Raw genomic sequence first — 1123633 nt, forward strand, 5'->3', positions numbered from 1 at the left:
GTAGTTTTTGTCTGTTTCTTCGGTAATTATTTCCATTACAGGGATTCTGTTTCAGAAGGGAAAGGCTTTGGCAGGGGTTTATCAGTGCGTGCTGCACTCAGCTCTGGCTCTGTCATCTGCTGTGACCATCTCCTCTTTGCTTACCTGCAAACCTTACACATCTGTGGTGCTTCCAGAGGAGAGGAGATGGGCGGCAGGAGGAGGAAGAGTAGGAAAAATTGAAGGAAATCATATTTATTCAGTGGAATGGCAGTGATTTTCTGTCCCTTTGCCTCAACTTAGGGATCACTAGAGCAGAGTCCTCAAGAGTTGGATATATACTGCTGCTGCACTCTGACTTTCCTGGAAGAGCCTGTGGCTTTGCGTCCATCCAGGTTCACCCTGTGCCAAATCAGTGGATTACACTGCAGCCGAAGGGCCCCTCATTAGGAGGCGTTCATAGGCTTTCCTGTGACTTTCTCACCACATCCCAGATTACGCCTGCCAAAAATTACAGCTGGAAGTTAAAAGTGCAGCCCTGACTAGGCAAAACTGTTTATCTCAATATGGATTTTACCAGTGTGATGATTTAAGGACCTGATTAGATGTTCTCTGCCCTTGAGGGCACCACCCGCTGGGGAGCACAAAGAGAAGAGAAGGTGCTTGTGTAAGGATTTATCTAAAAGAAAGCAAAAAATAACTTACCTAAAACAAAGCAAAATAATTATGGGCCCTGATGAAAGTTCTTATCTGACTTATTGTTCATTAAATCATTTCCCAAAACAGGTGGGGTTTGGAGGTTGGTTTCAACTCTCATAAAAAACAAAGATAAAATTTTAAGAGCTAAATTTCCCTGAATTTATTTGTTCCTCTGAAAACCAGAAAACAAATCCCCACCTGCCTTGACCTTTTGGATTCTGCAGTGACTCCTGTGCTCAGTTACTTATTGGGCTGCTCCAGAAGAAGCTGCAAAATATTTCCCTTTTAGCAATCGATTCCTAATGTTGCTGCTCTAATGCAGCAGAGAGGTAGGTATGCAAGTTCTCCTCCAGCACTGAGACTTTCCTCTTCAAATGGTATTGTAAGAGACAATCTTAAAGTGAATTTCAAGAGGTCTCATTACATGAGAAAACTTCTTAAACACTGTGGCAATATCTCACAAAAGAAGAATAAAAGTACAGGGCAGGGCTTGGAGCAACCTGGTCTAGCAGAAGATGTCCCTGCCCATGGCAGGGGCTTGGAACTGGCTGACCTCTAAGGTCCCTTCCAACCCAAACCAGTTTGGGATTCTATGATTCTATAATGGATATTTTTGAAGGGCAGTTTGCACCAGTATTTTTCTCACTGATTCAAACTCCTTTGCAGAAGCTGTTAACTACATCACTTTATATTTAAAATATATTTTTACATTACTTTAGGGTTCCCTGTCTTGGAAAATGACAAATCTGAAACTGCCTCCATATCTTGGAATTGAAGGAATTCTATATTTTACATCCTCAGAGCAAGCATGCAAGTAAGATATGAAATACCAAAGCAGAATACTGTCTCCTGAGGAGCACGGATGACTTCAGACAAGCTGCTAAGGAAGATTTTAGAAGGGCAGTGCTCCCATCAAAAACCAAAAGTATTCAGGCTGGGTATTCACAGTTAGTCCCCTCAGGTCTGAACTTCTAAAATCAAATGCATAAACCCCCAATGTCAGCACGGATCCATGATCCAGCACACTGTGGTACAACGTGTACAATGACCCACTTGTCCTGGAATGGCAAACCAATCACTGCATTGTCACCCATCAGTTTAGGAGCTGTAGTGGAGGAAGTAGCTTTGATTCACATTAGCAATTTGGGTGGGCAGAGAAACGGGAAGATGGATGATGGAGATGCAGAGAACAAAATAAACCACTGTTAAATGAGAATCCATTTCCTGCATGCAGTATCTCTTTGCCTGCGGCACTCTGTCTATCAACAATACACAGGTACAAATTGGCCTGGAGATGTATCTTTAACTATCCAAACAGAGCAAACTGCATTAGCAGCATGCTGCTCTGCCGGGCTGGTGCCATGTGATGGGCAGCGTGGACATTAGATAGGACAGCTGATCCTTTCCCAGTGACTGAAGTACTGTGGCGTGATTAAAATAACTGCTACTGTATGAAGAGATTGTAAAGGGACATTATAATACAGTGCAGTTAAACCAGATAGATGGGGGGAGGCTGCAAATCGTGTAATATTTACTGTTAAACGTAGTGGGCGCTGTCAAGGTGAAAGCAATAGGATCAGCATCTCCGTTTTGCATGGAACAGTGAATAAAAGATAACTTCTATCTTTTTTGTTCCCTTCCTGTTTGAACAGGTCATATTTTTATGCTGCTTTCATCAACATATGGGCATCACTCCTGGGAAAGAAATGAAAGTCTGCTAATTTATTTGATCAGATGTGAAAAATCATAGAAAACTGAAACGAAGACTCACATTTGTCATATATTTGAATTAGTGGGAAGCTGAGGAAGGCAGAAAAATATTGCAAAGATCTCAAAGAGGAGAGAGTTTATTGAATTAGAAACATATTAATAGCATTAATCATTTCCAAAACAGGCTTCTTAACATCTATAATGACTGTATAAAGGATTGGGGAAATAAAAAGCAAAGAAAAAAAATCAGCTATAGAAAGTTACACTTCTTTTGAGTTTAGAAGGAGAGGGATGAGTTTTCACTGCTTTACATCCAGCCAGCCTCAATGGAGTGGTTAAACTATGGGGAAAATATCAGGTGGGGACCTAGGCCTGAGAGGATAAGTCAGTGTGAAGTACCAAGAAGCAGCCACAGTTCAGATTATAAACTTCCAGGTTAATTCAGCAGCCCTAGTTCCCGTTTAGCTTTGCATACAAAGGAGAAAAGGAGGCTGAAGTTGGAGTTTCATAAATGATATTGTTGTAAAGTTACTCTCTCATAGCCTCAGGACAGTTGCATTCTTCTCAGAGCTTTGAAAGTCTGAACAAGGCATCTGAGAACCTGCTGAGAAACAGAAGTAGAGGGCAAGCAAAGTAGCTGTGATTAAACAAAGAGGGCTTTATTTCAGTGTAATCATAGCAATGAGCTGTGTTGTCTGATTTATGAAGACATGAAAACAGATTAACCCACAGAGGCAGGTAAAGCAAAATGTATGAAAAATGTTGGTGGGTGATGCAGACTCTAGGTAAAGACATCCACTTCATGGCAGAGATTGCTGCAAGTATTGTCAGGCCACACATCTGTAACACTATCAGCATTATATGAAGGAGGGTATCCGGGCAGTGACTTGAGTGATGCTCCAAGATGCGCTGGCTGGGCAGTGCTCCACAGGGTTTTGAAGAAGGTTCTTTTAGAACAACAATACATCTATTTTCTTGTGGTCTGTAAAAGGAACCTCCACCTTAGGGTCCCCTTAAGCTAAATCATTCAGAACAGAGACTTGGTCACATGCTGAAATACCTACTTGAAAGCTTCATCTTAATCTTGAAGTCATACAGCTCTTTTGTCTGCTGAAACGGCCTCAAAATGACAGTGTGCTGTATAGGTGTGTGTTAGCAACTGGCACGGTGGAGGGTCAGACTGGTCAGCAATGAGTTTCTCTTTTTCTAAAGCAACTGCAGTTTAGAGTCCTGTGGTATGACCTTGATTGGGCTGTAAACGTGTGTTTAATTCACAAATCCTCTCTTGTTATAAGAAAAGAACAAGGAAAAATTGTATTATCAGTGTGGCAGTGAACAGAGCAAGCATGGTAATGACTGGAGCTGAGGGGGTGAGCGTGGAAAACCCAGATTACTCTCCTGCTTGTCTGTTACCATGTAAGTAGCTCACCAGGAATACACTGTCTTTGCAGAATTTAAGGTGGAAACTAATGAGACAACAGACTGATGAACTTTCATTGTTAGTGAAAAAAATCATTTGCAGGTTTCAATATTTGAGTTCAATGTAAGTCTTGGGAAGTTCAGCTGCAGAAAAGCAAAAATCCCCTTGACTGGGAAGGCTTTATCCAACCTCAGTGTTTTTAACATTATCAGTTTTCCAGTGAGATAACTGCAACTGTCAGGTCTTTTCTACACAGCAAAGTTGACTTGAGGACAGGCAGGGTTCGCAGGCAGCATGAACAAAGGCTGCACATAAGCTGCTATAAGGAAGAGCATGGGTGCAGTGTGCTGGACCTAAACATATTATAGACGCAGTTAAGATGAGAAATCTTCTTGTCTCTCTAATAAACCTCAATTTCCAGACCCTTTGTCTTCCAGAGGACTCCAGAAAGCCAGGATCACAATGGGGTATCTACTCTTTTAAAGGCTTCATATGCATTGCAACCAAAACATCAGACTCCATGTTTTCCCTATAAATAAGTTGGTAAGAATGAATAAATTTATTGAAGGTGGCATTTCTGCTGTTTCTTTTCCCCTCTTCCATTTCACTGCTGCTTTCTGTCAAAGGAGTTAGTGCAACATGCCCCTGCCTTCCTGCATGGATGTCAAACAGATGTGTCAGAACCTGCTTGTGAAGGTTAAAGTCACAGGTGTGCAAAGTTCCCAAGGGAGAGAGGCAGTAACGGCTCTGCAACAAGACATGGCCTTCTAATATAAACCCACTGCTAATGGTGTCCAAAGCCAGGCATCAGGAGTTGCTCCACAATAAAGACAAATCAAGCAGACTGCAAAAACCATTTTCCTGGCCTATCCCAGGAGAGCAATTGAAGGGGAAAAAAAAAAAAAATATATATATATGTTCTATAAATGGTAGAACCAGTCTCTGAATCTGTTTAAGGAAAGAAGAGAGAGTTAAGGAGGAACATTTGCCAAATTCCTGTTCTTTCAGAGACAGACTCTTTTTGAGTGCAGATATAAGGTGAGGAGCAAACTTGCGTGTTCTGTACCTTTTTCAGTTGGTACTATCTTACAACAGCTTGTACAGATGTGAATAACTACATTCCAGAAATGAATGCAGCTCCTGGTGTGGGGAGGCCTTGACAGAACAAGGGAAGAACATTTGCGTGTTACAGAGACAAGTAACTGACTTTATTTTGGGCCCTATGTGTTGCAATAGAGAAATGCAGATTGCAGATTGCAGCATAGTTCTGTCTTTGCCATTCTCTCTGGTTTCACCGATCTGTGTTTTGTTGTTATTTTTTTTCTTATGACATTATCAGTTACTCAAATATGGGCTTGTGTGAGGCACTCTGGATTTGAGTGTGGACAGAGAGTACATTAGCTAATATGATTCCATTAAAAAGGGATTCCATAGCCAGTGCCCCAATTAAATGAAGAAGTGTCAATATTAATAAACCTTCCAAAGAAAGAGATAAAATCAGATACCCACAGTGACCCCACAGACATGAGTGCTAGTGAGATCAATATATACCCATAAGCACTGATGGAAATAGCTAAACAACAACATGTATCTAGGCCACTGAGATCTGGCAGCACTGCACACCCACAGCGTATCCTTTGCTTTCTCTAGTTTTGCCTTTCCATTCCCTTACTCTCCAGCCAAAGATCAGTGTCATGAGCATGGCTACTTGTCTGCAAACCACTTCTCGCTGCAGCTCATCCTGCCTCCTCTTGATGCCTGATCTGAAAAGGGTCTTGAAAGTGAAAAGATGCCATCCAAAAAGTTGAATAAGCAGTAATCCAACCCTCTGACAGCTTACATCCCTAATGCAACTGAAATGATTTTCATTCATCTTTTCAATTGCCATCAAATATAGATCCACTGTGGCTGGGCACAACTCCACTGACGTAAATGACTGGGCATTCACTTTCTTGGAACAACACCTACTTGGATCCAAGTCAAAATTTTGCCAACACAAGAAGGGATGTGACCAAATGTCACAGAAATGTAGTTGTTACTCTCTACAGTGTTTTGCTACTTTGGAAGTGTCGAAAGACTGTGCCCTTATCTTTTCTACCCAGATTCCATGTTCATGATGCATATCTTTGTGCCATCAAGTTCTGGTGGTTACAATGCACTGTGCTCGCAGCTACAGTGTTGGAGGGTTTAAAACATTTTAGAATTTCAGCATCTGTTTCATGTTGATTTCAGGAGGAGAATGGGAGAAGAGGGTGCCAAGTTCCAGAGAACAATAAACATTTGGGACAAATTCTCCCTTCGTCTATGCTGGTGTATATCTGATGTTTCTTTACCCAGCTGACAGGTAGCTTTGAGCCAGTAGAATATAGGGCAGAGTCAAGCCCTTTAACTTGGGAAGAACTCAATTCCTTCCTTTGGCCTATGACCAAGAAAATATATTTAAGATACACAATATGTAGTAGAGGAAATTTTAATTATCAATTTTTATTGGGTAAAAGCATTCCATTCTGGACCGAAAACAAGACTTTCAGAAGTGAGCCCAAAAGGAGGATGTTTATCATAAATGACCTAAAGAGGAGTACAATTAAAATATGTTTAAAACCTTGAAGTGTTCTATTAATCCACATGAATTTATAATTTCAGGTTTTAAAATAACTAATGATGCCCAAATAGATCTTAGCATCTATTAAAGGTATCATCTTAAGACACATTGCTGTGGAAAAAGGAAGCCGAGAACAAAATTGTGAGACTAATTCACGGTAAAGAAATATGAGACCTCATAATTCTTCCCAAAGCATCACAGTTAGTAAAATATTACTCTACTTTGTTTCTACAGCAGAAACACAACAGAACAACATTATTCTCCAACGGTCAACATTAATTGCAAAGTGATGGCCACTCCTGAACATGGGAGTCTTCACTGGGCCACATTTCATTATGTTCAGTGCCGGCCTGACAGCGGCACCGGCCAGAGCTGTCGTGCCACACGGGGGAGTCTCTCTGCACGCACGGAGAAGTTCATGTTTCATAAATCAGTCACTTTGAAACCTGATTTCTCTGTTCTGCAGCTTTGTCAGTTTGCCTGAGAGATAACAGAAGATCTGCAGGGCAAAAGCCTAAACCAGGATGTTTCTATAAATGAATTGTTTGTAAGTAAGGTGGAAAGGATTTTGTTGGTGGGGAAATCTGTGTCAAGCACAATTCTCTTTATTAAGAACTGTTTAAGCCACCAACTTGCCTGATATTTCCACACAGAACAGTGAGAAAAGTGCCAGAAATCTCAGCCATCAGGTAATAAAATACTACAGATTTCATGTAATCATTTAGGAAAGCAGAGGGTGTGGCGGGTCCATTGCATGGCATGGCAACACCTTATCTCAGCACAGCAAAAATGGAACAACAGTGCCAGAGCAGGGCTCAGGCATTTCAATATCACATTTTTAATTGCAATGTATAGCACAGCCTTCTACCACACAGTTACAGGAATAATGGGCATCGTCCCTGGTGCGGGCAGTCTCTGGGTACACCCATCCTGGGATTTTATGAGCCTGATATCCTGACAACACACATCTTTCATGAAGTACAGGCCACGAGCAGCGGACATACAGCCTGGAAATCATGTGGCATATCTTGAGGGGTGACCCATCCTCATTCCCCAAGTCCATCTAAACCCAGAGCAGTAACGAGGGTCCTAAACAATGCACAAAGGGAAGTGCTGACAAAGATCTCTCAAGATAGCACAGGTTTTCTAGCGCTACACTGGAGCATCCTAATGAGCTTTCTCTTGGATTTTTGTACATCATCTTTATGACCTTACCATAAGAGAGACACTTACTTTGCCAGCTCACTGTTACCTGCTACTAACACAGACCACTGCTAGCACAATGTGCTATTATCCAGCAAAACAACAAGCACTGACAAACACGGGTTAGTGAGTATTGGCGACTGATCTGAGGAAGCCAGGGTCACTGCTGAACAATACCAAAAGAGGTCTCACTAGCTTCTTCTCCCTCCTCCATTGAATGAGCTGTTAATAGACAAGCTGTTACAGAGAAAAAGAACTAAACAGTTTACAAGCTTACATTTGAAGGCCTGTGAATTGCATTAGCTGAGCCAGCTGAGAGCCAAGGCAATCTCCCCACGATTGTAGAAAATGTGGCATTGAGGCTTGCGGAGGCAAAGGAAGAATGACAGTGACCAGGTTTACAATATGAAAACCCAGAATAATTACTGCTTTCTGTGGCATGGAATTTTTAGCTGAACTATGATATGGAATAAGCATCTCCTTTAAATGCACAAGTGTGCACGTGTGTGCAGTTTAAAACTTTTTCTCTTTGATGCAAATATCAATTTATAGCCTTAATAGAAACTCTCTGAGGTTGGCTTTTAATTTTTCCCCATCGGAACTTTCCCCCCTCCTACCCATCTTTCTCTACTGCACAGGCCACTCCCAACATGAGAAATGACCACGGTTCTTTTTCATTACTCACTGTTTTCTTTGGGCCTAGCAGTTACAAATAGGAACGTGAACCGCTTCCAATTCAATTACCTGCACAATTATTTGGGATCAGTGGAACTGGAATGTGCAGCTGAAAAGTTTTTGGAACCCTCCAGTTACCAGTCAAGAGACTGAGTTCTTTTTAAGATTTCGTTCTGTTCTTTAACTTTACAAGAGACATAAAAGTTTTGAAAAGAGCAGAACAAGAAAAATTAATAATAGAGAAACAGCAAAATTGAAAAGTAAAGAATGGAACCCTCGGATCATTCATTTTAAGACATTCAGTGGCAGAAAAGAATGAAGGAAAAATGAAGGAAAAGACAGTTAAAAACCAGCCATCACTGAACAGTGATAATTTAAAATGTCTAACTTGGAGAAAAGCTCAGAAACTTTTCAGGGGTCAGATTTTTACAGGGAAGAATTGTCTTGGATCACATATAGTTTGTTAAAGTTTCAGGTTAGAGATTTCAACCTGCTTACAAGTTTCCATCTTTATATTGTTCTCCCAGTTTCATACTGTCTTTGGTTAGAAACAAGCTAGCTAACATCTTTAACCTGTTGTTGCAATGGCAGCAGTCTGAAATACTTTAGTAGGAGCTGAGGTAGGTGGTTTAACACAGCCCTTGCACCCAACCTGACGAGATCAAGAGATTCCTGAGAGGATGTTCAGCAAAGTATAGTGGCGGCTTTTTGCTGTAACTTCCATTAATGGGCAGCTATTCTTGGTAGCTCATTTACAGTCCAGTTGAAGCAGACAGAAATCAGCCCAACAGGACATACAGTTTTGGCTCTCTAGAAACAGATTTCTTGGTATGTTATCATATAAATCGTTCACAAACAGGATTAACCTGGGTCAGTGATCCAGATAACAGCATTTCTAGTTGGACTTGAGCTTTGCCCATAAAACTTTGTCTCAGAATCTGAGTAACTTTTCTACAGAGAAGCCTTTCAGTCGTGCTAAGTTAGAATGCCAACCATCTATTTCTTACATCTGAAAGGGAAGCATTAGATTATGCTTAGAAATCCACCATCCTTCCACATGGGGTGAGAATTTCTGCCACTATTTTAAGGCCAATGGTAAAACTCATGTTGACTTCATAAGGGACAGAGCGACTTGCTCACTGGTTGCATGCTCTCTTTGGCTTCCAGTCCTGCAGTAACAGTGTGGGTGAACCAGCTTCTGGAATTATATTCACCTGAGATCAGACCAAATGGAGATTATGCATTTTCAGGTCCTTGATTATGAAATTTTTCAAGTACTTGCTGAGCAAAATTTCCTCTAAAGGCTTCAGAGAAATCATCATGTCAAGGGCATTTTGTATCAGTGAAAGGTTCAGGATTTATCTAATCAAACACAGGAATTATCCCCTTTTGTTTTGCTGGGTTGGTTTTCCTGAGCTGTTCAGTTTACCCTCCTTTTAGATCCTTTCATTCAAGTTAGTAGTTTCCTCAGGTTGGCTGATCTTTATTTCTGCTCTTAATATTCTCTATTGATTTTATTGTAGTGTGCTTACATACTGTTCAACAGTCCTCTCTTACTGTAAATAAAATGAGATAAATAACTCAGCTATTTTTTTCTGCATTTAAAAGGTTTGGCAGCAGCCATCTCCACCCTTAACTGAGCATTTGACAGTGTTACTGCCAGTGTCTGTGAGGGCAGCTCCTGAGATCTGCATGCCCCTCACATGTCACTAGTATCCATGCTAGTTAGATAAAGCTAGCTTGGAGTCTGCTGATATTACTGGCTGGCTTTATCTACCAAGCAGAGGTACCAGTAGCATCTGCGCATCTGTTGGATGTGCAGATGGGGGCAGCTGCCCTCTTAGACACTGGCAGTAATAGCAGTGTTAATACGTGCATCTATGCCCAAAGAAGATACTGCTTATCTGCAGTATATATGAAAGTCACCAAGGCTCCTGTTTTCAGATCAGGTAGGTGTTATTCCTATCTACCACTTACAGGCTTTGGTTTAACTGGTCACTTAAATAACAATCATCAGATACAAACCACAGCTTCAACTTTCTTCCCCCTTGTGACTGCTCTTTGCAGGCATTTCCTCTGCCCCGGCCTGTTTCACTATCCTCGGGGAAACAGCTAGCACAGAGTATAAAGGTCCGTTCCCCTTGGCTAGAAAGCGTCCGCAGAGCATTCCCAACATTCACACTCCCTTCGGACTCCTTGGTATTGGTGCTGTTACCAGCACAGTTGGAGGTCAAAGCAACTGCTGAAGGGCTGGGGCAGCTTCTCAAGCGGAGCCTGCAGCCTGTGCTGAGTCAGTGCTTATGGTGTGTGGCTGTGGGGGCTGCAGCACAGACCCAGCCTGAGGCTCCAGCCTTGAAATGGGCCTGCCCTGGGAGCAGACAAGTTTCTACAGCTTATTCTAGCTAGTCTGAGCATTGGTAGCATAGCAGCTGACTTTGCTTGAATGAACGCTGCGATTTGCTGGAGGCTCTACAGTCTGCTTAAGCCAGCTTAGAGCCATCTTCATTGTTATTCCACCCCACCAGAGACAGATTGGTCTGGGTGCTGCCTCCATGAGTTCCCAAGACTGACTGCACCAAGTCTGAGTGGCTCACTACTGATGTCCTCTACCTCTCCCAAGGTTAGAGGTTTCAGCCTTACTGCAGGTGATGCTTACTCATCTTCAAGCCCTTAATAGAATCATGGAATAGGTTGTGTCGGAAGGGACCTTAAAGCTCATCCAGTTCCAACCCCCTGCCACGGGCAGGGACACCTTCCACTAGAGCAGGTTGCTCCAAGCCCCTGTGTCCAACCTGGCCTTGAACACTGCCAGGGATGGGGCAGCCACAGCTTCTCTGGGCACGTAGGTCTCTTTCACATGTAGTTTATTTTCCTGTGGTGTCTGTAAGCTAGCGCTGAAGATCAAACCTGGGCAGAGGTTCAGATCAACACTGCCAATAGTCAGCTTTATTGAAACTCCAGAAATATACACCCTCTTGCAGATGTGTCTTCCTGCTGTGCTTTGCACGGCTGCAGCCAAGATAGCCTGTAAAACAGACCTTCACATGGGTATGTTCACATCCAGACGTGCTGAAACAGTGCCAACATCTTCTCCAATGTCCCACATTTTAAAGAGTTCAGTGTGGAGTTACTGGTTTTGACTCACTTTTACTTAAATGGACACCTGAGACTGTGTTCTTTTAACTTTGTTCTTGTAAAAATAAATCTATTTCAGTTAGGTAATACAAACTATGCAATATCCCTGTAAATATATTGTGGAAGCAAGTAATGAAAACAGTCAAAATAATACGTAAAAAATTGCATGACTTATGTAAGGAAAGCACATAAAGAGTAATCAAGCAGGGAAAAACCAAATAAGATTAAGTTAGAGACTCATGTATATAGTGTATTGTAGTCTTTGGACTGAACAGAAATGCACGCTGTGAAAGGGTGTTCCGAACTCCATTAAAAAATAAGCTTTGTACACAACAGTGGTGCTGTGCAAATAAATGTTGTGAGGCAAAATAAATAAGTTTTGAGAAATGAATGACTTGAGCAGTAGTTTGCCAATTAATCAGAACAAAGAGGGAAGTCGAGCAGACAACACAAAGAGATAACTAAGGAAGAGTTCAAGTTGCCATAACAGCTTGTGCTATTCTCTCACTCTACTCTCTGCTAATTCTTCCTCTGACAAGCTTTGTAGGGTTTTCTTTGGAGGGGGAAGGGAGCCAAGAGGACGCAGTAGCAATTTTGCTCACTCTTGAAATGCTGTCTTAGGGTCTTGCCTCAAAAAAGGTTAATTGTAATTTAATCCTTCACCACAATTTGTTCTAACAGGGTGATGAAGAAAAAATTGAGAGACGATTTAGCTGAGTTCCATATATTCTGGACAGCAAGATCCGTTCCCCTAAAGCAGTTAAGGAATTAAGCAGTGCAATATCATAATTATCAGCTATTATCTCTCAGAACCTGTGGAGGACAGGTCAAATCCCACAGAAATGTAAGAGGGCAAATCTAGTACCTGCTTTCAAGAAAATGGAAAAAGGAATTCTCAAGAAAGCATGGATTTCTCAGCCTAACTTTAAACAAGCTACCACTGGGAAGAATAGATTCAAGATTATAACATTTGTGAATGACACTGTTTTGGAAGGGACTGGCAATACTATAGCACCACAATTAGAACCAGTGCTCTTGGTAAAAGAGAAATGATACTAATTCAACAGAGTCACATTAACTCAAGTGAATTAAAAAGAACTACATATAGGCAGGAGAAGCCAAATCTGCACATCCAAAAGGACAGCAGAAGCCTGGAAGATCTGAAGGTGATAACATCCACAGTAAATGAGAAGCAAGATGTACTTGTAAGAAAGCAAATCTTGTAAAATGTACTAACAGTAGCACTGCTTGTAACATGCGAAACACCGTCACTCTGCTGTGCTCAGAACTATCAGAGTTTTACCAGTTTACACTGAATCTGGCTCAAGTATTATATTTTTAAATAAATGGTTCATTCCCACTGGACAGGAACAGGAATAAATAGAAAGCCCTAAACACATAAGCTATGAGAAAAGTTTGGAGAAACACAGTTTGTTTCATTTACACAACTGAGGGGAGTAGAATAACAATTCCAGTGTGTAGAAGCTACTAAAAGAAGATAGTAATCCATTACCTACTGAGGGAAGGGCAGGAAAAATTGCTTTAATTTCCAACAAGAGAGATTTAGGTTATCTTCCTAACTATAAGCCTAAGTAAGCACTGGAACAGGCTGCTGGAATAGCTGTAGAATTTCCATTACTTGGGGTTTGTTGTGGTTTAAGCCCAGCCGGTAACTCAGAACCACGCAGCCGCTCACTCAGTCCCCTTCTTCCTTCTTCCCCTTCCTCCTCCTTCTTCGTCCCCCCGCTCCCAGAGGGATGGGGAAGAGAATCGAAAGAATGTAAATCTTGAGATAAGAACAGTCCAGTAACTAAGGTATAATACAAAACTACTACTGCTACCACCAATAATAATAACGATAAGGGAAATAACAAGGGGAGAGAATATGAAACTAAAAGGGGAAAAGAAAACAATAAACACAAGTGATGCACAATATAATTGCTCAGCACCCACTGACCAATATCCAGCCCGACCCGAGCAGCGATCTGGCCTTCCGGGTAATTCCACCCAGTTTATATACTGGGCATGACATGCTGTGGTATGGAATACCCCTTTGGCTAGTTTGGGTCAGGTGTCCTGTCTCTGCTTCATCCCGACTTCCCATGCCCCTCCTCACTGGCAGAGCATGAGACTGAAAAGTCCTTGGTCGGAGTAAACATTACTTAGCAACAACTGAAAACATCGGTGTGTTATCAGCATTGTTCTCAGGCTAAAGTTGAAAACACAGCACTGCACCAGCTACTAAGAAGGAGAAAAATGATTGCTACAGGTGAACCCAGGACAGGTTTTTGAAGAACAGATGAGATAAAACAGCTGCCAACCTTGCTGGGTTGATGCACATACCTCAACAAAGGTGGACTTGCACCAAACATCCTTGACAGCCCTACCTTCCTCAGCTCCTGAAATGCTGTAGCTGCATAGTTTAGTAGGTGCATATATACCCTAATTTTAATTTAAAACAAATATACAAACAATAACAACAACAAAACAACCAAAAAACCCTTGAGAATGTGTATTATTCATTTCGAAGATCAGAGGTAACTACAAGAAGTCAGTATCTTTTTGATGACGCTGACGATTCCAGATTCAGCTGTGTTTTAACAGAGGGATAGGACTTAGACAAAGGAGGAGAGATGCTGAAGGTGGTGAAGGCAGAATTGGGGAATAAGCAACAGCTATTCTGCCACTCACCCTCTAAGCTTTCTCTGTATCTTTATCTCCCAGGAAAGCTGGGAAGCTGTCTTCCTGTTTTTTCTTGTTTCTGCTTCTGCAAAGAGCCCAGGGAGAGTCCAGGAAGGGCTCTCCCTGTGAGATGCATGAGCAAGAACTTGGTTGGAGCTGAAAGGAGCACACAAAGGGGTTTCTCTGAACACCATGGCCAGCATTTCCATGTTCTTTTCCAGCACCACACAGTCTATGGTTTGATCCCCAGAAAGGAGCTCGGAAAGCATGTAAAGGCAGGAACAGAGGAAAGCAAGAGAGTGTCTAACACAGATTCCTGCCCTGCACTGAGAGAACCCATTCCCCGCGCAGTGGTGTCCTGACACAGTGAAATTTGCAGGGACAAAAGTGGCAGATTCAGCAAACATTGGGGGGTAGTTTAATATTGCTTCAACTATCCTCAGGCACTATTTTTTTCTGTATGTTCAATTATGCTGTGGATTTATTGATAAATAAATCAAGTCTCTGCTTTCCATTTGCACACCGAGGGAAGCCACAGTTGAGTTACAGAATTTCAGGAATACATTGATCTAAGCATGGGAAATTCTCTTTGGTCTTTGAATCCTCTTGCAGATAAACTACTCTTACCATATTTATGGAGTACCAGCTTAGTTTATAATCCACAGTCCTCTGCCTTCCTGCAGATAACTCCTATTTTGCCCCAAATGGCAGTCTATCTCAGCTCACACAGCCTATGTGTTTGTGCCTGTCTGCATTATTTATATCTCCAATAAGACATTATTCTTTTCCATGTTGTTATAATGGTGCCTATTGTGCAATATTTGGACAGCTACTTGTTGCTGATGAGAGTTTTGCCATTATTCCCACCTTGATGGGACAAGTTTTCAGCAGCCAGTTTTGAATTGGCCCTCCAACAGTGTCTCAGTAGCATTACCTCTGCTTCACGCACCAACAGGAGATGTCCATTTCACAAGGGAGTTATCAAAAGGTATCTGGTGATGTTTGGAGTTCGAGCTCAGCTTTTCTGAATGATGCTTTTTAATTTTGAGAACTCATGGTGTTGATGTTTACTCCCAAGCCATCATAGTTTTGTAAGTTCCATCCAGCAATACACCAAAGATAGAGCAAACACCATTATTTTTCTTGCTCAGTTACACTGAGAGGCACATTCTCTTTAGGCAAGCTGTAAGCAGTGATTCCTACATATTAACTCTCTATTTAAAAATGTCTGTATTCCCCAGCTGAGGAACAAAGAGAACAATATCACCCTCCTTTTCCTCCTGGATGTATCCCAACCATAACTAAGAAAGATGCTTCCAATTCCTATCCACGCTGAGGCACAAAGAAAGGCACCATGCCATCAGCCCCGTAGTCACTCCCCATTTCATGTCTGCTGTCAGCCCTGTGCCAACAGCTCAGTGCTGGGGGCTAAGCGTGCACAGGAGAGCCACAAGATAGTGGTTACGCTGGCAGGAGGCGATAGCTCCACGTCCTCCCAGAACCTCTTATTTTGTCATGCCCTGCAGAGAGATTGTAACCATATTTAGATTTCTAGCACAGCACCTTCTGGTGAGCTGCTTACACATTAAAGTAATGCCCGATCCCTATAGGAGGATACACCTGGGGAAAAGTCTGTTCCCAGGAGTTACGAGGGAAAAGCTTTTGGGTTTTCAATATAAATATTTTAGCCAGCTATACAACCCCAGAGGAGGTGTTTGCTCCCCAATTCAGTCTGTTGATACTTTTGTCTGCACTAATCAACTCTGCTTTTCACTGTCATTTGTAATTACAGTCTATAAATATTTTATATTACTTTAAAATCAGGTTTTTAAATATTTAAATTCATTGGGGCTGGTGAGTGAGATAGCCAGGAATTTGAAACGGAGCTTGGCTAATCCTCTGTGCTGTTTTTAATGGTACCCCAAACTCTCCCATTTTCTGTAGGATAAACTAGTGGGAGATAATTTTACTTGTAACACATGAATGGTTTGATTCAGTTAGAAATGTTTTATGTTTTCTTGCAATTATTTCAGCTAACTGAAACTGAGCTAACTGGGTCCCCTCTGGGTATCCAGTCTACCAAAGTAGGAATTTGGATGGGTGGGCACGGTAAAGATCTGCCTGAGCCTGTAAAATTTCACAGGTACAACCGGGATTCATCCGTAACACGGGAATCTGTTGTGATGTATCCTGTAGCCATGTTATGTGCTGTGCCCCACGCACCACTCCCTGTATTTCCTAAACTCTGTTCCAGCAACAAGAGGATTCAGTGAATTCTTAGAAGATATCCCTTTCCATACTGTATTCAGTGACCACACCAGGGCCTGCAAAGGATGTTTCCAAAATAAGATGTATCATAGATATGTGGTAGCAATTGCCAGTATGTCCCAGAACTGTCCTGAGTCCTATAGTGAATAGTTGTAGGAATAATCCCACACACTGCATGCTCAAATTTAAGTTTTTATGTGGCATCTGAGATACATATAAAGGAAACTTCAAGAGCTGAATGTTATTATTTATTAGCGTGATGTTTCATTTTACCACAGGCTTGGGTAGTGTCCATGGGAGATTTGGAATGGATTGAAATGATTCTGCAGGCTGTTCATCGGGGAATAACCAAAGCAACAGTTGAAATCTCTGAGAATTTTAGAAAGAGTAAATGAAGTCTAATTCCTATGGAAGACAACCTAGAGGCCCTGGGTGTAAAAGGTGAAAGAAATTATTATGCTTATCAGAGCTGGGTTTTAAGAAGATTTTCTTTTCTTAAGAAGGGCAAACAAGCTCTTATGTTTAATAACTAGCTACTAGTCTGAATTTCAAACCAGGTACTGTCAGTCTTACTCAACAAAGCTGTCCATTCATCCATCAGCTTGTGCAGTGAGTGGTCTTTCAGGAGAGGAAGAGTAGAAAACAGTGATGGAGAAAGGTACATTGCTGGACGCTCCATTACCATTTGTGGAGTTAATCACCTCTTCTTCTTTTCAGTCATAAAGTGGAAGGTAATGTTTAATAAACGTTTATGGTATGAAAAGCAAAGGTAATAGTATAGTAAAGCACAACTGATACCTTTCAATTCTTTTAGTAAAGCTTAAGCAGGTGTGAGGTCAGTGTCTTGTCTCACATTATTGGAGCCCCTAGAAAAAGAGGAAGTTTTGGGCAAACACGTATTTATGAACTTTTCCTTAAATCCAGGTCTTGCACTAGATTACTACCTTGTGTGTTATCCATAGGGTGAAGCAAACTATGGTTCCCCCTGCGTCCCACTTAAACCCTAGAAATAGGGTTTATTTCACACACAGTGACTAGATGGGAGCAGGGAACAGTATGACTGATTTCCGCTGTGACAAAAGCCACCTGGTTCTCCTGGAGAGAGGACAGGGAGGAGGAACCAGGCTCCCCCTTAGCTGAGCTCTTCATCTGTTTCTGCTCTACAAAAGGCCATTTTTTCTCTTTTTGCCTCTGTGCAAGTCATGCTTTGCATTCAAAGGAAATTTGTCCCTGGACTGTAATCATGGCATAAATAGACCTATGCAGGGCCTCCCTGAATCTGCATTCACTGAAAAATCCCATGCCCAGCATGTCTACGAGGAACCATTCAACTAGCTGAATAAGTGCATAAAGCATTTGAAAACACTAGCCTTATCTCCTCAAGAGTCGACAGCAAAATGTATGGCCATGTTGAAGTTCCTGGCAGCTCTAGAAATAGTGCCTGCTGAGCAAATAAGGTCAGAGTGGGTGGGTGAAAATAGATTGTTCTCAAAATTTGGCACATAACACTTTAAAAGCGCTTTATGAACAGAAATCATTCTCTCAGGTCTTGATCCTGCAAAAGCTCATGTGGGTAGAGTTCTCCAGCTCATAAATGTAAAGATCTGTTTATGTTTTTTGCAGGGCGGGGTTTTAGGCTAAAGAAAAGAAGGTGAAACATCAGCCATCGGAGGTTTCACCTTCAAAGGAAGGTATCTTTGCCTTTCTGTTTATTAGTTTTCCTGTGAGTAAAATACTCGACTTACTAATTTCTTTCATTTGCCCACCCTTTCCAAAGTTAAGCAGCAGTTCCTCTAAGGCACTTGTTTTGATTTCCCCACTTAGGTATTCTAGGAGCTTGCTTAAATCATTTGACGTTTGTGTTAATAACATAAAATCTTCGTGATCTGAAATCTTTATATAATTAAGCAAAATAATACAGCTCCCTACATGAAACTAAAGTAGTTCGGGGAAATTCTCAGTGGAAATAAGGATGACTCATTCCTCAAGCAACACCAACAATTAAGTATACATAAGCTATCAGTTCCCAATTGGAAAAAATGGGGACATTTATATAATAAATGGCTTTCTTAATCTGTGTGGAAAGATGATAAGGTATATGTACCAGCTGAGACTATATTCAGGAATATGTTTACCAGTACTCAAGTTTATTCTCAAGAGCAGCATCCGGTGAATAAAACCATACTGGTGGTAATTTTAAGCCTCACATATTTGTGAAATCATTATGCTGTCAGTCCTCTCTGATGCCAAAGTCTGCATGCTGTGCATTTAAGATTTTAGGATGAAGAACTGAAACAGAATTTCTACATTTAGGTATTTAGAACCAAATAAGACTTATGATTTGGGCAAAATCCAAAGAAAGAAAATCTTCTAAAGAAAAAACAGTCTTAGGTGATATAAAGAAATTATTTTTCTGGTAGATGTATATCATTTTGAGACTCCGTATACCATTCAGCTTCTTCCTTTGGTGTCAACATGCCCACTTCATTTGACATGGCTTGATTCTGGGGTCTGATCACAACCATGTCATTGCATGCCTTGTGCTGGGTGATGGACATTGCAAGCAGCAACACAAACCCTTGGATGCGTTTAGATCATCTTTGCTACTTGGGTTTCAGCCGACCTTGCTGACAGAGAGACCCCTAAAATGCCACCAGGGGTATGCTCCAAATTAACCATATATTGGCAACTGTCTCTGCTCCAGGCCAAAGCTCATCAGGCTGTTCCCATGCTGAAGGCTATGGTGGGCCCTTTGTATTCACAGGTAGGTGTTAGTGATACTGGGTAGTAGCACTGCTTGGTACCGAGAGCCCCGGTTTTCCCCCAGCATGATCTGGAATCCCACTTTATTTACCTCTTGTGGTATTACGCCCTGTTCCCCACTGAAATCTCATGTTCTTCTCAACAGATGGGGACCACGGCTGAGAGGACAGAAGCCAAGGTCACAGAGAAGGCTGTGAGGGCTGAAAGAGTCCTTTGGTTCCTGCCTACCAGAGCTCCCTCCGCATGGCATGGCAGCAGCATTGTCCCACTGCAGGGCAGGGTGAGGGGACACTCTGCACTCTGAGACTTTCAGATACTACAGTGATGGGACTGCAGAATGACCAGAGTCAGGCACCTTTCTGTAACCTCTTCACTGCAGATGCTTGTGTTTAAGAACAGCTCAGCTGGTAACAACAGCAGCTTTACTGAACCTGTGGCTTTATGAACATGAGCACATCATCTGTGCTTTCATCCTTTGGCTTTTTGGAGGCAGCTTGTCAGGAAGAACAGTGTCTATTAAACATGCAGCTTGACAGCTATGGCTCTCCTGAAAGCTAACTTCATTACGTGTGTGTCTCTTTGCTTACACAATACACCCAGTTACACTGCTTCTTTCCTAAGGAGCGAGATGGTTTTTTAAACTGAAGCAAGATTTGATCCACCATGTTTATAGCACATATTGGATGAACCCTAATTTGCAGGAAGTCTTTACAAGTGGAAAACCTTGCTAAAACACATGCTATTGAATGGATATCTTGCTGTGCTTGGATCAATGAAGCTTATACTGTGGCTTAGGCCTAATCTTACGACAATTCAGCAATTGAATCCCTTATGTTAGGCTACTGGCAATGTTGCAGGATGCATTTTGTATCTACTGATGAATTGTGTTCAGTTTGTGCATAAAATGAAAAAGAAATCAATGAAAACACTTAGAAAAATAACATAGAGAGACATGGACATATCAAGACGCAAAAAGAAGAAACAGCCCTGTAGATTTTGTAGTAAGGTGGCAGATTTCTCTGTGTATCTTTTTCTTGGTATCCTGTAATGATTCTTAGGTCATCAGACTGAAAACTTCATCTTTAAACATTTACTGCTTTAGCTCTTAAAATAGCAGCAGTTGTGGACATGTGGTGGCTTTATGTAGGACCACTGCAAAAAGTCCATGGAAAGCCATGAGCCAGCAGACAGGACTGTGATACTCGATAACACGGTCAAGGAATGTTTCAGACTGGTTTCCTGGGATCATGCAATTGTGGGGATAGGCATGGGGATGGAAGTCTCTCATATCTACAGCTTTCATACACAGTAGTAGGCAGCGAGAGGAAAGAGGTGATCCTAATGCTTCTGCTAAGGGGAAAAAACTTCAGTCACATCCCACACCTTCTGAGACGTTGGGAACTACATAGAAGCAGTCTCAGTGTGATCTACAGAAAACCAGGCAATGCTAGTTCGGGCTGCTCAGGGAACGACTTGTTATGGATAGGGACTTGAGAATTCAGCTCTCCCCATTTAAGTACTTTGGAAGTGATTTTCACTGTTGGATTCATCTCCAACGGGAAAAAAATGAAGGCATAGTAGCCTTGATTCTGATTTTGCAAAGCATTCCCAAGGTCTGTCACTTGGTTCTTGCTAAGTGGCTTCATGCAGCTAGGGATACATCTTAGCATGTGTATTTAGTGCTTTTGAAAGGTGCTTAGCTGACAGTCTCAGAGGATGATTCCTGGGCATATTCTGCCTTCAGATATGTGCAAGCTACTCCCCTTGACATCAGTGAGAACTGCCTTTGCTTATGAGAGATGTAGGCAGCTTACATTTCACTCCTGTCTCTCCTCTGCTACTTTGACATACTGGCAAACCTGAACTTTCCCCTTTTTAATTATCATTTTTAATTCTTACATGATTGATCAACATGTGCCTACTGGAAGTCAGTGCTGGAACTGCAGCTGTATGAAGGCAGCTTGCTTCATCGTTTTAATCTTCTGCTTTAGACTGGCCTCAGCATCCCTTAATGATTTCTGTAATTCTCCCCCAAATGCCTCTATTGAGTACATTACTCTGTATTTGTCTATGTTCTTATGTCTTGATTTGATGCAGAATTACCTCACATTGGATTTGCGTTCTGGTGCCTGGTTTTGTACTTGCATCGCTGCTTTCTAAATGTGTCTGACTTGCAAAGTTCCTGTTTGGAGACCATTGTTTCCCTTCTCAAAGAGCTGAATTGCTCTTGTTTCTTTGATCATTGGCCATCTATTTTGGCCATCCGGCTTTCCAGTTCCCTTTGTTCTACCCTGGTAGCCAGTGGTGCCCACAGTGCCATCCAGATTGAGCTTGGGCAAAAAAGGAAGTGGGGTGAGGGAGCAGTGCTATCCTTCCCACTCCTCCCACGAAAGCAGAAGGTGCTGCTTTACTAATCCACAAATCTCTCCCTGCTCCTCAGTCCCAGCTATTTTCTTCAGAAGAGTGAAAATCAAATTTGCCTGCACTTCTGAGAAACCAGGAGCTTTTCCCTGATGCCATCAGACTGAAGCATTGTCTGCTCTATGTTTTTCTTAATATCCCCCACTGCTCCCTTCCATTCCCATTGCTTAGGCTTTGTCATGGTTTGAATCACCTGCTCTCTGACAGTAATCAGATTAAAATATTAGGTTTCTACTTCTGAGATTTCTTTTCCTGACACTCATAGAAAAGAATTGCAAGATGAGGTGGTTCCTAAAAAATTGCTACCGTAAAGTTCTGTATTTACCCAAACAAAGTTGAAATTCATAGTGTCTGTACTCTAAGCATCACTTCCATGGATTATTTTAACATTACCAACAAGCTCTTCTTATGCTGTACTGATTTTCTAATTTCTTTTCTGTTTTAATTCAAGCTAGAAACTAACCACAGCTTTCCCACTGTTCAATCTATTGCTTCTCTGCCAGGAAATCATCTTCTGCAAGTGTTATATTTGTAACCTAAATGCACTCAAATCAGAAAGGAACTTTTGGTTTCCACAGTTATGCCCAATGGGTAATCACTGCAGTTTGTACTTTTTCCTGCGATGTTACTATGAACATGCAAGCAAATCCTGCTTTTCTGACTAGTGGCAAAAATCAGACAACCCCAAGTGGAAATCATACCAAATCTGCAAGGATGCTCATGTGCTAAGAAGCCTGTCAGGCCTTAGATGAGATGAAAACAGGCCTCCATTTCCTAAGAAATAAAAATACAGGTGAAGAAGATAAATAAAATCTGTGGATAAAATGGAAAGTAAAGATCTTTCCCTTGTTTCCAATAAAGTGCCACTAGAGGGTCTCCCAGGAGATTTCTCTTAGTCCATATATTTTAGATTCCTAAAGTTTAGCTGTTTCAGCATAAAATAATGAAATAACCTAAACTGATGTCACAGCATATCCCTTTGCCTTGGTGTCAGCTGTCTAAAGTCTTGAATTTTGACCAAGAGACTATATCTCATTATTTGTAGTTTAGTTTAGGTTCACTTCCCATCACAGAGCTAATGGATTCATTCTGACTTTCAAGCCTGAGCAAGCTGGGCAGGTGAGGGCTGGCAGCCACCCCTTGCAGAGGTGCCTGACATGGGTACGATCCAACAGCTTTCCTAGAGTTAGGTTTGGAATATCATAAAAGCCCATTCTTTGATAACACATCAGTGCCTCATACATTTAGTGTAATATTGTGATTAATAATTACTTCTTTACCACTAAATGTAGCTACATATACACGAAACTTTATACACTAAACAGTGCTGACATGAACATGATTGTGTAAGTGTATGTGTCTCTACTGTATAAAGAGTAATTTTTATGGTGTTTAACTGCAGCAGCCACATTTTCATTAATTGGTTATAGATTCCCTTAGCACAGGACTTTGCGATTATTATTAATTGTTGTTCTCCTCAAAGAAACAAGCCCATTAGGCTCCAGAGTGCTGCCTTGTTACCACTGTACATCTGCACATAGGCAGAGGCTGGGGAGTGGCTCAGCAGGTGCAGTCAGCCCGAGCTTCTCCTCCCTGGTAATGTTTCTAACCCAAAAGCCAACAATCAAAAGGCTGAGAAAGTTGGGGCTGTTCAGCCTGGAGAAGAGAAGCTGCGTGGAGACCTCAGAGCAGCTTCCAGTGTCTGAAGGGAGCCTACAAGGATGCTGGAGAGGGACTCTTCATCAGGGACTGTAGCGATAGGACAAGGGGAAAATAGCTTTAAACTTAAACAGGGGAAGTTTAGGTTAGAAGAAATTCTTGACTGTGAGGGTGGTGAGGCACTGGCACAGGTTGCCCAAAGAAGTGGTAAATGCTCCATCCCTGGCAGTGTTCAAGGCCAAGTTGGGCAGAGCCTTGGGTGACATGGTCTAGTGTGAGGTGCCCCTGACCACGGCAGGGGTTTGGAACTGGATGATCTTAAGGTCCTTTCCAACCCAAACCATTCTGTGATTCTATGATTCTATTGCTCAGGCATCCTAATGCTTGTGAAGTCTGCAGCTTTCTGACTGCCCCACAGTTTGCCTGATTATTCCCAGCACAAGTATATACAAGCTGCCTCCAACCATGCTGCGGCATGGGGGTGCAGCAGGTTTGCTCCCATTTCTCTGTGTGATAGGTAGTAAGTGCTGAAGTGATGTTAAAGTTGTGGCCTTTTCATCCTGTCCAGGCAGCTTCCTGCCACTGAGCACAAAGGCTGTCATCAGCTGCTGTCCCGCTACATACCACGCACACGTTATCTGTAGTGGTCCCCACCATGTTCATCCGCCAGCTGTTGACATCAGTTGAAATCAGTTTGTTCTCATTTCTCATAGCTGTACTCTTGGTTTAGCTTATTTTAGCTTTTAATCTCAAAGATGATCATTTTCAGAAAATGTTTCATAAGCAAGAAATACTCCTGAATTTTTGGAATTAAGTTTAAGTGATTTCATGTAATTCTCACCTTTCAACTACTGCTTTCAGCTTTGCCTCTCATCGTTTTGAGTTGCTCCTTGTTGTGTTCCAGTTCAGAAAACATTGAAAGTAACCTTTTCCTAATGTTACAAGATATCAGGAGAGTTGTCTGCCTGAGTAATGGAAGTGTTTAATTTGAAGGGAGGGGAAAGTTATCAGCTGACTAATACAGAGGAAAGGAATTATGTGTAGAGACAAGGTCCCTGGGTTGGGACTCGGGGAGTGTCTTCCCATCTCCACTGTGTGAATTTCTTTGCCTGTTCTCTTTTAATCTTTCTATAAATCATCTACGTAGGCTTTAAGTTCTTTAGGGTAGAAGCTCTACCATGCACTAGTGAGGTATATGAAACTGTGGGGCTCTGGATTTTAATTGCAACATCTGGATAATACTGTAATTGGAAAAAAAAAAAAAGGAATAATGACTGGTAGAAACCAGTTCTCCTGGATTTTGCTTTTAGCTCTGGTCAGTGGCTTAGTGTAAGAAACAGGCAAGCCATATAGCCTCTTTGATCCAGACTCATTCCTAAAGGCAGTCTGTTCACCACCTTGGCGTTTTACCACTGTCTGAAGTTGGTTCTTTACATGTTTGTGCACCAGTAAAGTGTATGCTGAAATTCTCAGCTACCTCCTAAGGGTGTTATTAGGTTTAATACATTAATATTTATAAGTACTTTTATATGCTTGGATGAAAGTAGCTATAGATATACAGTAATTCTCTGCATTAATGGCAAGGCTTAACATTAATAAAGCACTACAGAGAGGGCGAGTGGGCCTTCCATGTGAGAGACAGCCTCTCTGGGGGCAGCATGAGCCAAAGAGCAATCCCAGTCCAGGGATCTTGTGCTGGGTAAAGCATGTATTCCTGGAGTTGAATGAGCCAGGAACATGCTGTTGAGCACGGCTGACCACAATGGGGAACGTGCTTGCCACTCCAACCTGGAAGTACTGCACAGAACTGTCCTTCCAAGCTGCAGAGCTGCAATCATACAGCTACCACACTTCTGCGGCATGAAGAAGTCTAAAGAGATTTAATTGCTCCAGTTTTAGAATTGGGTAATTATAGCTGGTCAAAGTGTTTTGGAGCTGAAATAATAATTAACCATGTAGTGCACTAGTTCTCCTGACAGCCCTACAGTTGGTCTTTGCAAAGCTGATTTCCTCTTTCCCTATTAACATGCATCTGGAAAAAAATCTATGCCACTGACCTTATGTCTTAATGACCATTTGGGTATGCGAAAAGATGCAAGTCAGAACCCCAGAGGTTAAATGTATCTAACTGCACAGCAAAAAAGTACCATTTGGTCTGGGAATTAATTTCAGTTCACTTTGAAAAAGGAAAATCTTGGTTACATGAGAGGATTTTTAAATGCCAAGATCATCTATTTAGAAAACTGATTTAAAAGATTTTGTATTCCTGAGTTCCAAGTCTATTCACTTTCTAAAAGCTTCAGGTGAAAACTGTGTAATATAGACACTGAATTTATTCAGTATTTGAACTGGTATTCGGTACCAATTTATTTAAATATCAGATTCCAAAAAATCCTCCTTGAGACCACTACATAACTACAGTTTCTGTGAAGAAATTCCCAGTGTAAAGCAGGAGTCCAGTTCCTTGAGGACTGAAAGATGCAGCAATACATTGGGTAGATGCAGAGCTATGATGATTTTGAGTAATGTGTGCTTTGAGAGAGCAAAAAGAGAAACAGAAGGCAGCAGAGGCAATGAAACTGCCCAGCTGTTTGGGACAAATCCTGCAGACACAAGATATTTATAGGATGCTTTGTGGTTACACTGTGGCGGACCCATAGTTCAGTTCAATTACACTAAATACCTGGGATCATCACAGGCTTTGTGAGGCAACTAACAAGCACATGTTGGCTGTGCGCCTACAGGAAGTGTTTGGAAAGCACGAAAAGATGAAGTTAAATACTTTTCTGCCAATGAGATCTGTCCATTCAACAGTGTCATCTGTGCTTTTTATAAGAGAGACTGCTCTGAAGAAGGTGACATATTAGAAAAGTCAGAATTTGAGCCGATCTCAGGGGTTCATGTTATTCAAAGTATTATATTTGCATTTATTTCATTACAATTCATGTCAGTCTGCCTGGATAGGAAGAAATCCTCCACAAAAAAGTTTCACAGCAGTTATTAGGGGTCCTGCACCACTTAGAATCTTTTCAACAACAGAACTGGTCCAATTCCAACCTTTTTATTGTTTTTTGGGTCTCTAGATGCTTGTAATGAAAAAGGGTAATTGCTCTTATTCCAGCAAGTCGCTCAAAATCCCATTGAAACCCTCAGCCAGGAAAAGACCCTGCATCCAGGGGAACTGGTACTATTGCTATAGGGTAACCTGAGGCTGCTGCTAACAGTAGTAGGCAGTTCTCCTCCAGCAAATCTGCCAGTTAAAAGATGGCATTCACACTCTGTTACAGCCATATACAGTGATATAATATTAAAGAAAGTCTGTTTTGTACATGTAGTTGTTCAGAGACTCACAGTATTCTTAACCCTGACAATGAAATAAAAGCTACAGAGTTGAAACATTCCTGAAACACCTATGTAATGCAAATATATTTACAAAGAATTTATACATCCTGGTGTTGCACATTGCATTTCTGCTTGCAAAAAAGATACTCATTTGGAAAAGGAGAATGGGAAGTATCATTATATTCAACGCATTGTTCTACTGAGGAAAAATAACCTATTTAATTAAAGTGAATTGACTAATTTGAAAATGTCTGGAAGCTATTTCTGGACAATATTAAGGTGAAGGATAAAACATACAGTTTATAGGAAACATGGAAAATGATATCTTATCCGATGATTGGCTTTGATATGAAACATCTGTCTCTTAATGAAATTGTTCCCCCAAATACTGATTACAAGGTGCTCTAGGAAATATTTAAGTCTAATTTAGCTTTATCACTAGTGTTCTAGGTTAATGAAAAGCATTCCCTATGCAGCTGCACATTGCCTGCTGTGTTTTTTCTTACTATATATATAAGCATAGAATAGTAAAAAAAATACATGCTACAGGGTCATAGTGCACTTACAAGCTGGTGGAATGGTGTTAGCATGGAACAATCTGGTTACCTGCTCCAGCACTCCTCCCATGTCTGTGACATTACCAGCAGAAAAGGAGTACAATTATTTGTGAACCATTATCTGTGTACTTCATTTAAGACAGGGGAAAAAAATGGTAGTGAAACATCCCAGTTACAGTGCTGAAGCACTGGAGAGCCATTTACCACCAGAACTCCTTCCTAATGGAGATTTTCTTTGCTTGAAATACTGCGTATTGCATTATGCCTCTGCACTTTTCAAAGAACACCACCAAAGGTATCTGTAATGCAAAGGAACAGCCATTGATATGGTAATCAAATGTAAATGTCATAGTAGGTTACCTGAGATTATGTATTTTACAACACAATTACATTCCCATTAAATTAACGCAGGAATCTTGCATTAGAAAGTCACACTTGGTAGCAAATACCTACTAAATGGTTGTCTGGTACAATGCAGAAAAATGCAAATTTGACTGATGTTGAAATGCACCAATTTGCTTTAATAGACAACGAAATTCTACCTGACCCAATTCTCACTGGTTTGTGGGTTTATCTTTTCCTTATCTCATTTCTGGGTTTACAACATGGATACCTACTGAAATATACAGGCCTGTATTTCAATATGTGACTGGGAAAAAACCTCAAAACCAACCAAACCTAATCGCTGGCAGAATGTGTGAGTTTTCATGTCCAAAGGGGAACTGTTCAGATGATTTATGTTTCTAATACTGTGCCCTCTTTATCTTCAGCACACACCTCTCTAAGTTCCAAACTTCAGCAGTTTCTTGACTTAAGATTTTGGGTTGAAAATGTAAACATGGATCAACTTATTGTTCTGTTGACAGTCTTGAGTCTACCTCTTGGTATGCTACAAGGTTCCTTACATTAATGGTTTGTTACTTCCAGTTGAAAGTGTGGAGGTATGGGCATTTGGCAGTGATACCAACTGCACCGAGTTACTTGATGCAAAGGGCTGGAATCCCTTCTTGCTTTTTTCTTGTTGCAGCAATGGAAATCCCTGCTTTCAGCTTCCTGACTTGCCAGGAGAGATGGAGAAAATCCTGTATCCTGATGAGAACTGTGGGAGGAATATTTCTAAAGATTTCCACCCAGAAGCTGTGTCCTTTTTCCAGGACTCTCCAGAACAAATTGGTCATTTATTTAAACTCCTTATGTCTGACTGGACTCTGATACACAGGGAGACATTCTCACTATCTATCCTTAAGTGCTTCCATAGGACATGTGGGACGTTTTCACCTTTCTCCAGTGACTGAAAAGAGACTGCTGAGAGTCATGGAGCCACTGCAAAATAAACCCAATGTGATGGAAATCTGAGGCCATTTTCTTGGCTGTGGTGGCTCAGAATAACTTTCACAAAGTCAATACTGCTACACTTAATTACTCTGAGTAGAAAATTGTGGTCCATATTTTCATCAGCCTTCCCAAGCAATAGGATCTTCGACGCCTATGACATAGCCTTCAGAGTGGCATACAACAGAATTAACTATGGCTATGAAAACAGCACAGATCGATCACTGGAGTAAAAAGCTTTGTTACTTACAAAGACAGACTTGCATTAAGCATGCACAAATCATAGGCTGAGTCAGAACTGCCTTTCCTATAGCTATTGTCAAAGGCAACGAAGCAAAGTATTTGTGTAGATTCAGTTCTCATCATAGATATTAATGCACTCAAGGTCTTTTTGGATTCCTTTCTACAGCCATAACCCTTAGCTAAGTCCTTAATCTCATGATTTGGCCTCACACTTATTAAAAAAGAATTGTTCAGGTAGCTTTTGCAGCTTCCTGCAACATAATTTGTAGTAGAACATTCATTTCTGCTTGATTTATTGATGGTGCTCACGTAAATCTTCTGCACCACGATGGATTGCATCTCAGTAAAAAGGGCCAAACCAAAATGGTATTTGGATGAAGTGTAAAGCTTTAGACCTCGACCTGAGTACATTCCTAAGACTCAATGACTTCATCATCCATCCATTGCTAAATTAAAGATGAAGAGCGTAGGAAGCTTTGCGTAGCGTATGCAAATGTGATTTATAGAGAATATGCTAACTTTGGCTATTCTCTGGTATTGTTTACACAAGCAAGGAAAGTAAGATGAATTTACACAGATTCTCTGTGGGTGTAGGAGTTGCACACCCATCTAATAAAGGAAACTACATATATTAAAATTCAGTTTTCTTGGAATTTAACCAAATTCATCTCTGTCAAGACATAGATAGTATTTTCATATATATATATAAAAATGATGTTTTCTAGCAAGTACAAAAAATAATTAATCTTTATCACAAGTCCATTTTAAGAGACCCATTATATGAGTTAAATAGTAGCAAAATGTATAATTTACATGAAAAACTCTGTGGTGATACCCTTGTATGACAAAGAGCAAATGTATGTAAGGCCAAAGCTGAAATTGTTTATGAAACAGAGAAAGGTTTTAATGTTCTGGAGCTGAAAAGAACTGTAAAATCTCCTGTGTGCTGAGAAAGAGATGAACGGAAAGAAAATTTGAAAGCTGCCTCATAGAGTAAGTAACACTATCTGTGATCCACATTTCAAGAGCATCTTCAGAAAGAACCAAGTCAAAACAAGGATTATCAATACAAAAGAATCATCAGCAAGGATAGAATTTTATGGGCCTCTTTCCATGCTCAGACAAAGAGAAATAAACTTGTAAGTAGGAGGCTGAGGGAAGATTATGACACTAAATGGAATAATTGTGATTTATTTCCACATGTAATCAGATGGAGAAATAATGGAGTCATCTCAAGACTTCCTTACTTCTTTTTCCCTTTGCCTGTCACTCTGACGAGGAAACTACAAATTTACAAGTGATAAAAAATAATAATTGACAAGTTGTTCCTTCATTCAGTGTCAGAACTGCCAAACTCTATTTATTTGTGTAAGTATTGAGAACATCTGGAGCAAGGAGCAGGAGCAGGGGCTGGGTTTGTGAACAGATACAAACGGCCTCCACTTAAAGAAATGAGAATATATAAAGAATGACTGCAAAAAAGATAAAATATATGTACAAAGGGCCATTCATTAAAAGCATCATTCAGTGATGACAACAGCAGTTTAGTTACTGTGGCAGTGAACATTGCAGCTCTCATCTTTTTCCACATACTGCTTTTAATCCAATCTCAGTTGCAAGTGTCATTGCCTATTGGCCAAATGTTTCAAGGTGACAATGGAATGCTTCGGATATCTTTTCCACCTCCTTTTTTGATGTGCGTTAAATCATTCTTAACTCTTGCTAACCAAAAGCTCATAGTTTTTCTATTTCCTTATGAAAGCCTAGCTTTTTTATACAAGCACATGCACTTTTACTCATTATATTTGACCTAAACCTTTCTGGTTTTATTTAACACTTTATTTATACATAACAATTTACTACATCAAAATATATAAGAAAAAGCATTTACATTATAAGGGGGATGCAGCTATTTCAACCTGATTGACCTTCTTACAGCTCAGCTTTCAATTTCTTAATTAAAAAGACGCAATTTTGTTTCTATAAAGCACCTAAGGAAGATGAAATTCTGAGCCAAAAAAACCCCTAAACCTCTTCTGGAATTTATTTATAAAGGAATCTCTTATCATATTCCAATGTGAAAGGTCATTGATTTACTGCCTCTGACTAAGTATAATTAATTTGGAAAACAGAATGTTTCTTCCCCTCATTAATATTTTCCATTACTATAGGGATGGAGGTCTGTGACTTAGACAAAACAAGAAAGGTCATAAATGTAGAGCATCATTCTTTTTCTCTTTTCAGAATCTACTGAAGTCCTCAGAGAGGCAAGAATGTGCTTAAATGTCCCCTGTCAGTAAAGAACATCAGCACGTTCTTCTGTTTGCTTGGAGATTTAGGTATCGTTTTCCTGTGCTTGGCAAATTCAGCGATAGAGCACAGTTTGTACTGTAGGAAGACAGGGAAATACAAACACAAATTCCAACTCCTTCATAAAAAGGAATCTTAGCATTATTTGTTGAATCCATTTTGCAGGAATGAAAAGAGACCATTTAGACATATTTGAGAAATGCTTCTTTGAGAATGGTGCTTTGCAGTGAGGATTGCTCATTGATGCTTCCTTTTCAGAGTCTGATAACTATGAAGAGCCCACCTTTGCCTATTGGATTGTCCTCCACCCACTTCATTCATACAAGAAACTCCAACTATAAAGTAGTAAGTTTTGAAACGCAGCTGCCAGGCTTCCAATCAAAATGGTAAGGAGATCAGCATTCCAAGGAGCCAAGGATATGCTACAGCCAGTTTATCTAATGCAGCCAAGCCCAGGAGCATTCAGCAGGTGATGCCAAAAAGGTGTTCCAGATGTTGTGACCAGTTTATTTGTTAAGGTTCTGCTACTTTCTACATAATTTCATGAACAGTTTACAAAAAGCAAGACATTAATTCCAGCATCGCACTTGCAGTTTGAAAATGAACTTAGGACTATAAATGTTTATCTGTGTTAATAACAACATCACCAATGTAAACTGAGGACGAGCAAGTGTAATGCTAACTGGTGTATTATATTACAGATCTGAATGAAAGCCCTTAGAAAGCAACAGCAATGAGTCTGTCCACTGACACCAGCCAGCTTGCTAAATACCCAAATACATGTGAGTCATTCTGGAAGATATTTCTGTCTGGTTTCTCCTGGAAAACCACATTGTGGCATTTGTAATATTTCCCCAAGAGTCAATTAAAAATGAATGCAGGAGGGAGGACTTTTTGATGAGGGAAAAGTATCTTCTTGATCTTAGGTGATTATAGATGTAATTACTCATTTCATTAGTTGACACTGCTCTGAATGGCAGTAGTTAAGAAAGTATCAATCACTGTTTAAAATACAGCTGCAAGTATCTGGCTGCAAATAATTAACAGACCAGATGGATGAGCGAAGATGGAGAGATGGATGAGAGAAGATGGAGAGGAAGATGCTGTGGTAGGAAGTGCCACATTCTATAGAGCCTGTTGTTTGCAACAAGAGTTTCCATTGGATAGCCCACTCCATAAGCTCTGCACAACAGTGGCTGCCTGCAGAGCACAGAGGGAGTGAGTGACCTTTGCAGTGTGGCTTCAAGTAGCAAAAATCAGAGCTTTGGAACTTCCAGGAAAAGGACACCTTGTCAGCCACTGTCAGTGAAGGACACTGAATGACGTCTAATTCATCCTTGCCACTAGATGACAGCACAGCAACACACATCTATAAAGTTACCAGTATTTTGCTACGGGTTAAGAATTCCTGGAGAAACAGGTTTCAGGAGTTTTAGGACTAGCCCCATGGCAAGAAGAGACGACATGAAATTTCTATGTCTTTGGACTTTATAAAGTCTTTGGACTTCATCATCCAACATGAACATTGAGAAGGAACTTGCATGACTCGTGCTGCTGAGCAGGACAAAAAACCTCACATGCAACCTGGATGGTTCCTTACGTCTGCATAGATAAAGCAGAGAATGTGGTAGCTAGCAACACGCAGTGCCAAAACACAGACATCACTAAATCCAAATATCTAAGGAAGGCATTTGGTAGAAGAAATTATGAAAGAAGAAATTATGTGCATACTTTAGAGATCAGATGACTTCTGATGTTTTAGTTTAACATCTTTTCTCAATGCTGATCTAATGACTACAGTGATACAGTGGACTTGTAGTTTACACACTGAAAGACAACTCCAGTACTGGTGGATGCTTTTGACTGGAAAAAACCCAAATAATTCTGCCATTATTTCATGCACACTTCTTGACATGCTCAGCACTTTTGGTAAAATATTTAACTTTTCGCAGTTGTTCTGCAAAGAAATAAAGATATCTAAGGGAAAAAATCCATGGGTTCAATTTCATGAACATTAACTCTGGAGAGTTTACTTGAACAAAGGTCAGGCTTTCTTCTCTTTTTCCCTACTCCAGTTTACACTATTCTTCCAGAGTAAGTGGCTGCAGTTTCCAACAAGGGAGAGAGCTACCACACAAACAGGTCCCTTCTCCAAACCGCTATGATCTAGCCCAGTCACTGTGTGCTCAGAGCAGTGGGGTGGACTACAGGATTTACCAAGGTCCTTTCCAATCCTGTTCTTCTTCCTTAAGTCGTTGTAGTTTTTGAGTTTGGATTAATGCAGTATTTACATATGTTAATCCTTCACTCCCAAAGGAGGAAGATCAGGAATAAGTCAATATTCCCATACCACAAGACAGGGCCCTGCATGAGACTGTAATGAGAAGGGTCTCTCATTGTGGAATAATCTAGAAGGAATTCACTGTTCCTTCAAATGAAGTTGTGCACTGGTGTCCCACACTTGTGCAAGCATCCTATCTTGAAGATATTCTGGGGTTACTCCCAGTCTCTTTCCTTCCCTCCAACTTTTCCCAGAAATTTCCGAACCTAAGACCTTTTTTTGCATATCAAAAAATAATGGTACGTTCCTGTGAAAACTTTTGCTTTTGACAAATCAGTGTTTTTCCAAGAAACATCGTTTTGTTTCCAAATATTTTCCAGTCAACAGCTGGAAAGAAGACTTACGTTTTTCTGTGTGGCAAAAAAACCTGAAGAACTCTGGATTTAACTTTAATGTAATGGTTTAAAACCTCGATGAAAAAATATACTTGTCCTCTTTATCTGTTCTTTCTTAATGATGTACATGCCTAACACTCAAGGTAAACAATATTTGCTCCTGCTTGCCCCTGCTTGCCTCCACTTTGTCAATGTACCTGATACTTAGTGTTACTGCATATGTGTATGTGTTCACCTCACAGAGGTTGTGACACCACAGGACTTTAATATGTTAGCATTTGGTGACCAGTTCTTAAACATGTTTACCATTTTCTTCATAATTCTCCTTTCTTTCAAAGGGCAAGAAGAAATTACAGCCCACTGAGAAAAGGAGGAGGGAATAGCTGTGTGTGGGCAGAGAATAAGTATATTCCAGGATTTTTTTCCTTTTCCTTTCATCTCTTTCTTTCTATTTTATAATACAACTGGTGGATACCATACAGGGAGTACTTTAGCATTGGCAAAAAATGTGTAGGAGAAAAAAAAAATCCAAGCATGCCATTAATTGCTTATAAATACATGCTCTCAACCCCAGCAATCAGCCTCCAGGATTTCTAACCTCCACGTTCTGTTCAATTCTTTCATTTGAATAAAATTATCAACTTGTATCTTTTCTAGCATGATTAAACACATTACTTGCAAGCAGGTTATGACTGAATGGGAAAGAAAGATTTGCATTTTTTGAAATACACAGTCTGTGTTTCTCTCTCTGAGGTGTGTCTATGCATATACATGCAGCCATACAAACTTACACACATGTACGTACACACATGCATGTGTATGTGCATGTGCGTGTGTCATGTCTGCATATAAATGGGGGGGTGTGGGAAGCAGGAAAAGAGTGAGGGAAAGAAAATGCAAATCTGAGTTAGACGGAGTCTTCTAGATGTTAAGGCCAGAATTTGTTCAAGCTTCTGCACCCAGTTACATCCACTGTGACACCCAGAAGCCAGTACTGGATTTCTCAGGGAAGTTTAACACAGGAGATGCTGAGCCTTTCTTACTCTTCCAACCACATAGCTTAAGGAGCTCAGCTGGAGGTTGTTATTTCTTACCTAGAAGACCTGTGTTTTAAAAGCAAGTAGAAAGAAAAACTCTCTCAGCCTGCTGAAAGCTATTTTCTTTAGCCAGTCATGCCTTGCATACAAATGGGTGCACCTGCAAACACTATAGGCACATTTGTGCAGGCCTTTTGAAAAGCTGGCCGTAAAAGTAATTTTCCCCAAAGCCATGGCTATAAAAAAAAATTCCTTACCAAAATGTTACGTGCTTTTAAATCTGTTTTTATTTTCCTTACTTATTATTTACTGTCATTCCCCCTCCCGCCTCCAGAGTAGCAAGTAACCTATACAGCTGTGCTTGCAGAGAGACAAAACCATTCTCTTACGTTATGATCTGACACTGTACTGTGCTCTGATATTGCAATAATAAATGAGAAAATTAAGTGCCTATAATACAACGTATGAGTATATGATATGAAAGAAACACACAAGTAATGGCAGAAAGGGAAGTATCTCATGTCTGCTAAATGGTAATTGAGGCTGAGGTTGAGCACTTTTGCTGCTCATATGCCTGCCTGTGGCAACTGAATCTGAACTTCATTTTTCCATCACTTGGATGGTTTAACACTGATGCAATGCCACTGAGGAACTACAGCCAACTGACATTGGTAAAAGAAAGGGGAAAATTCAGCCTCCTCTGACTACATATCATCCAGCTGATCATCTTCTCCTCACAGTCTCTTGCTTTCCTCTGCCTGTGGCCAGTTAAGTAGGAGGCTTCTTGTCCTCCTAAGGCAGGACACTTAATATGAGGTTGCTGTTCATCTTGCAGTTAGAGCTGTCAATCAGCTTCAAGAGCTACATTGTCAGTTATGGTCCCATAGGGCCAAAATGCAGAGAAATTCCATGTTATCATTTTCACTTGCACTTTTATCATGAGAATCAGGAGTTTATCACGTTAATAAGATTATGGTTAGAAGAATGTTATCAAGGCATGACAAATTCTAATGTCATGGGACCCATACTGTTAGACAGAACAGCTTTTCTCTTCATTCATGGATTTGCATTACATCACCGCTGAGAGAATCTACTGTACTCCTCAAAAGAGAAGCTTGCTACATAAATAAGCAGGACAGAGAAAAGATAGGAAAAAGCAGACAGACCTTCTGGGGCTCCATGAGATTACATGGTCTGCCCAAGCCTTCACAAATAGTCTATGGCAGTGCCAGTTATCTGTATTTCATACAGTCTTCTGTAAACCTTTGTGCTACACAGTCAGCAGGTTTTCAAGTTGCCTGTTGACCTGTCTTTCATTCTATGATCTGATGCTTTGAAATAAGGCCATCACTAAGATAGGAAATGTAATTTAAAATAGTATACTCAACCGTTGTCATTTTTTTGCCTAATTCTTCACATGACAAGCTCCTATTTGATTCATATCCTAAGCACGAAAATGATTTAAAATGTTTTCTAAAATGAGAGTAGTTCTAAGAATTTCTTTAGACTCAGAAAGGTTCGACCTTTAAACAAGGAGCAGACGAATTTCCACAGCCAGAAAGGACTAAAAGAACTACAGATAATTCAGATAAAAGCAGCTTAACTGTACAGCTGATCAGGAAGTAGTAGGCTGTTATTATTTGGGTACTCGCATGGATTGCACTTAAAATGGTTGGGAATGGCATCCATGAGGTGCTAAAATTCTTTAATAAGCCAAATGTGTATTTGGGTATGGTAGAAAATCGGTTGAAAGGACTAAGAAAAGGTGGTTACACATATGGGGCAATGCTAGCATGACAGATGGTATTTGTTTTATTTATGTCTCCAGGCCTATGTTTATGTGCTTTTAAGCCTGTCTGGGTGGAGCCTTGCAGAGAGGTTGTGCAGGCTCCTTCCTCGGGGAAGCTGTTGAGTATGGTGAGACACAAACAATTCCAGACTTCATGAGGCAGGCAAAAGCTACACAGAATGAAGATGCTGACTTGAAGCTCATGCAAAGCTGCTGCAGGATGGGAAGAGTGCAGTCGGGCAAACCTCACAAAAGATGAAGAGACCCTCTCAGGGACAAGAGGAGAACACTGAGAATTCACTCAGTGACTTTGGAAGCCATTGAGTTGGCTGGAAGCAATCAGTGGCCTGCAAGGACAGAGGGAACATGGGATAGCTGTGTACAAAACACTGTAACGTAGTTCTGTTTAAAGTAGTATCTAATTAAAAAGTTTCATTTCTAGTTTTTATTCAAGCAAATGTTTTCTTCTGAATTTAGAACCATTCTGTCTGCTCTGGGGTGAAGGTCCAGGCACATCAAACGCAGTGCTGTGCTTGACTCACTGTCCTGTCAAAAGTGTTAAACCAACCTAATTTAATGCAAACACCTATTAAACATTTTCTAACTCATGGGGAAAACAGAAATCACGGGTATTCCTCTAGTGATAATGAATCCTTAAATTACTGTTTTGGTCTTTAAACCTTTAAAAATGTCTTCAGTAAGTCCTGTGCTTCAGGAAGGCTTACCCTCTCCTAAGAGGAGTTTGTTTTTGCCAGATGTTTTTAGGAAACAAAGTCCCTTTGGATCAACTGAATTTTCTCCTAGCGCATACTTCCATCTCCAGGTAAGTCTTTGGAGCAGATCACTAAAATACTGTTTATTCTTGTCAGTTCTTCAGGTAAGTTACCTGCCTCAGGTGCTTTTTGGAAACTAAAATAGAACTCCTTTATGTGAAAAGATGCTGGGGTTTTTTAGGACACTCCCAGGAGAACTGCATCATGCAGCTGTCAGTTGCTGTTAGGTAAGCAGCATATCTTGGACCTTAGTGCAGAAGTCTCTCATTGCTACTACTGCATATAGCATAATGCAAGCAATTTCTACTTCCCATTTATGTTAATAGTGATTTATTAAAAATTCATCAGAACAACTGGAGCTGGCAGAATCCCTCAGAATCGCTAAATAATTAATAACTCTTCCACAAAGGTGACCTAGGCTCAGCATGCAATACCTATTTTTTGGCTTACCACTGGAGTTTCTTGTTCCCTACTAAAGTAAATAACTAGTCTCCCTATGTCAGTGAAGGGGAAGAACTTGGTATCTTTCAAAGTTACATTAATAATAATATGCTACCTAATGTAACTCACAGTAAATGCCAAGGAGACAAAAGTTACTTCCTAATCGCCACTCTTTTGTGGCATTTCCCCCCTCAGAACTTTACAGACATGAATGGCTGGCTCTGCATTTCAGAACCCTTTTCACAAAATACAGCAAGTGGTGATCAAGGGTTAGAGCATAAAGGCTATGAAAAAGACAGATCAAATCTCCTTTTAGCTTCAGCAGATTTTAAGACACATCTTCATCCTTCAGTTTTTCAGCAGCCTGGTGGATTTTGAGAGCTGCCCTCAGTTTTGACTGTTATCATTTCCATTTGACATGACCTATCTGAAATAGTATACTTAATTTACAAACATAAACAGTCATTGGAGAAAGCACCTAGGATTCCTCACTTCCCCAATGGAGAAGTTGCACTCACTGTTTTTATCTCTCTCTCTCTCCAAATATATTGACTTTTCAATTAATACTCCATTTCTGCATGCAATGCTCTATAAGTTCAAGAGATGACTATTGTCTCTTAGAATAATCAATAAATGGGTTTTGAGGACAACATGATGGAATTTGCAGGGTCAAGTCCTCCTCAGGAAAAGAGAAGACTCAATAGGGATCTGTCACATCTCCAATTTGTGCATTCAACCATTTTAGCAAAGTTGAGCAGACTCTGAACTGTTCACACTGCAAAAGGCATTGCTGATCACAATCAATCCCTACTTGGCTGTTTATGATCATGATCAATTACTGGTGAACAAGTTCTACATTTACAGACTTCAAGTGGCAACTGAAGAGTGAATCTGAGGATTGAATGTGGTGTCAGTGTGTCAAGTGACAGTCAGGTATCTAAGTCCAGTACAAGCGCTGTAGAAGAGCTTGTTCTTACTGAATTGTTAGCAGGTGAATAACTGGAAGTGTAAAAAGGTGTAATTCTGTGCTTTTCATACTCTCATTTGTAAATAGCTTCAATAGTTTTAATTGTAGCTGTTGACAGGAGGGGCATCTTCAATTCAGTGGGAATTATAAATTATTTAACTTTATATTATGATTAGAACAATGACTAAAAAATACAGTCATTTTAATGAACAGTGAAGTTCTGGAGTCTGTTACAACTAACTATACAAAACTATACTTTCTTTTATAGCTGTGCAAGTGAAATCATTTGAGCAACTGTGATTCTAAGGTATTGATCAGCATTCTAGTCCTCCAGTATTTTAAGATTCTTTGTTCCATAAACCATAAGTATTCATAGTCCTTCACAGTCATTTTAAAAAGGAACATTCAAATGTATTCCTCCTTCCAAGAGTTTTGAGTTACTAATCCTGTCGGTTTGCCAGTACAATAATGGTGAAGTAACTCAGTAAGTGCTGAATTTGAGCCTGCCAAAATGATCAAGGTTTTTTTGACTGATAGACAAGTCAGTCTTAACAGCATATGTTCATTTCCACAGTTTCTAAAAGTCTATAAGGATGCAATACATATTTTCCTACTCTTACCAACTTACTGACTATCACCAAACACATGAAACTGTAATGGTTCCGTATTTGAGAGGATGCATATCTGCCCAAGGAGGATTGGAATATAAAATGAAAAATTTGTTAGCATGGTAAGTTATTGCACAAAATCATCTTTTGGGCTGAGGGATGTTGTAAAGAGACAAAAAGAGGCCAACAGTGACCTTTTAACATTCATACTAGAAGACTGCCCTATTATAACCTGTTAGGCACAGGAAGAATCCAGTTGCTTAGCAGAGGAAAAGAACTCTTGTTTGTTCCTGAGATATCCTGCTTTTTATATGCCCCTTTGACATTTCTATCCCCAGTCTTGTTCCTATATAGGAATCACAATGAAAAAGATGATATAGAACTATAGAACTTATGTCCTAACAGTGTGCTGTTCCTATAATGGGAATTACTTTGAGTGACTTCAACACTCCTTAGGAGCTGTCTTCATCAGTACAGTGACAAATGGAGTTACATGGCACAAGGGAGATCAAACAATAATCTGGATCCCCAAAAGAGAGGGGAAATGAGTAAGTTGCTCTCCTGAGTAAGTTATTTTGCCCTTCAGTCCTTCTTTTAGACTGTGATCTTTAGCTATGTGCTTCTCAGAAGTGGCTGGTTCTCTCTAGCTGAGTACAAAGGTAACTTTAATACTTTTGTGTCACCTTGAATTCTATTCTATTAGAGTATCCTTTAAGTCTCCCAGAGAAAACAAGCCTAACTCCTCAGAACTGTTTTGCATCAAAGACTCTGGAACCACCCTGACTTTCTGCACTGCACCCCTCCAGGACTGATAGCATCCCATACACGATAAGGTAGTCAAAGCTGACTGCAATACTGCAGATGGAACCAGATTTTATACACTTTTATACACAAGATTTTATAGTCTTTTCATTATTATTCCCTGTCTCTGTGTTTTCCTCTTTCTATTGATGCATTTCAGCAAGTGTGGCATTTTTTCCAGATCACTGTGATGATGATTTCAAGAACTTATTCACAATAGTCCTCATATATTCTTTTTCTGGTCAGTACTTTGCACAATTTTCTATTTAATAAGTACTTCATATTTCCTTACAAGCCCATATTATCTGTATTGTTGGAGACCCTGAATGTCAGTGGCTGCTAATTCAAATACAGTTTATATCCCTTGGTAAAAGCCATTGAATGGCCCTGCGGTTACCCAGCTATGTAGCCTTCTATTATACAAACCCACTGACTTGTAAGAGTTGCACATCCTGATACTCCTGGCTGATGAGCAAGGAGACAAAGAGGAAATCATCTTCCTTTGTCAGACAATGTCTAGGTCTCAGTGTTATTATTACTGAGCCTGCACTCTTTCTCCCTTGCTGTGAGAGGCAATTTTTTCTTTAAAGAAACTAACATCTAAACAGCCGAGATAAAGGACGGAGAAAGGGAGAATACATTACCCATTTTATAGATAAGTAACAAAGGTCCAGGGAAAGTAAGAAACACTTCTGTGGTCCCACAGGAGGTCTGCTCACAGGCATGTTCCAAACACAGACTTCACTCTTTGGTGAGGAGTCTACAAACTGTGAGTTGCAAGGATGTTAAAGCTCTTTTGTTAAATCACATTTTCTCTTTTAAGCAACTTACAGCAGAGCTTTTTGTGGGAATCTTCTATGACGTTCTAACTAATCATCTTCAGACATATCACTGCAGATTCAGTACCTGTATTTTCAAGGAGCTGGCATTTGGTTTGGGGTTTTTTGTTTTGGTTTGTGTATGATGAAACCCTACTGAGTTCCTCCAGATGCTTTGTTTTGTTTTCATTAAATTTCACTGTCCTCCTATTGTTAGCCAATGTATTTGATTACATTAATAGTGTCTTTACTATGTGTGCAGCAGGTAACACATAGTAACTGTCTTGTGCACATAGTGAGCAGAGTTAGTGGCTTCTGGCGCAGTCTGGCTGGATCTGTACTAAATCTGGAATGAAGTGAGAGTGTGAAGCTGGCTGAGGGCTGAGTTACCACTTGAGCTCTGTGCCATGTGGAAGTCTCAGACTGTATTGCGTCTACACCGTATAACACTGCCCTTTACTCTAGATTAGGGTCTCCCTGTCCAGCAAATTAATTGGGTTTATCCAGAAGCCAAAGGGTTAGGCAAGGAACTTGTATGAATATAGTGGGGACAACTGGGAAGCTTTGGCTTAAGAGGCAGGTAAATCAAGCAGTGTAGCTAATGCTAATTAAGTCTTTCCACTCAGCACGGGGATTATTTTTGGTTGATTTGGTTGATTCCAGCATGTCCTTTTCCCTGAGATCCTCACAGCTGTCTTGTCAGCAGACAAGCACGGAAATCTGTCTAAAGGCACCATTCCTCTTGTATTCCCTTCTCAATTTTTCCCAACTTTAGAGCATGGCCTGAAAACTACCATTAGGCAGGACAAATTCCCAAATACCTTAAATAATTTGCATCATTAGACATCACCTAAGTCTCCTCTCTCTGTTCCAGAGGCCATGGCTACCAGGATGGGGCAAGAGCACAGGTGGATGGTAACATGGACCTGATTCAGAATACAGTTTTATTTGGGAATGGTGAGAATCAGCGATAAGTACCAACATGTGATACAAAAGACACAAAAATACACTGTGCTCTCCTCAGGGAACAGTTTATGTCTTGGAGGCATGGTTAAAAATGGGCCTAAATTTGCATGTGTGCTTATGATCCTGAGAGTGGGTCAGGGCCTTTTCTGTACTATGGAAGCACAGAACAGAACAGCAGCCACAAAGAACCTACAAAAGAGTCAGACATTACTTTTCTGTGCCAAGATTAAGTGTATTCATCACATCATCACAGGTAGAATTTTTGTGGCTTGGTTTCCTTTGTTTGGTTGCTTTGCATTGATATTAAAGGATGATTGGGGGGGGGGGAAGAAAGAATGTCTCTTGAGAAACAGAAATGAAAAGGAAAAAACCTTTTGTTTGCAAGTGCATCAGACCTTATAAAAGTATATAATCCATGGATCATTGGCACGATCAACTGTAATGGCTCCAAAAGAGCCATTGTGTTAATGTAGCTGATGAGCACGAGCACTGCCTCTGCATACTAAAATCCTCATGAAAATTTGAACAGCATGCAGATAGTGGGTAAGTGCAGCATGTAGTTGTTTTTAAAATTGAGAACACTACTGTATGTTGCATCAAAATGCAGAAGAAAAAACAAATATATCCACCAGTAAAATGTAACTTTAGCAACATCTGATATTTTTTCTCAGATAAAGCAACTGATTTTTGACAAAGGAAATGAAGTAGGTCTCATTTATCTGGACTTCATAAAGGTTTTTGATATGACACCATTTGGGAAATTACTGGTTAAGCAAGAGAAGTTGGGGAATAGTACAAGAAATCTAAAGTAGGCAAGGAAATAGCTAAAGAAGAGATAACAATTTAAAGGGAAAGCACTACAAGGAGAAGAGCTAATGGAGTTCTTCAAAGCTTGATTTAATATTTCATTAATGAGTGTGGCACAGAAAGAAAAAACGTGGTAATGAAATTTCCTGAAAACAGAAAATTGGGAGATAGAATCAATACAGAAGAGAACCAGTATATCATGTGGGACAACTTAGGTGATTTGGTGATCTCAGAAATACAAATAGAATGGCATTTAATCTTGCATGCTGTGAAATCGTGGGTTCAGAGACAAAAAGGAGAATTTTGGCTTCTAGCTGATGGAAGTCCACAAAAAGAGATTGAGGAGTCTTTGTCAATTCAGGATAACTGCAAGGACCACTGCAAAATAGTAGTGAGAAAGGAAAACAACATCTTGGGATGGATCAGGGGGGTATGGGAAATAGTATAACATTTAGACAGTGATGTAAAACCCGATCTTGAATATGACAGAGAATCACAAGCTGAAAGAACAGGATTACTAATGTGATTAGAGAAGATATAAAGAATTTGACTTGTTTAGCCACCAAAACAAAGGCTGAGAAAGGTTGTGATTCATGTCTCCAAATACTCCAGAGAGGTGAACACCAGACACAGAGGGTAGTAGCTATTTAAATTAAAAGTATTGCTGATAATGGGCAGTTTCACATTGCCTCTGCATAGTTTCTAGTTGGAAATTGGAAGGATGATTCTAGTCATTGAAGGAGTGACATAGTGGAACAACTTCCAATAGGAAGAAGTGTCAAATTCCTAGTGGTTTCTAATCCAGGATGTAAACAACTTGTGAATGGGATGAACAGAAGATGTGGCAAGTCCACAAGATAGGAATCACCTTTGCATGCCAGAATGTTATCCTATGCAGTAATATATCTATCTTGAATAGTAATCTTAATAACTAACCTCTGAGTGAAAGGTGGCATCTTGGCATGATTATGTAATTCAAACAGACAGTTACTAACTAAGACTTACGTCATACCTTGTGTTGCTTTTCATGAGTCTCATTTATGCTGGGTCTAAACTTGTGCATTCAAGAACTTCTGTACTTGAAAACAAATGTGTAATTCTAAGTAATTTTATTTCATAGAATCGTAGAATGGTTTGAGTTGGAAAGGACCTTAAAGCTCATCCAGCTCCAACCCCCTGCCCCGGGCAGGGACACCTTCCACTAGAGCAGGTTGCTCCAAGCCCCTGTGTCCAACCTGGCCTTGAACACTGCCAGGGATGGGGCAGCCACAGCTTCTCTGGGCACCCTGTGCCAGCGCCTCAGCACCCCCACAGGGAAGAGCTTCTGCCCAGCAGCTCATTCAATCTCCCTCTGGCAGGTTAAAGCCATTCCCCCTTGTCCTGTCACTACCTGCCCTTGTAAAAAGTCCCTCTCCAGACTTCTTGTTGCCCCCTTTAAGGTACTGAAAGGCTGCAATAAGGTCTCCCCAGAGGCTTCTCTTCTCCAGGCTGAACCTGGAGAAGAGCCATCTTGATTGTTTCCTTTTACAATCTTTGTTGTTTAACTTGACAGTTTCTACAAATCTGTAGCTAAATATTCTGTTTTATTATGTAAATAGTCTGCTTGTTTCCAAATAATCTGGGTTGAGTGTTTTTGAAACTCACTAGCTTTTACTTTTATCCAGCAGTGATTGAGATTGAATGACATTAACCAGAGAGATGGACAGAGACACAGAATTTACAGCCTCAAAAGAGCACTCTGATGTTGCTGTGCATTAAACGATACAATATTTAGTTACATGTTTTCTGTGGTGTTCTGCATTGTAGGGAATAGAAGGAGTTTGCTTGAAATTCTCCATTTTTTACCTTTACCTGCTTCCTAAGATTCATCCTTCCTCAATTCTTTGGTACCTAACCTTTTTTTCCATGCGGTCTCGAAGATGTCTGTCAGATCTTTCTCAGCCAATTCCTTAAGATCCTTTGGTTGAATATGATTTGGACTTTCTGAATTATAAATATTTAAATTATCTAAATATTCTTTTACCTGCTTTTTGTTAATTCTGCTGCTCGATATTCCCAAAGCTTCATTAATATTTATCTCCCTGAGCTCCATGCCTCTGTCTTCTTTTATATTAAATACATGGAAAAAATGTAGATGTTGAGCAATTCTTTTCCTTTTTGGCCAGTACCAGTTGACCTTTCTTTTGATTTAGGATGACCTTTGTTTTCTTTTATCCACATTGTATTTATTTTCTTCATCTCTTCTCCCAGGTTACACACTTAACTTGAATTTAGTTTTGCCCTCTCCCTTAGTATTTCTCTTGTTCAGTATTACAGATGTAGCTCCTTGTATTTTTAGCTCTCATCTATTATGTGATCTTTTCCTCCTGTCATTTTGTAAATGGATTGTGTTGCCATATTTATGACTAAGGGATGTTTCTATGTAGAATTTGTATATTAAACTGTGACTGCCTCATAAAAATATGAAAGTACGTACTTTATGTATTTTTCATATAAACAGCTATATTAGAATAATGGCTGTGCAGTTTTGCTAATTTAAAATAACGGAATTTGAAGTAGTAATTTAAGGAGGGTTGTTAGATGCAGGTGTTTCGATATGAACACTATGTGATTAAATGCTGGCACCATTGTAGCCTATGGGAATCTTGCCATCGACTTCAGCTGGGTTAGGATTTTATTCTGATTCTGCATTTACACATGGATTTAACTTTAAGCCTAGAACTAGACCCATGGATTTAGTAGATGTTGCAACACAGTAACATTATTCCTCTGCCTAAGTTTGCTGAACTGGGGCAATATATTCCAGCTAAGAAATGTTTTCACATAGAGAATGAATAAATTCTCTAAAAAAAAAAATCTTAGTAAAACTAAGATTTTCCTGTCTTAGAGTTAATGAACAACTTGAGTGAATCTCTCGTGTGGCCCTGCTCAAAAAATAATATAAAAATACTCATGGACAATGTATCCTTTCAACACATCTGAAATATTCACATTCTCATTCGTTTAAATGTTCTTTTTTCTTTTACAGTGTTCCATCCACAAGGCTCTTAAAAGAATGAAGCAGAACAATTCAAACAATATTTTATTCATTATCATTCAGTAATTAAAAAAACCCGTATATTGTGACATTAAGGAACCCTAATTCCAAAACAGAGGGACTTAAGTTTTTATTATTGATATTCCTTGATACATGTTGCTATTTTGGGAATTATGGGCATTGTCTAGAAAAAAACCCTAAAAAATACTACTGCTATGCTATGAGTACTATTATAGATGGGGATGTCTCTAAGTATTTTATAAACAATGGTTACTCCAGAGAAACAAAACTTGCATCCTGTAGATAGTTGGGGTGTCATCTAAATGTAGGGTCCCGAGAGGTTTGCTAATTACACCGTACTCTGGAGAAGGTCAGGAAATGGATGCTGATACATATTTGCAAGTGGGGTTGAAAGCTAAGGTGGGGCTGTGGCACATCTTTGTGCAGGCTTGTCAGTTAAGGCTGGGTCAAGAACATAGCACCTTTTCTTGTCTGACTTTAATCTGTTGGTTGGGAGTCTTTGAACTGCACCCTGAGTTTTTAAGGAAGTTGTTTTCTTATGTTGTGTAATTGGAAGTCTCTATAGATATAACAAAAAAGGACTTTTCCAAGTTCTTTGTGCTAGTTCTTATTGCCAACTCAATAGATAGTGAACTTTTGAATTTCTTAAAAATTAAGGTTAACATGGAAAAATCCAGACACTGTATTAACTGCACGGATGCCAAAGTTTGTTGTAAATATCATGGGTCCAGCTGTAGCTTTTTTATTAGAAAAGCTATTTTCTTAACTATTTCATTCAGAATCAATAATGATAAATAAAAGAAGACCTTCATACACTACATAAAAGGACTATATGTAGACTACATTTCAAAGAGTCTACTTTTACAGGTTATTAATATGGATGGCGATTACCGTACTTTTATAATTCAGTTTCCATCTGGTTTACCTTATGTTCTAGAAAATGCATGTTTGGATAGAGATCTTGAGTATCTGTCTTATTGGCTAAGCTGCTAGAAGCTGTAGTGCCAAAAGAATGAATGTGAAAACTGACATGCTATGAAGGCTGATAGATAGAGATGCAATAGCATGAAAATTATGGTTATGAATAAAAGATTTATCCTCAAAACCATGATTTTTTATATAGTTTATATCATCATAGTATACAATTTCCCACTGTCACTCCTGGCTTGTGAGATTCTTCACAGAAAAGGAACTGATACTTTCAAGTCAGGAATAGCAGCAATTGTTCCATCACTAAAACAGGCAGTTGCCTGAGAAATGGTCATAACAATGAGCTGGAGCTGCTCATCTGGGATCATTTTGTTTATATTGATCTCTTGCCAATGTTTGTATAGAACAAAATATCTTAACTAGTTTGTAGCATGGAAATAAATATAAACGTCCAAGGATGTACTGTCTATATCCTTTCCCAACTGTTCATGTGCCAGCAGGACACTTTCCAATTTATTTGTCTTCTTTTGTAAGGACGTAAAAGCCCTTTTTCTACCAAGAATAATTAAAGTAATAAACAGACAGATTATTTGGGCCCAACTAAATATCAGATGAAGATCCCTAAATATTTACTATAGGTTTGTTGCAAAATGTCAGTGATATTTAAGTAAATCAACAAATATGGCCATCAGCATTAACAAATAAATGCATATGAAAAATGAACTGCTTCTCCACTGTTGCGCAGCTCTGTCTCTGGTATGGCAATGCACAACTGTGACCTGCCAGGTGTAATAGCAAGTAAATACAATGAGGGCTCAGAGTCTGCTTTTTTCAACCAGACATTTATATGGCACAGTAACCAAACACCATCAAGCATGTGAATGTGTCAACTCAAGGTCCCATATTACACCTCACATGGTATCAGAACAGGCTTTGCTTCACAGCTTGCTTTTCCCGGTTTTACACTAGTACAACAGTACCAGTAATCTCTGCTGGGTAGAGTGAGTGGAATTTCAAGCCCACCAGCTGCCAGAGGTTCTCTGTTCCTGTAAGAGGAGGGAGTGGAAGGGAATGATGCCTGTAACTACTGCGTGCTACTCTGTCCATATCACAGCTTCTTTGTTAGAGTATAATGTTTAAAACCTCTGATAAAATGAATTGTGCTCTGGTTCTGGGCCATCGCTTCTTCTCTGCATGTTCACATCTCTGGAAAGTGGGCTGGCTCATTGGTATGCAAAGAGGGGAGAACCTGATGAATTCTTACAAAACCATCTCTTGCAGACATACATTGTATCTTATTGAATATTAAATATGCACTATATTTACTGTGTGTTTGTAAGTGGAATATTTCACCATGATAGCAGTTCTCTGTTATTTAACACTACTGATGTTTGATTACAGAAACAGTATTGACTTCAAAGTTAAAATCCTCATTGCATTTGAGCTATTATGTCCAGCTCATTACTGCATGCAACATGCTCCCTGTTGTGCAACATGATGAAAATCTCCTTTCTGCATGAAATTCTTCAAGCTTTTCTAAGTCATGGGTGACCATACTGGATATTTCAGAGAAGGGCAATTTTCTAAAGTGAGCTGCGATATATACTTGAATAGGCTTCTGCATGTTCTAAGTACAAAACAAATCTAAAAAACCTGAACTTGATGTTAAGCTAGAAGTTCAGGTTAAATTTATCCCTCTGACCCTCAGTCAAAGGCCATATCGAAGCCAGATAAAAACAATTTTGATTGGTTCCAACCATTTAATATTATATATAAACCTACCATCTCAGCTACTGCCTGTAAAGGCAAAAATCTAACCTATCATTCTAATCTTGCTTTTGTGTACTTAAGCATGAGGAGTTATCACACAGATAGTAGCTATATAAGAAATTTAAGTAAAGAATCCTGTCATAAAAATCAGCAGTGATCTTTCCAACTTCATTTTAAACCAAAGCTTCTTTGTAAAATAGTTATTTATGTGCCTTAGAATTCTTCCTGTATAATCCTTCATAGCATTCAAGTAGTGTGCCTGCATTTTTTGTAATAGGGAAAATACTTACACAGGGATAGGCCTTATATTTTATGCTAAATATATTAAAATTCAAATGACATCTTATGGAAAAGAGACTGAAACCAAGAGCCATTTATTAAACATCACATAAAAATTTCACAGCAGCCAGGGCTAGATTCTGCTCCCTGTGGAGATAGATCATAGGAATGGGTAGAAGTTAGGAAGTAGGTATTAGGAAAAAACACAGGGACTTTCTTTTTCAGCGAAATAAGTTGCTTATGATTTCTGCTCAGTGCCCAAGGATAGGGCTGCACTCATTTGAACACTCTAGCTTCAAGATGGAATAGTCTTTTAGCTGACTTTCTACATATCCTACTAAGCATCCTGGCTTGTATCACAAATAGTGTGGCCAGTGATTGTCCCCCTGTACTGGGCACTGGTGAGGCTGCACCTCGAATCCTGTGTTCAGTTCTGGGCCTCTCACTACAAGAGAGACATTGAGGTGCTGGAGCAGGTCCAGAGAAGGGCAACAAAGCTGGCGCAGGGTCTGAAGAATAAGTATTATAAGGAATGGCTGAGGGACCTGGCGGGATTTAGTCTGGGGAAGGCTCAGGGAGGACCTTATCGCTCTCTACAAGTACCTGACAGGAGGTTGTAGTGAGGTGGGGTCCATCTCTTCCGCCAAGTAACAAGCAATAGGACAAGAAGAAACGGCCTCAAGCTGCACCAGGGGAGATTTAGACTGGATATTGGGAAATATTTCTTCACAGAGAGGGTGCTCAGGCATTGGAACAGGCTGTCCAGGGCAGTGGTGGAATCACCATCCCTGGAAGTGTTCAAAACCTGTGTAGATGAGGCCGTCAGTGATATTGTTTAGTGGTGGTCTTGACAGTGCTGGGCTAATGGTTCGACCTGACGATCTTACAGGTCTTTTCGAACCTAGCTGATTCTATGATTCTACTCCTATGCTAGCCAGTGTACATGGTGTTACTGGATCAAACTGCATGCTACTTCTCTTTCAAGCAGAGAGTAGCTACCTGTGCATTTCAGAGAGTGACTGAGGAATGAGCGAGGACTAGAGAATCCTTCCCCATCTTACAGGAATCATAAAATAGATCAGCTATGACAAGCCTTTTTGCCTACTCATGCCTGAGTAGAATGCCAATCTAGGTTAAAATTCTGCTCATAGCTTTTATTCATTCTCCTCTACCAAACATAATATTCTCCTCTAATAAAATAAAAGAAACATTTTTTTCCCATCACTTATTTAGGCAAGTACACTACATTGCATTTAAATGGTCCCATGTGGCCTAATGTCTGTGAGACTGGAATTTATCTGAACGTTTTTGTTGCCATTCTGTTGGCAATCAGTCTAGGCTTGCTGTCTTGCCAACTACACGATCTTAATAGTACTGTTTCTTGAGTAGCACCCTTTTTCTCTGTAGTTCTCTACTTGCTTCTCATGTTAATTTTGCTTTGCTTAGAAGTTTTCTGTGATAGCTGTGCAGTTTTTGTGCAAAAGGTATGAAAGCAAAACAATTTAAAGACCTGTGGATTTCTCTACTGAATCATTATGTTCTAGAACATGAGTGACTTCATAATGGATCCAGTCAGGAGGCTTAGAAAGGACTGAATCCAAACCTCAAATATCTTGGCCATCCTCTTGAATTTAGCAGTATAGCTTTTGATTAATTTACGCAGCTTGTATTTTTAGAAGGTTAGTCTCAGTTGGTTCAGCTCACTTCTGGGTAATATCTAGGGAGCACACAAAGGGCACGGCCACAGGATGCTGATGAAGGCAAAAGCAGAGTGGCAGTCTACGGTTAATTACTGTAAATCATCAATAAAACCACATACCTTTAGATTCTCCCTCTCTCCAACGAGCAGTAGAGGCACTTTTGCTGGTATCCCAGTTTGAAATCTTTTCCTTTTCCCAAAGGAGTGGTATAGGTGGGAATAATGTGACAAGACTGTGCTGAGACTGTGACATTGACTGTGAATTTTTGTCAGCCTTTGCACAGGGCCATGTTTCTTCTACTCCATTCCCAGATTAATGCCAGATGTGAGAACCATATGCTAACAGAGAAAACTGCTCACGGTCTCATGTTAATCAGGGAACGCCTATGTAAAACTCCATGGGTTTCTTATTGAAAGAAATGTAAAACAGGGTCTTACATGCTTTATTAAAACTCCCAAGTCTAAACAAGAAGACACATTACCAAAACTATTGTTAATACTAAACTATTATTAATATCATTAAAACTAACTAAAATCTCAAACAAATCAAAAGAATATTGATGTCAAATCAGTCAAAAATGACTGTTGGGTTGTAGTTCAATCATTCAGTTAAATAATGCTTAAAATAATAATTTTTTACACATTCTAAACAGGACTTGAGAAAACTGACTGGTTATAGATACCAAATCAAGAATTTACCAGGTGAGTCATACCTGCGATTTATATTGATTAAGAAATGGCACCAAGCCCAAGTTTCTTAATGTCTGAATCATAATTCTGACACCAGGTGTAAAGCTTCTTCTTGAAGAATTCAGCTTATACAAAGTTTGAAATTGTACTGTGTATCTGTGCTGTGGTGTACCTATTGCGGAGGTTTACTCTTCCCTCACAGCAGTGATGCTGTGACACAGACTACAGGGGCAGCTTGGCTGATAGGGAGGACTACTGCTCCCAGTTTTACCTGGTATAGACAGAATGATGTGTGACCAGGGAGAGGCTGTGCTGTTCTGTGAACTCCTTCATCCCCAGCTGCAGCCCCCAAGATGCAACTGTCCTTGCAACTGCTCAGAACAATCTTGAGAAATGATGACTCCCATTTACCAAAAATTACAGTAATAATAGTTCCTGAAGACTTTGAAGGTCAGAATATGCTGTAATAAAAATGCCTATGAGACAGTACTTTACTACTGTTTAAAACTCATTACTGGTTTTTCTAGCATCTTTCTGTTGTTGACTGCCTGTGTGCTCACAAAGGAATGCATGTGCATATACAGGTTACAAAACCTACAGTTATTATCAAACCGATTACTCCCTTGCAAAAAGAAATCACAGAAGAAATCAAAGAAAAAAGAAATCTAAATATATTGGAATAACCATTACCTACTAAAATTGGAACATAAAGAGGAGACATGAGACATTTAAGCTATAGGAGTGTGGAAACTCTTCAGCTTTCTCAGCTTTCTGTGGTCTGGTCAAGTAAGATTGGAACTGCATTTCAGTAGCTGCTGGCACAACTGGTTGTCACCACAACAGTTTTCACAAGCACTAAGAATTGTCAAAGGATGAGTTACACGTTTGTTAATACTTTATCACACTGTTCTTAAGATAAATTTCCATCAGGTAATTTATGGATTCAAAGGACAAGTTCTAAGTTGGGCCAACAGAACTTCATTAAAAACAATAACTGATTTAAATCAGGTTTATGTGATTTAGAAAAAAGGTCCTTATATGACATTGTGTCACTGACGTATGAAATTTTATACAAACTACTCACTGACACTAAATCCATAGTTCTGAGTAGTTCTTCAACATTAATCCATCAGCCAATTTAAAACACATTTGAGCGAACCTGGTTTTGTTACTTCCAGGGAGATGATTACAAGAGAAATTTAGAGCATTTTCCTACAGAAAACAGAGCGTTAAATCAACTGACGTAATTTTCAGGAAGAAAAGATAATTTGAAGCTTATCAAGATGAAACCTTCACATAAGAAGTTTTATCTCAGTTCTGTAAACCCATGAGCCATACTCCTCACACAGAGCTCGTGTGTGAAGACTAGAGCTGCTTGCAAAAGAATGAAGTTTGTGACAATGCTTACCTAAGCTCCTTTAAGTGCTGCCTTTAAGTATCTTGTGACTTTTCTGCCTTCTGTTTCTTCGTCCCTAGTAAAGCACAATACATTATAAGTAATATACTTGGTACATTTTGAAAACATCTCATTTCTTTTGATATGACATGTCGTGCCAAGTGCCAAAACAAAAGTAATTTTCCCTTGATTTTGGAAAACTACCCCACTTTGATGTATGCCCTTGATAGCATCACAGTATGAATATTCTTTGCATTAATATTCTCATTCATCGTTTGACAACTTTTGAAGATAACATATGGGCTGCCCAACCTTTACTTCGTTATTTAATTGTTGTAATATGTGTTTTAGTTGCTGTGGTTCCTCACAAAACTGCCTAGCAGATTTTGAAGGTTAAGCAAGTTTTCTGTAGTACACAAGAGCTTCCTTGCTTTCTTTTTTGTGATAAAGATCCAGTTCTTTTTATACTAAAATGATCTTGCTTAAGGTTTTTGTTGCTCCTGTTAAAGAGGCACCATCTACCACCGTTTTTCTTTTTTCAAGCATTGAAGAAAGAATTAAAATAAGACTTCAAACAGACTGAAAATCTTTAGTATTGTTTTCAGAAGGAGGTAATGAACTGCGATCATAACAGTAAGATAAATACTGAAGTCTTTATGTACAAACCCATTTCTTTTTCAGCCTTTGACTGATATTCTATGTATCACCTTCTAACGGTCTCTGAGGGTATTCGTCACATGGTATCTTTGGAACAGGCTCTCTGTCCATTCAGGCAAGCAGCATTCTGAGAAAACATCATGCCCACAGTATATATACTATATATATACAGTATATACACCTCATGTACCTGGGGTTTAGCTCACTCAGTGTGTCCTGTCCCAGTAAGTTATGATGGCCACATAAGCCGTATTATACCATTAGTAAGGTCATTTAAATATGACCAACTGATAGGCTTTCCCTTAAGCTAGTGCATCAGTAGTAGCGTTTTTTTATTTCCCTCATTTTTGTATCATTCTTGGAATTATGAACCAGTTAGCCTTCTGAGATGCGCTTTCCCACAATTGAAGGCTGATATGTGTCAGCTCTTCTTCCTGCATACCACATTTTTTTTACAGTATCAAATTCATGCAGTCCAGATCTTTTGAGGACAGAGTATGTGACATAAACTGGGAGAAAACTAAACCTTTTTTGGCTGTAGGCCAGAGTTCCAAACAGGTAACTCTCATATTTTACAGAATAGGTCAGTTGTTTCCTGCTTGGTTACCTGCTTTACATAGAAATTCTATAATAAACATATAGAGAAGAGGCATAAAGCTTACACAACCAGTTTCTTCATCTATGTCGATAGGGATGACTTAAACCACATCATCAATCTGTGTTTTCAGGCTAGGGACATTGTGCAAAGCGACAAACCTGGGGGTTAGAAAGGTCCTAAATGTTCTCAAGGCTGTACAAAATTCATTTGTAAGAAGATTCCTGAATGGCACACAATCTGCTTTACCTAGTGGAGAGGTTGGGGAGGGGACACATTTGCATGAAGTTCAGTATCTTTATAGATTTATTAGCTACATGTTCAGAATATCAACTCAGAATAGTATATTCCAGGTTTTTATGTGAAGAAACATGCTCCCAAGGTTTTATCCTTTTTGTTTCTTACAATTCTCAAATTTGACCTGCTTAAGAAATTCAGGCAAGAATTTTAAATAATTAAGAATAGAATGTAAGAAGTTGAAGAAAGGTGAAGAAAACCTGAGTCTGGATACAGCTCTTACAACACTTACAGCACTTTGTGTCTCTTGTGTAAACTTAATATTTTCAGTTACCAGAAATATTTGTGTAAAAAATACATTAAAAAACTTCACTGCTTCATCGTTTCAAACCAGAAGATCAGCATATTTGAAAGAGAAGTTTCCCAGTATCAGGAGACGAAGATTGGTCTTTGTTCATTCCAAGTACATTGTTAACCAACTAAAGAATTACCTAATTTATTTAGTCTGTACTGATTAACTTCATTCTTGATGGAGACAGCTGCTGTCGCATTTGATGACAAATGAGACTCCCTGCTATGCTGCAAAGTTTTCTGACTAAATTGGCTGGTTTCCTACTTGTCTCAATGGCCACAGCGAGCAAGAAAAAAACAGATGAAAGAAAGAAAGACCCCTAATGAGTCAGAAAAATATTAACAGTTCTCCAAATTTTTCCTTCATCTTTACCAGTTAGCTGAGGGGCTGTTCCTAAAATCTGAATTCAAGTTCTCAAGCTGTGTTGATTTGAAAATTGGTGTTTATATGTCTGTATTTTATTTATTGTATTGCATGCCATGACATACATCTATGAACCTACATTGATTAACCAGTTTCTTTTTTCAAGATATGAGTGTTCTTTCAATTATCCTTTAGAAATGTTATTTGTGGCATGCCGTAATTATACCTTGCACATATATTTTGTAAAGTTTCCCTTTGAACTGAGAACCGTGCATTGTGTTCAGAAAAGCCAGTTTGTTGTGTTGGCTGTATTAAGCACACTGTGAAAGCTTGTCCCTTGTGCTCAAAATATAAATTGGACACAGCTAATTGCATCTACTGCTAGTGATCGTGTTCAGTGAGTGCAGATTTCTGCAGGGAAATGTGCTTATGCTTCTCCTCCAGCTTAAACGTAACTGTGAGTCCTCCTTCAGATATGCTTTGTTATTGGCAGGGTTAGACTTCATTGCCAGTGCTTCTTATGAGAAACAAAAACGTTTTGTACTCTACTTGTTGATATGAAACTGGAAATGTTTTTCTGGGTTGGATGCAGAATACTTCTCCCACTTTCTCTGCAAAATCCACTTCCTGAAATCTTAAGTGACGAAACTCCATCCTTAAAGTAAAAGTAACATTATACTCTTGTTTGTAGACTCTTTCAGTCAAGGGAGAGGTAGAACACATAACCTAAAGAGAGGCTGCAATTCTGTGGTCAGCAGCTGCAGCTGCTGAGGTAGCGAAGGGGAAAGTTCATAAAAGGATGTGGTGCTGTTATTGAAAATACAGAATCATTTGTGGATGCCGTGTGGGTGCAGTCATGGGAAATGCACAGGGTGTAAACTCAGCAGACATCTGGTGATGACAAGCTACCAGGGAGGAATTAATGACTGGCTTCACAGAAGGGGCTGTTTTGGTTAGATGCAGTATCATTGTTACTCTGCCAAAAACATGAATGCTGTGCCCGGTTTTGAGGAAAGGAGAAATGACTAATAGTGACTTAGAAGGAACAGCCAATTGGTCTTAAAGAAGTAGTTGTTGAGTTAACTAGTGGATAATACATTGTGGCTTGAAGAAAATACTTGGTGAGAGCAAACCTGCATCACAGTAACAAAGAAGTAGCCTTGAAAGTGAAACTGTATTAGTGTCTAAGACCCAGGCTCCTTAAAATGGTGGTAACCCAGCAGCGTATTCTCTGTATTCCATCTAAATAAAACCAACAAAAGATAGCTTTAGGATTAAATACTAAAAAAGGAAAACAATTAAAACTTGTTACAAAAGTGCTGTGATGCTTTGTGGCTTTTCTGATGGCTGTGCACTAAGGTTTCTCTTCTCACAGATGTTTGAGGATTGTAAATAATGTCATTTCCCACAGAAAGAAGCACAGTACCCAGCAGTAATAGGCCATAAGAAGAATCACCTTGTTATAGGAAGGATGAGAAAACTGCAAGATTTGAATCTATTAATACCATTGTTACTTCTTCAGAACTACTGTGTTCCTCCTTCTTGGATACATAAACAAATATGAAGGCAAAAAGGCAGAAGAAAGTTTGTTTGAAAGTACATGCTATATAACATCACAGTTCTAGGACCTGTGATTTAAGATAAAAATAGTTTCATAGTGGAAACCACAACATTCACTGAAAAATAAACTACAATTCCCATGTATCACAGAGCCAGACAGACTCTCATGTATCACTTTGCAGCTTTTATAACAGCTTTTATAAGGACTTGACTTAGTGAAACTGTGAGGTTGGCAAAGACAAGATATTAAGGGCTCCTGCTCCTGCTAAGGATTAGAGGGAGACTAAAAAAAAAGTATTATAAAGATATAGTTATAAAGCAGCTCGGTAGAAAGCAACAAAGTGAACTGTCCCATTGAACAAATAAGCAGTAGTGAGCTAAAGAATGTTTTCCTGGGATCTCTACCCAGCTTTCCTTCAAAAGGAGATTTCATGCTCAGCTGAATGTTAGAAGCATATTATCTAGAAACACACTTCACTTTTGCTTATGTATTGCATCTGTTTTTCTCTGTTAATAGCAGAATATTTAGTCTATTTTTTGGTAAGCAAAGGCTTCTGCTGTAGCAGTAGCCCACCTCTTCATGTGCTTTTTACATAGTTTAGCAGTTGCAAGTGTTTATGTAACACATAATTTCTGGTTACAGAGGTTGCAACGTTAGAAATGGAGAATTACTACTAGAGCTATTCTAAGAGATTAGGATTTGCAGTTTGTTTTCAACACAGCTGAATAACATTCAGGGTGGGGTTTGTTGCTGTTGGTTTTAAAACTGACATATTTAAGCAGATTTTCTAATGTGCTGCTTTACTTAAGTCTCAATTCTTTTCAGCAGATACTTCAGTGTGGTGTTTGTTTTCACAGTATCACAAGCCTGTGCTAGGACAACAACGCAGTCTTAAATATTTATCTTTGTTACCAGACCTCAAAAAAAGGGAATGTTTTTGAATACTGTTTTAAAATGCTGAGTAAACAAGGGACAACACACATAAAAGGATAGACGAGCATATTTTCATCAGAGTGAGATGAGCACATCATCTTATACAGTACCCCTTGATTTGGATGGAGTTCCATCTGCAAATTGCAATGAAAGTGTCTATATAGAAGTCTGACGGTCTTTGCTTTTGCTAGTGGAAAAAGCATGTCGTAAGGGAAAAGTAAAATCATTACAGGGTGTGATGACCAGAAAAATCACATAACTTAAAGGCAGCAAGGTGATGCAGATGAGGCTGTTGATGAGACAGGCTTCATTGTCTTCAAATTGGGTCAATTTGCAGAAATTGTTGCTGCTATTTGCCTGCTCTATTACTATATATATATGTAAACTTAGTTCAGTGAGAGCAACAAGACAGATAGGAAAACTACCAAATCAGTGCAAGGTAATAAAATCAATGCACAACTGTAATGCCATTAAAGACACTGGGACTTCACGCTAGAATTTCAGGAAGCAGAAAACAATCTTTAGAGAGTCAAAGTTTACTAAACAGAAATTAGCATTTGCAATGCATGGTAGTTTGAAGGAAAGGTCTGTCTGCCATCCAGGGTGCCACTGCAGAAGATAATCATTAAGAAATATACAAAAGTGACACTGTGATAGCTAACTACTTCACTTGTACCAGGTAAGGGAATTGTACACACTCTATTTGCTTTCGTAAACAAAATGAGTGCTCAGTGTGTTTCTCAGGATCAAGTGGATATAGGGAGAGCTGCCAGTACGGGATTATCAATTGCATAATGCTGGAAGACAGGTGTATGCATCGTCAAAGGGACAAATCTGGGGTAGCTTTGCAGGCAACTGACATGAGGGAGCTGTCACTGTGCACTGTCACAAAGGGCTGGCAAAATGTGTAACAGCAGGGGGAATCAATGCTGTCACTTCAGCATGGAGTGATTTTGGAAGGATTAGGCAGGGGACTCTGCTGTGTAGAAGTACAGATACCAAGGTATTATCCATGGCAGTGGCATCAAAATGCAATCTTGGCTCTCTGTTGGCATTAAGTAATAATGACACTTAATATCACATTCATGGGTTGGTGACAACAATGTTTTCAATGTGAGAAGACCGGACAAGCTATGCTATTTGCAGTATTGGTCACTATTCGTGGCAGTGTTCATTAATACAGCAATAAAAAGAGTGCCTTGCATTAATCCTTGGTGGTACGGCTCCAGCAAATACATCAAACCTATCTTCCACTTGTTATGCTCATTTCCCTTAGAATATAAAATAAAGTTCAAGGTTTGGGCTTGAGCCCAGCATATCTGATTGCCTGAAGCACTGGAATAATAGTAATGTTCAGCAACTTCACTCCTCTACAGTGGATGTACATCGAAATAGCTATGTAAGAGAGCACTCTTAAATACCAGATTGGCAATGACCTCCCTACAAACCAAAGGCACTAGAAACCTGCCTTTCTCCTGTAAGACCTTGACTTCACTTAAATAAAAACAGTCGAACTGAACTAATGCAAGCTACTAACCATGCTTTTTCCCTTGAGGGAAAGGGTAGAGGGAGAAATACATGGTGGCAAAAGCTCATCATAGTGTGCACTGCTCGAAAAGGTGCTCACTGCTCCATGGGGCCTTGTATGAGTCCAGAACTGGATTGAGGAGCAAAACACCCGTCTCTGTGCCAGGCAGTTCAATCAGACCATTACCTGCACTGAGGCAGGGAGCGATCAAGCCAACCACTGCATAGAAACTAAAAATCAAATGACATAAAAGGAATATTGATGGCAGTGTTGCAATTCTGGCTGCAGTACAGGGCAAAAGGAGAAACCTGGGGCAAGAACACAAATATTGTATATAATCTATGACACCACTTTCCCTACTTACAATGCTGGATCGAGGGCTGCAGCCACACAACTCTGTGCACAGCTGAACTCAGGCACGGCCCTTAAAGCGCCTCAGCACAGCCCCAGGTGCGCTCCTCACCTCACCTCACCAGCTGCGCCTTGCCTCTTAATGGCTGCGACCCGAGGCGGGCTGAGAGGCGGCTCTCCGCCCGAAGCGGGAGCGAAAGACCAACGCACCCGCGCTCCCTGCTAAGGACCTAGGGAGAGGAGCGGGAAACACACACGCCCGCGGGGCGCCTCCTCAGCAAGCGGGCATGCGCACGGGCCGCCCGGCGGCCATTACTTAAGCGGCTGAGCCCTCCTTCTCCTCCTTTGGGCGGGCGCTGCAGCACGCCCCGTTCCGCCGGCGCGACGCATGCGTGTTAGGAGAGGGAGTGTAAGTCTCCATTTTGTGTTGCTTTCCCCCCTCCCTTTCTTTCTTGTTGCTTTCCAGCAATGAGGAGGCGGCGGCGGAGCAGAGCGGGGCGGGACGTGCCGTGCTCCCCGCTGCCATGCTTCCCGCGGCTGCCGTGTGTTCCTTCATGGTGCTGGCGCCGCGTCGCCTGTCCTTTCCTCCCGCTGTTCCTCCCGGCTGGCTCTTGAAAAGCCGTTATAGGAGCACTACACGCTGATCCACGTGTTTAATTCACTAGGGTCGCTTGGCCATCTCCCTCCGCTTGGGGTTTGTGTTTAACTGTGCGGGAAGCGGCACGCCGGGTGCCTGCGGTGGTGGTTTCCCGACCCTTCCGCACAGCGTTACCTTGCACGCTTCGGTGATGCGGGGGAAGGGTGGGGAACCCGCTTTCTGCACAGAAATGCAGTGGGTTAAAGCAAGTTAATTCACATCCGTGCCCCAGCAAAGCGAAAGCAGTCATTGCAGCGACCTGTTCGTGTTAGGATCACAGAGACTGTGGCCAATCTCTTGAATTTAAATCTGCGTATAAGGTAGTTACACTTAAAAACCGTTTTAGGAGCTTTACACGCTTTGTCGAAGTGATTGATTTGGTGCTTTTATACCAGTTCATAAAGGATTTTAGCTGGACCTGAGTAGTAGACTGCAGGGCAACCCCATACACGTGTAGTTGTGTGCTTTGAAGGATAGCATATGTCCAAGGAGGGGATTAATTTTGCAGATTTTTAATAAGTCACTTGAGAAATTGGTAAAATCAAGATGGAGATCTAAAAAAGTAGTCATGATGTTATTGTTTCTAGGCTAGAACTTGGAGATGTGAGCTCAGGGGTGTTCAGGTGTAAGCGGTTTTGAGATAAAAAGCAGCTGAGGCTTACATTGTATTTGTGGGGTTTAATGTAATTAAAAGTCTTAAAACATTCTTAAGAGGGAATGCGAGGTTCAGTTCAAAGAATAATTGCACATGATATGTAATCTGTAAGCAGTTTTCTGAGTAATTAGTTGTTCAATGTTGGTGATTCAAATAAGACATTCCAGAGCATGTGCTAAGATCTTGGCTGCTTAATTTGAAATTGAATCACTGAAATGTCTAATGGAAAAATGGCATTAAATACTTTGCCTTTTTCCTGAGGCCAAGATGTCGCTTATCTCCAATAAATACTAGGCCCCCTGATTTCATAACCTGCTTTCATATTTCCCTTCAAATGCGTTTTTAGATACTCTCAGTAGTATTAAATCTTTGAATGACAGCAGAGGAACCATTCCTATCTATAAAAGTTATGTTCAGTATGCTGAAAAGAAATTTTGCACACACACTCTGCTTTTTTCTGTTTGGCACAGTACGGTGTGAGCTGGTAAAAGCTGAATTGAGTTCACTTGTCAATTCTGCCACTTATAGTGAAACCTTTAGCTGTATTTCTTTCAGCTTGCTTATGTTTTTTCCATTGTAAGATGTTTTGGCAGAAAGGTTGCTTGTTTCAGTCAATGTGAGCTGTTCTGTTTCCAAGCATAGCACTTCTGATGCAAGTTCTAATTAAATCTCTTCAAAATACGCTGTTCATAATAATGCTAATTTAATTGGTATTATAGATTTGAGAAAACTCAGAAGAATTAAGGCAGCAATATGTGAAAGCTATGGAGCCTACTTGGTTTTATTTACCTATTAAAAGGGTTTTTTGCTTGAGTCCATTTTTTCAGATGTTTGTGTTCAGCTTGTTCTATCTTAATTGTATTTTACGTACAATGAGAAGAGTTCGTTAAACTGAGGTTGTAGTAATAGTCAAATATTTTGGTTCGACAGCCTTTGAGTTGTAGGTTTCAGTTTCCATTGACTTTACTAATGACTAAGTTAATATTTTTACATGTTGGGAAAATAGGAAAATAGATGATATTGGGAACAAAAGCTTGAGTCAACTCACAACTGAATGTTAAGCATGGGATTACCCACTTGCCTTGCATAATCGAGCTTCGTATGTACTTCATAGGATTTGCCTTTTATAGTTAGTGTGTAATCCTCTCATATTCCTTTTGTCGTCTGTCACAGGAATCCTTTTGTGAATTTGCCGTAAACAGAATTACTCAATTTTATACAAGTCATTCCTTCTTCAGTGTCTGCAGCTTTGTTTGTCAATTATGTTTATATATGTTCATGTAGTTATAACTGTCTATTTCAGCAAAAGGTAAAAATATTGCTAGTTTTCAACCTTGTCAACTGATTTGTGACTAGGATGTCATTAATGTGTCTATAAACAGCTTCAGGCAAGTTAGTAATGTTTACTAGAGGCCCAAATGTTGATCTTTGAAGTCTGCAAGAAAATGGTGGTTGACTTTTGTAGCTCAAATTCTAATGCTAAAATGATCTGAAATTCAAGTTGGTTATTTCTGAATAGTATGGTGCTATATAAGCAATACTTAATTTTTGTGAATTGAGATTAATTGTTTTTAAGTGGAACTTAGGTTGACCAGTATAATCTGTATTTTTCCCTTTTTTCTTTCTAATAATAGCTTAAATGTCTTGTTTGCTTTCCTATAGATTCTTTGCACTTACATTTAAGTTATTGTTACAGGGCTACACGTTTTTGTCACTCAATTTCCATAAGCTGTAGGGGAAGATGGATGCTTTAAAGAAGGTCTTAATAAATTATGTTCATTCTTCTTGTCTTTCTCTACTACACCAGTAATTTATCAAATAAAACTGTCAGATGTGTTTGGCACAATGTGTTCTTTATGCATCCTTGTAGTTTATAACTCATGTTTTCTGAGTGCAATGTTAAAATGTGCGTGTAATTGGATTTTTCCTTTTTTATAAAAGAAAGGCCTAACCAGATCTGGATTTTGTTTATTTGGCGATAAAATGCCTCCTGGATTCCTTTGGGTGGTTGAGCCCACATGAAGGAAATAAGATTGTCCCTGAAGCTACAGGGTAATTCTGAATATCCATCATAAATACTCAATGATGGTGCTTGAAGCCCTTCACTTCTGAGTGTTTTTTAGTGAAGTTACTTCGTTACATAATATCATGCACACAAAGTGACAATAAAATAGGGTTATATGAGAAGTGTCTTCATAATGTTCAGCAGTTAGAAAGCTTTACTAGTGAAAATGAAACTTCTGTTAGTTGAACTTGATTCCCATGTGTGGTTGTATCTGTGAGCTGGATCTAGTCCTGTTTCTGACTAACCCATCACTTTCTATGTTGATGCAGTCTAATTGGTGAGTATGCAATTAAAATTTGCTTGTTCTCTCCAAAGCCAGAGAGTGACTCAGCTGTTGAAAGAGCTTCTGCAGCAGTCCTTGATTAAGACTAATCCCTCCTCCCCTCACTTAAGTTTCAAGACAGTATGTTATTTGTATTCTTTCAAGGAACAGATTGGAGAGTTCTTGTTAACAAGAGCACTGCTCTACAAGTGCTTAGAATGCGAGAAGGAATCCCATGCTATAAAGGTTCCAAAATGGAGGTTCAGCAGAGTGTAGTCCCTCAGGGAGACATATCAGCAGAAGGGCTGAGGTTTCCTTCAGATCAAGTACATATATAGGTTCCTGGGTAACAGAGTGAAGAAGAGATTGGGTTTGAGTGCACTGGACTTTGTTGTTTTGAAAAATACCATGCACCCCAAAAAGCTGAAATCATTAGCATGGGAAATAGTATGGCTAGACAGCACGATGAGAGATCTGTTGTCTCTTGTCGCCCCTGTTTTCAGGTGAAGTACAGGAGGTAAACATTGCAAGCTTCATGAATACATTCATAGATACGCAGTTTTACTTATGTTGTTCTTTTGCTATTGTGATATTCCATTAGAAGTGGTTATCATTGTGCTGAATTTCAAGGATTGGGACAGTAATCAGATGATTCGTTAGCTACATTTTAATAGGATTATTATCTATACTCAGCCAGAGAACTCACTTTGATCGGCATATGAAATGTTAAGGAATCATCCTTAGTTCTTAGTCTGGTTAAACTCTAGCTTGAGGTGGTGTTGAAGAGGAGCTTGGTCAGCATAGCAATTACTCAAATATAAGAAAACCAGCATTCTGGAAGCACATCTTGCAGTAATCAGATTGTTATAATTGTGGGCAGTATGTTACTGACCTTTCTAAGGAAATGCCTTGTTGACTAGACTCCTTTTTACTGCAGTAATAAGAATTTTTTTTTCCTCTTATTTCTTGTATATAGAGTGGAGTTACAGACCAAGTAGAGTTCAAAAAAGCAAGTTTTCATAATGAATAGACCAAACAGCTAACGCTGCTTTTGAACTGAATTTTCCTTTATTGGCACTTTATCCTTGGTAAAGTCAGCTGCTGGACTGGACTTTTCTGCTCCTTTGCTTTCCCAGATCTTACAAGATGACTTCAGCTTGCTTCTGCCAGTTACTCTGTTTAAGCTGTTAATCTCTTAATAAAAATAATATGATGATTCTCTGAACTGATAAGATGTATAATATTTCACAGTGGGTTTGAATTTGGAAATAGCTCTTAGCATTCATATGTTACCATTTTTCTAAGGGGTCACTACAATGCGGTGCTGCTGGATTATGTTGTTTTCTACTATCAATATTTCGTTCTTTTTGATGCTGTTTCTGATTCTTACCACTTCCTTTATATTTCACTTAAAAAATAAATCATTAATTTTACATACGCTAGTCATGATCTTCAGCATCTCAATGAATCAAACCCAGTAGTTTCATTACAGGCTTATTTAATACACAGTAGCAGAGGAAGCAAGCTGACAGTCTTTAGATCCTGATGCGAAAGGACTTTGAAATTACACTTGCAGAGAAATGTGCCTCTCCTTTTTATTTCTTGTGCTGGGACATATCCTAATGATTTCAGGCTTTCGGTTTCTTTTTAGTGCATGTTGGGTTATTAAATATTTAAGAATGATATGGTTGTGATGAATGTTATTTTAGAATAGCAGAATTTTATTCATTGTGGAGAATTTTTCAGGTCAGATTTGGCTTTAAAGTATTCAATTTCGTAAGGAGATGGGGGAAGGACAGAAGGGAGCTTACCTACATCTAAGGTTTATAAATATCTTCAGTCATATTTTTTGATAAGGCAGAGGTTTTGCTGAGGAAAATGTGTGGTTTTGTTTAAAATGTGATTAGATTCAAGTATTTTTGGAAAAAACAAAATACAAGCATGTATTGAACGAAGAGCTGGTAGTCTACATAATATTTCAATAGAAAATGTTATGACCCTGGACTTTCAGCCTCAATACAGGGATGTTAATGTTTTGTGAAATCCTGATTGTCAAAATATTGTGCCTATTGCGTGTTGCTGCATGCAGGTTATCAACTAACATTTTTGGTTCATAGAATCATAGAATCATAGAATCGTAAGGGTTGGAAAGGACCTTAAGATCATCTAGTTCCAACCCCCCTGCCATGGGCAGGGACACCTTGCCCTAAACCATGTGGCTCAAGGCTCTGTCCAACCTGGCCTTGAACACTGCCAGGGATGAAGCATCCACAACCTCCCTGGGCAACCCATTCCAGTGCTTCACCACCCTCACTGTAAAGAACTTCTTCCTTATATCTAATCTAAACTTCCTCTGTTTAAGTTTGAACCCATTACCCCTTGTCCTACCACTACAGTCCCTAAGGAAGAGTCCCTCCCCAGCATCCTTATAGACCCCCTTCAGATACTGGAAGGCTGCTATGAGGTCACCACGCAGCCTTCTCTTCTCCAGGCTGAACAGCCCCAACTTCCTCAGCCTGTCTTCATATGGGAGGTGCTCCAGCCCTCTTATCATCCTCGTGGCCCTCCTCTGGACTCGCTCCAACAGCTCCATGTCCTTTTTATGTTGAGGACACCAGAACTGTACACAGTACTCCAAGTGGGGTCTCACAAGAGCAGAGTAGAGGGGCAGGATCACCTCCTTCGACCTGCTGGTCACGCTTCTTTTGATGCAGCCCAGGATACGGTTGGCTTTCTGGGCTGCAAGCGCACACTGCCGGCTCATGTTAAGCTTTTCGTCAACCAACACCCCCAAGTCCTTTTCTGCAGGGCTGCTCTGAATCTCTTCTCTGCCCAGCCTGTAGCAGTGCCTGGGGTTGCCCCGACCCAGGTGTAGGACCTTGCACTTGGCTTGGTTAAACTTCATGAGGTTGGCATCGGCCCACCTCACAAGCGTGTCAAGGTCCCTCTGGATGGCATCCCTTCCCTCCAGCGTATCAACCGAACCACACAGCTTGGTGTCATCGGCAAACTTGCTGAGGGTGCACTCAATCCCACTGTCCATGTCACCGACAAAGATGTTGAACAGGACCGGTCCCAACACCGATCCCTGAGGGACACCACTCGTTACAGGTTTCCAACTGGACATCGAGCCATTTACCACAACTCTTTGCGTGCGGCCATCGAGCCAGTTTTTTATCCACCGAGTGGTCCATCTATCAAATTGATGTCTCTCCAATTTAGAGACAAGGATGTCATGTGGGACAGTGTCGAATGCTTTGCACAAGTCCAGGTAGATGACATCGACTGCTCTGCCGCTGTCCATCAGTTCCGTGGCTCCATCATAGAAGGCCACCAAATTGGTCAGGCAGGATTTCCCCTTAGTGAAGCCAGTTATCATTAGGTTTGTGTAAGAGTAGTTATTTCCCTATAACAAACTTTGCCTATTATTATTTATATAATAGTTATTATCAAATATTTATATTCATAAAAGAAATTATTACAGATGTGTTTATTGTTAGTTGTCCCACTAAGTACAGAGTTGGAAAAGTAAGAATATGCCTGGCAGTTGGACTGCAGCAATTAAACTGTTCTGTGTGGGGTGATAAGTAGTTTTTGGTCTGTAACTTGATGACAAAAATCAGGATTAGTTTTTGCAGCTGTTATATAAGAGGATGGTAGGTGCAGGATTTAAAACAGGAAAGATTCAGCCGTGGTTGGACATTCAGGCTACAGTGCGAAGAATTGTACTGTGATTTTCATTTTCAACTCAGGATACAATTTGTGGTACTCTGATGTTACAGAGCACAGTCCCTTTTAATATAGATATTTTTATGGGAGTAGTCATATGAAAGGAGTTTTCTTAGGAATAATAAGAAAATGTTGCTGAGACTGTGGTTGCCAGACCAAATGTGTTGCTGCTGTGGTGGTAGCATCCTGAAAGATAAAGCCATACAGGCAGTCAAAGTAACTGTCAGTTTCAGAGCTGTGCCAGCATGGATTGAGTCCATGCAGAAATCACTGCAGAAAGTTTCAAAGTCAAAGGTGGGCAAGATAGCTTGATAATGGGAGTGAATTATGGTTGTAGTTGCTAGACTTCTTGGTATGTAGATGCAGGAAATACTGAGCTAGTGCTTGAGTCTGGATACAGGGGTCTGTCTAGAGATACTTGTGTAATTGTTGAAGTGAGAAATGCAGTTTCCCAACTGCCTGCTAACTAACAGTGAAAGTACTACTGATTTTTTTAAGGACACAGTCTTAAGAGATTCAACCACTACAAAAAATAAGACTCACTAGTAGAAGCCTTCAATCCTTGTTTTTATTTTATTTTTAATAGCATAACCAGCTCAAGGAATTCCAGATCAAGCAACTCCATCTCAGCTGCTGGTTTACTTTCCCATGTGTAACACGTTTGTTATCCTTGTGCAGCTGGTTTTGGATCATACGGTGAGTCAGACCAGCAGAGACATCTGAGCAAATTGACTATGCATATCCAGATTGTTTTCAACTTTGACAAACTTGAAGTGTTCGTTGTTCCAATTCATTGTACAGCCTACAGACAGTTACTCACACAAGCTTATGCAGGATGTGGAGAGAGAAGTGGGAGTTGCTCTACGTGGAAGAATTGCTAGCCTTGCCACGCAGGAAATTGTGCTTGGAAACATTGGAATCTGAGAGTGGCTATACTACTACGCTGTAAATCTGCATAAGAGGATGAGTCAAAGTGCTGCTTTGTTAGTGTCTTGTCCCAGCTGAGGTGAAAAGGAACAATGCCTAATTGGCCTTTTCACACTAGTTGTATCGGTGTAAATGCTTCCATAAATTCAGCAGGTTCATTTAAATTAGCTTAATTACTATCCAAAGTGGACTAGGTGATCATTCATCTATTATTAGATTTCTCTGTTGAAAGGTGGCTGCTTCGTCTTAATGATAGCGGGATGCTATGGGCAATTTTAGAGATAAGGTGAGTGCTGTCATTTCTTTGCAGTTACTACTTACAGACTTCCAGCCATACAGGCACTGCATCAAACTGGATTTATTCAATATTAGCATGAAACTCTGATGTGGCCATGTTGTAATGGATCAGAAGCTGAGTTGCATTACTGTGTACAGAAATATTGTCATAAAAATATACATGAAAATATTACATTGGCATAAAAATATTGTACGGAAGTTCAGCACTAATTCACTTTATTAGTGTATGTTAGCAACAGGTTATACAAGTTCTTCATTGGCCTACACTGTTAGTGGATCAACAGAGTTTTTCTTAGATATGCTTTCTGAATAATTTTTCCCTATATACCTTTAGCAGCCAGCACAGTGTATATATTAAAAGTAAAATAAATAATTGAAATAAACACTTCCTTAAAGCATATTGCTTGAAATACGTGTGACAAATATTTGGTGTTCCCAGGAGGAACTTCTTACTTTAAACTTTACTGACAGTTTAGGAGAACTTTCGTTGAAGTTAAGAGTGAAGCCTCCAGTGATGTCTTTTCTCTGCCCTGGTTTAAGATGGGCGTTGCAGCTTAACAGATGGTGCCGTTCCTGTTGTTTCCTATTGAAAACCATGACACATGTAACTGCCCATTCTGATTTTTAAGGATGTTAGGAAAAAATCTTGAAATCTGTAGTTGAAAAAAGAGAAAAGCAACTTTAACTAATAGTCAGGTCAAGGCTGGGGTTTCTCCAGTCTAAATTTTGATAAATAAGAACAAAAAAAAAACTTTGAAAAATGAAGAGCAGGTTTTGACTGAATGAGCTTTTCCTGAAAGTGCAGTGCAACAGAGCATTGCGTCTCTACATCTTTTTAGAGAGACATTCTTTTTCCTTTAATGATGTGATTGAGCTGAAATCTTTTCTCCTGGACTCTGAGGAGCATTCCATAGGAGTATTCTGAAGTGGAAACGGTAGTAATTAGTGGTACATGTAGGTTTCCTTCTCCTACCCCAAACAAAACAAAACTGGAATTTACCTTACAGCAGAGTGATAACTTGTCATTCATATTAATAAATTGTAATGCAATAATATAGGCATAAGTTACTTCAGTATTTACTTAGAACTTTTCAGCTCATTCTAAATGATTTTCAGTGTCTGAAAATTGGGTCTTACTCAAGTTTCAGTTTCTCTACTGTTCATTTCCAAGTGCTAGGCCCTGTATGGCTCTGTCTGCAAGATCAGAATGCTTCAGTTGTCAGCCTGTAAGTGTCTCTACACAGTGATCAGCTCTGTTCTGAACCTTCCTGATAAGCTGAATAAGTTACACTCCTTATTAGGGAACGATGAGGCTATCAGATAGCTGTGGGAAAAGACAACTCTAGGATAAAATCTGCTGTGAGTATTGGAGAGAAAGACCAAAATAGTCTGGCAGAAGAGGAATGTGATTGTTGGCATAATGTAAAAGGGTTGGCTGGCCTACAACAAATTTGTATGATGAATCAGTGACACAGAAATGGTTGATTGCTGTTTGGGAAAACCGTCTTGTTCATGATCCTACTTTAACGTGTTAGCTGTCAGCAGTACTTGTTTTCAAATGATTTATAAACTCTGTTCTGTTGCTTAGTCTCAGAAGCTATGTCAAATGTTATGATATTTGGTCTTAATGATCTGAATGTGGATAAGGTGACCAGATTTTGACTCTGGAAACACATTCGGCTCACCTTGCCGAACCTATATTACAAGGTGAGTGGTAGTTCTACAAGGAAGCAGCCAATGTGTAAAATTGATTTGTGAGCTGTGTATAGTTACAAATTCATGAAGATAAGAGTATGTACTTCATAATTCCTTTCTGGCTGTTCTCATATCTAAGTGGTTTGTTAAACTGAACATCTCCCTGTAAATGCTAAGAAGTTAAGCTTTAAAACAAACTAGGCTAGAAGCGTTTTGAGCTAGTGCTGTTAAAGCGTGTTATTTGACAAAGCAATGTTGTCCTATTGCATCCCTCAAATAGAGTTTAGGTCTGGGGTAAATACTAAATGAGGATTTCTATTCTACTCAGCCAAACTCCAGCAGTTTAGAAGACTCTTTAGTTAGTTGTGGTTTATTCTTATGCCAATTTTTACCAATTGAGCAGAACCCCATTGTCACTGTCAGTGTGGAAGGTCTAATCTGGTGGAGGTTCTCAATTTGAACAGGGCTTTTAGCTCTCCATGTTGATTCTCCTCATTTCCTCAGGCAGTAAACTGTTTTGGAGCTTGTGTAAAGTATAACGTTTCTTTGGTTATTTTCTAAGTATTTCAAGCAATGGTCTGCTTTGCTGGTAACATCTGTTCTCCCAGAAAGGAAGGTATTGTCAGCTGGTTTCAGCTAAGGCTAATTTGTGTAGAGTTCTGGGAAGTTCTATTCTTTGTAACTAGAGATTGTCATTAGTCAGCACTGCTTGTCATATTACTTAAGCTGCAAATCTTGATCTTTTTTACTCATTATTTCTGAAAATATAAGGTAACATAACTGAGAGGCTTTAAGTAGCCGACTGTATGAGTGGTGATCGAGGAGGCAACTACTGGCCGCTCCTGCAAAGCCTAATTCTTAAAATGTTTGTGTCACTTAACATTATTCCAGGTGTCAGCTCTTCTACTGAACTGTCAGAAGCTTGTGCAACTGGCAAAAAGGGCTTTTCTCTCTAGAGCTGAATTGTGCAGCTGTAGCTGGATCCTGTGGGAATAGAATTTCACAGGAATCTTTCCTGAACCTGAGACTTTCAGGGCTGTTGACTATTTAAAAAAAAAATATTTGAAGATGCTTTTATTTTGATAAAATGTTGGGTTTTTTCTCCCTTAAGTACTTTTGTCATCTTTGTGTGTTCCTACATGGAAACTGAGACAGACCAGCATTGTGCAAATCTGATTAAAATCATCTGTGCTGCTTCAAAGGTCAGGTGCACTCAGTGAATTTGCTTTCAAATTATTTTGTTTATTCTGTATGTATGCATCTTGAGCTCTATAAAGGTCAGGAGAGGAGATTCATTTTGGAATTTGAAGAAGCTGGGTTTTTACTGCTGGTGTAGCCCCTGTTAGTTTCACTCGAACTAATGAAAATTGGTTTCCTTTGTTGTTTATTTCCTGTCAGTTTTATTTCTCTTGTGAAGCTCGTTTGTAACTATCTGAGGTCCATTTGAAAATAAAGCAGTATTAGTAATGCATTTTATTTTTTTATATATTTTATGAGGTCTAAAAAATCAAGTACTGTTTGCACAAATTAAGCAGTAGCCTTGCCTTTGGTTTCTTGACTTAATTTATGTGACAGATTAACATTTTCCTAGCTAGAATAATGTATTTAAAAGGTGCACAGTATTTGACTGTCTCTTGCCACAAATGGTTTCATAAAATAGGAGCGGTGGTGTAATCCCTTGGAATTTTTAAGTCTTATTAATGTTCAGGTTGAATAATATAACCACAGAAGGATTCCTGTGTCAGTGAAGCGTAACTAATTGCAGTTTTCAGTCACAGAACCAATGACAATTAGTAAGGAAGTGGGCTGCTGTTAAATACAAGCAAGACTGCATCTGTAAGGTGCCTTTTTGCTCCTAAAAAGGGCTGTTGCATAAGTCCCCCTTTACACTGTTAGTAAGAAATATTTTTGTTGACTTTTGAAATAACACATAGCAATAAAGACATTTTTTTAGAACGATGATGATATTTCACTTAAACCTGAGTACCTTTCTCAAAGCTTACATTCACTTGGGAAGTCTTGAGCTGTTAAACCGAATGAGATTTTTCTGACAAAAACTATTCTGACATTTTCTTCTCTGACTTCAGGAGTTGAAATCTGAATGAGGCAGAACATGCTTATTGAATGAACGTAATACCAAAACGTAACAAAACCGTTTTAGTGCACATTTTATGGAAAGTATGGACATATTTTGCAGTTATATGAAAGGCTACAAGATTGTTCTGAGTCTCTTTTTATGGGTGGCGGAATATAAATCTCACCTAGGAAGCTGTGGCTCTTTCAGTAGTAATAGATGTCTTTAGAGCACCAATCTTCCTTGCCAAAGATTAATCTAGTATATATTTAACCTGCGGTTGCTTCAGTTCGTGTGGATGTAACCAAGCTTGGATATTAGTAACAGATTGGTCATATAGCTTTCTTCTTAGTTTAAACAATTGCTCTAGTAAATTGGGTATTTGGCTGGGCTGGTTGATTCTAATTTTCTGTGGTGAGCAGCTGACCACTGCATATGTGGCTTTGAAAGACACACGAGTGGGGTGAGGCCTGGACTGGTCGTGCGGCTGCTTGTGGGAGTTTTGCCAAGATGCTGTAACTGCTTTGAGGCTCTTATTTTTCTTGCCTGCTTCTTACTAATTAGTATAATTTGTAAGCTTCTCTCCACTGATTCATTATTGTTAGTAGCAGGCACTGTCATTTCTCTTTACCTAAGTGTCTTCAGTGAGAGAGATTTCTGTGTTGGCTTGTTGTTGGAATCCTAGTCCATTAAGTAGCTCTAGTGTTTTATACCTGTCGTGAGATGTATCCTTCCCAGTACTGCAACTGAAGCATAAAAATTTGGGATGTTTAGGATATTTGAAGTATGACTTAGAATGCAGGTGTGTTATACCACAAAATATACAAAACAATTGAACGTATTTGATTTACTTGGAACAATTTCTATTACAGTTTTATCCTGTCGTTTGCTTTGCTGGGTATCAGGAAAAAAGTGCTTGCTAGTACTGACATTAACCCTTCTCATGTCATGTTCATTTGAGTGCCTTCTTTATAAAAGACCTTATTTTTTATTATTTTTTTAATAGCTGGGATAAAATCTCCTTGTGATGTATGCTGTAGTAGTGCATCTCCAAGCAATGAGTTTGAGTATCGAAATTAAAGACTTGAGTATCAGTATCTAAATGTAGACTTATGTTAGGTCAGGTGGAGAGAGGAATTATAAGGCAGAAAAGGTAGAGAGAGGAAATATTGATCTTTTAAAGGAAGATTAGTAATACCTTTGAGAGTGATATGTAAGGCCTGATGTTGCACATAATCAGAGTTAGAAACAGATGATTATCCATAGCATCTGGCTTGTATTAATACTTTGGATACTACTTAAAGCTTCTAAAATTCCTTCCTTAAATTCACAGAATTGTAATGTAGAACTTAATTCATATTAATATCTATAGCTTTACAAATAATCAAATGTTGATACCAGTCAAGATCTTGTAAACTTTGATATACATAAAAACCTATATTGAAATGTTTCGGTTTGTGGGTTCCAGTGCTATTAGGTACTAAGCATCCTGTGAGATGTGCTGGGAGTCCTTGAATTAAGGATCCTTTGAACTTTTTTGCTATTTAATACTGAGATGAGAGCAGCAGCTTTTTCTCTGTATGGTAATTTGGTCGATGGGTGTATAGGCAAATGTTTTGGTCTCTGGTTGCTGTAGTGGGCACCTTATAATGATGTGCTTTCCTGCTTTTGCACATTGATTGTAGCGTCATTAGGAAGCTTATAATGGATATTTCTCTTGATGTGTAAGAGTTGGTTCCTAGACAGAATGCTCTAATGGATAGTTTCAAATCGGTGTTAATTTATCTCAATATTAATAATAAAAAAAAAAAAAAATTGTATTTGATCTTTAAGTTGGAAATACCAGTGAAAGCCCAGAATGTGAGAATTATAATAGTCACAGTCACCTGGCTTGGTAAGAGCAGTTGAGGATAAATCCAGATGTTAGCAGATGTGAATGTGTAGCATTGACGACATTGAGGTTTGTGCCACGCGATTTCTTCAACCAAAATGGTATTTCAGCAAAAGGCCTTTGCAGTTGCCTGGAGAAGGAAGAGTGGAGTTGACTTCGTAGGTGCTTCAGAAGTAGCAATATTTCTTGGAAAGTTATTGCATATTTTAATTACCTTTACATGGTAGGATAGGATTGCTTTGCCTAAGTTACTCATAGTGTTAATCAGTGTTTTGAATTGGGAAATAGCAGAACTCTTGATAGTGTAGAAGCAGCTTTAGTGAGCTGTGGATGCTTAACCTGAAACTGTCTGTTAGCATGTTCTGATGGGCTGGCTCAGCCTGGAAACTTACCTTGCTTCCCCTTGGCGCTTCTAACTGATGCAGTGGATGTACTGCAGGTATGTCGTGTGGCATATATGGGGACATTCTTACTGTCACCTTCTTGTGCATGGGTACTGCAAACAGTGGAAACTAAATAAGAAAACAACTAATACTTTCTTACCTGTAAAGAAGACAAGTGACAAGCTGTTTATACACGTTGTCTGTGTACCTGTGAGGTGGAATAGCAGTGGCTGCTATTGTCTTCTGGCAACAGCACTGCTGGTTTTGTGCCTATAAAATCTTGAAGCTGAAATGTTGTGGCTGTGTTTTTTTGCTTCAGAGATACTCCATCATAAACATAAATAATGTATGTAAAAGATAAAGTAAATGATGCTGAGTATGAGCATTATTCATTCTGTCCATATATATTATGTGTTTGTGCTGTTACCTGTTTTAGGGTTCTGTGCTCATAATTGAATTAAGTTACGTGTTTGTTGAGTTCCACTTTGTTTTGGAGTATGTAGCCTGTGTCCTCAGGAAGTTTGAAGAAAAAGCTGGAGAATACAAAGAATAAAGTATTGTCAGTATAGATGAACATAAATCAGGAAAAAAATCTGATAACATTGTTTAAATAGCTGCTCGTAAATGTGTAAGATTCTCATTAGTCCAACGTCAGAAGACTAATGAATATTAATAAATGAGATCAAAGACATATAGAAATCAAAGCAAGTAAACAATTATTTTTAAGAATTATATAAGTTTAACTGCACAAAAATATGGATCTTCTTCACTGAAGAGCTTCATGAGAAGTACTTTAGAAAATGTTTCTCTGCGAATCTTTATGTTGAACCAGAAAGGCAATTACATAATGCAAACAAACTAGAAATTACATACATTGAAACCTGAAATATGCAAAATGTTTTGAATATGGTGTATTTAAATAACTATAAATTCAACTGTGGAATCTAATAGGCTGGGGATTTGAGCTTGGCCAGGGCCCATGGTTTGAGCTGGACTCAGTCTGCCAGCACAAATTGGTAAATATTGAGAAGGAAATTACTTCTGGATGTCTCAGACTTCTCCTGCTTCCTTCTACAGTTTTAGTTCTTTTGGACAAAAGTTTTCTGTGCTGAAACGTGTCGTGTATGAAGGGCACGGACTCAGAGCATCTTCATGCAGTAAATCTCTTTATTACCTATTGCTCTAGCTTTTATACCATTCTAGCAAAAGCTATTTTTAGCCTATTGCTCTAACTTTTATGCCAAACTATTTTTAGCACATCATGTTTAGTTCCTGGTTTACAGTTTTGTTTTTTCAACATTCTTCATTGTTTCACAAACAGTCCCAAAATAACCAGTTCTTTATCTTTCTGTTCTCCTGCTTCTGTCCACCTGGGTTGCTCTGCTTGCTTGCACAATGTGCTTTGTTTCTTCTTTAACTCTTTCTTCTCCAGCCAAGTAGTTATTTCTCTTTGGCAATAATCAAATAGTTTCCATTCTCTTCCACACATATGCACAATGTGATTCTGTTGAAGAAAATAATATGAATATAAATTCTCATGATTGAATGTCTGAGTAAGATCAGAACTGTTTTCATCTCAGTGCTTGCTTTTCCAGATGTTATCTAGATACACCACGTAGCATGATCTGTGTACCGCAGTTATTTAAAGTGAACTGTGCATGTTGGTTGTATTATGTGGGGTATTTCATCGTCACAATGTAGTGCAAGGGAATCTTCCAAGATTTAAGGAAATAATTGGAGTAGATTAAATATTACTTTTCACTTCTCTTGAAGTGTCAACTATCACTCAAATAGTAATTCTTCTATTTCATTAAAATAATTTCTGTATGAGATGATGATTTAAACCAAGTAACATGTCTAGGCATGAGTTAAGGTACCTTTTAATTTTTATTTCTGCAATCAAAAAAATCTGTATAATCTTTCTTCTTTAAAATTCTATGAGGGTTTTAATCCATTTAATCCGCAAAGGTCTTGGAGTGAAAATATTACTCCAAAGGCACAGATCCCCTGGTGCAATACAGAAGAGTTCTGTTCATAAAGTATCCAATCCCAATGGGCAATAGTGACATCCTTTGACAGTTTGTGATTCCTGTGAACTTTAACGGCAATGTAGGGCTCACAAGAGGATTCTTCAAATACTGTCAAAGTAACATTTCATTTTGAACCTAGATATAAAGCTAATGGTATCTAACAGCTTTTAGTGTCACTGAATCAAATTCCTCAAGTAGAAAGAAGGGTTGACATTCTGTTTTAAAGTGACCGTATATTTGACCCAGTTCTGCGATCCTGGTGTCATCGCAATTGTGTCTCGCTGCTGTAGACTCTTGGAGGCTGACAGGCGGAACAAGTTGCTTTAGCTCAAAGCTCATCTGTCACACTGAGCAGCTTGCAGATTTCTATTATCTGAATGAAATGTGGAGAGAGTTCTTCTCCCCGCTCGCTGCCTATCAACACAGTCAGCAACCTGCTTACACCCCTGTTAACAGAGGGAAATGAAATGTGAGAAAAATAGAGAATGAACCAAATATTTCCAGAGATTCAAATGTAAGCCATGTTTAAGAATTAAAAGGTTTGTGGTTTAAAAAAATTAAATGATTTACAGGAACTAGATGGAGGGTTTTGAATTGCATGGAAGGTTAATTTCCAACGAAGGCTTGCAATTACCTTAACTGAAAAGAAAGATGAAAAACTTTTAGCTGTATATATAAGATCCAATACTAAAACGGTTTTGTAGTTCAGTAGGTTGGTGGCAGGATGCATCTCCATTTCCATTGTGAGCACTTTCTTAGTGTTTAAAATGTTCAGCCCTTTATGGAGATTTCATTATTTTTTTCCAAAATAGTGCAGCTGGAATTTTGGACACTAGGCCAAATCTTGCCATAATCTCAACACTTTTTGAAGTTCTGTGATGAGAGCAGTGTTAGGGCGCTGAGTTTGTGCAGGTTGCTCTTTGAAGTTCATATGTGGCTGGCTTGGCTGCTTTACTCTTGCAGTGACTGATGTTTACTTGTTGTTTTGAGAGTATTGGCAAAAGAAGCCCAAAACATAAGGCTTAATAAACTTTGATTAGAGGTTTTTCCGCATGCCAAGCATAGGAAGAAGTTTTTCTAACACTTTGTCATGTCTCGTTTTTAAAATGCTTTTACTAGAGTAGGATTTCAAAGTACAGTAACTGTCAAATTGTCTTATCTAACTTAAAATATAACACTCCATTGAGGGTTATTGAATCAGCCATTACAGGAACTACAGAAAGTACTTAACACTTCAGTTTGTATTCACTTGAATTGGTTATTAAACCTTGATGGATATTCCATTTAACCAGATATTTCAATTTACAATCATACAACGTTTAACTCCTGAGTCAAGTTTGAACAAAAATTGTTTCATTGATCCTGGCTTTTCTGTTGTAGCTACTTCATATGTTTCTAAAAATGTTTGTTGGTCCCAAATTAAAGATTTTTAGTCTTTAAAGTACTGACTGGTTATTTCTGACTGTCCTTTTTTTCCTGTATGAACACTGAAGGTAATTACATACTTTAAATATTAAGTTTGTCTGTTTTAGAACTACTTTACAGCTCTCTAATATAAAAATAGTAGTAACAATTGATAGAAGTTAAATCTTTGGGGAAAATTATTATGGGTTGAATTTTGAAATGCATTGAACTGAGGTGTAATAAGACAGGAAATACTTAAGACTTTTTTTCCTGATCATTGTAGATCTTACAATAATGAAGTGATTTTTGCATAGGCACAATATTAATAATACAACTTTCTGCTTTGGTTTAGTCTTCTCCTGAATTAAGGTATTGTTCTTCCTAATGCATGCAAAACCACGTAGTTCCTCAGTACCTGTGATATTGGTAACTGCAACAAGAATGTGCACATTCATGGTAGGCTGCAAGATTGTCGCTTAAAGAAGAGGTGTGCATCCTTACGGTTTTTATGCTTTTTTTAAAATGCTGCTGTGAATTCCATGTTCTAATTCACATTAACTTGCATCCAATTAGATGTGCACTTGAGCGATATTTAAAACCAATTTAACTGCAAAACTGAATACATATAATTTTAATATGGAAAAGTAATCTTGCTATATTGGCATGGATTTGTTCTTTTGCTATTTAAAGAGAATTAATTTTCTTTGGGCTGTTCTGAAAACTGGCTGTATGAGGTAATGTTGGTACTGGATGTAGCGTTTACAGACCCAGGGTGTAATTAGTTTTTAGTTATAGTACCGTGGAATTGTCATACAACTTTTTTATTGAACAGATTCTGCTGATTATATGTTGTATCTATTGTTTCCATAAGCACATAACACTGCAACCATGTCCCCATTGCGCGTGTCTTAGATGTTCGCATGTGGATAGAACTTAGGCTTTCCCTGTTGTGGCACTAACAGGCTGTTGTAGTGGTAGATTTACAGGAGTATTTAGAAACTAGACAAAAGTTAGAACTGTGATGGTCGTTTGAGGATGATAGTGAGGTATCAGTGGAGCACATGCTGTTAAAAGTAGACAGATCATAGAATCATAGAATGGTTTGGGTTGGAAGGGACCTTAAAGATCATCTAACTCTAACCCCCATACTTTGCTGTAGTTAGTTAACAGTCGTAAAATGGTTTCTGTTCTGTGTAAGAAGATTGTGGCAGTCCACAAGCAAAATTATCTATATGTGGCATATATCAGGAATACCCCGTGGTATTTAAGAATGAGATGGATTACACTGAGAGAGAAGCCTGTTAGTATTATCACTTATTCAAAGTGATACTGTACAAAATTATTCAAAAGGAATACACCAGCTGATATTTTCGCTGAGGAAATGATGAGCTGAACCATCATGAACTAATCAAAAATAGAACTGTGGGATGCATGGCATGTATATGAATTAGGAACATATTTATATCTGTGGGCTTTACAGCTTCAGTGGCATAGAAGGGGTCATTGTGTGGTGGTAGATGGATATGTGGTGAATTGCAGAAGATCTGAGAAAATGAGGATTGCATTTATATCAAAGGGGAATGTCAAAGTGTGTGCCTGTCTCTAACCCTATCAGTGGTAAAATGATTACAATATGCCTTTGGGAGATACCAATCAATATGACTCTTGTAAAGCTCAACAGCGGCTGATGACAATTCGGTTGATGAGTTCTGTGGGCGGTGTAGCTATGGAATAAAAGAAAAATATCCTATTTTTCCACACAGGTCTTGAGTACAAAATTTGAACTAAGTCTCCTAAAAATGAAATGTAATGGTCTAGGTTTGAAGAATGAAATAAAGATGTTGAGCTGAATTCTGTTTACCTGGTCACTGCAGGCAGCACCTGCACTCCGTATCCCAGTTGAGAGCATAACAAAGAACTGGAATGACCTCTGGTGATATTGAAAACTGTGAGTGTAATGAACTTCCCAGAGTGCAGTTTGTTGGTAAAACCATTAGTTGTTAGCTTCCTTTAGAAAAAATCAGCCCCAAAAGGTGATGATTCATTCAGGAAGCCCACTGGTTTGCTCAAAAAAATAAAACCTCTGACTTCTGACCAGAATGAATCGATTGCGGTGTCACAGATGTAAAAGCAATGTCCAAAACAAGCTCTGAAATAAAATGTAAGTGAAAAAGAACATTCTGAAAAGTCAGCAGAAGGCTGCTGTTTCTGTAATAAACTCTACAACATATAAAGGCTAAAATGTATTTTGGATGGGTTGCTTTGGAGTTTTTTTTTTACCCAGTAACAGACTGTGAAACCTGAATCAGTTTTTCTGTGGATAGGAGGGGGTTTATGAGAGGATAACCCAAACGCATACTGATAAAACGTGGTTATACAATTTATTCATGCACATTTACAGTCTCTAAAAGTTTTCAGCAGCAGTGGAGATGTAAACAACTGAAATCCATGTTCTGATTTCCTAAACCCTAAGTTCTGAGCTAGCACATGTGCAGCTTTCTCCCTTGACATTGACCCAGTTTTGTTGGAGTTTGTATCTTGCTCCTTGTGTAGCCATATCTTGATGGTCTAAATTTGAAGAGTCATCATCATTTAGGTACAATTGTGAAATTAAAAGAGGAAAGAAGGTAGAAATGTTTCTTGGTTTTTATTTGTCTTTTTTCCTCAGTGGAGCAGTAATGAGGTGAAGACAAGAGGTAATTCTTTCACTTGATTTATTTCTTCTTCCAGGAAAACTCAATGAAAGACTCTTAAGAACTTGGTTTCGGACAACTTTGTATTTCTTACTGTACTAAAATAAGATTAAAATTGTACATGGTGTTACTGGGATGCTCTGTAGATTCATAGTGGCAAAGATTAAGAGATCATTGAAGCATTTAGCTTGATCTCCCGTGTCAGGAGTGTAAATTTCACTCATTTCCCTGGATGGAGGCAAATAACTTGTGTTATGCTAAAGCATATCTGCTGGAATGCTTGTCTGCATTTGAAGACACTGGGAGTGGAGTGAGTGTCCACTTCCTTTGGTACTGAGTTCTACTGCTTTGTTAATCATCTTCAGGTTAAGCTTTGGTTTGCACAAATTGATCTCTTGGCTGTGTTGTCTCGCTGGTATTAGGGCAGTTCCCCTGTAACTTCAGAGGATATCAGTACTGGCCAAAATCTCTTTAGCCTTGCTTCCCCTCTCTGTGTACGTGGCTGCTGGGTGTTAATGACTATACTATGGTGTCATTAAAGCAGTAGAGGGAAGCGACATCTTATTAGTACAAAGCTTTTTCATACAGTAGTAGCTGAAAAAATAAACATTATTATTAATATATAGGCCAAAATTTCCCTTTTTATTGATAGGCAGGTCATTACTTTTATATATATATTATCCCTTTGTAGCCTTGAAGTACAGAAGGATAATACTCTTAAGGTAAGTATATTTATTACATTGCATTCAAACGTGGCCTTATACCCTTTGTTGTTACATTCATAGATCTAAGTGCATAGATTAAAGCTAAAGCTGACAGGACACCTTCTTTAGCCACCTGGCTTCATACAAAAATGCTGAGTGATAGCCAGAGGGAGAATGTAAAGAAAGCTGCTGTGCTGAGGGTCGCCAAATGTTAGAGAATGACTGCTGACTTCTGCGTTGTTCACAGTGCTTAAGTTATTCTGGTGGTGGTGTGTTTGCAAAGATTAATGCTAGTGTATTTAAAAATAAATGCTGCTTCTGGTCCCCAGCTGAATAATGCCAGGTGGGGGGGGGGAAGGACAAATTAAAAGTGATTTTTATTTTTTAATGGTGGTTCTGAATTTACATGAGGCTTACTTTTGTAGTAGTATGCATCAAGCATTCCTACAGAACGCAGGAGATGAAGATACGTAACACTGCATAGGTGTGGATTTTTCACTGTGTGTTAAGTGGATAAATAGTTAAAACTTAGGTAACGGGGCGTAATAGTTGTCTGTATATGACATATAACAGTAACTTTAGTCTTTGAAGAGAATTCAACATTCTGCACTTATAAATGTGTAACTTAATTGTTCTTTGATTAATAGTTAAAGTAGAAATAGGGTTTTCTATGTGGCAAAAAGGAAAGAAAACTTGAATAATGCATCAGGCACCCCGATGGAGACCCATTTTCATCAATAAGGTTTTTTGGTCTGATTCAAATATCCCATAATCTCATTTGTTTTCAGCAACTTTTCATTTTGAGATGTTTCTGTTGTCAGTTTCAGAAAGTTGAACCGTGATAATGAAAGCAGCCTGCGACATAAAAGGAAGATTTAGAAATTCAAGATTGCCACATTATGCAGAGAAATTTAAATTGAGATGAATTTGTGGTGGCATAAATTGTAAATCACTGATCAGCTGTTTAAACAGTTGTTAAACAATGGATTTGTGTAATATAGAAGAATGTGTGCTATGCTGTGCTATGAGTTTGGGGTTGGTTTTCCTGATCATGTTTGCATTTTATCAATAGTAAATTAATTCTGAATATTTAGATGCACAGTTAAGCTGTTCATAGGTAGATGAATTAAAGATTGGAGCAAATTTTTTCACTGTATAAAAGTTATTTTCAGAGGAAGACTTTTAAAAGAAGCAAAAAAATGTACTTATGCATGTGGTGGCAGCAATTTGTAGTTTATGGCTGTTTATACTTGCTTAATCTTCTGTTTATAGTTATCATGGTATCTCTGGTTTTGCATGCCTTGGGTGACTTGTGAACCAAGTAGCTGCCTTATATTTATATTGTTAATTTAGATAGTTTGGGCTTTTATTTCTCACACACACCACTTCACCTCCCAGTTATTTGTCTTGTTCTTTATTTGGGTACAGAGTGAAAATGTGTTTTAGATTCCTTTCAGTGCCTGCATCCTTCAGGTGGCACATCTGCATAGCTGCTGTCAGATGCTATTACCTGCATTAATTGTCAAATGTGCTTTTCCTTGGAGGGATGCTGGCAAGAGGAAAAATCTCCTCTGAGCAGGAGGTGATTAATTCTGCCCTAGTATGAGCAGATTTCTCACATGTTGCAGTTCATGTAAATAGAAGCTCTTCACACCTTCATTGTGAACTGGTGAATATGAGCTAGTTCCATCCTGGAGCTGCTGTCTCACCCTTTTAGCACTGAGCTGAGCTCAAGCTGCTGTGATTTGCCCCTTAGCGCAAGCTACTGATCTGGATTTGATGTCAAATTAAGAGATTCCTGAAGCTTTTCTTTGGATTGAAAAGGCAGTGTAGATATGCCTTCAGTACCATAGTAGGATGTTAGGCAAACAGACTGGGTGAGCAGGGGATGGTGATGAAGAATCTCGGCTGCAGAACCTTGTATTTGGCAGTAATGGAATTGTATGTGTTGATCTCTGTGTATCACTGGGAGCTGATTGGTTTGCATTTGAGCCCTGAGCAGGCCTGTTCAATTTGTCCTTTTTCTGAGAACATGTGGCTTGAATTCCTGATTGTCTGAGCATGGTTGTGTTTAAACTGTGAGTAGTCTGGCTCCAGATCCAGAAAATAGGAGCTCTGGAGGCAGCCTTGAGAAGAAAGGAATGCAAGTGCCTTTCCTTCCATAATTGTGTGTTCACTTTGGAAGTGGAGGAGTTGTTGAAAGCTACAAGAGTTCTCTTTGTGTTGGTGGCCAGTGGTTGTTTTCTTTATGTGAAGTGTGTGTTCAGAATCATTTAGGTTGGAAAAGACCTTCAGCTGTTAACCCAGCACTGCCAAGTCCACCACTCTGCCCTGTAGAAAGCAGCATAGTAGAATTGCAATGTATGGTTAATATGTCCTTTTTAAGGAGATAATATTTATAGTAATAGAATACCAATTATGTTATAGGTGCACCAGAAGATCTGAAAGGTGATTGCTCGAATTAAGGTGACATTGCAAATGTGATGGAATTTAGGTTCCCTCTCACCAAACACAATTGGTAAGCCCTTAGAGTCTACAAATAAATACTTGGGCTTTAAGGTCAATCCAGACTTCATGGATTGCTTTTCCTTCCCTTGATAAAAGCAGATGCAAGCATGCCAAATTGCTTTGCTCCAGCTTAACCCTAGCACTGTTTGAATTCAGAAATGCTACAAAAGGGAAGCTTATAAACACATACAACAGCGAAGTGGAGAAATGTCATGCCTACCTAGTCTATTTCCTGGGTGGGGGAGAAAAATCTTTATTCTTTTACCAAGACCTCAGAAATAGAACGAGGTCTGGATGTTATAATCAAGGATTGTCTTTCATATTTTCAGTGGATATAAACCAAACATTTTCTGTTGTCTTTCTGGTATATTGTCTCTGAAATGAAACAGTAAAGAACTTTTTCTGTATTCAATTAGAATACTATGCTGTATTTGAATTCTTTTTCATTTCTTGTACTTGTTTATATAGTAGCTGTTAAACAGCTGCTTTTCTGAAGCTCTTGGTTTAAGGATAGAGAGTTCAAATGGTAGCACACCATTTAGTAGATGAAACAAAGTAATGCTGCATCAGGGCTTTATATGGTGACTAGTCTACAGCAGTATTAGAAATGGCATCAGTTGGAGCTTTGCTATGAATTGATAGCAAGTACATAGTTTTAAATAACTTAGTCAGGAAGAAAACACTCCTAAAATAGAGTGCTTGAGGGGAAAAGTAGGTTTTCAAACTGTAAACAGGGTTCTTTGAAAGCTGGGGCAAGGAAACCAAAAATAAATGGGGAGGCGGGGGAAGGAATTGCTGCTGTGTTTCCATCATCAAATTTTTGTCATAGTTTTGTGGCTCAAAAAAACCTCTATTTGCAATAGTACTTTGTCAGAGCTCTGGGAGTAGTCAGATAAAAGTGTTACATCATTGTGAGAACACTTGTCCATTTGCAGTGGGTGGTTTTTTTGGGATGTCAGTATGATGACTTGTCAAGAAAGGAAATAAGTGAAGTAATAGTCAGGGTAAAGTTCAGTGTTTGTGTTGATACCGCATCTTTTTGTATGTGTAAGTTGAATAGATGAAAGGAGTAATTCCTCCCATTATTACTTTCCATAATGGTTCTCTTATATCATGTTTTCTTCAATACTTCATATACATCCAGGGTGATACTGCAGTCACATGGTAACTTTGAATTCCTTGCTCCCGAATGAGGACTGGTGAGCTCTGAGTTGCTTCCTCAGTTTTAGATAGTATGCAAAAATATTATAGATGCATTAGTCAAGCTGTGCCATGCTTTTGTCAAGGCCAATAATGATGTTATGCATGTTGTTCCTTTACTTGAAAAAGAGAAGGTGGGTTTTGGGTTTTTTTTATGAATAATGGAATATAGCTGTATTTAGTGTTTTTACAAATATTTCCTTTATATTTTGCATATACTATAGGGATTTAAAATATGTAGTCTAAAACAACAAAAAGGTGTTTCCACAAGAAGCCTGTAGGGTTTTGTCCCCTCCATATGGAAGAGTTCTTATTACTGAACATGGGTACAGAAGTAGCACTTTGAAGGATTTTCTATTTTCTCAAGTACTCATCTTTGCCAGAGTACTTACTGCGTGAGCTTAGCAGGTGTTGTCCTTCAAATTTGTGAAGATTAATGCATTTTACACCTCGAAATTTGGGATTGCACCTTTCAGGCTGTATACTATGCTGATTTCTAACTTTAAAAGCTTTTGATGTACTAGTTGCCAAATTTATGTTAGAATTTAAGTATGGATGGAAAATGGGATAACAGCAGTGGCAATCTGTTTTCCAGGTGACTGCATCATATGGTCTTCAAATTCTGTATATCATGATAGGACTGAAATACAATGGGTCCATACAACCTGAAATGGGAATTTATGGAGAGATTCAGGTTGCATAACACTTGTTTCTGATATAGGAGGTTCAGATGATATTAAAAATGCAACTGTCTCAGGATTAGTGTTGTTAGAGCAGTACTTGTTGGCTAAGGTGGAAATATTTATTGAAATCACTGATAGTTTTTAAGTGAAACAAAGCAGTTAATCTTCATAAGCTTGTAACTGTGGGAAATGTGTTAAGTATTTTAGTGGTGGTATAAACTACTACCTGCCATCGAGTCAATCTACAAACAGATTCGAATATGTTCAAGTTTTAAATGAGGATAACTAATGTCTTATCAATGGCTCTCACTTTGTTTCATCATGAATGTAATACATAATGACTTCATTGCTAAGTTGAAGTTCTGCATCTATCAGGTGTTGAATCCTTCCCTTTTGGAAGGTGGTGCTTAAACTTGAATGCCTCGCATAGTTCCAAGCCTGAAATAGGGCACGTAATTCTTGAATATTTTCCCAAACCTTTAAATTCCTAAAAACCAAACCCCAAACCATCTTAGCAGACATTCTGTCAGCCCAGTGAGATATGAACAGGGTTTTATAGGATGCAGATGGCAAAGGAAAATCCAGTATTTCAGTGCTAGCATGCATTTCTCATGTTCTTTCTGATGACATTCCGGTTATTAGGTTGCTGGTTGTCTCACAAAACGTAGTGCGTGGCTACCTGATTAGATTGCTTTAAAGCCCATTGGTAATGCCAATAGGTTTCTCATAATCCTTTTGCTTCGGGTTGCTTTTGTTAAAGGCAAACTCCTCAGTCTTGGGGAAAAAAAACTTGTTCACTGGGCTAAACATGAAAAATGCATTATGCTGGATGTTATGCTTCATGTTCTTTGTAAAAGTATCATTCGCAGCAGAACTTTCTCTATTCTGTGTTTCTTGAAGCCGTAGCTTCTGGGCAGAAGTGGCAAAAAGACGTTCAGATTACAGTTAAAGGGATTGCACTTAATCATAGTTGGTGAGAAATAAAAATTTAATCATTCAGTTAAAGCTTTTGGTCTAACTTTCTTAACATGAGAAGATCAGTAACAAAAAAACTTGGTCTGTGTTTTGCTTGACACTGCAGACCAGTATGTTCTTTGCATTAGTGTATGTTGTAAAGGAACGGTTTGTATTTAATGAGGTAGTTGAAGAAATCGTGTAGTAATTTATTTTCTTACACCAAAAGTATAAACTAAACTGTTTGTTCCAGCTGCTCTCCTGGAAGATGGCACCTGGTGGCTGTCCCATCCTGCCCTGAGAACTGACCTCAGGTGAGCTGGGTGGCTTCAGTGAGCCTGACTGGTTAAGATTGGTTTTGTTGTAGAGAAATTTGAACTTCGATTCAATGCTACAAGGCGAGGATGGTTTTTTTGCCATGTCCTTGATAGGAAATGTCATAGTCTCCTTTTGGCCTCTCAAATGTTGTTCCTAGTGGTTAAAACTAAGAAACTGCAGTAGCTAACTTATTATTCTTTTTCCCCCATGTCAGTGTTCTGTACTCTGCAGGAGGGAGCCTAAATTCTTACTGTAATTTACATGTATGATTTAAAATGCGGGTTAACGTGCAGGTAGTTAAACCTGCTTATTTTCATTATCATAAAAACGAGATGTTGACTAAGACAGTGGTAACCTGAACCTGTGGTGTTTCATGCTTATTATTTTAGAAACACTTATTTTTAGTATTTTCCTCTAGGTAATGCTGTAGTGATGCAAATTGCTGCTGCAGCTTTATAAATAGTTTCACAAATTGGATTTCTTCCAGGAAGTCTTTGCTGACTTCCAAGACTGGACAACACTGAAAGGTCATAAAAAGGGCTAGTCCTTTTCTTTGGTGTTTAAAGACTAATTACACGAAGAGGTTAGTGGTGGTTGCACCATTCTAAATTGATTGGAAAGATTGGAGTGAGGGTGCTGAGGTGCTGGCACAGGGTGCCCAGAGGAGCTGTTGCTGCCCCATCCCTGGCATCGTTCAAGGCCAGGTTGGACACAGGGGCTTGGAGCATCCTGCTCTAGTGGAAGGTGTCCTTGCCCATGGCAGGTGGTTGGAACTGGATAAGTTTTAAAGGTCCTTTCCAACCACAACCATTCTGTGATTCTATTATAATACTTTTTTTGCCTCTCCTAACCTAGGAACTTTAAACTTTTTAATTTTCCCCTATTTGGCAAAAGCTGATTTTAATCAAACAAACCAGATTACACTTTGGAAATGTACAGTGATTCAGTCTTATTTGTTGCTCTCTGGGTATCTCGGCTCCCTCCCACAGGACTGATAGATGCTTAAACGGCACTGACACCAGTTCTGTTGATGGGGTTGTTGGTTCTGCCTGATTTTGTCCCTTCTGCTGTTACAGAACAAATGGCCTTGCAAAAGGTAAGAAGCACACCCCATCTGCCTTAGTGAAACCTGTTTCTTCTGATCTGTCATGTCATGATATCCTGTTTGAACACTTTTCTTGAATAATCTTATGTTCAAGCCAAATTTCCAAAGCAGTTTTCTGCTGCGGATTGATCTTACATGCAGTGATTGACTGTGGATGAGTATCAAAGGGCCTATTCACTATAACATCAAAGGGTCTATCTATTGCTACTGAAACATGCTAGATTGTTACAGACGTGCAGGTATCATATGTTGGCAAGAGTGTTCTGGCATAAATTCCTTTGTTCAGTCACCAGATAATGAAAATAATGAACTTAATTTGTCCCATATAAGTGAGTTAAATGGATTAATGGATATCTTGCTGAAGGATTTCACTCATTTGCTTCTGTAGAAGTTCTGTCTTTATCCAAAACTGTGAGGATTAACATTTGATTTCATCTGTGCTATCTTATGGGGTTTCTAATTGCATATTGTTAAGAAGAGGTTATGTTGTTTAGATTTAAAAATAAGGCATTCTTAGCCCAAGCCTCCTTAGGAAGGAGAGAGGTTTTCTGTAAACACTCCATAGCATGTTCACAGTTATGTTGAAAGAAAAAGTGATTTGCTATAGCTCCTGCAATTAAGTACTTTGTGGTTTTGTTAGTATTCAGAAAACTTGACAATAGGGTTGTCTTGTGAAGCTGTTTATTGTACTCTTTCAGTATGTTGTAAATAGGCTGTATTGTAAATGATACAAAGACAAATCTTGTTAGAGGTGGTATTGTCTGTTGCACTGCAGACCCGTATGGAAAAAGTAGCTCTGGCCATTTTTTGCTATTATCAACACTCTAATTAACTGTTCCCCTCTTCCCACAAATACACCTTGTACTTTAAAGTCACTTTAAAAAGGGGAGGGAAGAAGGAAGATGCTCTTGTGACGCCTGTGGTCCCGGAGAAAAAGTGTTGGGAGAGGAAATCTGCTTTCTAGTGGAGGACATCTGGGGAAGAAGCGTTAGCAATTTCTGAGAGAGCTTTTGGAACAAATACATGTGTAGGCAGTTCTTGCTGGGAGGGGTCATCTGAAGTGTGAGTGACAACTGAATAAAGGATCGTGATCTCTGGAAACTCTGTCTGTTGGAGCTGGAGCCTTCATACTGCAGAATACCATGTTATGAATGTAGGTTCTCAGAGCAAGCTGCCGTGTGGGTGTAAGGTGTTTACCTTTATTAGAACTGTATTGTAGTAAAAGCTTTTCCTAGGTTTTATACAGTAAGTAGGATGTACTTAGGATGTGAAAATGAGATGTTGACTTGCTTGGGAATGCGGGAATTCAGAGCACCCTTGAAGGGGCTTTTTCATTACAATGACAGCATTTTTTAGTGCTTTGGTAGGCACAAGCAGGTGGAAGGAGCAGAGGCAGGGAACTTCTGTCTTTGGTATTGAGATGAACCAGACTTAATGTATTATTGTGCATCAAAAACTTTTGAGAGTGTTTTCAGAAGATATTTTGACAAGTTCAAGGAGGAGTTGGTGGTATCATTGAATAAGTTGACAACTTCTGTAACCAGCTTTTTGGTATTATAGCTCAAGGGGAAGTCAATAAACTTTGATTCCCAGCATTAATGTCATTATTTTGATTTTCTTGTTTTTTTCTTTTCTGGCTCCTTCTGCAGGAGGCTGCAGTAATTTGATATCAGATGGCCAAAAGCAATTCAGAAAGTCGGTGTCCCATAGGATGATGTACAAACGTAGGAAGACTGGGGGCGGAATAAATCATTTCCTCTGATCTTGTTAGGGCTGAAATTATTATAGAGAAGCAAATGTAATTTGGTGAATATTCTGGGAGGAAGAGAAGTATGAAGCTCCTTTGATTACCAAAGGTGCTCTTCTTAAAATGTGTTTCTCTTCCTCTCTCCTACAGTATTTTCCTTACACAGCATACAGAGGTGTTCTCATTGCCACTTGTTGTGGAAGTTGTAATATACTGCTTTAGGTCAGCTGCTGCTGTTGTGTTTTGGTTGATCTGGGATAATCGGATACTAATCTTCCATCTTTCCCAACCTTGGTCTAGTGAGAAATTAACTTCACATGTTTCAGGAAGAAAACTGAGATTGTCTTTCTGGTTAGTTATTCTGTATTAGTGTTTTCAATTTCATGCTCCCGTGAGAGAGTTACAGGACAGGTGAGATGAGTGTGAATCAGAATATAAATGCCCTGTTGAATACTATAGGCCAGAGAACTTGGAAATTGATCTTAAACCACAAAAGCTTGATCAGCTTCATGTGAACATTGTTCTCTGAACAAAAGAGAATTAAAAGATGAGGTACTGAATCTTTAAAATGAAACCTTTCCATAGGTGAATGAAATACATCGTGATGTGTCAGTTGCTTGGGGAATATGTAAATGTGGGAGACCTGTATACACACAGTATCTCTTAAATGTATTTTGTTTGGGAAACCAAAGTCTGTAAAATAGAGTATCCTAGAAGCCTAAAACCTTTTCTCAGCCTTGTTTGCAGGATTCAGAGAGTAAGAATACTGGAAATGGTAGCTGTTGATGTGTTTTGATACAGTCTTTTTTCCTTTCATTTCATTTTAGTGTTTCTTCACTAGGATGTACAAATACAAGAAAATGATTTTAAATACCTGAACTTCATCCTTAGAACTTTATCTGTAGAGCTCTAATAGTGATAAAAACCTCCCTTATGCCCCAAAACAAAGAGTTTGTGTGCTGCCTCTAAACAGAAAAGAATAGGCGATCTGTTTAGCCTACATAGATTCTTGCCATCATCTTAATGTGCTGGAAGGTATCAAATATTCTTTCTGTACCTCCACCATACATAGTGGTGTTGTGCAGTCCGTCCTGGAGTGTGCAGCCTGTCCCAGGATGGTGCTTTCTTTAAGTAGCTGGTCTGAGGGTGATGCTGGAGGAGGTTCCTTGCAGTGCAGTAGAAATAACTGTTCCAGACCAAGCTGAAATTACCTGTCTGCTGTAAACACTCTTTGGCAAGCCCTGTGCTGCTATTCCTTCACCTGAGAGCTTCACCATCTGGGGGAAGCTTTCCCCTTTGCTGGTTAGGCAGGCTTTGACCCAGAAGCCTTTTCTCTGCTTGTGCTTCTGCCAGCACAAGCTGTAAATGACAGCAGTGCAGCAGAGGCTGTATTCCAGAAGTGTTTCATCTGGGGTGAGATGGGGAGTCGCTAGAACATGCTGTTGGGACTGTGGTTATTTTCACAGCTCCCTACCAAAGACTGCAACTTAAAATCAACAGCTGCATGATGATTTAAGGCTGACCAGCTACATTCTGTTCAAAGTGTCATGTACAGCAGTAAAACTGGTCAGGTGTGATTTAGCAGCTGTGGTCATGTAAATCTGCTTTCAGTAACTTGAGCAGTAGCAATTAGCAGCCATCATAGAAGATTAACTTCAGTGTTAGTCTCAACACATGTCTGCCTGGAAGAGTCAAACACTAATAACCATAACAAGGCAAATACAATTCCATGCAATGCTGTAACTTTCACAATCTGGGATTTGTGCAGTGTTTTCTAGTTAAAGCCTGAAGTTGGTTAGAGTTCTCAGTTAGTGCTAGGGAGGAAGAATGTTCCAAATGGTTAAATTTAAGGGTAAATTTTTCAGATATAGACACTTCCATCAGTTGGATAAATCCCAGTTTTGGGAGAGGTTTGACTTTTGATCACACTCTTTTACCTTATGAATTCAATGAACAGTAAGAGACTGAATTTACTGCTTGGTGATATCTGTGTGGTCATTCCCTCGGTAAACATTTGTAGAGCACACTAACATAAGATGCTGTTGTTTTCACTACCTCGCACTTACCACACACTAGAAGACATCTTAGTAGAGAATTAGTAGTTTATCTTAATGGGGAAATTACTATGATGAACAAAGGTAAGAATAATCAAGGTCCAACCTTAGAGGCTTATCCATACATGGGAAGCAGTTTCACAAAGCAGTTACAGGTTCAGATAATGCAGCTAAGAATATCTTATAAATCTCACCAGCTGCATTATTAGACACTTGGAAGTTTGGTGACCGGCGATAATCAGATCTTTCAAAACAAGGACAAAGATGAGGCTTGTAGGTCACTTGGGTGATTTGGAAAGTGGTACTTGGTGATGCTTATCTTGTACGACTGACGTTTTCTGGCATTTAATAGGGAAAATCTTTTACTACATGTAAAACTGAACCTGAACGAGGTACTCCAAATATTCTTTTTTTTTTTTTTTTTTTGGTGGTTTGTTCTTGGTTTTTATTTTCCATTTTGGTAGATACTGGTGATGAGAATAGCAGATCTCTGGGAAGAGCTGTTTTGTATAGCTAAAAGTGATACTACACTTTGAAATGCTGACAGGCCTCGCATAAACCATGATCTGATTTTTCTTGCCGCCTTGCCAGAAGGCAAGATCATGCTACTTTATTATTGAGGCAGGTTCTTGTACAGTGTAACTAACACTTGAAAAATCTATCACATTGTTCTTATTTCATTCCCATGGGTTTGATGGTGCCAGGCGGATCATATGATTCTCTAGGCAGAGGCTTCAGTGCACTGACTCACAAGGTATTGAGCCAACATGACAGGAAACTGCCTCATTTTTCATAACTATAAAGAAAGCCTGAAAGTTAAAACTGTAGAGGCTGAGTGAAGACAGAAATAAAGAAATATAATTAATCTCACTTGTTGGTTTTACTTATTACGTAGTAGTTACCCTGCTGAAGTCCTGCAGGTAATAAAACCGTGTTGAACTCATTTGTTTGGTTTTGTTGAGGTTTGTTTTCTTTGTGTCACTTTCTTAGAATGTTTTATTTGAGTGTTTTGTTTTTCTTGAAGACATAATTTCACCTTTCCCAAGCATGTGTTTTACACTTTGAAGTGATTGTTAGAGTATATCCTTTGGGTGTATATTTTATTGGCACATTAACAATGTAGTTAAGTCATGGGCACATGAGGTTTGCCAGGTATAGTTTTCTGATGGAGGAGAGTAATAGAGTTTTTTAGTGGTCTTGAGTAGAGACAATTATGAATAGTGTTTACGTTGACATAAAGAAGGTATTGGAAGTGGAATAAGCCATAAAGCTGGTAAGTTACATTGGGAACAGAAGTAATAATTGATGGTGTTTAATAGTGGATTGACAGTTGTATGTGAAACAGATTGCATACAGAACTGTGCTTCTGAAGCAGCTGATGTCAGTTGATATGTAGGTGATGAGTGGTTTAATGACTTCTTGCATGCTTTCATGAAAACTGACATGGGAAGTCTGTAGTTGTAGCTACTAGGAGCATCATGGAGGATCTCTTTGTGTATTGACTTGTGGTTTATTCCTCGATGTGTACGTACAGGTCATTAAATTCCTATTCAAGGTGCAAATGTTTGTGTAAGTTCAAAATCCTGAATGACCAAGCAAATTTTATAGTTTGCAGTAATCTTCCCCAGGCAGTTGGCTGTATGACTAATAGAATTACATATGCGTAAAATTGCTTTTAGTGTAGAAGCCAAAATGCAGAATAATAGCTTGTCAAACTGTCATTTGCGAGTGAGATCATAGATTTCATAGTCCAAATTAGGTTGTGTTCTTTTTCTTTTTGTCAGGTCACATTCTAATAAGCATATTGTGTATTAAACCCTGTGATTATCTGAACACTTGACAGATGGTAGGATGTTAATTTATATGTAAGAGACAGTGATTGCCTGTGCAGTAATGGTATTCAACCAAATATGAAATGTCAAAATCCACTTTTTTAATGTTTTTTACTTGACTTATTTCAGTAAGGTAATTCTAACAGAGTAATTTTTTTTTTTCCTAGATAAACATATGCTTGATTTACTAGTGTTAACAGGTTTTGGAGGTTTAAATCTCTTTATATTGAGATGTTTACATGTTGGTCTAGAGTACAAGAAAATTGTGGAGTACAGTGAAAACGAGAAGTTACGACATTTGAGTCTAAAATTTTTAATATGTATATTACTCAGTTTTAAGTAAAATGAGGTTAGTTTTAGGATCACCTAAGAATTGGTAGGATACTGATCAGTGGAGTTTATGATAACAACTGTCCTAACTTTTATACCAGAGCTGCGTTCAGTTATTATAAAAATAATTAGTTGGTCCTAATGTCCAGAACCATTCTGTGATGTATGAATTTCATAAACAAAATCTGTTGAACTTGTCTTAGAAGATTGATGCTTATATCTAAATATTCTAACCTCTTAGACACTATGAAAATACATTCAGTCATGAAGGCTTGTGACATTTTGAAGGGTCCGAACAGTGTAGTATATGATGATCTGTGGGTTATGTTGTAATGATATTTTATGTAAACTTTTCCAAATACATGGAAAAAACCCCACTATTGGTTTTCTGTTTCCATGATGTTCCAAGTATGTACTGCCAGAGAGAGAAATATAAATTTAATTAATAGCAATGTTGCAGCCATTCAGTTTTGCTGCAGTTTCCTCTGCCATTTCCTATAGCAGTCCCATTAAAGTGTATTTAAGATGGAAAATATAATTGCTAAGATAAGCTTTTGCAGTACTAAATAGTAGACCAGAAACTTAGTGGGCCTGTCTGTGAAGCCAAGCTGCTTCTCTGCATTTCTTTTTAGGAAATGTACTCCTTAAATTTGGGGTATAGTAGCTGCTTCTCTGGTAATTTATTAATTTTCTATCATGGTCTCAGTGGTTGGGCTTGAAGGTGTTGGCACATGGTCAAACAATTATTTGTGTATCTGCTGTTTCTGGATAAAAATCCTTCTTCAGTTGGGCATCAGTGAGAACTTGTTAATGGCTTTGTGGCCTCAGTTCACATGTTCTCAGGCCTTCTGTCAGTGATTGAAGCATAAGTACAAAAATGGCTCCTTGAAGACATCACAAAAATCCTTGAAAATGTTCCTTGAGTGAGGATACTTGCATTCCATGGCTGATTAAAGTGAGTTAAAGAGAACTTTCTGAAAAGCATTAAGAGGGCCCAGTGCAGGAAAAAAGATAACTATGTGAAATGCATTAGCTAGAGCCACCAAGATGTGATGTTAATGTTCATTGTAATGATTGCTGACAATGTAAATATCCCAATTTGTACTAGAAGTGTTCTATCTAGTTTGGATGTTACTTGGTACCAATTCTCTGCAAGATTGAAGGCATGCAGGAGCTTTATTTAAAGCATACCACATTGTATTGTAATATGGTTGCTTTTAATTTGATTAATTTTGTCTGTATGAGTGACAGAGTGTTGCCATGAGCTATATTATTGTTGTTTGCTATGGCAACTTTTGATAGATGGAGTTGCTGTCAGAAGATTAAAACCTTTAAGAAGCCAAACTGTGAAGTTCTCATGGAACCTCCATTTGATAAGAAAATCTTGAATAAAATCTTGTTCATTTAAATAATGTGGCATTCTAGATGCACTTTTCCTTATGTGAAACCATCTTCCAGTAAATTAGCTTCGGTAGGAATGTCAGATGAAGTACTGAATGATCCACATGCAGTATCTATATTAGCAACTCTTTGGCGGGGTGGGGGGGAAATACTAAGCATACGTACTGGATTAGAGATTTTTCCAGACCTTAAGTATGTTCGAGATTGTGAAGGCTCAGTGAAACACTGAAGTTGTTGAAATATAACCTGTTATCCAGCAGCAGCTGTAGTTACACAGTAAAGGAGATAAAAATGATTCTTTTTACAGGTCTCGGTAAGAACAAACCAAGCTGAAAGTGAGCGCAGGCATGAATGACTTCAGAGGTAGAAGAGCATGTTCTATTACAGCGAGCAAGTGGTCTGAAAGGATGATGTGCAGATGTTGTTGGAAGGAGGGAACTTGGAACTACTTCTCAGTTTTATATTTTGCAGAGTTTTGTGACATAAACCTCACTTCCCTTTGAGATAGCTGAATGCTTTAAAGTCCAAGCATGCTGCCAAGAATTTACCAGCCATGATAGCGGGAAGAGAGAATGTTGGTCCTCATAACACTTGCTGCATCTTCTCAAAATCCCCATTCTTCCTTAACTTTGGTAACCTCTTGTGATGACTGTAGTTACCCCATCCACTCAGGTTTCAGCTCTAACCTTCTAGTTCTTGGAATAAACTACTTCCTGTTGTCCTCTTCTTGAAGGCAAGTAAGAATCAGGAGGCTACATAATCTGTAAAAATAAGGTACAGTGTAATATTTGCACTGGAAATGAGCTTTAGTTTTGCAATCAGAACTAGATTCTGAATTGAGATGAGTTCTGGTGCATGGCAGACTGAGGAACTCTTCAAAGTTAATTGCCATGTATGTGGTTGCAGCTGACAAGTATCTGATGAGTTCTATTAAAGGCAGGGTAATAATTAACTCTGCACGTAGTTGAAGGAAAAGACATGTAATATGTAGCCTTTTTGTTATTTTTGCTTGTGATTTTTATATGGTGTTGAAGATATTTTCATTGCACCTGAAGTTACTCAAATACTACTTATGAACTGACATTTTACTTAACAGTGAGGTGTGTTTTCAAATAGGTATTACGTTCCAAAGTACTGATTTGGAATACTGAGCTTGTTTGTATTTTTATAGCATATCTATCTAAGGATTTCACAGCATTTCATAAGCATGAATAAATGAAGCCTTACTGCAAGGAAGGCATTATCCTGATTCCACAGCTTGCAGGGAGGTTCATTAACCTGCCCAGAGTCACCAGTGATATGTGATGAAATTGGTTTCTCTTTAAAACTGAATTTGCAGTCTCATGCTTTAACCATTAGGCTTCAAATTATTTTTGTGGTTGAAAATGTTTGGCTTATAATCAAGTTATTATAAGCTTTGTCTGTGCACGAAATGAAGTGACAAAATCAGTTTTAACTTTCTTTAGGTACTTTGCAAGTTTTGAGCATAGACAACTGAACTGAGTTGCATGGGAGCGGGGTTTTATCTCAAAGAAACTTAAACTAGATAAATAGTGTTAGATCGAAGTCCGCAACTTCGTGTTAATTTGTCAAAGTATAAATTAAAACTAGTGTTTCTAATAGAAACACTCTAATTTCACTTAATCTAGTTTAACACAGATAATTTATAAATGGAAAAGTGAGGAGGAAAGACATTGGAACCTGTAGGTACCAATTATTGAAGTTGTATAAGCACCATTTTTTCTCTCATTTAGAGAAATATAAAAAAATTATTCCCTGTGAAATGTTTTCACTCATTAGTGAAAGCTACAACTTCAGCTGAAGAAACTTATTAGTGAAGTTTTATTTCTAGGAGAATCCATCTCTGTAGTTTTGCTGGATTGATAGGAAAGACAGTAATTCAGGAGAGAGGGCTTTTTTAATCTGATTTATAGACTGATTTCCCCTGCTCTTATGCCCAGGTATGCAGATCTGATAGTAAAAGTGATGATGATTGAGTCTTACAAAACCTGCAGCTTCTTCAGCCTCCTGCTGATAGTTCTTTATGTATCCTTTGACAGGTCATTTAAACTGGCTTTAATATAGCTTCTGGATTTGCAACATCAGCATAATACTTGTAAAATGCTTTGATAGTTTGAAATCTGTTATGGTTGGGAAGTATTTTTTTAACAAAAGTGTTAGAAGCTTTTCAAAATAGAATAACCTTCATTTCAGACTTCAGATTCAATCTAATAAATCCCCGTTAAATGCAGTTTTGTTAATGAGCAAGGTTGGGATTCATTACTCATCCTTTTAACTAGCAGCACTTGACTTTATGCACTAAAATGCCTGATTTGAAAACTGTTATTTCTTGATAGTTAAAAACCCAAATATTTTGGGGCATAAAGGTGTTTTGAAATGCCATATGGATTTCTCATCGTGATTGCCGATTGCCAGTGATGCAACACCTATGTGGAGCATATAACTGTGGAACAACATGATCTTTTCTCTGAGCATTGCTGCTTCTACGGTAAGGCAATTACCTTAGTGTGTGAGTGCTCAAGTTTTAAATAGGAAAATAATGTGATATGGCATTCTTATCTAATGTAAGCTGATTTTTACAGCTTCAAATGCAGTAAACTATTAACATACAGGTTAATATTTTCCGAAGAATCTGAACCTTTATCGGAAATAAGATGACCAATGAACCTTTCAATACTTCCTCCTCCCTGTCTCTGCTTCCCTGTAGCTTGTTTTTGGTTGAAGGCAAGCATGTATTTGTAGTTCACCAACTCTGTACTGGTCTTCCTGGATTTCTTTCTTTATTTTTGTCTAAGCAATGAGAAGACATCTAAGACTGTTCTGAAAGTAGTGGTCCACTTAGCGCTGGCTCTAACAACTTGATCTGCCTCTTCACTTATATCTAATTTCCATAAGGGCACTGTGGCCTGGAAGTGCAATATAAATGATACATGATGCTAACCAGGAGAAACAGTTTGATTTATTAAATGTCTCTCTAACACATTAGTCACTCATTGCTTGTGATTATTTGGAGACTCAGAATAGGTACAGCTGTCCTGTGGCTGGTGCTAAAGCTGAGATGATTTGGAAGTGTACCTCAGATTACTTTTCCAGGTTTCCTTCTTCATTGTGCAGAAAATGGTTTCAATTAGAAGTGCGTTGACTAGGAAATGTTTAGTCTTTCTGCCACTCAGGCTTCTGAGAGAGCAGACAGGATTGTTCAGTTACACAGATGTAAGATTAATACCAGGTAAAAACTTCCTGTATTTGTCAGACTATCCTTTTCTGAACACAATGTGCTTGCTGTTTGAGGTATAGAACTACAATGAGAAGTGGCTGTACATAAATACAAACTAACTTGTTACTCAAACAATTGGGTAGTTTTAGGAACATGTTTGCAAACAAAAGCAGAGTGCCAGCCAAACATATGAACTCTGAGGTTTGTCTGATTATATTTTTACAGTGCTAAACAGAAGCAAGAATTTATACATTTCACCAGAGTCTTTAACCTCGTAGATTTGGTAGTCTTGGTCATATACTGCATTCTTGAAAACATAAACTCGGGTCGCTTCTGGTATGCACAGCTACTTTGGCAAAGGGACTTAATGATTTCAGTTGGACTTGCAAAGTTGCAGACAGCTAATGCTCCTCACTGGTAAAGAAAGTGTCTATCTGGTAGAAAATTGTTCTTGGTATTTATCCCATTAGCTGGGAGGAGCACCAGCTTTAATAGAGAATGGAAGTTCAGTCTCTGCAGTGGATTTATTTCTCAACAGAAATAAAATTTGTGGTATTCTCAGGAAAAATTAGATGCAACTGCTCAGGGAATAGGCATCAAGGTAACACAATGCTTAGGACAGTATTAATGGTGTATTATCTAATAGCAGAGGAAGGATTGTTATCATCAATTTATTCTCTTAATATTGACTTCAGATCTTCCAGTTGTTGAGGTGGTGTTGTCTATGTCACTGTCTTCATACTCCAGGTCATTTAGATACTGTTGAAATCTTGATGTTTGTGCAGATACAGTTGTGTGTCTCTTCAAGGTTGGAAATGAAGATCTTAAGGTTTTGTTTGATGGTGTTTCTTGCATTTTGGTGATCCTTGCTTTGTTTGATGGATAGGATTATCTTTATATCAAAGTGTTTCAGAGCAGATTCAAGATACATCACAGGCCTCAGTTGAGTTAGGGGTGAGTGGTACCTTGTTGTCCAGCTGGAAAACAATGATGGCTAAGGGGCAACTACAAGAACATAGTTGTTGTAGTGTTTGCCCCAGGTTCTGGCAAGGAATGCCGAAGCACTACACAGCTTTTTTTCAAGTAGCATCTGAATAGCTTTTGTAGAATCTGTCATTATATATGTTACCTGCCTTGCTACCATCATGCAAAAAGTAACTGAGGCTTTTGTTGATTTTGTTCTCGTTTTGTCCGATCTGTTTCTTTGTATTTGCTGCTCAAATACCAGCGGTATCAGTTTCCTGGGATTTATGGACTGACAGTCAGGAGCAAGAGGTGAGGGAGTTTGCTTCTTCCTCGTTTTTGCTGCATATCTCAGAGTTTTCAAAGGTACTTGAGCCTTTCCATTTTTTTTTTTCTTCAGCTTAATGCCTTTCCATTGATAAATTGCACTAAAATTGGCAGAATAGCACTTGGGCTTGGGAAAACCAATACCTAGTACCAAGGGAGCAAGCATCAAAAGAGACTGGATTAATGCTGACTCAGTTTCTTTATTTTCAGTTAATCTGTTTTTGAACATGTGTCTGTAGTGTGTCAATAGCATAAGAGTTCTTCCCTTCAAAATTATTGAATACAATAAAGGGATTTGTTTTATTAATACTCAAATTTATTGTGGTTCTGTCTAGTGACTCAGAACTGATTTTGTGACAGGAATTATAAAGCAGAGAAATTGCTCAAAAGAGATCTAGACAATAGAAATTTCAGTGGAAAACACTTTTTTCTCTGTAAAAGAAAGTGGGGAAAATAGCTTTGTAGTGCTAAAGGGCAGAATGTGAGGCCTCTGAAGGTCTGACTGCTCAAATGGCTGTTAAAGATAGTAATTTATGAACATGTTTAGAAGATGTTTCACTGACTTGCTTTGAGCACAGTGTATTACAGAAATCTATAATACAGGAGGCAGGACATGGTACTACCTGACTGAAACATGCAGGGGAAAAAAAGAAGTTACAGCAAAAGATTTAGGGCTTTTTTTGTCCTTCCCCCTCACCCCTTCTTTTTCCCGTGGTCCTGCTTTCTGCTTTTCTGTTGTACGTTCCATCAAGTCCTTCAGTGGAGTGCTCTGACATCTGAAGGTGAAAAAGTGGGAGTTTAGAACTAAATAATGAAAATCAGAGCTGAGAAATACGACTTCTATTTATGTTCATAGTTGGAATATAAGAATCATCAATGTTATCACTGATAGAAAATTTGAAAGTCAAAATGAACAAAGATGATGCTATTCTTGTGGTTTGGCAGCACATCTAACTTAATGTAGGAGTTATTTTGTGTTAATAAAATGTGGTTTGTGCCTAAAAGTGATCTTAAACATAAATGAAACCCTCTTCTAACTATTGTAACAACTGTATGCTTCAAATTAATGTTGGCTTATGCTGGCTGTTGCTACCTTTGCTAAAAGCTCTCGCAGTGGAGAGCCTCACCTGTATCATGTGGAGTAGATGCATAAATCTTTCCAAGACTGAAGCTGTAGCATTTCATTAAATGCAAAATGGTAAACTTTTATAGTTCTATACTTAATGTTTTTGTAAACCAATCTATAATTTCATTATGGCAGGGGAAATTGTCTGAGTTTTATGATAAGCTGTCTAAACAATGAAATTTTCTAGGTCTTTTTGAAGAGATGAGTTAAATGGGGCTTTTGCTGGTGCTGAAGTAAATCTGTTTTGCTGTTTGTGTGTGGGTTTTTTAAAACCAGAGCTGGGTGTGTGTGTGCACACACTGTTCTTTGAGAGTGGCTGATGAGGATCTTGTGTTGCTGCTTTTCCCTCCCTGTAGTTCTGGGTAAAAAGAGCATCAGCATGGGGGGGAGGGAGGGGGGAAGGGGAAGCTTGTCATATAGGATGCATACAGGATCTTGGTAAAAGACAGTAACCAGATTTATCCTATCATCAGGCCTGTTTTGGTACTCTCGCCTATCATGTCAGTGTCTTTTGATCAAGACTTGATGCTTTCTCCTCTTCCTAGGCACATAACTTAGCCTGGTGAGTTGACTAATTTTCCTTGGGCTCCATTCACATTCAGAAGGGGGGAAAAGCTGATGCAGTGTGTGACTTCGAGCATCTCAGAGGAGTGAACTGGTCTCTGCTGCCTTCAGAGGCTATGGAAGGTAGCTATGCAGGACCAAAGCTACACAGGTTTAATGTCTCAAATTTGGTTTTTATTGGAAAGTGAGGAACATGAGATTTTAAAGAGCAGGCTCAAACTCTTAGAGGTTACAAGTTGATACCTGCATTTTAATATAGTGTTTTCTAGTTAGAGAAACTGCTTATAAACTTTGGTGTTTGAGTTCCTTTGTGCCTAGATTTGCAGCGTGATGATCAGTGTGGTGGAATAGAAAAAAAAAAGGTAAAAATATATCACTTCCCAGTGATGCTTGAATGTTTTTTTTTAAAGAGTGATACAGCTTTTTTTCTTTAGCATGACTTTATTTTTTGCGTGTCATAGCAGGGACAAATTTGAGGCACATGAATTGAAGTCATTTCAGTTACACATTTGGATATTTACATTGAAATGTGTAGCGGTACTCAGCTCTTACCTGCAGCGTTGAAGGATCATTGTCTTCTCAAGGATTGACTTCAGATTAGCAATGGGGTTTGTGGTTACTTAGTGAGATATCATTGTTGGTGAGTTTCTTGTTCTGTGTTGGGTTTGGTTTTGGTTTTTTCATTTCCCCCTCTCTGAAGAAGAGCAATAAATAGGAAAGCATGGCTTTACTGTGAGGGTGGTGAGATGGTGGAGCAGGTTGCCCAAAGAAGTGGTGAATGTTCCATCCCTGGCAGTGTTCAAGGCCAGGCTGGACAGAGCCTTGGGCTACATGGTTTAGTGTGAGGTGTCCCTACCCATGGCAGGGGCTTGAAACTGGGTGATCTTAAGGTCCTTTACAACCCAAACCATTCTGTAATTCTATGGTTTTTCAGTGATAGCTGAACTTGTTGGTCTGAAGTAAAGATGAAACCTCCTCAGACTTTAAATCAAGTGATGTTAATGGCCTTGCTTTTGATTGGCAAGCAATACTTTGATCTATCATAACTTGATTTAAAAAAGTAGAAGACTCAATGCAATTCTAAATTTTACAACTTCTTTATGCAAGGAATGAGTTGCTGGTGAAAGAATATAGTAAGTATTTATTTTGAGAAAAGAAAATTGTTTTTGTTAAACTCTGTTGGGACTGAATTTGGCTTGAAGTGGTGATACATGCAATTTTCTAAGACATATGTAAATGAACTCATTAGTGCACAGTCACATTGAGATCCTGTTTTGGCCCTGGGATAATTTGTCTTTTCAAAGCACAACATGCCATGACTGATTATTAAAAATGTATTTCAGTTTCTTTAAAATGTGGTATTACTTCTATTCCTGCACTACACTTTATATATGTACCACCCAACATAAGGAAGATGTTTTCTATTTCCCCCTTTATATTTTTAAAAAGATGTTCAAACAGACTTCAAAGTTAATCTTGCAGTTAGGCCAGTGGGGAGAGAAGAGTAATCTGTGGTGACAGGCAAAGGGCGAAGGATGGGAAGTGAAATCCCCACGTGCTGGCAGTGTAAAATTTATGCACTTATCCCAAGGGAACTACTTGGATATCTAAAGATAAGCAAGTACATCGGTACTTGAAGAATTGGCAGCTAAATGGCAAATAGAATATTTCTTTGTGGTGCTGCATTCATTTCGATAGATCTGCTCAAAATAAGTCTGAGCTTCCTGCCTTCTTTCTTAGATTTTGTTGCTGCTAAAATAGAATTTCTGTGTATTTAGAAATCTGCGCTTGGCAAATGATATGTAAAGTTCACTTCCTACGTTTCCTTACTAATTGTTTTACAGATACGGTTTTACAGTTGTACAGAAATAGCAAAATTGGCTTTTACTATTACTCTGCTGTTGTATCGTGGGGGGGAAAGGTTTCTGAGTAGCTTCAGAGGCAATACTAGGTAAAAATGATGAGCATAATCTAGTTGTTTCATAGGAACTCTTGGTTCCTGCTACTGCAACTGCAGGGTATTGGATTTACTTGTACAATACTTGTTAGTGGTCTAGAGCAGATCTGCAGGAGCAGAATTTATTGTCTTTAACAAGGGAGGGAGGGTTTTAGTGTCCTAAGGTATGAATACAAATGAGACTGTCTCTTCTTGCAGGTTCTATGCTTATAATTGTTCAGTCTACCTATGTTCTCTTTAGAAATGTGAGAGGGAATCCAATGTATGTAATCACGTCTTGCAAAAATGTTTGTTTTTTGTTCTACACACGACATTAGTGTGGGGAGCCCTCAACCAGGCTTGAGGTTGGTTTGCATGAAGCTTTTTTTGTTGACCTGCCTTAAGCTAGTTTAGTGACTTTCTTCTTTACCACTTGATTACTGGGATCACTTTAAAAAACCAACCGAAAAAAGGCAAAAATTAGATGCATTATATAGCCTGTGGTGTAAGAAATGCTATTGGCAGGTATTAAAATTGTTATTTGGAGTGTGAAACTTGGTTAATATAAATTATTTTCATGTATCTAATGACACGTGGATAGCAAGTGTATCTCATTTGTTGCAAATCTCCTGTGTCAAATCAAGATTAAGCAGCTGGTTTGTTTAGTTCATACTTACACCATCAATTTAACTACTTTAACCCTGATTGAAGACATGATGAAGAGCAAGTTACCAATGATGTTCATCAACTCTGGAAATTACTATCTTGTGGCATTAAAACTTAATGTCTTAAGTCTCCCTTTAAAAATTGCTTGTGAAATTTACACTATTAGCTACAAGCGCAGCAAGTATGTCACAGAAAAGGAGAGCCAGTGTGGATCTTGAGTCTCTCTTTTAGGATATATAGGCTCAGATTTGTGAAGGAAAAGAGAAAAACCTTTGTGCTAAATACACTGCACAATTTTGGGAGGTGAATAAAATCTGAAATGGCTTGAAATGCCCCTTCTTTTGGGGGGGCGTGGGGGAGTGTGTGGGGGAACAAAACCAGCTTTCTTCATAGTACACAGTATTCTGATTTGTGGCATTGCAAAAGGGATGTGATCCCATGTTTGAAATCTCTTAAGAACAGGACGAATAGAAAGAACTAGGGCGTGGAACTAGTTCTGTCATCCTGACCTTACTGGTGCTCCTGTTTAATTCTAGGAAATATAGTTGACTCCTTAAAGGCAATGCAATTAAAAACCCATTGCAATCAAAACTAGGAAATTGAATACTGAATTCAGCTCCTGGTTGTGGTTCGCGTTGCTTGTAACCTTGACATGGAGGCCAGATTCAGCTGTTTGAGTGTCTTTTAATATGTAGTAATGTTTTAGATTAGTAATTTACTAAAGTCTCAATTAAATTAATAGAGCAGAGTGGTGTTTTTTAAAAAAGTATAGCTAGAGTGAAGTGCTGGGAATAGAACTGCCTTTTAAGATGGAAGCGTCATTTAAATGTTTGAATGTTTCCCTTTGGCTTAAACCTTTTTATGTTCTTATTTGCAATAGAAATAAAGATGATGCTATTGCATGTTGAGAAACTCAATTATACTGTATAGTTTACCTAGGAGTAAATATTATCTGCAGAATGTAATATAGTGGCATCAGCTTTATAACTAAAACTAGAAATGATTGAAAACACTTTTCGAGATACCCTTGGGGGTGCAGCACCCTTTATTTTTTTGTTTTATATGTCTGCTTATTAGAGTTACTGTGTACAGCTTGAATGTCCATAAAAAGGTAGATGGATTGTGAATTCTAGGAAGGTTTCTGTGTAGTTGGGCTATATGGAGGCGGAGTTGAGATGGATTCTGTTCTGTGTTATTGCATTTTACTGCCTAAATTAGTGTGTGGAGGTCCCATAGCCATTATACCAATTCTCTGCCTTTTATCTTCAAGAAGCCCCTTGCTGCTTTTGTGAACCAAGACTTCTCTCATGTAACAGTGTAGCATTTGTTATGTGATTAATACAATATTCAATATTCTATCTTGCCTGGATTTCCCAGAGTAATGGAAACTCATCTTTTTTCATTTGGTTTAGTTCAGGAGCAAGCAAAACACGAAGGTGAAACTCAGCTTTTACCTCCTTTCCCCTTTTTCTGCTCATGTTCTTTCCAGGCCATGACTCTGTAGCCTTACGTATGACTCTGCCTAGTCATCTATAAGCTTGTCTTTATTACTGTTTTAGTATACCAGGAGATTTGACCTAAATAACTGAAAATTTGTCTTGGAAAAGCATTGGAGGTTTAGCTTAAATTGTGTAACTACACCTCTAGTGTACACTGTTGCAATTTTCTTAATACTGTGATTTTGCAAATTTTGGTAAATTATGGTTTGTAAAATTCTAGAGGAATCCTTCAGCAAGAACTGTGGAGCATAAAATGTCTTGCTTTAGGTGGAACTTTTTACATGAATGAATGAGGTTACACAAATGGACGTTAATGAGGCTACACTCAGATGAGCATTCTGGGAGGTCCCTGATGTTCCTGAGTTGTGTAAGTTGGCCTTTCCTGCCCTATATTAATATATCTTTGGCATCCATTCCTAAATCACAGACCTTGTGTATTCACACTGTGTTTATGTCTCAGTCCTTTCTTCAAATGCACAGATCAATGCCACACAAATTTGGAAGAGGACCTCAGATAATTGAGGTCCTGTGAATTTAAGGCATCATCTCCTTTAGATCATAACCAGGTTTTTGTGCTGACAGCGGTGCACAGCTGATGTTCAGGCTATTGGCAGTGCTGACTCTGAACCATCTTTGCCCTCTTTGTTGGCAGCTTCACATCAGTAAGTCTTGCAGCCCTTCCCCTTTGGGCAGGGTAACCTGTTTGATAGAACAACCTTTTTAGTTCCATTTTGTGCTTATCACTCTAGGTCTTGATTGCTTCTTAGGTGTTTGATTGCTTCTAGCTCCCTTCAAGGGGACTTGCCTGTAATTGCACGAAATTGGGCAAAAAGAGTTGAGTGTTAATATATTGAGGTAGCATATTGATAAATCAATGCTGCCCTAGCAACCATTGTTGCTCAAGTGTTGTATATTATAAAAAAGGAAATCATTAAACCTCGAAGTAGCCCTTGGACAACTTAAAAGCATTGGCAGAAGAAAAGGAACTTGAATGAATTAATGAGTCTTCAAAGTTACGTGAAAACTTTTCTCTGAAGAGCGCTCCCCCAATGTGAACACCTCACTGTTGGACTCTGCTCACCCTGGAATAAGGTGACACGTTGTGTCCTCCTTCGTGGTCATATTCACTGCCTTAAGTGTGTGTCTTCAGGTGATGAGGTATAGAGGGAGTGGGATGCTGTCCTGGGGCTTCCAGAAACATGTTTATTAGCAGTCTGGGGGAGAAGGAAATACCAGATAGAGTTAAACTTCACAATATCTTTTGTTTTAGAATTCTTGTGTGTTTTAAAAATGCTTTCCTGATTAACAGCCATTTTACTTACCACTTTACAGGAGATGGATGTTGTACTTTGCATTGAGGAACAGTATACTTTTAATGCAGTGGGAATCAGTTTATTGTAAAGCTTTTTTCCCCACAGGAAAGTTCTTAGCCTTCAATAAACTTGTACTTAAATGCTGACTTTTTAATAGTACGATTTAGGTTATGCTGTTTAAAATGAGGGCTGAAAATAAGGGTTTTGTTTCTTAATACCGAAGCATCCCAGTCTGTCTTGTGGGAGGAAGATTCTCTTCAACTGAAATCCTGATGTAACTAAATTTAAGATTTGCAAGTAGCCTTAGTAAAGCCAGTCCAGCTGTTGTGGTTCAGTCCAGTAGGCACTTCAGAGCCGTTTGCTTATTCTCCCCTGGCGGGATGGGGAGAGAATCAGAAGGATAAAGTGGGAAACCTCGTGGGTTGAGATAAAGACAGTTCAGTGGGTAAAGCAAGAACTGTGTGCGCAAGCAAAGCCAAACCAAGGAATTCATTCACCGCTTCCCTTGGGCAGGCAGGTGTTCAGCCATCCCCAGGAAAGCAGGGCTCCATCACACCTAACAGTGACTTGGGAAGACAAATGCCATTACTCTGAATGTCCTCCCTTCCTTCTTCTTCCCCCAGCTTTATATGCTGAACATGACACCCTATGGTCCAGAATGTCCCTTGGGTCAGTTGGGATTAGCTGTCCTGGCTGTGTCCCCTCCCAGCTCCTTGTGTCCTAGCCTCCTCGGTGGTGGGGTGAGGAGCAGAAAAGGCCTTGGCTCTGTGTAAGCCCTGCTCAGTGACAACTAAAACACCCCTGAATTACCAACACTTGTTTCCAGCACAAATCCAAACCGCAGCCCCCTACCAGCTACTATGAAGAAAATTAACTCTACCCTAGCCAAAACCAGTGTGCCAGCAAACTAAATGTCACAGTAGTTGAAAGAGATCTTAGGGGAGAAAAAATGCCTGGAAAGAGACATTTGAGAAGATAGTGAGGTTACAGATGAGGATGAAATGTTTTGGATACTGAGGTTGAGAGTAGCTGAAATTCAGTGTTCTGTAGGTGGTGTTTGTATAGGGTTAGTTAATTCAGATCTGCTGTGCTTTTAGATTTAATCATTTTTATTCAACTTTCCGGTACATTAAAAATATAGTTATAACACTCCTTTTAATGTTAAGTAGAACTGTATGTTCGATTCTCATCATGTCACTGATATACTGTTGTTTGCATCTCTGATGTCTTTCCCCATAATGTCAGCAGCCCCAAAGAAAGGGGACTAACTAGTATCTCTAGAAATGAAGCTTTCAGGCTTAATTTAATTTCATTAGAGATGTATTTCTATAGGCTCCAGCCCAACTCATCTCAAAGTCAATGATGTCTGTCCATAGACTTCTACTGGCTTTAAATCAGTTTCCTACAGAACCTGGTTATCTGATAACATGAAGTGTTTGTTTGGGTTTGTTACGCTCAAAAGGGGAAGAGCACCTTGGGGTTTGTAGTTTATTGAAGGAGTGGTAATAGATTAAAAGGTATGCCACGGTGTTCAGTGGGTAGAATTTCTAAAGCTGCTTCACATCTAAAACAACCGTGGTGTTCAGCACTAAATGATTTCTGTTATATTCTTATGTGACCATTCTGCTCTGTCCTGGAGTTACCTCCATTCATTGATCTGGGATGTGTGCCAGCCTCCGAACAAATGCTGTTTGAAAGAAACAATTAGAGTGCTGACTCCATTCTAGTAATTCTTACCCCTCAGACTGTGCTGTCCTTTGCCATATTCCGACAATCTCTCTGACCAGTTCAAGGGATAAATACTTGATCAGTCCCGGTCATCGTCCTACCAAATTCTGCCTTTCATACTTAAAACTGTTTGAAACTCTTTTTCTGTCACTAGCAGGTATATATTTTTTACATCTTATTCTGTGTAGCTGTATTGTGGATGCGACTTACATGTTACAAAGCTCTTCGGTATCTGTGCCAGGTGGAAGCATTCTCTGTGTCGCTTCACATCTGAATCCTCTTGTGTCCTGTTTTCTCTCTGCAGTCTCTCAGTCTTTTGGACAGATTTATGCAGCTCTTTTCCCTGGAGGAACTTTAAGTTTTATGCTGGTTGCTTATTTTCTCATTACCCTGTGCCCAGCCCCCCAAAGTGCTTTTCCTCTTTTCCTCCAATCACTCAGTTTTCTTATATTGCAGCTCAGATTTCTGTTTTCAGTCTTCTTTCATACCATTAGTTGCAAATAGTTAATTTAGATGTGTATTAGGGAGAATAAAGTCACCTTATTCCATATCTCTAGATATATATAGATATATGCTTTGTATGAATGTACTAAGAAACCTCCTTGTTCAGCCAGATTTTTCATGCGTTACATTGAGAAAATACACATAAGTAGAGCATTTGGATGTATTGATGCTAGACACGGTTTAAGTTGTACTTTCCTCTGTTTACTGCCACAGGTGAGACTTGAAACTAACTTACAGCCCAAGTTTAAATTGATGGACTGTATTTTGTGTGAGGGGAATGAGTGGAAGTTGCTCACAGGTACTTCAACTGCACCACTAAAAGTTAAAGAAGCTTCTTCCATAATATGGCTTCCCCATGAGCACTACTGGCACTTTGAAGGGGTTTTGGGTGTTCCCCCTCCCCCTTATAATTCTCATAAAACCTTTCCAAAGAGGTTTTAACTCAGCTGCAGAGAAATTTCTTCTTTGGTTAAGTGTAACCTGGATTCTGGAATGCATTAATCAAATGTGACAGACAGCTGTTGGAGAATTAAGATTATTTCTAGTCTTTAAAGTAGCCTTGGAGCTGTAAATATCACAGTGGTACTGAAGCAGTAAGTAAAGGTTGGGGTGAAAGCAGAAGGTTGAAGTTCAACAGATAAGAGCTCAGTTCCTGGCTCTTGCTCTTTACTGACTTCCTGCTTGGCATTGGTAAAATAGTTGGTTTTGTCTAGTATTTTGAGGATTTTGTTCATAAATCCCCCTGACTTTCAAAATCGAAGGAATTTTGATGTGGAAGGAGACTATTTCAGAAAAAATCTGAGAGATGGATGATGATAACTCCAGTCCTTTATATTTAATTTAAATGATCTTCACTGGACAGGGGAACTGTGTTCCTGCATGTGAGCAATGACCATCCCAGTAAGACTGTGGAACAGTTTGAGGGTTCCAAAAGTCAGAGGGCTGTAGAGGATTCAATCATGGAAATGCACTGATCTGTGAAAAATTGAGATCTTGAAGACTGCAAATGGAAAGTAATTTTATTAAGTGCATTTATACAGATGTGTAGTAAAAGTTATCAGTACTGAACAATAGCTTAGCTGAAAAACCCCAAAACAATGTAATACAAGTTTGATGGATAGGAAATATTTATGCAAAATACCCTGGCAACCGTAGTCTCTGCAGGAAAACTTCAAGAAGGAAGATTTTGGTTTAGCTTTTCAGTAGAAAATTAAAACAACAAAGTACCAACCAGCAATAAGACCTCAACTTGTCTGGATGCAGAAAGTATAAGAAGAGTTTCTGCAAGTATTTGGATGTTTTAAATATCTTGTCAAGGAGTTAGCCAGGATTGGATTTCAGTCTAAGTTAATGACAGACCTGACAATAAGAGCTTTCAGCAAGGAGCAATAGTAATAACCTTGGTTCCTTGGCATCAAGGATTCCAGGAAGTACTGTGTTTCCCTGAGACAGAGTGACTCCTGCAGTCATATGGAAATGCACTTGTTGTCTTCAGCAGACGAATAGGTTCAAATCAAAAGGATCCTGTATGATGCATAAAAAACCTGGAAATTGAAATAGCTGGTTGGTTGTAGAGACAGGAGTGGGACAACTTCCAGCTGTATGGTGCTTGTCAGCCTGTGGTGCTCTACGTAGAAAGATGTCTTCCCAACTGCTTTATTTTTAGGGCAAAATAGATTTGTGCTGTGCTCGTTGGAATAACAGTGGAATAACTTTAATTTTTCAATGTAAGAGCTATTAAAGTTAGCCAAGAGATGTAAGGCTTTTAATAATGGATAAAGAGATTTAAAACATCAAGGCTTTTAGCAACAGAACAAGTAGGGGTCTTATTTATGATGATGCACAACAGCTTTATGTTTGTCTCTCACTGGCTTTTTTCTTAGGCAAGCTGTAGTTTAGGATGTGGCTGTTGTCTGGGTTATGTGTGTGCAAAATTAGGAATGCTGCTGGATAATGCTGAAGCCTTTTGGTAAAAAGTCTGAAAAAACTATGAGAGGACTTCAGCAACATGGAGAACTATCTCATGGGGCCAGCTAGTAAAATCATTGTAGCAATTCTAAGCATTGTATACTGGTAGAATTATTAGAAAACATGCATACAGTTAATCTATTTCAAAAATCTAAAATAGATGTTACCGAACCCCTGAGGTTAGAAACGTTTTCTTGTGTGGGGATAAATAGCACAAAATTCTGCTGCCATACTTAGTGTGTAGATTCCCTCCCTCCTCAACTGTCACCTACAATGGGCAGTTAAACAGGTTGCAGTGACTATACAGCTTGATTGCCTCATTTATTGTGTGTTTAATTCACTAGAGGTGACCTTTTTGTATTTCACTACAGAGACATGAGCTTTGGCTCGGCTTACCCAGGCTTATGTTGGGATGTCCTATGGTAAAAGGGACATGACAAAGTTGCTTACTTTTAGGGGCTTGGCTGGAACTTTCTCAACCATGTCTGCACCCACTGTGTGCAAGCTACCTTAGATAACAGCTGCTTAAGCACAGTGCAGAAACCTTTTGGATTGTCAGTTTGTGAGAATGCAGGATGGTGAGTCAGTATTGGGCTACTGGTGATTCTGATTTCTTTGGGTCCCTGATCTACAGAGGAATTACTTTGTGAGATAGATATTGTCATAGCTTTGAGTATATAGTATGAAACCTGTTTTCCCAGGAGAAACAGAGGAATAATGACTTGCAAGAGGCAATTCTTTTGAGTGTGTTTTGTGGGATGGAGATTAAGCAATTTCTTTGTCAAAGAGGACCAGGCTTCCCTCTTCTTGTGTTTTGGCCATGTCCTGTGTTTAAGGATGTAAGAAAAAAAAAAAGACTGACCAGCTTTTCACCTGGACACCTCATCTCCTGTCTAGCTCTGGGTGTTCTGTGTCCTTCCTGGAAGTCACAGATCTTAATTCTGTCTTATGGGAAAGTCTCAATCAGTAAAATTGAGTTATTTTGCCTCAGAATTAAATTCCAAAAATAAATCAAGGCAGTTCTTATGTAATACTGATTTTTAAGAGTAAAAATTTTTTGTTTCCAAATAAGATGTCATAAAGTAGCAGTAATTTTGTTCTATGTTCAGCTCTAATTCAGTGATAGAATTCTATCTAATTGACACATTTCAATTTTCCAATAGGAGTTTGAGTCTAATTTTATGTTTAGACACGGGCTGAATCTTGTGTCTTTGCATATTAAGTATTCTAGAAAGGTGTCTGATTTTCACAGCAATAAATTTTAACGACTCCTGTTTGTACAGCATTAGAAAACATCTGGTGTTATCAAAATTCATAGACAAAATGAACTTGCTGGAGAGGAGACTGTCCATTTCTGCTCATAATGGCCTCAGCTGTTTATTTTACCCTTCAATAAAAACAAATCTGTGTATGTGATAATATTAGGACCCCTGCTTTATTATATTTTGGAATTGCATAAACTCTGAGGAGCTCCTTTGCTTACACAGTGATTTATTAATGTAGGTTTTCTGGAAAATGCTGTAGATAAAGTTTTGGAAAGTTAGGACGTTGCTGTGCATGTTTGCACTCCTGCATCCACCTGTAGGAAAAACCACCTCTGTTGTTGTTAACAGCTTGTTCACGCTTCTTATGTGCTGCAGAGTTATGGTGTTGGCTTCTTGTCATCTCCCTTCTCCGTTATGGATGTATATAAAGTTGATAAAGAAAAAGTAACATCCAGTGGGAGCTATTTAATTCAAATACACTTCAGTGTTCTTCTCTCCATAAAGCATCGTGAACAATTCTTCTCAAATATGTATATGTTTATCTTAAATATATGATGAACTTGAATATTAAGTATTCAGATGTTTTGTTGAAATGGGGAGAGAAATGGTTTGGTCATTATTGGAAGGCTTGAACTAATTGTATCTGTGGGCTCCAAAATCAGAACATTAAAAAGGCAGCCTTGAACCACGCAGAGCACAGATTTCATGCTACAAATATAGACAGGTACATCCAAATACAATGTCATTTCAGGATTTTTTTCAACCTGTCACTCATTTCTGTAGCTTTATGAGCAGGAAGATGTAGTCCTTTGTAAGCTTGCATTATTAGTCCTAAAATTTTTGGTTGTGTGTAATTATCTTGCCTTTCCCCCTCCTTTTTGCATTTGTCTTCAGTTCTCTTCTTTTTCCTGAACAATTGCTATTGTAGAGTTGAAAAAGCTGAGGCTTGCTTGGAGAATATCTGTGCTTTTTCATAGAATAACCAGGTGTGCATCATGATTAGTTGTGAAGTACTTCAGGTCAGTGTTCTCTGAAGGTTTATTTTAAACATGTGTCACTCAATTATTATCGTGGACTGAGAAATTCTGATGGTGTCTTTCTACCCAAGATGAAAACCACATGAATAACTGCATGCCTATTAATGCAGACACTTTTTATACATCAGTGAGTAAAGATTCACCGACTTAGGATGGATTTGAAACTAAAGGTTTGCTGGCTGGTTGTTTTTTGGGGGTAAGGTCATAGAAATGTTTCAGTATTTCTCACTTTTTTACAGTGATTTAGAAGAATATGTTGAAACTGCTTGGCTATAATATGTGGTGGTTTCGGTTTGTTTTGTAGAGTTAATACTACTATATTACAGATGCCTCATTTTGACTTTAGAAGATTTTTGCTTTGAAGTGGAAGAGTAAACATCAATTCCTAATATCAAAGGTCTTGAGAAATCTTTTGTCTTAATTGGAAAGTACTGTAATATCCTATGACTGGTATCTTCAGATTTTCATACTAAAGGTAGTGGTGCTATGAAGGTTCATGTGCATGGTGAAACAGTGTCAGTATTTGCAGGAGAGAAACCTGTGACATCTTCAGTCAGCTCCTCCTCTTCCTCCTGTTTCCTTTCCCTTCTCTAAATTCCCTCTTTCTCCTCCCAAAAGTTTTAGTTGATAGGATTATTCAGTCCTTGTGTTCCTGTGTTGCATTGTAAAGCCTAGTCACCTTAGTTCATGTTATATATTTTCAGGTGATTGCTGTTAGAGTTGATTAAATGCTTCAGTAAGGTTGAACTGCATTTATCTGGGGGGCGGGGGGGAAACAAAAAACCAAAACCAAAAAACCCACTCCAAAACAACCAACCTGTGGAAACAAGGCAAAAAGCAGGAGTATGACCTGAATCTTTATCAGAAAAGGTTGTCTTCTTATCCAGTTTAATTGAAAAAGCAGCCTATTGGACAAGTTGTTATCCCTGTCTCCCTGTTCCCTTAAATCTGAAATTCCTATAGACTATGGTAACATGTTAAATAACATGGCAACTAACACGCACCTCTCTAACTCCCTGTGGAGTTGCCTTTTTCAGATCTGATTAGTGCTGGTTAACAGCAGATGTTTGTGTTTTGTTAAAAACTACTTTTAAGACTGCTTCAGCAACAAGGACCAGAACAAGAGACATTTCAGACTTTTCCTCTCAGGAATGTTGCTGTTTGGCTTCCAGAAGTAATGAGCTAGGTCGAAAGTGGTGCTCTGAAGTTGGTGCCCTGTCTGCTGGCTCAGGGATTGACTGATGAGCCGCTGGCAACTCCTCTGCCAGGAGAACATGATGGTACAAGTCAGGTAGATCTTTGGTTCTGGCCTCTTCCTGGTAAAATAAAGACGCTTCCTTCTCCAGCTGTGAGTGCAGTAGCTTCAGTAAGGAAACCCTTGCTCATCATTTTGAGCCAAAATGACTCCCTAGGTCACAGTCTAGTTTTGGGTGCACTTGGAATTAAACTTATAATTGCTTTTTGGTGTGTTAAAAGCTTTTTTGTATTGCTGGTGGGGTGTTAAATCAGTGAAATGCCTCAGACTTCGCAAGGCATGTCTACCACTTAAAACTTGCTTGTTTTCCAAGAGTAACTTCTATAGTATAGGCCTTTATGAGTGATCCAGTGACTTGGTAAGCATCTTCTGCTGTTTCAGCTCCATGAGTATATTAAGGAGCTTAAGTGCTTTGGTAACATTAAGTATCATTTAGCCAAAGAAAGGTGTTTTAGGAAATTAATATAAAAATAATGAAGTAAACATCAGCAAATGATACAAGCTACTTTCAGAGCCCAGCTGGTGACTTTGTGTGTGTGTGTTATACTTCTGCAAAACAGAAACAAAGCAGCTGCTGTCTTCAGAGAAGTGAATGTGCTCAGGACTGTCTAAGCAATTACTTTATTTTTGCAATAGGAATATACCATTTACAAAGGTATATGAAAAAATAGAGGAAGAATGGTAGCTTTCAGAAGAAAATCCAAATGGTAATTGTAAAAGAAAGTATTCCATAGTACTGCTTTCTTTGCAGAGATGAAGGTCTAAAACTGTATTGCAGTTACAACTTCTGTTAAAAGCATTTCATTCAAGGAGGTCTTCATGGTTTTTACTGAGTACTTAGTCTGACATACCTTGTCTATTGTTATTGCTAAATTAGATTTCATTTTGACAGCTGACCACCGTGTCACTCTTCCAGGGACTGTTTTGTTCTTAGAGTGAATATGACATAAGGAAAATGGTTTAGCTGTGAATATTATTCCTTGTAGAATTTTTGTTCTTACAAATATGCCTTAACAGGCTTCAGTATTCTCAGGAAGAGTGCTTTTTCCATTCTCTTGACGCTTCTTTCAGTGTGAAAGTTGTGAAGTGTTGAAAGCAGAGATTTTCCTTGATTAATGTAGCTTTTGAGATTCTCAGCTTCTTGGCAGCACGTCCCTAAAGATTCTTTCCTTTTTTCTTTTCTCCCTCCTCCAAGATACTGAGGAGTAAACAGGTATGTACTGCCCAGGGAAAAGAGCTGCTTGAAAACAGCAAAGGGAACTAATCTTATCCCTAGATTTTAAAAGTCAAGTTGTTCCTGTGTTGTGTCTCTCCTCCCCTTTAAATTAAGTAGCAAACCCCAGTATTTACAATTTTGCATTCAGAATAACATGAACAGCATTAAGTAAAACAATGGAGACAGTGTGCATGGTCTTTAACTGTCTTTAGTTTGTGAAATATGCTTAAAGTTCTAGTTTTCACTTTGAGCTTGACTGCAGGAATGCCTAGTGTTAAGTGAATGAATGTATACAAAAGTATTTGCAAGTGAAAGGTGCCACTCGATCTGCTTGATAAAAATGTGCAGTAGTGTTCAGTCTGTGAGCTGTAGGTATGAGAAGTTGCATGTGAGGTGATTTGCATGTAATGCTGATGTGGAAATGTGAGCAGTTGGGAAAGTATTTCTTAAACCCCTCTAGGGAACTGCTCATAAAAGTAATTCTTAGCTATTGTTGCAGGATTGATTCAGCTTGTTAGACACCATATGTCACTGCTATGGTTGAAATAAGCTTATGTGGTTTCTGTTGCACTGGTAGTGATATGTTTAGTAAATGTGACTAAGAATTGAATTGTTTAGGGCACTGTATTTAGTTAGCCAATAAACTTGTCCTGGTAGCATCTTCCTTCATAAGTAGAAAGATGCTATCTATGTGTCTGATCTATTCTTGAATTTCCTCCCAAATTCCTTGTCACTGAAAGATTAATTGTTCTAACATACTTTTTATGCAGAATTAATCTTGCTTCAAGATCTCTTGGGTAGTTAAAGGGTTAGCAATGGAGTTTGAGCCTAAGCCCAAAACTTAGACCTTCCTCGTGGGGGCTATTGCTGTGCACCAACTTGCAGAGAGCATCAGATATTGTCAGTACCAAAGCAGATACATCTGTTTTCTTGGGTCTGTTCTAAAGCAATCTTATCTTTGTATGAAGAGAGACTTTCAGATTAAAGGCTTTGAATAATCTTGCTGTATTTGGATTAGGATCTCAGTTACAGAGAACCAAAACTAATCGCAAAGGGTGTCTGCTTGACTCATTCAGACTAATCTTAACCAGGTTTGAGTAAGATCTCATTCCTCTTCAGTACTGTCCGATTCAGCAATGGACAGATGACATGAATGAGAGGCAGACTGCCTTACAGATATCTATCTTTGGAGACACCTTTGTGGCATTCATTGCTCCTTCAGCAAGAGAGGCAGAACACTGGAGCAGGGTGGGTTTCTGATGGCTGGCTCGTGTCTCGTGCAAAGCTCATTTCCAGTACATGGAGAATGCTACAGGTCCTTAAGCAGACACTGCCCTTGTCTCGTGTAGGTCACTGTGCTGTTACTGGGTAGACAGTGAGCTTGGCAGAGAGAAACCTGTGCTGCAACCCCAGCAGGGGTGTTGTGGGAGCGAACGTGGTCCTGCAGAGCTCAGCAGCAATTTGGGTGGCCAAATGAGAGATGAAGTTTAAAGGCTGCCTTTTCTCGTGATGCTTTTCAGGCTACATGTAGAAAGCAATTATCGCTGTTTTGATCTTTCAAATGATTTAGTTTTATGCTTGTAAAGCCCTTTGTCAGTTAGGTATATTCATGCTTCATTTTGACTTGCCTTATTACTATGTGTGGACTAATCAATGACCATTACTTTTACTATTAGAGACAGCAGTGCAACTGCAGAGGGGAAAAAGCCACAGCTATCGGGTAGGCATTAAAGAAATGTTTCTTGGTTTGATGTTCAACTTGTCATGCCTTTTTTCCCTCATTGGGTCAAAATATTCCTTTGTTCTTTTGAACATTTTAGGAATTAGCCTACACAGAAATGACACTTGCTGTTGAGCGTGGGGGTACCTAACTGCAGCTGTCCCTGGAGTACAACTCACCAATGATATGAATAAATGAGGAGGCTTTTCATATCTGTGAGGAGCTTACAAAGCAGCTTGTGCATTCGCTGACAATTGGTGCTTAATTGGTTGAGATTTCAAGAACCTTAAGACAACATTTATTCATACCTTTTTCCCCCAAGTATTTCACATTTCTTCCCTGTGAGCTTTTTAGTGTTAATACACTGTTTTGAAATAGATACATAAGAAAATTGCTCTTAATAAGGAACATTATACAAATATATGTAATGTGTGTGTATGTATATGTAAAGAGGAAACTAAGTTTGCTTTAAAATATCTGAGGTTATGGAAGGGAGAAGTTTGGGGCTTGAATCTAACTGAGCTCTAGAATTCAGAGGGTATTTATCATAGTCATAACTGTCAGTCTTTTAAAATATATTTCCTCCTCTTTAGTATATGTATATCCATTTTTTAACAGCTAAGATGTCATTGTGCTAGAGCATGCCTTTTTTATACCCCTTGTTGGAGACAAGACATCTGGTTTGTGTGCAGGTATCCTCAGGTGATTCCATTTCGTCTTTATAGAGCCTTACGAGGCGAAGCGCCTCACTGGGAGTGAGACAGTTTGTGTGGTGTGTGTGCACAAATGTGTGTACAATAACAATTCCCCAACACTTTCCTTTGGTTGGTAAGTTTCCATCATAGGCAACTGCTTCCCAGTGTAAGAGAGTGTAAAAGGGGGAAGAACCCCTGTATTTGAAGCCTTTGTACACTAGCAGGAAAATACAAAAGGAAGTAGGCTTTAGAGTAGGTTAAGTACGTTTTCTGCCTCTATCTCAAGTTATTGCAGCTATTGACAAATAAGTATTTTATACCAGTTTTAGGAAATCGAAAGGTATTTTAAGTGGTGGTATGTAAAATATCAACTCTGAAATAATGAGGCCTGAATAACTGTGTTTCACAAACTGTTTCTCATGCTTTGTAGAAGATGATGGCTGATGGATAGGTTGTCTCTTAACAGAGAATGTGATAAACCCTCTTTTGGTACCATTGCAGTGTTGGATAGTAAGAACATAACTAATTCATCATCTCTCCACAGATTTCTAGTAATCTGTTATTAATGCTTGTATTCAAGTAAATATAACTAAAACTGACAGATGTATAAACTATTGCATTCATATCCCAGTGATGCAGTGAGGTGTAAAAAAGTGGCTAGGAACTGTAAAGTATAGCCTTTCGTGAAACCTAATGACAGTGTCTAACTTCCTGATGAAAACACATTATTGTGAATGTCAGTGCACAGAGGATTGTTTAGGAAGTTCTTGGGCTGAAGGTGAGTATTGGAAGCTACAGAAAGAAGATGTAGGAGATTGGTAAAACAGTGTGCAGGGATGATTTCTAACAAATAGCTTGCACTTGCATTCACCATTGGACCTGTACCCACTGAAAAATCAAAACTTTAAGGAAAAAATGTTCAGAAATGGCATTTTGTATGGTTACAGCATGTCTGATCCGTGAGCTGCCAAATACATGCTGAGCTCACAATGATTTCTTTTTCCATAATGGAAACGGCAGGAATGGCTTTCATAAAAACTGTTTGTAATCTTTCAAAGTGTGTATTGTTTTCCCTCGTTGACAAACATGGCCCTTGGCATTCAAAACTTGTGCTTTTCATAAATGCAATTAATTGGCAGAGTTAAATGTTCTGATGTTTGTAAGAAGTAGGATTTGTACCAGGCAAACTAACTTGAAGAATTACTTGAATGCCAGATAGTGTAGACTTTCTGTAATGCAAATAAAGTGTTTCCTAGGCAAAAACACGATCAGATTTTTTTGCTTTGAATGCAAATACTTCATTTTGGAAGCTTAAGTTGTATTTGCTACATTAACACTATTTTATGCTTTCTTCTACATGCGCTTCCCGCTTAAATTGTGATTAGAATGTTGGTTCAAGGACACAATTTGTACTGGAGCCTGCTCAGCATGATGGATGGGAGGCTGAATTGCAGCTCCTTGGCTCCAAGTCAGTAAGCCAGTTTGTTACCTTTTAAGCTGCAGTAACTGCTATTTGGTAACAAACTCTCACACAGATGTAGGTACTTAGAGACTGTAGCACATTAATTATAAATCGATTATTACAGCTTTCTGAAAATTTATTAAATTAGTATAATATGGTCATAACTTCCAAGGAAAACTTTATAAGCCTGTATGTTGTTGTGTAATAATACCCAAGCAGTAGCAACTACTGTTGTGGCTTTTATTCATTGCTGCTGGGAGGTTTAAGTTTTGGGTCTGTATGACTTCAAATCAAGGATTATGTATTTGTCATGCTTCACAATGCAGATTTTGGGGGATCTGCAAGCAAATTCTATCTTTAAAGTGAATACTGGCAAAATAAGCTTTCCCATGAAGTGTTAGATATTGGTCCTTGTAAACTTGAGATGTGCGTGCTGAAATCACATTTTACGTTTGGGGTAATGTAGAAAGGGCAGTGGGAAATAGAGAACTCCCTGCTGTGTTGTGTTTGTAGAGGGTTTTTTTTCTCTTCTGTGATCAGGGGTGAGGGAAGCAAGAGATATCCATGGGGATACTTTTGAGAGTTTGATTTTTAATTAAAAATGGATATGCCTCTTACTTGGTTCAGTGTGGGGTTTTAAAATCCTGTTAAATATTCTAAATGAGATCTAAAACATGACCTTGCAAATAATCATTGTGTAGTCTGGGGCAGGTTGTCCTGAAGGAGCTGGCTTCATAAAATAGGAGACTCAAGTCTTTTTGGGGTGAATTTGTGTGTGGTGCACAGTTTGCAGTGGAGGTGAGGCACAGAGTGTTCTGAAGAAAGCTTTGTAGAAAGCTTTCATTTCTTTTGTGAGAGCTTTAAAGGAACAAGGGCTTTAGTTTTCTGCAGTTGCTAAAATCATGAGCGTTGTAGCTTTATGAAAGCCAAAACCAAACCAAAATCTGCTGCTGTATTTTCATTACTTTAAAAATATTCATTTTGCTGTGTAGAAGTATTCCCTCCACTTGTGAAGAACAGCAAATCATAAAATGGTGCTTTATTCTGTCCATAATGTTATTGCATTCTCTGGTGCCTTCGTTAATCAAATTTTTTAATATATTCTGTGTCGTCTTCTGGACATAAGAAATTGAGCTGTAATGAAGAGGGGTGGATGTATTGGTGTTCTGTGAAAGGCTTATCCTCTCGGCCATGTTATGCAGTTTGCACTTGTATTGGTAAACAAAATATTCCTGCATTTGATGTTTATAGTAACTGCTAGTTAGCCTTACTTTGTTAAATCATACCTACGAGTTTTATAGCTTTGAATGTGCAAACCTAAGAATACCAGAGGAAAAAACCCCACCAAAGCTACTTCATTTACTTTTGAAGTCCTGCTGCTCCTGTGAAGTACTGAAGTTCCCCAGAAGTTTACTTTTTATAGGTAACACTTGCATATTGTGGTAAGTAGATGAGATACTATTGAAATATGTGTCATAGTTTACTAATTTTGGGGAAAAGGGGTGGAGAGGGAAGGGGAGGAAGAGTTTCCAAACCCGTAAGAACCTTTCAGTTTACAGACTGTTTTGTTTGAATTGGCTAAAAGTAGATGCACATGGTTGTAGTGATTATTCTGGAATGTAAAAAGTACTTGAAGTTTTGCAGAGGTCTTTATTTAAAATACTCCTGTTCCATTGGCATTATAAACACAGACTTCTCAACATGAAATGCTTTTAGAGAGAGAAAATGCCTGCAGTGGCTTTACCCTAGATGCTGCTTGTGAATTTAATGTTCTTTAGCTGTCACTATTAATTTTAGCTTTTGATTACTTCGTATAATGTCGTCATTACATGGTACTACATAATGATTTAATGTCACCTGCAAGAATACACTTATAGAGGAGTTGGTTTCTGCTTATTTTATCATATGGAAGCCGGTTACAAGTAAGATACAAAATAAAAGATCAAAAGCAAATACTCTTGAGTATCAATAGCTCTGGTAACTTAGTAGAAATAAAATGGGTTACAGGAAAACAATGATGATAATATAAAACCCAACCCAAAAGAACAAACTAAACCAAACCCAACCCCAAATTCTCCCTGTTTTATGCATCAATGTACTTACCTTTTGGTGTTAGTATACAAGGTGTTGGATTTCAGTTTAGCTGGAAACTGACCAGCCTCTCCTGTTGGTCTTCTCATAGGTACAATCCTTAATATTTGATGTGAAAGGAAGGAATCTGATATATGAACAATAATAGCCAGTGATATGAATGAGTATATTTCAAATTACTGTATTGAAGTTGTTTAACATGGCATATATGAATTCTTATATATAGGATAGTTGCCCAATTTCTTTTATTGTACTGAAAAAAAACCCCACCCCAAAACCCTTCATGCCTTCTCAATCTCCAGTGCCTTCTAAAAATCTCATTTACAATGGTTTTTAAATGGCACATTCAAATCGTCAACTTTTATTGACACTAGTAAGACTTTAACAGCTATTGACTGTTGAAAGTATTTGAATGAAATATTAAATATTCTGTTTCAGAAGGACATTTATGGAGTGAAAAGAATACTCTGACTCTTTCCCTATAATTAATAATTTTGTCATGTGCCTTCTCTGTGCCTTTTTAGTAACCAAGACTCACTTTAATACCAGTGTTTGACATTAGAAGCCTCTCTAGAGAGGAAGAAAATCATTCAGAAATGAGCTGGATAAAGGTTATTAAACCAACACTTAAAATTCTAGTCCTGCACATTTTCCTTTACCCCTAATTAAATGCCAAGAAAAGGCATTTTCAGTACATACTGTAGAATTTTCAGTAGATACATATGCTGGATATACCTTTATTAGAGGAAAAGGGCCTACAGGGAACCGAAACATTATTCCCAGCAGTCACATCTTCTTGCTTATGTATTTGGAAAATGGGGAAGAAGTCTTAGGGATTGAGTGTCCTAAAACTACACATTGAAGTATAGATGTGATATGATTCTTTTCTTGCTGTTTTTTGTATGAGTCAGGTTTTAGCTTAAGTTGTTTTATCAGTTTCAGTGGTACTATTTGTGTAAGTAAAGGTAAACTGCAAGGGTGAAGTGTGTAACCTTGGGTGGATACTGTAACTGGGTGGATACAATATACATAATTGCCGGCAAACTTCTTGTTTATCATCTCTCGGGAAGCTCTGGCACAAACTGGAATCCCAATATGGACAATATATGGAATGGCATGTTAATTTTCTAAATGACTGAGAGCTTTGAAAATCATGAGGACAAACCCTCCTTTGTCTCCAACCCCCTCCAACATTGTCTTACCTTTGATTTTTCTGTTAATAAAGCCTTTGGAAACAGTGTAGACTGGGAAAAGTAATTTTTAATCACTAAAGTGTAGCAAGTTTAGCTAAATTCCCTTTACAGGTAGGAGACACTGGAATCTGCAAAGCAGTGATGGTTTGCAGTGTTACCATTGTGACTTGCAGTGCATGACCCCAGTGCGGTCAGGTCCTTTCAATTACTAAGATGCTGGTGCTAGATCCCGTGCTATTCTGTTTTTGTTGCCAGGCTCTACTGCTATTGCATGGGTTGGCCATTAGAGTCTAATTCCTTCCAAAAAAATATAACACAAACTTCTTTTCCTAAGTTATAAATCTGGGTCTTTTTCTAACTAATTTTCTCAACCTTGTGAGTGTCAAATTAATACTTTGTAATCTTTAGTCTCTTGTGTTGGCTGTTTCAGCGAACTTTGCATAATACTTGATTAAATGATTTTACTCTCATGAGTGGTAAACAGATGAGTTGAGGTAGCTGAGTACAGATGCTGGTTTTGATATTTAGTGCTTACTGGAAAACTTCCAAATACTTGTAGCATCTTTAAATCTTTAGAATCCCCAAAGTGCTGTAAAAGTGTGCTGGTACCTGTCAAGGATAACTAATGCTGCTTTTCCTCTTCTTCTGAGAAAACCAGGCTGCCTTGTAGCAACCAAGGGCTGGTTGGCTTAGTGGAAATCACTGTATACTGTGGCTGTTTGTCTACTTCATTCCATAGTACTGACCTACACAAAATAGACAGTGCCTGGTTACAGAGGCTCATCTCTATAGCAAGGGCTGTGGCTGCTACAGGTTGTATATAGTATTGTTCTTACTATGCTTTTTCTCTGGGATCTTTGTCGTTGATTTTCTTGACTTAACTGTTGCTCTAAAAGGAAAAGGAGTCAGGAAAAAAGGCTTTGAATGGTGGAAAGTATCTGCAGGAAAGCGGAATGCTATTTTGAAAAGAGGAATAACCCAGATAAACAGAGCTGTTGCACTGAATCTATACCTAAAGGAACATTACTACACTAAAGATGTAACACTTCCTGTCTCATAAGACGTGGAAGAAGAGAGAAATCTGAGCACAAAAAGATACTCCTAAATATGTCTGTGGTGGAATTTGGGTGGGATCGAAGGGTTTAGTTAGCACTGCACAGAAAGGAAGAAGAAAGATTCAGATTGTATCCTGAGTTCTTCATCACTGGGTTTTTAGCAAATTCTTTTCATCCTCTGAGTCAGAGGAAGCAGGAAGGCAATTTATACTTCATAGACTTTTTGTGAAAGATGAGAAGTTTTGCATTTTGTTTCATGTAGCTGAATCCTGTTCTATGCATTAACAAGTTGATCCAGAACAAGCGATGCATGCATTTTAGGAGTAGAGTAAGATATTACTGTCCTAACAAGATTTCTAGGATAACAAGTGCTATCAATGTGCCTATCTCCCATCATGCAGAAGTGCTGCTGTTGTGCAGCCCTCTTCTCATGGGTTAAGCGCAGGTATTCCGACTAATTTTTGAAAAGAATATGTCAAGTGAATGCATTGTGGATCAAGGGCAAGTGTAAGATACAGCAAGTGTAGGAGGAAATGGTTTCTATACATGTACTTCCTCTGTACAACTCCCAGTGAGGAGTTAATTGATGATAAAATTCCTGCATTTCTTGACATCAATGACAGGCACAGATACTTAAAATAGGACCAAAATGTGCCTTTTCAGTACTCTGTCTTTCTGCAAAGGCGCCTTGCATTCTTGTTCTGCAGCCTTATCCTAACTCTTATGTCCTGAAAACCACATCAGTTTTTGGGATCCCTTATCTGTCCTGATATTGCTTCACATATCTCGTTTCCTGTTGAGATGCTAATGCTGTCTTTGATGCCACCTTCTATCCTGCGCTTGCTTAATGCTATTCCTTTAGCTGAACCAATTATCCAGTTCAGAAGTTATCAGAAGGATGTTAGAATTATTGGGAGTAAATCTATTTACTTGCAAGGCTACAGCTATCTATTTCCCTTAATGCACTAGGAATTGAACAGATGACTTTGATTTGCACTCAGCTCCAAGCAGCATACTCCAGCCACTTCCTAACCTGAAACCCTTATCAATTAACTGCTCTCGGGATGCTGCTTCCTGCACTAAATAGCATTATATTCTTGGATTTTGCCCTGCTTCATGAGTATGTGCTTTTCTTTCTTTGAAATACGAAGTTGAACGTGGCTTCATCAACAGTCAGTCTACTCAGATGTACTGACATCCCCAAGAAATTACCTGTGTGTTAGTGGAATGATGTCTTTAAACTCCTGAGGTGCAAGTGTGAAGTATGGATAGTGACCTACATTGCTCTATACAAACAGATATATAATTACTCCTCTTTTGGTCCTGTATGTCAGCTCAGCTCTTAGGTCTACTAGTTATAGCGAAACTTAAATTACATAGAATTAACTTTCCTGGTAAGGATCTCTTGTGTTTTCTGTCATGCTGCCCTTTACACTTAGGAGTGACTCCTCTTAAATGCATTTATAGCTACTGAAATATCTGCATTGAAGCTTGATCATCTCTCTGATGTCTTAAAGATCTTAACATTAGGTAGGCTGCAGGTTTGTTCATGCTACTGTGTGTCTGCAGCAATGATGTTATTTCATAGTTTCCATTAAACATCTCATCTGCCTTTTGCGGTCTCTTGACTGAGCTCTCCTGCTTCCATCTGTTTTAGGAGAATCTTACAGCAGGTTTATTCCCTGATTAGATTTATGATACTAAAAATAATAATATGCCACCCCAAAGGAGAATTTAAGCCAAAATGAGAATTGCCTAAAATGACAGAACTTCTAATAAGAAGCCTGTTTTCAAGAAACACAAAAAGCAATGCTGGAATAAAAAGCTGAGAATTATAAAAATCTGGAAATTCTGGGTGGGTTCCCCCACACCACCCCCCATAGGCATGGTTTATAAAATAACATTTACTTGAGCTCATTTCTCTGTTCTTGAGATTCAGATAGTATTTGATGATAAATTGAAATACCAAGGATGAAATCACACTCATCTAATTAGATAAATAAGAACAAGGGACAGATACTGTGAAGTAATGCTGTATGTATGTGATATTTTTCTTTGCATATAGATATAACCAGTGCTAGTTTTGTCTCCCTCATGATTTAGTTTCCAATTAAATGCCTGTTAAAATAGGTGGGTAAACTGGGCAGAAACAAATATCAGGGGTTATGTCTTTACTTGTTGCTTTCCCAGTTCAACATCTATGAATACAAAAATTAGAAGTTTGTTTTCTCAGCTAACTATACAGATTTTCTGTTTTTTAAAGGTTTCTCTTTCTTCATTTTAATAATTTCTTTTCTTTGTGTTTTTTTTCTTATATTATAATCCTAATTGAGAAATTGGATAATCCTGTTTCCTTTCAAACACCTTACACCAGTGTAGTTAAGATGTTCTGCTCCTTGTGTCATACCATTGCTCAGTGCAGTGGGAACACGCAGCATTACTGCTGCTCCTTGTTTCTTAAAATTTATGTCATTTGCTTAAAAATCAACTTTCACGGTGCACAAGAAATGAGGGCATCTGTCCTGAAACTTCTGAATGCTATTTTTAGCTATCCTGCATTTGAATATGTATTTCTTTTCATATTGTTCTACTTTTTGGTCAAATGATGAGAAAACAGCTCCACTGCAGGGTATCACTGCTGATACCTCAGGAGTGTTTATACTCAGTTAAAAGATACAAAATTGAGAAATAACTTTTCACTATGAATTTCTTTCATTTAGCCAATGTAAGATTTGACAGAGGCTTTGAATCTGCAACCAGTGTTTATGTTAATGCGCCAGTATCTCTGTGTTCCAAATACCTTTCTGATTTTTGCCTTCAAAAATGAGTAGCATGTAGTCTTATATTTCTCTGCTTCTTACTGGGTATTTCTGGCTTATGAGGTGGTGTTTAATTGCAAACTGAGCCTATCTGGCTGCAATCAAGTAGAATTTCTTTATTTCTTAAATCTTACCCTTCGATAATGTAAAAAACCCAACCATCCATACAGCTGTGATTGTAAGACATCTAGAAAGCAATATTTTAATAAGATGAGTGAGAGGTGAAATAATGAAGTGTGGACACTTTTCAAAATCTCTTTTAATTTCATTGAATATGTGCAACAAGGAGGAGGGCAAGGGCTGGCATTTTGTGTAGAATAAATAGCAGAAAACTTGTTCATAAATCTGCAAAACATGGATGGTCTGATGTATATGCTTAAAAATAAGGGGAAAACTGTTTGTCTTCTGAGCTCATCTAAGGGATTTGGAAGAAGTTAGGAGAGAAGTCAAAGGAGAAAATGTTGAAATTAGCCTTGGGGGCAGGATGGGGGGATAATCCTAGAGAACCCCAAAATGCTTGTTGATGATGTATGTGGTAGTTGTTAGTGGGGAGAGGGGTGGGAAGCTGCCATTGAGGCCTTAATGAACAGTGGAAATAACTTGTTGGAAAACGGTGTGTGGGTTCCCCATCCCCTGCCTTCCCAGGCTCTGCTTGAGGTAGTTTGTGCATGTCACTGCACTGGCTTTTAGGCAGCCCTTTCTCTAGCAGAGTTTTATCACCCAAAGGATGTTACTGATCTTTCACAGGGTTAAATGGTGAAAATCAGTCTGTGTCCAACGGTGTGTGTGGAGTTGCTGTGGAGTAGCTGATATGCAGTGGTAATATTACCAGAATTTCTCTTACATTTCATAAGTGCTTTTCATTACTGGTCAGGTGAGTAATGCTGTTAGTTAATATGTGAAGTCTTGCACAAGTAGACTGAGTAGCCTGACAATAGTTTGAATTTCTCTGAGGTAAGAGTTAGTAATGGTACCTCTCTGAAAATCTTACATGCAGAAGGGTTTCTGCAGGGTTCCCTTTCCACTACAGCTGAATAGGCAGTGAATCTTCTGGCTTGGTGGTGGAACCAAAATGAATAAAGATGAAAAGTTGATATATGTCAAATGAATGTGTTTTTCCTTCTCTTTCCTCCAAACTCCTCTTCACTCTGTGTTCTTGAACAGTAACATGAAGGAAAGTAGCAAGTATTGAATTCAATTCAAACTCACAAAGGTTATTCTGATTTTGGGAGCTAATCTTCTGTGATACTTTTACTTAGACCATGATATGGCTCTTTTTAGTAATTCCGAAATATCTAGATACTTTACATTTATCTTTCAATAATGTCTTTTAAATTATTTGTGTAATGCGGTCTGAATTCCTCACCATTACTGGTATGGCTTATCTGTTGTTCACACACACAAGTTTGTATTTTTATACTTATGTTTTCATCTGACTCTGTAACATCTTTTTTGGATGGTAACTTGGAACATTCAGTTATCAATATGGAGATGACAGTTTTTATTAATTCGAGAGTCCAGACTACTGCTGCTTTGTCAGAATCTGTTGATCTCTAGTGAAATTAATAAAGTAGGTTTAATTATGTGAGTTGGAAGGAGTATTAATTGAGAGAAAGAAGCATTCTGATCTGTGATTGATGCTCATGCTAGTGCAGGTGTTAGCAGTGTGGCCTTTGCCCACATGGTTCTTGTCTTGACAAGCCTGGTGGCTGCATTGTTGTGTGTATATTGAGGGTAAGAACTGGCAATCTATAGAGTCTGCAGCTGCCCAGGGCATTGCAGACATTCATTTTCCTAGTGCTGGTTTTATAAGCTTCTGTGACTTATTTATGACCTGGTTGGTTGTAGGTTTGACTGTTTCAAATCTGTTTTAGCCTATCCTGGCCTCTATTTTGGGGAAAGAAGGAAAGATCCTGCTATTAGACACTGGAAGCATAAATGATGTTGTGGTCCACTGGGAACGCATCGTTCTCAAGTCTCAGTAAGGGTTCTCAGTGCCCTTCTTGATACAGTCTTGATTCTTAGTCTGGAATTTAGTTGTTGGAGTCTGACTTTTATCTTCAATATCTATTGAGATGAGATTTGTTGGAAAGTGTGCACTGCTTGAACATCAGTTGAAAGCCTGCTTGTATAGAGCTCCTTCCCTTTCATGCTTCCCTTTCATGCTCACAGAGCCAACATGGAGAAATGTTTTGGAGACAATTCATTTTCTTAATACTCTTTTAAGTCATGTTTTGAATCTTATTTTTTAAGAACCAGTGTAACGTAGTTGTGATAACTGCTATATTGATACCTGGGTATTTATTAAATTTGTTATCCCAGACTTTTTCTGACTGTAATGAAATTTCATTGTATGTTATATATCTTCCGCAGCAAGTCAGGCACAAATAGTTTCCATGTTTGCTTTCATAATATGGGTTCTGGCATACAGGAGTGAATCAGTTTTACTTTTGGCCAGTTACTCAGTAACCGGCACTGGATGATTTTCATAAATAAAATCCTGTTCTTTAAAAGAAGTTTAATCAACTACAGTGTGTATTGTGCACTGAGTACTGGCCTCCCCTCTCAGTATGGCAGTAGTAATAGTAAAGTGATATTCTGGACAAGGTACAGAGGCAGATTGATATAATTGGTGTATGGTGCTTTGAGCCCTTTTGCAGAGGAAACTTGTGTTACTAATGAAGGTCTGCTCTTGTCATGTAGAGAACATCTCAGTCATCAAACAATTTTCACTCCCTTAATATTTTTTTGGAAGCTATTATTGTTGGAAAGGTGCCGAAGTGTCCTCTATGAAGCCATTTGCAAATGCCTTTCCATGAATATGCCAGCAGGGTATGAATAGCAGTGCAGCTGGGGGGCTTCCTATCCCCTCCAACTGCTATTTCAGTTATAATAGTTTTAAACAATGTTGTTTGCAATACATATTTTCCATCATACAGTGCAATAAACTCCAGTTTTTACTATAAAGCTGTAGCGTTCCATTAAAACTGAGTATTGTGACTGCTTACTTAAATCTGGTTTTGGTAAAGCAGAAAACTAACTCAGTTTTCTAAAGCAAGTAAATCTCTACCAAGCTGTCTCATTTTCTCAGTGAGCACTTGAGAGACTTAGTAATTTCGGGCATCTTCCTCTCTTAGTGGTACAGATCAGTGGAGTTGAAGCACCTCAATGTTTATGCTGGAATGGGGATGTAGGTGGAGTCCTTCCCATGCTAGGCAACAAGGATGGGGGCTGGTTACGGAACAATTCATTGCAAGACCTTTAATTATAATCCTAGTAAAAACAAGGTGAACTGGTGTATAGCGTGCATGGAGACTTCTCTCCTTACTGGACTTAAGTACTCCAGTAATGTTTTAAGAGGGAACTTCTAAATTTCTTGTAAGAAGAAATATTAGGATTTTCTCTTGCCTTTTTTTCCTGTACTCAACTGCTGTAACAAGTCTGGTTCTTTTATTCATTTGTCTGATTTTCTAGCAAGAGATTGTAAATGTTCCCTCTAGCCAGGTGGCACACAGGAATCAGAATTACAGATTGCTTTGGGCCAATTTTTAACATGTCTCATGTAACTCTACTGAGTTGAGGAATCACAGTTCAATAGTGGGGAGATGTTCCGTTTCTGTTTAGCAGAGGGATAGAAAATGTTCTTTGGTTCATTTTGTAGTAGTTATTCACAGCGGGAAAGATACATATGGCAGACTTTGCTTTTGTGGGAATATTAAGTAAAACTAGAAACAGTCAATGACATACTTATAACTGTAGGGAATAACTAGTTATGATTGTGACCAGGGCAAAACCCCCTCTAACCCTCCAAACCCACAGACTTTAATTGTGGCTGTTGGTGTAACTGATAGTTACTGCAATAAAGACAGACAGTCAAGTAACTGAGAAAAGATGAGCTAAAAAAGTCTTCAAATTTTTGTTGAGCATTAGTAATGGAATATTTTCTATTAAAATTGTGTTGCTCTTTCAGTTTCTTGGCTTATTTCAGTTCCGTGCTATTGCTTTATATGTTCCACATTCTTTATTGTGCAATAATCTGTCAAAATAATTTTTTTAAATCCCATCTTTAATCCTGAGTAAAATAATAGTAAAATAAAGATGAAAAATGCAGGGAATGTTCTAAGAATACATACAATGTGTAAAATAGTATAAGCTGTGGTTTATACTATCTCCTATGTCAGTCTCTCATCAGTAACAGGGGATCTGCATATCTAAGGCTGCTTTGCACTCAGAGGTTGTACTTGTGGGAGGGATATCCAGGGAAGCTTTGTAGCATCCTTGCCAGGCTGGATTCTGAAGAAGAGATCTCAGTGCCAAGAGGTGCTGGGCTAGTATTATTGAAGCACGTGGGAAGAGCAGTGATTCCTCATGATGGTTCAGATCTTGATGTGAAGATGATCCTGAAAACTTCTTGGCTCAAGGTCTCTTAGCAGCAGACCTGGAAAACCACAGTGCAAATGCTTGGTTTGAGTGCATTGTAGTTTTATGGCTCAATAAGAGGAACATAATTAGAAAAAGTATCAGATTATAGCTGGTTTTTAAAAACAATGTTAAAGCTTTATATTTATATTGTATGGCTTGCCACAAAGTGCTGAATATGGTGTTTCATGTTTTACAGATTAATTGTATGAAAAAACATCTCTGGAGTCAAGCTGCTAAAAGCTGGTAGGTGGATATGTATCATTTTTAGTGTTCATATTTACTTCCTTGTTTCTGACCACTTGGCCTGCTTGGTGTCAACTTTCAGGTTTTCCTCTGGAAGAAAGGAGATGAAAAGTACCTTTTTTAAAGAATAGAAATATTTTTAAAACTCCGGCTATTGAGTGTTTTAAGAACAATACCAGATATTGCATCCTGCTGCACAGTTGTGGGTACAGTGGAAATCCTGCCATGTTGTGAAGTGCTTTTGAAGTCCTTGTAAAGATAGTGCTAAAAATAGGTTGAACTGTTTTTTTTCCTTCATATTTGTCTTTATTACTCAAATCAGTCACACTAAAGTATCTATCACTGCGCTGCCTCATGAGAGTTTAATGATGACTTTCATTCAGCGTAAGCTGACAGTAGGTCAGAGATGCCTCTATCTTGGATGGAGTTACGAAATTTCCTGAGTTTATTACCCTATTAAAATTCATTTTAAATGTCAAAGTTTCTAATTTGGACAAGGCAATTTAATTTAGGAGCATCTTCAAAGTAACATACAATTTTCTCCTTGAGTACCAAGTGAAATATCAGATAAAAGTAGAAGACCTTTGTTGCATATTATATTCAATTATTTCTGTGTTTTAACTTTAGTTTGCAGAGGTGGTTTTAAGAAATAATAATTTCTAGTCTTTTCTGACTTGCCTTTTTTGTTTAAAACCGATTTGGAGAAAAGCTTCACCTAGCAAAAGATACTGATTATTTAGAAGAAAATAAAGCCAACATGGTCAGCAAAGCTCACCTGCTGTGTTTTCCTTAGAGAATTCTGGGCTTTACTGTCCTCTGAATGCCCCATTGCTTCCTTTAACCCAGTTTGTATTCTGTTCTGTAATGTTCATTTAGTTTTCTGTCTCGCAAAGTTCTGGCTTGTCTACTCTAGGCCTTGGTCTTTGTGCTGGTCTCATGTATTAGTTGGTCTTCTCACTCTGAAGGTTTTGCCACTCGGGTATCTCCAGCTTCAACAACTGAATGAATGATTTACGGCAGGTAGAGTATTACAGAGCAAGCAGATGGCAAGGCTAGATGGTGGCCCAAGTCTAACATTGTCCACATGAGCAGGAAGATCATCAGATAAGGATCAAAGGAAATGTTTTTCTGAGCCCTTTCAGTGTGGTTCTGTTTTTGAAGCTGGACCCACAACTGTCCTGTCTCCTGCCTGTAAGAGCTGGAGCTTTGATAAACAGGTTTTTCTTGTTAATAAAGAAATGTCATTAATGATGCTAGATGATATAAGGTAATACAGGTATTATTTTGTTGCTCTCTGATTAATTCCTTGTGTGGGAGTATGAGATTAACAATGGAAGACAAAAGACAGGATAAATGAGTTTAGTGGTAAGGACTGGGGAAGAGTAATCAGGAAGTAGCTGGTTTGTGAAGCTTAAATGTTAACCTCCCTCACAAAAAATAATAGTTGTGGTGCTTATGTCCACTGTCACTAGATTGTTGTTGAGTTTGGAGGATAGCTAATATAAAACTAAAGCTAGTGTCTGTGAGACAAACAGAATGTATAATGTATCTCTTAACTAATCAGATACCATTTGGTATCACACGATTTTCATTTCAACGGGAAATTACAGCACCATAGGAGAAAAATAATTGTAAGAGGTTTTTAAGTCACGATGAATTTTGTTTGAAACAAAGCTCTTAGTGGTTGATACCTGCATTGTAACTGAGTATGTGTAACATTCACCAGAGGCCCCTCATCACTGTAACTTGCTATCAGTGTGTATTTCCGTGTTTGCATACTCACAATCCATACTAAACCTTTTTCAGAGATGCTGGCCTGTATCTCAAATTGTGGGTCTTCAGTAGCTGTGCATAAGCTCACTAGTTGACTAGATGTTGGAAGTCTGTTTTATGCAAACCCCTTGTTAAAATAGACTTAAATTGCTTATATAGAAAAAGGAATTATGTTAATGGTAATAAAAACTTAGAGTTAATCATCAGATTTTCATGACTTGAACTTAAAAAGCTTTTGATTACATCGTATGTTTATTTAGCATTTAAATCATTGACTTATTCAGCCACTTAAATGTTAGCTGAACCTGTGCTATGAACAACTTAACTGCCCCAAAAATACTAGTTTCACTTGTTTCTTATGAATCTATAAGAAAGACCCTGGGTTTTGTTCTGCAACGTGAACAAGAATGCAAACTACCTCAATATATAGGGAGGATGAACGACTTTCATGTGCTCCAAATGTAGGTTTCAAGACAGTTAATTTCAGAATGGCATATCTCAGCAGATGTGTGGAATTTATAATAGATTTCATCTTCACTCTGAGCCATGATATATAGTTACATAAAAATTCTGGAACTGTCAAGAAGGGAAAAATTCTCAATGCAAATCAATAACAATTTATCTGTATTGCCAGATCAGTTATATTCTGGGGATTGTAATTTTTCAATGAATAGATAATAGTTTTACATAAGCATTGTAATTTCATTTTATATTGATTCATTTTAATAGTTCCTTCTAGTTATTAGCTTTACTGTTATTTGTTTGACAGTACCACCTACCGAATGTGGCTGTTGTCATAAGCCACAGCATAAGTTTGTGCTCACACATATAAGATTCCTTGCTAATAATACCAAGGGCAGGACAAAATGCTATCTCCTTTTTACACATGGCATGCTTAATGTGAGCATTTGCCTTAGCTTCTGGGCAGAATTGTACAATTGATGCTGGAAACTGCTGCTACAACTACATTGTCACTAGGGCTTGCAGCAGTAAATTTGAAGCCATTTGGATTATGTATGTGTAAGCTGCAAAACTATCTCTCACTTTCATTTACAAATCTTCCAAGCTGTGTTTTGTGTTCTTATATCTTCCATTCAAAACAGCCCAGGTACTTGAGTAGTTAGAGCCTGACTTTAGTAGAAGGCTGATGTATTCAGGATGTCTTGTATTAAGCTCCAGAAAAGAGCTGAGTGGAGAGATCAGTGGTTGCTGCAGAAGCCAAACTCTCTGTGGTTGGAGCAGCTTATACTTCTATCTTCTCATGCTTGTCTCTGATGTTTCTTTGCTACTGAATTTGTTTGGGAATCTAATCACTGCTCTCTTTATTTTAGACTTGCGAGGTGGTGCTAGTTTCCTAAAAGTGATCTTTCTTTTTGAGTCCATCTTTCTTTTCGAGTTGGGTAACAATGTACAGCTCTGTTCCTTGGCAGCTGTATTTGTGAGCTTGAGTACGGCAAGAGCCTCTTTCCCTCTGGCTGTCCCCAGCTCTGTTTTATTTCCTTTCTCTTCCTTCCTCCCTCAAGCACATGTAGATTTTGTTTTCATCTTGTCTGTGATTTAAAGTCATTCCCCAGTTTTCAAGTTGTTGGATTAAAAGCGGTCGTGATAAAAGTAGAATATAAAGAATGAACTTAAACTAGTAAAGGAAGTTTATTCACATTTCACACTGTGTATCACACAGATAAAGATGGACTGTAAAGAACATTCTGGTTCTGCGCACCACTGTTGTGATCCCCTGAATTTTATTGATGCAGATAATTGTATCTTGATATTGAAGGGCATGTATCACATGCGAGCTCAAATGGTAATTCCTTTGCTTTGTTCAGTTTGTGTATTTTTAATATTGTTTAATATAGGTACTGTTGAGTGAGCACATACACTCTTAGGGGTGACACAAATTAATTCCGCTCCTATCATGAAATCTCTCCATGGATTTATCACAGATTGCTGCAGCTGTGAGTGATTCCATGCTCTCATGAGAAGTAGGAGATTAAATTCTGTCACTACTGTACTAGTTTTAATTAATTTAACCTCCAGACTAATCATTTCCCAGTGCCAGTTCCTCTCTCTTTGGTCAGTAGATGAATTAGTTAATGTCAAATTAATTAGTTAATGCAGTCAATGTTTAAAAGCTTTATAAAAGGGATGAGAATGGCTACTGCAGATTCTAAGTGTTAGGGAAGTAGGGGTTCATATTTTTAATGGGAAAAACAGAAGTTGCACTTTCCCATTAGTCACTTGACTACCACTATTGATTTGAATATGGAACATGCTAAGCTACAAGAGCAAGGGTGGAAGTTTAAAATCCACAGTGCCAATAGTTGCCAATAGATCCTGAAGTGATATTTTTCATGTAACTTGGAGAATAACAAAGGGAAATGGGAATAACTCTGACAGAGCCAAAAGGAATTAAACTGTGCTGTATGTTAAGGAACGCGCATTCTATTTCTTTTTTTTTTTTTTTTTTTTGGAACAGGAATTGAGGTATCTGAGAAATAATCATGAATTTTTGAGCCTTTTTGAAGGATTTTTAAGTCCTTAACATTATCTTATTGCTGGTTAAATCTATGCATTTTTATTGAATAGTATCTTTTGTGGTGAATAATGGGGAAATGAATACAATAAACTGAGAATTGTTGCACTTTCTTAATGAAGCATGCATTTGGCTTTCACAGGAAATATAGCCTTACAAGAAGGCGTAAATAGGGAGCAGGGCAGAGATCCTTAGAAAGCAGTTACCTGAGTTGGCAATATCTCCTCACCATCCTTGAGTCCTGACCTGTCAGTTTTGCTGAAACAGAGAAATTGGAGCCGATTACAATGTGTGGCACTGCAAAAGGCAGAGGGAAGGTATGGGGTAGTAGTATCTATTTCCAAAAGCAAGGTATTTGCAACTTGGTATTAGTAGAACACAGGATTAAGACAAAGTTGTGTCTACCCAGGAGCCTGGGGAAATCGCCAACTGTGTAGGTAGGAGAGAACACAAGCACCTCTGGTTTAGGCAAGCTGAGTATACTTTAAACAAATGGCTTCTTGTCCTCTCTTAAATGGGTGTATCTGTAGTCTTTCATGTATCAATAAGGCTGGTTGTGCCTACTGTAATGGTTGGAACCTAGGGCTTTGTAACACAGACACATTAGATTGATAGATCCCTCCAGAGAAGCCAAGATTGGGTCTCAGTGCAGACAGAAGATATAAGGAACAAAAAAGAATGGCTCAAAGCTACTTTCTGTAGGGAAAGAAACACAAATGCTGGTTTGCTTTTGCACTCTCCAGCTCATACCCCATATGATTTTCTGAATACTTTCAGAACTGTCAAATGCATACATAAACTTTGTGCTCTTTGCTTCACTTGAAAACAGTGCTTGAGTGTGATTTCTTGTCACTTCTGGAAAGATGCCAGACTTTCCAAGTACTTGCTTGCTACGCTTGAGCCTTCTGCTTACCTATACTGGAGTTTCTCCTGCCTTTTCTGTGTAAAGCTGTTAAGACTTAACGTCATGGGTAAAAATAACTCTGTTAATAAGTGATTATAAGAAGCTGGAATAGGACTCTGTTCTACAGGAATGTAAATCATATGGCAAAGGAATGTTAACCCACCTCCTTGAAGAACCTAGTTTGGTTCTGCAGCATTATGGAATGTTTTAGAGGAAGTTTTGATAAAGGACAGTATTAAGTCAGGGTTCTTCATGTATTGTGTGCTCATGTGCCCACTAGATTACATGAGTGTCTCTGTCTAGAAAAATGACAGCTGGAATGGATTCATGAAATACTTGCCTAGCATGTTTTCCACCAAATGAGTTCATACTTGGAAAAAATGCATGTTGCTATACCAAAATTAATTTTAAATCTAATGAATGAGTTGAATTAGTTTGACAATCAAATAAGGTACACCTTGCCCTCTGTGTTTTGTGAACGTTTTAGGTGCCATATTAAGAACTTCAATACTTAAATTCTAGTAAGTTTTTAAATAAGTTTTAAATAGGATTTACTGCCTTTAAGTGTGTCTTTAATAGTGCAGATACTGACTGAACAGGGAGGATGCAATGCATGTTGTGCAATTGTAATGAACCATTTCCAATGACATTTTGTTACTGGTTTCAGAAGTGGCATTGTGTTCTGTCCTGATTTCTTTCTGAATTGGCTACAAATGGTAAAACCAGCTGAAGGTATCCTGAAGATGCTCAGAGACAGGAGACAGCAAAAACTATTTAGATGATTAATACAATAGCAAATGGCATTATTTAGAATGAGTGGCTGAATTCTTGCCGGTTAAATGGGTGTCAGAACAGATAATGGTTAACATGATGGGAAAAGAGGTAATTTCTTCAAAATACAGTGGCTCATGTAAAACAATTACATACACAAAAAAAGTGAGTAACAATTTTAGAAAACTATCTCCTGTTATGGTGCATTTAATTGAACAGGTTTAATGTTTGTCGTTATTTAGAGATGCAGAAAGTTCAGAAACTGTACAGCTTGGTGATTTAGTGTGATGTTGATGTTCTGCAGGGAAGACAACGAGATTCATTTTAATGGGACCTTTAACCCTTTTTCATATTTTAAAAGAACACAAAATTGGCTGAAAAGATTGTACACCGCAGCTGTAGCACAGGCAATAAAGAAGTGAAAAGTAAGGCACAAAATTTCTCTCAAACCAATTTTTTCCAATGGTTCAGGGTTTGAACGAAGGGAGTTCTGAACTCAGATATTTAATGTCTGTTTGGATATTGAAGATTTATGTGTACTTCTAACTTTTGTTTCTGTGCTAAAAGTTCATTTAACTTCTTGTTTACTTGGTGTGTGAAGTGACATGGATGTGTTTAGTCATGAGCGTTAAAGTGATTTATCTAAAGAAGCCATGTAGGCAGGAAGGATGAGTCTTTTGTGCTTAGCATTTTGAATTGCCTTACTCTCTTTTTTCAGAGTCTTACAACAAGATTGTTGAATTAATTCACTGTGTTCAATGATTGTTCTCATCTCTGGACCTCAGTATTAACCCAGCCTACTGCACCAGAGACAGAAAAGAAAGGACATTTTATTAGTTATTGCAGAATTGCCATTTTGCTTGTATTGAAACTCTTGGTTATTCTCTATCCTTGCAGCTGCTGGCTGGGCACTGCAGCAGCATTATTAAATTACAATTATTGCTCTGTGTCCTGGCATGATGAGATGCAGTGTCAGAGGTGTTGATTGCTGAGAACATTTTTCTCTTCAGATGCTGGCACCAGTGCAACTCTGAGATAATTGGCAAAGTAGTAGAGTTTATTGTAAGTATAAGTAGTTGTACTGCTACTAATACCTGCTTGCTTAAAAGAATTACTTCAGAAGAAGTTCAAAACCGTGCTGAAGATCTGGGTCTTCTTTGATATACATTTTATTTTTCCAATTTCTGCATTTACAAAGCAATAAGTGCAGTTTTAAAGTTGCTTTGATCTTTTCTATGTTGTTTATTAACAAATGAAATAGCTAATTAATAGTTAAATAATATATTTACTGCTTTTATAATACTGAACTGTATAATAAGTAGGCTTTAGGGGATTGAAAGATCTTTTCTTTCTGAGCTCTGACACCGAGGAGCTGTGTAACTTCACACAGAAAGTTCATGCTCCGTATGCTAAATGTCATCTCATATGAAACTTGGGCGCTGTAGACCTTATGCAGCCAACAGGTATTGAACTGGTGTATCTGTAAGCATAGACAGCGATAAACCAGGTGCTATGGCGTATCAAAGACTACAAATGATGAGCTTCATGTTATACTTGGATCTTAGTCCAATTCTCGCTCAAGGTAGCATTGACTTTGAATTTAAATTAGATGCCTTAGAGCCTTAGAGGATTGGGATATTCCGTAGCCTGGCTGGACAGCCTGTTGCTTGGAAAGGACTTCTATATGTCATCTGGTCCAAATGTCTGTTTACAGCGTGATTACTGCCACCAGTATGTCAAGTCAACCATGGTTTTGTTTAGTTAAATTTCAAAGGATGCTGATCTGCTGCTGTGCTTAATACCCAGCCGAATCTCCCGAGATAGAATCTGTGGCCATTGCTTCTGTTATTAAACTTACTCTTAAAAACTTCCAGTGGTGGAATTCCCAAGCTGCTTGGGTAGTGCTCCAGCCTCTAAAAAAAATATGGTCTAGTTTTCAAATATCCTATTTTTTACTAAAGACTTCCTAGCTCAGGAGAGAACAAGCTGGTGCAGAAGCTGAGCACCTTGTACTCAGTCTCATAGCTGGGGCAAGTCATCTCTCAGCGCTTCTTTTATGTGTCTTGCATGTTTTAGGAGACTGAAGTGGCAGGTTTTGCTCTACTAGGTGTATATGAGGCAAATTCCAGTGTAGTTTGTGTTTAATACTTTATGGCATACTGTCTGTCTGAGGTCAGTTTGTATAATTCAAAGCTTTAAACACCTGGTTTGATGCTTGTTAGTGCTGCTTCATGTTCAGTTCTTCTATCAGCTAATAGTGATGTTCTTCAATTTATTTCAGGCTATTTATTCTAAATGTCACTTTTTATGAGTATTTCTGAATGGAAAAATCTACCATACAAAAGTGTCTTTATGGAATGATTTTATTTAATGATTGTAAGTGCCAGTGCACAGTGGAGAGGGCTGTATGCTTGCACAGTGCTTATATGCGTCTATTCTTTGAAACTTACTGATTTTGGTTTTAGTTTGGTATTTTCTAGTGTTTCCCTTCCTTCCCCCCATGCATTCCTACCTACTCTTTAAGAAATAATGGAGTTTCTCCAGTGATGACTCAGGTATATTTTGAATTTAGTCAGTGTTTCCTGTATTTGATGCCTAATCTTTTCAAATGCTATTATCCATATGATGTATCATAAGCTTCTGGGGAGAACAGAACATTATAGTTTGTACATGACTAACTTGTAAGAAAATGACCAAGTAGACTTGTTTATAGATTTAAACCATTGGGTTTCAACTCTAAAAAGAATATAAGAACAATGGGCCCTGGTTAACATTCTGTGACAGTCGGCAGCTCTGAGGTGTGTATTTGCAGATGTCTGCAGAACACAGATAATCAGTATTTGGAAGAGGTGTGCAAATTAAAGATCTACTTGACCAGTCATAATTACAGCATTTTAAGGACAGAGTGGCACTGAGAAGTAATAAAATGGCCTTTAATCTCTTGCACTGTCGATTGACCCCACTGCTTGTGGTCATGAGAAAATATTTTGGTGGTGTTAGTATACCATCCATGTAACTGCAAGGTGGGGTTTTCTTAACTTGCACATTTCACTCTGAGACAACATGTGTGTATTGCTTGGGAATCTCTTCAAAGAGGAAAAGCAGCTGCAAGTGTGCCTGATTTCTTGGTTAAAAGTGCATCTGTCACTGGGTTTGGCCTTTACTCTGATTTCCTTTCTGTAGTATTGAAAGTCAGTGGGGTTTTATGCTTTTTTGACATTTTGGCTGCCTGAGTTTTATTGAGATGCTACAGTGTCTTATTCACCATTTAAAAAAACCTTAGTATTGAAAGACACGTTTAGCATTTAAACATGTCTTTATAAGTTGGTACTTTATACCACCTAAAGTGCCCATTTCTGCATAGTGAATGGTGAAGTTTGCAAGTGGCTGTTGAGCGATGGCCATGGCACTGTTCTTTAAGGGGTAGTAAAGCATGTACAGTTAGGAAAAGGCTTTTGTTGTGAATATAGACCAAGACTGCTGACTGTGATGTGGAGAAGGTATTAGAAGTGCGCCCTGTGGGGTAGAAGAGATGGAAATGGGTGGCATTGTTGGGGTTTATTCACAGGAGCAGGTGCCTCTGGCTGTTGATGTGGCTTCAGAAATGTTATGCTGAGGGTGCTATATATATTCTGCTTCTTGTACAGGTTGTTTCTCTTGCCTTGAGCTCAGATCTAGACTTGTGAGGCTGTTCTCAAACTCTCTGGACTATGGCCATAATTCAACAGGAGTAGTGGGAGCCATAATTTCCACTACAGTGAGTACAAGTAAAACTAAGTGGAAAAGAAAAAAGTTCTGTCCAGGAGGCTGTAAGGATGTTAACACAACTGTTAACACAGTTCAGTGTCTTTAGTCTGCTGGGTATTCTATTTACTACAACTGTTTTCTTTCTGATTGTGAGAACAAATAATTCTTATGTTGACAGTTCTGTAAAGACTTTAACAATAACTTTGTCTTGAATGATATTTTGAGCAGCTACTTGCTTTGATAATAATTGTGGTAATACAGATTGTGCCGTAACATACTAAAAGAACATACTAAAGGAAGATGATAAAGTGCTTGAGGTCTTAATAGCTGCAGTTTAATTGTGTAGATAGTAAATGGGGGATATTCTGAAAAAAATTTTGAATTGGAAACCTGGTGAGATTGGGAATCGCTGGTGGGTTTTTCCTTCTCTTGCATGAAGGAGGATGGTTTTCCTTGTAGTTCGCTTTTCCATGTAGTTTGTTTCTATAGGCCAAGTACACTGAAAACTGGGCTATGGTAGGTAGAGTCTTGTTTTTAGGTTTGCAGTTCAGGCCATCAGGTAATGTAAGCAGTCTTTAAAACCTCATTTAGTTTTAGTAGCTTTCACAGTAATGTTAACAGAACTTTTGTCAGCACCTTTGCAGTGTTATTTAAAGTGCTGACACAAAGGAAGCTTGAGCTAGATCAAATATAGATTATTTTTTCTTCTCAAAACTGCCATTCTCTAGTTTCTATCGTACTTTGATCATTACAGTCAAATAGTTTCAAGCATATTCTTTTCATTGAGTGGCTTATTTTTCTTTCAGATACAGTTGCACTAGTGCTATTCAGGAAAAGATGGACTGATAGTAACTCATCTGCATCTCTCTTGTGACCATGCCAAAGCACTTAAGATCTTCCTACTCCTGTAGGAAGTGCTGTGTGACAAAAGCTTTAACCTCCTTTGCTGTTGCAGGTGCGGCTGCCTCAGCCACTGTTTTCATTATATCAATACTCTTTGCTCCTGTGCTGAGTTTTCCTTTTCTCCTTGTGTCAAACTTTTCAATTCTTTATATTAATTTCCAGTTTGTTGTATTTACAGCTTTATTAGTTCTTGCTCTCCTGCATCCTAAGCATTTGGGGTTTCTGCTGTTGCTCAAGTTCTCTCCTTGCATTTTTTGAATGATTGTGTCTCTAGATAGTCCTTCCTACTTAGAAAGGACTTAGGAAGATCTTTTATGTTACTACCTTATTTTGTCACAGTTCTCTTCACTGTCCAGATTTCTTTGTTCAACTCTTACTACAGCAACCATTTTAGTCTAATTATGCCTGCCACAGTTATGATACAGTAGCTTTCCAGTCTGTGGTTGTCAAGCACAGCAGGAGTTATTTTGTGGAATCATAGGATAGTGGAAATCTCTAGATAAGCTCAAAGTCTGCTCAAAGCTAAAACAGGTTGTTCAGGAGCTTTTCCTGTTTAACTCTGAAAATCAAAAAGGATTGGAAATTCTACAGCCCCTCCTGGCTACCTGCTACAGTGCTTAATTGTACCCTTTGTGAAGAATTTTTCCTGGCACGATCAGAATTGTTCATGCTACGGTTTGTGCCTGCTGCCTATTGTCCTTGCTTCTTCACATGGAATTTGGGGATGGGTTTGCATGTCAAGGCTTTGTTAGCGGGAGAGGGGGGCTGTAGGGTGGCTTCTGTGAGAAGCTGCCAGAAGGTTTCCCTATGTCTGATAGAGCCAATGCCAGCTGGCTCCTGGACAGACACCCTGCTGCTGGCGAAGGCCGAGCCCATCAGTGGTGATGGTAGCACATCTGGGGTAGCATATTTAAGAACGGGGGGGAAAGCCCCTGTGCAACAAGCAGCCAGAGAGAGGAGTGAGAATATGTGAGAGAGAACTCTGCAGGCTCCCGAGGTCAGCGAAGAAGGGGAGAAGCAGCTCCAGGTGCCAGAGCAGAGGTTCCCCTGCAGCCCGTGGTGCAGCCCATGGTGAGGCAGGCTGCGGCCCATGGGGGGCCATGGTGGAGCAGATACCTGTGCAGCCTGGGGAGGCTCCCATGCCAGAGCAAGGGGACGCCCAAAGGATTGATCCCAACCTAGTTTAATTGAATTATTGATTTTACCTGCTTGCACTGAAATAAGAATATTAGCAGATGTGATACAGGTTGCAGATACTAACAGGTTGAAGGGAGTTATCTTAAGGCATTTGCAGATTCAGCTAGCAGCCAGATAAGAGAACTTGTAAAACCAGAAACTATTGCTATGAATTAATTCTCATTTTGTTGGCTAACTTGAAAAATCTGCTGGAATTAATTCCCAGTGCTGTGTAGCAGGAGAGGTAGCACTGTTTCATAGCAAGTGCTTGCAAATCATTTAAAACAAATATGCAGCTGGTTTGTTTTCTACTAAAGTAAACACATACCGGCTGTAAATAGCTCAGAGGTGCAGCACTTCCCTTATCTGCCCGGTGTTGTCAGAATAAACACGTGCTTTGCTTTTCCAAACTGAACTTCGTGGTTTGTTCTCCTGGCTGGATTCTTTCATTATCAAATACACTGTGATAAATCACTTTTGTGTGTTTAAAAAAAAAAATAGATCAGTTTGTGCCCCACAAGTAGCAGCATCATTAAATGAGCCAGCAAGGTGATGTAATGAAAATTACTTCCACTAAAACCCTTCTCATAACTCTCCTTTAACTTCTTACCTCAACTAGAAACTTCATCTAATACCTGTTGATCCAGCCACTAAAGATTGGCAGAATTTTATTTGTTTTTAAACAGATTGGAGGAAAAAAAGACTGTTCAGAAAAACATGCCAAATGCTCTATGCTGTCCTCAAATACAGAATATAAACCGCCTCTCTGCTGCTCGGAAAGAATGTGGTAGGCTTTCAGCACACGGGAGAAAGGGAGACCTTCAAGTTGCTTATCTGGAAAGAGAATGTGTGATGTTGCTGCGGTGGTTTGTATTGAATTGTTATGGGAAAGTTGAAGTGTCTTGGGGCTGTGAACTGATGACCTGTTCTAGAGCTGTCTGTACCAGTGGGAGAAGTCATACCCTGCTGCTGGTGGTTACTGTGTTTTCAGACTTGCTGCTTAGGGTTGCTTCTCTGAGCACTTGGAATAAGCATTGTGGTCAACGTGCTGTTTTGATAAGCTTTTTAAGTGAACCTGGCTCAGGAGGAGCAAGGCATGCTTTTGTTATCATTGCCTCTTAAACTTGCAGTTTTGCCTGAAATGATACCATTTAACTTCTGAGCAATTTCTGACTGACATTCAGGCTAGATTTCCATTCCATTGATTTCAGTGGGCTGTCATTCCAATTGCTGCTGTTACGAACTTTTGCTGCAGTTGTACCAGTTCCAGTGTTCTTTGCTGTATGTATCCTAAGGAGTGTATCTGTTGTCTGTGCATCCCTGCCTTCCTGCTGTGATACTAAGTTCTGTTTGGAATATTTGGAGTGGCCATTGTCTAAAGCATAAGCGTAACTTGTAAGAGCGTGATTTCTGTTATTCTTGGTATCTTTGATCTGAAGTGAGCCCCTGAAGAGTCTGGTAGGACTTGAAATGGAATAGGTTGGTGATAAGGGTTTATTAGCCTCTAAGTAGCCTCTAAACTTCTAAATAGAAGCTTACAATATGTGGACAGATGGATTCTGCCAATTAATTCTAATGGATGTCCATGCTTCATCTGGATACATTTTGTTGTTGTTGTATGCCTGTTCTGCACACATTGAAGCTTGTTGACACTCTGCCTTGCTAGAAGATGTCACTCTAGCAGGAAAGCATGATAGAAAACAAAAAACCAGCAAAGGAAATGTAGGTTTTCCTTAGGGTAATAACTTTTGGTTTTATGCAGCAGCCCTCTTCTGACAGGACACAGAATACCTTTCCAAGCTTTCAAGTTCCTTGTATTTTTTTCTTCATATGACTTCCCATGTTCCACACAAAGCATCCAGAGATGTTTATGCATTTTTCTGCTTCATATGAAAGCACTTCCTCGGAGGAGCAGTTTCTTTTTCCCTTTGTGACTTTTTCTTTTTGGCTTGTTTTGTGTAGAATTACAAAGATGGGGGGAAGTTACTATTGCTACTACTATTTTCAACAGGAACAAATATGTGTGTTTTCAAAACTCCTGTACTTAAGCAGGCTTGAAGGCAGGATCAGAGAATGTAAGTAAATACAGCCCTTACTGTCTATAAACCAGATGCCTGTAAGTATTTATCAAGCAAGACAAAAGCCTTGACAAATGTTAACATATAAATACAAACAATCCCCTGAAATAGGATGGCTCAGGAATGTTTACTGATCTGAACCAACCTTTAAAACTGTAGGAATGACTTATTCTTGACTGTTGTAGTGCTGTCTCACAGAGCCTTCATTAGAATCTCTTTCAGAGATTCTCTTCGCTTTGACATAATGTTAACATGGGAGCAGGAATGTCACTGGCAGGAGTGATAGACCCTATGGTGTTGTGAAGATAAATAAGAAGGCAGTAGTACTTAGACTAGTTTATATCATGTACAGATTGACTACCACCTATATTGTTTTAAAAATGGGCTGCCATCAAGAGGCCATCAGTAAGAGATTGATGAGTTTTATCATTTGAGGGGTGTTGGTGTTTGAAAAATAGATGAAGTGGTGCTACAAAAACCCTAAAGACATTAAAACTATTAGTAATAAATTTAAAGTGTTATACTAACCATTCTAGCATGGTTCTCTTCAGGCTTTTGTGAGAGAAGTACCTTTGGGATAGTACTGAATAATATGTTAGTCTATACAACGTTTTCATGCTGCTTTTCGTGTTCTACAACAGACAGTCTCTTTGTCTTCCTAAAGCAGCATAGAAAATGCTTTTTAGGCTAACGTTTCTGTGAAAGCCTCATTTTTGGTGTTTCAAATAGTAAAGATACCATTCCTGTGTATGAGAGATGGATCTGAGCCACTGCTGCTTTTCCTCACAAAGCAAGATTCCCCTGGACCAAAGAAGAAACATGAGGCTCTGGTGTGGTGGTTTCAGAACTGGTTTTCAATTCTAAATTTGCTGCATCAACTTGAAACTGTTGAAACACCACAGGGATTTGAAAAGCAAACCAGTATTTAAAGAAATTCAGACTGGTTCTGCCATCTGAAATCTGAAATCTGAAATGTGTGCAGGGGAATAAAGCTTCCGAAGCTCAGAGATCCACAGTATTCTAAAGGCCTAAGAGAGATGCACCTTTGAATTTTAATGCTATGGGTTTATGTATCACATCAGATTGCTGGCTTGGAGGTTTGGGTTTTTTATAATGGATGGAAATAACTTCTAGACTTTGCCTATGGCTGCAGATATGTTAAAATCCTCTTTGGTAAATCGATTTCAGTGCTTTGGGTGAAGGTGTGTGATTCCAAGTTAGGAATTTTGGCTGATTTCCATTGTCAGGCCCTGGGCTAAGAACTTTTATCATCCTTTAAAATAAAGCAAACATGTGAGCCTTTTTCTGAGGAAACTAAATAGTAAGTCCAATGTAGATATAATTTGTTGTGCAAATTTGTTTATCCCTGAAGAAGAGAAATGCTAATTGTTGGTGAGGAGGTGGCTGCTTATGCGGTTCTTTTTCTGGGTGAATTTAAGTACATACCACTTAGAAAAATATCAAAAGTGGCAAGTATGGCAGGGAAATAACAGAATGTAGACATAATGGCATGTGTGATGAAAATTTACTGAACAATAAAATGGATATTGACAATACAGATGTCTTTCAGAAAGACAAATGACACATGACATAATGGCAACACAAAGTGGTAGAGTTTTGTGTTGCAAATAAACAACTCCCATGAGAAACTTGAAGCATCTTGTTAAATGGGGGCATTACTTCCACTTGTATTGAAATGCACATTTTTCCTACTTCTGCTTTTCTTATGACAGCATATTTATATTGGCAAAATGCTTTCTTTGATTCTTTTGAATGCAGCTACGTGACTGAAAGTTCTCATGTCAGCATAATTATTCTTCCTAAGGAGTTACTATCCTGTAACACTGATATATATCAGTAAAAAGTATCTATTCTGTGGCTTTTGACAGCATCAATTTAATATTACATCACTAGTTAACATAATTCAACTTGGAAAACTCTTAAATTGTTTACCATTGGTAGGTCTTGATAAGGGAAAATTTAGTATAGTAGCACCCTTAGGATAAATACAGCTAAGGACTGTAGTTGCTGCTACGTTCATCCTATCCATTGCCTGTAGAGTGTGCTGTTAGTGAAAGGACAGTTTTCCTCATAAAAACTGTCTCTGCTCAGAAGTCTGATCAGTGCTTGCACCTTCTTTCTCACGTGATGATGTACCTGGGCCAGCGCAGACCTTGCCTTGCATACATTACAGATTATATGATTTGTCTGAGCATTAGCTTCGCATTCTGGTAGAAACAAAGATTTAAATCAGTTATCTGTGTTCCTTCTTAAGCTAGACTTGTAAGCTTGGTAATTCTTGTATCACAGCTTTAGCAAAGAAAGAAAAATATCTAAGGTAAAAGAGGTAATAGAGGGAAAAGACTGTGGCCATAAAGGTTAATAAGTGTTTAGAAATACTCATCACTGGTCTAATTTGATTAATTTTGAGAAGGGTATCTAAAAGCTTTCTCCTTCCACATACAGTGGTTTCCAAAAAGGTAGAAAGAGGTTTTTGGAAAGATGATGGAAATTATTCTAGCTTGTGTGAAATTCCTCTATTTCAGCCTTACTCAGCTTGGCTTTGCCAAACCTGTATGTCTTATCTCTCTAATAATACATTTATGCCTAATGTGGATGGTGAATTATGTGAAAAGTTATTGATGTTTCTGTTAAGTTATGAAAATAGCTTAGGACAGTGTTGCATTTGCTCCAGGGTTCTGGAGGTCAGGATCCTGTCTTCATGGGATCTTCAAGAGTGGAGGAATACTGAGATCTGGTGCTGTTGCCTTCCAAGAAGAAGGGAGAGCCACTACGTAATCTCCAAGGACACTTCAGCCATGACTATCAGGCTGGTTTAAGCTCAGCAGCCGTAGACCTGTAAACTTATTTGTACAAATCCTATTTGTATACATGCTTAAATATGTGCTTGAAAACTATGATGTGATAATTCTTTGAAACATTTGAATAGAGAGAGATGCTAATAAAAGCAGGGAACATAAAACAAAGGCTGCAGTGTTGGCCTAATGTTACCTGGCCATCCTGCAGAAGATATGTGCTGTTCAGATAACCTTTTAGTACAGCAGCAGAACTGCCAGAAGAGGTAATGAGGTTTGCTGAAGATCTTGACAGGCAGACTACAGGAAATGGCATTGATGGCATAACATTTCACTGAACGTCTGTCAGTGCTTTAAGGGAGTGGATACTTCTATGCCAAATGGGTAAAAACTTTCTGTCTCATCTTAATGACGTGCTTCTTTCTTACCAACTTGAATGAGATATTTTGGAAGTTGGCTTTCCTTTATTGAAGGTTTTGTGCTTGCTTTAGGAATGTATGGCCAATGGGTTAGCTTTAGAGAATTATCAGACATAGACTTTTTTCAAAGGATTGGAGCACAACACTGCTCTTTAGAGTGTAGAGATTTGCATATATGGCTTAGACATCTATGTGTTTAATGATGTTCTTTACCATATAATGTTCTAGGTGTCGTAGGGATCTAGGGGGACTGGCACATAATTAGGCTTCCAAAGTCCTTGCTATGAATTCATGCATGAAATGTTCTAAAATTGGGGTAAGATTAATCTCGCCTAAAGATGTATTGGTTTTTGTAGTGTCTCATCCTTGTTTTTGCGGATCTTGGTGCAAAGTGTCATTTAATTAAGAAGAGGTCAACAAAATAAGACAAAACCAACATTCTTTCCAGCCGCACTGCTGTAAGTCTTGCACAGGTTCACAGATGATTTTTCCTTCTCACAAAAGCTAATTAGACATCAGTTTAAGCTTGCATGATATGAGAATACTTCAAAGATGTGATTATCAGATTCCTGTGGAATCTGAGTTTGTTTACAGTTGCTGATACATAGGATGTAGGTGACGATGGATGGAGAACCAGATGGGTGAGAATTAGAAGCAATCCAGCATTTTGTTACAGGCACTCCTACCTGCTGTGTTGTTCCCACAGAAGATGCAGCAGGATATTGAACAGCCAGAACAGTTAAATACATGTAAAAAAAAGAAATTAGTGTGTGATTTATAGAGAGGACAAAATTGAGGTTCTAGTTTCCTACTTCTGTACTTGTCTGAAGACCTTTAGCTCTGTTGTGAGAGTCGTTTTGGTTTCCTTCAGTATGGGGATGGATTGGAGCTCTTCCCTAAGGAATACCCTTCAGACTTCCTTCAGGAGAACTTCTGAGTTGACTTCCTGACATCCTGTTGGCTTCAGGGAGCCAGTTTATGGAGAAGGCTTAAAAGAGCTATCACTTCCTACCTACCCGTTCTCCTACTTGATTACTTTGCTTACCTGAACTGTAGGATCTACGTTTCCCGCTTGTTCAGTGTTAGTGCAGAGTAGCTTCAGTCTGAGAGTAAGGTGGTGCTTTAGCAGTTGTTGCTGTTACTTATGAGAATAGTAAAGCTTTCATATTAAATAGAAGTTAATTTGAAGTTTCTGCAGTATTTTGTGTAGATTCCAGTTCCTAGAGAACAGCTGCTACTGTAACCTGCAGCACTTCATTAACAACTGCTATGAAAATGAATTAAAAAATACGAATTAAACTAATTTACTCCACTTCCTCTTGTCTCCTCTCCCCCAGGATGGGCATCTTCTCCCATCCCATCTTTGTTTACCATATGATCTCTGCTTTCACTCGTCTTTGGGGTGACAAATGTGATGGATGTGCAAGGAGTTCAGAGTTATTGCCATGCTTTAAGCTTTTTTATTTTTTTGCTAAATATCATGCTTTCAAACACTTCTTTCTTTGTAAATTATTTTTCAGACTACAAATAACAGCAATGAAAAGGTTCATTAAATAGTTTGAAAATGTGTAATACCAGATCACGCTGACTCGCTACCCACAGGATGTCATTTTCATCTAAAGCTAGCTGGGAGGCTTGAGTAAATTACAAATATTTCTTCTGTATTTTAATTAATAGGAGCCATGTTTAATGTATCTCACCAGGGCTTTGCCAGCAACCTGATTTCTTTGTTTTTTAAATTACTCCTTTCCTACGCTGTTGGTGAAGGAGCTCTGCTACAGCTTCTTGCGAGCAAGAGTGGTCGCTTTGGCTGACGCAGAGGGAAAGGATGTGAGCAGTTGCAACCCCTTCCATGTGCTGAGAAACAAGCCAGGAACCTCTGGTCTGTGCTGAGGATGGATGTAATAACAAGTGGGAAACTAGTACTTCTGGATTGAGGGGGGAAAGTACGTTTCTGAAGAACCCTGAAAGCTAAATCCTGCTTTCAGTGGCTGTCCATGTACATCATTTGTATCTATAAAGATTGTCAAGACCAGACCTGTTGCCTTGACCCTTAAGAAAGGTTTGGAAAGTATCCTTCTTCTTTAGTGTGGGCTTTTGATGCTTGGAAATAAAACCGTTGCCACTTCGATAGCTGAAAAATGATTTGAATGTTTGTATGAGTTTTTGCTTGTCTTTGATATTACAAATAATAACAGATACATATTTTTTGGGTTGTTTTTTTACATTGGTATTTGTAGAGGGAGGAGGTTATTTTAGGCTTTTTCACATCCAAAGCCCCGTAAGTTCTCAAGTGTGCATTCAAGCCTGATTTTTAAAACCTCTGGGGCTGCAGGCATCAGTGTGAATTTGTATTTTGTATGTTTTATTGTTCTGAAAAACAGCGATTGCTTATTTGGACTGCAACAATGTTCTGAGCTTGCAAGGTGCTGCAATGTCTCCAGGTAGAGGTGAACTGGGGACATCCCTGGCTTTACCTTTTTTCCTCCTTCCCTATTCTTGACACCTGGATGCTCCACAGACGTCCAAGACCTGGCCCTCATTAGAGCCACAGAAAGATCAAGCCATGTGTGAAAAACTTGTCTTGAAGTCTGTGACAGAGCAAAGTGCTGAACTCGGGTAACATGAGTCTCAGTCTTGTGGCTAGATGCTAAAATTATGCTTGTTGAAAAAAGTCTGGAAAGGAGTTTTATGTGAGATGTAAACTAAAAGTAAAGTTTCTATTTTTTAGCAGTTCATTTGTTTCTGAGTATTTTCAAACTTCAGTGTTACCTGTAGTATAGTTCAAACTTACTTTTGTGAAAGGAGCAGTCCAGGAAGCAAATATCTCCAGATATGTTCTTTTAAAGAAAAGCGTCAAGTTTTTGGTGTTTCCCTTCCACCTCATTTTTGGAAAAACAATGTCTTTATTTTGTGGCGTTAAATAAAGGAATTGAAAGAAGGAAAAAGAAAAGGGGGAGGGAGAGGGGAAACAAACCTTGGAGCAGTTACTGGGGAGAATATCATTTATATTTAAGATAACTGTGGAAGGTGGTAGAAGAGAGTTTTGAAAGATTTGATGCTACTGCCTGTATTCTCAGACTTCCTGCTGGCTGCTGACAACAGCTGCTTCAGTGAGATTACTGGTTGTAGCTTGTATTTGTAAGAGTTTTAAAGCTATTTATAAATAATGTATGAATAACCCACATGGTCGCATACCCGTATATGTGCTTCATTAACAGACAGACCTACAGGAATATAGTAACTTTCTAACCCTAAAATACTTAAAGCCAAGCCTTAACGAAAACCTGTGCAACAAATTTCTTTCATACTTGTCTCCAAATTACACCTTTGTACTTCTATGGGTGAGTTTTCAGTGGGAAGCTTTGCATGTGAACAATGGGAAATAGGTGATGTGGCAAGAATGTCCGAACAACTTGGGAAATTTTTAAAGAATAAGTTTCTCTGTAAAGGAAATAATTACATTTTACTGCAACTTGTACTTGCACTGGAAATTCCTGTACTTTGTGGTTAGATGGTAGAGACAGAACAGCACGAGGCCTCAAAAGAGCCATGGTGCTACTTGGCTCTGGCAGCAATGCTGCCTTTGTATGTGGACTATTAAGTTAGTTATTTTGTTTGGCTTCACACATTTCGTTTCCTTGGTATATGATTATCTTTGTGGTCTCACTTATTTGTGTAATTCTCTACCTTCAGTTCATTGATGTTCTTTGTGGTTTTGTTCTTATACTGCCAGTTGACTGGTATAAGACTCAAGTCTTTCCTATAGCTGAGTGAACCATCATAAATCCTTTTTTCACAGATGTAAATTCCTGGGTGTAACGATGTTTGCTTTGGTTACAAATCCATTGGATTCATAAAATGTGAACTCTTCATCAGCAATTAACCATGTTGGCTCACTGTAGGGTGCCTTCCTCTTAGTAGGCTGGGAAGAGTCCATTAGGATTAGTTCTAGGTTTGTTTTCTAAATGGTAATTAACTCTTTGCAGCTTATTTATACCTTCAATTCTATGTCTCTGTTAAATGCATAGGATGCAACTAGCTGTGATTGTTGTTGCATTCTGAAAGGCATATAGCTTCCTGCTCCTCTAGTCCCCTCAAAAAACAAAACACCCCAAACAAACTCTAAACTCCCAAGAAGATACAAGGACATTAGACTTGGGACTAATCTTAGAAAAACTTACTCTCAATATCTTTACTGCAGATATGTGCAATCACCTGTACTGTATCATTTCCTATTTGCCTACTGCTGCGCAGTTTCACTGATGTGAAAATGTCTGATGGAAAAGAAATTCAAGATTGTTGTCTTCTTGCTGCATTGAAAAATACCTAGACTTCTATAAAGCTTTCAGAAAATTATTTGCAGTCCATTTAGGGAAGCTGGCTGAGCTATCAATAGATAAGTCAGGTCTTTGCTTGTCTGAGGTATCCTTGAAGGTAAAGAATGTGAAAGGCTGAATTTTCTTCTTAAATTTAACAGCTGCAGTTGTTCCAAAGTGAGCATTGAAAAAAACTACTGCAGATCTTCTTTGCTGAAATGATAATGAGTGCTGCTGAGGGCATTTATTTCTGATAATATAAAATAACTTTACTTTTAAGGTAACACACTGCTTTAAGGACTGCTTTCTCATCTGAGCCTTTCTTAGTTATTCTGTCACAAAAATAAGTGTTTTCAGCTTTTGAAACTTAAGGATAGATTATATCTTGCCTTTCTACCTTTATGATTAGTAATCAGGTTCAATATTCCCTGTGGCCTTTGAGGGGAGCATCTTTGACTCTGGGCCTGTAAATTGTGTGGAACCAGTGGTTAACCCCACAGTGGGGAAGCAAATGTGTGTGTAACTATGTGTTTATGTCAGCCTGTATCTTACTGTGAGAGAAGCAGCGTTGTTTTCGCATGATTGGAGATGGGGCTTTGCAATATTAAGGCTTTACAATATTAGAACTTTAAGATCAATATTAAGGCTTTGCAACGTTAAGAGTTTTCAATGCTGGGGCTAAGTTACTAAGGGAATGAAATAAAGGGTTTGAGATACCATAACTTAGAAAAGACACGCTATGTGGTTAAAGACAGTATCATCTCTAGACGAAAGATATGCTCTGTGGTTAAAAAGAATACTATCTTTGTACAACCTATGAAACTAAGCAGGTGCAGGCTGGTTAAATAGTAAGTAGGGGTACCACATGTCTGCCAGAGAGTTATGAAATCAAACCATAAAAGGAGATAAATAAGAGGAAGGGGCATACAAAATCGAGTAAGGGGAGATGTAACCAGAGGCGGGACAGCTGGCATATAGATAGGCTGTAAACCTTGGAGTACCCAGCCAATGGGGAGATAAGGGAGGGAACTTGCAGATGGGGTAGGAAATATAAATCATAGTTCTGATTTTGCTGTGTGTGCCTACTTGCTAGGACACCTGTTTTTGCAAAAACGTTAATAAATAGCTGCTTCACTGCTGTGTCTACCCTGAGCTTGAGTTTTTATCTAGAGACCATTTCTCACATTACTGTGCTGGTTTTGGGTGGGGTAGAGTTTATTTCCTTCATAGTAGCTGGTATGGGGCTGTGTTTTGGATTTGTATTTGGAAACAGTGTTCATGACACAGGGGTGTTTTAGTTACTGCTGGCCAGAGCTTGCAGGTGACTCCAACTGCCCCAAGGGACATTCCAGACCATATGGTGTCACGCTCGGCGTATAAAGCTGGGGGAAGAAGAAGGAAGGGAGGACATTCAGAGTGATGGTGTTTGTCTTCCCAAGTCACTGTTAGGTGTGATGGAGCCCTGCTCTCCTGGGGATGGCTGAACATCTTCCTGCCCATGGGACGTGGTGAATGAATTCTCTGGTTTGCTTTGCTTGCGCATGCAGCTTTTGCTTGATGCATTAAACTGTCTTTATCTCAACCCATGAGGCTTCTCATTTTTACCCTTGCAGTTCTTTTCCCTGCCACCACTGTTGGGGAGCAAGTGAGCAGCTATGGGGGGCTCTGTTGCTGGCTGAGGTTAAACTATGATATATATTGCATAATATTTCACATTTCCTCTCAGGTGACACTTCATATATTTGTTAGGTACAGTCCTGGCAGTGCTGTGCTTAACCTGCTTCGCAGCTTGTGTTGTTAAATTAACCACCACTGACATTACAATCAGTGTACTTGTTTCATGTTGGTAGAAAAGGGAAGGATCAGGTATATAATAAAGGTTGATGCTACTCTGCCTTTTTTGCTCTGAGATGTCCTTCAGCTGCAGAGTTACTTCTGTTAATGTGGAGAAATCTGATGTTACCTTTTTGTGTTCTGCTGTTGGACCTTTTACTCATGTTTGTTCTCATATTTTTGTTGGTTTCCATTCTTCTTGCTCCTCCCCTGCTTTCCTTCCTGCTGTATTTTTTTTCCTAGCTGTAAAATATTTAATGATTCTTAAAGTTCAAGGCAACTTTGATTGACAGAGTCAGTGCAGAGTGCTAGCAAAGTTCAGAGGAATCGGGCAATGCTAAAGAAACAACGGTGTGGGTCAACAATTTTCTCTTAAAGTTGATGGCATTCCCACTGAGAAAATAATTTAAAAAGACACACTTAACTATTTTTAGATATTAGAAGTAATTGGGTGTTCTGGAGCATCTCTGGTGTTGGAAGTATGGGGGAGGAGGTGTGTTCTGCACCGGTTTCTTCTCTTTGTCTGTATAAAGGTAATGTAAATGACAGCTCTCACTTCCGGGACTGTTCAGTGGGAGAAGCTTGTAATGTGCTTTTCACCTAGAAGACTTCAAAGTATGGTTATCATTCAGCATTTTGATTATTTCAGTGTCTATTCTCTTGCATTTGATCTTTTTTTTAAGTATAGTATGAGTGAGAGTAACATGGACTTTGAGAAACAACACTGATTATTTAAAGAATGGCTTGGGATAAAAGATCTCTTTCTGGGAATTTGTGTTTCAGTAGATTAGCATTATTGAGCATTCTCTGCTCACATACTCTACAGATGATTTTAGCAATCCAAAGCTATTATTCTTTTCTTGTCTGATGTAATTACCAGTACAAGGAATAATCTAATTAGAAGACAACAACTATACATTCTGATTGTTCTAATATATTATGTTAATGCTTTATCCTTGCAGTCAGGTTTAGTAAGAAAATCATTTGACAACATAGCAGCTTATCTTACAGTGCTGGCAAATATAACTTTCTCTGACACTTACTGGTAGTAGATTTGAAACCCTGTATTAGAGGGTTTGGGCTCTTCAAGTGCATTGCTTAGAAATCTTTTCCCATCTAGTAGTGATAGTGCCAGTAAACTACTGAGTTTAGTTGTCAGGGAAATCAAGGGACTTGCTAATTTACTTGCTAATTTACTTGCTAATTTTGCAGTTCTTAAGTAGTGCAGTAGGACAGGAAACAGTAATTCAGACAAGTAGGCCACTTCTGAAAGGTTTAGTAGTAAAATATTGAATGCTTAGACTGTCCACTGAGTCTTTTCCAAAGTATGCAACTGTACCTGGGACAAAGTGTACTTGGATAGTCTGCAGATGTTCAGTCTCTGTTTAGCTGTTACTCATACTTTTCATGGATTAGAGCCACTCTGGTCTGCTCTGTGGGACTGTAGAGTTAAACCTCTATAATAACTGCATGCTTGTTTCTGATGCCTGTGGAGAACTGTCAGTGCCCCCCCATCTGCCTATGGAGTTACTGAACACACAAGTGCACATTACCATGTGGGATTCACAAAGTGCCCACAGACCTGCCAGGCTGTAGGTAATGAACCCAGGACTCGGTTCTTTCCTTAGTAAGATCATGCTTATGGCAACATGAGAATGACCAATGTATCTTAAAACCACATATAACAGAGCAATTGATAGTTGGGTAAAGAAGGTATCAAATGGATTTTAAGTATATCCTATTCAACTCCTCACATTTGAAATTTCTCTCGCCCACATACCATCCTTTCATCTGTCTGATGTTTTAAATTTATTTCCTTTTGCTGACAAAGTATTTCTGGCCACTTAAATCTAATAGGTGATCTCTCTTTCCCCAGAAAGAGATGAAGGACTCAGTCCTCACTGAACTGATCTTCTGCATTCACTCTTAATTAGATGAGGTACTTAAGGTGGCACTACATTTTTGTTATATTATTATGTCTCCAGGTCAGAGATGAGCACCTGCATGATCTATGATGAGTAGCATTAATGGGCTGTTTTAATTGGTGGCAACAAAAGGTAACAAGAACTCAGACTATTAATAAGTGCTTTATGATCTAATTTAGAAACCTTTCCCCTAGACTTTACCTTTGCTCTTCTATTATTATTATATTTTAAATAAAACACAAGATACAGTTAGAATTTATTTCTGCCATGCCTGAGCTCCTTAGGGTTAGTAAATATACATAAATAGGTTAAGACTGTTAAGATATAGAAAAACTAGTACGAGATTTTTAAGATTGCCTAACTTCTAAATACTCTGTGTTCAGACTCAGACTTCACAATTGGAAGGCCTGTCCTGCCTGATGCACCAAAAGAATTGATGTAAGCAGACCTTTAAAACTTAGAATGATGATAAGATCGTGACAGTTTGAATGGCAGTGAGTCAAAGTAGAAACTGTAGTTATCCTACACTTGGGTGAGTTCCAGCATTATCTGTGAGACGCTGTTACATATAGGAGAGATGTAAAAGGAATACAAGTTAAATATTTAAGTAAAAACAATATGGTAAAAGATAGAGCCATCCTTCTGATGACTAGATGAAATTGATGAAGTTGAACTGAGTTACTGCCTGTCTGTACAAGCTGTGTGGTATCCTGCTATTAAGTAGTCTTTCTCACTGTGTGCATGAAGAAGTACCTTGCCCTTCATTTGCTTAATCTAAAATTCAAATGCTCATTTCAGTTTGCAAGTGCGTCAGGAGTACTTAGACAGGTTAAATGATTCAGTATGGTAGCTGTGAAGAATCTAATTTCCATGTGGAAAATCATTTTTATCATCTGGCAAAATGTGAATTTTACATTGGCTGCTGTTTTGTACTGTTTGTTGCATGGAGTTTGCTTTATTGTTAATCTAAACTCAAAGCATAGACCTGTTATTTAGCTCAGAAATGCTTAACTAAAGTTACAGGTTTTTAATGCATGTAGAAGATATTAATCTGTCTACTCTGTTCTGCACTTCTCCTTTGCATGGAGGTTACTGTGAGCTCTGCTGGAGCAATTCTTGTATTGATGCAGTTCTGAACCTTGATTTTACTTGTGATTTGAGCTGCTTCTGTAGTGCTGTTATGGTTCACAACATAATTATGCATGGATGGCATTTAAAAATGTGTGGTGGATATGGTACTTGGAAGATACCTGTGGTGTATTGTTTGTTAAAACTTCTATTGTTGTCTTCTGCTGCTGTGAATATTATTTATAAAACAAATAGTTCATCACTTAAAGTTTTATTCTATTTGCAGTAATGCAGCAGGCCTTTGACCCTTCCTAGTATTTGTTCTGAAATACTGAAAATTCACAAATTGAAGATGAAAATGGTATCTAGGCTGCATAGTCACCTGTCAATAGCTAGTATTGACTAGCTGAGCTGGGTGAAGTTGCTTCTAAGACCGAAGCAATTCTGTGCATGGCTGCCAGCAGGTCACTGCCTCAGGTTTCTTGGGTGGATGAACACAGGTTGTAATAATGGTTCTGAAGAACAGCTGCAGAGAGCTGCTGATAGAAGAACCTTCCCCTTTGTTCGTATTTTCTACCTAACCTTTAGAACCTCAGATGTCATTTTTTATTGCATTCCTTTTGGACAAATCTGGGCTGCTTTGAAGTTAACAGAAGCTTTGCCACTGATTGTAGGTGTGCAATTCATTGCTATGTGTGGTTTAGTTTGTGAATTTAGATTGCAGAACACGAGGTTTTCTGCCTTAAATTATAAGAGGAGTAAGGAAAAAGTTAAAGCAACTCTGCATAAGGCAGCTATCAATCTGAAGTTCTTTTGCAGGCATGCAGGGAGGTGATCAGTGCTACCACATGTTGCCAACGACCAGTTGTAAATCCTTTATAGGCTCTTAGAAAGCTAGTGCATAATTAACCTTTGCTTGAAATGATTCTCATAACCAGAGAAGAAACCTCTCAAGATGAGCGTGGAAAATATAGTGGGCTTTTCTAGATGCTTCCCTCTTGAACATTTTATGGCTTATTCCCAAGTGAAACGGAAAACCATTAGGGCAGCAGGAGCCTGCTCTGGGATGGAACTGGCTGATAGGTGTATTTGAGATGTTGGGATTTTTCTGCAGCCTTAGATTTTACATACAGGCCAAAAATGTGTTTGCTGCTTTATAGCATGTAGCAAAATGTTCTCCCCTAAGTACAGGCTCCTTGTAAATGCTGCAGTTTGATCCTGTCTATTGGGAAGATGTAAGTCCTACCTTACTATGAACAAAGAAGGAAGCTGTTTGTTTTCGCAGGCCAAGCTTTACCTCATTCTCACAAATGAATACTATAAATTCAGCAGGCCTTTGTGTGGTGTTAGCTTTTCTTTACAGCAACTTCTGAAGTGCAAGGATTTTAGATGACAATGTGAAAGAGCTGTGCCATGATGGAGACAAGGACCAGACCAGTTAACTGGCCTTCTAATTTCTGGTGCCAGCTTTTCCAAGTTTGCTGCATTCTTCAGTATTTATGCACAGTTCAGCACAAGTTGGGCACCTTAAACCATGCTCTGTTGAATGTTGCAGCAACTCCCAAATTTGTCTTAAAGAATTTTCGAGAGATCTTTATCTTCCAATTAAAGATTTATAAGAAGTGCTGGTAAGAAAAGTAATACTGGGAGTCTTAGCTATAAAGGTTCTGGATACAGACTGTCTTCCAAAACGGTGTTTTGATATTCCCATCCTTTTGACATTCCCTAAACACTCAGTTCCAAAAGTTCTTGTGTTATCTTCAAAAATCAGTATTTTAGGATGGTTTCATAGTGACCATATAGTCATTGTGTTATAAAAAGACCTATCCTGAAGCATGACAATAAACTATTATGAGGTTCTTCCATATGGTTTTGATACTTGCTTATTTCCCAGCTTTCCTGAATTTTACCCAGATGTCTGATAAATGCACCATTTCAAGCAGTATCCTAGATGTGGCAGACACTAAATTCAGCAGAAAGTAAATTGTTCAATGTTTTTATAGTTGGCATGTTTCTCCTTCCGTAGACTCAGCACACTCATACCCCAGTGAGTCCCATTTACTAGTGAGCTGGAATTCAACTGTTGAAAAATCTCAAGTTGCTCACTAGAAACTTCTCATATTACAAAAATTACTTGTTACTTCTGATGATTTCCTCACTTGATTATGTATTATAGTTGTATTTTTAATTTTACCAAGCTGTGGCAGTAGCTGTTAAATCAAGTATCCATGCTAAGATCTGCTCTAGTGGAAGCTGCTCTTAAATGACTTCTATTAGCAACTGCCACTTTAAGGCTGGTACATAAGGATTTAAAAGCAATCAGGAATTTCAAACAACTATTCTGTATTTTCAGCTTGGTCTAAGCTCATCTCGTTCCCACGCAACAATAGAACTTTACAAACACTTGAATTTCTCAATGTATTTTCATTTTTCACGTTAGCTTGAAACTGAAAACTGATGGAGTTTTAATATAATGAGCTGAAATCCTGTTGTAACATTTGGCTGTTATTTTTAAGTATCTTTCATGCATCTATCTGCTTGGCCTTAATGATTCGGAGACAGATGCTGGGGAACAAATATGCGTGATGTCAAGGAAGGTCAAATAACTGAAACATTGGTATAGTTCTGAAACATACCTGAAATATGTTCAAGTATAAAGCTTCTTAATTAGTAGATGGCTAGGCTTTTTATCCATGCTTATGTCTGTCAGTCTCTTCAAAGTGTTGGCTTGAAAACTGGTGTTTATACATACTGTGTATATATTATATCTAGGTTGGCCTCTGAACCTGCCTTTATGCTGTCAAATTGCTTAGTTGGAAAAATATGAGTATGTGTTTTTCAGGATAAAGAATAGAAGGGTTTAGTGGGATTAATAAGGAAGACAAAATATTTTTGTGTCTCTGTGTGGTGAGGAAGATATTCTTAATTATGATTTCTTTTAGCAGCTTGGATTCAGTAATGAATGGCTTTTGAAAGAGCAGTATTAAATCGGCTAGCCATGAATGGAGAAGAGGAAAAAAGGTGAATTATTCGTTGCTGAACACCAGCAAAAGCAGCTATAGGTGTTTCATAGCTCAAGTGAAGTTGGTCTGAATGCTTGTGGCAGTGCGTTTTATCCTTCCATGCTCTATCAGCCAAAGGCTGTAAGTTTTGTGACAAAGGTAGGCTTTGCTAGCACTTGGAACAGTAAAGAATGTGCACAGTAATCTCTCCAGCAACCTGGCACCCAGTGAAATGATTCCCTTCTGTTTGAACGGCCTTTTTTACGTATCCCTTTCTAGTTGAAAAAAAGAGAATCGGCATTTATCTATCTTCCTTTGTTCTTGGTAATGGTGAATACTGAAACCTACATGTGACTCAGCATCGGTCCCTGGTGTTGGGCCGTGGGGACTCCTCAGGTCAGGGCGTATGGGCTATTCTGTGTTCACAGAATATTTAGAACAGGAGGCTCCATTCTTGATTGATCCTTAGCCACTACTACAGTAAACTGCTTAAATTAACATAGAGTCAAACCTAAGCAAACAGTAGTGAATGCTGTTGAAGGTAATGTTTAAGATGGGTTCCTGAAGAAAACTCTGTTTCCCAGTAGCTGGTAGTAAGGCAGTCCCAAGTGGCCTTCTCAGGGTATTTTCAGTTAGGTCTCCCAGCCCAAACTCTGAGCATCAACTCTGACACCTCCCAGTTGTAATCCAGGTACTAGTACTAGAGCGAACATCCTGGGGTGGTCATTAGCACTCAAGCCTTTCTTTGCCATATTGTTACCCTTCCGTAATACCAAATGCTGTGCCTGTTGTTAACTTTCTGTTTATGTTTGAGAAAGGGGCTTTGGAAGAATCCAAAACAAAGTATGAATTTCTGCATTCTTCTGATTCAACAATAGTTGATCCCAAGCACTGGAATTAGATTTCTGGAACAAAATATTTTCTTTTTATAGATGATTATGTCATGTCTATGAAACCAAAAGGGTTTTATTGGATGATAATAAATCATATTGATGGCAACAAAACAATAGACAAGTTGCTGATGAGGAAATTACTATCCCACAAAATGTGCACCTGGATAGAGGGATTTAATAGAATCAATAAACTCTACAACTTAGAGTACTTCTCAGTGTTGTTAAACGCTCTGTAGACAGGCAAAATGCCATATGAGGTTAATTCTGTACGTGGTGGCTTTGTACTTATGCTTAGAGAAATCTTCATGTTGCTAATTTAGTAACAGTGTGGATTGTTGCATATACTTGTCTACTAAACATTGGCATATTTCTTACCCCAGGCTCATTTCCTAATAACTCATTATCAAATCATATTTGGAAAAGGGGCTGCTGAATTACTTAGCTAGAATGCAGGCAGAGGGTTGGCCTTACTCATGACCTTCACCAAATAGCAAGAGGCAGCTGCATACATCTTGTGCATGATAGGAATGTTTAATCTCTATTCTATTCTCCTGTAATACACTAGTGTAATTGAGAGTGAAATGCATAGGGTCATGTCGTCCCTTCCTTGCACACTACAAAATCACCCTTATCCTCTGCACTGAGCTGTGCGGTATGGATTTTTTTCTTATTCTTGAAGCTAAAATGCTTGTGTAGCTAAAATAGGTCCCAACGAGGAGCTCTTAACTGTGTGCAAAAATGAGAAATGCCTTTACTTTTCTGTCCTCTTCAGACAATGCATTGGTTTGTTGTAGAGTTGTGGGAAGTTAATGTTGTTCCATGTAACCCTTTCAGAGGATGGATTAGCTCTAGCTGGTTTATCTGTAAGAGTGGAGTTGTGACTTGTTCTAAAGAGCAGATCTAATTAAAACTCAGAATTCGTAACCTTTGGACTGAGACTTTATGTCTTTATGTTATCCTAAAATACATGGTATTAATGGTAATGCTTTGGAATTACGATACTGTTTACCAATAGACATTTTGGCAACTGGTACTGTAACAGGTAGCTGATAATTTGGTCTCTAAATGTTAATGATTATTGAAATTTTGGTGGTTTTTTGGCAGAAGTATGCACAGTAATGTACACTTTAACTATATGGAGAAAAAGTTGCACTTTGACTAAAAATTAACATGCAGGAAGGTGGGATATCGAACTTCTCCCCCTTCCATTTGTATTTTTATGAAGACAGAATTATCATTAATAGTTTAGCTGTGGAATGAGTAATTGACGTATTGGCAGACACATACTTAGTAAATGAGTTCTGAATTAGTCACCGTGATACCCAGCAGCTATCACATATATTGATATCCATCCCTTTTCTTTTATATAAAGCTGTGGATGCTCATTATCAGCTCTTCTGGGAATGAGGAGGTGCTTTCTGATCATGAGGAGAAGTTGCTTTTTCATTCTATGCTTTAGCTGAGGAATTTCCACTTTCTTAACTGTGAGATTTTTTCTTTTTTAAACAGGTCACTTGTAAAAGGGAAATAAAATCTCAAGTTGTACCCTTTAACTTTTCCATTTTTATTTTTTATTTTGGTTTTCCCCCTATAAACTGTGCTCTTCTCCAGAGAAATGAGCTCTTGTTTAACAGAGGGATACTCAAAGGTGACCAAATAGCAGGAGACATTTTCATGTTAGCGACAGAGAGGAACAAATAGATGTGTCTGAATCCCAGCTTTGCAATTACAGTGGGAGAGGCAGACACTAGAGACTGAGTCTGTTAGAGCTAGCTTGCTCCCCAGAGGGGAGCTACCCACCTTCCCTCCCAACCCTCCCGAAAAGAGGCTGGAAGGTGCTACAGCTAATACTTGGGCACGTTTTCACTAGCTGTAGCAAGGCAACACTGATAACTGTTAGTTCTGTACTTACGCTGCAGTTGTGCAAGGGTCAGGTGCCTCTGTAAGACGAGCACCAGCAGATTGTCAGGGAGCATCAATTTTGTCTTGCCTAAAATATGCAGCAAATTCCAGCTAGCCAAGTATATTGGCTTTAGTCTCTGTTTTGAATTTGTGGATATGATTGTTCATATGCAGTGGCCTGGAGTTATTAATTCACTGAAATGATTCTCTTCAACTGTCTTGATCTTCAAACTACTTTTGACAGATAAGAAGTGTGCTCTCCTGTATCTTATAATCAAATCACCTCTAGGGTACATCTGAAATAGTTGTGTAATATATATATATATTATTTTTTCCATTTAAATACATTTTACTAAACTCCTAATATTTTTCTTAGAGTCTGAAAAGAGCAATTGTATTATTTTGGATCTTAGCAGGACAGTGTACATAGTGTGCCGCTTTAGAAGAAAAGTTATAAATGAACATTAGAGGTTTTGATGCTTGATATATTTGACATCAGCTTCGTGAATCAGAGGAGAGATGCTTGTGACTGTCTCTTTGCTGAGAATAAACCAGCTGCTATTTATTTGGGAAGTATTCAGGAAATAGCCTCTTGTTAATGATCCATTGCATGATCTGGCATCTGGTAGACTAATCTGGTGTCATCTTCGTGGTGAAAGTCACCACAAATCATTAAAGATTGTAAGAACCATTCAACTTCTTTATGCTTTCTAAAATACTCTAATTATAGCAAAAACATTGGTGAGTGATGGTAACCCAAGACCAATCTCATAGTAGAATCATAGTAGAAGTTTCCGTCTTAAGCAAGCAGGTGGCTGTGGTTAGCAGAGCTGGATTTCTGTATGGCACATGGTAGGATACAGTGGTGAATAATTTTTAATGGAATCCTGTAATTTAAACTATTCAGTTGATTCCTGAAGAACTGAGCATCTGGAGAAATCTTGACTTGGCTATATTTGTTTCAGTGAGTTATTTTTTAACTTTGAAACTGTATATTTATGCCCTTGACAAAAACTATGTCAAGCTCCTTTTGAACCTTCCTGAAGATACAGAGGCTTGCCTGAGTTACGGCAGCTTCCCTTGCCTGTTCTGCAGTTGGGCAGAACTTAAAGTAGTATTCAGCTATTCTTTGTATTTCATAGCATTGGTAAAAATAATATTTTTCCTGGCTTTTAAAGATGTGGAATTCAGTGGGATATCCAGATGATGCAAGATAAAAGTTTTTTTAATATGCAACTTCAGTATATTTGTGGTGGGCAGCCACTTCAGATTATACATTTGGTTTAAACCACCCAAATTCTTGAATTTAAGCTTGTTAAAGTGGAAGAATCGTTAGAAGAGAAATGAAGGTTTGGAAATAGATGGGACAAGTTTTATTCCTTCACTGAAATGAGCAAGTTCAAGGCAATAACATTTGGAGATGGAATCTCGAAGACCCATTCCAGCTGTCAGGGTTGTCTTGTTTAGATCCCTCAGTTCAGTCTGGTGTCAATTTTCTCTTTTAGTGGACTTAGGAGGCAGTAGATAGGGATGTAATGCTGGTGATTTAAAGATGGATGGATGCAAAGCCTATTTTTGAAAAGGCCAGACATCTCTCTCTCCCTCTTTCTCTATTTGCACAATAACTGTCTTTCAAATGCATGTCACCTTTTAAAGTTTATATCACTTGTTGCAAAGGTTGTCATAGTGGTTTATTTTCCATCATAACTATTCTCTGTGTAAGGCATTTCTTCCAACATTCTCTTTGAAGATGACCTTTCCTTAAGTTCATGCCCTTTGTGGTTGTGTTTGCACAGGCTCCTCCAGCTTTATAAACCATACATTTGGTCTTTTACAGAAGAATTTTGTAACTTGGCAAGATTTACTGTTAATTTCTTTTTCCAAAGGCTAGATCTCATTGCTCTGAGTTGTGTTTTTATTACTATTATTCTTCCAGGTCTTCCAGTACCCGAATGATTGAGTGATATATCTATATCTATTTTTGCATATGTCGCATAAAGCAGATATTGGAAATGTAAGCAATGTTCCACATGTGCTCCGAGTCTCATATATGTGTAATACGTAATGTTCCTCTGACTTACACCATGTTCATACATGAAACCATTCAAAATGGTACAGGTAGGTAGTATTTGTTGCATTTAAATCCATGGTACTATAGGATTAAATTATGTGGTTTTTCTTTTCATGGCAGTTTTTACTCAAAATAATGGTTCTCTTTAATTTGCAACTAAAGAAATGACCCCACTGGGGGGCATACACTGTGCTAGAAAAAGTCAGTTACATGCCAAAAACTAATCCTGCTTTCTTATCTACTGCATTGCTGTACAAGTTAATCTCTGCTTTAAAAGTATCTGCACAGAATGGTCATTTCTCAAGTAAATCTGTGTGGAGTTAGTGCAAAGTTGAGAATAAAGAGTTTAACTTGGTTTTGGTTCTTGGTGTGTGGTGTGCTCTTAGCAGGTTTATGAACTTCAGTATAAATGGTTTAGAAGCTTTTCATAGAACAGTTCTGCCACTGTAGCACATGCTGGTTGTGTGTCTGTTGAATACTGTAGGATTGACATGGGTTGACCCTGGCTGGATGCTCTATTCCTCCTCAGCTGGACAGGAGAGAAAATATAATGAAAGGTTCTTTGCTTGAGATCAGGTCAGGGAGAGATCACTTGCCAATTACTGTGATGGGCAAACCAGACTTGACTTGGAAAATTACTTTCATTTATTACCAATTGAATCAGAGCAGGATAATGAGAAATAAAACCAAATATTAGCACCCCCACCTTATTCCTGGGCTTAACTTCACTCCCAGTTTTCTTTATCTTCTCCCCTTTATGTCTGCAGTTTTTCTCTCTCGTGTGTCCTCACTCTCTGGCTGCAATTGCTGTTCCACAGTGTTGTTTTACCCTTAACTATGTCATCCTAGAGGCGCTGCCACAGTCGCTGGTGGGCTTGGCCTTGGCCAGCAGTGGGTCCATCTTGGCTCTACTGGACATGGGGGAAGCTTCTGGCAGCTTCTCACAGAAGCTGCAGCCCACCTGCTACCAAAACCTTGCCACACAATCCAAATACAAGAATTTTATCAGAAGCGGTGCAATGTAAGTTATAAATCTTTGGTGCTTTTTAGCAAGCAGTGCTTCTGGTTTTTAAATACTATTATTGTATGGTGCTGGATTTTACTTAGGTGGTTTGAGCAAGCACTGTCTGTCTTACCTTGGCCTTGAAGAAACTACTGTATTTCAGGGTCCGTTGTTTGCCTTTGTATTTGAGTTCTGTGCTATCTGTGAGCTGGAAGTTAAACATGCTGTTTAATTACACAGCTATATCCAAAAGGGAGGTAATGATATGGTTTACTTTTTTTATGCAATATCACTGTCACTTCCTGGTTTTATGAAATAAAGAGTCTTCACCAAGGTGTACTGTCATGAAAAAGCAGCAGCATGTAGGAGTTATGACTTCTTTATAGGAAGAGACAAAAATATAAATGAATGTCTGAGGAATGAAGGTCCATGTTGAATAATAGAGTAGATTTAAGGATTTTTTTTCTGAAGATGAGGAGGAAAAATCCAAACTTAGATTATTTACACATACACATGTATGCACACACACAAAACTGAAGGTTAATTCCTATATTTTGCCTTTGTCTGTGGCATTCATTTGGGCTGTTTGGCACAATAAAATCCAGTGCAGGTTCTGCTGTATAGGGATGAATAAGACGTTGCCATAAGGGTGTGAAGAGGGAGAAATCAAACCGTACTGGAACCTTGATTTGTATGAGGGAGAACATAAAAAATCATGTATGAGAATCTCCCTCAGGTTCTGTTGTTTGTTTTTCAGTATATAATGATCTTCACTGGCTTTGACTAAAGCATCTTAGTTTTGCCTTATGAAAATAAAAATGCATTCTAACTCCATTAATATGAAGAAAATTTTGCTTTGTAAGTCTTAGACTATACTTAGATCAAATCCTCTATCCCTGCCGCAGATCTCTTCTCTGTGTTTGCTCACCAATAGCTGGCAGTACCTTTCTGAGCAGAACAGGCTGTGAATACAAAGTATTAATAAATCAGAAGCATACAGTTCCAAGACAAGCAGTTTTTAAAAATTGCATTATGTATACTTAATGCCTAACTGACCTTTTCTGCTGTTTCTTAAATCTCTTAAAAATTCATCTAATTTCAAAGCCAGAGTATTAGCCCATTTATATGTAAATTGCCTTTAATTCATGCATTGATTTGAAAGACTAATCCAAAAGAACCTTTACCACAGGTGACCTTTTTGACACTGTACTTCTGGGAAGACTGTAAAGTGGTTTCTTATGACCTCACGTCCACCTGTAGCATAACATATGCCTACTTCAGTCTGTCTAAATCAGTCATAAGAGAGTGGTTTTCAACCAACATTGAATTATTAACATCACAACTGTCGTGGTTATCGTTATAGTTAAAATAGGTCCTATTTAAACTAATTATTATTTTCTGTTGGCATTCTTGCTTATTTTAGCTGTTAAACACAGTTAAGATGTTCACTGATTATGCTCCGTGAATAATAAATAATAGTATAATCTGGCTCTTAAATTACAGTCTCCAAAGACTTTAGATTTCAGAAAACATTAAATATTTATTATCTGCCAGAATTTCTTGTCACCACAAGAGTTGCTAGAACAAATATGCTAAAGCTGACTTCTGTTTTCTGTAGTAAAGCCGAAATGCTTTCCTTTACAGAAGAGAATATACAAATTTGGGGTTATTATGTATTGGGGATTATAAACTTTTGTTTTCATCCATTCACACTCCAGAAAGGGACTCCTGATCTACCTTTGCTGAGTGTATGTTTCAGTGCAAAGGCTGAACGCTCACCTGGCTTGATGGGCAGCCTATTATTTACTAGTTTCTCACTGTGGCAGGTTATTACTGGGAGGCTCCACAATAATTCTGCTGAATTACTGCACTTGTTTATTGCTAATATATAATGTTGAAGAAAATAAATGCTATTTTTGTTTCTGATTTCTCTTTTCTAATAAAATTTATCTTTTCCATCAATCAGAAGGAAAATGGTACAAAGATCTGACATTAACAATAGTCATCAATAAACCAACAAATGATCTGATGTCCTGAAAGTGTATTTTAGTTCAGTTTGTTATGAAATTTTTGGACTAGGGAAAACCAAAACCTGCCTTTTAAAATCCATTTAGGCAATTAAGTCTACCAGACAGTGCATTTGTATATTATTATACAATAAGTGAAGATTATTGTTGTTGCATGCTTCATGTGAGAAGACATAAAATACTTTACGCTGAGTTATAATAAAGCAATAATGCTTTGCCAAGTTATATACAGTCATGGAAAAATGCAGTAACGGAGTGTAGAGATGATGAGATCTGTGTCTGTAATTATCACACACTTTTTCAGTCATATCAGGATAAATAAATATTAATGGTCTTTGTGGGAGGACAGGCCTATCTGCTCTCTGTTGACTAGGGAGATGTTTTTCAGCAGAATAAGAACGAGGTGACATCAGAAGTGGTGTTTAATCATTTGCTCTTATCAAATACACTGTTTACAGGATAATAGAAATTGTTTTAAGATTAAGATATGATAAAACTACACAACAGAAATGGGTGCTGGAAACAAGAACATTTCCTGACAGATGTTGTTAATAATTAAGCTATCTACTTACCTGCTGTTCTAGCCAGAAGTTGTTAATTATATCCTCACTTGGCTTGTGGAGATTTCCTGGCATTAATAAACTATACGTCGCTACTGGGTATAGGTTTTTTTTCTTCCTTCTGAAAGACTGAGCAAGCATTTAGTTACCATGAGTAAATAGTATTATATCAGTATGTAAGAATCACCAACACCCCCTCCACACTACTACCCCGAAACCCTGTAGATTATGGGAGGACATCCTTATGATCTCACTTGTATTAAAGGCCTGAGTGGCAGTAGCTCTGGAAATCACATGCGCAAGGGAACAGTACAAGGATATATACATTAGTATCCCTGTCTGGTTTCCTTATGCATGCGATTACCCTTATTATTTACTGTGGTAAAACAGTTGTCTGCTCAAAAATAAGAGATAATTAGGTACTTAAAGGAATAGATGTAGGAAAGGCTTCCAAAAATTAGCTGCTTGTGCCAACAGTGTGGTGGTTGTGGCTGAGCTGAGACCAACAACTGGGCTGTCTAATGTGAAATTGGAAATTCTGGACAGTTTTCTATTTGAAGATACTCACAAAAAGCTTGAAATGATAGTATTGGATTTAATAACCAATCCAGAAAGTGGTTTGCATATAGAGGTGTCCTGGGTTCAGCTTTCAGTTACTTTGTTTTCCTGTTGTCATAGTGTGGTGTGATAGAGTAGGACGTTGTTTACTGTTACAGAATCTGTCACTTTTTGGGTGGGTTGAAAGGGAATAAATATTTCAGTTTGTCTTACACTGGTGTAAATACAGTCAGAAATGTATGTCTATAATTGTTTATGTGTGTGGGCTTATTATCCAGGAAAAAAATACGGGCAAGAACAGTAGTACCAGCAAGTGAAGAAGAGTAAGACTGGGGGGAAGAAAAGTTCTGATTAGCGCTAGTATTTAAAGATTCTCAAGATCTATTTCCTCTGCCTAGATAGCTGTATGGTTGATATGTTATCATTATCCTTCTCATGTACACTCCAGAAAGGGAAGGAAAAGCAGAGAAAGACACCAACTTTTGAGTGTTTTCTGAATTAGTGAAAAATGTTTTGCACCGTGAAGAGTGATGAGCGGTAATACTCTTACAGCGTTACTACAGTTCATTACAGCTATCAATCTGTCCCAGTGACAACAGCGTTCCTGTCTCTCACCAGGGCTGCTTTCAAGCCTCTGTTGCAGCAGGTAGCATTAATGGGGTGGGACTTACGACTTTATGGAAGTCACTTCCTGAGAGGTGAATTTATGTACGAACCTGGGAGGATCAGGGAGACTGATGATGATATATTCACAAGGTAACTGTCAGGAGGGACAGGACTGCAATACCAGGCATAAATGAAGATCTTGGCTCAGCAACATAATACTTCAGAGTGACAGCGAAAATAAGATGACAGAAAAGATTTATATTGATCAAAAGAAATGCTAGCCTTGGGCTAAAGGAACAAAGGGATTAACAAAAAGCGATGCAGCTGGCATTCAGTGACTAAATTCTGACATGATTCAGTGGACACACCTTGGAAAACCTGTGAATTCATATGTCAAGGAGAAGATTTGATGGCTGTATTAGTGCTGAAGTATTCTTCAACTGGATGTAAACACAAAAGAATAAAAGGGTACATAAAGGGGCATGTGAGATTATGTACTGAGCACCTTTTCGGTTTCTCTTAGACTGTTGTGATTATACCTTGATGTCACGAGTTGAGGAAGGGCTGCATTAACTTCTGCATGCCACGGAGACAGCTTCCTTCTGTGACTGTGCTGTGTGTGTGCGCAGGATGGCATGACTTAGTGCCCACCAAATGGATAACTGGACTTGCCTTTATAAAAGACGTTCCAGTTCACCGGGTTTAATATGCTGGTGTTTTCTGAGAGATGCACATATTACAAGGAGAATCTGTACAGACAGATGACCGTTATCCCTATTGCAGTTTCCATGGCTGGAGTTGCACCTTATTATAGTAGTGATAAAGCAGGAAATGTATTTTTCCTCTTGGAGGAAGGGGATGATCACATCCTGTTGCATTACTTAGGTGGTCAGCGTTATGGTGCCTTGGCATACATGTCTGCTGTTCAGCAATGGGTTCACTGCTCTCAGGTCAGCTGGTAAATGAAGTAGTTGTCTGTGCTCCCTGTAAGCTTTTGAAATGAAGGGCTCAAGACTCTCAAAAGCATCCTGTCTGACTTTGGCTGTGTCTCAGAGGAGCAACAGCAGGATAGTAAGTGTATCAACAATAATGTTTAGCTAAATTCAGGCATGTGAGCCACTGGGTAACCAAGTCTGAACTGTGACAGGAAGGAGCACATCTGTGGGAATGAGGAGAAGCTGGACAAGTGTGTTCGAAATAGTCTTATCTTGCTGAAGTGGCAGTCTGGATGTATAAGTTGTCAAACCCATGCAAAAGTGAGATTTGTCTCTATAAGCTTTTCTTCTGTCCCTTTTAAGTAGGTTTTTAGGATACTACTCTGGCTTTCATAGAGAGCTTTAATTTTTTGCCTGGAATTTTCAAAGAAAAGAAACAATGCCTCCTAGAATTTGGAGGGCTTCACGCACTGAACTCTCCCTCCCCTTTAGTTTCCTTTAGAGTATTTAGGTTGAAAATATCCCTTCCTACAGCTTTACAGCTTCCAGTCTTCAATACTAGCTTTGTTTTATCCAGTTCTTAATTTCATCAAGACATTTATCTTTTGGTTCAAAAGGAATAACTCCATTCATTTTAACAACCCATTACAGACCCTCTGTTAGATGATGACTGATGTTCTTATACTTTTGGACCGTGCTGTACACAATATTAGGCCAAGAACCCATGAAAGGTTATCTTTCTAATTTATAAAGAAATAGTCTCAGAACCTTTATGTCTTGTATTTCTTTTCCCATTTAAATTTTGGTACTAGAGCAATTGCTTTGTTTTTTGATGAAATTCAATTTGGAGCCTCTTTTATTGTTCCTCAGACTTTCTTTTCATGACAAGTGGATCTGATTTTCAAGATGTTTAATTTTTTTTGCCTCTTGATATAATAGATAATCCAAATACCATGCAATATTGGGAGAACATTTTTAGCCTTCTGCAAATAGCATTTGCTTGTGTGAACGCTGCAAAGCAAATTGTTTTGCTTGTCCAATTCGTCTTGTGTAATATGTAGTTAAACTAAAGTTTAAGGCTCACTTGTTCTTCTCATCTATAGCCTATTTTATAGTTTAGATATAGTAGGTAGTTTGGGGCTAATTTTCAGTATGTATAGAGCTTTATCCATGAGATGTATCCTGCTCTGATTAAATTTGGTTGTTTGATGGTGTTTTGTTTTGTGGAAATGAAGCAAAATGGAATTTTTTTTTTTTTTTAATCTCTCTAGTTAATTATTTTCATCTTTAATTTATGCTGTAGCATTTTTTAATCAGTCTTGTGGGGTATGATGGCTTTGCTGCACAATAAAACCTGTCAGAGTGGTCTAATACAAAGAACTTAGTATTATTTCAGTCTCATACCACAACAATGTTTAATGTTACTGGGCCACATGATTCTGCATTACACGTAATTAGGAGATTTGGAGGATGTTCCAAAACTTAAAGATGTGGTTATCAGGTCTGGCTGAGCAGCAGTTTAGACTTGCATTTGGATTATAGGTAAGGTAGCTGTTGCTATCACAGAGTACAACAAAGCTGCCTGGGATCAAGGCAAACGCCTGTGTTCCAGCCTCTTTTGGGGTGAGCAGAGATCTGTCCCCCAAGGTCTGAAAGTGGATTTCTGTTCGGATTGTTGTTGTGAACAAACGCAGCTCTCAGCCTTTCTTTATGTGGCAGGCTTCCCAGTCCTTGGGGCTCTTCTTTGGTCTCTGCCCAGCCCGTCCACATCATCTTTTTGTACGTCGGGGACCAAATGTATCACAAAGTGTGAATTATGCTGGGTTTGAGTGTGCTTTCAGAAGGGCGTGCTGGCTGCCAGAGCTGAGCAGAGGGAGTGTGTCTGGAAGGACACAGGACGTGGAAGAGGAATTCTAGCGGTAGAGAAGGATTCCCGTTTTAGAGGCAAACTCTGGGCTTGTGCAGCCATCCTTTGTAACTTCCCATCTTGGATGTTCACATAGCGATGGAGAGCAGCCTAGTTTGTGCTAAAAGTACAGAAAGGCAAAGGACTTGCTATATTAAATGTTAATTTCTGGCTTTTCAAAACATGGGATTTCTGTTGCTTATTTTTTTCAAAGAGCTGATGGGATTGGATGCAAGTTGTGGGTCAATTGCATTTGACACTGTCCCTTTAAGAAAAACCCCCTCATTTTCTTACTAAAATTGTTTCCTGCTATTTAAGCTATTGCTGAGCAGATTAAATCATGTAATTGGACTTCTTTTAATCATTTTTTGCAACGAGGGCAATCTAAGTGAATGGATAGTTTGAGGGGGAAAGGCTTGCTAGACTCCTCTATCAGTGTTCCCTTGTATTCATTTCATGCTCCTCTCAATATCACAATGGAGCTAGTTCATTGTGTAATTTCCATGCATCATCTTTTGCTCTCTTTTTTTCTCCTTTCCAATTCTAATACCTGCTTGCTATTGTATTACAAAAGAATCAAGGAACCAATATATTTGCATAAAGGACATTTTAAATTCTAATGTCAAGGGTCATTAGTCATTTTTGTTGTTATACCTATAAAGCTCAATTTCTGCATGCGGAGACGGTGGGGCAGGAATCCATTTTGGAAATAACTCAGATTAGCCTTTCACTTTATGTGACTTGCTAAATGCAAATTAAAAAGAATACTAAGTCAAAATAGTTCACATATATTTGAATTTTCTGCATCTGATATCCATCACATTTGTTTTGAGAGCTCGTGTTGTCAGAAATGTTTCCCACAATTTATATTCTTTCTATTTTTACACTTATTTTTCCTTCAAACTTTTTGAGTGTTCTCATTGCACATTTTTTTTTTTTTTCTTCCCCTGGAAAATTACCTTAAAAGCTTTCCCCTCCTCCCCCCTTAAATCATAAAGCAGATAAACATGTATCTGCTTGTTTGAATTAGTTCTTGGGTTTTTTTCTGAAGGCAGAGATGTATTTGTTCTCAAATGAAACTAGGCATTACTTAGTTAATCATGAAAAGGAGCTGTATGCATGAAAACTTATAATTTACTATCATTACTGTATTATTAATAATAACAAGCAAGCCACAGAGGTCAGTTTGTCAATGGCATGAATGGTTATAGATTCTGATGGTTTGATAATACAAAATATTACGAAATTAAATATTACTAAATAGTAATATATATTAAAATTAAAACATTAAAACCCACACCTTTGCACTTGTTAAGGTGCAGAGTGATCTAAAATGTATTCATTATTGGCTGGAACTGGGTGCTGTGGATTCATCCAACATGCTGCTGGTAAAGGTTAACCTGACTTAGTGTTCAGGTATGTCTGCTGTAATTAACTGCTGGTGGCTGTGGCTCATAAGCAAATGGATCACGATTTCTGTGGTAGCTGAGTAATGCTGATGCAGCGTGATATTTTGAGTGTGGAGCTAAGTTTCAGCACAGCATTTGATCATAGAATGGTTTGTGCTGGAAGGGACTTACATCTCATCCAGTTCCAACCCCCTGCCACAGGCAGGGACACTTTCCACTAGAGCAGGTTGCTCCAAGCCCCTGTGTCCAACCTGGCCTTGAACACTGCCAGGGATGGGGCAGCCACAGCTTCTCTGGGCAATCTGTGCCTGCACCTCATCACGCTTTTAGTGAAGAATTTTTTCCTTATATCTAATCTCAATCTCACCTCTGTCAGGTTAAAGCCATTCCCCCTTGTCCTGTCACTACATGCCATTGTAACAAGCCTCTCTCCAGGTTTCTTGTCAGCCCATTTAGGGACTGGAATCTGCTCTAAGTTCTCCGTGGAGCCTTCTCTTCTTCAGACTGAGCAACCCTCACGTTGGAGCTTTACTCCTGTCATGGACCAAACCTTTCTATTTGTCTCTGTGTTGGAACTCAGGGTGGCAGTGTAGTGAGGCTGTGCTCAGAGCCGTTGACTTTTCTGTAAGTAGAGAAGTTGATACTCTGCAGTTTGCTTATATTCAGGGCCAAAAAAGGAGAAACTGTCTTAAAGGAAAGCTTATATACATTGGATAAATGTGTCTCAAAGAATACATGTTTACATTTAAGTTTTCATATAACTTTGAAAATAAAAATTGAACAAGGGAGGGGGGAAGTATGTTGGAAGTCTCCAGCCCAGCTTAATAAGCAGGAAATTTAGTAAGTGTTTGAGTTGAATATCTGCTATAGTGTAAGCTATCAATTGCAAAGTAATGTATTGAGCATTAATTGACCTTAATTGCTTGTGAAAAATCCCAATACACTCTCTTCAAGCTATATTAACAATTGAGTGCTGGCTGAAGTTTACTAAGCATGAGGCAGAAGTGATTTTATAGGTAAGCAATGACATTTTATTTTGGTAATGTAAAGACAGAAAGAAGCTGCATGTAATACTCTGCAGTGCTTTGCTGTGGAGCGGATTAGCATCTGTATATAGTGGCCAATCATTGAGTGGTTTTGTAGAGATTACAACATTCACATTTTTCTTTACAGAAGATATTATTGTTTTGCTTATTGGGTACCTAAATACATCACAAAGGACCTGCTACACTTGGCTACCATTTTGTATTCTATTGTATGTAAAAGCATGTTATGTCTAATGTACTTATTATTGTGAAGAGTAAGAAATAGTATAGAACTATACATAAAACCATACACTTTTTGTGGAAGTAAAGTGCAAGTGTTATTTTGGTTAAAATAGGTAGAAGTTAAAAGGAGAGATAATATGAATGCATAGCTGTGATTTGTGGAATATATGTTTAAGAATCCAGTATCAGACCTCAACATTTTAATTGCTAATTTGGGGGGAATAAATGAGAAGGTGATAATATTACTATGAACATGCTGTTCATACTAAATAAATTGGGAGTGTGTTGCATTTGCTTACTCTTTAATGGAAGAAGCCAATATCCTGTAGAAATAGCAAAGCTTTGTCTGTGGGCCAGTATGCTTCATGGAGGTACCACAATTTGGTTATTGCAGTTTGCCAAAAAGTATGGAAAGCCACTTTCCCTTTTTGTGTAGTTCTACTGCATGGAAAATTTCTTATTTTAGAATCGCAGAGTTAATCATTCCTATCCCGTTATAGCAATTTCTTTTTAAAAATATCCATCTAAAGAGGTTTCCTCTTGGAGAATTTCATAGTCTCCTTACAAATGGCTGCTCTTTTTGTGGAAAGATCATTAGTATAAACTACTGTGGACTGGTAGAGCCTGGCATGGTGATGATAAACCAGTTGAAATGCTCAGTAATTGTAGTTTATTCTAACGTCACAGTGCTTTACTTAATTAAGAGAGGGCCTGACTGCATTTGTGGTTCTGTGAATGTCAGGAGTTTGGCTTAGAAGGATCAAAGAACTTCCTGTTCTCTTCAGATGCTGAACAAGAATAAACCCGCTAGATCGTGCTAATACTTGACATTTTTCTTCCTGAGCTAGAGGACTCTTATCAGAAAACTCTTATCAGAAAACACATCTGCCTTCATACAGTCTGAAGCATAGGAAGACTCTTCATATTGATTATGCTTTTTTCTTCCTTGTTAGCGATTGCAGAATTTGTTCTTTGAGGAAGAAAAAATCATAAGCTTTCCCCTTTATTTACTGCCTGAAGATTCAGACTTCTCAGAATTTCCCCTTCCAGAGGATTCTTCAGAGCACTTTTGGAAATGCATAGCTAATCACTTGGGTAGTGTTTTTGCAGCAATCGTGATGTAAATAGTAGCACACGTAGAAGTTGTAGTGACTTAAAAGTGACACCAGAGCAAACCAAATAAGTAAAATTCCTAATTGTGCTCGCTTTGCAAATATAACTTTTTTTCTTATTTCAATAAGAAAACTGGCTTTTGGTTGATCTGTTTTGAAATCAGTGAAATTTGGATCAAACAAAAAATGATTTCCCTTCCATTAGATCTTTCCTCCTGTCTAAAGAGTGTTTCTTTCCCCATCACTGGTGATCTTTATGTGGTTTTATATACATCCTACCCTATTTGAGCAAAGTCCAGAGCATCTCGTAGTGCTGCTTAGGAAAATTTTATCAGCATCAGGATAATCTTAAGAGAAAGAATCAAGTAATTAATTTTTTCCAGGTAAGATCAGCATCTCTGACCAGATATTATATTACTGTGTGTAGCAAAATTTCAAAGTTAATTTAGACTATGTGAAGTAAAGTCATCCTTTTTCAAATGCATGAGAAGAGATGATTAAATTCCAGATTCCAATGTAAATTAGCTTCTAAACATAGAGGTTTGCAGCTTGAATTGAATCAAAGTGTTTCCGAAGTTCAGAGTGTTAACTGTTTGCTGATGGCTTTGCTTGATTCATTTCTGGAAGTATCTCACTAGGGTTGTCCAATTTGCAGTATATAATGGATTAATGGTTTGGAACTTTATCTATAATTCTTTGACTTTATGTTTAAACAGTTCATAAACTCTTAATATCCTTTTTTGCCTCTTGAATTCATTAAGAAAATACTATAAAGGAAAGCTAGTCCTTTCTTCTTTTTTTTTTTTTTATTATTTAGAAAAATGCATCGTTATATCAATATTCCTAACCCCCCTAATGTAATAATGTAAGGGCTTCAGGGAAGGGAGAAAACAGAAGTCTCTATTTTTTTGAGTCTCTTCTGTTAAGAAGAGGTAAAATGGAAAAAATTGTCAAATGCTTGAGGGATAAGGTGGTTACCTATTGACTTATAAAGCTAATATGCCTTGCCTTTGCAGCTCTTGCAAACTGTAGAACGCTGATACCTTGGGTATGGCACTTGCTTAATGCAGCACAGGGCAACTGTTCGTTTTGTTCTTTGACTTATTTCATTAACTCTTTTAATATTAACCCTAATTCTAAAGTGTCTTCTATGAACACTGTGATTTCAGTATTTTGAGCTGGATGCAGCTTGGTCTGTCTGTGTTTCCTGACATCAGCTGCTGTCTTGAGATTTAGAAGAGTGATCCTGTATCATTGTATTCACAAAGAATTCTGCTTACTTTCTGGTGCAGTATTTTCCCTCTCTATGCTCTTGCTTTTGTTAGTCCTTACTTTGTTTTCATATTCAACACTTCTGTTCCAGTTCAGTTGGTTTAGATGGTGTGAAATATGCTCCTTCAGGAGAGCAGTGGCACATCTAGGACAATGTTGTCTCACAGCAATTTGAGGTGCTTTTTAGGGATAGTACCTGATCTTTATATGTAAACCATCCTTCTTGTCCTCTGAGCGCCTGCAGCAGTCATCTTTGATCTTTGCCTAGCAGATCTACTTGTGGTCCTTTAAATAATTAAAGCAATTTCTAATAACTTAAAATTTATCTTTTCAAATTCTAACACACCTTCACTCTTACCAGTTCTTTAGTGTTGTTTTCTCAGTGTTAACATACAGCTCTTCTGCTGATTAGTCTCCTGTGAACTTGGTTTTATTTGTCTGCACTCTCTGCTTACTTCTAGGGTGTTTCCTACCCTTTCAGATGATAAATAATGCGGTGGAGTTAAAGTATGGCCACCAAACCTGAATCTAAATGAATGCTTTTATGATGTGAATGAGTGAGAGGCAGTGGCAGGAAGAAAAGTTGAATTTAATTATTCCCTTTGGATCTACATCAAGATAAAAACTTGTTAAGCATAGAATGTGTAACCTGCATTCCTGTGCAAGGTTTGCTGCATTGGTAGAAGATATTTACTAGCTCATGAGTATTAATAAACATTTGGAAACATATTTGACATTCTACTTTTCATGTTCATTACTGTTCCTGACATTTTTCTAAATAAAAAGTATTCAGTGGCTTCTCTGATCCTTGTTTTCATTTCTGGAGATTATAGTTTGGCAGTGAACCTATATCATCAAGAAACTGAGAGAAAAAAGTAAAATTAAGCTAGGCATGTATTTCTAGTTGCAAATTAATAGTAATATATTTGTCCAAATTCTCTGTTCAGACATATTTACATTTCACCAAATAATTTTTACTTTTTACAAAAATCTTCTTATCTTTTTCTGTTTTTTCTCTCTTCTTGAAACTCCGAACTGCTGGGAAGCAATGTGAATAATTGATACTTTCTATCGCTCATTGTTCATTGCTCTTGCGTAAAGAAAAAAGTTGTCTTTTATGGTTTCCTCTTCTGTGTACTGAACCGGCTAGAGGCATGCAAAAATGTAGCTACGGAGACTACCATTTCTGAGGAGGCTTCTCAATTTTGAGCTAGCTTTTTAATTAATGAGGCACCAAGCACTAGTGAGGTAGTAGTAGAGCTGAGGTGAAACATATTCAGCAAAACCTGTATTAATGAGTGAAATTACTCTAGAGCTTAACTTGTCTTGATGTAAAATGAAAGTGCTGGGAAAAACAATTGCTGTTCCACTTTGCTTGGAAGATACAGCTGTTTCCCTTCCAAAATGTTTTAGAAGCTGTTAAAATTTAGATGTTACAAACTCCTATGCTGGAAGCTAGTCAATATTTGAGGTTTATATCCAGCACAGATTTGATGTCAGGTGAAGAATAAAATAGGACATTACAATTCGTCTTTTTGAATGTATTAATGCTACTTCTGGTTTCAGATAAATTCGTCTGAAAAGAACAAGGAATTAATTTTACAGGCCAGCTTGAGACATTCCCACTAGAACCTGTGCAGTGGAGGTTTTGCAGGCTGCTGTCATGGTGTTTTAAATACATTTTAACTTTCCTTTGTCACAAAGATACCCTAGTGCTTTGTAATTTCATGTAAATAACAGGATAAATGTGAAGCTGTGTAGCCTTGCAAGTAGGATAAGGAACAGGATGTGATGTCCAAATTCTGTCGCCAACTTTGTCACTATTAAGACTTTTGCCATGTTACTTATTCCTTTTGTGCCTTGTTCAGTAAAAAAGGGATAATGATGCCAGCTTAATATTGTAAAGAGTTTTCAAGATGAGAAAAACTTAGCTTGATGACATTGCTGTTGTAAACGTGTTACTGGTAAACTTCAGTTCTGAAAACTTATATCTTCTAAGAGGGAACATTCACAAATCTGTGTCCTGCATGCAAAACTTGGGTGGGGGAAAAAACATACTTCGGAAGGCTTAATGAGAGCTCTCTTTAGAAAGTGCTGCTACCACAAGAGCAGAGGGTGATCTCTCACCATATCGCAGTGAATTAGCGACTGCTCCATTTTTGCTGTAATGCTCTTTAATTTTTAGTGATAGGTTAAAGATTTTTGAGAAGCTAATCTTTATGTACAGTTACTCAAGTTGGAAAATCTGGGATTAATTGATCATGCGGGGGTTTAGTTTGTTTAAGGAGAAAATAAAGGGATTTGAAACGTAGCTGAAGGCACCTGATGGTGGTTACTCTCTGGCTTGCTTTTGTCTCTGCCATTCTGTTTCCACCTTAAGCAGTGATACAAGCTTTGGCTTTCAATACCAAGTGGTATATTCTGGAAATGGGAGTGTCCTTTCATTTCAATAATATGCTTATAGTTTAGAGAAATGCTTTACCTGTGAAGTGAAGAGAACGGGTGGATGGCACTTATCCACAAAACTGTTAGTTCTAATTTAACAGCAACATCTGAATTAATATGGTTAGATACCGTGGGGAAATACTGACATGTTTGTTCAGTGCTTTTCTCGATCCTGCTATAGATCAGACTGTGACAGTCGAGGACTGTGATTTGAGGTAAGGTAGCAAAATTCTGTGGGCATTTGAGGTCTTTGAGCCATTCAAGTGCTTTCTGCACTGACTTGTCTTTTCCCCTATATGCATTGTTTAGATAATACACTTCTAGAGGAGAGTGAAATAGAAGCATAAAATATAAAATTATTTAAAGTGTCACTTGGTAAAGTGAATATACCTCAAGAAGTAGCATACTTCTGTAAAATATTATCCCAGACATTAACAGAAAACAGAAGACAAGACATAACCACTGTAGAATGACATCTTTGCAGCCGGAAGGAAGTTTGACGTAACACTTTAGTGATTCCTGAAGTAATAGAAATGTAGCCCAGATTAAGTGTATTTGATCTAGTGATATAAAAAAAATATTATTTTTGAAGACAGCAGAATTCACGTGGTGTTATTTTGTATATGATATCCTTTGAGTAACCCTTTCTGTTTTATACTTCATGCTGCCACTCTCAGTATTGTAACTTGTTTTTCAAACAAGGCATTCTTAAATACAAGATATATGGGGCCATGGACAACTCCAGAGCTGTCCCTCCTGATTTGTGCTGTTCTTTTTTGTTGTGAAAATGAAATTGTGGTGAATACCAAGTTTATATAAGCTAGAGTGTTTCTTGGTATTTGTACTTGTGTTCAATGCCTGCTGGCAAACTTTATTAGAATCAATTTAAAGAATAGATAGCAGGAACTCTGGAATGAGTTGTTCTATAGTACGGTTAGGTCTTGTTTTTCTCCACTTTGACTTTGTGGGACAACTAAGTAAAACCCAAATACTCAACTATGTTGCATTGGAAATAAAAGGCGCATACACACAAAGGCAAATGAACAAACTTTATATAGCATAAGCACAGCGTTATCCTCACCGTACAATGAACTAGGTTTTATTATGTCTTAGACTTCACCAGTTCATTCTTGTCATGGGAAGACAATGCTGTTATCAACACAGCATTCCCTACCCTGCTTTCCAGGACATCTCAAGTTCATTATTCTGTGTTAAGATATTTAGAAGCTAAATTGAGCAATGCCATTTCATTACAAAATATAATGATTGGAAAGAGGGCAAATGGTTGTATCCTGAATCTTGTTTATCAGTTAATTCTTTATTATAGTACAGCAGCAATTGCATATGCAAAGTGGAATACTAATTACATTCTGCATAACAGTGTAGTAGTTTTATCAATGCTATTTAGCTGCATAATGCACACAGCCCAAACTATGGTACAGCAATAAAAACAATCCATGTAATTTGCTATTAATGAATCTACAAAATGGAATGATATTAGTATTTTCAGAACAAGTGGTTAATTACAAACATCATTTGCATATTACCCTATGTTGTTGCTGTATTTATTTGTTGACACTGATTAGAATTCTTTTGTGGAGAATTCGTCATAGTGGGACATGCCAGGAGGCCAGTGTCAAACTGAATGGTGGCCCAGATGTCTCCCTTCTTCAGGATCCGGCATTAAGCTGGTGGTGAAGGTGGTGTGGGTTTCTGAGTAGTTTTGGGGTTTTGCTTTTTTAATGGGTAAGTAGAGAGAAGGTTAAAGAGACACGATGGGAAGTTGCTTTTTCTCATGCACTAGAGGTGTTGTTTCATCTTCTTTCTAGCTATAAAACAGATTAGGTCTGAAAATGGTGATTTACCAAAGCTCATTTCTCTCCCTTGTGTTTTAAGAAGAATTTTGCTGTCATAAAGGCACAGTGTTTCTGACGGGGCAGTAATTCAGCTGTTGACTCATGTAGGCTGGTTTTTATGCCTGCTTTTGTGGGAGGAGCAAAATGGAAGTGGGCCCTGAAAATAGAATCAGTTGGCAAATATAAGATGAGGCTTAATTATCCAGTCACTCTGTGTTTATTAGGAAAAGAAACTAGGTGGTACTTAAATGTACCTGCAAGACTTGCAGCAGAAAGCTCTCTCCCCCAGTTCAATCATTGTCTTAGTACATAATAAACCAGGATAGAGTGGTGAGATTACTCATTCATGGCCAAGGCTTTGTTCTGCAAAGGTAGCTGCAATCAGATAATCGATGTAATTGTTACTGCCAGATGTTATCTTGTTAAGGGAAAGTACCACTGATGAGGTCTCCTTTGTGGATAAGGAAAAAATTATTGTTAACTATAGGAAAAAAGTCCCCTTAAGGTTGAAGTTCAGAAGTGTTGCTGTCTTTTGAATGTAAGTGGTAAGTCATCTCTTTGAATGTGTTTGTGTCTGCCTTTGAGCAGACATTGCTTTCACTGTAACCTCAAGTTTCCCATTGTTGTCTAGTTTTTATTAAACTTGCTGGCATTCCCTGGTGATCACCACCTTTGGTAAACTCCAGTAAGGCCAAGAAAGCAACAAGCAAGCTTCCTTTTCATCTTTTACCTTTAAGTGGTTCAGTATCTTCCTATTTTAAAACTACATTGTGTTGACAATAAGCTTCTAACCCAAATAACAGTTTGCTCAGAGAAAGCTGGGCACCTAAATTATCTAGCTGCTTGCACATCTGTCTCTTCTTTGATAACTGAATACTAGATGCCTGAAGTTAAATGGGGTATATCTGAGCTACCTGCATTTCTCTCACTCCTGTTGTCTCTGCAGTGAACAGTCACAGCCTGTTAAACTTCAGTCTCCACCTATCCTGGCCTTAAATTGGTATCATTTGATTCCTATGTCATGGCTGCTTCTAGGGATTTGGGAATTTTAGTCTAAACCATGATTGCTTAGCAGATCTGATGAGGTATTGCTCACTGCAGTTCTCATTTGATACCTAGAAAGACAAGTATAGAAACACCGACATAACCTGTTAGTGGAAGTAAGAGAAGAAAATTGTAGGTAACAAATTAGTGTGCATCAACTTAAACTAAAGAGTCAAATCCAGTTCATCTTTGCTACTCTTCCTTGTGCTTTTAACTATTCTAAAATGCCATCACTTCTTCTCTGATCTAAGGCTTTTCCTTTCCTTTGTTTTGTATACCGAGCTGTGCTTTTGGTTGGATATTTCGAAGATAAACAGTAGCTGAATGTTATGCCTTAAACTGCATTCGTGTTTTTCTTAGAGTCATATGTTCACTGTCCATGTCCATAATACCTTACATCTTTCAGCAAGAATAATACTCAGAAGCATAGGTAAGGACCCATAGTCTTAATAGTCCTTTCCCTAGTGACAGTCATGAGTTGATGTCAGCTCCCTCTCGGTGAAGTTAGCCAGTGATGACACCAGGTATTTTAATTCTTTGTCTGTATTCTTGCCCCTTGATCATTTACTAGTAATTTTTCTCCCTGTTTGTCATCATAGAGAAGAATTGCAGTAGCCTGGGGATTTCACTTTCTTCACTTGAGAAGTATGTATTTGAGGCGAAGGTGAACAACATGCTGGAAACTCTGCCCCTGCTTTGCTCTTGATTCTTACCAAATCTCACGTGTAATTGTGGTGAAGTTGTGCTTCACTTGACTCAGAATTTTGTTAACTTGACTGAAATGGCTTTCTTTTTCCACTCTGCTTTTTCTACTCTAATAAGCAGAATGAAGATTGTTGCTGTTGAAATATGTGCACTTTCTGTTAAACCACATGAACCTGCAAATGTTTTAGCTAAGATTTGAAAAGTTGGTCATTAAGGGAAATCTGAGAAAGGGTGCTGGCTGGTCAACAGAAAGTTTATCCAATTCAGTCTCATGGTTGGGCTTATTAGGCTTCAGGTCTGCTTCTTTGGAAACAGACACTACAATTTCTTTTCATCTGCTGTGGCTGTAGACACACAGAGTATGTGCATTAACCAAGAAAACGGTCTGTATTCAGTCTGAGTTTAATCCAGATTTTTTTTTTAATGTTAGTATATGTATCTTCATATCCTTCTCTTAGCATCTCACCTCTTTTTTTTCTCCTTCCATTTCCAGAAGTGCATGTCTTCTTATATTGCATCAGTTCGCTAATTTCCAGACACATTGTAGTGTAGGGCAAAACTTTCATCTGCATTTTCTGGTGGCTTCCAGGAATGAATGATGAAATATCTACACAGATATTTTTCTGACATCATGATTTAGGAATACAGTCATCACTTAAAGTACATTATGAACTAAATTTTGTAAAAGTATTATTTAACAGAGGGAACAGACAGTTCAGAAAGTGCTTTTTAAAATGGATCAAATGCTTTTGCCTCCAGCATGGTTTAGGGTTGTGATTCTGCACAGCCCCCTGTCTTTGTGAATAGGCTTTGGGGTGACATGGGAGGTTTGCATACTTTTAGCCCAAGGTTGCAACAACATAAATATTAGCTGGTTAGGCCTGGGGTGCTTGTACAATATTGATTTTTCACTTTGCAGAAAAGACACTGGTGTTTGTATTTAAGAAAGAGGACTTGAAGTGCTGTCTTAGAAATGTGGGACCACAATCGACAGAGAAGAAAGATTAGTGCTAGCTCCATCTGACTACTTGCTATTCCATCTTAATGTTTCATTAACATTGTAAGGTTGTTCTGCGCTTGATTTCTTAGGGAATATGAAGCTTAATGTTGAAAGCCTCCAAGTCCAGCAGTTGTGTCCTCTGGAGAGCTTAGGAACTGCTTCATTTGAGGACTGACTCCTTTCAGGGTTCCTGTTGTTGGCCCTGTGCTAATTAGTCAAACAAAACTTGCTTTTCCTTCAGCAGACATCAAAGGCAATTTTGCCTAATTGATTTTTTGAGGATTTGGCCTAGAACTAGAGATGACCACTTGGAAAGTAAGAGCTTTTGAGCTTCATCAAAGCTGTCCTGCATTAGGCCAGCCTTAAGAAATGAGTCTTTGAAATAGGAATTTCAAATGGACACACCAGAAATTATTAATATTAAACATTTATTAACTGAAGTATTCCAGTATTGAACTAGTCTGATATTTCTACTTGGGCTGCTTAGTAAATCTGAGAGATGTAATTTCAGTTCCAGAGAATGGATTTGTCATAATGTGGATGAAGGTAACCACTGAAAGTAAATGTTCTAGAATTCTTTTTAATCTTTTAACTTGCTCTTAATTTTACTAAGCGTTTTACCCTAAAGGTTGAAATCCAGCATCCATAAAGTGCTCTGAAAATGCTGATAGAAAATTCTATTGCAGATTTTTGGTCTGAAAAGAATGCATAATCTGTGAAATACAGGCAGGTTAACATTCTTGTTCTGTCATTGCTATTTGCTGATATTGGTGATGTTTGTGCCCTTGTTCCTTATGCTCAGCTGATAATTTATCTTTGCATTAATGTGAATTTTGCATTTCTCTGTGTATGCAATGGTCAAGATTTCTGTGGTGCTGAAGGACTGTTACATTTCTGAAGAGAAGAAACTGGATGATGCATGGGGTGATCCAATTCTGTTAGGGGACTGTGCAGAATCGCAACCCTAAACCATGCTGGAGGCAAAAGCATTTGATCCATTTTAAAAAGCACTTTCTGAAGTGTCTGTTCCCTCTGTTAAATAGTACTTTTACAGAATTTAGTTCGTAATGTACTTTAAGTGATGATTGTATTCCTAAATCATGATCTCAGAAAAACTAGGGATGATGAAGTCCACTGTATTTGGGGCAAAATTTGTAGCCCAAGTTACAAAATACTGTAGCCTTTTAATACAGGATCCTCAACCTGAATGATTTTATTTGTTTTAAAGAAATGTTAGCAGAATAATTTGGAAGTATGGCAAGGGCTTCCTGCTGTGCTTTGATTTGGGACTTGATACAGCTTTGAACAAATGATGCGTATCTTCGTCTCTCTTTCACTTGTTTCTAAAGATGAGGTGATAGTAGTATTTATTCTTTCTTTTTCCCACACAGCAAGCTTACAATCAAGATAGCCTCAGGAGTTAGAATAACAAAATTCTTTGACATGTAGGCAAATTCTGATTTGGGAATCTCAAGTCTGGGAATGAATTACTGCTGAGGAGTCAGTTCCCTTCCCTTCCTTGGAACCTCACTTAGCCTCAGTGGAAACCACGTGTCTCTGAGCAGCTGATTCTGAACTTCAGTCCGCAATCAGAAGAGCATGAGCTTGTGCTTTGTGGCAGCTTTGAGTCAGCTTGTACCTCCTTATTTCCAGCAGTTTAATTTCATTAAAGACAGGCAAATTATATTGAAATAGCTTGTTAAAGTTACTATCCAATATAAGCAGTTGCGCTTGCAAGTTGTTATATACAAAAGAGCTGTGTTTACTGTTTAAGTAATGGCAATTTTAAAATAAATTGACTCTTCGTGTTCTTGATTGTTGCTGCTTGCATTAGGCAGCATCAAGCTGTTCATGTCTGAGATGTTGTCCTATAAAACAGATAATTTCAGGGAATGTTCTACAATAGACATCAATTGACCGTGACCCCAGAAAGTTATCGAATAAGAATCTTCCAGTTTAAAAGAAGTAACTTTTTTCAGCTCAGTTTGATTTGTATGTCTGAGCAGCTACATGCTTTAAAAGCAGCTGTCAGTGACTAAAGCATTATGATTTGACTTGCTGCTTTCTAATTACTGGATAATGAAAACACGCAGCAAAGGAAGCAAACTAGAACTGGAAGTTTTGCTCAGAATTGCAGGAGTTTAGTCTTGTTGGTAGAACAGAGATGTGGTGGGCTAATCTGGCTGGAGAGCTGAAATGTATGGATGCAGGATGAACAGACTGGGAAAGGGAGGGAGGGGGGAGTGTTTCCTGTAGAGAGGAGTGGTCTGAATGTAAGGAATTCTGCTTTTAAATAGGTGATGAGCCAGTTAAGAGCACCTTGGGTGCACAAAAGAACTAGTGTTATTTTGTTCCTTGGTAGAAGTGGTATTTGTCATATGTGAGGTCACACTGCATAGAGTAGTGGGATTAATTTGTGCTAATATGCAGGATTTTTTACGTTGCAGATATGTAGATTTGTAAAATGCACATTATGACAACCAAAATGGCAGGATTTCTCAATAGATAGAATAGGTGGGAAAATGCAAGTAACAGGTCTGGGTTTCAGAAACTTGACCTTTCACAGCAATATTAAAAAATAGCACACTGGTTGATGGACAGGAAAGAGCAAATTATCATTATACGAGAGTAAGGATATAGACGTATCAAATCCAGAGACATAAGTTGCTAAAAGAAACCACGGATCTACATGTATATTTCTCTGCTTAGTAAAAAAGGTGAGAAGGATAATCTGTACTTCGGAATACAGCAAGCTGGAAATAAAATAGATTTTTTTCGTGTTCCTTAGTAATGACATACACTTGCTTTATTGAAAAAACCAAACCAGGAGAACAGGTAAAAGCATGGGTAGTGTTTAAAAGAAATCACAGGCCTGCCTGGTCATAAAGAACTGTTCAAGAGCAATTCATCCTTGGGAAACGATTACCTCTGTCATTCAGCCAAGGTCAGAGGCACATTCACTTAATAGCTACATCAAAGACAGAAGCATAAATTAAACGAATACTATAGCTCTAAGTCAATTTGTGCAGAAAATGAAAAAAGTGCAGCTTGTAGGATCTTCCTTGGTCTTTTCAGTTCTTGCATAAGGTTTTGTGGTCTTTTCTGTGGTAATTTTCGTTGTTGCTAATTCTCTCCCAAACTGCTTCCAGAAGAGCCCAGGAAAATCCAGTCTGGGTTGTGTCCTGGTGATGCCAAGATGCTGTAGCCAGTAGGCAAAGGTCTGATTTTGTGCACACAGTTGGTATATTGGTAAGCCTGGAAGTAATCCAACTAAAATGGATTTGACTACCCATAGTTGTTACTAAGTAATAGAGGAAATTTCTGTCGTCAAAAGCAGAACATTTCCAGTGCTGGAAGCACATATACATGCGCATGCCCTGGCAGTTGGACTCAACAACTGGTGCTGTCACAGCCAGTATTTATACTTACAGAGAAGTAGTAATTTTGTCTTAACCACAAACATTTTAAAGGTTAAAATATAAGCTTAAAGATTTAAATAATGCCTTCTCTGTCTGTGTTCCACTGCCCCAACAGTGAACCAGAATGCCTTAGCACTGCTTTTCTTGCAGCTTTGTTAATAGGTTATAAATAATTCTTCTCAATAGGTTTTTGCTTTGAAATCTAACTCTCAAACTTTATATGCTGCAGTGCATGTTGTTACCATTGGCAAACAATTGGCTTGAGACAAGGTATTGGTGATTTTAAAGCTGTGTGCTCTTGCCTGCTTTAATAAACAAAAATAGTAACAGAAAATGTGATTAAAATAGGTGTGAATGATCTTAAAGCAAAATGATACTGTTAACACATGAGAAACCTTGTTTTATGTCGCATGGGACATTGGGAATGCTCTGTCCGTCTATAGCTTTCTAAGGAAAAAAACCCTATCATGTTAACTAATGTTTTGTGTTTCCTTACACTTGTTCTGTGTATTCCCCGTGTTTATCTGCTTTATGTATTCAGTTTGAGATGATCTGGGGCAGAGATCATGCTGCTTTTTGTGTCTTGGATGTGATGTAGTGATTCTAGACACCTCTTTGAGCACTTAATGTAATGATATTTAATCACCACGATACAAGTGGAGGCTTCTTCCTAGGTATAGACCCTTCCATTTTATGTTGTGTGACTTGGTGGGGGCCGAAGTTACTGGTTTATTTTGTGTTTGCTTTGGATTTACAAATAGGTGGGGTTTAGAAGTTTCATGAACTTTATGAAGTAGAACGAGGTTTTATTTATTGTTTTTGGATTACAATGGATATGATACAGGGATAAGGAATGAAATGTGGGCTATGTAATCACAGCTGTCAGCTCTTGTTACTGGAGCCCTCTTTGTATCAATTTTTAAAGTGTTTAATAAAACATAGGGACTGTTTCTCCTCTTTCTAGTCTGTAGTCATCTAACTGCATTGATGTCAGGGGAAGGTTCTTTTTCATGTACGCTGCAGTAATGAGAAGAGAACGATAGATTCTCTTCTGCTGGAAGGTTTCAGCATCTGGTAAGCGGGTTTCTTCTCTTAGGCTGAAAAGAAATCAGCAGTAGGTAATGGCCTCTGTTTAAAACTCTCAACGCACAGTTGGCAGCTTTTTCCTGTCTAGCTCTAGGGCCACTGATTATCTTCAATACGAATGTGGGGTCAAATTCTATGTAAATTTATTTTTGTAAATCAGACACTGCTCTAATTTGATTTGCTTGTTTAAGGACTGAGAGGATAATTTAGTCTCTTGGTTTTACTACATAGTCTCATTTTGTAGTTCCTTATGTATGTATTAAAAATAACTGAGATTGCTTGATTTTTGCATGAGGTTAGGAAATACAGTGCCATCCTTTTGAACCTCTGAGGGTTTATGTTGTGTACTAAGGGCAAAAGTAGTTCTGCTGCAATTCTAAAGATGCAATCCTTCCTGAGGGCAACTGCAGAACTGATATAGGCACAGAGTGCGGCCGTTTAGCTTGGGAAACAAGCAAGAATGTTGGCCTGTACAGTATGAATGGGAATGGAAATGATGAGGGGTGCACCTCAGCTGGCTCAGGCTATCTGGCTACTGTAACTATAACAGGAAAAGGAACTCTGCAGTTCTCATGGATGAAAAATGAACTACTTTCATTGTGATTCTGTAAGAGATGATGTTGAGCACAGGCACCTCTGTAAAAATTAGTGCTGACAACTTAGCAGGAAGAAATGGAAGTGTTTACAAGAAGCATTTTAAAGCTAATTAGAATGGAAAGCAGTTTTTAGGTCTGACAGAGAAGAGTGGTCTGCTGGCCATTTTCTTCCTGCTTTTCCCATTTATCAAAGATTTTTTTCATCATATTGCACATCTGCAGCTTTCGTAGCAAATTCTTGCCAGAGTACTCAGCATCGCTGTGGTGGGTTGACCCTGGCTGGGTGCAAGGTGCCCACCAAAGCTGCTCTGTCATTCCTCCTCAACTGGACAGGGGAGAGAAAATAGCATGAAGGGCTCATGAGTCAAGATAAGGGCAGGGAGAGATCACTCAGCCATTACCATCACAGGCAAAACAGACTCAACTTGGGGAAATTACTTCATTACCAATGAAATCAGAGTGGGATAATGAGAAATAAAATCCACTCTGAAAAACGCTTTCCCCCCACCCCTCCCTTCTTCCCAGGCTTAACTTTAATCCCAATTCCTCCACCTTTTCCCCATGAGCAGTGCAAGGAGGCTGGGAATGGGGGTTGTGGTCAGTTCATCCCACCTTGTCTCTGCTGCTCTTTCTTCCTCAGGTGAGGACTCCTCACACTACTGCTCCACTGTGGGTCCCCCGTGGGGTCACAAGTCCTACCAGCAAACCTGACAGTCTTGTGTCAGACTCCTCCATGCAGTGGAAGCAAACCTCCTTCATCCTTTCAAACCAAAGGGATGGTTTCCATGGAGGTTGTGTTTGAGTGTCACTGAATGGATAATCGTGTGAAAGCCACTGGGGCTCAATCTTTAGGTATCAGCTTTGCCAGCCTCTGGAGACTATTTGCTGTGACTTGTGATTAAATCAGATGTAAGAAAGCCAGGAAGTGCATCTTGGTGCACATCTTTCCCCAGCCCACAGAATTATATTAAAAAAAGAAATAAAACTTAAAAAGCCATGTATTTCGAATGCTGATGTAGTTGTTCTGTGTTCCCCTCCATATTGGGGTGAATATATAGGAATAATAATAATTTCCCTGACTTTTCTCCCCCAAAATCTTGAATTATGGAAAATCAATATGAATTATGTATGGTTTGTAACTATTTTCTGTATTATAGAAAAATAATTTGCACATCACTTAGAATAGCACATAAGCATGGACTGAAAGATAAATATGTGCATAAATGGTATAATGAACAAGGAATGGGATACATTGGAGGACTAGCCTCAAATGCAGTTCTGGATCTGGAGCTCAGGTCTGATAGCTTGAATGTAAAATTTGAATAATTAGAAATTTATCCTCTTCCTTGGGGAACTTTGTACCTTACTAATTTTTAGCAATGTGGAATTATATATTAGACTGAGCTCACTCTAGCTTTTCTTACTGCTTTTTGTCTTATTGCCTTGTAATAGATAGGATTGAGATTTAAGCCTCACCTAAAGGGCTGCTAATCTGTTTGCTCTTGATCTCCACACCTGTTTTCCAAGGGTCAGAATACTGACTAAGGTTGATAGGTTTCTGGTTGTTCTTTGCTTTGCTTTTCTATCTCTAAAGAGTAACAGGGCCCTCCTGCTAAGACAGTTCTTCTCATACTATCTGCTGTGGTAAAAATAAACTGCATTTTACAAGAATTCTGTTTTTAAACAAATGAAGACATGCCCTGAGCAGAGGTGTTTATATAGCAGTGTAATCATTTATAATGGTTCTCTTCAGGCAAAGTGAGACATTTAAAATAAGTCCTTTCCTATTCAGAACACTGGAATCATTAGAGTGGGAGGCTAATAAAGTTCTATTTTAAATCTGAAGTAGTGTGGGTTTCCTGTGTGTTAGAAGCTACCAATCTTTGCTATTTCACCTACTGAATGTGGGTAAACCGTTTTTCTGGCTCTTGGAAAACCTGCCTCACTTTTCACCGAAGTGATATTTGGCATTGGCCAAATCATCTCTTAGGCTTCTGTTTATGAATCATTCTCTTAAGTTTATGGATTTAGATGGTAAATTGGTTTTCCTTCCAGTGTTTATGCTAAAGCTGCTGCCCGTGCTCTTGATTTGTCTAGGATTTTAATTTGCTGTAATGCTGAGCAATTACTATTTTTTTTTCTTCCACATCCTCAATGAAAGGAACATAAAGAAAGTAGGGATCCACATAGTGTTCTGCTGGAGATGGACTCTCTGGACCAGAGGAATTTTTCATTTTCCCTTAAAAACTGGATGTGAGTAGGTAGCTGACAATAGAGACATGTAGATTGTGAGAAAATATGTGTCTGCTAAGTGCCTGGTTTCTTGCAAGAGATCTTGTAATGGTACTTCTGGTTCCCTTTTCAAAGGGGTTAAAGCCCATAAGCTCATATGTTACTGCTAATGGCTGCTAGCTGAAGATACTGGCAGTTTTCTGATTGGTTGGTAAAAGCTTTTCTGAAAGATAGCTACGTTTCCAGACATGTAAATCAAGAATCGTAAGGGTTGGAAAGGACTTAAGATCATCTAGTTTCCAACCCCCCTGCCATGGGCAGGGACACCTTGCCCTAAACCACGCGGTCCCAAGGCTCTGCCCAACCTGCCCTTGAACACCGCCAGGGATGGAGCATCCACAACCTCCTGGGCAACCCATTCCCGTGCTTCACCACCCTCATGTAAGAACTTCTTCCTTATATTCGTAGTCTAAACTTCCTCTGTTTAAGTTTGACCCATTACCCTTGTCCCTACCACTACAGTCCCTAAGGAAGAGTCCTCCCCCAGCATCCTTGTAGGCCCCCTTCAGATACTGGAAGGCCTGCTATGAGGTTCCACGCAGCCTTCCTTCTCCAGGCTGAACAGCCCAACTCTCTCAGCCCTGTCTTCTATGGGAGGTGCTCCAGCCTCTTATCATCCTTGTGGCCCTGCTCTGGGAACTCGCTCCAACAGCTCCAGTGTCTTTTTATGTTGAGCGACACCAGAACTGTACGCAGTAACTGCCACAGTGAGGTCTCACGAGAGCAGAGTAGAGGGGCAGGATTCACCCTCCTTCTGACCTGGCTGGTCACGCTTCTTTTGGTGCAGGCCCAGGATACGGTCTGGCTTTCCTGGGCTGCAAAGCTCCAGAAATAACCTGTAAATTGGGTTTTATAGTTTGTGAAGAAAGTTGGGTTATCTGGAGGTAACCACCTCTGTTTAAATAAGCCATTCGTGTTGCAATAGTTCCTATCAGGTGAAACATAACTGGGTTCTGTATATAGGCTGGTTTTCTTATATGAAACTTGATTTTCCTTTTAATACATTTTAGACTTGTTTTGGAATGCATTGGCTTACACAGGTCTGTAGGAACTGCATCCATCCTTCATCCTTACCGGAGGTAGGATGTGGTTAGTATGTGCTACCATGCCCTTGAGGAAGGCTTTTTCCAGAGTAACTTTCTTTGAGATTCCTTTATTTGACTTTCGATAGGCCTCGCACCAGCCCTGTAGGATGAGAATATACATTTCAGAACTTGGCAGAAATGCAGTTTTACTGTTTCTCTTTTTTCCTCAGCATCATACAGCTATTGCTGTAATGGAATATAAGTGAGCATGCTTTGATCTACATTAAAGGTCCAAAAAATGCTGCACTTTCCTGTTGGTTCTCAGTCTTCCTAAAATTTTCATAGGTTTTCTGTTTACAGTGGTGCTTATATTTTAGACAGCATTAAAATTCATCGGAAGCTTCAACACATCTTTGAGTGTTGTCTGGAATAGGAATAGCCTTTTTAAGGCAAAAAAAGTGCATAAGTGCATTTCTGAATCGATCTCCAAACTCCAGAAACATCATTTTCTAATGCCTAGACAGACACTGTGACACATGGTGGTGGCAGCGGCAGCAGAATCTCTCTGAGAATTTAGAACTGTGTTGTATGAATTCCATTGGGAATCTAATCATGGAAAAGACCACTGGAGATGAAAAGCCACTGCTCCATGTGCTGGTTTATACAACTCCCCAAGGATTAATTAATTTTTCTGGTACTGGTGATGAGCAATTGTACCTAGTGGTAATTTGGTAGCTGGTAAGTTGATGGAATTCCAGACAATACAGACATTTAACCATCTGCCTTGTTTAGTTTCACTTGAATAAGCTTTGCTGGGTTCAAACTAAATAATTTTGGAAGAAGAGACTGAAGAGAGAAAAAGCCAAATGTTTGATTACTTACTTACAACCCAAAATATTGTGCTTAGATTTAAGTATTGTTTACACTGCAGTCAGCTTTTAAAGTTTAGTTTTATACCTGATTGCAGATAAAGACATATGTATGATTACTGACGACCAGGCTTCCAATAGTCATCTGAAACTCTTTAAGTTGTATTTTGTAAGTAAATGTAAATCACTGTTTTTCTGCTTGCGGTGGCAGACTTTTCTGGCACTGAGAATAGAGGCTGTGCATACCAAGTTATTAAAAAGGTGCAAAGATAATGTTGATTAATGTGTGTTATTATGCAAGTACTGGACTAGCATTCATAACAGAATCAAAGGTGTAACAGAAATTAAACTTGCATTTAATTTTAATTACAAATTACCTCATTTACTCGGTGTCCTATCACACCTGCCTGCTCAATGATCATTGTCATGACACCAAAAGCGCCAGAATATTATGCAGCAGTGGTAAGATTGCTTAAAGGAACTATTTCTTAGTTTACAGGGGGAGGCTTCAGTGTGGTCACCTTAGTCTGGCTTCCACATTCACTGGACAAATCCATACAACGTCCCCAAATTAATTCATGACTGAATTAGGTCTTTCAGAACATCCTATCCATGTATCTTAAAAATTACTCTTGATAGAAATTCACTGCTCTTGGTGATTTATTCAAATAATAAATTATCCTTAAAAGAAACACAGCAAACAAAACATGTGCTTAATTTTTAATCTGATCTTTTTAAATAGTGACTGTTTTCCATCAATAGAAGCTTTTATACCTTTGTGTTTCTAGATTGTGAAGATCTGGGTGGCTTGTAGCTACCTTTGTACTCAAGACACTCCTCAAGGTTCCAGTCAATAAGCAAGTTAGGTGGAGTTCTGTGCCCTTTTGCAAAGCATGTTTTCTAATTCATTTCTTGTTTGTCTTGCATGAATATTTTTCAATATATGTCCGCTTGAGTAAAAAATAATAAATTATTGAATGGAGCCTTATTCCAGCTGTAGTTCACCATCCATTTGTGTGCTTAGGATTTCCCTGTGTGCGCATCCATTGATGATGCTAAACCTTTGCTGCAAGGTCTGTGAGTTTAATTGTGATGACTCCAGGTCTCATTTAAACTGCTAGTTCTCGGTGTTGTTTCTTGATACGCAAATATAACACCATTCTTTTCGTTAAGCTTGGCTTTCCCTGTCAACCCATTGTCTTGCTTAGCATTGGTGTCCTACTGAATTATTAGAGCATTCTTCACTCTCTTATGCACAAGCCTTATCTGTAATGATTTAAATTTCCTTTTAAATAGATGCTAGTATGGTGTTAAATGTCAGATTCTGCAGTGTTCAGTTAAAACCAGATAATTCCTATTTATGGTTATTTATTAATGTCTATTGATGATTTTTTAAAAAATAATTGTGTATTTAATTTTGACTTTTATACTTCCAGTTTCTTAATGAAAATGTGCTGCTAAGCTGGCTTTGGAAATATGTAATTTTGCAGATGTAGCCTTTTTTATCCATTCAAGCTTTTCAAATGCATTTAAGAAAAAACAGCCAGATTCCAGATAGCTTAACTTTAGTTCCCATAAATTCCTCTTGCATGGCAATATTTTTTACTTTAATTGCTTATTAGTAAAGTTTTATATCAACCATTCCAGTATTTAGCTGATTTCAGGCTAACAAGAATATAATTACCGTGATTTGCCCTATTTAGGGATTTTGGTTTTCTTGGTCGGTTTTCAGAGCTGAGCAATGTAATCTTTTTCCTGACACTCCTGTTGCTGCTTGCCCTCACTGTCTCCAGAATTCTGGGAGCAAGATAGCCAGATCTGTTTAATTTCAGCAAACTGCTGATTAATTTTCTCTCCCTAATTATTGTTGCAACTGCTCATCTGGCTTTTTCCTGAAGATCTGAGTGAATACTTTTGTTGGTTTTTTTTCTGTATTATTATTTCTATTAATACTTCTGGCCGCAAAACCATGGAGATACACAGAACACTTACAAATTCTCTGTTCTTAATGAAATCTTTCTTAGTGTCCTGAGCTCTGCCGGCCCATTCATTTTTCTATTTTTTCTTTTTCCCTGATCATTTATGCAATTTCTTAGTCATGACTCAAGGTATTGCTGGGAACAGCTTTTACGTTCTTCCATTCAGTATGTATCTTCCACTACTCATCTAAACCATGTTAGTTTGTCTTTTTTTAATCAATCTGACCTAATTTCTCCGAGTTGTGACTTTCTGTGAGCTTGCAGTGCCCGACTTTACACACTCCAAATCACCAGATCTCAACTGACTTCCATAATGAACAATTCACACTGTTTTGTTATTCAGGTTTCCATTCTCAGTTTACTGAAGGTTTACTTGTCTTGTATATGAACATTTTTCTGCTACAAAACTAGTCTAAAATGTGCTGTCTGTAACAGTGTGAGTTAATCAGATGACACAAAAAATTACCTAGTATCGTCTTAGGGTTACTTCTGATTGCAGAAGCCGCTCTTTGCCCCAAGTTCAAATGAATTGTGCAAACAGACAATGAGTAAACTGAATAAATTAGAAGGTGATTAGTGGTAGATGCCCTTTATACTTCAGAGAAATGTCAGAGCGCTGTATTATACCACTCAAGAATTAAATTTTCCAGTTTCCACGTTATTTTGTGTTATTGTTTTGATATATTCATGTTGAAAGAATAGGATGAATCTTGAGTATGTGGTCTTGAATGGAATAGGTATATCCATTTGTAATCCTCTTTCCATTCCTCTTCAAGTTTGGGGAAATTTGTTATTAAAGTGAAATCTGGGTCATACACTAGTCCCATGTCTGGGAAATCCATACCATTGACTCATGAAATAGGCAAATAGGCTGTAAATTCTTTCAAGTAGTGAAATAAATTATAGAAAATTTACGTAGTTCAACTCTATGCAAGTGAAGTGGCACTAAATGACAGCAGAGAAGACTCTATCTACAATATCGATGTGATATGTGGGATTTCTGAGAACAAATCTTAAGTTGATTCTAGTCTGATGGGAATTTTTTTCTTCCTGTGAAATGCTTTGGATTGTGCCTTTATTAAACCAAAATAAGCTGAGAAATTAATTTTAAAGTGTTGATTTGGAAATAATTAAGTAGGGCAACACTTGCATCTAATGCATTCAAGAATTGTATGTAAATACATATTGCACTTAGGTGTACCCAGTTATTCACATATTATAATCACTATAGTATAATAGTTTTAAATGTCTTTAAATGCAAAGTGCTGCTGAGGTTTGATTGCTCATTTGAGATAATACTTCACTGGTGATTGGAAAATAAATTCCTCTGGGGAAATCAATATTTGTCATGTCATATTCCATACCTTAGTTTGCTGGGGAACAGGGCTGCCTCTGGGGAAGAGCTGATCGTTCATATGCTACTGTATTAGCAAGATCTATTTGTGGAATAAAGGATTGCTCACTCCGGATTCATCTATCATCCTGCTCTCTTCTGTCTTTTCCCTGAACGCCCTGCACCAGGGTGGGTAAATTCTGCATTCTGAACTTGAGAAAGTAATAGCTCTGGCTCCTGGTGCCTTGGCTTGTTTCCTGTGTCCCCAATAAATGTTTGTGTTCAGTAGGGACAGGGAATACCAGTGTACGGGAAAGATAAAGGGGATTGTAATGTGCTTTACTGAGGATTTTCTCCAACATAGAAATAATGACAAAATGTGCAACAGAACTGCCTTTTTTTACCTAGTGGTGGTGTGTGGGTACAGGCATATATATGTGTGCACCAAATGCTAGTAAATAAATGACAAGCTAATAATATTCTCTGATTTGTCTTCAGAATTCTCCCATGAAGTACAATGCTCCAAATAATCCGTCACGGATATGTTTCTTTAGATAAAAGGCTGTTTTGCAGTTTTAGCCAGCTTTTCCCTATGGACATGCAGCAATTGAAGAAAAAGATTTATCCTGCTAGCCCAGTTCACTATCCATCTGAGTATGGTAGGCATGAGCAAAGTTCCCTCACTCTGCCTTTCGGAAGGGAAATCTGCAAAATGAGGTCATTGTGCTCTGTTTGCCCACATGCAAAGCACTGCAAGTGTTCACTGTTGGAGAATGTGGCTGCTCCCCACACAGCTTTTGAGTCTGAAACCACATTTCAAGAGATGCAACTGCTTCAGCGACTTCCTGTGAGATTGTGCGACTCTTTCATCCAAGGTTACTCATCCCAAATAGCTTATTCTGCAGAGTAGCTTCTTTATCAGTAATGTAAAGATTCCTCAAAATGTGCTTGCCTGCTTTAATAGTGCAGATGTCCAGTGCACAGGCACAAACTGAGAAGCTGCATCTGGGCAAATCTAGAGATGAAGTATCCTGTGCTGTACGTTCTGAAGAGATGCATATCAAAGTACTTTGTAAAAGTAATAATTCTGAGTATTCAGCTGTAGGAATATAGATTAGCTATTGCTATGGCAACTTGTATACATTCTTCATACAATCACAGAATCACAAGATGGTTTGTTTTGGAAGGGACCTTAAAGCTCCTCTAGTTCCAACCTGCTGCCACGAGCAGGGACACCTTCCACTAGACCAGGTTGCTCCAAGCCCCATCCAACCTGGCCTTCAGTTAACGCCATGAATTACAAAATACAAGTCCTACATCTTAGAATTAAGACCCAAATTCCATTATTTAAAGTTAACACACAGGTCAGTCAGAGCTTGGAACATGCGCTGCATATAGAACTGGCATGTTTTCTGCATGTTGCAGTGTGGCAGTTGAGTTTCACTTTGCGTTTAGCTAAGTGCATTAGGGGTGTGTTACATGCAAGCAAAGCAACAGAATAAAATCCCCAAGTGTTTTGATCACCTGAAAACCTTTATTCGGGAAATGTTCAGTTTGTGGGTGTGGGTTTCTGTGCTGCAATTCTGCAGGTCAGAGGGGAGCGTACAGAAAGTTAATGAGCATATATTAAAATAAGAATCAGTTATCAAGATTAATACTGTATTAACTCAGGTTAGATTGTTAGTGGAATGACTTCAGAGAGGATAAGAATAGGAATTAGTTGTTAAAACTTACTGTCAAAGAAAATTCTAGATTCCATAGGAGTTCAAATAAAAATAGCTATTACTTCTCTCTGCACCTTTGACTTGCTGGTCATGTAATGCTGGGGGGAGAAGGAAATGCAGAGTTCAGCTGGTTATAAAGAAAACTTCACTTTGAGTACGGTGGTTTTTTGCTTGTTTTGGACATGTTGTGTTGCTCTTTATGATTAATGATTAAGTTCTTTGATTTCATACTAGTTTGACTTTGGAAAAGGCAAATTTCCTGGCAGGCGACAACATGTGTGTGAACTTCTGAAGTTTCTACAAGTCATAACCTTGAAGCACATTAAGATTTGCACAGTGCTGTTTTATGCAGTGGCTATGTGTTTGTGTATTTTTCCTGTTCATTTAAATTTGGTTTCTTGGCAATGAAGTATTTCAATAGAGAGGAAAAATGAGGAAGCTTTCTATGGATTCCCCCCCCTCTTTTCTCCAAAGGCTCATAAAGTGAGAAATGCATGTCCTTTTTATTAATTCTGTGATTAAATTACAAGTTTGGGGTTCCCCTTTTTTTTTTTTTTTTGGGTAGAAAATGTTACATTATTTAAAAGACTTCTGGTTCCTGGATAAACGTTTACCATTTCAAGATGCCAGAGTTTAGCTTGCTCATCTACATTTTCCCTTTCTTCCCATGACCAGATATTACGTGATCCTGTATTTCTGTGCATTCTAACAGACTTTTAAATAAACCTTTCCTAAATTAGTGAAAGAAAATGAGAAAATTCCCAGGGAAATCCCTTGCTCGATAGCACAGCTGTCAGGGCATTTCAAGCTGGAGTAATTTTCATCAGCTTCCATCAGCATTCTTGTTCAAAACTCAAATAAAATGTTTGCTAAAGGCAAATACAATTATTTTAGGGTGTATCTCAAACTTTGATGGAGTACCAAATATTTTACTGTTGAAACTGTAATGTCTCTACTTGTATCAACAATCAACTCGTTAAATAAAAACTTAAAATAAGCACCTAAAATGATGCACAGTAGCGTGAAAACCTCTGGGGATGTTCTGAAAGGAAAGAGAAATAGAAATGACTGTCGTTTCAAGTACTGATAATATGCAGAGATGTTTGTCTTCATTGCTAGCTGAAAACGTGGCATATCACTGTGTAAGTCTGATTTGAGTCCTAATTAAATATTTAAAAGATGCTGGCTTTCTGTTGCCCTTTTGAGAAGATGGAATATTCCAGGTACCACATCTTCTGCCTTTATATTACTATAAAAATTGTTCTAAATAGATAAGATTTGTTGACAAAGTGCAGTGAACTTGATGTCAATTTGAGCAGGCAAGAAGAAGAATTTCTTCTGAGTACTCTCTGAAAACAGATATTTTATCTGGAATATCGTAGATTTCACTTAGCTTGGTGATATTGAGCATTGATAATTTTACGCAGAAGAAATCAGTTAGAATGCTATTTGCATAAGGTTTTGTACAGTTAATCTCTGGAAAATCCACTTTATTTTTTCACGTGATCAATAAGTATGTGATCACTTCCAACTTATTTAGCTCAACTTGAATGTGTAATGCTATTGTAGTAATTGAGTTCTAGGAAACTTGCAGGATCTGGTTCTGATCTTCTGCTGCTGGGTGTGATCTTTGTTTTTAATGAGCAACTTACATATGATCTACATGAAATCAGGACTGGAGTCTACTGGCTTGGGTCAGACAGCAGGACTGTTTTCTCAGGGCTCTTTCTGTAAGAGGAGGGCTGTTGCAATGGTATTGGCTGGTAATCACTGGAAAAAGACTTGCATATAAACCCTCATAAGATGTTCCATCACCTGCTTCTACGAGGTGCAGAGGGGCATTTTTTGGAAGAAGGTGGCGGCACTGGGGACCATGTTGGGGAGATGCTGTTTCTTCTTGGTTCCCATGTGCACTTCTACTTAATTTCCACCTGATTTATTTTCACAGGAACTGGCAAAGGGAACATGTCAGCTGCTGTTATTGTTGAGAATTAAAATTGAATGCCTGCGATAAAAATTGAAAGGACAGTCCCCTGATATATTTTCCCTTCCTAAGTCTCTTATGGCAGTACATAGTAAGTGTTAACAGAAGTAGCACATGGACCATTTCAAGCAATTGAAGAGAGAATTCAGTAGGAGCCCTGCTGGATTTACCAAGCCTAGGCAAGCTCTGTATTTTATTTTTCTAATGGGATTTCTTAACCAAGCTTTGTTCATTACCACTTGTGCATGGAAATCAGAGATTCACAATGAGATCATAATTCATTCTCTGTATATAAATGTTACAAGTACAAACTGCATGGAGAGAGCATTATTAAGAATGCAAAAGCAAGCAGAGAGAAGAGGGTGTTAACATTTAAGGCTGGCATTGCAACCTAAATTCAGCTCCTCTTATGCATATGCATTCTGATGAAGTCTTTAAGAACACCCTTTTCCAGAAGACTTCTTCCTTACTCAGTACACAAGATGGACAGTGCTCAATTAATGACCAGCTATTCAAGATGTTGTTTTATCCTCAGTGTTTGACATGTGGCCCTAAGCTTTCTTTTCAGACCTTGCTCAGGAGTCAGAATTGTTAATTTCCTCATAGGCTTTTCTGTGCTGCTCATCACTACTGTATCCAAGTGCTTCACAGGTTTTAAATTAAATTTATCTCCACAAAACCCCAGTGAGGGATGGGGTATTATCTCTGTTTTACAGATGGGGAACTGGCAGAGATTAAGGTCAGAAAAATTCACCAAATTTGGATGCACATTTTAAGACTTAAGATCGGATTTTTAGAGCCCTTCAGATCCTATAGTACGTACTGAGTTCAGAAAACTGCACTCGCTACTTCAGCTTCAGGTGTGTTTTTCATGTGTCTGCGTATCTTCCCCAGCATCTCGAGTGTGTAAACTTTACATGGCACTATGGATCGTTTGTATTTGATACCTGGTGTAGTTATCACACAGGAACCCCAAGCTTTCACTGGAAGAGGCAAAACTTAAGTGAATCACCTGCAGAGAAAAGACAGTGGGGCCTCTTGAAAACTCTGATATATGATTTTATTATGAAAGACTGTTTCTTAATGCTTGTACATAAATTGGGATTACACAAACCATCTGAATTCTCGTCCTCATCAATATGGTTGTTTGATTTTTGGAATGGAGAAAGATTAATTGGGAGTATTGAAATCTGTGTTCCAGTTAATTTGGAGAATGGGTATTTGCTGAGAAACCATATTGCCTAAAAGGTATTACTGTCTTTTCTGTAATAAATATTGAGGATCTTTCCAAATGCTTTTTCATTTATTTTCATAATATATTCAGATTTCTTTCCTCTATGAAGACATTCTGTGTACCTGAAGATTCATGAGCAAGTCTAGCAAAATCTGTTCCTCTGTTTAGGGAAACTTTAATTGGTGATTTTTATGTGTTATGTCTATGTTTTCTATAGCAATTACATTTTCATGTACCTAATTTTACTTGTATTTTTTCCATCGGCAGTTTATTTTATGCTAGTTCTTCTTTTAGGCTTGCTGGCTGCTAAAATATTAGCATAAATAATTCAAGATAATACTTAAGCTCTTCATAGTCCTTTAAAATCAGCAGTATGGATGTGAACCGAGGCTAAAAATAGTGATTTGTGAGTCTTTTTGTTAATTTTGGAGAATTTTAGTTTGATGAGATTGACCAAGGAAAAAATTATTTTACTGTATCTTTTTGGGGCAATTTGTGCTCTCTTAATTTTATCTGTGCTTTGCTTTCCTATCATTAGGTTATATTATGTATTTTATATATATTTAATATATATTGTTCCAAAGTTCTTTGAAATCTTTAGCTGACAGTGATTAGAGAAGTGAAATACTTGTGTTCAGTGTGGCTCTGCCTATCTGAACAGGGGCTATGTAGAGTGGAATTGCGTAGCTAGTTATAGAAACAGTTTCTTTAAACATCTTTTTAGTGGTAGCCTATGTTTAGCTTGTCCCCTGGTTTCAGCTGGGATAGAGTTAATTTCCTTCCTAGTAGCTGGTGCAGTGCTGTGTTTTGGCTTTAGTCTGAGAACAGTGCTGTTAACACACTGATGTTTTAGTTGTTGCTCAATAGCACTTACCCTGATCAAGGACTTTTCAGTCTCTCATGCTCTGCCAGTGAGGACGGGCACAAGAAACCGGGAGGAAGCAGACAGGAAACCTGACCCAAACTAGCCAAAGGGGTATTCCATAGCATAGCATGTCATGCCCCATCTAGAAACAGGGGGAGTTGGCTAGGAGGGACCGATCACTGCTTGGGTCAGGCTGGGCATCAGTCAGTGGGTGGTGAGCAACTGTATTGTGCATCACTGGTGTTTCTTGGGTTTTATTCCTATCTCTCTTTTATTCTTTTTATTATTATCATATTTTACTTTATTTCAATTACTAAGCTGTACTTAATCCACAGGTTTTACCTTATTCTGAGTCTTCCTCCCATCCCACTGAGGGAGAAGGGAGATAGTGAGTGACTGTGTGGTACTTAGTTACCCCAACTGGGGTTAAACCATGGCAGCTTGTTATTAGACTACATTCTTCATATTGTGTCAAACCACAGAGCTTTTGTGGAACTGGAAGGCTTTTCTATGTGTAGAAAGTTGAGAAGTTTTGTCCTGGCTAAGAGTGCACTTATGTAAGCCAATATGCCTCATATAACAACAAGAGGAAATGAATTTTTCAGTAGTTTCAGTCAAAGTCTCTTTTGTTTACTGTTCTAACTGTTTCCAGGCTGCTTAGAACCAGCTATTCCCAGAGCTTTGTGTGGCATTACTTTCAGAATAACTGCTTGCTTTTGAGGAAAAAATGGAAGTTAGTGAGAACATTGCTTGACTAAGTATAATTACTTGCTGGGTAGCTTCTGTAGTACATATGTATCATGTAAATGACTTTTTAAATAAAGGCGAATTATATCAATTATTTAAGAGGTTCAGTGATAGTCCAAAGCTTCATTAGAGATAACCAGTATATACCAACCTTCTGTATAATATTCGATACTGGTACTCAAGCAGTCAGGGCTGTAAGCAGAGGGCTGTGGAACTGAGCTGTATGAGTTACCTTCCCAGTGGAAACCAGTGCAGTCTGAGGAATTCACAATTAAATCAGAGGTTCAGCTTTGCCAAACGCCAGCCGCGTTTTTGAACTTACAGAGGGATCTCCAGTCGAGTTCTCTGCCAGTTTGCCGTACTTCAGCCTAAACATTCATCCTGCAGATTGTAGATTAAGATTTAATCATGCCTATAGATTTCTAATTACTCATGAATATCTTATTAGAAAGCCTTGCTGGCAAGGAACTCCAGAACACTTTCAGTAGATTATGCAGAAATTTGTTCCAGAATTAGTTGCAGAACAGTCATCTGGCACCCAATTCTTGTTTAAAATGTTATCAGGTTTCCTGACAAATGAGAACATAATACTGTCTCAGTTATTCCAGTTCACTCTGTGACCATAAATGGTTGGGGGTCTTTTTTAATCTTGAAAAGTTAAAAGCAGTAACACTAAAACATTTTGTTGTTGATGCCTGAAGTGATGCGGAGTTGGAAAGGAAGCCAGAAATACAGCAAAATCATACACAATTATTTGTTTCTTTTATGGCTTGATAATGTGACTCATCCAATTCAGAATGGTGCGACTAGGTCAAAATATAATGATATAGACTACTGTATAAAAGGGAAAAAAATCAGGAACCTTAGGGTAGTTATAGATTAAATGGATATTTTCCAGGATATTTGGCAATCATGAAGTAAAAAGCAAGCTGGAGAATGATGTGGATATACAGTTAAATGTTATAATTAGTACATGCTACAATATACTTATAAGACCATTAAAATAATACACTTGTAGAAATTATGTGCTCTTAAAAATTTTCTGGTGTTTAAAAAATGTTTTAAGCAGTCCTTAATCTTTTATGAAGGATGCAGCCAGCATATTGAAAATGCAGATTTAGGCTCTTTACCACAGTATCTTCCCCTTTGGTTTTGACTTCTCTGTATTTCTGCTGCAAGTATTCCAATGAGGAAAATATCTATTACGTCTACATTTGTGAAATTTGACTTTAAGAATATTGACAAGATCATCTTTGACTTCTCTTGCTTGTGTAAATTAAACAAAGGAGAAAATGCTAGAGTTAAGTTGCGATTCTGAAAGTAACCTACTGAAGCTGGAAAACAATATGATACATTTTAGCAGCTAATTTTCTATGAGCTCATGTCTACAGTGGAAAAAGATTCATAAAGGAAGCAATTTAAGGTGAACTTCTTTAAATATAAAATGTGCTTGGGAGATGCCTGCAAGAATAATGGTTATTTCAGCACAGAGCATAGTAGTCATGGCCCTACTCTAGATGAGGCTTATTGCAGCATTACAGTGCTGCACCAAAATTATTATCCTCTGTTATTCTAGTTTGAGTCCAAGTTTCACTACCATGATGTCAGGACACAACACTACAGCCTGTTCTCCAAAGTCCAGAAAGCTGAATACAGGGAGATGGATTCACTGAGCTCTCTTGATGTATCAGTGTTTTCTAGAAAACATAAAAACCAAATTCTCCCTAATGTGATGGTGCCATGGCTGTGTTCCAAAGGAAAGTTTAGGCTGAAATGGATTAACACCACGTTGACCCTTTTTCATAAGCAACTGTCACCTGTGTGTTGAAGTCTGTGTCCAATAAAGGCTCTGACAAACCTCGTGTTGGCTTTAGACAAGAAAATTTGGCTCTTTTGCTTGGGAAGGAGAGGGAGAATAGTCAGGTCTTACTGCTAAAATCTAAACCCAAAGCTGTTAGTGTTAGTATCTTACTGGACTAAATTTAATGTGTGTGTGTATTAGATAACAGGAACTGCAAACCACTTTTTCTCAGCAGGAAATATCTTATGAAAAGGCATCATATTCAGTAAATAGATGTATTTTGATATAAACCCTGGTAGGGTTGATTTTCTGCTACCAGAAAACATTTGATAACATCTCCTGAAAAATAATCATAGAAGACTGGCCTATTTTTGCCTAAATTTAGGTCAGGCATCAAGTTCAGAATGATCTGACCAACCACAGGAAACTGTAAGTATGTTCCCATCACGCTTTAGTGCTGGTTTGACAGTGAGAGTTTGCTTACTTTTCCAAAACTTGCTTATACTTTCGGTTGACTTGCACCCTCGTTATGCTTCAACTTTATCTTGTTGACTGAGGACCTCATGGTGCACTGTACAAAAATCCAGACGGCTGTGAGCCCTGCCACAGATGTCTTTGACAAGAACAGGGAAGCTGCCAGACAGCAGGACTATTATTTGCCATTTTCTGAACATATGGTCAAGAATAGAGCATTTGTGGAAAATCAGAAAATATGTCCAGAGGGGGAAAGTTAAACCCAGAAAAGTATACAACCTTTTTTTCTCAGGTTCCTTTACTCATAATCACCTTTCTTCAAATAGTTCACTCAAGTGTGCAGTCTGTATTTCTGGGAAGATTTGCAAAGCATTTTGTTCATTTACCGCTATTTGCTCTTATTTTCTTTCCCCCATTGTTTCCATGCAGTTTGCAGTCCCACTGGTTTAAATGAACCAGAAACAGCATGAAGAAGTCATGCATGCTTGCATTGTATATAAAAAAACCTGACAAATTTCAACATTAGAGCAGCACTTCATCATTTAATTGTGCAGTATATAATTAGATACGTACGCGTACAGTGGTGGTTGTATAATTAGGCTGCACAGTTATAACAGTCCATTTTGGGGCAGTGGCCTTGACCTGTTTATCACTATGGGAGTATCTTTTCCCTCCTGGTTCCCAACACGCGTTGCTTGGCAGCAGCCGGCGCACACCTCTGGGCTGGCAACACATCACACATAACCTCAATTAATCACTGCACTGCTTTAGCTCTGCTGGCTGGGGTACTCTAAGGACCATGCGAGAGGGCTCTCCTCCTTGGGTTGGAACAAAAAGGGGTATGGGGAAAGATGGGAACATATAAATCCTTCAAAACGAGGCTTCATTAATTCCAGTGCTCATAGAACAACCTGGTTTAAATGGCTTTATTTTGGAGAGTGTGTACATATATAAGGTGGTACAATGAAAGCTAATGGGATGTCTTAAAGATTCCAGGTCTAGCATTAGACATAAATGCACTGTACATAAATGTAAAGAACCTGTTATCTAGTAGTATTAGCTATATAAATGTAAATCTGACAGTAAATTTTCATTAAATGGCTCTTTTCATCTATATGCCTAAGGAGCTGTTAGGTAAAGTACAGCGTCTGCGTTTTCCTCTTAAGTGTTTGTGTTACATTTATTATTTCAGCAAGATAAAATGCTGGTGGAGACACTTGGGTATCACAGGAATTGCTCCAAATATAATAAATTCATAGTATTACAGGGGCAAAACCATGGTTTAATATTAATACATTGCATTCAGAATGAAATTAAGTATGATAACACTAATCCCAGGCTCATTCTTACTGTTTTTACCTTATTTTTCTTTACATGGTCAGGAGTCGCTGTACGTGTGGCTTATTTCTTTTCTCCATGTGTGTGGAGAAATCTCAACTGCCTCAATCTTTCTGTTGATGATTTTCTGTTTAGTAAGGCTGGATTTACTTCAACTCTGCAGCCCTTTTACTATAGTAGTTTCATCTGAAGAAGGGGCAGCTTTTTTCATCCTTTGCTTTGGTGCTAAGTATCAAAAAGCTTAAAGGACAAAAGAATAAAATAGAGAAAATCAATCTTTAGAAGTGTACACAGAATCAATAGGGGTTTTTGAAGTGACATAACTGGTCTGTCAGTGACTTAAGTTAAATTCCGGATTGTGTCTGGAAACTCACAATGCAACATCATCTACTTATCACACACTTATTTTTGTCTGGACTTGTGCTGGCCCTGAGTTGCGTGGACCATCCTTCTGCCATCACATCCCCTGTGCTCACACTCTCTCTGATCATTCTTTGGTTTATACCATCACAGGACTTTTGGAAGAGCCATTTCTCTCTTCTCCCAATCTTTTCCGATACTCCTTTAATCTTTTCACTTAGCTCCCTGCAGCTTTTCTTCTGCAACTCTTTGCCTCATCTCTTCTGTCCAATACCACAGATGTCCAACTTGCATTCACTCAAAGGGAATAGTAAACCACTTGAGGGGAAGGCTTAGTCTTGGTGTGTATTTCTAAAGCCTATAAAGTGACTTTATGTAGTACTATATAAGTAATAAATAAGAATGTTGAAACATAACAGCTTTTTCTTCTTTCCATGTTTTTAAAGTCACCTTTTTCCACTGAAGGGTATAGCAAAAGAACATTCCTAGTTGTTCCATCGTGTCAGCTCTCTTAGTTTGTCGCCTCAAAAGAAATGAGCTTAGAGTCAAGTGTTTCAGTGTGCAGTGTGCTAGTCTCTATAGCGACCTTCCACCCCCATCTACCAGGGGGAGTTTTCCTTACGGTTATATATCTCGAGAAATGTCACTATATTGTTCCTTTAGCACGTAATGTAGCCCTAGGTAGCCACACTAGAAAAAAGGATTTTCACAGTATAATTTCTGCCATTTACTGCATACTGTGTAGCATTTCCTTAAATTTTATCTTTCCTGCCTTTCACCTTTCTGCTTTAAAAACTGGCATGATTGATATTAATATTTTTCCCTGATAAAAATGTATTTTCCTTTGATCTTAGTGTTGGTAATACATTATTCAGTGTTCCTTCTTAATAAAAGCCATTGGTTGTTCCATTACTCACAATAGTTATTACAACAGTAAAGGTCTCGTTCGTCAGAATGACTTGCAGAGGCAAAACCAAACCCATGATTTCTGCATGCATCAGGATAATAGCTGTGGTGCCTGCAAGTTATTAAACAGTGTTAAAATATAATGTGTGTTTGTTTTGGGGTGGGGTTTTTTCCCTTAGGAGATTAACACTGTGGAAAATTTGTGAGCATCATTTATTTTGTTGCATATGTATGCTTGTACATGTTTTGTTCTTGAAGTCCAAGTCACTGAGGAGGGGAACCTATTGGTTCTATCGCACTTCATAAACCATCTTTGCAATCACTGATATAGTACATGAAGACTTACTTATCAGACGTATCTTTGGATTCACGTCATCATCTTGGATGGTGATGGAAGGAAAAATTATGATCTTGGATCATCTCTGCTAATATGAGGACAAGTGGGCACAGAGAGAGTCTAGCGGAGAAGATTGTGAAGCTCTAAGTCAAGTCTTGGGATTTGGATTCTGTTTGAAAGGTATCTTCTGTAGTATTGTGGTGCATTAAGTTCATGCTGATCTGTTCTGGCATAAAATGGACATAAACCAACGGCAGTATAATGCAAACCAGGAATTTTGTGTCATGTTAGTCATCAGAAGGTTTCTTGAAAGAAGTAAAGTTGCTGGTGTAGTGAGGGGGTCAGAAGAGCAAAAAACAATAGAAATATTTAAATTAATGCAATAATTGGAAACAAGTCCTAGTATGTGGAAAAGTTGAGCTGTTACCTGAGCGCAGAGGCAGACAATGAGCTTCTACTGTCAGAATTATTTGCTCAGTATGGTTAAGTGCTGTATGGGTCATCCAGTGAACATGGTGTACATAGGACAGTTGAAGAACATAGAGTGTGTTTAGTGCTCTCATGGCACTTCTGAGCCCTCATTTTTCTTGACGTTTAATGTATTACACAGTTCTCTTGCCTCTACAAACCCGTTCATTTATTGTGTATAACTTTGCACTCTTTACCTGGATTAGAGGAAACAAACAAGTTGGCCTAATTTGTATTCCAAAATGCTTGCTACAGAGATGAATTGGACAACTACTTCTACATCATTTAAAGATATTTATGCCTTCTACATGTATTATGGATGGTATATTGCTTTTGATGTCTAGCTTGATTCCACATTTGTTGATTAACTTGTCAGTGTTATGATTGCTTTCAGTGCTGCTACAGAGCCGTTCACTTCCTTTTGGGTGTCTGTATCCTTCTCAGTCAACAAAGATGTGGGGGTCTGGAAGTTTCTGTTGTTTCTCTGGGAGGTTGTGGGGGTTTTTTTGGGGGGAGGAGGCTGGTTTGGGTTATATTTTATGTGTGAGATCAGCACTGTGAGAGCAGAATGGCAAAGTGCTGTCCCAGAGGAGCTGGGAAATGCTGCTGCAGCTTGAGTGAAAGGGAGCAGAGCTGCAAGAGGAAGGCAGGCTGTGCAATTGCAAATAGATGACCCTTAGCATCATACTTATGAAGATGCTTAGGTACTATGCAAAAGACCGCAGTCTATTTTAATTTTAAGATAATTTAGCTTGATTGACCATGCTAAGAAGATGGCAGTGTGTTTAAACAGCAATAGTTTTGATGTTTTGTTCCCTGGTAGATTAAGCAGGGGAAGCCATGTGTAGTGGATTCAAGTCCATCATAATCTGTGTATGACGAGATAAATGGGTCTTTGTCAACCCCGCCAGCACTGGTTGCATGCATCACATGTAATGGGCTTTCTGTTTGGTAGCTTCTGTGGCTGGTGAAAATGGAAAATAATCCCCACACGGTTTTCCGTTCAACCCCATGTAGAGCATTAAATACCATCCCCACGGAGAGAATCTAGGCAATAACTGTCAGAGATACTTGGGCACCTTCTCTAGTTTTGTAATTCTTCTTGGCTTTTCCAGAACTCAAATAACAGTAAATGTGATATTTTGCCTCACTGAGAGGGAAAGGGTTTTTTAATTAGAGTCCATTTTCTGAAACTAGAAGAACTAAAAATATGTAGTTAAATCTTGCACAAGGGTGGGAATGGAGGATACTGAGAGATAGAGATGCTATAGGGACAAAGGGCAACTAGAAAAATTGAGTGATTTTTAGAGTAAAATTGTTTCTTGTTGTTAATGTTTTTGAGTATTCTTTGATCAAAATTGGCAAAATGTGGCTGGACATTCATTGCTATGTGCTTGAGTTAAATAAGTAATATTCTGAATTGGGTGGATTTTATCCTCACAAAGTGGCAGTGAGTGGAGGGAATGAGTAAAAAATAAAGCACGAAGAGAGGGATGACAACACACAGGGTAGTTCTTCACTGAGCATCACTTCTTGAACATGGTGCAGAATTCAGATGTCTAAGTAGGAATATCACTTTCCACATAATTCCCCTCTAACCTTTTAGAGGGGAAAAGTGCCAGATATGCATTTAAGGATAGAATTTTATAGGATGAAGGGCAGCTTAGAAAATGTGATGGAAAACTCTGAAGTTTGGCATAAACATCATTTACTGGAGAATTACTTTGTTCCCTTAATTAGTGTGTGACACAAGTTGTCATATCATGCTAAATTAAAAAAAAAAAAAACAGGATCGTTTGTAGGACCTTAAAAAATCAAGTTGTTTTCATTTTGCCATATAAATTTACAGTGTTTTTACAGTGATATTGAGTAGAAGAATCAGGAGTGTCAAAATTAATGAGCGGGTGCCCTTAATATGGTAAAATGACAAACTTTAAAATTTAAGAGTACTTTTCAGATTGTCTCTAAAATGTTCCTTTATATTATCAGAGAGAGGTAATGGTACTGTAATTGGGTTTCTTCAATGTACACATTTAAAGTTAGCAGCCCATTTTGCATTATTCTGTGTTCTCCTATTTGTGGCTCTCCTAGAACAGTGCTCACGTGATTAAGCCTTAAGCTTGGTTCCCAGTGGGTGGTGATCTCAACACCTTGTTGTTAAAACCAAGTAACTGTATGCTAAAACAGAGGCATTTTGGTGTACCAGGCCATTTCAGTTAAGCATCCAGTGGTGGGGTCTGTGGAGGCAGGAAGACAGCCTTAAAGAATTAGTGCCATCACTCCTTGTAGTCAGTACAGAGAAACTAATTTCCAACAGTATTCCAAGCGATCGCTCTCTGACTCTAGAGATGACATGTAACAAGCAGACACCTATCTTGATGTCCTAGGGGCCTGTCTTCAGGTGATCCTTATCTCCTGTTCAGAGTTTTACCTGTGTATTTAACACCAATGATGCTACAGCTTACGCTATTTTAAAAACTGAAGCACAAACCAAATCCCTTAGCCCCCAAAACCGAATGAATTTGGAGAATTGAGACCTGTGTTTAGATACAAAAATACATTAAGTATACCAGTAGTGTTTCTATAGGCCGGGCAGATAATTCTTGAAATTTTACAAAACTGTAATTACATTTGAAAGTATTTCAGTGCATCTCAACATATTTCTTAATTTTAGCACTCTAATTTCAGGGTGTAATGTCGAATGCCAGCGTAATTTGTTTTTCTAGTACAGATTATACAGATTTGGGATCTGTTGTGGCTGTAAAATTAGTCTACGTGCTACGTTCGCCTTTAATACTATATTCCCACCTCTGACTGCAGGAACACAGCTTGAAGGAAATTTAATTAGGAAGATGAGGCAGATAAAATAAGCAATGTAATATATATGTGCAATATGAAGAAGAGTAAATACACTTTTCATCTCAATAGTCAGAATAGGAACTGTGTTAAAATGGGCTGAAATTTTATTGCAAGTAGATTTCTTTTATTTTCTAACATTACTGTGTAATTGTCCTCCTTATTACCGGGGATTAGAAAGAAAGGCTACTATCATTAAAGAAACATCTTTCACCAATTATATTTAGGTTTTGTTTTAGTTAGCAATGACCTCCTCTTCATGTGAAAAATGGCAATCCCCAGAGGAACAGACTTAGTGAGGTGATTCCAATCTGCTGGGAAATCTTGTGCACACACTATTTGCATCTCATGACCTGTATGCATGTGCCTGTACTGCATTGATTTGCGCTTGTTTACAGGCCATTCAAGCAAAAAGCAGGTAGAATTCAGGTGACTAAAAACTTGCTCTGCTGGTAGCAGTTTCCTGCCTCACTGCACTCTGGAATATTCCAGCCTTGCTTCAGTGTGTTGCTGCACAGACATGGATTTTTCAGTTGTACTCGTGGATTTTTTTAACATTTGTATTAGTTCTAAGCACAGAAAACCACAGAGGATCACTACGGCTGAAAACAGCTTAAGTAATATATAATAGGTCATGAATAATTACAAAAAAATTCCCATGATCTCTTTACGGAATTGGAGAGAATAGCGCTGGGAAGTCTTCAGTATTACATAGTGTGACCAATACAACTGACACATTCATTTGAAACGTGATATTTAGTCTGAATCAAGAGCTAGAAATAGATTATTCTGATATATTATCGTATAGCAAGCAAATAGAAGAGGTTTTAATACCTGCATTAATTCTGTGCATGAGATTTAAAAATGTTCTAATAATTCTGGATCAACCCACTTAGGCTGTAACGTGATTCTTCAGACTATTGTGTAGGGAGGTGTGAGGCCAGTGGTTTTTTTACCTTACTGATCCTTTCTGGCCTTTTTTAACAAGATGGAATGAAGGAGTATTACGAATACATCGTATAGTCAACCTCAATTCTGCAATCCACAGAATCTGCGTATGGATCCACCTAGTGTTTTCTGCAAAGGTATTTTTACTTGTTTTTAAAGCATTGAAAATACCTATCAATATTGGAGAGCAGTGGTGACCCAAACTCTGTGCCTAATACTGTTGCACATATTTATTTTGGTGAATATTTAATGTATTCATACAGGATGTCAACTCAACTGACTGTCTCTCTTGAAGTCTGTAAAAGGATGTATGATGTAGTTCTCATAGCGCCCTCAGATATGGATTTTTCTCAATACAGCTTAGGGTTAAATTTCATGAAAACATTTCATATAATCGTTTGGAATAAGAGCCAAGTTTGGGTCTTACTGAACGCAGTAGTCTTGCAAGGAAAGAACTGCAGCAAAAGCCCTTCCATGACTCTAACAGTCTCTTTCCTCACCTGAAGCACCTTATAAAACTGAATTTTCTGATTAGTCACTTGGTTCATGCAGGGTAATGTTAGTGTAATGCTTTCAATGTGTCCAAAACATTGTCACATGAAATTTCATTACTTCATATTTTACCCTGCAGTACCTTTGGATATTTCTGATTGAATTAAATACTTTAAATACTCTAGGGCTTAAAGACCTAAAATAGACACTGTTAGGGTTGTGTCTTGGCTATTTAAGGAGGATTTTTGTCCTCTTCAGGAGGAGAGCAAACTTTAATGAATGAAAGTGGAAATGTTTGGCTCTCTTTCTGTAAGAGAAAATGTTGCACATTGCTGTTGATAGTCTTCACATTTCAGTTGCTCAAACTAGAAAGCATGGATGGAAGGTGACTAAATACGCTTTCCTTAAATTATCAGTATATCGTCAACTGAGATATTTAGTGGAGAGACTGATTTAGAAAATGTGGCTTATGTTGTAAGTCCTGTGTTAATTAATTTGCATCGTGGCAAAGGGCATCTGAGATATTATTTGTCCTTCTTCCAGCACACAAGCCAAATCTATACACTGCAGAAGAAATGAAAACGGAAAGGAGAAATGACATTCTCTGCCTAGAATTTTATAGCCCTGCCAAGATGATGAGAAAAGGGTTTAAGAAATTATATGTAAGTTTTTTGCTTTGGAAAGAAGACTTTTCCATCATCCCAAGAAAGAAGTGATACTTTTAGGAAAGCCTTACCAACCTTTCCCAAACACCCAATGCCTTGGTGAGCCCAGGAGGTACCTTCTTTCCAGAAGCTGCCTAGACAATTTGGTTGTCTGATTCCTGTTGTTTGGAAAGGCAAAGCCATTCCCTTTATTATCTTCACTATTGTCTCTTTCAGACCCTGAAGATTAATATTTATCATGCTGAGATTCGGGCAGCACCTCATCAAGCCCTCTGTGGTCTTCCTGAAGACTGAGCTGTCCTTTGCTCTGGTGAACCGGAGGCCGGTGGTCCCAGGACGTATCCTTTTGAGCAGCGTCTCGATGACTGGTGCCTGTGCCCTTGGGAAGAGCAGGAGGAGCTTGGTGTGCTTCAGAGGCCAGGTAGGATGCTGCACGGGGTTATTCTGAATCCAGGCATCGGAAGGTAACACGCTTGAGCAGTGTTGCAGAACTGCTGAGAATGGTTGCTTGGCAACTATGACCTTAGAGGTGAGTTTCTATTGACCTTTTCACTGTGGAAGATGTATAAACAACCAGGTGCTACTAAAGGCATTTTAAAGTGTATCCGAGGTAGTACTGTTTAAATTTCATATTATGCTAAATAACACATCCCACTTCCCTTTTAATAATGTCACTTATTTTTAGATGTGGTAACTTCTTTAGGGAGCATTTTCAACTTCTCCTAGTTAAATATACACAGTTTGTCAAACAGCAGCAGAATCCTGTATGAAGACTCTTAACTTTTTTGGGACAGATTGCTTTGATTAATTTAGGTAGAAATGGATTAAATAAACCATCTGTATAGCACACGAATTTCCTCAGGTAAAAATGAAGCTCCGTGTTCTAAGTAAAATTCTCAGCTTAGAAAGTGTATAGGAACTTGATTCTGCAAGATGTTAACTGTACCTCTTAAGTGTATTTTGTAGTATGGCATATTATTTTCTAGTCAAAACTGCTGCTGCATAACTTATGCAGATTTCAGTGGCTGGAGGTGGAATTTTCTGGAAATACTAAAGGTGTTCATTTCTGTAGAGGTCCATGGTAAAATGTTAGTGAGAACTCGGGCAATGGCTGAATGTGTTTGGGGAAAAGAAGAAAGTCATCTGGAGCTTATTGAAATAGTTCTTTTTCTCTGTAGTTTTATGTTGTTTCTCTCATAATTTAATTTAGATTTTTTAAATTTGGTGACCTTTAATATATATATTTTCTTTAAACTCATAAACATTCTTCTTGTGAAATACAGAACCTTCTTTTCCTCCTGTCACATCTGCAGTTTTTAATTGTTCAATATGGAACTTCTTTTTACCCCTGCTTTGAATGGTGTCTGTACTACAAGTCAAATCATTTGGTTATTAAATGCATGGCAAAGATGCAGAGACTTCTTACAAACTTTAAAGGTGTTACTGTCTCACCAATATATTTCATTGAATTGAATGAGCAGTTCTTCTCAACTTCAGTTTCTTAAGAATCTGATGTAAATCAATGTGATTTACAGATTTGTTATTAGAAAAACCTCCACAACCCACTTTCAAAGCTGTCTAGACAGTATCACGTCAGTGACTCTGAGATGCAGAGCCTGGAAACGCTCGAGCAGTACGTTGGCTTATGCATTGTCCAGATCAGAGGGTAAATAAAATGTTCTCTGTGCTGTGTGGGGAAGTTTTAAAAACAGTGATTTTTTTATTTTTTTTTTTCTTTAATTAATTAGTGAACAATTGCATCTTCTGTTAAAAATAAAGAACAGTTATGTGAATGAAAGCTATTTGTTCTAAAGTTTTGTGATCCCCAAGTAATGACAGTTTAAGGAGCCTATAAAACTTAATTATTACGAGCTTCTTTCCTTCTTAAATAATTAAAGATTATAAACTCTAGTTGTATAGTTATTGCAGACTGTTTGGCAGATACATTTATTTGCTCAGGTTTAGCTTTGTTATCCCATAATGAGTATTGCAGCATATTTTATAGTGTCACACTGTTTTAATAGCTCATGTATTGTAATATATTAATGTAGTCTTTGTTTCTCCATTCAATAAATGTTCAGGTAATAAAAACCCTTCCCTTTCTCATTACAATAAGAAAAAATTAGCAAAGATCTTAATGCAAAGGCTAGAATATGGTTTGTAAAACAGAGCAATTTGCAGTTGTAAGCCTTTAAAATGTCTGTATAATGTAGCATTCATCTAAAGACCTGGCAGTAGCAACTGTATTTTCTTTGTTTTATTGCAATAATTTTATCTGCTTTGTCTTTGGCGCACTTGTGGCATTCCTTTTCATTTTGACTTTTTTTTTTTTCTTTAGTAGAAATAAAATATTAATGTGTGTGAATTAGAGAGACACGGAAATCAGTTTGAAAGCCAGCTCACTCCAGGTGGTGGCTTTAATTAAGTAGTAAGGTTGAAATACCATCTTGAAACAGAACATAGGATTGGAGTTGTGAATTTGCTGTAATAGTTTTAAAATAAAGCTGTAATCTTGAAAAAATTCAGTCAAAATGGACTTGTAGAGTTCAGTGTTTCTGATTTGAGCAATGCCAAAGCATGATGGTTCAGGTAACACATTACAAAGCTTTGTTTATTTCCAGCTGCCAATCTTGTTAATTCAGGTTGACGCTTAAAAGTCAAACTGTGCTAATAGTAACCAAGAGTAGGAATAGCAAGAAAATGGTATTCATGGTAAGGAAAGAGCTCCCCTGTTCCTGGAGAGAGCTACCTCATTTGCCCCATCATTAGACTTCTGCTTAAGGGGTATGCGCTAGTTCATGGACTCAGGAACCTGTTCATAATAGGGTCCCTTTGAGGGATTACTACAGATTCTTGAATAGGAAGTAACTGGGATTTTACTATTAAGTAAGGGATATCTGACATTATACTGGGATCTCTACTGTGTAAGCTAAAATATGCTCATGTGTTTGGCAGTGGTAGCAAACTCATTCACCTCTTTTGGCACAACCAAATGGAGAGGGAGGGCTACACGCTTAACAGGTACCAGTAATGTTTTCAATGAAAAGTAGAGTCCCTGTTTCCTCTTAAGTTCTGTTACCTTGCTGCTCTGCAAAGTGCTTGTGAAAGAAGCCATTTGTGGCTCCCTTGAACAACTCTGTAGTTGTTTTATAGGAGGTGGCTGTTCAGCAGCTGGAATAGTGCAGGGATGTATCTACAGTCAGCAAATGCATTGTTTCTGTCACACAAAAGACACAAAATGAACTGAATCGGCTCTAGCAACTAGCATGAGCTAAGCTTCTACTAAAAGAACTTATTTCATTCAGATCCTTGCTGCTTCCATAGTTCAGAGCAGAACTTTAGTGTTTTCTTAAAGAAAATCCATCTGCTCTTTGGAATGGACTTTAGCTTTTTAATATGAGAACAAGTACTTTGTGAATGACCTACCATTTTATTGATGTTTTCCTAATCATACGCCATAGCTTTGCATGGTTTTGCTCACATCTTCAATAAATATGAGCTGGTTTATTATCACTACCTTTCTCGTTGCATTGTGCAGGGTACTTCTTTTATCTTGAAGATGAAAAATGAATTTGAACATTAGTAGAATCCATTTGGGGACTAGGACTTTTTATTATAAATAAAATTATTCATTTATTATGTCCAATTTTTTTTTCAGCAGACTAAGTATTGATCTTTGGATTTGTGTTCACGTTGCCATAAGAAGAACTAGCACAAAAGGAGCACAGCAACATTTGTAAATTGATTGAATGCAATATGTAATGACAAACATCAGATCTATGGCACTACTATATATACAAAGCATTTTTCAACAGTTTATTGAATTGGCTATTAAAAAGAACAGGTTTTTCAGCTGGGAACAATTTGCTGAGGGTTATCAGGACCAAGCAATTGTGCAGAAATTTCTGGTGGACAGTTTGGTTCCTTCAGTAAGTACACATGTCTGTGCATATACTACATTAGAATAAACACTTTACAATAGCTTTTCATCTGGGATTGATTATAAAAAGGCTTTTCCATTAAAAAAAAGAAGGGGGGGGGGACACAAAAAAGACGCCGTTTAACTGTTATATACTGAAATTTGCTGGATCATTTGGTATTGCTATTTCCATAGAATCTTGTGTTTCCCACCAGAAAGTATTCTGATTGAGGAGATTAGACCATATATAAAACCCCAAAACATGTGATATTTTCTGGCAACTTCATCACTACATGAAATTGATGGTCTTTATTTGTGGCCGAGACAATGTGCTCTACTGTGAGTTACTGCAGCTGGTTCCTTTTATTAATGAGTAGAGAAAACATTAGTTGAACCAGATGCTCCTTCAAGGACTTGATAACAGTCTACGCTGCAGTGTCTTGTGCTGGGACGGGATCCGGGGTCAGTAGTGTAAGAATAGCATCTGCTTTGCTGTATGGTTTGTCCATCATATGCTGTCAGAATTGCTGTATCACTTGAGACTGACACATTCTGTATTCTCACAGTCATTGCCACAATGCTTTTCTTAAAAGATTTGCAGTTAAAAGAAAATAATCCTTTTGATTAGTATTACTTGTTAATATATTTTAAAAGTATTTTTGTCATTTAATACAGTCCTGACAGAATTGCCATTGAGCATGGTCCGCTAAGAACAGTAGTATTCTCTCACAAGTTTTGTTGAAAACCATGGTGTTTAGCATCTATATGAAATCTGAATTCTTCATAAAGTTAGAGCTGCTATCTATTATGATTTGCTTAGTTTGTACACTGCACATTTATCACATCTGTATTTATGCTACATAATTATAAATGTTATGGGGTTTAGCCTATACAAGTGTTAATATTTGCCATAAAACGAAGATTTAGAAAATAAAAGTTCAGTTATTGCAGAATATATAAATTTGCATTTATATACTGCAGTAATGTATGCTGCACTGTTACAACTACACATTATAGATACTGAACCCTGTGGGAAAGTATTCTTTAGTGCCTGTAACAGAAGCTTCATATGCATTGCTATTATTATTAGTTTGCTGTAGCACAACACTAAGGAGCAGTCATGCTCCTTTTAGTTCTTGATCAAAGAACTAAGAATAAGGGGTTTGGTAAAGATTTTGTAACATAAATATGATGCTGGAGATAGCAAGGGAATGACACGGAGACAGAAAACGTTGTTTGATACAATAAGGGGTGAACTACTTATATGAATTTCTCAAAATGTCCAGTAACTCTAATAGAAGAGAGTACTAGGAAGAAGTACCTTTGTTGGTGTAGAAAAGACCTCCTGAATGGGAAGACAGATGTAAATGATGGACCTTGTGTGGAAATGTGGGAGAAGTATAGAATATATTTCTTCATCAGGAAAGATTCAGATTTACTTTGTGTATTGTCAGTATTTGATAAATTCTTTTTGAGATGCCAGTCTGAAGCTGTCGAGCATCAGTGGAAAGTCCCAAAGTTGTTTTTTTCTCTCGAATCCCAAATAAAGCTGTTCCAGGACTCTTTCTTATATAAGCAGTTGTGATCTCTCAGGTAGGACTTATTAATGCCATAATGTTTATTTGCACAAATGAGAGTGAGGAAGAACAGTTCCTATACCTAATAATTCTTAGCTAAATTAATCTATATTGTGCAGGGATGGGGGAAGGACTGCAGCCTTGGCAGCGCAATCCAGTCCACCAGCTTCGCTGTATTGCCAAGCTTCCTTCTGGGACAAAGGTTCTCCACAGACAGCCCAAAGAATGACTGCTCTGCTCTGTATATGCAAACCTCTTGAATTTAGTGGTGATAGAGAGGCCAGTTAATTATCCCAGAGCTGGAGTCATTTTGTTTGCAGTCTACAAACAAAGGGATGATGTTTGACTCGCATTAAGAAATGCTGCTTCTGAAGATAATAGATTCAGAGCTCTGTGCACAAGTGCTTCTCTGCCGGTCTTTTATTTGTGGGGGATGGAGTTCAGCTGTATCCTTTGGTCAGATAAATACACTTGCTCTTCAAATCTCGTCTTCCTGGAAAGATGCTCACTGGTGAAGGAGAATGTACTTCACCGTAAGTATTTACCTATTCTGTTTGCAGTGTTGTAGTTGCATTAATATAATGGTGTCGATGAAAATCCCACTCTAAATGCTTTATGCTAGTATTTTAAATAGAGAGGAAAAAGAGAAAGTAATAAAATCCAAGGTATTATTTGCAAACGGAGTAAGTTGCCAACTAAATTACTGGTTTACATGCATTCAGCAGAACAGTGATAAGAATTTCTCAGACTGTAGCACAACCTACATTGGAAGAGGTATTAAAAAAGCTTTCCTAAGGCCATATCCAGGAGAAGGCAGCTCCTGGGTTGGAGCCTGGTGTGTCTTGACAAATGCTGTGGAGGGATGAGCAGTCTTTTATTAGTGATATGTTCAAATGACCTTCAAACCTAGTTGTATGGGGAGTAATGAGATCTCTGAAAAGTGGGCTTGTGAGCTGTGTGTCATAATAGGTTGGATATGCACAGTTAAATTTCTGGGCTAAATTTCTAATTTAGCTGAAATCCAGCTGAAAAGTTCCAATTCCATTTTTGTCGTTAACTTACAGCTATAGTTTTATAGTAACTGACTTAAGTGAATTTACTTTGAGGTTCCTGCCATTGAGGTGACAGAGGTACCTGGAAAAAAAACAGTTTTAGCAAGAAACCTGGCTAAATGTTTACTGAGAAAAGCCTCATCCTAAGGAGCTGGAAGAAGCCACAGGTACCAATCACAACTTTATAACAGAAAGGAATAAAAAGATTCCCCCCTCCAGTATATAACTGGATTTAAATTCACCTTTTTTTAATCATTTTAATTCGTTTCTGGCTAATGAAATGACAGTTACAAGCCATTCCTGTTACAGTTTCTGCATGGCTAGGACCATTCGTCCTCAGCACAGCCATCGGGATGTGATATGCAGCACAGACACAGTTAACTGAGTGTGGGCAAGGTGTTGCATGGCTTGCTCTTACAGCAGAATATAATTAAAAAAGATGATTGGAATACATGGTTATTCATAATAGATGTGACAGAATTACCATAAGTAATGCAGTACATGCAAAATCTCCATTTGTAATGAAAATAGATTTGCTGGAAAGTCAATTGGAAATTCCATTTATTGCTTATTGTTTCTAGCATATTGGAATATTTTGTGCTATTCAGCGTAATACAACTGTGTGTGTTCTTCCAGTACATATTTTTTTGAGAGGCATCTGCCATGAATTGCCTGTTGCAATTCCTAGGAGGAAAGCCAGCAATAAAATGTTAAACTGTCATGTCCTCTGTTTGCTGTGAAAAGCCTAATACATAGTATTTTTTTCTTGAAACCTACATTAATATACCTTGGTGTACCATAAGATAAAGAAGATATTTCATAATTTCACAAGTAATCATGTTGTACTCCTTATATTTAAAGGATTTCTGTTGTCATTTAACTTTGGTCAACAACTGAGCCCCACAAAGCTGCTCACTCACTCCCCCCAGTGAGATAGGAGAGAGAATTGGAAGGGTTAAAGTGAGTAAAAGGTTAAGATAAAGACAGTTTAATGGGTAAAGCAACATGAAGACTTATTTAACTGCTTCCTATCAGCAGACAGATGTTCAGCCAGCTTCAGGAAAGCAGGGCTCTATCATGTGGTTAATCAGGAAGACAAATGCCATTAACTCCAAACGTGTTCCCCTTCCTCCTTCTTCCCCCAGCTTTATACGCTGAGCATGACACCATATGGTCTGGAATGTCCCTGGGGTCAGTTGGAGTCAGCTGTCCTGGCTGTGTCCCCTCCCAGCTCCTTGTGCACCCCCAGCCTCCTTGATGGTGGGGCAGTGTGAGGAGCAGAAAAGGAAGCTCTGCGCAGCAGTAACGAATTAACTCTATTCCAGACAAAACCAGTGCAAACTCCAGCAGCAAAGGGAAGAAAAGGTCATTCTATGCACATGAAAAATAAGCAGGAATGCGCTCTAAGCATTGTGTGTCATCCTAGCACCTTCTCCAGGGCATAGAGTGTGATAAATAATGCCATAGCCTAACCTCTTCAGACTACCTGGTGTAGATGTAAATCCTGTGAGGGTAAATCCAATTTACTGTATTCCCCCAATGAGTGCAGATACAGAAGTCTGAAGTGAGTCCAGTCACCAGTATGGATTTCTGCAGGGGCAAACAAGGGAAAACTGTTCACAGATGGAGTATTTTGAACACAATTGCTTTACTCCGAAGCAGTACCAGACTTCTGGATAGCTGTGCAAAGTAACTGAGTTTCGAGATGCAAGGCCCTGACTCTGTTGGGCTTCTTACCTCTTCTGGCATCTCTAGTTATTTTCAGGTAGGATAAAGCAAGGTAATTGGGTAAATGATGTTTTAGTAAGTTTTCTTGTGTAAGGATAGATATGAATATAGCGGACAATGGAGGCTTAGTTGTAAAATGAGGCTGCGGTAAGAAATGGAGTGCATAATTAATTGATACAGACGTATTTTGCTTTATCACTAATGCCGTATTTAGGTTACTAAAGTTGTACAAGGGTGTACAGTCTGCTATCCATTTGTTTTACTTTTTGCTGTTCTTTGTAACCTGCTGACTTCTACCGTTTCTGATCAAAACATATAAACCTCAGCACCTCTCAGTGAGCTCTCCTGAGCAGATGTTTGTACAATAAAAGGTAAAAATTCCCTTACTGATAGTCTTCATTTTACCATCATAGTGCATTCAGATGAGTGAACTCTCTACAGAAGCTAAGAGTTAGTTTTAGTTAGGATTTATTATCTTCAACAGTTACTAACTGGAAATGCATTGAGATGATCTCATTGCTGTTTGTTTCATGAAACTGGAAATCGTGTGTGACAAGTATGAGTTTAAATAGGTGAATTTGGAAATCCTGCTTTTTATGCAGTCTGGTCGGATGAACTTCAAGGTTTTGCTCTGATGTGTATGTAAAAATGTAGCTACTTATGAATGTGTTTTACAAATATGTCATTGTGTGGTTCTGTATTTCTTTTTCTGTCACTCCCAGGTAGAATTTGCCTGGTTGCAGGGAAATAATACATGACACAGATTATACATTGATATTCTGCCATAAAAATTAACGTTACCAGAATTCAGGCATTGCAGTTGAGTCACTGTAAGCACACATGAATGAATTTAACTTTGTACCTTAGCTAAAGTGCTGTCCGTAGGGGATCATTTTATATTGCCTACAAGATATCAGAGTAAAGAAGATAATGTGATTTGATGATTGTGTTTTGTCACGATTGAAGAGGCGCAGAGAGATGCTCTATTTGTCTTTTTAAATAAGAGAAGTTGAATAATGATTGTCATCTGGTCTGTCAGAGGATTCAGCAGCAATAACTATCTTCTATCTCATTACTTCCTCTTCCCTTTTGAAACTTTTTAATCTTGGCAAGAAAAATTGTCAACCGCTACAGATCTCAAGTGTTTGTTGTGCCCGTTTACTGCACAGCTTAAGGATGCATATATACTTCGGAAATCTCTTCACCGAATTGGTGATTGTGATGAGATGATACTGTTCTCAGTTGTCATAGACACCTCCTCTGGTCCTTACCCCTGCATGTTTGAAGAGAAAAGAAAATGACTTACCTAACCTAACTATGTTTTTAATTCTTGTGGCTGTTTAAAATGGTGGTTAAGGGTTTTTTAAGGCATGTTTATTTGGTGCTTTAGATTTTCAAAGCCATTGCTGAGATTGCGATGTGATTCCTGTATTAATTGTTTCCACTTGCAGACGGGGGGATGCCAGTTTCATTAACCTCAAAAAAGATCACTATTTGTCCTTCTTTGAAGCAAGGTGTGTTTGCTTGTTATTCTTTATGCTTATACCAGTTGGTCAGTACTCACAGATTGTTGTCCATTTCTACGCACAAAGAAAAGTAGAAGATAGCTTAAGAGTAAGATATTCTTAAATCTAAGGAATTTGACAGTATTTTCGAGTTGGAATCCAGATATTTGGGAACATATGATCTTTAAAAACATGTATTTAAAACTAAAAAATGCCAGTACAAATACTGGCCAGAAAAGGAAGAGAAATAATGTGGAGGTAAAATAATGCGTTCTGCTTTTCTCCTGAGAGACTGCGGGTGTTTGATTGTCCTACTGTTGTAGGGCTGAGGAGGTTCCCCATGAGTTCCTTGCCCCATAGTGTTGGAGTGCAGTGAAAGCCAGCACACTCATATAACCCTAATGTTATTCCAAAACTTGAATCTCATTTACGTTTGTTGTCACTTGAGCCACTGCACTTTGCAAAGCCTCTGCTGTCAGAGCCACGGAATTCTGAATATCTGTTTAAGAAGGTCCTTTGTGACTTCCTAATTATATTTCCTGACAGTCCTGCTTTGTTCAGTACAATAATGAAATAGAAAACTTTCAAAATGAGTTTTAATACAAACATATAATATATGCAACACAGTGATAAACCTTGAAAAACTGCCATTCACACTGAGTAATTAAATATCATTACCTTTAGCTACTTCTGGATTGTCTGTATTTTGTTAAGTTAAGGAAAGTGTAAGTGTGCTGCATGTATTGGAAGCAATTCAATTTGCCCAATTAGCAAAGTTTGAGATTGATTTCAGAGGCATGCTTTGTCTTATGACATTAGTTGTTTTGTGCCTCTTGATGTAAAACTGTTATCCTTAAGATGTTTTTCCTTTTTATATTGAGACTTCATTTAACTCTAAAACTTTCTATGCAGATTCAGTTGAAAATTAAATTTAAAATATCTATCCTGTAGAAAAGAAGGTGGCAGTTGTCACCTTTCTGGCTTGCTCCTTGGAATTAGTTGTGCTAAGGAATGCTGAGGATGTAACATTCTGTTCTGTTTTCCTTTAGTCCTTTGAGTCTGAGAAGCCTGTGCCCATGGCCTGGCCTTTGCCACCATGAAGGATGTGATGGTGCATTTGGCACTGGCAAAAAGAAGTAGAAAAATAATTAACTGGGTTCGACTTTGCAGGTGACAGTCTAGCTCAGCTCACTTCAGAATATAAAAATTCCCCAAATGATGGACATTTGGAAGTAGTTTCCAAAAACTGGAAAATGTCTTTTACCGAAGCCATAGAAACAGTAAAGAATAACTCCCAAACTGGAAGGCTGTTACTGCTTATTTCCCAGTTACCTCAATACCTTTTGGCAGCTATGAGAGATTTAGAACGGTGAAAGAACAGGTAATCTGAAGGAAAGCGATATTTTTCCCTGTTCTCCAGAAAGCAAAGCTAGATAGCTTGGTGAGAGAAAGATAATTAAACCTTCAATAAACTCTTTTGATTATCTAGGTCTATATGATGGCAGTCATTAACCCAATTAGCATGTCTGAATTTATTCTCCATAACTGTATTGGTTTGGTTGTTTCAACTATATTTCTGTAAATTAGGAGTGCCAACAGAGATATATTGCCCTATAAGTGGGGCTAAGCTAGTATGGAGAAGGAAACCTTATTATTTACTCACGTGTTCAACAGAATTCTTGCTATTTTGCAAAACAAAATGATTCAAACAAAATAATTTAAGAATAAGCAGCATTAATTGCTTTTTGGAACTGATTGAAATTTCAAATCTGATTTCCACCTATGAAGTCATCAAACCTTGTGAATGCACTGTGGCAAGTCTGGGTGGGGAGGAGAGGTAGTGTAGTGTTTGGTTGCTTTTTCTCATGTTTCATTCATGACTGAGGTGATTTCGATTGCTTAAAATCACATTGCCTATCAGTGGTTCAAGCTAGATAAAGAAATGAAGAACACACCTAGAGTCTGTTGTAATCTAATGAATTTGCTGCTTTTCCCATACTTAAAATACTGTAATGAATCAAATCTGATCAGAAGATTGGTCAGGTCTATTAATATTAGTCTCAAAGACTCATTTAGGAAGCAGCAATTTGTAGCTAGGAGGGAAGTTGCATTTTAATAAGCTGGTAAACTACATTAATCAAACAAAGGTCTTGTCCCTATTTGTACTTTTTGTGGATTTAAAACATATTTCTCCTTGTATTTATCTTTCCATTTGTCTTCCTATTGTGTGTGCCTCAGAAGGTTGTGGTTGAGTGGAGATGCTCACTATAATCACAAAGGCTATGATTTCTTAAAAAGTCTACTTAAATCAATACATAGTTTCTGATGGCTACTTAATGACTGTTTTGGAACCCCTTGTTTTTATTTTCCTGATCAAGAAAAATGGTTTTGATGGGAGGGAAAAAGATAAACTGTATTCATGCAAATCAAGTGTTTTAGATTACTTGCCATAGTAGTTTGTTAGTGAATATTTACACTGATAACCCGGGGTGAGCTTAATGCTTTTGAATATTAGGTATTAATAAAACAGTACTCTTTTAATGCCACAGTTGAATATGCTGCTTTCTTTTTTCTTATGATACTTTTGATCCACTGCGGCAGGTTTTGAATTGTGTTGATATATACTTTAAATCATTGCTTTCAAGACAACAACATTTCTCTTCTTTTCCCCACCTGTTTTCTTACATAAATATCATATTTTCATCTTGTGTACAGATAGCTCAAGTCAACAATCAGTTTCCTATGTGAGTTACAGCTCCTATATCAGTTACCGATCTGTATTTGAGCCCTTGTAGGATCACTAAGAAGTAACCTACAGTAACACAGTAGAAAATATGATAAGCTATCTTAGGGTGTGAAGAACATTGTGTTTAGGTGTATCAAGTAAACTCATCTTTACATTACGATTTGATAGAGCTGAAAAATTGTTTGAAGTTCCAGTATATATCATTGTCACATATGAATATTCAAAATCATGATCCTTCTTTTAAGTGGAGATGCATCACATAGACTCTCAAATATAAATGATATGTGCTAGTTTCATTTGGAAGTATAATTAAGGTGTATAATGTCATTTAACTGTTTAATGAACTCTGGATAATGGAATACAAATATTTGACCTTCCTGACAGTGACTGATGGATTGAAGTTGCACAGCATGGTATCATTAGAATGTCAAATAACATCATTATTCATGATTATCAGGAATTATTCAGGTGAAATGGCAAATGTAATAGAAAGCTATTATTTGTGTGTGGGCCACAGATTGACTTTCCTTGTCAGCGCCAGTCTCGTGATAATACAGGGGGAAGATACTCAGATTTATCGAGCTACAAAGAATTAATGTTATAGATTAAACAAATGACAATAATATCAGAAAAGTATTTTCTGTGGGTCAGGTCATGTATTAAGTGTCTTAAGAGTAACTAGGGATAATGTTTTAGCTTCTATTTTGCTTTTACCTCTGCTAACTATTAAAAATATCTTTAGATTACAGGGTTTTGCAGCGTAAAAATATATCAATGATCACAGTTTCTTGGGTGACATTTTTGATCAGTAGAAAGGAGAAACAGCGCACAGACTGTCTGCAGTAGAACTGCAATTTCACCCTCTATGCTCAGAAGCCTAAATGCAGAGTCCAGACTTTGTTCCAAGAAGTTATTATTTAAGATTTAAGCTGAAATCACAACTGGGTATTTTTCCTTCACTTAAACCCACAGGAACTTGATGGCCTGGGTCAGGAACTACCAAATACTTTGGAACAGGCCATTCAGCTGCCTGAAGCTGAGCACATGCTTGTGCAGTTTGTTGGATTAGATGGCCTATAAGAAATAAATGAGGAGTAACCTGTGTTGGTTTGGATAATTAAGATCTTACACCGGAGACATGAATGAGCTGTGAAAATGAATTTCGCCTACCAGGACAAAAAGTCTAACCGTATTTTATGACATGCTTTTTGCTAGATCTGAGTCATGCCAAAAGATAATTTTGAGGCCCTGACCTGCAGATACCAGCTGCAATATTCTCGTCAGTAGGACGTGGCATGCTTAAGTAGTGGCTGAAGGACCAGCTGCTGTGTTCGCAGTGAAAATGGGACGAAGCTGCAAATTATTCAGATGACTGCACAGAACAGCCAATTTTCTCAGAATTTCTGCCATTTCCATAGGATTTACGGGGTTCTATAATGCATATTTGGTACACAGATTGGCTTTTGTTAGTCAGGGGTGGTCTGTACGTAGAACAGCGGCTGCAGCATGGTACGGCCAAAGGCAGAGCAGACACACGGTGGACGGGAAAGCTGTGCAGTGGCAGTTGCGTGCCGTGCTATAGGATCACACGCCTTTATGTCATTTTTATGTTGAGATGGGGTTGTGCCTTGACTCTGGATTATATGATAGGTGTTCATAGCATCAGCAATGGGTAGGTTTCCCTACTCATTTCTAGCACAATTACTTCTGCACTTTGAAGCTTTAAAAAAGCTTCCATGATGGACCATGGCAGATAGCTAAGAATAATGACCCTCCAAACTCCTACAGACACTTAGGTAAATGCGTGCCATCTGAAGATACCAAAACCATTGCCTTGGTAAAGTACTCTTACAGTTTAATCACATACAGCATGTAGTACAGTTTCTCTTCACTGTTGAATATTGCAATTTCTGTGGAGCTCTATGCAGCCTCAGCTGAAGTGTCTCTTTTTTAGCTCCTTTTTTTCTTCCCTGTAGATATACTCACAGTAATTTGGAGTGCTGCTTGATTTCTATATTAAGCCTAAATCACAATCCTAATGATGTAATTTACCTTTTGTTCATGATGTGCAAGTTCTAAAACCAGGCTGAAGTTGGCAGCTTGGGAATTTATGTGGAAATACATTTTCTCTGAAGTCCTTGTGCAATGTAAACGTGCTTGAATGGGCTAACAGAAGGCTAGGCGATTCCAGTGCTTATTTTCAGGGTGTTAAAAACTTCTGAATCTTCTTTTGCTCCCTGCTGTTCTGGGCTTCTACCTCAGTCAACGGGTTTTCAGTTTTACCAGAACTCCCACTTCACAAGTTGTCAAACGGCTGCTCAAGCAGCAAATGGAAACCTTAAACATGGTGTGTGCGTGTGATTTGAAGTATATGTTATTACCAGGGAGCCGAAAAGTCACCTATCCTTGAGTATGCAAAAGATGATGAGACATAACCCGTTACTGATGATGAAAGGCTGACGATGGGGAGGAGAGATGTTGTTGTTGCCATCATGGTTTTTTCTTTTTAAAGCATTGGAATACAATTCCAAAACTTTGATGGAGTTTGCCCATTCCAGCAGCTGGGTGAACAGTCTTTTACATACACCTACAGCAATGGTATGGCTTTGTGGCAGCATGGAAACAGTGCTTATCAGATGCTTGCAAGTTATGTTGTGCATATACAGTGTGTTGCTCCTCTGAATACAGAGGACCCTGGCTTGCAAAGCAGTTTCAGAAGGAAGATTCGTCTGCCAGTGAACTGCGAGTCAGAGCCTGGGGCTCTGACCTTGGCCATCTATACAATGTAAACAAATTCCTATGTGATTTTCAAACTCATGTTCTGTTATCTTGCTACACTTATCTTACAGCGCAGAATAAAACAAACACAAAAGAGCAGGAAAGGTGGTGCTAATTTGACCTTTGTGTACTGCTGTGAATTAATTGAAGCTCTTCCTAGTGATTCAGATAAGGTCATGTAATAAAGCTAGCTTTGGGTAAGACTTTGTAGGGGCTGACGCTGTATTTATATAACAAGAATAACATTTTAAAGTTTTATGAAATAATAATAAAAAACAAAATACGTTGTTACATGTTATTGTCTTTGGTTATATGTCTACAACTTGCTGTAAATAAAAAGAATAATGGATGTATGGGGTAAATCCGTTACTGTTTCAGAGATTCCAACTGTCTTGCCTAAGCGAGATTATCAGTTTGGACTAAATTTACAAGGAGAGAAATAGAAAGGATTTTGTATGTGAACAACAGTAAGCGTTTATCTTGTATGTATCATGATAACATTTAAATGTTTCTGTTTATCTTCAGACTGGAATTGTTCCCAGCCCAATTTTAACCAGCTTTGGCAGAGAGGCAGAGCATATGTCAAATGGAAGTAGGCAGCAGAATAGGAGCGATACTAATGGTGACCCTAAGTGAAAATTCTACAAGGTCTTGCCTTTTATTAGGCAGTAGAGATATCACACTGAACCGGTTCCCTGAGGCATAAATCCATGGGAAAAGAGTTTGAGTTTGGGTTTTTATTATTTTCACTGCTCATAAAACTCTTTGTTTATAGTATCATTAGTGATATGGAAATGGAAGTGTGTTCCTATTTAAGAATAATATTTTCTGTTGAAGTCTTTGAAATATTTTAATAATATGTATATAGTATCGTAATCGCACTATAGCTTAAAATATACCTGCATGAGAATGTAATTCACATATTCAGATACTCCTGGTATTGTTTATCTGGCACAAGCTTTAGTTTTTAGAATCTGCAGCACTAGTACAATATAATTTAATTTAGCTGATTCCATTCTCAGGTTAGTTTGTTGCTTTAGTCCAATAGCTTCTGCATATGTTATCTTGCTTGATGAGATGGGGAAAATGGAAAGGGATTAAGATGAATTTTAGTGAATTATAATTACCTGTATTCATAACATATATTGAAGTAGAAATAGCTTTGTGAGCCATTAGAGTCATAGGAGCAGATCTAAATTCTATAAGCGTGCAAAGATTTATATTTAGCTCAAACTGAGTGATAAAAGAAGCTGAGTGATGATATGGAAAATAAGCATGATATTTAGGTTTAGTCTTTTATCCTTTCAAGTGCAAGTGGCTCGGGTTTTCCATGGGAGTATACATTTGCTGTAGACTTCACTTAAAAGAAGACTAACCATGCCCATGTCCTTTTGGTGTCCTTTATTTCTTTTTGCCAAGTCTCTTAACTTCTTTTCCTTTGGCTACATGTGCCAAACATACAGCAAACTCCTAATGTTACGATTACTTGCTTGCCTCAAAAACAATAGGACAAAAATTGCATCTCATCTATTTTTTGTGGATATTAGAGTCAAGCCATGGGTTCAGCATATACTTTGTACTTAGTTGTTAACAACTATGGAAACGAAGAAGTTTTTATGGTTACGTATGCTTGTGAGTAGGACATGAATTTCCCCCTAGAAAGTATGTGTCTCAGAAAAATATGTTTATGGATGGCATGCTCACTTTCAGGTTAGTAAAACAGCTTGATTGGAATGAGATTTGTCATGTATCGATCATTTATCACGATTAGTTTTTTGTTTCAGGTTGGTACCCTGTTTCAAAGAGCTCTTGTCCCAGAAAGACAATACAGGTGCATGTGTTTAAAAAAGAAATGACAGAGCTAAATTGGTCTTGTCACTTTCAGATGGACAATTCAATGACCATGAACAAAACCTATGTCCTTAAGGCTGTTAGATTCAGCAGGTGGAATTCTTTTGTAGAACTATAACTGCAATGTCCCATCTTGAACTCTCTCTTTTCTGCTGTCCTATAGGGATTCTCAGGTCTTTTTAGAATGAATTCCATTAAACGATAATTAGCTTTGATCTAAAAGATGCCATTTTCCTGTATAATAATAACCTACAGTCTCCTAGGATTTACTTTCTTCAGTTTGTCTTCCTGCCCTACCATGTATAACCAAATAGAAGTTTCAGACAGTTATTTCAAGGCTATTTATAGTTGTGACTGTTTTTATACAGAAACAGTAAAACGAACTTTTGTATAATACCTTCATTAAAATAAAAATAAGCTTTTAAGAAGTCTGTTGTTTTGATGTAAATATGGAATAAATGGAACACTGCTTTATCTTAAGGATGCTGGTATTTGAATTCAACCTTTTTTTATTCGTCATGAGGGAATGTTGAATTTCCAGCAATGTAGGGCTGTGTATTTTAAACCTAAAGAAGTATTAGAATGATTCTGCACGTAGTACTTCTCATAAACACCTTCTTAGTCTAGTTTGGGCTTTAAAAGAAGTACTGTTGTAATGGCACATGTAGTTCTGTTACTCATGTAGTAAATCTTAAGGAAATCAATAACAGCATAAAGACAGAATTAGTAGCTACCTCAAATGTCTCCATGCGAATGTAAAGGCTGCCTTATCTGTAAGGAGCTGATGGCTATAAAATGAAATGCGTTTAAATACATGGCTAAAGATGATTAAAATATCATACAGAACCAAAGCACTTCAGCTGTAGATATTCATTAAATTGACCATTAATAACTTGCGATATAAAGGAATATTACTGTAGTCATAAATTTTGTATGCAGATTTTGTTAAGCTGGCATGTTATATGAATTGATTCCCTGACATCTTCTGGCTGTGGCTGTATAGATAATAGTGTCTTGTATGAGTTTTCTATAATCCTGGGATTCTGACTGACTGTTTCTTGCTAGAAATTACAATTTGTTCTGGATGGCAATTCTTCCAACCAGCTGGCAATCCAAACCATAATTACAATGTTGTGTTTGGAATGGCCATAGTGTTATTGTCAGCATTTGTGTCACAAACTCCTTTTTTTCCAAGGCTTATAACCTGGACATCAAAACATGCTCAGACCTGACAATTACAGTGTTTTTAACCTGTTAATTTGTCTTCCTTCCTTCCATCCTTTCCTTTTCTCATTTTAATATGGGATACCATTCTGTACATAATATTTATTAATTAAAGCATTAACCCATCAGGCCCTTTGTGAGGAAAATGTATCATTTAACCTTAGCATTTGAGAGCTTTCTCCTGTGTATTACTATTTAGTAGTTGATGTGTTTTAGGGAAGAGCATGACAAAACAAGTAAAACTTTACAGGGATTCATTACTTTGTGAAGGCGTTTAGACAGACATGTCAGTGGAATACGCCTGTGGATACAAAACTTGAGAAATCTTATCGTCCCTATTGTCACTGGTGTAATTTGCCTATGGGGGAATCAAGGGGAATAAAATAAATAGATATAGTGGAGATTCCATGACTTTTTCTGCAGATGATCTATGCTGCTTAGTATTGCCAGGTATCCACATCATGAAATTTTTAATGGAAACCACTGGAAAGTCAAGGTAGCTTGGGGGGCAGAAGTAGGGAGTTATTAGTTGGCAATTCCTAGTTTAGGGATCTTCGGTCCAAAGAAAATGAAAGTATGAAAGCAAGTCCTCAGTCTTAAACACAGCTGTGTGTATACTTAAGTGGTGTGTAGCTTGGTTTTCAGGTCACTAATCAGTTATTTTTGAGGTCCACTTAGTCTTGTGTAGTATATGAGGAAACATTCAACTGGCCTTCTCTTAAGGACCTGTGCTTTTTTGCTTACTACTTGTTCAGAAAACATGTGCAAGGATTAGAGCTGTGCGACTGTTCAAGCTCCTGCTGGTCTCAACATAGCTCAGCATTTCCCATGAAGAAAAGCTTTCTTATTTCCTGTATTCATTTTTAATCTACAGATCCTCTTAGATACTGGAATCTTTTATGAGTCTATTCCTTATGTCTGTCTTTGATCATTCCTTATATTGGGGGGGGGGGGGATATTATTTAAATGAAGTTATTACCCTGCAAACCTTTCTCTTCAGGCTACCATTAATATAATAGAAATGTAGATGATCTCTTGCAAATAAGAGTGCGAGAAGTTTGCTTTCTAAAGAGTTAAGGCTTACTTGCCCTAAAAATATGCCTTAAAAAAGGAATTGTAATAAGGATATCTGCAGTTGTAACTGCTTGATTCTTACCAGCAAAAAGGTACCTTCTCATTTCTCTGGTTTATATCTGTAGTAGAATTGCTTTTATAAAAAGATAGGCCTGTGAGCTTAACTGTGACTCAATGTGTGTCCAAACAGGTCCTTCTGTTATAATAGTAAATGCATTTTCAACAAGCTAATGATTCCACATATTTCTTGCAAAAGTCTGCTTATTAGTGAAGCTGGAGTGTAAAAACAACAGATAATAAAGCATCTAAAAATATATATTCTATGCCAGTTGTATTACTAATGTTATCATCAGATGTATTTTTTTTTTTTCGTGGTAGATCTTGTGTTTTGATGGAACAAACTGATAATTACAAAACATTTGCTATCAATTAACAAGGAAACCTCTCTTTCAGGTTTTTTTGAAGTGAATTATTTAGACTATTAACCAGAAGAACACTACTGAATGTAATGTAATGTACAGTGGTTTATCTGTGTTCATTCTAAAGGTGAAATTTAGTTTTTATTCACTAATATGTTCAAAGGAGCTTCTATGTGGCATAAATGTTGGTTGATGAGAAGCTCCACATGACCCAGCTTCAATGTGCACTTGAGCCCAGAACGTCTCCATGTGCTGGGCTGCACCCCCAGAGCGTGAGCAGCAGGTCGAGGGAGGGGATCCCCCCCCTCTGCTGTGCTCTGGGGAGACCTCCCCTGCAGTCCTGATCCAGCTCTGGGGCAACAGCACAAGAAGGACGTGGGGTTGCTGGAGCAAGTCCAGAGGAGGCCACAAACATGATCGGAGGGCTGAAGCAGCTCTGCTATAGGGATAGGCTGAGGGAATTGGAGTTCTTCAGCTGGAGAAGGCTCCAGGGAGACCTTAGAGCAGCTCCCAGTGCCTAAAGAGGCTGACAAGAAATCTGGAGAGGGTCTTGTTACAATGGCATGTAGTGACAGGACAAGGGTAATGGCTTTCAACTGACAGAAGGGAGATTTAGATTAGATATTATGAAGTTCCTTACTGCGAGGGTGGTGAGACACTGGCACAGGGTGCCCAGAGAAGCTGTGGCTGCCCCATCCCTGGCAGTGTTCAAGGCCAGGTTGGACGGGGCTTGGAGCAACCTTGTGCAGTGGAAGATGTCCCTGCCTGTGCAGGGGGCTGAAACTAGATGAGCTTTAAGGTCCCTTCTAACCTATTACTTCTGTGATTCTATGGAAATTTTAACTGTGATATAATTTGTATCAGTGGTTCTGAGATATTAGCATCATTAAGTTTGATGAAGAAACTGAGAAAGGCTTTTGGAACACAGCGTTAAATATGTTTTAGACTTGATGTAGTTAAAAGTAAGGATGTTTCACATATCGGAGCAGAAAGCAAGCTAAGAAAACACTTTGTTCATTAAAGAGTTGCATGCTGCAGCCCATGCTTGACCTTTTCACAAGAGAAATATGAAATAAAAGCTGAAAATAGGACTACCGTACCTACTTCTTTTTTTCTGCCTATTGTTAAAACGCCTATCTCACCAGGCTACTTCCAACAAAATGAGCTTTCCTTTGGTTATTACAGCTGCTCAGAGAAGTGGGTAAGCTCCAGGCTTTAATTATTGACTCTCACTCTGAAAATAAATAGAGAAGCCATTTCTATTAGCCAGGACTTCATTGCCCTAGGTAGTATTAGGATTTCCTACGAATTTTGTAATTAGACTGGAAACATTATGTTCCAGAGAGCATAGATCTGAAAAGGATGTGTTATACTACTTAGTGGTATTGGGTTTGTGTGGCAAGGTTTTGATAGTGGGGGGCTATAGGGGTGGCTTCTGTGAGAAGCTGCCGGAAGCTTCTGCCAAGTCTGACAGAGCCAGTTTAGTTCTAAACAAAACTCTGAGTTGTTTAGAAGCTGTAACTTGCTATAGGAACAACTTGTCAGGTGTGCAAGGCAGTGCTTGCTTTCCTAGACTCATAGGTAGTAGTAACATGTGTATTTCTAATCGTATCTATGACACAGAAGCAGGGCTGTTTTAGAGGGTGGAAACAAAATCTACAGTAAGATTGTACTGCAGTAAGCAACTTTTGACATGTAAGCTTTTTGAAAAGTAGTCATTTTTAATTATTTTCCTGTTTTAGATTTCTTACATTAGCACCAGATGCCGATGCTGAGTTACTGATCACTGATCTGATCACTGTGTGGTATTGCTTTGAAAGCACCGGTGGGTACCTAGCATATGCAACCCAGCTAGAGGCTGAAGTCATCACTGGGTGCTCTGGTTGAGTGAGGGTGATATGGTGCTTTTGGTTTTATACATCCATTATTTGTAGTTGTAAGTCACTTACAGAAATTAAAAAACATGACTAGTGCCAACTTCCTTGCATAAATTGGCTGTGGGATGCAGGCTTCTTCTCCAAGCTTCTTCAGCCTAAAATAGACTAAACCTTCTTATCTGCTTGCCTTGCTCAATACAGAATTTCCTTACACCCAGTACACACCGAGCAATGCTCACAGACAAATTGCCATGGCAACCCTGAAGTCACCTCTCGGCTGACTTTATGCTGCTTTTCTGTCCAGCTCTTTCACGGTAGTATCACCAATAAATAAACTGAGAATTAAAAGACAGTTTCTCTTAGCGCATGTGTTTGGCAGGTAATTTGAATGTTACACTGAGACCCTATAAGAATCTGCTGGACTCTGAATTGTTTCTGCAACTTCAAATTTTTAATTATAAATACATTAAAGCGCAGTTGCTTAGAAAGACTAAACTAAGAGAAATTAATGAGAAACTATCAGACAACATTTGAGTTCATATTCTAGCAAACAAAAACTTAGCTGGAAGTCAAGAGTTCTCAAAGTTAAAAGTGACAATTATACCCCCCAAACGCTCTTATTCTAATTCATAAAAGCAAAATAAATCACAAATGATTGGGAACCTACACCACCCCTTATATGCTTCCATACATTTTTCATCTCTCTGACAGATACTGCCTCACCTTACTAAGGTGAAGGTATTCTTTGTTGATTATATGTTCATTAATAAAACATGTGCTTACTGTGTATTGTTGGAAGAATTATGAGGCCAGAGCTGTTTCATACTCTAGTCTGAGTAGCATACAAGAATTTTCTGTTGTCCAGAGGGTCTGGTTTCTGTTTTGCCCACAGTCCTGCTAGGAAGGTGAATGAGATGTGAAAATACCGGTATTGGAATATTGGCAGTATTGCCTGACGTGTGTGGGGGCATGGGAGGCTTGGATATAGGGTTCTACAACAGGCAGGGACTTTAACAAAATGTCCTAGGACTAATTCTTGCTTTTTGATGAAGGCTTGATACTTGTAATGTTCTAAAAAAGGAAAAGAATTGGGCTAAGGAACCAAGAATTGTGAGTTTGTATCAAACTAAAACTATTCTAGCTAGATAATCTGCTGTAGTCAGTGATACAGATACAAAAGGAAAATATAAGGAACTCATCACAAAATTTTGGATATATCTGAATGTCTCGTTTGGAGTTACAGGTGTTTTACTCTCTGCTGTATTTTTCCTTTTTTCATACCTTTCCTTTTGCTTCTCTTTCCTGGAAAGAAACATTCACGCACTTGACAAGCAGTACATAAACAAGTCCCACTGAACCCAACAAGGTTAGTCAGGGCTTGAGCAAACACTGTGTGTAATATATGTATTTTTCCCAGGGTTGAGGTGGATGTTTGTTGTGCAGCAGCTCCAGCGAAGAGGTTTAGATTATGCTACTTTGGAATTGGTAAGAAATGCAGCTCTCAGAGCTGTTTTGGTTTGTTCTTTTCCTTTCTTTTAATGATAAGAGAACTCAGTGCAGCAGCATTGAAGGGTGCTTCTTGGAGCAGCACATGAATAGTGCAGGGTGACTTACCCAGGGCTGGTGTGACTGGGATGCTGAATCCCATGTGCTCTCCTTTTTTGCATTGCTGAATATTAATCAAGGAATGGATAGTTATGAAGGTTTCTAGATAGTGCAAAAGATACACGTGTCAAGCACATTAGATTGCGAAGTTGATAAATATTACAAAAGACGACTAACTTTTCATTCCTCTTTGATGTGCCAGAATGCTTCCTGCTATAGAAGTTATCTTTGATATATTGAACTGATATTAGGAAGTCTTATGTCTAATCCTTTCATTTATGTTGAACTTTGCAGGTAAAACCACTGATTTTAATTTAAATTAGCTCTTTATACCCTGTTAAAGAAAAAATGTAGCTGAACAGAAATCACGTTTTTGCCAGTCATATTGATGCTTGACTTCAAAAAACTCTTTCTGGTTAACAAACCATATTAGTGTCAAAGTGAAAACTTAAGTTTTTTTTTTTTTTTTTTTTTATAACCTTTGTTAAGTGTGTTTAATTGCAGTTACGGAAACATAACGATAAGAAAGTCTGGGAGCTGTTCACCTGGGGTGATGTCTTCTTTTCCTTGTTTATTTTTGCAATTCAGCTAGCCCTTTGATGGTCTGCATTGCTGTTTGCAAAGCTAACTCTGAAAAGCCAGGAGATGATGGACATTAAAAGAGACCTAGTAAAATACCTAGACAGAGAAACCTGCTGACTGAATAACTCGGGCACTAAGACAATACTAGCAAAAATCCTGGTCAAACCTTAGAATGGTTTGTTGAATGGTGGTCTTAACAACCGTAACTGTGCATGCTGCTTCAAACAGTTGACTAGAAACAACATTCTCCTCCTTATGTGACCTGGTTTTGAGCTGGGATAGTTAATTTCCTTCCTAGCAGCTGGTATGGTCCTGTGTTTTGGATTTAGTCTGAGAATAATGTTGATAACACACTGATGTTGTAGTTGTTGCTAATGTTTAATTCTCTTCTCCTTCCTGCTGGATTTGGGAGGGAGTGAGTGGCCGTGTGGTACTTAGCTGCCGACTGGGGTTGAATTGTGGCGTTATGGTTTTTCTTGTTGAGAACAGAATGAAAATTTCCCAAACACTTTTTGTTTCAATTCAATCAAAAGGGTTGGTTCTGTTCTTGAACGTAAAAGAATATTTTAAATATTAACACAAACATATAATTTCAAATTTCAGAAACAGTTATTAGAACAATTTTCAAAAACCCAGAAGTATTTTATTATTAAACGCTATTTTAGTATAATTGTTAAAGGAATGTTTAAAAACAATTTTCCTTGAACTTTTCCTTTTTCAAGAGAAAGTGTTCACCTCCCTCCCTTGCGGACAGACTTCTCCAGATAGTCATCTGCTTTGAATTTCTATTCCTATATCCTTGTGCTCTTCTTTTTTAGCATTCATGTCTGTATACAAACACCCGTCTCGTTGCTGTCACATCTGTTCTGGAGCGGCTGTAAGAACATTGCTCCATGTTCTCCTGTAACTACTGGGATGGAAGGGGAGAGAAAACTTACACATCACTCTGAGCAAGAGAGATTTGTTTTCCCACTCGGTGGCTGTATTTTTCCTTGTCTTACTTCAAGCCCTTTAATGGAAGAGAGATGCATTCTCTAGACATTGGAAGGGCAGCGCGTCTCTAGAACAGCAGAATCCCAGAGAATCTCAAAGTTGTTTTCAGCCTTCCCAAACAATTCATAATGCTCAGAGTGTGTCTTTGAGCATTCCAGCTGGAGGAGCATGGTTGGGTGTCATTAAGCTGAATTGTGCTAAATCTGTTGTTGCCTCCCGGCAGATAGCAAAAGACTTTGCGGTAAATTTGTCCAACATTGCTGTGTATGCTTCCAGCAGGTTGTTACATGGCTTTGATGGATAGGATACAGGTAGGAAAAATCACCATAACATCTGGGAAAGCAAGAATATAGGCATAGATGCTCTTCTGAAAGAAGGGGACCACCTAGAGGTACTGACAGATGGTGAATAAACAAACTTGTCATGTGATTTGATCAACCAAGTATGGTTTTGGACTGCATAGTGCAGTGATATCAAGCCACAAGCAATCTATATTTGGTGCTGATTTGAGAATACTCAATTTAATCTCCAGTGTGTAACTTCTTCCACCTCAGAAGTCATGATGGAGGAGAATGCTGCTCCCTTTCATAGAATCACAGAATCATAGAATAGTGAGGGTTGGAAAGGACCTTAAGATCATCTAGTTCCAACCCCCCTGCCATGGGCAGGGACACCTCACACTAAACCATGCTGCATGCTCTTCTCCCTGTCCTGAGGATCTCAAACTCAGCCATCTCGTGATTACTACAGCCAAGGCTGCCCTGGAGTGTCACATTTCCAACCAGTCCCTCCCTGTTGGTGAGCACGAGGTCAAGCATGGCACCTCTCCTTGTCAGCTCCTCTATTGCTTGAAAGAGGAAGTTGTCTTCCACACAATCGAGGAACCTCCTGGATTGCTTGTGCTGGGCCGTACCGTCCCTCCAACAGATGTCAGGATGGTTGAAGTCCCCCATGAGGACAAGGGCCTGCGAGCGTGAGGCTGCTCCTATCTGTCTGTAGACCGCTTCATCCACAGAGTCCTCTTGATCAGGCGGCCTGTAACAGATCCCCACTGTAATGTCCCCCATCGCTGCTCTCCCTTTGATCCTGACCCACAAACGCTCTGTTACCTCATCACCCATCCCCAGGCAGCGTTCCATACTCTCCAGCCTATCACTGGCATAAATAGCAACGCCCCCTCCCCGTCTGCCTGGCCTGTCTTTTCTAAACAGCCTGTAACCTTCCATTCCAATTGCCGAGGTGAGCATCTCCAGAGAGGACGCCTTTAACACCGGAGCGGGGGGAAGCACAGCGTCCCGGAGCCTCAGTTCGGAGCGGCGACAGCCACCGAGGCAGCCTCAAGTCCTCGACAGGACTTGCCCAGGAGCCGGCAGCTCCGCTGACGGGACCAGGGACTCACAGAGGGCGGCGCCAGGAGCGAAGGCACCAGCCCTCAGTGGGGAAAAACCCATCCCAGGGAGCGCGGCGACCGGGGCGGGCAAACACGGCGTGGTGCAGGCAGGGCGAGCGGGCAGCGAGCGGCATGGTGAGCACTCGCCTCAGGAGCAGGGCCCGCCCTGGGAGCTCTGCCCCGGCGGTGGCCAGCGCAGGCACCCAGACAGAGCCGATGAGAGGGGAGGCTGCGGCGCAGACCTCGGAGCGTAGAAAGTGCCTCGACTGGTCTCTTGAGGCGAGGGTGCACAACGGACAGGGCTGCACTCGGTGCGCCCTGGTGGAGGTCCTCCTGCAGCAGGTGGCTGAGCTGCGGGAGGCTGTTGGAGAGCTAAAAGGTGCCAGGGAAGCTGAGAGGAAGCTGGGCTGCTTGCTCCAGGCCCAAACTGTGCAGGGGCCACAAGCGTCCATCATTGCTCATAGAGGAAAGAAGGAGGGCAGCAACCCAGGAAGCTAGGAATTAGTAACAAGAAAAACCAACAAAAAAAGGAGGAAGAGAACAATAACGGCAAGGGACTTCCTTGTAAATCCGATGTCCCCACACCAGAACTGCCTTGCAGTTCTGCAGGGGCTAACAAGAAAGCACCCATCACACCTAATGAACATTGTGCTGATGCACCAGTGAAGAAGATCGCTACTGGTGCCTCCAGGAAAAAGCAGCGGGTCATAGTAGGAGGTGACTCTGCTTTGAAAGGCACAGAGGCACCTATCTGTTGGCCTGACCCAGTCTCGAGGGAGGTGTGTTGCCTGCCAGGGGCTCGGATCAGGGATGTTGCTGGGAGGCTGCCTGCTCTAGTAAGTCTTGCTGATTATTACCCCCTTCTAGTGGTCCATGTGGGTGCCAGAGATATAGATAGCAGTAGCCTGGAGAACATTAAGAAGGACTACAGAGCCCTGGGAGAGGTGGTTAGGGGCTCTGGAGCTCAGATAGTTTTTTCATCGATTCTCCAGGACAAAGGGGAGGACCTTAAAAAAGCTAGGCGTGTCTGGCAGGTTAATAAATGGTTAGAACAGTGGTGCCATAGTCAGGGGTTTGGCTATTTAGAACATGGGACTTGATCTGGGAGGCCAGATCTACTGGAGGCTGGTGGAGCTGGTCTGACAAAGAAGGGGAAGAGCTGTTTTGGTAGGAGGCTTGCCAGGCTGGTCAGGAAAGCTTTAAACTAGATGTGTTGGGGGAGGGGAGCATAGATCCATCCCAACACTCCTGGTCAGTTGCCAGCACCTATAGTAAGTGCTTGGAGCAATGCAGAGATATTTCAGCTGCTCCAGCCATTGAGTCGGCTTCATTTGGAGCTCGGCTCAGATGCCTCTATACAAACACCTGTAGTATGGGGAACAAGCAAGAGGAATTAGAGATGTGTGCAAGGCTACGGGGATATGATGTCATTGGTATCACAGAAACATGGTGGGATGTTTCAGTCACTTTGTTGTCATAAACACTGTTATGATGAGTATCAAAGTGAATGCCACTATCAAAGAAGGCATTCTTTAGGGAGAGGTATATCTTATGACTGTCCTGCCTAAGACAATGATGGATTGCTATGGAATTTTGAAATACGAAAGAAAGTTTTAACAAGCCAGAAAAAAGCAATGTGATGGTTAATAATAAGACACAATGGGGAAGGAGAAAAAGAATCAGCGGAAACCTTGGCTATCAGAAATTTTCTGAGTAAGATGTACTATCAGTGTCTTCATAGTCTGTTATGCTTTGTGTGTTTCGCATTTAAGAGCTTCAACACTGCAGCATAATAGAAGAGATTCTGTGCTTGCGGAGAAGTTCTATTGGATGATTTAATAAGCACTTTTAAAATTCCTGAGAGTCTTTGACATCTGGGAAATTAAGGCCCGAGGGACCTTATCCCTGAGCTCTTCAGTTTAAAAAGAATTCTACTTTATGCAGCGTTTTTTACTTGACTTATTGATGGTAACAAATTAGACTTAATAATCCTGAATTAACAACTTTTCTTGAAAAAGCAAGACTTAACTGAGTTTTTTATAAGATGCACCTATTATTAGTGACACTTGATCTACATAAGATAACATAAAGAAAAAAAGAAAGCAGCCTTTTCCTTTGTGTGCTTTAGCTTTCAATGAGGCACATGTTAGATGTCACTTTTTGGGGGGAAGCAAGTAATATTTATTCAAGCCACTTGATTTTTCTGCAATTTATGGGATATGATGATTGCTGCAATTTTAAGATCAAAAAGCCATTCCTGTTTATTTGAACACTAATGTCTTTTGGGATTTGGGGACTTTATATTAATCTAAATTGTACAAAGGCTTAAAAAAAATCCTAAGTTTTTGTAATATGTTTGAAGAAGTGCATGAAATATTATGGTTCTCTGTGTGAAATGAATATTGTGGAGAGTTTTGTCAGTAGGGAAGAATTAAGCACACTGGAAATCCATGAATTGCCAATACTGGAATAAAAATATCTATGTTCTGAACTTCAGTACACTGCATCTGGAATAGAGGGGATGTATGTGTATACATACAAACATGCATTTAGAGATTTAAAAAAGCTATTACTGAGAAAAAAACCCTAGTATAGTATTATAAGAAAGTTTCCAATTCTAATGAATGAACTCCAACATGCTGGTAATGTTGCTTCTTTGAAATTGAAAATGAAACATATTAAAAGAATATTCCCAAAGTGGTTTCCATGGACTAGAAATAAATGCAGTCAGCAGTAGTGCTATACTTTCATCTTTCTTTCATCCACAAATCTGCTTTCTAAAATGTCCCTTCATTGTGGGTGTCATAAAGACATCCCCTTGCTATATGCTGTGAAGCAGAGAAGCCACGATAGTTTCTCCAAAGCACTGGGAAAGTGCCTGCAGCCTTTTCCTGGGTAAATTGTTGTGCCCTGTGAGGCTGTGTTGGGTGACAGGATGAGGGCACATGCTGGTCACACACTGTCTGATTTGGTGACAATAGCTGTGAAAAACACTTTTTCTCCTTCACCTGGTTCTGAAGTTTTATCAAGCTGTGACCTGTGCTCAGGACAGCTTACTTATTGCTAGTGCTTCGTGCATCCTACTTCACATCCTTCTTGAAATACTGGTTTTATGCTGTGATTGATCCAGTCATCTCTTTGGTAGTAGTTTGCGGTGAGATCTATTGCCTGCTCCTCAGTCTTGCTGTTAGCACAAGGCAAACACACTCTTCAGGGTGCACGCCTTGATCGATGCTGTGTGACTTCCTGGCACCTTCCACAGGATTTGTAAAGCTACTGGGTGCAATGGAAATTTGTGCAGTATGGCCAGTGATAGACTTGCCAAGGTGGTGTGGTAAAGACTAGAGTGCATGGTCCAGGCAGTTGTGGACCTTATGTACTGCCCTTTGACATCAACACAGTCACATGATAGAGCTTTAATGTATGTGGGTTTATGTCTATTTTTATCAAGTCTTTTTTACTATATTAAGAAAAATCACTGGGGTTAAGCAATGAGGTATTTAATACACTTGGTAATATTTACCCTAGGAAATACTATCACTATAGAGATTAGGTCCATAGACTGTCATCCTAGATTCTATGCTTGTTAATCATAGAATAGTTTGGTCATGACTACATATCCAGAAAATGAGCTCTGCTCAGCCCAACCAGATTATGAATTAAAAAATTAAACTATAATCAGACAAGAACTGAAGCATGTGCATCCAAGTCCTTGTACATGGATGTGTCTCTAGATGGTATTGCTGTAGTTCACAAACGGAGTAAATTCAAACATGAGAAATTAACAACCTAAATTTATAACCCATTGGTTGATTACTATTAAGAACAAATTTTCCACAGTATTACCTCATTCCCATTTGCCAGTATATTGAAATATCAATTGTGTGAAACTTTACTGTAATTTTCTGGTGTCCTTAAGCAGGAATACTTCAGGACTCAAATGCCATTCATGTTTTCTCTGTAAAGATATCTCTTAATCAGTGATACTAAAACCTGAAAAGATCTTCTGGGCTGAACAATTTTGGAAGAATTAACTGGGGCTAATCTGGGACAGGAAACATCACAAAAATTTGCCTCCCAGTCTAATGACAGCATAGGACCCCAATAGTTTTATGAACTGGGTATCAAAATATTTTAACATGCATGGTTTTACTTTTTGCAGATAAGTGGGGCATCTTTTAATGCCAGAAAATCAGGGGAGGAAGTCCTAGGAAAAAAGCCCTGGGAGGAAGGGAAACATTTGGAACTAGATGATGTCTAAGGTCCCAGCCTAAACTGTTTTATGATTCTATGATATCTGCTAGGCAGTTATAGAGGCTTCCTACAGGGGAGGAACATTTGGTGGGTGTCATACTTGCGATAAATTTTCTAGGAAGCTGTATCACTGCAAAGCAATGGCAAATGGGCTTTTCCTTTTTCTTGAGATAAAGCCTTATGCTTCAAACTGAGGAAAGAAAGAACAGCTGACAAGGTTTAAGACTTGGCTAACATAGAAGCTCAGGAAGGAATGGGTTAACTTCCTACAGAATGCATCCAGGAGTTGTGACTGGTATGTAACTTCATTTTCTGGAGCCCATGCAGAGATTTCAAGACGATATTTTTTTGTCCTTCTGCTGTATGTCATATTTATTTCATGCATCTGTCGTATTTATGTTTTGTAAACTAAAGTTATTGGTCCATGTTTCCTTAGTCACTCTGAGTTAAGAGGGTTACATATGGCTGACTTTTAGAGACGAAGCATGAGAAAAAGTGAATAAACATGTTGTTCTGTAGTTACTGTTGATATTTACTATAAAATCAACAAGAGAGAATAGAGCCTGGAAGAAAGGCAGAGAAAATCTGGTTTTGATAATTGAATTCTCCCCCAAGAACTGCACAGATCAGGCGACTAGTAAGCTGCTATTGACCATGATAAATATTCAAGTTCAGTGGTTTACTGAATTATGTCAGTTCACTGAATGATTAACTTCTTTGTTTTATTACCAGTGCATGGCATAAAGATAGTATACAAATAAAAAAATCAGAGATGCCATATTGTTGATGTATTTCCTCATTTCTCTCTTGTGAACTTTATTGTTTAGGTAGAGAATCAAGTATTTTTTCCCTTGCAGCTGTAGTGGAGATTTTTAGGAAGAGCTAAGAGAGTTCCCCATGAATGCAGAGGTTTTTATTCTCTGGTAGAAGGCAGCTGTTCTTCAGAAAACCACCTCAGAAATTTTACCCAGTAGGTTTCTTGCTTTTTCTTGCCCTTTACAATACAGAGTAGTACAAAAATTAAGTCAAGGAGATATTTTTATTGCTACTGCCTTATATATGAAATAATAACACCTTTCCTAAGACTCTTTAACACATGTGTGATCAAGTAGAGGCTGTGCTGCAGGGTGTGAAGAAATGAAGGAGTGATGCTATCAGGAGGTAAGTCACAACCCAGATTTCTTGCTGCTTTGTGGTTTTCTTATATGTTCATTCTCAGTGGATTCCTGCATAGATAGTGAACTGAAAAACTGCAGGTATAGAAGCCATAAAATACTTTGTGTGGATTTTGAAATTGGAAAACATTTAAGATGAGTTTTATTATGTTCTGCATTTTACTTTAAAACATGTTTCTGTAGTGCCATATAAGTGCTTGAAAAATATCAAGTAGAAACAAAGAACTTCCTGTGCTTGGTTTTGAGACGTGTGTTTTCTAGAGGTCAAAACCAGGTGTCATCTGTATTATGAAATGAATTCCCCAAAAACCTTGTGTTTCCTACTGTCCATGTGGAAGGAAGGGTGAGTTGTGACACTGTGACTCTCATTCTGAGAATTCATCCCTGAAGCTCAGCACTGGCTATTCACAGCACTCAATTGGGGAGCTAAGATAATAAGAAACAGCTTGTGGTATTGAGTTGATTCCTAGTCCCAGGTTGATTCCTCCTCTCAGGAAGCTGGTTCATCCCATGTCCAGCTTCTTTCCAGCCATTTTCCTCAAGCAGTCTACTTTGTTTTCTCTAAAATGATAAATACAAAATAGAAATACTGAATTGCCATTAATAGCTTCTCATTTTAATTTCCCTTAACCTTTCCCATACTTTTACAGATTACAGTTGCCACACACATTCACAAAACAGGTTGTTACGGCTCTAGGGAGCAGTCTGGAAATCTTATCTCCGAAGGTTTGGAAAGATGTTACAGGAGAGTTGTTTGGTCTGGGTGGCTGTTAGGAAGATGTGTGGTATTGGTCTCCAGTCTCGTCTCTATCCCTCCAACCCCCCTATGTTTTTTAAGCAATAGAATAAATCTGTGTGAGCAAAAAAGGAATTTTCGAAGAGAAGAGTTGTTGTTTCTGGATATATCATAAGGAAGATAATTTTCAAACTATTGGGAAATGGCCACATATATTTTTCTTTTTTTTTTTAATGGTTCTAGCATAATTCCACGTACTGTCAATTAGAGGAGGAGAAAATGAGTAGCATTTGCAGGGCTGCAACTTGGATGAATGAAACCTACTATTTGCAACTAGTCTTAAATCTCAAAAATCTCAGATGAAGTCACATGCTTCAAAATGAACTGTAGAACCCTGTCATGTCCTTAGGAGACATAATTCCGTAGAGAAGGTAATGCCTTTGTGAGCAGAATTGAAGACATCTGCTTCTCACCAACAGCACAAACAATAAGTGGGATTATAGAGTTGTAATACAATGGCCTAAGAGACCTATTTTAATATCACTAAGAAAAAAGTAAATTATAATTTATTTAAATCCTCTCTTAAGAGTTTAATTAAAGGTTTTGTTTTCTTGAGGCAGCCCTACTACTGGCAGTACTACAGGAGTAGAATAAGGTGGTGTGAAACTTGCATGTTACAAAGTACAAAATATTTTACATTTATATATGTATTTTTGGTGGTTTTCTCTTTAGTTGTTTAAACAAATTTGACTTTAAAAATGGACAAGTATTTTACTGAGAACTTGGATGATCTCAGAATGTACCAAATTTCTTAAAACCAAGTTGAAGGTATCTCATTGGGTGGCGGAAATCTCCTCTTTTACAATATTTACTTTGATGAATTGCGTTAGGTATGAACTTAAATCTGAAAGAAGGGAAATAAAATATTTTGGTGATACAAATAGCTATCAAAATACACAGCGCTTTCTTTTTAGCCATTGTCTTGATAAGTATTGTTGTCTTTAGTGTTGAAATTAAAGCAAACAGTTAAGTAGTTTGAACATTAACACTCAGTGGGTTGTGATGTGTATGGAGAGAGTAAGTATGGGGGAAGGTGGTGTTTTGGTTGTATGGAATGTAACACATTTTTATCAGAACACCAGTAGCTTACTGCTGTTTCCCTGCAATACAAATAGAAGTTGCTCACTTTATATAGGTTTTGGTTTGGCTTCTGGTGTCATCTTGCTGTTTGTTGGGCAAGTTCCTAAAGCTTTATTACTCTTCAAAGCACAACTGTTGTATTATTGCAAAGAAACAAGTCATCTGAGAAAGTGATCATCTCATTGTTAAGGCAGGTGATAAGGCCTTCAGAAGGCTGGATTCACGTCCCAGCTCTGCCACTAACTTTCATGTTTTATCTTTGTCTCAGGAAATCAGGAATTGCATTGTTGTTCTCACAAGGCTGTGCAGATGTTTTCTGATACCGCAATGTTTGCCATTTGTCACCTCAAATAGCATAGGAACATTAATGCTTGTAAGATGTTCTGAGTTGCTCATTACTACCTACAACATTATGATCATAAGCATTCTTCATTGCTGGAAAAAAAGATGATACAGTTAAAAATAGCATGGCACAGTTAAACAGGAAATAGGAATGTTCTTTGAATCTGTTCCTGAAGCCAAAACAAAATCAGAGACACACACAGATCATGAACTACCGTATGATTCATCCCCAAAGCCTAATGTGAGTGCCCTATGTTTTGTGGTTTGTTCAAACTTTGCTTTTAGAGAAGAGAGAATACATGTGCGGGTGTTAGATATGTTCTGCTTGCTGCAAAAGTGGAGTCCTCTGCTTTGTGTTGCTATGGTTGGGTCATTTCTTATTCTTAAACCCATATGGTACTCTTTTAAAAATCAAAAATATTCCCGAAGAATAACTTTTAAAGTAAACTTTCACAGATGGGTTGTGGTAAGATGTCAACAAACATGACCTTTCAATCTCTAGTGCAAATGGCAATAAAAACCTAGCCTATCTAATCTGCCTGCAAATAGCTGTAGCTTCACTGATCTAGTCTAATCAAAGGAACAAGCCCACAGGGGTTTAAAGGATTTCTTGCTGTTGCTGCAGCCATTAATTTAATTGCTAGAGTACAGTGAACTCTCAAAGTACAGTAAATGTTTGGATCTGCAGAGAGATAAACAGCTGAAACCTTGGAAAAAAAAACTAAAGCAAATAGTGTTTTCTCTGCAATTAGTGTTGTCTTAAAGTATGTTTTAAAAGCAGGCCCCAGTGGAGCTGACATGAGTTATCATCTGCATTTCCATGTGATGTACCGCTAGTTATTCCAACATATCCTGCAGTAACTCCAGTGAACGGGCTGAAACTACCAAGTGGAACGCTGAGATAACTTGTGTCGCTAGTGCACATGGGGGTGGTAATGCTCATTCCATCATCTGCCCCGCTGCTGCCATCCTCCTCCTCTTAAAATTATAGTCTGAATTTTGCAGTGCTTTTCCCCCCAAGGATGTATTTTCAAGGTGCTGCTGCACTTTTAATTACATTTAAAGCTAATTACTACACAGGGTAGTGCTTAGATTATTAGTGGAGTGTAAAGAACTGATGATATGGAGGGAAAGGGACTTCTCAATGAACAGAAAGCACAAAGTGTGCAGGTTTGAAGTGATTCCAGCTTGGGAAAGTTTTCTGAATTTTATTTTCTTGTGGTGCTTCTCAAAGCAATCAGTTGCCTTTCAGTCTCAAAGATATTTTAGTATTAATAAAGCATGGCTTTAGCAGTGGTTGTATAAGATGTCTTTTTGTTATTATCAAGAACAGAAAATTAATGTTGTTTTAAAGAAAACATGTTCTTCTGTAAAAGTCTGAGCAGTTTACTGGTCAGCAAAGTTAGGTGCCTTCCCTTTTGGTAGGGCACATTCCCACTTATGGAATGATGAATCGATTTCATTTAATAATGAGAATTGGCTTGAGGCAAAGCCAAGCTTAGAATAAAACAAAAAAAGATTCTTATTGGGTTAGAGTTGAAATTGCCCTCTGCCTGCTCTCCATCTCTGCTTTAACACATCTCCTTCTTTTGTTGTTGTCCTGCTGGCAGATGTAGGACTTGGGCTAGCTACTGTCCAGCCTGTGGGGTTCATGTGACAGAGGAGGGTTGTATGTGGATGCAGTTCTTAATCTCTCTGGTGGGACAGTTCAGCACCAAAAGGAGTAGATTTTAAAATCATTTGAGGGGGAAATGCAGGGTTCCCAGTACAGTTGTATATTCTGAACATATTTGTGTAAGATTTTCAGATTTACATGAGCAAGGATTTATTTTTAGTATGAAACATGATTGTGAATTCTAAGTAATGGAGGAGTTGTGCCTACTGGATATTTAACTTAATTGTAGCTTGCAGTGCTGCAAAATACTTGGGAGAAACAAGACTTCTCATGGTATCTCTTTAGCACGGTATGAGAGTACAAAGGTATTAAGGCATCTGTCTGCTTTCTTTTTAATGGAAGATTGAAGACCTGCTTTGGGTTTCCCCCACTGGCTTTTCCTCCTAATGAAGGACAAGCAGTTTAGTGTTCCCTCCCAGCTTTGCAATGTTATACAGTTCATTCCTTGCCATGTACCTTGGGCAGTTCTGTGAAGTGAGGCATTTCTCACTGGGCTTGGCTATTCCAGTGGAAGCACTAAAGAGAAGGTTTTAAAAAAAAGTATAAATCCCCAAGTTCATTTATAGATCAAATGTGACTCCAGAAATGCTGGAAGAATCTCAGGAAGACTGTTACTGCCTCACTAACAGTGTGACCCAAATGATAACCTTTTACAAAGGATCACTTAAAACAATCCCTGCTTGCCACCAGACCCCCTCCTCACAGTGCTGCCTGGAGCCCTCCCCTGAACCATGCCCGTTTTTCTTTGATGCAAATGGCTTTACAGTGTGGTTATTCACTGAGCAGCATTGCATCAGCGTGTCCCCAAAAGGGGGTTGGAAGCTTTTTTTTTCGCAGTATGGTGCAGTCCTCAGGGGGACCTGCTTCATGTGTCAGATGTGTCACACTACTTCTATAAAACAATATAAGAGCTAAGGATAGGCTTTAATTGTTTAAGCACTCAAGATGCAGCTGACAATCCAACAACAACTTCAAAATTGCTTTGGTGCACATTAATTTTTAATGAAGATCTTTCATAGTTCTGTCTGACCAGAGGCAATGTTTTCTAAGAAGAAAAAGAAGCCTGAAGTATCATTTAATGCCTGTTAGTGAGTTCTTAATCCATGATGTGGACTTGCTTTTTTGTGTTGTGCTGCTTCAGAAGGATTTCTATACGCTGACGTTATAATCTAGGGCTACAGTGTCAATATACTTAAAATCAGTCAGGTATAAGAGTAAGAAAATTCCGACATTGCCCTCAGGTTTAAAAAAGAAAGCTCGCTCAACCATGCAGTAATTAAACTGCTCATGACTGCATGTAATTACATCATTATGTACACAGCCCTGTTTCTGTAATTTGGATCATTGGAGGGCAAAGTGTCGGCATCTCTGTAATGATGTTTAATTCCATTTCAACATTTCCTAGAGGAATTGCTTTGAGTTTATTTTCAAACCACAAAACTTTGGAAACCCATCGAAATTTGTGTGAACTATGTAAGTTACAGTGACTTTTCTAAATGGGTTTGATAATGCAGTCATTACGTGTTATACCTTCTGATCCATCTCTTTGATTCTAACAAACATGCAGGGCTTAGAGTAACCTAGTTCTTTTAGATTTTCTTAATGCTTAAATAGAGGATGAAGTTATTTCATTTTCACATGAATACATACTTGCACTCTTTTAGTTTGTTATCACTATACAGAAATTCTGTGTGTTGGTGAGAGTTTTCGCTTTGAAATACAGGATATGAAATGCCGTTTGACTCTTGAAGTCTGAACAAGAGTCTAATGTGGTTTTATTGTCCATGCTGTCCTCTCATTTGTGTAGTTTAAAGAGAGGGGTGTATTTAAAATGAAGATGTGCATTGAGAGCTATATGTACACGTGTGGGTTTCTCCCTCTCAGTTCAGATTTTTTCACTTTGAAGGAATGTTTTAAGAAGAAACCATATTTCTAGAATGATAATTCTGAAAGCCTGTGATGAATTGCTACTGTACTGTCATTAATCTTAAGATACTTAAAGGCACTCTTTCTTACAGTTGGTGTCATCATATGAAATGAGTAACTGCACAGTTTTGGTTTTCTAATACAAGATTTCATCTTTGTTGCTCACAAGAGTCAGACCATTGAATTCAGTGGGCTTTGAATCAAGGTGTAAAATTGGATTAAAAGCTGCACTGAATCTTCCCAGACATGAAGCCAGGCCTCAGGTCTTCCAGTGACCGTCTTTGACCTTGAAAAGATTTTTGCTTCTTCCTGCCTCATTTTCTCTGTTTTAGCAATAGTGAAGTTGTAATCACAGTCAGCAAAAGTTCCCAGAACTCGGATTTCACTTTGGTCCTGAAATGATGCAATGGAAGAAGTGCCAATTTCTCCATGGATGCTAGAGTGAGCCTAAAGCAGCAGGATTGCTAATTAGGCAGAATCTAAGCCTCTGTGTCTCAGTTTCTCCATATACCAGAACAGAATAATTGTTTCACTTCCCTCCCATGTTTTTAAAAAATGTACTCATTAAATTGTAACCTTTTTGAGACAGACTCTTCCTTATTATGCATGAAGCATAATAAGGAGTTATTTTCGGTATAAATTAATATATAAATTAATACATAGTTTGGGTTTAAAAGCTGAACAAAACCTGTTAATTTCTTTAGCAGACACGTACTTTGGAAGCTGGAGAGATGGTTTAAAATTTGTATACAAAGATTATATGTTTGAAAGTGCATAAAATACCCGTTGCAGTTCTCAAGAGGAAAAGTTATCTAAAAGTTAGAGTACCAGGTAGCTTTGATTCCTTCATACTGGTACCTAGCCATAGCTCTGTCTGTGACTGACTTATTGGGGTGTCTGTTTTGTTGTGTGTGCAGTAAATGTGATGCCAATTAACTAGCACAATAAGCCAACAGACATAATAGTGTTTTTAAAAAAGCTTGATCCTATCCATAGGCTTAATAATTGTCTATGTTCATTGTACATTAGTTCCTAGGGACACAGGCTGGAGATCAGGAGTGTTATTATACTGATTACAACATAGAAACAGAACAGAAGATGTTCCTGTCCCAAAACTATGGGAGTGCAAATGACATGTGAATTGCATCTATAGTTCCTTTAATAGGGGTGTATAGGAACAGTAAATGCCCATTGTCCCCTGACCTTTCTGTATATGGAGCTTTGCACATAAAAGCAAGGAATGGAAAGAAAATTATTTTACCCTACCAGCTTTGAAAGGTAGAGACAAACCAGTGCTTATGGAAAGGCAATTTAGAATCTAAGTGCCAGGAAGAGATCTTCATTTACTAGAATGCAGCATCACAGTGGACAAGGGATACTACAGGAGAAAAAAGGCTTTTCAGATTTCTTGTAAACACACTGTAAAATGTCCTGGTAACTTGCTAGATGGGAGAGGACTGCAGGTTTTGAATGCCAAGAAGTCACTGAAATGCCTGCTGGCTAAAAGGAAGGACAGTGAGATAGCACGGGCTTTTAAAACTTGGAAAGGTTTTGACTACCAGGCATTGAATAATCAAAGACTTTATTTCATAGTGAAAATACTAGTCATACAAGAAGGCAAGAAAGCTTAAAGACTTTATAAGGAATATTTGGAACAGAAAGAGTAGATGAGCCAAGTATCCCAGGATGAGAATAATTATAAGAAAGCCAGCAGTCTAAAACAGTTAGAAACTGGCATACATCCAGCTGCTATAAAGTCAGGTTATTCTAGAGCAAGTAATATACCACTGTATACTGAAATTACAGTCAGCTTATCTTAAGCAGCAGCTTGTATCCAAGCAGTGTGTGGTACTCTGTTCTGAACAAACAAAAACCGTATCTCGCTGGCAGAAGAATCAAAGATAAATTCATATGCAAAGGTGCCACTTGTCAGAAATTATGTGTGTCAACAGACAGATTCTTCAGGATGCTGATACTATATGTATGGGGGGGGGGGGGGAAGAGAGAATTTTGGGGTTAAACAAGCACCATAATCTTATACAGCTACTTCGAGATCACACTTTGTAAAGATGTGGAAATGTTCCATAAGTGGAGATACTGTTTTCAGCAGTATGAGCTGCCAGAAAGTATTTGGTGGGGCGTAGGGGGAAGCTGGCACCAACTATATACTTTTTCAAACTGTTCTTAATGATATATGTACTTTTAGTACTCTCATACAGAAGTTCCTTATGCACTTGAACACTTCCAACAATATGAAAGCACCTCTGTTCCCCCCTCTGCTGCTTCCAGAGACAGCTTCTGGTGTGATGCTTCCAACTGTATTTGGCCTTTGACCACAAAGCAAGATTTACATTGCAATTCGGTTTGTCAAGAACCTTCTGTATGGCTGTGGGGAAGATGTGAAGAGCTGTAAGCATGTGATTTCTGTTGTCTGTTACAGATAGTACAGCCAACATACTTAGTGTTAGATCATCTTAGTGTTTCATAATCTTTTTCCAGCTTGCTATTTCAGTTCTTAAAATATAAACATTAATGTGTGACATAGAAGGGTGGCTCAAACAATCAAGATGGTAAAGGAGCTGCCTAGCACCGGTGGTGTAAAAAGGATGGGACATTGCATTATGGAGAAGAGGAGGCTGAAAAGAACATGATGTTTTACAAAGTTCATAAGAGGCATGGCAGGTTTAAAAATAAAAGGTAAAAAGTATGTATATTCCACTGTTCACTTGTTGCTGAATATCCATATCCACAGCCTTTCCTCTAGACTTTAACCTGAATGCTGTTATACACTACTCCTGGAATTTGCCTCACGCAGCATTTCAGATCATTAATAAATCCACTCTCTACATGTTTTCGTGTGTTCTCCACCTTCCCTCTTATCCTTTTATTTCTGTTCTTCCAAGTAATGCCAGTGGCCACATTTTTACAATAACTCCAGAATAAAATTGTTCCAGTGTAATATTCTATCTCCCTCTATTTTGCTCTAAAAAGCAGTTGCTTTCTGCAAAGCATATCAAGAGCAGCAAGCTTGCTGTCAGATATCAGCATTCCCTTGCTTGGTTAGTTTTGCAGCCGTGGACAGCACATGTTGGAAAAGCACATGCCACATCACCAAAATGCCTTCCCTCGGGGCCAGCTGCAATCCACTTTTGCGTGTCTGAGCTTGTTTTCAACTCGTTTTCCTTTCTTGCCGTAATTCTTGCTACTTTGCATGATGTCCTTACAGGCAATACTTCAAAATTGAACACACAAATGCACTGTTCTCAGAAATCACTCCTGTATTTAAGAGTGTTTTATTTAAATACGACAGTCCTATCATTATTTTCCCAAAAAATAACAACTGCTTAGAATCTTTCTTTCTCCCATGTCATCTTTGAAAGCTTTAATTATAATCTCAGCAGCAATAATCTTGTTCCCATACACTCACTGCAAGCATATCTATCGTCCTGTAAATCACTTTAATAACACTGTCTTTTTTCTTTAAAGTAAGTGAAGCTGTTGTTATTATTATCAGAAAAATAACACAGGTCTTATTTGCTGGATGCGGCTTGTCATACTGTGTGATGTCCAACCACAACTAATGAAGTCTGCAAGGGAGAGGAGTGTTATCTGTCCAAGATAACTGAATCTCATCTATATTTCTATAAATATAGAAACCCTGGAACATAACTTGACATTACAAAGCCAGTCAGAAGTTAGAAAATACCAGATCTAAGATAATTTGCACAGGGTTTTTTGGTTCCTCTGTGTATGTGCCATCTCCAATTACATGATCACACTATTTCCTTCTTTAAGATCTCTGCATCTTTCAGTATGCAGAAGGAGTGGTGCAAGCTTCAGGAGTAGCTGTTGAGAGTTTTGCTTCCTTGCATGATTCAGCACATGGTACATAGTCTTTATACACTGTATGAGGACTATCTGCAGTATTATTTGCTTTATGGACTTCCCTGTGACACTTATCACAACTCTTTGTATGAACTTCACAAAGGTAATGAACTTCTGCTTGCACTCTTTCTGCTGGGAAATGATGCAATGGTGTTTATCCTCATTTATGCAGGTGGACCTGAGGAGGAGTAAGCATAAACATCAGCTAATATGGGAAGCCCAATCTGAGCCATGATCTTTCAGAGCTCTGTTTTATGTACTCTTGTAACATACAAAGTTCACATGTTCCTTTATTTGCAGCTATGATTAAAAAAACCCCAAACAACCAGGAATAGCTCTGCAAATCAGGACTACACCAAACTAAGGAATATTGAATGAGCAAAAAACTGAAGTAAATGATTTTTGCATCACACCCAGCAGGTCTAGTTTCTGTTGCCCTTCTTTTAGATAGTGCACAAACCTCCTGACCTTTTGATAATCTTTTGATAATCTCTATCGTTTTCTCTCATGCACGGTTGGCTACCTGACCAGATGTTTCCTCACATGATCCTTTTCAAAGCCACATTTAACTCCTCTGTTTCCCTTTCTCCACCACTAATTCTCTTGGTCTCTGAGCTCTTAATGCTTAAATGTTTTTATTTTCTGTACTGCAGAAATCTTATCTCAAGGTGCACTTTTACCAATTGGTTTAATTCTTCCCCCTGGTTTGGGCTAGTGTTTAGTGGCAGTAGAAGGTAGTACTTAGGAGTTCCTGCACCCATGAGGGCATGTGGTGATGGTAGGGTACAAGTGGTTGCATCTCATGAGAGATGTTTGAGGAAGAGGAATGTGAGGGTGGTTTGTAAGAACAGAGCAGCCCCTTTCCCATTAGCACTGTGGAAGCATCAGAGCTCAACAGACAGAGGCTGGATAGTGATGGTAGTTATTTGACTGAGAATGTTGAAATAGCCCATTTTGAGCTTGATTTATTGCACATCCAAGTGCAGAGGGATTTTTGACAAAGATGCCCAGTGAGCTGCTCCTTTGCACCACTTACGCCCAAAGTGCAGGAAAGTAATCAAGGAAAGGTCACCAAACTTTTATAATAGGTAAAAGAAACTTAATCACCACAAAGCCTGTTGACCAAAATAGCTGAAAAGGTTGGTAAAATGCCAGCTGCTTGAAAACAACATGTTGGGCATTAAATGAGAATTTAGCCGGATAATGATCCACATACAAAAGTGCAGCACATTTCTAACAGCTCTTCGCTGAAGAGCAAATGTTTTTCAAGTCTTTTTTTACAGTGAGGTTGGAGGGGAGAGCCAGTTCCTTTGTGATTGAGACTGGAAAGGTCTTACCGTTTAAGGAATGCCTGCACTTCCAGCGAGGTATTAGGACTGTAAAGCTAAATATGATAGTCTAAAATCAAGAAATTGGTAGTTTAAGGAACATGATGGGGTCATGAGCATCTTTGTGTAGGCTTGGTATTCTAAGGCTTAATTTTTTAGAAAGGGATAGATTTTTCTTTTAAGGGCAGTTCTGCTGAATGTCTTGTGTAATACCATACTTGCACCTGCTTCTTTAGAATTGGGATGTGAATCATGTTTACCAGTAGAATAAAAGAATTTGATTAGTAAATGTATACAAGTAGTCTATTTGGCAAAATAGAATATATACAACAATGAAACTTGGCTTTAATCTATTTGCTGCAGAAAGCGCATCCTAGTTTGTCTGTGCATAGCGGACAGTAAATCAATCTTCAGCAAAGATCTGCTTAGGATTTTTTTCCCTAGTAGGTTCCTGCAGCCACTCTGACGTTTAACACCCGATATGGGGGCAGCAGCCCGCCAGAGGAACCTGGTTGGGCTTCTGCTCACTTTCTCTGTAGCCCCTTGTGAGCTTCACTGCAAGCTTGTGTGTTCATAAGGGGGTGTGTGTGCGCACAAGGAGGGGAGAAGAGGGTGAGTGTGTGCGTGTAAGCACGTGGTAAATATTCAAAACACCATGCAGCAGCCTGGCAGTATTATTTTGATACGGAAAAGTTTCTGGGAAAATACCTGTATGGCACTTGGTTTCTAGTGTGCACTTGTGTGACCTTGGATTATTTCACTAAGGTTTTTGGTGCCTAGTTTTTTCCATTTGTAAAACCAGAATAATTCTAGTATACTTGCCCCATATTTGCTTGCTTGCTTAAAAAGAGAGTGGTTTTCCCTTCCATAAGATTTGTTCAGTGTGTTCATAACAGTTGAAGCCCCTTGTGGCTTAGCATATTGGTTACTCAGCTCATTGTGATATATGCAAAATCAAAAACTTTGATTTTTATTTTTGGATTGCATAATTTCTTCAGGAACCATATCATATTGGGCATTTAAAAAGTAAGACACTATTTAAAGTTTAAAGTCAAATCACTGATCTTGAGTGTTGTAAAAATACCTGATCAAGTTACAAGAAGATACTGTGTAGGCAGGATGTAAAATTTATAGCTTTTGGTAACAATGGCAAGTGATTTACAGTCAGAACCAAAGTTCTGCATTTCCCTCTGTCCTTTTTGCAGTGTTGTGTATTTTTAAAGCTCCTGACCAGAGAGACCGCTTCATTAGATGGTAACTAGGATATTGTTGTCTGCGTTGTACTTATTTGGTACAAGTAATGAAACATTAATCAAATATTTTTTGCAATTGACTGTTCTCCATGGTGGGAATACTGAAGAAATAACAGGGTTTGGGAGCAAATTGAGATGATAAATTAGTTGAATGCTCATATAGTGTCCCCTAACCCATTGTTCTAAGTGATTCTGTGTGCTTTTTTTATCTTTAAATGAGGTAGGATTGTTTTTACTGTTTTTTTCAGACGTGATTGTCTTTGAGAAGAGCATCTGCATTTATTTCTTACAAATTGCTAGTCACAAATTTTATCTGCCGCTAGAGTTTTGCATATAAACAACTTCAGGGGGTTTTTTTCCCTATAAAAATACCATACATATGATGCTACTTGTCAAGCTGCATTTTACAAAGAAATGTATCTTTGTGAGGTTCCAACAGGACAAATAAAATGGTTCTGTCATGAGGAATTTTGAGACGGTCTTAACTGTACTTGCAGAAAAGAAGTATTTTTAAGTTCCGATGTTTTTAAGTGCTCAAAAGTGAACTGCCACACATAAAACATTACTTTTAACAAAGGTCAGGAATTAATTTACCTTCGTTTGAACAAATGAATAGATGCAAGTCAGAAAATAGTCTCCTAGTTCTAGAACTGTTTTAACATAAAAGTAACAGTGGTTAAATGGTGTCAGTATCTTCAGAAGATACATGTTGTAACATTCTCCTTCCGTGTGTTTTCTGAGTTAGAGCTTCTCAGTGCAGGTAGGTAGGTATGTTTTTCTCATTACTTGTCTTTCTGTGTATGAATATACATATCTATATACTCTTGTAGCTTCTCAAGTCCTTCAATAATGGCAGAAAAATCATTGCTACTAATAAAGCTATAGGAAGTGATTATTTACTCTTCCTTTTGCTATTTTCTTTTCCATGAATAAGAATGTGTACACCGTTTTTGAAAATCCCTATAGGATAAGTTTGGAGGGTTGTGTAGCTGCAAGTGCTTCAGACCATTTCAGAGAATAGTCCTACAAGTGGAAGAACTAAGAAGAACCCAAATCCCTTTCTTGGACTGAGTACAATAACGATTAAGCTGAAATTCTGCTTAGGTAAATACCATAACTATTTGGGGACATTTTGTTCCTTCTGGAGGTGTTTTCTTTGGCTTGAAACACTTGAAGTGATCACTGTAGGAGAGAGAAAGAATAACAACTTACTCTGCGGAGGTTTCCTGGAGTAGCAGATTTGCTTCAGTGAACGCAGTAGAGCAGCATTAACTGTGAGACTGAGAACACTCCACCAGAAGAGTAGTCCATAATACATCTCCAGGGAGGTAAAGAGGAGGAAAATGAACACAGATCTGTAGGCTCATGGAAGGGCATTCTGAGTTCTGAACTGTACCATTAAGAGGGAGCTGGCTTTACCTTCTATTTTTTTGAAGTATGCCTTTGTTTTCCCTTGCTTTTCTTATAGATACCCACAATAAATATTTTATGTCAGGTTGAATTAACCATCTTGTGGTGAACCGAGAAAATCTTGTGCTGTTTCATTGCAGTCTGATGGGGAAAAACAAGATAAATAATGGAATAGCTTAATCAAAACCAGTTTGGGGTTCTTTAGCGTGTTGCTTGCTTAATTCTTTTTTTACTTCCTGCTTTCAGTGTTCAGCCAGAAAATCAGTTATTCACGCTGTTCCTCTTATTATCAAATTGTGAACTGATTCATGACCCACCTTTACTTGCAGAGCATCCATTCACGGTGGTACACTGCACAGCAACCTCCTGTGGTTTACCTGTGTCTCTGTGCTATAAGTAACAGTGAGGCAGAGAAAGCAGACAGCACGTAGCTGTTGTATTTAATGTGGTGTTGGTATCCTTTGTGTCGGGAAACATGGGATCTTTGGGGTTTTTTTTCAAGACAAAACAGTAACCATACCCTGTGCATGCTTATTCAAACCTGTAAGTTGCACTACTGAAATCCAAGGTATAAGGAGCAATTCCCACTACTTTTTCGACACTTTGTGCCAGGCAGTATCAAAGGCATCTAAAGAAAGAGGTGAAACTTGTATGTTGACCATAATAAAGTCTGTTGCTACCAGGAAAGAGAAAGAAACCCACGATCACCTCAAGTTATGAGGATATACAGTCACTTAGTGTACTTCAAAAACGTTCTCTATGTCTTCATTTATCATCATTATAAAATGTTTCCAAAAGAGCGGATTTACATTTATCAAGTTGTGAAAGGCATTTGCCTTTGTGCATCCTTACCCATGTAAATTAAAATGTTTTACTTTGATATTTTGAGTTGCACACATGCATTATTCTTCATAAACATTTAAGTGTCAAAATATGGGTGCAGGTTCTTTTTTAAACTAAAACTACTTTAAGCATGAATGAAAGTTTTCTATTAAAAGAGTAGGGCAAAGAGAAAAGATCAAATGTTGGACATGGTGCATTAGATATAGAATAGCAGTTTGCTCTGTGCACTAGAGTCCAGGAGTAGAAAAGGATGCAAGTAGAGCTTTTAAATAATTTGCACAGTTTAAGAAGATATTTTTAGTAAAATCAGTATCCAGAGTCCCAGCAGGTAGAAATAATTGTGCTTCCATTAACCTTGAGGTATTTACGTTGTCTGATGCTTTGGTTATGGAAGAAGAGAGCTGGTCTTAAGTAGAAAGCTTTTCAAAACAAGGCTGGATGTATTTGAGATAATCTCCAGAGATGTGCAGAGTGTTATGTACAACTGCAGTTTTCCTGGAGTTGTTTAACCTACCAGTTTACTCTAACATCCATGAAAATATAAGGAAAGGGGATTCAATTTCTTCTTTTTTGGACACATTTTTGTATTCTGTATGTTAAGTTTGGTGTTAAGTAGCAGAAGGTGTTTGTGTTTTGCATGTCAGTCTCTTGTGGGCCTGGCAAGAAGCCACATGCAAGCTGGTGCATCCAGAACTTCAGCAGAAATGATAAACAATCAAAATAAACCAAAAATGCTTCTGTCTGCACAAGCAGCAGCTTCATATAAAAGGCAAGTGATAAGTAGTGATGTTTCTAATCATTGCATTGTTGCAGAAGTACCATTGATTGAAACTAGGCACAGAAGTCAGGATAGGTATAGAGTAAATGTCTTGTTTTCATGTCCTGTGGATGCCTGTGGGCAAAATAGTATATTTTCTATTTTTCAGCTTGATTACTCTTTTGCAACATAAATTGCAACTGCAAAATGAAGATGCTGGTAAGATGAGCGTGTACATCTTCAAAACAGTGCTGAAAGCTTAAAGTGAGCAGGCTGCGTTACAAGAATCACCATATTATTTTGGTCCTTTTTTGTAGATAACTGCAGTGGGGTAACCATATTCCAGTTTTTTATGCCTTTGTTACTAGTTTTCCATTTTCTTTTATCTTCATAGACAGCTTTGTCACCTTTGCTCTCAGCCTAGGACTTTTCTAACTTTACAGTCCATGCATTGAAATTTATATTTTCCACAACAGATTTTAATGGCATTTAGAGTTTATCTAGCTTCTCCAGAAAGGAAGAATACCCTTTGTTTTCTCAACATGTGTGCATATAACAAATTGTATGTTTATTTTATGTTGTCCTGTAGCATTTAGGTGCTTTTGTGATGTTGGAGGCACCCTGTGCTGCCTCTGCAGTAGGTTGCTTCTCACTGCTGCTTCTGCCTTTTGGAACGGTTTCATTTCATTAGCTGTTTTCAGTATTGAGACAGGTTTTGGGTTGGGGTGTTTTGCCACTTCCTCTTCATAACCAGACTTACACTTCCAATGCCTGGAATATACATTTTTCCACTCAGATAAAATAAACATACTTGATTTTCCTTTTGCGGTTCCTTTTCTGTTGGCACCACTGAAATCCAGGCTTTGAGAGAATGACATGAAGGACATGTATTTTCAGTGGAGTTGGGAGTCATTTTCAAAGATTAGGACTGATGCTATGGAGCAGTAGATAATCTTCCCCACTGTTTATTTTTGTTAAAAAAAACTTCCTTCTTTCATTGTATGCAGCCCATTTATTCTATTTTTCTACCAATTTTTCTTCTATTTCCTGTAAGGCTAAATCAGCCTTTCCAGTAGGTTACAGCAGAACTTGAGAGTTCCCGTCACATTGCAGAGCTGAGATGTTAGATGAACTGTACTCTGAACAGCTATCAACATTTCTTTTGCTGCCAAAAAGAGTTAGGTAGATCTGATACCCCATAAATTATGACTTTCAAAACTGTGAAAAGAAATGAGGGCTTTCTTTCTGAAAATTAAATATTTTTCAGACCATCCTTGTCAGTTTTTCCTGCTTTATGAATAAATATATTTACTAATGAACTGGGTTTTTCTTCCTACTAGTTCTGTCCTCCAACTGAATCAGCGTGGTCCTCATTTGTCTTTACTTTCTTTGAAAGCAGCATTTTTATTCTGCTGTTTGCTGTTTTCCCTTTGTTGTGTCACATCTACAAGTGCAGAAACTTGTTGTGTATCTAATCAAAAGCAACTTTTAAATCCTTTTCAGTGGAAAAGATAAATTTCTTTTTCTTTTTTTTAAATTCAAAATACATCCATCCCATGTAAAGCAGAAAGGATTACAAGACAACTTTTCTGGCATGACCAATTGTTGTTTCTGATACGGATTCAAGTTTAATATTACCAATAAAATTACTGCCTCCACTTTCTTTCACAGAGGCATAATAATGATGAAAAAGAGCTTTGTCTGTTCCACTATTACCACTACAGACTATTTCACACCTCTGTGTATTTATAGAGACATATATGCAGTGCAACAATTAATATTTTCATAAGCGTGAGGATAAAAGGAAGAGTTTTGGTGTGATTCAGAATCCAGGATAGTGACTGAATGCTTGGCAACTTGCTTTTAAAGAAACGAAGGAGAGAAGACAACAACTGTGATGATGTTAGGCTAGCTAATGTGTGCATTTTGAATGTGAACCTGATGGTAGAAGGTAAAATCAAAGGGGACATCTAGAACTGGTGACATGATCATTTCATTGCTGATGTAGCTGAGGGACAGAATTGATTTAACGTTTAAGTTAGTAAATATATTTGAGGTACTATGGAAAGGAGAAAAATAGAAATATTAAGCTCAAAATGATAGTCTGAAGAAAAGAGAAAAATATTTTAATGACTTTAATACTGTCTGCTTTTATGAAGTCTGGAAGAAATATAAAAGCATATGGCTTTGTGATAGTAGTGCGATTTATTTTGCTTCGTGTGTTATTTTATATGCAGTTCTTCCAGAAAAAGGGAAAAAAAATCATATAATGCTAAAGAAGCAGTGGTTTTGAATTTATAGAAGAAATCCGGATTCTTTAACTGTTGCCTTTCTGTTTAGCTGGTTTAAAAAACCTATATAATTTCAGAAATATAGTAATGTGTTTTCTTTAATAAAAACAAAAATAACTATGAATAGTTACTTTATTTCTTTGTCCTTCCTTACAGCTCATTTTAACCAGTTATTTCATGCCCTGAAAATGCACACAAGGCACAAGGAAAGAAAGAACAGAGGAGTCCTGGTTATAGCAAGGTCGATTCCAATAGTATCAAGGGGGAGAAATATATAAAAGGAGAAAGAACAGATAAGAGTGATTGGATATGATATTTGGGATACCAAAGAAATGCTGGAACAACCATAAACAATATAATGGTTGTGAGAATTAAAGTCTTTCATTAGATCAACTGGTATTGCTGGGGAAAAAACCCGACAACCCAACGTGTTTTGAGACAAAAGCATGATTTCAGCTCTTTAGTTGTGGTCCACTTACTGTGTGTGTGTCCTGATCTACTTAGCGTGCTCTGCTCCCTTAACTTTTGCACACTATCATTCATCTTTTAGTTTTATTGGGAATATCTAATAACAAACTGAACTGGCTGCTCAGTAGCAGGTTTTGTAAATTATTTTTTTTTTCCCGTAGGTTTTGCATGTGTTGTCTTAAAATTGACAGGAACAGATTGAGAAACTTCTTCTCAGATGCAGTTGAGTTAAGATGTTTCATCTTTAGAGATTTCGTGGCCCATTAACCCTAAATGGTACTAATAATGTAGCTTTAAACTTCTCCTTTCCATTTGTGTTACAGTTGTATAGCATGCCACTGTAACATCAAGATTGTAATGTGTTGGTTTCTCTAAAAGGCAGTTAGCAAGGGAATACTGGGACCTCTGAAAATTACTGTCATCTTCACTATTGTGAGTGTGGTTTAAAATTGTCATGTCTACTTTTATTTAGTGCATTTTACAAATGGTAAAATGTCTACAAAATAATGTTTTCTTTGCTCAGTGACTGAATAAAGAGATTGCACGAAAGCTGACACTCCTTCAAGTTACTGTAAGGTTTAGTACAATTATAAGGGAAGGGCTGGAAAAGATGCAGCAAGTCAGGATAATATCTGTATCTGAAGAGTACTTTTAGGTTGTGCAAAGGAAAACCATGTACACTGCTTTTAGTCTTATATTTAAACTGAGTCTTCAGTGATTTTAATGCATAGTGCCCCACTGTTTTAAAAATACAACCACAATAGACTTGTGTGTGAAATTAGACACCTACAAGTATAAGACTAGTACTTAGATACTTCTGTTGAATTTTGGATGCAAGCAAAATCACCTTGCAGCTTGGAAGAATCCGGATACAAACATGTGTGGAATGCAAGGAGATGTATGTGTTTGTGATGCTCATGTAACATTTAACTCATACAGTAGAAGAAAGTTTTGGCTGTAGAGCTCTAGCAAAGGACATCAGTGGGTCTTATTGTACAACTGCACCTGCAAGGCTGAGGAGGTGTCCTGGCATGGAGCCACGTGAATAGCAGTGGTTGGTGTTGCCGGTGCACACGAATCAGTGCTTTGAGAGCACCAATACCACTTGAAAGACATGACACAGTTTATCTAATAGCCAGTCACCTTGGGTGCTTTAAGAGATGGAAAATGGCAAGGAGGAAATGAGGGATATGTTGGCACTGTTCCCGTGGCAAAAGAAATTCGTCTTTGGACAGAAAGGAGGTTCAGTGATGACAAAGAGGCTTGCTTGGAAAAAGAAGGAAACCACTAACGCAGTCTGTACAATTTTGTACCATTTTGTGGAAGGAATACCTATTTAATAGACAAGAGGAGGATATGATTTAATTACATGTTGTTGCACATCTGTAGAATGGAGTAAAATGACTGCCATAGCATTTACTTCACCAAAACAGACCAATGAATGTTGGAAAACAATTTATGGTGCATATCATGTAATCAGATATGCAGCCTACTTGGAGAGTGGAAATCATCATGTTTGTTAGGAATTAGTGTCCTACAAAACACTTTAACCACCAAAACTGGAATCTCTTAATTCATGGTCTGTAGGAATTATTCATAGCAGAGCCTCACATAAGATTGTTTTTAGATCTAGAAAAGTAGATCTAAAACAGGTGTGAAAACTGTTAGTCTAAGTAGAGTGATAGTGTCAGCTCTACCTTGCTAAGCAGCAGAATTTACAATATGTGTCTCTGTTGCATTCAGCACCTGGAAATACCACTTCTTTTGGATTTTATTAGAGAAATTGTGTTTGCCCAAGTGCAGAATTTTGTATTTGAAATTAGAACCTTTTCCTTTGGCTGCCATGACATCTGTTTCAGCTGCTGCAGTGCACATAGCTGTAGGTTACTGCACACTATTTGGAGACTGTTTTAAATTGCAGGGCAGGAGTGTACTTTGAGCATTTCAAGTCCTGTTGTAAAGCTTTCCCTGCAGGTATATGTCTGAAATGATAAAGTAGGTCATATTGGTGCCAATGATATTCTAGTTAAAGGGGTTTTATTGTTGCTTTCTGGAAGGCATTTTTGGTGATGTTTAACTGAGACCTTGTGAGAGGAGACAAACATGTAAATGAAGTCAACTTCTCAGACCTCTGGGATCTGTTACAGCATGAGTTACTCTTAACAGATAATTAGCTGGGGCTGTTAATCAAGTTTAACAGGTGTTGAGTAATGAACCGAGACAGGGCATCTGCTGTGATCGGCCGCTCACTCTAATCTGGTTAGGGAACCTAATGCCAGTTAGAGCCCAGTATGCTTTGTAGCGAGATCCCACATTGCGTTTTCCTGATGCTTCCATCATTATGATGATGATTGAAGAATGGTGACATCTGCAACAGGAATACATAAGGAATCAGTCCAAAATTCCTAAAGTGAAAGTTATTAATGAATACATGTTCTCTGTTTTCTTCTTATATTTGAAAACATTTCTTTGCCTAAGTTGAATGAGCACTTGAACAATTGTCCATGTTTATATCTATTTGCCTTCAAAAATGTAATGAAATATGCTTTAGAGTACTGCTTAACCAGGATGTTATAGAGAACTGTTGTCAAAGTGGTAGGTAAGGATAGTTTTAGTATGTAATTTCCAAGACCTCTTTGTAATCAGAACTTTGCAGCTTATTATATTGTATGTTAAATGATTTTACTTATTTAAGAGATCCAGGCTCTATGGTTCAGTGTCACCAAGTAGCAATTTCAATGTTTTCACCACTGTGAAAGCTTCTACCTTGACCATTAATCTCTGTGATTTTCCCAGCAATCTGTCTGCAAAATGTGTGGTGTCAGCTCTGAGTGTGATGACAATCTAACAGGATTGTCAGAGCACCCTTTGGGCTCATGTTTCGTCGATCAAATGGCTTGAGTGGGAGAGGAATCTAGCACTGTCAAGTGTGCTCTGGGAGAAACACCTAGTATGGGTAGGTTCTAACATGCCACGTCTGACCAAGGTGGCTGTGTTGTGTATATGTGTGTGTATATATATACACACACGCAAAGTAGCCATAATCCAAAGCAGCCGTAACGCAAACATGGGTATTTGATATTTCTTTTTTCATTTCTTCTCCTCTGCCCTCACGTGTATGGAAGGTGATTAGAGCTTGTTATGTACTTAGCACTTACTGAATGTAATTTTTCAAGTCCTGGTTTGTAGTGTTGTGATCTCCTACAAGACCCTCCGGGCAATGGCATGTAGTTTCATGGCAGGTGTGATATTCACCTCTGTCATTATTGCAAGTAACAATTTGTAGGAATGCTGGATGTTTCTCTAGTTCATCCTGACCTTGTTCATCTCTTCTGCATTGCCCTGTTTAACCTGGGCAAGGATTATGGTTCTGCATAACTGTTTGCCATCTAAAGCCATCTGGATAACCATACTTCCTTCTCATGTTTCTAGTAAGACACCTTTTAATTTTCAGAAAGCACAAAAATATTTCTTTGCATTTTGTCTCTCCTCTGGATAAGAAAAAAACCCAAACAAACCAACTGGGAATAGACGTCAAAACTTAAGATCTCTTCCTTGGTGTTATTTTTACCTACATGTATAGTACAGGCTCTGTCGACTGCTTTCCTGCATTCAGAATTAACCTGTCTACTCCTCTGAGCCCTTAACCTTTGCTCCAATAGATAAATCACTTCCTGGAAATGTCTGAAAAGTGTTTGATTTTATTTTTTTCCCCTCAGCGCTGTCTTTTGTACAAATGCTTTTGTTAAGTAAAGTAGGTTTCAGTAATTCAGAGGTATATGATTCTTTAGCAAGTTTTAAATGATCAGTCACCAGTGCCATTTTCTTTCCCTTTACAGGTTATTTGCACTTCACGTTTTTGTTGTCCTCAGAGTTGTTTAATAACAGACAGTGTGATGGGATTTTTGTCTTTCTGTGAATGTGTAGTGAAATTGCTTTCGTAAATAAAGTTAGTGTATACTTTCCATCTTATACAGCAAAATGTATGGTTTCTTTTAAGTTAAATGGCGCTGTATGTTATATCACCGGAAACCATGTAGGCTCCAGAAAGTAGTTTTTGTTGTCCAGTTGTTGCTGCTAATTCACTTGCTGATATAATAGAATATTTAATGCTGTATTTCCTAGTCATAAAGGTGGAGGCAGCTATAGCTGTGCTGTATTTCCTTCAAATTCAGAGTTTTCAGTGGCAGAGAGAGCTCTGCAAACTTTTGCAAGTGTCTCCAGAAGGACTTTGACTTCTCTTATGGCTTTTATTTATTTGTCTTTGATATATTTCTGAGAAGCACGTAATAGACATAATACAAATGATATAAATGCAGGTTATCATTCTCTGAGCCCAAGATGCTCACTGTAGTGTACATAAGGATAATTCCTTGGTCTATCAAAGCTATGAGAACAAACTGAAGTTCTTTCACGTTTCCACTGGATTTATGTAATGTGTATTTTTGATCGTGCCAGTTCTATTAGGAGGCAGAACAATCACGAGAAACTTTGTCAAAAGTGCTTCCATAAAAACCTTTCTGGTATTATTTGAATAATCTTAGGAGTGTTCCACTATTCCCACTTTCGTTTTTTGGGTGTTTTGTGGTATTGTGTTTTTTTTTTTTGTTTGTTTGTTTTTTTTTTTCTTGGAAGTGCAGTGTTGCCCAGTACAGTTAAATAACTGACAGGAGCAACAAAGTACATTAACTATGTTGTTTCAATCAATAATCACAATATTGCATGACCACATGTAAGTTTGTTTGACTCACTGAACTGATCTCTCGATCTCTATATAGATATGAGTACAGAGATCAAACAGCCAAAAAATCGTTTTCTTCTATTCAACCAGTGTCTGTTGCTGCAAAAAATGAGTTTTACTTTTGAAGTTAGTCTGCTTGAGTCATCTGTTTAAGTGGAAGATCCAGTTGGCTTGGTTTTTTTTCTGAAGGCAACTGTTTCTGCATTATACATTGTGTAAACCGAGACCCATTCACTCCACCATCCATGGCAGGAGTGTGTGTTGGTTTGTATGGTTCAATCAAAAAAGTTTGCATTGTTTTGATTATGCTGAACATCAGATGACAGAAGCAGTGATAGCCCTATGCTTATTTAGCAACAAGTGTTCTGGCGGTTTCTTCGTGTATAAAGGAGGAAAATGGGATGGCTGTAGTTTGGTTGGAATGCTGCTTCTGAGACTCGGGAAAAGAATCTTTGTCAGTTAAACTGGGGCTCAGCAAAAGGCTCTTTTTTTCTGTTTCTTTGATGCGCATCTGACCAGCATTGGCTTCAAAGCCAAAATAAAGACATAAATGCTTATTTTGGAATGTCTTTTGCAAGAAGAATTCTTGAAATAAGGGATAGAGACAATAATAGTTGTGGTGCTCCAGCCACGCTTGAGAATCCATAGAGCTTGATGGAGGAAAGTTGGAGGTAGCTTAGGCTGCTTTACTGAGCCTGCTTTGAGTAGCTGTAGTTGGTATGGTCACAAGGAGTGCTGACTGGTATTGTAGGTGTCAAGAAGATGCTTCCATTCTTTTACTATGGGCTGTTTGGTGTGTTTATGTTACTAATGCTCTTTGACACTGCAGAATTTGTTTCAGACTGGTTTTCTGGACTGCTTTGAACTCAGCGTCTGCAGCCTCAGAAACTATCTATCTCTCTTCTACAGGATTGCATGGAATGTGGTGCAGCCTTTTTTGGTGGTTAGTGTGATACCCACAGCAACATTCTCACACAATGTTCAGCTTATATGTACTCAAAAATGAGCTTACAGTATTCTTCTTGCTTTCCCATTCCACTCCCACTCATCCACCAAATCACTTTTACTTTGAAGCCAAGCAGAATCGTAAGTATTTTAAAACAGTGTTTTAGTGTTTTGAGACCTTGTTCAGGTTATGAGAAAACCCAGTACAATTTGGAATGTAGGAACTACTGTTAATGACTGCAACAGCAGTGTAGGTTTGTTTGGCCTTTTTACATGGCAGATTTTGTTTGTTTTAGTGAAATGAACCATGTTATATTTTCTAACAGGAAGGAAGTTTCCATGGATCTTCTTTTTTATAATTCTTATAATAGCATCAAACTGAACATTCTCACAGCAGAGACATCTGTTTTTCACAGTTGCCTTCTGTAGGAAGAGGCTTTGTTTTGTTTTGAAATTCTTAGTTCATGTATTTTAGCAGATGATCATATTTAAGCCAGATTCTGATTGTCATCAGTACAAATCAGGAATTAACTCAGTTTATTTCACTTCATCTCTCCCAATTCATGTTAGTGTGAAGGAAAACTGAATCTAATGAATTGGCTGTTCTATTTCTGTGTTTAATTATGTTGACAAGAATTATTTTAAGAGAAATGAGACAATGCAATTGCATATAGCTCAGAAAGCTCCAGTATTCTGACAGCTTATCAGGTTTTATTTTGCTGTCTGAAAAAGTGACTAGAAGACTTCATTTTGGGTTGACAAACAGTAAGAGGTTTTTACCAGCTTCCTGTGTGAAGCCTTCAGCATTTTGACACGTTCTTCTAATCCAAAAGTGTATTTTAAAAGCTATTATAAGATTTTGTATTTGTTCTCTCTGATGATCAATTCCTTGTGGACTTTATAACCGCTCAGGTTTTGGTTTTAGGTGGAAAAAATCCACTCTCCAGGATGTTGCGACTACTGCAGTATGTTTCCTAAAATGTGTGAATATCCATCGTGCTTCTAAGGTGACAGTATGGACCAATGTGTGAATGCTTACAAATTATATTCTTAAATCTGTGCAAGCAAATATTTTGACTTTTGAACTTCTTCAAGGCAAAGTTCAGAGTTACACTTGGTTTCAGTGTGTGGAAATAGGACTATATACCCAACTATATTGGGCTCAAATTGATCTATTTCTGGTTTTATTTAGCTCTTGGAATGGAAATAGATGTCCCGAGTAAATCCTGAAGCTTTTATAGCTCTAGCTTTATCTCAGACAAATTATTGGAAAATGCACAATGCCATTGATCTGACTAGAACTAATAGGAGTTTTAAATAGCAAAGAAAATAAGACCTTTAATGCTGAAAACCTCTTCCTCTCTCCTCCCTTCCCTTCCTTCGTTTCCCAAAACATCAGCAAAAAGAGCTAATAAATGCAATTGATTTATTTTGAAGTGCTGTCTGTCTTTTTCACTTTTCTTCTGAACAGCAGAGTGTCTGAGGCAGCCCTGGCTCCAGATGTCTGCGAGACAAGCTGTAATATATTTCAGAAAGTCGCTGTTTGATTGCATTTGTCTGGGGGAAAAAAAAAATGGAATAAGCTTTGTCTTTGCTACAGTGAAGCTTAGCTCCCGAGAACAACTTCACAAGGAAGGAGGGCATTTCTGAACCAGGATTAACAAATCTTTCCTCTTGCAGTTGTTTCAGCATCTTTGTAGTAAGCCCAAGCAGTGTTGTCATTTTTCTGCTGCACATAATTAACATCCCTTTAGTTGTGTATTTTTACTGCGATTGCTGGGGCAGTATAGCAGGATGTAATAAGCCAGTCTGAAGTGTGTGGTTTGAAGAGCTATCTGCCCCAAACATATTACCTAAGAGCTGTGATGATTTGCTCACACAGAATAAATATTTTGAGCATGAAATATTTAGTTGGTGGGCTGTGCCATGTCTATGAATGCAGGCATTCCTGTGACCTTCGAAAACTGCACCCATCTTCCTTGGAGTTATCCTCAAATACTTAATTATAGCAAAAAACACTTGGGCCCAGAAGTTAAGATGCTCCCATATTGTGTTTTCATTTCAGTTTGTGTAACACTTTGCTGGAACCACTAAATAACCTTTTCAGGATTTTCTCTGCCAACTACAGTGATTAATGGTGCAGGTCAAATTCTGTGTGCATACTCGAAACAGAATGTAAGAATCCAGTACCCAGTAGTGGTTGCTCTTGGATAGACTACAAGACAATACAAGATCAATAAAGAACGATGCTTTCCCCTTACTGTATGTTCCAGCTTGAACCACTGGTGATCTACAGGCTTCCTGAGTCTATTATATTGTTGGTGATCATAGATTACTTATTCTCCGTGAATCTATTCAATTTCTCTGTGAATCTATTTATGCTCTTATCCTACATGCTCTTCTGCAGAGATGTGTTCCACAACTTAATTACATGTTGTTTGAAATATTTCCCACCAATGTTGACATATTTTTCATGTAACATTGGCACTTTCTGTACAAGCAGAGCTTTGGGAAGGATGTTTGGGCCAGTGTTCCTACTCTTGTGCAGGTCTGGAGAATAGAGGATTAACCTTTCCTTCTCTGATTGCCAATACTTTAGCTTTTGGATAAAGTAATTCTGATGTCATTGGGCTACATTTCTATGCTTTACTATTCTATAAACATTATTAGACAGAGTGAATGACTCAGATGAATGATGGGGAGACATAGTAGTTGTAGGTAAATTATTAAAACCTCAGGTGGTAATGAAGGGACAGTTCCACATGAACTAAAATACCAGTTTTAGATGGAGATGTGAGCACTGCATTACTACCAAATCACTTTGGATGATGGGGGAGGATGTGCCCTATTTAGAAAATTCCATGCATGTTTTTTCTATGTCAAGACATTTGGGCAGCATGATGTGTGTGCTTTTCTTTCTGGCAACATCACTTGAAGCATTTTGAGTGGGGAGAAACCCCTGCAAGAGATTCTACCTGTGATCAATTTTTAAAGGATATTCACAGCAGAACTTGTCTGTCCTCACAGATCTTAACTAGGAAAGGGAATAATTTATTATAAATGTTTTTTAAGATTAAGCTTGTTCACATGTGTCATGTATAATCTGTGTTCTTGGCTTATGTGCCATGTTTAATTGCAGCAATTGGAATGGATTTCAGGAAACCATATTCCCAATGTCAAGTGGGTTACGTTTTCTGGTTTGTTATAAAAGTAAAATCCTGGGAGTTGGATCGTGGCTTTAAGAGGATCAGTTGTATTTTTCCTGCACTGTGAGTTTCTCCCAAGGTGGCTCATTTTATTTGTCCTATATTCAATTTTCAGTAGAAACTTAGTCAAATGCAGCCAGAAAAATGAAGCCAAAAGTTGCTAAGGAGATTTTATGGCTATTCGATAAGATACTGGAAGGTATGTGTGGATTGGCTTTGGAGAAGAATAGCTACTGGGTGTGAAGTCCCTAAACATGTTAGAAAAATAAGATACAAGATTTGATAGACTTACTTTCCTGGAAGCAGTTATTTTGAAGAGATAAATTTTCTGAGGGAAGGACATTTTTATATTGTCTGAAATGGAAGGACTGAGGAGAGGGCAGTACGTATAGTGGGGTGATCACTGCATATCTCTGATTAGGGGAAGCACTGGTGCTTAAATGTAGTGACTGCAAGCCTGGGCAGGACCTGATTTGTGATCCCAAGGAACTGGGAAAGATCAGAGAAGAAAGGTTTATTATTCTTCTTTATAGGTATTAACCTTAAAGTTAGCACAGACATGTTCAGAATAACTATATGCTAACAACCATTGAGACAGTAAAACTTCAGAGCAACACACGGCCTATCTTCCCCTGCTTCTAGACGTATGTGGCTTTTCTCATAGGTGTTTTTGTCCATATATGAAGAGATGCATAATCTTTGCTGCTGAAATGCCTAGATATTGATTAGACAATGGATCGAAATGTAATCATGCTGTACTAAGCTGCATCATAGGAATAGTATAAGAAAATTAAGTCTTAGTTTTGCTACAGGTTTGTTACAAGTCTTATTTACTACTTTCTTATTAAAATCTATTTAAATTTGCCTTTTTTTTTTTTTTTAATATATGGACTTTCTTTCCTGGTTTATGAATAACAGTTTTTGAACCATATTTGGCACTGGGCTTCAACCTGTGCCCAAATAGGTCTAGTTTCCCAAATAGAAGTCTGTATGAATTTTGTAGTTAATTTAAAAAAGAAATCTTCTTTCTCTTGGTACAAGGCTGGTCGATGAGTCTTGTTTGAGTAATTACTCTTAATTGTCAGCTTTTCTTTCAGAGCACCTTTGGTTTTATTGCCACTGTAGTAATAATTTCTTACCTCCCTTGTCACCCAGATATGAATGTGGTTCGTATGACACTATGACTCTGTGACTTACTCAGTGCTGTGTAACTTGCACCACTCTATACCTTGTTTCTGCCTCCTCTGCCCAAAGGCTTCCCAAGGGTCTTGTTAGAATTTTCCAATTTAGTGACATTAGTGTATGGTGTACAATCATCAGCCTGTTCTTGGTCTCCTCTGTATTGTCTCCTCTGTATTGAAGGAGGTTTGCTGTCCACCCTTCTGGATCCTGAGGCCTTGAGGAACCTATTTTCCTGATATTTTTTCTTCTTCTGTCTAAATAATGGGTTGTATTAAATGTAGGTACAAATGAGAAATGAAATTGTTATAAGAGAAAACTGGCCTGTTACAGCCCCTGATCTTTGCTGGAAGTGAAATACTGCAGAATAGACCAAATCAAAGCTCTGGGAGGTGAGATATGGAGAGAAGACCTTTCCTAGCTTATAAGATATCAAGAGAAGTAAACAAATGCATTCTATTTTCCTTGCTATTGAAAGCCAGAATGTCCTTTTTCCATTAAGAGTGTTTTGCTATTCTTTCAGAAATCTCTTTTAATTAAGGCTGTATAATATGTTTCCAAGGATATGAAAGAAATAATTCGTTACGGCTCCAGCAGCTACTGTTGCTTTCTGATGAAGAAAAGCAAATATTTCTTATCGCTTGGAGAGGCAGCAATGGTTAGAAATAGGCCGTAGTTAGTAATCGATTCAACTTTCTCTGGGTGGTTCTAAAATACTGTTGGCTGTTTTGCTCTTTTGTTCAATGGTGTGCTGACACTGTACTAAGGTATCACAGTCCTCACTTTGCTGGGACATTTCTGGCAGTAACTCTCCAGCACATAAACTAGTAGAGGCTTGACTGAACCCTTTTAAAGGTTTCTGGGTTACTACAGGCATGTTTGCAATACCATCACAGGAGCCAGAGCACAGAGCAAGGGCATCCAAACAGAAACAGGATTATTGTTAAGTCCTCTGCTCGTATAGCTGCCCACTAGCCTAGAAGTGATTTCAGTGTGTTTTTTATCAAGAATTAATACAGTCCAGTTTCTGCAGTGTCAGATGGACAAAGAAGAATATTTTAAGTGCTTTCTGTACTAACATAGGACTTGCTCTTAGTAATTCTTGGCTAGTCCTTGTCCCAGAAAGAGCAGGAGGTGAAGTGAGACCACTGCCCCAGTGACCCTGGAACTGAAGAAGAATCTCACATGTGCTCCTCAGAAGTACAGCAGGGTTTCAGCTGCTGCCCGTGCTGCTCCAGGACCTTGTATTGCCTCTACAGGCCTCTACTTGAATCAGTTTTCTCCTTACCTCACCTTCACAGCCTGACCTGAAATCCCTCTGTCTGCTTTTTGGTGATTATCTTAGTCTCACCATGTAGGTTCATCATAGGGAAAAATTGCCTGAGAAGAGAGAAGGTGAACCGCTAAATGTGACAGTGCTGGAAAGTCAAACAAAAAGAACCTTTTTGCATTTGCAAAAGGTGACGTCCTTGTAAAAGGCTTCAGCCTGCTTTTTGTTAAACATTTCTTTGAAGAACTGTCCGTCTCGTTCACTTCCTCACTGCTTACAAAAAAAGGAGCAATGACAGCACTGGCTCCAGGTGTCTGTCAAAAGAGCAATAAAAGTTTCAACCATACCCAGTGTGATTGTGTTTGATAGGTGAAACCAGACAGATGCTAATTTCAAAACTTGACTTTCAAGTAGACACCTCTCTATGTGTCAGGTTAAGGAAATGAGAGGTATATGTGGCTTACAGAAGCAAATCACTGAGTTTCTGTGTGATTAAAAGTATTAGATTAATCTTTCACTTCATAGTGCTGATCAGAATTCCTACCAATAAGGCATGTGCATTTATTTTCTGCAGGCACTGCAGTTTTACTGTCTGCCTGTTACAGTTTTACTGTCTCCCTTCAGACCAGAAATGCTGGAAACGAGTCAAATGTGATTCACCATACATAGAATGACTGTCTTTGAAATAGCTCCAAGAGCAGGGTGTATCTGGTATCATGTCCGACGTAAAGACCTTGTAGTCAGTGGGGTTAAAGTAGACATAATCCAGGCTACTGTGTCTGCCTCTGTTTTCCTTCTCTTGTTCCTGCTATTCTCCCTTTTACATTTTATTTTTAACTTGCAATTTAGATGTGTTCTGAAGCTGCTTTTGTCAGAATTATGCTTTATTTGTATAAAGATTAGAGATTTGGCACAGGACTGAGCACCAGTCCCCAGCTGTTGCTTTCCTTTCAGGGCTCCAGGAAAACATCTATTGGGAATTGATGAAGGACTGCTGGACCAAGTAGATTCAACAGGTGTGTGGTGTGAATATGGCAGCAAGCTTAACATTTGAGATACCCCATTTGTCATGCAAGTAGTAAACATTTTAGGAACATCTCCAAGTGGCAGAATGAACTGGCCTTCAAGTTCTCAGTGGACCACTGTTAATGGTGAAAAACAATGCAAATAAAATGTCTCAACACATAAGCAGTTTACATGTAACTAGATAAAGTGATTTGGTTACTTTTTAAGGGTTTTAAGAATTAGATCTGAGAGAGCAATATTTTTTCTAGATTATACACTTATTTCCCTGCACTAGGTGAACTGGAATTATTCTCAATACGCTGTTCTGTATCATGTAATTGAATGAAAATTTAAAGTTGATAACTGGCAATTACATTGATTTCCTTTTTGTTCCTTGGATATTTCAAAATGGCAGTGCTTATGGTAAATGTCACTTTATCAGCCTCAGTCACACAGCACCTTATTTCCCGTTACAAAACAGCATGAAAGTATTCAGAGAAGCAGGTAAAAGCTCAGAAGGCTTGTTAGCATAGACAACTGCAACACCATCACCATCAAAATTATCCTGAATTCATTACATAGTCTGGGTACTTTAATTAGTTTGCTGGTGAAATAAAGGGGGACATATGTTGCCACAGGAAAGTAGCAGGAGATGACAATCCGTTAAACCCTGACAGGTATTGTAGGCTTGAGAATGAATAATGAAAAAAGTGACAGTAATTAAAACATGTTTACTTAAGATGACAATTACTTGAAATATGGTTGCATAGTAAAGACCTCATTATGATCCAGACTCAGTATAGAAAAGTGATACTTGTGTCAAGGGGTAATTAATTTGCTCTGGTAGGTGAGTGATAGGTCACTTGTGGTTCTGTCTCATCTTGTTTACATTTGATGGTTCTAGTAGTGGGGATGGTATTGTACTTTGAACTCTTGTATGCTTGGAGGTTCAACCTGATAGTTTTATTTCTGCTTTTAAGTGAAAGCTGCTTTATATATTTTAATTGAAGACATGGTCAAGTCTTGAAAAGTATCTGGACTTTCAAGTAATGTGTTCTCTTGCATAAATTAGATTTCCTGTAGCTGAAACAGTTGTTGTAGCATATTTGCATCTTCTGTCTTTTCAGGACTTTTTTGGCAGTGTGAAGCTAAGAATTGTAATTGAACTATTGAACTATTACAAACAGTTTCAGGAGAGCAAGGGTTTTAGAGATGTAAAAAACGTTCAAGAAGAGCAGTTAATGTGTTTTATCTTCCCTTGATAGACAGTTCAGATTATGCTTGCACTCAAAGTGGGGTTTCTATGAAGTACTTTAGGGTTTGTCAGGGCTTGTGGAATCACTGAACGTGTAACATTTCACAATGATCTAAGAGTCCCAAGGATGATGAAGTTCTTTAAGAGTTTAAACATCAAATGTTGCTGAGGTGGCCATCAGTCTCTAGTGTTTGTGGAGCCTTGTCTAAGGAGGTGATACAGATTTATATTTGTGAAGAAGAGCTGAAGATTTAAACTATTTTTGCATGTTCTTTTTTTGATATCAATTTTATTTTCCCCTGAGTAGCAGGTGCTTAAAAGAGCATTAAAAAAGGCAGATGGCCGCTTCATTCTCCCTTTTTCTTTCCCTACCTGCCATCCAATATTCTGCTGGAGTTCAACTCTTCTTGACTACGATGTGCAAAAATTGAACCTTATTAAGAATCTCTAAAGGATTTTTATTTGCAATACACTGTGTATAATACAATGCAGTACAATAATAATATACATTACAAAGCACAACACAACATAGTGCAGTCATTGTATGATGCTCATGTATTTAAAATTTTGGGGACTCTGCAAGGAGTTAATGCAGTTGATGTCACTCCAATTGCAATACATTGACTTAGTTTGACAGATGTGCCCACGTGACCAGGAGTTGTGTCATCTCAGTCAAAATTAATTCTTGTTGAGGGTATAATCTAAGTAAAACCTTTTTTTTTTAATCATTTAAATTTAAGCATGTTTTTAAAAGCACTATTTGGTGCTAAAATAATATGTCCTCCATACCAAATGATTAATATCTTATTTCTCACTACCTCTCAGAAATGAAAGATACTGAGGTGCCAACTGGTATCAGAAACATCTCTCCTGTTCAGTGTGTAGCGTTGTCTCATTTCTCTTGTATGTATTAATTGTTAATCAGTCACAGTAGTGTGAAGTCTGATAAACAAATTGTGCTTTCGCTGCTTCAGTGAAGAACTAACAGAGCCTTTTAATATATCTTGGGAATGTAAGAATTGCTTTACAATACCATGCTAGTAGTCTATCTTATCCATTATCCTCTTTCTCTAACAGTGTTGAAAATCAAATGCTGAAAGGAAAATGAAACAATTCACTTACTGTAACATTATGGATTGACATGGTTCTTAGTGGAGGTTGGGAAGAAAAATTCTAACAGCGTGGCTGGCTCACAGCCTTTAAGATGTGTGCACATACATTTCTCCCTGTTCCTACTCTCCTTGCATGTGGGCTTTAGAAATATCTAATCTGGTTTTTGTTTCCATCAAGTAGCTGCAGCAAAATGTTGAGACCCTATCTTCTACAGGCTTTTTATGCCATGGATGAGGGGAGAGGGAATGGATGTCAGGAGAAGTTCTCTTCTAACAATTTAAAAGACACTTTTCTTTAATAAGAAGAATGCATTAGGAATGTCTGTCATTTTATGACCTCTCACTTTTGTCTTAATTAGTGTCATGTTAATTAATGTCTGTACTATTTTGAGTGAAGATCATACTTTACTTCTCGTCCCTCAGTACTTATTTTTCTTAATAGTCTTTTGTATGGAATTTTGAGGCAAAAATGTTTTTTTCTAATAATGATTTCAAACAGTCTTTCTTCATTCCATCTTTTTTTTTCCTAACATGGGAATAACTATCACTTGGTAAACAAATGTAATTCCTTCCACAGCATGACTTCCATCAATACAAATTTTAAGTTCTGACTTTTTCTGTTCAGGCTTTTGTTTGCTGGTTTCCAGCTCTACTTTTCCACTGTTGCAGGGAAGAACAGACATTTCCTTCAAATTCTGTGCCATCTGAAGCAACCTTTAACTCTGAAATTGAAAGGCAAAATTGATCCCAGGATAAAAGATAACACTCTAGGTTTCCAGCTCTCTGACATTAACTGTAGAAATGGGGGCGGAAGGATGTTGTCACCTTTTATCTCTTCTGTGAGGTGTACAAAATACAGGGTAAGGACAGGGGAAAACCAAAACTGCTGGAAACAGAAGCCACACTTTTAGTTCCAGAGTATGGATTATAAATATCAGTGTTTTGTAAATCTTTGTTCTAAGCTTCAGTATCAGCCTTTCCACCAGTGTCAGATTATTTAATCTAATTCTTTACTAACATTTATAACACTAGATCATTCTTTCCATACATATTTTTTAAGGATGAAAAAAAGATAATACATATAATTCCTATTCTGAAAGGAATTTCAGCAGTGTATAGAACAGGTTATTTTATTGTATTTTATTCTGTGATTTTGAAAAACAACTTTCTTACTGTATGATTGTTTCTTTGATAGAATTGTATACTTTCTACTTCAAAGTGCTAGATTTAGGATAGCCAAAGCTCACTGTACTAATATAGACAAAGTAACAATATTTTGGTCTTAATATAATGACAGACTTTCTGAGCAGTTTGTTGCTGGTATAGCTCTCATTGATCCAGCTCACAGTGAATTTTCTAATACGTTGTGTAATTTAAAGCTAATATATTTAGTAGGGCTAAGTCTTAGCCAGGAGTGCGCATACTGTGGTCAGTACTGACCTTGTTTCTCCATTCATTCCTATTGATTCAAGTAATTTAGTTCAGAGATTTTGAATTCCCAGAACTACTCCTTGACCTGCTATTGAAGAATAGGGTGGATTTGTCTTGACAACACTTGTCTTGGAATTCCTTAAATACCCGTTAGCTTTACGTTTATCCTCGTTTTACTTAGACACACATACACACATGGAGTAATTAATTCACTTTTAGCTTACATTTCCGGATCACATCTACTTATAAAGACATCCTTACAGAAAACAAATACTTATGACTGTATTAGTAATTCCCCACTAAAGGTCTAATTGATTGGCTTGTAGTCCCCAAGTCTACATTGTGGAAGCTTTTATCCTATTAGAAATCATTTACTTCTCTGGATGGCAGTACTAGATGGCACATGGCTTAATTCCCATTGCATGAATGGGAAAACTGTCCTTGGTGAAAGTAAAATTATTGTGTGACATGCAAAAATGTCTTCAGTAGGAGATTTATCTGCTATGGTTTTGTGATTCTTTTTGGTTTAACTTGTTGTGTTTTGGGTTGGGTTGTTGGGGTTTTTTTCCCCTCACTGAGGAGTAAAACAATTCTTTGTGACAATTCTAAGAATTGATAAAATTTAATGGGCTTGATCTGATATGAAAAAGAGCCAAATCTTTCCTTGAACATTTTTCTTACTGATAAATAAGCAAAAATTCCATTGTAGGCAAAATCAGACATTTGCTCCAAAGTAAAATCTTGCTGTTTTCAGGGGGATTCTTCATTTCCACAGCCAGAGCATGGCTGCTGGGGGAGAGAAGAGAAAGCTGGAAGAATTAAGCCTGTATTTTCATGAAATCGAAAAGGAAATCTGAGATAAAATTGGCACAAAACATGATTTTCATTTACCAGTTTTAAAGGATTTTTGGATTTGACTTTTTTTCCATTAGCTCTGCAAGCCATTTAAATTTCTTATTTGAATAAAGATTCTCAGGGGCATATACAGATCTCAGTCTGTGTTTGAGATTCCCACTGACAGCAGTGGGAGATCTGTGTGTGAGCCAGCAGTGGTTTATGGCCCATAGTTATTCTGTGCCTTAAAGGCACCATACACTTCTGCCACTTAACATTTAATTTACATATTCATAGTACATAGGGTTACCCAATTATTTCCCATAATAGTTTTTCAAAACATGCAGGAAAGAATAGCTGCTGTCATAGTGCCCTATTGACCAAATCTACAGAGTGACTTGGACCTTTTGGTGCTGAATGGTCTCATTCATAATTGGCCTTTGGACTTGATGCTAAATTAATATTCAGGCTCCTACAGTGTAATATATGGGAGAGTGGGATATGACAGCCACTATCTTTCTGACCTGAGCTTATTCATACTGAACACTGAAGAAAAAGTGGTGTTTAAACCCTGCTCTAAGCACTTAAACATTATCTCCGGTGTGGGGTAATAATGTGCTTCTGACAGAGAATCACAGACCAAAACCTCTTGATGTTGGGCACCCCTATCATCAAAAGCTGAACTGGGAATGCCTCTTTCTTAGAAAGCAAACTTGAAAGGGGGATAGTGGTACCTCCTCCACACCGTGGGTGAGGAAGGGCTCCTTTGGGATGTTAGGCTTTGTCAGGGCTGGTCCATCCTCAGCTTTCGTGTCTCAGGAAAGTTCTTTGTCTACTAGGACAGCCTCTGTTCTGCTCCAAAGGCATGCTTCCTTCTTTCAGGTGAGTCTGTGCCTTTTGCAAAGGAAAAAAGAAGTGAGGATGTATTTGTACATTTATAAGTATTTTCAAGATTCAGTCAACCAGAAGGAAGGAAGGGGGGCCTGATATAGTTTAGAGATTGGGGAACTTAGTTATAAGCAGGAATTCCAGGATCCAGACTCCACTCCAAGGACTGTCTCTGCATTTTGCATTAAATGAGCACTGCAGAAAATGAAACTTTAAGTGATATTGCCTGTAACAGCGGCATCTGCTTTTGCTGATTCACAGGGATTTGATTGATGTGTTTTAAAATTGCTTGGAGGTAGCAAAATCCACATGGAGTAGGAGCTCAGTATTTATTAAACAGGAACTGGTGGCCTGCTTCACAAGATGGACTCCTGGCTCTGCAAATATCATTCAAAACTGGTGTAAAATTACAAACTGCCATTTTTATACATGGCACTGATGTAGAGATATCCAAACCATCCCATTCAGACATCTCGTTTTCATTTGCTTGCAGCTCTTCCACGTGTTATCTTTAGGGTTAAGCTCGTTCTTGCATGATACAGACACAGTTTAGATCTTAGGCTGAATGGTTTCATTGCATGTTTACCCCTTTTTTTTTTTTTTTTTTTGTGATTATATTGCAAAATTTAGGTAAAGTTATTAATCTATTTCCAAAAAGAGTAGTAAGGAAAATTGTTGTTTTTAAAACGTTCTAGTGGTGGTTCCTTTGGAAAATTTTTCTAGGCTCCATGGAATTCTGATAGGGAGTTGTGTCAGCATCTCCTAAGAGGCAGTGTTTGGGGACAGTCTTCACCTCAAGCATTCAAACTGCTCATTCTGCTTGAAGATAGAGATGCAAAAGGAGGGAGAGAAAGAGAAAGCATTGAAATTAAGTGCAAGAGGAGTCAAAAACCCAATCTATACTTCACTCCATGTCTTTGGCTTGATAGGTGAGAAGAGCTTTTCTCACTGATGGAAAAGCGGGAGTAGCAAAAAGCACATCAGAAAGCTGCTTTAATTTTCATGCAGTCCTAGTTTTTTTCCGTTCTATTTCTCTGCAATTTCTGTGTGTTTTCAACCTCTCCTAATAAAATAACTTTCAGACCCCAAGTGATACTTCTATGTACAGTAACTGATAAAAAAAAAAAAAAGCTGGTTAATGGATTTGGCTGTAAAAGTCGCAGAAAATAGGAATATTTATAGGCAGACCCGCCAGAGAGTTTGTTAAGTAATAATGGAAAATTACAACAAGGTGGGCTCATTATCTTCCATATAGAATTAAATCAAGCATTGGGCAGAATTTGTTTAACCTTTCCATGAAATTGTACTGAATTGCTCCAGACAGCAGCAGCAACGCTTCAGACCCTGTTGAGTTCTGGGGTTTTTTTAAGCATAGTTCTAAAAGCTAACAGTGAAGTTTCGTGCAGACAGATACTGGAAATACTGTTCTAAACAAATGACCAACATGTTTAAAAAACCGCTGTCAGTTTCCTCCCCCTATTTTAATTACATGAGCCCTACTGATATAGAAAGTATATCCTTCGTACTACAAGCAAGCATCCTTCTACTAGCATTGAAAGGACACAGTAAGGTTTCACCTTCTCCAGGCTAAAAAAACCCCAACTCTCTCAGCCTTTCTTCATAGGAGAGGTGTTTCATCCGTCTGATCACTACACTGTGACTGTATCTCTGATTGAGGCATTTCTCGAGCCTCTGGGGAACCGTGACTCTTGGGAAAGCGATTAGCTTTTAGTACACAGTAAGCTTTTGCTTCTCATACACATCCAATCTAATGCTAAGGATGTGATTTTTGACTGCTGCTTGGCTAGCTTTCAGGAGATACTGTTGCATGTGGCAGCCTAAAGACGTGTCTATTCCGATAAACAGCATCTGTATTTATTACTGTGACATATTCAGCCTTTGCCAGCCTGCAGATGAGGGAATATGAGTCTTGTTTTAGCCTCTCGCTATGGCCCAAAGTAGAATGCACTGTATCCATGGCACTCAGTACAGCCCAGATAAAACACAGGAACAGTGAGTGCGTTTTCAAACAAATATGTTTACAGCCAGTATTATTTGAGGTGAAGCTCATCACTGACATGACATAAAGCTTGCCTTTGAAATCTCTTTTCTCTAACCCTTTCATCTTGTTAAATATAGTTCAGTGACTTCTTTTTTCTGGTGAACAGATGACTGTGTTAATTTAAAGAATAACAGTTGGCACACCAGACATGCAAATGGAACAAGACTATGGAGATAAAGCAGGAAGGAATTGGTCTGTTAAAAGAACTTGATTTTGTCCTTTTAAGAAACTAAATGCTATTCATTAAATATAAGCCTGTGGCCACAGGTACCGTGTCTTTCATTCACTTCTATATGAGTGTGCTTAGAGATGGCTTTGAGTCATGCTTCTGTAATGAATGAGACAGTGTTTAGTGCTTTAAAAAGATATTATTTAGAGAAGGTGGAAAGTTTTCAGCTTACTTTTATTCTCTGCAATCTGAACGAGTTCAGATTAATGAGAAACTGATGCTGTACTAGTCGAAATACATGTAAAAAAACCCCTGAAGTCATCCTGTCTTCAAGTCAACTCTATTTTTTCCCTGTAGAAGACTAATGAAAGGCAATGACATTAGCTTTGCTAATAACCTTCCTTTAGTTTATTGTTAATGATCACCATCAAATCAAATGCAGACTTGGTGAAATTCCAATGACTTAAGCAGAGTTGTACCGGAGATAAATTTTGCCCAATTTAGATACCAGGAATACAAGTGCTGAGGCCCATGTTACGTCCAGTGAGCCGTTTACTGCACTAACATGTTTGTTCCTGTTAGGACAATGGAAATTTATTAACTCTGTTCTTCCCTCTTAGAAACAGTTGTACAAATTGACAGATTTTACTAATTTTCCTGGGGAAAAGTAGTACATCTGTAACATGCCTTCTTATAACGCCTTGTCAATGTTTTGCCTGTGCCAAGAGAAATCCACATTTTGCAGGAATCATCACCATGCTAAGTATATATTGTAGAAGGAACTTCCTGCTGGGGACACATCTGTTGGCTAAATACAAAAGCAGACATACGATGATACAATTCTACTGCAGCATACTGTAAACAGGTAACACAATTAACAAAGGCTAATTAGTTGCATTTTACTCATGGCATTTTATCACAAACATAAAACCCCCTAAAATTATGGAAAGCTCTGTAACAAGCTTACTAAGAGAGAATACTTGGGAAAAAAACACATCCATTTTCTTTTCCTCTTTTTCCTGTACGACAGAGCAGGGAGAAAATACTTCCTTGTCCATCCAGAAGCATGCTTAGACTCATAGAATCATAGAATAGTTAGGGTTGGAAAGAACCTTAAGATCATGTAGTTCCAAACCCCCTGCTGTGGGCAGGGACACCTCGCAGTAGACCATGTCAGCCAAAACTCCATCCAACCTGGCCTTGAACACTGCCAGGGGTGGAGCATTCACAACTTCCTTGGGCAACCCATTCCAGTGCCTCACCACCCTCACAGTAAAGAACTCCTTCCTTATATCTAACCTAAACTTTCCCTGTTTAAGTTCGAACCCGTTACCCCTTGTCCTACCACTACAGTCCCTAAGGAAGAGTCCCTCCCCAGCATCCTTATAGGCCCCCTTCAGATACTGGAAGGCAGCTATGAGGTCTCCACACAGCCTTCTCTTCTCCAGGCTGAACAGCCCCAACTCTCTCAGCCTGTCTTCATATGGGAGGTGCTCCAGCCCTCTTATCATCCTCGTGGCCCTCCCCTGGACTTGCTCCAACAGCTCCATGTCCTTCTTAAGTTGAGGACACCAGAACTGTACACAATACTTCAAATGAGGTCTCACAAGAGCAGAGTAGAGGGGCAGGATCACCTCCTTTGACCTGCTGGTCACGCTTCTTTTGATGCAGCCCAGGATAAGGTTGGCTTTCTGGGCTGCAAGGACACACTGCCAGCTCATGTTAAGTTTCTCATCAACCAACACCCCCAAGTCCTTCTGCACAGGGCTGTCTGAATTTCTTCTCTGCCCAACCTGTAGCTGTGCCTGGGATTGCCCCGGCCCAGGTGTAGGACCTTGCACTTGGGTTGGTTGAACTTCAGGAGGTTGGAATGGGGTTGGTTATTGTGGTATTATTCTTCTCGTTCCAGCAGTTATTGTTATCTGAAGATGACTGATTGCTGATAGGGAATGGGGGGAACTGGATATGCACATTGAAGTCTGATACATTGCCCTCTGAACTATTTAGAAAGAATATTGAATGAAGGAAAGGCAAAGAGATGTGGTTTGTTCAGCCTGGAGAAGAGCAGGATAAGAGAGGAGTCCAGTTGTCCTCTACCGCCTAGACAGCGCTGGAGGAGAGGTGGAGACAGACCGTTCTCCAAGGGGGGCAATAGGCACAAGTTACAGCAAGGGAAACTTTGTTTTGATGTCAGAGAAAACATCTTTCTCAGAAGAAGTTACGACAAACCAGAACTGAGGCTTGGAGAGACTGCGGGATACCCATCCTTGGTATACTCAAAGCTTGGGAAGGATCTGAGCTATAGTCCAATGTAATATTTGTTAGAAACAGAAGATTAATTAGATGAACTCCACAAATAGTTGAGTAGTTGTTTGCTGTCTGAAATTAGGAGCGATGTAGGCATTCTGTGTTTGAGGAAGGCCATCCAGTAAGTGAAGCCTGTATCATAACGGAGATGTGGAAGGTGTAGAGTTAAGAGATCCTGAACTCTGTAATTTCCTCATCTAGAATGCTTCACTTTGTCTTGCATGTGTTTTGAGGAAGATTTCTGCAAAATCTTAGAAGTTACAGGTGAGGGGAAAGGTTTTTCAGCTCATACTGATGCAGTAATCTCAGTTTGAGATTGAACTCTGTTATTGTTCTGATGTTGAATGTTATTTACAATCCTCTGAACTCTTAGTTGATTTAGGTGCGAGTAATTTTGTTTGCTGTAGTGCTCAGCTCTCCAGGTCTTTGTGTCTATTTGATGACAGTGCGCTGATTAAACAAAGGAGTCATAAAGATTACAAAGATAAAGCAAAACGTTCTGTAAATTGAGGTGCTTTCGTAATTACCACAACACAAGTAGATTTCAGGCAGCGGTTCGGAGTCACACCTGTGTGTTAAATAATTACCTACATCACTTAGCAATTACTGCAACTTTTTGCCAATAATGCTTTGTATGAAGGAAAGGAATGCTGAGAACTACAGTAAATAGATTCCTAATGTATCTTAATTGACAAACAGTTTTGAAGCTCAGTAACGTCCTTTCAGTAAAACCTTCTTTCAGTTGAATTTCGTGCTCTGCTTTGTAAGCTGCTCAAGTTTACAACTTCTGAATAATCTTGTTTCTGATGTAAGTTTTTTTTAAACATGACATAGATTTCATACTTAAAATAAATATAAAATAGTGTTGGAGTATTTTTGAGAACGAAATGTCATTATTATGCTTTTCCCTTTTTTGTATAACACCATCTGTTTAGTAAACATCAAAATGGATCGATATGAAACTTAAAAAGTTCATAATGACAACAAAATAACGCATGACAGATTAGATAAGAACAAGTCATTAAAATGGCCTATAAAAGGACAACCATCTGTAGCACTAAAATAATCTTTCTATTGATGACAGTAATAACTTTTCAAGTCAGTGACAATTTTGGATTTAGAGGATAAATAGTAATCATATGAACGAAATAATTGGAATGTATTTGTTGTAATTAATGAATGCTCTTAATTTTTCCCTATTACTCTTGTGAAGAAACAGGATTTGTACCAAATGTATGTGTGTATGCTTAATAATGACTTGTATATTATCTCCCAAGCTCACAAAAAGCAATTATAAGTTCATTAAAAATATTATATGTAAATTTAAGTCTGGGGAAAATAATTTTGTTTACAGAAAACGCATCTAATGTCCTTTGTCACTCTGAAAATCTTAACAGTAGGCAAGAAGAGTGCAGAGTGCTGTGGATGCAACTTCAGGGAAAGATTCAGATGTACGTAGATCCCCTCTTGAAGGGGCCAGTGGTGGTGTGTGAGCAGAGAACAGACAGCAGGTGACCCAAGAGGAGAATATCTGTGTGTTATTTTAATTAAAAGGGTGCCTGTTCATAATGGTTTGATTATTTGACCTCTTCAAGGGCAGGTTGTAGGGAAGCGTCTAATTTTAGTTGCACAGAACCTCTACTGAGGAACCAGCACTGGTCCCTCTTGCACCAGGATGCCCTGGTCGCCTCTGGTCATTTGCTTCTTGCTGGAGTTCTTCAGTCCCTAGCAGATCAATCCTGTTGGGAGTTGATTTAATTCCTTGTGCATGAAAATTTATGTTCTTAGACTTAAAGCAACCCTTGTAATTCACTTCCAATGCAAAAAGGAATTCACGGAATAAAAAGTATTACTTCTACTTCTTTTATTAAGCATAGAGTTAATGCTTTTCATCTCCAAAGTACTTTAAAAATGCTAATTAACCTTCACAAAACTTCCCTCTCCTTAATGGTAGATGGCATATGAATGGCTCCCTGCAACATTATAATCCAGCCATTTTAGTAATTAGTTTTGAAGTACAGCACATGAGCTAATTAGAAACTTGTGCAACTACTAGGCACCTGTTGGCTACAAATGCCTGGGAACTAGCCAAAAATGTCACTGTTTCAAGTGATGTTGTAGCTGTGTACCTCATGGAGTAATTAATTCTTTGCATGCCTTGAGACAGGTCTCTAGGAGTCAGCAACGCTAAGAGTGCTTCTTCAAAGCTTTCCTCTTTTCCAGCCCCTCACTTCCTCTCCCTTGTTTTTGTTCTCCTTGTTGAAGAGCTCTGAGGCTCTGGAACTGGAGGCCTGTGCCAAGCAGCAGTGCCTTTCATTAATCACGTGTATCGTACAAAAGTAAAGCTGTGGCCAAGAGCCTTGCTTGACTGCTGAAAGAATGAATTAGCGTCACAAGTAAATGGTATAACTAAGCAGATCCTACTTATTTGTCTTGGGCCAGATCACACCCCAGCTTTTCAAGCTAAGATAGCCTAAAGCCACCAAAAAGCATGTAGAAGAGTAAGCATGGACAGACTCTTTGAAGGTTGTCTTTCTCTTGTGTAGGGGAGGTTTTACATTCATATCAAAGGAGAGGCACAGTATGGTCTTGTTGCATGCTTTTGCCTATAAAGTTCTTTTTCTTCTCCATTCTGCAAAACAGCAGTGAAACAAATACTGAATACTTGGAGTGTGCGTGTGCACGTGTATGTATGTGTTTGCATATGAAAAGGTACTTCACCCTGTTTATTCTTGCTACTGACTATACTTCTGAAATAAAGTTCTTTGGTATTTCTCAAAGTCTGCGTTGCTGCCAAACCACAGAGCTCTAGTTTCAGGCAGAAGTCCATTTGAATTAACTAAGCAATACCCTTTGTGACATAAGTTTAATTAAAGAAAACTGTCTCAGATCAAATAGCTCTAGCCCTAGAAGATACAACAAGCAAACCTTGATTCATTTTAGGGTCAAAGTCTTCAAGGACAATAGTCTTATTTCTTTGTGTTTTTCATGTTTTCTGTCCAGTGCACAGCCAAGCAAAACAGTCTGAAACTGGAAATCAAATGTTTCACTTCTTCAGATTGGTTTGCCACAGTGTCACAGTCCTTCTGTCATACTGACACTTTCAGAGTCAGTGATGCTGTGATTTTTAATAGTTTCACTTTTATATATCAGACTTTTAATAGCATATAGGACAAACTCTGTTGTACAGATAAGCACAGCTGAATTCCAGTTACTTCCCATCATAGGGGTGATGAAATTTGTTGCCCTTACCCATGTTTCAGTATTGTGCAGAGTCTCTGCCTAGGAGAAGTGATATTTCTCTTCTCTCTGCTGTCCAGACATCTCTCCAGAACCTCAGGGACAAAACCCTATACACAATATTATTTCGTACTAAACCCCAAATAATTGCTGTTCTGTTGAAGACAGAAGATGAAAAACGTTTAGGATTTGTTTCCAGAATTTTTTGTGTCAACTTTCAACAAAATTTGTTCAGTTGTATTCCAAGATAATATAATTTGACTAGTTTTTTGTGTCTATGGATAGCTGTGGGGTTTGCATCATTTCAAGCATACACTGAATCTGTTGTTCAATTTTGTAGTTCTTTGAAAATTTAGTTAATTTTTGTGAGGGAGGAGAATGCCCATTTTTCTATGTTGGCAGAATTATGTTGGTGTCTTTAGAAGATGTTCAGCTGCATGACAGAAAATGAGTTGAACACTTACCTGCCAGTTTATGTAGAAAGACTTTTGTTGTCCTGGAATTCTGTACTTAGCAATACACATAGCAGTCAGGCTCTTCCTCTAGCTTCTAGCATCTCTTCAGTAGAAGATATTTGGTCTCAGGAGCTTCCAGCACTGGTCAAATCATGCTGCCTGGATCAGTCCTTACCCTGAGGGTACAAGGGTTTGCTGTTTTCTTTCAATGGTGATGCTTCTGCCTGAGAGGATTAAGATTTCCCGTAGCTGTTACGTTTTGAAACTTACTGTTTCTGCTCCTTTGGTTTCCACACCTTCAAAGGAAAGAACAAGGTTTTGGCCAGAAAATCAGAGACTCTCATCTGCATTCTCTTTAATCATTCGCTTTTAACTTCGTTCCTCAAAGTATTTAAAACCTGTCCGCATGCCCAAGAACTAAGGATCAAGATAGATATCGAAGATACAAGCTTTTAAAACTTGAAATTGTATTTATTCCCATATAGCTGTTCTTAACCACACATGATTTTTTTGATAGTGTTGAGTGCCTCCAAGTTTTTATTAACCTCGGTGTGAGAGTTCTTGTTGGTCAGTACATTTGAACATGTTATCTTTTGCTTAGGTAAGCATTAGATGTATGTATTAGACTATCATAGAATCACAGAATAGTTAGGGTTGGAAAGGACCTTAAGATCATCTGTCCCATGGGCAGGAACACCTCACACTAAACCATCACGCACAACTCCATCCAGCCTGGCCTTGAACTCTGCCAGGGGTGGAGCATTGACAACTTCCTTGAGCAACCTATGCCAGTGCCTCTCCACCCTCACAGTAAAGAACTTCTTCCTTATATGTATTAAAATTGTAACTTAGTACATTTTTAATCTTGTCAATACCAATAATCAGCTGTGGGTGTATTAAAAGATATGTCACAAAAAAAAAGAAGGTGTTTTATTTTCTTGTTTAGTAAGCATAATTTTTAATTCTCATCGGCTGTGGCTGTACTAATTTAATGTGGTTGAATTGTGGCTGATTGAAAATGTAAACTTTAGCATAGATTTTAGTGCTTTAATATTACTAATGAATTCAGTATTGGATTTTTCTAAGCACTCACTGGATGAGTGAAGCAATAAATTAAGAGCTGTTCAGTGTAGTTCTTCGGTACTGGCTTTGTGGAGGGTTCACTGGAGGGATTTTTCGGATGAGAGTTTAGAGTAACTAAGGAGGATTCTCTTCCTTTCCTGTTTCCCTCTTTTCCTTAGATGAGCTGAATTATTTATGGTATTGGTCAAAGAGGGCAGGTTGATAGCACTAGCTGTTCTTTAGGAAAGAAAAATATTTTGAGAAGCTGTAAAATCTACTGGAACTACTGTTAATCCAGGATGCAAATTATCATAGCCCCCTGACTATATACACGTCCTCATTTTGGGTGCCCAGCAAAAGTTGTTTTGGGTTTGTTTTTTTCTTTCATTCTTGTCCAAGTTTCAGTAGTGGTTGTGATAGGAGTGACTTTTAAATTTATAATGTTTTTAGGCTAGATACACCTGCTGTCTAATGTATATTTGTGTGTTTAATGAATTTTTCAAGATGACAACTGGTGTAAAAAATAGTGTTTGATTTCTTGAGAATCTGCATGCTATCAAAGTGATTTAAAACTTGCTTGATACACCGGTATGAATTCTAAATTCACAGGATCCATAAATGAATTTATATAATACTGATGGGTTTCAACACATTAATGATGCTTAGTAAAATCCTGTTTTAGGTATTCATAGCACTCAAAATAGAGGTATTACTTGCTGGTACGTGCAAACAGTACTCAGCCTGTAATCTCAGGTCATACTTGGAAGTTTCTAATATGTTGTGGGATATATTATTTCCACCAGCTTCATTTAAATGCTTACTTGTTAACAGAACTGTAGCTACTTTTGATATGGTAGATCTTGAAAGTACGAGATCAAAAATGAGCTGATTCTTGTGAGTAATCCTCTAGCATTTCTCATCACAAGTAAAAATTATAGGCAAGTATCTCTCTTACTGATTCATACTGTAGTATATTTGCAGCATGAAGCTTATAAAGTTACAATTTATTGCATAAACAAACAATTTATTGTTTTGGAAACAGGTGAAATAATGTAGAAATATGAACTTGTTCCCCCGCAATAAGCCTGTACCTCTCGTCAATCTGTTCATGACTCTGCTCATCTGTTTTTCTACAAATTTTCATGGTGCTTTGCAGTCTGAGAGTTCCTTTCTCAAATGTATGCAGTCCTTGCTTCAGCAGGGATGCGCTCAGAGGTCACCCTGCCCTGTGTTGCACACTGGCCTGGATTTGCTTACTCTAGAAGGTGCCATTTGTGCTGACACTCCGCACCTTCTTGGGAACTTTATTTTCTTTAATTACGATGTTATTCAGAGAAAAAGATGAATCTGCATTAGCCTGAGGGCAAACTCAGTGAAAATGGCAGATCAAACCGGGTCACTTGCTTACTTGTGTGTTTTATATTTTTCTAGTTTTATTTAGACAAAGACCCTTGGGCGTCCTTGCACAGGCTGAGGCCCCAGTTGCACCCATGAATTGTCCTGAGACAAGGAACATCAGGTCTGAAGCCTGCAGGGCAGCTGCACACAAACCTGGATGTGCTGAGCAGGGCTTTCCTCGCCCCAGGCAGAGACTGCCCAACCAAGAGCATTCCTGGATGTTCATGGATGATATTTTTTTATTATACTTTAATACTAAACAAACAAAAACCCGTTTACTGATTTAGGTCAGGTTGGACAGTGCTTGGAGCAACCTGCTCTAGTGGAAGGTGTCCCTGCCCTTGGCAGCGGTTTAGAACTGGATGAGCTTTAAGGTCCCTTCCAACCTGAACCAGTCTGTGAATCTGTGATTTATACTCATTTATCTTTTTTGCTTACTCTGTCCTGCAGCTCTTGCCTCCTTTTATCTTTTTCTATCCTATCCCAATTCCTTATATAATAGGTATTACAACAACTGAGATATCTTTGTCAGCTTCTGTTCTGGCACACTAAACAAGTCCAAGTTTTCCAATAATAAGATATATTGAATAAAGACATAAGTATATAACAATAAATTAGAAAATCAGCATTGCTTTTCTCTAGTCTGCAGTTAATGTTATCTTGTGTATATGCTGTAAGTCACTTAAACTTGCTTAAACACAATGTAAAACACTATAACTTCTTGCCTTACTGCCCCCTCTCTTTAAAAATAGAGATGTAACATTTCTTATTTGGTTAAGAAGATGTTTTGGTGTAAAATTAAAATGGAAACACAACTTCCCAGGCTGTGGAAGTTTTTGTGAGTAAGATTCTACAGTGGTTTAGAAGCTGCTGATAGAAGGTAACTCGGGGTCAACCTGCTTTGTTTTCTTCCTTGGTTTTGGTTGAGTTCTTAGAAGTCTTTAGTTCCTTAGAAGAAAAATCATGTCTTAGAAGAAAGAGAATGGATTAGAGAATTCATCTCTCAGAAGAAAGACTTTTCTTTCAGGGTGGCTGAACACTGGAACAGGCTGCCAGAGAGGCTGTGGACTCTCCATCATTGGAAGTAGTAAAAAATCTCCTGGTCATAGTCCTGGGGAACGTCCTGTAGATCACTCTGCTTGAACAGGATGGTTCAGCAGGGGTGTATATGATGACCTCCAGAGGCTCATTCCGTTCTGTGTTTCTCTCATTGATGAAACATCAGATCTAGTTGGTTTTTTTTTTTCACGTGTGCGTGGCCATTGTCTGCTGCAGTGCGTGTCTTCAACTCTGACTTCATCTGTGTTCAGAACACAGTCTAATTGCTTGGACTCAACCAGGCAGCTTTTCCACTTTGGAGATCTCTTGTTTGGACTTTAAAACATCAATTCTGCGAACTTTCTTGGTTTGGAATTTTAAGTGAATCTACGTTATTCTACTACTTGTAGAATACCTGTCGGTTAACCCCCTATCACACTACACAGCTGTGAGTTTCAGAAACACTTCAGCCTCCTCTCTAAGCAGACTTCTGTGCTCACTCTGCAGGAAGGTCTCTTATTTGTAAAAGGGTTTTTATGGTTTGGGTGGTCATTTCCTCCCCCTTTTTTCCCCTTTTTTTTTCTTATTATCTTGGGTTTTTTTAATTTCTCTTTCGTTTTTATTACTTTCCACTGGTAGTTTAGTGCATACTCATGTGTGCAGAAAATCTTAACCAAATTAGATGGCAAGACTCCTAGATATCTCAGATATAACCCAAACTATCCACAGCAAGAATAGACTTCCTCTTGATTGCTCTTGCTTATCACAGTGTATAATGAGTTCTCATCTGCTGCAGGAGTGCAAAGATGGGTGTAAGGCTGCAAGATGTGGGGTGTTGGAGAAAGGTAACTAGTTCTTTTATGGAAGAGATTGGGACTAAGAAATGTCATAGGCATTTTTGAAAGGCGGCAGTATTTTAACAGGATAGAACTGAAGCCTGTTTAAACTTTCTCTCTTGCTTTCAGAGTAAATCTGACAATTTTTGAGCTAAGCACCTTTTCCAATCTAGTTCTGATTATAAGACTACTAAAAGAGGGCTTTGTAATAGGAATTGATTGCAGCTTTAACTCGGGAGCTGTTACCTCCTTTGTGCAATGTTCTTTGCTTCCTCCTTCAGTATACTCTATTAAATCATTCTATCATGCTCTTTGTTTGACACAGGCATAGTTATGTAGCTGCTGGCCCATAACAAAACATTTGTGGCACAGGTGGTTTTGGGAGCACAAGAGTTCCTCTCACACAGTCAAGCTGCTTTATGTTTTGATGTCTGGAAGACAGCTTTCTTAATTTCATTAGATAGGAGGTGGTCCAGAAAATGAAAGGTGCTGACAATTCTAAGCAGCTGATTACAGACTAGAGATATTAGTCCTTGTAGTTTCATGACAGCAACAATTGTTTACATTCTTTTTAAAGATTAAAGATTCAGGAAAACAATGAAAATCAGGTAGAGCATTTTGAATGTAATGAAATGAGGAAAGCTTTTATGCTAATAATATTCTTCATTCCTTTCCCCTCTCGTTAGGCTAATTTTACTTAAAAATCATCACCAAAAGCAATATTCACAGAACCTTTTTAGAGAGAAGTGGAATATATTAAAATGGAGTGGAACTATTAGCACTGTATTTTGCAAATCTGATTCTGTTCCTGTGAAGGCAAGCAGGCACAAGGGAGCAGACAGGACCAGTGGGCTCAGGGAGAAAACAGGTTCCTGGGCTGATTATTTCTTCTTGTCACACTGCTGGAGAGGCATTGTTGGGCTGATTAGGGCATTGCTTTTAGCACTTTTAGCAGCCTTTCTCATTCTAATTTTTTAATAGAATTGCAAAAGTTGTTGTCTTGAACCTGAGGCATAAAAAATGATCTTGGAGATGGGAGGATGGTAAGGAATGGTGAAGGGAAGGGGAGTCACAACAGGAATTCATGTCTTGCAACTGTAGATAGACCTGGAATTTATATGAAGTACATGGAAGCGGTTTGGCCAGGATGCCTCTAAAGACTTAGTAGCCTGTGGTGCCATCCGTGATGGAACACACAGTTGGGACAGTCTCTCAGTTCTCCACTGTGCCACTGAAGTCTAGTTTTAAAGACCTCAAAAAGTTCAGCTAAGGGGCAGAGAGGCCCATTTCCTGGTCACTTTGTCTAGACCTGGTCTCTGATACATTACTTCCACTCTGAATGTAAGAACAGTTGAACTATATGAGATCTTAAGTCCATTCAGGTCAGGGAACTGTGTTTGAGAGTTGCCAGAGATGTCTGTGTCGCATCTTCAGTACTGCAGGAAAAGACTATCCACAGTTGTACTGTATGAGGAGCTGTCTCCCTTGTTGAACTGCTGCCTGAGAGCTTAGCATCACACCAGTTCTTGTTCCGGAAGATAAAATGAACAGTTGAACTCACTCCACACCATTTGCAAGTTCATAGATGTCTGCTGTATCCTCACCCAGTTGTCTTTTTTTCTAAACTGAAGAGTCCTAATCTGATTTAGTAATCATTCGTAAGAAAAAGGTTTTATACCTTTGTATTTGTTCTTCTCTAAACTTTTTTTCTAGTATAACTCAGTCCTAGCTGCGTTTGTCCAGCATGATTTCAGTACCATCCTTTCAACATAATGCTTGGAAAATCTATTTTCCCGCCATTTCTCTTTTCTTCTTTTTTTGTTAATAGCTATTGCAGTAAATAAGTGTAATGCTCAAAAACCTTCACCCATGTTTCTATCGCTGAATTTGACTCTCCAGTTGTCACATCAGCATGTTCCTACAACCTTTACCTGGCCTACTGGAAATGCTTCTATTTTACCACGGAAACTGTGAGCATAAGGATGCTCTTTGCTTGTGCAATAGTGTGAGGGTCTTTTTTGGTTGTGTTATTTTGCTTTGGTTTTTATTTTAACACAATAGGGTATTACAATCTTTATAGTTTTCTGGCTGTAGCCTAAGGGACTCTTACGCATAACCTTACCTTCACTATGCTTTATGAACTTCTATATGCCATGCATTCAAGCATATACTCTTCAGCACAGCATGCTGACCACAAGTCTGAGGACCCTTGATGCAAAACTAGTTACCATTTCTGTTGAATAAGTTGCATGAACAGCAGTCTCTTAGGCTTCATGCCCTGCTTTCTTTATGGTGTAATATATTTGTAAACATGTTTCTTAACTTACTTCAAAACATGTTTGTTCTGCCTCATTTATTTGCAGATAACTTACTGTCTCTTGGATCTTTAGCTTCTTGTTCTAATGATTGCTTTGAAATATTATTTTAATGAACCTATGAAACACATCATTGTATTCTTTTTTTTGTGGCTGGACTGCTAATGATACTCATCCATTAAGTAAATGGTTTTGTAAGCAATACAAATGTAATAAATAAAGTTAGTCAGTTCTTTTTTACCACTTTTCTGCTGATAGGCATACCACATGCTGGGAAGGTAATGTTTCATGACCAGAATAGTTCAGTTTGTAGGCGGCCTGGGAATCTTTGTATTTAGATTCAGTCAAAGAGCTTCAAAGAACATTGCGAACTATAATTTATATACACTAGAATCTGGTTGCAGTGTCCCTTGGGAGGCAGTCCTGGAGGGAGAAGGAGTCCAGGAAGGCTGAACATTCTTCGAGAAATAAGTCTTAAAGGTGTGAGAGCAGACCTGTAGTGAGATGGGTGCCAGTGTCTTTTCCAAAGTAACAAGGGACAGGACAAGAGGTAATGGGCTTAAGCTGCACCAGGGGAGGTTTAGATTGGATATTAGGAAATATTTCTTCACCAAAAGGGTTGTCAAGCATTGGGACAGGCTGCCCGGGGAAGCAGTGAAGTCACCAGCCCTGGAGGTAATGAAAAGACGTGTAGATGCGGCACTGAGGGACATGGTTTAGTGGTGGACTTGGCAGTGCTGGGTTAACAGTTGGACGCAATGATCTTAAAGGTCTTTTCCAACCTAAATAATTCTGTGGTTCTGTGTAAGGTGTATGTTCGACCGGTGGTGTTTTCTGAAGCATTTTGGTTTGTTTAGGCCTCATTTTGTCTAGTTTTTGATGGAAATACTAGAATTGAATCCCTTCATATATTGCATTGTTTGAAGCCATCTCTGAAAGTGGTATTTCAGGTGCTGAATCTAAAGGCTCTGAAATATGGGGAGCGTTTCACTGAGGGAAAGTAAAAAGTATTCTGTGGCTCAGAGATGTAGTATGTGCAATGAGAAACTGTTCTGTGTACCGCTGGCTGCAGCTGGGCAAGTCTGCACCCATGTTTTCCAATAAGAAATAGTGAGGGTGCTTTCTGGTCTCAGAAGAGTATTGGAGCTTATTTCATTAACGCTGTCATGTGGTGAATATGGCATTTACACCAAGTAATGTTAAGAGAGTTTACTTAGGAAGATTGTGTATTTAAAATACTAAGAAGTATACATAGAGTTAGTTATAACCCAAGGACGACCAGAGACAGAATAAGGGTCCTGTTTGAGTGTTTGAACTGGTTCTGCAAATGCTGAGAATTAATCCAAGACCTTCAGTGGAGGATGCAAACTCTTCAGCATGCTGCAGTGATTCTTGCTCATCCCTATGAAGCATCTGGTGGGGTCATTGTTACAAATAACACACTGGATAGATAGACTGTGGAACGCAGCCAAACTGGCACATCCTCACTACCATCCCTTATAAATGGCTATAAATAACAACATTTCTTTGACCCAAGAGGGTTAGTATTACAGCTAGGTACCCCTATTTAGTAATCAGGTTACAAAAAGATTAAAACTATCCTAGCTTTCTGCTTTATTTTAATGTTTCTAAGATGAGCATTTATACAATAACTCAAGGTGGATAGTAGACATGGATATTTAGAATAAAGCCGTAGCTCCTGCCATCAGAATAGAGCTATAGTCCTTGCCATCCCAAATTGGGAATTTTCTTAAGACAGATGTTTTCTTTGAGTTCTTGAGAGATCAATAGCAAATGTCACTGTGCAGAACTCGTAGGGATGTGCCAATGACATAAAAAAATCAAGCTGGTTATAATTATAAACGAGGCATTTGCTTGAACTGCTAAAGATGATTCCCTAATGAGAGTCACATCACTTGATTTATTTTTTAATATATCTTAATTCTCTAGGGATATTAGAAATCTGTAATTGACAGCTCTGGAATGTAATCAGACTTCGTTATGAGAAGGCCTGGTTTACCCATGCATATGGAAATGACATAATGTTTTACCAGGTGATTAGGTAATTTAGGCTGAAAGGACAGGTTAGAATTCTTCTTTGAAATGTTATTAATTCACTGAAGAAATGAGAGTTACTATAAAAATTATTATTTTATCTCTCTTTTAGAAAGTAGTGCCTTTACACTGCTCTAAGTGGTTCATTAAGACTTAAGCCAGAGAGCACAAGCAAGAGTTCACTTCCCCCAAGATTTTGAAGGCACCTGCCAGAAAGTATGAAAAATGAATTATTAGTGTTTTATAAGGTCTTCTACAATCACTGCTAATTTTGAAGCAGATTGTATTGCCAGTGACCATGCTTCTAATGCCCCAGCTTTTTTTTTTTGTAGTAGCATTTTAAGATGATTGCCTCAGGCATTCATTCAGGGAAAGAAGTACAGAGGTGATGGAAAATGGAGATTTTCATATGACTTCCACACGTTAAGATGATTTGGGAAAATTATCCCATTTTCTAAATGTCCTGCCATCATGAAATGCACAAAAGATTAGGATTTGCTTTGATTGAATGACATTTTTCTTAGGCTTTGACTGTGTTCTGAACTCTAATGCCTACTTGACTGGGGATTGAAGTACAGTGCAGGCTGCAGTTGCTGGGTTGAATCTTTTTTAGAACATCATTTAGCTTCTCCAATGCAGGGGTGTATATATTGGCTTCACAAAGCTAAATACAAATTTGTGTGGGCATGTTGATTTATTTGCTACAGGTTGATGCAAATTAGATTGATGTGTTATTCTAAAACTTCTGTATTTTTGCGAAGAGAGAAATGAAGGTGAAGTTAAGAAGTTAAAAGATTTCGTAATTTTCTTGTGTACCACTTGGAGAGATCAGGTCCTGGGTATATCCTGGTGGGAAGAAGAAATCATTCATAGTTATGGTATGCAGATACATATTAAGCTCACAGTGGGGAAGTTTTGGACTGGTTAGGAGATACTTGTTGCTCTCTGAATTTACTCTTCTGAACTTCTGAATCACTAAGTTGTTTTGTTGCAATTAGCGAAACTCAGTTTTAAATTTATTTCTAATCACAGTACATCATAGAGGAGACTATCCCAGGAGCTGCATTAATAGCAGAGAAGTGTCCTAGTTATTGGCTACTGGATTCAAAATCTCTAGGAAAAAGAAAACCAACCCAAACAATTGGAGAATATTAAGATACCTCTGAGTGCTTTTGGCTTTGGGTTTTAGAATGACCATATTTTTCTGATTCAGTCCAAAGCTACTAGCTTAGAATTGTCATCAGTACAGGGACATGTGTGCACAAAAGTTCATTGCTTGCTAATAAACTGGAATGCCTGAATAAGAGACAATAAATGCACTTTGCTGAAGACCTTTCCTAAATGATGATTAATTACTCTCTTAAGGGCTTTTTTTCCTAGAGATATGTTGAACTACTCACCAGTGATTTGGTGTTGGCAGACCACGGACACTTTCCCGTCTGCCCTCCTTCCACTGGCCAGCTTTTGCTGGAACATTGCAGTTATCCCATTTGGAAGTGAAGTGGGAAATGTCGTCCTTTAAATTTTAGCTGTCGTGTCAAATTAGGTCAGACTTTACAGCGTGTCATAACACAAAGTGATGCAGCATGTTATAAACAGGATCTGCTAAAAGTGCACATGTTGTATTGCCAGTTGTACATTAGAGACTGAAAGTGACTTTCTGCTTATAAATCTTCATTGGATTCATAGCTCTTCTGCAAAGATGAATAGTGGGAATTACTGGGTCCTGCAATGTTGCAAATCACTCGTGTTGTTTGACTGTTCTGTTGAAAAATCTATCGCAGTCAACAGCACCAGTTTTCTAAAGAGGGTTGAGGTCTATACAGAGCACTGAATCACTTCATGAAATAATTTCTGTGCAGCAAAGTTAAGCGTAGCACAGTTTGAAACCCCAGAAATATTGCAGGTGGTTTTACTGGTTTACTGAACTACAGAAATGATTGAAAAAGGTAGGCTTTTTTTATTGCTTGTAAGCAGAAGATTGTGAAGGAGAACTCCACCCATTAGGAAAAATGAGGTATTGTATTACCAGTCTGTTATACCAGTCTGCTAGACATGCTGGCAGGAGAAATCCATAATATTGCACTTCTGAGTCTGCCAGTTCTGTTACAGGAAAAGTCATTTGTTGTGTCAAATGTGGACAAAGGAATTTATGAGAAAAAATAATTAAAAAAAATAAAATCATCCTGTTCCATCTTCCCTTAAGCATTCATGAGATGAGAAAAATGGATTGATTTTCATTATCTAGAACTGCTTTGGCTAGGTTTTCTACAGAAGAATCTCATATATTATACAGCTGATTTTGAAAGAAAAATATTGTTCCTTCTCCACTAACATGGATATGAATGGAAGTGTGAAATCCGTATCTGGAAAACAGGACCAAATGGCACACTTGAGGCATGCTATCCTGATACAGGTCTTCTGTTAGATATGGAAAATCAGATAAAATCCTAATGCTCTGTATTAGTTTGAGATTGACCACACATTGTGCTGTGTGTGATACAATCACAGGTATTTGCTGCCACCCCAAGCTGGTCAGGAAATACATAATGCAAGAGGCAACAACTCGACTCGAGCATGCAAAGAAGTACCAAGGCCAGTGGAAGAGTATTGGTCAGCCTGATTGCTGGTGCTCTTGGGTGCTCAAAATCTGGAGTTTGTAATGCTAGATGTCATAAAAAATTTGACAAGTGAATGATTGTGCTTCACAGTTCCTGGCCTGCCTTGGGTGGTGGCAGATGACCCAGACACACGTACTTTTCATCTTGTGTCTGGCAATAAACAGTATATAAGCTCCAGGTGAAGGCGCTTGAAGTGCAGCTGAAAACTGAGAGTCTGCCTGCTTGATTACCGTGGTAGTTTAGATAACTTTGAAAGATAAGGCGACGGGTTTCAGAACAACAGCAGATGAAGAAGTTCTGGCTAACAGCCTCTCTATCCCTTAATACCCCAGTAAACCAGAAACACTGAGTTTCATGGTTGTAGGTCAGGTTGCTGAGTGTATAATGGCTGCTGTGTTTACTTGGTAACAACAGACACTTTGCTCTACTTTAGCATGTCACTTGCTGCTAAAGGCTGTAGCTGTCTCTTTCTGTAAAATGTCCATGACAATTTTATACCTCAAAAAGACCATTATTACTGTTAAAGGGGAACGGAAATGTGTGTATATGAACCAGACAAGCCTCTATGTGCACCCACACGCATATACTATGCACTCTAGATATTTGTTATTCCACACCGTGGGCTAAGGAACTGTATAATCTACTGCATCTATTTTTTTTCCAACTTAGACTGTAGTTTCTCTGCGTCCTGCTTTAGCCCAGTTACAGAATTAAGAAGCTAGTCACAGAAATGCATATTATTATTTGTATCATGATAAAGTTTAATGGTCCAATCCAAGTATTCGAATTTGATCACATTTAAGTACCTGGAAGGAGATTATCTCCTGCTCTGAAAATCATACTGGCTAAAAAGGCAAAATCCATGAAAGACTGTGAGAGGAAAAGGCAGATCTAAAGGGTGAACAGATTTGGTCAAGGTTAAAGAGCAGCTTCAAGACCTTCATGGCTTAAGTGAAAGGAAAGTTCTTCTCCAAAATACAATGAATTTATTTGGTTTCCATGCAAATCACAGAAATTAAAAGGGGCATTCAGTTGAACTTGGCCAAAGAGAAATGGCTGTGGATTCCCAGCATTTCTCCTACTGACACTTCCAAATGGACTCACTCCTTTTTGTAGTTATATACCAATACATTCCTTAATAGATTCACTAATGAACAAGTAAATAATTCAGCATTGTGTTGTGTTTGTGGAACCATAACTACTTAAGAGTAACGTTTCCTGAGTCCAGTAAGCCAAAACCAAAAAGATTTTGAAAGAAGAGAAACCATGCTTGAACAGGAATTAAAATATTTGCATGAAAAATGACCCCAAGGACCATAACCCATCTGTTTAGATTATGCTTACCCTAACTGATTGGCAGCGTACTGCTCTGCCTTTTTGTTAATGATGAAAAAGTCTATTAACCACAGTGAAATCTCCATTCTTGGATGTTTGAAATAGAGTAAGAATTTACTGAAGTTAAGAGCAATAATGAATAATAAAGAGATGAGAAGGCAGAACCTTCTTGGCTAAGTTACCAGTGTATGGAGGCAAAGATCTAGGGGCCTTTTTGGGCACATCTGTTTGGCAACCCAGTGCAGACAATTTCAGCTATTCATGTGATTTACAGCCGTTAAGAAAGAGAGACTCTTCTGTTGTTGTGTTGGGTTCAGATAGTTGGTTTTTTTTGTTGTTTGGGGTTTTTTTAATTATTATTTTTTAATTTCTGTTTCATTTTGATAGGATTTTTCCTCTTACTGTGAGCCATAAAGACAAAAAAACATTGTAAGGAACTGTGTGGAGATACGGTGTGGGCTTTTCAGGGAGTTGGGTGTTCTGTGGTTTGTTGAATGCTGGAGGAGCCACATAGATGTTAGAATACAACTGCTTGCAAGACATGCTGCACTTGAGACAAGAGGCATCAGTGTAATGTGTGTGCTGAAGGAGTTTGGGAAGTTAGAAAATGCAGAAGACTTGGCAGGGCTTGCGATTTAGTGTATTGAGTGCCTGGATAGATCATGAGTATTCTGTTCTCTCCCACTAAAGGACAGGGACATTACTACCCAGTGGGTTTAAATACACTTCGACTCAATTTTCTATCAAAAGATAATGACCCAGTAGAGCATTTGCTTTAAAATATTTGCAGATTTTATACTGATTTGGATGTGATTTTTCCAGTGAGGTGTCTTACCTGTATGTGGGCTATTTTCTGGGACACTTTGCCCCTGTGGCACCCTGAGCTGGGAATGAAGAGGATTTAAGAAAAACATGGGGTTTTTTCCTTTATTGTTTCTTCTTTTCTGTTTTGTTCTAATAGAGTATTTGTGTGAAATACTAAGAGGAAGTGATGCATGTGGCAAACTGCCAGCTCAGCCCAGCTAGGTTTAAAAAACTTTTGCAAAAGATCTTGCTATTCTTTTCTATAATCATAAATGAGAGAAATGCAACAGAATCTGGCAGGCCTGGGAGAAAGCCAGCAGAAGCTCCAGGGAAGGATTTTGCTCATCTTTCATTGCACTGTACAAGGTTGCTCTTGCTTTGCCTTGACATTAGTTTGCTTTTTTGGTTAGTTCATGCTGGCCCTAAGCAACTGTTTATCACTCAATGTGATCACACCTTTTATGAGCCGTCTTACTCACGAGCCAGAGTTATATGCCCTACATGTACACAGAGCACCAACCTAAACCTGAGGTTATGCTATTTTTTCCACATTATAACCCACAAACCTTTCTTCATAGAGTATTTTATGCATGTTTTGAGTCCAGAATTGGTGTCATAGTCCAAAACAGATATTTTAACATAATTATTACATCTTTAAGCTGTTTCATTTATGGTATTATGAGATCACAGACCAGTTCAAAATGTCATCATTTCAAAAGGCTGTTGCCCTGGAGAATTCATAGCTCACCACATATACAAAGAGTGTACCTAGAAAAATGACTCTGTTTCCTTTACGTCTCCTCACGATCTGAGGACATGCTGTGCGATTCTGTGGCTGAAATGAACATAAAAGAGAATTAAAGGTGTTTAATAAGCACATCTGAACTCTACTGAGTGGGACGGAAAAAAGGCAGAAGACTGTTTTTGCCTTGCAATATCTGATGTAGGATGGCATTATCCACTTAGCTGTTAGGGAATGCTGTGCTTGAACATACGGCTTGTAGGCTGGGTCTTGTAATACCCAAGAATTACTAAAGACCCCTTTAAAACCTCTGAGTTTCATAAGGGGAATGGTAACTTTTGTCATGCATTTGATTTGAGCAGTTTTAACGTGAAGTTGATGAGAAATCCAGAATAAAATAGTGGGACAGATAAAATGTAAGATTGAATAATTCCTGGAGTTGCTCAAGTTGCTTGGTTAGCGAAATCTTTTTTGTGTGTATCATTTTTAACTTGGAACTCAGGTTAAAACTGAACTACATCCATATAAACATTGCACTACATACCCCAACCATAGTCTCTATCAATAAAGATGCCAAAGAGTTTCCAGCTGGAAGACATTCCCAGTTTTTACCATGTTTTTAGTGCAGATACAAATGTGCAGATTGCTGCTGATTTAAAACATGTGGAAAAAGCCCATGGAGATTTATATTTCTTTCATGATTGAATGCTGGTACTCGGTGTTATGTGGAAAAGCAGTCACTTGGTTTAATAGTTGCACAGCTGGTGTTATCTGAAAAATAATCATTATGATAGAAAGCACACATTTTTCATGTTTTTTTGTCAGGTCTGTCAGGATATGTTCTGTGCTAAGTCGACACACTTCATCTGACATTCCTTAAATTAATATATTAACATATAATACTTTTAAGAATGTCAAAGTTATAAAATGTGACTGTAATTGAAAATATAACAGAGTATGGCTGTGTAAAACAAAGCAATTTGCAGGATGCATCAAGTGAGAAAGTCACTATGATTCATGTTTAGAAACAACATGACATTATTGTCTGGAAAGCAAGTGACAAATTGCAGGAATTAAAATTATGCATAACCAAGTCAGCTTGGTAATGTATGCTGATTTGAACATCTTTAAATTACAGCGGAGATGAAAATATTAATCTGAGCTGCAAAACAGCTTGATTACCAAAGCTGGATTTCTCTTTGCTCCTCTGTACCTCTTCAGGTCTTTTAAGCAAGTGAGGAGAGACAGATCAATGAAGTCTTTAAATGAACACACAGTTTCACTTCTGAGGATCTGGATTCTTGTTGGCTATCCATTATTTCTACCTGCAGTAACTGGACACTTGATCTTTTTATCTGCTTGCTGCTAGAGGCAGGGGTCAGGCTGGGAAAGAGAAGTTTATTTTGTCAGTCTTCTCTCTTTATTATATGTTAGTGGACAACCCACTAACAGGTAATTCTGTTCCCTGTGGACTTCCAGCAACAGGAGGAAAGATAAGGAGAGGGTAGAGTTTGAATGCAAAATGATCAGAGCAGTGACTGATCAAGTTACGGGTAGTTCCTCCTCCTCTTGTTGCTTTGTCAGATGGCAGAGGTTTAATCTCCCAAATAAGGGGATTTTGTGAGATCCAGAAGTGAATGTTTCTATTTCTGAATTTGAACTATCTCCTCTTAATCTCATAAACTGGAACATTAGTGGCTCCATGCTGAATTGAAACTCCTCACTATTACAGATGATTCTAAGTCAGGAAAGGAAGCTGGTGAATGAAGTTCCACCTGCTGGGTCTGATGCCTTCTCCTTGGCCATTTCCCATGTACAGTTGCTACAGGAAACTGACAATTTTGTGGAAGGAGAGGTCCAATAATGTAGGAAATAGCACAATAATTCTATAGGTCTTTCTCAATGCAGAATTTACCTGAAGCATAACCCTTAATGTGTAAATGATGTGGAATGTAATCTGTTACTACCAGAAAATCCAAAGATGTGACTTATGAAAACTTATATTTATATTGCTTGCTTTTGCACTCCATGACATTTTAAAGCTCTTCCCTGTATTTAAAAGCTTAACCCCTTACTAAAGAGGTTTCACTTTTTCCATGAATATTTCATAACAAAGAATACCGTAAGCTCAATTCAAATAGAAAAATGCAGGATTTATATGGACGTGCTCCAGCATATGTTATTGTTCTAGTTTAGTTAGCTGCTTTAGTAAAAATTCTATGGAAAATTCACCTTTCCTGACATTAGTAGAACTTTCTGTGCACTCATAGGTTTCATTCGATGAAGTAGCAACGACTACCCCCTCTTAGTTTTCTTAAAGGCAGCAAAAAATAAGGACAATGGCAGAAAATAGAACTTGCAAGTCACAAGGTTGTCAGCTCTCCTGAGTTCCCCACAGTGCAGCCTGAAAAGAAAAAGTGTTTACAGTACAGAATGGAAGAACTCTTGAATATGTCCTTAATACTGAAGACAAATGCACTCATTCAAACAGTGCATTCAAGAAGTCCAGTTCACAGAGATGGCTCTTTTAGTTTAGTGAGTGTTTCTTTGTAAAGATAAATAGCATTCTGCACTACCAAAAAAATGGCGTTCAGTTGCCATGGTGGCTTTAATTTGAAGCTGGGTAGTAAAAGGCTGGCTGTTTGCAAATGTAACTCTTTCTCCCTCTGCCCTTGCTCCACCACTTGGCAAAGTGAATTTGACTCTTGAGCTAACTGCTGATTTTGCATTTAGGTTTTTTCACCATGTCTAGTTCACGCTCAGAGATGCTATAGGTACAAATGGTTTGGAAGAGAAGGGAAGTCCATCAGAATGAATTCTGATCTGTTTAAGCAGCACTTGTCAGCAACGTTCACCCCCCTTCTGCTGTTTTTATTAATTCATTTGCCTTTTCATGACATTTTTCAGTGCCCTTTACACCCATTTTCATACCAGTGTAGTCTTAATTGTGAGATGCCAAGTCATGGTGAACCCGTACAACCGCTCCAATAGAAAGAGCTGCTCTAGTCCAATATGGTGGATACTGTGATTGTGCTTATCGCTAATTCTCTTCTTCACTAATTGGAAATGGGGATGATTTGGTGCTGCCACTTAAATGGTCTCCACTGTGGTAAGCCCATCTATAGCATAGAGCTATTGCTGTGAACAAAACCAAGGAGCCTGAAGGGGAACCGAAGCCAATCAAAATGCAAGTGTGTTAAAACTGTGTTGAGTTGCACCAGAGACACCAAGCTAACATACTTCGTGTTTAACTACAGGGATGGTTTTGAACAGCTGCTTTGTTCCTGTATTTGTTTTAGGGTTCATGTTTTTAAATCTTTTTATTTTCCTTGTGTTTTTTGCAACACAGCAATATCCTGTTCTGCATGGATCAATCCGAAATATTGTTACTAGCCAAGAGAAATGTAACTTGTTTATGAAAAGAAACTTGTAAACTTAATGTGCTATTTTTTTATTAAATCATAAGTTCACTAAATACTCCCTTGGTGACACAGTGAAGTGTGTGTTTATTCTTAGTATTTGAGTAAAATCTCAAGCAAGCATATTTTGACCCTTTATTTTAAGGACACTGGGAATTAAAATACATGGAAAATAAAGACCTAGTGTTACAGTTTTGTACCATAAACAGTAGGCATCAGGAAAAAAACAACAACCTGGGTAGAAAAATATTTTCTCACCTTAAAATGATTGTAATCCCCAATACTGTATGCACTGGCTGTGGTTTCACATGCAAAACTCTTCTAGACTTTTGCCTTTTAAGGCTGAACTGATGCTTTCCACCTCCCAGTTGTTTACGGATGTGTTCAGCTAGCCTGAATCCAAGCAGCAAGTTGCTTTTGTTTGTATCTGCAAGAATTCGTGGGAAGATACTTCCCATGATATGATGCCTATTTACTTTGCAAGAGTAAGCATGTCCCATTGTCCCTCCTTGCTACCTGCTTTGCAGCAGCCGTGGTAGGATCTCCCATTCGATCCATGACTTCAGGCCTCCTTTTGATCATAGCCCTGGGCTTTGTGCTAAGGCTTTTTATGCTTTTGAAGTGAAAGCTTGTTTCTCTTGCTGTGTTTGAGGCCTTGCACACACTTGAGAAAGAGCAGAATTTTGCCCTTTTATGTTTATAAGATAGATTTTGTCTTTATAGATCCCAAATCGCTTCACAAAATTCATAGGCTGGAAGAGACCTTGAGAGTTTATCCCGTTTATCCTTCTGCCAAAGGGATGCTCAGCTGAGCCTAAATTATACCTGATTGATGCTTGTCCAGCTTAAACTTCTGCAACATTTCTAGGCTTCTTATCACTGGACAACTACAGTTCTTTTAAAATCTGAGGTGTTTGGGGGTTTGCTTGGTTGTTTTTTTTCTTATTTCTTCTGAATTTTGGTGGACATCTTTATTCCAAGTCTCTTCCTACCTGTTCTGGTTTAGGCCATGAAGCCCCAGATTAGACTGGAAGAGAACTACGTGCTCAGATTTATTCTTACAAGTAGTTCTTTTTCAGTAAGTCAGATTACATCAGTACTGTGTAAATCAATCCAGAACTTGTGTGCTTTCCTGGACAGTGTTTTAATACCCAATATTGCAATTCTTTTCAATGCTTATTACATTTTTAGTTCTATATGATTAGCTGTATATTATTTTCAGAGCTATCTGGCGTGGTCACTGTGTATATAACATTATTACCTATTATTAGATAAGATCACTGAATCTGTTCACATGTATCTGTCTTGGGTATTGTAAAAAGGTTTCAGGTTGTTTTGGGGTTGTCTAGTTTTTGTTTCACATGAAATAGTTTATTTCTTTTTTGTAAAGTATGGGGATTGAAAACTCAAATAGATTGATTTACATGCCTATTTAGATATGGGTATTGATCAGATCCCAGGTCTTTGAAGAAAAGTGTCAAGAAGTTTAGGATCAAGAAGCTTGTGTAATAACAGCAGTGGCCATGTGAGCTTCACTTGTCTTTACTGTGCTCCTGATATTACTGTTGAAAATGCAGCACAAGAAGCTTGTAAAACCTCATTATTGAAAAACAGCTTCTGATTTGATTTATCCTGCTAAATGCTACTTTGATTTATGCTTTAATATTTTGGATTATGGTCACAAGATTTTCAACTTAAAATGGTTTTACATGAATAAAATGTTTTATCCACCTCCTATGTAGAAACTTATTTTATATATTCCTGGATTTTCTGATAAATATGCAGTGTGGAGGAAATCTGGTGAGAATGACTTGCGGGTCTCCAGACAGACAGAAGACTGAGGCCTCTAAGGTACATGTGTGTATGAAAGGAACTGATGGTGCTAAACACAGCTCTGGTGTGTAAGCAGTTTTAGGCTCATGGGAGTGTCAGCTGTCCCTCAGGGGAGCCCAGGCAGAAATGGTGTTTGTATTTTTCTGTGGGGAACATACCTGGAGTCAACTGATGGGTTGGGCACGTCTCTAGAACCCTGATATTGCAAAAGGTTTGGGGCTGTGTACATTAACTGGGCTTCCTGGAGACTAGGTGCAGAGGTTCATTTATTGGTTTGCAGCAGCACATCCCTAGATATGTTAGCACTGAAATTCCCCAGGAAGCCAAGAGAAAACTAGCAGGTAGTGAGAGAAGTGTTGTGGTGAGTGAAAACAGAGATACAGATCCTGTGAGGACCAGAACCAGTGGGAAAGGCTAGGTTGGAAACCCTATTTTTTATCTTTTTTCTTTCTCTTCCAGTAAGTTATTTAGGTTGTAGCAGAAAAACACCTGATTTATATCTCGGGGGGGTTTTGTCCTCATGGCAACGTGACATCACTGGTATATTGCCTGTCTTCTTTATTGGGGAAAAAAAATGCTCAAGTTTACACCTGTGTGTGTGCAGGTAAATGAGTGAGGAGCTCATTCTGCATGCTACCGCGAGCCAAGAGATAAATTACCATGTGTTCAGCTTTACCCTAAAACATGATCTGCACATAAAAGCCCCGGCTGTTTATAGCAGTGCAGAGATTCTGAGCTAGATTAAATTTGGGACTGTATGAGTGTGGAATAGTGTGGTCGTAGGTTGGTGTAAGGAAAGGAAGAAAAGCTTGTGTGGAAGGTTTTATTAAGCCAGTCAAGCTTAATGTTAGATTATCACAGTCCTTTTCTAGTGCATAACAGTGTTTTTCATTTTTCTCTTCCTTTTTATTTCTTTTTTTTTTTTTGGTTTTGCGTATGAGCATAATTAGGTATGAAAACAGTACAATAAAAACATTGTGTCCCAAACTGCCAGGATTGTGATAGGTTTTATTTCAAGCCTGTAGTATATTACAGCAGCCTTGGTTATATGCTACGTTATCTGAACCACTGCAAAAGCAAATACTTTTTAGTTATTCTGAGCATTTCTGGATGTTTGTGTGTGCTTAAAATCAAGGTGTTGAATTGTGACCTGGGATTTTAACGAAAGATTTCCAACGGAGTGCCCTGTCACACTCCCAGTTCCTGTGCTCAGCAACTGGGCACTCTGGCACCTGTTTCTTCTCAGTAGTAGTTCACTTGTCTTGAGGAGCTTAAACCCAAAAGGGCAGTGATTGACTTCAGCACCCAGGTCTGAAACTCTGAGTCTACATTAAAAAACAGTCATAGTGTAAGGACCACCAGCAGAGTTTTGAGAGTGTCTTAAATTACCATCGCAGCAGTTATGATTAATATATTTGTCTCTTTAGGGGTTTTGTGGCACTGATAATATTTGCTGTTCTCACTAAGACTCGATTAAATGAGTGCCTAAGACTGACGGGGAGTTTGTCTGTAATGACAAGTGCTTGACTGTAGCAGAAAATGATGAGCTGCCCCAGGGAGACATCACCACCCACTTGAGCGAGATCCATGAAGGGTTTATGACCCGTTTGAATCCTGATTGAGCATCACTGTCTTGACCCTCAGGGAGCCAATTGTCTGGAATACTTGCTCTGTCAGTCTGAGCAATGTGCTCAGAATCCCTCTGAAACCTGTACATCTTGATTGTGTGTAATACACACAGTGAATTATCAAAATGGTATAAGGATTGGGAAATATTTTATTGCTGGGTATCAGTATGTCATATTTAGAGAGCACACCGTTACACTTGTCAGGTAAAATGTCCTGTGCGCTTAACTCTTTCAAGAATAAATTATTTCAGATCTGACATTTAATGTATTAAAGGTTTCCTTTGAGTCAAGCATGTCTGATAGGTGGTTACAGAATGTGATTAATCTCCATGTGGGCAGACAATTGGTGCCCAGGACTCTGGGGAAGCCTGGGGCCATATTCACTCCTGGGGGTGGTCAGTACCCCTCTGGGGAGGCCACAACCAGTGATGGACCCAGACTGGTTGCTGGTTTTGGCCTGTTGAGCAGCTCTAAGTTAGAGTCAGGCTGACAGGGATGGCAGCAAATAGCACAGCCATGGCCTCTGTGGGTTTTTCTAATCATAAAGCAGGTTTTGTAAGTCCACAGAGTGGAGCTGAAATCCTGTCTCTGCAGTGGGGAACCTTGGGAAAAGGCAGTTGAGGAGGGCGTTGCAGGCTGAGATAGTTGTTGTAATCTTCCTTTGAGTGATCGTTGCAAGCAGACAGCAAGAATGGCATATGCCAGCTCTACAGTGCCCTGTGTAGTGCTGTAGTGTAGCCCCTTAGGTGCTTAACCTGAAAGCGCCTGTGTTCTTACTACAGAGCACAGGCAGATGACCAGGAGCAAGTTATATTCTCATTAGTAGCATTAACAGTGGCTGTAGACAGGAAATGGAAAGCACCAGGTTGGATGGTTGTTCGAGGTCTCTGACTTTTCCAGATAATTTTCTTAACTTTAAGGAGATATGTCTTTGTATTTAATGCGATGCTGAAGGTTTGTTTGGGTTTTGTTTCTTTTTAATGTGAATTTCTTTCCTTGCTGCCTCTCCTTAACCTGCCTCCCTACTGTGTCTGTGTAGGAGAGCTTGACATCACAACTTGATTGTAATTTGCCCCTAAAAAAGTGGGGTAAGCTCTTCAGGTCTTTTGCTCTTATTTTTGCCATTGGCTATTTAAATCTAAAGGGCTTTTGTACCTAACTGGGGACGGTCAAATCTTAACCTGTGGAGCAGTAGGAGAGGGGTCCTCCTGTTAAGAAATAAACGGTCCTTCATCTGCTAGGTGGTCTTTAGATTGTGTGTATGTTGCAAGAAAGGAGGAGATAGACTCTTTCTAATGGGTTTTGGGTTTGGTTTTTTTTGGGGGGTGGGAGGGGGGGAGGAAAGGAAACAAAAACCAAATTATAACAAAACCTGAAAAAGAGCTTTTCCTTCATTCTACCCTCATCCCACAAAAGCAGAAAACATCATCTCAGTACCAGAAATGGAAAAAAGTCCTCCTTTGTTTTATAGTTAGTATTTCACAGCCAGCTAATCTTTATTGTTATGGCTATTGAAGCAATTAAACAGGTTAAACAGGATTAACTATTGTTTTCCTACAAACATAAAGATGGCCTCTTAATTTCTAATGCGCTTTTTCCTATGTAAATTGTACTTTCATACCTAATTCCAAGAAAATTGTGGTGTGGGTATGCATTTATGTTGATTCTGCTACTGTTGCTGTTAGCAGCATCTTGTAAAATGACCAACTAGCATATGTAACTAAAACCGTTTTAAAAAACTCATTAGATGTTAAAAAAGGTTAGGTAAATTAAAGGAAGTGGTAGGAGAACTCTTGTATAACTCGGTACAAGAGAACATCAATATTGCTCATTGAACAGTCTATTCTTCTAATTTGAAAAGAACAACTATTTGTCATGGTTCCTGTCCTTGGGCTGGCAGTTATCTAATTAAATGCATATGAAATTCAAAAGCCTTTAGTGAGGGACAGTAATTTTCCTTGGTTGTTTTTAAAGTCACCAAGATGAAAGAAGAATTACGTTGAACAGATAATGGATAAATTTCTCCATTGTGCATTAAGGTCCTGGATTGACTAATCTACCCATGGTTATTAATCAATGTGTTATCTTATACTTTGAAATTAAAGGTTCTGTTCTCATTATTGCTGACTATAGGTAATGATACTTCCAGTCCTTGATTACCATGACACTGCAATGTACTGCCTGGCAAAATACCACAAAACTAATAAAAAATAGATCAGATCTGTAAAGAGCATCCCCAGTGCATTATAGTTACAGGACTCTTCAGCAAAGTATTTTTCAATCTAGTCTTTTCAGAATGCCTCTGTAATGTTTTTCACATTTATGTGTGTGTGCCCATTTCCCCTTACTCACCATCCAAACATAACATGCTGATTTGTATTTGATGATGTTGAAAGATAGAGACACTGCCCAAGATTTTTGCTTAAAGGAGATCATTCCCCCAGTCGTGCCAGAATAATTGTAAGTGGTGGATTGTTCCAAGTGCCCAGTAAATGTATACGAAATGTAGACGGTAAATAGCATTTTAGAGTTATGATTTCTGTAATGAATATAACGCAATGGACAGAAGGAGCCTGTAGACATGAATTAGCTGTGACTGTACCTTGTGAAGGTAACATGGCAAATTGGGAAAGACAGCAGTATGTAAATATATCTTTTTCAGTACAATTAGGCATCATTCTGGTATTTCTGAGGACCTGTTTTTGACCCCTGATTGTCTATAGAGCTGAAAAGACATTACAGCAGGAGGTGAGAGGGTGGGTTCATGGGACAGTGTTGTTACTTCCTCCCCCTTAGCAGGTTCCTATTTCTCTGCTGTCTCTTACCCTTGTGCCCTAGGGACAGAAATCCTATGAAACTCCAGGCTCAGTGCACCTGAGGACCTTCTCTTGCATGGCTCAAACTGAAGTTATTTTAATTAGAGATAAAAATAGTCCCTGATTCGTTAATTGAAGCTTATGGGGCATCATACAGATGCAAAGATCTGACTATTCATTTGCAGCTATGGAACTGGGATCTTGGAAAGTTATGGTTAATTGCCTTTGAAAATAGCATGTGCAAAAGGGTAATGGCAACAATAATAACTGTATTGAATCCTTATTTCTGACCTTAACCAATGCAGTTAAACAAGTCTTGATCTGTAGCACAGTTATAGTGAACAATCCAGAGGGTGACATTGGTTTGTTGGCAGATCTGTGAGATTCTCTGGTTTAAATTCAGCATTAAAAAATACAGTGTAAAATGTTTCTCATCGATGTCAAATATAGTGCTCTGTTTAAGGAACAGAAAGCTGCTTCTAACCCAAATTATCATTTAGTGAACTGCCAATAATGATCTCTGCTCAGGAATGTTCTAGTATTGAACCCTTTTGATGGAAGAATAATGTTGCTGTTAATAGACTCCTACTCCTATTTTTGGTTTTGTCTACATCAGTGTCATGTTCAAAAGCAGTTAAATAATTCTAATTTCTGGGCTTGTTGGTGTGAATACACACTTCCATTCCTTATTTAAATACTGGGAAAGGGCATTAAAAAAATCTTTTCATGAAAAAAATCTTTTCATGAATAGTGAATGTGCTTTAAAGCTAAATAATTTACAGCTCCAGCTTTCAACAGAGGTGAATGATGATAGACTTCACATTTAAAAAATAAAAGTATCCATCGTATTGGAGGAAGGCTGGAAAGAGCAAGTTACTATGTACAATCAAATGAAACAACCTTACTTTGGTATGTTGGGATTCATATAATCTACTTTAGTAGATAACCTAAGACATAGCAGAGATTAATCAGTTAGATGTTGTAATTAGAGCACAGAAAGTGCTTTGTCAGCCTCCTGATTGCAGTGTCTTTCACTTGCTTACATTCTGGCTGTGCTTGAGCCAACACAAACATAGAAAAAGCTGAACTCTGAAAGAAAATATCTCCTAACATGTCAGAGCTAAAAACTCCACAGTATTAAAATTATACTCTGCTGGAGTCTATAATGTCCTAGAGAGATTTCATTATGTTTTGTACACTGAAGTTTGTACTGAGCTCCAATATACAGTTCACACATCTGATAAAATATTAAAGAAGGACAAATGTAGGGCTTGCCAAGCTGAGCTGCTGTAAACTTGTCCGTGCATATTTGGCCTTTCGTGACTTATTGTGCATCTTTATTTATTGTTTCTGAACGAAGTGTATTGTCATGAAAATGACATTGTACTTGGAAAAATCCTATCAGGCAAAGTCAACCCCTAAAATAAGTGTTATAATAAATATGCAGAAATGTCATTCTTTACATTAGCCCAAAGGTTTTGAATAGCTTAAGGATATGTGCAGTAAGCTAACTATAAAAATAGAAGCTTGACAGTGGGGATGAATGTGTGTGTCAAAATAATATTACTCTTTCTGGGAGGATGGCAGAAAAAATGACACTACATCCACCAGCATGATTTTTATAGATCTGCCTCTTTGCCAGATGTCACCTTTTATAAACTACTTTATAAAAACATGACAGCGTAGTGAAGTAGTGTGTTTATAGCTTGATAAACTTTTGTAATAAAGTTAGGATTGGCTGAAAATTAAAGCCTTAGAGCTTACTCATTAAGTATTTGGGAAGCTTGCTTTGATTTAAAAAGCAAAATGTTAAACATACAGCATGAGTCACTAGCATTAAGTGGCCTTTTTCAGGAGTGTGTGGCTTCTGGTAGTGTTTACCAGGATGCCATGCAATAACCTATCCAGATATATTACTGGTATTTTAGAGAATAAAGTTTGCATTACTTTAAATGTAAACACACACAGACAAAATATACAGTGTGCATTAAATTATATGTTTCCGAAGAGTACTATGAGGACATACAGGATTATGCCATAAATATCTCCCCAGCACACAATTGTTTTATTACATAATAAAGGTCTGTATATTACCCTCTGCTGCACCACGCGACGCATAATTCAGCTTTTTCATGACATGTCTAATTTATATAAGTCTCTGGCTCTAGAAATCATACACGAATAGTATCTTATACTTAAACCGTTACTAGCCTCAAAAGCTTCAACTCTGGAATTGCTCTCCCAGAGCGATGCTGCTCTGTTGAGGCTGGGGTCACTGCTCTGCATGCCTCCCTAACTGCAGTACAAAGTTCCCTCTGGGTCTGTAGGAAGGATTGACAGACACCTTAAAGGCAGAGATGCAAAGACCTGCTGTGTACCCTCCTACCTCTTAGAGGATTCCTGTCATACCTCCTTCCTTGCTTCTCCACTTGGAGAAACTTTTAAAGCTCTTCCTCCAAACTTCAGTCTATACATGTTAATAGACGGTGAGAGGGGCCATTGGCAGGAAGTGCAGCTGTGTTTTGTGCATCAGCTGCCATGATACAGAGGCTCTTGTGAAACAATATGAGGTGAAATCTTTTGTGTGCACATGGTTTGCTCATAACTAGAAGTACTGATGCGCTGAGAAGCAGAAATGTGACTGCTTGAAAGAACCCACGCTTACTTGCTCTGCTGCATGCTTCTGACAGATGCAACTTGACATAAAAATCATCCTGTATCAGAGAGGATCTTGTGTATGGGATGATCCATAAGCAAGCTGCTTTTTTCACGCATTATTTCTATATCTGAGAGTTTTGCAGCAATGTGAAATGTACTCAAACCAATGTAGAAAATTACTCTCCTTTTGGCTATGTTTGAAGTTCTTAACCTTTCCCGCTTCTACCCACCCTGAGATGCACTTTCTTTTAGATCTTGAAACTAAACACTGTCTTTCTCTTGGGCTATGTAGGTTGCTTTTTGTGGGGAAATCCATACACAAATGCAGTTTAGAATCATGGAAAAATAGGCTTTGAAGGTCTCTCGAGGGGTCTTTTACTCTGTGCCCCACTGTCCCAGGGCGGTACCAGCCTGTGTTGGGTTATGCTGATGCTCTGCCTCTCAAATGTTTGATTAACCTTTTTTATCCCCAGATCCTTGGTAATGGAGGCTTCACAACCTCTTCAGGACTATCTGTTCCAGTATAATACTGTACATCTGGGGCCATGCTGGGGGGAGCTTATTTTCCTGGTGTCTAACCCAACTGTCTTGTCAATAGAAGCAATCTGTTTGGGGTTGTTCGGGGCTTTGTTGGTTTTATTTTCGTTAGGTTTATTGTGGTTGGGGGGGGGGGGTTTGTTGGTTTTGTTTGTTTCTTTTGGGTTTTGCTTGCTTGGTTTTGTTGGGGGTTGGTTTGTTGTTTTTTTTAAATATGCACAGTTACAAGAGAAAATTGTACTATCAGATTTTACTATGTGTGTTTTGTAGTCCTCATGTACCTGGTTACCTGGTGGGTAATGTGTCTGAGCACTGCTGAATATTTCTTCTCTTAGGAGAAACGTAGGTAATCCTAGAGACTGACCTATTCTTTAAATTCCCTGCCCTATATAACTGCACTGCACAGATTTGGTCAATGGTAATAGATTTTTGGGGAAGACACCTCACTGTTTGGGCCCAGTATCGGTCATGTCTCTATATATCCTACTACTTACACAGTGCATTAACTGTTTATGGTACTTACCAGATAGTTAAATAACATAGTTCATGCTTTAAAGAGGCAAGTGTCTATGTTCATGGAGGAATATGAGGTGCTGTGGTAAAAAAGTAGTCATTAATGGTTGAAATGGAAATAGAGGAAAATTGCATTATGGCATCAGAATGAGTTAGATCTTAGGTTATATTTTTCACGTGGTGCGGTTTAGTTTTGTTCCTCTAAGACTTCATATAGCTTTAAACATGTGACCTTAGAAAATGTTTCTTTTACCCATTGATCCTGAGAAGCTGCTGGGAAGTACTAGAGGCTAGTTACTAGTTAGACCTTTTGGCTTTAAGTGAGAGCAATACCAGAATTATAAAAAAGGTTTCATCTTATTCTTCGCTTGTTCCTGTGATCCAAGCAGAATGAAGTACGACGCAGGTGGTGCTCTTCTGGAAGTGGTGTGCTCTGAGCAAGACTACAGTGTCGTGGTATTCCAGCAGGTTGGGTGTTGCATTGAGTGGAGACTGATGTCTCGTTGGAAATAACTGGGTGATGCTGGAGTTCACCTACCTGCATGTTATTGCAGATACAGTCAGTATACTGGTAGTGTTCAAAGAGGATGATAAGTATGTTGCTAGCATGAGGTATTGGACAACCATACCTGACATGGCTTTGACGGCTAGTCCCACAGACCTGGGCTTTGTTTTACCCAAGTAAAACAAAGCTCCGTGGTAGCATGGAGCTTACCTTGGTCTAAGCAAACAACTTAGCACTTAGTTCCCTGTGCTGAGCTGTGTGCTATTGCAGCCAAATGCAACTATCCTGAAACTACATAGTTCCAACTTCATTTCTTTTTGGCTTGACTGGTTTTCTGCTGATTTAGTAGATTTGCTGTGCTCCCTGAGGAGTCACATGAGCAGTGGGGTCAAGTGCACTGTAGTTTCTTGTGACAGTTTAGCAACTGTGCAATTATATGCAGGTTCCAGTATATCTGTAAGTATCTCTATTCAGATATTGACGTTTGTAAATTGAGGGATTTCCAGATGCGTGTGTTCTACTGATGGAGGGAACTTCTCGTGCTTCAAATGAAGCACTGGAGCAACACTGCCTGTTTTCTTCTGGGACACTTGCTTTTTCCTAATCCTTTTCCCGTTGCATTGCTTATTGTGGCTTTTAGAGTCTTGGCATAAGAAAATCTTTTGTGGAAAATGTCATGATTCTATATGTGATTCCAAAGGGATGGGATTGCTTAAAAAAGGCGGGTGGGGTGGGCAAAACCCCCTGTGATATTTGTGAAGAACTGATCAAACTTACTGTAACAGCACCAAAATTACACTATGGGTTATGTATCCGTTTCCTGGATTCTTTATGTGTGTCATCTTTTGTATGTTAATTTGCATGAAGCTCAAACTGAATGCACATTGAAAGGCATAGGTGCTTCTATAAGCATGAGGTTTAATTCTGGTTTTATATGTCTCGTGGGCTCCCAACCATCTGGTTTTCCCTTTCATTCCACTCAGCTCCTGCAGTCCAAACCCCACCCAAAGCAAGTCTTTAACAGAGACTTGAAAATGCCCCAAGAGGAGGCTTGACCTAATGGGTTGGTTTCCAAAGCTGGATTTAAAGCTGAGAGGTCTTCAGCAGTGTTTTGTTTGGCTCATTTCTGTTCAATATACTCGCTCCCTGCCAGTGCTGAAAGCTGTAAAGGTAAGGAGTGATTCTGTATCAAGCACAAGGCACTGATTTCATTTTTGTTTCATTCCATTTATTCAATACTTTTTCTTTTGTTTTCACTCTTTGGTCCTTGATGGTTCTCGAAAAAGCACAAAGTGGTGTAGCTGATTTGGGAAATGGAGTCATGAAAAGTTCCGTCAGTTATGTGATGAGTTGATTTTTTTAACACATCTGCTACTTCATTTCTCCAAGTTATTTTTAAATAAAGCTGAGATTTATTCAAATTCTCCTTGCAAATTATTTTTAAATTGCTTGTACCCAGAAATATGAAATAATTATAAAATGCAGTGAAATACAGTTAAAGGATTATGTATCTTTCCATTTTGTGCCTAAACATTAGGCTTAAAAGTTTTAAGCCAAAGAAAATACATACGCAGCCATTTCCTTTTTCAAATGCTGAATTTTTTAAACTAAAAACTTAGTTTTATTGCATGTCTTTTAAAGTAATTTTTTAAAATAGGAGATTTCCATGACTTGTAGCCAGTGAGAACTGTGTTTCTGGGCCATTGTCAGATATGCAAGCTCCTCTGTTGGGGTTTCTTATGCCGAGTATATTCCTTCTGAAAATTAATGGGACAATCTACCTTTATCTGTTACTTCTGGAATATGTCACAAAGATACATTGAATTCAATTCATCTTAACCCACAAGCGTCACTACTTCTTTCCCTCAGCAGAAGAGCTCACTCATTCTCTTCATCTTCTTGCAGTTTTGTAGATTTTACAGAGACAAGTTGAGCATGAAGGGATGGAAGCAAGGCAACAGTGAAGAAATGTAACTAAAGATCACAACTGTTAGAGGGGGAAAAAGCTAGCAAAATTTAAAGTTTATGAAAATCCAAATATACTTTATATAGAAGAAATGTGTGTTAATTGAACTTTATTTGGCTTAGCATCTGAGCTGGAGAAAGTCAGCAGTGAGGTAACTGTGTGGAAGTGTGATGAGATTGTAGAGAGTTATCCCAAAAGCAGGATAATCTCTGAATTAGAAAAAACGTATGGCAGAATGGATTAGGAAGGGGTGTAAGTAGAATGTTTTTCAGAATATTAATAATAACACTGTTTAGATTAATGTTTCTGATCAAACAGATAATGTTCTTCTCAAAAGTGAATAGGATTTTTTTTTTTTCAATGAGTATTTAGTGCTTTGTGGCAAGAAACCATTACTTGGTTGAGAAAATCATGTCAGAAAAAGGAGGATATTGTGATAGAAGGAAAGCTTTTACAGTGATCCTTTCACCTTTTTAACTTCTACTGGCATGGTTATGAAAGTGCTCCCAAGGGATGCTGTTGTCTGTTGTCATGTTAGTAAAATTTTCAGTGAGGGTTACAGAGATGAGTACAGGACTATGCACATATCATTTATTATGCATCAATTTTACTTGCTAGTTTAGTGAGTAATATTTAATGATCTATATATTAATGAAATATATGGCTAGCAAAATGCCTCATCTTTGAGTCTTAGGAGTAGCTGGAATAAATAAGCCTTGTCTGTGTGTTACAGAGATTTATGCTCTTCTGTTTTTGCAGTCTTTGGCAGCTGTAGGCTGGGCTTTCTTTTGAATAAAGCTGCTTTAAAATTGTCCAGGAAGTAAAAGAATCCAGTGTAAACAATATCCATTTACATTTTGGGAATCCGAAGATCCAGGCAAATGACTTAGTATGACTTTCCAATAGACTTATGCTTGGGGAGGGGCGGGTGGGGTGGTGTGTTTTTTTGTTTTTTCCAAAGAAAATTCAGTGCAAAAGATCAAAGTACCAATTTTCATTACTATTGTTTTCGTGACTGCCCACAAATGATGATTGACATATGTATTTTAACAGCTTTAGCTGAAGGGTCCAGTTAACTGCATCTGATTTTTATTATATGACAAGCCAAGGTAAATCATCTTTCCCTTGTATCTATAGTCTATCTTTGGGAGGGAAGGGAATCTACTTTAAAATCCATTGGTTCCTAAGAGTAGCCATATTAAACTTGTCCAAAAATGCAAACCAGGGACATCCCAGAACTATGCACCATAGGTTTCAGAGGAATAAATGTTATTCCTCCATGTTCCATGTTTTAAAATAAACACTTAGTGGTCTCCATTTCTCAAGTGTATAGCTGTCTTGGATGTCTTGTTGGTCTTGGCTACATGATATGAAGGCCATAATTGTTTTCCATGAGGTAGTAATTATTTTCCATTAATGTTACTGAAATTAATGAAAAATTTTCTCATGTAAGTGTGCTTTTCCTATGTAACAGTAACTCTGTTCCTTTGGAAATGCACAGTAGAAATAGCAAGCTGTTCCAGTATAGGAGATTCCAATGCTTTGATAGGCTGTAAAAGAGAGCAACAGGGTGCACTTTGTGGAGTTCTTCTTGTAATTTCAGTAGTGTCAATTACTGAACTGAATTTTCAGGTAAATCCCAAAGAAATATAGACAAGAGGAAACTTCCTGACTTATTAAAAGAGTTTGTAGTTCATCCCAGTAATAAGAAACTATGCAGCCAACTAGAATGAACGTTTAAGGAGGAGTTCAAGTTCCGATTTTGATTAAGGGATTTCTGTTTGGTCTGCAATTCGAGTAACTCTTCATATAAGAGCCCTGGAAATCCACTGCAAACGGTTTGCAAGGGAAAGTTAAAACCACCTCAGCTTCAACCTCAGACAGAATGTATCTTCTTAATCATTATGAACTCCTGCCATTAGTGCAGAGGTAGGTGATGAATAGCCTGTCAGAGCTCTCTACCCGGCGGTCTCCTTTTATGTCTTTGGTATTGCAACATGTTAAGCTTCCAGTTCTTCCTGGTGAGCTGTGAGACCATAGATAATCTGTTCACTTAAGTGGAGTTCATAGTAATTACATTGACAGCAAAATGAAATATCTCAGTTTCTCACTATCGATCAGAGGATTCTTTGGAAGACTTCAGGGCTGAGATGGCTTTCTATTGGACCCAGACTTTGTGCTGAAGGTCTGTAAAGTGGCTGATGTATAGCCCTTTGCTGTCCTCTATGTATGTTCTAATTTCTCATTTGATATATGTTTGTGTACTGACCAACACTGGTATATGACTTGCTGTGTTAAAGGGGTCAGTTTGTAAAGCACAAAATAAAAATAACCTGTTTATATCAACCTCAAATGTCAACCAAAATCTCTGGAGAGACCGTTGCAGCTGAATGTGTTTGAAACGCTGAGAGGGAAGCTCCCGAAAACATCCCAGCTATGTAAGCAGCAGACTTCCTTTCCTGAAGGTGGGAGGCTTTGAAACATCCGATTGTTAGCGAAGTTCTTGGTTTATTTGTAGTTAATCATGTGCTGTTGTCTGACAGTACATAATAGAACTAGAAAATAATCACTTAGAACAGGGAACAACTGTCAATTAATACACTAATGAATCAAGTTTACCAAAGGTGAAGCAACTTAGACTCCCAGTGGAAAAGCGTGAAATATGTAGCTCCTGTGCACAGCAAATTCATCCTTTCATCCTGTTTTGTTTTGTTTTCAAAGACTGGTTCCTCATTATCCTTGCAGTTTTCACGTTGGTATGTGCTGATAAGGTACTTGTGATTACATCTCACCTCGGTGGCTCAGAAAACGTGTGTGGTTTAGTGCAAACATCAGAAGGATCTGAAACCAGGGCTCAACCTGATTCAGCAATGTTTTTAATATTATTCAGATGAATAGTCATTATTTTCAACAGGATGAATCACATAATACATCACATAATACATGTGGAGCTGTGCCACACATTACCTGTAGTGGGTATTGATATAGTAGATGAGTGCCAGACAGATTTGTTGTATTCCACTGGTACTTGCAAACAGAGTCCAGAATATACTTGGATATTTGTTTGCAATTCAGTGTACTCTGCCACAAGTAGGTGAAAAGTCTGAGACACTTCCATTTAAGAACCAGTCTCTTGGCAATTCTGCCTCAAGGTTTTGGTAACCCATGTTTCAGTGTGCTCTGTTAAAAGTAAAAATAAAGGCAGTATTTTTGTGAGCCTTAAAGGTGTTTTTGCAATAGGAGTTGGCAAATCTCAGCTCTTCACTGGAATCTAGGCATGAAAAGCTCTCTTTTTGAAAGAAATCCCATTGGATTGGCATCAGATGCACTGTGAAAAGGGTGCAAACACAAAATTTGTGAAAGTTGTCAGCACTGCATATTGCCCTGTGGGCTGCAGTATCCGGTGGTGCTCAGTTTTTTCCATCTCTATGAAGAAGGAAGGCCAGGTGGTGCCATCTGTGTGGGTTCATCTCAGGCATTCAATTTGTGGTTAGTTTCTATCTGAAAGTTGTTGTAAATTTTTGTTGTTTTGTATTCAGGTGATCTGTATCTTCAAGCAAGAGTTTTCAGTTTGGGGTTTTATAGATTTATATATATACCCTTAGCATTTGAGTGCAGTAGGAAACTTTTTGGAGTCAGGCTGGTGGGCTTAAAGGCTAATTTTATCTACAATAAAGTTGGACAAGAGGTCTCCATACCAAACTGCCGGTAGTGCTGCTGCCATTTCATACATCTTTACTTCACTACAAGTAGCCTGCAGGTTTATCTGTGTTTCCTCTTTTACTGTGGTGTGTCTGACTGGGTGATACACTTCTAAATTCAGACTGGGTCTCATGCAGGTTGCTTTTAAATGTGAGAGAAACAAAGAGCTGTATCTTCAGCCAGATAAGTAAATAGAATGTGTCTTGGGGCAGTGCTTGAAGTATCAGGAGGAAGCTGTATGGGAAGGAACCATGTGCATTTCTGAGGCAAATCATTTTGATATTTCAGCATCCTGGAAACTTGGCTGGCAAAAAGGAACACTGCTGGAGTTACGCTAATGATGTTTGCTAGCTGTGGAGATAGCGGCCAGCAGTGAAACCCAGGGGGTGGTGGTCTATCAACTCATTCTAATTATGGTTTTGGTTTTATTTCACTCATTTTAAATAGAGGTATCCATTATACTTGGGGTTTGGGGGTTTTCTGTTTTGGTGTAAATGACATGTAATTATGAGTTAAAAATGACACCTGTAAAATGGACACAGCCTTTTAAATTGGCTTGTGATGTTCTTGCAGGAAGTGCTGTCCTGGAGCTTCGCTTAGGAAAATAACATGTGGTTTAAAGGTGCATTTGAGTGATAATCCTAATAATCTGGCTTTTTTCAGACTGCTGTTGTGTATATTACAACGACTGGAATTAGCTTTTGATACATGTAAAAAAGTCGAGTAGAGTTTGACTGTATATTGTATATTGTTGGGTAGTATCTTTTAAATATTGTACTTCGTACCTGCTTTAAAAGTAGCAAAGACAGCAAAAACTATTTTAATATAAAAGTTTGTCTAATTATCTATTCAGGTACCACTGAAAAAGTTGACAATGCAGCATAAATAGTAAATAATGTTGCTTTCCACTTTAAAATATATATAAGTAGTCTTCTAAGTTCTTCTCCCGCTTAAGGCATTTGGCAGTTTATTTCTTATTTCCAGAATATTTCAAGATGTAAAACTTCTAATGTTCAAAAGAAGCAGGGGCAGAAAACACATTGTTTTGAAACTCCAAGATGAATGGACAGTTGGAGACGTTGTTCCTTTAAAGCACCAGCTGAGAGACTCCATTAACTGTGTGGCAATAATGCATGGACCCACACGGAGCACAACCGCTGAGGAGAGATAGCTGCAGCCTGAAATATCCTTATTGGCAGGTTGCTGAATAATTTCACAAAGATACTTCAGGCCAGGAATCTTGTTAGTGGAACCTGGTCTCACTTGAGTCCTTATATCTCCAGCATGTAAAACTCAGCTCTATCCTCCTAAGACTCCCGGTATTATTTTTTTATTCAATTCACTAGCTGTGATTGACAAGGACCTCTTCATGAATATGTTAAGAAAGAACTGTTCCCTGGATATTATGTCCTCTCATATCTGTCATAACTAGAATATTCATGATGCTGTTTTTAACAGGCTTCCTATTGTAAAAGAAGTAGCACGGAAACATGTTCTAGTTTTTATAAAGTCCGGGGAAAAATGAATGCCTTAGGGGCTGATAGGTGAGGGTGGTTTTTTTTTTAACAATTTAGAAATACAGTGTGACAGCTAGAAGAATATATATCAGCAAGCGGAAAGCTCTGAAATATTGCAGTCATGGGCCCAGAACTGACAAACTGGTAGGGTTTTATATATATTTTAATGTTTTCTGACCGCTATAGTTTCATAATAATTTTATTGTACATTTCTCCATTTAAAAATACAATTATGAAATCAGGCTTTCTTCTTAGTTTTTATTTCTGGATGCTGAGAGTCCCTGTTTTCAGTCCAATCCTGCCAAAACTTGGACACAGCCTTACATCTTTGTTGTACAGGAACACTGGGCTGGTGAATGCCAGCTGCTGCTTGATGGTTCAGTGCTGGCATCTCTACAGTAGGTTTAGATGGTAGAGGAAAGGGCAGCAAAATTGAAAGAGTGAAGAGCAACCACCTCTTGATGCAGGAAAAAAGCATATGGACACCCCTCCTGTTCTTTAGAACAGGTTAAATTACTTCTGGAAGATGCTTTCTAAGCAAAAAATGTGATTTTGTCAAAACAAATCTTCTGTTTAATAGAAAATATTTATTTGGTCAAAAGACTTCTTCCTGTAATAAATAGCAGAGAATATTTTGAACTAATTTCATTTTGACTTGCCAAGTACTTTAATGCCAGTTTTTGAGATTAAAAGACAAAATAACATCCCATTTTATAGGCAGAATTTAAATTTTGACTTAAAATACCATGGGACATTGACCTCAGTCAAACGTAAATGCATTAGCTTTTCAAATGAGTTAAATGGTTCCTATGGACAACTCTTTTATTTGTTTTCTCTGAAAAACATTAAAGCTCCTTCAAGAGAAAAGAAATATTTTTCTAGCTGATTCTACTGATTTCTAGTCCAAGAGGCATTATCTGCAACCAAACAGTTCCTCTGTGTTACCTAACTTTGCTAATTTTGATCCCTGGGACTGGCACTATGCTTCCAAATCGGTAATGTAGACACTTAGAAATATGTTACCCAGTTAAGTGCAAATGAGGGGGTGACTTTTTGCACCACTGTACCTGAGGCTGGAATTATTAGAGTCTTGCTCATTATTTCCTGGGGAAAAGATTTCTGTAAATAATACATGTATACAAGTAACTCTCCTAACTACTGGGTGCCATTAGTTTATTCAAAAGATATTGTTATCCTTGTTTTTTAATAAGAAAAAAGAAATTTAAAGTTTGTAAAAGCTCTGAAGAAGCACTCTCTTTACTCTGTGGCTAGTCACAGGCATCATGAGCCTTTGGCTGGAGGATGCCATGTGCTCCTGGGCTGCCAACACATTCCTCTGGGCTGCAGAAGTGATGAAGGCCCTGTACATACCTGGTGAAGTTGCATCTGTCGCCACAATTTCATGCAACAAATGGGACAGCCCTTGTGTTTCCTTTTATTAATGTAATAGGAATAAACCTGGGAATGGCTCTGTGCTTCACCTAGGTCTTTCTACGGCACATATTGACTTTTAGTCAGCAGGAAATTGCTGCTCCCAAGAGCTGAGTGCTGTGGTCCCCTGCCGAATCCCCTCAGCATCTCCTGGTGCCTGCAGACACTGAAGGCAGTTGCTATGGAGCACATGGCATGTCGCGAGATCAAGCTTCATAAGCTGGGCTGAAATTGAAGACACTGACCTACAGGTGAAAGGCTCTGTATCCTGTTAGTAATCGCGGTATCATACAATGCCCCAAAATAAATCATTCCTGATCAAAAAGCTTGAAAACAGTCCTTCTTAGAAGCAAGTACAAACTTATCGTGTGGATCAGCATGCTTAGGAAGGTTATGCCTGTCTGTCTTGGGCACTAAGTATTGCTGAATATTTTCTCTGCCAGAATGAAACATGTCTTTTGTAAGGAAGAATGACGTGTTTGTCCCCCACCCTTTCAGTTTGTCTTCAGATTCTTTTCTAAAAGCTTTTGTTTTCATAGGAAAGTTGTATGCCAGAGAGATGTTCCAGTTCACTTTGAATACACATTGATCCCTGGGCAATGAGAATTACTATAGGAGGTAAAGGGCATGGGATTTTGCTTTCGCCTCCAAAGAGGTTTCAGCTAAGATTGTTCTTATACCTGCCCATGAAATAAATACATCACGAGTTGTGGAGGGTTTGTTTTGCTTGACTCAAGTGATCCAGGCAACACTGGGGAAATTACAGATGCTCATTTTTATTATGCTTCCCATGTGGACACGTTTTCCACCATTGTGTTCTGCAGGATCTGTACTGGCATAAGCTGGATGAGATTGACCCAGGGCCTGCAATACAGTGTGCATATCTTAAGGATGCTCATTTTAGAAATATTAATATTTTGTTTCTGATAGCTAATGGATTCTTAAAGACTTTATGAACGTTTTACCCCTTTATGTCACTGGTTTTGCATCATAAGTCACTGGTGATTCACTGAGATCTCAGCACAGGTTCACAAGATTCTTCCACAGGCGTCATTGAACTAAATATTAAATTACCTTTTCCTTGCTCTTTGTAACCTCTGTCTCTAGCTCTCATGGCTAACAGGAAAACGGCAAAGCAGAGCCTGGCCGAGTTAAATCTGGATGCTCTCTGTCTAAAACATGATTAAGTAGAAAAAAAAGGAAAGCAATCAAAGTGGTGTTTTCATGCCAAAAGCAGCGAATAAAGAACGCTGCTGGCTTCTCTCTTAATCCATAAAAATCCCACAGCCAGAATGTATATGGAATAATCCTATATGAAAGAAACACAGGAAGAGAGAGGACCCACATTAGCTTATAACAATCCATGGGTCTTAAACTATGCTCATCAGCACAATATAAATAAAACACCACAACGGCAAACAAACAAAAAGCCCAACCAGAACAGGTTTGCATACTTACTAATTGCAGTACTATATGTGTGGATTTCTTTTTAGGTTTTTGATTGACATGACAAAATTCTGATAAATGAAAAGAATTGTTAACTTGTGTATGTTCCTTCTGTTCTCATTTGAGCTATAGATTTTTTTCCTGCTTTGAATAATTAATATAAGCTACTATTAAATGAGTTGTATAGTAATGGAAGTAATAAGAACGATGAGGAATTCTGTTTCTGTGAAAAGATTCTTCATTTCTATAAAAGTTCCATCATTTGGGCATTGAGTGCTTATAGAGATGTAGGGATAAAACAGTTTGACCAGTTTCACAATAGCTAGAAAAGAGGATTCGTATCCAAGCTAATACAAGCAAATGTCCTTTTGTTGTGTCTGTAATTCACAACAGTGTTTATATGGAATGTCAATACTATAGGATTTGTGTTTATTTCTCCTTAGACCCATGGTTCTCTGAGGCTGCAGACACCCTCATGCAATAGCTATATAAAGACAGTTGAGCTAATTAGAAGTCCGATTGACAGTTAAATCTTTGAAAGTATGCACAGCTTGGATAGTTGAGAAGTGCTGATGTGAAGAAGGAGTGAAGCTGGTAGCTGAAACAGGAGAGAACTGAGTGACCTCACTGAGATAGAGAAATGGTGAGAACAGGAAAATTGGGCCTTGGGCAGACAGGAAATGGTGCTGAGAGCTTTTGGGCAGAGTGAGATGAAATGGAAAACATGTTCAAATCATCTTGAAAGATAAAACCTGAAAAGCTTCTTGGGCTGGTGGTTGCTTTTCTGTAGTAGCTCTTACTGCATAATGCAGACCCAGTTAGGTCATGTCCTGCTGCTACTCCTATGGTGACTGCTGACTGCAGCATGGATGCTATTGGGAAGATACTAGATGCATTTACAGTTGATGCTCCTTTCCATTTTGGAGCTGAAGGAGTGACCCAGGGTGATGGCAGAGTAGGATATAAACCAAATGGTTTTGAATGGCAGTGCCTTGCATCCAGGTGAGCGGGGTCTCAGTTCTCAATAATACCTTGATGTCCATCCTCAGCCTGACTCCGGGGAGTATTGTAGTGCTGCATTTCTGAAAAGAGATGGAAACATTTGATTTATTTTTACATACTGCAGCATTTTCCTAAAATAATTATGCAAGATGAACAGGGCAGGATGTGAGCAGTCCATTAGAGTTGAATGTAGCATACGACGCTATCCCCCTGTTGTCTCTGAACAGAAAACAGGAAAACAGCTCACCAAATAACTTTTATATTGAAGGATGCAACTCATCGACAATAACAGCTATTCCATAAAATGTTCACCTAAAGTCTCTGTTCAGGACATATTCAAGAAAGAACATTGTGTATCTTTTGTATGGCACCTCCAATTCTGAATAATTAGAATGGAAAGACTTTCAAGTTGGCTTCAAGTTTTAGGTTGTTATATAAATAAGTTCACAGGAATCTCAAACGCTTTACATAAATCTGACAGCAACTATAAAAGGCTTTTGAACATTCTTGTTGCCAAAGTCCCAGGGATTGCTGGAATCTTAAATAGCCTGTTTTAAGCTTCAATTCAGAAGCTTTTTGTCATGTTTAATAATGTGGTGAATAATTCCTTTTCTCTTCGTAGTTTCCACTTTTATAATCCACAAGGATCTTTGAGGCATGGAATAGATGTTTTCCAGGGCTATAAGTGTTAGGGGTCTTTCCTGCCCCAAACTCAAAACTTGCTTTTCAGGCTCTCTTTGTATTAGTCTTTGTCTATGTCTAGCTTCTTCTAAAGGACTATCATTAGAAGATGCTCAAATGAAAAGGTTGTCAGTTGTGCGAGGGAACTATATTTGAAGTTTCAAAGTATGAGACTATCTGCGATGATAAATACATGGTAAAACCGGATGTGCAACACACAGCTTTATTAGAGAGAAGTCTTCTAAACAGCAGAATGGTAGGATCTGTGGCTCAGACTCAGTCCAGGGAGCTGAGCTCCACTGAGGCGCACTAATACATTTTTTTAGGGTGATTTGTATTGCAGTGCAACATGAGAATTAAAAGCCAAGTACGTCTTGGAAACAGAAAGCACAGACATTCACAGAGGCTCAGAAATGCCAGTGCCTGTCATCCGTAGATGACACAGGATGTTGTTCCTGCTGTCACTGTCAGGCTGCAAGTTCTTTGAGCTGCAGGTTCAGAGTTTCATTTAAGTTTAGTGGAAATGTGTGGAGCTTTGCCTGGTTTAGGTCTATTTTGTAATGGTATCCTTATATGAGTAACACTGTTCCTGTGCCTCAGCCAGGTCAGATTTTAAAATTAGCCTCATGCTAACCTCATGAAGGAACCTAATAGTTCCTTCAATTTTTGTGCATGCTCATAAATTGCACCAATGTGTATTTTTTGTGTTCCTAAACCGGGTTGACAGCTTTCATAGATAAGCAGATAGGTTCTCTATATAATTTTCCTCTTGAGATTTGATTTGCAGAGAGAGAGTTGTTTGAATATGTTAAACTTTATGCCTTGTGAATAAGTCTTGGGAATATTAGGATTTAAGGGAATGTTTATGAAAATACATCTGTATTTGAGCTAAACAGTTTTTATTGGAAGTTCCATTTCTTCCTCATCATTGCCACCATGAAGAAACATTAATTCTCTGTGCACTGTGAAGGAATCATTTGGTAGCAAAATCATTTCAGAAAGTATCGAGCTATATAAATATGCGGAATGGTAAATGTTCTTAAAGGCATATCTTTTTAGGGCTGTACTTACCAAATGGTTGTTTATTTCTGATAGTTGAAGTCCACACTAAAGCTTTCTGCAGACCTTAGAAATAATCATTCTTGCAGATACGAGTATTCTGAATAGTGCTTCTAATCCAAAATCATGGACTTTGTTGCAGGCATTCATTTCGTAATCAAAAAACTTTAAGAAATTTCAGAATAATGAAATGTATATTTTTAACTTGCTCTAAAATGGAACTTATTTAATTAGAGAGCATGATATAAATGGAATTTTCATTCTGTGATTGAATAAAAAAGGTTTATCTGCCTGTTTTGATACCTGTTACTGATTCTGCCTCAGCGATATTAATGTCCCACATTGTTGAGCTTTCATCAAAAGACACAATAAAATTGTTTTCTTTTCATGCATAGCTCTGCTGTTTTGCAATCAAACATCTCCCTGCTATTTGTCATTGTACTCACCACTCTCAAGCATCGCTCTTTAATAAGGTTCTTTTATTTGCTGTTGTACACTTTCCGGGAATAATTTTTCCATTTCAGGGAAAAGTTTTGGTTTATTGTAGTTTTTCTAATCTCCTCGTTTGATTTTACAGGCTTATACAGTGAGGTCATCTTTCTTTTCTCCCCATTTTATTGTACGGCCTTCATATTACACGGTTCCTATTATTTTATGACACGCTCTCCTGCTTCACTTTGCACTTATTTCCAACAGATTTAACATTTAGCTGTCCATGTCCACTTTATGGGTATGTGTAATGTATGGATGGCAGTACTGTCCCATTAATTTTTAATGAATTGGCTCTTTATCCAGTGCTATCTAATAAAGATAATCATCAGAGTGCATTGTCGTACTGCAGTGCCCAAGAAACTTTTTAATATTCCTGATTGCATATGCATATCCCCAGATTCTCTTACACTTGCTTAGTATACTACAGCTCCATCACATTTCCATTCTTTAGTTGAAAATCTGCACGTTTCACTCCTAATACCTTGAGGCTCAGGTTGAGCAGTAAATTGGCCGAGGGATGTAAAGAAATTTTGCAAGTTCTGGTTAACACTTGGTTACTCATTGTTTTATTCTCTGGTTTTTTTCTGGAACTGAGAATTATTAACTTAAACTGAAAAGTAAAGCAAATCAGTGCATCTGTACTGATGTCTTGGTGTTTCCAGTTGCTTGGTGTTCAGACTAAATTTCTTCTGATGTCCACCAGCTAAAACCTGACACTGTGGTGAGGCTGGACAGTGGAGGAAGCAAAGATACATTTTGCTGAGTTAATCTGAGTTCTGCAGATGTGCTGGCAGAGAAACCTTGAGTTCAGAGTAAATAAGTATTTATTCACTAAATCATTTTATTCTGTCTGGAAGCTCATTACATCTGCTAGCAATGAATGAGCTATTTCTTTTTTTTTTTTTTTTCCTTAGAAAAGTGATATTTTAAGTTCTTCAAGCGCATAACCTCTTCTTTGTGCCAGAAAGAGTGCTATTTCCCACTCACTCTGTACCTATCTGTGCTGTGCCTGTGCAGGTGTGAATTTAGCACTTTTAAAAGGTGAGAATGAGCAGTTTCAGAGGAGGAACTCTCAGTGCATTCTCTTTCCAGAACCAGTTTCCATAATCTTGCTTAGCCATGAAACTGCCAAAATAGGTGGCAGTTGCAACTGTGCTGTAGACAGTTGTCCATGAGAACACGGGGTTAAACAGGGAGTTAATTTTACAGGGAGCATACATATGCCCCCAGATGGATTTGAACCAATGACGGGAATGGAAGAAGCGTTTATATTGCAAATATTTGATTTCTGCCAGTGCACAGGTGCCTACAGTAAATGTAAATACTCCATTCAGGTTTCATGTTCAGATTAGATTGCCTTTTATAATTGAAAATTTAATATTGAAATGTAATGGACTGCTGTTCAAGTCCCTGAAGTCAGTCTGACATCTTCTCTCTCCACTCTGATTTTGGTGAGGATAGTAAATTACTTCGACTTCACTGTATATAATTAAACATGAGCCAACCTGCTGCATCAGCTCTTAGGCTATTCTTATGCTGCTCCCTCTCACAGTCTACATGATTTCTCAGCCCTTTTTCTGTGGCTGATCCAGAGGCAATCTCCACTTGCCTTCCCATGCTGTCATGGGCTGTAGAGCCTTGCGGGTCTCACCTCCTTTTTGTGCATTGCTGAGGCACCCTGTGCTTCTGGCTGGCAAAAGGAAGTGTGACTGGCCTTGAGGCATGCCTGAGATGGCCATCACTCCAATCTTCATGCTGGTGGCAGCACCTCAGTGTGTCCTGTTTTGTGCTCTCTTTGCCTACAGTGGAGGTGCGCAGCTGTAGGAGATGGTGCTGTGATTTGAAACCTTGAAGTTTAAAATCACAGCACTGTGTCCTGTAGTGAACTTGTTACAGAAATAGTTTGATTTTATTACTGAAAGTTCTAGGTGTAATCGTGTTCTGATAGTCCTGTGGTTTGACAATTGATCTTCAGATTCAGACAATTCTCTTGGGAATAAAGATATTAAAATTACCAGTTGGGTTCTGAATGTTTCTGGAAAGTATTTGAGTCTGTTTCTTTCATAAGAACTAAAGTGCCATCTGTGTGTCAGTGTATATATAAAGTCCCTTCCTGTTAAATAAGTGGCTCTTAAAACTCAGGAGATAACATTATTTTAATTGCTGTCTTGAATGGATGCTGACTGTCTATTTTTAATGTTGACTGGATTAGTAGTGCTATTTGAATCATCAGAGGGCAGGTTTTGTTACTTAAACAAAGGCATTTCAGTTCTAATATGCTAAAATGCTTTCTAATGCTGAGGTTGCTTTATAAAGAAAATAATAAGAAGAAAATTACTGGTAGATTTTCTATGATAAAAATATCCATGCCAGACCCAGCTACAGTTGGAAACAAAGATAGCTCTGTTCTTCGGCGCACATGGTATGTGGGGAAGCCCTTTTGGTAATTGCTCAGGATGTAAGATTTTGAATTGCTTTTCATTTGCCCTTATGTTCAGAGGGTTTTGTGCTGTTTCAAGATACTCTAAGATAGTATGAAATGTTGCTGACTTTTTTGGTATCTATTGTTAAAGCAGAGATGGTGGAATAACATTTGGCTTCAAAGAACAGCTTTGTAACTGAATCTTGACTGTAGGAATTAGACAATAGCAGCAGAAATGGGAAAAGCACAAAAGCAGTTAATGGTTTTCTGGCCGAAAAGAAACACAGTCTCTCTGGATATATCTATATTGTAGTCACTTCTGTAGCTTGCCTAAGACCTATATTAGCTTTAGAGTAGTTAGAGACCTGTCATTGGCATGGCTGAGACAAGATAAATTCGAGGAGCAGTGATGGGCAATGCACACTGGGCATCGGGGCACTGCAGCTGCCCCAGCTTGGGCAGGGCTCAATGAGCTGCAGTTCCTGCTGGCAGTTCACAGCATTTCCCTTTACAATTGTACCTTCAGAGCCCCTTAGCATGTGGCTTGTAGGGTTTTAGCTGGCATCTGCTGTTTGTCATTCCGGTCTCTCTTGCTGCATATAAATCATTTAGGGGAGCAGGCAGAGGGAGTGGGGAACTCTTGCAGTGTTGTTGGATTACAGCTGCTTCTAAATTCAGAGCCTGTCCAACAGCTGGAGTTTAAGAGCAAATCCAAAATCTTCAATTTTATCTATAGTTTGTCTTAGTTATTTTAGAATGAAAAAGAACAACCACAGGTATTGAATATTGGTTGTTTCACAAAGATACAGTTCTTTCCAGCAAAGCAGATAAAAGAAAACTCCCCAAACCTACTGGAATACATTTTTTCCTCCTAAACAGCATTGTTATGTTATCATTATCCTTCCTGTCTTTCCTGTTTTGCCTAGTAAGACATCTGCTGGTTTTATATGACCAAAAAATGAATGTCAGGTCTGTCATAATAGTAAAAAATTTACTTGGTATACATGAATAAAGGTAGTATTCAGATATTTTGAAGGTAGTATTCTTTCTTTGAAATTTTGTTTCATTGGCAAAAGAGCTGGCAGTCATTAAGATGACAGTGAAGCTCTGATAATACAGCTATTGATTTCAGTGGGGCTAGGATTTCACTCCAAGAAAGACTAATTTGGTTATTGTTCTCAAAATGGGGTGAACGTGTGATATCCTCCTGCTGCTGAGTGTCATATGTTCTTATTGTACAGATTTAACCTTGTGTTTCCTGGCTGTATTTTAAATTAATCTCAAGGTTTTATACTGCTGTATGTTATGTTATTATCTGAACATTTTCCATAGAAAATCCAAAGTAGCATGTATTTCACGGAGTGTCTGCAACCTCTATTTTCAGGCTAAAACTTGGTTTAGGGGATAGGGACATGGTTAGGTTTTTGGTAATTTGGATGGTGGCTTATAATGTTGTGGGAAGTAGGTGGCATTGTTTCTGTTTCAGACCAACCTGCTTAGTAAGTACCTACTGTCTGGTTTGTGTCAAATTTCTGCTTCCTAAGGTTATCCCATTAGCTTAACTGTTATCCCATCAGAGGGAAAAGGACAGTGATTATAAGAAGCTGTGTAGCTGCTTCATCTCTCTTTAGAAAAGAAAACAGTGTTGAGAAAGGGAGGGAAATCCCTGAGAATATATAGCAGCCATCTCTTACTGTATGCTGTCCCCATGGGTGGAAGCCTTTATCCAATTCAAGTCCTTTCAACTCTCTCCTGGAGGCAACAGAAAGAAAAGAAAAGGAAAAAGAAATAATTTGATAATTGTGTCACCAGCTTGACAGTTTTCAAAGTGAAGACAGAGGATTTCACAAGAGATGTAGAAATCTCAGTTCTATGTGCTTATTTTCCTAGCTGATGCCTTCTGTCTTGTCCTCATTATTCCCTGATCTCCCAACACCAGTGATGTTCCCCCAGGCAGAACTAGTTCAACATTTACCAGTTACAGGAAGGAACAGCCTACTTTATTGTATTCTTACAATTTCTTTTTAATATGCCGCATGTTTATATGACTATATTTTTATATGAGTGTAAAGACAATGGCAAGTTATCCAAATTCCTTTTTAAAAAGAAGAAATAAAATAACCAAACCTGGTTACTAGGGGTTTTGTGTGTAACTTGCACTCACAGAGGCTATTTCTGTATGGAAATGCATCATTTGCCCACTTTAGTCATTAGCAAACTTTTTACTCAACTATGTTCTTTTTGAAAAGAACGGTGAATCTCCTGTTTGCTTTCACAAGGGCATGAGCAGGGCTGTGATAAGGCTGAACCAAGTTTTATCCCTGATTCTGAAGGGCTACCCGGTTCTCAGCGGGTCCTTGAGATGGATGGCTCTAGTGTGGTTGTAAGAATTTGCCTGCATGCATCACCTTATGCTGTTTCAATCTAAATTAATACTAAATTTTCAAATGCGCTGGCAGCGTTATTTGATCAGAACAGCTGTGATTTTTCTGTTTTCCTTTTTTCTGTGGCGTATACAGACATTTATCTTCACTCTGGAACTTTGTCTTAGTTTGTGAATTCTCAGGAGGCAAGCAAACCCAGAAACTTCCAGAGCAGCGATGTGTTGAACCAGAAAAAACAGGACCTGCAGCTTTGAGAAACTGAATCTCTCTCTTGATAAGAGCTGAAGCCCTGGGGCATACATATATAGCCAAACCCATGATAAATATCAATGCACAAAATGTGTCACCAGAAGAGGAACCGAGAATTCATTCTGAGAGCAAAGATCTGCAAATCAATAAAAAAAGGGGAGAAAAGAGAAATAGAACAAGAAAACTTAATGTGTTTCAACACCACCACCCCCGCCCCAATGACCAAGAACTGGGTTTTACATTAAAAATCACTACAGAGATAAGTTGAGCTGTAACTTGCTGGCACCACCTTTGTTTTTCAAACTGTTTAGATACTCTGAATATAAAATTATCCTAATGAAATGAAATTGTATTTGAGCCTGGATGTGCTGCAAGTCAATAACTAGCACAGTGGCAGAAGTAATGTGCTGTTTCTCTTACAGATAGCTATCTTCAGTGCTATACTAGGTTTTAATTCAGTGGGGCTGCCTGGTGTAAAACTCATGGCACATCTGCTCTCATGATCTCCAACAGGATTATTTATAATTTGCATGCAGTTGAAGGTTTGACAGATGCCTTACAAACAAGTACGTTGGGATGGTTGCAGCCATGTGTAGCTGCTCACACAGAAAGCTGACATGCTGAAGGGAGATGCAACAAGCAATTTCAGTGATGGTGTTTTCTTAGTCCCATATTGTTGGGTTTATTAGTTGAAACAGGAAAGGGGTCTAACTAAGCTTTGCTCAGGAAGAGGGGAAAAACCTATGGAAAAATGGAGAGTATCTGTATATAGAAAAAGCAATGAGGCATGAGTGGGAGAAAGCAGAAACTTTCATGGGTATGGAGCTGAATTATATGGGGTGAGGAGGACAGGGCTGTGAGAGGAAATGTGTCAAGGGAAGGAGGCGATACTGAAGGAAGCAGAGTGGCCCAGCACACTGAGGAAATGCAAATGGCGGGAAGGCAAGTATGTATGTGGAAATCCGCGGGTGTCTGGGGCAATTCAAAGATCAAAACATGCAGTTTTTCTTACAGATTTGGTCTAAAACTTGGCTTGTATGTGAAATGGGGTAAAAGACCAGGGGCTGATAAGGGCAAAACCAAAGCACCTTGCTGTTAGTCGTCCTAGGAGAGGTATTGCGAATAGCTCTAACCTGGTCTTCTGCCCCCATAGAATTTCCTTTCAGGTAGCAAAGTGTGAGCTTGGGATTTGGGATGAGAAAATGCACTGGAGGATGCTCACTTATAAGTCCAGGTTTCTGGCACCACATCAGTCTGGTTTTCTTATGGGTAACGAGCTTGCAAATTGTAAATGCTCTTCTAAATGTCCCGGCTTTGTCAGTAGGAGAAGTGGCCACAGTGAGCAGGTCACTGTCCCCTTCCCTGTCCCCTCTGGCTGTCTTTTAGGAAAAGGGAATGTGTATCTTCAAAACAAAAATGTTCTTGAGTTGCATCTATTTACATATATGCTTTTTAAAATCGGATCTGCCAAAACATTAAACCAATTATGAAGAACTCCTGTGCTGGAACCACTTACCAGGTTGTTCTTTCCTGACTGCCCTCTGTGTGACTAGAATGTGAATGCAGCCGGGCACCCCTGGGTGTGCCAAGTTCTGCACAGACTATTTGTGTAACACTGGCTTTACAATGGATACCAGGGTTCTGCCTTATTTAAGCAGTTTCCATCGGTAAAGTACTATCAAAGATCAAATATAACCTGATTCAGGATTTTTTTTCTGGTCATTGTAACTCAAGATTAAAGCTAATTACTTGATAGTATCAGTCAGTCAATCAAACAAGCCTTGTAAAAATCAATACAGCTCGTAACATAATAATATCCTTTGTCCAGGCTCTTTATACATCATCTGCTACTCTAATTGGTACTGATGTACAGCCACACAATGGTTCAAATCTGGACTGATTTGTTTTAGCAGCGACACTTTACCCAGCTAATGCAGGATCATTAACATCATTTTTCCAGTTACTGACCTTGGAGCAGCTGTTCCTAGTTTGCTTATGAAAATTGTCATTACCCTTTACTTGTTATTCTTCTGCTTCTTTCTGGATTACAGCTGACAAAGAGAGTCCAGAGCTAAGTCTTAACCGATTGGTGAGCTTATTTTTCTATCTGAATCTGAATTATTTTGCAGCAATGAAGTTCGTATGATAACTAAGTGTAAAATTAAATTTCTTGAGTGTATGACCTCCAGAATGATGCTACTACACATTATAAGGCTTACGGATCAGCCTAGAAGGAGACTACTGCTTAACTTATTCACATCTTTGTCCCTATAATGCATATTAATAGACTCTGACAGTAGTTGTGTGGCCATTCAAAAGCGTGGAGGAGAAACTGTGTTAAAACATTCTCCTGAATTCCTTTGGATTAACCAGTTTGCTGTCACCCAGTGTGCCAGGTGACTGCTCAGGCTATAGCAATAGCATCCTCCAAACCTTTCTGTGCTTGAGAAATTTATCAAGCCTGTCACACTGAAGAAATTTCTCTTCTTGCAATATGAACATGACTCCAGGGATTTACAAACTTAGCAAAAGCTTTGCAAATAAATGGGATAAATTCCCTAGGCCAAATCCAAGTCTTGCTGAAGTCAAAAAAAAAAATTGTGACAACGATTTTTAGAGACCAAAATGAGGTTTAGCATATAGCTGTACATACACCAGAAGCTGATGACAACTGGAAAACGGTAAATGAGATTACCAATAAAAATGAACATAGATCTATTTATCTGTGTTATAAATCTATAACAATTTATGTTGCTGCATGAAGATTGTATGATATCTGCCATATAGACATGACGGTGACTGGCAATCGAAGCATGTACTGTAGAATATAACCTGAAATAAGATACTTCATGCTCGGTAAAGACTCTTTGCTGGTTGTCACTTAAGGCAAGACACTATGTTAATAGACAAAAAGTTTTTAAATATATTAGCTGGGCATATTTGGTTCAGTTCTGCTGAATGATCCTCCAGACAGAGCCACCTTTGATCATCAGTACATTTTGGAAGTCTTTTGGTAGTGTTTTAGGGTTTGGTGGCTTCATTTTCTAAAGAAGTAAGTGTATGTCATGTTTAAAGTGACAACATAAATCTGCTGGGGGTCAAAATACTCTGTAAGTTGCTAGTAGGGAAGAGGTTTGTAGAAGACATCTGAAACATTATTTAAATATAGATATACATAAAGAAGTTTATCCTTTAGATTTCTTTAAATATCTGTGCCTGCCAGTTAAACAGTGGTAATGATCATACTGGAAACATATGACCCTCAGATCAGTTCAGAAAAGAAGCAAATGCAGAGTGCAGTGGATCACATTGGCAGCAGTGCTTCAAGCACTTCATTCCATGCTGTCAGGTGAAGAATTCCCAAAATACTCCCATAAGGTGATGTTGGTGGTTCTTCAAAACTCCTTAAATATTTCCTGGTGTATACACCAGAAATGTAATAGCTTAAGGGTCTAGAGAGAGGTTGTTAATAACTGGAGACTACTGTAGAGATGCTGGACAGCAGTTTTTAATTCTGTGTTTCCATCAATTGGGCTTCCTGCCTTCTGCTGGAGTGTAAGATTGCCAAGCAAGATTCCTTTATATTCTGCTTTGAACTGCACTTTGTCTGGGGGTTGTGTGGTCCCTGACTTGACTCCTAGGTAGGATGTTAGTGTAAATGATGATGGTGATGGTAATCTTGGGTCTTTCACTTCAATGTCTCACCTAACTCGGCCATTGAAAAGGATGGGGAAGGGAACCTGCTAACCTCCTTGTGAGGGTTATTAGCAGCGAATCCTGCAGGAATGTGGAGCTCTTCAGTGCTGCTCTCTGCGAATGCTGTCAGGTTGCATTAGGACCTCCCTTTCCTCCCTCAGCCTCAGAGAGTCACGGTGAGGGACTTTTGCTGCTTGCAGTGAAAGGATTAAAAATTACAATAGTGGCAGTGTGACCATCCTCTGTCTTTTGCGCTTACTTGGTGGAGGAAACCAGGGAATTTGTTTCTTTAGATAAGCACAGCACAATCCCAAGATTTAATCATGAGACTTAACAGGGAAAAAATTTCTATTAGATCCAAATCTGAGGGAATGGAGGTATCTTAGTTCACCGGGGTCTATTAATTAGGTGCAATTTACAGGCTTTAAAAGAAAAGTAAATATAGCTGATATTAGTTTAGCATTTAGCTGTCTTAAGTAAAGAAAAACAACCTCAAAATAACCTTCCTGTAAGTCTCTGCAGGCTTGTCTACCACATTTTCTCATATTTACACAGGATGGGGAAAAAAAAAGCTGCCTGAAACAGAATATTGCAGTGATTCAAAACCCTTTCATCTGAGTGTCTCTCAGCATGTTATTCACCATATCACAACAGAAATGATCACACCTCTCAGATTTAATTGGCAAATCCCATTGTTATGAGGCCTCAACATATACTAAAGTGTCTCTATCTTGCAGTGAGCATGCAATGTGCTATTCTCTGTTGAACACAATGAATATTTATGTTCTTCCACTCTTCTCTGGGAGATTCAGAATTGTTTTGTGGTAGCTGCATCCATCAGGACTTTTATTTTGTTGCCCATTTCAAGCCTTAATATTTTCAGTGCTTGGTGAAAGTGCATCTCACCAGTTCCTTCTGTCACTGTCAGGTCTTGGTTCTGAGACTGATGCTTATGGTCTCTTTCTGGAAAAAAAGCACTTTTTCTTTGATGTTGTTGTTTAACATAATGAGAAGCTGGAAGATGGGTGGTGACAAGAACAAAAGCCATCTTAAAAAATAATAATTTCTATTATGTACCACAAAAATGAAAAGGTTAGGTCCATGCAAAGGCTGTTGCTGCCTCCTACCTATGTTCGCATAGTGATTTTCACAGCTGTACCTTATCAGAAGGATAATTTAGAATCTTGCCATCAGTGTGTGATTTGGGAAACCACTTTGGTAGAGTAAGTGCTAATAGAAGATACACGATTTACGTTTAATCTCCAAAATGATTAACTTTTGAAAATGGGGGAAGGGGGAAAGTGCCACGTACATGAGATACAGAAAATATTCACAATAGTCAGTTACATGTTTAAAGAAGCTCTGTATTGTGCTTTGGAATATAAAATTAACAATAGCTCAAAAGTCATGGTAAATCGTGTACAAGTGCTAGAGTAATCCCAATGCTACCTGCTACAGACAATCCCAGTTTTATTTAAATTCCTATTTTCACACAGCTATCATTGTCCTTTCTGAAGGATACAAGGTTTTACTATTGATTTTACAGGTGGGGTTGTCAAGAGTATCTGTAAAGCTTGAATTGATTTAATGTCAAAGTCCAAATACCACATTACTCCTCTGGAAATCTAATTAATTGTAATATATGCCATTTTAACATATTTGTAGTGAATGCTGTTAACCAATACCTGTAACAAATAGTTTAGCTATGTTTCTTAGGGTAATAGAAATGAGGTTGTCTTCATAATGGCAAAGAACGCTCTTTATTTGGCTCAGGATTTGCAATGAATATGAGTTTTATTCTTGCAACTACCTCTGGATGGAATTACATCGGGATACTACATACGCACAGTGTGCCTTTTCACATGGACTGCATAGTACATCTTGCTAGGCCATTTACAGACTGATGTTTGTATGTAGAAAACCCGCTCTCCAGTTAACTAGAATGAAAGCAGGAAGATGATAATTTGTGAATTTATTTGATAAAGTCAATTCTGGAGGAAAACTATCAAAACTAGAGAAAAATATACATAAAGATATTTGGCGGGGATCAATGTCTTCACGTTACTGTTGTGGAATCTTACGACGCAGGGACTGGAACCTTGTTTGGAGTGTAGTTAATTAACTATAGGTTATTGCATAAATATAACATAGACCATTGGGTTTTGAGACTTACTAGAGGAAAAAAAAAATCGCAGTAAGACTTTATATCAGAATCCTTGTTTCAAAGTGAAACCCTGAAATCAGTGCCTCAGTAGACATTTTTAGCCTAAAAAGTTTTGTGATGGCAGTTATCTGTAGACATTTGATGTGAAATAATAACATGGTTGGAAACCAAAATGGAAATCTTTGAAATCCCTGTTCCTGGAGCTTTTTTGCATTGTAGACTGTGTGTCACTGTCCTTGACGGTATATCCAAGTTGATCTATTAGATTATCTGGGTTTAAACATTAAGATGAATTTTCTTTTTTTGCCACAAAGTTAATTGTGAGTAGCTTCCTAATTACACCGAAGGATGTAATTTGAAATACTCTGAGGCAGACTGTACCATGCTTAAAAAAATAATAACAGCTTTAGACATGTTTTCAGGCTGTTGCATCTAAATGGCATGCCTAAATCCTAGAGGCAATTAATGGTGGTGTCTGCTGACTTCTCATGGGATGCTTTGAAAATGTACACCTCTGGCATAATGATGCCGAGATACAATAGCATTCTGTCATCATCAATAATATTTATTTTTCCTTCAGAGTTGATCATACATACTGACAATTTAATGATTTTTCTTGGAGACTTCAGACTCATGGAAACGATGTATGTATTGTTCAGTTACTTCATTTGGAAAATGGCTGCATACATCAATATTCATTACTCTGCATGCAGCAGACACCCAACATTAGCTGCAGTTAGACAAATTAGATAGTTTCCTTCTTCTGACCAACATAAATTACAGCAGTTGGAGGGGGAGGCCAAGAGAGGAAAATACTTTGCTACAACATAGTTACTTTAAGATGAGTGCCCAAACGTGGCAGTACTCTGAAGCGTATTCCTCTATTTCCCTGGTTCTTGGCTGAAACTGATTGCCTGAAAGCCTTCGGGTGAGGATGGAGCTGTGCTGCTGTAAGCATCACTGCTGCTGCCCTTGGTTTACAAGTCACTTGTGACTTCAGCAGATGCTTTTACTTTTTGGCCAATGGGAACTTTGTAAACCAACTTTTCTCTTCCTAGTAACAAATAATAAAGTTAAACCAGCTGAAGCAGATCTTTTCCTGTTTGTGAAATATAAGTGACTTTCTATTAACATGACCACATGTGCCACATCTTCTTGTTTCTTTGTGGTTTTAATCTCTCTTTTTGTAAATAACATCATCAGGGCCATCAAATACATTTTGATTTTCTCCATATTGAAACAAGGTGGCTTTAAAATAGTGCATATGGAATTTCAAATGAAATGTAGGTCTCATTTCCAAATCCCTGTTTTCTTTACTCTTTTTTTCTTCAGAAAACAGTCAAGGAGTCATTATATTTTCCAGCAAGCTGCCTTGTACACCCTGAAGGGAATATTATAAGATTAAATGCAGAGTAGCATTCCTCCAGCAAGGTGAATGTTTCTCATTACAGAGATCCCTAGTTGATCTCCTAAATATAATTCCCTGTAATAATGTGAAACTTCTGAATTATTTATTGTTTCATATTAGATCAGGAGTATAATTTCTGAAAATAAATTTATTGTCATGAGCAAATCAGCTTATGGAGGTTATCTATAACCACGGAATGAAAGAGAACAGATGCTGCGTTTTGCAAGACTATCTATTGTAGCTACTTTTTGGCTTTTAGGAGGAAGCTCTAACTGTGGATTTAAAAATTGATGAACCATGATTCTGTTAATGTGCGGGCTTGGAGTCATAACACTGTGTGTCTTTACTTCTTTATTTGTTTGGATAAAAACATCTTTGTGACCCTTTCCACCTGCCCATGTTCAAAGAATTGCCTGGGCACTCAGAGGTGTAAATGACACTGCAGAAAGTTAACTCTTAGCACAGGTCTCCTAATGCTTGATGATGACTTGATGATGCCACTGGTACTTTACAAACCAGTGAGGTGCCTGTGAACTTTTAATTAAGTCTTTTCAGAAATGACTCATATCTTCCGCTTCACACAGTCCCTGCTCCTCCAGATGCAGAATGTGGTGGGTCAGTGTGTCCCAAGCTTCTACCTCTATCAGTGTTTCCTTGCCTTGATGATGCACCTTCTGCCAAGGTCCTTGAAGTGGTCTTTCTCAGGTGGCGGTTACTCATGACAGTTCCTGTTCAGTGCTGGATCTCTTTCAAGTGCAGCTGAAATAATAAAGGGGAAATATTGCAGAGTGTCACAACATGTAGATGGAGGTTCCCATTTAGCTTTTCCTGGTTACAGCAGTCAAGGTCCTTCGGGAAATTTGAGCATTGGAGGGAGCATCTTTATGATGGGTGCAGACTCCTCCCTTGTTTTTCCTGTCTGTGCTTTTTTCCAGTGTTCACCCTCTGTTTGCATTTTGGTCTACGTTTTCAGGCTCTTGAATACTTGAGGAATGGATGAGTGAGCAAACTGTGTGACTCCTGTTTACCAGGAGAGGTGACAGAGTAGGACAGGAGGTTTTGGTTCTGTGGCAGAAATAGAGCCCTCTTTCTGTACATGTCTCAGCAGTAGCAGCTTGCATTGCATTGCATTGCATCTTCTCAGGGCATTCCTCGGGAGTGGTTAATAGCAGGTCGTTAGCAAGTCATGAAACTGTGTTTCAGCTCCTTAGGAAAATAAACAATGGTGTGCAAAATCGAACTGATTTGGGGGCTGATGCACAGCAACTCTTGCACAGAGTTGACTCCTTCCCCAGACCTCCACTGTTCTGCGGATCAGGCATTTACTGTTCTGCATCTCATCACTTAGTGAAAAAATGTTCCTGTGTTAGACTGAAGGACTCGGCAGATAAAGTGTCTGTCTCCTGTCTGGGACAGAGGTTTAAGTCGCAGTTGAAGTTTCAATTAACAGGACCTCCTGGTTTCCTGTTGTGACTCTAATGGATAATGGTTCCCATTAAAAAGAACTAAACATAATTTAGCACGTTTTGGTGCAGATGGCTGGCTGTGGTGAGGAGATGGCCACCTGGTGACGGGATTATTTTTCACCCCTGAAGAACGGATGCTGAGGTCAAGTCTTCAATCACTGGCAGGGATGTGGAGAGGTGCTTGTGCTGTGACTCTGTGTGCCACCTGCCCTCTCTAATTAAGGACTACCATTTTCTGCTTTGATAGCCCCTCTGCCTTGATATATACAGAACTCAGTATGATTACAAACAGCCTAGACTAATGAATTCTTTCAGGATCTGAGAAGGCAAATGGTGATTTTTAGCTTTGTTTATTCTGGCTTGTTACTAAAAATATTGAAGTGAAGAAAAAAAACGGGTTGGTTTTTTTTTTCTGCCTCAAGGTGTGCTCCTGGGAGTTGATATCAAGTTGAAATCATGCCTGAATCTCTGCAGCTGAGCTAGGGCAAACAACTGCAGAACTCCTGTGTGCAGCAGTTTCCTTAGCTGACTTTTAAGTTGCAAAAGATACTTCCAGGCCATTTGTGCAAGCATTTTCTTACAAAATGTTTTAATGATGAACAATTAAGTAGTTAGCTAAGAGTAAGGAAAAAAAAAAAAAGCATTACTTCTATTCTTGTGCATCTAATTTCTCACTCTGTAAAGCTTTGAGTACAAATTCCAGCAGAAGAGTTTACATAATGCATGTGAAAACATTGCTTTTTAATATTAAAATAGAAAATTATAATTTCAGCACCAAGCTGGGAAATGATTCATTATTTGGATAATGAGAGAAACAAAGATGCACGGGCTCAGATGTGTTACGATCTCTTTCATGAAATTCATTAAATGGAGCCCCTGACTTCTAGAATCCATATCACTGTTCTCTGTCTTAGGGGGATTAAACTCTCTTATAGATTATATTTCCTTCAACCATAGTGGATTAGTTGCAGTTTCTACCTTTTAATTAAACAGCTGCTGTAACTAAACACAAATTTGAATTATTTAAGAGTCCACAGTATTCTAGTCAACTCACAGTGCTTGGATTTTTTAATTATATGAAACACTACATTTTTGATGATGAAGGCTTTAGTCAAATCAGTCGGCAGCCACTAATAGCATGCTCTTTCTATAAGGTATTTTCCAGAGCATGAAAGTATTTTAAGTAAATTAAGAAATAAGGCTATCTAAGAAAATATCTGTGTCACCCAAAATTTGCTTCGTGGCTTTTGACAAAATGTATGGGGTGGTTTTGTTGTTTTCAGAAGTATCCCACTGCCCCAGTGTGTTGTGCAGTTTACAGTATCTGTCTCATTATATCCAAGTGTAAACACCGCAGTAATGTTTAAAACGCGGTAATTGTGTTAGATTAATGAGCATCATGCTCAGATCAAAACATCATGATACTGGGAATTTAAGTGTCAAAATGAGTATACATTTAGGAGGTTTGCTTCATATGAATAACTGCAGTGAATGCGCAGACTATTTCTTTATGCCATAATTAAAGCAAATCAATCAGTCAAGTATCTGTTATCAAGGAGAATTAGTATGTACAACCGAAATAATTCCTCGCATATGGTTAAGGTTTATATCTAAGCCATTGCTTACTTTTTACTTTCTTGGAATGAGAGTAGCTAAATAACTCACAGTATACATGAACCCTATATATCCTAAAAAGATTCTTAAAGCAATTATAGAAAAACTTGCTCGCTTTGCCTTCCATTGTGTAAGCTTATGTTACAGATTGTACATCTGTCTTAAATTTTACATTAACTGGTGTCTGAACAAAGAAGTTCATGGCTGAATTTCTTGGGCTAAAAATATACCGTATGAACAGTAATTCACCTGTTAAAAGGTTGGTGTAGAAATTGCTATATTTGTGCAATAATAGAGGAAACTGTCAGAGGTCACTAGAGGGGATATCTAGGTGATTGAGGGGCATGCATGAGTTAGAAGTAAAATCTGAAAACTTCAACACTCAGAAGTGTTGAAGCTTTAATCAGAAGTGCCCAGAAATAGTCCCTGGGAGGTGTGTTGGAAATAAGGACTAACAGATAAGTAGCAGCAAGCTACAGATGGTTGTCTATGAGCTTGTTTAAAGACAAAGTGGATTCTCATCAAAGCCAGTTCTGTATGTTGGGAAGGACAGTGCATAATGACTGGACGTGAGCAAGTCCCTATAGTAACCGAAAGCCTTATTAATGTCACTGGATGGGCAAATATTTATCCAACATCTACAGCTTGAGCAAGCAGAGTCTCTATCAGTTATTGTTGCTGAAAAGGACTTTTGTGTCAATGCAGAGTGAAAAGGCAATGAAAACAGGCAGCATTATGTTTTATAATTTTTTTTTTATTGTTTAATGAACAGTTTTTGCCCTTTTACGTGTTCTAATTGCCTAGTTAATGCAAACACATCTTTATTCTACTAATATATGAAGTAACTGCTGAACTGTTTGCCATTATTACTTTAATATAATTTAATTTACAGTCCTTTCACCAACCTGACTTTCTAGGACTGAAAAGAAAACAAAGTAGCAGACATGATTGGTATTATGAACTGCCTTCTTAAAAGCTTAATACATAAATCTCTCAAGACAGCTCAAAATAGCAGCTAAAAACGCTTACTTCTGTTTCTTCACTGGCTTGTATTATCTCGTACAAAACGATAGTTGGTTTAGTTTGGTTTTTAATCATATTTCTGTCAGGTTGGGGTACTGCTGATTAAGTTTTCTCTCAGAAAGAAAGATTTCAGTCAAATTCTCAAGTTTCTACAAGGTGGACTTTAGGATAAAAGGAGTGTGAAGCCTAACGGTTTTAATCTAGTAACCTTTACTCTCAGTATTCTGAACTGAGAAGCTCTGGAATTGGATGCATCATGAGGGTCTTTGAGGATCGATCCTGCAGTCTGTGTCACCATGGAATTACTGAATTACTCTCTCACAGGTAGAATGTGTACTGTTTCCTTAACTTCAAGAAATTATGAAGCCTTATTTTTCCCCACCACTTCAATATGTTGGTGACGCACCTTTGCTCTCCTCCCCCCCACTGAATTTTGACCCAATTTTACTTTCTTTAGCATGTTGAACTTGATTTTCTCTGAGGTCCCAGTAAGGTTTAATTATTTCATCAGTCAGGGATTCTGTTATCTTTAGTTTTCCTTGCTCATGTAGTAGCAGTTCTAAAAAGGCAAATTAGAGGATGCTTCAGGACAAAAAGAAATAGGGAAGCTCTTCTGGGCTTCTGCCAGAGGGCAATGATTTCATGCATCAGGAGAGGAAAAGTAATTGCTCCAGGCTCAGTTATCTGGGTTGTTGACTGTTTAATGTATGATGTGTCTAAAAAGAAGTTAGAAACTTACATGGCCAGATTTGGAAAGCTTGTGCAGTTTTTTGACTATAAAGTAATTTCCTTAAGAGAAAACCTCTTGCTTGGTATTCTCAAGTGGTCCAAATGTTTCTCCATGTTTGCTAATAGCTCAGAAAGTAAACGCAGAGCTTTCTTAAATCAAAATAGAAAACAATTTTATTGAAATTAGTTTAAATTATTTTCTGTCAAGAACAATAAAAATCAATAAGTGGAATATTAAAATAAAAATTATCATAATTTTGATATAATAACTTGACATTGCTTTGGGGTTGGGATGAGAGAGCCTGGAGTATGAGGGCTGTGCAATTTATAGAATTTTCTGGCGGTTCCTTGTTAACTTACAGTTATAGGCAAATAAAAGCCAGGATCTTAAGTCTGAGTTCAGATGTATCCAGTCAGGGTCACGCTGCACTAAGGTGCTCGTGTCCTTGATGTGGATTTGTCCTGTCCTCTCGTCTAATTATAGCCTCCTGCAGAGGTGAACCAGCTGCATCTTGTGTCCTTTGGTACCTCCATCAGGGAGAGCACTTTGTTAAATGAACATTTTGAGTTTGTTAATTGAGGTTTTACCTGAGAATGTGTTCCTCGGTTACATTGTTGGAATCCAACTTGGGAATCTGCTGCTGTGCAATGAAAAGGGTGTTTGGTGCAGTGGTTACCTTCAGAGTTTGGGGTCTCTGTATGATCTTGTTATCTGTTTGGGCTGAGCAGGTTATTTAGTCTTTGGGAAGATACAGTTTAACTGAATGTAATACTTTTTTTCCTCAATACCAAGAAACTTAGCATGGGTGTTTGTGACTGCACTTTTGGGTAAAAATCCCCAGAGAGTACAATCAGTGGACATTGTATAGAAAAATGTTAATTTGCTTTTTGAGATTTGTCTGTTTTTCTGTAAAACAAGTGCTGAGGCCTTCCTCACTGCTATAAAGACTGCAGTGCCTGATGGTCAAGCTGGCTGTTGAGTAGCGCTGCTAGGGTTAACATAGTGCATTACTACAAGTGTGTTTTGAGAGGAAGGCAAGAAAGAAAAACAAGCAAGAAAGATGACTAAATATTGTTGGCATTTGAATAAAACAAAAAGCATAGAGTAATAATTTCCTCAGTCCCTACAGTCATTCTTGAATTTTTAATATTGCTCTGTTTATTGTACCTTTACATTGATGTCATGTTGTTTACCAAATAATTTCAAGCCATTGTAGTTGGAGAATGACGGCTTCCCAGAGTCACATTTTCCGGAGGTCAATATGTGGTAGGAGCTTCTGGCTGGGTTCTCTTCCTGGTTGATTCATTTGATTGTAGGCTGTCAAGTTTGGGGGATTTTAAAATATTTTTTTCAATTGTGAGGTTAGAAATGAGTCATTTTGAAATGTTTCCCTTTTGGTGTTTTTAATGCCTGGGAAAAGTAAATCTAAAAAGGCCTTTATGTGTTGTTTTTTTTTTCACCCTCAGTCTTTTATTAACATATCTTAGAAGTGAAAGCGCTTTTACAATTACTTTCAAGGTGTCATTAAGGCCCTGTAAATATATTTAATCAAATATTTTAGAAATTGTACAAGCTGTACAGACATTTCAAAGGCAAAATCATATTATTAGGTTTGGGTTGTACTCCCTTATTCTGGCAGCAGGACCCAGAGAAGCTCATTTTAGGCTCTCTTCTGCCTAAAGGAGCGTGGATGACCTAGTACAGCAATCACAGGTCCATCTGGCCTTGTTCCTGAAAGGGGCCAGCAGAACAGGGGAAGTTAAATTGCCAGGTTTCCCTATAATACCTTCCAGCTTCCAGCATGGATCTTTCTTTAGTATAATAACTGAGTTATTTATGTTGTTGGAGGGGAGAACAATAAGGGCCATACATCATACCTCGGGGAAAAAAGGGAAAATTACACATATGTGTTCACAGTAGGAGGAGATGCCTAACCAAAGTCACTGATTGTACTTTTAATTTCCCTCCATTGTCTTGATGGGAGACATGATGTTTCCACTTGTCTCTATATTAGACACTGTTTTCACTCAGTTGCTTTTGACACTTTCTCCTATATTTCAAACGTACAATGTGTGTAGGCTGTATTTTATGCTTCTGCTGCAGTGTCTTTTGCTAAGAGAAATCCAAGCACTGTGGAGATGGATAGCTAAACTCTGTAATCTCCCTGTAGCATACTGCATCCTGTTACTTGTATACCAGGTCCTATGTTCCTTGCTCAATTTTCACAGTCTTTACAAAAGCAATTTTCCTTTGACCTATATAGGTGTTTGCCTGAGTGAAAAAGAAGTTCAGATGGTAGATTCAGCTCACTTGTGGCTAAGATGACAAATAGACTGAGAATGCTATTACATTTGGGGAAAGGTAGTGTTTCTTATACATTTAATTTGTATGCACTCACATCTAATGGTTAGAACAAATAGGTATGTGTTAACTGTAAGGAAAATGGGAGTTAATACTTTCTTTTTTTCAGAGTATACATAGGCCTGTGAAAATGATTCTGCTCCAGTGAGTTTTCTATTAAATCCATGGATCAGGATAATTTGCTGGAATGTTTTTGATCATCTATGGCAAGAACCCCTGGACTGTTGGCTCTGAGCTGAACATCCTTTTATAATGGGGAGATTAGATAGATGGCTATTCCAAGATCATAGTTGATTCTTAAACTTTCAGACTCAAAAGGACCTTTAAGGTAGTCTGCTCTTTTGTGTGACACAGGGAGTGGATGGATCAATGCATTACCAGTGGCAGCTGCTTCAAACAGAGATTGCTTAACCTGAGTTTGTTTTCTAATGTGGAGTATGGTACAAAGCATCTCTTTAAAGAAGGCTTCGGGCAATTTATGTTTAAACTTTTGTGAAAGAAATTATGCATGCAAGTAGAAATCTATATGCAGTGCCTATGTAATTGGAACAGTGATATAAAATTACATTAAAGGAGGAAGTTCATTATCATGCAATGTAATCGGGTACCGCAAGCTCCTGGTCATTAGTTTTAACATTTAAGAAGGAGAAATCATAGTGCAGGAAGTTGCACAGAAAGAGCAATCTCAAAGAGAGATTAAAAGTACCTGCAACTAATCTAGCACAAAGAATTATTTCTCAAAAGGTATTGTATATAAAGAAGTGAGCACTGCAAAGGAGCGGTGGGCAACAACCGGGCATGTATGTCTTTTATGAATCCTCATGATAGCAGAGAATCATGCCTAAAAGAACCTTAAAGGCCATGGATAAAAATCTTAAAAATCAATTTTTTCAGCATCGTGGTATAACTGAAAGAAAATCAAAGTGTACTTAATATGCTGAGGTTGCTTAAGACTAGATAAGGCTGTTGCACCTGAATATAAAGTATGCTGAAGTCTGACAGAGGAATATTCCTGTAAACCTGCAAATACATATTTAATAATCAGGACATGATGTTATACATTTACCGTATGAACAAACAGCTGCCACATAATGTCCTCAGTACTGCTGAAGGCAGCCTCTGAATTCTTCTTCATCTTTCTGATTAGAGTGAAACCAGACAGAGTCATTAGAACTGTCTGCAAATGAATGCTTTTAAATATACCTGCTCTTTCTCTGGCTCAAATCTTCTTTGGCTTATTTTCATCTTTATCCATATCTTGGTCAGGCAGAATAAGGATATTTCTTTTTTTTTTCCTATGATGGCTCACAGGTACTGGGGAACATTTCAGCTTAAAGAGCTGACCTAGTTTATAGGATGTTATTTATCTCCAAGGGATTTATCCTTATTTGGTATCTGCCATATAATGAAGAATTTTGTCATAGATGCTATACTTTGATCAGAAGTCACAAAAGGAGCATAAAAAATATTATCTTCTGGGGAGATACTGGAACTTTTGTTCTTGTGAATAATGTAGGTATTTAACAGTACAATAACAAATACTGGGTATAGCAAGAAACTTTAATACAGGCATTAGAGAACCACTGAAAAGAAGAGTCATCTTTCTCTTAGCATCTCTAGGCATTTCTAAGCCTGAGTTCATCAATTCAGACTGCTTGAATATAGGCAATTTCCAGTTAGAAGAGAGCCAGTCATTAAAAAAGTATTAAGCATGAGCAATATTTTGCTTTCTCTGCTTTCAAATATTTTATGTGTTTTTTTCCTAGGGCGGGAAAAGCTACCTTGTATGAAATCTCTGGTTTGGCCCCAAACGAAAACACTTTTAAAACTAAAAATATGAGAGATTTATGAGTTACCTTATCCTTACACTTAAATTCCAGCTGGAAATGCAAAGAGGAACAGATAGAATCAGACACTGTCCTTGTGATTTTCCAACTTATTTTTCAGAGCTTGCTCCCCCTTGTTTTGTCTGAGCCAACTCCTCCTTTCCAGAACTGTCAGAACAAATAGCTTCAGGTCCAGTCAACGCAGTATCTTGCAGCTGCTTCTGGGCACCCCCAGTTGTTTCAGAGAATGGTGGAGTAAGTTGGTGCTTGATATAATTTTGAACAGGCTCCATATATAACCCGTAAGATTTAAAATGATTTTGTATTTTTAGTTACATTAACTATTTTGGCTCTCCCTGTTAGCAATGCAGCTAGTCCATGCCCTCTCTGACTGTGCTTAAATTACTTGTTCAAATCTGCCTGCTTTTCAGAGTGGGCAGCAGGGCCAGTGCAGTCGCATGGTGCCAGCAGCAGAGCTGTGAAGCTGTGTGAAGTGTCCTGCCTGGTGATGGGGACACAGGTCCTATGAGTTGCTGTTGTGCATTGGACATTGTTTCCTTCTTCTGTATGTTTTGGAGAAGAGATACGTCTAGGCAGGAAGTTTCCTTTTTACTAAACATGCTAGTCTGATGTTTGAGTCATGCATAAATAGGAAGTTTTCTCCTGGGAAAATGTGTTACTTTTTGTTTGCCCAAGTTTTAAAGCTGTTGAGTGGTTAATGAAATGCAGTGTCAGCAGCACCTTTAGGAATGGGAAGTTTAGAAACAATAGTGACTCAACTGATGGATATTGTTCTTCCCTCTTCAGCTGTAACATGCTTCAAATGAATGATAGCTATGGGGGAATGAGGAAAATCTGTTCTTCACCTGCCAGTGCATTAAAGACTGTGACTGGTGGGGTCAAACACATGGGAGCAATGGAGATTGCCAGAGAATTCATAACCTCAGAAACACCATATATGTCAGGAAACAGTTAATATTAAAATGATTGATTCAGTCTTTTACATTTCTCATACCATACAAGTCCTCAAATAAGTGAGATATGGAAGGAATTAAAAGAAAGCAAAATAAAACACTGGTCCATTAGCACATGTAACAAAGGGGGAAAAGTTAAGTTTTTACATTCACCTGTAACCCCATCAGGCAATGCCGGACAATAATTCATCTCTAGCTGCCACATAAAAATATCTTCAACAAATATAGTGCTAGCTTCCCAGAAAAAGACTAATCTTTAAAACAACAATAAAAAGGGCAAGGAAGAAAGAAAGAATGGTTGATGTATGAGTAATGTGTGATATATTGTACATGCTGGATTTTAAAACCCGTTAGATCACAATAGGCAATATATGGCAAAGCCAAGATTTTCAGGAAGAGCAGCCTAAATCCTGCTTGGATCTCTGTGTATGCTAATGATTGCTCAGTGCTCCTGAAAATCAGGCAGGAATCTGAGTCTAGGAAGCTACATTTTAGGTTTTTTTGTATTTTTTAAGTGTCACTTTCTTCATAATTCTGCACAAATACAACTATGTCTAATTGACATAGAGAATTTGTCAAGAATCAGGACTGATCTGAGACGAGCACTGCCAGTGGCCTGTTCTAGTGGTATTAAGCACTTTGAATCATACAAGGGATGGAAATGCCCAGTGAAGTGGCTGTAAATATGTCTCTTTCAGAGACTGGATGATAATGAAAAGAACAAGAGAAGAAACTCAGGCTGAGTATGGCACAGTGTCAGGGTAGCTGCATGCCACACTGAACTTAAATCCAGGAAAGACCCTGGGCACATGTATGTGCTTTCAGAAAGATAAGTGGTGTGAACAGCTTAGCTAGAAAACATTTTGGGTGCTTGGAATACAATTCTGTTCCTTTGGAGGTATCACGGTGGTTTCAGTGGTTTAGGATGAGGGAAGTTCAAGACTGGGTACCAGATACTGACTTCCCACTTCCATTAATGTGTTGAAAGCTGCAGTGTTGATCTGTGTTTCTCTTTGTCCCTCTGACTGTCTGCTTTCCCTTGCCTCTGGTGCAGTCTGTTGCCAGTCCTCCTGCATGGTTCAGCCTATCATCCTATTTTCTCTCTTCTCATCTTCCTCATTAATGACAGATTTCTGAGGTATTTTTGTCTCCTTTATTCATCCAACTTGATGCCTCCTGTACATCAGAAAGTGTTGGCAAGAGCCTCAACAGTAAACAAGGGGCTGTTACCAGGTTATTTTCTTGAAAAGGTTGACCTGATGCTACCAAAATGTATCACACTGGTATGGTTTATGCAGGTGTGCATTTAATAATCCGTGTGTAGGATGAGTATTTACTCCTTAAACTTATTTGAGATATTTAGTTACTTAATTTTATTGAGTACAGTAATTTGCCTCCAACCACGTAAGTATAATGCAATCTTGTGTACTTAGGTACTTTGAATGGAGCGATTCGAAAGCATCCAGTCATCCAGCTGGATTTTTAAAAAGAAGTGAAGGTTTAAGATTATTTTAATTGCTTGAACAGAGACTAGAACTATTTCAGAACCAGCAGAGCTTACCTACATGGGCTGCATGCATTGCCTGCAGGCACAGCGGGTGGAAAACACCCGGCAGACGAATTTGGGAAGAGTAACCGATACCTGTTTTGCAGGTATTTTTGTGCTCTTGTTCCCTTCAATTTTAACCAGTTTAGTCAGTTCTCTGGGTTTCAGGGCTGCCAGAAAGGAAGCACCATGTTAATATGTAGCTTTCTTAAATGTATTTATTTTGTTTTATTTTTATTTTTTCTACCTCTGAGGTATCGTGCTGCTCTTTCTTGCTGAGCTGTCATTTGTTGGCCTTTACTTCTCCAACGTGAAATGCCTTAGTCTTCTCTGTCTTAATAACCAAACCAAATACGATTTGCACCCTGATGTTTTTCTAGGAGCCAAAACCGTACTAACCATCAGTGCTCTTTCTTGCCATGTTTAGTGCTAATAACAGCACCCCACAAGTGGAAGGTGGAGGAAATTGATTCGTATCGAAGCAGAAGTGTTTACAAGACCTGAGTAAGAGAGGCTATGGTGCAGGTGTTGCATTTATGCTTTTACCTATCTAGACTGTATATTGGTTTCTCAGTTTCATGTTTTTACCACTGATAGTAAAAACGCTGTTATTGCCATGCCCACATGATATCTTTTTATCTAGTTGTGTGGTATTATCATGAAGTGACCCTGAATTAAGTGCAGAGGCTATTAAAGAGCCTGTAGCTCTCTTCTCCCTGCTCCAAACACCACTAAGGCGTACACCAGAGCTACCTCTCTGGACTCCGCAAGCTTAAAGATTTTGCCAGAAAAAATGCCCTATTTTGAGCTTTAGAAGAAGCAAGGACTGAAGGAGTCGTACCTATTGCTGCTTGCTTCTTCACCAGGCATCTGCAGAAATGCTTTTGTAAAGGAGAAGTCTAACGGATCTTATTGCAGGGCTTTGAAAGCTAATTGAGTTGTCTACCATAAACTAGTGTCTCTTATTCACTCCTGTTGAAAGATCAGAAATCTTTACGCAGTGTGAGCTAGTTCTTATGTAAATTGTAGTGAATAATATATGAATGTATAGGCCAGCTAATGTAGGACTATACAGTGTTTGGTTTTGAAGAATTGTACACACTTCCCAGTGCAAAGGCAGAAAGGAGGAGCAGTTAGTATTTCATATCCATGCGTTGCAGGAAATAAAAGTTAACAGCTCTAGTAAAATTCATATGCCAGACAACTGTAGAGCTGAAGAGGCAGAGAATCCCAGAGGGTTAACTCCTCCTCACCTAAGCAAAGTAAATTATTTGACTTTTTGAAATGTCTTCTGAAATGTAATAAAATCTGAAGGGGGTAAGGATCTTCATCTCATTAATACAGGGTCCCAGCAAATGTCATTTTCTAAGCTGCTTTGGGAAATGGGATTCTTTTCAGATTTCAGTGAATAGTTTGCAGTCACAGTGCATTACTTTAGCAGCACATTTCTCTTCCTTACACATTACATACAGCACAGTTTAAACAGTAGAGTGAGCTTATTTTGGCTTCATTCCTTTATATGAACAGAGAGAATTTTGATTTGCTATATATTTCACTGCTACTGTAGATTCCCTCTCCATCTTAAATGGTAGTTTATTAAGATTAAGTGCTTTCTTATGTAGATGTATTGAAAGGACCTTTGATTTGGTTTAAATTAAATTTGATTCAATTAAAATGTAAGATAGATTGAAGCACTTTCGTGAAGAGAAAATGAAAAAGACTCCATGAAAGAGAACCAAAGCTACAATAGACATGGAATCGGGAGATTGCTATCAAGCAGGTTTTGAAAGTTGGATACCAGAAACATTACTTTCAATGAAGAGTCTAACCTTGTGGTATCTAGGTGAAGTACACAAAGAATGAATCACATGTATGCAAAGTGACTAACTGCCTGGGTCAGGTCTCGTCAGCATTCAGTACCACTGCTCGGGCATGGAGAGAGAAAGAAGAAAAGAAACTTGAAAGGAGACATTAAAGGAGAGGAACGAGAGTGGAAAAAAGAGAAGGATTTGTGAAAGCATTATGAATCCATTCCTTTTTTCTTTGTACTCTCCTTGACACACATTAAATCCAGGCCACTAGGATGTCCTCTGGACAGGGCGAAAGAAGATTGTGTGTAGCTCATCTGCACTGAAATCACTGCTGGAGACCTCTGAAAAACTTGCCTTGATACTGAACCTTTGGATGGTCTTTCACCCTCACATGGAGGGGTTTCCGAGCTACTGTTAGAGCTTAGAGCCACCTTGAGCTGTGGGTTTGGAGCCCAAGCATTTCACTGAAACTATCTGTGGCACAGAAGGAAAAATGGGTGCTGAATGGGAAAGGTTAATAAACAAAGGTAAATACAAAGGATGTTGTTTCCCATGGTATAATCACTTAAAGAACATGATGCCCAGAAGCAGTGATCACAAATTAATCAAATATTGCCTGAAAAGTAGAACTAGGTTTAAAAAGGACAGAGCTAATAAAGCGAAGGGTGAGCTAAAAGGAAGGATTGCATGGGAGATGTTGTTTGTTGATTGGAATACAGCAATAAAGAGAAGGATGAAGAGTGTTTAAAAATTGCAGCGAGTTCGTATCTCACAAAGAGTTACTGTGATATTTTCAGAGATCATATATTATACATAAATAAATTTTCCTTTAGGGATTTACACTGTAAAACCAAAGAACTAATCCTTTTACAGTAGCACCATAAAGGATACCTCCTAATCCTTGTCAATGACTGTGTATCCAGTTATTGGATCACAATTTTTTTACAAACTCCCCTGCAGCCAGACTTGTCTTGGAACAAGGTACTCTTGGATGTCCTGAAACAGGCTGTAGAAAAGCTGCTCTTTCAGTGTGAAACCCTTTGAAAGTTCATGTAATGAATTTCATTTTATACTAAATAACCATTGCTACTTGGCTGTCACCTCCCATTTGTCTTGATTGTACCACAAGAAGACTGAAAGTTCAAAGGTGTGTATCAGCATTTAGAGCAGTGGCAATTCTTCAAGCAGAGTTTAAGGTAGACCTCCAGGCGAGATTTACGAACATGTTTTCCTGGAGTTCACTTTTCACACTCTTCAAATCGTTAATAATTAGATGTGTTGCCTGTGAAAAGCTGAGCTTGAGAATAATTTGTGCAGCTGATCCTGTATTTGACCCTGTTTTGGTTTTACTGAGTGGAAGGAGTTCAGTTAGCTGGACCAGTTCTAAGAAGGTGAAAGATAATTTGCGCTGGAGCCTGAGTCCAATCCGAGGTGACAGTGTTGGAGTCCTCCTCTGGAACTAAATCCTATCTCCATATTTGATTTCAGGTGAAAGTGTCCCATGTTTGCTGGAAACATGCTCTGGTAGTAGCAAGCCTGGAGAAGGATTTTGCCTGGCTTGAACTAATTTCTGAGCTACAATAGTCACTTCAGTTTGGAAAGAAGGGAAAGGTCTTTGCTGGTCTCTAGCAATGCCTGTCATTTTCCTCTCTGTGCCTTGTCTTTCATTCTACAAGTTCTTCTTAACTTTTGATAGGAACATAGTGAAGATGAGGACAGAAAATGTGTCTTCCACAGATGCGCAACACTGAACAATCCTTTGTGTTGCCTTTTTGTTTCTGCACAGGGGACAGTCCACAAAATGGGGCTTCTTGCTTACATTTAAAAATAAATAAATAAATAAACCCCAAACTCTTTGCAAGTTGTAGCTATTTTCTTTGTCACTTATGGCCCAAAGGAGTTTTTTCTGCTTTATGCTGGCCTGGTGCTATGCAAGCTGCCAAGCATTACCACCTCGGTCTCTAAAAAAGAGCTGATATCACATATGAAGGGGAACAGGCAAGTGTTTTCTACCCAGTGAGCAGCAGAATGGAAAAAGCATCACCATGGCAGCAGCATTATTAAGTGCAAAGCCTCTTTTCAATCATTTTCATTATACACCACCTCCCCAATAGTATTCTTTTTCCCCTAAAGGTGGCAACTGCATTGCAAGCTGGCTGCAAGGCACAGATGCCAGGTTCAGAAATGCATTGCAGAGTCAGCTTTAAACCCAGTAAATACAATCTTGTAAGATCTCTTCTACAGGCTTTAGGCTGGTGCAATGGAGGATGTGGACACAGTTTATGGGACTGGTGGCAGTTTATGTGACTGCTGGGTTGCCTTCCCTGTTCAGGTAACATGGTTTTGTTTTTTCCTTGTCCGGTGGTTGTCAGTGCCTCTCTTTTCAGAGAGACGCAGCAGGGAATAAGCTCATAACTGAGACACCTTAGGAGCTAGCTACATGAAATACACTTAGATTCCTCATAAAGTCCTGGAACTGCAATGGGTTTGAGATAATTACACCACTATTATGCTTGATTGCTTAAATATACTTTAAGAATTCATAAACAAGCATAGACTCTTCATGAAATAATAATGAAAGAAAGATGGCAGACGCATATTTCCGTTTCACATTTAGATGAGGTGCCTCTACCTTCAGTTCATCGTGAATTTTACTAAAATACAGTATATGTAATTTGGCTATTTAGATGCAACATGCTTTGCTATATGTTCTGGCCTGCTCTGTATACATTGCCTGAATGCTACTCACCCTCTACCCTCTTCTCTGTCTTATTGTATGTTTCAGAAAGACTTTGCTGCATCTGCATGTGTCTGTTATGCTGCTGTTTCTTAGTTACTCTTGAGCACTTTATTGGCTCAGACTTTAGATTAAAGCAACTGTGCAACCTGAAGGATATGTGGTGTTCTCATTCTGTCCATAGGTCAAAGTCTATGCCAAAAACGCAAAGCAAGAGGCTGTTTGTCTCCATCCCTTAGTGTGGCTTTTGCTCGTTAATGAACCCTTTATTTGAGCTCAAATAATGAAAGTAACAGGAACTCAGCAGTTGTTCACCTCCTCAACAGGTTCTACATCTATCTCTACTTCTTGATTTCTTCTGTGATAGCGAGTACAATGAACTACAGCTGGAATTTAATTTTGACTCTGCTCTCTGAACAGGAATAAGTCTCCTGGGGACTATAAAAGGGAATATAAAATGCCCTTTCTGTTGTGCTAGGAATGCCATGTCTTCTATTGGCAAGGGTGCATCTTCCACCTAATGTCCTTAAAGATGGCACTATTCTGAGCAAAAAATGCAGCAAATTGCATAACAATGGTACCACAAGGAAAATGGGCTCAACAATGGTCAAAGGAAACTCAAATCTGGTATTTCTACGTGAGCCTTCTGAACCTGAAATGAAGCAGTTAGAAAATGTGCTGTTGTTTCTATTTTAAAATGGACAGTACTATACCTATTCCTTTTTATTTCAAGGAAGAAAGAATTGAGGTAATCTGGTGTTCGATAGCTCTTGGCAAAAGCTGTTTTCCTAAAACAGTAACTGGTATTGCCCAAGGAAAATAAAAAGGAGAAGTTTCTCAGAGAACCAACTGAAACTTACTTGTTGCTCTGACAAGATTTCTGCGTATGGATGAGCAGAATTTCCTATAAAAGCCATGGCAATGGGATAAGCAGGTATCCATCACCAGTATGATATTTAAGTAGCTCAGAATGCTTTGCTTCTGTCAGAATCATGAGGCGTGGAGCTCACCAAGGGATTCTTTAGAATTACCAGTGCTTGAGAACAAGAATTACAGATAATTTTCCTTTCATCTCTTCTTCCCCATTTATGTTTCAAGGTCGTCATCATCCCGTTAATATCAGGACCCCTCCCTATAGCAATATGCTAAGATTACTCTTATTTTCTTGAAGGTAATGCTATGAAATTACCTACGGTCGTTTGGTAATCCACACAAGTCATGTGGATAAAATGGTATTTTTCCCAGGTGGATTGCTACCCGTCAGCAGGCTGCCGTTCTGCCACGTTGCACAGGGTTTACTGAAAACTCTGTATGAAAAATGTTTAATGGGCCAGAAACTTAAGGTTTTGTTTTTAATATATTTTCATGTCACCTTTATTTATAGTAATGAGCCATGTTTAGTTGTCAGGTATCAGGGATGACTTCATCCCATGAGGATTGGGAGATCTTTAAAACAAATCATGGTAGGTTTAAAAAAGAGGGGTGGGAAAGAAAACCACTATATTTTTTTAGTAAAATTAGCCAACTTTAATGTCACATTTTAATAGAACAATTACATCTAGTTTTTTACCCTCTCAGTCAAAACAAACAAGTTTGGGCCAGTATTTACCTGGCATATATTCATATAACAATTACCGAATGCTAGAGAAAGTGTTCCTCTTGTTAATTGAGTGCTATTAGAATATGGTTCGTTCTGCGTCTATTTACCTTCAGAGTTTGTATTATTTTATTCTTCTTTCTATCATTTCTGATTTCCAGCACTGCTTTCAGGAAAAATATGTATAACCTCATGAATAAATTGGTATTCATGTTTAATAATGGTTATGAGGCTATGTATAGCGCCACACAGCATGAAACACTTGTAACAGGAAAGGTTAATGAAGGCATAGAGAAATGAAGTTATTTGCTCATGTCACACAGCTGAATCTATGACAGAAGAAAGAAGTTGAAGATTGCTTCATTTCCTGTCAAATATCTTAATCACGGTATTATCTCTTGTCTTGTGGGACGTAACATAGAACATATTGCATAGAACATATTGCAACAGTTTTATGTATTGACTTTTAGGTGATTAAACACAAAACAGTCCATGTTTTTGAAAGGGCAGAACTAAAAGCTCTCGGGCAGTTCTTTTGCATCCTTAGCAAGACACAGCCTGTTCTAGTTACCAGTACTTATAACTGGAACAGAACTTGTTTAGACATCTAGAAACATGCAAACCAATAACTCTGATTTTCTGCTTGGCAGGAATTGTATGTCAACTTCCACTCAAAAAATTGCCCAAACCTTTGGAAAGAGGCTACTTCAGCCCATCTTATTGTGGGCAACAGTGCTGAGTTCTGCTGAGTGAAAATCAGATTGCACTTTGTTACTTTCTTTGGTATTTATAAGCCATGGCACGGATTGACCCTCATAATTCCATTGCTCGGTGTATTCTCTTTCCCATTTGCACGCACACACGCACATGTGTACGTTCTGTTGTTATCTTGCTCCCCATTCCTAGGCCTCTCACTTGTTGCAGGTAGCAAGGTATGAATGGATTTTCTGATGGTCTAATTAACTTTGTTCTTGGTTCTCCAGGTAACACTTGTGCTGCTTTGTCCATCTTGCTAGCAGTTTTAGGAGGCTATATCGTCAGTTGTCGTAAAAATATCTGAGTCTTTCCCATAAGATTCATGGCAATGAGGTCCATGTTCTCAGCACTTACAGTGGAAATTCAGTATTGCAGAGGTCTTGCAGTGTCTTTTTAGAGAGGCATGAATTTTCATCCTGTGTCTAGTTCGTGTAATGGTGTAAGCAAAGCTTAATTTGACATGTCAGAAGTGCAAAGGATAGCTACGTTTAGGACTATAATCTTCTCTTATAACATATTAATGATAGTTTTAGATCTCTGTCAAAAGGAAAATGTACCTCTTAATCCTATAAGTAGTGGAGTATATTTTATTTATTTTATTAGTAAGACAAAGAACATGAGAGATGAATTGGTGTTTCAGCCAATTGTCTTAAAATCACATAGTGTAAGGGTGTAATTGTTACCTTCAAAAAGCTAGCTGGACTTCTTAATGATGCCTAAAGGTTGTGGTGCCACTTGAAGCAATTACTATTGTGCCTTTCACTGCTGCCCTTTAGCATTCATGTTACAAGAGGTCTAACTGCATAGTCAGAAAAAATGCCAACACATTAAATAGACTATTTCTTCAGATGTAACTACTGGAGATTTAAATGATGTCTGTATGAGACAATGCGACTTCAAGGCCAGTCAGAATAACAACAGGCTTTCATTTCCTTCTTGAAAATCCTTGGGTTTCTGTATTAGCTCGACTTCTTACAATAGGTGGTAAAGGCAGAATGCCAAGATAAAATCAGTTGTTAAAGGAATATTTACTTAACACCTTAATGAATCAATCCATATTTGAATATTTTAGATCAAGGCTATCGAGAAGAATAATCCTAAATTGCTTTAAAAGTTTTTGAGAAGATTGAAGGCAATTTCACTTATTTTTTACTGAAATCTTGAAGGATGCTAATATGGCTGGCTGGAAGACACCAATTCCAAGGTGCACAAAACCATGATGCTGTAAAATCAGCTTCATTTTCACTGGAATGAAAAGATCTTTTGGAAGATTTTACAAAATACAACAGCAAGTAACCTGCTGCACTTCAAAGTTACTGAGCGCTTAGGGCGTTCATTTGGCATGAACCAGATTCAAGCCACTGAAAGAAACAGCGCAGGGATTTGAAGTTGGGATTTCTGCATCCCAAATGAGTGTTCTTAGTTTTAAATGTACATGGGTCTTTTTTGTCTTTTTTCTTTCTATATGTTGTCTGCCTAATAATTTTGCCCTTCTCCATGCTGAGCAGAGGCAGTTAAAGATGTAGTGGTTTCCTGTTGTCCTTTGGTACCAGTTAAGTGAAGTGTGTTCAGGTGATTGGTTTTGCCTATCCCTTGAGGGCTTTTCAACCTTAGTTTGTTTAGAAGACTTTAATTGCCATGGTGCCATGTTATAGCCATGTGTGCAGTATTGTGGAGCTCCATAGCAATACAAGGGCTTTGTTGAGGAGATGCTAAGTCTCTTTAGCTCCTTCAGCTTCCAGAGGAAGTCTCTCTGGGCTAAATTTTCTTCTGGTATGCCAAACTTCAAAGCCATGGAGGCATCTGAAGCACAGCCTCTTCACTCTTTTGGCCTTGAACCTGAGTTTCCAAGATGTCAAGGAAAAGAGCACCAGGGACGGGATTTTTTGGAAGCTATCAGGAAGCAAAAAATGCCCATCGGGAATCACATTCATTCTGTACCTGAACTGTGTTTTTCCTAGGGTGAGTAGCTTTCTGTGCTGAATACTGCTGGGCAGATCCTCATTGTGAAGCCAGTAATATCAATTAAGCTGGAGAATAGTTATGAGAAATGCTTGTGTTATGTTGTAACTCAGAAAGGTGGTGGCAACCTTAAGTGAACTGTTTTGGTTTTCCCCCTCTGTGCTACTGCTTAATGTGAGAGGAGATGCCTCCAGAAATACATCCCTTGTAAATATGTATTTTAAAATCCTATCTCTTGTTTGGGTCTCTTTCAAAACTAAATGGAAAACAGTTAGTAGAACACTTGATAAAATTTTCAGCTTTCTATTCTTAAAGCTTTCCCCAGGCTGCCGGATGATTTCTTAAGTGGCGTAGTTCAGTGCCTGATTATACCACCAGTTTTGCAGTACATAACTTCTAACAGAGAAAATCTATTATATGGCTGAAAAAAACCCCATACGGGCACTGCCGTTAGCTGCCGTATCTCTCTCACAGCTCTGCCACCTCAGTTAATATTAAAATCCCAGTAGTTCTATATTTTGTGAATAAAATGCTGATAGCAGAGAAATCTTAAGCTTATCAAGGATTGCTTCATGAACATCATATAATGTGTGACGAAGGAGAAACAATAGGTCAGTATGAAATAGGACCGGACCAAACCTGAGGTCTGAACGAGGCAGTGTCAAGCTGACTGGCTGCCAAGGGGAAGATGGGGTGTTGCACAGAGGTGTGATGCCAGCATGGTGCAATCTGGCACAGCCTATGTGCATCACCCCATCCATCAGAGCTGTGACTGCACTCTTTTTGGTCCAAATCAAAGCTGGAACTCCACTAAGTTTCATGCTGCACAAACTCTAAGTGTTTGAAACAGGAAACGAAGTATAAGAAGCAAATACGATGAGAACAGGGCACAGAAGTAAGATGTCATTTGGAAAAAAGGTATGGCACATGAATGGCAGAGCTCAAATAGACTGAGGCATCCTGGCATCCACACTAACATCCTGTCCCTTTCACTGCATTGCTTCTGCAAATATCCTGCCCTGAAAAATGGCAGTAGGCGCATACTGAAGTAACCTGTGCCATGCTGGATGTTTCATTTTATTTTCATTTATAATTTAGGAAACACATTTTGCAGAAAAATGTCCCAATGGTAATGCTCATTACAAGCAGTGTGTGCTGTAGGATTCTCATTATGGGCAGAGAAATACTGTGCTTGCACTCTGAATCTTTATTCCAGTAAACAACTAACTTCAGTCAAGCTCTGAGTTGAATATCCGTGATTACAAATATGTTTACAGTTGGAAGAGGCCAGGTAAACAGAAAAAGGATTTTCTTTGTGCAGGACAGGTTATGCCAGTGCAGTCTAAATAGTCAGCATCTGATATGTTCTTCTGACTACAGTGGCACCTGCTGAGATTGTATTGGATTCTTATTTTACAATATCCTTTTTCTAAACTAATTACCTATCTGTAGTCAGTCAACCATGGCTGCTGTTAGTAAACAACATCTCCTGTACAACCCTAAACAACTGAATTAATGCCAATTAATTTCCGTTATATCTGCTTAAGAGGCAGCATGATAGTTGGGGCAATAGTCTCTCTTGCTGTCTTTGTGAATCGTCTCTTGAGATCCTTAATGTCCAAGGAAATAAAGAAGAAGCAGACAGGAGGAGAGCGCTGTCATCTGCTATCTGAAAAATGGTGTCTTGTGGTTGTGCACCCTTCTCGGGAAAGGAAACTGGAGAACTGGGTGGCAAGAGGAAGGTTTAAAGCAATAACCTGATGGGCTGGAAAAGGAGCATGGCATTGCACAACATGTAAAGGCTCTCCTTTGAGCAAATAGTTGTATTAATAGTCACATAATGATGTTGTCTCTTGTTACAGGTGACCTTTTAAGCAGATGTTTTAGATATTTTGAACTTTCACATTTAAAAATAGATTACAAATTGATTACCTGCAGGGATTTTTATTCCTTTCAGGGAGATAGTTCAGTTTGCAGAGGTTTTACTTGTTGCTGCTTCAAAATAGAGTTTTAAGTGGGGCAGTTGCTATTTCATGTCCAAAATGTGACATGTTTGGTCATAGCTGGATGCTGGAAAAGAATGTACTGCTGCAGATCCAGGCAACACATGAGGCTGGGAGAGGATGGCTCCAGCCGGGACCTACCCAGGACAGCAGAAGCATTGGACTGTGCAGTGTTGGGAGCACTACTAGGAGGAGATGGAGCAGGCTTGGGATGGGGAGGAAAATCAATAAGAAACAAAGCCTTACTGCTGGGGACTCACAAATCACAGAAAGTGACAACACAAGGTGATGAAAAGGAATATATATACATATGTGTATATAATTGTAAAAAGCCTCATTAAGATGCTGGAATTTATTGTTATGCTGCCACTAAAAAGCACACTTAGAATTCAAAACAGTCCTCTTGCCAGTGGAAATGAACTGTGCTCTGGAACAATTAGACCATGCTTTTGTGTCTAGTATTTACAAGGCTGAATTAAGCTGTAAAATTCATACTTTAGCCTTTTACTTTCTGGTAGGTTTGTCTAAAATCATTGCTGGGTCTATACATTTATTTTTTTTATGTTTATTTCCCTGGCTAGGTAAAAACAAAGTGGGAGGTTTGCTTTGTAAATGCTGATCTCCATATATTCATCTCACATTCATACTGTTGCACATCAAGATATCTAAGACTGGAAAAACATCAGTACTGCCATCTGAGACCAGGGATGGGTCATGTAGGGCTGGTTCCTTTGGAGACATCTTCCTCTCCTGTTATCAGAGAACATTCTGCATTTAGCTCTTATTCTTGTAAGCATTAAACACCCTTTTGATTCTCTGCATCTTGCTGAATGTTTTGCTTACAAAGGTCCAGAAATAGGATTATCCGAATAGAAACCATATATAGAAACATATAAACCCATGTAGAAAGGCAGATTTATTTCTTGTGATTTGCTTGAGCCATGATATTAAGTGGATTCTTATTTATTATTAAAGTCAAGAATAAAAGAGAGAGATGAGTCTTTCCCTGGGAAAGAGGAGATGTAAGGAGAAGTGATCCGAGCAAATTGAGGCTGAAACTCTTTCTGGTTCTTACTTAAATTAAAAATCTTACTTGGAAAACAAAGTGTGAACTGGACCATGTGTGAATATTGTGTTGGAGAGAGGAATTATGTGACATCTAATTTACTCATAACCAATAAATTATTCCTGTATTATTGTGAGTTTTAATTTAATACATGTTTTAGTACATGTTTTGATAGCTTGTTTTAATAGGTGTGCATATATTTGTGTATGTGTATTTTCCTAGACAGGCCTATTTCCTAGCTTATTGACAAGGTTTTCTTTTTCATCAGCCTTCAATATGCTGACACATACGTATCTCTTGCTCTATGCACCAGCTGAGTTGTTTCTATCTAAATGTAAAGAGTTTTCCTGGCTAGAATACAGTGTACAGGAATGAGCCTCAGTCTCTTGGTCTTGCTCACAACCATAAGCTGACACTGATAGCATTTTGCAGATGGTGCTTGGATGGGACAAAAGAAGCGAACATATACAGATCTAATGAACGCGCTGAATTGGTTTCTGTTCAGCATTTCTCACTGGACTACCAGAGAAAGGAAATTAAATCAACTCACGACAGCTTATCTTGCACATCTCACCTGGGAAGGTATGCATGAGGTAGGACAGGCACTGCTTAACATTAATCAGTCTCCTGAAGTCATTTACATTCATGAGGAAATGTAATTCACATGTGGATTACTTTTAATTTACTCTGTAATCACATTCCAAGTGAACAGGGCAAGCTTAAAATGAAATTTAAAAGTCAAATAGTGCTTTGTATTAAGAATTCACAATTTTTATATGCACTTAGGTTAATAAAGATTTTACAATAACCATTTGTGACTGAACATATAATTTTTTGATAGAAGCTGGTGCCACACTTTGGATAAAATGCATTTTGATTTTTGTCCAAGCGTTTGTAGTGGACCCTTGGAATTTCAGGATTATGGTTCATCTGAAGTTTTCATCTGTTTAAAACTTTCCTTTTTTTAAGAATAGAACAAACCAAAACGCTGTATCCCAGATCTCAGTCTGCATGAATTAATGCATTTTTAATTCCTGCTTTGCCTCTGAGGCAAATTATACATTTGTTATATCCATCATCAGGAAAGGCAGGCAAGATTTCATAACAACAGAACTGAGTTTATAGATGAGAAATGTGGATGTAAAATCACTTCATGGCTCCTCAAGAGTTCCTTCAGCTTTTGTTTTGATCCAAACTCAGTGAATCAATTATGAAATTCCTGTATGTCATAACTGGAGCTGGGAGCTTTTCAGAATAACAAAACCTCTTGAAATGATCTAAACTTTATAGTTGTTCTTAGCTCTCTGCTTATCACTTTCATTGCTACAGAATGCTAATTTAACGTGAAGTGGACAGAAGATAGTTCAGTGTTACTGCATCTGGGTATTGCAAGCTACTAGGATGTCTCAGGTAAATCAAAGCCAATTTACCTCAGTTTAATTTAAAAGGCAAAGCGACTTCTTTCATGTAACACTGGATTTGTGTTTGTTGCTGCAGATCTAGCCCCCTGTTCACCTCCCTGTGGTATATGAATGACCTTGTTATGCTTTCACAGAGTGTCAGAACATAATGGTGTGTCCCAGAGAGCCCAGATCTTCTAATTTCCTTGGCATAGGGTGGGGGGCTATGTCAGCAATAGAGGACAGAAACCATGGATTCACCTCTAGGCGCTTATCAAGCTGAGGCCAAGAGTCAGAGCTCACACTGGCAGTTACTGTGGATTCACTCCTTCAAGTTTTCGGTCCAGAGAAGGAGCACACTCCTTTGGGGCTGGACTATCCCAGCTGTGGGTGGGGAGCGGGTTTGGAAGGGTGCTTAGTATAGGAAAAGGGTCGCAATGACTTTGTTCTGGTTGTGTCCCCTAAAGGAATGAGAACAACATTTTGTTATGTGTTTTTTGTTTGGTTTTTGGTTTGGTTTTTTCTGCACAGTTTGGCTTCATGAAGGTGATGATTTGATGCATATGTTCTAACCGATCTTGTGGCAATTAAATGGTATGCATTAAAAAAGGTACCATCCACCTACGTACGAATACATGTGGTATAGGATTTTGGTTCATTTTCTAGTACTCATGGCAGAATACTCCCTGCACTCTTTATTTCTGCACATAGGGAAAGACAGATTAGGAATTAAGCTGTAGGAATTTCTGAAACACATGACACTGTTGCCTCCACCTTTCATGAAGCAAGCAATGATATTTGGCTAACGGAGCTCACAGATTTCTGGGTCTACTAAAGGTCTCATGCCCTTTGGTATACTTAGCAGAATCTTCTAGAGAGAGAAAAATAACAGGTGAACCTCACCCTGTGGATCCTTGCAGGTTTGGTGTAGTCGTAGTCCTTGTCTTCAGAAGTCCCTGGCTCGCTCAGAGCATCATTTGCTTCACTGAGCAGTTTGTACACCCTGTATCGCCTATGACCGTGACTTATATCCCTCTGCCTTCACACCTATCACTCATAAAGGAGATATCAAAGTCATTAGAGAGATTGCTTTTCACTTAGACCTTTTAGTGGGAGGGAGACTAGTTGAATCTGAAGATCTCTCTGCTGTTCTGCTTGTAGTTTATTAGAGGTTTGGGGATTTCTGATCCCAGAGGCTAGAACACATATGCAGAAGGGGCACCATGCCGCTAACATATAAAATGTAAACACAGATTTTTATCTTGTGAAGTATTTAAGTCTTTGCCAACATCAACTTAAAATAGACTTTTTAGTAGTATTTATTTGATTAACAAAAAGCTCATTTTCTATTTTGAAGGCCCATGATGTAATGTACTCAACCAGGGAGCTATGAACTGGTTTAAAGTAGATCTCTAGTCTGCTAAAATACAAAATAAACCTTTACAAATCCTGTGTAAAAAAAAGAACTGCAGCCATGGTTACATGACTCTTCTTGGGCTCTTGAAGTCTTTAACTCCTTCATGTTTAACACCACAAAGTCATGATAGATGAGCTCTCAGGTCAACCTCTAGGCCTAACCTCACGAAGTTTTACTTTCAAAACAGAGACTGTCAGTTGTATGTGGGCATTATCCCTTGCTGGCATTATCCCTTGCATAAGCCTAAGCTGACTTATGCTATCATGATGTGTTACAAGCTTCAGTACTGAAAAACTTCTGTAAAAGGACAAGTAGAGGCTTTATGTATTTCTAAAGCAGATAACCTTCATAAATAAGGGCACTGAGCATGCTGTTGCTAAATTACTTCTAAAATATGGTGAGATAGTTGGAATTAGGTTTCCCATGTGCTTGATCTGTGCCCAGCTCTTTGTGTGGGTTTATGGAGCATGAATAATGAAAGAGACTTTGTGCACTAACATCTGGAAAGTCATAAAAGTGTATTTATTGCCACCCAAGATAGCAAAGCTAAAAGATGCTGTAGACCTTGTATGAGTAGCAGTAGTAACTGAGGAGGTGAGTTTAATACTCTCTCCAGAGTATCTTCTGAGCTATGTCACATTATCAAATTGCAATTATAATCAAGAATAATTATTGTGAGGCTTTTTGTTCTCAAGGACTGGGTAAAACAACTGGTCATTTCTGCTGGTCTTAGTCAGGACAGCCTCTTAACAGATAAAGGTGATGTGTGGGGCAGGCAGAGGTTTTACGGTAGTTGTTTTGCTCATCCTTTCTAGGGAAGGAGATGGAAATACTATATCAGTGCCCAGCAATATGTAAGAGCTGGAAAAAACCCCACCTTTTATATAAAAATTAGAGTCTGTAAGGAGTTGTGGTCAAAATGTAATTGGAAGTTATCTGCAGCACCAACATCCCCATCGTGGAGAGTATACGGATTACCATAGGAATTAAGAACAGGAGCTCTTCAGGTCCCAGCTTTCTGTCTCAAATGTTGGTCTTCAGAATGACTTTGCAGCACCCACCTTTCTTTTCAGTGAGATCCTACACCTGTAGTGTCTCGGGGAGCAATCACCTACTGAATCACGAGGGCTAAATCACATCACCAATGCTTTGTCAGCTCTGCGCTGGAAACCTGCCTTGGGCTTTCTCCTGTTTCCACATATGCATCGCACTCCGAGTGAAATGGGCTTTTTTAATCAGTTTGCTGGGAAATAGATATCTAGAATCAAGGAGTTTGAAAATATTAACCTGTTAATTGCAGGGCAGTTTGCATGACTGTAGCACTCCTTGTTTTGATGAATTTGAAGCAGTCTTCTGCTAACACTGAAGCTGATGGAATGATCTTTCAAAGCCTTTCACTTTCTCACATATTGCATCAGTGAGGCCAGTGTTACGGTACCATGCTCAGCTCTGGTGCTCACAGGATTATGAAAAATAGTGAGACTGCAGAAAAGAACAAGAACAATGAGTCAAGAAGTGGAGAAAATGCCTAAGAGTGGAGAAGCTGTTGTTCAACCTGGTCATTTAATCAAAAAGGTGGCTGAGAGATGCTGTGGCTACTGGATGTAAGTGGTGTCATGAGGAGAAAACACTGTGTGCTGGTGGGTTACAGCATAAGGCAAAAAGCTTATATGGATGGACACTAGAGGACTAGGTTCACAGGTTGGAATTGCCCCACCCGGCCAGTGGGGTTACTTGTGTTAAAGCTGAGGATAAAAACCCGAAAGTTTGTCCCATAATTAGTTAAGAGTCAAAAGCAACAACAAAACAGTTTCCTGCCACCTTAAGCAATGATACGCAGGCGACTGAATTAGTGTTTTCTTTTTCTAACACAAATAATTTATCTGCTGCTTAAAACAGTCAATGAAGAAACTGATCTGTGTTGACATGCACAGCTGTAGGAGAATATTTGACATGTTTAAAATAACCATTTGGATTTTGTTCCAGAATAACATTTTCTTCTGAAATCAGTCTGATTTAATTAAGCAAGTTCTTGTCATCACACATCCAAGCTGGGGTATCATTTAATGTGATTGAAGGCACAAATTCTGGATAACCTGAAGTAAAAAACGTGGTGTCATGTCAGAATGGTTTGGCTGGGGGGTTATTTTGTTTTAATTTAAAAAACCCCAAACCAAACCAACAACAAATAAAACCCACATATTTTTTTTTTTACGTTTTGGTTTGTGAAATTATAGGTTCTCTGCTTGGTTGTTTTTTAATTCCTCTTTAGCCAGTGATCTCAAGAAGCAACTATTTAACAGCTCTAGACCTCCCTTTCCTGTTTTAGTTGTAGAAGAAATAGCAGCATAGCAGATGAATATGAGTATCAGCATTTTCTCAAGACTTTCGCAGCCGTTCATAAGCAGAAATGTTGCTTTCCTGTTTCCTTTGGCCTGCCAGGCTTCACTAGCTGGATTGTACTCTTTCCAGTGAGATTAAGTAACTGCATTTCTTTAGGGGACAGAACACTGTATTCTCTAATAAAACACATCTGGTGTACGCTGAAGGATCAGTCATGAGCTGACCTAAATGTGGGTTGGAAGTGCTCCTCAGGGGACACTTCTTCTTGGTCCTTTTGATCTGTTTTAAATCCTTAGAAGTGGCAACCCAGCTATATAAATAGTTCCCACTCCTAATTAACAGCTCTACCTTGCGGATGCAGGAGTATATAGACTTTACTAAGGAAGTCTTAACTGAGACTGTTTGGTGTTTACCTTTCATTAGGTCAGTGTCTCTTCCCTTCCAGAAAACTCTTTTCTTGGAGGGAACAGTCACAGGTAAATGTCAGATAGTTTTTAAGAAAACTCTCTGCATGCAGTTAAATTTAATTAACCCAAATCTGCTTCGAAGAGTGTTTCAGTGATTACTGCACAGCTTGGCACGTGTCCCCAGCAATAGGTCTCTTCCAGTAGTGTGACATTGCTGAATCCTACCAGATTTATATGCAACCTACATTACGGAGGTACTGGAACAGAGAGAGGAGTAAAGGTTGTGCTGCTCAGCAAAAACTGTCGCAGAACTAGGAAACAAAAGCTGAAGTGATTGATTGTGTGAAGATTTCTGCAAATGATACCAAAATTAAAACATTAAGCTAATGACTTTAAGGAAAATTGCATTGCCATGTGCAATTTATTCAGCAGAGAGAAAGCAAATGTGGTTTTACTAATAACACATAAAAAAAAAATGACATAAAAACTGAGCAAAGGAACCTTATTTCTTCCTTCTTCCCTGTCTCCCTCTCTCTGGAGCTTCAAAACTGAGTGGCTGTCAAGTTTTCAATCTGTTTGCCCTGTCGCAGGAGAGGTCAGCACTGAATCAGTGGCTATACTCTTTAACAGGCGGAGGGCTGTAATTGAAAGTAATTCCTCTGCAATTTGGTAGGCAGGGGTTGTTTCAAACTGGCTTTCAAAAGCAGTGCCAGAATGGAAATGTTAGAAACTCTGTAAGTGAATCAGTTTGTATTTGTGGGGCTGCAGATTTCTTTTTGGGTTTTTTCTGGGGTTGTTTTTTTATTCCTGATGACACAACTGCAGAAGGGAAGCACATTTTAAACAGCAGCATTTCTTCCAGAAATGACTTGAAGTGTAATCAATTTTTACCATCTTCTGGGATGCCCTGCAGCTAACATGTGAAGGAGCCAAGAAATGCAGTTTTTGCTCCAAGTCACAAAGCTCAGATGCCCTGGGCTGGACTTGTGGCACTGACAGTTGATGCACAAATGCCCAAGCAGATGCTCTACTATGGGCTTATGCTTGGCAAGAGGAGGTACGACTGCCAAAAGGGAAGAATTAGCACTGAAGTAGCACTTGGAATAAATGAGTTTATCAGTTCACACGGGGAGTCTTTGGTGAGAAGTAGGGAGCCCAGGTAAAGCTAGTCCTGGTGCTTCTCAAGCCTAAAAACAGCATAAGCACTGCCGCAGAGACACCTGTGTTTAAAGGAGGAAAGGGAACTGTGATGTTTGTGGAAGATGATGTGTCTGCCGTGGCCTTTGTGCAAGGGTGAGTCAATGGGCAGATGTAGAAGGCCCTAACCCAGGAACTGTAAGTGAAATGCACAGGTCAGTGTTAAGTGCAATGTCCAAACACAGGAGGTAGACAGCAGCTGTGCCAGAGCTTCATAGTGGCTGATGAGAAGGTTTGTGCTCACTTGGGCTTCTATGTGCTGCGCTCCGTCTCCTTGGGCTGGGCAGCCCTTGGCCAGGCACATCCTTTACCTGAGCCAGACCTCTGTGTCCCATGCCTATTGTCTCCGATTGAGGGCACTCAGCTATAGTGGCCTGTTTGAATGTTGGTGTGATTTTTGAGTGGCTTTTTAGATTATGAGGTTTCAGTATCTTCAAGAGTTCTAAAGGATATATTCTACTGAACACCAGTCTATGGCTTTCTCACCTTCTGAAAAAAAAACCTAAACCAAAACTTGTTTGTCCTTTAGTTAGAAATCAACAAAACTTTGAGGGGTATAAATATTCAGGTTGCTCAGTATTTCAGCATCTCTAAAGTCCTTTCCCATTTTTTTTACTCAAGTACTGTAATGCAGGTTACTTCCTTGGGAGAATCCTGTTCAGAGTGCTCATAGCTGCTGAGGTGCATATCCGTTAGGCACCATCTGATCAGACACAAAGGAATAGATAGTAATAATTGGAATGTTTGATCCTCTTTAATCTTCCTCCCAACCCCACTTTATCCAGCAAAATAAATCCCTTTCTTTGCCATGTTAACACTGCAGAGAAAGTTTAAAAACTTCAGGTCATTTGAATACAACTGGCAGACTGCAAATGCTGAACAAGAAATGTGTTTGTGCTGCAGTTACATACCTTTACTGTACTTAGACTTGATTATGTAAATTAATACGTTCAACTTGATTATGTAAATGGAGTTGATTTAGATCAGAGCCTAGGCTGAGCACAATGCCTATTCGGGGTTATTTGGCACGGTACAGTGTTATTGCCTTCCTCGCCGCTGGATCTGACTGCATACTCCCTACAGGCCAAAGCGCAATTAATTTAGAAACATGATCAAATTCTGCAATCATTACTGCATGTTGTCCACAGTCTCTGGAGGCCACTGATAAGAACAACAATAGACTAAGACATGGTAGTCCTGTCATCCAAAGTCTAATTACAAAGTTATACACTTCAGCTCTCAAAGGACGACCTTTTAGCAGAACTTCACCATCTTTGGGTTCTCTTTTTTCATTATATCTGTAATTTTATCTATCTTTCTTTCTTTTACAAAGCATGAGGAAAGAGGTGAAATGTAGAATAACTTGAGTCTGGTGTGATGGTATTAAGGACTTTATCCTTAGTGGATTGGCTGATGTGATTTCTGTGAGTGTGTGAGCGACTGAGAAAGCTGTTTTTTTTATCATGTGTAAGCAGGCACAGAGAGGACAGGGAAGTGGTTCAGAATTCTCACCACTTCATTCCTGCTGCTGCCCTCGGGACAGAAAAACATTTATTTGACCTTGGCTTGGATTTACTTGCTTCCAGCAGACTCTAATTATGATCGCTTTCATTTTTTATCGAATAATAATATTAAGAAAGAACCAAACCCAGCCAGAGCTCTGGGGCAGATTTGAACCGAGGTGATCACATGGCTTAAATGAGAGGAGAAGTTTTACTCTTACAATATCAGAAATTAGCTGATATCAAACTTGAAATATCTACCACCTCTGGAGCATTAAGTTTCAGGCAGCCTTTATTTAAGTTAGGATTTTGTTAGTCTACAGGCATGTTACTGATATTCCTTAAATCTTAGTGTTCTAGATATAATATACAATTTTTAATCTTTGTTATCTCCAAATTGCCAGATACTAATTTATACCAAATTTCTTCCCCATCTTCAGTACCAATAGGTACGCCATCCTTCCTCCAGATGGAGTAATGACTTGAAAACCAACAAGGATACACTTATTCCTGCTTTTTCAGACATCTGTGATCTTGGGGGGAAAAATAATACTGGTTCCTGCATTCAGAATTTACATGTTTTTTCTGGAATTCAGAGGTCTAATATGAACTAGTCCAGTCATGCAGCAGAGGCATCCAACAGATATTTGCACTGTCTGACTTCAGCTCCATCTGCCCTGGTTATCAGACTGGACTCTGTGTTGCATACATGCTTTTCCATAGGGCCATTCCCGTAATCTGTTCCCTAGGAATAGGACAGCCTATGTGTTGGCATTGTGACTGCATTAAAATGTATGCAGAGGATAGAATATAACAGATTTTGACTCATGCTTTTAGCATGTTTTTCTGTATATTTAATATTCATTGTTCTTACATTCAAACTATGTTTCAAGCTTCAAAGTATACAGTTTAAACAGATTCATTAATGACAGAGAATGTAATGATGTGATTTTTCTTTTCGCTGGGAAAGAAAAATTGATTCACTTTCTTTCCTCTTTTTTCTTGGTGTTTTTCTGAAGGTTTTGGAAAGGATTAGGCAGAATTACTGTGCTGTATAATGACACATCCCAGCTAATTCCCTGTGCACTCATACAAGAGAGTTCTCTGGTAATACACTGTTAGCACACATTTTGATCGATGTAAATGTAGAAACAATCGGGCTACCTGAAATACTTAACAGATGGAATGGAGCAGAGCTTCATTTAGCGCAAATGCCAAGTAGTAAATTTGTTAATGGTGTCAATCAAAACCAAAACAAATTGAAATATTTGAAATATTTAGTTTTGGCATTTTGCTAAACTAAACTATTTTCCTTTGTCAGAATAACATTTCTTTCAAACCATTTCCTTAAAGGTTACTGAATTTTTTTAGGTTCCAGGCTGGAATGTAACATTTTAATTCTCTCAAAGACAAACCACCTTTTTTGCTATTTATGAGTTTATGATCTGTCAATAAATTTTAATCATTGTTTTAATTTTTAATTGGAACTAATTTTTGTCTTTTTTCCAATTTTGTATGATCAAAATATTTGGCTTGTTTTCCCCTCTGATTTCTAAGGTGTGAGAGTTTATTTTAATATACATGGAGAAGATATTAATTCTAATTAAATTCTCTCAATAGCTTTATGAGAGAAAATTTTCCTCCTAGGGTATATGTAAACACAGTCCCTGTGGACGCCTGGTTCTGAGGTCCTGCTGTCATGGCAAAAACATGGGTAAATATAAAATGTACCATTTGGCCCATCAATATCTCCAGAAGGCAGAGAGACAAATGTGTGGGATGTCAAATCATCCTTGGGATTTTGCACTGCAGCTTTAGCTACAGCTCTATTACTTGTTCTGAGTATTTTTATTTGGTGAAGCTGTACAGAGAATTTTTATTTATAGTTTCAGGATCTTTATGCTGAAGTGCTAAAGGACACAGGCGGAAAGAATGTTAATCTTCATAAAAATCATAGCCTGTGTGGACCTACCACTGATTTGAGTGGTGTGGAGGGGTTTGGGTTGATTATTCTGTTTTCCCTTCCCCAGAGAAGAGGCATTAATAAGAAATGACAGGCTCCTTGCCTAGGTGGTTCTGTCCTAAAAGGATTCCAGTGAATATTCTGGGAAAAAACAAAAATTCTTCCTTATTTTTGTTTCTTTTGGGGGTTTTTATAGACATGAATTTTAGGAGAAACATTGCTGAAATCCCATTGCCACTCAACTGACTGCAGCAGTTAATCTGGAAAAGAACTCAAGATACCACTGGAGCCATAAATGCAGTCACTCCTGTGATGCTATTAAAAAAGTCTCCGCCTAAAGAAATCCGTTGATGCACTATATCCTAATTTACAGTTCTGTGACTCACATTTGTAGCTATCAGCACCAGCTGCCAACACAGTCGAATAAATTCCAGCAATTCAGAGCATACTGATTTATGATAAGATCCCTTAGAAGGATGCTCAGAAAAACAGATACTGAAAAAAAAGAAATGTTACTGTATATGCAAAATGATCTTGTGTTCATTCCATTTTCCAAATAAGATTACCAAATAGGCAGTAAAATTATGTCAAGATCATCTGCATTAAAATGGCTATTAGAAGTTAAAGGTGCCAAAGTACCTTCTGTAATTTTTCTCTGCTGTTTGTAATAGCACCCTGTGAGGCTTGAAATTGGAATTGGATTGTCATCTGAAATGTTACTGTCTTCTCGTCGTCGTGCTTATGAATGCTGCTGCTGAGAAATGTGTTGAAAAAGACATATTGCATTAAAATCTGCTCCTTTACAATACCATTGTGAGTGAGGCGAAGGCAGTGGTAGCTACAGTGTCTCTTCCTGTTGAGATTCATTACAAAGGTGTTCATCAAGTGAATCTCTTGCTGATCTCTCTGATGCACACACCAAGAAATGAATCTGTGCAACCATCTCTTTTACAGCTGGGTCACCAATTTTTTGTTTTTTTGTGAATACAGTCATTATAAAATTGTTTTCTACATATATAAGGAGAAAACAGTGGTCACAGGAAGGTTAGATGAGCAGATGGAAGGTTAAGTGAACAGAGCAAAGTGCTGAGGAGGAGCAAAGCCCCGTGTCCCATGGAGGCTAATGCACAGCAGAGAACAGGAGTTCAAGGCATCTTGCATTACACTTTAAACACATTCTTCCACTAAATCATCCTTCATTTCTTTTAACTGTGACACTTGTAGTGGTGAGAGACCCTGAAATATTGAAGGATTTATGCACATAAGAGAGGAGACCAAGTCTCTTTCAGTGTGGCCATTGGTCACAGTTGTTGGTGGGCAGTGCAGTGTGCCGGACAAGGAGGTCCATGTTCCAGATCTGTTCATTTTGGGATGAACTGCTGTGATGATATTGGTGAAGCCAAGTTTGGTTTTGCCTTCTGCTTCCCACTCCATACCCCCAAACAACAACCTGTTTTCACGATGTTGTTTGAAATAATTTAAAAGATGTTAGTTTAGACTTCAGAAGGGTTATTTCACCTTTGCTATTTGGATGTGTCGTTTCCAGTTTGAATCTGTTTCCTGGTGGCTTATTTTCAGGAGAGAGACTTGGGCCATTCTGAAATCATGATTACTAAAAGAATATGAATCTGTTTTGCATTTAACATGGGCAAGATTTGAGCTTCCTCCTTATTTCTTGCCGCAGGGTAGTTTCATATATTTCCCCTAGTCATATGCATCATATCATACTGGGGGAGTTACTTGCCTTCTCCACAAAAAATTGCTATATTCATATATGGGATTAAAGGCTCTGTGTGTGGGAAAGGCTTTTCAGTAGGGCGTTGATTCTGACTGAGAGCTGTCTGCTGCTTTTCGTATTGACAGTGAATAATAGCTATGACACAGACCCATGTTCATGGGTCTAATTCTGCAGAAACTGAGATAAACACTCAGGTGGTGTAAGTTGAGGTAGTGCCTGTGTTTGCCACCTTTGGTCATTGGTCACTACATTCACACCAGTAACTTGAGACCCAGCCTGTATCAGAGAGAGATTCCTTGTGTGGGAGCATTTGCAGGATCAGATTTTATGTTTGTGCTCAGAGGTAATAAATCTCCTAGGGAAGAGTGTCATTTTTACATGGTATTTTAGACGTAAAATCTGTTTGATGTTTAGGGTAGAAAATTTCATTAAAAATTGGGAATTAAAAATTTTAGTACCTCATAATTTGACGGTACCTGTCACCTTCCAGCTCAGGGTTTGCATTTCAAATTCATGGGATATTTGCTTGAAAATAAATGACACAATTATGTAGTGTGGATGGTTTTATTTTTTTTCACTTCAGAATGTAGCTTTTGTATCCCTTTATGGAACATTTTTCCCAGCTCCTGATAACTATCAAAAGTGGATCTGTGTGTAATTGGTTTGACTGAAAAACAATATGCTAAGATGGAGTTCGAAGTTGTGGCTTTCTACAGTAATAGTTCAGTTACATTGCTTTGGGTTATTCTGGCTATTTATGGAATGCTTCAAAACCAGCTACCTGACTCTGGTTTCTGATCTTGTTTTTTCTTTTCATCCTATATGCATCAAAAGCATTTAAATTCCATTTAGTGCTTGTAAGCTAACACTAATATTTTGTGTTTTGCAGAAGACAACTGTAAGACTACTTACTTTCCTCTTTAAAGTCTTTTACCGTTTCCTTACCTGTGTAGCCTTAGAATACTTCCCTTGTCTTCACCACTGAAATGCCTCTGATACCAGTGTGACCATTTTAAGCTCAACTGGGCTGGTTTTCCTTTCATCAATTCATTTGCCAAGAAAACATTTGTTTTCCACTGTATTTCATGAGACACTGTTGAAATTATTGACCAGAAATAAAACCTGATGTATTTTAGTACATTTAAGGATACGAGAACATCCCTGCCCTCCATCATTAGCCACGCTGATCTTAATATTATACAGCAAATGGTATAACGACAGGGTCCAGGTGGAGTGATTTCAGCTGAGAAACTGCCCTTGAGCTTTCCTGAAGACAAGCCAGTTGTCCTAATCTTTCTGCATTATAGCTGAGGAAGGATTAGCATCCTTTACCCACAAAGTGAAATCAAGTGAAAACGCGTATCAGGGCAGTTAGCAGCCTCAGCTGGGAGTTAGTGCTCTTCTCATAGAGGAAATCATAAGCATGTCTGGGCTATTCCAGTGCAAATCACAGCAAGGTGGCCTTAAATAATTAAAGATGATTTAGGTAGAAGTGTTTTCCTTTGCACCGAAATAAAACTGGTTGCTTAACATGTGCAGTCTCAGCTGAAGGGATGTATCTGACAGCAGGACAGTAACTCCCCAAACTCTGCCTGAACAGGGTTATTACCCCAAGGAAGTGGAGTAACAACAGTGCTAGTGGCTCAGAGAAAAGAGAAGCCTATAGAGCAAAAAGGTTCAGCAGCTGAAGGTGTGACTTGCTGGATACCAGTGTTTAGAAATTCCTTTATAAGGAGCTTTAAGCATCATAAGCTGGTGCTTGCAATGACAATTTACAAACTAGCAGGAATTCTTACAAGTCTGATCAGTCACTGCTCTAGTTTGCAGCACTGGCAATTCTTTCTCCTATGTTTTCTCCAGTCACACGATGAAGGGGAAATGAAGAAAGGAGGAACATGTCCATAACTTGGTCAACCCGAAAGCTCTGGTGTCGTTTTTGTGAGGATTTCACTGCAGGTATAAGGCAGAAAGTTCTATTTCTTTATTATTTGCTTTATTATAACCAGCCCCCATCCAACTTCCTTTTATGCACCATTTCCCTTCACTGGCCTTAACTGGTGTAACAGTGTTCTCTAATTAAAAATTAGAATTAATCTTTTGGAATTAGGCCTTTTAACTGATGACAGTGTGACACAACCGCAGTTCAGCTTCTCACGCTGCCGTTTGCTTGGTTTAGGAAGGATTTTTTGCGGAGTGGCTTAATTTATATGTATCTCAGTGCCTGCTCTATCCAGAAAGACCCAGTAATTTGATTTGGTCACTGCATTTCTGGTATGACCCATTTTATCACCTCTGTAAATTCCACTGAAAGGCTTTGCATTGGTTATAATACCTATATTTATTGTGAATACAGTATACACTGTGTTACTGCTCTGTAATCTGTCAGCTAAGAGCAATTAAATTGTACCCTGAAAACAGGCCATATAATCTTAAACAACACGAATATACCTCATCTCCCAAATCTGAGAGCAGTTGCTCTCCTGCTGTCTTACATGCTCATGGCATAATCTGAGTAATCTTTTTGGCTTTTCAGCCTATTTTTAGTGTGCTGTTTGTTTTGCATTTATCTACATAACAAGTGTGGGAGATTATATAGAGGAGAGGAATGGAGTGCCTTGACCTACATTAACTCAAAGCTGGGTAGCAGCAGCGTTTCTGATTTGATCTGACAACACCTGGTTAAATTGATGCATTATCTGTCCTAGCTGTTACTTTTCGAGATGACACCCTGTGATCTTCCCTACCTGTCTGTGCTCTTCCCAAGCTCAGTTGCTTAGGACATTTTTTTTACTGTGAGGGATAGTAGATAAGTGTTCAGGCCCATGACCCTTCCCAAGGCTATATACGAAGGGATTCTGGCTGATTGAAGGCAGGAATTATTTCCTTTCTCAAGTAGCAGTGCCACCTACTTTAAAGCCTCTTTTGTTTCAACTGGTCTGGAGCTCGAGACAGAGCTGAGAAAAGCCAAATAGCTCTGGTTGCTGTCCTCATCCTGGAAGTAGAGATCCCTCCAACTGCATAAGCAAGAAGGTGGGTGTGCGTCTCCCTCTGGATTCTTCCTGGATCTTCAATGCTTTCTGCTAAGGGTTGCTTATTAGCCTTTTTCCAGTTAATCAGATTCTCTGCTTATCTGTTTCTTACTATTCAGCATCTGTCCTTCAGCTGGCTTTTTCTTTGGTATGCTAGTCACCCATAACCTGCTTTGGAGGACTGAGGATGTTCATATTAGCTCTGTGAGAACCCTAGCAGAGTGAAGCTGACCACTGGTTTTATTGCCAGAAAAAGAGAAATGAGCTTCACTGCTTATATGCTGGATGGGCTGTGGTCCCAGCCAAGGGTAAGATACAGGCAGACAGCTGAGAGTTACAGAGATGGATTGTATAAATGGGTTCTTTCAATAAGAGATAAAATACAGGTTTCCACTTCTGAGGAGTGACCGGGTTGTGAGCCCTTTGAGAATGAAGCTCAGCATTTCTTCTGCAAGTGCTTAAATAGAGAGTGTATCGATCTTAATCTTGGCCTGGTTTAGCTTTATTTGCCTTAACCACATTTGATCTGTGTGAATGGGCTGTTTATTGCTCCTAGAAAAGACAAGGGTAGTATTTGCCTTGTGTTGACATATCCGTGTACCTTTGACTTTTAAGATGTTCATAGTTTGTTTTATAAAGCATCTGTCTATGCTGTTGGCACTCCTGTAAATGTAAACACCACACAGTGTATTGTACCAGATCAACACCCTCCTACACAGTATAAAATACTGCTCTGTCTTAATGAACAACTCTCCTCCTCATTTCACAGCCTCACCTAAAACTACAGCAACAGATCAGCCATATAGCATGTCTTGAAAGTCAGTTATGTGGACGAAGGGATTGGAGGGAGAAGCGGGTTTCAGCATTCAGTCCTCTACTGCAGACCTCCATGTGTGCTCATGAATTTCCTTCACCCTCCAGAAAAAGTGTGCAAACATTTCTTCCTCTTCCAGCCCCTCTTTTCTCTCTGTGTCTCTGCTGAATGTCTCATTGCCTGCTCTTTTATTCCAGATCAATGCCGCCTCCTCAGCTCTTTATGTGTTTCTCCTCTTTCTACTTGTGTGACAGCTTCTAGCTCCTTTGAACACCCATCTTTGTAAATCCTTCTTTTCCCTACAAAACTCTTCTTCCACTGATGTTCTGCTCCTGTCTATTGCCCATCATTCTGTACCTCTCTCCACATATTTATTTTTGTGCTTTACTCTTTTATGTGTCTCTCCTCTGATCTGTGCAGTGAAAAATCCAGTGCTTCTCTTCCTGTTGATAACTGTGAAAAGAAGTAAAAGCTATGGATGATGGGGTGACAAGTGTGGGGATCCTCTGCGCTGGACTTGATCGGTTGACCTGTTGCTGGTCACATGGACATCTCCTAGGTTGATAGCCTTGGCACTGACCTAGTTAAATCCAATTCCCATAGTAAACATTCTATTTCCCTACTCTGAGCTATGTCATGCTGCACTTCTTCTGGATAGCTATATTTCTGACCAGTGAAGACTTTGTCTGAATATAAGTTACAGCATATGTCTGTGTTGTACAGGCACCCATTCTGCCCGCTGCACATTCCCCATCTCATGCCCACAAACACATTTTCCTATATGGCCTTAGGGAGCTCCCTTTGCCTTCCCAGATGTTTCTTCTTTTCTGAGATGCATTGAAAGCGTGTACACGCTGCTGATTGTCAAGTGGCTGTCTGAGCCTTGTGTAAGTCAGCATTATTTTCTCTTCAGCTATTGTGCTTTGGGCAATGTTTAGTGCTTTTGTTCCTTCTAGGTTGGTTTTGTCAGATCATCTTTGAATTCTCTAATGATTTATGTCACAAACTAGTCCTCATGTCTTCAAGAGAGGCTGCCCAGACTGGCTGTGAATACGGTGATCACAGTTCTGGCCAGGCATGGATTGTATTTAAACTGTGGTGCAATTGCTGGCAGCTTAAGGCTGTGTTAGTTTGTGTCTTGCTGCTGCAGCTTCTTGAAAGATTTGTTACTGAGAATATCAACTGCTCTCAAACTTTTAATGAGGCTGTATAGTGTGCGTTTTTTTCACCCTGCAAATTTCCAGCCCAATGTTCCTTACTATATTATCCTCAGTTCAGCCTGTGAAAGGATTTCTGTATATTAAATCCAGTCCCCCGATCTGAGCTATGCTGGGTAATTTCACTAATGTTGCAGTCAGGTTCTCTAATGTACACTTAAGGTGATTAGAAATAGTTTAGTGTTCTTTCTCTGTCTCTTACCCTCTTTATTTTTTCTATCACTGTTACCCAAAGGAATTAAGAGCAGGAACTGTATGGAAACACTTCCCTTGTTACATCATTGCTTCACATCGTCAAATTCCCTCTATAATGTATTCAATACCCTGTAATTATTCCCACTGTAACAGTAGGAACACACTTTTGGTAATTCCAGTGCTCCCTTTCACCACTAAAGTAACATTAGTTTTGTATTTAATATGACAGTATATCTAAGTTTAGTGTATCTCACAGTTTTACAGCATTGGCATCCAGCGTTCTGAGATTATCCGTTTTCAACTGCTGCATATTAATGTTGGCTTTGTGTGTATGAACTTCTGTTTTATGCACATGCTGCAATGCACTGCGCTGAAATTTGTAGATAGGCATAACATAGTATTTTGGCTATGCAAGATAAAATTTGAGAGCGTGGTAATAGCGCAGCTTTCTGACAAGTGTAAATGCTGCTTGGAGAGAGCACAGCAGAAAAGCTGAGGAGACAACCGGGAAGATTTGTCCTGATTGTTAGGGGAGGTCGGCAAAAGAAGTCTTAATCCTTGTGTCACACATTGGCATTCTTTTTGCCAGTTAAAGAATTGCTGAGAGTGCATGTATCTGTGAAGGCTCCTGCTCAGGCTGGAGTTTCAAAGTACTGGTAAATATTTAACCCAAATCCAATGGAACAACAATTATCCTGTGATATCGCTGTTCATAGCAATGTTGTAAATCTTTCTCCTTTCCAGCAGCAGCCTAGTGGAGTCTAGTGTAAGGGAGGGATGCATGGGTATCATTAGAGACAGCAGGATGTAGAAGGAATAAACGTGCCTGGGGTTTCACTTTCAGCTCTATATGTCACTAGGTTTCTTCACCATTTGTTTTCTCATGAAGTGCCTTTTTGGTCTTTCACATGTGGCAATTGTTGCAGAATGATGTTGTCCAGGACATTAAGCCTGGTAGGGTAAACAAAGACCTCCTGGATTTCCACTAATTCCTGAAAATTGCTTTGCTCTTCTTGCTAAGCCTGCTGAACATTACAGACTGAATCTGATAACCTGGCTAAATTACAAGTTTTAGGATGACATTCTGTTTTGTCTGTATTCCTTCTCCTGCACCATAATTTCCATATTTTTCTTTGCTTCCCACCCAAGAATATACACAGAAGCTTTTTAGGTCCTTGTACTGAACATCTGTAGCCACCCTCAGTGAGGTACTGTAAGCTCTGTAATAGGTGTGTTCTATAGGATACCCTTTAGCTGAGGGTATCCTGATTCTTCCGTGCAGTCTGCAGAACACTTGGAATTAAAGGCGTTATGGAGATGTAATATGCTACTCAGAAATCTAAGCATGTCTATAGAATTAATGCAGCTTTATTTTTCAATTAATTGATAATGTATTGTTCTGGCTATCCTTACTACACCTGTATTTCTCACTTTTGGGACTCTACTGCTGGAAAAAACAAGGATAAAAATAGCAACATCCATGCCATCATCCACCTCATATTGACGCTGTCTTGACTACCAACCTAATGGCACACGCTAGGCATGTTCCATACCTTTCTTGTACAGAAGTGGTCTGTGACATTTGTAAAGGTTTTCAACCTCTTTTCCTACTCAGGTGAATTGCATTGCTTTGGAGTGAAAATAAACCATTGAAAAAAGAAATTGTAGAATTTGATTGACAGAGCTTCCTTTCACAATCCCTGTGTTTCCAACTCCTCTTCCGCAGGAAGCAATTGTAAAGAACAATCTCTGCCTGGCACTTAAAGACCTAGAAGGTATGTTTTCACCCTGACTGCAATTTCCAATCCAGGTCGCTTTGTGGGATCTTCAAATCACATTGTGAAGGCTTAGATCACATTGGGTAACCTCGAGGATGTTCTGCTGCCACAACAGTTGATTTAACAATTTTTCAAACATTTCCCTGATGCTGTCCTCCTTCTAGAGGGAAAATGACATCTGTTCCTTATGAAGTCTGTGCATTCCTTTCCTTATCTCTTTCCCCTTTCTGTGTAAAGGTAATGTCTAACATCAGCATGGGCGATGGATTAAGCTGTTTTCATACAGGGCCACCAGGACCTTTTCAGTGTTTATGTTGCATGCACACTTTCACCTGGTGATACAGAACATCCGACACATAGATCCAAGCACTACCCAAGGGCTTGACATCTTATAAAATTTGCTTTATGAATCCCAATGTGTCAAGATGGTATTTCTAGTTTGATTTCTGCAGGGCTTTTGGTGCTCTTCCTTAGGAGTTTTAAAACAGCATTCACCTTTTTTTTTTGAAGGAATGAGAGAACACAACTGTTCAAACACAAGTGCTTTCTTAGAGAACAGTATCAATTGTTAAAGAAGCACCCTCTGACCTTTAAGCTTCAAATGACTTTGTGTCCAATTCTACTGACAAGCTAAAGAGTATTGATGTACAGAAGTCGAATACAAATACTTCTTTCAGTGGGGAACAGAATAATGTGTGCAATAATTTTGGTTTATTTTCTCATGTTTTTCGTGCTTTTTTAACTGAACAGTCAGTAGTTATAACTGCTACTAAAGGAATATCTTTTGTTGGGAAAATAAGCTGGGCATGCAAAAAATTCCAAGTGATAGTAGTAGCACAGTGTAACTCCTAACAAGACAGACAAGAAGATGCCTTTTAGTTTTGGGTATGGAGAAAATATTGCTGGATAAATTGCATTTGAATAGATCTGGAGCAGAAAATACTTGATGTAATACAGGCAGGTTTGGAAGCTGTATGCTTTAGGCTTAGAATTGTGTTAGAGTGAATCTACCCATCGGACAGTGGCTGGAAGGTCTCTTGAGTATTTGGGAAACATCAGTTTCTCATCAGTCCTTGTATGTTTTTTAAAGTGAAGATTATGACTTGTGAAAAGTTCTTGAAGTTTAGTGATGTCCGGAGAGCTTGAAAAAGACGTTTTGAAACATCAAGCTCAAAGGCAAATGAGTGATTTCCCAATGCATATAAATAGCCATAAACATTAATTTTTGAAGACTCTTGGAGGTAAGGTCAAACAGGGTTTCTTAGTCGGTGTTTTGATTGTCCTGTAAGTTGTCAGCTGTGACAAAGGAAAAAGGCAGTTGGAAATGAGAGGAAGCAAAGAGCAGATCTTGTCTCGGCTCATAGACATTAAAATGAAAGGCATGCATCCTGCAAGGGAGAGCAGAGCTCTGCTCTTGCCTTGTCGGCTGCTGACGTAAGTTGGGAGCAAATATCACTAAGGAATGTTTATTCATTGCTGGCTTGCAGGTAGCCCTCTGGAGGGCTTTCTGTACAAGGTATAAAAATCCGAGTAATATGACCTTCCTTGAGACATCTTCACAAAGTGCTCTTCAGTATAAGCCTCTAAAGGCAAAGCAAATAAATTAAAGGACTACCATAATGTAAGCATTTCTATACCCTCTCAACCATCCGCTAAGTCCCTCCAGGACACAAGTGTTAGTGTCTATTATCATGTCTTTCAAACAGGAGTATCTAAGGCCTTCATATGGTTTCTTCTTAAAGCTAGCTAAGTCATGTTACCATATGTGTTTCTAAACATCTTCTAAGCATATTTGCAGGTATATTGAACATTTAATGCTTGCAGTGGCTGCTTAGCATCAAAAGACTACATATTCAAGTCTTTTTGCAGTTCCTTTGTATTAAATGGACCCTTGTGGCACAATCTATTAGAAATCAGGAGATCCAGTATGGTAAATGTTTGTTAGGTTTGCATTTATTATTATACAGAAATGTTTGAAGATAAAATAGTGCACTGGTCTGAACTATCTCCTTTCATCCATGCACATAGCTGCAGAAGCACTTGCATCGTGTTTCTCTGAAGGTGGTCCCTGTTTTGAAGTTATAAGAGGAGCTCTGTGTTGATAAACTCACAAGCTGTTACCTGCGCTTGCTAATGTCTGATTTCTGTGGCTTATGGGACTGGATCGGTGTTGTATGTGAACTCTAAAAAAACCCTGGGTTTGAGTCCTCTCCTGTGGAGGAGACTGCAAATATGAGCATCTTCACTTTGTGTCCCTTTATAGGGAGAATACTGTCCTTTGGAGTTCATGCCGGATACCTGTGTTGTGCCTGAAGGCAGAGAGAAACAATCAGTCCAGCCAGAGGCAGTTTCAGTAGGTCTACACAGGACATGTCTGTGGCTGTCGGCTCTCTCAGGACACAGGGAGCAAAAGAGGTCCTGCTCAGAGAGGCAGAACAAAACTTAGTAGAAGCGGAAGTTCAAATGTATGTTGAGACTAAAATAGTTTAAAATTATTGTTTGATTCCCCGCAAAAAGGGATCATGTTTGAAATGTTACTCAGTTTGTGTAAAGGAAATATATAAAATTACAAGACTTTTATTTGGAGTAGATGGAATTGTGTATTATGGGCAGCATTTCCACATGTGCTCACACATACGTCATGGTGAGAGAAGCAGTGTCTGAGCACTCTTGAAAATCTGGCTCTTAGTCTTGTTTTCAAGTGTTTTCTAAAGCTCTGGAAACAGTTGGATGAAGAGTGTTTGCGTCTCTTAAGTCATGGAGTAGAGAAAGGAAAGGCATTAACTAGACAATCTTCCACCCACTCTTCAGGCAGTGCATGGCATAAGGAGCCAACCCAAACTCTTAAGCAAGCTGCACAACTTGTCCCTTGTCAACAAAAATGGCAATTAGATTTGTCCTTGTTAGAGGGAAGATATAATCTCCATTTGTACTTCCTATTGACTAGTTTCATTCTTGTCTTTGTATGTAGATTGCAAACTCTAAAAGCAGGAGTTATGTTTTTCTGTCATTTTGTGCCTGACATGATGGTTTCTGCCACGGCAGGAGCAGCAAAGGTATGGCAGGGGGCAGAACTGCAATGAGCACGGCTTTAAACATGGGATGGCAACAGGTTTTATTTGCTTTTGAACTGCACTAGATGTGTTTCCCAGAAACATTGACTCTCTTGCATATTTAAGGGTTGAAGTCCACATAGGAGAGCACAAGAAGTTAGACAAACCATTTAATCTTTCTCCTTCCCTAAGACATAACAAAATTAGACAGTTCATTAAAATCAAAGATGGTTAAGAAGAAAGTAAAAAATGGGAAGGACTCGCATTGTGGCTGTGTGTACCAAGCCCCAGCCTAGAGCCATTTTATATAGTTTAATTACAATCCTTGCAAACTGGGACTTTTGCTAGTAGCAGTGATACAGTCTTAGCTGTGGAACAGGAGCATGGACAGTTTCATTAACGTAAATAAGAGCAGTTGAACTAATGGAGCAAGGTCAAATTAGACTCCTTTTACTGGGTCTTTACTTTTGATCACTGAAAACTACCGAAGTACAGATGGGATACAATCTATGTGGCTGAGAGCACCTGTATCCTAAATAATTAACATGACATTTACAAGACTGTTTGCTTACTCTTTTCCTCTTTTTTTTCTTTTTTGACCAATTACTTCCAATAATGATAGCGGGTAGGTTTCTACTCCTGACTGAGTTAGTGATTATATTGTCAAAGGGGCTTGTGCAATGTCTTCTCTGTCTTAATAAACCTGTCAGCTGAGGTTACGTTGCTTTCTAATTTTCACCAGTGGAACATGCTGCTGCACAGCTGGGGGGAAATGGCAGAATCATGAGCACACAGCCCACTGTTGAGCATGTTTTATGGTAACATTGTGTCCTGATCAAAACATACAACATGGTTAAGGTTTAAGTTTACGGATTCATTCTACATTTTAAACCTCAGCCTACTGCTGTCTTTTTGTGTGCTTAGTTTTGACTTTTTCATCTCTCTTGTCAGCCTTTTACATCTTTTCTCTTAGTTTCCTTGGCGGTGCCTCATTTTAACATGCGGAATATAAATTCCACTTGTAGTAGGGTGCAAACAATTAGTAATCAATAATAATAGCAGCTAGGAAATACTAATTTCCTAATTGATTGCAATGGAATATGTATATCTTGATTTGTTTGCGTGTGTGTGATGTTTTAGAGGAAGCTAAAGCAAGAAGTTGTGGGAGGAGAATCCATAGCTCTGTAGATGGCTGGAAAGAAAAGCATCTCATTAGGTGGATGCAGTGGGAGCATTAGATTAATGGTTGCACTGTGTGAATTCAGTCCCTTATATTTACTGTACATAATGATTTGCTTATAAGTGAGTGAGGCCTTGCAAAGCAGTCTGTAGGGACAGTGCATTCAGATAATTGTGGTTTCTACCAGGCAACTCTCCCTATTACTGAAATTTCCAGGAGATCAGTGGGGACTGTTCAAAGAGGAATCCTAGGCAACTGTTTTCCAGGCTCCCTGTATTGGTGCAGCAGTTTCATTCCTCAAGTTTATGTTTTAGAAGCATCTTCAAAGGAGAAAAGCCATTCTCAGGATTGCTTGGCTCTTCCTGCTGAGAATACTATGTGCCCAAACCGCAGCAGCCTTCCTTCTCAGTCATGGGGTGCTGTGCACTGACAAGACCTGGCACCTTCTGGGTGCTTGTGGGTCCTGTCTTCAAGGTTTCCTATCACCTAGGCCTGTGGTAGCAAAACCTTGCTAAGAGCCCTTCTTTTGATAGACTAAGCCCCCTTAGGGACTCCTCAAAACTACTTCATAAGAGCAGAAGCCATCTTCTTGTTTTGGCCAGTGGGTAGCACGGTGCAGTCGTGGGCTGTCAGCAGGGTATTGGGATGTTTCATAACAAAAAGTGCTAGCAAGGATAAAGTCACCTGTCCTGGACAGGGACCATGCAGCAGATTCACCCTGAAGCTACCAAGTCCCAACTGTGTTCTTCAGACAACTGGTATATGCATCTGACCTGCTTTTTCTTCTGTAAATGTAGCGTTATGTGCACTTGATATTATCAAGTTGAAAGACTGGAAAATAATAGTTCTCCTAAATGAAAAAGCAAATGACCATTGCATGCAAAAGGAACACAAAATATTTGCTGTGTTGTCTAATGTAAACGCAGTGGTAGGAGTGCTGAGTCCAGGCTACCAGCTGAGCCACAAGTTCGCAGTTCAGTCAGTACACTGCTGCTCAGGACATCTGTCTACATCCTACCTTCTTTTTTGTTATTTTCCTTCCCTCATCCGGAATCACTTGTACTGGATATTTCTTCCTTTCTTGTTTTAGTCCATCTCCCTCTTGCAGTGTGCATAATCTCTGTTCTTCCCTGGCATGTTTCCCTCCACACACACTCTTTCTACTTATGGGTTTTCTCTTTATTTGTGTCCCCAGAAGGGACCACCTTGCCTGAGGGTATCTCCTCTCCCAGGCACCAAGGAGAGAGGACCAGGTCCTCCCCATCCTCTGCAACATGGATAATTTTCAAGCTAGGATTTAATCAGCTATGGGGAGAAAGCAAAGGTACCTCCGTAGCAGGGAAGGTGCAACTCTGAGTATATGTCAAAGGCCAAAGTGACCCAGTCCAATGTGCTGGACATGCATTCAGCCTGTAAAGGGGGCTGGATTCTGCATTTCAGTTATTTGTGACAAATACGAGGGGTTTTTTCTCTTTCATCACATTTTCAAATTTGCATTGCGCAGATCTAATCAATTATTAAAAGTGGCTCAAAATCTTCTCAAGACATATGGGGATTATTGGCATCTGTGTGTTTTAGTAAGCAGGTATTTTACAGCTTGAAAATAGCATATGCCTAAGGTTTTAATGTAACAATTTATTTTTGAAGAGCTGCAGCAGCAACACAAGTGTCTGTAACTCACCTACCATATGCTGTGGTGTGAGGGGACAGCAACAAACACTTATGTTACATATCCTGTTTCTTTGCCAGCTAAAAATGTGTATTGAAATGTGTTTTGGGTTGTTTAAATGGAAAATAACATCCATTTAAAAATATTTTAATAAAAGTCAGTGGTTTAGTGGGCTAAGTTTAATATAAATGAAAATTGCCATGATGTGTACCGTACAAGCTGGGTTTATGTTCATAAGCATTAAATCCAGTGGATGCCAGCAGACTTCTGTACCTCGGTCACTTAAGCACTAGTGGCAATTCCATCTGGAAGCCATTATTCCAGTTTCCATGTTTTTCAAGGTTTGCGAGTTTGCATACATCGATCATGATTTAAAGCATTTGTCCTTTATTTAGTTAACAAGAAGGCACAGCTGTTTGCTTGCTTCTCCCACCAATCTCTTTTGCAGCTTAGCTGTCTCAGAGGACTAAACTTACCTTGAGTCTCATACTCATGTAATTCACCGTATGTTTCAGGGAGGCATTTTCCCAAACATTTCTGATACGTATCTTTCTCCTAATTAAAAAAAAAAAAGAAAAAAGGCAAACCAGAAACAACAGGGTATGGCCCTTAAGTAAGGTCTGCACCAACAGGCATTTAGGATTTCATTTTATCTGATCTTCCCAGCATGATTAAGATGTTGAAGGCAAATTTGTCTTCACTTTTGACTTGGAGCCTGACTTTAAGGTATAAATGATGCCATTTGTGTTTTGGTAATTTATTTTCCTGCTTCTTTCTTTCCAAGTATTTTTTTTTTTAGAGAATGTTAAGGGCATCAGCCCAAGCACACAGCTTAGCTGTGACTATAATCTTCCCCTTAGAAGAACGCTGGCTGACAAGGCTGCTAATGTGTCACCTTCTAATAATCTGATAATTATAAATGATGCGAACAGGAGCGTGGGGTAGTTGAGCAGCAGCGCACAATAGGCATTGCCTGCCTGGTGATTACAGCACAAAAGGGCAGGGGGGTTGTAAGCATAAAGTCCAAAGGCCACCATACTTTAACCACCTGAGGCATGCTTTAATTACCCTGACAGGCACAGCCTGTCATGTTCTGTCGCTATTACGAGTATATTATGGGAATAGGGTGTTATTTATACATCAGTGAACTTATTGTAGATATATTTTGCCTTTTATGAATTTAGAAAAGAGGTTGAGGGTTGGTTGTTTTTTTTCAGTAAATCTGGCATTCTTTTTTGGGGGGGGGGGGAAGTGTAATTTGTAGTTTAATTAACATTTTTTTTCTAGATTGCAGCCTGTTTTGCAACTAAGAGAGTGTTATTGGTTTGGAATTGATTTTGGTGTCATATGTTGTCATTTGACAAAAAACAGTTTTACTAAGCTGTTTGACATTAGAACAGCTGGTAATGTCACTTTTGTTAATGTCTTTAACCACATTTTTAACAAAACAGCAGATGCTCACCGCAAAAGCCATTTTCCTCTTCCATCCAAATGTGTAAAATCAGCTAACTTACTGCTTCAATTAAAACTGAGCCTTCTGAGCAAGGGAACTGACCTAAAAACAGACAACAGTTTTAGGAATGCCCTGTAGGTATATATATCTGGTTAACATGAAGACCACCTTTCACCTATGGAATTTCTTTTTTAAAGAAATATGTTCTCTGATACATATGGCTGCTGTAAAGGGATCCCAGATTTGTTACCTCTGAGTTCAAAGGATCTGTTTCAGTGCTGAAATACTCAGCAGCCACAGAAAGAACTTACTATGTATAAAGAACTATATCTTTTAGCATTATTGTGTGCTGTTTAAAAGTATAAATAATATTTGCAATTGAACAGTTCAACAGCTAAGAGGGACTGTAATTTGGGATATCATATCTCTCAGACTGTGACATATGTAAAAATATTTGTGCTTATAAAAATATGTATACATTTTGTGTGGTCACATAAAAGAGGATTTCCAACCAGAGCTGCAGGTAAATGCATGCTCACAAGCAAGAACATAGCCAGAATCTGCTCATTTCTTTTGGTGAGTGCAGATTTTATACATATTTGATATGAAAACAAAAGGTAATATGCGTTTAGCAAATACAATGCACATAGTCCATTTTCTGTGTTATTCTTTGAAGTTTCTCAGATATCAGCAGTTCACTTGCATTAGATTTCAATTTGGGTTTTTTCCATGGCTTAACGTGGTGGGCAGCTAAACACCACATAGCCGTTCACTCACTTCTCCCTGAAAGTGGGATGGGGGAGAGAATTGAAAGAAAATAAAATTTGTGGGTTGGGATAAAGGCAGTTCAATAGGACAGAATAATAATTATTATTATAGTAATAGAATTAGAAAATACAAAACAAGTGATGCACGGCGCAATTGCTCGGTACCCGCTGACCAGTGCCGGTTCCCAAGCAGTGGCCCCTGGACAGCTTCCCCCTAGTTTATACACTGAGCATGATGTGATATGGCCTGGAATGTCCCTTGGATCAGTTGCGGTCAGCTGTCCTGGCTGTGTCCCCTTACAGCTTCTTGTGTACCCCCAGACTCCTCAATGGTGGGGTGAGGAGCAGAAAAGGCCTTGGCTCTGTGTAAGCCCTGCTCAGCAACAACTAAAACATCCCTGTGTTATCAATATTATTCTCATCCTAAATCCAAAACACAGCACTGAACCAGCTACTAGGAAGAAAATCAACTCTGTCCCAGCCAAAACCAGGACACTTTTGCTGTCAAGGTGACAGGCTCTTTCTCTGTTGTGTTTCAGCATCAGTTCATAAAATCTTAGCTTGGATGGTGAAATGGGAAATGGCTTTAATAGGGAGATGACTCAACTTTTTCAGACATTTTAATAGGAAGAAGTTATAATGAACCTTTAGAAATGGTAGCACAGTAATTTAAAACTAATTTTATATTTTTAATATATCAATACTATCTTCCTCTTTATTTTTTTGTTTTTAAATATTCTTTTTTACTTTTAGCTGAAGGTCAGTTCCAATATTTTAACTGTTACTAGGCAACAATTAAAATGCTATCTTTACAGCTTTTAAGTTCTGTTTATTACATAGAATATGTTAACACATGCTTGCTATAAAAAAGAAACTCTTGGGTTCTTTTTGTATGTGTGGTGATAGCAAAAGAGACATATACTTCATGACCAAGAACCATTGAGTTCATATTCTGAAATCTACCTGTTAAAAATTCTCTACATCAGTAACAATCCCTCAGTATTTGATTCGAAGTTTTTTTGATAGATTTAACCGATAACTCAGCCCACAAATGCTCTTCACTGAAAAGACAGATTCCCTTTAGCTGCTCAGTTTGCAGTACTGGCAACAACCTTCTATCCTTCCGTACTTCAGGAAAGTCAAATAAAATGCATACATTTTTTTTCTTGCTGAAGCTTTCCTTGATCTCTGTGAATTTAGAGTTACTTTGTGAAATGACAAAGTTGAACCAGAAAATACTGGTTCATTTAGCCAAGTGTGTTTCAGCTAAAACCTTCCTGGTTCAATGAACTTTTCTGCATATGCAGTGACATTGGAACTTCTGATCTGGCTGAAAATAATGTTATCATCACTCTCCCAACTGTGGCTCCCTGAGAGCCACAACTTTACCTTTTTGCCAGCTCCAGTACAGATCAAATTCTCATAGAATCATGAGATAATTCAGGTTGTAAGGTACTTCACATCTTCAATGGGATCTTCACTTTGTCTAAGCTTCAATGAGAGCTTATCTCTTACTAGACTGCAGAGATCCAGGAGTTGCAGGAAAGGATGTTTTTCATTTGTCCTGCTGTTCATGACATGAATTGAGGATTTGTGGTTTTCCTTATGTCTTTATCCAAGAATTGTGAGTATAAACAATGAAGGGAATAAAAGATGTGTGACGTGCCACAGGAATAGGAGATAACAGGGATCCTGAAGAAGGGGGAAACCACATGTGTACCCAGAGATGAGGTGGAGTAAAGGACTGAGAGATCCAGGGATGGGCTGGAAGGTGGTCTGTGTTGAGGAATTAACTTTTTCTTTGGCACGGGGGGAGAATAAGAAACACTTCCTGGTGGCAAAGAGAAATGCAGTGGTGAAACAGAGTCATTGGAAGGAGAAGAGGAAGAAAAATGAAAAGGCAGAAGGGATGTGGGGGTATTAGGGATGTGGGGGTATTAGGGACATGGTGAGCTGACTCTGTCCTGGGAAGGAGGAGACAAGGAGGGACAAGCCATTCCACAGTCATGGAGGAGGTGTTGTGGACTTCAAGCAGCTGTGATAGCATGGGAAAGGAAGAGATGACTAGCTAGGAGATCAGCATGGAGCAAAGGATGGAAGCATGGAGTAAGCTCTGGACTGGTGCAGTGTGCTAATTCTATGGAGCCAAGACCTCCTACTATCCCATATTTCTTATGATCACTTTACTAATAATGTCAACCCCTTGGTACTGTCAGGTGAACCCTAATATACCCTATTCATTATATTGACTTCACTTCTTTGCATCTGAGTATATAATGAGTGTATTGCTACACCCAAAACTGGTGTCAGATTTTGCTTGCATAACACATAAGACATTTTTACATAATGCAGCTTTCTTGTTCCAACCTTTCAGCTAAATACTGCAAAATAATGACAAGAAAATAGTTTCTGCGAAGAAGCAGAAGTATTTTCTGACAAAAGCACCATTTGGAGTAACGTTCTAGAAGAGCACAGACACCTTTTTTCCCCCTTGTCACTCTCATTAAGGCTCTGAGAGACTTTTTTTTGTACCATGTCTCACTGTTGGAATACCTGTCTCCAGACAGCTTTCTGTGGTGGAAAATCCAATTTAACCTCAAACAGTTTTATCAGTTCTGCACTACTTTTTTCTCCTATTGGAAAATAAAATAAAAAGATCATATGTCAACTTGACTATAAGGTATAAAGCTTCTGAGCTTGCATTAATAAATGTATGCATCAATTATATGTTTGTACATTCATATATGTATAGCTGAAGGCAGCCTCTTTGTAGGCTAAGGTTTATTTATGCTGCATAGAATATATTTTTCCAATTTCTAGCATTCTTGAAAGGCAGATATTTTCCAGAGATTGTCCAGCTTTCAGGTCTTCATGAGACGAAACTGAAATTCTTTTTCAGGGATAAGGAACCTGAGAAATTAAATACAGTGTCTGTCTGGGAACTCGATATGCATTTATTTACTTCAATTCAAATGTTAACTCATTTTTTCACTGTGTGCTCCTTCTGATGGGGAGAGGTTGCACATGCTTACTCGTGCTGTGCTTTCTACAAACTAGGGTGGATTTGGAGAGCCCAAAGACAAAGAAAGGACTTACAGAAGCCTTTTGTTTTAGGTCTGCAATTCAGAATATAATTAAATGGGGGGATATGAAAATTTCTGCCTCTTGCTTCCTTCTGAGTTGAAAACTCTTGCATCCAGGTGCAGCCATCTGCAGGGCTCTGATTGCGCTTAATTGCCCTCATCAACCTCACCTGGGGCCTCCATGCACATGCTTTGTTTAAGCTCAGCCCTGAGCTGTGCAGTGCATGTTGCTGTCTCCAGCCCTGGATGGATTCTGGTTTATCCTTGCTGCTTCCAAGATGGTTGATGGATTCTTGAAGGAGCATCTGTCTTTGGTGCTGTGGGGCTGTGTGAGGACTCTGGAGCAGCTCCTGATTAATCTTCTCTGTGGAGCAGCTGCTCCCCATGGTTATACCGGCCTTGCATCGATGGCTCACCTTAGCACCTTACTGCCTTCAACAACATCATGCCAGCTCTGAGCTTCATATCCCTCTCTGCTTCCCGGGTCAGGTATGTCCATCAGCTCAGTGGGTTTCCCTGTAGCTGTGCTTGACTTTGTGTGCCGGGAATGTGCTGCAGAAGGCTGGAGGGGCTGCCCAGAGGAAAGCCCCTTTGTGGCTGCTCAGGGCTGGGTTTGGTGGCAGCTCTGTCACCCCCGGGACCGGGAGATCACTTCTCATCAATAAGAATTTAAGAAGGAAGGATAGGCCGGAAACAAACCCTGTTTCCTTTTTAAACAGTAGCTGTGTGGTTGTACCCCTAGGAGAGAGTGCTTACCTTGGCTATGAAATAATGCTTGTAGCTAAAAAGCTTTTGGCATGGTAAACGATCACACATTTCATTTGAAAGTATTTTCTCTTTCCTTTGGGCAGCATTGTACAGCTCTATTCCTCAAAACATGATGCTAGTTAATACTGCATCAAACACCTGAAAATAACACTAATGCAGCACTAAGATGAATAGCACCCCAAAGTCAGGAAATAGGAAGGGCCTCGCTTCTTCTGGAGCCGTTTGCTTTGCTATCCTGTAGACTCTTACATATTTTATGATGCACTGAGGTAGCACACTGCTAATGTGTTCGCTGAGGCCCAGGTTTATGAAGGAGGGAGGAATAAAGGAAAGCATGTGAGGCTTCAGTTAACATTTTTGAGCGGCTGGAATTTGTTGGTTCCTATAATAAATCTTGCCCTTAGACCAAGTTTTTTTACCTTTAGTCATGTGTTTGAAAGTGGATATAAAGCTTTCTCTGGAGCAACTGTAGAATCTCTGAGCATTGCCCCTGTGCTGTGTGCGTTGCCCCAGCAGTCTCACCACAGCCGTGCCTGGGAGCTCGGCTTCTCCTCGGGGCTGAAGCAGCCATTGTGGGAATGGCGGCTGCTGTGAGGAGATGCCGGCCCTGCTTAAAGCTCTACTGGGTGCAAGAGGGAGCAACGCTGAGAAGAAGACTAAGAATAGAAATACTCAATCCTGATGCTTAATACGTTGGAAGGGGCCTGAAGCATGAGATCAATAATTTTTCTGTCAGTTTTGCTGTTGGTGCCTGCCTCTTAATACAGAAACTAACAGTTTGGCCTGTGCTGGTGCTTCCTCCTATTGAGCAATACCATCTCCCACAAAGAGCTCTGATCAGCAGATCAGAGCAACAAAACCTGACCTAAATAGTGATCAAAAATGCTTAATAAAGTGAGCTTAGGGATGTGGGAAGCTGTGGCCAGAGAGTGGATTACAGCCTCTGTGCTCCTGGACCGCGATGGGTTTCCCGTGCTGAGCCGAGCTGTGATGGTGGCACATGCCTGAAGCGGTAGGAAAAAACCCTCTTATGTAGATGTATTTTGTGGTGGTTTTTTGTGGCATATGTTGGTACCTGGGGCAGGTGATTTGATTGTGGAGTGAGGGAAATGCCAGGCTGAGAGGTGCATCTGGCAATGCCCCCCCAGTGTGTGGGTTGTGAGGGGCCTTTTCCAATGGGAGCCTGGGGCTCACCTGGAAATGGCGCTCTGTGGGTTCCATTTGCAGACCGGGCAAATCCCATATAGCAGTTGCCAGGAATCAGCCTTCAGCTGAATAAAGGTGTTATGTTATTTTCACTTGGGTGTTAATTGATAATTAGTATTCTGTGAGACCATATCTGCAACATGGGATGTAGTCCTTTTACTGGGAGTCCTTAGAAACATCGGTGGTCTTTGACTTCATAATTTGAGGTACATTTGCTTGTGTTTTAAAAGTTTATTTCCTGCCTCTACTGTTTGTAAACTGAACTTGTAATGATCTGCTGCTGGTTATTATCAAGTATGATGTGCTCCTTTTTAGAAAATAGGTAGAGGAATGTGTAAGGGTTAGTTGTGAGTCTTCTCCGTAATGTGTATGTGGGTGTGCGGTTTGTCATTGATTTTGATACAAAGTTAAAAAGGGAGGTTAAACCAGTAATGCATATGATATAGGCAAAAATACTCAACAAGGCTTAGTTGTTTGAATCTTGATGTTGTTATTCTTTTAAACACTGCTGTAAAGCATGCTAGGTGTTAGAGCTGTACTCTTACATATCACTGAAATCCTGGTTTGAGGAATTCTGATACAAGCCTAAGCTGCAGAGAAAGCCATTTGAAATAAGTGCTGGTGATGGATAGACTTGCTGTAGCAACATCCTTGATTTTCACAACGTTAATGGTAAATCTACTTCATTTATTGCTGTAAATATTACGTATGTTAAATGCTCAGTGTTAGGGGACTGCTGATGTAAGAGCACTTTGCAATTCTTTAAAGCTGATCTGAGCCCATAAGCTTTTAGATAAAAAAAAAAATGTGAAATGTTTTGTATAATTGAAGCAGACAAGCATTCTGTGTGGTCCCTGAATAACAGGAGTATTTCCATGCTAATAATCTGCCTGATTGCTGGGTGTCACTGGAATACATTTATTTTCTTTTGAGATACCCAGCAGAAGTGAAAAGCATCCGTTGATGTGGATGGTATCAGCGTGTTTACCTGTCACATCTGACAAAGATGAGCTGAGTCAAATGAGGGGCCTTAGTTCAAGGAAATGCATCTGTGTGCATTTCCAGTCAAATGTGTGGATAATTCAGCTTCCATTTACTCCTTTGGCCTTTAGAGTCACCTGCAAACTTAGGCCATGATCTGCACTCTGCGCTGCGTGGGTAGATTATGGAGAGAGGTATTTTATAGGAGAAGATCAGAAGCCACAGTGAAGATTCTTGGTATATCGCTGTTACACAGTGGACCTTATTGCTCTCTCAAATCCTGTCTCCTGGTAATAAATGTTCACTTGGTTGACTGAAATTACACTGAAGTAAAACCTGCTGTAACCAGTAAAAAAAAAAAAAAAACCATAATAACCTCACAGGCAGTTGGTACCTGGTTTGGGTTTTCCTGAACTCTTTTAAATATCTTACATGTTTTAAATAAAACTGCAGTTTCCTCTGCCCTTTCTCTTCCAAAGGGTTGATATCTTCCTTCTTTTTAGACTTATAAACATTTGGTGTGTTGGGACATGTATACACCTCAGTGTTTAGGAACATCAAAAGAGATGTTGTGTTCGCATCAGTGATCAGCACTGAGTATCAAGTGGTATTTGGGAAAGAATCTGGCATATCCCTCGGTGACTTATCTGAGAAGTGTGAATGGCATTTAATAAAACAGATTTTCCAGAGAACGACAGGCCAGAGCCTTGAAGCAAAAAGTACTTCTGCCCTGTGCCAATCATTCAGTTTCTCTCAGCTCAGTGAGTTATCCCATGTAAAATGTTCTTGTATTTAAAACTGGTCCAACACTGCACCAATGATAAGGTGTCAAATCCCTCACTGAAGTAATATCATGTATGAAAACTTGAATACTAACCAGAGTTGGGTTACTGATCACTGCATAGCCTTCCTGCAGTCATTGGCAGTAGGCATTAAGACTACTGTTGCTGAGATATTACTTTGCATTTTCCTTAGGGAAATAAGGTGGTGGTTTTTATTTGTGGAATTGTGGGGGTTGCTTTGTTTGTTTTAAAGACATAAAGCAAACCTGTCCAGAATGTTGCCTGAAGACTTTTGCACAGGAATGGTAGCTCTGGATTTCTAGTTTGGTCTCTTGTATGGTGAAAGACACATCATTGGTGTGAAGCGATAGTACAGCCGTGGAAACGTTCTCCTGGAAAATTGAACAATCTATTACTGTAGTGAGACAGAAGTTGTGATAATTTCTTCTGTTGCAGTTGATCTATTGTGGGCGTATCTTTTCTCTCTTGGATTCTTTCAAGTGAGGTTTTGTCTCTTTAGCTTCATTTCCATATAAATCCACAGCCAATCCAAAGATGTCTCTTTACCTTCCCTACTCCCCTGTGCTTACCCTGTTTTTAGCTCTGGAGTTTTAATTTCATTCCACCTACTGCATTCTTCCTTATATTATTCCTAGTAACAATGTGCTTGTTGCCTAGTGTCATGGTTTAAGCCCAGCTGGTAACTCAGAACCACGCAGCCACTCGCTCACTTACCCCCTTTTTCCTCCCCCTGCTCCCGGAGGGATGGGGAGGAGAATTGAAAGAATTAACTCTCACGGGCTGAGATAACAACAGTCCAGTAACTAAGGTATAATACAAAACCACTACTGCTACCACCAATAATAATAATGATAAGGGAAATAGCAAAGGGAGAGAATACAATTGCTCACCACTTGCCGACCGATACCCATTCTACCCAAGCAGCGATCTGGCCTCCCGGGTGACTCCCCCCAGTTTCTATACTGGGCATGATGTGCTGTGGTATGGAATAACCCTTTGGCTAGTTTGGGTAAGTGTCCTGTCTCTGCTTTCTCCCGGCTTCTTGTGCCCGTCCTCCCTGGCAGAGCATGAGACTGAAAAGTCCTTGGTCGGGGTAAACATTACTGAGCAACAACTAAAAACATCAGTGTTATGAGCGTTGTTCTCGGGCTAAAGTCAAAAACACAGCACTGCACCAGCTACTAAGAAGGAGAAAAATGACTGCTACAGCTGAACGCAGGACACCTAGTACGCTGTTCAAGCTTAAAATTGTAGTGTAGACAAGGTGCTTTTGAATTTTAATATGCACTGTGTGCTCTAAGAAAGCATTATTATTATGTGTACTGTTTGCTTCAGCTAATGAAATTATAATAAGACCATAGTTTGCCTTATCTAACCTAAATTTTAACATGTTAGGTATCTATTAACCAATGTGTTCCTTTCTCTTTTCCCCCAAAGTTGTTGCTCACAGGAGATACCAAAACCTGCTAGTTAGCTAAGTGGGAAACCATGCTTCTCATTTTAGCTTTCTTTTTGACATAACCCTCAATGTAAATATTGTTCTAAACACCTTTTCAGAGTTTAAATTATGCTGCTAGTTACATCAGCATGCTCCATCACAGAAAATGATGCCTTATTCTTGCAAGGTCCTGTGTTCTTTTTTACAGCTCATATTAATTTTCCATGGGAAAGTAATACTTTGCAGAATATTGTGACATTAAGCGAGTTCAGTTGTGTTTTGCAGTTGTTAATTACCCTTACAAGGTGGATAAGAAGTCTATGGGGAATTCCTTAAAAGAGAAGTGCTTTGCCCTTGGGATGTGTATTACCATATGGAAAGCAGGCTTATGTTCTTAGTTAATTATCTTTGTTGTTTCAGTTCATTTAAAGGAAATGTAATAATTTGTTGATTGTTAGTACCTGTGTATTTTAAAATGGGAAACTGTTAGAATAATGAAGACCCCAAGGGGCTGCTTCCAGTACTCCAGAAAGATACTTTCAATTATTTTTTCCCAAGGCATTAATTTTTCTATGCGGAATTGACAAAAATATTAAGCAAAGGTGATAAAAGGCATCTTTGGGAAAGCATGTTTCATTATTTTTGCTACTTTTTGCACATGGTTCAAAACTTTTCTCCTAATAGTAATTGCATTCCTATTTCTTTCTGCAAGGCTGGGATCACACGGAATTTGATAGCGTTGAGCAACAAAATATCAAAGCAATAATTGAAAGTGAGTGGGGTGATAGTAACTTAGTCTTGTCTCATGGAAATGTGAAGGTCATGGAAATAGGCGAGGGGAAAGCTCAGTGTTATGATAAACATACAGATATGGGTATGATCCTATTGAACAGAAAGCCTGGGATTATTCCACCTGGCTGGTGACAGGATACTGCTTCTGTCATGGTAAAATAGAGTTCTTTGCTTTATAAGCTCTTTGTTATTCAGAGGGCAGTGCACATCCTGCAGAGCTGTGTGGGAAGCCAGTGATTTGACTTTTAGAAAAGGCTGACACCTTTGGTCGGGGCTGAGGCCACTCTTGTTCTGCTTCTTCTACTGTAATTATTGCTGCATAGTTCCATTAATTTTTGGCAGTATTTGGAAAAGCTTGAATTTTTATTCTTTAAGGTAAAATGAGGGTAATTTTTTCCTCTCAGTCAAACTAAAATTGTAGTTTGTTGTTATTTATAATTTGTAGCTTTTGCTAGTGAAGTATTTCTATATAAGCTTATGAAAATAATGGGTCAAACTGAAGAGGTTATTCCAGTGATTTCAAGTAGCTGCTTTGGATTTACCTCCATGTGACTGAGAGCAAGAAGCATGATTGAAATAAAAGAGCAATTATTTCCAAAGCACTCAGAAATTAGTAGGTTTATCGCATTTCATTCTCTAGAAGAAAACAAAATCAGCTCCAAGCATTTCTTTTCTAAGCATTACCTTAGGAAATCATTATGACTCTGCAGAGCTGAAATCAAGAGTGGTTGAGAATTTGCTACGTAGGTCCCATATTTGTATACCTACTCCTCCTGACACTGGCTTGCCAAAGACCTCATTTGGGAGGAAGGGAATTGAACAGTTGGCAGCTGCTGCTTCCATGAGCACTAGGAGTCTGTGCCTAGGATGTTATGAAATGGAAATAAAGACTGAAGGAAAGTTAAAGCACCCATTCCTTCCTGTGTCACTGAACAGGTAAGTCAGCGCTGTGCACTCTTTAGGGCATAGAACAAACGGGGGTTGGAACTAGGTGATCTTAAGGTCCTTTCCAACCCTAACCATTCTATATATAGACCTTTGTGTCAGTGTTCACAGGCATGAGTAAATATGTTCAGATGTGTTCCCAGAGGAGTTTCTTGGAGCATGGAATAGACTTAATCTAAAAATTCCTAGTTAGAATCTCATTTCAAATTGCAGCATTACTTTTGTTTTCTTCTGCTTGCTACAAATAGCTTCCTACAGATGTTTCTTTAGAGTTAGGGTAGACCAGAAAAATCGCATGTCACCTTCTTTACCAACAAGCCAGTCTTGTGTATATCCTGAGCCACGTGCTGTCTTTGTCACATTTGTTCTAGCTTGCATTCCAGTTAGCCTCACAGAGCCAGGATTGCACAAGCATAATTGAGGGCGAGATTTGGTCAGGAGGATCTTGTCGCTGTTGCTGTCTCTGTGGCGTGAACCAGCAAGAGCACAGCTTGACTTTCATATGCCCGAGGTCAAGTTTGCAGAAAGCTGAGCAAACTTGCTCTGGTAAACGCCAGTCATCCTCCAGAGGAGAGCTGTGATTTTATTTTGGTGAAATGGCTGGTGCTGACAGTATTAACTAGCTCAGGTCAGACAGTGTCTAAAGCCAGCGTCTCCTTGCAGTATCTGTTGCCATTAGGAGGCTGAGCCCTGTGCCAAGGCCAGTGATGTTACTGTGCCATTCTAATCGTTTTTTTTTGTGGGGATGCTTCCTTTCACCATTGGTGTAGGCCTTGCTTAACTAGAGTGAGACTGAGCTGGGATGGGTACAGGTGTTTCGCCACAGGTGTGTGTCCTAAGGCATCTTTAGGAAAACGACTTTGATTTCGTGTTTCTCCCCTTTGATAATTTGACAAATAAGGTTATTAATATCATTCAGAAGAAAAGAAATGCAAATATATATTATGTAGAATGGAGATCATGCTCCTTACTTTGGGGAAATGCTTTGGCTGTGTGTGGGAGTATAAGTTGCATTCATTTATGTATTTCACGTTCCCAAGTCCATGACTGCCTTATCAAACTAAGAATTTGCCAGACTTGTGGGGCAGGCATACATGGGAACCCTCTATCTGAAAATAGATCTGGTTCTGAACTGCGGTTTTTATCTAGTCTTTTAATTAAGTGTCTTTACACACCAAGAAGCATCCTGACTTATACTGTGAAGCCGCTTACCTGCATGATTGTATTGCTGCTTGATTTCTGTAAAATCTACTTTTAAAAAATCAATTGAATGTAAAATTATGCTGCTAATACAGACATACAATTCTCACTTGTCATGAGCTCTGATTGGAGATTGACTGGTGGTCATTCTACTGTGCTTTCCAGATAAGGTGGCAAAAGAGAAATATATCTTCTGAGCTGCTATTTTAAGCATCACAACTACAAATGAGAGTGACAGTAGCTTGTAGTTTAGGTCACTTAGTACATCCTAGCTTATATGTGATAAAACAAGCACAGGCTGAGGTTAAACACTGGCCTGCCTTTCTCACTTGGAGAGGACAGTCTATCTTGGTGTTTGAAGATTAGAAGATCCCATCTTATCTAAGTTCAGCTACTGGTTTGGTAATTTTATAATACTTTCTTTTCAATTAGGACAATATAAATTTCTTTTCATGAATTATTTGGCCTTTTGTTTGCAAGCTTCCTGTCAAGTGCTGTTTACTTTGACTAAGATGATCTCATTTGATCAATAGTAACATAACTATGAAGAAAGTAAGGGAGGAGAAAATGCAAAGAGCACGTTCATTTGAATGTCACGCCGACATAGTGGAATGGTTGATGGGTTTGATTTACAGCCAGGAGTAGTGAAATAGGATTTCTGTTTGCTGTACCATTTCCTGCTTTTCTCATATAACACGAAGGGTTGATGGGTGCTCTGGTCAGAAGCCAAACGATGCCCAAGCGGCAGTTACGTAGTGTGATGTTTCTCCACAGCAGCCTTCTCCTCCTCTCCAGCATGGCTATTGCTGGTAGGTCTGTCCAGATCATTACTGCTGAAGTCAATTCTGTGAAGTCTGCTGGTGGTCCAGCTGTGGGCAGCTCAGGCTACTGATTCAGGGTAGGGGGAATTAGTCTCTGGTAAAATGTAGTGCTGAGTAGATAGATATATGTGTATATATAGCTGCTAGTCAAATATCTGCTAGGTTCAAAGTTCAAAGAGCGAAATGGAGAAAATCAGGTGTTCAAAGGCATCCTGCCATTCATCCGTGTGGACTGAGGCAGTGTGAGGGTGTCCTTGCTGTGTGCTCAGCTGCCTCTGACAGCCTGCAGGGGTTTTACTTTCGAGCAAAAAGCACAGCAGCAGCTCCAGGAATTACCACTTGAGAAGTTGGTTCTCCCACCCCCCCTCTTATTTTCTTGACGGATCGTCTATAGGAGAGGGAGGATTTAGGACAGAAGATTTGTCTGAGATGTTAAGCTGTATCACTGAAAAATGGGCAGGAAAACACCTCAACAAGCTGTGTGAGGAACTCGAAGGCCATTTAGCTGGAGAGAAGCTGCAGGGTGCTCTGAGCGCGGAGCACAGAGGAGCTGAAGAAATACAATGCATTAGACTTTAATGAGCATTACGGAAGATCTTCCTAAAGTATTGATTAAATAGGCATCAGGGACTTCTGAACCTTAAATGCCTGCAAAAGCATGCAGGATTTAAAAGACTCGTCACTACTCCACAGAATAAGAATCAGGTTCGGGGTGAAATGACTGAATACAGCAAAATCTTTGGTACAGCTATTTTGGGCTACAAAAAGCCTTTGAGTGCTCAACAATAGCATCGGTGTTGGAAGCCCAAGAAGAAAAAAGAACAGAAGAGCCATATATTCTGAAAATCATCTACACGGCATTTAAGCTTGGTTAGGAGAGAATGAAAAGATCCACATAAAACATGGTGCTGCACAAAAAAGGCTTTATCTCATTTACATCCTCACCTCCTATTTGGAGAGACTTTAGAAGCTGGAGTCATGAGAAGGAAGAGACATAATTAACAGTATGTATGCCTAGCATTTTCAGACCTCAGTACTTGTTCTTGGGGCTGTGATCATTTTCATAGGCTGGTGGTACTTCACCAGTGGTGCAGATGTACTCAACTCTTCACCCAAGATGGTAGCCCTGAGTATCCATAGAAATGATAGATCCTACTGCTACAAATCAAGAGTGTTCATGTCTGATAATGGCTGATTAAGGTAATCTCACTGAAGAGACAATAGGAGAAAGTAATTGCCAAGGTTATAAACTTAGGATCCTTGGTATTTGATGTGTTGCAGCCATTAACTGGCTTTGGTTGTCTTTGTACTCAAAACCTTGTAAGAACAATGCAGGTATAAATCAGATAATTTAAAGAAAATTATGCATCTTGCAGTTAAGAAATGCATATGAAGTTTTATATATACATAGATACATATATGCCACACCAGGAAGTAAGAAAAAGCTACTGAATGCTAATGAAGAAGTCTATGGCAACTTGGCCAAAGAAGATGAGCATCAAAGATAGATAATTATTTGGATTTCCAAGCACTGTAATGAACCAGTCTTATTTACGTTTTTTTGCCTCTAATTGTCACATGACACCTGTTCCATTTAGAAATGCATAAGGAGATGGAGTAAGGTTGAAGTCAAAAGGATAAAGTTCTGGAACAAAATATCCCCGTCATATGAAGAAAAGGAAGAGGAAAAATAAACTAAAAGGAAAAAAAAAACCAACCCCAAACCCAACAATAAACCCCAAAAGAAGAGATTCTATCAACCATAAGAAGACAACAATAAAACTCTGAAGAAAGTGAAATAAAATCAGCAGAAGGTGAACCTGTATCTGACAGAATGCATCTGCCCAGTGGAACACTGCAAACCTTGCAGAACACACTTACTTTAACAAAGAGATGCCAGTACAGGGATAATGACTTGGGATCAGCCCAATACTGGAATGAATGATGCTGGGATAGAGTGTGCTTGAAGCCGCAGTTTGTATGATTAGTGTCTTTTTTCATATTTATATAAGCAACAAATTGCCGTTTAGTGCAAATCTTGTGGTTATGTTTACTACTTTTAGACACTTAGGGAGATCTCACTGCTGGTTCAATCTGGCTGATCTGCTATTTCACCATGGATTAATTTGGCCCAATGTGTCTGATTAAAAGGTAAGATTTTTGCAAATACCTGCTAAGTTGCCATGAGAAGAGACATAATTTTTATTAATTACAAACTAAGCAAAATTAATTAAAGATAGGGGGATTTTTCTTAATTCTGTCTTCTCAGCACTTCACTGAATATTCAGGGCTTTACCTTTGGATAGTTTATTCACCTGTGAGAAACTGCACAGAATGAGAATCAATGGATAGTCCAGCAAAGCGTTAGCAAAACATGTCCATGCCTCCATGTGACCTGTAAGTGTCCTCTCTCTGGTGTAGTTTGCTAGGAAGGAGAGTGTAACAGGGACAGCGTTGCAGGTGTTGGAGTGTATTTGCAATTAACAGCTTTCACACTAACTTACATCCTTATCTCTCTGTGACATTTAATCACCTGCAGAAGGCAGTTTTTCTCTTGTATATTCTAATATGAATGTTATTCTTTAATTGTAAACAAGCAGAAGTGAATTACTAGCAGTAGAGAAACTCACTGCAGCACACAAAAAGGGGAATATATATTCAAAAGGTTTCACTTAACAATGCTCGTTCATCTTTATACCAGACCTCCTACATTTCAGCCATGCTCAGTTTCTCCTGGGAGCTTTTGAATCTGTTGTCAGTCTGTAAAATTAGAAAGAAGAGTGAGTTAAAACCTACGTAGATGCTAGAATTTTCCCATTATAAATCATCTCTGCCTCAGTAGATTATCTGCATATCCATCCGTTGCCAAATGTTCTGAAACCTTTTCATCCTGTCGCAATTTTCTTCTCATAGTCCTTTAGTGCATTTAACAGCTGAGAAGTTTGTCTGAATAGTGCTACATAAGAGAAAGTAAATTCTCAAGAAGAGATGGAGAAAAGGTGAAACAGGCCAAGTATGACAATGACTCAGAGATGTACGTGATGTTGATGTGCAGATTCAATTCCTACCTAAATAAACAAATGGTTGAATAGAGGTAGTGAATGGGACGTTTTAGCAGATGATTACGTTATTATAATAGTCAAAGAATAAAGACTCTATTACTCTGTTACTGTTCTGCACATTCAAGTCTGTCACATTTCACTGAAACAAGATGGTATTTGGGAAGATGTATGTATGGGAATATGTCAGTTATTGAAGGCCAGATCCTGCAAGAGGCTCCAGGATTAGCCCTGTAATTTGTTAGAACAAGACAAAGCCTTTCCTTCAGAAATGTAAATTGTCTCATAGGAAGGGGTAGCAGTGCAGCTCGGCAATCCTTTTCCATTAAGTACAAGTCTGCATTAGTTATAGCATCTGACAGAGCGCAGAAACAAGTAAAACTCTGTAGAGGTGGGAAATTAAAGCATCAGACGTTTACTGGAGTCTGTTTATGAGGATGATTTCTGAGCAGGAACCTGGTAGGCCAGAACAGTAAACCTTCCAGTAAACGATACTGCTGGGACTTGTGCTGCCAGTATTTTACCAAGGACTAGACTATCACAATAGGTGAATGAATAAATAAATAAATATCCTGTTAGTGCTGCATCTCGGGGGAGAGGAGCAGTGAGGTGTGAGGTATTGATTCAATTATTTCCCTAATTAAATAAAAATAATTGCATGTAACTGCAGGCAAGGAAAGAGGCAGCAGAAGTGCCCTCTGTGGAAAATGGTGACATTGCACATGGTACAATTGGTGAATATACCAAGGATGCTCCGTGTCATTCATTAAGTCTCATTTGTGTCCTGTTCACTTGGGGGTGAAATTCTTGGGGGCAGGCTAGAGGAGAAGCCAGTTTGTTTGCTCTTAATTCACAGCAAAATAAGGATGGATTTACAGAAGTATTTTTCAGTAGTCTTTGTGGCTAGGATTGCTAAACAGAAACAAAACCATGACGCAGAGCTCGTGAACACACAGTTGATTTGGATAGCAGTTCTTTCAGATATGCACTCAGAAAAATGTCTGCCAGGACTTTATTCACCAAGAAATACCAGTCACTTATTTAAGAGGACTTGTTCATTTAATATGTATTTTAATCTGCTATTAAATCTGATATTTAAAGCAGTAGTATTTCTTGGATGATCAGGCAGTTAATGGCCCTTTCTTACTGTATGTTTGATTTTATATGAATAGATAGTATTAACCTGCTAACAAAATTCAGTTTCTGCTGCTCAGCATTTGTATGCAGTTTGAAATATTTGAATTGTGCAGATGTTCTAGCTTAGGACTGCGTGTTTCTGTCTCAGAACATGCTCTGTACATACCACGTACTGAAACATACCTCTTGATGGGGTTAAACTGTGTTTTCAGGTTAAACTGTGTTTTCAGTGAACCTTGTTGGGTTTGCTACATCACTTGCATGTAGTTTTTCTTGTGCAGAGACTTGATTCAAAGCTCATTAGTGTCAACAGAATTATTCTGCCTAAGTGTTGGAAGATCTGTGTGTGTATGGAGAAGTGATCCCTGTTTGCACATCAAAGAGGTCATCTACCATGTGAATTAGGAAGTCCTGACCCTGTTCATAATGGGATATGCTGTGATCTTTTGCATGGGTAAAAGCAGTACTAGGCATACGTGCAGAGCACAAATGGCAGGTCGTCTGTGGGCACGTGGGTTTGCTGCAAAAGGCAAAGACATTTTCTGCTTGTTTTCAGTTCTCTTCTTACCACACATGCTTGAGGCATTGCTTCTACCTATAGGTGTGCATTTTCTGTTCTGCTGGCATACAGCTTGGCAGCTCTGCCACAGTCTGCCTGATTTGTCTTAGGACATAGTAGTTATTTTCTTCTCATAAGATAATTCATGTGTATTATCAAGACAATGGATTTGACTTTTCAGTGAGTTTATGTCTTTAAGAATAGTTTTCAGGGAATGAGTCAGCCATATGTTAAATCAAATTTAACATCCATTATGAAACACTGAATCATACTTTATATCTCTGTAATGATAATAAATGATCATCTCTCCCATGTTCCCCTCATTTGTACTACTACTCATCAATCTTGGTAATATCCCAAAGATTTATTAAACGAATAATCTTCAAACTATAGCTGTTTTAATATTAATAGCTCCGTTTCATGTTGTTTCTCTTACGATAATTCCATTTGTGTTTAAGCATGCTGACTTTAAAAGCAATAATCCTTTCTATAGTGAAGTTTAATGAATAGAAAACCAGTAAATCAATAATGAAGTCCTCCTTAATGAGATATTGTAATTATACCAATACATTACTAAATACAGTAAATTTCTGAATGCCCTTTATAAAAAAAAAAAGTAAATCACAGAAGTAAGAAACTACAGACTGGAAGCTTAGGTAGTACTTACAGGGAAGAGATATTAGAATACCATTGTGAATACATGCAGTGGAATAAATATAGTTGTCTATGTTTAAAAGTATCCCAAGATTATTGTGTGATGCTCAGAAAGTTATGGCTCAGCTCACTTTAATGTAAAACCTCAATGTTAAAGATGCACGCTGTGGATGTTTTAGCTCTTGTGATTCTGTTAGCACAGAAGTCCTGGTTGTAGTGGAGTCAGATTTGGCCTGTCTTAATTTTTGTTCTCCAAGAGCGTTGGGTATAACTTTGTTTGATTTCCATGCAGACTGCAAGTCACTTTCCCACTGCCAGGGGATGAGAGTGCAGCTGGAGCTGGTTTGCACATTTGTAGTGGTGTCTCCTGTGAACACCCTCTCTGCGGCTCTGTACAGAAGGGAGGAATAGCTGCAGCCCTCTGCTAATAGAGCAAATCATAGAATCAACTAGGTTGGAAAAGACCTTTAAGATGATCAAGTCCAACCTTTACCCCAGGATGCCAAGGCCACAAATGATCTGCTCTGTATTTTAACCTCACAGCTGAGTGGTGTTTTAAGCTCGTGGTTAGTACAGTTTCTCGCTTATTTATATCAAGAACTTCAGTTTAATGTCAAAATGTTTTTTGATTTGTGGGGATTTTTTTGTCATTTTGTTTGTTTTGGGTTTCTTTTGTTGTTGTTTTTCGTTTGGTTGGTTTTAATAAACAGCTCTGCTTCCAAACCAGAGATTTGGGATTCACCCAGGTGAACTGGGTGATATCCAGGAGACTTGGGAAGGCTCAGGTGGTCTGTGGCATTTTCCTTTTGACAAAATCGATAGGTCTGAGTCAATGACTAGTGAGTTTGTCGGTTGAATTGGGCAGGAGAACTCCTGGGCTCTGGGACAGTGCGAAGGCAGATCTGCTTTCCCCACAGGTATCTGATGTGCAGAGCACCACACAGTGCTCAACAAGTACCGAATCCCTGTCTGCCCTGTCATTGATAACCAAGTAATACCCAGAGGGGACAAATCTATTTCTTGGGCTTGCTGCTGGTGCAGGTGTGGAGAACTATTATTAGAGGTGGGGTTGGGAGACCAGAAGTGCAGTTTGCTGCCTTGCCTCAGGCTCTTGTTAAGCTCTCAGCATGGGTGCCATGGGCCGTGCTCGCTGACAGGTACTTATCCCTCCAGCTTCAATATTTTTGCTGTGTTGCAGTTTCTGAAGTGTCAGGTCTGGAAGGCCTGTGAACAATGTGTTTCGATAATCCAGCTGAGATGTAATGAAAGCATGAATGACAGCCTAGCACCCTCCTGAGACAACCTTGGTTGTAGCCTTACTTACTAGCCTCTGCACATGTAGAAGTTTTTTGTCATCTAGCTAAACTGATAATCAAAAGATGGGCTGATATCAAAGACGACCTCCAGGTCATGAACCTTCAAACCAGACACTCTAAAACTTCCCTTAAAAGGAGCTGCAAAGGATGAAGTGCAATTCAAAAGGTATCAGGCACCAGCCAAAATAAGCTCAACATTCTTTAAACCTAATTGCAGGGCATGTTTTTCTGATACCTGCAGCTAAATGTCATTTTGGTGTTTCATCAAACAGGAAATTACTTCCCTTGGGTCATCTGTTACAGGAAAATAAACTGTGCCCTTATCAGGATAACAATAGTTTAAAATTATGCTTCTCAGTCATAGTTCCTAATAAAACCCTGGAAGCACACAGCAGGCACCTGTGAATTGATGACATGCTCTAGTGTGAGGTGTCCCTGCCCATGACAGGGGGGTTGGAACTAGATGATCTTAAAGTCCTTTCCAACCCAGCCCATTCTATGATTCTATGAATTTAGGTCTGAGAGTCTCTGTAGCATATTTCTGGAGAAGAAAAAAGTAAGAAACTTATTCTGCCTGTGTCAGTGAAAACACCAGGAAGGCAGCGTGCAGTAGGCTCTAGTGCACTGAGTTAGAAACAGTGGTGAGGGTAAGAAAGTGGGCAGGGAACTCGAGAATGAGGTTCAATTCTCTAATCCATTACAGACTATATGTGCCACTATTTAATTTTGTTCTTCCTTTTCAATTCAGATTTTATTGAGCAGGTAACACCGAGTACAGCGTGGCTTTTATTGTGGCTGAGGTCTTCCAGATCTATTATTGTATAAATGATAAAAATAATTCCTCTCTGTGTTAGTTCTGTTGTTCTAGCTTTATGTACTTTCCAGATAAAAATGTCTTCATAAAGGTAGCCATTTTTCCCTTAAAAAGGTTTATATCTCAGTTCGACTGTCATTACATTATTTTACTCTGAGCTTTAACTGACAAACTGAATTCCTAAGAACTGGGACAATGAGATTATGGTATCATAGCAGTAAATGCTGTGGTTTGGTATTTTTTTATAAAGCAAAATCTAATGGAGTGTTTTGTGTATAGCTGACCTTACAGGAAACATAGTGAACAATGAGTGCCCGTCTCTAAAAGCTGAAAAGCTGCTTCCTTCTTACCAAAGGGAATTTAGCAGCGTATAAATTCCCTTGAGCTGCTGCACTGTGTACCCAAGAATTAAAGCTGCTCACTTGGCCCTTCCGCTAGTCTCCCAAGCTCTCTAACTTCCTGAAGTCAAGACATTTGAGATGACTCTGGCCTCTAGGTCTCTCACACATTAAGAAATAATCTTCCCGTTCTAGACCTCAGAAACACCTACTGGAAACCTTCTCATCCATTTAGTTCAGCGTGTATTGAAATTTGGCAATTAATTATCTGCATTTCTCATCCAGTCAGTCTGTGCCATTAACATCAGGGATTCAGCGTATCATTTTGCTGACTTTTTAATTTAAGGACTTGGAGACAATAAATCCCCTCTAGGAGAGCTGAAATCAGTAAAACCTAACCTATAGTTGGGATTCTTTATCCTTTTCCTGTCTCAGAACCCATCCTGTTACTCACTAACTCTCTAGTACCTTCTTGCTTCTGAGCAGCCGTGGCTGTTGCTCGTAGCATTTTAATGTGTGGCAGCAAACCTGTGTGAGCTGAAGTGGTCTAATGCAGACAGAGAATGTGGAAGTGGGGCTTTCTAGGCTCTGTTCTCTGCTTCTTTCATTAGCCAGCAGGTGACGTTGGTTTTCTTGTCCTTTTGTAAAATAATCTGAATGCTGTTTGTGTCCCTGGTGTGACAGCTTTAATTAATAAACAAACTTATCCTGAAAACACATTAAAGGATGCTATAAAGGTGAAAAAAACTCTTCTGACTGCTGAAGTTAGTAAAAGTCTTTCTTCAACCCTGCTCATGGAGCTTAGTTACACATTCACTTAGCAATTGGACCATTTCCTGTTAAAAAGAAGAAGAAAAGATTCTGCTTGTGGGGAGTGTTTCATCCTGGGGGAGAAGGACACTTCATCTGTAGTGGACAATAGTGAAAAGTACACCTGGTTATTTGTTTCATAATAGAAGAGAAAATGATGTAGCTGACACCCTCCCTGAAAGGACTATTCTAGAAATCACAGTCAAGCACTCAGCTGTATCTTACCCTGCTAACAGAGCATAATCCTGTCCTTTCACATTTTAAAGGCAAGAGCATTGCTCAGGGGACAGTCTTATTTTTGCACTACCAACCCTCCCACCCCTCATTCTACCTTTAATACATTGGATATTTGTCCTTCATTCACTGGGTGCCTAGATGCAAATTGCACCTCTGATACTTAAAATCCTGCTGACTTGCCCACAATGCCCACAATTCATAAATCCTTTATTATTCAGGTGTGGTGAAATGCAGTGACAACGAAGAGTCATTTACAGAGTGATGCAGCTATGTCCTTTTAGGAGCAGTCACCACCGATGGCTCAGGTATCTTGGGGTAAAGTCTTCTAACAGCTTATTTAATTTTTCAGTGTAATGTGCCTTTCTTTTGGGAAAGAAGTTGTTTTATTTCAGTTGTGTATTTGTGGAGAAGCACAAATTATTGCTTGGCATGAAGTACACTTTTTTTTTTCTCCTTGGCTATGTCACAGTTGCACTATTTCTTACAGACTTCATCTGCTTTTCTGCAGGATTTAGCATTTAGGATGGACTTGAGGCAAACTATGAGGGTGAGAACTGGCAAGTTTCTCTGTTTCAGTAGCATCTCCTTCTCCTGCCTGAAATATTCCTGAGCACTGTGAGAAGACCTTGTCATAATATGTAAAGGCATAACTCAATCAGCCTTCACATCATATGTGTATATGCCACAGAATGGAATATAAAATAATCTTGAGTAGGGCAAGTTCTTACAGACATCCAGTGATTTGCAGGAGTGTATCTAGAAGCTAGAGGATTGTGTAGAAGGTATGGATTTAAATATTTAAGAGTCAAACTGTATCTTTAGTATCTCTGCTTGGCTGCAGGCGTATGGGTAATACAAAGGAGGATAAAGCCACTGGTGTTCATCTCTGAGGTTTTGTAGTGCAAGGGTTGCTGTGACCCATCTATATGGACAGAAAGCCACAGCTTCCCTAAGTCAGTGTAGAAGGGAGTTGGCTGGCCACTGATTGAGGTGCAGCATCCACCGGACACAGCCCAGATTGGGTCTGGGCTCCACTGTGCTCAGTGCCACACACACAGCTATGGGGCTTGGTTTCCCATTGCTGCAGTGACCCTGTGTAAAAGACATGGCAAACATAGACAGGTAATTGGTCTCTGAAGGCACCTACCTGTGCCTTCGAGTCTTAAGCGGACCCCTAGAAATAACAGAGATAGAATATCTGGTATAATAAAATTCTCTGGGCCTCTAGTTAACTGGAGAGCTGCTCTTTCTTGGTCAGAGAAAGCTCTCAGCTTATGACATGATAATTTCTTTGCAAAAGAGAAGCTCCCTTAAGCTGTTATTAAACATTATTAAACTGGGCTAGTAGCAGGTATGACTGCCTTCAGGTGTTCAGGAAGCATGACTTCGCCTCTGAAAATTATAAGATTATAATAATAAGATTAGCTTAATAAAATAAGAGATTGAGAGGAAAGAGGAGGACTAACCTTGGACTTACTGTTGTTTGCCTTTTGATTTCCGAACATTTTGGGTGCATTGGGATATATTTATCAGGCTTTTCTCACCCATCGGGAAGATTAAAAAATTGCTTTGCATTCTTAGTAAAAGCAGGAATATTCCTGAAAGCCACTGATCCCAGCAACCAAGGGGAAAATCCAGCCGGTGCAACAGTAAAATGGCGCTCCAGGAAGGTCAAACATAAGACCATTGTAGCTTGTCTTCTGACCATAACCACCTCTGAGACATACAGAGTGGTCCAACATGGATTTGACACATGTGATGTACATTCGAAAAGTGAGATTAGTGCCAATAAAAACAAAAGCCTTTACACGGGACAACAGAAATCTATCAGTGATGGATGCTTCTAGCTAGTATTTATGGAGAGGTAGCCTCCTTGTAATGACCTGAAGAACACTGTCGTCTGGCTCATTGCTTGTTCTGTTTATTTTGTCGTTCACCCTTTGTGTTTTAATTAGCTCCTTTTTCCTTCTCTTTGTTGTGATTTAGGTTGCATATATAACATGCATTTTATTTCAGTGTTCGTAACAGCACGGTACGCATGCAAATAACACTGCAGTGTATAGTATCTATTCAGCAGTTGGAGATGTGTGACCCATTTTCTCATCCTAATCTGTTCTGAGCTGATAGATACATGTAAAATGATTAAGAAAACAGCAACAGAAGCATTACCCAATTAGAAAGGCAGATGTATTTCAAAACCAGAAACTTAAACTGAAGGACCTAAGGAGTAATGACCCTGCTCCTTTTGTTGACCCTGTTGTGTTACAAATGTTTGAAGTGTGCTGCATAAACCAAAACCTGCCTTTCAAGAAAGAGGTTGGTGATTGAGTTGTAGCACCTTCTGCTTTTGCATAGCTGCATGTTATCAGGGACTGAGGATGAAGTGCAGTTGTTAAAGGCTAGAAAGAGAAGGGTTGGCTGAACAGCATTTGCCTTGGGATTTAAGACTGAAACCTCCAGATTTATAACATGCTAAATGCAGCATCTAACCTAGTCCCTTGCTTTAACTATTTATGCAGTAGCAGTGTGATAATATAAGCAGGTTTTCCTCTTTCTTTCCCCAGACATTAGTGTTTGTAAGCCACCTTGAGCATTTACCTCTTTGTTTGGGCTAAATAGAGAAACACAGGGAGCTTGAACTGAGGTCAAGAGCAAAGCCCGTCAGCATCCATTTTCATAGTGGTACCATCATTGAATGAAGGAAGGAAAGTTTAGCTTGTGAAAGAAAGGATTTAATGCAGCTTTGAGTCTCTGGTCTCTGAGTCTGGTTTTCACAGCACCACCAGAAAGGCCTGTCTGAATATGGAAGAGGATGTTTAGGCTCAGGGTTCATCTCGCTTAACAGCGGGGGCAGAGCTAAGGCACCTCAGTCCAGAATGCTTTTGCCATAGCTGGTGGGCAAATAGAGGCACTTCCAGAGGATTAAAGGAGATTTTAAAGCACGGGTTTTTTTTTTTCTTAAAAGGACATCCACGTGTGCAAAGAGGGGGAGATGAGAAACCCCTGCAATGGGAGGTGCAGGTGCAGAACTAAATTTGCAGGGTTAGTCAGCAGAGCTGAGGTCAGAGCTTGCTGCAGAGCAAAAGGTTTCTTGCACCAGTAACAGGAATACACAACTTTGTATTTTCATCATGTTTGACATTAGCAGTTTGTATGAATAGTTCTGCTTATTCTCTTCACACTTCTGCTCATGTTCTGCAGAACTTTGAGAATGGATTGGAATATCTTTTCAATTTAAAATGACTTGTTCTCAGTAAATCTCTGCTCAGAGGCATGTTGTGAATGCTAGTTAATCCAACATTTCCTTCTGGCTAGCATGTTTTAATTATAAAATGCAGAGCTCTGGAAGATGGTTTAGGACAACTCTGATTAAAGGATATTTCTGAGTGTTGTAGCTACCATTTGACAAGCATCAGGGCACAGTTTTGGAGTGTTGTATCCTTTTACATTTCATCTGAACTGATGACTGCTGTAGATATAAAAGGTCACACAAGGTTTGACCTCTTGCAATTCTAAGTGCCAGAACCAACACCCAAGTGCCTTTGTTCTGAACTTTTTGGTAACAAATGAGTTTGTAAGCGAGCTATGGGTTAGCTCAGCAGTGCTGCTGCACATTGCAGCGAGTGCGAGGCAGCCAGAACCAACACTTTGGGAATATGAACTGCTGGAGGGCTTGAAGACACACAAAGGATAGCATTAAGTGTAGTTACTTTAAAGAGTAAACACCAGCCTGAAAAACAGTGTTGTAGATAGAAATAACTTTTTGGAGATGCCATGAATTATTTCAGCTTAAACTGCCGCTTTCCTCTTTCTTTTAATACTGCCTTCTTATGGTGTAAATTCATGCAGGTTGTTGCAGTGTGCAGCACAGAGGATGTGACATTGGCTGAAGTGGTAAATGTGAGGCTAACCGAAGTACAAGGAAAAGGTACTTGACTTGCAAACCTTCTAGCAAAAAGACTGTTGGGTATTTTTGTTATGGGGGGTGTGTGCACCCAGCACAGCAAGACTTTTGTAATTAATTTCTTTTTTTTCAGATGTTTAGAAATTGCCAGAAAAGAAATAGTAAATCATCATTTTTATTTTGCAGCTGGTCTCTCTAAATCCTGCCAGTAGCAGAGGCATGAAGAGCCTCTGGGAAATGACCATTGCTGATAACTTTGTCCCTTTCAAATTGCTTGTGGTAGGGGTCAAGCATAAGGTCCAGAATCTTATCTGCTGGGTCCCTGAAGGCACGGGTGGTGCTGAGCCCAGCTTCTGGCCCTTTCGGCAAGGAAGGAGACAGCAGGTTACTGAACCACCTAAAAGGGAAAGGGAAGGAGGTGCTGTATATACATTGATACGTGTGATATGTGTGCATGTGTATGTACAAATAACAAATTGGCCTCTTGTTGAGTATTGCTCCGTGCCCTTTCATGTAAAGGTAGTAATTTAATATTTTCCTCTCTGGAAAATCTTAGACTTATTTTATTAGTATGTATTTTTTTAATTTCTCAAGTTAATATCTAAACAACTGGAGCAGATATATTAATAATGCAGAACACTTATTGTGTAAGTCATTGAAAGTCACAGATGTGTCATAAAAATAGATGGCAATCAATAATCACAGGAAAACATAATTTGTTTCTTGCAAAGCTGCAGCCATAAACTCCCCTTCCTGCCAGTAGGAGTGTTATTGCCCCAGCCCTGCACAGGTAGTTCAGAACAGGCAGCATCATTCACAGTTTTAAAGAAATCTACTTCAAGAAGCAGACTTTGAAGTAAATACAGCACTGTCCTATATAGCGGAATAGGGCTATTTAAAAACAAAACAGAAAGAGCTGACTGGGTTCTGAAAGGAAAGTCATCTTTGTCTGCATGGAAATGAATATTGCCTCTGCATAATGTAGGTACATCTTTTGGCCACGGTTTTCATTATTTTTCTCGTATAAATATAAATACTGGAAGTTGCTTATTGCTCTAAGGCTAGAATTTGTTAAAGCAGGCTTGCAAGGCAAGAGGTGTGCATGGTATGTGAGTTAGTCTGTGACTGCACCATTTGAATAATATTCAGAAAGCCCATCGGAGTGAAAGTCACTTCACTTTAATTACAAAGAACAGATATTAAAATAATCCCCTTCAGCAAAAAGGAATCGGTGCTACAGCCTTGGACCTGTGCTCGTGGACCCATCTGCAGATTTGAAACTGCCCATCTTCTTGTGATTGTCCCACTTTCCTATACCCAGTGTCCTAGTCCAGTTGTATATTGATAGGACTCCTATAAATGCATTAACTAAATATGGATTTGAGCATATCGGCTTGATTCAGTTGATGGCTTTTATATTTCTTAAATGATTTTGTTTTGGGTCAGTGTGTCTGATACTGGGTTCTTTGTAGAGAGAGAAGAGCTTGGATTTGTGGCTCATGGAAAATAGGTGTGCAGGAGACCCCACGGAGAAGCTGCAGCCACAGCAGATACAGGGTGCTGAAGCAGGGTATCAATCTGGCCAGACTTCAGCAGGCTCTGCTGCCTCTGCCAGCCCTACCACTGCACTGCATGGAGGTGCTCAGCCTTCGACAGCATGCCTGGGCAAGACTTCAGGGCTTGACCCACTCTAATTTTCTGCCAAGCAAGAAGTGTTGGCATGTAGCTGCCACCTTGTTTTCAAGGTATTCAGTTTCCGTGACTTAGGAGTCATGGTGTATGAAAATGAAAACCAAACAAACAGAAAACCTGTTGTGATGTGCTTTTGGCATCTTCTTTCTTTTCATGGATTCCTTATTACATTTTGACAGGTGTCTGACACCAGAAGCTGTCAATACTGTGATTTAACCTTGGTGTGCCACCTCCAATTTCAGTACCTAGGACTGTGAAACAATAGATCTGAACTGTTGAAACGTCAATAAAGTTGCATTGAATTTTATGGGTTTTTTAAGAGATGCTCTGTGTGTAGGAGAATTTTTTTTCCTGATGCTCAGGATAGAAGCCCAATTTGTTCACATTTCTTGATTTGTAGGTTATCTTTTAAGATAATTTTTCTTAGACAAGTCAGCTCAGACCAGCCTGTCATCTGGCAAAGAGTTCAGTAAAAGAGATACTGTTGGTTTGCTAGTTCCTTATGTAATGGTGATGTAATTAAGTATGCATATCTAGGATGTTAACACCAAAACAATATTAGAGGATATTACATTGACAAACATGAAGCAATCCAAACAGGTGTCTTTTTAGATGATATAATCCCTTGGAAACCTGCAGTGAGTCAGCTCCTGTTTACTTGGGCCCTGCAAGTATTTATTTTGTCCAATTGCTAGTATTTGTGGCTAACAAAGGATATATGTCTTGGTCTGTTTATCACACACTGGGGAATATGGTAGCATCCCTCCTCCTTGTCTACCTCGACTTATGTGCTGTGCAGAACTGCTGCTCTCCTGTGCAGCATCGTGGAGATGATGTTGAGGAAGGGCCAGCAGCCTGTGTTGCAGCCAGAGTCAGGAGGGGGACCTGTGGTTCTTAGGCTTTTCTGTAGCAGTAGCCTGGTAGTGTGCGATTGAGTCCAAGCCCAGCAAGTGTCTGGCTCAGGTTTCCAATCCAACTTCCAGCATTATTCCCCACAAAGTGCCCTCTCTCTGACAGAGGAGCACCTAATGCAAGTGATTAGTGTCCCTGGCAATGTGATACCTGCCAAACTGGAGTCTGGCACTTCAAAAATATGTTGCCCTGTGTCAACTCTAAAGTATCAAAGATGATGTTGTTGTCACCCGACAGTGCTGGTAGGTGTTGTAGAAGGGGCTGTCATCTGGGCTTCATTGATCACACTAAGCAGCTTCTTTACTTTCAATTACTCATGGATGTCAGGAGGAGAAAGAGAACACTAGAGAGGTATTATATGTAGTAGCACTTCAAAGGTGATTACTCTTTCTTCCTATCAATCATGTTAAGGAAATTCTGCTAGTGCACTTGATAATCCTATTTTCCTTTGAAGAAAAGAAACAGTCTTTATTCCAAGCTAGCCATAGAATTAACAGTGTCATTACACATTTTTGAACTCATTAGAGTGTACTTAGTATGCCTGAGATTGCAGAGATTTGAAAAGCAATTTCTGCAATGATGATATGAAGTGGATAATAATATTTTTTTTTTCCAAAACAAATTGCAGATCAACTCATCAGTCTTTTTTCCTAGATTCTAATGTACAAATGCTTCACAATTGCCTAGTTGTGTGAGTCAGGAGGGGTTAAAATTAATTTAGAGAAAAAATATAAGGACACAATATAGCAAATAACATACAGAGCATATGTTTTGCTTGAATGCAACTTTTTCAAGAGGATTTCGTAGCCTGGTACAATTTTCTGTTGCTTAACTCGTCGTACCTGCACACTTAGATTAAATTCAAGACCCACCGAAGAGCCGATCTATACAGAGTTTTGTTGACTTTCAAATCAATAGGTTCGATAAGTGTGGGGTGGAGCAAGATTTGAATCTTAATAAAGATAAGGGGTTTATTGTCAGCCCTTCCTAAGAGGTTATGCCTGTTCTCCTGAATTTTTGAGACAATCTTGTTTATTAAAAGACACCTGAGTTGTCTGCACTGGAAAATTCAGGTGATTCATGTGGTACAGATTGAGAAACCTTTGCAAAGGGGCTGGTGATTCAGATCTGGTGGCTCTTTTCTTACAACAGATCTCAGCAGGAGCTGTTGGGTTTGCTGCAAAAAGTGGGGTGCCAATGTAGATCTCTGCAGTCATATGTACCGAGTTTTCTCCCCTCTTCATTTCCTTTGTTTTACAACCCTTTCCTGACTTATTTTGCAAATCTGGGAACACAGGAGCCCCTTGGGCTTTGTAGAGACCAGGAATGACAGTGTAAGGGAGCCCATTCCACCTTGCCTTGGGCTCGATTACGCATCTGACAGAGCAGACACTTCTCAAGGGGTCGAGAAGTCTAAGTGGGGAAAAAAGCCTCAGACAAGTCAGAGGGCTTCAAACAAATCCCCCCACTTCCATCCCTCAGGCAGAACACGCGAGTGGGCAGTGTTCTGAGATGGAAAAGGAAGGGCTTGCACTGAGAGATTTCATTTATGGTTAGTTTCTTCTCAGGCTCGAGGTTTGGACACTATAGACAAGATCTTTTACTAAGAACATTTGCTGTTCTGTCCAAGTGCAGCTGCTGGGAATCATTTTTTAATTCTTCCTCCCTCAAGGCATTAGTAAGCTGATGGAAAATACAGTTGACTGCTCTGTGATATGACCAGGATTGCCAAAATCATTAGATTTCCTGGAATGCCTAATCTGCCGTAAACCTCTCTCTGATTTAGATAATTACTCTGTAGAGAAGTGCCACCCACCTCTCTAAGTGTGTGCTTGCTTACCTTTGTGAGCAGGGTATTAGTATATCAGACTGACAGCTAAGGATGCTGAGACACAGAGATTAGATGGTTTTCCCAGTCTCATAATAAGGAATTGGAGAGGCCGTCAATAGCTCTGAGTCTTCATCCCCTGCTCCACCTGCTAGATGTAAAGGCCTGAACAAAGGACAGTATATGGAGAAAAATCATTTGAGCCAGCATTCTTGACAGCTTTTGGTTGCAACACGTTGAACTGTTACAACACGAGCACCTCGCACCAGTTGGGCAGAAGTGTGAGTGCGAGATCTGCAGAGGGTTGCAAATGTTCTCAGCGTATCGCAATTACAGCCACCGCAGCGCTAAACAGCACTGCGAAAACGCAGGGTTGTGTAACCTGCAAGTTCTCACATCTTCCTTATGCTGGGGTAGATTTTGGGGGAAAATAGGACAGCACACGATAAAATGAAGGTATTTGGATCACTGCTCTCCTTGACAAGCTCCTATGTGCTTTGGTCAACTAATGACGGTCAGAAGTGAGCTCAAACCCTTGCCTTTGACACAGTGATTAAATGCCTTATCTGTTCTAAGATGTATCCTCTGAATATCTAAACCCCATTGTTTTTCCAACTGTTTTGACTGCCTATAGTTGCTGGGTGCAGTCCTTCCTCTAGGGCTGGGGACACGAACCTGCACCACTAACTGAGTCTTTCCTACTGCAGCCACTGTTCTCTGTCCCTGAGAGCTGCCGCCAGCAGCTGCTGATTTAAATGCTTTGTGAGTCCTTTTGAATTCTTCTGCCTTTGTCTGGGGAAAAACATTTTTTTTCATGGTTTGATAAACAGTGAATGAATCTGTTGGAGCTCTGTTAGCAAGTAGTTGGCATTGAAGGTGTGTGGGGTTTAGCAGAGAGCCTGTTCTGCCAGTCTGCAGTAGATCAGAGGAAGATGTTGAAGATCCTAGACTTGATTCATGTGTCCCATTGGCATATCCCATATTAGCAGATGCCTGTGTTACTCAGGCTGGTCATTCCTGGTTTGATGAGTGTTAGGGAAGAGGCAGTCAGACTCTCGGCAGGATGCATGTGTCTAGAGGACCATTCAAAGAGCTAGACATTGAGGAATTTTTCAGTAGTGACTTTCAAGTATGTTTAAAGCTTAAATCTTGCATATAATCTTTAAACCTCTTTTAGAGAAATGTTGATATTAACCACGAATATCTAATATGAAAGTAGGTAAAATTGCCTGCCTGAAGAAAGCGTGATTCTCATAGGATAATAACCACTTCCAGCTTGTCCTTGAGCCATTAGTAAGTACTTCGTGGGCAGTGAGTCCGCAGAGGGCTCCTTCCTTCTGCAGCAGTCCAGAGATGCCTGACAAGGAAGTGTAAAGTAGTAAGCAAATACCTCTGTGAGCTGTCATCACATCTTGGGTTGTGTTGGAGTCATTGCCTACATTTGTAAGAAAATACCTGTCTCTTGATTCAGGTGGAATTTCAGGGATAACGATGGCTTGCTGATTGCAGACTAATAGACTAGGGGGGGGAAATGCACTTTGGAGTATCAGGTGCCTGACAGTGCTTAAAATTATGAGGAACATGCATGATTAGAATTACATATTTTGATTTCACTTTGTTACACTTCGATGTCCTCAAACCTTTGAGACAGGCATACAAAAGTGTTCCTATTTTCTCCTTCTGTGGCAGTGCTGAATACACAGCTGACTGTTTGCCCTCTCTCAGCAAAAGATGAGAGATGCTTTAAAAGAAAGCACTTAATCATGGGCCTTACTATACAAAATACTGGTTTTATCTCTGGGGTTTTTTTCCCTACTAAAATAGCAGAGATTACAATTGGTTTGGGACAACTGTTTCCAGTATAATTATAGTTGCCACCTTTGCTGGTAAATGAATGCTTTCTCTGGAGCTGTGCCTATAGTAGTTTCTGGTTTAGGGTTAATGAAAAATCACATTTTTTAAAATATCAGAGTAGCTTTTTCTCCCTGGATTTCACATTTGGGAATTAACCCAGATTGTATTATCAACGTAATATATCATTAAAATAATGACACTAAATGATAGTTTACAATGTTCAGTACACACTGAAGTGGAAAAATATAATTAGCACATCTCTGCTGCAACTCTTTATTAGTTGGTGTAACACCAGCGTACATTCTGGTGAGGGCCCTAAATCACAGACTGTCACTGCAGCCCTGCTGCTGGTAGGTAGTTGCAGCCCTTAGATGGGAATTAGCAAGTTTTCTGTGCCACTTGCTTTTCCCACCCTCATAATCAGGGGTTACATTTTACTGTGACTCCTTGATGGCTAGAAAATGTCGCAGGATTCAGGGGTAGCCATAGAACTGAGTTACAAACTGCAGTAACAGCACTATTCAGCTTTTTTACCCATGTCTTTCCCTTTCCTTTCTTGTCTTTTCACCATTGAACTCTCACTTTAAAAGAAGTGAGAGAGTGAGGGTCTGGAACAAGACAGAATTGACAGATGACAGCAGAGAAATAGATGAGGGATGAAGTAAAGGAGAATGAAGGGACAGAAAGGTTCTGGACAGATAGAAATGGAAGAAAGAAAAGAAATGGAAGCAGAAAAGAGGAGACAGGATGATGTCTTAAAAAATGAAATTAAATTAGGCCTTCTGCCACTTTGTGTGACAGGATTCACAAGTACAGGTCTGACCCTGGTCCTGCAGGAAGCAGCAGATTTGCCAGTGAGCTCAGTCGGACCAGTGCTTGCATGGTCCTGGGAAATAAAGAAACTACATTTTAAAAGACACCATCACCTTGCAGCTTGCATTTATGCAGGAAAGGGGCATTTTGCACTCCTAGTTCAATAACAACTTGCTACCAAAACAGAAGGTAATTACTTGGAAAAATATAGTTTTTGCCTTTATCTCCTGTAGTTGTCATTATGCAGTGAAGTGCTTAAACACAATGCCTAGGCTTAAAATGAACTACAGGCATAAATCAGTACTATCACTGAGAAGGTAGTACCAAGGAGGTCGCCAGCATTTGGAGTCGAGCAGATTGTTTCCTCAGGGAGGTGAAGCTGCTGATGCAGTCTGGTATTTCTCTGCTGCCATCGAGTTTGTTCACAAAGCAAGCACCCTGTGACCTGCTTCACATTAGGCTGCAGATAACAAGACTGCTTTTCTTTCCCTATGAGGCGAAGCCTTGGTTCCTGCTTTGCTCAAGGGCTCTGTTCCTGGTGTTGCAGGGTAACTTTTCCAGTTCTGTTCTTACTGTCTAAGTTTGGGAACATTTCTTACACTTAAAAAGTTTAATGTGGTTCTGTTCTTTTTCTGTTTTCTACATACATCCACCTCTCATGACATTAATATCTAGCAAAACATTCCTGTCTGCATTGAGCCCATTCCTAAATAACCTTTCCTGAGATTTGTGTTTGGGTTGATGAATCAGTATTGTTCGTTTATTCTACTTTCTAATTGCTTCTTATGTTTAGTCCAAATGAAATGGAGCTGCCAAACACTTCTGCTTCAAACAGATTTCACCCATAGTAGTAGCTTGTTGACTCAGTTCCTAGGTTTGTTGTGTAGAGGCAGGCATTTTCTTTTTAGCCGAATATCAAACAACAAGTGAGAAATCTGTTAAAGTAAAAAGGAATATAAATAAGCTAATTTTGAAGTGTAAGACTTAAAAAGAATCCTCTAAATGGCTCTGCTTTTGTAATGAATCCAGTAAAAAAACCAACACTGGGATGATACACTGGTTAGTTGGACATTATTTCTGTCGTTGAGAAGCCTGCCTATATCTTCTGAGCATGGATTTTAGGCTGCAAGCCTGTGTTGGTTCAGATGTTGCTCAACTATGCTATTTTTCATACTTGATACATGTGTGAACTGGTCCAAAACTCTAGTTGCGGCACCACCTTTTATACGTTTTCAGGGCATGCAGAAGGAGACGAGCAAGTCAAAGCACAAAAACTGGCTGCTCCTGTAATTACAGGTGTGTATGAGGCCTGGATTGTGCCTCTGTTGTTAAGTATTTCTCTACAGCAAATCAATCCTGGTGTTCCCATATCCCCTTGGTGTTTTCCTGTATCTCTTCAAAACCACTGAGCTGGAAATTTGTTCCTTCCATGTTACTGGTGCCGAAAAGGTAGTGCAGTTACAAGGCCTATTTCAGCCATGGTTGGGCATTTCTGATTTAACCGAGGTTATTTTCATGGCTCATTAGGACAGCACAGGAAAAGAGGGATTCTAAAAGCAGGTATAAACACTTATATTCAAATCAATACTGGCTCTTCAGGTTCACAGTAAATATGTTGTTCCTAATAGGATGACCCTGCACCTTTAGAAAATGAGCTGGAATTGTACACCCTCATTTTCCGTGTATAATAATGGACCAGAAACATAAATATATTTCTCAAGTCTCTTTCTCTAGCTTGGTGACATCAGACCATCTTTATTATTTTCCCTTTTGCATTGCAGAAAACTAATTTGAAATATAATTATGTTGCCGCTGGATATCAGCGGGGCTGTTTGGCTGCCGATGAGCACAGTGATCACCATTTGCTAGGTGACATTGTGCGATATTATCTCCTCATCTATCACAGTCTCTTCCTCTCTCATACTTGCCCAATTCAAGCTAATATCCCAGCATCTGCATGGTGAGCCTGCAGATATATTGTGGGGAATGATAGTTGTGGGTTTCTCTTTGGTTTTGTTACGTTTCTCTTTCTCCCAGGTCAGCAAGGATTGCATAAGGCTAGCTTAATACATGAGAAAAACAGAAAGGTCTATAATCAACCGGTGGTTTTATCAGCACAGAAATAGGAGTGGGGTTTTTTTTCCACAATGCTTTTAATATTTTATAGACAGGAATTTTTTAAAAGGTCACTTGAAAACGAAAGCTGATTTGTTTTTTTCCCTTTTTAAGGAAAAGTAATGTTAGCGTTGACAGAGGGAGAGTGTTTTAATGAGAACAGTTCAGTGAGGGTGCCTGCTTTTCTGCAGTGTATTGTCTGAGGATTTGATCCCATTTCACTCTGTGAAAACATCACTTACTTGGCATGCTAAAAAATAGACTTTTTTTGTTCTAAAAGAGTGTGACTTTGTGACACCTGTCTGTGCCTTGCTGTTTTCTTTTCTTACTTTGTTATGTGTAAGCCTTGATATTCCAGGGTTTATTCTGAATTTGGTGCTCCATGTCTGGGAGCTTGCATGAGGAGCACTTGCACCGCTGGTTCTGTGGTGCATAAAAAGCAGCTGGATAGTGCCGTGTGTGGAGTGTTGGTAGCAGGAAAAAGAGATGTGAATCTGGGGGTTTCATTCACTGGAACATATTAACATATAAAGCTCCTCTTTTCACTTTCCAGGGTTTCTTGAGAGAAAAACAGGAGACATTTTCACTTGAAATGCCACTTGTTATGTGTCCATGCTTTTGTTTGAAGAGCTTCTTCCTGATTCTTATAGTAATTGGCACTGGGTTTAGGATCTTTAAATAAAGACAACTCTTTCCTCTCTTCAGGAGATAAAAGCCATGCTTGAAAGCTATGTCTTTGAAAATGAGTTTTTGCTGTTGATGGGTCACTGGATGTGGTTACCCTACGAACCAGCCAAGCCTGTTCTACAGGCTGAAATTACACCTTTTTGAAGCTCGAAAAATATGTCAATATGTGTACTAAAATTTGCAGTTGCAAGAAAGCAGCCTGCTACTTGAAGCCTTTCTGGGTCCCTGGGGAAAAAAACGGAAGACCAAAATCTTAGATAAAATCAGTCTCAGAAGTGCCAGTCTGTAGTTTATCCTCTGCACTTGGCAAGACAATATTGGCGGTCTTGGCAGCCCTGTCTACACAGTGTGCCCAGTGATGAGACCCTAACTGGGCTTTGTTGCCACAGGTGTCTCTTTTATAGCCAGTTACTCTAAATTATGATCATTGTTCAATGGAAAATGGAACCTCTTTCCTCTGAATTCGGCTTCTTCTTAGCATCTGCTGTTATCTACAACTAATCCACTGCACAACTTGGGATAGGAGCCGTTCACTGCAGCTTTATCAAATACAGCTTCCCTGTTGTGATAACTGCAACATGTTCTTGTGTCAAAATTACATAGAAACATCCTGTCTAATCTGTTCCCTGCCCCGAGGCAGAGTCACCTGTACCTTTGTCACCAGTGCGAGGTCCCGCAGCCTCTTTGAACGCATCGACTCCAGTGCTCTTCTGGGCATCCCCTACAGAATGATTTTTCTTTCTCCTGTGGCCTCTTCATGCTACAGTTTAAGCTCATTGTGTTCTCTGGACATCAGACACAGTGTCTCCTCTTTGCAACAGATGCATATATATATTGAGATTGTTATGTTCCCATATTTTCTTCTTTAGGTTCCTGCAGCCCATTACCAGTAATGTCACTTAAGATTTTTATCTAAAGCCTCCGGCACCTTCTTTAGGCAGAACACATTTTAAAGAGCTCAGTGGTCACTGATGTGTGACTGCTCATCAGAAATGAACATCATTGATATAGATGTTGTACATGCTGACCAAAACCTGATAAACAGAAGAAGAAAAATCCCTTTATTCTCAACTTTATTTATTATATCCTCCCCATTAAAGATTCAGATGCTCACATCTTCTAGACCTTCGTTCATACAGCATGAAAGAAATAGCTGCCCTCACTGCAGTTTCTTTTGCCAAGTGAGATTAAAGATGTGCAAGATCCCTTTAATTTTGCAATAGAATCTTTCCAACCTCATTATATCCTTTTGTGGACAGTTGGGAAGCGTTGGTTGCTTCAGTTGTGCCAGGCTCCTTTGCCTCCCTTAGGAGACATGTGAATTGAGAGCCATTTCACTTTCACCAGTGTGTGTCTTCCACTCTCCTGCTTACACAATATTGCTGTAATGCCACTGAAAATCTTTCCAACCACAAAAAACCCAGGAACAGCATCTCACTGTATGCAACTCGCTGGAATTTTTGCTGCTTCAGTAATTGAGTAACTTACTATTTTAACTTGCACCACATCATCTGCTGTATTTCCTAGTACTAGCATCAACGTGGTTTTCTTTTCTTTTTCTTTTTTCTCTTTCCTTCCCCCCTGGGTGCCAACAGAGGATAATGTGCTGTCCTTGCTGTTCTTGCCTACAGCAGAGTAATTTCAATATGCCATTCTTCCTTTGGCAGAACAGGAACAGACGACACTCATAAAAACAGATCTCTGCATTAGTCCTGAGCCCTTCTCCACAGCCCTGGCACCAGTAAGATTTATTATTCTTCTAAATATCTCCTGGCAGGCTCCTCAGAATGTTGGGAAAATTATAATAAAGGATTTCAGTCTGAGCGCAGACAGCATACTTCACTGCTCAGGAAGAGTGGTGATCTATATTCTTCTGCCTGTTAGGCAGAAACGCAAAGGAGATAGATCATAAAATTAGGGGTAAGCAGGATCCTGTGTGGACCTTAAGGAATGACCAGCAATCCTGGCTGAAATGGCCTGCAAACCAGTTGTCTAAACTAGTGTAGTATCTTTACAATCCCTGGTTATTACTGAAGGTCTCATCACACCATCTCCATGGAGTTGGAAATCACCCCATAGCCCAAGGGAGGCTCTACATGGGTCAAGTGTATCATGTGATCTGATATTTAGAGCTCATCTCCAGTGCCTCTGCTCAGCACTTTAACCAGGAGACCTTCTCTTTTCCCTCTGGCATTACCATGCTCTTCTAGTCCTAAGGTTAGATTATTACTTGTTGACAAGAAGTTATTTCTTATTAAGAAGTTAATAACCAATCCAGGAAGCTTCTAGACTTTCTACAGGGAATTAAGTCATTAGAAATATTCTTGGAGCCTCTAGAACTTCCAAATACAGAATCTGGAGCACCTGCAGCAAAATCTAAAGCTTTTATTGCCAGTTACTTCTCTAGATGCCAATATGGCAGTTCTGCCAGTAAATGCACTGCTCCAGAGCTGCTGTATAAATGGAGTGTGTAAGTAAAACAAGTCTGTAGTGTCTTGAGCCAAAAATTTTGTCAAGGTTTAGGATCTCCAGGGGTTAGTTCAGTTAGAAGGCAAGACTGGGGCTTGATCCAGTGGGTCGTTTGATCCATTGCAGATTGCTCAGAGAGTAAAACTAATTCTAACCCTGCACTGAAGGAACCAGCCAGACATATTTTTGTGTTGTTGCTTTCCTTTTAATCTGTTTCTGAGCTCTCTCTCTCAGATGTGTGAGCACAAACTTAACTCAAATGAGACTCAGAAAACTAGGGGTTTTTGGGGTGGAGGCATAGCTGTGTTCAAGGGCTGGAACCCACTATGTTGTTTTCCTCCTGAGTCTGTAAGTGAGCTCAGTTGATCCCTCTCAACTATCCCAAATGGAGGGCAGCCGCATGGTCGTCAGTCTCAGCAAGGTTCCCCATGATGCCCTATAACATCAGTAGGTTGTACTCCGGGGTTATTTTCAGTATCATTGACACAACACTGGGTTAACGTATTAATTTTATGGGAGCCCAGAGGGAAATGAGATGGGGATGAGAAAAGCCTCTGCAAATACAACAGGATGTTGATTCCCGCTAGTTAAACCTCTTTTGGGTAATAGTATTAGAGGCTGTAATATCCTCCCTGCTGAAATAAAAGAGTTTTCCTGCTTTGAAGTTATGTGGCTGAGAGAGCTTTTCTGACCAACACAACTTTGTAGACCAAGAGTGTCTGCTCTGCTCAGAGATACTTGTCCAAGACTGCTGGAAAATGTAGGGTGCTCCTTTTTGACAGTATGAAGGGAGCGAGGAGATACTGTGTGAAATCCGGTAGCAATAAAATAAAGTTTCAAGAGCTGTGCAAATAATTGTCACCTTTGTAAAGCAGCCTTCAAGACAAGCAAGCAAATTTCAGTGAACAAACAGCCAGATGTTTGCTGCACACTGCAGGCTTCCTGGCAAATATGATTAATGGTTTCAGGTTTAGACATTCCCTTCAGTCAGATGTCATTTAAAGGGAAATCATAGAGGGAAAGAGAGAGTAGTCTTTTCCTTTTCTAACACTCCTAATTAGACAGCGACTGTAGCTTCTAGTGCTTGGGGAAAGCTGTGTCCCTTTCTTAGGAGTATTGCAGCATTTCACCTATCCATGCGCTTTGCTCAGGAAATGTGGATGTTGGTATTGTCCAGTGGTGTCGGTGTTTCTCTGTGGCCCTTCAGACTTTCCATGTTAGTCACAGCCCTCTAGGCACTTGTGTTGGCTTCCCTCATAGCCAGAACTCATGCAAGGGGGGAGTTGGAGAAGGTCCTTCTCCGATCCACATTTGTATCTTTCCCAGGCTCTGTGTGCAGTCTGAACCCTATATTGCATGCTTCTCAGAGCATCTGTCTGTTCACGAATGGAATAATACATGGTGCACACATCCTGTCATATGTCTTCTGACATCCCAAATGTGCCTGCGAGTCATGCAGCTGAGTGGCCCCAACAGCTCTCAAGAGGCTGCAGCTGCTGCATGTCCTCAGCCTTTCCCTGTGTGGTGTTATCTCCAACTCTCTCCTCTCCTCCTGCCTGCCAATTTCCTTGAAATATCTGTGAATTTTTATGTTGAGGCTGTTCCTAGCTAAGGTTTGTCAGACCCCATTGCTAAAGGTCAAAGCACATGGGAAAGGCAGGGAAGAGAGGCTGGTGCCCAGGCAAAGGGACAGAGAGCAGGTTTATTGCCTGGGCTTCCTCCCCTTAGGAGATCAGGGGACTACTGCTTCTCCAGAGCGTGCACTTGGCAGTTACATCGCATAAAAAATTCAGCTAAGACTTTGCAATTTAAGGGAAAGACCTTATTCTTTTTGTTTGCTATTGGGCAGAAGAAATGGACCCAATACTTTGGGAAAAGGATGGAAATTTTTATTCATGTTTCTCTTATGAGGTGTGTAATACAGAAAGTGTTCAAATCTTCCACAGAACTTTTCCAGGAGAGAAGTTTCAGTTGTTAGCAAGCAGTGCATAATTTCTAGACATTTGTTAAAGTTTTCCTAGTTTAGTTTCTTGAAAGTGATAAATGTCACACTGCCCAAGGTGGAGGAGAGGATGAGGATTCTTCCTTTGGAAATCACTGCTTCCTTAAAACATATTTGCAGTATGTTTAGAACATTGACTATTCAATCATATTTCTTCATGTTGTGAATAATTTAGAGGGAATTCAGCTTGTAATCATCTAGAAAAGAGTCTTGGGTTCTGTTGTTCTGCAGTGTAACAAGATTTAAGGTCAGTGCTTGGTAAATAAGCATTTCAATGGTCAGATCATTATGAAACTGCTTTTGGTCTGCCTTGAAATGCAGTGTATTTAACGGTCTTTTGAATCTAAGAAATGCTTATTTAATAAGGCACGCTTTTGACTGATTTCAGTGAAAATACGAAGCTAACATTTAAAGTAGTCCTGAATCAGGGATTGCTTTCCAACTGCACAGGAAAAAAAAAAATGTTGTTAGTTGAGGGGCAATTCTTTCTGTGCTGAGAAACCAAATATTGCTGTATTTGCTCTTCCTTTAGCCCACCCTTTATGAAGAGAGGCCGTTTTTCATGATAATGCATGATTAAGTTTATAGTGTTTCCGCAGTATACCCTGCTGGCACCAATATGGAGAAACCTTCAGAAGGAACTCAGCAGAGATAGCTTATGTGCTGCGATTCGCTGAACTCACGTTCTGTAGTAAAGAAACAGATTACAGGGATAATTCAGATATTGAAGAGGAGCTTCTGTTTGAATACACTGGTGCAGGTTTCCCAGTTTCTGCAGCTTCCCTTTGCTAAGGATCGGGCCCTTCACCTCCCCAGAAAATTGACCTAGAAGATGTTATAGCTCTTGTGATACCAGGTTGGGCAGAACAGGTTGGGCGACATGGTCAAGTGTGAGGCGTCCCTGCCCGTGGCCAGGGGGTTGGAACTAGACAATCTTAAGGCCCTTTCCAGCCCAAACCGTTCTATGATTCTATGATATATTAAAGATGCATTGTGGGAAAGTAAGACAAGGTGAATTTAACAGCTTTTATTGTCCATCCCTGAGGTGTGTCCATGTTTGCTTCTCTCTCAGCAGCAGTTGCTTTCCCTGGACTGCTGTGCAACCTGTTTTCCTTGGCGAATATCTTTGCAGCTTGTTTACAACAGGGTTGAAATCAGCGGCACGATGGTATAGAGAGCGTGCTGAAAAGCCTCGCTGTGTACTTTTAAAATGCATGGCAGATATTATCGTTTAGGATGGAAGGAAATGACAGAATAGAGCAAAGCAACTATGGCACATTAGTCATAGTTACGCTCCTTCATTACTGCTTCAAATTGAAAAATGCCAACCACTGCACAGCTCACTGAAGTAAGTTCAGAGAGAACTGCACGCATCCAAAGGTCAGAAAAAGGAAAATTATAAACCATATTGTTTTACTGCCTCCACATAATGATTTATTTTTTCTTTGTCTTACTTTTGAAGTTGAGGAGACAGAGGGATTGTGGTAGGGAATGAAATTTTAGAAATTAAATTTACTTGCAATGCAACAGCTTTTTTATTTGAGTGGAAAGCTTGTCAAGCAGGGCTGTATTTATAGGCATCCTTTGGGAACTGTGCCTCACAAGGTGAGATTTGAGAAGCTTTGGAGGCTGATTTCTGGATATAAGGCAAGATAATTTAGAAGGATAGTGGGAGTATGTGCCTCTCCTAACTGCCTAATTTAATTTACCAGTTTTTTAAAATTAGCTATAAAGCACTTTCATTTTATAGTTTAGGTGATTTCTGTGTTGTGGGATGCCATTATTTTGCACACTTGGAACCTTTCTAATTCTTTCCATTCTAACAAATAAAGTGTTACAAAATTCCACTCTCTGAAAAATGTTCTGTCGTCTTGAAGTCCGAGTGGATTTTCTTTCCTTTTTTTCCCCTTCTTTCTTCTATTTTTCCCCCTTTTTAAAAAAACCCCACAACGCTATCTTCTTTTTCTGTTTTCTTTCTTCGTATTTTTTCCCCTCCTTATTTTTCACATCTCTTCCTGGTGCACATTCTATTGTGTGACCGCATGTTCTGGGACTGCATCTACTTAGAAACCTAAAACCTATCTACATGTGCGTGCTAAGAATATTCATGAACTAAACGTTCATTTGTTGTTTTGGTTTTTACATTGGTTTTGTACAAACTTCACAGCTAATGGGTCTCAATGCAGTTTTGTCTGAAATTTGTTATATATCAACGGATTTCTGTTTGTGCATACAAAACCAGACAAATAGAAAGTAGTCATAAAATGGCTTCTCTCTTTCTGGTTGAGGCTTTTGTAATAGTCGTAACTGTGATATGATCTTGACTTCCACTCTCCTGACTGATGCAGAAATGGAAGATTAAAACATGCTTTCTCACTGACAATACCCTGTGGGATTCTGATACAGAATAAAAGAGCAATAATTGTTATTTCAGGGAAAATAACATACATGACAAATGGTTTAGGCATTTTGAGAGGTTTGTGTTCAAAACCAGTCGGATATGTCTCCATAAGGCACTTCTTATTCCTGTAAGAGTGGTAGATTTTTAGATGAATGGCTTTCATCAGGTAGGTCTCCGTGTAACTAATTAATGAAGCCTCCATTATTTGAAAGCTTTAGGTGGATTTAACTCAATCGTGTTACGGGTTTTTCACCCAGAGCCTTTCACACCTGAATGCAAGACTACAACTGTCTTTGGCAAGGAGGAGCTGCACGTTCTGTGGAGATGCAGCTTGTTTATGGAGAGCAGGGTTTAAGTTTAATGGTGTTGTCAGAAAAGCCTCTTCTTACCCCATTTAATAATTTTTGAGGGGAAGATGTCAAACTGGGAGAAAAAACATGTTCTAGCACGATACAGCTTATTAGCAATGTGAATTGAGTGGCAGTGTTCTCTTTATGTAAGGCAGTTAGTCACTGATAAATTAAGAGATTGGAATGCACAAATACAATGTAGCCTGTTTACGGGGGTTTTAGCAGGAAAGTCAAGCCAGTTGTCTTTACAAAGCAGAAATATACAGTGAAAACTCTTCCATCGAGTTTCTTTTTCAGATATACTGCTGTGTTAGGAGAAGGAGTAGAGGACCAGGTAGCATCAGAACCCCAGACAGACTGAAATGAGATGACAAGGAAGCAAGCACACGTTTCATACCTCTACTTAAGGGGAGCATGAAGCCTGTGAAGTTCGTAACAACATGCTCTCGTTTTTGAGACGACTTTAATTCCTCCTGTAATTTATTCAGCACTGAATTTTAATCAGTACACGGTTTGTTGATTTTTATTGTGTGAATTTGTAAAAATAACAAGGAGTTGTGAGCTGCATAGTAAAAAGACGGTATTTTGGTGGATCAATAATGAAGGATTCAGTGATCCTTAGTTAATCCCTAGATATCGATTCTGTGATCTAAATTCATTTTAAGTCGATTTTTCTCAGGCTGTGCTGAAGTACTGTCCTCTGAAATCTTGGTTGCGCTCCTCATTTGTTATATTAATACATATTCTGCTTTAAAGATATGTCAAATAAATCAAGCAATTTAAGTGACATTTGCTTGCTGAGGTAGTTGTTTGGCTTGGGATGGTTATTGTTTCTTTCTAATCATAATAATGAATTTGCTGTGAAGCTTCATCTTTTTGTGGTTCAAACAAGGTATAGAGCTTCCAAGAGTTATGTTGCTGTTACTTGTTGCCAATGTCTGTCAACCATAAATAATTGTGACTGTCTTGATTTTTCTTTACACGTCCAGACGGATTGCCCAGTGGAGCAGAGAACACCAATTTAACACTATTTAGGACAGTATTGTGAAGTATGTCTTGAGCTATGAATTATCACTCAGTGGGAAGCTAAGTTCAAAAAGGATGTTCATAAGAATGTGAATTCCTTAAATACACTTCCTGCGTATCGATCAGTCGGGTATGAAATGAAAAGGTTGCATTTCTTTGTGGCCTTTTAACAGAGCAGAGGTTTTCCATATGTGAGAGCTTGTTAGATCCTGAGTCCCTTCTATAGTCTGCCTGAAAGCAATTAAGAAAGAGTGGAACAGTTCAAAAAAACCCCAAACAATGAAGTATAGGATCCTAAAATGTGCAATAATCAAACTGGTTTTTTACCACGGGAAAATACTGGCTCAGGATAAAACCAAAACTGAGGAAGTTCGGGGGAACCTGGAGGAAGGAGGGTGGGACACTGACTTCCAGTAAATTTGTGCACAGACTTTACAAAACGTAGATCTCTGACATGTCTTGAAATGAGCCCTATTAAGTTACACAAGTGCTTCTCAAAATAGCTTTCATGGTCAGAGCTTTGGCTCACAATGCTGCTACATCAAGTATGCTGAAGCCAATAGCTTTAATTCATAGCGGTGAGTTACCAGTTACCGTAAGTTAATGGTGAGTACAGTTGAATGAATTACCTGATATCTTTAGGTCCTTAGAAGAGGCAATCATGCTTTACATGCCTTTAAGATATTATATAATTGGATTGCATTAGTTTGTAGTGCCCTAAGGCATAGTAGGTACCTTATGGAGCAGATAAGATGGACTCACTTCTACATCGTTACTACCCATAGTGACTCTACATCTTGATTATAGTGTCAGAACAAGAATGGCAGCAAACAGAGTTATGGGTATAACAGTAAGGCTGGAAGTAAAAGTTGCAGCCATAATATGCACACAGCTTGGTCCTGATCCAGCACTGGCATTAAAGTGGATCTGGTTTACCTCACCATTTGAGTGGATTTTAATAAAAGCACATAGGGATTTGTGCGCATGAATGTTCAAAATCATTGGACTTTTCGTTGTGACCAATATCTGTGACAGGGATTTTGAGCAGTGCCTCAAGACTGATTGACTGCTAAAGGGATACAAAGTTCATACTTCCAGAAATGTACCAGTTGGAAGCTGTTTAAATATTTGGCCTCTGTTCCAAACAAAAGTTTCATATTGCTTATTTAGTCAATTGAAACGGGCAGCCACCTGCACCCAGGATGGCTGGGATTCTTACTTGGAAGCATTGCTTTTATGGAGTTTATCAGTCTAGTTTATGTCGCTGCTATTAGTTAGTCGTGTTAGGTACATATGAGGAAATAAGTTACTTAGATATACCTTTGAAATGTGAAATGTACTAGTCAAAAATAGTTTGGGAATGAAAGTGTGGCAAGAGAAATCGAATGGAAATCACAGCAGTCTAAGACATAACTTTTCATTGACCGTTGCGTGCTAGATGTGTGCTGAGCTTTGCTTTTTTAGTCTGATTTAAAAGAAAAAGCACCTTGGGATAGTGTTTGGCTACGTGTTCCATATATGTGTAAATATAATGAAATGGCAGGGAAAAAAAGTTAATTGCTTTTTGGCCCACTTCCCATTTTTGTGTAGTCATTCCCTGGCTTTTTGAAGTCAGCCTTGAGACCAAATACTTTTACTAGGGAAGTATTAGAACCTACAGATTATTATTGCTGAAAGAGAGCCACAAAAAGTGAAGTGGATTAAATTTCATTGAGATTGGTTCTAGAAATTCAGCATCTTTAGGCTGTAAGTTCCTGTCTGTCACATGTTATAAGTTTGCATCCTGTTGGTTCAAGGCCAGGTTGGGCAGAGCCTTGGGTGACATGGTCTAGTGTGAGGCGTCCCTGCCCATGGCAGGGGGTTTGGAACTAGATGATCTTAAGGCCATTTCCAACCCCAACCATTCTATGATTCTGTGATTCTATGGTTCAGTTAAGTTTTCATCAAATTGGCTTTTAAAAAGGGAATACAGAAAAATGTTTAGATAATTAGTGCCTCATGTTGGGAAACCAACATCCTATTCTGAGAGAGAAAATACGATGTCGCGTGTTCTTCACTGGAAGAGTGTCCTGTTTACTTTAGTTCTGGATCCGATATCTTGGCATAAAAAGAAATCTATCATGCCAAGGAGAACAGTAATAAATGAATTGCCTCTCAAATCACGTCTGGGTTTGAAGAGCTGGAGATCACACTGTTTTTAGATGGCGTGCAGACCCCTCATGCTCTGGCAGTCTCACCGTCTCTCCAAGTAGATTTTTTTTGTAAATACTTTGAACCTCCTCAAATCCATTACTAAAATATCTCGCTTTGCTTTCACACCTGAAGCCAACCATCCTTCAACACTTCATGAAGTTACAGATGATTGAGCATGGAGTGTGTTTTCTCAGTCACCAGAGGCAATTTTGTGCTGGCTTGAAGAGGAATGGGGAACAAAGCATGTTCAGGGACACCTGCCTGTCAGTGTGTGTGTTATGGGAGGATATCTATCTGTTCTGCTTTACTCATTGCAGACTCTTAACAATATTTGAATCCCAAATGTTCCTGGCAGGTGCTAATTTTACGCTGTTTTGGGTGTTTTAATCTTGCTAACGGTTTCACTGGGGAAAATCCTAGATATGTAATAGTTTCAACTTTTGCTTATGGACAATCAGTTGGTTTTTAGAGATTTCACCTCACTTCTAGCTTACAAGAGAATGGTGGAGGGTGATGAGATGTGGCAGCTCTCAACCTCTGCCTGGGGCATCTTTTGTCTGGGCATCTTTTACCATGCACAAAGGAACAGCGGTCAGAACAGGTGTAATCTGAGGACAGTGTTTACCTCTGTTATCTCTTGGAAAAACCTGTTCCTCAGTCTTGCTGAGATCCCACCTTCTGCTCTTGGGCTTTATTTTTTTTTCCCTTATAGCTTTATATATTTTTATGTCAGTATTTTTAGATCAAGTAGCCGATGATTATCAACTCAACAATTGCATTTTGTTCTCTTTACTCTTGCAGGGCTTAAGCCTCACAGTCTCTATCCTATTTCAGCAACAGGTTTCTCATTAAATCTGGACCGAGGTCACGCAGTAGCATTGCACCAAACTAGTCCTTGGGCCATGGGTATTTGAAACCTGGCCCTAGGTTACATCTTTGGCTGAAAGAAGTAGCCAGGTATTAGCTTTTGGGTGTCTCCTGTGCTCCTTCTGTGCTGGGCAGAGCTCCCTTCTGTCATGGAGCTAAAATATCTCCAGTTAGCTGAGGTTCTATTCTCAAGTGTTTGGTTCCTTATTCAGGAACAACCAAAACTGTCTGGAGATGAGGCAGCCTGCAAGTGTTGAGAAGTTGCAGATGTGTTACTGGGGAAGGGTGTGCAGAGTCCAGGCAGCACAGGAGGGTGCACAAAGCTGGGTCAAGAGTGGAATTAGAAAGGCTTAAGCATAAACGGCAGCTTTGCCTGTGGTCTACCTGTCTAGCTTCTCACTTTGTTTCTTTGTGAAATGGGTTTACCAATATAAATTACAGAGGAGACAGGATTATGTGATTAATGTTTCGCATGGTATTTTGTGAATGCAAAGTGCCATCTATCTCCTAGATGAAACTGTTAGGAGCAATATATAAACCTGAAGAGTAAAGATGCTGTTACAAATTTCACATTAGCCCTTGTCTTAACATTTTAATGCAAACAAATTAAATTTGACTGGGTATAGATTTGTCTTCAGACTACACTATTTAAAAAGCACAGATTTTTTTTACCATGTCATGCTGCAAATTTTTTATGCTTAAAGCCAGGGTTCTAGTCATGTAATATCTGCCTTGATTACATTTCTCAGTCTTTCCATCATGTTTGCACTTTTATTTTAAAAGCAAAAACCTCATCCCTCTCAATGCCAAAATTTCCACATCTGACTTTGGGGAAGCTTTGATATTTGTCTGTTCAAGGTGAGAGCAAGTGGTGAATTCTCTAGAATTCTCTCCTAAAAAGAAAATTTCCCTTTAGTGATGCCAGAGCTAGCCTGTCTCCCTGTGGATGGCAGTTGTGTCTGTACATGTAGGTAGACCAGGTCCATAAGGATTGTTTTCCAAGAGGCAAGGTGGGCTGCTCTCAACGTTGCTCAGTGTGGAAGCAAGCCAGCTGGCTCTGGAAGCAGTCTTTTCTTTATGTGCTGGCCATAAGGTATTTTAAAGCCAAAAAACTGGTTGGCTAACATAAACCTTCTTCGTACCAGAGTGGAGGATATTCAATAGAAAAATAACTGCTTATTTTTGTACACTAAAAATTAGGTAACTGGGAGCTTATTCTATGGTTATTGTGATGTATTTTCTGTGTGTTATGGACATCACTGATGTGTAATTCTGCTCTTGAGCACTTCCACAAAGTTATATTTGTCCACAAATATTCCAGTTACTCTGTAGGTAGGTTTCCTTATACTTAAGCAACTACTTTAATATTTGTATGGAAGAAAAGAAACCTTCAGAGTAATACCACTGGGCTTGAAGATTCATAATCAATGTGGAATATTATCACTGTCCATTACTAGCCAGGTTTCTTATTGCCTTTTGTGGTTAGAGGATTTGGGTTTAAAATCCTCCTTTCCATCTAGAGACTCATGTGTCTACAAAGTGTTTGACAGGAGATTTTTTTATTACTTTTTGTGCTAAGGAAGGGTAAAGTGACAAGGAGATGCACACTAGAGATGTCAGTTCGTAGCATCCTGAACCTGGAATTGCTAATGAAGTCTCTTCTGTGCCTCGTAGATGATACGCCAGTGCATTTCAGCTTCAAGAGGATAGAAGTACAAAGCAGTCAAGGGTACCTTCCTTATCACATAAGAAGAGAGGTTAAAAATACAAAAGAATGAGACTGTAATTCTGAATGGGAGTGTTCTATTATTCATAAAGTATTTTGTTTCTGTAGAGAATCATATTATGAGATGACATTCAGATCTTATTCCTTTTTGTTACTGTTGTGCTGTGAAGCTGTTCTGCATTAAGGGGCTTCTCCTCCATTTGCTTTGCAGAACAATCCCTTTTTAGCATTTATTTATATTTTAGGGTGTGGTAAGAGAAGAAAACTTGGGTTTTCTTTGGATTTGGGGCTGATTTAAAAAAATATGCATTATTTCTTGCTTAGTCACTAAATGTGGTTAGATAAAAGAAATTAATACCAGAATTCAAGTACAAAAGTAGTAGTAAGAGATGTCTAAAGAAGAAAACCCTCCAAATTGCTCCCGTGCTCTGCATTTATAGCACTCTTCATATGTTGTTATACCATTCTGCATTTTAATTGTGACACTTCAGGAGTAACACAAATGTTTGCCACAGCTCATTTGTATGCAGTGTAATAATTCTTACTATCTCTTCCTAACTGGTGTCTCTTTGTGGGGCTTGTGTTCCAAGTGGAGCACAGAAATTGCCACCGTACAGGTGTATGATGGCAATGGTGAATTCCAATTAGTAAGGGTAGTTTTCCTGCAGAAAATTCCATTTCCATTTTGTCTTAAGGATATTTGTTTCTTCTCAGTCTGACACCACGATTACCCACTGTATACCTGAGTAGAAATTGGGATAAATACTTGAGCTATAGTATACTGCAGGTCAATACAAAAAATAGATAATCTCTGGAGATGAGTGATTTAGATTCATTTAACGGTGCTTCAGGGGAAAAAAACATACCTCAACTTCTTCTCTGTAGTGCCTATAGCAGCACATGTAGCAGTGCTAGCTATTTCCAACAAACTCACTCTTTAATGCTAGGTAGAAAACAAGGCCACGCTGCAGCTCTAGTAGCAGCACTGGTGAATGAAAAATAATTAGTATTAGACATGATTTCCTTCCCTAGAAAGGAAAATGCAACTCCCTCCACATTACATCAGCCTAACTAATTCACTAGGAAGGGTCAAAGGCTGCAATGCGTGTGATTGGCACAGGAGGGGAATAGTAGCTTCAGCTTCTTCATGCCATTTAGTTTTTCTGCAAAGAAAGCTTCATTTATGGTCCCAGCAGTAAGCTATTTGGATACAAGTAGGGCAGATCATGCATAAATGCATGATTGCGGGTACAAAGTTCTGTAGATGATAGAAATAGGAAGTAATAAAAAAGGCAGTCGAGATGCTGTAAAACACAGAGCTCCTGTAAGTCCTCTCTTATATATGCAAACACATAGATTATCTGTGCCAAGCCCAGAGATTTTGTCACGTAAGATACCAACTGTGATCTCTATGTGACATTAAATAGCCAATATTTACAACTTATCAGGCTACTGGAAGGGGGTGCATTCTTACACATGGGTTTCAAACTTCTAAGTGGCACAGCCTGTGTAAGTGGCAGGTTTCAAGAGCATGAATTTCCGTGCTGTAGTACAGAATTCTCATGTTTGAACTGAAAAAGTAACCTTGTGAGCAGGTAGGAAATAAGGTGGGAAGTTCAGCATGTGTTTTGGCATGGACACTTGTGCTTTTAAATGTTGCAGGCTTGTGGGGTTTTTAATGTGCATGAGTGGTTACAGGATCAAAGTCTAAAGTAGTACAGGAAGAGAAACATGCAATTTTTGGGCTCCTTGTGATCTCTATTAATAGCTCTCAGCCCTAATGAGAGCAGGGATTTACATAACAGACACAAATATACAAGAATCTCTGAATCCGAGCACAATATCCCCCATCTCCAGTCCTCTGAGAACTCCATTCCAAAACAACAGACAGCAGAGAAAACAACATTCTAGTGCATGCGGTGGCCCACAAGACCCTTGTTGTTTGCCACAATGTTTAATTTGCTTCTTTCCATCTCCTTGGCTGATAATTGGAATACTCAACCTATGACTTTTAATAAGCTGCCAGTCCCAAGGTTAATAACAGTGACGTTCTGCAGACGCTTTGACTTCCTGTGGTTGGAATAAATAGTCTGCAATAGAAAATGTAGATCAAGACCTCAGAAATCAAATTGACTAGTTTTTAGAAAGAAGCAAGAGCAACAGAGGCTGTTATTTACAATTACTGTTTCTCTTTGCACATTTTATCTCTGTTTCTTTTTGTTAGATAAATGCCTATGCAGACAGATAGATTTATCAAGCCAGACATGTATGTGGTTCCTACAAATATATCTGCCATTCTGCTCACTTGCTCCTGCGCTCTCTCTCCCCTAAGCTTTATATCCTGCTTATTCAAAATGCAGCTAGGCTTCTGTGGCAACTTTGTAACTTCGAACATTTTGGGGAGTTAAGTTTAATTATTTTCTAAAATTAAAATTATCGTCTGTGACAAAATAATTGGGGGGAAAAAAAATCACAACTTGTTTCAAAGTTTCAGGGAACTGTAAACGATGCCCCAAGTGCTCAATAGTTTGGTGTGAATCAGAGGCTAAAACTGGTAGAAGTGTGATGTGGGAAGGATAGGGACAGGAAGCAAGCCTGGCAGTGTTATTAGTCCACTTCTGCATGAAAACGATTGAACAGGAATTATAAGTTAGGAAATTAAAATGTTGCAAAATAATTGGGGATTCCAGCAAAAGGCAGCCGTGATTTTGTTTGGACTTCTTACATTTGATTCCAAGTTGTGCAGGTAAAACTGATCATACTGGTATAAGATTTCCATGTATCCTGCAAGTTGGTGTTGCTTGTCACTTCTAGTGTTTTTATCAGTAGTCAGGATGAAAGCATTGGACTGTTACTATTCAGACCAGGCTGAGGCAGAGAGGATGGTTTGCCAACACCGAGCAACCTGAACACGATACCTAATTTAAGTGTTAGAAATTAGGACCTACTGCCAGGATTGGTACTGCCTCTGTAGCTCACACCGCCTACCTGGCTGCTGTCCTGCTACACTAGACTGTAATTCAGCACAAGTTCCTGGCACTGCCACCTTTTGTGCTTTCTGCTTTCCTCTGTTGCCCCACTACAGCTTGCAGAAGACAGGAATTGATGGCTTTGGCTTTACCATTCACCTGCAGTCTGTCAGGTCTGGATCCAAGGGTCTCTAAAAGCCAGAGGCAGCCTTTCCTTCCTTGATGAGAAAACAATCCTAGTGATAAAGCCAAGAACCAGGCAGAGGACCCTCACAACCATGCATTTCCTGGGTAAGCTGAAATCTATGTTCTGTGCTTGCTGGAAGCCTAACTGTATCTCGCACTCACACACCTGGTAGTTGCCCAGCCCTTTATTTCACATGGGTCATCTCTGGCACTCATCTAGGCTGAAAAGAAGCAGATAATTCCAGGAGGCAGTTTATCCTGGCTAGCTGAGACAGCTGCCATAGGACAGGAAAATTGCATTGCAGAGAAGTCTTGCTCTTTTCCCTGAGGACAGGTTTAAACTAGCTTTAAACACATTTAAACTACCCTAATATTTAGATGGCTAAAGTTAGGTGAAGTGAGCCCAGGGTAAGCAAGAAATGAGTGGGAGAGTTTGACTCTCATGCTATCATATTTAAGGCCCAGGGAGAATTTTCCCTTGGCTAACCACACAGCATCTCTTGGATTCAGCAACAGAACTTTTTCTCTTTTAGCATTTCAAGATGTTGTGTCTGCAGGAAGCTGCCTGGGCTGGTTTTTAACAACTGCTCTCAGTTCCTTCCTCTGCCCTGACTAATAGAAATAGGTTTGCTATTCCAGGTGCTACTAAGCAAGACTTGCAGTAGCTCTTGACCATCTCACTGACTGTAAGAACTTTATCTGAGCAGAATCTACATTGCCCAAATCCCAGATGCCCATAACAATTCCTAAAGAATATGACTCAACAAGGATGTGTCTAAAGAAGATATAAAAGATGGTTTGCCTATTCCTAGAGTCGTGGGCTGCTTTCAAGTAGCATCTAAAATTTACTGAGAGATGGCAGGTTTTAGGATAAACTATTGGGACCCTGAAGAAATGGCTGGGAAACCTGTTTTTATTCTAATCATGGTTAGGCACCTGGTTACTTCCAGTGCCTGCACACGACGCTTTACCTCAGAGGAGCTGCTAGCTGTGGTAAAGGCACTACACATGTTTATGTGCTTGGATCATTAGAAACACGGTGAGTATGATCCAAATAAAGAAGTAACTGAGAAGCCTTTGATGGGGAACTGTACTTGCAAGTTGTAATTTTCTCTCTGTTCTGATCCCCATGCAATTTATTCAGAAGTCATTATGTAAAGAAACTGCAGGCTTTCCCTCAGAAAGGTGGCTGCGAGGAGCGTTCATTAGAATAGCAGAAAGAGTAGTGACACAGAGTGTTCTCCTGCCCTCCTCCTTTCCTCCCACGGAGAGCAGGAGCAAGTGTGCCTGTGGCTGGTTCCTACCTTACGCCACTTCAAAGAAGATTCTTGACAGTCTCTTACACAAGTCTTCTGTAGAGAGCTAAATATGCAGATGAAAGTTAACTGAGTGCACTGAGAAACACAGGATGCTGGGCTCCGGTATGTGTTTATTCTATAAACACAGAAGCCTCTAGGAAGTAACAACTGATGCAGTAACAGCACTGGCAGCCAAACCAGGACAACCCTAGCCGCTTTTGGGCCATGATGGAAGGATGCGGGGCCTCTAGCATGGCAGGCTTTGGGGAGCTTTCAGTTGCTAGCCTTTTGTTACAAACTTCCCAGTCTCTCTGAATGGGGCAGTTTAGAGTTTTACACTGCAGTGTGCAGTGGGTTTAATTCCCTTTGTCCTCAGCTTTCTGCCACTCTCACGTGAGGTGCAATTCTTGCATCAGTGGGGTGCTGCAATTGTGAACTGCTGTTGTAGGATAGTGAGTGACCTCTACTTCTGTGAACAGGAGAAGAATGAAGAGCACGGGGATTCACAGGTTTGCAAATCAAAGGCAAGTTGATGGCAAGGAGACTGAGTGACCCCACATATGGAAGAAGGGGTGTCCACATCAGCATTTTGGAGGTTTCAGGATCTCATTGCCCAACAGTAATTTTCTTCTCTTGAGCACAAGCTAAGTCCACAGAATGCACTGAGGGTGGATGGTGCCTGCTTGTACAGCTACTGTGAATCAGCTGATGTGAGGTAGCTTCGTACCCCCAGCACTCATTCCGGCTGTATGAGACCGTAATGACTTACTGTTTGTATATTATAGGGATTCAAATAATGAGCAAGTATTGTATGGGTCAGGGTATAAATGTGTTTTAAAAGCCATTTTTACTTAGCCCTTGATGCTTGGTAGTGAGGCAATCCAAAGTAGCAGTCAGGTAGAGAGGTGGCAAGTTATGCTGCCCTAGAGCCATGTAGACTTATGTGAAATGTCCTACTTATGCAAATGGATCATAAAAAAGGACAGAGTCTGGCCTCCGGCACATTTAATAGCATTCTTAGACTTTGCCAGGCAAGTGTTGCTTCCTGCCTCCCGCTTTTGATAGATGGAAAGTTACTGCTAATGCATTTTTAACTCTGAGTATTGTAGTGAAAATGTCACCGACTGAAATGCATTCTCTCTTCCACGCATGTTGGCTCCCTTAACATGTCAAATGCTGCTAAGTAGATAAAAGGTGTGTCTGCAATGAGATGAATCTACTCATATCGTCCTGCTTATGGCCTCAGTTCTTTCAGTGTCCAGCACTTCTGTTGCCAAGCGATCCATTGTGATGCAGATCCTCAGTTGTGCCAGAGCTCAGCTTGGCACCTCGAGGGCCTGAGGTGCCGGTGTGCAGGGCAGGCACCCCTCTTGGCTCCTGTGATAGAGGATTGTGTGACTGCACAGGGCCCTGTGTGCGCAGGGAGTTGTGCTGTCTGTCTGTCTGTCTGCCCATCGAGCTTGAGCGCCTGTGATCCATGCTTATGTGCTTTCCTCTCTGCTGTGTGTGCTCTGCTTGGTGTGCCTGACTCTATAAAAACGCAGGCCTTGTTATTCCAAGCAGACAAACGTGTTTCTAAATGCATTTCCTATTAAAGATTTCCATGGGGATTATTTAAGAACCTACCCATCAAAGCCCTGTTTATCTCCTTTCTTGGGCAAATGTTACAGTTGATTTTTCTGCGTACCTATGATGTGGTAAATTTTCTGCAGTCTGTCCTTTTTCTGCTTAAGTCCTCGCTTGTGTATCACTTACAAAAATGTTTCATTTATGAAAATAGGGCCTTTACATCCCTGGTTCAGGGCAGACATTGTTCTGCAGACATCCCCAGCTTCGCAGCACTACCTGCTTTTGATTTAGCCGGAGCAGAGCCTGTCTTATCTCCTGGGTTGTGCTGTCACGCAGGGGCCTTCTGGGGAGCGGCTGTGGGGGAAGAAGGCGGCTGATGTGTAAATATTCAAACTTAAGCATTCACTGAAGCATTTTCTTGACTCGGAGCCCTCAAATCTCAGTGTATGTGATCTGTGTGCTGAAGCTGTGCCAACCAAATATTTACTATTACTCTGCTGCCGCTTGGAGAACGTGGAGAATTCACACATATTCCAAAAAGTAGCATTTTTTGGAATGGTTCTCACTGAGGGACATGCTCTATTGGTAAAAGTATGGTTTGCGCTGTTATAATTAGGGTTCAGCTCAGAGAACGTTTTCTCAGTAGCCTCGTTTTGTTTGAATAATTCTCCTATGAAGAATATTGTGAGCTGAGCTAACCTCAGCTTCAATACCAGCCAATTCAGGAACCTTTCATGAAAACACCCTTCAAGATGCCACTGTTTTAAAATAATTTGCCTTTCTAGTTATTGATGTCAAAGATCTACTCTTCTAGCATTCTTTGTTTAGGCATACAATAGAGTGACATAACACGTTTCTGGCATTATTATTTGATGTAAATAGCTAAACTTTGGTATTTATTTGCTTTCTTGCACCCTTAAAAAGAGACCACGTGGGTAGGGTTTACATTGCAAACACTACTGGGTTTTTCAGTCATATGCAGCCTGTTCTGCTGAGTTAGATGATGACAGATTTTTAGCACAGTTTCCTTAGGAAATAACATTTATATTGTGCTGTCTATCTCACTTTTGAACATGTGCTTTATTTATTTTCCTTCTGCATTCCTGTTGCCTGTCTGCCTTGCATGTTTTTTGAGGAGGGACTGTTTCTTACTTTGCCTGTTCAGGAACTAGCACCTTGCCTCTAGTTTTGCTTTTGGGCCTGAAGGGTTTGGTATTTTGTAGTGCAGGTAAAAAATAACTGATGTTGACAGTGAACCCTCTTATCTGCCTTCAAACCACTGGAAAAAATGGATTCAGATCCAAGCATCCTCTCGAGCATGCTTTGAATCCATTAACCAGCAAGGAAGTGGTTTCAAGAGGTGAGAATGGAAGGGAGGATAGGATGTTTTCAGAGGTTCCCTGGTAACTGGATGGAGATATTTGAGCAGGAGGCAGGTTCCAACTGTCCTCCCTCATTTCCCCTGTTGTCCCACAGAAAGCTTGAAGCATGAGCTTACAGCAACAAACCACAGAGCCCTTATGAATGGGGCCAGCACAGGGGAGACTTGAGTCAGGGTTTGCAACCTCCTGCACATCCAAGGCCAGCAGGCACTGAAGTGCAACCCAGAGGAGCCAGCCTGCTCCTGTTCAAGCCTTCCTCAAATTTTCTAACCAAATTTGGCGGAATTTGTTTCTCACTGGGAGGAGAAAGATTTTAGTAATCTTTAAAGAAAGTCTGTGTTCCTTTGGCCTGTAATTCCACATTAATTGGTACTTCAGAGGAGGGTCTAACCTTGAAGTTGAAACTGAGCCTGTAGTAGTTTCTAGGAGCAGTGCATACCCACTGAATTGTGAAAAATACAGGGATTACTATATAGGTCTTAAACCTTAGGGAAACACTTCAGAGTTGTATAGGCAGCTTAATCTAATCTAAGGGTGAGCATGGTTCTTAATGTATTTTCTAGTGAGCTCTGTACTCCTAGAAGCAGTAGAGAAAATTGCTCGACCAGCTAATGGGATTAGCTGACCGCATTCAAAGGGTTACAGTCCACTGTGGAGGAGCTAATCGAGTAAGAAGGATATTTCTAATATTCATTGCTTTAATTTTTATGTTTTATTAAGTATGAAAAGCTCAGTGGCTGCTTGGAAGAGACCTGGAAGGTCTCCTGAGGATGGGGCTGTTTAGGGTATAATAAGCCAGAAAGACAGCAAAAAAGAGGCAGAAAAGAAAATGTCCTGAGAGCTTCTAGCACACCTGTTTGTGCATCTACAGATATTACTCAGACAGCGTTACCTTGCTGTGATGGTGTCACTGAAGGAGGAGGCAACTGACTTAAGAAGCTAGAATAAAGGTTTATGGAAATAGTAGTTTTTAGAATCATCTCAAAATACAGCTGCCTTTCTCTGTTTGCAACTGTTGTAAGTGCTCAGGAGAAGATGCCGGGAGCAAGGACCACAAACTGAATCTTCATGCATGTGATTCTGGCTGTGTTAGGAGCAGCAGGCTGGCCCTACCTGCCCCCTCTGCTGCTTCACCATGTCTTCTCTATGACCTTGGTGTCTGAACACAGTGGAGGTGTAAGTCTGTCTTTGTGTCCTTATTGCCTCTGGCATGAGTGTCGGCTCACAGTGTAGGTGACAGTATCAATATTTATCTGCAGGGCATGGGACTGACATTGTCGTGCTGCTTGGATTGTATGGATCCAGCTGAAACAGATTGGCCCTGACTCAGCCAGACTGTGTGACAATCACTGAGACTGATATGAGCTGTCAGACCTCCAGTCTGACTTATCTTAAGTATTTTTGCAGTTCAGTCAGCTGTCTGGGTTAGAACCCATTTGGACAGGGCCAGCTGCGAGTGGAGAGAAGAAAACCCCATCTACAAAACATTTCTCTGTCCAGATAGCAGTATCTTGCACACCTTTCCCACGTGTGCAGTGGGATGGCCAGGGTTATGGGAAGTCATGGCAGGGTTGGACTTCTTTTAAATTAGCTGTCCTTGTGCCTTCCCAAAGCTTTTGGGTGGGAAAACATTCTGACCCAGAGGACTGTGCACTTCTCACTCAGAGTTGAACAAGGCAGGCTCCGAATGAGGGAGAGGGCAGATAAAAATACACACTTAATAACATCTCCAATGGAACATTATCCATATAAGAATCAAAGCAAGCACACTACAAGCCTTAAGAGAAAAGAACAGATTTGAACAAAATCTATAAGTTACTGTTAGCCATAAAGGCATAAGAAGTCACCCTGATAATGAACATACAGAAGTTTCCAAAGATAGTGGGGAATTAACCTCATTAACCTGAAAGCGGGGGGAAAAGCACATTTGTCAATAAATATTTACTCTCCTTTTGATATTTGAAAGTGTTCTTATTTGCACAACCAACTGAAAGCTTTTCCGTGGGGATTTGGTCGAAGTAAGATTAATATTAACTTTGTGTCTTTGTTGCTTTATATTATTTCTTTGAAACAAGTAGTAAATTTACCATTGCAGAAGAGAGATGCCTTTTATTTTTTTCAGTTGTAAAATTTATCTCAGCTCATTTGTCATGAAAATTTGCCCCTTAGGACTAGTTTGAACAGTATCCCAGGTGTTTAATGTTGTTCACCTAATGAAGGCACAACTCATGAAAACAACTATTGAGCTGTGGTACACCTCATGAATACTGAGGAGGCATTCAAATTTAAAATGCATGTAGTAGTAACTGGGTCTATAAACTGCTGCTCCTGAAGCCTCGATGCTCTATGCATATTTCTCCATATGAACATTTTTCACTTGCATGTTTTTCTGTTTTCAGAGACATTTTGTATGTCTCCATTTAGCTTCATCAAGCCAGAGAGAGTACAATTGTAATTAGGTTGGCCATGGAGGGCTTGGCAGTGTTTTTTTGTGTGGAATACTCTAGTTCATAACATGCCTTACTAGTCACATTTCTGTCTTCTTAAATAAGAGGAGATGGATCATAGCGGGATGCAAATAATGTAGGAGAAGAGGCAAAGAGCAAAGAAAGAGACTTTTATATCCAGGTGTTGGGGCCTGCTGTGCATTATGCATTGTTAAAAGAGCACATTATATGAAAGTGAGGTGTGAATATGGGCACATTGGGAGAAACCTGCTGAAATGTGTTGAAAAAGAGATGGTTTTTTACAATAAAGCATGACCCAGTTGCACCCCTGAGAGGGGAAGGGAGCCAAATCAAGGCATCTGCAGAGATACTGAGCACTACACTCTCAGCCCATCACTGGGGGAACAGCTTCAGCCGAGGCACAAGGACAGTAGATCTCCTGCACAGATGTGCTGTTGAGATGCTTCAGCAGTGCTAGAGGGTCTGGGAAGAGAGTACACCTGGTGCATGCAGCTGAAAGACATCTTGGGGTGAAGCTGCTGTTGAAATGAGATGTCACCTTTACTACAGGAGAGCTGCAGCGTTGCCAGTCAGAGCCTAAAAAAGCCAAGTCTGTATTCGAGGTACTGCAATGAAGTAAGTGGTTGTCTGCCACCCTGATGACAAACCCACTTCTTTATGGTTTTAGCTTCATTTTGCCATGCCTGGCCCACAGGTGAGGGGGATTCTGCTCTCTTCACTGAGCTGATGTTGCTTAGCCTGTGAAGAACATGTATCAGCATTTGCCAGACACAAAATCATTGTTCTTGACAGAGGATGCAATTTGGATTATAAAAATCCAACATTTTTCTCTTTCTGTCTGAAATTTAGAACAGAAATTTGCAACTTACCGACATAGTGGGAGGCGTTTGTGACCTCATGGAATTCTCAGAATTGTTAAAATGAGGCATATTGGGAAATTTAAGCTTGGCCAGAAAATAGGAGTTCTGTTCTGGGAAAAAATGGTTTAAATGGTTGATGTCCTGCTAGTTGTTGTTACTGAAATGGCTGTTGAATTTCTCATTAAAAATCACTGTGAGCGTGTAACACGGTCAGTATGCTCATAACAGAATCTCAGTGCAGAATTACCACGCTGCAAATGAATGCTCAAATCCCCATATTGGTGCCTGTTCTGAGACCACTGAGACTCTGGAGGCTTTCAAAATGATTACTATTTTTGTGGGTTTTTTTTTTTAAACTAGGAGTTGTCTTGTAACCCTGAAAAGTCTTTTTCTGGTGTAGCAATATTTGCCTGTGAATAAACACTAACTATAGAAGAAATCTAAAAAAGAATGCCAGAGAGCTCTAGCTTGCAACTTTTTGCTATGGCCCAAAATAGCTCCAGACCTCATTCTGTTCTGAGAGCTGCAGTGCTCTGATATGCTGCTCTCTCCATGTCCTGTATTTTTAGTGAAATCAGTGGGAGTTCAGAGTACGTGGAACTGCAGAATCCTCGCTCTGCATTGCTCACCTTAGACTAAATATGTGTGTTTTCTGTGCTTGAATTTGAAATGCTGCTGCGATATTAAAAATGATTGCGAAAAATATCATTCTGGTGGTTAGCAGTTGGCATTTAGCCCTTTGTATTCCCACTTGAAGAGCAAAGACGAACTCTTCATTCTGGGTTTTTGATTTATTTTGTTATATTGAGGCCACCATGTACGAACACTGTAGATGCAATACATTGTGTCACCCCTGCCATGTTCCTTGTGGCTGAGATACAAGCTGATTTTTATTCAAGGAGCTCAAACTACCAGATTTGAGATCCTCTGGGCAGCTCTAAGGATTTTGTGCCGTATGCGTTGCAATGGTGAGGTGTGAAATGAAGAGTTGGTGAAGAAGTCTTACTTGCAGATCAAATTTCTTAACTGTTGTGCTTGAAAGCCAGACACTTAACATCATTTTAATGCAGTTTTTGTGTCTGAATTAATATAATAAATGTCAATGTTGAATAACATAAGGTCACATTTTACTACTTTGACCAGAAGTGTAATCTTCCAAGATTTGGTTTTATTACTATTATAACAGTCATGCTGGATAAGGTCACCAATATTTCTTTGAATATGAAGTAATATATGAAAGCATAGTTTATACCAACTTTATTCTCTGCACTGTGGATTTATGCTAGGAGATGTATTGACAAAGATCTACCTTGGCTATATTTGCATGTAACTCTGGAGCTGGTGTAATAGTGTGTTGGCTGTGCTCATTAGGGCCTTAGTCTTTGCAAAGAAGCGAACCTTTGAGGTTTGTACTCTCCTGCTTCAAAAGAAAAAGGGCATTTTCTTGAGCAGTATAGATACTTAGTCTGAAAGGCGCAGCCATACACTGCACAGCACGATGAAAATTATTTAGCTTTTGCATATACACACTTTGGTTGAACAACAACAGTCACCAGCAGTGCCAGATTTCAAAGGTAAATACATCAAGCGTGCGTATCAGAACCTGTGTGCACCCTGTCTGCTTGTAAAGAGTTAGGCTGCACCAATCTTTAAAGCTGAAGTAATTGGACACATACCTGCATATTTACATTGCCTGACGTGGTGTTACACCCTCTTCTTTGTGCCTTCCAAACTGCATTTGTAAAAGAGGCAATAGACACCTTTGATTTTGCTTTTGAGTGAGGAGCTGTGCTCCAAGCGAGGCCTCTCTGTTGCCCTCTCTGGAAGCTCTAGCACTAATGATTTTCTTCTGCTTGGGGTTTCTCTTGGTTTGGTTTTTAAGTAATTCTTCATGATTTTTTTATCATGAGCGGATGAAATGCTACCAAACTTACGAACTTGTGTACCTTGCTTCCTTAGAGAAAAGTCACCAGTTGTTTGTAAATGGAGAGTGAAAAAAGTGCAGGGGTTAAAAGGTTTTGCAACATCCAGTGCTGTGCTAAATTATGTAAGGCAAAAATATTAAGTAATAATAGAATCCTTATTGCACACAGCCTGTTTGGGGATTATGTGGAGCAGGATGGATGGATCCCAGGGTCCTTGCTTCTCCATTTGTTGTTGTGTGGTTTTTTTTTGTAAGCCTTCTTATCTGAAAAAGTTGTAATCTTGGAAACTTTTTTCCCTTTTTTCTTCTGTTTTATCTCAAGGGTTACCATTTCTGGATAGTAAAACTATTTTGTAAAGCAGAAGTCCCCAAACTGTATCCGCTTTGTGTGGGTTTGTGTGCACAGCAAACAGTATCAGTGTGCTGCTCCCACAGTCAGCCAAGATCTTTAGCTGCTGAAGATTTGTGTGCCCAGTGCCAAAGAATCTGGGTTTCAAATCTTGTTTGACAGCTCTAGAAGGGCTTGCTCTGTGCATGCATCTATTTCTGTAGTTAAAGACATTTAGTATGTTAGATTTTTCAGCTGTGTTTTCATGATGGCGTGATCTGTGCTGTGGGATGGTCCCTGAGCGCTGGGAGGATGCACTAGGGCACTACTAGGGCATAATGCACAACTTGAGGGCTGCATCCCCACCTTACTGCATCCTCCTGCCTGCAGTGGAGAATGCCTCTGCTCCCTGGGCATGGCCTCCCACACATCAGCAGCACGTGCTTGGTGTATTCCTTGAGATGCCCAAGGCAGGGTGAGTGATCCAGATGCATGCTATCCCCTACACAGGTATGTTGTAGGAAAAGGTGGCTGCAAATGTCTCGGCTCCTCAGCTCAGCCTTTTGTCCATCAGTGTTATGCCATGTTGCAGAAAACCATTTTGAAATCCTTCAGCTTGAGGAAATGGAATCAAGGTAAATCCATTTTCTTGACATCTGCTTCCACAATGTTTTGCTTGCCATTATGTGCACATGTATTCTTTGGCATTGTGCTTGCCATTGGGGAAACATTTTGTTCTCTGGTGTATTCAAAATGATGTTTAATGACTTTGGCCTTCACCTCTTTGGACTATTATTTCTGGAAAATCTTTACAGCATGCAAACAGAGGAAGCAGGTGTCTAAGTGCAGGCATGGAAGCTACACCTCCTGCTTTGTTAAAACCGATTTACTTTTGTCCTGTAGGTTGTCCTAGAGCACACTTGGGAAGACTGTAGATGTTTTGATATCGGAGTTTTGAACAAGGAAATGCACTCCGAGTTTCAATGCACGTACACATCTATATATCTATAGCTTACACAAGTTTAAAGGAAATCAATTAGCAGTTGACTATTGCAGAGTGATGACGATAGCATCTAGAAGTGTGGATAGTTTTTTAAGTCTGAGCAAGTCTTGAATTTTCCAGTACTTGTTGAGGTCAAAATTACTGGGAAAGGAGGAAGTTCCTCCTTGTAAGATTTTAGTATTTCAGGATCTATGTAAGTGCAGATAAAAATACAGAGTGTGTGATTAAAAAGAATGGAGGGGTTATTGAATGTTGCCAAAGCGGAGTTGCTGACAAGGCACTCTCTAAGTGGGCCCCATGGCTTTGAGTTTGTTCCTGTTGACCTTTAAAGTGTGCTGGAAGGCTTGTCCCTTCCATGGGGCTTGGGGAGGGAGGCATGGCTCTGGGGGCAATTTGTGGTGCTTCTTTCCTGCTCGGCTTCTTTCCTGCTTCTTTTCTTGCTGGCTAGAAGGGTCAGGTGAAACCGTCCAAGATGCCCAAGGGCAAACACACTCATCTGAGCAAACTGATAGAGGGTTAAAACACATGAAATGACACGAGTTTGACCATTCTTTCTCAGCAGCAATGTGCTTTTTATTTTATTCAAACATTGGCTCCCTATTCCTCCTCTTATTGGAAAACATAAAATCATTATAAGTAATATGTGAGTATTCCATGCATTTTTGTAGCACTTCAGGTCATAGAGGTTGCCACTAAGTCTAGTGTTTTACTTTTAAATATAGGCCTGTTGATGTCTGAGCTGCTGCCACCGGAGGTTTAGGTGTCAAAGCTGTGCAACACGTGTGGTGTCAGCTCTGCCTGCGAGCACAAGCTAGAGCTCCATTTTCCATCCTTTTAAGTGCTATTACAGGAGACAGCAGCACCCTCGCAGCTGGCATCTCATTTCATCAAAGCAGTGATAAACTTTATATTAAAAAACACTTCTCTCACTTCAAAATCCTTGAGTTTTGGTGACAAATGTTGGGGGATATTTACATACAAATCACTTTCTTACAGGAAAAGGCTGATTTTTATTTTTTAAATTTTTTTTTAATGCTTTCTAAACATAGTTTGTCTGAAAGTTGTTTTTTTCTATGAGCCAGTTCTTTGTTTCCATGCACAGTCTGATGAGCTGCTTCTGGAACAGAAGACATTGAAGCAACATTAAATCAGTTTTTGGTTCTTCTTTTGAGGACATCCCGGGCACGTTTTTGCTACGGAACAACTTCTCTTCCCTCTTACAATTCTTCGGCTTCTCATCTCCATTGGTAACTGCTTATCTTGCACTTACAAATTAGTAGTACAAATACGATTCTGGTATCTTGGCTGCAAGGGCTTTTTAAATTGTTCACTGTTGGTTTAAGAATTACTTTTGGGTTTTTTAAGTTTGTTTTAGAAGTTGGGGTTTTTATTCAGTAACTTTCCATTCTAATCAAATGCCCAAAGAAAGTGGTAGTCAAAGGGAAGTTTTATTTACGCTTTCTGATGACAAATGTGGCTTAAAAGAGCTGAGTTCTCTTCTACTGAAAATCTATCCTGTAGAAGCACTTTTATCTCTTGGTTACTAGTTGCGTGGCAAAAGCATCTCAGCCTGATCTATCCTATTCTTGGACACCATTTTATCTCCTCTGCAATCGACTTTGTCTGTAGTGGAACCAACATTCTTTTTATCACCCAAGGTCTGATCTTCAAGCTTTCACCTTCAAAAGCACAGCCATCCTTAGGCAGACTGGTAGCTCAGAATGATTTATAACTGAGGAGAACTTTGAAGTTCCTATAAACAACTGAAAAGCAGTGTTTTCTGCCTTTTCTTAGTTATACTGCTATTAGTTTGCTTGCTTCCGCTTAGGCATCTCTTGTGTCTTCCATTCTGTATCAGTGACATGCACCCAGGAATGACTGTGCCACCAGGTTCTGACTGGCCCGATAAGAAGCCTAAGATTGTAATGCAAAGCCCAGGAAAAATGATTCACAAGTATTTCTCACACCAGTGGTAAGTTTCAGCACGGGGTTGCATGTGAAGTGCAGAGAGGCACGTTCAAGGGAGCTCTGTAGAGAACATGTACTTAATTTGCAGAGCAACAGGCATGCACATCACTTTTGCAAGACATGAGTTTTATAACTATCACTGACATGTTGGGAGGTCGCTGGGTGATTCACATCCAGCAGCTTAACAAGAGGAAGCTGAACAAATGACAGTGGAGATGCTTTCATTTGGAGGAGTACCAAATGATCCTGCTCTTTCAGCCCCTAGATATGGGATATCTACTTTGTGACCTTCAGAAAGACAAAAACATCCATGTTTCTCAGCAAGACGGCTTTGATGGTGATCATAAACCCCCAAGAAATGCTGTGTGCTTGTAATTTAAAGAAGAAACACAGAGATGTAGAAATTTGTTTGCTGGAACAAAGTTTGTGATACGGAATTCAACATCAGTTTTCTCCCTCACATCCAGGGTTCAGTTGGAGTACTGTCATCTTTCTTTGTTGGAGTTCTTTTGGCATAAATTTACTTTCTTAACATTGATAACATGTCAGATTTAAACCGTTTTTTTTCTTCACTTCAGGGAACTGTCTGCTAGCAACAAGCACAGTGACATATTGTTGTTATCAGCTTGTATTATGGTAACACTGAGAGGTCCAAACCAGAGATCACAGCCCAAATCTTTGGGGGTATGTTAAACATGTTGTGAAGTGCTAACAGATACTCAGACCTTGCTCCAGTGAGTCTTTTAGGCCTGTGGGTAGTTGGCAGTGTCAATGGTCTTCCCACACTGATTCCAACAGTGGCAAAGGAAATATCCGTTAGCAAGGGTGAGATAGGATGTAAGGTTTGAAGGGCCATCAAATCAGGTGCTTGCCTTGGTGGATCTCAGCCTAAAGCATCCGGTAACCGTGCATTCTGTCCTCGCACTGTACAGCAGTCATAGGGAGCTTCATGCAGATATTGAGGTTCATATGGATGTTTCTATTTGGGCCTATGCAACTGGGGCTCAATAAACTGGAGGAGAGAATGGGAAGTCAGAGAGCAGGTTCAGGTCTCTACTGAGCAGAAACCCACCGAGGGAGGGGGAGACAGGAGCAAACATCTCTTCATACCCCTTGTTCAGTTGATGTTTATTGTTGATCTCACAAGTCTAAGGCATTGAGGGTCTCCCTTTTCCAGTTATGTGGCATCACCATTTGCTTTGGAACATTTATTTTTCGCAGCAGTGACCCTGTACTAGGGATAAATATCTTTGGGTACTTTTCAGTGGTATCGACAAAGGAAACAAACATGAGTAGCTTTTCCTAACAACTGACGTCCAGCAGACCATTTTGAGACCCATATTTGCTCTTGGAGACTCCTGTTTCTGTAGAGCATGGGTCTGATGGACTTGGCTCCTTGAGAATGTGTACTGATGTCTGTGGAGAGCAGCAAAGGAGGATCTCCATCCTCATTTTGTGAAGGTGATGAGCTGATGTAGAAATGCTGCTGTGGGCAGAAAGCCAACACTGTGCCACACAACTCCCTGTTGCTGTCAGCCCTGCAGGGGTTTTGTCATGCTGTGTGTGATGGGGTTTGACGCTTATGGATTGTGAGAGGGCAAATGAAAGGGGGGAAATGCTTTCCCCCTCTTCCTCCTTGAGCACCTGTTAAGGAGCTAAGCAAATGCTGGTTCTGGATTTGCAAATCATCATAATGACAGACTGTGACAATAAAAAGAGCCATGAAAATAGATCATGTAAAGAAGTCCTGGATTAAGAAATCCCCTGGTACACTGAGACATGATAAAACCCCACTAAGTCAATAATCTGTGCATTAAGAACTCCTCTGGTTACGCAAAGGAACGAAAACACTCTGTTTTTCTCAGTGAGCCAGAGGAAGTGATAGCTTGGGTTATGTAATGGCATGATAAAGAGTGCTTGCTCTTCAGTAGCCCTTACAGTCTAACTTGATTTACAGATCTGATCTCTGTTGATGACAGTAGAAAGACTGTAATGATGCCAGTGACCGTGTCTGAGAGAGTCTCAGTTGTGTCTTTATTCCAAGTCCACAGAAAGGAAATAATAAAAACAGATAATCACATTAAAGTGATGGTTTCAGATGACACTCACATGAAATAAGGTTATTCAGAGTTAAACTGCTAGTTTGTCTTCTTCGTTCTCATGTTCTTGAATATTGCAGGAGTCCTCGATGAGAGGATGAATTTATGTACCACGCCTGCTGAAGCGCCTGGCTATGATGTGCGGAGCTGGGAACAATGAGCACTAATGACAATAATAGTATTAGAGTAGCATCTACAGAGGCAATCATGACACAGAGCCCTGTTGTCCTTATCCGAAAGGGCTTATTATGCAAGTGAAAAACAGGCGAGACCTTACTTCCTGATTCCTTCCTCTATAGCTTTCATTGTCTCAGGTGCTTTGTAAGCTGTGTTTTACCATCTCTGCTTGAGTTTTAATTTGTATTAAAAGGATGGCTTCATACAGATAGTTTCATGTTGAAGATGTACTCTACATCTGTTGTAGATTTTCTCAGCTCTTAAGTATGACTTATCCAAAACTGACTCTCCTGGCAGGTGAGGGAAAATGCACCTTTGGGAGCATTTTGCCCTGACACATGCACTATCTTGTAGGTATCGAGCTTTTTGTGTTAAAGCAGATATGAAATAAGTTGTCAAAATTAAGTAGCTAAAGAATAGCGGCTTAAAATAATTTCTCTTCGTGTTGGACTGCCTCTGAATCTCTGCTTAAAACACTGCCCAGGGTCTTTGGTATTTCCACCCCACTTTTCCCTCTACTGCAGCTGATTGCAGGCTGATTCCCTGCCTTGCTAAGGGTCACCTCCTGTCTCCTGAATGCATGAAAGGGTATGTGCATGCTCCTGGACTTCACTGGTGAATGATGTAGAACTCCTTGGGCTGTCAACAGTTTTAAGTAGGTCGTGCTAAACAACAAAGAAGTAATAACATTTGCAAAACCAATAATAAACTCTTTTACTTGCAAAGTCATCGCTCTACTACATCCACTTCAACTGCGTATTAGCCAGTGTGGTAAAGATACTCATCTGGGTTTTTTATCATGGACTTTGCAATTTTAAGCATTCAAAGGAACTGATGGAAGTACACTGGGACATTTCTAGGTGCAGCAGCAAAGATGTGACCTTGCAGGGCAAATGATTTGCCTTTTTGGCATGCAGGTGTGCTAAACAGCTCTTTCATAGGCAGATAGAAGGTTCTCTTGTTTTCCAGGCGGTTCCTAAAGGTGCTGATGTTCTCAAGGAGAGCTAAGCCATTCCTGCAAGGAGTATAGGAATTATTGATTTTTTTTCAAGTTTCTTTCTCTCCTTTGTGATTTAGGCTCATTGTACTCTCATGAAATAGTTCCCTAGAACAGCAGAGCCCATCCTGTTGCTTTAGAAGCAATTTTTGTAACTAAGCGTACAAAATATGCCATGAGAGCTTCAAGCTTAAGACAAACACAGCTCTCCGTTGACTTTAATCGGAGCTGTTTCCTGAATGCCCTCACAGAATCAGGTAGAAAACCACTTCTGAGAATTAATGGGAATCAGGTGGTTTATTCCATTTGAAAACTTCGACTATCCCAGCATACATTACAATATTCTTTGAGGAATACACTTAGTGTAAGAAAGTCTGAATTACCCAAATTCAGTTTTCCAAAACTCCCTATTATTCATGTTCCTCATTATCTATCGATTACATTCAAAATTACCTTCATTACCTGAAACCTTGATTATCCAAGCATATTCATTGTCCCTAGTGATGCTCTGATAATTGATCTTGTACTGCTTTGCTCCAGCAGATGCTTCACTGGTTATGAAATGAAGGCACTGTTGGTCTGGCACGTGCTGCCACAAGCTTGTCTTTCTCTGTGCTGCTCAGCATAGACTTAGTGCAGAGTTATAAAGAGTATGAGTAAAGCTCTGAATAATCTACCATCGATATATAGTTGGAGAAAGTGGATCTGATAGCAGCTTCTCTAGCAGCATGTCTAAGAGAACCTTCTTTGGGGTAACTTAATTCTGGAGAAAACAGAAGAGGATGGGAGGAATGAAACTTCCTAAGCAGCAAGGTACTTCACTGCCATAAAGCACCAGCTTTGTGTAGAGCATCATAACAGTTGCAGATGAAGTCCTTCATATTGGGACTTCTACATTTCCAGTAGCCACTGGTTATTGTTTTTGGGCCTTCCAAAATCAAAAGCTTAATGCGATTCTAGAATGTGATTGTGATTCCTGGTACAAATGTAATTTTAGGTCTGCAGCAAGTTTCCACCAAATGGAACTTGATCAGAGGCATGTTTCTGAGCCACAAACTCTCCTATGGCTGTTCTCATGGTGGTTCCACTTAAGCACCTGCTATTGCCCAAGGCTGCCCCTGAGGTCAGTAACTAGCAGAAAAGGACGAATCCTACAGTAAAATACCACTTGCTATGAGGAACTGAGCTTTTAGTTGACCTACTTGACATACCCTAAAGGCATTTAAAGAGAATATCAAATATATGAAAGGCTTGTTTAAAATGAAAAGTGAACAGTTCTGAATCTCACATTTCCCTGCTGTGGCCCTCTGTCTTGTGGAGTCATTGTATTCTGAGGAGCAGTACTTTGGTGTGCTATCTAGCATGATTTAAACTATAAGCCCTATCTGTATTTAAATTAGATGTAAAATACAATTTCTTGTTTGTTTCTTGGAACTGTTGCACCTTTTATTGACATGAAGGATTATTTTAAGTAGCTTCAGTGGGATGAGAAGATGAGGTAGAGTTAAAAATCCCGCTGTATAAAAGCTGCAGTGTGGTCTTAAACCAGTGCACTTAACACAGTGCAGAAGGATCCATGTCAAAGATTTATACTGATTGCTCTTGGTTCTGCTGGAACCACTAATTCTCTGGTTTATTGCATAAATCTGGTCTTCTGTGTTACTGTAAACATGTACTGAGCTGCCTTATCAGGATCAACTGTGCTTAGATAACTTGTCTTAATGACTTTTTTATTAATGCTAAGATGTGGCATAGCAAGATAAAAAAAATGCAGTGTGTGGTTTTAATAGTCTGAAGCAATTTTTAAGTTTTTCTTGTAATTTTACAACATTTTCATTGGTTCTTAATCATCTTTAGCACTCACAGCTAAGTTTTCTCCCAGACTTGCAAGTTCCATGATGTACTATTCCCTGTACTGTACCAAAGCAGCCTTCTAAAATATATTTAAATCAAGTTCTACATGTAAAACCCACTAAAGAGTGCTCCTCCACCAGTTCCTATTATGAATGCTCACTCTTAATGCAGATAGCCTCTACGGATTTCCTTCCAAAAGTGAGTCACTCCATCTTATTGAATAAGGTTTGTCCTGGGGGAGAAACGTCAGTTCTTGCGTTACTGCGGTTTCATGTACATCCTAATTCAGTGGGTTTAGTGAGGACTGAATTGACACCTTGACGTATTGGTGTCGTAATGAAGCAGAATAAGTATTTGATTCCTTTTTAAAGGCTTTTTGATGCTTTATTTCTGTACATGAGGGCACTATTTCAGATGTTCTTGCTTCCTTCTTAATTTCTCCTATAGGCAGTGTCTGTGGAACCATTATTGTTTTCTTCACATGGAGAAATTGCTCCTGTAGCCTTCAAAATGTGAAGAATTGTTCAAGGGCAGAAAAAAAGCTAAATGACTGGCAGTTGTTTTTCAGTCATATTAATTTTATTAGTCACACATTCTCCTGTGGTTTTTCTGAGCTATGGGGCTGCTTTCTTCTAGCAATTAGACCTTTTGAACAAAGAAAACTTCTGCTTAGATGCAGTGATGAATTCAATACCCCTGCCTATGCTCCTCAGTTGAATCTGGGGACAACACTGTGTTGAGTTTTAATACCTGAAGCCTCATCTGACTGATTCTCTCTGCTTGGGGCACTTGATGCACATTCACGTAAAATGGAGTATAAGAAAAGAATAATCCCTCAGCCGGCTTCCCACAGCACATTATTTCTGCATTCCCATCACTTGCAGAAGGGGTCTTTCATACAGACACATGAGATAGTTAGAAATAATAATTTCTTACAGTCTTCTGCAGCTGGTTCTTCTGGCCACTGAGCTCCCAGCCGCCACACTAAGGTACTATCTTCCCACCTCACTGAGGGCTGAACTGGCCGCTGGGCAGCCTCATATTCAAGGGAGACCATCTCTACGTGTCTTTCAAATGTTTTTTGCTGTTAGAAAGAGATGGTGGCGAAGTCCATGGTGCTGCAGTCAGTATTAATCCTAAAATGAACAAAGCCCTGCTCATCTTCAAGGCAGGAGTTGCTCTGTAAATGACTGGGGCGTTTTCAGCTGGGAGGGAGAGGCAGAGGCGCTTGTGCTTAAAGTTACTCACCCAAGCTTATGAAATACATGAAGTAATACTAAATCTCCATAGGTACTGTAGTTTGGGCCGCATTAAGGAAAAAGTCAGTTTTTATAAGTTTCCCAAGCTGTTGTGAGAGACTTTTAAAAAGATGGAAATAGGAACAGTATTTCCATCCCAACGTAAGCTATGGATTCCTGACCATGTTACACATTGAAACTGAATTGTTTTCCTATGTTAAAACCTTTTGTAGTAAATCGCTTAGAAAATTAACAACATTGGTTAAACCCAAGAGCTTCATAAAGAAGCAGTTACCTTTCACTTTAAGATATTCTGCCTTTTTCCCCTTGTATTTTGTTCTTTTTAAGGCCTCACATGTTAACAAAAACATGTAAATTTTAAGATTTTTAAGTGAGTCCTCAAAAAGACAAAGGAGAAAAAAAACCTATTCCCATTGTTAGAATGTCATTACCTGGAGAGCCTTTAATTTTTTCCTTTATAAAGCTTTGAATTGTTCTGTTTGAAGTTCAAATTCCGGAATAAAACAGAAGTCAAAACAGAAAGTATGTTTTTTCTATGTAGCAAATTAATGGACTTAACCAGGAAAAAGCTATGTTTAGTTCTAACGCTTGTCACATAAAAGGAATTCTGACATCTTGGGGGGTTCTTTCTTTTTTGTTTTCTTTCTTTTGTGACCCCCCAAAGGCCATTTTCCCAACATTACGGAACGTGTATACCTTGATAGTTGTGTGTGAAAATTTATAATGGGTGCTTTGTGGGGTTGATCAGAATCCCATTGAAAGGAGCATAGAGCCTGTCTTAGACCTTAAATAGAGAATTACAATAATTTAGGCTTCAAAGTCAAAATTCAGATAAAGCAAGTAAGAATTGCTACTGTGCCTTTGAATTTCAGCCTCCACTCTGTGTATTAGTGGAAGGAAAACTGCATTTGAAGTGGTCAGCATGCAGATGTTGGCCATATGTTTTGCTCTCTCTCCTCTCTGATCAATTTAAAATCATTATGCACATAACAAATGCTCACTTCTCAGTAGTGACCCATGATTTCCAGTGTGAGCATATCCTTCAATACTTAGTTCCTTGGGAATTTGTACCTGTGCTTGACACAACTGTATAAAGGTTTGACAGTGCCCATTGCAGAACCACATTGCAGTGATTGCCTTGGATTGCTAGTCTCATAGGGCTCCAGTTGTTATGGTTGAAAAAGGCAATGAAAGAGTAAAAGAGATTTACATTAATGTGTGCAACCTTGACTCTTGAGGGCTACAGCTGGCACATGTGTTTCAGCATCCTTGCTCTGCTGATGTGGAGAAACTTGCTGAACCGTGCTTGCTTGGCCGTGAGTCTGGACTGTTCCAATCTTAGTAGACCAACAAGCAGAGGCTGTTAATTTGAATTATGGAGGAGGCTCATGGGCTTTGGTGCATTAAACAACCCTCCCAAGGTTGTGCAGGGAGGAGTCTGCTGTACCCAATATATAAGGATGAGTGATTTTGTTGAAATCATAGGTCATCCCTTAGGTTTTAGGCCAGTTTGAGGGTATTGAGTCTGATCCAGTGTTGCTTTACTGCTACTTTATGGTTATGCACTTCCACTAATACACCTGGAGTTTTAGTCTACTCTCTACTGGTAGTCATTGGAAAATACTGACATTCCTAATTGTTTAATGAATCTTTAATGAAGCTTCTAGTGTGTGTGAGGGTATGCATATTGATTTGTGTATGCGTATTTAGGTATTAGGAAAATAAGTAAGGCTGTTGAGAGACTCCTGCAAGATCCAGAGAGGGGAACATATGATCACAGATTATAATAAGGTGTAAAGGTTTTCCACTCCTTAAAATGGAGAAGTTGACATATTAAATTGCACGTACTCTAACGATGTGGACTGACTCAGAGAATTTGAAGGAAATAACAGCTGTGCACATCAAAGCTTAAAAATAGAAACTTCATCAGTCAGTAGCAGTTCAGAATGAATGAAGAAATCACAGCATTATTAATTACGGTGGTTAGAGAAAGGAAACATAATGTTCAAACTCTCTGAAGGCAGAATGCTGTTTTCACGCATGCGGTACGTCTGCTGGGTATCAGCCCCTTGTCCTGCCGAGCCACCCTGTAAAGGTGGGGGCCATTGTCCAAACATAGGCACCTATTGCTATATCAGATACCCTAAGAGGACTGAGGCTTCCCACCTGGCTGACTAATAGGACAAAAGACGTATGGAAGACTCCTGCCCTTCTGGAGTGGCAGCTGGATGCCCTGAGGCATCTCAGATGGCAGTAGATGCTTCTGTCTCAGGAGTAACTGCACGTAGACATAAGTACAGACTCACTTTCACTTGCATCTTTAATACACAGTCACCTGAAGCATATCCGTAGTAGTTCACAGCAGTGTTTGCAGTGTGTAGTTGCAGAAAGCAATGAACAGTTTATCTAATTTTAAACTTCAGAAGAATTTTGAGGTGAATTGAACATTTATCCAGATTGAAATCTGACCAGGATATAAAGTTAAAAACTATCCTGGTGTTAAAAACCGTAGTTATAAACTATGATCCAAAGTTGCAGTGGATGGTTGTTTTCCTAATGACCTCAGATCCATGAATTCCTTCTAACATTTGCCTTTTTATGTATTCATAGTTAAATATAACTTGAATGTTGTCCTAATTACATTCTCATGTTAATTTAGCTCTGATTCAGAATTTCTATCACTATTCTTTGTAGAATTATTTTGAAATGATGGAAAGTTCAGTAAAGATGCTCCAGTGTGTGATTGTGCCTTTGAATTATTTATCACATTGAAAGACACAAATATGGTTAAAATCTAGTTTGAGTTGTAAATGAGCCTTGGTAATATGAGGAGGAAGTGAAAATCCTTTTTGCAGATCAACATGGTTTATGGGCACGTTGTTTGATATTGCAGGAGTGCTTTGCAGCCCCCCGTGAGCAAAGAGCCTCATGACTCAATAGGGAAACATCCACTGCGCCAACCGGCAAATACTATCTAAGCAGATAAGACAGATAAAATGTGGTAGAAGAGATAGAAAGGTACAGAGACAACTTGCCCAAATGACAGAGCAGATTAGTGACAGAATTAAGAAGAGAAAACAGATGTCCTGTGCTGGTCACAACCAGCACTCTCTCCCTCTGCTATGAGCTATGGAAACAAAAGCTCTCCCAAGCAGCATTTAGCCCATGTTTTTCACAATGCATCACAGTGGCAAGTAGTACGGTGTTAACAGAAGGTTGAAGAAACCATGATTAATGCAAAAACTCATACTTGTGGCTGTGGCCCTGAGCTAGGTAGAGAACAAGCGATTGCTGGTGAGGCATGTGCGAGACTGAGAGGGTGAGAAACTCCTAGGAAGAAATTCTGAAGGAGAAAAGGAAACTTGTCTTAATGTAACCAGCAGTTTTGCTTAGAGGTAAGTGAGGGAAAATTCTTCATTTATAAATGGTTCATTGACCCATGATAATAAAGCAGTGCTGCAGAAGAAGGATAATTATCTACTTAAGTATCAGATGCCCTAAGGGTAAAAGCTTCCCTTCTCTCCTTTTGAAAAATGAACTCGGATTAAGCGAATGTCCTTTTTCCTGTTTTAGTGTTGACATGGATTTCCTTTTTATGAGTAAAATTAATTAGTTTTTCTATTCCTTTATTCCTGGTATGGAAATCAGGTCTGCCAAGCAAGTTTCCAGCTCTTCCCTTGGGCCCTAAGTTCAGCCAATAGCATCCTTCGTGGAAGTGCTTTGTATAGTGTGCTGGGAAGGCACAAATGAATTACAGGAGATTTATTATGCCCAGTAGCTTGCCAAGAGGCACAGCATTTTAGAACTAAACCCCACAAAACTAGGCTTTTTGTCCCCATCCAGGATTGGTTTATTTCCAAGTACCTGCTTTCTAAATACATAATTCTCCTTTCTTAAGCTTTAATATGGTAAGTTGTAACGAGCAAAAAAAGAGAATACTGATGGCATAGCTGATGCTGTGGGGGGCCTGATTTTCACCGCAGATTAACACCCACAGCTGGGGCCAGTCATCTCCTGTTCTGCTGGGAGCTCGCTCAGAGAATCTGCTCCTGCTTTAGCAAATACCCATTACAATCTTGTCTGTCCTCATCTGGACTCTGGAAAATGATCAAAACCTGCCCTTACTTCTTCACTTCCAGAAAATGTCTGAGTTTTTCTGCAATAAGAATTATAAATGTAATGCCTACGATAAACTTGGTGAATGTAAACATGTTGGCTGTCCGTTTGTGGAAATAAATCATAGAATCATAGAATGGCTTGGGTTGGAAAAGACCTTAAGATCATCTAGTTCCGACCCCATCTCTTGCGTGTATTAATCTTTATTCCAAATGTCTCATGCGGTTCTTGAAAATCAGGTTGATGTAACCTTTATGTGAACCTGTGAACTACAGAGCATCTCTGAGTTACCTTTCCGGGAGTATAGAGAATATTCCTGAATAATCGAAGGCTTCAAGATGCAGTAAAAGTAAAGATGAGTAATACAATGGCATGGAACTTAGTTTTCTGGAGTTAGTCCTTTGGACACCTGCCTTAGTACTGAAGAAAGGAAGTTGTTATTTTTCATAGCCTTTGCTCATGAAAGTTCAAGTGGTGTTAAAGGTGATTTTAAAGTCTTTATTCTGCAAACACAATATTGTAAGTCAGAAAAAAAAGTCCTGTCTGCGGGGAATTAAAATGAGAATCAAGTCCCAAGTACCTGCCTGTTGGATTTACACAACCAAAGCTCTGCTATTCTGGACCCTATTAATAATGTTATAAAATTGACTTTCAAGTGAGGAATCGTGGCAATTATTAATTTCTGTGAACGCAGCAGATCAGATGGCTGTGAATAGTGTCTGTGTACTTCCATTGTTTGCTTTATAGCTTCATTTCACTGACTTGTGAAGCGCAGTCACCAAGGTAGAATAAAATCAAAGTGTATTTACAGCGTTGTGAACACTGCGCTTAAAAGGGAATAATCTGAATTATCTTAATGTGTTTCTAAGAACATAATATTTATAACAGGTGAGCATTCCTTCTGAACGGGATGTAGAAATAAGTGATGTGCTATTATCAGCATATGGGCAGCTTTTCACATTTAAGTACCTAAAATTAGACGTGCAAGATCAAGATTTTCAAAAGTACATACCACATATGTGGAAAAGAATTGTAAAACTGCTGTCTCAGATCATACGTGCAAACCCTTCATAAATTCCCTTGGCTTTCCTCCATTTTTAATCACAAAAGGAAATGTCTCAGACTTTCCGAGGTGTTAAATATGAACATCTCCCCATCAAAGTGGTAACGTGGAGTCTGAAAACTTTGATTTCCGTAAGATGTTCCAGTCTTAACACATCACAGGATCAGGGGATGTTTTGGGTTGGGAGGGACCTTAAAGATTATGTCGTTCCAAGCCTCCTGCCGTGAGCAGGGACACCTACTGGACCTTAGTTTAGTTATTTTGCCCATATCTAAGGGATTTGAAGAATCTTCAGAACAAAGCATCTGAGTATCATATGATTCTCTGTATTTAACCTTATACTGTAGTTGCTGTAGCTATAATCCTCAGAGAGAAAGAGTTTAGGCAATTCAAAGGTGATCAGAAGCAGGTACGGGCTGGGGATTGAGACACTTGTCTTTCTGGACCACTCAAACTTGCATTTGTGCCTTGACAATAGCACCTTCAGATGTCCTTGTTTGTCCTCTGCGGCCGGTGGAGCGTTTCCGTGACTTGTGTCCTGAGGAAGTGGCGGATTTGTTTTGTACGGCGCAAAGGGTTGGCAATGTGGTGGAGAAACACTTCTGCAGCACCTCACTCACCATTTCAGTTCAGGTTTGTAAACCAGGCAACTAAAAGAGGTTTAATGGTTTGTTTTATCAAGCTTTCAACCTTCTTCCCTAGCCCAATGACAAAAGGACATTTGAACTTCAATAAATGTGAAATAATCATGATAAAAAAAGCAGCACAATGACTGCATTGCAGTCTGCCCAGATTCACCATTGAATTAAACCTAAAAGGCAAAGCAGCAAAGTGTGAATAATTAGTAACTACAAAACTTTGGAATAAGCCTGCAAACACTCCCAAGTGCAGTGCTTGCTTGTGAGTATTTCAGCAAATACTCTTCCTTCAAAGAAGTCTTTGCAGGATTGACCTAGAGAAGGCAGCCACATCATGCTGTTCATCAGGTAACCCACTGCTTGTGATGGAAATGGGTAGTTCCTCCTCACAGCTATTTATGTGCAGGCAGAGAGATGTAGCCATGTAAATATGTTATCAATTCTGACCTTTCAGTTATTTTTGCTGGGTGTTTTTATGCCAAAAAAAGAGCTCTGTTTAAAGCAAATCGTAAAACTAAGCCTATTTCATTAGAATAAGAATTTAAGTAAGCATTCTTTGATTAAATTCTCACTTACAGGTATGATTTTCTATTCACAGGGATCAGAAATCTATTTCTAACTATTCAAAAATATGATCTGAAAGAATGAAAAATGACAACTGTTGTTTTTTATGGTCTAAGATCTGGTTTCTCACTTTGCCATGGCCTGAGATGGAAAGGTGTCTTGTCCAAAACCTTTGTCTTGAATGGTCCCTAGGAAAATATGCTAAATTAACATACAGTACAATTCAGTGTAAATTATTATTGAGTAAGATTATCTGAATTCTGGTGTGATCATTGTGAGTTCCTCTAACCTGACACTTCTTCCTTTGCTTACAGGATGGTCCCGAAGCCGGACAAACGGTGAAGGTGAGTGCTTATTATGCAGCATACAAATTAAGAGACAATTGTAAGAACTAATAAAAAATCAAAGCTAGTCATCTGCGGACCATTGCTGTATCATTATTTTATCCTTGAGATCAAAAAATCCCAAGTGTACAATAGCTTTAAATACTTTTTATTGAATTTGCACAGGATAATGTTTACAGGTTTTCTTTCTAGACAAGAAGTTCCTATCATAAAAATGTCTCCTCTAAGCTGCTGGGTGTATTTATGCAAGAAAAGCCTTAGAAAAGAGGCATCTGTTTAAGCCTTTTGTTTGTTTTACGGAGAAAATATTGCCCTTCCATTCATAATCTCTTTGTTTGTCTTTTTATTGCCTAATGAGTTGTAGCTAATTATAGGAACAGTTAAACTGAACCACATTATGAAAACATACCTTTTGTCTATGCCTTCTCCCTACATATTCATATCACATTCTTGTTACTGAAGTTCAAACGTAATGGAGCCAGCGAAGCTTAAACACAGATTTTAAGTGTACTTCTGAAAAAAAGATGGGGGGTGGAGGGGAAGAGAAGGATTTATGATTATACTCTCCACTTGAGTAATAACATAGATAACATCCAAGATGGCTCTCCAGCCATGTTTCACTGCCTCATAATGCAAATGCAAATGCATGTGTAGTTAGATTATATGCCTGAACATTAGATAAAGACTATTTTTCACATTTGGAATCAAAGGAAAGTCAAATATGGCTGTGGGTTAGCACTTTGTAAAATCAAATTAGATGTCTCAAAGAAGCTGTTTGGGTTGATTAAGATAACGGAAACAAGCAAATGATGGCGTATAGAAACATTTACTTCTTTCCAGTTTGCTGCATTGACCTTATTTTTCCTGCTCCTTTTTGTTGCCTGCTTTGAATATATAATAGAGAGGTAATAGGGAGAGGGAAAGAAGAAATCAGAAAGTTCCCAAGCTCTGGGAAGCTGAGGAGTGATGTAGGAATGTATTACAATTTACTTCAGTACTGTGACCAAACGGATTCCTCTTTAGAGTGCTTTAGGTGGGGTTCACTGGGAATGCCTTTTGATAGGTGAAATATTAATCATTAAATACTTTCTGAAGTAAGTTTTGTCAATAATACCGGCATGTTTTAATAAGCAGATCACAGGATTTCTTTTACTATCTTGGACAATTGTTTTTTCTGTGTCAAGAAAAGGATACGGGAATGATTATATTAAAATTTTAGAAAATTTCCTAGTACGAATAAGCAAAACTAGATGTAAAAATTCCCATCTTCTGTGATTGTGAACAGTAACAAATGCTTACATAGGTCTTAAAAAGGCAAGAAATTCTGTATCATTTCATATTCCTACTGGAGATAAAGAGTATTAAGGGTTAATCCAATATCCCGCTAAATGGTAGCCACCCTTCGTGCTTCCTTCTCGCACTTTTAATAAGCAATGAGATGAAAATGACCTGGTCTTACAGCTGAGAGCCCCTAGATGCTGTAATAAAGAGTGTTTATTCATAAATCCGAGGTTAACAGTTTGCATTTCTCTACTTTTCTGCATCATTGGACAACACTAATTTATCATCTTCACTTTGGGATGCTTATCATCTAAAAATGCCAACAACTATTCTCTTCAGAGAACTGAGAGCTTTCAAAACTTGAATTGGGGGTGAAATTACTATGATCAAGATCTTCTTTAAATTGAACAATCAGGTGGATACATAAATAGCTGGTTCCATTTAAACTGTTTTAATCAGAAAATTTGAAAACCCGCCTATGCGATTTACATATAATTCACGAACCTTAAATTCAATGTGTCGTGTGTTTCCATATGTGTTTTTCTTCAGGTAGAAGAATGCACAGTAACGCAGCCTTTCCTCTAAGGGAACTTTTAATTCAATTAAAATTTTAATTAGAAGAACATTTTAATAGTAAGAATAGGAATGCATCACAAAAAATATCCAAGGGAGTTTGGGGAGACTGTTTCAGTAGGGTAGGCAAGTGTACATCAGGAACTGACTGGGTGTAGCTATTCTTGCTTTGAATGGGGTCACATACCAGATGGCCTCAGGAATCCTTTACATGTGTTTTGTGATTCTAGATACCTGTATAAATATAGGCTACTGTGTGTGCTATGTAGGAAAAGAATTGCAGGAAGCAGGGGAGGGTACTGGCTGTTAAAGTGGTCAGTGCAAAGCTTTACTACAAAATGGGAAGAGCTATCAGCTAGCTGAAGACAAAAACTGACTGAGGAACTTATGTGAAAAAGATTAGGAAATTCTCTTTCTTTGTCAACCAGGAATGGAAACTCATGTCCAGAAAAATCTTAGACCTCAGTTAGTCTCTCTTTGCTATGGAGGTTCTGAAAATCGTATGTGCAATACATGGACCAGGTCTAAAGGATATTGCCCTTTCAGTATGATTTTGGATATTAATCAGTGGTGAGATTGTCTGCCCATGTTACGTGTTCATTGTGCTGGTGTGGGCAGGTTGCAGTCCCATGTATCATGTACTGCAATGTCAGGATACTTTAAAGCCTCTTGGGCTAAAACCTTTCTAGTTACCTGATGGGAAGCTGTTTATACTCTAACATGTAGCTCTGATATTGCTGTACTCTGTTCCTTGTGGATACTGTCCTACTTTGAATCTAAGCTAGCAGGGCCTGCAGGACTGTGTTCTAGGGAAGCTTATGGTCCTTTCAAGTTCCCCCATTATTGCAGTCTGTGTGTTTGCATTGGATGGGTCCTCGGAAGAAATTATACCTGACCCTTAGCTCACCAATACTTCAGAAGTGTAGCTGGGTCTTCTCTTACCCTTTAGCAGCTGGAAATAGACATTTTCTAGCAAATTCTGAACTATGTCCCAGGTCTCAGCCCATAAAATAATACAATATATTCCTTCATAATCTTTTTCATCGCTGTCCTCAGATTGTGTCTATTCCAGCCTTGTCACGTATTTATGAGAGGGCCAATGTCCCTCTCCAAAGGTGGTCACAGACTTGCACACTTTGTGTTTTACAGGAAGAGATTTCACAAACTTATAACAGAGAACCCAAGTGTCTCTGAGCAGTGTGTCAGCAAGCATAACCATCTTCCAGCATTAAAGACATTTTGAATACTTATTTCTTGTTACTTGAGAAATGAAGGAAATTAGGTCCTCTCTTAAAGAATATTTATCTCTGCAATTTTCAGCTCTGTTTTTCTGGGTGAACACAAAACCCATGGTGTCCTTGTGCCAGGAATGGAGGGTGAGAGTTTAGTGCTGATTCTGTTTGAGAAAGCCTTAAATATCCAGGCAATTTCATGGATCAGGGAAATCAGCTCTGCATCTTAATGCAGGGCTCTTATTACTATGTCAAGCGAGTGACGTTTCAAGATTTCCCTGGTATATTTTATAGCCTTCTTTTCAACATCAAGTCAGCAAATGCTCTAGCTGCCTTGGTGGATGTATAGCATAGCACAGAATAAACTCTCAGGTTTACCTTTTATATGAGATTCAATCACAAGAAACTCCGTGTACTCTGTACTCTGTAAAGGCTAAACAAATCAAGCTGGCAGGAGCATGATGCAGCTAATTTATCTGTAGAGACAAGATAATATGGCACAGCAAGCGTCCGTTGCACAAACACACATGAACACATACTCTATTCTGCAGCAGTGTCGAAGTCTCCAGCAGCTCAGCACCTCCGCTGTTATCCATGAGTAAGTAAGTACCTGTTTGCCAACTACAGGTTCACCTAAATAAATGAGGAAGCGAGGCTGATGGTGGCAGTGTGGGTATACATGCAGAAATTGTATTTTATGTCACACATTCCACTAATTATTTTACACTGAGAAGATTGTCTCACGATTAGTTTTTGATGTACGTGTTTTTCTTTCCCAGATGGTTTTTTAATGCTGTGTTAAATCAATCCACCTGGCTTGGATTCTTGAGAAATCTTAACCTGAACTGTGGAGTCCAGGGTTTATTTAAGCCCACAGAAAGAGCAGATTGCTCTTTCATACTATTTGTCTACTTATCTCTGGACCTGAAGTACTGGACTTCAGGTTTGAATCTTTAAATTTGATCAGATCGCATTGCAGGCTCATTGCATCAGAAGGATTAAATTCAGTAACTGCAATACTTTTGATGGCTCAGCCTTCTTTCCCTGCACACTGGCAGATGTGAGTCCTTGTTTAATGGAGTATTGAAAGCCACCTTTGGCTCTCTTAAAAAAACAAAAAAAGGTGGTGTTTGAGAAATGCAAAGATTTTTCTTACCTCTACACAAATATAAAAATTCATGTAGAAAAAACATGGGAGAAAGAAGCAAGTTCTTGAAAACCAGATTGTACTGAAACATGGGAACAAATGGTCTTGTTTGCTTTACTCTTAAGAACCATGATTCTCTCGAAAGCTTGAAGGATGCCCAAAAATGATTTGATGAAATTAAATTACAGCAGTCTCTGTGAATTGCTTTGAGAACCACACTAATAGTATTTGCTTGGAGAATATGCAATATTGCAGATAGGTAATTGGTGCAGCAAATTCAGTAGTCTCAGGGCTGTTAAGTCTCATAATTTTCTTCCTATTTCTGTACTTAGATTGGGGTGGGTTTTGATGGGATGTCAGCGCGTATATTTTCAAAGCCAGGATTGTGCTGCCCCTGTAGAGAGATGGGGAAGCAGCAGGGAAATCCGTACAGTTTGTCTCCCCCTTCCTTAAAGCCTTTTGCTAACTCTTTGTTTTCTACTCACTGTACATAATAATTCTTGCCCTTTTCTTCAGGACTCTTTTCAAATTCTGCCTTATGTTGGTCTAATTCCCCTTTCAGTCCTTTGGCCAGACCTGTGTTTTCTATGATGAAATTAATAGCATAGCCCCAGAGGCCCAGTTTCCTCTTTGCTTTGTCAGGTCCTGTTCATTACATGTAACATTTAGTTTCTGATTGAACTGTAAGCGTTCCAGGCAATGCGTCATATTGCTTTTTGGTTTGCTATGCTTATAGTTCAAATAGACACCGGTAGATCTGTAACCCCTCCTTTAATACAAATAATAATATACAGGATCTAGAATGAAAACGGTTCCTAAGGCCCTCATTATTGTGCAGACCAGTTTCTGTGCTTAAACCATAAGTAAGAGGCGTCTGCATCCAGTATACATCCATGTAGGGTTACAGAAGTTTTTTGAAGATTGAAGGAGATGGAAGAAAATTGGGAATGTGGAAACAGCCTGGTGATTGATGGACATGACACCATCCTCACTGAGAATACCGAAGGCTCCAAGGCACTGATAAATTGAAATGATGACCTGGATAATGAAGTCTGATCTAGAAATATTGGGTTGTGAAGTTCCCTGCAGGGATGGGGACAGAAACTTTTGAAAGATTCCCTTTAGCAGTGAATTATGATGGTTCTGAATCTGGATGATTTTGAATTTCCAGTGGTGAATGTCATGACCTGCTGTACCCCTGACTTGTAAAGTAATATCATTCCTTGACCGTGGACAAACACAGAATAGCATGTATGAATTAGAACGCAAAGAAAAAAACCAAAACAGAATTAAAAATGTGCAACTATAAATGAGGAAAGTAAAAGAAATGGTAATGAGAAGAGAGATCTTACTCTTCCGTGCTAGCAATTCTACCCTTCTTTCCTGCCATATGGATTTGTCAGATGAATAGTCTTTTGGTAGCTTAATTCCAAAAATACCCCCAGAGCTAGTCAGAGTTATTGACCCTAAGTTAAGCTATAATAAGTAAGTAAGTGGGCTCAAATGCTTGTTTAAACTGCCTTAGTATACAGATATTAAAAGCCATGCAGCTCTTTTGGGCACATCCAGCACCTCGCTCTTCCCTTGCTGGGCACAATCCCCTTCAGCAGCAACCTGCAGAGTGCTGGCTGCTGGCTTTTTTGTTCTCCCAAAGGTGAATAGGCGAGAGCTAAACTGGAGATAACGCGTGCAGACCTGCAAAGGTACTTGCATGTGCGTGACACGAAGGTGTGTGCACTTTCAGGAATGCCCCTGGGAGCATGGCTGTGCCTGTCCCTGTCCCCAGCAGCCACGTCATGTGTCAGCAGAGGCCTGAGGGGCTGTGCCAGCAGCTAGTCCAAGTGGCAAGTGAGCAGTCACCCCATGGCGCTGGGATCACAGTGAGCTGACTGATTACTGCAGCGAAGGGTTAAACACTGCCAGGGCCCCCCACACTCTGTCCTTCTGTGCAGCTCCTGCTTTGGCAAAAGCACTTTAAATATACTTTTTTTTTTGCTTGGTATGTGTTTAGGTATTTACAGTTTTCGTGACAGAAGAATCTTGAACAAATCAGTCATTCCGAAAGGTTTATTTGGGAGGTAAAAAGCTCTCCAATTTTTCTCTTTTTTGCTATAAACAGGGTTACATTTCAAGATGAGAAAGTATTTCTAGCAGGAAGGTGGAAAAATTCTCCTCTGAAAATGTTGGAACAGGGTATTTTGATGACAAAATCTGCTTAGAAATACTTTCCGGTTTACTGAACTGGCACCTTGTGACAGAAAACTCCCCAACAATATGGGGAGGGGCATTGAGAAATCCATGAATTGCTCTAAGTGCTGCTCTTCATTTGCCCCACAATGACTGAGATTAGGATCAAAAATCCTATGTTTTAATTAGTAAGCATCTTTCACTCCTTTGTTCCCATGTTACAGCAATATGCTTTGCATTTAAATCATTCTCTGTCTCAGCGTATGTACAATCAATCAAATGCCACTCTTGAGTACAGGTCCCACAAATACCCTTTTGTACTGTAAATGTAAAACCTCTAGAAATCCCAGACAATGCATGAGGTCTAAAATCATTAACAGCACAGTCAAGGCTCTCAGATTAATTTTTGTGTGGTTAGTGTATGAATTTCTTTCCAGGCTCCATCTCATCCATAATACTTTTTCTCTTTGTCAAGCTCATATCCTATAAACCTCTTCCTGTAACAGGGAATGCTTACTTTGTGGTTTTTGGGTTTGTGTTTGGGTTTTGTTTTGTTACAAAACATTGCTTTCAGCTAGAGTGTAACTCACCAAGAAATGTGCGAAAGCAGTCGTGTTGAATTCAGATGTGTAACTTGATGCTGTTCTGTGTTTTGTAGTAGGTGTTGTTTATTAAACAAGTGTTGCAAAGCTAGATTTCTGTTTATTAGGTTTCTGACTAACTCTTTCTAAACATCATTACAATCATAGAATCAGAGAATAGTTAGGGTTTGTAACAGAACGTTTTGTGCCAGTGCTCTGACCTCCTGTGATTTTGCACATTTGCCTTTGCATTCTTATCTACCAGATACTGCTTTTGCTTCCTCCAAGGATCACCATAAAATTATTCCTACACAGACCACAGATTAGAAGGGGGATGTCAAAGGGTCATGTGCAATTCATGCCAATGGGTGCTTTCCATAAGCAGGCATTTACCCGCACTTAAACTGGTTTGTGGTTGAGTTTATTGGGTGTTCCTGTGCAAAGGAATTTTCAGTCGACTGATGTGTGTTAGACTTTGTGGCCTCAGCTGTTTGGCTGGATGCTGTGACATCCCAAGTCTCCCAAGGAAGGGCAGAATCACAGTATTTTGCTGGTGTTAATGACCCAGTTTCAGCCAAAGAGAACCCATTTATTAAAGTCCTGACTACCTTATCAGAGCAGGAATAAAGAAAATGTTAAATTGGCTCCATACTCCTTTTCCCCTTAGTCACCTCCCCTTCAGAAAATGAAAGAGCTGTCAACTTAAAGCTGTCCCTGCAGCTCCCCAGAGAGCCTGCACAGCTTGAACGAGTTTGTTGCTTAAAAAGTCAGTAGGGAAACAAAGTTTATATAATGTTTTTACATGTGATAGCAAGGGAATGGAGGCCTTTCCTAGCACTGTGTTCGTTTATCACATGAAAGAGTAGGTGGTTACACTGTCCTGTAACCTATTGATATTCTAAGCACATCTGAAATATATCTGTTCTAGTTTGGATATTTTAGTCTGTTCTGGCAGCACCATGTTAGCCTATGTAGGACTTTCAGAGAAGGAAAAGCCTCTGCTTGAAATGATTTAGAAATGGAGAACTAAGGTTAAAATAATAGAATAAAACTTGGTCAGCAAGCTCCAGACAGGATCACAGGGTGAAGAGTATGTAATATTTTTACTGTTTAAAAAAAAACCCAACCAAACCAAAACTCAATCATTCTGGATGCTGTGGTGGTTTTGTATCACGCTTATGGCAAGGCAGGCTGAACAAGCCAAGAGCTTCCTGCAAAACAAAGCCAAACCCCTTTCTCAAGCCTTGTTTTCCCCATCCCTCCTGAAAGCTGCTTGGGTACTCTCTGGCAAGACCACTCATACACAGGGTTACTGCTCATTCTGTAAAGCTAAACTGTAGTTTGAAAGGATTTGAAATATGCCTTTAAAATCCAGCCTCTGGGAGCTTTATCAAATAGCCCTTCCTCATTTGTGGTATGAGAAGCTCATACAGGCTGATGATGGAAATATCGCTGGAATAGCAGTTTCTGAGGTTGAAGAACAGATTCCAGTGCACCTCATGTGTGGTGTGCACCATTTCATATTTTCCTTTTACTTGCTTGTTGTGAATAGAGTAAAAACCTGAAGCTTATGCAGTGCTGCTCACGTGGTGACTCCACCAGACAGTATCTCAGCTAGTTGTGTGTTTCAGAGGTTTATGCTCCACACTGGGGTTGATAATAGTTTGTCCTTTAGAGGCAGCACAGGGTCGCGGGGCACTGTCCTGCTCTGGGTATGCCAGGAGAGCTCACCTATATCTGTGACATTTTGTTGTTCTGAGTTCTACAGTTGCACCATGTCTTGCTTCTGTCCTGAGCTTTTTCTCTCTCCCACCCCTCTCCCATGACCTGGGGCTTGGCTTTGTGCAGAGTGCAGAGGGGATCCTTCGCTATGGCAATTCCAAGGAGAAGGGGCAGCATGCCCAAGTGGAGAACCCTGAGAAACCAGTCAGTTTTTCATCGTGGATGAAACCCATTGAGGTTATGTCTGTGTGGATGGATGCAAATAGTCTGCATTTGATAGCATGGGCTTGGGCTAAGGCTGCCTCTGCTTCTGGGCTGGGAGTGACTAAATAGATTTGTTTCTGCCTGTACTTGTGTGCAAGGACCAGTGCTAAGTGTGGTGTGTCTATGCACATGTCTCCTCTAAATAAATCCTCCTGTGCCCTTCAGAGCAAGGCTTTGCAGCCAGAAGCAGGGGAAATCTGTAGCCTGTGGTAATGGCAGAAGATGAGAAAGACATCCTGTGTTCACTAGATTGCTCAGGTCTTTGGAAGGAGAAAAATGGTTTCTCCTTTTGTAATTTCCTAGATTATTATCTCTGAAAAATCAAACCATTTTATTTTCTTTTCCATTTATACTTTTTGTGAGTTACTTCCTTCATTGCTACCGTGAAAATCTTCATTTCATGTTGTCTGCCTGGCATCACTGATCCAAATTCTCTCAGTGAGAGGCTGGAAGAAAATAAACTAGACCAGATGGAAAGTGTTCATGTGAATGATTGTCTCGATCTTGTTTTTAAAGATGTTAATATTTGAAATGCCGAATCCCTTTATCTGATTTAAAAAATGTCGTATTTCTCTGTCTGATTTCAAGTCAAGTTTTTAGTATTTGAGATATATAGAGTATAGAGATAATGCCCAAAGGTAGCACTTTGTTTCTCTTCTTTTTTATGGATCTGTGAATGAGCTTTATTAGTTCTCTATTGAGAAGGTATAGAAAAGCCAGTAATACTACGGTGTTTTCTTATCTGGCCTTCCAGCACATCTCAGCTGGAAAGGAGTTATCATTAGGGGGTGGTTGGTCTGCCCAGATTGAGGAGTCATTCAGCTCATACTGTATTTAATGGGTATTTTTTTCTGCAAATAAGTCATGTCTGAACTCAACAAAAGCTGTTCTTTCAGCTGTGGCCTTTTGGTGAGGCCACCCTGAGCTGCATTTGGAATTATGATCTAGCAGAGTATGAATCTGTAACCTGTCTCGGGTTCTCCCATGCAAGTAGAACAACCTTGATGTCTGGGGCTAGATTATTCTCTGGTATAAATGGTTCAGTTCACTTGTGAAAACATGTGGACTGAGTCAATGGAGCTTTTGCTATTTCTATATAAACATTTTTGACCCTACTTGTGTAAGCAACTCTTTGATTCCTAAAGTTTATCATTAAACCCTGCAATTATTAGTCATATATGTAAATCTAGTAATACTGAATGCAAAATAGAATGGTTGAGAAACCTATGAAGCATAATTTTGTATATTGTTTTAAATCTTTAAATATCTTCCACTTCACCTGAAGGAGTTCACTGGTATAGTAACTATCAAGTAAAAAAAAGAAGGAAGGGAAAAAATATCAGGATTTATTAGGTTCTTATAAACTCCCCTCAGTGCATATACATTTAGTATCTTTCATGAACATTAATGAGAATTATGCAGGCATCCTGGGGAGAATAGGCCTTGTTGGTTTATTTCTTTTCCTTGTTTTCAGCATTAAATCTTGTCCTGCAGTTAGTTCTATAGGGCATACATGCATTCCTGCTGCTCGGTTATTTGTTCTACGTAATATATAGAGTTTGAGCACCTCCTTTTGCATAGTGAAGGTAGAAAGTTCACAGACTTTGTGGACACACGTAAAAACAAGGGCTACATAAATTAATGAATTAATATATGGCTATTGATTACCAGTAGAGCCTAATTAAATAATAAATTTTCCCCCACACAATTACTTGTTTCATGTTATTAAATGATCAAATCCATAACTAGTTTGGAAGCTCAGCCTCCTAGAATTAAATAAGGTGCTCAAGAGAGCAAAGTTGTGTTTTAGAGCAATAGGGACAGAGGCAGGGCCTGGTTACATGGATTTATGATTTAATTTTCTGTGTAACCTAATTTAGTGTAACTATTGAGTTTCTTAAAAAAAAAATGAACTTTGATTAGATTTTGTTGACAAAAATAAATGCAAAATATAGGATGGTTTATTCATTATCGTGGTAGCATATTGAGAGAAGTGACTCATGAGTATTTCTGTACCTGAAGGGAACTTTTCTCCTCATTCCCTCTGCTTTTAGCTGTATTCCACAGCAGTCAGTCATCCTCCAAGTGCCATCTAAGTGTGGTGCGTTACAAAGATCCAAAATGCAGAGGATACAGAACTCAGTTCTGTGGAAAACTGAATTCATTTTGTATGAATAACAGCTTCATCATTCCTCATTTCTGAGGCAGACATCAACATTTCATAGAGAGCATTAAGTATGTGAAGGTCCTGGGAAAAAAGGCACGTTGGAGAAATAAAGTAAGCAAATAAAGCTCCTCAGTTTGACACACTTTCACTTAATTGGGAGTTTTAAGAGCAGATCGTGAGAGCAGGAAATGAGTCTTTCAGCTAATTCCCTTCTGCATGAAAAATGCTGCATGCCAAAACACTGCTGTCCTGGGTGAGAAAACAGCCTGGGTGGAATTCCACAGTGCTGTGCCACAGCAGCGCCCTGATGGCATCTGTGGCTCAGGTCTTGCCTACCTGGCTGGCTCTACAATTACCAGCAGATTGCAGGATGAGCAATGCCTCTCTTTTATTTGCAGTTAGGGCTGTGTTTTGCTTGCAGTCACTGTGCTTGGCTGGCAGCAGAGTGAAGCAGGGAGACAAGATTGTTTGTTCTGCTGTAGGAAGCACTGAGCCTACCTGCACAGGAGTCTGCACATCTGTATGGAGCTGGGCATGCCTTTAGCTGCTGTTGTGCAGGGGAACATGCTATTGCTGAAGTAGTTCACCACGACTAGGCTAGTGGTAGGTTTTAGTAGAGCATATTGCCTTGGGTGGAGCATTACTCTAGGTTGGTTTTATTTGATGGAGCATCTTTGTGCGATGCCCTGAAGACGTATGCTTGCAGTTACAAATCCTGGCCTTCGCTGGCCTGAAGCCAAGCTGCTGCTTTTGTGGTGCAGAGCTAGCCAAGCCCTTGCTGTGATGACTGCGTGCCAGAGGGTGCCGTTCACTGCCAGCAGAGAACAGCCCTGGCAGAGAGGGGTTGCCATTCAGAGATACATGGCTTCACTCAAAACTGTATGAGCTTAGTGTAGGGATTCAGCACTCTGGGGGTTTGGAACTAGTTGTACATTAGAAGACCCGAGGTTGTCCTTTCCTGAGAACTGGAAGGGTTTCCTTTGCTTGTTCGTCACATAAAATGTATGGACCCAGTTTTTACACGCACATACACCCCCTTCAGTTCTATTTTCTTATGATTCTCATGTTGAATTTCCATATGAATCTTTCTAAGTGGTTATATAAGCAAAAAAGTTGTTCTGTACTTGCCTGCCTCGTTGACTCTATAATCAGCAGCAGATTGCAATGAATGACATCCTGTTCCTTAATGGTTAGGGCTGTGATTTGCTTACGTTGGGTTGACCTGACCTCAGCAGGTCTGGGCTGGCAAACAGATGTCAGCTCTGTTCAGCAGATTATCTTCTGGTCAGCCCAGTAAAACAGGATGTGTGTGTATAGTAGTGAAAGGCAGAATATTTACAGCAACCACTGAGTGGAACATGCAAACAAATTGCAATAAGCAGGCAAAGCCAGGTTGCAAACCCTACTGGGAAATGATAAATTGCAGTTAAATGTTATATTTATCCCGTGACATTCAGGACTAAAACTTTCCTAAATTTTGCTGAAAACTTAAAAAGTAATGGTGAGAGGTAATAAAATTTAATAAATTAGCCACAGAGTAAGGGAAAAAATGAGAACGCACCAGAAAATTAATATTTCTCTTTTACCAGAATGTAACAGGCTTTGTTAAAAAGTGTCTGAAAGTGAAGAAGAGTTTGTTAGACAAATTATAATTTTAATTGCAGACGTAATTGATTATACTCAGCACGCTCATTAGGTTAAGGGAGAATACGAGTAAACTCTCAAGGTCATTACAGTAATAGATATTGTAGGCATGTAATTTGTGATGAGCTGGTTTGTGAGCATCTAATTGCTCATTCATGGCAATGTGTCTGGCACTTTTACTCCCCAAACACCTCTTTGTCCAATTTATTTAACACCCCTTAATATTCCAGGGTCAAATTTACTACAGAAGGCATCAAGCAGTGAATTTTTCAACCTCCAAATTATTACACCACTTCACCCTTTTTTTTGTGCCTCAAAGGCAGAGCCTGCATTACTAAAAATCAGTGGTCTGGCACTAAGCAGGATACACCGCAAATAGAAATCCTCACCCACAGAGACAAGCTAGAATTTCTCATGGAAAACAGCTGTACCCTGCCCTCCCCAGTGGCAGTCCTACATTGAAGTAGGATGCCGAAAGAGATGTTCTCTTTAAAAAATGCACTAATTAATCAGAACTTTGTCTTCGTATTGTTCCTTGGAAGAACACACAATAATAGTGTTTTGTTAACGCTTTCATTATGATTTCATTTCAAGACGTTGACAGAAAGCCGTTAATATTAGCTGTTTCTTTGGCTGAAAATCAATTGGAATATCACTTATCAGTTCTTAAAACCAGACAAAATAGAAAAGACCACTTACAATGTATATCAACTAAATGTAACAACTATACTTCACTGTGATATAATATTTTATATTCTTAGGTCTCAGGGAATGAATTACTGTCCTCGTTACTGAAATGCAGATAGTTGAAGTCTTTTGTCCAGGGCAAGGCAACAGCATAAGGGTGTCTCTGGGAACGGGAGCCAGGCAACCTACACTGTCGGTCAAACTCATTTTCTACCTCATCTCTTCAGTCATCCATCTCAACCCAGAATCAGACTGTTCTGATTTATTGATCAGTACCGTCGCATTATGTAGCATTGCAGAGTGGTGGTTGAGGTAAGACAACCAAAGACATTCCCATTAGATGGAGAAGTTGGATTCAGTCTGCAGTGTAAGGGGAAAATGTAACTTTTCATTCAAATACTTTTTGACTTGTATTCCAGGAATCAAGGATTTCGGGTTTTGTTTCGGATTTGCTTTTTTCTCTTTTAAATAAGATGGCTCTCAGAGCAGCATAGCTTTCTTTTATAATAATTTCGTTATTTCCAACATGTTATTTTCACTTGACGTGACATAGTCCATAATTATCTATTGCTTGTTGCTGAGGAATGCAATAGATACAGCTATAGATATTTAATTATATACAGAATGAATTCCAATATGATTTCATAGCCATTCTTTGTTGATTTTTTTGGAAGATTCAAAGGTTTGAATTCCCTTTTTGAAAAATAATTCTGTGTAGAAATGTTGTTTTCTGTCTACTGGTTCTGCTCTAATCTTAGTCCTTCATACTATAGTTTTGCTTTTTATAGGATTGTCCATAATGATATATATTCACTAAACCTCTCCTTTGCAATGTAGAAATTACTGTGTTGACTGACTGACTGTCTGATTGTTATTGCCAAAAAAATCCCTGTGCTTACCAATATATATCAATCCCTATAACTACCTTGTAGATTGACCTGCTGAAAAAAATTGTTATGCAAACACACTGCCATCTGTTGTGTAGTTATTCTTCAGTAATAGAACATAAACTGGGAATATGTCAAAGTAATTTAGTAAGTTGACAAATGTAAAATGAGACTTGGTAAATATAGTGTGTTATGCTGAGTTTTATTAATCATTGTCATCTGCAAGAATATAGTAGCTATACCAGTCGTTTCAAAGTCCGTCTTGTTTTGTTTCATCCATCAAATGCTGATGTCAGAGCTAGTTATGAGGAACGTGATGTGAATTAGAATAATATTTAATTTTTAAATAAGGATTTAAACAATTCTGTGGTTGATTCAAATCCCACTACAAATTCTGGGAAGAAATAAGCAATTTATAAGGATGCTGGTAAGTCCTAAACATCTTCATTTAATGTGTTCAGAGTAGCGAACACATTATATTGGTATATATCTATATTGGTAGTTGTGCTACCTGTTCAAGAAAGTATATGTGGAGTTGTCATTCACTTTAGAAGTGGAGCTGATGGTACCCAAATAAACCAAGGACCTTCCTGAAGTAGGTGCTTTACTTTTTTAAGTAGAGTATTACAATGAAAAAAGATTATTAGTTGGATTCTTGTTCTATAAGTGCAGTTCTTATAATGGTGTTTAGATATCCTGGTAATTAATGAAGTGGTTTCAAATGCAGCATTTCCCAGTATCCGATCTCTTTGCTAATTTCCATTTTTTTCATTAAGAAAAGATAAATTGTATCCAATTATTGAAAATTATGTGGGTCATTATCATGAATGAAACAGCAATTAACTCAGCTTTCATGAAGAAAGAGGAGGTTATCTTGTCATAATGTAGGTGTTAGTGTGCCTTGCTTCGCTGGCAGTTCTGCCTTCAGGCCAAGATTGTATCAGGGTCAAGTCCTACATCAGACTGAAGAACTGTGTTTGACTAGGATGTGCTAAGAGACTTTAAAGTGCCCTCAAGAACTGGAGTCTGAATCACACTGGTCACAGTCCAAGTGTGTGTTCCCTGTCTCATAGCAGTTTTTATGTAAACAATCAGCAGGGGATATCCCTTTTGTCCTAAGCAGAGATTCCCCTTTCCCATGGAGAACAAGCACAAGCCCTGGCAGCTGGTGCTGTGTCACTGTAGAGTGAACATGGAGTGATCTATTCCCCTACACCAGCAGCTTCCCAAAATGCTGTGGGATCCAGAGCCAGCATCTCTTGTCTGAGGTTGTGCACAAAGACCCAGGTTTTGTCCCAAAGGCCTGATAATTCCACTGCAGATGAGAGGTGGCAGAGTGGTGAGAGAGCCATGCTCAATCCTAACCATCCTGCTGCTGGGAGTCATTCCGGGCATCTCTTCCCTCCTTGTGCTAGCTGCTTGACAGGGCAGTGGGCAGCAGCAGGGGAAGCCTCTGCTTTGCAAAAGAGGTGAATTTGAGAGAATTGAAGACTATGGGGACAACGTTATTTAACTGCTTACATTGCTCAAAATGCTGTACCTGAGGAAACGTAAAGAAACTAAATTTATTCTAATTTCTATCCAGATTTAATAAACTAATCTTACCCCCTAGCTTACATTAAACTACATTACAGTTTTCATATTAGTTTCACCTTAGATTTCACTCTGATTATTACAGGCTTGGCTGCAATCACTGGTAATTAGAGCTTCACATCCCTTTCCAGAATTACATAATGTGAAGTGTTTTGCACTTTACACTTCTTTCTATTTGTTTTTCACATCCACTTGAACGTACTAATATGCATTAACATGCAAATAATTATCATCAAGATTTGATATCCATAGAGAACAAATGCTAATACAGTTAAAACATCAAAAATGAAAGAGGCTTTTAATTCAAAAAAGAAAAGAAGATCAAAAATATTAGCTTTTTATATAAAAAGCATTTGCAATGATTATAAATTCTATTGAGCTTGCAGAAATCTTGAGCTTTGCATTTGCAATATCTCTCATTAATGTTTAGCCTCAAGAAAGAGTTTATAATAAAGGGACTTATGCAGACAACAGATAAATAGAAATGATACAGCCAAGAGGGCTGAAGAGCCCTGGGTCTGTTTGTTGTCATTCTACCATGCTGATTTCCATCAGAGGTACTGAATATGCTAAGAGTTATGTAGAAGACAAAGTGAAATGCAATATGCATTGATAACAGCTAAGGCTCGAATGCCAGGAAATTATTTTCTTTTGATTTTCCTCTAAGTTTCTTTTTCTTGTTATTACTTCCTGTGGGATGGAAGAAGTTAGCCCTGATCCTGCAAAGTCAGCTGGTTGGCTGAAACCTGCGGATCTCAGTGGAATATTAGTCGGGAGAAATCTAATGTGCCATAAAACACAGGTCAGTGTGGGTAATCTAGTGTTCCCTGCTGGTTTGAAAGCTGTATCTCCTGTGGGTTGGAAGGGAATTTTATCTGTGTGGACACTTTGTGCCACGTGGCTTTGCTGCTGCTTTGCACTGGTATCCGGGTCCCTCCATGTGTGACTGGGACGTTAATGTGTCAGAGGCATCTAAGCAAATCATCTTTGTTTCTAGCAAGCAGGCTGAGCTGAGCGGTTTGCTCTAAGATGGTGAAGCCCCTCACTTGCTGCAAGCAGAAATGTAATTTAGAGTAATTTATACTGGGTGGAAGACACTGCATCAATAATGAGGCTGGGAAGGGAGGAGGCTCAAGACACAATGAAGAGGGGCACATGTTTGAGGTTAGGTTGGAATGACTGGCATGCTCTTGTCTACAAGTTGGCTTGGATGTGGCACAAGCTCAGCAGGGAACAGAGGAGATAGAGCTGTGGTATTTGAGCAAGGCGTGCCACCATTTGAAGCCAAATCCTTAAGTGGGCAGGCCTGGGATGATGGGACTTGGAGATGCTCTGTGCATCTGAGTTGAATATTCATCCCTAGAATAAAGCCTGCTAAAAGCAGTCCTCAAATGAAAAATGGAAATGCACCAAATGTAAGAGCAATATCAGCACTTGGTTTTCACAGTGTTTGCAATAAATGCTTTCAGTGTTCTGAAGCTAAACTAGGGGAGGGTTTTTTCTAAATAGATTCTGGGTTTTTGTAGCCTAGTCAATAAATGCCAGTAACCTTAATCTCTTTCCCTAAGCACCATTATATTTTATGAATTTTTCATAGAAATTAATCACTGAAATATTTAAGTCTTAATTAATTCATTACGCCAGAAATTCACAGCCAATGCAGTGTGATGTCTCTGAGAAAAATGACTTAACAGGCTCTCAGTCCTGCCATTGTTCTGTCTTCTCAATGAATTACTTAAGTGTCATTTGTTAAACGAGTTAGGTCAATAAAGTCCTTTAGTTGTTTTTCAGAGCGTGAGCATTATTTCCAGATAATGTATATCTAATTCTCTTTACACTTTAGTCTATCTGCATTGGCTAGTGTGGGTTCTTATTAATTAGCCCTTCATAGCAGATTAGGCAGGAAAGATCATAATGAAGTAATAAGTAAAGGTTCAGAGAGACAAAATTCTCTAATTAGGAAGTATGGCTTAGTGGTGAGCAGTGTCTTCAAATGGATTGCCATCTGTTAAATTAAAGCTGATTTCCTTCATTTGCTTATATAATGTTTCTAAAGAAAGTGTCTCTTTTTTATTTATGGAAATTACATATTCCCTTTCATTATTTTCTTTTAATTGATTCAGCATTCCTGTAATTAGTAAGCAATGAAAACATACAGTGCAGGAGAAGAGCCGCAGTAATGGACAACATGACCCCATAGTAATTGCCATATGAACTGTGGAACATCATTCTGCTTTAAGATGTTCCTTTTGATATGTTTAGATTAAATGAATGTAAATTCAAATTCCTGTTACCAGGGGAATAAGCTGCATCGGGTTGGTCCTTTTTCGTGCTGGTTACAGCAAACTCTGGAGTAGGCATAGATATGTAGCCTTTAGCCTTTTAGTCTAAAAGATGAAGATTTTTCTCTTTTAAGTCCTTTCAAAACTTACTGATTTGGTTTGTAAATGAATGAAAGAATTAATCCTGGGTTATGTAAATAAGCACAGTGTATTGAGAGCCAGCACAGGCAAGAAAATTCTCATTAGAGAAGCTGATCTTTGTGTAATTTTCCCTGACAAGGACATCCTAGAAATCTTGGAGTTTTTTTGACACCTTTGGACTCCATGGCTTTGCAGGTTTGTTCCTCTGCACAGGAATTTTAATGAAAGAAAACATACCTAAAAACAAAAGTCCTTGAGCTGAAACTTTGTATTTTCCATCTCTCTCCGATTTCTCTTACAGAAGAGGCTGTTTGGTCCTGCAGTAAATTGCTGTGGAGGGAAGACAATTAGCACTTGGCATTTGATGGACTGCAAGTGATAGCTGTATAGACACACCCTTTGTTCCCAGGGAGGGAAAACCCTGATGTTATTGTCAGTGTCTGCAGTAATGAACTCAGAAGTTCGTATCTAGTGTTTGGTAGCTCCTGTTTGACGAATAACATCTGTGGTGGCACTAAACGAGTTAGGAATTATAGTTAAGTCAGAGATTGTATCTCCAAGTTCTGCACCTGTCAACTGCCATGTGGAGATATAAAGAAATCTGTTTTCCTCCCTTCCATCATATAGATAATTAGATGTACTATGAAGAGATATTTAGCTTCTGCTGCAGCATCTGGCAGTTGCCAGTCCCACAGCAAGAGGTTGGCCCTGATGGGTTACATGGCCAGTTTGGGAGGGTGGTGGTACTCCTTGTATGGAGGGTGTCGCAGGGTGATGCCTTTCAGGGAGCCGTGGTGAAGATGGGGTGTGCTGGATGCCTTGCAGAAAGAGGGATGGGAGATGAACTTAGTTAAACCTTACCTTGTGCTGTAAATTCCCCAAAGCCTCTTCCACCGCACTTTCTAGCGCTTCATGCGGGCTTTCCAGTGCAACCCAGATATGGTAATTTGTGCATTATGTATTGAGAAATGGATCAATTAAAAACATAGTAACAGAATTAATCAGATGTTCACTTTATTTATGAACATATGTTCCGTGTTATATTTCCACCAAGACATCTAATCAAACTAAGTCAGAAAAAGAGCAGTTCCTAACATGCTCCTTATATGTTCTCCCCTCTCTGGCTTTTAGTTAGAAACAAACTTGTTTCTAGTTTCTTTGAATTTCTTCATACTGTGCCACTTGTAAAGTTGTAACCGGCAAGGTGGGAGATGGACAGAGGGGTGCTACAGAAGACTCTGCAGAGCTCACAAACATCTGAGTCAAATGACTCAGAGAGTTTGATTTAAAACCTCAATATCTAGTCCCTGAAGATATCTCCAAGAGGATAAAGGAATCACTGAGCTGATCAAGTGCTACACTGCAATATAAAAATACTCTTCTTTTAAGGCATCTTACCACAACAGGGTCTTTAAATTGGAACGGTGAAGTTGGGCCTTTTTCAAACTATGGACAATGAATTAATTGCCATTTTGGGGAGTTTGTGTGTTAAGATTTGATGGGGGGAAATGCGGAGATCTGATATAGAACACTGGAAGCGTATGAAAAGGCAAATGAAAGGCCTTTCTACTGTCAGCAGAAAGAATGCATAAAAATATGAGTATAGTTAGTATCTTCTTTAACACTTTTTTTTCCTCAGTTTCAAACACACTTTGCCTTTAAAATAGGCAAGTGGACCATAGAGAGAGAAATACATTGTAATTTTCCTCTAATAGCCCCAAACTCTTCCTGAAAATGCAGCAGAAGCAACTGAGCAATTTTAGTGCCATATGGATTTTAAAAATCGCATATTAAGCTTTTTTTTGTTAATTAAAAACTGAATACCAAGGCTTAGGTTTACAGATGTCTCCCAACAAGGTGGTGTCTTGGGACAGGGTGCTGCTAATGCGCTAAATATTGGCCTTGGATATTGTTTTCTTTGAATGCTAACAAGGTGGTGAGGAATGTTATACAAGAGTACAAACAGATACAACAGGATTAGGTAAAACAGCGTTTCAGCATGTGTCCCAGGGAGCAGTCCTGGAGTGGTAGGGGTCCAGACAAGACGGTCAAAGAATTTAATTCTAGGTCTATTGCTTGAGCTTGCTATTTGAAGTCTATTGCATTTGTGTCAATTTAATGATGCTTAAGCTTAGCACCCCAAGCAAGAAGCACACTGAAAGTGCTTGCACATAGTCTCAGCAAAATTCAATTAGGCTCCTGTCTACAGTCCACAGCCCAACACATACTGCAAGGCAAAATCTCTGTTGGATTTGCATACACTCATCTCTGTAAAAATGATTTAGGTAAGGCATGGTTGAGGGCTGCAATGCTTAACTGATGCTCCTCATCTTTCTCCTGTAGGCCCAGAAGTATTCAAGGTGATAGAAGTCAGAGCTGCCTGTTTGCTCTGTCTCAAAAAGGAAGCTTTTTGATCAAAAGGAAAATTCTTACCATGACACATCACTTGTTCTGTTTGTCTTATACCTCTTAGAAATCACTTAACAGCGTGGTTAGTGGTATTGGGCTTGTGTGGCAGAGTTTTGGTAGTGGGGGTCTAAAGGGCTGGCTTCTGTGAGAAGCTGCCAGAAGCTTCCCACATGTCCAACAGAGCCAATGCCAGCTGGCTCCAAGGTGGACCCACTGCTGGCCAAGGCTGAGCCCATCAGCAATGATGGCAGTGCCTCTGGGATGTCATGGTTAAGTAGCGGAAAAAACCCTGTGCAATGACAATTGCAGATGAAGAGAAAAGTGAGAATATATGAGAGAGAGAACTCTGCAGACCCCAAGGTCAGTGAGGAAGGAGGGGAGGAGGTGCTCCAAGCTCCAGAGCAAAGATTCCCTTGCAGCCAGGGTCAGCCCACCACAATTTCAGGTGTTGTTTTTTCTGTGCAACTACATATGGTTTCATCTGCTGAGATTTGGCTGCTCTGCAGTTTCCTGCACTATGTAGTAGTGAGAGAGCTTGGTTGACAGCAGAGTATCAGGCTTTACACCACCAAATTTAGTGATAAATGTTAAAATGATACCTGACAAGTATGGCATCAAGCAGTACCAGTTCTGTGTTAGCTTTTTTCCTTTTTTCTTTTCCTTACACAACAGCTGAGTGGAAAGAGATGAGTGGTTTTGCTTATGTTGTGGCTTCTCCCAGGTGATGGCTCTGTTACCACCCAGCAAATGTGACAGAGAACTGGTGCAACAGATTGCTTGTTACCACACTCCTCAAGTGGTGCGGGCAGTGGGTTACTGTGTTTTTAGAATAAATGAGGATTAAAGCCACACTGTAGTTTTAGAGGGCAAAATCTAGGGTTAAATTCTGCTGCTAAAGGAAATGTGTGGTATTTCCTGCTAAGTTCCACTGTATAACAAGAATGAGGAATGAACATCTGTCATATGTAAAAGGAAATAATGCAGAGTTATCCTTTATGCACAAAATGAAGATATTCCATAATACAAGTTCAGTGCATGAAGACTAATGATATTTCATTTTCTGCCTATCAGAGCTTTCCGTATGCCTCACTCATGTAATTTTGCCTGTTTGAAAATGTTGGCAGGAATTATTTTCTGACTGAAAAGCACAAATACATCCGTTTGCTTTACTTAAAAAGCAAACCAGAATTATTAGCAGGCATTGCCTCTGCCACAGCAGAAGTCTTATCATCATGCTTGCAATTAAACAAATGTCTTATTTTAAAACAATGTGTTTCACAGTAGAAAAGGATGGGATGGGGAAGTGCAGTTGGTGATGGAGGTAGATCTCTCTCTGGAAAGGAAAAACTTTAACGCTGGGTGAAATCAGGAAGGTACAGTTGAGATAATGCAGGATTGCAAAGAGACAGGTAGGATGGCCAAAGGGGGAGGCTAAGGGAAGATCTTTAGAGGGCTTTGGGGATGTGTGTAAGTGGAGGAGATTTAATTTGCCATGGTTTTGAACAGTGTCCCAACCCAACAAGACAGCAGTGGTTGTGGTCTGGTGCAGAAGTGTATATACCTGTGTGTCCTCTGCAACAGCAGGTAGCAGCTGGTGTGCATGTGTAGGTTGCACATGGGAAGGAGCCACAGTTCCAACGCAGCTGTGAAGAAGAAATGTCAGGGAAAATGAAAGTTTTCCTAAAGACATACTAAGAGAAAGATCAAGAAATAGAAGGTGACCTGAGAGAAGGCTGACTTTTACTAGTGAAAGAAGGGCAAGATTTCAAGGAGAGCCACATAGTCTGAAGGAGATTTTATTAGGAAAAGATGGCTAGAAATGCAAGGGCTGTAAACTCTTCACATTATCATATTTATGTAACAATAAACTGTGTTTATGGCCAGAAGGGCTTGTTAGATACCCTGTTGCTCTGTAGGTTTGCTGAGATCTGATTTTTGCAGATAGCTAAACAGGAATGTGTCCGTGAACATTGCAGTTCTCCCATAGCATCTGAAAGGCTTTTTGTAGAGAAACTGTCATGGTGCATGTCAGAAACCCAACCACACCAGAATGTTTTTAGCTTTACATAAGAAAATACGCTTTTTATTTCTGCTAAACATAAAAGCAGGAAACCTAATGCCTGTGAGCAAAAGTAGGAGCAAAAAAGAGTGTAAATTATTTAAAAACAAAATCATAGCAAAAAACTTACTTGACAACAGAGCAATCAATTTGCTAACATCCAGAAATCATCCAGCCTTTCAGTCTTCTTCCTCTGGATGTTGCCTTGCAAAGAGTTTTGGGTTTGATGGGGATTTTTCATTATGTTTTTTAACATTTTCCCTTTGTTATAATAATACGTCAGAACTTTTCTATATGGGTATTTTTAATTTCAGTTTACCGATACTGAAATCTAAAATCAGAGTAAAATGACATGCTGGTTGCCTAACAAAGGGTATTCCTTGATATTTTTTCCAGAACACTGATATTTCCAAGGCAAATGTGAGAAGAGAGTTTTGTCTGAATAGTCAATTTACCATTTCATCTTGTCACTAAAAAGAACAGCAAAGAGTATATCTCCGGTCCTAAGTGCTGCCTCTTCACAGAGGACTTCACATCAACTGATTTTTAATGATAGAGTTAATCAATAACTTTTGCTGGTTTTGCTGAATTTGCAAATAGTTCACACTATTGAACAGATACCTACAATCCTCATGGGTTACACATGCACGCCAAGATAAAGTGTTTTTTGACCTCAATAACAGCATCTGTCTGCAAAGCCTTCGTGGTTCACCTGTGTTTGACTGGTTTTTTGCTGTATGGATTTTTAAGTTAATGTCATCTACTTGAGTCCATTTGAACCATTCATTTCACACGTGCTTTATCCAAATATCTCATTTCCGGTGATTTGCTGACTTTGTGGAAGTCTTTGTATTTAATTTTCATTCTAAGGTAGTTTAAGAAATTAAAGAGCTAAGATTTTTCTGTTGTTTCTCTTGTTCAGCAAAAAAAATGACAAACTATGTCTATCCTGTGTTGTGAAGCTGCTTTGTCGGTGCTGTGGGAATGAGGTGAAGTCTTCATTCCAAAATTCTCTAGACATTTTTCCATAGATTCATGTATCAGTTTAATATTGTGCATGTTTTCTCTCGTTTATGTGCAAAAGTGGAGAAAATGAAATAGCATCAGAAAACTGAAGCCCACATGAAAATGTTGGGCTTTATTGTTAGTGGATTTAAATTAGGTATTAGGAAGCAGTTCTTCCCTGTGAGGGTGCTGAGGCGCTGGCACAGGGTGCCCAGAGAAGCTGTGGCTGCCCCATCCCTGGCAGTGTTCAAGGCCAGGTTGGACACAGGGGCTTGGAGCAACCTGCTCTAGTGGAAGGTGTCCCTGCCCATGGCAGGGGGTTGGAACTGGATGAGCTTTAAGGTCCCTTCCAACCTGTCCTTGGGAAGCAGGAAGAAATAAGTGATGCTGAAGTGAACATCATGTTGCAGTGATGAAGTTGTGTGGGAACCCTCTTCATCTGTCCTGTGCTTTAATTGTACTGCAGAGCTCCCCAGTGAGGCAGGTAAATATATATATATTTTGTATATTTATATATATATAATTTTTATATATATAAAAATTATTCCATTTGCCAGAAAACAGAGACATCTTTGGAAAAATATAGTGCTATGATTTAAAAGAAGCATATGAAAATGTGGTAAGAAAAGTCTGATGGCTACCTAAAAGGTGGGGGAGTGAGGTGTCAATTAGACAGGACATTGCCAATTCACTTGCAGTTTGCCCAGGATCTTGGTGCCAACCTCTCTGCTCATACAGAACAGAAGTCTGGGATCTAGTTTGGGTTGACCAAAAGTCAGCATTTCAGGCTTTGCTGAGGGTTTCTTAAGTCTCTCTACCTTTTTAGCTGTAACTACTAGGTTTTACATCACTCACCTATTAGATGTTACTGTGCATATAAAACTCTGGGTAGAGAGCTGGTTAATGAATGAGTCTTTCTGCTTCTGTGGAAAGCTGGATGTGACAGATGTTTCACCTCCAGCCACATTGTGATCCCGGGGCTTCTCCCACTCCTTTCCAGTTGTTTTTTTCTCTCTTGTAGCTTATCAGTGCCATATGTAAGCTCTGGGGATGTGTAGCAACCTTTCACCTCTTCTGCCATGCTTTTTGGGGTGAATTAACATTGTTCTGCATGAACAGATGAGCCTAATGAGCCTGAGTCTTTCAGGAGTGGTGAAGGTGATCGAGCTGTTCTCCATGCTATGTTCTTTAATCACTGCAGACTTCTACATTCAATCCCCGTAAGCAGTGAATGCTCCTTATGCCACTAAGACAGGCATGAATAAATAGATGTATTTTTGGCCCTGCCCAGACAAACTTGCAGTGTAGTAACTGTGTGAGGAATCCCAAGAAATTTGATGTGCATCCAAGACATGTATGAAAGCTGGAGGAACTGGGCATCTTACAGGGTGAACCTGTGCTGCTGAGCTAAGCAGCATATATTCCATGCAACCCCTAAAACCTAGTAGCTTCTCCTCAAGTTTTCAGTGTAAAAGCACTTGAGATGTGATGGATTATATGACTACCATATGAGATCGTTCAGGGCAGTGTCTATGGAAGGGTGACTGAAGTCAAATCACTTTGTACTCCAGGGCCAGGCTGGGGAGTTTGGCTCTTTGCAGCCATCCCATTGACTAGATTTCTATTCTTGGACTTCACAGTGGCTCACTGCATGTCCTCGATGAGTCAGTGGTTAGCAGTGTGACTGTAGGCAAAGCATTTCACCTTGTTCTTTCCTCTCCCACCCTTTGTCTGCCTTGCCTGTTTAGGCTGTAAATAAAATGTTTCTTTAGGACAGCGACTTGTCTCGTAGGATGTATTTCTTCAGCAAGTACAAATAAGATCAAGGCCCCATGGCTGGGGTTTCTGTGTGCTCCCACAACATGAATAATAAATAATAGCAGAGGTAAACAGATTGTGTTAGTACCATTTATGTGTGGAGGTATTATTGAATGAGACAACAAAGGAATACAGTGGGAATGCTCCTGAGCACTGCAGTAGAAAATGAGGATTTCAAAATAACTTTTTCTGGTTTTAATTTATGGAGCAGATGTCTATTTGCAATTGATGCAAAGATGGCTCTTCACACTGCATTTGTGTGCTAACAGCAGTGCATTTAATATCATATATGGAAATTCTGTTGTTAGATTCTGTTTTAGCGAGGGTAAAAGAATAAAAAAGCTACTGGTTTTGAGTATAACACAAAAGGACTCCTCCATCCAGGAGAGTTTGACAGTAGTCGAAATTTAAACCTTTGAGTATTGTGAGTGCTGTCTGCCTCATTTCCCTCTGGGACTTCTGATCCCAGCCACACGCTCTTTAAAACTATGCATGGCTGGATGTTAATGTTTCTATGTACAGGCTTTGAAGTGATTGAACTCCCAACAGAACTTGGATTTTAATCATCACTTTGATCTGTGGCTGTGCTACAGAATCAGTTACAAATGTGTCTCGAATCTGTAAACCTAAAATTGTGCAGGACTACAATGTGTCACCTATTTCAGAAACAGTGCAAATGATGGTGTTTGTGAGTCAAAGTCAAATCCAAGGGGAAATGCATGGAAAGTTACTAGAGACTCTTAAATAATCTCTTACGTGTTTGTTCTGTACTGTTTCTTAAGCTAGAAATAAGAAAACTTTAAAGACGTTGTCAAATTTCCATGTGTTTACTTCCAAATTAAGAGGGAAGACCGAAGCTTCTCCTAGGACAGCTGTCAGAGCATTGATATTGTTGCATATATTTATTCTTATAAACCAAGAATTTTCTTCCCAAGTGTTTATCATCAGCCTATGTCCATTTGGCTGACTTCTGCAATCAGACTTCCAGCAGTAACTGCACGAGCTGAATTAGTTCCATACTGATTATGGCCTTAAAAAGCTGCCACAGAGTTCATTTGCGTCTCCACAGAAATAACTGCCAAAGACCCATTTGATGACTTCAAGGAAGTCAGTATTTTACTGTTTTCCTCCTCCGCTATGGCTGATGAGCCAAGTGAACATTTCATACCTGATCAACCGCAGAAGTAAAGAGTGAAGGATTATGTGCTCAGGGTATTGCTATCTAAAAAATAAAGCCAGAACTAGTACATATTTTCACCAAACTTTTCTTAGTTATAATAAGCATGGAATTACTTAGAACTACAGCAGGAAGAAATATTTAAAACAGACTTTTCAAATTAATTATTTCCTTGTAAAAATCATTTATTATTTGTTACTGAGCATATTTGTGTTGCAGACAAAAAGATCATTGTTGCATGAAGGAACTTTCATGTCTATAGTTGAAACAAGGTGGAAAGACATGAAGGACATGCTCAGCAATGTGGTCATGTTGTTTGGTTTTGGAGGTTCCTTGTGGCATAGAGCAGAAACCATTCTGGATGGTAGACAAGCATGCAGTTTACCATTTCTAAAGAAGTTTATTTCTTCCTTCACAAAGTTTGTAGTCAAAAGTCTCAAATGGATAGAGATGTTAACTTCTAACACTTCTGCAAACATTTTGGTGCATCACTGGGTTGGAACAAATAAATGAGGGAGGAGAACAGAAATAGGAGACTGGATACTCTTGTGTCTGCCTAACACACCTGACTGATACTTTAGAGAAGCTGAGTGACTGCTGTGTGAAATCAATAGTAGAGTCCCAAATGGTTTTGAATGAGACACTGGTTCACCACTTCTTTGCAAAATAGGAACTCTGATGTGATATCTCTGTGTTCTTGTGCTTTTTTGTCTGAATCAAGCTGTTTTTTGAGGAGAGAAATAAGATAGTTGGGCAGCCCGAACATCCATGGTGTAAGCATAGACCTCTACTGTGAAGAGAAGTCCTTTCTGCCTTGCTTAAAACTAAACCCTGAAGTTAAAAGAGAAAGGAACAACTGGCCTCAGTGTACTCTGAAGAACACCAGAGTAAATCCTGACTAATTCTGTTGCTTTAGAGGGTTTGTTCTGGATTTTCACTGCTGTGTGCACAAGAGGCAAGACCAAATTTTGGGCCAGTCACTTAGGACTTCAGTTGAAATACCAGCCACAGCAAAAAGGACAGAATGAATATTTCAGGGGGCGTCAAATAATCTTCCCTATTTTATAATACGTATTACAGTTCTTGTGTCTTCATCTTAGTAGGTTTGGCGTTCATTTAGTTACAGTTTTCGTGTTTAATTTTGCCAAATCCCAGTTTAAGGTTAGCCATATCATCCTTGTTGCCCAAGGGAGGAGAAGACAATTTTGGGCATATTCACTCATTTGATTTTGAAGAGAATGTAGCATTGCTGTTCTTTAGCTCAGTCTCCTTACTCCAGAAAAGGGGAGAAACAGCAATAAAGTATCATGTTATGACAGAATATTTAACTCTGGGAGTTGCTTTGTCTCAGTTGTGACATTATGTGTCACTATCTGCCTTATAATCTTCATTTCTTTACTCGGTGTAGTAATTACTGATTTATTTTTTTCTCAATCTTCATCATGAAGTGACTTCAAGATGAATGTTTCACTCTCCATTGTAATACTAGAAAAAGTAATAAGAAACCCGATCATTATTAAAATTTCCGTTAGCATCTTCAAATACAAGTTGCTTCATTATTAAATAAATTATTAATATCTTTATATTAATATTGCAGCAGCATTTGAAATCACTGTATATTCTGTACAGAGACAGCCTCAATTCTTTTGAACACTTCACTCCTATATTGGGAAGTACTTTGATGAAAAAAGTAACTATATTTAGTGTTAAAATTGAGCTTAAAGAGACAAAGGAAGCATTGTTACCTTGCTTTATGGAGGGACACTTGGAGAGAAGTGACATGCTGAAATTTAAAGATTGAGCCTGAGGCAGAACTGGAAATAAATTTGGTACTCAAAAGTCCTTGTCCAGTGCCATACACTGCACGTCTTGTCATCCTTTCCAGATTCACTGCCTCTTTCACTTTGAAAAACCAATTAGAGAGGACCAAAAGAAGTCACTAAGATGTGTCAGGTTTACTTCTGCAGTACAGCCTGCTCTTCAAGTGTCTCCCGGTGACTGTGAGAGCCTCCTAGCTTAGGACACTGGATTACTGTAGGAGCGGGAATAGCTCTTGATACCTACCCCTTCTCATCATGTCAAAAAGACTCTTGCTGCCCTCAGTTAGACCCTGGTGCATCTGTGCCATTGCGACCAGAGAGCAGGATGTCCTGGGATAGTGGTGGTGTAGCTCCAAGCCGTGCTTACTTTTCATCTCTACAAATTGGAGACCTGCAGCAGGCAGCACCACCAAGTGCAGGATTTGATATGTGCTGCGACTCCTATTGCAAACACAGCCAAATGATCTTGGCTGTTATTAGTACTTGCATAATTCTGCTCTTTTCCACAGGCCCATAGGGAAGACCATAAGGCTCATCTCTGGAAGGTGAAGGGTTCACCATTCCCATTAGCGAGTAAAAAAGAACAAGAGTACAACTTTGGCTACGTTGTCTCAAATGTTTTTCAGCAAAATATTATACCTAACGGGAAACTGTTGGTAAAAATAATAATTCAGAAGGCCTTTATCTTCCATAATTTCATTTTATTGTATTTGTAGACTTAAGAATAGATTCTGGCTGCAAAGAATTGAAAAGCATTGCCCTAAACTTCAGATAGTGAGCTCAAGGAGCCTTTCAAAGAAAACAAACACACATGCACACAAAAAGCAATATAGTTTAAAGGTTAGGATTTCTTCTCAATTTCAAGGTTTCTTTGTGTCTTTGCCCTAGAAAGATTGTGTTCCCTAGCTGGCAATGTTTACTCCCCACATATTCTACCCCTGTGAAAGTCATCTGGCCTCCTCCAGTTGAGCTGGCCTTTCACAGATTTAGGTCTGATGGACTTGGTAAGCAAACCCTGTTGAACATGAAAGAGAGAAAAGGCTCCTTAAAAAAACCAAACAAACCAACCAAAAAACCCAAACCACATGAAACACACTTTTATGTCCCACTCGGTCCTTTGTTGAGCTCAGAATTGCAGCTGGCCCAGGCAGCAAGCAAGAAAAGAGCAACTATCAGGTGGGGTTTTGAAAGGTAAAAAGCCAACCAAACAGAACCAAAAAAAAAGCATATTGGTCATCTGGACTGTGACTTGGTGAAATCTCTCCACTTTTGCTCTCACATATAACTAGGGTCATTGGGTACCATGCTGGATGCTAAGAGGTTGCTACCAGCAGATGTAAGCTGATCCTTTAAAGGATCTAAATTTGTTCACTCGTCTTAGAGGAGGTAGCAGTTGTTGTGTTACAATTTCCCATCCTATACTAATAATACCTTACCAACAGTTACTCACATTTGTACTCAGTCAAATACAATCAATAGACATCTGTTAGTATGTGAATGAGTGTACACTGGTACCTGTTTACTGCTAATTAAGCTTCATTAGTGGTTAGTTTGTCTTCAGACGGGGAAAAAACCTGCTGTAATTAAGGGCTAGCGTATTATGTGGTCCCATATTTTCCATTTTCTGAACTTGCATTCTAACAGGACCATTAGTCTGCAGTACATTTGTCTGTATTTAAATGTAACTACATTTCCTTGAAAAGACCATCTGTTCACAAAGACCATCTTTCTCATGCTCCCTGCAGTAAACTTTAAAGAGTGGTAGAATTAGCAAAGGACTGTATTTAAATGAAAATATATGTGGATTGAGACTAGGTAAAGCTGTTCTGTACACATTAGCATGGTTCTGCGCTGGAAAGATTGTAATTATCTTCCTCCTTCACTTTTACAGAGTTTTTAATCTGCACTGAATTCTGCCACCTTTCACTGAGTAATTTTGTTCTTTCTACCTATACCTGAATGGAATGTACCAAGTGGCAAATTGCTTGAGCAGTGATTGTGGTGCAGCTGATTTACTCTGTAGAAAATGCAGCACTTACATGTTCATTTTGGTTGAATTGATCATAAATAGTTACATTATAAGCCTACAGTATACAGGTCTGGATTCCACCTTACCACAATAACACTGAGTGCTGCTTTATTCTGCAAATTGTCATATGGTAGAGTTAGGGACTATTCAGTTTTAGAGTGGCCTGGATGAATAGCAGGTTGTTCTCCTTTAAGTAAACAATTCTGTTCAATTTAATCCTATGCATAAACTTGAAAGAGTAGACTAAACTGAATGTCAATGAGAATGGAATTCCACCACCATAAAGACACCCATGAAGGAGTGTGAAATGCCCCTCAGGAGATTAGAAGCATAAAAAAATGCACAGAAGTACTGTAAGTGTTGGTGATGTTTTCGTATTGCACAAATGAGATTAAGTATTCCTGCTACTTCAATATAGATTATGCAAGTACAGCCCTTCGTGACCTGCACAGACACAACCATGGCAATAGAGAGCAAACAAGATAACATTCTTATCCAGAATTCAGACAAGAGGATAAATGTTAACTCCACACAAGAGTAAAGATAAATGTTTGTTGTTGTTGTTGTTTAACAGTTTATTTCTTATACAACTAAAGCATGAACATTGGGCTTTCTTAGAAACCTAAGCAAAACATAGAATAATTGCGACCAGAAATACTCAAGTACTTGGAACGTGATTAGGTTTTTTTTCCCCAAAGGTGAAAGGAAGATTACAAAGGAAATTCTTGTCATTAGTTAATAGCTTCTTCTCAAGCAGTAAAATCAGTGTAACTAACAGTAAGGGAATCCTCTGGCCATTAGCTCTGTTGAATTGTCTCATAGAAGTAAATTACTGTATATCAGCCATAAACAAGTCGCTGCTGTATGGAGCACCTCAGTGACAGTTCTGTACTGTGGGGCTTATCAAACCTTCAATACCAATACGAGCTACTGTATACTCTTATCAGAAGCATATGCAGCTCTTCTGTATAAGATACCTTCTATGTCAGAAAGAATGCCAAACAATTTTATTGTCTGCATTCTCCACATATTATTCTCCAGAGGAGCTTCACATAGTAGATGAGTTATGCATAAATGCAAAAAGAGTTTCCATTTTATTAGGAATTATTTTTTCCAACAAAATATGCAGGGTTAATGAAAAAGAGACCTGGGACAACTTTTTTCACCAACAGTCTATCTATCTTGTTACATTTTAGGTGGATCATGTTTTTACAGGCCCTTTGTATTCACTCTTTTCAAAATGTTAATATGGATACGCTTTTTGTGTGAAAACAAAAGGCATTAGTGTTACTTTTTCTGATCCAAAGCTTTGGTAGAATATCTAACACTCCCCTGTAACGTTTGAACCAGATCCACACTTGAATAATGTTGACATACCAAAGCCCAGTTGATATAACAGTTTGTGGCCTGTTCAAGGCTTCTAAAACAGGAAGCCACCGTAAGGGCATGTAATGATTTGTCTGATTTTTAACTTAGCCATTTGTGAAAGGTATTCTGACAAATAAACAGCTGTAAGTCACAATCGTAGAATATAGCGTAAAGTCTTTGGCTACCTGTTCTTTGGGGTAGTTGCAGGTGAGCTCTACCTGAGGTGCAAGCCAGTGCAGGACAGCACTGGGCCAAAATACCTGAGGCTGTGCTAGCATCGCCGTGAACACAAGCTAATAAACTGGTAATCTTGGGCTTTCTGCCTTGTAAATGAGATTGTTGCACTTGAATCCATGCTGGCCTGCATCCCACCCTCTGGGTGTGCAAACAGTGAGTTCCTGTCTGTTTTCAGAAGACTGTAGACAGAACCGTAGCTGGGGACAAGGGGTTTTCCAGGGAGAGAGGCTCTGGTTTGTCACTTTTATGGTTGACAGGAGATATTTTCCCACTTTTGAACTAGGACCATTTTTGAAAGCTTCTTTTTCTGTAAGGGGGTTGATAAGATGTAAAGTACTGGAATTAAAGTGTGTGCTGGTGAGGTGCGATGTTGCTACATAGATTAGGCTATAGAGAAAACCATAATCAGCACTCGGATTTCCTCCAGTACCCTCCACCTATCTGTCAATAATATGGCAGGAATGCAGGGATCCTAACATTGAAGAAACAGTATTGGCATCTTTGGATTTGTTCAGATTTTACATTTATATTTTGAAGATACGTAAACAAAGGCATGAAGATTGGAAATGATTTGGTTTCTTTTTGGTTTGTTTCTTTTTAAGAATGGTAGAGTTGGATTAATAATGGAGAGCACAGGGTAAGGGTCCCTAAGAAATGCAGATGGATCTATTGAACTTAGAAAAGTCTGTATCCGAGTATGCAATTCAAACACTATGGAAAAGCTCAGGAAGTGCTGAAATGAAGTGTATCTTTTTGAAAATTCAATGAATTATGAAGTTGGTAGGCCCAACTGTGTATGCTGTGCTTCAGTCTATGCCTGCAAGGAGTGTGTAAACAATTGAGGTTTAGTAGGACCATGTCCTTGAGCTTGCTTTCAATTGCTCCGCATTACCAAAAGCCGCATTCTATTTCTGATATGAATGACAAAATCTAATAAGCATAAAACAAGCCATACAACTTTTACTGCAGTTACAAAACTGTTTGTTTCTCTTTGTGATACTGTTCTGCCCCCATTGTGCTGGTGATGATCTTGAGAGCATTTTCTCTTGTGACTTTTTTTGCTGCTGTTTGACGCCTTCTTGGTTCTTCAGACTTAGAGATAACATTTGCTTAATGCTCCTGTCAAGTGGCTCTGCCTGCAACTACAAAAGTGATTCAATCAAAGATTGCTTCACACTTGGCTTATTACAATTCCGTTTTCAAAAGACCCCCTGTTTTAATGTGTCTTGCCCAAATGGGCTGCTCAACTTACACTGCTGATTTCCATGCTGCTCACATGGTCCAATATTATTCAGATACGCTGTTTGTCCATTTAACTCAAGTCTAATTTCAACAGTCTGCAGCTGGCTTTTAATACCCACTAGATAATGGAAGCACCCTACTTCTGTGTTCTCATTTCTGGGCATTTCCAGGTGTTTGTGTGATAATCTGTTGCTGGTCTCTGCATCCTTTTTTCTTTCAGTTGTGGACATCTGCAGAACCTTCTCTCACAAAACGGAAGCAAGAGCATTTCAGAGTTGTTGAAATGGATGCTTGCAACTGCTGTAAGGTGGAAGCTGCAGTGCTTGTGAGAATCACTGTATGCATAATAATTTATGATAATTAAGTAGATGGTGCTTAAAGTTACAACAGCATTTGTCACAGAAAAGTATATGAAATCTTCATAGCTAAAGGCACTTAATACTAGGTTGTTTTGGTACTTGTGGAAGGCAGGACCTCGTGCAAAGGAGAGGTGTTTCTCTTCACCAGATACCCAGAAGAATTATTTCTGCTCTGTAATTTTGCAAGCCAGTCACCAAAATACCACCTACTTTCTGTCCTCCAATGCCCATATGGATGTTTCGAAGACATTTAAATCTGCAGCCTGCCTGATAGGGCTCCTGGGACAACTCAGTGATGACATTTAGCCCTGCCTCTGTGTGGCTGCTTAGGAATACGATGGTAGCTCCCTGTTCAGCTGTCTGTATCCTGAGATGGTCTCCGATGCATGTTAAAGGAGTTCCCCTCCCCAGCTTATAGCACATGTTTATTGGCACTATTTAACAGAGGTAATAAATATAGAGGTTGTTTTGTACAAATGTGCATCAGTGGCCGCCTTGTCTGTACTCGTGCTGTCACCGTAGGACCCTAAATCCTGTCGCACCTTTGTGGCTAAGTGAGAATTACAAATACATGCCTCAGAAACATCTCCACAAAGTTAATCTTGCACTCTCTACATACAAGCTCTCCGCTGTATAAGCAGACTCCCTTTGCTCCTAAGCAAATCCTGCCCACCTTTCATGTTTTCAGTGTAGTAGTGGTGTTGCTTAGAAAACATCACTTTCAACAGGAAAAGAAATCAATATGCTATCGATGCAATCATTATTAGACTCGACTTCTTAAAGCTAGCATGAAATTAACTGGAACAAATCTGAAAGCTGAAAGTTTGATGTTGGTGTCCTAAATCAAATTAAAATTGAGCTAGAATCAAGCACAGCATAAAATCTTATATAAAGAAGTTACATATTCAGTTAAATCTTATCTCATTAGTTTAATCTTACTTGATAGCACCTCAAAATTCCTAATTTTACAAAAAGAAAAAAAAATTCCAATGTTCTTATTTAATGAAAATAGCAGTTAAATGTAATGCTGTGTTCTGATTCATGGGATCATTTCATTAGAATTTGCTGCGCTAGTATACTGGATATAAATCAGTCTTGCCAGAGATGGGTGAACTATTACTGATGTGCAAAAAGTTCTGTTTAAAGAAAGTTAAAACTGTAAAATTAAACTCTGAAGGATTAGGAAAAGGCAGAATTAAGACTGCCTGTGTAGCTTTAATTTGGAATATGAATGTGATACAGTCTTAAAGAGTCGATCGCAAGCTGCTACTTTATTCTGTACACAAGGTTTACAAGATCAAGTGTTTATTTTTATCTGCATCATTCAGCATGAAGTTCCAGTGCTCAGATGCCATCCAAACTCTGCCCTGAATCCAAGGTTATTAATGTCCTCCGAGCTTTCCTACAGAGCCTCTCAGCAGCATATCTGAAAGTCTCCGGAGCATTAATACATGTATTTTATATTTTAAGTAATGCTCATTCTCTTTGGGTGACAACTTAGCTGTAGACTTTGATTTATTTTGCATACTTAGCAACTTAAATGACAGATTCAGCTCATGGCTCTTAGATGCTACATTTACGCTTGTCATTGCTCAGGATTTCTGCAGACCAGGCCAGCATGGTTCATGAGATGCCCAGAAGGTGACCAGCTGTGAGATATTCTGGCTGAGGTGACTTTCCCAGCAGTATAAAATTGTGGCAGAGAAAGGGATAGGCTCAGTTCTGCAGCAAGGTGTTTGTTACCTTATCTATGGGGTTATCCTTAGCCTTTTCTTTGTAACAGTCTTATACATAATTTACTGTGCTTTCTCAAACATCTCTTCCAGACAGAGCAAGGACCGTTTCGCAGAAAGCCTCATGTAACCTTGGTGTGCTGCTAGAACTCTCTTGAGCTTTGCATGTTATCACCCCTTTCTTGAAACAGTATTTGCTCTGTTCTTGCTTTTGACTAAGTGTTTTAACCAATAATTAAGCATCTGTACTGTATTGCTTGTAGACCAATGTAAGTTTAACTTTCCAAAGCAAAGCCAGTGGGGATCCTGGTAGGCAGAGGCTCCTAGGAACAGCCCTGTTACAAAACCCCATGGTCTGCACTACAGCTGTTGAACTGGATGCTAAGTGGTCTACAAAGCTTTCTGGAAAACCTCCTCATCGCTTGTGTGAGCACCTTGTAGGCCTAATACTGTAGGATCACCTGCACCAGTATCTACTCTCTAGAGGTGTCCCCTTCTCTGCAAGGTGTCTCTAAGCCTGTCACGACCTCTGCTTTTGCAGGCTGCTTTCAGGGGTTGGTGGGCCTTGCATCGCTCTTGTGTCTTTGGAAGGGCAGGATCCCTTTGGTTTGTTTTCCTGCCTGGCTGTGATGCAGGGCTGTTGTTGGCTAATTTGATCTATTGTGCAGCTCAAGGGGAACTAAATGGAGGGGCACATTTTTTCTGTATTTCCAAGGGCAGGAGAAGTACAGTTAAAATTTCCTTATGCACTCTCTAGTGACTGAAGACAGGAAAACTCCAGCGTTGTACTTGAGAAGCCTTGGGATTAAATTATGTCATTTAAGAACTCATTAGCCTGTCTTTCAAGTGTATGCACTTTGGGGAATAATCATCTTTCTTCTCCTGCTTTGCCTTTGAGTTGTTCGTGTGTCATATCTCTCATGCCTAGGAACTGCAGCTTTATGGCACTTTGGATTGGATAAACCTCCTTCGCTTTGAAACGTTAAATCCTTCAATTAGTTGGAGTTGAAAACTAAAGGCCAAACATTTCAAATGTGGGCACCTGAAGTTGACGAGAGCTGCAGGCATTCATCACCTCTGAAAAACCAAGCCAATCACTTAGGTAGCTAAATTTAGATGCAGGTCCCCTGCTTTTGCCAGCCTAGTTTAATCACCGAGTCCTACAGTATTACTCTGGATCATATGGTCTTTCCTGTGCCCTTTTCACTTCTGTTATATGTTTTCCATTTCCTTCCAGAGAAAGGCTGGAATTCATGTTTGGATGTTCAGGTTATAACGTCCTCTTGATTCTCCCAGCAAGTTGCTCCCTGACAAACAGATCCCTCCTGCTCCTTATGCTAAAAGTACCTGTTAGGTTCAGCAGTCTAAAGCAAAAGTGGGCCCTAAAAACCTGCGTAGAAAGGTCTACATTAACTTACCAAAGATAAATGCTAGTCTTCCATTGTCTGGGTGAACCTGCTGCCTGTTTTGCTGTCCTTAGCCTCTATCCATCCAAGCTGTTCTCTGTGGCTATCACAATGCATGTCCCCTGCTCAGGATAGTCCAAAAAAAAATCTGCCTTTCAAAATCTGCCCTTTGAAATGTGTTTGGGCACTATGAAGACTATTACCTTACTTGTAAGTTTTGACTGACTCCATACTTTTGGAGGAGATAAAGGATCAAGTGTGAGTTTAATTTCTTTAACTAATTTTCTGGCTAAGGTAGCAGAACTAGTATGGACAAATGAGCAACAGTGACTTGTGCAGAGTTAGGTGTTTACTGACACAAATGCCCAAAGAAGAAAATCTATAAGCAAAGAAAATTTTTTAGAGATTTGTATTCATAAGATGAAAAGCCTCTGAAAGAATGTAACAACTCTGGGACTGAACTGCCTTTCCATTGCCATGATCTTCTGCTTCTCCTGATTGTGAATGCTGAAAATCTGCTCTGCTTCCCCAGGGTCCTGATACAAAATTCATTGTCAGAACTGGAAAGGCAGAAAACTAGCAAAGACAAAACTCCAAACAAACCTAACTCTCAAACCCCCAAACAAAGAAGGAGATCTCTTAATTATAGTTGCACCCTAAGCAGATGTTAACAAGTCTATTTAAACCTTTTCAGACTATAATCTGCTGCTGGTCTCCTGTCCTCGGTCTAACTTGGCGCTTCCCTGTTCAGCTAATTCTGCCCTGATTAGTATTTCAGAAATGCACAGGTTTTGTCAAACACCACTTCAGAAGCTGTTTTGGAGTACCCCTTTGGGTGGTTGGTTTGGAGAGCTGCAGATTACAAAGGATGATTTCCCAGCCTACTCTATTATATTTATTCTGGCCTTGATTCAACATGAGAAATGATTCGTGACATTGAAATGGACCTCACGCAGTTGCATTGCCACTGGTTGGATGGTCTCAGCCTTGCTCATTATGCTGCTGCAGTACCAACATCAGCTTGCTCCCTGTGTCTTCCTTCCTTGGCAGGAGAATACCTGTTCCTCTGGGTGAACAAGCTCTCTAAAGAGGCAATGAGGAGGTTTCTCTCTCCAATATCTCCTCACCTCTTCTCTCTTGTGGAGAGGGCAGGATCTGGTTCTGTATTTGGAGAAGTGGTAAAGGGAGAGTTTGTTTCCTTATAAATGGCAGGTAGGAGATTTTCTTTGAGTTATTTTGAAGTTGTTGAGAAAATTTGGAATAAAGTCTCCCCTTAAATGCCTGTTCAGCTGAGACTTCGGTGTAACTGAATTCAGTGCCATGGTTTTTCTTTATGGATAACGGATACTGTGTACAGTTCTGGTGTCCTCAACATAAAAAGGACATGGAGCTGTTGGAGCGAGTCCAGAGAAGGGCCATGAGGATGATAAGAGGGCTGGAGCACCTCCCATATGAAGACAGGCTGAGGAAGTTGGGGCTGTTCAGCCTGGAGAAGAGAAGGCTGCGTGGTGACCTCATAGCAGCCTTCCAGTATCTGAAGGGGGTCTATAAGGATGCTGGGGAGGGACTCTTCCTTAGGGACTGTAGTGGTAGGACAAGGGGTAATGGGTTCAAACTTAAACAGAGGAAGTTTAGATTAGATATAAGGAAGAAGTTCTTTACAGTGAGGGTGGTGAAGCACTGGAATGGGTTGCCCAGGGAGGTTGTGGATGCTTCATCCCTGGCAGTGTTCAAGGCCAGGTTGGACAGAGCCTTGAGCCACATGGTTTAGGGCAAGGTGTCCCTGCCCATGGCAGGGGGGTTGGAACTAGATGATCTTAAGGTCCTTTCCAACCCTTACGATTCTATGATTCTATGATTCTATGACAAGAAGTGTCAGTGTCACAGTTGCTGCTCACTGCAGAATGACTTCAGAAATTTGAGTGTTCGAAGATCTGACTTAAGAGCAACAGTTACTAAAAAAGCAAGTAACCAAACTTATTCTGGCCTTCTTTTCAGATGACGTGCCTAAAGGAAAGCTCTTAAATGAGCATTTCTGATGTCTGAATTTGTGATTTGATTTTCAGAATATCATCTTGCTCTCTAACCATCACTTTGCACACCCTAAGTTCTAAAATACGGGCTACTTGTTGTTTAGCAAGTTCTAATGTAGCAGGAATGTCAGTGGCATCTACTCTCTATGAGCATAGCTTTCACCTCCAGTTCCTTCACTCAATCAATTTTTAAGCTGAAATTCAGGTTTATTTTGTGCTTCCAATCTGAACTACAATATTTGGTATTTGTTGCATTCTCATTCTGCTGAGATGCCAAGAGATTGCCATGGTATGATTCACACAACTGGGGTTCTGTTCACTTGACTATGTCAAAATAATAGCAACAAAGATCGAGCTTGTCCCTGATGCACCTCCTAGAAGTGAGGACCGTGCTGCTGCTGAGTGTCTATCGCTCATTAGTTGTACCCCTATGCAACTGCTGCGGCTGCTTCTTGAGTCAGACCTTCTGCATCCAGAATAGCATCCCAGGAGTGTTACACTTCGTGTTCTGGAAACCTGGCCTAAAGCAAAGATGTTGTGATGTAAAAACCACTCAGCTCTGATCCACAGTCTTGTGGGTGGTATTCTGGCATCTGGCCACAAAGAAGCACTGAGCTTCTGACCCTGAAGCAAGTAACAAGTAGTCAGCACCTCTTAGATTCAGGCCTCTGCTCCTGGTGGGCTAAAAGAAAACCAAAGGCAGCAGACTGATCTGAGGAGTGTTCAGACTCTTGGAGATACAGAAAGTTTGGGGGGAACTTTAGATTAAGTCCCATCTTTTCTTACATGATTTGCTTATTCCTAGGCAGTACGTACCACTCTCTGAACATCCCTTATTAGGAGCACATGCTACATCTCTGGAGCAGCAGCTTTACTCTGTACAACTAGCATATTTATTAGCTTTTTTAATGTGTAACTGGCCTGAAAGTTGAAGTGAGTGGCTAACTCTGCTAATTATATGAAACTCTTTAATATGATGCTGGAGGTGTTCAACGACTGTACCTGCATTAAATATGCTGTGCTTATGCAAACGTGGCGCACAGATTGCAAGTTCTGAAATTTATCAGGCAGACTAATTATTTAAATGTGAGCTATAGGTTACATAAATAAATAGCTTTCCCTCAGTAAATGGCAAGGTGTCATGGTGTTAGCCACGTGGCTTGTAGCAGAGTGGAATTAATGTTAACACTTCTGTAGCTTGCTTTCTCTGATTAGTAATTCTTTCGATGTGGTAGATGAGCTGAATTTATGAAAGTTTTGCCTGCCCTCTAGGTCTCTGTTTTGTATTCCTTGTGCATTGCAGCTTGCTTTTGGCTCTGGCAGCGGCATTGGATACTAAACCCACAAACAGCTCAGGCTCCCTGCTTAGCTTGTGGAGTGAGGCAGATCCAAACCAAACTGGGCGCTTCCCCTGTGGTAAGATCTCCACACGCCAGCTCCTGTAACCTGGAGCTCCAGCCACAGAAGCAGCCTGTGCGCAATTAGCAGTGTGTATATAATAAAGCAGTGACATAGAATTGCATATACTGAGAAAGCAGAGATCATTGTAGTAATGAATAAGGAATTTGCCAGGCGTGCTCCTTGCATTTTGCTGTTACACGCAGGCAAGATGCATGTATGTTCACACAGAGACACAAAGTGATAATATGCTGCATGCAACTTTTTAGGATGCTTTTTGAGTGCAGAGTTATGAAAGCTCAGAAAGTCCTATATGAGAAAAGCCGCTCTGGGTAGTCAGAGTTTCATTAAAGTTTCTTGCCGTTATTAGTTTTAAATTCACTTAGGTTTGCTTCAGTTTCATTTCTGGAGGCACCTGCTCTGGTGGTTTTCTGGCAGCAGAGGGTTGGGGGGGTGTTAAGTGACAGGTTGCACATTCCTCCTCGGTCTCCTAGAAGAGCATTTTTTTTCCTCCAGTCATGCTAATTTACATGCAGCTTTCAAAACAAAACTCAAGCAGGCGTCCTGCCTCTCCTTCCCCATCAGCCCCAATTCCCACTCCTCCTTTTCAGCCTCATCACCTCTATTCACAAAACTGAAAACCAGGTGAGCGTGTCACTTATGCTTCGCTTAAAGGGGAATCTGTGGGCCTGATCCTGCAACCTTCCATGGCTGTTCTGGCAAGCAGCAGGGAAGGTGCTCAGCACTTTAAGGGATGTGTTTTGGCCATTCACAGGCTCGCAGCCTGGTCACTGCCCTACTCCCCTGCAGCACTGCATCGCAGGGAGGCTCTTGCCCATCTGTTTCATAGTGGATTTAGGGGGAGGAACCTGGTTTCATGGCAGTCATTCAGCAGCAATATCTGCGCTAGGCCCAGTGGAAGCAATTGGATCAACTCAGTTAGTGCAAGGGATTAAAAGAAGCCAGATGCTTCCTTAATGGACAAGCATAAGGCAAAGCTGCAAACATGGCCTTTTGGGGAAATTGAAAGCAGTTTAATTCAGGTTCAGCTTAGAGGCTTGAGGAAGAAATTGTCTATTAGCCTCAAGCCAGGCTCACAGTGCACCCACACCAAGCTCACAGATGCTCGCACCCGCCAGGCAGAGCACCGCAGTAACCTGGGGCAGGCACTTCCCCTCGCAGCCTTGCTCAGGCTGGGCACCAACCAGAGCTACCTGAGCTGCCTCCTGAGACCAGCTCTCAGCCTGGTGCCAATGGGGCATGTCTGTACGATGTGGGGTCTGTTTGGTCTGAACCAGCCCCTGCAGGGCTGCTGTTTGTTCCTCATCCCTCCAGCATGGACAGGAGGTGAGTAGGGGCAGGATTAGGTCATTTTAGCAACCTCTCAGCCAGGACTTCTGAAGTATGCATTGCACCAGGTTTAGGCCAACCAAATCCAGAGGAAGGGGAAAGAGGGAGGCAGGTTGTGAGCCTGATCTGTAAGTTGCTCTTAGCTCTGATCCCAGGACAGCAGATCAGCATGTCGAGGCTGATGGTGAAACTGTGCTGTAGCCCTTGTGTTCAGTAAAAACTGAGGATGCTCTGCTGGTCTTTACCTAGCCAGAAATGGAACAGACACTAGTAACAATTTCAGCTCCTTCTATTTTCATTTTACTTTGTGAACAGAGCCACTGGTGAATCATGAAACCTGCTGTTGAGGTCCAGTTTCAAACCCTGCATGAAGCTGCACTCTTTAAAATTATTTGAATTTCTGGAAGCCCGCCTTTCCCTTTCCCTTTCCCTTTCCCTTTCCCTTTCCCTTTCCCTTTCCCTTTCCCTTTCCCTTTCCCTTTCCCTTTCCCTTTCCCTTTCCCTTTCCCTTTCCCTTTCCCTTTCCCTTTCCCATACCCCTTCCCTTCTCTTTCCCTTTCCCATACCCCTTCCCTTCTCTTTCCCTTTCCTTTCTTCCTTTCTCTTTCTCTCTTTCCTTCTCGTCTCTTTCGTTTTCTGAGCACTTTTTATATTGCCAAGGTGTTTAGCTGCAAGAACGGAAGGCCATGCAAGTACCACCAAGCCGGCTGCATAGGTGTTGCACACTTCAATTAAGTTGTAGGGCTTCAAATGAATTTGGCTTCAGTTTCTGATGCCTCCATGCCCTGTATTCTGTTCCAGTGTGGATGTTAAATCGTGCGGAAATGGAGCATGACCTGACTTTCATGTCTGTTGATCTGGCTGTAGCTGTTTTTGTGTAACTAATTTAAAAAGATTGATTGTTGGTTAATTACATTAATGAACTGAACCAACATGGGCACAGACCAGAGCTCAGCAGTCTCCTAAACAGTCATTAAGAATAGGCATCTATCTTTTCACCTGCTTGTACAGCCTCCTGTTGGGTGGCAGAATGTATGGAATTGTAATTCTGAAGGTTAAACAACTTAAGGACTTAATCACAAACTGTTCACCTCTGCTACCCTTCTGCCCATATGGTCCTGCTAGTCACAGTCAAAGTCCATTTGGACAAACTGTCTGTTGAAAGGTCTGCAGGACAGCAAGGCTGGTGGGTTCAGCTGGGTTCCTGGCAAACACCAGTGTGCATTGCAAATCCACCAAAGTTCCCTGGTTGAAAGGATTTTATGGATTTAAACAGTTTGGAAATAACTCCTTTCCCAATTAGGATAATTCATGCTTATCAAGGTGAAAGTGTGCTAAGCAGAGCAGTTCACTCTTCTCTCTAGCCAGCTCATGAATATGAAGAAAGGTTGAATCGCTAATATATTTGTGTAATTGAATTGGTAAGTGGAAATGATGGAGTTCTTGTTTTAGCAAGCAGGCAATGGGAGGTGCATTTCCCTGTGTTTCAACATTGGCCTTGCAGCCATTCACTGCACTTAGGTGGGAGATGTGCAAGTATCACATGCCATGCAGGGGCTTACAAAAGAACTACTTTAAGAAGTCAAAAAAAGTTTAAGATGGGAACATTGGTGCTTTTTATAACCTGATTGCAAAATATTACACAGTGAATAAAGGCAATGGAATGCATTTTATTTTATTTTGAAGTTCGGGGACATACTATTGTAGTATATCCTTTGCTGTTATTAGCCCATCTGCTTGCTAGATTTCTTGAAATGATGAAGTGATTAACCTGAAGTTAGTAAGTGTTGCCACTGGCTTGGGCAGAAGGGGAACTGGAGCATGGCTGCGTATTATGAAAGATGGCAAGAAAAACTTCTGCACTGGTAGCCTTGGGGGAGACAGGAGCTTCTGCAGGTGGTTGTCAGAATCTTTACAGGTGACTTGTGTCAGTGCGGATTCTGGTCTTCTGCAAGGCCTGATCCAATAACTGCTGATACCAAGGTGGTCATTACAGGGGTCTCAGTCACTTGTGGGTGATGTTGTGGGTGACTTACGAATTGTGATTTTCAAGGAGGCTGTTTACTTCCGTGAAACCATTTTGTATCCCAAATTTAACAGTGTCTGCAGGAAGCAAATAAAGAAAAATAGGATTGACCATCAGTCATATAGTCCATGCCAAAAATCTGCTTTCTTGATTCTCAGCTCCCTCACCGGATATGCCATCAAAATAGCTTGAGGGGACAAGGGAGGAGACTTACTCCTGTGGGTAGGAGGCTGTTCCTGCTTCCCCATCCACCCCATTCAGTGGACTGTTGGCTGAACAGCCGATGAGCTGCATAAGGGATTTCAAGCATTGGTTCATGACAGCTTAAAAGTACTTTAAATGTGAGGGGGAGAAGTTGTGGAATGACACATATGCAAATGATGTTAAATTATGGTTTTATCTAAGATCTTCTCTTTCAAGCTAATTGAAAGACAGAGGCCACTGCTGCCAGAGAAAAATATGAAAACTATACTGAAACATAAAAGTGTTTCTGATCAAGTAAAATTCTGTTTCTGTTGAATGTTTTATTTTGTTCTAGTCACATAAATTACCATCTTTGAAATACTAAAACTCCCACAATCAGCTTTTTATAACAGAAAATAATTTACATTTAAAAGGTTTAACTGAAGCAGCTAAACCTTAGCGATGAATGTGCACTTTCGGCAATAAACCAGGGAAACAGCCCGTGTTTTGGAACCCATAGCTGCTATATATAATTTTAATATTATAAATAACTAAATGCAGTCTAGTGAGTGCTATAGGTACGCACAGAGGTATTTCCTAGTTCTTGGAAAATGTATTCTTAAGGATATAAAATCAGTACTGACACAGAGCCTTGGAAATCTCCTTTAGCACTGATAGATACTGTCACAGAAAGCATCGTGGCTTGAATGCATTTCATCCTCTGCAGAAAGTGATGAGGGTCAGTCATGTTGCCGCCATCGGAAACATTTTCTCTCTCCTTGGAGTAGCATCTCTCTTCCATCTTGTGGTGGGTTGACCCTGGCTGCATGCCCGGTCCCCACCAAAGCTGCTCTATCACTCCCCTCCTCATCTGGGTAGGGGAGAGAAAATATATCGAAGCACTCAGGGTTTGAGATAGGGACAGGGAGAGATCACTCACCAATTACTGTCACCAGCAAAACAGACTCGACTTGGGGAAATGAATTTAATTTATTACAAATCCAATCAGAGTAGGATAATGAGAAATAAATCCAAATCTTACAAACACCTTCCCCTCACTCCTCCCTTCTTCCCGGGCTTAACTTTACTCCCAGTTTCTCTGCCTCCTCCCCACAGCAGTGCAGTGGGATGGGGAATGTGAGTTGTGGTCAGTTCATCCCACATTGTCTCTGCCACTCCTTCCTCCTCAGGTGGATATCTGCTCCTCCGTGGACCTCCATGGGCTGCAGGGCACAGCCTGCCTCACCATGGTCTATACCATGCGGGGAATCGCTGCTTCTCCCCTCCTTCTGCACTAACCTTGGGAGTCTGCGGAGCCGTTCCTCTTGCATATGCTCACTCCTCTCTCCGGCTGCAATTTTTCCCCCTTCTTAAACATGTTATCCCAAAGGTGGTTCCATCATCACTGATGGGCTCAGTTTTGTCAAGCGATGGGTCTGTCTTTGGAGCCTTCTGCATTGGCTTTGCTGGACATGGGGAAAGCTTCTGGCAGCTTCTCACAGAAGCCACTGCTGTAGCCCCCTTGCTACTAAAACCTTGCCACACAAACCCAATACACATCTTTAATGAAAGAGGAGACAGGGACAGTATTTTAAGTCTGCAGGACCGTTATCATCATCCTATCAGTTGCAATAGTTGTCTAAAAAGGCAGTAACCAGAAAAATTAGAGATAATGATTTCCCTCTGAATGTTATTCTGAATAACTGGTATGTAAAGCTTGTCTTCCCCCAGCCACATCCATTCCTGATTTATGTTCTCCTCTTCTCCACTACCCCCTGCATGAAAGAGGGAGTGGGCTATTGCTGCTATAATGCTCTTCTTCCCTGCTAGAGAAGAAGATATATTTCAGTTTTATGCTCTCCTCCAACGTACTCAGACACATGGAAGAAATATCTTACAGGTGTTTGTATCATTGCAGATACTCCAGAGAATTGAAAACTCTCTGTATTCCAACAGTAATCTTTCCCTCGACCTTAGTGTGCTTTATATCTCAGCTGGGGCACTGAGTCCTGCCATTCAGTGGGAAAATGGGTGGAAGCTTCAGCAAAATGGGGATGAAAGCCTGGGTGTTAATTGTGGGGCTGTAGGGCTGATGTTGTGGGAGAAGCTGTGCACAACTTCATACACAACAGCGCTTGGTCCTCTCTGAGGGAGCTGGACCTTTCTTGGCAACAAGATTTGTCTGGAGGGGTTCGAGCCTTACTCTTATTAACATCAGAAAGTAAATTAGCATTATGATGCCCTTCATATCAGACCTTTCAGGAGTCTCTCATCCTTTTCATTTAGACTGGGTCTCGGAGGGAAAAACCCAGTAATAACACACCGGTGTGATAATTAGTAAGCACATTCTACATAATTACAATGTTAGCATCTCAGGGGGGAAATGAAAAGCTTGTGCTGTCCCTTTAACAGAACAGTTTGATAATCCTCTTAGCATTTTCTCTTTTGGCTGATAATATTTCACAGAATTTTACTTTGTAAAATATTCCTAAAGGGAGGCTTAAGCAATAATGCACAGATTATGGAAATGACTCTCATTAAATATAGGGAGAGACTTCGGCAAAGCCATGAACTGCTTCGAAACATGTAACCCCCATTAGGAGCTTCATTTAAATGTTTATTCACTGAGCAGTAAATGTTTATTATAGAATAGTTTATTGAAACATAAATTAAAGAACCCTAATTATACGTATCACAAGTGTTCAAAGAATATGCGTTTATCAAGACTTAAGTAAAGATCAGAGGTGAGGGGAAATGCATTTGCACTTTCATTTGCATCTTGGCCATACCATATTTGCACAAAACCGGTGACCCTGACGGAAGGCAAAGATGCAGATCTCAAGGCAGGCGCTCTATAGCTGTCCCTAAGTCTACACCACCTTCCCAAGCAGCTTTGAAGGCACCTTCATTGGTCTGTGCATCAGCCTCTGTAAAATAGAAGTGATGCTTTCTGCAGGGACTGCCAGGGTTTCGGGTTGTTTTTGAGTTCTTTGGTATTCACAGGGTAGAAGATGCTGTACATGTCTCATGGTGTTCTGACTGTAGTGTTGCTGACATATAATCCAGGAAACATGGTGTAGCAGTTTGTTGGACCAAGGTGATGTTCTTCCTATTGATTTACACAGAGTTGATGCTCCTTCAGGTTTGCCTGTCCCATCACTGGGGGTGCTGGGGAGGGGATAGGCGCTAAATAATGGCAAGTGAGAGGAGCTGGTGATGGTCCTTGGCCTGACCTTCCTATCACCATGTGTAAACCCTCATTCTTAGAGTTGAGGACCAGGTTAGAGGTCAGGAAATACCAGTTCAGAAGCACCATACCACTGTTACTACCACTTATTCATTTGTTGCCTTTCAGAGGATCTCATAAATGTCCAAATTACATTTGGATCCCCATTTCCAATAAACAGGCTGATTACCCTCATTATTGTGCCAGTTTTCTTGGGTTTGGGGCTGAGGAGGAGGGGTTGGCAATTCTCTTGCAAATGCTGAAGTTGCCTTCGGCTGTGGAAGTTGTTACTGCAGATCTCCAGTGGGTTTAAAAGTCTTTCTGCACGTGTTTTCATTAGGTCTGCATCCCTTTTCTAGCTCATCTGCAGCTCATTTCTTTAAAACTTTACAGCAGTTGACAGATGCATTATTTATGGAGGATGCTGAATCTGCACATTTCTCTAACTACATGTTTGAAGATGAACTCTGCTGTAAGTCCCCCACACGGTTTGGTTTCTGATTCTTCTTTCCTCTGATATTTGCAAATTCTCTCAATTTTGTTGCTTTCCAAAGTACTTGTTCTCTGTGCTGAGCAACTGTCATGATACTCTTCTAGAGGCAAATCCATGGCATAAATGTTGGAAGGGATCATTGCAAAGCGTTCTTTTTTCCTCCTGAGGGTATGTGTACGGTGCAGTGCCATGCAGATACACACAAGCGTCTCCTGAAGGGGCTTTCGCACTCCAGCATGTTAGCATGTGGACAGCCTGTGTGGCCTCCTCTCCCAATACTTGTTCCAGTTTCTTCTCTTTTCTCTTTGCACCCTCTTTCTGCATGACTTTGATTCACAAAACTTCCACCACCATTTCCATTCTGTCGGTAGCTCCACCTTTCCTGCTCTCTGGTGTCTCTTTTAGTCCATTCTCACCTGTACCTCTGCGTTTTCCTCTGCTGTATCCTGGGTTTTCTGAGACAGATGTGGATTTCTTTGTCCCCCCCTTCCAAAGCATCCTTATGTCCCCCTGCACACACTGCTCCTGAGTCTGGCAGTCTCCAACTCCTTTCTGGCTGTATCACATCCTTATGCTTCTTGTGATGGTAGAAAAGCAAGCTCCAGTTTTGTGTTTTAATACACCAGAGCCAAAGCAAAGGTGTTACAAGAGCATGTCAGTCTGTGCAGCCTTCCTAGGTTTGGAGTAATCCCTACCACTGGGATGCCAGAGCTGCCATCTGGGGAGGAGGCACTGACTGTCTGCATCTGTACAGCCTCATGCATGAGGTTTTAGTGGAGCTGGAAAGGAAAATGCTGATTCCTAGAAACAGGGCATTTTTGTATGAAAGAAATTGTTTCAAGTAGTTTCCTGTCATGTTTTAATATTTTATAAAAATTAGGTCATTTAAAGTGGTCTTACTTTGTGTAATTTATAACTCCTGGAAATGTGGAAAAATAGTATTAATGCTGGCAATATTTTTGAAGGCTGTGAAAACTGAGTATTATAATTGCCCAAAACTCTTCCTAATGTTGGATAGGACTTTTTTACTTTGTGATTTATTTCCACATCCCAACCCAATTCAGGACTAGGAAAAATGTCAAGAACTCATAAATACTCACTGAACAGAAATTGCTTTCCCATGAAAATGTCTTTGCCAGGGCCTCCAAGCCTTAGAAATTGGCTTTCCATGCCTCGAAAGAGCCACTGTATCGAGTGTGCTGGGGCCTGGGTAGTGCGATGTATTGTCGGGGACAGCAGAGGGAGTGCTTTCTGTTAATGAGCTATAGATATACAGGCAGGGTTTTCCACGGAATAATTTTGTAACGGGGATAATTGAGCAGTTAATCAGGAATAGCAAACAAGGGCTCCATGGAAGCCCAGTTTACAGAGAGGACAAAATTGCCCTATTTTTCATGTGGCTATCTTGGTATTATGGCTGATTTTCTTTTATCACCTACTAACAGTCTTGCTTGGAGAATGGTTATTAGTTTGGAACTTCTACAGTTAATCTGGTAGTTTAGAAGAAGTATTATCACAGCCTCCTGTAAGAAGCCCATCTCTCTGTAATGGACAGAGAGCTTTGCAGCAAGCAAGGTCTTATCTGCAAACCACCATCCTTTATTGCAGCGAACTGGCTATGCAATGATCTGCAGTCACTAATGCCCTTCCTGCCCTCCCTCCTGCCTGAACATGACAGTGACAGAGACACTGGGGTTTACTCTTCCTGGCCCTGAAGTCCCTCCTTGCTCCACATCATGGCCTTTCCTGATGCTACTGCACCATGAGACTGTGGAAGCCCACGACGGCAAAGCTTTATCTCTGTAGAAAGGATGAAAAGTAAGGAGGGAAAGGATTAAGCTGCTGAAAGGCATCTGGTTTCGCTGCATGAAGGCACAGTTCAGCCGCGTACTGCTTGTGCAGGTGTGGGGGGAACAGCTCTTCCTCTGCCAACTTTTTGGCAACCCCCCTGTCCTCAAGGTTGTGTGACCCGTTGCTAGTTTGTATGTGTTCACCCTATAGCAACATTTACTGCTAATAGACCCTGGGTGCATGCTGAGGAGCTCATGTACAGGCTGTTATCTCCTTTTCTGTTGGAAGCTGAGCTTTGTTGCTTTGCTAACCAGCACAGCAGCTGAGTGAACACAGCATAATGTTCATGAATTATTGCAGGCAACATCCATGTCCTCCCCAGCAGTGTGTGGCAGGGTCATCTGCTCTTCACTATTCTGTTCTGCTAGGGAAATCTCTTTCAGTGTCTATTTTTGCCTAGTATTTTTGCTTTACATCCAGCATAGTGGTGACACATTGGTTATTCGACCATAATTCAGTATATAAAACCAGCCGTAACTAAGAACATTGCTTTCTGCATGGCCTTGAGTGCTGAAGCAAAAGTCACCTGACCCGAATGGGTGTTTTTCCAACAAAACTAGCTCTAGGTTATTTGGCTGAGACTTTAGTGAGCATTTTGCAGCCCTGGTTCACTAGAAATCAATTTTAGATGTCTAATCCCACAATTTAGATGTATAATCCTACAAATGCCACAGTGCTGCTGCCAGATTTCAGCAGTGGTGGGATGAGCATGCTCCAGAGTGCCCACCAGAGCCACGTGCTGCCACAGTCATGCTGGGAATGCCACAGGGCTTGAGTGGAGGATCCTCTCACTGTGGTGGGGGGGGTCAGAGACATCGCATGGTTTCCCCATGCACTACAGATCTGTTCTTTGCAGTACGTTTTCTAACCCTCTTGCCATTCTGGGTACAAAAGTCTTGAAAAAGCTTCTCTTAAGAGTGATTTTGCATCACTTAATAATTCTCACTGTTAGGAGTTTCTCAAACTGATTTCATTTATAATGTGGTAGAGCAGAGGAAGCCACAGACCCAGCCCTAGAAAACTGTTAGTCAAATAATTTTAGGTTTGAAAGTCCTATAAAATTCAGCTATGAGAAGTAACTGGTGGGGCTCAGATTGGATGGGACTTTGGCCAACCTGGTCTAGTGGAAGGTGTCTATGCCCATGGGAGGGGTTGGAACTGGATGAGCTTTAAGTTCCCTCCCAACGCAAACCATTCTGTGATTCTATGCTCTTTGGGTATCCCTCACCTGGGGGCATATTGCTGTGTCCTGGTGTTGTCATACCCAGTGTGCCCATCTCCTGTGATCACGCACATCTTTCTCCATCAGTGTCTGACAAGAGGAGGAAATGGCAGCTAACACCCCAAGCAACACAGGCGTGTGTTTGCGTTTTTCCTACCCTCATGCGGGGGATATTGATTCATCCATTAATGTAAATGTCTCGGCTGTTGTATGTTGCTTTTCTTGCTTATTAATCAAAATAATGCAAAATGAGGGGAAAGCAATTTTATTTTAGGGAAAAAACGAAATACCATCACCAGTGATTGAATGCAGCCTGCTGGAATGTGATGGGGCTGTCTGCCACCCACCAGCCATGAGGATACCCACAGTAACTGGGAGAAAAGTTGAAATGCTTTATTTTGACATTTTGTATACACAGTGTTTGGACTTTCTGTCTCCAAGCAGTGTTTTGAGGCGATTTGCCTAAATCTGTTTGTTTGGTTTAGAAAAAAGATGGAGCCAAATGTTTAGTTTGTATCTACTGACACATTTCAGTCAACTGCAAATGTCTTTTTTGGGCGTGCAGGTTTTTGTTTTGCCTGGAAAACAAACTGGAAGGAAGTGACTTGAATTTGTGGACACCTTGAAATTATTTCTGCTACCACCAGTTGGGGAGACACCTGCCTTGTAGCCAGCAATGGATCCAAAATACAGAGACATATACATAATATCTGGGATGCAAATACTCCCACTGAACCAATTCGCAGGCTGGAAATCGAGCTGGTGCTTGAGTGCCTTGGTGGATTGAGCTTTAACAAAAACAGATAGTGCTAAGGAGCAAAAATGATCAATTACAGAACTCCTAATGAATCAGAATACCAGGCTTCCTGAGTTAGAAAGGCCAGAAGCTGAAAGGCAAATTAGAGAAGGTGTGAAAGCACCTGTTCAGTGTTTCTCACTAGGTGGTAGCCACTACTTTGTGCTGCTTGTATTTCCCTGTGTTTTCTTGGTAAAGCTGAAGAGAAGGAAACTGCTTGAGACACCATTGCCGATCCTGTTCATTTCTATTACACAAACAGTAGGGAGAATCCATATGTTTGTTTATGTTCCGTGCATGGAATTTAAAAGAAATTGGGATGTCTGGGACAAGTTCCTGTCTTTTAAATTGATTGTAGTTACCTCAAACCTTAGAAATACTGATTTGTTTTCTGATACAGTTGATGGATTTTGCTGTGAAGCCTGGCGTTGTGTAGGAACATAATGCGTGTAGTAAAGGTGACTAACCCTGAGAATGTCTCCACTGATGCCAAGTGGCCCATATGCTGTCATAAACACTTTTTCTTCTTTTTTTCATGCTGATCACAAGAGCCTGTTTTGGGTGGAAGATCACATTAGGCTCATTCATTACCTGCTGTGCTGGTCTGTGCATCTGCACTGCAGTATCTCTGCACTGAGCTTTGGACTACAGTCCCGCATGCTTTCTGATACTCCAAATTGCCTGTTGTGGGTATACAGATCATCTTCTGTGTGCATCCTGGAACATTCTGCCTCAGAGATAAAAATGACTCTGAAAGGCAGCTGAACTTTTGGGGGATATGGTTGGTGATAGCTGATATTAGGCTGTATATGTATCATCAAGAGAAATTCCTGACAATTGGTATTTGTAGCAAAGCTGTCACTCCTTGTAGCAGAAAAGAAAGAAACCGACTGTCAGATTAGTCTCTATTTTTAGGGATAAATTCAGAATCTAAGGCGAATCAGAGGTGTGACAGTGCTGGAGTTTTACAGCACCACTGCAAACTTTCATCTTCATTTTTACTTTTCTTGAAAGTCAGTCTTTGTCCAAAAGCAAAATTTCAGGCCTGGGGCTACTGGAGACCATCTTTAAACTTGCCTTGTGATTTTGAGCAATACATCATGAGAGCAGTGAGGTTCAGATGATGCATTGCACCAATACATCACAAGAGCACTTGCGCTCTCATGATATATTAGTATAATACACTATCAGAACACTATCACTGATGTATTACTCAAAAACACAGTTTTTGACCCTCAAGAACCATCCTCATCTCTAGGCTGAATACACTGAAAGCTGTGGATGATGATAAGAATAAGCAACTGCATTTTTGGTTTCTTTAGGGTAAGCTGAGAAAAAGGAGTGGTATTTGGAAAATTTCGTTAGCTGAAACATCTTTGTGATTTCATTTTATTCACTAAGCGAATGATTTTATGGATTGAAGTTAACACAATAAAGATGTGCTTGAATTTTCTTACAAACAACATAAGAATTTCTTTTATTTATTTGGGATTTCATTATAGGCTTGCGCCGTGTTTTGAGAACGTTACAGTGAGGGGCATGAATTCCATCTGATTTCTACCTCATCAAGTTGAGGCAGGTGACAGCTGTCTAAACTCTCTGTAAAGCATTTGGTGCTGTTTCTGATGCAGTCTTCTTTTTTCTGAAGGATTTAGACACCATCTAAAATGACCTGGAGATGCATAAATGTGATCTGTCACTCAGATCATTTGCTGCTTCTCCTCTCTGAGGTGTTGTCTGTGAGGGTTTTTTTCCTGAGGAATTATTCTCAGTTGGGTTTTTTTCTCAGAAGAGAGTGAAAGAGACCTGGGGAAAGATAAAAGAACACTTTGCAATGTTCTAGCTGAACTTTCTGCTGAGAAGCAGGTAGCTGAGTGTTTGTTTGATTTCCTGGTAGAGTTTGAGTCTGGAAAATCTTGAGTTATCCTTCCTATATGGTATGAAGAGACTCTCATCATCTCTTAACAGAAAAAAGAGTTAGCAATAGTAATAATACAATGTCAAGTTAGTAAGGTGGCAAGTCATATATTTGCTTTCTTGTCCATATTTTTGTTCCTTTTTCTCATATCTCATCAACATTTGTGACAAAATTGCCCCTCACCTCCCTCCCATACCCGGTATATCTTACAGTCCTTAGCCTTGCTACCCTCCGAGCAATGGCCATGCCATCAGGAGAGTGACACTGGGCTCATAATTCTTGTGCCCCTCAGGTTTGGGACCACTTGGTGCACTGGCACCCATGTCCCTGCAGCGTGTGCCCCCAGCATGCTCCTCACACCACTACGGGCTTCAATTTCTTATATTCAGGCTACCAGCTCCTAGGAGGAAAGGCAAAGCATTAAAGTCTGTTTAACCTAGCTAAAGACATTGCATTAGCCATGCTGTACAGCTTTGTGAGTGTCCTTTTCTGACAGCCTTTCTGCCTGCATGGTGTCTGTTGTGTCCCATCGGTTCCTCTGTCCCTCAGCCTGTGCAGTGCAGCACTGAGCCTGGGGATGCCCACACAAGCCCTCTGCCGACAACTGCTACAGCCATGTCGCACCACCAGCACCTTCTTGTCAGTTCTGAAGTCACAACACACAGCTCCGAGGTACATTGTCATTTCAAAGCTGTGGCTAAATATGTTTCTGACTGACAACTATGAATAATTCCACAGAGCCCCTAAACTTTGAGGCATTTCACGCTGAAGCTCATATAATACAGCAGAGCTGCTCTCTCATGTTTTTCTGTTCTTCATCTTTTGTATTCTCCAAAGAGTTGAGATGCAGTTATGGAACAGGTTAATGTATTTTCCTCTGAAAATAATGCTGTGGGAGCCTGTGCGTGGTTACTTGTATGTGTTGAGAATAATGCTGACAATCCAGAAAAGAAAGTCATGAGCTTGATAATCACCATTATTTTGTTTCACGTTTTCAGCATGTTCATGTCCATGTGCTTCCAAGGAGGGCTGGAGACTTCAGCAGGAATGATGATGTCTACGAGGAGGTAAGGGCTGCACTCTATTTCTTATTCTAAGTTGATTTTGATGATAGAAAATCACCTTAATGATACAGGCCCTGCCTTGAGTGTCGGTAGTTAATGGAATCTCTGCATCTTTATTGGTTGCAAAGATGCTCTATAGTACCAAAACCTGTACTGAGATTTCCTTGTGTCCTCAGGGAGGATGCAGTCAACATCTTTGGTACTTCAGTCTGTCACCGCACACAGAGTAAGGTGACATCTCTACCAATAGTTGCGTTCTCCTAATTTGAGGGCATGAGGAAGGAAAGTGACCACATGGTTAGCTTGGCATGCAGTGAGCATGTCCTACCCCAGCTGCTAGCCTGGGATGCCAAACTTCCCCCTTCCAACACGGGAAAACACAGGCAGCTTGTTGTAACTCAGTCACAAATTGCCTTCTGGCCTGTTTTTTGTAGGGCTCTGCTTAGGCTCTGCACAAATCACGTTGTAGCCCCAAAGATGAAAATTAAAGAGCAACTATGCGTATGTAATAAACGCCTGTGCGCAGATTGTATGGTAGAGCTGGGCACATAAGCTGTTCCAGCGTGACTGAATTACTGGCTTTTGTTTAAATGAACAATTGTACTGACATTAACAAAAAGTCTTCCCCTGCTTGACAGCTGTCACAGTGAGTTAATGAAAAAATCTCACTATTGTTGGATTTACTGATGGTTCTTAGTGGGCTTGGTAGGATCCTCCATCTCAAATATGACATCTCCTTCTCTGTCTGAAAATCGTTAATATAAACTTGTTCAGTGATACTGCAAAACCATCTGCTTGAAGGAGAATTCATGACATTTTCTGCTTTTGTATTTTGTCCTTTGTGAGATATACGTGATGACAGCTCCTCTCTTGCAAAAGAATTGTAGTGTATTTTAAAGCTCCCTAATGACTTCAATATGCAAAAGTGGTGAAAAACTTTATTATTGACCGGTTTCATGAAGCATAGAGACTGAGAACCTCGCTAATAAAGGTAAAACCTGATAATGAGAGCGCTGAGCAAGAAGGTCACATGAAAATATATGATGGCCATCTTACGTGCTGCTGTAGTTAAAAGCAATTAAGTGGGGCAGCTTGGAAGTTAACTGGAAAAGCTTTGTCAAGCATTCCCTGGGGCAGGCTGCCCAGGGAAGTGGTGGAGTCCCCGTCCCTGGAGGTATTTAAAAGATGTGTAGGTGTGGCACATGGTTTAGTGGTGTACTTGGCAGTGCTAACAGTTGGACTCAATGATCTTAATGCTTTTTCCAACCTAAATGATTCTATGATACTGTGATTTTTTCCTTTTCAAATGTATAAAGTGGTTTTAGATGCTGCACCAACCCACGAACTCTCTTTCCATTTTTGTCGTACTTACAATTCCATTCTTTTTTAACACAGTTTTTTCTTCCTTGTTATATGTAAATACAAACAGGCAAAACTCTGTTAATGAACTAGACTATACATTTAGTGTTGTTAAATACAAAAGGGTGACAAATTGGTGAAAAACATTTTTATCTTGTCATTCTCAGTTATAGCAGTCGTAGGTGTTGCTTTTGGCAGACAAAGGAAGCAAAAATATTTAGACACAGATGTGATAATATAACTTTTAGCAGAAGAATGTATAGCCTCAGAGTCTAACCAGCTTTTCTTGAACACCACAGATCTATCTTATGCTTTTGTACTGACTGTAGCTGAATGAAGATTTAACTGGATGTCAGGAAAAAGAAATATATTTGATGCTATAAAAAGTTTGAGGCAAGGTTCTATCGCTGGCTGGATTGGAGGATGGAGGGTTCAAGCAGTTCATGCTATCATGAGTGGGTAAACCTATACTGAAAATACAAAATGGACAAATTATTGAAAATACAGCTGACTTTGGAAAACATTTGGAGCTTATGTCAATAAGGCAAAAATCTTTTGATATAATGCATCTCTGTGTTGTACCAACAGGACATATCCCTTTGTCAAGAAGGTCTTTGAAAAGATTTAGGAAGATACGTAGATCATGGTGGGGCAACAGGCTGAAAATCTGTGAGGGATAGAGAACCATTAGGTGAGATTTAGGTGCTGGAAGGAGCTTTAAATCCATCATCCATGAAATTTGTACTTGGGACAATCCAAAACCTGTTTATAAACGGTGCTTCGTTTCCACATATTTGAGTGATGATGGAGTTGTAGATTAGACAGCAAAGACCACCTTCCAGAATCATTCCAATGGCTTTTTCTGTGTGGTACATGACATATGGAGGGTGATCAGCCTCCTTTAAACAATTTATGTAATTGTAAAGCACACCCAGGCTGAATTTTGCGTATTGTGGTGTCTGTTTTAACTACCACAGCTAAAGACTTTACAGTTATTTGGCTTAATTTTCACATATCCTTGATCTCAGCTCTGGTTCAACACATCTATCGCAAGCCTCTACTAGCTGTAAATGCCTTTGAGCTCTCCAGGTTCTGCAGTTGTCATCTGTATATGCTCAGCAGATTGCTGACAAATCCCACTGCTCTGGGAGTGTTTGACAGTGAAAGGAATGCCCAGATGTTGAGACATCAGTCCTCTTAGGGGATTTCTAGAGTTGAGACAGCTAGAAAGTACTTGCAGTCTTGTACCATGTGCTTCATTTCTCCCATTTGGTTTGGGAGTGACCACTCACCTGATGGAAAAGACAGAAAAAAGCGTATCAGGTTGATCCCTTCTCAGTCTGTTTACTGGGCTCTGCTATCCTAAGGCTTTTGGCTATGAAGCTCTGACATAGAGCTAAAGCAGCTTTTAAGTGTAAAGAGTGTACTTAAAGGTAAGGTATAACTTTCGCACTTGTATTTTAATGAGGTTGCTGATGGACACTAATGTCTGCTGAGATATATTTAGAACTTCAATACTGGAGCATTAATTGTAGAAAGGATAATAGAGAGGCTGACACCTATTCCACAGGCATTTCTTGGTGGAATACGTCACTTAATATTTCAGGTTTCTGTACCTTGGTGCATATGAAAGAAGTCACTGTGCAGTTTTTCTAAGATACAGAGAGAATGATTAATAATGAAGAAAGAAATCTGCGTTGAATGTTTTAGATGTATTTCCTCTGCATCTTTGCAGTGCTATTTCCTGGGAGAGTACTCTGGGCTCACTGTAATGGAAAGCTGAAAGGTATAGTTTTCAGTTCTTACAATTGTCTGCAATTAGTTGAAGCCTAATCCTGCAAGTTTGCATCTCAGAGTTAAATTGGTCCTACAGGTTTTTTATAGGATCAGGCCCTTTATGTTTTACTGTTGCTGGATTACTTCCCTACATTTTGAGTAGTTCTTATTCATTGATTTACTTCATTTCTTGGTCAGCAAAACTACAGCAGCTAAATATCAGGAAAACTTTTCATTAGAACACCTTTTTATTCATCTGTGTTTTCTGTTCAGTTTGAAGTAGCTTGATATTTTTATGTTCATTAATCAAGGAACTTAAAGGCCTTCTTACCAAGGAGCTGCTTGCTTTGAAGTAGATGAGTTTTCTGCTATTGTAAGTGCATGTCACAGTAACTGATAAGAATTTGGTGTGAATGAGCATCTTTACTGTAGAACAGCACTCTGTGTGGGTGCAGTCAGCACGAGTACTGCAGAGTTGTTGGAGGTCATCCTGTTTAAGGCATTCAAGAACATTATCTTCAAATGTCTCAGCAGTTCACACACTCAGCCATCTGTGGGCAGTCCTCATTCAAGTGTGTGTTTGAAAAGTCCATAGCACAGCCTGCCCCTGGTCTCCACTGACTGGTTAGCCATTACTGCAATATAAATAACATTCATCATCCTTTAGGTTGTCAGGTAATAGCTGTAGTGGACCAGAGACTATGGGGCTTTCTCAGAAAGGACGACTGAATCGAAAGTCTGCAATACCGCTGTTATGAGTACTGACCTCAGTAAGTTAATTTTCAGGCTGACAGATTTGGATGGGTAAGGGCAGCCTGGCCTCTCAGCGAAACCCTGAGCATCCCTGGCATGCAGTGATGTGTTTTGTGGTGCACACTCCTCTTCCTCCCCAAATTCCGTGTTTTACTGGGTGTTTGCAGCCTACTGTAACATACGCAGATGCACATCCAGGGCTGTGCATGCAGGGCATAGAGTGCCCATCCCCTCGCCAGCTTTCCTCTTGTGCCCACCTCATTTCCTTGCCTGTCTTCAGTTCCCAACCTACACTGGATAAAATACTGTAAAAGAGGAAAGCGTGAACAAAAGAAGTTAACCCAAATCCTTGTCTCCATCCTCTGGCTGCCTGCCAGACCTGCATCACAGACCTCTTGTAGTGAGCCTCAGTGAAACTTCGTATTGTGAATTCTTCAGTAACTTAAAGATTTTGTAAAACGCAGAACACAGCAAAAGATTTCACTTCATGCTGTCCTTCTTCCCCTCTGGCATGCAGATAAGCAGCGAGAGAATCACTTAGGGAAAGATATTTTGACTTAGTGATCTCATTCAGCGCATTATGTTAAATCATTTTCAGCAAGAATACCTATTAGTAATCATTTCCAATTCCAGGGAAGATGAAGGAGGCATTTTGGCATGTGACTCAAGAACCTGCTGGGCTGCTTCTTCAGGCTGGCAAAACAGGGGAACCATGGTGAATTCTGAAGTTTAGTCAAACAAGCCTGAAGTTTAATTCTCCATGAGTGGCTTTGACTGTGACATGCCTTCACTCCAGCCTGCAGACAGCATCTCATGTGCTGCTGGGCACAGAGCCTGGTGGAGGGCTTGAAACGTGCACAGCTGCACTGAGCTGTTTGGGTTGCTTCCTCCTTAAAGATAAGGTATATAATGAAAAGATAAATAAACCCTAATCCAGGTCCTGCTAGACAGAATGGAAAGATGCCCAACAGCTTCTGTGAGCATTGGATTGAACTATTCATGAAAATTAATGGCATGCAGAGCTAATAGGCTGTTCCTTGGCCTTGGAATTATATTGCACCTTCTGGGAACATATTGTAGCCTGCTGGTAGATCAGTCTGCTGCATCTGAACTCCCTTGGGGCCAGACTCTGCTTTCTTTGCACCCTGCATGGATAAACCCATGAAAAGGGAGGGAAGCAGCACTGAATCTAGATTGGTATTTTCTTAAAATCTCTGTTTTTCCCAGGTACAAGTTTATTTCTCAATCTTCTGGTGCAGCAGCAAATCAATTCTTCCCAGTAGGCTGTGGATTTTATCCTGGTCTTGCCAATGTTGCTCTTTCTGACTGCGAGCATCAGAGGAGGTTCTGTTAGCCAAGAGAACAAGCCTTTCCCAGTTGCTTCATGAGTCTTGTGATATTCTAGTGACTCCAGCAGGGCAAGCCAGATTAGCTGTGTGTGAACATTTCCAACAGAGTATTGCAGTAGAAGCTAGAACTGTGCAAATAATTATGGTTTGGATTTGGAGGTGAACAGACAAAAAGTCATTTTGAGTTGACCTGAAACAATATTTTTCTTTTTTCCATCAAACAAATTTCCTTTTGGAGTTAAACAGGATGATTTGTTTTCTGGACCATGATATTTTATCTGATTATGGGTTGAAACCCCCTGCAGACTGCTGGCACATCCCGTAAGCTTCTTGCATGTGCCCAACCTATATAAGGCAAAAGTGACAAATTTGTCAGTAGGGCCCAGCAGGAATACTGGGACATGTCCTATCATCATGTATATCTCCCTACATGGAAACCCCATGGTTTGTGGTATTTTCTACCCTTTCCAACCCTGTGAGGCATTTCTTAATTTGGTACCTGAAATCTTTGAGACCTTCCTGTATGCTGCGTACATTGCTGCACTTTAAGATAGCAGGATATCATCATCAGATCTGAGTAAGAGCTATTTCATCCACTGATATCTTCCCTCGGATCTAGAGAAGTGCAATCAGCTCAACTATAGGAATGAATTAGAAGTGGTTAAAAGGGTTCCCATTAAGGCAGCAATCCCTCATGATCGCACACATGCCCTTTACACCTAGCCTTTATCTGGAAGGTAATGTACATTTGACATTTTACATATCATCGTGTAGTCTCATTGCCCTCTAGCCCGCCTGTCTCTCTGCATTCCATCACTGCTCTTGCTGCTTCTTACCCTGTCCTGCCTCAAGGTTTCTACAATCGTTTTCCTCATAAGTAAAAAATATTGTCTTCAAGAAATCACTTACGTTTAGTCTATAATATAGCAGAGACAAATTATTATGACCATTACAAAAGATCTCTTCGCCCCTTCTGTAGGATGTTTACTCACGGAGTATTTGCTCTTTTGTGTCCTTGATGGTAGTTCACTGGCAAAGCCACTTAGTGACAAAGAACCTCCAGCCAAAGACAAGTTGCTGATAAGGGGATTAAAGCAAATACGGTCTCTCAGGCCCCTTTACTCTGTCAGTGCTTGGACTTGCTTAGCTGCTCAGGTGCTTCTTGTGTATTCCCAGTCCCTGAGGTAGAACTGTCTCTAGACCTCTACTTATCCTTGGATGCACAGTGTAAACTGAATTCATGCTGGTGGAGAGAACATGCCCCATAGTATCCTCTTTGGATAACCGGCTCTTTGGAATAGTTGAGAAGGAAAATAAACAAACCTGTCAGGGAATTGGCGTTTTCCAAAGAGAGACTTTTCTAAACTGAAATGTTACCATAAACTTAGAACTAAATCATAAAATAATAGAATAGTTTGGGCTAGAAAGGACCTTAAAGCTCATCCCGTTCCAACCTCCTGCCTCGGGCAGGGACACACTAGACCAGGTTGCTCCAAGCCTTGTCCAACCTGGCCTTGAACACTGCCAGGGATGGGAAATACTTCCTTGCATTCTGTTTAAGGTTCAGGTTATGGGAGCAGCTAATTGGTAATCTGCAAACCACATCACACTGAAATCCAATGCACTGCACGACAGATGACTTCACCAATTTGTTCTGCCAATAGCAAGAATTTGGAGAGTCCCTTCTCAATCCATAGGACTGGTTCCAACCCTCTGACCCACATGCAGCTAGATAAAGATGCCATGGTTTTAGTTTGTGATCCCACAAGGAAAGAGCTCTTTGTATCCCATAATTTAGGGCAGTTTCTTTATCTGCTGTCTTGCAAATGTGGATCACAGTATTTTGAGGGATCAGCTTTGTCCAGTAGAGATTCAAGTACCAGCTACCTGGGAAGGGATCATCTCATCTCATAGGAGACACCATCTGAACTGGTTGTTGCTGGCAGTTTCATTGGTTCACCCAGCACTGAATCAGCAGCTTCAGCGATTTGGATGTGATGCTTTCTGTCACTTTCTAAATATGGCTTTTGTAATTGAAGGTGGGGGTATATTAATGGAGCCAAGTGTTCTTCTGGGATGGGAAGTAAAGAAAAGTCTGGTGGGATGGGTTTACCAATACCTGCAAGGTCAAGTTATTTTATTTTTGAGTCACAAGAGGCGGGGGGGGGGGGGGGGGGGAGAAGAGAAATAAGCTTTCCAGGTATGTGCTTGTATTCTGGTTGTGTTTGTTTTGGGAGAAAAAAAAAGGCATGCTTTCCTTTTCCTTTGTATATTTGCCCACTGTTTTCCTTCTTTTTTTGCCTTCTGGGGAAATGAAAGCGTAGAGGGAAGCTGAACTGAGAGTTAGAAAAAAATGACAATAGTCCTAAAATGGAAAATAGAGAAGTGAATGTTTGTGGGGTTTCACAAACTAAAATGACCTGCTGATGGTTTAAGATGAAACAAAAATCACCAAACCTCTTATTTAGGCACTTTTAAATATGAAATTGTTTATTAAAATGAAAGCGAACATTATGAAGTCTGAAGGAAAATACCTTTTAAATAAACAGGTATTTATACATTTGCATATATATATTTATGGGCTTCACTTAATGGACATAATGGGGGGCTCAGAAACACGTGGAGTATTTATTCTGGCCCTCTCTAAAATATTTTCTATTATGGCACGCTAGAGCTGTGTCTTTGGGTTTTTTTCATAAACTTCATGTTTGTGGAAATGTGTGGACCTTCTATTTTCCACTGAAACGAATGGGATTTGAGCATCTGATTATGTCATGCCTTTGCTCAGTATTTCTGCTCCAACAGTCATCAGCGGAACAGTTAAAACATTGAAATATAAATTGCCATCCTTGAGGCTCGAGTTAACGCCTTTCTGTTTACCAGCTCGCTGTGGTTTCACAGCTAACACCTCACCTCTTTCTGTATAAGATAACACTTTACATTACAGCTTGTGGTCTGGCAGGAACGCTACAGGGCTTATCATAGTATCATGGTTTAACCCAATCCGGCAACTGAGCCCCACTCAGCCGCTTCCTCACTCTGCAACGGTGGGATGGGGGAGAGAATTAGAAGAGTAAAAAGGAGAAAACTCGTGGGTTGAGATAAAGACAGCTCAATGGTTAAAGCAAGAGCTGTGTGCACAAGCAAAGCAAACCAGGGAATTCATTGACCACTACCCGTGGACAGGCAGGTTTTCAGCCATCCCCGGGAAAGCAGGGCTCCATCACACCTAACGGTGACTTGGTAAGACAAACAACATCACTCAGAACATCTCCCCCTTCCTTCTTTTGCCAAACATAGATTGGGCCCCATTCTACACCATTATTGCCATATGTTAAGGACTTAATGTGCCTAAAAAGGCAAAGGTACAAAATTTTAGACTAAATGCTGCAGGGATATGACTTCCCTTTCTAGAAGCATTTGCTCAAAATGATTTTCTTCTCTTTTGGGCCCCAGTGATGCAAGTACACTGGCCAGTTTCTGGGGCTGCAGGGGCTCAGGTCTCCCATGGGCAGAGCTGGTGAGAGATTAAGCCCATACAATGTCAGGAACAGGGCTGATGGTAAAATGAGTATGGAATGAGAGTGGGCATCAGCTTTTGTTGCAATGTTTTTGCTGTAGCCCAGAGACTGCAGACCCATTCCCTTACTGGGAAAGAAAATGTTTATTTCCATTTCAGAAAGGAGATTTTAACAAGTCATTGCAGCACAGTGAGAATTTAGTTTGACAGAGTGTCAGGATAATTATACACAATTTGGTTTTGTTTAAATATGTTAAGCACCATTGTTTCTTTCCCACGTTAAGGATTGACTTGAGTGCTTGGTTGCAGCAGTTTTCCTTAATTGCTTTAATCCTTGGCCTTAGGAAAACGAATACTTTAAATTTACACTTGTTAAGTACACTGCTAATGAAGAAAAGGCTTTAGCAATCTTTGACAGAGCAAAACTGTATGTAAAAAAAAGAAAACAAAAAGAAAAAAGTGAGAGGGAGAAGCTAATCACCAAACCATTCTGTTAATGCTTATTTTAATCATCCTGCCTGCCCTTCCTGGCAGACAGAGCCGTTCGGCTGCAGAGGCAGGAGGCAGCTATCACCATCAAATGGCGCTGATGTTGAGAATTGGGCCCAGGAGTACAATTTGACATGTCAGTTTATATAGACGTAAAGCTTCATTGTTGTGCACAGGCACAACTGGCTTTTTAAAAGTCTATTTCCCTCCTGATGATGTGAGAATCTGCTCCCCTGTCTCCTACTGTTCCCCAGCCTTCAAATTTATTAGGTAGTGTTTATAACCCTGCGCAGGGTGGACGTGATAGTGCAGGGGCAGGTGGGCTTCAGCGATGCCATGAGCAGACCACAGCCACCACACTTCCCAGCTTCAAACCACGAGGTACCCATCAGGGTGGAGGGAGTGAAGAGCTTTAGCTCGCACACAGGGTGATGTCTCCTTGCAGGGAGCTTTAATCTGCCCATATCACTGCAAAGTCTTCAGAATTGTTAATTCTCTGTGGAATTAAGTGTGTGTGTTAACAACACGCAGGATGCTCAGAACAAGAGAGGAGCTAACACTGTGTCCTTGGGGGGCAAAAATGAAACCTCTCCAAAATTTAATTAATTACTGGAAATGTACAATCTGTTCTCAAAAACAGCTCGTGTAGCTATTTCCCATGTCTAGGAAACTTATCTTTCTGACAACTGACTTGTGTGCTAACATCTTCTTTTGGCTGAAAATACCTCCCAGTGTTGCAGGGAGCCACTGAAAGGGTTTCAAGTAGTGCAGCACAGCATTTTCCCCAAATCTCAGCTTTCGCATTCTGCAGAATGGAGAAAGTGTTTATTGATGCCCACATTGAGCATTTGCTGCTCCAAGAAAAAGCAAGCTTTAAAATCCTGCTTGGTTGAATTGCAACCTAATTGCAACTATCCAAGTGCAGGTATTCCAATGACCAGGGGAAGCAGGGAAGCAGCCTGTGTCCCGCATTGCCTGGGTAGTTGTAGCATTGTGTGTGGGGCAGGCAAAGATCCTCTTCCTGTGTTTAATTGCAAAAACTAATCATGAGTTCGAGGTAAACAGAAAAGCAAATCCAACCAAACATTTGTAGCTCCCTTTGTCTATATAAATGATTTCTGCAGCTTGCTTCTAGGGATTGTAACCTCTGTGGAAGTGGGAAGGTATTGCAATACATGGGGGGTTTAATGGAAGGCCTATTTTTAGAGTATCTTTCTTGAACAATCACTTTTCCTTCCTTTTTGTAAGGAAAAAGGCTGTTCTCCTTCATTACATTTGTGCTTTTGAAGTGGCAAATGCACACAACTGCCAGATCACGTACAGCATGGGAGTTACGCAGGGTTTTCTTCAGCTGAAGCATGATTGTGAGCAGTAATTGAGATTAGCTCCCCAGGAGAAGGGGCTCTGCTCTCTTCCTGATTTTTTTCTTTCCTCAGTAAAATAGTTGCACTTAATGCATTTACGAGCAGACTCTAAGTGCTAACAGACTTTCTTCCCATACCCCTGCCATTTCTGTGGCAGCCTTACTGAAGAAATAACAATGAATAAAGCTGCATAAACACTTGAGGTCTTAGGTGTCTGCTTCTACTGACACTTTCAGATATTCTTGTTGAAGATTATTTCATTTTACACTTTTACATCTGAAGTGCCTGGTTTGGAGATCTCAGAGTTTGGGGGTTTTTTTACATATATTAATTAAGTTTCCTACCAGCTCTATGAGTGCATTAAGGTGTGATGCTGAGAGGTGAAGGGACATTGTGAAGTTCTGGAGTGAGTCGGGTGAAGCTGCTAAGTGCAGATACATCCATGAATCTCTGAACAAGAAAACAGAGGGAGGTGGACTGGTGGCCCATCTACAGCTATGTGGAGTAATGTGAAGTTCATGCTTCCTTTTAGGAAACTGTGGCCCGAGGGCAGCTGATAGATATGCTGGGATGTGGTTCCCAGCTTTGAGCAACGTTAAAAACTTGGATGACTCTGAAGAACTTTGCTTCAGCTTTTTTTCTGGAGAATAATACTGCTGGCATTAACAAAATCAGACTGTCACCCTGATTACTCTGACCTAATTCAACTGAGGCCTGTGAGCTGTAGTAGTTGCTGCTCTCTGAAGGTGGACACATCACGTATTTTAGTAAGAGGTAACATGTACATGTTATAGGGCTGGGGCTCTACCTTTGCTTCTGTGTTGTCTCCTAGCAAATGCGTAGGGAAAAAATTATAAGAATAAACACATGTATGGAGTGTCCCAGCTTTTTTTGCTCCAGAAAGGTATATCCAGGGAGTCCTTTGCCACAAGTGAATTCTCAGGGGGAGTTTTGTAAACAAAGATAAGCAGAACAGCCAGAACCTTTACCTGCCATTGACTTTCAATATAATTCAGATGTCTAAATGCCTTAAAGACTTTTGAAAAGCCAACCTTTTATCCTTCTGTATTAGGTTGCGGTGAGCAGTATTGACACTGAGGAGGGTGTTTTTAGCATGTGATTTTCTCCTCTCATCTCGCACAAGGGCATGAGGCAGGATTGCCTTCTGCTGCGTGTGAGCAGAAGAGCTTTGGATTGATGTGTCAGCACTTCGTGTTCCTGGGATGCTCTCGTGAACACGTGCAGAAGGAAAATAACAGTAGAACAAGGACAGTTCCCAGGTTAGATAATGTGCTCCATTGATTAACATCCTTTACTCTGCTTGTAAACATAATGAAGCTGAGAATAATCTGGAGGTTTTCTGCTACTTTTAGCAACCTCTTGTCATTTTAAGCTGCTGATATTTCTTCTCTGGTGCTACCTGGTGATCCTTTTTACGTGTTTATTACTGTTGCTTCTTCTCAAGAAATAAATTTGCTGAGAGTAAAGAAAGTTGCTCATTAGGGCAATGTAATTAAAGGAAAAGTAGACACCATGCCAAGTTCCGTTTTCTCTACAAAGCACCACCTTGGAGATTGCCTGAAACTCAATTACTTATTGCTGTGCTTATTAGGGAGAACAATGTGCTGAAATGATCCTAATAACCTTGTTTTCTACATGTGAATCTTGTAATACTTTTTTCTTTAGTGCCTTAATCACCACGTATAAAATGGGTCTATTTCTAGAGGGAGAATGGGGAAGGTGGGCCACATGGTGGGTGTTCTCTGAATTGCCACTCTCCATGGAGAGTTTTGTGTTTCCTGCTGGTCCACAGTCATTTTTGTTTGTAGTTCTTTCATTTTAATTATATGGAACAGCACTTAATAAAGAATTACATCTTGATAACCAATTTTCCTCTGGTGAAATGAAAATGTTGATCCTCTGCCTTGCTCCTATCCTTTGGGGGAAGGAGTGTGCAGCATCTTCCATGTCTTAGCCTCTTCTTCTTTACCCCATGGTTTCACCGAGACAAATAACTTCTGCAATAGAAAGCTGCCATTAACATTTGCTAAATAACCTTGTTCTGATAATCAGTCCAGTGCCCAACTTTTCGGTGTGCATAACTGTGAATAACACTCTTCTGTCCAGGGCTTTGAAAGAGACCTGAAGCCATGAAGGAAACATGATGTACTCTCATCCAATCCACCACACACATACCCTCCTTTGCTCCATGTTCAATCCTACCCCTCTAAATACACAGGCCGCCCCAATTAACTGGATATTCCAACAGAAGTGAAGGACGGAAGTCTTTGGTAGTAAGTAGGGCCAATACTGTTATGGCACCGTTGGGGGAATTGCCTGAGGTTCAAGCTCTGTGGTGGCCAAGCTCATCTGAATACCAGTAAGTTCCCCAGAGATTCTTGGTCATAAATGCCACAAGCAATCACAGAGTAATTGTGTGCAAACCTCATTTCTGGTCTGAATTGTGGATGGAAGTGGCTGAATGTTGAAAATATCCGAGAGAGAGGGAGGGAGGTCATTTGTTCCTAAGCAGACGAGAGGCGAGCGCTACTGAGAAAACAGCGTGGAAGAGAACTGGAGAAATGTAAGGATCTTCCCCTTTAGTGCATGCCTGTGCATATGAAGAGACTAGTCCAAGTACTACCAGGGTCTTATGTATTGTGTAAACTATGAATTATAGGTTGTATAAATACACTGTTCCTAAAAAATGCTGTGTTTTCATCTTAGAAGGAAAAAATGCTGTGTTTTCACCTTAACTATACAGGGCTGTATTGTTAACCTTTCTTTCTCTCTCTTTCATGTCAGAATATTTTAGCCCTTTTATGTAGAGCGCGAGGGGACATGATTGAAAAGAAAAGTCCTACCGTTTGATGTTTGCTTGTTGCATTAGCCACTTTTCATGGCTCTATTATTCCAGAATCCTATTGAGCCATTCTGACAGCAGTAGAAACCTCCACTGCTGTCAGTAGGGAATTTCTGCCTCTAAATCACATAATTTGGCCCCTATTACTTCACTTGGGGCCAGATTATCGAAAGTGTTGAGCACCAGCTTTCCAAAGGCTTCGCACCTCCCACTGCTCAGCACAGAGCAGCTCCTGTTGTGACCCTTTAAGGACAGGTTTGCAAAAGATCTCAGCAGGTCCCTTTCTTTCACCAAAGAGCTGAGCCCTTTCCAAAATCTGTCCAGTTTTGTTTAGTGCCAAGCTGGAAGATGAGGACTTGTGAAAATATGGCTTTTAGCAGACTTTCTGATATGGAAAATATGAAGTTAAAAACATCAAGAAGGACTTGAAACAAGTGTTTGAGAAAAGGCAAACATCCATGTTTCAAGATCTGCCATTTTTTATTGACTTGATAGAGGGGCTGGGAGAAAATTTGGGATCTGAACAGGTTTTCCTGTAATTGCCCACTAGGAGGTTTCCTGCACATTCCCCTGCAGCAGCTGCCAGGCAGGATACTGGAGCAGAGCACAGATGTGCTGAGGCAGCACAGCAATTCCTGTGTTCCCAAAAATGCATTCACTTAGCAAAATGTGATTTGCTAGCAAAGTAGCACAAAGCAGCCATTATTCTTCCACCAGCCTTCCCAGGGGAAAAAGGGGAGGAAAAAAAAGGGGAAAGGAAAAGAAAAAAGATTGATTCGCACGTTATAAAAATGGGTTGAGTTTTTCTTCTGAAGTTTTAAACCCAAGATTCTCCTTGCATGCATTACACTGCCTTGTTCTCCAGAGGGGCCTCCCTGATGTGGCTAGCAAGAAGCATCTGTGCAGAACAGTCTGTGTAACCTTGGAAGCTTATGGGTTCATAGGGTAGTGGTATTTCTTGACCTGAAAGTTATTGCAGGCAGGTGGAGAATGTGATGGGGAGAGGGTATTTCAGTGTATAAAAATGCAGGACTTTTGGCTTTAACCCCAGGCAGCACTTGAGCTCCTTGGAAAGCAGTTCGGATACCATGCATCTTGCATGTGTCTGCTGGAGGCAAAGGAACACCAAAGCTTCAGCAGCCAGTTTGGGACCTGGCATGGTTCAATGCAAACCATACATTTGGTTTTGATCTCTGGAGCTGCACAAAATACCTAGAGAGCTTTGGCACATCTTGCCTGCAGGCTTCTGAGACCCATTGGGAACTTAGGATGGGCTTTTCCTTTGGTTATCCAGCCCCACTTGCATTTGGTTTCACTTTGACATGAGTACTTTTTAAAATACTGAAATAAAAAAGAAATAAAGCAAAGGGGGAGGAGCAGGCTTGGTGAAAACCTTTATCACTGTTATAGGGCTGTGCAGCTTCTGTGATTATCCCTCACCTTCTTCAACAGTGTATAATTCAATGATTGCATCCAGGGCATGCTATTAACTTTCTTTTCTAATTCTGTGACCCCAAAGCTCATTAATTCTTTTTACTACTCCCCACTTGACGCATGTGTATATGTACAGGGAGGGCAGTGGCTAAAGAAGTGTTATGGATTTCATATCTTTGCTTCATCCGCCACATTATAGCAAATGACAGTTGATTAGGTCTTTCAATAGATCATTACCAATTGTTTTCTACCTTGCAGATAGGGCTGTTACGACGAATCTATCATATCCTAGAGATCCTATGCAGCTTGTTATTTCTGTGTGATTTATTACACTCACAGTAGAAATGTTGTTAGCGAACATTGGGGAAGCAGTGAATATATTGAGAAATATCAATGTATCCTCATGTTCTGGCTTGCAGTGACAGTCAGTGATCCATCTCACTGACACTTACCTTGTTAACATTTTGATCAGATGGCAAATTTGTCATTTTTCATGGTAACAAGTATAAGTTTGTACAAGGATTACAGAAACATGGGGAAGATAAAGGGCCCCTCTCTTAGTTTTTCCCAGTGTGGTGTAATCAGTAATCTTCCTGGAAAATGAAATACTTTGTGAAAAAGCTTATCCACTGGAAAATGTGCCAGTGTTAGCAAGCTCAGATTTCTCTTCATTTGAGGATTGAATGAGTTCTCTTTGCAGCCATTACTGACACTTTGATTAACACACCAAACCAACGTGAAATGATAATATAGAACGGAAAGGTTTATAGTCAGATTTCCTCTCCTTGATTGTAGTGGGGAACACAAAGGTCTCACAAGTGAAAGTGAAAGCATTATCTCTGTAAACACCAGAGTACAAAATACTGCAAACACGATGTTGCACATCTCTTCTAATCCTCACAGTCAAAGCCTGCTCTCAGCTCGCTGTTTGTCGGCTCTGCAGCTCTCCTGTTCCAAAGCGAGGGCATGAAAACTGTGCTCAAAGCACAAGTTGGGCTACACAGGGAGGAATTACAGCCCCTCATGTAACAGAGTCCTTTCAAGATGCCAGTGACACATCTGCACAGCCCACGAACATACAGGAAAGGGGGCAAAAAAAGAGTGCGGTGTTCCCTCTTGGGACAATACAGTTGTTCACCATCTCTGTGCATGGTGTTCATAAGGACTTGTCCATGCAAGGGATGTGTAGGGCAGCACTGATAGAAAATCACAAAATCGTAGAATTGTTTAGGTTGGAAAAGACCTTTAAGATCATTGAATCCAATCATTAACCCAGGACTGCCAAGTCCTAAACCTTTAGGGTTAGTGAAAGGACCACTAAACCGTGTACCTTAGTGCCACATTTACACATCTTTTCAATACCTCCAGGGATGGTGACTCCAACCATTACCCTGGGCAGCCTGTCCCAATGTTTGACAGCCCTTTTGGTGAAGAAATATTTCCTGATATACAATCTAAATCATCCTGGACAGAGGATTTGTGCATGAGTCAAGCTTCAGGTCAGGACCAAACCAGGCTAAATCCAACAGAAATAGCCCTTCTTCTAGGACTTGCATGAAAGTTGCTTTCATTCAATTATTCTCTTTCTGTTTCCTCCACTGAAAACTTCTTGGATGCATTACTTCAAATATCAGTGAGCCACAAATAGCAAGTGCCAAATGCAATCTCTCAGTCCACACAATGGAAAAAACAAGGGGCTGAACAAACTGTTCTTCATTTTAACCTTATAGATTAAAAAAATACAGACTAGATAGATCTCGAGAGCACTTAGACTAGAGTTTTACTGAAATACTGCAGCTTTTCATTCTGATCTTTACCTAAATGACCGGGGAGATCTGATCTTCAACTGGGTTTGGCTTTATCTTGTTGCCGCTTTTCTGACTTTCTTTGTGGTGCATTGTAAATGTTTTGAACATATTATTAAAGAGGCTCAAATTGTATTCAGAGAACGCGCACAGAAAACTGCTTCAGTTGTATCACTTTGGTCATAACAGTACAGCTTTGAATTGTTTGATTCTTCTGATGTTATGCATAGCAGTGCGATAGTTCAGGCACCGGAGAACTCGAGCAGCGAGTCTTAGTGCTCTGCAGCAATTTGAGAAAGCACAATGTCACCTACTAGAAAGTCTAATTGTTATGATTAATATTTAGTGCAGGGAAGTCTATGTGGAAGGGCACAAGTTACATCTGCTTGCTGAATTGAATGAATTACTGATTTTTCATTTCCTTTAGCATGCTCTTGAATAGCAGAAAATGTATGAGTACATATTTGCTATCGCTGTATGTCTTGTACTAAAGGCTCTGCCTTTTAAAAAGCCACTCTTCAGATGCCTGGCCCAGGGGAGCAGGTGGGCAGCAGCACGTTCGCTGCTTGTTGAAGTGTGAGCTGAGCATCTTTAATGGGGGCACATTTAGGTGCACCAAATGTGCAGCTGCACCAGAGTGCAGAGATCAGACAGATGCAGGAGCAGGGGTAACAAGGTGAAGGGAAGACAGGAAGGAGTTCGGGCAGGTGGCAAGGTTTCCTTCCTGAAATGAACTGTGGCAAGGGCATCTCACTGATGTACCGGGGCCTGATGGCACAATCTGCCTTTATAATATCGCCTCATCATGAATACTTCTGGTAACTTAATAAGTGCTTCTTCTCACTGAAAACAAAGAGACTTAATTAAAAACGAAGAAAAATACTTGTTTTCCAGCAGGTATTGCTGAAGAAAGTTGGGCAAAATGTTTTCTGGGAGAAGAGCTAATAGTGAAACAGGTGCAATGAGAATAGGAAGTGAAGTAAGTTTAAGAGAGTGTTTGACAAGATATTGCTGCAATTTGTCTTTAAGATCTCACAGAGAGCTGACACGTTTCTCTAGGTCTTGGTGACGTTCATATAAAAAAAGTTTCCTGAATCACCAGCTTGAAATTTTGGACAATGGCTTCTGATAAAGGGACGTGGAAATATTCACCTTCTGAAATTGGTGACTCATTTGCCATTATCTCTGTTGCACAGCTGAGATCTTCCCTTTAGGAAGAGAAATGAAAAATTATCTTCTGAATGTAGCATATTGCTTCCGATTCCAGAGAGGAGAAGGGAATTAATGTTGAGAATGGTGTTGCAGTAATTAGTTTCAGATGCAAGGGGCTGAGAGAAAATCCCAACAAGCAGCAAGCAGGGGATTCACCAGCAGAGCAGCTGGAGGGTGGTGCTTGTTCTTTAGGATGCGCAATCAGTGATGTTCATCAGTGTTTTGCTCCTTAATAATTAGAGCAAGATTAAAAAAAGGGGGGGGGAAGAAATAAAAAAAGAAAGCAGATTATTGCTGGGAATTCATTTATGGCTGTATCAGGAGTTAATGTTAAACTCTGAAGGTGGTTAACACTTTTGACTGAGATAGCATATGGGGGTAGTTAGTGCCTGATCATGGGAATGCAGACCACCAGCTTCTGTTCAGTGCATTGGGAGCTGAGGACATCTGTGCTCACACAGGCTCCTTGGAGTCCAGCCCCATTCCTATTTAAACCAGTGTGAAGATATATTAAGCTTGGTTGGCATTAAACTAGGCTCTTGATTTAAAAATTCCGCAGGGAGTACACATGACATAGCAGAACCATCTCTTTCCTCTTTACCTAAGTGATGGAGCTCCTCCTCTTGGGCTGTTGCCATCTCTCTTTTGCTGTCATTAATACAGAAGAATTTCCTCACCCTGAGTCTTGACCCTCTTGTGCACCTTGTTTTATCAGACCATGGAGTTTGCTGGTTCTTAGCAGAAGAGTGTATTATCAGACTCTGCATTACATGCTGGCATATTGCACCCTGTGTCTCTCTTAGGAGTTTTGTTCAGTCATTTAGGTTTTACCTATATCTAAAATATATGTTCTTAAAAGTCAGCCCAACTCGTTTGGGTTTGTAAGGAACAAACATGTTTGTCCTCAAATTTCCATGAGGGCAGGCTTTCAGGTAATCTAAGGCTTAGATGGTAAAATTTAGCTGCATTTGCATTTCATTTCTTTACCATAAAAACCAAACACACATCCCCCCAAAAAAACCCAAACCAACACAAAAGCCAGCACCACTAAGAAGCAAGGTGTTGTTTAGTGAACATCTGTGGCTTCTGATGGCTTTGGGTTTGCTAGTGGGCCAGAAGACTTGCAGACTTCCAATGAGGGCTTGATCTTGTGATGATCCAAAATAGCAATTACATTGACTAGCAGTTTCGATACGCTTAAAGCTAGGCTAGAGTCCATTGCACCTAGGGAAGCAGAAATCAAAATCTCAGAGACTTTGAGAACCAGTGAGAAGGACCTCCTACTAGAACCTGTGCATCTGCGAAGAGTTTTCTCTAGACCAAACATAACTCTTTGAAGCAATCAGGTTGAATGCCTTGCAGTTTCTCAGTTCAGACCCATGTCTGTGGTGCTGGTATTTCTCCTCACCCTCCCACCTTGGGAGTGTGCACAAGATAAGAGGGAGAGACCTGGGGGTTCTAGCAGCATGGGCCCATTGGCTTCATTGACCAAGGTCAGAAGATCAGCCAAGAACCGGTTCTTGACTTCAGCTCTCAGGCAGGGTTTGCTGATGTTCTGGCTGGTAAGGCTTCCTCCCTACTTTGGCTACTGAAGCAGTTATTCACAGAAAGGCTGGTTTTATCCTAGTCATTAGTATGCTAGAAATGCTATGACCTCCTGTTCAATTTATTTGTTTTACTAAGAATTGAAAGGTAAAGATTATTTCAGTACAAAGCTGTAAGTTGCTAGATCTCTGTGATTTCTCCTCCTTCACACATCCTCAGCCTTATTCATAGATAACTGACAAGGAAGCAGCAGCAAGTGTGAAAACAGTTCATCTTGCCAACAAGATGGTAAACAAAGGTAAACCACCATCAAAACAATGTTTTTGTATGTGTGTTTTTGTATTTCTGGCAGCCAGTATCAGTAGGGAGGTTGTCATCTGAAGCAGAAAGAGCCTGAACAGGGTATCTGAAAGCCAGGCTTTTACCCAGGTGAGTCAGAAGGACGCTGAACTCTAACGAGTTTATAGACAATACTGAGTTTTGCTCAATGCAGGCTTGACAACCCACTTCGAGCAGGTCACTGGCCTTTGCAAATGGGCATTGGGAAATGTCCTGTATCTCTCATAGCCATGATTTTACTTTTTAATGGATTCCAGGCTGCTGTGGCAGAGAAGTCCATACATTGACTTCTTGCTAATACTGCTTAACATTCCTATGAAACTTAGTTGTGTTTCTTCTTTATTGTGGGAATATTACAGTCATGGCACCGCTGAAATGAGGATGTAATGCATTCCCTCCCCTGCCTCATTTTCTGCTCCTAAGAAAGCCTTCACATGGGAAAGATGGACTTACTTTGTTGTGGGCATGAGGTATATAACTTGGCTAGGATTTACAAAGAAATGAAATTGGTTTTGTGGAACTACTGTGGGGTTTATGCTTCTTTTTCGCTTTGTGATGGGCTGGCAACTTCATAGCATGAGCTGAGTGGTTGCCCGTGTCTGTGTGGTATTATTTGTCTGCAAATGCCAGATTGTCTTGTCAGGAAATCAAACCCACACAATGTACTTTCATTGCCAAGAATTATGTAAAGTTCTTTTTGCTTCATTTTATTAGTTTATATATTTATTTTAGTATAGGAGTTCTACTACTATCTTTGCTTTGCCAGCATCTCCTGCTTCCGTTTCTGTTCTGGCAGGACCAGCCTGACTTTTTTTTTTTGCCAAGAATAATGTATGTCGCTTCTGTCAGGAATCTGAGAGCGCTTCTTTCTTGCAGAGTTGTTATCTATGGGTTTTTTACATTAGATAGGGAATGTTGGTGAATTTCAGGTGCTCAGTGCATAGACTGTGTCCGTGAGTGCCCCAGGGAACATCCACATTGCAGGTCTTTTCCTGTAAAATTTTGGGTTGGTTTGGACAGCAATGTAAGCGTGCATTTGCTTAGTGTGGAAATACAATTTGTCCCATTAGAAAGTATTTATTTGCCTTGCTTGAGACTGCTTGTTCCACTAAGATCTTTATTAGGGATGTGGTGCTTGTTTCTTCGGTGTAGTGCTCTTCGGTTAGCATTTGAGCGGACTGCAAAGATACGTAAATCTTTTCTTGCCACCAGTTTTCAAAATACTTACCACTAGAAGGTAGCACTTCGTATTAAAAAGTGATGTTGGCTTTGCATATTGAAGCATGTTGAATTGAAAGGATGTGTTGTGTGTAGAATAGAAAGTAAGGGGTTAAGAGAGAGATGTTCACTCTTGCTGTAATTACTGAGGTGGCTGCCTGCATACCAAAAAAGGATTTTAAATGCACTGGACTGGATGAACTGGTGGGAACAGTTTGTCAGGATGATGGACTTAAAAGTACAGCAGGTATTTTCCGTCTTTTAATGTATGAGGCTGTGTAATGCATCTGGGGCTCTCCCACCTGAGGGGCACGCGTGCCAGTTGGCACAGAGCTCCCCTCTTGCTTGGCATGGCTGCTCTTCCGGGCCAGCCCTACTGAAGGAATGTGATTTGCTATGAAAAATGTGTTGATGGGGCTTGACTTTGTGCCACCAGGCAGATTAGCGAATTGCTTCGTCTGCCTCCCGTTGCTTTATCCCAGCCAGCAACATTGAAGCCTTTATGATTTTGCAGGTCTTCATTAAAAATAGCTGTTTCTGTATCTGATTACTGAGCCCCATCTGGGGAGAAATGATCCTTTCATCTGTGTATTATGAGGCCATATCTGAGCACTTTGATTCCATAACACACTAAAACCAGACAAACTTTCTGTTCAATTGCATTTCCAGCTCATCTCTGAGTTCTCTATGAGCCCTGTCCCCAGCACATAATGGCTGGGGTTAGGACATTCTTTTTGTTGTTGTTTTTAATTGCTCTTTTAGTGCTAAATGCAATTTTTGTAATTAGTTACATTACTCCAGGGTTTTATTTTAAAGTAATCTAACTTTTGCAATCATTCTACATATGCTGCTCTTAACATTTGCCTATTATTTGGAATAATTTCACTAATTTATCGCCACTGTTTAGATATGCATTGTTTTTATAACACTGGCAACTGAGTTAAAGCACACTTGTTGGGCTAAAGGCAAAGTTTGCTTCACTAAATCAAGCAGCTTTCTTTTCCCTCTCTGTTACTACATATTTACTCAGGTTTTTTCCCGTGTGCTCTATTAAAAATGGCAAATATTCTGGTAAATAAATGAAAATGATTTTGATTATAGAGTAAAAGTAATGGATAATGCTGAGATTTTAATTTTTTTCTATTAAAATTCTAAATTATTCCTCAATATTTAAGCACCTAATTACTCTTTCACCTAAGGTTAGCTCTAATATCTGGTGGTAGCAGTAGTGAAGGGAGCAAAACTGATGATTAGCTCCTGTTTCTAGTTGGTGCCTGGCCTATTCATGTCCTGAGTCAAACGGTGGGGTAGGGATAACCTAAAAGCCAGTACAGTCTGTCGTCCTGAGCAAGAGCTTTGTCATCAGGTGTCTTCTTTATATACAGGGCAAATGGAGATGTTTAATGGTGGTGCTGGTCTCTCATCTTCCTGTTTTCCCACTAGTGCAATCTACAGAGACCAAGCAAATGCATAACAGGGGAGTTATGGGCAAATTGCTTTCTCAAAGGAAAATTTCCTTTGAAAATGGGCTTCCACTGTAAACAGGCTGTACCTCCATGAGTACAAATAGAGAAACACTGACATGTTTCACTGGATATATATTAAAGCCGTCTCTAGAGACATGGAAGAAAGGCTTCCTTCTGAATGCACATGAAGGGAACAGTACACAATTTATTGTTCACTAGCCCTGGCCAAACTCTTTTTTAAATGAATACATGAGTATATTTCTGGGATTTGGCATGTGAAAAACCCTTATAGGATATCTCTTTGGGTATGCTATGGTATTAACATGTAACTGATACTGAGACCAACCTTTTCTCAGCTGAATAACTCTTCCCTTGATGGTCATGCTGCAAACAACAGAAATCTGAGCTAAGAATTTCTCAGATATGCAGCAGAGAAGGTGGCTCAGGTTTTCCACTGACTCTTAGCAGGGAAAGAGGATTTGCACACAAAAAGATACAGGCTAGATTAATAAAGGACAACTCACATTCTGTCTAAACTAAGGAATAGTCAAGGTTTTTCTCATAGCTGATCAATTCAATACATAGAAAATGATCTTTTGAGAAGAAATAAACTGATTCCCTTAGATTCCACTCTTAATCACATGTAATACACAGTGAATTTATTTTGCTATAGTGTTAACAGAGATTGCATATAGTTATTTTTCTTCCAACATGTGGTGCTTTGATGATTTCTTACAAATCACAATTTTTAATCTTAAACTGAAAATGTGTCCAGAAATCTAACTAGGCCCAGGCTTGCACTGTGGAAAATAAAGAAGAGGATTGTAGCTCTCATAAGCCCTTATCCATGAGTAATTATCTTGTTATGTTAAAGTGCTTCTCCTGAATATTAAAATAATTAGGACCAACAATCTCAGCAATACTTTGCTCAGATGTTGTAATTGGCAGGGGGTGTTAACTAATTAAATGTATTTATATTGCTGGCTGGCTAAAGAAAAGGATGAAGCACTTGTAATTGCTGAAATTTAGCAAGAGCACATGTTTACTACAGAGAATAAACATATAGATTACGGTATTCGTGATGGGCTAATAGCTGGAGACTGTAATCCAAATGCTTCCTGTGGGCATTCAGCATCGCTCAAGGGGCACTTGAATAGGGGGCTTTGGCAGAGAGAGTTTTGGTGGGTGCAGGTAGGAGGGGGCTCTCCCCAGTGAGCCCAGTGGTTCAGCAGTGGATGTAGCTTCACACCTTGCAGGATGAATCCCAAAGCCACTGGGGATTGCTGTGGGGCACAGGGAAACGGCACACATCTCTCTGCGAGTCTGCGAGGGGTAAACTTGTGATGGAATCAGACTGGGAGTCAGTCAAGGCAGCCAACTGGCCCCAAATCTGTGTTTGTGTACCAGTACTGGGCTAAAAACATGTCCTGTGTGCTGTGTTCCTGGGATCTCACTCTCACCCTGAGGCAGCACACACCGCATCCAGCGCTGGTCTGTGCTTCCTTCCCCTCCGCTGCAAAGAGCTGCTCCTGCTGTCTGGAAAGCTCTGTGCCAATGGCTACTTGCTCTTAATTCAAAAGTGTTTCTTTCTTTTATTCCTCTTTTTTTTAGTTCATAGCAAAGACTTTTAAAAAAATCACTAAAACTGGCTATTGTCTGATCTCTGAAGTAATCAATTTTGGATTCAGCCCCCTATAACAGTTTGACATTTCAGGGTCAGCAGAACAACTTTCTGGCAGATTGAAAAGCTGTGTTTCTGGGCCTGGGGTAGATTAGAGTAAAAGTGGGCCAAAGAAAATGAGCCTTCAAAGCATCTTATTTCTATTTCACTGCTATTGGAAAAGGCAGCAAGGGCCGTTTGTAAGGAGCACGGATGACACAAACCATGCCTCTTTCCCTGCTTCCCTCTCTTCCCTTCCCCACGTGTGCTTTCCCCTCTTATTTTGGAGTAATCCCAAGCATGGCCATCACTTGGGCTGGAGCAACCCAGTGCAGGGTGGATCAGTCACAGCTTCTCTCCAGAGCATCCCAGGGATGGGCAGTCCTCTTGGAGGGGTGGAACGTGAAAGCAGTGAAATGCATCGCCCATCCCCAGCCGTTTGCGGCCTCTCCTCTTGCAACTTCCTTCATTTCCTTTCCCCCTCCTCTTTCCTACCCCTCCAGCTGTGTTCTCCTCTGGTTTTTCATTCTCCTGCCATTTCTCCTTGTTTTCACTGCCATGCCTCAGTCTACGGTCTCGTGACAGCATGGAACAACAGCAGTCTTTTTCCCAGCTAGGGGCAAGCAAGAGCCCATTAACTGCCTCAGACAAAATCCATCTCCCCTGCTCACTCCCTGGTTTTAGCCTCCTCATAAATGAAAATTCAGTTCACTAGAAGGGACATATGTTTACAATCCCACAGCTGGTAGGTACATGTGTATTGGGAGCGGGTATCAAGGTTATATAGACACATGTCACTTTTATCCCAGAATCCCATTTGGCACCTGGGAACATCTTCATGCTGTAATGCTGTGGAGGTCATTACTACACCCTGTAATCCTCCATGAAGGTTTTCCGTTTTCATTTATACACAGTAATAAAATACACATCTCAGCATCAGGCATTAGGATTAGTACTGGCAAGGCTTAAGCTGAAATGTTTTAAGGATGCATTTCCGATGTGAATAGAATAGCTAGCACGCAGCGCACAATTATGCTTGCTTCATGGAGGGAAGGATTTATGCTTGAACACTGTTAATATCACAGTGACACCATCAGCATAAAAGGAGTTTTATTTAAAAAAATAAAGATTGAATTAGTTTTCCATTGGAGTGCTAATCTGGTATTATTAATTTATTTTAAGTTTTTAATGTTGATAATGCACCAGAAGTGTGAAGAGAAATGTCCTTTCTAATGTCAGCATCTCTTCTTTATACCTTCGAGAAAGTTGAAATTCTGGGAAGTTGTGATGTGGGGTTGACTGGCTGGGTTAAGAGCAGGGAATGGTGTTTGATGGCTCTGGATAAAAGTGCCTGTGGCAGAGTAGGTGCCTGGGCAAAAGCCTGCCTTTCTTTGCTGATGCATCCTCCTCAGAGGATGTATGAGGACTGGATGAGATGGAAAAGAAGGGGAGGTGCTTCTGGTGGCTGCTTCCATGCAGAAGATGGGTGTGACATCCCTTGCATTCCTGCCCCATGGCCAAAACCTGGGCTAAAAGTGAAGTCAACACAATAATATGTAGTGCATTGTCCAAGAGGGAATGCTGCCTCCTGAAAAGCATCAGGAGGCTCCAGACCTCTCTCCCCCATCATTTCATCATGGAGGAATGGGTGGTCTCACAACAAAATATAAATTCCTAGTGAAAATGAATGAAAAGGAGCAAACAGATCCACTACAGGCAATGATCTTTTCCCAAAATCTTTTTGAGTGCACCAGTTACTTGGGGTGGGGGAGCCTGGCACAAGCATGGTCACTGGGTTATATATTCACTTCTAGTTTCTGGCCATTCTACACTACAATAAGCACAACTGGAGCCCAGCGGGTTCACACCGCTTTTACATTGCTAGATTTACAGTTGCTGGCATATTGGAGATATGAAGAATTGAGAAGCAATTTCATATATTGCTGTTGCCACTGCTGGCAGTTTCCTGCCCTTCAAGATATTTGTTGTGATAGGAGGGAACCACCCTCTCCAAAGGAAATATATTTAAAAAGCCCAAGCTGCTGAAGGACAGCTGTGGCTCCCTGTGCTTGCCTGGGGTTTTGTACCTATGTCGTGACTTTCTATTTGCTTTTCTAATTCATACTTGGTTTTTAATTGCAGCCGTAACTCCCTCTGCATTTTAGCAGAAAGAGAAAAAGAAATTACTCAGCCTGCCATAAGAAAGAAAAGAGAAGAAATTAAAATGCTAAAACTTAAATACCTTAACTCACCAGTCCTTTGTTCTGTGAGCCCAAAAACACTTAGGTGTAATTTCCTTTGCTTATGGGAAACTCTTGTAATGAAGAGCTATGGTGCCAACTACCTTAAACATCCCTTCATGCCTACCTGCCCCACACAATGTGGTGGTGCTGGGGGCTGTTAGCAGAAACTGCCTGAAAAATACTTTAACATATGGGGGGAAATGGCCATGAGACAGACAACCCTGGTGCCCCTCTCCTCATGGCTTTTTTGTCCCAGTGAGACCCAGCAGCTGAGTTGGACAGTGCACAAGTGACTGTACTGAAATGGCAGTTGTATTCTGCAGCTGCATGATGCTTTTTACAAAGCACCAGGCAGTTGTGTAATATTTTATTGCTGGTGGAAATTCAGCCACTGAGAGGCCAAAATAAATGATTTTCAGATGTGGTTGTCTGAAGTTGGACACCGGAATGGTGCAAAGACTTGTTGCAGTTGGTGTATCAGGTCTCTAAGTACATGTATTTAGCTATTAATCTTGGTTTCCAGTAGAGCATCCATAGTGTTATTACACTGCAGTGTAATTATTACATATTGTTGTTTATTCATAGTAGGGCAGCTGCGGGATCCTGGAGGGGGTGAGGATGTTGGGAGAGGAGGAAGAGCAGGGAGGCAGAGGCAGCCCGCCTGCACAGGAGATGCTGGCAGTGTCCCATCACATCTCTGCATGCAGCCCCCTGTCTGTCCTGCTGCTGTCCTGTGCAATTTTCATGTTCTTTTCCATTTTAGGGCTCAGAAGTAATGTCTCCCTGTGTTAGATCAGAGCCATTCCCCTAGCTGAGAAAGCGGAGTGGGGCATACACATCCCCTGACACTGGGCAGCGCGTCTGTGCTCGTGGATCTGCCATCTCATAGGGGCTGCCAGCAACTGCTGGAATCCTGAATCCTGCTGCTTCCCTTGGATGCAATTTCTGTGGGTTTCAGGGGGTCGTTCCTCCAAGGAATGTACCCAAACCTCAGGGTCTGTGTGCTCTTGAGAGCTGCCTAAATAAACCCAAGCAAGGGAGCGGGGCGCTGTCACTCATGCATACTCCTGAAATTTAAGAACCAAAAAGCACATTATCATTGCCATTCATACCAGTGTCCTGCATGTCAGCTTGTGGCACAAAGGAAATCTGTGAAAGATATGGTATAGCAAGTCCTGAGCAGAATGAATATTTTCCTGCTATACAAACTTTTCATGATGAAATAGTTTCATCTCTGTGGAAAATCGTTGTATTGCCCCAGCTGTTGTCAGTAACTTTTATGCATTGACTGCTTTTTCCACTAGACAATATTTACACTGCTTCGCTCACCCCATTGATCTTCGTTTTTGCAGGGAATTTTTTGGGGGTAAAATATAACCAGTTTTTTCTTTTTAAAGGTAAACATCCAAGAATTGCACTCAGGGGAAGATACACAGTGTAGACTTAGTGACAACTTAATAGCCTGTTGTATATCACGTCTTCTATGCTGCCATCTTCTTGGGGAAAGTATTTCTATACCATGTATAAAACTATGCACATAGAAAGCTATATACACGCTCCCTTCTTCTTTTATTTCTCAGGTATAAGCACTCCTGGCACTGGCAGAACATGTGCAGGGCTGTACAGGAGTAGTTCAGTTCCTCTGCTGCAGGAAATGGAATAAAACATTAATTCTATTGCTCAAACATTCACAACAAGCCTGTAGATTAACTGGCCTTTCACTGAATGCTGTTTACTCGTTTCATAGAAAATACGTTATTTCCTTGATTTAGCTTCTATTTGGTATGCTAAAGAAATCAAATTTCCATATAGAAAAGTATACACAAAGGATATGACCTTTTAAGTTTAGCAGAGAAAATAACTGACTGCAATGTAATTAATATGCCGTATAAATGCCAACAACAACATTAATGCACCATAAAACCAGCACAGTTAAAATGATATAGTCTGGAAATGAAAAAGTTAAGTTTCTGTTAGCTTCATTAATTTGCTCACACGGTATTTCTGTGAAAGCAGCACAATCTCCTTATCTAAACCAGGAGGATGGATCAGCAGTGAGAACATGTCTTTTTGTTAGGAGGAAGCTGGATCTTGCTTAAGGCTTGACAAAACTCTTAAGATTTGTCAACCCTACTTATGCTGTAGTGTAATTTTTTCCAGTGTTTATGCCCTTTAAATTTTTCCTAAAGCCTGGTGAATGTCTCGGATACAAAGCCTGTCCACACCTGTAGATCAGTTGGCAATAGTGTAGTAAAATACCTTCCTTGCTATAGTTCTACCATTCCAATGTAGCTCTTCCTGGGCTAAATATTTCCTTCTGAAGTGATTTTTCTCATGCAGCGAATTTCACTGTCATGTTTATAGTCCAATTTCCTGCTGTTGGTAAGGTCTTCACAGGGGGTAAATGCTTATTCTAAAGTTCAGATGGCAGCTTGTACCTAACCCTAACAAAGGTTTTCAGGGGGGGAAATCTGTGGGTTCTTTGTTGTTCTGGAACACAAAAATAACACCCTAATTAATACCTACACAAGGATGTAATGTGGGCTGTTAACATGACCAAGGCATGTGTCCAGCTGTTCATCCCTTGTTTTAGTCATTGAAGGTAAAAGGAACAGGGGGAAAAAACAACAGAGGCAAAGCTTTAGCTTAAAATAAGAAGGGATCTGTTCTTCCCTCTGTATGTGCCCAAGTCCCATTAATAATAAAATGTTAATGATAGTTATGCGTTCACATCAAAGGCAGACCAGAGCCTTTCATCTCACTTAAATCTTATTCAAATAATTAATGGAAGTAGCTGTCTAGGAAAAGAAAAAAAGAAAAGATACTAAGAAATGCCTTTGTAGAGCATTGCAAACTTTGCTGCCCCTGGGGAGCAGCTCCTAGGATCCAGACGTTAACAAATCGCTTTTAAGTGGGTCTGTCCCTGCTTTCCGCCAGGCTTGACTGCATTGCATCCTAAAAAACCCTGTGAAACGTGTTATTGGCATTGCAATAGATAATCCAACCAAAATCAAATCAAAAATCCCTGACAAGGCCTATGTTATGAAAATAATCATAAATCTTACACGCTGGTAGCTGTGTGCACCGGCATTAAGCATTCTGCTCAGGCCTGTGTCAACATGAAAGAAGAGGGGGGAAAGTCATTTGAAGTTCTCAACTCAACTCTGTAGCTGTCATGTTCTTCTGTGCACTGCTGCAGCAGGTCCTGCTGAAGTGGCTTGTTGAATCCCCTGCTTCTGGGTAATGCGGTGGGTTCTGTTACGGGGTTGCTTTTGGTGATGCTGCACAAGGGGAGTGTAGGTGGAAATCTGCAGCATGGAGTAGTGGTGCTCCAGACTTATTGTTTATGATGGTTCCATATTGCTTATCCATGATATATCATGATGCCTTGTGATTCAGGGCATCACCATGGGTAGCAGGGCTCCAGGCTAGACAAGAAGGGGCTCGAAGACAGTTCCTGCCAGAAGCAGCTGCCTGCTGCTAACAGCTCTGACAGTACTTAAGCAATTACTCCTTTTTCAGGAGTAATTTTCACTTTGGCTTGCATGGTCCCCAGTCCAGGAGAGGCTCCTGAGGCTTAACACAAATAAGGATTTCAGGAAGAAAGTTTGTTTAGCATTTTGGTAGACATCTGAAGCTTGCTGCCACCATCCCCAGAGCACTTACCACCATGGGTCACTGATGTGTGTACAGGGTTTCGCTGGAGATGCAGAGGCACAACCTGCCAGGAAATGCTTCCTGCTAATAGTTTTCAGTGCAGCCATCCTTCAGATGTGTTAACACACTTGTGCTCTTGTGTAGAAGAAAGTGGTGGCAGAAAACACTTTGCCGTTTCTTATCACATTAATCATGAGTGACGGAACGTATGAAAGTGTCATGTGGGTCACAAGAAACAGGGCACGTAGGAACCAGTTTCTGCCCCAGAAGCTCATGGCATCAGCTGTCCTGCTCACCTGCTTTGTGTTTCCTTTTCAGTATTCATTAGATGTTAATGGGATAAGTAGTCTGAAAATGATGGTGGTGTGGACAGGTTCTCTAACAGGGTGCTGTGCCCAGGGACGCAGCAGTTTGGTACTTTGGCATGAATTTATCCGTATGTTATGGATCCCTTCCATTTGCAAACCCTGGCTCCTTTAGATCTGTGACTTCCACCAAAAGGACCTTGAAAGTAGAGGACAGTAATATATTTTAGAACTTTAGAGATCAGAAAGTTTTTTATACATAGATGTGCACCATAGAAGTGCCTATAAATAGATATTAAAACATGCAATTTATAGCCCATCATTTCATGGCCTTTCAAGGCTAGAAATAAAGCCATGTTCCACTGGGAAAATGAGATTTGTAGTTTTCCATGGCGTAAAGCTCCTGTTACTAACCCTGATGGGCTGCAAGATATTGGACAAGATATCTGTCATTGGTCTGGAATATATGTAATATATATGAGTGTATATAAATTAGGGGAAAATGATGAAGTTTCTACCAGTAAATGAACAAGTTAGGAGATTGTAAGATAACTTGGTGGTGCCTGGGGGAGATATTCCCAGTGAAAGTCATTTTTCTTCAGTAATGATAACTTAACAAAGGCAATTAATCCATTCTCCCCAGCAAATGAAGTCAGTGGCATGGTAACCTCCTAATAATGCTCCGAGGTAAAATGAGCTCTGTTAATGCACTTCTGAAATCATGTTGAAGCTGCACTAAGTCCCATGGCAGCGGTGAAAGGGACCTGCCCAGAGGATCTGGTTGTGAGGTTTAACCACTCTAGCTCCATTGGAGCACAGTGTGGGATGTGCTCACCATCATGCCAAGCTCTCACACTTTGCATGAGAAGGAATAGCCAACGTGACTGCAAAGCAAAAGATTAATTAACAGAATGAGAGACAAATAATCAAGGGACTCGGTTTCATCCCAATACTTGTTTCTTATTTGGTTGTCTCCGAGTGTTTCATGGGGCTGAGTGATGTGTTACACTGATACTAAGCCATGCAAATCTGTTCGAGGCGGGTAAGTGCCCTCCTTGATGGGAGGGGACCTCAGCTTGTACTCACTGGCAGGGAGAAGGGTGCTGGGCCATGTCACTTGAATTAGATGCCTAAAATCGAATGTCTCGCTGTCATCACACCTCCTCCCCTCCTGCCTCCAATTATGTGGAAGTCTCCAGGATCTTTAGACCCAGTTTCCCTTGTAAAAGATTGGTTTCTGAATGCGTGTGTGAACAAGGCATAGCTCAGTTGCTAGAAATTTAAGTAAATAATTGAAATGACATATTCAAAATATTAAAAAATTAAATGTCTAGCAGAATTGTCCTTCTTTTAGCATTATATATTTATTTAAACAATTTGAAGGTATAAATTGTAATCAGTTTGCTGAATTTGAATCTTTGGTCTGTTTGCAGCCTTCCAAATTAATTTTACAAATGTATAATTTTCTCATCATGTAAAACTAGCAAGAACTTTTAATCTGAAGTGGTCTAAAATATAACTGCTCTGTACCAAACCAAGATTGTGAATGAGTTTCTGCCTTTAGCTAAGGCAGAGTTTCTGGTGTGAGCGTTTATTGTGATGAAATGGTAGTGGCACAAGTGTTAAGTTCACTGTAACTTTGTAAGACATAATAGGTTTTGAAAAAGACCATTCTTGCTAATTAAAAAAGGCCTGTGGAGAGAGATATGCATTTGAACTGCAGAATAAATGAAAATTACTATGTTGTGGTTGGGACACACAACAAAGATGTGAAATTGCAGAAGAACCCAGAACCAGTTTTGATATAATTAATGTTGAAATGCAGCCTCCATTATTGTCTTCCTTCCCTTTTCTTCCCAGAACTCGCTGCTTTCTGTAAACAAAATCTCCTCTTGGGCATATTGCATTTATTATATTTGGTTTCAGAACAGAATTGAATTTTTTGGATGTAGGGAAATTTCAGTGAAATCCATTTGATCAAACAGTATCAGGAGAATCCATGTAACTTCTCCGGGAAGGCAAACTGAACAAGTTAAGGTTCTCCAGTTGGAAAAGAGGCAAAAAAGGAAGGAAATGAAAAGATCTCCAAAAATTACAGGATAACCTGGAGAAGGTGACTAGGAGATTTTTGTTCACTGTTCCACCAAAGAAAGGGCAGGAGGGGATATGTAGTGAAACTTTGAAGCAATATATATATATTATAGCAGCCTTCCAATATCAACAGGGGCCTATAAGAAATCTGAAGGGGGATTTTTTACAAGGGCCTGTAGGAACAGGACAAGGGGAATGGCTTTAACCTGCCAGAGGGGAGATTGAGATGAGCTCTGAGGCAGAAGCTCTTCCCTGTGAGGGTGCTGAGGCGCTGGCACAGGGTGCCCAGAGAAGCTGTGGCTGCCCCATCCCTGGCAGTGTTCAAGGCCAGGTTGGACACAGGGGCTTGGAGCAACCTGCTCTAGTGGAAGGTGTCCCTGCCTGTGGCAGGGGGTTGGAACTGGGTGAGCTTTAAGGTCCCTTCCAACCCAAACCAGTCTGGGATTCTGTGATTTGACAGAAATGATAGAATTAGGTGATGCACAGTAGAACTGTGCAGGTTGGAAGCCGTTTTGGAGATGCACTGGCTCTCCTGGCCTTTGGAAAGGGCAGTGGTGGAGGGCTGTGACTCGTGTTGGTGAGAGCTCTCATTTCTCACCCTGTGGAGCTGATCACCTTCATCAGAGTGCTGGGGGTGGCCATGTCAGGGTCTCGCTCTCCTTCAGCTCTGAAGAGTGGGAAAACAGACCCTGAATTACAGACTGATCCCCAAATTACTGTCTGCTGGTTTTAGATTGTTCTGTAGCAGAGACTTTGTGACTGGGCTTGAGGGGAAATCTCTGACCCTGGGATAGTGCAAAGGGTTAGATATGGGGACAAAAGCAACAGAAAGCACTTTTTGTTAATAACCTCCATTATGCCTGGGAGAGGGAGAGGAAGCAAAGCAGTTTCCCAGAGGTACTTCTAAGTCGGACATTTGTCAGCACTGGCAAGGACAGATTCACTCTTTCTTCAAGAATGTGTCTGTAGCTGAGTTATTCCCAGGTCTGAGTTTCCACGCTGCTCTTTGCCATTGCAAAACAGGCTGGTGCGGCTGTGCCTTCTTCGCAGCAAGGCAGCATGAGGGACGTGCTCTCATATGACAGAGATGCCTCACTTAGATTCCCTTATTAGATCAAAGTGCCCTGATCAGTAAGAGATCTGCGAGGGAGGGTTTTAATTGAAATATTAAATTAAAAACTTGGAAAATGATGGGCACATTTTCAGTTTCTGACCTCTTAGGTGAGGGTGCTTGCTCTGGAGCTGCCTCATTAACTGCAATAGCTCAGCCTCTAGGATCTCCTTGCTGTTTGATGAGGCAGATATCACATCTTGGCTGTAATTTAGGAGGAGATACGTACATCATTTTTTATCTGAGGGCTGAGGTCCTCTAGTGTTAGATCTGAATTTCACTGTAATGCGGTAGCTCAGCAAAGTCACAGGATTCTGCTCACTGGGTGATTGGTATCTCATGGCTTCAGGAAGTGTATTTATGAAGCTGGACATTATGAACAGGGGTGGACATTGATAAAGAGACGTATTTGTTGTGGGAAACTTCCTAGGGAAATTTTCAAATTAAAACATTCATCTCTATATGATGAAGGCTGACGGTTTCCTCTTGTTTAGATGGTAATAGTTGCTCTTCCTCTTCACAATTTGCATGGAAATGCTGATAGCCTGGTGTTAACAGTTACTGCTGCTTATTTTTTTTTTCTATCTGAAGCTTCATTTTTTCTGTCAGAGAGAATTTAGTTTAGAAGAATTCATCTTCACACACCGTGAGCGCAGTTCATTTCCTCACTTACAGATGTATTTCTGTGTGTACACATACATATTCTTCAACAGAGGAACACAGGCAGTTGGTTATTGGGGTGGGGGGGTTGTATAATTCTCACATCTTGGAAAGAAAATCAAGCTCTGAAGAGCTGGAATATACTTTTAAACTGGCAGAGAAGTATCTAGAAACTTTCCACGGTCATGTCTTTTCAAAACTGCTGGGAAAAAGGAGTGCAGCCTCTGAAAGCAGAGGATGAAAAATTAATCTCTGAAATTGCAGCAATACCAGTGAGTGAAGCAGGGCTGGGAGGCAAAGGCTCTCACAGTTCACCGAGATGGACTTTGTATCGAAGAGTACAACTCACAACTCCAAGGAAATGTCTTAGATGTAGGAAGTTAAAACAACAAACAAATATCTTTCTGGATACTGTGAAAGAAGCTGCTTCCAGGGGGGGAAACCAGCAGGACTGGCTGCAGAGAGGAAAACAGAAAATGGACCTGAGTGTCCCAGAGCCGCAGTCCTGCCTAGAGGGGGAGCAGCAAAGGACCTGGTTCAGCTGAGCAAAAATGCAAAATGAGATCCAGGACTATGCTGTGTCTGCAGGGACACAGGACCCACTCGAGTGCCTCCTCAGAGACTGTTTGACATCACCATTATCACAGCTTAGGGGGGTTCATCCCCAGCAGAGGATGGCAGCATCAGTTGTGTGCATCCATCTGCGACACCATCGAGGTGCTTCATCATTTTCAGTTGTCTCCAGACCTCACTGGTCCCTTTGAATGGCAAATCACCATTCTGCAGCGTGCGTGGCTGGAGGTGTCGAGGATGGGGAACTGCAACAACAAGGTGCACATGGGCCTACATACTCTGTATACTAGGCCCATGTTCAACTTCCTAACCCTCTGCACCCCCAAAAAAACCTCAAAGCTGAAAGAGAAATATGTGACGTGTAAATAAAAGAAGGTCCACTGCAAGCAGCCAAGCAGGTCAGGAAGCAAAGAAGGAGCCTGTGACTATTGGGTTAACTGTGTTTGTGAAGGCAAAGCAAGTAACTTTCAAAACACTTTTCTAGTTTTTAGATCAGTGCCATTTTTCCCATCATCAGTATTTCCCCAGTGTTGTTGAACCTGGGGTCCTGCTTCTGATTCAGCTGTAACACACTGTGTTGCCCCAGAATATTTCCTTGCAGCTAGTTCCATGGCAGTAAATCTTTACTTCATTCACTCAGAGCGTATTTCACAGTGAAAGCCCCAAGCATGTCCAAATCCTGTTACTTGTATAATTCTGAATTTGTTTAAATATTTCTTTCTTTTCTTTCCTGTTTGTTGCCTATAAGAGAACAAAACAACAAAATTCCAGCTTTACACGGTGATTGGGATACCTAAACTTCCCAATCGAGCAAAACCCAATTTTTCACTTTGTACTAAGAGCTGAAAAGACGTATAATAAATGTACATGTACTAATCAATTTATTTATACTTTACAGATATACTAAAGGCTAATTAAGATCTGATGTTAGCTGGGCAACTTAATAACTTAAATTATTAACACTTCAGTTTAGATGCATAATTTATATATAAATGGAAAAAGTAATCTAGTAATGCAGTTTAAATCTTAACCACAGTGTCTGTGTGTATGCTTTGTTGCTATCCATTTTAAAAAGGAGCTTTGGTAACTATGATTAATCCATGGCCCTGCATTAAAGCTTTTTTCCAATCTCATGTTTTTGCAAACTGTTAATAAATGATATGAATCACACAAAGCACAATACAACCTCCCCATCCCAGAGAGACAGATTAGGATTTATAAACTCAACAACTGTAAGGGTAAGAGTGAAGGGAATGAGTATTAAATGTATGAGGGGCATGTCAAAACAGAGCTGAAGGTGTAAAGTCTGCAGCATCTAAACCAAGTTGGTCTTTTAGTGGATAAATCCCATTGCAAGAACCCCCAAACGCTGAATGTTCCAACCATCTTTGCTGCAATATTGTATGTAAGTTGGTGCTGGCAGCATGATTGAGGTGGTGTCAGACCAAGCTGTGGCTGCAGTAGTAGAGAAGGAAGGCTTCAAGAAAAAAACCAAATCACTGGTTGAATGAAAAGCACAAGGAAAGCACCAACAGCAGCAGCTGGTGCTTGGAGCACGTGTCATTCTGCAACTGAATTCCTGAAAGTTTCAAACAGTTTCAGGATCCTCAACAACTGAGAACTGGATCATAAGATATGTGTGGGCAATTTTATTGCTACGTTTCAGACCTCTGTAGGTAGCTGAAGTGTCTGATATAGCATCCCCTGTATGCAGACCTATGGCTGGAGCCTCCCAGAGTAGGAATCATCATTCACTTAAATTAAGAGGATTTTAGGGCTAGTGAAAAACATTTGGGAGGAGTATGGGATCATGTAAGGGTGGAATTGGGGTTACTCAAAGTTGCAGCAGCTTGTGAAGGCAAGAGCAGAGGTGCACTGGCCCACGGCTTTTGGCTCAAGCAGGCAGAGTTTAGCCAGCAGCTGAATTCAGAGCTACACCTGATGCCATACTGAGGTTTGCAGAAACTAGGGCAAGTTTCTGTGCAGGTTTAGGAGAAAGAAGAAGAGCTTATGGGAACATTTGTTATGGAAAGAGGCAAGGTCTGAGAGGGAAGTGAACGATGATAAATGAATCTAGTGTGAGGGGCAGTGGAGCAGCCTGCTTGCAGGATGAGTGTCAAACTGTAGATTTTAAAAGATGCACCAGAAGAAAACATAGTGAGAAATTCAGTTTCAAGAAGCAATATAGCTGACTTAGCAGCTGATGCACATCACCCATGTGGTGAGTACAGAATCATCAGAGTACAGCGAGAGAACAGGAAATTCTCAAGATGGAAGGAAACAACAGGCTTTATATGCTACATTTGAATAAACCCCAAATATCTCAGTTTAACAGCATGATTTCCTATGGGTCAGTAATGAGTTTGAACTAACTATTAAAAAAAATACATTATGGAGCTTGAAATAAGGTGGATTTTCATTAGACAATGCCAAGCCTGATGTAGAGATAGGAGTGTGGTTAAATATTCCCCAGTGCCAGGGTTTTGAGTGATCTCAGTTGTAAATCAGATTATACTAATGGAGCTATATCTTTAAGGAAACAGTCTTGTTTCTGTGATGAAGAGGCAAGGGAGATTATTCCTTCAGATGCAGGCTTGCTGTTAGAAGAGCAGCTAAAGATGGTAATTTTTTAATCCCCTTTTTAAAAAGCCTCAGAGAGAGCAGATCTCTCTGTTTTGTGCTTTGGTTTTGTTACATCAAAGAGATTATCTGGAGCAACGCAGACAAACTTTGAACAGATTCTCTGCAATACTGCGAAGTTTGGGGATTCAGAAACTGCCAGATTCTGAAAGTTGCACGGAAAAGAGAGGATTTGTAGGTTTGGTTGTTAATTGGTCGTCTTCAAGGACTGGTTGTTCTGCCTTGTAGGCTAAAATCAGCAAAGCCATGCTATGATGGTATCTAGAAACCCACATACGGTGATTTAAAATCTTTAATCATTTTTAACTTTGTCAATAAGGGCCTCCAGATCATGCTCAGGAATAACTCTGATTCCAAGTTAAAACATACTTGTTATAAGAAGATTTTATTCTCGTAGGAATAGCATATGTTATTGAAAACAACCATTTTTAAAAGTAGACTGTTCAGTAAGTATCTCTACAAATGTAAGCTGTTAGTTTTCTCTTTGATGATCTGCATATTTTAATGTTCATTGAGCTCATCCTCTCTAATATTTTTCTCTCATACTTGAATAATTTGTTGCAACATAACTAATACAGGTACTTGACTCATTCTTTAATCTTATTTTTAGGTATCTAAAGGACTGAATATCCAAAAATACATATTACCCAGAACTTCTGTTGCCTTATTTTTTCGTTCAAGTTGTGCTGCTTGGACTTTGGGTAGCTGCAGAATTATTCACTGATAGAAATAGTGTTTGGAGATGTGCTGTAAGAAACTTAATATCCTTTGTCTAGTCTTTTGGGTATTTACACCATAGTCTTCACTTTGTAGTACACATGGATACCAGCTCCATTAGTTGTTAATTGGGAGGAGAAAGGAGAGATCTTATTTCAGTGTTTTCCAGGGTGCTTGGGGGTGTATTTCCAACCAAAGTCAGCCAAGTTTCCATCATGCACCAATTCAGGGTTTTCTCTTACTTATTTTGCATTAATTATAGTGGAAACTATTTGCTCGTTCATTACAGTTATTTAGTAGTAACAATAAAAGACGAGATGAAGGCATTAGCTGCTTCATTCTGTGAAATAAGGAAACAAATGTTCTCTCTCAGGAAGATACCAGCCAAGCACACGGCATACGTTGTGGTTTAACTAAGCAAGCTGCCCATGTCAGTCCACCTCGCTGAATCAGAAAACTCATTTCAAGCAAATAAAATGTCACTCTAGTTTCCTGCAATCTTGAGAGCTATGATTTTATTTAGCTGTAAATTTACTGGAGAAAGATTTCTTTAATATTTTATGACTCTAGTGGATTAAACCTTGTATAAATCAACAAATTAGCAGTCACACTATATTTACGTTCAGAAGGGGGCTAGAGAAGGTGAAGGCAAGATTACTCCTTCCTGGCAGGCTGACCAAACTGAGAAGCTAAATTGAATGACTTCGACATGCTTAGAGTAATGCAGAAATGAGGTGAGGATGATAAATAATACACACGGACTGCAGTTAACTTAAGGCAGGTACAAAGTAGGAGGATTTTTATTCTTCTTTGAAGTTCTCTTCCCCTCCCCTTCCCCTCCTTTGGTATATATCAGTCTTCTCAGTTTTGGGGGGTTCTTCAGGAACTCAAATGAAATACATGAAACAGTGGCCTTCATGTGACTCTTTCTGCCCTCATACATATATCCATAGTTAAGTGGATATGCTTGTGATAGCTGGCCAAAAGAGAAGAATCCAGTACCTTTGAAATATTGGGAGGTGCCATGAATTCTCATAATTCCTCAAGTTTTCTTTTGTTTACATAAATAATTTAAATCAGAAAAGAAGTGCAGATAGATGAAAACAGGTGTGGAGTGGGCTTTGGAGACTGATTTGAAACAGAAGGAAATGGTCCTTGGCATCTTGCGAGTGCGTTGAATGGTTTTATTGTACTTTCCACCCACCAGTTTGGTTTCCTTCCTGCTAAGCAGCAAAGTAGTGCGATGGCAGAGGGTTGGCTCTGTGGCCAGACACAGTGGAGCAAACGCCCTCCAGTAAAATGCTGCAGCCATAATCCACCCTCCTGTTACAAACATAGCATGAACCCGCGTGTTTGAGGCTGGTGCCAGCTCCTTTTTGTGAAATCCAAAATTAGAACGGCACCTTTGGGAGAGAAAACCTGAGGAAGAGGTGTGCTTACAACACATGAGAACATTTCAAATCCTTTCAAAAATTCAAGCCTTAAGGCAACTGGTTTTCTGAAAACAGAGTATCCTACAGTTGGTAGTTTAGAAAATTAATGCAAAAACACCATCTGCTAAACTTCAGATGTATGAATACTATTTGGTCTATAGAGAGTACAGACTGTACAGGAAACTATTGATCCCCCATCTGCTTCAAAATGATCTTTTAAGAATTTCTCTCACTGAATCAAGTACTACATTAGTAACATAACATTATACGGAGCACAACATCCCAGTTGCTCTTAGAGGTGCAGTAAGTAGAAATGTAGTTCTATCATCCTTCAGCCACCATAACACAGAAGAATGCTCTTGGCTTTTCTGCATGTTTGTTTCCTGTGCAGCCAAGAAAATGTGGTATAAATCTCAATTAAGTGTCTTTGTCTGCAAACATCATGGTTTTGAATTTGTGTGTTGTCAGCTATTCCTGGGTAGACCACACCTTAAGGAGAGGTAGCTTCCTGCACATCTTCTGTCTCCTAATTAATAATTAGATAATATCCAGATGGTGAACCATGAGGAAGTCTATTTTATGTTACTGTATTTCATGCAGTTCTTGTGCTTGTGTGCATTGGGGCCGAGATTTGTATTCTGAACCTTCAGCCCTAAGACAGATACTCCAACTTCAACTTGTGACAGTGGAATTGAGCACCAAGGGAGGTGCCTCCCTGAGAACCATGGGCCTCTTTCAAAATCCAGCCCTTCTTTATATGTAAATCCCACCGTATTTCTAGACATTTTTGCTGACCCTCTCTTGGGTAGCCATCAAATGTCTAGGATTGTGTTCAGAAAAGGAGAAAATATGTCCTTTGTGCTTCATTAGAACAGACTGCATATGATTAGGCATATTAAAGAATAGTCAGAGTAAAATAAGCAGAAAATAATTTACAGAAGTATTCCCTCCCCCCCCCTTTGTGTGTGTGTGCACTCACAATGCAAGTAGACATATAAGTTGCGTAACTTACAGGAATACTATTTTATTGTTGTACCAAAAAAATTCGTGGGTTTAAAAACACTTGGTATTTCTGTTGTTTTACTTCTCCTGGAACAAGATCTGTGAAGAAACAAAAATACCAGATTTGCACCAAAACCTCAGGTTAATTCATATTTTGAATTTCTGAGATTTTGTGCACTGATTATTGGCTCAGCATTAACAATGGTGCCAGCATAAACCCAGAACTCTGGCTTTCTAGCCTTTTGGGGCAGCATCCATTTGTTAGTCCTCATAATTTCTTAGGGATAGCATGCAGCCTTATCAGGGAGTATTAAATTAAAAATACCCAAAAGGTGTTACGTCCCTGTGGACCAGATAAGGTTTTCAGCAAGGGCTGCATTGGCTGTCAGTAACCTGTGAACCTTAACTCAGGAAATGGTGACGCAGAGTGTGTCATTCCCTGTAAGATTCACAGCTCCTTTTGCAGATCAAGTTGGCTACACTCTACTGAGTTCCATTTATAAATTAAAGTTTAATATATTACTGTTAGCAGTGATGTATGTGTTCATCAGTAAGCCAGTCGTTACAGCCCCACAGCTTCAAAAAACAATTATCATTGTGACTTACAATCATCTCTTAAGCTTTCTTTTGTTTTTAGGACTATGTTTAGTGCATAATACTCATGTCTGTAGCATACGTATAATAACCGTTAATCACTTTTAGACTTCAGTGACTAACTTATAAAAGGAACCTGGTTCAGGAAATCCAGAGATCTATACATTATTATAACAGTAGTTCAGAGAGTTACATATTACACTGCAAAATTTTGCACATTGTGTTCTGTCTTTCAGCATTCATGGTGTGCTGGTCCCAGATGTCATGCTGGGACTTTGTTCTTGCAGTTATTCTAGGGCTGAGCCAGGTTTTCTAAAAGCAGATTATACCTTTACTTGTGTCTACATGTCTTTGCATCTAACCAGGCTGGCCAGAGTCATCACAAACACCCCAACTGTTGTAGTTGTGGCACAGTTGGCCATGCCCATGAAGACAGTGCAACCCTCCCACATTCACTCTTCATCTCTAGGCAGCACCAGTGCTAATTTTGGCCATTCCTTGTCTTGCCGAATGTCACCCAGGCCTGTGTGACATTGAGATAGTGGAAAATTAAGATCTACAGCTACACTTACAGCAAAGTGAGTGGAAAGAGCAGGGATGAACTGATTTTACCTCCCAGATATCTCTGTGTACCTGAGGCATTTGTTTCTCCATTAAGGAAACACTAATCAGGACTCAAAGCCATCCATTTGAGCAGGTATAAATAGTAAATAAAAGGCCCAAGTACTGCACCATATGAAAGTGTTCAAAGGGAATAAGGTTGACAGTTCCACTTAATCAGAAACTGCAAGAAATTAAATGTTGTGAAATGCTTATAAGCCTAGGGACTGGGGTGCTCAAAGACAATTAGCAACTAAACATTTCATTAATGAAATAATGATTAATTATAATTACTAATTAAAATTCAGGATTATGGTGTTGGTTTTAAGCATTAACAGGAGCAATGACATTACCATTTTTAATGAAATTCCAATATAGAAAATTAGAATACAACTTAAAAAAATAGGTAGAGGCAATGGCAAGATTAGGAGTTACTGTTAAGCCCAGAGGCATAGAATTTTCCCAGCTGGTGAACTTAAGTTAAGTAAGTTTAATGCACTGTAATTTAATTACTAACCATAGTTTTTCTTCACAGTGGGAATTGATACCAGATTTATATTTTACAAGAACAAAAGACAGAATTTGAATACCTGCTCTGTGACAGGTGATGACATTGTGCTACAGGCTACAAATGAAACAATATTTTGCAGACTTGTGCATAACATTTGGATTTAGATATATTAGAGTATGATTTAAATACTATGTAATTAATGATTACTGGATTAGAAATTAAGTAGCCCCTATAGATTTTGTAATACAAGTATAATACAGCCTTTGTGAGGAGCATACTCAATACAATTTTGTATATATATTAAATATGGCTTCTTTGAATAATTCATACAGGGACATATTAGTAAATGTCAAATTCCCACAAGAAGATGGAATTTGACCTACATTAACAAAGGTATTTAGGATTCATTAATTGTGGACACATTTCTTAAACTATTTGCTAGTGCTCACCTTTTCATGCATAATGCAATACGTTGCCTTAAATACAAGTCCTCATTTCCATGCTGTTGGCTGTGTTGTCCTTCTTGCTATTCATTATTTGACTTCTCTTAACCTGGCTGACTTCTTGGTCCTTTTCCTAATTTGCCATCTTGTGAAGCTCTCAAATGTCAAGGTCAATTGGATGTCGTGTCACAGGGCTTGTAGCTGAGCAGTGGGTGAAATTTCACTTTTTGCTGAATTTCCTGGGACAATAAAGAAGGATTTAATGAAACAATTCTAATGAGAGACATGATGCATGTTTCCCTTGATGGTGAGGGATTGTTATATTGACATCATTGATGGAGGAAGACAGATCCCACAGAAGGAGATTTCATTTATTTGGATGTGAATGTGAGGAAGATAAATCTGAGGAGTTTTACCAACACTCAATAATACATTTGTAATTCTTCAAGCTGAGATATGGAAGCCACATATATGCTAAATGTATTTAGGTTCAAAGAAAATTCACCTTGAAGGATAAAAGACTCCTATTGTTATTTATATTTATAATTAGTTCTTTGTGTTCCAAAGAGATCCCCCATCCAAGACAGTGAGCAAATCAGCACAGAACATGCCTGAGGATGTATGACTCGATACACAAATGGCTCTGTGGGGTAAGTGTGAATCCAATCCAGTGAAACAGTCAATGTGGTGGCAGCTCAGGAATATTAAAACTTGATCATTAAACTAGTCATTAGTTCTCCAGGCAGTTTTGGGCATACTCAGGCAGCAGACAGACTTACAGATGAGCCATTCTCTAAATGAAGTTTGATACGATGTTGCTGTGGGACAGGCTATGTTGTGAGTTGCTACTCTAAATGAATGGTGATGTGAAAGCCCCGGGTACACTCTGGAAGACAGGTTTTTGAGGAATGATGCTTGTGTTTGTAAAGTAATCAAATCTTCCTGAGAGCAGTGGGCTTTCAATCACAGCCATGTATGTTTGTGTTGGAGTGTTAGAGGTCCTGTCCCAAGAGATGACAACCAAACCTCGGTTTCAACATTACTGCTTTTTGCTTTTTTAAATCTTTTTTTTTCTTTTTATGTTTTTATTCTAGGTAAAATTCAAATCAACAAACTAACTGTTGTGATTTCAGCAGTTACTTAATTCGAGGTACACTTAGCACATTGCCAGCACTTTTTCCTCCTGATGATGCTGCAAATACTATTCCCATCCGGTTCTGTTGTTTTAAAGAGACGCAGAAACTAAGCATATCTGTTACCATAATAAAATATCCCCCATATTTTTCAGGCAGCATGGATAGGCAGCAAAGGAAGCTTGGTTTTGCAAACAAGGCTCCTAGGTTTTGTAATTAGTGTACAGCAAAGATGAAGCTTGACAGTCTTGCTCTTATATTGCTCTCTGGGGGTACAAGTGCATGTGTAGCTTTCGGAGAAGAGCTGAAAATCAGCCAGTAACTGGAATACTAATCTGTTATGTGTACCCTTCTGCGTGAGAAAAATGCAGACTCAGAAATGCATTGGTTTTGTGCCTCTCCTTTGCTTAGTGGCTATGGACAGCGGTCACCACAGAGTGCCAGGTGCCTCGGTAGTTTCTCCTCACATTATCATTTTTTCATGGAAAAAGTTGCACAAAGGCATAATGATATCTGTGACATTAAATATCAGCTCATTCATATTCCTTTTCTGTCCCAAGAGTTCTGGTCAGGCTGCAGACACTGGGGATAAACTTTGAGGCAGAAAGAGATCTTTGCCTGAGAAAAATACCGACTGACTTCCCGTTGTCCTCCCTGAGCTGAAATAGTCCATTAACAATAGCAGTTGGGTGGTACGTGCACATGTTTGGCAGGGTAAATAAATACAAATGGATCTTATTAATTCATAGAATGGAAAACTTACAATATGTGCTAATTGCAAAAAGTCCTAATTAGATATAATCTTCAAAGCATGTTGAACAGGGTAGTGTTTGATCATGTTGTTGACCTTTTCAGTGTACTTCCAGGAGAAATCCTTCGAAAGGAGGTGTTGTAAAATTCATCAGAGAGCAATTAATTTGTGCAATTAGAGGAATATGATCTGAATTAACGCCTATGTACATGTCAGAACATAAATGGACTTTAATGTGGCTGCACAGGCTTCAATTTGTAATGAGAATTCATTATATGGACAATGAAGAGAGTGCATGAAGAGGACTTTCCTCGTGCGAGACAGGCTGAGTGATAGTCCAGGCGTAAATGGAAAACCAGTACAAATTGACTATTTGGAATGTTTTATTTGGTACGAAAAGGTAAAGCAATCTGTTTTCTTAAGCCCAAAGTCTCGTCAGAAAATATAAACCTTTAATATTTGTTTAAAAAATACGATGCTTCTGTCTCATTTTACAATTTCCAGAGAGTAAGATGTCCTGCTTTTCTTTGGCCTGTATGAATTGAATCCACTATAGTCACCACTTTAAAACAGGGTAGGAGCGAGTTAGCTAAGCCTGCTGCTGCTGGTCCTGTGCCTTTGTCTCACAATAGCATTAACCAGACAGCAAAGAGCACACCACAACTAGAACACTGCATCATTCATGTGACTCAGTTCACTTTAGAGACTCAAATACAATCTACAGGCACCATCTCTCATTGCACTGTTGCTCTTAGGTATAAATTTTGCTTTTCAATTAAAGGACAGGAAGAAGGATATGAAATAAAAATTGCATAAAGCTATAAATAAGGAGCGGAGGCTTTCATGAATCTGTTTTTCTTTTGCATCGCTCTCTGGGAAAATGTTTTCTATTACTGCTAACTGGATCACAGATACAGATTGCATGTTTTTTCTGACACACATAGTCCAGAAGCAGAATTTAAAAACCATATATTAGTCTTAATTCAAACTTGATGCTCATAGATTTTTTAAAGAGAATTAATCCTTAGTTGCTCGATATTCCTTTCGTATTATATATTTTTAGAGAATCTTTTCAATGCACTGCTCCACTTATTTTTAATTTTACTTTCTGAGCTGTCAGTTTCTGTAACGTGTGATTATTCCCCAACATCGGGTATAAATCTTTGATATGAGCCTAAAGTGATTTCCAACTCATCAGCTAAAATGAGTGCACATTGGACTTCCTTTCCGCGAGCATCTGACGCTCCTGTTTATCAGATTCTGTTTTGTAAATTACTGAAGCATGGCTCCAATAAATAAGCCTACCTTAAAATCTGTGCCAGTCAAAATATTTTTCACAGTTTTATGTGAAGGCATACATTGTTTTTATGCAGCTGTCTCTTTCTGAACTAATTTTATTGCCGTACATCAAGCTTTAAAGACCATCTCATGTGAAACTTTGCCAATGCTTTAATGGGCTTAAAGTGCTAAGTATTCTTATTTATTTCTCTGTATTTACTTATAGGCACTGTAATGACAAGCAAATGTATGATCAGTGCTACAGAAAGCAGTATATTCAGGCTGAACATACTGCACATGAGTATATGCATACTGAGTGTAATGAAAATGAAAGCCAGGCATAGCTCCTAGCTGTCTTCTTCTCCAGGGCTGGTGAACCCACATACATACCTGGTCCCAATTCTCCCTGTAAACTAAGAGCCCCAGTGCCCAACTCTAAGTCCACAAAATCCCACAGATCTGATGGGGTGGGTAGGCGATGATGAAATTCCAGGGTGATTCTGGCACAGGTGGGGAGCATCAGCCTTGGATGCACCCACAGCTGGAGTGAATCAAGGGATAAGCTGCTTTGCTGCCGCATAACAACAGACCTGCCTACCTCAGGGTCATGTTTTCACCCAGCTGGGTAATCAAGTCTGTGCTGGAGGCCGGTGAACCCAGCAGGATCACAGCTGGGTCCAGAGCCAGCTATTTAAATCCTGTTCCAGCAGCTTCAGCTTTTGTTGTTGCTCTCCTGCTGCCTCGGGGTTGTTTCGCTTGGTCATGGCTGGGTAAGTGCTTTTTCTTCTTCCCTCAGCAGCTGAAAGTCAGAGCTGAAAGTCTCTACTCCAAGCGGAGGAGGTCCCTGTGGCTCCTGCTTTGAGCTTCATGTCCAGGGTTGAGTTGGGTTTTGAGGGGGAGAAGGAGTCCCTCAGGGAAATATGGCGTGCTGACTTGGAAGCCTGATGGCTGAGGGCTGTTCCGTACAGAGGGTGTCATTTAATATTGGACTAGGGAAATAAAATATGTAGAGTGTCTAATAGGCAGAAAATGTGGTCAAAACTATAGTTAATAAAAAAGCTGGTTTTATCTGCTAGATAGCAAGATTTAAAGCTTTACTGTGGGTTGGCCAGCACGCTTGTATGGAAAGTGGATAGGTGACCTGCTGTATGATGAGACTTTCTTGAGCTGATTTCACCTGTAACTCTCCATGCCAGAGTCAAAGGTTTCTCCACTTCTTTCTGGTTTTTTTTGTGCATTTATATCTGTATCCCTTTCCTCCTCACCCTTCAACAACTTTCAACATTTTCATTGCGTGTCGAACTTAATGAGAAACTTTGGATGTGCCTGGAGCTGTATCCAAAGCTGTGCTCAGATGTTGAAATCGCTGCCTGAAAATTGGCTTCCCAGGTAATAACCTAGAGCTTAGTGTATGAAGTGTAGTGTGCTGTAGATGTTCTCTCCATGCAATTTCTCTGAAGAAATAAATTACTGCTGTGTTTTGTATTGGGAGAAAGAGTGTTTTGTTGTTAAAAGTGACCCATAAAGATAACAGGTTTAGAATTTGGTACTTTGCCTTTGCAGGTATTTTTTAATAGCTTTAAAAAATTATAAAGGTTTCTTTATTATAAGGGTCTCCGGATTACTTATCTAAATTATGAGTGAGGTGGATGTTATCCTTCAAAGGATAAGCTTTCTGCTTGCTGTGTTCTCAGACAAAGTATTTTCCAACAATGTGGTCATCAGTGTTTGCCCATTTTTGCTTTATAATGAGATGTGTGCCACTACAAAACTGCATTAAAAGACTTTTTAATGCAGTCGGGAGCCACAGCTAACAGGCCTTCTATCAATGTAAGTGCCATAGCTCAAACTGATAAAGAGCTAAATCCCTAACAAGCTCTAAGTTACAGCATAGAAATAGAAAGTAGACTTTCTCCATGCATGTTTTAAGTACCTCATTAGTTCTCAATATGTCTACATGAGCTGAAAGTAATTGATCTCGTTACTATGTATATAAATGTGGCAAATTTCTTAAGTTTTGTAACTTAGCTCTGTTCAATTAACCAGTTTGTTAAAATATATGTCTTTTCAATTAATTGCAGGGGTGAGAGTGTGAAAAGGAATGTATGCATATGTTAGGGTGTAGAGGAAAGCAATGCTGAATCTCATCCAAATCTCAGTGGTGGCATTTTGGGGATTTGGGGAAATCTGCTCTCCGTGGAAAGAAAGCAGTACACAGTAAGGGCTGTTTGCTGCTGAGGTGGAAGAGCAGTCATGCCTGGCTTTTTCAGGTAAAGAGGTAAACTTGTGACAGTTTCAAAGATGCTGAAGGCTGTTCTCTATATTATTCATAGCATTAATCACACTTTGTTTCTCTTCTGAAACTTGCCTGAAAGATATGGTTTGAGGACAGGGAGAGGCTCACAGAGCCTGCAGCACTTAGTCAAGACTGCACTGCTGGGCTTAAACTTGCTTGTTTTGGTGGGTCAATATAATGCTCCTGTGGGCCAGGTGTGAGAGGGTTGCCGGGTTGAGATCTTTAGTGCATGTGGGGTATGTGTAATGAACAGGCCTTGTGTACACCCTCTGCTCAGAGGAGTGTGTCCTTTTCTGTAACTCAGTGCTGTAGAAGAGTAGATTCGCAGTCTCATCCTTCACCTGGATTTCACAAGCTTCTTGGACACAAGATGATTCCCCTCTAAATGCCTGCAAAATGGCAACAGAGCATCCTTGATGCTCTGTTAAACAATTGCAGTAAATTCCTTTTCATCCTCCGCATCTCTGCAGTGCGGCAGTTTCCGTAGCCCAAGGGCTTAGATATTTCCTGTCCCTTCCGGAATAGTCCAGCAAGAGGTGCAAGTAGGCCTGAGGTGTGGGGGAGTTGTTTTCATGTCCTCTCAGCCCTGAGCAGAGCTGCTGTGGCAGTGACTCCTGTGGAAGTCAGACCAGTAACAGGCTCTGGGCTGTGAATGCACACCTGGAAAGATCTAGGCATCTAGGAGAAGGTCCAGCCCCACAGAAAAAGATAGCGATAGAACAAAGAAACATGGTTTAAAGGGAAAATGTATGGTGGTGCAATTTTGGCATACTGGCAAAAATGTGAAAAGGCTGGAAAGCCCACAGCAGAGACTGACTGATACAGTTTTGTAGATCTGTAAGTAAAATGTAGCGCTGACCAAGTGAGATTGTCCTTGAGGCTTTATTTGCTATGTGATGCTCGTTGCTGACAAAATGAGCTGTAAGGATGGAATAACCAACACGGTGTTTTTAGTTTTATCTTCAGCTTACCTTTGTTTTTACCTTCCTGAGCTTACCTGGACATCACATTTTACTGGCTAAGGCTGTCCTTAGGCAAAGCTCTCCTTGTCTTGCCATGCTCAGAATTATGAGATGTAGTTTTGTGGTTGGTTGTTTCTTCCAATGCTCCTGACAAAGTGTTTTCCTCTTTTAGGGCTTATGACTTCTATAAACTCTTTTGAACAAAGTGATCCATTCAGTTAGTTATGCTACATAAAACATGCCTAGAAATATTTGCAGCATGCCCTGCTACTTTTTCTTCGGTAATAAAAAAGCATGTCTTGCTAATGCCAGCTTTTGGAGGGAGGGGAGGTGTATTTGTTTTGTGAGTAGTTTCTGTGCATGACTTTACCCATAAACCAGATGTTAACACAAGACTCCACATGTTTGTGATCATTAGACAATATTAAAAACTATCACTCAATCACCATTTGGGAATAAGAACATTGGGTGTTCTGCTACCTGCAAAGCAATAAAATTATTGTCTGACACATTTACAGTCCCAGAACGAACAATCTGCTTTTACCTGGAATAAGGTATGTTGTTACAATACAGTGTCTTGCTGGGCTGTTCATATATAACGTTTGCATTAGATAATTTAATTTAAATACATAGAGAGAGCACAGTTGTAGGTCTTATAAATAAGAAACTGAGATAATGTTCAGATAGGTACTTCTGTAAATAATTGTGTTATTCTGATTTATTTTTTCTACCTATTTGCTATTAACCTTTGCTATTTTTGCCAAAGAAACTGGGGAAGGCTGAATATTTGCAAATACTTGAGAACTATATTTTTCTTTCATTTAACCATTCTTTTTAACATAGAACAGTATCAGCATATTTTCCAGTTTCCAGAGGGTTTTGAAAAGAATGATAGGAAACCATAAAACTCCTGAAAGGACTTTACTTGGCTGAAGACTTTCATATATAGAGAGATCAATTTTCTGATAAGATTCTCTCGAATGAAAGGACATTTTGTAATTTTAGCAAACATGAATACCAAAACTAGAGATGGCTGCTTGGGACCTGGAGCCTGATACAAGCCTCGTTATAGACTATGAAAAGTTTCCTGGAGCTTTTATGGCCTTTGGATCGGGTCCTTTAATGTGTCTGGTAAGGTAATGGTTGAAATAGTTTCCAGTGCTCTGGTTTGTTCTCAGTGAGTTCCAGTGCTGCCGGTTTCTGTGGAAGGGCTTTAACTCCTTGGCAAGACATTGCGGGGGTGGGGTGGGGGAATCTTCCAGTGTTGGCAGCAACTATGATGTGATATTATATCTCTGCCAATATCTATTCCAACTGAACTTCGATAACAAGAAGTAAAATCTGGTTATCACTATCGATAACCTTCCCCTCGTCCTTGTGTGATGGGGGTAAGCAAGGTGTGGGTGTGACATGAATTTTTGATTACTTTAATGCATGCATGTGCATTCCAGCCTGGTGTACAAAACCAGTGCTGGGAACAACTTTTATAGTCAACCTTGATGTATCAAGAAAATGTACTCTTCTGACCTAAGACTGGTGGTAATGTTCACAGGGCAATAAAACTCCAAAAGGATTAATTTCAATTGCCCATAAGTAGTAATTGGATATTAAATATACAGTGGTGTCATCAGAAATTCATCAGCTTGTTCATTTAGGAGCAGAACTGGAAGCCTACAGAGTTCAACAGGAAGGTAAACTAGCTTCAGTACCATTCTGTCAGGTCAGGGCTTCCCTTTTCCCTATCAACCCCCTTAGAAATGCCTGTGTGAGCTCAAAGCAAAATTCGTCTATGGTTCTGTGGGTTTTGGTTCCAGGTATAGGCTCCATGGCTGCTTTTGGCCAAAGCAGCTATATCATAATTTGTTTTCAACCCACCAATAGGAGTTAAGGATGGTGACCAGATCAAGCTAAGCCTCTGAGTCTGTGTCTCTTCCAGCTGTGAAAAGTGCACAGCACTTCTGCACCATCCCTTACTATCCTGAGAGCCAAAAGAGTTTGCCAAAAGCTTTGCCTCCAGTGCTGTGTTTGATTTTTCCAGGATGTGCCATTTGCAGCACTTTGAATGCTGTCTGTATCTTAAACCATGACAACCTTCTAAGACTCACACTGAGCTTGTCTGCATTGCCTGGTGGATGTTTTAACCCTACAACCAAGTCATCTCTGCAATGGAGATATAAAGGTTTCATTCAGCTGCATATGTGCATAGACCATTGGTTAGCAGTTAGCCACAGAAATAAGGAATACGGGATAACCTGGGAAAAACCAAGAGCTTTGTATAATTTGTATAATAAAGTCTAGGGAGTTGTATAGTTCTAAGTGGTGCCCAGGGAAACATGGTATGAGCCAATATCTGATACAATACTTGTCTTCCAGTTGTCTGCCTTTTTGCCTTGGTTGCTGGGTGAGTTTAGTGCTTTCCAACCAGGAGGGCTCTTGACAAGGAGGTGGTTTGTATTGCAGGTCGAGGTTCTGGATGTCTGCCATGCAAAGTGGTTTAGACAGAGAGGCTCCGAGTAAGTGCTACAGTAGTTGCAAGTTGGCAGATCTTCTGTGTGTGGTTGCCAGATAGCCAATTCCCACTTCACAGTGCTGAATAATGAGCATTGTTTCCAAATTCTTTGAAGAATAAAGTCCATTAAGATGCTTGGAATGTAAATACTTCCTCTTGGAGAAAGCAATTATTTTAATTTGTTTTAATTCTATTATTAGATCTGTTAATAGTTTAAATGGACATTTTTATGTAAGACAACCACTAAAATTCTACAATATTAATTTTATGGAGAACTTCCAAAAGAGCTCTATTAGTTTTCCTCCATTTAAGTAACATTATGGACTTTTAATAGAGCTCATGATTACAGCAATTTTTATTAACCTACTTAGTAAATGAATTAATGTTAGTCCCAGTGTCTTCAAAATATGTGATCTATTTTAAAGCAAAACCAGTGTTAAGTAATTTCTCCATGATGACAACTTTTACCACCCCTTGATCAGATGTATACATGTGCTGGGTGAATTGTAGATATGATTTAGTTTTGCTTAAGACTTTCTGGACAACTCAGCTAATGAATTTCAGTCTCTACATAACCTTATTTTTTAAGTAAGGCAGAAAAATCAATTCTTACATGATCTCACCCACCAGTTGGGTCCATACAAATAAATCTCACGATGGAATGTGTTCATTCTTCCACTAATGCTTTTTCTGCTCTATCAGATTGAATAAATGCCGTAGGTTACCTACAGTGGATTATTTGTGGTTGGTGACGACTTTTTTCCAAATTATATATGCATCTAGCCATGAATATTTGCATCTTGCTTCTGATTTGATAAATACTGGGGGTTTTCTATAGTTTTGGACAGAGACTACTCTGAGTTTCATAAGGAACAGCATTGTGTTCTTGTCCATGACTCTGAGGAAGCCCTAATCCCTTTCAGAGAGTTCAGATCCAGACGACTCTGGCAGACCAAGCTCCTGCTCAGTCTGGGGATCTCAGCATGATGGTCCAAGCAAAGAATTATGACTGACAGTATCATAAATTCATTATGAAAAGATAAAGTTCTTCTGGTTATGGGTTGTTCTTTATTTATATTGCACACACAGTGCACGTGCGTGACATTTGCATGCTTTTTAAAGCACTGTGCTATTGAATAGCCAATCCAGTGGTCCACTAATAAGAATTTTATTTGAACAGTAAAATCAAAGCAAATTTAATGATATCTGAATGTTAATAGTTAGCTGAAGTTTATTTAAGTGCCAGGTTAGGTTATAGGTGAATAATCTAACTCTCTTCTGAGGGCTGTTTCATGTAAACTGGAACTGTCCTGCCTTCAACCTGAAGACAGATTACTTATGTTTGATTTGTTGTTTTTAGTGCATCCATTCATATTGCATTTCATATCCTGGCCTGTCATGTTGATACGAGTATGACCCAGTAGCAGTTCACACAGCATTTATGTAATGCAAGCTTTTTGTAATGACCTGCCATCCTCAAAACTGAGCATAAAATAGATCTGACCTGAAATGCGTAAGAGTTATTTACTTATCTGAGTTGGCTACTCATAGGTGATAATGCCAAGATGCCTAAAGTATCAGTTGCTAAAATGAAATGCCTGAGTTCAAAAGCTAGAAGGAGGTAGCCAGGAAAGTGAATCTGTATTTCTACTAATTCTTTGCATGCTGTTTTGTTTGGGTGCACTGGAGGGCTTACATTTACTGCCTTCCATAGTTGATGCCGGAGACGGATGTTCAGCCACCATACACAGTCCCACCAGTAATTTAGTAAGCGACTTGGGCTTTTTCTGTGTGTCCTGTTGAGGGCTTTTAAATTACCTGTAGGTTATTTATTGGGATTCTGCATAAGAATCAAGCTCATTTCTGGCCGCTGAATGCCCAGATGTGCCAAAGTGACTGATTCCATGTTGTTGGAGCTGGTGGTTTAGGTCTTGATCTTATAACCGCTTGCTACTTAATTTAGCTTTATTCCTAGGCACATAGTTGCTTCAATTTCTTTTCATTTACAGCTTTATTGGATCTATCTGATGAATGCTAAGCACAACATTTATATGTTTAGGTCTTCCAAGGTGTACAAGACTACATGTACAAGCATTGTAGCTAAATCCTGTTTTGATATACCAGGATCTTCTTGGGAGTAGGCTGACAGAGACTACAGATGATGGGCAAGGAAATAAAGCTGGATATGGAAAGGAGATGAACAAGGTCTAAATGTGTCACTGCTGTCATTCTCAGCTTGAAAATGCCACTGTGGAAGCTATGTGTGAGCACTAGACCTTGCTAATCTGAAAGCCTAAAGGTTGTGCAGGCTTGTTAGTGGAGGTCGACTGAGGGATGTTTATTTTCAGCACTGTTCTCACACTTCAGAGTGAAAATACAAATATGTATTCTTAGTGATTTCAAGTAGCACTATCATCACTTTTGCCACTTAGTTCAGAGCTGAGTAAATTCTGGCCAACACATCTATGCCAGTTTGCCACTCATCTATCATAGCTTCAGGCCCAAGAACTGTATTTGAGATTGTTTAATGTTTGTTTGTTTATTAATACTTTACAAACAGCGTAGCATAGCAGAGTCATGTTTGACTTGTCAAAATAAACAATATGGTGATACTAGTGCAGCACTCAAGTCTGTGCTAAAAACTACTCAGGTAGCAGAGTATTCTTAGGGATCTGCTTCTATATGCTGTGGATGAGATATGAAGAGCACATAAGGAGAGTCTAACATACACAGTAGCATGTATCTAGATTGTGCTGTGAGGATGTCAGGTTAACCATACATTTTGGGAAATGCTTTTGATGCAACGTTTGTGATGTAGATAAGTAATTACTTGTGTACGTGTACTCATTTGCATGGGTTTATGTAGATGTCTGTCTGTCCCACTTGTTAATCGGTTGTTATCGGACTACATGGTAATATGTTCCTTCCAACCCTTGTGTCTGCACATTGCTCTGGCAGGGCAATAGGGGCTTCTCAAGCACCAGAGCTAAAGGGCCCTTTCACACTCATAGTTTCGTGTACCTTCGTATGTACTTTAAGCAGTATGACCCTGCTTAGAACAAGTTCTTCAGTCATAGAATCACAGAATGGTTTGGGTTGGAAAGGACCTTAAGATCATCTAGTTCCAACCCCCTGCTGTGGGCAGGGATGCCTTGCCCTAGACCATGTCACCCAAGGCTCTGTCTGACCTTTTCAGGGTCACTCCTTATTTCCACACCAGTGACTCAGCAATGCATGCAGCCCCTTCTTTTGCTTGCTGTCTTTCTGCAGGCTCTGCAACCACCCAGTGCTGCTTTGTACATAGTCCTGCCACTCTAGTGTAGGAACCTTTGCTGTTGTTTCTACCATCTGGAGCAGCCTCTATGTATCTTTCTGCCTCATCAACTCTCTATGTCTTCAACTTTTGTCTTTTTTTTTTTTAAAGTAGATTTTTCTCATCTGCATATGCCTCTTCCCCCCCCCCCCCTTTTATTGGCCTTATGGCTTAATGCCTTAATTTATTCATCATACAGTGTCTTCACACCACTGTTTTCTATAATTTATACTGTGTACTGCCTGCATCCACTGCTTCCTTGTACTTAATTCTGTTCAGTTTGGAAATACAGTTGAAATGAAAGGCAGTATATGATATAAAGCATTATATTGTACAGAGATACAGCAACATCTGCTGCTATATACATAAATATTCTGACTTTGCAACACTTCAATATAGCAAATAATCTGGGCTAGTTTTAAACAGAAAAAATATTCTGTGATAAGATGTATAAAATCTTACACATTCAAAATCTTACACAAAAATCAGAGCTTAAGACCTTTATGGATAGGTTTATTAACCTCTTCACACACAACGTTTGTTAACAATCCAGCACAAGGTTTATTAACTTGTGTCGTATATATCTATGTGTGTGTATATACGCACTTTTTATGTAATACAGTATTGTTAAAAATCTCTGCTCTTGGAGCTATGTGATCAAAGAAAGCCACTGCTTTCTTTTTTCTTCCTTTGGTTCATGTTTTTGACAATCTTGAAGATTTTTAGGTCTCACCGGGGGAGTTTTGCATCTGGCTGTCCTGGCTCACAGGAGTGCAGGCTTCCTTGTACATCTGCAGTTCTGTGCTTGTGTGCTGGCAGTTTGCTGTGGGCACACCACCAGAGCTACTCTGAACCAGAGCTACTTGCTTTGCAGGTAATCTGAAGTCCTCAAGTTAGAAGACAGATTTGAAAAATGTATCTCATAAAACAAATACCTGTGGCTTTTTTCAAGTCAGAATTAGATTCAAAATTAGATTTTCAGAATCTTGATCAGTCAAATAACACTGTTAATACTGTTCCGACCTCCCAGTTGGACATTCCTGGCACTGAAATTCTCCACCTTCTCAAACCTCTGAGAGCTCAGAGGCCTTCCAGCACCTGCAGGATTACATGATTTGTGAGTGCTTGACTTTGATCTAGCGGGTACCTTCTGCTAGTGGGGAGACCTGCAGGGCTCTGCAGACTTTCTGGGACCAGTCCATGCCCCAAAGTTGAGGCAATCGCTATTTTAAGTGACAAAAAGCAGTTGAGCGTGGTTTCAGCTCAAGAGAAGCAGTAGGATTCTCTCCCAGCACTACCATCCCACAATGGCAATCCCAAATTGGATACCATACCCTGTGGATATGGCTAAACATGACTCAATGTAACCAGTTTCCATTAATTCTGGGGTTTTTTTTCCCTTTAATTTGGCATTCTTTGTCCAAGCTGTTGCTGTCAGATCTTCCTTCATGAGCTGAACTAAAATAACAGGAGGCAACTATTTAAAGGAAATAATTTGAACATGGTAGTAAAAAGATTTCATCTGTGCAACAATATTACATTTGCTGTTGTGTTTGATTACTAATGAATACAGAGTATTCATCATAGCAACAAGCAGAAAAGGGGAAGAAAAGTTTTGTATTAAATCAACTAAATGATGAAGTGAATCAGCAGAGGCTGGTTTAGTGTTCAGAAAGTAAAATGTGCAGTTCATAACCATGAAGTTTACTGTGCCTTTTATAAACATATTTTGATTGTAAATATGTGTGTGAGATAAAAATGCTTATTTTTAGGTCTAGGTGGACAACTAATTTTTTTAAAGCCATGACATTAATGGCTGGCACTGTAATGGCCCTGTTATTCAATCTTGAAAAAGTTTGCTTACAGTTCACTTCTAATGGCTCTTTCCTACCATTATCAAATGACTGATAGTCATTGCAGGCATTTTAGCAGCTTTCAGATCTGTTATATTTTTAATTAAATTGGCTGTGAATTGTGTAAGTAGCAAAGGTTGACAAACTAGCACTCAGTGCAGCATTGCTGTTTCTTAGTGTAGCTGTCACAGGACATTCATGGTCTTGATTTCTTTGTACACACTATGGTTCTTTTAATCTGTGTCAGATGTTGACTTGGAACAGTAAGTAAACTGCTCTGGAGAGCAGGATGGGATATTGCAGAAATACCCCTGAGCTGCTTTGATGGAAGCAGCCTGGTTTACAGTGCATGGAGCTGCCTGACCTGCACGCTGCTGGCTGAGGCGTGATGGCTGTGGGTTTGTGGGGAATGCGGTGTCTGTGCTTAAGGCCAAAGGACTTGTGTATAGTCTCATGTGCATGCTGATGACACCATGCCCTACTTTCTAGCTGGAAGATGTCAGTAAGGTCTCTTGAGCTTACTGTCAGAAGTGTTATTGGAACAACATCCACAGTCCCCCCAGGGAATTGCAGATGTCCCTTAGCAACCTGTGGGCTGGTACTGTGGCAGCTGCTTGCTTGCAGAAAAGGGGATGAAAAATTAGAGTCCTTACTCTATATTCCTGTGCTATTGATTTTAAAATATGTCCCTGTGAACACTGATTTGCTGTCATTACATCTTTCTGCTAAGCTCTTCTCCCAGTTCTAAACCAGTAGAACAACACTGCAAACATAGAATGTGGATATTGTTATGTTAGTTTTGAATGAGATGGTGCAAATCAGCCTGTCTTAGCCCAAACTAGTTCAGCCTGAGTACCATTAGTGGGAAATAGTGCTGTGATTTTTAAGAGATTAGTAAATGCTAAAGAAGCTGATATTTAGTATTTTGTATTGAAAGTGCAGGTGATCTAACAATGAGAAATGTATGGTCAAACTTTGAAGGCCTTTTAGACTGTCTTGACTTGGACAAAACCATGTCAGAGGAAAAGGCTGGGAAGGAGATCCAGACTAGAGTCTGGGTTTTTTTTGCCTAAGAGTTCACCATTCTTTTCCCATACGCTGCTGCATCTCTTTCTGTTCTGTACAATACATCTTGCTTTCTAAGAATATTGTAACATAGTCTTAAAGAAACAAAAAGCTGCAATTTTTAGGACAAAGAGGACAAAAATTGAGGTAATTATTTGCATTCTCACCTACTTTCACTGAGAACAGCAAAGTACATCTTTGTGGGCTTTGGCACAGGAGGGAACCCGTGTCACTCCTCTAGCTCTCCTACTGTTCTGTTGTCTGAAAACCCTGTGGGCTGCTGGAGTTAATGCAGAATTACATCTAGATGATGTCAACTGCTGCTGGTTTGTCTTGCTGCAGAATACAAGTCCAGTTTGAGATTAATTATTTAGGCCTCTCTCAGTTCATACTGTTTTCCCTTCTTCCAATGTTGTTCTGATTGCCCAGGCTTTCAGCTGTTACCCTGCATGCTATATTCTGATGATGGTCTTTGTAAATCAAAGTACTTTGAAGCAAGAAGACAATAAAGGAATCTGGACTGGGTTCAGCTTCACTGTGCATTCAGTATTACAGACACTTAAAGCAACAGCTATGCTACCACATATTAAAACTACTTCTCAGTGGGAGCTTTGCACAGTGTCTTTGTAGTCTAGAGGCTTTGTTTAGATTGCTGTGTCCATGTTGTTGAACTACACCCACTGCTGTATTTGAACATATCCTCATCTGTCCCTGGCAACCTTCCTCTCTCTTCCAGGGTGGACCTGCACCCTTCATTTCTGTTCACCTGGATGCTTCTTGAGTTTCTGCTCTTACTTGGCCCTTCTGCCTGGTGTCAGCTGGCACCCACAGGGGAAAAGCTCTTCAAAGAGCTGCTGTCAGCTTTAAAGCATCACCCGTCAACCCCAGGCCTGGCTCAGAAAAGCAGTGAAAATTCAGGCATAGGCAAACTTATGTGTCTTTGAAGAATAAAGGCATTTGAATCTAAATTCAACCTCTACAAAGGTTGGCTTCAGCTGATGTCAGACCACTCCCTACTTCAGAAGGGCACAGTTTGTGCTTAAATGGATTAGCAGCTATCCATATCCTCTTGTTAGCATTGCAATTACAAATCAAGATAACACAAAAGCTTGGTATAATTGTGCTGGAAATGAAAAAATCTCTTTATGTTGCACACTTCACAGCCACATTAGACTTGCAGAGCATTGTGGCAATGATTACTTTTTGCTGAGGGGGAGAGAAAAAGATAAATGACTTCTAAATCACCACATGACTCAGCCTGCAAGCTCTGAGTTTATTTGTAAGACATTTATCTCCTTGTATACTCACCAGGAAAAAAAATTATCATTTAATTAATAAACTTAATAGCTTGAGGTATTCTGATCAATAAAAAATAGTATGAGAGAACAGGGCCTGATGCAATTAAATATTGAGTTGTCTGAAGACAAAGCCGTGATTTCCTTTAAATCTGATCATGCTCCTGCCTAGTTAGTTAGGGGAGGCTGCATGGCAAGATGCATTGCTCTGCTGAAAATCAAACTGATAGTCAGCCTGGACAAAAAAAATTGAAGCAGCTCCTTGTGCCTTGGAACAATTTCCCCTTTATGTTTTTTCTGTGTGACCTTTTGAGCCTTTTTTTCCCTGCTGGCACTGAAACACTGAATGAGCTTCCAGTGAAGCCAGTGGGTGTTTTTCCACTGACTGCGGCAGAGCCCGGCTGGGTCAAATTCTGCCGCTGATGGGGCCTGACTCGCTGCCTGTGCCTGTTGTGACATTAGATCAAAGCCCCATTACAGCTGTGCAAATCCAGAGTTACTTCACTGATTCCAGGGCTTATCCCAGATAATGCAGAATAACCAGCAGCAAGATGTGCCCTGGTGCCCCGTTACCCACGGCTCAGATGTGAACAGCAGCCGCTGCCTGGCAGGATGGGGTTGGTTTGCTTTATCTGCAGCCTCCCGTTAGGATTTCACTATTTGCCAAGGCAGACAAGGGCTGATCTAATGCACAAGTGGTTGCTGGGGGAAATATGCAAATATGTTGTTTTTTTCATTCAATCTGTAGTAAAAATATGTCCTTAAAGAAAAACCCTATGGATATTGGGTACTTCTGACATCAGTGTTAAATGGCGTATGGGTTGTTAATGTGAACATTCTTTCGAAACAGTGTTAGAAGACTAACACTGCTGTGGACACCATGACTTGGCTGTGAATTGGTTCTTCTCAACTCATGCTTTCTGTACTGAAAGTCACAGACTCTTGTGGTTGTCTTCTCACTGTTGTTGGATTAGGTATCTCCTTCAGTCCTGCTGGGTGCTGCACAGCATCCGGTTGGGCATGAGATTAAGTTGAAAATGAGAGAAAGCTCCAAAGTGAGGTGGAAATATTGCAGTAGGTATTAATCACCTTCTTTTTTTCACAAATTCAATATAACTGTGGATGTGCCAATTATGGTCTACTCCAAACTTACTCTGTGTTAATCACAATTCTGAGTTTACATACAAAGCGATCTTGTTTGGATGCATGCATGCTCCTCCTTTTCTGTGCTGTTTTTATCAACAGTAATCATTGCAGGTTTCCAGACTATTGCGTGAAACCTCACGTTTTCCTATGCCAAGCTCATAATTATGGAAGACCTGCAGACCCCAGTTATCACAGTGGGTCAAGGGACATGCTAGTGAATGATGCTTACAACTAAACTCTGCAAGATGTGGTCCTCCCTTGCTGGATATCCTTTCGCACCTTAAGCACCAGGCATATTTTCTATATTGAGGCACAGGGATACTATAAATAATAAGTGCTCATTAGCCGTAATTGAAACATGACAGTGTAAAAGTGTGATAACTTCAGAAGCTTCTGAAGATGCCAGAGAAGAGATGCTATGAATGAAGTGTTGTTTTCCTAAAATTTGTCAGAATGCTTAATTTTGAACTAGCAGATAACATTTTAATGAAGAATTTCAGCTAATTTGTCATAACTTTTCCCTAGTTTTCATCAAGCTCTGCATGCGACTTTCTGACTCACACAATGACTTAATTTCTTGTTCTGTACTGTGCTCATTGCCATAATATGTGAGCATTCAGACATCTTCACTCAATCACTTTAATTAAACCAGGAGTTCTTACCCTCAAATGTGGACAATGAGTTACACACAGCCAGCTAGGCTTGCTAGGTTCAGAAGGTTTCTTTAATTATGTATGTGCCTACTGCTATTCACTGCAATCCCATTTGAGCATTTAAGAAAGTGCTCAGCTTAAGTGAGTTCAAACAGATCTTAAGCGTAAGCTCAGTATTAAGAGAGAACTTAAATGTACGGCTGAATAGGAACATGAATCAGCTTCTGATTTACTGATAAAATTATCTAGAGAAAATGTCCTTCCCTCCTAGGATCTTATTAGATGAGTTGGAGATAAGGGCTTTTTCCTACTTGGGGCCAAAATCAGCAAAGATCTGTTCTCACATGGTAAGCAAAGGCTTAGTGCTGCAATCTGGTACAAACTATTTTGCTTTCTTTAGCTTATCCTCAGCCTTTCCCTGTCCGTTTAATACAGAATGAATATGAGATGCTTCACAGTGTTAAGTTTCAAGGGGCTTTCTAGTTGTGAACTTGACAAAATTTTTTTGCAATAACAGATTTATCCAAATTTTTACTGATGGCCCAAAGCCCCAGAGATGAGGTGAAAGAATGGAAACTCTTGACTCTGTGTCACAGAAATAATCCCTAACACAGTATTTATAGCTTTCCTAATGCTCTCAAGGCTATCTCCTGAAATGTCTCTAGATGCTTGGCACTGTCATCTAAAGTAAACCTATTTAGGCTTTCCAAAGTGTAGTATGCTATAAAAACCCAAGGACTGGTAAAAACTTAGGTAAGGGTAAAATGCTACAATATTCAGTATTCTCTGAGAGTAGGCAAAATACTAAAGAGAAATGGTGTGATAAGAAAAAACTTACTCTATCTACAAATGTAAGTTTATAATGTTACCTAAATTAAGCAGCTATTGATTATTAATAGATGCTCTCCTCTTCCTGGCTTATTAAATACTTTTTTAAGCTTTCAGAATTTGCTATGGGGTGCTCTCAATTTGAGTAGCACTAGTGAAAGATTTATGCTCCGTAGCATGCTGGCTTTTCTGCCAGTGAAATAAACAGCAGTTTAGATAAGATTTGGGCTTGCAGCTTCACTTAATGAGAACATCATCTTTCAGGGCACGGATTTACTCCTGTAACCAAATAGGCCACGCATATCCCTGTTTGTTATTAAAATAAATATACAAAATAAACTCTATTTATGTAGCTATATGGGCAAGATACAGTATGTCTGTGTCCCTATGTGTGTAACTTCATTATAACATTAGTAGCTCAGAGGAAATGACAGTGAAGCTCTGTGGCAGAACGTGGGTGCTTCAGATGGAGAATTAAAGTCCAACAGTCCTGATATGAGAAGGACTCATACTGTATCCCCATGCATCTGTCTACTGGTAATGCTCTCCTCCACATTGGGCTCTAGGTGCTATGCGCAGCACAAAATGCTTAGCTCTAAACTGAGGTTGAAATCGGTAAGGAATAGAACATCAGAATTTGTACTGTGTGGTATTCGATGATAAAATTAAATTGGGTGCTTGTAAGACAAATCACAGCTATGCCATATTGCTGCGTGGATGCTGCTATCTACACGTGTGTTCGTTTTTCTCGATGCTAAAATAATGCTGCAAACATGCAGCAAAAAGGAAAATAACGTCAGGTTTATAATCTGTTCAAGGCTGCTGCTCCTTTTACTGCAACCATGGTGCGAAGCAAGAGCTTCCTCACCATATTTCCCTGTTAAAACAGGAATATATTAAATGACACTGTCTTCTTATATAATTCATGAAGAAAACCAGGGAAAACGGAAGGAAAGAGTCATGAGGTCCAGCGGTTGCCCTCTTATTCAGATAGGTTGAGATTGGTCAATAGGTTCCCTATCTTAGAGGAATTTAATAACTCTTTGAGATCATGCAGTAAGATATCTGTCACTGTACCTGTGCTACGCAATGCACAAGGTGTATTTCAGGAAAGTATTCTTTAATTTACAACAACTATTTGTGTAATTGTAATTAATAAAGCAGCGTGTTCTCCTTTCCTTCCAGGCCTATCAATAAATTTGCACTTTTCCCATTTCTTTTTAAGTCGGATAATTTAATTATACTGTTGGAGTTTTCTTTCCTAATATAAAGCATTTAACCAAAAAACATTCTTTAAAAACTCCAGTGATGGAAGATGTAAACCAAACTTTAAAATTTGCTAAATGTAAACCCCTTTGTCTTTAGAGTGCTGCATAGCTAATCAATTCCAAGTAATTACTATGTGAAAAATGTAGGACCTTTTTGCTTCATACATATATTGAAGAGATGCAAAGCCAATATAAAAAGAATTTTAATTGGTTCGAGATAGTAGCAGGAAATTATTTTCCTTCATTTATAGAATAAAAAAATGAAAGTATCCCAGCTATTAAATTTGGGAGAGGAGTGCATATTTCAGTACTGCAGTTACTCATGTGTGAAATACAGAAAAATGTTAATTGTGGTAGGCTTGTGAACTGAAATTAGTTGCAAGTGGACTGTAGATGAGCAAAGAGATTCTTGGGATGTTACACCTCAGCCATACTTTGAGGTTAATTCATTAAAGATGATTGGAATGTTAAATAGGTTCCTATAATGGATCGCTGCTACAGTGGTCTGACACTTTTAGACTGATTGAATCAAATTACTAATATTCAGATTACTAATTACTATATTAGTAATTCAAATTACTAATATCAATTACTAATATTCAGATTTACTTTATGCTTATTTATGTACTGGCCACCCTGATTACTTTCTTGACTGCTGGTAATGTTTTCTGTCAAGGGTGACAGCCCTGCAGTCACCTAAAAATAAGGGCTTGAATGAGGGGAACTTGAACAAGAGGAACTGCCTGTCCCTGTCTCTGTATCCATAAAATCTGTGTTAAAAAATAGGAGCAGTTGAGCAGTCTTTCAGTGTTTCATAGCTGATTAAATCCTCACTAATAAGTCTAGAGCAAATACTAAGTCTTTTGTTCTCTGAGTGGGCTTGACAGTGCTTATGTACCATTGCATCCAAAATTCAAACAAAATTGTCTGGGTGCCATTGGAACATCAATGTGGCTTGTTGGACAGGATCCGCAAGACAAGATCCATGGTCTTGGAAGCCGGGAGAGGAGGTCTGGTCTTCCTGGCTCTATCCCATCTCCCACTGGGCAGAGGCCATTTGATGTCGTGGGACATGATATACCTGCCCTCACCCAGGAGAAAGGCAAACCAAGCAATGCAGGATACATTCTCCAATGTAAAAGCAGAATACTAAAATGAGTTTAGCAAGAGTGAAAAGAAATGTCGTTTTACATCAGAAAGCCAAATATGAATCCATAGTCCGTTGCAGGTTTCTGTTGCTTGCCTTTATTTATTACTATGACACATATGTCCTCTGCAGCTATTTACTTGGAGTCTCAGGCTTGCATATTTCATTCGCTCAGGTGGCCTGCATCACTTGGTGAAGGATGATCTTTCTGTGCTGGAAAAGTGTGTGTGCCAGGTCCCATGCATGTTATCACTTATTTATTGCCTCCCTGGTGACATGCTGTTGCCAACAGGCATATAATTAGAATAGCTCAGGCTGGAGACCTGTGGAAAGTCTGAGTACTTTCGTAGTTTGCCAGTAAGTGCTGTAGGTGTTTGCGCTTGAATCCTCTACAGTTTCCACTATTGGAAGCTCAACTTTCTTTCTTTGGTGACATATTTATCTTTTATTCCTATAAAAAGAAGAAATCTTTGCATTTTGGATCTGTTCTCATTGGCGTTGATTTGCTTGATGACTTGTTACGAGAAACAGCCAGCTTTTGCTTTTAGAGAACCTTCCAGCCATTTAAGCAGAACAGCAGTCCCTCTTGTGCTCCCACTCTGTACAAAAAGAGAAAAAGCAAAGGGGAAAAAGTGAAAAGTAAGAATAGGAGAAAAATGTTATCAGAAACAGCTAAACCAACAGCATAATCTGCAAGTTCTGTGTGTACTGTTATGATATCTGAAACATAATTATCAAGCTTAAGTTAATTAGACTAATGCTTAGAAAATCTGGCATGGCAGATTGTGGTAAGTAATTATATATACCGATTAAAGGATGTAATACACAGTGAGCGAAAGCAAAAAGAAAACTCCATTTAATACAGCCAGTGAGCATAGACAATTAAGAAGTCAAGTAGATGAGCACTGACAAAGATAGTGAACTTTGTGGAAGATGATGGGCAAGATGCCAGTTTTCCAGAGGAACAGATTTTGCATAGTATCAGTCAAACTTTTGTTTTATGAAAATCCATGCTACTGTTTCCTAACTGAAATACATGAAGGGCCACTTGCTTTTTGCTTTCAGATTAGCTGACATGAATACAAGGGTACGTGCAAACAAGAATGACACTGGAGTACTAGTTTACATATATATGGGAGTCGTGTAAATGGCTTTTCTTAAAAGCAATTCACAAGATGTCATATGAGAAATAAAGCTGTGAAGACAGTGTCTCCTGCAATTAAATGTAATGTAATAATGCTCACGGGTCAGAAGGAATGAGAAGAGCTTGTGCACCTTTGTACACCTCAGTATGTGCACAGGAAAACCCCAGAGAAACAGACTGAGAACATGATATTTTTTTGTGAACTTTGCTTGGAGGCTAATTAAGAGAAAACAAGGCAGAGAGAGAAACGTAGCAGTAGACCTTCTGTGGAATAAGTTCTTGCTTGCAAGGTACCTTGCTCTGACTTCAGATTGTGTCTAGATGAATAAAGTGATTTTGCAAGTCCTCCACAAAGTGCGTGAGTGTACAACCTCTTCCCCAGTCAACTCCCTCCTGAAGTATGAGTGGGAAACCTGCAAATTCCTAGTCTGGCAAATTGAGATGAAGCAAGCCCATGCTAGATCCATTCTCACAGCGTTAAATCCCCAAGTAGTTGACTGAGCTTCTGGAGTAATGTAGAACTCTTCTTAGCTGAGCCACGTGTTTTATTCGTATCTGCTGGAAATTGTCAATGAAAGCAATTTCCATATTAAATAATTGTTACACAAATACTGTCAATTCATAATTCCTATATAGAACCGTGGGGATGTCTGGAAGGTTGTAGCATGGATGATGGCAACTGTTTTTTCCTAGGCAGTTTAATAAGATTTTTTCAATATATTTTGATCAAAACCACCTTCCTACTCGTAGAAGCTCTCAGCCTTAATTAACTGCAACATGTGGCCAGCTAAAATTATTTCTCTCCAAATTCAGTCCCTTTGCTGATATTAATTGCAGAATGTTATATTCCCTGGCTATCATGCTATCTCTGTTCTCCACTGTGGGTGTTATGTGGGTACAACTGTGGTCTTATTCCCCAGAAAAAGAATTTGAACAGAAGGCCAACACTGCAGCTTGGAAGAGGAGCAAATAGATTCCTCCTCTGCAAAGTGAAGGCAGCCTGTGCCCCTCCACCCCCTCTTATCCCGGTCTGAGTTTCACCAAGTAAACAGAGGCTCCTGTATCGGGCCCCTTGTTTGTGGCTTGATTCAGTGTATGAGTTGAGAATCATCCGAGGGATGAAGGAGCTTGCTTGAACAATACCAAACTGTTCCTCATTTTCCCTCTTCTTCCATTGTCTGGGAAGACAATGCAGGGACCTTTTAGTGTGTGTGCATAGTTCACACCTCCTGCATCCATCCATTCCAAAAAAAGTCTTGGACCATATTCTGCTGTAGGTAACGTATTTTTGTGAATTGCATATAAAAGGAGAAAAATTAATTGGGCAAAATCCCACGTGATGTATCTTAAGAGAACTTACACAGGAAGTTTTATGGCAATATCAAGTGATTGGAAAAACTGGAAGAGGGTGATTGACCATCTGGAATCTCCAATTCTGCTTCCCTGTCTGGGTCTTGTGCCATCCATTGCCATCATAACATCAAGAAGTAGGAGCCTCTGCTGGGTTTTATAAATATTCTAGACATAGAAGATATTTTCTTCCCTTTGCTGCTACTTTAAGAGATGAATTTGCAGACTCTGGGGTATTTGCCCTTGACAAAACTTGTCTGGTTCTTATGCCACTAGGTCAGTGGAATATCAATATACTCTTAATGTAGTCTGTCTTTTAGAGTTTCTTTCATTTCTCAGAGCAAGAGTAAATGTCATTCATATTGGCAGGTTGTAATGGGAACATTGAGATACTAATTTTTAAAAACATACACAGCTACTTTTAAACAGTCTTGGTCTCTCTCTTGCATGTGTTCAGTGTGCCTACAGCAATTACAAGGTTAGATATCCATTAAGATGGTAGGAAAGGTCATTTTGTTGCCTTTTCTACCCTGTGCCTCCGTGAAATATTCATGGTACAGCTCAGGTATTGGGATTGGGTTTAACGTTTCGTTGCATTGCCATCTGTTTTGTTGTCGCAGTTGTTTTTTCCCTTGGTGTGGAGGGTGAGGGAGCATGGAGGCAGTAGTGAAGGATGCTGGCATATGAGTCTAGACTTAATATAAAAGATGAGCACTGCAGGAATAGAGTAGCTTCTCTGGTCCAACCTATCTTCTTTTCGACATTAAAAGTCTTTCTGGTGAAAACCTGCCATTGTGCATGTAGATTATCAGTGGTGGATAGTCTCTGTGTCTCCTCAAAGGCTATGAAGCCACATTAAAGTAAGCTTTTATATTATATGTAAAGTTCATTCATATAACTTAGCACAGGCATTGAAATAAAGCTCCTCACTGAGGCAAATGACATTAACAAGTTCCAAGGATGTAGAGTTTTCCAGAGTATTGCAGTGGCTCAGTGGCAAAGGACAGCTAAACCTGCAAGAGGGTTTTGCTGCAGGTACCCAAGCCCCTTGGCCACATCCAACCCCAGCTGTTGGTGGAGGCACCTATTCCTTGGCCACTGGACCTGGTAACAACACGGAGACCTGGAGGGCAGAGTGGGTTTCTCTACAATGGGTTTCTCATCTATGAATTTTAAGCTCCCTTGTTACTTTGTTTTTACTATAATGAGGGTGTTTGGCCCATGATGTTTCACTAGGATTTTTCAGATCCCTTTTGATCATCTTGCTCTTTTTCAGCATTTCCCTCTTACTGCTGTTGATTTAAATGTCATGACATTTTAAACATGACTTATTGTAACAAAACAGTATATAAAACAATATGCTGCATAATAAATGCAGCCGTATTTTTCAGAGTGAATGTTAAATGAGAGCAATTTATTCTTCAACCTATTTTAGTACCTACTTACTAGAGGGTATTGGCTGCTTAAATCCCTGGGAGGCAATCTTGGAGGTGAGGTAGCCTTGTGTGTGCAAGGCTGAAAGCTAAAGAAGTGTTTGAGGGATGCCTGTGGAAAAGGTCATCCTGGGGGGGGATGTAGCTTCATCCAGGAGTGCTGTGATCCTGAGCACTGTGTGGAAAGCAGACAGGGACATCCTGTGAAGGCCTATTGGTGGGTGAGAGGTCCCCTGAGAAGCACACATAAAAGCAGGCTTTGAGTGGTTTGCCTCAAGCATGTGGTATGTGTCATTTTAGACATCTGAAGTCTCCTTAAAATCCTCCTACAGTCAGTGGAGAGAGTGACTCAGAGTATGAGTTACTCCAGGACACATTAAGTGTTTTTTCTCATAATTTCAGAAAGTGTTGATGGGGATGTGGATTTGTTTAATGGGAATAAGCTAATTCCCCAGAGAAGAAATCTGTTTCTGCTTTCACTGTTGAGGGCTCTTCCCGCAGCTCCCAGAGATATGGTGAGGAGGGTGATGCTTTCCCCAGGAGATGGGGGAATGCTCACATCCCCCTGCCCACTGAACAGGCTCTGTACCAATGCCGTAGGACCTGCAGCCAATACACTTTGTGCTGGCACTGAATACAAAGAAAGCAAATAAACCAAATGAACCTCCCTAACACAAGTGTCTTCCTTGGCATGTCGTGAATCTCATGGAGTGTGCTCAGGGTATGGCAAATATTTGTCTAAAGTTAAGAAGATTAGCAGTGGAAGTTCTGACTTTGAAACTCCCTGCGTCAGGAGCCAGAATACATCTGCCTGATACAGGCACCTCAAGGTTATCTCTGCTCTTGGAGTGGGACATGCACGTTGCTCTGCAGCTCTGACCTTTTGGGAAAAGGCTTTCAGTCAAGTAACACATGCACCTGCATGAAATTTTTGGATCAGTGACTCTATGCTTGATTAAAGTGCTTTTTCTTGATTAAAAGCAGCTTTTTTCCAAATGAGTACTGTTGCATGGCAGGCTGTGAGCACAGGATAATGTTTCCTCCAACATTATCACGTAGAAACTGGGGTAAGAAATGACAATGTCATCAATGTAACACATTTCTCTAGCTCTCTCTAGGCAGTGTTGTTAGGAAGCTCCCCACAATCATCTACCTTTTCTTCCCAGGTGAGATGTTAACATTATCTGCTAACTAGGAGGATAATGGACATACTGAAAATGTATCCAAACACCTTTATGGATTCCTGCCTGGATTTGTATCAGGTTGTAAGTAGCAATTCTCCAAGTCTTTGGCAGGACTTCTTGCCCCAGTGGCTATTCCTTCAAGTATCTCTGTTGTAGTGTGCTCACTTTCCAAGAATTTTATCTCCATTGGAGCCAAATTGGAAGTCTGTCAAGATTTGAGCTCTTCAGAGTGCAATCTACATATTTCACCGAATGGCAAATGTGTTTTCCATACAACTGTCGTTCTGCTCGTGGGCTTTACTTGTCTTTTGTACTTTCAAAAGCAAATTTCTTAGGGTGCCTTTTATATTTATTCTTTTTTCTTATTTTTGTATGCAGAATTGTTAGAAAGTAGCATTTGCAGGGTTTATTTTAGCAAAGCACTTAAACACATATGCTTAAGAGGTTTATTTAACCTTTATGTGTGTTTCCACACAATTCTTCTCATCTAAGTGCTTTGGTACAAAGGGTGCAGTTATTCATATGTCTGTGTGAAGTGTAAGGTTCAAGTCTTTCCCCAAAGCACAACAATAAACCTGAAAAAATATTTTCAGCCACTATGACAAAGAGTTGATAGGAGGAAAAAAAATGCCATTTTCTGAAGCTTTGGTAAACTGAGGTTTCCAATGGGATATATGCTTTGCAGCAATAGCAGCAGCTGGGAGGTAGCAGCTTATTTCATGCAGAAGTGGTGAAACATTTGGAGAACGATTTTCCAGTAGGTAGTTAAAAAATGGTGTCTCCTAGAATGCAGGCAACTTGGGCTGCTGCTGCATCTCCTTAAATAACTCAAATTTAATACAGCAAGTGAACAACCACATCAAAATCAGGGATTTCCAATTCATGCAGATATTGGTATGATATAGAATCTTAAGCAAAGTCAGCAGATGAGAAAATTATAGGATGTGGGTTTTTTCTGCAGTGTTCACTGTAAATTAGAGCAATTAAATTACAGCAGTCTTACAGCTGTAGTTAAATATAGAGACAGGCCAGGGATGTGGGAAGCACTGAACTGACTGAGCTGCTTGGGCTGTGGAGTGGGGAAAATGGTAAAAGGGGCTTAGAAACAGATCTCTTGCACCATATCTCACAACAACTTGCAGGTGGTCAAGGGGGAACATGCCACAATTGTTCTCTGCCTCTGTTTTTGCCTTTTCTTGGGGATTCCAAGGGTTGAGAGCTCCTGCAATGATTACCCCTGTGTAGGTAAAACTGGATTTAGGACCATGTGATTGCAGCATCCCTGAGAAACTGCTTTGTGAAACCGTTGTGCTTCATCCATTATTCTTTCATTTTACATTGCTGGTTAAGTAAGTGAAGACTCAAGCCACAACTAAAGGCAAATGAGATGGAGACAGGAGGCGTGGGCTTGGCAGAGGAGGCTGCCCACCAAAAAGCTCACACTCCCTTCAGCAAGACAGCAGAGGGTGAAGGGAGGATAGAGCATAGCAGGAGGTACTGATAATAGCAGTAAATGTCACATTTAATTATGTTATGGGGTGAGAGGGGGGATATAAATGAAGTCTTACTATGAGGATATATGCTAAATATAAAGAGAAGAGAAAGGAAAGATATCATGGGGTGGGAGGAAAGAGCAAGGAGAACAAGACCACGGAGAGGAGGGCAAAGGAGGAGGAAGAGGTAGGTGTAGCAGCCTGAGCTCATTTTCATCTCCGGTCTCTGGAAAAGGGTTGCCACTGGACAGAGCAGATGAGACCTGCAGCCTCCTCGTGGTTCACATGTTAATCTGACGCTGAAAGATCAGTCTGTAGATTTCACTCAAGTGTGGGAATTAAGCATGGAAAAGATGCCTGGGTATTCCAAGGTGTATTGATAACAATGGACACCAGCAGCTGGGTAATGCCTAATACCTGATCCAAACTGCTAGCAGAAATTCATGGGGTTTTTGTTAGCTGCTGGTTTTCATAATACTATATTTTATAATTGCTGAAGCAGCTGAGTTTTGTTGTGTTGCTGCAGTTTGGTGTAATTACTCTCCATCACTATATTTTCTTCTTTCAGTTAAACACATTAGAGGTTATAAACTCCTAACTATCAACAGTAAATATTCATGGGGAGTAAGAATAGTGCTAAATATCATAAAAGCTTTTTTCCCAATACTTTTGGCTAGAGCTCTGTATTAAACCAGGTTGTTTTTCTGCTGGTATTGTTGCATAAGTAGAGCAAACCATAATGTAGATGTTATTTCAAACAACAGGCAGTCATAGACCCAGATCCCCTATAATCTGTTGCATTGAGAATTTTGGGCACCTCCGCAAAGGGCAAGAAGGAGAGGTTCCCCAATGCGAATGTGTTATAAAACAATATTGTGTTTCCCTTAAGAATTGCAGTGATGAAAACATAGACCATTCTGCAGCACTAACAACTTTAATACAATAACATAAAGCACAGCTGTCAGGTCTGCCAGCATCTCACACTGGGAGACAGGAGTGAGAAAATGAACACTTTTCACAAGCAGAAATATTCAAGGAGCTCCGCTGTTTACAAGTAATCAAGACTGACAGTCATAGATTATTGGTGGAAGAGCATTTTCTGCTTGAGGTGAAAGAAGAGGATAATTTATCAGGAAGCCCAAGAAGTCAGACATCAGTAATGATCTGCTTGAAGAAGGGCATATCTTAGAAATAGTGCATTTATTTGTACTGCAAGGCAAGATGATGTACTAAGTTATAAACAAGAGTCTTAGTTCTTGAATGTGGAGCAGATACAGTGTGTAATTTGCTGGGCAGCTGCGATTAGAGAATTGACTAATGTGTGTCTTGGTGCTTGTTCAGAATATTAAAAGAAAAAGCTAGATTAATAGGGATTGTCTCAAAGAAATGTTCATGCATTCTCATCTTATGCACTCCTTTCAGAGCAGTCTGAACTATGCTTATCTGGTTGCTTACCTTTTTGTTAATGCTTGTGCTTTTGAGACACTCCTGTAATACAACGGTGGGTTTGGCCTCAGAGAATTTGGGGCTTTCTGAAGTTTGCAGTAGAATATCTTTTATGAAAACAGGCCAAGTACCAGCAGCTTTAAAATAACTGTCTCTCAGCTCTACCGAAAAGGCTTCATACACTAGTATTTTCTCTAGTCTGTAGCGATGCAGGGCTGTGTGTAGGCAGACTCCGCTCTCAGCCTCTCTGCCATGTCCTGCAGGAGGAATTGCTGTCCAGATACCAAGAACTGTGGGTACATCTTTTCAGTTGAGAGGTTTGCGAACAGCAGAGAACGGTAAGGCTGCGTTAAGCACTTCATGACAGGCTGGTGCTTGCTGTGTTGGTACTGCAGGCTGTGTACTAGGAGCCAGGGCTGCTGAAGTATGCTGCGTTTCTAGGCAAGTTTCGGAATTCATTGCTGCTCCCCATATATCTGTTTTAACCTTAAGTCAAAGATTGATTATTTTTAAAGGTTAACAGTTATGTAGCAAAAGAAACCCTCTCCTTTGCTGGCTTTGAGAAAGTCACCATGGTCTCTGACTTCACACGGTTTTAATTTAGACAACAAGAACAGCCTTTTCAGGATATGCCTCCTTATTGCTGTTCACTTCAGTTTCTTTGACCAGGGAAAATGAAAATAAAACTACAAGTCAAACCTGCACTTTACTAGTCTCATCCTGGAGTCAGCTCTCACTTGGGTTGCACAGAAACAGGATAGCAAGGGAGAACAGCAGCCAAATCACATCACTAAAAGCACTTCTTGCAGGTTAAATAAGGCGACCTTGAGGAATAGGGGCTGCCCTCCCTTGCCTTCTAGCTGTTGCCTGCTGTATCTCCTGCTGATCCTAGGTCGAATGAGCAAGATATTGCTTTTTTAGAGAAACAGCTCACACAGACGGACAATTGATTTACCACCACTTGGCTTGGCCTGGTGCATCCTCTTGTGAAGTGTAAGTGCTCACAGTCCATGGAAAGTACAGGATGATGTATGTTCTTTCCTATAACTCCTTCTCATTGCCAGCTCAGCCGTGGTACCTATACACTCTATAGGTGTGAAAGTGGGTGACACTGCGCACGTGGACACAAAGGGTGTATGTTGACAGTGTATATACACTGTACCAGTTCCTGGCTTCTAAATCTTTCTTTCTAATTCTGTAGCATTATTACAAGGTAGATTTATAACACACCTAGAGCTAATGTAACAATGAAGATTAGTCCTCTACTAGTCGAACAGTAATACACTCTAATTTGCCTACAGCTACTGTATTGTATTGGCATGAAAGGAAATAGCTTTCTAATGCAGTTCATCTGCTGAGCAGGGAGAAATCTGTGTTGCAGAATGTAGAACTACATAGGACTATAGCTGGCAGCAAAATTCAGAGTAGAAGAAATGCAGTACAAATAAAAGTATTTGTGAGTTGGATGTATGCTAACAATCCTAGTTTATTGCTAAACATGCCATAGCCAGTGATGCAGTTTGCGTGGCAGGTTCAGTACTCCTTCATCTTTGTTTTTTTTCACTGCTTTATCTTCTGTACTAAAATTTGTCCAGGTTTAAAATCATTAGTTTCCAACTTTGTGACATTAACAAAAAGTCGATAGTATTATGTTCCCCAGAAGCACTGATGCTGTTAATACAATCTGTGCTCTGTACCTAGAGACACACTGGAAATCTCAACACTTAAGCCATTAATGCAAACGTTTCTGCTGCATGTTGTAAATTCCCTTGATGAGTGCCAGGCGGTCTTTGGATGGACATATGTACAAATAGTCATTCAAGTGCTGGTGTGTTATATTTGACATAAAATAGAACTCCCTTCTTCTGGAAATCAGCAAACCCACCAGCTTCTACCTTCTTCAGGAAGGGCGAAGGATGTATTTGAAATCATCGTGTCTGGGATAATATCACTTAATGCTTATTGTATACGGGATAGAACTTCACTTACTTTTGTGAGCATATTATGCAAGCTAGATGCAAAAATTAAATGTTTCACATACTTTTTATCTTTTCCTGCATTAAATCATCATTATGCTTAAAATAACAGGTTTTGTTTCTAGACCGGGGATGCGTCTCACTTTCATCAAGGGCACAGGAGGACTAATAACTTGCATGCAGGGAGGGAATGTATCTCTTCTGAAAACTACTGATATGAGCTGCCAGTGGGAAACAGCTGCAACAGGGCCTTGTTATCACAACAGGTCTTTGATGGGAAAGGTGGCCCCATGGGCAGAGGAAAAGCTAGAGAGAAGATTTAAAATAGATTACTGACAAGGTGTCCAGGCAGCTCCTGCCTCGCTCGCTCCGCTGATGTAATGGGCGCTTCAGAATACCCGAGTGTGTTTGTTTTCCTATTACCTTACCTACCCGCTTTGCATCAAAGACTCGCAAGGTATCTGACCATCAACTCACAAAGGTGAACTCTGTCACTGCCTATCGTTTATCCTGGCATCTTGAGTTATCATCATAAATCCATCAGAATCAGTTAACTACTGTCACCACTCTAAACTGGTAACCTTCACCCTTCGTCTCTTCATCACCAGGTCCTTCTATCCCGCAGACATGTGGAACAGTTAGATGGGTTGCATACAGGTATGCCCTGAATTTGACAATAAAACTGGGGAAAAAAAATAACACTGTGTTTTTTCCTTTTTTCTCCCTCAATAAAAGTTGCAGCGACACGACAAAGAGGATTCCCCTGACAAGTGGAGGACAGAAGAAGAAATGGCAGCTGAAGCAGCAATTCTGAAGAAGTATTTTCAGGAAAATTAGAGGTAATGATTTACACATTGATTTATTCCTGCAACACACAAAAATCTGTTCAATCCTCCATAGGCTTCTTGAGGACAGAGGGGGAATATGAAACAAAAGAAATGAAACTCTTAGGTTCGTGTTGCTTCCGAAAGGACACAGCACTGCAACGGTGGCTAAAATAACATGCTCCTTCTTGAACAAATCAGCACTATCCTAGAGCCTTTCGTTTCCAGACAGCAAAAAATAACATATTTGGAAATCAGAATCATCAGCAGTGACTTAAGAGAAATGTCTAACCTAACGTATCCTCCCTCTGTCTTTGGAACAGAAAATAGCCTTGGTACCTCTATGAAGAGCTAAAACCTGGTGTTTCTGTGTATGTTCAGATATATATATCTCTGTATATATATATATGTGTATATATGTGTGTGTCTATATATATATATACACACACCTCTACATACAAAATCCCAGCAGAATTCAGCCTATAGAGTGGATAAGCAAATGCTAACTTTATCTGTCAAATCTTAAATCGTCTCATCAGTTTAACTTTCGGAATTAAGCCTGCTGGAAAACTGCCTGTTCCGCTAAGTTTTGCGCTAGCCCTAAAAGTAAAAGATTTGCAGGGAGAAATAGGAAAGAGGAAACACTTGGTAAATGCTAACATTGGTGCTCTAGAAATTGTGAGGTTTTCATTTTGTACCTGGAGTCCCAGAAGCCAGATTTTTTCAGTAGAAATGAACTGGCCCCCGGAGATCAATATGAGTTACGCTGGGATGTACGCTGCAGCAATGATTGCCAAAAGCTCCCTCTCCTCTGTTCCCCATAATATGATGTTTGCCATCATCCAGCACTCTCATTTCTCTGTCATTTCTGACTCTCTCATATTTTTTCCTCTGAAGAACTGAAATCCCATAAATATCCCTCCTTTCTGCTTGTGACTCACTGCTTGAAGCCCAGCTTGATAAATCTTGAGCTGAACTATAGGATGTGTGCATGGCACACTTACGTGGCAGCTCTCATGTCCTGTGCCATTTCGTCATCTCTGTTTGAGTTCATCAGACTCTTTTCTTGTATGATGACCATGCTCTTGTCTTCTCCAGTCAAATGGCTGTGCCAATGCTTCTGTGGACTAGCACAAAGCTGTTTAACACACGTAATTCCTATGTGGGAGGGAAACTTGTCCTCTGCATCAGGGACCTTGGGACCTCCAGGAGGTGTTTGGAGCAGCAGGGTTTGGACTACACAGTGGACTTTGCATGGTGGCTGCTGGATTTGTGTTTAGGCACTCCCTATTCACCACCTCAGAATTATGATTCTCAAAAATGGCCAGAAGGAGCATATCCTTAGGTAATACATATGTAAACAGTCTTTACTAACAGAGACATTATGTAGTTCTTGATCTGTAGCACAGCAGCAAATGAACAGTACTTAGGATAAAATGGCACATTCCTATCCCACTGTGATGTTTTTCCCCATTATATATCTGGTAGGTTTTGGAATTTTTTATTTTCATCTCATTAGAAATGGAATTTGAAATGCTTTTCTGCAGAGATTCTCAAAGGGAAATTGAATTAAATCCCCACATATCAATCAAATGTTCTTAGGTTCTTCTGATACTAAACACAAAGCTGGATAAATGGTATAAATTCATTCCTGCAAGCAAATTCATGTGGCTGGACTTTCATTTATTATGAAAATAAATCGGTGTGTGTCTGCACGGATGACCTCGTGATAAGTCCCCCATGATATTTAAGGTCATTACCTTTCCTAGAACAGACTGGTAAATTAAATCTTAGTGGCATCATTATCATGAAAGTATTTTGCCTAGTACAGGCAGTCCTTCCAACACTTGATTTCCAACACAAAAGATCACTGTCAATCTCTTCTCCCTGACATTGTTTTGCTTCTGAGGTTTAAGGCTCTGAACCTGAGATAAAGGTATATTTGAGCACCTTCTGAATTTCTCAACCTTTATTGCTCTCTTAACCTTGCTTCTAAAGTGATGAAGATGGAAAACTTCTGGCAAATTAACAAGGTTACATGCATCCTTCTTCAAAGCTATTCTTGTTTTTCACCTACAAAGGATTTATTTTGCCATTTATAAGTTTACCTGGATGCTATTTGACTTGAGTTTTTTCATGCGGCACAAGGGAAGTCAGAAAGAGCTGAATGTGGGTGTTCTGGAGCCTATAAATAGCCGTCTTTAGGCCTTATGCATTATTTTTCTACTTAAGTGCTCCATTCCAAGAAGCCCAGCTCAGCTAGATTAGCCTGGACAGGCTGAACTGTCTTTCAGAGCTTTCCCAGCTATCTTTGCATTTATCACAAGTCCTTCAGTAACTGTCACAACAGCTATATGACTCGACTAGGTTCAGTAGCACCTTCTACTTGCATTTGTAGACTATCTATCTCATAGAATCATAGAAAGGTTTGGGTTGGAAAGGACCTTTGATATCACCTAGTTCCAACCCCCCTGCAGCATCTTAATTTCCAAGCCTATTTTCAGATGCACCTTTAAACTATCTATAGCAGGATGTTTTGATAGTCTGTTTTGTGCATTTTAAATTACGCATGCCAGCAAAAAGGCTAAAGATTAAAAGAGTTACTAACCTTCAGATATAGAATATAAAAAATGTTTCTCTTCAAAGGCAGTTTCAGTCTGTGGTGTTGTTTCTGAAGAAAGAACCAGGCTGCACAAGTTTCAGTGGAAGTTTTCCTGTTTTAGGCATAACTGAAGTAATACTTTTATGCCATTAGAAAAGTAGTCTTACGTACAATGTCAAAACGTCCCTTCGCATAAAGGGGTTGGCTGTGATAGTCTGTTGCTGAGTGCTTTTAGAGTTACAAATATTCAATAGCTTTTAATTGCTTAACCATCTGAATATTTTGTGTCATTCAACATGCCAAATTCATTTTAAAATCTCTCCAAATAATGCAGGTTGCAGAGCTGTGCAGGATTTCTGATGTCTGTTCTCCCCTTCATCCCCACTCTGGTAGCGTTTCTGGAGAACATAGTCTTTTCAACTTTGTCAGAGAACATGAATTCTATTCTTTTGGGGTTTTCTCTTTGCCCCACTGCAAAAAAAGAGATGATCTCATTCTTCGAGAGCACTCATCCTGCCTCACAGCTGTCTCTTCTGCACCAAGAACACTCAGCATATGTGAAAAGATGCTGTTCTATTGACTTCAGTAGGGAAATTACCACTGCTAGCAGCAGCTGACCAGAGGGGATTTAAACTGGCAGTTTGGCTTGCATCTGGTTTTGCTCCAGCACTTCTAACAATCTATGCTGCATGCATTGCACCAAAGCAATCCCATCGCTTTCCTTAACTTTAGGCAAGTATGATGAGATAGCTTGCAACACCCTTCTTTGGTTGCTTTATTGCAGGAAAAGCCCTCTTTTTATTGTGCTTTAAACTGAATAAAACCCCAAACTAACGGCTGTACCTTGGAATGGATCTGGGACACACACCATGCAGTGAGGACACAGTCTGCTCTGCCCCAGAAGATGCTGTACTTGCAATGGGGACCATAGCCCAGGTTGAGGCAGCCTCTTAGCAAGCAGAATCACCATGCATCACAGGAAACACGACATGCTGTGTGCTCTGGTGTGGGGAATGGGAGCAGGGAAAAGGGGTACAGCAGGAAGGGACCCCTCAGTGTCAGAGCCTTGCTTTATAAGCAGGGCAATTTTTTGAGTGACTCAAGGTGGTGCCTGGTCCTGGGCTGGGAGCTCTTTATGGCTGCACTTAGGAGCTGTTTGTGTATAATTCCTAAGTAAATACACATGCTAGTAATTGGCTGTAGATTTCTCTGCACTCCAAATTTAAGTGCTATTAATTATATTCCCCACTCAGAAGCCTCCAAGAATTAGTAATTAGAAATGGGGAGCTGACGGTTTGCTTGTCTGTGTGAAAATGTTATGACCTAAGAGTGAAATATAAGCTTCAAAAGAAACATGTTTTATGAAGGTCACCTTGGAAAAGCATCATAACAATCTGTCAGGAGAAGAGAATGCAGCACTCCAAGTGTGTGCATTTCAGTGTGACATTATGCTTTAAGTAGTTGGAAATAGCAAAAAGAAGATGGATCAGATCATAGGGCCTATGCTTTCTTACCCAAAGTTCTCTTCTTTTTCTGCAGTAAGTACGTATAAAGTAATCTTTTTGTCATTTCAGTGGAATGTGAGGAAAGTTAGTATCAACAGAAATCCAACAGACATAATCTGGCCCTTGCTGGTATTTTTTGAAGTGTGGAACATGCAGACCCACCACCTCTGCAGCAGGGAGAAGGTTTATGCACAGGAATTAAATTATCTCTTCAAGGGAAAACAGAAGCAGCCAGAAGTAGTGCAGCAACTGTGTACAGCAGTAATACCTGCCCTAGAAGGCTTAGGGCAAAAGGCTTCCCTAAATAAATGCGGTTTGCTAATCCTTTCTGCATGAAGCATATAATTATCCTTACGAAAACAAAGCTGCAATAGGGTTAGCTATGGTTATAAGTGAAATGTCTTCCTCTTATTAGAGGCCAGCATAATGTCCCCCTCACACCTCTATTTTGAGGCTGTAAGTAGTACTGTGCTGAAAGTTATACACCTCATTCTCTGGACTTCCATTTCCTTATAGGTAGCCATTTAATTCAGCTGTCAAGAGTACATGCATTCCATACAGCACCGCTTGGATCCTGTAATTATAGCTACAGTAGAAATGTCGTGGCCAGAGACACAGACGAGACTGTACCGCACAAAGGCAAAGCATCAACTGTGTTACTGTTAGCAAAGAAAGCTGACAGAGGGCCACATGTTCTCTGAACTTGCACATCCAGCAGCCTGAATGCTTACCTGGGCTGTCTGATCCATTCCTGATTCATCATTAAGCTTTGCGTGTGTCACATTGTATGAGAGGAAAATGGGGAAAGCCGAGCATAACTGATGGACATTGTGTGCCAGGATCTAGGATAAAAGAATGGAGGTACAGGACAATGCTGAGCTTCAAATAAGGGTGATACTGACTACGGTCAAGTACTTTTTTTACCCAAACCTGTGCTAAAATGATGCTAGTCTCTTGCCCCTAGAGCTGCAAAAGGAGGATGCATGTACTAAGCAGCCAGGCCCACATTCAAGCAGATTCACAAAACACGTGCCAACTAATTTACAGGCTGCCATCAAACTGTCAGTCAATAGGGGTATACAATGGAAACTGTTGCTCAAAATGCCATCGAAAGGGGAAACATATGTTTTAGTGAGAAAAGACAATCAGACAAAGAAGTGGGTGGTTGGGGAGTTGCAGCCGAAACAACAGCAAGGATCCAAACCTCACTCATAGCCCTAGGGAACAAGTCTGGGGGCTCTGCCCTCGTCTAACAGTTGTGTAACAGCTTTGTGTTTGATAAGCTGAAATAGTTTTCTGAATATTGAAACCAGCTCTAACCATGCTCCAAAGAGAAGGTACAAAACTGAAGATCCCAAGCAAAAAGCCCACTTCATGCTCAATTATTAGCAAAGGTTTGTATTGTTCTCCTACTGCTGTAGCTGCTGCATAATAGAACTGCCCAGAGAGGCACTCTAACCAGCAACTCAAGTGTGACCTCAAAGGCTTGAAAGCTGGCTTTCTGTGAGTTTTGGTGTCTAGGCTGTGTAGGTGGAAAGGCATTAATAACTCATCCAGTAAGTGGCTATTTGAAAAAGGGAAGGGGTGTTGGACATTGGGAACATATTGGACTGAACATACTTGAGGTTCTGTTGTTTACCAGGATGTCAGTATGACATGAAAGGACAGGTATGCACAGGGGTAAACCCGAGTACCCTGTCTGTGTTAGCACCTCGGGCTGCCACGACCCTCCTGTGAATGGTGCAGTAACAATTGTGCCATGAGTTTGTGCAGGGATTTTGCAACCAGTTTTCAGAGCTGCAGTTCTTGTTAGACTAAGCATTTCTATCTCTCTGCTTCAGGAACACCTTCAGGTCTGGTATGTTACCTGTTACAGGCCTTTTACTAGGATGGACCGCTGAGAGAGGCATAAAATTGGAGCAGACATGGGAAGAAATACCCCATTCATTCTTCAGTGTGTGAGACTGAGGGCATTTTCAGGGTGATGGTCCCAAATCACTGGTGTATGATACCTTGGCATTAGGTAGAGTCTCATTGCAGGGTCAGGATGGATGGGGATATACAAGAGATGATGATAGTGAAAGAGCATTTGCGGGAGCTTATATAAGAGATCGTGTGCCCCGAAGACTCGCATGAGATTATTACAGCAAAATTGATTTGAAGAGTAAGAAGCTGAATTTGATGACACAGGATGCCCTTTCTAATCCTTTGTTCCTATGACTAGTGGTCGGCAGAGCTGCAGACTGTGCTGTCTTACTCGGGGACATCAGAGAGGTGGCTTCACTTCATGTTTGTTTTCTGTAAAATGATCCTGACCTCCTTTGGAGGGTGCTTTGTGAGTTAGGAATGAAAAGCACAATGTGAAAGGCAGGCGTTTGTGTTATTTGGAAGTGAACTTTGTTGAAAAAGTAGATAAAAAAATCAAACAAATGCTCCTCTTTCTTGCTCTGATACATAATTTTAGACTAGTTGTGTGCAAGGATTTCCTCCTTTCTCTATTGCACAGGCTATAATAGGAGCTGTAAATGTGTTGTGTGTGGATTTAACACTGAACATTTCCTTTTGCTTATTGCTGTCAGTGTTTCCTGTTGGAACATACTAATGAGCACCTAACTCGTTAGCAATAAACAGCCTTACATTTTGTCTTACTAACAAAGATCAAAGATACTATTATATGTAACTATCTGCTATGTTTGTCACTTCTCAGATAACAAAGTGTTTGAAAAACATCCTGTGCCATAAGAAACTCCCCAGGAAGAAAGGCCTCGTGCTCCAGTTCTCGGTGACCCTGGAGCTGCAGCTGAACAACTTTATGATGGTCTACAAATATGGGAATCTTCCACGACCAATTTTATTGGACCTTTGGATATCACCAAGGTTGAATTTCAGCTAAAACATCTAAGAGCACTGATTCAAAATATTGCTCTGAGTAGTAACTCGTATCTTTCTGAATTGTGTATTTGGGAATGAATCTTTTTAAATTGTCCCTTGGCCTACATTGCAATAAAGTGCTAGCAAAATCAGGTAGCTACTGTGTTTAGGTACATTACACAGTGTTGATTCCGTGTTGTGCTTTTTGTATGTGGGCTATTATATCATAGAGAACTTAGATCTTTTAGCAGTATGACAGTTCATAAAAACCAAATCTTCATTACAGATTAGCCAAGATAAACCGGGAGAGCTGCAGTTTTGTCAGGTAAGGTACTATAATAAGAAATATATAACATCTTATGTTCTTTCCTTTCTCTGTTTCTTTTAGTACGTTGTCACAATGGTTCTGGACCTTAAGGTGATACAAAATGCTTCTGCCAATCAATATGTGGAGCTGCTAATGGGATAGTAATCACATTAGGGCTAGACTGCTTGCAGCAACAACCAACCTGAGTGGGAGTGACCCGTGTGGAATGCTCCCTTGGCAAGAAATGTTCAGAGCCCTGCACAGGGAGAGACCCGCCATGGGTTAGTTGTTGATTGCTAACATGTAATGAAGGAAAAGTCGTCAAAAAACAGATGGAAGGGAGAAGAAATTAGTCTGCAAGATATGCATGAAAAGAGCACCTGTAATCTTGCTCTTGAATTGCAGGGAGGTGACAACCAAAGCTTTCTGTGTCCCATGAACTCAGAATGGAAAACAAAATGCTCCAAGTCTTTAAAGAAGAGCCGTGCTGAGAGCAGCTGTAAGATGCAGAGTCTACCTGAAGGCTTGAGGTCAGGGTCATAGTCTGTCCCTAAAGGGTTGCAGCCTGACCTGAGAAGTAGGAAAATGCACAATGGATAATTTTTCCTGAGTCTCTCTCTGCTATATACTGTAGAGGAGTCCTGTACATTGGTTTGAAGTCTTTGTGCTGTCAAATATAAGTAGAAACATTAGAGCTAAATTGCTGATGTTTGATTCCAGATTTTACTGTGATGCTGTTAAAATACTGCTCCTGAAAAGCCAGTTTGAGTCAAAGATTTACCATGGCCCAGTGTGGCCACCAATATCTTCCACTAGCTCTTTTAAATAATGTAGGGATTGTAAAACTATTTCTTTTTCTATGCAGAGTAAATGAAAAGTCTGTTTTGATGGTGCCTGCACTTTTTTGTCCCTGAGCAAGAAATGAAGAAACAGGAAATGAAGGTGAGGGGGCAAGAAATGGCAAAGAGAAGGTGAGCAGACAGGATGGTCCAAGATGCTGGTGAACGGGCTAACATCCTGTTGTCCTTTTTTCACTATAGTATTTAAAGTAGCTGTGATTTCACATAAAAGACAGACAACAGTTTTGCTGCTGGGGAAATACTAGAAGCAAAACCCGAGCATCACTGACATTTGCAAGGTATATCCAAACCCTCCTGCTCAGTGGTTTCCTATTAAGTATAGAATATTCTGTATTAATTCTGTAGCCTGTGATGAGCAGGCGCTGCGCCAACCATTTTGCATGGGGGCTGCTGAGCAGATGAGTGCTGAGCTGGATGGAAGATTTCGTTTGTGTAAATGAGGAGGCCGTTATCACAGCACTAAAGGTCCTGGGTTTTAAAAAAGCCTCCCATGGCATTATGCACAAAACAACCTATTTATGCAGCATGAAAATATTTATGTGCTTCGCTCCAGCTTAAAAAGGGAATTTGCAATAGATGAGGGACATGAGAAGGGGTTGGAGTGAGAGATAAAGAGAGATTAGAAAAGGCAGATCATGAAGTACATGACATCCTGCAGCAGGATGTGGAGTAAACCCCTCCTTTTTTTTTTTAAGACCTAAGCCTTGAGGATGGTGGCTGGATCAGTCATACACTTCCTATAGATGGGCAGAGTGCTGCATACAAGGATGGTGTTGCTGGAAAAGTGAGGCTATGCTGTGCTGAAAGCATTGATGGTCTTTGTAATCAACTTTTTCCTTTCCAACCTCAATCACTTGCCCTCCCTGGGGTCATGCCCACGGCTTGCCTTTGGGCTGGGCAGTGCTGCGGAGTGCTGAGCACCTCCACCAAAAGCAGAAAACAAAGATCTGCTTGCACTAAGGCAGGTATTCTACAGTGATTTCAACAAAAGGTGTGAGTACAGCATGAGGATGTTTTTTAATTGTCTTCCAGCAATTCAGCATCATTCTTGCTCCAGATGCACCAGCCCCTGGTCCTCCATGGGACAACCAGTGTCACCCCACGTAGCTTAAAGGAGCTTGTGTGGTGACAGATCAATGGGCTAGGGATGTACCACCTCAGCTCCTTGAAGTCTTTGTGTGGTATTTCAGAAATTGGCTCCATGCTGCTTCTAACCTCCCCCTGCACACATGCAGCCCACCCCCCAGATATCAGGCTCTTATTTGATCTTGTGCTACAATAAAATGGTGTTTTGGTTCTAATTAATGTTGCAGAAAGGGAAAAATGACCATTTGGTCTCTGTGGGAGCCTGACTTGGCTGCAGAGTGAGGACGACATCTAAGACAGAGGATCCTGGCTGCAATGGGGGGAGTCAAGGTCAGCTCCTGAAATGGAACTGGGGACTAAGCACCCCCTGAAATAAAAGCACCTGAATATGTGTGGGCTGTAGGGTTCTCTCACACCCTAGCTGTAAAATGCACTAAAAATCATAACGCCCCAGTAGCCACAGAGCCTATGAAAAACTTTCAAATACACACATAGTGACAGCCATGAAAGTACCTAAATAATTCCTCTCTCAGCTTTCTGTGTTCTCCCATCCACTCCCCACCTCTTGCTGTCACTGCGGTCGATAGCTGCTGAAAAAACCTTGTCCGATTCCTGCATCTGGTGCCTAACATACAGGCCAGCACCACTGTGAAGGAGAGACCACTGCTGCTCGTGTAAGCTGTCCTGTGTGTTGGCAGGGCTCTGAGTTTGAGAACAGAGTGATGTATTTTAGCTCTTGTGAAATTTCTGAATAATCAGCTCATCAAAAAATACCATGCAGAGTTCCCTTGTAGTCCTCTCCAACTTGCCACCTCTCCTGCCAATAGCTCTGTAGGGTGACCACAGCTTGGCATAGCCCATTAGCAGAGCTCTTCACAATCACTCATGAATAGAACTGGCTGGAAAATACAATTTTCCTTCTTAACAGAAAGAAAGATTTGGTGGGGCAAGGGGGGATATTTGGCTTGGCATTTCAGCATGAAGATTTTCCCCACTGCTCCCTTCAGCACCTTCTTCTGCTCCTCCCTGCACCCCACCAGTTTTCCTCCCTACCTCATTTTTTAGAAGGTGGAAACAAGAATATAAAAATTGCCACTTTAAGTGGAAAATCATTGGATGCTGTTTGATCTTGGGGACCTCCTCCTGGCCCCCAGGGACAGGAGTCTTGCTGCAGGATGGGGCACCAACCTGCTGGCACCTTCTCCAGCTGTGACTCCTAGGTAAGTTGTCCTTGGACCTCTACCTTTTGCTGCCACTGCCCACGTTCTTCTTTGGAGTTTCTTCAAGGTATTCCCCTCCTCAGGCAGCTCAAAAACCTGCTGTTTAGACATCTGAGAGCTGGTACCCATGTCTTTGTTCATGGGGAGATGGTAGGTTCTGTAAGGGGCTTGAGGTAAACCCAACTAGCTGGCCCGAATCGCTGGCCTACCTTTATCTGCTCCTCTGGCGCTGGGTTGCGTCCAGGCACATCCCTCTGTGCTTTCCCTTCCTTTTGGACATGTGTTTCTCTCTGTCACAGGTGATCATTGCTTTGGCTGGTAAGAACAGACTTCCTTGCTGTGTCCTCTAACGATGCTCAGAGCTGAACGGCAGGGAGGAGGCCAGGCTGGTTGCAGACCCTGTCCTTAAGGCAGGTGGCAAATAACAAAGTGCTGCAGAGGAAGGAGGTGCAAAAATCAATGGTTAATGCATTAGGATTAAAGCTGTAGCATAAGAGCCTTACAGAGCCAGGATTGTTAATGTTTTTTAGGCCTGTGGTAGCTTCATTGACTGTGGCACTTGGTGCAAGGTAGGCTTAGTACTTGTGTCACTTTACAAACCCTTGTATGTACAGACAGGACACAACCGCATCCATCAGAGAGGTGGCTCCAGTGCAGCTCTCAAGCACTGCCTACCCTGACCCGGCCGCAGCTGCAGAGCATTTACTCTTTTCCTTTTTACTTGTGTCACTCTATCTCATTCTGCTCAAGCTTTTGTCATTCCTTTTGTCACCATAGTGACAGGAAAAGAGTGATGATTGCTGGAGTAATTTCCCATATTAGCTACCACTGGCCTTTCAGCCTAAATCAGTGCTTCATTTTCCCAGGCTCTGGCTGAGCCCCAGCACAGTGGCATTAAAAAGCAGCATTGGAGGGGACTCGGCACATTGGGTGCTGCCAACTCTACCCTGGGCAGGGACAGGACCTTCAGGTCACTGCAGGTCCCACGTCCACACACCAGGGATGTGCAGAGATAAGAGGAAGAAAAAAATACCCTTTTGCAAAGGTTTCTCCCTGAGTTCCTTTGCTGTGAGCCTCATGGTCTGTTAAAGCAGGAATTTGGGTGCTTATGGCTGTTTTGGAGCATGTGAGTGTCTGCAAGATGCATAGGAAGAGCTCCCAAAGGTAAGTGTTTGCTTTGACCCATGCAGGGAGTTGGCAAAGACCCCCATTAAGCCCCTACTCTGCACAGCCTCTTGCAGCACTTGGTCATTCCCAGGGAGCCCAAACCTGGGCTCACAAAGGGGCAAGGCAATGGCTCAGTACTAACAGGCTTCATTAGTCATTTAGTGCATCCCAGAGACACACACAGGATACACACACACACAAATACGTACCTAAAAATTAAGTACACAATATGTTAAATAACAAACAAACTACTGAAAAGCAGAGAAAGGTCACAAAAAGTGTGAAATGAAAGCTGCTCTTCTGTTCTCCTCTCTGTCCCTGCCACAGAGGAGGATATATTAAGAAGAGTCAACCTTCATTTCAAGCATGCTGCCTTTTGTCCTCCTATCACAACATTAGCATTATCCCCACATAATTTTGTGTATTTAATTTTACAATAGACTGTGCCGGTGAGCGCTGCCTGTAAATATTTGATCACCGCCGTTCCTCGAGGATTATCTTATCAAGAGTAAAGATATTAAAATAGAAATCTTGTCATGTTACTGCCTTTATACTTCCAGCCTCAGAGTTGATTGACAGAAAATGAACTGCCTGAACTAGCTCTAAAGTGTCTTTTCACTGAGAGCTTTAATGCCAGAGGCCATAGGAAAAAAAACCAGGTAGCTAGTCATTGGAAACTAATGCCTTGCTGTAGTTACAGAGCTTTTGTACTGAAGATTAAAAAATATGAATCTACTAGGGGTATTTTTACAAGCGTAAAACGGTGTTGCTCTTTTAGTATCTTTTTGCCATCTCTAATGAGCCTTAGATAGAGCTTTCCCTTTCCTTCCTGCACTTGAATATTAGATGCAGCCTCACTGCAGCTCACAGACACGGACTGAAGTTTCGCAGGAGTAAGCGCTTCACTTGCCTAACCTACAGAATTTCTTTTTGGTGATAAAACGGATTGTGAGCCAGGACTGGATGTTCCTGCCTAGCTTGAAATATCAAACCGCTATAGACAAGTGAAGGCTTCTATTTATGGCCAGTTAAAGACACACCGGTAATGCTGTTTTAATGTTACAAAATTGCCCTGAAATTGTCATGTGTCTGAAGAGCGCCATGCTGCAAATATATAGCCAGTCCCTGAGGGCTTACTCAGCCTGTGCTCCAGCACAAATCGATGCAAGTTTTTTGCTGGAATAAGGACCCAAGCACCAATTCAGGGAAGTATCTAAGCGCAAGCAAACTTTAATCACAAGCTTGTGCTCCTTAGAAATCAATAAAGACTGTGGTGAGGGGATGGTAAAGGGTGTGGGTCTTGCATCCCAGGCAGGCAAAGGGCCAGCAGTTCCCAGCATCCCAAATAAATCTGGCTTTGTCCTGTCATGATCCCAGAGGGCAGGAGGGGGTGTTTAGTTCACAGATCTGTTCCATCGCAATGACAAACTATAGCCACTGGTGTTAAATCACCCAAGGCCTTCAAGGTGGTATCAGAAGTGTTATTGTGGGAGGTTGGAGTGGCCAGAGACAGTGCAACCTGGAGCACCGTTTAGCCAGATCATTCCTCCCACTCCAACATTGAACAATAACTGTATGAAATTAAAATAATTAGACATTAAGCAGCCTATTGTTGAGCTGACATGAAAGGGATTTACAGGGGTGGCTCCCATTAACGGCACTGGGTGGTCCCCTCCTTGCTTTCCCTGGGCTCTGAATGTAGAAAAGCTTGTCCTAACATGTCACTTACGGGAAAGGTCAAGAGCTGTGGTTTTGTTCAGCAAGCTCAATATGTTCAATTAAAATATACTGGTGTGTTCATCAGCCATTAACTGTCTTTGCAATAACTGTAATTAAACAAATACCTCTGAAAGGAAATCTTTCCAGACAAATTCTGACATGGTGTCGGAGGAGAGCAGGAATTTCACAGGTCTCTGATGTGGGTTCACTTTGTGTCTCCATGCAAATCCTGCAACTGCTGGGATTTTTCCTTTCTCTGCTGCCAGAATGAGGATGACTCCATGGCCCACCAACAGCCACTGATTTCCACGGAGGTAGGTCACATCCCTTCCCTTGGCATCCTGGGAGTGAGCTGAGCACCAGCAGTGCCGGATGCTTGGCAATCCTGGGAGAATAAAACCAGACGGGCAATTTTCTCAACCACGCAATTCACTTTCAGGAACGTAATTTACCAAGTTCCACTTAGAGCTTCAGGAATAAGAAATGGAGAATGAGAGAGTTAGCTGCTGTTTCACGAATTCAGAGGTTTTAGAAGGTTTAGCAGCTGGTGGCCTCCAATTCAATGGGCAGTAGAGTTAAAAGCCATGCACCCTGCTTCGAAAACTTCCTCTGACGAGTCTGCAATGAAGAAAACCCTGAACAAGGTAGACTAGTGCAAAGCAGAGGAAGGAACTGAAGGAAGCAAAAAGTAATTACCTGAGCCAACTGTTCTAATTATATACACACAGCAGACAAACGGTGATAGCAATTGTTGGCGCTCCAAGACAGATAGCAGGGAAATGGAGATACAGTAGAAAATAACACATATTAAGGAATTAGTATTCATTATGCTGAAGAAGGGGGCGGGTATTTACATCAGTCAGAAATCAGGCAAGCAGAGAGATGGGTGACAGCAAAGAGAAGTATAGCAAGAAAACCCAGAGCGCAGTTGTGATGGGTTTCCCTGGTAGGTGTGAACAAGGGGGTGCTGAGCCAGGCGTGATGCCACCAGCACCACCGCTTCTCCCCAGAGACCTTTCAGGGCTGAGCAGCAGATGCTTTTCCCAAAAGTGATGTTCCCATTGGCCTGTTCAGTCTCCTGTATGTACTTGGCCTACAGCCTAAAATACAGTGTTTCTCCAGGAGGCTCTGGAGCACCAGCTGTGGGCTTTTGGGGGACAATAGGGTAAGCACCCACCTGTGCGTCCCTGGGCCAGATCCTTCAAAATTGTAAGACAAAGACTGCCCGCTTTCTGCTGCTGAGCACCCAGCTGCTCCTTAGGTGCCAAACAAACCCAACAAAGTGTGCAGATACCTAAAAAAAACCATCCTGTTCCAAGTTCCTGCCAAGCAGGAGCCATAAAACTAACTCGATGTAGGCTGTTGGATTTGGGATTTCATTTCTGCACATCTTTGTTAACCTCCAGTTTTGCATTCAGTTCCTTTGCTATGCTGCCCTTAGCCCATGCTCCAAATCTTCCTCATCATCCAAAAGCCAGGCATTTTTTCCCACTTTGAGAAAGAGAGCATGTAATGTTACGCCCGCCCATATAGTCCTGCCCTGTACTACCAGCCAGCATCCTTCCACTCTTCTCAGTCTCTCTCTCACCCTGTGGTTGCAGAAGTTGGTTTGTTATGCATTTGAATAGTCTTTCCTAGATCTACCTAAGCAAGTTCTTTCATCCTTTCCCCTCTTGAGCCATTACACACTGCTTGCCTTGTTGCCAGGGCTTCCTTCTTTGTGCCGCTTAGATTCTGCTAATTCTTGGTCTTTCTAAGAAGCCCTTTTTCATCCAAGTCTGCCTCCAGCTCCTTCCTAAAAGTTTTTTTCCCTTTTAAATTGAGAGGCACTTCCAGCTCTGAAGCAGGTGGCCTGTCCCTGATGCAGATGGCAGCGTTGCACAGCTCCTTGGGTGATCAAGTGCTTTTGAAATTTCAAGCCAGAGACATACCAAAAAAAAGGCAGAAAAAAACCCCACCTCTTTCCAGGGAGCACAAAATCAACAGAACAACTTCAGCTAACTGCACACAGGCAAAAACACTGCACTGCCTTGAGTCTGCACAGATGTTTGTGCCCCAGCTAGGTTGAGTTTTCCAGCTACTACCTGCATCCTCAGCCTCCTCCAGCAGCACTCACAAGTCCCCCTGAGCCCCGTAACCAGAAGGGAAGGGAACACTGAGTCCCAAACTTCTCCTGGCACAAACCAGGCTGCACATCATAAGCGCACCATCAGTAAGTATCTGTGCAATAGAAACTCTAAACAGAGGGTTTCTAGTCAAGTCCAGCAGCCAAGAAGAAAAGCATCCCTTTCCACCCTTCGGTCTCATCTCCAAAGCCATCACTGCTGGCCCTGGAGCAGGGCTCTGGCTCTTCACTGTCATCAGCCACTCTCTGCAGTGACATTACATTGCGGCAACTCTTTTCAGTAAAACAATAGAGGAAAATTAACAGTTGCAAGACAGCAAACCATGCGTGCACCTGAGCATCTCCCATAGGACGAGCTTCAGCACGCTTCACGTTTGTCAGGTCTAAACACAAGCAGGTGCCTGGAAATGCTGGCAGGGGCAGAGGGGTGGAATGAAAATCCCGTCCTTTCCATACAGAGTGGCATGAAGGGACAGAGCAACAAATGCAAATGGTGAGGCACAGGCTGCTAGAGGCAGTTCATCGCACGCTGCTGGACAGGAGGGTCAGGAGCAGCAGCGTGGGCGCTGCACAGCCCATGGGGCCGGGGGCTTCCCCCGGACCTTCTGGGCAGGTGATGTGGCCAGGGCTGAGCAATCACATGTATTAGCTGGATATGGATATAAACACAGATACAGAGTGTATTCAGGCATTATATGTAAAGGTCTTTATATATCTCAAAACCAAATTATATTTTAAATGTTTAAATTTGTGTATATATGTATATTTATATGCACATATATATGCTGGTTATGTATGTAAAGATGTTTTAAAAATACCTTTATATATATATATATATATACACACACACACACTCACATATACACATATTTACACATGTAGGTATATATAAATATTTAAGACCTTCCTATATATTGATCTTATACATTTACATACATATTATATATCTCATACAAGTATATAAAGGTCTACATATATGGATGTGCATGTATATATGTATATGAGTGTGTGTGTATATATATATGCATATATAAAAAATCAATATAACTATATGCATAGACTTCAAATATTAAATCATGTATGTTAGGATGCATATTATCTATACTAAGTGCAATTATGTGATTATAAATATATAATTTTATGCTATTATGTATATATGTATACATTTATATTGTTATAATTTTTACATATATTTAGAATGTATGCTTTTAAAGGTCTTTAAAAAAGGTCTATTTATATAAGTATAATCAGTACATATATATGCATAAAGATACACTTACATATACACATATATTTTTATGTATATCTGGGCATATGAATGGCAAAATAAATAAGTAAACCCACAGACCTAAGTTTATGGCATTTCAATTTCAGCCTCTGGTTAGGCCTCAGGTAAGGCAAGGAAATCGCTCCAATAACTTGGCAGCTTTGTAATGAAAACTCTATTCTCCAACTGCTTTCATTTAAGCAGCCCTGTTTTAATAATACTTGCTTATTTCCTGGCATATACAAATGTGAAAAGATGTAGCTAATATCCTATAATGATCCCAGAAAAACACTGGGATATATATGTGGAGATATATATACACATGCATACAGGGGAGTGGGGTGTATACACACATATACATGCTTATTATGTTGTCTACACACATGTACATACACAGCCCAACTTACATTTCTTATTTCTCTGTGGCCTGTCAGAAGGAAGAGCTGCTCAGGTGGGGCTGTCTGAGGCTGGGCTGACACAAACAGTGTAGAAAATCAGCAACTCATCACTGAAGAGCACCTAAATTGTAGGAGAAGAGGAATAATATTTCTCCCTGTAGCTCTGTGGACTTTTATACATGAAACATGCATGTGTAGTTGTAAATGAAGTCAGGTGGAACTGGATAAAACTCCTGCAATAGGTACACAAGAGCTCCCATTGACTTACGAGATGCCTGGAGCTGAGGAGCCAGTGCTGGAGTGTGACTGCAGGTGAGAAGTGTCCAGATCCCTGGAGCATCCTCCTGCTTTGTGCCAGGAGAAACCACCCGAGTGTGGACACCGCGTTTGCACATTTTACTTTTCAATCTGGTGGCTGCCACTTTCAGGCATGACAAGTGTCCTCACACCTTTCCTTCCCTTTCCCACCGCCAACTCGGACAGCAGACGTGATGTCTGTCTGCCTCTCCAGCCCCCATACATCCCAGAGCTCCCCGCTCACACAAACAGCCCTGGCCAGGAAGCAGAAGCTGTCATGCTGTGGCATTTCTCTCCTTCTCTGACACAGGGATCCTGCAGAAAAGAAGTGAGGAAATAACATCAAAACCCCGCCGGAGGCTGACAAGCAAACTGACATTTAGCAAAAAAAATATAGCTGAGGTGGGAAGAAAAGCCTGGGTGGGTAGTTACTTCAGTTGCAAATCTTTTTTGGGTGAGCCTTTCTGTCTCCCCAGCATAAAAGCATTTCCAGACAGATTCCTGGAACACCAGGAAAAGTATTCTCCATCTCTTTTCTATCTCCCAGAACTGCACCCCAAAGAGCAGCACTGTTGAGGCAAGCATTTCACCACCTTCAACTCCAGCAGCAGGAGGAGCTGGCAAGGGTTAAGTGACAGCTTATTTACCAGTGATAAGGATGTGCAGAAGCCTGGAAGATCTTTTTTTTTTTTCCAGTTTTCATTGGGTGACAGACATTTACAGGCAGTTCTGCTGTCCCCGGGAACGTCAGTGTGAAATGGAGAATCGGTGGCATTTACAGACTGAAGTTTCTCCTTGTACTCAATGACAGAATAAACGGGAAAAAAGAAAACAAGCCCAAACCCACACATGTTTTTAACCACCAGCGCCTCCAGCCTGTTTTTGTGCCAGCTCTGACTCTGGCTGGTTAAACTCACTGCGCTGCCACAGCAAGAGGCAGTTTGAGCTGCTGCTGCTGGACAACGCTGCATTCATTCTGCTCAGAACTATTTCTCACCCGCTTAATTATATCCCACACTTAGAGTTTTACAGAGAACAGATGTGAAGGCTTACCTTGGGACAGATACATTATGTATACAGCATTAACTTCACACCCATACAGTCCCCATTTTAATTACACAGCCAGTGGGGGACCCAGGATAGTTTGCTGGCAGAGCAGTTGGTTTCATTAGCAATTCCCAAGACCTCCGCTGTCTGCGAGCATCCTCACCCATGCAGGCTGAGCTGCACTTAGGGATCCATCCCATGGGAAGCAAGGGTGAGCCTGACCTCTGGGCTGTGCCCCCCAAAATCACCAAAAGACCAACTGCTGGTGCACACCTTGTACAAATTCCAGCTTGAGATTTACCTTATACACAAGTATTTTGGAGCCGTAATGTGACATGAAATGTGAGGCCAAAGGGTAGCAAAAGACAACTTGAAGGTACAGCGCTGTAGCAGTGTGTCTAATCTCTGACCCCTGTCAAGGAAACATCAGTATGACAGGTCCCCACAGGCTGCACCTCTCGCTCTGCTAATAAAAGCCTTTTAGCAACACCCAGAGAAGGGGTTTGATCACAGCTTCTCACTGGGTTTAACAGGGGGTGAAGCATAAGCTAGCATTTGGGTTTGTCATCCCATTTGACACATCTCCTCTTTGAACCAACGTAAGCAATGCCCTTATGTTTTGTTAGCTCCGCAGGAATTCCAAAAATTCCTCCAAATTTTAACAGATCCAAAATTGGACTAAAATCTTGCTTGTGCTACCATCTCTCTAAGATATATCTAATCTTAGACATCGCTGTAAGACATCTAATATCTCTCTAAGAGAGCAGTATTTTCTCCATCAAGCCCACTGCATCAAAACCAGGCAAGCAGACGGTTTCTGCGCTTCCTCCTCCCCAAGATGAACATAAAAAGAAGGGCCATTTTCCTGCTTTCCCCTTTACATCTTTTCCAGCTGGCAAACAGCTCCACTGAACCCTTTCCCGACAGCCACCTTTCATTAGCTGGGCTGCCCTTCTCCCTGCCCGCAGCGCAGCCGCACAGTCCTCCAGTTCCAGCCCAGCAGAGAAATCATCAATATACATATGCCAGCTGAAATTAAAGTTGTCCCTGTGAGTTATTCTATGACACAAGCTTGAACCAGCGATGTTAAACCCTATTAATTAATATTTAATTAATTCTTTTCCTTGCCTATAAACAGAGTGTTACTGCAGAGCAATTATTATCTGGGGTGCCGCAAGATATTACAACGTTCACAGTTACAAAAGCTGCATATTTGTTAGGAACAGCATGACAAATCTGTCGCTGTTAGAGCCGCTCTACCAAGACTGGAAAAATCCTGAATAAACTATAATAGGTCAACAATTTGCCAGAAATATCAGCTGAATCAGGAGCCTGAGGTTTCACCTCACTGCAACATTACTTACTATGTGCACAAAGAGCCCTACCTCAGCAGAACACTGTGCATTACTTACTGAAGGGCCAGCAAGGCTCATGTTTCGCTAACTTCCACTCATTCAAGCTTAATTCTTTGCTTAGTTATTTCTCGTCTGCTTTTTGAACTGGTACAGAAAAGCACAAGGTGGGACAGACAAACTTTGAAGTGAGAAAGACCTTTGCAATGGCATCTGAAGCAGCACAGCAGTGGGCAAAGCTCAGCTGAAGTGTCCAACTTTCAGCATATATGGTGCTTGATGCTCGTCCCTTGTGATGCAGAAAGCACAAGAGCACTTTTCTATTTGTTTCTGCTTGTTGGTAAAATGCTCTTCCAGCCAACAGTGCTTTTGGGGGGCTGCACAGTGGTGATGTCCTTGCTGCGTGCTGGTATGGACAAGGGGATACAGGAGGTTGAGTGGTCAGACGTGGTGAGCATCCAGGGCTGTCTTTTTCCTGCAGGATCCAGCACTGATTGGTCCACAGTTGGTATAAATGGGTCACAGTCGGCTTTTGGTCTCCATCCCTACCAGAGTGACTGCTGCTGACATTTATTCAAGTGGTGACCTTCTCAGTGGCCTTAAGAGACCTGGGAGGTGAAGCTCCCAGACAAAAGCCTTGGTGGCCTTTTGAAAAATTCATCTCTGTTTCCCTGCTGAAAACAGAAGAGGAAATAAATACAATAAAATACTCCTTTACCGAAGTTGTTCTGCGATGAGTCATTTGCTGCCAGACGGGAGATGGGCCAGCATCCCTCTCTGCGCTGCAGTGATTTGACTAATTACTTCTATCTGCTACAGAAGAGCAGCCTCCTCCAGCCTTTCTGCTGTCTGGGTCCTGTCTGTCAGCAGCAGAGAAGTGGGTAGCGATGGGAAACATCATCCTTCTGGTTTGGGTGGTGGCATTTTGCCTGTTCCTTACTGCAGCTGGGTGGCAGGTCCCAAAATTGAGAGCTCCTACTCAGTGAGAAGCTGAAGCCTGAAAGGCCGGGGCTGGGTAGACTGGTTATTTTGGGGTCAGCATGCAGGCACTCACATCTTCCCAGCATGGCGTGTTTGCCCGTGTCACCATATGCCCCTTGGATGCGTGGGGTGGGGTGAAAGACCCTGTGGGGACATGGAGGTTGCACAGTGCAGCCCCATGGAGACATTAGAGCCTCCCTGGAAATTAAGCATGGTGCAGGCATGTAGTTAGGCTCAGTCATCAGGCTTCAAGGGAAACAGTATTGAGTTTTAAGGTGGTATTTTCTTTCTGCTTGAGGCTGATGAGTTCTCCTTAAGGATTCGGGGACTGAACTGCCATAGATCTCGCCCAAAAACATTGCCCACCATGGTTGGGCAGTGGGTCCATGTGGGGGCTTCTTCCAGCTCTTGCAAAATGCTGCTTTCTCCTCTGAGCTACTAAATGGGGCCTGGGACTTCCACAACTGTTAATTAGAGGCAAATGTTATTAAAGTAAATGAGAAGAACAAGGCAGCTGCATACACAAACTTATTATATTTTTACACTTGTTTAAAATCACAACTGTGATTTTTAATTATAGTGGATCAAAGAAAATAACCACATTAATCCGGTGTAATCACGTGCGAGCTGAATTGATAACAACATTGTATTTAATTGGCAGTAAGCTCAGGCAACGCTAAATACAAATGAAAAGCACTGACACATTCTGAAGACTAATTAATATGACAGACTGGTAGGAAATGCATTGTTTATTGCTACTAATTTCCAGTAGCTGGTTCAACACCATTTTGTTACCGTGATCCCCTGTGCTGCGTCCATCAATGCATGATATTTAAAAGGAAAATTAAACATGATTCATTTTAAGGAGGAACAAAGGAGTTCAAAGATAATTAAATTATGTATTTCAAATACCAAGCTGCAGATAAAGAGCTTCAAAGTACAGGATTTCTCTCTTTCCAACTACAAGTCCCCTTGATATGTGCACATATTTCACATTAATGTGCTACATCAATGACAGAAGATGCTTTTTCCCCCTGTACATTTTAATGCAATCAGCAAATGGTGATTTCTTTTTTCCCAGGGGCTGACACAACAAACAGAGGGATTACCCTCAGGACCTTGCTCAAACCCAGCAAGTCACTGGAAGAATTTCCCTTGGCTCCAGTGGGTTTTCAATCACATTCTAAGCTTTTCAGATCAGGACTTGTTATCTTTCTTTTTAGCCTTAAAAAATACCTAGCAGAAACGAATAACATTTATTCAGGTAAAGTCTTTTAAATAGAGTGTCCTTAAAGTTTGCTAAAGCTTTCTAGAGAGTCACATGCATTAACATTCTCCTACCTGACTGCACTACCTTCCACAGTTGGCTGTGGACTGTAATGGCACATATTTGTCACACCTTGTTACAGCCTTGGTCAATAGAATAATGGAATAATCAATCATCTATATTTTAGTGTGAGACATAATAAATAAAGTGCATAATAGTCAATCAGGTCTTCACCAAGGAAAAGTTGAACAATTACAGTGCTTGTCAATGGTAAACTGCCTATGATAAGTATGCAAACATTGACCCCAAGTGTTACACTGAGAACATGGAAATTAAAATCATCTATCTTACTTGATTCGAAGCCTCCCAGATAACAAGGATGGTATTTAAGGAAAATCGTGGCTGGACTCGGATTGCTTCTTTCTGTTAGATTAAAATTAAATTAAGTCAAAATTTGGAAAATACTGGTTTAATTAAGGATACTTCACCAGCTCATAAATTATACATTCTCCATCCGGTTGCAAAGTGTAAGTTTGAGATGAGGTGTCAGAGCTGCAGAGGATTCCTAAAGGTTAGTTCCCATTTATGTGCTGTGTAAAGGAGGCTTCTGGAAATGAAGGACTAATTATCCAAGTTCCCAAATTGCTACCCCAGTCTGCTCAGCGAGTGCAATGTCCCTGATTACAGCAAAAGCAGTGTTTTCTTCAGCAGCTTACTCCAAATATACAATAAAAGATGGCCAAAAGAGACCTTGGCTAAAAGCAGACACTGGCATGGAACCAAGCATGAAAATATTAATAGATAATCATCCAGAAACTAATTACAAAATGTAAAAAGTTCAGTTATCTTACACAGACCGCTGCAAGGAAAAGTGTTTCAGTTTCATTAGTGCAGCAGTAGGAGAATCCTTGCAAAGTAGTTTTCTGAACTTCCTAATGCTCTTCCCAGTGTGCATCGATGCTAGCTAAAGCCACATTAGAATCACAGAATGGTTTGGGTCAGAAGGCTCACCCAGTTCCAACCCCCTGCCATGGGCAGGGACACCTTCCACCAGAGCAGGTTGCTCCAAGCCCCTGTGTCCAACCTGGCCTTGAACACTGCCAGGGATGGGGCAGCCACAGCTTCTCTGGGCACCCTGTGCCAGCGCCTCAGCACCCTCACAGGGAAGAACCATTCATTTAAATTAGAGGAGTGAAGGTGCTAATTCACTGGAACACACTGCAGATACAAATACGGAAAACAAAACAAAACACAGAAAGATTGAGCCTGATGCCTTCCTGGAAATACGCTGGAACCTCTACACATTATTGGGTCATCTCTAGGAAAACAGGCCAAAATGAAATGGCTGGTGATATAAAACAGGCCAGGCTGGAAGACGTGGTGACTTCTTTTGAACTCAAAACTTCTTACAACGCACTTGATCCAAACAAATTAAAATTATATTTAGTGGAATTTAGGCAGACCCGATTTAAGCATGAGGCAAAAAAAGCCATCCCTGAACTCACCATCTTCCCATTGCTCCAGCAGCAACATTGCCAAGCTCTGCTCACCAGCCATGGGTTTATCCTAGCACATGGCCACGGCAGTTATTCCCTTTCCCAATTGCAAGGCTAGGTTACAAAAAGCAGCCTTATCCTGGGTGGAATTCAAACATGCATTCAATGTAAACCTTGTGCTTCTATCGTGCCTCTATGCTCTCCCTATATCCACAGATGTGAGCAGAGGGGAGCAGTGGTACCCACCATCAACACTTACACTGATGCCTCCTGAATCACCTGCTATACTGTAAAAGCAGTCATTACCAACCAAAAGGAGCCTGACAAATGCTCCCTTTGAGAGCAGAGCTACTCTGGGTAGAACAGATGCTCATCGTCAGCTCACTACCAGTAACAGAGGTAGTTTCAATCAAGATGCCTCCAACACAGCCTTGCAAACACTTGGCACTGAGACAGTGGGTAACAGATGCCCATCAGTGCTGAGGAAGACTGCTGAAGATGAAGACAGGGGAGAGGTGAACTTCCTGGCTCTAGGGAATTTGGAGGACAACTACAGATGTTATTGATTTGCAGCATTGCTGAGAGGCTCCCTTGCTGCTAGTCAGTGCTGGCACTCAGTAAAATGCGATCCTCCATCCAAAGAGTGTCTGTGATTGCCTGAACCAGTGCTAAAGACACACATCAGCGCACCCTGAAACGGTTAGAAAAGCTCCTTATGTATTGACCCAGCCATTAGCAGGGGCTGAGGGAGCAAAGCCCTCTAGCGTTGCTCTCGGCTGCATTGTACCACATTTTGGAGAGCTTTGCAGAACCACAATAAAAATCCCTCTGAGACGGTTTAGAAACCCAGGAGCTGATTATTCAGATAAGCCATGATGAGATAAGATGTGATATCATCAGAAAGGGTGCAAGGCACTGTCACACGAGGGAGAGAGATGTGAAGGAGGGAAGGATGTGAACTCTATTTAAGCGGTCCCATGGTAAAACAGCTTGGAGCCAGCGCACAACTTACTGTCAGCTCTCTTTGAGCGGCTCCTTTGATTGCACTGCTCTGTGAAGGAGCACTTGTCACTTTTTATCGAAGGAAAGGGGAAGAAAGCAAGGCAGCCTGTTGCCAGGAGAAAAGATGCCACTCACTTTAAGTTAAAGTATAGACAGCTACAATGCCCTGGTTGCTGGTGATCGAGGACTAGCAGAAGTGTGAAGGAAGTATCAATGCGGGGCAAGAGAAAGAAAACAGCAAGAGACTGGAGCGAGTGCATAGTGGGGAGGGACAGGCCCCCAGACTCCCTGTTTGTAGCTGGTAGTGCTTGAAATGCCTGAGTGTGCAGGAGGAGAAAACGGCAGTGATGCGCCCTTCAAAAGCTGGCAGCTCCCTGTCAGGCTGAGTGAGGATGCTGCTTCTACAGCCCTTGTACCCAAACAGCCACAGGACCGCTGGCTGGGCTGGGATGAAAGGCAGACTCAAGGTGACCCACTGCGGAGGAGCATTTGAAGTCCTCTTATAATTAAAGGGTAATTGGTTGTTTGACACTGCCTAACTTTGGTTACTCCTTACAGCAGGTTATGCTCAGCATGTGAGGAGCTCTAATGGAAATGGAGAAAAGCCATAGCATGGCACAGCGTGTCCCACAGCCTCTGCCTTCCCGTGCCATCAAGCTCAGAGTTGTTCAGGGAAATCCACCTTGGGCAGCTGGAAATCCCTCACCCCAGCGCAAGAGTATTAAAGCACTGTGATTGTCTCTCTGTAACCCAGCGAGCAGAGGAAAACAACCTGGAGAAGGTACAAAAGCTCAAGGAACCAAGCGCCCCTTTCCCTGCCTCTTGGTTTTTGAGGATTCTGCTTGTTGAAGATAATCATCAGCAAACAGAAAACCCTGCACAAAACAGAAAAAACCCTGCACAAAAACCCTCAGGCAGAGAAAGCCCAAATTCCACTCAGCTCTGCTGCTTCTGCTCAGAGTTACTTTGGCATATTAAAAGGCACCAGAGATGACAGTATTAACCAACAAGATGGAGGGAATGACTCTGCAGACATAGAAGAGACAAAAATGCAAGGCAAATATTACAGTATCCCAATTAACATTTCCCACTGGAGCTGGGAAAGCTGATATTTAGCAGCTGGATCCTGCAGACTAACCAATTTGCTCCCATGGTTTTGTTGCTTTTTGTTGCAGAAAATATTTATATCTATTGTTTTCCTAAACTCAGTTTTATTTTGCCCAGCAATGGGTCCATCTTGATGCCATCTGGCATTGGCTCTATCAGACTTGAGGAAGCTTCTAGAAGCTTCTCACAGAAGCCACCGCTATAGCCCCCTGCTACCAAAACCTTGCCATGCAAACCCAGTACAATGATTCTATGATTCTAAGCTGTAGGAATCACAAATGGTGCATCTGTCCTGAACCGATGATGGATAAAGTCACTAAAAAGCTCTTATCCACTCACTTTAGCAGCATTAGGGCATGATTAACTCTGTGTGCTGCAGAGGGTGGATAAGTGGAGGTCTGATTTTTTTCAGTTGGTTCTAGTTGTCATCAGCCTGCTAGATTTCATAATGTATGTTTCATAACGTATGCTTATCCTGTATTTTTCCTTTAATATGAGCACAGGGCTCACTCAGAACCCCCAGCTCTGTGCCTCGTAGCAGCACACAGCCATCCATCCCTGCAGTGGAGAGCAATCACTAAGAAATTACACGTACATTTGGAAACAGGCAGTACCAATGTCACCTTCTAAACAGGTAACCAAAGCATGCAGGAGTAAACAGGGGAACAGCCTTTTCCCTGGAAGCAGAGGAAGGCAGTGGCTCCAAGTCCTGCAGTATTGAGTTATCATCTGGACCTGGCTATGTTTCCCTGAGATTCGCTTCTCTTCATCTCAGCCTCTAGTGGATAGGTGACATATGGACATCTTCATGCTCCTGGCCACCTTGCCAGAGGTCACAGTCCTTTTCTTTTCCCCGAGTAATTTGGGTCTGGCTGCTGGAAGCATGGGGGACGCTTCCCCTCCTATTTGTCTTCTGAGCTCATTAGCTCTTTGCTGTGCACTGACTTTGTGTGGAAGGACTGCAGGAGCAACCCTGCCAGCTTCCAAACTGTGGGATATTTTCCTACAGTAAAAACCTCATGGCTGTACAGGGCTATATCACACCACGGGCACTAATCCCCCACCAGCACAGGGCTGTCTGGATGTGGCTCCGAGTGCTGAGGAGCACACAGGATCCTCTGGCATCCTGGAGTTAACGGGCCAAAGCAACCACAGAAGGGTCAAACACAGCGCAGGGAGCTGTGCCATGGCCAGCACCCACCCATGGGCACATGCCACAGGGGAGCCTCTGGGACACACAGCCAGAGCCAGTGCTGTCCCATGGCACAGCACCCAGGGACATGCTATGGGCAGGTCTGAGCTGAGACAGCATCTCTGCTGTGTAAGGAAATGAAACATGCTTTTTTGTTGTCTTTGGAGGGTTTTTCCCTTGTGTTTTTAAGAGAGAAGAATGCAGATCTTGTCTGTCCCAGGAAATACGTTATAAAACACCAATTTGCCCGTCTTGGCTCTTTCACCCTAGCATTGACCCTAAAGATGAACTCCCATGAATAAGTCTAATCCTGTTTTTCATGTTTCTCCAGGTTAATGAATATTTATGAATCATTTTTCCAGAGCCAAAGCATGGCCCTTAGAACCAGCCATGATAGCTCAATTTGTTTTCTTGCCAATTCTTCAAATTGGTTTTTTTTTTCTTGTTATTCTTTCTGAAACTTGGGGAGGGGGAAAAAAATCTCATTCCCAGTTGGTTCTTATCAAAGTGTGGGGGCTTTTGTTTAGTTGGGGGGGGGCGTTTGTGTTTTGAGGAGTTTTTTTTCAAACTCAGCTGGTACTTGGAGACTTTCCAATCAGTTTGATGATTAATGTGGCGCCACTGACTTGTTTTGTGTTTGTATTAAAGAAAAAAATAATGCACAATTCATGTTTTCCAAAGACCCAGTGAGATACCTCTGACTGACCATGCCTTGGAAGTTTTATATTGTTCTTTGTGTGCACAAAATGGATAGCAAAAATGAAGCATTTCCACAGGGATGAATGGAATATTCAAGGTTAGGGACACAGGCAAAAAGGAAAAACAGCACCTCTCAGCAAGCTGGGTATTAGACTATAATCATTACAAAGCCAGGTCATAATATCTTGCATATATTTAAGGGAGAAGATTTGTTCTTTTGCCTGCTATTTATTTAGGTAGTCTGAATTCAGTTTGAACAGCAAAACAGCTTTCCCAGTTTAGCCCCATTACCAAGTCAAGGTCATTCCCCTCAGAAAAAGATCAAGATCCTTTATAAGGAGACAAAGAAAGAAATTACTCTCTCCCCATGACTGATCTAGTGAACATCATTAGCGAAGGGCAGGAGATGTCTAAACATGCTCAGTGGTCCTTTGACTTGCACAGGGGCTTTCTGTATGTGAAACGGAAGTAAGTTCTGCAACTACTGTGGGGAAAAAAAAATGTTCCTTTAGTGCTATCCGGAAATAAAGCAGAGTTGTGAAGGGGGGAGGATCCTGAAGGACTCTCCCAACCTGTGTGTTTGTGAGTCGATAAAGTGGTAAAGAAATGCAGCTCTATTGATGTGCATTACAGGCTGCTTCCCAGGTGAGGGCTTGGCCTCTTATAATGTTTTTCATCCAATGTTTTACTAATTTCTGAGGAAGTTTGATAGCACTTAACAGCACATATTTAGTTAGAAATAATAACGGTTTGTTCTTCAACTTGTTACCCTGAGACATGCCATTGTAATCCTATCACTCAAAGACTGCTTGGAAAAGCATGCAGGACCTACATCCAGCAAGTGTAACTTTCACACAAGCCAAAATATATTGCATTATAAAACCCCAAAGAACAAAAATTATCACATATATTTTGGAGATTTAAACCTTATGTCGGGGGGGGGGAATCACTTTAAAGCCTGGGAGTGAAGGGTAACCTTTCCCAGATTGCTTTGCTGCAAGAAGAAAGACCATTACCAAGGACCCAGAAATAGTTCCAAGGGTTGAAGTTATTCATAGCATATTAAGGGGGGCTCCTCCACTTGCTCAGCGCCACTCAGGATGAAGAGATGGGCAAGCAGGCTCAGCTGCAGTGTGGCCAGGGGAGGATGCTCTCCATCCTTTGGCACTGCAGGGTCTCCAGGGCAGGAGCTGCTTCCTCTGATTTATTTGAGCAAGAGAGAACACAGCTGAACCCTGGCAGAGGGTCAGTGACCATGAACTACAGTTAGGGCAGCACTGAAAGAGCTCAGGGCCTCCATGGCATCTCTCCTGCATGTGTATGTATAGATATATAAACACAGACATATACACACACCCCTCAGTCCCTGCCAGCTAAACAGCAAGACCACGAAACTTTCCCTTCCAAGGATACCTGAAATGGTCTGGGAGGGCTCAGTTACTTTTAAATTCTAGCTCCTTTTTTATCCACTGAAAGTTTAATTCACGGTTTCTGTGAAAATGGCCTTTTTATCCACAGAAAGCTCAAAAACCCAGGTGGCTCAGCACTTTTGGAGAACCAAAGGCACTCTTGCCTGCCTCCACCATGCTCATGGGCAAACAGCACTGGCCGTAGGAGGTATTGGTGGGGCAAAGGGTTGTTTGAGGGGATGAGGGAGGGCCAGCACATCTCAGACTCGAACATCTGAGAGACTGCAGTGTCTGCTGCCAATGTCCTGAAAAGACCATACTGCAGAGGCAAAACAGGGCCAAACCAGTCTCCTCTGACTCCCTGCCTGGCCACTGCCCAGGCCAAGGAGAAAGCAGACCTATTATGGTCTGCAACTAAAGAAAAAAATATAATAATAACAACAAAAACACTACTACTCATCATCTCTTTTTCCTGTCTCCTTTGCCAGCACACCCCAGTCATTGATACCCCATTTCACAGGGTGCAGCTTCCCACACCCACATTCTCCCCCTCCGCTAAAGACAAGTCAATGGGCTCACATCGCACTTACCCATGGCTGGAGGACATGTCTGAAGAAGGACGATGCTAACCAGAACCCAAACCTTAATGATTCATTAAAGAAAAACATTGCAGCAAGCTCCATGAGATCCCTGCCTGCTCCTCCGGCACACGCATCAGGCAGCTCCAGCAGTGCATTTGCTGCTTATCATTGCTGTAAATCAAAGCAGGATTAGCATAATTGCTCAGGTCTGGGGTTTGTTTTTACTGAGGTCATAAACAAGCTGATGACACTGGGGGGTCTTTTACACCACACTGTAATTGTGCTGGCTGCCTAATTTCCAAACCCTGCTCACCTGTGCTCAGTCACAACAGCGTTAGTGGCAACTTCCAAAGAAAACCAATTGTTCCAACAGCACATCTGAATTCAGTGATATTTCTGTCAATCCAGTGGGCTGCCTTTACTTCTGCCTTCCTTAGGAGACAATCATTGCCTGCTGGGACTTTATGCATAGATTGCTAACTTGCTGTGCATATACTGATGCAAAGAATAAGCTTTGTAATTTAAATAACAGCCTGTGGAATTGATGACAGACACAAACATGGTCATTCACCCAGCTGCAGAAAACTGCAGCTAAGGCTCCAGCAGGAAGGTGAAGGAAACATATTGCTTTTTCAAGTGCCAGAAACACAGCCTGCAGCCATGGCCATCACATGTAGGACACCATATTTATGCACACGAAATAAAGCAAAACAGTGAACACCCAAGACCAGAAGGGTTTACATGTTATCCTGTTCTGAGCAGGAATTTCTTCTTCCATTTACTCACCTGACTGGATCTTCAGTTCGACTCTGCTGCAAAGTGGAGATGTTCCTGCTTGCAAGGTGATTGGAGAAATAAAACGGTATTTGGTAAAATCCTGGTGGAGGCTCCATAGTCCCTGGGAAGGGCAGTTGGGTAAAACCCATCAGCTCAAGGATGGTATAGCACCTCTATGCCGAGCAGGGTCATAACCACCAACACCGCTTGCATCAGGCAAGGCGCTTACTCAGTCTCCAAAATGGGCTTTTTTGCCAATGGACACACTGTGATTCACCCGCAGGCAAGGGCTTTCCAACTGTAGTGGGTCCCACAGCCACCCCAGTGCCTGCATTGAGCATCGTGGGGACCCACAGCTGGACCAGTGCAATGGGAGCATTCCTGAGATACAGCCCTGTGCAAGAGAGTCATACTGCAGGAGAACCTCTGAGGCACCCCATTAGTAGGCACAGAGCCAGGGAGGGCCCTTCTGAGGATGGCTGGTACTCACAGGTAACGGAGAAGAGGGTGTTGGGTGGACACGAGTGTGGGCTAAGGCTGAGCCAAGCCACAGCACCGCATGACAGAGCTCGTCCTGGTCAGGCTTTATCTTGCAGAGCAAGACAAGGGCACTGCAGATAAAAATGACAGCAAGAGTACAGAAAAGTATTGTAAATACCTGCTCAGGTAAACTAAGCCTCCTTAATCTGGTGCATCTCATCTGCATAACTACAAAGGCCTTTTCTTTTTTAAAGTTGATAAATACATTTTCCTTTTGAAAAGAGAAAAAGTCTGTGGCAAGGCCTTTAATCATCAAATCAGTATAAACAACATTATAATACATTAGACTTGGAAAACGTAAACTGTGATTATGCACCAACTAATTAAATTAGTACTGACAGCTTTCAAAGAGTAGGAGAAAAAAGCAAAATACATCCCTTGCTTTCAGGGATGATTTTTCCTAGAAGAAGTGAAGACAAATGAGCTGTACTTTCCATCTGGGAATGTGAATCCATGCAGGAAACACCCACACCTGAAACACGACCTAAACACTTACCAGGAAAACAACTTCACAAGTGGGAGCTGAGCTTGGTCAGCTCTGAGTAATAAGCGACAAGTTAAAGTCCTCCTTAAAATGAAATCCAGGAAGCATGCACTGGAAAAGACTAATTACAGCCCCTGTGCCACTGAGTGAGAGCTACCAGTCTTCTGGCAGTACCTTGAGTTTCATTGTTTGGGAAGATGAAAGCCTTCATTTGGCTGGGGAACGGTATAAACTCAATTCATAAACAGGAGTGAGACAAACTGTATTTATTCATGAGTAGCATTAATACCCTTTTGAGGGCTCTTACAACCATTTAGGGTTGCTATGCAACACGCAGGTCCAAACCTGATTCCAGCAGCAGCAACAAAGCAGATCTGCTGGCTTTGGTAGGGACCTGGAGCCACCCTGCAGAGACACTGGTGACTGCATCCAGCACAGTGTCCCAGCCTTGTATTTCCAAGTGGGATAAATGCACCCTAAGAACGCTGACCACTGCTGTGCATGGCTACATTTCCGTGCCAGGGAATAATAGCAACTGCGGAAACAGAAACGCCTCCCAACCCAAACTCTTGTCATATACAACACTTGTCAACTTGTCAAGATGTTACTTTCTATAAATGAGCTTAATTTACATATTAATAACACCCAAAAGCATGGTGTGAGAGGGAGAGAGGAGACTGAGGAGAAAGTGGGGAGGAGACATCTGAAATTTCCATTTGAAACCTCGCCAGGATTGGGAATTTTGAAATGTTTCAATAAGCTCAAAATAAAAACCATCCACTAACTTTACCTGCATTTCATGGAGGAATCCAGTTACACGCCAGCTTTTCACCTTCTAGATACCCCTGTAGGTGGCTGCATTTTGCTCATGACAAACCTTGGCTGTCGTGGGTTTGCTTTTTCATCACCAAAGTCCCACCTATGCCTGCAAGAGCCAAACACACCATAGTCAGTGCCAAAACCCCGTAGCACGACATGCAACAAGCCAGCCCACGGCCTTACCAGGATTCACAGGGGACACACTCACTTCTCAGTGTGGAGGAGGTGGCTGGTTGTGATTAGAAAGTCAGTGTCTAAATGCTGTCACAAGAGATAAGAAGCAAAAGCAGAAGTGCTGCTCTCTTAGCTGCGGGAGCCAGAAAAGGAAGCGTTGCTGCCGTCCCACTCAGGTCAGCAAGGTGGAAGAGGACCAGGCACCACGAATGGAAAAGGAACTCCAGGCTGAGTATCCCAGCCCCATCGAGGGGTTTCCAGCTCCCATGGGTAGAGCTGGGTTGCCCTTAGGTTGATGGGGTCCTGGCAATGCTCCGGTGACAAACAGCTCCTGCGGTGTGGGAATCACACATGGATACACTGATAGCTCCTGATCTGAGTATTCCCATCCCCTCCGCAACCACTGCTTTCCTGCTCCTCACCTGCACTTACACCTCCATGTAAGAATACAGCAAAGGGCTCTTGGCTGACCCAGCCACCTTTCCCCTCCCACAGCACAGATCTGGGATTTTCAGTGCATTCTTGTTTATCACCTTCTGCTTTCAGATGCCGAACTCTCCCTTCTTCAAATACTTCAATTCAATAGTTGTGTGCAAGCACGTTCCCTTGATAACTGGGCTTGGGGTGAATGTATGGAGAGAACTGGGTGGAACAAAGTCAGCCAGCTACGTGTGGTTCTCTGAGAGGGAAGCTGGGGAAGGAGGAGAATCACACTGCTAATATCCATTCAGCACCAAACCTAACAAAATGAAATATCAGTTTGCTCTGCAAATGGCAGTAGCCACAACAAGCTCAGCCATCCCACACTGTTGCAGGTCCTTTTGCTCTAGCTCCCATCCATAGCCCAGCAAAATCAGTGAAGCTTGCAGGATCAGTACAACAGTTCAGCTTAGGAGACAGCAGAAAACAATATTTTCTGTATTTAATTACTCTGTAATAATGGCCTTTGTCATCAGTTCAGTTTGTGTTTGCCACAGTATTCACTCTCAGGGCTGAAGCAGAAGTAAAATTAAAGCTGTTTTCTGATTCTTTGTACTTGGCCACATCACATCCTTGCAAAGATGCCTAATCAATTCATTTGTGCATGAAAGGACAGATAGAGTGTCCTTCCCCAAGGGCTCTACCTAGCACAGTCAGTGTGGGAGCAGAGGTGACTTGGAAAGTGATGATTAAAGGAAAACTCACCCAGGACTCGTAGGCCCTCTACAGTCACACATATTTAGAAGGGCAGAGGTCCCTCTTCTTTTCTTTCCCTCCCTTCCCAGGCCTCATGTTTGGGCATTTTCAGAACCTATGCATCCAGGGACGTGGTCTGGAGACCCCTTTCTCCTCTGCAGTGCTCTCACCCAGGCCATGAGGGGACCCATCAGGTTCACTAGGTGCAAAACATTCACCTTTAAGAGCACCAAAGTCAACTTTCCATCCGTCTAATACACATCAGCTAAACAAACCGATCATAGAATAACAAAGAAGTATAACCAGTACCAGAAAAAGCCCTGCAGCCAGCAAGTCTCTCCCACATATTTTATCTTATAATCCACTGCACTAATACTTAACCACCACACCAAGCAGGTGGAAGTTTGAGGGCCATTGAGCACTGCGAATTTCCCCAATGCATCACAATTACCAAACACCTGTGCTAAATAACTTTGTGCTGAGCCACTGTGAAAATCCACAGAGTGCTCAATAGCCCTTGACATTTTTCATTTCTAACCAGTTTTGGAGTGGCTGAGTGCTCACACATCACACCACATGTAAGGACACTGGTTCAAGACCTCCTGAAGGCCCCTTTCCCCTCGGCTGGAAGTTATGCCCTCCCTGTGTGATTTTCAGGCTGCTCCTACTTTATCTCCACTATTACATGCACACGGAGCTGGTGAACTTTTGCATGAGCAGGTTCCAAACACAGCCAAGCTTCCCAGCAGCCCTCTCTCTCCTTCCCAGCCCAGCTGCCTATCTCAGGACCTTCCTTTTCTTTTTGCATAACCAAGGCAGATGCCAAACTAGAGGCACAAAAGCCCCTTGGACCACACAAAGCTGATCCCAAACTCAGGACTGACCTTTCCATGTTCCCCATCCTGTTCTCATGGGGACACCAGAGAGGGACTGAAGGCTCAGCCTGACCCTGGACACAGCAGCAGCTGAGGACAAATTCAGCCCTGGGATGCAGAGAGCAGGGCAAGGCTCAGCAGATGGCCAGAAGCTCTTCAGCCATGGTAGAAGACATGGAAGACTGCACAAGCCCCTGCTGCATCCAGCTGGAAAAAAAGATGAGAACAAACGGAAAAGGGTTTAGCAGGCAGAAGCAAGAATAATGGGAGGTTGATAAACCTCCCTTATAGTGGGGAACTGAAGACATTCAATCCATTTAGTTTGTCCCTGGGAAGGTTAAGAGGTGACTTGAGAGTGGTCAGAAAGCGCCTGCACAGAGAGAAGAGTAATAAGATGAGGCTCCTTAATCTGACAGACAAAAGCATCTTGAAATCCAGTGGCTGGAAATCACAATCATTTCTACAGAGAAATAAAATTGTTCTTGGTGCAGAACAGTGAAGGTAATTAATTAACCACTGGAATGATTTACCTGAGGGTCTGACAGATTCCGTGCCACTTCAGCTCTTTAGACTGGATCTCTGTGGGACATCTGAACTCCATCAGAGCATCTGGGTTTTGAAGACAGGGGGAAAGGAAGGTCATGCAGGAAAATCACTGGTGTAGGCTATTGGGGGTCCTTCTGCATAGCTAGTCCAGAACTGCTGGTCTTTGGAAGTCAGGCAGTGATAACAACCAGCTGCTGCTGTATTAGAAACAGAGGGTAAGTAAATACAGAGAAGAAAGAATGATTTGGAGAATATACTGCATCTCATCAGATATCCCCTGAGGTTTACAGAAAAGCTCAGAGCTGTGCCCAGCCCCTGCTCTCTGCCACTTCGCTGCTCAGAAAAGAGCAGAGCAGAAGAAAACCATCTGCTCACAGATGGAGGCTCTGTGTCCCACTCCTGCCATTCCCAACAAGCGCTATGAACTACCCACAACACAGCCTGTCATGCTGGGCTGTGGTTTCCACACGCCAGGTGCTCACCAGCCACTTCCAGCTCATCCGTGGGACTGCAGAGCATCACTTTGGTCTTGCCTCTGAGGCTAAGTGCTTTCCTGAGGAGCCATTCCATTTGGCAGCAGTGCAGCATACGGCAGCGTGGGACTGCCCTCAGCAAAGGTCCTTTATCCTTAAAAAACAGACTGAAAGCAAGAGTTCAGATTAGAAATGCACGTTAATAAATTGCTCCAGTTTTCCACAGACAATGCATTTCAGATTTCATGCATGCATTCACACTTCCCAGAGCTTCCCAAGGCAGCCCATAGCACAACCTCAGCTTCTCAGTACTGTCCCATCACTTATCTGTAGCAAGTTGGCATGATAATGAAGTTGAACTTCCATAGCAAATCTGTTGATACAAGTACTATAAGCCTGATTTTCAGGGTTGCTTAGCTCCATCATTAAAAGGTTCACTGCATCTCTACCAATCTCCAGCTGAAATCCAGATTACTTTTAAGAGATGACATTTTAGAAGCATTAGGCTTTTTTATGCTACTTTCTGTATTTTAGAAACAGTATGTTTTGGAGCCCTTGACACAAATACGAGGTGAATTTCAATGGTCCTAATTTAAATGTATTTTAGTGATGTTTAAATACGATTATTTTTGGTACATTAGCATAGGAATGCTGGCACAAAAGCCCAGTTTTATCATGTGGTTTTCTAGTAATTAATACTCCAGATACTTGTGATTATAAAATTATAAAACTACATTAATGCAGCAATACAAAGTAAAATAATGAAAAAAAAAAAAAAAAACCCTTAACAAAATCAAGCACATCACATGCATGCAAAAGAGACAGGAAGGGTTAAAACCTGGCTGCACAGGCACACCGCCCTCATGCCTTTCCTTAAATGATCTGTCACACACAAACTCATCAAACCAGGAAGTAAAAGAACTGAGAAAACAAGTTCTGGATAAGTAACTTTCTGCTTAAACCACAATTAATGAGGCTGCCTGAAGGATTCCCATCTCCACAAAAGCAAGTGGAAAACCCCAAGGTCCCCAGGCTGTACATTCACATCCTGTGCTGAGGGCCAGTGAGCCCTACCTGACCCCCAGCTCCCACTGCTGAGACCCCCCTCTCCATTAACAAAAATATATTACTTTACTATGTAAAAGACTTATTTCACTGGCTGCCCAGGTTTATTTTTCTTTAAGCAACTCTAAGTGGGTGGTGCTGCTATTAACTATAAAATAACCACAGTATTGCAGCCAAAGTCCATTGTGGACTGTCCAGAAGTCTCATGATTTTGCTATGATAGAGAAGGAATAATCAAAATCCCATTGTAATTATAACAAATCCAAATGTCCTGAGCCATTAGGTCAATGCCCATGAAAGTTACTCTCAAATGGCTGAACTGGAAGGCTTCCACATACACAGTTCCCTCTGCAGGAGCAAGAGACCACTCCAAATGTCAGTGGAAGGTTGTTTTGTTTTTAATTGGAACCTGAGTTTTATTTGGCTGCCTTCTAAATTATTCCCCCTCCTTTCTGATTAGGAGAGCTTTCAGATCTTACACAGAGGGCTCTCAGGCTATTTGTTCTTCGAGAGTTTTCTTTCTAATTAAAAAACAACCAAACCAAAACAACCAAAACAAACAAACACAAACCCCCTCACATCTGCAAACAGAAATGCAGGAAGACAGCCAAAAATCAGATCATGAACATTAACATTTAACTATCGCTGTATTTCATTGTGTGCCTGTAGTCTTGTAAAAAGGCAAACACCCGTATGGTCTGTGTCCCCTGGAAGTAGGCAAGTACACATACTCCATTCATAATTAATAGCCCAGCTTTTCCAAAAGCACTAACAACTGCATCTGCCTCTGGCTGTGCAGAATTTGACCCTCAAGGTTTGGCTTCACCAGACTAATGCTCTGCCTGCAAAATAGCCACCCAGGACATGCTGGAGCCAAGTTTTATCACCTGGATCCCAGATGTATGCAAGCAGCAAACGTAACTTGTCTTCTGAATATGAGGCTGGCTTTGCCACCCACTTCAAAGGCAGTGGGCTTGGCATCCAAACACTCAGGTTTCCTTAGTCTCTGAGTGCTTAGGATGGGGACTAAGACCTTCTGAAGCTTCAGGCAAGCTGAGAACCCTCAGCACCCCTGCTGAGCTGAATTACTACATTATTTCAAGCCATGGACAGGCAAACATACACCACCATTAGTGCAGAGCTGCTCCTGCACCCGTTGGTCAGCACTTCAGCTCTCAGCAGGGCAGCAGCAATGCCCCTGTCAGGTAGGTTGTTACTAAAAGGCATCAAAAGCCACCTGGAGATGGGCTGATTGGTTTTATTTGCTTGTTACCTGCCCCATGGAGTGAGATATGCCCTGAGTATATTTGTTTTGCTGAGGCAACCAGAAAGAAAGCCTTCCCAGAGCAGGCTTTCTGCTGCCAGAGGACTGACTCCAGTGAGCTTTTGTTTTTTTAAGAGGACACAAAACTGTTGGCTGGTGCAGATTCGACCTGAAAATAACTCTCCATTCCTTTTTCTGATGGCTTTTATTTGTGATTCTCTCCACATGGTACAGACAGATCCCTTTCATGCCCTCTTGGGAGGCTTCTTAAAAGGGGAAATAAAAGCTTGGCTGCACCAAAAGGCATTGGGGGCTCTGGACGTGCCCTCAGAGAGCACTCCATGCCAGGGCTTCCACAGCTAGTGGCCCAAAAGTTGCTGCAGACAGATGCTGGTAGATGTCCTCAAAGGCAGAGCATCTTTCTGGTTTACTTAACCAGAATACTTTACTTAGTATTTCACTCACGAGTGATTCTACAAGGAGTCAGGTCACTAAGAAGACATCAAACTTCCTAAAACTCAAGACTTCTGCATGTTAATCTCCAGCTGTGCCTTTCACCTTTCTCCTACAGCCAGGATCACAAAACACCCAAGGAAGGCATGAAGCAATCACACCTTCCCTCTGCCGACTGCCCTGCCTGCAGGAGTTGCTTCAGTAATGATAACTGCTGCACTGGAGAGGGCATCTCCCATATGACAGGCAGCTAGAAATGAGCTGATCAAGCATGAAAAAAGCACCCAGGATTGAACTGCAGGCAAGCTGCAGGTGTTAGGATAATTATAAGAGTTTGGCAAACCATGGGAACAGCACATGTTCCTAGAACGACAGCGCAGGCTTTTATACTTTCATTGCACATCTGTGCATCAGTGCCTCCTCTCCCCTCCCAGGCGTTTTGAAAGTACACCAGAGCCACACAAAGCCTTTGGGTGAAGATCCAAACTATCAGCAAAGTGATAAATGGGATCACAACCCACTCTGCTCTCTCACACTGACTAGACCAGCTGCTGAGGATGGGAACATGTACCACAGTGAGAGGTGACTGAGGGGAATGCTTCATAGCACCATAGCCATTACAGAGCTGGGGAACCCATACCTACTGGACACCTTCAGCTATTTTGCTTGGTGAACCCCTTCCACCTGTGCAGGAGATAGAGCATAGAACACATATCACACCTTCTGCAAGCTAGTTCTGAGGGAATAAATAGACAACAGGAAAGGTTTCCACTTCTGCTGAGTCCAGCTCCCCCTCACCCTTTTTGAGGGATCATCTTTTTCTGGGGCTTCCCCCCCCCCCCCCCCCCCATATTTTCAACCATTTCCAATTTTGCAAGAACTTCAGTGTAAGAATATAGATTCTTTTCCAATATAAGGTGCCAGCAACAAAGCAACATTTGTTACAGACCGTATTTCTCCTTCTCTGCTGAAGCAGAAATCTCCTGTGAAAGGGAAAAGCCATGCGAGTTTACCAGCTTTTACTTTTCTCTGCATCCTGTTAACACACATTACAGTTTCCTGCTCATTAATCCTGCAAAGGAGCATTTACAGTGTATTTAAGATGGTTTTCCTCCTTTACTAGCTCCCTGCGGTGCCGTCCAGTTTCTGATCTGAAGAGCAATCAATAAATAAGCTCTGCCATCCGCCAGGGTTCCTGGCTGCCCAATTACAACAGCAAACCTCAACATGCTGTTTTATTATATCACGACAGCAGCCGGCTTTGGCGCAGCTCGCAGACCCTAATGCTGGGTTTAGATGTTTGCATTTGAGTAACAAAGCAGTTGGCCTGGGAAGTCAGCAGGGCTGTTCTGTGCCAAACTACACACAAATTCACTTCCCGAGAACCGGAGTTTCCATTGCGGAGCATTTTTGCCAACTGGTTGCGTGGGGGTTGATGGCCATGTCATCGTTTTAATTGCTCCAAACAGTGAATGGGCGGATTTCTGGCTTGTCAAGGACATTGTATGGAGCAGAGACGTTAATCTCTCGAAAGCCTCGCTGGTGACCAGGTCCTTAAAATAGCTGAAGAGCAAGCAAAACGCACTTAGCAAGCGGGCAGCCTGCCACGGTGAGGGAAAGCATGGACCATGGCTCAAAGGGAAGGTGCTGGCGGCTGGTGAGCTCGTCTCAAGCTGCTAAATAAATAATGTTAAAAAGCCTGGCAAGGGGGAGCATAAACAGAAGGTGCTGCTCCATCTCATATAGCTCTCAGGAAGAGTGATACCACAAATGTACTTTGTGGACCCATGAACCACCAACAGAAGCAACTGCTTGTACGAATGAGATGTCACCATCTCTCCCCAATGCCTGGCCTGAGCAGCCACTGATGCTACCCGTGACAAGAGCTGTTTGGCTGGGTCAGGCCTGAGAAAGCAAGGGCCATGTAAATGGGCTCTGCCTGCCTCTTCCACAGCCACAAGGATTCATGCTCTCTGTCAGTAATTTCAGACTTCAGAGGGTTTTTTGGGGGGTGAGGGGTTTTTTTGTTGTGTTGTTGTTGGTTTTGCTCTTCTTCAAGAAAGGAACATAATCAGCACTTGGAAGCACTGAATGTCCAGATACTGAAGGGACAGCACCCTAGCACAACTTCACACAGGTCCAGTGTGGACCAGACATACCTTGTGACTTATTGCCATCCAAAAACATGTTTGGGTATTTCAGCAGCACAGCGCTCAGCCCAGCACCAAAAAAGAAGTGCCCTTCCCAAACAGCACACTGCCTTTTGCTAACAGCTTTAAATCCTTCTTAACCACAGAAGCACAAGCAGCAGATTTGGAAGTAAAGGATGTTGGTGGTCACTCAGCGGGGGACAGCATTATCCTAGGTGAGCCTCTCCTCAGGAGTGCAGCAAAGATCATTAGAGAACTTGCTTGTCCTTATTTAAGCCTCCCCAATTCTACCAGGAGCCCAGTTGACCTGCGGTTGCCTGGTGGGTAAGCACAGATACAAAGACTCATTATCCTAAGCTAAGGCATTGCACATCGCTGTGCCTCCTAGGAAGCAAAAAGACAGAAGTTTCCCAAATTTCCTGCTTCCTGAGAGCAGCCATTTTGCAGGTCCATAAAGCAGGTCTCATCTGAGCTATTTGGCCTATACAGTAAACAGCCAGCACTAACTATCTGCCTGCTTAACACTAGCAAAAAGGTTACATTCCTTCTTCAGTCCTATTTTTAAGCACTGACATTAGAAGGAAAGGGACTTCAATCTGGGGGAAGTCTTTAAGAGAGAACACATTTTTTTCCACCTGCATTTTGCAGATACTACCCTAAATTTCCAGCTTTTCTGATTTATTCCTATTTATTTTTCTACTGTACTCCCCACTCAATGAATGGGATATTAGCAGAGAGTAGGCAGAACTGCAGATACCTCTCACAGGTAGCTAGAGCATCCTCCAAATGAAAGTCTCTTTCAACAGCTTCCTGCTAGCTTGCTCCCACAGCTTTGCATCCCTCTCTTAAATAGCTAAGTGCTTCCTCTTGGTGTCCTGAGTGCTGAGCCCTCAGGTGACAGACTTCACACTTGATCTGTCTCCATTAGCAACTTGGCTACTTCTAATAGATGTTTGTTTTGTTTTTTCCAAGTCACACAGTATTCAGATTGGCAGCTGCAGCCAAGAAACAGTCCCAGAAAGTTTAGTAGTAAATGGGCACAGAGGAGATAATTAAACTAAAGGGTATCCTGGTAGAGTAGAGACATGCAGGAGAGCTAGGCAGCCCCATCAACACTGCTGCTGTCAGCCAAAGACCTGTCCAGAGGAGGAGACAGCTCTAAGAAAGAGTGGCTGCCCTCTCCAGGTAGCACCTTAAACAGGGACTCCTTTTTAGACCTTTTCCTTATAATCTCTGTGCTCTATGACTCTGCTTTGCTGTATTTTCACTGGAGACAAAGCTGATGCTCCAGTCCAAACACTGCTGCCAGGAAGCAACACGTCTCTGGGGATCTTGCATAGCTGTTTGTCAGGGCCCTTTCACACCTCCCTCGAAGCAGCTGGTGCTGCCCACACCCTGAGAAAGGCTCCTAGAGCCCATGAATCACTGGCTTGATTAAGCCTGGCAATTCCTACCAAGATAGATGGTGACAGACCCATGCTCTGGATTCAGAAGATGCATAGCAATGCCTGGGCATGGAGTTCAGGCTACATCACACCAGAGTTTTGCAGGGTGCAGTGCCAGCTTGGGTCTCTCTGTCCCAATTAGTGTTGGGACGTGCTAACAGGCATTTCATAGAATCATAGAATGGTTTGGGTTGGGAGGGGACCTTAAAGCTCATCCAGTTCCGACCCCCTGCCATGGGCAGCGACACCTTCCACCAGAGCAGGTTGCTCCAAGCCCCATCCAACTTGGCCTTGAACACTGCCAGGGATGGAGCAGCCACAGCTTCTCTGGGCACCCTGTGCCAGCACATCACCACCCTCACAAGGAAGAACTTCTTCCCAATATCTAACCTAAATCTCCCCTCTTTCAGTTTAAAGCCATTTCCCCTTGTCCTGACACTACATGCCCTTGTAAAAAGTCACAAGAAAGGTCTCCCAGATTAGTAAATTGGTTATGGTCATTGGTGAAGTGGCTGCAGGACCTTACTCCAGCGCCCTGCTGCTCCCAGGATGGTCCTTCTCATTTACAAACCCCGTGCAGCAATATACTGCTGCAAATCGAAAGCTGGAGAGTAACCAAGCAGCCCATGCAACAAGGGGCTGCATCTGCCCCGTGCTGCTGCCATAAGAATTCGGTTGAGCCCAGAGCCCCCAAAACCTACTCTTCCAAGACTCCCCTCCATGCTGCTGCAACACCTGAACCTCTCACGGTCGCTGAATCCATTGCTGTGCAACGGGTTAAATAAACGCATAAGTGCCATGCTGTGAAAGGCCTGAAGTACTGGTGATTTCCTCTGCTGCTGAAGCAGCTCCATCTCCCCAACTCATATTAAGCCCAAGCCCCATGGATCTGAATCTTTGCTGAACAGAGCCCTAAATAAGCAAATCAATCATTCTCCAGCGCATGATCCGTCACTGCCCGCTGAGCTGCTGCTCCCGCTTCCCCTGGCCTCTCTCTCTAATAGACTCATATGGACATTTAACAGTGAAGGGTACAGATGGGAGCCACTGCATGCGGGTGTCCCAGAGGGGTCTGCAGGCCCTGCAGGTGGCATCCCACCGTGCTGCACCCAGCAGGAGTCTGTTGGACGTGGTGCTTCACACCACACTAATGACCACGACAAACGCTGACAATGCTCAGCCGGTTTGCAGCAAGCTGCTCTGACGTTCCTGGTTGATACAAGTGGTGATATGTTAGTGACAGGGGAACATTACTCAACCCTAACCCACAAACACTGACCAAATCCCTCGTCCCCCGATCCCAGCAGTGCAGCTGTGAAAGGGAAGATTGCTCTGCACCACTGGGGCCACAGACCTATGCTGAGCTGAGAAGGACAAGAGAAAGAAGAGGGTGCTGGGAATGCAGCACCCTGCTCCCTCCACTGAAAAGGTACCTCTGTAAAAACTAAGACACCTTGTAGGAATGCTTCACCCATGATTCATGGGTTGCAAACTACTGTAAAGAACTAAATCACATGCATGGAAATGCCAGTATTCCTCCCCCTTTCCCATACATGAATTTCAAATACATGAGACATAGACACCTCAGCATCCAAACAGTCAGGCTGGAGCACGAGCTCTCTGCTGTTAGAAACAAGGACTTGCCTACACTAGGGAAGCTGACAGACATCAAAAGCAAAGGCATGACTCTGCCACATATGAAGTCCATCCCACTCTATGTGCAACCTGAGCTTATGCTCTGAAGTGGACCAGACTTGCTGGGAAAGGGAAGGTCATGACACAACTAGCCCAGACTGTGGGGTGGCAGCCCTGCAAGTGCAGTGGCTCTGCTTTAACTCCCCTATAACAGTAGCATATAAGGGAAGCACTGATAACCAGCTTACAAGTCCTCCTGGCCCTGGATAAGACCCTACATGTGCCTTGCTTGTTTGCCTTACTCCCTCACCCTACACGCCATGAATCAGCTTTTATCATTGTGGCTACAATCACATTACGCTTATGTATTAAGTTATAAGTTTTCCTCCCCATGAGCTTATAGGAGTTCACTCTGGGTCTGTGAGTGTTTCCAAGGCAGAGAGGAAAACACAGCACTCTGCAGGAATACCTGACTGGTTGGCCGAGCTCCCAGTATTTCACTGGACACAGCAAGGAACAATCCAGTGAGATGTGTTTTGTGGCTTTTTTCCTAATGAGGTCAGGCATCTTGGTATTTTTGCTGGATTAAGGGTCTACAATCACATGCCTCATCTTGAGCTGCTCTCTGCTGTGTAGGGCCTAAGGCTGAATCAATCCTTGCTGTGCTGGAGCTTCACCTTTTGCGCAATTAGCTTGACACTGCTGGAACAGCACGGATGGCCTCATCAGCAGGAAGTCTTTACACACCTCATTAGCTGGACCTCAGCTCTGAAGGGCTGGTTGATAGGAGCCCATCACCTCGGGCTGCCCAGGGACCTGGCCCTGAAGAGCTCAGCAGAGAAGGGCAAGACTCCTGCTGCCTGCAGGGAGCCAGGCTGTACATCAGCCGGAGCCTCTGGGAGGATGCTGAAAGAGCATCCTGCAGCATGGAAATCTCCCCACAGAATGAGGGGAGGCTGCTGTGGGAAGTCTGTGGGCACTCACACTGCAAAGGCAGACAGTTCCCCTCCTCCCTGCCCCATAAAGATTTCATCCCCAGGGTGAAGCTAGGCCATAAGCACAAGAGAAACATAAACCCTTGAGCACTCAAGAGGGAGAAGGGAACAGGACACATGAGCTTCAATCTGAGATTGGAGACAGGGTAATAGGTATCCAAGGAGTTGGGATTTAAAAGAGACAAACTGCAAACACCCAAGAGCAACTCAAGCTCCCTATCCCACACAGCTCAGTCCACGAGATCATCGACCATTTCTAAAAATCCCTGGGAGAAGCAAACTGGGAAAGGGCAAAAGAAAACTGCCGATGAAAAAGGGATGAAATACACAAGGGGTGAAGGCATGTGCAGGCCCAGAGGCAACTCTCACCTTTTTATCCCCTACTTCCTCCCCCTACAAAAACCTGTGGCAAAGCACTGTGAGAGGCAATGTTTTGTGTAAAGTTTTTGGAGTCAAAATCAAAACAGCTTTCATGGAGAAAAGCTGCTTTAAAAGTAAGAGATGACTCAAAGGATGACACATCCTTAGTGCCTGCTGAGGAACTCCAAGGGGAACCCCAGCTGAGGAGCTTGCTGCATACTGAAGTGCACTGAGCTGCTCTTGCAGCAGCGCCTCTGCACAAACACACTCCGTATCACAGGATAACCTCAAGGCAATAGCTTTGAAAATCCAGAATTAGACATTACTATTAGACATTACTATTAGACATTACTAGAGAAGAGGTGCTGACTTTTAATGTTGCTTCCGCCCTGAGACCGGTTTGCTCAGGTAGGAAGGAATGTCATGTTTGTTTGCATTATTCACCAGGCAAAAAGACATCAAGAGCATCCACTGAGGGCACATTGCTGCCTTTCGTGGGCATGCGTCTGCCTTCGCTGAACTCCACTGACAAAGCTGTCGATCACATAGGCAGCCTCTGGCCAGTGCTACTGCATGTTGGTTTGCTAGACTGCAACACCTTGATCAAGTTCATTTTTGGAGGAACACATTAAAAATCTGAATCTTAGTGCAAGTTGTGGCAGTAGAAAACAACCAACTCTACATACCTACCTGGAAACTTCCTATCTGTACACCTCTGTCCCATGCAGGATAAACTCCACCGTTGCTACTCTATTGGTAATAGCAGAAAGCAGAGCATCATTCCAGGAGATAAATCCATGTTCATTCTATAAAGATGGGACATGGTAACAATTTTTAATCCCAACATCAGTTGCAAATACATGACCTGCTGGCAGATGACTCCACACTCACTGGGCAGTGCCTTTCTCCATAAATGCTCACAAAAGAACACTGAAACAAAGGTAGTGATCAACCAAAATCCAAGTGTCTGTCTATACATCCATTCATTTACATGTCACACTAGAGGCAAAAGCTGTGCCTTATTTGACAATGTCAGAAAAAGAAACTTAGACAGGAGAAAAGGATAAAGACTCACTCCTAAGCAAAATTATCAGACTGCCAAGGAATAAAACCTTGTCATATATCATTCATGCACTACATGCAGCCGTTTCACTTCTGTAGCCTCTTCCTTCCTCGGATCTCAGAGCTGTTTGCAAACATAAATGAATAAAGCCTCTCACCTCCCATGAAGCAGGTAATTTGTTTTTATTAATACATAAATGAGAGAGGAAATTAATTAAGGAACAAAAAGGGCAAGAGGCCCAAGATCACACAGCAAGAGCACTTTAATCACTACATTCTGGCCACCTAAAAGAAGCGCTTGCATGTTAATGCTTTCCTGCTCTCCAGCAAGCATTTGCAATGGACCATATTTCCTCAAACTAAGGACTCTTCCAGTCCTGGCTAGCTTTGCAACGTCAGAGTTTTTCTTCACGTTCACACCATCACACCTCCGTCCCCTGGCTTAATTATTATTTATGCTGAATAGAAACAGCAAAGGAGATGATCCTGACATGAATAATGAAAAGGCAACAAGAGACAAAAAAACTGCTCCAGTCAGCTAGTATCCCACCTGCTTTATATTAAAATCCACGCCTTAGCACTGGATCTCTGCATACTAGGGGAGGAAGGGTGAGTTTTAGGGCCATTGAACAACATGAATTTCCCCAATGTATCACAGTTACAGAACCTCCTGTGCCAAATAACTTTGTGCTGATCCACAGTGGAAATTCACAGTGTTTGACAGCCCTTGAAATTTCTAATTTTCACGTTCCCATAGAAGAGTGGTGCAGTGGGTGCATTTCTTGCTCCTGCAACATGCCTTGGACACAGGAGTCTCTTTGGAGCATGACCACGCTCCCCGAAATTTGTGGTTCTACTTTAATTATTAAGCAATGCATTTCTATCCACTTCCCCATTTGCATCTAGTGCTTTTAACGGTAAGGAAATACATCTTTTTTAAAGGCTAGCCCAGTAAGAAGTATTAGGAAAAGTGAAAGCTATTACATGTGCAAATTTCAGAGCAATTAGTCACAGAGGCAGAAGCACAGACACAAATTAGTTCTCAAGTCTCCGCTCCTCTCTGCTTCCCCGCTGGAGCCAGCAGTTTTGCGCAGACTCAGGAGGTGAAGGCTATACTCAGCACAACCACCACGTGTGGGACCGATTCCCCAGCACTCACCATGCCCTTAGTAAGTGCAATGCCCTTCAGTCAACGTCTCCTACAGCTTTGCATGGCTCTGAACGGGGCACAGGCTTTCAGAGACAGACCGGCCAAGGGCAGGACTCGGAACAGGTTTAGATATAAAGAAACAAGTTTTCTTCCCCCATTTACTAGCAGCTGTCATGATCTCACTGAAGAAAATATCCCATGCGAATGAAATACTAAGTGGATGTAGAAAGGGAACACAAATAGCTAAATTCTGTTCATGTGAAGATTTCTTCCCCTGACAGTGCTATTCTAGATGCATCACTGCATATTTGCAGTGGAAGATGGAAATAGTTCTGGCATTAAAGATAGTGACATTCTTAATTTATCTCACATGTGGGAAGGTGCGTACAGGAGGAGTGTGAGAAGCTCTTAGGAATACGTCCTATGTAGTTTAATAAAGAATAGTACACATTTCCCTAGGATTATTTTTTTTAATAAAGCTCAAAATTATAATAGAAGATTTTTTGTGAGAGTTCAGGAAAAAAAAATAACTAAGGGAAATAAATCTCATACTGTGCTCCATCTTTTAGGATTTTGAGTAATGTATATACAAAGAGATTAAATTATTTAAAAATAGAATCCAAATTATTCTGCTTTTACAACACTTACTCAAGTTTGCTCTCTGATCTGAGTATTGTTAGATTTTGGATTGTTCCCAGTTTGGAACAAATCTGTGGCTACAGTTGTGTTGTGGCAATGACAACCTGTGCCTGAACAGCCTATGGATGGTGCTCCATTCCTTGGAGGTGACCGGGGCTGGGGAGGACCCACCATGTCAGGGAGCTCACACCCAGATCCTTATGAGAATCCGGGTCTCCCACAAGGGCAAGAAGCACCTTTTGATGTGAATTTCCCCGGCCACCTTTGCTGAATGCTCTTTCCCTGTCTATGCCCCACCATGCTCTGCACATTCCCTACATGGCACCAAACTCGGCCTCCTCTCCCTCCCTTCCATAGCCAGAGTGCTCCGGCTGGGAGCTACCACTCCAGAACCTGCTGCAATCAGCAATGGTCAGCTGTACCATGTAAGCTCATGCAGAATTGCCTTCCCACATTCCAGGAGCTGCTCAAGTTCCTCATAGGAAATTGCAGAGTAAAGACGCCACAAGGCATAGACAGGGGCTCCAGATCCACCCCTGAATACAAGAGCTACAAATAGCCTATTTTCCTCTGGCTGACAATACATTAGCAAACCTATTTTTGTTGTTCATAGATGTTCATGGAAGACCTAAAGATAGTCTGTTATTGTCAACAGAAAATGCAATTTAGTTCCTTAAAAATACCAGGAAAACAGGCTATGAAGAGTTTGGTTTTCTCTGGTAATACACTTTTTCATTATTGCCCTGGATTAAAATTAAATTGCTAACATAAGGACAAGCAGATGAATCCATGGTTATGATAGCAGAGAAATATGTCAATAGAATGCTCGTACACTGTAGGCTCCTTCAGTATTTAAAGATTCTTATTGTAGAATAATATAAACTGAAACACATTGTGAGGATCTCACACTATTAAATGAAGCATTGCTGCTCGTATTGCTTCACTTCTGCGTGCTGCCATCACACAGGCTGTACATAACACTTTGAAAGGAAGTTTCAGGACTGTTTTCCGGGTTTGCCTGCTCAGGGAGCCAGTGTAGTCATTGTTCAGAAAGAAAACAGGACTGTGTTCTTGTACCTGCAAACCCAGTCATAACATTGGCAAAATACTGATAAAAATGCTAAATTGTGTACCAGCCTTCATCAGAACAAGCCCATACCAAACCCCGGCTCACGGCATCTTTGTAGCAGAGACAATGTGCTGTCAATTTTTGGTGACAGAAAAAAGTGACTGAAGTTCTGAAGTATTTAGTTATACAATAGTGACTTAAGGGGTCAGAAGAATTGTGTAATTTCCAATTCTGTATAAGAAGATAAAAGTAATTGAGAAACAGACTGCAAAGGACACATTCATGCATTGTTCAAGATGCTTTACAAAGACAACCTTTGCTTTGAAAACATCTCTTCCAGAGTGGCAGCACGCTGAGGTGGAGGTTGCAGCCAAACTTCACTGAATTCAATTGAATCTCATTGCCCCACACATTCCCCCAGACCAAGAGCTGGTGCTGACAGCTCCAGCTCTGTGCTGGCAAAGTTCCTCTACAGACCCTATTTCTGCCAGTCAGTGTCCTCCTTGGTTTTCCTCTTTAGCTGATGAAGAGTAATTTAATTTGCAAAATACATATTTTCTCACTTGTTTCAAAGTAGTTTCATCACTGAGCCCTATATAAACACATGGGAACAGTGATTGACAGAAGAAGGTTACCAACGACAATCACTTTGAACCAATTAATTGGGAAGTGCTTTTGATGGCAATGACACACATGCCAATAATTTCTTAGCAACTATTTTCCCTGGGATTATTCCCGGGACTCTGTACAGATGTGCTTTCCCCATGAGACCACTGGCTGGTATGGCTACTTCGAAGTCCCCAAGAGGGAACTACCATGAGGGCAAAATTAAAGCATGTGAAGCTGCATGAAATCAGGCTCTCAAGCGTATGAACTCCGTGCAAATCCCATATTGCACATGCTGCAAGTGGCCCTGCTTGCTCTTAAGCTCTCTCAGGAGATCAGAAAGGAAACCACAGCTTTGTTCCAGGAAAGGCATAAAGGGTTTCAGAAGTCACATTACCAAAGAGCTCTGCAGGCACAAGCCAGAGTGCAGCATTTTGTTATGTAGTCTCACCTAGCTGGAAACACGCTGTTGGCTTCTAAGGAAAAAGAATAGGGATTGGGTTTATTCCTGTAAACTCAATTCTTTCTTTCTTTACTTTCTGGCCAACTGTTGAGGCTCATGCTTCTACATATTGCCACTTGGAAAACATTAAAATAATATGGACACAAAAAAATATCACTGGTTGTTGCTGGAGTCTCAGGGGAGCACAACATGGGAAAATAATTCTGGACAATTTCTGCTTTTCCTGTAGTGAAAAAAGTAAATGGAAGTATCAAAGTGACATCTCCATCAATTAGAATTAAGGAATCAACTTTTCCTATCTTGAGTCAGAACACTGCAAAAAAATTCTGACAACCCCAGTTTAGTTTAGAAAACTGCCATAGGAAAAGCAGCTAATTCACTCCTGGAGGCAGCCTTTTATGTATAAGAAACAGTGTATTATATACACTAATATGCCTACCGAATTTTACTCTATATGATTCTTGTCTCACTTCTCGCTTCCATGCTTTCACTAATTGAGCTTCTGACCTTCTTTATTTGTACAACGGTGTCTCAGGGGATCCTCTTGTTCTCTTTATAAAAATGTAACTTAAGTGCTTCCATTAAATAACCATGTCTTTGTATTAACTTGTATTAATGGGTGTGCTTTAACTGCATAGCTGGATCATTTAAATATATTGGAGAGGACGCACAGAGTATATAGAAATCTTGCATAGTGTTTACATGGTCTGCCCACACATTTTACCGAAACTATATTGCTCCAAGTCCTGTGACATGCTAAACAAAAACAAATTTGAGCACCAACAAGGGCAAGCCTCTAGAACAGAAACACATAGTATGGAAATACAAGTGTTATTTACCATAAATCATATGGCTGAGATTGTTAAAAGAAGCTCCTTTCCTAGAGGATCTTGATGTTACTGAAAGGAGTCACCCACAGAAGAGCTGAACATTAATGCTCCACAACTATGTTTCATGAGCCCTCACCATATGCCACATGCAAAACACATGTAGTTTACAAATCAAGGCTCTATCCTGCAAGCAGCTATGCAAAAGCTCAGCCCTATTCATGCAAGTCCTGACAAGTAAAGGAAACTGTAAAATTAATTACGTGAGTTGGAATTTATGGGCTCAGGAATCCATATGACGATTACAATTAACTATGTGTTTATTTCAATTTTCATTCTTCATCTATGTGCTTGACATTTATACAGATTATACATTTGAAAAAGGGAAAAGGTAACTCAGGTCAGCCAGGAAAAGCTTTCTTTGGGATCAAACTGGAACAAGAGCTGCACAGAATAGAAACTGTCCTCCACATGCATCTGCCATAATCCATACTGATGCATTTAGGCTCCAGCCTAACTCAAAGGTCTAAGATTTCCTAATGGGAAGCCTTAGACCTGTGAGGACCCAGAGGAGTGACCCTCAACCCCTGCTCAGCCTGGCTGGAAATGCCAAGGTGGCAGCAGACTCATGCTCCCACCACCTGAGGATGCTGATAGCTGAGAACAGGCTCATGCTGCAAAGCAAAGGTGACATCAGGTGGCAAAAGGCTCCTAGGTAGACAAGCAGACTTATCCTCTCAAAATGAAACCTGCCCCTTTCAGTGCAATACACCCGGAGCAGCCCCCAGTGCTGCATCCTGGGGACAGTTCGGGGACATTTTGCGGGCAGAAGTGACCTCCTGACCATGGAGGGCATGGGGTTAAACAGGCACCCAGCTCCTCACCAGCTGACAGTAAAACCCTGCAGGGGTGGAACATAAAACCCTAGGAAGATGAAGTCTGGGGAATACAAGATCCCACAGAAAACCACCCATTTGCAAAAACATTCTCAGAGGGTCACTCACTCCCAAGTGCCACCAGTTGCCACATGGCATGTGCCATCCTCATTCCAGTTCCCTCCTCCACATCCACCCTAATCTTGATGCATTACTTGCAGTTGAAGGCAGAGAGATGCAATCGCAGTGACAGACTACAGGTTTCCACTGTGCAAAACACACTGTTTACAGCAGCTACCACTGAATTTTAGATTAATAACCAGAGACACAGCCCTTTCTGAAGCAAATAGTAAGAGAATACCTTTATGCTAACTTTTAGCCCCTCTGTGGCAAGGAATTTATCACCGTTTGAACTGTAGTGAGGGGTTCGTGCCAGGGCACATGGGTCACAGAAGTACTTTGTGCTGTATCAGAGCTGGCCCTGGCATGGGCATTCACAGCCCCACGTGTTCCAGTTGCACATCCTTCCTGGGACATGTTTCTGTGAGACATTCCTCGGGCTGCACTCATCTTTACATTGCAAATAAGTGTTTCCTTTGAAACATCAGTGCTTACGCATTTTGGAACCTGACCTACACATGGCATATCCAGTCAAAATGTATTATACACTACACAAGCACTGTAAGGAAAGGTACATATATATTATATGTATAAACATATATACCCACCGGATTGCTTTTTCTGAAGTCTGTCAGATCACCACATTAGAACAGAGAGGCTATTACAGACAGGTTTAGTTAGCTGTGCATCATTTCACACCTTCATTACAATCCTCACAAAGAAAATGGATTGCTTTTGAGCCTCTCTCCATTCTCATTAAACTTCCACTCTTGCGAGGTGTCAGAATTGTAAAATGCCTAATACAGCCAGTTAATTATAACACCACTCACTGCTTTAGCCTTTCCAATTACCCGTCTTTCCACTGGCTGAAGTGGCCAAGCTCCCACCCAGGGTTAGGCAAACCAAAACTAACAAGGGAGACCCAAGAGGTGGCCAGCAAACAGAGGACAACATGCTCCACTGGCCAACACAGGACCTGGGAGACCATCGGAAAACTTTCCACCAGCACAAGATGGTATTTCTTAGAAGGTGGGATGGAAAGACTGTGCTTGTGCAAGGATAAAAGGCAGAGGTGCAGCACGGTTTTCCTCTGCTAATACTGGTAACTAAAAGTCCAACACTATAAACATTGAGGAAGCTATTCTTGGAGATGCTCAGTGCAATAGTATTATTTGTCAGAAAAAGAACTGGCAGAAATTAGCCTGAAATCACAAACCCAAATTTGATTTCTGCTTTAGGACACAAGATACCAGATAGTAGGAGTTACCTCTCTCCTTGAACACTGTCACATTCTTGACGCATGATGAGACCTGCAGGACACCAGCTGATGGCAGCTCCCACAGATCAGACACTGAAGTCTCCTCCTAGTCCAACAGGGCCACTTCCACTCTCTTCTGTGGATGAGAAAAGTGAGGATTTAGACAGAGAATCTGACACTTACGCAGAGCAAACTGCTCCCATGTCCCTTGAGTTTCTGGTGATAGCGTATTTTGGGCATGACATGAAGCTTTCTGAAGTTTCTTATCAGCACAGATGCTGTGGTGATCGGGAAGCTTGACATCTCTCCAACCATTGCTGCATGGATGGATGAAACACCTTTGACCACCTCATCTGGCTCCCCTGACAGAGCCACCCCACCATCTCCCACCTGAGCTGACACCAGCCTGCTCAAAGAAAACTTGATTTAAAGTTCCTCACAGCAGCAAACCCACTATAGGACAGAAAGCAAAATTTTCTGAGGATAAATTATCTTCCTACATTGCAGGCATGGCATATACCCACACAAAGGACACTACTCTTTATAGCTCTTTTTCTCTTACTGCACAACCAAAGCAACTAAGGATTGCCCAAGTCACACCTTGCTGTACAAATGAATATTTCATTTTTAACAGGGAATAATTTTCAATGTATTTATGAAGAAAGGCATCATAGCTGCAAAGGAACACCATGTTCTGGCAGAGACATCCCGAACACAACTGAGAAAGCCATCTCCCCAATGAGGGATCAGAAGATCAAAGTTGTGTTTTATTAGTTGTATGAAAAGTATCTTTAGCTCTCAGTTGAAAGGAAAAATTTGCATTTAAATAGAAAGATTAATAACTGTAATACACAGAGCCCACACTGAATAATTTTTTGTAACAGAAAATAATTCATATTGTTTTATATAAATTGTACACCTTAAGTCAAGCTACAAAAAAATTATAATCATAATATTTTATGGAACGGTTTTAATATAATACAGCTTTGTTACATTATTATTCTCTGTTGTAAATAATGCATGTCTGGAGCTTTGGGGAAAGGCTGGATTTGAAATACTTATCTCTGAAAATTCTATGGGGGGTGTTCTTTTCAGTGTGTTTACACTATGCATGAGTTTTACTTCTTAAAACAAAAAAGTATCTATTCAAACAATAGGAACAAACTATCCTTCCTACTGCAAAGACAGACCAGCAGGTGATGCCTATGGAATTTTTTTGGAAAGAAAACTTCTTCTCTAGAACACACAGATTTAGAGTCACTCAAGTATTCTGAAATTCTATTTAACCGTTGAGTTGTTTTGGTCAGGTTCAAAACCTGATCTTTAGATCTAAAACCTTCCATTTTTACATTCTTTGAGCATTGTGGGGCAGCTTTTAATTTTATTTTTGAATGATTTTTCACTTATAACTATGTGGTTTTTTAAACCCTGACTCCAGGCCACAGGAAAACAGCCTCCCTTTTGCATTTCATTCTAACCAAGCCTTTAAAAAATATATATATACATAAAAATATTGATGTTTCAGAGGAAAATATCCAAAAATCCCTTAGGATTAGCCTGAAGCATTTCATTTTCTGTCTGTGTGTGATTTGCTTTTGTGCATTAGTTATTTGCCCAGCTCTGAGGAACTCAGCTAGGAGCACACGGTTGTGTCTCCGGGTTATACCCCCTGGTGGTCTCCTGCTGCTCTCCCAGGGGTTTGAGAGTTACAATTTCTTCCAGCTCCAGCCTTCTGGGCTGCCAGCCTCCTCCCTGCTATCCACACCCTGCTTGTCTCCAACACCCTGAGAGACGCTCAGGAGGAGATGTCAGGTGGAAGCCTGAGCTGCTGCAGTTAGGCAGAAAAGCTGCATTTTCCACTGGGAAAGAAGCCAGTGCAGCCCAGAGGCTGCTGCAACTGCTTCAAGAAGCTCTTCTATTGCTTTTTGACTGCTGGAAAAAGGCAATTCCTTTGCTTTCCTCTCCTGGACTTATGCCAGCAGAGCCCTACCACACTCAGAGCATTTATTCTGCCTTTGCTCAAGGCTCCCACATCCCATGGCCAGATCACTAACACTGGGCACTGTCACTGGTGTCCAGGTACAGGGAATACATCAGTCTGCATCCTCACCTGCCGAGGGAAGCTGAAAGCACCACAAGCTCCTGTTTGCAATGGGAAAGGAGCGAGATGCAGAATCTATTTCCTGCTGCAGCACGAGCACAGAGCAGGGAACTCACAGCATTTAATTTATCACTTCTTCATATATTCCACTCCTTACCCAGAAAAACCTTTTAATTAGAGAAGGATCAGGAGGGAGTTGCCCTGTGTTTCCCCAGTGCCACGCGGATAATAGAAGAAAGCAAAACCCCTTACTCTGCTCGGAGTCACTGGCACCACTAATTACTCTCCCAGAATTCAGCTCAGGTTCCTCTTTGCTGCTCATTCAACCTCCATCACTCTTGCTGCCTTCCATTTCACTGCACAAGCACTGAGCAACAGGCACAGACACAACCAAGGAAGGTTGTAAAAGCCATTGCTGGAGTACAGCAGTGTTGCTTGAAATGAGGGCTCAAGAGCAGACAATCAGGACTAGATGCTCAAAAACATGGCATGTGTCCATTAGGGAGCACAGCGCTCTCTTTAGGCTCTAATGCAGCTAGACTCCAGAGGCTGCAAGGCTTCGCTGTGATATGTGTTACTTGCCAGCAGCAATGCTGGGCTTTTAGGTTAGATGTTGGTGCAGGGATTGAAATGTCCATTGTCACCTTCCTGCTGTCACTCCCACTGCCACCATGTGCCCAAAGCCTACAGCCTGGGTGCCAGCAGCAGGGAGGGTAAGGATTGGCAAGGATTGGCCAGGCTGGCAGCTGCTGGGGACTTCCTCTTCATCACTATAATTACAGAGCCAAAACAAACCAGAGGTGTGCAGGGAACCACATAACTTGTGAAATACTGTACAGATACAGATGCATCAAAAACTAACTTAAAAAATCCCTTTCAACAGTTAAAGTCAAAAGGCAAAGCAGGCAAATTCCTTGACAACAGCACATGAGAGCTAGTGAGGACAAGCACCAACATTAGCAGCAGCCCGCTGAGATTTGGATGACCGAAGACCTGAGCTGCCAGTGCTGGCTGGGCTCCTCCTGGCCCATGTACTCCCTTTGGTTTGGGAGCTCAGCTACTCAGCAGGATACAGAATGATGGCAGGAGCTCAGGGGCAGTCCTTCCTCAGCGAGGGAATTGGCTTCAGATTTGGTTCAGTGATTTGCCTCAGTAGATTTGTGCCAGGGTGATGAGACCTGGGCAATTTAAGTTTAATAAACCACAGGACTGCTTTATCCCCTTCTCTTTAATGGGGCTCAGAAAGGAGGGGATGAGACGCTGGATGTTACAACTTCCAAAAAACGGATCTGAATACAGGATTGTTCTACTGCCCATGGCCAGCTAATGCCTCTGCAGGTACAAAAGAGCAGCCCTTCCTTGAACAAACATTTCACCCTCAGGCAGCTTTGTGGGAATTTGTGGCCTAGTCACTTCTTTTTCAAAGCATGATCAAATCTTTTCTATTTAAAAGAGCAATAAAAGCAAACTAATTTTCTTGCACACAACGTCAGTTAGCTTTACAATATTTTGTCATATATTCCTTAGCTACTCAAAGTTACTTCTGGAGCTTCTGAATGCAAATATTTCCTGACAAGGAGAAGGATGAAATCACATGATTTTTTTAATCTCAGTTATACATTCACATGTCACACATCCAAAGTTAACAAGAGACTCATGTAAAGCAGTTTTCTACTTCCAAAATAACAGCAATAAAAATCCTTGTCTATTATACAGTAAGATAGTTTGCTGCCTTTATTTTTCTGACCACATGTGTATTGTGCAAGCAAAGGACAGAGTCTTTTATGTTATCATCCTGCTGCCTGGAAATCTCATTCTGCAATCTCTGCTTTTTCATTGCCATTTTCAGATGTTTAATGAAGCAACAAAGGGATATGAGATGCCCCTGTTATTTCTTTTGCCCAGTCTCTATCATTTTCAATCTCAGAACTATTGAATAAATGGAAATATAGTTACCAGCTCTGTTTCACACTTCCTGAGCAAAACTCCCATTGGAGGCCGTGAAAAACATGGGTAAGACAGACAATGCAGGTTTAAGGCTCCTTTATCTCCTCATTGCCTGTGTGGAATAACATAAAAGGAACATAGTCACTGTTCATAGGCCTTGTCTGATTTTTAGCCAAATATTACCATTAAGAAAGGGTTTTCTAAATGAATGGTCCATGTTCATACTCTTACCACAGCCACCCCTTTACCTAGTTGTTTTCCCCTTTGGGACCTCATGCTACTACCAGCAAAAGCCCAAAACATAAATATGCCACACTCCTCTGCACACAGGTGGGGATTTGCCCAAGGAAGCTGTGCAGAAAGCGGATTTTTTCCCATCTCCAGCTCAGAGGGGCACCACTAACCTTTCCTTCCTGCACAGTCATCTCAAACGACAGGAACGATCAGGCTTCAACGCTGAAGGTCAGTTACATCAACCTTGTCCATTTTCTACTTGAGTACAAGTTCACATACATCCTTCTGCTTGCCAAGATCCCGCTCAGCCCACTGGTCTGCAAGAGCATACATTAGAGGGAATTTTAATGACTTGAACTCGTGCTGAACTTCCTCTTTTAGCTGCTGTTTTAGTGATTTGTTGACTCTCCAAGGCTCATTCAGGGCTTTTTTTTCAGCCTTGACAGAATAGATAGAGTAGACATGGATTTTATGTGCCAAGCCTTCTGTATTTTTGGCACTCCACTCGTCACATAGCAGGTCAGTGAAACACAAGTTCAAGAAACAGAGGATGCCTCCCGCGTATATCTGTGGTGTCTCAAAGTAGCCCAAACTAATCTCTTCCTCTCTTCCCCATTAGCAGTGATGCTGAGCTGGAAGCAACGGCTGAGGATGCTTTAACAGCCACACAGAATCTTAATAAGATCTACTTAGATTTCTATTGTGCATTTCAGACCGGCTGGCTCAGTTTCCTTAGCCACAGCCTTACAAAAGGAGCTGAACACTGCTTTATTTTTGTGGGCATTTAAATTATTTTAGCATTGTCTCCGATTTTTGTATCAGCCATCTGCAAAGTGTGGCAGGATGTGTGTAATCTCCTATGGCACATGTTGTACTTTCTCCATTATTATCAGATGGGAGAGAAAAGCAAAGTTAAGGGAGATTAAGGTCAGCGTACTTTCAACATCCAGTCGCTGTATAATCCACTGCGTTATCGCTAGGGAAGATTATCTGCCTTGATAGGACCCATTCTTTGAGCCATTCAGCTCTGTTGAGGCCCACTTCTCTCACAGAATGGTATTTCTCTTCGATCTGAAAGGAGAGAAATCATACATAAATTTTCCACTACATCCTGGTAATGTGCAGTGAGTGATTGTCTGTGGGCAGGATACAGGGGAGACTGTACAGCACTGTACAGCACAGCTGAGCTCTGTGCTGTCCAGGGCCACAGCAGAAAAGATGCTAAAGCATCCACACTGGCAAGTTGGAGACAACCCCCCTTCCCCAAACCTTCACCCCAACTATGGGGAGCCGAGCTGATTGCTAAAACACCACAGGGATGAAGGCAGAGAGAACAAGCTGCGCTGACCAAGGGGCTTCCTTCTTGCCAGGAAGATACTGGTGAGCAGGATCAGGCCTCCCAAGGCAGAAATCACAAGCTGTTTCTTGCAAAGGGCCCACAGGCATGATTTTGTTGATGTTAAATGATCCAAAGAATTATGTGGGGAGGGTGAGGCACAAAGTGCAGTGCGCTTGGGACAAGAGTGACTCAATGCCCTGCCTGTTCCAGCAGACATATGTGACACTCCAAAAAAAATGCCCTGAAAGCAACATAATTAGTGCATTATCTCCTAGTAGGAATAATGCATCTCTCCCCAGTAGGAATATAGCTCAACAGACACGCTTCATCTACCGAAGTTCGGTAAGGCAAGGCCTCACACTGCTCCTGAGCATCACCACATTTAATCAGTTAATAGTCTCTGAGTGTCTCTGTGTGATGAGTGGAGAGCAAAAACAGGACCAAGCAGATGCAGGGCTCTGCCACAGTTTATATGGGTTAAATGTACCCCAAGAGAGAGAGGACAGCAATACTTACACACAGTTATAGCCCCACTGTGAAATATCCAAACTACCCATTACAATCACCATGCTCCAAGAGTAACTAGAGTACCCCAGATTTCAGGATAATTTCCCTCTGTTTGCAGTTAATGTATGAAGGTAGAGGGTTTTCAAATTACTTTAATTTGTGGTTCCTTATCCGCTCCCAATAAGTTAATGACTGTTGCTCCTCCAGAACTCATCTCTTAGCAACAAAAAGGCTTAACAGCCTGGAGGACTCCCTCCATGGGATAACCTCACAACACTGGGAGTTCATATGGGATGTCAAAAGAAAGCAAGATGGAAGAGCAGCCGCTGACCTCGGGCAGGCAGTATTCAGCTCCAGGAAACTCCCTGTCAATTATCACATTGTGTGCAAGTGAATGGGGGATCTTCCGCTCGGGTGCTGGGAGAGGACGGAGAAACAGGCACCATCTCTTTCCCACAGCAAGATCCACTGCGAGCACCAGGAGCTAACGCCTCATTGCAAGGCTCTGCTGCAGAATCTGCTCCTTACAAATTCCTACAGTCTTACAACAAGCAATGGCTGCGGTTCAGGTGGTAGAAATGCTAGAGAATGACTTGCAATTCGGTCAGACACACCAAACCAGCACCTCATTTTGTTCATGGGGCATTTCAATCACTTGCAAGTTACCTGTGTCGCACCTACCCTTAGCGGTCCAAATTCCACAGCTGCTTTCCATGGATTTCCATTAATTTCTTGTTTCAATGGCTTGAGGATGAAGTCCTCATCTTCCATCCCTATTCAGTCCCTGCCTGAAAGGGCATCTCGTGTGGATACACATGGGGCAGGAATGCAAACCCCAAAACTGATTGATCTGAAGCTGAGCAAATGAGCAACCAAAGCTAATACTGTAGAAGGAATAAAAAAACACACAGTTTCAGCAAGCTATGAGCAAATATGGAAAAAAAAAATTAAAATGATAGAATATTTCCACTGTGGGAAAACATGAGGCAAAAAATCCAAACACACCAAAATGTTTTGTTTTTAAAAAGTCAAAATATTTCATTCCAACATCTCCCAAATGAAGCTTGCAGCTTTTTCTCTCCAAAACACTTTTGGTGTGTAATTCATTTTTAAAAGGAAGGAAGCAAGTTGTTTTTAAAGGGTCAGATCACATACAAAGTAGCCACAACGTCCTTTGGCTGATTCACAAGTGATTTGGAAATTGCAACCATGGGATTCGCTTTGAGAAATGAGGATTACTTGGGAAAGATGGGATCTATCTCATGAAATGGGGGAAGAAGCCAATGCCCTACTGAGGAGGGGTTTCAACTAGATTCACAGGGGCCAGATACCAGAGAGCACAGGAGAAGGGGAGGGCTGGGAGAGGAGAAAGCAGGCATGCACAGGGCTAGGGGGAGACCCTGAAGAGGAACTACTATGACATCGGCTTCTAAGTTACATTAAAATCAATTAAAACCACACATAACATTTTGCTGCATTGCTTTCCTGGGCAATAAATGACTGTAGCTGTCACAGGGAAGGAAAATGAGCATGATGGGAGGCAGGCAGTGAAGCAATGTAAAACAGAGGCTTTCCCCAGCAGCAGAAAAGGTTTGGAGAGCTGAGAGTCAGGGTCTCACCTCAGTCCCTGGAAAGCTCTACTCTTTGCTCTAGGGTTTCCTGCGAGATAAGAGATCATCACTAATCCCCCAAAACATGGCACATCTGCACTCAGAAAGCTGAAAAGCAGCAGCCAAGGCTGAGAGGTGCTCAGACCCCACACGCAAACAGGATCTATGAGCACCAGCATGGTATCCAGGACAGGTTTCTCCAGAGACGCTCCCTAGCAGAGAGGAACTGACCTGAACCAAAGCAAGCAGCATGTTTGCTCCAGTGTGGGAAACCTTCCTGGTGCCTTATCAGCTTCCCAGCTAGGGTAAGGTCTTCATTCTCATCGGCTTTTAATTTTTTTGCTTATAGCTTTAGTATTGCTGTATCATATATAACTGTACTTTCATGCTTGGGTAGCAGCAGTAATAGATCAGCAAGATTTCTTGCACATATCTCGGGAGGAAAAGTTTTATTAAATCATTAAATAAAATCATTATGTAGTCTGCCTTTACAAAATAAAAAGGTCAGCTTTAGAACTGAAGCAGAAGTGGGAAAGTAGGTGCTGTGAACCCTATACCAAAGTAGCTGAATTAGATGTTGCTTACCAAGGAGGAAACAGAGTGCATGAACTTAAGACAAAAAGAGAAAAAGGAAAAGCAGGGGTAAAAATATCCTGAATTAAGCCTTTTCTCACCTCTAACAAGGGTCTAGAAACAGCACTAATCAATCCAAATGACATTTTAGTGGGGAGATCTATTTTATTCTTCAATGATCATATGGCTTTATATGTTATAATTTGGTTCTGAATTATGGCCTACATCAATTATAATTGAACACTGCTTCCCACTCTACAGTCAGACTGTGATGAGAGCAGAAAAGCAGTGGACATTAGAGGATTACTATCAGAATCACCTAATTTAATTAAGGAGGAGATTTATTAAAATGGTAACATTAACAGGTGTTTTATGAGACTAATAATTAATAAGGTTTCTGTAGAACATTTGTAAGAGAAATAGACAATATGCAGTGCCAGCAGAACTCCCTGTAATGGGATAACAATAAAGCATTACGAACTGTAGATCAGATATTATGACAATAATCTGATACTGTAAATTATGGTTTGAAGAGGATTAAATACCATTACTGCAAATTAGTATTTATTTAAGCTCCAACAGGCCTTTGCACACCGTCCAGAGGAAAGGTGAGCTGCAGGCAAGCTCTCCAGCATGGATACTTGCTGTCCTGAATATCATCATGATGAGTTGAGAACCTTGCTATCTGCCAACACAGCAATAATCCTGACAAGGTCCACCTAGGAAACCACAATGGGGCTGCAAGGAAGCACTTCATGATGGTCCAGCAACTCATTTTTGACCTTAGTCGAGTTACCTTCAAGCAACTGAAAGCTGGCAGCCCCACACTGCTCTCCAAGCTGCATGCTCCAAAGTATCCCTATGGGACATGGTGTCTCCTGGGGCTCCAATACACAGGATACTGAAGGGTGGGAACGGTGGTGCCTGTTCTCTCCTTTCCATTGCTGCAGGCAGAGCAAGGGGTGAGTTCCGGGAGTGTGAGGAGAGAAAGGGGAAAGCAGGGTGAGAAATCAAGAGGGAGAAGTGTCCTTTCACACCAGGGAGCAATACCCCAGCTCACTAAAGGAAGGAGTAGAGAGAAGAAATAGCCATGGGGTCTTTCCTGGAAATGAGGGTGCTGAGGGACTTTGCCAGAGTTACTTGGCAATTTACAGCTTGCGTTAACACCTGGTGCTTTCTTAGCTTTAGGCTTAAAACAGTTTTTATCCCAGCTCTGGTCCCAGCAGCCCGCCAGGTAAGAGGGGGGAGGCGGCTGCGGAGCACACAGCCCTTTCTCCGAAGCAGTTCCAATCCCTGACACAGTGATGGAAGAGGATATTAGCAGTGGGAAATTTTTTCAAGGCCAGTACTTTAATGAGCTCCTAAATAATGACTTTATCTTAGAGGCACACTCAATATTCATCCAGTATCACAGCCAAACATTGCCGCTGCCTGACTTCAGTCAACAGCAAACAAGTCCAGAGAAACCAGCCTTCCATTTGGTTTTGGACCAGGTTTTGCACCATGCCTCAGCTTCCTCTTTTGTCAGGGCTGGGTTTGATTTGCTTTATAGTCCGGCTGAGCTAAGGGAGAAGGCCCTCACCCAGCCCCTACAGAGGCTCCACCACACTCCTCTTCCGCAAATTGCCACAGATTGAACGATTTTGGGTTACTTCAGACATACCCATTAATCACAGTTTAGTTTCTGTGAATCATTCTGGTTAGCACATCCCAACTGAGGTAGTTTGGATCCAGCTTTCCCTGGCTTTTGTTTCCAAGTTTGGGGCCACAAATCTTGGAGATTTATATGTACTCCAACATGAGATATTGTTTCAGGCAAACCATGGAGAATTCCTGTAGGAGACTATTTCCATTAACATTTCCCTAGTCCAGAAACAGACTCTGGGCCACAGCATTTTTATGGTTCTGGGACGCTTATGAGAGCAGATTGGTTTCTCTGTCAAGACAACCCAGCATCCAGCAGCCTCTGGAGCTCCCATATATCTACTTTCAAATTTCATTTCATTTTTAGCATTCTCCTCTATTTGTGTGTGCCTGCAGGGAGCAGAAACCCAGCCAGAGTGCTGTGAACAACCTGCTTCCCAACCAAAGGTGTCATGGGCAGCCTGCACAGAGAAACACCTCTCCTCAGTACAGTGTTGCAGACTCAGGAGATTCACAGCACATAAAATCTCCATCCCATTTTCCATGGGCAGGAAAGGACTCCCAGACACTTTGAGGGACTTTTAAAGGCTGCAGGCTGCACCTAACAGTACCAACATGTATCCTGTTGGTTTCACAGGCAGAGTACAGGCCTGGAAGCAATATGGGTGATGTATTTCAAAGGGGATAAGGTGCACAGCCTATTCCGTCCCTGCAAAGGAGGTCCTCTGGGCCAATTTAAGCAAAATTGTTGCAATAGAAAAGCCTGTTTTCTTCCCTAGTTCTGTTATTTAAATCACTTCTATGGGATGCCACTGTCGGTCACTGAGTTTTAATATTACCACAGCAGCATTACAGTGGAATGAGTGCTGAATCAATAAAAAATTAAGGAAATACAGTTCTTATTACACAGTGATATTTGGAATTGATCCCTTAGGCTTTCCAGTCACCTCAGTTTTGTTTTATTCACCCATGGATGGAGTGTGGTGCAAAGTAGTTTGAATGCAGAAACCAATCAGTTGTAATCTAATTTTAAATGGACCACGAGCAAACTGAGAAAATAAAGACAGGCAGGGGCATCATGTTGACAGATGTGCCTATGCTGTATTGTATCTCTGCTCTGCCTAACTAGGAAAAATACTCTCTTAAATTGTTTTATCTATGTATAATGCCAATAACAAGAACAATAGGGGGGAAACTTGGTTTCTGCAAGGACATGAAGAATAAATCTATAGAAAAAAAAATGTGAAAAGAAGAAATAATATCTCTTCTTGGCCTCGCTTGTAAAATGCTAAACAAATAGCCAATAAGCATATGAAAAGCATAAAATAAGCAGCACGGATGTTGTACGCGTCCATGTTAACATGGATTTCTCTCTGAGGCCAAAATCCAATTGTTCTCTGACTCCTCAAGCGAAGGGGCTACAATTTGCCTGGAGGAATTGTGGATGAACAGAGAGGTGGTGGCAATCAGTGGGTAGTTACATCCAGCACAGTGCACAGCTTTCTGCAACCTCACCTCACGCTGCAGTCCTAATTCATTTCAACTGCTTTCACCTGCAATTTGCAATTATGATTTTCTCTTTCATTCCTACCACTATGATCTCTTACAGTTGATCAATCCCTCCTCTGCTTAATCCAGCTTGCACTGCTCTATGAAGCAGGTCCTTAAGTCACAACCTCCTCGCAGGTCCCAGTGTTGAGAGACAGCAGCATTGAACTGTCAGTGCTCCCCACAGCCAAAATCTGACTCCCCCAAGTACCAGCATCCTTAGTCTCCACTTAATACCTTTGAGTCCTTGAAGCTTCAGCCTCCACTCATTCCTTCGGGAGGGGTGATGGTCTCTATGAGGGATCCATCTTCTACCTGTCCACACATCAGAAAAGAGCTCAAGTGCCTTAGTGTGCCTTTAGACCTGACCCAAGTCAGCAGCTTTCTTTGGTCCTTTAGTGAATTCGCATCTTTTACCTCTTTATCAAGCCACCCATGGCTGTAATTCCTCTGTCCTGACTCAAACGGCTGCATTTGCTTCCTAAACACAAAGAAAACTGAGTTAGAAGCTTGTCTAAAATTTAAGACCCAGTTAGTACAGGATGCTACCACAGTGCATTAAAAGCAGACACTCTGAGACCCCACCAGACCTACTGAAATACATCTACCATAATATGCAGGAGAAGTTACGTTACCACAGGGGCTCAGCTTCAGGAAACACTTCAGAACTGGTATTTTTCTAACACAAAAAAATAGAGCATTGAGATGGTTCAGCAGTCAGCCCCCACGGATAAAAAATAGATAAAGAGAACAAATCACCAACCTAAGTATTCATCATGGTTTCACTACTAGTTCTCACACCGCATTTCATTTTTTTCTGCAGATACCAGTTTGACCATTAATGCTGACCACTGGTACTCTGAGAAACCAACCAGCCAAAAGAGAAACTGAAAAGAAAACAATACTACAGCCATGAAAAAAGGTTTCTTTGGTTAAAAAGGAAAAACACCCAATTAAAATGGGAGCTGTAATTCTAAAATTCAATCACAAATGGAAGAATTATGGCTATGATCTTCAAGAGCATAAATCGGCAACAAGGAAGAGCAGACAACTTGAGAAAGGAACCTAAAGGTATTGATAGAAATTCTGTGACTTGTAGAATAATAAAAAGATGGAAATTTAATATAAGAGCATGACATTACATCCTAGCAAGGTTTCAGATTTCGTAATAGATGAGGATGGAAAAAATTGTCAAACATGATGCAGAAAATACAGAAATAAACAGCAAACGTTTCCGTTCCACATTTAAAATGATGGAAAATTCGTTCATCTTTTTACAGCAACATGGCAACACTTTCTATTCCAACAGTAACAGATTTTAAACAGCCATTAAATGTAAACATTTAAGTGCGAGATTGACTAATTTGCTCTCCAGCCTATTAAAACAATTAACAAAGATCCCTCTGAAACAGGCACGTTCATTTTGAATCATCTGCATTCAATGAGGAAGCCTCAAAGGAACCTCAAGAAATTCAGGATCACCCCAGTATTGAGCAGGTTTCACAGGGCTACCACAGTATGCACCCCCCAACACCCACAGGCTGCGTTCTCATCCCTACTCCTCCCCATTTCAATGGGCAAAGGCACTGCTACATTATTTCTTGGCTTTGAAAGCTCTTTGCTGTCAATTTGTTCGATTTCCCTGTTCTCCAGCCCACCTTGGAGGATGCTATTTGTTAAATGGATCCTCCTTGAGAGTTTGTGAATATGTTTTGATTGGATTTGATTATCACATATAAACCTCAGAGTACTTGGGCTGGCCAGGAATATAAATACAATTATTAGTAGTAACAAACATTAGGCAAAGCTGCACTGACTCACTGCAAAGCCCTCTTCAGCCCCAGCCACACAACTACTTTAGCTTTGTTTCCTTGCCCACCATTTGTGATGCTCTTTGGAGGAAAAGCTGTACCACCTTCGCCCAGAGCCCAAGCTTGACTTATCTACACCCTCTTGCTTAAATTATGCCAGCCCATCTGCAGGCACAGCTAATCCTCTTGTTATCTAGCAACTGGTAGCTCAGCTCTGCTCCGCTGCACTTAGCATTATACAGATCAGCCAAGTATCAATGCAGCATCACTGAGGAGAATCTAGATTGTGGGTTTTTTTTTCCCCATGCTTCCTTCTTTTGAAACTTAAAATACATGCTGGAAATAATTTCAAGGGCTGCTGAGTATTGCCACTGAGGGAATGCAAGGGGCTCTCAACATTCAGACTAAAAGACAGTTGGAAATTTGCAAATGGTTGCCTTTGAAATTAGATTTTGAGGCTGAATTCAAAGAAGCCTGTGTAGCTTGTCCCACTCCCTGCAAATACACATGGCACTTCTGACAGAGGGTAACAAATCCTCTTCTATCTTGCTGGGTCCAGCCAACTGTGTCTCATCCCAGAGCCTTGGCCCAACTGAAAGGACTCAAGCGACAACCTGCATGGAGTTGGCGTCAGTGCTGGACTTGCATCAGCATTAGCCGGGGGAGGCCAAGCCAGCACCACTAACTCACTGTGGGGCCAGCAAAGTCACTCTGAGAGGAAGGTGCAGTTCAGCTCATGTTTGCTCAATGCACAAATGGAAGTCCAGATTTCTTCAAACCAACTCACCAGCAGAGCAAGGATGGGGAGAGCTCACCTACAGCATCTGGCCCACCAGCTCCCGGATCACTCGCGACAACCATGGGCCACCAGATGCTGGTGCACATCCTGTAGTGTTATTTACCATCTCCTTCTCCAGTAGCACACAGAGGTCTTCCAGCAGGAGCTAGACCTGCCTCTATTATGCCCTTTTCATGATAAATCTTTCCGCTAAGCATTGGCACTCAAACTAGCCAAAGTAGACCAGAAGTATTATAAATCAAATAGTACAGCAGGAAAAAACCCAATGAGGAACCTGCTAAAGTGCACAGAAATCTTCTGTGGCAGAAATGAAGACTAAAGCCAGGTATCCTCAGCCCCAGCTTCAAGTCCAGACACTCCTTGCAATCCGTTTACCCAAACTGCCCCATGCTCCTCAGTCTTCTGTGGCACAAGAGTGTCACATCCTCTGTTATATAAAAGGAAAGCAGCATTGTATCAGAAAAGGAGCTGGTAGGAACAGTCTTTGTACAGCATGTTGTTTTTCACTCTTTGTACTAGCTTCCATTAATGTAATACATTTTTAAATGACAAATTTCCACTTTTCATCTTCCTGTAACCTGAAAGTAGCTTATTGACGTCTGCTTCCGTGCATCTCCACTTCCACACAACGAATGAAGGAGATGTGCCAAGGCATCCTCATGGAGAGGTCACTTAATTCTGGTTTGTAAAGCCAAATCTCCTGCGATCTCCATAATTACCAATCAATTTTACATAAATAGCAAAATTAAGCTCCATTATTCTCATTTACCACAAAATTAAAGGAATTAATTAAACATGGGGAAAGTGTTGATGTCTGCCAAATTGTTACTTCCAACAGATAAAAACAAATTCAGGAATGATATGTAGAGAGAAGAAAATCAGCTTTCCATCCAGCAACTCAGTGAACTGTTGCAAGGAAGACTGTAAATAACAATCAGTGTGCCAGGCTTCTTCCATCTGAACACTGGGACAAGAAAAACAGCTCTGAAACAATGCCTTGTTTTTGTTTTTGCAAAACAGAAAAGGCCCTGGGGACTGGTAACAACAGGCTTCAACGAGAATGGTTCTTTGAAACTTTGATTTGTCAAAGGACTGCTGCTCTGTAATTAACATGAATGGGTTTAGCTAAACATCTCAAAGGAACAAAAGAGGGTGCAAACATTTGGAGGCGAATTGTGACCACAGGAAATCTTTGCAGGTGGTTGAATAATAGAGAGACTTTCCAAAGTGCAGGAGCCAGAGTTGGAAAAATAGGGAAAACTGAACTAAGTGTTGAAGAGCTTTGAAACTCCAACGTCTTCTCCTGTCCTAATGAAAATGCATCAACAGGCTGAAGTTACAGTCATAAGACAAATGCATGACTGCAAGCACTGCTGAAAGACACTTGCAATTACAGCTGCTCTGGAACAATGAAATATATACTGTTCCTTAAATAAACTGAAAAAATGATAACCTCTTTTAACTGTCGTGGTGTAGTAGAGAGATCTTCATATCTTCCTTAATGAGATTTTTATTGCCAGTGTAAATTTGTCTTGAACTGAATTTTTGTCTTGGGAACTCTGAATTATGTTATACCAAGTTGTTCCTGGTACGCATGCAGGCTTGCACACATTTTTTGCTGTGAAAATGGCTCCTTCTGGCAAACTGAAAGCAATTGAAGCTCAATTTAATTAGCTGCCTTCTGTAAATATGCCATTATTCTTCTAGCTCAGTGCTGGAGTTATGTTTACAAAGGGAACAGATAGCAATAATTATTTTGGGCAATAGTTAGTCAGTATTAGTTAATGCCTTAATTGAGAGGAAATTAAGACAAGTGTAGTCTTTAAGGGGGGGGAAACAAAAGAATCTATCAGTCTATAGCACATAGACACTACACCTGTATGTTGCTTCTTGGGCTGGAATGTATAGAAAGTTTTAGCTAAAAAAGCAAACCTTTACCGTGTGTTCTGGAACCAGAGGGGGTTAATGACAATCATCTTAGATTTTTATTCATAAAAATTTGGTGATTTTTTTTAAAGTAACTTTGATCAACCATCTTCTCTGAGTTTCTATCTCCTTTGTATTACTCCTCATCAAGGAAAGGAGCACTGAGCTAAACAGCTCAGGAAGCAGCTTGAGGAGTACAAGTTGCTTGGAAAGGTTTTGCGGTGTCTGAGAGCCCTTGCATTGGCTTAGGACATGGGGAACCTGCTCTAATGACATTTTCGTGGATCTCTGAAATGAGCTAATACTTTCCAGTGTCCATCTTAAGACTGAACATGATTCTTCAAACTAAGCAACTGCCCCATCGCCCTTTTCATGGGTCTGGATACATTATTCAAAATAACTTTCAAAAGATATTAGTTTAATTGCATCACTATGTAGATGCTTCTATTTAGAATTAAAGAGGCCTTAATTCAATTTACCTTAATCCACTTTCAAAGTAAATTATAGCAAATGAAGACTTCACTAGTTCAGAATGATTATTCACACTTAGGTTAAACACTGTTTAACTAACTCTCTTTAAATACATACATTTACTTAATTTTCATTACTTTCCCTTTATGTCACCACAACACATGTTTTTCCTTCTTTAGGCTTGCAAGTGTCAAACTGTAATGAAATACTAAAAAATAATGATTCATATATTGCATGCCTTTATATAGCAAAAGTTCTTGAATAAATTCATAGAATCTTTTTTGCACAAGGGTTAACAAATTGGGCCCACTGTTTCCATGCAGAAAGTAGTTGTCAATGAGACTGTAGGGTAAGGATGGTTTTGAGATTAGCTTATTGCACCAAACAATAAAAGACTGTTTTGAGATTCACATTTCAAACAAAATCTCTCTCTGCCACGCTGGACAAGCCCAGTGGGTATGTGATAGCTGAGGACTGTGCCCGGGACCATCAGCAACAACCTCACTGGAATCTTGCACTGACAGCTGCTATGCTAAATGGCTTCTGGCTCCAGGGCTCGCTTGCTGTGCTGCCTTGCAGGATGCAGAAACTCCCTCCCTGGTCAATCTCCTCTAAAACAAGCTGTCCCCCTCTGCCTCCAGTAAGGGCAGGATGCACCAGCGCTCACAGCACTCTTCTCACAAATACACTATTGCCATAGAATCCCAGACTGGTTTGGGTTGGAAGGGACCTTAAAGCTCATCCAGTTCCAACCCCCTGCCACGGGCAGGGACACCTTCCACTAGAGCAGGTTGCTCCAAGCCCCTGTGTCCAACCTGGCCTTGAACACTGCCAGGGATGGGGCAGCCACAGCTTCTCTGGGCACCCTGTGCCAGCGCCTCAGCACCCTCACAGGGAAGAGCTTCTGCCTCAGAGCTCATCTCAATCTCCCCTTTGTCAGTACATCCTTCCTTTAAGCTTGCCTTGAAATCATGGGTTTCTCACTGCACTTAATGGTTGGCTAAGCAGCATCACTGTAGTCAAATGCAGGAAGGTACCTAATCTGCAGTTGGCAAGTTAATGGGGTTTGAGTAGCAAGACACCGGCAAGCCAGAAAGTACCCAAGCTCCATTGGTGCTACTAACTCCTGTGCTATTTCCACACCATCCAGAGCTCCACAGCAAATCAAAGGACCCCCAGGGTACCCATTCAACAAGGAACAAATTCTCACTTCAGCCATTATGTAAATGAAATGCTAAAAATGTTCTTTTGTTCCTCTGAGGTATTAGTACTACTAATGCAAAGTGCACAAACTTCATAATGAAGTAAAATATTATCTTGTGGCACTTGCAAAGTGCCAGGAGTTTATTGACTGCATCTCTGGGAGACTAGCAATGCTCACAGAGCTGTGGGCATCCTTTTGCCAAAGTTCAGACAAAAAGTGTTTTCATAATTCAAAAGGCTGTGGTAAGGTGGGATGGGAAATGGCATGCATCTGGCATGTAGCTACTTAGAAATGAAGAGTTAGTACAATAACAATAAAAAAAAAAGATCTAGTGTATTTGAGCACACATCTGGTTTCTCCTTTGCGTAACTTATGATTTCAGAGCACCCTGCCAAAGCTGAGCTGAACTATGAATACCAACTATTTTAGTCTTCAAGAGTTATAGTGCAGGAAATTCACATCTCTCTATTCTTTCCCCTAGCTGTCACTCAGGCTGCTCCTTGTGAAAGACCTGAATCCAAAAGCCAGCTTTGGACATTAATTTGGCAGCAGATGAACCAGATAGATTGGACCCCCATTCCAGCAGTACAAAGCTGGAACACATTGCCACAGTGGGTGCTGAACTGCTGTAGTGCCTGATTTAGAGCATAACAGCCCTTTTTTGCCTGGGCTAGTGGCACCACTGCTCCATGGGCTGGTGAGGATCTGTCCCAGGGCACTGCAGACCCACAAGCTCTCACAGATGCATCCATCCTGATGGGCACAACAGCCGTGCTCTACAGTGAGCCATGTGCAGCACAAGAGTCATGGGAAATCAGGAAGATTTCACCAAACTCCAACCCAACAGCAGACTACAGAGAACTGACTCTGAACAAAGCCCTACCTGCTCTTATGGCTTCCACTTGTTGACAAAGTTGATAAAACATCCAAGCCAGATCCTCAGAGAAACAACTGATACCCAGAAAATGCATCCATCGCACCCAGAATTCCACTAATGTTTCTTCCTTGCACCCAACTTTAACCAGAGCACTTAATCATCACATTGGGTGCTACATCTCTACTCAGCAAGATACAAAAGCAGTCCTGAGCAAGTGTCATCAACACTGACCCAAGTGTCCACCATGTCAAAAGGTTACAGCCCACCAGCCACATTTGGAAATATGGCTCTACCTTCCACAAAATCCTACTGAGAGCAGGTATAAGAGGCTCTAGCACTGAGAAAGGAGATGCAGACACTGGGGCACAAAGCACAGGAAGAGGAAGGCAATCCTACTCACTCCAGGTATGTGCCGTGTGTTCAGACTCAGGTGAGAGTGGTAAAGACTGGAGCACTGGGTCCAAATGAGGTACCTGGAGGTGGCTGATATTGACTCATTGCTCTCTGGGAAGATGAATGGCAGCTGGGTGAGGATGAGGCTAAGTGGATGCGAAAGGAAAGGACATGGGGTAAGGTTTCCTGGGAGGGAGGCTAGGGCAGAGCGGCTTTCAAGGTCAGGACACAGACCTTATGGAAAGAAAAGGGTTCAGAGCAGGCAGTGGGTTGAACCAGAAGCAGCAGAGGCATGAGCTCAACCTAGCTGTCAAGAGCAGGCACAGCAGAACACAAACCAGCAGACAGGCAGAGAGCCCAGGAGGTGCTAGTTATTCCTCCTAGCTCAGCAGTAGCCCTTCCTGAGCAATGCAGCCACAAGAAATGCTCTTTCCATACCTCGGAGTAATTCCAACTAGAGCATTAAATGGTTTTAACATGGGAATAAGCAGCAGTGGACTGAGAAGGGCTCCCTGGGCAGTGGGTCGAGGCTCCTGCAGGACTCACCCCCGTAATCCCTTTCGCACCCTGAGGATGCTCCTTTGAAAAGCCAGCTCTGGGATTTTTGCCTGACTGTTCCTACAAGCCGTTGTCCCATAACTGTCCTGACCTGGCATGAGGAAGCCTCCAACATCCTAAATTCATTCATGACAAATCTAGCCCCTTTGTTCTCCTGCTGGCATTATCCTCAGCTGCAACAGCACTTCCACACCCGCTTGGGCTTTTGCCCCTTGATGTGTTCACAGGAAGCAAACTAATCCCTTCTTGGGTTTTGTTTTCTCTTGGCTAAGGAGGTCAAGCTGAAGTTTAAATGTATTTGTTAGCTAGGACTTTGTAGCAGTTCCTATTAGTTTTTAAATAGAGCTAAAATAATGTGATAGTGGCCACTGTTTTTTCCTGCTACAGACACAAAACTAGAAACATGAACATGATGTGAATGAAATACCTACAGAATGGTTAACACAGCAACCCAAAGCACACTTCTACTGCTTACCTTGTGCAACCAGGTAGGATGGCTGAAGAGAAGCCAAATTCAGACCTCTTGAAACAGGAGGAAGCCCGCCAAACAGGCATACCTCACCAATGTAAAATACCTGTATCCAGAGGAAGGTATTTACATTCCTGTTAGCTCTGCTTTGCAATTAAAAACTTCTCATGTTTTTGAAATGCAGCGTTATTGAACACTGGGTGTCTTGGACAGACAAATGGACAGCAGGATGCTGTAGAGTCAGATCACAGCAGTGCAGTCTCAGAGGGAAAAGTCAGAAGATGCCCAAAGGACATACACTGGACATAAACCGAAGTTTGGGAGGTAAGCAGAGACGCAGACACCAGCAAGACACAATGTCCAGAGGCAGCTGGATGATGTTGCTATTGCCCCATCAGTGAGACAAAAAAACCTATGAAAGGCTAAATTCCCATTAGCTTGCAGGGGCAAAATGCTGACCTCTTCAATTCCAAACATACCTGGGTGCAATAACTGTTCCGGATGAGCAGCAGGTAGTTAAGGGCAGGCACAGCCATGAATTCCTAACTTGGAGCAGAGCTGTGCTTCGCACGGCAGCAGAGCTCTCTCAGCTCCACCACTGTAACACAGACAAAAATGTGCTATTAAACATGTTACTCCACTCAGCAGTGCCATATATAAAAATGTTTTTCCAAGATACAATTCACTGCAAAAAGAGTTGAGTACATTTCTCTGTCACAGCACAAAAAAAAATATGGGTAGTTAGGTTTAAAGGAGAAGAAAGCCTGTGCCCTGCTTTCTGACCCTGGGCTTTGTTTATTGTTTGGATCTTACACCATATTTTTCTTGTTTTCTCCTTCAATTATTTATTAAGAAACAAAGAGATGGAGAAGGGTTCTCTGGTCTTGTTTGTGCCACCACTTGTGGCTGCTGCTGTGGGAATACTGCTAACAGCAGCTACTAGTGTTTTATTAAAAATAATAAAGTATATCGTTATCATAAAATAGCAATGTGATCAAAAGGATTATTCTGTCATGCCCTTGTCTGAGTTTTAACTGTAAATTAGAGCTCAGGTAAAAACAATCTACTGTAGAGCATATAAAGTTTGGAAAAGCTGATATATTTCTATATGAACTGCTCAGTTAATCTTGTATATATATCAGAGAATACCCCCCTCCTCGAAGCTGGGAATCTCAAATATATATTTCTTTATACTGAACCTTTTATTCTGTATTTTATAGATGCACAGGGGGCCGATCAGCTTAACTCTATTGACTTTCACAGTGCTGCTCTGGATCCGGCCCCGCTCCCACCGCAACGAAAAACCTCCCCCTTCGCTTGCAGCCCTCTTGAGCAGGAACACTGCTCCATCTGCTGGGCTCCCGCGCAAGGGACAAGGAGAGGGCTGCAATAATATTCAGTGTGAGCGATAAATTCGAGGCATATTGACGCCTGGCACTAGGGCATTCAATCTGTCAAGTCAGCCAAAGCCAAGAGCAGGATGTGCGTGTTGTGGGTCTTCCTAAAACACGCTCTGTCCTTCTGGCCAGCGTTGGGATGCAAGGCACGGATTCACAGAGAGAAGTGATTGCACACATAAACATCCCTTAGGCACATTACCATTCACAACTCCTGCTCCATGCTAGCACACGCACCTATGCTGATGCTCCCCAGGTACAATTCCAGGTTCCTTCATCCACCCAAAACCACAACCCCTCTGCAACATCCCATTTGCCAACCATCCCCTTTGGTTAAAGCAGTGTTGATTTTTGCAGATAAATCTTGTTTCTTATTTTCAATCTGCAGCACTGATAGTTCTCAGCTATTACTAAAGACTCTCTTCCACCACCTGCTCTCTTTTATACCTTCTCATATATATACACAGTAGAACACAGAGTCAAAACAGACCTGAGGCAGAGCCAAACACATCTTCAAGCCCTTGGTCTTTCCAACACAGGCCGGTAGTATCTCTCCCATCTCCTACACACTCATACTCCTTTAAAAACAAGTGAATTAGATGACTAAAATGGTGCCTTTCTCCAGCAACATAATGGAATGCTTTTGCATTGAAACTATCTGTTTAAAATCCCTTATTTAAAAAAATAGTCCTTGTCTTGATTATTATTCAAAGCATATTCAAGTAAAAAAAAAAAAAAAATAAATTAAACATTTGCATTTAACTTCTCTTTTTATTATGTTTTATTCTCTCCCTGCATTTCTAAGAGCTCAGCCAATGCAAAATATAGGAACTGACTTCCTGGCTTTGTTTTTTTACTTTCTGACATATCGTCACCTTATAGTCAATTCACTTCAGGGTCTTCTTTCATTACCATAAAGCGGTAACATCTGGATTGCAAATGCTGCAGGGCAATGCTCATTTATGTAAAAAATGTGCCTGCTGACGGTAAAGAAATAAAAGAATTTCATTTACAGAGGTGTCTTTATTAACCCAGAAGCTAACAGAGGTTGCGAGCGACATCTAAATGGAGGGACAGCATGACCTGGTGACCTATCTGTAATGCTCGTGGATAATTTTAAGCCCTCAAGTTTCGGATATGAATATTGCCAAATGGTTGGAGAGAAGCTCTTGCCGCAGGAAGCATTTGCAGAAGCCTCTGCTGCCCACCTTCAGCCAGCTCAGGCTGTGGGCAAGCAGCATGAGCACTGCCCATCACACTGCCATAGAGACAGAGATTATCCTGATCCTGAGCTCACTGATCCACAGGAGGAGAATAACAGGTGGCAAGTGAAGGGAGCTCAGAGATGATGAAGTGAACTGGTTTTATGTATCCAGGATGCATAGTAAAGCAGCAGTCTTAATACTTATCCCCTAGCATTAAGCATTATATTGATGGAGTGACTTTTTGGTCAGAAGCCATCTGCTGTTTCCGTGGGTAAGAGTCTAAAAGAATTTGCAAAGCTGGCTATCAAAACAGGAAAAGTTTCATTTGGCTGTGGGTGTTTTCATGAGGCACCAGGCCAGCAACAACACAGAGATGCAAAACAAATCCCTCTCTGAAACAAGTCAGAGTGCACGAGGTACCCTGCTGCTGAGGCCCCCAGGTGATGGGGAGTGACATTTGTCCATGTCAGCTGCCCTTTGGGATGCAGAAGGCAAAGGTCTGGTCTTTCTGGGATGACTAAAAGGGACAACTCCTGGTGTGTTTCTGGCTCTGAGATGGGCAGGGGTTGGGTTTACGGATTTCAAATCCAGTAAGGAGAGGGGGTGGTGGGGAAGGAGAGACAGCAAGTCAAGGGCAGCTTAGAGGGGAAGCAAAGATGGAGCAGGGCAGGAAAGAAGAGTGGCAGGGAAGGCAGGGGACAGGGGTTATGGGATACTGCTGGTAACTGCAGCAGGAGCAGCAAGAACCCAACCAAACAGTGGCTGCCAGCCCATACCGGCACCTGAGAAATGAGGTGCTGGAGGCCAAGGCACCCCAAAGACCCTTGAGCATGGCTGAATCCTGCAGCAGCATGGCACCAGGAGCACTTCTGGCAGAGGAGGAGCAGGATTTGGTGCATGTCCTCTGGGGCTGGACCTCACCTATCCTGTGTCTTCAGGATAGGTCAGGGACGGGAGAGTACAGAAGAAGAGTGATGTGCTTTCCTCTGAACAAGTCCAGAATTAACATACATCACTCCACCAACTACCTCCAAGCGCCCCAGTCTGCTCATCTCTAAGTTTCAGAGCAGTGAACACACCATGTGCCAGCTCTCTGTGCTCCTGACCATGCTGCAGTAGCTGGGACATCATGGGCATCCCTGGTGTGTCACACAGCTTTAAATGCCATGAGAAGTGCTCAGCCATGGAAGGATACGCTCAGGATGAAGACATACCCCAGAGCAATTGCCCTAACCAGACGCCGAGGGCATTTGTTCCTCTCTATGCTCCATCCCCCAAGCAGAATAAACAGCAGCATTTAAAGGTGAAACGGAGTCTCACACAATTAGGTAGCCCCGGAGCTGACAGCATAAGAGAAGAGCCCAAGTCACAGGAAGGAAGATGGGCAGCCTTTCAAATCTTCAAGAAGGTCAAGGTGGGGGTGGAAGGAGGGTGAAAGACAGGACAGCCTGGCAGGAGCAGCCAGGACTGCTTCTCTGCTGTCACTCCCCTGGCACAAAGCAGCCAAATCCCTTCAGTTGTCAAGCGTGCGCTGTGCTATTGTTAACGATGCTATTACTTACCATATGTTTAGCAGTATGGCTGGATTTATTCAGCTTATTCAAATGGGGGATTGAACATTTCAATGTAGCATGAGGCCTCAGGCTCAAGGGGGGATTGAACTGCGGGAGAAACCAAAAGCTATTGCAGAGGAGGAAAAATGTTAGTTACTTAACAAGGTCAATAGCATAAATTCTTATTTTGTTTACTTCAGAGAGCACAGAAGCCGGTGTTTACACCCTGTTGCTGTTAATTACTTTCAGAGTGGGCTATAAAATCATTTGCTCTCCTACCTGAAATGGTGCTTTCTGCTGCTAAAAAGAGCTGCCAGCCATTTCACCAGGAATGACTACAGTCCGTTGACAGATAAACTGATTCTTTTATATCACCATAGACGGGGTCAAGCTATAACATTCAGAGGCAGTGCTTGCAGGACCTGGAACATTGGTTCAGCCTCTTGAAAAAGTAAAGGTTATTTTAAAATTTAGATTCAGGTTTGGCTTTCAAACTTGTCCAAAGATTTGGGTTATCTAGTGAGAAGAGCTTGTTAAGAGCTGGCTTGCCTTGGTTTACCTCTTAATCAAGGGTGCTGTGCTCCTGTCAATTTCATATAAACCTACCTTCTGCATCTTCAAAAAGCAAGGTCTGGTAATTGCTGAAAGCAGCACAATGTTCCAGAAAGCCTCTAAATAAAGTTCTACCAAAAATCATTCTTGTTTGACAGAGAAATAAACCCAAGAATTGTCTTGTTTCCCCTTGCCTTGCTGCTGTAAAACAGATGTTAACACAATCTAACCCATACAATATTCCCCTTGGATTCTTACTCAGTACAACTAGTTTAACTCTCAAGACCTTCCTATTACCAGAACCTGTTCTGGTAACCAGGTACTCCCAGTTTAAAGTATTCTGCAGATGTAGCTGCTTTTACAGAAGAATGCAGCACACCAACTTCTTTTACCCTCCCAGTGCCATATTCTGGCTCTTCTTCCATGTATCCAAGCACAGCTCTAAATCCATCACTAGCCCAAATTCTTCTTTTTATTCTGGCAGGTCTGCTGACAATAGCTGACAGACAGGAAACATCTTCCAAAATTACCTCAAAAATACCATTTTATCAGGAGTCCTTCATAAAACCAGTAAAACTCAGAGCTTGTATAAAATGTAAATGAAAAAATGCAGAATGGTAACTGTAAGGGTATTGTTTTCCAATGCAGCAAGAAACCTTGCAAGACTTCTCCAGCTATTTAACATCAAATGTCCTTCCAGATCTTAACTCATTGCAGAATGAACTGTACTAGTTCAGTACCCACGAACTACGCCTCTACTGTCCATGGTTTCCAAGGAACAGACATGGTGGTAATTAGTGGGGCATGAAAATCAATTCTGATGACTCAGAAGACAATCTGTGATTGAGGAAGTGACAGGGCCTGGAACAACAAGGAATAAACTCTGCATTCAGAACAAGATAAACTGTTCCTTTGACCACAACCACACTTACACAACACCATCGTTTCAAACCGAACAAGAAGTTGCTCCAGACACAGAACTACCAGGTGAAACACCATTCTGAAGAAGAAAAAATGCACACTGAAATCCATGCTGCAATGCTAGCTTCTTGCCTGACTTTCATGAAGCTATCAGAGCTCTGCCTTCACAGCTAAGACTGTCCCAAATAGCACCTTCTTGGCCATGTCTGACACAGTACATTGAAACATGTTGCCATTCCATGCAAAAAAAGACATGAAGATATGGCCCTTGATCCCTCTAATCCTTTGTTTGCTTCTGCTAGAAGGGTGTAATAGGTCCATACTTGCCTACTAAAGCACTGACAATACAGGGAAACTAATACTTGCTGCACACAGAGTACCAATCCAAATCAATTCCAGTTACAAGCCCGGGACCATGACGTCCCAACACACACTAAATGAGAGGGGAGCATTTCATACCTTATTTTAGTGAATCTTCAAAACAACAAGCCCATCAAGTTCTTCAAGACTAAAAGGTACTTCAGCAGAGATTAGCCATCAAGCAAATTCGCAACAAAAAGTGTGAACAAAACCAGCAAGTTTCTTCTGCAAATATACCACATGCTCTCCATAGATAACATGGTAATTTATCCAAAGCATTACTAGCCTGGCTGAGAGGCTCCTATTTCACAAGAGCGCATTGCACCTAATCAATGGATAGTACAAGGATGGTTCTAGCAGTGCCAGATCTTGGTTAAAAGAGAAAATGTGTCTATTTCAGAATGGCTGCAAGGCTGAGGTACTTTGTATCATATACAGAATAGTAACCGGATGTCATTACTCCTATGAGCCAACACAGCACAGTCATTTGCAAACAAGAGCTCATCAGTAGCTGCCTTCATTACATTTACCTCTGCACGCAATTGCTGCAGGTGTGGGGCCGCCAGCATGATGCCAAATAACAGAGAAGCAAATCCTCAACCCATTTGTAAATCTATTTGTAACAGCAAAACATCCTCAAGGGGACCATGAAGGGAGCTGGCAGCTAGTCCCAGTGCCCCAGTGCTGCTGGCACACGGCTCCTCTGCCAGGCAGGACCAGCCCCGCTGTGCACATCAGCCTCTGACCCCTATGCTCCTCCAAGCACAGCCCGTTTCCACTACAGCCAGGGTGTAAAAGATTAGTGGCATAAGGGTACCTGAGTAAGCAGAGAAATAGAAAACTACTGGTTGTATAGACTACAGTAGGAGCAACACTATATTGTAAGAAGAAATTTTAATAAGACATTTTCTTTGGGTCAAGATCTGAGGCCCAGCTTAGTGAGGTAAAAGGCACGAGGGAAGAACAGCAACAGATGCAAAAGCATCTGGGAGTGTGTGAGTGGGGGGTGGAACAAAAGAAAAAGCAACATTTTAGATCTTAAAGTAGAAACTTAATAGTAGCAGGCTGTTCTTTAGCAAAAACACTGCTTTGATCTGTCATAGTTCTGCCTATGGGTGTGCTATCCCGAGTATTTCAAAGAAATCTCTTATCATTGTGTACCTGCCTCGGAGAAATCATACCACTGAAGGCACAAAAAGGTTGATTGTTATTTTAATTGGATTTGTTTTCAATTTATTTTTAAGCTGTCTGGAGGAAACCTTTTCCACGTGCATTGTTTGATTTGTTTTTAACTTTGATTCCATTACCCTAATAATGAAGCTTTTAAGGCATTTTAAGAAGTCTGTTTGTCAGAAAAGTTACTCACATTGATCAGATCAATACCTACGAAAGTGCCTGAAAGCAGGAAATAAATATGGATTAAAAAAACCCAGCGTTATTTTGCAGACCTTGGGGTTTGTTGTGAACTCAGATGCTCAGCAGGAATCACTGACTTGATCTCTGCCAACATACACATCCATGAGCTAATGTGCCAGGGGATTATCTCCTGTGTCCTTTAATGCAGGCTACCTGCATGGGGTCTCTTTTTCAAAGGTGCCGAATACTTCCAGCTCATGCTGCTTCCTGCGGTAAGCTCCGGGACAAACCGGGACAGAAGGACTCCTTGAATGAGATTAACAGTAAAGCCAGGATTTGTGCTACAATAGGTTAATTAGTTTTCTGGGTTGTTAGCTAATAGTTCTTTTCAATTTTGTAACAAACCAGAGACGTATGAGCTGTCGAGCTGCAGGAAAGGGCACGTTACATGCAGAATGGGCTGTTGGGCTGTGATGCTCTCCTTCTGCAGGCTCCCACCAACTCCAGTGGGCTTTGGGACAAGGCCATAAACTACAACAGCTCTTCCTCCCATGAAAGCCCTTTATGCTGCTCTGAAAGCATAAAAGGATCCTGTAATCCCCTGCTCAGGCCAGAGGCATCCGTCCATCCCTTTTGCGTGGGGAGGTGCACTCTGCTGTCCTGGACCTTTTGGCAAACCTATTTCTCCTGGGACCCTGGCTGTGGTGCAAAGGGCAAGGCATAGGGAAGGCAGGGGATGGCTGGATGGGAGCTGGGTGGCTGCATGCCATGGCACAGCACCATGATCTACCCAGGGGCAGCTGCCATCAGCAGCAGCCCTGCAGGCCCCCCGCCTCCTGCTTCTCCACATCCATCTCTTTCAGGCCCACATGCAGCTTCCTCATTACCCGCCTCCCTCCCACTCTTTGAATATATCAAATTGGGCAAAACATCCCATCACACAAAAATTTGAAGGGTTTTTTGTTTCTTTAAAATGTGCTTTTGTGTTAAAACAAAAAGGTTTTAAAGTTGATCTTTTCATTTCTGAGCTTCCTTCTCCAAGTGATACATGCTTTGTTTCTTAAAGATGTTCAGAGTCTTCTAACACTTAGAACTAGTTTTCATTAATAATAAAAAAAAAGTCAGCTAATCTTCTTACGATGACTTTCTTTAGTGCAGTTGTAGCTCAGTTAATAGCTGAGTTTGCCTGTGTTGCCTGATGCAACTGCAGTGGCTTATACCCAGCTCTTATACTCCCTTTTTGCATTTGTGAATGAAATTCATTATTTCTTTTCCATGGTATTAAAGCAGCTGGGTAGCAATAGACAGACAGGCCTCATTTTATGTTATTATTTCAGTGGAGATCTATTATTTTTTTCTGAATATGAAATTTCTTGAGAAGCAGAAATGGAAGGACCGGAAGGACCAAAATGACTCGTAATGAGTTGTTTCTGTCACTGACTTCCCTTTCCTCTAGCCCCATAAAGGAAACAAACTGTCAACACCATTAATTTTTAAAATGCCATTTTGAAATTAAATATTGAACTAGGTTTTTAAAAGACAAGATGGCTTTAAAAATTAAAGAACAGAGAACTAAACCAAGTGTCTGTTCAGAGTACAGAGTATGTCTTTTTGGCCACGAAACTATGACTGCTCATTCCACCTAGCCAATTTTTCATTTATACTACTGATCAAAAATATCCATGATTTACTCAGGTCTATCTTCAGCTAAGCAGCAAATCAGAGGTTTTAATAACCTGAAGAGGAATCTATTTAACGTAAGGTCCTTAAGGAATGACCTGCCATTAGTCACGTGTTTGTTCAGCATAAAGTTCAAATCTTAGTTCACTGCGAGACCATATTGCAATACGCATAATGAGAACAGCTTATGGCCATGGCTTCATTAGACAGCCCATACAGGTAGGCATAAAAGCAGAAATGCTAATATAGGTACCGTGGGCCAAATTTAAACCCAGGGAATGACACCAAGGAAGTTCATTTGAAGACACAGGGAATCTCAAAAAGCTGCTATAGCATTGTAATGTTGTGCCAAGGAGTGACATGTACATGCATGTACTTCATCCAGCGGGATAGGTGGAAGCTGCAGCTGCCTCCCCATGCCCCAGGGCAGATCTCATCGTGTGTCTGCCCCCAGGCACAGTACATGAAGAACTGCTCCAGCCTCTTTTGTTACAGGTTTTTCATATCTCCTCATGAAAGCACTAACGCTGAGGAGTATTATTACCATGTCCTTAGATTACACCACCCCTACCTGTATCAAGAAGCACTTTACCGTTCAGGCAGTCCCACTGAGATGGATAAAAGCATCAGGAAGTATTAAGTATGCAGGAGGGAGCAGCCTGGCCCAAAGCAAATGCTGCTGCCACATGTGAGTCTTTTGAACAGGAAACCTCTATTACTAGACCTGAGAGAGTAACTCCATTAACCAGCATCAGCTCTCGCCTGTATCAACCTGCTACCAGCAAAGCCAGTCTCTGTCGGGGTGTATCAGTGTGGCTGGCATCAGCACCAAACAGAGGATGGAGCCCTGATATCCTCACATGGGTCTGGAATAGAAGGGACATGCACCACTGATGTGCAGGGACCCAGTGCTACACCCCAAAGCTTTGGTACACCCCAGATTGAAGACTTGGCCAGCCAATAAGACCCATGCCACAGTCCTTTGGCCACTGTCAGTGCTCTTTCAGATGGAAAGCCTTCACGACTCCCCTCCTTGATCACTTTTAGCATCCAAAGGAGGGAGGACACACAACTCTGGCCCCCCTGGGTGGGCATTACTATCACTCTGGTCCCTCAGTACACGCACAGGGCACAACCAGAGTCCCAGTTCCCTGCTTGGGGCCAAGAGCTGCACACCTGCATGCTAACCTCCCCGCTATCTTCACGGGCTGCTGATTTAGATGACACCACCATTGCCCTCCCACTTCTGCTTTAATTTCTTTTCCCTGCCATTCGCTGTGGTGAACAACGATGCATTATAATTTTCAGGTGCCTAAGGCTCAGAGAGCTTTCCTAGATATAATCAACAGAAAAGAAGGTTTTTGCATTGAAAGCCAGTGCCAACATCCCTGCAGTGATAACCATCCCTGTATAATTAAAACGAACATTTCATAAAATGTCATCCCCAAGCAGCATATTCTAGATTAAAAAAATAAAAAACCCCACATTTCTAAGATCAAAAGAATTATAATTGGGAAAGGGCGGAGGTGGGGGGGGGGGGGATAGTGTGACAGCCCCAAGAAGTATTACTATTATTATGAGGCAAAGTTTGCTAAAATGCCAACTGCTCGCCCACAGTGAAAGGAAGCACCAGTTTACTTGTTAATCGCCTTAATTAATTAACTGGCATTGTCCTGGATTTCCTGGAGCTGGGTTTACTGTGGGAATCAATTTTAAAGAGCTTCCAGAAAGAAAATTTAAATTTCTGCTTAAAGACTTTTCAGATTAGTAAACAAGAGCCTGCATCCAAACCGCTTGGACAAAACCACGGCTGTGATTTATGGAGACACAAGCCTTCTTTCCTACAGAGCCTGTCGTGATCAACTATATTGACCTCCTGCACAGCACGAACTTCCCTGAATTAATCCCTCTTTGAACTACGGCAGCTCTTTTAGAAAAACACCCCATCCTGATTATAAAATTGGCAGTGAAGCAGAAACCAGCATTGCATGGTGTGCTGTACCAGGGGTCAGCTCCCACTGAAACCCCTGCTTCTTTCCACCGCCGATTTGTTCAGTTCCATATTCCACCCACTGCTGGCTTTCCCTTCTGCTAGGATGAAGGGCAGTTTGGCAAGTCTTTGCTCCCTCTACAAGCACTTACAGATGGTGACTGAGTTTTCATTACCAGGGCTGTGATCTTGCAGACTTGCTCAATTAAATGGGTATGAAACAGGCCCTGAGCTTTCTTATGGTCCTATGAGGCTACTCCAGTTCTCAGCATCCTACTCAAGCTCAGAACACAGTTGCACACAGTGCCAGATATTAGGGCAGCAGCATCTTCCTGTAAGCCATGCTAATATACATCATTATCTGCTCTGTAACTTCTGACCACAACACCACATTAGACTTTCTCCCATCCCACAGATCATTCAACCTGTGCCCCAAGTCTTAGTTTAATTGCTGTTTCCAGGGTTAGCGATTCCCACTATAATCTCTGTTCGGCTATACTAAAGTGGATCTTAAAGTTACCTGTTACATGAAACAGTAACGATGAAAGTACACACAAAAATTTTCACATCTTTAGCTTAAGTTTTCTCTTCCCGTGTTCACCAGGGTCCTTTCCTGGAGCTCTGCAGAACACTTACGTGTGGGATGGCACTCACCTTACTGCAGACTTGACCCATTGAGGCCTGACAACCGAAACATCTTTTATGATCAATGGAGAGAAAGAGGGGCTTTTAGGGTTCATCCCACCTATCTTAAACATCTATTTTTGCACAATGAATGACACCTGTAAAGTACCATTTTCCTTCCACTGAAGCTGCATGTGTCCAAACTAAGATGAACACATCTGCGTCAGGTTAGGTGAATCTCAACTTTCGAGTCTAAACAATACACTGCAGATAAATATATTATACTATGTATGACCTCATTAAAGTGCTCCAGTAGTAAAACATCCATCACATAACTATGGAAGTGCATACTTGTTTAAATAATAATGGTTTAAAAAATAATGGATTTTAAGTGCTGATTTTCATGTCAGATTCTGCTCTTACATGCGTAAGGGGTAGGGAGACAATAGGGAGTAAGGGGTTCTCCCAGCTCAGTCCTTGTAAAGAATAGCTGGGTAGAATCAGGCCCTTCCAAAAACAGGCACACAGAGATGGTTGTTCCCTTCTCCAACATGGTCAGCACCACAAAATGGGGCTGGAGAATGTTTCCTGCTCACCTGTATATCACCATCACTGTCACTTTTTGCCTAGGAGGGCAGGAGGGGATCACAGCCTAGCAACAGTTCTCTTTTCTTTCTATTTCATGGTATGGCTCATTTGGCAATGGCAAAATTTTCTGTGAGAAAACCAGATTCCATGGAAGAAGGTCTCAACAAATCCTCAGAAAGTCTCAAAGAGGAAGTTGAATGGAAAGCACAAGTGGACATTTTTCATTAGCATTTTCTAATGTGCAAATGCAACAGTTCCCCACTCCTCCTGGCAGGAGCAGAACAACTAATGAAGCAATGCTGATCTCCCGAAACAGAGAACTTCCCAGAGAAAATCCAATGGGAAATCTGTGCTGCAGCTTGCCTGCCATGCCCACAGCTTGTGCCAGGTAACTGTTTTCTTACCCTGCAGACACACTAGAAAAGGTGCAGGGAAACTGGCATGCTGTGGGGAAAAGGGAGATATTGCATAAATCCCTGCATGTCTCGGTACCTGAACACGCACTTCCATGTAGGATTGAGAGCAAGATAGTCCTGCATGCACTGGTGCCAGGTTTGGTGTGAAATGGGTCCTCTGGCACTGATAGGGGTATTTACGTGCAGAGGGAAAACATTGGACAACACAACAGAAACTCGATCACTGCAGAGAAATCTGGTGAGACCTGAAGCGGAACAAAAGACACAGTGTGGAGGCAGTGGAAACAGAGGGAGAGAAGGGAAGAACAAGGTGGCTTCTGGAGGGATGACCTACGCTTTAAATTGGCTTGTCATCCTGCTGATCCACTCAGCTTAGAAAGGATTCCTTTCTCAGCACGGGTCTTTTCTACTTGTCTAACTGCGAAATCCCCTTGAGGAACCTCTCTAAGCTGAGTTGGTCTCAGGGCAGTGAGGAGAACCAGAAACGTGTCAATATAGGTGGAGGGCAAGGGATCTGAGTGCTGCCAGGGCTCTCTGAGTAGTGGCCATGGGACAATGCTGGGACAGAAAAGGTGTTCAAAGTCTTTCTTCTCCATTGGAAGCTCTTTTACTCATTGCTGAGCTCTTGGGCCAGATGCTGCCTGAATAATCCTGCACAGCAGGGGGAATTGCTGCTGGACAATTAGCAGAGTCTCCAGCATGATGAGGCTTTGCCTAACCTCATGTCCAACAATATGAAGTTGCACCTGACAGTTTGGTCTTTTCTCTGAAGAAATACTCTAGTACCAACACAGAGGCAGGGATAAGCCGTGTGCTGGCCCATTGCCCAGCTTAGTGCTTGGTTTGGCTTCAGCAGTTCAGCTGACACACACATCTTTCTTCAATTTCCTTTCTCCAGTCTTCCATTTCCCTAGTGCCCCTTCTCCTCCTGCCCCACCGCTTTCCACCACCACTCAGCCCACTGCACACGCTCTCCGTTCAGAGGCAGGGCTGTATGTGATGCCCTACTTGGGTCACACAGACCCCTGCCCAGGCTGTGTTGTGCCTTACTATGCAAGTTATCACACCCCCCCAGAAATAATAAATCAATAAGATTATTGAGTGGGATACACTAGACCTGACTGGAAAGGGCAAAACAGCCCAGAGAAGAAAGTAGGAAATGATGTAGTCACGTCACATCCAGCTTCTTTAACACAGCCATGTACTGCCTCCTGTAGCAATGAGGCAGCCCATTAGACGCACTCAGCCTTTCTGTCACCTTTTTAGCCACCAGTCATTGATAATCTGTGCCATTAATGTTCGGTTTATGGTTGGACTCAATAATCTTAAAGGTCTTTTCCAACCTAAATGATTCTATGATTAATCCTGCCTGTCACTAAAGCTACAAGCATACCTGCATGCTGCAATACCATACAACAGCTGAATATCCTGCAGAAGAGCAAGAATCTTCTTAATGGACTTCTACAGCAAGAGTGGTAAATGGGGGTGTTCCCAGCTCCATATATCCTAGTGAGAGATAATGAACAGCACTCCCAGAGCATTTGCTAATAACCTCAAATAGAGTGAAGAGTTCAGCTGGGAGGGGTGACTTTTTTTTTCCTTGGGTTTTTTATGGTAAAAGTTTGATGAGCTTTCAAAATCCAGTATTTCAGAGCTTGCTCGTCGCTAATTAAGGGTTAGTATACTAAATTAGCAGTAAATTAACATTCATTTCTCTGCTAGTACACTAGAGCTGCAGGAAATTACCCAAATTATGCAGGTAGTGACATTCATCACTGGGTGGAATGACTGTAGCTTAAACAAGATTTAGTGCTACTCTGTAGCTAATATTCACAGCTGCAGAGAGGCAGGCTCCCTCATTCACAGTGATTTTGACAGCAGAGGTGCCAAGATAGGGTAAAATGTTCATCTGAGCTGTTGATTATTGAGGCAACAGGACATGATGGGCCACGCATTGCTGAGAGATCACTGCATGCTTGGGGTGCAAATGGGGAGGCACTCGGCTGGTGGCTGCAAGTGACCGAATGCTGCTGTAAAACGAAAATATCACCCTAAAAATATCTCTGTGCAGTTGCTGGGAATAATTGATGCTGGTGCAGCATTACTTCGAACCACTCATAAAGCTCCATCTGTAGCTGCAGCTCTATAGACATTTCATAATGATGTTTAATATCGCAATGCCGTATTTCTAGGGAGGATTTGAGGATCTCTGCACGTTTTGTCTAAGTGAGGAGCATTTTATCTAGGGCTTAGGGGCTTACCTTCTTCCTTGGGAGAATAGGTGGCTCTGGAAGTCACTGACTGCCTTCAGAGCCATTCCCCACCTCCTTTTAGGTCAAAACCAACTCAGCCATAGCAGCCTGAAGAACCTATCACGAGACAAGATTCTGATGGCCTAAAGAAGAGGAAGTAGGCACTGTCCTGCAGCCGTATGCTCACATCCAAGTGACTTTTCCCAATTCATCCACCTTCAAGGAAAAGGGTATGCTTGCAGCGCTGAAGCCTGGAGCTTGCAGTGTTCCCAGGCCAGGAGGTACACAGTTGCTTTGACATTTATGAAGAATGTGAAATTTGCATGTTTGGGCTTTCCTGGGCACTTTTGAGCAGGCTGCAAGAATGGTGTGCAGGGAGGAGAGGTCCCTGTGGGAATAACAAGGACTGTCTACACCTAGTGCGAATCAACTAGAGGAAGGGAAGCAAAGAACCGGTGTGAGAAGAAGGGTGGCAAAGTGGGAGACAGAGACTCCGGGAACAAAGCGTTGCTGCTTTCTCATTCACTAAGACTGTGTAAAGAACCAAAAACCCTTTATATTAGAGGAGAAACTCTTCAGGATACCACTTTACCCTTGATTAAGAAGAACACAGTCACTTTGTAAAACACATATGGCTGAACAGACACAGTTACACAGACAACAGGACATATCCCCTTTGATCACAAAGAAGTCCGTGTGCTGTCTGAAGCCTTGTGCTGAATGGCAGCAGAGGTTTTTACACTCTATTTATAAATTTTCCTGCACTCAGACTGGGGGAATGAGCTCTTCCCCCCTTGCGAATAAAGTCCCAGTCTAAAGCAGGCATGTTTTTAAGCTCACGGATGGAGATTTCAGATGCCATCACTATTAATTTTCACTCTTCTGGCTCTGTTCCTTGTCTGCTGCTGGCAATCACAGTGGGATCAAGAATGAGTCTCAAAACAGGAGGAAAAGACAGTTGTCTCATTGTGCTTTTTACATTCTCTCGCAAGCAGCCCAAAGCAGGGATGATAACGCATATCTTAATTAAGGCCCTCCATAAACTGCCTGGGGCAGGTTTTTATAGATACTGGCTTCTGGCTGGACAACTGGCAAGCAGACTTTTAGTGCCTGGAAACAAAGGCATTGCAAAAAGCCAGCAAGTTCAATCAATGTTCTATTAATTCATTTTTAAAGTCTCATAGGAACATAGTACGCTTTGTCCAAAAATGTTTGAGAGCTTTAGCAGCTGCACTGCTAGCACAGGACGCAGAAGAACAAGCTTCTCAGATGTCAATGCGCACAGGGACATCACTCTCTCCAGTTTAAAATCTACTAGGCTTCATACAAAGCTGGTATCACCCCACTTTTGTCACCTAACTTGCCCTTAAGATGAAGAATCACCAGATTGCTGTGCTGGGAAGAGCTACTAATGTGAAAGAAGAAAATCTCTAGTTTTTGAAGAGAGGAAGAACCCCCTAAAAGCCCCATAGTTTGTGTCTCTCCCTTCCTTATGTCACAGGGTCACCATGTATGTGCCTTGATGCCAAGCAGTGGCAGAAGGAACAAATCCCATCACCACTTTGCAGCCACTCCTGGGAGGGCAATGAGAGAAGAATCTATTTACTTACTCCTTTGTAATGCAATGAAGAATGAATTTTGCACAGTGCTCTCAGGAGGAGCAGCCACTGTCTCCCCTCCCAAGGGAATGAAGTTTGCTCACTCTTGGTTTCAGCCTTGCTCTGCAGAGAGGACAACAAGGGAACTGAAGTCCCCTAGATCTTTTTTAGCACTGCTTGACCTCATGGAGGTAGAAGGGGCAGGATTGCTTCTCCCATTAGCCCTGTCCTCAACTGAGCCCCTCGGTAATGGCTGTCTGCCTTACAAAGCACTTCCTGCAGGCCCTGGTGACTGAGAGCCCCAGTGGAAGACAGCACTTATAAATGTCAGTGACTGTTGAGAAAACATGGCATAAAACCTGAGAATACAAGAAGAACAGATGAGCACAGAATCCCAGATGCGTTGTTCGGTATTGAAGCTGTGTTACGATGCCACACGGGGCAGGAAAGCTGGCAGCTCACGGCACTGGGACACTCACTGTGTCCCAGTGAGTACTCACTGTACCCCAGCCTGGCCCCATGCCCAACCCCATCCTCAAGGATGGAGCTGTAACCATCTCGCCTCCCATTCAGTAACTCCATTCCCTAGTAGCTCACAGAGCCTTTTATGTGGGACTGAAGATTCACAATCCCCATTTTGCAGAGGGCTGAGGTAGCTGCAGTGACTTCCCTAAGCTCACCCAGGAGGTCTGAGCAGAGCCAAGAACAGACCACAGGTTTCCTGCATGCCAAGTTACCAGCTCCACATTAGGCTAAACTGTCCTACAAGCATAAACTGCCTCAGAGCACAATTTTTGGGCACGGAGTAGGAACTGCACAGAGCAGAGCATCTGTGCCAGCGCTGTACCCCGGGCTCAGCCTGCTCTGACTTTGCCTGTCCATCTGTACTCTCCCCTTTTCCCAAAGGACTCTCCCCAACCAAACACCACTGTACATTTTGGAAGGATTTCTATCCCATGGATAATTTCATACGTGTTTTTACCTTTCCACGTTTTCGAAAAGAAAAAAACCAAAAAAGCAATGAATGCTTTGCAGTGACAAATAACGTATGCTGTGACATTGGAAAACATGCAGCATCTTATTAACAAAAGCTGTAGAACTAGTCTGTTACAGGGACTAGCTCAAAGTGCCAAGTTTTTAATGCTGTTTACCAAATCAAACAGGCATTCTGCAGCCCACCTGTTCCTAGAGCTGCCGACTCCACGATAGCCATTTTCTGAAGCCAGAGAAATAATTACTAGACCAGTTTATTGATGGCAGCTGGTTCGGAGAGAAAAAATAGTCCAAAATTTGCAATAATTAAAGACTGTAAAGGATGTAAGCTATTAAAAGGACAAAGGAAGTAAAACAAACCACAATGGACAAATAGACACCTTTTTTTCTTTTATGGGAAGCAAAAATCTCTCCTCCAAGCTGATGTATTCATAGTCAACCCAAAGGTGGGAATGGGGAAAAAAACTCAACAATCCAAACTCCTAAACTTATTTTTTTAACAGGAATTATAGCCCAGCCCTTGTCACTAGCACAGGATTCAAAGTGCTGGAGTCAAGCACTGTAAGGTCCCATAAAGGAGGATTATGTACCAGTATGCCTGTATTTAGCATATGGCCAGAAGCACAAAGGATGCAACTCCAGCCCAACTAACAGTAGATGACACTGCTAATCATACAAACGATGCCAATCTGTCGGTCTCAATATCCCACCTTGTGGTAATGAGTCCCATAAGCTAATTAAAGCTTAGGTTAAAAGTGCTTCCTATTAAAGCTGTTCGATGCATTAACTTCACATTTAAGTTTATGTCTCTCTTTCTTATCCAAGAGAGGGAAAAAAAAGTCATGGCACTGTTGTTTTATTTATATCCGCCATCGCCTGTGTCTCGGTGGCGCATCCCATGTATTGTTCTCCCTAAAATAAGCAGACCTAACCTTTGCTGTCTCTGCCTGCATTCAAATCTTCCCACTAAAGTATTTTCTGTGCTTCTGATGAGGTTTGTTGCCCTTCACTGAACCTCTTCTATTTCCTGCGCTATCATTTTTTAATTAGGGTAACCAAACCAAACATGCCTCTCAAGGTGAGGCCACATCACCATCTCTAGAACAGCACTGTCACATTTGCAGCGTTGTCCTCTATTCAGCAAATTAATGTCATACTATTTCATATTTATGCTTTCCTGATCACTGCTCAGACCTGAGCAGATGTTCTCCATTGAGCTCTTCGAGATCTTTTTCTGTTTTGAAGCTTACCCCATTATAATATCTACTGTTCCATCCAATTATAACTACTTTCTTTTTATTCACATGGCATTTTTCTGTATTTCAATTCAACAGAAATTCAAAGGTAAATTCAAAGGAAAGTCTTAATTGTGTTTATATTTGATTAAATTTTGGAGCATCAGATTTCACCAATTTGTTGTCTTTTTCACTAGTTACTGTCTTTTTCAGATCTTTTTTATCATAAAACACTGGGTACAGGCTCAAGGAGTACCTACCATACAAATGACTGTATATGTAATTACTGAAGCTCTCCATGGAGTTATGATTTTTAAAGAACACACACACTATAACATAAATAAAAGCCTTATTTATTTTTAAAGCATTTTCAAACCTCAAAACTTCATCTTTCTGCACCTGCACCACAAGACTAAGAGATAGAAGGAGGGAAGCAGCCTCTCACTTCCCAGGGTACGTTCACACACACAGCACCAAGCCAAGCAAACCCAACTCCTCTACCTGCTGTAACACAATTTTCAAGAAAGGTGAACACGACAGCCTTCCAAGGGATTTTAAACAAAACAAGGTGAGGAAAGGTTTCATCTCCCTATGTACCACATACCACTACAGCCTGTGAAGAAATACCCCTCTCAATGAAATTCAGGCCACATGTGGTTTCTGAATGCAGAATGCCTTTTTATAATGATATATTCATGCTCACTGCCATCCTTCAGAAACTTCCTATAGAGTGGATGGTTCCCTCTCAAAAACAGTGCTGAATTACTTTAGTGGGAAGTAAGTTCCTGAAAATCCACAGGAGACACAGGAGAGATGAAGGGAATCTTCAGCAGTTTCACATCTAGATAGAAGGCCCTTTCCAAGGATTTAGAGAGATATGTTCCTACTAGCAAAATATTCCCAAGTTCTTGGCAGCAGCCTCCTGCAGCCATGGAGAGGAGGCATTTTTCCCTTCAGAAGCTGAAGAGCTCACTTCAATTCACCACTTAGTGCTGCGGTTGTTGGCAATGTCTTCTTGCTATGTTAATGTTATTAATTACAGGAGTTGATTCTAAAAAAAAAAAACAACAAAAAAACACCAAACCCAAACCAAAAGACAACCCCAAAAATCAACAAAACCAACAAACAAACAGAACAAACACCCCTCACCACCCCTTTTTCCCAGCATATCACATACTAAGTTGTCCCAAGTTACTTATTTCTAATGCGAACTTCTGCATATCAGATTAGAGTCCAGCAACATAGCTGAGTATTATTTGAAAAAGCTGTGTTTCTGCTGGGAAGGAAATATCACCACGTTTTCCAGAGATCAGTTTCCTACAAGAGAAAAATGGCTACTTTCCTTTTAGGACAAAAACAATAGTTTCTACCTCAGCTAAAGAATCCCATCTGCTGCGGGCTCTGAGTCATCGGCTTATTAGCAAAATTGTCTGAGAGAAGCATAAATCTGATTTGCTCAGAAACCAAATCTGCAGTTAGACAAAAATCACAGTCTGCCACTTCCCCCTCAATCACACTCCATCCTTGTCTTCAGTTCATTACCACCGACATCGGCAGCACCTGCCCAACAGGCACTCCCCCAAATCTCCTGCAGCATCTTCCCTTCCACCACAAGGCATTTGGAGGTGCTTCTCTCCCTGACAGGCAGTCCATCCACACGCCATAATTTCTGGCTGGTGGCATTTATGCTGTGGTTCCCTTTCAGCCATATGCACAGAGCAACCCCATTTGTTATACTTTTTCCTCTCTCTGCCTCTCTTTATCTTGTGAATATAATACACTGTCAGAACCACGCGTTGGTTTGTATCTTTTAGCGGCTGTCACCACTCAACAGCTCACTCCATGCTTCTCTTTTAATGGCACATTTCTCCTCTGCTTTATGCTGAGCCATTACTACTTGAACGACCAACCCTACACACTTCTGGGGTCAGGTGTGAGACTGTAAGTTTGCTGGGGTTAATTTCCGAGTTGCTTTTTTGCTGGTACTTAGACACACTCTCTTAGTAAATCACCAGAGCTAATGGGGGAGGGAGCCCAAGGAGGACAATGGAGACACACTTTGAAGGCTGTTTATAGCTTTTCTCTTTGCTCCGTCCAAGCCTGTCATCTGGGAAGGCACATCCTGATCTCTACCAATGCAAGATCAAAGCCCTCCAGGGCTGTCAGAACTCTGAGCCTCTCGCTATCCCTGTTTACACGTGTTTATTTTTAGTACTGTTATTAATATTAACTCATCTTGGCAGTTCCTGAGCAGCCACATGGCTAAGGACCCTATCCTACTAAACACTGTACAAACACAAACCAAAATAACATCCCTCCAAATAGCTTACAGCTTCAGAAGCAGCTTGTAACAGAGAAGACGTTTAAATGCTGGACTTCACTCTGGTTGATTCAGTGCAAACAGAGCCATGCTGCATAGGCCACGTCATCGCTGGAGTTTAGGGCCCCACTTCTGTTATGGTGAGACAGAATTAGGCACCCATTTGTCTTTTGAAGACTAGGTTCCCCATGTACTTCATTTTCAGTAACAATCAACAGTTTCTGGAGCAGCAGGACCCCAACAATGTTAGTGCCGTGCTCTAACAGTGGTGCCTCATTTCAGGGCACAAGGAAGGACTGTCAGGTCCCTCATGGCAACCTGCACCAGGATCTTGATAGCCCACTTCATCAGTCGTTGAGGTACCCAACTCCCCCCAAAGCAGCAAAGTGCTCAAGTACCTGAGGGATTTGGGAGCTGGTTTCATTTTGGCACAGTAATTCCTGAGGTGTGAGATGCCAGGAGCTCAGAGGCATCATGTTCACACCAGTGCAGAGGTGCGCTCCCAACCCCTTCTGTGATAAACGGCACCAAAGGAGATGTGTGCCAAATGCACTTGGAGTTATATGGTTGTTCCTTTAGCACCTCTTCGGATTTTGTTTAGTTCACTTCTCTAGCAACAGCTGGGAGCAGTATTTCCTTCAAATTACAGAAAGATTTAATGTTATCTTAATGTGATACAAGTGTAGCCTGAATTATACTTAGGAGGAAGCACAATATGTGCTAATGAATAATAAAGACTGTGTACAAGGGTATTAGCCTGTCTCTGACTGCTGCTTGAGCCAGTTCTCACCTTCTTAATAGAGTTAGCAATTCACAATGGCTCTGCCACTCAACAGCCTCCTCCCAAGGGAGCACATTGAAAACACTCTCCATTTGGTACTGTTTCAGCTGGAAAGAGGCACCTACTTCCAGCCATAAGAGAGTTGAGCTGGAAGACAGCTAGACCTTCACTTCTGAAGATGCCTTGCAGGATTGCAAAGCCACCACCTATAGAGCCAGAGGTGCCCACACCCACCATGTGAAAACTGAGTTACACAAAAAGTTTGGGCAGAGACTTGGCACGAGCTTCATTCCAAAAACTGACAGTACGTCCAAGATGCAGCCCTTATTTTGCCCTTCTCGTTCGTCCATCTGCAACGCAGAAGGGCATTTTGCAGAACATTAATGTCTGTATCACTGTGTGGCTGTTAGGAAACAGAAGTTTAGTGTAGCCAACAGTAAACTGTCAGCTGTCATCAAGAATAGCACCAATATGGTTCACTGATTATCTGATTACTTCAGGGTATCTTAGCAGATCCCTGCAACCTACCACAGCCACCAAAGGAACACATGATTTTATGCATGGAAGAACGTATTTAAAAGACGCCACAAACCCCACTGATACAAATAGCTGAGAAAGTGCAGTGCTAATATTGGGATGTTCCTTCCTTCCTGCATTATTTATCTTTCATAAAATATGCTACATAAACATGCTTTCTCCTACAGAGAGAGTCAAATATAACATATTTGACTTATCTGTTTAGGAAATAGTGACATGTGTCAACCAAATCGTTTCAACATGGGATTCTTCAGTTTCAGCAACTGTCAGAGGGCTCCTCTATTGAAAATAATCAATGCCTTTGACAGATAAAGAGAGGCAATATAGTGACTTCTTTTGATACAACTTGACAGCTTTTTTTGACAGTAGTTTTCACTGTCAGTCTATTGGATTTGAATTTTAACTGGGGCCCATGAGAAATATGCTTCAGGTCTTTAGCACCGAACCTTTGCAAACCAAAAGGGCAATGGGAGCGCAGTACTAACCTGCTTTTTATTTGCTACTATCTATCAGTCTTCGATTTTAATTATTCATTTTTAATACCTTTCCCAATTTTTATACTCTTGAGATGTCATAATAAGGCACATCTAAACCACACTTTGCTGCTCCCTTGGCAAGAAGGGACATTTCATGCAGCTAGATTTGGAAACGGAGCTATTTTCTGATGTCACTGTGTTCAGATTGACAGTTCAGTTCCACCAAGAGCTCATCAATTCTGCTCTTATGAGACTGCTGAAACCTAAAAGAAGTTATTAATATTGATTATGAAATATTCAAACACTTGTCCATGCAGGAGCTTGTGGGGCAAAGGATCTCTTCATTAAAATTCTTTATGCAAGACACATCTTTCCATTAAAAACATAAATTGCTTTAAAAAATAATCAACAAAGGATCCAGATCTAAATTCTCATAGAACAGAAACAAGGCATTTGAAAGTATAGCTTAAATTACAACCAGGTCCTTCATTGCTGCAAAGCAGCACTGCCCCAAATAAGTGAGGAGCTATAAACTTGATGTCAGAAAACGTTGCCCGCATACAAAGGGGAAGGGTGAAGAGGACAGCGGGAAATTTCTCATTATCCTGTATTTTGATAATAGCCTCTTTCAATAATTACCATTTCGAACAACTTCTGCCACTGAGAGGTCAGATAGAATCTACTTGCTCTGATCCAAATTGTTCATTCCTGGCTGTGACTTTCATGAATGTTGTCATCATATCATTTCTTTTGTCTTTGATATAAATATGTGACCTTGTAGGGTTCAGTATCTAAATATTTATTTGTTTCTAAGCCTGATTTCACTATGTGATGTGTGAAAATTCCCTTTGGTATAACAATGCTTCAAAAAGACAAGGCTGTGAGATGACTGAAGGTACAAAGGTGCAGGAAATAAAAGGACTTGTATTCTCCACTCATCATTCCATATACTGCTTGAGACAAGAATCACATCCTGGCTTTTGATGTATTGTTGTAGTATATGTTGAGAGCTCAGTTATGTTTAAATGTAGTACTTCAGCTCCTTTGCTTAACAACACCTGCTAACTTGCTTGACATCTCAAAGAGTTTCTTAAAATATTCTTAAACCTTTGGCATCCCTTCCTGCCCTGGGCTTCATGAATAAAACATTTATCCAGTCAGCAGCTTTAGCAAAGAGGAGCAGCCAAGATCCATCCATCAACGTCAGCAACTGAATTACTGAGTGATTTCAGATCCTTTAATAACTCTGTTTCTTTATGACTATGTTGGTAAACAATCAAATAGTGCTGGCACCTGGCTTCCAGTGAACATTAACTCTTTTGCATTATCAAATACTCCTAATACAGCTCGTTGCTGTTATTGTTATTTCAATTTCAATAAGAAGAGTCCACAATGCTGCCCACCTTCGTGAGAATGCACTGAGGTTTATTCTTGATTCGTTATGAAGGTCATCGAAAGCTACTCACATTAAACCTGCTGGGACTTGGGAAAAAAAAGAGCAAGGATAAATAGAGCCTTTACTTCACATATAATGTGCTTCATTTATCATTGGGATCACTAAGTAGTAATACACTGCCCTTTTTGTAAGGTTGTTAATAGAAACTAAGCATTTTTAGGTGAAAAACCAATGATATAAAGATTCTGTTGTTGTAGGAGCCCAGTGAAGCTTGGAGATCCAAGTACTATAAGGAAATTGCCTACAGATACCCAAAAGGAGGTTCCTGATTTCAGCCTCTGTGCTGGGGAGGAGGGGAAACGAGGAGAAGAAAAATCAGCTTTCTGAATTGAAAACCTAGCCAGAATGTGTCCGAGCACATTTGGTTTGGATTCAATAGATATTCAAGATAAAAATCATTTCATAGCACTTTACACTGGCAGAACAGTAAGAAGAGCTTTTCCACACACTTCCACACAATGGTTTAGCCTCTAACTATGGTATGCAAATGGAAAGCCCCGATATTCAATCCTCTAATGTCTCATGCAGGAAAGCTATTCTTAGGCATTCAAGAATAACACACTGAAGTCAAAAGGGTCATCTAAATAAGGATGACTGGCCAGGGTACGGCCCCTGGTCTGTGTCTATGCACAAGGGATTTGTGCTTGGAACATAAACAGTAAATACCCACAGACATGCTGATATGAGCATAACTTTGAATATCTGATCCTGCATAAACGATCCTTCCCAGTGCAGGGAGAGAAATAATCACCAATATCAAATTTGCAGAGATGAAAACGACGTGAGGTGCCAATAAACAACAGAAGAGCATGAGCATCCCTAAGCCCATCTAGACTTGCTGCTAAGCCCTTCTGGTGCAGCTGAATGGTGCCGCAGTGGGACCATCCCAGAGATGGCTCTAGGAAGTTACAATATTCTCTCTCCTCCCTGGAGAGACTCTCTGCTCCCAGAGCGGCATCAGCAATAGCTCATGTGCACAGTGCAATGTGTGCAGAAGTACAGGAGGGTCGTTGTCTCCTCCCGATACACATTCCCAGCTGCAGAGCAGGAGGAAACCACAGGCTGGTGGCACCAGACAAAACATGTGTTTTCTAGGTTTCTGCAGGTTTCAATGAGCTCTGTGCTCCTGATGTCAGGGTGCACAGGTAGGGATCACTAACTTATTCATTTAGAGGCATCTTAGAGCCTCTCCATAGGAAAATAAACAGACTCTTCAGTAAAAATTACACCCAATTAAGCCACAGGTAAATAATTAAGCCACAGGCTTCAGTATTCAAGCACTTCCCAGTTGCTTGGATAAGTGAAGTGTCACCATTATGGATTAAGCTTCTATACTGTAAGTTTTCTCTGTTGCATCTTAAAAATAAAAACCAACAGCTACACCTGAAGGCTGGCTCTGATGCCTTTGTTGAAATGAAGACAGGTACTGCTCCTGAGGAGCACAAGGTAGCTGGTTCTTTGATTCCCAAGAAGGGTGGTGGCAAAGATTATTAACCATGAACATGCTGGCTTGGTAAAACAAAACCTTACTGGCACAGAACACCAGCTCCAGACCCTTGTCACGCAGTTGGCTTGCCCAACCATACACGCCAACACATGCATGTGTTGATCGTGCTGACCAAATCCACTATCTCCTTCTCATTTGCTCCTGGATATCCAGCTTCCATCCCTTCTCACGTGCTGCGCGGCCTACAGCCTCCCTGGAGACACCCTTGTGCTGTACAAAGCCCTGCACACACAACTCCACGGACGACTCATGAGCATTGGCTTTGGAGTGAGCCCCACAGATTTCTATTCTCATCTTAAATAACAAAAAACCCCAAACCAAACCTAATTCTATTTCCTCACTTGATTCTCAGGCTCAAACATTTGAAATCTGCAGCCTCGCCATCATAAATCAATCTCTAGAGAAATTAATAACTTATTTATTTTGGAGGGGTGTTTTGTTTGTCTGTTTTAAAGATCGTAGATTTCATAACCAGATACGTGGGTATCTTTTTATTCTTTTAAAAAAACCAAAAACATATATAGTAAACCAGTCCCATCTCCCCTCTATCAACAGCAGCTGCAGCTGGAATGCCCAAGGCCAAAATTCCTTTGTCTTGAATTTTAAAAAGTGTCTGTTTTTCCCCTGTATCCCCACTGAAACACGTTTCACACTTAGCTACTGGAAACATACCCTGCAGACATTTACATCTCAGGCTTTGTTATTATAAGTTCTAGTAAAAGACAAAAGGAACAAGGTTTTGTAACCAGAGGGCAAACATTGCAACTGCTAATTTGTTAGGGAGTGACATTTCTGATAATGCTGCTTTAGTCAACCTACCATTCCATATTGTAATTCCGTTATGGCATCCAATCACAGCACTTAATAGGAGAGAGACACATCAACAGATCTATTACCTAAAACAAACAAAGGCATTTGGAAACTTCTTGGGACCGAGTTGTATATTGACTTCTGATCAGCATTTCCAGACAATGTCATTAAATTTATGTCATCAAAAAATATAGCATATGGACCTTCTGAGCAGGAGCTCATATGAGCAGGAGTAACACAATTGTTTTTCCCCATTTTGTGATTTATCATCCATTCCATTACATGCTACACAGACTGTCATTTGTCTTTAAATGTGTTTGATGAAAGAGTTCTTGTTTTACTAGGTCAGATATTATTATTCACCAACATTATACACCAACCAGCACAAACACCAGCAGCAGCTGCAGGGCTGTCACTGAACATCAGAATTAGCACTGGGTTTTTCCCCACCATGCTCTGGTCCCATAAAATGGGGGAGCAGCTGAAGGGGAAGCAGCTCCCCATTCCCTCCCTGTGCCAAGCAGGACACAAGCACTCTCACAACACATATCACAGCAGGAGGATGCAGACAGTGGAACACAGCCATGCCTTTCCACAACACAGCCCATCTAAAAGGTTTGGAGCTATGTTCACTCCCCACTGACCCTGTGTTGCCAGGTCTGTGGCTATAATTGCTCCATGTCTATCCCCTTCTTGCACCCACAGCTGAGACCTGCCCTAACCAACTTCCCATGGCCTTTGCAGGGATTTGCAGCACAGCAGTGTCAGTGGCACTGCCATAAGGAACAAGACATGCCCTTGCCACCCAGCAGCCCTTGTGCAGCTGAACCGCCACCAGCAACCACACACAACAGCAGGGCTGGGGACCTGCCCTTTCACATCATCTGTGCCAGCAAGTGCTCCTGGTCCTGTGCCTGTGAGATCAGTGGAGCTCAACAAAGGCAGGAGGCTCTCTTTGCATTTCTTGCCAGCTCTTAGATGTTCCCTTATCTGCTCTTAATTATCCAGGCTATTTTTACACTGTTCCCCCCCCATCTCCTAATTGCCTGAACTTATTTTCCTGATGGTTTTCTGCTGAAGATGAATTTCGGGAGCTCAATATCTCAGGCAATTTCAAGACATAATTAACACCACCCCTCCCCTCATTAGGGAGTGGCCTACTTTCTCTTCAGCATTACCATCCCCCTAGATGTTTGGATGAAGTCCATATTATCCCTCTGTAGCTCTTTGACTAGCATTAACTCTTTATGCTTCGCAGGGCTCTCCTTTCACTGCCTGCAGTTAAGAAATGCCTGATGGAGTCCCCTTTGCTTGCTGGTTTCCTTCTGAAGTTTCTGCCCCAGGCAGTTCTAGCTCCCAGTCATGGATGAAGAGCTATGCTGCCTATCTCAGCACAGACTTAAGCCCCTTTTTGCCATACATCAGCAATCAGGGTACACAGCTGACACTGCTCTAGGTGCTGCTCGGATGTATAAGTGTCCCCTCCATCCCAGAGGATTTGTAGTGAATTCAGAGAAGACAAGGATGATAATTCCTTGGAAATTTTGGGTTTCAAGGCTCAAACGCATGCATCCCAGCTTTACAGCTCAGTTGCAAACCACCTTTTTAAGTGCCTAAGCATATCCCCTCCTCTTGAGCTGAACTCTTTTCGACTTCAATAGAGTCTTACTTAAATAAGAAGAGCTGATTCGGCATAGCAGATTGGACTCTTCCAGGTTTCCCCAGTCACATCCTGGTACTGCCACATCCTACCAACCCATCACTTACTAAGCAAAACCAAAGTCTTATTTCCAAAACTAACCCATTGAGAGTTCACATAGAAGGCTAAACTTAATTGTCTGTGGCTGTAACAATATCAGATAACCCCTGCAGAGATAAACAAGCAGACTTGGGAGATTAATATTTTCTTTGATATAAACTTCATAGTATGATCTGTTGTCAAAAAGTCCACAGAGATTACTTGTGTTGTAGTAGGTGGCACTTCATTTTCCAGAATCTATGACCTAGCAGAAATTACTGTCAGCTCCCTGACCAGCCAAGAGGTATTGATTCCCCCGTTACTACAGCAACCCATTAGTTATTAGCTCGTGTCTCATACGCAGTGACTAATCTGCCCTGCCGAGGTCTCGGATTTTGACACTTTTTCATTCTAATCTTTAATTAGTTTATGTGATGCGGCCTGCATGTTTTTATTTTTATACTAAGTAGCTATTGAAAATACAGGCAAAGCGAGCAGAGATCAAAGGAGCAAAACCAGTGCACTGTCAACTAAACCAGCTATGCAAAACAAGAAGGGAAATAAAAAGAGTAGCATGCCATACCAAATGTGTAAGCAGGCTTCCCTCAACACTCCTTAAGTTGCACAAAAATCAACCCAGGACACTCTTCCATTCCCAGACTTCACTTGAAACATGAGTGTCCCTGATACATCACCTTTGTACTGCCTCTGTTCCCATGATTACACCAAAAGACTAGGAAGTGTTCACCAGTGACTTTATCAGCTTCCTTTGATACTTGGCTCATTGATGAGGAATAAACTTTGACATATCTTCCCTTTACACCAGTATAACCAGAGACCGGGTACCCTTTTATGGCTTTCCCTCTCTTTGATGTGAAGTGGTAAGTGAGGGCCTACCAAAAACCAGAGCACACACCCTCTGTCAGATCGGTTCCTGTCTCATGATGATCCAAACCTCAACAAAGGAGCAGTCTACTTGGCTAAGACCCACAAACGTTCTCACAAACTGCTTGACAAATACAACAGCAGGTGTTGGCCACAAACTTAAACAACTTTAAAGCACGCTCATTAATAAGCCCCTGTGCCACTTGGCAAAAAAAATCCCAGGACTCGAGATAAAAAAAACCCATTCATTAATTCAGAAAGTTACTCATATTCGCAAAACCACCAAAAATGGATAAAATTCAGTACCAAAAACTAGAATGAAAATAAAAATGCAGAATTTCTGTTTAACTGATGTGCCATAAAAATTTCTTTCACCTCCTTCAGTCCTCTTGTTATTAACTGAAAATAAAGTTCCAAGCAGAATCTATCCCTTCCAGCTTTCCTATTACAGGATACAAAATAGGAAAGTGACGTCATCCTCAAACAACAAAATCCAGTTATGGCTACTGACTGTATGGGAAGGGACTATGTGTTTGCCACGGGAAAGCTTCATTACATCAACAGTCTGCATTCCAATAAAAATCTCTCTGTATCTTTCATATATATACCCCTTGCACATTTGCATAAAACAGTTGAAAATAAATCTATGTGCTAGGTCTGCTGTTCTACCGAGTACCAGCAGAACATCTGACACAATACGTTCAGTTAACTGAAGAGGGGACAATGAGGACCGCCAGATGAATTGACTTCGGAACCACTACCTTAACATGGAAAGGGCAAGCTCTACCTAAAACCTTCCAGGTAATGCTTTCCTTTCTTTTTACCTACAAAGGTTTAGACACAAAACACCCATCAGATTCTTTTGCACTGAAATGGATGAATATGTGTCTGTAAAACCCATATCCCTCCACAGGCTTTGACTGCGCTCCATCTCTAGATGCCAGGGCATCCACAGGCCTCAGCTGCATGTTTGCGTTACACAAGATGCACTTGTACAGATTTAGGAGAGGGATGGAAAAATTTGCCATACTATGCACCAAGGAGAGGTTTTTCTTTAGCTTAATTTGATAGCAAACTATGGATTCATGCTGTGTTTTTTTCCCAACTCTGATTCATCAAGTGGAGGAAAAGGAAAAAGATCCTCAAATAGAAAGGCTTAGGGTAAATATCCAGACATCTGACTGCATACATTTCCATTGCTTCGTATTATCACCAGACTGGAGGGCAACAAAGGTTGCAAATCCAACCTAGGGACTCTCTATTTCACCAGCATTCCCTGTCTGCAACTTAAATTTCACAAAATTGAAGAGATGGAAAGGGAGCATTTAGACCACTCATTTATCAGTCCCAGGTCACTCCCTACAGCACATTTTCCAGTGCTTCGTTCAGTTTCCAACACCTCAAATAGAGATGAAATGTGAACGGACTGAACTAGAACAGAATTTGGAATTGCCTTGATCCACATGATGCAGCGTGGGAGTGTCCGTACGTGTGTGCCAGCAGTTTTCTGAAACACACCCACTTTGATCCATTAGAAGATTGACCCAGTGTGCTCAAGAAAGCATCTTGAATTAGCCCAAGTAACCCATTTGTGTCATCATCCATCTTGAACAATTCTCTGGATGTAATTCATGGAACTGTGTACCAACTATTAAATCAGAACGCTGCTCTCCAGAGGAATCTAACCCAGACTCCGAGCCTGTAACAGGAAGAGCAATCAAGTGCTCCACCTATACGCAGCCAAGTCAGGCACAACCTATTACCTAATGGAAACCCATAGACACAGGGAATTCGGTAGTAAACCACACAGTATTCAATTCTATTAAGATATATTTCATTGGAGATGGACAGAAGCACTAACAAAATGCGAAAGGAAGTTTCTCATCACTGTTGGTGAAGATGCAGTAAAATCTGAAAGTAAAGCAAGATGTCATGGCATCAATCAAATATCACTTAAAAAATTCAAGCCCATTGGCAACTGGGCATTGGCATTTAACACAACTGGGAATGTGATTGACCAATAGAAGCATCCAAAGAGCAAAGTCATTTCTGGTCATAGTCTTCATTAAGCAAATGTGGAGTCAGAAGTGATCAGTAATAATACATGAACAAATCTGTCTGTTAGACAAACTTACACTTCCTGACAGAGTATTTTATAATATCATGCACACCCATTTCACCACAGATAAACGAGACTTTTAGCTCAGCCTTTTTTTCCATAAGCCTAATATCCTAGTTATGAGCAACTGTTGTGGCTTAAGCCCAGCTGGTAACTCAGAACCACGCAGCCAATTGCTCACTCCTCCCTCTTCTTCCTCCTCCCGCTTCCAGAGGAATGGGGAGGAGAATCGAAAGAATGTAAATCCCACGGGTTGAGATAAGAACAGCCCAGTAACTAAGGTATAAGACAAAACCACTACTGCTACCACCAATAATAATAACGATAAGGGAAATAACAAGGGGAGAGGATACAATTGCTCACCACCTGCTGACCAATACCCAGTCCGACCCGAGCAGCGATCTGGCCTTCCAGGTAATTCCCCCCAGTTTATATACTGGGCATGACTGTGGTATGGGATACGCCTTTGGCCAGTTTGGGTCAGGTGTCCTGTCTCTGCTTCCTCCCGGCTTCCCCTCCTCCCTGGCAGGGCATGAGACTGAAAAGTCCTTTATTGGAGTAAACATTACTGAGTAACAACTAAACACATCAGTGTGTTATCAGCGTTGTTCCCAGACTAAAATCAAAAAACACAGCACTACACCAGCTACTAAGAAGGAGAAAAATGACTGCTATAGCTGAACCCAGGACAGCAACCCAGTCTCATGTGTAAAAATAAACAAAAAATTAGAAAAAGAAGAGAGATATTTGAGGCCTTCATTTGAGAAACAGAGCATATGCCCCCCATATTCCCAATCAGACCCCTAACTCCTGTGCCCCTGGCTGGTTTTGGGAGTAAGAACTGGTGCTCCTGTCCTCTAAGACTTCCCTTCCAAGGGCCTCCATTTCATCCCAGGGCAGGCCAAGAGAAACATTCTCTCCAACCCTTTCCTTTACTAAATGCCCTTCTTGATTTCTTCTGAAGTTGATGGGAGCACAATACATCCCACAAACACCCTCGGGAGATCATAGCTCCAATCCCAAAGGCCCATCCTTGTTAACACTGTGCAGCTGAATGCAAGGCATGTCAGCCATCCTCTAGAAGTCTATTTTATTTAATTACCACTGTCAACTGTCTAAAAGGCTGTTAGCTAAGAAAGAATCTTAGGAAGGTGAGATGGAGAAGAGAAGCAGTGCTAGGAAAGGAGGCTTACAAGCGATAAGTCTCTGGTACACTTGATCTGGGAGATAAATGAGAAAGCAGAAGAGACATTGCAGATAAGTACCAGCTCCTGACTCTTTATACACCATTACATACGCAGTTACCCACAAATAAAGCACATTCTGCGGTCCTCTCCACATCATATTTCACTCTAGCACATGAATAATCTGATATGCCTGTAAGCAGAGCCCAGATTCAAGAATATTAAGAAATTGCAGATACAGTAATAATGAAAGAAAATTCCTAAGCCAGAGAAAAAACAGCTGTGTGTAATTCATTATGTCACAGGACTGTCATATTGCTCAAGAGAAAAACATGCCTTTTGCCTGGCTTAGATCAGACCCTTTTGCTGCCGGGAATTAAACTAAACTTATAGCAAAATACAAATTGTGCTTCAGGATATCATACATTTGTCTTGCAAATGTAACCTAACTTCAGGCACTTCTGAGAATAAAGCAACCTGCAATGCAAATGTACGTACACTGACAGTAAACTGACAAAGCTACAGTTGGATGCTCCAAAGCAGTGTACTGGAGCAGAGCATCTCTCATGCACAAGTTCTGGCACTATCACCAGTAGACATGTCTATGGGCCACATCCTCGCACTGACACCAATTAGTGTAATTCCCTTTACTGCAGGGCAGCTATACATAAAAGCATCAGATGAGCACATGGTTTAACAGTGCCTGTGTGCTAAGTAGGGACAAGAACCAGTGGAGAGGAAAAGGAACAAGTCTATAGTGGCCAGTTTATCACACTTGAACCAAGGACTTATTCCTCTTATATACTGCCCTTCGCAGCTGCCATGCTTTGGAGGCATTGTCTTTGCTCAGGAAAAGCTGTGCATAGTAGTAATTCTTGCACCTCCTCCTAATGGTGGCTGGCTGTGATCCGATCACTGCTGTACGTAGCATTAAGGTCAATATTCCTGTAACCATAAATACCGAAATACATTTTGCTAATGATCAACCATCGTCACTGAGCAAAGACAAATGTGTTCACCGCAAACTCCAAGTGCACCATAGCATTGCTCTTAGAAGAGGAAAATGCACTGAAGAACCTGGACTTCTTGTCCCTGGAAATAAGCCACGTCTTCATGGCCTAGTCACCTCTATAAATACAATGACATATGGTAAATACATCTGGGATTACATTAGACACTGAGCAATTTGGGAAGATTGGTCGACTGTGGAAATCCAAAATGAGCTCACTAAAGCAGCTTAAGTGGTACTAGCTAAGCAGGTTTGGAGCCCACATTTCAATGCAGCATACCATTTTATATGAGAACTCACTCTGCAAAACTGTCCAGGCTCAGTGTCCATTACTAGACTAGTTGATGATTTATTGTGTCATAAGTTGGAACTTCTCCTAGTGCCCTTTGTGTTGATGATGTCATTTGAAGATCACTTCTATTTATGGTTGGTACATGCAGTAAAAAGATTTACAGTGTTCATATGTCTCCACCAATGGCTCTTATGCACAAGCTTTAAGATCCAAACACAAAGAGCGGGATTCACCTCACCTAACCAACATCCCAAAGTCAGGCAGTCAGCCTGCTTTGCTCTATAGGCTCTTTTTCTATAGAAAACAAAAAAAAGAAAAGGCATCTCCAGATCATGAGTCTTCCCATGTAGCTCAACCATGTTCATGATGAATCCAAGCCAAAATGGAATTACATACTTGATGATGCTGCTGTGTATGTTCAGTATCACAGGACACTTACCCATGCTATTGAGCAAGCAGTAAGACCTCTACCCTGTAAGCAACATAACTTGCAGGGGTGTGAAGGGGGTGTATTAAGATGGCACATGTCCACCTTATATATATGTTTAACTGTTTAAGTCTAATTTGGATGCTGATGAGATTTTGCCCTCCAAACTTCACTTATCCTGGAAACACAATGAAAAGACCGGAATTAAGGCATTTGTGAGGCTAAATCACATCACAACTCTCAGGTTTCTACAGATGCAAACCCCATAACAGAGAGAAGCACCAGAGGTGGATTAATCCCAATCCTTCGCCAACTCTACATGTCCACCACTCCTGCCCCACTGAGCTTTGGGGCACTGGGTGCTTTTGATGCAGCTCAGGACATGGCTGGTTTCTGGGCTGTGAGCACACATTGCCAGGTCACATCGAGCTTCTCATTAACCAACACTGTCAAGTCCCACCTCATGGGAGGAACATGCAATGCAGGCAACACCACAAGTGGAGATAGCTACATGTGTGTGTGCTAGGGCATCTCTTCCCCAGCATCCTGTGGGACGCTGGCAGGAATACCAGCCAGCATCTTAGCCCTTGCAAGTACAGGTCCAGCCTCTGCATCCACAGCAAAAAAAAATAAAAGCTGCATAACCATACCCCCATCTTTAAGACCCTGTTACCAAATTAGTAAAACAAGCAGCTACTGTATGTCATTTTTATTGTATATAAAAAGAACCCATTACATTTATTTGTTACTTTTTGTTGCTGTCATAAATGCCTAAATAATCCTTCTGTGTTTAGAAACAAGCCACTGGGGACCAATGAGATACATTTATTGTAATTACATGATTCTTCTAATTAATTTTTGTCAGGAAATTTCAAAGTAAAAATCTTCAGCTAAATGTGCCCCCCCCCTTCCCTCCAGCCAATAGGCATATTTCTGAGCCTTGCTTAAAAAGCTCATTTCTTTTTTGCCTTTTGAAATAAAATGGAATTGTTAGCGAGAGTGGGCAGAAAGGAGAGAACATTGTCATTAGACCACATTGCTTAAATCAACCCATAACAAGCATTTCATTTTGTTTGGGTCATTAACTACATTTGAGTGAAAAACGTAGTTTGCCTGGCAAATTGGTTGGTGGTTAAATGCCTCCAACAAGAGGCTCTTCTGGGTTAAACCCAAAGACACACAAATTTTACAGGTGAGAAACTTAACCGTAAAGATAACATGTTTCTAACAAGCCTCCAAAGAAGTAGATGCCTATCAAAGATATACACAAAATCTGATATTTAGTGATTGATGAGATTGTACAGCCTGAGGCAGTATTCTCATAGTCTATTCTATTCTCCCCTGTAACACAGATCACTGAATGTCATAAAGTAACTCAGATAAGATAGTCTGTAATTAGGGCCTAATGATATCAACTCTGTTGGACGCACAGTCACTTCTGACATATGATGCCCAAGTGATTTTACTAAAGCAGTGTACTATATCCCTGGTCAAGCCTCGAACAAATCCATTCGAATGGTCAACACTCCCCCCCGCCTTTTCCAAGCCACACTGGGCTTTGGAAATAGTTCACTTATTAGCTGTTATTTATCACCTGTGATGCTCCAAGTGCATATGGACAGATATTGGATCATTTGGACCTATTGGAGCGAGTCCAGAGGAAGCTATGAAGATGCTCCAGGGGCTGGAGTGCCTCTGCTATGGAAAACAGGCCGAGAGAGCTGGGCTTGTTCAGCCTGGAGAAGGCTCCAGGGAGACCTTAGAGCAGCTTCCAGTGCCTAAAGGGGCTGACAAGAAACCTGGAGAGGTGCTTTGAACAAGGGCCTGTAGGGATAAGACAAGGCGGGATGGCTTTAAACGGACAGAGGGGAGAGTGAGATGAGATCTTAGGAAGTTCTTCACTATGAGGTTGGTGCCTTCCTCAGCACAATAAATGTCTCCTTGTTGTCCATTTCCTGTGCACGTGGTTCCGCTAGGACAATGTGTAACACACACTGGGACAGTGTCTAGTGTTGTATTTGCTTCCTGCTGCTCTTGACTGTTCCCCCGATACCTATCATCTTAACTGCAGTAATGCTTATTTGAAACAACAACAACCCCAAGCTATTGTCTCCTATCCTCCTGTTTACGGAAAAGCACTGATTAACCAGAAGGAATTTAAAACCTAAATGTAATTTATATTATATAAGGGAAAAAAAAAAAAGGTCAGGTAGATACTCCATTTATCACTATTACAAAGGGCTCTAACACAGTGATGAAAAGAAAGAGAAATTAATTACAAGTCAGAGGCTGCAATAACTCTCTCTGTAATTGTGACGAAAAATTTAAATTAACATTTCTGTCACCAAGAGAAGTTTGATTAATTTTACAATAGTGGAGATGCTATCACCTTCATATTGGTGGGTAAAGAAATTTTACTATTTGCAATTTAGATGTAGATCATTTCTTTAAGACTCAAAAAGTGCCTGTGAGGCACCTTCACACTTTATTAACAGCTCAATCAGTGCCACGCTAGAAATAATTAGCCAAGAAACCATGTAGTAAATATATCTAGACCAGCAAACCTGCAGAATGAGAAGTATGTGATAAAATCCAGACCCATCCAAGAGAACAGACTCTCTCCAGTGCTCCAAAACCACCATTCCTGCCTTGTTGCTTGCTACTCCACTCTGCCTTCAGGGAAACGACACAAATACCAAAGCTTCTGACAGCTTTGGTTTGTTTTCTGTTTTTAAGCTTCTGCTCAGCTGCAAAGCCAGAGGTCAGAAGGGTTAGATCTGAGCAATGCGCACTGACATTGCACTTTGATGTGGCAGCAGCCCTGCACACTGGGTGCTGTTTGAAGTGCTGGCTTTTCTCTGGGGCTCCTGGGTGCAAGAGGTAGGGTGGTAAAGGGCTGCTGAGGAAAGCTTGCTTGAAATGCAAGAGGAAAGAAGCTGAGGCAGGCAGGGATTACCAAGGTGTATGACCAAGAACTCACTCAGACTGCAGTCACTGTTGCGCACAGCGTTCATGGTCAGGCAGGCCTGTTCCCAGCCCGTGGACACCAGAGTTACCTTGTCTGGATTTTGTTTTGCTTTCCCAGCTTTCAATCTTCACAAGACCCTGATCAGAGTTGGGGTCTCAGACAGGATTTGCCAATACACAACCACTCATACCCTGGAACGCCAGCAAGCTTTGATGTTCAGCATTCCACAGGCAGACCCTGACCAGCCCCTTCTCTCTCTGCATCTTTAAAGTCTCCTGCCCTGTCAGGACAGCAGTGAGCCCCATGTGGGATAAGTTTGATCTCAAACCTTGCAGCTCTCTGCTTTGTGGAGCACAGCATCAGAGCAGGAAAGGGCAGCACTATGAGTGATCCCCTCTGAGAACACATGTGTTGGCAGTGTGCACACCCCTTTAGGATGCTTACTGTTAGTGTCTGTAAGGAGAAGGCACAAGACCTTCCCTACCTCCAGCACACACTGGAGCAGATGGGTCAACACAGTGACAGAGTGTGGGAACCCAGCAGCCAGGCTGTGCAAGCCCCAGCCTTTGCTACCCAAACAACCCCTGGAAAAGCCCAAGGATACAATGTAGGAAAGTAAGGATCAGATCAAAGCCCTGGGAAGCTTTCCCAGTTTCTCTCTGCACTATTTAGCAAGGACCATTAATTTCTTCCTTTCATAAACACTGTGAACGATGAAAATCTGGAAAATAAAATGAGCTTAATGAAAATGTATTGGTTCTAAGGCAATCAATGCCATTCAGCTTAGGCAGAGGAGGAAATACATAACCCCATCTGTACTCTGCTCCTCGTAGTCAACAAGGCTGCCTGTTTCCAGCACAGCTCAATGAACTATTCGTTAGGGGAAGTAAATCTGTACAAACAGCATTCACCCTCTTTCCTCCAAGATCAGACCCACATAGGAAGTTCTAAGACTGCTCTTGATACTTCAAGCCTACGGAAGGTTGGAGCACTTGAAGGCAGTTTGCACATAACAGTGTGTAGTAAATCCTCACACTTGGCGCACCCAGAGACTGAGCAGGAAGAAGCTGAGACTGTGCACATGGAGGTTGGATCATCTTTGCAGAGCAAAAGCAATACTGCACCTTGAGTGCAGGGGCTCAGGAAAGGTATCGGGGTGAGCAGGGGCAGGACGCAGAGCTTCCTAATGCTGTCAGCTTATAAGCAATATTAAACAGTCAATGCAATTTTCACTTTGAATGTCTTTAGATACAGTGATGCTAAAGGTGGGGGGGAAGGATGGAAAGGAAAAGATTGAAGGAAAGAAACAGGGTGTGTGTTTGGTGTGATCTAACCAAAGTAATCTACTCATCATTCAAAGAAGTTATAAGATGGGGATTTGCCCTAAAAAGCTGAAGATCCTTACAAGCAATGCTGTGCAGAAATGTTGACTCCAGCAGTGAAGACATCTCCCAAAACAGGCAGGAGCTGGCACCACCAGTCGCTGCAGACAGCTCAGCAGCTCCAAAGCATTTGTGCTGGAGGAAGAGATGGAGGTAACCATTCTGTCAAGTGCAAGGCCTTTTCCTCAGATGCATCACCGTAACATCTGACAAATGGTACCTCCAGGATAGCTGTCAGAGGCTGTCATCACTAGCGTACAAGTAGCCAGTGTGATTCAGAGCGACATTAACTGACATGAGGCAGCACAAGGTCTACAAACCACACTCGTTTCAATAACTAGAAAGCCAAAGAAAGCACAGGCTGGCCAAGGAGGTGAACTGCAGCAGGCACATGAAAAGGCAAATGTTTATAGCACACTGCTAAGGAAAAGCCATATTCCTTCCTGCTGTTGAACTGACACAAAAGTTAATGGGAGATCTTTATAAGGACAAGGCTATGGAAACAGGCACTAAAGGCTGTTTCCAACAACTTTAAGGCATTTGGAAGTAGGCAGCAATAAAACGAGGAAATTAGAAAATGCACGTGCTGGACTGGCTGCAAAATTCAAGGTAGAATTTCCTCGTGTTCTGAATATTGTTGCAAGCTACGGACAAACGCTTCGCTGCCTTCTGAAAAACGCCTGGAAAAGCGAGATCTAGAGAGCAAAGCGAGTGTGAGAGGATAATGCCATCATAGCAGTGTGCACTGCAGTCTGAGCTACAGCTGACAACAGAACGGGGCCACCTCAGAGACACCAGCACTGGGCACAACTACAGACAAAGCACAGCATGGACTCTGCCAACTTCAGCCACCAAAAGCATTCACCTGTACTAAGGAGCCAGTATCATAAGGCAACTAAAACCACAGTTTTCCTTAAATTGCTCCACATGATTATGGCTGAACTGCCTCTTGGGACCAGGCACTGCCATCAGCTTCCAAGGAGAAAGTGCTCCCAACCAGGCAGTGATAATCCTCCTGCCAAGACATTTTTGATGGGGTCTCTCATGTACACTAAAACCTGCAAATAGCAAATTCTCCACTTTAGTGCCTTAGTAATATGCACCAGACAGAAGGGGACAGTCCCCTGGGGACACCATCCCCTCCCCACCCCACTGGCACTGTCACATTCTGCAACACAAGGCTCTTGCCTGCTCCCTTTCCAGGGCTGCTCTCATATCCTGTTTTTCCTTTAATCAATTCCCTCCTGCCCTTTCCCACAATCAGCATGTACAGATCTGCCTCTGCTCAAGACGATGCCTTTTCCCAGTGGCTGGGCATTTGCAGAGTATAGCATCCACATGAAGCAGTAGCTCTCTGATACATATTTGACAGATTAAACATTGCCTTGAGCTTTAGTTCTTCACCAGAGCTATGAAAAATAACTTCCACTGGAATTTGCATTTCGTGATAGCTCACAGAGTGACTGCCTGCCCATTGAGGCTCTGCTTTGGAGCGCCTCTGCGCTTGGCAAGCAATCCCTCACCCTCCAGCTCTATCTCCTGCTCTCACAGCACTGCAAACCAGGAACCAGGATCTAGTGCTCCAGCTGCCCTGAAGGGATGACCGTCACTGAGGAGAGGGCAGGCTCCAGAGGGGTGCCAAGGACAAACGGTTTGTGTGATACAGAGGTAGGATTTGATGTTCTGGAATTAAACATTACAGCACAATTAGCGTCTGTCCTATGGGCCTGATGGAGTCACACACAAGGACAGAGGATAGCAGAGGGCACACGTGCTGTACAGCCACTCACATACTAATTGAAAGGGAAAAAAGTAGGAGAAATACTATGATTCTTGTTTTGAGAGCTAAAGACACATTTAAGAACTTCATGAATCACCCAGAACAGCTACACACTTGTGTGACCTGGCTTTCCAAGCAACGTACTATTTCTGGGCAAACAGATGTCACAAAGCACCCAGCTTCTCTATTACATGATTTCCTCCTCCTCATCCCCAAGAAGAAATGGATGTTCAGCTTGGGCAGCAGCCACAGAGAATCAATTGAGCCTGTTTCTTGAGAAAATACTTTCAAGGGAACAACTGATTCCTTATCAGGAAGGATGCATACAGGAGCTACGCACTATGAATTAGATCCAAAGGCTCTCTAAAGCTTCATGTCTTTGAATGGTAAAGCGTTTAAAAGGGAAGCAAAAAATAAAAATCCAGGTCCAACATTGCCAGTAGCAGTTTACCTTTGACTACTGAAGAATAAAAATCATTAAATGTATCCATCTCAGAACTCATTTTACAAACTAATGTCACTTTGCTTTGCTTTCAATCAGAGATTGAGGTTAACCTCCACAACTACTCGCGCACATGCAGACACCGTGGAAAGATGCAAATAATTCCACAGAGGAGCCACAGAGAAGAAAACTCTCCACCAGAAATCTATTATTCTACATGAAAATTGCATCAGCTGATTTACAATCCCTGTTGGATACTAAAGTACAGATAGGAAAACAGCAGAAGCTCTGAACCCAGAATAGAGCACCAGGAAAGCATGTTACAAATGACCATGTGTGTACCTTATCAAATATTGACCTAAATTCACCTCATTTTCTGTCCATTGTAAGAGCTCTGACATGAATCTGAATAAATACAGGAGGGTCCATTTGCAAAGATGCAACCCTCGTGGTGTCCTGCTGCACAGATTCTCAGTGAGCACTTCCCAAGCCCTCAATACAACGGTCTGACTCCCTGGGGGATGAACAGGAATGCCCAGCAAGAGACTAAATGGTGCAGATGAAGGCATCTTTCTAAGGATTGCACCTCCTAAGATTGCTATATGTTAGACACAGCTCCCCCACATTGTGGGCAGTCATCTGCCCCTGTGCTAGCAGGAATAGCTGCGTCTGGTAGAAGAAAACCAGCATGAAGTCCAGAATTGCATCAGTATGTTTCTCCTGAAAGAGAGAGTTTCACCCCAGGACTGGGCTTCACAGCAGCATCCTACCCATGAGATTCTGTTGCTATCCTAGGCACCTGCTGGCAGTTTTATTGCCAGGTACCACAGGATGCTGCAGAAGAGAAAAAAAAACTAACATTAAGATTTTAATTATTCCAATTAAAAAGCTGTCCTGAAGCCCTGTAACCCAGAGAGTGGGATACAGTCCTCTCAAATATAAGAAGCACAGGTCCTAAAAGTGAATGGACCTGAAAGGGATGTGCCTCAGGTCAGACATATGTGGTGAAGGAAACACTCAAGGGCAAGTCACTTCTATCCCTCGATGCCATGAATTTGCCACAACAGTTCAAAGCTTTGCTGTCCTGCCCTTCAAAAGGTTTTCAGAGACCATCCTCAAAAAAATCCTCCAACTGGTCTGGCTTCAGTTGCGCCCTAAACTATCCCATCACTGGACTTTGACTCTGTCACCACCCTTCTGAGGCTTTTGCTCCCTTATTTCTTTTCCTCCTCAGTTTTCTGTGCTCAACCGGAGTACGACCTTGCTGGCCACAACTGACCTGGCATTTCACTGGCATGTTAGTCTATTTTCAATTATATTGCTGGCAGAACCATGTGTTACTTCTTTCCTTTACACTTGAATTTGCCCCTTGCAGAACCATTAGCACCTGCTGGGAAACTACTAGATACTTGCTTTTATTGTAGAGTAATTCCCTATCCCAAATCTTCTTTAAAGCTAGCTGTACTTCTGCAGCACATCTACCTGGGTAGAGGCACACGCACAGTGGAACAAACGCCCTCTGGGACTGCATTAAAAAGACAATCTGGCAACGTGTCAGCAAGGAAAGACCGAGGATGCTCTTTTGTAAAACGTGTCTGAAAGCTGTGCAAGGTCTGTCTTGTAGTCAAGACCTCATCATTAAAATTCGATCAAAAAAGGGCAGTAGAACCTTCTAAGTTAAAACACTAAATAAAAAGAGATCAAGATAAATAGCAGATATCATGTGAGCCAGTCATAAAAACGAATATGCATCAATCTCCAAAAAAGTCACTCAAGATTGATAACACCAAAAGACAACATCTTGATAATCAGTTTTACAGTGATGGATTGAGGGAAAGCTTAATAAGTCAACTACAGGATTAGAATTTCATTAAAGACTTTACCAGAGCCAGAAAAAAACCTGTAAAAACGTAAGACAAAATCTGCCTTGTAAAATACAGGAGCACATACGTTTCTGTCCACATGGTGAATTATCATATACATTTGCGTCAGAAGGGGTTTGATTGGAATCCACTGCAGGAAAAACAACACATCTCCCAGAACTATGTTATGCCTACCACTCTGTAATTTAGCAGTTGTGAGAGCTGATCTAATATAACATAATTGTATTTTAATGTCTTCTATGAGACTAAGACTCATTAGTCATCTCCTAAAGAGAAACACAAGCTGAAGTCACACATCATTATGCCAAGCTGTCAGGCATATGGTGCTCACCACTATCTTCGCACTAACCTTTAAGTTAGACTTTGCTGGCAAATGAAATCTGATGGGAGCATCCTTTGGATGTGAGGCTGGCTTTTGGTTTCAAACTAAAATAAAACCTGTTTCACTTTCTACATTAGCAGGTTTAACCCCAGCCAGCAACTGAGCCCCACACAGCCTCTTGCTCACTTCCCCTTGGTTGGATGGGGGAGAGAATTGGAAGAGGAAAGGTGAGAAAACTCGTGGGTTGAAATAAAGACAGTTTAAAAGGTAAAGCAAAAGCCATGTGCACAAAAAAAGCAAACCAAGGAATTCATTCACCACTTCCCATGGGCAGGAAGGTGTTCAGCCATCCCCGGGAAAGCAGGGCTCCATTGTGCCTAACAGTGACTTGGGAAGACAGACACCATCATTCCGATTGTCCCTGTTTCCTTCTTTTTAACCCCCAGCTTTATACGCCAAGCATGACACCCTATGGTCTGGAATGTCCTTTGGGTCAGTTGGGATCAGCTGTCCTGGTTGTATCCTATCCCAGCATCTTGTGCACCCCCGGCCTCCTCACTGGTGCGGTGAGAGGCAGAAAAGGACCTAACTCTGTGTAAGCCCTGCTCAGCAATAACGGAAACATCCCTGAGTTACCAACACTGTTTCCAGCACAAACCCAAAACATAGTCCCATACCAGCTACTATGAAGAAAATTAACTCTACCCCAGCCACAACCAGCACAGCAAGGCTGGTGAAAAACTGTGCCATGCTTCTTGGGTCAAATCCTCATTTAATTTAAAGCAGCAAAGTTACTCTGGATTTGGTTGATCTGTATAAGATTGCACAGCCAAGTGCTAAATCTTGACGCTAAAATTTCATTGGTAGAGAAGCACCCATGTTCGTTAAAGTACAATTTCTCTTCTTTACTGCTTGCACTCCTGCTTTTGAGGCTTTGCTCCTCCATTTTTTAATCCGCTTGGCCATTTGCCCTACTTATCTCTCTAATATAACTCAAAATATAATGTGACACACTGCTTTGGGAGCTAAAATGCTAACATGGAGCTCAAAAATCCTGACTGCAAGAAAACAAGAAGGTCCTAAGTGGTTGTTTTTGAGTAAAACTTTTGCTTTAACTTTTATTCTGAGAAAAGGTACTTCTTCCCTGTTGTTGATCCAAGTGCCATAAGCAACATGAATGCTAATATCACAGATACACAGTCATTATCGAACTCTCTAGGTATTACTATAAGTATGTTGCCAACATCATGTTTTCCTCTGGAAGGCAAACTCATTTTGCAAGGTTTTTTTTCTTTTATGGCTGAAAGACTTTTTCTTATTACATTAAAAGTGTATAATAATGATCCAGCAACGTGAGCATCGCTAACAAGAGCATAACCCTTTACCCAAGCTATCTGTGCAAATTAACGACACAGGCAGAAACACAAGGAGAAAAGTTCAACTATCAAAATAGTTATATAGCCCTTGAGACTAGCCAGCAGTGATAAACCAGCTTATTATCCCTTTCATAGGGTATCTGTTTGTGAAGAAATTACATCTTTTCATTCTCTAAAAATGAATTATTAATAACAACAAGCACATCCTTGCCAACGACGTCCTGCCTGTGTAATCCATGTGGAGAAGCAACTCCGCAAGGTGCTCCAGCTCTGTAAGCACCGACAGCAACTGGGCAGCTCTTGTATCTGAAGCCACATGTGTGCTTCACGTGCTTCACTGAAACAGACATCCCAGATCTTGCAGTTTTTAATCCAAGCTCCAACCTCAGCGAGTGCTGGGCAAAAGGCAGACAGGCAGCAGGTCTTCACCTCAGCAGACAGAACAGGCAAGGAGATGACATGACAGATATCATTATCATGCAGATAATACGACCAGGGCACCTTAGCAGATACCCCACCACACCCCTCAGTGTTCAGACAGAGATGTCCAGCTGGCACAATGGTAAAACCCTTCCTTCAGGGACACTGGCCCAACCCTGATGTTCAGTTTGCAAGGGGAGGGCTCACTCCATGCCTCAAACTGAATCTAGTCAGAACTATATGTGAGCAAACCCACACCACTTCCCCCAGTGCTGAGCAGCAAACCCTGCCTGTGGTTTCCATAGAGAAACATAATATGCTGGCAGGAGGAGAGACCTCAGTGCAGCTTGCAGGGTTCCCACTACCACCAGACCTCATGAAAGCACATCAGAGCATCAGGATGCAACTCTCCAAGCCAGGACAGGGCAGCTTGTTATAAACGGTGACAAAATGAACATATTTAATAGATGCTGAAGTGAATACTTCTCTGGAAACCTAACTGGCAGATGTTTGGGTCTTTCTAAGTGGATAATTGATCACAAGGCTATGCCAATGATGTTACAGTAATGAAGCAAAGAGGGAACTGGGATTTAAGGATTTCAAATAAGCCTGTCAAAAACATGTAATAATACTGTCAGATCAATTTGCTGTCAAATATAGGTGTGATGTGATAAAACCTCAGAGTTTTTAGTAGATTATCTTATTGAAGCAGTAATTTAAGAACACCTTCTAGGTAATAAATTACAATAAATCAAACTTTAAAACTTGAAAGCATGCGCCAGAAGACACGCAGTGTATGATGTGAGAAAGACAAGTAAATTTAAACCATATTCCCAAGCTGGAATAAAGCAAATTCAATCGCTTTAGGAAGATAATGATCAAAGCCTAGTTTTGTATGAAATCAATAAATCTTGCAAAGTTACAAGCAAAAACATGCTAAATGCTTATGTCCTTCATCCTCCTCTGTTTCTAGTGCAAGCATAACCAAAGATGAGAAAGCAGTTCCAGAGGATGCCCTCACAAAACCCAGTGGTCAGTCGTAAGTACTGCACAAAAACAACAGAGTGGCATTACTAGGAGAAACAGTTTTCAGTAGGAAAAGTTCAATTTCTGTATCATTTAAGCAAAAAAGGGAAACATTTTAGGAGGTACAAAAATGCTGTGTGCTCTCCTAAAGGAAAACACCTGCTTTTTGTTTCAAAAGTGTGGGTTTTTTTCATGAAAATAATTTTAATGTCTTAAGATTTACCCAAAAGTGAATATGTGGGTTTGAGGGTGATAAGGCACTGGAACAGGTTGCCCAAAGAAGCGGTAAATGTTCCATCCCTGGCACTGCTCAAAGCCAGGTTGGACAGAGCCTCGGGCAACATGGACTACTGTGAGGAGTCCCTGCCCATGGCAGGGGGTTGGAACTAGATGGTCTTAAGGTCCTTTCCAACCCAAACCATTCTATGATTCTATGTCTGTAGCTCGTAGTCTGATACTGCCTTCATGACTATTGTGGTTTAACCCCAGCCAGCAACTGAGCCCCACACAGCCTCTTGCTCACTTCCCCTTGGTTGGATGGGGGAGAGAATCAGAATGGTAAAGGTGAGAAAACTCATGGATTGAGATAAAGACAGTTCAATGGGTAAAGCAAAAGCTGTGTGCAAAAGCAAAGCAAAACAAAGGAATGCATTCACCACTTCCCATAGGCAGGAAGGTGTTCAGCCATCCCTGGGAAAGCAGGGCTCCATCAGACCTAATGGTGACTTGGGAAGACAAATGCCATCACTCTGAACTCCTTCTTCCTTCTTCTTTCCCAGTTTTTATTGCTGAACATGACATCTTATTGTCTGGAATAGCCCTGAGGTCGGTTAGGATCAGCTGTCTTGGCTGTGTCCCCCCCAGCTCCTTGTGCACCCCCTGCCTACTTGCTGATGGAGTGAGAGGCAGAAAAGGACCTAACTCTGTGTAAGCTCTATTCAGCAATAACTAAAACATCCCTGAATTCCAACACTCTTTCCAGCACAAATCCAGAACACAGCCCCATAGCAGCTACTGTGAAGAAAATTAGCGCAATACAAAGAAATAGCGCAATACAAAGAAAGGAAAGCAATGACTGATAATTGGAATAGTAGCCAGCAGAGATCAGAAAAGAAATTCCACTGAGGTCAGTGGGAAGAAGTTTCAGCAGCCATCAGCAAAGGTCTTTCAGCAAGAGATGTTTCCTAAAACCACATTACACCTTGTGCTCATAAGTTACAGGGTATTGCTTGTATTTTTTTTTCCTAGTCAATCCATTTTGCAATTGGAGTTGATTTTAAATTCCAAGAGAAAAAAAGAAAATACACATATATACCCTCTCCCACTTCTCCGTACACTCATTATCACACAGCATCTCTGCAACTGCCATTGCAGTTAAGTGGAGAAAAAAAAAGCACAAAGGGAGGGTATTTAATGTATTTTTAATACCTTTTAACATGCTTCAACACCTGGAGTCTTGGATCCAGCAGAATGTGGCCAGGCAGCACTTTCCTCTGAAAAGGGATCATTTACTGCTTTACCCAGGGGAATATTCTTCCAGCACAACAAGAGCTGGAGTCTGGCAGCTAACGCTCCACTGCCCAGCAATCAGAATCAGCAAAATGTTTCTTCTATTATATTTTACATAGGTTTTCTTACAGAAAAAGAGACAGGGAACGTTGTATTTCTCTGCCTTTGATGAACCTCTTTTCCCAGCAATCACTTGCCTCAGGTTTTCCCTTTAGAATTTGGGTCATGAGAAGATTTGCTGACTTAACTTTCCGGTGCGGTATATTTTCCTCTGAAAAGCAGAGCCCGAGAGCCAGGTCAGTATTACAGCAGTGCTCCTTGTCCTGCTACAAAGCTGGAACTGTTCCACAAAGATGTGTAGGTACCCAATTTCTGTCAGGGCTTGCACTTAAAATGCACTGTCAGTTCTCATTTCTCACATTACCACCTCAAATGGCAGAAAAGGACAACTAAACTGGCGATCAGCTTCCAAAAAGAGAAAGTCAAAATAGGCTATCTCACATGAAGAGCTGTTGGCTGTCATGAGAAAGCCATAATAGGTGCAGCCAGCAGAGCGGTTATGTTTAATGTGCCCACTGGAGGAGCTTGCACCCAGGCAGACTCATCACAGGGGTACGAGCATGAGAAGCACTTCAATGGAGATGTCCCCAAACAGATCCAGCCCCAGAGTGGTTCTGCATTTCTGACTTCAGTGATGCACAGAATCTCACATGAATGCATCACCCACCTGAAGGGTTTATGTTGTTTCTCCTAAAACCACACCACAGTGCAAAACACCACCACAGAGATACCTGTTTAGCAGTCACTGAGGCCAGCTTCCCCCAAACCTGGCCACAGGACACTCCCAAAGCTGAAGGGCCACAGAGAAGTGCATGTAACAGCATTGAACAGCACCAAACACCAGGCACGAACCACATCGAGTACAGCGATACTCAAGACGGGTAATAATGGTTCCACCTCATCTACACAAAAAACACAGATAGGACATCCCTCCTTTGGCTTGAAGCACCCCTTCCGATGAATAGGACACCCCCGTGTCAGAGGCTGAGCTTCAATTCAGCCACTTAAGTGAGAAATGCTGATATTCAGCAACTTGACAAGAAAAAGGATTAAATGGAAAATAACACCTTCCTTGTCCTGGCTAGAAAGCATGATATCAAAACCGATCTCTGCTTTGCCTGTTTACTGAACACAGGATTAGCCAGTGCCCCATGTTGTACCAAGCAGCACTTCAGTAAGCTTAGTATTGTTACAGACTTCATCCCACCTCAAAACCCACTGTTCTGTATCCTTTCCCCACCCAGAAGGTGAATTGATATTGAACCAATGGCTTCTGCCGCTGCAACAAAACAAACCCTTTAAAACCAGGAGTAAATGGAAAACACAGCAAAATGCCTTTTACTGATTGTGATGTTTTCAGTTAACTAGGCTTTGCCTGTGGCTGTCCCCCCACAGCACATGTGAGCAAGAAGTGCTGCTCTACTCCAACCAATAACTTTCAGGAAATGGAAACCTGCGTCTGTTTAATAGATGTTTCCATTTTCTTATATCACCATCAGTATCTGTTTTAGTCACTTGGCAGGTTTTCTATAGCTTCTCAAGCCCAAGCTGATTTCAAACCCACTTGGTAATGTCAATGTGACTTCAAGGTTTAATGATTCATTACTTTTTAGACCCGAGAGCAAGAGAATGTGTTAATTTTTTTCCCTGCATGGGCTTAGTGGTTTTCTTCTGGTTTATTCTCTCTATGTATCATTAAAAAGAAGGGCTGATAATGAAGAGAAAGAAAAAAAAAAAGACTCAGTGAAACACATATAAAAGAGACTTATTTGGTTTAAAAAAATTATTATGAGCACTCTACCTTTTATAACCTGCAGAACTACTACAAGGGTAATGGTTCTTCACGAAAACATCCTCTCCAGGACTATTAGGCTAGTGAAAACTCACCACTTTAAGATAAAATTCACATAATTAACATATGCCAGAAAGTTTTGAGCCTTATTCCTTCTCCTGGTTATTACTCAACAGCAAGAATGCAAAAACACCAGCCCACCACCTTTTGAGATATCCAACAATCTGTACTGCTGTGGGTGAGCTCTGAAACAATTGTCTAAGGAATGCTTTTAGGCACAACCTAGGCAACGTCACAAATGCTATCAGGGTCCCAAGCATCTGGAAAGCTCTTCCACAGCTTCTACTAGATCTGCACATCTCAGTGGAGTTTGTTTTCTACCCAAAAGCCTTTTCTGTGACATCAAAGTCACCAGTGGAGCATCAGGGACCTTCTTGTATTTCTCTTCTTGTACTCCATAGGAGCAGCAAACACTGAGCCACCTCGCTTATCAAGCATGCCAGGTTTGATAAGAACAAGGACGTGATGGATGTGTCAGACAGAGCACAAAGCACTCGGAAGCAGGATCTGTGTTGTGGGCAGTGTGTGGCCCTGTGGCCAGCCAGACTCTCAGGGCCTCCCACCCCAGCTCTGCAAGCACAGAGCAGCAACAGCCCTGGGAGCACATTTCACATGGACTCATCTTTCCAAGCGTAAGCAGGAAGGAGCTGCTTTCTGAATACCCTCTGACAAATGTTCCCAGATCCCCTGCCACGAATCATCCCCACAAATAAAATTCATACATAAAAAAAAAAATAGATTTCTTCCTTCTTATTTTCAATGATGATTGTTGCTGGCACATAATCCAAGCACAGGGCCAGGCACCTGATCCAGGATTTCACTACATACACACCCCAGAATTTAACTAGTATTTGCTGCTTTTCCACAACTGCCAGAGCCTGGAGAGGGAAGGAGGGTTGGAAGAATTCATTCAGAGCTTCTTTTCTCCCCATTTTTGCTGTTACATATGGGAAAAGGAGAAGTTATTCATAAAAAGAATTAGAGGACTGCAGCAGCTCTGGGAAGGGGATGAATTTGGTTGAGTTGGCACTAGTCAATCAACATTGTCTTCTAAGCAGCTCAGGCTTCTCATATGTTTCTCTAGGGCCAAGAAAGCACCAGAAATTGCAGGGGGAGAGTTCAGAGAGCTTTGAGTGGGCAGCTGGTCCCCATGAGGATATGGGTATCAATTGGGCCACAGCCAGCACTCCCCACAAGTGACCTCTTGTCTCCTACATCTGGAGAGAGCAGAGGTGGAACGAGATGGCACAACTACGCAGGGTATAGGTCAAACCAGAGAGATATTCTTCTTCTAAAGTGATTATTTTTCAACCAACCATTAACATCCGTTCCTTCATGAGCAATGTCTTGGCTGTCTTGGCAGCAAAAATACACCCACCATTAAGATGTCTGCAGATTCCCCCTCAATATTTCATCTTCTGCATGACTCAGGAGCTGGGCAAAGTGTTTTTCCTGCTACAAGAGTCAAGACTGCGAGCTGAATGCACCAGGAGCAAGGCAAGATAAACACGGGCCTCAGGTATATGGAAAGGGAAGAAGGAAAGCAGGTTTCAGTGCAGGTAGAGAGGGATTTGGAGTTGAGGTTGGGCTGCTATCTCATCAATGCAGTCATGCTTGTAGGAATTCTAAAAACTGCCAGTGGCCAGCCCAAAAGGGCATCCAAATGACTGCCACCGTTACCAGGGCTGAGCACGTCGCACGGCTCTGGCAGGGAAGAAACCCTCTCACACGGAGACATTAACATGCTGAATACGCCACAGCTAAATTTCCTCATTCAGCCCAGAATGAAGAAGCAGTTTCACGGAATTTAATGACTGATAAATATTCATTTAATAATTCTTGCCTAAAACTGCAGCAAATGATTTTAAATTATACCATTTGGGAGACAGCAGACTCAATTCAACAGGATCGCTGGGCTCAGACCATCCAAGTCACTCTCTGGATTATTTGGTTCTTCATTCCTTTGCCAGGTGCCTACCTTGCCTTTTTTCTCTACGTATTTCTGCCTCTTTATCTCCTTTTTTTCCTCCTCCTCCTTTTTTCCCCTCCATGTTTGTTTTAAAATGCATGCAGCTCTAACAAGATACATAGAGGAACTGCTACCAGAGAGAAGCAATGGCCCTGCTGTTCTCACAAACCTTTGGAGACAGCAGGCTGCTACAAACCAAGAAGGACAAGCTATGCTTGATCCGCTGCCAGCAGACTCCAAAGGGAGCAATAAGGACAGCATGCAGGGTAGAAAACAGATCTGAGCTAGCAAGCAACGCAGTTTGGGTCTGCTCATGGGCTGTGGCAAGACTGGGATTTTAATGGCAGGTTTTTAAAAAATGCAAAACCAGAACAGATATTAAAGTTTGATGGGCCCTGAGCATCCATTCAGCACCTGCACCCACCAGCCCACAAGAAAGTCAAGGGAAGAACAATCAAAGAATCAAAATCCACATTCTATCAGCTTCAAACCTGTCCTTGGGGAGATGCGTCAGTGTATTGTGCAAAGGAGGAAAACCAGGCTCTTTCACAACAAACCCACAGGGCAGTGACCTCCAGCACAATCTGCTCCATCTAGAGCACACACCAAGCCCGAGCACCCCACAACATCTCCAGTGCGGGCACAATGAAGGGGTGTCCAACACTGGAGGGCAGGGATGTACAACACCACAAACAGAGCCCAAGCACAGCAACATGAGGTTTTGTAGCCACTGATGCCCCGAACCCAACACCTCACCCTCCCACTCAAGCAAAGCCCAGGCACTGAGCAGTCTGCTCCACTTCCATGTGGAATAAAGCTGACAAGATGCAAAAGCAATGATGCAGCAGCCCCTCAAATCCTAGGAAACATTAACTCCTCTCCCATTCTCCTCATCACCCCCACCAGTGAGGATGGCACCACCTTTTCCTTGCTTTATTATGCCTTAGCAGCATGCTCCCTCTTATCCACAGCCAACCTCCCTTCCCATTCCCAGCACCTGGCACTCAACCAACTGGCACCTTCACCTGAAACTTCTTTGACATACCTGCATCTAGGCAACTACAATCCTTCCCTTTTCAATTTCAATTTTTATTGATTTTTGAGGCACTCATTTCTGAGATGTATGGGATCATTGGATTATACTGTTTAGCAATCTATTTGTGTCTCTCTTTATGTGCTGGATTGATTCTCTTTTCTACCTAGTCTCAGAAAAAGATGCTGCCACTGTTGTTACTTGGCTATCACAACAGCTCACGTAGCCCTGAACTATTAGGCAGTGCTGCTCCAAGAAATTTTGTGCTGAGGTAATTTGGAGACTAAATCAAGTTTTATCACTGAATGAGGTTAGTGGATATTAATGGGAAGGCAGGAGTTTGCACTGAATCATTAATGTGGATAAATGGAGAGTGCCTGTTTAATACTTCATACAGCAACTGCTAATAATGCCTGAAAATGGTGGGGAAATACTGCAAGTTGTATTTAAACACAGCAGAGAAGGAGGCCTCATTTGACTCATTCTGGGACATTTGCTGTGACTATACAGTGGGACCCTCTGTTGTCCTGAGCCATCTCTCCATGCTGCACTGCTGTATATGTGTCTAAGTCCCCACTTTCAGCAATGCTTATCAGTCTTTGTAACTGACCAGAAGATATACAAATGCAGCTGGGATAATATATATCGGAAGGAAATTTCTGCAAACAAACATTTCCAGGAACTTGAAAATTAAAATCATTTTTTAAACAATGAAAATTAACTTAGAAAAGACATTACAATTTAGAGGCAAGTGCGACTGCCAGAACCTGCCCATCAATTAAATGCAAAATGCTTTCTATACAGGTTCATCATACATTGATTAGGTTGTTCAGAAGTGCTCAGAGCTGCTTTGACCTTTGTATGCTGAGCCAGAAGCAACTCTCTGAGATATATGCCCTGAACTAACATCCAGCACTTCCAGAAGTCTTTCTGGAATGAACGCATGGGAAGAGCACACCTAGAGAGAGACGGACAAGGCCAGCACATACTTCTGCAGCTATTTTAACTGGCCTGACCAGTGCAATGCACAGAGCATTCACATGTTTTACTTACAGGAAGTAATTCAGTAACAGTTGTTCCATTTGTCTGCACTGGGGTGGGCACTGCAGCTCTCATGCTGTCAGAGTTTACAAAAGAAGTCCTGCAGCAACAGGCACTTTCACTGCCAAGCAACTGCCAGCCCAGTTATTCCAAGGTAATTCACACTAAGCAAGCAAAGCGAAGGCACGTTAGTGGGAGCAGACACACAGGTCCAAGGTCACCTACTACACTAAGGAACAGGCAGTCTCTGTACACAGAGAGCTGCAAGAAGATGAGGGGATTACAGAGGAAAACTGAAGTGTGCTTACTGCTACCAAAAGTAACATGGTATTCTCTGTTTCCCAAGCCCAAGCAACTGCTCAAAGCTTACTCTAAGCCCCTGTAATAGTAAGAATGAAGCTCAGGAGTACTCAGCAACTGAAGAGACAGAGACCACAGCCAGTTATAAACCAGGCTCTGCTACGCAACTCTCACACATATAAAAAGCAAGTCCTGGAAAAGCAAACTAGGAAAAAAGGCTCCAAGAAAAAGGGAGCCCTGCAGTGGGAAAGTGAAAAAAGGACTACCAATTCAAAGAGGTGCTGTTTGAATAGGATAACCCATATAGTTAGAAGAACTCAGGTCCCCTTTCAAGCAGCTAAATGAAATGGCTAGTACCCTGAAAAGAGCTCCATGGCCCTGCAGGAGCTGAGCATAAGCCTGTTTGTCACAATAAAACATTGGCCACAAGTGAGCTGGGTGTGATCCCCAAACAGCTGATAAATAGGCAGCTGATAATTAGATGATAAAGTGGCCCTCAGTATCAGGGGCCATTTGCTTCCTCATTGCCATACTGGCCACAGAGATGCTGGTCAGTGCAGAGCCCTTTGGGGGAGCCCTGAGTCTACTTCCTTCATGTCCCCAGCACTCCTTTTTATGGGTTTCCAATGGAGTGCAATGTCACTAGCTCCCACGATATGTTTTAGGGTTTATACAATTCTCCTGCTACTGTGACCTATACCTTGGTAGGACATGGGGAGCCTCGGATATCTCCTGATCTCACTTGAGTACAGCTAGTGCTCTGTTCCTGCAGGCAAGGTAAGTAGCTGCTGCACTGTTTTCAAAGCAATCCTCGAGTGCAACAGGAATGCTCTGCAATATTTAGTATTCATTAGCCTAAGCAAGCATCAGTAAAGCAATTAGTGTGAAGCTGATACAGCAGTGGTTTGGGGGCTGCTCTTGAGGACAGAGAGATTGCCTGTCACAACTGCAACTAGCATTTCAGGAGAGTTTTCTGAGCTGGCAAATCTACCAATAAAAGATATGGTGAGCAGACTTTCACAGATGCATAGGCTAATATCTGACGCTGTCATTTGATTTCTCATCTAGGAATTCAACTATATCTTGAGTAGCCCTCACATTTTGTATGTTATTCCTTTGCAGGCTTCTCTGACTGCAGTTCAAGCAGGTTTGATTCTGCATTAGAGCTCCACCTGGCCTGTGCAAATTGAACATGTTGTTAGGAGTCCTTCCCAGCAAGAGTGTTTAGCAAAGGGCTAAGACTGTGGGGCACCATGGTGGCAACCTGTTCCAAACAAGGAAAGATGGGAGCACAGAGCTGAGAGCAAGTCTAGCAGGAACAGTAATTCCCTCTTGCTCTGCTCCTTGCTCCCAGCTGGTATAGAAAGCAATAAGACTGTTCTTGGGAGACAATTAGGGAAAGAATATGCCTAGATCCATGCAGGCTACTTAATGTACACTATGGCTGTCAAGTCAGTTGGATAGCTGCTAACCATCAGCGCGATCAGTAAGACACATGATGAAAGTATGTGATTACCTGTAGGGAAATAACGATCCCAGCCATGCTGAGAACTGCAGCAAGTACCCCACAGCTACAGACCCTTTGTAGCTACTGAGGGCGTGCAAGGAAGGCTGCTTCCCACTGCAAACCCTCCTCTGATCAGAAAATTCAGTCAAATTGAGTTTCTCAGAAACTTTCTCAGGAATAAGGGGTTTAGCCCAGCTGCAACTCACAGATCAAGTCCTGCAGCTGAAAATCTACCACTTCATTGGCTTTTCCAAGTAATAAGCTTCCGATATCATCATCATATTTTCTGAATGCATTTAGAGAGTGAATTCTGAAATGCAAAATCAAAGCCTTGCTACTAGTGTGCTACCATCAGCCTCGTCTAAACTGACCCAAGTAATTCCCTAATTCTGACGCAGCAGAGAGGAAAGGGGCTGTTTCAGGAAGAAGTTACCAAGTTAAACCAAGTTAGACGGTGCAGATGAGCTCAGTTGATCTTTATAGCTCTAAGTGCAATTGTAATTCATTCAGTATTTAACAATGAATCTTGTTATGTGAGAACATACAGTTTATTATCTTTTTTATACATATTTACTGAAAAATACTGGCAAGCACAGAAAGTGAAGAGTTAAAACAATACTAACAGATAAATCAAAGAAAAACACAAGTAGTGGAACATCACATAGCAACTAGAGAATTACGATGAAGAAATGATTACAGTGTAGAAAGGGCACAAAAGAACAATATGAAAGACTGAGTTATAAAAAGAATTTCGTGTAAGGGGAAAATATACATAAATGGGGAAGATGCAGAGAACTCAAGAAAATGCTTTTGAAACTCTGAAATCTTTGGCTTTAGCTCAGAACTATAATATTTTACAATATTTGGTTTTACAAAAAGTTTTCAGAGTCCTGCAGAAGATGTTTATAGACCTGAGAGAGCATCAAGGACAAAAGAGATACTTAATGTTTTGGGGTTGTTCTTCTGATTTGCTCTCTAACAGAGCAACGACTGGAATTTGGCTTTAGGAGACATCTCCCATTGATTTAAACACTCCACTGGTGGTAAATCTGCCACTTCTTCCTTTAAGCTGTTTCAATTATTAATTACACTCATAGTTGTTAAAACTGAATCTTATTTCCAATGCAAACTTTGCTGACTTTTTTTATTCTCTGCTGTGAAATCAGACACACTCTACTAACAAGGTGAGGTTTTTAAGGCACAAATTGCTCTCTGAACTTCTTTTAAAGGATAAGCATTGAAACAGTGGTCACGCTTTACCGTAATTCAACACAGTTCTACACATTATGAGATTATATATCTGTATTTTATGTCACATACTCTTAGGAAGGCTTGGAAAGGCATTGCTCATTTGCACAGCTTTCCAAAGCTTCTAGAACATCCCAGCAGTCTTATACATCTCTCAACTCCCTGGATTATCCAGGAGTCTGCTGCCTACCAGGAATATGGGATGAGACATGGTGAAGGATAGTCCCTTCTTGGCCAATTCTCGCCACCAGGCTCCACACCAATCCCTGCATTCAGAGATAATAGTGATGCTTAATGAAGTGTTTTCAAAGTGGTTTCCAGCTTGCATTAAAAAGACCTCTCTGCAGCTTCGTTATGTGATGAAAGACCTTTTAGGAACCTGTTTTCTGGTTTCCTATCTCTCTTTTTAAGTTCTTTCCCTCTTAGTGCCAAAAGAGAAGGATTTGTGTTTGGAAAGGCAGGGAGATGGTTGTGGCATTGCTGTTGGCAGATGTCCTGCACTCACACCCACAGTGCACCAGAGAAATTGTGACTACTACAAAGAGAGTCAGGGCTGAAAGCTGTCTGGAGACAAGGATTAACCTCATGCTAGGACAGTCACCTTGAATCCAAGCTTCAAAGTTTAGGTTGGATGGGTGTCAAAAGCTAAAGACTTCCCTACAGAGGTGGGTAGTGGACTCATGGCATTGGCACAATATGCCACAGCAGCTTCATCTCCATAAAGGAGAGATATTTCCCCCCCCCCCCAGAATGAGGGATTGAAAAATCAAAATAATCTCTTTAGGTCTAACTGCAAATGAACCAATTTCCAAGGCAATATTCTTAGACCTGAAAAGTCTGTCTCTCTCTTTCATTGAAAATGGCTTCAAGCAGGAATGCTACAGGGGGGTAGAAAAAAAATCCATCTCAAACGAAATAAGTATTTAGGAGTCCTCAAATCTGGGAGGGAAACTTATTTTGGAAATAAATGTTTCTTCCAAAGCAAACATTCTCCCTCCAGCAGCTCCTCCACATCTTCCCCTGAAAGCATTCAGGGTGACTGCAGAAATACCACAGGCAGTGGGGCTAGGGAGTGGCAGAACAAGCAGTCATAGAGGGAGTATTGAACAATATAGCCCTTAGATAAAAACCTCACATTTGCTTATTGTATCCCACTGAAGATGTAAGTGCTTTTCAAACCAGCACATCAGTCCATAAACAGATGGATGTCTGCAGCTTACCTGCTTTTAAAAAGCACCGTTCTTATCCTACAGCCATACAACCACATAAGCAGTGTCCATAAAACATTCTGCTATTATGGCCCAAGACATTACAACTACAAAAGAGTTCCTATCTAACTCAACCCTTTTTTATGCCTCCTGTGGGAAATTTTACCACCATCATCTTAACCAGAGGCAGTTCCAGCTCTCTCGGGACAGACAAGAGCTGCAGTGGGACCTGCTCTGCTTCTCAGGAACAGCAGGAAGGGCAGATCCTCTGCAGAAATGCTGGAGACATCATGGATCTGGGAGCCTGACGAAGTCTGGTTTTGATGGAAAACTGCCATATGAATAGCCCCACTCTACACCTTCCCATGGAAAACCCAGTTCCTGCTCCATTATTCCTGGCTCTTTGTGTTACCACAGTTGCATCGCTAGAAATGATCCTCAAATGGACGGTTCTGCTGCAGAAGGGGTGGAGTAAGGAGGCATCCGAGAAAGGGGCTGCAAGAGGGGAGATCTGCACTCACCAAGCAGAGACAAGGCAGGGACAGGCACAGAAACCGGGCTGGGCATAAAAAAGCATGGCCACAGCCACCACTTGCTTCGTATTTTACTTCCAGGGCAGGTCCCCACCTTAAGCAACTGCCTACTTAACCTGTGCCTGAAGCCTTGGTGCATGAAGCCTGTGTTGTGAACTGTGGCCCTAAAAAAATCCTATGGGGTGGCTGTTTTCCTTGAAGAATCCATTGAAGACCATTTCCAGGAGCTGGAAACTCTGAAATCAATCATGTTAAATGGTGGTATATAAGAATAGGAATGAATAAACCTCGAGGGAGATCATTTGTCATTTACTGTACTTGTTAAAAGTTACAAAACAGCAGTTCAGCAGAGGTTAGCGAAAGGACAGTGCAAGAACACAAACTTTCAACCCATTTCTGAAACTGCTTTACAGCTCCAGGATTTTCCAGGAAGAAGAAAAATCCATGAGGAAAATAATAAGGATTAAAAAGAAACTTTTTCCCTTTTTTTAATGTCAAAGTAATAAGCTATTCAGACTTTTCAATCGGAAGCAACCAGTACTTAGAAGATGAGAGGTTCTGATGCAGTCGCCAAGAATTTTTGGATAATAAAATGTCCATGAACAAACACACGAAAATGATAATAAAGAAAACTGCACAGCCAGAGGTCAGACATGCTTTATACTGGGAGCTGAACTCTGATAATTCACAGTAGATTAAATTCAGCAGCAGTAGAGGCTTAGCAAGAAATTTGGATGTTAGGAAGATTTAAGCTGGGAATAGGCCTTATTCTTATTTTACCAAAGGCCAGACATTGACTCATACATGTTTATGAGGAAAAAAGCAAAAGTGACTGAATTTCAAAGAATGGGCTGTGTAGAAAATAGTATGGGCATAGCAGGGTCTATGGAAAATGCTGTCAAAAGTTAGAGGGCAATAACTGAAATTTTCATCAGCAACTTTCAACTTTACTTCCAAATGTCAAAAGCAAAAAACCATGGCTGGGAATACTAAGTATGGAACAGTTTTTGAGCACATACATTTCATCTTCCAACATGAAACTGAGAATTTTGAAAGAAAGCAAATGCGTTTGATCAAAATGTGTGTTACTCTGTATCAAGCTCTTGAATTGAAAATGTTTTGAGGGATATTTTTAATTGATTAGGCTTCAAAGTCCAATTCCATTTCCTTCCACAGTCTCGCACAGAGGAGTCTATGCTACCAAGAGATCATTTATCCTCACAACAGAGAACTTCTTTTAGCAATTGCGGACTTCACATGGAAGAGTCCATTTTGGCATTTACTTTGGAATAAGGTAATTCTCAAGTCTTTGTGGGTCAAGAAGCTCCTTCTGTACAGATCCCCACTGCCATTCCCATTTCATCGCATGGATGGTTCAGGGATTCTGTGCAGAGGAATTGCAGGCTGAAATTCTGCAGTAACAGGAGGGAAGGGAATTTGCATGGCAGTGGGGCAAAACTGCCTGTCATTATTGTCAGCAGGTGGCTACTACTGTAGTCGTGTCCTGTCAGACTTAACTTATGGTCTGCTGAGATCTTTAGCTATTCCTATCCTTAGTCTATTCTTGAGAAGCAGTTGCTGTTGAAGAAACAATATAATTCTGATACCTGCTTAATTTGTGCACCTATATCCTGCCTGACAGAATGATTTTTCTGGCTTTATAAATGGATCCGTGTTCCTCTCGATTGGCATTCACTCCTCTTGCTGCAAGAGCATCCATCTGCCCAAAATCTTTAGAGAAACAGTTCATAGGGAGCAGTTAATTGTGATCCCTCTCAAAAAAAATTAGTCCCTATTTTTCCTCTGACAAATGAAGACATTGTTCCAACAATATTTTCCTTCTCCACTGACAGTGCTAAATATTTATATCCTGTGCCTCCAAGAAACGCTACTCTCCTCATGAATAAACACCAGCAGCTTCCAAGAAGGACGCAGGTTGCAGCTGACCTGCTCACACTCCTTCCCCATTTTAAATACCAGGTTCCCCATGACAGCCATTTAAAATCAACACTGACCCCAATACCTGACCCGAGTTTTTCGTGTTTGCCAGAAAACATACTTAAATAGACCCATCTTGGCAGTATGTAACAAACAAGCTCAAGCCTTGCATTGTGAAATGTTACAAGTCACATATTAAAAATGCAGAAATAAAATGTGTTTTGTTTTAAGTCTTGGTAAGCACATTCCATTGCTGCCAGCCCCCATTTTATTGTGTCAGCAAGCATTGGTGTGGTGTTTCTCTTTACTTTCGTGCTCTTTGCAGGTTGACCTCTCCAGCATAGAGGCTCTAATTTGAAGGGGAAGGTTCCCCTATCGACCACCACAGTCTGAGCCAGTGGACAGCCCGTTGTCAATGGAAAGGCCTCATGTTTGGAGAATGTGTGTTCAAAACCACTGCACTTTGAGCTTTCCAGGCATCTTCACCAAAGCATGTGCTGGGCTGGAAGCTGCTCAGCTTCCCAGATGAGGCAATGCAAATGAGCAGCCCCATCCAGCAGTGAGCCTTCCTCCCTAAAGCAAAGCTTTTACTCCCTTCTACATGTTTATTTCAAGTTTAAAAGAAGGAACAAAGGAAGAAAATAAGATTATGTTGGCTGCTGATGTTATTTTCACCATTTACCATTTTTATTCTTATACAGCTTAGGACTACCTCATACACCAGACAACAGATGCATCAGCTCTGATTCTTTCCAAGCCCTCTATCTCCCCAGGACTCCACCTACAGCCATTTACAAAGATGTCAAAATAATCATACAATTACATTTAAAAGGTTCATTTGTTGTAAAGAGTATCAGACAGGCAGCCAATTTACAGCAGGAGAAGAGCTTTGTATTCTAATTGCTGCAAAGTAGGACTCAAGCAACAATCAAACTAAATAGGTTTTCTCTTCTGGGAGGTGAGTATATGAGCTGATGTAGAGATTTTTTTGTTATGTTAGGGGACTAGTTAGACAATTGGCTAAAACTACAGCTGTCCTCCCAAAAAGGGCAGTCCCACCCTTTCTACCCATATGGCTATTCAGTATTTTTCCACATTTCAGGATGATTTTCCCTTTTGCTTGTACAGCTGTAGTTGTTGTCATGTTTGCATCATCTCCTCTTTCTCCTTTCTTTCTCAAACTGTGCACCCACCACAAACCCTCATGAAGTTCTCAGCTTCTGTGTCTGCTGTTAATACAACAGTGCCCTCTTCTCCTTCATGGCGCTTTTCAATCCTCAAAACCCAGTTCCCTTTGGAAGAACTGAGCAGCCTGCAGCAATCATTCCTTCAGCTTTCCTCTTATTATCACATGCAACTCCCAATTGAAATTAGCCCATCAATATTTAACTTCCATCATTATATCTGGCATGGAAAATGCGCACTCCCCTCCCTTGTTTGCTTGCTCCCACTGAGCGCCGCTGGAAATGATTCCTATGATGCTGAGTAACAAGCACAAACCCCAGTAAGGTAAACAAAGTTCTACACAGATTCTCCTATAAAATAATGCAAAAGATTCCCATCTTTCCTGCACAAGCAATTACAATTCCTCTGCATGACTCCAGAGTAGCACGTTTCTGCTGCCGAAGATATTTCTACAGTGTTTGTTTTATAGATGAGCTAGCCTATGTGTGAGCCAACCCCTCCTAAATTTTCCCCTGCAAACTGCATTTGCACAAGTTAAGTAACCCACTGAATGACACGAATAGTCTGAAGTGCATGCAAGTCCAGTCTCACCACAGCAGGAACTTGATTCTGTTATTTAAAAACACTGAAAGTGTTTAGCTATTGAGTTCCATTTCTCAGTACTTCCAGTGCTGTTTTCCAGATGAAGAGGAAACCGAACACTTCATGTTTAAACAATTGCTTCATTTTGATCCCAGGAACACTTACTGAAGTGAAAACCTCAAACCCAAACCTCTTTTTTCTGGACAGAAAATTCTACCAGAAATTACCTACTTTGCCAAGATCCCATCTGCACAACATTGTTTGATTCTGGGTTAAGAGGAATCCAGAAGCACAGTTCCTAATAGTGTTTAGATGTCAGATACATGTTTGTTTATGTCTTTTCTTAAAGATTAAGCTTTTAAATCCTCACCTTTGCCTGACTCTTCGCAACAGCCTGGTTGAGTTTTTGTTTTATTTAAAGGTCTATCGCTACCTGTCAGTGCAGCATCAAGAAAATGCTCGAATGTGCCTTTAGTCCCGAGCTTGGATAGGACAGATGAGCTTTTTTAGTAGCTGTACCGTATTAATGCCTTGTTAGTGTTTCTTATATGTCTCTTGCTAATAGGAATAACCTCTGGAGCAACAGCAATTTATCCATACATCTAGCTCACACTGCTTGTCACAGTTAGTAACAGCTGATAACCCTTTTGGGCTTCTTCATTTCTGTAGAAGCACTCTCATTCTAGAATACATTATTTTAAGCTGTCAGAGTGAAAACAGGACAATTACTTAGACCAATGTAGGCTGAAAGTGTTGATAACTAAAGTTAAATCCAGCATTGTCACTCTAACGTGTTCGTGTTAAACCAAGCACAATGAGGCAACTTGCCTTCTCAAATGAAAACATTTGTCAAATCTGCTAATTCAGAATCGACCTATTGCGGATCTCTTGCTTTGCACTGCTTGCCAACAGGCCAGGGAAAGCAGCAATGGAGACAGTGAACTAATTATTGGAGGAAAGAGAGAAAATTATGAAGTGGGAAGAATCACGCTGACTTGTATGAAGGGAGAACTCACCACACTCCAACAACAACAGCAACCCACACATTGCACTCAGGTTTTGTAAGGCTTACACAAAATCCAGACCTTCTCCTGCATTCCTGAACACTCTGGAACAATATGTGGTCATTGGGTATTTCAGAGTCCACAAAACCTGCTGCCTCTGCATCCTTCTCCAACCTATTTCCTACCAGTGCATGCCGCTGTGTTAACAGAGGCATCTCTCTGCTCAACAGACCACCAGCAGTAAAACTCCAGCCCATGCACAGCACGCAGCTCACCTGCTCTGACCAACTTCTTTGAAGAGAAAGGGCAAAAGATGTCAACATCATTTCCTTCCCTGCATCCCACCCTTTCTACAGTGCCTCTGCCTCACTTGTCCCATAGGCAGAACATGTCCTGCTAAGCAGAGTCAGCAGTAATGCTGTTCTCTAACCTTTCTGCTTTCTTCTTCAGGGACTGCCTCAGTGCACTCTCCCAGATTTGACCTTATCTTTCTGCTCTGGCTCCTTCCTCTCCTTATTCAAACACTATCTCCCCTGCAATCGCCCCCCCTGAAGTCTCTGCTGACCAGACCTGGGGATCTGCTTTCCATCGATAGCTTTCTTACGCATTGCACTGCTTTAATGTGATTGCCAACAGTTGCCTTCTACATAAATATTCTACCTCACCTGTTGAAGTATTTCCAGCCCTGTTCAGACTGTGTTGAGACTTTGTCACTTCGTCCTTCCTGACAGTTTGTAAAAAGTCCTTAAAGAAATGTAGATCCAAATGCCCTGTATCTGCTGCCTCCCACCTGCCAAAAGCAATCCCCAGGGTTGTGTGGTGTTCTCTTTGACACCAGCGCTCCAGGGAGGAACAAAGCAACACACCATTACTGAACCTAAAAGGAGTACAAATATAATTTGAGCAAAAACATGATGTTATGTATGTCTTTGTATCAAGTCCTCACAAGATAGTCCATTCTGGCTAAAAATTTTATGCAATAATGCAGAGGAAGCAAAGGGATGACTTTCCTTGTCTCTCCGTGATGGACAACAGCAAAAGAGCAGGACTGATCACAATCTGGACCTGGGAGCAAGCTGAAATTTGTGTTAGCTTGTTAAGCTATGCCTAATCCTACATTAAAATATCATGAAATTTGGAAATGTAAATATCCTGGCTGGAAATAAATTAGCCCAGTCTTCATTTCCCTGTGATTGTGAGCAAGACAAAGGTCTGCTTATAGTGATCTGATAACTAATACGAAGACGTTGAACTGAAAAGCATCTCTAAACTTATCCCTGATTATGTTCCTTAAAGTTTCTAAATACCCATCAGTTATGAGTTTATTAAATTATATACTTTTTATCATTTCTTTCCATTTATAGCATTTGTAATTCTTTTCCCCAATTGTTTTATTTTAATTTGGAAACCGGGCTTTCCATTACACTAACCGCCTTCAGTCTATCATCCACATAGTAACACATCTTTTTATAATGGTTTAGGCAATTAATTATAACAATGAACATATGTGCAGCTAATTGCTTGCACCTCTGGATAAAGCCTTTAACCCATGTTTTTCAGTAATACTGTTTAATTGGAAAAAAAAAAAAAAGAAGACTGAAAATTAATGGCCATAGAAGTGTCATATGAAAATCACTGGAGACATGAGATCACAAATAACTACCTGTCAAGGTACAAGGGCTGGGGTCTCAGACATTTTCAAGCACAATGGTGGTTTGGTCCCATTCAATGTTCATATTATCAGTACCCCTCCACTGATGAGACTGACGGGAAAAGATACAATTTAATAAGCCACAGTACATTTAAAGGCTCAGGTTTGTTAGATATAGAGCCTAGCAACATAAATGTTTAAAGTGTAATCAGAGAAGTTATAGGTGGCTTCATTGAATGTTTCTCCTGCAAAAGCCTGTGCCACAGAAAATGAGGAAATGTGTGGTATTTTTACATATAGCCCAACCTCTTACTACACAGTAAGCCAAACGCTTGACACACAGGTTATATCCTTCCAGCTACTCTTTGCACAGCTATTCTCTCTTCTTCATCTTATTTTTGAATCATTTATCTTCCTTTCCTGATTTGTAAACTCAGTTTCAAAGTCTTAATTTGTTCCAAATTCTTCATTCAACTCCCTGTTATAACTGGTTCTTTAAAAGGCCGAAGTCCTTATTTATCACTCTGTTATTCTCTTAATAGCTACAGGTTATTTCCCTTTATTTGCTTCTTCATTTTACTGAGGACTAAACCCAAAAGTATCAGTTTGACAAGGGAGAGAATGTATTTTCCACTGTTGCTTTCTTCCCACTCCTTTGGGTACCTCTAAGGGTCTCTATGATCTGTCTGAAATTACAGACAGCAGTTCAGCAAACCAGGGAACCAATCCCCATCCAAATCTTTACAACCCTTTACAAATCTTTACAGGACATCTTCCTGAACTGCAAGCTGTGGGCCTACTGAGAGGAAGAACTAACGTATGTACCAGTCAAAAAACTCACTAACATATCACCACCGTCATTGTATTGGATAACTATAGTTCAACAGTTTTCTTCAAAAGAACCCAGTTATCTCCATTTAGTTCACACTTACGTCATTTTATAGTACAGAATAATTTTAAAATGTCTTTTTCTTCTTCCTTTTTGCTTTTGACTTTTGATTATAAAAATAGAGGTATTTATTTATTAAAAAAATATTGCTAAGATCCACCAGAGGCTTAAGCACGATGCTATGTGGAATACAGTGCTAAAGGTCAGAAGTCTTGCAATCTTATTTGGGTATATCACATGCAGCATAATGAAGAATACGTGGCTGGTATTTGCAATAAAACCTTGCACAAGCAATCCCATTGTGGCATGATGGGGAGTGAAAGTAGTTACAAACAGGGGAAAATGCCAATAAATATCAAATGTGAAGAGAGAAAGTTGGCAGAAGAACACTGGAAGCCAGGAATGACAGGAAATTAATAAGGAAGCAAAAGGACAATTGAGGAAATCAATGGTCAGTAAAGCTAAGGACAATAAAATGAAGTTTATAAACTGTGTTGTAATGGAGAGCATCTACCCAACAGCTACTGGTCCATCACCACTATGGAAATGATAACATAATCAATAATACTGTGAGAAAGACAACTACATTCAATAAACACTTCTGTGCTTCAACTAATGCCAGTGATGGAGCCTTATGACAGATCAATGCTGATTAAATACTGCATTTACCAGTAATAACTAATTGATAAGGATGTTAAACACCACCTCTTACAATCAGAATCTTTAACCAGCAATCCAGACAATTTATATCCAGGAGTTTAAAGGCTCTGGCTGAAGACTTGTGCACTTTTTCAGGCAATCTTGAACATTCACAAAATTCCAGGTTCCAGGAAATTTACTAAGTTACTCATGTCACAATATTTAAAAGATTTAAGTAAACATGAATGAATTGATTATGAGTTTTCAAAGCAAGAAAACAAACTATCAAAAAGAAAAAAAAGAAAATATGATCTGGGATTTAACTGATAAAGAATTAACAGAAAGTACTTCAGGCAAACTCTAAGCAATGAAAGGAAAACAGACACTTCTGCTTTGTGTTCTATAAGATCACAAAGTTATTAAATAAGGATAACGGCCCTGATTAAACAAGAATTCTTCTACCCCATTTGGCATGGCCTCCCACAGCATTTTGGGAAAGAAAACAGAACGATCCAAATCTATTGAAACAGACATTAAACATGTGTCAAAGGGATACAACCACCAACTGGAAAAACTCTTCTATCAACTTAGCCTCAACTTAGCCAAGACAAACACTGCCCTCCCTGGACAGGTTGCATCCTCCTATCTTCCTCCTTTCTCTTGCCTTTTCCATACCCAGCTACGCTCCATAGAGGCAGCAAAAGCTGCGGATTATACTGAAGAAAATAATTTGAAATTCAGTGCAATGCAGTTAAAATACAGCAGGGCCAAGAAAACATTCTCTGAGCAACAATTTATGGACAGGGTCATTGGTGAAGAAAGAACAGAGGCTTTGCTGCAGGACTTTGTGGATCAACGTACAAATTGTTATTCTCATTGTTCAGTAGAACAATTACTAAAATCCATTTGCCAGTAAATGTGCCTTGTCTTGTAAATCATTGGGTCATTAACCTTAACAATGTCAGTGTGTTGTCACTATCCAATTCAATTAAATTACTGACCAAGGTAATACCTAAAAGCACATTTCAGACAAAGGGATCTACTATTATATTATTATCTATGATGACACTTAGCAATATCGTAATTTTGTACCTGGAAATGGGAATATATCCTAAAACTCAGGAAATATATTCTGAAAGGCAGGTGAAGAGATATACAAACAGGCTGAACAGAAGAAATAGGAAGAGAAAGGTTAGAGAGAATGAGGGAGAGAGACAGAGAGAATGGAAAGCAGTACTGATCACCTCCAAGGGGTCATGTGTGCATTGTTATCTGCCATATTTCAGTGTTCCTTGAGGTCAGAAGACAGGGACTCAGGACTTTCTCCTGCCCATCAGTTATTAAACCTGGCAACCTGCCTTCGCAAATGTCCAATGATGTTGTTTCTAAAAAGGGGCACTCTCTCCACCATGCCAGAGTGAATAATAGAGCAGTGTATGGGAAGGATAAAGAAAGTCCCTGTTGACCTTCCCTGGCCAGCAGCGAACACAAGCCCAGCAGTCTGCCTAACTGGGAGGGGAAAGAACAGCCACTGATTTCCAGTTTCATTTAAAGAAAACAACTGTATGTGCAATGCGTAAGGGCTGGTAAGCTGCTCTTATCACACTAAGGAGTCTCATTTAGGTGTCTTTCTGCTGCATGCTTCCACGCATATATTCTCACATTTCAGGCAGATTCTCAGCCCACACTTAAGGGCAGGAAAATGTTCCTGGAGGTTTTTTTTTTTGTTCCCTTTGTTTTTCTCCAGTTTCTTCCTTACCCCTAAAAAACCACAGGCTTTATGACACAAAGTCACAAACAGGCAGGCTCAGTGAGGCAGCTTTTTGCTATCATTTGTAGGACTCTTGCTCTTCCATGGCCCAAGACTTCACCAAGCCAGGTACTGTAGAAAGCACAAGAAGGAAGGATGGCCCCTGCCATCAGAGAGATGCCAGAGGGTTGTGGGCAGGTGGATGGGGAGTATGGGAAGCCATGAGACCACATCTGTCAGTATCTCAGGCAGTAAGCAGACTAATACTGACAGGCTTTTTGTAAACTGGACAGCAAACAAGTTTGCCTTATCCTGGGGTCTCTGGTCAAGGCACTGAATTGTAATGGAGAACTCAGTCCCATTTATTAAACCTCTACAATCCCATAGATCATCCTTGCTGGATACTTGCTGAGGTAGGTCTCCGAACATGGAATGCTGTGCTTTGAATGTGCAATTTCTAGATACTGCAAACTATGGCAGGCTTCCTCAGGGATGTTCTTGTGGAGCACCAACACAGCATCGCCTTAAACTCAACAAGATCATTTGGAAACAGTGGACCCTGGCTTTCAAAGAACTGTTGATTCTGAGGCACCTATTAAACTGTGCTCCTCTCTCAGCAAGTTTTGTGCTAGGCCATTTTTTGTCCTTGTTTTGGAGGGACACACAATTTCAGGTTGAATCCAGAGCTTTATAAACCCTGTTTGCATGGGGAGCCCTTGGTTCTCCACAGAAAAGGTACGTAATGCCGTGTATGTTCTTCAGGAAAGAATATCTCAGCTCTCAAAGGTGGAGGGAGGAAAATAGAGTGAAAGAAAGTGGGGTGTGGGTGGGTGGGAATCGACTTCCCATTTTATAAAACTCAAAATTTTTACCAAATAAATGCATTCTACTTTCAGTACAACTTTTATCTCCAATGGGAAAATTAAAATGATTCTATCGAATATTTTCTAAAAAGTTATTTGGGCTACAGACAAAGGAAACAGAACAGAACTGGAAGTGAGCTGAACTAAATCACCCACAAAACTTCTGTTTTTATGGGAGACACAATGACAGGTATGGGCTTTAGGCATAACAGCACACTCGAAAGGTAGAGTGCTGCTTTGTTAATGGAACTGCACTATGGATCATGAGCCGAATGGAAGCAATTTTATGTGAACTGCACACACAAAAAATTCCCTCAATAAACATATGGAACAGGAGGCTTCTTTTCTCCTTACTTTAACTAGGCAGCAGGGAAACATTATGACTGAAGAGTAGATACCAGTATTAGAAAACTTATAGGACTGCTTAAACAGGAGTTCAAAATAAAATAGAAGGCAGACAAAATAATTGTTTGAGCAATATAAGGGATTATTGGTTTCATTACAGGTTCTCTCTTCTTTCAGGAAGTACTAACCTGGGCACACATATACATTTTTGAAATTATATTTTCCTTTTAACTGCAGAAGTGTCTTCTGGATGTATCAGAAGAACAATATATCCAGTAGACCCTACTATGAGAGCTAGAGGCTTTTGAGGAGGAAAAGCTATTTATAACAAAGGAACATAGTAGCTGAATAAAGGTTTGAACAACGCTTTGTGCTTTGCAGTGATTTTTTCAGGTAACAGATAATTAACTAGAAAGCACTCACATTAAAAATACTGGCCTTGCATTACCTTCCTTGCATTGGAAGCTGGATTTGGCAGCACACTTCAGAGCTTTTCAGAAAGCTCCTGTTGATAAACTATTAGAGTGAAAGCCACATCCCATTTGCAGTTAACTATCCTCATCAGATCATCTTTTAGTAGTCCCAGCTTGCAGCCCTGCTGGCAGTAACTATTTGTTTTTAAGAGTGCATCTCTTTTTAAAACTTACCTGACACTCAGATGCTCATTAGGTTGGAAATTACAGGAAACAAGGACAGCAGTTCTGGACCTAGAATACACCGTCTGTCATTGCTCTCCTGTTCCCCAGTGCCAGGTCTCATATGGGATGATTGCAGATGGTTGTCTTCATCCCCGGAGCCTCGCAAGGAAGGATTTCAACAACACCCTAAAGCTTGCTAAGGGACAATAACTCATTCAAAGACAAGTGCAGCAGCTTCCAGAGACAGATTTTCTTCACAAAAGTTACATGGATACTCCAAGTGCTTTATTGCTGTTTGAAAAAAGTACCTCTCTCTTAGCTGCTGCAGTTTCCAAACCCTGCTTTTACAATTCTCTGGAGAATCAGTATTTTACTGGAGAACTCTTTGCCCTTTCCTAGCTCTGAAGCTGCACTTTCAAATTATAGTATCTCAGAGGTCTGCCTGGAATGGCTTTGGGTTTGTTCCTTTTAGTCTGGTTGCAAATCTGCTAAAATCTGCAGTAGATTTTTTAAATTTATTAGATTTATTAAATCTATTCCCCCAGTAGGGAATGTGAAGGGTGGGTACAGGTATGTAAAATGCCAGTATCCACAACCCGTCGATTTAGATAGGCAATTTACTGTAACAAACGTTTGGCCCTGAAGAACAAATCTTGTAATTCTATGATGCATGTTTTCAAGAAATTGCATTATTTAGAAGGCCATTCAGGCTCACTAAATGCTAATGATTAGGACCACACAATTGGAAGCTATTGATTATTGCCAAATCCTCCACGCTGTCAGTAGCACTGACGTGCATGTACCACATATCATGGCTGTGAATATCAACACCCATAATCTGCCTTGCTTATTCATAGTGCATTAATTGCACCAGACCACACAGACCTCACATACTTCATCATCCTGATAAGTTCTTATCGCATGAATCACTTTATGGATTAGCTTTCAGTGCTTTTTCTGATCTTTGATTCCTACAGAGGCACAGCCACACTATACCACTCACTCAACAGTAGATTCCACATCCCACTCCTCACTTTTCCTACGTGCTTGCAGTTTCCAGCAGCACAGGGTTTGCAGAGCAATCCACAACTGCAATGATGCTGAAATTCATTTGTACCTCCCATACCAAAAACACAGTGCCCACACCCTTAGGAAAATGGCATTCTCCAAAAACAAACCGTAAAATAGCAAGAATTTCCATAGTTCTATATTCCTGCTTCAGGAGTGCAGAGCAACTAGAGGGAATTTTTAGTGTATCTCAGCTTCTAAAAAGCTTCAGAAAAAGTTAATACTTCACTTACTTATGGATATGCAGAAAACCAGCCTGAATAATCCTAACACCACCTTCAAACATCAATGCCTGCTACTGTGAGCCAAGTCTTGAGCTTAGTGAAATGGCATTCTCTTAGGTGAATCACAGTCTCACTGTGTTTCTGCAGGGCTCTTCTTCCCAGAAAGTCTACTTTTGCTCAGCAACCATTTTTTACTACAAAAATGTAAGTGGTGAGTACTCCAAAATCCTATATAAGCTGCAAGTACATTGTGATCTCTGTGTGCAACCGTTACAAAAATAAACCATTTTCTCACCATTTTAATGAATAGGCATCCAAATTGAATAAAGATATTGCACAAAAGACATAACACAAGCATACAGGAGCAATTAGGAATGTTGCTCCATTTCATAAATATACTGTAATTAAACAAACGTCAGTCTTACACAGAGATGATCTGACAGTACCCAAGAATCTCAACTACACAGCTCAAGGCAATTCTGGGACCTTGTTATTGTTTGCTGTATAATTTTCTTTCCTTATTCATTTCATTCTAACAACCTCTTAGCAAAATTGTACTCATCTTTAATAACCATCAGCTCTAACTAGGCATGGATGAATCTTTATAAAGCCTTGCTCTCCATCACAAGTGAACAAGGTAACATAATCCTGTTGAACAGACTTAGAAAAACAGCCCATGTTTCTGCAGATACTGAAATCAAGGTTAAGGCCTTCCCTGCCAGCTAGCTCTCAGGGCAGCCCTGTCCCTGGGGGATAGCTGTCTTTGTTAAACTACTTTAAATGCTTCGGCTCCTTGAGGGTGGCAAAGGAACTTCAAGAAAAAGCCATATCCAAGCACTACCAGACATGAAGTGAGAAATGATCATGGTACTTTTCCACAATATGACATGGGTATTCAGGAGGGCAAGACTCTGTGTGAGTGTTAGCGCAAGATTTCACACAGGCCCACCAGAAGCGAAGACCACAGTCAAATGTCATTCCCAGTGGTGCACACCAACCGGCATGATGTGTATATATACAGCTGCCTAGGAAATCCAGACTCTGGAGAGTAGAATGGAAGAACAGGGGAAGTCTTGAAAGCTCCGCTGCTAAGCTGAGCTCAGCAGGCAGGACCTTCTCCTCTTCCTCTTTCCTGTTCATGTTCACACCTAGAAATCTCCACCCATGACCAGAAATTAAAGGATGAGAAAGGAGAGATTGCCAGCTCAACTTCTGTGTTCACTGGTTGCTAATTACAGGGTAACACAAGTGATAGCTAGATATGCCTGACAGAAAAGCCCATGCCCAAAGCCCTGCCTTCCCCTTATATCACAGTACTTTGAAATCTTTAACAATAATAAGACATCCAGCAGAGAAAGGAGTTAGTATATAACAGCATTCATTTTTGTCCCAGGAACAACAGAGTTAAATCATTCCAAGCACCTGGCAGCATTTTTTCTGAGCAATGGCTCAATATAACCATTACAGAGGCTGGATATACCGGTAGCTGCATAGCTCTGAGTGCTGCTGTATGGTGCCCATCATATTTGTCTCCTCCTGTGCTCAACTTTCTTGTGCTGATAAAAGAGCAGTTAGTGGCTCTTTGTTATAGAAATGTCAGCAGAGGCAAACAGAGCGGAAATTTGGTAGTCAGGTGTAGGTGGCCGAACACTTCTAAAAAAGATTACGTAGCTGATAGGGAATGGTATTTACCAGCTGCATAAGGTGTCAAGTGGTGTAGAGAAAAGGTTTTCTTCTCACAAAAATGGCTTGAAAGAGGTTCCTTTTGTTTCCCCCAGGCTTTTAAGCTCAACTGGAAAGGAACCCACTGATCTCCACAAAACAAAGATCCTTGAAATGCTTTAAAGCTTGGCTGAACCCTCAGAACTTCTTCCACAGTATAGCTGCAGGATGCTTTTGTGCTGAGATTAAGACAGCATAAATACAGCTTTCTTACAAGACATGAAATTAGCCATCAAGCGTCTTCCTGAACTCCTCAGTTTCTGTGAAGATTTATGAAGTGTTTGTAATTATAAGTTGCCTGTGCTGCAAATCACTCCAGAGGACAGTGGGGCTCAAATGCCTGCTCTCAAATGTCACAAGTCTCCAATGGATTGCAAGAAACCTCAAGCACCTTCTGTGCAGGCCTTTAGGGAGGATAAATTACAATAGTTCTCTCCAGTCAATGGAGCTATGCTGATTTACATCATGGGGAGATCTGCTCCCATGTGTGGGACAAGCTTAGAGGGGGAAATGGATTGCTCCTTCTCTCTGCTCAACCCTCCAGTTAAAAATGTATTCCCTAATTATGTCAAGATGACTTTAGAGTTTGTGAGCATCTGGTCATGCCTGGTCCTCTGGCGTGGATGTGGAGTGATAGCAGACCCAGCTGCAGCACTTCTGTATCATGGGAGCAGGTAAGAAGCTGTTGACTGCTTCTATGTATTCTGATTTTGCTAAGGACTTGTTTTTCACTACAGTATTTTTCAGTATATAACCCCATTCAGCTGTCTGGGGTTCAGGCTCTCAACCCAATTCTTTGGAATTCCCCAAGCAGTGCATATACCCACTCAGGAGATGTTCTGCAGCACCAAGATGACAGGACCAGTACAAGGACTGCAGTAATGGGTGTCTGTAGCTTATATGTGCATATTGTATCAACAGCTGTAATTCTGCATGTGGATGCTTGAAAAGGCAAATGTCAGTTCTTTTTTAAATGGGCCACTCTGGGGACCTCCAGATCTTCGAGCATGAGCTGGTTTAGCTTCAACTTAAAAACCAGGTTCTGCAATTGAGACAATAGCCAATTCACAGCCAGGAGAGACTGGTAGGGCAGTACATCCTGATTAATGAGTCACATTTATTCTCTACATGACATTTAATTCCTTACTACAGTTCGTGATTGCCTGAAATCCAATATAAAAAGAAAGCACTCGCATAAACGTGGACGCTCGAATAAGTACCTCAATAACATCAGATCCCAGCTCCTCACCACGAGGATAGCTGGTAACTAATTAAAAGCCTGAATGAACAGCAGAGCCAGGAACCATCCTTGCACTTTGCTGAACAGGCTCAGGCAGCAGCCTGTGAGAGGGAAGCTTTTGATCCCAAGTGCTCCAGTACGAGACAGAGGCAGTTCATCTCCAGAGAAGGCAAGCACACAGCACTCAAATCCAGCCCCTCACCTTGCCCACAAGCTCATGACTCCTCTGATGACACCCTGGGGATGTGGATGAACCATTCCCAGCCTGCAAATGGCACTGGAGCCAGTACTCTGCTCTGCTGAGCCGTGCTCCAGAGCAGTTCTTCAGGCATAAGTGGCAGCAGGAGGAAGTCAAAGCACCTCTTTAGTTCTAAAAAGTTGTACCCCAGAGAAAAACAAAGTTCCCATTTGGCTGCAGCATGATGCGAAGCAGCCGGAGCTGCACTGACAAAGCTGAAGGTCTGGCCCTACAACAAGCCTCAACTCCATGATCAACATATTTCTGCTGCTCTTTGTCACTGTTTTCAGTTCGTTGTTTCTTAAAGATCATTCAAGTGTGACTCTTACATTCAAATGACTGGTTTGGCAGGCAGAGGACACAGCACAGATTTCGGTGCATGCCATATGAGCTTGTGCTTATAGACTGCATGGCAGAAACCTGACCTGGTGCAGCTTCATCACTTATTATAATTAGCAATCTGTGGCCTGTCTACACAGGCCAAGAATCACACTTCACGGCACAGTGCAAACCAAACCTCTCTGAGTGCACACAGGGAGTTTGTACCAGTTTTAATTAAATCCTTTTCCAGAACAAGTTGACTACATCTCTTGTGTAGGCATGCCCCAGAAGCAACTGGATTATAAAACTGCACACTCTCATTTATTATCGATTTCGTGTTAACAGTTGTTCTTTCTTAAGCCTTAACTTCTGTAAGCATGTTATTGCCTGGAAAATTCAACTCATTTATTTTAATCCTGTGTTTCAAAGAATGGCATGAAAAGCTATCCTCGTGTCCCATAACTACTCAAATATTTGCATGAAAGTTATCCAACATGCACTGTTCTTCCTTTTAAATAGCAATTATTTATATGCCAGTCCCATGATGTGCAGGAGCTGTACACCCAGGATCTTTGAACCCATGAGTAAACAGCATGAAGCTAAGATAAAAGGAAAGGGACTTCAGAGATTTAACCGAGACAGCAGTGTTATTGGACTGTTAGCTCTAGGATCTTTAAAATCCCTGCAGAGATTCAAGAAGAAGAAGTGGTCCTGATCTTGGCTATACTGGGTCACCCCTTGGTGGCACCTCTCTCTCCAGTGTCTACTAGAAAATCCCAGGAGTGCTCTGCTAAAGGCTCATCATTAAACATGTCAAATGCAGCCCGTGTACATGCACTGGCGTGACCCTGCATTGCTCCCCTCTACCAGGGAGGGTGGCAATACAAAGGCAGGGGCTGCAGTGCACACACCCCCAGCATTCCTCACAGGAAAGCTGAAGTCCCTCCCTATTAAATGTGATGAACAAAAACTATTCTGGGAACATCTGTATGACAATCACAGCTGCAAGTGCAGCTTCTCTATGGCCCAAGGGTCATCAGGACTAAGCCTGAAAAAGGGCTCCTGCCTCCTGCCCATGTACTTCCTCCCGCCTACATGCCCAGCTCTCACCCCCGTGGCACAAGCTCTTGTACTGAACAGAGGGATGAGCATCCTACTGTGAATGATCTGCCATCCCACTCCGAAACTGCCAGCACAAAGGAGTTAACAAAATCTGTTTGAGCTGGGAGTATTTATGCTTCAGTAGCTCCATTAAAAGGCATTAAACAAAGCTCCTTTAAGCTACAATGCTACTGCATAGGGTTTCATCCTCATCTTTATGGATGCCTTGTCGTCATTTCTAGAATTATAGAACTTCCTGCCACACACCTACATGTATCTGCAAAGTTACAAAATAGTCAAGGATTACTTTTTTTTTCCCTGCCCAGAACTACCAGAAATGACTTTTCATTAATCAGGATCAGACGAGATGAAATTAAACCAATTTTTCTCCCTCAAGTTTGAGATGCACAAAGAGGGAAAAAACAACTGTTCTCAGGAGAGCTGTAAAGTGAAACCCCAGCTCTGGGTACATGGTCTCTGGAAGGAATTGCCATAAGTTGGAACCACCACTTCTCTGCTACCTGTCCCCTTCCACACACACACACAAGCTCTTTTATACAAACAAGGCTTCCAAAGCTCCCACTAGCTGGACACTTTCCAGCAAGATAATCCGAATGTCCTTTGCAAATCCCAAACTGTAAGATGCTCTAAGCAAGATTCTTGAATCTTGTGCATTGAGGCATCAGCAATATGAAAAGTACACTCTGTCCACCTCCATGTACTTCATATGCATGGACTCAAGCGCCACACACAAAGAATTCGTAGGACATGAGGGACAACACTACCAGGTGATCCTCCCCTTTCCTCTTTATGTCATTCACTTATTCCCAAAACCTCAACCACAGTCTACCCCATGTGTTCTTTCTTCTACATTGTACATCACAGAATACCACAGAATCCTAGAATACCAGGTTGGAAGGGACCTCAAGGATCATCTGGTCCAACCTTACATTGCACAGTCTCATTAGGCATCATCTCTGAAAGGACCATCCAGGAGAGACCATATCCCACATTCCTTCAGACAATTCTCAATTTACCCAGAATTTACAATTGAATTTACCCAGAGCAGGTGATGAGAATGCAATCTCCTACACATGGCAAAAAAAAGGAGGTACCAGGTATGAGAATATAATTGTACTTGAGAAGAAAAGAAGTAAATGAGCTTCACTGTTGTAAAGCAAAATGCAGATTGTGTACTGACTTCAGGATTTCCACTGACCTAGAATCTCACATACCTCACTTCTAGTGTTTGCATGTGTGAATGCACCCATAGCAGAGCAGGAGAAAATCCTTGAGTCTGCTACTGCTTATGCTGAAATCAACAGATGTTTTGGTTAAAACCTCTCTGAGAATTCCTGAGCACAGCAAGATGCCATTTGCATTCCCAGAGAAGTCATGCTCCAGGACGCAGCAAGCCTGGCTGAGCACCTCTCCTCTCACCCATTTATCTCTAGGTGACATTGAAGGAAAGCTTTTAATACTGTCAGAGCCTATTCCACCCATCCCAAAAGCATCCAGTATAGTTCTCGGAGCCTTCCACATGATAAACGAGAAACAGGAAAAAACGTGGGGGAGGAAAGTTGGAGCCCAATAAAGAGACGATATCCTCTGTCATCCTTCTGCAGAGGCCAAGACAGATTTCTGACTGAACTGTAGCAGCAAACCAGCATGATTAAAGAGCTAAAGCAGGAGGTTAAGATATGCTTGAATCACTCCAGAGAAAGCAAGTGCTGTGTGTAACTAGGGAGATAAATAATCAGTCAGACAGAGTAGCACTGCCCCCTCAATCGCTTAAATCAAAGTGGCTTCTTTTGCCACCGCTCCACCCACTTGGAACTGGCATCAGTGAAGTTTGAAAGTTGTCCTTGGCAGGAACAAATAGAAAAGTGCAATGCTGGAACTGAGATATAAACTCACAGGCAGCAGCGATGCCTCCCCTAGACACCAGACACGCAGCCAAAGCCAGCAGGCAGTTGCAGCAGGTTCCTCACATAGCCACCCAATGCTTGAATACATTCACCACCCTGACAAGGAGCTTGGGTTTGGGAATAAGCGGAGCTGGACTGCCATACCCTCAGGTTATGCCGTGGCCAGCACATACAAGCCAAAATACAGCAGTGAAATACACTCAGGGATGCTTGGCTCAAGCCCTTTTTTGGAGATCCTAATGGCAGGATGTCTGATTAGTTGGCAGTATCTGGCCCCTGACTGAGTGATGCTGCTATTCAGCAGCTTGGGTTTGACCCTCAGCAGGATTTACATTCTGCCTGAAGAGCCATGCATTGAAATCAGAGGGCCGTGAGTGTATGTCCAAGGCCAGGTTTTCCTGTAAGTAATATCCTCCACCTCAAAAGCAAACTGCCCTGTTCCTGACAAATTATTTGAGAAGGTAATGGAACTCAGCTGTTTCAAATGTCATTTCCATACAATGTGCACTGTACTTCGATCCCGAGTTGAAAAAAGGAATAAATAATCCTGTTTTAACCTTGACTTGACATGGCACTTACTATGCAAACACCCTGCCTGCAGATCGCGCCGCCCAAGAAGGAAAGAATGTGACATTCTAGCATGGGGAAGAGTTACTATTTGATATTTCTGCCCTTTAGCTCCTGGTGTCAAAAAGCCATCTAAAAGCTCACAAAACAGGTTAAAACTTGACAAGAAAAATCTGCTTTGGTCTCCCACTGCATTCCTGAAAGGAGGAATTGAAAACAGCACTTCACACAAGGAACAGGCTCTTACCAATAGGAGCATCTTCAATTCTCTTGCACTATCTTGTCGGTGGGTGAAGCCAGTGTGTTTGCTACACCTCAGAATATTTTTCCTTACTAAAGACAAAAAGCAAGTTCCCAATATGTATCGTTCACATTACATGGCTGAGGAGAACCATGTGAGAGAGAATTATCAAGATTCTCTGCTGCACCAAGATCACAGCATGAATATCAAAGAATGGGAAAGAAGTTTCCATGCAGACAGGACTGTGTGCTCACGTGGCTCTACCCAACCACGGGGTCACAAGCTTCAGTGGGTTTACTCTTACAGCACACCTAAGAGTTAGAGAAGTGACCTTATTCTCCAGCTGGGAGCAAAGGCATAGAGAGTCTCAAGAAGCCTGTGGTGGATCAAAGAGTTGAATCCCAGCTCTAAGCTAGCTTAGCTAAGTGAGCAACCTAAAGCTAGTCTGCTAAGAGTAGAAAGAGCAAAGGGAGTACACAAAGATATGCATACACACTTATCCACCTACTTGGACAGTGCAAAAGTACATGCTTCTCTGCACTTAAAAAGTGAGGCAATGCCTGAGAAGATCTAACTTTTGGGGTGCTGAGCATAACTCTGGACTTCTCTGCTATAAAACATAAGGTTGTTCCAGAAAGCACAATATTTGGGAAGAAACACAGAAACAGGCAAAGAAATATAACTAAAAGGAGGACAAAAAAGCCAACATTACAATTTCAAAACCGTCTTGAGAGGACCAGCAACAGATTGGGGCCACATCTTCCATAGTGATAGCAAAGGAAAACATATATGCCATGATTGCAGAGAACAAGGTAAGGTACCAGCCAGGCTCAGTAGTGTGGAAAGTACTGACAGGAGGCACAGTGGCAGTGATGGGACAGTAACTCAGAGATATTTGCATGAAGTTGTATTTAAACATCCAGCTAGCTTTGATCTGGTAGTCTTGCAAAAAAAACCTGTTCTTAGGAGTCTTTCTGATCTAATCCCTGTAAGCTGCTCTGTTTACCCTGCTGACATCTCGGTACAAAACCGCATCAGATACAGTCATGCTTTTGGGGTGCAGGTGTGTCCATGCATGCACAGGATACATGAAGGAAAATATTGTGCATGCTTTTTATCTTTGCAACCAGACCATTAATACACAGGACCAAAACCATATGTCTTTTTCATCTTCCACTGTGTCTGTGTCTGACTTCAGCAGAACCATTTCAGAATCAAACACTGTTCATGGTGAGTGAGAAAGGCAAACTCCAGCTCAGAGTGTGTAACGATCCACTCAGAATACACCAAGGGATTCAGTGAGTCTCTACATATGTTTCCTCTCAGCATGCAGGTGTAAGATTTAAAAATCCATATTTTTCTCCAATAAACTTAAAAACAGCTATAATACCAAGTACCAAAAGCACCATCTGTGCTTCACATATAGTAATGATGTTTTTTTCAGCGTTGAGACTGCTTCTTGGTATAGCTTGATCCTATTTTGTCAACGGCATCATGAAAGTGCAAAGAACCCCTGTGGATCCAAACATCTCTGACACAAGCTGCTTTAACAAGCGCACACGACATCTTTCTGTTTCTTTAAGGCACTATGTTGTTGACTCACATACACAGTAACATTTTACATTGTAGAAATGCTCAACACAGGCACTGAAGTGCTCCACACACCTTGGTAGTGATTGACTGGAGATTGCTGTGGCTGGCACAAACCAAGGATTCCTTGCTGAAGAGAAGAAGCTTCCAAAGCATTATTTTCCTTGCTGTGCAGGCACTATCTCCTAGCTAGCCATCTCCCCTTTACTACATATCCATCACTATCACTCCCTTCAAAAGAGGCCATTCCAAAGCTCCTGTGAAGTCCACTGGGGACCTTGTTGTGTCTTAGCCAGCAGCAGTCAGAGGCCTCGGTGATGGATGTGCATATTAAACTCAAAGAGAGAGAACTGGCAAGGTAAGCTTGATGATTTCCTGTGTGATGTTTCCTCCCCACTTCTCCCTTTTTCTCTGTAACTTAACCCGAATGTGTTGCCTCTCCTCAGATCTGTGTTAATGCTATTCCATTAACCTGCGCTATTTAAGACAATGTTGGCATCTACCATCCTTCCAAGAGGTACTGCAGGTATTTCTCACCATCCTCAAATGCTGGCAGCATTGGCACAGGTATCTACTTCAAATCTGCAGTTACCAATTTCATGTTTGGTATTTGATTTGACTCAGAAGCCATCATATGGTCAGAAAACTGCTCCCTATATGGTCACCAAGGCAGATGCTACTCCACTGATACCTGGTAAGTGCCTGCACCTCATCCTTTTCCTAACCCTTCCTTCTCTCACTTTAGTTCCTTCTTTTGTGTCTCAATGTCTGTAAGGCAGAAACATTACCAAATGCTTCTTTACAGAAGGCTTCCAGATGAAAAAGAAAGATATTGTAAAAGATAATCTGGGTCATAACAGGGCATAGAGACAGCATTTCACCAAAAAAGTTCCCCAAGAATGTATTCTTAGAAAGAAACAGAAACTTTGAACAAATTCCTTCAGTAATGTCAGCCTGAGTTCCCTTGCCATCCTTTGGCTGGCTTCCTTTTGCTTCATCACTTTTATCTTTCCAGCAGAGCACAGCTTCATGTCTGCAATTTCTCTCTACAGAAATGCCATCTCTCAGCAAGGCCTGTGCCCTGCTCTGTAGATACCGTCTCCTCCTCCAGCACCCGTAACATTTCAAAAGAGGATGAACCAGATGGCCAACATCACATAACCTATCATCATACCACCAGATAATGTACTGAGGGAGCACTTTTTAGGAATGTATCGTGACTTGCCTGCTCTAGAGGTGCTTCTCACTATGACTTCTTACTTAAGTCAGCATGTTAAGTGAGCAAAAAAATCACAGCATTTCATCTACAGTCTAATCTCACACATGTCCTTTGAAAGATCAGATCTATTTGTTTTGACCTAAACCCATTTATACAAGTTCCCTCCTGCTGTACTGCAGGAGATACTCCTGATGCATTCTCCTCCAGGCAACAAATGCTGTATGAAGCAAAGATATAAAGACAGACATCAAACCACAACAGGCATCAAACCGCATTCTCTGCTGCTGTTAATCAGCATAGTTCCACCCAAGTCATTCTAGTTTTGCCAGTTTATAACAACACAAAACACGTCCCTGCATTTCTTTTCAGGCTGTCACTTCACTAATCAGTTTTGAAAGACAGCCATCCTATTCATATTTGCTGGAGTTCATAGTCACTGCTTAGCACCGCTGCTTAACGCTGATTTTTTGTACCGCTCTTGGTAATGTATCTATTTCTTTCATAATTCTTTCCAACATCAAAAAAGAGAGAATAGAAATAATTTACTAGTGAAGCATATTAACATTTAAAACCAATGACCAATTAGAGATTTGAATTGTCTGAATAGACCACTATTCAAAATGCCATCTGGTCTCCTGATTATTCCTTCCATGTACTTCCTCATGACAATGACACAAAAGAAGATGAGGACAAAATAATTCTTCAAAAGAAGATCACTTTTACTGTACTTAGCTGCTGTCAATGTTGGGCAGGGTAAACAAGCAGCTCCCCAGACAAAAATGCTTAAAGTGAGATCACTGAAACAGACTTTTCTTCCACTACTTTCTTTTTGCACAGTTTCCAGCCAACATCTATTGACTTAGAGCGCAAAGCGGCAAGCGTGCCTAAAGCTGTACTCTAAATTCACCCCTATTATCTTTGTGTTGAGACGTCACCCTAGAAGACATATGCCGAGCTCCAGGTAGATCATTTGTAACCTTTATAATGATGATGGCAACAAATATAGCACCATGCCCTCCAACTGACACAGAATGGATACTCAATGCTTCAATATTTTGCAATGAATAGATTGATTGTCAACATACGTACAGTAGAAGTTATTCCTCCAATTCAATAATCATACTGCCATGGCACAGCAGATCTCTGTGTATTATAATGATCAAGAAAGCTTGATTGAAATATCTGGACAATGAATTTCAAGCAAAAGTTCCAGTTGCCCTAGAAAGCAGCAATATGAATTGATTTCTGGGTTGGAGAGATGCTGCACAGCAGTTTCACCTTGCATAGGGGTGACCTTCATTAAAATACAGTTGCTTTCTCAGAACAATAAAAGCTCTCTCTTCTGAAGCGTATTTTCATGGATAGCCAAAGGTGATACCTATGTCTGCCCATAAATTGGGCATTTGTCCTGGAAGCTGGGACACTGAACATGTAACTCTGTAGATGCTCATTATATTGCAAGCAAAGGAGACATGAGCCGAGGTTACCCAAACACGTGCTGCAGCAGATAGATTTATGTAAAGATTACAAGCCATTTCCCTTCTTTTGTACAAATTCTGTATAGGAAAATGATCTGTATAGGTCTGCATATGAAGGCAGACGCTTGCATTATGAGCATTTGGAGAAGGATTAGGAGCAGATGCTTTGATGTGCACAGGAAAGTAGACAGTCTCTGTGCAAGAGTGGACATGACCCACATCCACGTCCCCATGGGGCACCAACACCAGGACAGGCCCCACTTAAATGCTGAGCTCCCTGCAATGAGGCAACGTTGCCTGTGTCAGTCCCCACTCAGTGCCATACTGCACTTCCAGCACACGTCAACAAGAAGTCTGATGGATATTTTTCAGGGAAAAAGTAGGAGTTTTGACAAGTAAAATCTTCATTGATGGTTCCTGCTTCTTTATTAATGTTTTCTTTTTTTCCTCAGGTATCCAATCACAATTCAGATTTTCATTTTTTCTCCCCCATCTAATCTGAGAACACTCAATCTTTTCAGGCAAAAAAACCCTCCAGATTTCAAATGTCAAATTTCAGTTTTACTTTTTCAGCAAAATGTCAAATATTTGTTAAAAAAAAAAAAAAAAAAAACACAAAATAGGAAAGAAAAAGAAATTTCAAAAGGAAAAACTAGACACCACTAATGAGTTCCATTTCCCAGCATGTACAGATCCATCTGGCACACAGCAGCAAATTGCTCGTGATCCTCTGGCAATGCCTTCTACATGAGGGGATTCTTTAATCCCAGTCCTCTCCTAACCCAAATTAGTAGAACAGAGACTAAGTGGCCTTTTATTGATGTTAACAATCTTCATTATGAATTTATATTACGACTCTTTTAAAAATTCACAGAAAGTATTATATTTTCAACACCAAGGGCTTGCAATAAAAAATTACATTGGGATGAATTGATAATTATAAATTATGTGTTACATTTAACATTAATCCCTGCGCAAAAGGCACAACTGTTTGAATTTAGGGATTTCCCCCACATAAATGTTTGCAAAGCAAGTCAGGAGCTGAATTGTTATCCTGTACTATTCATCTCATCAGCTGTTAAATGGGAGAAAGTGCTTTAAAACTGAAGGGGGTTTTCATTTTGGTAAACTTCAAGCATTTTTTTAATGTCTTCCTGCTCCCCAGCATATCCGTATACATATATACACACCCACACACACACTTTTAGCACTGAAAAGCAGCACCTTCTCTTAATATTTACCTTTTCCTACACTATTGAAAATAGGTTTATTCAAAGCGTGACTTTCACCTCTGAGGCTCTCATTACTTTGCTCTTTCTTAATTCTTTCCAGTGAGGAAAAAGTCAAGCAAATGAGGATAAGTCATTTTCACCTTTCTTTAGTTTTACCAGTGGGAAAAGAATCAAGGACTCTAGATGTGCTCTGGAGTATCTCAATTAGCATAGCAATTAATTATGGCATCCTGTGCTGCTGAAACATTGGTTCAGTGCAACAGCAACACCATGCGACATTGTCTCACATTCCGAGTACGTTTATTTCTTCCCAAATTACACATGTAGGCCTAGAAATGTCTCACTCTTTAATTAGCATCTCATACCAGATGGGATGACTAAGAGTAAGCATTTAAAATTCATGTTCAAAGCTTTTCTTCTGCAGGAGCCTATGATGGTATCTAATGATCCATCCAATCATGGGGAAACAGAGCCTTCCTTTTGGGGACATACAGAGATAATTCATGTGACCCCAAGGCAATGCTCAGGAACTTCCAGTGTTGGAGGCTGCACTTGGAGTCTGCTTTCAATGTGCCATCGCACAATTTGAACAGAATGACTTCTGGCTTCAGACCAACTCCTTTGCACATCAGCTCTTCAGGTCCAAGGCAATGTGCTGATAGAAGCAAATGAAGACAAGGCAAGTCCAGCCATTCAGCAGATCTCAGGCCAGGGTGTGAATTGACATGGGAAGCTGCAGTCAACCTCCTTTTCCTCCCTCACCACAGTGTTTCAAGGAGCAGCTCAGCAGCTACTCTGCACATTTCTCTTCTGCCTGAGCTGCGGCAGCAAGTTTTTGAACTGTTTTTAAGAACTTGCAGCTCTTACCGTATTTCTGCACTTATTCAAATTACACCCTTCCCTTTGGATACAATATTTGCTTTAAACATTGGGAGAATGCAAGTTTCTTTATTTACATGCCTGAAAAACTCTTGACTGCGCTGTATTCCCTGGGTAACTCAGTAATTCTCACCAGCCTCCTTTCAGTTAATTACTCTGTAAGACTGTCTGGTGACAAGCAAGTTCTGCCCGATTCCTCTCCTGGTAAACATGCAGCAAGTCAGACTAATTCTTGCTGCAGCAGAGCAGTGCACAGAACACACACAGCATGGGAAACAGATCAATATCGTAATCACCAATGCAACCAATCAAATGAAACTGCAGGATCAATCAATACTTTATCTTCCCAGACGATGACTGTGGAACAGAAGTGTTTAATGCCATTCCAAGATAAATCTCTTCCTCCACACCATGAGACACAATTTGGCATTGAGCTCCATAGTTATGGAAGATTTTCCTACACATTAGTCAGATTGCAGATTAAAGGACCCAAACCTTTCTGCATTTGAGGAGATCCTCTGAGAACTGCCTATTCAAGGACCCTGCCTATTTTTACAGTAGCCCTTTCTGTTCTTGTATTACAAACCAAGCCACGCAAACCCTTCGCTTTTGTCACTTCAGGAGAGCAGATCATTTCATGACTGCATTGTATCTGCCAAATTAAACACTTAATAGCCCAGAAACTCTTCTTTAGCACCATCCAACTGTGGTTTCAAGGACTAGTTTATGTATATCACAGATACCAATGCATTAAATGTTAGCTTTAGATGATCATGGTCTATCCATGTACTTATTCTGGGAATGAAACCCATCTGTCTCAGCACTGTGCAACGATTAATAGGTTTTTATCCCATACTACCTTCATGATGCAGTGGGTTATTAGACCCCTTTGACAGAACCAAGACACAGGGAGATTGAGGGTATAGTCTGCATAGATAGGTGCAGGCAGACACATGCTTCTCTGCCTGTATTGGCTGGATGTGGATATTTTTGGCCCTGGAAGCTGTGAACACACTGCTGTGCTTGGGGAGAAGGGCTCTGCTGAGCCTGGCACAGGACACCACCATCTCATATGTGGACAGCCAGCATGCAGAGGGGCACAAGTCTACCTGCAGCCAGCAGTGGAGACACGTTTACAGGGAGATGCTGTACATGTCCTAATCCAAGGCACCCAGCAAGTTACTAATGAAGAGGTGAACTAGACCGAAGCCCAAGTAGCCAATTCACCAAATCATTGCTCCTATCCCTCATCTGATAAGCTACAAATTAGGTACAGTGACTGCAAGCCAATACCTCAGGGAAGAGAAGGAGCAACACAGAACATTTAAAGAGTGCTGCTCTGTCTCAGGGTTGGGAATGGGGCCCAGGAAATCAAGGGGATCAGCCATGTGAGCACAGCAAACTACGGGCATGTTTGAAGACGGGGATCTTCCATTTCACTGCTTTTTACTTCAGAAGAAAAGCCCTTCTGGCAGCTCAAGGAGCATATCGTAGCTGTGATTGCTATTATTGCCCACTTGAAAAAACACAGTAAGAAAAAACAAACAAAACGCAGTTTTCTTTGCTTAGAATGGCTCCAGTTGAGATTAATTGGGTATATGTCCTTAAAATACACCTGCAAGCATCCAGCCACAACTCTGGCACTTATAAAACCTCATACCTCCAGGCTTCTCTACAGAGCAACAAGGGGGACATGGACAGCGTCGGCATGAATTACATACTGGAAACAAGCCTGTTTATAGCAGCTCTCATTAAGGAAGAGGAGGGAGCTCTCTTGGAAAGAAACAACTGAAAGATTAATTCTTTGATTAATTGATTTTCAGGCCATTAAGAACCTTTCTGGTTCTCTCACTCATTCTCCTGTGTGAGAAGCCAGTGGATTTTCCCAGCTCCTGCCAGGGTTCTGCTGGAGGTGATGAGGTGTCCGTGGGGACAATCATCCTTCCAAACAGTGCCAGCCTCCAGACCAAAGCCTCATCTAGCGAGGTACAAATTTCACAGTCTGCAGAGATTTCATTGTCAGTTTGGCATCCTGCTGAGTCCATCACAAGTGCTGACTGAGAAAAGACTGTACGTGGACCCTGAACCAGGATCTGGAACAGCCAGCCGTTCCTTTTTGAAGCATTTCCCTCAGCCTTTTAAACAGCATGTCAAGTGCTGTGGTTCCCTCTGCCCCTGAGACATTGTACCAAAGCTCCTTTTCCTTAGGAAGCCTTTCCAAGCCTCTGATGTGCATGTTTTATAGAGAGAATCCTAAAATGAAGATGACAGTCCTGTGCACCACTCTATTTCTCAGCACTTTTTTCTCTCTTCTTTAACTTTCCACTCCAGCAAGCAAAGTTTAACAGAATCAATTTCTCTATATGCTCAGTAAAATCCTCAGCGGGAGCCACTGCTCCATAGGCTTCTTTTAGATATTTATTGCCTGCCTCCTGCATATGTTAAAAGATGTACTACCAGCTTAGGAAACAATTAATCCTATTACTGATTGGAACACAGATGCTGCAGAAGCAGTAGCAGCACCAAGGTTAACTGCACAGGACTGAGTTTCAAAACAAAAGGTTGGTTCCAGGATGTGGAAATACTTCACCTCACGCATGACACAAAGGAATTTTCTCTACATGCTCTAACTACTTGTATTGTTGAGGTCCTGGAAGTTATTTTCAGTCCCAGCAGTAAAATATGGAGACATTTTGCAGCTTATTAAGTTTATCAGCAAACTGCTGCAGATACTCGGACTTCTCAAAGTTTGGCTGTTTACCTGAAACATGGCAGATTTGGGTTGCACTCACCTGCCAGACTATGAGCAGGAGCTCCATGTGTCATCTCCCTGGAGAAGCCTTCACTGAACCGAGCACACTCCTGCTACCCATTCTCATTCTAACACATCTGCAGTTGTCAACAACAATATATTTTCCTAAACTCAGCCATCTCTAATCCCAGCATCTCACTTCCACTGACCCGTTGACAGGAAAAGGTTATTCTGTGCATGGAAATGAAGTCAGAGCTCAGTGTGTCAGCTTGGATGACACAGGCTTGCCTGAGATCACCCTGACCAAGGATATTGGTACTGCCACAGCTACAGCCTTTCAGAGGACATAAGATCTCAACCCCTGTGTCCAAGAGAGATCCTCAAACAGTTTGCACTTAGGCAGCAACATTAGCAGTGTGCCCTGGCCGAGCTCCATGCTGCTGTCAGAAAGCTGGCCACCCACAGCACAGAGGGCACCTGCAACCTAAAAGACATCTTGCTTTGTACACAGGCTTTATCTTTCAAAGCACAAGAGCTATCAAACTAGGAGAAGGGGAGGCTGTTGCACAGCAATAGCCAGTGCAAGCTGCCACAGACCCAGGGCAGAGAACTGGTGTCAGCAAATGACATCCCTGCCCTACAGAAAGACAAACATCTCTATGTGTTTGGTGGATGTGTTAGGCAAAGACCTGGCTCTTGCTTGTTTGGTGTATTGTGTGATCAAGTTTGCAGAGATGATTGGACTGTGACCACTTTTAGCTCAGCCTCAGTAAAACAATTTATCTACAGGTTAAATCAATTCATCTTTGCCTTCATTTCTACATCCATAAAATGGGGATAGACTCAGCAGCCTCTTTGGCAAAGTATTTTAGGATCATGATTAGCATGATACAAGAACTCAGGTTTATTATACAGTTTCCTCATGCACGTGTGTTATGCCACCACTCTAACTCCAAATGAAGGCAGTGGTGCTGTGAAAAGCTGCAAAAATTGCATTTTTGTGCCAAATTAAATCAAACAATATATCAATATACAAATCAAAAAATCTAACAATATCCCCTCCAGGACTCCACAACATAAACGCTGTCTACGGACTCCTGCAACACACAACAGCAAAGTCCCTCACGCAGTGACAGGAGTGATAACCTAGCTGGGAGAAGGGGCTTCCAGCTACATCCCTGGAACCCTCTGATGGCCCATGGTGTGACTGGCAGGAAAAAATAGAAATGACAATTTCCCAACTTGGAACCAAAGCACATTGAACTTTCCCAGCAGAAACCCCAATATTCCCTTCTGACAACTTGCGGTGAGGAACCACTATAGAGGATTGATTTCACCTGCTCTGGTCCAGGCTGCCACAGCCTCTGTACACTTCTGGGCACCCAAATCTCATGTATTTATCTTACTTGAACCCTCTGCCTTTCTTTAACCTTCAAGTCCAGGACAACCCTTCTTTTTTATCCTTGCTTGTTGGGGTGGCAATTACTCCTGCTGGAATTTTATAGCATCAGGCAAATGACCCTTCAGTCCTGGTACTTAGGAGGCTGACAGAGGCCTTATATCTGAGCACCTACCACTGATCTGCTGCTCTTGCGGGTCAACTACTGCTCGTGCTCATCTGTCAGATGCCGGTTCTGCATGGTGGGCAAGGCTGCGGCTGCAGACACGGCCAGGCCAGCCGAGGTTGACATGCTGCTGTAAATACTTTTGCTCTCAGGTAACAAGTTTGCTACTGCTGGCACTTCTATCCCAGCAACAAGAAAAACTGAAAACCTATCCACACCCCAAATCCTTTTCTATTTGCTAGAGAAGGGAGTCGGTCCTGCACAGTCCAACACATCTCTGATGGACACTGCTGGGCTGTGGCTTCACGGTTCAAAGCACTGATCCAGCTTTCATCATTCAGAGCAGCCCCGTGGAGAAGGACTTGGGGGTGTTGGTCAACGAGAAACAGAACATGAGGCAGCAAGCGTGCACTCGCAGCCCAGAAACCAACCGTGTCCTGGGCTGCAGCAAAAGCAGTGTCCTTTCCAACCCAAACCATTCTGTGATTTTATCTTCCGAGTTGCTCTCACATTTGAATTACTTAATTTCCTGGGCACCCTTCTCCTAGTTTCTATGCCCATCCTGCTCTGGGCACAATCCCCACAGTATTCCCTCTGCCGTACTTCTCCCTGTCTATTCCCCAAAAATCTTCCTGCTATTTTTCCCATGCTTGCAAACAGCTTTTGCCCTCAGCCGCAGCTCTCAGTCCCTTGGGGCCAGGGAACTCAGTGGTCCTTCAGTTGTCACAGACACCAGTGTCAAAGGCTCTGCCATTCTGTCACACAGCCCAAAAGAGACAGTCTGGACCCCTGAAGCTGGAGGTATCCCCTCTCCCTGCCCATGGACCAGGGGCACACTGCTTCCCCTTCACAGCTCAAGCTCCAGGGGAAATGTTTTCAATACTAAAAGCTGATGCTGTCTAAACATCAGAAACCAGAAAGCAATGAAACAGAAATTTAAAAGTAATGAAACAGCTTGGCAACACGATTCTCCACCCTGAAAGTCCCTCAAAACAGCAATTCACTGCTTGAATTATGGACAGAAGTGATTGCAGAGCAAATCTGGCCATTACTAACAGAAAGGGAAATACAGCCTCTCATTTTAGCTCCAGCCCCAGACAGTACCAGAAAATGCAGGTGGATGAGAGGAAAAAGCAATACAGGAAAGTAAATAGAAGGTCCCCCAGCTGGTCATGTCATTGCCCAAATTCTGTTTCAGTTTTAAGCTTCAGTTCTGGGGAGTTGTGATTTTGACTCACTTTAATAATGGCTAATATTTATGAGTCTCCTGCAAATACAGTTTCTTTACAAGCAAATTCTATACATAGCTCTGATCCTCAGTGAGAAGACCATTAAAGTCAACAAGAATTTTATTATGGGCTTTTGATCTCATTCCCTAATTGCAAATAGAAACAATCTGTCCAAACCAATTTAAATAAAGCACTCCCAGAACATTTGCAGGACAGTTTTACTTCTGAATTTCTATTGTGGCCCTCTCTGCTGGGATGGCAGAACATCAGACATGGAAGAATAGTCTCCTTCAGTAAGGGATTGCTCTAGAAACAGACTTAACATTTTACTACTACTTCAGCAGGAGCAGGACCAAGTGTACCTGATGTCCCACCACTCACCAAGTGATACAGGCAGTCATCACCATCAAAGCCAACAGACTTGCTCTCACTGCTTAGGAGGTCTGAATCTGGCCAAGCATTAGCACATCCATCTGCCATCCCTGCTGCTCCCTGCAATGCTGATTCTCACCCAGTCATGTACGTCACATACCAAGGAATCTCTTCCCTTTACAAATGAAGCACTATTAGCTCTGTTACAGGAGCTTCTGCCACCTCATGAAACATGCCTAAGTATGGCACCGAAATCCCACTGAAGGCTTTCTGGATGGGTTACTACAGTCAGAAAAACACTGCCAATACCGTGCAACTTGCAAAGCATTATTAAAGCAATATTTTCTATGTTATTACCAAGGTCTAACACTGTTTTGAATTTGCAGTTATGGAGTTCGTTTTAAAGCACTTGATTATACTTTGAGAAGAAATAGTCTTACAGTACAAGTCATTTTCTCAAGTACACTTGAGGAAAGGATAGTCTATGGCTCAGTAAATACAACAGTCTGAAAAGTTATGAGCTATCAGACTAAGCTGAATTGACTTACTGATATTACCTGCAATGAATGAGTTTTAGATAGCCTCTCATAAATAGAAGGCTACAGAGCCTACAATTTTATGGATGTCTTGTACTTATCAATATATATGAGAAATGATGCTGTCAGGGTTCCGAGGGGATACTATGTGAACCACACCACTGTCAATTTAAATTTTATGATTAAATATTTGGTGCTGTTAAAGGTTATTTAACATTTAATATAGCTGCTCTTCTACATAGCTGATAACTGTCATCTTTACATAATACCAAAGCTGAAAATGGATGGGGAAGGCATATTCTTTAGAAGGTTCCTATTTTTTTTTGTCAATTTACTGTTAGATTTGTTCCAGTAATAGAATAATATTAGGTGAGTTTAAAAAGCTTTCAATATTCAGATGTTCAAAAAATTTAGTCCTAATGCCAGCTGCAGCTGAGCTCAAGCATGCTATAGAGGCTGCTGAGTTCTCCTCTGCAGCAGGAAAGCCTCTCCCAGGTTGTATCATGGGATGGCAGCTCATCCTGCAGTGGGGATACTCGGGGCTCAAATTCAATCTAATCATTTCATATCTTTCAGACAGACATCATCAACTTAAATGTCACATTCCTGTTTGATCATTCTTTTATCTCTTTTTTTGTACTTAAGGATAATATAGATGAAAGATGAATGATGAAATTATTTGTGTGTGTTTTGCAGGAAGTGCACTTTGCACAGTGACAGGATGCTGTCAAGGCAGACACAAGGTTCCCCTCACAACCATCCTACAGACATTTAGAGTCGAGAGCAACATATAACTGGCTTTACCCTGGCAGATGTCTGCTCTTAATAAGACAGCTCACACGTGTACATGTAGGCACATGGGCACATGCTTCCAAAGTTCTTGCATACAACAGCGCATAAAAGTGCACAATAAGAAAAGCTGCCAATTCTTAAAGCCAAAAAAATTATCAGTAAACTGCACAGACTTAATGGAAAGATCTCTTGCTTGTATCACTCCCCACTATTTCTTTTTTCTTTTGACAACTGAACACGTTAGCTGTGTTTCCTAAGCAGAGTCCAAAGCTTTTTTCTGTACTCACACATCAAAAAGATGGAATTTTTAAAACACCTGGAGGCAGAAAATGTTCCTATAATTAAAAATAAAGAGAAAGTGTATAAACAAAACCAACCACACAACTCGAGTGTAGAATCAGGTCAGTTCAGGTCTTGATCCCAATTACATTTTCTGTCAAGTGGATTCCTTTGTGGAACTAAGACTTTGCATTTTTCTTCAGAAGCACTTACTATGGTACATTTACGAAGGAATCTTTATTGCTTTTCAGTGACTGATTTCTATTTTTCTGCAATAAAACCCTTTATGTGGGCTTCCCTTTGTGAAGTATTAATTTAAAAATGCAAGCCTTCCTAATCTCCAAAAGCTATTACTTCATTTTGCTCCAGTTTGGGGGGTTTGAATGTACTGCCCAGTGTCCTGTGGCAAGGTCCCACCACCTGGTTTCTGAGTTTCACCAGTGCATCTCGAATGAAGACATAAATCATTGTTTCCCAGTCTGTAGCATCTCTCCTGTAAAAAAAGCTCATTAACTGCAATGACAGCCCCTCAACAACAGAGAAACCAGAGCAGAACATTACTCATCAGCATCATTAGAAACGTGCATGGGGCTGTTGTTGCAGGAACACGAATACATGCACAACAAAGCACAACGTAAACTAAAATACAAAGCCAAGAAGGTGGTGCAAGTAGATATACATGAGTTTGGGCCTGAAGTATCAGCTTTGAATGGTGCCACCTCACAGATCTGGGAGCACTCACGTTTTTTTGTTGGAATTCTTCACATCTTCAATACAAAAGACTTAAGCAGAGACCAAATTTTAAACACTCTGAACTGCAACGACCATATGTAACTAATTAATATTTAACTTTAGAGTCAAGCAGTCTCTGAATCAGTAGGTCATTGAATTAAGAGGCTTGGGGGGAGCATTTTTCAAATGAACCTTCTAATATGCCTACTGCTCCTTTTCAGTGCAGCTGAGCAAATTCAGACATTACATGAAATAGGCACGTTTTCAGACATTCCAATTAAGTTTCTACATCCCCCAATACAGTATATTTCATTATGTCAGGTCAAACATGCAAAATAAATAGGGCAGAAATACAGATTTTCATATAGGAAGAAAAAACACTGAGAAATCTTTAGCAAAAATTCTCAACCACTTGAAAGGCCTCTTCTATCTCTTTGCAGCAGAGGTAGGAAGGGCCGAAAATTATGACACAGTAATTATTATGATGGATGTTGAGCCAGTCCTTTACATTAGAGACACTGCTTGTGCAGGAACCAGCACTACAGATTGCATACTTCACTAAGCAGGACACTCGAGATTATAATGGGCAATATAGATTAACAACATTAGGTTAAAGCAGGATAATGCTGCTTCTTTCTCATTTCTATTCCTTTCCCATGGACCAGCTTCTGCTTCACATTTCTGTGCTCCTTGCTCCCAAGCCTTAATCTGCACATCAAGCAGGCATTTTCCATTTCAGGCAGTATGAAACTGGAGTCACTTGATGGAAACGTATAAAATAACACTGGTGTAAATCTCAGCTATGAGTAAACAATAAGACCTGTCTGTTGCGAATTAAAGGTGATGTCGTGTTTGCTTTTGCTGTCTCACGCAAACAGCAGGAAAAATTCATCTTACTCTAAACCAGTGTGAGAATTTAAGAGAAAGGCTTGTCTCTGCACAGTGTAAATAATCAGCATGCTGCTATAAAAGGGCCAATTTATAATTGTAGCAATTATTTCAGTGTCAGTGTGAGACCAAAGCAGTGTACCACTTCGTAGGCAGGGCTGAACACTGCCTATGCTCATCCCTCCCAGATACGGATTTGCTTCCAAGAAAAAGCCAAACTGTGCTTCAGTAATTCTCTTCCCAAACACAGCCTCGCTCCTGATGTTCAAATGGAATCAGCTAAATACCTCACAGAGCTCTGACTCAGATCTTTGTCCCACCATCAATGGCACCAGCTCACCTGGAGTCCCTCAGCCTCCTTTCAGCCAGATAGCCCTGCAGAGCTGCTGCAGTCCAGAGCTGAGCAGGGTTAACTGCACACAGTATTTACCCAGCTCCTGTTCTCCTTGGCTACCACACATTTTGTCAGTATAGTTGCACTATGAGTATTCTCCAAGCTAGTTAACAAGCTTAAAGATAAATTAGCCTGCAGAATAGTGGTCACACCAGGGACAGCAAAGCAGATGTGACCTTCCTTTCTTTGGCCAAAATTCATTCCCTTCTCAGGTGACTCAGCATTCAGTTACTAAGCTTTACCCGAGACAGGTCTAGGTATCAGAGGTGCTGTGCAAGTACAGCTTCTATCCAGCTTCAGCTCATCACACTGATCAGCATTGCCTCCTGTTTCTGTAAGATGATAGAGCACATATGTTTTGCAGTGCTTTTAAACCTCACTTTGCACCTGCTCTGTGCCACAACCACATGCATCTCCATCACATAACAAAAGATACAGAAGTCCTCATCACATCATAAATTTATACCCAGTTACACAACAGAGGGGATAAGCAAGACTGTTCACATAACAGTGGGCTGCTCACAGAGCTGAGCAATTGAACATTGCTCTCCTCTCTCCAAAGCTCATGCCAGGCAAGGAGTATGTGGAAAGCCAGAACATGATTTCTTAGGTCTGCAGACAGGGATGATGAGTTGTCCCAGCCCTGGCAGCAGTGGGACAGTCTGATGCACTCCATACTGCCCCATTTCTCATGCAGCCTCAAGGGCAGGGCCCCCATCTATGGGATGCCAAGGCTTCCCTTGTTGCATCCCCTCCTGCTCGCTCCAGTTCCTAAAGGACCATTTTGGCACATATCAGAGTTCCAAGCATGCTACAGGACTGGATTCCAGTATGGCTCACGAAGAGAGCTGTTAAATGTTTCATGTTAGCTGCAGCAGAGAAATGCTGTAAACATTTCCTGTAATTGGTCTGCTTTAAAAATTGATATTGTGTGAAAAAGCAAAAGACGCAGCACACCGCGCTTTGTGGCCCAGGGGTGCTAGCAAGGCCAGAGATGCACTAATCAGAGGGAAGGAGTTATCTCTGCAGCACTTCCAGCAAGGTCTGGAGGGCAGATGCGCCTGTTTCCCCCCAGCAGCATGCCCTCGGTCAGGTCTATGGGGTGAGCAAAGGGATGCACCAAGCTCCCAGAGCAGCTTAGAGATCTTTCCTGTTTCTCCTATGCTCAGCTCAGTGCCTCCACTGATGGAAAGAAACACAGGAAGAGCCAGAAAATGTCTGCAAAAGGGGAAAAGTGAAGCACGAGCATAAAGATTGGAACTTTGCAACTTAGGTGACAGAGACCGAAAGGACTGGAGATTACTTGTGTTATGTGTTATCAGTCCTTCAGACTGAAGACAACTGATGATAACACAAAAGCAAGCTTACTGTGAATTTATGAATTGGTAAGTCACTTTCTTATAACAGCCCGCAGTAAATCGGTGTTTGTTCCTATGTTTCTGTAAGTTGTTATGCATTCCCTACCTGCTACCTGGCTTTATCTCCCTTTGTTTCTTATTTGTCAGACAAAGAATTCAAGATTTTCACTAAATCAACTTAGCAAAACTCTGCTGTTTTCAGTCTTCTTGATTCTTAGAAAATAGGAGGAAAATGTGGTTTATTCTTTCGGGTCCTAATTCATCTAGTTGCAATTTCTGCAGAGTTTAATCAGTAATTTTCTTACCCTGAAAATAGGTTGGCATCACTGGGTCTCCGGGTTAGAAGAGGGGAATGGCTCTGTGGGCACGGTCTTAACATATAGGAAGGCATTGCTCAGCTCCTGGCTCTACTGTTCAGGTTTTGGTAAAGGCATGGAATCTCCTTCCCTTCAGACCACAGCCAATGAACAGAGAAGTATTTCTCTGTGTTCAGCCACTGGCCATCCAGGGAGAGTATTAGCTCTTCACAGTAGGACTTTCTACTAGCGTGACTATATACACTGTGCCTTTGATCAGCTTCAACTTGTACCATAAACCACAGATTTTTATGCCCCTTTCTTCCCAAGATCTAACAGCCTAGAGTGAGTATTAACCTACTATTCTGTTCATTTTGTTGTGGAGGATTTCCCCATGGTGTTATCACCATGACAGACAACAGTTTTCTTGCTTATAAGGGCTTATGTTATATCCCTTCTCTATCTTTTGAACATTGGCAGTATCACCTATATTTCTGTAGAGAAAAAAAATCCACAAAAACTACCTGTCCTGTTTACTCCAGAGTGGTTATTGTGTTGTGCTCTCCATTCATTGCCTGCAAGTGCTTGTCACCTTCTCTTATTACATACAAAGAAAATAATTTGTCCTGTCAAAAGTTCTGTTGCTCTTTAATAAGGAATAATTAGATATGGAAATACACAATCTCTCTATTTAACTCCAGACACACAGATTGATTAGCTTATACTTCAGCTCAATGTACTAGACTGTTGTCTGCATGTGTGCAAATGAGCAGGTGTGCGTGCAAGAAGGAAACATACCGAGGGAAACACACAGCTTAAAGAAATCAGATTTGCATTTAGATTGATTTCTGTCCTGAGGCCAGGTTAATGTAGCCTGAGTAAGACCAAGGTTGCTCCAAGCGACTCATGAGGTTGGGCACTACAAATAATAAGCTATAAAAAAACCCACAGTTTTGGCATTCCAAGCTTGATCTACCCAAAACGCTCTGTTCAAAAGCCATCACTCAATTTTCTCACTACCACAGTTTATGAAGTGTGCAGACAACAGCAGCACAAACACTGGAACACATATCTACACCTCGCAAACACAAAGCACTGCCATGAAAAGAGAGAACCATTCACGTCAATTAGGCATGTCTGGACAGTCTTAGGGTTTTGTTTCTCCAAAATTACATCAGTTCTGATATCTCACAGAGAAATTCAAGAATTAAACCTTCCTAATTAAAATAAGATACTTTATAAGATTATATTATGCCACATTAGGATTTATTACTGACACATCACAAGAGCTGAAACTCCAACACCCCCTCCCAATTTCCAAAAATGATAGTTTAACTTACGCTCCCTAGAAACATTTCCAACAGCTTTTCTTTGTACTGAGCAGGAAGGAAACCACACACTGAAATTAAAACATTTCCTAAAAAATAAATTCACAAGGTCAATTCCTTCCAACTTTCTATATCGTAGTAATTCAATAACAGCCAGAGTCCAGTCTTGTCTGGTGTAATATATCAAAGAAAATGCTCTGGCTTTTAACGATCATTGTCTTCAAGCTATTTTTCCCCTCAGAGGTTATTAAACCTTCAGGCACTATTAAGTCTCTTAAAATGACCCTTTTGCTGGCGGATGATGGGGCATCCCATAAGGAACTGCAATACTGAGGATGAGTAGTCATATTCTTCTACTACAGGTCAAGAATATTCAAGAGATTTTGTAATTTAAGCTGCTAAAGAAAGGAGTAATTAACTGGCCTGAGGATTCCTGTGCTGCTGCAGAAAAAGGCCTTTTCTTGTTGGATTTCTTGGTTTTCATCACCACTTGCTGCAGGGATTAGGGTAAGCTCTTTTCATTTACAAGTAGAGTTGCTCAGGAAAAGAGGAGCTTTCTTTCCTTTTCTTAGATAAAACCCCTAGCTTTTTATGCTTTTAAATAGAACTCTAAAGAAAACACTATCCCTTGCACCTCCTAGATTTCTCCATGTGAGAAGTCATCGATAAACCTTTGGCTCTCTGCTCCAAGCTGTATTTCAAACATTTCCTACTGTTTTGTAAAAGGTTAATGGTGTAAGTCCACTATACATTACATAGCTACACATATAAGTAATAAATACATAACAATATATAGATCTTACAGTTGACCATCAGCAGACTCTTGGAGAAGAGCTTGTAGTGATGGCCAGCTGGGGTATCAGCAGGACCAAAAGGAGCAGGAGGGAAGTCCAGGAGACAAAACTAAACCTGCAGGAAGACAGGATGCTAGAGACCCCAGAGAAGCTGCTTGTTTTGGGGTCTGGATATGAGAGATCGGAGAGAGCAAATGGCCAACATCCAGTTGAAAAAATACTTACGAGGAAAGTATTTAATGGATTCCTATGAATTGAAGTTACAAATATGCATGGGAGGAACAGCAGCAATATTCTTGACTTTGTAACTGAGGCAGCGATAAGGAAGATTAGATCTACAGTACTGCTTAATTATAAAGGAAGAGCTACCTACAAATGATTATTACTAGGAAACTAAGAAATTGAAGATAAAAGGGCAAGACATTTATTGGTGGTACACGGACTATTTAGAAAACCACAGGAGATGTTCAGAAGAAACATTTGACACTTATCCTTTCAAAAAGATCAAATAAAGGTTGATGTGGTCAAAAGAAAAGGCTAAGGAGAAGTCTTTCTTTAAAAGTAGGCATCAGGTCCAAACAGGTAAAAGAGAAGAGTTGAAACTCAGAAACATTAGATAGGAAGTTTAAGGAAAAAATACTAAAACAAAAAAGGATTTCAATCAACATGCTAAAGACATAAGAAGTAAACAGCAAAACCATTTTCAATTGACAACTCAAAAAGGAATTCTACCAAAGAGTCTGAAGGGCTGATAAGAAATTGAGCTATTAAAGATTAAAGGAAGATAAAATTATTGTAAACAAAAAGAAAAAGGGGGGGGGGGGGCCAAAAAAAACCCTCACATCCATCCCTAACTGCATTCTTTACATCAGCTTTCTTGATGGAAGAGATTAAGGATGTGCAGATATCAGAAAGGGATTTTTTTTGTGGCTTGGTGGCGGTTTTTCCCTTTTTTAACAGGAAATATGTCTGAGGAATTGCATCAAACTGAAATGTCAGTAGGAGAAGCTTCAGAATAAATGAATAAAATTACTAGTAACAAGTTACCAGCACTAAGATAGTATTGGATATGAAATTGCCAAAGTACTTACTGTGGCATGTACCCTATCGCTTACGTTCAGCTCACTACTGAAGACAGGAAGAAATGAAAAAGTGACAGCGATTTTTAAAGGGCTTTCCAGAAGAGGGGAAGAGCTGGGTCCATTAAATGTGACTGATTGGCTGCAACTACAATAAAGAGAAGAATTAGCAGACAAATAAATACTATGCTGTAAGAACACATTAACATGTAGAAAGAAATCTTGCCTCACAAATATACTAGAGGGATGACCCAGGTGAAATGTTGTACTTCTACTTCAGAAAAGCTTTGGGTCATATTCCTCATTAAATGCTCTTCAATAGCCTCACATGTCTTGGGATGAGACAAGATGGTGTTCCTGAGGGGACTAACAGGGTCAGAGACAGCAAACCCAGCATGGGAAGGAAGGATCTGTCCCATGGAATCCGCTCACTGCATTCACAGGTACCAGGGAAACTGTTGTGAATCCTCAGGTTTTCACTGTATATGCAAACCTGCTGGCTGTAAGGTCCCTCGCAACATAAAACAATTGGGTGATTGAATGGAAAAATGAAACTGAATATCAAGAAATAAGTCATGAAGAGGAAATACATGCCTATCTATACACTTTTATTATCTCAAAATTAACTATAACCACTTTGATCTCAGTCTGAACAGCATACAAACACAAGGTCTCTGCAATTATGTTTGCCAAGAGTATGGCATATTAACCTAATTTAATATTTTTCCTCAATTTCATTTCAGAGAGGAAAGCAAGCTGTTAGTGTTCTGACATTTCAAAGATCTCCACCTTCCTCCTGTGTACAGGTCTTTAGTGAATTAGTTAACTGGGAACCCTGAGCAGCATCCTGTGCTGAAAGCCTGTGTGTCACTTCAAACACATTCTTCTCTGCCATTCTTCTATCTCTCAGCTTTGCACAGCTCAGTTCCTAAGATCCACACCCATTTCTTTTCTTCTTAAAGCCCAAAAGGCTACTTTCTACAGACTTCTAATAGTTTTGTCCCAGGTACAGTCCCTGAACTCCCCCTTCCAGTAAATCCATTGCTGCCTCACCTCCACTGCTCTCTTGAGCTCTCTCATTATCAGGCATAAACCACAGTAGTTAGCAAAAAACCAAGATTTGCTCTTAAATAACAGCTATAGAAATCAGCTTCTTCCGGTGAATGAGGCAAACCTGCTTCCTTCCTAGGACTGCAATGTTCACCTCTTGATCCCAGTCCTAACTTACAGCCTGTGCCGTCTGTATGGAAGTGATCAATGAAAAACACATTAGGGAGATGGAAGGGACTTGTCTTGCTCAAACTGAAATACTTTTGGGGGACTTCTGCTAAATCCATTTTGGATTGATCCAGAACATTTCATTTGACCCAAAAGCAAATAATCTTGGCTTCACCATATGGATTATTTAACTTTTTTTTGTTGTTTGTTTGTTTAACCTTCAAATTCAGGTCACAGTTTTCCATGAAAAATGCTACTTTGAAACAAAAGGTTGGATTGAAACAAACTCACTCCAAATCTGTAAATAGTGAGCATCTCACTGCCAAAAACGCCTAATTTTTTAACATAAACACACTTCACCAAAATACCACCCAGTTCCTTCCACGCCTTCTGGCCACATAAACAACAGAGACAATGACACACCTGAAATGAGTCTCAGACTCTACAGTGTTGCATTCCAATGAGCAACAACAAGCTGCATCAACCTGAAGTACTCCATAAACACAGTCCCAAAATTTTGTTTCACTCATTGTGCATCCAGTCACACCACCACTATTCCAAATCCCAGGAGCCACAAGAGCAGTTCACACCGACACACCAAATAGCTGCCAATTCACGTAACACATCCATAAAACTGGAAAATTTAAGCACCATGGGACAAGCCATCCCTTCCTCCAGCCAAAACACTCAGTTTTCCTCCTCTAGAAAGCCATATTCTGTGGCAACGATTTGAGCTTAAATATTCCTGTTTCCACTCATTTACACCCAGGCAGCTGTGAATCAAGGAGTTAGAGCCCACTTATTCCCTTGTGTTTCCAAGTATTTTTATTAAGTAATTCCACTCAAGAAAAGAATCTGGGTTTGCATCTCTATATTTCTGCTACTCTCAGCTCTGCCCCCTCTTTTCAACGTGATTTACAAGTGACAGCCCTGCAGAAAGTGCTTTTAACACAATGTACTCATAAATTATGAAAAAACAGATTTACAATCTAATCTCTTCATGTGCAGTGATGTGCATTAAATAAACTCTGTTAGCATCAGAAACCTCTGTAAATTTGGTGTATGCCTAGGAAACTATAGTCCCTATTATCATTGGCAGTGGTTTTGTGTGTTTTCCTCAGTCCTGCTACTTAGATAAGCAACAGACACTCTTGCTCGAGGAAGAAAATATAATTTCGCTAGCATGTTCTTCATCAGTTCAAAGCAGCAACAGTCCACTCACAAAATATGAGTTAATGGTTGAATTTCCTGACTAGTGTCTACTCTTTAGTCATTAGCTAACAAAATGTTTACTCCTATAAGAATATCTGTTTCCTAGGGATTATTAATCACAGTTTGTCAAGAAGCCATCAGTTCTACAGTTGATTTTCTCCCCACTCCTTTCAAAAATTAAAATGCCGAGATATTCATTTTTGCAATGAATATCTACCCAGTAATTACCGTATTTACTTTTCATTTATGGGGGAATAATCTGTTTTAATTAAGCCTAACTGAAGAACTTTTATCAGATGTAATTATCCCTTTCGATAAATATGTCTCCGCTAATTACATTTAACCATGGGATTTATAGCTCTTAAGTCATTTGGTGTGAAACATAATAAATCTTTAGTAATACATGCTAAATTAGTATAAATTAATTCCGATCATTAACATAATAAACAAATTAGGATAATTTCACTTAATTAGTTTAGGTGGTTAACTCAAAATCCCTTGTCAAGCTTCATGGTAATCACAATTTTACCAGTATTTTTAGAGCTTTTTTTTGGTAACAAACCTGAATATTTACATAGAAAATTAGACTGCTGCTGGAACACAGTAAACACATATTCCCCTGAAATAATAAAGCCTGTTAAGAATTGATGCTGGGTACCTTTTCAAATGCAATTAAATGTGCTTCCCCCATTTTCAAGTTGGTACTATTATGTATTGAAGAACTTGCACCACAGTATGGTAAAACTTTAGAAGTGAACTCCTCTCTCCTCCTCCCCTTTTTTAGTTTTCACTAGTTTTCATCTGTCCTGGGTTCAGCCAGGTACAGGCAGAGGTAGCAACAGAGTACTCAGTGATCAAGTATGATGGGATTCCACAGGTAAAGCAAAGCAGCTTGTCCTGCAGAGGTAGGTGGCCAGCCCTGGATTAACCCCTAGTCCCTGCTTCCCTTTGGTTTCAGGGCTGATGCACAGAACTGACAAGCTGTAAGGACAATCATGCAGCCTCTTTCAGAGGCACACCCCAACATGCGCTGTCAAACCATCAAATGCAGGCATCTCTTCCCAAATGATGGCTTATGTCCTGTTCCATGCCAGGACGATGCACGAACAGTGGGTCAGGGAACTGTTCATGCAACCATGCAACTCGCTCAACAGCTATCAGAAATTCCTTTGCCATGTTCTTCCTGAACTGAACCACTGGTGTATTGGACTAAGATTTTCCTGCAGCGGGTCCCGTTACGCTAGCAGAGTTCTTCCCCTTTGCATGAACTATGGAGACAAACCCTATGAACGCCAGTGTGCTGGCACAGAGTTTATAACTCCTGCTGACAAACAGCGTGTCCTCCTCCTGCTAGTTAGAGATAAGTCGAGCTTAGTTCAGCTGAAATCAAATCCCATCTATATATCGATACAGAAATCACTCCTCAGATTACACGTTCAAGCAGAGTAACAAAGATGAACACAGATGAGCTTTTCAGTCATGAACTTTTGGAGCTTAATCTTCTTAGATGAACTCAGACAAGCAAAGTGCTTCCCTGCAGGCAAAATATCCCTCATAGAGAAAAATACCAACCAGACTTATTAAAAGACACTTAAAATCTTTTTCCCCAAAGCATTATTGGATCTTTCTGGTGGGAGAGTCACCTTTATTCCATGCTTTCCTACTTTGCTGTGCTGATCTGTGAGAAGAAGAAGGTATTTAGTTTTACAATCCGGGCCTGCTGCTGTTTTGTGCTCTTTAAGCTGCAGCTTGTGTAGGTGAGGGGAAATAGGAGATACAACTTGCCATGTCTCAGTATCAAGTCTCAGACAATTGCATATAAAGCACATTAACATATAAAGCAAAATGAGAAAGAATTTTAAGATCTTGGCTCAATCTTTATATAACAATTTTGTTCTTAGTATTTTCTGCACTCACTGCCCAGCACCAGTCTCTTAATCCTCTGTAAGGACCTTTCTTCTGGGCTCAGGCAGCTCTGCACAGTGATCCAGCATCCATACACAACCTCCTAGACAGCATATGCCATCCTCTGCCTCTCCTTCCTCCAGCCCCAGGAGGTGAGCAGGCAGGAGGTGCACTGATAGCACACTCCACAGCAGCGCTCAGGAGCACAGGGCTGGCACAGCAGCAAAAGAAAAAGGAAGAAAAGCAAAGTCATGACTTGAAACGACTTTTGTTTCACCCAAAAGCCATGTCATGACTTGGTAGTACATCTCCACATCAACCTGAAGGCTGGAGAAACTGTTCATCAGATGCCCAATACTGCTTACACAGAAGACAGAAGGGTAGACATCAGACCCAGTCGGGGGAGGCAGGGCTGATCCTCCCTTCACTGAAATCTTTGACTTCAGGGCTCAAACTCTTTGGGGCAAATTAACTCTTCTATACTATATAATAGCTAGGACTAAGGCAATATGAGGCTTGCATCATGCATGGAGATGTCCTTCTGTGAAGGAATTAATTTCACCCTAAACAGAACCTTTTAATAAGCCAGGAATTGCCCATCCTCATGCCTTGTATTCTAAAGATGGATGACGCAGATGTTTTATTTGACTTAATGCTGGGAAACTCAAAATCCTATTTGTATTTCCAAACTGTCATGTTAACTTTCCTCCCATTTTACTTAACTCATATTTTACCTTAGTCATATTAATGGTTATGTAATAATATCAGACAATGTTCACTAACCATTAACTCCAAAAATAATGGTTGTGCTAAATCAGAGTTAATTAGTGTGTCACAAACTCCAGTCCCAGCACAGGGCGATGACTGAATGAAAAGAATGCAGTGTCACTTCACCAAGAATTACATATACAATTTTAAGAGGTATTTTAAATATTTTTCTTAATAGCTGTCAGCAGAAACGATGGGATGTGATTCTTAAGAGTGCATCGCTCTTTACCAAGTACAGGCAAGTGAGCTATCGCCAGCCTTACACTGGCTGCAGCAAACAGATTTAACATTAATTTATGAGTAGTTGAACTTTTTCTGTTTAATGTTTAATAGTGAATCATACTCTAAACCCTTTATATTTCACTGCACATCAGCAAGGTTGGCAGGAGCAAAAGATCAGGATAACATAATTCTTATGGCTTGTTCTCACACACCCCTCATTTATTCCTGAAGCAGCCTGAATCATCCTCAAAGTAAGATGCATGGGGTGGCAAAATTTAAATGTGAAAGGAGTTGCTCTTTAAGGGCCATCAAGCTTTTAAAAGCATAACTTCCAGCTGAAACCAAGTGAGCAGGATTCATTCTCTCACACAGACACTGAGTCATGCACACTCATTCCCATAGCTTGTAAGCAAAGGAATGTGAGGACGCTGGCTATGCCTAAGTACCTGCATCCCAGCACACATCACAGAGAGGAAGAAAATGCAGATGGCAAAGGCTCCCAAGGCCCAGAATTTTCTCCTTTTCGAGTCTTCTCTTATTCACTTAATGCCATGAAGAAATCAGAGGCACGTAGAGCACTTTCTCAGAGCCTCGTGAGTCACCAAGCAGGGCTGCCAAAACAGTCACTGCTGTCATTGTTATCAGCAGATTACAGCATATGATGGATTCTGTGCATTTTTAACTCCCCAATATCTTTTCAATGTATAGCAGATACATCAGATCTTCACATGCAGTGGAAAATTACCTGACAGGTTTGCTGATCTCTAAGACCAAACCTTTAAAAGCCTAATTTTACAACCGTGAAGGGGAAGGCACTTAAAACATGTCCATGGCACACTGTGGAATGATGGAACTGATACTGGCTTTCACTTTTAATTCTCTCTTGCTTTCCACATTCATGAAACACTTACAAACACATGTAAGAACAGGTATCTCTTTACTTCTAGTGAGAAGATAAAAAAATCTCAGGCCTAAAAAAAAAATCCATTTATAAGAGATGTCTTGGCAGACTTTTCATTTGAAAGAAAAAAGGAAACCTCATCATCAGGGGCCTCACAAAAAGAGCAGAAACTGTGTGACTTTGTCACCACAAGATGTAGTACCTTGGCAAAGCCCTCTCCACCTTCCTCCCAAAGCTTCCTATGGAACACAGCATGAGGAGCAACATCACAGCAAAGAACCCTGCACAATGAACTCATGTCACATCAGGCTGGCCCCATCACTCTTCCTTCCCTTTCTTGATACTCCATCTCTAATCTCCATGGATGACACCTCCTATCCTGCCTTAGGGTTTCCAGAAGGCACTGAGGCAATCCTGGTTTTTAGCCCTTCAGTGCAAATGGTTGCAAAGAAACTCAAAGGTACATAACCACAAACCTGAGGTCCTTCGATGAGACCCTGCAAATTACTCTCTAACACCTGATGGAGGAGAAGGCTCCAGTTAAGGATCTGACCTCTGCTATTAGGATGATTTAGGAGGACAGCAAGTCCTTCACAGGAACATCCACAGGACGCTTTACAGAAGAGTACTCCCTTACCAAGCAGACAATGGAAGAAAGAAGGTGAAAGGCTTTTGCGTAAGACTTTATTATTACCACTACTACCTGGGTGTTCTGACTACTTGAAATATCTCTATGATCTCTCAGCTGTGGTGAAACACTGACTAATGCTGGACATAAAACTGGTTAGCCTCAATGATCTTAGTAACTTGCAGCATTTCCTGAGTAGTTGAAACTATCAACAGGCTGCTGCTTTTGCCTCCCCAGGCTCTTTTCTCAGTGACAGTAGGTACATCCACATCCAACTGTGCTGCTGTATCACCCCTTCAAGTGCTGCTGGTACAAACCATCGATAATGATTTTATAAAGCCATAGAGGCTGGTTGTTATTAGGTAATCATGAGACTGTTACAGAACTATGCGAGGAAAGTGAAGCCTTGGGCTGTTACAGTAGCTAACAAACCTGTCATTAATCACTGAGGAAAAGCTTTCTGCCTTTTAAATCATTTATACAGCAGGATCTACAGTACCAAAAGATTAAACATAATTAAAATGGAAGCTTTAAATTCCAAGGCATAGGCTGACTACAGGACTTGGCCAGCACCAGCACAGCACAGATAAGGACCACAGCTAATGACGATCCTGCCCGCAGGCTGGCACACAGCACTTCCAACACTCAACTCTGGACTGGGATTCCCTTTATGAAATAATTTCAGATAAAGATAAAGACCTGCTAATCTCAAACTTGCACATTGGCTGCCTTGCTTAAGCACTTTATCCCTGTGACCAGTGTGTCTTTGGAAGAGTTTCTTTGTCTTAGCCTTTGAGGTTTAATGAAGGGTAATGTAATCTTCCAGAAGGGTTGCCACCCTCCTAGGTTTCAATTTAATTGGGCTGTGCAGTAGATCAAGTACTATGTACATTCAAAAAAAAATCTTTGGGTTAATTCAATCCATATAAATAATATAGTCCCCTATTATGCAAAGGGGTGGGCTAATGCATTCCAAACCCATTTGCATTCTTCTTTCACAGGGAGCAGCTTTTATTATACTCCATTTTAAAATGAACTAAAATGTAGCAAAATATTAATTTCATCATTACATTTCATTATAGCAGCCCTCACTATCTTCTGTGATGTCTGAAAATAGATCAGTACTGCCCCAGCCTTCAGAACTCCAAAGCTAAGGAGAGGATTTTGGTTTTCAGTCTGGTGATTGATGTATCAGGCATCAACAAGTTCTCAGACCAAATCCCTTCAAAACTCTTGGATACTTTGGCTTTCCGGAGTAATTCCAGAGTTCTAAAGATCTGTCCTAGTAATGTGTGGAAAAAATTGTATATACGTAACTTCTACATATATACACACATAGCATGTCCAAATATTGTTACAGGACACAGCTATGCTAATCCTCAGTTTATGCAGTGCCATCAGATGGACATCCCAATCAGTAAAAATAGAACTTCCACCTATGCTGGGCCTTTAGGATTTTCTTTCTCTTTATGTATTTTAACGCTACTTCAATTCTCTCTGCTTTTATCTCTGGCTCAAAGGTAAGAGGTTTTTCCCTTCAGTGCAGATTTAGGTCTTTTTGGATATATCCAATATTTTATTTACATATGGAAATTGATACAGCAAGAGCACTATACCTTCATTTTTGTCTACAGCCCCTAGTCAATACCTGTATTGCTTTATCTCTCTGCACAGAGGGACCACATTGTACAATATATATTTTTTTACAGTACAGTTACAGTGATCTTCCTTAAAACTACCTACAAATTATACTTTATTATTACTTTTCAGTGTTAAGGTTACCTGAAAAGTGTTATTTGGCATAAGTATTCCCCCATTATATTGAGTATTCCCCTAACACCACAACAGTTAACCTAGATTAACCTCCACATAGTTAAATTAGCCTTTCACATCTAATTATGCCCTGTGATGGGATATATTAGTTCCAATCCTTGTGGCCGTAAGGGACCTGTAGTTTCAAGTGACCTCTATACATGGACAATAATCCAAATTAAAATAGACATAAAAGCAGGATCTAGACCTAGATCTAGGACTTTGTACCAGTTTCCAAGGTCAGGGACTCATGGCAAATTAACCTGTTTGAAAACTGACATCAGGGAAGTACTCAGCAAATAATCTGTCTGTGCACAGATTAACTTTCTATCACATGCTTGTATCCTGATGCATTCATGTTCTGTCCTCAGCTGCCTATCCTAGCAATACACTTACTGTACTGGAGAATATATAGAGGCACTTTGTAATGAGCTAATGGTTTTACCTGAACAATAAACTGTTCTAATTTAATTGTTCTACAACAAATCAAGCTGGCTTTTGATGCTCTGTTAATTTATAGTTTTGCAGCTGATGATCTTCCCATCAGTTTGCTGTTCTCATTTATCTGGCCTAATTCTGCTGTAATTTGGTTGTTTGGTAATTTTGCTAAAGTGTTCAATTTGCATTTAAAATCCAGTCAATGTAAGTTAAAATTGTGTCAACTAATCGCTAAGGAAATGTTAAATCAGTACAAAATAAAACTTGCTCAAAGCAGATCTCAGAAGAAAAGACAACTGCTTTGCATACAGGACAATGCTGTTAAGACTGAAAAGCGCATGGAACCAAGGAGAAGAGCTACATGAAATTGAGTCTTAAATCATTGTTATGCACATTACTTTGAAAATTTAAATGTCTTAGCACTACTGCTTTTCTCACACAGCAACTGTCCCTCATTGCATTCCTCCTAAGACAGCATTTCGGTTGTGCAACTGGGCACAAGCAGGATGAAATGGATGTGCTAGGAACACCGAGCCAAAAATCAAGACATCTCGTGTTCTTAATGTTCAACATCACCAGCCCAAAACTGGCTGAACTTTGCACAGCACCTCAAGCAGCTTCTCTCTATCAAGCTGCAGACTCTAAGGGCATGTCAGGTGGAGGAGGAAAATACCAGTGCCAGATGATTTTCAGCACAACAGCTGAAATTAACTTATGGTTCCAGCAGAGAACTGATGCCTTAAGTTCTTTTTTCTGGCTGTCATATAGATAGACATCTGGGAAAATGGGAGTTTTGCCACTGGCTTCACTAAAATAAGGATACTGCCCTTTAGACAGAAGTCATTCGGAACACCCCCAGTGAACCCTGAAGAGAGCATTTGTTAAAGCAGGTCAGCAATTTCCCCCACTTCACACATTGCTTATGCTGAACCAGCCCCGCAGTAACTACCCTGCAGTGCTGCACATCAACTCAACAACAAATGCATCTAACATGGTCATTATTTTATGCAATCTCTATCTCATCCAAATATTTTTGACCCTTGTAACATGCTTTGATACCGTTTAGCACATTTTCTATCTTGCTGTCCTCACTCTTTTTATCTCTATATTCAACTGTCACCCACAGCAACAGGGAATTTGGTTACCAGTTCTACCTCCTGAATAATGCACCAAGTGGCATGGCAGCATTGCTCTGAGAAGCCATCCCCTTTCACAGCTGGCAGTCACTGTATTTTCACATCCACCATTCATTCAGTCTTCTCTGCAGCATGCTGTCTTCTCCCATGCAGCTGAGAGCCCCTTCCCCAGTAAAAGAGAGATCAAAATGCCTATTGCATTGGATGCTCAGCTGGCTAAGAAAAGCAAAGGTGCCCATGCCAGTATGGAAGGCTGTTACCTGCCCTATAAGGGTAGAACCAACAGCATATTACAGCCAGGACAGGAAGCAGAGTATGCCTGAGTAACCCCCAGTCCGTCATGTTGACTTACATCAAGTGACACCTTCCCCCACACAGCCCTCAGGGCTACTTCAGGAATGAAAATGCAAGATGACAAACCTTTGCCTTGTGGTGCCTTCCCCAGGGGGTTAGCATTTCCCACACAGTCAGTTCTACCACAGATCTCACAGAAATGACAAAACCCAAAGTTCAATTTCTTTTTCTCCAGCTCAATGGCAATTCTTACACCCCAGCAGATCCCCAGTGGGTGCAAAGCGACATAGTCTTGTGGGATGGGAAAGGTGTTGAAAAATTCATGAAGTTGTGTCAGTTGTCACCAGACCATGGTACTTAATGAGAGTTGGCAAAGGATCAAAGCATTACTAATTTTTAGTGTCTATAAAGAGCTAAAACTAATAAAACATTCAAAACAGGCGGGGAAAAAACACACCAAAAGGAGAGAAGGTGTAATTATGTACTATAATTTCCTAAAGTACTTTCAGCGCCCACATCTCACTGTATGACTTTTAGTATTAATGACTTAAATGCATAACTAACAAAGTACTATGCTACCATTTGCAGTTCATAATTATGCCACATTTGTCTGCCACCCCTGATTCACTAATACTAATTCTGTTTAACGTACACTGTGTGGGAAACTGTACAATAAATCTTGTGATATAAAGCAATAATGTCTCCCAACCTTATCTATGTGATTTCTCTCATCTTACCCAGAATACAGTTCATCTTTTTCATATTCTCTATACACTGTTTTAGGAATTAATAGCAATAAATGCATGTTTGTATTGCATAAAATGTGAATTATAGTGGAATTATATTTGCTGAAAGGTCAGGACTGAAAGCATCTCACTGAACATGGTATATCAATTGGGAATCAAAGGTCTAGAAAGTATAAAATGTATTACCAGTGGAGTCAGAACACAATCTAATTTGGCATCCTTTTCAAACCCACGCTGCCAGGGAAATATTTTACTTGTCAGTGCATTTCTCCATTTGACACAGATATCTACTTTAATGTTATACTGGATAAATCTTACCATTTGCTCTCTTAGCCCTATAACGAGATCCTTTTCTGCTGCATATTTGAAGAAGAGAGCTAGATTTCATATTAATTTTCATATTATTCCATTACAGGTCTTTGTTATTGAAATCAATATTCAAAGTTACTTTTATATTCTGCATGAGGTTTCTATACTTCTGTAACTAGAGTGTACCCAGTTTGCATTATGCAAAGCTCCTACAGCAATGCCATGAATATTATAGTATTAGTCCAAAATTAACATTTATGTGCATTTTAGTGCAAGACATTTGAGCAAAGAATACAAATACCGTTTAGACCAGACACAGTAATCTCTTCTGAACATGTTTTGGAGACAGCCAGAACTTTACATGTCTGGGGGGAAAAAAGGAAATAAATAATAAATTGTTTTACAAAGTGCTTGGCTTGGGGAAAGTTTTAACAAATATTCTCAACAGAGACTTGAAATATAGCATTTAAATCATTGCAAGAGATTGGTGTTTCTTACTGACTTATCCTTAGCTCTTCAGGAAACTGAGGACCAAAAATAATTCAGAATGAACCACAACATCTATGACCGTGCAAATGGCTAAAATAATATTTGCTGCACTTCTATCTACTGCAATTGATTTTGATCTGACTAGGCTTATTATTTACCTATGGAAGAAAAGAGTGATGTTGCAAAACTTTGCCCATCAATTTCCAAATATCACCAAAACACCAAACACCATCCTGAGTTACAGGAGCTAACAATCCTCTTCAGAGCTTTGTTTTTTCCTTCCTTACCATCCTATCAGTACAAATGTATCTATAAAGCAGTACAGCATGGACAAGTAGGATTTAACGATCCACGTAACACCCAGAAGCAGAAGTGTGGCTGACACTTATTTACCATCTATTTACTCTAGCTCAAACCCAGGAAAATGGTGTAGTAGCATTCCGCTCCAGCTTTGTTCACATCATAAGCATGTGCTTAACTTTAATCACGTCATTGCTCTCATCCTGGACTTAATTGCTGCCTGGCTGCAGATGCTTTCCAGAATAATGTCTTTATGTCAGTCGTTAAGATTTATATGCACAGATTTAATGGTCCAACTCCAGACTTCATTCTCACTAATGTCAGTGGAGGGAAACGGTCACCCGAGACATCTGCACACCAGCAGGACTATTTCTATATACTTCTGACAGCCACGCAGCCTGACTCTACCAACTCCAACTACACTGACAAGTTCCTTCTGGTGCAAGCAGTCCTTTCCCACACAAACAGGGAAGAGTGACAGTTCTGCCTTGCAATCAGTGCTGGTAAAGGCAGATGCACCCAAAAGCTTCATTGCACACTCCAAGATAAATATCAAACACATTCATATTACTCAGTCCAAGCAGTATCTATCCTTAATGTATCTTTATTTATTGTTCTGATTATCTTATTCCTCATATGAAATAAGAAGCATAGAGCAAATGAGGGCTTATCTTGTACCTAAAAGATCTGGCTGGCAATCAGCTTTTTGATCAAGATCTCTAGCTTCCATAGCTCTTCAGAAAAAGAGTGATAGAAGATAAGACCTGGTTATGCGAGTGATATCTGATGCCAAAAGTCCAGCCTTAAACAGTCTTCATCTGAGCAACAATTATCTGTCCTTACTCAAGCTATAGTGTTTGATCTGAGTTGCGATGCGGCACAATAGCATATTTAGATTGTATCACACAGACGATACAAATCTCAACAAGAAAAGCACTTTCCACAGAAATCTCTGCTGTCACTGTTAGCTGTCCTTTACGAGATACCAGAGATGTGCTCTGTGCTGTAGAAAACATAGAATAAGATTTAGTTTGTGTATCAAGGCATGTAAACTCACATTAAGAAAGTTGAATGCATTGATTTACAGCTACACCAGGACGCGACTACCGTTTAGCTGGAGTCAAACTGAACCAAATGCAAAGATTCTTACTGCTGGCTGCACATCACGTATATTCATACTGCTGACTGCACATCACATATAGACTAGGAAAGTAAACCGAACAGCCCAGCATGTCTTGACATCTCTATTTCTATGAATTCTACAACAAAAAGAAGTGTTGTTTCTTTAACAACTTCAATAGTGAACACAATTTGACAGGGCCCATAAGATCTATCTTATTTCAGTGCCATGTCTTCAGATCTATTTACCCAAAATTACTCTTTACTATACCCTTTTCTAAAATATCAGGTGGTCAACTGTGCTCGATATCAAAAGGAGTAGGGAGTAATAATCCTCCTTTACTACAGTCCTGCACAGGCTGGACTCTGTTCCTTTAATTTCCTGCAACATTTCCCCCATAGATCAGATGTTTCTTTCATATATAACTGATACATTAGAGATTTCTGTGGAGCTAAAAAACAAACAAAAGAATCTAAGTAAAACATTTGGAAATAATTCCCAGATTTATTGCATACACATTTCTCTGCACAAAATAGAATTAAAACATTCAAATACTAAATTATTCAAAGTGCACAAAAAAATGTTTTAAAAGATTATATTCATGGCATTAATTTTCTTATTACTCCATCTGAATCTGCTTCCTTATATGCTCAGATTTTTTCAGCTAAATAATCACACTCCTAATTCTTAGAAAAAAAATGTATTTGCAGTTATCCATTAAATAATTTTAAGTTGTTAGATGGCAAATTAATAAGAGACATGAAAGCCTTTATCCTTCACAAAACCAGAACTGCCTCAGCTGCATACCTCAGTATTTGACTTCAGAGTTTATAACAGCCCTTAGAGAATGGGGAAAGGAAAATCTAGTTTGGACATACAGGAATTTGATTTCTTTAGTAAGAGAAAACCTGGCAGAAGCCAGATTCTGCAGTGACACAGCTACTGTCAGATACACTTCTGAACACAATTCAAAGGTGAAAAAACGATTGGAGGATAATCCCTTCTTGGAAAGATAACCTGTTCTACTGCTCTAGTTACTGGGTGTATCTTCTTACATCAGCAAGCAGAGAGGTGGTGGAGGAACCCCTCTCACTCCTAAGTCACTGACACAAACCTGGCACATGTAAGAGCCACAACAAAGTCACTACTTGGGCAGCCATGGGGGAAAAAGAAAGAAAGTCTGCACTCTGCTCCCAGCAAATGAGCTGTTGGAATCCAAAAACTCGGGCCATAACATGAGCCCTTTCTCTTCTAGTGAGAAGTTCCACAGTGACATAATTGCCTGAACCAGTTTCTTGTTCAGCTGTCATACTTTTAGCCCTGGAGACCCTTATTTCAGTTCCTCTGATGTGTTCACTGCCCAGGAATAGGTGGCTGCACCGTGTACTGTGTAAGATTTCCATTGCAGGGCCCCTCATCGTGGCACTGTTTGCAATACACCAATGTTTTTCTATTCTGATGCTTCATCGCTGTGATGAATGAGCAGTAAACATGCCACAAAATTAATTCAACCCTATGGCAGATCATTGTGAGAAGCTGAAAGTTACAAAAATAAACTCATTCTTATTACAGGTTTAAGACTGATAGGTAAATCTCATTCACAAGAGGAAACTATAATGACACGAGCATAAATGTTAATGTGAGGTTCAAATGCAATTTTAAATATTTATCTTGCAGAGGTAAACAGCCACAGTGAATATCTGAAGAGTAAACACACATTAAATCAATTCAAGTGCTTGCAAACTAATCTATTCTCAAATACATTAACTTAAAAGGCAAAGAGTCTACATTGCCAAGAACCCAGACACTCACCGATGTCAACATACTTGAAAAGCCTTTTGTGAGCAGCCATCTTCAACATGTCAGCTCCTTGCCCAGACTTTCTAGACTCTCTGATCACTAATTCCCAGGACAGTCTTGCTCTCTTTGAAGGTGAGATTGAACATTGTTCCCAAAAGTGCACAGAGGTGTCAAAAAAATCAATAAGCTCCAAACATCTCCCTCCTGCCTTTGAGAGGGAAGAGAGTTTAAAAAGCCAAAATGTGGATCCACATTCATATACCATTTGTTTCATTGTCCAAATCCTGCACTAGAACCCAATTGCAGAATCTGATCGAAAACCCAGGAAGCTCCCATGGGCTAAACAAGCAATGTGTGAAAACACTGACTTTTCAATGGTTTTGACTGGATTTATTGTGATGGTTCACAACTTTCAGCTTTGGAAACACGTATTTTTGCCTTAGCTTTATCTGTAGTTCTGGCATGAGGATGAAATACAGTAGAAAGTTTCATCAAGTCTGGTGGTGGTCTCATTTAGCATGACTGATAAATGTAAGGATAGACCACCACTGAAGACAGTGAGACCTTCCAAAACCTCTACTTCTCTTTTCTAAACAAACACTGTGTAATACCAATTGCCAGGTACAGGGAAATAGGCCATATGGGAAACTGGTATCTCTTCAGAAGGTAATGATTATATTTTGATATAATAATGCCAATGAGGTTGAGATTGTACCGAGAAAACAAAAAAGCAATTAGGAACTTTCAGACAGCTCCCTCCCCATTATCTACAACATGGTTTACGTAGCACTACTTTAAACTACAGAATAGGAAAGTGAAGTCTCAATAGCTCCCTATTTTAAATTAATACTTTGAACTTCTTAAAACAAGCACTGTTCAAACTTTCAGTACCTGAAGACAGTAATTTTGCACATTGTCAGAATTGGACATTACCTACAAAAGAATAATTATGACATAAAATGAAGAGCTCTTCATAGTTTGACAACAGCATAACAAAGAGTTGGAAACCAGGATACCTAATTTTTGCCTGCATAATGTAACTAATTACACGACAATGCATAGAATAAACAAATCTTGTATAAACATAATGCATTCATTTGTAAGAATTCCCAAAGTTTAGTTAAGCAATTGCTTTTCTAATTCTTGAGGTATCGTTAAAACCTTCCTAATTTGAACAGAAACAGATGTGTATCATAACGCCATTGTTAAATGTAACCCTTGATACTTCAATAAAAAAAGGAATAATTATATTTTTCTCATGTGCTACTTTATTACTTGGTGTAAGAGGAAATAACAATTGCTAATGAAAAAATTAAGGGTTTCAAGATGTAATTTTATTAGGCTTTAGCATAAAGCAAATTTGTCAAGGTGATTTCCCACGGGGCATAATGTATTTTTCAAGGAAAAGAATCTAAAACCCTAGCATATTATATGAACTTGGTCACTTCTATAGAACAGCAGGTGATTCCTCAGCTATAATACTAAATGATGCCCAGATATGGAAACCATTGGCAGTTTGAACTGAAGATGATGACAGTTAATGGACCAACATCAGATGTTCTTAATTTATGAAGATGCTTATTTTACGGTATGTTATTATGCTAATATATTGTAAAAGAGCTTACAAGTACCTGGCTTTAATGTGTTTACCCCTGAAGGCCATCCAAAACTTGCTTTGTAGGCAATACTCATGAATTATTAACAGTCTTAAAAAACAATTACTGTGTTATCATCTGTTTCAGCATTCAGGTTGTACGTACAGTGAAAAGAGTGAGCAATCTAGTAAAAATAGATTGCTTACAAGCAGAGAAGACGATAATATAAGATTGATTAGATAAATTAGGTAAAATTAGTCAGATAAATTAAATAAACACACAGTTCCACCCAAGCAATGAGGCCTTTTAGTCTAGGAAATGTGGAGTGTTTCATAAGCATTGGGTTGAACACTAGCCACTGAAGTTCGTATGTAATTCAGCAAGTCTCTTCCCCGTTAGTGCCAATGTCTCACAGCCAGCTGCCTGGTACCCCCAAGCGTCTAGCAATGCCACCTCCCCTTTTTCCCTCCCAGCTGTTTTTTCTTGCATATGAGAAGAAAAACAGAGCAAGACAGACAGATCAGCCCATGTTGTCAGCCATCTCTGGAGAAACCAATCCAAATCAAAGCCTCTGAGCATCTGTTCACCAGGTCCCATGGGGCAATGAATCTCACTTCGAAATACCTGCCTGTGGACATGTAGTCTTCACACTGTGACAAGTCCTGGGTCTCCTCAGACTGACATATGCTTCCCATTCTCCTGCCACACTACTCTTACTTCAAGAGGTACAGATCTTGTCAGGCACTGAGATGTGGTACACAGAATTAGCAGGTAACTGCACTAGTTCCAAATGGTGTCATTTTAACAAGTGTTTCAAAACCAAGTCCAAGGGTACCTTACAAGCAGCAGCCTGCTGCAGCAAGAAGTGGGACCAAAAGGCTGTGCTTAGCAGTAGATGCAGGTCTTGATACAGTATTGCTAGGCACAATTTACAGCTATATTTTTAGAATTAAAGTAATACAAAGCACTGAACTGAAGAGCTCAATTAACATGCATGAGGCCAAATTTCCTGCTGATATAATTTCTCCAACTTCAATGGAACCGGAACAAAAGTGAATCTGGCTCATTATTTCCTATTCTTCTGAAGACACACAGATGATAGTATCTGTGACACTGTTATCACAGCATGGAAGGAGCTCTGTAAGTGACCGCTAATGCCATATGCTGGGGAAAAAGATAAATGATATTTCTTGCTTCCAAACAATGAACAGGGAGATTGTATCTGGTCTCACATGAGCTAATACTCAGCATAAGATCTTATACTACACTGTGATAACTGACATACTCTGGCTAAACATGAAGCAAGCCACGGACACAGCCTTCTGAACAAGCAAATTAAAGACTTTAAATACTGTTCTCAGGCAAGAGCAAGGAAACACAGGACCTAGTCCAAATCCCCCTGCAGAGGTGGGCAATCTTACTGCTAGCAACGGATTTTTTTCTTGGAGTTCAGATTCTACCCACATATGTGGTGATCTCATACATAATTCTTCTTTTTTTGCTTCTAATTTCCAAGCTGCAGCCTATTTTGCCTATCCTAGGGTTGGGATTGAACACACTTTGATCTCGGTTTGCTGATATTTGCTAAGCTCCATACTGGGCTTTCAACAAGGACATAACTTGCCCCATTAGCTCTTTTTATGCACAGGCTTCCAGTCTGGACATGTGTTCCCTACACCTGCCCTGCAAACTAAGGGTCACGAGTAAAAGAGCCATTTCCTATGGAACAGCCCACTGGAAAGTTTTGAAAACATGTTACTCTGTGCTTTTATCCTCAACCTTTTTGTTTTTACCTTGCCATAGAGGACTAACCTACAAACCAACACTGTATTTAGCCAGGCTTGATGTCCTTCTAGCACTTAGTCCTTTTTCTTTTCAGCAGTAGCAACCCAAGAGATTTCATTAGGCTCATCTTCCTCTCGTCAAACATTCCCACTGAGGAACAGCAACTAATTAAGTACATGAAGATTAATGAAAGATATAAGAAGAAAAGATACTGCAGTTGTTAAATTTAAAACAGCTCCTGTAGCACAATTATAAAATTATATATCAAATTTCATTACAGCCTCATTTGAAGGAATGGTAAGAATATTAACAGCAAATCTTCATTTCTTAGCTAGTCACTAGCAGTTTCAAGGCCAAATACCAGCAGTGTGATACCTTCCTATATTTCTTTGGAAAATAAAACACAGTTGCAATGCTGGACCAGAAAGATAAAAGTGTGTCTTAAGACATTCCCTGAGAAAACAGGCACTGTTAGAAGATCACTGTGGGTCAGACTTCACAGGTAGGTCATGTTCTGCCATCTGCTAATAGTATCACGGAGTGTTATCAATTGAGACAGCATGCACAGTTGCCTGATGAGATACTAGATCACTATACAGCTGCTTTAGAAGAATTAGCCAGGACACGTCAACTCGGTAACCTTACTGTAATGAAATGATAGATGACCAACTGCTGGGAAAGGCCACAGCTTCCTGGATCCATGCAGTATTACCTTCCGAATCAAAGCTGACACTAAGTAAGACAGGAACATCTCTCCTCAGGTGGAACAAACCTTCAAGGAAGCCTAGGCTCTTGAAATAGAAGTATAAAGGTAAGCTCAGGAGAAACTGAGCTGCAAAGAAAAGCTTTTTGTTTAAGGAACCTCAGGATGTCCTGAAATGGTTCTTCCTGTAGCTTTTTGACAGCTGAAGCAACATCCCCTCCTTGCTAAAAGTAGCTAAGAAGAGTAAAGGAGATTTGTCCTACCCAAGTGTCACGCTTCATGATTCATCTTCTCATCTACTTCCTAATTGCCTCATGCTGCATTTTTGCCGGAAAACTGAAGACCAGCTTTGTTTAAATGTTCTGTTAAATTCTAGTCTTCAAATTTTGAGTTTCTTGAAGCCAAAAGAAGTTTGACCTTGAACTTTGTATCAGGCCCTGGTTTTGCCATGGGATCCAAGATGCAGCTATAGATGCCATCACATTTTACTAGAGCCTTTGCCAGCATTTGGCTTCTAGTGTGACTGACAAAACATCAGCGAAAATTCCCTGGTGCTTACTATCCCAAATGTACCAATATCCCAATGAATTAAATTGCAATTACTTTTCTCCCACCTTTGGAATATGCTACAACTGACACATGAACGGCTTGTTTCCTTCCTTGATATTTCAGCTCAAACATGTTTGCATTAAACCCCCTATTTGCTCACCATTATGAAGGGGCAATGCCTGACCCTAATTCTTTTGGGAGGCAGCTGGCTGCTGTGGCATGTGTAGTGAGACAGAAGCACCACAGACATTCCTGTCATGGAACATTCAAGACTGCTGCTGAGACATTTTTTGCAGCAAGCCCATAAAAATGCCTGTGATGTTTCTGGCTAAATGGATAAGGAAAAAGGATGTTTTCTACATGAGCTGAAAATGAGAAGGGATAATTAAATCAAGTATCAATACTGAAACAACACAGTAATGGTTTGTCTCTCTCACACAAATGCACAAAGTTCAGGCTGGTCTGACCTGATTAGTGGAGCCCAGGATGACAGAAGAAATGACCCAGTGGAAGAAGAAATCACTCTCTGTGCACTTGCTGGCACCTGGCTCTGAACAACGAGAAAAGCTGATTTTAGGCTCATCACGATGTCTGTGTGGTGCGTGCACAGAAAATTGCTTGAAGGGACTTTGTGGACAGTGTTATGCAGAAGATCAGATAGACCCCTCCAGCCTTGGAATCCAGGAAATACTGTTTCTAGAGTTTAGCCTCTCTACCCACAGCAATAAAAATGTGCTGCTTACTGATGATGTTATTTGTACACAATCCTATGTTACTTTCTTAGGGAGGAGAAAAATTACCATTAAGGTACAGCAACAAATCTGCACTCAAGCAGACTGTGTATTATCTGTGCTAGTTAGCAAGGTATCTTTATTATATCTCAGCAGTTAAATATTGACCATGAAGTTGAGCAAGGGCACAAATGCTTTATCTAAATTACCTTGAGGTTTGAAGAGGTTGCTGAAGATAAAGTGTTCTACAAGACTCGCATGAAATCAGTGCACATACACACTCATCTGCTGTGGAGCCATCAGCAAAACTCTTCCAAGACAGATTGCAGTCTTATGGCCCAGGACTTGTGTACTATGTAACTGGTCTATTGAAATATGTGTTGAGATACATTACCAAGGAACACTGCCAATGTACTCTTATTTACACAGAAAAAGGACTGCAACCAACTTAAGTCACTCCTCTAAGCACCAGAAAGAGCAAAGAGGACAGGAGCGGGCATGGGATCCTGAAGTAATGCCACACAGCAGAAATTCTGCTTTGCTCTTTAGAAGGCGAAAGAGAGAGCAGTGCAGAAAGAATCCTGCTGCTCCTAGCTGTGTCTCAAGGACATTGCATCAGCCCAGCAGGTATCCATATCAGGAAGTTTCCAGACAGCAGATAAAAGGGATGCATTGTAATATCACCATGAGTAGTAGACTTAAATAAATTGATTACATTTTCCCAAATCTGACCTTTTCCTACCCATGTTCACACACCCTCTCCCACATATAGCTCAGGGCCAGACCAGAGAGGAAGAGAAGCAAAGAGCTCTGAGGAGGTTTCATCTACCCTTGAAGTAGATTTCATGACCAGCCCTCTGAAGTGTCATCCATTAGCAGGATGCTGAATCTCAAAACACAGCCTGTCCCCATCTGACCTACTGCTGAGCAATACACGGCCAGGGACTGAGGAGAGGGGGACACGGCCAACACTGCATCACACAAGAGGGCAAGAAGCACACAGGGAGAAAGCAACTACAAGCACCTCTCGTCTAACCGATGCAGTCAGGACCGAGTCTGATTTGCAGATGTGAGGTTCAAAAAGAGAGAAAGAAAAAGAGAAGATCTTTCGATAGGTGTGCTTTGCTGTGCTGGGTGACCAGATCCCTCCGGCACCATCCCAGGAGGAGAGGACCACCAGACTGAACTGGCCACTGCTCTGCTCCAGCCCCGCACTTCGCATGCAAGTGATGGAGGGAAGCAGAGTGCCCCAGTTACCATGGCACCCCTGACAGCAGCCCTCCAAGCCTTCCACTAATGAGTTGGGAGTCTGATGTTTACATACTTAGTTTAAAAGTATAATGATTTAGGAGTCGGCAAGATTACATCAGAGTAAGAGAGAAGCATTTCGCCTCAAGGCTTTCCTTAGAAATTAGACATATCACTTTTAAATATGCCCACTAGCGTTTTAGTGTACCTTTCAGATGTTTCTCAATGCTCAAAGCATTTCAAAAGCACAGGAAGAGGAAAATGCAGGTCTTCAACATCTAGACTATAGGAGGAAGGAGGAAGGTTGTTGTCCCCAAGGAAATGGTTTAGAGCTAATATTTGGAATCACTTCATAGCTCAGACTTTCTAATAAGACACATGCAATAAAGGCTCCTAAATCTCCATGCCTTTTGATTGATAAAGTAGGAGCATCCCTGGGCAGAATAAGGACAGCAGCAAACATGCTTTAAATTAAAGGGAAAGCAAGCTGGGCAAGATGTGACCCAAATAGCAAGTGGCAGTGTACAGGCAGCGTTTCTTGTCCAAGCCTCAGGGAATTCACCAGGCACTGTTCAAACATGCACTGCAGCTCCAGCACTACACAGGGGCCCCAGAACAAGAGACACAGACAATATCATAGTCACAACTTTTTGCTCAATAGCTCTTACAGTAGCTGAGCCAGACAGACAAAACAGGGACCAAGCAGAAGCAGCTAAAATTGCGGTTATAGCTGATGTTGCTTAAATGTCTAATTGTCACCATTACATGACTTCAACTTTTTATAAATAACTTTCCCATAATTATTTCAATGTTTTTGGCCTAATTCCAGTGAAGGCTTTAATGGGACTCATTCTGACAAGATACAGGATATCGTCCCAATAGAATCCCATTTGGATATGGGCCACCTGCAATTACCAATGAGCAGAGCTGCGCAAGATTAAAAGCCCAGGCAGTATAATTTCTACCTTGTGTCCCAGGCTCTGTGGATTTGTTACTCATCCAGCCTGTCCATCTGGGGAGCAAACAGCATGTACTCTTTGATGAGAAACTCTGGCCAACCGACCAGCTGTGAAAAAATAGATTACTCCTGTCATTTTTTTTCTCCTAGGTAATTTGCTGAGAGTAAAACTATAATTTCTTTGAAGGTTTGCAGTTTAAAGAAGATCCAAGGGATGCCGCTTATTTATATTTAAAGTCCACCACACTTTTATTTGCTAAATCCAATTTTGAAGAGATCTCACCGATGGAACAGTTTGCCCTGTCATTTGGGACACTAGAATGTGAATTTTTATTATTCAGAGTACTGTCAAAACCACAATGGCTGTTAAAGGGAAAAAGTTCCTTATAGATGCACTACTGCACTCTACGAGAGAAAGCAGACATTATTAAAAAGGTATTTAGAAAATGATGAGGAAAAAAGTCCCATGTTCCTGCTGCACCCGGGCAAGTGGACAGACTGATCTTTGCTTGTTCAAGAGACTTTTGTGCAAAATTCCACGGAGGTTCTGAAGTTTTAAGTTAAGAACAGGTCAGTGACCTAGAACTGCTCTTAAAAGGCAGATTGCAAGTGACAGACTAAACGGCATTAGAGTAGGAAAATTATACTTTTTGGCTTATATTCAGTTGTAGCTGCAGGTCTAAGAGTAGCTCAGACATCATGCTTGCTAACAGACTTACTGCGAGAGCAGCACAGGGGTTTGCTGTCCCTGCTAAGACTTTCCCTAGGAAACATCACAAAAGGCTGCCATAAATCCCATCTTTCCTGTGATAGTGAGAATCCAAGAAGGTCCAGACAGTGCTGTGGGTTTTAAAGAGATATGTGGGTATACAAGAGATCTCTGCTATGTGCTTTTTAGACCTTGGATCCAATGAGACAAGACTACTATGCACGGTAAGGCTACTCATCTGAAAGCCACCTTTAACATGTTGTCCCAACTACCAAGTGATTTTAGGAAGTTATTGGTGATTAGCACATCATCACGACTGAGCAGCTGTCTTAAACTTTAACAACCACTTGTTATGTATAGATTTAGGTCTATCAATGCAAGAATCACCCTTTCAGGGACACTAGTTCTGTGCATGTAAATCATGTCATGCCACTCCAGAGCAGCTAATATAGTGTGACCCCAAACTACATCATGAGAAGTAAAATGCTTTTATATCATCCTGTCACTCCCCACCACCTGCCACAGTTCTAAAATTAAGAAGTAAGCCCTATTACTTCTTTTTAATACCTAAAGGCATATAAAAATCACAAAACAGTATTCTTAAATAGAGAGAATAAAGTTCTCCTTCATGATTGCCCCATTATCTCTGCTCCACATGGTATAAATACCCTTCCTTTCCATGCATGTTGCACTTTCTACACCAGGTAAGAGATGGATCTCGGTAATTATGAGTAGAGAGAAGCCACAACAGGAGAATCAGCACTCGCTGTGTGTGATGCAGCAATTGCTAACCTGACCTGACTGGCAGAGGTTATGCACAAGGTATGACTCTGGTGCTGTCTGGTGCCTCTGACTTTAAGCACTAAACTCCCCCAGATGACTGAGAGCTAGTCAGAACAGCATCCTCAATGTTAAAAGGAGAGAGAAGAACAGATGTGTTCTCCTGATTGAGAAAAATCTCTGATAACAGCTGAGCTGTCAAAAGGAGATGATGGAAGGGAACCCGCACTACAAACAACTGCACAGATTACTTACTCCTATGATGTCAAAGACAGAATATCTCAGGGGACAGCACTTATCCAGTATGTGCAGTACTAAAACATTGAGATGTGCTTCAACAGAGATGACCTCAAGAAATTACACTGCTTCCCATTCTCGTATTCAAAATTACCTTTGATCTAAAGAAATAAGAGAAACATGCCAAAAAGCAAAATTTCTTATCTTGCCTTTAGCATTTGTATGTTTCAATTTATCATAAAGAAAAACAATCACAAGAAAATTCTTGGTGGCTTATGAGTACAGATGAAGTCAGATGGACCAGTTCACCTTGTAAGACTCACCCAGTCTTGATTCAAGTAAACTTTCAATAGAGATACCAGTGAAAAACACCTACCAATGACTTCAAAATTAGTGGTAAGGAGTTTACTATTTTGAAACACTTCTCACTCCAAACAGTTACCCCATTCTTCTAGTTTTCCATCGATGTATAAAAGCAGCATGGATGCACCCAAAGATATGTATTGCAGTAGTTAAGTTCAACATTCAGCCTTTCTTCAGTGTCCTTTCTTTCACAGCACCCATGGGAAAAGAGTTCTAAAAATCAGCACAAATCCTAAAGTTTCTTGCTTTATTGGCCTGAAACACTATGGTCAGTCTGTTCTAAATTCCCACACGTTACCCACACCGAGTCATGCATATGATAGAGTGGATTGTTCCCTACATGGAGGCTGATACTTGTGTAAATCATGTCAATCAGGCTGAAGTCAGTCAGCTACACACCGACTATGCTGATGTATTCCAGTAGAAACATTCACCCAAGGCCTTATTTGCTATTTTCACAAAATGCTTGTTTCTAAAAGGTTTTTTAAAACGTTAGGTACAGTAAACACAACCTCTGCTTCAAAATGCACCTAGAACAGTCATGCTCAGACCAGTTTCACGCTCAATTAAATCCAAAAGTACCTATAGATGAAGGGTTCCTCTCAACTTTAGAAACTCTGTTAGTACAGTTAGTTATTCTCTTCAGAAAACGTTATCTTCAGGTCAATACAATCCAAACGCATGCTTTCTTAGGTACATATTAACAAGTAGTCATTCCAATAGAAGTCTGTCCAAATCAGGGTTTATGGCAATTAAAAAAAACAAGATCATGTATGTAGATGAAGTGGGGTTTTTTGTATCATGTATCACCAAAATTCACATCACTGACCATTTAATTATAGAGAAATATATACCACAATATACACACACAGATGGATAAATATTTGAAATATATATATGCATATAGGAGATATTTGTATATTCTACCTAAAATTTCAAGTGTATTCTAATAAATTATTTATTACAACTAGAAGACAGACTATTTTCCGGTCATGATACAGGCAGCTGTGGTGAACATTATGAAATACTGACTCAATATACATTTGTTTTCTTTTGACTGCACTGAAATCTGTCTAGTTGTGATTATCTCCACTACAAAGACAGGCTGACACTGGATCAGGAGCCATTTAAGCCTAAAAAATTAGTCTCTACCAAGCCTGTGCACAGGAGTAAGTTTCACATAATGAAGGCAACACGATTCAACTGCGCAAGGCTGTGTTTTAAGTAAAATGGACAGAAGGCAACATGCCCAAAACCTACAGTATTCTGCTGCTACATGAAACAGGAGATATTTAGCCAAATATTCTGCTGGCATGTGTCCACTGACTTGGAGTCAGTCATAGCAGTACAGAATCTAACAATTAACAATATTCATACACATAGAAATACACCGACATGAATACGCATGCACACACACACAAGCTTATTCCTCACACAGTTCCCAGATTAGTCGTCTTGTGGGTACAAAAAGATACATGCTCATATTTTATACAGTACATTTGAAGTCTGAGCTACAATGAGATTCCTGCATGTAAACGTATGGGTACATTTCCTCTGAGTGGAGAGGTATGTCAGGAGAATATGAATTCACAGCCAGATCTGTAGCAGCCACCCCCGAGATAACCCCAGAGGCAGTTCCAGGGCCAGCTGTTCTGAGTTCACAAAGAATTCAGGCAATAAGCCAGAGCCAAGCCCAGATGCTGCTACTGGGAACTTTCCAAAGCTTTACATCTGGATCCCGCTTCTGCCAAATGCCCCATCTGCCTGTGAGGTGATAAATTCTACCTCTCAGAGGACAAGTAGCAAGAGAACACAGCAGGGAAAGGGAGCAACAATGCCATCAAATCGATGAGACAGTTAACACTTGGTTGGGACTTAAAGTATTTTCTCAGTATCATCCTGTTCCACATTCCTATACCAGCCTTCCAAAGAAAGCCCAAAGTACTGCTTTTCCATAGCTTTCAACTAGTGGGCACTTGATATCCAGAAGTCCTAAAGCAACAAGGCGCATGCCAAGTGTGCAAGTACAATCCAAATGGTTTGTGGCTGGATGGCGGGGAATATCCAAAACAAGATATCAAAAGGCGGCTCAGGTACATCTGAAGAGCATAATGCGAAGAAAACTGAGCCCCAGCATAGAAGTATCAATATATGAGGCTGCCAAGGGGCAGGACTGTCCTTGAAAAGGGTTGTAGGTTTTTAGAATATGGGTTTTAAAAAGATAGAATGTTCAGGAGACATAGTACTGCTAGAGTATACTGCTATCCAAGAGCATATCAGAATACATTTAAAGAAAAAAACACTATGCAGGAACAAAATATGCATCTACCAGTGGGGCAACACATCAGATTTTTGCAATTGAGGCCAATATCCCAGCAGCACAAGAGGAAGAATTCAGCCCATGAGAAGTCACAGAGGACATTCTGTATCTGGAACTGTACAGCGAGGAGAGATTAAAAAATAATACTATGAAAACAGTTTTATGTGCTTTAGGGTTTCTATTGCACCCCTTTTTGGCACCTTCTCCTCCAAAACTGGCAGTAGCTCAAATCCCTCTGAATTTCACAGAATTGTCAGCTTTTCCTTCATACCAAATTGCAGAAAACTCAGCTTGGGGTGGGATCCTCAGTGAAAAGAGCTTCTCTGAAAAAAACTAAAAATCCATAGCAGCATATAGCTCAAAGCCTTTGTAGCATCCCTATTGTTAAACAGCAATGGTTTGTACACCACCCTAGAAAACTGCAATTATTTTTCAATAGGGCTAAGCATTTGAGGAAAGTTTACATGGCATCCACGCTTAAAAAAGGAATTAAGGGCCAAAATAGAAAACTACAGAGCTGCAGCGCAGGCAAAGATCCTAAACTCAGCGATAAGGCAAAGAACAGAGGGCTATTCAGACAGGCTACACAGCGAATGGTCCAAGAGGATTTCTAAAGGGGAGGTCATGCTCAGCAGAGCTTTTGTGAGCACAACAATGAAAAGCTGTCAGGACTGAAGCTAGAAATACAAGGTACTTGACTCCATGAATGCTTTTTATACAGTCTTATATAACACTACTATATAGAGATGAATAACTATAGCAATGATGGCACAATTCATAGACAGGAAAATGAGCTCAGTTCTACATCTAAGGTCAGTGATCAGCAATACATAGATTTGGAAAGGATAGAGATAGAAGTGACTTGTGTTGCAACTGGGCTTTGTGCAGAGCCCAATTAATAAATAGGGCACAACAGCCCTGTTGAGGCAGCAACTGAGTTTACTTCCTGCCTATACATTCACGGTTTGCTGAAACATTTATCAGTCCTGGAAAAACACCATCAAAGCAGCTATATATTTAAAAATCAAAAGTACCTGCCAAGCCAGTGACTTACACACAATGATAATTTAACATTAAATATCGCAGAGAGTATTTCTTAGAGGCTAATCAAGTTAATAACCCTTTACACTGTACATGCAAGGTACCATGTAAACAGAATAAATATCATCCCCTGCTCCAAAGGCCTCATAACTGTGAGACACATAGAAAATACATGATACAGTGGGATCAACATTTCAAGAAGATAAAAGCCCAACAGCAAATATGCTAAAGATACCAGAGTGAAAATGGCCCAGAGAACAAAGGCAAACAGAAACTGAAAACCAAACAAGGGTCTGGCAGTCGGAAGTTATGGGATTGACCAAGGCCAAGCTCAAGGTGTAACTGCATGTGAGCAAGCCAAGGAAACCTCCTCAGATAGTTCCTGCAGCAAGGGTTGAAAAGATTCTAAAGACAGGAGCTGGAACAGCAAAAGGAAATACAGATACAGGTACAGATATGTATCCACATACAGAGATGTATATGGACATGTATGAACAGATACAAGGGATTAGACTTTCCTGGAGGCTGAAGCAGAGCTGTGAGCTCACAGAGGCTGTGGGGTAAGACAGTAAAGAACCATATTCTATATGCGACCCTTTAGCTGACTCCTGCAAAGCTGTTCTGCGCAAGCATATGCCCAGAGCTGCAGCCTGTCCATAAGACCAGAAGCTGTAGCACCTCTCCCACCAGCTCTCCTTCCCTCTCCCCACATACACACTATTGTCTCTTCCGTCCACTTGTCCAGCAGGCACCATGGAGGAAACAAATGCAAAGTGTCTCAGACCAAAACCTGATCATTTTCAGAAAAAATAATACAAAAAATAAAAAGAAATATTGAATTTTATTCTCTAACAACAGTCCATAAAACCATCGACAATTACACAGAGTAAAATATCAGGAGGGTGGATGTAGAGGGACTGATGGCACATCCAGTAGCACCAATCACATCTTTATTCTGAATTACCTATTGGCAGCACCCTGCAGTGCTACTTACCTTTGCCTGGTATTCATTAAGATTGCAAGGCACAGAGCACAGCACCAGCTTTAATTCTGGCATGGAGGGTTTGCTTTAAACGCAGTGGACATCTATACGCTTACACAGCTTGACCTTTCATATAAAACTGCCACCTCTTCCTACAGAAATATTAGAAAGATCCTGTGAGCTACCTACAGAAACAAGATGGCTTGAGGTTTGCAATTGGATTCAGGGCACAAGGCAGATGGCTGATGACAGAAATGAGTTTTGTGTCCCTTGCCCTATGTTCAACTCTGAGCTAAAACAAGAAGGAAATGCAGTATGAAGGACTCCCTGGTGAAAAGAAAGGAGATGAAATAAACAAGTCTTCATGTGACTGTTGCTATTGTGATGTTAGATGAATGTTCAAATTCCCAAATGAGCACCTTGCTGTAATCTGCACACCTAAATGATTATTTAGCATTTCTCAAATATTTTTGACTAATAATGTAATTCAGCTTTACAATGCAGTGTTCTAGGGGAGCAAGAACAGAATTGGACTTTCGGCAAAACTATGGCTTTTGCTATTGCTCTCTACAATTTAATACAGCTAGATTTCCTCAAATCCTTTGGGTCTGGGCACTATTAAAGGTGATTTTTGGTCTGGATAGGTGCTTGAGTGACCTGTGCTCTTTTCCAGTGTTCAAAACTAAAGATTTACGTGCATTAGTAAAAAACAAAGTCAAAATCTTTCACAAGAAGGCAACAGCACAGCATGCTGCCAAAAAGCAGAGCTGCTTCTTTCCATGGCTGGGATGCATTTCTGCAAAGCACTGAGCACCACTTTGATTTAACGCAAGAGCAACGCTGCACTTCTGTGTATCAGCCAGTGTAAGATTAATGCTTTCTGATGTGAGACTACTGCACACCAGAGAGAACTGACTGACAGGAGCATTAACTAATGTTTGTAACACGATGGTTTTACAATCAGTGTTCTCATAACTTTTTAAACCAAGGGCTCCTATAAAGCAGTAGGCAACACCACGTGACACTTTCATAAGCCTCTAAAACCTAAATTCAAAATCTAGCTGTTTGTGCACACAAGTATACATCTGTATGCATATGCACATACATGTACATTCTATGAAATGTCTTTTAAGATGAGTGCTTATAATTACTGGTACAGAATTGCACAAATTGAGAAGAATCGTTGCTTTTTATTGGAAAATAACAGCACTGTGGAATTAAGGAATTTCCAAATTTTTGTGATATTATTTGTGGCCCTAAATGTACTCCTCTGAGAACTGCAGTTTATTTATGGCATTTTCTATAAGGGCATATTAGGTTGGTACAAAATCCCACTTTGTTGTCAACCAATAGTCACGTTGATTTACAGCTAACTCAAATATGGATTAGAAGAGGGAAGCCCAAATTCCAGCTTTGATTTGTCCCTTACTGGAAAAGGGAGATTGAGCCATTTTGGGGTTAGAGATAAAAGAAAACAACATGGCTGTGGACCAAGGCTCAATTTTAAGCAAAAGCAAAATGAAGACCAAAACTAGTATTCTGAAGCCTGTGATGAACTCTGAGCTGGAGAATACTCATTTATCCATTGCTGGTTTGCAAAATTTAAGACATGTGCCCAGCTTCAGCAGGACTAAAAATCAAAACTATTTCTACTTTTCCTCATCATTAATGCAGATCAATTCATTAGGAACTAAGCAAAGACCATCAATCTACCTCCCAGGTAATCAATAAAAGAGCCCTATAGGTTCAGACTGACCCATCTCTGTTTTCACTGGAAAACAATTAGTGGGTTGAGTGTTATTAGAGTATATTGGACCAATTCTGATAGAGATGTAATGAATACAATTAAACCGATCTAATTAACACCTGCATATTGAAAGACATACAGAACAGGCCTGGCCATAAATCTACAAGTGATACCAATGTGAACCTTTCCTTCGAGCTGCACTCTGGAAGAGGACAATGCTGCTCTCTTGGCTCCAATCTGTGTCACATTGTTTTGCTCATGCCCAGGGCAGCCTGGGAGGCTTTGCAGAGTCTGACCATGACAAAGTGCCCCTTTGCTGTGCTCTGGTAATTCCAAGGGGCAGGGAAGTAATATGGAAACACAGCCAGTTTGATCAGTCTCAGATGACAGCACACAACCTTGGCACAGTTTGGTCTATTGACCACTGCCCAGGCTCTGTGGAGTAAAGTCAGTGTTCGAAGAAATCAGTTTTTGAATCTTTATGGGTTCATAACAGAAACAAGTAGATATGACAAAATTATTCTTCTTGTCCTATTTTGCATTCAAAGTTACAGCAATGTGAACCCTGTAAGCGCTGCAGACCCCAAGAAAAGCCATACAAAGATCCTAATAGAAATAACAGCAGAAAGCAGAGTTCTCAAGCCACCAAGCCCACATCGTTGCTCATGTGACACTGTTTCAGTTCCGTACATTTAAGGTGTCATCTCCCCATCTTTATTTATATTTTGCAAGTAGATTGTGTTTCGGCAAGATGATTTCATTTTATTGTGGAGTTAATTTCTCATTCACACCCAGTTGTCTTCTTTTTTTGTTCGCACATTAATAATAAGGCAGGTTGGAAAAAAGAAGGTTCATTTGACAGCAATGTATTCATTCTTCTTCCACTCAAAACACTGACACAGCTCAAGCAGCTACCTCGTATCTCCAGGTTCCAGCAGACTACTGCAAGGACTGATAACCAGCCTGGAAATTATTTATATGCCTGTGAAAACAGGGTATTTCTATTCTGTGCTAAAGAATCTCTGCATTATCATCCTGTTTCTCTCTAAGACTTTCCTACTGCTGCTTTTATGTTTCACTTAGGGTGGGAATTAAAAATTAACACATTTCTGTTCATCTTTTTTCTCTACAGCCACAGTTCAGAAGTGGCAATAGAGCAGATAATGTGTTTGACCTTGGGGGAGTGGTGGGAGCCTCAGGGTACCATGCTCTTGTGCTCTCTTCCTTTCTTTGGGACCCTGCAAGTGATGGACAGAGGATTATGAGGAGATGAAAAGATCCCTTTTAAGCTGCTGTTGAAATTAACTGATCAGACTCTGTCATCTGTAGGGTCCTGCACTTCCTTTTCTTGTACTCTCCCTGCTGTGGGAATGAAACTCGGCAAAGAGAACAAAAGTGCCACTCAATTCAACTAAAAGGAGTTCTCTGAAATGGCAAGCTGTTAACATACATACTAAAGATCATCTCCCATTGTGCTTGTCAACCAGTTTGCCAATCATTTGAGCTAACATTATCTTTTTGCTTTAACTCAAAAGTCTGTGAATTGCCATGACAAGTCTGGAAAAAAATATTTAACTGCTTCATCTGGAGGAAGATAATTGATGACATGTTCAACTTGGGTCTATAAAAGCCAAGTACCAGTTCCTGTCTGCCTCAAGTCAGCAAGGTATGGACGCTTGGGAAAAGAGTTCTGCAGAACTCAGACCAAATCCAGCTACAAAAGAACAGCTCAGAAGTCCTCAGAACCCTGCATGAGGGATACTCTCACCAGTGAGCAATACCTGCAGTGCTACTGCAGTAGAAGACAAACATCAGGACAACATTCCCAAACAACTCATTTTGATGGGTAGGACAAATGATGTCTCCTGTGCAGAAAAGTTATATGAGAGGACCAGACTAGTTCTCCAGTGAAAAAGCAGAAGATAAACACTGCAAATCAAGACTATCAATGCTCTGTGGGAGGACTGTCAGTTTTTCGTGAAACTCCTTAAAACAGTAGAGACCTGATCTTGCATTAGGGTATGCAGGCAAGACTCAACACATCAGCCATAACAGTTAAGTCTTGGCATTGGAAATCTTCTGGTTAAGCCAAGCAGTGGTTCAAGGAGATGCTTATGATGGAGAAGTAGTTTCAGAAAGGAACAATAAGTGTTATTTTCTGCAGGAAAGGGGCAGAGAGGAGAGGGAACAAGACAAAAGACAGCTGATGAGCTAGATCTCTCTGTGGAAAAGAAAGTTATTGCTACAATGTATTATTTTTAAATCTCAAGATCATCATTAGAAACACATGCTTCCCATGCAAAGGTGCAATCCTGTGTAAATTTGGTGAAGACCATGGTCAGATCAATATTCATTTAGATAGTAATAAGGTGTCATGACCTAGAAAGCTCTAAAATTACAACTGCTGTCAATAAAGGAATGTCCATTTGCAGACTCTTAGATTACATTATCTAGTATCTGATAGCAAAGCTGTTTATAAGAGCAATCTGTTTGGGAACTTCTGCTATATATTGTATTTGGCAGATGGGCTACAATGCTTGAACATGTGCATGCACGTTGGTTGTGCAAAAAGGGCTTTCTAGCTGAAGAAATGTTAAGACACAAAGTTCTTTCTCTTTTCCTCCTTTATACATGCATTCAATACACTACCTGGAAACACACGGTAGCTTTGGAAATGCTGGGACTGCTTTGTAGCTAAGGCAGAAATTCTCTACTCCGAGTTCTTCACTCTTTAGAGAATACCTTCCTTTAAATCCTCTCTTCTCCCTTTCATCAAGATCATTAATTGCATGTGTATTTGCAGTGCTATCCAAGACAGGTGTCACATAGCTTTGCCCAGCTCATTTTATTAATTGCCTCCAAAGCATGCCTCTGGCTAGGGGGCACGCCACCTTTTACTACAATCCCTGCCAGTCACTAGCAATTTATGTGTCACATGTACATACACAGCCCTGGCTAAGAACAGCAAGATTCCATGCTACCATGCCCATCTCATTCAATTAATTGCTTCAGTGGCAAGCCTCTGGCCAGGACAAATTTGGGTAACTCTAGTGTTAAATGACCCATGCAAACATTTTCCACCTATACACTAAATCCATTTACTGGATTTACCACTCACCCATTTTCTGTCACCATACACCCCAGTCCTTGCCACTCATTTGAAGGTTAAATATCACATGTACAAGCTTGGCTCCAGCTGCTGACCTCAGACTCTGCCTGCCCTTCGCCCTGTGTTCTGGGGCTAGAACGTGCTAGGTGAGATACTGTTCTTCTCAGCTCTGAATACATTTTATTAGGTGGAAGGTATCAGCATTAAGAAGCCAGATGGTATCAAATGTACATTATGTCCATTTTATATTTTTGTAAATTTACCTACATCCCTTGTTTCACAATGCTCAGATAGCTGCAGCTTACACCAGGGATGCAATGACCAAGAACTTACCCTTGCACACCCTAAACAGGATATAAGACCAATGCCCACACAATGCGTATCAGGCACAGGCATGTGGATAGGGAGAGAACATACTGCTGCAAGTTCATAGACATAGAAAATACTAGAAGATATCACTTCAGCAAAGCTCCAGCTTCACAAAATCAGTGGGAGGTCTGCAACTGTCATTAACTACAGCAGGAATCCATTTTAGTCTGGCTTAACTGATCTTGTACAATCTTAATTGATTTTACAAAGTTAGAATGGCAACTGGTACCCATCACTTCTGATTTCTTCCTAATAATTATTAATCACTCAACTCTCCCTCCCTCAAAAGTTACCCAATAATCAAAAAGTGTCATGAAAACAGGATTACAAATGTGTCTGACAAACAAGCCTGACTGCCAGTGATTATGAGTTCCTAACACATTACTTCAATTCAATCTCTACATTAGAGTCAGTCAAAACCATCTGAAGTATTAGTATAATTAATGTATGGGGCAGGAAGTAATATTTCAGAAAAGAATCAATACTAGGAATATCCTGCTGGTCTGGCATGGGCAAGTTGGTGCTGTGACACAAACAGGCAGCTGCTGAGTAGGAACCCTCCACATGTGATAGTTATGCCCTGCATCCTAACAATCATGAAAGCACACATGCTATCCTCTGAGTCAGGTAGAAGCTACAGGGCAAGCAATTATCCTCCAGGTTCACAAAATGGCACAAAAGCTCAAATAAACCCTGGCTACTCTTCATTTAAGAGTCACTCACATAGCCATGTGCACACAGCAGATTTACACACCAGTTAAGCAACTGCTGTTCATTCTGGATGCAGGACCACGTTCAGACTAACTACTACAGTACAGCTGTATGCATTGGGAATGATACTGTGATTTCTCTGGATATCAGCCACATTTATGGAGCCTTATTTATTGATTTAGCAAAGGTTAGTGATACAGTTGACCACACATTTTTGTTACAACAATTTAAGCGTGACACAGATTTTACTGTAGCTTGGTTTAGCAGCAATATAATTGGTCACTGGGTATTATGGGGAAGCTGGCATTGCAAAAGCTCTGCTGTATCTGTGCTACAAAGAAAGGACATTCTATCCCCCTAGACTGTTGTTTTAGCATCTTTTCTGAGTATGGCATGTTCACATGCCACAACCTGCATGATTCCCCTGAAGAGTTTGCAATAAATGCTGACATTGACATTCTTTGATGGAACCTGTCTACAGCTTCCAGCCTGTGCAGACAAAGACAACAATTTTAAACACCATTTCTGATTCTGAGCAACCTCAGGACTCTGAGGCCCCCTTGCCTAATCTTCCAGGCTTTCCTTAAATGCTGCAAGATTGCCCAGTGTTTAGTATTGCTGTCTCCCTAACCCTCATCCTAACAGATATCTAATTCTCAGGCTTGCAGAGGGATGTGCAAAATCCTCTACAAACTTCAGTAAGTGCTCTTACTTCAGGTAACAGCAGCCTATGTCAGTATGTATGTTGCTCTAAAAAAAGTACATATGCAAAGTGAAAGAGTTAATGCTGTCAAAAAAAGGATGTTCTGCTTTATTTACTGTGCTTCTCATCAACCTCCAGGAGCAGAGTAATACACAAGAGAATCTCAATTACAGAGAATCTGTGTAGTGTAACATGAGTTCCCAGGTAATATAGCACTTCTGGTCTCGGAAGACTAGCAAGCTGCATGCAGAGAGGAGAAGCCATGTCAGGACCAGCACAGCTCCAGCATGCATCATAAAACACCACAGGTCTTACTAAAGAACATGGCGTGAGCCCACTGCTCAGGCTGGAAATGGAAAGGAAGAGAAGGAGCAAATCTGGGAGTGGTTTTGGGCATGCCCTTTGTCCACAAGGCAAAGCAAGAGCAGCACTTTATTCTCCTCAGTACTTCGCTCAACATTTGAAAAATGACTGTAATCAGCTCTTTCATTTCAGGGCCTTACCTGATCGCATACCAGAGCTAACGAAGAATTTATTCTCCTCCCAAATAGTGCAGATACACTTGAATTCTTAAGATTCCTCTACCTCCAGCCCTGAAGCATCAGAGATCAGCTGTAACACATAGGATGTGGTGAAGAGAGTTTTCTTCCTCAGGCACTCGAGTGTTCCTGGGTGCTGCAAGCAGAGGTGGGAGGCATATCCCTCTTTCTCTGCCTGTGACACACATCTGCTTTTTCCAAAGGCTAAACACTTTAGCCTGACTTAAATCACTGGGCTGAAAGCAGAGACACATCAGTGAAAGGTAATGGTCTCTGTTAGTAGAGAATTTACGTAGTATTTAAGATGATACAGTGCTCTTCATATCACCTTTATCACTTGATGAGAGTATCTCAATAAGTATGCATAGCAGATTAAACGTGAAATACCATGGCATCTCTAAACTGAGCAGTTAACTCTTTCCTGCAAGATACAAAATGAGTTGGACTTCTGAGTGCTGAGACTATGGCTCAGATTGCCTGCCCTCAAAATTCCTTAGCAGAAGCGATGAATTGTCCAAAAAGCCCCCCACTGGAGGGAGGAAGGTATAAAAGGTTCCTGCACAATGCTATGAATACAGGGAGGTGACCTCTCTTATCCCAACAGATCCTGGAATCCATAGCACAGTTCCTTGATGAAGCTTCAGACACATCAATTTTGTAAGTGGCACAACACTAACACACGTGGCCAGAAGCTTTTTTAAGCTTGTGCTTCCTCCCCATGGAAACAGCTGCTAAAATGATTCCATACCCTTAAAGAAAGTCACTGCACTTTGCACTCTATAGTATATTTGGTTTCTATTCCAGTTCATCTGGGATGATATTTCCATACCTTATGTGAAACAGTGAAGCTCATCTCCCTTTTACACTCTGATTAAAGATACTGGAATGCATTCCCTGTACACTTACAGACAAAATGGCTTAGGACCCATTCCAAAGTATATGTACTTACTGAAATGGGATCCAAAAATGGATAGAACTTCAGATCACACATTTGTATTAATTTTAGTGCTCTCAAGATTAGTCAGAATTTTTTAGGCAAATCATTCATTTACTTGGATCCCCATTTCACATTAGAGAGGGTGGTTATACTCAGATTTTAAATCAATTTTGAGTCTTTTTCTACTGAGGATTAAGCTCAATGATTAAAGGGACTTCATCTAATTTCAATAAAATTTTGCTTCCCTTTTCATTTGCTATTTTATCAATTCGGTAAGAGAATTCTGCAGAGTCTCCAAGCTCAGCTCTTAAGGTCTAACACAACGGTTTCTTGGTAGGCTGTTCATTCCCCCTTTTACACCGACTATGATAGAGGACTTTAGCAATGGTCTCTCTCCCCTTTGACACTAACCTGCTGGAAGACGCCTAATGTCCTCCTACCACCGCACTGTTCTCACTAAATATATTTTGACAAAAGATCAGCAAGGTGAATGACCAGCACATCCCCATGGCTACTGTGGGTTATGCTCAGAGCTGCCAAAAAGAACAAATACAAATCACAGTCTATGCACAAAAGCCACGAATAACTCACAGGCAGCACTGCTGGTGCCTTTAGGAAGCTTTTCACACAATAATGAAAATCCTGGACACCTCTAGACAACATAAGAGAGCAACAAACCAACTGTAAATTCCAGCCGCAAGCTACTGTTATCAGAGTGTGTTATAATAGCCCCGGAAGCCCCAGCCTAAAAATCACGTAAGAAAGGGCAGGGAAAAGGCTTCAGGGTCATGAAACCCATTCTCTACCCCAAGGCAGCAACAACATGCCTAGCCATTCCTCTGAAGTGTTTGCCTTGCCAGTTCAATAACTCTGCCCCCCCTCACTCTAGGTCTGCATAGCCTAAAAGGACCAGTCTCTGCACCGCAACAGTTCATAGCTGAAAACAAGAACAACACAAGGCAGAATTTGTTCCTCCCTTGTTACTGATGGGCAAGAGGGGTCTGCCCAAGTAGCCCCAAATACTTGACATAAGTAACTGTTCCAGCACTAGGGACAAAAGTATCCTTCTTCCAGTTAGATGAGAATCCAGAAAGCAGCCCTGCGCACCAGACCTATGCACTTTGTGTGCATTTAACAGCCTCCAACTTCAGCAGTGTTCCCACAAGGGTCTGCGTGGGATCTGGGCTTAGTTCATAAGGCACTGGCCCTCCAAGCACTTTACTGAAGCACAGTTTATAAATACAGAGCAGAGACTGATGAAGGGAAATATAAGGAGATCTGGGAAGTCTCACGGAGCAACTAGATAAGACTGGTCCAGAGAACAAAAGCTACAAAGAAGGCTTTTCGCCTAGCCAGGAGAGGAGAACTGAAAATAGAGTTTGGCCTCATACACAGAGGGATGAGCCAACAGCCTTTAAAAACAGGAACATGTATTTCTTCTAACCCTACACCGATCAGCTCTTGATACAGGGCCAGCAACTTCCCCAGCCAAGGCCCTTCCTTTCCCCATCTCTTGGCTTTAGCAGGAATTCTTCCAGGAAGGAACAGTCTCCCAGTACACATCCCCTGTACTCCATCCCAGGGTGTCATGGGCTCAGCTGGGACTCCTGCTCTCTATTCTCAGGCAATGAATCCAAACAAAATCAAGATGAGCAGTGATTGCTTTTCACAGAATAGAGGCATTTTCTCTACACTGTGATAATAGTAATTTTCCACTTATTTTCTTGGCAATTTGCTTAAAGATTAGATTTTGTTAATTATAAGAGAAATATTCACAAACACCCAGCATTTCATTTTCCCCTTGGAAAAAAAAAATCATTTCAATGAAAAGTGATGGATTTGCAAATATTCTTTGTCCACCATAAGCTCCATTTTCACCAAGTGTACCTACCAAGTGCATAAAATACTCTCCAGTTCAAAACATGATACCAGCTTTGCAAAGTACTCAAGGTCAAGCCAGAGGTCAAATAGCTCAACAAATGGTGAGGGTTGTAAACACTCTTAGCCTCATGATCCTCTCATAGCATCTTGCTCCTGCACCACCTCATCCCTCTTTGCTCAATACCTGTATTAAGAAAAGCTACATACACAACATCACCTGCATCCTGTCCATGGCTATTTTTAATGCCTCAAATCTGTTGAAAGTCTCTCCCTCAGCCCTTTTTAAAGTAAATCTATCAAAGAAAGAAGTCCCCCTCTCTGTAGAAGACGGAATGTTTCCCCTCAGGAGATGAGATAAATTTAAGACCCAACACACAATGATTCGGCAGAGCCAGAAGAAGGAGCTGTTCAGCAGCAGAAAGGGAAGAATTCCAACTTTTCCTTCCAAGAAGCATTTGCTTCTTCCATAAGCACTCCCATGAAAAGTGTGTCTAGAAAAGAAATCTGAAGACATTTTGTAAACGGTTTTATGCTCCCACTGAGTCTCGTGTCTTTGGACTCCTGCTAGCACTACTGAAGGATTACAGTGGATTCCAGCCATTCATTCTTCACCATGCACTTTCCAGATTCATCAAACAGGAGAGGTTTGCTCTTCCTGCTTCCAATGGAGATTGCAAAGCAACAGGAAGAAATGTTTCTGCTTCTAGAGGATGAGGACAGGCCTTATTATCAATCATTTCTTTAGCTCTACTACCTCAAGTCATTGATCTCTTAATAGAGATAAATGCTCACCTCCCTTCCCAGGGTGTGATTTGGTTAGTATCTCAGTAATAAGAGCACATGGGCCTCAGCCTTTGGTTGGTTGTTCCCTGAGCTTCAACCCAGGCCTTCTCAGTGCTTGTTTCTCCTGCCAAGGGAACTGATCCCTGCATTCCTCATCCTCACCCACAGCAAATAGGCAGAAGCTGCCAAGGATTAACCACAGGTCAGTGTCACTTTCCTGCTCAACAGGCAGGTTCTGGGAATCTCCTTAATGGGAAGGTGCAGGCAAAGTTGTTATCTCCCACCCCTCTTAGTTCTGCTTTGCCCAAGCCCTGACATCCTTATAGTCATCATGTTCTGCATAGAATTAGAGGACCCTTCCTTCTCTCTTACAGAGTACTCTGGCCTGTCTCACTGTCCCAGGGAACTACTAGGCAAGAAATCAAGCAGGTCTCTCTCACAGCAGTAAAATGCACTCCACATCCTCAATGAACCTTTACACAATTCTTCTGAGAATTAAATCTAGAGGGTGCCATGCTGATCTGCTACTTAGTCCTAGTCTCCAATTCTCAGGCTGAAAAAAAGGGGATAGAAACTGCGTTGCCCTATTCTTTAGGTAAGCAATGACTCTTGTATTGCTGTCAGCAGTTTGATTAACGTGGTTACTACTCAGTACAGACTCCAGAGCTCCTTTTGAGAGGCATGTAGATTAAAGGTTTGTCTGAGCAACCCATTGGTCTGGGTTCAAAAAATAGTTTAACACGCTAATGTGACTATCAAATGCACAGAAGCTTATGGCTTCATTGCAGTTGTGAATGCAGAGATGTTAGAGACCATCTTTATTACAACAAAGATATGAAAACCCTTTGTGTTTATACAGGGTTTTGAGCCCAAGCTGAAGCCAACAGTATCTTTTTCATGGTACAGAGTTCTTAAGATGCTTCTGAAGCTTTTATCAGATATTTCAGCACAGAGGTAGTGAGCACAGGTGCCAAAATACAGAAGTGCATCCATCTCCGACTGCACTCCTTGATGGAAGAAAACAGGGTCTCTGTTCTGTGCCACTGCTGCCATCCAGAGCCAGTACGAATGGCTGTTTTTCGGAAGTCTGACTCCAGCAGTAGAATATCTGCTAGCATTTCATGCTGCAGCATTGCTGGGATTATTTGCTGCATTTGCAATGCCATCCTTTCTCCCTTTAAAAAACCTGACCATTAGAGCACATCCTCTGTGAAAGCAGCTCAGAGAATGCTGGCACTTTGAATGTTATGCTGGAGGATGGGAAATTTGTATCTTTTGATGGAAAAAGTCGCTGGTTCTACTTTGCTGTCGCTTTTTGTTAAGCATGTGTCCAGCTTCATTTACATGTCTGTTAACATCCCTTTCTCCTTGCTTAGAAATACTGAGGCTAATACCATTGAGCTCACACTGGAAATGGAAACACAAGAATGCATCTCTGTATTTCTACACTCACAGCCCTAATGTCGGTGCCAGGGGAAGCCAGAAGAAAAATACCCATGCGTTTTAGCTATGACAGACACTTAAGAACCAGCTTTTCTGAATTTGGTGCCAAAAATATGCAGATTTAAGTTTCTAAATAAACAAAGCAGTCTTTGCCATGCACTGAGAGCTTTTTTGTTGTTCTTCAGAGGGACAGAGGTATGGAAAAGGGGATGCATGTATCCCACATTTAACTGCTGGATCTATTGTATGAGTCCTGTCCACTACATTCTGTTCTCTCCTACCTTCCTAATTAAGACAGCTTCACAGCAAGCTTTTTGGTGTAAAATTTCCTGCCAACTAATGTCAGAAATACACAATATGTTAGTTTTACACATTGGATTTAGTTCTCAAAGATGTCAGAGCTACACCTGTGATCAGAGTGGACGCTGGTCTCGGTGTTTGCAAAACTGTGCATGTATCAGAGGACGGTTAGCTGGAATAGAGCAAACCAGCCGTTTTGGGCACATTGCAAGTAGAAAATGGCTAAGGCAAAGGCACATATAGGATTTAAACACACAAGAAAGGTCTTTCCATCTATGATATGATGCAGAAAACAGAACAGATAACATGCAAGTGATGCAGTCCTGCAAACACCAGCCAAATCCAGGTGCTGTCACTGAGGTTACTCAAACCAGCATCTGCTGGTTCACTGTTATCTGCCACCACATAGGACATTCCTTCTTCAGGGCAGGAGCCCAGTTTAGCTACACAGACTCTCAACAGCATTGTCCTGCATCAGCATTACATTAAAATGAACAGAACCATTTTAAGACAGAAATAAATATCAATAATGCGGGCAGAATTCAGCCCATAATGGCTTCAAAAAACATTAAGTATTTTTAGGCAGCATGGGGCCTGTTGTACCAAACTGCTGAATGCAGTAAAGGCATTCACTCACCTCTACAAAATGACTGCCTGTCTCGGTCACTTTAGATTTATTCAACTGTGTTCTTGGTAGAATCAAATATTTCTAAATTCAGAAATCAGCAGGGAACCCCGCTTTGTTTGCAACTTTAAAACATCAGCACCTTCCAGACAAGTTAGCACTAGAAGCGCAACTCACATTTATTTTTGTACATCTCGGTACTAATAATAGTGGAAAGTGTATCAGACCTATTTAACAGACAATTTTGTGTGTGTGTGATTTCCAAGAGCTTTATTTTGCATCTGCATGATGATACGCTCAATCTTACAGTCCAAAGATGAGTATTTAATTAAGTATTTTAAACCATGCTGTACCTTAAGTTCTATGTGAGAAATAGCCAGGGTGGATGCCTGAGCCTTAATCAAAACCAACCCCATTTCATTAAGACACACATTCCCTTCGAGAAGAAAGGTGTCAGGATGGGATTCAGCAGGTGGCACTGTTACACATAATTTAACACTTCTTGACAAGATAGGTATACTTTTTCATGTGGAAATGGGTTTTCCCAGCACAGTTTCCTTCTGGAGAGCAGGAAAGAGAGAACCTACTTCCAAAATATAGGAGGTTCTCTCTCACATGAGTCAGCAGTTAAAGCAGAAGTTGAGATGTACACTGGAAACACTGGGAGACATGATATATTTAAGGCCATTTCTGTTTCAGGAACAAGGTGTATGTTTAAATAAATCTCACATCACTTTGAATACAGCCAAAATCCCTGTTATTCAGCTTCCAAGAGGAATCGACTCACAAAAATTCCTAAGAGACAAAATCTTCACATCAGTGATGCTCACAATATTCAGTAGCAGTTGAAAAAAAAAATGCTGAGTACCTCATGCTGTTTCTTACACTGAAGGTTACTTTATTGCACTGAAATTGGTGTGCTCCTCTATGTGAGCTGCAGTTAACAAAAGAAATTTGGGTATACTACTTGAACTCTACCCTTTCCTCCTGCCCTTGTATATTTTCTGGGTTAACTGCAGTCCAAGTCTAATAGAAATCCAAAACTTATTTCCTTTCATTATTGCTGCTCCTTGGCTTGCTGCCTTCTATCATAACTACTCCCACCACCAGATGCAATAGGAGATGCACAGATGTGTAATTCCTCAACAAGGAAGAGTTAAGCACTAGGAGAAGCCTTCTAACAGAAAGGAAAACAAATCGACTACTGTCTTGGCATATCCATCACTCTCAAGTTTATTCTTTAAGATCACCAAGCACCTCCCAGATATGTGCACGGTATTCGAATTAGTCTTGAAGGCAGAAAGTTGGTCTCTGGGCTCCAGCCTTGTCTTCCTAGATCTCTCACCCACTTCCACTGTTCCCAATCCACTTTCCACAGCATAGCTGGGTCCACTACTGACTTCCCATCAACTCTTCCCAATAATCTTTAAAATGTGACTTCAGTTTCAAAGAACTGATTCTTTATCACTGTTGCTAGCATTGCAAGGAATAGGATTTTGAATCTGTGCAGTTTTGCTGCACAGCCAATTATGGCAGCTAACACTTGAATCATATCTAGCGGTTCAAACTGAATTGTGCCAGAACCAAAAGCTTTGAACTTCTATCTAGGAGGTTGAGTTGAGCATATAACAACGGATACCGCTGCCTAAGCTTTGGGGAAAAGCAAGGGTGTGGAATCAGGAAAGATTCATGAGAGAGAATAGTTTTGTCTATTTTGAGGCAAATCTATGATAAGATTAAACCAGCTTTTAACACAGATGTTTGAACCAGGAAACCAAAGGTGGGGAGAGTCACAAGACATCCTCCTGTAAAGGATAAATTAAATCAAGAAAGCAGATCTACAAACTGACAGACTGGTATCCACTACAGGCACTGAAAAAAGGGGCCTCCTCAGCAGATGCCATGTGGGAAAAATTTGGGGAAGTTATCAAAGAAAAAAGGAATTATTGGATTGCTCTGTTTTACTTGGGTGCATGCTTATTTCTTTACCAAGAGAGTGGTCAAACACTGGAACAGGCTTCCTGGGGAGGTGGTTGGTGCCCCAAGCCTGACAGTGTTTAAGGGGCATTTGGAGAATGCCTTTAACAACATGCTTTAGCTTATGGTCAGCCCTGAAGTGATCAGGCAGGTTGAGTAGATGCTCATTGTAGGCCCCTTTCAACCGATATAGCTTATTTTAATCTTATTAATTTTCACGCAACAGTAAATGGTTCTGAGAGGAAGTCATGCCTCTGCATATGAGCTGAAGAGACAAGTTATCAACCTACAGTGGCAACGATTTAAATACAGTTTGTTCCTGGATACTAGACAAGGAGACTGTACTTCCAAAGACATGCCTACTGCTTTGAGTTAGCACTTGCCTTTTGAACTCATGTCCATTTGTAAAGTTATGTCTTTGGCACCAAGAAAAGCATCAATGCTATATAGAAACTGCCTATTTGGGAATGAATTCCCATCACCAAGATTCCAATGACCTTCACAGGACATGGCTGACTTTCATACCTGTGAGATATTCTGATAAGAAGTAATACATGCAATTTGAAGTTGGCATGTAAGCTAAGGAAACCAGCAGAGAAAACTCAGAGACCAGTATCAGATGGTCTGAAAGAGACTTTTAATATGGCAGGACATGCTGGGCTGTTCTCTCTCCAAAACAATACTGTCTGCCTTCCCCCTTTAAAAACTGTAATTCAAATGAAAGCATAATTCTGACTGTTTCAGCCTTTATCAAACTCAACTGTTCAGCACAGCATTAAATAGTATGAAATAAGGACTTCTGGAGGACTGTGCATACTGCATGAAAGCATTCATTAAGTCTAAGTTATGGTTACTTCTGCTGTCAAGTCAACAATGCACAATCAGTGGTGGCTAAAATTTTAGGCTGGTCTGTTAGACAAACAAATAGCTTTTGAGCCTATATAAATTGTTTCCTGCTAATGAGGAAAAATTATATGTCACAACGGGACTAATTTCTTCCTTTGCACTAAACAAAATAACAGGAAGAAACTTCTTGCAGATACAACTTTGTAAAAACTTGTAATTTTTGCTTGAAACAGCACTTCTGTTTTCAGCACTTGGGTTCAGCATAAGAGCATACAAAAACAGGGCAAAGGCAATGACTAGAAGATTTGGATTCAAACGGATTCAGACTTTGAAGAACAAAAAGAAATTGAGATTCACTCCTATACATGATTCTGTCAGTGCCCCGTGTTGTCACAAAGATATGGATTCACATGGAAAGGAAGCATCTCTGAAGCTCAGGGTGCACTGAACCCAAACACAAGTTTTATGACCAGCACCATCACTAGTTAGGATAGTCATTGTGCAGAACCACAGACCATCAGCTTGAGCTGTTAGATTTTATTGAATACTCTTCCTAAAGTTCATAGGCCGCTCTTTGGTGGCTTGACAAATGCCAACTCTGAGTCAATCCAATCAGCACTGCAAAACAACATCGCCATCCCATTTCTCTATGACTGTATCACCAGCACTTAGAATCATAGAATCACAGACTGGTTTAGGTTGGAAGGGACCTTACAGTTCATCCAGTTCTAACCCCCTGCCACAGGCAGGGACACTTTCCACTAGACCAGGTGGAACCAGGACCATGATTACCTCCTGTAATGCACTTTACATGAAGCACAAAACCTTGTCTCTCCCATCGGGCCTGCCACAGCCAACCCCCGCAGTGTCTCTAATGATGCTACTGATATCTGTCCAGCCGGCACTGCTGCTTCCATCACCTCAGGGTGTTCTTTGTTTCTTACCTCAATGTCCCATAAAGCTCAGAGAAATTCCCAGTGAAGAACCCACCTGCCCTTTGCTGCAACACGCACACAAAAGCACTTAGCAGCAATCAGGCTGCTGGCACAGCTGCTCATCACACTAATGAGGACTCATTAGTCTCAGGTGCTCCTCAGCTGACCACACCCAGCTATTGCCTCCTTTCTTCTATTCCCATTACCTTTTGAACCAGCTCCTTTGCATTTCAATACCTACCCCAGCAAGACTCTTGCCCCATATAGAGTGTTGCCAAAGTGTAACAACATGCTTTTACATACATTATCTTGCAAGCTTATCAGCTAGGCAACCACACCAGCTTGCTGCCATTAACACTAGCAGTGAATAAGAGAAGATTTTCTATACATTGGTGAAAGAACAGACTACAGAGCTAATCATGTATCTAAAAAAACATTAACTAAACCAAAATAATATGGCAAACCAGTAATAACATATCCCAGATACAAATTAAATATGTAGCACGTATCCCAAGATGCAGTTTTGGATTATTCTATCATCACTTTAATACCAGCTATGTTACTAGAGACCATACTTATATTGCACTCCGTGCCTTCCAGGCAGGATTGCTAGCACTAAGAGATGGATTTCCAAGGATTTTTAAGATTTGTCTAGAAAATCTTAGGTAGATAGTATTTAAAGTAGGAATTGGGAAGAACACCACTAGCCACATCACCATGGATCACGCAAAAAGCATGTAACTCTTCATAAAGTACAAAGCCTCAGGGACAAAACAAGAATCAAACAAGCATTTTACAGTTAGTATGGTTCCTCAGGATCACTAAAACAAGAAATCACATATTTTTCAGTCCAGACCATGTAGTTGAATTAAAACAAAATGGCCCATACCTCTGCAGAGCTGTACTCTTCCAGTGGACAAAGAAACCCACACAGCAAGCTGTGGGTGCAGGCTGCAAGCTGAACAACTTTCTACTTGTGTAGAAAGGTTTTTCCATGTAAAAGATGGTAAAGCTCCTTATAGGTTGCTTGAAAGAAAACACAAACAAAAGGATAAACCTACCTTAACCTCGCGTTGCACTAGAATGAAGGTGAAAGTTTGCACAAAGCAGCCCAGCAGCAACAGCTTCCAATTTCATCCTGAGACACAAAACCTCTGCCCCTCCTCAAACCACAGAGCACCTGAAGGCAGTTAGTTGATCAAGGGGGTTTAACTTCTGACCCTCAGCCCATGTGCTCCTGGGAAGTGTAGTTCCAGGTAGTTCAATGACAGGATTTGTGGCTCAGAGTAAACTAAAGGATGTGATTTGCCCATGTGATTTGATACAATCCTGTAAACTACAGGATTGTTTATTTGTATGTAAGTCATGAATTATTTGATGACTTTTGTTACAGAAAATTAAATCAAGTGGGTTTGGATGAAAATACTTGAATCTTAGTAAGAGGTTTAATTTCTTCTACACAGCCAAATCAACCTCAGCTCAGGTAAGGGAATTGACATAAAGTTATCTTAGCAAATAGTTCCATAAACTTTGACGTGCTTATTGTTGTATTTGATACAAAATTCCACACACTGAGCTGTGTAGGCTTAATATTTTATATTAAGTCTTCTAATATTTTTAACTAAAAGAGATATTTTTAACCATGTTTCCCATTTCTCTAGGAGCAAGCCTGCCAGTCACAATTGATTCCTGATTTCCCACAGCCTCACAAGGATGTCACCCTCTTCATTCCAAACCAAATCCTTTCTAGCATTTCAGACGACAGAAACAAAATCATCTGCTCACAGTTTTAGCTATAATAGTTCTGAATAATTTATAGGTAAGAAGAGATGGAGAAGAGATGTACAGCATATGACTGATCATATTAACATAGTACAGTCAGATGAAATGTTTGCCAGAAGAAAGGCAGTTTAGTTGCATCTTTGTAAATTATACTCTGAAAACTGAACAAGCAATCACTTTCAAAATGGATCTCTAATAAAAGCACTGTGTATGACAGTAGCTTCTCCTACCTTATTGCATGAACTAGATACTGATTATTTTTCCCATAAAAGCAGACAAGAATTATTTGATTGTTTATCAAAATTCCCATTAGATTAGGGGAAGGTTCACTGACGTATGTGTCAGAGAATCATGAGTTCAAGTCTCATCTCTCCAGCTCAGTGGTTTTTCAGAGGCAATGATGGATGGAGCATCGTGTTCAAAGACAGAAGACAAGTTCTGTTCCCAATTTTGCCAAGTGATGCCAGCCAAGACACTTGTCCTGTTAAAATGTTACGGACTTCACAATAGAACAGTAGACTTCTACGACTTTAAAATCTACAAGACATGAAAAATCTGCTAATTTAGTGAGATCACAAACTAAAAGGGACCTGGTACTTTTTCTAGCATGAAAGAATTAGTGAACTGCCCAAATAATTACATATAATTACCCACTTGAGTTAACAAAACATAAACTCTCACAAACAAAACCCACAACTCTCTGTCCGAATTTGTCTACCTCCATGTGCCTTTGTAGGCCGCCATTCCATTAATAGTAGTAATTTCACATTATATGTCTACTAGACCTTACTAGGAGGTGAGTAGGTCCCTAGGGATGGGAATCATAGAATCATAGAATAGTTTGGGTTGGAAGGGAATAGTCATTTGCTCTTCAAAAGCAGCCATACAGATTTAATGATATGGGATATTTAGAGTTTAACAGGCTTAGCAGATGAGGCAAATTTCACCCTTTGTCTCTCCAGTATTCCCTGATTGTATCATTAGCTGAATGCCTCCAACCGAGAGAGAAGAAAAAGTGGGTGTGAGTGAGAAAAGCTGCATGCACTATACACATGCAGAAAACTACAAGGAAAGAAGCTGGTGTGATGACTGAAACAAGACAGGAAGGAGTACACAATCATTCATTTGTTGCTCTGTGTTCCCTGCTTCCTAATAGCATCAATCATGCTGGTCACTGGGGTGTACATGGTGGAAACAATATCTTTACATATTAAGAAAACCCTTTCTACCATTGGGTCAGACACTTGAGAGAGCCACTTGACCGATTCCCTGGGAAGGGTAAGAGCATTGCCTTTAAAATTTAGTCCAAAGTGACTGCTCTTCCTTTTCTGTCTCTCTCTTCCAAAGCTGCTTATGGGAAGTGGCAGCTTCCTCACCCTCATCCTGGCCCCCACTTTCAAAGTGGATTCTGGCAGCAAAAAAGGGTGCTCAGCTCCTGTTTGGACAAGGCTGCTGTGTGTTAGTAACCCCATACAGCAGCCAAAGCAGGCTGTAGTGAAGTGCCACATCTTAGCCAGTCCCTGCTTAGCACACTGGCTTAATGGAAAAGTCAGTGAAACATTCTGCTTTCTCTTGTGTCTCTGTAATAGAAAAAACAAAAGGCTAATTTAATAAGTGACCAGGAAAAGTGAATCCAAAATTGATATTCAACTTTTTGGAGACTTTTTGCATCCAAGGAGGTCTCTTCTAATAACCTCTGCTACTTCTTATTTTCCAGACATCCCAGACATACAACAGATAATTGATTGAGGCCTCAAGATTTAATGTATTCACTGAACCTTGGTCTACTAACAGCTCATATTCATCTCAATAAGAATCGGATCAGCAGGTTGCAGCATGCCACCAGGATAATTACAGACAGAATGTATGAGATTTTTAAAATCCACTATTTTTTCATGTAGTTTTAGTTCATATAAAGTATGAATGACAAGGAAGGCCCAAAAGGTTATAGCAAATGCTTAGCACAATAAACAGACAGCAGAATACTATGATATTCAGACCCAATCCTGCTATCTTTAGTTATTTTCAGTTGGAAGATTGTTTTTTTCAGAGTCCTTTCTCCCAAATAACAACTGTGAGATCTGGCCCTATTCACATCTGAACCCAGAGGCACTTCATTACAATTTATAGTGAAACTCAGAGAGCAAATGCACATTTAAAAGTATTTATAAAAGCAATCAATTCTACAGTCCACAATTTCCACACTTCAATTTGGATCTTATTTCTTCACATTTTGTTATTTACTCAGTAATTTCTGTTTATCCAAGAGTGCACTGCTCAGATGTAATATCTCGCTTTCAGCAAGGCCCTGCTTCTTACCCAATTTTTCACAGCTAAGTTCACTGGAGTAGAAGAAGGTCAATAAGCAACTCTCTCAAGAGTCTTAATATATAATCCAATTATTTTATGCATTTTTTTTACTTGACAATATGAAGGGTTGATAAATTGAGAGTTAGATAGACACACTGGAAACAGATGTTGGAGGCAATATCTTTCGGCTCCCTGGTCTCTGGGTGCTGGCTGTTGGCCAAATTATAAGATTCTTGTTCATCCATACCAAGAACAGTTCCTTCAGAAAGCACTTACAGCCAGTAATCTACACCTACAGCTGATGGTAGGAATTCAACACCCCACTATATAACCTGAGCCGGCAGCCACATGAATGACAAAAAAATCCTCTTCTTTTGTTCCTCTGAACTGAGTGACTGTCATAGGAGCCTCTTGCTATGCCTCGAAAAACAAAACCAATAAATTATGTTGAGCTTTCATTACAAGTTAATGTATAATTTAAGCGAAGAGTTCTCTACAGATAAAAGCAAACACATCACACATTATCGCTGTGTTGGCTGCTTTGGTCGAGCGTCTCCTGAGGCCATTACGTAGTTGACAATGTCTGCTGAAAGTACAATGTAGGGGAAACTTCATCTTTTAGGGAGATTTGGTAGTCATGTACCCCTTGTATATCTTGAAAGCTCATAGGGTATGAAGTTCTTCTCCAGAAGATGTAATATTTAATCAAAAATAAGGTTTAGAAATAATTTCTCTGTCATGTAATAGCTGAAGGGGAACTTCCTGTGTTGCCCCAGTGTCATAAAAGAGTCCAATGAGAAAGACAATCAGCCAGATTCTCCACTGCCTTAACAATCAAAACAAGAAGTTTGCTGCTCACATTTAATTAAACAATACATTAAATGCTGAGAAACGCGTTTCAGATGGGGAAATTTCAAGTCATTATGCTGCAGCTTGCTGTTTGAAAGATTCAGGATGCAAATACGCTTAACTTGGTACCAACCACCAATAACCTGACACAGTTAATCACTGTCAAAGTAACTGAAATGTTATTAAAATTATCATCATAACACTTAGGACTCATGAGCAGGCATTAAAAGTCCTTTATAGTAGATACTAGAAAGACAGAACAAAACGATGCTATCTACTGTGAAAAGCTTACAGCCTAGTTTATTGTATGAGACAACAGGAAAATGGATACAAATAAGTAGGAAAAAGGCACACACTGAAAATGTATAAAGCTTATAGCAGGATGCTCCACAGAGATCCCCAAGTTTGTTGGTAACTTCAGACAAGAAAGTGAACCCAACTTCTGGTCAAGGGAGATCTAGGATCCTTCCAGCCACGTGTTCCCACAGATGTTTGCAGTACGTGTGTACTGGGTATCACACATAGGGGAAGGCAGCAACTTAACCACGTCGATTCACTGCACATTCTTTACACTTCCAAAGTGCACACGCACAGTATATCCCACGCTTTGACTGGGACAGTCCTTCCATATGCCTAAAAATGTCAGATAAACATTACGCTCCCAAAATTTCATTCAAGATTTTGGCAGCAACAGATGATGCATCTAAGAGCAAGCAATATAGTTCTGTTCACATACCAATGAGGTCTGATGCTCGGGCATATTAGCACGAAAGCAGCAAAATGTGAGGTCATACTGCTTGAGATGCTGTATTAGGCTGCACTCATGCAGGCTGCACGGCTGCATGTTGGTCAGGAGAAGCCAAGGCTCCAGCAGAAGCTAACAGTTCCCATTCCCTGCAGGAGGAGAGGACCTCACTCATAAGCTGAAACTCAGCTGGACTGCTACCAGCAGTTCAAAATCAGCCCACCTTCATTTGACATGTATGCTGCAATTGCTAGCACGTGTCCTTGGCTGCTGCCAGGGAGTTAGGTCATTGTGATTTGTTGCCATGATTTCTTTTTCTGAGACATTTTTTAAACAGTTTTAATCCTAAGACTTGTCCATTCCCTCCTTATATTGTAATTTTGGAGTGCCTACCCTTAAATTGTCATGTGGTGGAATACTACAGTGTATGCTGGTGATTCAAGATAAACAAACTCCATGTGTGGTTCAAAAGTTCAGCTACAATTTGAATGCTTTGGGGTAGAAAGTGATAAAAGAGCAGAGAAAAAAAAGGGGGGAGAAATATAGGATGAAAAATGCAGTTGAGAGGAGGAAAGAGAAAGTTGTAAATGAGCATAGAAGCAATTTAATTACCATATACAGCACACTTGTCAAGTGCTACATTTCCCTGCTTTGATGTCTGATCTACAGAGGAAAGCTGTTTGCTGTTCCTTTGGAGGCAGTTTGGCTTTGCTTTAGTGATTCAGCCCATACCATTGGATCCTCTGCTCTGGACTTCTGCCAGATGTAGCCCAGAGAATTTCACCAGTAGATTCCTGCATGGAGCTCAATAACTTCTTGTTGATCTGGGGCACATCTTTTAGGAAGACATCTGTTCCTGACCGGATCCATAGGTGAGTTGTTTCTATTATTAATTTCGCTTGCTGCTAAAAAATTTGCACTTTATTTCCCATTTGAATTTGCCAACCTTTGTTCTAACAGTCACAGGTTTGCACCCTGATGACAGCTCATCTATCAGTTCAGGATTAGACAATTCATATGTGCCAATGCAGTTATTGGGAAGGGGACAATTCTGTCTTTGGAAAGACTTTCCTTTAGAGGGGGCAAGAAAAACAACCTTTAATAAAAACTCCTCAGCAAGAAAAACAGCCTTTAATAAAATCTCCTCTGTAACTAAAGAGTGAATCACAAACTACAGGGAGAAATAATACAGGGAGCAATCAGTAACAGCACTAGGAGCTAGAGTGACAAGCTTGAAAGTGTGCAGCCTGAAAGGCAGCTGCTGATGCAAAACCAGAACACCCTCTCAATGATTTTTTAATGACTCACTGGTCCTGCATTGGACTCTGCAAATCATCCCTAAAATGGAAGGGATGAGGTGCCCAGAAATTGTCTATCTTTATCACCCAGACAAAGTCACTGTAGCAAGAAGTTACCATAGTTACTCTTTAATGACAGCAAAAGCAGGTTTTAGAGTTGATCAGGGTTGCTACTTTTAACTCCTGTCCAATGTTCGCTGCTACTTGCAAATACCCAAACACCAGCTGCCCAGAACAAGAAGGAGTGATAGGAGCAGGGAAGTGTCTTCGTATGGACTCAGTGTAGCACCAATGACTGAAACTCAGCTGGTTGTGTGATCTTTTTGTAGGGTTAACCTGCTAAAGACTTTGCAGAACAAGGGGGTTTGACCAAAATGCACAGGGAAATATTAGTGCACTGATTGTGCCAAAAGCCAAAGAGTGAAGAGAATAGAAAACAACACAGGAAAAAACCCCCACAATTTTTAGAAGATCAGGTATGTTGGGGTACAATAATACTGGCCAGAAGGAAATCTGTATCAGGACAGCAGAATGTTGTCTATACCCTCTAGGGTATATCATCATCTTGATTCTCCCAGTTCTCTATTAATATGACACAGTTCTCTGTTCCTAAGAGCCAACCTGAAATCCATGCATCCATCCATTTACTCACTTGCAAGCTCCACATTATCTTTCTCCTTCTATTACTATACATAGATACACACATATATATAGATACATACATACATATATATTATGTATGTATTTGTTTAACTGTAGTCAGCACAGCACTTTTAATCACAAAAGATGACTGCTTACATTCTCTATCTTACACTCCTTTATCTGCTCTCCATTTGAGTTTTATTTCAAGTCCACCTTTTCTTTTATACTGCACAGATGGAAGGGTCTGAAGCAAACAGAAGGACAAGTTTGGTGCTAGAATCATACAGCAATCCGACCCAATGTCAACCAACACTCCCTATACATTCCCCAATTCTGACATTCTACATCTGAGAGATGTAAAGGCACACATGAGATGGAACAGCGCTTTTTGACCCTGTGTAGAGAGCAGACATAGAAGAAGTGATTTTCAGCCAAAACAATTCACTTTTTACTCTGTGTATCAGGCATGAAATTAAAAATCATCAGAGCCATGTCTCAAGAACTAAGTTCAAGTTCTCTTGCATGCATCTACAGTTCTGTCTATGAGAGACTGGCAGGTACATCAGTGAGCGCTGGAAGGGCTTGAATCAATATATGCTTCTGACTGACAGATGGTCAACCACAAAGAACAAAACTACTCCACAAAGAGCCTCCTAGATGTTGTACCATAACAGCTAAGCAGCTATTCAGGTTAATGTAAAAAAACAAAATGGAAAAGCCAAATGTGAAAAGCTGTGCATGAGCCGATTACTGCTCCCTCTTCTGCAGAAGCCCTCTCCAGAAGGTATGGTAGACGATACAGGACGTGCTGGATTGCAAGCAAACTGTTGACTCTCAGTGTGGGGAACAACAAATGAGGATGAATGGCTATCGTACTGCAATTCAGCTTCTGCTCAGAGCACTTGTCAGATTGTGCTGGCTCACCCAGATTCAATTACGGACAAGCTGGCTTCCAGGAAGATTCACCATGAAGTCCAAATCAGTTATGTCAGATGAAGGGTCAGTGGTGGAAAGCCAAGGCTGATGAATGGCAGGCAAATGCTGACAAGCACCATATGTGCTTAGTTTATGATGGGCTCAAGGGGGTTTATGGACCAAGACAGAACATGGCAATGCTGATCATAACCAGGGAAAACAATGTGCTGGTCACAGATTGCCAAGGCATAAGGGCCCAGTACTTCAGTATTTGTTTAGCAAAAGCACAACCACCAGTAGGAATGTGTTGGACTCACTTTTGAGGAGACTTGGTTGAGCTACCAGTTGCTAATAGCCAAATTAGCAACGCAACAGCATCAATGCAAGATGGTAAACGACATCACTTCTTGACACAAAGTGTGAGCTGCTAGGCTCTGCCTAAATGATTGCACCATCTTGTTTTTTGTCACATTCAGGAAGCAGGTATCACTCCACAACATCTCACAGATACATATAGCATCTTGAGATGAAAGGAGAGAAACCTCACAGATGGAAATCTCACCACTGGCTTTCATTAGCCAGTATCTTTCTGAGACTCTCCTCAATCATTTGTCTTTCCATTTGACAAAGTGCAGTTCTGGGCATTTTACACATATTTTGTGTCTCAAATCCAAAAGTTTTAACTAATTTAAAATGGGGAGCTCAGCTGCACTTCTATGATTATGCAGGAATGTTTCAATCAGCTTGAAGACAACTCTAGCAATCAAACGTACTGCACAGCAGAAAACATATCTTACCGTCTCCTGTGGCAAGCAGTGCCTATCACTACTAAATTGTGATCCCATGATAATATTTACAGGCTACATTCAGAGCTGTGCTGTGCTAGCCTCTATTCACGTTTGTAAGCAGCTCACCCTGGCCCAAAGGACATTGTACCAGAATTCTGGATCTTTCAAGGTTTGTCCTTCACTTGCATTACCTTGGTTTCACATTTCACTTTGCATTGGCTATTCCATCATTTTTCAAATCTTTCTCGTTATTCTACCTGTCAAAGAAATGTGCATTAGCCTTCAACAGGAAAAGGCCGTGTACCTGTAAGTGAAAAGCAATTAAGTTAATAATGAAAACAGTCAAGGTTTGTGTAGCTCTGTCAGAAAAGTGAGAGATTTATTAGTGGTACATTGGTTGGGAAGGAGAAACGTTAACTCCTGTTTAGTTAACTTGTATATGATTTGTACGCATTTTGCTTTTGTTAAACTGTATTAATGGATGCCTATTAAGAGGACAAGTCTGAGCTCACAAAACCTTTGACCTACCAATCAATATTCACTAGTTCCAACTACACATTGATATAAATGGAGCGCAAGGTTTTCCTGTTGCAATGAGAGAGCGCTTACACTTATGAGCTGTGAAGGTTTAAATGGGTCTATGGCAGGTGGGGGAGAGAATATGAACAAGTTCATCTATGAGCAGCAGAACTAAGTACGCTTGAATTTGGTAGATTTGTTACAAATATGTCATAAAATACTCCCACTGTAGGCAAACTGAGTACTGAAGATACTGGAAATTTGGATCCTAGGACTAACTTTTCAGGAGCTGACTTTTCACTGCCATGCCCAGACTATTTTGCCCAGCATCCTCACCCCAGAGCAACCTTATAGCACATTCTTACTCCAGTTAGCTTAGGTATAGCTCTATGCTAACAAAGTTATACATTTTTTACCTCTGGAAGGTAGCTGCTGTGATGACTCACATACCTCTGAGACATGTTTTCACTGCAAGAAACTTCTACTGGCTAGCAAAGGAAATAATTGTTATATTGCCTGTCCTTTTCCTAGCTCCCTTTCAGGTTCTAGCATAGAGCAATGGCTAAAGGCTTGCTAGAGACAGAGAGCACAAAACTGATGTGCACCACTTACTGTATTTTTTACCACTGGAAAATCTCGTGGAAGTTTAAGGAATCCTGAATGCAAGCCAAAGCAGTCCTGAAATCTCTCTGGCTCATTGTAAGTCTCATAAGTATTGAGCTTTCTCAATAAAAAGCAGTGCAAATATAGCCTGGGGCCACAACTCCCTTTCTGCATTTGATTTCCTTTCTGACTTCAGTCTTGCACTGGCATAAAAATACAGCACCAAGTTGCTGAAGTATTTATTACAATCCACGACCACTTGAAATTAGAACTGACTCACTGAAGTAGCACAGGCAGATTTGGCGTAAGCATATCTGATTTACAGACTACAATGCTATGCACAGAAATAGCCTTGATAAGTAGCCATCTCAATTTGGCTACTTACAGCACAGTTTGTAACAGACTTTGCCTTCATTAATTATCTGCTCTTGTTTAGCACAATATTTGCTCCTTTATCACACACACCTTTAAGCAAAGCTGCAGGGGAAAGCATTTAAATGAAATCAAAGCAATGCTTTCTAAACAAAGATATACAGGATGTTCCCTCTGCTCGCATAGCTGAAGGCCATGACTATAATTTATAACTAAACAAATGTCCATACGTATGACATTACAAGCTCTGAACCATGATGTGCAGGTAATGAAACTGTACAATCCTTATTTATGCCATGAAACAAGCTGTTACTTTTATTGCAACTAGATAAACCCTTCTTCTGTTGCTGTATGCAGGTACAGCTCACAGAGAGAGTCAAGCAGGATTTGCAAATGCACCAGTGTGCAAGCTAAGAGCTGGTGTCTTCAGTATGCACTTAGTTTTTAAGACCTCATACTCATGGGGGATATCAAATTGTCCTCAATGCTTATAACCAAACAGGGCAAAGTGGTTTGAAAACATTTTATAAGCAAAACATAGCCTTACAATACAAGTTTTTAACCTTCCTCTGCCCCACTTGGGAAAGGTGTCAAGGCAGTAGGGTTTCCTTAGTGGCTTGAGTTGCAGTCCAGAGGTCTATGGATGGCAGGCAAGCTCCCTGCCCACTGTTTTGGGCTCCACAAGGAATAACTTCATGTCTTTTTGTAAGTCTTCAGCCAGAATTGTCTGCTTCCCCGCAGCAGCTGAGAATGTCATCTTGTGTTACTGTCCTTTACTTTCAGCTCCATATCCTCTTATTACACCCTCGTCCATCCCTATTTCTAAGGCTGGCATTTTAATAAGAATTAAACCTACTTACACTTTTCTGATGCTAACTTTAATTTCAGTTGCTGCAGAACAGGTGTCATGAGGAATTAATACCATTGCATTTATCAATTCAATTAATCAAAGAATATTAACATTAGAGTAGTAAAGAGAAAAAAACTATTTAAACCTTTAGCAGTGTCAGAACTCCCAAATTTCAGTAAAAATATGCAACCCTAATGAATGAATATTAACACCGGAGCCTGAGAACAAAGTTTTAATTCCTTGCCATCCAATCACAACTCTGCTCTCAGCCTAATCAGTTATTAATAGTTTCTCTGCTGGTGACGAGGAGGTATTTTGTAATTTTATTTCATTAATTTCTAGTGGAGCAAAACAGACGTGTAGTTTGGTTCCATTTTTCATCCCTAAAGACATGGGTAAATTATCTGTGGATGCAGAATTTGAGCCTATGACATGTAAATAAATCATTTTCTCCTGTAGAAGCGATAGTAAACAAAAGTCAAACTCTTATTGATCTTCACCTCACATGCATAGAATTGGCATCCAGAATGTGAGTGCTAAATATGTATTTTTTTAGTGTTATGATTGTAGAGCTAAGCTTGAATTTAGGCAGAAACATACATATGTCACAGTTAGCTATCAGCATATGTGGACAGTTTGAATAAAGCTCTAGAGGTGTCAGCTGCTCTACTCTTCTTCTCCATGACAGCACAACTCCATAACTCTGCAGGTGTACCGTGTGTCAATTATCCAACATGGAAAATACAAAATGCTTGCTAAGAATTGCCCTACCCTGGCGCAATGTGATCTGACTTCCTGCTAAACCTGCCTGTGCTCAGTTCAGCTTCTCATCTTTCAGAAAGAAAGGTTTGGAACAATTTGAGGATCAGCTGGGAGGCAATGGAGCAGCCCAGATGATGGCTCACAAAGCAATCTGCAAGCCACATATCTAAGAAAAAAGTAGATTCTATGTTGGATTGCTCCAAGGGCAGAATTTTAGGAGACAAATCATAAAGCTCTTTTGCAAACCATTGCTGGCAATCTGCAAAAATAATGACTGAGAAAACCAATCCTTTATACATTTTATGTCAGCCACTGTTCTTATATACAGGACCGTAGATCTGCATGCTTTGGTGACAGCAAGAAAAAGTGAGAATGGTGAACACACCCTGCTAAGGGACAATTAAAGAGAGTAAAACATTCTTGAATTGCTGCTAAGGTAGGATTGAATGCTGAAGAATGTGATTCAATTTTGCCATAGAGCCTTCATTGAACTTAGCAGCTGCACATGAATGGATTACAGGATCTGATTAATTTACATATTAATTTATGTACTTGCTTTAGATTTTTAAAACTATAAGTAAAAACACAGTAAAATGCCAAAGTAAAAATGCCAAAACAGAACTAATGCCAAGGAAGACTGGCGCAGTCATACCTGATTGCCATTACTGCAATACACAGATAGAAAACATGTCAGTTATTTCAGACACCCTTCTCTTCCCCTCTTAAATACGCAGGAAGGGAAAACAGGCTGGTAAGTCAAGCCAGTTGAGTAAAAGATCTCTGGAACTAGACTTAGCTACATAAAACATCTGTCATGTGGCAAAGTCAAGATGTATCGGGGCAAGAACCACCCAAAGGGATGGTGTTTCAAGCACCGAAGAATGAAAGGTCCGCAGACAACTGTGTGTGCACTGCATGTAGCAGTATTTCTGAGCAGGGGAACTGGATTCATGCACATGTAATTCATCAGTCTAAAATGTGAGCAATGCTTTGCCCACCATCAGAGGCACTGTATTTCCACAGGGCTTATCTTCTCTGAATATCTTGGACCTTCAGTGAGATTTCCAGGACACTATTTTCATCAAAACTGTTCAATACTTCACCTATCATCACTCATTATTAGTTTCCTTAAGCAGCTTTATGATGACTGGTGCCATGACCTGACTCCAATGAAATTAATTCTATAGCCCTATTTAACCTAATCTAGCAAAAACCTACTCATCCCAACACGGGCTCACGGATCATTTTAATATATACATTTATGCTAGTATAATCAGTATTATTAATGTAAATTAAATGAGAACCATTTATTTTACACAGAATAATGATAGAATAATTAAAACCAGTGAGCATTAGGACTGTACAAAATACCTTTGAATACTAAATCTGATGTAGGTCATATGTGTTTTAAAAGTATATGACCAGTAAAAAACTTATTTTTTCTTCATTTAATGTAATTTTTTATTTCCACGTGCTTAAATATATATGTAAAGAATGGTTTACAACATATCATACTGTTAAATCCCCCGAGGTGAAAACGAAAATCCTTAACGACAGACATAAGTTCCATTTCTTTAACCTACCTATGTACCTGCATGTCTCTGCTCAGCCACTACCTTTTCTGATAGAGATGATGTACCTTTTTACTACTGTCACACAGACCTCTAGCAGATCACTGTATCTCTGTGTCATTAGAAACATCAAACCATGATAAGAACAGGAAGATAAGACAGAACCATCTGTTCTGTCCTGTATTTAATATCTACTCAACTAACAGATTGTTGTGCTCTTTTTCAGCTGTACCCATCTTCCCTGGAGAAGCTGTATGCCGCTTTTCCAGTGCCTCCAGACCACATGTCTACAAAAGACAAGCCATTTTTATCTGGATTTTTTCCCCCTCATTTTTAAGGGACAACCATGCCTTCTTCACCTGTCCTCCCAATTACAAGTTGTCATATAGACCCTTCCTTTTCCAAAAGACCAAGTGAGGACCACTTCCTGCTTCAATGCCAGCAAGAGCAGAAGTCAGCAGCCATGAGCAAAGATGAAGCTTTTTATAGCACAGAATAATATCCTCGACCACTTTCAACTTCAACAAGCACAAGGAACAATGTGGAAAATCATAATTTATTCTCAACTAAAATTCAAATGTACCCAAGAAGTAAGAATACGCTAAATTTATGCAGCTTGAGAAGTTCAAAGTGTTAGAGTGTTCTGTCTGGCAAAAAGTCTAAAGCTAGACACTAAATTTTATTCCAAATCCATTTTCATTTCATGTTAATTCCTAAAATAATAATGGATTTATTTTAATGGGTTCCCAGATAAATTATCACTCTCGAAGATTTACTGCATTTTCTGTATAAGGTAAAGGTTGAATTTTTCATTTAAACTCAAGTGCAGACCCTAACTATAAAATCAGCACTAGTGCTTCCGGAAACCTGCATGGACAGCTTTAGTGGTGTGGAAAACCACGTACTATTACACCAAAATTAACAGCGCCAAGAAAATTGTTACGTACTGAAACAGTTTTCTGCATAAACTGCAGCATCTTTGCAAAAGCTGGACCTAGAACAGCCCTTTATCTTAAAGCTTTTGCTGAAAGGAAGATTATGGAGTATGATTTCTTTAAACCAAAAGGCAAGTGCAAATATCTAGTAAGTGATACACCACAAAGATAAGAGAGAGGGTTTCCTTGTCAAGTATTGTACAAAATAATAGCTGTGTTTATATCAGGGACAGATACCTCTCAGCAAAAAAGGGAGCATTTGATTATATGAGCAGAAAACATTCATCTGACAGATTAATTATTTTTGAAGCGACAGCAGCAATGAACTGATTAATACAGGGAACTTTCTATCTCCATGGTTCTATAACCATCACATTAAGTAAATTCCATTTCCCTGAAAAGATTCAGATTTACTGAAAGGTCTTTATGTACTTATAAATGTGTCAACAAGAGACAGGGAGGAAAGACTTTTTAAGAGGTATTACTGCAATGTATATTTGATAATGAAATGTGCTGGTGAAATTAGCCAAAGAAAAAGTATAAAGGTCTAATGGGCTTTGTCTATCATTCAAAAAGTGTCAAACTTCTAGTCGTAGCAAAAATATGATGGATGCTTTCTACAGTGAAGTATCACAACTAGCAACGACAGAGATTAATTTACCTGTTTGCAAATAAGCTATTTTTACAAATAATTTTGGCCATGAACATGAACTTTCCTCTTTGACAAACCAGTATTGATTACCATAGTCGCCAGTTTAAAAAGAATAATAAAATCAATCAATCTTTTCTCTGGACCATTGCAACTTGTCCCCTTCAGGAATCCTGTGCTGGACATTCACAGAAGGTCACTGATCACCCAAATCACAAGGTGTTGCTGCTCTTCCGATCTCTAACTGGATTATTCAAACTCGAAAGTAATGAATCCCAAACAAATATGTCCATTCTGAACATTTGGATACTTTTAATTTGTACTGAAATTAATGATATTGTAAGATTTGCAATGAAGGTGGGGTTTCACAGACTTCTTGGAGCTGTTCAGAGTGCACACACTGGGGGTTTTATATCCCAAAAATTAATACAAAACCAACTCAAAGCTTCTACTTACAAAAATAACTCCAATCAATCTTGTTAATAGTTGATTAGCCATACCAGCTAAACAGTTGCAATGCAGTGCTATTTATTACACTAGAGAACAGAGCTGCCTAAAAGTGGAAATCAAAATCTCTAGGATTTAAAGATGCAAAACATTTGACAAGCACTGATTCATACACTCAGATTCTATGACTAGTGGTTTATAAGGAATAATTCAACTGTCAGAACAGCATCATGTGTTATCATGGAATGCTATTTAATATGTATATCATTTTGGTTACCTCAGAGCTCATTGTCTAAGAAAAGGAAAAAAACCCTAGTGTGATGCAGTAAAATGGCAATGGCATATTTGTATATGCCATATGTAATTGCACCCTTCTCACAAAACTTCTCATCAAACAAGATGAATTACAGTTCATTCTCAACTATGTATTTTACAGTTACGCAATTATTTTCACCTGGAAGAACCCAATCTAAAGGGATGGTGTGAAGAAGTGGAGGGCTCTGGGACAGGGTTTCTTTAAGAAAATACATCCCATATTTCTGTGGAAAATTACCTCACATTTCAGAGTTCTGTATCGATATAAAATCATGATAAAAATTGTAAAACTTTATTGGAATGTTAACGGATTTCATCTTCCAAATAGGTGCCAGATTTATATCTCTTTTTATGAAATGCAACAAGTCCTTTCGGATTACTTCTGAGGTGAAAAGAATTCATGTTCATTTCTGGAAGTGTGAGAAATTATGCTTTATCTGTGATTATAATACATTTACAGATTCTAGTGTGAAATTAATACATCACCACTACATAAAATGTGTAATTCATGAACTGATACCCAGTCAGATGTAGCAGCCACGAAAACTGAGGCATCTGCAAATCCTCAGCATACATCTGGAAAACAAGTGATGTCAACAATCCCACAAAGGTGGAATATGGTGGGGGTTTAAGTCAAAAATTTTCACTCTATCTGCCTGTTACCTTTGCAATATAAGATTTTAAAATGGAGATAATACTTAGAAAATAAGATACAAAACAGCCAACAAAATCATTATGATGTATAAATGGGAAGCAAATGAGTTGTTGCAGACTCTGGAAAACAAACAGCTTTATATCATGGATATAATTATGGCACTATCTCTTAGAGAATAGTAGGGGCATATACTGAAACAATGGTGTAGCTTACAAATGTTGCAGAGAGCAGAATTTGGGAAATCTATAGTGAGCACATCAGGAGCTAGTAAGACACAACATAGGCAGACCCTCACAAACTCACATTTATTCTGAGTCCTTCTTTGTTGTGGACTGCAGTGCAAAGGATCTTGCCCCTGCACATTAGGGAAGCTATGGATCATAGATAGGGTCATTAAGGGCAGATTGCAGGGGTGGGAGAAGAGTGATCTGTTGGACAGGTACAAAGCAGCAGCAGGAGCAGCAATATCAGCATTACACTCTTCAAAAGTTTTTCAGCCTTAAGCTACATTGATAATATCAAGGGGAGGCTGGGGGGAGCCCTTCACATTTGCTTCCAGCTTAGATACTTAACTTCTTTTCTAAAACTGAAGGATGCTTCTTTCAGTGTCACACAGGATGAGGGTTACTGTGTTGTGGGCACCTTACAGGTAGAAATTTGAGTAACATTGCTAAAACATATTTATTTGAATCAGCCCCATGCATTTACAATACATGATTATAGGAATTTTCATCTAAGTATTCATTATTTACATTCTTGTTCTGTACCAGGAATACTTAATTAAACAGAAAAGAACCTTGATTATATACGCCAGGGGCTGCTGATGCGAAGGAATGCTACTGTTCTAGAGGCAGTGTCCAAAAAAATAAGATCCTTGCTGAATTCCACTTGTTGGTTAAGATTTCTCAGTATTACAACCTTTCCTTCTAGGGTTTCACAGAACTTTATCCTAGATATATTCAAATACTCCTCCTGCTAGAATATTCAATTCCCATATATTTAAGTCATTTGCCCCCATCCCCTCCAACTTTTTCTAATGATTTATTTAGATATGTAGAAGTTTCCTAATCCTGAGAGTACTGTAAGGTCTTCTCAAGGTCTTGTTATTCATGGCAAGCGTTTCACTCTGACAGTGAGACTAAATGATATCCATCCACAACTCTAGGAGCTGGGAAGCGAGAAGAAGAACTGGAGCTGGGCTTTGGCACCAACCCCATAGGAGAACAAACCAAAATATGTACAAAACAAGCCACAGTCTGTAAAGCACATTTACTTGGAGAGGGAACTGAGTGGATATGAGTGTGTAATAGGTCCTCAGTGTCTGATGTAGTGGATATCACAGCCACTGACTGAAAATGAGGGAAAATGCCTTGCATCTGCCATGGCTGGAGTGCCACTGTATAGAGATCACAGCAGGGAAAGCAGGAAAAGCCAGTGCAAAATGCCTCTTGCTTTTCTAGCTCTCTACAGAATTCTCTTCCACATTTGAGTTCAGTGCCAATGGCTCCACATAACCATTCAAATTACGGCCTGAAAGGCAATTGACTTTGTTGGCTGACCCTCAGAGCATTTCCCTACAGCATTCCTACTCATCCCTAGGGAAAAATGCTGACACAATTTGCAGTATCCTGCACAGAAGCTACAGGAGACAGAGGCCTCATTCTCCTCTCAGTCACCTAAGGCTATACCCAGAAACCCCTTCTCACAGTCATTGAGCCTGAACCCACTTTGCACCCAGCTGCCATTCACTGTTCTAATGGCAACATGCAGCCCTAAAGCCTGTTAGCCGGTGGCTGGCAAGCAGCCTTCCTGGCAGATTTCACATTACCCCAGGAAAGTGGGCATTCCCAGTGCATCCTGAATGCCTGCAGTCCCAAGCTGTCAGCACAGCCTCTACACAGGCACTGACAGACAAGTCATGGGAGGTGAGCTTTCCCTAGGAACTGCAGCAGAAGTTGGATGGCTTTGGGTTACTTGTGGCATAAAAGACAGACAGGCTTTATGTCACCTTCACATGCAGCCACAAACAAGGGTCTGGCTCTTTGCACGGGGCTGAAACATAAAAAGAATGTTTTGAAAGGATACAAGAGCAAAGAAGCATTTTGTACTGGCTTGTCCTGTTCTCCCTGCTGTGATCTTCACACATTGGCATGCTGGCCTGGACAGATGCAAAGCATTTTTTGTTCCTTCACTCTCATTTTGCAGTGGTGGCACACACTACAAGAAACACTACGAATGTATTAACCAATTACTCTCAAATATCCAACTCCTCCTCAGAGCAAACAGATGTCCCACAAACTTGTTACTGCATGTAGCTGGATGTCTTTGCAAAGAAAGTTGGTAAGTTGCTTTTAGTTACATTAAATAAGGAATTAGCAGTAGAAGCTACACGTAAGATCTGAAGAAGCAAGATATCAAACAGGACTTGGTATCTGTAGATAAAAATAATTTATCAGGCATCTTTAATGTCTTTAATTAAAAAAAAATCTATATAATTTAATACTTCCCATTTTTTTATATCTAACCAAGATCAGGTGCTGATCAGGTCTTGAGGTCTTAATCCCAAGAAATGAAAAGACAAATATGCAAGAAATTGAATTGATATATAACTTTACTCTTAAGGAAAAAGACAGAAGGTCATGGAGTCTACTATGCTCCTTGTTCAAGCTACCATGTCATAATAACACCTTTACGTAGTTCTGTCTTAAAAAATATTTGAATTATTTTTGCCTTCACATCTCTCAGGGGAAAGTTATGCCAGAATTTTACTTCACCAACAACTAAAAAATGTCCTTCTAGTTTCCAATTTAATTGTATTCATGATTGCTTTATACTCATTTGTCCTTTTGCCAACATTGCTCTTTAGCTTCAGCGCTTCTTTTGCTTCCTCAGTCATTTCCCATACATGAGCTTGCAACTTACTAGTCTCCAAATGCGTGACCTTGCACCATATAGCAGTGAATTTAATCTGATTTTGACTACTCCAGGTCCTAAGTTCATCCAGCTCTTCCTATCTGACAGGCTGCTCCTATTCAGAGTTCTATCAATCATCTTTGTATTTTATGAGTACACATCTCCTTTTTGAGACAGTGACAAAACACCAAAAAAGATCAGTCAGAAGACCAGTCCTTAAAAATTGTACTGTAACCTAAGACATCAATTAAAACTTTCCAGTGTCTCCTGTAGTTCTCAGAGCTTTAAATCATTATTTACTTACTTTGCACTTTCTTTCTGATGAGCATTATCTCTAATTGCCCTAAAAGATGCCAAATCACACACAAAACTACAGTCCAGCTAGCGGAGTCCAACTGCATTTTGTTATATAGAAAATGAGTTATCTTATCAAAGATGTCCCTATGGATTTATCCACAATGTATTCTATCAAATCAGTGCTGAGCAGTGGCCAAAAAGCCAAGTTGATGAAAGATTCTTTGTGAAAAACCAGGTACTGTATTTTTCATCCAGCCCAGTTCACCTTCGGTGCTCATAATCCAAACCTCTATTAATGGCAAACGTAACATCAGTGCCAATGTTTGCCACTGCTGAGCTAAACCAAATTCCATCATCACTTGGACCCAAGTAATCCTATTTATCTCAACAGCTACCCAGGGGCAGAGAAATTGATATCCTCCCTGTCTTTAGATTTACACTGCATCAAAGGTGCAGCATATTCTGTAGTAGTCAGAAAATTACATCTTTAGCAATAAACTTTGAAAAGAACAAAAAGTTCAGCCAAGGAAGGGACAAGGTAAAAATGTGATCTCGTTTCCCAGGTTCATAATGACATCCATGAAGAATTGAGCCAATAAACACAGAGTTCCACATCGAAATGATGTTGCTGGTGTGCAGGACTCCTGTGAACAGTAAAATCCTGAACTATGCCACTTTGATTTGTCCTAGGTACAGTTGTTTCTCTGGGATATATCTTCTTGGGAAGAGTTTGGAAACACACAGGAAAGAGGTGATAATGAAATGTAGTATGACTGTATACAGTGATCGGCATCACAAATTCTTCTGCTCTGTGGCACAGCCCCTTAAGCTAAGAAGATGCTATATCTCTAAAATCACTTTGGTCTGTATTTCAAGTTTCTACAGAAGCCAGGGGTAACACAACAGAAGTTGAAGAGACTGAAACTCTTTTCCTATTTCAGTAATTCCCTAAAGCCTGTTTGCTTACAGTTACCACATGTTTGGCTTTATTTGTAACACCTAATGAGGGAAGTATAGAACCTATATTAGCAGTGTTCTGCTAAAACTCTATGAAAGCTCAAATCATCAGTGCACACAAAAGCATCATGTGCTCCACCACAGCAGTGCATACTAGTAAGAAGTAAATAAATGTACCTCTCCACAAATTATCCTCTGAGGGTGGCTGCTCCCCCACAGGTAACAGATGGCACTTAGTTCATTCTTTTAAAATGAAAGTTAGAGTAATGCAAGTTATGCTGCTTTTTCTTCTTTAAAAGGTATCAGTCAAAGTCATTCATGCTTTGGAAGGAAGCAATGTATTTACATCACATTGCCTACTACAGAGTCTTTGCAAGTGAGCATATAAACTCATAAAAGGCAGGTCACATTCATTTTGCTAAGTTTGGGTTTGTTCATGCTCTCCTCATGACAAAAGCATTTGTCAGCTCCCTCTCAGAAACACGTAGAAACATTTGTTTTGTTGAAAACAAAACTAGTAGGGAAATTATTTAAGACATGTCCCCCTTTCCACTCTACTTAGAACAGAAAATAGAGCCGACTGTATCTGAAAGAGGAACTTAACCTTAATCTTACCCATGTTGGGGTTTCAGATAACCAACTACTCAGTCATAACACAGGAAATACTGATCTATATTTCAAGTCAAAGATATGAACAAAAGTTCACTTCCAGAATACGCTGTATAACGTAGAAATGTAAGACATTAGGTCAAGTACTCCCTGCAAGTATGCAAAATCTCAACAGTTGTGACATTTTTAGCCTTATTTCATACAGAATATCTTAAGATATTAAATTCCTGCAATTTTTACAAAAATCACCAGCAGGGTGGAGAACAAATGTTATTAATGCTGCCATTAGTGAAAGGTGGGAAGAAATTAAACCACTATTCATTTTCTGTGGCAGCAGCCAGTCTAACACACACTTACTCCTGTCCCCTCAGCACATCTACTGCCTTGGACAAACCACAGCACATACTTTCTTTTCTGAGCAGAAAAAGCACATACAGGACTTGGGGCATCTGGGAGCTCTGCATGGGGGAAAAAAGTGTCTTAGGAAAACAGAAACTGGCCAAGATACAGGATAAGTGACAAGAGATACAAGAATGTGAAAATATTATAGAAGAAAAAGGAAAGACAAGGGGGTGGTTGTTTTAAGGGAGTCACAAGAAACAGAGGAAATTGAGATTATTAGACTAGAATTTAGCACATGAATCTGCACGAAATCTGTCTTTGTGATGGTGTTTGTTCACAGAATAATTTCATAAAGCCAAAATGGAGAAAGCTGTATGGAATCCGGCGCCTCAGCCCATGGAAATAATTGAAAACTGCAGATGCTCTTTGTTTTTCAAAATCTGTATTTGGGTTTGTAGGTTTATCTGTATTCCAAACGTGCAAAGAGTTTTATTTGGAAGTACTTGTATTTCTGCAAAACCCCACATTAATCAAAAAAGATTAATTTAAGAGATATCACAACAGGGACATTTATACGTGCTACATACTGTGAGAAACCTTAAACCTTAATGTGAAAAATAGATAAATGAAAAACAGTATCAAAACACTAAACAAAAATCTGACAAGTTAGATGAACAACGTCAACCTATATATTGACTTATTTTCCTAGCTTGTCAGTAAAATAAAAAGTGGAAAGCCAAAAAAAACCCACAATAATCAGAACAAATACAGGCTCTGTTTATCCTGTGTCAGTACAAAGAACACAAGAAATGTCAGAATAGAAGAGACCATTTTGACCCATCGCAACCAATATTTTGCCTTCTAATACTTCCCGATACTTCTGAGGAAATACGCTGTGGCATTCTTCTCCATTGTACAAGCTGTGTGATGGAGAGATGAAGAAATTCTTCTGTGAGCCCAGACAGCTGTCTGGTTTAACCCTGAATCAGGGTTAAATTTCACTGCTTGTGAAACTGAAATTTTTATTCTTGTCTATGCAAGTTACTAGAAGTTTTTTTGACCTGCTAAACTGTCTGCCTTAAAATGTCCCAATAACAGCAAATTACAGTGTTTAGAATGTTATTGATTACATATACAGCACAATCAATCTAAAGGCCATCAGTTCATTTCAGAGGCAAAAACCTCTGCAGTACTGAGAGTAGTGTGGAGGTGGCTTCATTCTGATTATAGCACGAAGATGGTTTCATCCCAGACTGAGAACACTGTTGTCCCATTTACAACAATGTGCTGAGTGAGTAATGCAAAAAACGTAGAATGATTTCTTAAGAAATCATTGGCAACTTAATTGTATTATAAAAATCAATAGTTTATCATTTAATGGCTTCATTGGGCAGAGAAGATTGGTTATGCTATTTACAGCTCCCACCAGCCATCCACAGGCTGTTTGCCTTTAATCCGTTTCAAAAATTCTCTGAATCAAAGAAGCATGAACAAATGATAAAAGACATTAGACAAAATCTCTTTCTCTACTGTACAGCTGAAATGAAACAACCAATAGGTTGGGATAGTTTGGGGTGTTTGAAGACTGGAACTACTATAAGGCACAATAGCAGGTACAAAGAGAACTTTTTTCACTTCAGTATTTTCACTATTGCTTCAATACTAGAGCAAACCATGGCAGGTTTTCAGTTTTCCTCTGCATTTTCATTGTTATTACATAACTTTAATGAACTACTCTGAAGGAATGGAGGGCTTTAGCACTTACGCTGCATAAAGCTGATGGGTATTTCAGTTAAAGAAACTCATTGCCTTTTTTCAGATGTTGCAAGATTTATTTTATCTGTAAACAGGTACCAGTTGCCCATATTTAACCAAACAAGGCAAAAAAGAGAAAAAAAAAGAGGAATAAACTAATATTCTTTTTAGCTCTGTGCTGGTTGTCTTTCTACACGCAAGAATACCAGCTAACTAGTCAGGTATTCTCATTAAATGCATCTTCATGACATTCAGGGTTTAAATGTCTGCTTTGAACTGAAATTTGGCCAACTGATGACATGGGTGGATTCCTATAAAGCCTGACAAGACATAAGTAGCCAATTTTCCAGTTTCAAGTATTACTGTCCAAGCACTCAATGCTTTCTGGAGTGGTGCAGAACATTTATTTCATTTATTGAAAGAAAGAATATGATTTTTTACACGCTTCATGAACAGAATTAGTCTGGTGATAGTGGGATACTGATGTCTTTGCTCTCATCTCAGTGTGGTGTAAAGATGGATGCAGAAGGAATGCCTCCACAGCTTTCCCATCCCTACTGCAGCTGTGTGCAGCCCCTTTGGCCCTCCCTGGAGTTCCCTTCTTAGTTTGAACAACAAGACTGCACAGCAGTAAGAAGAAACTTGATGAAAGCCTAATCTTGGAAGTACACACTGCAGAAATTGGCCCAACTATGTTTTTTCATAACTATACACAATCCTCAAATAAGGATTCTTACAGAATCTCTAAGATGAAGTATTTGTGAGGCTTAGGAAAATAGGCTGTGAGCTGATTCTCAATTTCAATATATTTACCCAAGAACTGTCTTCTCCAAATTGCTGTGTTTTCTGATTCGAAGGTGTTACTCCATCCTTCTGAAAGAAAAGCCTCCAGCTGATGGAGAGATTATATGCATCTCTCAGAGAAATTACTTTGTTCTAGAAGAGCAAATAGAGACAGCCAGGGTAACTAACGAATCCCATTTTATTTATTTGAACAGAATTTGTATCAGAAGACCAAGGTACAAATAAAAATGAGACAAAGTTCAGAGTTCAGGTACATGGCTGAAGGAGGAAGCATTCTGCTGGAAAACCTCCAGAGATCCACAAAGGGTAGTGGACACAATGGTGGCCACGCAGTTAAATGGCCCAGCATGACGTGATCTTGGCAAACACACCCATAGGAAGGTCACTGGCCGAGGAGGAACGCTCAAAGGAAATTAAAATTGCCTTGGCACTGGGGAAAATACGCCTGAGCTCCATGGCAGCTGTTACCAAGCGAAGCCTAAGCAGGCAGCAAGGCACGCCATGTCCCCTTCCCTGTAAGTCAGGAATGGCAAGAAGGATCTACAGAAAATTACGTAGGATGCCTGGGTGTACAGTGCACAGCAGCCTAAAATGTTTATCCAAAGAAAAACACGTAATCCAGGAGCTCAGGTACCAGCAGCTGATCTACAGATACAACCTTAAAGAAGGCAGTAGAACAAACATCTTGATTGTCTGATCATCACTTTTACATTACCATAATAAACCAGACCCTGGAAGTATGATGGGCTCAGGCCTAGGTGGGCCAAATTTAATGACATGAAGTTCCTTGCTAGTCTTTACCTGCAATTTCTGAGACACGGTGTCTACAACAAATGGTATGGGTTTTTTTTCTGCAAAACTGGAAGAAACAGAGGAAAAATAAAATCCCCTCACAGTATGTCTAAACTCACTTTTCTCTGGTAGCTGGCAAAGAGGACTCATGCAGCCCAGTTTTGCCCTGAGCTGTCAGGTAGCTGCTTCCACATGTTACACTCACAGCTGGCTGCTTCATATACCTTTGTAACTTTAGGCTCTTCAGCCTGAATCTCAGCTTTTAACTGGAATTTCTTACCTCCTCAGGCCTTGCCATAACTCCTGTCGCATAGAATTCCGGCTTTTTAGATACAGAGTTATGTGTAACGAATTTCAAGATGACTTCAGGTGAAACCATATATAATGAACTGTATGTAGTTTCTGTTGGCTACAGAACTCCCCAATAGCTTTTTAACCTTTCTTTCGCTATCATCATCTCTCTTTTGTCCTTGTTCTATTAACTGTTTTTATTTAATAACCTGTAGCTCAGTTTTAGTATTATTGTTTTCCTTATCTCCAGCACCCCAGAACTCTAATCAGTGTAATCCAGTACATGATAGAACCACACTGGATGTGATTTCTTTGAAAATCCCAAGGTAAAATGAGAAAGCTAAATACATCTTATAATTGATTTAACTCATTCCCTTCCTTGGCAAAAGCAAGGTACCTTTCAGGAGCAAAAGCAAGGAAGTTGAACAGGGTGATGGTTGGCTGAGACACAGCAGAACGCATCGATGGCTCCACGCTTTCAGTTCACATATTTCATCACGCTCTGATGGGTTACAGGGTTCTTAGTAATAGTTCTTTGTAGAAACATTAACAGGAACTTTGAGAAAGAAAACGGTATTCCATTACTTTTTTTTTTTTTTTGTTAAAAGGCTACAAAGTTTCACGGAGAAATGCTGTGATCAAAAAAGCAGTCACTTCAAGGAAAGATCTTCTTTGACTAGTATCTCATTATAAAAACCAGGATCAAATTGGTTCCCCATGACCTTCTTCCCGGGGTTTTTTGAAGCTATCAGGAGGTGTTTGCTTGTTCTTGGCAGTAATGTTAAACTAATGGGGCTGTCCTTCTCATTTCTTCTCTGAGAGATAAAGAAGATCTCTCAGATTACATTATCTGAGAGATAAACGCCAGACCTGCAAGTCCATTCTAATTCCTTAAAACCAAAGAACTTTGACGTGGCTGCTCCAGCTCATAGCTTCCTACTGAAAAAAAACCCACTTTACACAATGAAGATGAAATGTCAAATGTTCCTCAGGAGTTGAGTTCTCTCTGGCTCTGCACAGGCCTGCGTGACACAGCACCATTTCACACAGCCACCCTCTTCCTTGGGTGCCCTGAGGGACACCCTGTGAGTGGGCAAGCGCAGCCTCCTGTGCCAGGTTTAATTCACTTAGTGCGGGACATGGAAGCCCTCAGGCAGCCCAGCCACGGCCAGGAGACCACCTCCTCCTCTGCAAAGCCGCCACTGAAGGAACCCGAGTTAACGGCTGAAGGCGCGGCTACACACAGGTAACGGCCGCCCGCCATGATTGATAGGTCCAACCCCTCCCGGGCGCCGCCATCTTAAACGGTTCCCACCGCCTACCTCGCCTCCCCTTTGCCTTACGGCGAGCCCCGGGTCCGCCCGCTCCGCAGGTGAGACCCGGCGGGGGCCGAAGCTCCCGGGGCTGCGCAGCCCCGGTCGGCGGTGGGGCCGCGGGCGAGCCCCGGCGGCGGAGGGGCGGGAGAGCCGGCCCGGCGCTGGGTGCCGCTGCCGTGGCGCAGGGAGACGGGTCTGCGGGGACGCCGGGGTTTGAATCGTGGGTCTTGTGTCAGAACATTTTGTGATTGGCTTTTTATGGAAGAGAAAAGCTTGGGTTTACTGTTCTTAATTCTGCGAGATGCGTGTACAGGCTGTCTGTGCTGCTTTTCACATAGAAACACCAGTAGTCTCAGTATAGCTTAATGGTTTTTGTGCCCATTTATTATGTTAACTTGTATTTCGAGAAAATATATAGTGGTGTTACAAACCCAGCTTTAAATATTCAATATGTGGAATTCATTTGTCTGGAAGATACTAAAACCCTTCATCAGTGATAAACTGCTTTCTCTGGTGTGTCCCAGCCTACTATAAATCAGCGCTGGCTTTGGGCCCGTGATGTTGAGTTGTATGTATTAACAGTCCTGGATCTAAGCCTATGTTCCCTGCCAAAAAAAGTGTATTTGTGTCACTTTTCAATGCAAATCAGTAGTAGGTGCAAATTCACTTTATGTTGCTTCACACTTTTGACTTTGGAATAGAAAATCTTAAATAAACACAGCTTTTTCAACACTGGGATGTTGATGGTGAAAATGTATTCATATACTTAGGTAAGTCTCTTGACTTAAAATGGACTAACCATGATTGTGGAGGTTTGTAGGACTATATGAGTCTGCCCATCCCTCCCTTGCTTGGGGTTAGAGCAGTGCTTAGTATTAAATAATCTAAAGAAGCATGAAGGTCTATTTCCATTTACTGTTTGTCAAATACTCTTTTGCTTGTAACTGAATTGTGGGGCTACATAAACACAAAATGTTATTGAAATACTTGAATGAAACATTCTAGTTTGAAGCAACGAAATATACATCAGAAGTAGTAATAGGATGGAGATGTTTTCGCGGGGTCCTAAGTGATTTGTGTGAATGGAAAGGTCAGAGGGCTCTTTGGACTGCTGCCACTTTGGTGCAGGAAACATTGTGAAACTCATGATTAAAGTCAGTGCACAACTCAAGACCTTACAAGGTACATCCTGATAGGAATCTATTCTTCCAAAGATAAATGGCTTTTGTTGTCACTTAGCTTTATAAGCTACGTTTTTGGTTTGTCATTGACTGACACTTCAAGCTTGTATTTCCAGTTGGACAGATGTACTAAAGTACATGGTTCAGGGCAATAAAAAAATAAGTTTGATCTGTGATTGAAGAATGAGTGAGCTGCTGCTTCATGGCATTCAATAAATATGTCAGATCTATTTATTTGACATATGCAAAAAATTGAGGACTTACATTTCAAGATGCTGTTGGTTTTTCTGAAATAGTCCTTCTGGATTTTAAGCACTGTTGATTTTTAGAATTTCTGGAAGAGGAAAGATGAAAAATATTGCAACTATCAATTTTCCAGACTATTCTTTTGTTTTTAATCGCAGGTTACTATAACTAAAGACAATAATACTTGATGCATAATGAAAGCACTTACTATCTTAATACTTACATGACAGATTTGTCATTCACTTAATGCTTTTAGCAGCTACCAATCTTAATAGCAAAAGTAATTTCTAGCCTTCATTTGTAGTAACTTAATGGCAATTGCAAAGTTACAAGTAAGCAATACATAAGCAAAAATGTATCGCAGTGTCACTTGCAGTACATGCCTTTATGAAAGACAAACTGACGTGTCACTGATGTGTTTACGATAATCAGCTTTGTAGTATGAATGAATGTAGTATGAACGTAGTATGAATGAAACACAAAGTTTACAAACATTGGGTCTAGTTTCTCTTTCACTAAAAAGAGCTGGCTTGTTGTGAACTTGAAAGTTACAAGGGTCATCAGTTTCCTGAGTGTTTAAAACACGTTCTGCAAATTAGTAAATAAACTAGCTTCCTGTATGTCAGTTTAAAAAACAATGACATTGGTGACAAATATCAAGCCATATTGCAAGAATGAACTTTATTTGACAATTTGAAGGTTTCTAGGGATGTTATGAGGTTTATAGCCCTTCAGTCGCACAGTTTTTGTGGTTTTTTTACTACCATATACTTCCTAGATGTTATCTCTTCATATACACTCAACCCTTTCTGTGATCTGTTACGGAAGTCGTAATTATATGGTCATCTTTACTATCTTAAACGTATCATTCGAATGAGAACTTTTCAGTTCAGACACCTGCTTCTTCCACTTAAAAGGAATTAATTAGTAGCAGAAGTTTTTTGTGATAAAGGTGTGTGTCTTCACATATGTGTTCTTTATGTGCTCAGAGCCAACTGAGAACTATTTCCGTACAACACAGTGTGGAGATGAATTAGTGATGTCAAGCCAAAGCTAATAAGCACTGCTGAGAGGCAAAGTGTATTAGCAAATTGTTGAACCCAAGTTAATATATCAAGGTGGCTTCCACTCCTTTCACAACCCTGTGTGATTTGCCATTAGTGGACTGGCTCCTATGAAAGCCAGTTACACTTTATGAAAACACAGTGAAGAAAACAAAGTATTACATGCTATGTCTTACATGTAATTCTGATTACAGCAGTGTCTGCAAATACTGTAGCCGTCCACCTTGCTAAGTAGCTTTAGCCTTTCAATCCTGAAAGATATGGTAATGAGGTGACCTATATATGCCACACATTAAATGTTTGTTCCAAAATACATAGTATGATTACAGTCTCAGGCGACTCCTGACCAGAATATTAGTGGTAGTCTATGAAAGAAATGAGTTTTTCTTTTCAGTCTTGAAACTTTATACTTTTAATACAGTCACTCTTCCATCAGGATCCCTACATTTATTTAGCTTTAATATTTTTCCCTGAGATGTATTAAAGCATAACATAACTGCAGAATATATGAGGGTTGTGTGAAGTGCATGAAGTGCATGCTGTTTGGCAAATCTGGAACTGATTTTTAAAGCAAAAATGAAAGGGCTTTGCTCCAAGTAAAAGCAGTGTCTTCTTTTGTACCTCCTTCACTTAAAATGAATGCATAAAACCTGGGGGATTGTGAAATCCTTAGTTATAGAAAGACAAGTGCATCACTGTGAGAGTTACAGTAATACTCATTGTAAAGAAGGCCTCTCTTCTGCCTCTTTTGCGTTACTGGTCCTTCATATTTAGCTCTGCCAAAGCGAATCAAAGCAGTAGGTCACTCTGAGATTAGCTCCACGGTGCCACTACTTCTAAGACATGAATCACGTAATTTTCAGTTGTTGTGGCTTGTTTAAAGGCTGTAGATAATAGCAAAGATAAGGCTGCAGACAAAAAAGTGAAAAAACTGTGATTTCCAGAATGATTGCTGTGTATGTAAAACAAATATATATATAAAAAGAAATAATACACTGGTGTTAGAAGTACATTCTCCAGAAGGCATTTCTAAAATGTCTAGTTCATAATTTAGAGTAGTTCAATATAGCTATTAATGTAGTCATTCTTAAAAAAACAATTATGCTAATTGAACAAGTGGGAGATTTGTATAGAAACTTGTCTAAAATATAGAATCACGCAGCCCGTGTTAAATGTGCAGTGGCAGCATGAAGGTAATAAGATCAACATACTAATTGCATTTTTTGATAGGCCTGTTACAAATGCCATGGTTTCTAAATTTCCCCTCCCTTATAATCGAAAAGTTTAAGCCGAATTAGTGTTTCTGGAAACAGCCCAGGGTAAATTTCTAATATCTGATTGGGTTTCCATTTTTATTTTATTTACAGACAACTTTCAGACATTACTGACTGAGAAGCTGAAATTAGTTTTTTGCTCGTGAAAACTGAGAAATGTTCAAAAATCAGTATCAGGTAAAACAAATGGGGTTTTTTTTTTACCCTTTTTCATTTCGTCTCTGGGAGAACTCAGTTAAAATGGCTTATTTGGGGGAGGTGGGGTGGGCAAAAAGTCCAGATACAAAAATGTTTTGGAATGTTTCATTACTCAGTACTTTTTTTTAGCAATGTTATAAAACAGAAGGTAGCTGCTGCTGCTGTCAGGGCTAGAATGGACACTAACATGGTGTTACCAATGGCTTCTTGTCTGTCTTTACGCTCATGGGCCAGGGAAGGCACACCATTTGCTCCCACCCAGTTACGGGAGAAGACCCAACGCTTCAGGTATAGTCAGAAAAGGGGGGGTTAGTTTATTCTTTTGGTCCAGCACAGGGTTGTAACAACACTAGTTGCTTCATTTGATGCACAAATCTTATTATCCCTTTTACTGTTTCCTGGCGTTTGTTTTCACCATGTTTTGCCTCCCTTTTTCTGCACCAGTGCCTTTCCAAGAGAGCAACCCACCTGTAATGACTTTTTCCCCCACTGGTCCCAGATGTGCTATATCTGTACCAGAAATGCTGTTACCTAGGCTATCCCAGCTTTATATAGTATTTCTGGTTCCATTGCCTTGGTGCTGTCAACTTTGCAGGATTGTGCTCCCCAGAAGATGCCCCATACTCCCCTCTGGTTGATTGTGGAGTTTGACAGTTACTTGCTTAACTCCTCCTTGGCCACCCACGAGACCCAGCCATCCTCCATGGCAATGAGTAACTTTTTCTTATGCCATGTCTGGTAGTTTTCCATATCCTGTTCAATAGGTTTAACCTCAACTCAGGGCCTACTCAAGGGCTGAATATTAACAAAAGGTATTTGTAAATACGGGAGAAAAAGCCACTTATTTTTTTATCCATTATAAATGTTAGAAGTATTTTATGAGTGCAGTTTTTGGAATGCCGTTTTGAATCTCCTTAGAACTTAGTCTGGTCACTGGGGTTAGCCATGTGAATGGAAGATGCCAGGTGTGTGTGGGCAGAGGAAAATGCCCAATTCATACATGGTGCGGAGTTGATGTTCTCTGAAAGCATAATTTGAAGAGCATTTATTTTGCTGGCAAGAGTGCTCACCCCTTTTGTTCATTCTGACTTGTGGGTGATTGTTCGGGCAGCTGAGCAGAAATTAGGGAGTGCAGGCAACAAGGAATGAGAAGAGAGCAGCAGAGTTCTAATGATTGATTAGGTCAACCATGCTGCTGAGAAAATGCTTAGCAAACTGTAGGCTGAGTACATCAGATGTCACCAAAAATGTGACATCGAATGGGAAAAATATTGAAGCAAATAATTCCCTAAGCAGAGGTGATAAAGCCTCTCCCCAAGAGCCTGTGCTTAGATTCTTTGACATCTAATAGTGCACATGCTCTTATAAGGAGTTCTCAGCTGGCAGGGGCATTCATAATCTTTTTCCAGTATTAATTATCCGATGCCTTGTGAAGGCTGCAGCTTGAGTACAGCCCTTTTTATGGTAATACTTATAGGGTCAGATCTACTATGAGGCCACTTAACTTGGCCCAGAAAACATAGTAAATTTTTGTGAGTTTCCCAGACTGGTCAAATCAGGCTGAAATTTGGTAACTAGTAGAAAAGTTACTGGAAAATGTCTTTAACATACTCACATGTGTAGACAGATTGTATAAACTTCATTTCCGTAGAAATCAGACAAAACATTAAATCTGCAACACTTTATTTTTTAGCAGTATGTTTTAAAACTCACTTCATTCAGTGAATTGTAGAATTTAACCATACCCAAATATAAATTACTAATCTCAACACATTAAAAATTACAATAATTTTACTTTTTAGAGAATGTCATTATGAAATAAAACATTCCATGGTATTCCTTCAATTTTATGTTCTGCTACTTCATTAAAGCCAAATGTTGACTATATGGATTGCTATATTACAGTAGTGAAGAAGCTGGTAATATTCTGCGGTCTGACTGATCAGTAATACTGACTCTGGTAACAACCTAATGTGGGGAGGGATTGTTCTTATGTAGTCATCTTGATCATTGATGATTCAGTGCTGAACATGTGTTGGATGATGTGTCCTTAAACTCTTTCATCTTAGGGTGGCCCATTTGTTGAAATATTCAGTGCTCAAGGCAAGAACCCAGGAGCAAAATGGAAGATTTCTGGCAATCCATCAGCTATATGGAAAGTAAGTTTTTTAAAGAAACTTACAAAATCTAGACTATAAAACAGAAAGAATGTGAATGAAAATCAAAATTATTAGGTAATGAGGGCTTTGACCTGACAGTGGAGTTGTCACTTGCAGTTCTGTCATTGTGACAGACTAAATGACTGTTTCAATTAGTTCTTTGTGCCTGCTTGCAGACTAGGTTGGTTGCAACATAATTTTATAGCTTAAATATTTAGAAAGTGATTTTGCTATTCTGCTATCTAATGGGTTGAGTTGGGCCCATTGGATCATGAGTCCTGTTTGTCAGCATTATTTGTTCATAAAACATGCATGTAAAGGATATAATCCATAAAAATAGATTACCATCATATTTGAACTCCTGTCGTGTTGCAGTGCCAGCTGCCATTTGTGATTTAAAAAGTAAAAAATTAGCTTTGCGTGTTAGTAGTGTGCTTGATTGTGAGGAGAAGAATTCTGTCACGATGCTTATGTTTGTTTATTGTTCTGTAGGAATATGATAAAGAAGTAAAAGGCTTTGTTTTTGTACTTGAAGGAAACAGTCAAGTCAACAAAATGAAGCTACCAAAGGAAACTAGACAAACATGTAAGTATCAAAGAATTAAATGTCTGTGATGTTATTCTGATTATTAAATCAATCTTATAATATAAAACTTATATTATTCTCCCTTACTTTGGGCATAATTCAGTATTAGCAAGTGGTTTTTCAGTAACTTTTTAGCTGGTCAGATACAAATAGGTAAAAGGTATAGAAATTAACGTAATGGCTGTAGGGAGGATCCTTGTTGATACATGTTCTAGTGCTGCTGGGTTCACTTCTGTACCTGATTCTGCTGCAGACTGATGTCTGGCAAACAAAGTCTCCCTGCCTTCAGCACTTCCTCTGTTGGCGTTAGAGAATGTGAAATAGGTTCCTCTCCCCTTTCTCATTTTACTTTTTAGAAAAGAAATTTACTATTACCTTAATTATAATAAATATTAGTCCAGTCTATCTTTCTGAGAAATACAACTTTGTTTATTGCCAATGTTACAATAAACTATTACATCCTAAAATGAGGTTTGAGAGTTAGTGTTGTGGAGTATCACTGCTAAGAATAGTTTTAAATTTACTTTAGCTAATGCTGCAATACTACAGTCAAATTTCCATCTGTTACCATTTTGTCTCTTTATCTCTTGGGGTGTTTGTACCTCAAGAATGTCAAGTATACAATCTCCCAGTTGTACTGTAATCTTTGAATACTCTTCCAAAGTAAAAGATGTTATATATACAAGTATAATTTGAAATTTGTGTCATTTGACCCACAAAAGAAAGTTCTAAACCAGAATTCTTTAGAAGAGGAGCTAATGTTGCTGTTGAAAGTCCATGAAGACCAGCCTATCCCCTCCCTGATGGAATAACTGTGGAAACAACATATGGTTCAGTTCAGACAGTTTTCTACTGTTTTCCCTTGATGGAAGCTACCTGAATCCCAAAAGATTTCTTGTGTTTGTTCCCTCTGTTAAGCTCCTTTTGCTTTTGTTCTAAAATCAGAAGCCTCCATTGAGCATTATTATCATGATCTGAGCTGCATTTTTACACAAGGGTGTTTTGAAGTTGTTTAATAAGGTGTATGTTGTCACAAACATGGGCACAAGTTTGATATGACTATAAGATAATTTTGATAGGAAAGTATTGCTTCATTTTATAATCCATATGGGAGATTTGGTGCTCTTGGAACACAAGAATTGTAAGGGAAGAAAAAAAAAAAGTTGCCTTTTATTTTCATGAGAATTCCACCAAAGCCACAGATGGGACTTGTAAAACAACACTTGTATTGCAGCTTGAATTGGTTTTCTTCAGGTTTTTGTCGTGTTCATATGTTGTGTGAACCTTGGGAAATAGTGTTGCAGGAGCGTAGCTGTATGGTACAAAATTGAAATGCTTGATGGTGAAATGGGCATCTGCACGCACACAGCACATGTATTAAATTTTTTCCCCCTATTTCTAGTGGGACTGATCCAGCGATTTCTGACACTTCAGATTTTTGTGCCGTTGGGACGAGACTTCTCCACCGAGTTACTGTAAGATGCATACAATTTCCTTGAGTACTTAGTGCCTGTTTGTAGCCATTAATTGTGGTGGCAGACTTTGCATTAAAGCACAGTGACTTATCAAGTCAATAAGGAGTTAAGCTAATGAGATTGTTATTTCTTGGGTGTTTTAAATACTGACATTCCTTTGAAGACAGAACAATCTCTGAAAATCATGATGGGAACTTGGGCTATTGTCAGTCTTGGACACATTTCCCCCCTTGTGGCACCAGCTGTTAATAACCACCACAATGCACTCAGCTTTGTAACCAGCAGAACTAAGATCTGGATTAACAAAAGAAACATTAGGCCGTTGGAAACCCTGTGGTGTTCACTATAATGTGGATAATCTATTTCATGAAATCAGGATGGTGTGCTGTTTTATGTTGCTGGGTAATTCTGTCATCTTCCGTGCCTTTGTACAAGTAGAGTTATCTTGGAATATTTTATTATTTTAACAAATATGCTAGTGTGAATTGACTCATTTATTAAAAAGTCCTCATTTAAATCCATGCAGGGATTTAAGTGTCGGTGGTTTGTGAGTTAGTGGGCATTTATAACCTACATCATATTGGTGAAATCACACATTCCTCTGTGGCATGCTTAATTTTTGACATAAATTTAGAATCTGAGCATTGATAAAATCTTTGAAGGATAAATTAGTACATATCTTCACCAGAGAATATTTCGATTTGTGCACCTTGCCTCTTACCCATTCTTTCAATACTGCTGAGGAGAGTCTGGCTCAGTCTTTACTCCCTCTGATCAGGTATTTATGCACGTTAGTGAAATCCCCTTTAACTGTCTCAGGGCTGAATAATCCCAGCTCCCTCAACCTCTCTTAAGTCAGATGTTGTAATATCTTAATCCTAATTATCCTGCTCTGGACTTGCACCAGTATGCCCTTGTCTCTCGTATCATAGAGCCGAGTACTGGACCCAGCGCTCCGACTGTGGTTTTACTAGGGCTGAGTAGAGAGGAAGGGTCACCTCCCTGGGCCTGCTGGCAATGCTTTTCATTATGCAGCACAGGATGCTCGTGACCTTGTATGTTGCAGATGTTTTGCTGACTCACGGTCAACTGGTCAACTTGTTGTCCACCAATGACCAAGACCCTGAGGTCATTTTGTACAAAGCTGCTTTCCAGATAATTTGCCCTCAGATTGTTCTGGCACATGGGATTATTCCTCCCCATGTACCGGGTTTAGTCTGTAATGTAAAGTTATGACTTTGTATTTTAAACCTAATTTAGTTTGGGGATTTTTTTACTTTTTGAAATTCATCATAATTAAGGCAGATGCTTGCTTTTTGTTCACATGTATATTTTGCAAGGGAGAAGAATTTCAGAAATCTTGGGAATAATCAAACACAGTTGGTAGGCATTACCTTTTGCAAATCTGGCACTTTCCTAACTCTTTTTGAATGACGTCTCAGAATTAGCATACCCTGAAACCACAGTTGTAGCTTGTTTTTACTCTGTGAGGAGTGATGTTTTTGATCATACATAGAAGCTTAGTGGGTTTATAACACAGAGATGCTCTTGATTTATTGAATAAACAGGAATTCTCTAGAGTTTCAAACTCTGGAACATACCTGATAAGGTTTAAGAAGTTTTCTGTCAAAGTTTAGCTAGTTAGGTATACAGGAATCTGCAGGGGGAAAGGGCTTAAAATGTTTGTGTTCCTAAAGTAGTTCTTGATAAGAAAATTTATTGCGAGGCTTGTGAACAGCGCAGCAGAATATAGATAGTTGTACTGTATTTCCTTTTTTTCAATCAGTTGCTTCTGTAAATACAAGTTTATTACTTTCCAATTTTTGATAACCAGCACATCCTGGATTTTACATGCATAGCTAATTTATTCATAGGCACCATAATAGCTTGAATTTGTGAATCACATGCTATCATAATTAGTCATCATTTTAGCTTTGCTGACAGAGATATGATAAATTTTCATGTTAATCTAAAGACACAGCATGTTTTCAGATACAGAACAATAAAATTAATCTTGCAAAACTTAGACCAACCTTTTAAAATAAGAAGTAGGACATTCAGTCATACTTCTGACAGTGTTTGAAGATTTTAGATAGCAACTGAAGGTAAACTTTATTGAACAGATTTAGCTGGAGGGATTATTTGAAATTCTAATGTTTAGTAGCATGAGGCTCCTTGAATTCGTCGTGAAGCAGGAGTGAAATACAGGAACATTCTTGAAAGTATTAGGTTATGTTAAATTCCATAACTTGCGAAGGAGATTAACATATATTTTAAAGTAAACATGTTTTAATAACTCTTGCAGTCAGTGCTTTCACTAGAGTACCAAGGCAGCATGGGTGGTAATTTAGGAAACAGATAATCCAAAAAGAAAAATATCCCACTCGAAGAATCTGTAAGCATGACAAATCAGCTGACCATTGCTATTTCTTTGGTTTTCTATCTTTTAAAATGGAGGGGATGATGATACTATCTAATGTTTTTAAAGCACATACTACTTATGGAGAAAATAGCACTACAGTTGCTAAGTACATTAATATACTAGCATACCAATAGTTAAGCCTTTGCAGAGGATTCTATCTGGATTTTGACCAGGATACAAAGAGATCACCATTAATAACAAATTGCGTGGGAGTTGCCCTTTGCTTAGGAACATCAGTGAAATACCTGCTTTCATGTTTGGTAAACTTCCAGTTTAAGTCATTTATAAAGACACAAACACTTCCATTCTAAGAACAAGTGAGCCTGATAAATGAAGCATCCCTTTAGCAGTCCAGTGTCATTTTTCCTAAGTTCATTTTAAGCCTTGAATTGAACATTAACAAATGGTGAACAGAAGCAAAGTGAATAGGTAATCTGAGAATATGAGTTTATCTGTACTCTTGGGTAGTTGCTACCATTTACTTGCAATCTCAGTATAGTTACCATTGTGAGGAGAATAGTCAATCAAAGTTGAAGATATAAAATAAAATTGAAAATTGAATTGAAAGGTAATTTTACTTTCAAATGGTTTGCAAATGTAGATGTTAAGTGTGAAATGAATGCAGTTAATGGCCATAGCTAGGAGAGTTATGCACCTGCTGATCAGAGGAATATTATTATAAATGAGGTTGATTTTCCTGTTGACTACCTCATTTTTCTCAACATGGTCTCATTACTTTTCTATCACATGTCTGACCCTTAGGTATAAATACTCAAGCACAGACATAATAAAAATACTTTAACTCCTATATAGATTTTTTTAATGCATCTTTGAAAATCAAGATGTGTGCTGCAGATGTTTCTTGCCTTTGTAGGTTTAGCGTAGGTCGTGCTTTTTGATAACAGGAAAAAAGTTGAGTTTCACCACAAGTACTCTTGAGTCATTTTACAAGTGAGAGTTCTAATGTTCTAATTCCTGTTGTCTGAATTATTTTAGAAGAGAGTTTCATCAGACCCTTGGTTTCTTTTCCAAGAAGCAATGTAACTGAAAAGTCTGAAAGTTACACCAACACTTCTTCCAGGAAATAAATTATTTTACAGACTTTTAAGACCATCTTTTTCCAGTTTTGCCTATTCTTCAAATGTTTCACTTACTTTTGCCTGTAGTATATAAGTATCTTTATTGTTTTAAATGTATTTACTAACAAAAGTCTTAAACCTCTTTAGGTTTGATGTGACTATATATCTAAGGTTTGCTGCTTCTTTACAGCATACATACCATCACAAAAGCCATCTTATTTTAGACTTACATGTCAGAGTCAGATATAAATGTGTGTAGTTTTATCTAAATGAAAGTGCTCAGTATTGCAGTTTGAAATGTAACTGAGCTGTACATTTACCAATGGCCTTTTTATTGCTGAAGTACCTAATATTTTTCATGAGGGAGAAAGATAAAACTATTCATATAAAAATAAATAATAAAATTTAAACATACTGAACTAATATTATAAAGTGAATTTAAGTTTTTATTACCAGTTGTTTGGAGATATACATGACTTCAGTCTAGGCTCCCACCACTGTGTTGTAGCATCATCTAAAGCAACATTCTCTATTGAGAATTACACGGTTTGAGTTTTGGCAGGAATAATATTTGTGCTTCAGCACTCAGCTATGTGGTTCCTAAGGACAGTTGCTCAACTCTACACATAGTGACGAGACTTAGGGCTTTCAACAACCACTACTCCAATTCTTTAGAGTTCTTTAGTACCTTAATCTCTTATCAAGGTTTAGACAGAGTGGAGATTTCTGAAAACTACATCCATAGGTTTTCCATCAAAGGGCATATGAGAAGCAAAGTGATGAACAGAACTAAGCCTTGATCTGAGGCACAGGCTTAGCTATGTGGCCAACTTGCTGATGATTTTCAGTGAATTATTTCACATCTTGCTTAAATTTCTTCAAAAGTAAGATCAAGCCCACCATGTAAGATACTTTTAGGTCTTCTGATGAAATAAGTTTTCAAGGGCTTCATGGTATTATTCATACATCCATAAATATGTGCAGATGATTCTGAAATCTATGCCAAATGATAGCAGTGGTGAGGATGTAATGTTCTTCCCCTGGCACGCTGGTGGAATTTTTGCCTTTGAAGTGCATGTGACTAGAGGAGCTGCTAGTCTTTCAAAGTGAAACAGCTAGTAGACTCTTCCACTGTGTTTTTATTTGCCCACCCACGTTATGAATATTAATAGATTAAGCATCAGATGGTCTCCAGGAGAGAGGAAAGAGGGTGCTCCTGTATCGTTATTGCCTATACTAGTAGAATGTTTTGATATTTACATACTTGCAGTATATTTTGTACTGCCTTTGGTTGAACTCTTGAATTGACAAAATAGCCCAAGTATGTAACTTGCTCTGGAGTTAATGCCCTCCTAAGCTGACCTAAGGAAACCTGAGAAGATTTTAGAGTGTTTGTCTGCAAATTTTGGGTTACAACATTTCATTAGCTAAGCTACAAATAGCCCTTACTAATGAAAAAGTCGTTTCAATAATAAAAAAAAAATCTACAGGGCAGCCTCACAGTTTCAAAGTAAAGCCCAGCATTCAAATATAACGATTATGAGTATTTCTAACAACACTAACTAGTGACAGAAAGTTTATTGTAATAATTTGTCATCTTCTCAAAGGGGCTGCTAATTACAGAGGAATACCCATCTGTTAGAAATAGGCTTGTTCAAAAATAATAGGTAAATTAATCATTACTTCCCCATACAGATTGCAGCCTCTCAAGTAATGTCTGTTCTCTGCTATAATAAGGTAGGACTGCTGGGAGATATAAGGTTGTGCTGCTGTTGTGGTTTAACCCCAGTAGGCAGCTAAGCCATACACAGCTGTGCTCTCACTGCCTGTTCCCACTTCTTGTACACCCCAGCCTCCTTGCTGGCAGGGCAGTGTAAGAAGCAGAAAAGGCCTTGGTGCTGTGTAAGCTCTGCTCAGCCATAACGAAAACACCTCTATGCTACCAACACAGTTTTCATCGCAAATCTAAAACACAGCTCTGTACAAGCTACTTTGAAGAAATTTCCCTCTATGCCAGCTAAAACCAGTACAGCTGCTCACAAGAGTTGAATGAAACAGAACATAAAAATGAGCCTCTTTATTGATTTAAAGGAAACCTAATCTTTGTGATAATGGCTGTGGTCTGAATCTGTTAGAAATGTCCTTGGTGTCATTGTCAGGTGACCTGAATAGTGAGCAATAAACTTCTGTAATATAATTCACGTTTGAAGATACGTGCTCAGGAAGTAAATCAGACAATGTCTTGTGTCTCTATCTTTAAGTTGACAAGAGTCTATATGAAATGACAGAGGCATTTTCAGGAAAAGAAAGCAAATAACGTTTTTCTAGTTAGCATGTGACAATGTGTCCCAAGATAACACAAGCTTAAGGGGCAGAAACAAGTGTGATGATTAAAGGCTACTGGGTTCTCGATTCATACAAATTGAATTCTTTCGTAGTCTGAAGGGCTGTGGAAATCTAGCAAAAAGTGTAGACTGTTGAAATAAAATTAGCATGTAAAGTGATTTTTTTATGTGCAGGAATATAGCCACCAAGTTTGAATTGGAGAAAGAAATCTTATTACTCATCTTGTAAAAGCAGTAATTCTCGAATTCTTTATTTGCTATCACTGACACAAAGGTTCTGCATATGAATAGATGTTTTTATGATAAAAAGATATCTTGGCCAAAGATACTGGGTTATTGAATTGATAAAAATCTGTTCCGTTCTCTCCTGCTTTTTTTCTTTTATAGGATAACTGATTTAGGAAATATTAAAAGAAGATTGTATTTATCAACAGTCCACAAGGAGTTGTCTGTAACCCCTCTGCATGCAAAAATTCCACTGTTTACGATGAAGCGCAGAATAGTAGGTACCTTGGAAATATTTCTTGGACTGTGGTAGAGCACAGGTTTTTTCACCAAAAACATATGTTTATAGACCTGTTGAAATTAGTGTTTGGTTTATAATTCAGTTCCTGCTCATTCAAGTTAGGTGTGTATGTCCTCTCTACTGGGTAGCATCAGTACCGCTCAATACTACTACTTTTTTACCCTTCTGACATTAGGAGTCCGTTCCCATTTTCCAAGATTAATGTTGTGATGTTTATTCTTTACTTCTGCTGTCTTTTCAGCCTCTGTAATTTCTCTCTGTCACTGGTATTTCTTCATTATAGTGCTCCTTTTCATGTGTACCTTACGCTATAGTGAGCTTTTATTACACTCACTGGAGCTGAAGGTAGGCTGTAGCTGATCGCTACTTTCCTGTGCTTCAGGTTCTTCCGGATTCTGGCGCATATAAAACAATGTATATGTCAAACTAATAAAAACAAGCTCATAGCTCATCTCCCTGTTCTACTCTTCCACACCCAGCCACAACATAATACCTGTCAGAATACAAAACCTGACAGTTACCATACAACTTTGTAAAGACCCAAGTCTCAAATACTGCTTTAGAAAATTGTGTGGAGATGAGAATAGTTAGAGTTCAAATGTTTTACAGTATAAGTATGCACCAAGAGAACTCGATAACCCCGAGTATACTAAGCAGCTGTGAATTCAAGGCTAGACATGAGAGAGACTATTTTTTGGAAAATAGTCTCTCTCATGTCAACCCTCTGAAGTTGACTTCTTTTAGAGTAGTTTTGGTGGAGGCAGCTGTCATACCCCTGCATCAGATGCATCAGATCATACCCCTGAAGTTGCCATTAATTCAAGATCCACTAAAATTAAATAATTTTTATTCAGTATAATTTCAGTTAGTTGGCCTTGGTGTCAGGCTAGCACAAATGTTCCAGGATTAAAGTATGCATTAATGTTCACCCAGTTAAAGTCAATCAGAATATGAACTTCAGGTTTGTATTTTAATTTAGATAATAAAGCGTTAATCAGAGATCCATCTAAATGCTCTGATCAGTTCTAATGACAAAATATTTTAATAACTTTAATGCTTGACCAACCTTGAAGGCTAGGTCTGTGTTTCTTAGTATATCTGAATACATACCTGTCTCTTTTAAATGATTATCTGCCTTTTTATTGTTGCTTTTATTTGAAGGAGTATGCTGCTTTCAGTGATTAGATAGATAGTTTAGCTTACTGTATACACAAGAAGTAGTTTTAAGATGTTGTGATACACTGAGGTCTTGTCCATACTATACATTTTCCTGATATTTTTCAGTGTGGAAGGGGTGCAAACTTTGGAGAGGTCCTTTTTTTATGAATCTCAGAAAGAAATCATCAAAGAATCTCCAACTCTAGCCTTTGGGGCACTTAAGCTGCAGTAACTTTAACTTTTTAAGTAATACTGAATAACAACTTTTTGCCAGAAAACCTTCAATGAATATACTTTCTTAGAAGTTAGCTGCAAAACATGTTGTAGATACACTAGTTGGGCTGGCGGTTGCTAGGTTATATATACTGATTTGTATAAGGAATAAAGCTGTATGTGCAAATATAGCAATATATATTATCAAAATGTGCACTGTGAATTGCAACTTGTGAAAATCTAATACTTAACAGAGACGTTGTTTATATAGAACTCTGCATTAATACTCTTCTGCAACGATTAGTGTTTGGCTTTTATTAAAGAGTATTGTTTCTCTTTTCTAGTGGTGCAATATGTGTATTGACTTGGTAGCATTCACCAGTGAAATATTCAGAGGAGCTGCCTTCCAGTCTTTGGATGGAATTAGTATTTCAGCTAACTGTAAACTGAGAAAGATCTTCACTTTAAAATCCAAGCCTCAAGATACAGCTGAGAAAGATGGTGTGTTATAATTACTATGTAGTCTTAATCATAACTGTTCATATTATAAAATCAAAAGCTTCTTAGTCATCAGATTGGCAGTTTGAAAGGTTACATGATTTCATGAAAACTGAAGTGGTAGCACAGCATATTAAATCTGCTACTGTTGGGCTTTAGGCAACTAATTAAATGTATGTGTACTCCTCTGTTTTAAACATTGACTTCCTTAGAAGTATTTTGTTGAAGAAATTCTGGCAAGATTATCAAGTAGAGAGCTTGTTTTAATGAGGGTATATTATGCTGATAGAAATCAGGTTTTGGCCAAGAAGAGAGTGTCTGAAAGGAAAGAGTAATACTTAAACTTAGCAGCATTTGCTGTTTGTTTTCTTAGTTTTGGACATTAGCAGCTGATGGAAGATTGCTTCTTTAAATAATGCAAGACAAAACTGTAACAAAACAGTATTATGTGAAACAGAACTATGAAACCACCATAAATGCCTTTCTGAGATCTTTAGTCCATTTATCCTAACATGTCTTTGTTCATTGGGAACATAGTATTGGTGGTGAACTGAAAAATGAGATACTATATTTGTAATAGAGCAGGATATTGGTCAAAGGTTGACCAGCCTCCAGACTAGCATCATAATCCTGAATTACTGTTTTTCAAGGGAGAGTTTCATTCCTCGCTGATAGTTGCAGTAATAGAGGAGGAATTGAAAAAGCACAGCTGGCACTTTCTTATTTTAGAGGAGCCTTAGGTATGGCTCAGCTTCAGTGTCACTCAAATTTTCATTTTGTGGCTTTAAAAGAGCACACCTGAAAAAAGGCTTCTGGCTTCTGAAGGATGGATAGTTAGCGGTATTGTAAGTATAACAAAAAGTATCTTCCATTTGGAACACCTAAATAAGGGAGAGTATGTGATCACTGTGATTACTCCTCTTTCTTTGTTGGTGAGGTTGGAAAAGAAAAATTAATTCCAAAGATGACTGCACAGAGAATCTGGTAAATTCTCAGCAGAAACTGCAGTCAGAGGCCTCACTGGCTGTCATTAAATTTCACTCCATCCGTGCATTGTTTTCTCTCTCCCATTCTAAACAGTGTTTGAAATGTGTGTAAATGTTCTAAATGAGTTCCAGAATTCTAAAATGTAGTTAACATAATGAGTAGACAGCTTTAATGAACTGTATGCATGGTAAAATACTGCAGTTTTAATTACTGGATTATCAATTCTATGATTATTACACAGCTGGTGAGCATTAGTATTTTCTGTATGCTTATTTTCTTATCTAGGCAAGTCATAGAATCGTTGGAAAAGACCTTTAAGATCGAGTCCAACTCAGCACTGCCAAGTCCACCACTAAACCATGTCCCTCAGTGCCACATCTACATGTCTTTTAAATACCTGTCAGGATAGTGACACCACCATTTCCCTGGGCAGCCTGTTTCAATGCTTGACAAACCTTTCAGTGGAGAATTTTTTCCTGATACCCACTGTAAACCTCCCTTGGCACAACTTGAGGCTGTTTCCTCATGTTCTAACACATCTTACTTGGGAGAATAGACCAACCCCCAGCTTGCTACAACATCCTTTCAGGTAGTTGTAGAGAGTGAGGTCTCCCCTGAGCCTTCTCTTCTCCAGACTAAGCCCCCACTGTCATTTAGAAACTTACATGCTGTCTTAAAAGTGAAAATTGCAGCAAAACTTCAAATTGCTGTAATCTATTAAATAGTTATAACCATATGAACTAAAACGTACATAACCTAACAAATAATCTAAGTCGAATTTAATTCTTTTGTGTCATCTGAGTGAAGTAAAGCTCATGTTTTTTGATTCTAGCTATGTGTGGTGTTCCAGTTACGCCATGTGAGCCCACAGATGATATTCCTCCAACCTGCCAGCTGAATAAAGATGTGCCACAAGTTACACAATTGCTGAACCTGACTAAAATTCAGAAGTCAGAAATAAAATGCAGGACACATCCAGTAACACTGCAAGAAACAGGTATTCTGCTGTATTAAAATACTGTGAATATGATCTATACTGTATGTGGACAAATAGTGTGGATTTTTCTGTGAAAGTGCATGGTGAGAGTTCCAGTGCCTTACAAAGTATGACAACTCTTGCATAGCTGTACTAACATGAGCACAGACACATGTCTATGGTATAGTTTGAGATCTGTGTGCAGCCTGAACACTTCTAATAAATCAGTGTTGAAAAAATCCGTATTTACATAATTTCATTGATTAGAATTCTAAACATATCAAAAATATCATTTCCTCACTCCCAGGATATTACTTTTTTTGTAAATCCAGTTGCACATTACTAATCTCTACTTTTCCTTTTTAATTAAGTTATTCTGTAAATCCATTTGCAAGAGTAAATATCCTAAATATGTGCAAGGACTTCTTAAAGGAGCGGGTTATAATGGATTTTAAAATGAGAATATTTTGTATTCTCCATTCACGCGCTTCATGGAGAACTGATAATTTTGCCCCTTTCAAAATACTGAATTGATATTTTCACCTTAAACGAGAAGTACATAAACTTCTCACTGCTAGAGCTTAGAAAAATGAACAGATGAACTCTCTCTTTATAGGCACCCTCTTTACTCTATACTTTTGTTTCATTACTTTTGGCTCCTGTACAAAACACAAGGCTAAGCCTTTAATTTGGCCCATAGCATAATTGCAATGTCTTACTAAAGCTTTTCGTGTACCACCTTTTGAGAGTCACAGATTGATCATACAAGGCACTAGAACATCTTTAGAGAAGGAAGTAAGTCTGAAGTAGCTTAGAAGTGGGTCTGAACAAGCAAATTAGTTCCAGAATCAATTTCCAATGCATCTTAGTCAGTGTAGGTAATGTTCGAAGTGGTGCTGTAGACGAGGAAGACACACTTTTATTCCACTGTGCTCAGTACTTTCTCCGTCTTGAGGATTCTCATCTTCAGTGTTTGAATTCAGTAAATAATAATTTCCATCATTTCTGTTAAAACGCTCTGGAAATATATGTGCAAAGTATTGACTAAAGGAATAACATAAATTACAGGGAACAATGCTGGTGAAGTTTAATACTACAAAAGACAAGACTGTCACAGCCAACAATAGTATTTAAGGTGTAGCATCTCATGAAACTCTAAAGAAAAATAAACTTTGAAGTATTTTGTGAGAACAACCTGGATAATACGAAAAGTTTAAGAAAATGTTTTAAACTCCTTTTCTTCTGCTTTTACCAAAATATGAAAAAAACAGCAGCTTGTAAAGATTTTATCATCTGCACTAAGCCTCCATGCTGATGCTGGTTTAAGTTGTTAACTTTTGCTCTCTCTTCATATACTTAATTAGTAAAGGCAGTACAGCAGCTGAAATTAATAGCAGGGAATTTAAATTTTTGCATAGGGTAAGACTCTTCATACATTTACTTACACAAATTACATTCAGCTTTTTTTTTTTAACATGCAAGTGCCATTTTTGTAATATTAAAGGGCAAATAATATCTTAGAGTATTATTGCCCTACAAGTAGTAAAGCCAAAGTTGTGTTATGAAGTTTTGATTCTAAGTTTGCTTTTGAAATAGCAGAAGAAATTCTGGAATTCAGTTTCTCAGTGTTTGTATTCAAAAATCAATACTTGTCTGGGTTGTCAAAACAGAAGGGACTGTAAGACTTAAATGAGCACAATAGTGTGAATGATAGATCAAAACGATAGAATAATGAACGTTCATTTAAAACAAAGCTCAGGTTTTACTGTCCAGACTAGAAAGATCTGTAGCCTTTAGGTATATGTAGTAAAATAATTAACAATAACGTCTTTGACCTGTATGAAAAGGAAATGCCTTCAGTTTAATCTTTTATTTTTAATCCAATTTTAAGAATGTAGCATGTATTCTTCCAGACATGTTTTTCAAATTGCTGAAGTTGCCCTTCTTGAAAATGGAAGTTTTGGTATATTTAAGTACATTTTAATTGGGAAATGTTCTTTTTATCTACTAAACTTTGTTTCTTTGATAACCAAAAGCCTGAATTATTTTTAGTATCATCCACTTTTAATGACACATATTATTTCGTTATGCCACCAACACTCTGTTATGGGTAGATGTAGGTAATTAGTTGCAGTCAATTAATGTGTTCATAAAGAGATATTTTCATGCAAATCAGCTTTTATAACTGGAGCTAACAACATCCCGAGGTAGTCAGGAAATTAAGTGAATTGATGTTGAACCAAGACAGGTCATCTAATCTTTGTGAAATGGCAGCTGTTAGCCGCAACCAAATGTCACATCAGGAAAAAGGGAAGAAGGTAATGGGGGAAAGTGGCTTCTTTTGTGCTTATTAGTACAGTAAATTATGGTATTTGATGTCTAATGTATGGTATTTTTTTCATTTCTTGATGACACTGTGAATAAAGCTGATCTTGAAATAAGATTAAATAATTGTATGAAAAATTCTTAAGAGAGTCAACAAAAAGTTTTGCTTCTACCTCATTGCTTTGTGGAGGTGTCAGATCTCTAAAATATGATGGCAGTTTAACACTGAAGTTGTAGCAAGAAAAAGTCTTCAGACATTATAAATTAATGTGAGATTACCCTTTTTTATCAGCTCTGGAAAGGAGAATTCACTGACAATCTTGAGAGTATTAAAAAAGAGGAAACCAGATATTAGATTCAGTTCTGCGACCGTGATGATAAAATTAATGTGTAACCCTTTTACTGTTCTTCCCCTTTTTTGGAACATTCACCTGTGTTCCATATTGACTTTTTGTTTGCCTTTGAGACTGGTTGGCATTTTCTGTGCTTGAAACTAATTATCAAAATACATGCATTTTAAACAGTAAAAAATAAACAGTGAAAAGGGTAGAAGGTTTTAAAAGGAATAAAGTATGTTTGCAATATTAGAGCTCAGCCCTGGTAGTAGAGTGAATTCAGTGATTTCATAAAGCAAGCAACATGTAAATAGTTCTCCTCTGAGCCGTGAGTGATAACCTTGACAGTCTTGCTTCAGTTTTCTTGTGTTGTTATTTATTTATTCTGTTACTTATTAATCAGAGTTGGTTTTTCTTCCTGTCAGAAATGAGGTTTTCATTAGTTCTAAAGAAATCATGCAAATATTTTTTTTGTTATAAATAGCCCCTTTTTAGATAAAGCTTCTATGTTGACACACTTCTATAAAATGTGCCTTTGCTATTCCTACATATTTCTAGGGACTGTGCTATAAAGGAACTGTGAGTGAGCAGCTGCGTGGTTCTGAGTTACCTGCTGGGCTTAAACCACAACAGGAACGTAACTTTTATATTTGTTTAGTATCCATAATTATTTTCTTCCAGTTGATTTGAAGAAATTAATATTCTTTATAAGTACTGTAATTCTTATAAAACTGTTATTTTTCTTAGGTAGCTCAGTTAATAGAGGACAACGCAATACACGCTCAGGTAAAACTCAGAATGTATCACATATTGCATTTGGATCAAAGATCCTTGGACCACCTCCATCTTCAAACAGAAGAGTCAGTACAAGAGAATCTGGAGAGGTAAGAAGGCTTAATTATAGCAAAACTGCTGGCACTTCTATGAAGGAAGAGATTGACAAGCAGAGGAGTCACACTAAAGGTGTTTTTCAGAACTGTAGAATTGTGTCCAGAGTATTGTGTTTGATCATGGACCTCCAGAATAAGAGATAATGTAGCATCCAGTGGAGGGCAAGTGAAGTGCTTGGGTGGCTACAGCACATGGTGTGGGTTTGTTCAGAAGAGAAGGCTGCAGAATAATCAAGTTCCTATTTTCAACTAATGCAGAGTTGAAGAGAAGACAGGCCAGAATCTTCTAAGAGGTGCAGTGAGGAGACAAGAGTCTCAGATTTGCAGGGAAGCTCTGACTGGGTGTAACGATAAAGTAAAGTGGTTCAATACTGGAACAGTGTCACAGGGAGATTGTGGATTTTCGGTACTTTCAAAGATAACAAAACTTGGCTGGAACAGGCTGCTCTAATTTCAGCATTATGCCTACAGAGTTCTCTTCCTACTGAAATCACTCTGATTTCTTATCATTCTTACTTTTCTGAATTTATTGTTCTAGCTGGCAGAAGTTCTTGTATGTGTAAGTGTTTTTCCTGATGATGAGAGCTGTGATGCAGAGCAGAAACTCTTCAGTTCCCTGAAAGATCATACTTTAAAAAAAAAAAAAAAGATAAAATATTTAGAAACATTTATTTTTCAAATAAGCTTAATTGAAAATATGTATTTACCTTTGAGTGTTTTGAAAGCTGTTACATTTCTATCTTTCATTAAGAAAATCATGTCTTTCAAGGTAACAAAGACCCGCAGTAGCAAAAGTAATAAATCGTGCCGACTTCAAGGCAAGGGAAAGGGAGCTGAATCCATACAAGACAGTGAGAGATTGGAGCTGTCATTCTCACCATGCAAAGATTCTTTAGATCAAGAAGGCAAAAGAAATACTCACCAAACAACTAAAGATGTATGTCAACATGGTAAGAGCATAAAGCAAAGAATATTGTAGAGATCACAAGCTGCCAGAGATTTTACATGATTTTGACTTCAGAATGTAAGACTTAATTCGCTGTTTTTTCTAATCCTTTATCTTACCTTGTTGATTACTGAAGACATTTATATTAAATCATGGCTTATTTTCCTGTATGAGCTTCAATAAATGCTCGTTCTCTCTGCAGGTACTCGTAAGTGTTTGAGCCAGGGATCACAACCTGCTGGCAGTAGGCACAGGTTAAACACATCTTCCTTTTCGCTTCATGCTGTGTATGTAACTGAGCTGCTGCAGTGATTCTTGATTATTTTGCAGACTTCTGCAAGCCTTTTTTTATAACTGCTGTGGTTTGCCTTTCTTCTATGCCTAGTGTTAAATTTTTACTTTCTTGTGACTGTCATATTCCTGCTGCCCTACAAGATTCCTGTGCTGTTTGGAAGATGTTTGTATCCCAGGACAAAGCTGCGTATGCTGTTTCTTCATGCCTGAAGTAAGAAAAGCACACAATGTGCATGTTCACAGGTATTTCATAAGCTTCTGGGTTGTGTTTCAGACCCTGCAATTCAGACTCGGGATACCTCTGAGAACGGAAGAGTAGATTTTCAGCTGGACTCATCACAAGGACCATCAGCAGACAGGAACAGTTGTAGAAGATTATCTTTAAAAGATGCAGCCAAAACCACATGGAAGATAACCAGTGGTATGGTGCTCATTTTATGTTATTTTCATCTCAGTTGTGTGTGGTGTGGGGGACTATCTGTTGTAAATTTCAAAGGACCCAGAAGCAGTTAACAGAAAATATAAATATATGTGTTCTGGGGGATTATGGAAATCAAACACCCTAACAGAATTGCTTTTAAGCGTTGATGAAGATTTGCAGGATTAAGCAGAGTGCCAGAGCAGTGAATGAATAAAAAAAGAATAATTCCATGCTCTCTTGATTAAAGGGAAAGAACTAAAAATAATTTATTCTTTAAATCCCCTATTAAATTTAACACTAGAAATTCCAAACATCAAATGTATGAGAAATTTTACTTGTCCCAGATAAGAGTTTAGGATATTAATTATGGTATCCATGTAATGTTGGGGGGTTTTGGTGTTGTTTTTAAAGTTCAGTGGTGAAATTAAATTTTTTTCCACAGAAGGACACATCAGCTTATGGTGTATTTCCGTTTCACACCTATCTGCCAAAAGGTGTGGATTTTTTTTGTCATACAGTGTCAATCAACTTGCTTTGTATATGCCTGGAAAGTACGTAATGTGGCAAAAAAAATCCTTAATTCTGTGAAAAAGTAGTGTTGCTTTCTATTAAAAGGCATAGCCTTTATTGACCAAAGAAATTTTCCTTCATATTGTGGGTTATTTCCATTTTGCTTAATCTTTGGGATGTTTAGAAGGAATTATGTACTAGGACAATGTCAGCAATTCATACTTGCTCTTAAGGGTTTTTTGCTATTTTACTGTTTGTGTTTATGAGAATGAAAACTGTTATAACCCCATAAACCCCAGGATCAATGTTCTAGTCAGGAAACTCACAACAACTGATCTTGTGATGACTTGGCCAAAAGCACAGTCCTGCCACTTAGAATTATAGAATCAGCTGGGTTGGAAAAGACCTTTAAGATCATCAAGATCAACTTCTGACAAAGTGTTAATGTACATACACCTATGACAAGTCAGTGACACAAATCCACATTCCCCAAGGAAAACACAAGCCTATGGGGTTTCTGGCTCCCCACCTATATTGTGGTCAAAACATGTTCTGTCAGCAAGAACTATGAGTAAATATTAATATAAATTTCATGGGGATAGAGGAGCTTTCATAACTGATTGTTCTTATTACCTTAGAGGGTAGTCACTGCTATTCATAATAATATCTTTTAGATTTATTATTGACCTCAATTCAGCATGTCTTCTGTAGCAGGTGTGCAGTACCTTTACCAAGGTAAATTGTTTGTAAGCAAGGGATAAAATAAAATAAGTGAGCATTGTTTATAGCTTGTCAATCTTATTTAGGCAATACTAAAACCCTCATTAAAATGTCAGGGTGTAATTATAAGCTTTAGCATAAGTCTAACTGTAGAAGAGCTAATTAGAAGTTTAGGTGATCATTCCTGCATTTATCTTGTTTGCTGCAATGTTGTGATTACATAGTAGTTTGCATATTTTGCTAAGAAGATGCTCTAAATCGTTCATTACAATTGATATGGAAACACTGAGTTAAAAAGAAAATACAGTATATTTTCTGGTAGAGAGATAATAGGATTTCGTTTGGTCCAAAACTCCCCACATCTTCCACTTGAAGGCTATTAACAGAATGCTACACTGACTACAGGTTGCAGAAGTTGCTGAACTCCATAGCATAAAATGTCATCTTAAAGCCTCACAGGCTTTTCTGTTTTCCCCTGCATATTTCATTAAGTACTGTGGTATACAAACTAATATTTGCATTTAACTTACCACTAACCCACGTACATTTCTTGGAAACATCTCTGGAAACAAGTGCTCTTTACAGAAGTTAGACTAAACAACCTGAATAGTCAGGCTAAATATTATGCAGACACTAAATCTTTTAAAGTAGTTCTTTATATTTCTGAAGTGCTTTAGATCTGAGTAAAGACATTACTTTTACTCACAATGGGGAGTAAAGTGATGTGTAGGAAGTTTTCGGATGTCTGGGGCAGAACCAGGAGAAGGAGTCAGGAGTTTAAGCTTCTAATTGCTTCCTCTCCTCTGAACACTTGACAAAAACTGTTACTTAAGATGTTTTCTTTCATATTTTGATACTTCATTCAAAATTGACTTAAAATCTCAAAGCCCAAGTGGTTTAACACCTTTTGCTTCAGAATTCATTACGACATTTTATCTGTAATGACCTCTGCAAATTAAACAGCAACAACTGCATTAGAAGGCATTCTAAAATGAGAATAGAAAGGTGAAGCAGTTGGGGAAGCTGGTTGTTACTAGGTCAGCAGGCCATAATAAAAATTAAGTCATTCCTCCCTACTCATTCACAGACCTTTGTGCATAAAAATTAGCAGATTCTCATGAAGTGATTGTGTATAACCACAGAGAGCTCGTTACAGTGGTCTGAGCTATTAGTGCATGTTTGAAAACTGCAAATACAGCATAATACCTGTCAAACCTGATTTCATGATGGGGGAAAAGGCCTTCTGAGTACTAAAGGAGAGTATATGTTATACATCTTGGTCTTGTTCAAGCCACTGCCATTGAAACCTCGTAAAACGTGTCTAGATTAAACTGTGAAAGGATGGGTGCCAGATTGGTCAGAAGACCCAGGATGCTGAAAGAGGAAAAACATTTTAGCTAAGTAAATTTTGAAGATATTTTTTGTTTTGAAGAATGCATTAAGGTAAAAATTTTAATATAGTTGTCTTGGGGAAAAAAGAGAATTTAAAACATTGTAGATTTAGCATCCAGAACATAATTCCAATTGCCTGACTAAGAATCTCGAGTGATCAAAGATAGGACAATTCTGCTCTGCTGTCCTCCTTTGAAAAACTTGTAGCTATTGATCAGAACAGAAGGTCAGTTGGTTTATACAAATGAAGTTCTTGGAAGTTTTGAGTAGTCTCACTCATGTCTTGAAGCTCTTGAAAAACTAGACCAACCGATTCCTAAAAGAAATGGCATTACTTACATATTTGTCTTTCAAGTCTTTTATTAGTTAAAAGCAAGGTGAAATTTCTATATACTTACAAAACAGACTTATGTACAGTAGACAATGATCTCGTAGATTGTTTTATACCAGCATGATTATCTAACATAAAAAGAGTTTACTTGAAAAGCCTTGGGGCTTCTGCCTATAGATGGTCTTCATGTACACACTGAAGCCTCTTCTGGAACAAGTAGGTGTAAGCCATCAATGTATGAGATGTGTTAAGTCCCTACTTTTCACTGCTTCCTAGTACAAAGTGCTGTTTAAAATATTGGAATTTGGCAGCTTTACTAGCTGTCTTTAGTAAACTGGGAAAATCACAGCAACCCAGTGAGAAAACAACTGTTTCTCCTGGCATCTCTCTCATCTTTCGTTTGCCTTCATTTATGGTGGCTTACACTTTCCTTTTTTCCCCTCAGAGCAGCTCAATCTGCCTGAAGTGATTATTCTCTCGAACAAAACTAAAAAGACTAAAATTCCATAATAAACTTGCTGTCTTCTGTGACAACAAGCATTTTATTAGTGCAGTGCTACTTTATTATTGTGGTTTTAGTATTTTTTTTTTATTGAGGCTTTTTTAATACGGTTGGTGGTAACTTTGTTTTATGGAGCCAGAAAGTTTCAAGATCTAGTGAATAATCCACACTACACTACCTTTACTGAAGATAGGGGAGTATTGCATACTTGAACAATTCTCCTTTTCTCAGATGCTATTTGAGATTGGTTTTAATCAATCAAATTGACATTTTTTTCTATACCATCATTCCAAACAGTAAAATGTAAGTTAACAATAAGAGTATAAAAATGGCCTGTTCATGTTTATCTGGGGCACTCAATCTTTAAATTCATTTCTGTAGTTTATTGTTGGTTTAAAATTGGCAGATTAGTACTGCCTGTATTCAGGGAAACTTGGTGAAACAGATATCTTCATATATTTTTCATGTCATACTATTTTTCATCAGAGCTGTAGTTTGAAATTGAGATTTAAACCATAAGTTCTGGACATAAAAGAAAGTGTAGAATTTCAGTAATAAAGAAGCAGCAGATTGTAATATTATGAACTTTCCATCAACTATGTGTGATTTCTTTTTAAATGTCAACCACAAAAAAAAAAGAAAAAAGCCTAAGGAAAAAGATCAATAGCCAAATTTAATGAAATTATGTTTTCCTAGAATGAAATTCAGTTGAACAATTTCAAATCTTAACAGCTAAATAGTTTCGGAGTTGCAAATTGCAGGCTCACATGTCATATATCAGAGCCTGTGGATTTTTTGAGCTGTGATCTGGAAATGTTCTGATTTAACCTTGCCTCACCTAGAAAGCAGCCTGATCTTTTGCATTGTATCCTCGTCACTCTTCCAACTGTATAAATCTGATAAGCAGAATGTTTCTGTATTAGAAAAACTTCTGTACAACTTCCAGAGAGAATGAGGGTGATCAGAGTAACATACAATTTACATATTTGGCATTAAAATAAACATTTTACATTTCAGATGAATGGGTGTTTCCAAGAAGTCTCACTGAGAGAGTTCAGTTGAATAGGAGTGAGCAGCTTTTAGCTACTGAAGATTCAGCCTGCCATAATGTAACCTTGCCACAGAATGCCCCCGTTGAACATCACAGCAATGAAACAGGTGATCACCAAGTGAATAATAAAGATACTTTCACATTTTCATCAAGACCTCGCTCAGCTCCTCATGGGAATTCTCCAGATATGTCACCAGAATGTGGCATTTTCCATTTGGATTTGAAGCAAGATAGTAACAGAGTACATGGGAAAATCCAGATTGAAGATAATGTTCAAGGAACTGACAGCAGCAAAGAGGTAGGCTACTTTGTACATGTAATTATTGATAAAGTAGTCTTCATCCTAAAACTCCTAAGATGAGATTCTATCTTCAGGCTAGGTAGAGGATAATTCATCTTTTCCCCGTATATCTACAGGTAGATTTGTCTTTGTCAGGTTGCTGTGCCTAACTGGATACAGGAGTGAAAATCATAAAATGGTTTGAAAGAGACCATAAAGCTCATCTAGTTCCAAGCCCCTGCCACAGGCAGGGCCACCTTCCGCTAAACCAGGTTGCTTAAAGCCCTGTCCAGCCTGATCTTGAATGCTACCAGGGATGGGGCAGCCATAACTTCTTGAGGCAACTTGTTCCCTCTGTGACAAGTAGACAAAAGAACGCTAACTCTGTCAGCCCCTGTGCCAACATAGGTGCGAGTATCATGCATGTTTACAACAGAAAAGATTTTAGGAAAGCCTGCATCATAGATTTGAGCAAGATGTAAGTCTGTTGTGGTTGAGCAAGAGTGCAGTAAATGAGGCTTTGTTGTGCTTTTTAAAACTGCAAGCAGTGGCTGTTTTGCTCACCGGTACTGTCAAAAGTGAGTTAAGAAATTTCAGCTTTTTAATAGCAGTTGATGACTGGTATTTCTGCTTTATGTCCTGTGTGAGCTGTGTCAGCATCACCAACTTCAATTCTTTTGCAATATGGAAATCTTTCAGCAATAAAATTAATGAAAGAAAAGAAATACTTCTTTAGCAAATGTATCAGCTGATTCTATATAGGAATTCACCAAATTGTCAATGCACTGAATAGTTGCATTGTGTCATTATGGTAACTGCTAAAACAGTTTCTACCTTTATGAACGTTCTATTTCATTTTGAATTATAAAATCTGTTCCTTAGCATTCTACTCTGTTGCTTATAGCTGAGAGATAAAATGCAACTGAGTTTCCTTACAGCAAGTTGGACTGAACTGCTCTATATTCTGCATCTCTGAGAAACCAAAACGCTGATGTTAATTATAAGAAACACAAATTTTCTCTTCTTTTGTAGTTGTGGGAGGTTTCCTATTATCTAGGGCAGTGTATTATTTATTAACTTCAACCCATAAGACTTTATTTCAAACCAAGTTCTAGAATTTCAGAATTAAATCAGTTTTAGTCAAGCTGGTAGTTCATGAGCAGTACTATGTGGGATACCATTCTAAAAGTGTAAAACTGTTTGGATTTCAAAGAACTTTTTTATTAGATCTGTAGAAAGTCAGTATTATCTACAAAAATATTTACTTAGCTGTAAAACATAAGAGTCAAGTTGAATTTCAGGATGAATTTCAAATAAGCAAACGTTGATTCTCCTTATGTTGCATGTGCTGAGAGCCATAAGATACACAGAACATCTGTGCTAGAACTATACGGTTTATGTGACTTGAGGCTTTTGGGGAGGAAATGTTTCAGCCTGCAGACTGAAAGCAGTATTTATAAATTACCTTTACTGCTTACTAATTAGTAACTGAAATAGTTCAATGCTGTTGTTCAGTTATGAGAGTCAAATAGTCAGTTTAAGATAAAAATTGCTTCTTTTGGAACCATTCACCATCAGGTGACTTGTATTGTAATTCTAGGCATGCCCATGCTTTCATCTCAAATTTCTCTTGGGGACTTTGTGTAAGTAAACTTGTCATGGCAGCATTTATGGATTCTGTGCAACTCAGAGCAAAGAACTCTTGCTCATAACAAGGGTTGTGACTGTGGCAGGTGTGACCACATGTCACATAGTGCTGTCAAAAATGTATTTTAAGTGTAACGGGCAAGTTCATCAGTGAAGCCTTCAATGAAGAAACTGAGGATTTTTCTGTCCTTATACAATTCAAAGAATAAAGGAATAAGATTAAATAAGATAATGTACCCTTACAAAGTGATAGATAACTTCGCTCTGATACCTCAGTGTTAAAGCTTGGTGTACGCAAGGACTGTATCCCATCTGCTCCTAGTAGGTAGCCCTCTAGAGTCATTAGAATGATCTTAAAATTACAACCCAGCAAAAGCAATCAGTTTTATGTATCCAGAACCGCCCATCTGCATCTTTCAAGGAATACATCACATCAATGGAAGTGCTCATTTGTCAGGAAAATGAGTCTCATCTTCAGTTTACATATGCTGTGCTACAGTTAATCAAGCAAACTTTATTGATGTTTCTGGCACCATTTCATGATTTAGTATTTAACAAATTATTCTAGAACCTAAATAAGTGTGTATGGCTGAAGAGACATGGAAAGGTTGGAGGGATTTAAGCTTTAGATAAATCAGAGTTATCCATTTATCTCTAATGTGTGTGAAAAAAAATACAGTGTTTTCTTCAGTAATATTCCATCTTCAATTAACCTAAATAAATATGGATTTCCAGCACAGATTTTAAGGTAACTTATGGCAAATAAAAACCCATGGAAAAGAGGTAAATATAGATTTGTGTTTCAAGGCAATTACTAAGTGAGGGAATAAAACTCCTAAAACATGTATCATTAATAAAACTGAGGGATTATTTTCTTGAATGTGCATTTCATTCTGTGTAATCCAGTCTTGGACTCAGTGAAATCAGCAAGAAACTTGGATCGCTTTCATTAGCAGTAGGACTGCACCTTGGCTGTGGGAGGCATAATGAAGATGGTATCTCAGTGACTTACTGAATCTTGTAATATATACTGCCTTACATTCAGTGTGGTGGCATATGGCAGACAACTAGCATGATGAAATGAAGATGAGGCCTCTCTCATCCTTTCTTGTTTGAGAATTAGAATGCTGAGGCAAACACTAGATGTGCTTCCCCATTATTTTTCTTTCCATGTGTTTGGTCTTGATGTTTGTTGTTGAGATGTGGTATGAGTGAACACCTTGATTCATGGCATATTTTGCAGACACATTGTTACAAGTGTGAATATAAGGTTAACAAACTAAGCTACAAAATTCTTAAATGATGTTCAAATGGTGCTGAATGTGATATTCCAGTATTATCACTGGTGAGTAAAGTGATCTCAGCATGAGTTATTCCTTCTACATTTGAGTTGAAGATGTGACATGAAAATTATGTGACATTAATAATTCAGTGGAAAGACATAATTGTGGAGTTTTTACTTTTGGTTTACAGTTGTAATAAATTTTATGAAATGATGATCATCGTGTAACACTCAGGTTTGGGAGGTTACCAGCCTTCTAAATGTGGGCTGACATTTTGAACAGTGTAATCTTGTCTCCCTCTCCTCCTCTTTCTAGTTTTCATTACTTGATGTAAGAAGAGGTTTGTGCTGTACTCAGTGTAGTTGCCAGGAAGAGCAGCTGGTTTTCAGAATCCTTGCAGATTTAGAATTAAGCAGCAGAGATTAAAGAGCCGCTTTCAAATTTTAAGGTTATGTAAAACTGCATTGTGTAATGATGAGAGGGAATCACTCTTGCTTTGTTTCCTAAATTTAGGATGACAACAGTGAATTAATCCAGAGTACTGAGAACCTTGAGATCAGCCACAGCAGGCCAAGAACATCTGATTCAGCAGTTTTTAAGGAGAACCCATTAAAGGGGGGGTCGTGGAGAAATGAGTACTGGAAGAATAAGGGACACAGCAAACATAACCTCGAAGAGACCGTCTTATCAAAACCACAGAGCACCACTGTGAGCAAAACAGATTCTGTTAGCTCTCAGAAAAGCTTAAAGCCTACCCTTTCTCTGTCTCCAACCGGAAGTAAATCTGCATTCTTTAAAGAATTTCCAAATGGATCTGGAAAAAATGAAAGCTATGAAAGAGTTTCTTGTCAATTGAAAAGATCTGTCAGTAAAAAATCTCTTAAGAAAATCTCAAGAGAAAATTCCTGTCTGTCAACACGGAGTTTTGTAAGTGATTTTTACTTTGAAATTATTAGATTGTATGGAAAGCTGTATTAGATATACTCATTTGCATCAAGCAAGAATAAAATGTGTTTCATCCACATATATTCTGGTTTCATCATAACAGTATTTACTGAGCTCAGTCTTTTGAAAGTTGATTTTGTAGTTTTTTGAGGCACACAAAATAGTACTCCAGAAAGAAATCGGAGAGGTTTACAGATAAAAAGAAGTGTCATTGAGCAGCTCCCATTTATGAAATATTTGAGTTTGGGTGTGAAAGATTACAAAGGAAAATTGACAGACTTTAAATTGATGTATTAACGAGGGACCATAGAACGAGTGTTAATGTAGATACTTCATAGTCTTTCTGCAAGAGCCCTAAAAAATAATAAATTATGTGATTGAGGGCCAGCAGTAAGGCTGTGTCATAGGCTAAATTCCCAGGCTACTAAAGGAATAGTTACATTCATCAAAGTGTTGTTTTATTCCTGGTTTTTTCCTTTGTGGAGTCTCCTTATGGAAACACGCAGTAATTCAAAGAACAAGTATGAAGCTAATTATGTTCTTAAATATTGCTTAATAGCTAATTCTTGTCTTTTCAGTTTATAATGATGTGCTTTGAATCAGGAACTGGAGCTTAAGAATCAAGTGTGTTCTGTAAATCACAAATGAGATCGTATGCTACTTTTCCATGGTTTGGGATAGAATTCTTTTGGGCTTAGAATTACTGCAGATTTGTATCTTTTAACATGTGACCTCTTCTCTCAATGTGTTAGGAGTAGATTAGATGTATTCCTGAGCATCTCAGTGAAACAGGCCAAACTTCTTCCTCAGGCTTCAGGGATCTTGTTTTTCAGACGTCAGCTAATAACCTATGAGACCAAAGACGTACATAGCTGGCATCTTCTGTCCAGCAGCACTCACTTGCTGATGGTTAGAGAAAGAAAAAACAAACAGCAAGGACAGAGCAAGCAGGCAGTACTACCTCACCAGCAGCCCATAGCTAAGCAATTCCTTCACTGAAAAGTGTTGTCTTTGTGGTACATAACTGGTAGTGGAATTTTTTTTCCATAGATATGTGTAGCTGCTTTTTGTACCTACATGGCCTTTGGCCATGAAAGTGAATTTCAGAGTTTAATTGCTGTGTGTGGGAAAGAATACTTACCTCCTTTTATTTGGTTTGACTGCACTGGCTAATTCCTGGTGCTTTCTCATTCTTGTGTTTGTTACAAGAAACAATGAATAATCTTTTTTTTTTAATTGTTACCTGTGCCACTTACTATTTGATGGATGTATATCATATACCTCTGCAATTCTCTTCTATAGATCGAGGAGTTTTATTGTATTTAGTTCCCAGGATTGCTGGTTTTGTCATTTTTACCCAAGGATGCTAAATCTTGCTACTGCATGATCATTACTGTAAGAGTGGGTTTTTTTGATAGTAGTATCTTGAACCAGGTGCTACTGCTGGGACCACAAGAATAGATGCCCCCTCCCTGGCAGTGTTCAAGGCCAGGTTGGACAGGGCTTGGAGCAACCTGCTCTAGTGGAAGGTGTCCTTGCGCATGGCAGGGGATTGGAACTGGGTGAGCTTTAAGGTCCCTTCCAACCCAAACCAGTCTGGGATTTTCTTCTTTGTGGCTCTATGAAGCAATTATATATTCTTTGGAAAATTTTATTAATTTTTATTAGGAATGTTGTCAATAACTTTAATACAACAAGCTGTTTGAATGTGTATTTTTCTTGACCTCACACATATGCAAAGTGTTTTTTGTATCTGCTGGAGCACTTCTGCAGGAAGAAAGCAGTATTCTAGGGCCTGTAAGTTTCAGGAAAGGAAGTGCTGACATATCGTATTGTTAACTACGGTGAGATAACACTGGAGACTTTGTTGTTGGCTGTAGGCATGTAATGATTTTATTTCCATTTTGAAACACTGTTCATTGTTTTAAGAACGATGTATGAAAGGATGGTTTCATGTGAAAGGGTATTAGAGTTTACAGAGAAGTAGACTTTTCTAATCTACTCATATGGAGGACTGGTAAAGAAAAAAAGTGCTTACCAACTCTTCCTGCAGTCAATTTGCTAACTACTTAATACACTTTAAGGACCTGGTTGCTTGCAATGTTTTATTCACGTTTTAATAGAGTTCTCTATTATTAAGTTCAAATATTTTTAATTAAGAAAGAAGTGCAGCCCTCTGGGTAATATTGCAAGCGTGCAGATAGCTGGTAATTAAAGTTTTCTGCACGTGTAACTACACTCAAACAATCCTGAATAAATTATTTGAATCTGGAAGAGCGCAAATGTCATTATATATGAGAAAAAATCCTTTAAACAGGTTTTGTCAATCTAGCAAAAGTTTTAAGCATTTAATAATATTTTATCAGAAGGGGAGGATATGCAGAAAGAGAAGATAAGCTTTTAATTACTAAATGAAATACTAATTTTAGACACATTTATGAGTATTGCAGAATTACATCTTGCATCAACAAAGTTTCTCCTAAATTACAGAGTGAACTTAACTTCAAATTCAATTTTCAAATGCTCTCTTTGAAAATTGGCTGAGACAAGACAAAATTTGTGAAGAGGCTGTTCTATAGTGGGCATCTGAAGCTTTAAAACAAATAGTCCAAACTATTTCTCCTTTCTTACAAGGAGTTTGTTATACAGGATGTTTAGCACAGAAAATTACTGTGACATCTATTCTGCTTTCTGAGTATGGTATTTCAAGAGTGGGACCATTACAAGCAAAGAAAACAGAATGGCAACTTGAAATAAGTTTGAGGAGGGAGGAATAACTGTTCTGAATTCTTTTGTAAATCTTCTGAAAATCTCTGCATCTCTCTTCATAGCTGTAAAGGAAAAGACAAGCAGATTTGGGCAATGTTTTGCCTTTATTAAAAAGAGAAGGAGAAAAATGTTATTTCAGTGCTTAGTGATTTTATTCTGCATAGCACTTGTTCATGCTGTCATTTTAACACTGCATGCCAATTGCTTCATATATGAGGGAAGAAAGATAGGCTGAAACTTCTCTTATAATAATCCAATAAATGCAGAAGGCACCTATATAAGAAAATTAACAGGAAATCAGTATCTTCAGTAAGATCAATAAAAGTTATAGCAGCTGTAGATCTGGTAGAATACTAATAGAGCAAAGCAGACTTTCCAGTGTAACATAGCAAGCTTTATATGAGGTGAATAAATAACTAATAGTCACTGAGCTAATAACTTACATTCAGTAACCGTCTAGAGAAAACATCCTGTATTATTTTAGGATTAAAAATGGTAGTAATAATCACACTATTCAGGAATGAAGCTTGGACCTCAAAAGCCACAGGTACAAAAGGGGTGGCAGCTGTGCTGACAGCTTCTGTCATCATCTTATACCTTGTACAAAGTGGCAGACTACATATACCTGTGCCAAAAAGTAGCCTCTGAGTGCTTGAGGTGATTTTTCTACTGAAAGTGAGCACTTTGCATCTGAAATAATAAGCAATATATGTAAAAATCTAGGATATATACATGCCTTATTGCACTATTTCCTTAAAATGAGAATCAGTGTCCAATGTCTAACGTCTTTTGTGGGCTGTATACATCATACCTCTGTGGAGCTAAATAATTGAAGCTATATAATCTTTTATTAATCGCTCACATACATTCATGAGTGTTTTTAAAAGCAAATGTCCTGTTTGTGTGGTACCATAACCTGAAGGTATTAAGTGTTGCTGTACTATTTCTTTTAAAGTAACTTACTTTAAAGTTTATACACTAGCAAGTTACCAAAATAACTTCTAAAATTTAGTGCTGACATGTGTTGCTTTCCAGAGAAATTTTATGCTGTGCTTGACAAATAACTGAATGTTATGTTGATGGTGTTTATGATACTACGATAACTGCATGATTGGGTTTATTTCAAGATTTGCATTTGATGCTTAAGCATAGCTGCTGGATTTTTGAACTTCTGAAAGCCTGCTTTTATCTTCTGTTTTTAATTGCAGTGGAACACCAACTTCACCAAGCACCCAGGATCCAAACTGTAGTCCATAATAGTGTTTGCGTTCTTCCTTCTGTAATTACATCTAAATATGTTTGATCTTCATAGCTGAGCAGGAATCTGTTAACTGATCTTTTCTAGTAAACATTTTGTGTCTCTTTTAGTATTGTGGCTTCTTGAAGATTCCCTAGGAAATTCTGCAGTGTATCTCTTTCATTCCTATATTTCGTTCCATGATCCTGTCTATAGTGTTGATTATTCCATTTTATTTCACAGGAGTATGACTGGAAAAACTACCAGTCAAATAGACTCAGTTCATCTGAACTACAGATGCTGGCTAGCATGAAGAGACAGCAAAGTGAAGAATCAGGAGATACTGGGATCTCCCACGAGCTGAGTGCTTCACAGATAGATAACTGCAACGTTAGCCTAAGTACAAGCAGCGATGATACAGCAACCTGGAACTCTTGTTTCCCACCAGTAAGTATAACCCCACAGTATATTCTCTATATAGTTTTTATCAATTCTGAGACTCAAGGATCTTTAATATTAAAATGTGTTTGAGCAGCTTTGAAATTTGAGATACCATTACCAAACGTTTTTAGAACTTAGCAAGTAAAACCTGCAACCAAAACACATAACACTTACAGCAGGTCCTGTAGTACCACCATGGACAAAGAGCAAATCTATTACATGTATTCCTTTATAGAATCCTGCATAATCATGTGGGCTGCACAGCTTGTAAAGTAGTGGCTGACAACCTGCAGGTGTGTGGTATTGTACCTAAAAATAGTCCCAAAATGAATGAAGCCCAGATATACCAGTCAGCAACTACATTACAGTGTGAGTAATGGAAAATAATTGCTTCTTACGATGATAAAGTCTTATTACTGAAAAGATAACTGTTGAAAGCACTGAAGGAGGAGAACAGCAGCAAAAAGCTACAGTAGTTCTAAGCTTTTAGTATATGATCCTTCTGTATTTCACACCTTGTATCATTACTTGTCCTGGTACAAAGTGGTACAAAATCACACAGGCTGCACTATGTGACAGAGAACTGTTATAAGAAGCAGAGGAGTATTTGTTACAGTCCACTGAAGAGTACTGAATGTATGAAATCACAGAATAACATTTCAGCAGGTATATAAAGGTGCTTGCAGGAGCTGCTGTAAAACTAGATAACCTCATACTCCATTTATATCTCAGCAGCATAGTTCTTATTTTATTATAGGTGAAACAATAATAAACAATGAATGTGGCTTAAGTAAAGCACACAACACAACTCTCAGAGGAAGATCCAATGTTAAAAGAGTACACACTGCTGTGTTGCCCCAGTATAAACTACTGCAGAGTAAATGCTCTAAAATGTTAGGTGGAAATTACCTCCAGGAATCCACAAGGACCAAATAGAGGCCTGTATAGCAGCTGTCTTCCATAGTGAATGATCAGCACAGCATAGGAACTTCATGGTACACTGGTAAATGAAGGTTTCAAATGAGATGTATTGCTAAGTGGGTAATTGTACAAATAAGAACTTGGTGTATAGAGTAATGTTTTGCAGGATATCAAAGAAACATTAGTTGGTTTTAACTATTTGAGATACGTCAACATTACACATTTAGTTGTAGTCTAGTCATTTCCAATGCATTTTCTTAGTACTTACTAAAGAGACTCAAACATGGTATGAATCTGCAAGACTGGACAAATGGAACTCAAATAGAGAATAGCAGTCTCATTAATTTTTGAGTGGTTTAATTATAAGGAAATTGATAAGAATATTTAGACATGTCAGGTTTGGTTAATACAAATTGCATTACTAAAACAAAATGAACTTTTAAGGTGAAATGTACTGCTGCAGTATTCAGTGAAGCGTAATGTGGTTGCAAAGACAGTTCTTTGATCTTACTGTCTTGATCAGGTTCTGTAGCTTCAAACTAATAGCATCAGTCTAAAAAGAGCTTAGATATAATAAGTTAGTCATTTAAATTGTAATTTAAGATAGCTGTAGTTTTTCGCAATAGTCCTTTGTGGCCATCTTTCTCTAGGTAAATCAAGTGTAAAAGGCAACATATTTGTCTTTGAGTGAGAAGATTTTCAAATTTCATTCAGTTGACTGAAGTGTTGGTGTGCCTTATACATGCAGCCTTGTCAGGTTTCTCCTCTGTATTTTGCAAGGTGGGCACTGAGGTTTTAAGATGTAATGGCAAGAACCTCATTTCCAGGAAGAGATCATTTAGAAAGCAAACCTAATCTTTCTCAGATAAGGACTAACCACTTCGTCCCTTGCTACAACAAAGGCTGCTGAAATTCAGCTTCAGCAGTCTTCCCTACCTCTGCCTTTATGCACGGGGACTCCCTGTACCAGTACAATGTTAGATAGTCCACAGTACCTGTTGATTCACTTAATATTTTCCTTTCTGAGATAGCTGCCATGGCACCAGCTATTCATAGATGCAGTACAGGTTTTTGGACTATGGACCTGTGTGCTTAACACTCCTTAATTTAACTCTGTTCCAATAATTTGAAAACAGCAGAATATTCACGTGAGGGTGATAATTCTTTTTCTAGGCCTTTAGTGTCTAAGAAGATTATAAACAACTTTCATTAGGGAAGATGATTATTTAATCACCCCAAGTTATTCTAACACAGAAGCTTTTAGAAGATTAGTTGGGGACATTTTTGGTATGTTGGTGTTAAATTTCAGTATATTTTTATATGCTTACAACATTTCAGAAGACCCTGAGAATAGCGATGCAGTGCCAGTATTCAGGTGGATAGCTGAAACATAAAGCTTAGAATAAAAAAGAGATTTGGTTTTATGTCACTGATCTTTAGTACAACCATCACTTGAGTCAAGAGAATTTGCAAATGATCTATCCTTCCAAAATCAGATGTACAAACTGCAGAGAAGTGTGTGTGTATATATAATCTACATAGCCATCTTCCAGTTGCACAGGCAGATGATTTTAGCAGTGCAGTATATAGCAAAGAAATAGAAATATTCCTTATATTGTAGTTTGAGAAATTAAGGACAGCTTGAAATTCTTGTCATGATTAAACTTTCATGCTTACATGTGTTTCCAGGTTGTATCTTTCTGATTATTTAAATCAGTAGTATCTATTGCTTTCTCTTATGTTCTTCAAAGATAAGTAAGGAATATTTTTATTCCAAATTTTCATTCATTTTATACATTTTTGTCTTTTAGTGGAATCTATGGCAACAGCACCACCAGAAGGCAGCTTTTTGTGTATCTTTCATTTTGAAATACCTGTGAAGTTTTGCAAGGCAGGGCAGGATATAATCGTGTTAGATAGTGACCTTACATATCAAAGTAATATTTTATATATAAAAAGCATTTTAGTAAGTTTATTTTTTTCATCACTTGCCATTGCTACGCAGATTTCCAGATTTATTGCAAATTCTCATGTTTCTGAGTCTAATGAGTCTAAGAAACCCTTCTGAATGTAAAGACACATAAATCAATCATATTGCTTAGTTGCAGTTAGAACAGATGTCCTTAAACAGCTATAAAGCAGATATACTGGAACTGTGTTTTTATATGCTATGATAGTTTACCAAGAAGTGAATATAGGCTGTCAGGAGAAATGTAAGTTGTTTAGCAGCTGGTGTAAACTATGACAGCCGAAAAGGAATAAAACAGCCTTGAGTATTATATATTACCCAGCAGAGCTGTAAGTTATAAATATAAAAAACTTTTATTTTAAAATGGATTTACTTCAAAGGATAATTGTAAATCCTTTTAAAATGGGGGGGAGAGAGAGAGGGAGCACAGTTCCAAATCAATAATACCTATAGTATCTGTATGTAGAACTAAGTATTTGTGAAGACTTTATTTGACTGTGTCTTACTTTAATGTTTTCTGAAATCTGAAGGTGTATGAAATTCCATGTTAGCTTTGCAACAATGTGCAAGACACAGTTCTGTATATTGCAGAGTATAATGTGAAGTTTATACCCACACATATGCACATTAACCAAGAACATTTGCCAAGCTTAGAAAATATTTCTGCTTAAATGCCTTATTTTATTCTAGAGATTAAGTAAGACCTTCCTGGTCTTAATCAGGGTATTGGCCCATTCCGCTTCTTGGATAGCTGTTTTTGTACTTCAGAGACCACTTCAGATACAACAGAAACATTCTGGAGATCATATATAAGAGATTTCAGGATATCTTACTACAAATGGTCCCTGATTCTCAGCCAGAAATGCAAAAGAGAAGGAAGATTCTCATAGATAGCTCATTGATACATCCTAGAAGCTTGCAGTGGTATAATGCTGCACTAGCAGACTGCAGAATACATTCACTACTAAGACCTGTCTTTTGAGTAAGGAGTACTCACAGAAAAGAAAGATTCCTTGTTCCCCAAGCAGCTTCCTAAATATAAATTCGGTCATATAAGCCTTGACCTGCAAGACATTTGAAAGAGTTCTTCCAGGTTCATACATAATTTGTGGAAGGTCTTCTGGTTTCCTTTATAATGGTTCAGAAAAGAAAGCCACTTCACACAGAAATGGTTTGGCAGAACTGAAGTCTGACAGACAAGAGGAGTGATATTTAAACCTAGAATTATTCCAACTGAGAGCTCAGTTTGACAACCCCTGGAGGGATCTGTTCACATCAAGTCAAATTGCAAAACTGAGGCAGACTATTCCTTACTATGAAATGAGACTAAAAATTATTTAGACAGATCTTCTGGTTCACAGACTGACTAATTCGCTTTCTGTCTTATTCTCAGTCTTCCACTAGCCATCATTTGGGAATTGCACTATCCACCACCAGGCAGTGACTCATATTTGGCAGTAATTAGGATGTCATTCATCCTGCACATACATTTTACAACATCCCTCCCCACTTCCTGAAACCATGAGAACATACTCATTTTTATATTGATTTCTGTAAAAAAAGGCAATTGCTTTCATAGTGCATAGTGTTTATTTTTTAGCAGTACATGAACTAAATCATACAAGTACTGTTAATGTATGCTTGTATTTCCACTTCCATTTGTTTCAGTGATCTGTTTAGAGCTGCTTTTGAGGGACGTGACAATGGCAGGGGGTCTCTTCTGGAAGCACTACGTATATGCTGAGAGAAAATTAGAATTCTTGCATTTTTATACCAGTTTATGAATATTGATCTTTCTTTCAAATAACTTTTTAATGCCATAAACCAAAGGTAGTTTGAAGCCTTTGGGGCGCATTCTTAACAATGGGTAGGTGTAACATTTGAAGACTGTAGAAAATTACCATCTTTTATATGAATATTCATACAGTCCACATTATCTATTCATGAATAGCTGAATCCAGGTATCAAGTTGGCAGTGCCATAGGGAATCATATCCGCTTCAGCAAATTTCATTTGGGACTGCTTAGATTACTGTTAATGGTGCTTCTGAGGAGAGAGGAACCATGCCTGCCAGCCCTATTAGCTCTGCCTCAGTGTTGTCTCATCTTAAGAATGGTTGCTTCTGCACAGATCCTACTAAGAGTTCCTGCATCATGCTTCCTATACACACACAGTCCAGACTTTCCTATCAGACAAGACTTCGCCATGCTCCCTCTCTGAAGCTTCCTGACTCAGTCCCAACACTCTAACAAAGCAGATGAGAAATGACCATGTGGTCAACTCTTTAATTCATATTTATTTCTACCCACCTAAGAATTATCTGTTAAGCTGTACTTTTGCACAGTTAGAATCTGAATATCCATTTTTAATTTCACAGGTAAGGAAAAAGGCTGTAAAATTCTAATATCAGAAGCTGTAAATGTGTATGCTCATAAAAGATGTCTTACATACTTCTAAACATACTGAAAGAATATTTGCAAAGTTATTTTCTCACTATTATTTTTTGTTTTCCATAGCCCACCAGTCAGGAGCATCACTATCAGAAAGAAATGAGCCCACTTTCTCATTCCAACCCACGGTAAGATTCCATTTATAGCCTAGGCAGTAAGGATTCAGTTAGAGTGTCCTGAATATTAAATGTGACATTCTTTGATTTAATCTTAAATCTCTTTAAGAGGGCTTTACTATTGCTTGTTTCAGTCATTGTCTGCAGTATGTCTGTGTTGTCCTGGAATGCAGAACTGAATTCTGCATGTTTTGGATGTACCACTGTGTATTTAATGTAACTGACACAAGCCTTGCTCCTACAACTGCTTTGATGTGTGATTCAGCAAATCTTCCTCATCTGACATACATGCACTCTCATCTGTTTCTTTCTCCCTCACTCCCTCTCTGCTTTGAAGGCTTAGAGGTAGAATTCGGTATGTGACTGTAGGTGTGAGGGAATCCATTTGTTACAGAAGATTTTAATGTTGCTTATTTAGACAGGGTTTTTTTTTTTTAACAGATAGCCCAGTCAGGAGAGGGTGTTACAACGCTGTGGGATAGTTCAAATGGATCCTGTCTACAGCATATTTTGGCTGTCAGGTTTTTAGCTTGTTCTGTTTGGAATCAGCAAAAAAATCCCCGTGACTTTAATATAAGGCAAAATGAAGACAAGGGGAGAGGGTGGCTAGGGAGAAATAATCAAATCGAAATGATCAAAATTAATTGTCCAGTTCCAGGTGAAACCTTAACATCACTTTGTCAATTTAACAGCCTGAACAAGAGGTGTACTTATTTATAAAAGTAGGCTTATTTCACTTAGTGGTGTTAATGTGGATTTTTCTTGTCCAGGTTTTAACTGGACGATGTATGTGTGTTGGGAGGAATAGGAGCAGAAGACATTTCAGATACAACTTCTTTAGCTTTTATCAGCAGTATGAAGTGTTTTGTGACAGCACACTGCCAGTCAGTTGTGCAGGTTAATACACCTTTTTCCTCACAGAGATGTTTTCAGTCAGTTATTTCACTTGCCATTCACATTTTTATGGATTTAAAATGTTCTTGTTAACACTATGAAACTTGCTGTGCAAGTTCATCTAGATGCATCATGCAGCTATATGCTGCTTAGTGCACACAATCTATTACTGGAGTTAAAGTATAATCCTGGATTCCCATTCCCTTTCACATATAAATCAAAGTGCTTATGTTGGTCTAGAAAACCTCTCTGCCTTGGGTACTGGTTATTAAAGGAATTATCTCTATCCTTAAGAATTGTTACAATGGATGAAGTGGACAGAGACACAACTGTAGTCCTCAGAGTAAGGTATCGGTTACCTTGAAACTGACACTTTGGACTCTTTATTCCAGAATCAATTTCATAAATCTGATGGCATTGGAATTGCCTGTATTTTAGTGCAGGCTACATCGTTTGTCTTCTTTCTGCCCATATATTGGTTGAGTCAGGTTTTATTAAGTTATTTTTATGCATGTGCTAAAGCAATTTGGTACTCAGTACATCTTATGTACTGAAAAACAGAATAAATACCATTATCTGTAGAAATAAAGCGTTCCGTCATATCAAGTTAATGTGATCAACAATGAAAACTTGTATTTCCATGTAATAAAGTTTAAAACAGAATGGTATAAATTACAACTTAGTTCTTATGCTATTTTAGTCGAGCACACACAGTAGACTTAAATAGCTCTAGAAATCATTTGCGAGAAATTCAGGCAAAGTATTCGTGAAATACCTGACTTGCAAGTGCCTCATAAATTCAGTAGCCCTTGTGAACTGCCAGAAAAGTGTTATTGGGCTGTAAATACAGAAGATGAAAAAATTATGAGGTCAGTTTGCATCATGATATAAAAACAGGAGATGATGTGACTTGAATATCATTATTCACATCATTACCTTTCATTTATAATGGGAAACTCTGTAATGTTTTTCACAGAGGGTGTGTATCTAAGTGAGAGGGAGATAAAATTAATGGTAATTTATAAGTTGGCTCCTAAACTGTGTTTAAAGCCAATTTTAACAAGTCATGTATGAGCAAGTGGAGAATGTCTGAATCTTTGTAAGCTTATTGTAGCAGTGTAGAACACACAGAATATTTGAAAAATGTATATGTCCTATGTAGATGAGTGGGTATAAATGCTGTGGCATGAAGACAGTTATGTGGTGCGCTTACTGAAACAACAAATAGTTTGTTGTAAAGATTGATAAAGAATGTGACAGGTCTAAAGTAACTTTAAAAAGTGTAATAGTGATATGTTCTGGGAAATGAAAAGAGAGCAATGTGGAAGCTATTGTCTAGTAAATGTAGCTTCTGTCCATAATAAGATAAAAGAACAAGCCAGGAAGGAAAGCACCTGTGAAGATAATGGAAATGCAGTCAATAAAAAGACCCAGCTAGACTCATTTTCCATTGGTTCTGCTGGGGAAAGGTCATAAGTCTGCCAAGAATATTGCTACTGCAATACAAATCAGCTCCACATCACACTGCTTTGCAAGGTGTAGAACCAGTTAATGAAAGGAGACAGGCTGACTGCAGAGGCTACAGAGCCACGTGAGCAAGATGATGTGCAGTGTTTCAAGCCTTAGCTATGTAATTCCCACTGACTGATGGGCTGTATGGTCCTAGCTGAACTTCAGAATTGCTCTCTTCTCTCCAAATAGGAAGTTGTAATTATCTGTGTTACTTCTTCCTCCAGTGCAGGGACTGGAAATTGTGAATTGCTACTTAGCAAGCATTTGTCCTCCAAAATAATTGTGTGTCATAGAAGGTTTGGAAGCTTCATTAAAGGAAATGCTAAAAGAAAGTCAGTATTCTAGAGGAATTTCAGCTATACTGAACTGCAAAATGTAGAGCTGCTCTCTGAAAAAGATCACTCGAGCTTAATGTCATGAATAGATTTTCTCAACTTCCACAGATGCTCTCCAAAAAATGTATTTCTGATAAAAGCTGATTTTTCTGTCTTTGAGAGGGTTTTTTAATATGTAGAAACCAATTTTTATAATCATTGCCTCTCTTGGCATCCTACTTAACTCTTCCCAAGCTACCAAATAAAATATATTCCTCTGAAGTTCAATCAGCTGTTCCCCAGAAACTGCACAAAGGTAGGATACACATTTCAGCATTTCATTGACCATCCTTTCACAAGAAGCTTATTTTACTTAATGTCATACAAAATGTACACAGCCAAATTTTCAGTTAGGTTTTACCCAGGCGTTTAACTCTATCTAAAAAAGTATTCCCATAGTGAATTGTGGGCACAGAGCTACGTGGAAGTATGATGCAATTCAGGCCAGCATTTTGCCCAGACTTGTTTTATCTATTAAAAGTGCCACCACTGTGCTGTGGTTTAAGTCCTTTGTAGTTTTGCACTTGTGGATGTAATATAAAATTCCTTCTATCTATAATTGGCTGATATGGGCCCACACTCTTTGACAAATGATTAATAGTCACTGACCTCACTTCACATGGGCTTGGTACAGACTGACTAAAGCAAGCTGCTTGTCATCGTAACCTACATGTGTTACGTTGAACTGATCAGGATGTTATCATTCTTCTTTCCCCGACAGTCAAAAGAAAAACCCAACCCCAAAACAAAACCAACCCAGAAAAAAGCCAGTATTTTCTTTCCTTTTTTTAGTAAAGGTTTCTCTCTGATTATGATAAATGTTATAGATCTGAGATTTATCATCACTAAAGAAGTGTTTCACTGATGTGGAGATGAAGTCTTTGAGAAGGACAGTAACTATAAACTTTTCAGAAAAAGTTGTTTTATCTTCCTAAGAAAAGAGCAGAGCCCGTATCCTTAACTGCTACTTTATCAAACGATGTGATTTTCCTTCTTCTTGTAATGATATGCATGCACAGTAGTTCAGATAATGTATCATGAAATGATGAACATGTTCCTTTTAGTCCTTTTCAAACTTTATTATTGGTAAACTTCTGGTATATTAGTTAAATATACCAAATACCCCTTTCTATGCATAACTCTATTCCATTGATTTTTAGGAAGTAAATTATTTCTTTCACTTTATTTAAGAGCTTCTGCCAAAGAAGTCTTTTTGTTAGAACTTATTGTTGCCATGAATATTGCCATTACCATGGAGCCTTAAATTTGCATAATATATCAATGATTCCAGCACAAAAACACATCCACTGCAAACCCGTAAGTATTAAAAGCGTGTTCAGCTTTGAGTCTACCATTCAAGTACTCTCATCTGTACCTGATGAAAACTAAGCATTCCAATAGCTGATGCATGTGGTGTTATACCGTTGAGAGATTTGGTAAAATTAAACTCCCCTACAAAATGGTGCAGTAAAAGAAGGATGGGAGCTATAACATTTATTTGCACTACACCAGAACTTCTTCAGCATGTACACTGTGAAATTCAGACACAAAAGGTCTTTGTTTCCTGTATTTCCAAGCAGAGGCTTAGATAGCAGAATAACTTAAAAGTTAAGCACATCTGAAGATTAAGTTTTGCAAACAAAGAAACATAGTTATTTTTATGGTTCATTACAAGATCAAAGTCGTACAACTCCATTACTTCTGCAAAACAGAAAATATTCCATTATGAAGTATTATAAAATTACACAACTGTTGTCAAAATAAGTGAACAAGAACAATATATCACAAAATGTACTTTGGTTTTTCATTGTATTTGTTCAGTTACTTTACTCATCCACAAAATAGAGTAATTTGGAATAGGTTTCCCAAGTCGTTAATCTGAATTAGTGAAGTTCTGTTTCATTTGTCAGGCTATAATATGCATGAAAGAAGAACATGACAAAAGAAGCAAATGGCACAGGAAACATCTAGTTGAAAGGTTAAATATTTTAATCACGATGGTGAAAAGCTTAGCTGCAGAAAGGTTGTTGAGAACCAAGTAGCTAACATATAAAAGCTTGTTAAAATAACCCAAAATGGCTTTCCCTTGTATGGGAATCTGAGAACGTGAAAACATGGCGGCATATACACTATGGGTTTCAATATAGAACATGGCAAATGCTTTCAAACATCTTGCTGTTGCATCTATGTTAATGTAAGGTAGTTTATCTCCTTTTTTTGCAGCTTCAGGACTTACTGAGATTGTTTTTTATTGGTTTCACTCTTTCTCTCAATGTTCCTGGGCCATTTAAACAGAGTTGTCTGACTGTGCTTACGTGTAGAGAATAGTCAGTAAAGTTTTTGCATGCCTTTAAGATCTCTTAGGTTGAAAGGAAGAGACTGTACACGCTTGTAATAGCACCTAACACTACCTAAATATCTTGTTTGATAACTAGAATTCACTTCTCCTTTCTTACCCTTGGATCTAATCTAGCACCCATAAACCAGTTCATTTACAGATTTAAGACTTTAAGAGCAGATTCATGTCTTCCATGCACAGTTGCACTTGTACTTTTTGTGATCTCTTCTCTTTTTTAGTTAACAGTTCATTGAAAATTAAATAATTTAGGTTTTAAGGAGGTTTGTCTGTACTGTTTGACAGGCTGGACATGCCAAAGTGGTTTGGAGGAAGGAAAAAGGCATTCTGTGAATATGCTTGTGATATTCTAAATCTTAGTGCTAGCAAAAAAGGAAAGTTCCAGTAAGGCATACAGTAAATGAAAATATTATGTATTAGAGTTGGAATGAAACTGTCACTTTGACGGATTGTGAGGCAAAGAAGAGATTAACAGATTACTCATAGTCAGAATGCAGCTCACTGTGAAAAATGTGCAGGAGATGATAAGCGTTGGTTTGTGCTGATTTAATGGTATTTTGAAACTACAGTAACACTCCAGGAGAATAATACAATGTAGCTAATAGCTTGCATTTTTAATCATCAATATATTGCCAGATTGTCCTTAAATACTTTTTTAAATGGAGCTTTCAATTCATGCAAAGTCATATAGGCATGTATAATTATGTTATTGTCAAGATTTTCATTAAAACGCACCTTCCAAAATCCTTGATTTGTATGTATAAGTATACTCTATATTCTTTTGGTAGTATATCTTCTTCTTCTGCATACTCACTCAGTTTTCCATTTTAAAGGTAATGTTTTTCCCACCTGGAGCTGAGCAGCACCGAGCAGTTATTGATGTTTAAATTAATATTGAATGTTTCTTGGTTTATAGCGTATGTTCAAAAGTTGAAATTGTTTAAAGCATTTTAGATGCAATAATGGACAACTTAAGGCTCAGGTGACTTCACAATTGGTATAGCCATATGTAGTGGCAGGACCTGAAATTTTATTTCAACGTAATTTCAAATAATATGATTGCATTTTGTACATAACACAAACAAATCTTATTATTAATAGCCTACGTAAGTCCTTGCTTCACTACTGAAACTATTATTGAAGTGTTTATTTCTCTGGAAATACTTCTATTAAAAAAACACACTCTTATTATGCATAGATGATTAATATATTACAAAGCAGAATCCAAACAGGTGTGTATAGGTAATCTGATTGAAGTTAATGAAGTTACACACATGCATGAAGCTCAGCAGATACATAAATAACTGAAAATTCAGATCTGCTAATCTAGAAGAACCTAACAAGTAATGCATGAAGAAGATGTATAAGGGAATAGGAGAGGGGTCTCACAAAGCTATGTGAATTTTTATTGATCTTTCTAAGAACTGAGTTAGTCTCTAATAACCTTAAATAGACACAATTAAAAATCCAAACAAGTGAGAAAAATAGGTCTTCATCTTGGCTGAAATGAATATGTAGACTATACTGAACCATACTTTTGATGTGAGCTGTCACTTTGCATTCAGTGGATCATGGTAAGGTATTGCTTGTTCACTTTGAGCATCTGCAGCAAATTTGCTTCATGTGGTATTAAATATTGCTAATACAGCAGAAGTATGTGCAGAGATTTTAAGTTGATAGTTGCACGAGATGTCAAGAATTACTCCTTTTTTCCTTAAAATATTTTTATACTCTTTGATTCATACATTGACATTCTCTGGCCCTCTGCAGCGATAGTCAAATTATCCATTGTAAAACATAACTCAGCAAATGTGCTCCTCTTATTATCACTCAGGCACAAGCCAGTTGGCCTCTTGTATTAATAAAGATTTACTAAGTAGTTTATGCAGCTAAAATCATCATTTTTGTTCTTTATTGATTGTGCTCTTCAGATGCTTAATAGTTTGTCAATTCAATATGTTCTTAATGATACAAAGCAGATCTTGTTTTTTCATTCCCTGATGTGATATAAAGAAGCCCTTGCCCTGCATTTTGTAGGTATGCTGCCAGCCTGACTGACTAACTTGAATATTCCTTTTAATTCCTGTATAGATTGTTGGGCAAAACCATACTAAAACTTTGATGCATTTTAATTTTGTTAACAAGGTGGATTAAATGATCCCATGGATTTAAGTGATACAAATTAAATCTGATCCAAAAGAAATGTATTAAAGTATGCTGTCTCAGTTCACAGCAGTGTTACAAATCTTTATACTAAATGATTTGCCGTTTTCTGAGTCCAGCCAGCAGGATAGACTAAACCACAACAAATATCTGTAAAAAATCAAAATATCAAGGGTGTTCATTAAGATTCAGATCAAACCCCTCTGATTCTTTGGATTTCTGCTGATGTCAATACTTTTGATACATTGTCATTGATAAGTGCTACTTAATAAGGCATCACTAATTTTCTCAACAGATTTTACTGATGAATGCCATTTTCTGCAAAATTTAACATGCTGTCATAAGACTGAAAATTAGGTTTATAAGTCTACAAGATTCTCTTGCTTTCTATCATGTGATATTTCAATATATGACCATTATTTAACAAGATTATCATAATAAAAGATTGTATAGTATTTTTAATTCTGTTTTGGTACAGAGAATAGCTTTCAATATAATGAAGAATTTTAGTGCAAGCTTTAAAGGTGCATGGTACTTTGTGTGTGGAAGCTATTCTGAGGCTTCATACAATGCAACTGAATGTCAAAAGACAATACTTGGCATTCCACATTGTTATCGGGAATGCTGTGGATAGTTTATTGCACATCGATTGTATTGATTACAGCTGGAGGCTTTGATAGCTTAAAGGGAGTGACTTTAATTAGTCAGAATGTGTGATTAGCTTTGCTGGTTTAAGGAGATAAACTACCTGCTTCAAGAAGTTCTCAAAAACAATATTCTTCAGTCAGAATAAAACTGCCATAAATGGGAACACAGGCTCCAGTCTGCTTTTCTCAGGATATTGCCTGTTGTCTCCATGCTGGGTTCTACTTTTAGGCAAGGTCTGCTAGACTACAGCATCTACTAGAATTACCAATGTAAGCCCACTTCTCAAAAGTTTATCAATCAGCTGCTAGTATTTACTCTGTACTGCAGTGTGGCCAAGAATATTTCAGAGATTGTTTTATTCTGGGTTTTCTATCTCAAGATTTTAGGAGAAGTTGATTTAGACATTGGTATCCAACTTGTGGAAGTAATGAACTTGTTTTAATATAAACCGTGTAATACGTTTCCATCTTAAAAGTAACGCTAAGTCAACAATGGATCTGTAATACTGTAGTGGTTTGATTACTTGTCTTGGTGGGAGGGGTTTGAATAGCTAAGCTATTAGTTTTTCTTGGACATTGAGAGAAAAAACCAAACTGGATCTAGACTGTCTCATAGGTAATACTAAACTAAAAGCTATAGTTATTATAGCTATAATTTGGAAGAAAGGGTAGCTTGAGTAGCAGAGATTAGTGCTAATAGTTCTTCCTTACCTTCTCTAAAATTGCCTCAGTTTCTCCAAGAGATTGCCTTTGCTGATGTTGTGTTTCAGTGCAATTGTAGAAAATCAGGTAAGTGATAATGCTTCATGCTCTCTGACCACATCCTAGGAGCATGGTCAGATTCTAGTATTAGATTTATGTTTGCTGATTCTGAGGCAGCACAAACCACACATGCAAGTGGCAGAAATGGAAAATATTTTCTACCATGCTACTGGATATCATGCATTTAACTGTTATTCCTAAAAACTTTTGAAGCTTTGGTGTAAACAGAGAGCCTTTGGCCATATTCAGGGAATGCAGATATGGTGAGCAGTGCCAGAGAGAGCCAATAGCGAGATGTCTAGGCAAGGATATTGCTGTATGGACTAGTTGTACTAGTTCTTGGGCGTTAGCTGAACAGCAGAAGAGAAGGATTGGTTGTGAAGTTGACCATACATGTGAAAATAACATGATGGTGTAAAAAAATTTTGAAGTATGTTTTTTACCTATTGAAATGATGGAAAATTCAATATCTCTTCCTTTAAATCTGCTATACTACTTGCTGGATTTCTACACCAGCAGTTCTGTTTCCTGAGGCAGAAAATTAGTTTTTTTTCATTTTGACTGCAAACGGATAGGTGGTTGTCCCCCACTTCACCCCAGATTATGCCTGTATGCCAACAGGAGATGATGTGAAATCAATAACAAGTCCAGAAGTAGCAGAAAAACTAACATAAAAGTTGGCATATTTTAGCAATTACAACACATGACTGAGCCTTGCCAGATTCCTTTGTCAGAAGCAAATCTTACATGAGAACATCAAGGCTTTTCAGAAAGTAGAAGTATGTTACCCGTTTACTTGGTGTTGGACAATTCAGTTGAGACAATTACAGTCTGGCAATGTAAAGAAATCTCTCAAGCTTTGGAACAGTTCATCCCCTCTAGAAGAAGCCATGGATGTTGAGTTAATTCCACAGCTCTGGCTAATCTTGTTGGCCTCCAGCAAAAGTTTGCATGGATAATATTTTTGTACCAGCTGTTGGAACAGCCGTGGCCAGATATAAGTCAAAGCAACCCCAAATCAAGTTTAGTTTACTCTGTAGAGGTCACTGTTCCCATCAGCATGAAGCAAATGTAAGGGAATTTAAAGACCCCTTTTCCTTTCCATTCCCCTTGCCTTGTAGTTGAAATAAGTTGGTCAAAAAAGATGGATCTGATTTGATGAAAATGAGGTGATTTATTGAGGTCCCTTGAATTCTCTATTTAAGTGTTAACTTGCAAGTAGTTAGCCTAGTTAATGGTTATATGAAAGTTTGAATGTATTATAGCTCTTTACTGTTGATAAGGAGAGATAGGAACTTGAGGAAACATCAGCTATATAGAGTGTACAGAGATTAGTTTCATATATGAAAAGAATTACAAGACGTATAATATGAGTGACTTTTTCAGTGAAAAAATCTGCAGTTCAGTTTGCAATAAAAAGCAGTAATAATAACAATAAAAACTGTTCTATTTTCCTTTGAGCTGTAACAAACACAGACAGTGTGTCATAAAATAGTGTACGTGAAATGAACATTGAACTTTGCATGGATGTGTGATAACGTGAAAATCATTTTTAAAAGCTATCACAAAATAGTGTTGAGGAGAGACATAAATTGCCTATTAAACTGAATAGGTGAAGAAGGTCTGTACTCCCTCATCTATGATAAAGATCCCATCAAAATTTTTTCTTTACAGAATCAAAATAGATGTGTGACAGCCGAGATGAATCCTCTGTATGGTCTTGTCAGTAGCTGAAATCATGTTATGCTTGATAACAACTTCTTTATTTATAACATATAACATTTTATAATAATAAAATGTTATGAACATTTTTTTACAATGTAGTTGCCAAAGCTTTTATTCCAGTGTCAACGATACTGTCAGCAATAACATCCTGACTCAATCCAGTGTTTCCTTCTGAAAAACACTAGCAAACTAGTTAGTATATTATTCTTAGCTCTGACCACTAATTCCATGCCTTTATTGAAAAATTTTCAAGTTAAATAATTTAATCTTTTCAGTTTAATTTAATACAAATCAGCTGTCCCACAGTTCATGACCACTGAGCTGGTAACGTACTGCTAGAGGCATCCATTTCAAGTGTAAGCTCTGGTCTAAGTCACCAACCAGCCAGACTCTTGAGTGATCTACCACCTGCCATGTCACCCTGGTACAGAGGTCTCCAAGCAGTGCCAAGTCAGTGGTAACCAAAGACATCTCATTACTGTCTGTAAGCCTTTTTCCTTAGAGAGGGTAAGGATTTTTAATCAAATTGGCCCCATAAGTCTCTACAATCAAAACCAGGTTGTTCATCCCAAATCTTTTATTCTTCAGGAAAAACGCTCTCAGGAGTCCTGGAGTCTTCAGAGTATAACTCTGTGGATTATGGATCACACCGCATGTATACGTTTTGCTGAGAGAGCAATACCAGCTCAAATCTGCAAAGCAAACCCGACTTAAAACATAGATTTTGGTGTGTACAGGCTAAAGAAGGGAGGAAGCCTTAACATTTAAGAATTGTATTAACTGTAGAGTTTATTTTTATAATAATAAAATCCAGCTTGATTTTGTTTCATCACACTTGACAACATACAGTTTCCTTTGAAATGATTTTTACATAATAGGACCACAAACTGGGCTTTTATGAATGATATTTTGATCTGTATTTTTCAGGGACTGGATGGACGTGTTCAGCCCCCCCATCATTCCTAGAAGCCAACAGCTGGAAGAGCACACTAAATCTTCAATAAATCAGAGTACTCCAGGTAGGAATTTATAAAGACGTTGAAAAGGTCCTGAGTAGAAAGGACCATTTTGAAATGGACCATTTTGAAAAGTAGAAACATTTTGAAATGCTGTTTCTGTAGTGCTGGTGCTGCCTTTTCATAGTTTTCTATACTGCAGCATTTTGGTTCCAAGTTCTTTTATTTACTTTTCTTAGCTCAAGCTGGTAGAATTTTCCATGCAGTATTATTTGCCTCTGACAGAAGAACAACTTATGCAGTTGCAGTTTCCTAATGTTCTGGCTCAATACAAATTAACTCAAAAAATGCATCTTATGCTAGTGGGGATGGCAAACCTATGAAAGAAGGAATGCAAAGACTAAACATGCTTGTTCAGAAGCAGAGTTACACTTATGTAAGTGATATTTCTCTTACAAAGAAAAATTTCAGATTTAGCTTTAAATGAAATCTCAGCGTGATTTCCTGAGTAAAGACTGTTGTTGCCACCTAAAATGTTACAGGTTTTTGTTTATTAATGGTGTTTGCTTAGTAAATGGCAAAGAACTCAGCTGAAACTGGAAAGTCAACAACAGTAGAATAAAAGTAATACCTTGGTTTTTTCAAGTGCCCTTTTTTCTTATCAGTTGTCTTAAGAAACGGGGTGGGTATCTACATTTTTCTTCAACTCTGGGGAATTCAATGTGGACTCTCATAAATCTGACCTGTGTATTTTGGCTGCCCAAGGGGTGATGCCTCAGTGAGTCACTGTCTAAAACAAATTACACCCTTCAAATGGGGAATGTTTTCATAGATGTATATTTGTAATTGTTTATGACAGCAAAATAGAATTTTGCTCTCAGGAAAGGACCTTGCTTTGAAGAATCAAAGCATATGTTTTCTTAAGAGTCTTAAGTAAGCCAAAGAGAATTGGACAGTAATCCCTGAGTTAGAGGTATGTTGGATATGAATATGTGATAGGTCTCTGAGAATTTTTTATGTTAGTATTATGAAATCCGAGGCTTCCTGCAGAAAAGCTACAATTTCTGTAGATTTTAAAATGGTATTATCTTAAAAAAAAGAAGTATACTTGGGAATTTGTTGCATTTCTTCTGTTATTCACACTAGAATTTCCACAGTTTTTGTGAATTGTTTCTAAACTCATTTTCCTTTATGCTGAAATACTTCATATCGTGTCCATGACTGCACATTTGGAGAACAGAATATCTCTATATACCATAGCTTTTTATGATGGCTTTTCATTTTTGTTGTGTTCTGTGGTATGTCTCTAGCAGTTAGTTTTTCTTAGTCGCTTCACTTGAGGTTAGGTATTTATGTGGTGAAAGAACAGTTTTGTTAGTGACAGTCAAGTACCAGATCTGATCAACAAACTGAATGATCAAATTCATTCCAGAAAATTCTGCTGCCCTACTCATTTTTTTCTTAAAATTACCACATTAGAAAATGAATTCTTTCTCATCTTGGACAGTGACTTAATTGTTACAAGATTATTTTTTGTGTGTGTGCAGTTTTCCAGTATTCCAGTTATCACAGGATAACAAAACCATGCTATCAGAACTGAAAGTCTGCAGTGATTCATAATGTATTCAAGGTATTAATTTTATCTAAAGCTACCCTTAAAGAAAACCAGGTAGTATAGCATTAGTGTATTTATAAAGATTTTTTAATTCTTATATTTAGAAAAAAATCTTTAAGTTGGGGCATAACTTTGGGGAAGAAAGGTGATTCATTTCTAAGAAAGCATTTTACTCTATAGTTCCTTTCTTAACATTTGCAGCAGCATTAGTTAGATAGGTAGACATAATGAGAAGTAGTCTTCTATTCAACAGGTTTCACAAGACAAGAGGAAAATTTAGACTCATAAATATGATAAATTTCCATAGATTTTTCCCTTCTTGGGCATTAATAGTTCTGATTTATAGACAATATCATCTTGACATAACAAATCATGCAAGAAAGTTTCCCCAGTAAGTGACAAAGGCAGAGTCATGAATTCTAGGAACCTCAGGAACCGCAGCACTGAATAGTCTTTCTTGGATTACAGCTGTTGACCACAGTCGTATGGTAACCCTGCAGCACATAATTACAGTATAGATTTGAGCACCATAGTTCCATGTTCAAGGATCGTATCAGAAAAAATATTAGCAGTGTTCTTTTCAGCGTCCCTTCTACTGATCCACTGCAGTTGACTTATGTTGGGGTCAGAATATGATCCATGTATCTTAAAGTGAGATTGGCTACAAGCCATTTTCTAGTATTAAAACCTAGAATACAGGGAAAATATATTTTTGTGAAAAAGGAAACTATTTATTTTAGTTCTCCAGACTGTGGTGACTGTGGAACCAGTGTTATCGTAAGCCAAACAACAGCAGTTATTTGTACATTTATTTCAGAGTTCAGAAAAAGCTGCTACATGCTGCCTTCATTCTTTGTTATCCAGGTTTAAACATTTTGAGCAAAAGCCATTCTCCATGAAAAAAATAGCTCCCCTGATTTCAGTGGGGCAGCATTCATTTAATATGACAGGTATTCAGAGGTATTAACTATCCTCGGTCTTTTAACTCAGAACTAAAAATACACTCATCCCATTATAATGTGTTTCTCAGGCTTGAGGTTTCATTTAAAATGAAGTTATTTTCTAGCCTAAAATACTCTTTAATTTTGTAGTGATTTACGAACAAAAGCTTTGATTTCGGTTTCACTGTGATGTTCAAGTTAAACTGCCAAGAGGTTTTTTTTTCCATGCAATCCTGAGCAACTTCAACTCCAAAAGTGTGGACGGTGGCAGTTTAAACAGCTCTGGAAATGTTCTTTGAAAGGGACTCATCAGTTAATTTGGACATGGACACTTCATTCCCACATATGGTCAAGTTGTACACAAACTGAAAGTAGAAAGATGCCTTCTAACACAACCATTACACGTTAGCTGAGTCATGTAGAAAAATGTCACTTAATTTGATTAGTACTTTTTAGGAAGTAGAGGAACAGAAGTGACGTTTTCATATGTTTCTTTTAATCTGTTCAAAACTGAATACTTTATGCTGCCATTGGAAATTTGTTGCATCATCTGGATTTGCCTTAAAATGCATTTGAGGATATTGTGCTAAAGAAGCCTAACTTTAAAAACAAGATATATGCAGAAAACTAAGTTCTTGTTCACACGAAAATACATGCAGGGAATTACTGCTATAAAGGTAAAAATCCAGCTAGTCCTGGGTGCAATCTAATTCTGATCCAGTATGAATTCAAGGTATACAGGGAAAGAGGTATACATCAATGAGTATGGAGAATTCTATTTCTATATCAAACCAGGTAGTATATTGAGAGGCCAGTTCCCAGGTAAAGAGGGAAGGAGACTTAAGCTTAGAGAAGAAAAGAAAATCACTTTGAAGCACAGACAGGGAAAAGCAAAATAATAAAAGGAAAAATTCAGTGGAAATAACGTGATTTTCAAATGAAAATGTAAAACTATGCAAGGGAATGGGTCACGAATGGTATTTGCTTGTGTACTATGATCTGAAGTGTAGAAAATGACATTCACTTCTATGCCGCCTTTTCTGCACTGCATAATTTTTCCCAAGACCTATCCAAAGTATCTCAGTTAACCTCATTTAGCTCACCAGGACTGATGAAGTACTCACAGCAGGGAGGGCAACAACTTAGCTTTACCTTTTTACCTTTGGTTACAGTAAAAGACAGTTTCTTTCTGATGGCATTTGTTAATGCTACTGAGGAAACAAAAATGAAATCTTTTCCGAAATGCTAAAGCGCACACTTTTTCTGTCTGCATTAATGCACAAACCTGCTTTTTGGTCTCTAGATAATGTAACCTATATATTGTGGCGTGATCCTGGCTATAAATAGATTCTGAGCACTGTGAAACTGCTGCTGTTAGCATAACGGACCATTACTTATTATGGAGTGTTAGGGCATACAAAGCATTCAGTTTGTATTAGCAGTCTAAGAATGAGATGGACATTTCTGATGAAATTCAGGATCCAGATTGTGTTCAACTGTGAATTATTTCCTATCAAAAAGCTATAGATCATGCAACTTAGATTTAGCTTATTTGAAAGACCGGTTTAGAAAAGGAACTACACTATATAAAGCATCTGTAACAAAGATCTGTATGGCTTTAGCAATGTGTTTTAGTTACCTGAAAACATTCTTGCATTTTACATAACTTTAAACAACCTAGATTTAGATTTTTTTTTATTGTTTAAGATAATCTTATTTCCTCTCCAGTATTGAAAGCTCTTTCGTACAGATTTACCTATACTGGATGTTTAGGTGACATATTGGGTACCAGACATTCAAATTCTTTAATTCTTAGAGGCCTTAAGTACACACTGACTGTCTGACTGCTAAAATATTATTGTTTAAGAAAGTCATTGAGAAAAATATCATTTAGGAATACTTTGATCCACCATCAGTAGAAGTACTTCTGGACAACTGCTCCATTTGGAAAGTCCAATTGTTAATCAATCTCTGACTGACGTAATTTCACCTCAACTAAATACAAGTCTTCAGAAATACAATAAAAATGCGAATTGCTGTTATCTTGAAGGTAACAATTCAGGAGTCAAAAGATTATACACTTCAAAGAAAAATTCTGTCACATCTGACAGAATGGAATTTCCATGTTATTGTCTAAGTGAAGAAGAGTGATTTATTCTTACTTTTTCCACTTGACACAGGTGAAGATGACCTCAATGCTGAAGAAGATGAGGAAATTTTGACTCTTTTGTATGATCCATGTCTGAACTGTTACTTTGATCCGAATTCTGGGAAGTACTATGAATTGGCATAGTCGGATTGTAAGAGGATATAATTTTGTATTTAGAGTAGGTTTATCTTTCAACTCTCTGTAAAGTGTGACTGAGCTGTATAATTTATCATGAAACTTAAAACTTGAGTTAACCAGTAGTTTTACAAACAGATTAATATATTTTGTAAATAGTGTCTTATTTGTAGTTTTCTATGAAGTTGTAATGCAGTGGAAAATCACAAACATGAAAGTTCCTTGTGACTGTGACTTTTATTTGTTAGTCTAATTTTTTTTCAGTATTCAGAGGTTCTGTATCAAACAAAAGTTGAATCAAGAAGGTTTGTGGTGTTTATCTGTAAATTATGGTTTTACTCAAATAAAATGTTTTCATTAGTTGCTTACTGTGTATTTTTAATTGGTTCTCTGCTATCTTATTCTTTGTACTCTAAGTTATACACTGTTTGGAGACCTCCATTTCGTAAGCTGTCCTGTTAGTCATCAGAGAAAGCAGTATTTTCGTCATCTTCAAGAAGTTCTCTACTGTTGCATATTACAGTAATGGGATGATGTCAAAGCTGCAGTGTGTACAGTGTGGTGCATTTTAAACTGCATGGGCAATTTATAAATGGAGACCAAAACCCGGGTAAATATGGTAGGTTCTGAGAGACCAGCTACTGTCTGCTTTACTGATGTAGAGCAGGAAGAATTGATTGCTTCAACACTCCAAAACTGGAGCCTTGTTTCAGGTAAGGCAAGGTGTGTACACAATTCATATGGGAAGCTGTGTTCAGAGTGCAGCTCTTACATGTTTGTATTAGTTTTTCTGTTACACCTTGCAATATAACAATTGTGTTTTATATAACCTGTCTGTATTGGGTTTCAGTGCAGTTTTCAGTGAGCATCCTGAAGTTCCAACTTGGAATTTTAAATTGCCTGCATCAGTGTGCAGTTATTTTCTGTGGTACATAAGGAGGTTTAGATTGTATATTAGTAAAAAATAATTCATAAAAGGATTATCAAGCATTGGAACAGGCCGCCTGGGGAAGTGGTGGAGTCACATCTCTGGAGGAATTCAAAAGACCTTTAGATACAACACTTAGAGACATGGTTTAGTGGTGGATGTGGCAGTGGTGAGTTAACAGTTGGACTTGATGATCTTAAAGGTTTTTTCTAACCTAAATGATTCTATAATTCTATAAAATACCCCTGTTGACCATGGAGAAAGACCATAGATATAAACCAGACCATACATAGCCTTTGAAAGTGAAATAATTCTATGAAATTAATAAAATACTGTGCATAGAGACATGTCAATCTTTGCTCTAAAAACCAGTTAACCTGATCTGATGTTTCTGCCTTGCCATTGCTGCTGCTTGGCTCCAAGCAGTGCCTGACATTTCCAGGCAGGGGAGATTTTGCAACACTGTGCAGAGCCGCTTGCCACTAGTGTGCCCCCCAAGCAACAGGACACTTGCTCAAAGGGTAAATAAATCATTGAAAAATGAGCTGCCTGGTATTGAAGAAAAGGTATTGGGCAGGGATTGCCCATGAGAAAAGAAGTCCAAGGAGTTGTGTTTTAACAGAGCTGAGTTAGTGGAACAGATTTGGAATCCACCAGTTGAGTACACAACATGTTCCTGGAGACAGTTGAAGGGAGTGTCAAAAATCACATGGCACAAATGATCTATAGGCATTTCTGGCAATTCTTGTTCTCGGTATCTACTTGATGATATGCAGTGCTATTCCACTGTAATTATTTGCAAGCTGATAACTCAGTGAATTTTTAAGAATAATGTATTTGACTGTCATAAAGCCAGCTTAGTAAGCTCCCTGGCAAGTGATTTAAAATGCTATGTCTGTAAATTATATGTAATTATGGATCCTGGTTAATGAATATCCTAGAATCAATTGGAAATGCAGTTGTTAATAGTGACTTGGCATAAGATCAGATTGTGTATTTGGCTTCTGTGGCAGGTACAAACATATCATTATGAATTGATTCGAGTAGCACCGAAATCCACAGGAAGACAGATACTGTGCTCAGATAATTTACTTGCCCTGCCTTAGCCTGTATCTCCCAGAAGGATTTGTACCTGTTCTTGCTAATGCCATAATCAGTTTAAAAGTTCAATGAAATAATAATTTTGACCTTCAAAAATCAGATGCTGGCTTGTACATGCTTGTGCATATCTAACCACTTTCTCTTTAGCATCATTTAGTGATCAGGACCATGCTCCCTGGTAAGTACTACTTAAAATGTGTCATTAATTTTCCCTTCATAGCTGCATGTCTCACAGGAGTGGCTGGATGTCCTAGAGCACCACCGTGAATCCAGACTGGGTTGCTGATGCTACAGAGGTAGCTGCTCACTTTGGGAAAAAGAACAACAAAAAACTGGCTGCAAACTGGTCTCTGCTGTTTACGAGGGAGAATTCTGTAAAGGTCCCATGGATTGTGTCCCACTGCCTGCCTGGGTAGTTCTGCTGGTCCTGGGTTCACAGCAGGCAATCACTAATGGGTCATATACAAAAGAGTACCAGTGGACATCTGAAGCTTGGACAAGAGGGAGTTCTTGGAGGCTTCACAATCTTATCATAGAATTACAGACTGGTTTGGGTTGGAAGGGACCTTACAGCTCATCTAGTTCCAACCTCTTGCCACAGGCAGGGCCACCTTCCACTAGACTAGCTTGCTCCAAGCCCTGTCCAGCCTGGCCTTATCCCCACCACTAATGCAGTAGGGAGCCAGGCAGGTAGTGACACTAGGTTCAGGGTGAGTCTGTTGTTCCAGACAGGCTCACAGGCAAGTCCAGCTATGCTCTGTTCTCCAGTCATTAGCACAGTATTTTATAGGTAAGTCATGCTTTTCAAAATCAGCAGTTTGGGATCCTTGCCCTTTGTATTCTAGTTAGCAGCTTTATGTCTTCAGCATCCGTGGGGATTGATTGCCGTAACACTGTGAGCTGAGCGGCTCTAAAGCCTTAGATACAAGGACTGTGAGTTTTGCTCACAATGTTTTTCTTAATCATCATCCTGTGAACCTAGAACTAAAGCATTGCTGGCACGCAGCATGCTTTTTGTTTAGCCAATTTGTCAATGCCAGCATTTATGGCAAGTGCTGAAGAGCACGGAGGTTTGCTCTTAGCAGTCATGTGCGACGTTTTAGCCCATGAAAATCACAGTTTCACTAGAGCATGCTTTCCAACAGGTTTTCCTGGTTTCAGCTGCGATAGAGTTAATTTCCTTCCTTGTAGCTGGTGCAGTGCTGTGTTTTAGCTTTAGTGTGAGAATAATGCTGCTAACACACGGATGTTTTAGTTGTTGCTCAGTAGCACTTACCCCAATCAAGGACTTTTCAGTCTCTCGTGCTTGGACAGTGAGGATGGGCATGGGAAGCTGGGAGGAAGCAGACACAGGACACCTGACCCAAACTAGCCAAAGGGGTATTCCATACCACAGCACGTCATGCCTAGTATAGAAACCGGGGGGGAGTTGGCCAGGAGGGACCGATAGCTGTTTGGGGATAAGCTGCATGGTGAGCAATTGTATTGTGCATCACTGGTGGTTGTTATGGTTTTTTTAATTTTACCACCCTCTTTTTATTACTTTCATTATTAGTAGTATTATATTGTACCTTATTTTAATATTAAGCTGTTCTTAATCTTAACCCACAGGGGTTTTTTTTCTAATTCTCCTCCCCATCCCACTGCATGGTACTTAATTGCCAACTGGGGTTAAACCACAGCACAGGTGGAAAGATCTGTGTCTGGGCATAAAAGTTCAGATTAATGAAACTGCAGGGATTTATTTCTACAGACCCCACATCAGTTATGATTTTGGGAACAGAAATTTTGAAATGCAGTAAATTGTAGTAAAGCTTCATTAATGTTGCTAGGATGTGCATTGGAAATAGCGGAGTTGAAGTTAGCTTGGTGGAGCTGCTGGAGTCAGCAGATCACAGCCAGTTGGTGTCAGGCCTTTCTATGTTCCTTATGCATGTGAGACATCTCTGTTGCCAAAAAACACAGTCAGCTTTCAGATATCTCAGGAGGAAGAATAAATGTTTAAAACACTTCTTAGCCACAGCCCAGAGCAGTTTGTTTCTGTGACTGGAATGATTCTCCGCATTTCTCATTCCCTTTGCCCTAGGTCCATCTACTGAGGTTTTGTCCAAAGCCCAACCAAATAACAAGGTTCAGCCTTTAGATCTCTATGGACTGCAGCAGCATTGAGCTGTTGGTTACAGACAACCTGGTTCATGTGAGCACCAGCACAAAACTGGTTAGGTTTGTAATCTTTGCTCTTGCAGTACTGTCACTTGTACCCAAGTGTTGTCTCTACGTCTGAGCCTCATTATGCCGAAGAACAGACTCTGTCCTAAGGAGCTTACAGTAGGACATCAGTATTGATTTTCCCCCCTCTGCTGCCACTGTTACTAGGTGAGAAACATGAGAAGTCATGCTTTATTATTCACACAGCCTTCAGCCATAAAGCATTCTGTTTAGCGGCACATCCTTTCAACTTTGGGTCAAACAGCAAGGTTGCATGGGCAGAAAAAGCCTTGACAAGAATTTTGTATAATGCATTTCATATTGGAGTTATTTTTCATTGATATTTCTGTATTTTAGAAAAAAGGCTTGGTTTTTCTTAAGCAGTGGGATCCATGTAAAATTAAAAGACAATCCAGTCTGTCTTTTCTGTGTGGTATTGCTGATAATCACCACTTTCCTCATGGTTACTATAGTAACTTGGCATCCTTATCTGCCACCTTTTTTGGCACCTTGAAAAAATCTACTTAAATTCAGTTCCCTGATAAACTGAAAGCTTGGCTTCACGGTACCTATGGGAATATGTAAGTATAACAAGAATACTTGCCATCTTTGTTTCTTAGGCAGTGTTTAACCTGCTCGTTAGTTCTAACAGTGATATTTTGCGATCGTGCTGCAGGTACAACCAGCACAAGTGCAAACACACTGGATGAAACCCCAGAGGCAGCCGTGAGCTCCCAAGGGGTCACAGGGAGCAGCCCACGATGCAAAGACCTGAGCAGGATTTTGCTCTTATCATGCCACTCGAACAGCAGTTCTGTTTCCAAGCTTCTCGATTCTCAAGAGGAAAAATAATCTGTGGACATCAAACTACGTGGTAATTTATTATGAAGGTTCCTGTGGTAAATCAGTGGTGAATCAACAGCCTTGTGATGCAGTAGCAGGATGAGGGGGAATGGCTTTAAACTGACAAAGGGGAGATTGAGATAAGCTCTTAGGCAGAAGCTCTTCCCTGTGAGGGTGCTGAGGCACTGGCACAGGGTGCCCAGAGAAGCTGTGGCTGCCCCATCACTGGCAGTGTTCAAGGCCAGGTTGGACAGGGCTTGGAGCAACCTGCTCTAGTGGAAGGTGTCCTTCCACCCAGGGTGGGTACATCTTCATGTAGCCATTGTGCTGGTGTCCTTAATGCTCTGTGCACAGAAGTGCCCTCGCATCTGGAAGAGTAAAGGAGATGTTGACACCTGAACACCACGTGTTAGCTCCCAGCCATCGGGTACAATGGTCCAGCATGGCTGCAGAGGGGCTGAACTTCATATAACACATTTTGCTGAAGCCAGAGCGTGTGATGATCCATCCCTGTAGCTGTGGCCTCTTCAGCACATCTCGGGGCTTTTTCTTTGTTATCATGTTCTTTTGCCCGGAGTTTTCATAGAGCAGGCAGGTTTGACAGAGTAGTTGGAAAACAGGGGGAAAATGCTATAAGAGACATTAAACAAAAAGCAGTTTTTCTTTTGCAGTGTGGCTGGAGTGCTGCTGGGGCCTGACACTGTGTCCTCATCCCGTTCCTGACAGAGAAGAGATCCGGGCTATGCCAACAGCAAGTCCTCTGTGCTGACCAGGTACAGACACATTAAAACTTCATAAAAAAGACAGCGAGGCTCCTATTACAACTGTTACTACAAAGGTACTGCCAGTGTACTTTCAAACTATGTTCATATTACGCTGCTCGGGGGTTTTATCTCTTAAGAAGTTTATTATTGGATGATTGTGCATTTTATCTGCGTGGGGGACCAAAAAACCTCAGGTCACGGAAATTACGGACGTTGTTTTAGAGCACTGCATATTTATTAGCCCATCTGCTACTGCAGTGCTCAAGGCAAAAGTCTTTGTACAGGCAATCTATTCACAGATACTGTTTCACCACATGATGTGCAAAATATCAAAGCTCTGGATGCATTTATTATTGTGCTGAGTCATTTTCTAATGAATTCATGAAGCTCAGGAAACGTCCCATGCAAGAGTTTCCTTTACATCAAGCTGCTGTTTTCTCACCAGCTCCTGACAGGGGCCTCTGTGGAGGAATCCCATCATGTCCATAGGTTTGTTGTGCTGAACGTGTGGTCCTCAGTAAGACTGATTGTAGCTGGAGGGTCTGGCAGATACCCGTATGGCATTTCCCATGTACCCGTGTAAAACTCAAATGAAAATATCTGCTGTTTTCACAAGGAAAAATTATAAAAGCAAGTAGCTTTTAGAAACAGCCGGTTCCAAAGTAGCATTAATGCCTGGGCCAGCACCCTGGTGTTCACAAGAATACCAGAAAGTGATCCAGCTTTTGGGTTTCCTCATCCTTTCTAGTAAGCAGAGTTCCTCCTGGTGCAGCCCACTGCATCCCCTTTGTGCCCCAAGCATCTTTACCCAAGCGTATTCCCATGTCTTCTGGGACTGAGCCAGGATCACACCAATGGCTGTGATAAAAATCACCCCCAGTGCTGAGCTAAGTGCATTGGGTTCTTGTGTTGAGAGAAATGCAGATCATGGCATAGCAGCAACAGAGGTTGCCACTTGCCCACTCAGAAATACAGTGCTACCTTTCCATGTGCGTCTGCGCCATCCCGGATCAGAGTTTTCAGCCCCATTCTCCTACTTGCATCTATAAATCCCTGGGAGCAGGGAGAGCCTGGCCTGCATCCTGCACCCCATGGTTCCCACCATCCTCTGCAGAGTCATGTAGTCCTCCCCATGCACCAAGGGTCCCAAAGTCGCCAGCCCAAGAGCTGCCTCCTCTGGAGTGATACTGAAGGGATCAGAACTAAACATTTGTCTTGCTCTGAGGCTCCCAGACATGAACTGAAGGCATCGTGTCCTGAGCAGCAATGACAGAGGGATGTATTTCAAAAGAGAGTCTCTTACAACAACAGACCCTTCCCCTGCTCTGTGCACACTTACAGCAAGCCTGGAACTCTACACTCAACCTCTTGCAAAACACTGAGAATCCTCCATCTGTGCACTGCAGTAGCTTCATCCTGCTCGTGTCTGCTGTAACAGCAAAGCTGGAGGTGAGGGCCTGACAGCTATTGTGCTGCTAATACATTACTCTACAGTGCCCTTGGCTCTTGCAGTGCATTACACCTTATTTAATATGATCTATAAATCCTCACATGCCAATAGAAGGAAATGTCTCATCGGTCCTTAAGGTGCTCAAAGGACTCATCTTTTTCTGACTTCTTCTGTTACCTTCCAGCTCATGAGTGAAGCCAACACATGCCAGGTGCCGAGACACCCAAGAGGATCACGTCAGCTCGCATTGATCCATCATTCTGTCTCCTGCTGCGACTTCCCCTCCAGAGCCACCTGCAAGCTGCACAGACAGAAGGTATTTATACCTTCCTCCGTGTGAAACAGGGGGCTTGATATTACTTTGCACAGGAATCATGTTGAATGTAATCATGGGAACACTTTGCTGCTGTTACAAGTTAATGATGCGTTCTGTAAATGGGACAGAGATGTTTTTAGCCAAATTTATAGCTGGAGTTGTAACACTGGACCCCAAGCACTAAGGTGCTGAGCCACAGCAGTGTTGCTATTGCTCGTGGTAGGGAAGCCGTGCTCAGCTCCCGCAAGGCTGGTGGCCCAGGGGGACTTCTGCACCAGCCCTGCTCCCCTGGGACACGCTGTACCCCTCCTCAGGCTCAGCTGGCCTGGACCTCATCCGTGTGTACAGCCCAGCAAGCCTTGGCCATGGGTGTTTGCAGGTTCCTGGTGCATTTTGAGCTGCCCAGTGCAATAAGCATAATGGCACTAACTCATAAATCTGCTCTCCCTGGCTGGTCCTCTGATACCTCCAGCTCTGCAGTCCTTTCAGCTGTAAACTCAGTGCCATGAGATTAAAATGTACAAGTATGTGACACCTTATAAACCACGTAAATATGAACTGGCAAGGCCCCTTAACGATGAAGGATTCTGCACAAAATCTTCAGGCACTAATTCAGTCTCAGGGCTCTCTTTCCTTTGCAGTGGGTATGCGGTGCTGTTAGGAAACCTTGACTGAATTATAACCTTTTATTCTTCTAAGGCATCATTTTTTAATCTGAAATAAGGTTTTATTTTGACCCAATCATGAACATAAAAAGCATAAGAGATACAAATGCACTTAGTGATAGATATGTTTTCTCTGGATAAATGTGCAAGATTGTGGTGCTAGGGAAACAGCTATTAATTTGGAGCTTATTTTAAAGCTAATGGATAATTATTATTCCGTGGAATTTTTTTCCCCATGAAGAGTTTAGTTTGCTGAATGGCCCCTTTCCCATTTGCAGCGTGGATGTTTCTCTTCCCCTGCATTAATGTGTTAGCGGATGTTATCAGAACAAATGGCTGGGCTTTTGGCTTTGGATTTTTCTCCCACATTTTTGACAATTGTTTTTTATGGCCTGTATAAATCACTGTAGCACATGATAAAGTCAAACATATTCGATGCCTGTGAATAGTTAAGTTGCTGCTCCTCCTTTGTGTAACTGCCCATAACTGTATTTTAAAGCAGTTAGAGTCTTTTATCAAGCACATATATTGGCATATCTTTGTAACTAGATTACTGAGCATATTCTAACAACTCTTAAGCAGCTCTCACGGACTATCATGTAAATCCTTCTTAATTCACGGTTTCTTGACCACAGTGGTTCTGGATTGAGCATCTGATGCCAATTCCCTCCCATGGGCAGTGTGCCACCTGCTACCATGGCAGTTCCCAAAGTTCCTCTTGAAAAACCAATCTGTGTGTTGCAGACCATTACTGTTTCCATAGGAAAACCAAGCCAGAGAGATGGTTGATGAATGGACCCCCATCAGTGGGTTGATGAATGGAACAGCCAAGCAGACAGAAGCACCCTACAAGACCATAGCAAAAGCCTCAGTCCCTACAAGAAGGAGGGTCAGGTACTGGGGAGATGGGAGGTGACACCTTGGGGACATTTGTTTCTGTAACCAGCCTTACAGCACCCATGTCTGCAAAGCTCCTGGGTGTCCCACATCAGTATATAGCAACACCCAGGACACTGTTTCAGTGCAATCTGCAGGCACTGTGGGTGGAAGGGGGTTATTTTGCTCATTTTATGGGCTGATTTATGGCTTGTTTACTTCGATGCTTAATCCACATTGCTAATGTTGCAATTAAACCTTGTTAAAGTTCTCAAGCCCCCCTCAGGCATGTGGTGTAATGTAAATGTAACCCCTCCCAGTGATCATTATACAGGGGGGAAAAAACCCCTGCATGGTGGGGAAGGGTGTCGGTAACTTGATTGAAATAAATACCTATTTAGCAGGCAGAGGATGTTTAGTCCTAAATCAAATTGTTTATTAAAAGTGGAAATTGCTGAGATTGGTGTTTACCTGTGAAACCAAAATTACTTTGTGAAGAAAATAATTATAGATGCAGGCTCTCTAAAAAACCCCAACACAACAGTTGTGAGCCTTTATTAATAGTTAAATATATATATACACATTAATATTTAAAATCAAGGTGGTGCTGTGAGGCGCAACATCAGCATATCATGTGTGGGTCAGCTTGGAGGGAACTCTGTGTGTTCACATGCCATATAGAGCTCTACCCCCCATTGTTCTGGTGCATTGCAATGTCTTCCAAGTTTAAGGTCATCAGGGAGATAAACACAGTCCATGAAGTAATATTAAAACAGGTGAAACCAGGCACAAGGGAGGAATCTTATTACCAGAAAAGGCTGATGAGTTCAGGGAGTTAGTAGGGGAAAAAATGAAAATGATATTAATAATAGTTGTTTATGATCTGTATCAAGGCACCAAACATCTTAATGAGCACGTACAGAGGCACAGTGCTCACCCTTGGCCATGGAGCCTGTTTTGCAGAAGCCCTTCCCCTTATTTTAGAGCAGCTTCAGTTCAGCTTAACTCAGTGCTGGATCTGCTCAGGGACCCAACAGTTACTGCCAGGAGAAAATATCTATAGATGCCCCATCCTTGGAAGTGTTCAAGGCCAGGGTGGATGGGGCTCTCGCAGGGCCAGGTTGCTACTTGCTGTCACCTAAACCTGCTATCCTTTCTGTGGCAGCAGAGCCAGGAATAGTGTGGCCCTTTCCTGTAATTCTCCTCCAACGCAGCATTATGAGACAGCTCTTCCAGGAATGGGCTCCTCACATTCAAGCTTTACAGCTTGAACATGCTGGAAGCTCACCAACCACTGCCTGGATGTGGGCTTTCTTTACTCAACCTGTCCAAAAGCAGAGTCTTCCTTGAATTATCAGGTGTTCCTGCTAAGAAGGGCTTAAACCAGATGTGGGAGAGTCACTCAAAGGACAAAGCTGCTGCTGAGCCCTCGGGAAATGGTTTGGGCTGAACGTGGTGCACAGCCAGCAGCGTTGGTGCAAACAGCTGCTCCCCAACATCCATCATTAATGTGCTGGGACATGAGTTACTCACCAGCACATTGGCAATGTCTTAAAAGGTACGTTACTTGGGAAAGAACTGTTGAGGTGTTAAGAACAGCAGCTCACCGTCATGGACACAGCATAAAGGGGCTTGGATTTAATGAAATATGTCTTTAATCAGGCTGAGCACTCTCCCCTCCCAAGCATGACAGAGCTGTGGTGAGGGACTCCTGACAGACCCCAAAAGCCTTGACTCTCACCTAATGGGGTGAATTTGGCTCAGGAGCTGCAGCACCTCTCCATGGTGGGAAGAAAAAGGGGAAAAATAAGCTCTTTCTTGTGGAGCTGCCTGGAAAAATTTCTTTATAAAGTTTTTCAGGCAATTAGCCAGTGGTGCCAGATGGCACTTAAAATTGTTCCTAAAACCAAACTGGTTATGGTGCTGCCCTGCATAGAAGCTAGTGGACATTAAAGGCATGTAGTTTTCAAAGAAATACAGACAGAAGTGAAGGCAGTTTGCAGCCTGCTTGATGCAGCTATACACTGTGTGTTTGTGTTTGCTCATTCAGGAGAGCCATGAGCTTTAGCAGCAGTTGTCCAGAGTCAAACACAGGAAACCAGATGTAAGGAGAGCCCCGCAATGAGCTTTTGGATGTGCCATTCATTGGTGGGAGAACAGCTTCTTGCAGTGCCTCAATCATGAGGGTATTTCTTTACCGTGTGTTACCCTCATGTTTGGCTGGTCTGGCCTGAAAATCTCTGGAGTAACTTGTACCTTTGCAAATTTTACCATTTCCTTTAGTTTCATCAGCCATTCCCTCCGGGACCAAAGTGCTGCTGTGATGGCATTGAACCACATCGCTGATGAACATCCTCTTGTGCACAGCAAACCTGTGGGGAAATAGGAACTACTGAGATATAGCAGACAGAAGAAAGATTATTTCACCCTCTAAGACTATACTGCTTGAGCTGTTGGTGCTTTTAAACTGCTCAGGGCTTCATGCTCTCTCAGGCACCTTCAGAAAGCGAGGAAGGCAACTCCAGCCTCTCACTCATCAAATCCCTCAGTGCACTTGTCTTAACCAAGAGTAAAGGCTAAACAAACACATCTAAACAACTGAAAAGCACGTCAACATCCAATTTCAAAAGAAAATGCAGTGAAGTGTGAAATTATACCTTTTATTCCATAAATCTCCAGCAACCGGCACAGTTCTATAACTTGTATCATGCTTTAATACTGGCAGAATTTAACACACCATGCAAACCCCACAGAGTAATTACTTTTCATCTCAACAAAGGAACGAAATCCCAGCTCATTCAACCCCCTCCATCTAAGGAAATATTATCGACAATTCAGTGCATGTCAATTTTTCTTGGTGATGAATCCAAAGCAGGTCACCAATGAAATGGTAACGTGGGTTCCCAAGGCAGATTGACAGGGAAAAATGAAGATGCTATTTGGTGTCCTTCAAGGCAGTGTCACCCTGCTTTCAGAAACTTCCTGAGGTTTATCCTTTACTTGAAATACGCTTAAAAATATAAAGCTTACCTTGAACAGACCATTTTGGCACTTGGAATTGCCCCTGGGCATGGTGGTTACATGCTTCACACCAGATTCCCATTCAGCTTTTAAGGAGTTCTTTCATTTTGCAATAAATGAGGTTATGAGTGATGATGATAGAAGGCCAGCAGAAGACACTTGCAGTCCCACACCTTGCAGTACTGGCCAAACCCCAGCGGTTCGGGCACTCCAGACCAATACTTGTCATCAAAGCATGTGTTGCCCACCCTTCTGCCAAACCAAGGGTATGTCTGTATACAACAAACCACAGTTAATTAAATTAATCAATTAAGCTATTCACTGACCTCAACTGTTTTGAGTGTAATGCATGGAGAGGTAGGAGGGAAACCAGCACGATTGCTGAGACAGAGTGAGCAACACAGGGCAGTAGCAGCAGAGAGGATTACATTATGCTAAGCATCACCTGAACACAGACTGGGCTTAGTGGAAGACATCAAATTTGATAGGAAATTTTTGTATCAAAAAGCTCACAACATTCCTAGGAGACTGTGAGCAGTGGAGGACCAAAATGAGGACAGAAACTGCAAGGTGAGAACTAGGCAAGTTGCACAGGGCAAAGAATTTGATAGTATTATGATCAATTATGATGAAATAGGAAGACAAAACTAGAAAGGGCTCTGAGAGACCATGAAATGTCATTGGGTTGGGAGGCAGTGAGCAGCAAGCAAGAAAAAAAATCAGGTTTCTGTATATAAACCCAAGCCAGGTCCCTCATTCCAGCTCTGCTCATTCCTTTTGCCCTTTAGACTTTGCAAAAAGCTGACACCATGCTATAGCTGTAACAATCCCAAGTCATTCCTCCTAGTGACACCTGTATTCAGATTTATACTGTATAGTGAGTTGGGGTCAAAGGAGAGGTGCAATAGGCACCCTGCGGCATGCTGGCCACTGCGGTTCAGCGCATGTGCGACACCAAGAGAAACCCAGCAGGCACAGAAGAGTTCCCTGAGTTATTTCCTATTCTCTGTCTAGCAATAAAGACACAGTTACACCGGGTGGTAACTCCTAGCAGATGGTGACTTTTTAAAGTTGATTGCTGTATAAACGATACTTTCTGAGTTTGTTCCTTTTAATTCAGATTCTCAGTAGCATGTTGAAATGTCAGAGAACATCATATTGCTATCTTTTATTTCCTTTGTGAGTAGAAATCTTCTCAAAGAAGCATAGGAATTACAAGCTTGGGAGGAAAGATTGGGCTCTCCTAGGATCTACTTTGTAAATGCAACAGAATACAATAAACAGTAGATGCAAAAAGCCCCACTGGCTTTGTTCTCACTGGACAGGTTTAATTTCTAGAGCGCTTTTTAAAGAGACATTCTGCCTGCACTGCACACTGGATTGGGGAGGTCCAGCAGCAGCACAAAGGCAGGATTTCCTCTGCTGCAAGCACAGGGAAGTTGGTGGAGTGAGGTGGAAGATATCTAATTAATCTGCTACTACAGTAGACAAATAAAAACAACAGGACAGCTGAGTGAGTATGTTACTTACCCTCCACTGCCCTTGCAGTCCCAAGGTGGGGTGCCAGACCCCCACAGCATACAGGGTGTTGGGGCTTTTCCCACAACCCAGAATGGCAGCCACAGGCTTTAAGGCTGTGCTTTAGCATAAACCAGATTCAGACAGACCACAGTTAATGCCCTTTGGCTCTGGCTGCAAATCTAAAGCCTGTACAACAGCTCCTGAAAGCAAGAGGGCTGTTATATTGCTCTAAGTTATCTACCACCTATGGCTGGTGAGTTTATCGCTTACTCACACTTCTTTACTCACCTGAGCAAGGTGGCAATTCATATTGCTATACCTGTACCTGGAAGCTACAACCAGAAGGCTTTTCTGGTTTTCTGCAAGATACATGTAGATGCTGTCTTTCTAACAGTGTTGTAGCTGGGAACTGTATTCCCCACCTAACCTCTGTAGCAAGGGAAGGTGTTCAAACCAGCATGTGCTGCTTACACAAAACTCAGGAGGATGAAGTGCTCTCCCACAAAAAGGAATCCCTGTAAGGACGATGGGTTAGGCTCTGAGGGCTTCGCTCCGCATCCACCAAACCAAGAGACATCTGTCAATAACTACAATATATTTTACTGCAATTTGCTGCAGCACAAGGTGCCAGCAGCCCCTGCACAATCCTGTCACATACACCAGACCTGCACAAGCTTTTTTGTGGGGGAGGCATAAAGGAGCAAATGAACCCCCAAAGTCCCCTCTGACAGCCAGTCAATGTGCTCGGGCACTCCACATCCCCCTGGCAAGGGATCCTGCAGGGCCAGAGAGCAGCCAAGGGCCCAAGGAGGGTATTGCCCCCCAAGACCACATCCCCACCTCAATGTCACTGTGTTTCCCACTGCAGTTCTCCACATGAGCAGCCCTTCATGACTCACTCTTATTACAGCAAACAGCAGGAGGTTTTGGAGCATTCAGATGATACATCCCCATAGTCCAATCTCTGGATATCCAATAAGCAAATCTGGCCAGCCCAGGATGCAGGATTACCATGTGCTCCTTCGAATACTGCTTTTCATTGACACAGAAATAATAGAACTGCCACAAATAAACTCACCCCATTGACCCAGCACTGAGGACCATTGCCTCCTGCTAACACATGAGTAATTTGGACAAAATAGAGGTGACGAATAAACAAACTACCTGTGTGATTTGTACCCCTGCAGACTCCTTACCACTGCGGGACATCCCCTGTGTCCCCAGCTTGGGGAAGCTGTACCAAAATTGGTGCCATTGTGGCAAACCAGGGAGATGCAAAGGGCTTTGCTGCAGTCACTGATCTGCACTTCGCTTCCCCTCAGAGTCTGTGTATTAGCCCATTAATTTATTGCACCTCATTGGCAAAAAAATGGAAAGACATCCCCTGGCCAGAGGTAAATGTCCCAGATAAAAAGCAAATGACGCAGTAAACCAGCAGAGTATTCTTGAGAGCAGCACTAAAAGTGGCCACCTCTTCTCCTCAATTTATGCTGCTCCCATCACCCCAGGCATTATAATTGTGCTGACAAGGATCAGTTTAACCCCTGCCTGCAATCTAATAAAAAGCTGGCGTGGGGGAAGCATGCATAATCCTTCTGCAGTGTCCTAGGAATGGGTGCCATAAAAAACTGCTGCTGCTTGGTGGCCTCAGCCACTGCCTGGAATAAATAACTCCCTGCCCAATGCCAGCAGTGAGAAGTGCTTCTGTGACCAGAAGCTTCTCGGACCCTCATCCCTTTATAGAATCATAGAATCATTTAGGTTAGAAAAGACCTTTAAGATCATCGACTCCCACCGTTAACCCACCACTGCCAAGTCCACCACTAAATGATATCTCCAAGTGCCATATCTATGTGTCTTTTAAGTATCTCTAGGGATAGTGACTCCACCATTTCCCTGGGCAGCCTGTTCTAATGCTTGACAAACCTTTCAGTAAAGATATTTTTCCTAATACCCCTAGATACTAAATTCCCAAGATGGGTTACTCACCAGCTGTGTCAGGAAGTTCTCTTCCACGCCCTCCAGGAACCTCCTAGGCTTTCTCTTCTCACCTGTGTTGTGTTTCCAGCAGACATCTGATGAGTTGAAGTCCCCCTTGAGAACAAGGGCTAGTGACTGTGAGACTTCTTCCAGCTGCTTATAGAATAATTCACCAGCCTCTTCATCCTGGGTAGGTGGTCTATAACACACTCCCACCATATTTGCTTGGCTTTCCCCCTCATTCTTACCTATAAACACCCAACACAATCTCATGCCCCAGTGCATCTGAGCAAGCGCATGGCCAGTGGTGGTCACCCACCATCCCTCAAGTATTTGCTAGGGGCAACGCAAAAGAAAAGGTCCCAAAGGCTCTGCTACCAGTAAACAAACAATGGGATCTTTTCCCCCCCCCTCATTATTAATTGACCAAATCATTGTGCAGTGCTGGCATTATGCTCTGCTACACTTTGTAATGAAATCACTGCCTGTGCATAAGAAACAAATTTAATGATATGATACTAATAGGGTTAGAAATTTCCCATGCAAATATTAATAATTTATATCCACATTCTCTTTTCTTACACTTGTAGCCTGTAACAAGGAAATACTGAGATCTACCAGCTCCTCTCACAGATCTTGTCTGGGGAGGGCACAGTCATTGCCAGGCTGGAGACTCCAGCATGATTTCGCTGGAGGTGCAAATTAGCATTTGGAAATCATGTCCTGGCCTGCAATCATGATCTGAAAAGGAGATGATGCTTAAAACACAAGTACTGCTTGTGTAGCACCCACTGGAAGTGGGTGGCAAGCCTTGGTGCTGCCCAGACGCCTTCCCGTGGGCATCTCTGCAACACCCAAGAGTCAGTTGCCCCTGCAACAAACCCGGGTGAAATGAGCCGTACATGGGTATAGATCACACCAGGCACCTCTCTGCGTTTTGAGGCAGCTGGCAGCAAAAGGAACAACTTTTGGGCTGCAGAGCCAGAGGGATTTGGGGACTGGGGAGGGGGGCACATTTTGTTGTAGAAGTAGGGAGGGATTTGTGTTAAATGTCCTCTTTTTTCAGCGGTAAAAAAGTATCTTAAAGGAAGGGCAGTGACTGGGGAACCGAGGGATTGAAAGAGAAGCTAATTCCCTCGGACAGGCATAATTGCTGCAATTCAGAGTGCTAAAAATGTGAAATTAGGAATAATCATTGGCTGTTTATGATCTGTGTCTATACTGTGAATTCAGCTAATACAGAGTAATTACACTCTGCTAATTCCTAGTATTTGTCATCGTTGGGCTGCAGAGGAGTCCTGCGAAACAATCAAACCAGATTGGCGGCGCTGGGCCCGCAGACTGAGGGCTTAGCACCGCACGAGCTAATTTCTCTTTTAATGGTAAAAGCAGTTATGATTTCCCTTATTTATTCCTCTCTCCCAGCAGCAAAGTCGGCGTCAGTGGGCTGTGCTGCCAGGGATGCAGCGGGCGCAGCGGATGCGCTACACAACAGCACCCCCAATAGCCAGCATCACTGTGCTGCCGGGAGACATCCACCAGCACCAACAACCCTTCTCCTGTGTGAAACTGGCTTTCTCACCTTTTTTCCCAATGTTGTATCATCCATCCTATCAAACTTCGTCCTCACACAGTTCTTCTTCCAGCCCATCCGGCTCAAGGTAATCCTGCCAGTGTTTCACCCAGATGCTCGGTCACCAGGATGCCGGTGAAACTTATGGATGTGTCACAAGTTTGGTGCCGTAATTCACCTTTGTAAAAATGGGAGAGGAGAGGTGAGTATTGGAGCAGGATAGGGAAATAATCCCCAGTGGGCACAGATGGGAGGTGTGGAATGCAGAGGCAACCCTCGCCCTCATCCACCTCTCACATGCGGTGTGCGGAAAGTGCAGGTGATGTTTAACACTAGATAAACAGAGAAGTAAAAGGCTATTTCCTTTTAAAGGTGCATTTCCACCTAAAGGTGCACATTTAGCAGCTGTGGTACATGGCTTAGCCCAGCATGAGCCATCTGCAACCATACAGCCACAGCAGTTCACAGGACAAAGTTTGCCATGTGGCAGTGGCCAACCCTTTCCTAGGAGAATTTGCCATGAATTTATCCCAGCAAACACCTCCCTGAAAAGCAGCGTGTCCCTGCGGAGCCCCACAGCCGAGGGATCTTTAGGGGGAGCATCTTCCCTGTGCTGAGCTTTCATAGGTCACAGCTCCCAGGAGGGACAATCCTGCAGCCACTAGGGCTTTTGGGCAGGAGCCACCAGCACCCCAAATGCTGAGGTCCCCCATGGGGCCCATGCGCCCAGGAAGGATGATAAGAAGGGAAGAGGAAGAGGAGGAAAACATCTCACTCCTACCATCGTGATCCTACCATTGCGCTTATCGCAGTGCAGTGACTTTGCACCACAGATTATGCATTCCCCACCCAGCAGCTTTTTGGTATCACATCTATAATTTTTTTGTTAATTTCTCTGTATCATGTGGAAACCTCCCAGGGGAGCTGGAGATGAGACTGATGTAATTCCATTGCACTGCACCACTTAATTATTTGCGGAGTCGAGACCAAGCTCATCCCCTGTTCCCAGCACTTGATGCATTCACAAGCGTTATGTGTGATTTAAAAGCACCTTTCTGCTGAGTGCCACAGTGGATGGGAAAACCCTGGGCTACCACAGGATGTGGGGACAGGACACAAGGGCTCCCCACACCAGCACCAGGGCTGTGCCACAGCCACCTCCTCCAGGGACAGCACAAAGCTCACCATCCTTTCCTCTGGTTTCCAGGAAACCTCTTGGATAAAATAGGCACTTACAGAGAGCAGAAGCATTTCATGCAAGGTTTCCTCCTCAGGATGACGAGGCTCCCAGCCCTGCCACTTCCTCTGCAAGCAGCAGCAACATCTCCATCTCCATAGAGAACCCAGGGTAGATCAGGTCCCTTGAAGCAGGAGAAGAAATTCATAGTGAAACAGGCATCCCCCAAGCCCCGTGCCATGGGCCAGCTCCTGTGTGGGCAGGGAACAGTGGGAAAGAGCAGAGACACGTGCTGCAGCATGCCAGGGCTCGGGGCACTTTGTTATTGAGCTGAGCCAGTTATTGCCAGCAGCTAAACAAACTAATAGGAAGGATATTTCCCCAGAGAGAGAGGAGGGTTTTGATTTAGGCTGCGCTGTTTAAGCCCAGACTCTCACCACAGTTAAAATCTCCTTCCGAGGGCAATCATTATCCCAATGCAAAGCCTGGGTCTGTGTTTGCTTTTCTGCTCCCTGTCTGGAAGGTTTTGATGTAAAGCCTGCAATTTCCTCAGGTGTACAGCCCATAACCCTCTGCACCCCTTGCCCAGCACTGGCCACCAAAGCCAAGGGGAAGCAAAGCTCAGTGCATACTTTTACACAGAGACCATCCTCAGGTAGTAAACTAATTACCAGGGAACAGCAGTGGTCCCACAGGAGCTCCACTCCAGCCCTCTGCAAGCCGCAGTCCCAAAGGCAATGCTGCTGGCCCCGTGTCTCCTCTGCTGGCTCTTGGATGAAAACTGCTTTAAAGGCTCCAAGGGAAGCTCCTTGGTTATTCTAAGTGATGGGAATAGAAAAGGAATAAGGAATGGGAACACTTTTGTTCTCTGCTACCAGGTAAATGAGGTTCAGCTCTGGAAAATGTATAGGGCCTCTAGAGCTAACTGCAGGGCTGGAGTCTCTAAGGAGTGATTTCTTCCTTCAGAAACATAATAATAACAATAAATGATTAAAAAGAAAATGGCCTAAATCTGTATCCACAGTTAACTCCAGATTCCTTTGGAGTTCAGGACTGTTGCTGGATAAACAAATGCTTATTTGAAAAAGGAACCTCCAGCCTGCTGCAAACAACAGTCAGTGAAGTGGTGCTCAGGGCCAGCTCACACACACTCTGGAGGAAAACCCGCCAGATCAGGTTATTCTGGATTTGCCTTGTGTTGGGGGACACTAGTCCTGGCTTTGTGCCCACACATTCCCATTGCGGCACCCTCCACCAGCCATGCTGCCTGACGTGCTGGTGTACTGCTAGTGCAGAGGGTCAGGATGGTGCCCACCCTGGGAAAGGTTTTCCTCTTCTGATGTGGCAATATAACGAGTGCCAAAGTGGATAAAACCTGCAAAGGACATGTGTGAGCTCACAGCTGCAGGAATCACTTTCTATTTCCCCTCCTATAGCACTGCTGGCTGTAGGACAGCACACTGGCTGCCAGCCCTGTGTCAGGCAATGAGATAAGGGATAAGGGAGGTACCCTGAGTCACAGAGGGCCTGGCCAGGCTGGGCTGGGCAGCCACAGCACCCGAGCACATGGTGTCCCAGCTCCCCAGGATGCCCAGGCACCCACACCGCCCGCAGCAAGGGACAGCGCTCCCGGGACACTGAGTGGTACGTAGGCTTGTCCCTTCCCTGATGGGCAAATGGGGTTTACAGAGCATGAACAAAGTAATGCCTTTCTGCTGCACTTTTGTTTTGACTTGCTGACAGGTTAGTGGGTTGCACAGGAAAGGGTGTAATTGTTCCTCCTTCTCATAGCATGGAGGTGAAGGGGAAGCCCCAGGTGCTTTGTGTGAGGTGCAGTTGTGCTGGTTTCAGAGACAGAATGAATGAATTACCCGTGTTAACGGCAAGAGTTGAATCCGTGTTTCCACCCATTATGGGATATGTGGTGGAATGAGCCATGCGATGTGTGGTCCAGGTCAAAGCTCTTTATCCATCACGGCTATGGATGAATTTGCAGGGGGTTCATGATGCAAAGTGTGCAGCTTCTCCAAGGCCAATCTGCTGTTCAGGATACTATCTGTTTTTATTTGCACTGCTGAAAGAGCTTGTGTAGGGACCAGGTCTTGCTGCCCACACAAGCACCAGTATGGAGTCAGGTGGAGATCTGAGAAAGCAGACTAGATGGAAGGGTAGGAAGACACAAGGTACCAAGTGCTTTCTGATAGAAAGCAGCAGTCACTGGTCGGCAGAAAACCTCTGACATGATAACAAAAGCAACCATGTCTCCCAAGAACAACTTCTATGTAGTCAGAGCAGCCAGGGCTTGGCTGCACAGAGGGAAAGCAGATGAGTAAGTAGGAGAGCCGAGCTCCAGTATGAAACCCCAGCTACTGGGACATCTTGTATGCACTGACCAGGAGTCCTCAGGATGCTGGCACCCAGGGCTTTGCTAGCTGCCAAAAACTCATTTCAGGTCCTTCCACGCATGCAGTCACTAAAACCAGAGCTCTTCCCCGTAGCTGCACAGTGGAGGGACTACAGCACGGTCCACACTTAACCTTTCAGCCCCAAGAAGCGCCTCTACCCAGCAGACAGCTTGCTGCCAGCCATGAGCACCAGCACTTTTGTCCCTCCTTTTGCCTTGGGGTTTTGGCACAGGCCACTTTGGTACAACCTGTAATTCACAGCACAGGGATCCCCTCCAAGCTACCGGCTGCTTTCCCATTCTAGAGGGGATGCAACTGCTTGCCAACAACCCTCATCACTGCTACAGCTCTTGATTCACTGCTTGGGTAAACCTTGATGGAGAGTTAAGCTTATTGTGATTTAGCTTTGGGCTCAGAGATCAGAGAAGAGGCCACTAATGACAAATAAAAGAGCAAAAGATGGTATTAGTGTGGCCTTGCATGGGTACAGCACCTCCAAGTGTCACATCCCACCTTGGCTGCAGATAGGGCTCAGCATCCCTGCCTGCCACCACCATGCATCCTGTTTGGCTTCTGTTTCAGGATTAGGGCCTCACCCCAGTTAACTATTGACTTGCACTGGGGGCAGTTTCACTGTAAGATGCCCATTCCAGCCATTTGGCAGATGCAGCAGCTGGCCAAGCACTGTTATGAGCTGAGGAATTTATAAGCCCTCTGGCAAACGGTGTTCTCCCATTGCATAACTCAAAGCTCTATCAGATTAACTCCTTTTGAGGCCAAAAATGGCAATATAGCGTCCTCCATTCTGTCCATTCCTGGACACAGGGTGGATGTGCTCCCACCCCACACCAGTCCCTCTTGTGCATCCCTACCTTCATTTTTGCAGTAAACCCTTGACTTTTGGAGGGGTGACTCACTGGGTGTTGGCACTGGTGACATCTGGCAGCACCCTCTTCAGAGCCACATCATCACACCAAAATGATGTTTCATTCATGGTCAGGGACCTGGTGGGAGAGAGGGGGATGTGTGAGGCTGAAAAGCAGCAAAAATATCCCAAACCCAAAGGGAGGAGTTTCTGGGGAAGAGAAATGAAGTTTTCCTGCAGTGCTGGGAGGAAACAGGAACATTCACCTCCTGCCTCCTGGAAAACTTCCCTGTAAAGGCAGGGATCTGCCTGGGTTCCTTCTTGGCAGCAATAACTCAGTGCTGCCAAGCAGCAGTTTGATCCTGAGGAGGGTCAGGGTGGAGCCTTTGCTTTATGACACCACAGACCTCTTTAGCAATATTTGTCCGAGAACCTTTTTGTTCCTGGAATGTTTTTTTAAGCAAATAGATTTCAGGTTTGTTAGACAAATAACTATCACCCACCACGGTTCCTTCCCTTCTTCTCCTGCAAGTTGCTCTCTTGTAGATGCCAGAGCAGAGTCATCTTTTGTTCCAGCACAGCCTGGGAGGGGGAGGAAATCAATCCAAACAATTAAAAGAGAATATAATAGAAATCCCAGGACAGGGCTACCCTCCTGTAATGCAATCAAGCTCCAGGAACTTGGAACTTCGCCCAATAAATTTTACCTGGGATTAAGGTGAAGATAAATAGCCCAAATAAATACACGACTTCGCTAAAGCACTCGTGTTTGTAGGTTTATTTTTCCATTTCTCTTTCTCTGCAATGAAATCAATATGTACCTAGAAAAAAAAAAAACCACAAGAATTTGGCAGCAAGCACTGTGCAACAGGCCCTGGGGAGGCCGGTGCCCCCTGCAGTGCCGGGGACCAAACAGGGGTGGTTTTGCAAACCCAGTGGAGTTCTGCTTGTCTCACTGTGTCCAAATCACAGCCCAAGTCCAAACCCTCACCAGCTCCAGAGTCTGCTCATGGTATCTGGGGAGAAGGGGAACTCTACAAGCTCCAAAAGCAAAGTGATACCAATTTTGAAGCCTTTTCAACTTGCCAAGGCAGGTTTTAGGGACAGCTTTTCTGCATCCATCACTCCCATCACCAGATCAGGCAGTGGGCTGGGGACCCTGGCGTGGAAAGGCTCCCTGCATTTATATAGCAAAACTTCATGCGGAACGGAGCAAAAGGCAACAGCCCAGATCCAGCCATGGGCAGCATTTGCCCTCCAAAACCTTTAAACTGTCCATTTGCAGGTCTGTGGCTCTTCCACCAGGTCAGTAAAACAGGCCTGTTCATTCCAGCTCCAACACCAGTTTAAAACCCATTTCAGGGATACTATGCCAGGGGCTGGAATGGGGCCAGGATAAAGTAGCACGAGGAAGGGCTGGGGACATCAAGGACCCTGTGCCACCTCCTGCAGAGATAGTTTCCTGCTCATGGCCACCTTCTTGGTGGAATAGCTGCAGAAAAGAGTAGTGAGATGCTGCTGGGAAGGAAGTGTGCTGAGCTGATACGCTATCAAAAGTGCATTGCCACGTTACGCAAGGGTACACAAATACATTCCAAGGCTTCTTTAAAAGGCAGGTAAGCCAAGAGGCCATTCCACCGTGGGAAGCCGCTAGCTCCCTTCTGGAGTGGCTTTGGCAGCTCCTCCTTGCCACAGCCTCACAGCGGAGGGTTCCCACAGGGAGCAGTGCCAGGCTCCAGACAATGGGATGTCGCTCTGACCTGGCACCAGTCACCCTGGTCCACTGCAAGCTCCCTTTGGGGGTTTCAAGCCAAGGAGAAAAGCAACAGCTTTCCTCCTACAATGCAGATCATTGTCATCCTGCTTTTCAAGGCTAAAAGCCCCATATGGTGATGCTGCAGCCGTATCCCCCAGGGTGCAGGGGATCCTGAAGGGGAGCATTTCCCCAGGGTGCTGCGGAGGGATGCTGGGTGCATCAGGGGCTACATCAGTTCCCCTGAACTCAAGCACTGGGAAGTAACTCAGAGGAGGGCCGGGCAGGAAGCAAAGCTCTTCTCTTCTTCCTCATGACGCAGCAGCCTGAAATCAACTTTCAGCCCAGCCCTGCTACAACCCAGTGCTCCTTATTTACCCTTCAAACAGGAAAAGTGACTCTCAGCATAGCTCTTCTACAAATTCTCCACGCCAAGCCTCACTGAAGGGCTCCTTTCGTTAACATGAGGCTCTTTAACCTGAGCACACATCTCACATGTGACAATTTGCCTTAGGACTCCAGTGGGGTTTCCAGGACAGACGTTCATCAGGCTGCAGTCCCAAATTTCAAAGGTAGGAGCATATCCCCAGCACCCAGGAGGTGCCAGTCACACACATCAAGGTGGCAGCAGGATGGAGGAGATAGATGGGCTCACTCAGGTAGGAAATAGCTCACACTCCAAATTACAACCACTCCCCATCTGTGGGGGTGAAGATGCTGCAGGATTTGGACAAGCAGAAATATTTCTATTCTCAAGTCAGGCATCCCCAAACCTGGCTGCCCAGTGCTGCCCTTCTTCCCTTCCCTTTCTGGTTTTAAGGAGGACAAGCTTATTCCCACAGATTCCCCTGACTGGGCAAAGCCAAATTGCAGCTTGTCCCCAGATGGCATTTTGCAGCCCCTAATATTTGAAACCTGCTTTGCATCAACCCAGAAGGAAATACACCAAAGCAATAATCAGAGATAGGCTCCTTGAGCTCACCACTAGCAGCAGAACAGAAAAGCCTGATCCATTACCGAGAAAAGGACGTGGAAAAGGGGCACACAGTGAAGAGTTCAGAGGCTTAAAAAAGAAGTAAGTTCAATCAGTGCAGACTGCTCCAACTTACGAGAGCCAGGATTCCGATATCAGCGTGGGACTGAGCACTGATAGGAATTTATATATCTTTGGTGACCTCGTAGTTACTGTAAATATGTCTAAACATAGCATTGCTTTTTTTTTTCCATCTAATACCTGCCTGACTTTGGTGGGTTACAGGAATGCTCTAAGGTATTTCCTTCTATTTCCTCAGGGTAACCTGTGACCGTTGGCCACCCTCTTGGCTGTGCTTGCTCGTCCCATCACCATGCGGACGGCAGGTAAGGAGGGAGACAGATTTACTCTTTGTCCATTTTTCTACAGCTCTTTAGGCTTCCTTCTCATTTACATGACCCCTTCCAAGCCCATCTATACCCTGACCTTCCCCTGCCAGGAGCATGGGAAAGGGCCTTTGCATACGCATCAGGTTTTTCAGCTTTGTGGAGATTTCAGGCTGTTGTATTTTTCCCAGTGAAACCCTTTGCAGCTGGGAAGAGATGGCTATTGAGATATTCCTGGTTCCATAAGAGCCATTCAGCTGCAGTATAAGTGTATTTTTCTACTCTCTTTCCATGCAGGACTGGAACGTTTTGCTCCGATGAGTGCTGCTTTAAAGCCAAATGCCAATCACTTTTGTATTAGCAGCTGCTCAGCTGTAGCTAGTGACTAATTGGGGGATAGCAGCCTTCCCAGTGCTGGGAATGTAGGAAATATTCAGATTTACATAGCTTTCTGACTAATTATCAGATTTACTTTAATGCAGAGAGAAATATGAATAGTGCCTCCCAGTAGAAGGGTAATGTCTATCTGAGCATCGCCACATGCTCTAGAGATATTAATTAAGAGATCAGAGTTCTTTTAGAGGAGGAAGGAAGGAGTGTTAGCTGCATTCCCACACCACACAAGCACTGGCTGTCACTCAATGCCTGGTAACCTGGGGATACACAGACTAAGTCCCCAAGAAGCCAGAGGGATGCTCTGGTCCCCAACCCATGCTGCTGCTCTCACCTGGCTCCTTTTGCATTCCTCGCAGGCCTCATCCGGTACGCGGCCGTGCTCTTCACACTGCTGGGCACATGGTTCATCCTGCAGACATATTTCAATCAGAGCTGGAAAGCCATCAGCCTGAGGAGCTGGATTGGTGAGGCACTGGGGGGCTCCAGCTGGGTCCAGAGGGAGGATGCAGGAAAATGCACTGGGATGGGTGGCTTGAGTCATGCTTGCAGCCACAGAGAGCAGTTTTGGAAAGCCAGTGCTTGAACAGCTGCTCCTGGCTTGAGGAAGAGCCAGCAGGTCTCCACCATGTCTAACCCTTCTGCTTGGTACCCACAGGTGACACCGACAAGCCCAGCAGTGAGTACCACTCTTGACTGCATCTCCATCACACAACATCACTCCAGGCCTGCGAGTGATGGTGAAAGGGTGATAACTGCCCTCAAGAGCCTTTTTCACAAGGCAAAAATCCCACCCTCCCAAACACAGGCGAATTTCACTATTGCAGCAGTGTCTTTGGCAGGCTCTGTAAGCACACAAACCTTCATGTGATCTCCCTGCCCCAGCAGAAAAGCCCCTGGGCCACAGGCTGCAGCAGGAAGCTGGTCATGGGCCCATCTGGGTGGCTTGACACAGATCCCTACCCTGGACAAGAATGGGAAAGCTCCAGGTGGAAAAACCCCAAAGGGCTGGCATTGAATGAGCACCAGACCCATCACATCAGCCCTGCCATCCCACTGCTCACACCGAGCAGCACCCAGTGCCCCAGACAGCTTGTCCCACACCCCCAAAGCCCCAACACCATTAACCTTAAAGAAGCTGGTCCTAATCCCAGGAGAAGCCTCCTTCATGCAGGAAGGTCCAGATGTTCCCCCTCCTTAACGGGCCACTGTGCCACAGCCCTTCTCAGCCCCTTGGAGACATGGCTCATGTCCCCCTATGGAGCCAACACCATGGCTTGCAGCTCCACTCCTCCCTCACAGGCAAGCAGCTGCCCCAGCACAAGTGTGGGAACCGTAAGAGCTGCCCCCAGAACCATTTTGCCTTCAAGATCATCAGCGGCGCTGCAAACGTGGTGGGACCCTCCATCTGCTTCGATGGCATGGTGTAAGCAGCACAGCAGGGATGGGGCAGCCATGGGTGGCCTGGGCCTGAACAGGGTGAGTGGCCTTTGCCAAGCACATCAATGGCCATCACAGCGCATTTGTGGTTAGAAAGAAATTAGGAAGTAGTTTTCATTGCTACGGTTTCTGGGGATGTTTTGCTGTCTGCAACCACTTTGCCCCACCACAGTTTCACCAGCACCAGCATCTCCAGGGCATCCCTGCACTTACTGCTCTCTGCTTTCCCTTCCAGCCTCATGAGCAGTGTGAAAAACAACATTGGCAGAGGCCTGAACATCGCTCTGGTGAATGGTGAGTCGGGAGCGCACTAACCCCCTTCTCCCCACGGTCAAAGTCCCTTCCTCCGCCAGGAGGGAACCGGCCACTGGGTCACCATCCCATGCACCATGGCCAAGGTGGAAGTCTATCAGTGCAGTGTTGCACAGGGTGCACAGCCAGAGTTATGGTTGCAAGCACTGCCAGCAAGATCGAACAAACCCACCTGGCCCATTCACTCGAAATCCATCGAAGACCACATTGGCCATCACAGCAAATCTAACACACTGAGGGAAGAGCAAAGCATTTTGGAGCAGGAACTCTCCAGCTGGTGGCCAGGCAAAGCCTGGAGCCACCCCAGCATGATCTCACTGTGCTCTGCTTTGCATTTTAACCTTTCAGGAACAAACGGGCAGCTCCTGAAGGTTGACACGTTCGACATGTACTCTGGAGGTAAGCGCGGTCACTTTGCTGCTCTGTGGTTCCCAGCCAGGGCTCACACTGGCGCTGCTGGCTATTCAGGCTGCTCCTCTGTGGTGTATTTAATGATAAAGTCTACTGGACTTTGGCCAGGCTTGCCATCTTGGGCAGTGAAGGCTCAGCAATCTCTGAGGCTGGCGTCCTTGTAATACATCTGCATCCAAAATTGGCTTCTCACTCCTTTTACATGCATGTAATAGCCTGAAAACCATAATTCCACTAACCTGAATATACCAGGGCACTTAAGACCTGAGAGAGACTACTTTCTGAGATCAGGTAGTTACAATGATCCTGAGATTTTGCAACTTTCAACTCGGTTTTCTAATGCTGGTGGTGGCTGAGCAGCAGGTTGTTTCCCTGCCTTTCATAGGAGGGTAAATAAGGAGCTTGGGGCATGGTACGACAGATGTAGCTCCCTGCCCCAGCAAAGCAGATGGAGCAGAGCCTTGCAGCAGCAAAGACCATATCTCTTCACCTGCCAGCTTTAAACAACCTTTCTAACAGCAAGAAGATGCCCAGAGCAGGGACAGCCCCTGCGCACTGCCCGGCTGGCACTGGCTTGCAGGATGCTGTAAATCCCAGTAGTGCTGCAAAGCTGCTACTAAACTTCTCCAGAGTTTTGGCAGGACCCATTCTATGACTCCTCAAAAATCACATGTTAAAACCACCCCATAGTGCTTTTGATTTACCCTCTGCTCTTTGAGCCTTCCCAAGAGATCATCACCCTTTCTGCTGTTTGGTTTTGCAACCTCCTCCTGGTAACTCTGGAGTTTTAAGGAGAAACGCCAATATCATGAGATTTCAGGCTGAATTTGCAAGCGAGATGAGTAGTGGGTGGCACTGGGAAGGAGAAGGCAGTCAGCTCCTGTGCCACTAGATGGGGCGTTGGACTCGAGCATACCATGAATGCAGGATGAGGAATAATTCCTACAATACAGGCAAAGGCAGGATCACAGGGCAGGCAGCTCTACAGTGAGCAGGTTCATTTCTTGCAATGAGAAGCAAATTTAAGTAACTAGATCTCAGTGAGCAAAGTTTAGGGAGCAAATTCCCCTTCGCAGTTGTACCAGCAGCCTTGGGCACTATAGGAGAGCCCAGGTGGGAATAAAAGGAGTGCAGAGCCTGTTCTTCCCCAAGCCCATGACCCTAAATCCTGGCTAGCACCAGCACAGTCAGGATATTTCCCACTGACCCAGAAGAGGTTCCCCCAGCTTTCCCTAATGCTCTTCTCTCCCAGACATTAACAAACTGGACACCTTCCTCCAAGAGATCAAGCATGGCACCATTGTGCTGACAGCCAGCTACGATGACCCTGCCACAAAGTGAGTTTGACCCCAGGAGCAACATGCGGCTCCCCAAAACCCCACAACTGGGGGGAGATGGAGGTGCTGCTGCCAGCAGCAGAGGGGACCAGAGGTAACGCCCACTTGGTACCACACTAACTCCTTGTTACCCTCTTTCAGGATGAACGACAAAATACGGGCACATTTCACCGAGCTGGGCAGCAGCCACGTGAGCAAGCTGGGCTTCAGGGACAACTGGGTCTTCTTAGGAGCGAAAGGGCTGAAGAACAAGAGCCCCTTTGAAGAGGTGTGTGGGTCTCCCCTGCCACCAGCTCTGGAGGCTCCTATCCTCTTCATAGCACCTCCTGAGCTACATCTCTCCTACCTGTCTGCAGAAGACACTGGCCAGTGGTGTTATCCCCCACACCAAACCAAGCTGCTGGTTTTGCCCATTGCAAACTCACACTGTGCCACCAACCTCCTCATTCATTTTCTCTCTCTTTTTTCCCTTCAGTATATCAAAAACAATAAGACAACAAATAAATACGATGGCTGGCCTGAGCTGCTGGAGATGGAGGGCTGTGCACCCAGGAAGACAGATTAGCATCAAGACCCAGCCTGCCATGGAGGGCAGTGTCCACCAGTCTCACAGGGACACCAGCCCCACCGTGGGGTCCCCAATCCCACCACACTGATCCCAGCTTTCCAACTGCTTGGTCACACAGCCCAGCAGCAGCTCCCAGAAACTGGCTGTGTAGGGCTCAAAAGAGTTGTATAAGTGCCTTCAAGGCCTGAGGCTTCAGCTGAGCTGTCCTCATCTATGGGTCAATCCGGGATATTTTATTTTTCTCTTATTAAACCAAAACTTTATACAAAGTTTTCTTATTTCTTCAGTAAGATATCCAATTATAAACCAATATCTTCTCATTTCCATTTTCAAGCATAATCCGTGCTTTTCCCTGCATTGCACAGCATGCCACATCCTCTGCCACTAGCTGGGCATCATTGTCACCCATCCCACAGCACTGCACATGGATGCTCCCACCTCCCAGCCCCACACAGCACCGGGCAAAGTCATCCCTGGGGTTGCTCAGACCTCAGTAGGTTCCCCCTGGAGCTCCTGCCAACCCCCTTGCCGTTTCCTAAAGCCACAATAAGGCCAGAAGGCCACAGGGATATCTTGCAGCAATGTAGGTTAATATTTGCAGACCAAAGCATTTCCTCCACCTGGTTGCATCTTTCCTGGGTTAAATCCAAGCTAAATCCTCCATAGCACATCCTCAAAGGTCAGGATAATGCCAGGCATGTGCCAACCTGACTTTACCCTCAAAGAGGGAGGGATGAATGGGAGTATCTCAGGCAGCTGAAGTTGTGCAGTATAACCAATAGGTGGAAGCCTTTTACCAGGAGAGCCGGAGCCAGCATCAGTCTGGAGAGACCCAGCACATCCAGGCTGACACCCCGCTGCAGGCACCCTCAGACCCACTTTGCTCTGGGAGCTGCACCCCAACCCAAGGCTTGATGACACTGTTGGGAAGGGAGAGATCCCTGCCCAAAGGCCAGCAAAGCCCTGCAGAACTCCTTCCATAGTGGTTCCCATGCTGCTGCCCAATGCTGAGGAGGTCCTGGGGGAGCATCTGCCCCTCACTCATGTCTGGATGCATTCATCCAAGCACTGTCTGTACCCAAAACCTCCCTGAGCTCCAGCACTGCAGAGATCAGATAAACTGTGTGAGTGATGGCCCAGGTTTATCTGTCATCATGGACAGGGACAAATTTGCATCATCCAGAGACTTTAATTTCCTATGATTATATCTGTTTTTTCCCCATTATTTAAAGCAAAGGGTGGAGCATTTCTGCTGGAGCACTGGGATCTGTGCAGGGTAACAGGTTGTTCTGCAGAGCTTTTGTGCATCTAACAGCAGGGTATGTCCCAGCACAGCCTCTAATAGGCAGCTCACATCAATCATCAAAGCCTCAGGTCTCTCCAGGGGAGCAGAACAAGTGAGGAACATCAGCAGGATAAAGCCAGGAAGAGACACATCCTTAGGGATGAAACCTTCTATCCAAAACTCAGTACCACCATCCAAAAAGTGTGAGGCAACCAGTTTTCCCTAAACAAGGAAAAATATTTAAATAAAAGTGTAACATCTATAAGAACTTCCAATTCCAAAACTGAAATAAAAAGCCCAAAACAACCACCTTGGAGGAAACCCCCCGTAGCTGTAGTATTTTATCCCAGCTTATCCTCCTGGGGTCTTCAACATTCACCTCATCACACCTAGGGAAGCCTCTGCCATAAATCGATCCCTAAATCTGCTGCAACAGCAGCGCTTGATCCCAAACGCTGAATCATCCCTACCCGTGGCAGCAGCGAGAAATAACACAAGGCAGCAGACACAACAGCCCTCACATCACACAGCCCTGCCAGCAGAAACATGCCAACTATTTTAAACCCCCTCAAAGGATCTAGATTCGCTCCTAAGCCAAACTGAAAATAGCCCGAGAGCTGCATGGTGTAAACCAGGGAACAGCATCAGTTCCAGCCCCTTTCAGCCATGGGAAACTCTTCCCAGCCCTTTGCAATGTACATTAGAAATCTGGTTTAAAGCCAAAAAAAAGGAAATTTATGTTTCAGCATGCTACAGACTGTTCAAACTAGCTCTGAATCCATCAAAAGGCTGTTACAAAGGTACATCACTGGTTTCAACAAATAGGGAGAGCTAAAAGTCCGACCCCTGTATAGGGACCTCAATCAGCAGCCAGTGTTTTGAGGAGCCATTCCTGCCAAAGCCACTGTGTCCTGATAAATAAATCAGAGCTTTTCAAAAGTCTGGAATCTGGGAGGCTTCAGGAGTCGAATTTAACTTCCTCATGTTTTAAAAGGGTCTGAAAAGGGTAGCAAGTGCAGGGACAGCAATCTCCAATGAGGTATTTTTGTGCCTTAGCATTTTGGAAGCTGTATTACTGCAGAGACAGGCACCTACCTGGCTGGTTTCCACCATGCAGCATCCCCCAGAGACTTCAGCAAGCACAAGCCCTGACCTGACACAGCTCCAGGTAACCTGGGCTCAGGTGGGGACCACAGTTTGCTCCAGCACTGCAGCAGCAAACAGGCAGCGTAGGGTGTTTGTAGGAGTGAAGTTTGCTGAATCCAGTGCTGCAACAAGAGCCAAGAGCTGGGATGGAGACAGGCAGCAGAGGGATAACCCTCCTTTAATTTGGGGGTACAGATTTATTGCGGCAAAGCACCAAAGGAGCAGCTAGGAAGGATGCCATAGGCATGGACTGACGGGTGCCGGGGCCCCGCAGCCGGGCGAATCCGCGTCCTGTGACATCTTGCCCTGTCAAGTGCAATTACTGTAATCTTCCACAGCCTCTCAAAATACGGATCCCGGCTTAGAAACCGGGCATCCACAGCATGAAAGCTGCCTTTGTGCCCGGGCAGAGCCTGGGCGCGAGCCAGCCGTTAGGTGCATGAAGAAAATGAGTTCTCCACGTGCTGGGAGAAGGGAGGAAAAGCAAGCTTTCCCGCCCGACCCCACTGCAGACGGGCTGGATTTCACCCGCGTCTCCCCGCAGCAGTCACGGAGGAGTGGGGAGCTGTACAGCCACGCATTCCCACAGGAATAACAGGCGCCAGTGACCACGGAGAGCTGGCTGTCCTGCACCCCGGGTGAGCAGAGCACAGCCGACACGTCGGACCATGGGGGCAGCTCACGGGAAGAAGGTAACGGGGCAGTTTTAATCAGGGCTGTTGGAGCAGTGGTGGGATGATGGAGATGGCACCATCTGCTCACGTGGTGCTTGTTTTGCCCTGAAGGCAGCCGATGGCAGCGAGGGATTAGAGGGAAAGGACCCACTCCTGGGTGTGGGTGTCACTTGTCAGGGCTGGATTAAGTAATTGCACCTGATGGGGTGAGCATCAGGGCTTTCAGGACAACAAGGAGGAGATCAGGGCACTGCACTGGGACAGGCAAAGTTTGGCTTTCTGGGAAGAAACAGCAGGCTTGCTCGGAGCACATCCAGCAGCCTGAGGGCTGTCTCCCACAGATGCAGTGCAGAGTGAGTCCCAAGTAGTTCTTGGCCTGTGATTGTCACCAGCTCCCTCCTGGGACATCATGAGCACCCTCTCTTCTAAATCCCCCAGGAAGAGCGGTCAAACAGCTCTGAAAGGAAACAGGGCTTTATGGAGTCAGCGAGAGATTGTTGTGCTGAGGATGCTGATGTCATTTTGCTTTCACATCTGATGACGTCAGCGCCTAGAGATGCATCATCACTATCCAGTTGTGATGCCCTGATCTGGTATTAGACTTCTGTAGCTTGTCTCACAGTTTATAGAGAAATACACTCATGCACCACACTAGATCAATAACTTCTACTGCAACGAGGACAGTAGTGACCCTTTGCTCCTGGAGGGACCCTGCATGCTCAGCTGAGCATGGTCTGTGGCCTTCAGAGCCGTGGCCACATCCAAGCCTTTTGGAAGCTTGCAAACTTGTTGGGCTTTCTCCCAAATCCAGAACTAGACACTGTTGCAGGGGAAACAAGCATAAAAGCAACCCCCTGCCCAGTGTTACCAATGCCCAGAAGGAAAATCAGGGCTCATGTGGGACTAGTAAACATCTATTTTCCTGGACCTCGGAGAAGTACCAGATACAGGAGGTGCTGCTCCCAGCCAGCCCCCTGCTTCCCTGACACCCACCCCAGTTGCCGATGCCATGCCGTATCCAGCAGACAGGGAACCACAGTCATTCCCAGTGCTCAGGCCTGCAGCAGCACACTAAGGAGGAGCCATGCTCTGCCCACAGCTAATCCCAGACCTTTGCTCACGTGGCCGTGACCTTCAGGCCTCGGCACATTTATACAGGCATTACTGAAAGCAGGGAAATAAGCTGGTTAGGTCAGGGTTGGCTCAACACCACCCAGTTCAGCCCTGCTGCATACAAAGCCATCTGCGCCAGCATCCCGACCCCCAGACCAGATAGTTCTTGGACAGCTTTCCCCATTGCTCCCTCTTTCTGAAACACCAGGATCCCACCACAACCCAGCACTGAATGCCCTGGCTTTGAAACGCTCCAGGGAGCTCAGGCTCTCGCATTGCACCAGCTTGCTGGCAGCCCCAAAAAGCTCCAAAACAGTTTTATTTTCATGGGCATCAAAAGGTCAGAGATGTCACTCCAATTTCAGCCTCCCAAATGTTGTCTGGGTTGACAAAAGCCTGTGCTACCACCTGGCTGGCACAGAGCAAGGATGTCGGACTGGCAGCTCCTGGATCAGTGCTTTATCCTTAGGCTGAATCTGATGGGGGATGGAAATAAGACAGCTCCTTCTGCTGCATTTCCAGGTTGGGCATGGACAGCAGGCTCCAGCCCTTCCCAAGGCCCAGATCAGGTCTAGATGACAGGCAGGAAAGCTCTCCTTGCCCAGCCCTTATAGAACCAGCATGGCTCTACAAGGGCATAGGGATCTGCCAGGCATGACCCCATACACCAGCTACAGCCCAGAGAGGACCCACATGGGAGCGCAGAGCAGGAGGAAGGCTCAGCACCCCTCGCCAGCACTGCCTGCATTAGCAGTCTCTGCTGCACCCCTTTTAAGTTTATTCCAGAGCAGCACTCCAAGGGGATTACAGTAGTGGATTGTGGAGTGCAAGGCAATCCCCAGCTCCGCAACAAAAGGGACCGGAAAGGCTGCCAGCATGGCTCCAAGGACATTTCTACTTTCAAAGGCTGCAGCTGCTCCCAAACAACCTGTTCTGGTATCACCACTGCCCTGTGGGTCCAAGCCAACAGCAGGGCTCCAGCAGGACAGTCGCCTGCAGGAGTACCCTTTGCTTCCAGACAAGGACTACAACAGAGACCAGTTCAAGGATGCTGCAGAGCTGGTGCTGATTCCTCTGCTCTGCCCACTGGGTACAGGAACACTGGTAACATCCTCTAAGCAGAGCAAATCCCCTTCAAACAACCCTGCAAGTGCAGCCTCCCCATGGATGCTCCCAGACCCAAGGCAGGTTGCAAGGGGGTTGTCTCCAGGCACCAGCACCTCTCCACTGCTTTCCTCCCTGATTCCTCAAGGCAGGGTTTGCATAGCGGCTGTTTCCCCAGGGAAAGTTTTCTGTCCCCAAATTCCCAAGCGTGTCAGTTTACAGTAATGTCAGATGAGCTGAGATTACCCTTGCCACTGAGCAGGCAGCTTTGCTCTGCAACTGGTTTACAACAACAAGAGGCAGCATGCCAGCGCCAGGGAGAGAGGCTCCGCTTGTTCAGGCAAACCAAAGTACCTGGCTGCTCATGCTGAGAACTGGGGCTTTGAGGGCATCCTTTAGAACTGCTTCATCTGAGCATCACAGGACAGGACCAGCATTTCTGGGAGCTGCTGGTGGTATTTCCTTACAAATAAACCTCACCCACTGGCAAGGCTTATCCCCATGGCCTGGCCAGAGACATGCTTCTGCCTGGTCTTTTATCCACCCTTCTCTTCAGGGTACAAGAGAGGTGGCCCAGGACACACACCATGTCCCTCAGCCACCCATTATGTCTGGCCCAGAGCAGAGTCCCATTGCAATCAACTTTGGCTTCTGCCAAGCTGCTCCACCAGCACGCTTAACTGCACTTCACAGTTTTCTCACCAGCAATCACACATGTTACTCACACAATAAGAGAGGTGAAGGCTACAAAAACCAACACTTCAGTGCCACAATAAAAAGCAAGACCCTAAAAAACTCCTCTGCAAAAGGGGGGGAGGGAAAATAATTCTCTTGCTCTGCCCCTCGTTAGTAAGAGGCTCTCAGAGTAAATAAGTGCTATTGCCCTTCCAGTAGCTCTGCTGTGGGTAATAGCAGGGTCATGTTTCTGCTAAGCATCTCTCTAGAAGTTAGTCCTCTGACTTCGATCTTGCCTTTTTAAGACTTAGACCCTTCTCCTGACAGGCATCTGCCTGTTGCTGTTACAGGGCAGGGAGAGAATAAGAGATGAAAGCTATGGTTTTCAGGGTTTTCCACCCTTCCTGAAGGAGCAGGAAGCAGCAGTTGTATTTTCACAGCATCACTTAATGCTGAGCAAGGGCTTCTCTTCCCCAGGCCCTCCCACAGGTGAACACCCAAAAGCACATACCACTCCAGTGGGACTAACCCTGACAGTTCAATTCCACATGCACATATCCTGCTTGGCATCACCCCAGCACCACATACACACAGGCAGGGAGCAGAGCTCCAAAATGCCAAGACAACAGCTAAAAGGAAATATGTGAAAACCTCTATTATTAAATGAAAGATCCAGATTGACCAAAAAGTTGTCTCTCAACATTCATGAGCTTAGAAACTCTTACCTCAACTACAAAAGCCCTGAGCCCTTGTTTTGGAAAGCACAGGAGTAAGTAAGGCAAACAAGAGGAGCTGTGTCTGTGGCTGGCAGAGGAAAGGTTTATAATGAGAAAGAAAAGGGCTGTTTCATGCCTTGCAGCACAGCACAGGGAAGAACCCGCCACAAAGGGACCAGCAGAGTGGCTCTCCTGATACAGGGACACCAATCACATGAGGCCAAAGGAGGCAGCCCTAGGTCCTGTCATCACCAACATCTTACCTTCAGCTACTGGCATGACCAGCAGCTGGAATTGAAACTGCTTCAAAAACAAGATAACAAATAAGGTCCAAATTACTCCCAGAGGGGATGGACCATGGAAAGACAAAAAGGCACGAAAAACAGCAGCTTGTGACACCCAGGAGAGGCTCCATGGTCCAGCAACCCCTCTCACATGAGGGGATAGTACAGGCAGCACTGCTGCCCCATGGTGCTCTGCAGACCGGCTGGCACAGCAGGATGTTCCTGGCTCTCCCTTACAGCTATTTCAGAAGGCCAGTAGCCAGTGTCCCTGCCAGTTCTTTCAAGGCATTCCTGAGCCCAGGCTGCACAAGAGCCCTCGGAGGGACCGTGCCTGCTCTGCTGCTGGAGCAGCGGCCGTCCCCCCCTTGCTGGCCCGTGCTGCTTTCAGCAAGAGGGGCCGTGGGTGCCAGTGCCCATGAGCAGAACAAGTCCCACCAACAGTCACTGAATGCCACCGCTTGTTTGGTGGCACTAGCCCCAGGAGCAAAGCCAAAATTCAGCTGGCAATTGCAAACCACCATGATCCAGTGTCCTGGAGCATTGTGCTGCTCAGGGAGAAGGGTTTGCCTATATCAAGGTTTGGCTTGGAGGGACAGGAATGAATGCCGATGACTTTGCACACCAGGAAAGTCCCTAACTGCCTTGTGAGAACAGCAAGATCGCTGATAAAAAGCCCACTTCTGAGCAAAAATAACATACACCCTGAAAACAACTCAGGCTCACAAGACAGCAAATACCTATAAATCCTCTAATCTGTTTTATACAGCACAGCATGGAAGAGCTCGGATAGAGCTGGTCCCAAAACCTCCACAGAAGCCCCCCAAGGTGACATTATCCTGCCTCTTCTTCAACCCTTTAAAGTCACACAGGTGGTGACATCTGGGGACTCTGATTAAGTAGAGACACTGCTCCAGGCTTCTGTAGCTTTCAAAGAAAGTAAAATGCTGTAGCATCTCATTACAGCAAGTTGCTCAAGCTCGTGGAAAGACATCACAGTTCTATTTCTTACCTCTTCATTCAAAGCCTCCACACGGCACAGGTAAAACAGCTCCAGCACCAACTGCAACCCACTCCCTACCTCCAGAGGAGCTGGTTCTCTGGTCCTGAGAGGGCTTACATGGGTTCAGTACAGGCAGGAACTAATTTGGACACAGCTGCCCCAGCTTAAGGCTTTGCCTTTCCCTACTGCTGCTTCTGCAGCTGCACTAGATCAGCAGCTTGTATGCTGCACCTTTCATCATGGTGCAAAACCAAGTGCCATGATACCTATACTGACTCTCTAGACAGCTGACTTTGCCCTGAAGCAGCACAGGGGTGTGCACATAAGCACAGGACAAGCAGTCAGTAGGGTAACGGAGCACATCACACCAGTCTGTGCATGAGAAGCTGCGGTACAGGGGTTTGATCCATGGCTGAAGGTGCTGGGCAGGATGTAGGGCAGGATGCAGAGCAGCGTGCTGCCAGCCCCTCCAGAGGAAGGGCAGAGGCTGGCCAGTAGCAGCCGGTGCTGCCTGCATGGCTCCAAAGGAGCTATGGAAGAGTGCTCCGACTGAAGGGAGCTGCACAATACACTAACGGGAAGATCACTGCATGGGAAACGCAGCAGCTCCCAGGTCTGGGAAGGCTCAGCAGCCCTCAAATAAAAATGGATTAAAGCAATTAAAGGCATCGCTGCTTCACTCTGCTCCTGGGGGGCTTGTTCAAGTGGCGCCTGCTGCCTCCTCATGAACCCTGCGCTAACAGGGATGCTTCACCTCCTCCTCCACTGCCTTCTCCATTAGCAGCCTGTGGGAATGGGCAGCCTGGTGGGTAGCATCTCAGCCCAGGTAACAGCCAAACCTCCTGCCTTTTGACCTCTTCCCTTTGGGGTCCGCTCCAGGGAACAGCCTACCCCACTCTGCCTCACCAGCTGCTACCAGAGGTGCCTGAGCAATTTCTGACCTTATGTTTCCCAGACCTCCTTTTTGCAAGCAAAGGACCAAATCTAGTGACCATGGGCAGGTAAAGAGCACAACAAGGTTGTTGTCAGAAGAGCAGATTTCTGATGCAGCACTATCCTTGGCCCCTGATGTAGTCCCTAGTTTTGAAATGGAGTAATGATGCCACTGCAGCCTGGCAGCTCTAGAACAGCATGGCACACTGCCAGAAGCAAATATTGTCCCTATTAGTCATGTGGCATAAGCCTCACTTTTGCAAAACACTATTCTTCAAGGCACTTTAGAGTGTCTTAATGGTCTCTCTGCAGCATGACAGCAATTTGCTCCGAAACTGCTGGAGTGCTTTTGTGTCAATGACTGATGTGCTTCCCATGCAGTCAGAAGCATCCCCAGGAACAGTGGAGTAGTCTTTCACATAATCAGTGGTACCACAACTCCAGCACAGGGCAAAATATAAGCTCCTGAGACAGGTAAAGAGTGGTTTATCCCTAGCAACAGCTTAACTACTGCTAACAACAGTGAGGTGGGCGATGCAGATAAGGAGGGTGAGAATTTGGCTTTGTGCTGGCATGCAGCAGCATTATGTGCTCTGCACATTGCTAGGGACTGGATTAAAAAGCGCTGAACTGCAGGTGAGGATTTCCTTAGGACCAAGGGAGAAAAGCAGGTCCATTGTCACCTGATGCTGATGGATGGATGCGCTGCTCCAGTTTGTGCTGAGGAGCTGCTGAGAGCCTCCCCATGCCCTTCACAGTGGGATGTCAGGCTTCACAGTCAGCTTGAATGTTGACAAATGAGCCTTGCGCACTGGCTGCCATGGGGCTGAGCCCTGCCACTGATTGCTGTCATTAATCTGCAGCAAGTTTTTGGCTGACATCTGGTGGATCACGCTCCATCTCCCCATCCACAGGGCATCTCCATGCAGCCGGGGAGCAGCTTCAGTGGGGCTCCATACCCTGGGGCTTACAGCTCCAGCAAGCTCCCCTTCTCATCCTGCTGATTCCTTGCTTTAACTGGTGTCTGCACTTTGTTCTGGGCAGCCAGTGTGAAATCAGACTCAATTTTCCAGTGTTCATGGCCACAGGAGTGCTGTGCTAGCCCCGCTGCGAGGATTTGGGAGGGGAATGGCATTGGTGACAAAGACAGGCGGAGGTCAGCACGGCGCTCATCTGTGTTTTCTTTATGAATCTTTAAAGATTGTGTTTTCTTTATGAATAAAATAACAACGAGTGCTATCGGGAGCATTTGCTATTTTCCACTCGACTAGGCAGCAAAGTGGCCACCTGCCTGGTGCTCCCATGGAGCTGCAGTAACGTGAGCCTGGCCCCGGATCCAGACCAACAGAGAGCCTGGTCTGCTTCTGCGAGCCTAAATTTACCGATTGATGCTGTCAGAAATCCCCAAGGCTGTTGGTTGCCCTCATGAGGGTGGCCAAAAGCATCCGGCTGCAGCTCCGCTTTAGCCCAAGAAATGCTGCAGACTTGCAGAGGTCAGAAGAGCGGTAATGAAATGTTACACCAATAACTCGATATTTCATAGAGTCCTTTGCAATATGATAGTGAAACCAGCTATGGTTGTGGCCAGGGACCAGGAGTAATACAAGATGACAGCTTCAGTTGAAAACCTGCTCACCCTGGGGAAGGTGTGCATGGAGGGATGGACAACGGGGCCAGAGAGCGATAGGGCTGGTTTGAGCTGGAGGATGGAGCAAGCTCTGAATGATGTGGTGGTTCAAAGACCCCACTGAGAGCCCTTCCCATGACACAGGCAGCACCACAGCGGCAGATTTCATAGCTGCTGGCTCAAGAGCACTGGCATATGCCTGGACACCGACTCCTGGGTGCCTGCCAGTCCCGATTGCAAAACCTGCCAAAATAACAGTGTCCCATAATGAGCTGGGAGCAGAGGAATGTGCACAGTCAAGCTTCCTGCCACAGAGTAACCCTCTCAAACCCATTGCTCTGCCCCTGCAAGAGAGAAGAACCCCCAGTTTCTCACAACAGCCCCTATAGCAGCTATGTAGTGACCACCACAGGGAAGGCAGAGCCAGCTCTGGAGGGAGGAGGGTGTTATACTGCCTTTTATAGCCCTCAAGATATTGTGGAACTTCATCCAAACTGCAGCACTTCCTCCAGCCAAGACCAGTGGGGAATTAGCAGTGATATTAGGCACTGGGGCATGCTGCTGATTTTCTCTCTTTTACAAGAAAGTGGTATCATCTCAGCAAACATGTGCACCAGCTTGTTGAACCCAATAAGCCTCAACACCTCACATGGGAAGACTTTGCAGCAGAACAATTGAGCTGGCAGATTTTTGTGCACTGACATCACAGATGGGAAAAAGTCTCACTAATCCTCAAAGTTTCTTCCAGTGGATGATTTCATTGAGGTCTCTGGATCAGTCCCAGCTGCTGCAGATGGGCACAGATAGACCCGAATTCATCAAAAACACAGGAGATTTAGGCAGCATTTTAGATGGTATCTCAGCATCCCGGAGCATATAAGAGATGTTTTCATACAGAGCACCAGGAGAAGAAAGAGGGTATTTGGGGCTAATGGTAAGCAGTGGTAGAGTGCAATTTGGGTAACCTCTAAATCACATGTTTTGTGGCTTCTTCACACACATTAATACTGGCTTTAATCTGCCAACCATCACTGCCTTGTTCCAGGTCATGACAACTTCTTTTAAAGCAATAAGACTATTTTAATCAATTGATGTGTTCATTCATTGAACACTGATGGCAGCAGCTGCTACAGCACCTTATGGACAAAGTACCTTTCCCTGAGGCCATCCACTCCCAAATAGGTTGGGCAACTTCCAGCCCTGCTAATGGGGCCTCCCTCCCAAAACCAGGTCTGTGGAAGAGTCACATCAGTTCTCAGCCTGGGTGGCATTTTGCCCACTTTAATACCTCTTTATCACTGTGATCTGATTGCAGCAATTTCTTGCCTAAGTTATTATCTCAGACTTCAGCTACAGTGCAATACAGATGCTATGATACTACACCTTAATGGCACCTGCACTGATCTGAACCTGCCTGAAATCATCCTTGTCGCCCTTTCCGTGGCTCGTGTTCTGACCACGCTGACAACTAATCTCCCTAACTGCTTTCATCAAAGCACAAACATGGTCCAAAATTACCAGCCATCAATTTTGCTGCAAGTAAATATTAGAGCACCCACGTGCAGGAGAAGTAACTCTGATTAATGGTTTCTACATGAAGGCTGGCCTTAAGCTGCAGTAGGAGCATTGCACTCCCCAAGTAGGGAACGATGGAGGAGGATACCTGCTAAGAGCTGGTGGTTCAAAGCCAAGCTGCCTCCAGACATTTGCTGTAGGAGCTCTTTGTGCAATGGAGTCAGGGCCAGGAACAGTCCTGCTGGGATATAATGATGCCCAGGATGTTTGGGAGTAACATAAAACAGTAAAATTACAACATGAGTCTACTTACTATTTATACTTCATGTAGCTTTGTTGCATTTAACCCCACTAATTCCAGCTCAAGTGGTGGGTGTCCTTACTGACATGGTCAAAGCAGGCTGGGGATCCCAGGAGGAGCTAGCCTGCAGGTTGGAAGTGGTACCTGTGCCCAAAGGCAGTGTTCTCCAGGATCATTCCTCTCTTGCTGGAGAAATTCCCTGGCGGGGGCCACTGCAGGCTTGTTGCTGCTGCCACCGATGGAAGCATCAGGCAGGCTTGGGGCAGTTCCTCCTTCATCCTTCAGGATGCTTAGTTCTGTCCTGCTCACCTGCAGAGAGGCACAGTGTTAGCATCCGATGATAGATTTTATTACTATTGCTTACTCCTAGATGCAGTCTCACTGCACACAAAAGTGATTTTCCCATGGAAATGGGAGGGTTTGGGAAATAATATTTTCCACTCATTTACTGCAATACACCCTCCCCATCTGTGACATTTGATTCCATTCCCCTCCCCAGCTGTCAAGGACAGAGTTCCATAACCCATTTTGTCCCATGGGGAGCAGGCAAAAGTCTCTATCATCTGGGCAATCATTAACTGCCTCCTGTGAGCTGGGGAGGTGCAAGAAGCCGTCCTGCTCTGCAAACACACTAATGGCTCGAGTGGAGATTAGCAGGAGTGTGTTTCCAGCCACCTCGTGCCATGGAGGTGATGGTGTATCAGGGACCAGGCAGAGCTCTGACCAGCCTACATGTCCCCTACCCTTGGCTTTGCCACCACCAAGGTCACCAGAACAGTGCAACCAGCACGACTTAAGGGACTTGCATGAAGTTTGTGCAGGGGCTGTGGCACACAGGGTGGGAGGGCAGGCTGGGCTGCCCAGTCCCCATCACCACGAGCAGTGCCTCAGCCAACATTTAGCATTAACCCAGCAGAGGAATGTTTAACCAGCCTCCAGGACCTCCCTGCAGCAGGAGGTGAAACACTGTCTGCCTTCAAATCCCAGCCCCGGGTGACTTCAGTGGGGACAATATTTTGTCTGTGGATCAGGAGCCCGGACATGACTGCCAGCAATGCTGCACTCCCAACCCTGTGCTGGGAGTAGAGATTTAATAAAGATACAGGCAGGAAGGGCCAGGCAGGGCTGTCTGCTCCGTAATTCATAGTTTGCACCCAGGCTCCCCGGCGCTGCGACCGGGTGGACAACAAGCCCACGTTGCCGGCAGTGTTATCTCACTGTCAGAGCCTTCACGTCATCTGGCTGCATTACACAACCAAGGAAAAGCCAGTATTTGTGCTGGGTACTCACTTGACACCTCTGGGGTTATTAAATACACAGGAGATGCGTCTACACAAGAAAACTCCTGGTGCCACAGCAATTGGCTGGAGAAGTGACAGCCAGCAGCAAATATCACTAGCAAAGTAATCCAGCAGCTAAAAGTCAATCTAGTGTACAGCCCCAGTAATAAGGATCTGGCTGTGGGCTCCCCCAGGCCCATCTTCCTCTTCCCAGCATTCATTAACTGTACAGCCACCCATCTATGACACTCTGGGTCCACATGCAGAACAATGAATGCTATTTTACCTTTACATGACACTGAATGAAAAACCATGTCACTTCCTCAGCAAGACAGAGTCCAAGTCCCGAGAAATGAGCCCTCTACAGCTACACATGTCAGAGAGCTGTGCTGGAGCTGTTCCAGAGCTGTGCCAGAGCTGCCTGGCTCATAGGACAAGGAGGAATGACTTTAAACTGACAGAAGAGAGATTGAGATGAGCTCTGAGGCAGAAGTTCTTCCCTGTGAGGGTGCTGAGGCGCTGGCACAGGGTGCCCAGAGAAGCTGTGGCTGCCCCATCCCTGGCAGTGTTCAAGGCCAGGTTGGACACAGGGGCTTGGAGCAACCTGCTCTAGTGGAAGGTGTCCCTGCCCGTGGCAGGGGGTTGGAACTGGATGAGCTTTAAGGTCCCTTCCAACAGAAACCAGGCTGTGATTCTATGATTCTGCCAGCTCCTGGCACTGGGAGTCCCCTGGGATCACTCCCTTTGGGGTGATACCTCCAATCAAGACCCCCACCTGCAACCCCCACCCCAGCATTCACAGCAACACAGGGCAATGCCGGGCACAGGAGATGCAATGAATGATGCTGGAATGAGCTCTCCATGTCACCTTTTCCTGGGACACAAAGCTACTTCATAAGAAACACGAGGGCAGCTGGTGAATGACGCAACTCCTTGTCTGCAGGAGCCACTCCAGATAAATATCACCGAGCAATCAACCGTCTCCACACAGTAACCTTCAGTGAGCTACAGGGGGAATACAAAGGCTTTTTGTTGATCCCAAAGACTCAGGAGCAGAAGGTGAGATTGCTTACCAGTTCACACAGCAAAGAGAATTGCTGTGCAAGGAGCTCCTAGAAAAACAGCTTTGCCATGAAAAGTCCTTTGCTACAAGACAGAAGGACGTAAGCATGCCACAAACCCACTTCCTTGCAGAGATGAGCCCAGATGTGCAGCAAGTCAGGCACTACTGTGTGTCAGACAGAAATATGTCCATGAAATTTAGCTGGCCTTTTTCCAACTGGTTTGACTCAGTCGAAAGCAGGTGTTGATGGATCACAGCCCTTTTCCACTCCCGCATCTACCAGCCATAACCACACTCAGGAGCTCAAAGCAGGTTTAAATTGATGCTCTTTTCCCCCTTTGACATACCTCCAGTGAACTCACACCACCAGGTTTTGAACTTTAGCTTGTTTAAAGGCAGTCCCAGGGAAGCAATACAGATGTGCATCCATCTTTTTCAGTTCTAGATTGATCCAAATATGTTTTTGGAGTGTGCAACGTGCAGCCAGACTACAGGGCAATAGGTGATGTGAGCAGAATGTGCATGGCCACAAAAAGCTCATGGAGCACACGTGGGCTGCGAGGCAGGTTGCAGTTTGAGCAGACAGGCTGCACAACCTCCCCACTTCAAGCCCTCTCCTCCACCACAGCCTTGGTCTAGGGGCAAGAGCTGTGTGGGATCTTCAAAACCCTGCCTCTATCTATCCCACAGCTGGTTGGATTGGGCTGACCATGCTCATGTAAGCACATGCATGCACACACCACACACACTGGGGAACGCAGACCAGCCTGCCTCTCATCTCCTGCATCTGATGCTCCATGGCAATTAAATTTAACAGCTTCTGGTCAGGAAATTAAAAATAATAATGATTTTTTGAAGTCTCCAGTAGCAAATGACTGGCAACTCCTCCTGCGTTTCATCTCCTGTGACAGAGCAATGCCTCTACAGTCCTTTCCCATTTCTTTCTTGTCTTTTCTTCCAGAAAGAATATTCCCTTCAGCCCAAGTGTCCGAGTGGAAGTGGGAAGCCCAGGAGTGGTGGCTCAGGTGAGTGCCATCAGGCCATGCTGCTCCATGGAGGGCTTTGCGAGGAGAGCAGGGACAGGCTGGGGTTCTCTTCACACCCAGCACTGCTGAGTCCTTGGCTGGAAAACATGGCTGGGGAGGGGGAAAATGCTGGGATGTGGAGAGGAGCAAAATGTGGAGAGGTGAAAATAAGTGAATAAGCACCCCTGTGCCCATGGCAACCTGGCCTCATGCTCCAGACCTTCACAGGTCTGAGAGCATCAGGCCTGGACATGGTTGTGATGGTGTACACACCCATGGGTGCTGCAGCACGTGAATGTGGCGAGGTTCCATGGCAGTGCCCCCTCAGCTTCCTTTATCCCCTTCCTCTGAGTGGAAATGCGTTTGTCCCATCCCTGCCCAATTGTTGGGGCTGAAACAGTGGTCATCTGCAGGCCGGCACAGGTGACCTGGGCAGAGTTAGACCGCAGCACCCATGTAAGAGCCAAAAGGAGCTGCTGGGGTGGTTTAAACTCCTTCTCCTCCCCCAGCTTTGCAGCCTCTGTTTTCCCAAGCCATGGCAATTCAGGGACAGCCAACACGGTACCTCCAGCCACAGCGAGGATGGGACAAGGTGCCCAACCCAGGTAGGGTCTATAGCTCAGCAGAGTGAGACCTGGCGCAGTGATGCAGCAGCTTCGCACAGCCCTGGTACCACCAGGATGCCGGTAACCCCACACAGGGGCTGCTGCTCCCTCCTGCAGCCCTTCCCCACGGGGTGCAGCCACTGCTCCCCCTGGACCCACAGCAGTTGGTAGACGACAGGGTGTTGCAACACACCAGGGAATGATCACGATAACTGGAGCGGTTGCCCTGGTGCCGGGCTTGGCTGTTGCAGTGGTTGCTAAAGAGAGTGGGCGTGCGGCTTCCTCTGGGGCGATCTGATTTCTCCGGGAGCGTGGTGAAGGCACACTTAGGAGGAACCGTCCTCCGTGGAGCACAGACACGACCTCTGCACCGGCAGCAGCGCTGGGCACGCACGGGACTGTTTGCTTTTGGCGGGGGGGGGGGGGGGAACTCTATTGGCTTGTTCATCTATCCCGGGAAAACATCATCTGGCAACGAGAAGCAAAGGGAACAAGTTTGGAGGGTGGCAGAGAGAGCAGCCACCGGTTGCTGCCGGCCAAGCTCCAGCCCTCAGCAGGGTCCCTGTGGGGTGGTGACAGCAGCAGGGAGGGACACCAGTGCAGCAGCCACTTCCACGTGACTCTCCATCCCTGCTCCCACCGGAGAGACCGGGCAGCTCCGTCGGACCTGGCCATAAGTCACGCAGGTGTGAGCGCAGCTGGGCAGGAGCAGCAGCCTCAGCTCCCGCAGAGCCATGTCGTGGGGCATGGGGCAGCACTTGCCCCCCGGGCTCCCCAAGGCCACGCTGCGGAAATCAGGTAAGCACAGAGCACCCCTGAGCTGCACCGGGGGGTCCCCACTTCTCTGCTGGCTCCCCATTGTGGGGATGGGCTGCTGAGCCCCCATGGGATTAGTCTGTGGTGCACACATGGTTACACACAGTGACTTTGGACCCTGGTTTAAATGTTATTTGAGATATCTTGTTACTTTAATACTTCAGTATCTGGTTGAGAAGCTGTCACTCTGCTTCTGCCTTCCAAAACGGACCTGTATCCCACAGGAAATGCCCTTAACTGTAATTCAGACCTTCTTGCAGAGGCATTGGGCTGGACAGGGGGCACTTGGCAATACAGTCCCTGCAATTCAACATGGGAGGATTTTCTCTGCATTCCACAAAATACCTTTGAGCTACCTTAAAACATTCATTAATGATTGATGCATGTCTCTATCATAGGCAGACAAAAGCACAGGGCAAATATTTGGTGAGATACTAAAAGTAAGTTTGGGATTATGGAGAAAGACTGTTAAGCATCTGTCACTGCTTAACAAAACTAAACATGCCGCTCGCAATAGGCACAGGACTGACGTCCCTTGGTGATTGCTAACAGAGTGGGATCCCAGCCTTGTTATCTTTGCTTATCACAGTCCAAGGTAATTAAATGAAATGATTAACCAGCACACCCAATCCTGCCTGCCTGCAGGCAGAGGGGAGCTTGCTGCTGCCTGACTGTACAAGCATTTCCAGCATTAGCCAACACAAAACAGGGAACCAGTAACTTCTGCACACCAGAGAGCTGAGCTAGCCCTAAACCTGCTGGGATTCCTCTCTTTCAAACACGTGCGTGAGTGCAGAGCTCAGTGGGTGACCACGGTGACACCTGGGGTCCTTTACATTTTCGGGTTATGGTGGATGGTGGTGTGTGAGCAGCCCGGGCTGAGCCCCGTGCCCACTTTATGCCCTCCTTAGGTTGGCACAGTGCTTGGCAAGGGTAGGCAGAACTGGGAGCACTGGCTGGACTGGGGAGATTGGTTATGCTGGTGGGAGAACACTGGCTGTACTGGTGGCCAGCCCCATCCCCAGCATGTGCTCAGCAGGGAGGTAAAGCAAGAATAGCGGCGACATGTGGAAGTGATGCCGGGAGCTGCAAGGCCATATCCCCCTGCCCCATTCCATATCTTCGTTAGGGATCTTTCCCTTTCCAACACCATGATCTCGTGGGGGTTATTCCTGAATGCCAGGGCTGAGCAAAGGCAAGGGGATCAGGGGCATGCACGCCTGCTGCCTCAAGGCAGCCTCTTGATAGCAGGGAACTGCTTCCCACGGCAGTCACATCAAGTTACGTTCACCCTATTGCATTATAAGTACCAGAATTAGCCTTGCTTAATTATTTAAAACTATAGATTAAAAGCAGACAAAGGCTCTTTGCCTCCTTTCCAGAGCACACGTATCACTTATCAGTGATATGGTCGCCTGGTGACAAGCAAGGGGGAGCATGCCAGGTCCATCAGTGCAAGATGTTCCTGAGCTGCCGGCATGGCAGGAACGAGAGGAAAATCACAGTGAGGATGAGAGCTGGTACATCTCATCCAGGGAAGGTAACGATTAGCATCTGCCAATCTTTGAGCTCACCATATTATTACTATTATCATCACCATCAACAGCATCATAGTTATTAACATCATCATCAGAGCATTAAGCCACAGCAGTCATTAAGCTAATGTGAAGGAATGACAGGTATTTTGTTCTGGGTTTGACTGTGTAACAGCCACACATGGATTACTTGGGGCAATACAGGGTGTTTTGCAGATTTGGCTGTGGGGACTCACCCACCAAAGAGCTTCCAGGACCTGCAAGCCTCCCCTCACAGAGCATCATTTAAGGGTCATCATTTAAGGCCAGGCTGGACAGGGCTTGAAGCAACCTGGTCTAGTGGAAGGTGTCCCTGCCCATGGCAGGGAGTTGGAACTGGATGAGCTTTAAGGTTCCTTCTAACCCAAACCATTCCATGGTTCTATGACCCGACCCTCTATAGCTGGCACCTGGGTGCCTCGCTCTGCCCTGAACCTATCAACCATGCAGAAAGCAGCTTCCAAAAGCAAGTGCCCAGCTTTGAGGTCAAACCACTTTGTCTTCCCAGCAGCAGATCCTCCAACAATGCAGTTGCACATCCAAAAATTGCTCTGGCCACACAAAGCTTTGGGGCTCAGAGACAGACACACAATTTTTTCCCTGCCTTATGATGCCAACCCCAGCTATTCTGTGTTTCTGAAATACAATTAATTAACATTAGGAAAATCACACAAATTAGCAAAAGCCATCAATTCAAGAAACCAAAATGACAAACTTTCAGCTTCATTCTTTGTAAGTCTTAATATACAGCAGTAGCTTTTCTGCCATTACACTCTCATGGGCAAAGCTGTAGGACCAAATCTCAGCTTCACATCAGACAGTAGAAATGCATTGACTGAAAGTTCATGTTCTAAAATGAAAAAAAAACCCCAATCTTAACTTTTAGTTAACAGGTAGAAGTGTGTGTGTATCAGTGCTTAAAAGGAACTGAGGCTAGTTTAAAGATCCCATGCCCTCTCCTGTCAGCCTTCCCAAGAAGGGTGTGGGGGATGAAACCCTCATCCCAGGGAGAGGAGGGCTCCCTGAGGAGTAGATGCCATAGCCCAGAAGAGGGAAGGTTCCCCCATGATTGCAATTAAATGTGTTAGAAACTCTTAGCATTTCCCAGGCTCAGGTTCCTTGTGTAAACAGCTTAAACCGGCTCTGCTGACCCGTGCTGTGTTGGTTTTGCTGTCGCCTTACTTGCAGGATGTGTATGACCAGCTTCTTTCAGCAGCCCTTCCTTAATCTGTTGGTTCTTTAAAAGAGATGCATTCATGAATAAACCCCAGGCATCCAGGAAACCAGAGGTTCTTCTCTGTAGCCACAGTTTTAAGTGATCATTTCTGCCCTGGAAACAGTTCCTTGGCTCAGTGGTTTTACAAATCCAGACCACGGCTCTGACCCAGGGCGTTCTGAGGGTTTTGCTCAGTCTCATCCCTTCTACCAAGTAACAGGGTTTCACAGAATTACAAAGAGCGGAATCCTCTGAGCTTGAATCCCACTCCCAGAATAAAGCCTTCTGCCTGTTTTTATGTGGCACTTCACAGAGGCCCATCCTCTGCCCAGGAAGGGGTGCCCATACAGTATCTTCAACAAGAGCAGTTTGGTCATCATCTGCCCCTATTGACGAACCTCTCCTGAGATGCTCTAGTTGGAAAATCAGTTCTTAAATGACACAGGCAGCAGAAATAAAAGATTATGAACTACTTTTGCTTTATAGATTTCAGCTAAAGCTAAATGCTGACACAAAAAGCAGCTGGCATCCTGCTGCACCCTCCATTCTCCCAAGCAGTCACAGGTGGGGAGGAGCCCAGACCTCCACCCAACAGCTTTGGATTAATTTTGTTTTCAATCTCTTTTGATTTTCCCTTTGTAAAGAACAGACTGAAGCCATGCAGGCAGCTGTAAGCAGAGCTGGACCCCTGTGGTTACCTGCCCTTTCCAGGGCTGTTAATCCCCTTAACATTCCTGAGGATTATTTCCATCCCAACAGGATGGTGGAACAGGCTGTCAGCCACAGCGCAGGGAACAGCACATGGCATGCAGTCGGGATGCAGAGGGGCTCACAGGGCAACCCATCATGGAGAGACAAGCCACTTAATCCTAAATAAATGCTCTGTGAAGCGCATGTCCTCCAAGTCAGGGTAAATCAAAGAGCAACAGCAGCAAAGGGAAGCATAGCTCAGCCCTGGCCATGACCGAGCCCCTGTGTCCAATGCCTATCCCTTAGGCATGAACCAGTCCAAGCAGCCCATTGTGGTTTATGTTCCTAGTAGGGTATATTTAAAGTATTACTTGGAACATTCAGGTTTTCAAAGGCATTTAATGTTGCACCAAAACTGCATGAAGCCCTGTGCCCCTAAAGATTGGGGCTGAGCATAATCAGAATTTGCCCCAGTATTGCAGACTGAGGATTCTTATCACAAGTTTCCCAGGAATTGGGGGATTTTTAAGCATTTCCAGGTGGTCTGATCAAGCATTTGGGCTCTGCTTTAGATCAGAATAGACCAAGATACTACAATGTCACTTTTCTCCTCCAGGCAGTCCCACACCCTAGGGCAGGAGGGTGGTTGGTCTCTGGAACATGTCAAAGATACTGAATATTCCTTATGGGGTCTCCTAGAAAACTAATTAAGACTTGGAGCTCATTTCACAGCTAAGGCTGGGAAAGAAGATAAACCCACGCGTAAAGTCCACATATCTGCCTGTGGCTCTGGCCTCCTCATCCAGGCAGTCTTGTTTTTTACTTACAGAAAAGTCACTTTGGTCACTTTTCTGTAAGTAAAGGTACCTTTCCTAGAAGCCTCAGGCTTCTAGAAATGAGAAAAGGGAAAATATTTAAAAGCAAGCAAAAGACTGAAGCAAACACAGCTATGTTTTACAAGCAACACTCCAAACAGATCTATTTGAAAGGTCACGCTGTTTTTCTGAGTACAGCAGAGGGTATTAAAATGCACATGTATTTTTTGTTGTTGTTCATATCTTGCCAAGAACAATATAAAAATGTCTAACACCTTTTGCTGATTTATGATGGTGACCAAAGAGGTGCCAGAGCAGAGCCTTGTTCATTGATCTACGGCTGAATCATGCAAAAACAGACATCCTGCTGTAAATCCACTGCAGAGACCTGGCTTGATTTATACCTCCGGCACTATAAATAATGACAAAAAGCAGCCTGATAGCAGTCTGTCTCCCCTTACAGGGACATGAATTACATCAGGTCTTGAAGATGATAGATCTACACGAGAAACATTTTGCGCTGGGACCCTATCTGCCAACCTGCAGGAGAAAGGATGCCCTGTCCTTACTCCCAGCATAACCCCAAGCCATGTTTCAGATGCACCAGTATTTTTACATTCTCATTTTTCTTTTTCTGCTCAATGCAAATGGAGGCATTCCTTAAATTGTTCCAGACTAAGGTCTTCTGAAGGTTTAAAATGCTGTTCTCATAGTGAGGTTCAAGTCTCCTTCCAGTCCCCATCAGGGGCAAGGTCAGGGCTTTGACTTTGTCCCCAGGGCAGCAATATGAGCCAAACCTTCGAGGCTGGTGTCTGCACACCCCTAAGCACATTTAGCACAGTGAAAAGCAAGCTCAGAGCTACCTGCTGTGTCCTGGCTCTTGCAGCATCATTCAGGCAAATTGCACTCATTGTGAGGACTTGTGCGTGCTGATTTAACAGCCCTGGCCAGAAATGCTTCCAGTCAGTTTCAGTTCCTCCCACTCCTTCCTTCCCAGTATTTTCTTCAATTATACTAGTTTCAGGGAAAAGTTCCCCATCTGCCTCCAGTAAATAGGGTGATAAATTGCTGCTGCTTTGCAAGCCTCAGCCATGCAATGTTAGATTGCTGCAGTCTGGAAATAACCACAAGACCAAACTGAAGGGTTGGATGACACAGCGAATAGAGTTGCACACTATTGGGTATTAGCCCTATGTGGATGTGGGAACAGCCTGCCCCAAGCAAATCTCCTGGGATCTGGGTCTTGTAAGCAGGGAAGAAGGGACTCTCTTGAGCTGCAAAAGGAAACCCCTACATCACAGAGGAAGGGGAAAAGAGCACTCTATAAGAAACAGTGCTGCACCGGCTGCCCCAAGTAGTGGAGCTTAGCAGCAGGGCCCAGGAGATACTTGGTATAGAAAAAACCCACCAAAGTCACTAGAGTTACAGCCATTTACAGCATCTAGGTTGGTCCTTCAGGCTTGATTGGCCACATGATCCTTCCATACTCACTGCCCACTGCATTATCCCTTGGCAGAGCACAATAGGCAGATTTAGGATGGATAAATCCAAGATCAATACCGATATGCCCCAGCTCTTCTGCTGTGCAGCAGAATTTGGTACCCAGCACACAGCAAGCGCAGGCATCTCTGTCAGTGGAGGTAGCTCTGGTCTAAATGATGGGACAGGAACAGTGGGAAAAGGGCAACAGGACACCACAGAGACATTGAGGCTAGTTTGTCACTAGAGCTGTCCAAAAATGGTGTTTCCATTAAAAACACCTGGCATTTTATTTAAGTTTCAACATGGAAAGACTTTTTTGCTTGAAGAATGAAGACATTGCTTTGCCATTTGAAATGGGAGCTCATCCATTTCATTCATGACAAAACAAACCTTTGCTTTTGTACCTTCCTTCCTTGGCTTTTGTCTGTCTCTTCTATGAAAAAAAGACCAAAAAAGGGAAGAAGTAGAAGGAAAAAAATAACCAAAGTAATATTACCCCAGTGAAAACCTGACATGTTTTCTCATTGTTCAAAACCTGGCTTTCATCGAACAAAAATTAGCCATGAAATTGTGCTGCCGTAACCCTTGGCTGTTCTTCAATCCCTGCATCCCTCTGGAAGGCAATGCTGAGTCCCTAGTTTCAACCTGTGGAGTCCAGCCCTGCAGGTGTTTGAGTCAGCCTGGCACTTGCCATCAAACATCAAACCACGCCACCTTCCTTCTGCCAGCACTGATGTGTGATCCTAGGGGAAAATAACTTGATACAAGAAACCACTGGTTCCAGCTTCCAAGCGCCCTCTAAATATGTACTGAACTATTCACCCCAATTACACTCGTGTAATGGGCTCTGATTTGTTTTCCTTTGTTCCCCAAGCAGTAGGGCACTGCCCACATTAACATTCAATGAGAAGTTGTTTGATATTGAATCATTTCTTCAGCAGTATTATTCCTTACACAATTCTGTTTGATTGCAATCCACTTCACATTTGATAAGTACTTATTGACTATGAAAGAATAACCTAGACTGCTTTCCCTTGTCTTCTTTTTTATTGATTTCTCCTTTAAAAGAAAATGCTTTATTCCTTTTATACGTGAGATTGCAATAAGGGAATGAGGCAACATTACTGAACAACTGTTTTCCTTGCCGTTCCACTAACCCATACAGCTTCACCCTAGGCCCCCAAAAATACTGTAATAACAAGACACTTAGAGACATGGAGCTGACTATAGCCTTTTCCTGGGACTTTTTGTTCTTACTGGTAAACTTCCAAATTGTTCAAGTGAATAGTCAGGAATAAATTGCTCTTTCTGAGCCCCTGATTAGACCGTACATTGAATAATTGTTGGCAGCCCCACTGTGCTCTGTATTTAAAGACACAGCCCACTGCATGCTGTTTGTCTTATAACCTGTGCTTTGCACTCACTTTATATAGGGCTTTTGTAAAGGGGAAATATAGAGCACTTGGAAAATACTAACAGTGAACATGCCCCGTGGTTTGCCTGAAATCCAAGCTGCCATCACTTTCGAAACAGTGGGCTCTTGTTCTTACATCCACAAGGCACAAATTATTACAGCACGATCACATACTGCATGGGCAAATTATGCTTTTCTTAGCATTGGGCTCAATCCTGATTATTAGGGCAACAGGATATCAGCAAAATCTTTCCTTGACAAGAGGTTTCAGACACAGCAGCACTTCTTCAGCCGCATGTTTTGGAAGCCCCTCACACCTCACAGCATCCCCTTGTGCTAAGGGACCAACAGCCTCAGCCAAAAGGACCAAAGCAGCATCTCAGCACAGTCCACATCCATGGCTGTTTCCAGTGTTAGTTAGACCTATCTTGCATTAATTAATCCTTGGCACTAAACACTGCAGCCACTAAAGCAAGCGGCTGGCAAGTGATTTTAGTGATCTAATTAATACATGTCTCATCAACAACACAAAGGGAATATGTTTTAAAGCCTCTAAAAAACCCTCAGCAGCACATGGAGGCACGTGCACACAGACACTGACACGGGTATCAAGCAGCAGGGCAGGCATCATCTCTTCTCCTCTGTCTTGCCCTGGGGTTAGGAAATCCAGAGGTTTCCCACACCATAGCAGGGAGAGACTTCTCATGCAAACACCTCTCTTTTCTTCCAGCATCGATGTACACTGAAATACAGCGGGAGCAACCAGACACTGGGAATATCCTGACTCACCCAGACTACATAGATGGAAACCCAGACCTCATCAAACCTAAAAAGCTCCTAAATCCTGTAAAAGCCTCAAAGAGCCACCAAGAGCTTCACAGAGAGCTGCTGATGAACCACAAAAGGTAAGAGGAAGTGCTGGAGCAGTCTGAGAGGTGCTGAGCCATCAGAGCTCAAGTGCCATAACAGCCTGTGAGTTGCAAGGGCACAATAAACCCTTCCACTTGCAGCCAAACAGAGGGTAGAACTTGCTGTAGCCCTTTCCTCTTTTCTCTGATGTGACAATTTGTTTTAAACCAAAAGCAGAATGAAAAGCCCTCTTCTCTGCCATAGCTAAGCACAGGTTAGCACCTCTCAGAGCTGCTTGCTATTTCCACCCACCCTGAGCCACAAGTAGCAGAAGATGCGAGGCATCCCTACAGCCACTTTCTTGGTGTCCACATATATTTTCTCCCTGGTCCTGGTTTTTCTATCTCCATCACTGATTTGCCAAGTATAGCATTCCTGTGTGCTTTAAGGTCAACTCAGAGGCAGTAAGAAGTGCAGGCTGAATGGAGGAATCAAAAGGGAACACACCACGGTGAGATCATCATACAAGGAGGAAGCTAATCACTGTCTCCCTAAAAATCCAATGGGTAAAGATAGGCTAGAATCCACATTCCTGACCTTCTACACCATAACCGTCATTTAAGTTTTTGGGGATAGAAATACCACACCAGGAAAATTACATCAGTGACCGAGAACCTATAATCACATCATTCTTTTGCAGCAAATGTTGGAACATCAGTGCAATAAAAGCATATTCAGTTCAGAGGCTTTTAAGCACAGCAAGAAATCAGCTGGCTTTATATTGGCATTTTCTGAACACCCTGAAACACTGTGGCACGATAGCACTTTGGCCATCTAATTAAAAGGAGCACAGCCTCTCCAAAAGGATACAGTCATCATGAGAACCAGACACATATTTTAACTCAGCGAACAATCAAGCCTGGCAGCAGGGTGCATTAATCAATACTGGCACTGCCTGGGCTTGGTTTTGATTTGATTTTCCCAGAATCAGAAGAATTACAGGGCCCATTCTGCATAACAGAACTCAGGCTGTTCTCCGACATCAAGGCAGAGGTAACTAAGTCAGCCAGATATTTTTAAAATGCTCTGGCTTGAGAGTGACCGTATCCTGCCTGGTGGTGCTGCTCAGTGTAAAGGCTCCCCCACCAGCATTGGCTTTCATCCCACAGAACAGTTATTTCAGTCTGAGCATGATGGAATCAAGAAATCCCTGCAATAGAGGGCACAGAGACGAATGGAGGCAGACAGGGTGCAGACCCCATGGCGTCAGACTGAGCTGAACTTCAAACAGCTAAACAAGAAGTATACCATCACTTTGCATTCTAGTTCGATGCCTGCCACCACATCACATCCACATGTGCCATCAGCAAGACTGCAGCCATCCTGCACCTCCTGACCCCTCTGCTTACAGTCCCGTACATCTCAGACACCAGTTTAAACCCACTTTGGCTCTGGCTTCCAAAATATTCTTCAGCAAACAAACCCTACTGCAAACAATAATCCATCATCTCTGGTTTCTTGTCACTCTCAAACCCACCAGTTTTGCTTCCTGCTACATGTTATTATAGAGGGAAAGAGGGGAGAAGGGAAGACAGGATCTACAACTTGCTCCTGTTTCTGCTTTGCCATTGTTTTTTCCCCTTAAGCAGCAGGGAGAAGCAACTCAAATCAGCATCTTGTGCAACAAAACTCTTATCTTAGTCAACACCTCTGGGTACTAACAACACAGGCTGATTAAATCAAAGAGTAATAACAAATCCACAGGTAACACTGCAAGCTGTGTCTCCAGCAAGCCAAGGCAGGTTTGCCTTCTCTCAGGCCTTGGGAAAAGGATTTCTACAGCATCCAACTTCTTCCTGCCTTGAAAAAACATCGTGAAAGCTCTGGGGCCAACGCTGTGGCTACTTTCACTGATTTTGCAGTGAACTTTGTCGTGTCAAAAAGCAAAAAACCCAAATTACAACAGGAAGCATCATTAAACATGCCACTGGAAGGATTCAAGCAAGCCGTTAGCACAGACATGAGTAAGTACTCTCCTCACCTCAAAACAGACCTTCACCTACAGGAACAACAAACACCCCACATTTTACAACAGGACTTGTAACTATTCTCAGCCCATTGAATTTAATAAGTGTTAAATACAGTCCATGAAAGTGGTCAGGCCCCACTCCTTCCCCATGTGTGACATCTCTGGGGTCTTCAACACCTTTTCCTCAAAAATACAACTTCAGCCAATTACTTCCAGTTCTGTGTTTTCTTGCACAATTACTTACATTCCAGCTGCTGTTGCAGAAGATAGATGTGTCAGTGCAGCCTTCACCACTTCATAATAATCTGTTCTTCAGTGAAGTTGCAGTTGCATTAAAGTCTCCCCTGAATTCAGCAGATGTCCAACTTCCCAGCAGCTTCGGGATTTGCTTCTCTCTGGATGGGGCTCAGCAGGGCAGAAAGTCACCACTTTCAGTGAACTTTTCCCATCTCATTGCCTGCATGTCCCGGCCGTGACTCCTTCCCTGTGATCCCACCTCTCACAGAACAGGGCTTGGAGCAGCCCTTATCCATCTGAGATGCTCCGGAGCAGCCCCACTTCATCTGGGATGCTTTGGGCGGCTGAAGAGGAGCCAGGCGCAAAAGCTCTGGCTTCCAGAAGAAAAGTCCTGGCTTCCAGCAGAAAAGGACGTTTCATTTTGGCTTCTTGACCCAAACTCTCCATGTCACCAGGGGGATCGCGAGCCCTCAGCTCTGAAGCAAAGCTGGGATGCAACAGGGAGGAATGGAACTGCCGGGACAATTACTGCAGATCAATGACTACCCCTGCTGGTGGAAAAAAAATCGTCATTACTTAAAATGCCCTCGACGCAGCTGAATCTGTCACCGACATCGTTAAACTGGCAATAGCAGGAGCCAGGGAAGGACCCATTTCCACACCCGACCCTTATGTACCACCTCAATGTAATGGCATTAGCAAGACTTCCAGCCCCATACGAGGACAGCAAACACTGTGCCCGCTCAAGGCAGGCAACCCCAGGAGCCATCCCAGCAGTAAGGTAATGCCCTCAAAACGTTGTGGATGGATTTGTGGACCAGGTCCCTGATGTTTCAATTTAGGACTGAGACGACTTTTTAGGTTTCTGGGCTGCCAGTGGCTACACCATAGGGTGCTAGTGCTTTTGCCCTGATTGATCTGCTTTTTATCCACAGAGGTTTGAGCATGGAGAGCAAGCCAGAGCTGCAGCGGGTGCTCGAGCACCGACGGCGAAACCAGCTCATCAGACAGAAGAAGGAAGAGGAAGAGGCAAAGAAATTGCAATGTCCTTTTGAAAAAGAGCTATTAAAGAGGCACCAGAGGCTGGATCAGGTAGAACTGAGTTTTCAATCATCCTTAGGTTATCCTAATGACCCTGCATAAGGCACAGAACACAGAGGAGATAGGTGGGCTGAGGCTCAAAACAAGGTATAGCATTGCTACCCGTCCATAAAAAGGGAGACACAGTCCATCCTGCAGCACCTTCGTCCTCACAGTGGGATCCACCTCATTTGGACCATCTCACCCAGGACCCCCTCCACACACCACTGGCCCTGGGTCTCCTCCAGGTCTCAAGTGGTGTCTTTGGGGTGTGCTTTCCAGTTCAACGCACCCCAAACAGCATGGGGGCTGTTGCAGCACCCATCACAGGGGCACTCAGGACCCTGGGGTGCGGGGTGAAACACTGTGGAAGTGCTGGAAGGTGCAAATGCTGCTGCAAATGCTGCTGCAATCACACCCAAGCTGCTTTTGGGAGCAGTTTCTGGAGTGTTCCCTGGCCAAAAATATGCCTGGGGAAAGCAATATTCAGCATAGGTGCTCGTCAGCAGCAGAGCCATGCCCCTGCCCCTCTTACCCAAACCAGTGCAAGCAGCAAGCAGGCTTGTTGCCACTGAAAATGAAGTCATTCCCTGTCCTACTTGCCAGTATTTGCACTGCAAGTGGATGAAACTAGTTTATTTGATGATACAACAGCTCCCTTGCAATAACATCAGCCAAGAGGAGATGACGTGAAAAATCAAAGCCCAGCACTCTTAGAGAAGAGCCAGGAAAATGAAACAAGGTGGTTTAGGGGCAGATCCATAAAGACTTTGCAGATAAAGGTGAATATAAGGACTTACCTACCCCCTTTAAACAATAACTTAATGCTGAGAGGTTTTCTCAGGCTCACAGGCTTCATCGCTGGGAAGGATTCAAACCTCCTCTTCCCTCCTCCATGCCAGGTCTGAAGTGAAGCGCTCCCTTGCTTTTCTGCTGGAGACATTCTCCCTGGAGGAAAACAAAATGAATTAATGTTTCAGTGGGCCAAAGAAAGAGATTAAGGGTGGACATGGCTCTGATATAATGGTTTAGGAAAAGAGAGCACCCATGTACTCTATACACTCATTCAACTTTGGGCAGTAATAACTGGACACCCCTCAAAAATGAAGCCCACCGTGTTAATGTAGCTAATGCACTTTTGTCCTTTAGTATGCACAGATAATAGTGACTCTTCATTCTTACAGTTGGAGAAAGAGCAGGAGAAGCAGGAAGACCATGCACCAGAATTCATTAAAGTCAAGGAAAACCTGAGAAGAACATCGGCGGTGACTGGGGATGAGAAAGCAGCATAGCTTCTGCCAAAACTCAGCGGGGATCCTGCCAAGGCCGGCGCTAACACACACATGCTGACATCTCTGTACATGGTGGACATTCACAGTCACATCGTTGGGGCTACTTATGGTTATTAACACTTGCTCCAGTAGAAGGCACAAAAGAGGTTTTCCCAGCCCAGGAAGGTATCACTGTGGAAAAGGTGCAGTATTCACTGAAGAAGTACTCACACAAGGAGATGCAGAAAGAAATGATGTTGTTTTCTCCCCAGATTGTGGGTGCATGCTAACCTCCAGCTAACTCTTGGTTAACCCTAGAGACACAGTGACTGTTTAAGCCAGGGAAGCCTGTGGAGGGATGGTTTGGGGGATCCCTGCTTCTTCCTGGAGGCAGGATCATCAGGCATGGGGTAACAGGAGGGCAGCTGCAGGTCTGGAACCTCCTGGAAACCTGGTGTGAGAACTAAAAGGGACAATCTGTGTATTACTGAGAACAGACCCAGTGACCACAATGGTTTTCCCAAGGGTCACTGTCAAGCCTGGCTGAGGCCATGTCCCAGCAGCACAACCCTACTATTAGAAAAGTCAGCCCTTGTGTGCTCACACCAATGCAGCACAGGAGGTGCAACTGTTCTTCATGAGCACCTTTAAACTTCATTTCAAACCTGTTTGAAAAGAGCTATTTAGGCAGCTGCATGCTCAGGCAGGAGATACATTGGGCTATATCATCAATGCCCCAAGTGGGAAAGCAAAGGTTGGGTGTTCTCAGCATAGGTGTACATGGAAGTGTGCAATGACCAGACAGCAGATCCCTGTGGATGTAGCAGACAGACAAACTGCTTCTTGCCCCTGAACTACTGAGCTCCAGCCCCCCACCCAGTGGCTGGACATGAGCTACCATAGGAACCCACAAAAATATGTCCTGTGATTGAGAGGTGGTACTGATTGCATTAGGTACTGATGCAAAAGTATGTCAGTGCTTCTTTTGCCCTTTTCCAGAGGTCAGAGTTGCTTCATTTCAGTTGCCATCTTACAAAGATCTAAAAGTCTTCTTGTTACTGGTATAGCAAAGCTGAGATAGGCTGCTCAAACTCAGGTTGGACGGGGCTTGGAGCAACCTGCTCTAGTGGAAGGTGACCCTGCCCATGGCAGGGGCTTGGAACTGGATGAGCTTTAAGCTCCCTTCCACCCCAAACCAGTCTGGGATTCTAGGAGATAGAGGGTGCATTTGTACCATGTATGGACAGAGCCTACCACAGTTATGGGACACGCATGCCTTGAAGCGTCTACATCTAGAGCTAAAATTGCACCTTCAGGAATATCTCAGCTTCTTGCTTCTCACATCAGCACTTACACAAAGCCTAAACAGCATAACTTACCAACTGCCTTTGAAAACTGGCTCACACTGGAACAATGGCAAGCCTCAATGGACTTAGCTGGGAAGGAAATACCTGGTTAAACAATATCTACTATCCACATCTTCAGTGGATCCACAAGTAAATTAAGGGAAACTGGGTCTTTATAATATATTTATTAAAAGGTTATTAATCCATTCCCTAATCTCTCTGGTCCAGTGGGGGTGTTTCACTTCAGAGGGATGTTGCTCTACCTGACAGCTTGAGTCACATCACGTGTCAAGAGCAGTGATAGAGGTATGGGGCTTCTGCAACTACTAGAGCCCTTAGCTCAGTTTCAGTCCCATCTCACAGCACTGTCTCTAAGAGAGTTTTTAAGCCCCTTGCTCATCATCCAGTGCATATAGTCACTATGGTGTCAAACAAGATCTGACAGGATCAATGATGTCCGTTCTAACTGTGAAGCTTTTCTTATAGGTTATGATTAAAACCATGAAGAAGGAGCAGCAGCAACCATTTTTTAGGGGGGGGGAAAAGCCAAATTTCTCCAAGAAAAAAGGGTGTTGCTAAGGATGCTTGTACACAGCTGTAAAGAATGCTGCATGATGCTCCATAGACAACATCAGTTTAAACCACAAACCAGAATTACAGTGCTGGGTTTTGTGAGAGGTTACAACAGAGATTAAGCAACCTTGATCAAAGAGCTCAAAAAAATTCAGCAAATTAATGTGTAATTTTGCCACAGATGGAAATGCACTGCAGGAGAGGCAATCTGTCACTCCATATGCACTAGTGAAATCAGTGTTATCAGCTCACCCAGGCTGGGATGGGGGCATTTATGCAAGTCCTTGGGTGGGAGCCATCCAGTAAGGGTAAGCTGAATGCTCAGATCAGCACTGAAAAGGTTGAAAACATTTTGCTGTGGTCTTCTTGAGTATAAAAACATTATCTGGAAATAATAATTATAATAATCCAAGATGTCTCCCTTTGATGTGGTGTGCACCAAGCACATGTGGGGCTGCATTCCAATGCAGTCTGTGATTCCTAAGGGGCATCTGGGTCATTTTCAGTGCATGTCCAGAAGGGAAAGAAAGGACCAGGTCACATTGCCCTAACACAGGCTGAGCTAATAGAGCCACAAGAATTCCTTACAGTGGTGGAGACGCAGCAGAAAGCCCTGACCCTGAGCCCACTAGGACCTTACAGGCTGTGAGCTGGTACCCAGCCACACATCCATACAATGACCCACCAAACCAGCCACTGGCATCTTCCATGGGGCCAGGATGGGCTGTGGCAGCCCCATGGCACAAGCAGGACACACGGTGCTTCATTCCTGCCTCCAGCCCTCCCTAACAGCACATGGGAAATGGCTTTTACCGTTCAAGCATCTTCCAACACAGCTCTTCCACCCCTGTGAACTGGGAACCACCTGGGCTCAGAACAGAGCCTGCACAACCTTCACCCTTGCTCTTGTGCTTCATGGCATGGCAGCATAGAGGTGGCACCCAAAAAACCACCACTATAAGCATCACCAGGAAGATTTGGGGGTATCTGTGTCTCTTTTTCTTTTAAATTAATTCCTCCCTATGCCCCTAAAACACATTCCTGACTAAACATGGTGTATCCAAGAAGATACAGGTTATCAGAGTATTGATGGAAGACAATTTTTTGCACTGTGTATGTTGCCTATGTGGTATATAGTCTATATTCTGTGTTGGTGTTTATACATTTATATGAAATTATACGTCATGCAACTCAACTGACGCTGTTTAATGTGGATGCTTCTGGAGAAATAAACTAAACAATGATTGTATATTTTGCTCTCTTCCACAACGAACTGAAAAAGCTCCGAGGATGCAAGAAGACAACAGCCAAATAAACTGAATGGACATAAAAATCAGTGAAGTCTGACAGAAACTCTTTTGTTAGTGCTGTGTTAACTTACTCATCATCTGTCCCCAGTGCTGCACCCACTGCTCATCCCCAGGCTTCATCTCAATTTGCTGAAAGTTTAAGGGCACATCAATTGTGGAATCAGGCTTTGTGCACTGAAACTTCCCATATGTTTGGTTTCTATCTGGCCACGGATGCCCACCTGCCTGGCAGGGTAAGACCTACAAAGACAGGGAAACACGTTGCCCTTGGGTTTAATGTAAAAGCCCAGTTTTGAGCTGAAAGGGAATCCTGACACTAGTGAGCTCACTTCAGTATTTTTTAATACCTTTAAAGTGTTGTAGCAGCACCAAACACATTCTCTGACTCCAAGTATCTGCTGGGGTTACCACACTGGGAGGTACACAGCGTTCCCAACGCTCCGCACCCTGCAGCTCTGGTGTGGGCAGTCAGCTCATCGTTAGAGATAAGGGCTCATTGACTAAACATCTTCCCACCTTGTTGCTGCTTTTAATAATAGCTCATTTGTTGTCCTACCATGGCAGGTTACACACTTCATTTCCTGGCAGAAACCACACAAAGGGAAAGGTCTTCACTGCAGAGTGTGGCCTTTGGCGAGACTTGAGACCAGGGGCTCAGGCAGGACTTTGTAAAACACTTTATCAACCTTCCACAGCCCCAGCTGGGGAGGTTTTAATGGGCTATGCCCCAGGACTGCTTACACTAATCACACACCTCCTTTCATGCACAGATGTCACAGGCAGTCATTCATATCGGGACAGTTCTTGTGCAGAAGAGAGTAAGAAACACTCATTTCTGCTCTTTAAAGATATGCTGCCTTTCAGCTATGCACAAACTGCTCCATTGCCTGGATTTCTTCTTATTGCCAGAGTTTTCAATACCAGCTTTGCAATTTATCCAGGTCATGCTGAGATCTCTTTTCCTATGCATTTACTCCTGAAGCGCTCCTTGATAGCTTGCTGCAGTGGAATTTCCTATCAGGGAAACCTTATGTTTTGCTGCCTAATTCATTACTGCCTCAGCAATGGCAAACAGCGCTCAAGAAGCACAAGGCCCAGCACTTCTGACTCTGTCTGAAGAAAATAGCAGAGCAAATAGAGAAAGCCCACAGAAAACTTCAGAAAGAAGCTGATGCCTCCCAAGTGCTGGCAATCCCGAGTCACCACAGGATGTGATGCTGTGCAGTATGGACTGGAATACCAAGCAGCATATCCACAGGACACCCTATTGCTTTGGCAGGGTGATGGAACCACATAGCATCTTTAATCTAGCAGATTCATCCCTAACACACCATCCACTGCCTGTGAGCACACACATTGCATTACAGTCAGGTGCTCTGATTTGTTGTTGCTCTTCACGGCTGCTGGGCTTGGTTCACTCAGGCTGAAGCTTAAAATGATAGATATGCAAAACTACATCTGATTTCCCATCCTTTGCTCAACTTCCCACATTAAAGCACCTCTACAGTTCGGTGAATCCCACCTGTTTCACCTCCTTCCCTGACAAAGCAGTTTCCAGTGAGAGACAAGCAAGTCTGAAGCAGCAGCACAGACTTAGCAATGAAGTGTGGGCAGGAGGGACTCCTCTCCTGCTGTAGCCAGAGGGGATGAGTTGCCAGCTCCTGCCCACTAGACACCAGCATATAATGCAGCAGATTCAGGATCAATGGAGATGAAAGCAGCACACGCCCCGTGGCAACCTCGCTTTGCGCCCTAGCACGTCCCAGCCTGTGAGGCACATCCTCAACCTCCTGATTTGCATCCCAAACAGCAGGAAGGGCTTAGGAAAATGCCATAACTAAGGTGGGAAAACCTTGAGCAAGCCAAATCCAGAGGCAAGGAGCAGTGAGCACCCGAGGTGTGCTCTCCTCCATCCTGAGCAGGCTACAGAATAGAAGTACAAATTAAAAATACTAGGAGAAAAGCAGCTGGAAGTGTAGCCTCCAATGCACAAATAGCCTGAAGCGAGGTCAGGAAAATGGCATGTTATTAAACAGAGAGGCTCCAGCCCTTTTGGCACTGGTTGCTGTGGGATTTTCCTATGGGAAAATCCTAGCAGGCTCCCAGGCCGCTGCCTGCAGAGGTCAGCTCCAGCACGCCGCCACACACATGCAGGAACACCCATGGGATGGGCCAAGCTTCATTGGCCCCAGGGATAAGGTCACTTCGGTGGGGACACCAGCAGGCACAGCCCAGCCAGGCAGGCAGCAGCCAGGTGGCTCCCCGAAGGGTGCATGGGACAAGGTACGTGGGGTTTTGCGTCCGGACACAGCGGACACACGCAGGGGTTTTCTTTACACAGCTTCACGGAAGAGGGAGCTGGCAGCTGAATCCTTCCGGTGCTCCAGCACTGAGCCCGACGCTTCCTGGGACACCTCAAGGGTAGGTCTGGGTTACCTCAGTCTTGTGAAATCAGCTTTGAGGCTTTCCCCCCTCCCAGGATAATAAATTAATGTTCTGAACATCAAAAAAGCAGGAATTTAGAACATATTCACAAGAGTTTCCAGAGTTTAAATTCCTTACGGTATTAAAAGTGTCTCGGAAAGGCAGACAGCCTCTTCGGGGGAAAAATATGCTTTGTTTTCTGCACACCACTGTTTTACTAGCACCCTGTGACAAATCCTGCTAACATGGGAATTAAAAGGTTAGGAGTTAACGTAAAACCAAGCCCCAGGGGAAGCAGGATCGAGGCAGCACAGGCAGAGCTGCGAGCACAGGTCCAGGAGCCTTTTAGGCACCCATGGGTCAGGGCCAGGAACTCTCTTAAACATTAACACATAGCTATGAGATGTTCCAGCAGTGACTTCCCATAACATACTGGGGACGGACTGGTGAAAGAAAAAGATTCTATGTTTTAAAACAATATCACAAACCCTCCATTTTGTGCACTTAGAAGTGCCCTAGATTTTTATTATCCTATCACTGCAATGAGGATAAGACAGTGTGTCAACATTCACGCAACCCCTGTGCAGGTGCCAACCACCTTGGCCAACCTACTGAAACCACTCCTCCCTGCACTCAACATCAATCACCCACTGAAGGGGCGCCAGCACCTAAGGAGCTCCCATCCCTTCCCAGAGCAGCCTCCGGGATGGCTCTGCTGGAGACCCACAAGTACTCACAGGGCTCAGCCCTTGGTGGTGTGAATCCTGACCTTGCCAGCGAGAGGCAAACACCCTCCTTCAGTGTGGAAAAGCTCACAGCGCTGCTGGATGGTGGGGAGGAGAACACTCGGATACGGAGGGCAGTGGGTGAGTGACCATCACAAGGCTGCACTTGACCATGGCGTGCTACATCTCTGCTGTTTCTGCTCCTCCTTTGCAGCATGGTGGGGTTTGCGCTCCTGGGTGTTTGCTTATCGCCCATGTCTTAAAGAAGGGGGAACATGGAGATGGAGTTCCCTGTTAGTGTAAATCATGACTCCTCCACAGACACTCCTGCTGTCTAAAGCTTTCTCCTTTCCCTGCTCCCATCCCCAGTATCTTTGGTAAGATTGGTTGAACTGGAATACAGGGACTGAGAGTCACCCAGGCGAGCATCTTTGTGCAATAGGGATGCATGTAGGGGCTGGGGATGCACGCCATGCATGAACTGAGCCGACAGCCCTCCTCACCACATCAGGCGCATTCAGGTGGGGAGTTCCTGGCGTGGGTTGGCTCAGGCGGGCTGAGCTGCTCTCACCCATGATGGGTGTGCCGAAAAATGACCGTGCTCAGAAGGAACAGAGGAAAAAAGACACAAAACCCTCTTTTTTCTCTATTACTACTTCCATGTTATGCCTTTATCAAATGAAAATGGCACAGATCACTGGGATTGCACAATTCACAGTGCAACTGGAGTTCAGTATAACCTTAAACATGCGCGGACTCAAGGTTTCAAGGCAAAAAAGGAGCAGCGGGAATGTTCGGGCTGACACTGAAAGAGCAAGCCCGAGAGCTGCTTCACAGTGTTGCGAAGGGCTGGTACAGCCCCGAGCCAAGGCACTGGTGTGAGCAAGACACTCGGCAGCTCGAGCTGTTGGCTGCTCTCCGGGCAAAACCCAGCTAACCACAGATCTTGCTGCCATCAGAACAGCTATTTGGATAGAAGGATCCATGCCCATTTCCTGCCTGAGGCACAAAGTCACCTCTGACACTCTGACCAGGGACAGTGCTTTCCCTGCAGGGTCACGATTTCCACTCAGCAGACTCCTCGCAGGCCTGCTGGGTTTCCTTCCCCTCCTCCTTCCCCAAATCTCTGCTTTTCAGAGTTAGGTGTGACAGCCATCAGAGCCAGCAACAGCAAAATAAAACCTGCCTGCAGCCACCCTAAATAACACAGCATCAGTACCCACCACTCCTCCTGAGCAGGGCTCAAGGCACTGCCTGCACCTCCCCAGCCCCAGGAGAACCAACTCTTCTGTGTTGCTTTGCAGTCGAAGCTATTGAAAGTGACCCTGTATTTAGCAGAGAAAATCAGTATTTCCAGAGCCAGAATGAGAAGTACGAAGCAGCAGTCAGAAAGGCTGTTCACCTCCAGAAAAAGATGCACGAGATGGGATGGACTGAGAATGGACCCGAATTTAAGTACATTTACAGGTAATTTTATAATTTTTTTAATGTAAAAGTAATTTTTTTCTTGAAAGTTCTGTATGCCAACAAGAATAGGCTTTAGCAAAGGCTGGGAGAGGCCGGCAGTTGACAGATAAGGTTCTGATACAAACGTGCTGCAGGTTTTTACTTTAGCAGCACACTCAAGAGAAGGGAAAATGATGATACACGGCAGGGAACTTCTCAAAGAGCAGCACACAGATACAGTGCAGCGTGATAGATCACAGCAGTTCACATCCCAACGTGATACTTCCACTTCAGCAAGCTCCTTGTGGTACAGCTCTGATACCACCCCTCAGATGTTTTTACATGTATAACCAGAATTGGAAGTGCTGCTCTTTCAGTTACATTGCTGACTTCCAGATGAATTACAGATGACATTTTCTCTAACTAGAAAAATCATATTGTATTAAAACAAAAAAAGGAAGAAAAAACCACAAACTTTGGTTTGTAGGTCAACAGAACAAAACAGTTCTTGCAAGCCTTTCCTTAAAACACTTTTATTGACACTTTGCGTGTGGTTGAACTCCACATTTTAATTGCTCACCTCTCCTTCTTTCTCCCTTTGCTAAATATTACTTGGCTTGCTGTTACCAGTGCACACTGGTGGGGTTACACACCCAGTAAGAAAGTGCAAGCGCACAGGTCTTGCTAAAAAGTTTTCCCCCATTACATGAAAGACTGTAATTTTTTTATGCTAAGCTTTTTGCTGCCTACAGCTAGTGAGGCTGATAAAGGGGGAATTCTTCTACCGAGAGCTTTTGGACCCGATCATTATATTCTCAATAAAAAAAAAGAAACAACAATCCCAGCAGATTTGAAAGACCTGACAAAACTCAACCACATTTCCCACAGGTTTGCTTTTATCAGGCTCCCTGATGCCAAGGGCTGTGGCAGGACCAGCCCTGTGCTACCACATTTTGCTGGATTAAGAGCACAGCAGCCTGATGAAACACCAGATGAGCACCAAGCTCTTGCCAACGGAGTCCTTGTGCCTCCTGGTGCCAAACACAGTGAATCACTTGCACACATTTAAAAGACAGCTCTTTAAAATTGCAGTTAAAGCAGCATCATTTCTGGATGGGCTGCCAAGGGGTCATTAAGTCTTTTTCTGTTAATCAAAGCAATTTCCCTTCATCTACTTTGTTCATATTTTTCCTCCCACTTTTTCAGTATGACTGATTCTCTCTCAGGGCCAGGATAAAAGAAAGGTCATAGTCATTTGTTAACAATGAAAGGTATCTATCTAGAATGAGAAGCTCACTAGAGCACTGCAGTAAAGCAATGTGCTAGCAGCCATACAAGCTACCAAGAAGAGCAGAGCCACTTATTTTTACATGTGAGAGCACATGTACTTATATCTGTGAGGTGATTCAACCTATTCTGAGGAATCCCAGGAAGAGGGACTATATTCCTCATATTTTCTTAGGATTTCTTGCACACAAAAAAAAGGCTTAAAATGAATGAGTTTCTGATTTGCAGCATGGAAATTACAGTACCCAAGTTCCCATACACAACTTCTGGAACAGTGCATTTTAGGATGCATGCAGCTCTATCAGCTGGCGATGGTGAAGGAGCCAACCAGACAATAAACCAGGTGTTACAAGGATGTATTTGTATCTTCCACAAGGAAAAAAACCCATCTCGAGTCAGGCCAAATCTCCACGAACCCCACTATTGTTCACTGACAGTGACTGACAGCAAACACCTAGGGAATAGCACAGCAACAAGCCCAACAGAATCATAGAAAAGTTAGGGTCGGAAAGGACCTTAAGATCATCTAGTTCCATGGGAAGGCACATACCGAGGTACTTCCCCAGAATGGGAATGTTCAAGAAATCCAGGCCCCAGATGCCCACGTATGTAATTCAGTCCCATGTGTCCCACAGTGAATTGCCAAGGTTTGGGGGTTTTAGGGAAGGGTAGTGGGGTTTTTTTTTTAGCTCAGCCTTAAAATGTAACTTAAATAACTAGGAAAAAAAATAATCCTGTGGCATAAAATGAAGACACAAAGGGCTCAGAAGCTATCAGAGCCACAAGAGCTTCAGAGCTGGGCTATGTTTTTAGGAGTTTAGCATCTGCTAGTTGTCCAAGAACAAGTGAAATAATTAGCTAGCAACACTTAAGCAAACTGTGTTAAGAAAGAAGGAGCGAAAGCAGGTTGGAAGAGTGATTTTCATAGAATAATAGAATGGTTTGTGTTGGAAAGGACCTTAAAGCTTATCCACAGGCAGAGACACCTTCCATGAGATCAGGCTGCTCAAAGCCCCATCCAATCTGGTTTTGATGCAATATTGCCTCCAGTGTTGATGCTGGATGTTGGGTAAGGTAGGACAATGCAGAAATCAAAAGGCTGTAGGTAGTACAGTCTGGTGACCATTGCAATGTCACTGCCTCATTCATCACATCCCTGGAACTTCATCCATGTACAAAAACACCCCGTTTGCCTTCTCCGCAGGGCACTGTCAGGAGAAGTCGCATTTCTCCTTCACACCGTCTTCATGAGAAGTATTTCAGTGCTGGGCTCCGACAAACAGATCACCAAATGGATTCCTCTTGCCACCCAGTATCAGCTGATCGGAAGCTACGCCCAGACTGAACTGGGGCACGGTAAGGCTGCAAAGAAAACACAGCATTTCCATAGGACAAAAGGCCCAGATTCCCAGGGGAATTAGAGTTCAAGCTGTCTGTGCTTCACTGGAGAGGGGGGAAATGCCATCTGTGTGTTAGAGGTTGATGTTCCTCAGTGTTCCTCTGCAAGATGGAGATTTGCCGGCTTTGGTTTTGCCAATGTGGGAAAAATAACAAGAGTGAGGGTGAAAGCTCATTGTTAGATTGCTGCTGTTAGCAGCAGCTCATGGTTAGATAGCATGCTTAGATGGCAGCCACCATCAGTGGAGGGGATCAGCCAGGCAGCTTGCCCAAGCTGATGGTTGTCACCATGAACCAGGCAGCTTGCCTGAGCACCATGTGGCTCAAGAGATCTTCACAGGAGATGGTGTGGGGTCACTGGAAGCATCATCCCATGGTTCTCATCAGGAGGGTAAACCACAAAATCCTGGCAATACCCACACCAGCCTCCAGGGATTCTCCACTCTTTGCATCCTTGTGATACAGCAGGAGATAGAAAGAGATATAAATACATACATACAATGTTTTGGGTTTTTTTAAAGGAACTTATCTTCAGGGTTTGGAAACAACAGCAGTCTTTGATATAGCTACGCAGGAGTTTATACTGAACACACCGAAGATCTCTGCCATGAAGTGGTGGCCTGGAGACAGTAAGTACCACACAAAATACTTTGGTTTTCCTCATTGGCCTTCTTCAGTTGCTCACTCTGCCCCACTCAAGCTCTGTGTTTGAGAGCTCAGGTTCTAGCAGAGAGCTTCAGTAAGAGATGCACAGATCAAGAGGCAAGTAAGAGACCAAAGGGTTTTGTACAAGTTCAAAGGCCAGAAGGGAGCCACCATCATCTATCAAAAACCCTAAGATGGCAGGGCTGGAGAACTTAGCTCAGAGAAATTCCTGCCTCTGCAGGAATTAACCTTCTCTTCTTTGTAAACAATACTCAAACGACCAAAAACCACAGGGAGGTCATCAGCACAAAGGATCAGCATAAAGGATCAGCATAAAGGATTCACATCATCAGCCAGTCTCAGCATAAAGGTTTCAAGTGTGAAATTCATGGCTCTCCTCAGAAAGGTATATCACAGCAAATCCCTGGAGTTGCTCTATCAGCCCCAGTTCTCCCCATTCAGCTCTGCAAGATCTTTAGCTATTTATTTTTTCTCCTTTGCTGACACAAACTGCTCATACAAGCCTCACGGGCTTGAATAATGATGCAACTTTTGAGAGCCAAGAGCAAGCTCAGAGCGCAGATTTAGGCAACCTCCAGCTTCCAGCATCTGTGGATCACACCCACACTGACCCATATGTTAGTGAGACCTAAGACACAATCAGCACAGACTGCCGTTAACTGTGGAAGTGTTTGTACTGTACCTTGTCTTAAGGGAGCATGGCTGGTTTTCTCCTCACAGTGGGAAGGTCAGCAACACACGCAGTGGTCTTTGCACAGCTGGACATCCAGGGGAAGTGCTACGGCGTGCATCCCTTCATCGTGCAGATACGCAGCCTTTGGGACCATTCACTGTGCCCAGGTAAATGACCCCAGGCATCACAGTGCTTGTGCAGGTGCTCTGCCTCTTCTGCCCTTAAATGTCTTCTAAAACATTGGGCCCAGGGAGAGCTATAGTGCCAAAACCAAACCAAGACAGATACTCAAGGCATAGTTATCATTAACCACAACCTTTTTATCTAAAGGAAGATTTAATGGCATATCCAGACCGAGCCTTCTTAACCAGAAGCCTGGGCTGCTCTGACCACCTCTGCATTAACACCTCAGTTCTAACCCTGGCCAACATGGGTGACAGATGGATCATGGAAACAAACTACCACGAGGCACTCAAATGCCTGTTTCATCCCTCAGGCAAGATCACCCATGCTGGGGAAGAAGCAGAACTGAACATGCCTTTCCTTTTTCCCCAGCCTGGCACAAAATGGGGAGAAGAGTTCAAGTGGAAGTAAGCAGCTGTGTTTTCTCCTGCTCCAGGCATAACTGCAGGAGACATCGGTCCCAAAATGAATTTTGACCACATTGACAATGGATACCTCATGCTGCAGAACGTGCGTGTCCCCAGGGAGAACATGCTGAGCAAGTTTTGTGAGGTATGTACAGACTCATATCACACGTCAGATTCTCACTGCGCAGCCAGAGGGACGACAGGGACCTGCCTGAATTTAGGACAAAATTCTTCCTTTGAGGTGTCTGCATGTCTCTGTGGGTTTGTCAAGGGCAGAAGTTACCTGAATCCTAAATGAAACTCAGTGTTAGGAATTCCATGTTCAGAGGCTTGGGATCATAGCGCAGGGAGAACCTATTTGAGCCAGAAGCAGTAAGAATTTGTCTCTTTAAATGGATACGTTTCATCCATCGTACATAAAGATACTTAGGTTTGCACTCAGCAAAGGATTTCAATGTCCGTTTTATTCTATGCATAGAGATGACACTACCAGTATTGAAGTACTGAAGAAGGTGGCATCTAACATCCTTTCTCTACTCTAGGTTCAACCAGATGGCACCTATGTAAGACGGGGGTCCCAGCAGATTAACTATTTCACAATGACTGCACTGCGCGTCGCTCTCATCTCGCACGAGGCTGTAATACCCCTAATGAAGGCTTGCACCATTGCCATCAGATACTCTGTGGTTCGCCGACAGTCCAAGTTAAAGCCTGGGTAATGCCATGCAAGCCTGCAACAGTGGGAAGGGGACCATGCACCATGTTCCCCTGCACCAGTCTGTGTTTCGACTTCTCATCTTATCTTTTAGCACATCACTGGCTTATTTCCTGGGCCAGAGAGGGTATTCCAAACATGCTTCCCCATTATTTACATTAACGAGCTTCAGTCAAAGTACAAGAGAATGTTTACAGTTCTTTCTAAGATAAGTTTCATAGTTTGAATAGCTCAGCAGCTCACACAGACAACTTATTTTTCTTGTAACTGGCCTTCCCGTGTAATCCCATAACTCAGCAGAATCCAGACAACGCAGACAAGTTGCTGAATTCTTATTCCATAGCATCCTACTCATAGGCACAACATTAAAATACCTTCCAACATCCACCCTTCCAATATCCACGCTTTACAACATTGAATTTTATCAGTCTGGTGAGAATGCCTGTAATTTTTAAATAGGTATTTTTCGTTTGAATGGATTTCAGGAATTTCCACTCACAGCTCCCTTCAAAAGCAAGATCATCCTAATGAGAATGTGGTTTGGATCGAACGCAAACCAAACACAAGAGCACAGCATGCTCAACTATTGTAATAACCAGTTCCATCATTTGAAGTCCTAAGTGTACCAACCACAGCAAGAGTGGAAAAGAACATCCAAAAAAAGCTCAGAAAGCTTAAAATAATGTAGACTCAAATGTTTTCAGGGGCCACAAAGATCCAGTTGGAAAAGTAAAAGTTCTGCAGGGTGCAGGGCCACTACCTCCTCTGTAACACCATACATCTCACTGTCCCTGCGGGCCTCATCTTCATCCCCTCCTTCAGTCCCTGTTCCCCCTCTGCACCAACCCATTACACAGAGCCTTTTCTACTCAATGCTGGTTCACCAACACAGCAAATAACCTTTCTTGTAGTCAGGCTCATTTCTCTAACAGCTTAGCAAGCCGGGCAGAACCGCTGCCACGACATCAGCTCAGTCCCCTTCACAAACTGCTGCTTGGTAATGAAAAATGCATGTTTTCATTATGTGATAAGTAAACTAACAGTAGTTATGCCTGTGTTCACACTTTCCCTACTTCATCAGCTGTCTTCCAACAGGGAAGAAGAAGCAAAGATCCTTGACTTCCAGACTCAGCAGGAGAAATTGCTGCCCCACGTGGCAGCAGCCTATGCCTTTCATTTCATCAACAACTACCTGGAGGACCTATTCAACAGGGGGTACGAAGAGATCCAGAGGGAGAACTTTGACATGCTGCCGGAGGTGAGCTGCAGCAGGAGTAACTCATATAGCATTCTTCATCTATAAATGTCAAAGTATTTTGGCAAATTGGACAAGCATTCCTCTCACCACTAGATAACTAGAGAAAGAGGAAGCACTAAGAGATCAAATGATGTGTCCTAGGTCCACAACCAGTCAGCAATAGCATTTGCTTTACCACCCCAACTTTTTCATTTTGGGAACTATTGCAGAGTGAAAAGTCCTTGAAAAGCACGTTCATTTGATAAAAACCTTGTTCCAAGTAGCTGGTGGCACAAAGTGTTATTTCCCAACATCATCCACAAACGCAAATATTCACTTCTGAGCCAAAACCAAAAATGTGACTTTTTAGATAGAACATAAGATTTTGCAACTGGAAGCGTGAAATGAAAACACACTTTGAACAAGGGTGACCAAAAGCACTGCTGGTTGAGAGAAACCCAAAAATGTACCCACTGACCACAGCGTGCCCAACACAAGGGGGTGCAGCATCCCAGGCAGAACCCAAAGGCCAGGCTCTGGGAACTGGGTGCTATACCAGCATGCAAAGGAGGATCTGACAGGGATTTCCTGCCCAGAAACTGCACAAAATTAAAAGAGGAAACTGATTCTGAGGATTCCTTTGGACCATTTTCACCATTAATACTCTGCCTTACTTTTAATTTCTCTTTCCAAACAGCTCCATGCATTTTCTTCAGGCTTCAAAGCCATGGTTACTCAGTATTGCGCTTCAGCAGTGGAGGCATGCCTTCGGGCATGCGGGGGCCATGGTTACTCTTTGCTGAGTGGACTCCCTTCCTTGTGTACTAGAATACTTGCCTCTTGTATTTATGAAGGGGAAAACACCATTTTGTTCCTGCAAACTGCCAGGTAACAATCCAAACCTGTTCATCTAAAAGCCTGCCCCCTCATTTATTCAAGCTCTACCACTCCTTCCCCAAAACCAGTAAAACCAGCTACTCCTTTCTCCCAGCACCTTCTAAAAATAATACAACTTAGTCCATAAACTATTCATGTCTTCTGTCTAACAGGCATAAAGGTGTGTGGGAATTGGATTATCTATCTCTTCTATTTTTGGGTTTGGGACGTACGCGGGTGCTGTTCTGCATAATCTCATTTTCCTCTTTTTCTGGGAGCGCAGCAAAAGCACTTTGCTACACAAGTTTTGCAGTTTAGTTTTTAAGAAGCCAGTGTAATGTGATATTGGCAAAGTGAGGTTGATTCAGAGAAGGCAGAGCTGTAGGATATTGAAAGCAGATGAGTCACGCTCCAAGAACACCGCTTTCCTCGGAACACGCAGACTGATGATTATCCAAGGCTAGATTAAATACAGGAGAAAGAAACCACAGCTGCTTGAACTTTTAATAACATGTGTTTTTACTAGAAGGAGAAAACCGGTACAATTCCTAGGGACAGAGATGCTACCACATAGCTCTGTGCTTGCGTTCTGCACTTCTGCACTCATTGCTGCCTCTTCTTTCAAGATCAATAGCAAGATCAAGAGAAATGCTGTAAACCCTTTACTTCCAGACCGGGTCGGTCTAGGTCATAGCAGAGGTGCCAAAAAAATAAGGGAGTGGGGAATGTGTTTAGCTCCAAGAGACTCATGTTTGTTAAAATGTGATTGTATGTTGGGGATCATAGAGGGGAAGACCAAACCACCATTAAGATGCACAGAGCATTAAGACTCAGGCTGCAAAGTTGACAATTTTCTAATCACCATGCTGCTAATAGCCACAGCAAGTTTCTTTCTAAAAAAACATCACTACAGCATTGCATATAGTAGACAGACTACCTCTGAGACCCATCATAGATCAGGTTATTGCAAATAAGATATAAAACATAAGGTCACTACTGGTTCAAGTCCATTCTGGACCACTGACAGGATGGGTTACATCTTGCTGCTCCTCACCCGAGCCTGCTTTACTTTTTGCTCTGACTGTTATCCTCTTCCCAGGTTCCTGATTAAGTGCTTCATGGCAGCCAGCGCTGGCCACCCTGTCCCACCATCTGTCACTTACCTGGCTGCAGTGAAACCCGGGAAGTGCCCAGCCAAGAACAAGTTCGATTTCCTCAGTCCAGATACTTACACCGAGGCATATCAACATGCAGCAGTCAGGTCAGTACAGAGATGGGAGACAGGCTTCTTTCTTTGATACCAGAAATGTGTGAAGAGCTCGGCTGCTTCCTTGCTTTAAAGGGAGGTAAAATAACATAAGTTACACAAGAATTGACGCCATCTGCTCCTGAAGGAGGAAGACTCGCACAGGTTTAACAGCCATGTCAAGTGTTCAATATGAAGCTTTCAGATTCAGAACATCACAACATTTTAAGCCACATGCTACCAAACAACTATATTGCATAAAGTTGATTCTTTACCAAGCTGATGGCACTGTTTATGTAAACCCCAGACCACATCACTGAGCTGCCATCCAGTAAAACCTTCAGCCAGCTGGACCCTGTGCAGTTCTATACTCTATATAAAGCTAAAATTTCATATACCTGTGAAACTGATGTTTGGTTTCAGTTAACACCACAGCAAACACAGAGCCTCTCATTGTGTCTGCAAGCCTTTCACCTACACATTCAACTATTCAACACAAATAAAAATAGTATCGTGAGTGGTCTCATTGGTATTATGGGCACAGTCATGGGCCATACATGTGCCATCTCTCAAAACCAGGCAAACAGATCAACATCCCTGCTGCCATTCAAATCAGTGTGAAAACAGAGCCATTCTTCCAAAAGCTTCAGGATCAATGGAAGCATGATTTGGATCCCTGTGTAGAAAAGTAGAAACATAATGAAAGAGCAGTCCAACACTATCACTGCTTTATTTTGTTCTGCAAACTGTCCTTACACACACACAACACAAGAAAAACTCCTCAGAACCGCTGGTAAAGTACCATGGAAGCTGAGAAAGCAAAAATCCTTCAGCACCGGGGTGGTTTGGGTGCTTCTCACAACTTGTACTTAGATTTTGCATAATGTAAGTTCACTTATACTGAGTGTAAGTAACTTCAAATGTCAGAAATGCCATTTTGCCATGCGATCACACACGAGTCTGAATATGAAATGAGTGCATGTGGGCTGCTAGAGTCACATACAATATGCTTTTTGGATTTTCCAGACTCATCAGCAGCACAGCAGCTAAACTACAGGACTTGATTCAGTCTGGAGTCAAAAAGCACGACGCATGGAATGAGTGCACGGTGCAGCTGGTGCAGGCTGTGAAGGTTAGTAAAAAAATCATCTGCTTATGTGATGTTTGTCTTTGTAATGTGCAACAGAAACACATGATTAGCTTAAAGTCTCAGCACTGTTCATTGTTTTCTGTTAGCATCTAAGGGACACCACAAAGACCAGGGCACCACTGTGGTCTGCATGGTGGGAAAATCATCATAAGAAGCAATTCCTGATCTGAAGAATTTGCCATCTGAATAGGCCAGGTAGAAAAAGACTAAGGGGAATAGAAATGAAAGGGGAGGGAAGAAAACAAAATACATACATAGCTCTGCTGCCACTACTACCAGAATCATACCTCCCATATCATAGAGTCACAGAATGGTTTGGGTTGGAAGTGACCTTAAAGCTCGTTTAGTTCCAACCCGTTGCCATAGCAGGGACACCTTCCACTGAGTAAGGGAGCAAAGACTAGATCTCAGCAGCAGCATGTTCTGTGGTCACCTGTCGCCTGTGCATCACCTCCCATTTTCAATTACACAGACTCAGGGGAAACAGCAAGTATTCAATGCTGTAAGCTTGAAAAAGAGCAGAAAAGCTGTGTAATTGCCTCTAAAATAAAGGACACCTCCTATAAACAAAGTGACTTCGCAAATTACTTTCCCAATATTTTTTTTTAAATGTAAATATATTTTTAGTGGAATGAAACAGAAGCAAAATGTTCCTGTTTGAGATTGCCTCTAGGAAAGGCTTTGAACAGCACACAAACCTGAACAAGCTGTTTCTTCCTGCACCCACTCAAATGGGTGGCCAAGGTCTCTGGTCTGAAGAGCAGGGAGACCACGTGTCAGAGGAGGAGCTGGAATCCAGCCCTCTCTGAGAAACAAGGAGGAGAATCTAGCGAGAAATCAACCATTTCTGAAGAGCCCATCACATGCAGAGGGCTGGCTGTGGTATTGTCAGTGGTGACTGTGCTGCTAGACTCTTCAGAAAATGAGATCTGGGCTCCCAAAGTTTCTTAGATACTTCAGGGAGAGGAAAAGTCACCCAAAACGCTTGAATTTCCCCCATAACTTTAAAATCTTGATAGCCTGCTGCCTTCTTGGGGAACTTCTGGGTTGGAACTAGATGATCTTAAGGTCCTTTCCAACCCTAACTACTCTATGATTCTATGACTTCTTATTCCACACCTTCCCTGGAGACTCACCCACACGACTGGCACGGCAGCTATATGAAGAGATGCCTGCCAAGTGGCTCAGGCGCTGGGTACGGCTTTGCTGCAGACTCCACACAGGTTAATTGCTTGAGGAGACACCCAGCTTCTCAGGCAGGTTCTGCAGTCCACGCTGGCCTCCACGCTGCTTGGCAGTGCCGGCAGGAAGAGCTGCAGGGTGTGCCTGCTTACACCCACAGCGGGGAGGGGAACTGTGCAGTGGGAGAGGGAACCCACACAGATACCAACACCACCAACCACCCACAGCAACGACAACATAACAAGAGTCACCCCACAGCTAATACTTCTGTAACTTGGCAGCTAGACATTCTATTGTTGTCTGACCCAAAAACTATCGGTTTACTTGAAGCCACAAAAGCAAGAGGTAAGTTTGCTTGTTCTCCTGTGACAACAGAGGTTTTCAGAGCAAAGCCCTACAGACACTGTACCCAATGTACCATGAGCCCAAGGTCGTCAACGAAAGAGTTTTCTCCTATTGATGTATGACCAAGCTTCACTTGCTAGAGGTCAAAACAAGCCCATTCCAATATGTGTTTCCATCACACAAACTCTTTAGGGTATCTATCAGAAATATTTAAAGTACCACTGCGATTTCTAAAGTGGTTTTCTAGAGTTTACATATATCACAGTGTTGACTGTTTACACCCCCAATTCTCTCCTCTACTGTTGCTGTAAGACATGAATGCAAAAGGCCTTGTGAACCAACAAACAAAGAATACAGACTGGGAAAGTGCCAGGGAAATGAAAAGGTTTTATATTCTTTGCAAGAACATCTGAGTCACTTGGCCTACTAAAAGTGTTTTGAGGTGCATTCACTGTTGATTGCATTTGTTTTCCAGGCTCACTGCCACTACATCACAGTGAAAAACTTTGCAGAAACTGTGGAAAGACTCGAGACCAAAGGTGGCATCCAGAGGATTATGAAACATCTCTGTGACCTCTTTGCGTTACACGGGATCTTCTCAAATGCAGGAGTCTTCTTGCACGATGGATACATATCTGGAGCTCAAATGGACATGGTCACAGCATCGTACCTGGACCTTCTGGCTGTCATTCGGTGAGCTGCTCTAGTATGAGAGGAGATACACAGCTGTGATAGATCTAAAATGGTGCTGCCGTACCTATGGTAACATCTTCAAAGTCAATGCACCTCATTCGGGTTTAATTTTCATTGCCTGGCAGCACTAAAAATTGATTGAAGCATCTATAGAGCTTGTTTTCAGCACAAAACAAGCCGAAGTGCCCAGCTCCTCTGCAAACAGCAAAGCTCTGGAACATAAAATCTTGAATTATAAATCAAGAAATCTTGAACACTTTCTACCATTTGCAGTAGAGCAAAACCAGGCAAATACGTAGTGAGAGCAACACTGGTAGGAGGCAGCAGATCAGACACTGCAAAATCTGCTGAAGCGACAGCTAATACAGCCTACTCTGTTGCCATGGCTGAGTTGCAACCTGTACCCAAACAATCCTGCCTACAGCTAGTTCAGATGCGTCTGCTCGACACCATTTATTGCTAACTACATGAATTCTGAGATACACTAAGGTTTTAACTTACCACAACACTCACAAAGGCTGTTTGACAAGGGTTCTTGCACTTCTCGGTGCTGTTTGTTAAGAAAAGATTCACTTATGGTGCAGAGAATGAGTTGCGACTCTGTGTAAAATTCTAATTAAGACACCTGGAGAGAAGCAAGAATAGGCAGGAGCTGAGCAGGACTGAGATGAACAGTGAGCATTTTCAGAACTAATCACAGAATTCAAGTTAAGCAATAAGCTTAACGTAAGGCTTACAAAAGCCTAACACATTGCCATCTCTGGAATTCATTGCAACTTCTGTTAGTCCATGCCTTGCTAAAAGGATTCAAGAACGCACATTTACCTGTTTACAATTAGGATACAAACACTTCTTGGTCTGTAGCAAAACCCCAGCCTTTCCCAAACCCCCAAAGAGCCCTTCCCCAAAAGGAACTGGTAGATGCAAATGCCAATATTTGAGCAAACCATTTTGCATCCCTCTGCCTCAGGTGTGGGGTGCAGCCAGTTTGACTTCCTGCACCCAGGACGATGGGAGGATGAGGTAAAAGAAACCATCTTCTGCTTAGGAGAAGAAGCTGTCACTACATACTTGTCTTTACGCTCTAGCTATCTGTTGCTGACTGCTGTCAGATCAGCCTCTGGGCTAGACAAGCTTTTGGTGCAGTTCAGGGTTGCTTTGTTCTTACGGACACAAAGAGAGTAGGAGACCTTGATACCCCATGATGAGGTAACAGAAATACTTGAGAGCAGATGAAGGTTGGAGATCAGCAAAGCACTTCACATGAATTTAGCAGCAACCTTACAACCAGTTGGTAGGAAAACACATATGGTATAAGAAAAACAAAAGAAAAAATCTACAAAAACCAGAAGCAAGAGTGCGCTGAGGAAACATCTGACATGACATTGAGTCCTATATTAGGGAATTAGGGATGGAAACCAGGTGATTACAAGCCCCATTCAACAGTACAGACAACTCAGAGCATTAGTAGAATATGCCTCTGAGGAATCAAAACAGGCAGGATTTCCTCCATAGCCTCAGCAACGGGAAAAACTGGCACAAGCTTTTCCGGCTGAGGAACCTGGAACAACTGACTTTGCAGTTTACCTTTGCCTTATTTTCCTCCCTTACAAAGCAATACCTGCTTCAGTAACACGAATGTCATTCATCTGCTCCGTAGGAAGGATGCTGTTCCACTGGTGGATGCCTTTGACTTCACAGATAAGACCCTGAATTCTGCACTTGGCAGTTACGACGGCCAGGTTTACCAGCGGCTCTACGAGTGGGCTCAGAAGTCACCAACCAACACACAGGTACAGATGCTGGATTACAGCTGGGCAACTTCTGCATTAGCCATAGCAGAGATTGTTTGCTTTTCTTCTAATAAAAGCTATACAGATGAAAGCAAATGGAATAGGAGCTTTTAATTCTTAGTATCTCACTCTGAACAATGGCCTGGAATACCCCAATTATGCCGCCTATAGTCTTAGCTCAGCCATTGATGACTTACAGCCCCCAGAGTATTAGAGCTTGTAGCAGGGAGCTGGTCTGTGTGTGCCACCAATGTGGGTTTGGTTTTTAAGCTTACAGAGGTAATATTGCACAAAATCAGCTAAAACAAAAGTCTGTTTACAGACAAACTTACATAGTTTACATATTATGGAACAACATATTATGCAAGAGCCACTAAACACAGGGTATATTCCATCCCCTAGTACTCCTACTAGTGCAATACTTAATTTTTCTAATAATATGTTTAACCAGAAAGAGTATAAATGTTAAACAAGGCAATTTCATCCTTCATGGTCTTTAGCACTTTACTTTCACTTCTTAATTCATCCATATTGTGGAGTTATGTAAAATTCTGCACGATGTAAATAGCTATTGCTCCATTTGAAAACCCATTTTGCCTTAAGTGAGATTTTTACTGTGGTAATCAGCAACCCTTTGAAATTCTACAGCTGAATACAGAATTTGCCTTCAGCAAATGTTCAAGTCCAAGCATATTTTCTCAAGTTAAATAGTATGCTGTTCCATTTGGGATGAGTATTGTGTACTGGTTATGAAGGACAGCACATACTATAGGGAAAGAGATCTTGCACTTATCTGAAGAAGCGGGCGGTTTGGTTTTGATTTTTAAATGGTCTAGCTTTCTGTATTTCAGAGATCATTCTTTTATCAAAAATACAGCCTTTTCCTTCTTCTTAATCACCATTAATTCCCTTCCACATTCTCTTTCTGAACAGATGAACCCAGCCTACGAGAGGTATTTGAAGCCACTTCTTCACAAGAAGCTATCCAAATTATGAAGACCATGATCTAAGTGAAGGCCACACATTTCCTCCTGTTCTTTGTGCAGCAGTACATTGATGAAGCATCAGCAGTGACTAATCAGAATTCATAATCAGTTGCTTACTTGCAACTGCATACTAGCGAGTATGAAACAAGATTCTTAGCCAGCCATTTGCATTTAATCAGACAGAAGCCAAACAACGCTAAGTGGTGCCCACTGCTATGAGGCAATCTAGGCTGAAATAGCCTAGGGTTTGCTGTTTCCTTACCTGATGTGTCCCAGTAGCATTAAAACTATGTCATTTGGCTTTCTTATTCTTTTTCTGAATCCACTCTATGGTGATTAAAGGGCAAAAATACCCAAACCGCATTATGAGCTCCCCCCTCAGTGTGTTATAGGTGTACAGTGCCTTGAGAAAATCCCCAAAAACCCACAAACCCAACCTTTACTGAAAAACTCGAGGAAGGTAAAATGATGGTACTTGGTTTCTAGGAAAAACTTGTTCTCTTAGATCAAAAAGTATACTAGGAAGTGCATCTGTTTGGATAATTAACACAGCTCTTAACTTGCTCAGCAGTGGAGTATTCCGGGCTAATGAAGATTCAGACAAAGCTGATGCAAACTCCAGTCTGTGGAATTTTGTTTCCCGTTAATAGAGCCGCTTACATGGTCTTTCTATAAATCTTGGGCTCCAATAAGGTGTATTATTTGGAATACTGCTTCTCTAATTATTATACTTCATAATTATGGAAAAGGCAGGCTGATCCAGGCCAGTCATTAATTTGCTAGTAAATGAAGTGTTGCAAAGAACATCTTGTGATGGGAACTTGGTGCCAGTTAACATGGGTATTTCTTACCATGTGTTGCAGGAAAGAAACAACCACTTTTCCTGAACTTCATCAGTTCAGTTTTTCTTTCCCCCCTTACAGGAAGAATAAAGCTCTTACTGCTTATTACGAAAGTCAGAAACCCTGCAATGTATGAAGAGGGGGAGATAAAATATGAGAGAGAAATACAAGCCTGTTGAGTGAGAGACGGGATGGAAAGCTCCTGCCCTCAAGAACCAGCAACTGCCATAGAAATCCAGACCCCCTCTTACATCCCCAAAGAGCAAAGCAGTTGTGGTAAGGAGCACTTGAGCCAAGCACTTCAGGGGAGAACAGGATCCATTCATCCAAATGGATATCAACTTTTTTTGCTCCCAACAGCATTCAAGTTAGAGCATAACCAGAAATTCCATTAATAATGTCGACAAATTGCCCAAGATAAGCAGAAATGGCTACACAAAATTGAGTAAAAACACAGAACTTGAGTGCCTTCACTTGAACATATCAACAACAGCACTCCACAGTTAAAATTCTATCTATAAAGTCATTAGATAAATCACTGACAAACCAGGTAACGCTACTTAGCAGCTACTCAGGCTCTGTGTCGCCTCCATCCCCACCCCTTTAGCCAGGACAAATACTTGGCATCTTCCTGTTAGTCCTAATGCAGTTCTCAAAACACAAGCTTTTTCTGTAATGAGGACAGTTGAATCAACTAATTAATATAAAAAGGCACAAAGTGCATCAGTAATGGAGGAGAATGGAGCCCTATCAGAGCATCTGAACTACTCCACAGCACAGAAAAACAGGGTTTGGATGGGTTTGAGTTGGCTGGTTTTAGGTTTTTAAGTATTAAAGTTCTAGAAGACAAAAACAAAATACAAACTAGTATTCTGTATTTCACATTTTTATTAGCTTCTTGCTGGCAGGCATTACACTTGGGAATAATATTGCACCAGGCATTAAAAATATGAATTCTACCACAGGGACATTTTGCATTTAGAATCCAATATAAATATTTCTAATCATATTTCCATGGCTACAGATAATATTTGGTTGCTTGATTTATATGCATAGAAAGAAACAGTTGTCATAACTGTAAGAAACTGTACTTATCAAGTACTTTTAAAAGGGGGGATTTGTTTTCCTAGAATATTACAATACTGTTTATTGATTTAGAAACTAAATTAGTCTACATGATAGCAGCTTTTCCCCAACTGCATTTTAAATTCTTTTTTGTTTCTTGCTCCCAGTGTCATCGCGTTAGATGGATTAGAAACCATTTAAACAGAGGTAATTTTAGCACTTTGAGTCAGAGAATTGTGTTAATGACATAAAATACCCTATTGGACTAATTCTTCGGACTCCCTCTTTCAAACAAAAAAGGTGTCTTGACTGAACAGGCACATGCACGGTTTTCTTTTCAGAACAGGACAAAAGGACAGAGCTGCTAGAGAAGGAAACTCCTCCAGTCCTTACAGAGAAACAATAAATAGTCGTATAAAAAAAAGCCCACATTGTTGCTTTAGTCAAAATCCAGACTCTCTTGGGATTAGTGTCCAGTTAAGTTGCTAATCACTGAAGTGGCTCCTGGGGAGCCAGAATCAGTCATCTGTTTTCCGTGCCAGTCTACAGAAAGTCCAGTTATGCTCCACTGTGTTCTCGTTGGCCCGCTCGCTCATGTGATGAACTCTGGTATTCCTGATCGTGAAGCCTTGCTTTGTGATGTACTCCATGAGGTGGACTCTGAGCGACACTTCCTGGTGGTAATCGCATGGCCCAAAAGTGAAGGAAACCTGGCAGTCCCTGGTGTCCATCATATGCTTATTCCACTTTGTGAAGTGGTTTGAAATACCTTCCAGTAACGAATGGACTTTTGTGGTGATAGTGAGCTGTGTGATGATTACAGCCACCGGGTTGGAGTACTTGGAAAGCTTCCGGGTGCTGGACAGCTCCACCACCTCCTCAAAGGTATCCACGGGATACAGCGGTTTGGGGTCATTAAGACACTGAATGAGTGGTTCTATCTGATAGAAGTCCGCTTCCTTCCGCAGCAGGTCGAACTCCTTGAAGTCCAGTGGCAAAGTGAGCTCTGAGGTCCTTAAAAAGTTAAGAACATAACGGAAAAGTGGTCCATCTCTGTCAATAAAGTAATTGCCCTGAGAGTCCCTGGCAGTGGGGAAGTCTCCCCTGAACATGGCCCCAAGCATTGAGTCAGGATATCTCGTTAGAGTTGTGAGGGATGTCGTATACATGTGTCCACCCACATTTAGCGTGACTGGATCAGTCATCTAGAAAGAGAGAAATTGCAGAGTTTATCAAGCCACCACAAGAAGATTCAATCACCTCACTGACACGCATGGCAAATACTGTTGGAGAACTGCAGGCTCTGGAGAGAATCACACTTCTCCCATCCGAAGCCTTTAAGCAGTGGTGAAACCCGAACGAATCCAAGCCACCTAGCAACAAGGCACAACTGGCAACTAGACAGGGTGATAGTTAACATTCAGAATGCACATTTCCAGAATGCTTTAGAAATCTTAACAACTGAGCTGCTGTCACAGAAGCAAGTTTTGCATTTGGGCAACAAGTTTTTTTCCTATTCTACAGATGGGGAAATGAGAACAGAGAGATTTCCTGAAGAACAAGTTAGTCTGAATGAGGCCCTGCAGTGTTCCTTACTTTTACAATCTGTCTCGTTCTAGAACAAACAAAAAAGGGGAAAAAAAAAAATAAAAGGAAAAAGAAAGAAAGAAAAAAATCAGCTGAACAAGTCCTAAGCTTCTTTCTCTCCCTCAAAACAGGATGACAGTGCAAGTTTAGACACCAGAACAAGAGCTCACAATCAAAATAATTCATGCTCTGGTTCAGAGGCGTCATTAAAACAAGCAAACAAAAAAAGAACTTTCAGCTTTTAAGTCTAAAAAGAAATATTTATTAGCAAATGAGCATGCTGTGTAGAAGAGGGAGGCAGAGCACTACCAGTCTGCATCAGCTTCCAGATAGCACATGAGGAAGCGAGAGAGAAAGGAACATAAATCCCATCTGGCTGCCAACCCTAACAACTAGGACTGAGGCCAGACAGAGAAAAGAGACATATGCATGGCAGCAGAATGTTTAGAAAAGGAGAAAAGAAGAAAAAAAGAGGCATTTGTCTAGTTCGAGACAGAGTTTGCAAGGAAAAATATTTTTCCTTCATAAATAAAATGACAAAGTCCTTAAGATCACATGCAGGAAGCACTATTTTCTGCCTTTGTGTTAGGAAAAAGGTAACAGTGAGCTTAAGGCATCACTTTAGTACTCACTGACTGCACCTAGGAAACATGAACCTGAGCTCTCCCCACAAACAGCACGCAAGGTGAAGCACTCCAGAGAATGTAAGTAAGCTGTTGTAACATGCAAAGCTTTTCTTCTCACATGACTGAAGCTCTGCATCTACCCAAGACAGATCTGGAAGGACTCTTACTGCAGGGTCTCAAAAGCCCAGCTGTACCGCACAGCGCACAGGCTCCATACGCACTTACCATATATCCCCAGTCTCCATTATCCATCTGTTCAATTGCTTGAACTGTGGTATTCCAAGTTTAACAGAAGGCTGCTGGAAGCGTACACGATTCACCTCCTCTTATCTCCCTGCAGGAAAAAACACACGCAAAAACACAAAACAAAGAACAAAACATGGCAGACCATCAGTACCTACAAGAACAAGCAAGGGGAATGCTTCCTAATCAAAGGCAGGCTCCCTGCCAGCAGAGCATTCAGCTACAAACCCACATGAGCAGGGGAATCTACAAACATGCTTTTCCCACCTTCTCCCTTCATGCTACCCACAGGACTGCCTCCAGAGCACATGGGTAATCACTCTACCGGCTGTCTGACCATCCCAGTTTTGTTAAATGACAAGCAATCTGCTTCTGAGGATAACAGACATTCCCAGACTGCCTTCCACCTGGGAAACTGTGAGTACTTTGAAAGACAGATGTCCTTTTCCCAATTAAAAAAGTTGATTTAGCCACCACTGGTCATACATGTGAGCTGTTAATATTGTCAGAACTCCCATGCTCCGGTTTTAAACTGCACAGAAGAATAAATCAAGCATGAAAGTCAATGAACAGCAAGAAGCAAAAAAAATATCTCTGTAGAATTAATAATTCAGCAGTGGAGAACTGCAATTGATAGCAAGAACATTAAACTACAATATGAATGGACTTCACAGACATACACACACCCTCAAAAGAAACCTCTTCAGGGACAAGCCACAGGACATCAAACATGTTTTCAACAACGCCCCAACAAGAGCAATTTGAGAAGTGGTTCAAGCTCTGACTTCCCTGTCCCTGAACTGCTGACTTGCATAACAAGGGGACTCTCTCCACACAAGCACACCAAGGGAAATCCACAGCCTGGGTTGTGCAACTTGAGGTGGGGAGTGAATGACTCCAGACACCAGTGGAGGTTTTCCAAAGGTGGCCTGCCAACCATGTCAAGTGATGAACAGACCAGAAGCCAGTCACTAATAAGCCTTTATCCCTACCCAGAGCCTGCCTCGCTGCTAGAATTGCTGGAAATTTAGGTCAGTCTGTTTTAAGTAGGGTACAGCTTCTCAGCTTTGTTTATTTTTACATCTTACAGACCACACAGTTACCAAGACTTCTGCTTCCATCCTCTTTACTAGCAAACTTCAACACACAGCCACCCAGCTAAAAGCAGCACAAAGATCGAGCCAAGCCAGAGCCCTACATTCCAAACCAACTGAAGGTTCACAGTTAGTTCCCAACCAAAAAGATGACTTGCCATCCTCATTCCTAGCAAACCAGGCTGGCCTCATTCACCAGACGACAAGGCAGCACATCCCACCTCTCTGGGCTGTGTTATCCCATCTAAACCCACAGCCTGGATACAACAGGGTCCAGCAGGTCCAGCCTTCAGGGGCCGGCAGCACGAGCACAGCCTCAGATGTATTAAAGAGTAGAAAAACCCAAATCACTGTATGAAAATCATGAGGTGAGACAACAGAAGACTAAGGAATAGTCAGATACAGAACTAGTCATACCAGGATCCTATTTTAACAAATTAGAGACAGAGCATGCCTCAAGAAGGTACATTAAAGCACAGCCCAACAGCAGATAAACCTGGAATGCCAGCTCTTTTGCCAACCTCTGTAATTACATTATTTAAACTGCTCACAAATCAAGAAGTGAATTCATTCAGGTTTTCTTTACTTGGGATTGTCATTCAAGTACAGCCCATGAACTTTTATCAGTAGCCCATGCCTTTTCAATTCCAGCACTTCCAGGTGTTATTCTGGTCAAGCACACCACCAGTGTAACACATAGATGCATTAAAACCATAGGAGAGACTGGTCCACGCTTCTGACAGTCAAAGCAACATTCACTTGAAAGTGAACTGATGCAGCCAGCCAGAAACTTCCCTAGTCATCATGATAGAGGAGATCTGCAGTGTTAATAAAATTAACTGCAATTACATAATCAGAATATTTCACAGACAGATGCCCATCAGTTATGTTATTTTGGTCAGCATCTAAATCCACCCTACAGATGAATCAAGACTATCAGGGCAAGAAACAGATGATACTGTATGGAGGCATGAACTAATCTTTGATCACAGCACTGCTACGTAACATTGGAGTGAATAATTTACAAGCAGTTTGCTGAAGCAAACCCAGCTCTCGACATAGGAGTGGCACTGAGAAACCTTCACTACCTTTGCGTAAGGACCCGGAATCACTGGGCACACACAAACCTCCCTGGCAAAGCCTGTGCTGGAGCGGGACACACAATGCAAGGGGATGACACCAGGAGGCCTCCCTAAAATGCTTGAGTGTGATCACAACTTCCCTCATCTGCCTGGGAGCTCTGAATTTCTAGACAACTTTACAGGCAAAAATAACTCTGTTCGGGTGCAACCCGAGGTAAGGACTAGCACCGCATGTCACCAGAAGGATAAGGACGTGCATCCTTCCTGATGTACACCTTTCCAACGATGCTTGATGTTCTTCCTGAATGAAATGTGGTGCATCTGTGGGGGTGGGCACACTCCATCCGTGCCCTGGGATGCACAGCCTCAGGCCAGCTCTTGTCCCTGTGTCAGACAGCACCACAGTGCACCCAGGGACAGCTTCACTAATGTGGCTACTCATGTCCAGACAGCAGATAAGAGATGACACACAGCCATATCCCAACACAACCTGCCTTTAATAACCATAAGAAATAGTCATGTAAGATGAAATTCAGCCAGACAAACCGCTGACACCATTTAAGCCAAACGGGATGTCACTCTTTGTTGAGAGCAGAAGCACACTGATTGTCTGAAACCACAGTCCTGCTTTCGTTGAGCTGCTTCTGCAAGCAGGGAGAAGATACACAGCGCTAACATGGTCATTACAGCTGCTGCTGTAGCCAAGCACATCCCAAACTAGAAAGACACAATGAGAAGCAAGTACCTTTGAAGAAAAAAGACCCAAGTCACCATTTTATACTTACTACACCAAATTGAATACCTGCGTTTATAAAATGCTCACTCTTATTTCATATGTTATGACTCAGAGGATCACAAGGCTCTTCACAAGCAACACTACTACAACAGGTATTCCCATCAACTTCAGCGGGGCTTCTCCGAGGGCAGAGCTGCTAACATGCAACCATTCTACAAGCTGAAATTCAGCAAAAGCCAGTAAGAATCTGGTGAATTTCTGCATCTGTGAACGCACACATGGGCTTAGGCAGGCCAGAGGATGCTGGCAGCACTCCCCAGTGTTTGCATTGCTGGGACCCATGTGCACTGCAGTTGGTCAAGGCCACAGGCTACACACTGCATCTGGAGAAAACCACTGCACTGGCACCACATGCAGATACTTGAAAGAGGAGCAGAAATAGACCTAACAGTTAAAAGTCAAGAGTCATGCACCACCTGGTTTGCTCTGAATGGTTTTCAGCTAGTCTTTCCAACAAAAGAATTAAAGGATTTACTTGTGGCACCATCTTCAATGGACAGTTTGGTATCAGTATAACACCACAAGCTGTTTAACCTCCACACAAATTGTTTAACCTCAATAATTATCTTAGATTTCTAGGTCAACATAGAGTTCATAGGAATTCTACCAATGCCAACTTAAAAAGAGCAAAGCTGGGCCTCTACTTATACAGATAAATACACTTGGTATTTCAAGCTACTCACCCACTTAGTGAGCTCCCTACCTCTCACATTTAGATCTCCAAAGATGAGAAGAAACTCCTGCCCTCAGCACAGTTACACCGTACAGAGACAACCTTTTTATTCCCCAGCCAGTCATAACATTTGAAAGGCGAGTTTTTATTATAAATCATTATCAGTGACTCACCTGAACTGACAAAAACTAACTAGCACCAGAGATGACTGCACTCCACCACATTGTACAGCAAGACAAGTCTGCAGAGTGAACCCACGAGGCTTCAACACTCTGCCACCCTAACCAAGGGAGGGAGGAGGAGGCAAGCTCTTAAAACAACCAGTTACCAAACCTTCTGGCAAAGCAGATCAGCTTCACTACAGAAAGCACCCATCACCCTCTACACATGTCAAGTTTATAACAACTAGTAGTTTATTAAAAATTAACTTAGTTCTTGCTTTTCTTTTTTTTTTTAACTAATACTTAGTCTTTACCCCAGACAGGAGGGAAAAACGCTCGCACCAGCCACTCAGCATTCTCACTCCTTCACGTCTAATTGCTTCACTATAAATTCCAAGCTCCCGAAGTTTCCTTCCCTCCCCTGAGGAGCTCTATTACATCCTGGTTTAAGTCCAGGTTCCAAACTTTTATTTTAATTGCTAGTCTGAAGAGCCCACATCACGGTATCATTTGGGCTCTCCTCTCACGAGAGCCAAAGGAAGATACAAGTATCTAGCCTGGTCCTGCTGGCCCTGTGCTGCTGAAGTAATCCAAGGCACCCGGGCTTCCAGCACCCCTGACAACAGTTGGGTTTTACCCACGTATTTTGCTTCTTTGGAACTAATCAGTAGTTGGTTCTGTGTGGAAATGTGTCTCCAAACAGTTCTGGAGGAAGGCAGGTGTCAGAAACACCAAGCCTCCCTGCACTCACCAGTGGGGCTCAGCATGAGCATGGACCAAAGAGCAATGCAGCAAGACAGGGGCAGAAATCCCTCCTATGAGCCCAGACCAGAGAGGGGCCCAGGCCTGCAGCAGGAGCTGGGAAGGACTAATTTCCATCACAGAGGAACCAGCGAGCTCATGGTGGAGGGACTCTCCCCAGAATCACAATGATTCAGCAAAGATGCTGGAAATGAACCCAGACATTTTGCCTCCCCCCTGCAAGTGACCCAAGAGCCCACACCCTCTCCCCCACCGCAAACCAGTGACCCAGCTCTGCCTCCTCTCCCGGTGGGGCAGAGGAACCCACTCCCCTCTCTACGTGGGGCAAGACCCACATATCCCCACCCTCCCTGCCAGAGATCGCCGCCGGGCACCCTGTCTCCCACCCCAGCTCCTTCCCCCGCCCCATCTAGGAGCAGGACCCACGCACCAGCTGTCCCACCCCGACCCTAACACTGGGTCCCCGCTATCATATCCCGCAGCCCTCCCCCGGCACAGAAAAGACCCCGGGAGCCCAACCCCGTGCCCTGCCCCTCACACCCCCCCGGGTCGGGGCCGTCCCACCCTAACGCGCTGCCCTACAGCGGTGCGGGCACCCCACCCGCCCCCTGGGCGCCCGGCCCCGCGCCCCCCAGCCCCTGCCCGGCACTCACGGGTGCGACTCCCGGCGCTGAGGCAGAGCCCGGCGGCGGCGGCAGAGACAGCGGAACGGGAGCGCGGAGCGGAGCCGCCAGCGCGGGCGGGGACGGGGCGAGGGCGTGTCCTGACCAAGCCACGCCCCCAGCAGGCCGCACCCCCTCACGTCGGTGGGGCGAGGGGCGGGCGCCGCCGAGCGCCGCTCCCCTCAGGGCCTCCGGCCGGGTCCCCGCGCGGGGTGGGAGCGGCGCGGCCCGAGCAGCCGTGTCGGCGAAGGGCGAAGCCGTGGCCGCGGACGGGGCGCTCCGCCCCGGGCCATGCGCCTCCCCCTCAGCGCGGGGCGGGCGCACGATGGTCCCCGGCGGGCGCAGCCGCTGCCGCCGCTGCTACTACTACTACTACCGTTGAGGGGGAACCGGAAGTAGCGTTTAAAGACCGCGCCGCGTGTTCTCGCGAGAGCGCGGGGGGGGGGGGGGGTAGGCGGCTCGCCAAGGCGCGCGGGGCGGGGCCGCGGCGTCACCGGTAGCGCCGACGGTCGCTGGGAGCTAGAGGACACGGGCAAGATGGCGGCGGCGACGGCATTGCGGCAGCTGGCCCCGCTCGGAGCCCGCCTCACCCGCATCCCGCCACACGGCCGCGCCGCCGGCCGCCTGCTGCAGCAGCAGCAGCGCAGGGGGCTGCGCCTCTCCGCGCCCGCCGCCATACAGGTAACGGCGAGCCCGAAGGAGGGGTTGTGGGGAGTAGGGGGAAAAGAGCTCGCGCCCCCTCAGGGGAGGTGAGGCCCTGCCCCACCGGCTGCCGATGTCTCGCAGGTGACGGTGCGGGATGCGCTGAACCAGGCGCTGGATGAGGAGCTGGAGAGGGACGAGCGCGTCTTCCTGCTGGGCGAGGAGGTGGCTCAGTACGATGGCGCCTATAAGGTGCGTTGGTGCCATTACCGGGCCGGGAAAGGGCCTCAGGCGGGCGCTGAGTGCTCTCTCCTTCCAGATCTCGAGGGGCCTCTGGAAGAAGTACGGGGACAAGAGGGTGATCGACACTCCGATCTCAGAGGTGAGGCTGTCCTGTCTCTTGTCCTGATGCTGCCTTTACCTGCGCCCCCAGCACTTACCCCCTTGGTTTCCTTCTCTTTCAGATGGGCTTCGCAGGAATTGCTGTTGGTGCTGCTATGGTCTGTAAATGTGCATTCCTCTACTTCCAAATTAAAGAATTAAACCTATTTCTACGTTAAAATATACTAATATACATAAACGTATTTAATAGGCGGGGTTGAGACCGGTGTGTGAATTCATGACGTTCAACTTCTCCATGCAAGCAATTGATCAGGTCATAAACTCGGCTGCCAAGACCTGTTACATGTCTGCAGGATTAATCGGTGTTCCCATCGTCTTCCGGGGCCCCAACGGCGCAGCAGCTGGAGTGGCCGCACAGCACTCCCAGTGCTTCGCTGCTTGGTATGGGCACTGCCCGGGACTGAAAGTTGTTAGTCCTTGGAGCTCAGAAGATGCCAAAGGTCTGCTGAAAGCAGCCATCCGGGATGATAATCCAGGTGAGCACAGGCAGATCGTGGCAATACCTAGCATCTGATCCTGAAAAAAAATGACTGTTTTCCCCTCCTGCCCCATTTAAAATGAAACAAGATTATTAAACCTTAAAACACTCAAGATTGCTTTACTGCAGGTTCAGGGTACTTAGAAAAGCACAGAAGTATTTATTGTTTTCCTAACAGTCACTTCTTTTATTAGCAGTAGATTAATTTTGTGCTGTTGCCACAGCTACATATCTTTAGTGCTGGTTTGGTGTCAATCAGGAAGGTTAGAAGCATTTATGAACCTGTTGTAAAGAGCTTAAAAAGGATAAAGATGGGTGCCCAGAGAAGCTGTGGCTTCCCCATCCCTGGCAGTGCTCAAGGCCAGGTTGGACACAGGGGCTTGGAGCAACCTGCTCTAGTGGAAGGTGTCCCTGCCCATGGCAGGGGGCTGGAACTGGATGAGCTTTAAGGTCCCTTCAACCCAAACCAGTCTGGGATTGTATGAAGTAAAGACTGATTTATTTTAATTGCTTCTGCAAACATACTCAAGCCCTTGTTGCCCGATGGGTTTAGTACAATGAGTGAGTTTACTGCAGTACTGTTAGTGTCAGGACAGCCCCGTGCCTGCAGACATACACATTAATCCATGTATGTTTTCTTCTAGTTGTGATGCTGGAAAATGAGTTGCTGTATGGTGTTCCTTTTGAACTGTCTGAGCAGGCACAGTCAAAGGACTTTGTTATTCCAATTGGAAAAGCTAAAATAGAAAGGGAAGGTAAGCCGAGAATAGTTTATTTCCTTGTTAACTGAACTGCCTGGAGACCTTTTTTAACCTCATAGTTCTTCAGAATATGGTTGTCATAAGGCACAGAGAAGTATTTCAGATGTTAAATGTTGAAATGTTACTTTATCCAGTAGAGTGCTTTATTGTCTGTTGCTCATATAAAGAAAGATCACCTTATTCTCTCTCTTACCTAAAACTATAACCTTCCAAAGGAATTGTTCCACGATGGCTGAAAAACTTCTTTTCCTCACCTTAGTATGTATCTGAAAACTGTCTTAAGTATCTCTTCAGCTCCCTGAATTAAAGGGTAAAGTTTGTCTTAGCAGAGTCCTGCTTCTGCCACTCTTCATGCTGTGTGTGGGCACAGAATACTGAGCGTTTCAAATGAACCTAAGAACTTAAATTTCCTAGGATATCCTAACATTAACTTGAAAGGAGCTTGAAGTCTAGAAAAATTGCTTCTAAATCTTAGGGGATTATTTTTTAACCTTTGTTTCTGTTCTAGGAACTCATATTACATTAGTGTCACACTCAAGACTTGTCGGACACTGTTTGGAAGCAGCTTCTGTACTTGCCAAAGAAGGTGTAGAGTGTGAGGTGGGTGAGATTTCTGTTGCTTTTCTCTTTTCCTGAAGTGGGGAAAAAAAAGTCTTGTAAATGCCTTAACAACACAGGCATTTCATGGTTCTGCATCTGACCTTTTCATCACCCAATTAAGGCAGAACTACTGATGATTTTGAGAGTGACCCAGCTGTATGGGAAGCAGAACAATGACAGTGTGTGTTAGTATGGTTGGATCTTGACATAGCAAGACTCGCCTACCAAGGATTTTCCAGGAGCCACCAGAAACTGTTCCTCACAGTCTCTGCCAGAATAAAAAGTTAGAAATGTTATTAATGTTAAGTCTTGTCTTCAAAGTGAGAATAGATGAAAGTGCTAAAGGGCACCGTTACCCTTTTATTAAGTAGTAACTGACAGGCTTAGATTGTAGCAAAACTCAGAGTCTTTCTTTTTCTCCCCAGGTTATAAACATGCGTACCATCCGACCAATGGATATTGAAGCAGTGGAAGCCAGCATTGTGAAGACAAACCATCTAATAACCGTAGAAGGAGGTTGGCCACAATTTGGAGTAGGAGCTGAAATCTGTGCCAGGATCATGGAAGGTACATGGAAGTTTTGCAGTTACATGTGTTGATCTCAATCTCTAATCTAAATCCTGATGACTTCTTGATAAAGCCGGATGAATACAAAGTCAGGGTTCTAGATCTGAGGAGCTTGGACCTAGATGTCTTGCTCTAAGATTTTTTCACAAGGTGGATCCAGCTCATCTTCATTGCAAGTAATCCTTATCCCAGGAACTTTACATTGTTTTGCCCGAACCATAGTGCATGAAGATAAACAAGCAGGAACAGCTTTCTCTGGAATATTAGAGCTATAGGAACAAGACTGTTTGAACAGATTAAGGTTTAGAAATTGAATTGAGAGAAAACCATAATGTATAGCAGCCTGACATCTCTCTTGTTTCAGGACCTGCCTTTAACTACCTGGATGCTCCAGCTGTGCGTGTTACTGGTACAGATGTTCCTATGCCCTATGCAAAAATCTTAGAAGATAGCAGCACACCTCAAGTGAAGGACATAATATTTGCAGTGAAGAAAGTACTGAACATCTAAGTTGTAAATACATGCTTTAAAGTCCTGCTTTACGAAGTGTTTATGTTGTTGGGCAAGTTGTATGCATAACTTCTGTTGTATAGTTATATGAACTTTTGTATAGTGGGGAATGTATTGGTGACCTCCCAGGATGTTTATACAGGGTCACCCTCTAAGCCACATGTCATATAAGCAACAATGTGGTCATGCTTGTTTGTTCAGCAGTACTCAGAGTGAGGAAGAAATCCTCCATTTCTGCTTGGCTTGTAATTAATTACCAGACCAGCTGCGTTAACTGGCTGTAGTGGTGGCTGAGGGAAGAACTGCAGTGAGCAAGGGGAGGCCCCAAGGCGAGCCCTGGAATGCTGTGGCTCCCTAGGAGCCCAGGTCACAAGGCTTATTAGGGGTGAAGGATCAAACAGGAGTGAGTGAAGCTTCACTTGGTGGTTCAGCAGTTAAGTTCTGCTGCCTGCACACAGGGGCTTTGGCCCTGCACTCCGAGCACTCTGCTCATGCAGGAAAGCTTCTGCGCAAGAGCTTTATTTAATAAAGATCCTCTTCAGTATGTGACAGGAAACACTACACAATTCTTCTTTACTAGCAGGCACATACAGTGATAAAAATGCTTTGCGTTTCTGTTGTGTTTAAAACTCATCACATGGGCTAACAACAGCATGCTCAAACTGTAGTTCTTACAGTGCAAAATAAGCTATTTTACTCAGACTCGCTGAGCTCTGAAGCAGCAGTTGTGTAGATGGTGTTTGGAGAGCTGGGGAAGTGGCAGAACCCTTTCAGCAGACGGCTGCGCACCGGCGTTCAGTCCAGGGAGGGCTCTGCTGGCCTTTGTTCAGCACCTTCTGGTACAGAGAGAGCTGCCTGTATCAGCCTGGCTTGCTCCAAACCCTGGCTAGGGTGGCTTTCCAGTGAACTGTTGGAGAGGAGACATACTTACCTCTGTAAGTAGCAGAACAGCTTGGATCCTGTTTCCATGAAGGGCCAGGAATACCTTTCAGGGTATTCCCTTTCGCAGAACTGCTGTTAGGTTCTTAGGAAGCCTGGCTTCAGGTGCAATCCTGGGTGAACATACCCACCACCACACTGCTGGAGGAATTCCATTAACATTTTAATAAAAATGACTGGATATCACAGGTTACATGAAACTTTGTACAGACATTCTCTGCATAGTAACAAACACGGATGTACTTGAATTTAAAAAAATGGATTATCTATAATCCTTTAAAGTGCAATTTGTTTAAGGTTTTAAATCAAAAAAAGGTTCTTTCAATAAAGTTTAAGCTGTAGAATTAATTTGGAAGTAACTTTGCATTTAACTAAATCAAGAACAATATCCCAGTGCCCTATTAACTCCCCTTTCAACTCATTTCCTCATTTAAAAACACTTCTCCTTAGAGTTACAGGTAGGATGGCCATTTAAACAAGTTTAATGAGACAGCGTTTTTACTCCACCAGCAACTAGGGTGGGAATAAGATTTAATTCTCCAGTTCCCTCACCTGTGCAGTACGATTTAAGGATTGGGGGGGGTTGGATTATCTAAAAACAAAACTTGCTGATTCAAGGCAGCAAGAATTAAGATGAGTTACAAATGCATGAAAAGAGCTGAAAAACTGAGCAGGCTAAAACTACAGACCTGTAATTTGGAAAAAGGAGTGGAACAGAGCTAGGAAAAAAAAGCATTAATTCACCATGATCATGGCAATTCCTATTTTCAGATTTTTGTTCAGCTGTATAGAAGTTGCTGTACCCCTGAAACTGTAGCTAGAGAGTAATGTTCTTGAAACCAAGTGAAGAATGGAGAGTACTTATCGCAGCGTGGCAACGCAATTCAGCCAGGGCAGGGCTGCTACTCAAGGAAAGCTGAAACAGAGTAAACGGAGCTACAGCGTGACAATGTGCTGGTGGATCAGTCACTGGTCAGGAGGGTCTTGTTCCAAGACAGCACAGGAGGGGGAGAGGGAATTCAATCCTGGTGTGCCCAGCGGCCTCAGCTGATCCTGGGAGCGCTGTAGTCACAGGTCTGTGTTTTCTTCAGAGTTCCTTTCTGAAAGTTCTGAATGGAGCTGAGTAAGGCTCCTCGGCTTGTGCTGACATCAGGCTGTGGGCTTGGCTGCGTTGGCACCTCTGTACTCGGAGGAGGAGGAGCTGCTGGTGGCAGGGGTGGCGGTGGCGGTGCTGGGGGTATCGATGATGCTCCTGTTGAGTTGAGGAGAGAAGATGTAGTTTGATTACGCCCTGGAGGTCCTGCTGCAGAGCACTGCGGCTGCTGAGCTGGACTTGGTCAGTCCTGCTCCAGTCACGTCATCCCTTAAATGCCAATGGAGTGTGAAGAACAGAACAGATGAAAAATGTCAAAGTGATCAAATCCCTCTATCTGCAGGTGGGTCGTGCCATCTGAGACACCTCTGACAGGAAGCCTGAAGTGCCTCAGAACTGGGGGATGCAAAACATGACTCAAACACGAGATCACTCAACAGGACTTCCCAGCTTCAGCTTGTCTTGCTTGCCCCCAGTGAAGCAGTTTGCTCTTTGGGTCATGAACAGTAACAAAGACTGGAAGTAAATCTCACTCTGTTCTTATTTACATGACTAACTGCGTTCTTAGGACCAACCACATCACTGTAGTATTTGTGATGACTGCTTGGTTGGATTATACTCCTTTTTTAGGTACTAACTGCAGATAGAGTTTTCTGGAAGTGCTTTACACTTCCACAGTACTGACTTTCTCCAAACATGTTATAACAAATGCTTGTTCCACAGGCTGAATGAATCACAACAATCTGCCACTCACACCCCTTGCCTGCCTCTGAGTTCCCACCAGTTATCTCTGCACTCTGACCCGTGCTTTTTGAGTCACATCCCTCTCATGCTGCTCATCCTGCCCCAGCCTCCACATCCCAACTCCCTGGTGCACACAGGCAGCTAGCCCAGCAGCGAGGGCCTGCATGGAGGTGCTTCCTGGCAGCTCAGATCCAGGCAGTGGCCTTATTTGCCCCTGCTCTTGTGCAACTCTGCTGCTGCACATTGCACTACACTCTCTACACAACCAAAGATCCAGGTAGGACTAAGAATAAAGAGCTTCAGAGGTGACCATGTGCCATTCCACAAGACATCCACGTGAAGGTGGCATTTGCAGCCCATCACCCGCTGTATGGGGAATGATGGACCTTTCTTGTCATATTCTGGAATGAGTAGGGGCATAATGATTAATACCTTAAAATTCACTGTCAAATAGTTCTAACTCCATCATCTAGATCATCTAGATCTAGTTATTCCATAGTAAGACTTAGAGACACAAATGTCACCTATAGTCTAACACTCACTTCTGGTAGCTCTAACCTACAAACAGGAATACACAGGTAAGTGGCAACAACTGTGATACTAAAGGACAACAAAGAACAACAACATGAGGCCAACCAAAAGCCTATGGTTCAGTTCTACTGAAGTAGAACTGCTTGCTGTGAAGCAAGCAAATATCAAGCAGTTGACATTATGGCACACGGACTCAAGAGGTATTTGATGAAGGATAAAGATCAGCTATGGAAAATAAAGAGGGCAATGTTCTCTGTGTTTCACTTCTCTTAATTCCTCACTAACAAACACTTGCTCTCAGACTAACAAGTAATAGGAAAAAAGTAACTTCTGTAACTGAAAGAAAAAGCATTTATACTAGATGAAAGTCGTAACTCGAAGCTCCCTCAATTTCTGTTTGTACGAGTGTTTGAAGAGAGACTTCTCCCATACGGGAATAAGCTCAAAATGCGGAGTATTAACACAAAGCATCCCATTTTGCCAGTGTACATTAATACATGCTGTGATTGTAGCACTTCCAACTCTTCAGGAGAAATTTTCATTGGCATGAAAACCTGTGACAACACAACATGGAAGTACATATTGGGTTTGTCTTCACTGTCCTCCCTTCCAGAGGAAATACTCAAGTCCTAGTAGAAATACCAGAGAGCAACTGAAACAATTTAACATGCCTGTTGCATGTGGATCAACTGCTCTCTTCAGTAATTACATTACACAATGTTAGCACAGACTGAAATAAGTTGTACATTGATGCTTTGGGGCCATTGAACTTCTGTAACCCTACTTTTTACACCAGCCAAACATGTAGGTCAGTTTATTATTAGAAACACTGGAAAACCATCCTGTAGGTCAGAGTCCTCCTGTTTCTCATGTGTGTAGAGTGTGTCAGCAAAGCACAGCAAAGCAAAATGTGACGCTTTACCAAAGGAAGAACAAGACCAAGAACAGTTCAAGTAATCACTTTTGTGGTTAAAGTGGCCAAAGCAGAATGCTGTAGGACTGGCGTTGCAATGCTAGCACCAAACTGATCAGATGAACTGCTGTAAAACAGCCAAGATCAGCTCATCACAGACGAAACGGCTGCAAGTGATGCAAGAAGTGCAGAGAACAAAGACAAGGTTTCTGGCTGGGATTGCAAGGTGAGGCTGAAGAGGCTATGCAAGTAGTTGGACAAGATGCAATAGGGAATGACCATGAAAAGTGGCCAGGGGTCTGCATGGAACACAAATACAACAGTTACATATTCAGTGAAAGAATATGACAGACAGGGAAAAAAGCCACAAAGTGCTTGGATCACTAAGCATTGTTAGGCCAAGATTCCATGTGTTACCTTCAACTTTTGGTCTGGTTATTTTACCATGGGGGTAGAAAAGACAGAGAAGTAGGGGGAGAGGCCACCTTCCCTCCTGGAAAATGGTTAAATTCCTCACTATTATTGAAATTGAGCTGCTGACAACATCACACAGTTAAAGTCTTGGGAGACTAATTACAGACAATGATACTCTTATACCTGAGCTCTGCTTTAAAACATCAATACACACAGTTCTTAGAATGGTATCTGACTAACTATGAGCATCACATATTGAACCTATTAATTAAGGGCATGATTCTGGAAATCTTCAAATCCATTCATTTCAGTCAATCAAAACCAAGCTGTCCTTCCCTTCTTGACACGAGAGGGGCAAAGGAAATCTTAGTTCACATTTGTGTTCTCATATGCAATTACATCTACAGATTAAACTGTTCTTCCCAACAGTGAAATATTTTTCTATTTACTAGAAAAAAAACCCACATTTGAGACAAGTGCTCAGTTATCACTATATCTTTCTAATACATATGTTGGAAGAAGTTGCCTGCAAACACACATTTTACTCATTCATGCAGTTGTAAGAATAAAACACTCAAACAAGAACTTACCAAGGGTTTTTTACAGGGACATTTTTGTTAAAAGAGTGTGTTAAAAGGAATAGGAAGTAAATCAGATGCTGTAAACTTGATGCCTGAATTGAAACAAAAACTTCATTATGAATTTAAAGTGACAGTAATTGTGCAAGCAGCATTAAACACTTGGCTGAGAATGGGGTGCAAAGAAAATCATTTTAGTGAGAGAGTTTTTAAAGATGCTGTATTTCGTTAAAATAATCCATCAGAATGTTCAGATCTTTTTCTTCTATTCCCTCCCAATCCTAAGGAAGTGCAGGTTTTGCATTCAACTTTCCCACACAGAAACAGAGCATCTTTAAAGAGAGAAATCAGCATTAGCTTACTTTTCCGAAAATTCACGTTCAAAATGATGCATGCTCTATTGAAGACAGCAGAAAAAAAGAGAGGACACAAGTTAATCACCCGGTTCTCGTATCAAAGTGACAAATACAGATACTGTTAGCTGAAAAGTTAGTACAAAAATCAATACGTTCTTATTCACTGACAACTCTGAGGATAACAGATGAACTACTTCATGGTACATATGCAGTAATGATTCTGAATAATGAACCACAATTTTCCATGCTGAAAGCATTATTATACTTGATGAACAAACACACACACATGCTTTCAGGTGCACATGCCGTAATTCAAGCTTTACAGGATTAAGGTGCATTTAAGAGACATTTATCAAGAAATCTACTGGAAGATTAGCCATAGAAGACGAAATCCATTCAGTTCAAGGAACTTCTTGTTGTATTAACACCTGTATTTACACTTACGCTGCATGGGTCAGAGACACTCAGGAAGAGCACGTACTAAAGCATTCAAATTGTCTTACAGAAAGGTGAAGGGCAGAAAAGACGCACCATATGGGTGTCTATGAAACATATGTCAGACTGAAGGACTCGGAACAACTGGCACAGAAGAAAAATAGCTGAAGTACAACTCTTTCACTTGATTCCCAAAGGGAAGCTCTGGGAAGCAAAAATGGCACCCTCCAAACTCTTCTCTATTGTAGGAAGTTTGCTAGTATCTTATGGGCTTATTGGATTTAGAGAAGATGTGTTAAAGTTTTAAATAACCTATACCACAGTGCTTTGCGTCCCTTCTGATCCTAGGCCGCAGCCACAAGGAAAAGTAACAGATTTTCAAGGAAGCAACAAATTGTGCTAGCAGAGAAAAAAAGAATCAACAATCAAGGAAGAAACATGGGAAGTTACATTAGAATCACTTGCCACATCTAAAGAGTGTATTTCAAAGATGTTATTTAGCTGAGTATGCGGGAAAAAAACAGCCCAAAATATTCTAGTCAATGAAAAAAGCCCATGAGAGCCTAAGTTTCTACTGGACACCCTTCCCCTCGAAGCAGCTCATGCACTGAATCCTACAGCTGAAGCTAGAAGCCAGCATTTTATTTCTTAGCATGTTCTGCTGGAAGCTGAGTCTCACAAGGTCTTTGTCCAGAGGCAAAGCACCTCTCAGCGTGTGAGAAACCCCCTGAACAAGTTCCTTCCCCAGGGCATTCAGCCTGGAGCCCCTCTGGTCAGTGTTGCTGGCTTGGCACATACCCATACACTACATTGGTTTGGTTGGTTACAGGCCAGGACAAGGGCAAGAGCTACTGTTGAGTACACTTTTCCATGTCAGCTTTCATTTTGCCATGGCATTGTATCAGCAAGATGTTTTGAGATGCCATGATTCTAACACAACCATGACCAAAGCACAAAGCCAGACTGAAAGCCCCATTCATTCCCCTTTTGAGAGTCATCTCACCAAACTGATACCCACAAGCAATTTTGGTTTACAGGTTAGTATCCTTAGTAAGTACAAGGAAACTGGAAGAGAGAGGTACAAGCTATAGATGCATCACGTGTCACAAAGAAAATCCTACCATGGGGCAAGTCGAGTCAGTAACAGCATACTTGCTTAGACTAGCTAAAACTGCAACATTCCTGGTGACAAAAATCAGGCACGCTAGCTTTCTCTCAGAACTAGTATCTGAAGTTTCTTCTATGAATTCTACTCACAAAAGCATTCCTGAAATTGTAACACTTGCCCTCACACACAATCAAAAGGATCAAAGCCATCAGCACATTAAAGCACCTTCCGATTTGAATGCAGGGAGGGCCATGTGCACCATGTCAAGCAGGGCTCGTCACCACAAATCACCATGAGTTTGAACAACAGAGACAAGTTTTGAGCCCAAACTTGAGCCATTTGAGCCACATCTACACATAAACCTACATCACAAGCTCACAACTTGAAAAAGCTTTCCACCAAGTTCCAACAGGTTCAAGTTAAAACGTAACTAAAAGGTGGTTTTATTGCAGGGAAAAAGTTGTTTTCAAAACATCTGTCCCTTCTGGAAGCATGAGCTTTTCTTTTGCATTTTCAGCTACTTTCCTTATTAAAACACACAGAACTTGAAATAAACCCTCCAGCCGAGAGCCAGGACACCCAGAGAACAGCACTGTTATTGTGCCACACAATAACTGTAATTATCTTGTTTAGACTAACTGGGAGAAGTCAGTTCATAAAACCTACACTTCAGCATACCCTCAGCTCGAAGGAGAAAGGACTCATTTGCATTTCAGCATGACTGATTTGAATTACATCACACAGGCTGCAGTGTCCTTTGAAAGACCATCCACAGCAAACACAAATTTGATTGCTTTAGTTAAGGAGTTGTGCTGTGCAGAAAGTTCTTGGGAATAGAAATCATATGGCGTGAGTCATATGATGGCAATGCTACGGATTGCTTCCCTTCTAGAAATGTATTCCATTCACACATTTTGCTGTTAATGTTTGCCAGTGCTCCTGTTCTGGTTTTTCAGACTGAACCACATCCACTACCACTCAATATTCAGATTTGTAATCAATCTTTCATCAGCATTTCTATTGCCCACTCAATCAGATTCTTCACCACTTCCCACCACTTGTCCTAAACATTAGCAAAACTGTCTGCACAGCTACTCAGCAAACTGGAAAACAGAACTGGCCACAGATAATAAAGATATTATTTTTAACTCAAATCAGTCTTTTAACTTGTTTCTACCAGTTCTACTGGTGTTATCAATGGGCTGCAGCAAAACTGGGGAGATTTATGCAGCCCAAGCCACTGAATTTGTCACACCCCAAAATCCCAAAACTACATCCCAGCATAGAGGTGTAAAGAGACAATACACAGAAACAAAGGATTAACAAACAGTATTTCAGAGTCAACAGACCATTAACATCACAACAAATGCATACTGCAACATGAGGCCCAGAAAGGTCTGGAAAGTAGCAATGCTGGTAGGCCTGGAGTAATACAGACTTACACTCGGTGGGATAAATCATATCATGTATATCTCAAGAAAGGTTATTCAATGAAAAAGAACAGTATTAAAAGGTTCTCTGTGGCCCTCAAAAGAGGGAACATGCCCATGCTCTGACTGACACAAGATAAATGTCATCTCCGTGTTCCATCTTTGAAAACCACCATCCCTCAACCATCCTTGGGAATAACACCCACAATTGAGGAGCAGGGGGGGAATAGAAAACCAAAAAGAGACACTGTAATGAGTCTTGAACTTACCTGCTGTAGAGGGCGGAGTGGGGGATGATGGAGATGTTAATGGGGAACTCGCCCCAGAGCCTGCTAAATAAAACAACAGTAACTAAAGCTGTGACATTAAAATTCAACAGTCAGACAAGACACATTGTTGGAAACAGGCCAGTTTTATTGAGGGAAGATCCAATCCTGCTTCCACTGAAATCTTGGGAAGGATCCCCATTCACAGGAGCAGTGCCACTAAGACCCGATCTGAACACAGAGGCTTTACAGTACACACTACCAGAGGAGGTCCAAACACAGAAGCAGCACACTTAACAGTACTCCTCAATGGGAAATATCTCTTTTCTGTTGCTTAGGCTGTTGGATTTCAGCGTCCAAATTCTGTTCTCCTTAAGAGCTGTGCCACTGCATGGATGGCAGCTCATTTCTCCTTCTAAGAGATGATTTTCAGTCAGTCGCTGCACGCCGCAAGTTACTCTGATAACTGACTATTGCACAGTAGGCTGCTTCTGGGCATTTTTTAGCCAATTCAGAGTTCCACAGTACTGACCATTCCTTTTAATTAAAGGAAGACCTTTCAAAGGCCCCATTGTTTTAGAATGGGGCACTGAAGCAGCAATTAAACAGATAATTTTCTCATTCATCTTAACACCTTATTACAGAATACAAATCACCCATAATCATTCTGTATTACAGAATACAGTTTATCCCCAAAGGCTGTGTTATTAAATGGCCCAAATAATGGATCTTATTATTACACTCAAATATCAAACAGAATGAATAGACTGGGTTTTTTTGAGGTATGGAGCACAGAAGAGAGGACACGTTGCTTTAAATTAGGCAGCTGAAAATCTAACACTGACAATATTTTAATAATAGATAAATAATGGTTTTACAATAGATAAATCTTTGATTTATCTACTATTAAATACCCAAACCAGTGGTATCAGGCTTTGGTAGTCCAATATTAATGTGTGAACTGATGGTGAGCCTGGGTCTTTTAAGCCAGAAAAATGACAGCAACAACAAACACATTGCCATAGCTGTGTAGAAGCAAGCTCTTCTCTCTGTAGTTACCTGAGTTATTTGAGTTGCTGTATTTTGCTGAGTGTTCTTCCCCACTTTCATAGGCAGAGCGTTTTGACTTCTTTAAAATGGAGCAGAAGAAACAAAAGATTGGAATTAATAAATTGCTTTCCATTATAACATTGATCAGACACACAGATTTGTAACAGCCATCCACTGTATCACACAAGGTTTACTAAAGGCCAACATATCTCTACCCATCCCCAACACATGCTCCCATGATGACAACAGCAACAAGGCTGTTCTGCACTTAAATAACTCCAGGCAGCAACCGGAACAACTCCAGTGCCCTCTGACCACAAGGCAGAGGCAGAAAACCAACACACCAAAAAGGAAGGGAGGGAAACACAAGCAGCGTGATGCAGGAGCAGACTGAAAAAGGCTCCAGTACCCTCACCGGGCAGCAGGAAGCAGCACGGGTTGTCATCTGTGTATGAGGTTCACTGGTTTCATATAGCCACCTCAAACAGGTTAAACCAAAACGCAAGCCAGCTACCATTGTAACTGAGACTTCTTAAGAAGTCCATTGCCTAGCTACACAAGTGAAAAGAATCAGGAAGTAGTACAGAAAAACACAGGACAGAACAGAGCAGCATACCTGTGGTTGTGCATGCTAAATATTAAATATATTTACACATATATATATACACGTTTTTTCTGTGTGGGAAACCTATTCAAAGATTGCTTACTTTCCGTGCTAAGATCTTCCTTTTCTTCTTTTCTTCTTCAGAGCCATGATGAGATTGAGCTCTTGTCAGCCTTCTGTGCTGGTGAATCTTCAAAATGAAGGGAAAACCAGGAAAACACTGTGTTAAGATCTTAAATGTTCTCAAAAAAGGCATATGTTTGGGGTACAAGAAAACTTCCTGCAGTCACTTTGCATATTTAGTTCTTTTTTCATTATTAGTTTTTATCTTTACTGTTGCTGGTAGAGGATGAAGCCTCGCACTTCAGTTAACACGATCCCCTAACTTAGGAGCTGCTGCCTGTGAAGCATCGCTTAAAACAGTGAAATGCCACACAGTCAACAGCTGTTCTACACCTCCTGATACTGCATTTTTGGGAAGGCCAATCTGTTGATGAAAGCATTTATTACTCAAAATCTCTTCTGAGTAAAAACTCACTTTCCCCATGTAAAAGTGATAAGAGGAAATTAAATGTCTGTAGGAAATAAAGAAATGCAGACGTTACCAATTTCTGTTCTTCTGTTAGACGCTTTTCTATGCATTCCTTGGAGGTTTTCAATGCTTCTTTTAGCTTAGTAGGGATCTAATACAGAATGGGGAAAAAAATCATAGCACAAAATATCATAAAGGAAAACACAATTTCACTACTCAAAACTCACCATTAATCTTGATAATCATGTCATACAAAGCCCCAAGTTCTGACACTATTCCCTTACTGAAGGGGAAAATAAGACTCTAGATGCATGTTTTCCACTCCAAATCTAGCTATGTACCTAACAACAGGGACAAAGAAACACCAAATAATAGAAGGGATACTCTAATGGTAGGGACAGCTATCTATTTATAGATAGGACAAGGGGGGATGGCTTTAACCCGCCAGAGGGGAGATTGAGATGAGCTCTTAGGCAGAAGCTCTTCCCTGTGAGGGTGCTGAGGTGCTGGCACAGGGTGCCCAGAGAAGCTGTGGCTGCCCCATCCCTGGCAGTGTTCAAGGCCAGGTTGGACACAGGGGCTTGGAGCAACCTGCTCTAGTGGAAGGTGTCCCTGCCCGTGGCAGGGAGTTGGAGCTGGAGGAGCTTTAAGGTCCCTTCAACCCAAACCAGTCTGGGATTTTATGATTCTATTTTATACTCCAGTCACATCCTCTAAGTGCCATGAGGCTGCCAACACAAGACACATAGCGCATGTCCCCCAGGACAAGTGCTCTGGGAATGCTCCAGCACAGGAACTGCACTTGAACACTCTTGGGCCACACCTTGCCCCTCTTCTAAGGGGGCATATGTTCTTGGGTACAATTCAGCAAAGGAATCCAAATACTGATGGCATTCACCATAAAGCCAGCTCTCCTCTACACTGTCAATTAACATGTGTCTACCCACAGCCGGGCACTTCCACAAACATCAGCAAATCAATGTTCATCTTTACCTTAAACTGTGGTTTCTCAGAGTTTGTTAGCAGGACATCACTGAATAATCTGTGAGGAGATGAAAAATGAAAAAAAAAATAGAAAAAAGGAATATTACTCCCAAGAAAGAGGCAGAACTACAGTAAGAATACTAGTGGCACTGTTCACTTAACTCCCTCTTTCTCCTTTTCCTTCTCTGTCCTCATCCCCAGGTCACTGCTGTGGTTTTTTTGTTTTCCCACAGGTTTTTATATACTGCTTTTTATTTTCCAAGCACTGCCGTAAAATAAACAGCATCCAACCCTCAGAATGTAGCCACTACTGATGGCAGAGGAAGCCAGACTGTGCAGAGTATTCTGAAAGTTGATAGAACAGATAGAGAGGCAAAGGCGGAGAAGGGTTCTCCCAAAAAAGAATGCCTCTTCCTTAAAATATACGGATTCTATAATGACAAAAGATTGACAGGGACTTCATTTTAAATTTCACCTAAAGAAAATAATTGCTCTTTTAAAGAAAACTCTGTTAGCATGACTATTGTTTTAGCATTAACAAGAATCATGTGAAAGATCAATGAGTGAATGGAACATTCCTGCCTGTACTCTGGAAACACAACTAAAGCAAGTATTCTGATATTTTCGCTCTCCCCTCTACGGTATCAGCAGCAGCAGCATAAATGATTAATCCTTTTCCATCCAAAACAAAGACACTAGAGGGCAATGGTAGTCTGAAAATAAACTGGTCAGTCCATTTCGAGATACTTTGTCCTGGAGAACATACTAGAAAACTGTCCCAGAAAGAGAGCTCAAGCCTGGCTCCGAGAGAAATATTTCAGAGATCTTTTGCTGCTGTTCACTATGGAAAATTATCACAGGCCCATACTAGAGAAAACAAATTCAAATCTAGAATCAAGTTTATAAGAGGAATATTCCATGAAAAATTCAGAAATACAGCAAATTTTAAACAACTTTTGAGAACTACCACCAAAGTTCACCCTTGTTTACAAGCCATTTTGCTGAGCCTTACTGATTACATGTCCTTGCAAAACTAAGCAAACACATAGTTTATATGGTTATAATAAATAACAAAGCTTAATAAGTATTTAAATTACATTAATTATTTTAAATTACATTAATTGCATTGCACATGCATGTAGAACACTTTTGTGAAAGGTATGAAGGGAATGTAGTATGATATCCTACATATCAGATCCAGCTGGGCATGGAGTATTCAACATCTTTTGAGACCTGTATATTCCTGTATTCACAGAGTTTTCTTACACTATTTCTTGCCTGCTTACATTCTTCTCTCTACCTCCCACCTCCTTTAATGGCAGAGGAAGAGAGAAGTAGAAAGAATTGAAGGCTGAGACAAGCCTCCACTCTTCCGAACCGGGAAATATGAATCTTGGAGCATGCTCTAAATGTACTGCAATCTGTACACTGCGAGATCAGACCTGGATTTAGGTATGGGCAATCTGTCCGTTATTAAGGTCATGACTCTGGCACCTTATATTAAGAAAAAATAAAAGAATTCTCCACCAGGAACTGTAGTTCTGTGCTCAGCATGCTGGTGACATGTCACGGCACAGTGACAGCAGACTGTTGTGTCCTAATTGCAGGCAGGGTGGCACTGCAGACAGGTATGATCACCAGCTCAGTCATTTGTGCGCTGACATTGCTTCCTCTCTGCATCCTAGTCTTGCCCTATCTGCTCTTAATACTTCACTACATCACCTTAATGCATCACCAGGACAGCCTGCATGGAAATTTATTCTGTCTATGCTTCAGAGAGTCCCTAAGCCAGTCCTGCAAGAAACCAGCCAGAAATTCCACACAACATTTCATACCCAAACTCAGTCTAAATATCACTGTGGAACAAAGCAAGAGATCTATTTTGCTAGTCATAAGTAAACTGATAGCAAAATCTACTGAAGTAAGTCTGAAGGGGACATGCAAAAAGACTCCTTATTCTAGATGCTTTAAACGTATCTGTACATGATCTTAATCACACTTGCAGTACTTTAATAGCTGGATCAATTTAAACCATAGCACCATGCTAAATAAAGTACATTCATAACAGCTCCAGCACACCAAGAAACAATGAAATGTTAAATGAGCATCGATCACACTCAGAAGGGATAGGTTCTACAAAGCCTATCACTTTTAAAGCTTCATTTGGGAGTCACTATACATCCCTCAGAATAAGGAAGACATCTTTTTGAAAAGGAACAAGAGCAAGAAAGTTCTTCCTCCTAATATAATTAAAAACATTGCTATGACCATAAAACAAGTCAAACAAGACTTACGGCATCTGTAAGAGCCGTGAGACAGTTGGCATGCCATTCTTCATAGCTTCACAGGTCAGAATGGATTCCAACACAGACACTACCAAAGAAAGAATAAGAATGAACACATTTTTGCACAGCAGGATAGCAAATGATTTAGAATAAATGTCTGGCACTGCTGTGTGATGTTCCCCTAAGTAGTGCATCAACTGAGCAGGGATGAAACTCTGTGCCATGTGGTTTCTATTATAATGTTACTATTACACATAGAAACGTTTCAAGAATGCTATACATGAGGCAAGAGAACCCAGGCATCTAATTACTCACTACACACTGCTGTATCACTCAGTTTAAATATATATATGTTACATATATTTCAGGAAGAACACAATTTGTGTTTTCACAAATTACTAATTCTTTCTGATCACATGCTGCAAAGATCTTAGGCTGCTATTTCACAGCATTTCAGCTTAGGTAAAAGGTAAGAGTAGCCAGGAAGCTGAGACTGACATGTTCTGAACTGTATACTAACCAACAAACACTGATGGTGCAGGAGGGAAGCTCTCTACTGGAATTGTATCTGGGGGTCTTCCATATGTCATTTCATACAGTAAGTGTCCAAAGCAATGTACATCAACACCTTCTAAAGTCTGTGGAGGAACAAAATAACACAATTTGTTAGAACTAATCAGATTTTCACAACTGGTTTGAAAACATGCATTGATAACTCCTTAAAGAAAAAGACGTCTTGCATTTGAAGATAGAAAAGAGGAATCATTAAGACAGTTCCTCACCACAGCCACTTCCCTGCATTACTTTAGCTCAAATGAAATCTTCACACCTCAAGCTAAAGCAGCTCTTGCTGATTTTCTGTATGTGATGATACAAATGAGTAGCAGTGTAGTCATGTTCTGTAAAAATGTGTAAACTCTTTTCCTACACAGCAGTTTAGAAGCCATACATTGACAGGAATCACAACCAAGCATGTTTTCCTAGCTAAGTCAAACTGCAAAGAGTGAGATTCATAGTAAGACCAGCTGCCACTTTACAAAGAGGTGGATAAAAAGACAGCAAAAATGCATACCAAACGAACCTAGGAGAGCCTCTTGCACTCCTCCTTAGGTTTGTCCAACCTGCACATACATGCTAAGTTCCCAGACAGAGTATCTCAGAGATTTCTGAATCATGTTTAAACAGAAATGTCTCCTCTTACTAGAAAAGGCTTAGAGCTTTGATTGCACTAACAGACTTGGACTGACCATGAACTTTTGATCGTTTCTTTGACAACACAGTAAAACTTGTTTAGCAAGGTCAGCAAGCAGCTGTCTCGTGATGCTGTATGGAATTTATTACAATGAGCACTTGAAGGCAGGGCAGGATGCTGGCTAAAAGACTGTATTGCTGCAAGAGTAAAATTTGGTGGTCTATTTTTGTAGGAAGATAACATTTTGTTTTGCAAGCCTGCAGTTAAGAGATGTGTGGCTCACAATATACACATTCTTGTGAAAGATTGGGGCGGAAAGAGACCTTAAAACAACTGCAGTTTACCTCTATGCCAGCACTGTTGTCACAAAAACACTCACCTGCACTCCCCTTCTACCTGCTTACCTTTGGCCTTAGCCGCCAGTGTGCTGCAACAAAACTTCTGTGCAGCCAGACAGTGATTTGGAGGAAGCAGAAAAGGGATTTGATGGAGAAAAGCTCAGATTAAAGAAAGGGGGTTGAGAGAGGGGGTTTTTTTCATTCTAGTCAGTTCTTCACAAACAGTAGTTGAGGATAAAGGGATGCAAAAGCGTCAGCTGAATTCATTGACTGAATCTTACATTAATTTTCCGAAACTGTGAAAAGTATGATCGATAAAATGATGGAAGTCCCAACAAGGAATTTTCTAGATCCAGTAATTTGCAGGTATCCCCATCCAACATCACATTGGCAGAGTGAAGATGGCCGTAAGGAAATCCTTTCTCATGCAAGAATTTTAATACCTGAAAAAAACCCAATGCAGAACCCAAGTCACAAGGTGCTCTGATGATCTCAAGATCTTACATGCTCCAACACAAAAGCAGATACATAATAAATGAGGCTCCTATTTGGAATGATTGCTCAACTTGATCTTCCATCCATATCATCTTTGCCTGACTATTCATTTCCATTTCAGTGGTAGCAATTCTCACAAAACAAACACTTGATGCTGATCCTCAAAGCAGGCTTATAGACACCTCCCAAAGAGATCTGGAAACTAAAGTTCACAATTCCACTGAATATTATAGTTGTAATAAAAGAAATAAAAACCCACAACACATTAAGGACATTGAATTTATGGCACATGTTCTGCAGGCTATGAATTACTTCTTCCCCTTCTTCCATGAAGAAAAAACTACATTATCACCTCTCTCCCACTTAAGCTCCACATGTACCACCTTCTCTTTTTTTGGGTCAGAAATCGCCTCACACATACATATCTAAATTCAACTCCCAGCAGCTAATCTCAATTTACATTTAGCTTTGAAGTCTGCTGCTGAAATAAACCTTTTGTGCTCGGGTTTGTCTACTTTTTCTAGTTAAACCAGTTGACCTCAAAAAAACAACCTCATGAAGGCTGGTAAATAAAGCAACAAAATACCTCTAGGATTTGCCTTCCATATGTTTTTATTTGCTGAAGTTCAAGACCTTGAATTTTTTTAGGATTGCAATACTTCTTCAGGAATGGGTCTTTTGGCTTTGCCTTTAAAAGAAACACACATATCAAGTATCATGCCCAGAAAAGCCAGTAATTGTCTTAGTTTGCTTAGCAATAGATGGTAAACAGTTTTATGAAAGACATACTATGGTCATTCCAGCAAACATTCTACCATTTGAGTTAGGGGCTGGGGAGAGACATTACCTTATAAATAAGGTCCTTTAGTGTCCCTTTTTCACTGAATGGTCTAATAACCAGCGCTGAAGATTCATTGGCAATGGCAAAAGTAATTTTGTAAATATAGGGATGCTACCAAAAGAAGAAACTGTAGGTAAGTTTTAGATGACAGATTCTGTAGTTCATTTTCACTTCACAACTAAGAAAAGATCTGCCTGAATTGTATATTTAAAGCAATAAACTGGATTCTGTCAGTGATATTTGCTCAAGTTATTTGATCTTAACCTGGAATAAATGCAAAGAAAACTTCACACAAAGACACTGTTCAAATTCCACATAAATTAAAACATACAAACAAACAAAATAGCCACTCTCTTTTTTTAACAAAACAGACTGGTAGTTTAGACAAATGAAAAATCCAGGTCTTATACATGAGCAGCTTTACTGCAGGTTTAAGCCATGCTAAGCTATTAAATTCATACACAGTTTTATACAACTATGGCTCATAAGGGAACCAGCATTAACAGCTGTCAGAACAGTTTTGTCTTCAGAAATTATCGTAACAACTTCCTGCAACTTTGTGAAACCAAATGAGACAGCACAGTTGGAAATAAATTATACATGCAATACATACACCAACTGAAATTACGAGTTAGGAAAAGAGCCCTTGTTCATGTCTTATTTTAAAGCATCAGTTTCAGTCTGGTTTGGGGGTTGAGAAGCCTAGCTACAGCCTCTTCAGTTGTGCATCTGCTGAGGACTGCACAGAGGTTTTACACGCATTTCAGCCAGTCTCTCACATGCTTAATATCCTTAAAGAGAAACTCCTTTTGGAGTTAAATGCCAGCTTTCAGAGATGCCTATTGGATTTATAATGTGGCATTGCACCAGAGCTTGAACCAGCCTCCATGGTACCTTTACTAAGATACTCCTGTATTAAGTTCAAAGAACTGAAGAAATAACAATACTTGTTCCATTGCCTTACCCACTGCTGCCTGAGAATACCCCCAGCACAAGGGTTAGCAATTACAGCTAGACACCTAAAGTGTTGAGGAGCTGAAATAAAAGCTCATCATTTCACAGTACTGCACAAGAAGAAAAAATATACAATTAAACCACAACTCTGAATCTCCTGTAATAATCCTGCAGGATTATTATTTGTGCTGAGAACATGTTACCTCATATTGTGTGGGCAATGTAATTAAAAGGTTCACACACCTTTAAATGAAAGCAACCCTAAAATTACAAACTCTGCCTGCTAAGCTACATGTGTTTTTGCAAGATTAGTCCTTGACAAGCACTTTTGTGCTGGCACAATTTAAGCGTCTTCAAGTCATACTCACAGAACAGGAAGAAAGTAGTTTCACAGCATACTGTAAGTCTTTGTCAGACAAGTATTTATCAGGGCCAAGATCAGCCTGGAAATAAATAGTAGAAGAAAGGCATATCATAATAGATGTTGCACTCCAAAAAGAAAAAGTGGTCTATATTCTGCTCTCACAAATTAAGACAGCTACTTGAAGGTATATTTTGAAGAGCAAGCAAGGAAATGACATATACAGAATGAAACTTGAACGTGCTGAACAAGGCCATGGTTTTACAATAAAAGCGTCTGACCATAAATAAGTATTATTGCCTCCTTCCTCCCCCATGTCTGACATGCATTACTACCACTGAATGAACTCTGCCAACCCCAAACTGGGGGACTGTGTGCATTGTGAAGTGCTAAGGCTTCTTCCTCTCCTTCTTCCTCCTTCTTCCCACCTTCTTCCTCTCCAGCAAAAACAACTTCCCTCCTACTGCAGGCTTTAGTGATATCCACCCTCCAGTGAAGTCTCACAAACAGCTATGTTCACATAACTAAGAGGGCAGCACATTTCAGCACAGGAGCATAAACAAGCATTCAGTAATAACACTGTTTGGTGTCAACACACGTCTACTTTAAAGGAACAATTCATGCTTCTCTCACCTATTAAGTTTCTCAGTACAACTAAGGATCTGACTATGAAAACCCACCACTTTAAAAAGGATCACCTTGTTATTTTCAGTGAGGAAATTTATCAACAGCTACATCATTACAACTAAAGAAACCTGAGGTGCAGGAATGGAAACGAATGACCATGCACAGAAACTTGCAAACTGGATTTGCCACCAGAAGAAAGAAACACAAGAAGTTCCCACACCACACATGCACCTAAGGGCTTTCAAGGCTCTTTCAAAGCCTGAGCTCTTAGGTCTATCTCTCTATCACTCATATATGGTAGTTAATATACATGAAATAAGACAGGTTCATTATGAAGAATTAAGTATGTGATGAAAGCATGTATACCCAGCTTAACACTAGCCGTTCCTTTGGTTGATTCTTAATCTTCATTAAGAAATACTTCTTACGTATTCGCCAACCTACAAAAAAAAAAGAGAAGTCAACAGCAGCTTTAATTAAACACCACTAAATCACACAGCTTACAGGTAGGACAAGGTCTGTAAGCAAAGATGACATTGTAATCTTATGACAACTTGCATAGTTAGGAAAAAGAATCAGACAAGTTTTCATGCATAAATGCTCTTCTTACCTATGTCTTTTAATGGTTCTACCACTTCCCACTTTGGTTCTGATCGGAAGAACATTGAGACATGCTGTAAGGCAATTTCTGGAAAGAAAAAAGGGAAGAAGGAAAAATAACATTCAAGAGACTATATACTGTAATTACCCACATACTAGGTAAGGTTCAATGCCAGAAGGAAGCCTGCAGGAATTTAGACTGAAAGTCAGCAAAATCACTTCAAAAGGAAATCAGATAAAAACACAGTTAAAAGGCATTTGCATTTTTAACCTGATAACACAAATCCACTTAGAAGACAGAGAAAGCATTGCCTTTGGAAAACTTAGCTGACCAGTCTGCATTCTATCTGTACTAGATCTACAATTCCAAGTCTAAATCCAATGCTCACAGCTAAGATTTCCCACACTAGGTGTACTCTACATTCATCATGAAATGTTTCTGTTATACCTGTAAAAGTACTGCCTTTTACATCTCTTTAATTTGCTTCTACATTACTATTACTACATGTAAACTGTAAACTAATCAGTTCTGTTTCCAGTATGTGTTGTTCTGCCCTTTTCCATGCAGGCAAAGGTATTTTGATAGCTATCATAATCCTACACACATTGGGGGGGCAGGGAGAGGACACCCCTGTGGTTACTGAATTGTTCCACAGCTGGGAAAGCAACTGGTTTGTTCAGATTTGAGGGGAAATCTCAGTGACAAGCGGTGACAACAGGGGGAGAAAGGGAATCACGCCAACAAGGAGATTTCTCTAACATGGCTTATCTTGGCATAGAAACACAGCAAAAAGGTAAGGATGCACTGATCTTTCTGTACTGTATCTTCTCTCTCTAAAAATATGCTAGGAAAAAAAAGAGAATGGTGCAATAAATATCAGCTCGCTACTCCAACATTTAAGAAATTACAAACTGATGGTGTCTCCAAAGACCATAGGCAATGACTTGCTTGCTACGAACTTCCCCGCAACTTGCTGCAAAAGCAATCTTGATGAAAGTGCTCAGAGTTAACACAAAAGTTAGTGTTTCCTAGAGGATTTAACTTGCTTGCTCAGCATTAGCCAGACAAACTGCATCCTTAAAGAGTTACTAATAATTTACAACTCCTCCACAGCTTATCATAAACATCCGGGAAATGTTCTTTGCACTTTGAAGCCGAAGGCACAAAAATGTTACATAAAAGGAGAGCAAAAAGACAAGTGAAAAGGAAGCAGAAGTTCCTGCTTCAGTAGGCTCTGCTTTTATGAAAACAAGCTTTGCATTTTGCACAGAGTCAGTTTGACCATGAACTAAATCTGCAGAGTGGGTTGCATCACTAAGAGGAAGTTTTTTTTCAGTCTAGAAGACAAATATTTAACAATTTCCAATGGCTGAAGCTGAAGTCAGACAAATTCACAGAAGAAACATTTAATCAGGAACTGATCCCTGCAATATCATTCTAAGGGATGCAGTGATTTTCCAGTATTTGGAGGGAGAGTGTAACTTATTCAAGCCTTGAAAAATTACTCAACCTAGCTCAAACAGTTCATTCAAGGAAGTCTCACAACCCAAAGTGATAGACAGGGTGACCACAATTGTTCCTGTCGATGTGAAAAATCTCAGAACCATGAAGAAAGCAAGATTCAGTGTTCAGAACAGCTGTTTTAACAGAACAAACTGAACTCCACTTTACACTCTGGTAGTCAATTTCCCGACACCAACGCTCCCCTCCCCATTTATCACAACCTGTGTCACTCTCACCAACCCCCCTGCTCCATGTGCTGCTTATATAGATGTTGACCCTCAACACTCCTCTGTAAAATAAGTCAAATATTTAGATTTGACAATCACAGCATGATTCATGCACAGAGCTGGGGAAACATGATCATAAATAATTATATGCACAGCATGATAATTTTGAAGGTTGTCACCCCATTCAACCCCCATGTTTCAGTGTAAATCCTTGCCAGCATTAATGAAGATACACACACATGCTGAAGGGAAACTGTAATGCAGCTTTGCAACTCCTCACTTACCAGTGTAGTTTACAGAATAGCTGTTTGGGTCCAAGAACTTTTTTACCACTTCACAGTTGGACAGTATGTGATGGGTAGTAATTATATCGAGATAGGCCTGGAGTCCCTTCTGTCTTTCAGCTATGAATTCGCGCTCCATATTTCCAATCAATTTTTTTGGAGGAAGAGGTAGACTTAGAGTTGAGATCTTGAAAAAGAGAAGAAAAATTACTAACCTCGCTTCAAAATGCCTCAGGGATATAAACTAGCAACCCAGAAAGTAAAAGACTCTCAGCAGCAAGTTAACTACAGGATAACTGCTTTTGTACAGTGTATATACAAGCCTTTATGGTTTTTTCTAAGCACTGTTATCAGAGTGAGCTAGTCAGACAACAGCTCATATCCCACCAGGAGGAGATTAGTAAGTGGCACACTACTGATAATGTGAGATGAATTTTTGCTAGTGAGTCATGGATTCAAATCACTACACAAAACTTTCAGATGCTAAATGGCTCTCATTTTCAGCTAAATCCTTTCTATGACATATCTCTGCCACAGCACAAAAACAATTCACACCTCACCATTTTCTCCAGATAAGATTTATGCTTTCTTATTTCATGAAGATTAGTAACTTCCCATTGTCTCTACTGCCTTTATAGGTAATTTAAAGCCTTTACTGCCAGTATTTTAAATCTGTCATTTCAAATATGATGCAACTTTTCCATTTTCTCTCCTGAATTTACTGCTGTACAGAGCAACTCTGCATCTTTCAACCCAGAAATACCTGCAACCCACCAGTGAATGTACAGTACTTGGTTTCTGTTGACAGAAGTGATCCAAAACTTCAGATAAAAATCAGAGAAATACTTTGAAATGGGATGATGAAAAAATGTACAAAAACTTCAAGCGTTATGTAACTCAGATCAAAGAGCTCATCTTTAGTGTTTATATCCAATTATATCATGTGAATTGCCAGAATGTATTTTGCATGTTGTTAACACATCCTTGTCCCACAGATCAAAGCACCTGCCTTGGCTATGCTGAACCTCCATGGGAGTTATCTGTAAGAAATGTGTATTGCAGGAATCCTTTACACCAGATGCAGTGACCTCATTTCTAAAGCAAACAGTTCACCAGGGAGACGACGGGGACTTTTGGTGTTTGAACAACTTTCATTTTAACCGGTGGGAAAAGTAAAGGATCAGTTCAACCTGGGGCAGAAGTAGCAATCCCTTGCCTTTTCTACCTCCTTTTGAACACAGCTGTCCCCACGCTAACCTTAGCGCTTCTACTTCTCCAGTTTTTAACTGCAACTCATGGGCTGAAAAAGAACCATAACTATGTCAGAATTACAGAAGATGTTAATAAAAATCATGCTACCCACTGAGCAGTTTTTAATGCTCTTTCACACCCAAGGGGAAAACAAAAATAAACCCAGGAGTAAACCCAAAAGCAACAACATACCACTTACAGCCAGTAATTCACCACATTGGTTTTAACACCAGAGGCATGCAAGAGTTTCATTTGGTGGACCACTCTTACTTCAACTCAAAACCAAGTTTCTAAACTAAACCTAAATCCATTTCTCGTATTACTCACTGGAAAAGCATGTCAAATCATAATCACCTTCACCTTCTTGACCTGACAGCTAGCTGACATCAGAGAGAAAAGGACCATCAGAGAGAAAAGGACTCTAGTTCAGACATTTTACTTCAATAAACCACACATCTGCTATTTTTTCAGCAGAAAGTAACATTCGCCCCCAGGTTTTTGTAGCAATCTATCTGCCAAAACACACAGCACAGTGAGAACACTGTCTAGCACAGAACACCACCTCACCAAAGCCCTGACCTTGCAGAGACCCCGCATGCCTTCAAACATGAGCAGTACTTCTCCATGGCCCCAGCTCAGAGCCAGGATGGGCTTTGCGAGAGAAGAACCTGGGAATTAACATTCTTATCTTCAAACCACAGCCCGCTCAGGAATGTCTGCTCAAAAGCTGCAATAAAATGCTTCACAAAAGCCAGATATCTTGCTGTGAATACTGTACTAGTAGTTCATTTGACAAAACAGAAGAGCAGCCAATGATCTCCACATATCTCTGTCTAATAAGTGAAGAGGAAGAAATGCAGGGTGGTCTGGAAAAAGCTTTTCAATCCAGTTCACAACTGAGCTTTCAGGGAATCTGGCTTGAAACTTTCTGATGCAGATCAGGGCCACAGGTACACACCTCTCGTTGTTTTCCATGGTGTTTGGTTGCGTCCTGGCTTCAGCTATAGCAGTCATTTTTCTCCTGCTTAGTAGCTGGTGCAGTGCTGTGTTTTCAACTTTAGTCTGAGAACAACGCTGATAACACATCGATGTTTTTAGTTGTTACTCAGTAATGTTTACTCCGATCAAGGACTTTCTCAGTCTCATGCTCTGCCAGGGAGGAGGGGAGGCCAGGAGGAAGCAGAGACAGGACACCCAGTCCTAGCCCAGACACTAGCCAAAGGGGTATTCCATACCACAGCACATCATGCCCAGTATAGAAACTGGGGGAAGCTACTCGGAAGGCCCAGATCGCTGCTTGGGTCAAGCTGGGTATCGGTTGGTGGGTGCTGAGGAATTGTATCCTCTCCCCTTGTTATTTCCCTTATAATTATTATTATTGGTGGTAGCAGTAGTGGTTTTGTATTATACCTTAGTTACTGGGCTGTTCTTATCTCAACCCGTGGGATTCACATTCTTTCAATTCTCCTCCCCATCCCTCCGGGAGCGGGGGGAGGAAGAAAAGGGAGGAGTGAGCGAGTGGCTGTGTGGTTCTGAGTTACTGGCTGCGCTTAAACCACGACAGGTAGGACTGCATCCTCTATACTAGACAGTTCTGAAATTCCCAATCCTTACTATTACATAGGCAAGACGAGATTAAGAGCAGAAAAGTCACATTCCAACTCAATTGCAGCTGTGTTCAAACACAACCACCCAAACCTATGGAGAGATCAAGTACGCCACAAGAACTGGAAGAACTTGTATCTTTACACCCAAAAGAAGCTCCAGCAGTTTTTCCAGCAACATTTTAGTTCTGCAAGAAGGAGATCAGGGTTTGGTATTTTCTTATTGTTCATTGCTTTATACTGTTGCGGGGGGAGGTATTTTGTTTGGAAAGAACTGAGGAGTGCTGCATTATCTTAATGGATCAGAAAACCTCAGCTTCAGCATCACAAAAAGCAATTTATTAAAAACTTCAAAACAGTGGGAGAAAAGAGCAATTTAAACATGCTTCCTGACAGCTACTGTCTGCTGTCTCTTGAGCCTGGCATATGGAACTAGGCTGGAGGAACAGTGATGTTTGTCAATAGCAGCATTGTGCATCTTTGATAAAGGCTTAAAACTCTCCTCCTCTCCTTCTGCTGAGCACATAATGAAGAATTACACCTCTTAGGGCAGCTCTCTGTACTAGCCAGAAAAGGCTGTCTCCAAGCAGAGATACATCTTTGCCTTTCCTAACTGTGGAAAGCAGAAATAGGAGTTTTAACATCAACAGTGAGCAGCAGTCTGCACTGAAGGAGACCAAGTGCTACAGAACATGGCCTGTTGCCCTCTGCATAGCCTCCTACCCAAGTTACAGGTATGCCTTGATGATTCTGTTTGATCTTTTCTAGCCATCCAAGCAGCTCAAGTTTTTGACCCAGATCTTGGTACCTGATACCTGCAAAATCTCTCTGTCTCTTGTTTCAAATTCCTTCTTCTCCTACTCTACAAGTTGCTGTCAAATAACTTCCTGAACCCTCCACTTTCATCATTCACCTCTATCCCAGATACAAAGGCCTTTTCTTTCTGTACTACATCATACATAACCTATTTACCTTCACTTTCCAGACCTTCCACCTAGGCCTAACCTTCCAGTACCTGTCATTTCTGAATTTTAAGTCTTAAAGGTCCATTGCCTTTTCTACTAAAGCTGCCTCATTTGAAAGTTAAATGAGAAGGCAACAAAGCTTTTTCATGCCTTAATATATTCTATTCCCCTTGCTTAAGAGGAGCTTTGTTATAGCTGGCTGCAAAAGTAAACTCTTTCTTCTTTTTAAAACCTTCTCAAAATGATTTCTCTGCGATCTCTATCAAAACTTGACTATGGTTAAGGCAACAATGACCATTATGTACTGCATCAACTAGCATAATCTCATTTTCTTGTGTTCCCATGGATGCTTATCTAATCTTAAATCTTGGATTTCTGGATTTCTGCCTCTTGGAGCAGGAGACATCTTTGTACTGCATTTATTCAGCACATCACACAAGAGGTTTCTAGTCATGATAAAAGTTCCTACGAGCTACTGCACTACTCCACTCCTACTGCATAATTCCACACAGCAACCATGTTGCATCTGTTGAATTTATGACTAATTTGCTCATCCCCATCCTCCTTCTATAGCAGACTATCGGAATACACAATTCAACATCCTTACATGGCTTTGATCACTGAAGTTCATCAAGCAGATAGCTGATTTGATTGAGGGAAAGGCAGAGGAAGTGGAAGCAGTATTAAGCTCTTGAATTACATAACATTTAACAGGGAAAATAATTTCAAAGTCACAAAAATCTATCCTCAAATCACAGAAGCATTCACTTTTTATCTTGTTTGCCTCATACTATGCAACAAGTTTTGCTCCTGTAGATGCTAGTCACTGCTGCTTCCCCCTTTTCCCAGACACACTCATATACCCTGCTTTTTCCCACACAAACTAAAAAGAAAGAATTGTCTTAAGAAGCAAAAGAAACACACACAGTAAGTCCAGTGTTTAACTAAGGAACGCTTTCCAGTGATACAGAGAACCATCACATGATAAGCAGCATCTGGTAGTGCTTTTAGACGGATATAAATAATGAGACACATAGCACTTCAATGCTGAATTTGGAAGGTTGGGATGTGCCTTGGCGTTTCTCAACTCAAAGGAGGAACAAATGACAACACATAAAACCGGAACAAATCACAGTATTGAAGGGAAAGATTCAGTAGCTGCCAATTTCCTCCATTTCTATATAAATTGGTCCAGTTGATGCCAAAACTTCAATTTCACAAGAGAAAACATGAGTGAAAAAAGTATACATTCGAGTTACATTTGAAGACACAGTTTCTCTTTACATTTTTGTGAATTTGTATTTGTTCTTCACTGCACTATATAAAACTATCACAAGTCAATTTAAAGATATCCTTCTAATGAAATTTTATATTTATATATCAAGGAGGAAAGTTACCTGCAAGCTGTTATTAAGCAAGTCAAAGTCACTGTATCGCCTCACGATCTGTAAGATAGAAAAACAAAGTTCAGGAAACATATTACTTTTCCCATTAGCATTTTACTCTTCAAAAATCCCATCAGAGAGAAGTAATTCCTATTTATACACATCTTCTTTTAACCATTTTTGTACAAATTCATGACTGCTGGATTAATGTCACAATACCAGAGAGCAAAGAAGAGTTTTAAATCACATCTTGACCAGAACGAAAATGCATTCTTAAACATTATCTTAAAACAGCTTAAAGAAAATATTTGTGAGCCAAGTTTTCTGCAAACAAAGCATTTTTGCCATATGAGTTGCAACAACTTTCCACAGTCGTCTTCATTAGTTGGTCACATATCAAAAACGTCTGTAATTTTAGCACTAAGAAAGGCAAACTGGCATTTGAGATTTACAAATTATGGTCATACCAATACACAGTTGTAACCCACAGGCATTTTTGCTGGAATATTCACAACAGCAACAGAAACAGCCTTCTGTAGCTGGCAGCAGTACTGTTTTTCTCTTAGTTTTTGACCAAAAGCATTAAAGCACTTCATGTTCTCAATTCCAAACCAACAATTCCCTCTCCAGCTCATATTTAAAAAGCAAGGAAGACAGAATTTTCAACCTCTTCCTAAAAAGGCATCCTGGTTCCATGAAGCACAGTTTAGGAAATTACCTGCCAGCTGTTTTCTGTTGAAATTCCTCTCTGGACACGGATGATGTATTCCTAATAAAAGGAAGAAGTTATTAGAAATGAGAACTAACAAGGTGAAGAAAGCTATTAGGTACTTCTCAAAATAGGAGCACTATCCAATTAGGAAACAGTCAGAAACAGAACATTCAGATCCAGATTTTAAGCTGGGTTTGCTGAGACCCATCACTAGCAGTTGTTCCCTCTGCCCCACTGAGTAGAAGACAAAGAGAGATCCAAGAGCTGGAAGACCTGTGAAGCACCTAAACAGTTTAATTTAGTTAAGGAAAAAGATAAATAGAGCATACTCACCACATATCTCTACCAACAACAGCTGAAGGAACCTCTCCTCTCCTCACCTTCAACATCTAACAAGTAGCCCCCAGGTATTACTGCCACCATCATAACAGAATAAATGCCAGTAAATACCCACAGCTGCCCAACCTCTAATTATTTTTGTGCAAGAGAAGTTACCATGAAAGCTTTGGAGTATGCTTGAGTAACTAGAACTTACCAGCTTCTCATTATGACAATTCTTCATTTATAATGCATGCTTACTCTTAATTATTTATACATTAACTATGCAGATATAGCTAAATCTCAGTGAACCACTTTCACATTTGAAGAATTAATAATTCTCCCACCACAATTACATTCATAAAGCACAATTCTTTTCAGTCTCTTCATTTCAAGCTCCACTGTACCTTTCGTAGACTAATACCTGGTCAATACAGCAACATCATTATTTGAGATTTATCTAATTATCTCAAGAATAGATATCAAGTATTTTGTACAGCTACTCAGACAGACTTCAAGGAAGCTGTGATTTAGTTTTGCCCTGTTCCGTTCAAGTTTGAAAACAGCTCTAAAAACATTTCTGACATTTCAAAGATCATAAACAAGGCAAGTCCTTTTCCTAGAAAGCCTACAATCTCCATTCTAGATATTGTTTAATTAGCAAGGGAATAAAACTAATCTGGGCTAAGTGTAGTAACAGGTACTTCCTTTACCATTTGCACACACAAAGCTCTATAAATGCAGCTCTCTTTAAAGTCTTATTACACAGATAATCCCATGGCCACATAATTTACATTGAAAAACTTGAAAACAGAAAGCTGAAAGGTAAGGTGCTGCCTGAGAAAATGCAACTCCCAACACTGAAGTGAGGTGGAGAGTGTCCGGAATGAGAAGAGCGGAAGAAGCCACAAAAGAACCTGTGCTTTTATACCTCCTTCCAATTGTAGAAGCCTAATGTTGCAGGAAAGGCTCATGTCCCCAGTGATTTTTAAGCATATTCATCTTCTCTGCTATGCTTGGCCAGGGGAACAGGACCCACCCCAGTGCTCAAAGTACCACTAAATCCCCCCAGCTTCCTCCCTGAACATGCTCAGTGGCACTGAACATCCACAGCTACAAAATCTACAGTGAGAACTGGAAACTCTAAACCAAGCACCTATTCAAGCCATGGCTCACATGGAACACGCGAAAAGCTCTTTGCACTTGTGCCAGGCGACTCGTGAGTACCCACCCAGCTATTGCCTGCAGTGCAGCAAGCATCACATGATAAATCATTTGTTATTCAGCTCAGATGACTTTGCTCACCCTGGCACAAACTTTCTATCGCATTTTATGTGAAGGGCTGAATGATTTTTTGATGTCAAACACCACCTCATTTTGTTGAACTGCTTACATCAACAGGAGTCTTGCACGAAAATGACAGACCAGAGCATTATGTACATTTTTTTCAGATATTAAAATTAAGACTTCATTCCAAATTATCATAAACAGCCAATAATGAAATAACAAATACACAAAGGCATTTCCAGCACCTTAGAATTGTAGAATCAGAGTGGTTTGGGTTGGAAAAGACCTTAAAGATCATCTAGTTCCAACCCTCCTGCCATGGGCAGGTTCCACTAGACCAGACTGCTCAAAGCCTTGAGTCTATATACCAAATTTGTCCATTCTGTAACAGTAATGGCATGTACCTGCATACCAGTTAGATAGTTCAGTTAATTGAGTGTTTGATCCATGAAGTACTACAAATTCAGCTTCACAGTCAAAAATCCACTACAGGCATTTATTAGTAACTTCCTTCAGGTACTGTGAAGCAACTTCTGGTTTTGGAAGTTGCCTTCAGAACCACTCAGAACTAACTCTCCTCTTTCAAATTAATTTAAATTAAAAGCTAGTATACTGAAAAACATAAACCCCTGGATGCAAGCAAAGTGGGGCACGTCACAGAATCCCTCCATAGAATTAAATTCCCATTTAACATTTACCACTCTGAAAAGTAAATAGTGTAAATAAGGAATTATAACTATTCCAGACAAGAGGCAAAGGCAACACTTACCAGATGGCATTACCTTGTGTGTTCAACCTTAACTAATCCAGAATTTATTTACTGAGGTTTCCTTCTGAAGCACAATGCTGCTCAGGCAAAAACCTATTCCAGTTTCTAAAATTCATTTCAAATATCCTTTATTATCAACAGATGTCAAATACCTGTAGCGTTTCTGAGCCATCTAGAACAAATTCAAGACTCGTAAGCATGAAACCAAAAGTTATTTTAAACACTTTATATCATAGAATCATAGAATAGTTTGGGTTGGAAAAGACCCCCAAACGTCCTAGCAGTTTAGTTGGAAATGATGGAAATCCAAGATATCACAAACCAAAACACATAACTATTACACCGGAATTAAAGTGTCTGTTTCAGAAAGCCAGCCTGGCAGCACCCTCCATATTCCCTTCTCTTCCCCATTTGAAATTATAATTAAGGTCTTTTCCTGCAAAACAAGAAGCCCAAATCCTCATAAATAGTAACAAAAATCCACAGAGCTGACTGCAATTCAACCAGTGGAAAAACTGTGCAACAGAAACCGATTAAAGGGACACCTGGAAACCCAGATTAGCCACTAATGTGGCTTTTCCTGTTTTGTGATCGTTGCTGCATTTTGGGAAGTAGGAAGAGGCTACTCCACATACAGCCAAAAAATTGCAGCAACTGCTTATTCAGCAAGTCTCAAAGGAACGTTGGCTGTTTCTCTGAAAAACCATGTCAGTGATGATTCACCATGTTCAGTCATTCATCTTTTCTCTGCTATTCTAAGAAGCAGAGTTACTGCTCGATCCCTGGTAGCATTTGCTCTTTATACAGAGAATAACCTTTTCTACTGCACCCCAAGAGAATGCTCTTGGGCAGGCAGAACACACAAATTCATTAGACAACCATCAAAGCATCTTTTGCATGTCACTCTGATTGATACGACAGTTGCCTCTTCTGGAGAGCCTAGTGATAACCAGCTTAGGGTTTAGAGCTCATTCTCACAGTAAGATTTATTAAAAACCCCCACAGATTTGGGCCACAACTATTGTTTTCCACACATACTCGAGCATTTGCTCATCCAGTTCTGCTTTGGCATCCTAAAGCACTAATTGAGCCCCTGGTTTATGTCATGGGGTTTGCAACCTGAAGGAAGGGAGAGCATCACTCTTCAGACGTGGTTGTTAGTTCTGTCTGTATGGGAAAGATAAGTTCCCCCCACGCTCTCTCCATCTGCACTGACCGTAACAAAGAACTGACCACCTCAGCACTTTCTTGTCAATACAACTTCTGTTGTATTGGTTTTCTGGGGTTTTTTTTCCTCCCCAAAGTTGATGATGAGATTGAAACTCAAAGAATAGCTATAGCAGAAAAGCCATAATAAGAAATACAATCCCACTGCCAATATCTGCCATAGCTGCACATCATCAGCAGACCACAATATGCTCAGTTTTAGTGAGAAGTTGATACTTCCTATTGCCTCCACACAGCAACCAGCTTGTCTTGTGATTATAATTAGCACTGCTGATATATGCTTCCCATAGGACCAAAGAAGAGCTTTCAACTCCTCAAGGAAAAAGCCTAAATGCACAAAAGCTTTTATTACTCTGCCAAATTCTGTTTTGCTTAGGGGAAAAAACTATCTGAATTACAACGATTTGCTTCTGAGACAGCCTGATTTGATAGTGGGACTGAGACTGTGCCCGTGGGAAATAAATGCAAGTATAAGGAAAACCGATAGGCACACTCAGAATCATTTCTGACTAGCTGCATCACCTAACTCAGGAAAATATGATGGAAAAGGCTTCAGAAAGGGCTACCAGAGTTCACTCCTGCTGACAATTTTAGGGATCAGCAGCCCGGCTCAGTGAGGTCTAGGCTAGCTACACTCCTGCAGAAATTCCCATGGCATCTTTCACTCCTACATGAATGGCTCAAAATCTTTCCTATGCTCAGTTTACCAAACAACTTCAAAGGAGCCCCAACAGCTGCTGGTTGGCAAAGAAAGGTCTCAGCCTGCGGGAGAGAGACAACCTCTCTTAGCCCACAGGCAGCAACTACATAGGAGCCACTAACCAGACAGGCCATAAAATCAACCCCAAGACAAGCCCATCTAGATTCCCACACAGGTCAGGTCTGCACATCTGCTGCTCTTCCTATCAATACTGCCAAGCCAGATCCTGCCACAACCTTGATATTCCAGCAGCAGTTCAATATTCATTTTTAAAGATGCTAAGCAAAGCGGTTTTACCTATGGGAGCATTTCCTGGTTGTTCTGATAAGTCAGGAAAGCGGAAACTGGTGCTGGGAGGAAGAGGTCTGGAGCAGGGAAAGCTATAGGAGCTGCACTGTCGTTTCCTAATATCTTCTTCTTACTACTACAGAGGCTGGAGAGAGTCTCTGAAAAACTATTTTCCAAACATCCCCATGGATCAGTGACAGCCACACTGCATTTCTCCAGCCCTCTGCCAGTAACAGTTTCACAATCACTGCCTGGGATTAACGTTATCCTGAATTTACCCATTTTCATGCAGAGCCAACATTTAGGTGGTTATTTTCCCCCAAGATTAGTCCCTGGTATTCCAACACTTGTAAAAACATCAGCACCAGCAGCTCAGAGCTGCTCAGATAATTTTGTTAGCATTCCTAGGTGAAAGTTACCCAGCAAAGCATGTCCAAATGTTTAACAATTGCTGTTTATCGTCTTTCCTAGTTTTGAAACAGAAAGCAAATGGGAAAGAAAGGCTTTTGCAGTGGCAAAATAGGAAAGCACAAGTGGTGAATTTAGAGATTCATATAATAAAACGTAGAGAGTCTTGCCAATATTGGGTAATACATTCTGTTTTCCTAAGAAAATAGTCTCTAAATTTCTGGCTCGGGATAGTCAGTCTGTTTTTCCACAGATTTCTGCTGTACATCTGTTTAATCCAACAGGCTTGAAAAGCCAACTATTATAAAGATCCAGGTCACCTTCAGGTCACATCAACAAAAAGTTTGAAAGGGCTTTATTTTATAAGCTTTAAAGAGAGGAAAGCCTAATTAAGCATGAATACAATCCCTGCTTAAGTAGGCTGCATTGGAACCATTTCTAGTAAGAAGCTCTTTTAAATGTTTATTTAGAAAATCTCCCATGTGAAAAGTAGCAACAAAATGAGGAAAGCTGCTCAGACCCAGGAACCTCTTTGCTACGGGGCACAGTAGTTATTGGCTGTTGCACAACCTGCCATTAAGCCCATCTGAGCAGCCACAGTGGTGTTTACCTATGTTTTAAACAACACGCATGTTTGCCCAGGGACTTTATAGGGTTCCACATACGCTGTAGTAATGAGTAAGCCATTCAGTAAGTGAAAGCTATGAAGTAGGACAACTGCAGAAGGAAAATAGGACACACATTTGCATGTAATGAAACTCACTGAACAAGAAAAGCTCTGGAGAGACACAAGAGAAATCATAGCTTCTCAGTAGCCTGCATCACCATGGCCTTCAGCAGGAGAGCAAAATACTCAGTATTCTTCAGGAAATACTCAGTATTTCCAACAAAAACATTCTAATTGTAATGGATTTACTAAGGTATGATACTAATACTTTGCCTGCAATCTTTGCAGGAGCTACAGATGCAATACTGATTTAGTAGGCTCACCAGTGGAAACCGTAAGGTTGGGATATCTAAAATTAGGTGTAATGAAACAGCTTTTCTGAGCTCAAGCCAGGGGGAGGTGGTCAAACTTGCTAAGTCCAGTGGAGAAACTGCATTTCCAAAACCTCAAACAAGTGAACTCTAATAGTTCCCTGTCTAAAGCCACCTCTAAAAGTAACTTCAGGATTTCCATCCCCCCCAAAGGGAAGGCAACTTTGCAGAGATTGAATTCCTTATGAAGCAGATGTGCAAAGACCTTTACAAGCTTTTAAAATAAACCCCACAGTTCTAGAAACACATGGCTCCATTTTCGTATCACAGAACAATAGAGGGAAAATACAGAGGAAAAATGCTTTTTCAACGTTTTTCTAATCTAAAAGCTGTGAGTGTCAACATTCATCATTGGAAAAGGAAAAACTCTGAAAGTATGTTACGAGAGGGATTTATTTCAGCTGTTCATTTCCAAATGCCTTTAAGACAACAATGTACGGCAGCAAAATTGGCTGTTTCACTGCTTCAATCTCAACATGAAATGCGTGAAAAAGGAAAATCACTTCAGGAAAGACTTAAGGAATGCTCAGAAGTATATTATAACTTGCTAGTGGTTTTACTGCTCTAAACTACTCTAAAGCTTGTATGTACAGATGTGCAGTTCTTATTAAAGAATATGTCTAGATTACTGGGGTAGAAAATAGCATCCTATTTTAAGGCTTAAAAAGAAAGCCACTTAAAAATAGCGAATATGAAACATAACAACATGAAGCGAGTTCAATAGCCAAAATTTATTAAAGCTTTAGTGCTGAAAATGCCCCTGTTGTCAGAACACATTTGGCCTTAAGATGAGACACTTGGAAATGGCTTAATATATTGGATGTAACTCCACTCCTGTTGAGTTCAAGGAATGCAGTGGCAACAAACCAACTTCATTTGGTTGGTACACACCCCTACCAAGAGCACTGAACCGTGCCTGTGAAAGGTGTGCAATGCACCCCTCCAGTTATAGTTACTCCTAGAAGTTATGTTTACTCTCTCTTCTCATGCAGTGCTAGTGATTGAAGCATACAGCAGGAGACAAAATGAAGCTGACAGGGTTTGCTCATGTAATTTAAAATCTATTAAGTGAGGTACCATTGGAATGTGACTGCAATACAGATTTATTTGGCTTTCAGGATGAAAAGGACTCCATAAACACCGCACTATAGAATTATTTGTATGTAAGAGCACATTGAAGCAAAACTCAGGTTGCTTGTAACACACTTAACCGGGGAAACAACTTCTGTAAAAAAGAAAAGGCACCATTTTCATCTTCAGTTATCACTGGAAATAAATACGTAAAAAGAAAACCTCAGCTGACAATTTGTTGCAGCACAAAAGCGTGGAGATGATGCATCATCCAAGGTGTAAGAAAGGAATTCTGAGCTCTTCTGACTTAAAAGGAACATGAAGAGCTTGAGAGCATATCAGAAAATGCTGCAGTTGATCCCCAACAATCTAAAAACCACATTTACTGGGGGGTTGACATGCTCTTACTAAGCAAAAAGTGCAAACCCTCAAAGTACACTGTAAATAGTAGCTTTGTCCCATCTTAGGTTTCTGGAGAATTCAGGTAAGTACAGAGCAGTTTTGGGTTTTGCTTTCAGTTCTGGTTTTTTAGTTGCACCTTCATCCTCAGGAAACAGAAACTCAGCCTCTGCCAAGTACAGCCCTTGATTCAATGCTATGAAGTTTACACTTAGCCAGTCTGTTGTCTTAAATTTAAATGAGCAGAAGTAGCTTAGAACAATAGACAAACAAACTATTCATCTGACACAAGCTTTGGTCTTTTGAGTGATATTTCAGCATGTCTACAGAGCTTTTCCTGAAATTCTTCACCTTTTCCTTAGCTGGTTCTTCAGAAGACTCACTATTTCCAGCACCCACAGAAGGTTTATAGTATTACTAAAACAGTTGCCATGTTAAGGTTGCACCTAACCTTGGCCTAGATCATCTTTATGAGACTGCTTTTATAAGCAGTGTTCTACAGGAAAAAAATTGTAAATGCAAGTTTAAAGCAATTCTTGCCACACTAAGCAGCATTTTAAAATCTTAATACATACTGCTGACAAAAGAATAGAGAATTTATTCACGGATGCCTTTGAATTTCAGCTTTAGAACAAGCCTGGCATGTGAAGACCTAGTTCTCCAAACGTTAGTTTGGGATGAAGAATTGTACAGATCTGTATCTTTTGAAGGTACTGCTTTGAGGTGGGATGAGGAACAAACCCAAAAAGCATTCAGTTAATGACAAAATACTTCCTTACATCTATACTATAATGAAGTAAAACACAGCCTTAATGCCCCACAAAAGCACTTTGACCCTTAGTTCTTAGAGGACCTTCATTTACACACCTCTTCAAACACAAGGATCTGTTTGTGTGGTTTATTTAAACCAGGAAAGTTCAAATCAGGGACAGCATCACGCACCAATAAAGAAATTATTCAGATACCAGGGACATAAGATGAAGTGTCCAAAATGACAGAATAGTCGACTTACATGAAGTAAGAATCCAAGTCTCTGTTAATGGCTTCCTGTATTTTGTTATCCCACACTGCCTCTATACAAACCATCTGTGCTACACACACTTCAAGCCATCTTTCAACTATCAACAGGGCTTCTGCAGTAAAACAAACAATTACTAATAGATGTATCTTAGAGACAGATTTGAAATCAAAAGGCGCAGTGCTCCAGCATTCTGGTATTAACAAAAGATCAGAACAGATCAGTTGAGAATCTTTCCCGAACATCCGTTAGTAAGAGAATACAGAGATGAAAGGTGGGAGGGGAAGCAACATTTGCTATCACACTCACCCAGACAAGCAACACACACACAGAGTCTGGACTGAAAAACTACTTTCAAGTGCTCATGCTAAAAGAATTTCATGCCCTTTTTTTGTAACCAAAATCATGCAAACCAAAGGGAAGAGCACAAAAAGCTATTGTCGTTTGCACTGTGTAAAAAAAGAAGTGTAATAAGGCATGATGGAAACAAGTTAACAATGAAACTGTGCACTGCTAACCGGGGAGTGTTTGAAGCTACAGAGCTTCTCATAGGGGTTGGCACATGCACCCCTCAGCTACTCAAAACAGGTGAAAAGTATCAGGATTGCCAGAAAATAAACCTCATGAGTTCTGTTTGTAAGAGGAGCTGCAACAATGAGAGCCACAGCCAGCTAGATTCACAAGATCTTCTGGTCAATTTCTCACATGTAACTTCTGTTCAGAGGAAGGCTGGAACATTAGTTAACATGAGTGCCTCACGCAAAAAACACCTCTTAAGTGCAGATTACATATAGGAAAAGTATTTAATAAGACAGTTTACGGATGAGCTGTATATTCTGCGGTGAACCTACAATTATTGTCATTCAGGTTAAGAGTATTCACCAGATGGAAGGAACCAGGAAGAGAGATCAACACAGGAATGGGAGCTGTGTGAGGAGCAGAACAAACACCCTCTCTCCATTTCAAACACGCTTCCTGCTTGTGTACCTGCTGCTGAGGTACCTCTGGCCTGCCTTACCCCAGCATTCCCGCTATCAGCTAAAGCAGGAATCAGAAGTGACAGCCAGTTCTCTCTCTGATTCACAGCTCTGCTTGGTCATGCCATAAGGAAACCTAGTTTTTAAAGTGGGAAATAACTGCAAACAGGAGATGATGAAATTTGGACTGTTACTGCACGCTGGAACACTGTACGGCTCTTATGGAGGCAGTGTGTGTGTGAGGCATCCCAGAAGATTAATCTCTGACATAAAAGTCACGCAGGGCTTGTTCTATGGAGTGTCATCGCTCCCCACAACAAAGGCAGCGGGGCTGTACCCTGTTGTGTCTCTGCAGCTTTACAGCCCCCACCGCAGTCACGCAGCACGACCCGGGGTCGAATGTAACCCGTTCAAACCTAACTTCATCACAGCTACTGAAACGAGCAACAGGAGCCCATCTCTGCCCCAAACACTGAAACAGACTCCGAGGTAAAACAGCGATTACAACTCGTGTAGGCACAAGGCCTCCCTCGGAGCGGGACAACCCGGAGCCCACTGCCTGCGCCCCGACGGGCCGGGACCGGCGCCGGGAGCCGCGGCAGGCTGCGGAGGGACAACCCGCCTCGCACTAAGGAGAAGGAGCACAATCCCCGGCTCGCTGCGGGGGACCAGGCAACGGCGGCACCGCCACGTCCCCCGCCGGGGCTGCCCGGAGGTGAGACCCCGGAGCGCGGGTCTCACCCCCAGCCCCACACCCGCTGCCCCGGGCTCCCAGCGCACCCCCCGCAGCTGCCCCGGGCCCTGCTCCCGCTCCCCTCGGCCTCGCTCCTGCCGCAGGCCCCCGCCCTGCCCCGCTCCCCCCGCGCCCCGGCACCCCCTTCGCCGCGCCCGCCGGTACCCGTTACCTCCCCTCGCCCCCCCACCATCCCCGGTACCGGCCGCTCCCGCCGCACCCCCCCACCAGCCCCGCGGCCCGGCCTGCCCGCTCACCGTGTGGGAGTGCAGGCTCTGGCTCGCCTCGATCTGCGCTGTCAGCGGCACCGTGTCATCCAGCAGCACCTTACCGGCCGGCGGCTTCTCCATGAAGGCCATAGCGGGGAGAAAGGAACGGGAGCCCGGCGCCGCCAACCTGCTTCCCGGGGCAGCTCCCGGCGCGGCCGCCGCTGTCAACACGGCAGCGCCACGACAACGCCGCCGGGCCTTAGCGCCGACCGACCGGCCGGCTTCCCACCGGCGGCCGCCAGGGGGCACCGCGCCCGCCGTCCCCATGCGCCGCTGCTCCCGCCCCCCCGCCCCGGGAGCGGGTGGCGGCGGGACGGGAACGGAGCATTCCCGGGATGGAAACGGGAAGAGGAGCAGGGGGACCAGCGGAGCGCATGTGACCGCCCGGTGATGCCCAAGTCACCCGTACCCGGTGCTCTGTGCCGCGACGGTAGCACCAGCTTCAGCCCGAGGGGGGGTAGCGCCAAGGCACCGCTGGTGCTCGCAAAGACAAACTGGAAAGGGCTGGTGCACCAGTTGCTCTGCACCGTTTAGGGTTTATTTGTAGTTAAAGCATCATTAAATATCAAATAACATCCAAATTCTTCCACTCAATGTGTAGATTTTAGGAGTTTGGGGCGGTTTTCCTGCAAGGAGGGTTAAATTGAGTTCCACATCCTAACTGCCACTGCAGCAGTCGGAAAACTATTTCAGTACTAAGCGCATGGGAACCTGCTGCCTGTTGAACATTCGTCTGTTTCCTCTTGTCCTCTCACACTCCTCGTACAGCAAGAGGGAGGTCAGACATTGACTCGATTTGCTCTGTTAACAGGCACTGATGTGACAGCTTCCCATCTGGAGAACACGGAAGGAGGGAAGGAGCACACCTGCTAAAAATCACTGGCAAAAGATCAGGCAGCTACTCACATCAGAAGGCAATGGGAAGTGAAATAGCTCTAACAGACAGGAGGTAAGGAAAGCTCTCACCAAGCACCGTTTCTGTGTTGCAAACTGGTTCTGTGTTCCTTTGAAAGCAAAGGGCACAGTGAAGTCAAAGATCAAACTGCGAGTGCTGAGGCACTGGCACAGGGTGCCCAGAGAAGCTGTGGCTGCCCCATCCCTGGCAGTGTTCAAGGCCAGGTTGGACACAGGGGCTTGGAGCAACCTGCTCTAGTGGAAGGTGTCCCTGCCTGTGGCAGAGACTTCGAACTGGATGAGCTTTAAGGTCCCTTCCCATCCAAATCAGTCTGGGATTCTACGACCTTAAACGCAACCCCTCCCTCTGATCAGTGTGACTCAGCACCAGGGGTTCCTCCTTACACTGCAGTTGCATTTACAAACAAGACATCACACCCAGGCAGTGTAACTGTTTCACCAGTAGCTTTCATCACAGTTTGAGGACAAACTCTTTTTCTATAGCAAGCAACTTCTGAAGTTACCTGCACTCAACAGAAGTTACAAATGCATTTTGGTGGCAGAGATAGGGGGGAAACAGATGTTTTGCCAGAAAATTTTGAGCCACCAATTGAAGACAGCCTGTACTTCTACTCCTGATGGTCCTAAACAAAGCTTCTTAGTGTACAATAATCTTATGTTGGTACTAAAATAATTTAACGCAGATGATATACAAATGAATTTACCCAAAGCCTGCTCTATCAGCAACCCAGGTACTTTTAGTGGGCAAAGGGGAATACATGTTCACACAGTCAATACCTCCACTTCTGTTCTGCTTGTTAAACCCACAGCACCATCCCCTCCCTCCAGTGCTCCTTAGCAATACAACTTTGTAAAGAGGGAACAAGTTTTAACTGATCTAGTGTGGACCCAGAAAGAACAGCCTCAGCCTGAACCCCGCCACTCCAGGCTCCCCACAGCAGCAAAGACTTGTTTAAACATGACACTTCTATCACAGCACATGCCTAATTCCAGTGGTTTCACCTTGGCAGTGGCCAGGGGAAAATGAAAAGCTCTAAGTTTAATGCAAGATCTTAATCTATCTCTATCAAGATTAAGTTTGGGCACCGCCTTTGAAACACTTTGAAGGGCTTTTGTTGCAAATTTACCAGATTAAGTGACGTCATGTAAAAAGACAGAGTCAAAACCAACTGTACATTTGTGGCCTTTATAGTAGAGAAGCACAGGATCAACAGCTCTGACGGTCTGGCACCATGACTTTCACCATCCCCTCCATAACAGTCTTTGCACTGTCTTTGACTTTACAGGACACCGAAATGTGAGCAATAGAACCCTTCAGGTGTTGCACTTCTGCTCCAGCTACAACCTCCTCACCAGGATACAAAGGAGCTGGGAATCGGATCTCCTGAGAAAGAAATATACATCCTTGACCTGGCATTTTAGTACCCAGAACCGCAGAAATAAGTCCATTGATCAAAACTCCATGTACAACAATTCTCCCAAACCTAGACTGCTTTGCAAAATCTTCATTTAAATGCAAAGGATTTGTGTCACCTGTTAAATGAGAAAATGTAATAACATCATCCTGGGTAAAAGCTTTGGCAATTTCAGCCTTGTCTCCAACTTTTATGTGTAAGCTCTGAAGTACAGGACGTCCAAACCGTGAGTTGATAAAGATGAGCTTTGTCAAGGCTCTTTGTGGGAAAACCCCTCCAAAAATTCCACGCCTGAAGAGTTGCAACATCTCAAGCAACTTCTGCTTCGTACAACCAGACCAACAACTGTGTTCAGTCCAAGACTAGTTCTCTACTGTTGCCAGCTAACGCGAGAAGAAATGGAGACGTCTGATTTGGGGGAAAGAAAACAAACAACAAAGCAAGAAACAAACTTAAAGCACTGAAGAAAATAAATCACTCAAAGTTTAAAATACTTACTTTCCTTTTACATAAAAGATTAAAAACTTAAGAGCTATGCCCCAGCAGAGCTTTGTTAAGCCAGGGCTTCAGAGCAAAGAATTCTCGGAAATCACTTTATTAAGCAGCATCCTCTGGAAGAACTAAGCTCTGGAAGTGCATGTTCACACATGCATTTTTAAATGACGTCAGGTGACAGTGATTATTAGAAAGGGAAGAAATGGGGTAGGGAAAATCAAATATTGGACCAAGATGTTGACAAAGAACAAAACCTTTCCAGAAATTATTTTCTTGCAGGTGTATTAATGAGATTAGGACTCATCACTGGAACAAAGCCATAAAGTAATGAGACACTCATTAATGTCACATTTTACAAGGTTCATTACACGAATTGGTCAAGCACAGGCCTACACACCTGCACTGAAACACATTTCAAATCCAAACCAAGATGTTTTTGCATCCAGGGCATCTTTCTAGGACGAGGCAGTGGGCACGGCCAAGGCTCAGCTGCCCAGCCAGGCTTAGAGTGAGAACTCATATCTGGGGGAGATGAGGCCAGGTTGGACGGGGCTTGGAGCAACCTGCTCTAGTGGAAGGTGTCCCTGCCTGTGGTAGGGGGTTGGAATTAGATGAGATTTAAGGTCCCTTCCAACCCAAACCATTCTGTGATTATATGACATCCAGTCCCCACAGGGCTTTACCTGCAGCACTCGAAAGGCACACCTCCTGTTCTGGTAGAAGCCCAGCAATGTCAGAGCACTCCACAGCTTGACAAGGCCACTAAGAAAACAAAGTGTATTAATGAAATTTGGTTTTCTCAGTTTTCCTGTGGCATAAACAGCTTAAATAAAAAACATGTTACATACAGAGCAACGAAACCTTAACTGAGTGTAACAGCAGGTATTTCACCATTGAGTTCTACCAGCAAAGTATGCCCTGAAGGGATAGTGCGGTGATGACAGTTTCTTGCCCTTGACATAGAGACACGTACTGTAACCTTTTCAAGGTCACTTTACTGCCCCTGTTCTTGTTCTATCTATGCATCTATCTATTAAAATCATCTGCAGTTGTTGTCACCATCTACAGACAGTAATCATTCTCATCTTTACTATAGTAAGAGATTTAAAGCCATGTGTTTCAATGTAGTTCCTGTCAGACCATTCCGTTCCAAAGCAGGAGTAATGTACTGATGTATGTAGGTGACCAAATCTTGGTGATTTTTTTATTTCTTTTCTGCATGCTGTATGCAGACATTTGCAAGTCAGGTTTAATTCTTCACAGACCATTCTCAGCTTAAGAGTTTTCTTATGAAAAGTATTTTCACGGCAGTACCTGAAGTGTGTACCTGCTGCACCTTACCTGCTAACAACTCTTAATATGGCAGAGAGAGTTTTTTCCTCATATGTTAAGATGTCAACAGGCAAAGCTGCTCCAACCTATGAAAAAAATATGTTATTAAGCAAGTACCATCTTATGCTCTCGTAGGGATGGTTTATAAGCAAGTGATTTCACTTCCAGCACTTAACGCAGAAGTTGTAGCTATGTTCACATCTCACACGAGTGTTTAAGCACGAACACCACTAGATTTTATGCAGCATCCTTCCCCTCAAGAGCTCTTTAGATAAAGCCACTTTTAGTTCCCTATTACAGATGGAAAACAAAGGACCCAGAGGTGACAGGACTCATTTAAAGATGCCCAGCAATACAGTAAGCAGGCCAAGAACAGTTTCTGCACACTTGCCCAGCCAAGAAGCCATTCCCTTCCCACTGTTCTCTTTTAAAGCCTCACTACAGCGAAACCATCAACACCCCAAGCTCTAAAAATCAGATATGCCGGAGCCACTTCACCACAGACCCTAAACCAAAGCGTACAACCCCGGCTGCACCAGCAGCAAGTTACAACGTGGGCTGGCGAACCGGTAACACGTTACCGGCGGCAAACCGGGACCCCTTAACCCGCCTCCTCAGCCCCTCTCCGCAGCCAGGCGGGTGCCCTCCGGCGGCAGAAGCCCGCTCGGCCGGGGCTCACCTCTCCGTGCAGCTCCCTCAGCGCCGACACCACCAGCTGCTTGAACTGCGCCACGTTCGGCCGGGCCCCGCCGTCCGGCAGCTCCCTGCGGGCAGCAGAGCAAAGGGGCGGGATGAGGGGGGGTATCGGTCAGGGGGTCCCCGCGGACCGGGGTGTCACTCACAGCCGCACTCGCAGGTAGTGGTGCTCCGCCGCGCTCCGCAGCACCCTCCGCTCAAAGGTGGCGGCGGCGACCTCCGGCCCCGCTGGCGCCATCCCGCCCCTCCCGGTCCCGCCCAAGCCAATGGCGGCGCGTCCGCCGCACCGAAGCGTGTACGGCGGCCCCGAGGGCTCAGCCCTCGCGTTGCCATAGCGACCGGGCGGTGCTCCGCGTCCCACCTCCGGGACACAGCGGCGGCTGATGGGGGAAGGCTGAACCGGGAGCGCGGGGATGAAAGCGCCGAGCCTCCCGCCGGGGGAAACAGCCGGTTCCCGGTTGTACCGGCGAGGAGAGAGGGCGCTGGATGCTGCCCCGGTGGGCACGGGGTGGCAACGGGGCAGGGCCCAGGCGAGCCCCGTGCCCAGAGCCCGAAGCGCGGTGTGTGGGCAACCTCTGAGAGGGAGGGAGGCAACAAGCAGCCTCTGGGGCTGAAATGAATCCCTGGGAAGCTGTGGGAACAGATGGTGTTTCCGAGTGCGACAGGGCGGCTTTTAGCTGCGGGAAGGCAAATATTGGGCGCTCCACAGTAAACATGCTGTTGGAGAGGGGCTCGCGGAGATGCTCCATCGCTTCCCTTTAAATCATGTTGGTCCTGATGCGGTTCGTGGCAGTGCTGTCTGGCAGGGTAACAGGTTACAAACATTGAGGGCAGTGGGGTTTCTTAGGCTCTAGTTTGCAGTACACACAGCTGAAACAGACTTGAAAAGTACAGAGAAGTAGGTTGGCAGCATCTTTGCACCTCACTGGCCAACACCTAGTTGAGGAGATAAAATAACATGACTTTAGTACCTTGTAGCTGATCTGGAGATTGGGGTGAAATACATCCTTTGGAGAGAAACAGCAGGACAAGTATCTTTGCTCTGCTAAAATGATGAAACATCATCCTCAGTGTAAGAACGTCACAGAATCTTACTTCTTGTACAAAAAGAGGTTTATCCAGGAATGAATAGTGACCCCAGCAGGGTAACACAGCAGCAGCCTAACACCCCTCTGACGTGATTGACACCATTTGCCTTTGCCATCGAGCTGCTCAGAAGAACTTCAGAGTTCAAGATGTTTTCTGTCTGGATCTGGGGTTTTCTCTCTGCCCCACAGGCCTCCCCTGCCCCAGGACACCCACCTGCATGTCGGGCTGTGAAGGGCACATCTCCCTCTTCTACAGGCGCTGATCTGTCTTCATCTTCCTACTGCTGATGTGGCACAAAGCTTGGGGATGGTGTATTTGTGTCAGCTAAAGCCCACAGTGATTTTAAGGAGGTATTCATTAAGAAAACAGCAACAAACCCAAGAGGTTTTCTGATCCACCCCTGCCCCAGGCAGATACCGTGAGCATTCAGCAGAGCTCATTTACAACTGTTAAATAAACAAAATTAAAAATAATAATAGTGCTGGAAGATTTCATTCCCCCCCACGCAGTCTCTTCTAGCTCTCTTCCAGACAACTCTTTTTAATGCTTAACAGCTTCCCTGCTGTTGCTCATGTGCTGTATTAATAGGTCTGTCCTAATCAATATGGGATCATCCCTCCTTGTTTGGATATTCCCTGCCCCTTTTTCCCCCAGTCCTTCTTTCCATAGAAAAAAATCCCAGCTTTTCCTTATCCTTCTGCAAAATGAAACATTTTCTGCTGCCCTCTGGCCCCTTCAGGTGTCAACGTCTCCCCTGAGCTGGAGTGCCCAAAGCTGAAGCACCATATTCCAGCAGAGGCTTTGGCATCACCATCCATCTGAACCGCTCTCCCAGACTAATTTACAAACCATACATTAAATACTGCAAGCTTAGAAATAAAGCTTCAGCAAAAGCAAATACTGAGTATTTGAACAGGCAATTTCACACGTACCAAAGTAACTTTCCTTACAAATTGTTAGTTAGGTTAAAAAAAGGAAGCTTGGCACACAAAATTCTTGGCCGGCAAGAGACCTTCTGTAATATTCTCTCCTAGGAGCAGAGAACCAGTTAGCACCATCCTCAAACAACAAATGAGTTCTACGATAATTTGGCAGACATATCAGAGCAGCCAGTTTTATTGGGAGCAATAATATCTACAGAAACTGGGATTATTTTTAAGGTATAAGTAAAATTGTATCACCAAACAGCACAAGTTGGTGGTCGGGTCATGGATAAATCTCTTTTGGTTATTGCAACAGGGCGAGTGCTGTTCTCTGTAAGGCTCTGATAACACAAGCAACTCAGGCACTCCGAGTAAATCCAGTTAGCTGCTGGGAAGTCCGCTCTGGAGGTAAGCACTGGGGGTTGTGTCAATAAAGAGCACACACAGGGTTGTACAGGAAGGCTGGACACAACATGTCAGGTTTTTATTAACCAAAAGTGAAGCTGAACCCCAGAGTGGCTTGTTAAAACCATATGTTTATATGGCAGATGTATTTCTTTCATAGCGCAAGAACCATCCTTTGAGAATCAAGTACGAAATGTAGAATGAATTAAAATGAGGGTCCCTCAATAAATCAATTTAAAAAACCCACTTAACTCTAAAGAACAGACCAACTTTAAGAACTGTCCTATTAAATTCTCCCAAGTGAAAGACCTTTAAAAGCACTTGGAGCCTTGAGGTAGCAACTTTATGCAGAATTTAATTCCCCTCCTGCCCCAGAGCAGAGGAAAATTAGTAGCGCATTATTAGCTCCAGCCAGCTAAGCTGAGTGTTCTCCTATGAGGTTAGTGACTCTCTTTTGCACCTTGACAGAGCAGTATAGTGCTGCAGACCTTCGGCAGGAAATCCACGAGGAAGGCCTCTTGAAATAAAATACATGGTTTGAAAGAAGTGGAAATAATCAGCAATAACTGTAACAAGAAAAATTACCTGGAGTGAAAAAAAACCAACCCAAAGCGTTCGTATTTTGGCAAGACGAGGTTACAAACACATCAAGAACAAGAGTCTGCTTTCAGCAACAGAAAAGAAATCATGGAAGTGACATTCAAAGGGGTTTCAGGCTTTGCTCTCTGTGCAATTTGCACTTTGATTTTAAAGTTTTGTCTGAAAGTTTCAAGGTTTGCACTTTTGCCCTTTTTTGTTCGTTTACATTGTGAAACCTGTGCTGGGACATTAAACAGAAATACTACGCCAGGGGTTTTGACCACTGAAAGCTCCTCTCACTGACTTCACGACAATCACAAGCAGGGAATCACAAACAAGAGACTTTTCCTCCTCCAAGTCTCAAAGACACTTTCCTCTTTGCCCATTTTGCTGCTGACTAATTTTATTCAAAACAAGATTTCTCTCTCTGCCAATTTCAGAGCCTCCTCGGCAGATTTACACTGAGTAGTAACAACAACACACTTGGGCTCTTTCTCCATGACAATTGGGATGAACAGTCAGTGAAAAGGAGTGAGCTGAGGTGCAGCGATGTGGACAGATCCTCACAAGCAGGCACCTCGCTTCACTCCCTGGTCGTGGTATCACCACTCACACGCTTTCCAACTTTGCTCATTGCTGATTCTCTAACCCAATGTTAACCTGGCAACGATGAGTATCTTACTACAAGCTTCTCTCGCTATCTTCATGCTCCAGAATTGTACAGAAGGGGTTGGTTAAACCAGACCAAACTCATCGGGCACATTGCAAATTAACAGCTTTTAAATGGCTGAACCTCCTCACAGGCTTGTTCTCTTTCAGCTCAAGGTCAGGTTGTCTCTCTACACCTCACAATGATATCACACAGATCCTGGATGCGGGATGGCATTGCCCAGGATGCCTTTGCTTCAGGGAGTTGAGGGAAAGGTAAAGCTTCAAAAAGCTTGTTCTCGCTCACGTGCAATCCCAGTCTTTAATTTGACATTCTCATCCTTTCCTCCAACTTCTAGAAGTCATCAAATCAAAGTAGTTGTAAATGCCCCATCCCTGGCAGTGTTCAAGGCCAGCTTGGGCAGAGCCTTGGGCAACATGGTCTAGTGTGAGGCATCCCTGCCCATGGCAGGGAGGTTGGAACTAAATGATCTTAAGGTCCTTTCCAACCTTATCTATTCTACGATTTTATGAAATCCTCCCTGCCAGGCGGAATGACCTTAAGAATCTAACACCAGCCTTGCCTGGATTTTTGGTTAAGCTTCAGAACAATTGCCATCATTTGCATCTGCTGAGGTTTACAATCCTGTCCTGCAGAGAACCAAAGGCTGCGAGAAGCAGGATCCGTCCGCAAGGCAGCTCAACCCGCCAGGCTCCTCTGGGCAAAGGAGAGGAGGTTCTGCCTGGGAGCAACAAGGCTGGCTGTGATGAGCCACAGCAAGTTCTCTTCAGTTCACATGGCAGTGTAAGCAGCACAGACACTGGTCTGAAGACCAGTTTGTGTCTGGTTCGCTGGACAGCCACAAACTGGCCTCAGACAGACTCTTGTCTTGGAGCCCAAAGTATCCTAAAGTTTTATCTGTTATCAATGCAAGGACCCGGGGCGGGGGGGAGGAGGGAAGGGAGTTCCTAATTTTTTCTTGGGTTCTGTTTGTTGGCCTTTTTAGGGGTTGTTTTATTTTGGTTTGGTTTATTCTTTAATTCTGTAATCAAAAGAATGATTCTGTCTTTGGTGCTAAACCTTGGAAGCATGAATGAGAAGTACCTGCTGCTGCTTTGGCTGTCATGTACAACAAAAACACAGCCCAGCAAAGCAAGGGAAATTCACTGTTCTAAAACACATGCAGTTAGAACAGCCACTAGACATCACAACCAGGACTTTAATAACATGGAAACACCTAGTTCAGTGGTGTCCATTACAAATCATTTGCATTATATAAAAATATGACTCCAATTACAGTAACTGGACAACAGCCATTCAAACTTATCGAGTTTCCATCTTACTCATATTGCAGGAACTGGGAGGAGCTCATCCATTTAGGAAAAGAAACTGTCCAGAAATCAACTTGAGAGTTGCAGCTAAGCATCTCGTGCCTTAGAGAAATGTCCACTGTGGTAACTAGAAGCAGGAATTCAACATTAGCATCCTTCTATTCTTGCTCACGTGGCCATGAATAAAAAGAACAGATTCTGTTATACTAGCATCCACAATTAAAAGTTTATAACCCCATAAAACACCAGGAAGTTTTGCATGAGCTGCAGGAGAATGCAAATTCAAAGGGTCACTAGATTTATTACCTACAAATTCAATGTCTTAATATAAATATTCTGTTTGTACACCATAAAAACGTCCTTCTTATGGTCTGATCCTTATTTAGATAATACTCTGGTAAAATCTCAGCAGGATGCCAATTTAAGGTCATTAAAGCTATAGAAATAGAATCTACCTAATAAATGCTGCAAATTTAACAGGTATTTTAGATCAACATTAGCTTAGTTATCACCTAAACCAAAAAGACTCCTCTAACACACCAACTGCGTGGTTAGCAAAGACATTGGCTTTACAAAGTCAAACGTTGCCAACTGTTTAGCAAATCAACGTGGTATTTGGAAGCATCCAAGTGTCTAATGAAGTCAGAATACTGTTGAAATGTTAGGACTGGGGGGGGGAGCTCCTGTAAACAAGTACAGAAGTTGTCTTCATTTAAATTACAAAACATTCACCTCCTTAAAAAGCTTTAAAACTGACCCAGTCAACAACAGCGCCCTGGGAAATCTAGCAGTATAAAGGATCTCTGTAAGCAAGAGAAGGTCATCTATTGTGATCTCACCACAATAAAATGTTCTCAGTGTCAGGGACAAGGAGCAAATTGGGGGAGATGACAATTATGACACCTTCAGGCCATTTGATCTGAACCACTGCACTTTTTTGGGCAGCATAGAGTAAAACATTTTTCTTTGCTGCTCAGAAAACACTTCAAATCTAGTAATGCTTCATCTTCTGCATTTTGTTGCTAAGCAGACTCTCCCATGTCCCCAGCTTGTTTTACTTGGTTTAAAGAGCTCTAGTACCTGCTGCTTTCAGCAGGTGGAGGAAAACTTCAGTGCCACCTTAGTAATTGGCTCCCTTGATATTTTAACTTCAAACCCAGATGCTACAATTAAAAGCAAATTTGACATTGTGTAAGGAAAGCATCAGAGGAAGGTAATAAGCCTGTAAAAGGCTCGTATTCCACTGGTTGCCTCTGCAGAACAGGCAACCTGCCACTACAGAATCTGATCTGAAAATTTATCCCAACAGTAACACCAGAAGGAAGGAGGCTTCTGTATCTTGCACACTTTGGGTTTCGTATCAGGCACTTGAACTGCTGGACAGATGCCGTTCTGAACCAAGTAAGTGAACATAGGGTTACAATGATCTTTAATCTAGGTCTAATGATGAAGTATCAGCAGCAAGGTGGAGGCAGGGAGTGAGCAATCCATCTGTGCTGAGACTTGTTGATGATTTCTAAAATGCCCAAGAAGACAGCAGCAGTAACTGTTCCGTAGTGTCCGTTTTCCTTGTGAGTTGTGTTGCTGATAGGAGGCTTTTCTGTGTCTTGAACTAAGAAGGCATTGAGGTACCCTGTGCCTAAATCCCTGGATCCCTCAGGTCCATACTAGAGCCAAACATTGCCACCAGTTGCTCCTCATAATGCGTTATATTCCTCTTCATAATGTCCATGCAGGGTCCAAGCAACCTCTCAAATGCTTGCACATCCATGACTGCAAAGGAAGAGAGGTGAAAACAAGATCGTTTGTCAAAACTCAGAACACAGACCTCGAGTCCAACCCGTCTGGGTTTGAGGCTTCAGTAGAAGCTACAGAAACAGAAATCCTATTTCTGATTTCCCTCTGTACTGTTATTTGGAGAAACAAGATTCATGAAACAGACACCTGATCTCAAGGATAAATAAAGGAGGCAAATACACAAACACTGGCATTAAAAGATCACCTGAAAGCTGTGTGTGACAAACGAGCTGTAGACAAGAATCTGATGCTACTCGTCCCGTCAGAGAGCACAGCCCACACCAGCAGAAAAAATAGAATATGCTGGAAGGAAGTAGCAGTGCTGCTCAGCCTTCAGCCTGGAGATCTCCTCCAGCCCATGTTCCTAGCTGCTGGTGTCTGACAACCAGTTACCAAGAGGCTGCTAAGTTTTAAACAGCTGCTCACTAGGGCATGAGCCACGAAACAAGCAAAGACCAGGAAAGGATAACCAGAAATACACATCTACTTACCTAAACATTTGACCTCCCCAACAGCATAGGCAGAGGCTGCTCTGGGTTTGTTGGTAACAAGTGCAAGCTCTCCAAAATACTGCCCTCTCTGACACCGGGCAATCTCCACTTCTTGGTTCACTTCTGTACTCGTCACAGTCTGTCAAACAGTAAGTTTGGATTATCTGCACACAGTTCTGTCTTTGAACGAGGCTGCTGTTAATCCCAGATATCTGAGAGATGTGTAACAGCTCGCTGGTTTAGGGCTTTTCAACTAGCAATCCCCAAGTCATGCTCTGTACTGGTACCACCTTGACAGCACATTCAGTTAGAAGTTTGATAAGAGAAGTGTATGTCTGCCCACAAGTTTTGAGATTGGCAGGTATTTACCATGAGAAGTTTGGGAACTGCTGTTACTTTGACCTCACACAGGTTTTATCATGCACAACATGTTCCCAAAGGCTGTTTCAGACTGTACAGAGCTCCTTTCAAATGCCAACATCTAGTATGTCGCTAGAGATAACAGACCCCAGGCTTAGTAAGTTGTAGTTTTCTGTTATCCTAGAAGAAAAGTTTCAAATCCACCCCTAAAGCCAGGGAGAGTGTATCAGGTTAGTTTGGAGAGGAGCAGATACAAGCAGAAGACTTTAAAACTTCAGTAAAGTGACTTCTGGCCTCTTCAGAACAGGTACGGGGACTTACATACAGCCTACATCACATGAGTGATAATAAGAAATAAAATCTTATAAGAAGTCAGGCTAGGCTTTTTCATACCACTCATATTTATCAAATCAGGGACTAACCTAAAGCCAAACCACCCAATTTGAACTCACCTTGCTTTTAATCAAGATTTTTACTTCACCAGTTTCTACAATGTAAAAACAATCTGCTTTATCACCCTGAAAGAGGAAAAGGTAAAACAAATTATTTTTTAGTTTACTGTAAAAGTATGTATAAATGGTATTAAAGCATTCACTCTGAACTAGGCCTTGTGCAGAAATCTGCCAGAACTGACAAACACTCAAACTCTTAACATTGAAAGGTGCCTGGTTAGGTAATTTACCAGAGGAACCCACAGGGGAAGGAGGGGTTGGTGTAGTTCATTCAGTGAGAGAGGAGGCTTCAGGGAGACAGAGGCTGGTTAAGGAACTGATAAGGGAATGGGAACAGCTCAGCAAAACAACTGTGAAAGAGTGTGAGGAGAGATAAACGTGACGTTAAGTCAAGTGGGCAAGGAGACTATGAATGTGATGGGAAGGATGGAAAGAGATGATTACAACTTGAGTATGAAATATGGGCTGGGAGAAGGTGATGCAAGATTTAAACATGGAGTTAAAGAAGAAACGAGGCCTTTAGCTAAGCTTCCTGGGGATGTTGTGAACCATCCAGTGCAAAGCTTTCCTTCACTGTTGCCATCTATCACAACATGAACTAATCCACTCAGCACACTTCTGAAAGAGTACTGAAAGAGTACTTTAAAAGAGTGAAAATCAACTGAATGGGAAACATCCTCCTAATACCAGCAGGCACTAACAATTCTCAAGTGCTTCCAAGCATACTGCCCTTAACTAAAGGGTCAAACTCCAGAAAAGTAAGTAAAATGTAAAATTACCCATGAGAGAAAAGGGGATCCTGGTGTGGATGAACTGCTGTAATGTTAAGAGGTATCACATCTTTTCCAAGCATAAAATTTCATCATCTTCAGCAGTGTATTACCATCACCCAGACCTATCCAGACTATTAATCCTCCTTTTAAAGGGTAATTACATCCTAGTCCTTGATTCAGTTATTACAACAGATTAAAACCAACTGTGTAATTGGATCACTGATTGCATGGGTTCACAGTTCTGAGACTGATTTATAAGCTTTGATATTGCTAAGAGTTCATTTTTCTCAGGGTCTTATGCAACAAGGTTTTCAACTTACTAAATTGAAGGTATTTTTTGACAGAATAAAACTAAGGTTTCCTGCATTCAGTTATCTGACATTGAAGGTAATTAAGATTAATTATTCAAGACATTATCAAGGAGTCATATTTTGTTTATAAAACGAGATGACAGTTGTGATCACAAACCTGCAATTTCAGGTAAGCCAAGGACTTTCTTGAATTAGTTTCCACTTAACTAGAGCACTTTTGCAACAAAGCAACCCTGAGCTAAACTTGAGGCAAAATTCCAGTGTTTCATCAGTAATAGCGCTCCAAAACGTTGTGTCACAGCCAAAAAACTCCCCCAGGTTTAGCTTGAGCTTGTCCAGCTTCACGTTCCACCACTCTGGCCTTCATCTATTACAGCAGACACCAGCAACCAAAGGCCGTCAACTGAAACTAGACTAACCATCGAAATATTCTTTTTAAGAGTATCAGGGAAAATGGTTTTGGTTAACCCTGATAGTTACTTAGAGTAGTTAACTGAGTTGGATCCAACTAGTGAAACATTCCAAATGACTTCATTTATTTTCATCTAAGTCATACTCCTGTTGAATTCTTTGGTTGTGTTGTTTAGTCAGACCTAGGAATTAGAGATGCCTTTACCACGCACTTGTGACTCCTTGTTTAATCTGGTTATGGGTGCCCGTGAAAAGTCTGGCTGGGGCCTTTCATGGAAAATTGCAGAGACACATTTAATGTCAGCTTCTTAAGGCACACTCCTCTGGAAACCTTGCAAAGACCATTTATAAAAGACAAACAGATGAGTGAAGAAAAACCCAGGAGCTAGAGTAATGCAATAAATTTGTAGCAAAAGATATACTGGCCATTCCCCAGACATTCAAGAAGTGGTTAAATAAATTGGAAGTATTAAAAGAGTAAGTGCCAAGTTGGTCTAAGTAATAGGATTCTGTAAGTCAATTCCAAACAGGAGAAAAGAAGCAGAGAAAGGAAAATGGTAAAGAGAAATATAGACTTCAAGTACCTGAGAAATGATACGTTCTCCATCTTGATACACTTTCTCTCCTATAACATCCACTATCTTCATTCGCTCTGATGCCTGGAACAAAGAGGAACATTAAACATAATCATCTCTTGTAGTACATCTCTGGTAAACCTTGTAGCCCTGAAATGATGAGGCATTCATTAAACACACAAACAATCAGTATCTGAGTACTGAAAAATACAGCCCCTACAATGATGACAGTGTCATACTGCACCACAGCTTTCAAGACTACCATGATCAATAGGAAAGAAAATTGTCTTGTGGCCCATCTGTGTGCTTTTCTTACCCCCAGAGATAATAAATAACTGACTTGGCTTGTTCAGAGCAACTGAAAAACCAAATTATTTCCCCTGAGATTCAGTTGAAATTTGAAGAAAACACTCCGAAAAGTGTAATAAACTCCCTAAGAACAAACTTCAGTGAGAAACACCAGCAACACATTTTCTAAATATTTTAATCACCATATCCTGGAATCTGTGGGGGGAAATTGTGTCCCAGAATGCAATCCTGGAGCGGAGAGAGGAAGGGGATACGAAAAGGATGCTGGCTCTAAATTGTAAGCAGGCACTGGAACAGGATACCCAGCAGCAAGGGCAAGAGGTACTAATCTGACATGCAATGAAACATGCCTGAGGTATCGTAAGCAGGAAGGGAGAAAGAACAGTTAAATTTATCTCTGGTGTTTCCCACTGCCCACCTTGAACAGCACAAAACAATTCTGTTGTTTCAGAGCAGTGTAAAAAACATATTAGGAAAGGAAGAAAATCCTACAGTTAGAATTAGTATCTTCACAGATGATTCAATTGTAATCCATTCATTCCACAAATGCACCTTCATCTAGCCCATATTTGAGAAACTTAATTCTGATCCATGCATGAATCAACTGCAGTGTGTCATGCAAAAAGCCACCCAGTGCTAATGAGGGGTTTTTTTATATCTTTAAGTATTTATGAGTCATTTTTGTGCTCAAAGTCACACTGATAGAACTAGTTTAAGCCAGGTACAGAGGGAGAGAGGGTGTTGTGCGATTTACCCCTTCCACAGCTCCCAACATACATCCAATACGTTATACATTAGGGGTTGCTACTTCCAGCTGATGATACTTTGAAGTTTTGTAATCTTCTCTCAAAGAGATTAAAAGCTCTACTCAAATAATGCTGAAAAATATTCTTAGGATGAGAAAACAAAGAAAAGCTAAGTTATGGTGTAGGACAGAGACAGACATAAAAGCAGTTTGGTATGGCTCCAAAAGCCCTCTGAAGATACAGCTGATTCAATAGCTTAGAAGTGACAATTTACACGTTGTTCCTAAAGTCACGCACTGCACACATCAACATGGCATCTGTCACTTTGTTCCCAGGTAGCAGTGCTTCCCTTTAGCCCCTTCTTAGTTTACCTCCTGAATACTGGTTAAGGTTAAAGCAAGACCTACCATGGCCCACATCTTTTGTCTCAAATTTAAAATCATTCATGGCTGATAAAGGGCAAACATCCCTGTGATTGTTTCACTACTTCAATATCACATCCTCAAAGGAAACCACAGCCCCAAGTTCCAATTTTCACTTTAATACCTGCTCTCTGACATTTTACAGATGTTTTTTGTTTGTGATTTTTTTACATCTTTACACAGAATGAGAATAAAATCAGCAAATTGCTGTGAATAAAGGATATGAAATCAAAGTGTACAACTTCCACAATACAAATTAAGTTGTACAGCAAACATGATACCAAAGCTGCTCTCACAGTATTCTTCTAAGCAAAAATAACAGAGATTTATGACAGAGCAGAACCACGGACTGTAGAGCTAATGGTAATGCAAGAGTTTGACGCAGAGGCTTTACCTCCAAGGATTTAAGAAGGGGCACAGACTCAATAAATAATTCATAGGTCTTCCTCTTCTTTGCATTGTTTTTCAATATAATTCTTCTGAATGTCACTCGATCCTGCAAGAAACAGTGGAGAAATACATTATTCCTCTTCACTGAAATGCTCCCTGTTGAACTGACAAATAGAAACAAGTATTTGCAACAAACACTGGGGTTGAGAAGCCAGCTGTTAATATAATACTATATCCATCACAGTGGTGATCTTAACAGCTCTTGTGAGAGCACTTGTTGCAGTCACAAACTGAAAACCAGGGAGCTGTAAGATCTGGTCCTTCTCACATAAGCATTTAAGAGTTCTATTTTTAGTCTATCTCTTACTGTTTTTCACAGCTGAGTTTTGGGGTTTTATTTGGCTGTTTTGTTAATACATTTCATGCTTCCACCTACAAGGAAAAAGTTGCTTTCTTCCTGCTGAAGCCATTGGAAATCGGCATTTCCATCACTTACTTCTTAAAGCAACTGCAGGACTAAGCCTGAATTGGATTCTTCTGTACTTGAATCACAGATTTCAAAGGTAAGTTGGAGATTTATTCTGGTCTCAGTAGATCAGGAACAGAATATCAAACAGCAACAGGCTTGATTCACTCCTGCACCTTCCTTCCCCTCTAGGATCCAAGCGCCAGCTTTTTGCTTCCTAATTGCCAGCCTGTGTGCTGGGCTGCACCTTCAGAGCGTGAGCAGCAGGTCGAGGGAGGGGACCCCCCCTGCAGTCCTGATCCAGCTCTGGGGCAACAGCACAAGAGGGACATGGAGCTCTTGGAGCGAGTCCAGAGGAGGCCATGGAGCTGCTGCAAGGGCTGGAGCAGCTCTGCTCTGGAGCCAGGCTGAGAGAGCTGGGCTGGGTCAGCCTGGAGAAGAGAAGGCTCCTGAAGGGGAGACCTTAGAACAGCTCCAGTGCTCCTGGAGAGGAACTTTGGACAAGGGCCTGTAGGGACAGGCAAAGGGGAATGGCTTTAACCTGCCAGAGGGGAGATTGAGATGAGCTCTGAGGCAGAAGCTCTTCCCTGTGAGGGTGCGGAGGCGCTGGCACAGGGTGCCCAGAGAAGCTGTGGCTGCCCCATCCCTGGCAGTGTTCAAGGCCAGGTTGGACACAGGGGCTTGGAACAACCTGCTCTAGTGGAAGGTGTCCCTGCCCGTGGCAGGGGGTTGGAGCTGGATGAGCTTTAAGCTCCCTTCCAACACAAACCAGTCTACGATGCGATCCTGCGATCTCTTCCCCAGGCAGCAGCTAGCGCTGTGCGGGCTCCGTGGCCACTGGGCGGCGCTGCGAGCCCGCAACTACCGCTCCTGCCTCTGCCCGCAGCGGCGGACATGTTTGAGCCTTTATTGTCAGAGAGCTTAACGAAACGCTTTCCATTTCCACACAAATAAGGCAGGGCTCAACTCCTGGCTAAGACCGACGAGAAAAGCCACAATAGAGCTGAAACTAAACAGCACGCCCAGGCTGAGGGGAAGGTATTGCCCTGCGGGTATGTTCGCATTACAACAATGCCCATGGTCCCTGTTAGGATCAGCAATGAATGAACAGAGAGCTGCAGAGTTCACCTGGCACAGGGCGAGGTGTAAGTGTAAAAATCAAAATCAGGGGAAAGGAGCAGAAGTTTGGTTAGGAAAATAGCACAAAACCCCCCAACTCTTTTAAGCTTCTATGTACCACAATTAGCAGAAACATCTGAACTCCTTAGAGCCATTAGAATCATAAAATGGTTAAGGCTGGAAAGGACCTTAAGATTATCTAGTTCCAATTCCCCTGGATCTCATTTTCTGAGAACATTAACTGATACCTCAGCAGTGACACTTTGAGATAAAGGGGTATTTTCAAGTTTTATGAGATGCAGGCTGCAAATACTTGGAACCTGGTACAGTGACTGATATAGGTGACACTAAGGGAATATAAAAGTTGAAGGAGGGGAAAGATGAGAAAGAATAAGAGATGATAAAGCATGCGGGATTGCTTTATTTTATTATTTTAATTAACTCTTCAGTGGTCGAAGTCTCTTCGAGTGTATGTGTTTGAAGAAGCAGAACGGTGCAGAAATGGTCAGGGGACATTGCAAAAGCATAAGAAATTCATTTTTCATCTGTTTGAGAGTATCAGTGAGGGAGGAGAAGCAGCAGTGTTTTAATAAGAAGGGCAGAGCAGTGAATGAAGTGTGTGTGATCATGAGGTTCTCCCCAGACATGTTCAGTAGGAATGACTGAGGACATTTCTCTGCTCCAGAAGAGACCCACGTTTGATAACTGCTTTGGGCCTGAGCCTTCCACCAGGCTTTCGTTGGCCTAAGTGCAGCAGGAGTAAATCCACATTTCCTAAATGGCAGATAGCCCATGAGCTTTAGCAATGACTTCTGCAGACTAGTAACAATATGTTTAAATTACATCAGGCACAAAATAGTACAGTCAAACATGGCAACGACAGAATAAGTGGAAGAAATAACTGATGTTATAGGCAGGAAAATGCAGCTTTAGTTAGTAACATATCCACTGGACAGATGACTAGCAAGAGGTGCCTCTTCACCACACCTTGGAATTAAGTGAATGTAATCACAGAAAAAACAAACCCAAAATTAACTCAATTTGTGCAGCTCTTTTCAAAGGCAAACTGGAACAAAGAATCATCATCTCATTTTCTTCCTTTTATGAATGAGCTCAGTTTGCAGGTAGCTGCTTTGTTCCGTCTTGTTCAAGAAATTAGATTCTGACATTATTCCCTGGTCGATTTACCAAAAATCTTTCTTTTTGGCTCACAAAGAAAAGGGAAGGCAGGCAGCTCTCTCGGCAAGCGCTGAGATTGCATAAGCACGCCATGTGTAGCAGCTTATCAGTCCCATAATCAAGGTCACAACACATGGGCAACCCGCAGCGATAGTTGCCGAGGAGCCCAGCGCACACAGAGCACACAACACTTCTGGCTTCAAAGGCTTCGCTGATCGCACAATCCGCTTATTATGTGAGCCCTCGCAGATGAGTAAGAGAGCACTGTGAAAATAACCCTACCAAACAGCACAGAGAAAAGGACTAAAAAAGGAAACTCATGTCTACAGCTTCACATTCGACACTGTGGGGCTAGAGACAAAGCGACACCATCATTTAGGTTGGTATCTCATAGGTCATGCTGACCTGAGAACCTCTTCCAATGAAGCACAAAGGGACCAGAAACATCATGACAGTTTATTTTGAAGGAAAACAAAGCTCTGGGCAGTTTTCCTGGCTCTTCAAATTACTGGTATCTTCAAGAAGATATTTAACACTTTCCCATTCCCCTTGAAATGGTAAAAAGGTGAGTTGAAAATAATGTCATTTAGACACTGTTTCCCCCTCCCATAACATACGTGCATTAATGCCTCCACTGTCCTCTGCAGGGTGAAAACAAAACCAGCTTTCCCCTCGCTAAACAAAAGCCACAATTATAGCAAACGCAAAATAAAAGGGACAGATAAAACTAGTGATAGAGTTTTTACAGACAAGTTGTCCTAGAAAGGTGGCCAAAAAAATTTGCACAATGGATCTCTTTTGTCAGAAGGTGAGACAACAGATCATGATAAAAGAGCTATTATCACAAGGAGCCATTCCAAGAGAAGCACTGGACACAGCGAGTTAAGTGTTTAAAATACTATGCATATGAGAGCAACCTCCTTTCCTTACCAGTCCCCAAAGGGCTCCTTCTGTGGTGGCAATAATGGTGGCAGCTCTAGGAGTGTTGTACATCAAGGCCAGTTCCCCAAAACTGCCGTGATTATCATAGCAGCCCACACAGCGCGACTGGCCGTCTTTTGCTACAACGATATCATACGTGCCCCTGGAAAACAATGGAATAGACGTTCTGTATTAGTCAACATTTCAGTACAACGTTAAAACCAGCTTTTTGCTGCTATACAAACAGTCCTCTTATTGATGGGTGAGATGGAACATGTTTTAGTGACATTTCCAATTGCCTGATACCAAGGTGCTTCTATCAGCTCTATTTTCACAATAATTCTGTCTTTCAAAAGCATTTCACTCCTCACAGAGCTGGGCAGGATCCACTTGGTTTCCTCTGCATAGTATTTTGTCATTACTATTGTAATTGTTCTTACAACATGATAGGTAGTTCTATTGGTTTTAACAGCATTTGTCTTCTCACAGCATGCATGTTACCCAGTGAGGCCTCTCCAGAGTGACTCAGCTCTATCTATGCCCATTTTCTCAGTGATGGCATTGCTGCAGTACCATTGGGACACACTCAGACCAACTCCTCACCTGCTCCTATGGTCTGCCTCAACTCCAGTTTAAGGGTACATCTATATCATAACCCCAAGATGCAACTGTAGCTTGCATATGCCCATGCTAGATTCAAAAGATCCAGCTCTTGTACGCACAACAGTGGTGCCAACTGTTGTCATGCCAAAAGCACAGAGATCACAGAAAGGGCCCTCCTTTATATCTCTCAGATACTGAGTGAGTTTTGCAGTGCAAACTGACCAGTCTTTTTATAAGCAGCACATACTGATCCTCGAGCGGAAGGATTTAAAGCTAGTTGAGGAATTTCATCACCATTTTCATGGAGGTGTGGCTGCTGAAGAAGGCAGGTTACAGCATGCAGTGCTCAAACTTGAAGAGTTGACACCCTGGGTTTGGTAGTTATCTTTGAACACTGCTGCATCTAAAATAGGTACCACAGGACAGCTTTATGCCAGCTTCATTTGTAGATGATTCCATAAAGTGGACATCACATGAATCAAAGAATTAAAACACATCAAAGTGAGGAAGCTTCGCACAATGACTTGAGGGCTTATTGCATTAAAGCCTTTGAGATCCAGAGGAAAGTTTGGTTACTGGATCAACAGCAGATGGGCCAGATTCAGACATGTCAGAAGATCCAAGAAATGTAGTCTCTCTCTGTCACCCAAAAAGCTAAAGGAGGAAGCTGGGCACAGGAAGACTGCATAACATCCTTACGAGACACTTTTTATACTCTACTGCTTACTCACACCTAGGAGACAGAGAAAGAAACCAAACAGCATGCTAATAGTAAAATGAAAAAGGATTAGTGTTGATGGAAGAGTTTCACTAATTCTTTTAATGCCCAATATCTACTTAATGATTCTCTGAGAGGCACCAGAGGCAACGATCTTCAGAGGGTTTTTTGATCTAGAAGAGCTATATGTGAGCACCTTAAGCAAACACAACAACCTCTTCCCATCCCTCAGCCTGAAAGTCACTTACTAGTGCCATTTATTTCCAAAAACTACAGCCATGTAAGCTTCAGCCAAGCATTGAGCTGTCTGTGCCCCAAGGACTAAATTGGTGAGGCACCACTGGGTGACCTTGGCTCAGCTTTATTGAGGAAAGTGTTACTGAGCTGGGAGACAGTTGGTGAGCTAAAGCCTGGCAAGATAAGAATAAAGACACAGCCCCAAGTGTAACTGGTGAGATGGTAATCATTATGAGCTCAAGGACACAGAAGAAAAATACTGACATGAAAAAATATAAAACCCCAAAGAAAAAAAAAAACAAGGCAGAAAAGGGCAACTCAGCAAGACTGTGGATCAGTCTGTCCAAGAGGCACCAGAGACCAACACTGCCCCTCCTGACTGATGACTGCTCAATCAGCAGAGACTCATCAGGTGCCTCCTCAGCAGTGATGAGCATACTAATGTTTAGCCATGCAGCACATCTGTCCTAGCTCTCCCTTCCACGTAGTAAGCACTATATAGCTGCTGCATCCTCAAGTTGCACTGTGCTCCCTGCTGTCCCTCTGCGCGTGGTCAAAGATGCTTGGACAAAGTGATCTGGCGAGGAAGTACTACAGCAGAAGACTTTGGAAAAAACCAGACCTGCCCCTGAAAGCCTGTTTTTCTATGCAGACAAGAAGCTAAAGAGTTACACCTGCAACACAAAGTCACCGTTATTCAGACAGGAAAAAACTAATCCTCATGGATATTTAGGCATCCATGACTTATTTTAAGGTAACAAGACATGCTTCTGACGCCTTGAAAGAGAGAGTCCTCTGAATTTGCACTTGTAAGCAACTGAAAGTACTTTAGGTTTCCATAAGTACCAGTATCCTGCTATTCTTTAGCATGAAAAAATGAGGGGGTGGGAGGTGGAAGAGCACCAGAAGGGAAAATTCATAACTGTAGAATTCTTTCTAATAACTGAATAGCCGACATAAGAGTTACAGCAGAGTCAGTGTTCACAGCAAAGGCTGCTATGCTGTATTACTCAACAACACTGAGTATAGACTTTCTGCCACATTCTTTTGGCAACATAGAGTGGCGGAATGGAGCGCTGGCTCAGGCTAATGGATGGTATGATAGAGGACAAGGGAATGGGCATATGGTCAGAATATATTTGAGGTGGCAAGAAATGCAAGAAATTGCAAAATGGCACCACGAACTCTGCAAATACAAATCACATAACCAACAGAAGCAAAGTAACCACAAATCTCTCGAGTCAGTGATCAAAATCAACTGTACAAAGTCCAGGTTGTTTCATGGTAGCCTCTGCCACGGATTCTAATGTCCTGTATTCTCCTTCCCCAACGATTTCTATTCCTGCTCTTCGCCCTCCTTCCTTCAGTAAAAACACATCCTCATCTAGAGACAGCATGTAATATGTTTGGTTTTAAGCTATGCATATGCTGATGAGTACAAAAGCTAAACTGAACAAATCATAGGCAAGCTCACGCTGCAGCCCTTCCTCAGAGAAAATGATATTTCAGTTTTCATGCAGCCACACAGAATGTGTTAAACCCAGCAGGTTTGAAATGTCCACCTCTGTCAAATTTGATTGTCCCTGGGAAAATGATCCAAAAGTCAGTGTGGGCGTAAAGGAGAAATAGAAAGATCAAAGAAAGAGGCAATGGCTGCAAGAAGTCCGTTTCCTTCAGAAACTGTCCCTGCCATTTCTAAGAAACTGAAGAGAAACACACTACACATTTCAAAGGCACAGCTGCTTACCGCTCAATGACATAGAAGTTGTCTCCATCATCACCTTGGTCAATCACATGTTCCTGAGGTGTCACCTTCCTCTCAAACATGGCATCAAGGACCTGAGACAGCTGCTCCTATAACACACAAAGCAGAGGGAAAGAAAATAAAATACATTTCGAAAACCCTCAGAAAATACACGTTAGCATTACTGCTGGACAAGGGCAAGTTCATGTGACAATCTGGATAGTGAAGCACAACATGCATTACATTGTTTTTACTGTATGGTAATACAAGTAATATTGATATTAATGTTGATTGCCACTAACACCTCATGTGTTTCCAGCTTATTAATATAAGTTCAATAATGCAAACATTGATATTTCCATTCCAGAAGAGCCATTATCTCAAATTCATGTCCAAATGGCTTAACCTGTGCATACCATTTCAGTGCCAAAGCACACGTGTACAGCAAGCTCTCACTTGGTATAATCTGATACAGCTTCTCTGCAATGGAAACATGTTGATTTATGCCAACAGTACATATATTTCATTATATGTACGACTAGAAACTGCACCATGATATATGAGTCACTTATATGTACCGTCACATCGAAGAGCCTCCATCATGATCAGGACTGTACCGAACAAGACTCTGTACAGAGTTATGTCCCTGGATAGCCTGTATCTTCGGGAACCTACAATCCCAGCACAAGATGACATCAAACAGGTACAGATGGGGAGCACATACAGAAAATGGGCTACTGCTGGTCTGCACCACTCAAGCTGGGTTTCTCTGATGAGCCATGACTAAACGTGTTTTGTAGGCAACACAGGCAGGGAAAGCCAAGAGAGATGATGCCATGTAAGTAAGTAGCTTGCCTCAATGCTGACCTGCTTTACCATCTTCATTATTCCAAAGTCTATTAACAATAGACTTTCATTGCATTTCAAAGTTGAAGATGTAAATCACAGCTCAGTTTCTAAAAACATACTGCATGAACACTCAAACTGGTCTTTATGCTGCTAGATACACGTGAAATATTTACTGCACTCTAAGTTCAGAATAATCATTTCAGCATCAGCAGGCACCACTATATTGAGAATATCTTTTCAATAGAATCCTATTTTCTTGGCTTTAAAAACTCTCCTCATATTTAAACTAATCAATCATTACATGAAAGCCATTTATTTTAACCACGTATTTCACAGCATGCCTTTAAGTAACAGTTGTCAGAAAACAAGCAACGCAGATTCTAAAAAGGTTTTTAGAAACACCGTAACTCAGTAATGTTTTATTTGGGGGATAAACAGGAAAAGACTTATTTTAAGTAAATAAAACACTGAGCTCTTCTGTCAATAAAAGGACAAGCTTTGTCAGATTTCTGAACTGTAACAAACCCTTTTGGTTTAAATATGGGGGTAACAGTCACTGCTCTCACCCAGTACAAAACTCAGTTGTAACTAGGATTCTATAGGCTCATTTATAAGACACTGTGGAGCCTAAGCATGATACACCATACAGAGCTTTTAACAGGAGAGAAGTTACCTCCTCCCCAACACTGTATATTGACACATAAATCATGTTTATTACTGGAGACACTCAAAATCTCAGGGTTAAACGCGGTGACAATCTGAACTGATTTGAGTTCTTGGGGTTTGTACAGCAACCAAGAACTGGAGAACTTCCTGATTTTCAAGGAAAGCTGAGCAGCATTTCTGAAACCATAAGCTACCACATCCATCCTTTTTCTATCACATTGAGGCAAAGCTCAATGATTCAAACCCAGGAAGCTGCAGGGCCCAGCACTGCTCTTACAGCTTTCATCCTCCCCAACCTGCAGTAGAGATGTCAGTTCTGTTGTGATGGAAACACCAGACCAGAGGTGAGATGCCTCTCCAAGGCCGGATTAGAGGATCTCCAAAGGTCTGTTCCTGAACTATGGTCTTCATTAAAAAATTCTTACCAATTAAAATTGCTAAGTGCAAGCAATAGAGAGTTATCATTAAAACTCAATGCTGAAGCAATGAGTAATTAATAACCAACTTCAGCAATAAAAATCAGTGAGAATACAAACAACCTAAAAACATTAATTTACATTCATTTACAGAAAATTTACTGACATATTGGCATTTCAGAAAATGGTGCAACAACCTGAAATCATGCCAATGTGGAAGGTGTTCAATATCACAACTGTGTAAGTAATTTCCTTTTTAAATCACCCATAACATTATGAGCTATTTCCTAGGAAAAAGGAAATCAGGTGCAATGGTAGCCAAGAAAAGATAAAATCTCATTGAAAGATAATCAAAAGAATTAAAACCAAGACACAACCAAAAACCTTTTCTCTAACAGGAAGAAAAATAAAATGGAATTTGAAGCAAGAGGGATGTGACAATGATGGTAACTGACAATTTGATGTTTAGATTGTTCACTGGTTGCTCATCTATGTCCCAACCCAGCCTGCCTGTAATTAATAATTCATCAACTATCACAGTGCAAACAAGTGTCTGGACTGTTAGGTCATGCCATTACCCGTATCTACAAATCATCAACTCCAGTTAAGAATGGAATTACCTGATCGAGGTTTTTGAAGAGCAGGATATCTTTACATGCCTCCTGCAGTCTGCATCGCTGTTCGTCAGTTTTTGGATGAACTATCTTTAAAACAAAGTAAAACAAACGTCATGACAACCAAGAAATACGATCACTGACTGAACCCGCACTTCAGAGTGAAAATGCAGAACACAATTTACGAGTATCAAAGTATACATTTCTTTTGTTGTTTCCATAAACAGTATTTATGTATAAACATACAAAGCAAGACAGAATGAAAGAGACCTAAGAAATATATTATGCTGACAACTAACACATGCAAAATAACAGTCAAGACAGACAAGAAAGAAGGATGCCTTTTCCTTCCCCTTCTCTCCTAACCCAGCCACAGACAGAATCAAGGTGCAAGCATTTTTAACAGAGGAAAAAGTCAACAACTTTCCTCCTAAACTCTGGCTATACTAATCCCAATATATTTATTGTTACCATACAGGTGGTTTGTATGATTTATGACACATGTATCTCAGCCCATCTAATAAGAGAAGTTACCTAAGAAGCACTTGGGGTTGTTTCCCCAACAAAATGACTTTAATAAAAGCTTTACTGTTTGAGAGATTACTTCTCAAAAGGTTACTTGTTTCCAATTATAAACATCTCATCAGGTTAAAGGAACCAACACTCACTGTGTTATAAAAATGTTTGTATGTGTATTTGTTAGGGCTTAATTATGAAATCATATATAAAAAAGTTAATTACCTCACATTCACCACAATATATCATTAACTATATTTCTGGATTAACAAGGATTCCAAAAACCAGTTACATTAGTAGGATTATCTAAAAATTCATTGTCCAAAGTAGAGCAAAGCTCAGATCCCTGTTTTAAAAGATAACTGAATATTGAATCAGCGGTCAGGAAAATTAAGACTTTTGATGGAATAAATGCATCCAAGTTTAAAAACATTTGGATGATCAGACACATTCATGGTCTTTTCTTTTTTCTTTATATAGCATCTTCTAAGTACCTTCTTTTTTAAGAGAAATTAAATTAGACTTAGATTTTCATTGCAGAAGAGTAAGCATCCTTGAGATGGAATCTGGAAAAGGAACACCAGAAGTCCAGAGAGGAAAATGCTGACCCTCACCAGCCAGGCTACAGGATTTACTCACATAAAGAAACACAATTCCAGTATCTGGACTAGAAATTCCCAACTTTCAAAACCAACAGAAGAACAGGTGGCCACAGCCTCAAAATGTTTCAATGAAGTATTTCTCCTCCTCAGGCAGAACTGCTCTGACAGGGCAGCAAAAAGCATGTGAGGAATTTTAAGTACCCATGAAGAAACAGCTGTGGTCAAGCTTAACTAATTCTTCACAACAGCATCGATGCTCTAGGAATTGCCTCAATGAGCCTTTAAGATAATTAAGAAAGGAAAATATCCAACATTTTAAAGGTAGGCTTAAGCACAGCTCTCAAGTCCTTTGAAGTGAAATTACATTAAAGCTATAGCGACTACAGAAGAGCACGAGACAAAGTGGCCCTAAATTTCGGAGCGATGTCATGTTGTCAGTGCCAGCACACCACGCACAAGTGGTAGGGAAAGGGTGATGTACAGACATCTGCTGTCAAACTGTAGAGAGAAGCATGCATGATGCAATTCATTCTTACCTTTTGTTCTGTGTCTTCTTCCTCTTCATCTGGATTGAAAGCTTCAGCACAAACTTGGAAGAAAAAGAGAGAGGGAATTAGTAAAAAGAAGCAATTACATGAGAACATCAAACAGATCAAGTCTGAATTCCTTTCTTCTACATTTTATTTTTCTACAGGAAAAACAAACTCACTTTTAGTGATTTTCAATTTTTATTAAAGCACAACAGTCTCCATTCAAATTTATTTACAAGCATCTTCTCTAAAATGCAGGGGAAGAACACTGCAGCTACATTGCTCTTTGCAGTGCAATGTGTGTAGCAAAACACATCAAGGAAAGAGTACAAGGGGGCATGTGGCATTCACGGCACCTCAAGTCGGATTTGGAAATGACTGTCTATTTTGGGGTATTTTTCAATAGAGTGAAATCACATTTGCACAGAAATTAACCTGGGAAATGGACAATCAGCATCAAATAGTATATTCTATGCCAAAACATGTTCAGTCCCCTCCCACATATCTCCTGTATCTTACCACATCTGAACCAAATGAACGTCAAGTTGTGATAGAAAAACTCTCAAAAAACACACAAAATGATTCTCTCTTTTAAAAGGATAGGAACTTTTGTGGAAACCACACACTGGAGTGCACAGGAACAAGGCTCTGCAAACATGTCAATATAACTACAGGATCAGTTATGAGACAGGCAACGATAATGGTGAGCTGCTGAAATGTCAAACCATTTTTGTTCGATTTTGATGCTTCAGAAAAGGCTGATCTTCACTTATCTGAACAGTTACGCCGTTACACCATTCTACAATGCTAAACACACACACCTTTGGCTGCCAAAGCCTGCAGCTCTAGCTCAGACTTTCTTATTAATTCGTGGACATTTGCAGATCTTCCATGTCAAAATGAACTCCACATTCTAACTACCTGTATAAAGTGAGAGTCAGCCCTGTTTTCGTCTTACTTTAATAAGTGTTATCTTACTTCTAAGGCTACACACTACTTGTAAGGTTTTACATGAAAACAGACAAGCATTCTTCTTTGTACTTTATCCACCATCCTGAGAATACTGAATGCTTGGCAGAAGGCCCAGGAGTTCACTGCAATGACATCTAACTGCTGCACGGACTTCAAAAGTATATGAAAAAAAAAGAAGCAGACTAAAAAAAAATAAATAAATCTCGAGGGCCAAGCATTGAGCAACTTGCAAATGATTTGACAAGGCAGACAGGACTATTGACCTTGTCATCATGCTTTGAAAAGGACTATGAAAATGCACAAGTCCAGCATAATTTGCTAAGAAAGACTTGCCTCCCTCCCCCAAAGGTACAGGTCTTTCCTAGTAATTTAGATTTTCATAGAATCAGGGAATGGTTTGGGTTTGAAGGGACCTTAATGATCCTCTCGTTCCAACCCCCTGCCACGGGCAGGGACACCTTCCACTAGAGCAGGTTGCTCCAAGCCCCTGTGTCCAACCTGGCCTTGAACACTGCCAGGGATGGGGCAGCCACAGCTTCTCTGGGCACCCTGTGCCAGCGCCTCAGCACCCTCACAGGGGATAGTTTCTTCCTAATATCTAATCTAAAGTCTTACCTTCAAAATGTTTCACAATATCTGTGCTCAAGCAGTGTTGCTTCTCTATTCTTCTGACTGAAAAGAACCCCCATAACCACCCTGAACTCTGCCAACCCCTGTCAGAAATCCATGGAAGTTAATCTCAGTACTCCTGAAGGTTAGTCATTTGTGGGTTACAGTACAGCCAGTCCCAAGGGAAAAACCATTTGATCTTTCACCTTGACAGAGTGAAAACATACTTGCCCCACTATTTTATACATGACTGAATTCACATTAACTATTTCAGTGTCCCGATAAAACAGGAACTCCAAAGCAAGCTTATTCTTACAAGATTATCCTGCAGAAGTGTGTTGGGCAGCATCTTTTTAGACTCATTGAAGCAGAAGGGATCTCTCTCTGAAGGTCATACAGTCCAACCTACCCTTTCAAGGAGAGCTATTTGCAATGCTAGATGGATGCTGACCTGGAAACCTCCCTGGGAGAAGATTGCCCATCTCTGACTAACCTGCTCCACTGCTGCACTGTCCTCCTGGGGAAGAAGTTTTTCTTAATGTGCAACCTAAAGCTCACAAATTTGAAGTGACTTCTGAAATCACACCTTTCCTATGTGAGATTTTCAGCACAACTCTGCCCTTGAGCAAACGCCAAGCACGAATGCATCAGTGAAAGTTATGTACAAGCGTGACACACACCCTGATTATGTACTTCCATTAACTACAGCTATATCAGCATATATCATGCAGACCAAGCTTCCTGCCAAATCAACCCACATAGTTCAAGTAGCTTTGGAACACAAAAAACAGTTTTCAATTTTAAGAAGCTTTAAGATAAAAAGAAATTCCGGCTTTTATCCTACCATCTACATTTAGTCTCTCTGAGCTTCTGCAGCTAGTTTAGTTTTCTCCTCATACGGCATCTTCTTTGGCTTTCAAGAACAGGCACATCTGTTAACATTTCTGAAGGCTCAGAAATGATACAACTCAATCGCTGCTTTGTTATGCAGGTGACAGAATCTGAAAGCAACAAAGATCTTTCTAGCTGCTGCAATAACTTAAGCAGTGGATGGGGTAAGGGGGAAGCAAGGCGTGGAGAGAGAGGAGAAGCAGCAAGAAAACTTTGCCAGTACAAAGACCACCTTTGTTTATGCAAGTTTTAATTGCTCCCAAGATAATACTGTTCTGCAAAACACAGGTTTTGTCAAGATCAAAGTCCTTGCACTCGCTGTAAATCGGCTTTTAGCTCCCATAAGCAAATGAGATTTAGCTCCCATAAGCAAATACAGCCTTTGTGAGAAACAGACAGACCAAACATCACTGATACTCTTTTTCAAAATAGTAGGCAAAAGGGAGGAAATGAAAATCCTACGTTTTTTGTAAGGTGAATGCATTGTTAATATTTCTATTGTTAATGGAAGAAGTAACAAAGACACGTTCTGTCATTCACTCTTTGCAATTTTGGATAGCACCTTCTGAGCTCCAGAGTGAAATCCTGTTCACTTGTTTTTACTTATGAGGATGCTTCATCTCCAATTCTGCACTTGATCCCATAAGACCCGTCAATGAAAATCCACCCAGAGCATCACAGAATCATGGAATGGCTTGTGCTGGAAGGGACCTTAAAGCTCATCCAGTTCCAACCCCCTGCCACGGGCAGGGACACCTTCCACTAGAGCAGGTTGCTCCAAGCCCCTGTGTCCAACCTGGCCTTGAACACTGCCAGGGATGGGGCAGCCACAGCTTCTCTGGGCACCCTGTGCCAGCGCCTCAGCACCCTCACAGGGAAGAGCTTCTGCCTCAGAGCTCATCTCAATCTCCCCTCTGGCAGGTTAAAGCCATTCCCCTTGGCCTGTCCCTACAGGCCCTTGTACATGCAGAACAACTTTTCCAGTTATTGACTTGGATCAGTAATATCGCACTATGCTTAAGGTGATGTTCTTCACATTTGAGTTTTCCAAAGCTTCAAACATTTTGAAGTCTGTCTCCCAAAGGACAGATTTAAAGCCTCTTCTGGGAGCACTGCGCCAGCTGGAAAGGTGACCACTTCCAGTGGCTTGTCATTCCCTCTTTGACAGCTGAGTTGCTAAAGCAGGCCCTTCCAAAATGATGCAGTCAAGAGGAACTTAGGAAGCTTAAACAGAGCTTATACATAGGTCTTTGCTGGCACAGCTCAACATGATTTTCTGCATTTGGGAAACAACTTCAAGTCTCCTCTCGCTTCTGTTGCTGGATAGCTCGGAACTTTTTGGTTTAGAAATTGCACTTTGTTTCCTGAGTTAAAGATCTCACCACGTCAGAGCAGTTGACAGATTCATACCTCGATCCAGCAAGTAGGAAATAGAACCTGCAACCATTTGTGCTACCTGAACAATTTTCACATATTTTCGACAGTTAGAACGAAAAGCAACACTGAAACCTGAAAGCCAGCTAAGCCATCTGCAGGAAAATCAGGTTTCAGCCTTCAACTCCCTAATGAAAACTGACTGAAATCAAGTGTAAATTTTTAGTTAAAAGGAATGTCATTGCACCAGCCCAAAACTCAGGCCTCAAAAGACTGGTTTTCCTCTTTTACTTGATGGGGCACATGAAAATCCCCTGATGCAGGAATGCAGGAGTACCCCCAGCACTGCTACCTCCCAATTTCATTCTTGGATCTCTAAGAGGCATAACTGAGACATGACGTACAATGACTGTGACTTGAGCAAACAACACCCCCTCAAGTCTTTGTCAAATACCAACGCAGAACATTCAAACACACAACCATTTGCATGGCCATGTACGTCAAATCGAGTGTACAATACTGCAGAAATATTTAGAAATAACGAATTTAGGTGGCAAAGGAAAAGAATGGATGTTCTGTTCTGGAAACAGCTTCAAATTTCGTTAAGTTCAATGGAAACTGAAATAAAATCAACTTGGTTTTATTCACAGGCAGAACTATTCTGCGTTACAGATTAACTCCAAAGATAAAGTCACTCAGCAAGGCTGTGCCAAACCAGCTCAGTCCAGCCAGGATTACAGGTTCAGGCTCAGCTCCATGCATGGTCCCAAAGCCTGCTCAGGTTGGAAAGCTGCACAGATCGTTTCGTCAGCCAGAGAAGCCTATGAGACACTGATAAGCCTGTAAGGCCCTTAAATCCTGCACTGTCTCACCCAGCTCTGTGAAAAGCCAGCATTGCCTCTCTGTACTATTGAACAGACACAGCAACAAGTGAAAATGTTCACCGGGCTCACCCAAAGCTTTGCTTGTACTCCCTAATTCAACTTGAAAATGCTCATCTCTGACAGGGATGCTACTGGTATTTCTCAAGGCCCACTATTTGAAAAGAGCAGTAAAACTGAGGTCACAGGCAGAGCTGGAAAGGACGCACTCCCCTTTGCAGCTACCCCAAGGCATAATTCTGGATGGACATAAAGAGAACTGGATGGTGTATTACAGCGCTTGCTTGGCCTTACCTTTAGAAACCTCTGATAATCATTCCCTCAGTATGACTAAGTACTTTCCAGTAGTGCTATTTAAACCAGACCTCTCCAGCTTGTTTTCTTTCCACCCAGACAGAAATGCAACAGTTCCAGTGATAATGGCCTGTGACAAAACTGTAATGCCAGTGTCACACACTCCTACTCCGTGCTACGTATCAGTCCTGAGTTCAGAACAGGCTGCATAATCCATTATAAATGTCACCTTTTGTGATAATGTGTTTTTCATTCTATGCAGGAGATCAAACTCCACATGCACAGACGTCTCTTCGAAGATGGGTATGTACAGGCAATATAATAAGCCCTTTAAAATGATGACAATTGGTTGACAGCTATTGCTGCATGTACATTTGGTTTATATATTCTGAATGCACTTTCAAATATTTTTACTACATTCATATCAATTAAAATCTGCTTTTAAGTGTTTATTTAAAAGGTCTCATCGTCAGATACGGAGTAAAGCAATTGAGATGATGCATTACAGCACAACAGCCAGTAAAATGATACAGCTACAAATTAATTATTTCTCCCCACTATGGAAAGATTTGGCAAAGAATTTAAAAGTACAGTTCCCTGAGGGCAAACAAGAACTTCCATAATGAAATACCTACAATAGTAAACGGAAAGTAAATAACCGCAGTCTCTCCTTTAGATTTATATCTTCATGTATGTATCATGAAGCATTACATGCAGACAATACTGCTTCGACTAGGTTGTGAAACACAAAGCACCTTTAACTTACAAGACAATGCATTCCTGCTTTCTAGACTTTATTCAGGGTTTGGGTTTGTGTTTTGCTTTGCTTAGCTCCTGCAACATATGGTATCTAGTGTGGAAACCACCCCAAGTTAACTGATGGGCCTCGCCTTGCCACGGTCACCCCACACATGGCAGGGGCAGGCAAATAACACACCAAAGGCTCCTTGGCATGTTTGAGGACCTGCTCCTGGGATCTATCATGGAAGGAGATTTCCTGTAAAAGCATGAGGCAAATTGGGGAGAATTAGGGGCATCCTATTGAACATTCAGAAGACAACCCTCAGTCTGAGTATCTTTCTTTAAATCCTCCTCCTGCTCAGGAGTAATGAAAATAAAAAACTTGTACCAGTGCAGGACTGGGGACAGAACCCTCTGAGGCTCTTCTCCTGCCTCTTTGGTACAATCAGTTGAATATGACATTCATCTTTTTCTTTCTTTAATTAAACTAACAACTGTCTGTCATTGTTTGCTTTATGTAGTTGCCTATTTAATTACACAGAGGCACAACTTTTACTTAAATGCATTTACATATGAATTATGCAAAGCGCTTTAGCTTATCCTTCCACTTTACACGCCCAGGAGTGGATAAAGGGTCATACCCTTCCACCTCACAGGAGCCAAGTGCTGGAGAATAATATACTAAAGTCATTTTAAGGTCCTTTCCAACCCTAAATATTCTATGATTCTATGAGGCTACCTTGTTCCATAGCATAAAACCATTCCAAAAGTAACTGAATACAATGCTTCTAGATCATCTAAATACACATTTGTGCATACACTCCAGTAATTCTACATAATTCCTAGACTAGAATTTCTCATCATTTGAAATCTTACAGCTCACAGAGGACTTACTGTGAAAGCACTCTGTGGATAAAATACAGCATTCTGCAAGTAGTCTGGAGAAGCCAAGGGACAAGATAACCTGATTTCAAAGAAATCATCTGCTAACTAAGCTACAACGAGGGCTCCTGCACTTTGAGCTTCTTTGTCTCTATGTGGGCCTCTATGTCTTCTATGTCTCTATAACTCTAGAGCCCAGTATTCCTTCAGACACACCAGTGTGCTCTGGACCTTGCAGTAAGACGTAAATCTGCATGAAAAATAACAACAAAAAGATTTCCATCATGGTAGAGGCTTAATTAAAACTAAGAAAGCTTTCCAGGTGGCAGATCAAAGAATTCACAGCTTGGACATAGTAACAACCTAACCAAAATATTGCCCCTTCAATCTTAAACAGTAATTTACAATTTGCTACTTCTTTTTCCAACTCCCTTTACTATGTGTAAACAAGAATCTTTAAATGGCAGCAGGGTATTTTAGAGTTAGACATTCATATTTCATTGAGAAATTCAAGTGAAGCAAGCTTTATTCTTGCAAGTTAAGAAATCAGAAGACTGAAATGGATAAACATGCTGCTGACCTTGTTCAAGCCTTCTAAGAGAGCCTTACTGATGAGATAGTCAGCCATAAAAAAGGTCTCTTGGAAAACATGATGCTACTACTATTTCAGAGCACCCAGATTCACAATTGTAGAAGCCTTCTGCTGTAATGATCTTCTGGTTTAGCCCATCGCATAAATCTTACCACATTTCTAAATGGCTACATAAGCAAGGCAGATAAAACCAGAAATTAAGCAGCAAAATGTTTATGTGCCTTATAAACACAGTGATACTTTCTCCCAGTTAAAAACAGCATGGAGAAGGTTCATTTTGCATTCAGCTTACATCAAAACATCACAAGTTCCAAGAAATGGCTCAAATATACAACTTCCAAGAAAGACAGACATGTATCCTACAGGCTTTCAGTTGCAAACAGTAAACAGAAGAGAACCTAGCTGAGGAATAAAACAGAAGTGTTTTTCCAGTCTAGAAATAAGAAATTCTCTTTCAGTTTCCAGACCAAGGCATATTTTGCTTTTTATACTTGCAATTCTGTTATATGAATTGCTAAACCTGTAAATAAGGCACATTCAGTATTATAAAGAACCACCAGCATCTTGAGAAGTGCACTGGAGCACTTGTGTGTTCGAGCAGAGCAGACATTTAGCAATGAAAATTACCCACGTCTCTCCGACATCGATCGTGACAGAGAATTGAAGGATGTCAAAAGTGTTAGAAGACATTTACGAAATTAATGGTTCAGCAACTCGGATATGATTTTTAAAGATTTCTAGAGAGAGTCCAAATAGATTAAAAACCACATTACCCCTAATTGGAACCAGTAATGCCTATTTACCTGCAGTGACAGGGAACAAGATAAAACAAGCCTGGCTCTGGCACCAAGGACTATGCCCAGAGCAATGATGTGTAAGCTCCTGGACCCTGGTGTGCAAGCAAAGCAGGGATGTAGAAAAAAGGTCCCTTGAATTAAAACCCAGCAGCTACCCCCATTTCTGTGCAGCTGCTGAGCAACTCGGATGCTCTGGTGATTGCTAGTGATGGGGAAGGCAAAACTATTTGCCTTGGTGCAACTCATCTTCAGGATGAGACAACTCTTGACTTCAGCGGCTTACTGAACAAATGGATTTCATTTACAGGAATACACTGTTGAAGTATCCTGGCAAGAGACTAATATTCGGCAGAACTTCATCAGTTAGAACTTGTGCGCTTTATTTATAACCACTTAGTTCTGTGTTCTTCCGTTACAGAAGATCAGTGAGTTTAAGAAGATTAACACTCCTTCCCATCCCAAAGTTTGGGGACATAGGAAAGACATACATTCAGACATGCTAATCTGAATCAAGTAAGTGCTTCAGGCAGCCACATACCCATGCACAAGCCATCTCCCAAAGCCAAACGTTGATTTAAGCCTCTCTTCAAATGAGAGCACTATAGAAGCGCTCACAGCAATTCCTAATTGAGGCTGCTGTAAACCCATTGTATTCCCTGCAGCTAGTTTTCGAGCATGCTGACTAAAGCCCTGCATTATTTGGAGTACCCACAGCCTCATCAAGGTGTGCTGGTGTTAAAATGAGTGAAATTTCTGAAAAGACACAAGATATTCCTTTATATCTAAATCAGGTATGTTTAAAATTTTCTGTTCTACATGGACATCTACATTTCACGTTTAATCTGAGGTTACAGCAACCTAAACTTGCCATGAGTGTGTTAACGGGTACAAAAGCATAACATCTATGACTCTGTCTGAAGCTTTATATTAAAGAAGAGATAAAGTGCTACCTTATTTATTCACAAGAAAAACACAAAGCAGATCAACTCCTGAGGTCATTCCACATACAAACATCACAGCACCATGCCTGCACTAAGTGTAAAACTACCTTTTTAGCCTATACCGTGGCATTTTGAGATTTCCTCCAGTGTTTGCTTTCAATTTCTTGTGCACAACCAACCATGGGGGAATATTTTCATTTGGGCTCTAATTCACATGTTAAAAAACAGTGTGGGTTTAAAACAAAAGAAGAAAAAGGCAATTCTCTTTTCCGTCTTATCTCAGAGAAAATTAAATCCCAACCCCTCAAGAAGTGAGAATGAAATTTTATTAAAAAAAAAATAGCTGAAGGCTGACATTTTCAAAAGTGTTTATGTATCTAAAGATACAGACTAGCATTTATGTAGGCTTTTTAAAGATCTTTAATGTGAATTACTCAGTTAATCACCTGCACATTTTGCCACCTGAATACTTTTGAAAACTGGTTCTTACTGCATTAATCACTTAATAAAAGTGTATAACTATACCTTGTTCTCCCAGTTAATAGGAAGGACTAATTTGATGCTCTGAGGGCTGGAGCAGCTCTGCTCTGGAGCCAGGCTGAGAGAGCTGGGCTGGGGCAGCCTGGAGAAGAGAAGGCTCCTGAAGGGGAGGCCTTAGAGCAGCTCCAGTGCCTAAAGGGGCTCCAGGAAACCTGGAGAGGGGCTTTGGACAAGGGCCTGTAGGGACAGGCCAAGGGGAATGGCTTTAACCTGCCAGAGGGGAGATTGAGATGAGCTCTGAGGCAGAAGCTCTTCCCTGTGAGGGTGCTGAGGCGCTGGCACAGGGTGCCCAGAGAAGCTGTGGCTGCCCCATCCCTGGCAGTGTTCAAGGCCAGGTTGGACACAGGGGCTTGGAGCAACCTGCTCTAGTGGAAGGTGTCCCTGCCCGTGGCAGGGGGTTGGGACTGGATGAGCTTTAAGGTCTCTTTCAACACAAACCAGTCTGGGATTCTATGATACGAATTTGACTTCAGGTGAACAACTTTTGTTATACAGCACCATAAGCATAAACAATTATCTAGAAAGAATAAATTTAAAAAAGAGGAAAAGTGAATGAATTTTACTCCACTTCAGCACTTCTATTCATTTGCATTTGCATTGAGTAGACCGGATCAGATTTTGTCTGACCAGGTGTTGCACTGACTTAAGTTTTAAATAAGGATGCTCATTGAGTGTTGTATTTCTCTCTATGTCATTAAAAAAAATCTAGCAGAATTATTCACAACAGTGTGAAATCCAAGTAATTGTCAAGTCACAACTGTTAATTTCCAAAAATAAGCTTTTAATTATTCACTGGATGCCAATTACATGCCAAGAATTATTTAAATAAGTCCCAATATTGCAAACAGAAAACAAGGTTTGTTTTTTTTAATGAATAATGATTCAGGCACTTTCCTACAGGAGAGCACCCACACAATTTATCACCACTTTCATCTGTCATCCCACACACTTGGCTTTTGCTCATATCAACATTTTTCAAAATGAATTATTTTCACTCTAGTTATGATATCAGTTTTGCAATCATTAGGGCTAACAAAAAAAGATGAGAGAAGCATCGGGTTGTTGCAATAGGAAAGCTGTTTGTGCCATTTGTAAAAGATGTGGATTCTTGAACTCAAAAGTGTCTTACAGTTTATCATCTGCCTGAAAACCTTTCGGCAGAAGTTATGAAGCCATCAGTTTGGTACGATGGTGAATAATCAATATAGAAATTCATTAAATAGCTGCAAGAAAAGAAACCAGATCATGATTTTCAAGTCATCCTCTGGTAATCAGGTAGTCTGGTAGTTAGAAAGCAAAGAGAATGGCACAGAGAAAGTGAATCTTCCTCCCGTGATGGTCTGAAGTGATGAGATTTTATCACTGAAGTAGTAGATAGTATTCTGCAAGAGAGAGTCCTCAAAACAACCTCCCAGAAGAAATGTTGCCTCTTGCTTCATTGCTACTATTTAGATGTCCTAACTTATCAGGACCCCAAAACAGTATTCTTTACCAAATACTAACACACTGTATGGCAATAATTAATACAAAAGCTTGCTTAGAAAATTTTGTATTTTAAAGCTGCCATCTTGAAAGGCTGAAAGCTAGTAAAAAGCTACTAAAATACTATGGGTAGTATTATCCATATCGTGACATCTCAGCTTGCCAGGGTGCGAAGAAAATGCTCTATCTGCCAAGAGAGATATCAGACTTTAACAACATATCTATTTTAGAGATGATTGCTCATCTTTAGTAGGAGCAAGAAGAATGAAGTGCTCAAGGTAAAGAGTCCCCCACTGTCAAAATGAAGAATCACCAGTGACTCTGAAGTACCAGCAGTCATACAGGTCTCTTAAGGAAGTTTATCTTACGAGGAAAGAAAAAGCCAGAAACTGCCAGGGAACACTGATTTACACATTATTCAAATACAAAAGTCTATACCAACACCTTCTAAAAATAGCATGTTAAAATGTTACATGAAGATGGGGAAAGAAACCCACAACAACAACAAAAAAACTACCCCAAAACAAAGTCAAACCCAAAGCACACTGTCATATCAGATTGCTAGAGAGAAGAGAAACGTCAAAAACACCGATTCCAAACCCAACATTTGCTGGGGACTCTGACAACGTTAAATGTCACCGTCCCCATCAATGTTCACTTTCACTACACACAGGAATTCAGTAACATTCAAACAAAATTATCTTCTACAAATGTAAACATTTATTCAGCAATGATTTAGGAGAGGGCTTAGCACCTGATTCCAGGGACAGCAGCTTTGATCCTTCTCACTTCACTGAGCCTCTGCTGAAAGCTGCCCTACCAAAGGGACTAACTGAAACGAGTCTTGTTCACCTCATTACTTTTTATATTAACATGAAAATCAATAGTCACAGATCCTGACAGTCATGTTACTTTGCTAGTATAAAAGTATTAGAGAAATAACTATCATATATTGCTTCCCTAGATTATGTTCTGCTTATATAGCTGTTGAATGTGAAAACCTTCATCTCATTCCTATCCCACAGAGGCCAAAAGAAGATTGAGGAGGGAGCACAGGCATATGCAAGAGAAATAAATTACACCAGGTCACTCAGACAAACAGAAAACTATAAAGACCATTAAGAATAATATGTCTTTTGTATCAGTAACTAAACCACAGCAAATTACATCAGATTAGTAAGACCTTGACAGACGGCTGCATTGGGAAGAACTCCAAGTGTTGTCTGGACTTCAGAGAACTTTAGGGGGCTTGTTGCTCTATTTAAAATAATTTTCTAAAGACATGTTGCCCTGGAATGAATCTGAAATGATCTGCAATTACAGGTGAGACTACTGGATATTCCCAGTTCATAATTACACAATGTTCCATCTTATTGAATTTCTGCTCTCTAAGGAGTAAAAAAAAAAAAAAATAAAGGATGCACCAAAACAGATGCTCCTTTTAACTTGTGCTGCTGGATTTTTTCCTGACTATCTGCAGGGATGCTGTCTTCATCTATCACACTACACCTTTGATTTGGCTGCACAGTATCTTGTTTCTCCTGCCATGTGTGTACGTACCTACCCCACAGCAGATTTACCACATTTCATTTAGATGGTGAATGCAAGTTATGTAGACACCACCATCAAAATTAACGTGGCAATTACTTTAGCTACATCTGTGCAGAATTCTTTCCTTAAAGTGCTAACTGCTTCTAGTCTATGCTGCAGCTGCCCCTGCTGCACCCCTGTGAGCGTTTCAATGCAAAGAAAACCAAAGCCAAGCTTAAAATCCATTTTTCTCCACAAAGTGGGGTTCTGAAAGAAATGTGTCTGAAAGAAAACACTCCACCTGGATGGAAGTCTTTGTGCCTGAGTCAGAAAGCAAAGTCTCAAATTACTGAGTTGAGCAGTAACTATCAGGCTTCTACTTGCGGGTACATGTGCCAGCAAAAAAAAAATCGTAAGTTGCTAGACTCTGCATCCCACAAAGATATAAATGAAGAAATAATTAATTCTCCCATTACCCTACACTATGTTTTAGTCAAGTCAACTCTCACCGTTATTAGCACTTTTCAACCATGGTATCTAAACCACAGAACCTTACGCTGGTGATCATTCTACAAAGGGTGAGATGTTGGCATATCAATACACGTCTGTACTCTGATGTGCAAAATGTAGCACTGAATTTGGTGATGCCAAGCTCCATCCATGGAGGTTTGAAAGGGCAGAGATGCTTTCATCATTTCCTGTTGATGACTTCAGAACTGTATTCTCAAGCTTTGCTAGTGCATTTGTGACTTGGAACTTGGCAGAAACATTCCTCCAGATGCAAAAGCAATTTTTACCCATAAATTAAAATTTGGCAAATCTTAAATCTTTACTCTAAACATGTAAAAATCAGCTTTAGCCTAACTTTTTCTGCTACATCTTCATTATAGACATCTCTGCCAGCCATATAGTAGGTGTGCATGTTTGATTTCATTTTTGATTTTGTCCTCTTGGTAAAGTGAGCAATTTTTGGCACTGTGGTGCTCTTTGCAGAGAGAGGAAGGGGAAAGGAAGGAAGATGAGCACTAACCAGGGCTTTTTCTACTGTGTTTGGGACAGGGCTTGGTATCCTGACAGTTCTTGAACATAACTTTTGATACACCATGTCAGTCCATCCCAGTAGTGAGGATTAAAATTACCACCATCATGACATGATGTTCCTCCTAAGTATACCAGGGGACTAAGTGTTCTCTTAATCCGCAAAGCTGTTAAGGTTTATGGTTGGACTCGATCTTAAAGGTCTTTTCCAACCTAAATGATTTGATAATTCTATGAAATAATTGGAGAAAACAGAATAAAACCTTCTGTCCCACGTGTACGGTACTGGGTGTCGTATTTTGGCAGATTTTTTTCTATCCCATGAAGAAGTCAGTAAGTCTGCTGGAGAGTGGGTGTTCTGTGGAATCAATCAAAAGTGCCTAGAAATGGCAATACAGAAATCTAGCAAAAAAAACTTTACTTTTCTGAAGCACACTAGAACTAAAAGAGAAACTATGCCCAAGTGAGACTATAGTAGGCGTCACACTCTTCATTCTAAAAACCACAATTAACTTTCATTCATATACTGCCAGGAGCAAAATTCTCCCACTATTACATATCAGCTGTTATAGTGGGATAAATATCAATGCTCTGTTCCCTCTAGTTTTGAAATAGCTTTGATATTATTATTTGAGAAAGGACGTATTGCTGATTTCTCCCACCTCCCTGCACCCTGCAGTCACTAACCAAGGGCTGAGATGCTCACTGGTATTCTCTGCAGTCTCTTTCACTGCAAGAAAGGAAGTGACTAACAAAGTTTGTCGGGAGCCCCTGTGCTTGGAGGAAGATCAAGAAACGTAATCAAGGAAGTATGAAGTTTGACACAGTCCAACTCTTGGGAAGAAGGAATCCGTATGGTTTTCAGGCCATCCAGACCAAGGCTGGGCAGACTGAGTCAGTCAGCAAACGTGTAACATGAGTTACTCACAGTAGCAGAAGGCTCAGATGTTGCTAATTCACTTAAAAGAGCAGCAAGACAACTGTTCTATTGGGTAATTAGCACTCAAATTGCCCATGGCACCAGTGTATAGCATCCTATAGCTAGGAGACTTTAAAATTCATGGTTTGGGTTGTTTTTCTTTTCAGTTTCTACACAGGGATAACTTATGAGTCTGCAGAGCACTATTTTAATCAAGTCAGCCACCAGCTCACACAAATTAGAACTGACCAACACTGGTGTTTGGGTGCACACCATGGAACCTCAACATGTTACATGGCCAAACATGCTACACACAAGTAATCTATTCATTAGATGAATTTCTGGGGGAACACCAAGCACTAATTTTTCCTTCTCTCTCCTAGCAGTTCCTGGAAAAGGCTGTTTCTCTTCATGAGAACACTACTTTACCACTCTGCACTTCTATAAATAATTCCATGGACATGATTAGATAAGTCCCCCTTTTCCAGGATGACCCTCCTGCACAGTCTGTGGAGTTTCTCACCCACAGACCTCTGCTTTGCTGCCTCAATCTCTGGCCAGCACACAAAGCCATGTTTCTCTGGTCAAGAAGCAAACGATGCTCCCTGCAGAGCCTTTTAGCTGCCAAACCATTTGGAAAAGCTTAATGCCAAGCCAGCCAACACTATCCCTCCTCCTCAGGGAACACATCAGCCTAGGAGATGCACAAGTAGCAAGTGGTACAGAAATGGGGAGCATAAGTGAGCAGAATTAATCCCCCTGTTCTCGGTACTACAGGGTGAGAAAGAACCAGTAGTATGTACAAATGTGCTAGTATCATTTATGGAACATGAAAGAAGTATCACCGCTTTTGGTCAATGATGTGATAAATGTGGAAATAAAATCCTTTCTTCTTTAGGACAAAAAGAATATAAACAAGATACGTTTTAATATATTTAACACAAGGTAGTAAAGCATACATATTCTATTAGTGTTTGTCTCCATGAGAATTCTAACATGTACTGTACTGAATTATTCTAGTTCTCCCTGGAGCAGCAATGTTATTAAGCATCTGAACATCCTTAATCTAATTGCATAAGTTAGCAATTCAATTTTACATTTGCTGTTCAGTTGTTCACATTAACCTTTAGACCCTTTCAATGAAGGAACCTGTTTTTTTAACTAGGAGTAGCTCAGTACTCTGAGAGCACCAATGTTCCATTTCAGTAGTGAAGACACAAAACGATTACAATTACCCTCTAATTAAGGCTCAACTTTTTAACTTCAGAAAAGAAATAATTCAGCCTTTATTTCAGTTTAAATCTGAGATGTATTCACTTCTCATTTGTAAGATTTTACTCCATCAGCAGGTTCCAGGATGGATTAGTTTTATTAGCAGAGAAATGAAAATGTTTTGGGACGCTGCATATTAAGATACTCGACAATCTATGATTTCCAATATTTACTATCAGAGTAGCAAACTCCATTATTCAAGACCCAATTTTGTCTCACCCAAATCCCTCATGTAATAATATATCAAAACCAGCACCACCAATTTTTAAGAGCTATAAAGTTCTCATTATACGCACAATTACTTATATGTAGTGACATAAATGCACAGTCATACCCTTAATCATACCCAAGCAACTAGTAGTAAAGCAACTGAACTCCACAGGCACATAAAATTAAACATGTATTTATCTCATATATACTTATATACTAGAGATACATTATCAACAATGCCCCACCATAACTCTCATACCAAAGAACATGACACATCATATACACAAGTTACAAACTGGGTAGACTTCAACTGAAAGCAAAAGAGAACACACTGAATGCACTGGCAATTTTTATATATAGGCATTGTTCAAATTGGAACCATAACAACTTTCTGGACCAGTTAAATCTTCCATTTAAATATCTGAAGCAAAAAAGTAACCTATGCAAAGCAATCCACACTGCACCTCAAGTGAAAAAAACAATACAATTGCCTTTTCACCTATACATAACATTTTGTTCACGTAATGCTGTCCAAAAACAATGTTAGAAAGCATTTGTTGGGAGTAACAGCTACTCATTAACACATTTAACACTGGTTAAGATAGAAAACAAACAAGCAAGCATAATCTGCACCTACAGACCAAACGAAAAGCCACAAATCCAACAACCTCAAGTATCAGTTGCACAAGCAAGAGGCTAAAACAACACAAAGAGAGGACACCATACCTGATACTCTTCTGTTGTATCGGTTAATAACCGCAGCTGCAAAATAAACAAATCTAAATTAGAAGTGCTGTTTATCATTACAAATTCAAAGTTATCACCTTGAACAACCGTAACATATTTTTACTGCATAAATCCCACACAAATCTCTTTAAGGAAAAAAAAAACCAAAAAAACAGCTTCAATATAAAGCGTTCATCCACTTACTTGCCAACCAGTAAGTGTTTGTTCAAAGTTAAAACCTGATAGTCCAGAAGGCCATTATATGCCTACATGCAGGGTAAGCAGCTTTGGGGTTTTTTAGGCAGTTCTGAAAAAAAACCCCACACCTCTACAGGGGTTACCCAATCTTAACCTATCAGCAATTCCCAGCCCACTTTACTTAGCATTATTACAAAACATTCAAGTACTCCAAGTCATCAATACCAACGTAACACAGAGCAGAGTGATGGAACTTCCTAGCTAAGCCATTCCATACTCCTATACAAGCCATGTAACTACTCAGGCAGTGCTCCTGTACTAACTCCAGTCACCTATCCTTGACCAAGGCTAATTTCCATAAGGGCACACATTTCAATTGAAAAGTTCTGAGATGGAGGACCCATTGCTTCACTGTTCATGCTGTTCGCTATACAAGGTATTTAAACGTTCTCTCTCATTGGGAATGAACTTCCTGACTTTCACTATTTCAACATTAAGCCGATCTTTAGTAGAGAGTATTCTTTCCCCCTTTCACTGTAACCAAGTTTCAGTCTCAACACAAAAAACAACCTGTAAAACTTCACTCAGAACAAAGCCAAAAAACTACGCACCCCTTCACCACTAACCACCAAAGTAATTTTGTTCTGGATGCTTCATGCTTTCCCATTCTTCTTCCCCTGAACTGAAAACTGTAGTTTTCCTGACACAACCAGTGACTTTTCTATTCCATTCTTTAAGCATTTAAGAATTAGATGACCCCTTATACCACATCAAAGCACAAACATCACAGAGCCAGATTTATTAAACACATGCTACCAAAATCTCAATGATACCACCATTTTTTAGAAGTTAGAAACTTTTGATTAACCAAGATTAATATCACAATACTGGGGGGGGGGGGGGGGTGTGTGTGTGAAGATAAAAATTATCATCATATGTTCTTTTGTAATGATAAAGGAAATCAAAAGAGTTTAGAGGGCACAGAATTATGAGGCTAACTCCATAGAGTTTTCAATCAAATCTATCAACCAGGAGACAATGCTCAGCTTAACAAGAAGCTAAGGGTTAAAAGCAGTATTATTTTGTCTTTTATAACTTAGATCAAGTCCTAAACTTCTGTAACACAGCATAATCCTTACGAAAGTAACACTGACGTGTTTTATGCATCAAGCTTGAAGAGGCTCAAAAACGCTGAATGATAAACCTGAGAACTCAAGAAACTTTATTTTTAAACCTTTAAGCAATTTCTGACAGCAGCAACCCTTCCTGCAAATAAGGGCAGCATATATTCACTTGTCAAAGGACACCGTGGATGCAAGAAGTTTATGTCTCCTTAAGGGGAGACAGGCATTTGGAACAGAGCTCCATTCTGGTTTATTAAATAAACAACAAACTCATGAAACAAACTGAACTGAAGATGTTCATACATTTCGCCCTGTTCTTAACTTTTCCAAGTGGGAATGCCTGTGGCCACCAGCGGCAACAGAACACTGCTCCAGACTTTAATTTGCCCGGCCACATCACATTCGTTCTTATCTCTAGTTTATTGAGCTAGTTTTTGAGTACTCAAAGTTGGCAAGCAAGACCTTAAGAAACAGAAAAACTCACAGACACTGATCTAGAGACACAGATGCCCACCAGTTCTAAGGTACTGAAGAACTAAGGACCAAAACCAACTAGTTCATTTCCTGCTACAGTGATTTATTACAAGAAAAATACTAAATTCAAAACAATTTAATAAGTTCGCAGTAAAAGCACCTCATCTAGCTCATAACATTTTCAAATGTGTAACTAGTTTCATATATTGATTTGGATACTTTAACACTGTTAGTGAGCAAATACATGGTTTATTTCAGACAGTCTTGCACATGAAGACTTTCTTCTCCATCTTTTGACTACTACGCCCATTTCTTACTCATGTTTAAGAATAACATTTTAATGCCTTTGAACAGAATGAATATCCTACAGAAAGCTCTGGCATACTTTGAGTACCATATTAAAAATCCGCTTTCCAAAGACTATGGCTTCTTTTAGAATCTTGATTATTTTATCCCATAGCAGAGTTCAGCGTCATCAAAACAGCATCAAGTTTTCCACACTGTTAAAAACGAGGAAAAGAAAACAACATAACCTTTTAAGGACAGTTGAGAGAGCACTATTATTCTGCCTCCATGAAGCTTTTAAGACTAAGATGATAGTTTGCTTTTCTTACACCACTGACAGTTTTAACATGTATAAAATTTCAGGTTCACTTTTATATGTTGTCAGAAGATGACTATTTTTATGATAAAGAGATAAAATCTGACATTTCCTACTACAGAAGATTAGCATTTTCTTTTCTTCTGGCTTACCAGTGAAAAGCTCTCTTTATGACTATTTTCAATGTCGCACCAACAGTATAGCCACTCCCGCGGCATACTTGTGTTTTATCATTAGAAGTACACAGAGAAAAGCTTGGCATCGAGGACTGCCAAGAGAACAACTCCTGAAGGTTCCACATACACCTAGATTAGTCTGTGGACACATTCCAACAAATTAGATGGGGCAGAAGGGAATAATATGTACAGTTAACTCAGCCCACTTCCTAGACTGAACACTAAAAGTGTGTCTAATTTAAAGCAATAGTGATAGATACACTAATAGTAACCTCTTGGACCAGTCCAGCCATTACAGCACACTTCTGCCTATGCTGTAAAGTGAATCCAGCACATTAACCTGGTACCACTCAGATCTGGCATCTTCAAAAACAAATTGTTGCTTTGAAACAGGGAATAATTTGGGGTTTTTGTACCTACACTTAGTATTTCCTTCCTGCACACCAATGTGCCGTGTTTAAGGTCAGTTTTACACTGATTGCAGAAATTATAATGAGATTAAGAGATTTTGCTGCAAGGTGATTGCATTGCAAACTCTCCATTATGTCAAAACCTCAGGTGCAGCAATATTCAAGTTTAAAATGTCTCATACCTTTGGCACAGTCCCTGCTTCTACTCGGCTTCTGGGAGCCAAGACCCAGTAACTGGATAAACACAACAAAAACAGAGGCAAATTAAACCATTGTACCAGAAGAGACCAAAAGGGGCCAATTTCCTCCCTGGCAGCCAAGGGCAAGTGACTCTGCAGTGGAAAGGCAGCTCAAGCTGTGCATTCCATGGCTTTGCCAGAACAGACTCTGGACAGTGATCCTGCTCCACTGCTCACGAAAAAACCAGGGATATCTGCTGAACATGTGTGTATTTTCCATACTGTCCTGAGGCACAGACTGAATTAAGCACTAGACAGGAACACTTAACAGGGGCTGTTTCAGATTTGAAAAACCAATACAGGTTTCTGGCTCTAGGATTTTTTATTATTTACGATTGCAATTTCTAGAACCAGGCAGTTCTCTGTAAGTAACCAAATACTTATTTAATAAGTAGTTATCAACTTTATGTAAGTATCACTTAACCTCACTCATCATTCTCCTTTTCCTGCACCAGGGAAAGAAGAAAAACAACCAAAAAAATAGTGCCCATTCATTCACACACACACATATATATACACACGAATATACGTATGTGTGAATATATATACACACACACGTATGTATGAATGTCACATATGACAAATAGTCAAAGAAAAGACAATGTTAAAAAGTGGATCATCTCCCAATTTCAAAACCATTTTATACTACCTTTAATCAGCTAACTGCAAAAATATTGAGTTACATGTATTTGCTAATAAAAGGCTGCACAACGTTTCTTCCTCAAAGTATGGCATTCTGTTTAATAAAAATTATTTGAATTGTTTGCAGAAATAAATCACTACTGGGCACTGTGTTAGCTAAATTCACAATTTTATATATCCAACAGCAAACAGCACTGCTGCCATGCAGTTGTACCACCACTTGCTAGTAGCTCCATTCCATTGGGTTTTCTCACTTGAAAAATTAAGGATATAAATTTCAGAAGCAGAGATTGGTATGTGATAACGCTGGGAACCACTGACCACAAATTTATATTATGATGATGATTATGATGATTATTTGAATACTTGATAGTAAAATCATTCTCCAACTTTACAAATCACATCTAAAAGAATGTTTTTCCTACAGCACATGGATCCCTTGTCAGTGCACTGAAAAGTGACTAGTGAAAAACACCAGCAGGCTTTTTAAAAGTTACACTACTACCTTAAGTGTAAGGTATTTCTCTACTGCTCCTAAGGTTAAGTCTTCTAAGTGCCTTAGAAATCAAAGCCATAGTAAAAAAAATGAGTTGAAATATGCATTGTGCAGTTACAGAAGATACTAAAGTTTGAAATGAATGGGAAGTTACAACAACCAATCTCCCAGCTATTGCTTATACACGTACTAGGAACATTAAATTCTTACAGAAAAGATAAATAAAACGCAAAAGATCATTTCAGGGTCACAGGGGAAAAATTCAGGGACAAATGAAGAACTGGCATTCCAGGCATGACATTAGAGTACAGGATGTTACCACCCTGTACTGGATACCTTGAAAACTCTAATTCTCTTCTTCCACAAGCAAAGTGCTTTTTACTGGACCCATGAACACTTTCTAATTACAGCTGGGGTTAAAAAGTCCTCATGTGCTGATTGTTTCTGACACTGGACACAATTTCTAGCAGGAGACTAAGTTAAGCTATTGCGCACACAAAATATAATACAGATCTTTCATGTAACACTCTAATCAACTCAACAATTTTTTGAAGGTTTCCCGATGAAAGATGGAGCAAAGTTTACAGTAGGTCACAAATTCAGTAGTACAGTACTCAGAGTTCCAAGAGCACAGGCATAAAATACCAGCTTTATTAAAACAAATCAGTGACTTCCAAAGTAATGTCCCATCAAATCACGACACAAAACGTGACCAGAGACAAAAAGAGAAACAGAATGTAAACTGTTCTGATTTAACCAGTCAATCAAGATTATCCAAACAACATGTGAGTTGACACTATAAACCATTAAAGCCGAAATACCAGAAGCAGAGAGGAGTATAAATCTGAGGCGTGACTGTCTCTATGGAATGTTGTATCAAGTTACGATAAGGAAGTGCTAGACTACAGCTGTCAAACTGTTTTTCGACACACCAACATGTTAACGGACGTACATGAATATGAACCATCACAACTGTGAGAAAACTCAGAGATTTGAGTATCGGTTTGTTAGGATTTCTAGTAATTAGAAAGTAATGCTATAGCAGAAACAAGGCGTTCATCATCAGTTATGGCATCATACTTTAATAAATGCAAATCTGAACAAGCAAGTAAAATAATGGGGTTCCCTGTGACTATTACTAATGTAAGTTCTGTATCCATGATTTCCTTCAGGATGTCCTGTTGAACAGTGACAAATTCCTTCTACATCTCTGCTTGATATGGTGGGGAGTATGAGTGGGACTACAAACTACTTCAATTTCTGTGGAACCGAACAGTCCACATGTCAATGTTTCCTTCAAACAAGCAAAACAGACAGAAAGGGATGAGTGTTTTATAGGTACCAATGTTTTTTCTCCTCCTTCTATTCCCTCCCCCAGAAGAGGATGGAAACTCAGAACCTGGTTAGCGACAGGCAGCAGAGATTCTGATGGTGTCAGCTGAAGCATGCCAGATATGAGGTGGAAGACAAAAGGTCAGCGAACAGTAGGGAGGAAGCGAGGTTTCAGAGGATGAACAGAGGGAGCATGGAACATAAAATAAAGATGAGGGCCAGAAAAATGGAAACTGTGATCCAGGATTGCCTGCGTACACCCACACTATCCTAAAGGAGACTTTTAAATCTATTAAGTTGGAAAACAGAAACAAAATTTACATTAATATTAAACACAGTTTTCCTCTCTGCTGCAGAAGAGAGGCAAATACCTTTTCATTCCCAGCACTAAAAACCAGCTCTCATCAGTAGCAAGAGATAATAAAATATAAACCCAAAGTAGCCTCATCCTTGCTGCCAGAGATTTTTAGAGCCCCTCTGATAGAAAGAATGTAGTAACTGTTTCTGAAGGAAAAAGTTAAGTCAACAAGCAAGGCATCTATGTTGGTTAAAAAAAGATGTTTTACGAAGTTATTAAAGCCGTTGGGCTATTTTGAGTTGGCTTTTATTTGTTTTTGAAAGACAAGTAAAATTAATACGTACTCTGGAATGGACAGACTTTAAACAGCTGATAAAGTCAAGAAAAATAAACCTTTCCTAGACTCTCTGAAAGAAATCTGGATGAACCTCTGGTTATAAAAGCACCTCTTGACTAAGATGTTCAGAGTTATGTTTGATTTTAATGACACTTTACAAAAATGTATCACTATCTCAATATTCTCATCCCACAACCGAGTTTGAACAGTCATACACGGTATTATTTTGGTCACGTTTCTCAGCAGGTATTAATTCAACACAAAAAAGGACCGTGCCCCTGTTATGTGATGAGCCCTGCTCTCAGAATTCAGGAGTTAATGCAGCCTGACTGAAGCCTACGCGCAGGAGGACGAATACCTATCAGCAGCACCCGTATTATCTGACACTGCAATGGCATGACCCGCACAGCCCTCTCCTATTTCTTGCTGACATGTCTCAGAGCCAAACACAGCAGTTTTTTTGTTGCACTAATTTTTTATGAGTGATCTATATCACGACGATCAAAGAGAGAGAAACAAGCTACGTACTTGCTGTACAGACATGAAATTAGACAAATTCCCAGTGCTGAGGTACGATCTCAGCTGAAAGGACACATTTCACAGCGATTAAAGATATAACTGTACGCTGATACTACAACAACGGAGATTGTCAGGGACTGAAATGAAAGACTTGGGAATTTTTTTAAGGATTAGAAAGGCTAAATTATACACTGCACAGAAAAGTAAGGATGCTGCAAAGAACTAGGAGAGTTAAGCAACTGACAAATCTTCAAAGTATTGTCAGAAGAGGCAAAACACTGGAGGGTACGGCAAAGCAAGATACAGTAAGCGAAGAAGGGAAATCTGCTTGGCCTTTAGGAGTAAGCTTGAAAAGGAAGGCATTTCAGAGATAGGGAAGCAAAGGAGCCACATTGGTAATATCACAAAAGCTTCAAGAGCCAGAATGACATTAGGCTTTCAAACCCAACATTAAGTAGATGATAAAAAGTAAAGATCCTGCACATATTTGGAAGTGACTTTCACAGGGATTCTCTGACAATGAAAAAAGCCAGAAAGGGTCAAAGAGGAGTCCGAGACTACAGAGTAGCAGAAACATCACATCAAGGAGAAAGAGCTGCAAGTTTCCTTAAAATAAATGTTTCATACAGGATAAGATAGTCACATCTTATCTAGGGAACCATGAGGTATTTCCCAATCGGCAAGAAACACGGGCAAGTGACCCTCATGTCTAGGTGCAGCCTCTTCCTCTGCCAAGCCTCTCGATTCTTCCCTTCCATCTCTCCAGTCCTGCTTTCAAACACCACCTCTTTATTTACAAGGCTCCCGTCCCACCAGAAGTCATAGACATATGAGGTGGGAGGATTGATACTTCAGGGTATTTAAGATCTTTGAAATGTAATGAAGACATATTTTGATTGAAATCTTTTGGGTAGAAGCTTCAGAAGTGCTGTCTGAAGCAACGTTTGACAAGTACAGTTCTTTTAAAGCAACACTTTTGTATTTCAACTCATTTTTTACTACAGCTTTGATTTATAAGACGCTTAGAAGGTTGAACTTCACATCTTCATATCTTTTAAAACATCAAACCCTAAAGACTTTTGACCACATTTCTATCCTTTGATTGGTCATAAGGTGCAAAACCATCGCTCTATGTTACAAATTAACAACATTTCAACCTCTTTTGACTTCTTCGCAAAGCTGAGGTTTACCACACATACTTGGAAATCCTGGAGATAATTTCTAAGTGAGTCATAAAAAATGTCATTTAACTATGACTAGTAAGCTACTCTGGTTTTATGATTTCTAACTGTGCTTCTTGCATAAATCTCTTTTCAGATTAATGAACTGTGCACAGGTCCATGTAATGTGAATAAAGCCAGAACAAAAGAGTCACATGAACCTGAGACAAATTCTTACACATTTCACTATTATTAAATTTACATTCTATCCCAGCACAGAGCTGTGTGTAAGTCTAAGGTAGGCAAATCACTGCCCCAAAGAGCACAGTTTAAGTCACTCCTGACCTGCCACTGAAATTAGCCAAATGACTTGGTTTTCCCATTTTCAGAAGCTTAATTAAAAGTCCCACCATTACCCTGAACAACTGAATGCATTAAACATTATGAAAACTTTGATGAGAGCAACAACCCACCGAAGGCCTCTCATGCCAGACAAGTCTGATTCACCGGGCAATTTCTACACTCCTCCCTCAGGGAAATGGCACCCACACGTCTGGTGTGGGACATCATCATCTAAACCAGCGTGAGTGAGGTCCAGACACTGCTCTTCCTCACCCCTCACTGCTATCCTCCCCCAGGCTCTCTGTGCTCAGACTCATCGTGGTCTAGATTTTAAAACACTGCAGCAGCAAAGAGGAAAATTACAATTCCCACTCACACCAAAACCCTTCCACCTTCTGTTCCAACACCACACTTACCCTGTTATTTCCAAGGCTTTTAATATATTCCTACTACCAAGTCTTTACTCCATAGCTCAAGGGCTGCCATAGAGGCATGGTAAATGCTTAGGTAATTAATCCACACACTTTCACAGCTGGATTGCTGTTGTTTTGTGACAGCTGGTTTTGGGTTTGCAACACGCTCCACTGCAGTGCACCACTGATGGTCTTGTCACGCTCTTCATCTCCCCGTTTTATACTACTCCTCCTACCCAGGATGAACTTTTCCTAACACATCTCACGTACCTTCAAATCCCAATTGAACACACACACCTATATATACTTTTACACAGCGTCTCTCAATGAACAACTCAAGTAACTCATGGACATCCTATATTTCAACTGTTATCTACTGCCTCATTTTTGTCCTTTAGGCAGAAGCATATTTTAAGGCACAGCAAATGTTGCTTGTGTTCCTAATATTTTTCTAGGTACATCTGGCATTTATGACAACTTCCATGAGGCATAATCCTGTATTTTTACTTGGGTGCATAATGAAGAGTTGAGATCCTCCTATATGTAAAGAAAGATGATGGCTATACATCAGATTATGCCTATACACAGATATTCTTGCGGTTTAGCAATGAAAAACACAGAAAAAAAGATGAATTTTGACTGCCTCTCAGTTTCCACCAGAAACCCAACCTTAATTTTACATTCTCTGCATTGTATTTTAAAGACATTCCATCTGCTCTGTCTGTAGCACACATTAATATTCAGAAGACATCTGCAGTGTGCAGACCAAGCTTTTAATTGGAATCATGTCACAGCTACCATCACACAACACTGAATGTAAATGTTGGCTATCCGCACTTGGCAGCTGCTTGGCAGGCTTAGTATAAAGTCCTACTGACACTGTCTTTAAATAATGTGGTATCAGGACATAAAAGATATCTTGAAAAATCAAATATTTACTATCATGAAACAGTTTTACAATGCCATCCATACCTAAGGTTTACTAGCTAGTTTACTATCACTTAAACTACTTATATTCAGCCATAATTTTCAGAAAGCCAACTAACTGATACAACTGAATGCTCACATTCTGATGGATATTTAAGCAAATCTAACTTGTACACAAAAGAGGACAAAGAAAACTGGACTTCAGTGCAACTGAAATTGTGTAGTGAAGCTTGAAGCATTTATAAGCATCTAAAACTGAAGCACTGCTACCTATGTAAGAGCACCTGAATAAAAGAATTCCATTAACAGGTGTGCTCAGTGATTCAAGACACTCTCCTACCATATCAGACTAATTATTCTAGAATGAACAATATACTTACCTTCTATTAGCATAAAAACCCCAATCCCCTGAGCTAATAGCATCATCATTTGCTTCAAATCCTTCCCAAACCATGGTAACATAAAATTACTTCATTACAATCATCTGCATATTTTCAGCTTGTCTCTTCTGTAACTTTCTCACAAATGAGGCAGTGATCAGCAAACTGTATGGAGAAAAGTGTATGTGTGTGTGTATATATACACATAAACTAAAGTTATCTGTCCAATACAAACAACTAGTTGTTACACCACCAACTGATCTTACATGTTGCAAGTTATTTAAATCTTATCAGTAGGCAGAAGGGACACAGGAACTTTAAAACCAGCCACAATTACTTGCCATGAAATACACATTTTCTTGGTGAATTCGTCTTTCACATCTTTGCCATGGTGTAACAAACACTTCTTCACAAACCTAAGGAAACTTCAAGACCACAGCTCATTAAGATATAACTGTGTTGCCACAACAATAATTACACAAGTAGAGGCAACATCAGAACAGGAAGTCATGATGATCCAACTCCTCTAACTCCAGTGCCCTTCTGCGTTAGAGTAATTGGCTTAAAGGATACTGCTCAGCTTCCAACACAAGTAAGTGAATTACACAGAAGGGGAAGATGCAACTCTTTGTGCTAAGGGCACACAGACATATCCAGCCTGTAACTGCACATACCACCACCATTTTAGAACACTTGATAATGGAAGGGCAACAAAGAAAAAAATAAATCAGAGGACAGAACAAGGTTTGAGCCCCAAACCTGCGCACACAACGAGCTGACTGATGACCACTGACTGCAGCAGCACTTCCAATCTGTTTCAATGCAAAGGAAAAAAAAGGGTTGGTCTTTGCTTCCTCGTCACTGATATACAGCTGGTCTGCTCAAGATGGCACTGAACAGAAAGGATGAATTAACGTGGGCAGTTACAGATGAGATGCATTATAAGAAGCTCTTCCTTTTGCCTCTTAGCTATTACAGTCTCAGACAAAACAGATTGGAACCACTCTCACAGTCAGGTACCGAATCTCATGTGACAGTAAGAAACAGCTATAACTGAACTACAAAAAAAGAGCAATTTAGAAGAAAAAATGAAAAAGGAGATTTGAAGCTCAGCAGAAACAATCAGCAACAATGACAGGAGATGGTGTTTTATATACCCAGCATGGATGTTACACAGCTAAACTGCCAGGTCAACCTGAGCTCAGGACGGTACAATTATAGGTACCTAGGCAGCATTTGAGAATAGCATCCTACAGCTAAAACAGGAGGCACATAAAAGCCCATCGTTTTTTGGTTGGATTACTTCTAATTTCATTACCAATTCCTACTGTCATTACTGATCCGGATGATGAAACATAAGAGTGTTTTTACAGAAGACAAAGCTGGAATGGGTTGTGCTATCATCTGATCTGTATAAAAGCAAGAGGAATTTCAATCAGAAACACCAGCATCAAGCATCACTTCAAGCTGATTCAGAGCCTAATCTCACACATCCACATTTAAATCAGGGTGTAAGTACACTTGTATAGAGTAGGCAAGACACGCTGGTTTCCTGGTATCCTGGACTGCATTAGGAGCAGTGTTCCCAGGTTGATGGAGGTGGTCCTTCCCTTCTACTCAGCCCTGCATCCAGTTCCAGGCTCTCCAGCACAAGAGAGACATGGACATACTGGCAGAGAGTCCAGCAAAGGGCCAAAAAGATGGAGAAGGGACTGGAGCACCTCTTGTATGAGGACAGGCTGAAAGAGCTGGGACTGTTAGCCTAGAGAAGGGAAGGTGCAAAGACGATGGAGCCAGGCTCTTTTCAATGGTGCCCAGTAACAGGACAAGAGCCAACAGGCACAAAATGAAACACAGGAGGGATCTACCATAATGAAACACTTCTTTACTCTGAGGGTGACCAAGCACTGGCACAGTTTGCCCGGGGAGGTTCTGGAGTCTCTCATTCTTCAGCCCTGCTTAACTTGGGGGTTGGACAAGATAAACTTCAAAGGTCCCTTTCAACTTCATCCATTCTGTGATTCCATAAAGATAACTCTAACAGCTCATTAAAACTCATACTTTGCTTCCAGTTTAAGTTCCAAAGGCAAGAAGGCAAATAGAAGTAAACTTCTGTTTGCAGAGAAATACATTAAGGGACCCTCTAGATAAATTTTGACAGAGGCACTGGTTTTGGGCTGTTGGGGTTTAATTTGTTTGGCTGGGTTTTTGAAGGGGAAGGAGAGAAAGGAAGGAAGAGAAGAGGCTGAGAAATAGCCTGGGCTTCTAGAATTTCCTACCAGGGACATATTCTCCATATTTACAAACTCAACTCTTTCTTGGGCATTTAAAAACATTTTCAACGATGACCCTACCACAACATACTAAAGCTCTTATTCTCTTAATGCCCTGTAAAAGCCAACAAGCACCCACATCCTGAACCAACCTCAACATACGCATCAGCCTTCTTAGCCAGTGTCACAGGAGGCATCTATTAGCAGCTGATCATCTGCGTAGCCTCTGCAGGCTTCCCCACGTCACTGTTTTCTAGGATTTAGCGCTCTATCCTGTACACGTAATCACCACTGAGGACTCGCTCTTGCCTGAAGTGTTCATGAATGACCTTTCTCAAACCAGCCTTTCCAAAAAGATCAACGATTTCAATCCTAACGCTTCTTGAAGGCTGATTTTGTCAGGCTTTTTTTAATTGGGTGCTTAAAAAAAGACCGAAGATGTGTTGATTTGTGAAATAAAATAAGTGTACTCAAAGAACGAGTGTCCCCATATGTGATATGCTGAAAAAAATACATTTGAAGAAATTGTATCGTGCATCATATCACATTTTTTTAATAACCCAAACCAGAAAACCTTGGTCAGTTGTTTGAGATATACTTGCAAGTGAAGTTATTGGGATTCCAGTTAAAAAACACAGGCAAACCGAAAACAACCACAAAACCCCCACACCACCCCACAACTTGTGTCCTATATACAGATTTATCTACAGTAATGACAGAAGAGGTACATAGGATTTACAGGATTTTATCCTGTAGTGGTCGCTTTGGAACCACAGTGCTGGGCACCAGGTTTTCTGCCTCACTTTGCCTCACGATCTCTCAGGTGCAGGATCCTCTGCATGAGCACAACTGACTCTACAAAATTCATGTCCATTTTCTTGTCTGGTGCTTTACAATGGACCCAGCCCTCCCACATCACTGCAGTGAGCAGCACAGCCTCAGCTCTGAGGAAAGATCATAGATAGCACATTGAGGGGTGGCCAAAAGCAATGAGATAGAAGGTAGAGAAGAGTGTCATGGATTCTACAGAAGTATTCCTAACATCTCTGGCAATTCTGTGACTCTACATTTATACAACATGAAATACTACTTCATTACCAGTACAATTATATTCATCAATAATTCATAAGTGGATCTTGTAATCTAGGCTATCTTCAAGTTGTGATGCACAACCAAAGTATGAGCAAAAATAACTTCTGTATCAGATCTCAAAATAATGTATTTTATAGCTTTTCTTCCTTTGTATTTATGCTTCCAACAACATTAAGTCAGCATCAGTGAAGTTTACTTAAAACATATAGCTGTAAAAAAATATTCTCCATGTTAAAAAGTATTTTGACAGACAAGCCCTGCTCCCCTCACACACTTCCAGTAACTGCATCCTGTGCACTTTCACAGGAAGAGGATTTTGGGGAAAGAGGAAGGGTGAACTGAGACAGATTTGTCCTGTTGCTTAAGAAGGAATGGCAGTAAAAATCAGTGTGTTCTCCCCAGACCAGGGAAAATCCTATTTTACAGAATCATAGAATCATTTAGGTTGGAAAGGACCTTTAAGATCATAGAGTCCAACCGCTAACCCAGCATTGCCAAGTCCACCCCTAAACCATGTCCTTAAGCACTGTGCCTACAACGCTCATGAACATCTGAAGTCCCTGCAAGAGGGCACAAGTTAACATTCATTTGCCAACACCAATAAAAAGAAATTCCCTGACCAAAGTGAGCTGCAGCAGGTGGCAAGTACTACATGGTTCAGCTTCCACATAAACTGGTTTTTCAGTAGCAGTACTTCTAGTATAAGCTCCCCACAGTCACTGTTATGAGTTCAAAACAAATGGTACACATTGCAAATCTTTTAACTACAAGAACTTAACAGTGTCTGCATGTACAAGCTATGAAAAGCTGAAACACCCACTAGCAAAAACAGTACACATCATAAAAATACTATTTCATAGTGCTATGAAAAAATGACACAAGGCACAACAGTTAAATGTTTTCAGCAGCAAGAAATTAAAATTACTTCACAGAGATATGAGATGCTCGTACGGAATAGAAAAGAAACTGAAGCCAGTTTATGGCTGTTTATCTGACGTTACACAATCTCAAGATTAGAATTTGAATCATCTATACAACTACAACCAGTAATGTTTAATTTTCTATATGCTTCAGAAACTGCAGTAAGTAACATCACCACCCCAAACTGTATTAAGTTTGGGGTGCTGATGTTTTAAGCATTTTGGAACAAAATCTGTAGAATCTTTCCCCCACCCTTATTCAAAGGTGTCACAAGACTGAATGTTAATCTGTTTTAATGAACCATCTTTCGTAACCTCTCCCTGAGAAAGCTTTGAGTGTTACAAAATACTTATGATTTTAATCAAAAACTTCGAATAACATGAAATGTTAAAAAACTGTTTCAGAACAAACTACCTTCAAAAGGAAAAAAAAAAAAAAGAGAGAGAAAGAACAAGAAAAAGTGGTAACTTCATATCTCTGAATTTTCATTCCAGGGCTGTCCGCAAGACATCTTTCATAGAGGATGCTCCCCATGTCTACGACAAACCTGAGACCCACTAGTTCCTTACACGACAGCGTATCCCTTTGAGGAGACATATCTTCCTGAATGCTGGAGGACTGACACAAGTGCTGCCATGCAAGTGGCAGTGTTTACTGGAGCCCCAACAGGAAAAAAACAGACAAATATTTATATTTTAATTTTCCTAAAAATCTCATCTATGGAATACAGTTTTCTCAATAGGAAGCAGAAAACAATATGCTATCCCAAGGGAGGAAGAACCAAAATGGAAATGAAGGGCCATTGTGACATCCTGCTTTGTAACAGTCTGTCAATATACAATCACCAAGAACAAGGAACTTGGCACTACAGGTTATTCAAAAACACATAGGAAAATTACTGAGTAGTTTCTCAACCCTCATCCAAAACCCACAGAGTTTAGTCCCCACACAAACTCCATACATGTTTTTAGGATGTTCTGCAACAAAAGAAGCAGAACTTTAAGCTTTGCAATCCTTCACTGACCACTCAGATTCAAAGGACAGACACAGTTACTGATGGAAGAACACCTCTTTACTAAAAACGAGTGCTTCATCCTCCAACTTGAACACTAATTCGTTCTTCACATAACAGTTTAGAGAGAGATTTGTCACAATTCACTCAATTTCGCTGGTACCGACCCCTGATCAGAGACCATCTTGGTTTGGACACCCAAAAAAGGAGTGCAGGGTTTCAGGCTTTTGTAAGATGTACCTCAGAACGAAACCTGACATCATGCCAGTTTGGAAACCGAGTTCCTGCAGGCCGTGTATCCTCTGACGAGAAGCAAAGCTGTTCTTCAAGCCACCCTCAGAAAGTTATCAGGAAATAGAAGGAGGGAACAGAGTGTAGTATTAAGAACCAAGCCTGGTTGTTGCTAAATTATCATAAAGCCAATGCTGCAGGAGGAATACCTGCAGTCCCTCTGACATGCCCTGGAAGGCAGGCCTGCCTCCTAAGAAGTCTTCTGCCCTAAAGGATATTTCCAAGTCTATACAAAGAGCAGAATTGCCACTGCTCATCATTTGCAATTTCTACATAGAAAAGAAATGCCCCAGTATGAAAAAAAGCTAAGTAGCAAATCTGCTACTGATACAATGCTAGGCTTTATTTACATAACATTGTATATTTATTAAACAAAGTCCAAACCCAGCAGTGTAACTGTAAGACAGGCTTGCTTCTTCCAAATCTCCTAAGTATCCTAACTACTAAAGCACACAGAGAACACTGCCACAACCACCAACAATTTTCACAACCTCACAGACCAAAACAGAAATGACCACAAAGCAGCTGACTTGCTCTGTGTAACACATTTCTGGAGTTCCTACCTGATACTCCCTCTTTCAGATCCATACTTTTAAAAGGATCCTTCTGCATTAAATGATCTCATAAGCATACACCATTTAGTTGAATTAGTATCTTGGTGCAAGGAGTTACACCGTGGATGTTTTGCCTACACTCAGATTTCTCAAATTCCTCACTAGTTATTTTCCCAACCAATGTTGTTCTGATTTATGATTCACGTTGTCTGTTTCATATCACAGTGATGCCTATAGATACTAAAAATGCAGAGTGCAGAAGAGTGCACATCACTTGCTGTGGAACTGATGGTACCTCAGGGGAAAAATAAATGTATGTGAAATAAAGGAATCTTCACATATCAAAACCCACCAAACAATTGTTACATACCAAAGAAGTACTGATGCAAAGCCAGGCATGGAACAGTATATAAAGGACCATGACAGAGGCAAGAATAACATCCTTCTAAAAGAGGAACCACTACGTTTGTTAGAGTTATATTTGTCATTGTCTCCCTCTTCTTTCACAAAAAAATATGAATGATCATTCATGAAGTTGAAAACGTTCCTAAAGCCAGTGAGAAACATTCATAGCTCATCTTGGCTACACTTTCAGTCTTCATCTGAATAATGAGCAACTGCTCTTTGTTAAACATTAATGCTGTTTAATGACTGCCTGGCGAATAATTGGAAGTGAGCTTGTTCTCCATTGTCTCCTCCTCTTCCCCGAGATCTCCATTGTTCTATTTTAGGTAAGAGGGTACAACTGAACTTCAGTATTAGCAGAAGGAGAAGATGGCACTCTGCAACACTGATAGAATTGTCTCAGCAATCTAATATTAGTTTATTAAATGAAACAAAAAATAGCAGTTTAACTAAGCTAGTACTCAGTACAGTATCTAGTCTTGCAATACAATCATTTCCTTTAGCTTGATTTTAGAAGTAGCTAGAAGAATCCCATTTTATATGTTTCATACAATTTTCTTACAATAAAACGTTTTCAACATGGAAACACAAGCTTTTCAGAATTCAGCCATTACTTACAAGGGGCTACTTTATCCACTTCCCTTATACGTTACTTACGCTTTTTTTAGAGGCTAGTACACAGAGTAATGCAGTTTCTATTTGCCCAAAGTAACAGCAGGGTACTAAAAAGAGTGGAAATCAAGTCTAGAATTTAATTTAGCTATGCAGTTACAGCTAGTATCAAAAGCTCTTTCAGGAAATATCAAGCTTAGCAGTTAAGTGAAAAGTTATTACCATGCAACCACAATTATTAAAATTAATTCATTTAAGACCACAAACATTAACTTAAAAGAAATTTAAGAAGAAAATATTGCTTGCTTCCTCACATTTTAGGATGTGCAGATCACTCAGCAGAACAATTATGTCAAAACACTAAGAACAAACTGGAATAAGAGGATACCTTTCTCAAGAGATTGTAAGGACTGTTTAATAGATGCTATGGGAATAATAACAGTGCTGATGTGAGGTACAGGCTACAAATAACCCTGTAAGTAACTACGGCAAATTGCAAGAAATTTATCTTTTAACATAGACGTAAATCAGAACACATTTAGCAACATAGAATCCCAGACTGGTTGGGGTTGGAAGGGACCTTAAAGCTCCTCCAGTTCCAATCCCCTGCCACGGACAGGGACACCTTCCACTAGAGCAGGTTGCTCCAAGCCCCTGTGTCCAACCTGGCCTTGAACACTGCCAGGGATGGGGCAGCCACAGCTTCTCTGGGCACCCTGCGCCAGCGCCTCAGAACCCTCTAAATTTCAGTTAACTCATCTACTATTCTCTGTTTCTCAGCCAACAGCTTCTATCCCTTCACTTCATACCTGCAGTTATTTTACCATCTCAGGTAAGAAGGACATATTACACCTGTATTTTAATTAAATTGTCATTTGTACTGAAGATTATGATGAATACTTCCTTTAGGCTCTGCTGAGATATAAATGGTGACTTCCTTAGAACTACATCACTTAGCTAACAAAAAAACCCTAGTCTGATCTTGTAATAAAGTACAATCTTAAGAACAAATGCTGAAAAGTGATTCCTTTGTGATAAGGAAATACAGAAGCAAAAAGATGTCCAGAAAAAAGCTTTAGATATTTTGTCCAAGTAACTAAAGAGAAGTGAAATCAGTCTTCCTTAACGCTTCGTTTACCTTCAAAGTTCCCTTGTGTGAACACGAGAAATACAGCGGATGAAGTTACATTACTACTAACTGTAGTTAATCCTTCGGATGTAAGGCAGTGAGAACTGCCTCGCATGTGCAGGTACAGCACAACAGCAGTCTTTCACTTGGTATTTTTTTATGTTAAACACATTCAACATACACTATGCTGCCAAGGCCTACTAAAATTAGAAAATCAAATGCAAAAATATATTCTTAAAACATGGATGCATCACTAATACCTTGCTTTATAACTGATTTCACGTTATTGATGGAGAGCAAAGAATAAATCAAACTCTAAAGCTTCTTCTACACCTCCAGGTTGCTCGGCTTGCACACAGACACATCCTTCTAAAACAAATGATAAAGAAAGCATGTGTATTTCTTTCTTAGTATACTAAATTCAAAAACCCAATACAGTTAGATCATAGCCCCGAGCTTCTTCCTCCACCCCCCTAAAAATCTAGAGACTATTTCAGTAGAGCACAAACCACCTTTATTATAATTACTATTAAGCTATTAAGCCATATGAGTCAGTCAAACAAATTTCAAAAGAAAAAAGAGAAAAGAAAAAAAGATGGAGCACTAGTAATTATCTGATTATGAATGTGCCCACTCTGCTACCGAGGTTTTAAATAGAGCAGCTATTCCTTGGACTCGATTTGCATTATACGATGCAAGAATACTGTAAAAAAAAAAAAAAAAAAAAAGATGTTCTGCAAGGAGAGGCTCTTTTAATGTTAAGGACACAAAAAAGAACAAAAAAAAAAAACAGGAGAGAGCTCCTGTGCTTTATTCCCTGTAAATTAGCAATTATGGAGGAAGGAGGTAGGTGAAAGTACTACTAAAAAGTTAAAAGCACTTTCATTTTAAAGGTGACAGCAGCTCATAGGAACACTCGCAATAACCCATGAATCTGAGTTACATCTGGAAACTTGAACAGTATTCTTCTGAAGAACCACTATTCTCCTTATGCTATCCTTCAAAAGTCTTCACATCATCTGACTTCCATCATTCAAGAAATTTCCTTGAATTATTTCAGGAAGTCAGCAAGGAATGAGGCCTGACCTGCAAACTGATGCAGACAAAGCATAAACACTTTGTGATTAATGTAGCACAGTAATTCCTAAGGAATTCCACAGGACATATCAGCCAAGTATAAAATAAGAAAACATGAGCAGATGATGCTTAAGAAGTAATCTGAAACAGGTTTAGTTTAACGTTAAGCACTTCTGTTACCAGTTAAAGAGAGAAATATTTCAAAGATGGACTGAACTATGATTCCATATCACATTCATGATCTAATGATGTACAAGTGCATTTCCCTACTCCCTTCTGCTCAGATATCCTGTTGATGTTTTAGAGATGACATTTAGCTAATCCTTGAATTTTAATTGAGAAGCTCGGTGCAGAACTAAACAGTATCTTTTCACCTGTTCAGCCAGATTCACAGGCACCATTTTGCTTCATAACAATCTTCTTCAGTATGCTCTATTATTTCAAAACCCAATACATTACTAAGCGTTCTCTTCTGCTCAGGGAGCAGCTGAAAAACACACAATCTTTCCTTCAATATCCAGGTGAAACCCTGGGAAGGAAAAATTCAATTTGCACTAAAATACCTGTCATGAGTTAAAACATGCAAGTTGCTCAAGTGAGATATATAATCCCCAAAATATTTAACTTCTACTGTAAAATATCTCCAAGAATAAGCACAGGTGGGGTTTTTTTAATGAACTGATTACTATTACAAAAAGAGAGACATAAAACTGGAAATTAACAGTGCAGCACCTTGCACCTTTGTGCAACTGCCTCAGCTGACAGGGAAGGAAATCTGCCCGCCTGCCTTCAGATGTGCTACTCACAACAGGTTTCCCAAAGCCGAGACTCTGCCTCAAACACTGGACAGACCATTTCTGCGGCTTTCATTTCACTGCCTTAACACATCCACTCAGAGCTTCCCCGTTAAAAATCACAAGCATCATGGTCAAGGACCCATTTTAATACAGATCCATCCTTGGTTACGTCCTCAACCTGACTTTTGAAGCTGTCACTTTGCATCTCTTCCCAACTCTAACAACTTGTCAATTCTGCACTCCTACCAATCCAATAAAGGCTCTCAGGAAAGCTTCGTATGCATACGTTTTCTGCCACAGCCCACTGGATACATGTCTCTTGAGGTTCTTCCCCCCAGTATCATCATCATCTTTCCACACATTCTTTACACTCCACACTCTGCTGAACAGCCACATCCTGATGTCCTTTGATCACATATACGAAAACAATTAAAATGAGGGATGAAACTCCAGGGAGGGTCAGAGAATAAACATAAAACTGGAAGTAATTTCCCAAGTGACACAAGAGAATAGAAGTCTCTTTTGTAGTCTCACTAGTTTCAGTGACTTTTACCACATTGACAGAGTGCCATTATGGCAGAAAGGGAACCACTGGGGTCACTATGACTCCACGAAGACATTTGCCACATGGTTTAACCAAAGGCCAAGAGCTCATTCTGATTTTAAGTTATTTTTCGCTTGTTACTAGATGCACTCGAAAGCATACCCAAAAACCCAGATAACTTATCTAATGTGTTCTCTAACTCATAGCATGCAGACGCAGGCCTAGTGAGCTACACAAATTTAATACTGAGCCAGAAGCAGACACATGAAGATAAAGCACACTATTTGTGCAGACATCTTTCATGGTCCCAACATACAATATCAGGTTATTTTAAACTAGCTTCAATTTTTCTTAACATAATGACTTTTAATAAAACAATCACTCAATTTCATATTTGTTTTTAAACACAGCCATGGAAAGGTTTTTAAAACATTCATTTGACCTGCCTTTGCAACTGGAAGGTCACGAAGTGTTAACCTAGGAAAAAAAAGTGAAATTAATGTATTTCCTAAGTTGACCAAAATGAGAAAATGTAATATTAATAAACAGTATTGGGGTCTGTCCAATGGGATTATCTGGGACTCTCACATCGTGTGTGTTTTCTCTGTCATTAAGTGTCCTTTAAATGCTAAGCAGTCTATAAGCACACAGGATCTGGTCTTCCACAATAAGGTAGAAGTATTGTCCTATCTGTAACACTCATAGAAGACAGATATCAGAACCTCTGACTTGACATATACTCATTATCAAAGCCTTCTATGACAACGGTTAGCAATGGAAACCTAGAAAACACAAAGCCATGGCTGACTGCCACCCACACTGTTCAACAACCTAAGAAAGAACTGTTTCCCTGACCCTACGGAGTGACCATCACCTGCTGTTCAATAGCACATAGAACTCTTCCTCCCTCAGGTCTTTGAAACTGTAAGGAGGGAAGAGCACTGAGTTTCCAGATAAAGCAGTGACAGTGCCACTTGCCTAAAGGGCTCTGACTACAGGAAGTGACACTGAGCAGCCTTGTTAATTTCATTTTATCTTTAAGATGAAAAGATGATGAACAGAAACTTGAAGCAAAGGAACTGCTCTTCTGCTCTGGACAGCCTCATCACGTAAAGCTGTATTTGATAAGTTGTTTGCCACCACTGAGGTTTTAGAGTTTTATTTGAAAAGGCTGAACTTCAGAGGATCCTTTCAGCTGCACTTGCCAACATTCACAAAGAAAACTTTACACTTACTTCCCTGGAAAAGGTCTTTCAAACCTTAGAACAAGATAAACTGAACAAGAAATAGAAAAGTTGCCTTCAATGACACCCAAAGCTCTGGTGGAGTGAGGGGTTTTGTTCGTGGTTTTTTGGTTGTTTTCAAAAGGAAAACGCCATATACAGAGATATTACACATCTAAAACAATTACATACAACTATTTACTGCAATGTTTCCAATCTACAACTTTATTTTAATATATTTTACAAGACATTACAGCTTCTTTTCTATTTAGAGGTGCTTTAAAATATTGCTGGCTTGGGTTGCAGGACACACAAAATCACTGTCATTATCATCATAAATCTGTGCTCACACTCACACATCCCCTGAACTCCAATCCAGTCACTACCAGCGTCCTCCTCTTCACCTTTCATCTTTTCTTCTGCATGCCCTAAACAGAACCTCTCTCTCATTAGATAAAATAAACATTCAAATCTAGACAGTAACCGCAAACTGCTCTTTACTCCCTTCTGACTGTACAGTTTATTCTTGTCCTCTCGCATATTTCATGTCATATTTAGGTTGTGTATTTTCAAGAGCAGAAGCCGTGTTTTGCTTTGTGAAGTTCCCAGCCTGAAAGGGCTGCAAAAATAAGCTGGTCTCTCAATGCTTCCTTAAGAAAAACACTGATTTGTTCCACAGTTTACCTTTTCCTTGTTTCTTTAAAACTGTTAACTAGAGAACAGACGTAAGAACACACCACATCCACAAGGTGACATACAGTAAATGGTCTAAAAGAGGATCCTCTATCAATAAAAGTCAGAAACCTTTACTCATGTTATAGGTCAAGGGCACAAGACCTCCAAACGAGGGCACTGGAAGTTTAGGGAAAGCACGCCTTTTCCCACCTTTCCCTCCCCTCTTAAGTTACCTTCTAATAATGAGGGAGCATTCAGTAATTTCAGGTCCAAAATTCTGGGTATGCCAAGAAGTACCATTCATAAACATTTCAAATAACATCTTGCACTGAAGCTCAATTACAGTCCGAATTATAAACACTGAGCGTTGCATGACACACACAGGGTGTTCTCACAGTGGTGTTTCATTGTCCAGCTCGGGTATGTTTTCTTAGAGGGCTACAGTATAAACAGGAGTATACAGGTGGGTTTGAATTTTCACTATTTAGCAACAGATTAAAAAGTTATTTTGATGCTTTATAATAACCCTTTTAAACACGCAACAGCAGCGATAAACATCCCCAGCTTCGGCGAGAAAAAACACACGCTTGTTCACAACGATTTAATGACACAAATGTAAAGAAGAGATTGCACAATAACACATGATCTTCCATATCACATGCTTGGCAGTGTGCTCGATTCACCGTGATAACTCCGGTCAGACCCCGGGTGCACTCCGGGCCGTTACACGGCAGCTCTACATCTGCTTTCTGACACCCCACCCAGGGAAAGAGCCTCTCGCTAGACTCTGCGGGCCTAAAGTCAGGGCGACCCAGGGTCCCCCCCGAGGCACCGCTCTGCGAGGGTGCAGCTCCCCGGGCACGACCGCCAGCGGCGACGGGAAGGACCCCGCTGAGGGCACACAGCAGCGGGGCCGTGGTGCTGCGAGGGGACGCGGCCGCAGCCTCTCCCCCCACCCCGTCCCCATTCAATCCGTCCCGCAGCCCCGAGCACCCGGGGCAGCCGCACCGAGGCTGGGGTGGCGGAGGAGCCCGGCCGGCCTTCGGAGCTGCTTCCCTCCTACCGCCTAGGGCAGGACCCCGCCGAACCCGGCCCGCCGCCGCCCCTCAGAGCCAGCACTCACGCTCGAAATCGTAGTCGTCGTCCTCGTCGCCGCGGTCGGGCTCCTCTTCGCCGTTGGACTCGGTCTGCATGGGCTCCCCGTCGAAGCTAACCACCTTGCGGGTGCCGCCGCCGCCCTCCTCCTGGTCGCGGGCATCTCGCAGGCGGGCGAAGTAGTCGGCGGCGAAGCCCAGCAGGTCGGACGGCCGGTGCCGCAGCACCTCCACCGTGTAACCCTGCAGCAGCTCAGTGAGGCCCGGCGGGATCTCGATGTTCATGGTGCCGGGGACCGAGGAGGCGGTGGCCGCCACCTTCCCCCCCCACCCCCCGTACCGCGGCCGGCGGCGGTGGCAGTGCCGGGCTCCGGGGCCTCCCTCCGCGGGCGATGACTGAGTCCCGCCGCTCCGGTCACACGAGCCGCGCCGGAGCGGGGAAGGAGGGAGGGGGAGCGGTACCGTGTGCGCGTGCGCGGCAGCGGGCGCGGGGCCAATGGCCGCGCTGCGTGCGTCACTGCGAGGCGCGGCGCGAGGGCGGTGGCGGCAGCGGGGGGCGGGCACCGGCTGACCGGTAGCGAGGCGGGGAGGGGCCGGCCCGGTGTGTGCATGGGCTGAGGGGCGGGCACAGGCCAAGCGTGCAGCGCGGGGCTGGGCAGGCCTGGTGTGGGAGGGGAGGTGCGTTCTGGTGCTGCCGTTTCACACAGACTGGTTTGTGTTGAAGGGACCTTAAAGCTCACCCAGTTTCAACCCCCTGCCACGGGCAGGGACACCTTCCACTAGAGCAGGTTGCTCCAAGCCCCTGTGTCCAACCTGGCCTTGAACACTGCCAGGGATGGGGCAGCCACAGCTTCTCTGGGCACCCTGTGCCAGCGCCTCAGCACCCTCACAGGGAAGAGCTTCTGCCTCAGAGCTCATCTCAATGTCCCCTCTGGCAGGTTAAAGCCATTCCCCTTTGCCTGTCCCTACAGGCCCTTGTCCAAAGCCCATGTCCAGGTTTGCTGTAGCCCCTCTAGGCACTGGAGCTGCTCTAAGGTCTCCCCTTCAGGAGCCTTCTCTTCTCCAGGCTGCCCCAGCCCAGCTCTCTCAGCCTGGCTCCAGAGCAGAGCTGCTCCAGCCCTCGCAGCATCTTCATCAGTGACCCCATACACTGATTTCTCCTTCACTTTCTTCACAGTGTCTGTGAGGGTGTTTCAGGGCTCCACAAGGAGCAGGAGAAGGCAGGTTTTTTTGACCTTGCTCACATCTAATCTAAATTCAGATCTAATTCTTGGTTGGAAATAGATTTAGGACCTCCAACTGCTCTGGTTTCTTGTCAGAATTAAGTCATTAAAGAACTATTCTTAAAACTAGTGAGCACAAGAGAAGCAGCATGCTGGTCTTCACACCTTTTGGTAAAAGCTGAGTAAATCCATAATGCTATCATCTGTAAAACATCAGCAATCATACCGATCTGCTGAATGCTGAGAGCATTCAAGACAAAGAATTCCCAAAAAGTGAAGCATCTCATTGATTGCTTATACATGTGAGCTTTGGAGATACCTATTCGCATGTTGTTAAACGTGCTTTATTCAGATTTTTGCTTGGATTCTCTGTACAAAACCTGTCATCTGTTTGTGTGTCCAAGGGAGGTTTGGCTTATGCCCAGGGGTCAGTGACAGGCTGCATGGCTCCGAGCCATCGGCCCTTAAGGTTTGACGTTGCTGGAAAGCTAGTCTTGGAAGAAAATAGGCCTGTGCAAACATGAGTGGCTGCTGCATGTTGTCAGTGTAAATATTTTTATTTAATTCTCCTTTTGTTTCAACAATAAAAGGGCAGAAATCAGCTTGTACTCAAAATACACAGTTTCACTACCAAGCCCAGAATTGGCTGAGGCAACTTACTGCGTGTTTCAATTTGCTTGCTCATGTGCCAAAGGGTCCCCTCGCTGATCCAGATGGTTCTCACCACATTCCCGTACAAAGATAGTCTGTTCATCAGTGTTGCACAGAGGGCATCCATGACAGTGGATCCCAGAGCACCCCGTTCACTGCTTTTACTGACTTTATTCCGAGGAGAGAGGACAGTTGGAAATCTCATTGCATGTACTACAGCACAGCCTCTTTGGTAAAAGGTAATACAGCTCCCATATTTTTATGTGAAGTACAATTATATCATGCATCCATACAGAAATTAAACATTAAAAATAAGCACAGGAGGTAGATTTGCCACATCTCATCATTTCGTCTGGAGGTTTCATATGAAGCTGTTTCTCTTCATTTTTATTCTACAGCAGGCACAATTGCCATATCCCTTTTCTCAAAAGCTAATTTATACTGATTTGTTATTTACCATCCCTACTTTACTATCTTTTTGATAGTCTCAAGAGCACATTACTTGTGTGTCTTAACTACTGATAGAACTGGTAAAGGGAAATCGTTCTGCTCAAAGTATTTGATTAGTCCCTCACAAAAGTGAGATGTCTGATGAGATCTTTCCTTCGCCAGTTGGGTGCTGTGGTGAAATGGCAAGAAATTTTTAAAATGCAGAAAGCCCCAAAATATTAATAAAAATCAAATAGGGACAGAGCAAGGAAGAGAAGGTCTAATTCCAAGTGAATACACTTATTTTCCTTTACCACTCTCTTGCACAACAGCCAGCCACCTGACAATTGCCTGCTTTTGGCATTAGTGAGCTCTTGTACTAGCTTTTAACGTTTGTTGATCATTTTAATTAGTGCCTGTGGATATAAATCTGATTATTTATATGAAAAAATGTGTGCTAGTAAATATTGTTAAATCTCTGAAGAGCTACATTATGTTAGCCTTCTGATATTTATATGTCCACATATAACTAATCAGCTTCAGGGAAAAGCAAACAGCAGAGGTCTGTTTAGCCTCTTTCTGAAGGTCAACAGATAAAATACGAAGCATCCAAGGTCACACGAGGCACATTTGCAAGCTGATGTGCACCAGAGTTTATCCCATTTCTTTATATACCTTTTTATTTTGTGAGCATCAGAATTGATGGCACATACATGCAAGAGACTTGTCTGCAATGAAGTTAATTGTAATACTGCCTGCTGTGCATATATACAGCTCATCATTTGCTTTCTTTCACCCTGAATTTGCATAACCTTTTTAATTATTACTGTAATAAGCATCCACATTAAAAGAATGGCAGAAAATAAATTAGGAAATGCACTTTGCAGCCTTAATTTGATCCCCTTTATAATAACAATTTTAATTCATGCAGCATGACCAATGCAATTTCTTTCTGCTGGCTTCATGCTGTATTCAGCACCCAGTATGGAATTAGATAAGAACTGTGTAGCTAATGAAGCTATTCCCACAGTATTCCCATGAAAATATGTGTATTTTTCAGTTCATACTGTCTCCTAATAATTTCTTAGTATCTGAAAGCTGTTGCCATATTTATCATGTGTCTGTGCTCCCAAATGTTGAGGTCTCTTCACTCTGCCTGCCCTACCCAGTGCTGTGTGACTTTGATGCACCCTTAATGAAACCATGATGAAGCTTCAGTGCTTGTCCTACTAGCAGGAGCAGCGAAGTAGCAAGCTAAAAAGCAAAATAGTCTGTGTAGTCTTGCACTGGGGAAAAATAATCAGATTAAAGCTCCAGGCTGGCTCCTTAAAACGTAAAATAAATCCCTTTCTAACAAGTAATAATTTACTTCTCATAAACCTGTCAGCACCAGCCAGAGCTCAGACACTATATAAACATACGTACATCTTGGATTAATTACACTTGCCTTCAGATTCGCTGCAAGTAATTCAGTACAAGGATAATGCAAGAAAACACTAAATTTTCTGGTGGTTGGTGTTAGAAAAGAGAATCTCTTGTGTAAGGGAAGTTAGATTAATTACCATGAGTATAGCTTTTGCGTGTTGTTGCAGGTGACACACTAGGAAGCCCTCTCAAGTCAGGCGTGTCCCAAAGCAGCCTTCCCTGCAAGCCATGCTCAGAGCCTTCTGCAAGCAAAGTGAAATCCTGCCCGTGCCCTGCTGAGCTGTGGAGTTCAGTGGTGTGGGATGCTTTTGGCACAAAAAGTGTGAACTGATGAGGAGTAGATTCAGCAGCAGCTTTGAAATTCAATGGTTGATTTAGTTTTGAATTATTTGCCACTTCTAGACATTTTCCTGTTTCCTGCCTGGCAACTACTTCAGTTCAGTGCAGATTTCTAAAGCCCTCCATCCAACATCATGGAGCCATACAGCTGAGGACAAACAGCTGTTTGAAATCTTGGGCAAAACATTGTAAACCACAGGACACCACACTTTCTGCACCTCCCTGTGTGCTGAAGCCAGTGACAAGGGTTTGTCCCTGTCTCCTGTTGTCTACCATCTCCAGTTCTTCTATTAGGGATGTCAGAGGGTACATCCATGGCTGTTTCCATCCATTTCCAGTTAGAGGACTCCTGTTCATGGCTCTCTAATCTTGTTTTGAATCTTCAAGTACAGTGTGCTTCCATGGTGCCTCAGGGCAGTAAGTTCCAGAAGTTAAATACCTGATAAATAAAGCAGCACTTCTCTTTCCTCAGTTTTTAAATGCTCTTCCCAGATTTACCAACTGCCCCCTTCTCCTGGTATTGCAGGATTTGGTGAATGATGGTTCTGCATGTGTTTTGTTTGGTGATTTTGTAAACCTTGCAAAATGTCCGCTTGCTTCAGCCTTCTTAAAATTAAGACCTCAGGGTCTTAACCAGTCTCTCCTTCAAAGGCAGCTGCTTCATCCCCAGGAGCATGTTAAATGTACCTGCTCAACTTTACTATGCCTTTCATGAGCACTGTGCACAGGTCTGGTCTCCACCTCTCAAGACATGGGCTTTCCATGGTTTTAACAGCAGAAAAACGATGCTGCCTGTTGGGTTCTCTAACACATTACTTGGGGTTTTTTAGCTGCCACATCATAATGAACTGAAGGTATCCAATCTTCATTTTAAGATACAAAAAGATGAAAAAAAATCCCCCTTCTCTAGGTCTGTGTCCCAGTGACCACCCTCCTTGAAAAAACATATCCTGAGTTTCGTATTTAAAGTTTTCTGTTTAATATTCAATTTTGCTTTTCTAACTACTGCATACTCCTGTCGCTGTAAATGTGCATATACATCATGTATCTTTGTGCATAATGTACACAGAACTTCTCAGTTGTCATTTTAGCAGGGAAAGTAGCACTAACAAAGGACAGAGTCATATGGGCTTACCCACCAGGATGCAGAGATCCTTCAACACAGTGCTCAAGATAAAACTGCTTCTCTTGCCTCTGTTTGGTTTTCTTCTTAGGAAAGCACTAAACCCCAGAAACCAAAGCTGTGGTACTCTAACAGCCAGTTTGCTTGTGGCAGTAAGCAAGATTCAGTGTATACTTTTCTTGTTAGTTTTTAGAGTGAGGAGCTTGAGCACTGTGTATTTCAACAAATGATATGGGACCGACTACCACTAGTACAAAAACAGGAGAAAAAAAATCAGACCTTTGAATAAATATATATAAATACTGGTGTCAGCTGAAATGCATTACTTTGCCAGTACCGTTAGTCCATCAAAAATATTTTGGATAATTCTTGGGAAGATACTTTGCTGTATTTGTTGATAAATCTCAAAGTACTGAGATGATAGGAGAAACATCTGAATAAATGCCCAGATTTCCATCGGCATAATTGAGTTTATGAACATACAAAACACTGCTTCTGTTCGTAACAATTACAATTTTTCAGGCAATAGAAAACATCCGTTCTAAAATACCTGCTTTTGTAAAACATTTGTCCTGACTGTTACCTAGATGTAAAAAGAAATATCTCTGAATATCAGTTGTGTCATACTGATAACGTAAAATGGCACGTGTATGAATCTAGATAAAACTAGTCACTGCGACATAAGACACGTGGGATGACCGTGTCGTTTAAACTACCCTGAGCAACACTACGTAGCAGATGTAAAGCTTATGGTTTCGGTGTCAGAGAAGCCCTAAGCAATGGCACACCAGTGTGTAAGCAGAGGAGATTCAAATAAGAACTTAGCTAATCATTTGGTTCTCTTGCATACAAAGTGAAAACCCTACTCAGTTGTACTTTAGTTTCTGTCCCCAGCACTGAAAACATTACATGAAGAACTCCTCCGATGAGGCTGGTGTGAATTCTAGGCAGAGGGAACAAATTTTAGATTGTTTTGTTTCAAGAGAAGACAGAAAATTAACCAACCTATGCATTGTTCAAGGACTAATCTGAATCCAAAGTATCAATTTCTATCGGTGTTTTCCAGCAGAACCTGTTCAAACCGAAGTTTGTTGAAGTTAAGGGGTGTGTCTCACAAAGAACTCTGAAATTCATTTCTTCCTTGAGCCTTTGCTTGCAAATCTGGGATTATCTTTCACTGTGTGTACTTGTCTCTTCCCTCCCTATCTTCTCACATTTCCATCTGACGCAGTTCAGATTATCAGTATTTCCATAATGCCACTACCCATCCCATGGAGCGCTTCAGACACATCATTGCTCTATCACTATTGCTACAGCACCTGATTTCTCATCTTCTGTTGCCACCTTTGTCCATTTCTCATGCATTTTCCCATTTGCAGCATATCTTCACTAGCTTCTTGTCAAATAACCATTGCCATTCCCAAAACTTCACTTCTAAGGTACCCCAAATCCATGATCTATCCCTCGCTCCATCTTGCTCCTCTCCCCGATGGGGCACCTTGAGCCTCCTTCCAGACTGAGCCTGTCTCCCTCCTCTTTCAGCACTTGATCCCTCGCCAAGCCTGGAGTCACAGTGTCTTTACTCTTTGGCCTTGTTTTATGGTAACAGCAAGAAGCAAGAAGCAAGCCATTAACACATTTCACTGTTCCCAGTGTTTATGTCCCTGCCCTTTGGTGTCCACAGATCCTCTCCACACACAAGTGCTGTACACGAACACGGGGCAGTACTACAATGGATGGTGCATGAAGGTTTCATTTTACCAACTCAGCGCAGTGTGTCAACCAATTCCACGTACTAAAATTGCAGTATTAAATGTAAATTACAACAGTAATAAATGAGCTTTACCCACCAAATCCCCAGCATCTTACATTTCACTCTGAAAACCCTTTTATGAGCTCTGTTACAGCCATTAGCACATGTTTTAATTAAACTTATAGCACAGCATGGAGCTCAGTTAACCTGTTTTCAGTTCTCAGAGAAAATCAGTAAGCAGTTCCAACTGCAATTTTCTGTCATTCTTCGCATGCTGTGCTTAGCACGCATTATAAAAATGATGATAGAGGATTCTATATCTCAGGGGAGGATAATGGGGACGTGAAACTTCTTTCTCCGAGACTATTCTTTCCAGCTCAGTTTAGGTTCTTAAGTAAACTGATTTGTTTGTAGGTTTGAAAAATGCTGCCTTCAACTACGACTTAGATCATGTCTGTATCAGAAAGTAGTTGGCTGGGTGTTTGTGTACAGTGCCTCTCCTGAGGTTTGTTTTGTGGTGATTTTAATTCCCGATGCTATCAGCCGAAAAGAGTTGTATAAGGAAAAGAAGAATCTGGTTCTAGAGAATGCAGTGGCACAACCTTTTGTTGCAGCTGGTTTGAAGTGTCTCTCCATTGACATCTAGTGTCCGTGCAGAAAGATCTTTAGATTCCTCACAGCCGTGCTGGCAATATTTATCTCTAAATGTTTAAACTTGTGTAGTTATTAAGAGCTCTTATGGATAATACCATGTCAGCCAGTGGGTGAGACTGATGGTGGAATCTCCCTGCAAATAACATCTTGTGGTGTCAGTGACATCCATAGATGTCTGTGTTCCAAATGGCTCCAGAAACCCTTCCAATGCCTCGCAGTTCAAAAATACTATCCTTTTGTAAGTTATCCTGTAAATACCTAAAAATACTTTCAATCTCCCTCCCTTTCCTCAGAGCATAAAGCAGTCATGAATGAATAAATATTCAGTACAGATTTTACAAAGTGTTGTACTTTGTATTCAGGCATTATTCCAATTTTCTTTAATTAAACAAGAGCCTTTTCAATGATAGAAACCTCTTTATTACACTCCATTATATCACTAAAAGCTATTTAATAAAGAAGTGTTTTCATTTTCACAATGACAACAAGAGTTATTTTTATATTTATGCTGTAGAAATTCCAAGTTTTTCCAAGGATTTGCTGTTCTGCCTTTGCAAAATCTCGAACCGTGGCAGTGAGCAATTAATCATGTTGTTATTGTACAGTTTGCTCCTTAAGCAAATCCACCTTCCCAGTACTTCCTCCTGCTCCTCAGTCAGCCTGAAGCTGGGGTAGTGCACACAGGAGCTATGCTAGAGTCACAGCCCCACCATGCTTGGTCCTAGGCTGATGTGGAAAAGTCCTTCCCTTCTCTGGAAGCTCTCTGTAGGTTCATATTTTGATCATTTCCATTGTTACCTGTTTTTGAAAGGCCGTTATTCCAAATAAATTACATTATGAAAGCTTAACAAGATTTGTTGCCTTAATATTTGTGTAAGTGTTGCAGCTTCAAGAGAAGAGGACAGGTCCAAGAATGCACACTGTGCGTGGCTCCCATCCATGACTCTGTGACTCCAAGGGATTCATGGATGTTTCTTGGCAGTGTTTTATGATCCAGCCCTTTCCAACCTTTCCTCAATATCTCATAAGCTCTAGAAGAGCCCTTTTTTGGTTTGCTGACACCTGACACAGTGAGGTCCTGTCCTTGCTGGCCAGTGGAAGCTACTAATGTTCAAATAATAGATATTTGCCTTGGAAGAATAGGAAACTGTGCTGAAAAAGCTTAAACTTCTTCTGTGAAGGTCAGACGAGAGTGATACAATATTTCCCCCAGTTTCTGGAAACAGAGCTGTCATCAGTTTCTATGGACAGTTAAATATTTTCCCTCCTTCTCCTCTCAGTGTTCTGTTATTTAAAAACACTCGTTACATTAGCCCAACTGTCAGAGAGTCTGTACAGAAAGAACCTGCTGAATCAATGCATCTGGAATAGGAGTGAAAGCATCATTAAAATGTATCCTGCTTGGATTATTCATAATTTAACTATAAAGCAAAACGTGATCATGAGCAATAAAGGAATGTGACATAAATAATTTCATTCAGAGCAGTGCAGTAGTGCGGGCACCGGCAAAACTGCCGCAGCAGTTTAATATGCAATGGCTTTATAATTAGGGTTATGAATATATGTTTGTATCTGTCCTTGCCACGATCCTTCAGACAGACAGACTTTTCATCCCCAGCAGGACTCAGCGCTTCCAGCAACCCCAAATTCTCCCTCCGTGGTGTCAATGGAAGGCTGCATCTGAGAGCATCGTGTTGCTATGGCAACACATTCCACTTCCCCAGGGACCGCGTTGCCTCGGCGACATCGGTGGTAGATCAAATTCTGTCAAAGCAGCTGCCCCCTAAAAAGCAGGACAGCCCTGGCCCTGGTGACACGAGTGTACAGAGGTAGATGACCTGATGGGTGTAGAACCATGCACTCACAGCCTGGTCTGGACTAGGAGCGGGTGACCAGTGCATGGTTCTTCACAGGTAGTGCGATGAGGTTACTGCCAAAAGGAGCTTTACCATTTGGTAAGTTAAAATAAGATGGCAGGAAAAACATTATTAGCAGGAGGGGATTAGCTGAAGGGGCTAAGTGCTGAGGCCACTGTTCTTGATTTGTATAATCTGGACCTGCAAATGTCCTGCAACATCAGAAACAATCGTCTCTTGTTGTATGATGCATCTATGAATGGAGGTAATCTTGCATGTTGATTTTAGAGTAATCCAGTACACAGCACCACGTAGACAGTGGATTAAAGATCAATTTACAACATGCCTGTATTCACACAGAGCCTCCCGCTTGATGTGCCTTCAGGCAGTCCAACAACCAGACCCAGCCCGTGGTAAAACACTGACAAGTTCTCAAGAGCCCATAGACCCTTTATCACAACCGAATTCATGGAGATCTGCACCAAACACATTCTGTGGACTTCACTGGAGCCATCTGTGTAACTGCTAGTAAAATGAGGGGCTTCAAGGTTTGATGCATGGATGTCAAGTTATCCACAGCACTTGAAGAGCAATTTGAGAAGCAGGAAGATGGTAAAGGACAGAAGAATTTACACAAGATGATAGGTAAAATCCTTGTCATTTGTCGGTTGTTGTAGGAATCTTTTCTTCCATTACACTGTTGGATTAAGAAGCCCTTGAATAAACAGCATCTCTTGAACACAACCCTCTGGTTTTGTGTGCTAGCAGTGCTTTGCTTTTCTTTTAAGCTTACACTGAATCTTGCAGAAGAGCACAGCCTGCTTCAGGGACCTAGTGTTACTTTTTGCCTCTGGAGACATTACCATATGCTGCAGTGCTGTGTCTCAATGATGTTAACATATCTGGTTTTAAGTAAACATTGCCTGTACTTACAGCTATAGCTGTACTACTTGATTTCATAGAATCCCAGCCAGGTTTGGGTTGGAAGGGACCTTAAAGCTCATCCAGTTCCAACCCCCTGCCATGGGCAGGGACACCTTCCACTAGAGCAGGTTGCTCCAAGCCCCTGTGTCCAACCTGGCCTTGAACACTGCCAGGGATGGGGCAGCCACAGCTTCTCTGGGCACCCTGTGCCAGCGCCTCAGCACCCTCACAGGGAAGAGCTTCTGCCTCAGAGCTCATCTCAGTCTCCCCTCTGGCAGGTTAAAGCCATTCCCCTTGGCCTGTCCCTACAGGCCCTTGTCCAAAGCCCCTCTCCAGGTTTCCTGGAGCCCCTTTAGGCACTGGAGCTGCTCTAAGGTCTCCCCTTCAGGAGCCTTCTCTTCTCCAGGCTGCCCCAGCCCAGCTCTCTCAGCCTGGCTCCAGAGCAGAGCTGCTCCAGCCCTCGCAGTGTCTTTGTGGCCTCCTCTGGCCTCGCTCCAACAGCTCCACGTCCCTCTTGTGCTGCTGCCCCAGAGCTGAACACAGGACTGCAGGGGAGGGTCTCCCAAGAGTGCAGCAGAGGGGGAGAATCCCCTCCCTCCACCTGCTGCTCACACTCTGGGGGTGCAGCCCAGCACACGGGGGGGTTCTGGGCGCAAGCACACACTGAAGCCGGGTCATGGGGAGCTTCTCCTCGCCCAACACCCCCAAGTCCTTCTCCTTTGGGCTGCTCCATCCAGTCTCTGCCCAGCCTGTGTTCGTGCTTGGGACTGCCTCAACCCATGTGCAGGACCTTGCACTTGGCCTGTTGAACTTGAATTTATCCGTGTGTTTCTGATTTGCCTTACTCTCTCTGAGCCATTCTTCGTGCATTTTCCACATGACATTAGCTATCTTTCTTCTCACAGCAAAGCTATGGTTAATTGTGTTTGCAACGCATGCCTGAACTGTGAGAAATGTTTCTCAGAGTGCGCAGTTTTTGCATCATTTAGCCTTGAAAGGATGCTGCTTTCCCTGACCTCTTGCTGGGTTTTCTGAATGACTGTGGTAATTGCAGCAGTAGCCTTGGGAGTCACATTTTCCTTTCACATCTAGGAAAGATCCAACCTTTCCTTACTCTCTCCCAGCTGAATCACATCCAGTCCCTACATTATTCTGTGGCTCAACCACAACCAGCTGTTTTTCTGGCTCCTGTGGATCTTGTTTCTCTCTTGTCCGGAATAAACTCTGCTGCTTTCCTGGCTCATCATTTCCACCACTTCACTTTTCTGTGGACTCCTCATTCTTCCTTCTCCTCCCCTGATTCAAACACGTTTCTTACCTTCTCCATCAACATCCTTCACAACCATCTGCAGTTGAGTCTGTCAGCAGGTGCTCTCCAGAAATATCTGCAAAGGGGGCTTGGCACACAGAGCTTGGCACACAGAGACCAGCGTGGTACCAATGTGCTCCCTCCTGTTGGATTCATCTGCCATATTCCACCTTATACTTAAATTCAGGCTGCCATGGGGAAGGCCTTTTGTCCACGTCACACTGAGAAACTCAAAAACAACAGGCAGGAACAGATCCCAAACCCACACGTTTTGGAGACTGATCTCACCTCAAAGCTGCTCGGTCCCCACACTGTTGCTCCACATTATCTGCATTTGTGTGTGTGGGTCCCTTTCAAATGCATGGCAGCGATGTCAGTTCCTTGAGGTTTAACTTGCAGTCAGCAAGAAACTAGAGGCAACATGCAGAAAAAGAGCTGTTTCCTCTCTTTCTTCACACCCCTTCAAAGGTGACTGGTTTTTCTGAGTCACAGCTAACGCAAAGCTGTTTTAAAAGATTCAACCCAGATTTATACTACGGCTTAGAGGAGCGTAAAAGACCATTTAGTGCTCAAAGTTAGTATTCTGAATTATTAATCAAGCCCCCTGTCTGCCTGAGCTCAGTCAGGACCTTCAGATTGTGTGGAGTTTATTTCCCTTGTCATCCTGAACAATCTTTAATGTGCAGAGCACAGGTTTGCCAGTGAAACGGGAAGATTGCTGGCAAAGCTCAGCTCTGCATTTGCAGGAGGATCTTGGTGCAAGGGATATGCATTGCAGTTGTTCCTTTGTTCCTATTTAATCATATGAGAAAGAAGAATGTAATTATGGCCTGTCTCCCTCAATCTCCTCCCTGCCTCTGAGTATTTGAACTCTTTATGATAAAGGCAAGTGGGAATGTAGCTTTTTCTGACAGCGGAGTGCATCCCAGAGCAGATCAGAAGTGATTCTGCCCCCATCACCCTGCAGTTTCCATTTGACAGCAGTTTCCTGCTGAGCTGTTTCCCGTGTGAAAGAACACGGCCATTACAAACAGCATGGCAAGTACCACAACCTGATCAAAGCTAGAAGCACTGTGTTTCCTCTTGGATTCCTCTGTACATTTGACAGCCCAGTCAGACCGTGCTCTGCTTTTCCCCTCAATAGCTGCCTGATTCTCCTTATCTGAAAACACCCTTATGCAGTTATGAGATTTGAGGATGCCGCATCAAAATGGGGCTTGGCTCAAAAGCAACTTTTCTATTTAGCTATTTAGCTGTTTATTTGCTGTTTAGCTTTGTACTGGAAGTAAACTCACTTCATTTACACTCTAAACCCATCAACACCTTTAAAGCTGGGCACAGGGTTATGAAAGATTTGCTGTCTTATTGAGAAGGGTGTTTCGAGCTTGAAATGTTGGTTAGCCTTTGGCTGTAAAGAAACTGTAACAGCAAAGAAGGGACTGGAATAGGGTAAAGAAGGATGAGTTGACCTACCCAGGTGCAGTAGCAGGGAGGCAGTTTGGGATGCTGATGGTGAGGGATGGTGTTTGAGCAGAACAAGGAGAAACCTTCCGAGCCTGAGCAGTGTGACAGTGCCAGAGAGCTACAGAAAAACCAGTCAATGAGAAGACAGTTGATTGATGAAATGGCCTGAAATGAGGAAGGAGGGAAAAGGCTGTAATCTGTAAACACTTCAATTGCAAAGTTGTTTAATCTGAGCTGTCCTAGGAGCTGATGGGGTAAGTGTTATTGCTGCTTCCAAGGCTACGTAACAGGCACTGAGACTGACAGGGAATTTTCCACTTAGTGGCAGGGATATTAAATTATAAAGCAGATAAGAGTTTATCTCCAAAGCAATGAGCCGCTGTTTTCTCAAGGCCTTGCTGCCAAGCAAATGCTGTGGAAATGAAAGCAGTGCTCAAAGGAGAGAAATCTGTTACAGAAAGAACGCTGATTTAAATCTTCTTTCAGTTTGCAAAATTGTTTTTACCTACAGAGAGGCTTTAAACAAGAAACTGGGAAAATGCATTCCAGTTGCTTGGGATCAAGCTCCAAGTCTCAGGCACACAGAAGAAGAGTCCAGAGAGAGAAGCCAATAATTAGCTGCAGAAATGGCAAATGAGAAACTCAATAGGGTGGAAAGTGAAGGGCAAAAAGGACAAAAGGATGGAAAATGTCATTGCGGTAGCAAAAGTACAGCTAAACCAGAGGATTTGAATATGTGACGAATAACCAAAAGCTTATATGGGAGGATTTCTTCAGAGTTAGCAAGTATGAAGGTTGCACAGTGGCAGTGCTGGTGCTTAGAGGGAAAGCTGTGGGGAGGCTGGTTTAACTGGGAAGAGCCTATTCCCACTGCAGAAAAATACAGAGACAATAAGCTTGGGAAAGAGGAGGTTAAACACAATGGAAGGGATCCTCCTGAAGGGTTTCAGTGATGAGGAAATAGGGGTTGGTGCCAGGTACCCACGGTGGCTGCCCCACCCCTGGCAGTGTTCAAGGCCAGGTTGGACACAGGGGCTTGGAGCAACCTGCTCTAGTGGAAGGTGTCCCTGCCCGTGGCAGGGGGTTGGGACTGGAGGAGCTTTAAGGTCCCTTCCAACCCAAACCAGTCTGGGATTCTATGACTCTATGAAAGATCTGCTGCAGCAGCTGTTTCCTGCAGCTCAAGCAAAGGGAAGCCGTGCTCTCTTTACTAATGTCTTTCCAGACTGAAGCTGTACATAAGAATAAGGATTGATGGTATCTCGTTTTAAAGGACACAGTTGCTTGCCCAGTTATTCCTATCACAGGGTTCAACTTCTGCTCACAGTCAAAAGCAACGAGTTTAAAATGTGCTTTAAAATAGGGCAGTACTTTGGGAAAGGTCAAATTCTCGTTGGATTTTTGACCAGTATGTATTTTTACAGGAAAAGACCCAATAAAGAAGGTAAAATATAGAAGGCAGCAAGCACTCATTGTATCAGCAGTTCAGGCTCCCAGACTGCTGAGGAGAACTGTCCTCAGAGAAATGAGATTACATTTTACTTCTGACATATATGGAATAACAGATTGCTCATTCATCTCTCAATTCATATTGAAACCGATTAGGAAAGAGCTGCTGGAACATCAGGAACATCATGGCCAAACCTTAGAAGCAGTATTTGATCTCCAGATGAAGTCTCAGGGACCACTCTTTTGGAAATGAATACTCTGGTCACTGGAATGAGTTAAAGAAATTAAAGATATTGCTCCATGCTTTCAGTACATGAAAACCTCTTCATATAGTTATGTACTCAGGAAAAGAAGTTGCTTAAGCAATATTTAGGGCAAAGAAGGTCTTGAGGGAAAAAGTTATTCTTGATGTCCAGTTGGAAGCATCTGTGTACATAATGAAGTTGGACTTCCCATTTTCATCACCACCGTCACCCAGGTGAGGTTAGCACTGCAGTTAGCCCTCACATTCCTGGATATAAACATCCCAGGAAACCAGTGATTTTGGCAAGATCCTCCCCTTCGAAGTTGAATTGTGGCAACATTCAGAAGTGACACACGGCTGCCAAAGATCTTCAGAAAACACTTGTGAGCAAACATTTAGCAGATTTCAAGTTTCCTAGCAATCGCATTTCAGTGACTCTAGAACAGCCATATGACTAATATGATAAGCAGCTCCTTTAGCAAGTAAAACTAAGCATAAAAATCAAGCTGAGCATCTTCTGTAGGCATCTCACTTCGAGATCTTACCATTATTCTCAGCAAAGCTTTAGCAGGTGAGCTGGAGTGTGAATAGAAGGGACGTAAAGTAAGAAGACACTGTAAATGCAGTGGGCTGAGCATTGTCAATATTGCCATTACTAGAATGGAGCCAGGATAAAGAAATAGCTGGGTAGTCTTCTGCTCAGAAAAAACAGTTCTCGTTTATTGATGGTGTAAATGTTGCTAGGCTACATGGATTAATTTAAAAAGCTCATCATTTCCCAATGTGTACATCACCTTCAGCAAAGGATGTGCTGCGAATTCAGTGGAAGTTTTTCCAGATAATTCAAATTTACCAAAAATGATGGACCAGAGGGGTTTGATTATAGAAGAACCCATAGAAGACAGAATATTAGCCAGCTACTCAATAAAGAAACTTTTCAGCATGTTTAGAAATCAATACTGGTTTTAATCAACCAACTGTGCCAGTGCCCAGAGGAAAAGAGTAGAGAATAAAATAGAAAATATCAATGGAACTATTATCTTTATATAAAAAAAGGGATGTAGAACTAGAAGAAATACAAAAAAGGGGGAAAGCAGGATTGTGGCTTTGTGCAATGAGAGGTTAAACAAGACATCAGCTTGGAAAAAGACCCAAAGGAGAAGAGCCCAGAAACTTATGGATTATTTCAGAAAGGTGAAGGGGAAATAATTTGTCATGAATTCTCACAGGACAAGATTTAAGAGATGCCAGTGAAATCACCACTCAGCCCATCTGAAAGAAAGCAGCACAACATTAGTGCCACTCTCTGACAATGGATATTGTGGAGACCAAATCCAGGAAGGTGTCCAAAAGGTGATTATACTGAAACCAAGTCTAGAGCTCTAGATGCAGACAGTCTCCATCCCAGTAAACCCCAGTGCGTGGCTGTGGGTGGCAGAGCTGGAGGCTCTGGGGTGCTGCGTGCTTCGTGCCTCCTGTTCCCCTCACTGGGGGCAGAGCTTTGGGCTGAGACATCCCTGGCGTAAGGCAGTTCTTGGTGACACAGCGTGTTTTTATCTTCTCCAGAAAGAGTAATCTTGGCTGTCATGTCAAGAATTACATGAATTATAGTCACTGTTTGAGGGAGTGAGGTAGAGGAGCCACGCGTACAATCCAGCTTCCATTGGGATTCTTCTCTGCGGACATCCTCTACCCTCCCTGTGCCTGGAGCATAGCACGGGATGAAGCAAGGGGAGAGGGTGGCACAGATCCATCCCGGGAAAGGCTGCTGTCCTGTACCAGCAAACAGCTCTGGCATCTCTAAACGTGCATGTGCTGGTGACCGGGACAGCTGCTCGCTTCATTTGAGAGCGTTAATGAGGGAAATGCCAGGAGGGAGCTGTGCCTTTGGGGCAGGCGGTATG

General features: G+C 40.8%; 11 protein-coding genes and 3 long non-coding RNA genes across 42 annotated transcripts; 6 read left to right on the forward strand and 8 right to left on the reverse strand.

The window, feature by feature from the left end:
- The first annotated feature begins 59386 nt into the window (after positions 1-59386).
- On the forward strand, positions 59387-610156 carry FHIT (fragile histidine triad diadenosine triphosphatase). Of its 5 annotated transcripts, XR_003993747.1 has the most exons (10): positions 59387-59491; positions 130919-130965; positions 214819-214940; positions 470640-470785; positions 471669-471698; positions 526243-526311; positions 601299-601402; positions 608202-608371; positions 608652-608690; positions 609538-610156. XR_003993747.1 is itself a non-coding variant. In XM_030501535.1 (8 exons), exons 3-7 carry the CDS (start codon positions 214841-214843, stop codon positions 601398-601400), a joined length of 447 nt encoding a protein of 148 aa, XP_030357395.1. In that variant the 5' UTR covers positions 59387-59491; positions 130919-130965; positions 214819-214840; the 3' UTR covers positions 601401-601402; positions 608202-608543. The 5 variants fall into 5 exon arrangements, 4 of the variants coding, with proteins under 4 accessions (XP_030357395.1, XP_030357399.1, XP_030357398.1 ...); XM_030501535.1 differs by lacking the exons at positions 608652-608690; positions 609538-610156 and having other exon boundaries at positions 608202-608543; XM_030501537.1 differs by lacking the exons at positions 59387-59491; positions 608652-608690; positions 609538-610156 and adding an exon at positions 60021-60039 and having other exon boundaries at positions 608202-608543.
- On the reverse strand, positions 590616-622790 carry LOC115614543. Of its 2 annotated transcripts, XR_003993749.1 has the most exons (5): positions 621271-622790; positions 618524-619126; positions 614850-615109; positions 612048-612270; positions 590616-591136 (listed from the first exon to the last, which is right to left on the reverse strand). It is a non-coding gene; the product is annotated as an uncharacterized LOC115614543 (long non-coding RNA). The 2 variants fall into 2 exon arrangements; XR_003993748.1 differs by lacking the exon at positions 621271-622790 and having other exon boundaries at positions 618524-621259.
- A 31469-nt stretch (positions 622791-654259) lies between these two features.
- Positions 654260-658788, reverse strand: LOC115614780. The gene is made up of 3 exons (XR_003993845.1): positions 658697-658788; positions 658302-658404; positions 654260-654380 (listed from the first exon to the last, which is right to left on the reverse strand). It is a non-coding gene; the product is annotated as an uncharacterized LOC115614780 (long non-coding RNA).
- A 136373-nt stretch (positions 658789-795161) lies between these two features.
- On the reverse strand, positions 795162-800679 carry LOC115614490. Its single transcript, XR_003993736.1, has 3 exons — positions 800587-800679; positions 796176-796276; positions 795162-795644 (listed from the first exon to the last, which is right to left on the reverse strand). It is a non-coding gene; the product is annotated as an uncharacterized LOC115614490 (long non-coding RNA).
- A 45718-nt stretch (positions 800680-846397) lies between these two features.
- CFAP20DC (CFAP20 domain containing) lies at positions 846398-905342 on the forward strand. 10 transcript variants are annotated; one of them, XM_030501078.1, is made up of 17 exons: positions 846398-846518; positions 850447-850530; positions 852621-852710; positions 853203-853296; positions 854699-854771; positions 861005-861119; positions 862859-863015; positions 864832-864996; positions 868383-868519; positions 869295-869475; positions 870040-870186; positions 874659-874990; positions 878416-878829; positions 883097-883300; positions 888701-888762; positions 900111-900202; positions 904876-905342. In XM_030501078.1, exons 2-17 carry the CDS (start codon positions 850510-850512, stop codon positions 904986-904988), a joined length of 2397 nt encoding a protein of 798 aa, XP_030356938.1. In that variant the 5' UTR covers positions 846398-846518; positions 850447-850509; the 3' UTR covers positions 904989-905342. The 10 variants fall into 10 exon arrangements, 9 of the variants coding, with proteins under 9 accessions (XP_030356938.1, XP_030356937.1, XP_030356939.1 ...); XM_030501077.1 differs by lacking the exon at positions 846398-846518 and adding an exon at positions 846552-846644; XM_030501079.1 differs by lacking the exon at positions 846398-846518 and adding an exon at positions 846560-846644 and having other exon boundaries at positions 853246-853296.
- A 23608-nt stretch (positions 905343-928950) lies between these two features.
- On the forward strand, positions 928951-934515 carry FAM3D (FAM3 metabolism regulating signaling molecule D). Its single transcript, XM_030501282.1, has 10 exons — positions 928951-928997; positions 929718-929784; positions 930537-930644; positions 930836-930856; positions 931480-931603; positions 931853-931911; positions 932278-932328; positions 933593-933677; positions 933819-933945; positions 934153-934515. The coding sequence occupies exons 2-10, from the start codon at positions 929772-929774 to the stop codon at positions 934240-934242; spliced, it is 678 nt and encodes a 225-aa protein (XP_030357142.1). The 5' UTR covers positions 928951-928997; positions 929718-929771; the 3' UTR covers positions 934243-934515.
- Positions 934516-937213: 2698 nt separating this feature from the next.
- FAM107A (family with sequence similarity 107 member A) lies at positions 937214-967319 on the forward strand. 2 transcript variants are annotated; one of them, XM_030501843.1, is made up of 5 exons: positions 937214-937368; positions 949923-949986; positions 959329-959503; positions 962649-962805; positions 963978-967319. In XM_030501843.1, the coding sequence occupies exons 1-5, from the start codon at positions 937345-937347 to the stop codon at positions 964083-964085; spliced, it is 528 nt and encodes a 175-aa protein (XP_030357703.1). In that variant the 5' UTR covers positions 937214-937344; the 3' UTR covers positions 964086-967319. The 2 variants fall into 2 exon arrangements, with proteins under 2 accessions (XP_030357703.1, XP_030357704.1); XM_030501844.1 differs by lacking the exons at positions 937214-937368; positions 949923-949986 and adding an exon at positions 950840-951389.
- A 2311-nt stretch (positions 967320-969630) lies between these two features.
- On the forward strand, positions 969631-987429 carry ACOX2 (acyl-CoA oxidase 2). 3 transcript variants are annotated; one of them, XM_030502079.1, is made up of 15 exons: positions 969631-969714; positions 970416-970583; positions 971747-971909; positions 974380-974531; positions 975095-975202; positions 975960-976079; positions 976532-976647; positions 977045-977217; positions 978313-978475; positions 979152-979342; positions 980430-980591; positions 981603-981708; positions 983729-983946; positions 985607-985739; positions 986673-987033. In XM_030502079.1, exons 2-15 carry the CDS (start codon positions 970424-970426, stop codon positions 986733-986735), a joined length of 2028 nt encoding a protein of 675 aa, XP_030357939.1. In that variant the 5' UTR covers positions 969631-969714; positions 970416-970423; the 3' UTR covers positions 986736-987033. The 3 variants fall into 3 exon arrangements, with proteins under 3 accessions (XP_030357939.1, XP_030357937.1, XP_030357938.1); XM_030502077.1 differs by having other exon boundaries at positions 969635-969714; positions 970411-970583; positions 986673-987429; XM_030502078.1 differs by having other exon boundaries at positions 969640-969714; positions 970305-970583.
- Positions 987430-988435: 1006 nt separating this feature from the next.
- KCTD6 (potassium channel tetramerization domain containing 6) lies at positions 988436-996722 on the reverse strand. 4 transcript variants are annotated; one of them, XM_030502091.2, is made up of 4 exons: positions 996310-996470; positions 993820-993908; positions 991071-991179; positions 988466-989837 (listed from the first exon to the last, which is right to left on the reverse strand). In XM_030502091.2, exons 3-4 carry the CDS (start codon positions 991095-991097, stop codon positions 989151-989153), a joined length of 714 nt encoding a protein of 237 aa, XP_030357951.1. In that variant the 5' UTR covers positions 991098-991179; positions 993820-993908; positions 996310-996470; the 3' UTR covers positions 988466-989150. The 4 variants fall into 4 exon arrangements, with proteins under 4 accessions (XP_030357949.1, XP_030357952.1, XP_030357951.1 ...); XM_030502089.1 differs by lacking the exon at positions 993820-993908 and having other exon boundaries at positions 988436-989837; positions 996310-996722; XM_030502090.2 differs by lacking the exons at positions 993820-993908; positions 996310-996470 and adding an exon at positions 991356-993813.
- PDHB (pyruvate dehydrogenase E1 subunit beta) lies at positions 996470-1002853 on the forward strand. Of its 2 annotated transcripts, none has more exons than XM_030502087.1 (9): positions 996470-996999; positions 997105-997212; positions 997280-997342; positions 997425-997460; positions 997553-997838; positions 998485-998595; positions 999110-999201; positions 999627-999768; positions 1000133-1002853. In XM_030502087.1, exons 1-9 carry the CDS (start codon positions 996856-996858, stop codon positions 1000276-1000278), a joined length of 1128 nt encoding a protein of 375 aa, XP_030357947.1. In that variant the 5' UTR covers positions 996470-996855; the 3' UTR covers positions 1000279-1002853. The 2 variants fall into 2 exon arrangements, with proteins under 2 accessions (XP_030357947.1, XP_030357948.1); XM_030502088.1 differs by lacking the exon at positions 1000133-1002853 and adding an exon at positions 999834-1000126 and having other exon boundaries at positions 999627-999800.
- On the reverse strand, positions 1001657-1038630 carry PXK (PX domain containing serine/threonine kinase like). Of its 8 annotated transcripts, none has more exons than XM_030502082.1 (19): positions 1038371-1038630; positions 1027887-1027937; positions 1027181-1027228; positions 1021964-1022150; positions 1019959-1020036; positions 1019715-1019788; positions 1018729-1018803; positions 1017413-1017517; positions 1017152-1017253; positions 1016352-1016513; positions 1015061-1015178; positions 1014550-1014628; positions 1012265-1012313; positions 1011345-1011422; positions 1010843-1010929; positions 1010145-1010214; positions 1009089-1009151; positions 1005503-1005585; positions 1001657-1002469 (listed from the first exon to the last, which is right to left on the reverse strand). In XM_030502082.1, exons 1-18 carry the CDS (start codon positions 1038470-1038472, stop codon positions 1005530-1005532), a joined length of 1584 nt encoding a protein of 527 aa, XP_030357942.1. In that variant the 5' UTR covers positions 1038473-1038630; the 3' UTR covers positions 1001657-1002469; positions 1005503-1005529. The 8 variants fall into 8 exon arrangements, 6 of the variants coding, with proteins under 6 accessions (XP_030357942.1, XP_030357941.1, XP_030357940.1 ...); XR_003993843.1 differs by having other exon boundaries at positions 1001980-1002469; positions 1005503-1005887; positions 1009089-1009148; positions 1038371-1038603; XR_003993842.1 differs by having other exon boundaries at positions 1001980-1002469; positions 1005503-1005887; positions 1038371-1038603.
- Positions 1038631-1040464: 1834 nt separating this feature from the next.
- On the reverse strand, positions 1040465-1041113 carry HTD2 (hydroxyacyl-thioester dehydratase type 2). Its single transcript, XM_030502093.1, has one exon. It carries the CDS (start codon positions 1041018-1041020, stop codon positions 1040505-1040507), a length of 516 nt encoding a protein of 171 aa, XP_030357953.1. The 5' UTR covers positions 1041021-1041113; the 3' UTR covers positions 1040465-1040504.
- On the reverse strand, positions 1040468-1043549 carry RPP14 (ribonuclease P/MRP subunit p14). The gene is made up of 5 exons (XM_030502094.1): positions 1043382-1043549; positions 1043219-1043303; positions 1042549-1042625; positions 1041891-1041969; positions 1040468-1041120 (listed from the first exon to the last, which is right to left on the reverse strand). Exons 1-5 carry the CDS (start codon positions 1043471-1043473, stop codon positions 1041064-1041066), a joined length of 390 nt encoding a protein of 129 aa, XP_030357954.1. The 5' UTR covers positions 1043474-1043549; the 3' UTR covers positions 1040468-1041063.
- Positions 1043550-1045411: 1862 nt separating this feature from the next.
- PRKAR2A (protein kinase cAMP-dependent type II regulatory subunit alpha) lies at positions 1045412-1107417 on the reverse strand. Its single transcript, XM_030502095.2, has 11 exons — positions 1106916-1107417; positions 1083120-1083155; positions 1066435-1066487; positions 1064787-1064870; positions 1062239-1062345; positions 1058943-1059096; positions 1055253-1055354; positions 1053391-1053465; positions 1051312-1051377; positions 1050500-1050638; positions 1045412-1049984 (listed from the first exon to the last, which is right to left on the reverse strand). Exons 1-11 carry the CDS (start codon positions 1107169-1107171, stop codon positions 1049851-1049853), a joined length of 1206 nt encoding a protein of 401 aa, XP_030357955.1. The 5' UTR covers positions 1107172-1107417; the 3' UTR covers positions 1045412-1049850.
- Between the last annotated feature and the right edge of the window lie 16216 nt (positions 1107418-1123633).

This window comes from Strigops habroptila, chromosome 11 (assembly GCF_004027225.2).
Source record: "Strigops habroptila isolate Jane chromosome 11, bStrHab1.2.pri, whole genome shotgun sequence".
In the NCBI taxonomy this organism is placed as follows: domain Eukaryota; kingdom Metazoa; phylum Chordata; class Aves; order Psittaciformes; family Psittacidae; genus Strigops; species Strigops habroptila.

Bases quoted from the DNA above. Each gene is read 5' to 3' on its own strand.
- FHIT (XM_030501535.1), top strand. From the start codon at position 214,841: ATGCTGAGATTCGGGCAGCACCTCATCAAGCCCTCTGTGGTCTTCCTG. The intron at 470,786-471,668 runs GTTTGTAAACCA...CTTTGCTTACAG, and splicing joins CACTCACCATTTCAGTTCAG to GATGGTCCCGAAGCCGGACA. The intron at 471,699-526,242 runs GTGAGTGCTTAT...TCACGTTTTCAG, and splicing joins AAGCCGGACAAACGGTGAAG to CATGTTCATGTCCATGTGCT.
- CFAP20DC (XM_030501078.1), top strand. From the start codon at position 850,510: ATGTTCAAAAATCAGTATCAG. The intron at 852,711-853,202 runs GTAAGTTTTTTA...ATTGTTCTGTAG, and splicing joins ATCCATCAGCTATATGGAAA to GAATATGATAAAGAAGTAAA. The intron at 888,763-900,110 runs GTAAGATTCCAT...TGTATTTTTCAG, and splicing joins CTTTCTCATTCCAACCCACG to GGACTGGATGGACGTGTTCA.
- FAM3D (XM_030501282.1), top strand. The intron at 930,645-930,835 runs GTGAGGCACTGG...TGGTACCCACAG, and splicing joins CAGCCTGAGGAGCTGGATTG to GTGACACCGACAAGCCCAGC. The intron at 933,678-933,818 runs GTGAGTTTGACC...ACCCTCTTTCAG, and splicing joins TACGATGACCCTGCCACAAA to GATGAACGACAAAATACGGG.
- FAM107A (XM_030501843.1), top strand. From the start codon at position 937,345: ATGGGGGCAGCTCACGGGAAGAAG. The intron at 937,369-949,922 runs GTAACGGGGCAG...CTTTTCTTCCAG, and splicing joins GGGCAGCTCACGGGAAGAAG to AAAGAATATTCCCTTCAGCC. The intron at 959,504-962,648 runs GTAAGAGGAAGT...TTTTATCCACAG, and splicing joins CTGCTGATGAACCACAAAAG to AGGTTTGAGCATGGAGAGCA.
- ACOX2 (XM_030502079.1), top strand. From the start codon at position 970,424: ATGGCTCTGCTGGAGACCCACAAGTACTCACAGGGCTCAGCCCTTGGT. The intron at 981,709-983,728 runs GTTAGTAAAAAA...TTTGTTTTCCAG, and splicing joins AGCTGGTGCAGGCTGTGAAG to GCTCACTGCCACTACATCAC. The intron at 985,740-986,672 runs GTACAGATGCTG...CTTTCTGAACAG, and splicing joins AGTCACCAACCAACACACAG to ATGAACCCAGCCTACGAGAG.
- KCTD6 (XM_030502089.1), bottom strand. From the start codon at position 991,097: ATGGATAATGGAGACTGGGGATATATG. The intron at 989,838-991,070 runs GTAAGTGCGTAT...CTCTCTTTCTAG, and splicing joins ATGGAGACTGGGGATATATG to ATGACTGATCCAGTCACGCT.
- PDHB (XM_030502087.1), top strand. From the start codon at position 996,856: ATGGCGGCGGCGACGGCATTGCGGCAGCTGGCCCCGCTCGGAGCCCGC. The intron at 997,839-998,484 runs GTGAGCACAGGC...GTTTTCTTCTAG, and splicing joins CATCCGGGATGATAATCCAG to TTGTGATGCTGGAAAATGAG. The intron at 998,596-999,109 runs GTAAGCCGAGAA...TTTCTGTTCTAG, and splicing joins AGCTAAAATAGAAAGGGAAG to GAACTCATATTACATTAGTG.
- PXK (XM_030502080.1), bottom strand. From the start codon at position 1,038,472: ATGGCCTTCATGGAGAAGCCGCCGGCCGGTAAGGTGCTGCTGGATGAC. The intron at 1,017,254-1,017,412 runs GTAATGTCTCTC...TTTCTTTTAAAG, and splicing joins TAAAGGACCTTATTTATAAG to GCAAAGCCAAAAGACCCATT. The intron at 1,014,629-1,015,060 runs GTTAGTATACAG...TTTCTTTGGTAG, and splicing joins TGCACCATCAGTGTTTGTTG to TGTCTGTGTTGGAATCCATT.
- HTD2 (XM_030502093.1), bottom strand. From the start codon at position 1,041,020: ATGTTGCAACTCTTCAGGCGTGGAATTTTTGGAGGGGTTTTCCCACAA.
- RPP14 (XM_030502094.1), bottom strand. From the start codon at position 1,043,473: ATGGCGCCAGCGGGGCCGGAGGTCGCCGCCGCCACCTTTGAGCGGAGG. The intron at 1,042,626-1,043,218 runs GTGAGCCCCGGC...TTTTTTTCATAG, and splicing joins TGAGGGAGCTGCACGGAGAG to GTTGGAGCAGCTTTGCCTGT. The intron at 1,041,970-1,042,548 runs GTAAGGTGCAGC...TTGTTTTCTTAG, and splicing joins ATATTAAGAGTTGTTAGCAG to TGGCCTTGTCAAGCTGTGGA.
- PRKAR2A (XM_030502095.2), bottom strand. From the start codon at position 1,107,171: ATGAACATCGAGATCCCGCCGGGCCTCACTGAGCTGCTGCAGGGTTAC. The intron at 1,066,488-1,083,119 runs GTATGGTGTCCT...TTTTCTTCCAAG, and splicing joins ATACAACAGAAGAGTATCAG to TTTGTGCTGAAGCTTTCAAT. The intron at 1,053,466-1,055,252 runs GTAAAGCCTCTG...TCTTTGTTCCAG, and splicing joins CCCTTCTTAAATCCTTGGAG to GCATCAGAGCGAATGAAGAT.